At 43.3% G+C, this 981345-nt stretch overlaps 5 protein-coding genes and 3 long non-coding RNA genes across 31 annotated transcripts; 5 read left to right on the forward strand and 3 right to left on the reverse strand.

Annotated features, from left to right (window-relative positions):
• The first annotated feature begins 2358 nt into the window (after positions 1 to 2358).
• PEBP1 (phosphatidylethanolamine binding protein 1) lies at positions 2359 to 7688 on the forward strand. The gene is made up of 4 exons (XM_082416901.1): positions 2359 to 2639; positions 3818 to 3927; positions 4643 to 4743; positions 6713 to 7688. Exons 1-4 carry the CDS (start codon positions 2505 to 2507, stop codon positions 6928 to 6930), a joined length of 564 nt encoding a protein of 187 aa, XP_082273027.1. The 5' UTR covers positions 2359 to 2504; the 3' UTR covers positions 6931 to 7688.
• Positions 7519 to 19286, reverse strand: LOC309639557. The gene is made up of 2 exons (XR_014251737.1): positions 16717 to 19286; positions 7519 to 8623 (listed from the first exon to the last, which is right to left on the reverse strand). It is a non-coding gene; the product is annotated as an uncharacterized lncRNA (long non-coding RNA).
• Positions 19287 to 20330: 1044 nt separating this feature from the next.
• On the reverse strand, positions 20331 to 198547 carry TAOK3 (TAO kinase 3). Of its 7 annotated transcripts, XM_082416788.1 has the most exons (23): positions 198251 to 198547; positions 178906 to 178968; positions 110798 to 110901; positions 106408 to 106471; positions 100051 to 100268; positions 91495 to 91566; positions 91000 to 91101; positions 87337 to 87382; positions 86317 to 86413; positions 83782 to 83895; positions 82489 to 82580; positions 71321 to 71414; positions 70199 to 70280; positions 63708 to 63875; positions 61004 to 61210; positions 51044 to 51178; positions 42932 to 43168; positions 41100 to 41228; positions 37271 to 37474; positions 29464 to 29703; positions 27714 to 27926; positions 21550 to 21732; positions 20331 to 20527 (listed from the first exon to the last, which is right to left on the reverse strand). In XM_082416788.1, the coding sequence occupies exons 5-23, from the start codon at positions 100168 to 100170 to the stop codon at positions 20366 to 20368; spliced, it is 2697 nt and encodes an 898-aa protein (XP_082272914.1). In that variant the 5' UTR covers positions 100171 to 100268; positions 106408 to 106471; positions 110798 to 110901; positions 178906 to 178968; positions 198251 to 198547; the 3' UTR covers positions 20331 to 20365. The 7 variants fall into 7 exon arrangements, with proteins under 7 accessions (XP_082272914.1, XP_082272915.1, XP_082272912.1 ...); XM_082416789.1 differs by lacking the exon at positions 178906 to 178968 and having other exon boundaries at positions 198318 to 198547; XM_082416786.1 differs by lacking the exon at positions 178906 to 178968.
• Positions 110908 to 115814, forward strand: LOC309639546. The gene is made up of 2 exons (XR_014251726.1): positions 110908 to 115435; positions 115765 to 115814. It is a non-coding gene; the product is annotated as an uncharacterized lncRNA (long non-coding RNA).
• Positions 198548 to 201816: 3269 nt separating the features above from the next.
• Positions 201817 to 572661, forward strand: SUDS3 (SDS3 homolog, SIN3A corepressor complex component). Of its 17 annotated transcripts, none has more exons than XR_014251699.1 (17): positions 201981 to 202422; positions 204698 to 204767; positions 207136 to 207191; positions 209016 to 209087; positions 211174 to 211193; positions 212431 to 212587; positions 221084 to 221179; positions 222113 to 222174; positions 222339 to 222360; positions 223539 to 223644; positions 236267 to 236351; positions 239619 to 239704; positions 252982 to 253236; positions 282813 to 282880; positions 337472 to 337510; positions 352357 to 352422; positions 357711 to 358240. XR_014251699.1 is itself a non-coding variant. In XM_082416843.1 (15 exons), the coding sequence occupies exons 1-15, from the start codon at positions 202281 to 202283 to the stop codon at positions 496588 to 496590; spliced, it is 1299 nt and encodes a 432-aa protein (XP_082272969.1). In that variant the 5' UTR covers positions 201817 to 202280; the 3' UTR covers positions 496591 to 496746. The 17 variants fall into 17 exon arrangements, 12 of the variants coding, with proteins under 12 accessions (XP_082272969.1, XP_082272958.1, XP_082272962.1 ...); XR_014251700.1 differs by lacking the exon at positions 337472 to 337510 and adding an exon at positions 352111 to 352258; XR_014251701.1 differs by lacking the exon at positions 337472 to 337510.
• Positions 572662 to 684304: 111643 nt separating this feature from the next.
• Positions 684305 to 846534, forward strand: SRRM4 (serine/arginine repetitive matrix 4). Of its 2 annotated transcripts, none has more exons than XM_082416815.1 (13): positions 684305 to 685064; positions 798267 to 798413; positions 807995 to 808081; positions 810558 to 810629; positions 813394 to 813420; positions 815192 to 815242; positions 818923 to 819021; positions 821965 to 822121; positions 834966 to 835270; positions 838365 to 838568; positions 843521 to 843631; positions 844302 to 844442; positions 846248 to 846534. In XM_082416815.1, the coding sequence occupies exons 1-13, from the start codon at positions 684934 to 684936 to the stop codon at positions 846531 to 846533; spliced, it is 1818 nt and encodes a 605-aa protein (XP_082272941.1). In that variant the 5' UTR covers positions 684305 to 684933; the 3' UTR covers position 846534. The 2 variants fall into 2 exon arrangements, with proteins under 2 accessions (XP_082272941.1, XP_082272942.1); XM_082416816.1 differs by lacking the exon at positions 846248 to 846534 and adding an exon at positions 845602 to 846238.
• LOC309639553 lies at positions 842032 to 844577 on the reverse strand. The gene is made up of 3 exons (XR_014251733.1): positions 844508 to 844577; positions 844294 to 844419; positions 842032 to 842207 (listed from the first exon to the last, which is right to left on the reverse strand). It is a non-coding gene; the product is annotated as an uncharacterized lncRNA (long non-coding RNA).
• A 17756-nt stretch (positions 846535 to 864290) lies between the features above and the next one.
• HSPB8 (heat shock protein family B (small) member 8) lies at positions 864291 to 878151 on the forward strand. Its single transcript, XM_082416900.1, has 3 exons — positions 864291 to 865219; positions 870990 to 871053; positions 877135 to 878151. The coding sequence occupies exons 1-3, from the start codon at positions 864853 to 864855 to the stop codon at positions 877292 to 877294; spliced, it is 591 nt and encodes a 196-aa protein (XP_082273026.1). The 5' UTR covers positions 864291 to 864852; the 3' UTR covers positions 877295 to 878151.
• Positions 878152 to 981345: the final 103194 nt, after the last annotated feature.

Below are 981345 nucleotides of genomic sequence, written 5' to 3' on the forward strand. Positions count from 1 at the left end.
GGAGAGAAGAATGCAAGGAGGTAGACACGGGGAAGTAGAAGTCTACAGGATGCTTTTAAGAGTCTGGACTTCATCCTGAGGCAATTGGGGGAGGGGCACAGAGGGCTTTAGGGAAGGCAGGGTGAGGTGTGGACCTACCTGATTTATATCTGAGAAAGATCACATTTTGTAATCTTTTATTTGTTGAATGTCATTTGATGAATGCCTCTCTCCACTGCTAGACTATATACTCCACGAGGGCGGCAACTATTTCTCTTTTGGTTACAAGTTTCTCAAAATGCATTTATAGAACAATTGATGGAAACAACCAACAATCATATTAGTGTTTCATGTTGAAGGCATTGCTTCTGGTCTCGACTTAAGTAGACAGTTAACTAGCTATGATTCATCCCTTTAAAGTACACATTCTTTTACCTACCTAATCCCTGTCTAATAAAATTTTCCTAAAACTATCCAGCAAGTGTACACACACACACACACACACACACACACACACACATATATTCATTTCAGTGATATTTGTAAAATGAAAAAACAACAAAATAGCATAAATGTCCAAAATCAGGAAGTTTGTTGAACAAACTGGTGCATCTAGAGTAGACTAAGCCATTAAAATAATGAAGACCCATTTTCATATGGATATTCTACAATGGTAGAGTAAATGCAATTTTTTGGGTGAATAAACAGAACAAAATATTTATAATCATAATTTTTAAAAAATTTATTTTACTTATTTATTTTTGGCTGCATTGGGTCTTCGTTGCTGTGTGTGGGCTTTCTCTAGTTGTGGCGAGTGGGGGCTACTCTTCATTGTGGTGTGCAGCCTTCTTATTGCAGTGGCTTCTCTTGTTGTGGAGCACAGGCTCTAGGCTCACAGGCTTCAGTAGTTGTGGCACGTGGGCTCAGTAGTTGTGGCTCATAGGCTCTAGAGTGCAGGCGCAGTAGTTGTGGCGCATGGGCTTAGTTGCTCCGCAGCATGTAGGATCTTCCCGGACCAGGGATTGAACCTGTATCCCCTGCACTGGCAGGCGGATTCTTAACCACTGCGCCACCAGGGAAGTCCCCTATAGTCATAGTTTTAAAATTGGAAAGATATACCCCAAATTGTTGCCAATGTTTATGTCCAAGTAGTGGAATAGAAGCTATTTGTATTTATTTCTTTGGATTTTTAAATATGAATTGTATTATTTCCTAATAGGAAATAAAAACAACAGACAACTTTTTATTCCCTGGGGGGGGAGTTATCAATGTCAAAAGCTCTCCTAAGGTCAAATTAGATAAGGAGTATTAAATAGTGCCCATCGTATTTAGAAAAAGAAAGCATTTGGTGGCTACAATGAGAGCAGTTTTGAGGCAGAGCCACTTGTCAACAAAGTAGGAATAATAACTATGGTTTGTCGACCAAAAAACAAAAAAATAGCACAAGAGCTGGAAGTTGAGTTTTATTCTGTGTCTTACTGAGGACTACAGCCTGGGAGACAGCCTTTCAAATAGCTCTGAGGAACTGCTTCGAAGAGGAAGAGGGAAAGGCCAGTATATATATGATTTTGGCTAAGGGGTACATGAAATCAAGCATACATGTTGGTAGAAGATTGATGATAGTCATTAGGAGCAGATATCTCAGTTCATGATTTTAGTGCTTTTTAAGTATGGAAAGATGCAAGAATCTGGATTCATTTAAAAATTCTCCTAGAATATATCTAAGATCTAAGGATTTTGCCTTTTTTTTTCTCAAGGCACACAGTGCCTCATCCTGTTCTTGTCCTGAATGCCTTTCAGGGTGTGTTGTAGGTCAGGGACTGCAGTGGCTGACTTCATTCTTTTAAAACTGGATGGTGAGCAACATTCCTTGTTTCGCAAGTTAAAAAAAAAAAATTTCCCAAGAATCTTGTCTAGAGCAAGTGGGGATAGGGAGGTCAAATATATGTGCAAATATATTTATCCGTGGAGAACAACGCTCAAAAGTTCCCCCAGGCCCTCTCCTGGCCATTACGGAAACCAGTGAGCATGAGCGAAAATACCAGGAGGCGGGGCAATGAGATTGTTTTAAGATGTGCAGGAGAAAAACAAGACCTTACCATTTCTGCATTTAGAAAGTAGAGCAAAGAATCATGCAAAAAGGTTAAAAAAAAATTAAAGGTAGCTCAACTGCAGTTCTTGAAACAACAGTCTTGCAAGCCCAGCCACAGTTCTTGGGAACTCTGCCAGCGGCGAGCAGCACATTCCCCCTCCGCAAAAGAGAAAGGCCAAACCTGCTGCATTGACCCGGGAGCGCTAGAGGGCCCGCGCTACTGGGTTCGGCCAATCAGAGAGCAGAGTGGGGCCCGTCCTCGCCGGTGACTGGAGAAGCGGAGCAGGGCGGGGCGGTGCTCTGGCGCATGCGCTCCCCGGCCGTGGTGCGTGAGTTGCCTCGGTACAGCTTGCAGACCGCTGGGAGTGTGGGCTGTTACCCTGCGTGAGTCTTCCCGCAGCTTTCCCTGCTGTCTGACCCTCTCGGCTTCGCGATGCCGGTGGACCTCAGCAAGTGGTCCGGGCCTTTGAGCCTGCAGGAAGTGGACGAGAGGCCGCAGCACCCGCTGCAGGTCAAATACGGCGGGGCGGAGGTTGACGAGCTGGGCAAAGTGCTCACACCCACCCAGGTACCCAAGGGCGGCGGGGATGCAGCTACTGGAGGCTCAGAGTCTCTCAGGCCGGAGGGACGGGGACCCAGTGGAGGTGGGGAGGGACGTTCCGGCCTTCGTGCGCCGGATCAACCGAGGGAAGGGGGTCGCGGTGCCCAAGCCGCAGTCCTGCTGACCGCCCCCTTCCCCGACCCAGCCCCGGGAACCCGGCACGTGGCAGGCGGGGCTCGGCCTTCGGAAGAAATTGATCCGTTTTCCCGGGACTTCGAGGCGCAGGCAGTGGCGTAGGCCTCGAAACGGCCCAGATTGCTGCGCAGGGGCGGGGAGGGCGACATCCCCTGGAGGGAGTAGGGAGTGGGGAGTGGCCGCCCACATGTCCCCAGAGCCTCCCCTCGGTGTTCAGGATTTTAGGCCTCAATTTGGGGAGTAAAAGCCCCACCCGAGGGCATGTGACGCATTATGTAAGCAGTCAGCAGCGGTGAGCAGCAGTGCGCAGAGATTCTTCCCGGTAGCGTGAAGCCGCCCCAAAGGTAAATGCATTCTGCAGCTGGAAGGCTTGAGGGTAAACGGCCTTGTTTTACCGTTCGGCTTCTGAGCGCCCACGGCTGAGGCCTAACCAGGTCCTGGCTGCTGCAAGTGGGGAAACTAGGTGCCCGACGCCGTGGCGAGTTTTTGGTTCCGAACCTCCGGAGCAACAGTGCGAATAAACAGTGCTCAGATGGTTTATTGGTTTAGACGTTTACAGAGTTTATTGTTTTGGGTGTTTAAAGTGCCCATCTCGCAGCCTCTCTTTCCAGACTCACTGTCCACGTCTGCCCACCTTGGTTTTCTCATTTTCTCTGCTCTTAAATATCTGGTTAATTCAGATTTCACTTTAGCAGGCCCCAGGTAAAGTGGTCACCAATCTAGAGATCCTGTCATTCCAGATAATGTAAGGTTGTAGTCAGCACCAGCGTTGAAATCCTGACCCAACGTCTTTCTGTTAATAACATGCTAGGATATTAGCCCCATATTGTTGTTGGGACTAAAATAAATAATGTATATTAAACGTCAGATCCTGGCTCGTAATAGAGTCGATACACTTGAGTTTTAATTAATAATTTACTGTGCTTGACCTTTAAGGAATCTGAGGTCAAAGAAGGTATTGGTTTCTTCAGCATTTCTGACTTGAACTCCAAATCTATTCCTTCCTACAGGTTAAGAACCGGCCCACCAGCATTGCATGGGATGGCCTTGATCCAGGTAAACTGTATACCTTGGTCTTGACAGACCCGGATGCTCCCAGCAGGAAGGACCCCAAATACAGGCAAGTTGGGGAAAGATGGGAAACACCGAGTCATCCACATGTGACCCAGTGCTTCTTGCACTGTGTAAGTCCCTCACTGGCCATGCTGTGGTGGCAGAAATAGACCCGATTTGGGGTGTTTACGTCCATGCTTAAGCCTGAGTATGCATTTCCCTCCCTTTCACTCCCTAGAAAAAAGTCTAGAATCTATAGCCGAGAGCTAGATCTGCCCCAGGCCTGTTTTTGTACAGCCCCATGAGCTGAGAATGACTTTAACATTTTTAAATGAATGGGGGAAAAAAATTGAAGAACAGTAATACTTTGTGACATGTGGAGATTACATGAAATTCAGATTTTGGTGTCCCTAAATAAAGTTTTGTTGGAACCCAGCCACGATAATTTATGTTCTGTCTGTGGCTGCTTTCAGGCTACAGCTGCAGAGTTGAGTAGTTGTGATAGAGACAGTGTGTTGTACAAAGCCTAAAACATTTACTGTCTGGCCCTTCACAGAAGAAGTGTGCTGACCCCTACCCTAGAGAGTCGGAAGGAGGGAGGGAGTGGCTGGGTCCTCTCTGCTGGCATGTGAGGTTTGCTCTGGCCGAGAAGGCGGGGCCATCTGTCTTGTCTGTCACTGCATCCTGGTGTGGAGCATGTGTGTGCTGCACATTTGCTGGCTGCGCCCACGAGTGCGTAATAACGTCCTGCGGTGCTGATGGTCCTCTGTTCCTCCACGTAGGGAATGGCACCATTTCCTGGTGGTCAACATGAAGGGCAACGACATCAGCAGTGGCACGGTCCTCTCCGATTATGTGGGCTCTGGGCCTCCCAAGGGCACAGGTCAGTAAAGGCTGCTTTTGGAGGGAGATGGGAAGGGAGCCTGGGTGCATATCAGGATTGGCCTAAAGTGCTACAAAATTTTAGTCTGGTTCTTCGAGTTTTATTTTTATTTATGAGAGCCCTTACCCTAGTGGAGATTTTAGGCAACTTGGTTCCTCTCTAAGGCAACTGCCTGTCAGGGACACTCAGACCTGCTGTAGTGTCAGGTGGCTAGAACCTTGGGTACCAGTTTAGATGGATGTGTTCTTTTAGCACTGCCTCTGAGCTGTCAGGCCTTTAGCAAGCAGGGACGTTGGTGAAGAGTTACCAAGGAAGCAATGTTGCAGAATGCTGAGAACAACTTCCCAGGGGAGCTACATGTGGATTAAACAGTTAAATCATCTAAATTCCATATTCAGCCTTTGCCCTGTGGGTTGTTTGAGTTTCTAGTTCCCATGAACGGTCTCAGAAATGGTCATAGTTTCCAAATTAATTATAAAAAATTGGCTTTTTTGTCATTTTGTCTTTCTCTCGAAAATCTAGTGTATCTTGAAAAGATTTGGATACTAAGAACTGTATTGAAGATACACATAATGTATTACGTTAGGTTATGTATTATATATGTAAAGAGAGAGAGAGAGAAAGAGAGAGAGAGAGAAAGAGAGAGAATACTGTATTGAACCTCTCCAAGTTGGGTAAGTGCTGCCTAGGCTAACAGTGGGAGATGCACTGTTATTGCCTGTCATGCATTATAGGTGTTTCCATTTCCTGAAGCAAGGGAAGTGGAGCACGGCAGAACACTTGCTCTTGTATATGTTGTCCAGCCATGAGTTACTCTGAAGAGGTATAAGAAGGTCCCCGACAAGGGACCTTGTGTTTTATCTTTAGGCCCAGAAGCTTCAGATGGCGCCAGGCCCTCTCATGCATTCATAAGAGTATGGGAGAGGGACAGCTTTCCCAGGCATCTCTTAAGTTCTCTGGGGCAGTTATAAAACTGCATTAGGCAGTTTAATTATGGAAAATACACCCATGAGAATAAAGCAGTTCTCTCAAGCAGGAGCTGTGTTCTCATTAACAAAAAGAGCTTCAGTAACTCACTTTTTTCTTTTTCGTATTGGTTTAGTCAGGTATAACTTAAGTATAATAAAACACACAGATCAGAAGGTTTAGTCAGTGAACATTGACCAATGCACACATCTGTGTAAGCACCATGGAAAACAAGATGTAGGATATTTTTGTCACCCCAGAAGGTTCTTAAGGCATCTTTTAAGTTAAATTTCCCCAGAGCTAATTATTTTCTGACTCCTCTCCACGGATTACTCTTGCTGTTGTTGTATTCTTATAAATGGTGTCATGCAATATGCATTTGTTTTCGGTGACTGGTCTCTTGGACTCAAGATGGTAGCTTGTTCCTTTTCATTGCCAAGTGGTATTCCATTGTGTGAATATACCACAGTTTGTGTAGCCATTCCCTGGACATTTGGGTTGTGTTTCCAGTGTTTGGATATTATGAATAAAGCTGCTGTTTACACTCTTGTCCTTTTATGGGCATATTTCCATTTCCCTTGGGTAAATACTTAGGAGTAGAATTGTTGGGTCATAGAAATCCAAAATGGTTGAAAATTTCTACACTCTAATCAGCAGTATAGGAAAGTTTCAGTAGCTCCATATAAGTTCCATGCCATATGCAGATCCATACCAAGATTCATCCATGTGGTAGCATGGGGCAGGATTTCCTTCTTTTTTCAAGGCTGAATAATATTCCATCATACGTATATACTATATTTTGTTTATCCATTTGTTCATCAATGGACATCTGAGGTGCTTTCTCCTCTGGGCTATTGTGAATAAAGCTGCAGTGAACTTAGGTCCCTATCATAAATGGGGTGGTCTGGGTCCCTCCGAGTTGGTGCATTCTCCGAAAATGGGTGACGTCTCCCTCTCACATGCCTAGCTGTGTGTACATCTTCCCTCCCGCCTCTCCCTCCAGGCCTTCACCGCTACATCTGGCTGGTTTACGAGCAGGACAGGCCACTGAAGTGTGATGAGCCCATTCTCAGCAACCGATCTGGAGACCACCGTGGCAAATTCAAGGTGGCGAATTTCCGCAAAAAGTACGAGCTCGGGGCTCCGGTGGCTGGCACGTGTTACCAGGCCGAATGGGATGACTATGTGCCCAAACTGTATGAGCAGCTGTCTGGGAAGTAGAGGAAAGCCAGGAGATGGACACGGTCCCAGAGTTCCCAAGCAGTGTTTCAGTTTAGTGATGCATGTAGATTTCTCCCCTTCCCCCTGCCTAATCCCTGAGCGGTCAGATTTAGGTTTAGGGTGACTTTTCCTTCTGCCTGTCCTCTGTAATTCTAGGGGGTTTACGTTTTGATCAAATTTGAACTCCGTTTTGTTGGGGGATATTTTGGTACTAGGATGGGGTCATCAAAATGTTAATATAAGAATAACAACCCAGACGGTAAAGAAGAAAAAAATTCTGGTAAAAAGACCAGGTCTGCAGTATTAGAACAGAGCATCAAAGAATCTTTAAGAGAGGTTGAAAAAAAGAAAAGGTTGATTGCCTCTGCCTTTGTGAGCCCGAGCCCAGGATTGTGTGTGATGGCATCTTCTGGCATGTGTTTTCATGGCCCTGTCTCTCACTAAGACAACCAGGGGCCGGCACGTCCGCCAACCCCCCATGTGATACATCGCAGGCTGGTCATTGGGTGTCAGTGTCCTGCTCTGGCTCCTTTAAAGAGCAATACTGGAAAAAGCAATAGGGAGAGAGTTGCTGTTAAAGCTTGGCCATCTAGATGAGCTGCAGGGCTGAGTGAGAGGTCATCAGAAATCCGAAAGTCTGTGCCTGTTAAATTGATCACTCTTCGGTGTAAGAAAAGCCGGTCTGTAGTTGCTGAATGTTGTGTTAATTCTGCTGTTTGCTTATAGTTGAATAAAAATAAAAACATTGTGTAGTTGAATTCAGCCTCCAGATATTTTGCCCTTTTGGGTGTGGGGTTTCATAAATGTGGGACGTCAAGAGACAACCTCTAGGGCTTCCCTGGTGGCGCAGTGGTTGAAAGTCTGCCTGCCAATGCAGGGGACACGGGTTCGATCCCTGGTCTGGGAAGATCCCGCGTGCCGCGGAGCAGCTAGGCCCGTGAACCACAACTACTGAGTCTGCACGTCTGGAGCCTGTGCTCCGCAACAGGAGAGGCCGCAATAGTGAGAGGCCCACGCACCGCAATGAAGAGTGGCCCCCGCTTGCCGCAACTAGAGAAAGCCCTCGCACAGAAACGAAGACCCAACACAGCCAAAAATAAATTAATTAATTAATTTAAAAAAAAAGAGATAACCTCTAAGGGTGAGTAGCCCCTTTCCCTGATCAGCAGTGACAATTGGGACTTGATTCAGGAACCATACAGAGGGCTCGTCCTTGTACATGTGCCATTAAACTACAGCAGGAGCAACCATTAAAACTGGAGATTAAAAAAAAAAAATCACGACTTTAGGCTAAGACTTCTTGCCTGAAAAGCACCTTTGCTTTTTGTAAGTGGTCTTTTCCACCTGAGAGTGAAGCTGGTTGGAAACCTTCCCCCCCTTGGTAGTTGTGTATAGAAACCATAACAATGACTAAGAAATAGCCCACACCTCTCATTGTTCCGATTGTGATCCATATAGAATCAGTACCAAAAAAGGAGGGGAAGGGGAGCCAGGGGGAGATTACTTTGCTACCATTTGATAGAGCAAAAGAAGGGAAAGGCACTTGAAGGTCTGGTTCACTGACCTGGTCTGTGACAGAGAGGCATCCTGGTCAGGCCTGGCAGGTGTGAGCAGGGCTGGGCCTTTCCCCACCTTTTGCTGCAGTTACTTTCTTCTCTGAAAAAACTGTTGGAAACGTTGCCTCGTATAATCTCTGGGGGCGAGTAAGGTAGAGAATAATTTTTTTTAACTTTGGGGTTTTAAAATTCAATTTTAAAATAACATTTTGTAAAACAAAAATTATAAAGAGAACAACTACCCTGTCGACCTTAAAAATAAATGTGAGAAGCAAGACATGCACATGGTAAGACAAGGCAAACAGTACAGGAAGAAAATGCCTTCCACCCTCCAGCCTCCTCCATGGCAGTTGGTGGTTTCTTGTGTTTTCTTTCAGAAGCAAATATAAAGATTCGTATCAGCATATGTCTGCACGTTTATCCTTTAAAAATTATAGTCTTGCCATGCATACTGGTATACATTGTTCTGCACTGTTTCCCCCCAACTAATGTACCTTCATGTCATATATCTTCAGATTACAGGTCACCACAATTCATGTTATTTTGAACAAATAATCTATTTTATAGATGTTCCATAATTAACTAGTCTAGTCCCCTGCTGTGGTTAGATTATTTCTGGTTATTTGCTATTATAAAGAGTGCTTCAGCAAACATTTTTCTATATGTATAAAACTCTTCTGCGAGTAATTTAGTGGGGTAAATTCCTAGCATTGACATCAGGTCAGAGGGTATATACATTTTCAGTTTTGATACTGACAAATCACCCTCCAAAAAGATCACACTGATTTTATTCATGTCAGTGGTATACGTAAGGACGTGCTTTTCCATCCTTTTACCAGTCTTCTCAGACTTTAAACATTTGGACAATTTGATATTTATGTATATTTAAAATCATTTATTCTTTTTCTCTAAACTCCTGTTTTCCTTGAGACTTTTTATCTGCTAACCACAGTATTTTTTTAGTCACAGAGTCTAAAGATTAATGAGGAATTTTAGTACTCTATTAGTTTCCTTGTTTAAAACAGGTACAGAAGTTCAGCCACCCAACCAAAAAGGTGAAGTGTATACACAGGAAGTTCACATAAAAGTAATACATATGAAAAGATATATTAATAACCTTAGAAGCAAGGTTTCACCTAGTAAATTGGAAAGAGACCGGAACTTGCCCAAGGACTCCCAGCTAGGAGGTGGATGATTCTGGTTCTGAATGTAGCTCTGGCCTCAGAGCCCAGCTCACAACCACCACACCCACTTGCACACAAATTCCCTTCGAGGCTCAGCCTCCTCATGTGAAAAAATGGGTGGGGGGGAATCATTAATCTGCCTTATTTACCTCGCAGCGTTGTTGGAGAACCACAAAATGATCTTTTGTTGAGATTAAGTGAATTAATACACATAAGTGATTAACTTGACCTGACTGACATACAGGAACCATGTCTATAAGTGGCTCCGCTTTCCTCAAGGCTACACGTTTACCAAAAGTGTAGGGTTTAGAATGACAAGACACAGGAGGCTGTTCTGTGTCACGGTGCAGTTTTAGCAGCCCTGCCAGAGACCAGCATTTCTAACAAGTCTGGACCCTTGGGAACTGCTCATCATTCTGACTTGATGGCAGAAAATATATCAAACATGGCAATTACTCAGGAGGCCCTGAATTAATCCCTGATTAACACAGACGCTAAGACCAGATCTCAGAAACACAGGATTGGTATCTCTTTAATATTTAAACGTGATGGTACTGGCCTAAATCCTCATCTGGGTCAGGGAGCAAAGGGCCTCTGTTCTTAAAATGGTGCAAAGTCAAACAGCCTCAGTGTCCACTTAAAACCTTTCAGCAGTTTGCAGCTGCTCTGGGAGGGAGCTCAGATCCTTAAATGGCCTCTAAGGCTCTATATGACCTGATCCCCATTTTCCTCTCTAGCTTCCTGTGGTTGTCTTCTCGTTAAACTCCAAACTTGCTGGCTGCCTCTCAGTCCCTTGACAAGGCGGACTGCTTCCAGATTTGGTCCTTTAAAAGTGGTGCCTGGAACCTTCTCCTTCCACTTTCTTTGACAATATCCCATTCGCCCTTTAGGTATCCCTTAACTGACCTTCAGGGAATCCTTCCCTGACTAGGTAAGATTCTCCTGCACCACTCTGTTGAAACATTAAAACTGTAATTTTAAAATACGTATATGTGTATAATTTTTAATTTGATGTTTATCTCCTCTATTAGCCTGGACCCTTTATAAAGGCAAGGACAACCAGTGTCCTGCTCAATATCTCCAGCACCGGACATATGTCCAGCATATAACGAAGTCTCAGTGACCATCAGTTGAATGAATAATCGTAAAGGGGCTGTCAAGTTTAGGGAGCATGGACTTCTTTATATCCATTTACCATGCCGTGAAAGTTCCTTCTCCCCTTTCCCAAATGTATACTTCTACAAAAATTCACATACAACTGTGTTTTTTTGTTTTGTTTTCTATTTTTTGGCTGAACCCCACGGCATGCGGGATCCTAGTTCCCTGACCAGGGATCAAACCCACACCCCCTGCATTGGTAGCGTGGAGTCCTAACCACTGGACTGCCAGGGAAGTTCCCACATACAACTGAGTTTTTACAGAGCTCTCTAAAGCTCATTCATCAATTCTGTAATTCTGATGACCATAAACATCAGAAAGTTAACCTCCTTCTTAGTCTGGTGTCCCTTCCACTCAGGAATTTATATCTTAGATTTTATATTTCTTACCCTACTCTTATCTCTGATCCCTGGTCTAATTATACCTTTTCCTTGAAGAAACTCAAATGGGCTAAAAAATTTACAATCGCCTTAAGATCACATTTCTGAAAGTACTGTTAGGGCCATCTCTGGGATTCTACCTTGATAAGCTCCCTGCTTAACCTGTGAACAAGTAGAATATTTATTTTTTCAATTTTATTGGAATATAATCAAAGTACATTATGTTGCATATATTTAAGCATATAATTTGATGTTTTACATATGTATATACCAAGAAACCATCACCCAAATCAAGATTAAACAATTCCATACCTCCAAAAGCTTCCTTACATTTCTGTATTTCATCCCTCCTTCTAACCCTATCACAAGTCAACTACTGATCTTCCTGTCACTACAGTTTGCATTTTCTAGAATTTTACAGAAGTGGAATCATATAGTACATACTCCTTTTTTTTTTTTTGCTTGCTTGGCTTTTGAGATTCATCCATGCTGTTGCATGTAGCAACAGTTCATTTTTATTGCTGAGTAGTATCCATTGTATGGCTGTAACAATTTATCCATTCAACTGGTGATGGACATTTGAGGGTTTTCTAGTTATTTTTGCTATGACAAAGCTGCTATGAATACATGTATAGGTTTCTATGTCAACCTAGAAGTTTTCATTTCTTGTGTAGAAACCTAGAAGTGGGATTGCTGGATTGTAAAGTGTGTTTAACTTTCTAAGAAACTGCCAAACTGTCTTCAAAAGTAGGTGTACCATTTTACTTTATGAGTTTCATTAGCTCCACATACTCAACAAAACTTGGATTTTTTTTTTTAACATTTTAATGGATGTATAGTGTTATCTCATTGTGGTTTTAGTTTGCATTTCCCTGATGACTTTTGATGTTGAGCATCTTTCCATTGTGCTTATTGGTCATTTGTATGTCATCTTTTGGGAAGTATTCACATCTTTTGCTCACTTTCTTATTGCGTTTGTCTTCATATGAATGAGTTGTAAGAGTCTTATATATACCCTGGATACAAATCTTTGTCTGATAAATGTGTTGTGGATATATTCTTGGTCAGCTTGTGGCTTGCCTTTTTGACTTAATGGTGTCTTTTGAAGAGCAAACATTTTTTATTTTGATAAAAGTAAAAAAAAAATCTTCTATGGTTCCTACTTTTTCTAAGAAACTTTTGCCTAGTCCAAGCTCACAAAGATTTTCTCGTTTTCTTCTAGAAGTTTTATAATTTTAGATTCTTTACTTGAGTCTATCATCCATTTTGAATTAATTTTTGTGGACAGTGAGATAAGGGTCAGTGTTTGATGTTCCCCACATGGATGTCCAGTTGATCCAGTACCATTTGTTGAAAAGATTTTCCTCTCTTCATTGAATTGTCTTAGCACATTTATTAAAAAAAAAAAAAAGGGGCTTCCCTGGTGGCACAGTGGTTGAGAATCTGCCTGCCAATGCAGGGGACACGGGTTCGAGCCCTGGTCTGGGAAGATCCCACATGCCGCGGAGCGACTAAGCCCGTGAGCCACAATTGCTGAGCCTGCGCGTCTGGAGCCTGTGCTCCGCAACGGGAGAGGCCACGATAGTGAGAGGCCTGCGCACCGCGATGAAGAGTGGCCCCCACTTGCCGCAACTAGAGAAAGCCCTCACACAGAAACGAAGACCCAACACAGCCATAAATAAATAAATAAATAAAATTCTAAAAAAAAACAAAAGCACTTGACCAAATGTATTCATCTATTTCTGAACTGTCTGTATTGTCCCGTTGTTCTATGTCTATCTTTTTGCCAATACCAAAGTGCCCTGATTACTGTAGCTTTATAGCAGGTCTTGAAATCAAGCAGACTTAAGTCCTTAAATTTTGTTCACCTTTTTAAAATTTGCTATGGTTATTCTATGTTGTTTGTATTAACATATACATTTTAGGATCAGTTTGTCAATCTCTACAAGAAATCTTGCTGGAATTTTTATTGGGATTGCATTGAACCTATAGATCAATTTGGGGAGAATAGACATCTTAACAATATTAAGTCTTCCTACCCATGTACATAGTATATATTTTTAAAATGTATTTAGGTTCTTTTAAGTTTCTTTCAGCAACTTCTTGTGGTTTTTGTTTTTTCCTGGTGTAGAGATCTTAGAACTCTTTTTTAGATTTCTTTCTAGGTACTTTCTGGCATGTAAATGTAAAAACTGTGAATGAAGTTTTTTAAACTTCATTTTCCCACTGAGTGCTGCTAGTATAAAATAATAGTTGATTTTGTATATTAACCTTGGATCCTGTGAACTTGCTAAATTCATTTATTAGCTCTAGTAGTTTTGTAAACAGATATATCATCTGCAAACAGGGACAATTTTACTTCTTTTCTAATCTTTTATTTCCTTTTCTTGCCTTATTTAATGGGTAGGCCCTCCAGAATAATGATAAATACAAGTGGTGAAAGTGGGTATTTTTGCCTTGATTTTGATCTCAGGTGGAAACATTTCAATCTTTCACTATTAAGTATGAAATTAGCTATAGGTTTTTGTAGATGCCCTTTATCAGTTTGAGGATATCTCCTACTATTCCTAGTTTGCTGGGAGGTATGTTTGTTTGTATGTTTTAAATATGAGTGGGTGTTGAATTTTTGTCAGATGCTTTTCCTGCATCTATTGAAATGATTATATGGGCTTCCCACTTATTCTTTTAATATGTTGACTACATTTTCAAACATCAAACCAACTTTGTATTTTTGAGATAAACCAACTTTGTATTTTTGAGATAAACCTTACTTGTTCATTGTGTACTACTGATCTTTTAAAATATTGTTAGATTTGATTTACTAAATTGTGTTAAGCATTTTGTATCCATACTCATGAGGGTTAGTCATCTATAATTTTCCTTTTTTGTGAAGTCTTCATCAAGTTATGATATTACACATATACATAAAACAAGTTGGGTAGTGATCCTCCCTTCTTTATGTTTTGCAAAGGTTTGTGTTATTTCTTCCTTGAATGTTGGTAGACTTCAACAGTGAAACTGTCTGGAATTGGAGTTTTTTGTTTGGGAAATTTTTTATATGACAAATTCAAAATTTTTAAATACATATAGGGCTATGCAGTTTCTCTCCTTGTGTCAACTTTGGTTAAATTGTACTTTTCAAAAAGTAAATCTATTTCATCTAGGTTGTCAAATTTGTTGCCATAAAGCTACTCATAATTTTTTCTCATTATCCTTTTATTGTCTGTAGGATCTGTGGTGATAACCCCCCTTTCACTCTTGATGCTGGCAATTTGTTTTTTCCTTGATAATATAGCAAGAAATTTGTCAATTTTGTTGCTCTTTTCAAAGAATAAGCTTTTGGCTTGGGTAGTTTCTCTATCTTCTATTTAGTTGGTTTATGCTCTTTAGTATTTCTTTCTTTATACATACTTTGGTTGCTTTGCTCAACTTTTTCTAGTTTCTTAAAGTGGAACTTTAGTTTGTTGATTTCTAATATAAGCATTTAAAGCTTAAGTTTCTAAGGATTGCTTTATCTGCATCTCACAATTTGATATATTTGTCATTCAGTTCAAAATATTTTCTATTTTCATATGTGATTTCATTTTGGCCTATGGCTTATTTTGAAGTGTGTTAATTTCTAGATATTTTATTCCTATTTTGTTGTAATTAATTTTTACAAAATTCTTTTTGGTCAGAGAGTATTTTATATGGCCCAGCATATGGTCTAACTTGGTGAATATATCATGTATATTTGAAAAGAATGTGTATTCTGGCTTGTGGATATGTTTTATAAATGTCAGTTAAATCAAGGTGGTTGATAGTGTTGTTCAGATCTGTGTCTTTTCTTATTTTTGTGTCTGTAGTTATCAATTGCTGAGAGAGGGGAGTTAACATTCTCCTACTATAATTTTGTTGTCTATTTCTCTATTTAATATTATGTTTTCTTGATAAATGATTCCTCTTCTCATTATTAGTGTCTTTTATCTTAGATAATACTCTTTGTCTTGAAGTCCATTTTAGTTGATATTCAAATAGCACTTTCACGGACTTCCCTGGTGGTCCAGTGGTAAAGAATCCACCTTCCAATGCAGGGGACCCGGGTTTGATCCCTGGTTGGGGAACTAAGATCCCACAGGCCAAGGGACAACAAAGCCCGCATGCCACAACTACGGAGCTTGCGCGCCTCAATGAGAGAGCCCGTGTGCCACAAAACAGAGCCCATGTGCTCTGGAGCCTGCGCGCCACAACTAGAGAGAAGCCCGCGCACCACAATGAAGACCCGACACAGCCAAATAAATAAATAAATAAATAAATAAATAAATAAATAAAATAGCACTCCAGTGTTCTTATGCTTTTTACTATTTGCATGGCACTTTTTCCATCCATTTACAGTCAGCCCTCCATTTCTGTGGGTTCTGCATACGCAGATTCAACCAACTGCAGGTTGAAAATACTTAAAAAAAAATTCCGTAAAGTTCCAAAAAGCAAAACTTGAATTTGCCATGTGCTGATAACTGTTTACATAGCATTTACATTGTATTAGGTATTAGAAGTGATCTAGAAATGATTCAAAGTATATGGATAGGGACAAAGTGAGAGAGTAGCACTGACATATATACACTACCAAATGTAAAATAGCTAGCTAGTGGGAAGCAGCTGCATAGCACAGGGAGATCAGCTTGGTGCTTTGTGACCACCTAGAGGGGTGGGACAGGGAGGGTGGGAGGGAGATGCAAGAGGGAGGGGATAAGGGGATATATGTATATATGTGGCCGATTCACTTTGTTGTGCAGCGGAGACAGGCACGGCATTGTGGGGCAATTATACTCCAATAAAGATGTTAAAAAAAAAAGTATATGGATAGATGTGTGGTTGTATGCAAATACTACACTATTTTATATAAGGGACTTGAACATTCATAGGTTTTGGTATCTACAGGGGTCCTGGAACCAATGCCTTGTAGATAATGAGGGATGACTGTACTTACAACTTACGTGTCTTTATATTTAGTCTGTCTCTCACAGGCAGTATATAGTCTTTTTTATCCACTCTGTAAATATTTAATGTAATTATTGATATAGTGGGATTTAGGTCTACCATTTTGTTTTCTGTTTGTCCCTCTTTTTCTTTGTATCTCTGTTCTCCCTTTACTGCCTTCTTTTGGATTATTTGAATATTTTAATTCATGACCTAGATTTTTGGCTATTACTTCTTTGCATTTTCTTTTTGATAAGTTGTTCTAGGAGTTAAAAATATACATAACTAATTTTTCATGGTCTGCTTAAAATAAGAATTGTATCACTTCATGTAAAATGCAGAAGCATGGCAACCATATGGGTCCTTTAACCCCCAACCTTTAAGTTATACTTGTCATATGGATTGTATTTACATACAGTGAAACCTTCCCCAGACAATGTTATATTTATTGCTTTCAACAAAGTGTATATATATATATATATATATATATATCTCAATGTATTTTAAAGACTATAAGAGGGAAAACTTTATATTTATCTAGATATTTACCATTTGTTGCTCTTTCTTCATTCCCAGAGATCCAAGTTTCCTTCAAGTATCATTTCCCTTCAGTATGAGGAACTTCCTTTAGCATTTCTTGTACATTAAGTCTGGTGGCAATGAATTCTCTTAATTTTTCTTCATCTGAGAATGGTTTTATCTTGCCTTCATTCCTCTGTCTAGGTTGCTTCTCCACAATCCACCTGCTTTTATTTCTCAGTATCCTCAGATAGTTGCTTTTGCATTTTTGTCTACTTTTTAGTTGTAATCAGCAAGAAAAGCACACAGCTATGCCAAACTAGAACAACAAAACATTTTTTTATGTTTTATCATTTCTATGGCAAAATTTATTGCTAAATTAAAATCAGGGAGGTATACCAAATTCTTACATGGGCACGTTTCCAGTTGCCCAGGAATACTTTTTTCAATATTTAATCAAATATTTACAGTCAGTGGTAAATTCAGTAAGTAAATTTTTACTGTTAATTAGACATCACTGGTAAGTATTCTCTGATGTTCCCTATGACTGTAATTGTTTCAGTTCCTTTAAACTCCTGGTTGCACCCAGCATTTGCATTGTAATGGCTTGTCTTTGCCCACTGTTGATTAAATTAGTCCACTGCTTCTTTACATCTCTTTCAGTGGAGATTTAAACCATGAGTTTCAGCAGAGTAGTGACCCTATCCATCTTCCTTACTACTACATCCCCAGACACAGTAGATGCTCAATAAATATTTCCTGAACGAATGAGCTGAATGTATGCTGATCCTGGCACTTCTGACCCCCCTTACTCTTTCCTTTTTCCTTTATCTATAGCACTTATTACCATGTAAGATCATTTAAAATTATAATTATTGTGTGTTACCATTTTCCTCCTACCTCTAATGTAAGCTCCACTAGGGTGAGGATCTTCACCTGCTTGAGATACACTGACAGAGCTTAAGCATCTGGCATTGTACCTGACATATAAGATACGCAGTAAATATTCATTGAATGAATAGTTGCAAATCAAAGGTAAGCAGCCGTTATAATATTTTTGACAAACCTATAACAATTCTTTTAACTCAGGGGAGTTTTGTATATGCTGGAATAATACCAGACAATGGCTCTCTGCTCCCCTCCCAGTACTTCTTTTATACCTGTTCTCTTCCTGCGACTATTCTGGTCCCTGTCTATTCTCACTGCCTCAAGTACTAGAAGGAGTTGGAAGACTTAGTCTGTACCAGGTGTCAGGAGCACAGACCCACGTTTCTTCTGATAACTCTACCTTGGACACATCACTGACAAACTTGTGGACAGGGAACTTTTATAAAGATCAGCACCTATAATCTCACAAACATAAGGCCTTTACACAAGCTAGCTAGACAGTTTTCACTACAGACAGAAATGTATGAAATAAACTACAAGAAGTTCTTCTTACTGATGATTTAATGTCCTTTTGAGTGGCAGTGTGACTATTCTTAGGTGTGGGTTCAGAAATCGGACAGGTCTCGATTCAGACTCCACTCTCTCCATTTACCCTGGTCTGAGCTTACTTCCTCATCTACAAAATGCTTAGTGTAGAGTTCTATCAATCACACGGGAAGCATAATGCAATAAAGGTTATCTATTTTTCATGGATAATTATGAGTCCTTTCCAGCCCTTTCCAATATTACTTTCTGATGTACCTAATATGGAAGCTTTAATGACCTAAGCTGCTCAGGAAACTGGGTGTTAATTATTAAAGCCTTTACGGTTGGGGTTAGCCCGTGTTGATAATCATTTTGTGAGTTCTGAAGTATACCTCTCTGGGCTAGTCTATCACAGTGAACATGACTCAGCACGTTTGTCTGCGATGACTGAATATCCTGTAGAATTCAACTGTGATCTTCAAGTCATCATGCTAGAGATCAATTTTCAATGACTAGGACTCAGAACCCTAAGAGAATGAGATCTTACTGAGATTGTCTTGACCCCAAAACCGTTTCCTAGAAGTTACAGATTTTACTACCTCATTGTCACGTACATAAAGCTATTCTAATAAAAGCTATGAGGGGTGGGGGAATCTACTATTACAGTAGGATCATTTCAAATATTTGGTTATAATGTCTTCTTCATAGCCTGCTTTTCTTTAAGGTATCTCACTTCTCTCAGCAATACATGGTCCTAGGACTGGCACATTGTGGGTGCACGTGTGTGCACGTGTGTGTGTGCACGTGCATGTGCACACATGTGCCGCCTTCTATTCTTAAGGGTAAAAAGGTGCAGTTGACCACTTCAGACAGTGCAACCCCATCTTCAGCCCTGCAGAAGAACTTGGAAGACACAGCTTTACCTGAAAATCGTGAATGGCTCTTCTTGAGGGGCCATGGAGAACAGCTTCTGGAGGGCAGCTCTCCCTCTGCATTAGGAGCTGATGAACCTAGAAGGGAAACTTCCTGCTACAATAACACAGCAAGGCAATGTGATGAACACTTTTATTTACAAATATAATTAAAAGCTCTGACAGTTATCATGCTCTTCCTTGGAACCTGAAAAATGTTTTGTTTTTTAAAGTGCATGCAAAAGAAGTAAAGCCTTTTTTTTTTCATCATTTTTTATTGTAAGAAAATACACAGTTTGAAAGTGTGAATAATGCAATATTTATGACCAAGATATGGGACGTAGGGAGGGGCAGGGAAATAAAGAAAAAAGATCAAGATGATCTGATTGAGAGACAGTGTTGAACTCCAAATACTGAATTGGAAAAGGAGGGAGGTGGGGAGGACTGGGAGGAGGGAGTAAAAAAATTTGATCAGAGAAACAGTTAAAATACAATATGAAAATAAGTAATACCTCTCCTTAAATTCCTTCTATACACAAAATACACGATTTGCCAAAGCCCAATTTGTGCTACTGGGATTCTGTGAGCTCCTTAAGTGTATTCACATCCTCTGCAACAGCAGAAAATGATTATGATACAATCAGAATATGCTCAAGACAAGTTAAACTCTTGCCAGCAGGTTCTTAAAAATCACAAGATCTCTTCACCCCACCCACCCCCTATTCCCCAAAAAAGTATTAATATGTCACCACTGATATGTACATCACAATTAGTTTCTGTAAAATGTATCAAATTTTCAATCTTTAATAAAACTTTGTTTTTTTTTAATTCCTGATGAATAAATACCAAAAAAATAAAATAAAATAAAATAATGCAGCAGCTAGTTAAGGTGTAAGGCTGCGGATATTGTGTCTCTCTCCCCCTTGGCATTTATTATTATTATTATTATTATTATTTTTTTGCTTTACTTTCACAGATTGGTGGTAATGAGTGATTGCTTAAAGCAATATACATCCACTTTTTTGTTGTTGTTGGTTTACTGGTTTTGTTAAAACTGTCTCCAAAGTTTTCACTGAAACATTTTGAATCACATCGATACTGTGACGTGTACTATGAATAGAAGAGATGGCCAGGTTTCGGCCAGCACTGAAAATTGACACGGGAGGGGGGAGGAAGGGGGCCCCTGATGGAGTAAGAATAAACAGGCACTAGTCCGACACGATGTCAGTAAGAGTAAGAGAGAGAGAGAGTGAGAGCAACGCCCGTTAAAATGGGGAATGTGGTTTTGCAGGGTCTGAATTTTTTTGTTTTCTTTCTTTCTTTTTTTTTTTTGTAAATGGCAAAAAAATTTAATCTCATCTATAGTCCTCCTTAGGAAAATCTAATGTAACCAAATTCCCAAATCCCATTCTGAGGCTCTCCATGTCAAAAGTTTCAATCTCTCGCTCTTGCCTTTCCAATAGGTACTTTATTCTCTCGCTGCGTTCCTTCTGAAGGGCAGCCAGCTCTTCTTCAATCTGAAATAAGCACAATGAACAGTTCTTAATGGAAAGGAGTTCCCAACAGGCATATATATACACATACATGCACAGAGATGACACACAAACATGGAGGAACTAAGAGTAAACTAGTCTGGGGCAGGCTGGGAGAGTCCTGTGATAAATGCTGTGTGTCTAATCCATCACGTTTAAAACTTTCTCACAAGAATAAAAATGTTTGGGGCCACCTGGGGCCAGCACTGCCATTCTAGCAAGCCAAGCAGCTGGGCCAATCTAGGTCACTGTCCTGTCTCAGCAGGAGATGGCTCGGGAGACGCTAAAAGACACTCGAGCACAATTAAGTTGTGCTGCTTTCCCAGAGAGAGCCCAAAGCCCCCTGGGTCATTAGCAATTTAGTTCTAGAGCAGGAGCTGGGAAAATAGTCTCTCACGTTGATCTCTGGGAACTACCAGAAGAAAGCATGAATAACGGGTTAAGCAAATACATGCTTAACAGCTTTGAGACGCTTTATGACATCTTTTCTACTTCATATTCCTCAGCAATCTCTAGAGCAATGAATATTTCAATTCTGATATCATTCATTATGTGTGGCAATATCAGCCTCTCTTCATTTAAATTTTTTTTAAAGAGCTCTGCTCGTGATTTCTTTTGGTTTAGAAATAGCTGAGAATAAAAACCAAATCTGTATTTGGCTTCCTCATGACATTTAGTGGCCACGCTATCAACTCACAGTACCTTTCATATGTCAAATCAACTACCCAGTAACCGGTGTCAGTCCTCAGGCTGTGAAGGTGGAAGGTTTCCGAGCAGAGAAATAGAGAGAACTTAGGCTGTGGGATCAGATTTATGCAAGTAACTTAAGCCTTTTGAGCCTCAGTGTCCTGCCTGTGGAATGGGGACTACGCCTACCTCTCAGGGGCACCAGGAGTATCAAAGCAGGTACGAGGGGAACAGCGCCTTTGTTAAATCGCCCGGTACACAGGCAGAGCCACACCCGTCCTCTACCCAGCGGTACAGGACCCTTGACAACACGCTCATACCTTCTGCTCAAGATGTGCTCTGCGCAGAGACACCCTCTGCTCTAGCTTCTGGAGCTCACGTTCATGTTGTGCCTCTGTCTGCATCTTGATTTTGCTCTGGTAGGCATTGAGCAGCTCCATTTCTTGCTGGAGCTGTAGCCTCAAGGCCTGGCATTCTGCTTCTTGAGCCTCATCTAGCCGTAACTGCGGGTACAGAAGACATACAGTGTGATTCGCTCCTAGCTTACAGAACTTGGTGACTACTGGAAGAGGCTTCCTTGTTTGGACTGAAACAGGTCTCTCAGAAAAACAGATGCCCGGTGGGGGTACCTTCAGAGTTTGGAATCAAAAATAGTACATTCTGCCCAATGGGCTACAAAGTTCTAAAAACACTTCCTTTTCTTAAAACATTCTTTCTTAAGAAAACAAAAACATTCTTTTCTTAAAGAAACCTGGTTTTCTTAAAACCACATTAGCAGGAGTCAGGAAGGCTCCACACTCCAGTAATTAAGCCTGTGGGCTTTGGAGGCAGACTCCTTCCTGAGCTGGAATTCCAGCCCCATCATTCACTTAGGTGTGTTACCTTGGCAAGTTACTTAACATCTCCAAGTCTCATTTTCTTCATCTCAAGAAAATAACAATAATAGTTCCTATTGTCTAAGACTGGTGTGAGGATTAAATGAAAGAATTCATATAAAATCCCAGGCATAGTTCCTGATGTATACCAAAGGGTCAGTAAATAGCCGGTGTTATCATTATTTTGACTAACCATTTCCATATTTAGATATCTTTAACCCCCAAACTATTATACATTTAGATATCCTTAGCTCTAAAAAAAATGAGTCTAATCTCCATAGCATTTGAGGAATACCACAGTACCATTACGCTCCTAGCACGTAAAGTTGGTCCCTATAACATTGGCTATACTTTATCCTTATGGCCAGCCATCTAAAACTCAAGTGGTTCAAAATTTCTTCCCCACAGAAGGTAGCCTTGATAATCTTACGGGGCGTATTCTGGTTTGAAGCAGTGAAATCCAGATAAAGTTTTTCCCTTGCTCCCTGTGGCACCTGTACTTTGTATTAAACACCAGGATACTGATCCTGTGTAGGGAATGGACCAAGCCAGCCAGCAGAAATGCCAGCCTTTCAATGAGCACAGCTGAAGATTTAGGGCCATTAGCAGGACTGTGTTCAGGGATGAAGACCCTCCTGTCCCACCAGACTTGGTTTGGTCTGGATTTAGCAGGCCCTCAGTTCAGCTGGGAACTATGAGATTAGAACCCTTGAATTAGACAGTTCTGTCTACCCTGAGTATATCTGCATGTTTCCGTTGAGACCACTTTGCCAAGATACCTATTCTCCACCTTACGCTGCCTTCCCTCTTCTGTACAATTTGTGACAATTAATAACATTTCTTAATATCTTGATTATGACTTTTTGAAATGTTATTAGAATAGTTTTAGAAAGTTATTTGCATAGTGTCTTCTTTAGTGCTTTGGAGAAATATACTATGTCAAATGAACACAAAATAAATAATGGAATCATATTTCCAAGGTACTTTCTAATGATTAACCCTAACCAGCTTTCACTAAAATCCACTAGAGAGGATGCTGCTCTTCTCACTTCCCAATGAGAAGTGAAGGGAGAAGAGACACTAGACACAATGAACAGTCAGGCTGCAGCAACAACAGCTTCACAGATAAATGCTGAAGGGATTACTGGCTCCCAAGGAGATTGTTATCGATTTCCTCTTGATATGGGAGGTTTCTGACCAATAAAGGGAACGAAACTCTATTCTTTTCTACTTGGCTTGGTTAATTGTTATAAGCCCTGGCCAAGTGGGTGAGAGGCTCATTCTACAGGCAATTTAGACCACTGAAACACCCCCATCTTCTCTTATTTCTGGCATTCTATTATTAATGTCAGTAACTGTGTTATTCTGTACCAGCTCTGACTCTAAAGAAGTGCCAGTCTAGAAATCAGGGGATATTCCAGTATTTGGTATTCATCACCCCCCAAAGTTGCACATACCAAATCCATTAAAAAGTTTTATAAAAGTATAGGTAAATATCATGTCTGTTCCCTCTATTAAACTCAAGAAAAGGATGTGATAGAAGCAGCATAATGTAGTAGTGGCCAGGCATATAGGCTTACACGGTCTCCCCAAACAGGCTTCAAATTGTAGCTCCACCACTAGCTACGTACCACTAAGTGACCCTCTAAGTCAAGAGTTGGTACACCACGGACCAAGGGTCAAACCTGGCTTGCTGCCTATTTTTGTAAATGAAGTTTTCCTGGAACACAGAAACACTCATTCATTTATATATTATCTATGACTGCTTTTGTACTACAATAGCCGAGTTGAGTAGTTGTGACAGAGACTCTGTTGGTCCACAAAGCCTAAAATATTTACCACCTGCCCCTTTACAGAAAAAGTTTGCCAACCCTTGCCCTAAGCAAGTGACTTGACTTCAATAAACCTCAGTCTCCTCACAGGTAAATTAGGGTTAAAAAAGTAACTACTTCAAAGGTCAAAGGGGTTTCACAAAAATGAAATGAGATAACACTTATAAAATTCAACAGTGCCTGGCACGTGGTAAGCGGGCAGTAAAGGACTGCCGTAATTATCATCTGTACTTTTATCTCCTCCCTGCCTCAGAAGGAAGGGTTATTTCTTTCCTTTTATTCAAGAGCAATCATGAACCTATACTCCTGATCCTGTTCTCTCGCATCTTATATAACGTTCATTGAGCACCTGTTGTATGCCGGGCATTGTAGCAGATGCTGAGAATACAAACATGAACAAAACCAAAATCCCATCCACCTTTATGTCCCTACCAACTCTCTCCCCTTCTCCTTACCTTTAACCCCTGTCTGCACTCCCCATTCTGTTCCTACACCTTCCTGTCTATTGCTCACAGGAGGGTCACTGATGACCACCCTGGAGGGGTCCTTATCTTACCTGTCCTCCCAGCAACATCTGATATCGTGGACTGCCCCTTCCTTCCTGAACTCTCTTGTTTTCTGAGACACCACACCCTTTCGGTTTTTCCCCCCCTCCTCTCCTTTTCCAGCTACTCCCTACCTTATTGGGCCATTACATGTGGGTGTTCCTCAGGGCTTTGTCATGGGCGCTCTTCTCCCTCTAACTTCCCTTCCTAAGGAATCTCATCTATTCCAAAGGCTTCAATTACCATCTTTATGCAAATGACTCCCACATCTACACCTCTATTTCAGACTTCTCTTCTGAGGTCCAGGCTAGCTTATCCACTCTACACGAGGTATCTGCATCTGGATGTTTCCCAGCCTCAAGCTCAACATGATTAATATTAACTAATCGTATTTCCCTTCCCACTTTCCCAATCTCCAATTCCTTTTTTACCATATAGATAAATGGCACCATCTACCATTTTGTTCAAACTAGAGACTGGGAGTCATTCTCACTATCTCACTCTCCACATTCAATCTGTTACTAAATGCTCCTAGTCCCACCTCCTGCCTAGCTCTCAAATTGAGTCACTTTCTGCTTCATCCTGACTGTCCCCTCTCGAGTCTGGCCACCACCCCCTCACACCCAGGTAAAGGCAGCGACCTTATAAATGATCTCCTTACACCCACTCTTGTCAACGCCCAGGCCATTCTCCACGTGTCTCCAGAGTGATCATTCAAAAATGCAAATTTGATGTCAGTCTCCTCCTTAATACTCTTCAATGGCTTCTCACTGCTTTTAGGATAAAGATCAAAATTCTTAAGAAGGCTTACAAGCCCCTATATGATCTTGTCCCCGTTTACCCCTCTCATCCTATTCTTATGTTAGTTTCCTCCTCGTTCTCTATATTCCAAACACAATGGACTTCTTTGAGCTCTTTAAAAGTGCAATGGTCTTTCCCATCTTTACAAATGTAGTCCTTTTGCCTAGAATGTGCTCCCTACACTGCAGCTTAAATAATCACTGTGTCTGAGAGGCCTTTCCTGACTCTCCAGACCAGCCTAGCTCTCTTGGCTTACACTCTGTGGGCACACTGCCCTTGCTCTGCTGTTATACACAGACTTCTCCAATGTCTGTTTCCTCCACTCTTCTATAGATTCCATGAAGACACGATCGATGACAGTCTTATTCACCACAGTATTCCTGGATGCCTGGGGCACAGTAGAGGCACTCAATAAATACTTATTGGATGAATGAATGAATGAATGAATGAAACAGATTGGCTCCGATCCTCAGCTAACGACGTGTTTAATCCTTTCCCAGTTAATCGAAGACCTCTTTTAACTGTCTCTTCCTCTAGCTATAGCTCTCTTTCTCCTTTTTTTCACTGACAAGAATCTGGGGAAAGCAGTCTCACTTACAGTTTCTATCTCACTTTATAATCACTTTTTCAATCTACTTAGAATGTCTTCCATTTCCACCACTCCACTGTCTGTGACAAACAATGGACAAAGCCACTGCTGGGCCCAAATGGTCTCTCTGCAACATTTGAAATCATCAACTAGAAACTTTTGTTCTGGCTTCTGTGACATACTCTCTTTGGTTCCCCTTCCATATTGCTGGCTATTCATCTTCTTTGGTCCACCTTCTACTCAGCCCTCAAATGTTGACGCCCACAACTCTGTCCCGAGTCCTCTTCCTCTTTAATACTATCTCCTATCCGTAGGAGATCTCAGGTATTCCGAATAGCTACAACTGCCCCCATATAACAATGACTAACTTTTTGATGTTAATCCTGACACCTTGTTGAACTACGGATTTCCATCTCTGTACCTCTCTACCTAGATACCCACAGAGCTCAGATAATGAGTTAAGTATCTTCTAGACATCTATCCAAACTCACCCCTCCTTCCACTTTTCTATCTTGGTAAAATGATGACCTGTTCCACTGTTACCAAACCTACCTCTCAAATTGGTCCCTAAGTTCTATCTATTCTACCTCCTAAATATTTATCAAATCCTTCTCTCCCTTCTCACCACTTCCATTAGCATGTTCTCTCTTAGTTCACGGCTTCATTTTTTTTTTTTTCCTGGACTATTATAATAGCTTCCTAACAGGTCTCTTTACCTATATTTGCCACATCACTGCCAGTATCTTTCTATAGCACACATCTGATACTGTCACTTTCCTTCTTAAAACAGGCTTAAGCAGCTCTCTATTGCTGATAGAATAATGTCCACACTCCCAGCTTTTGAGGCTCTGACCCCTGACTATCCACCAGCTGCCCATTATACCCCTGCCATATCAACTACTCATTGTTTCTCAAACGTGCCATCCTCTTTTAGGCCTTTGAGTCTTCATATATACTGTATCATCTGCCAGGAATAACTTTTCCATTTCTGCTTGTCTGATCAGCTATTACCCTTTAAGATTCATCTCCTTGTGAAATCTTCACTGAATTACCAGGCAACCTCCCATCCCTGGCTGCCAAGACCTTTATGACTTCTCCATTTTGGGCTCCCACAATCCTCCTCCTTGAACTTTGGGCTCATATCAAAGTTCTTTCAGTCCCCAAATGTACACTATCCATCTTTTGGAAAAGTGTGTAGGCCCTTTTCCATGGAACCTGTTTGCTTCAATAAATTCCTTCATGCTTCTTGGCTCTTGCAGGGAAGCATTCCCTAGACCAGATTAGTTGTTCCTACTCATCCTCCCATAGCCCCTGGCACCTCCCACTTCAAAGCACTTTTATGTTTTATTTTTATTGCTTAATTATCTGACCTCCTTACTTGACTGACAGAAGTGTGAGGACAGGGACCACTGTCGTCTCTCTAGCTCATCACTCTATCTCTGAGCCCAGCAGAGGGCTAAGCATAGATGTTTAGTAAAAGTTTACTGAATGAATGTGTCTGTGTGTCTATTCATTTGTGCCTGACATTAGTTGTGCAATCTTTGATGAATGAGAGTATGATATTACATGCAATATCTATCACATCTTGCCCTCAAAGTCCCTATGTGCCACAGGTCTGATTTAGCATGTTATTCCTCGAGTTCCATCTTATAAGACACACTCCAGCAAGTATCCGCTCTGGCTTGGCTTTATTCAGCGTCGTCATTTCCTTCAGTTCTTTGGGCAGAAAAACACCAATATCCTAAATGTGCGCAAGAATCATCTTGGGACCAAAAGGCTGGATCTTGAATTTTCTTGATTCCCAAAGCTCTTGAAGCCGTGGCACCAAACCTAACCACTTACCGCTTGAGAGGCCATCATTTCATTTATACTCTGTTCATACTGCTCTGCCAAAATGGCAAGTTTTCTCGTCTGCTCATCTTTCAGTGTCTTTAAGATTGTTTTGTGCTCATTCTTTGGAGTAACTTCCAACTGGTGATTCTTGAGTGCTTTATACTGTTTGGTCTGTACTTTGCAAGTGTCCTGAAACTGTTTTTTAATTTGCATTTCCATGGCCTGTATAGAAGAAGTGACAAAAGGAAAATAAAGACACATTAGTAAATACAGAAAGCCTTCCATTCTCATGATACAATATAGGTGCTGAAACCAACTGTCTGTTGGTGCAGTGACCCACATTACTAGTCAGTAATAATGAAAATAATACATGTGTCACAGACAGGTGTTAACTCTATCAATACTTTGGTTTTTTTTTTTTTTTTTTAGCATCTTTGGAGTATAATTGCTTTACAATGGTGTGTTAGTTTCTGCTTTATAACAAAGTGAATCAGTTATACATATACATATGTTCCCATATCTCTTCCCTCTTGCGTCTCCCTCCCTCCCACCCTCCCTAACATACTTTGGTTTTATATCAAATGAATAGAAGTAGTTTTGAATTTACAAATAGATTTTAAAAAATGAATTGTTACAAGATCATAACTCTAAGAAGACTCTGGAATACTATGAAGCTTAGTATGTTAAAAGCTTGCTCATTATTTCAGTGGTTTCCTAGTCAAAATCTTCAGTGTCTTCTATTGTTTGTTGCCCCTCCCCACCCCCCTTTTAACTGTTTTCCTCCACTTCCAAGTAAGAAAGGGGATGGCAATGTATGAGCCATCTCTCACTGCTCTGTGTTTCCTTGAAAAATCAGTAAAGGGCAACATTGGATTATACTTTACATCATAACCCATTTCCACTACTTGCATGTAGCAATATCAACTATGCATTTTGGCAAGGATGATGTGGGGTTTACTATTATAAGCCCAGAAGGCGTTCCATCAAATTGCCTGATAGTCACACGTATATTTCATGAACACATGGAGGGGTTTTGATGACAAGGATCACTAATTAGACAGGTTAGGATCTGGCTAGAGAGGAAGAAGGCCAGTGCGGTTGAGGTTGGCCTTATATCTTTGTCAACATTGACAGTGACTCCCTTGACAAATAGCAATGGCTTAGTCCATATAGCTTGTTAATTAGCAGTCAGCTAAAATTCTCTGGAGGTAGTGCAGGCCAAAGGAGTTCCATATTTCTAGTGCAGGGATAATAAATGTCTGGCATATCACTACCAATTCCCATGCCCAGGACAGATGTCACTAATAAATCATACTTTTCCTTACTAAGTGTGGATGTGGCTTTAGAGTCTTTCTCAATAGAATAGCACTCAAGGTAGCTACAACCAATTATCTGACTGGCATGACTGATACAATTTATCTGCTATATTACTGTTAGGTAACTTCCTCATTTCCTGGGATTAGAACCATGGACTGCTATTAGTCCATGTGTTATAATTTTAGAGAGGGAAGGTCATGAAGGGGTCAGAGAAATTGCATAATGGATACAAAGAAGAAATGGAGAGATCATATTGCCCTGCAACATCTCTTTAGGAGTCTGTTATACCCAGACTCTGGAGATTCTGATTCAGTAGCTATGGGGTCCTGAAATTTGTAATTTTACGAAGTTTCCCAGGTGGCTCTGACAGTCATCCAGGTGTAGGAACCATTGATCCAACCTGGCTGTGTCCTGGAGCATAAATCGGGAAATTTCCTCTCACCTTTAAGTTTTTTGGCTGTTGCCGAAGTTCCATGACATGCTTTCTGTGCAGTTCCCTTTCTCGCCTCTTATTGTACTCCAGCTGGTTTTCCAGTTCAGTCTGGTGCTGTAGCCGGATCAGATCCATGCGGAGTTTCTGTAATGTGTGCAGCTGCCTGTACTCGAGCTCTCGGGTGGACTCGTCGTGCCGGATCAGCATGGCATGCTCCATCTCCTTCTGCGTCCTCTTTTTATTTAGTTCCTGCATTCAGGAAGAAAAGATATACGGAGAGAGATGAATGGAGGCAAACTGGAGGGAAGGCACCACTCGGTGAGGGATGGCAAGGAATGGCACTATTAACTGTCTCTTAATTAAGCCCATTAGTGTTTGGCAGCATGACTTAATGAGACTAGATGAACAATCCCTGGAGACAGAGGTTCTGTATGTGGATCCACCACTTTCAAGTTGGGCAACTTCACAGCCACCACAACTACTCTACCCGTAAAATGGGATTACTGTAATTCTACCTGACCCCTTCTTATCTCACAGGGCTGCTGTGAATCTTAATTAGGTGATGTGTTATGCATGGGTCTAAATAAGTGTCTCTTTAGTTAGGCCAGTGGTTCTCAATCTTGGCTGGTTGCCCATTAAAATCATGTGAGGAAGCTTTTAAAACATAAGATGCCTAAGTCCTATAACTTGAAATTCTGATAACTGTCTGGAGTGGGACCCTGACGTCAATAGTTTTAAGAGTTCTCTAGGTGGATCTAATATGCAGTCAGAGTTGAGAATCGCTGGATTAAACTGATAATGTCTGCAGTGTTCCTGTTTTTCTGGGAAACACCCTGTTTTTCCATGTATCAGAAGTAGGCCAACTATGTATTTTTCAAAATCTCAGAGGTCAGGGCTCACTGGGAAAAAGCAGATGAGATCTCTCCCCTTTCATCTTTTCCATTACTGCCTGTTTGGTCATTTCTAGATCTAATCATTCTGCTCCTCCCAGTTTTACTCATGTCTTTCTCTCTCTCTCTTTTATCGAAGGGGGAAAGAAAGGAAACCAGAAAAAAAAAAAAAAGAGGGAGTACGTTGGGTGAAATTTTTTCATTTCCCAGTTCAAGAATATTTCCTGAATGGCACTATATCAAAGATCTGAACCATGTGCGCTCTGGGTACATAAAAATATTTACTAAGCCATCACTCGGTGCTCAACTTGCTAACACTCTAACAGGGAACTGTAATAGACATTTATTGAAGTATATCCTCAGCTCACAGCAAACTGAATCAATCTATCTTCTCTCCTGGGAATTTGGATTCAGGGACAGTTAATCTCCATGTGGGCTAGAATTGAGGGGCATATAAAAACGACATATGTGGTAGCCACCCGTTGCTATGAGGGCTGAGGATCAGAGAAAGCTGGGCTTCAGAGCAAGAAGAACGAAAAAGAAAGAAAGAAGTGCAGGGAATATATTGATGCCCAAGCTCCTGACTGGTTCTAAGCTCTCCTTGTAGGTCCACCTATATGACTGCTACTGGGTTTTATGAAACATTCCTGTATCTCTGTAGCAAACCCCCTGGTTTTGGTTTAAGCCAGCTCAAATAAACTTCAGTAACACGCAAACAAAAGAAGCTTGATTAATACAGGGAAATAAGTTTTATGTGTAAAATTTTTTTAAAAAGTGCAAGGTTGGAAGTGATTAAGTGATATAAAAGAGGTGAAGATTTTATGCTGTAAGATTTCCGAAAAGGGTGTTATTACTACTAGTTAAGAAGGGCAAGGAAAGGAGAAAGCCCTTGAGCTGAACTTTAAATCAGAACAATAGGGTGCCTCTCTTTTCCAATGGCATCCGCTATGGGAGAAAATGCAAGATCATTTTCATAGAGATATCAGTAACATTTGTGTACTGGCGTGGTTGAGAATATCTTGCATACTTGAGCCTTCCATCCATTTGGAGAGAAGTCCTTTAAACAGCACAGCATCTGTTACTGGAGCAAAGTTGTTAATCATTCATTTATTTATTCATTCAACAAACATTTGTTGAATACTTCCTATGTGTCAGGCACTGTTTTAAGCACTAAGAATGGGGCAGTGAACAAGTACATCCCCATCAAGGCTTATTTTCTAGTGGGGAAATATCTGAAGTATAAATGCCATTTCATTTGTTACAAGGAGTAAAGCATAATCTCCAGAGCATCTCCCCCAATCCTCTCCCGTGTTTTTCTTTTCCTTCCTTACCTGGACCATCAAATGTCTTCTTTTAAAAATTACTAACCGGCCCCTAGGTGGCACCAAAGGATGGTGAGCTCTTCTCAGAGACTAAAACCAAGGAAAGCCCTTTCAATGGCAGAAGATTCTGTTCCTAGATCACTCTATCGTTTTCAACCTTTGAGTACCAGGAGTCCCAATATTGGGCATTTATACATTCCACACATTTTCTTAAATGGAGAATTTCAAACTGAGTCTGAGCTGTCCAGAGCCCAGAAACTCACAGGGGGTAAAAAAGATATAAAGCAAACAACACTTTCAGAAGAAAACGAATGCTTCTCTTTGTGTTTAATGGAATGCTTCAGGATGTTGTCCAAAGAATACCTGCATCAAAATTACCTGGAAGAAACCAGAGTTCATAATATGCCACCCAGGTAATTCTGATATATACTAAAGTTTGAGAATCAATGGAAAAATAATTCAGGGTGTGAGTCAGTTGCAGCTTTTCCCCTGACTCATTATGTATGGCATTGGGCAAGACTTTAAATCTACATTTTAGTTTCCTCAGGTGTAAAGTGAGGATAATATCAGTAGTACACATTGTGAACTACCATTCTTGTGAAGATGAAAGAAAAGACCATAAGAAAATGCTTCAGGATATATAAATGTCATTATTATTTTTCTGTATTCAGAAGTGAATATCTGGCATATAATAACAAATCTAGATTTTATAAACTATTTAAAAAGTGACAGAAACATGATACTGAAATGGTTTTTCTATTACAATTGCAATAGAAATTACCTTTAATTAATTACCTTTAATTCATACATCTGAGTTGCTGAGATGTAAGTTGGTAAGCTGCCTATAATATTTTACACCATGGGATAAAAACATTATTCAGCTTATTAAGAGCCCATTGCTGTACCTACATAATAATGTGTAATGTGCTTTCAATTTTTAAAGTGATTTCATATATCTTGTTCAATCCTAGTTGCAACCCTATGCAGTGGTTAAGAATTGTTAGGGGGCTTCCCTGGTGGCGCAGTGGTTGAGAATCTGCCTGCCAATGCAGGGGACACGGGTTCGATCCCTGGTCTGGGAAGATCCCACATGCCGTGGAGCAACTAGGCCCGTGAGCCACAACTACTGAGCCTGCGCGTCTGGAGCCTGTGCTCCGCAACAAGAGAGGCCGCGATAGTGAGAGGCCCGCGCACCGCGATGAAGAGTGGCCCCCGCTTGCCGCAACTAGAGAAAGCCCTCGTACAGAAACGAAGACCCAGCACAGTCAAAAATAAATAAATAAATTAATTAATTAAAAAAAAAAAGAATTGTTAGGATTTACCCCTTTTATATATGCTCGTAAAGCATTTGGGAATTGAGAGGCTAACACAAGATCATATAATTTCTATAAAGTAGAACTGAGGCTAAAACTCAGGTTTTTAGATTTTCAATATTTTTCACTAAAAATGTTCGAATGAATGGCTTATGTTTTCTTGTTTTATGCTTTTTCAGTCTGGAATACCATATTCTGAAGAATATTCCTCTGCTCTATCTGGACACCATGCAATGGTTGCTTCATCTGTACAAATGACACAATATACAGTAGAGCCACATCATATGCACTTCTAGCTTATACACATTCAATAAAATGAGTTGAGCAAAAACACAAAAACAAATTTCATGGTACAGGTGATTCTGCCCACCAGTGCATTCCATGTATATATGCCTTGGAGGGAGCGTGAGATGAGAGGCATGTGGCTCCCGTTCCCCCGCCCACATCACATACAGTGAGCATCTCGCCAGGCTGGGTGTGAGCTTAGGGTTGAAACATACATACAACATACGGCCATGGTCGTACACCATGGCCAAGAAACACATTTCCATACACATTATTTGAACCTACCTCCTGCGTAAGATGTGGAACCAGGGTGTATCCCCTAATAAACCCTTCCCAACCACGATCCAAGCATTCTATTTAAGTTTCAATTGACTTCTTTAAAAGCAAGTGATCTGACTCAAATCAAAATTTTTGTGTTCATGCCCACCGACACTGAGTAAGAACTAGAATTCAAAATTTAAGTGGAGATGTTGTTAGTGTATGACATTTAATACTTTCTTAGCTTCAGTTCTTAGTTGTATAACTGGTTAGAAAATAGTGAGCATCTGTGTGTAGTGATGATAGAAGAAGGGGCTCAACTCAGCCTATGGTGATCCTTTTAAATGTTTTCATTAACGAAAAGGACTGGTAATACTCAGTTTTGGCAAAGGTAGAGGAAAATAGGTAGTCTTTGCTGGTGGGAGTTATAAACCCTTAGAGGGCAATTTGGCAATATCTATTAAAAATTTAGGTATATACACTCTGACCCAGAAATTCTACTCCTGAGAATACTATATCCTACAAAGTACTTGCATACATGTAAACAGATGTATACAAAGATGTTCTCTGTAGCATTGTTAGTAATATTGCATAACTTCAACAAAACATCCACCGAGAAGTACCTCATTAAATAAATTATTCTATAGCCATACCACCCCGCCCCAAATACTACTGATGGTTAAAAAGAATGAGGCAGAGTTATATGTCCTAGATAGTAAATGAAAAAAATACAAAAGAAGAGAGTTATGAAACAGTACAGTGGACATTTTTGTAGGTTCAGTACCCATCTCCCCTTCTGTGTCAGCACGCTCCTCTTTTTGCTTGAGAAGCTACTCCGCCCTATCTGGAGTCAGAGACACTACTGAGTAAGGGAATAAGCACATTACCCAATCACGTCCTCTCTCTCCTAGGAATCTGAGTCTTAAGTAGAAATGATACAAAGATGAAACATGGTTGGAGGAGGTACATCCAAATGGTAGTGTCTTGAGGAATGTCCATTAGCTCTTGCCCTTTAGGTCACAGAAGCTGCTTTCCCAGCTTGATTCTTCATCTTTTCCAGCTTGGGTCTTCAGCTCTGTCATCTACCCCATATCCTTCCAATAAATTCCTTTGCATGCTACGTCAGCCAGAGTTTGTTTCTATTGCTTGCAAATCAAATAAACCCACTGGTACTAATGTAATCTTATTTTTGTAAAGTTAAAGTTATATATAAAATATAAGCTGTTCGTGTATATACATGCATACCTGAAAAAATCAGGAAATATATCTGCCAAATTAATGGTGACTGTCTCAGGGTAGAAAATGGGCGGGATGGGATTATCAAGCACTTTTCACTACTCAGTATTTTTCTAAATTTGTCTTTTTTCAATGTTCTTTTATTACTTTTGTAAATAGAAGAAAAATACCTTTGAACATTTTCACTGAGGCAGCTCTGGAATAAGACTAAACAAAGAAAAAAATCTAGACTCTTAAGAAATAAACCTTGGTATAGTTAGTTATTCTTCACTCCATTGGTTAGAACCTGATACTTATGAAGTCATGAATGTAGTTTCTATCATTTTGGGGAATAATTATCTTCTATAGCTTTTATTGGCACTAATTGCCCCCTTAGCTTCGGACTTCTTCCACATACATGACACTAGAATAAAAATAATAATTGCCAGATGAAAAAGAATCCCAAATACCTTGTTTCCAACTGGCTATTGGACCTTATGATTTGGACTTTTTAGCCTTCTAACAAACTCAACTTGTGTCGTACTGAATTAATCAGTTTCTTATCAATACCTCTCTCTAAGCTTCTCTGTTTCTGCCCAAATCTACATTTCCCCAAGTCTTAAACCCTAGAAATAACTTTGATTCTACCCTCATCTTTTCTCTCATATCCTACTGTATGCCAAGTCCTGTTTATTTCATACTTCAAAATGTTTAAAACCCATCTCTCTTTTGCCAGCTACCACCACTATCTTTGTCTATACCCTATTCCTACCACCTAATCTCTTTGCTTCTAGTTTCTTCCCTCTAACTGATGTTTCTCAACCTGTTTTTCCCCTATTATTGTCCCCATCAGGAGCCTTTTTAGACTTCCCCCTTCCCAGATGATCCTCACCACTGAAATGTGAACACCACAGATACACTGTATAGCTTTTCATGTACTATGGCCCTTCAGAGGGGCACAAGCCATTGTAATACCTAAGACTCCCCTCCCCCACAAGAACCCATTTTTAACAGCCTCCCCGGGGGGGGCAATATTGCCCCCATTGACAACGCACGCTCTAATCAATCTGTGCATTACCACCAGACTGGGCTAATCTCTGTAAAGTAGAATTTTAGCCATATCACTCACTGCCTGGCTTGAAAATGTTTAGTTTCTCTCTCTTCCAATAAGATGAGATAACACAGATAGAGCCTGAGCCTGGCCCATGATTATATGTGTTCAATAAATTTTAGTTTGCTCCACCCTTTTTTCCTCCCATTTGAATACTGCTCTCCAAAAAGCTTACACCAATTCACATTCCCATTAAATGTGCCTGAAGGGCTTGTTTCCCTCACGCAGGCTAACACTTGATATTTATCCAACTTCGATGTTTCTACCAATGTGCTAGCTCATTTGAGGGCTTCTCGGATTACTCCAGGTCACAATGATTTCCTATTGAACTTTGCATCTGCAACCGATTCACATTCTGTATTCCTCATCTCAGTGAATAACATCATATTCGTCCAATTTCCCAAATTAGAAACTCTGAATTCATTTTTGACTCCTCCTTCTTCTGAAATTCTCACAGCATTTGGTTTGAATTACTGTCAGTTCTGCTTCAGAAATGTCACTCAGATCTAATCTCTATCCTCACTGCTTCTTCCAGGTGGAACTAGAGAAAGGGCATCCTAACTGACCTCAGTGTACTTTACTTCTCACCACTCTAGGCTACCCTCACACTGAGGCAATAATTCTTCAAAACAAAGAACTCTCACTGTCATTCCTCTGCTTAAAACCTTCTCATGCCCATGCAACTGCCTTCAGGCAGAAATCTAAAAGTCTTGCCTTAAGAATCAAGGCCCTCCATCCTGCTTCCAACTACTCCTGTTCTGACACTACACTCCACACGCCCAGAACACTCAACTCCCCATCAATCACGGAATCTTCCAAGCCCTTTCATGACTATATGCCTGTGAGAGTTTATTTATATCTATTACTAAACCTAACACATTACATTGTAATTAGTCTGTTACATGTCTGTTTCCCCTCTTAGACTTAGGGCTACTTGAAGGCAGGGAGGATGGCTTCTCAATAGCCCTGGCATCTCTAGCACAGTGCCTGGCACAAAGAAGGCACTCCATAAGTGCTGGATGACGGAATGAATTAACGTAACTGTAGAGCAGCATTATGTTATTTAAGTGTTTCATGGAGAGTCACAAAAACGCAAGTCTTTGACAAACACGCTAAAAGCAAAAATTCTCTGTTCTACTTCTTTTGATTTTCCACTGCATGCTATGGCTTATAATAGGTGTTCAAGAAAATTCGGTTACATTTATTTGGAAAAGGTTGATTCCTTGTTCTATAAATGGGCTTTCTCCTAGCAGTGGTAGATTCATTCCCTGGCACTTCTGTATATCTACTTTGTGTCAGGCACTGACTGCACTGACGCCTGCACAGGTTAAGGACATAGGAATGCACAAAACACCCCGGCCACGAGCCTCACAAGGCTTACTGTTTTAAGTCAGTGGCAGCGGTTATGAACACGATAAATACCTCCCGAATGTTCTGCTGCTCCACCTCATGCCGCTTGATCATTATTTTCCTCTTGAAGAAACGGCAGTTTTTGTCGTAGTACAGTCTCTGCTGAGTGAGAAGGTGGGCTTCCTCTTCAGCCTGTGTGTGCTGCAAGTTCTCTTTATGCTTGGATATCCGCTCCTGCTTTTCCTTCTTGGGTGTGCTATGGTCCTCATTCATCTCCTTTACAAAAGCAGACAAAAACAAAACCCCAAAAAACATGCCAGTCTCATCAGGCAAAAAGAAATACAATAGCTCATTGCAATGCAGATTAAATTATTTTGAAAGCAATTGAGAATGTAAGGTCAGAAAGGCTTGGTGTTGCACACACACTCCCCCTCACCTCCCTTTTTTCTTATCAATTGAGAGGGAGACTTGTTAGTTTTCATGTCTTTGGCTTCTCATGCTCAGAAATTATGAGTTCACTCATTAAATCAACACACACTTATTGAGTTCCTATCATGCAACAGGCACTGTGCAAGGCACAAGGATACAACGGTGAGCAAAAGAATATGGTGTCTGCCACCATGGGGCTTTACAGCCTAGAATCAAAAATCAATCAAAGAACCACAGAAACGAACTGAAGATTACCGTGATAACTACCGTGCAGCTGAAGTACTTGGTTCAAAGGATGCTGAATAAAAAATATTTGATCTTGGTAACAAAATTTCAGCTAAGCTGAAATTTGAAAAATCTGTAAGAATTAACCAGTGAGAAAGGAGAGGGAAGAATACTCTGGGCAGAGGAAACAGCCTGAGCAAAACCCTTCCGGTGGGTTAACGGAAACATGGTACCATCAAGGAACTGAGAGAAGGCCAAGGTGGGTGGTGCAGCGTGACATGAGATGAGGCTGGACGGGCAGGCAGGACTGTTACTGGACCTTACAGGCCAGGTCAAGGGCGCTGAGCTTTAGCACAGGGGAAATGCATTTTATATACGTGTGGGGGTGTCATAATCAGGCGCATTTGAAAAAGACGATTCTGGCTGTCACGTGGAGAACAGAAAGAAGGAGGCAAGAGCACGTCCACGGAGACAGCTAGGAAGCTATTGCAAAGGTCCAGGCGAGAGACGATCGGGGCTTAGACAGAGGAGGTGGTGACAAGATGGAGAGAAGTAGGCAGATGTCACAGACAGGAGGTAATGCTGCAAATGTCATTAGTTTGAATTTCAGGAATGAGCATTCTTTATTTGATATTAGAGGGTAAATACACCACCTATATTTTCAAAAGGACAAAGTTCATAATTGTTTCAGACCATATGGGTAAAGGGAAGAAAGCAATAAATCAGAACAGTTAAGAAGATGTTAGTCTATGGGGAAAGTAAGAAGACCACTTTTAGAGAAAGTACAGGGCACCCCTCTTTGTTCATACTGTTCACACCCACAAGCTGGACCTATAATACTTGGTTAACTACTCAGTTGAAATCTCCTTTAATTACTAATACCTATTTTACTTGATGTTTTGTGATGTGGCCATCACACACTATTTAGATTGTTTTTGCACTTAGCCAAGAAGTCTTTGTAAATCAACATTCAACTTTCCTGTTCCAGTGAAATCTCAAGTGAAATATTAGAATCAACGAGAGCAAGAGCTGTTTCCAGCACGGAGTAAGCTGGGATCACCACAGGAAGGCTGGCGGACTCATCTCTTGATGCCGTGACTTCAACCCTAGGTTTGGCATTAACCACTATGTTGCACACCCAAATTCAAAGACGATCATAAAAATTCACTCCAAAATCAAGGAAAGATTATTTTTGGACCATTCATCATTCTGTATTGCCCACACCGCTGTTATCTATCAACAGTAGGGGTAACGGATATTGTTTTGTCATCCCAAGGATGATACCTTTTATATCAATATCTAAACATACATGCCATTTCCAATAGTCTGAACTAAGCTTTACTTCATAAGGAGTAATACTAGCTTTGCATAGAAAGGCTTATAGAGGTGATCTTAAATTGGGTGTAGCCTTGTTTTTCTCCATGAGCATGTTGAAGGACTTGTACGTTTAGGCGTGTGGTCTCTCAAACTCATAAATCTGAGTATGGTGAACCAAAAATAGCCCTATTCCTGAGGACAGAGTGGGAACTTTTGAATGCTGTTCTGTGGGAAAACCTTCTAAAGATGGAGTTCATGGAAATCTCCAAATACCTTAGTGGTACAAATGCTCAAAATAGTGGCTACAGCCATAAAGTATGGCCTCCAGAGCATGAGTGGACACATGGAGTTAGAAATAAGAATATCTTCAGTTGAGAAAATTCCAAAATTTCTTATTGAAAAATCAAGGTTATCTCTGTGATCCAGCAACATCTTTCTATTATGATATAATAATCAAGATCAAACAATAACTAAAAGAAAATGGAGAGCATGTGAATCTTCTTGGTTTGGCTATTTCTCTCTACAACCTGGTTTTCTAGACCTTACAGTGTCAGAGATTCTTTCCATTCTGGCAGTGCGGAGCAGATACAAATTTCTGTTGGTTCCAACAATTACCAGTGATTCATCTGGGCAGGGCAAGAGATCCTGAGGCTCACCCCAACCCGCCTGCTTTCACTTCCTAATTAAAAAAGAACTGGAGAGGAATCTTGCTAAGTCCCATATTGTTAACTTAGAATATGAGCTCAAATGAATGATTTCATACACTAAGTCAATGTCCCATCTGAATTCTATTAAACCTTAATACACTATTAGTCCACAAATAAGAAGTCCTAAGTCTCATGAGGAGGAAAGTCTATGGAACTGCAGGCAATTCACCTGTAAGTACTGGTAAAAGAAGTGAAGAAATTTGAGCTTTCAGATCACACTGCAATTCCTCAAGGGGACTCTCTAAGTCCACTAGAGGTCTTCAACCAAACAGTCAAGAATCAGTCACTCATTTATCAAATATTCACATGTACCAGACACAGGGATACAGTCATGAGCCAAAAAAAGAAAAAATAAAAAAGACATGGTCTTTTCTCTTATTGCTTACTGTCTAGTAGGGTAAAATAGCTCAAATAATCACTAAAAAATATATATAATTTTTCCAATCATATATATATGATTGAAAATTAGTGTTGTAAAACCAGAAGCACCTGTCTTGGTCAAGGCAGTCAAGAAAAGGCTTCCCTGGGGAAGTGACGTTTAAGGTATGGTACTAATAAACAATCCTTAGTCTTACAAGGAGGTTGGGAAGGGACTGGAAGTGGGGGTGGGGAGAGCACCCTGGTGGAAGAAAGAGTGTGAGCAAAGACCGTGGAGAAGGTCAGAGCTTGACGCGTTTGAGGAACCAAGAGTGACCACAGTGGCAGAAGCAGCACTAAGTCAGGGGCGGGGTAAGCAGGTTGGGGGAACGTTGGTGTGAGATGAGAGTGGAGGGGAGGCTGGTAGCTGACCACATATGGACTTCTAGTATTTTGATCTACCCTAAGAGCAATGGGAAGCCAATGAATATTAAAATCATGAAGTGATATGATGAGACTCATGGTTTGAAAAGACCACAGGCTGAAGTGTGGAGAACAAACCAGAAGTGGGCATGAATGGTTTAGAGTTAGGCCAATGGTTCCTGAAGTGTGGTGCGTGGACCAGCACCATCAGCATCACGTGGGAACTTGTTAGAAATGCACGTTTCAAACCTCACCCCACATCCATTGCATCAGAAAATTTAGTGGTGGGTTAGCAATCTGTTTTAATAACCACTTCAGGTGATTCTACTGGAAAGTTTGAGAATCAATGGGTTACACTATTGATCACAATGTAAGATGAATCAATTTTAAGTTCCAGCCATTCTAATGGCAACTTGATGACTACAAAATATCGGTATCCTTACCTCTTTTATTTTTTCCTTACAAATCTTATATTGCTTCTTCTGACTTTCTAAGAAAGTTGTCAAGTCTTTCTTCTGCTGGGCCAAGATCTGTTGCTGGAACTTCTTCTCATCTGCTGCAGCTACCTTTGCCTGATAAAATAACAAATGTAATACAGTATGAATTGTGCTTCACACAGAATTCAGCTGTCTATATTCTCGAATGCATTAAAAGAGTCCAAAAGTATTTCTGAACAAACAATTAAAACACAGATAAGTAAATGCCTGATTTGATTCTCCTGTATCTTAAACAGACAAGAAAAAAAAAAAAATTGAAGTTTTTACCAGTGAAAAATATATTCCCAATTATGGGAAAAACATGAAGATAAACCATAAACATGTTTTACTGAACACATACAAAATACATGGTATAAAAGGTGAACTAAGGATTATAATAAAAGATTTTTATTATATTGTTGGTAGCCTAAGTGTTAAATTATAAAAATGGATAAATAACGATGACTGGCCAGTTTTTTTCCAAGAATTTAACTCTTTAATTGGTTATTTCAACTATCAGATTTTTGAATGGGGTCATCGTTAGTATAATCGGCAAAGTTAATGACATTTTGCTTTCTGAGGCATCTACTATAATCCACAATAGTTGGATATCAGGACATTTTGGGGGCTCCTAAATGGATAGAAAACAAAACAAAAGGTAACCCAATCAAAAGAAAGCGACCAAATCTAAGTTTCAGGGAACCATCTAGACGAAGCACATACGTACGATGAGATACTTAGGGAATAGAGAGAAGTATGCTTTATGGTTCTTTCTATGTATCTTTTCACCTTTAGCTTCTATTATCAACAACTTTTCCATTATGAACAATTCTTTCCACATATTTACCAAATCAAATTCCCAAGAAAGAGTCTGACTGGTTTATTTAATCAACATCGTCCCTGTTTGGGCAGAGGTTTTCATGCCAGACTGCCTCATAGATTGATGACTGTTTGGGGGAATGCTTCTACAATTCTGATGTTTCCTTCCACATAGAGAGAGAGCGTAATTACTGAAACACTCCTGGCACCCTGTCCCCAGCCACTCCATCCCCAGGGAGCACAGATTCACCCCTGCTTTTCCATACTATGTAAGTCTCATGGGGGGTGGGGGTGGGGAAGGCAACTGGTTTAGCACTGCCAGTGCCTAGGTGGGCAAGTCTGTTTAATTTTGTTCAGTATTATTAGGCCTGTTTCCATTCAGATATAAATCACTTCTCCTATCTAATATTTATCAGTAATAAAGTGATACTTTGACTCAATCTGCATTACCTTCTTGTCTGTTTTTAGAATTAGTTTAGAACCTGGATGGGGAAGAGAGATGGTCCCTAGAAGACCCAAGCAGTAGCCAGATCAATTACTTGCTGCCATTGGTCAGGTGCCTATCCCTAGTCCAATCAGCTGTAGGCAGGGATTATCGCCACTAAAAGGGACTATTCGTAGAGCAGTTTTCTTTTGAAGAGGACTGTGGGTGAGGCAGGCACAGTAACAGACCTGAGTGGTGCAAGTTTCCACAGGATAGAAGCATTTTGGTTCTTTTTACGTGTATCACACCCCCATCAGGGGACTGATGCTCAGAATATATCTGAATGGCCAAGAATGCAATATATACTTTCAGTTACTCTTTTAACTTTTAATGACAATTTTAAGTAGCCCCATAAAACCTGGACCCCCTTCCCCAAAGCAGTACTGTCCCTCCATCCCCCAAAAGCACACCACTCCCGGCTCCAGCTCACAGGATGCTGCTGACGGGAACAGGCTTGGCTTGGCTGTGGCAGGAGGGCATGTGTGTGCATACTGACCTCCTTTTCTATGGTAGCCACTTGCTTCTTGGCCAGCTTCTCCAGCTCGATGGACGAGTTGTTGGCATGTGTCTCCACCTCCTTCTGTAGCTTGAGGCGGTGCTCGTCCATCTCAGCCTTCAGCTTATTCTCCAGGGCGATCAGCTGCTTCTGGTGCTGGCGCCGCATCCGCTTATAACCTGACATCTGTTCCCGCAACTCGTTCTCCTGCTCATGCTCATGGATCTGTCGTGTAACCTGGTTTGGGTTGGGGAACAGAACCCGGGTAACCAGATTCGTGGAAGAGAAGCTTTCAGGCAAAGCAGAAGGACCCTCTGGCATAATTCTACTTCTCACTGTCACCGTCGACTTAATCGCCATTTCCTGAGCACTCACATGTACCAGGCACTGAGTTAGGTGCTCTTCACGTTGTCGCTAACCTTGCAAACCATCTCATTCACTTATTCATTCTATTCACTCATAAGGTAGGCGTTAACATCACCATTTTATAGATGAAGAAACTGAGACTTAAGGGAATTAATATATTCATTCAGCCAAAATATATTTACACATTTTTGATATATCATAATGTATATCCTGAAGGTCACATAGCTAATAAGCATTAGAGCTAGGATGCAGACCCACTTCTGTCTGATTCCAGAGCCATGCTATTTCCACTACACCAGGATTTGTCAACCTTGGCACTACTCACAATAGCCAGATAACTCTTGGTTTTGAGAGGCTATCTTGTGCATTGTACGATTTTTAGCAGCATCCCTGGCCTAACCACCAGATGCCGGTAGCATGTCCCAAGTCAAGACAATATTAAAAATGTCTGTAGACATTGCCAAATGTCCCCTGGAGGGCAAAATCCCTCTGGTTGGGAAGCGCTGCACTATAGCATATTGCTTATTTGTTTCTTTTTAAAGATCACGTCTCTAACAGTCATAGGAATCTTGAATATCCTTTAAAATAGTTTGAACAAGATTTGTTTCCGATTCTTAACGTGAACTGAGCAAGAGCAAGAAGAGCGAGCTCTCTCCTTTTAAATCATCTGTCTCCTTCCTCCCCTTCCCCACAAAGGCGATATTAACAAATTATATACACTCAAGTGATCTCCTAAAGAGGAGAAAAGATTTCTATGATTTTTGGATGGTTACTTTCCTTAGTAATTTTTCCTTAACCCATTCTCAAGTGAATATCCAACAAACTGAAGATTGCAAATATAAATTTTGGCATTTCTTGTTTCTTTCTATTAAACCCTTTCTGATTTTCCAGTCCTTTCTTTAATTTACGACCCCTCATTATTGTCCTGTTCACTTCCTTCTAATCATCCCTATTTTAGTAGAAAACCTTAATTACACAATTATCACTTTAGTTTTGTTTTACACTAAGTAATTCAGTCACTCTGATCTACTACTATCAGACACTTCTCCCCAGCCTAACTCTCAAACAAGTTTTACTGGAAATTTTCATGCTGCTATTAATTCTTTCTACTATTTTCAGTTTGTGGGTCAAAGTGCATTTTGTACAAAGAACAGTTTGTTTCTTTGCTCTTTTTAGAAGGTATCCCTGCATACTAGACTGAGTCCTTACTATCAAGAGAGTACTATTCTGTAACTGGATAGTATTATCAAAGTATACCATTAAACATAAGCCAAACTTTGAAACCTTTCCAGCTGAACCTAACACTAGGTTTCTTATATTCATTTCTCTTTTCTAAAGGACAATCTTCTTTAAGGATGAGGAGTAAGAACAGAAGATACTTCAAGACAAAGAAAAAAAAAAAAGGGATAGCATCACTAAAGAGGCACCTAACACTCTAAAGAAAATAATAATGTTTTGTCATCATTATAACATGTTTTTTTAAGTACTTATTTCATGATAAAAGGAGGAAGTAGTTTGAAACAATGCATGTGTTTCACTTTCTCATACTTGTGCCTTTCTGAAGTTCAATTACAGGGAAAAAAAATTCCAATCACAGAAAGGATACCATTTAGTCCTTTTTGCATTCACTTCTTTTTCAGACAAATATGGCAGTAAAGTGTCTGTTCTTGGGTAATGGGTTTAAGATGTGTTTTACCCATAAACTTATTTTTTCTTATTTGAGCATCCCTTCTTTAATCAGATTCCCAAAGCTGAGGCATGGCACACTCTACAGCCATCATGACACATTTAAAATTTGCCAGCAGAATGTTTGACTGGCTTGTGGTCGATAAAATATTCTCAGGATGGCCATTTCCTTAAACCAGGCAGCCCCAAGATAAAATGGAAATGACTTGTGTCAAGAACATTTTCTATCCTAATTGGTGGGTGAGTCCCTGTGAAGAGGGTGGTCCTACCGCATACCAGATCATACAAGCATGTGGCAGAGACAAATCACAAGCTCACCATGCTATCATTGTACAGCACTGAATGCCAGGAAAGACATTTTGCTTGTAAATGAGAATGCTTCCCATAATTTGGATAATCACTTTTTTAAACTCGTAATGCATCACCTTTCATTTGTTACAACTATAATTTCTAAGTTTCAAAGTAATTGTCTTTCTAGGTACATTTAGAGATACTGAGTTTTAGAATTCCATGCTCAAGCTAGATAGATGAATTTAAATAAAAGTATAACAACAGTTTGTTCATGAAGTCTAACATGAAATATATAAAAATATATTATTATACAGTTATGTATACCATGTGAGTTTTAAGTTTATACTTCATGTCTTATGAATACGCTATTTGGTCAACAGAATTAAAAATAGCTCATGATTTTAATCATGCTTTATGGTTTACACAATGTGCTTTCACATGTAATTTACCTCTTTAATTTTTATAAAGCCTGGGATTTGAACTAAGGTCCTAGGCTCTTGAATTGCCTGAGGAAATTCACATCAGCAAGGCAAAAAAGAAATGAAGCTTTCTGTTAAAAAGTAATAGAGGAAATCAAACACCCAAAAAAGTGAGTGCTGGAGAGAGTTAAGTCTAAATTACAAACTGAATAACTCTAAAAATCTGAGGAACTTATAGAAATGTAGTGACTGGCTTTTACAGTGGTAGTCTCAAAAATGTGATCAACGAAAAATGGGCAGCATCATCTTGCCACACTTAGTAGGTTGCTAGGAGACAAATCTCATTCCATCCCTCACTATATAACTGATCTTGGGCAAATTACATATAACTTCTTGAAGTCTCTCAAAATCTTGAAGAGGAGCTATTGCTATGATGAGATAACGCTCGTGCCTAGCAAGGTGTCTGACACATAGGAGATGTTCGATATGCGTTGGTTTCCTTCTTCTGCCAAGCTAAGAGAAATAGGTTCCTGTCCCCCCTCAACTAAGCATTTCTGGTGATGGGGACATAGACCAGAAGTGGATCCAAGAGAAAGGCCAGTTTAACAATAAAACTGTACTTATATCCAGGTTGTGGATTACAAGTATATGTAATTTCAGACTCTGAATTAACTATTTCATATACCTGGAATAATATATAAAAATAAAGAACCATAAAGGAAGGCTGAACTTTTTTCAGAAAGTTTCTACATCCACTGCATTCTACCCTACTTAATTCCAGCAAAATTTGGCCCTAAAACAAACCACTTCATCCAAAGTGTACTGTATGCCTACCAAGTACAGAACACTGCACTAGAAGGCTAATAAGCAAATTACTGAAGATAAAAGAGGAGGAGGGTGGCTGATAATGTTACCCTCTTAAGAGATCAAAGTCAACTTATAAGATTAGTTATGTGTAAGAATCAAAATAATGCATATGATAAAACTGGCTACCTCAGCACTTAGAACAAATAAAATTTATAGCAAGTTCTTAAAAAGAATACAATGAGTCACATTTTGGCATTAGAAATTTGACATTCCACTCTTTAGAACACCCAGGGAAAAAATGTTTTAAATTCATAATAAAAGTAATGACTGATCCAGGCAATTCTGCCTTACACAGAAAAACTGACATGAGCAACTCTGAAATGCACACTTAAAAATCCAAATTCTCCTGTGATAACAGGACTGGAAGAGACTTCATTCATTCATTCATTCATACATTCAACACATTTATTGAGAGACTTTGGTCATGTGGGTTGGGCAGTAGCACAAGTGAAAAATAGTATCAGCAATGATCTTAGTGCGATTAAAAAGCCAAGAATAAGGAAAGAGGAGATATGCAATACTCTGATAAGCAGCCTCTGGTACACTCTTCAGGGAGAGAACACATTTTCAAGCATTTAGGAACAGAACAGCAGGGCACATGAGAGGTGAAACAGTAGCATTTACTGCTGAGGCTCTAATATTTTTATGCTTGTCTATCAGACTCATTTAGGTATACAATTTCACAATTAGCTCAATGATTATGTTACATTTTTAAAAAGCAAGTGAAGATTCCATTTTTATATGAACTTTTCTATTGAATCTGGTAAAGCCAAAGAATCTATATTTGAATGGATAGAACAATAATAATTTTCTCTTACATGCTTTCTTGGTATTAGAAATTAAGAGTTTCATGCCCCTCTCCCTAATGTGCATTCTAACATAAATTCACACGTGTAGTAAGACCACTGCATTCTAGTGAGAATTCCTTTATAAGGCCAGAAGCTGAACTGTCTTATAGATATGGCCTTGGTGCTCTCTATAGTAACATCTACTATGGGAAGTGCCAGTGACCCAGGACACTATGAAATTTTAGGAAATGACATCAATAGCTGAAAACACTCCCATGGGTCACTAATCTAATTAAAATGTTAGGATCTCCATTCACCAACAATAAAAACTCAAGGAAGGCACATCTCAAAAGCCCAAGAAGTCAGATGAGTAGTAATTCCAAAGAACTATATAAACGACTCCTTTCCTCATATAACATATCAGCCCAATGTGAACTTTCAAACAGAAGAAGAAAAAGAAAGGATAAAGTAAAAGAGATTCTATGAAATGCCCTTCCTTTCCCTAATTTTTCAAAATAAGGTTAATAATCTCTGCCCTTAAATTATTATAATATATATATATATATATATATATATATATACACATATATATATATATATATACATAAAATTCTAAAGTTTCCTCAGGGTTTCCTCTGGTATGAAGGTCCTTTGTTACAAATGTAATTGTGCAACAGTGCATAATAACATAAAAAATCTCAGTTTTAAGGTGCCAAAATAATAAAAACATCAGCAGTAAAAGCCTGTAGCCCATTGGCTTAATATATTTGTCAATAGCTCCATTCAAAAGCACAATGTAGAAAGAAATGATAAGTGGAAAAACCACAGAGCTAGGCTTCTTTTAGGTTTATGTAGAAGAGGTAGGCTGATATAACAAATTTGAGGAATTGCAATTTTTTTGTCAGTTTGCAAGTCTCTTTAAAATATACACGTATCACTTATTATCTAGTAATTGAAAAATTAATTTCTTTTAATTAAATTAAATTCTTTTTCTTTTTGCTGTTCACTTTTGGATCACTCTATGGTTTCTTAGCACTGCTGCTGGTAGGTTATAAAGAAAGAGTAAAACCAAAATAAATATATCAATATTGTATTGCTACGAACTGTAAGAAGTGAGGTTTCAACAATGACTTGATTATTCAGTACCCTGGACTTTCATTTTTCCATGATCTTGTTCCTACTTTTATGTCATTTTAAGTAATTTTAGACTTTCTCATTTGAGCAGGGGTCCACGGAAAACAATAAGGGTTGAGATAAGTTTTTAAAAATTAGATACTTCTTTTTGATGTTCCAGTGTCCTGATTTATATATTCCTATTGGAATTAGCCTTTAAAACAAATAATATGATGGGTAGTAGAACTGTAGTACTCAATAATATATATTAAAATATCCACAACTGTTTATCTTAACCAACAGTTAGACTGTCCAAAATGGGACATGGAACCACTCAAAACCATACCACTTTTCCCTTTCATTAATTTTTTTCTCCCTAAAAACTGTTAAATACAAATACCACTGAACGCTGATAAACTTGCATCAATCCCACTGACTCCCAAAGCATCACATTTGGAGAAGATTTTACACATAAAACACCTTATTTTGTGGCTACAGCAACAGCCTATCAGCCACTCTGTTTTTAACTTAATATAGGTGCAGGGGCCTTTTAGCAAATCAAAAGTCCCTCAGAGAGACTGATCCCAGCTGTTCTCTGGATGGGCACTACGAAGCCTGTAGGATTCAGAGGGGTACCTGAGGACTTTGCCTGTGGCCCTGACATAGCCTAGTAGGGAAGCAGCTTTCATCATTCACAGAGAGGGAGACTGTGATGGCTGATATACACACAGAGGAGCCTGGGTGAGCTCACAAATGCGAGCGTGAGACCATTCTGGCATGGCAGTAGTGATCTTCCTGGGCGGCAGGAGAGGTCATGAATATATGATGTGGGAATGAGGGTGTGGCAAGTGAGAAAAGAAGAGAACCTGTCCCAGAGGGGGAAAACCCACATACAATGTCTGCTTCACATTCAAAACCTGCTTATGGTGCTCTGAGTCTCAGTGGCTGTTCATTTCTCCTCTCATTTCAACATGCACAGGTCTGGATAAAGGTACAAGTCTCACAAGAGTCAGTGGTAAGTAGTCATATTCTAAACACACCATATTTCTTCTTTTGTCAGATATCATGGTATGAAGGTATTTATTATTCAATAATTTCATGATGCTTTATTTAGACTCAAAAGCATGCTTTGTAGGTGCTTAATAATCATTAGCAAATACATAGTGGACATTTTAAGATCTCCATTACACAGCATGGCATGCATTTAAAATGAAAAATTGTCCATTGAAGAGAATACAAGAAACTTCTATACAAAGGAACTTAAAGCCAGGCTTATTTGTAAGCAGTCTAAATTAAATTGCTTGCTTTTAGACAGCAGCAGGCATAGCAATATGTAGGTGCTTTAACTTCCATTTTTCTTATATTTGGGTTTTTAAAAATTATAAACCATTATCAATCCCAAAGATAAATGAAGCCTTTAAAACACTTGAGAAATAAGAGTGGAAATCAGATTTTAAAAATAGGACAAGAAAAATAATAATTTCTGGGTCGGCCTTGGATGATGTCATCATAGGTTCTAAATGTAATAGCCAGGCAGTGTACACTAACTCTTCCTGCCCATGTGACCTCTAACATCAATTTGAGCAATAACAACTAATATTTCAATAATTTTTTGGCTGAGAAGTGAGATTCAGAAGCAAATGATTAAAGAGAGTTTAGAGTGCCAAGGATGAAACGATGTGTGTGTGTGTGTGTGTGTGTGTGTGTGTGTGTGTGTGTGTGTGTGTGTGAGAGTGCGCACGCGCACGCGTGGGGGGCCAAGGGGCGGAGGCATGAAAACTAACTCTTCCAGCACACACCCCTTTTGCTACTACAAGGGCATCCAGCAATCACATTTGCAATAGTAAAAATGCTGAAGGATCCTACAGTATCTTTTCTTCCACAACCATCCCTACCATCTCCTACAAAGCCCTTCTTGCTTTATCGGTGCCAGGAAATTCTTCAGGGGTTAAACGGGGAAGTGCAGCCACTACCATTGTTGCAATAAATAAATGAATGAACCAGACGGACCAGCAATCCATCCCTGGGAAGCAAGTACCTTATTTCCTACAATTATATACATTAGCCAGCAACCATATATTTTAAAAAAATTGTGTTTTATCTTTTGATGTGTGTGTACACATTATAGACACACAGGTAACTATACAAAAAGAATCATAGTGCTCTGCACACACACACACACACACACACACACATCAAATACCTTTAAAATATTTTTTTAGCATTATTATTTCAATGAAAAGACAAATAGCTTTTACAAAATTGCACAGATTAGCAACTTCATCTCAAAGGCTTTTTATTTTGCACATACAGCATATATAAATACACACACACACACACACACACACACACACACAAAGGGTTTTTTTTTTCCATGCCATAGACAATGCTAAAATATCTGAGATCAGGTTGCTATGCCAACAAATTTTTTTCTAAAATGAATAAAATTATTAGGAGGGAGAAAACATTCTTGACTCCTTTCCTCCCATCCATGAAGCCGAGAGAGGCTCAGGGAGGGCGAGAGGCTGCCAGATGGGGAGGAGGGGAAGGAAAGGAAGGTGGGTAGAGGGGTGTTTGCTTACCAAAGATGCTGATTTGATCGTGGCAAAGCGCTCTCTGTTCCGGTAGTGGAGGGCCTGGCTCTGAACTGACTGGGTAGGCCGCGGCTCAGGCCTGGGATCGCCGTGGCCCGCCTCATCCCTTATGAATACATGATCCTGCAGAAATGGATAAAAACAAGGAGAAAGTCCAGCTGTGCTCTTTCCTCGCCGGCTGCCTCTCTCTCACCCCTCTTTCTGCACAAGCACTGCTGTTTGAAATGCATAGTTTAGCTCTCTGCTAGTCCCCGCAGCTCCCACGGTACAAAATGAATAAGCAACACATTGCAGCCTTCAGTTAGGAATGTCAGCTGATCGCTAGTGGGATGCCTTCTGAATCCCTGGCAGGCTTTTTCTTTACCTCCAGAATTACATATATGCAAAAGAAAAAAAGAATAGAAAAAACAAGGCAATGTACAGACTCCTTAGAACAGTTTGCTTAAAACGCTGTAACCAAATAATTCCTTTAAAAATGTCATGTCCATGTCTAGCAAGGAGGATGCTGGTGGCTTTTAACATAAAAGCGAGCCTCCGCCTCATTCCCTTGAAAGATCTGCTTTCTCAATTTAATTTTATTTGAGATCTGTTCGGTAGGATCATCGTTCTGCCTAGAACCAGTGTAGGCTTGTGCTGGACTGCCTCTCTATCTTGTGCTGGGAAGATTCGGCAGTCACTGAGGGATCCTGCTTTCCAGTCATGATCGTACACAGTTCTAGCACCTTCTCTCTACAGCTTCTGAAAGGATTTTTTTTTTTTTAGATTTAAAGAGACAGGCATACAATTTTAACAAAATGATACTTTCACAAATTCTTCCTCAACTCAATGTCGGTATGGTCACCAAAGTGAGTAAAGCTGGAATTTAATGTCCTTGACTGATTTAATCAGGTCTGGGCTTCTTGACAGGCAAAGATGATTAATCTTATTGTAATGCCCAGTGAAAAATAACATTCCCTGGAAAGATAATAATGGATGTTTCTTAAATGCAATTGAAATGACTTTTAAAGGGGTAAATGCTTTCAAAGCGCAATGCTTTTTGCTCGATAAAAGATGGAGTGGCCAGTCAGTAAGTAGCACTAGCCCTTCAGAAAAAAAGATACTGTAATAATTAATAGCTCAGAAACATGTACAACCATGGGGGATTTTCAAATAGTACATGTTCAGCACGGGGAAGGAGAAATTAATTCTCTTACTGCCCTAGGGTTTTAGGAGAAACCATTGTGAGAAGTCAATTTTGCATTTTGTCCATGACTATTTGAAATTTTTTATAATTGCTCTTTTCTTCATCAGTAAACAAAATTAAAGGCTTAAAAAATACAAAATTTTATTATACAGTGTAAAATGCTGAAAACACATAGACTCCTTGAGGAAAATTAAATTTTACATCCAGGTTTCTATGTAAAAGAGAAGACCCATGATTAAATTCATCATTGGGTTGATTTTCTTTTCCCTTTTATAAAATTAGAATGCTTCAGAATGTTGGGAAGGTATTTACCATTATGTCTATATTTAGAGATTTTTTTTTTAAATTTACTGTATTGTGGTCTATGTTGCTTTCAAATAATGAAGGGACCTTTAATGCCATTGAAGGCATATATATCAAATTCAAGGGATATTCTACCGCTGTGCTGTCCAATAAGATACCCTTTAGCCACATGGATATTTTAATTAAATAAAATGTAAAATTCAGTTTCTAAGTCACACCAGCTGTGTTTCAAGCTAGCCACTAACTATGGCTACCACAGTGAACAGTGCAGATACAGATAATTTCTATCACTGCAGAAAGTTCTATTAGATAGTGCTATAGATTAAAAATGCATCTCAACCCATATTTTTGAAATTTATAAAAAAATACTTGATAGGTCAATTTAAAATTTTCTACGTTATTTCCTGGGAAATCTAAATTCTAATTTCAGCAGGCAAAGAGAGATTAGGTGTGGGATTTATGCATCTAGGTTTAAGGTTCTCGAGAGGAAGGCACTGGGATCTACTACCATTCATATTGCTGGATATTTATTAATAAATTACATTAACTCCAAAATTGCTCTTACTTAATATTATAGTCCCAGAAAAGCAAGATGCTTCTAAATGCTAGCAATCAGAAGAGATAGGCTAGGTAGAGGCCTGTGGTTTTACAGGTCAGAGTTTTGGTGAGTATTAGTTAGCTAACATTAAGTGTACTTACTGAGAGGGAGCTCTTCAATGCTGTGGCAGCAGCTAAATTTCAAATTTTGATAACTTGATTTACAAAGTTAACCTGTGGAATCCACACTATTCACATAACAGAATAAAACAAAACACATTCATATGCAAATATGTATAACTTTAATATTAGTTGTTTTCTCTCAGATAAAAATTAACACTTGTAGGTTAGGACCCTGCTTATCAAATTAAAAGTCACATCATATTTGCTAAGTTTTTAAACTCAAGGGTATTGGAATACACTGGAAAAATTAAAACTTGAGACCATAGTGATTTTAGTTGACATGTAGCTAATTAAATAACCCACTAAGGTATATTTAAAAAATAACGCTATTTTAGAAGTTAGTCTGAGAGAAGAGGTCAAAAATTCTAATCTACTTTAAATATAATAAATAATGCTAACACTAAAAGTATAATCCCTTCCATCTCCTTAAAATTAAAAAAAAAATTTATAAAAGAATTTTTAGTTTTTGTACTAGCTTCATAACAGAGATCACCAACACTAAGTCTCCAAATATTATACAAGAGACCACAGGATGAGGCAATATTTCAGTCTAACAGTGGATATCCAAGTGCATAGGGAAATAAATTTTAAAATATTCAACACCATTGCTTAAAACAAGTTCAAAACTCTGCAGACAACTTAAATAATGAAGCAATTTTAAAATGAGGGCAATGTGACTTGAGACACAAGTAAGAACAAATTAAACTATCAGCTTTACTGGGTATGTGGTCTGTTGGTTACATCACCCCTTTGAGTAGCAGCCCCTTTGAAAATGACTATACTTGCCTCCCAGAGTTTCCGACCTGAACACATTTTAAGATCAATACTGGAAAGGGTGAATTTGCTATTTTACGCAGTTAAGCACCGCTGCATATGATTTACAAATGCTGATGAGAGGACCAACATCTTCTTTGATGTTGAAGAATGATTTCAGAAGTTTAAGAACAAATATCATGTTCTACCTTACCAAGACAAAATATATGACTTGTTTATAATTTATCCTTAAAACATGCTCATCCAGGAATGAACAAAATAGCTCTTTGAAATACCAATATGAATTGGGGACCAGTTTTAAGTAAGTCTGTGTTAACCTGGTAAATTTATAATGTCCTTTCTTTATAAAAAGTAAAACTTCTTCAGATTAAAAACTTTACTATTATTCCCTGGACAAAGGGCTTTACTTTTATTTAGTTTTTCCCTAAATGTCTGACTATTTATGCTTCTGAAATGAGGATTCATGGTGTGGTCACTTGTTCAGAGTTTCTAGGTTAACTTGAAATTAACCTTGGAAACCACTCTCCTGGACTCTGCTATGCTTTGGGTATACCTTTATCACACTCCTCATCATACTTATACTCGCCTGGGCATGAGATTGTGAGCTTTTTGAAGGCAGAGTAAATGTGGTTTGAAAAATCTGTCTTCCCAGCACCTAGCATAGTGCTTGATACTTTGCGGGCATTCAAAAAATGTTTGCTGAATAAATAAGCTCAAGAATATAGGTCTGAGGAGATTCTGAAAAAATGACATTTTCTTTGTTATTATTTAACAGAATTCAAATTTGTATTTCATAAAAACCTGCCACTCTGTACTCTAAGGACGTCGCAAAACAGTGACACACACACAAGCACACCTTTACATGGCGGTGGGGGGGCGGGGGGGGAAGCGGATCTAAAAATGGCTTTTTTTCTGGTGACGAGACGTCTTTTTATAGGTTCCCATACTTTTCACGCTGTGGAGAAGGGATCAGCAAACCCACCATCTCTTTCATTTTGTTCAAAATGATTAAATGATTGCCTAAGCAGGTACAGCTATCAGAAGCTGGGGCCAGAGGAAGGCGAGAAGATGGAAAAGGATATCTTCACCTGGAAGGATAGCTATTAGGGAGAGAAAATGACTAGCAGAACGCTGAGGATAAAGATGTTACTATAGAGAGGTGTTTTGTATGACTGCTCTGTTTAAGAAACACTGCCTTCACATGTTAATTTACTTTTACTCTGCCAAACGTGAGTTGAAGAGTCAAAGAACCCGCCCCTCTCTTCAGCAAAAATAATAGGAAAGGCCACTGAAGCCAGTGAAAATTAAACTAGAACATCCTATCCCCTCAAGGACATTTCTCTTTTTTTCCTCCCACGAAAATGGTGAAAGCTGTTCTTTTTTTAAAGAAGGGGGAAGAAAAAACCCCACTAACATTGACTAATAGGAAGGGTCAAGTAAAGCTTTAGGAGTTAGAAGAGAAGGATTTTTAAAAAATAATCTCTGAAAGAGGGCCATGATGACTAGAGTTCATTAGGCATACTGGAAACAACAAATTGATTAATAAAGAGTTTTAGTATATTAAAGTCTCGTGATATATATTAATAGAAGGCAGGGCTTCCCCAGTGGCGCAGTGGTTGAGAATCTGCCTGCCAATGCAGGGGACACGGGTTCGAGCCCTGGTCTGGGAAGATCCCACATGCCGCGGAGCAACTGGGCCCGTGAGCCACAACTACTGAGCCTGCGCGTCTGGAGCCTGTGCTCTGCAACAAGAGAGGCCGCAATAGTGAGAGGCCCGCGCACCGCGATGAAGAGTGGCCCCCACTTGCCACAACTAGAGAAAGCCCTTGCACAGAAACGAAGACCCAACACAGCCAAAAATAAATAAAGTAATTAATTAATTAAAAAAAAAAAAGAAGGCAGCAGCAAGCAACAGTAATTGATTTTAGACTTAAAATAAAAGTATACCTTTTAATTGAAAAATTAAAAAAAACAGACTTTGTTGCTTAGGACAATATTAAAATCTGTTTGCTACTGCTGTACACCCAGTGGTTTTAAGGTGTAGGGTGGAGGCTTAGAGGCAGCCTAGGCTACAGCAAAAAAAACTAATCTGGATTAAGAGTTTGCCCTGGACTCATTTATGAATAATCAAGAACTGAGGTGTAGAGTTGTGTCCTATAAAAGTTCATCTTCATTTTAGTTCACAAAACATTTATTGAGTGCTTACTATGTGACAGACACCCATCTAGGTGGTACGTGACGAGAGATGTCCTCGAGGAGCTAACAGTCTAGAGATGAGGTGATATTCTTGTTATTGGAAAAAGCAGTGTGGCAACACTAGCAAGGGGAAAAGAAATAAGTGCTTAAAGTTTATTTTGTCAGAATATACGTTTAGACTTATCAAATCATTCTTGCTCAAAGGGAAGATCAGATTAGGATCCCTTCAGGGCCTGGGAAAGACCAGAGTAGAGGCAAAGATTGTAGAGAAGTAACCTGAAATCCTGACGTTAAAGGAAAATTTGCAGTGTCCCACTTTATATTTTTTGGACTTGATCTGTGATAGAACTGTCCTCTTAAAATCAGGTCATCTTTATTCTGGATGCAGAACAGCTAATTGTAAACCATGCCCTTACCAGTTACACATGGCCTTTAAAAGTAAGTTCACTTCCTATATAAAATGGTCATCTGGTCATATATATGATTTGACTAATTTAGGATATGTCTGCAGTCTTGATTGTAACAGTCAAGGGTGGGGAAAAAAAATTCTCCACTCTTATTCTTATATTTTGATATTTATTAAGCATGTTCTTATTGTCTAGAGTACTATTATTGGAGAAAATCTATTTATTTTAGTCTTTCAAACCATAAAGATATTTAATATTATTTAACCCGTTTAATCCATTATGTTCAGTGAACCAAAACAGGATGGTATTTAGTATCTGGTATTTAGTTCATTCTCTGTGTACTTTTTGTCTGTTCCTCATTCATTCCATAGTTATTTACTTATTCATTTCATAGCCTATGCTGTGCCAGGGACTGTTCTAGGTGTTGAGATATAGTGCAGAACAAGGTAAGAATAGTTTTAACCATGATGAAATTTACACTCTACTCATGAAATAATAGATAAATTAGTACATAATATAATTTTAGATAGTGACAAGTATTAAAAAGAAAATAAAATAGGATAATGAGATAATGGGTAGAATATTGTTTATAAAATGATAATTTACTGATGTATAGGCTTTTCTAAGATTCTAGAAATACAAAACTGGAAAATGTTTCATAAAACAGTACTGATTGCTTTTTTTTCTAATCTTTGTGGTCACAAATTACAATAGGCCGAGGAATGCACCACCCAGATCCCCCTTTAAGGAAGGAGTTGTTGTCGGCAATCGTCTTTGGCTGTCAGTTCTCCTACGGGCTGCAGAGAGAGCAGCCTTGTCCAAGTTTGCACCCTTCCCAGGTTCCGCATATGCAATGACTGATCTAGCCCTGGCCATTCTGGCCCAGTTTGGACAACTTTGAAGGGCCATTTTAGCTCCAAAGTTCCCTGGAGGGGTTGGCTGAGGCTGCCATTGGACTGCATCTCAGTTCAACTTTGCTCTCTGCCCAGTGCTGCTTCTTTCTCTTCCCTCCCACAGGTGTTGACCCCAAAGGGACTTCCTAATTAAAACAAAACAAAACAAAACAAAATCCTGCTGTGCTAAACCATCTCAGCTCTGCTTCCTGGAGAATCCCATAGGCAACACGTTACCCATACCTACACGTAATACAGTGTAGCTACCATCCCATCTACATGGAGAAGGGACTGATCCGGGCACTGGCTTTTAGGGAAAAAAAAGCCTTTTCAAGTGAAATCTTAAGTGGAATCCAAATACATAATGTAGGAGATAAAAGTACACCTTGTCCTGAGTGAGGCATGGATGAAGCTTGCTCCTGAGCACAAAATTTTAGAGCTGGAAGCAACCTTGGAAATCATACAGAACAACTCCTTATTTTACAGATGGAGAAAATTAGGCCCAGAGAGGTTTGTGACTTGTCCGAAGTAAAATAAAACTAACAGTGGCAGACAGAACTTTAAACTAGTTTCCTCATTCCTACAGTCCACTATATAAAACTTTCTATTGAGAGTTTAAGATCCTACTTTATTTATGTTCCCAAGTGGAAAACTTTTAGGAATTCAAGTAAACCAACAAATAATGAAACTTCTGAATAATTGACCTCTATTGTGTTTAAAGATAATATAATTTTAAGCCCAGGTATAGGACTAAATGGGTTTCATGAAGAGATACCATTATTTAATATTGTTTTTATATATAATATATAATATATTCTATAATATATTCTATTCTTCTAGCCTGCTTATAGTTTTTTCCTTTTTTCATTGTGGTAAAATACACATAAAGTTACCATCTTAATTATTTTTAAGTGCTAATACACTTATAATGTTGTATAACTATCACCATCATCCATTCCCATAACTCTTTTCTCCTTGTAAAACTGAAGCTCTGTACCCATTAAATAACAATTCCCCATTTATCCCCTCCCCCAATCTCTAGTAACCATCATTATACTTTCTGTCTATGATTCTGACTACCCTAAGAGCCATACAGTATTTTTCTCTTTGTGACTGGCACATTTATTTCACTTAGCATAATGTCTTCACAGTTCATCCACATTGTAGCATATGGCAGAATTTCCTTCCTTTTAAAGGTTGAATAATACTCCATTGCACATATATACCACATGTTGTTTATTCATTCACCTGTCAATGGACATTTACACTGCTTCCACCTCTTTGCTGTTGTGAATAATGTTGCTATGAACATGAGTGTACAAAAATCTCTTTGAGACCCTGCTTTCAATGCTTTAGGATATATACTGAGAAATGGAATTGCTGGATCATATGGTAATTCTATTTTTAATTTTTTGAGGAACCACCATACCATTTTCCACAGTGGCTGCACCCTTTTACATTCCCACCAATAGTGTACCAGGGTTCCAATCTCTCCACATCCTCACCAACGCTTGTTATATGCTGTTTTATTTAATAGTAGCCATCCTAATGTGTGTGAGGTGGTATCTCATTGTAGTTTTGATTAGAATTCCCTAATAATTAATGATGTTGAACATCTTTTCATGTGCTTACTGGCCATTTTTATATCTTCTTTGGAGAAATGTTGATTCAAGTCCTTTGCTCATTTTTGATTCAGGTTGTTTTTTCGCTGTTGTTGAGTTTTAGGAGTTCTCTATATATGCTGGATATGAATCCTTTATAAAATAGATGATTTGCAAATATTTTCTCCCATTCTGTGGGTTGCCCTTTTACTCAGTTGATATTTCAGACTATAAATTAACATCTGGTTTTCTTAACTGATTACACCAAGGAGAAAAAAGTATTGAAAGGCCCATATTATTACTAGAAAGCTCTATACTGGCATGTAAAAATTAAAACTAAAACCCCCAATGAGTTCAAGACCAGCGTCTTTTTTCTTGTTGATTATGCCAGCAGAGTCTCTCTTCTAATTCTGGGTGCTCATTTGAGAGGTCCGGGGGTAAAAAGATCCAACAGAATTCCTCTTCTTTTGCTCTCTATCCCCACGGAGCCCCAGAGGTAACGGAAAGGAAAAAGTCGATCTCTGTCAACATCCATGATTGCTCCTTCCAGAAAGAGAGCTCAGCAAAACATTCTTTTCAACCTTTCAAATACATGACCACTTGCCCAAGTTCAAAGAAGGACAGCTGACAATGCTGAACTCTTAGCAGATTGCCGCATCTGCATGCTATCACTCCTTTCCTCAAAATGCTTTTATGGTTTTCTAATAATCTGGGTCCTTGCTGTCTCTCTGGTCTCAATTCACTTTCTACCTAGTTCACCAAACTCTAATCTCTCACATCCTTCCCTTCTTCCTTGAACATACAAAGTTCCCTTTGTCACAGGGCCTTCGTACATGCTGCTTCCTGACTCACCCCAATCTTTCACCCCAAGTTAGCTAACTTCTATTTGTTTCTGAAGTTTTAGCTTAAATGTCACTTTACTGGGGAGACTTTCCCCTACTCCCTGCTAGATTAAGTCCTCCTTTTACCCAGAACAAGTTTTATAATTACATGATAAAGTTACTTGTGTGATTATTTGCTTAATCTCCCCCACAGATAATAAGCTCCATGAAGGCATCATGTCTGTTTTGTCTTTATCCACAGGGCCTAACATAGTTCCTAGCAGATAATAAAGGTCCCCACCAATGTTTGTTGAATAAATGAATAAGTTAATCAGTTCAGAAAATAAATGTAATCCCTCCACTATTCATGACTGGGCACCAATATATTTTCTCATGCCCTTCATCCTTACCTGTTCAATTTCCTTTTTCTCCCAAGAATAAATGCACACCTAATAGACGTCTAAGTGAAAAAAATTCTTAAACTTGCTCACCTACTGGAATTAGACTGTGATCACTGATACTTATTAAAATGAGTACATAGGGATTTCCCTTGTGGTGCAGTGGTTAAAACTCCACCTGCCAGTGCAGGGGACATGGGTTCGACCCCTGGTTGGGGAAGATCCCACATGCCATGGAGCAACTAAGCCCATGTGCCACAACTACTGAGCCTGCGCTCTAGAGCCCGTGAGCCACAACTACTGAGCCCGCGTGACTAGAGCCCATGCTCTGCAACAAAGAGAAGCTACCACAGTGAGAAGCCCGCGTACTGCAACAAAGAGTGGCCCCACTCGCTGCAACTAGAGAAAGCCCATGCACAGCAACGAAGACCCAATGCAGCCAATAAATAAATAATAATAAAAGAAATAGGCACAGATACAGATTGCCTAGTCCTACATTATCTTTTTACCGTAAAAGAACTATCATGTGCTAGGTTGAGTCCCAGATTTCAGTTGTACAAGGGGAACTAAAATAGCTGGCTGCTAGGTGACCTGAGCCGGCTTCATTATGACTGGCAAAGCCTAGTGCTGTGAAGGGGACCATGAAACTTACCTTCTTGGGCACAACAGAGGAACTGGAATTTACTGGGCTTTCGTCATCATGCATCATGACAAGTTCCGAGCTGCTATCATCCATGACCTCCTGCATGCTGTTCACACTGCTGCTCTGGCTGCCTGTGCTCACAGACATGCTTGGGATGGAATGGTTGCTGCCCAGGCTGTCCAATTCCCTGCTCAGGCTGGTTCCATGTTCGCTGTCCTATAAAAATGGGGCACTCGGGTTAAAAAAAAAATGACTGGAGATAAAGTACCAATCCATTGACTAAGCTATTAAGTACACTCAATTTTGCAGTGCCAAGTTGCTTTTCTGCCAAATCTGCAAGGATAAACTTTTAATGTAGTGGCTCCACTACTCCCCTACCATTTTCTGACACCTCCAATTCTCTTCTATGCCTTCCGCGGGGGCTATTTTGGACATGGGTCATGAGGCTCCAAATGCTGCTATGCCAGGGCTTTCCTCTGTCATATGCGACTATCATATTATTGTATTGCTATTCGGTAATCAGAACCAGGCCAGGTTTCTGAGAGACCTTCAGGAACATCAGGGTGCTAGGGAAAGACCACAGGCTACTGAACAGGGGACCTCTAGGATATCTACAAACACGGCAGTCGTCACTTGAAACTCAAAGCGAGTGAAGAGAGCTTTCAGAGATTTGACAAACAATATGGTCCTTTGCAAGTCATTACTGAGTAACTTCATATCTAAGCAGGGATATTAATTCTACTGTCCTGGACAGGTAATTAAATTCTGCCTCCCTCAGGCAATTCTATCATGCTTACCTCTGTAACCTTATTAAATATATCTGTCAAGTAATACTGGTATTCATCACTACTCGTCCAAAGACTACTATTTGAGAAGTGATAAAATAATCAGAACACATAATTTATCCATCACAGTGGGATACCTTTCGATACAAGATTAAATAATATAATTAAAGAAACTTAGCTCCAAAAGAACCCTACTTTCAAAGAACCATGCTGTACATACATAACTTTAATGAACTGTTACTTAGCCATGGTAATGTAAGGAATCACTGACAAACGTCATTTGGGTAATTTAAAATGACAGATAATACATTATATTTTTAATAGATTTATTTTCCCAATTAAAAGGGCTCATTTGTATATATGCAATCAAGAGACTTGATATTCCAATTCAGCTTTCTTAATCTCATTTTTATAATTATTGATAAAATAATTTTATTTTCTTTTATATTAAAAAGCTAAACTAAAATTCATTCTTCATTCTTTTCCTATTTTTTAATCTATTTTTAGAGGAAGAAGAGTCCTTTGTTCAAGGCTAATCCCTGCACTAATGCTCTTACTGTTATGCACTTCCTGAGATCCTACTTCTTTAACTGCATCTCTTTCCTCTATCTCCAATGCCTCTGTCCTGGCTCCTTTCCTTCTGCATATAAATATGAAGAGGGCTGCCCTATATGTATGTACCTTTCTACCTACTGCCCTCTGTCACTTTTCCTCCTTGGCCAAATTTACGAATCTTAAAATAACCAACTTTCACTACCTCTGCCTTCTCACTTCCCATTTATTCTACAACCCACGGTAATCTACTATTTATCCTAACTATTCCTGTAAAACTGCTTTTACTAAGGTCATCAAGAAGGCCCTACTTGTAAAACCCAGTTAACACTGTTTCTGGTCCTTATTTAACTTGACTGCTCTGTGGCATCTGATGGTATTGGCTGCTCCCTCCTTGAAGCTGTGTACGCTCGTAACATCTGTGATGCCTTTATCAACCAGGTCTCCCTCTTCTTATGTGGCATGGACCCTCGCCTCATTCTACATTCAGCTCCTTGATTCATCATCATTTTAATTCCTTGACCCCCATCCAACTATCCTTTACCCAGACCTCTTTCCTATGTTCTGGATCTGTATTTCCCAACCAAATGCTAGACATCTCCGTTCAGGTGTCCCAATTGTCATTACCCTTCCCTTCGACCAAACCTTCTTAAGTTATTTGAATGAGAAACCAGAAAGTCATCTTTCTTTAAAAACTCCATCTGTACACTGTGTCAGTAGCATATGATGCCAGGAACTTAAGACTCAGTAGGCATCAAACTGAAATCATGCTTAACCTACTCTTTCTCCTCGGTTCTTTTTCTCTGTTCTTGGTATTGAGATACTCTAGTCACCTAGGCTCAAATGCTCAGAGTCACCGTAAATTCCTCCTCATCTGTCAATGTCAGTGAGAAGCACTGTATTATGAAATCTACCTCTGCAGTGTTTCTTAAGTGTTCCTTTTCCCCTGATTCCCATAGACGCTACCCTTACTGCCTCTTGCATGGATTATTATCCAGAATGTTACCTATTCAAATCCATCTTACACTCTGATGCCAGGATAATCTTCCTAGAGCACCGCACTTCCCTGAGTCTAAAATGCCCTAGGCCTGCCTGTCAAAAACGGCCCACCTCTTCACTAATCCCCACCAGCTGATGACTTTTTCTCTCCCCACTATGCACCCCTGCCGTGTGCTCTCCCTCTACAGCATTTTTCATATTTTGCCTTATATAAGAGTTATTTTATGAATGTCTCTTCTGCAACTCTGCATGTCTCTTAAGGCAGAGAACATCAATTACACTGTTATTCCCCAAAGTGTTTTTCATAGCGCGCCGGTCCAGAACATTTTCACATAGTAGGCATTCTATAAGTGCCTGCTAAAATAAACTCAACCTACTTCTTCATCTTCCTGTGACTCATTCAAGGGTCCATTTCGTGTCTCTTGGAAAAGGATTTTTTTCATTTTCCGGTACTGTAAGTTATCTAGCTCACGAACAGCATCTTTTGTCCTCTGTATGAGGTCAATTAGGACACGTAGTGGCCGGTCTCGTCGAACAAAGTCATGCTAATTGAGGGAGGAGAAAAAACAGAAACTGATGATGAGGAGACATATTTTTAGGTGCTAGATTTAGATATAAAAGTAAATAGACATAAAACAGCTCTGTGGATTTTGAAGAAATAACAAGATATGATTTTCATTTCATGTAGCCTGTCATCTTTATAAATCTCATAGAGCGGTAACTATGCTTTTCTCTTCTTCCTCAAGCCCCATTTTGTGGACTTGTCCTAGAATTTACTTGAGAATTCTTGAGGTTTCCTTTACCATACAAGTAGTAACAATTACTAGAACTTGAAATAGTAGCTGAGAGCTTGTGACTTTCAAATCTGAAACTACATAATAAGCAAAAGAATGCAGAGTATAGAATATTCTTGTTATAAACTGCCTCAATCCTCTTCCCCACCCTATGCTACCCTTTTAAAAACAGACTTGTGTATATTTTGTTTTCTATTTCTGTGGTCATATATAGTGTATGCTTGAAAATATGGCAGCTATTCCATATATCCAGAAGTCAGAATTCTGGCAACTTTATCTTCTCTTTACAGAGCTGTATAACCAGAAATAAGGGAAAAGGGTCTCCGAGAAGTAAAAATATCCGCCCCAAAGTCCTTAAGTTTTTCTTGGTATAAACGGGCTTCACTTTCAATATTATCAACGATCTTTAAGACATATTCTGGTTTCCTGGTTTCTCAGTCTACAGCAGTTTAGAAAGAGGGAACAGAAGTGGGAGAATAAAGGACTGAGAACTGTTAGAGGGTTACTTGTTGCCGAAAGAAGAGTCCTTTGAAAGTTCTCTGACTGCCTGACAGTAGAGAGAGGGAAATTCCATGATTAACACACCAACCAACCAACCAAATAAGAATGAACCAAGGTTTGTGGGCTAGTTTGCAAAGGGGCAAATGTTCTTCATACAGTCCTTTTATACTACAAGACTTCATGAAATGCTATTGTTTCTGAGCCATCAAGAAGTGAAAGTATATTCATTACGCTTTCTTCAAGAAGGCAGAGAAGCACATCATGTATTTTGACAAGATTACCACAGAAAATGATCAAAAGTAGGAGGAGGGAATTTTGTTTTTTAAAGGAAAAGTTTCAGTTATGTGGAAAATTCACTTACGTGAAATTATAATTTGAAGATATTGGGAAAATGAGATGTAATGTGGTAGCCTTAGATGATGGAATAGATTTAATTTCTTTATAAGTTAAACAGATATAGGAGAGGAGCAGGACCACTCTGAGAAAAAAATCTGTATGTCTTGTGGTTCTTCACCCTGACTTTGCTGTCCGGGGAATTGTGGCTTTTGCTCCCGTTTTTATAAAATATCTCTTCCTCTGCAAAGAGTCCTTTCTGAAAATGAAACACCATTCCCAGAAGGAAGTGTAGCCTGCATATTTCAAGAGGAGACGAAAGGGAGAAAGTAAATTATTTTGCTACTCCAGTGCTTGCAATTAGATAAGAGCAAATCAGTTTTTAGTAAACTTCAAGCTATAACCTAGGATACTGAATTTCAGAGCAGAAATAGCTCTTAGAAATTCTTTTATTTCTAAGGTGAGGAAATTTAGGCCCAGAGAGGTTAAGTGATTTACACAGCTAAACAGTGGAAGAGCTAGAGCTGCAACCCAGGTTTCTTTATCTGGGGGTTTGTTTTCTGGTGTTCTACCACTTACTTGACCATATCATTTGTTGTGACAGACACTATGGCCCATTTATCCTCCATTCCAACCTCTTTTCCTCACCTTCCTTTCTTGTAAGCAGTAGAAAGTAAAAGAGTTGGACTCCACCCTTCTTTGCAGTTAATAGCGTGACCAATAGTTCTGGTCAATGAGATATAGGCAGAAGCCCCAGAGGAAGGCTTTGTTTTCCAGAATAAAAAGCAAGACACAAGAAAAGAAGGCGTTTGTTTTGCTCTTTGCCCTGCCTCCTTTCTCTCGCCAGGAATAAAACTGAGTCCTGGAGATGGGGAGCCATTTTGTGACCAAGAAGACGAAGGCCACATACTAAGGATGGTAAAGTAGGGAGAGAGGAGGAGAAGTTGAGCTGCTTACATCACTGGACTGCTTTCCCAATGTCCTGGACTTCTTATTTCGGGAGGTAATTAAACCCTTACTTGTTTAAGTATTTTAAAACTGATATACTCAACGTCTTAAAAACATCTCACTGCCTCCATCGTAAAGTTTGACCCTTTACAGGGGGTTCCTGCTTGAATTTCTAGGTTCCAATCTAGTCCTACTCCTCCTTCCCACCCAATGCATTGTACGTCTAAATCATTCTTGCCTCGTGCTGTGCATTTCACACCTGCATGTCTTTGCTCTCGTCCTCTCTGCCTGCAATCCCATCTCCTCACTGTTCTCTAAACCCATACAGTTAAAAGGTTCTCAGATCATTTTCAAAGAATGCTTTCTTTGTTCTTGGAAATATGTTTACTTTGAACATTTAAGTAATAGAGAAATGCATAAAAGAAAGTCAATCACTCAAAATTCCACCACCCAGAAATAAATATTAAGTCATGAAATAACATTTTAGACACTCTCCCTCCCTCTCTCTCTCTCACTCTCTCAAAATGATGGATACCCAGAAATAATTTTACATGAGAAACTTATTACACATGGTAATTTAAAGAATAATCTATTAAATTAAGGTGTATTTGAGTTTAATAGAATTAGAAACGTCTGAAGTAAAATAATTGCTTAACATTAGTTATAATTTCTTCACCAAGAGTTACCAGTTCCTAAAGGGTCCTCTAAAGTTAAGGGAAGAAGAAAAAAAAAAAAAGATTGTGAAAAGCTTTAAGACATAAGAGTTACTTAAAAAAGACTTTCAATTTAAGAATTTATTGACCATCTACCCTGAAAAGCAGGAAAATTAGTACATTTACATTTCTTTCCTACCCCTACTTTTTTCTAGTTATTATTTTTACATTTTCAATTTTTACACTGTCAATGTTTATAAGTTTTACATTCTGCTTTTTGACCACAGCAATGATTTTACTGTAGTTCTCTATTTAAATTAATCCTATGTGAAGGTTACATTTTAACATCAGGAAGAAAATGTGAGGAAAAGATGGATTATTTAAAAGTATTTGGGAACAGCAAGATAGACAACTGGAGAAAAAAAAAAAGTTGAATTCCTTATAACAAACATCTGCATGACCTCTCCAAAAAAGCCCAGAATAAAGAATATCAAAAGAGAAATAAGAAGAAAATATTTGCAAGATCTACTACAAATTAATAAGGGAAAAAACCCAACAACCCAACAGACAAATGGGCAAAGATCGTAGAGAGTTCATAGAAAAGGAAATAGAAATGGCTTGTCAACATATGAAAGATACTCAGTCTAATTCACAATGAGAAATACAAACTAAAATGACAGTGAGAAAAGTTTTTCACTGATCTGACTAGAAGCTCAAGAAGTTTTGGTACTCATACTTTGTTAATGGACCATAAATTGGGGCATCCTCTTTGGTGGAAAATTGGCAATATTTATTTAAATTTAAAATCCACATTCCCTTTGATTAGCAATTCCACTTCTAAGAACTTATTCTTTGGATATCTGTATATACAGGTACAAAATGACACATGCGTAAGGATATTCATTCCAGCACAGTTTGTCATAGCAAAAGACTGCAAACACCATAAATGAGTTGGTTATAAAAACTACAGTCCATTTGAGTATATAATGGAGCCATTAGAGAGGATGAGATAGTTCTTCATGTAGTAATATGGAACAATACCCAAAACACACTATAAAGTTAAAAAAAATCCAGCGTTTATAGTTTGCTACCACTGGTGCAAAAATAAAAAAGAATATTTACTTCCATATACATAGAATATCTCCAGAAGGACATGTACAAAATTAGTGACACCGGTTGCTAACTCTAGAGAAGGGCCTGGAAGGGGAAGATTTACTTTTCATTCTCTCCCTTCCACTATTTTTTTTATCTTCTAAAATGTGTACTGTCTATCCAAAATGAAGAATGTAGTCTCTTTACGATGCTAAATAAATAGTAAATAAGTAATAAATAAATAAATAAATATCAGAGAGCAAACTTAAATTTAATGTTCACCACCAGTCCTTTTACAAGTTTCCCCAGTTCCTAATTCACTCTTTCTTCCTTCTTCCCTCCATCCCTTTCTCTTTCTCTCTTGCTCTTTGTTTCATCAATAGATTGGCTGGATTTTGTTACTGAGTAATTAAGAAGAAGCTTTTAAGAGAAGAAAAGGCTTGAAAATGTCAGCTGCCTTTATAAACTGAAGAGCACCTTAGCTGGGTCACAAATCCTTGGTTTACATTTTCTTTTCCTTAGAACTTTGTAAAGTTCTACTCTTTATCCTGGTCCTTGCCTTATTTTTCTGACATTATATCAAATCATTTGTTTGTTTTCTTACTCCTTCATTAGAATATAAGTTCCAGGAGGGCAGGAACTATCTTTTTCTTTGTATCACTGTATGATTTTCAGTGCTTAGAACAGTGCTTGGCACACAGTAGACAATCAGTAAACATTGTTGACTAAATGGTAGGCTCATTTGATTTGGCCCATCAAATAAAGAGTAAATCAAATCAAATAAAGATCCAAACATTTATTTCCAAAGAAGTTTTCTTCAGGTATATCTTTAAATATCTTCTGTTCCATGTGTTTTGCTTTCTTCTTTAGGAATAATAGGTTGGAATATATATCTCCACTGTCTTCCACATGTGTCATGTTCTCTATAATCATCTTTTGAAAATTTTCTTTTGCATTTAATTTTATTTCCCTAAGACTATCTACCATTGGAAACACCCTAAATGGGTTGGTTTATTATATTAGTTTGTTGCTTATGGTATGATTTTAATCTATATTTATTTATTTAAAAAATATACTTATTTGGCAGCGCTGGGTCTTTGTTGTGGCATGCGGGATCTCATGTGGGATCTTCATTGCCGTGTGCAGGATCTTTTAGTTGTGGCATGCAGGCTCTTAGTTGCGGCATGCAAGATCTAGTTCCCTGACCAGGGATCAAACCTGGACACCCTGCATTGGGAACGCAAAGTCTTAACCACTGGACCACCAGGGAAGTCCCTTAATCTATATTTAAATTTTTCTCTTTCGTTTCTTTCTTTCCCTCTGCCCATTTGTTTTTTATATCCTTTTGTTGTCTGTTGCCCTAAAATATCATCTTTGAATGCTTGTAGTATCTCTTCTTTGAGGTTTTTTTTTTCTCCTTAATTTATAGCCCAAATTTATAATTTTTTTCTCTTTATGGCAGTGCTGTTTGTGTCCTTTTTTTTAAATCTTTGTCTCCTTCAAAGTAATAAACATATTATCTGTGTTTCTGGTGTTCTGTTGTCTGTAGTCCATGTCTAGAATATGTGATGGCTCTACACCAAAAGAGAATAAGGTAGAGTCCATTGCCTTGTTGCTTCTGTCACCATATTGTTGTGGCCTGTTACTCACAAGAAGAAAAAACTTACTTCTGGGTAGAAAAACTAGTCAGCTTCAGACCTACTTCTTCAGGAACACTCAAAGCCAGAAAATAACAGAATAAGAGTTCTGAGAAAAAGAAAATGTAAACCAAGAATCTGTGACTTAGCCCAGGTGCAATTATAAAGGCAGCTGACATTTTTAACCTTCACAAATTTAGGCAATACAATCCTGAGTTTTTCTTAAAACAAACAAAGAAACAAACAAAAAAGTGCTGAAAAACACATACGCAGAAAAGATTAAAGTAACCTGAACTATTCTGTGGCCAATAAAAGATACTTATATTGTAAAAGGCTCCCACATACTTCACTGATATTAATGGAACACATTGCCTATGTATATAAAGCCTATAATAAAATGTTACATGAAAAGAGATGCTCAAAAATGCTACGTTTAAATCAGATGAATGCAGTTAACATGTGTGATGCAATGCTATGCAAATGTCTGTTTTATATGTTTATCACATATCTTCATTGCCTGATGATTTGACAACAACCTAACTGAAATCCCAGAGTTGGTATCTGAACCACTGGCAGTCTCTGTCCTGAAAACATTGCATTAAAGTTCATGCAGATATCAGTCACAGGAACATCACAATGATGACCAGAGCAAGGAGAAATATTCTTTGTCACAAGGCAAAAAGAAGGGGGAGAAAAAAGAAAAGGGGAAAAGATGGGGGAAAAACTTTCTGCGGGGAACATATAGCACATATCTTGCTACTTCTATGCCTAGCTACTATCTCTGGATAAATGACAAGGCAGTATGTTCTAATCCAGTTTGTCATGATGAGCTGCCACGGGAATGATTTACTATATTCCACTACAACATGACTTTAAATCCCCCTCCTCAAATATAAACTTGAAAAATTACCCGTAATAGTTCCACTGATGTTGGCCTTTCCTGAGGCATTTTCTGCAAGCAGTAATCAACAAATCTCCTAAAGGAGTCTGTCCTGTGTGTGCAAATACATTGAAAGAAAATAAAATCAGGGTCTGTAGAACATACTGATCACTTTAAATAATTTTCATCCAAGGGAAATTTTTATATTTTAGGAGATTTTTATTAAAATACTTTGGAATGTCAGGAGAACTGAACCATTTTCAAGTTTAAGGTATCTAAAATTAATTCTTTTGGATAATGCATGTGGACAGTTTCAAGTTAGTTAACATATATACATACCTTATTATATAAGCAAGGTCAAATCGTTATATCATAAAATGAAAAATACTATATTTATATACAACGGTTTTATATACATTTTTCTCTCCAAAGATAACAACACTCATAAGTCTCAAGCCTATATTCTTCATGACCAATTGGTAACTCTTCCATCACCCACAACCTATAACCAGCTAGTAAAACTTGAAGCATAAGGGACAGAGAACCTAGGAATATGCTTTCTGGATGAAAACACTTTCTCTCTTGAAAATTCCATTTTGTCTACTCTTCTTTGACAATGCCCTTTTTCTATAACTCTGTGACCCCAATAGTTAGCAAAATGTCATAATTTTCAGCAAGGAACAATATATCTTCTGAATAGATAGTATATGTTCTGTCTCAACACATTTATACGTATAGTAAAGAAAAAAAATGACAACTAGAAAAATAATGACATCAGAGAGGGTACTTTATCCTTGCTGGGAAGTGATAAGACCGAGGTGATCGATACAAAACCATCATGACTTAAGAGACCAGACTGGTTAGGAAGGTAGCAGGGCATGTACCTGGTAGAATTTCAATTCCTACACACATTAAGAACACAGTAGAAGCCATAGTGAGGGCAGAAATATAGTGTTTGTGTGTGTGTGTGTGTGTGTGTGTGTGTGTGTGTATAGAAAGTTCAGGCTTATAAAGCATCAGTGTCAGTTATCACAACATACAATGAAGGAATGAAATGCTTTCTAGGTCAGATATTTAAAGTGTAATTTAATGAAAGTGCCAAATACATATGGTGCCTTCTCTTAGAAATTTAAAGCAACAGCTCAGTCTTACCATTCCTTAGACTGTAATGTGGGGGAGTCGTTCTGGGCAATGTGATATAAGGCACTCATTGCATTCATGTTGAAAAGAGGGGGCTTCCGTTCCGCTGAAAGAAAAGAAACACGATAAAGCAGTTCTTGAAAGGCATCAGGCAGATGGAGAAATAAGGAACTATGAGCAAAGCTTTGCCACTAAATCAATAGCTCGTTATTATCCTCATGCCACATAATCCACTTATTTTAATCTCTAAGGTCGCTCAGGATAGCCATTCAGAAGAAGCTGCTTGTCATCTTAAAGTACACTGGAAAAGCTCCTAACAGAACCCACTTCAAGAGAGTAAAAAAAATTTTTCTTATCTTTCACATGTATCTTCAAAAGGCTGGACTTTGTTTTCCAACAATAGGTATGAACATCTTCGTGTGTGTGTGTTTTAGTTAAAATTAAAAATATGTATTCATTGAAAAAAATTCAGAAAGCAGAGAAGTAGAATGAAAAAAGGGGATAATTATGGAATGGAACATCTTAAACATCACTAACACAGTATGGGAGACAAAGTAATTCAATTCAGTAAACACCACTTGAAGGCACACCCAGGCCAATGAACTGGTACAAGTCAGGGTAGAGGGTAAAAAGGAGGTAGGAAAAGGAGGGTCAATGTAAGCAAGGTTTTGTCCACCCTCTTCTAAGGAGAAACTCAGTGAATCAGATACTTCTTAGTAGAAGATTTGCTCCATCCCAGCCCACCATGATCTCATGTTTGGAATTTCTATTGCTGTCTTTTAGTAGACTGCTCACTTGGCATGCACTCTCCTATTGCATTTATATAAACATACAAATCTTTTCTCTCAAAAGAAATCATAAGTTCTAAGAGCAAGATCTTATAACCCTAATACTCTTATTCTTTTATTTATTCTCTGGCATATGTAATAAGATATTATTCAAATATTAGGTGCTCCATTTGTTGACCAAAGGAAAGAAACAAGGTTCTAGTTCTGAGTACAGTTAATTTTATGCTATTTATTAGTTATTATGTCACAGAAGATAAATCACTATCTCATTCTACTGTGTTTATCCTAATGGATTCTTTATATAGTATCACTTTAAAATTCATAATCTGATCTCAGGTTTCATCAGAGCACCTTGGTTTTTAAGTAAAGATTCTCCTCTTAACCACTTTTAAAAAGGTGAATTCAGCTTATTCTATGCAATTCTAAGAAACATAACAAGAACTAAGGGCAGGGAACAAAAGTAACAGGGAAGACATTTTTACTCATAGAAGGAAGAACTTATGAAAAGCCAGAGTGCTAAAGCAAAGCAAAGCCAAAAACCCCCCCAAAACCCACAATGAATAATGTTGAGAGCAGTGAACTTTAAGCTATTAGCAGAGTTCCAGCAGAAGGCCACTATACTTATTTATCAGTGATACTCTGGAGGGGCCCCTTATAGTCTTGACTAAATGATCTCTGATACTTTTGAAATGTGACAGTCTCTGATTCCACAAATATTTTTTATTAACTTCTCAACAGGATACTTTACACTCACCAAATGGATACCACTGTTATAGGGACATGAACTGTTAACAAGTGGAAATTTGAAAGCTGCAGTGTGGACAAGGGGATTTTATAGCTGTTTCAAATGTAGAAGATGAAAAAAAAAAAAGGCTTAGGTTTATTTTATTTATCAGGAGGTAGATTCTAGAAAGTTTCTAGAGCATGGCCTTCTGACAACTTCAAATATTGGAACCATGTGGAAGTAGGAACTCATCATGTTACCATCAATGGATTCCCATGATTTTTAGGACAAAGTCTAGATCCTTAAACATAGTCTCCTGGTCTTTCCTAACATGACCCTGGCTACCTCCAGCACTTCATTCTGAGAATCAATGTTTCCCCCCTCTTCTCATGCATCTGTTGCTTCACTGAAAGAACCAAGTTCAGAGCCTTTCACACATGTTGCCTTCTCTGTCTGGACTCCCCTCTCACTTTTGTTCCCTGAACTTTACCTGGTTAATTCTTCCCAATCCTTCAGGTTTCACCTTAAATATAGTTGCATTTCTGCATTAATTTAATAAATATTTATTCAAGGCTTATTATACGCGTACAATCATTTCCTCAGGGAAGCCTTCTCTGACCTCTCAAGACTAGGTGTCCCATTAGATTCTGTCATTGCAAATTATATTTTAACTTTCTACCACCTATCACAACCATAACTAATTATATACGTAATTCTTTACTTAATGTATGTTCTGTTTGCTAAACTTCATGAGGAACAATGTCTATTATGCTCATCTTTGCATTCCCACTGCTGAGCACAGCACCTGGTATATATTTTGGGTGGCCCCAAAATACTTATTAGATAAGTAAATGAAGGTAAGGCAAATTAAGGCAAAGAAGAAAATCTGTCAACAAACAAAGACTCTTTGTGCAGCAAGAAATCACAAAAATGACTGAGGAGTGACTAAGTCTTGGCAAGGCTTACATCAAGATACTATGTGATGGCTTCAATCACTATTAGAAGGATAGGAACCCTCCCACTCATTGGCAAAAGGTATACAATTCGAGCTGCTTAGAAGAACACGAAATTGCACAGGAGAAACAGCAGGGAAGGGGAGCTAAAGAAAGAAGAAAATAGAAATTTAGAAAGGGGAGGATGAAGGAACAAAAACAACAACAAAACCCAATTCAACAGTAATAAGAAAGGTAGTAGCGGATTTGGAGCAGGAATGTGAGGTCTGTGAGTGGCAGATACTCTGTTGTGAACAAGACAGGAAGACAGCCAGCCACACTATGGGTGGAACAGCTCTAGTAGAGAATCATGAAAAAAGGCATTCCAAACATAGTACACAGCTCTATGGTCTGAGAAGCACTCGCTAAATACCAGTTTCAGATGGCCTCACCTATGTTCAAGTCCTTTGCTAGATGTACTAAATCTTCTGAGCCATAAATCTTCTGAGCCATAGTGACAGGGTTCATTGCTAAGTCAGCATACTATGGAGCAACGGTTGGGAAACTATGGCCTGTGGGCCAAATTCACCTAGCAGCCTGTTTTTGTAAAGTTTTATTGGAACACAGCCATGTCCATTCATTAATGTGTTGTCTATGGCTGCTTTCATGCTACAACAGCAGGGCTGAGTAGTCATGACAGAGATTATACTACTTAAAAGGACTAAAGCACTTATTATCTGGTCCTTAGCTGAAAGCTTGTCAGCCTTTACTGTAGAATATAATAGTCTGCATAGAAGCTTCTAGATAAGCAACAGAACAGGAACCGGAAGTGCTTTGAAGCTACCTTGTGATGTGTAAGCCATTTTACCTCCAAAGAAAGGAAAACGGTGAAAGCGTAACAAAGCTGAATTAACTAAATTAAAAGAAAAAAACCAGTGATTTACTTAATTTAAAGATAATAATCAAGTTTTTCTGAATGCTCCATGTATGTTTTATGAGATCAAGGTTCAGAGAAGCCTTTGGACACTGCTCTGCTTGGCGAAGCTCATGCTAAATTAGAGCACCTAGACTGAGCTTTATTTTAATAAAGAAGATCAGAGAGTACTCCATCTTTGGATAAATACTTCATGAAAAGGCAGATTTCTTATGAACAAATATGGTTGACAACCATAATAATTAATGATAATAATAATTGCTACCACTTATTGAGTTCCTATTACATGTCAGGCATTCACTTTAGGTATGTTACATATGGTATGTTATTCATAATTCTCACAACAGCTTGGCAAGATAAGCATTATTACTTCAATTTCCCAACAGAAGGAACTGGGGTAAGCTAGTCTAAATAATGAAACCAAGCCACACAGTAAGTGGCTAAATTGGGATTTCAACCCAGTCCTGTAAGACTCCAAGACTTGTCTTTTCACTAGACCTCAGTGCCTCTTCAATTATTCTGTGCATTTTATAATAGATAGTACTGGTATTTCAACATGAAAAAAAAAAGGAAGAAGAAGCTTTATAAGACTAAATATAACCCTGTCCCCTCAACAGCCATCACAACATTCATTTATTAACACAAACAGTGAGTGGCAATAATAATGTGGAAGAAGAAAATTCCAGGCAGAGAAACTATGTAACAACATTTATGTTTTTTATGTTTTTTTCTTTTTATCCCTTGGAGAATGCATCTCTGAACACAGTCAATTCCCTGTCAATGCTGATGAACCATTTGCCAGCTTCTACCGTGGTCTGTGCTGGTGAACTAAGGGTCTATAGCTTAAACAGAAGAGTGTCAGATTAACTTCTCTTGAAATAATCTCAAAAAATAAAATATCTGGGGCTTCCCTGGTGGCGCAGTGGTTGAGAATCTGCCTGCCAATGCAGGGGACACGGGTTCGAGCCCTGGTCTGGGAAGATCCCACATGCCGCGAAGCAACTGGGCCCGTGAGCCACAATTACTGAGCCTGTGCATCTGGAGGCTGTGCTCCGCAACAAGAGAGACCGCGACAGTGAGAGGCCCGCGCACTGCGATGAAGAGGGGCCCCCGCTCACCGCAACTAGAGAAAGCCCTCGCACAGAAACGAAGACCCAACACAGCCAAAAAAATAATAATAATAAATAAATAAAATAAATTTATTTTAAAAAAACAAAAATAAAATAAAATATCTGGTGACTGGACAATTTCAATGTCCAAGAAGCTTCCAAGGATGCATGAATTTAACTAGGTTTTTCAGTGGAAGATCAATTTATCAAAAGATAATTTGTAAAGCAGGTTTAACCACTTAGGGACCTTGGAATTTGATCCAGGAAAGAGAGAGACAGTGCCAGCAGCATTATCATCTTCCTGCTTTCTGATGACACCTCAGCGATTCAATGTACAGATTAGGGGCTTTTAAAAAATATACACTGTTATAACATATATATGGACTCTAAAAAAAAAAAATGGTTCTGAAGAACCTAGGGGCAGGACAGGAATAGAGATGCAGACGTAGAGAATGGACTTGAGGACATGGGGAGGGGGAAGGGTAAACTGGGATGAAGTGAGAGAGTGGCATTGACATATATACACTACCAAATGTAAAACAGATAGCTAGTGGGAAGCAGCCGCATAGCACAGAGAGATCAGCTCGGTGCTTTGTGACCACCTAGAGGGGTGGGATAGGGAGGGTGGGAGGGAGACGCAAGAGGGAGGGGATATGGGGATATACGTATATATATGTATAGCTGATTCCCTTTGTTATATAGCAGAAACTAACACAACATTGTAAAGCAATTATACTCCAATAAAGATGTTTAAAAAATATATATACACTGTTATAGAAGAGGTATCATAAGGAAAGGGGACAACACATTATTCAGGCACTATCCACAACTTTCACTGTAATTTCAACATTAAAAGTAAAATTTAAAGTATACTATCTGTACCTGGAATTTCATTAAACCTGAAACATACAGAAAACTTAGAAAAATCATTGCTTAGGTTTATATATGCAGCAGTTTAATCATCTTTCAGGTTAAAAAAAAAATACCCTTCTTTTATGTGTCCATTAACAAGATTAATGCCAAGGAAATAGAGATGTATAGTAAAGCTGTCAAAGAGGTACTTGTATGGTTTATTACACTACCAGTATAATAAAGTTTGAATAATTGCTGAGAATTTAAATGTCCTTGGTAACAATTTTATTTTATGAATATTAACTGAGCATGTACTACCATCCTTCTCTGAATCTAAGATGTCATTGACAACAAGATGCATCGCAATTTAAGGTGTACCACTATTTTATGTATAACTTAGAACAAAATGCTGCCAATTATAATCATAAAATGCTGTTGCCCGTAAAATACCTCCCAGTTTAAAGAGATGTTAAAATGTAAATTAAAAATTTGATGAGATATGATATATACTAGGATTGTGCTGATGATGCCTAACATTTACTGAACACATACTAAACACCAGATATAATAATAAGCACTTTAAGTCCACATTTTCATTTAATCCAGACAATCCCCATAAGGTAGGGGATCTTATTATGCAAATTTCATAGACAGTTAAAATAACTTGACCAAAGTCATACAACTAAAAAATGGCAGAGCTGGAATTAGAACTCAAGTTTATCTGACTATAGAGTCTGTGCTCTTAGGCATAATTTAATACTATCATCTATCAATTTGAAGGACTAGCTGTCGTGGAGGATAAGACAATTTGGGAGAAGGCTACTCTGTTCTTTGATTCAGTAAATCATTTTATAAAAGGCAATCAAAGTTAGGCTGATATAGAGAGCATGTTGTTATATATATTTCAATTCCTTTTTATAAAATGATAAAATCAGAAATTAAGCACATTTCCTCTCCTGTCTCAAGAGAGGAAATACTAAGGTACCTCCTGGGATCTGCACCTATTTTGCCAATGTCGACTGCTGTTTGAAACTCCAGTCATTACTACATCTACATAGTACAGAAACCGATGTGATGACAATCCTGAATCATCATAAAAGGGTGTGTGTTGTTTGCTCTATTTAATTAGGTTGGAAAGGGCAGAATCCATGTTATATTTTAGAAAGATTTTGGTAAGAAAAAAACTTGCTGAAACAATGGGTGGGCACTAATTAGTTGTAAGGTTCAACTCGGGGGACATCCCTTTAAAGTGTTGTAACTGAGGAGTTGCTATTATAGTTGCAGTGTTACAAGTAAAATTTTGGTTCACTTTAGAATATAAATGACAAAAATAGGAATAATCCTACATATGAATGCAATCAGCTGTTTTGAGCATTGATATATGCCAAGCACTATGTTAAACACTTTACATATGTTATCTCATTGAAGTGCGACAATACCTATGATATATGTATTGTTTTTTTCATTTAGATGAGAAAACTGAGGCTTAGGGAAGTTTAGAATATTGTCCAAGGTCTCATCGTCAGAATCAACACTTTACACAACCCCAGAAGGTGTCATTCACAGCCTAGACTATGAGAATGCCTGCTGGTGTTATGTGCAGCCACACATGACTGTCCTGCCAGCTAAGTGCTGGTAAAGCCAAGATTCAAATCCAGGGTGTATAATTGCTAACTCCATGCTACACAGAGAATAGTTTTTTGTTTTTTTGTTTTTCAAACCAAAGGAATGTACATTTATTCCTAATTTTAAAAAAGTTAAATTATTTGATATTTGAAATACATAAAAAATTTGCATAGTATTATAACAGACACCTACTGCTTAGATTTAACATTATTTTGTCATATTTGTTTCAGATATTTTCTTCTAAAAAAAAGTAAGATATAACTATTCCTCTTCTGCCCTCCAGAGTTTACTATCCTGAGATGGTATCTCTTACATCTATGTGATATTTTATTAGTATATATATGCTCATAAATAATATATAAAATTGTTTATAAAGCTTTCATAATTGGCGTCGTACTGTACCTAACTCCAGCGACTTTGTTCATTAACTATTCAATGTTATGATTTGAGATTTACCCATGATGATACATGTAGATCCAGTTCATCATAAGAATTTGGTTGTTTCCACCATTTCTTGCTTCTACAAACAAGGTTGCAGCCTCACATATTTTCCAGTGTACGTGCATAAAATTTCTAAAGTGTATACTTACAAGTGAAATGTTGAGTCACTGACACTCCTCCTCATCATCCTTACCAGATGTTGCCAACTTGCCCTCCAAAGTGGTTATACCAATTTACATTCCTATTACCGGATGTTGCCAACTTGCCCTCCAAAATGTTTATACCAATTTACATTCTTATCAATAGTGTATGAGAGTTCCTGTTTCTTTAGCAGCTTCTCCAAATTCATTAACCTTCGACTTTAAAAAAATTTTACCAGTCTGATGTGAAATAGTTTTAACTTGCATTTCCCTGATTACTAATGAGGCAGAGTATCTTCTCATCTTTGTTGTCCATTTAGGTTTTCTTTTCAATGTTAACTGCTTGGTCATATTCATGCCCATTTTTCTACTGGCTGTTTATCTTTTTCTTTTTGGTAAAGAAATTGTGAGAGTTTTTTATAGATTCTGGGCCAATACTCTGTTGGGTAGATATGTTTCAACTACCTTCTATCAGTCTATGCCTACCTTTTAATTTTTGCGTTTTATATAGCTTTATATTTTAAAGTACTAAAAGTTATCATATTTGTCATTATTTTTTAAATATTGTTTAGAAAAATTCTTCCCTATACCCATAAAGGTATACTCCTAGAATAATATAATATTAATTATACTTACATGGTGCTTATTACATGCCAGGCCAGGTTTTAAGTACTTTATATTTATTAATTCTTTAATCTTCATTATAATAGCACCTACTTCATGGGATTGTTATCTCTATATTATAGGTAAGGAAATTGAGGCATAAAGGATCTTTTCCCAAAAGTTTTAAAATTTTACTTTTGAGTATTTACCTAAAATCTGGAATTTATTTTTGTGTATGGCATTTGCTAGAAATTTAATTTTGGCTTTTATCATATAATTAACACATTGTCTCATATTATTAATCAAAGAGGCCATCCTTTCACCACTGATCTTTAATGTCTTTTTTGTCTTATACCAAAATCCGACTTATAGACGAGTCTGTTTCTAGGTATTCTAGTCTGTTCTATTGACCATATTGATTTAATTATTATGGTTTGAATTGTGGTATAGTGATTCTTCTGTCCAAATTCTGTTTCTTCAGAATTGTCTTGACTGGTTTTGGCCCTATGAATTTTAGGGCTACCTTGTCAAATTCTACAAAATATTTCTGGAAGTTTGTCATGAATCCTTTTTAAAGTATGTGACTATTTCTGCTGAGTGCCCCCCGAAATCAGTATTAATAAGATGATTTTTTTCTGTATGAAACAGAGAATAACACAATATCAGAAACTAAAAAAGAAATCTACCACCTCAATATCCATTAATAGAGGACCAGTCAAATAAACTATGGTATATCCATATAATGGAATAACATAATGCCAGTAAAAAATGAAAAAGTGTCTAAGTTACTAATATAAAACAGTGCTCCAAGATGGTATTAAGTGAAAAATCAAAGTATAGAACCAATTGTATATGTTAATTTAGGGGTAAAAGGGAATATAGTAAGCATATATACATATTTCTAGAGTCGTCCCTCAGTAACTGTGGGGGACTGGTTCCAGGACTGCCCCAGAATATAAAATTTGTGGATGCTTAAGTTCCTTATATAAAATGCCATAGTTTTTGCATATAACCTAATCATATCCTCCCATATAATCACCTCTAGATTACTTATAATACCTGATACAATGTAAATGCCATGTAAATAGTTGTAAATACAATGTAAATAGCTGCCCAAAGAATGGCAAATGCAAGTTTTGCTTTGTGGAACTTTCCAGAATTTTTTTTTCCCAAATATTTTCGATGTGCAGTTGGTTGAATCCATGGATATGGAACCCGCGGATATGGAAGGTTATATATTATAAATACACACACACACACACACTAAATAAATAAATACATACATACATATATATAATATATATAAAAATATACATATTTGTAAAGAAACTCTGGAAGGATATACAAGAAATTAATAACAGAGGTTCCCTGTGTGTGTTCACAGGGGTGGGGAAGGAACTGTACGAATAGGGCCAGGGGTAGAAGAAGTCCTTTCACTGCCTAGCTTTTTATATTTTTTGATTTACAAAACACATGAATGTTACTTATTTTAAAAAATTAAGTAAATATTCTGTTTCCTCCTTGTTTTTTTTTTTCTTCACTAACATCTCTTTAGTATTAAAAAAAAAAAAAACAAACTGTGTATCTTTATCATATGTTTCTTTGTTGGAAGAGGTCAATGAAGCAACTGGAAATGCAATACAAACATATCCCAAGTCATCTCTGTAGGCCAAACATTTTAGGGAAAGAGAAAACTATACGCTGAGAATCAAATTGAACTTAGAAATCCTTAGGACAAATTTGGATAACAATATAGAAGAAATTAAACAAAAAAACCCTATATTAAACAATATAGAAGAAATTAAACAAATTTAAAAGCTAGACAAAGGAATTTTTTAAATGGATTTTTAAAAAACTAGACATATTTATGTAAATTTTAAATAAAAAATCTAAATAAAGGCACTGTTGTGCTGGAGCCAGCTCACACCGGCTTTGAAAGGTTAGCTGTGCATACCTTTCTCCAACTCCACATTTAGTGATTCAAACTGATAACTTGAAATTGGCTATGGTGGGGATACTTACACCACAGAATTTGGCAAATGCTACAAAATGCTCCCCCTCGCCCCCCAGGGGGGTCACTGGTTAAATTTACCAGTATACCACTGGATAACGGTAACTTTAAGTTATATTAAAGTTCAAAATATGCAACCAGAGGATTGAGATTCTGTGGTATGTTAGACAATTTTAGATAACTGCAACAATATTTGGAAGACAACTTTAAACCTGGGGGTATCCCCTAATATGAAGTTTTCTCTGGGGTTGCTCTCTATATAGGTCAGTTTTTATTCATTTTATTTTTGGCTCTGTTGGGTCTTCGTTGCTGCACGGGCTTTCTCTAGTTGCCGCGAGCAGGGCTACTCTTCGTTGCGGTGCGCGGGCTTCTCATGGCGGTGGCTCCTCTTTGTTGCGGAGCACAGGCTTCAGTAGTTGTGGCTCGCGGGCTCTGAGGCCGCAGGCTCAGTAGTTGTGGCGCATGGGCTTAGTTGCTCCGCGGCATGTGGGATCTTCCCAGACCAGGGCTCGAACCCATGTCCCCTGAATTGGCAGGTGGATTCTTAACCACTGAGCCACCAGGGAAGTCCCAGGTCAGTTTTTAGAGTCCAATCTTTAATAAGCCTACTATTACTTTTGCTATTACTTTTTAGAGTCCAATCTTTGATAAGCCTGCTATTACTTCTCCAGATTTCCCTTATACAAATAGGAATGTAAATTAAGTAATGAATATTACTATGAAGGACATATATCATCACTCATGGTATGGAGAATGGATATTTTTCAAATATTAATTCTAACTATTGTATATTCTTATATTTGTTAGCTGCTATATCTGCTCAAACTCTTTTTCTTAACTTAATATAGCAGAGAAAAGCAATCTTATGATGTTATACCAAAGCATAGAAAAAATATCGCAAATTCACATTGCCTAGCACATATATAGCAGTAACTCATTAAATAATCACTGGATAAATGAATTAACAATCATAATATGGAGTGATTCTCAAAAGTACAATGAAAACAACTATTTACTCACCCATTTCAATACAAGTGATCCCAAGTGACCAAATATCAACTTTCCCATCATACTGTCCTTCATCCATAGCTAAGATCACCTCTGGAGCCATCCTGCCAAACATAACGTACAAAACTCAAGTTGCAAATTAAAAACAAAATTCACCTGATAAAGTGATTCAATAAAATAGCTGTTTTGGGGCATAGTCTAAGTTTTATCTGATAAAGTTATAATTTTCTTACACAAATAATTTGAAAAAACACTATTCAAAATATAAACAATACACTCAGTGATTTACATGAAACAATACATTACTTTCAACAGATCATGGTTCCATCATTTACTATCCTTTGATCTTGGCTATGTTACTTAACCTTTCTGTATATCAGTTTCCTCATCCATAATATGGAGAGAATTTTATTAGCTACCTCAGAGAGATTGGTAAAGGATTAATATGTATGAAACACTTAAATAAACTACTTTAAACAACATGAAGAATACTTTATGCAATTACATAAAGCAATATAATCAGATATTCAAAGATGTTACAAGTTAAAAAACAAATAAACTGGCTATAATAATGGATATTATTTTGTTTGTCCATAATGGATTTTCATTAGGAGGGTAAGGGCCATATAGTTTAATATGCTTTGTTCTCTATTAGTGTACGTAAGTAGTTGCTTAATAGATGCTATTTGATGATAGTGGAAAAATATTCAAATAGTAGCTGATTTTTTTTAGTAGGCAAGTAATTTTCCAGGGGTATAAGTCATTCTCCAAGATACAATGAAATTCCAATGTATCTATGAAAGGAAGGAAAGGAGTCTTGAATAGAATGGGGTGAAACTTTAAGTCAGAATGACAAGTGAGGTAAAGTGTCAGAGAATTCAACAGAAACAAGAATCTGGATTTCTTTCACTGAAAGGTAAAATTTATGCTCATTGGCTACAGAAGGTTAAAGAAACTACCTTGTTCTCGCCTAGAGACTCTGCCTGAAGAGAAAAGTTCAAAAGAAACTTCAAATGAAGTCTAAAACCTGAGCTTGGTCAGTGAGTTGATAATCCTACTCAGTTTACACACAGTGACATCAACCTTATTTGAACAATTTAAAGTCACTGGAAATTTTATACTAAGTCTGAGTGTTTCTTTTTTGCTAGTGAGTTTTCTATCCTTCCTAATGAAATCTCATTTGAGACACATGGTTAGACACTGTCAAAAAAAAAAAAAAAGAACCAAACAAAACCAGTGCTATGAGTCCATCTTGTTTATATACACATATTTTAAAACTATGCCATGTTTTCTAATTCCACATACCAGTAAGGTGTGCCCACGAAGGAGTTGGCAGGAGAAGCCATTGAGGCAGATCCAAAATCAGCTAGTTTCACCTGACCTGGCTCTGTTAGAAGAATATTTCCTGCTTTAATATCCCTATAGGAAAAAATAAGAGGGTTAGAAAATTACTTTTCAGTTTTGATTATGGAATAGGTCAGAGCATGCAATTAATAAGACAAAAAGTTTATTAAAAAAAAACCTTGCTCAGATAGCCAGAAGGGGATTTAGTAATTACTGCATGTTGTAAGGGGGCCCAGATTCCTCGGTGTACTTACTGGTAGGTCACAGTAATTACTAAAAGGTAGAGCTTTCTTTAGAGCGAGGGAATGCAATGAGAAAAAAGGCAGACATGGCCGACAAGGAAACCTACTCAGTGGCTACACTTACAAAATCATATTAACTGCTGAATCCAGTCACCAACAGTATTGCTTGTGCTGGGGGAAATTGGCACAATCTGTAACTGCCTTTTTTTTTTCTCTTCCAAATTTCATGACATTTTTGGACTCTAAGCAAACCTTCAATGACTCTGTATCAACTACCTACCGATAAACCTCAACTACACACATACCTTTTCTTTCTTGCCTGTGACCCTTTCTCTCTGCCTTTAATTGTAACTGCAACTCTAAGGCATTTGAGGGTACATGTTATAGAGAAGGTGTTATTTTAAAAATAACACTGTACAGTAAAAAGAAGACCCTGAAAGATCAAAACAAACAAGGATTAGGGGTTAGGAAACTGCATTTCTATTGTATTATTACAAAGAATCTCAAGTGGTTACTACTAAAACTACTAGATATTTTATGCAGCAAAAAGTTTAAAAAACATGATTTAAAAAAATGTAATCTTCAGTATGAAAATTTGGAATGAAAAGATGTGGATGTACTCCTTATTCTCTTTAAAAAAGGCATGAGGTGTAATGAGTACTAGGAACTAAGAATTGTACAGTGATGGGCAATGGAAAGATAAAGCAGAGGGAATGAGGAAAACACGTTAAGTTGAAAATGAAAGGTTCAAATGCTCCCAAAATAACTTTTCCAAAAATCTTCCCTTGAAAATTCAGTTTCTTTCCTCATGAAGACATTAGGCATTGGCAGAGAGAACTAAAAAAAGCATTATTTATTTCTCGTACAACAGAAAATATCTTTTCTCTAACCCTGGCTTGCCTTTTAAAACAAAACAATAAGAATCTGAATTTATTTTTAAATAAAGAGCATTCTTTAAAAGTTTTTTTTGTCTTTTCAACTCTTTTTACATATTAAAAAAGATAAAGTGTAATACAGAATAAAACATTAAATTAATGTGAAAATTGAGGTAATAAAGGCACAGAAACCTGAACTGACTTTTATAAACAGGAGCAGGCAAAACTGTCATAAACAAGTTGGCATTCAGTAATGACATCTTAATACCAAAGACAGATAGATAGATAGATATATACACACTTTAAAGTTTATACATATATATACTTTAAAATTGTCAAATCCGTAAATTACAGTTAAATTAATTTTATCAATATTTATTAGACATGGTTACGTTCATTCTTCATTCTTATGAATAAGCCAAATTCATGGCAGGAATTTTGGTCTGCCTATCTTGAGGGAGTTCTGCTTTGTGGTATGTACCAGTAATTGTGATGGCTACTCTAGGATGATTAAAACAGAAGCAAAAGGGGAACCTATGACTTAATAGTTTCATTTCTTCCTAGTAAATGTAAATTTTTTTTTCTTCTGTTTTTGAGCCATCTCAGGTCCTTTATGCCTATCTCATATTCCACTACTTGGCCACCATTCATTAAAGTAACAGTACTAGAAGTTCTTTACTGAGAGAAGGAAAAATTGGTAACAACATCTTTGTTAAGAAGTTAGTGGGGGGAAGTAGGTTGGAAAGAGGAGATTGGGGCTGTGATAAAGAAAATGTAACTTAGAGGAAAGCCTTGGACTAGGAGTTAGAAAATCTGAGTTTCAATCTTTATTACATAAACGCTAGGAAACTATGGGCAAGTTATTTAAATCTTTTTAAGTCTCAGTTTCTTCATCTACCAAAATGAAGACAGTAATACCTTCCTAAGTATCTATATGGACTAAAGAAATGCAAAAAATGTAAAATTGGTAAAACAGCATATATTTACATGAGATTGACTTGTTATTTGCAACAGGAAAGGGAGAAGAACTCAGCTAGGAAATAAATATATGCAAGGAAGGCTAATTTTCTTTCCTTTTTTTCTTCACAGTATCAAAAGGTTGCTGGGCTCTTCTTCAAATTTCCCTGCAACACTATGCCTGGAGAATAGTTACCTACAGAACAGAGATGATATAAGTCTTTGTGGTTATATGGGAGAGACCAAGAGATAGAAACTAAATTCGGGCAACTTTACTCTTTACATCCAGAAGCATCAGCAATCTATTTGCTTCCCATAAATTCTTAGGCACCCTAAAAACTGGAGCATGCACTAATTTTCAAGGTTCCTTGAAGAGACAGTCCTGTAACCGAAACGAAAATGTAACTGGCCTCTAATCTTACCTATGAATCAATGCATGAGAATGTAGGTAGGCTAGCCCCTGCAAGGCACCGTGAGTAATGGCAGCAATCTCCACTTCCTGAAGTGGTTTTTTATGAACTGAGGGGAAAAAAAAAAAACCAAAAAAAAACCAGGAATAGATGATCAGTTTCATTCCTATTTTTATTATATTATACAGCTATAGCAGGCTGAATTACATACTATTTCTTAAATGACAATTTGGGAACATGTTCACCTAAATACACAGGATATATATTTTCTATAGAATAACAATAAATAATCAGATAACAGGAAACTGAAGCATAAAAACAAACAAACCCCTTCAAAATAAAATAAAACAAAGCCTGATATTCACTGCAAGGAATTGTTAATTTACTTGTCAGTTGCAAGTCAAAGCCACACTGATTCCAATTGGCCAGGCCCAAATTTACCAGTCCCTCTGACATTTTAAGTGTCTAGAGTGTTTTAGGTTGCATTATTCTCCTCTGCCGCAAGCCATGTATAAGTACCCCTTCTAACTACAGGTTTTCATTATTTGTGAAAGCAGCTAATAAGCAATTTCTATTCAGAGATCATGGATAATATAAGAAAGTTTTTTGGGTTTTTTTTAATGTAAATTTTAACTCAGTCTCTGGTTATAACAGCGTCTGCAGAGAACTGGGTCAGTCAAGAGATGTGAAAGGGTTAAATATCAATATAATTCGGATACCGATACCATCTACCTCTGTTTCATACATACACATGAATTTGATGTTTTTGGCTACACATACTACATCACATGACCCAAACATTTTAGTAGTACCTGCCCTGGATGGGCCATGAACTAAAACAGCGGGAGGGCTGCTAATCATTACTCAGATACTTTCACCGACATTGCAGAGATAGAGTCTGCATGGCTTATCCACATAACCCTTAAGTCTAAGTCATTAACCATTTAGTTTGCCCAAGGTGTGCTTTAATACAGGAGTAGACAACATTCTGGTCAAGGTAAAAAAAGAAGGGGATAGTGCTTTTATCCTTACCTTCTAACAAATCAGAGGCTGAGCCTAAGCAATATTCCATCACCAACTGTAACAGATTGAAATAATAACCAGAATAATGTAGGTTAATAAGAAACTGCTAAAACCAACCAACTAACCAAGGAACTAAGAATACTAGGAGAATAAATATTCTGATTTATCTGAACCTGTTATTGTTATTTCCTATTTGAAATCGGAATTTCTGTTTTTGTTATTTCCTATTTGAAATTGGAATTGGTCTAAGACAATATGGGGATTGTATTTAAGGAATTAAGGTGGCTAGGTTGGAGTATAAATTAAATTTTGTAACTTGGAAAGTGGCAGCCAAATAAATGAGCCAGTAAAATCTATACTGGGAATTATTAGTTAAATAATACAAACAAGTAAGCAGTAAATTCCCTATTTTCACATTTTAAAAAGTTCTGGGACTTCCCTGGTGGTCCAGTGGTAAAGAATCCACCTATCAATGCAGGGAACGTGGGTTTAATCCCTTTTCGGGGAACTAAAATACCACATGCTGTGGGGCAACTAAGCTCTTGCGCCTCAACTAGAGCCCATGCGCCCTGGAGCCCGCGTGCCACAACTACAGAGAGAAAACCCGCACACCACAACTACAGAGAAGCCCGCGCGCTGCAATGAAAGATCCTGCATGCCTCAGTGAAGATCCCGTGTGCCACAACTAAGACCCGATGCAGCCAAAAAATAAAATAAAATTGAAAAGTTCTAAACAAGAAAACATAGAACTCAATCTGAAGATGTATCCTGCTATATATTATTACATTAGCTTGACTCCCTGAGAGATGGAATATTTCAATTTATATCTTAAAATATTTCTAGAACAATACTATTACATTAATATTGATATTTATTGGGTTTGCAATGTTGGGAGGCTTTTGAAAAGCAAAAATGAGAAAACTCTTTCTTTACTCTCATCTTAGATATTTTAGGCATTCCAGATTACTACTAATTTATAGCCAAGGTCAGAACTGGAGTGCTCAGTGACCAATCTCCACACATATACACACAAGCACACACACTCCTACAAATTATTATTTTGTTATTCTAAAAAAACACAATATGCTTATTATGAAATACAAATTTCCTATAATCACATAGACACAACTACTATTAACATACTGGTTCCTTTCATTAAAAAAAATAAATGTGAAAACATTTATGTATTATGTACCCTGCATTACTGGAATATTTCAGAAGGATATGAGATATAATATTATATATTATATTATATGTCATATATTATTATAATATATAATTGTACATAACATAACATACATATCTTATATTCTTCTGAATTTATTCCAGTAGCAAGGTACACAATACATAATATATCATATATCATACATATATATTATTATATATAATAAAGATATACATCTACATTATTAAATTTATTATATATTTATAGATGTAATTAAATATACATAATGTATAATTATTCCATTTCTGGAATAATCTAAAACAATATGAGAAACTTAAAAGTTTAAAGTTTAGAAACTTTATTATAGTTTTCTGCTTTACATTAAAAGTAAGCAGATTCAGGGCTTCCCTGGTGGCGCAGTGGTTAAGAATCTGCCTGCCAATGCAGGAGACGTGGTTTCAAGCCCTGGTCTGGGAAGATCCCACATGCCGCAGAGCAACTAAGCCTGTACGCCACAACTACTGAGCCTGCGCTCTAGAGCCCGCAAGCCACAACTACCGAGCCCGCGTGCCACGACTACTGAAGCCCGCACGCCTAGAGCCCATGCTCTGCAACAAGAGAAGCCACGGCAATGAGAAGCCCGTGCACCGCAACAAAGAGTAGCCCCCGCTCGCCGCAACTAGAGAAAAGCCCGTGCGCAGCAACGAAGACCCAATGCAGCCAAAAATAAATAAATTTATAATTTAAAAAAAAGTAAGCAGATTCAGAAACATTAATTTTACTTCTTATTGTGAAATGAAAGAGTCCACATAAGTGAATATTATAATGAACATTAGCCTTTTAGGTGCACTATTATTCTTTTTTCTTCAGCTTTATTAAGGTATAATTGACAAACAATATTTTTAATCAGTTTTGATGGAAACATTTCTCAACTGTATTACTTAATTTTCTAATTTCTTTTTAAAAATTTTTTTTAATTAAAAATTTTTTTTATTTGTTTATTTATTTTTTCGGCCACTCTGTACGGCTTGCAAGATCTTAGTTCCCTGACCAGGGATGGAACCCGGGCCCTCAGCAGTGAAAGGACAGAGTCCTAACCACTGGACCAGCAGGGAATTCCCTCTAATTTCTTAAATTATATAAATTAATACACACATATAATTTCCTTAAACTGAGTATAAGGAAAATGAACATAGAACTTTAGAACTGACTAGAGTATGTTTATAGTTATGTGTCTATTTTTGAAATTACATATTAACTCTGTATTTCTGTCCCAAACATTCTTTTCCCAATTATTCCATAACATGAGGGCACCTGAGCTGTGGCTGGCTGTTTGCCCTTGAAAATTAACAGCTCTAGTTGCTCTGCTTTTAAATTGTTAGGTCTGCTTTCTAACTCCCCCAACTTCTTCCTAAGGTCAAATTAGTTATGGCTATTTGTGTGCATGTCTCCAGCAGCTTTAGTTCTATGAGTTCCTTCTAATTAGCCTATCAAATCCTTATAGACAAAGACTAGGTAACCAAACTTATTAGCATTCTATGTAATCTAAGAGTAAATAAGAGCTCGGAGGATTTTCTGAAGTTTTGAAACACATGAGATCTAGCACTTGATTTTGTTAACATTTATTCTGCCTGCTCAAAATCCCTTTCTTAAAAAAAAAAAAAAAAATCCTTTTCTTGACTCCTTCAAGACAGCTGAGATTGCCAGAGAACTGATTTCCATAGAATGAGATACTCCTCTTATTAATTTCTTCTGCTCAGTACAGAAGCAATGGCTCTAGATATCTTTAAGAATTGCTTGAACAGAAAGGTTTATGTTTAACCTTTGATATTCTATCTGGGAACAAAAATTCCATTCCCTAATTGGAGATCATGTACAGGAAAGGACTTGTACATTGGTAAGTATTCAATAAATGATAGTGATATTGAATACTTTAAATTGGAATGTGCAATCCCATAAAGTACAAGGTATAGCATTTACTTGTTCTAGACAATGTCTAATGTGCTAACCTAAAATCAGAAACAAAATCATGTAAAATAAAAATATAGTAAGATAGAGTGGAAAAAAAGACCATTGCATTTTAATCATAATCTAGGCTCTGTTTGGTAAAAATCTTAGACAGCGATGGTAATATCAAGCACAATTCCAAATTTGGGGGGAATTGGAGTAGGGGATGAGAAATGACAAAGATAAAAATTCTAGGATGAGAATAAAAGGCACTGCTCTTTACTTTTGCAAATAAATCATTATAAAATGATGTTAACTTTTCACTCTCTCTTCATTGAGTGTTTAAGAATAAAATTTCCTATAGACTAGATGTCATGCTTAAACTAATGTATACCACATGGCACACTCTGAAGTAACAAATGTTAAATACTGATAACAAAAATCAAATGGGACAGAAATGGGCTGATAATTTTACAGACCAACGAGATAATAGAAAAAAAGGAAAAGAAAAAAATTTTAATAGGAAAAAATAAAAAGATAATAGAGGTCCTCTTACTTACCCAGGCGGTGTGCTCTTTCAAGTAACAACCTTTGTATTCAATAGTATTAGGATGCTTCAATTGTTGTAAAAATTTGACCTCCTTAAGAATATCTTGCCATTTCTATTTAAGTCAGAAAGAAAATATCATAATTTTTGAACGGAAAACAGTATTTTATTTTCAAGTATACATATAAAATAGTCTTTTCATTATTTTAAATGGACAAAGAGAATGTTTAATACATGAAGAAGCAATTTAAACTTGCGTTATTTCTTGTTTTAGTACATATAAATTAAATCAATCACCAAATATATTATAATAAATCCATTACACTAATCCATGTTCTATTCCACAAAATAGTTGATTGAGGTAGAATATTAGGAACATTTATTATATGCTCCACAAGAAGGGAAAAAAAGAACTGTGATAAAGAAATGCTTAAAGAACTTTGTTTCTACTGTCAATTTCATATTAACTTGCTTATGTCAGTTTAGGTACACAATGTCTTTAACATACCTCATGTGCCTGCTTCCCACTATAGGACATTTTCTTAACTGCCACCACCTCACTGGTGTGAGCATTTGTGGCCTGTGTTAAGAGAGTAGGGAAAAAAAGTTAAAAAGAATGAACGATGTTTCAGCCAGTTTAACTTAAATATTTGACTTGACTTTTATAACATTTCACCCTTCATTCTCACAGTCTAAAGATGCTGCAACTTTTCATAGGCTAGACAGACATTTCCACCCCACTTTAAGGTACAACTTCTCTTTATCCCTTTCCATATACATGCAAAGGCTATAATGTAAAAAGGGACTAAGGTTTAACAAAACATATCGAGTCAAAAAAGTCATATTTCCAAAATATCCATACTGGCTTCACCATGTAGAATGTCTACCAATGGAGAACCAGTTAAATAAATATGAAACAGTCACGTAATGAAATAAACATTAAGAGAATGAGGTAATCAATATGTATATATGGTAACAGTAAAAAATATCATGATAAAAAAAACCTGTACAATATGATCTTCTTTTTGCAAAATAGTAATAATGAGTATATGTGTAGAAAAAATTATGAAAGAATTTATACCAGAATATATATCAGTGGTAATCCCTGGATTATCTGATATATTATTATGTCTGAAAGTACTTTCCATGATGATGGAAATGTTCTATATCTACGTCGTATATAGTAGCACGTCAAATGTGGCTAGTGTGACTGAGGAAGTGGATTTTAAATTTAATTTCAATTAACTTAAAATTTAAATAGCGGCTAATGTATTAAACAGTGCAGCAAAGGATAAGATTAATCTTAAGAGGGACTTTCACTTTCAAAGGTACTTATATTTTACGGTAAGAATGTATCACATAAATACATACACACATTTATGTGTATGTGTGTGTATTCATCTATAAAAGTTGCCTTGTCTCATAATTATCTCTATATATCTTCTCCATACTCAAAATATAACAGTTCATTGAAAGCACGCCTGAAAATCATAAATACCTCAGGTAATAATCTTTTCCTCCAAATTTACTTAAGAAATTTAAAACTATTTTTAAAAATTTTCAGAAAAATAAATATAAGACATTAAATATTATCTAATCTTAGCCTTCTTTAGTAACAGGGCTGGGCACCAGTGTCATACCCCTGATGTAAGTAAGCCATGATACCCCTGCTGTAAGTAAGCCAAGCTATGATACTACTATTGTGGACCAATAAAGCAATAGCAGTGTTTCTGAAGTAAAACTGGAATTCACTCTGGTAAAATAAGGTCACCAATTTTAGAGAAAAACATCTAATCAGTTTCTAAAATACAATTAAAGAAGCTCCTCAGAGCAATGTCTTCTTTCTAATTAAAAAAAAAATTAATTCCAACAATAAACAATAACGTTGATGTAAAAAGAATGCAACCCCAGAGTCTTAATGCCAAAATGCAGAGAAAATGGACACATACTAAAAAAAACTTTTTGTACAAGCACTAAGGTAAAAGTACTGATTACAAAAACAAGGTATCCACTAGTTACAGTTTTCAAATCGGCAGGACTCTGTAAAGGCATTTTTTAGGTATTTTATTCATTTAGAAGGTACAGACTGACTTTTGTTAAAAACAAAGATCTCTCACATTTTGCTGGCTTTTAAAATGTAACACTAAGGGACTTCCCTGGTGGTGCAGTGGTTAAGAATCTGCCTGCCAATGTAGGGGACAAAGGTTCGGTTCCTGGTCCGGGAAGATCTCACACGCCTCCGAGCAACTAAGCCCGTGAGCCACAACTACTGAGCTCGCAAGGCACAACTATGGAAGCCCGCATGCCCAGAGCCCATGCTTCACAAATAGAGAAGCCACCACAATGAGGAGTGTGCGCACTGCCACGAAGAGTAGCCCCTGTTCGCCACAACTAGAGGAAGCCTGAGCACAGCAACGAAGACCCAATGCAGCCCAAAAACAAATAAATAAATAAAATAAAAATGTAACACTAAGACTGTGCTTAGATGACAACAAGAAAGAAAAGTTGATGTAAATTCAGTAATACAATGAAAGTTAGAGTGACTGTGTCTGTAAAGCGGATATTTTGGATATGAATCTATGTACTGTGTAGCTTAAGGAGCCTGGGAAAGGTTTAGAAAATGCTCAAACAATGATGAATATTAACTTTTAATGGGGTTTTTAAAAAACAAATCTGTACCCTTTATAGAAAGAAAAAAAAAAAGGCCCACACAAATGGAATCTGATAGTATTATCTAATTGCTTATTAAGGTTATTTATAATCAAGGCTTATTTGGAACAAGAGACATGAAAAAAGAATCACCCTAAAATAAAAATGTATTTCTTCACATTTATAGAGTTATCACTTATTACTCGATAAGTGTACTTGCTTATAGAACCTATCTACAGGGCAGAGACTTGAAATTTGAAAACATTTCCATTTATATATAGATGTGAAATTTTTAATCCATTTTATACTAGTTAAAATTCAGAACTGAAACAGAAACTTAAAAAAAAATCAATATTTTAGTATAGAGAAAGGAAACTATCAATGGGGTTTCAGCTTTCCAATGCATCATACTGTATTATGAATGATTACAACTTCTAAACATTTCAAGTTTTATTCTTGAAACTTACTTTCATACTTAACACTTCCAATAGTCTCAGAGGTCTCAGTAACCTTAAGCAAGATCACTGATTCACCATGTTCTTGGATTGGAAGAATCAACATTGTGAAAATGACTCTACTACCCAAAGCAATCTACAGATTCAATGCAATCCCTATCAAACTACCAATGGCATTTTTCACAGAACTAGAACAAAAAATTTCACAATTTGTATGGAAACACAAAAGACCCTGAATAGCCAAAGCAATCTTGAGAAAGAAAAACGGAGCTGGAGGAATCAGGCTCCCTGACTTCAGACTATACTACAAAGCTACAGTCATCAAGAAAGTATGGTACTGGCACAAAAACAGAAATATAGATCAATGGAACAGGATAGAAAGCCCGGAGATAAACCCACACACATATGGTCACCTTATTTTTGATAAAGGAGGCAAGAATATACAATGGAGAAAAGACAGCCTCTTCAATAAGTGGTGCTGGGAAAACTGGACAGCTACATGTAAAAGAATGAAATTAGAACACTCCCTAACACCATACACAAACATAAACTCAAAATGGATTAAAGACCTAAATGTAAGGCCAGACACTATCAAACTCTTAGAGGAAAACATAGGCAGAACACTCTATGACATAAATCACAGCAGGATACTTTTTGACCCACCTCCTAGGGAAATGGAAATAAAAACAAAAATAAACAAATGGGACCTAATGAAACTCAAAAGCTTTTGCACAGCAAAGGAAAGCATAAACAAGACGAAAAGATGGGAGAAAATATTTGCAAATGAAGCAACTGACAAAGGATTAATCTCCAAAATTTACAAGCAGCTCATGCAGCTCAATATCAAAAAAACAAACAACCCAATCCAAAAATGGGCAGAAGACCTAAATAGACACTTCTCTAAAGAAGATATACAGATTGCCAACAAACACATGAAAGAATGCTCAACATCATTAATCATTAGAGAAATGCAAATCAAAACTACAGTGAGATATCACCTCACACCAGTGAGAATGGCCATCATCAAAAAATCTACAAACAATAAATGCTGGAGAGGGTGTGGAGGAAAGGGAACCCTCTTGCACTGTTGGTGGGAAGGTAAGTTGATACAGCCACTATGGAGAACAGTATGGAGGTTCCTTAAAAAACTAAAAATAGAACTACCATACGACCCAGCAATCCCACTACTGAGCATATACCTTGAGAAAACCATAATTCAAAAAGAGTCATGTACCACAATGTTCATTGCAGCTCTATTTACAGTAGCCAGGACATGGAAGCAACCTAAGTGTCCATCGAAAGATGAATCAATAAAGAAGATGTGGCACATATATACAATGGAATATCACTCAGCCATAAAAAGAAACGAAATTGAGTTATTTGTAGTGAGGTGGATGGACCTAGAGTCTGTCATACAGAGTGAAGTAAGTCAGAAAGAGAAAAACAAATACCGTATGCTAACACATATATATGGAATCTAAAAAAAAAAAAAAAAAAAAAAAGGTCATGAAGAACCTAGGGGCAGGACAGGAATAAAGACGCAGACCTACTAGAGAATGGACTTGAGGACACGGGGAGGGGGAAGGGTAAGCTGGGACAAAGTGAGAGAGTGGCATGGACATAGATACACTACCAAATGTAAAAAAACCGATAGCTAGTGGGAAGCAGCTGCATAGCACAGGGAGATCAGCTCAGTGCTTTGTGACCACCTAGAGGGGTGGGATAGGGAGGGTGGGAGGGACGGAGACGCAAGAGGGAAGAGATATGGGGATATATGTATATGTATAGCTGATTCACTTTGTTATAAAGCAGAAACTAACACACCACTGTAAAGCAATTATACTCCAATAAAGACGTTAAAAAATACATAAATAAATAAATGGGAAAAAAAAGTAAAATAAAGCACAGGGAGCCCAGCTCTGTGCTCTGTGATGACCTAGATGGGTGGGATGGGGGGGGTGGAGGTGGGAGGGAGGTCCAAGAGGGAAGGCATATAGGTATACATACAGCTGATTCACTTCATTGTACAGCAGAAACTAACACAACATTGTAAAGCAATTATACTCCAATAAAAAAAAAAAATCACTGATTCAAAATATATTTATTGAGAACTTACTACATATGTGTTTCTGATATTTTTATAACCATTTCCAGCTACATTTAGATTATTGTCAACTCTTTACTAGTGTATGGAAATATAAAAATTAAACATAAGCTTTTCCTTTTGCCCTATTTATTAAGCCTCAACTAAAACTAAAAGGTATTTATACCCAGAAGAACAAAACTAAATTATTTGCTTTAGGTGGATTATGGATGATATGCTGAGTTCAACAAGGCAACACTAGAACCCTAGAAACTTTATAGTTGTCTTTTAAGTGAATACAAAAATGAATGTGCTCAGACCTTTTTACCTTCCTTTAATACAGAGTTTCTTACTATTTCATTTTTACTGATGCTAATTTCTGAATTACTTATGTAAATCCAAATACACAGAGATATTTCATCAATAGTTTCAATTTTCTCTGGATATAATATATATTCTCAACTGATTGATTCTACAAGAGCTGTGCCAGCATACAATTCACTTTTAACACATTTCCTGGCATCGTTCTGTGTAAAAGCTGTAAACTACAAAAAGTCTAACAGAATTATAGTGTTGAGGTATAAAGATGTTGGTTGCTAGACTCTGGTCTTTACAGCTTGCTAATATGATTCTGACTCATGAAAAGTACTAATTAGCAGTTCCAAATTCTCTGAGTTCTTCATAATTCAAATACTTACCAGGTACTCAAAATTTGTCAGGTACTGGGCTAAATGCTAGGGATAGAATTGTAAGTATGCCTAGTGCCTATCTCTCTTCTAGTAGTATAGACAGCAAAAATGAAATCATAATTAATATAAAATTGCAACTGTGATATGTGTTACAAAGAAGGGTATGTGTTACTCTGAGAACCAAAAAAGGGGGGATGTGATTAGGCAGGTCAGGCAAGGCTTCCCTGAATAAATGAGCCCTCAGCTGAGAGACAAAGGATAAAGTGGAGTTAAGAAGATGAAGATGGCAGGGGAAAACATTCCAGAGAGAACAGTTTATGCAAAGATCCTATGATGGATGATTAAAAGAAAACTTTTATATAATAACTAGAGCAATGAGAATAAGAGGGAATACAGTTCAGGTATAGAGGGATCACCTCATGAAGGACCTTACAGGCTGCCTACAGTAGGGAAGTTGAACTTAGTCCAAGAACAGAGGAGGAGACCCTCTGAAGGCTTTACAGAGAAAAGGTGATGTGATCATATTTACGTGTTTCCGCTCTCCACTAACCCTCAAGCTCACTGTGGTGTGGACAAAAGACTGGAGACAGACCAGAATGGATGCACAGAGATCAGTCTGGAGGTTACTGCAGTTGTCCAAGTAAGAGATGGTAGTCTTCTTGGTTATAATGGTATGAGTGAGAAGAGGAAGAATCTGTCAACAGGGAGGAGCAACATGGGTCATATTACTGTGGTCCCTGAGAAAATCCATTTTTAAGGTGCTACCTATGTGACCACTGTAGATAAAAGGTTAAGGCTTTTTTAAGTTTTATAGTAAAGTATCAGTTAATTCTCCTTTAAGCTGTTTTTTAAGTGCCTTACGGGCTTATAAGGGCCTGTACTCTACACTTTTGTATACAGGCAATATATAGTTAATGATTACATTTCAGTATCAAAGCCACCCAGGTATCTTTGTGATTTCTCTAATCTATCATTATCAACAAATAACACATATTTACATGATGCTAGTCAGAATAGCTCGCAATTTAAAACTTAAGAATTGTTTATTTCTGGATTTTTCCATCTAATATTTTTGGACTGAGGTTGACCACAGATAACTAAAACTGTGGAAAGCGAAACTGTGGATAAGGGGGAACTACCGTACTCTAGCTAAACAGACAGGACTTAGTCCCATAAGCACTGGGTCTTCTACAGCAATGTAGATCTCATTTTATCCCTAGCACAAAAGGCATGTTAGTAAGTTTCGAAGCATACTTGGTTTATCGTATTTATTCTAAAAGAGAACTTTGAGAGTGGTCTGGCTGCTTTTTAAAATAGAAGAGTCAAACAGAGATTGCAACTACTCTCTGACTGGCCAAGAGAGATTCTGAGATGATGAATTAGTTATACAGTAATAGAAGGAAAGTAAGAAAAGATGATTGACTGAAGAAAGTATCTCTAAGCAAAACAAACAGGTCACAACCAAATATATACAGAATGTTTCTATTGTTAAAAAGTTCAAAACTGGCAAAACCAAATTATATTATTAGGGGTAGAGAAGTAAGTGGGTACATATAAAGAAATATAAGAAAGTCATCATCATAAAAAGTCAGCATAGTGGATTCTTCTAACAAAAAAGGGGCTTCTGGGGTGCTGGCAATATTCTATTTCTTGGCCTGGCTGGTGGTTATAAAGGGATTTACATTTTAATTATTCTTTAAATTATATATTAAAATATATAAGCGTGAATGTATTAAACACACTTCTGTATATATGATATATTTGTAATTAAAAAAATCCTCTTAAAAAAATGTGTCTCAGTGAATGAGAAAGATAGGACTTTGGGCCATAAATGCTATTCTAAGCCCAAAGACTAATATGGGGGTATTAACTAGAAAATTAGCACCCACTTCAGCAATGGAAGGTCACTTAATGATAAAATGTACTTGAGTGGGAGCCAAGTATTAGATGGGGGTGAGTGAGGAGAAGTGGTGGTAGTGCTGAGTATAGACATGAAGGGACGAAAGAGCATTCTGAGAAAACTCAGGCTGAAGATTTGGCTAGAAACAAAAGGATGAGTTCAAGAAGCAATTAATAAAATCTCATTTGGAAGGACAACTAAAGATAAGCCCTATCCAGATGGAAGGACATAAAGGACCACTTAAAAAGAAAAGTCAAATACTGTTTGATTAAGAAAGAAATTATTTGCTAACAGGTTTGGAGGAGAAATAGGTAATATTACTTAAATATTACTTGCTTTAAGGAACTAGTACTCTTAAGGAAGTATGTGTTAATTTGATGATGCAAACTTCTAAGGTTATTGAAATAAAGAACTATATTTTATGCAACGAATTTCAGGTGAATGATCTATGTTAACATTTCAGTCATTTCTCACTCTTCTCATCAGAAGATAATCACAGTCTTGGAATTCAAACTGACTCAATGGGGCTAAGCCTTGTATCCCTTAACCCAAGATACTGACTTAACACGATTGTTGCTAAAAATCTGTCAGTCTCTCTGTCTGTGTAGATGTCCACTTGTCCATCCACCCATCCATCCATCGTTTACTGAGTTCCTACTATTCAGACATTATACTAGCTATTGGGGATATAGCAATGAACAAGTAGATATAATTCCTGTCCTTATGGAGCTTATTATTTAGTGAGAGAGACATACATGAATCAAAAAATCTCACACATAATTTTTCAATTATAACTGTAACAAATGCAACAAAGTACAAGCATAGGGTGTTATGAGACCATAAAGAAAGTCTTAATTTAGTGCTGGAGGGTTGAACAGGAATGGCTATCTCATGGATTTAACACTTAAGCTGATATCTGTAGGGTAAACAAGAGTTAGACAGGAATGGGGAAAAAATGTACAGTTTTCTAGGCAGGAGGAATAGCATATATAAAGGCCCTGAGGCAGAAAAGAGCTTGGCATGTAAGGGAAATGAATAGGGTTCAAGCTCAAGCTTATAACTTTTTTACACTACTTTGACAGCAGAGTCATTTGATATGGATACCATTGACTTGAATGATGCCTAGAATTCTAGGACTGGCTCTTCAGCAATGACTATTTGCCTCTACTGTAGACATCATTTAATTTGTAGACTAAACATTAAAACCAAGTGTATTTTACAAGTAATAGTTAGAATGTACAGAATTTAAACTTTCATAATTTGATCTAAACAATTTTTAATTACTTACAAAATAAACTGCTCCAAAACTTCCATGTCCAATTTCATGTAAACCAATAAAAAGTTCTTCAGGATCATCTTTGTAGAACAGATCAGCAATCTCTGGGTCCCTTGGCACCCCTTTCCGCATGACGACCAGTATGTGCAAGCACTTTGCTTTTGATATCCCAGTCAGCTTTCTCTCTCATTGACAAATATTTGGGGGATGGGGGGCTAAAATTTCAGTACCTGTAGAAAAATAAGGTTTGACATTAACTTATTATACATTTTGTTTGGTGGCAATTATAGATTCATATTATCCATAAAAAGCATCTTGGTCTTAGAAATTCATAATAAAAAGACAAGTAATCCAAAAGAAAAATGGGCAAAGGATCTGAATAGATATTACTCCAAAGATATAGAAATGTCCACTAACACATGAAAAGATGCTCCACACCATTAGTCATTAGACAAATAAAATTAAAAACACATGAGATACCATTTTCATACCCACTAGGATGGCTATTATCAAAAAGTCAAATAATAAGTATTGGTAAGGATGTGGGGAAATTCGGACCCTCCAACACAGTTGGTGGAAATGTAAAATGGTACAGCCATTTTGGGAAACAGATTGGGAGTTCATCAAAAACTTAAACACAGAGTTACAATTTGACCCAGAAATTCCCACTCCTCGGTATATACCCAGGAGAAATAAAAACACACGTCCACACAAAAACTTGGATATTGGTAGCCACATTATTCAGCAACAACCCAAATGTCCATTTGGTGAATGAATAAACAAAATATGGTATATCCATACCATGGAATATTATTCAGGGATAAAAAGGAATGAACTACTGATACACACCACAACACAGGTGGAACATTACGCTAAGTGAAGGAAGCCAGTCACAAAAGACTACATATTGTATGATTCCATTTATATAATACATCCAGCATAAGTAAATTTATAGAGACAGAAAGTATTGAATAGACTTTTGGTTGCCTAGGGCTAGCAGGTGAAGGAGAGTTGGGGGTGATAGCTAAAGGGTATGGGCTTTCTTTTTAGTGTGGTGAAATGTCCTAGAATTCATTGTGGTGATGGTTGTACAACTGTTCATATACTAAAAACTCTTCAGTTGTACTCTTTAAATGGGTGAATTGTATGGTATGAAAATTATATCTGAAACACAAATCAAAACTACAATGAGATATCACCTCAAGCCAGTCAAAATGGTTATCATCAAAAAATCCACAAACAATAAATGCTGGAGAAGGTGTGGAGAGAAGGGAACCCTCCTACACCCTTGGTGGGAATGTAAATTGGTACAGCCACTACAGAGAACAGTATGGAGGTTCCTTAAAAAACTAAAAATAGAGCTACCATATGATCCTGTAATCCCACTCCTGGGCATATATCCAGAGAATAACATGGTCCAAAAGGATACATGCACCCCAATGTTCACTGCAGCACTGTTCACAACAGTCAAGGCATGGAAGCAACTTAAATGTCCATTGACAGAGGAATGGATAAAGAAGATGTGGCACATATATACAATGGAATATTACTCAGCCATTAAAAAGAATTAAATAATGCCATTTGCAGCAACATGGAAGGACCTAGAGATTGTCATACTGAGTGAAGTAAGTCAGAGAAAGAGAAAGTGGAATCTAAAAATAAATGATACAAATGAACTTACTTACAAAACACAAACAGACTCACAGACTTAGAGAATGAACTTATGGTTACCAGGGGGGTAATGGTTGGGGGAAGGGACAGTTAGGGAGTTTGGGATTGACATGTACACACTGCTATACTTAAAACGGATAACCAGCAAGGACCTACTGTATAGCATGGGGAACTCTGCTCAATATTATGTAACAACCTAAAAGGGAAAAGAGTTTGAAAAAGAATAGAAACAAGTATAACTGAATCACTTTGCTGTACACCTGAAACTATCATAGCATTGTTAATCAACTATACGCCAATATAATTAAAAGTTTAAAAAAAACTTAAAAAAAATAAAATGGAGAGGGGTAATAACCATGAGTTTTGTCCTAGCTAATTGAAAACAAATGGGAATTAAAGATAAGAAAATCAAAATACCAACAACAGATTTCTGAGGAGAAGAAAAGAAAAAGAACAGGTAAATTATCAGTTACGCACGGGGAAGAAACCTCAAAAGAAGAAATTTCCAAAAGGGGACTAAAGAAACATAAAGGTGATTATTCTGAATTGATCCACCCATTAATGGGTTAATCAAACAGTCTACAAGACTGCAAGATGAAGTATATATTCTTCCTGACCAATAGTTACATAGACACTTTCTCTAGTTAATGACAACTGCAAAAGGCAACTGGAAAATGTCACTTAGCCAGCATGCCCAGCTGGATGTTCCTTTACTTTCATGGTGAAAGCTTTGTCTATGTAGAGACTACATATTTTATCCCAGATACCTGACTGACAATAGAGGTAAGACATGCAATGTGCTTTGGAGTATGTAGCTGCCTAACTAATTTTTCTTTTTTTTTTCTTTTGGTTGGTACTATGTAGATTTGGAGAGAACAGTTTGGTGAGAAAAACATTAGTGTCAAAATATATTATGATTCAGCTGCTATCTTTTTTATGAAAAAATAATTCTGCTTTTGAAGTATATTCCTTTAGGTGTGATCTGTTGTACCTATAGCATCATTAGTGGTATTTAAAAGTTTCTACACCTGACAGTTTACTTAGACAAATGCAAAGAACAATGAGCACTGATTTCTAAGGAGCTAATAAATAGTCATTTAAATCACAAATTAGCTTAATTTTAGTTTACAATAATCTAAATTTTGGAAAATTTTATTTGTATATTACAATGACATTTCTTAGCATAAATATGCTTATTTTCAGAAGCTTATAAGGATGCAATAGACATGATTCTGTTTAATATACATAACTGTGGATAGATTTAACATTGATTAAGCGCTATCTTTTAGAATTCGGATTTTTGTTTTTACTCTCCCTCTCAAGATAACTTTGAGATAGATATGTGTGAGAAATACACAGTGGATGGCAAAACAGAATGCTAGGATGTGAAGGGAAAGTTGATAAAAGTATAATTGATTCAGATATTTTTGTTGAGCAAGTAAAACCAAAGATTTTTTTCCCCCAACATGACAAACTAATTGCATTTCTTTTTGATTTCCTTGGAGACACATGTAGAATAAAATGTAATTAAAAAAGAAAACAAGAAAATTATATCTCAATAAATCTGTTTCAAAAAGCAGTTTGGTCTAATTAATATTGAAATAGTAACAGCTAACATTTATTAAGCACTACTATGTGTCAGGCAAGACTAAATTCCTTTATAAGCCAAGGAAAATCACAATAATTCTTTTAAACCGTACTAAGAAATTTGGAGTTTATATTGAGGGTAATGGGTAGCCATTGAAGGTTTTAAACAGGAAAAAGAATTCCACCACAACACTGCATCTGTAATCATGAGTAGTCATCCTGCCAAGCCATGAATGCCAATAATCAAGCATAAAGTCAATATATCAATACTATTGAAAAAGTAACTTAAATTTAGTTACTTGTTAGGGAACAAAGTACATAAAGTTCAAAAGTGCTATTGCCTTCACTGCTTAGAGGACAGAAAAGAGAAACAACGGATTAAATCAAAGACATGCCGTTTGAGACCATGCCAAAAAAAAAAAAAAAAAAAGCAAATTACAAAATGTCCGTTTGGAAAAACAAGAAGATCTATGAACCAAATTTATGAGAACTAAAATCTTTTCAATCACCAAGATGTATTTTAAACTTGAATATTTTGGCTTCAATGTGATTAAAGCTAAGTACTATGGATAACCATTTGGAGGACACACACAGACTACTAAGTCATACTATAGACTAAAGTGATTTTTCAAAAGAAATAAATATTAAAATGTAAAAAAAAAAGAGAGATCATAAAAACTTCTAAAATAATTTACAGATGAGTATTTAGTTATTGAGCAAGATATCAGAGGCAAAAACCATAAACTAAAATCAGTAAGCTTGACAATACACAACTTATTTATCTTAAAAAATATAATGAATGGATTTCTGCTTCCAGCCAAGATGGAGTAACAGGACTGGATTTATTATCTACCACCAGAAACAACTAAAACACTGGAAAAACATGAAATTATGGTATTTTAACACAATGGATATCAGGCAGAGAAGGACAGTGATCCCAGACAGAGGAACAGCAAACAAGGAGAGCTAAAACTGTCCCAATTTAATGTCCTGGGAGAGTTTCCAGGCCATGGCACAGAGAGTAGGGGGTGGGGAAACCCAATTAGAGCCTGGGGCACTCCAGTGATGAGGGTCCAGGGTGACCAAAATGGCTAGAGTTCTCAGGGCAGAGTACTAAATAGAAGAGAACAGCACAGAGAGAAGATATGGAGATCAGCACAGAGTTCCCATCAAGTCTTCAGCTGACTACTGATCTATGCATGAAAGTGAGAAAACTATGCCAGGCCAGGCAGGGTGGGAAGAAACCCTATATGAAAGAATTAAAGAAAACAGTACCTAGGGCTCATGAAGAGCTGTAAATAGTGCCTGTTACCACTAGCCTGAATAAGAAATCTCATAATTCATGTGGAATTGTTTAGAGTACTCACAAGAGTCTAATCTTAGTAGCAGGAAATTACCATAGACTAAGTGCTGTTCTGGATGCCTAACAAAATTTAAAAGCAGGATCTTTATGGATTAAATTATTCCAAGTAGCTTAACTGTGTCCCAGAATAAAGCTCACAAATATTTAAAGGAATTAAAAAAAAAAATCTAATATCCAAAAAGGTAAAATTCACAATGTCTTAAAAAAAAAAATCACCAAGTATCCCAAGAAGCAGGAAAATATGACACATAATGATGAGAAAAATCAATTGGAACCAATCCAGGACTGATATAGATGATAGTTGCTAGATTAGCAGACAAGAGCATTAAAACGCTTATTATATCTATATTCCATATATTTAAAAAGTTAGGAAATATTGAGGAAATATCAAACACATAGAGATAGTCAAGATATAAAGAGACATAAACTGAACCTCTAGAGGTGAAAGCTACAATGTCTGAGATGAAAAATACACTGCATGGGATGAATAGCAGATGAGATTTCAGAAAAAAAGGTTTATGAACTTGAAGATATGACAGTAGAAACTATCCAAAATGAAACACACAGAGAAAAAAAATAACAAAATAATAAACAACCAAAAAAAAAGAGCCTCAGTGAGCTGTGGAACAATTTCAAATGGACTAGTATATACCTAATTGGAGTCCCTGAAGAGAAGACAGAGATGTTGAGGCAGAGAAAATATTTGAAGAACTAATAGTGAAAAAAACTTACCATTCTGATGAAAATTATAAACCACAGATCTAAGAAGGTCAATGGGGCTCAAGAACAAGAATGAGAATAAGAAAAATGGGGAAAATTACACCAAACATATCATAATAAATTGCTCAAAACATGATAAAGCAAAAATCATGAAAGCAGCCAGAGACAAAAAACACATTATGTATAGAGGAACAAGGACAACAATGACAGCAGATTCTTCACTGGAGATAATACCAGTGAGAAGACAATAGAGAAACATTTCTAAAGTGCTAAGTTCAAACTAAAATTCTGTGTCCCGTAAAAAGACCTTTGAAAAACGAAGGCAGAATAGAGGGTTTTAGACATCAAAAGCTGAAAGAATTCATGACCTGACCAGCAGCTAAATGCTGGTGGTCATATAGGAAATGCTAAAGGAAATCCTTTAGACATAAGCAAAAATCATACCAGATGGAAATAGAGCTTTACAAAACATTGAAAAAGCACTGAAAATGGTTAACTATTTGGTTAAATATGTAAGATTTCCCCCCATTATTTAAACTTCTTTAAAGTATAATTCACTGTTTAAACAAAAATAACAATATAGTGTGAGTTTATAACATGTAGAAGTAAAACGTATGAGAACACGAAGTTGGGAAGGATAGAAATCGAAGCACAGTGTTGTAAAGTTATCATACTATATACAAAAAGGTATACTATCACTTGAGTATAGACAGCGGATTAATACATAAATGTGTATCCAAATATAAATACATATATGCATACATGTGTACACATGTGTCTATATACATGCTTTAAATAAAAAGACACAAGTAGGCTAAAAGGATGGAAAAAGACATAACACTAATCAAAAGAAAGCTGGGCCAGCTATATTAATATCAGGTAACGTGGATTTCAATGCAAAGATATTACGAAGATTATTTCATAATGATAAAAAGATTGGATCAATTTATCAAGAGAATATAACAATCCTAAATGCTTATACACCTAATAAAAAAAGTTTCAAAATACATGATTAAAAATTGATTTACCTGCAAGGAGAAATAGACAAATCCACAATTGTAGTTGGAGATTTCAACATCCTTTCCTCAATAACTGATAGAACAAATAGACAGAAAATCAGTAAGGATATAGAAGACTTGAACAACACTATCAACCAATTTGATTATTGACATTGAAATATGATTAGTAACATTGATGTTTCGACCCAGAAACATCACAATACATATTCTTTTCAGGTGCACACAAAATGTTTACCAAGATAGGCCATATTCTGGGCCATAAAACAAGACTCAATAAATTAAAAGGACTTATGTTATACTAAGTATATTCTCTGAACACAATGGAGTTAAATTAGAAAATCAACAGCAGACAGATAATATGAAAAAAATCCCCAAATACATGGAAACTAAATAACACAATAAAAAGTAATCCATGGGTCAAAAAATAAATCAAAAGAGACACTAGAAAATACTTTTATCTTAATTAAAATGAAAGCAGAAGACGTCAAAATTTGTGGGATACCACTAAAGCAGTACTCATATGGAAATCTATAGCAATAAACTCCTGTTTTGGAAAAGAAGGTCTCAATCAATGACCTCAGATTCCACTATTTTTTTAAAAACTAGGAAAAAAAGAGCAAATTAAACCCAAAGTAAGGAGAGAAAGAAAATAATAAAGATTAAAGCAGAAATCAATGAAATAGAAAAAAACATAAACAAACAAAAAAATCAATGAAAGCAAAGCTGGTTCTCTGATAAAAGTAATCAAATTTATAAACCTTGCCAGACTGATCAGGAAAAAAAAACCAGAAGACATAATTACCCGTATCAGGAATGAGAGGGATAACATCACTACAGATTCTATAGATTTCAGAAGGATAATCAGGGAGTATTATACTATGCAAATTGTACAACATTATGCAATTATTATTCAACAACTTAGATGAAGTGGATAAATTCTCTGAAAGACACAAATCAACAAAGTTTATGCCAGAAGAAACAGATACCCTCAATACCTCTGTACCTATTAAAGTAATTGAATTTGTAATTTAAAATCTTCCCACAAAGAAAACTCCAGAATCAAATGGCTTAATTGGTGAATTCAACGGAACATCTAAGAAAGATACAATATTAATTTTACACATCTCTTTCAGAAAATGGAAAAGGAGACATACTTTCTAGGATTAATTCTATGAGGCTTGTATTACCCTGACACCAAAGCCAGACAAAAACATTACAAGAAAGAAAGCAACAGAGTAGAATTCTTTAAGACTACAGATACAAATATTCACAACAAAATTATAGCAAATATAGTTCAGTAATATATAAAATAAATAATACATCATGACTAGGTGGAATTTATTACAGGAATGCAAGGTTGGTTTAACACTCAAAAATCAATGTAATTCACCATATCAACAAATTGATAAAAAGCCAAATGATCATCTCTAAAGATACAGAAAAAGCATATGACAAAATCCGAAATTCATTCCTGATAAAAACTCTTGAGCCAAATAGGAATATAAGGTAACATCCCCAACCTAATAAAGGAAATCTATGAAACATTTACAGCTAATGTCAAATATAATGGTGAAAGACCAACTGCTTTCCTCCTACGGTCAGGAACAAGGCAAGGATGTCTGCTCTCAACACTTCTATTCAACATTGTGCTGGATGTGCTATAAGTGCAACAAGGGAAGAATAAAGAAGTAAAAAGTAGCAAGATTGGAAAGGAATAAGTTAGACTTTTACTGACAAACAACATAATCACCTGTGTAGAAAATTCAATGGAACTAATATGTGAGTTTATCAAAGTTGCAGAATACAAGATCAATATATAAAGCTCAATTATATTTCTATACATGAACAAATGGATATCTAAACTTTTAAATATCACTTATAATAGCATCAAAAAAATGAAATACTTAGGGATAAATCTGACAAAGGATCTGTAAGACTTGTACACTGAAAACTACAAAATAATAATGAAAGGAAGTAAAGACAATGAAAAGTTATACTGTGGTTATAGGTCAGAAGACTCAATATTGAGTATTTTTTAGAAAGAGAAATTGAGAAGCTGATTCTCAAATTCATATGAAAATGCAATGGACCTAAAACAACCAAAACGACTTTGAAAAAGGAAGACAAAATTGGAGGGCTAACATAACCTGACTGCAAGATTTATCATAAGAGTACAGTTATCAAGATGCTGTGATACTGGTGTGTATGTGTGTGTATGTGTATATATATATTTGTGTGTATATATATACACACAAATAAATCAATGCAACAAAACAGGAAGTACAGAAATAGACCCACACATTTATGGACAACTGAATTTTGATAAAGGCACAAAGGCAATTCAGTGGAGAACATCTTCCACTAATGGTGCCATAACAACTGCATATGTATATCTTTGATTCATATTGACACCATACACAAAAATTAACTCCAAATGGATTATAGAACTAAATGTAAAACATACAACTAAAAAAACTGTGAAGAAAACACAAGAGAAAATCTTTGTGACCTTGGGTTAGGCAAGAATTTCTTAGATTTAAAAACCAAAGCACACTCCACAAAGGAAAAAAAGGTTAAATTAGAATAAAAACATACTCTTTTTGAAAGACCCTGTTAAGAGAATGAAAAGATAAGCCACAGTAGAAGATCTCTGCAAAACATATATCTCACAATGGATTTGCATTCATAAAATATAAAGAATCCTCAAAATTCAATTAAAAGAACATGAACAACCCAATTTTAAAAATGAGAAAAACATTAGAACACACACTTCACCAAGAAAGATAAATGGATGGCAACTAAACCAAAAAAAAAAGATGCTTAACATCACTATTCATTAGGGAGATACAAATTAAGATCCCAATGAGATACTACTACAAACCTATTAGAATGGCTGACATTAAAAAGACAGACCATACCAGGTGTTGGCAAGGATTTGAAGTAACTGGATCTCTCAGACACTGCTGGTGGGATGTAAAAATGGTACAAACACTTTGGAAAACTATTTGGCAGTTTCCTAAAAAGTGAAACATACATCTACCATATGACATAGCCATTCCACTCCTAGGTATTCAACCAAAATGAAAGCAAACGTCCATACCAGAACAAAAAAAGAGAACATATCAATACTTTATGATTTCATTTATATACAGTTCTGGAAAATGCAAATTAACCTAGAGTGATAGCATATCAGTGGTTGCCTAGGGAAAGGGCTGGGGTGAGAAGAGGTTAGGGAGGTATTGAAAAAGGATATGAAGAAGCTTTTGGGAGTGACGGATATGTTTACTAACTTCATCATGATGATGGATACATACACACACACACACACACACACACACACACACACACACACACGTTAAAACGTTATGTTACTTAATATGTTCAGATTATTGTATGTCAATTAATAATTATTGCTTTAAAAAGTTGCAATAAACAAAATTGAAAGGCAAGTAAAGTGGGGATGGTTCTTGCAAAATATGTGCCAGTGAAGTTATTCTTAATATCAGAAAGGTGAACATATACATATACATACACCAACCCACACACTCAAAGGACACAAATAGGAAATTAAAAAAGAAAAAAGCAGTGTCTATTAATGATATGAAACATATATAATTTCACTAATAATCAAAGAAATAAAAAGTAAAATAGTAAGACACCTCATTTCACCCACCAAATTGATAAAGTAATAGAGAAAAGATACATTTTTTTGGTGAGGGCATAAGGAAACAGTCATCTTTATACACTCCTGGAAGAATAAAATGGGAACATTCTCTGACCAAGTATTATCCTTCTACAGGGAGTTTCTACAAGGCAGTTTCTACTTGTTTTATTTTGATTTATTTTAGTAAAAGAGGCAGGGTGTAAGGTAGAGCATAGGAGGGATGCAACAGTGAAGATGGGAAACAAGGTTTCTTTCACCTACAAATTTGGATTTCTTTGCAGACTTGTGTTTTATCTGAAGTAGGTGTTGGGATTTCAGGTTATTTTTTATTTCCTTCTGTTTGTTTATTTCTATTTTCTAAATGTTCTGCAAAGCCTATTACTTCTGTAATTAGAGGAAAAGTGATATGAAAAAATTTTATCTCAAAGTCTAATTATAAATCACTATAACAGAAAATGGTAATATGTATTTCCAGAAAATAATTTGATAATAGAAATAAAATAACTTTAGCCAGGTAATTCTCCATATTTTAAGCTATAACTGAAAATAACGAAAATCTATAAGGAAATAATTTGAAACTAAAAAATTTTTATAAAAGAATATTTTATCCTAATTTTATTAATTCCTTTTAATTTTTCTCACAAACATAATAAAAATTCCTCATAGAAAAACCAGAAAACACAATTTGTTCCCATTTTATGGGAGAAAGCTAAGTCATGGACTTATGGACAATACCTTTCCGTGTACGGCACAAAATATACTGTATTGCTCAGACTCATTTTAGCAGCAATCTTTTTTTTTCTCTTTTATAACTTCAGTCTTTTGTATTTATGGTGCACCTATGAAAAAAGAAGAATAAAATACGTAATTATAGGGGCAAAATTCAAGAAGCAATAATCGATAACATGATAGTTTTAAATATTTACAAATGTAACATTCAAAGTTAAAATTTTATCTTCATCAATTTGTGGATGACAAATGTAAAAGGTAGGATTTTCACAACAAAGACACAAGCTACTGTCTCACAAACAATATCAGGGAAACAAATGTGTCGTTAGATTTCAGAATCTATACTGAGGCTTCCACTGGTCTGTTTGAGTCCAAGGAAACTCAATAGAGGCTACGAGTAGACAGGACTAATCTGACAGCATGTGGTGGTGCTACTGATTCTCTGTCAGGAAGGCTTATATTTTGAATTGCTTTTCCAATAAGCATGATGATTTATATTGACTCATCTATCTTCCCTTTCCTGGTCTCTCTATAACCAATCTTTCAGATTTTGGGGTAGTGATAATTCTTTATTATCTATTAAAGAAGTACATGCTCAATGTAGAAAATATAAGAACTATACACCATTATGAAAAAAAATCCTTAATCCTACCTAGGACAAACTTCATTAGCAACTGGGATAGTTTTCTCCATGAACATATTTACTTCTTGAAGCACGTATTTATTTTGTTATACAGCTGAAATCACATTGTACATATAATTCCACAGTCAACCTCTTTTATCTAACTCTAGATTGTATGTATTTTGCCATGTTATCAAACATTATTCACAAAGATCATTTAAGGGCTGCTCAATGTTTACCGTATGGAAGAGCCACAATTCATTCACAACAGTTTCTCCACAATTTGAAACCAAGGCTGTTATTCAACCCTCTGTTTGTTGAACTACTAAAAATTATTGTTTTGAAGACCTTTGTGCTTATTATCTATGCACTTAACATTTAGGGCTTTTTTGGAATGGATTTCTAGAAGTAGAACTACTGGGTCAAAGAATACAACAATTTAAAATTTATGTATATTGAAATAATCTTTGGATGCTTGACTAGCTTTGGAGATGAAATCCTTACAAGAGGGAAAAAACTATACATTAAAAAAAAAGGCACTGACCTCCATTTTCACATTTTTCCTGTAGAGGATATCCCAATCTCTTCTCACGTCTATACTTACAAACTAATCTTTTTCATTATTTTGTTATTCCCTCTGATTCTATGGCTGTGGAATGCTTTAGATTAACTGGTAGCTAAAACTTGCCTGAATTCAGCATCACATTTTACCTAACCATCAACCAATCAATAACTACAATGTCTGCATGTATGTCCTGCTAATCTAGTCTGACTATAGCTTCAAGGAACTAAAACATTCCTTATTATATGAACACTAGTTGCGAAATTTCTGAGAAAGTAGTTTTAAATAAGGCATTTACTAACAGCCTCATGTCCTGACTAGTTCGAAATGCAGGAGGTGCTCACTCCTAGAAAATATTTTTCTAATGCTATGGACACACATGCCTAGTATTTTTCTTCTCTCTAAATACTTATTCCTTTTTATATAATTTTTCTTAAAATGGGTACTCTCTCCATCTGCAGTTGCATGGCTCTATAAATGTTTTAAAATAAACTCTCTAAGACGCCTAGGAATTCAACTTTCTTGATTTTATCATTTTCCCCCCTGCTAGAATACTGCACATGGTATTGAAGCTGAAAACCATATTCCTAAATTTTATCCATTACACCTAAAAGATGTTCACAGTTTTGTCCCATTTAACCACCTTCCTTCTTTTTTTATAAATGTCTCTTGGATTCCATGAAACTGTCTTCTCCTGTTTTTCCACATTATTCCTCCTATAGCCCCTCTTCTCTCTGAGCTCTAAATCAGTGTGTTCCTCCAGGTATTTGCCCAAAGCCCTCTGTGTGATGCAAGCTGCTATCCTAATTTCTGTCCACTTTAATAGTTTCAAGTAACACTTTGTCACTAGACAGTTCTGGCCTCCAGTCTAAATCCCAGTCCCATTCTTTCAACTATCTGTTTGGCTTCTCCCCTAAATGTCTCACATGTACCTCACAATAACTTTGACTCTTCCCTTCTCCTTGTCCTTAACATTCAACTAAATCACAAGTGTGCTTCAAATATTTCGTTTTATCTGTTCTTCACTTTTCCTTTCTGTTAGCATTTGTTATCTCTTTCCTGTTTCTGCTCTTTCAGCCTCTCATCTAAATTTTCTGGAATTCATCTTTAAAACACTATTATCACAATCACCTTCCTGAAGCACAGTTGAGATAATATCACAGCTCTGGTCAAAATCCTTCCATGTTCCCATACTGCCTACAGGATTAAGGTTAACTTTACCTAACTAACATTCAAAGCTGTCCTCAAACCACTACCCCAACCTAAATTCTTAAACTCTATAATCAGGAAAAAATGAATTACTACAGTTGCATTTTCATACCTTTGTCTTTGCTTATGCTACACCTCTACCCAGATATCCATATCCAACTACTCTCACAGTCCAGCTAAATGTCACCCCTCCTATAAGACCGACCATTTTCTCCCTTTGCTTCAGTTTTAAATACTCATATATATTAGTACTCTAACTGGACGACAAGTGCTTCTTCAGAGGAGGATACATGTCTAAATCTAAGTTTTGAGTAATCATTATATTTCCATGGCATCTTTAACAAAATTTTTTTGAGATACAATTCACGTACGATTCACCCATTTAAAGTGTACAATGGTTTTTAGTATATTCACAAGTATGTGTAAGCATCACCACAGTCAATTTTAGAACATTTTCATCACCACAAAAAGAAGTCCCATTTCCTTTAGCTATCAACTCCTCCCACCCTGATCCCTCCATTCCTTAGCAACCACTAATCTGTCTCTATAGATTTCCCTGTTCTGAACATTTCATTTGAATGGAATCATATGATATGAGGTTTTCTGTGACTGGCTTCTTTCCCTAGCATAATGTTTTTAAGGTTCACCCATGTTGTAGCATGAATCAATATTTCTTTCTATTGACGAATAGAAATCCACTGTATAGATATACCACACTTTGTTTATCCACTTATAAGCTGATGTATATTTGGGTTGTTTCCACTTTTTGGCTATTGTGTATAATGCTGTTATAATCACTTGTGTACACATACATTTAGTTTCTATTAACTATATTCCTAGGAGTGAAATTGCTGGGTCCTGTGGCATCTTTATATAACAGATAGTCCATAAAAATCTGCTGAAATCTCCTTCCCTTTTCCACCCAAATCTTAACACTAAAAATGATCTTTAAATTCATCCTTCCCTCAAAAGCTGAACAAGGACGTTTTTCCTTCCAATAGGACAGCATTTTAAGAATTAACTGAAGATGAAGTGATATGCATGAAATTACTTTTTCCCTCTTCCTTGACCTCCTGCAACCTCAGGTGTTACATTTATAGTGAGAACTCAGAACTGTGCCAAGAATGTAGAATTTCAGGTCTTAGGCTCTTGGGCCAACTGAACAATCCAGCTAGCTTAGATGCAAAGATTGCATCAGAGATGTGAAACTGAAATAATTTTCTTCATGCTTTATTCTAAGAAATGGAAATCCTCCAAGAATGATAGTCAAGTAAATTATTTTTCACAGACATTCTAACTTAATATACACTTGATAGAGAGTAGAAATATAAATATTTTTCCTTTTCTCAGAAACTTTCAAGAAAGATGATTCAGTGAAGATCTTAGTTGCCTTTCAATGTTGTAGTCACACTTCTGCAACAATAAACTTGGAGCCAACTAGATTGAAAATCCACACTATTTTAGCATTAAGAAAGGGAGTAAGATTAAGAATGTTTCATATAGGTTATCACTTATATGTGGAATCTAAAATATGACACAAATGAACTTATCTACGAAACAGAAACAGACTCACAAACATAGAGAACAGACTTGTGGTTGCCAAGTGGGATGGGGAGTGGGGAAGGGATGGATTGGGAGTTTGGGATTAGCAGATGCAAACAATTATACTTAGAATGGATAAACAACAAAATCCTACTGTATAGCACAGGGAACTACATTCAATAACCTGTGATAAGCCATAATGGAAAAGAATATGAAAAAGAATGTATATATATATATAACTGAATCACTTTTCTGTACAGCAGAAATTAACACAACATTGTAAATTAACTATACTTCAATTAAAAAAATTAAAAAAAGAATGCTTCACATTAGAAAGAATTATAAAGATCAGACATATCAATTCTTTTTTTTTTAACTCAATCTCAGAAAAGTTAAGTGTCAAATCATACTTATGCAGTACTGTTATCCCAAATTAAAACTCCTTTTAATTTCTCACTTCAGAAAACTTTTTTCTGAATCAAGCTGCCTAAGTCAGACTTCAGAACACCAAAAAGTTTCCTATTTTGCTATATTTTGGAGGTTAATAAGAGAAGTTTAATTTAATAAGATTGAACTTCTCTGTCTTTATTTCTCCAAATAATACTTGAATATATAGTGGTGGGTTCAGTTCTTATGGAGACTGAAGCATTGACAAATTTGGGGATCTCTTTAAGAATAAAAATTTTACAAGATTTCCACACAAGAATAGGTATAGGGGGCTTCCCTGGTGGCGCAGTGGTTGAGAATCTGCCTGCCAATGCAGGGGACACGGGTTCGAGCCCTGGTCTGGGAAGATCCCACATGCCGCGGAGCAACTAGGCCCGTGAGCCACAACTACTGAGCCTGAGCGTCTGGAGCCTCTGCTCCGCAACAAGAGAGGCCGCGATAGTGAGAGGCCCGCGCACCGCGATGAAGAGTGGCCCCCACTCGCCGCAACTGGAGAAAGCCCTCGCACAGAAACGAAGACCCAACACAGCCAAAAATAAAAATAATAAATAAATAATAAATTAAAAAATTAAAAAAAAAAAAAAAGAATAGGTATAGGGCCTTAGAAGGGGCTGGTGTAAATAAGGGGCTCTGAAATGTAAGATTCACAGTAAATTTGCCTGTGTAAATTCCTATTATTGCATTCATTATCTTGCTCCAAGAAGGTATACAGAGGCAGGCAAAATCTTCATGTTACAGCAGTGAAAAACAGAGTAGAAATAGGTGATTGGACCTTTTCAAAGTCAGGACCAGTCTGGTGTTTTCCCTCCCCTGTTCATATAATACAGCCTCCCAATACAGACTTAAAGAAAACTATCTTTAAAGAAATAAACAGAAAACTTATTTTGGACAGTTGTTACCACTGTCTGCCACTAATACCTAACTATTATTCTGAGGTAAGAAACCATTTTTATGGTACTTTCACTGTGAAAGTAAAACTAGATGACAGGTGTTTCTTATGCCAAATGATCACATAGCCCATCATGACAGAATCTGAGAACTGGAAAGGGACCTTTGTGATCATCTAATTTCTACTTAAGCAAATAATGCAGAAGTATCTGGGACACTGATTATCATAATAATGATAACTTGTAGACTACTTTTGGGTCGCCATTTAAGACTATGTGTGCTTAAAAAGTAAAAATATCAATTCTTTTGGTTTCTTAAAGAGTATTAGTTTCTCCCTCCCTTAAAAAAAGATGTTTAGGTTAGAGAGACAAATGGGAAAGGAAGAGCTCCTTTGGATTTCTTAAATTTAACACTGAAAGTTTTTGTTCTCTCTGATAGTTTTGTATGTGGTTAGCAACTTGAAATCAATTATGCATTCATTTTGGGGAAAACGGTACTTTACACGGGTCTTAAAATTAAGACCAGTACAAAAATGGTGTCTATGTCTACATAAATTCTGAACTATTCTAATAGATTTAACTGGTCTTTTGAAGTCTTCATTTTGCACAACTTAATCATATGTGTGGTATGAAAATTGTAATATTTGTAATACACAATAATAATTTACTCTTTAATACAGGGTTCCTCAAACTTGATTAATATTCAGATCCCTTATAGAAAAATTCTCACAGATCCCTAACATTTTCTTAAATTATTTTTAGTCATTCATTTATTCATGTGTTCATTCATTCAGCAAATACTTATTAAGTGCTTAATATGTGTCCAGTACTGAACAAGGCTTTAAGTTCTTTTCTACTCTTATAGAACTTATATTCTAGTGGAGAGAGACACATAAATATTGATATGTCAGGTACTAATAAATATCATAAAGAAAAATAAGATAAAGTAGAGTCAGTGGTCGGGATAAGCCACAGAACTCTTTGGTCATAAGGCAGTCATCCAGATGATCCACTATAGCTTATTATTTAGGAGACAATCATCAAAATGAAAATATAACATTTAAAAATCTCATGGAGAATTCTTGACCTATTTTCATGTCTTCAAATTCCTAGGAGTCTGTGAATTTACTTGAAAACACTCTAGAATGGAGTCATATCTTACCTAAGGTGGTTGGGCACAAAGGTGGACACTTAAGGCCAAAACTGCATACAGTTCAAATTATCCTTGAAAATCCCACTATACACGGTTTTGTTTATACAAGCCTTTAAAGTAATTCTCACGCACCACTGAGTTAGTCTAAAGGAAGAAAGTCTACCTATAAAAGGAATTCTTAACCTTTTTTGTGATATTGATCACAGGCAGTACACAGCCTATGACACCTTCTCAGAATAATGTTTTATTTATTTATTTTTGGCTGCAACACACGGCATGCGGGATCTTAGTTCCCTGACTACGGATCTAACCCCTGCCCTCTGCAGTGGAAGTGTGGAGTCTTAACTACTGGACCACCAGGGAAGTCCCTCAGAATAATGCTTTAAATGAAAAAAATTAACCACTTAGAATTACAAAGGAAAGGAAACCAATCATACTGAAATAGTTACCAAAATATTAAAAAACAGATTTGTGATATATATGTGCCATTTTTTTTCTTTCTTTGCTGTGCCGCGTGTCTTGTGGGATCCTAGTTCCCTGACGAGGGATCCAACCCGGACGCTGGGCAGTGAAAGCGCTAAGCCCTAACCACTGGACCTCCAGGGAATTCCCTATGTGCTTCTTTATTAATTCATTTAGTAATGAGAGTTAGTAGGAAGTCTAATAACCCCAATAATTTCAAAGAGTGGTGATCTTAATATTTTGAGATTTCTGTAACTGTAATGTGTTATAAAATATCTGGGATTTCTTTTGGTGATTGGTGACAAAAATCTCAGATATTGCTAATACTTGTGTGGTTTGTTGCCAACATTTGTAAATTACAGGAAATGCTAAATTTCAGTTAGAGGTTAGTAAAAACAAAAACTTCAAGTTTTCTGATAGATTCCTTGATCTGCAGAAATCTGGATGTTCAAATCATTCTCTCTTCAAGATAACCAGTATAAATGAGGAATTCTGAAGAATTCTAAAGAGAGCCTTCTTATCTGCAGAGTTTACTCCATTCTGTTTTCTATCAAGCCTCTATAATTTCTCTTAATAGAAAGTAATAGAATGCTGTGAGCATTAAATGAGATAACATATGCCAGGTACGTAGTAGGTACGGAAAAAAGGTTTGCTAGATGTGAACGTAATTCTTACTTGAAAAAAAATCCATATAACATGCAGTTATTTGAAAAGTTGCAGAGAATAATTTGGCATTTCCCACAGTGATTCCACTGAACAGCTATCACTCCTTTGCCTTTTGGCATTGGCAGCCCCATTACTATAGCATTGCATCTAGCCTTGTGGGAGTTAGTTGAAATGCATGTATGCTGCTGCTCTACTGTAAGTACTAAAGATAACAGCCTCTGTCAGGGTTTTTGGTTGCAAATGACAGAAACCAACTCTGGCTAACTTAGAAAAGAAACTTATTTATAGGTCTGATACTGTGACTTATAGTAAGAAATATATATTTGGTTTTCATCTGGTACAGACGTCCTAAAACCCTTAGAATTTTCTAAGAGCAATAAAGGTGAAAGGAGTGTCTTTTGTTATTCATGACAACTCCCTACCAACCACACCTGAGTTTACATGGTGACTTTTAGAAAGCCCCTGAGGATAGGTGTTGGTAACCAGAGGAACCAAACCTGATTAAATGGCTGGAATTTTCAGCCCCAACCCCTGACCTCAGGATGTAGAGTTCAATCACCAGGGACCAAAGATTTAATTAGTCATGCCTACATAATGAAGCTTCCATAAAACCCTAAAAGGATGGGGTCTGGAGAGCTTGTGGGTTGGTGAACAATCCACATGCCCTGAGGGTGGCACACCCTAGTTCTGTCTTCATGGGGACAGAAGCTCCGGTGCTTGGGACCCTTCCAGACCTCACCCTATGTACCTCTTCATCTGGTTGTTTATCTGTATCCTTTATAATATCCTTTATAATAAACAGGTAAATGTAAGTAAATGTGTCTCTGAGCTCTGTGAGCCACTCTAGCAAAACCCCCTCCACAAATTCGAGGAAGACTTGTAGGAACCTCTGATCTACAGCTGGTTGGTCAGAAGCACAGGTAACAACTTGGACTTGCAACACGCATCTGAAGTTTGGGGTGGGGGAGCGGCTGCGGGCAGCCTGTGAGACTGTGCCCTTGCCCTGTGGGATCTGATGCTATCTCCAGGCAGATAGTGTCAGAATTGAGTTAAAACCGTGATGCTGTTAGAAAACACCCATCAGAACAGGCTGTCTCACAGAACAAACCAGAAAGCTCAGAAAATGGACAGGATCCTAGAAGGGCAAAGTCATAATCAAGATCATGCCACAGTAATTGTCTGCTGATGCCACTGCCACTTGTTTCTGTTCTCCTAGACTGCCACAAATTGTCTCTGTTGTGCCCTAAGCTCTCAAGATTCAAAGTCCTGGGTGGGAGCATCTGATTGACCAAAATCACATGTCCATAGGCCAGCTGCCAGGCAACCAAGAAATGAATATCTACTTGTGCTTCTTCCGTATCCATAGAAGAAGGAGGACCATTGCCTCCCTCCTGTATCCAAAATAGGATAATGTTCAAGTGATGGGCAACCCATACCATATATTATATATATACTATATATATTTACTCATTAATGATTAAGAGCCATATCATAGCTCGGAGGATAAGAGACAAACTGCAGCATTCCAGTTTCTAATTCTGTCTCCTTACTTAATTCCCTCTAACCTGAGTAAGTTCTATTTGTTTAAGCTTTTTCTACATCTACAAAATCTTACTCTTCTCATGAGTTTAATAAAAGGTATAATGACCCTGAAGCAGTGTTCAACTATTCATTCATTCATTTACTCATTCAACACTTACTGGATACCTGCTGTGCTTAAGACATCATGCTAGGTGTTGAAAAATATATAATACTGATATGTGTTCACCAGAAACTAATTATCTAGAACCAGTGCATGTTGCAAGTACTACAGAATTTCCAAAGAGGGAGAGAGAACGTCTAACTCTCTAAGGAGCTGGGGGGTGGGAATGGGCAGGTGATTGATGGCTTCATGGTAGAAACAGCATTTGGATTGCTCTGTAAAGAACAGGGAGAAATTTTATAGGAAATGGTGTGAGCAAATGATTGGAGTTTGCAGCATGTAATGGCAAGTAACTTAAGTGGTTGTTCTGCAGATCTGGGATGGGATCCTTTGGAAACAAAGCTGGACGAGTTTAATGGGTCTAGATTATCCAGGAGTTTGAATACCATGCAAAGGATTTTAAGTTTTTAAACTGTAAACGATGAAATCATTTAATATTAGAATCAGGCTTCAAGAATAATACTCTAGGGGCTTCCCTGGTGGCGCAGTGGTTAAGAATCCGTCTGCCAATTCAGGGGACGTGGGTTCGAGCCCTGGTCCGGGAAGATCCCACATGCCACGGAGCAACTAAGCCCGTGCACCGCAACTACTGAGCCTATGCTCTAGAGCCCACAAGCCACAACTACTGAGCCCGCGTGTTACATCTATTGAAGCCCACGCGCCTAGAGCCCGTGCTCTGCAACAAGAGAAGCCATGACAATGAGAAGCTCCTGCACCACAACGAAGAGTAGTCCCCCTCACCGCAATTAGAGAAAGCCCGCGTGCAGCAGTGAACACCCAATGCAGCCAAAAATAAAAATAAATAAGTTTATATTAAAAAAAAAGAATAATACTCTATTTGTTTGGCAGTAATATACAGGTTAGAATGGAAACATTTTATTTAAAAACATTATGCACACATCATAGAAAAAAAGAATTGGAAGAATACAGACCAAAATGTTAATAGTGATTATCTTTGGGTATTGGGAATATAGGCATTTTGTTTTCTTTTTACCTTTCTGTATTTTATATATTTTCTCCATTGAATACATATTACTTTGTAACAGAAAAAGTAAGCTAAAAATATTTTTAAAAGAATGAATTGGAATAGGAGACTAGAGCAGGAAGGTCAAGTTAGGGCTACCAAACAAGAAAGCATGATAATCTTATTCTAGAATGTTGGCAATAAAATTGAAAGCAGAAGGCAGGTACCATGCCTCTGGATGCAAGAATAACACAGTAATAACATGGCGTAGAACCAGCAATTGATGGGCTATATAGCCTGAAAAAGACATGGGAGTCAAAGTTAGCTCTGAGGCTCTAAGATCAAGTGACAGAGAAGATAACTGTTCTAGAAACAAAAATAGGGAATTCAGCAGAAGGAACAAGTCTAATAGTAGAAAGATGGTGAGTGTATTCCAGCCAAAATGACTTTTAAGTGCTAGATGGGCATCTAGGTACAAATACACAGCACGTAGAAAGAAATAGAGGTTGAAGTTCAGGGGCAACAATGGAGCCAAAGATTCAGATCTGGAATTATTTGTATAAGGTAGATAAGAAATCAAGAAGGAACTATGGTAACTTAGGCAAAATATGCAGAGGGAAAAGGCTGAGAACAAAATTTTGGGGAAATATTTTAAAGTTGAATTCTTAGTGAATGCTAGATAAGTACTAAGTACAGTATTATATTTCTATAATTAGGCATTCACTCCATTTTATATATAATCAAAAGGTTAAAATGACTTCCCGGAGTCTAACAAATTGAGATGAATAGTAAAAAGAATACTATCAGAGATAAAATTCAGGGAATTCCCTGGTGGTCCATTGGTCAGGACTCTTGTGCTTTCACTGCTGAGGGCCTGGGTTCAATCCCTGGTCGGGGAACTAAGATACCACAAGACATGCAGTGTAGCCAAAAAAAAAAAAAAAAAAAAATCAAATTTTTATATTTGCTTTTGCTTCATGTCAATTATATATATATATATAGTCCCTTGTCTTTCTGTCCTTGGAAATGTATTTTGAGAAAAGAAAATATGTGTACTACAGCAATAAAATGAACCAACTGACTTTTAATTGCTAAGTTAACCTATATATTTTATATATTTTTTACATTCTCTTTATAATCAGAATTTTAGATTTGGAATGGATCTAAGATGGGCTCAAATAGTTTCTAAGTAGTTTAGTAGTAATGACTTGGTATCATTACAGTCTAGATTGAATTCCTAATCAAAGAAACTTGCCAGTTGGGTAGCAAGCATCATGATACATATAGTGGAAAGAACTCTAAATGGAAGACAGAAGTCTTAGGTCCTAATCCCATATTGGTCCCTAAATAGCTTTTCAGTTTTAATCAAGATATATATATATATATATATATATATATATATATATATATATACACATACACACACATATGTATATTTCAGCTGTGCCACAAGGCACAGGTTCGATCCTGACCAAGGAAGGAACTTACGCCCCCTGCAGTGGAAGCACAGAATCTTAACCACTGGACTGCCAGGGAAGTCCCTAATCAAGTTATTTAATTTCTCAAAGCCTCAGTTTCCTGGTCTTAGGGCTAGTTGAGACAATCTCTAAGTTCCATTCAACTCTGAAAATCTATGATTATGTATGATATCACTTATATGTGGAATCTAAAATATGACACAAATGAACTTATCTACAAAACAGAAACAGAACACACACACACACACACTGCTCTGAGTTCAATATAACCGAAATTCCCAGTAATCTTCACTTTAATTGTTCCAAATTCAAATAAAAGAAAAACCCAAGATATAAACACCTTCAACCTCTGCAAATTTTACCTGCCACTTATGAAGGTACTGTGAGAGTCCTGTATTTATAACTTTTGACTCCCTGCTACAGGATTACAATGCCAGGCACTGGAGATAAAAGAACATGCAGAAATAAGAGCTTTGAAAATAAACCTTCTTACAGCTAATGAAGGATTATCTGGCATGCAATTTTTCTAAAATGCCAGAGCTATAAGCAAGTTCTTTGTTTGTTTGGGACTATTTCTCTCCTGTCTCTGCTTTGTTGCCCTGAAAATAAAAGTTTTCCTTAAGCTTTAGGGACCCTAAAACCCCATATTTAGGGACCCTAAAATGTCAAAATTAAATTGTGTATTCTTAAATTTATTTATATTTACTTCTTCGGAAAAAGGCCTACTTGGCCTCTTCTATAAACTGAATTGTGTCGCCCCAGAATTCATATTTTGAAACTCTAATGTCTCCTGTGACTATATTTGAAGATAGGGCCTTTGGGAGGTAATTAAGGCTAAATGAAGTCATAAGGATGGGGAACATTAGCTAGTATTGATGGTCTTATAAGAAGAGGAGGAGAAAAAGATCTCTCTCCCCAACATACACCTCACACCACGTAAGGAGGAAAGGTCATGTGAGCACAACTCCAGAAGGTGAACAGAAAGAGAGACCTAACCAGAAAACTTAAGTGGTTGGCACCTTGATCTTGGACTTCTCAGACTCTAGAACTGTGAGAAAATAAATTTCTATTGTTTAGGCACCCAGTCTGCGGTACTTTGTTATAGCAGCCTGAGCAGACTAAGATAGCCCCCTTACTTAATTTTTGGACTAAGATTCGGACAATTTTCAAATGGTTTTCAGGTAGCTAGAGAAACTAATCCTTTGATAATCCTTTTCCTTTCAAAAATATATCTTGATAATTCAAAGAATTGGGTAGAAATATTATTTTCTGAACTACAAGACAAAGTTTACAATTACTTCATTAGTTTCTACCCAATAACTTAAAAAACATAAATAATTATGGTAGAGTACATATACTTGATTAAGTGTAAAATCTTGACTTAAAATCTGTTTCCAAAAGCTCTACATTTATTTGATCTTTCAACAATACTGCTCTGAATATGAACCTCAAATGTATAAATTCCACAAGATATAAGTGATTACAAGTACTTTCTTGTTCAGGTATTTAAAGCAATTTCATCATACTTGAGTGATGTACTTGAAATTTAGAAACTGAATGAACCCTATCAGTTCTCTACATACCACTAGATTTAAAAAACTCTTTAAAGCTGTTTATGAATGGAATCCATTCCCGATCCTACCGCCAGCATCATCAACCTGAAAGTAAAATCTGACCATGCCACTCTCCAGCTTAAAACCCTTTAATCCCATCACGTATAGGATATAAAATCCAAGCTCCTTGTAGACACAGGGCAAATACAATCCTCTGTGATCTGTTCCCTGTCTGCTCTTTTTTTTTTTTTAATTAATTTATTCATTTATTTTTGGCTGCGTTGGGTCTTCACTGCTGTGCACGGGCTTTCTCTAGTTGCGGTGAGCAGGGGCTACTCTTCGGTGCAGTGCGTGGGCTTCTCATTGTGGTGGCTTCTCTTGTTGCGGATCACGGGCTCTAGGCACGTGGGCTTCAGTAGTTGTGGCAGGCAGGCTCAGTAGTTGTGGTGCACGGGCTTAGTTGCTCTGCAGCATGTAGGATCTTCCCGGACCCGGGCTCGAGCCCATGTCCCCTGCATTGGCAGGCAGATTCTTAACCACTGTGCCACCAGGGAATTCCTCCTTGTCTGCTCTTGAACCCTGTCCTTAGTAACTCCAGACCTCACATTAGACACCCAGCTATCTCAAACTACTTCCCTGGGATATGGACAAGCACCTGTTGGCAACCTCTTTCTTCTCCTTCCTAGATAACTAAAATTTGTTCAAGAATCTGCTTAGACAGCACCTCTTCAGGGAAACTGTCCTGACTCTCCCCCAAGCTGGGGTGGGTTTTTTCCTTTATGTTCCCACAGAAGGGCGCTGTAAACATTTCTCATATACTGGGTATAAACACGGATTTAGGTTGTCTTAGGTAAATGTTTCTCCATTAGGACCATACACTGCTAGGGGAACAGGATCATATTTCTACCACGAGGGCCTAACAAACTGGTTGTTACACTGCATATGGCTGGTATATGTTGTTGAATTATACTAATTCACATACCAAATACACTAAGGCATTTATGATTTTAAGGAATATTATGGCAAATATTTTTGTTAAACAAATGGTAACCATCACTCCTTCATGTGTTTTGAATTACTGTTTCTACAGGTTGCTTTACTTAAAAATGAACTTGACATTTTATTTTGAAAATTTACTATGTATTTTTTTAAAGTGATATCATTTTTTTTAAAGTCTTTACTGAATTTGTTACAATATTGCTTCTGTTTTATGTCTTGGTATTTTGGCTGCAAGGCATGTGGGATCTTAGCTCCCTGACCAGGGATCAAACCGGTACCCCTGGCATTGGAAGGTGAAGTCTTAACCCCTCGACAGCCAGGGAAGTCCCTGAAAATTTACTATGTATTTTATTGAACTACCTGGTACGCAAATGTCAATAATTTCAGAATTATCAGCACTCTCAACCTATTTGTCCAAGAACCTATCTGTTTTTAATGGGTGTCTTAAAGAACTGGCATTTGATATCACACTATCTAAACATCAAGAAACCCCCTGGGAGCTGGTCTACATGTATTATTTTTTTTAAAGTGAAATAAAATCTATATTACATATTAAACAAAAATTTAATCCTGTTATACAATATTTCTTCCACATGGACAGTCATAATACATGGCATCTTTGCATTAAGTAGTTCAGAACCAGTTACTTAGGCCTGCCTTCAGTCAACAGACCAAAATTTCACTTATATTGGTTTATAGGACTTCATTCAGTCTTTGAGCTTTTTTAGAACATTCATTCATTATTGCTTTTGATAAATGAACTAATCTTAGCACAAATGTAATAGAAAACAGAAAATCAACAAGAATTTATTTTAGATTATTATAAGACAGAAAGAAGTAAGAGTTACTTTCATTAGCAGGGCCTAGTTTAATGTAATCAACATTGTCCTGACCATACAATATTTATTCAATGCTCACTATGTGCCGGGCACTGTACATCACCTCATTTAAACCGTAACACACTACTATGACAGACTTACTATTATAGATCTCATTTTACAGATTAAAAATCTGAGACCCAACTTCACAGAGCTAGTGTATGGTAGAGCTGGGATTCAAATCTAGACTGTCCAACCTCAAGCCCATTCTCTTAACCACTATGGTACACTTTTCAGTTAAATCACTGTATGAAAAGATTGCAGAAATTAATGACCCGATAAATTATAAAGGATTCCATCTAGCCTACAATATTCCTGAATACTAACTGCTTAATCATTTTGATTTGCTCCACCCAAGGCCAAACCAGAAGATTAAGTCCTTCTGTCTAACACTTTCTTTTTACTTTGTGCTTTAAAAAAAAAGGCAATGTCAAAAAAAAAAAAATGTCATTATTGAAAATTTCTGTTCAGTGAAAAGGAGTGTGCCAATTCAACACAATGGAAGCCTAAGTATTCCAAAATCTTCTGTGCAGGAGGTAATCCTGTCCTGGGACTTTCAGAGATGCCTTAATAACCTAGAAAATTAGTATTTAAACCTTGAAACTTTTGCCTAATTTCTAATGTTGAAAGAATAACTCAGCATTCTTAGTCACTTTTAATTTTGCTTTGCCACTGGCAGAAGGGCAAACATGCATAAATGCTGACAGAATACATGTTAGAGCAGTTTACTCCTGTGGAAAGTTGCCTTACACTGTTTCGGCAATTCTCTCTCACAGGAACTGCTGTTTTCAAAAGTATACGAATCTACATCTATTCTAGATAACATATAAGTAAACACAGAATATCAATATTAAAATGCTTTAAAAAAGTAAACAGTCTTAATAACAACTGACCTGGGATATCTCCAAGTTCTTAAATTAACTTTGAGGGGTAGAAAAAGAATAAAAGGAACTGAACTTAATATTCATAAGAATGTCAGCAATACATAGCAAAGTTTTATCCTTTAGCTGTTCAAATTGTAGAGGGAGAGAAGAGCCACATAGGCAAATAATGGTACCTATTGTAAATTCAATCACCTCCTAAATAAATCTTCTTGCTTCTAACCTCTCCCATACATGGCCCGAAATGTCATCTTCCTAACATAGAGAGCTATAATAGTATCACTTTACTATTCAAATATCTTTGATCGAGTCATCCAAACTCCACAGAAAGGTACTCAAGGCTGCTAAGATATGGGTCCAATCCAGGTTTAGTAGATTCCTAGTTATTCTTTAAATGTTCAGGATACTTTCACAGTCTCAACACTGCTTGCGTCTTTTACTTAGCTTGGAAAATCTTTTCACTTCTTTAGAAGTCAAAATACTACTGCTCCTTTAAGACCCAGTTAAATTTCACCTCTTTTCTTTACTCTGACAATTAAAGTTCAAAGTTACTATGGCACTTTATTTGTAGTTTTATTATAACATGTATCATCTATATCTGATATTGTATTAACAGTTTATTGTGAACATATTTGTTTCTTCGAGTGGAAAGTAAGTTGTTCCTTGATCTTTTCATCCATACAGAAGTGATCTTTCTCTTCTTCTGCTCTTTAGCAGCATGGTGTGATTTTTAAATATGTGAATTTAGACAGGCTGACTTGAGTTGCAGTTTCAACTTAATACCTAATTCATTTAACAAATATTCATTTAGTGCCTACTATGTGTCAGTCTAAGCACCTGGGGAAACACAACAAAGCTTCCTATTCGGTGGAGCTTAAATTTTAGTGGCGAGAAACAGACATTTAACAATAAACATGATAAAGTAAATTAGTATATTAAAAGAATGATGAGAACTTTGGAACAAGAAAACAGAGCAGGATGGGGATCAAGAATGCCAGAGGTATGGGGTCAAAGCCACAGTTTTAAACAGGGTGATGAGGATATACCTCACTGAGAAGGTGATGATAGTTGACCCTTCTCAAATTTGGAAGGAGGTAAGGGAGGTGCCAATACCTGGGGGAAGAGTTTTCTAGTCAGAGGGAACAGCTAGTGCAAAGGCCCTAAGGGAGAAGTGTGAGGGAAGACTATGTGGCTGGAACAGAGTGAGCAAAGGGTGAGTTATAATCCAGGTAAGATATGATGGTGGCTTGAACCAGAGAGACAGCAATGGAGGTGGTGAGAATTGATTTTATGTGTGTGTGTGCGCGTGCACATTTCGTTGAGGTATAATTTATGTAATAAACTGTAGCCACAGAAAATGTACAATCTGATAAGTTTTGTCAGATGTATATGCTTGTGAAACCATTACCACAATCAAGGAAACATTTCCAATCTTCAAGAATTTCCTTTTGCACCTTTGCAGTAAGGTTCTCTCCCTCCAGCTCTAGCCACCCAAGCAAACAATGGATCTGCTCTCTGGCACTATAGATTAGTTTACATTTTCTAGGATTTCATATAAATTTAATTATACAGTGTATACTGTATATATTCTCTTGTATCTGGCTTTTTGTCACTCGGTCGTATTATGACTTGGAGATTCATCCATGTTGTTGTATGACAGATAAAGGATTTGCTGATGGATTGGATTGAGAGTGTAAGAGAAAAAGAGTAATTTAGGATAAATCCAAGGTTTTTGGTCAGAGCAAATTGGAAAAATGGAGCCGCTATCAAGTGAGAATAGTCAGGAGGAAAAGGCTAGGGGAAGATGATCAGGAATTAGACTTTTGATATCTTGATCATGCAAATGGAGATATTGAGTCATATGCTTAGGCTGGATATAAATCTGGAGCTCAGAAGTGAGGTATGGACTAGAGATTTAAATTTGGGAATTGTCAGCATATTGTAAGTGGTATTAAACCCATGGTACTGGATGAGATCCCCAAAGACATAAGATGGATACAGAAAAGAAGCTGACCAAGGTCCAAGTTCTGGGACACTCCAACTTTAGGAGACTGGGGAGAAGAAGACACCAACAAAGGAGACTGAGAAGGAACATCCAGTGAGATAAAAGGAAGAGTGTGGTATCCTGAAAGTCAAGTGTAAAGTTTCAAAAAGGCAGGAGTCAAAACTGTGTCAAGGGACTTCCTGGTGGTGCAGTGGTTAAGAATTCGTCTGCCAATGCAGGAGACACAGGTTCGAGCCCTGGTCTGGGAAGATCCCACATGCCGCGGAGCAACTAAGCCCATGCGCCACAACTACTGAGCCTGCATTCTAGAGCCTGTGAGCCACAACTACTGAGCCCTTGTGCCACAACTAATGAAGCCCACGTGCCTAGAGCCCGTGCTCCGCAACAAGAGAAGCCACTGCAATGACCAGCCCGCGCACCACAACGAAGAGTAGCCCCCGCTAGCCGCAACTAGAAAAAGCCCACGTGCAGCAATGAAGACCCAATGCAGCCAAAAATAAATTAAAAAACAAAACAAAACCACAACTGTGTCAAATGCAGCTGAGTGGTCAAATAAGAGATAAAAACGGACCTTTACCTAGAGCAACATGGAGCTCACTGGTGACCCTGACAAGAGCAAATTTGGTGGACTGGTACGGACACAAGATTTACTGGATAGGTTTAGGAGCAACTGGGAAGAAAGGAATTGGGTGCAGCAAGTACAGACAACTCTTGACGAATGTACCCAAAGAGGAGAGTAAAGAAATGAAGAGGTAGCTGGGAGGGAAAGTGGGGTTAAAAGAAGTTTTTTGTTTTTTAAAGATGGAAGAGATAAGAATAGATACACAGGCTCATGGGAATGATCCAGGAGGTGGAATAATTGGTGTTGTAGGAGAGAAGGGAGAGTTGCTGAAGTGATGTCCCTGGGTAGACCTGAGAAGAAGGGATCTAGTGAACCAGTAAAGAAAGTAGCTTTAGATTAGGAGCAAGGAGAGTAATCTATTGTAATTGTAATTGTATTGTAAATTGCTTAATCCTTTTAAACCTCAGTTTCCTTATCTGACAATAAAGATTAAAAAATCTGCTTTAGAGAGCTGTCCTGAAGATTAAACTAGAAAACCCATGTGTCTGACCATTTGTAGATATACTCATTATACGTTAGTCTTTTTTCCTCTCCTTATTTACAACTTTTAAAATAAAACTAACCACATTTTCTCTGTGTAAGTTTTAAAAGTACATGTTTTCTTCCTTTCTCAATTATAAACTTTTTGAAGGCAGGAATGGTCTTTTGGCTTTATTCGCCCTAGCACAAGGGTCTTGACTGAAATAGGTTCTCAATAAATATTCTTCGAATTTATTTCAACAATGTAGGAAGAAAACTCTTTCTAGGGTGTAAACGAATTGCCAACAATGTGGATAAATCTGTCCAGTCTTCTAGTTTTGTTTTTTTTTTTAAAAGACTGAATATCTTTTTCCTTTTTTAAATTAATTAATTAATTAATTAATTAATTAAGTTTTGGCTGTGTTGGGTCTTCGTTTCTGTGTGAGGGCTTTCTCTAGTTGCGGCAAGTGGGGGCCACTCTTCATCGCGGTGCGCGGGCCTCTCACTATCGCGGCCTCTCTTGTTGCGGAGCAGAGGCTCCAGACACGCAGGCTCAGTAGTTGTGGCTCACGGGCCTAGTTGCTCCGCGGCATGTGGGATCTTCCCAGACCAGGGCTCGAACCCGTGTCCCCTGCATTAGCAGGCAGATTCTCAACCACTGCGCCACCAAGGAAGCCCCAGTCTTCTAGTTTTTAATCCGGTTGGTCAATTGTTGAGAAAATCTTTGACAAACATAAAAATTTCACGTCCTCTTTTTAAATGACTTAAAATTTCAAAAGACCTCACCTGCACCCATTCTGAGTAACACATTGCACCTCCAGCATTAGGAATCACTGTTCTAGTATTAAAAATGGGAGGAATGGACATAATATGCTTAAAGTAGGCAGCAGCTAATACATAATCTTCATGTTCCAATTGATTCAGATCTCCTAGAATGCCCTGGTATGACATACTGGCAAATGACCAGATCATGTACGTGTGCTTGAGAGAATGTGTGTGTGTTAGATGCTGCAGGGGAACAGGGAAGAGAAAACGATAAAATGAAAACATGGCAAAAGCTTAAAATCTGGTGAATCTAGCTGAAAGGTATATGGGTCTTTTCTGAATTACAACTTCTGTGCATTTGAAAAAGAAAAAAAAAAAGGAATGGGATGGGGAGAATGGCAATCACCTCTCTTTAATTAAATAGCATTTTAATTTTGACTTGGACAATATAACATCTTAGGCCAGCCATTTAACCTCTGTACCTCAGTTTATTTTTCCATAGAATGGGTGACATTTTGACTGCCTGCATGTTTAAGGTATGTGACATTTAATTATTATATATACATTCTAAAACTTTAAAAAATACCCAAGTATTTACACCTAAAAATTTAAAAATAATGAATATTTCAAACCACATTTAGTTTACTACATCTAGCTATTGAGCACCTATAACGAATTTAATATAGATAGGCAAAACTGTGTCATTATATATGAATATGGATTTTTAAACAACTGTGATACAGGAAGCAAAACTAATGAATAAAACCACTGATCTGTTTAGCTAGTACTACACTGCTTTCGAAAATAGACAACTACCTATTTAATAGACTGCCTTTGGGTAGGATAGGCACTGTTTCCTATGCCACAGTTTCTATTACTTCTATGGTCTTACACTCCAAAGATTTATACATTTCCTTATCTCTCCAGTCCTGAGTTTGCTACCCCTGGAAAGATTTCTTCTTTCCCTTGATTAATAAGAATTTTCTAAATGATCAATATTGGCCTCAGTCATAGCAGAACTGAACTGGGTAAAAAGTTGCCCTAAGAACTAGAATGGAAGGTGAAGGGCTTAAAGCATAAATTTTAAAAACCTCAGATACCCATCATTGGTTAAATAAAGAGACGTCACACTACGACAACTATTAGTCAAATGTCATAATGTTAAACTTTATGTGATCTGCCCTTCCTTAATTTCCCTACTGCATTCCGCATCATTCTCTGCTCCTTTTTGCCACATTTCAGCCCCACTGGCTTTTTTTCATACTTCACAGCTTGATGGAGCTGGTTCCTTCTTGATTGAAGATCTCTGCTCAAATGTTACTACTTCAGAGAGGCCCTCCCAGACCCCCCTTATCTAAAGTACGTTTCCTCCTTCTCAGTGACTCTGTTTTCTTTACATTATAGCACTTGAATGTATCTGAAATTATTTTATATATATGTTTGTTTATATTTTTATTGTTACTCTCCTGTCTGTCCTTTTCACTGCTGTTATTCTCTCTTACGTAACAGGCATCTGACAAGTATTTGTTAAAAGAATAAAGGAGGTACCCAAATTATGTTCTTATACTGGGATCAATTACATGGTAAAAAGTTATCTGCAAAATCCTACTAAGAATCCAAAAGAACTACTGTCTATTCAGATAAAGCACACTGTTTAAAGTATAATAAAAAATGTAATAATATTCAGGAACGTGGATAACACAGTTGGTAATGCCAGGTTATATGCCCCAATATAAGGTGCTTTTAATTTTAATCCAAACTACTGTATTTCTCACAAACAGGGAGTCATTCCATATTTCAACCCTTCCTTACAAAGTCTCTCAAATTCCAAGGCATTCTCACAATTTCTTTTGAACAATAAATTACAATTTTTTTCCTTCAACTTTTAAAAAATTGGAGTGTAGTTGATTTACAATGCTGTGCCAATCTCTGCTGTACAGCAAAGTGACTCAGTTATACACATAGAGACATTCTTTTTTCATATTCTTTCCCATTATGGCTTATCACAGGATATTGAATGTAGTTCCCTGTGCTATACAGTAGGACCTTGTTTTTCCATTCTAAATGTTAATAGCTTGCATCTGCTAACCCCAAACTCTCAGTCCATCCCTCTCCCTCCTCCCTCCCCCTTGGCAACCACAAGTTTGTTCTCTATGTCTATGAGTCAATATCTGTTTTGTAGATAGGTTCCTTTGTGCCATATATTTTCTAAAATGTATTTATTTATTTATTTTTGGCTGCGTTGGGTCTTCGTTGCTGCGCGTGGGCTTTCTCTAGTTGCGGCGAGCAGGGGCTACTCTTCGATGCGGTGCGCTGGCTGGTCATTGCAGTGGCTTCTCTTGTTGCGGAGCACGGGCTCTAGGCAGGTGGGCTTCAGTGGTTGTGGCTCATGGGCTCAGCAGTTGTGGTGCACGGGCTTAGTTGCTCCGCGGCATGTGGGATCTTCCCGGACCAGGGTTCAAACCCGTGTCCCCTGCACTGGCAGGCGGATTCTGAACCACTGTGCCACCGGGGAAGCCCTGTGCCATATTTTAGATTCCACATATAAGTGATATTGTACGGTATTTGTCTTTCTCTTTCTGACTTACTTCACTTAGTATGATAATCTCTACTTTCATCCATGTTGCTGCAAATGGCATTATTTTGTTCTTTTTTTTTTTGACTGATATATGCAAAGTAAATTTTCTTTTCACACTTTACCTAAATAGGTATTTTAAAATTAAAAGTGAATATGAAAATTTTATTTTTATTTATTTATTTATTTTATTCAAACAGAAAGTCACAAAAATTATAATCATCCTCATCAGTTCACTCAGTCCCATGTAATTTATTTTTTTTCATCTTGATCTTTTGTTAGCACTTTTATGAATTCATCAGTTTTCCATTAGAGTTCTGGAAATGCATATTCATTCAGTTCAGCAGTATAGTCAGTTACCAGAAACCTGTGCTTGTCAGAGTCTTTTCCATGAATTCCTTGAAGATGAAACCCTTTTATAGGAACATTTTTGCAAAAGCATCAGAGTACACCCAAAACTGTCTGTAAATGACAAAAGACTTAAAAATGACCATGGTTAAAGATTTGATGAAAGTTCATAATAATGCAATTGACAAGGAAATTTAGTTATTTCTGAGATATACATTTTAAAATAATAACTAGAATTATAACTTATAACATTATACCAGAACATATAAGATTTTTAGGAATTCCATGTAATGTCTGAAACATTTATATTAACATATTTCCATACAAATAACCCAAAATTTAGTATTAGTTGTTTTTTTTAATTTTTGAATTGTATTTTATTTATTTTTTTATACAGCAGGTTCTTATTAGTATTTTGTTCTTTTTTTATGAACAATAAATTACTAATTGGGGAGGACATATTAGTTTGAAACAACCCAATTAATGCTACTTTTGGATGCTTACAGAGGTCACTGAAAAGAAAAGGGAAGTTTAGCAACTATTCTTGAGGGTGTCACCTTCTAATTGTAAGCACTAGATCAGTAATTCTCAAACTCTGATGTGTACCCATTACCTTGGTATCTTGTTAAAATGCAGATTCTGAATGTCAGTAGGTCTGGGGCCAGGGATTCTGTACTTATAACAAACTCCCAGGCACTGCCGCTGGTTTATGGACTACACTTTGAATTGCAAGGCACAAGATGAAACTGTAAACAAGGCTCTTCTTTCACTATATTTTTATAATTTAAAAATGTGTATTGAGGGAATTCCCTGGCAGTCCAGTGGTTAGGACTCAGCGTTTTTGCTGCCGGGGGCTGGGGTTCGATCCCTGGTTGGGGAACTAAGATCCAGCAAGCTGCACAGCAGGGCAAAAAAAAAAAAAAAAAGCGTATTGACATTCACTGGAAAGGAAAAGAACAGGCTAGACAGCTGAAAGGGGATGGGAGCTTTTCATAAAGCTTTTACTACTAATTTACCCTTGTCCCCCCCATAAATTCAAGTTCATGTTTATAAACCAGATTTTTTTTCAAGGCAATGCCTTTAACCAGAATTAACTATTTAAACTTAATTAAATAAAAAAGGAAAACCACATTTAAAACTCTATTGTTCTCTACTTTCCAATGCGCCAAACAATTTCATTTTAATTGGTATACGTGGAAGTGTTAAAGTTAGAAAGGGCGACCTAATTTGGTAGTAAAATCTGGACGATTTTACTAGTCAAAAAAATTTTCCCCCCTTCTAAATTCTTGCCATCTCTCAGGAGGTCATTAACCAATACTATAATTTTTAAATACATAACTTATGTCCTAGATTTTTTAAAAGACCAAGTAGCTAAAGACTATATAAGATTCAACTGAAAGGTTAACTATACCAAAAAAGTTAAACCAAAAATAGAATCCTTCAAATATATAAACATGAAAATGAAACTGAGCAGGACCCTGTGGGGCCTTCCTGGATACAAAATCCCCTCCAAGTCCCCCGTTTCTTGTTTATAAAAAAAAGTCTTTAGTCTTGGAGACCTTCCCTGGGTTCCAAATAACAGACTCAAGCAGTTAATGATTAGAACATTAGAGTCACAGGACTCCTAGTTCCTCCTGAAGGGATATAGATAACAATCTGCTGTGTATCTTTGAGTTGTTCTGCAGAAACTAAGACCCCCACTCAGTGGAGGATGGTGACTACAGACTGACCCCAGACTGGTTTGAACTAGAAGGTTGATGATTGAGATTCCTGAAACATTACCCTGTTCCTTCACCACCAACCAATCAGAAGAATGACTGGTTGAGCACGAGCTGCTCAGGCACCCTGCAACCCTCACCTCTAAGGCTGTCTTAAAAAACCCTTCCCTGGAATTCATCAGGGAGTTTGGGTCTTCTGAGTGTGAGCTGCTCCTTCTCCTTGCTTGACACCCTGCAATAAATGCTGTACTTTCCTTCACCACAACCCGTTGTGAGTAGATTGGCTTTGCTGCATGATGGGCAAGTGAACCCAAGTTTGGCGACAATGACCTTCCAAAACCTTTGAAGAATATTCACTTGTTTCAGCACTGTTTTTCCTCCCTTCATATAGGTAAACTTCTTTTAATTTAACACGCTTAACACTTAACAGACTCATATAACCCTTTATAGCTATCTTGGGTTCAGAACACAGTACCCATTAAAAAAAAAAAAAGATAACAGCTCATAATGGCAAATCAAAAAAGGCACAAAATGTGTACTGAGATGCTTTTTATAGGTCTATGGTACTTAAGGATTCCCACAATTTTGTGAACTATTATTAACAGAGTTCTATTTGTGTTCAGTTTAAATTACTAAAGGTTGTTTCTTGTTTTTTGTTTTTTTAATTGTTTTATTCTTTGTGGCTGACAACTAGGGGGGAAAAACAGTTGCAATATAAATGTATTCCTGCAAGTCTCTGTTGAGGGAGTCAAGCTGATTTGATAGAGCTCAATTTGGGGGCAGTGGGTAGTTTTTGCTTTCTTCTCCATCCATCCCCTTAACCCTGTAATTAAAGCCTAATATGTACAAATCAAGCAGGATTACTGGGCAAGAGCTATTTCACAAAGGTATGAATTGCTTCTGTGCTAGTTCTAGAATATCAGCTGGGAAGCATCATCAAAAGGAAATCAAGGCGATTCCTCTGCTGATAAGGAAATTGTAATGAATCTCTTTAGGACTAGAAACAGCTCGGTAATGCGAATACGCTTGTGTTCATCTGAACAATAACAATCTCCCCATTTACTATTTAGCAAAGATCTGAAAGAGCAGGACTAAAAGCTCAAAAGATGGAAGGTGTAAAAGAAGTCTCTTTTCTGCTCAGCACTTTGGCAGGCATAATACCGCATTTGCATCTGTCTGAGTGGTAACTTCCAAAAGTCTGAGAAAGTAAATGTGAGCTGAATATCAAGCGATAAAAGAGATAATTCTGAGCAACTGAGTGTTTGTGTGTGGACGGTGGGGGCTGAGTACCAAAGAGGTGAGCAGTTAAGCATAGTGAAGAAAGATCACAAAGCTAAAACTCACCCTGAGTAAAGATGAACTCAGAGCAAGTTTTCTAAATCATCTCACCACATTAAATACATACACACTGAAAAAGCTTCAGCACATTTAAGGATATTTTGCAAAGTGCTCTTTTCTTCCTGAATTCTGCTATTCTTTCTGTTCGTCAACAATTATATGTGTCAGTGGTCTAATTATTTCCTCATTCTCTGCTCATCTCTCTCCTTTCTTAGGAACCTCTTTTTTACCTCCCTCGTACAGCCAGAAATGACCAAATCTAGTTCTCCTTCAGTATTTGTGCCCCCTCCACTACGACTCATTCATATCTGCCTGGGTTTCCTTGGTGCTTGATAAATGTTAGACAGTATGATGCCACAAGTAGCTGCAAATGTCACCATCAGGAAGCCTTGATTACAGTGACTAAGAGGTGAAAACATCAAAGCAAAATAGCTAATGGAAGCTCAAAAAAAAAAAAAAATCCTAGCACTTAGCTGAATGCCTAAGAGGTACACAGAGGGAACTCAATAATAAAAGAAGTTTGCTTCAGTGTTTTTGTGGAAATTTTAAGGACCTTTCTCACCACAGGCAACTTTGTACTTTGAAGCTAGACTCTTCCCCAAAGCTAGAAGAATTCATGAATGGTGATTCAGCAAAGATTTTTGTTTTTTCAGTTAAATTTGCAGTTATTAAAGCCTGAAGTTGTGGTAAGGATAAGTCAGAGTTCAAAGCATGACAAGAAAGAGTGCATTAAAAATAAGAAAGGTTTAAAAGTCGATATGATATTTAAAAAAAAAAAATAAGAAAGGTTGGAGATGATCATATTATGATATATATTTTTTCTTCTCAGACTATCTATCCCCCTTTAACTTTCACAGAATTACATTACTTATGAACAAAATTTAAATTCAAAATTTCTCTTTTAGGATATTTGTATGCTTTCAGATATTTTTCTAGTAGATGTCTTTTGTCATTCTCTGTCCCTATTCACTCATCTTTAAGGGGGGAAAACAAAACAAAACAAAGCATGACTTTCTGCACAGGTCAAGGAAGGAAATTAGAGTGACCTGTGCTATCCTGTCAGGAGGCAGAGCAAAAAGGTTAGTAAGAGGAAAAACTAGGTCAAGCCCTAGGTTTCAGAATGAGTGATGATAGCACAGGTTTTGGCTCAGTGTCATCATTACTGCCAGTTACTGAAGGCAGTTTAAATGCTAGTTGAGAATATTAACTCAGATGCAAGATTACCTGTGTTTGAATCGTGCTTCCGCCTCTGACTTACAGTATGGTCAAGTAACTGAACTTCTCTAAGCCTCATTTCTCATGGGTTAATAGGGGTAATAAAAATATCCGAAACTTATAGGATGTTATAAGGATTACATGAGATATTTCAGGGAGAAGGCTGACTGTCACACATCAAATCCCATGTAATAAATTTATTAGCTATTATTGCTAATAAAAATAAATGGCAGGGGCTTCCCTGGTGGCGCAGTGGTTAAGAATCCGCCTGCCAATGCAAGGGACACGAGTTTGAGCCCTGGTCCGGGAAGATCCCACATGCCACGGAGCAACTAAGCCCATGCACCGCAACTACTGAGCCTGCGCTCTAGAGCCTGTGAGCCATAACTACTGAAGCCTGCGTGCCACAACTACTGAAGCCCACGCGCCTAGAGCCCATGCTCTGCAACAAGGGAAGCCATTGCAATAAGAAGCCTGCGCATTGCAACAAGGAGTAGCAGCTGCTTGCCGCAACTAGAGAAAGCCTGTGCACAGCAACGAAGGCCCAAAGTAGCCACCAAAAATAAATAAATAAAATAACTTTATTGAAAAAAATAAATAAATGGCAGTTCTTGTTTTCTATGTATATTGATAGTCCTATAAACAGTATGTTCTTAAAGAAACAGGGGACACCTTTCTAACTCCTCAAAGTATCTCTTACATTAAATATTCTGTATGTTGTAGTCCATTCTTAAAGAAGATAATCACATTATTTACTTCCAGAGAGATGGTGTGCTTAAGATGCGGGTGCTTTGTACTGGATAAATCCAAAATGAAGAAAGAATGCTGTTGGTTACCTGCCTAACAGCCATTTCTTCCCATTATTCTGCTGACAGAACAATTTTCTGCCCTGTGATACAGGATAAGCCTTAATAGGTATAAGCTAGTTGTAGTAATCTTTTAATTGTCATTGCCAGTGATTGATCTAGGGGTAAACATGTGCTCCAGTTTTGCCCAGTGCAACCTGAGGGGATGTCTGCTGGAGGCTTCTGAATACTAGTACCTAATAAAAACAAAATCTCCCCCACCTGCAGGAAGAATTAGTAACTTAGCAATATTTGTCATGTATCCAGTGTGTACAATTCTGGAAAAATAGTTTCAAACAAATATAAAATTTCCAACAGCTCTCATTAATCTTTTCACAGTATGTTTCTAAAATGACAGGGGACAATAAGTAAGTTATTAACTAAAGGGAAGTAATGAAGACACGTCTCAGATTGACTTTTCTACCTGTGGTAGACTTGTGTAGGATTAGGCATGTATTTGTGTATCCCTTGGGAATAATACTGTATCAGGTGATGTGAGTTAAGACAAGGAAATGGAAAAGAAATAAGTTAAAGACAGTTTCAAGTCTGAGTGATTAGGATGATGAAACTGTCACAACTAAATCACTAATAGGGAGTACATCCTGAGGAAATACTGATGAAGTTTGTTTAAAATAGGCTGAGTTCAACATGAGAGCAAGAGAGCTCAGAGGAGGCAGTTGGAGAAATGGGATACAATGTTAATTTTTTTTTTAATTGAAGTATAGTTGATTTACAATGTTTCAGGTATATAACAAAGCGATTGTTTTATATATATAAAACACACACATATATATATTCTTTTCCAGACTCTTTTCCATTATAGGTTATTACAAGACATTGAACATAATTCCCTGTGCTATACAGTAGGTCCTTGTTGTTTATTTTATATATAGTAGTGTGTATCTGTTAATCCCAAACTCCTAATTTATCCCTCCCCACAATGTCAATTCTTAAAGTGTTGATTTTGGTGTCACTAGCATAGAACTGCCAACTGAAATCATGGATGGACTCTACAAGGGAGAGAAGAGTGTAAAGAATGCCCACAGAACTAATATCTGAGTCCTCTAGAACAAGCTCAATTACTTTAACTGGTGGTTCTACCATGTACTAGCTAAATATGTGAACCTGCTAAGTCACTGAAGAGTTCTAAGTCTCATTTTCCTCACCTGTAAAAGAAAAATAAGAGTAACTACCATATCAAGTGTTTGTGAGAAATAAATAGCATAATGAATTAGCACGATGACTAATATATACGTTCTTAAGCATATGTTTGAGGTCAGAAAGAGGAAGAACCATGAAAGGAGGCAGAGAAGAAGTGATAGGTTCATGCATTCATTCGTACATAAAACAAACCAAAGTGTATCAAGTATCTACAATATTTAAGGCATTGAGCTGGAATAGAACCCAGAGAGGATAAAGTCATATTCAGTTCAAATTCAACCAACATTTGTTGAGTACTTTCTTGTTTCGGACATTATGATATGCTTTCATTTATCTCACTTAAGGGATATAATACAAGGTGGGGAGATTTTCCAAAGAGATCAGGTGGACAAGTTAAATAAAGACTTAGAAAAGACGATTAACATTGGCAAAATGGAAATTATTGGTGATCTTTGAGAAAATCGTTTTGGTTTGCCAGAATGGGGTTGGGGTGGGAAGAAAAAAAGGGAAGGAAATGTAGGCTGGGGTGGGGCGTGGGGGGCAGGGGTGGGGTCAGGTGGTTTACAGGTACACTAGGGTAAAACAAGAGAGTAGTACTGGTTTTTGTGGATCAAAGAAGACTTGTGCTTGCCTGAAAAAAAGAGAGAAGAGGTCAATGGAAAGGAAGAGACAAGGACAGCTAATACTTAGGCTTTTTTTTTTTTTAACACTTTATTGGAGTATAATTGCTTTACAATGGTGTGTTAGTTTCTGCTTTATAACAAAGTGAATCAGTTATACATATACATATGTTCCCATATCTCTTAGGCATTTTTTTAACTGTGACAAGGAAATACTCAGATACACTTGAAAAAGAAAACATTTTCTGCACAAATTTGTCACTCAATGAATGAACAACTATTCAATACTTTGGTAGACTTGGTTTGATAAAGAGACATGGAAGAGACAGACTTTTCTTAACTATGATGACTTCTTGAGATTTTAAGAGGATAGAGAAAAAAATTTTTCTACAAGTGAAAATCTCATTATCCCAAATACTATTCAGTAAAATTATTCTTCACAACCACATACAGCGTGTGCCGAGATCTCAGGGGAAGGTGAGTGGAACTGTGCTCTACTATCAGTGAGAATATCTTCAGTACCACACACCACACCCCATTTTATCTCAAAGGCCAATGGACCCTACCAAAACACCAAATGTACTTCTAAACACTTATCCAAACAGAAGGGCAGACCCAGGACCAGAAAAGGGATAAGTGAAGTACCTGATGCCATTTCCATTCCTTCATTGACTTCCTTCCACTTATTCCTTCACTAGAGAGAAGAACTTGGCCCTGTTTCAACTTTGGCTCCTACAGACTAATATGATTTTAATAAAAGATATATTATAAACCCTAACCACTCTTCTTAAAATTGTAACCTCCCCCATTGTCCATCTTCTCTGCTTTTATACTCCATAGCATTCATCACCTTCTAATACACTATGTGCTTAATTTGTATGTGTTCTGTCTTCCCCTTCTAGAATGTAAACTTCTTAGGGCAAGTTTTTTAGTCTGTTTTGTTCACTACTGCATCTTCAATGGCTGAAACAATGTTGGACAGACAGTACTCATGCAAAATATAGTTGATGAAAAACTGAATAAATCAATCAATTCCATCATAACAAAAACAATGTTGTAAAAAGTTTCTTTTGCATGGACTATGTTCCATTCTTCCTGTGTTAATGTTACTTTTCAAATCTCATATTATTTCATATGAATTGGTTTTTCTCAATTAGACTATGACTTTCTGGAAGATGGCTCCACATATTATTTTTAATTATTTCCTTATTGCTCTCATATTTTAAATGCTAGCTAATAAATAAAGTCTAGTTAACTCTTCTTTACATTCCTGGTCCTTCCCTTTCCTTTTGCTGCCTCACGCCACTGCCACTTTGCTGGAGAGAGTTTGGCACCGTTTCAGTGAAGTCATTCTCCACACTACTTTGTTATCAAGTGACTGAATAGACTATGGTTTTAAGTTGTTGAAATGGCAAGCAGTGTTTTTCGAACAGAATTCTTTTATGAGTTCCAATGCAATAAAATAGTTCAGTGATTCAACGGGCTGAATTACATTTCATTCACTTAGAGGGAAATTCCACTATAGACAACTGAAGAGAACTTACTTATCTCTTATTTTTATTCTCCAGATACTTAACATTTGGTGAGATTTCTCAGATTGAGTACTTGAACCCTCAAAGGTCTCAGAATAGACAGGGACTGTTTGGACTAGGCTAACTACAGAGTATTTTCACCAAAAAGAGGCTTTCACTACTTGGTCTTCAATTACTGATTGCCCGTTCCTAGACTTCTTGGTATGATACTTGATTATTTCTTCATAACCCGGTTTAGAAAAATTACCATAATTTATGGTTACAAATAAGGAACTCCCTAAATATTCTTTAACAAGTTTGTAAGGTTGCAATGTTCTCTAAAAAAAATGAATGTAACTGGAAATTAAGACAATGTGAAAATTAGCCTCTGATAAATATAATTTCTATTGCTTTAAGGCTTTTCATTTTTGAAAGTCACACGAGTACAACCTGTATTTCAGTTTGTTTTAATCTGTGGCATTTTTAGCAATTTGTTCAGACAGCATTCTCAAATCTTGATGTGTAACAAACTTAGGAAAACTGATTGGGCCTAAGGACTTCAAGAATTTCCATTCAATATTATAAAATTATGGCCATTTCTTCCTCATTTACAGTTGATATAAGAGGCATATGGCAAACTAGAAAGAACTGACACCTAGAGTTAGAAAGGGATATATTTAAATCCTACTCTGCTATTTATTAATATGGTCTTCAGCCTGCTACTTGGAAAGGCAACCACAATTAAGGGCATGGGGTTTTGATCAAAACAGAACTGCACTCAAGTCCCAGATCTATCCCTAACTAGCCATATGATCATGGGCAAGTTTCAAAACTCTCCAAGGTTCAGTTTCCTCATCTGTAAAATGGACATAATAAACATATCTAACCCATAGGACTGTATATTGTGAAGATTAAATAAGACAGTGCATGTAAAGTGTTCAACAAGGTGGCTGGCACAGAATAAGCATTCAGTAAACTCCATCCATTACTACTAATAAATGAGATAACTCAATGTGATAGTCTGTGTGGAGCATATATATAAAGTATGAAGTACTTAAGTGTTAAATTTTTACTATCCTATATGTCAAAAAATGGGCTCAATTGCCCATAATTCAATTATTTCCCCCTGCTGCTCTGGATATAGTAATAACATTCAATATTCTATTAGAACTAAGGATTTGATCAGTCTTCTTTGACTGGTATTTAAATTTTGTCATAGAAATCACTTTTAAGTGATTTTATGTCCTCTATAAAGAGGACATCATGTTTTCATAAATAAAAGAATGTGTAAAGGATCCTATGTCATTGTTTGAATCAGAGTTTTCATGTTCTATCCTTTATTTACCAATAACTTTCATTATATCAATACTGTGCCTAAAATTTTCATCTTGTCTTATTTTATCTTTAAGTATTGTGAATGGAATGAAATTTTTTTTATTCTTCTTCTTTTTTAAATCCATACATGTTTCCCTAAAGTCCTTGAGTCTAAAATTAACATGGATCTGTCCTTTTATTTAATGGACACTAATGTTCATTTTAGAAATATTATTTATGCCTAGAATAATTAAGCCACAATGGTAGGTTCCATCTTTAAAAGGCAATTATTTTACATACTATACTTTGGACCTCAATCATTTGATTGTAAACTATATATATTTAACATTAAACTTTTGCTCTGATTGTTTGTTCTAGATCAGCACTTTCAATTAGAATGTTTCATGATGATGGAAACAGTCTACATTTGCACTGTCCAATATAGCAGCCACTAACCACATGTGGCTATTGAGCACTTGACATGCGGCTAGTGTGACAGGGGAACTGAATCTGCAATTCTGTTAAATTTTAATTAAATTGTAATTTAAATAGCTACCTGCCTAGCAGCAACCAGTTGGACAGCACAGTTCTAGACAGTTCAAAAAACACTGGTAATTATGCTGAAAATGAATAATAATGATTCTCATAACTAAACTATAAAGCTTGTATCACTGCTGCCTCAGGCGCTGTTGACACATCTCTTGACTAATTGTGCAAGAAGTACTGAGGTTTCAGCACTGTTCTACCACTTTATAAATCAACCTTCCACTAGCCCCTCCCTCCCCACCATCATTGGTGGCCTCATACTCTCTCTTTGAAATCACTTGAGAAACAAAAAGTTAAGATCTAAAAATCTAACCAGTAGCCTAACTCTGACCCTAGGCTCCTATGGTAATTCAACTGTTTTTATTGGCTTAACCTCTGAGGGATGGAGGTATTGCCACCAATGCCATCTCTGTCATATACCTTCTCCTCAGACTAGTCACATTTAGTTAGCTCTTGACCATGCTGTCTTTGCTTTAAACAGGAATGAAACAGAACCACAATAGGAAACAGGAACTGTTACATTGAGTTATCACGTAGCAGTGAGAGTGTATATGTATATGTGTGTTTTCACAGGGTCTAGGAGAGCAATCAGACCTACCCCTTCCTTCCTCCTCCTGTTAAGACAAATTTCCAAGCACTTGATGGAAGAGTCCCACAGCTAGCTAGAAGTAATGGTTTCCTCCCTGAATTCTTAGTGAAGTTCAGGGAGTCTTTCCTAAAAGATTTCTAAATGCTTAACTCCACGCAAGGAAATGGTATTTTATTACTCAAACACTATAAATGTTAGGCTGCATACTGCTCCAATGAGTAGTTTTAAGACTTGTTACCATCTTCACTGGTCATAGTAAAAAAGGGTTTGGCACTACAAGGTAGATGCTGGTACTTGTTCTCAATAGCTGCTTGAAAAAGGCTGCTAGAATTAAGTTTGGTCTCTTTTTACATTTAATAAGAACATTAAAGCTTACATTTGGATAAAGTGCCTTCTTTCACATACCTAATCACATTCAATTATTTTAACATACTGGTAAGATGGGAAGATGTAATGATTATTCTGACTTTTTTATGAGTGGCATTTGATTCCCAGTTTCTCACATTTTCTGGTATACCAATATTTCTACATGGCAAGAGTGCTACCCAACAATGGCTCTGGGAAAAAGTGGACACTGTAGAAAAAGTCTATGATCCACGTCTTTATGATATTTGGGTGTAATTAATTGAACTCTCAAATTTAGTCCCTTAAACGTTTTCATTCCATTCATTGTATATTACATGGTTTTAAAATGCTTTAAAAGGGAAATATAAAAATTATCCATATTTTGCTTGGGAAGATTTCTATTATTTGTCTATTTAATATACAATATCTATTTGATATAATCTGTTACATGTTTACAATCATCCTTCTATTATATTGTTATTAGTCATATAAATAGGTTTACCACATATGCTTGGTGATGTTGGTAGCTCTTTTCTCCTAGTTTAGGAGAGAGCATGGAGGAAGGATTTAAAGTATAGGACAGAAAGAAGTCAAGAATATGTAAGCCATTTAGTGAAGATAACCTTAATATGTTCTGAAGTTTAGAGTTTTAGGGCAGTTGGAAAACTAATCACATTCATAAGACATTTTACAACTACATTATTTCCTCAGTAAATCTGTAAATAATAGCTACTGGCTGTATCTACCTAATTTGTGTAGATATTCACAGATTGCCTATAGTGCTACTTTTTCTTATAAATGTTTCATGGATATTCATGCAGGTTTTAAAAATTTTTTATTTTTTTTATTTCGTGGCCACACCACGCAGCTTGTGGGATCTTAGTTCCCCAACCAGGGATTGAACCAGGGCCCTTGTCAGTAAAAGTGCAGAGTCCTAACCACTGGACTGCCAGGGAATTCCCCAGGTTTTTTTTTTTTTCAATGTACAATTAATGAACTCTGTCCAGAAAAGGTCTGTATTGGCCTTTCCTTCAAAATTAAAGCAATAAAATTGCAAATCTGTTGTCTCAGTAAAAGTAGGAACTAAAAGAACTCACAAATAAGTTTGTTATAATGATATTTGTCTCAGTAAAAGTAAAGGCTAAAATAATTCATAAATAAGTTTGTTAAAAGGATCTTCATCATTAAGTAGGGAAAACTCTTACTAGCGCTAGATTAAAAACATGGTCTTGGGCCATCCCCTGTAGGAATGTCACAAGACTAAGGAGAATTCATCTCATTTAGAGATGAATAATAATAAGAAGGAAACAGCATCAAATCTTTGTAAAGATATTATAAAAACAAAACATAAAGAAATAGGGAAAAGAAGTGGCAGGTGAAGAACCCTCTTCAAAAAATGTCATAGATAAGATGGAAGCTGTGTCAGAACATACTGCCAATGAATTTAAAAAAAAAAAGGAACTCAATGAAACAACTGCTGTATAAAACAGGAGCTCATAGCAGGGATATAAGAGTTAAACCAAAAAGGGAATGAAAAATGAATTGGCAGAAGTCAAGAGAGATGTGGGAATAAAATAAAACCACTACCGAAATGCAGCCTGCACTGGAAGCAGGACTAAGAACTTGTAATGCTGAAGAAAGCGTGGTATAGAACTGAGAAAATTAACCAAAGGGCCCTGAACAAAGTTTTAAAAATTAGAGAAAATCAGAGATTTTTAAAGATGAACATATTCATAATCAGTATCCTGGAAATATAATAAAAATTTTAAATTGAGATAATTAAAAAGAAACTTTCTAGGAATAAGACTTAAAGCTACATACAGATTGAAAGGGTCCACAGTATCCCAGAGAAAATGATCATAGAATAATTAAACACTGAAACATGTCTTAATTAAGCTACTAAATTCCAAAGATTAAAAGAAAAAAATTCTTCAGGCATTCAGGCAAAAAGCCCCAAGAATAAGTCTAAGAATATGTGCAACCTAAAGACTACCATAAATCCAATATTCTTCCACTTGAATTACTGGTTTAAGAATTAACATTCATCATCAAAATAGTTTTTCATGTGTGTATTACTTATTTCATAAAAGAAACCTTAGACAAAAATTATAGCTATAGAAAATTAAGTTAAATAAGTAATACTTATTTACTTAAGAGTTGACTAAAACTGTAAAACCTAAGTGATTTCTTAGTATTAAGGATTAACATTTTTAAGAAAATCTAGTACCTTAATTTATAATTTAACATTTATTAAGACTAGTTAAAAGTTCATAGAAGAAATACGGTTAAATTATATAAGCAATTGTGATTTTTAAAATAAGCAACAATGCCATAATTTTCGATTATATTAGTTACCCATGTTTCTATAATCTATAACCAGTCATGTATATTTTTTTCTTTTTCTTTTTTAAATTTTTACTAGGGAAGCAGCCGCATAGCACAGGGAGATCAGCTCAGTGCTTTGGGACCACCTAGAGGGGTGGGATAGAGAGGGTGGGAGGGAGACGCAACAGGGAGGAGATATGGGGATATATGTATACGTATAGCTCATTCACTTTGTTATAAAGCAGAAACTAACACACCACTATAAAGCAATTATACTCCAATAAAGATGTTAAAAAAATAATAATAATAAAATAAATAAATAAATAAATTTATACTGGATTATAGCTGATTTACAATGCTGTGTTAGGTTTCTGCTGTTAACCAGTCATGTCTTGAACAATTGCAATAAACTGAGATATTTTTCTTGGGGTAGGGAAGTGGATAGTTGTCGGAGAATAGCTTCTTAAAATTATTTATTTATTATAGGTTTATTACTAACGTCCAATTCAATAGACATCACAACTTACAAATGTTTTATAATTGAATTATTTACAAAATCCATAAGACAGCTTCTGTTAGCTTCATTTTACAAATGAAGAAATGAAAGCAAAGCTAAAGGAAACTAATTGCCCAAAGTTGCATATTCAATCAACAGAAACAGAAGAGTATCACTTCTACTATGAATTTTTTGTTTGTCTCTTTAGTCACAGCCTTGCACTCTTACATTATTTTTGGCTACTGAATAACACCGATTTGAAACAGAGGCCTGTAGTATCATGATCTAGCACAACAAAATCACGATAAGAGTGCTGAAAGATTGGGGGGAAAATACATTTGGGAAACACAATAGATGTGAATTCCATCAATCAAAAGCACTTATCTGCTGAGGCTCTATTCTGCTGAGTCTTGTATTAAAAACCAGGAGTGAAAATGAAACTGACCAAAAAAATAAAATCCTTATCATTAAAGAGGGGGAAAATGAAGAAAAGATGCTAAACAGCTATTAATTAAAGAGTTAAAAGCAAACAAAATGACATCTTTCAAAAGTGACAGTTTAAAACTCATATATAATAGATAGCCAACCACCTACGGGAAATGCTGGATCCCAGTAGAAAGGTCGGGCAAGGCTTTACAGAAGGAAGGTGTTTTCAGCTGTATTACAAAGAAAGAAAGGCCATTTCATAACTAGGACATCTAAGATCATTGTCAATAGTAACCCCTTTACAAGGTTGTATTAGATACTTTAATGGTAATTTTTTACACAAGAGAAATGACTAAACTGTCCAGTAATCTGAGGCCAAGTATTTAGAGAAATGAAAACCAAGCATTTTACATTAAAGGAAAACAAAGACAACTTCTTATGAAGAATTCAAACTGGAATAAATAATTACGGCTCATCTAATTTGGTGACTCAGTCCAAGAAGTTATTTACCATCATTGCCCTTGAAGTTCTCTTTGCCCTTTCGCAAAGTTATTTGTTAAAGTTTTCTCCACACCATGACTTTAATCTTGTCTGCCTTTCTCTAGAAGTAGTAAAATGAATGGTACTGCTAATGGAGAAAACAAAGCCTAAGACGGAAGTTCTAGGCCCTTCCAAGACCACAAAATGCAAATCTTTTAGCAGTGACATTTTAATTTCCATCACAGAACACACCATCCATATATCTTCTAGAGTTATAACTGTATATTTGCTTAGGATTTCCTGAAATTAACATTACAGGAAGTCTCCAGCTTGCAAAAGTGTTGGGTTCCAAATGTTCACTTCCAAGTTAAGTATCTGTTTTTATCCACAAATCAATGTTTCATAAGAAATTTAGGTTAGTTCACAGACTTTATTAACCACAATGCAAATCTAATACCTTATTTTGCATTTCAAAATATCTTTAAAAGTACTGTTGAAATACAACTAATTACGCAAATCAGAAAACATTCAATTGAGTAATACTTTTAAAACTATATCTTGAACTAAGATAGAGTGCATAAAAATGATATAGTAAATGGAGACGAGACTATTTTGAACTGAACTTTTGGATTACTTAAAGACTTTAGGGACTACTGACATTAGTCCTGTATTAGATCTAATTTCATTAAAAAGTGTATAGCTCTTTTATCTCTCAACACACAATTTATCATTAGCACTAAAATCACAGAACATAAAGGTTAGAAAAGACTTCAGAGATCACATTCAGTTTGACCTTACTTTGGAGGTGGAGAAACAGACTCAGATGGAATAACTTAATATAAGTTACCCAACCAATTAGTTCTGGAGCTGAAACTCCATCCTAATTTTCATCCAGTATCTTTTCCATTATAACAATGCTTAGCAGTCACTATCAATGCCATATTTTTGCTCAGAAATAAAGTAAAAAGGAAAAATTACTATAACCATTTTATAAGCATAATTTAGCATTATCTAGTGAAGTTGGGGATGTGCATACCGCATGACTCTCACATGGCCACATGAATATTTATTAAGGCATTGTTTGTTATGGTAAAAAATGAGAAACAACTTAAATATCCATCAACAGGGAAAAAAATAACTATGGTATAATCATCCGATGTAAACGCCATACCATAGTTTACTTTTTAAAATTTCATTATTTTATTTTATTTTTTATATTTTGACCATGCTGCACGGCACATGGGATCTTAGTTCCCCAACCAGGGATCGAACCTGTGCCCCCTGTACTGGAAGCACAGTCTGAAACACTGGACCGTCAGGGAAGTCCCTGCCACACCATAGTTTAAATCAAATGCCATACCATTTGATTTAAATTTTTCATGTAGAAGTCTCAAAAACGTAATGAAAGAAAAACCAAGTTGAAGAACCGTATGTATGGTATATTGAAACTTATGCAAATTTCAACACAAGATCTATATATATTACTCGTAGAAGAACACATATAATAAGAGTACAAATTGGAAGGGAAGGGATACACACCAACTTCAGAAGAGTGGATGGATCTTGGAAAGGAATGGGACTGGGAAGGGGTACAAAGAAGACTTCAATTATATAATGTTGTAGTTCTTTAAAAAATTAATTCTGAGAGATAGGTTCATAGATGTTAGTTACAGTCTACATGTTTGAAATACTTTAACTTAAAAAAAAAAATCCTCCTCCCCAAAAAGAGGAGGATCTAGAAATGGACGAGACTAGGTTGAACAGTTACTTGAGGTGTTTATGAGAGTCTTGGGAAAGAGTGAATTATGTATATGTACATAAGAGAGAAGTTTTGGGGGTAAAATTAACTAAATTGTGAGTGTAAATGACAAAAAAAATTGATGGAAAAATCGTAAATAAAGGAGACTGTGAAGTTTGGATTGGATAATTCTCCAAGTTCACCGTGAGCTGGTTGGTATTGACGTAGGACAGTTTGGTTGCTCCTGGGATATTTTCAGGATGGCGAGAAAAGGAAGGTTATTATGAGGTACTGATGCCAATAAGGGCACTGGCAAAGATCACAAGGTGGATGGGATGGAACATCACATATATGTGACCTAAAGGCTGTTTCTAATTATTTAATTTCTTAGATCTCCCCTCAGTTTATTCCTAATGCTAATGTCTAAAATATAGAAAGAACTCCTACAACTCAACAACATAAAAAACAACCCAATTTAAAAATGGGCAAAGGATCTGAATAGATATTTGCCCAGAGAAGACATACAAATGGCCAAAAAGCACTTGAAAAAATGCTCAACACTATTAGTCATTAGGTAAATGTAAACCAAAACCAGAATGGCTATAATTTTTTAAAAATGGAAAATAAGTGTTGGCAAAGATGTGAAGACACCTGAACCCCCTTACATTGGTGGTAGAAATATAAAATAGTGCAGCTGCTATGGAAGACACTTTGCTGGGTCCTCAAAAAGTTAAACATAGGGACTTCCCTGGAGGTCCAGTGGTTAAGACTCCATGCTTCCACTGCAGGGGGCACGGGCTCAATCTCTGGTCCGGGAACTAAGATCCCACATGCCGCACGGTGCGGCCAAAAAAAAAAAGTTAAACATGGTATTACCATATGCATACATCCAAAAGAACTGAAAACAAGGACTCAGATACTTGTGCACCAATGTTCACAGCAGTATTATTCATAGCCAAAACGTGGAAACAGCCTGTGTCCATCAACAGATGAAGAGATGAACAAAATATGGTTTATACATAAAAAGGAATATTATTCAGCCATAAAAAGAAATGAAGTTTTGGTACATGACATCCCACGGATGAGCCTTGAAAATATTATGCTAACTGAAATAAGACAGACACAAAAGGATTGATATTATATGATTCCACTTGCATGAAATATCTTGAACAGGCAAATTCATGGACACAGAAGTAGATGAGAGGTTACCAGGGGCTGGGCAAAGAGTGGGGAATGGAGAGTTAGTGCTTAATGGGTACAGAGATTCTGTTTGGGATGAAAAAGTTCAAGAAACAGTGGTGATGTACCCAAAATTATTAGCTTGGGATAAATTTCTACAAGTGGAATTGATGTGTCAAAAGGTATTTGTAATAACTACAATACTTAGCCTTACTCTAATGTACATTTTTAGATTATTAATAAAGCTTAACATTTTCCCACTTAATGATGAACTATATGTAATCTCTTTTAATCACATGTCTAGTTAAATATAGGAGAACAGGTCTAGTGAAATTTAGTGATCTTGTAAAGGCTTATGACCTCTTCATGTTTTGAAAGTTAGGTTTACAGAAGTTTTTTAAACCATCACTTCTTGAAGCTGATGCTGCCAGCACATGAACAATGAAACAAGACAGCATATTGAGAATGCCAGGATACCCAATATGATATTACATCCTTTTTTGTTTTCTTTCTGTTTCCCTTGTTAAAATATGTATTTTTGCCTAGGGGATGAGATATTTGTTTTGGCACAAGCCCACCAATAAATAGCTTCTTGCTACCATTTCATATACACTTTGTTTCACATTCTTGATTATCAACCCGTCTCCCTGCAATCTGTTGGAAGCCAGAGCAAATAAGTTTATCAGCTCATAGTCATGACTAGCATTTTACAAATAACATAATTTGTAATAATTATGATTGATTAGTTACATGCTGGCCAACCACACCGGACTGTAAGCTCATTGATACAAGGGCTGTTTTACTGTGAAGGAAACAAAAAAGAAAAAGCAAAAAGGACTTTCCATTAGCACACTGCTTTGAAGTAAAGGGGCCTTTTCGCTGATGGGAGTTGATGAGAAACTAGGGTCCCCAAGCTGTAATATTTTAAAGTCAGAGTAGATGAATTTAAAATGAATAACACTGCTATTTATAATGATAATTCAGCATGGTTTACAGTAGCAAACATTTGGAAACAACCCAACGTCCATCAAAAAGAAATTGGTACAATTACACTTGACTACTGTGTAGCTAATAGAACCAGAGACAGATCTATAGCAAAGATGTCCTACAATGTATTGTTAAGTAAATAGTAATAGGCATGATATGATTACATTTTAAAATAACATTAATTGGGACTTCCCTGGTGACACAGTGGTTGGGAATCTGCCTGCCAATGCAGGGGACACGGGTTCGAGCCCTGGTCCGGGAAGATCCTACATGCCGCGGAGCAACTAAGCCCGTGCGCCACAACTACTGAGCCGGCGCTCTAGAGTCCGTGAGCCACAACTACTGAGCCCACGTGCCACAACTACTGAAGCCTACGCGCCTAGAGCCCGTGCTCTGCAACAAGAGAAGCCACCACAATAAGAAACCTGCGCACCACAACAAAGAGTAGCCCCCGCTCGCAGCACCAGAGAAAGCCCGCACGCAGCAACGAAGACCCAACGCAGCCAACGGTAAATAAAATAATGATAATAAAATAACATTAATAATATGAACAATGTTAAAGATAAAATAAAATTTAGAAGAATATGCTTCAAATTGGTGGAGGAAAGGTTGGTATAACTGGTAACTTTTATTTGATTGGGAACATCTACTTTCTATACTGTGTATTGCTGTATCATTTAAAATACAATCAAGTATCTTTAAATAAAAATAATTTTAAACACCAAAATTAGTAATTCTGCCTTTGACTCATAATTAAAATGTGTGCTACAGCAATAAGTTAGATTACAAAATATTTCAAGAAAGAAATCATAACATAAAATTCCAGGAAAATAATTTCCTACCATCACTTATATTTTTACTAAGTAAATAATTTCTACATTCTTTGTTGTTTTACTTATCTGCTTGAGACAGAAATCTTGTTTTTAATCAGTGAGGTCCTTATGATATGTCCTCACTATTTTTACAATGAGTATATATATTTTTAATTTTTTTAAAAAGAAAGTGTATACACACACAGACACAGATAAAGAAAAAAGAAAACAGGGTGTACAAAAAGATCCCATTAACAACTGTATTTACAGCAACCACCCCCAAAAATCCAGGGATACATGTAATAGAAGTAGTGTACAGGAACTAGATGGAAAAATATTATAAAATGCTCCCAAGAGATATACTAGAAAATCTAAATAAATGACAGATCTTTTGTCCTTCGATAAGATTCAATATTGAAAAGATATTATTTCTCCTTAGTCTACATATTACATGAAATTCCAATAGATTTCCCTTTTTTACTATTAAAATTTGATCTAGAACAGGGGTCAATGAACTTTTTCTGTAAAGTAACTGTAATATTTTCGGTTTTGTGGGTCCTATGGTCTACAATGTAACTAATCAATTCTATCTTGTGGTGTGAAAGCAGCCATAGATAATACTTAATAAATGAGTGTGTATTCTAATAAAAATTTATGGACACTGAGATTTGAATTTCATATAATTTACACATGTCAAGAAATATTCTTCTTTTGATTTTTTTTCCCCCAATCATTAAAACATTTAAAAACTATTCTTAGTTTGCAGGTTATACAAAAACTGGCCACAGGACAGATTCGGTTTGTGGGCTATAGTTTGCCAACTTCTAATCTAGAAGAATAAACACCTAATAAATAGCCAGGGAAATTCAGGGGGAAAAAAAAGTAACAAAGAAGGACTTGTTCCATCAGATACTAAAACACATTGTAAAACTATAGCATATCAAATATTGGGATCTAGCGCTAGAATAGGACAAAAGGATCAATGAAGCAGAATGATGGTCTCGAAAACAGAACCTAACATATGGATGTTTAATATATGATATACGTGGCACTTCCAATCAGTGTGAGAAGATGAATTATTTATTCAATAAATGATATAAGGATAAGTGCCTAGTCATTCAAAGTTAAAAAAAAAAAAAAAAAGTAAACTTCTACCTCATTCTTTACAGCAAAATAGATACTTACATAGAAAAATTAACAGTAAACCACTACAAACATGGATATTTTTATAATCTCAGATTTTAAGTATGATACAAAATATAGAAACTTAAAGACATTAATTTTGCTAAATAAAAATATAAGCCTCCAGGATGATGGTGAAGAGAAATCTCAGGATGGTAACTGTGCAGTAGTGTTATAGAGAAAACCAGTCCAGATTGAAGCAGAAGGACATAGGGATCCTATAGGGAAGTCTTCAAGAAGAAGATGAAATTGATAGATTACCTGATATATCTGAATATACTGAATGGCTATATCAAGAGGATATGGCAATTAACACACACATTAATAAAAGAAAAATGAAGCAATGCTTTACTCTAAGGAAAATGAACTGTTACACAGAGAAAGCAAATTTAATCATTGTACACTAAAAATCACAGCTGTGAATAATACACAGAATCAGGATAATAGAAGCATTGTCTACTGAGCTGACCAAAAATTATGATATCACTGTATCTGGAAGATGGAGGTCAAACGTGTGTGTGTGTAAAAAAGCTAAATTCTCATCTTTTATCTAAAACTGAAGTACTGAGATGGCAGTTATAAATATGTTCTTTAGAAAGAGAGAAAAAAAATCAGAGAAAACCTCTATAAAACTTTAAAGTAGTTGCTTCTGGGAAGCAGGATTTGGGAGTGGGAGTAGAAATGTGAGGAAGGAGACAACTGTTTATTATTATAAGCTTTGAAGAAAATTTTGACTTTTAAACTACATAAATGCACAATCTTGATAAAAATATAAATACATAAAAAAATCAATGCTTCTTTGGCATAAAACACTATTAAAAGACAGAAAGACAACAGATGGGGAAAATATTTGTCTCATATCCTATAAAGATAGTCATTATCCTAAATATATAAAGAGCACTAACAACTGAAGATGAGAAAGTGAAAAAAGGTATCAGAATGGGCAAAAGGAGGTGAATAGCCAACTTATAGAACTATAAATGGCTAACGAACATGTGAAGAGATTTTTAACCACAGTAACAATCAAAGAAATGTAAATTAAATTATATTGATTTCTTTATACCAGAGCACCAAAAAATAACTTATTTTTAGATTTTTACCAGCACATTAGGCAGTTTATTCTATTTACAATCTTCGCTCTACCAATTGATGCCAAAACATTCAAGTGTTGGAACGAGTAATATCGGCCTGTGGGTGGGTGGGTGGGTGGGTGTGCAAGTCGTATAACAATAGAATGTCATTGGTGGGCAATCTGGCACTGTCTATCAAATTTTAAAATAGAGATACCTTGTCATCCGGCAATTCTACTTCTGGGCATTTGTTCTATTGAAATGCACAATGGGATAGGAGTGTTCAACATAGCAAGGCAATGCAAACAGCTATAACTTTCACCAATGACACTGATTAGATAAATTATGGTACAACAGGTTAGGGGTTAAAAAGAAAGAGATAAGTACATATGTACTGATCTTATTAAGTGAAAAAAGCATGTTGTAGAACAATACATATAATAAAATCTCATTTTTATTAAGAAATATATGTATATAATTGTATGTGGGTTTATGTATGCCCATAGGAAAAATTCCAAAAAAACATACATCAAATACCTAATACTAAATAAACTTCAGTGATAGTGTTACTGTAGAGGAATTTCACTTTCAACTTTACTCTGAATTAAAAACTATCACAGGGAATTCCCTGGCAGTCCAGTGGTTAGGACATTGGGCTTTCACCACCGAGGGTCCGGGTTCAATCCCTGGTTGGGGAACTAGGATCCCACAAACCGTGAGGCGCGGCATCTTTAAGGTAACCTGCATCATGTCAGGTATTTGGGATTAATTCACTGTAATTTTACCAGAAACGTCTCTATATCATGCATTTCTATATTTTCATTTTTATAATCATGGGTTTAATTATACTGACGTTATTGGTTATGATAAAAGATAACTTACTTTTAGATTTCACCAGCACATTCGGCAGTTTATTCTCATTTACAATCTACACTCTACCAATTGCTGCTAAAACATTCATTGTTGTTGTTTTTTTAAATAAAAGTAATACATGTTCAACAACATTCTAACTGTATAAAAGAGTGCAGAGAAAAGAAAAGGTTTCCCTCTCCCCTTGGTATCTCCATTCTCACTCCTTGAAGGTAATTCCTAAGAAACTATTGTGTATTCTTCAAAAACTTTTCTATGAATATGTATAATGATTAACCCCTTTTTATTACACTAATGAAGTCATACTATAATACTAATCTGCAACTTGCTGACAAACATCTTCACATGCCAGCCTAAAGAGATCACTACATGATTACCGCAAAGTATTCCTTAATAGTATTTCTTATTTAAAAGACACATTTGGGCTAATTTGGGACCACATGATCAAAAACAAACAAGCAAGCAAAATACCTAACTCAATTCCTGCATATGGTTTTAATAATAAAAATGACTATTGACTCCACTCTATCACTATCTATGAAATGTTTATTTTGTGCTGGAGATTTAATGTATGTCAATTAATTCCCACAAAAATCCTAAGAGGTAGGCACTATTATACCAATTGTACAGAGGAAGAAGCTGAGGTTCTGAAAAGGTTAAGAACCAGGACTAGTGAAAGTTCATTTTGTTAACTTTCTAATCATAGCATGAAATCTAATGTCTAAACAAGTCTGAACCACTTGTTTATATAATGTAAACATATATCACTTTGAAAGAAACATACTTACATATGTTGAAAAATAATAATAGTGAAGGAAAATTCTCAAAACATTCATATAAATGCCATGTCTAAGCTATTTTGATCTTGGGTCAAAATTAATGAAACCAACCAAAGAGTTAAGTTCATTCAATATCAAGTCCTTGGAGACTGGTTCTCAAACTCAAGTTTCCTTTCTGGCAGAAGACGAACTTTTATAAAATTCCTAAAATATAATGTTCACAGTAAGCCTCAGGATTATTGGCATTTAGAGTTTCCATTTTATGTCTTCCTGAATAAAGATCTACAGAGGCCACAAACACTACCCTTCTCAACTTTTATTGGTAGATAATATTTGAAAAGTCCATTTGCTCTTTATGGATTAATTTTAGACCCACTTGGCCTGAAAGAGTGACGATATTGTATAAAACCAATCCCAAAGTTATGTTTTTCCTAATCCCAATAGGACCTTTTTGCTTATTTTCAGAAAGCTTATTATACTTAGACAGTAAATTCTACTTTTGAAACTGGCCATATATGCATTCTACCACACAGAGTTCACATGAAGAACTAAGATTTCCACTGCAATGTTCCCTTTCTTTCATTAATTTATTCACCAAATTCTAATTGAGTTCCTAAAATGACCAGTTTGTGCTAGGTACTAGACAGAAATGTGGTAGCCCCAAACCATACTTCCAGGAAGCTTGTAGTCTATAGAAGAAACAATTAATTTAATGCTTTATCCCCCACTTACATGGGGATGGAGAACCAGACTCTACTCCCCACTCAAGCTCAAAGCTCTACACTTAGGGTACAGCAGACTCTGTAGCTTACTACTAAAAAAAAACCAAACAACCCAGCTATTTCAGAAATTCACATTAATGGGTAACATGTTACACTAATTATTTACTCTGGGTAGATGAGCTACAAATTTTTTTCTTCAAGGGAAACTGGAGGTCTCTTACTAAAGAATCCATTTTGCCAGTCCCAAATTTAAAATGCAACTGAATTACTGAAACTTTCTAGTTGTATGAAGAAGTGTAGTGTTAATCAAGATAACAAAATTCTTGGTATAAAGGATTTATAATGGCATTTAAATTTGAAAGAAATATGAAATTAAGCAAAATTATTTTTCCTGTAAATTGTATTCATATATTCAGCAAATCCTTATTTAAAATCTATTGTGTGCCAGGCTTCATGCCAAATAAAGACACAGTTGTGAATATGTTAAGATTTCTGTCCTCAAGGAGTTTATATTTAGTGAGAAAGCAAGCCGGAAGTACAGGCAATAACAGGAGAGTATAGCACACATAAAGGTCATCTAACCTAGTCTCTTGAGGAAAGAGGGTAAGGCAGTCCCAGAGAAACCAAAAAGTATTCAAGGCAGGGGTAGTTAACACAAAGGCCTGGAGGCAAGAGAGCATGACAGAGTTCACGACTAATAAACACAGTCAACAGACTGGATAACAGAATATAGATATTTGGACCTTGGACTTTACTTAAAAACACTATGTTTGTGACGTTTCCTGAAGGAAATGGTGTGCTACCCCTTTCTACTAGGAATGGTGATTTAGTTCTTGAAATTAGGATCATTTTCTCCAGAATTAACATGGGAACACACTAGGATTGTGTCCTGAAAGACTTGAATTCCAAAGCAATTCAAATTGATTCTTAACCTTTTAAAACAAAGTATCATAAATATTATATCATTTATTTCAGAGTACATTTAGGGAAAGTAAAATGGGGAAAAGGAAGATAACGTACTAAGATTAATGTTAAATATTTGCCAGAACCACAAATAGCAAAGGCTATATTCTATAACACGAGTCATTTTCTATGTCTCATACTTACAGTTTTGGAGGAGCAAGATTTTTCTATCAAGATACAAAGCTAAGCTATATTCTATGACTTTGGCTTACACTAGGAAGGTCATTTTCTCTGCCCTTTTAATTTATTTTTTAAAATTTAATTTAATTTAATTTTTGACTGCACCGCTCGGCATGTGGGTTCTTAGTTCCCCAACCAGGGATCAAACCTGTGCCCCTTGCAGTGGAAGCATGGAGTCTTAACCACTGGACTGCCAGGGAAGTCCCCTGCATTTTTAAAATGGGAGTAGCAGAGCTAAGTAAAAACCAAAGGACATGGAAAACAAATATCCCCTCTATTCTGATATTTTGTATATGGATACCAGCTGACTTCTCTGACATGATACTGGTAAAAACTTAATCAGCATTTGCATTAAATGGTTATGTAAAGCCACTTCTGCCATGACTTAAACATGGAACTCTCGTATGTGACTGACCAGAAACATAAAGCAAAGCATAGGTTATTTGCCTTTTAATTCTCATAAGATAATGACTGAAGAATGACAATACACTATCAACCTTTGCCATTAAATTAGAACTCTGTTAACAAGACACTGAAAAATATTTGGATATCTTCAATATTTAGGGGGAAAATATACTAGGGGTTCAATGATGTGTACTTTCTATAAAATGACAAAAGTCTTAAAATCTGAACTTTCATTTCCTGTCTCTTTTTTCCACAGAAAAATTATTTATATCTAGAGAAGTTAGAACGAGAAACAAGACAAAACAAAACCCTCACTATAAAAAGTCAAAATGACAGTTGAGAAAATAAATGTAAAGATATATTCAAGCCTAAAAATGAAATTGTTTCAAGTTATATTAGCATAGTGAAGTCTGATAAGTCTTTATCCACTTCTCTTGTCTGCAAAGAATAGCTAGATGTATATTTATACATGCCAGTATAAATCTATCCATTGGTGGTCGAAAAAGCAATCCCGCTTCTAAATGAATTTTTAAAAAATGGCAAAGCAGCTTTGTGTATTTTTAGGTAGTGTTCAAATTCTTGACCGAAACTCCATCATCATAACTCAGGCCCTAGGCATTCTCCAGATAGTTAAGATACCATGTCTGTGTATATCTGGCTCCAGTTGATAATAGGGCAAAGAGGAAACCCTCACAAAGAGGAAGTATACTGCACAGAAGCCCCTTTGGATTACAAAAGAAGGCAGTTGCCAATTAAACTTGAAGTGTGTTGGCTGATGATAAAAAGACATGAAAAAGAAACCGAGAGAGAAAAGAGGCCAAAAAGGAAAAGAGGGAAAGAGGGGGGAAAAAGAAGAAAAAGGAAAAAGAAAAAGAAGGGAAAAAGGGAGGAAGAAAGCCAGAAATGGGTAGAAAGGTACAGAGGGCAATCTCGGTGAACAACGATCCTTCAGTCTGACAGTTCTCATTTATCTTTAGGAGGTTCATTAAGTCTGAAACTGCCCTAGACCTTGTGAAAATGTTGGACATCTGTTTCCTTTGGTGTGAAGAACAAGACTATGGAGTTTCTCACATCTATGCCTAACTGCCACCTACTAAAAACAATCAACAGACAAAGAAGCAATACAAAACTCTAGATATGGCACACACAAGTCTATGGTCTCATTTTATGTTGGGGGAATTTCTTCAAACTTACATATATATGATTAGTATTTTTTAAGAGGGAGTAATTACTACAGAATAGAAATGTTAACTTGGAATTCAAGTCCATTTCTTTTAGAAGGAAGTCTATACTGTTTAACCTTTGATTATTGAATTGATGTAGAGAGGGAACTGATGTAAGAAGTAGAGAGGATGGGGTCCCAGAAAATGATTCTACCATCCTAAATTAGGAACCTGAAAGATAGGTTCTGTCCCTGGTGCACCATTTGCTAGCCCTGTGACTTTGGGCCAGTTGTTTAACTAAAATGAGGATAATAATATGTGACCTTATGATGGTCTCATGGATCAAATAAAATAATATATGTAAAGGTACCTTAGAAACTGCTATAAAATATAATCTACCGTTAGTAAGTAAAAGCATTTTGAAACCTATAAAGGTAAAGTATGATTATTATCACATTACAAATAAATTTATTTTTAACACCTATGATACCTATGAATAGGATGGAAAATGAGGAGGAATTTCTAGTGTTTATACTAGTTGTTTATTTTTTTAAAACTAAAGATAATCTTTCCTTATGGATTTTCTTGTTACCCAGCTGTCCCCCCACTCCCCCACTATCCAGCCTTCAGTTTCTATTATATGACTTTATTTTCTCATACTTTGGTTATAAACAAAGCTATCTTTCTAAGATACTCTTCTCTGGTCCACTTTTTTTTTTTTTTAATAAATTAATCACCTCTTAAAAGTACCAATACAGAAAATTTTCTCCTTTATTTGTAGGCCAACTGACATCTCAGTAGCACCTATATATTTTATACTTCTCTTTTAGTATAAGGCTACAGTTAGATAAGAATAACTGTGTAATAATAATAAAAATAATCAACTGTCTTGATTAAACAATTTTTTTGCTGCATTTCTTCCTTAAGATACACAGAAAGAAACTATGCTCTTGTCCTGTCATTAAGTCAGTTAGTCATTCCCCACTGCTTGATGATATAATTTTCCATAAAGAGAACTGCATGCATAGCCTATTACACAATGGTGTGGGTAGGTGGTAGAATTAGATCACGTAATCAGTTTCTTTCTTTCTTTCTTTCTTTCTTTCTTTCTTTCTTTCTTTCTTTCTTTCTTTATTTTTTTTAAAGAGCAGGTGATATACAAGCTGGCTTTTTATTTTTATTTTTATTTATTTAAACACTATTTTATTTATTTATGGCTGTGTTGGGTCTTCGTTTCTGTGCGAGGGCTTTCTCTAGTTGTGGCAAGTGGGGGCCACTCTTCATCGCGGTGCGCCGGGCCTCTCATTATCGCGGCCTCTCCAGACGCGCAGGCTCAGTAGTTGTGGCTCACGGGCCTAGTTGCTCCGCGGCATGTGGGATCCTCCCAGACCAGGGCTCGAACCCGTGTCCCCTGCATTGGCAGGCAGATTCTCAACCACTGCGCCACCAGGGAAGCCCCAGTTTCTTTATTTAAATTGAACTTTTGAAATCATTTAAAAGTAGTCTAAATTCTCATTTGTCCTAATCCACAACTAGCAAACCCAAAACCAAATTTAAAAAAAATTAATTCTACTTTTATAGAATGGAGGCAAATACTAAGTAACCACATTACAGACTTACAGATTTATGTCACTTAACCATCACAAATTCACCCAAAGCTCCTACTCTATACTATGTATTAAAAATGATGTTCAGGGGGTCCATGCCTGTGAAGGACCTGGGAGCATCTCAGATTTCCTTCACATTCACAATGCTGGTCAGCCTGCTCCAGCTCAGCTTAAAGAGAAAGAATTTAGAGGCTTGAAGAACCTCAGGTTTGTTATAACAAAAACTGGGAAATTGTGGTTACCTAAGGATAAGAAAAAATGGGTTTGGTAAACATACCATTTTCTACACTGTTTGGAAAAAATAAAAATCTATGCTTTAAATTTTCCATTGTATGAGTTTATTTTAATAAAGTTCTTTTGGTTAACAGATTTTCATAATGGTGACCCAGAAGCACACAAAATCCTGAAGCAACAGATAAATTATCAGAAATTCAGTATGGGGACTTCCCTGGTGGTCCAGTGGCTAAGACTCTGCCCTCCCAATGCAGGGGGCCTGGGTTTGATCCCTGGTCAGGCAACTAGATCCCACATATCACAACTAAGAGTTCACATGCCACAACTAAAGATCCCGCATGCTGTAACGAAGATCTCGCGTGCCACACTCAGACTGGGCATGGCCAAATAAATAAATAAATAAATGTTTAAAAAAAAGAAAAAAAAAGAAATTCAGTATGTTCAGTATTGCTTTAGTGTTAGTTGTATAACATTTCTCTTTAAAAATCCATGTAGGGGGACTTTCCTCATGGCGCAGTGGTTAAGAATTCTCCTGCCAATGCAGGGGACACGGGTTCGAGCCCTGGTCTGGGAAGATCCCACATGCTGCGGGGCAACTAAGCCCGGGCGCCACAACTACTGAGCCTGCGATCTAGAGCCCGCGAGCCACAACTACTGAAGCCCGCGTGCCTAGAGCCCGTGCTCCGCAACAAGAGAAGCCACCGCAATGAGAAGCCCGCGCACCACAACGAAGAGTAGTCCCCACTCGCCACGACTAGAGAAAGCCCACACACAGCAACGAAGACCCAATGCAGCCAAAAATAAATAAATAAATAAAACAAAAAAACCTCAGGATTTCAAAATTAAAAAAAAAAAAATCCATGTAGGTTTCTGGTTTGGGACGAGATGGCTCAGTTCTCCCTGTTCCTCCCCGCTCAGTACAACTACACAACCTGTCAATAATTCAATAGATAACCCTAAAGGGCTCAGAAGGGTAGAAAGAAGGAGGCAGTGACCTCAGAATCTGAAGAACATGTTGATGAGTTCCCTGGGGTTTTGTTTTACTCCCTTATATCCCAGACTGTGCATGGGAGAGGTCTACATCCCTCCCGCAACAGCAGAACCCAAGCATTCTTGTCCCACAACAGGAACCAGGCCCAAAGTCTCCTGCTTTCCACCCAGTGGCAGAGGCCACCCAGAACCCTTGGCTCCTGGCCCTCCATCAGCAGCAGAAAGTGACCCCGTTAGGTACTCTGTTCTCCCAGGAGCACCATCAGCGACAAAGTGGAAATACTAGGGGAAATGCTCTCCATCCTGGAATTCAGCATCTCACACCCCTACCTAATAACAATGATAAGCCAGGGAGGCCCAGGGAAGTGCCATTCATGCTCATAGGTGGCACCACCAGGGATCCAGTGCGGAGCTCAAGCAAAGCCAGAAGAAGGAAGTAGACCAAAGTTGCATTGAAAAGAAGACTCAACAATTGTCACTGAAACTACCAACCACAAAAGTAGGGCAGAACCTACATGCTAAACCTAAACAGGGCAAATGCCTGGTAAAACAGAAGATTTATTAAATAGGATCAGTAGTAATAAAAATTAAAATAAATAAATAAATAAATAAATAAATAGGATCAGTAGCTGAAAATATAATATCCACGATGTTAGCACACAATAAAAAGTCAAGAACTTTTGTGTTGTTTTGTCATACCAAGAACCAGGAAAACCACAACTTGATGAGAAAAGACAATCAACTGATGTCAATACTAAGATGAATCAGAAATTGGAACTAACAAGATTTTAAAGCAGACATCATAAAAGACAGACACTAACAGAATGGATAAAAATACATAAACAAACAATATGATGATTGTACGAAACTGAGTTCAAATATAATATCATAGGTAGGATGAAAGTAGAAGCATGGAAAAAGATATATTGTGCTAACTTGCATCAAAAAGTGGGGAGTAGCTATATTACTATCAGATAGACTTCAGAGAAAAGAAAATTATTAAGAACAAAGAGGAACATTACATAGTGATAAAAGGATCAATCTACCAAGAAGACATAGCAATCCTAACTGTGCATGCACCAAACAACAGCTTTAAAATATATATATATTAAAACAACAACAACAACAAAACCCCGATAGAGGGACTTCCCTGGTGGTGCAGTGGTTAAGACTTTGAGCTCCCAATGCACAGCGCCTGGGTTCGATCCCTGGTCAGGGAACTAGATCCCACATGCGTGCTGCAACTAAGAGTTCTCATGCTACAGCTAAGGAGCCGGCGAGCTGCAACTAAGGAGGCTGCCTGCTGCAACTAAGGAGCCCATGTGCCTCAACTAAGACCTGGTGTGACCAAATAAATAAATAAATAAATAAAAATTAAAAACAAACAATCAAAAAAAACCCTGATAGAGCTAAAAGGAGATATAGACAGGCCTACAGTTATAGTTTGTGGTTTTAACACACCACTCTCAGTAACTTACTAAACAGAAAATTAGTAAAGATATAAAAGAATTGAAGAATACCATCAACCAATATGATCTAATTGACAATGTATAGAATACTCAACCCAACAATAGCAGAATACACATTCTTCTCAAGTGCCCATGGAACATTCGCCATATCCTGGGACAAAAAACAAACTTCAACAAATCTAAAAAAACTAAAAACCATGCAGACTATGTTTTCTGACCACCATGGAATCAAACTAGAAATCAATAATAGAACAAGGAAATCCTTAAATTGGAAATTAAACAATACATTTCTGAACACTGCGTGGGTTAAAAAGCTAGTCTCAAAGGAAATAAAAAATACACAGACCTGAATGAAAATGAAAATACAGCATATCAAATTGTGGGATGCAACTAAAGCAGTGCTGAGAGGGAAATTTATGGTACTAAGTGCTTATATTAGGAAAAAGGAAAGGTCTCGAATTAATAATCCAAGTTTCTAAAGAATTTAAGAACCAAGAAAAAGATCAGCAACATAAACCCAAAGTAAGCAGAAGGGAGGAAATAATAAAGTAAGAGCAGCAATCTAAGAAATTGAAAAGAAGGAAAAAAATAAGCAAAATCAATGAAATTTAAAGCTGATTTTTAAAAAGATAATCAGTAAAATTAAAAATTAGACAGAAAAATCCTCAACAAAATATTAGCAAATTGAGTCTAACAATGTATAAAAAATAATTATACACCATAACCAAGAAAGATTTATTTAAGGTATGAAAGGGTGGTTCAACATTTGAATGTAATCTACCTCATCAACAGGCTAAAGAAGAAAAATCATATAATCATATCAATTGATGCAGAAAAAGCTGACATAATCCAACACTCATTTATGATAAAAATTCTTAGCAAGTTAGGAACAGAGAACTACCTCAACTTGATAAAGAGCATCCACCAAAAAACAAACAAACAAAAGAAAATATCATACTTAATGGTGAAAGATGATGGCTTCTCTATAAGATCAGCAACAAGACAAGGAGGTCCTTTCTTGCCACTTCTATTCAACACTGTATGGAAATTCTAGCCAGGACAATTAGGCAAGAAAAAGGAAAAGACATACAGATTGGAAAGAAATAAAATGGTCACTACTTGCAGAAATCTGATTGTCTACATAGAAAATACCAAGGAATCTACAAAAACACTAGAACTAATAAGTGAGTTGAGCAAGGTCACAAAGATTTGAGAGCAGTCCAAAAAAAATCAGTCATTTCTATATACTAACAATAAACATGCATGCAGATACTGACATTAAAAACAGTATCATTTACAATCACTCCATAGAAAATTAAATACTTAGGTATAAACTTAAAAAACATGTACATAATCCGCATGCTGATAATTAGAAACTGCTGATAAAAAAAAATCAAAGATTTAAGTAAATAAAGAGACATACCATGTTCAAGGGTCAGAAAACTCAATATAGAAAAGATGTCAATTCTCTCCATACTGATTAATAGTTTTAATGCAAAATCCCAGCAAGGTTTTTTATAGACATAGCAAAACTTCTAAATTTATATGGAAAGGCAAAAGAGCTAGAATAGCTAAACAATCTTGAAAAAGAACAAATCACTTTACCTGATACTGGGGCTTAGAAAACAGCTACAATAATCAAGACAGTTTGGTGCTGGTGGAGAGAGAGACACACACAAAGATCAATTGAGCAGAACAGAACATCCAGAAATAGACACACACAAAATAGGCCCAACTGATTTTTTGTTTTGTTTTGTTATTTATTTATTTATTTATGGCTGCATTGGGTCTTCGTTGCTGTGCACAGGTGTTCTCCAGTTGCAGACAGCGGGGTCTACTCTTCGTTTCGGTGCACAGGCTTCTCCCTGCGGTGGCTTCTCTTGTGGCCGAGCACCGGCTCCAGGGGCGCGGGCTTCGGCAGTCCTGGTGCGCAGGCTTCAGTAATTGCGGCTCGCCGGCTCTAGAGCGCAGGCCCAGTAGCCGTGGTGCAGGGGCTTAGTTGCTCCGTGGCATGTGGGATCCTTCCGGACCAGGGATTGAACCCGTGTCCCCTGCACTGGCAGGCGGACTCTCAACCACTGCGCCACCAGGGAAGCCCCCCTACCGATTTTTGACAAAATGAAAGAGTAATTCAATGGAGGAAGGATACCCTTTCAACAAATGCTGCTGGAGTGATTGGAGATCCACAGGCTAAAAACAAACCTTGACCTAAACTTCATACCTTATACAAAAATTAACTCAAAATGGATTACGGACTTAAATGTAAACATAAAACCATAAAATGTTTAGGAAAAAAGCACAGGAGAAAATCTTTGGGATCTAGTCATAAGCAAAGAGTTCTTAGACTTGACACCAAAAGCGTGATCCATGGAAGGAAAAATTGATAAACTGTACTTAAACAAAATTTAAAACCTCTGCTCTGCAAAAGACTCAATTAAAAGGATGAAAAGACAAGATACAGAGAAAATATTTGCAAACCACATATCTGACTAGTAGGTAGAATATATCAAGAACTCTCAAAACTCAACAGTAAAAAAAAAAAAAAAAATAGCAAAACAATCTCATTAGAAAATGGTCAAAGACAAACAGTAATTTCACTAAAGAAGATATACAAATGGCAAATAAGTACATGAAAAGATGTTCAACTTCATTAGCCATTAGGGAAGTGCAAATTAAAACCACAATGAGATAAACTATATATCTATCAGCATGGCTAAAATAAAAAATAGTGACATAACCAGAGGCTGGTTAAAGATATGGAGAAACTGGATCTCTCCTACATTGTTTTCCTATATATAAAATGGTACAGCTCTCTGGAAAACAGTGTAGCATTTTCTTATAACACTAAACATGCAATTATCACATGACCCAGCAATTGCATTTCTGGGCATTTATCCCAGAGAAGTGGAAAAATATGTTCACATAAAAACCTATACACAAATGTTCATAGCAGCCATTATTTGTAATAGCCAAAAACTGGAAGCAACTCAGATGTTGTTCAATGGATAAATGATTAAACAAGCTGTAGTACATCCACACCATGGACTACTACTTAGCAATAAAGAGGAATGAACTACTGATACATGCAACAACTTGAAAGAATCCCCAGAGAACTATATTGAGTTTTTTTTTTTTTTTAAAAAGCCAATCCCCAAAGGTTACACACTGTATGATTCCATTTGTATAACTTTCTTGAAGAGACAAAATTATAGAAATGCAGAACAGATTAGTGGTTGCCAGGGGTTAAGGATAGAGGGCGGGGAGAAGGGGATGGGAGCAGGTGTGGTGATAGAACTGTTTTTTATCTCAATTGTGGTGGTAGATACACAGACCTACACATGTGAGTAATTGCATAGATCTAAATACACACACACACACACACACACACACACACACACAGAGGAGTTGCAATAAAACTGGGGGAAATCTGAACAATATCAATGTCCTAGTTGTGATATTATACTACAGTTTTTTAAGACGTTATCATTGGGGAAAACTAAGTACAGGGTATGTGAGATATCTATACTATTTCTTACAACTCTGTATGAATCTACAAAATCTCAAAATAAAGTTCAATTTAAAAGTTCCATGTAGTTCATGTACAGTTGTATATTCATCACTCACTTTTTAAAGCATTTATTGAGTTGCTCACATGTGTGAGGCATTAGCTTAAGTGCTGATGGAGTGGAAATGGGGGGAAAGAGGGTGGGCAATCTACGAAGAGGTATTGAGATCCCACCTTCACTGACGTCACAATTGTAATTATATAAATGTTTTTGTGATTTTTTTTTTTTTTTTACGTATGTGTCTTCCACTAGCAGAGGGCAGAGACTGACTGTTAATTACCACTCCATCTCCAGTGCCAAAACAGTGTCCGGAATATAATAACTATTCAACTGATACCTGATAAATGAATGAATGATTGAACAAATGAAACAATCAATAGAAAAGGTGGTAAACACCACCAAATAGTTAAAATACAGTACAAAAAATAGTGACGTGATGAAAAGTGCTTATGAAAGCAGAGGAGGGAATCACTAGCATTGTCTAGGGGGCCTGGGGGAAGGCTTCAGAGATGTGATCTTTCAGGCCAGTCTTACAAGATGAGATGGGGGAAGAGGAGAAAAACCATTCCAAGCAGAGGGAACAGAGCATTCAAAAGCACAGTGGTGTAAGAAAAGCATGGGATTCCCTGGGACCAGCAAAGAGTTTGTTGTGCTTGAGTTTATAGTTCTCTACTGAGGGAGGCAGAGGGTGAGGCTAGAAGTCTGACTGTGGATTCGACACTAAGGCAAGTTGGGCTTTTGTACGAACAGTGTGGTGACACTAGAGTTTTTGAAGCCAGCAAATGATGATCAGATTTGCCTTTTAGAAAGTTAACTCTGATGGCAGTGAGGAGGATGCACAGCAAGGAGGACAGAGAGAAGGTGAGAAACCAAGACAAGGGCTTAAAGTGAATGAAAATTCTCAATTCTTCATAACCAATTTTCCAGAAAACTCCATCCTCCAAAGTTCTGCATTCGTGGAAGGTGAGTGTTCATAACTACTGGCCTGAATGGTTTATAACATTGTTATCTTTAAATCTGTGTAATGAATCATATCATGGGGCTGTAGAGACATTTATTAAGTTGCTCTTTTCTGCAGATTCTTCCAATAGAAGCATGCTGTTTTAGTTTTTAATTTGAAATTTCCCTTTTAACAATTTTTAAAAATTTGAAATAATAAACTATTTTTTATACTTCACAAAATTTCACATGTTGGTGGTCCATTTATTAATATTTTGACCTCAAAAATGACCATTTCCACATGCTGTGTTCATGCTATTAAGGAACTACACTTACTTCTCTTAAAACACAAAATGACTATTTTAGCAACAAGTTAGAGCTTCAGTAAATAAAATATTGATCTTTGGAGAGAATTACAAATCTGAATATGGAGAATAACTATAAGTACTTTCCACACATTTCTGTGCACATATACATGTATTCGTTCATGATAAAATGTAAATACAATTGAATGGCATCTCTCTAATGTGATAATAACGTGGCTGAACCACCCCTGTCCCCCCCAAAAAAAATCTCTGCCAGGTTGGAGAGGGAAGAGCAAAGGGGTTAAATATACTTCCCTCAGGGCACAATGAAGTGACTTTATCCCCCTTGCTTTCTTTTTCTATCATGTGACAATTTTAACAGCTCTTTTCTAACAGCAAAGAGAGGAACGTGGACTGTAAGAAGAGAATGGCAAGCTGTGGAATTTAGAGGTAGATAACGTTTTTCTTTCTTTTACAAGGAATAAAGACATTTAAATAGTTTTGTATATAAAACCTCACAGATGGGTATTAAATGCTATTTTTTGATTTTTTTTTTAATTCTAGAAAAAGTAACACATAAGGAAAAGTTGATGAAACAGTATAATGAACCACCTCAGACCCAGTTTTAAATTATCAACCCACTGTCCACCCTCCATTATTTTAAAACATGTCCTAGATAGACCATTTCATCCATAAGCAGTTCAGACTGTATCTCTGAAAGAACTATTTTCAAAAACATAGCAACTATACCATTAGTATACCTAAAATTTAACAATCAATTTTAATGTCATCAAAGATAAGTTCAAATTTTCAAAGTTCCCAGATTGCCTCATAATTTTTTTTTTTGTTCTATTGTCTTCTATACGAGTCTAAGTTCAGGTCCAAATATTGTGGTTAATTGATCTGTCAAAATTTTATTTTAATGGCAATAATTCAATATGTTTTAAAAATTAAACTTAAAAAATTAAACTTAGAAGTTTTAATGAATTTAAATAACTAAATCTAATATAAAATGAGTGAATAACCAGATTAAGTCACACAGGCAGGACAATGTTGATATGTGTGCTACAAATACATGGGCACATGGTCAAACTAAGCAAACTTGAAAAAAAAAAGCTGGGGTTGGGGGAGGGTTGATTTCATTTTTGCCTGTTTTAAAAACGCTTCGTTTTTCGGTCACTTTTAAGTACAAAACTGCCCAGAATAATGATTTTAATAAGATTTTTAACAAGGAAGTCCATTAAACCATGCTAACAAAACTCTTCTGTAATCTTTCACTTGTGTGTTTTAATATTTGCCCTGTTTTACTTTGGCCAAATACTTCCTCCTTCATTTGAAATTAGCTTGAAATCACAGGACTTCAGAGTTTGGAGGGATCATGTGGCTTCCTCATCTCAGAGAGTAGGCAGCTTTGATATTATTATAATATTGTTTCCCAGTGAGAAAGCTGGCATGAGAAATCAATCTGCTGACAATTACAGACTATGTTCTAATTTGTTAACAGACAGTGCTATGTAAATATAATCAGTAAAATTTTATTAGCACAACATGAAATGACTTCGGGGTTTATCCTTTTATAAGGCTCGGTAAAGTTAATATTTTCTCCATATTGAAGAGATCTTGTTACACAAGTAAGAAAGAAACACATTTAGTTCAAGATTTGAAATAATAAAGGTTAGCAACTTATCATCAGCAGAAGTCTACAGAAGTCAACATGGTGAATGCCAGACTCTTTACTCAGATAATAATATAACAAAGAGTCATAAACTTGTATATGTCAATCAATAATTGACATATACAAGTTTATGTCAATCAATAAAAAATGTAATATAAAATATTTGATGGTTGTGAGATACTGTAATTAGAAATTACTAGGTCTTCTGAAGTTTGCATATCAAGTTCTAATGGTAATTCTTAGGTTCAAAAAAAGTATACGGTGGTCCCTTCCACATTCATTGGTAAATTCTAGACAGCAGTTCACTATGGAGTAAATTTATTAATCAAAAGCAAAATTTGTTACTGAAATTCAGGAGTCTCAGTGCACTCCATGTATGTGACACTTTGCATTAAGCCTAGGGCTTAAAATGCCCAGTAAAATAATTAACAATACTTAGTGAGTGCTTGATATGTGCAGAGAACTGCATTAGGAGCATTAGCAAACTGCAAAATAAAGTGTCAGAATGATACCAAATTCAACCACTAATACATCTGGTTTAAAAGAAGTGCTTAAAGAGAGTAATTTAGAGATGGGAAAATTTGAGATTTAATGTTTTAAACTCAGAGCATCTTGTAAAAATTCCCAAGAACTTAACTGTTCCAAGTTCTACAACATAAAAAAAATCTTGTATGGACTTCGCAAATTTAGAACGTTGACAATGAACTGACTTCTAATCCTGTTTATTTTTATTGTTTACACTGACGTCACTCATTTTCCCCCAGAGTCCCTCATGTACTAATTGCACTTTATCCTCTGTATGTTCCAAAAATTTTTTCTGACTCAACAAAATGCAAAATTCAAGCTCTTGATTCTTTTAAAACAAAGTAAATGCAGGTGTCACAGCAAATATAATCCACTAGATTCAGGTAAGGCAATTATAGAGTTGATTTGTTCAGTTATTATATAAAAGTGCAGGTGTAAATCTCTGTTAATGTACAGAACAGACGAATACCACATTCTAACCCAACCATCCATCTTACCTGCCTCACACGGGAGAAGCAGTGCTCACATCAACAACACCTATTCGCAGGGCTTCCCTGGTGGCGCAGTGGTTAAGAATCCACCTGCCAGGACTTCCCTGGTGGCGCAGTGCTTAAGGATCCGCCTGCCAATGCAGGGGACACGGGTTCGAGCCCTGGTCTGCGAAGATCCCACATGCCGCGGAGCAACTAAGCCAGTGTGCCACGACTACTGAGGCTGCGCTCTAGAGCCCGCGAGCCACAGCTACTGAGCCCGTGAGCCACAACTAATGAAGCCTGAGCACCTAGAGCCCACGCTCCACAACAAGAGAAGCCACCGCAATGAGAAGCCCATGCACCGCAATGAAGAGTAGCCCCGGCTCACTGCAACTAGAGAAAGCCTGTGCGCAGCAATGAAGACCCAACGCAGCCAAAAATAAATAAATAAAATAAAAAAACCAAAAAAAAAAACCTATTCACATTTTGACAATGATGGAAATCTCATCTAAGAAATGTGCTATCAGCACTATCACTTTACAATATGTTCAATAATATGAAAGATATATGGCAATTACAACTTTCTGATCCCACAGTCCTGTTTAACACTTGAGTGCGTCTCTCCCTCCCACCCCCCTCTCTATGCGCCCTCTCCCCCTCTCTCCCTCTCTCTTCTCTTTTCCTGCTCTGTTAATGCATATTAGAAACTACAAAAAAAAGAAAAGAAAAAGAAACTACAGAAAGTTTAGTCAAAAATAAATTAATTAATAAGGCTCTTTCTTAACTGCAAAATGATCAGTTAGTAATACTATTAATAACATTGTTAATAGTATTATGGTTTTTAAAACGATAATAATAGTTTGCTTTCCCATAGTTAACACTATTTAGTTCTGTCATGATTTTTCAGAGTCTGGAGCCCCATGCTGTATTTATACTTCATTTTATGAATCACTCAGTATATGTCCTCTACTTAACGTCCTCTTGTTAATACCCATGCACCCCTTCACCTTGTCAGGGATAATTAGAATTCAATTTGTTTTTCTAAGATACTAGCCAGTTAAGGATCACTTAAATTTTGTAAGCTTAGTCTACTCAATCACCTAGTCATTAAATACAATGTTAAAAAGCAAGCCTACTGGATCATATCTACTTTTTGAAAGCAGCTTCTAAACTTGTATTCAGGTTTACTATAGTGATATAAATTTGAAGTAAAATTTTTAGTAAGATGAAAATAAAGACATCTATTTTTTAGGGTCAGATCAGGAAAAAATTTTAAAATAATACAAAATAGAATAGATTAAATTAAGGAGGCTGAAACATAGCCTTTACAATACAATCAAATGATTGCAGTAATTGATTACTTTGGACAAATCCAAATTCTCTCCCCTCTTAATGATGATCTTAAAGGACTCATAACCAAGAGGTTTAAATGTAAAACTTGAAAACAAGATCCATAATAGGCAGGAATTTATATAAGAGGAAGGAAGGCTGGTGATAGTCTAAGGGAAGAAGGGGAGCTAGAGTTCCTCTGGAACAGATAAAGGCCAAGGAAAGAGCCATGTGTTTAGGGAGATAAGTATGCATCCCTTTAAGCCCTTGTTGGTTGATAGAACTGTCAGAACACTACTAGCTTATGCTTCTGGTGTATGGAGAAAATGGGGAACATATTCTTAAACAATGGGAGGCTTGGTTGAGGCATACAATATAACAATGCTATTCACTCTTCTTATTTGAAAAAAAAAAATTAAACCATGTTTTGGAAAGCAAGTTCTTATCATCTATCTGCCGTAGAATCTCCTATGATTGGAAAGAAACCTAAAGTTGTACTGAAGACAGAATAACTAAGGAACTATTCAGAACAATTTGTAAGAATAAAAACTAAAAAAAAAAAAAAAAAAAACCTAAAAAAAAAATCAAAGTCCACCTTGAATATCCACGTGATAAGGCTGGCTTGAAAATGATGTGGAAGTAGTATATTCAGACTTAGAAAGATGAATATTTGTTGATATGGTATAGTGATATACTGTTAAAGTTTTTAAAAAGCAGCTTATAAAATAATACATACAATATAACCTTCCTAATTACTATTTTTAAATAACTGAAAAAAAGTCTGGGAGGTTATATGTAAAAAAATATTTGGGTATAGGAGGTAAGTTTTATTTTCTTCTAATTACTCATCTGTATTTTCTATTTATTAACATAAAAAGCATGTATAACTTATATAGTTGTTAAAATTTATAGAAGAGCTATATTGGGTCAAGGACTTCCCACCATATTGTGTGGAAAAGGAGAAAAGTTAAAGGGAATAAAGGAGATCTTAGCTTCCATATCTATTCATTTAACAACAAGTCTTCTTGCTGGGAACTCCGAACTTCAGGATTAATAAGGAACTGATTCTACAACATCTTGTAACAGGGAACTTATAATTTTAGAGTGATATAAATTCATCATTATTACTTTTAACTAAAAAAATAACTGTGCAGATTAAAATGTCTCCACAGTGCCTGCTACACTGTAGAATGGAAATAACAAATTTCTAGCCTATGGAACATACAATAATATTAGTTTTAGGCATCTTTCAGAGAGAATAAAACATTTATATAAAAAGAATCCAAACTGAGGATTATGAACTAACTTTTAAACAAAACACCTTACTTGAGTTCCAACTATTATTAGCACTTAAAATATACAGCTTGAATAACTATTGGGATAATGGGCTCAGCAGGCTTAACTGGTAGTCTATATATTCTATTACATCACATAGCTAGCTATGCTTTGGGGAGAAAAATCTATTTAAAAGCATAGGCAAAGCTATGTTCAATACACAGCTAAAAGAATAAAACATTTATACAGGAATGAAAGACAAAATTCAAGGTATTTTCTAATTCTAACTAGTCAGTCTAGTACTACTAATAAGCATTAATACTATAAATACTACATTGAGGCCATTCAATGTAAGCTTCTTCAATTTTCCTCCATCCCACTTTAAAATTTCTCTTCACCACTTCAGTCTTCCTTTTTCAGGTTAACCACCTTTCCCCAACACCACCCAAAAAAGGCCTCTTAATTTTGTATCCTACTACCTTCTCATTTCATTAAGTCACTTTTCTCATTTTCCTTAAATCTTTCATTGCTCTTCAGACTTTTTGGCCTACCATACGCTCAAGGTATCATTTATTGAGGGGAGGAGAGGGAACTTGCCCTGACAGGAAGACACCCTGGGGAAACAAACTCACTAGCTCCCAATCTCCTCATCTCCAAACCCAATAGGATTCTTCTCAAGTCGTATCCTTCCATGACCTTCATGTAGCATCTCCCTACAAGGCTCTTGTTTCTTGGTTTGTGTGGCGCTTTGCTCTAGGAGTTCCTTTCCAACCATCTTTGCTGGTTTGTCCTTCTCTTACCTCTTAACAAAGCATCTGTGCTGGGCCTCTTCTCTCCTCTCTACACTTTCTCTTACTTATCTGATATGCTTTCAGCTCTCTCTCCCAAGCTTTGGACGCCCTCAATGAATCTCTTACAGGCTGATTTTCTTTTTTCCATTGAGGCTGTCCTAGTTCTAGAACCTCATTACCAGTCCAAGTTCTCATTCCCAATCTCTTTCTTCCATTAAGGCATTCTACAAACTACTGGTAGCAGGAATCTTTCAATGGCTCTTATTGTATCAGTCTCTAATCAAACACCTTAAATGGCTCCCCAACACCTACTATTTAAAGTTCAAACCTCTTGGTATGTGATTCGTGGGCCTTTGATTTGCCACTATCCCTAAGTATTCTATACTTTATTCACAATGTCTAAACTGGGCTAAAAAATACATTATGTCCTACCACACCTGCTGAAGAAGCTACTGAGTATTTAAGACAGCTCAAATTCTATCTCCAAGTTACACCACCTCCCTTCACTCTTAATGTGTAGAAAGCACTTAACAACTTCTTTGTGGCATTGATGTCATTCCGCCTCACTTTTAAAGGACATGGACATTTCGTAATTTCATTAATAGGAAATATTAATGAAATTCATATGAAATTTATTAATATGTATATGATTAGCAGTAGGAATCTTATTTACTTATTTGTCCTCCATACAGTCTTTTTTTTTTTAATGAAAATTTGGAGATCTTTTATTTTGAACATCTTTCCTTGACCAAAGATACATAAAGTTCATGAGAAGCATCAGCAATCACATTTTAATTTATATACTCTTATCACCATCACTCAAGAAATGAAAAAAAAAAGCCCCAAATCAGTTCCAGAACACATTAGTAAAATAGATTCCAAAAAAAATACTCCATAGCATCTTGAATATAGTAGACAATGCAGATTATATTCATTTGAAATTAGAGATTAAAATAGAGATTACTTCTCCAGGATCTGAGATAAAGTTTGCCCCTGCCTTATTTCTGAAGAAAAGATCTGGGAAACAAATAAGCTAAATAAACAATACTCTGTGTGTGTGTGTTGGGGGGGGTGCTTAATAAATGACTTAAAAGAAATCATTTCAAAACACTTTCATTTGAATTATTTTACAAAAATGAGCAATTCTACTCCTAGGCCTATACTCAAGAGAATTGAAAACATATGTTCACACAAAAATTTGTACATGAATGTTCACAGCAGCATTATTCATAATAGTGGAAACAACTCAAATGTCCATCAACTGAAGAACGGATAAACAAAATGTGGAATACCCACACAATGGAGTAGAATTAAGCCATAAAAAGGAATAAGTACTGATATACGCTACAACATGGATGACCCTTGAAAACATTACGCTAAGTGGAGAAGCCAGACACAAATGGCCGTATATTGTATGATTCCATTTATATGAAATATCCAGAATTGGCAAACCCACAGAGACAGAAAGTAAGTTAGTGGTTGCCAAGGGATGGAGGTAATTGAGAGTAACTGCTAACAGGTACAGGGTTTCTTTTTTAGGGGTGATGAAAATGTTCCGGAATTAGACAGTAGTGATGGTTGCACAACATTGTGAATACACTAAAAACCTGAATTGTACACTTTAAAATGATGGATTTTATGTTATGTGAATTTTAGCTTAACTAGAAAAAAAAAAATAGTTGTGAGTTTCATCTCCTGAATAACTTGATTTGGATTTATGGTGTAACGGAAAAGAAGTCTCACCTTTGAATCAGGAAATCTAGGTTTAAGTTATTTCTGCGCTAACCGGCTGTGTGATCTTAAGGGCATTACTTGACTTTTCTGAGCCTCAACAGTCTCATCTATAAAGTGAGAACAATTAATGCCTCACAAAGTTGTGAGACTCATGAAATAAGGTGAAATCACTAATAAACTCTAAAGTCCTTCACAAATGAAAAACCTTATTGTTATTTTGTATACTTAAAATAATTTTAAAAAATCCTAAACTGTATTGACTAGGCCATGATTTCAACTTTTGATCACTGGCACGTTATCTAACCAGCTTTTATTGTCGTAGATGAATAGCATCCTGAATTTGTAGCAATTATCCTGTGGGCACCAGTAGTACAGTATGTCACAGACGTATTTAATTCTAATCTTCACAGTGAAAAGTAGCATGAAATGACGGTTATAAACAAAGGCACAGAACTGAGTTTCAGTCTAGGTTCTTCCACTGACCTTGAGCAAACACATAACTTCTCTGACTGTCAATGTACTGTAAAGTGTGTGTGTGCGTGCGTGTGTGTGTGTGAGAGAGACCTACCCAATAATAGGAGTTACAAGATTCATTGAGATATTTGTTATATAAGGCACATATTGCAATATCTGGTACCTAGCAAGCATTCAATGATCAGCAGTTGTTATTATTATTTCCACTTTGTGGAGTAACAGGTTTAAATGATGGGTCTAAGTTTATGAGACAAATCCGAAGCATAAGCAGGAATAAAGAATAGATATTTTGGACACTAGATCAGGTAATCAGGATAGGGGATGATTCAGTGCCTTTCCTATTGTTTTTCTAGCATCACATGGATCTTTACAGCATTGCGTTAGCCAAATAGTTTAATTTTTTGCTTATTAGTTAAAGAAAAGACATAGTCCTATTCAGCATTAGTATAAGGTCTGACACAAATAGATACTCAGTAAATATTTATTGAATAAACAAATGAATAAAGAGTATGTTATTACTGGCTGTATCTACAACCAAGCATCAACACAAAATCCAAAGCATTAACTAGACATTTCCAAATATCCATACTTTTACATATATAAAACAGTTTATATTTTAAAAGTTCTCATTTGGGTGTCCTATCTGCTCTTTGGCATCAATACAAAGGAAGGCACATATTTTTTTAAAGAGGAGGGGGACTTCCCTGGGGGCGCAGTGGTTAAGAATCTGCCTGCCAATGCAGGGGACACGGGTTTGATCCCTGGTCTGGGAAGATCCCACATGCCACAGAGCAACTAAACCCGTGCACCACAACTACTGAGCCTGTGCTCTAGAGCCCGCGAGTGACAACTACTGAGCCTGAATGCCACAGCTACTGAAGCCGGCGTGCCTAAAGCCCGTGCTCCGCAACCAGAGAAGCCACCGCAATGAGAAGCGCACGCACCTCAAAGAAGGGCAGTCCCCGCTCACCGCAACTAGAAGAAAGCCCTCGTGCAGCAAAGAAGACCCAATGCAGTCAAAAAAAAAAATCGCCTGGGAAAGACAAATATAATATGATATCACTTATATGTGGAACCTAAAAAAAAAACAAAAAAAACGATACAAATGAACTTACATACAAAGCAGAAATAGACCCACCGAGGTAGAAAACAAATTTATTGTTACCAAAGGGGAAAGGGGGCAGAGAGGGATAAATTAGGAGTTTGGGATTAACATATACACACTACTATATATAAAACAGATAACCGACAAGGACCTACTATATAGCACAGGGAACTATACTCAATATTTTGTAATAACCTATGAGGGAAAAAAATCTAAAAAAAAAGAGATATATATGTATGTATAACTGAATCACTTTGCTGTACACCTGAAACTAACACAGCATTGTAAATCACCTATATTTCAATTAAAAAAAAAAATCACCTGGGAGTTTGCAGCAAAACAGTAAGAGCTGAAATAGGAAAAGTTGCAAATAGGAAGTAAACTTCACACAGGGTTTTGAAGAAAAGGTAAAATCTAAATAGGCAGAGAAAAGGGAGGAGGGCTTTTTGAGTGAAGTAAATAGTACCAGAGGCACAGACTTGAATCCGTACAGTGTTTGAGAGACAGACTGACTTCAACGGAGCAGAAAGAATGGGCCAAGGAACATAGGAAATGAAGTTGGATAAGAAGTGTGGGACAGATTAGAAAGGGCGTCAAAAATCCGGCAGAAGGGGTTAGATTTAATGTGGTGGAAAACAGGGAACCAATGAATCTTTCCGATAAGGGGAGAGACGTGCTGAAAGTAGTAGCATTTAAAGAAGGTTAATCAGGAAGAGTTGGAAAAAACAGACAGAAGTGATGGAAGGCAACTGTGGTAATCCAGGAATGAGGGGATAGGGGTCTGAGTGGGACAGGTGCACACAGAGAGTGTATCTTAATGGCAGTGTGAGGGGCCTTGAGACTGTAAAGTTAGGGGGTACCAGAAACAAGGAAGAGGCATAGACTAATCCAGGGACTGGCTACCAGGTAAAGGGGTCATACCACAGATTAAGACCTGGACATTTCAAACACTAGCAATACATTCACAAGGCCTAAATGTTTTTCAAGTACCCTATTAAGTAGTTTCATTGTTTTGTTTAGTAAATTTACTGCAGGTGCTCCCCAAATTTCACAACTGCTTTGCTAACACAGCCCCATGAAAATCCGCTTAGGTAAAAATTAGTTGTTTTTTCAATACTTTTTTCAATACAAAGTTAATTAACCCATTACAGGATATGAGCCCCCAGAGACTAACATGGTGAAAAGAGAAAAACGTTCTTCTTTATACTCAAGTGTGTATTCTTTACGGTCTGGTCCTAGTCCCCCTCTGCCAAAAAAAACCAAAAAAACAAAAAAAAACCCAACCCACCCCCCAAAAAACCCAACTTGTTATTTTTAGCTGATCTAAAATCTTGAAACATAATCCTGACTTCATCTGGTAGTGATCCAGTCAGAAGAAAACCAACTCTTGAGAAAATGAATTAAGAAATCAACACTTTGCCATGCTGCTTTCCTGAGTTGTGCTATCAAATTGGGAAGAAATTCTCTTAAGTGAAAAACAAGGAGAAAAACGTTACTAATGCTAAATTTAGCAGACTCATTTTTTTGACTAAATATTTAAGTCTACAGTCATCTCCTCCCCGCTTCCACTCTCCCCTTAGAATGAGTAGTAAGTACAGAAATGGCATAAAGAAGATGTATAGATTTCATTCACATGCTCCCACGGTCCTTTCAAATTCTATTATCGCAACGCTGACCCTACTATCTGTACATGATTGCATGCATTGTTTTATATCTCTTCTCATGATCATTTGCTAGTAGAGCTGTGAATAAGACTTGAAATGTCCCAAAATAGCAAAAATAACCCTATTTACTATCACTCACTGAGCTCTTCCTTTACCATGTGTGGCCAAACTTGTGCTTTTCGTACACAATCTCATTTAACCCTCACAGCAATCTTGTGAGGTAGGTACTATGATTATGCCCATTTTACAGTTGAAGAAATCGAGGCTTTGGGAGTTAAGGGATTTGTACAAGGTCACAAAGCTAGTGAGCTAGTAAGTGGCAGATGTGTGCATCTGACACGCTCTTGTGAATCATTAGATTATACTGCCAACCCCAAATATATGTGAGCAAAACCAAAAGTGAGAGATAAGGAACCAGGGCATGCTGTTCACTGTGTAAAAGGGTTTGGGAGGAAGCATCAGTGACACAAATGGACAGATTCCCTGACTCGTTTCTCACCTTTCCTTATACTGAAGACACTGCACTCTATTTCGGAAGGAGAGTGGGACACTGCTATGAAATGGGAGGGAACTGTCTCCTCTTGTAGTAGGACACATATTACATGACTGTTTCATGGTATTGACAGGGCCTCAATATCTTAATTTGATTCACAGTTAAAAAAAAAAGTTACTTATATCAGCCAGGCCAAGACGAATTAGGCTGATTAGTGACATAAGAATGCTTTAAAAAAGTGTTTTCTGGTTATTCCCTGGTGGTCCAGTGGTTAGGACTCCGCGCTTTCCCTGCCAAGGCCGTGGGTTCAATCCCTGGTCAGGGAACTAAGATCCCCCAAGCTGTGTGGTGTGGCCAAAAAAAAAAAAAAAGTATTTTCTTGATAGAATTCCAGTGACCTGAGCAACCTACATAACTCCTACCAATGACCCTGAAATAGAAACTAGCTTTTTAAAAATACTTCTCAGTACATAACATATATTCATAAGAAAACACTCTTAAAAATAACTTTCCTCCTTATGCATCTGGGCAGAGATGTTATATTTCCTCCACAAAGCTTCCTTTTATGTTGCAACAGTAAGAATCTCAATTTCAAGCTGAACTAGAACAATTGAGAACTGCGAGCTCCTTCACAAGAGATGATTACTTTTAATAGTTTTTATATAAATTGTCCAAATATGACTGGACACTTTACATTTTCACTCCGCAACACTCTTCACTAGTGAGTAAAGCAGTTATAGTTTCAAGTTCTGTTTCCCCTCACCCCTCGCTTTTTTTCTGCTAACGCATGGTCTTTCACAAAAGAGTCAGTGGGATCTCTGTAGACTGCAGATAACGGATATGACCATGGTAAACTCAAGAAGATTTAGCACATGCAAAGTAATTCAGAAGCTTAAAACTTGTCATCTGTGTATGAAACCAGCAAACAGTTATAACTGGTTAAATAAACATGTACAAATTAATAGCACGCAATTAGTAACTACCACTTTTCCCTCCAACTAGTGGTGTTTTGGCAGGCAGCCATACAATCTGCAATAACCTGTCACTACTGTGAAGCCGCAGCAACTTCCTCTGCCCCACCCCCATGCAAACTCTGACTGGGATCCTTCTGGAGTGCTAATATAATGCTCAGACAATCATAAAAGTCCTCCTTATCTATGAATACTGAAATTTACCTAATTCGTACTTTTAGGTCTTTAACATTCATAAATCTTAAGGAAAAAAAACATGCTATATGATCATATTTCAAAGATTATTTGAAGGTTTTAATTTCCTTTTTTATATGTAAGATAGAATAGCACCCCCAAATCAGTAATATCCACTGCAATGCTTCTTGAATGAAAATGTATCCTATGTACAACTATAAGACTTTAATTTACACATCTAACATACAAAATACTAGGAGTTCAGAAGTCAGGGTTATACACACTTCATTTAAACCTTGTTCCAAGAGCCTAGTAAATTTGGGAAAGAAACTATTAAGGTAGCTTTCCTGGTTTATAAAATATTTTGCGTGAATTTTCTGACATACAAACTATGATATTAAAAATTTTATCTACTTGCCTACTTCATCTGATTTCACTTCACGGACTAGAGTAGTCCCACAAATTATTACCTCATGCCTAAGATATTTTAAGATATTTTATTTTTGTACTTTAATAAGTAACTACCCTTACATACTAAACAAAGAAAAAAATTACAAAACAAAGTAAATGTGATCAAATCTTCTGACTTTTCTGTCTCTAAATGTGGTATTACATTAAAAACAAACAAAAAAACAAAAAAAAAACTGTTCTGCTTTCCTTTTATCCCTTTCTGTAAAAGAAGAAAAATAGGAAGTGGCCTTGTTATTTTTTAAGATCTCCAGGATGAATAGTGTGCCATTTTGAGTAGCTTAATTTTGAAATACTGTCTTATAGTAATAATATCATTCATTACCATAAACTGCACCCATTTAATAAAGATGTCCTAAAATATATTTAAAATTTTTGTTTAAAAGACTCTTCTGACAAGATTTTGATGTTTTATTTGAGGCTCAGTATTTACCTTACTTACCTAGGAGTAAGGAAAAATCAAACACTTTGAAAAAAAATTCCCACTAATATTTATTTGTAGAATATCAAACTACAAATTAAAATAAATAGAGCATATGAATCCAGTGACTGTTGAGGTTGATTACTCTCAGCTGGACTTTGAGCTAAGGCCATAAACATTCACATGAAACTCAACAGAGTTTATTAGCTATGTTTAGACAGAAACCATATTTATAATAAAACATTAAATGTAAAACAAAACACCAAGCTTACTCTCAGTAGATCTTCTCAAATGCCTGTCCTACATTCCCAATCCAACATACTAAAGACTTTAAAAATTCTTTATTTAGCTACAGCAATCAGTTAAGATTGCCCCGGAGATGGCTTTCTTTAAAAGGCTGCCTCTTATTCACTTAGGAAAGATAAAACTGAACTACACTTAAGTCATAAGAACAAGACCATGCTATCAGCACCTTCATCCTGAGAAAGGAAGTTATTACAGACACAGTTTTATAAATGAGGCTTACAGAGAATACTTCCTCGTCAGACAGTTAACGTCAACAGCATTTTATACAGCTTTACATTTCGACATTTTGTAAAGAACTTTCTAAAAATTCTTCCTGATTCTTTTCCTCCAGTCCCTACAACAGAGGAAAACTGGCTCAAGCTAAACAAATCTTACAGTTAAATTTACGAAATTCTATCAATGCCTACCGTTATGGCATCATGTAAATATCAGAACTGGTTGTTATTATGGATAATATCAGCTTAAGTTTTAGTTATTGCACATTTACGTACCCTGCATCTCCCCCTTTCCTGTGTGCCAGAGTGAGGTTTCAGGGGACACAACAATAGAAGGTAAAGAAATAACTTACTTAAAGTAGGACACCTTACCAATTCCTTGATAATGAAGAAAATGCCAGTAACCTTTCACATTTTAATTTTCATTTAAAGTTAATTCTCTTCTAAACTTATATTAAAAAAAAAAACAACTCCAAGAAAACCTTGTACAATCCTAAAAAAAGGAACTGCAGATAAAAACAGCGGGACCTGGGCGCTGTTCATTACTATCGGTATTGCAAGTTGAAGTATTTCCTGTTACGACGCCCATCGGTTCCCACAGGTGCAACTGCATATGGGTGTTGCCGATTCACCCTTCCTTTGGTAACTGAACCACTGAAGGAGATTTCAGGTTGGCACAATCAATGCTGAGAACTATTACGGCAGAACTACCTTGGGCTAACACCAAGAGCCTCCCAAACTAGGTTGATTGTGAATTGGTAATTACCCAATTCAAAAGGGCTGGAGAAAATTTATTTCAATACTTTCATGATTTTTCTAAGATGCATTGTTATTAGGAAGGTATGTGACTTCACTCAACAAATATGTATTAATTGCTTTCTCTGTGCAGAGCTCTGTTCTAAGCTCTAGGAACACAGTAATGAACAAAACAAAGTCCCTATGGTCATTCATACACCATGTAGTAGACTTTTGACTATTTCATATGTAATGAGAAAACTTCCATAAACGCAGAGACTAAAGAAATTTGTATGGAAATTTGGAAGGTCGATTGTAGTGCTTATTACTAAAAAGCACTGTAATTAAGGCCATGCCACCTTAAAGTTAAAACAATTTTTCCAGAACCTAGTACATAAAAACAGAATTCTTTATGTTTTCAATGTTTGCAAAAGGCCAGGTTGGAGGCAGTGGCATATGTTCCAGCAGGGAAAAGGAAAAACTTCTCACCGTGAGTCACCAATGACTAAGTTCTTTCAATTCAAGCTTAAAACACATTTCAAACCCAATTACTTATACATGCAGAAAACTGATAACCTCAAATTAACATCAGGAGCTTGATTTGACCAATTTTCAGGGTTAATATCAGCATATAAGAAAAACAAGTGAAGTGCTTTTAATGGGATAATGCCCCTGTACTGAATTTTGTTATAATTTTGGTCTTACAAGCCTTTACTGCCTAAGGGCCATTTTAGCAGCTTCCATTAGATTTTATTACAATGAACATAGCTTTCTTAGACTGTAGCCAGACTGGGACACGGTCATCTTGGATGTATGATGTCGTGGTAGGAATGGCTTTTACTTGTATTCAATAAAACAAAAATACACTAAATTCAAGGCTGCTCAAAAAAAAAATGTAAAGCCCAGAGAATAAAATATACAGATAACCTCTACTCTTCCCAGACATACTTTACTTCCTTAGGATTTCACTTCCTATGTTTCAAATAATGAAACCTTCTTTTTAGCCAACAAATTGGAGGAATTCCCAGAGCCAAATTCATCTATTTAGTCCATCAATAAATCTTTATTGAGCAACTACTACATGCTAGGTAGGCACTGTTTTATGAGTTGGGGAGACAGCAATGAATAAAAAAAATCTCTGCTTTCATGGAATCTAAATTCTAGTGTAGGGATATAAGACAAACGAAGACATAAATAAAATATCCGGTGTGTCAGAATGGTGTCCTCTCCCCAATATGGCGAAGAATACAATATGAAAGATAAGGATAACAATGAGCTTATTTGTTCACAGTTGCAAGTTGCTTGTATCACAAAGTAAGGAACTGCCCTTTGGAAGACCAGGGTAATAGAGCTCTCCCAGCCTCCATCTCTGACTCAACTGAACACCACGTTCTGTTGCAAATGACAGAAAATCTTATTTCATTTGTTCCTAATACCTAGAGGAAGGAAAACAGACTTCCAAAGACCTGAAGTTGGAACCTATTCCTTACAGATAAAAACATCACTTAAGGAAACAAAACAACAAATCCCCAACACTCAGAGTCAAAGGTCACTTCGGGGAATATTATCATGCTGAATGTGGACATACAAGTTTCCAAATACTTGCTACCAGTGGCATCAATTTACCAACTGTCAGGATCAGAAGTAAGTTCTTCACTTAGGAATTATCCGTTATCTTCACTGGTAGCAATAATTATATTTAAACATTATTTTTGAACCTAAAACAAGTGTTTAAATTTAACGCGATTCGACAAATATTTATTGAACAGATACTAGTTACAAGACGCTTGGTTAGGTGTGTAAGACACCGTCCTTTTAAAATCAAGAAGATGGACATTTAGGAAGAATCAGACAAATACAAACCCTATAATGTATTATCACAGAGAATATTAGTGTAATAAGAAAATGTACAAAGTACTTAGGGAATTTAAAGGAGAGAGTAGCAAGAAAGATAATCAGAGAAGGGCCCAGGAAAGATGGCATTAAAAGTAGGTCTGGGGAATTCCCTGGCAGTCCAGTGGTTAGGACTTGGCGCTCTCACTGCCGGGGCCTGGGTTCCATCCCTGGTTAGGGAACAAAGATCATGCGAGCCACGCAGCACAGCCAAAAAAAAAAGGTCTGAAATATGAGGAACAGAAAAGGCATTCTAGGGAAAAGAAATGGCAGGAACAAACGCCTGAAGGTGGCAAATCAGTAAGTGGTTGGCTGTAAGCAGGCTGTTCTGGCCGGGGCACAGGAGATAGATACAGATATATAGATACAGGTATAGATGGATTATGGGGCTATAGGAATCCCAAAGCCACAAAACAGGTTGATAAATCTGTACTGAATTTAGTAGGCCAAGGGGTATTAAAGGTTTTGAACATAGGAGTGACAAAATCAGAGCTGTACTTTAGGGCAAAATAAGAGAGCAACAGTGTATATAGGAAGGATGAAAAAGAGAAGAAGGCTGGAAAATTGTCACAGTCCTTCCCTAGCCCATTATTAGGGCTCTCATTAGCTCTTTCTTGGACCTTTAAGAGGTATAAAATAAAAAGTGTCTTCAGTTGAAAAAACAGATCTAGGCCACAGTGGTCAAGTTTGTCACTGTCTGTATGGCCTTGGGAAGTCACTCACCCTAACTGAGTCTCAGTTTCCCTATGTATGAATCTCTTAATTATTCTTTTTGGAGCCAGGAGCTGTAGGATTCAGCAAGTGATTAGATACTGAGGGTAGAGCAAAAAACAGCACTAAAAAATTGTTTAAAGTGATTAAAATAATAAGCAGCTACCACTTATTAAACACTTCCTATGCATTTATCCCTGCGTTTGGTGCTTTACATAAATTGCTTCATTTATTCCTTATAAGAATCTTGTGAGTTCTGTATTCTTATTTTATAGATGAGAGAATTGAGAGCTTTAAAGACTTAAGTAACTTAACGAGGGTAAGCCAGCTGGCATAGTGACAAAGCCAGAATAGGTGCCTAGGTCTCTCTGAGTCTGAGGCCCTTTCTCTTTCCAATGCACAGTATCATGCTGTTTCTTACATGGCAGATAAATAATGCTAACATTTGTTCTTGTGTTCCAACAGAATCACTCTTTTAACACCCTTCTGATGTACTAAAAGCCCTCAGTGAGGATAAGAAACTAAGTGTGGAGAGCTTGAACCAAGATGGCGGAGTAGAAGAACGTGCTATCCCTCCCTCCTGCGAGAACACCAGAATCACAACTAACTGCTGAACAATCATCGACAGGAAGACACTGGAACTCACCAAAAAAATACCCCACATCCAAAGACAAAGGAGAAGCCACAATGAGACGGTAGGAGGGGTGCAAACACAATAAAATCAAATCCCATAAGTGCTGGGTGGGTGACTCACAAACTGGAGAACATTTATACCACAGAAGCCCACCCACTGGAGTGAAGGTTCTGAGCCCCACGTCAGGCTTCCCAACCTGGGGGTCCAGCAACGGGAGGAGGAATTCCTAGAGAATCAGACTTTGAAGGCTAGTGGGATTTGATTGCAGGACTCTGACAGGACTGGGGGAAACAGAGACTCAACTCTTGGAGGGCACACACAAAGTAGTGTGCACATCGGGACCCAGGGAAGGAGCAGTGATCCCATGGGAGACTGAACCAGACCTACCTGCTAGTGTTGGAGGGTCTCCTGCAGAGGTGGGGGGTGGCTGTGGCTCACCCTGAGGACAAGGACACTGGCAGCAGAAGTTCTCGGAAGTACTCCTTGGCATGAGCCCTCCAAGAATCCTCCATTAGCACCACCAAAGACCCCGGGTAGGCTCCAGTGTTGGGTTGCCTCAGGCCAAACAACCAGCAGGGAGGGAACCCAGCCCCAGCCATCAGCAGTCAAGTGGATTAAAGTTTTACTGAGCTCTGCCCACCAAAGCAACATCCAGCTCTACCCACCACCAGTCCCTCCCATTAGGAAACTTGCACAAGCCTCTTAGATAGCCTCATCCACCAGAGGGCAGACAGCAGAAGCAAGAAAACTACAATCCTGCAGCCTGTGGAACAAAAACCACATCCACAGAAAGATAGACAAGATGAAAAGGCAGAAGGCTATGTACCAGATGAAGGAACAAGATAAAACCCCAGAAAAACAACTAAATGAAGTGGAGATAGGCAACCTTCCGGAAAAAGAATTCAGAATAATGATAGAGAAGATGATCCAGGACCTCGGAGAAAGAATGGAGGCAAAGATCGAGAAGATGCAAGAAATGTTTAACAAAGACCTAGAAAAATTAAAGAACAAAGAAAAAGAGATGAAAGAGATGAACAATACAATAACTGAAATGAAAACTACACTAGAAGGAATCAATAGCAGGATAACTGAGACAGAAGAACGGATAAGTGACCTGGAAGACAGAATGGTGGAATTCACTGCTGCGGAACAGAATAAAGAAAAAAGAATGAAAAGAAATGAAGACAGCCTAAGATACCTCTGGGACAACATTAAACGCAACAACATTCGCATTATAGGGATCCCAGAAGGAGAAGAGAGAGAGAAAGGACCCGAGAAAATATTTGAAGAGATTATAGTCAAAAACTTCCCTAACATGGGAAAGGAAATAGCCACCCAAGTCCAGGAAGCTCAGAGAGTCCCATAAAGGATAAACCCAAGGAGAAACACGTCAAGACACATAATAATAAAATTGGCAAAAGTTAAAGACAAAGAAAAATTATTGAAAGCAGCAAGGAAAAAATGACAAATAACATACAAGGGAACTCCCATAAGGTTAACAGCTGATTTCTCAGCAGAAACTCTACAAGCCAGAAGGGAGTGGCATGATATACTTAAAGTTATGAAAGAGAAGAACCTACAACCAAGATTACTCTACCGGGCAAGGATCTCATTCAGATTAGATGGAGAAATCAAAAGCTTTACAGACAAGCAAAAGCTAAGAGAATTCAGCACCACCAAACCAGCTCTACAACAAATGCTAAAGGAACTTCTCTAAGTAGGAAACACAAGAGAAGAAAAGGACCTACAAAAACAAACCCAAAACAATTAAGAAAATGGTCATAGGAACATACATATCAATAATTACCTTAAATGTGAATGGATTAAATGCTCCAACCAAAAGACACAGGCTTGCTGAATGGATACAAAAACAAGACCCAGATATATGCTGTCTACAAGAGACCCACTTCACACCTAGGGACACATACAGACTGAAAGTGAGGGGATGGAAAAAGATATTCCATGCAAATGGAAATCAAAAGAAAGCTGGAGAGGGAGGGAGATGCAAGAGGGAACAGATATGGGAACATATGTATCATATGTATATGTATAACTGATTCACTTTATTATAAGGTAGAAACTAACACACCATTGTAAAGCAATTATACTCCAATAAAGATGTTAAAAAAAAAAAAAAGAAAGCTGGAGTAACAATACTCATATCAGATAAAATAGACTTTAAAATAAAGAATGTTACAAGAGACAAGGACGGACACTACATAATGATCAAGGGATCAATCCAAGAAGAAGATATAACAATTATAAATACATATGCACCCAACATAGGAGCAACTCAATACATAAGGCAACTGCTAACAGCTATAAAAGAGGAAATTGACAGTAACACAATAATAGTGGGAGACTTTAACATCTCACTTACACCAGTGGACAGATCATCCAACATGAAAATAAATAAGGAAACAGAAGCTTTAAATGACACAACAGACCAGACAAATTTAATTGATATTTATAGGACATTCCATATGAAAACAGCAGATTACCCTTTCTTCTCAAGTGCACACGGAACATTCTCCAGGATAGATCACATCTTGGGTCACAAATCAAGCCTCAGTAAATTTAAGAAAATTGAAATCATATCAGGCATCTTTTCTGACCACAACGCTATGAGATTAGAAATCAATTACAGGGGAAAAAACGTAAAAAACACAAACACATGGAGGCTAAACAATACGTTACTAAATAACCAAGAGATCACTGAAGAAATCAAAGAGGAAATAAAAAAATACCTAGAGACAAATGACATTGAAAACACGACAATCCAAAACCTATGGGATGCAGCAAAACCAGTTCTAAGAGGGAAGTTTATAGCTATACAAGCCTACCTCAAGAAACAAGAAAAATCTCAAATAAACAATCTAACCTTACACCTAAAGAAACTAGAGAAAGAAGAACAAAAAAAACCCAAAGTTAGCAGAAGGAAAGAAATCACAAAGATCAGAGCAAAAATAAATGAAATGGAAACAAAGAAAACAATAGCAAAGATCAATAAAACTAAAAGCTGATTCTTTGAGAAGATAAACAAAATTGATAAACCATTAGCCAGACTCATCAAGAAAAACAGGGAGAGGACTCAAGTCAATAAAATTAGAAATGAAAAAGGAGAAGTTACAACAGACACTGCAGAAATACAAAGCATCCTAAGAGACTACTACAAGCAACACAATGCCAATAAAATGGACAACCTGGAAGAAATGGACAAATTCTTAGAAAAGTATAACCTTCCAAGACTGAACCAGGAAGAAATAGAAGAAATGAACAGACCAATCAGAAGTAATGAAATTGAAACTGTGATTAAAAATCTTCCAACAAACAAAAGTCCAGGACCAGATGGTTTCACAGGTGAATTCTATCGAACATTTAGAGAAGAGCTAACACCCATCCTTCCCAAACTCTTCCAAAAAATTGCAGAGGAAGGAACATTCCCAAACTCATTCTATGAGGCCACCATCACCCTGATACCAAAACCAGACAAAGATACTACAAAAAAGAAAATTACAGACCAATATCACTGATGAATATAGATGCAAAAATCCTCAACAAAATACTAGCAAACAGAATCCAACAACACATTAAAAGGATCATACACCACGATCGAGTGGGATTTATCCCAGGGATGCAAGGATTCTTCAATATACGCAAATCAAACAATGTGATACACCCTATTAACAAACTGAAGAAGAAAATCCATATGATCATCTCAATAGATACAGAAAAAGCTTTTGACAAAATTCAACACCCATTTATGATGAAAACTCTCCAGAAAGTGGGCATAGAGGGAACCTACCTCAACATAATAAAGGCCATATATGACAAACCCACAGCCAACATCATTCTCAATGGTGAAAAACTGAAAGCATTTCCTCTAAGATCAGGAACAAGACAAGGATGTCCACTCTCACCACTATTACTCAACATAGTTTTGAAAGTCCTAGCCACAGCAATCAGAGAAGAAAAAGAAATAAAAGGAATACAAACTGGAAAAGAAGAAGTAAAGCTGTCACTGTTTGCAGATGACATGATACTATATATAGAGAATCCTAAAGATGTCACCAGAAAACTTCTAGAGTTAATCAATGAATGTCGTAAAGCTGCAGGATACAAAGTTAATGCACAGAAATCTCTTGCATTCCTATATACTAATGATGAAAAATCTGAAAGAGAAATTAAGGAAACACTCCCATTTACCATTGCAACAAAAAAGAATAAAATACCTAGGAATAAACCTACCTAGGGAGACAAAAAACCTGTATGCAGAAAACTATAAGACACTGATGAAAGAAATTCAAGATGATACCAACAGATGGAGAGATATACCATGTTCTTGGATTGGAAGAATCAATATTGTGGAAATGACTATACTACCCAAAGCAATCTACAGATTCAATGCAATCCCTATCAAGTTACCAATGGCATTTTTTACAGAACTAGAACAAAAAATCTTAAAATTTGTATGGAGACACAAAAGGCCCTGAATAGCCAAAGCAGTCTTGAGGGAAAAAAGCAGAGCTGGAGGAATCAGACTCCCTGACTTCAGACTATACTACAAAGCTACAGTAATCAAGATAATATGGTACTGGCACAAAAACAGAAATATAGATCAATGGAACAGGATAGAAAGCCCAGAGATAAACCCACGCACCTACGGTCAGCTAATCTATGACAAAGGAGGCAAGGATACATAATGGAGAAAAGACAGTCTCTTCAATAAGTGGTGCTGGGAAAACAGGACAGCTACATGTAAAAGAATGAAATTAGAACACTCCCTAACACCATACACAAAAATAAACTCAAAATGGATTAGAGACCTAAATGTAAGACTGGACACTATAAAACTCTTAGAGGAAAACATAGGAAGAACACTCTTTGACATCAATCACAGCAAGATCTTTTTTGATTCACCTCCTAGAGTAATGGAAATAAAAACAAAAATAAATAAATGGGACCTAATGAAACTTCCAAGCTTTTGCACAGCAAAGGAAACCACAAACAAGACAAAAAGACAACCCTCAGAATGGGAGAAAATATTTGCAAACGAATCAATGGACAAAGGATTAATCTCCAAAATATATAAACAGCTCATGCAGCTCAATATTAAAAAAACAAACAACCCAATCCAACAATGGGCAGAAGAACTAAATAGACATTTCTGCAAAGAAGACATATAGATGGCCAAGAAGCACATGAAAAGCTGCTCAACATCACTAATTATTAGAGAAATGCAAATCAAAACTACAATGAGGTATCACCTCACACCAGTTAGAATGGGCATCATCAGAAAATCTACAAACAACAAATACTGGAGAGGGTGTGGAGAAAAGGGAACCCTCTTACACTGTTGGTGGGAATGTAAATTGATACAGCCACGATGGAGAACAGTATGGAGGTTCCTTAAAAAACTAAAAATAGAATTACCATATGATCCAGCAATCCCACGACTGGGCATATACCGAGAGAAAACCATAATTCAAAAAGACACATGCACCGCAATGTTCGTTGCAGCACTATTTACAATAGCTAGGTCATGGAAGCAACCTAAATGCCCATCAACAGACGAATGGATCAAGAAGTTGTGGTACATATATACAATGGAATATTACTCAGCCATAAAAGGGAACAAAATTGGGTTATTTGTTGAGACGTGGATCAATCTAGAGACTGTCATACAGAGTGAAGTCAGAAAGAGAAAAACCAATATCGTATGTTAACGCATATATTTGGAACCTAGAAAAATGGTACAGATTAATCAGTTTGCAGGGCAGAAATTGAGACAAAGATGTAGAGAACAAACGTATGGACACCAAGGGGGGAAAGCGGTGGGGGGTTGGGGGTGGTGGTGTGATGAATTGGGAGATTGGGATTGACATGTATACACTGATGTGTATAAAACTGATGACTAATAAGAACCTGCTGTATAAAAAATAAATAAATAAATAAAATTCTAAAAAAAAAAAGAAACTAAATGTGAACATAAATATAATCTACTAATTTGGTGATTATTAATTCATTCACTCACTCAGTTGACATCTAGTGAGCATCCTTCACACTCTGTGCCTGGTACTATACTTGGCGTGGGGATGCAAAGATGAACAAAACCATCTCTAACCTCAACATGCTCACAAAGTTGTGAAAGACAAACACACGTAAACAAGGAACTGGTATACAATGACAGAAGAGAAATTTGCACAAGAGACAAGGGACGCATAGAGGTACATGAAGCATAATGTAATTTTGTATCTCTGCTATTAAGTCTTGACCTAGATCAGCTAAAAACTATATTTATGTGGTTTTGGGAAATATTTGTGTATATACACACAAAGCCTTCAAGAAGTAAAGGCTAATGTTCACAATAGAATGGAAAATTGGCCATGAACTCCAATTCTGTTTTGTGTGCCTACTCCCAAGACTAATGAGGTTATTAGTTTATTTAAGACAGCATTCTTCCTTGATTAGTGCCATCTATTGTAATGGGTAAATAAAATGTATTTGAATTGTCATAAGCCTTGATTGCTATGGACCAAAGCCAGTGTCATTAGACAGAAAGTGACACATATAAAAATAAATACTGCACAGAGTCCTAGTTTGATTTGGAAATAAAAGGTTATCCCGTTGCCCATCAAAAATAGTGGAAGGAAGTAAAATTGAAGTCTTCCAATGAGTACTTTGATAATTGACTAAAATAATAAGCATAATAAATATGGGGTTGATTTTGCTATCCATTATTTTCACTGAGGCCAGGGGTGAGGTGAAAGGGCCCCAAACACTAGACACCAGCATGTCAATTCCCAGAGTTAGGAGCTAAAGCCACATGGGCCACATGGGAGTAGGTTTTGCTAGCTGTAAAATGTTTATTCCAAGGCATGTTCCTTTTCTCACTCACTCTGGGGGTGATAAATGTGTATTTGTGAGATAGACCATGGTTAGGAGCAGATCTGTGTTAAATCAAAAAACTGACCCCTATGTCATTCTGTTGTAAAATAGAAATAATTTACAAAGACTTTAAATATACTCCAATGTCTCTAACAAATCTCAGGTCAGGCAGAAAAAAATGCATTAGGTTGATTTATAAAGTATTTAGGTAACTTTAACAACATGTACCTGGAATGATAAAATTTATCAATTTAATTCCTACTATCATAAAAATTCTGAATACTTGTTTTTAACTTGGTTGCCCATAGCTTGTAAATGAGTTACATCACGTTTTGGCCCATAAATTCAACACATCTAATCCATAATTAGTTAGACATTAATTTTTTTTTTACTAAGGTCACTCTGAATTTAAGAATAGTAACAAACTTTTAATGTATCCTCACAAATGACAAAGTAACCAATTAAATGGATGTTATAATTAAATAATCACAAAACTAAACTGTACATTATCCCATAACTCAAAATTACTAATTCAAAACTATCCTCTCTGATTGACGGGAATCTCTCACTGAAGATTGAAAAGAAGTCTTTGCTTAGGACAGTCATCGAAAAGCACTTTTCGATGGAAGCTTTCCCTCTGTCTGTCTGTCTGTCAGTGTGCTTTCTTTTTCAGGGGAGGGAAGAAACAAAGACTGGAAGAAAAGACTATAAAGGAAAGATGCTTTTAATGGCTCTAAAATAAACTCTAAATAAATAGACTCTAAAGTAAAAGTACCAATAGTTACTTTTCATTCATTCTCCCATACCACTGAAACCAACAAGTATGAACACTGACAAGCAATGAGAACTTTTATTCAGGTTGGCTTAAACATTAAACCAAATTAGATATCAAGGTAGACTCTGAGATTACAATGGTTTGACTGTATATGACTCAAGTGGTAAAGAAAGTATAAAGTGGGTTATTGTATTTACTGGGCACTACTTGCATCCTGCTAAACTAAGACTAAGGATAGTTTAAGAACTCTGCACCAAAAAGAACTTGCATTCTCTGGTGGCTATAACCATTCATATGGAAGTGTAAGGCTCCTTCTTAACCTCTTCTTTTGATTATATTTTTCAATTGAAAAGAAAGAGTTAAAATGAGCATAGGTGTAACTAATTTACATATTAATAGCTTCTCAAAATGTAGTTTTATTTTGTGAAACAAATGAAAATAAATTCCCACAGAATTCCTACCCTCCTAACCTACCCCCCCCACCCTACCCCCTGTCCCTGGGAATAGTTACTATAGACCCTTCCTATCACTAAAAACTTTATTACAATGACACTTTTCATTTGCACCAGACAGAAATGAGCTAACAAGCATGAAGGAAGAGCTTATCTGCTCAAACATTTAAACATTTCTATTACTTTGCAGAATTATTGTTACTGAGATTTCCAATCCTTCCAAAGACCATTTCCTATGTTACATGCGCTACATAATGAATACATGCCCCTTGTAAATAACCCTCTTGAGTTAACTGACCTTACTTTTACTTGAATTCTACCTAGGGTTCTGGAAAAATAAATTTAATGTAAAAAAAGTTACACTTAATACATCTTAAATATAGTGTCTCATATTTTAAATTTGTATTTGTGTATTTACTGTTGTTCCCCTCACCTCCATAACTTCTGTTTCTTAGGGGAGGACGGCTAGTTGGTGGAATTTTAATAACCACACCAAGCTCCACGCTCTCTGAAACCATATAAAAACTGTTCTGCATCAGGTAATATCAAATAAGAATCCTCAAGTGACACATTCCCTCTACTTATTATCACCCTGATGTAAGATGTCTTCAGTAATTTTTGTCTTGGATTTAAATAGGCAATTCTCTGTAAGCCTTGTATGTCTTTGGGAAACAGTACAGCATTCCTTTCTTCCTCTTAGTTGCCCATTACTGAACATGGGCAAAGGCTTCCAATAAGACATTATTCTAAACCTGAAACAAAGAAGATATCTACATAACTGCAAAATGACACAGTAACTACATTCCCTAGTATTTCCCCCAAACCATCATTTTCTAAGTCTGCTTCTATGAAAAAGAAACTCGTCGCAAAGATACGGGGCGAGGAGAAGCAACACACAGAGAAAAAGAGGTTAAAAAATTCAAATGCAAAACTGCTGGGTGCAACCATAACAAAGCGTGTGCATTCAAGAGAACATTCGAGAGGTAGTCGGGGCGGTATTAACATATCCTAAGTACTCCAAACAACTAGCCTGGTCATTAGTTTAATTTTCATATCCGTCAAAGTCGGAGGCTGCCCCCCAATTCCCACCCCCTATCGCTTTCCACTATTTGTTTCAGCATTTTAATAGACACACACTTGCCTCCCACCAGCGCGTACAGTGTCCGGTTTAAATAGGTTTATCTCTCTCCTTAGCTTGTCCTGGAATTATGTCTAAAACTCAGTCCTGGTAGCTTTTAGAATTAGAAATCTAATCGGAAAGTGCTGTTAGTTTGGCGACTCCAAAACCTCTTTTCAAAATTTAGTTTGATCTTCCAACTATCTTTCCAACACATCAAAGATAAACAGTCCAACTTAGTATATAGTTCCTTTGAGTCTGCATTGTAAACACTGATACGGACGTGCTGCCGAACCTGAAAAAGTTTCTGAGCTCCCTGCTGAGCCGAAGTGAAAAAGACAGGGTCTATCAAAATAAACAGCCCAATTAATCCAAAACTTGCATCTCCGAAAGGGTCCCTTTCCCTTTCCACTTGGTTTGTGGTGAGTTAAAGAAGCCCTCTCCAACTTTTTACATCCTGATGAAGCTATCGAGGTCAGGAAGCCCCTCACTTTCAAGGCATCCAAGCCCAACTCGGAGAAACAAACGGGAAGCCAGGGGGCCAGTGAGCAGAGGTCCCCAGCCCCTCGCTACTGCCCTTTCCAAGATCCCCGCGCTTCGGCCAGACCCTCCAGCCTGCGCGTTCTCCTAGAAGATGTCTCATTACATAATCCCCTTTCCTTAGAGTCACCCAGAATCACGGGGGCTCAGGCGGTCCTCCGTCTCCCACTCCGCCCTTAGGAAGCTCGGCTGAGTGCACCCGGGGAGCGGCGGCCGGCTGTCCCGACTCGCCCGGCGCCGCGACCCGGACCCAGGCCCCCTCTCCTCACCCACCCGGGGTGGGGCCGCGCCTCCACCGCACGCCCCCCGGGTCCCCCCTCAGACCCGGGTCCCCAGCCCCCGCGGGTCCCCCGTGACAGTCGCTATGCCAGCCCCCCTCGGGGTCCCCTAACACACCTGCTGTCCCAAGCCCTCTCGGGGTCCCCTTGCCGCTGAGAGCCGCTGTCCTTGCCCATTTCAGGGTCCTCTCCCTTGAGAACCACTGTTCTGGCTCCTCTGGGGGTGCCCCCTCAGACCCACTGTTCCAGCCCTTCTGGGGGTCCCCTCCCTTCACACCCGCTCTGTCCCAAGTCCTCTCGGAGTCCCCCTCTCAGACCCGCGGGGCCGGCCCCTCTGGGAGTCTCCTCTCCACAGTCCAGACTGTCAAACCCACTCCCGGAATTCCCTTCACTCGGGTCCTCGCCGACCCCACCCCGCCCTGGGTCCCCCCGCCCCGACTCACTCTGTCACCTCCCCGCGCCCCGGTGCTCTCACCTCAGACCTGCTGTCACCACCCCGGGCCCGGCGTCGCCGCCGCCGCTTCCTCTCCCACACTTGTTACCGAGTCGCTCTTCTGCCGCTTGTTCCCCGGTGGATCCCCGGGTCCAGTCGTTGAGTGTCGGGTCCGGCCGCGCGGAACCTCCGCCCGCGGTCTCCGCGTCGGGTCCCACTCTCTCACACAGGTCCCCACAGCCGCCGCCACCACCGGGAGCTACACGGACCCTCCCGCGGCCGCCGCTGCTGCTGTCCGAGGTGCGGCTCCTGCCAGGGGTGGCCAATCGCACCCGACTGCGCCGAGCGCGCTCCGCCCAGCCGTCCCAGCCCGCCCGCCCCCTGCCCCCGACCACGCCCCCAGCCAGGCTCCGATAGGCTCTCTACTGACCTTCCCTGATCTCGGGGCGCAGACCTGGGGCCGGATATAGGTACTTGATTGGAGGTGCCTGGGAACCCGAGCTGTCGATGGCGCCCGAGGATTGGCGAAGTTGAAGGTGGGCGGTGCGGGACGGGGCGGGGTTTCCTCAGATGCGGAAGACCTTGTAACTTCAGTTACCCACTGGCCCGCCTCGGGTGCGGTCCGCCTTGTTTGTGCTGAGTTGGGGTCAAAGTTCATGGCACTCCTCACTGAGCCTTTACTTTTCTTGGGAGACTCCCAGAGACCGAGGCCTTCTGGGACTCCCTGGGACCACCATGTTAGAGCCTTTGAGGCCCCCATTCCCTCGTTAGACCTGGCACAGCTTTCTAAGTAATTCTGCCATAAATTAATAATGGCATTTATTTACTCAGGACTTGTAAATATTTCCTGGATTTAAAGTCTTTTATATCTTTGGCAAGGGAGTTGCCCTTACTTGCACTGCGTTCAACAGACGTTAGTTTGATGCTGTTGGGGGAAAAAAAATCTATATACTAGATGCATACTCAGCACACTTAGGCATTCAACACTGACGGGGCACATTTTGATAGGTACAAGGACAAAGCTTAAGAAATACTCACTTTGTGGGTTATGATAATCATGTTGACAAGTAGGAACAGGAACTGTGTGGTACGGGAACCCTTGATGGCTTTAGCAAGGCTTCAGTAAGCCTGTTCAACATATTCTTTTTCAGGGCCACAGGAAATGATTTTAATGATTTTGTGGGAACTAATGGACAAAGTATAATGAACTTTGACCCAAGTGCAACTCGTGATAACCAGAGACACATCTTGACCCAAGCTGCAAGATGGAGCTTGCCAGGGGTGAAAGTGCATGGTGTTAACTTGGAGCCATTCTTCATATATTTTTTGTGAAACTGGATATGTTGATTAAATCAATACTGGAAACTGAAAACTGCTACCTTCACCCCTAAATCCTAAAGTTCATGAACTTTGTGAAGACATTGTTTCACTTCAGACATACAGTTTGTTCCTAAGCATTGTCAGATGTATACAGGACTTAGCTCTTAGAAAACTTTCCATCATTAACTCTCTTTTAATTCCTAACAAAATTTGTGTTCTAAACACTATTGATGTTTTTCCTAGTGTTTTAAAATCATACCCATTCCAATTAAGATGCTCCCCTTTAAGATTTGAGTGTTAGGGTATATAGAGAGGGCCTGTAGAAGAGTGCTGGCAGTACTTCCTCTAAAATGAATTTGGATGTAGATGTCTCCTGAGCGATGTGACTGAGTGCCATTTTGGGAAGCGATGTAGAGAGACTTCAAGGTGGTAAAAAGGGAACTTGGTTTTAAGGGAACTTGATTTTTACAGACCTCGAGAAAGACTGTCCAAAATCATATTAGACAACTATAAAAGTTGGGTAAGACTAAAGTCATGAGAGAATTTTGTTGACTAGGTCCTCCTCCTTTACTGAGTGTTTATTAGTTAAGAGCTCATGCTACCAGTTGCAACATGGACAGAAGAAATGGGGTAGATTTTCACAACGCAAGTATTCAGTTCTGTCTAGTCATATAAAAAAATGCATGATCATTAACAGATATTATTTGCAACCAAGAAGACAAAATATGGGGCTTCCCTGGTGGCGCAGTGGATAAGACTCTGTGCTCACAATGCAGGGGGCCCAGGTTCGATCCCTGGTCAGGGAACTAGATCCCACATGCATGCTGCAACTAAGAGTTCGCATGCCACAGCTAAGGAGCCCACGTGCTGCAACTAAGACCCTGTGCAACCAAATAAATAAATAAATATTTTTTAAAAAAGAAGACAAAATGTAAGCAAGATAAAAATGCCAGTGTCTTGAAAGGAAACCAATTAGCAATGATATCAACTCTTTTTAAAAAAAATTCGATATATCGTATTGATGAACTCTAATTTTTAAAATGTTGGTGCTTGGTTTGGTCTATGATTATTGCTATTGATGAAAACGCAAATTGCTCAAGATAGTCAATTACAAATAATTTAGACGTGACCTAACAGCATAAAGAAAGAAAATGACTTCATCCTTTGGACAAGAGACAGCTTTGAAATTCTAGTTTAAATGTTGACGGTGGACCTACAGGGAGCCATGAGAATGCCTCTTGTTTAGCATCGCAGCATTCCATTCTGAAAATTCTTGAGTTTTGTTGGGAGGAAGAATCCCTCAAAAGTACAGGCAAGATTTTAATTACAACAAGGTAGAAAATAAGAAATGTTAAAATAAATGGGATGAGAATATATTTTTTCACTTTGAGGAGACTCTGTGGGGGCCAATTCAGAGATAAATTTGGTCATGAAGGATCTGAGAATCAGAATACTGGGTTCCAGTCTGGCTTTTACATCTGTGTTCACGTTTACTGCTTGTATGTTACTTTTTTTTTCTATGGAGACTTGGGTGCAACGTAAAGAGTAGGGTTACTTTGGACAAACCATTAACCATCTCTGGGCCCTTTTATCCCTTTTCTTGCTACACACACCAAGACAAAGGACATCCTCAATTTGTTCATTAAGCAAAGCTTATAACACCGTGCCCCCTTCTACTCAGAGATAATCACAAATTAATTCATGCAGATATTCAACTCTCTTGGTTTCCGGGTTACCAGCTAGCACCTTCCTTTCCTGAGCCTAATTAACTTTCTGCAGGCAAATGTTCCACTTGCTCAGCTGAGAGTTGGTTAGCAAGTTATTGGATTGGGGAAAACCACCTTTTAAAAAATTTATATTCTGAGAAATATGAGGCAGCTGTACTGTAGAGGACCTGGGTCTGAGAGTCTAAACAAGGCAGCCTGGACGCTTTTTTTTTTTTAAAAGACAATTGACAGCTCTTTTCTTATCTGTAAAATCGGGATAATACCGTATTGAACAAACCTACACAAAAAGAAAGGACTCCCACCGACTGGGAAAATACAGTTTTGCTGACCCCAGGATGGAATATTAGCATCCTCGTTTTTATTTTAGTTTTTAATAAAGCTCTAATCAGTCAGGGGAGGAGCCACGCTCCTTTTCTTCGGGATGATCACGCGAACTCTAAATGTCTACGTTTCCCGACCTATAAATGGGATGGTTCATGTCGTTCACCTGTTTAAATTAAAGAGACCACCTCCACCTGCCAAGAGTCCTTCAAATCTTCTGCCTCCTAAGTCCCTAAAAAAAAAAACCTCTTTAGTTTTGGCTCCAGGCGCCGCCTAGCAGCTGTGTTCGGAAGTGGCCTCTGAGCTTCGGGGTCCTTGCCGCGGTTGGGCCTACCCAAGGATTTGCCTAACTCCAGAGAGCCTGTCTCCGCCATTCTCCACTACCCGTTGAGGATTTTAAAGACGGCGACGAAGGAGATGGGGTTAAGGCGAAGGGGGCGTCAGGCGGCCTCTCCACTCTCTCTAGGATGGCGGAGTCAGGCGGTCCTCGGGCAGCTCCCGACCCGGAAGTCGCCGCCGGCGCGAGGCCCCCGTTGCCGAGAGCGAGCGCGCGGGGCGGAGCTTGGCGAAGACAGGGAAGGGGTAGCCGCGGCTCCGGCTCTTCGAGTCGGCGGCTCCCTCGGGCGCTGCTACGCGGACGTGGAGTCCGCAGGGCGGGTGGCCGCGGATCCCGGGTGGCACGCTGAGCTACGGGCAGAGGCGACATGAGTGCTGCGGGGCTGTTAGCTCCAGCTCCGGCTCCGGCTGGAGCGCCGCCGGCTCCGGAGTACTACCCCGAGGAGGACGAAGAGCTGGAGAGCGCCGAGGACGACGAGCGCAGCTGCCGGGGCCGCGAGTCGGACGAAGGTACGTCTTCCCGCGGGCCGGGCAGCCCCGGGTGGGGATGGGACAGCAGTGGGAGGGGGTGGAACAGCAGTGGGAGGGGGTGGGGCTGCCTGGGAGAGGGGCGGGGCGACCTCTGCGGTTTGCGGGCGGTTGGAGGGGCCGCCGGGAGGAGCGCGGCTCCCGGAAGTTATCCCGACAGGTGCTGTGGAAGGCGAAGCCCTGAGGACGTTGTATCCTACAGTTATGCGGAGAAGGGCCTTAAGAAGCTGTTGTCAGAGCTGTAGGTCCCTTTAAGATTCTGCTCCTCTTCCCCCAGCTGTCTCTGAACCTCAGGTCTTCACTGGTTGGAATGAGAAAGCCATTCATTGGGTCCACGGAGTACTCCTCGCTATTTAGTTCCTGAGAGGCTCAGAGCAAAGCCCGGTTTAGCTTTCTAGTTACTAAGGTGCCTCTCTCCCCCTACCCCGGGGAGATGCTTAAGTCAGCCCTGCTTTGGGCAGTGCGGGACAGGTTGGGTAAAAGTACGAGACCTGGAACCAGGCAAATCGAATTAGGTGTAAATTTGGCTCACTGAACCCAGCTTAATATTAGACAATTTATAATACTTAGGTTTACCGAGCCCCAGTTTCCCCATCTGCAATGAGGCTGTCAGTAGTACCTACTTCCTAGCGTAGGTGCGAGGATAAAATGAGATACAGGCATAAAGCACGTGGCTTGGTCCTTGGTCTAATACTCAGTTTTCACCATTGGGGAAACAGGCACGGGGGGGCGGGGGATAGGGATTTGCTTAATGGTGCTCAGGTGTTGTGTTTTCAGTTCCACACTCTTTGCATTATGATTACTGCCTCTGAGAGCCTGGCTTTTCAAACTGGGCTTTATAAGCTTGGTAAATTTGAGGAACACTTCTTGTGGAATGGAGGAAGGAGCTGGCTGCAGGAGGAGAAAGATGAGGAAACACGAAAGGACAAGAGAGAAGAAAGAGGAGATAAAAAGAGATGAACATATGGGTGAACAAAATAGGGCCGTAGAGCAAAAGCTAGAGCAGCTGTTTGGAATCAGGAGTATGCTTTATTCATCTCAGTTCCCCAAGTGCCAAGTACTGTGGCTGGCTGGCCCATGACTGCTCTGGGTAGGCTTCTTCACTGAAGGAGGGGGGAAAGGTAGGTGGAGGATTGAGTCTGCAACAACCTTTAAAAAGTCAGCTGTATGTGAAGATACAAAATTGAAGAAACTAATTACAATTTGGTTAAACTACATTTGAAGACGAGGCTTAACCAGAGAATTTGAATGTGAATCACTTGTACTGCTTTTAATGCCCACAAGGGGGAGCAGTGAAGCAAAAATTGAGTTTTGTTCCCCCCTCAAGTAGGGCTGTTGAAGTTAGGTGGACACTCCAGCCGTTTGCTTATTCTAAAAACAATGTTTACATAGAGAATGGACTTGAGGACATGGGGAGGGGGAAGGGTAAGCTGGGACGAAGTGAGAGAGTAGCACTGACATATATACACTACCAACTCTAGTGTATAGAGTTGTCTAGTGGCATAGCACAGGGAGATCAGCTCGGTGCTTTGTGGCCACCTACAGGGGTGAGATAGGGAGGGTGGGAGGGAGGCTCAAGAGGGAGGGGATATGGGGATATATGTAGACACATAGCTGATTCACTTTGTTATACAGCAGAAACTAACACAACATTGTAAAGCAATTACACTCCAATAAAGATGTTAAAAAATTAAAGACAACGTTTAAAGTGTTCTGAAACAGTTTTTGTTTGATCTTCTTGTCTTGTTCCCTCTCCCTTTGAAAATACTTCGGTTATTAGAGTTCATTTAGTTGGTTTGGATTCTCCTTTGTATATATGATGTAAAATCTTTTAGGGGTTCAAACTGGCATTTACCAGAAGAGAATGTTCATATTAAGTTGTTTTGGAGTAGTGAGCAGGGCTTGCTGCCTGTAGTTTTCCAGTCTTACACCCACATATCCTTTTCCTGAACTGCCAGCGTTGTTTCTGCTGAAGTCGCAGCCTTGACTATGACCACCTGTGTCTGATGCACTCTGTTCTCTGGCTGCACTTCAGATAAAGGCAGGCTCTTTGGATAAATCTGGCTGTGTACAAGTTGGAAATGGCGTTTTCTTTTCTGAAGTAATTGGATGTAATATTTTTCATTGATGGCTTTACGCAGGCCTGCATTGAGTAGAAATTCATTTTATAGAAGTTTGTGAAGTGTCACTGTGTCAGGTAATACCAACTCTACGAATTATGATTTTAACAAATCTTCTTCCCTAATTTTTTACACAGACACTGAGGATGCTAGCGAAACTGACCTGGCAAAGCATGATGAGGAAGACTATGTAGAAATGAAGGAACAGTGAGTATGGCTTTTACATTTCTTCTTTGGAGTACAGAATTGACAAGGGCACCTTTAATAGTGATTTCGTGTGTATGGTTTTCACGTAGTGCTTCCAAAGACCATGCATATGTGTGCAATTTCCCCCCTTTAAATTTGTCACATTTAATCGCCCTTCCTGTGATAAGAATCTTTTGAGGGAAGGCTAGAAAGAACCTGGAGGGAAATGTTCCCAGGGAAATAAGGCCATGTAACAGGAGAGAACCCTTGCCTTTTTTTTTTTTTTTTAAATGTGAGGACTGCCCAGAGGGGGGAAATGGTGTTTCACAGCTCCTTGGTTCTCAGATGGGCGTGACCCCACCGACCACTGACTACAAGCTGGACGGTGTGCTGGACCCCCGGAGAGCTCGGGGAGACCAGGATTGGAGAGCAGGGCTCCTGACTCCTGCTCCAGCTCCCTTCCCCTTACCCTGCATCTACACCCAAGCCTCCAGCAGAGCCACACCTCAGAGAAACTAAAACCACTCCCTCTTATCGGAAACTTATGGGCAACACAGTATAACATAGATCTGATAAGTATTTGTGGAAGGTATTTTGAGGATCTTGATTCGGTTTTTTAAATTCTTTACCATCAAACTGGATGATCCACATTCCTTTCCTTATAGAATGTTTTCCGTATACACGAATGTTTTCCGTATACACGAATGTTTTCCTTATACACGAATGTTTTGTGGCCATCGTCTGGATTCTGTCATCCTTTTCAAGCCTTGGAATCCAAAGGGGAAGCTCAGCTAGATCTGACCAGTGCCAAATAAAGGATTGCTTTAATAATTGATGTGATTTTTCTCACAGCTTCAGCCCTGAAACTGTGCTGGCTTTTTATTTCACTTGTACTCTCTCCAGGCTTCTTACTGACTTACCTGGACCCATATGAGATGTATTTTTTACATACCTATTCTTTTTCCAAATCTGAATTTTGTTGTTGTTGTTTACTTCTTGAATCTATTACTACTCTCTTTCAAAGACCGACTAAGAATTCAAAGGCGTAGTCTGGCACACTCATTGTGGTGGAAAATTAAATACGCTGGGTTCCAGATATTGACTTCTTGTGTGCAGCTTACTCATCCTTTCCCTCTCCTGTACTTGGTGTGTTTAAGTGAACGTACCCGTTAATATTTGATGATGTAGAAAATAAATTGAATTAAATGATTGAAATTAAATGATTAAAATTGAATGCCCTTTGTGATTCAAGATGAGCATTGAAAGCATCAGCATTCTTCCTAAAAGAATCAGGCCTTGAGACTTCCCTGGCGGCCCAGTGGTTAAGACTCCACTCTTCCAATGCAGGGGACGCAGGTTCCATCCCTGGTTGGGGAGATCAGATCCCACGTGCTGAGCAGCGCAGCCAAAACAAAAAACAAAGGCCTTCCGTGTAATTCTCAGATTCTGCCTACTCTTCCTCAGCCTGTAGACAGACAGGTTGTGTTTGCAGCCCTTACTGGAGTAATCGAGAGGCTGTCGTGCCTCTTACCTGTTAGACGGGTTGCAAGTCCTGTTTTTGTCACTGTGAAATTGGGGATGTTTTTCTGGTAGAAGCAAAAATATTGCTGAAACGTGACTGACGTGTGAAATCCACCATTCAAACAGACTTACCAGGGTATATAATTGCCTGTAATCCATTCAGCGTGAAGGGGGAGAAAACATGCCAGGTTCTTTTGCTTTGTGTGTACTGTGTGTTCTTATCCCACTGGGGCTGCAAATAAATCCTGCATTTTAACTTTTGTTACTGAATTGCTGTCATTTCTCTGATCATAAAAGAGGTGTTTTTAAAAATGACGTGAAGGTTTATTAACGTAGTGCCTACACAGCAGTGCTATGTATATAGAAAAATGTGCTGGAGGCAGAATCTTACTCCTTTGGAACTTATGATCTGATTGTAGAGTTGATATGAGAGCTGCATTTAACGCTTTTTACATTTTCGTGTGTATGTTACGCTTCTGAATCCCCAAGAAAATGGCATCACACTTCCAGTCTTTCTGTGTGTGTTCTTGCCTAACTGTGTTTATCATTGTCATTTATTTATTAATACTTCTCATGTCTTCGTATTTGTAGATTTTAGACTGATTCTCTAAAGGTGAGAGAACACAGGAGAATCTACAAAACTGGGAAACTATTCAAAAACACAGAATCCTTGTTCCTTTCTGATCCCTTTAGCTGTGGGCACATTTTAAACCACCATCAGACTTTAGTTTTCTCTCTCCCTAAGGGACATTAATAATGACATTTCCATAAAAGCGCAGGTAATTTCTGCATGTAAATTATTATTGAATTGGGTATTGGATGTTTTTGTCTCTGAGTGTGGCTTTCCTTTTTTTTTTTTTTTTTACAGGATGTATCAGGATAAACTGGCTTCTCTCAAGAGACAGTTGCAACAACTGCAAGAAGGTTGGTGTGTGATTTAATCCTTCTTTTCTAAACATACTTCCTAATACCACACACCTTTGAAATCTGTTTATTTCACTTCTCAGTGAAGTGGGAGTGATTTAAAATTTGGTCTGGCTGATTTTAGCAGTCAGTAAAGTGGCAATTTTCAGACTTTTTTGAAGTCTCAGTTAAGACCTTCTGCAGAGCAAGAACTGGAAACCACCATGCCTAAAGCTGACTGTTTTTAGGAGAGATGCTGTTACCAAGGATAAATATAATTGTACTGTTCTTTCTAAACTGAATGCTATCGAGCTGTGGGTCCTTCTCACCGTGTTTTCTCTTTTTACTTTGTAAACTACAAGTGGGTTGTGTCTTGTCGAAGGCTGTTTGCTGCCAGAGGCAGTTCAGCACTGGCTGAAGAGCCCAGGCTCTCCATTCCTGTGGCGGGCTTGAATCCCACCTGCACCACTTTCTAGAAATTTGACCTTGGGCACTTCACTGTCTCTTGCTTAATTTGTCTTCTAATCTGTGAAATGGAGAAAGTAGAGGCAGGTGAGATTGTGTGTGAGGGGCGACCAGCACTGCCGGGCACCCGGTGACAGCCCGGCGTCGGTGGCTGCCGTCAGTAGCTCTTCGGCTTGCTTCAGTGGGGCCCCCGGCACCGAAACTACCGCTCCACGAGGTACTTCCATTGCTTGGAGCAGCCCATCTTATACTGATTTCTCCTTCATGGTGAAACATGTTCCCGTGACTTGCAATCACACACCTTTGTTTTAGTTTTTCCTCGCATGGTAATGGAAGTATTGCTAGAGAAAGAAATATGTCCCACTCTAGCAGGTCTGTAAGGTGTGCCTGGCAGGGTTGAGTGGGGGATTTTGAAAAAGATGCCATTAATATAGCCCACTGGGGACTTCCCTGGTGGCACAGTGGTTAAGAATCCACCTGCCAATGCAGGGGACACGGGTTCGAGCCCTGGTCCGGGAAGATCCCACATGCTGCGGAGCAACTAAGCCCGTGCGCCACAACTACTGAGCCTGTGCTCTAGAGCCCACGAGCCACAACTACTGAGCCTGTGCTCCACAACAAGAGAAGCCACCGCAATGCGAAACCCGCGCACCGCAACGAAGAGTAGCCCCCGCTCGCCGCAACTAGAGAAAGCCCGCGCACAGCAACGAAGACCCAACGCAGCCAAAAATAAATAAATTAATTAATAATAAAAAATATGTATATATAGCTCTCTGAAGCATTGTCATCCGAAAACACTTCCCACGCTAATTGGGACCCTCATAATTAGCTGCTCAGGGAAGAGCCATTTGGTCAGACGCTGTACTGAGCTGTCCAGTAATGTCACTAGCCACACGCGGCTATTTAAATTTAGTTAAATAAAATTAACAATTCAGTTCCTGGCTTGCACTAGCCCCATTTCACGTGCTCATAGCCACATGTGACTCGGGGCTATCATACTGGACAGGGCAAAATAGACCATTTCCACCGGTGCACAGCAAGTTCTACTGGATGGCATTGATCTAGACCTTACTGAGGGAGAGTGAGCTTTTTCCAGGAAAGGGAGGCCCACAGACCGAAACTGTAGCAGCGAGTGATGAGAGTCACTGGTGGATGGGTGCAGCTTTCTTCTACTCCTCACTTGCTAGAGAGTCTTAAAGCCACTGGTTGGGGTTTCTGCTGTGCATCTTGCTTGGGAACCAAGTTACCTCTACTCAAGGGTGCCTTTCCATGGTGTGTGTTTTACTCTAATGTTATTTAAAACATTCACTGTTGGTGCTAGAAAACCAAAATGTAGAGCAGTTTGAGCTTCATAGTAACTATTTTGTAAATCTCAATCAGGTACATTACAGGAATATCAGAAGAGGATGAAAAAACTAGATCAGCAGTACAAAGAGAGGATACGAAATGCAGGTGAGGCTCTCTCTTAACTGGAAATAAATCCTTGTCAAATTTTCCTCCTTTGGCTGATCATCGATTGGGACGTAATGTGGCCAGAAGAGCCATTCTCCAAAACGTGTTTCAGCTATCCCATTGTGGGGCGAGTTTTGGGGAAGAGAGACTCCAAAGCTGCACTTACGTAGGACTGTTCATCTTCTTCCCCAATGAGTGGCCTTAGGCTGCTGTCCTTTCACTTTCTGATCCATTGACTTTGCAGCTTTCTGTGGATGGAGCCCTTCTTTGTTTCCTTCAGTGAGTAGATGCCCATGTGCATCAAGGCACAGAAAAGGAGCTGCAGGGTAGGGGGTGCAGGGAAGGTGGGCGATAGGGCTGCTGTGGCGGCCAGCACCCCTCTCCCCGCCCCACTCTCAGTTCCTGAGCCATCTCCTCAGGCACCTTTAAACTCCTCAGCCTCCTTCCTGGAGCCCCTTTCAGCAGGGAGAGGGGGTGCTGTGGAGGCTGAGGTCCCAGGTTGAGGGCTTCCTCCCATCCCTTAGGGTGTAAGCCTTTTAGCACGCGTCTGCTCGTGGAGCCTCAGTTTCCCCATTTGGAGAGAGCACTGCTGATATCTCGTGGAACTGGTTTGAGATGTAAGGAGGGAAAGAAAATTGATGTGAGCCATTTCTCTTAAGCGAGAGCTGCAGGGTGAGTGTTGATTTGTCTTTCTGAATTCTACTCTCAGTCCTGTCCTCGGTGTCTTTCATAAACATCCCCGCCACCCCTGCCCCCAGGTGAAAATGCAGAGGGGCTCCTGAATCCGCCACACCTTGAGCTTCAAAAAGCACATTCCGTGCGGAGCTGATCCGCCTGCTCTTGTTGTGTCTGGCGTCTGGCTGCTTTGAAACAACCGCCACCAGCTCCGAGTGCTACGTGTCGCTTGACTTGCTGGTGCAGAGGTGATGGCTCCGAACGGCGCAAACTTCAGATATGTGGCCCGTTCACGTGGGCATGGGTCTGCAGCAGTCAGGAGTGAGTGTGTTGGGCTGGGTGCGCCTGGGCTCGTGTGCCTCACGCTTCCCGGTGCCAAGGTGATGAGGATTTCTGGGGGTTAGAAAATAGTGAGTGGCCAGTCTGTTTTCCTCAATTAATTTTCTCATTCAACAGTTGATGGATGTCTAGATGCTTCATCTCGAGTTCCTGAAACTCTCAAGGTTTTATGTGTGACTGTGCATATGTGCTCTTTTATGGGGGGATGGATCCATAGGGTCTGCAGAGGAGACCGTGGTCCGGTGGGAACAGCACCCCCTGGAGTTGCCGCTCCACCAGCAGTCTTTGTGGACCGTGTGCAGCAGCTCAGATGTCACCCAGAAAAGAAGCCGTGGACCTGTTTGGTTCCACATGCTCAGTGTGCACAGGACCTTAGAGTCTGGAGGTCGGGGAGCTCCTGGGTAAACAGGCGCTGATCTCCTGGCGCGCAGTGGGGGCTCAGTAAGCTGCTGACACCGGGCAGTGGATACTCTGAGGTGTCTGAGAGGGGCTTGGTGAGCGAAGGGGCCTCGGAAAAGGCCTCAAGGAGGAGGCCGCAGTAGTCTGAAACTCTGAGTTGCGGTCGGAGACCAGAGGACATTGCAGGTGGAGGCCTGGGTGTGAGCAGAGCCGCAGGAGGGCTCGGGACCTCTGCCCTCTGAACACTCGGGGAATGCCCTTCCTCACCACGCAGAGCCCTGTGCGAGGGGCTTTAAAAATATCCATGTGGCCTCTGCTTCTGGAGTAACTGCGTTGTCCTTCCTCCTGCCCCGTAGGGCTGTTGAGGGTGTGTCCTGAGTGAAAGAGGGGCTAACTTTATTTCTTTCTCCAGGGTGGTTTGGTTCCTGCCGCTCGCTTTCACCCTTGGGCAGAGCTGCCAGAGCGAATTCTGTTCAGGGTCAGATTTCAACTAGACACGCATGCTTCTAGCATCCTACCCCTTCACGTATGTCAACGGTTTACTGACGGAAACATTTTCTCCTTGCAGCCGTGCTTTCAGAAAGCAATTACTGCTTCTAAATGAATCCTAACGTCACTGTCTAGAAAGGTGGCATAGCCCGGTGAATCTAATTGCATGTTTTATCTCTTTCAGAACTCTTCCTCCAGCTGGAAGTAAGTACCACGGGTCTTCTGGGCTTGCAGGCTCGTTCTGAGACTGGAATCTTGCTCTCCCAACCGATCCGGTGGCCTCTCCTTCCATTACCACGTAGACAGCTGGGAAGCCCCCCAGAAGCCTCCGTCAGTGTTCTGTTTGACTGAAGGACATTTGGTCTCAGTTCAGAAATGCCATCTATTCGTTTGTTGGTTGGGCAGCTTCTGCTTATCACAGAGGGGCTAGGGGATACTCACACTTGACCGCTTTCTTGTCGACGCTTAACTCACGTTAAAGCCATTTGGGAGTATGTCTGAATTACAGTGGCCTAATAGTTTGTTATACTGGCCCTCAAAGCAGCCTGGTCTCTGAATTGGCTCCGTTTTACAGCTGAAACCCTGGTTGGGTTGGAAAGATGGATTAAGATCTTTCACTCAGCAGACGTCTGAGTGCTGGTTGTGTGTGAGGTGCGGCGCTACAGGCAGAGATGAGGGCTGGAATCTTGGGTAATGTGCTTGCTCCCAGGAGGCTGGTGTGTGTGGGGGGGGGGGCCGGGGGGGGTCATAGTTTATCAAAGCCGCGTATGAGAAACGGTGTCAGGACTGAAGTGAATGCGACACACGCGGCCACAGCCCAGGGGGTCACAGGGTCCACAGCTGTAGCCCACCAGGAGCCCCCTTGTTCTTAATGCAACAGTGAGATTTGGAAAATGGATGCTTACGCATTTATTTTACTCGGTATAATTTCAGGGTTTGGGTACCTAGGGGTTCACGCACCTAAGAAGTGATCCTGCCCTCTCATTGGCCTTTATCTTACTGTAAGCGTCAAAAAAAAAGAGTGACTCAGGCCGTCTTGACTTGGTATCCTGTAACTATTTTAAGTATAGATATTTCATCTGGAATGTACTATTTTCCTTCGAAATTGTGTCTTCAAAAGGGTTTATTTACTGTTTCTGAGAAACTTACATTCTGTTTTCACATACAACCCATAAAATATAAGATGTGGAAGAGAGGAAATAGATCTGAGTCATGAGTGAGGTATGCACATAAAAACCAGAAGTGTGGTTCAGTTTCACGCATTCGTTGGAAAACTTGCTCCCAGACACCCTGTTTCTGAAAGTTGGTGTGTTGACTGCAGCTGTTTCTCTTCTTTATAGTAAACGTATTTCCTTTGTGCTTGTGCGCAGAGCCAGGCTTTGTGTTGGAGCCCTGGCTGCCAGGGTCGTGTAGCCCCAGCCTGTGTCTCTCTTTTGCTCAGACTGAACAAGTGGAAAGAAATTACATCAAAGAAAAGAAGGCGGCAGTGAAAGAATTTGAAGACAAGAAGGTTGAGCTGAAAGAGAACCTGATTGCCGAGCTAGAAGAAAAGAAGAAAATGATTGAAAATGAGAAGCTAACGATGGAACTGACTGGAGGTATGAAAGCACCACAGAGCAGGGTCTTGGGAGACCCGAGGGGAACCCTGGGGGAAGGGCAGTGCTCCGGTGCCGACTCCTGTTGGTTCCTCATCAGAGCAGAGTGAGCTGAAAGGAGGGTGGGCTTTCACGTGGTGGGTCAGAGTTCTAGCTCTATCTTGTATTGGCTGTGTGACTTTAGTCAAGCCACTTAACCCCTCTGAGCCAATTTCCGCCTCTATAAAATGGGGCTGATCATATCTTATCTTACAAGACTGTGGTTAGAAATACGAGTGCCTAGTACAGGGCCCTGTACATAACAGGTGTTGGGTAGATTAAAGGGTAGATCTTTAATAGTGACTGCAACTTCAGGCTTATGCTTTATTTAATGTAATTCCTGGGTCGGCTGCCATTCCTATCTTGGTTATATTCACAAATTACCCTGGTCCCTCTGTGGTGGTAGGAATCCCTCTGCTTTTGTTTTTTTCATTCTACCTTCATTATGGAAAAGGCATTGTCTTCCTTTGACCCGGGTGTGAGAACAGAGGCTTTGGCTGTGTCATCTGTGCTATTAGATCCCTTCGCCCCAGGTGTTACTGTGAACATTTCAGAAAGAGTTGTTACCGTTTCAGCAGGGGTAGCTAAACTGAACCGTTCTCTTATAAAGGCAGGAAAGTTACGTTAGACTCGGAGCCAGTCCCTCCCTGGCCTTCTAGGATTCAGTCATCCGCATATGGGAACTCAGCAGGTTGTAGGCAAGTTTAAGGGAGAGGCAATATGGGCTGCCTCTTCTGTTGCCATATGTAGACCAACAACGCTGAGAAGGATACAGGGTGGGAATTGGCTTGAACTAGCTATTTTGGAACTTGGCAAAATTTCTTTCCATCAGCAAATATTGCAAGGCACGTCAGTGGTGAGTTTGTCCCTTGGGTGTGTAAGTGACACGCCTTCGGCACACCCCAGAATTTCACTCGTATCATCATGTTCAGAAGGTCCTGGAGTTCTGGCATGTCTGATTTTGGTCGGGGTCCTTAAGAAGTACCTTGTTGTTATGTAAGTCCTTGGGGCTGACTTTGAAACTAAAAGTAACAGTTAAGAGCTGTATTTCCCCTTTGGTATTTCTGGTGCTGTTGGCTAACATGGCCCTCCCATTGACACAAACTTCTAGCTCCAGTCCCCACGATACAGCGATGATCATGTGGTCGTGTCTAAAGTAGGGGTCTGACTCTTGAAAAATCTCTCTTCTGATATACCTTCCTCATTGAAAGACTTGGCAAAAGGAATGAATTCCTTGCAGACCACTGACAGTGGCTCAGAAATGTGTTTTGGTGAGAATGGATGCTGAAATAACATCTTCAGAACAGCACCGTCTTATTCTTGTTGACACGTTTTTTTAATTAAACTGCAAGCCCATTGGTGCCTTGTCCGGTCCCAGTCGGCGTGCCTGTCTTCTGACGTGCACACCATCTTCTCCGACGGTGGCTCCGGTTGGCATTGACGCCTCATCGCTCTCCGTTAGAGCCACCAGATGCTCTGAGCCTTCATTAGGCTGGTGGGAAATACTGTCAGTTTATAGCTGCTCCCTTTCCATCTGCGGGGAAGGCTGTCATCACCTCACCTGTGATTTGGCAGCCTAATTATTGACAAGCGATAGACGCTGTTTGGCCAGGCAGTTTTACAGCTGGAATCTTAACGGGGACAGTAGGCATCCTCAGTGACTTGAGCGGCCAAACCTGCCAGGGTAGAAAAGACAAATAAATGCAGGGAAGTCATTTGTGAGGCAGTAAAATAGATTACAGAAGTGCTTAAAGCTAGCCATGGGCATTAAAGGTACTGATGTCCTTCCTCAAGCCGTTTGGTACCCTTGGTATGGAAAGCACTGCCAAGGTCATGATGGAGCGTCTAAAGAGAAGGCACTGGAGCTAGAAGCATAATGAGCGCTTCCACAGATGGTGCTGTTACGGTGTCGACTTAAAGGCCTGGTTTCCTTCCTCTCACCGAGTGACTGATTCACTTCTGTGGATTGATGCCCAGTATCAGTGTTGCCTAGCTCTGCCCAGAAAACATACTTCTTAAAATCTCCTTTTCCAGTCCAACATGAAGATCTTTTGAAAAACACAGTGGAGTACGAGGCCGATGAGAAGCTTAAACCAGATAACACATTGGAAACGGGCATACCCAGTGACCTGCTCTGTGCAAACAGGATTTCCGCCTTTCCAGCCATCTGTGGGAATTGGTGGGACGTTCTCTTCACCGCCTGAAGCACTGGTGGAGAACCTGGGAGAGCTGGGTTGTGCAGGCAGAAAGGTGTACTGTCGGCAGAGGAACTGGGATGGGTTATAGGTCGGTGATTCCCGCACCTTGAATGCGTATGTGAGTCAGCCGGGGGTCTTGGTAAAATGCAGATTCTGGTTCACGGCGTCTGGGGTGGAGCCAGTCATCCTGCACTTCTAACCACCTCTCGGGCTGGTGATGCTGTTGGTCAGGCCACACTTGGAGTAGTGAGGTTATAGGTAGAATTACCTGAGGGTGACTTTTCTCTGCAGTTGAGGCCAGGGTTCTCAGTAACCCCAATAATCAACGAGAGCTTCATGAGCTTGAAAACGTGGGGTGCTCTATCATTCTTAGTTCATGTGTCCTCTTACCTTATGCCAGCCACCTTTTCTCCTTTCTGCCAACAGCCCACTAACTGCCACTTCATCTTCTTTTTTAAGCTCTTGCCTCACCAGGGGCATCTTTCAACCCTCAGGCCCCTGTGGAAGTTATTCATGACTTCAGTAAAGCCTGTGAGGTTCCTTTAGAAGATACTGGATTCAGGGGACTTCCCTGGTGGCGCAGTGGTTAAGAATCCATCTGTCAGTGCAGGGGATACGGGTTCGAGCCCTGGTCCAGGAAGATCCCACATGCCGTGGAGCAACGAACCCCACGCGCCACGTGGGAGAGCTACTGAGCCTGTGCTCTAAAGCCCACGAGCGACAACTACTGAAGCCCGCGTGCCTAGAGCCCGTGCTCCGCAACAAGAGAAGCCACGGCAATGAGAAGCCCACTCACCGCAACGAACAGTAGCTCCCGCTTGCCGCAACTAGAGAAAAGCCCAGGCGGAGCAATGAAGACCCAATGCAGCCAAAAATAAATAAATAAATAAATAGTTTAAAAAAAAAAAAAAAAGATGTTACTGGATTCATAGCGGGAGGCATGAGTAATGATAATATCAAACAGGAGCTCCGAGTGTTTACATCGAGCCAGGTATAATATAAAAATACTACAGCTGCCGCTGAAGGCTGACAGATGTGGATGAATCGCAGCCCAGACGTGAACTTGGTTCTGTGGTGGAGTTTTGTCATTTGGCAAGGACACGATAGAACCCACTGTGGAGGTTTGGTGTAGAGGTGAGAGGAGATGGTGCCCCGAGTGGCTGGCATGCAGAGCGGGCACTAAGGGCCGGGGAAGCTGTGACCTCATTCAGCTCCTGAGACTCCTGTGACGACTTGACGGGGCAGGCGTGCAGGAACGGAGCCGTTTGCTCCGAGTGCCCCAGTGAGGTGGTGTGTAAGCCAGCCTTGGGCCCCAAGCATGTTCTCGTAACCACCGCATTATACCGACTCTGAATCCCGTGGACTCCTGTGGTCCAAGTGCTTCACAGAATGAGGTTGATAGGCAGGTCTCTGTCCTCGAGGAGCTTATGTCCTCATAGTTACAAGACTGACACGGTTTCTGTGCTTTCCCCAGTGTGAGGTAGTTTTGAGAGAGGGGGATCCTAAATAAACGAAGGTAAAGATGCGTCAGGCTGGTTTTCACTGATTGTAAAACTTAAAGAGGCACATGTGGTTGTAGTGATCCGGGAGCAGATTCACCGGAACACGTGCCCGTGAGCGGGGAAGTCAAGGCGAGGAGAAGAGGCCCCGCACACATGTCAGGGGAGGGAGGATGGAAGAGGGGACCTGGATTTGGGGTGGGGTGGGCTTGTCCCCGAGACGCTCTTTCTTGATGATGCTGTTGTGGAGTCCAGGCCATTGAACGGGGCTGAGGATGCAGAGCGGTGGGCCTTGATCAGTTCACTCTTGAAATGCACCCTGTGTTATGGGCAGCTATGGCCTAATGGAAATTGGTCCCTTTGTTCCTACCCTGGTTTGGCCACCGCTGACCTAACCTTGATTTTTATCCACCCCCTCCCCCTCACTCCCCCCCGACTTCAGGCCCCTGTTTGTGGTCACCATGCAGCCTGGATTTGTGATGTTGCCATTAGAGAGGGGTGTCTTGGGGTTTGGTCCGGGCCTTCAGTCCAGCCCCGTGGCTCGCTGCCCCTGGTTTGGGGGTAATTGCCCATCTGCTGCAGTGTCGACTCTACCGAGGCTTTTCTGTCACATTCCTACTTAAAAGGATGTTCCTTTGAATCCCTGCAACTAATTTTTGTTTTTTCAGTAGCTAAACAAGTGTGAGTTTGTTTTCATGGTGCAACTATGTTAAAGTGAAGTTAAAGTGAAGCTTTTACTGCATCTGTGCCCTGTAAGCAGGTGGGCTATTGGAGTGAATGAATCTGCCTTGAGAAGTGCAGAGCCAAAGGCCAGCCAGTACCCCATAGTTGTGTGTTAATTGCAGGTAATTAGTATTATCAGGACTATGTCTCCATAGGGCTGTGGCTTAGCACTGCCTCATCCTGCGCTCCCATTTCTTAGCCGGCAGGCCCGTCTGGAGAGCAGACCAGTAGGATTTACACGATTCAAGGCCACATATACCCAGGGGTGTGGAGGGGAGTTGTGCACCTGGTCTCACCGCTTGCTTGGTGTTTTCTGTCACGGATGCTCCCCTGCCTCTGGTTTAATTGTTGGAGGTTCAGTTAGATTCTGCAAATTTTATCCCCACTTATTCACAGGAAGCAAACCTACAAATAGGCCTCTGGTTTAGGGAGGCTTTCTGGTTGAAGCCAGTTGGAGATGCTTTGTGCTTGGTGCACGGTGTCCGAGAGGAAGCTATTTCCTGCTGGAGTGCCTTCTCCAGGGTGGCCACACTCCAAGGTCTGAGTTTCAGTTCCAGAAGTTTGGTTTTTGTCAGCGCACCTAGATTGAGCCCCTGGGACTCCTCCTGGCCAAACTCCCAGGAGACTGATGTTAATAAACCCAGCTTGACATATATACAATGGAATATTACTCAGCCATAAAAAAGAAACGAAACTGAGTTATTTGTAGTGAGGTGGATGGACCTAGAGTCTGTCATACAGAATGAAGGAAGTCAGAAAAACAAATACCGTATGCTAAGACATATATATGGAATCTTAAAAAAATAAAATAAAAAGTTCTGAAGAACCTAGGAGGCAGGACAGGAATAAAGACACACATAGAGAATGGACTTGAGGACATGGGGAGTGGGAAGGGTAAGCTGGGATGAAGTGAGAGAGTGGCATGGACACATATACACTACCAAATGTAAAACAGATAGCTAGTGGGAAGCAGCCGCATAGCACAGGGAGATCAGCTCGGTGCTTTGTGACCACCTAGAGGGGTGGGATAGGGAGGGTGGGAGGGAGACGCAAGAGGGAGGAGATATGGGGATATATGTATATGTATAGCTGATTCACTTTGTTATAAAGCAGAAACTAACACACCATTGTAAAGCAATTATACTCCAATAAAGATGTTAAAAATAAATAAATAAACAAACGAACAAACCCAGCCTGCCAGCCTGTTTCTTCTGGTGAGAAATAGGATTTCCAGGCCCACTCAGACCCAGGTGGTCAGCACATCCCATCTTTCTATGAAAAAATCGTCTGTAGAAGCTGACCATGCATACCTGGCTGGGATTGGAACAAAGTGAGTTAAGTAGGTAATCTTACTGTGTAGTTCCGGGCTGTGATACTTACATGTTGCTCTTCCCCTCGAATCACATCCTCCACCTGGACCCCTGGCCAGGACTGCTCCCTCCTCACTCACTCTCCTGGCTGGTGATGGGGACATGCTAATTAATTTTAGCGGCTTCTTCAGAGCACCTTCCTTGTGCTGAAGTAGTCTTTTGGGTAAACTGATTAGCTTATTACCGTGAGTAGGCCAATAATGTGGATTGATTTTCACCGTCTCATACGGAGAATTCGATTATGTTTTCTGCTTTGTGAGTGATGGAGTTATTTTTTTCTGAGTTTTTTGGCCATGGTCAGACCGGCTTATTCCCAGATCCTTTCAGCTCTACCTTTGCTTGCTTCCATCATGCATCTCCCACCCCTGGAGGGTAGGGCACACTTGGCTGTTGTCTTTGGTGCCTTTTCTCTGGTGCTCTTTGGTCTTCCAAATTAGGTCTGAATGTTGCAAAGCCTCACTGTTGACATCACTTTCCTTCAAGTATATAACTTCTGTTTCAGCTATTTGTGCCTTGACTTTTCAAAAAGATCTTTGTATGATTTTTTTCCTGGCCAAGAACATGATAATAAAAACTAGCATTGATTGAACTCTCATTATGCCAGGCACTATGTTGAGAGCTTCACATGTATCATGTCATGTAATCTTCACAGCACCCTGCGAGGGAAGTGTTACTGATATTTCCAGTTTATGGATGAGGAAACTTGAGACGTAAGAGTATTTACGCAGCCTGCCTTACGTCACACAGCTGCCGCAGGGATACCCACCCAACCGGCCAGTAAGAAACTGGAGAAGGGTGGCATCTCAGCATAGGGTAAGAGGTGTCTTTTTGGGAGAAGGCCCCCCCTTTCCCAGAGGTGGGTGCGTGTTTGTCCTCCTTCCTTCCGTCTCAACTTCTGAATACACCTTTATGAATGTTCATTAGGTCACTGGTTCTGATCACTTTACCTCCATTCCTAGGGGAGAAAAGTCAGTATTGTCCATTTCTCTTCTTAAGAGCAACACGCAGAAATGTCTTTTTGACTTTGTTCGCACAAACCAAGGCCTCTCGGGTCTCGGGAGTTGCTGTGGTGGACGGGCTACGTTGAATTCCCTAAGGCTGTCCTGTCTGCTCTGCACATAGGATGCGTAGTCATGAATTAACTGCATCTCATCATCAGACTTGACCTCATCTAGTTCTGCAGGAAACCCCGTGCAGCCAGCCCCTCCCGTGGGCCAGAACTATCGCTCAGCGATGGGGTGGAATCCATGCGTCTGCTGGGGGAATGTCCCAGACGCTGGCGGTTGGTGGTAGGGGTTTGTACAGATGCTGTGGTTACTGGGAAGGTGGCGTGACTCCGTGGAAGCCATCACAGCAGGGGGAGTGTTGAGCTGGCTCTCAAAGGATGTTGTGTAGGAGTTTCTGGGCAGAAAAGAGGAGGGTAGGCAGAGGACAGCACACAGAGGCTTGAAGGCATAAAAAGCAAGGGGCCTTTGGGTAACAGAATAGCTGAAAGCTTGCTCCCAGGCTCTGTGTGAAGGAAGGAGAAGGGAGGGAGACCGGAAGGGAGACACGGCCTTTATTCTGTAGCCAATGGCGAGCCATTGAAACGTTTCCTAGGAAGAGTGATGTGCTAAATGATCCGGTTTGTGTCTTAGGAAGATCCCTTTGAGGGAGACGAGGGTATGATGAGGAGATGGAGTTGAGAGCGGTTCAAAGGCAGAACTGCCATTATCTGGTGGATCTGACGTGTGGGTGAAGGAAGACAAGTCGCAGATGGCAGTTGGCTCCGGCCGGGAAGGGTGGGTCGTTGGGGAGATGGCCTTGGGGCCTGAGACATGGGGGAGAAGTGGGTTCATGTGGAACCTGGAGAAGAATGTGTGACGTCGTGGGGCGTGGGATGCCATGCAGCAGGGTGGGTGGGGCTGGGGCTGGTGACGGGAGATTCACCGGGATCCAGGCTGAGAACTGACTGGACCCCGCAGAGCCCCAGTGTCTAAGGAGCAGGCCAGCAAGAAGAACGCCAAGGAGGCAGAGCAGGAGAGAAGGAGAGATCTGTGTGGCCACGGCGGGGGGAGAGAGTGTGCAGTGAGGGGGTGAGTCAAGGAGGAGGAAAGGAGGCCTTTCTCAGGAGCCCTCCAGGTATCAGTCTGGATAGTCAAGTAGTCACAAAAGGTTATTAAAGTAAAATGAAAAGAGCCCAGGTTTGTAAATCTCAAGTAAAAATGTTGGGCCTGAGGCCAGAGGCCTCTCAAAGGGCCTTTTATGCCGGTGGGCTCTGGTTTACCCACCCTCTGCGGGAACAGCGGGAATTAGTCAGCTGAGCTGACCCAAAGGTTCCTTCCTGTCCCAAGAGGCTACTGCTCTATGGCCTCTTGATTTGAGGGAGGGAGAGGAAAATTTCTAGTTTCCAGGGAGCCGGAGAGATGCCAGCCGTGGCTGCAGTGGGAGGCTGCAGGACGGGGCTGTGTCTCTGAGAGGGTTGTGCTCTTAGGTCAGCAGGTCTGAGTCTCCTGAGCACAGACCCCTCGAAAGAGTGATACGGTGTCTGACTCGAGCCACGTGTGGACCAGACGTCCCCGATAAAACATTTCTGATTGGGTGGCTCTGGGGCTGATACTCTTACGCTGCGAATTCTTGCTGATTTCAGGTTGGAGTTGGATAGATTTACCCATTCCATTCTTGCCACAGATTCTATGGAAGTGAAACCCATCATGACCAGAAAGTTGCGGAGGCGACCAAATGATCCTGTCCCCATCCCAGACAAGAGGCGAAAACCTGCTCCTGATATCCGTTGCATCAAGCCTTAATCACTTTTTTACCTTTAGACTGTTGAATCCTTTGCTTTTCCATTTGATAGAACACACATGGCCGTTGTCCTTCAGAAATTGTCATGTTTGGTTGGAAAGCACATGTATTTATCCAGGAGATGGGGATGGCCATTTTATGATTGGAGTCCTCAATTGTTACTGCTTTGAGTGGGAGGAATTTATAGATAGCAGTTATTTGGAAAGGGACTCTGTGCTGGTTTTAACACTCACTGGGAGATTCACGTGCCTTAGATTTTCCCACCTGTGAAGTGAGGACCGTAATACTTGCCTTTCGTACTTCAGTCAGCTATATCCCCCAAACAGTGGATTGCAAACTGTGGTTTAATTAAAGCAAAAGATTTCAGTCGGACATCAAGAAGCCCCTTTAATCATAACAGTGGGAATGGGAAGGGGACACATGAGGGAGTGTTGTTTCCAACCTCTCGAGGAGATAATAAGTAGCCATTTGTGCAAAATGGTTTTGTTACTCGTCTGCCACGAGGAAGGGGCATAACTTCACATTCCCTTCATCTTACCAACTGAGAATTGAAGCCGTTAGGCAAGATTAATCCTGTTCCTGTGTGGAAGTCTCAGATCTTTGGAACAAAAGCACTTCACAAATTGAGGATGAAGTTCTTTACTGTGGCCTGGGCTCTCACTGTTGTTGTAGTTACCTATGGAGTCTCATTTCACCTTCTTACCATAGAAGTTTGTAAGATGGGGGGGATGTGAACTCTTTTAGATACCTGGCTCCATGACGTTTGGTAGGAGGATCAAAAAATTCCAAGAGGCAAACTGTAGAAGCATGGTGGAACCAACTCTCACTTTGTACATTCTCACACGCTGGCACCATTTTGTTTATTTGCTTGGAAACCATCCTTTTCAGACACATTCCTTTAACTCTGAACACCCCAGCTAAACTATTTGTTAACAGATGAACAGATCATGGAGGATCTGAGAACATTAAATAAGGTACAGTTTGATTTTTTTGATTCATTTGAAAGCTTAGGCTTGATGTGGGTTTTCTGCTTTATTTTGTTCACATTGTTACTTGTTAAATCACTTTGATACCTTTGACACCTTAAGTTGTGTCTGAAATGATTTTCTCTAAGATTTTTTTGTTGTTCTTCTTACAGCTGAAGTCACCCAAGAGACCAGGTAAGTGCACGATGTTACTGGCATTCGTGCAATCTTTTTATCATATTGTTGGAAAAGCATGTGAATACCTGACAGGGAGTTGTTGCAGTTTTCAAAAACAAAACGTTCATCATTTGCCTAAGAGCAGTCATCATGAAAACTGGAGTGGACCTCATGTGTACCCTCCCCTGATTTATTTTTTTTTAATCCTGCTATGTTAAAGTTACTTTGTCTTTTCCTTAGGATTTATTTTAAGAGAGACATTTCCTTCTGTGTAGGCATCAGGCATAAGATTGAAGTACACATGCATTTCTGAAAATGAAACCAGAAGGATTTTGCAGCGTGAGTTGCTTTGTGGAGTTCAGTACTAGGCATGCTTATCCAGTGGCTTTTCGCAGCCTGCTTCCGGTAACGGCCTCTCGGGCTTCTCCCAGTCCCACCTTACAGAAGAGACCGGCCCAGTGTTCAGGGTGCTTCCATTCAGAGCAGCGCTTAAGGGTCATTGCTAGGCTGCAAAATAGAATTCTGAACTGACAAGGCTTTTTTTTTTTTTTTTTTTGGTTTTAAGCACTGTGATTACTTACACATCCCTCTACCAGCCAAGTCTTGTGAAAGAAAACAAGATTCTTTTCACTCTAGATAATTCCCTCCTGAGAGCTGCCATGGTCCACAGAGACGTCCTGAGTTTCTGAAGGCCTGGTGGGGAGGGGGTTTTGTGAGTGTGTGAATTTAGATGATTTGAACCCACTGCGGTTATCAGCAATGTGTTAGCTTGACTCCATACATGCCCGGTAACCTGCTCTGCCTTGTAATACGTATTTCTAGAAATGATTTCATCTTTATAAATTTAAAGAGATTTTTCTAGTTCTTGCCATTGGAGCTTCTGATGATCAGTGTCGTTATAGACCTGCTCTGAGTCACCTTGGGCAAACCCCTTAGCCTGCCCAAGCTTCAGGTTTCAGTTTCCCTTCTGTGTGGAGAGATTACTCTTTGCCTTGCCTTCCTCACAGAGTTGCTTTAAGGATTAAGTTAGATGTGATGTACAAGAATTTTGTTGAATTCCCATTTATTACAACTGTAAGGACTTGATCATGATCGTTTCCCCCTTTTTAATAGCATTTCAGTGAAAGCATGTTAGCTGGTGGACTCGCGTGCTCATGCCCCACTTCGTCACTGAAATATCTCTTTGGTTCCTCCAGCATCCCCGTCCTCTCCCGAACACTTACCCGCCACACCTGCAGAGTCTCCAGCCCAGAGGTTTGAAGCGCGGATAGAAGATGGCAAACTGTACTATGATAAAAGATGGTATGTTCTTGGTAAACACAGATTACTCGTTAGAATCTCAAAAGAACCATTTGGAAAGAGGGCTGGGGCTGTCTATAGTTGTTATTTCAGAGCATGGCTGCTGCTTAACTAAAGGTGGCGGAGCATTTAGAAGTTGTCACGAGTCTTGGATCGATACGGCTTTTTAGCTCTCTGAAGGCAGTGTTTCCCCAAAACGTGTTCTTCTGGTAGTGGCCCCCCTTCTCGCTCCATGCTGCTGTCACCGTACTAGAACTTGTGGTGCCCCTGTAGACTGGGATGAGGGCTTATGTCCCCCTCTGCTGCCTCTTAACTGCACCCCTGTGTGCTAAAATTAATAGGAGTTCTGTGGAAGAAAGGATTTTGTGGTCAGATGAGTTTGGGGGAATGGCCGTGTTAGCTAAGACCAACGGGTTTCATCATTGTAGCACTCTGGGTCCTCTGATATGCTAATATACACTGTGAATTTCTGAGATGTTATTAGGTGTTGTTTATTTGACTGAGGTACCCTGTTGCATGCAACGTCCTGCAGCACGAGTGTTCCAGGAAAAATAATCGGGGGAGGTGTATCCTAAAACGTTACTAGTTTAGATTGAAGACGGTTTGAAACCTTCAGACCACCAGAGTTTTCATTGGGAAGAAAATAGCAAAACAATGTGAAAAACAAATACCTCATGCATTTACTCTTTCAACAAATATTTACTGTTTGCTCTGTGACTAGGCATTCTCCTAGGTGTTTAGTCACCTGGACCCTGCCACCTTTTCTTTAAATTCGAATTTCTTCCTTTTATTCATTGCCCACATGCAGGCATAGTCTCACTCAGGTTAAGTCATGGTGGACACATAATTGCGTGCTGCCTTTCCACTTGTTTATATGTTTTTCTGGGTTATTGTATGCTCTCTGTAATTGTCATTTATAATGGTTATATGATTTTTTTGAGTTTCAATATATTTATTTAACCCAAAATTCCAAAATTAGAGTTGTGGTTATTTTGAATGTTTTGAGCTTTCTTAAAAAACCCCAACACTGTGTTAATTGATAACATTATAATGTTGTACTTCAGAAGTTGGGAAAAATGCTTAGAGACCTGGTGATGCCTGAAATAAATCAGTTCCACTTCTGAGGCTGCAGTGAGTTAATAACACATTGGACGGTGAAGGCTGGCTCTGTCTGTAAACCTGATCTTTTTTTTTTTTTTTCTTTAACATCTTTATTGGAGTATAATTGCTTTACAATGTTGTGTCAGTTTCTGCTGTATAACAAAGTGAATCAGCTATATGCATACATATATCCCGATATCCCCTCCCTCTTGTGTCTCCCTCCCACCCTCCTTATCCCACCCCTCTAGGTGGTTGCAAAGCACCGAGCTGATCTCCCTGTGCTATGCAGCTGCTCCCCACTAGCTATCTATTTCACATTTGGTAGTGTATATATGTCAATGCTACTTTCTCACTTCATCCCAGCTTACCCTTCCCCCTCCCCGTGTCCTCAAGTCCATTCTCTACATCTGTGTCTTTATTCCTGTCCTGCCCCTAGGTTCATCCGAACCATTTTTTTTTTTTTTTTTTAGATTCCATATATATGTGTTAGCATACGGTATTTCTTTTTCTCTTTCTGACTTATTTCACTCTGTATGACCAACTCTAGGTCCATGCACCTCACTACAAATAACTCAGTTTGGTTTCTTTTTATGGCTGAGTAATATTCCATTGTATATATGTGCCACATCTTCTTTATCCATTCATCTGTCGATGGACACTTAGGTTGCTTCCATGTCCTGGCTATTGTAAATAGTGCTGCAATGAACATTGTGGTACATGACTCTTTTTGAATTATGGTTTTCTCAGGGTATATGCCCAGTAGTGGGATTGCTGGGTCATATGGTAGTTCTACTTTTAGTTTTGTAAGGAACCTCCATACTGTTCTCCATAGTGGCTGTATCAATTTACATTCCCACCAACAGTGCAAGAGGGTTCCCTTTTCTCCACACCCTCTCCAGCATTTATCGTTTCTAGATTTTTTGATGATGGCCATTCTGACTGGTGTGAGGTGATACCTCACTGTAGTTTTGATTTGCATTTCTCTAATGGTTAGTGATGTTGAGCATCTTTTCATGTGTTTGTTGGCAATCTGTATATCTTCTTTGGAGAAATGTCTATTTAGGTCTTCTGCCCATCTTTTGACTGGGTTGTTTGTTTTTTTGATATTGAGCTGCATGAGCTGCTTGTAAATTTTGGCGATTAATCCTTTGTCAGTCACTTTGTTTGTAAATATTTTCTCCCATTCTGAGGGTTGTCTTTTCATCTTGTTTATGGTTTCCTTTGCTGTGCAAAAGCTTTTGAGTTTCATTAGGTCCCATTTGTTTTATTTTTGTTTTTATTTCCATTTCTCTAGGAGGTGGATTAAAAACGATTTTGCTGTGATTTATGTCGTAGAGTCTTCTGCCTATGTTTTCCTCTAAGAGTTTGATACTGTCTGGCCTTACATTTAGGTCTTTAATCCATTTTGAGTTTATTTTTGTGTATGGTGTTAGGAAGTGTTCTAATTTCATTCTTTTACATGTAGCTGTCCAGTTTTCCCAGCACCACTTATTGAAGAGGCTGTCTTTCCTCCATTGTATACTCTTGCCTCCTTTATCAAAGATAAGGTGACCATATGTGCGTGGGTTTATCTCTGGGCTTTCTATACTGTTCCATTGATCTATATTTCTGTTTTTGTGCCAGTACCATACTGTCTTGATGACTGTAGCTTTGTAGTATAGTCTGAAGTCAGGGAGCCTGATTCCTCCAGCTCCGTTTTTCTTTCTCAAGATTGCTTTGGCTATTCGGGGTCTTTTGTGTTTCCATACAAATGGTGAAATTTTTTGTTCTAGTTCTGTGAAAATTGCCAGTGGTAACATGATAGGGATTGAATTGAATCTGTAGATTGCTTTGGGTAGTAGAGTCATTTTCACAATGTTGATTCTTCCAATCCAAGAACATGGTATATCTCTCCATCTATTTGTATCATCTTTAATTTCTTTCATCAGTGTCTTACAGTTTTCTGCATACAGGTCTTTTGTCTCCTTAGGTGGGTTTATTCCTAGGTATTTTATTCTTTTTGTTGCAGTGGTAAATGGGACTGTTTCCTTAATTTCTCTTTCAGATTTTTCATCATTAATGTATAGGAATGCAAGAAATTTCTGTGCATCTGTAGGATTCTCTATGTATAGTATCATGTCATCTGCAAACAGTGACAGTTTTACTTCTACTTTTCCAGTTTGGATTCCTTTTATTTCTTTTTCGTCTCTGATTGCTGTGGCTAAAATTTCCAAAGCTATGTTGAATGATAGTGGTGAAAGTGGACAACCTTGTCTTGTTCCTGATCTTAGAGGAAATGGTTTCAGTTTTTCATCATTGAGAGTGATGTTGGCCGTGGGTTTGTCATATATGGCCTTTATTATGTTGAGGTAGGTTCCCTCTGTGCCTACTTTCTGGAGAGTTTTTATCATAAATGGGTGGTGAATTTTGTTGAAAGCTCTTTTTGCATCTCTTGAGATGGTCACATGGTTTTTATCCTTCAGTTTGTTAATATGGCTTATCACACTGATTGATTTGCGTATATTGAAGAATCCTTGCATTCCTGGGATAAACCCCACTTGATCATGGTGTATGATCCTTTTAATGTGCTGTTGGATTCTGTTTGCTAGTATTCTGTTGAGGATTTTTGCATTGATGTTCATCAGTGATATTGGCCTGTAGCTTTCTTTCTTTGTGACATCTTTGTCTGGTTTTGGTTTCAGGATGATGATGGCCTCGTAGAATGAGTTTGGGAGTGTTCCTCCCTCTGCTGTATTTTGGAAGAGTTTGAGAAGGATAGGTGTTAGCTCTTCTAAATGTTTGATAGAATTCACCTCTGAAGCCATCTGGTCCTGGGCTTTTGTTTGTTGGAAGATTTTTAATCACAGTTTCAATTTCAGTGCTTGTGATTGGTCTGTTTATATTTTCTGTTTCTTCCTGGTTCAGTCTCGGAAGGTTATGCTTTTCTAAGAATTTGTCCATTTTTTCCAGGTTGTCCATTTTCTTGGCATATAGTTGCTTGTAGTAATCTCTCATGATCCTTTGTATTTCTGCAGTGTCAGTTGTTACTTCTCCTTTTTCATTTCTAATTCTGTTGATTTGAGTCTTCTTGTTTTTCTTGATGAGTCTGGCTAATGGTTTATCAATTTTGTTTATCTTCTCAAAGAACCAGCTTTTAGTTTTATTGATCTTTGCTATCGTTTCCTTCATTTCTCTTTCATTTATTTGTGATCTGATCTTTATGATTTCTTTCCTTCTGCTAACTTTGGGTTTTTTTGTTCTTCTTTCTCTAATTGCTTTAAGTGTAAGGTTAGGTTGTTTATTTGAGATTTTGCATGTTTCTTGACGTCGGATTGTATTGCTATAAACTTAACCTCTTAAAACTGTTTTTGCTGCATCCCATAGGTTTTGGGTTGTTGTGTTTTCATTGTCATTTGTTTCTAGGTAATTTTTGATTTCCTCTTTGATTTCTTCAGTGATCTCTTGGTTATTTAGTAGTGTATTGTTTAGCCTCCATGTGTTTGTATTTTTTATAGCTTTTTCCTGTAATTGATATCTGGTCTCATAGCGTTGTGGTCAGAAAAGATACTTGACACGATTTCAATTTTCTTAAATTTACCAGGGCTTGATTTGTGACCCAAGATATGGCCTATCCTGGAGAATGTTCCATGAGCACTTGAGAAGAAAGTTTATCCTGTTCTTTTTGGATGGAATGTCCTATAAATATCAATTCAATCCATGTTGTTTAATGTATCATTTAAAGCTTATATTTCCTTATTTATTTTCATTTTGGATGATCTGTCCATTGGTGAAAGTGGGGTGTTAAAGTCCCCTACTATGATTGTGTTACTGTCGATTTCCCCTTTTATGGCTGTTAGCATTTGCCTTATGTATTGAGGTGCTCCTATGTTAGGTGCATAAATATTTACAATTGTTATATCTTCTTCTTGGATTGTTCCCTTGATCATTATGTAGTGTCCTTCTTTGTCTCTTGTAATAGTCTTTATTTTAAAGTCTATTTTGTCTGATATGAGAATTGCTACTCCAGCTTTCTTTTGATTTCCTTTTGCACGGAATATCTTTTTCCACCCCCTCACTTTCAGTCTGTATATGTCCCTAGGTCTGAATTGGGTCTCTTGTAGACAACATATTTAGGGGTCTTGTTTCTGCATCCATTCAGCGAGCCTGTGTCTTTTGGTTGGAGCATTTAATCCATTTACATTTAAGGTAATTATCGATATGTTTGTTCCTATTACCATTTTCTTAATTGTTTTGGGTGTATTATTATAGGTCTTTTCTTTCTCTTGTGTTTCCTGCCCAGAGAGTTCCTTTAGCATTTGTTGTAAAGCTGGTTTGGTGGTGCTGAATTCTCTTAGCTTTTGCTTGTCTGTAAAGATTTTAATTTCTCCATCAAATCTGAAAGAGATCCTTGCTGGGTAGAGTAATTGTGGTTGTAGGTTTTTCTCCTTCATCACTTTAAATATGTCCTGCCACTCCCTTCTGGCTTGCAGAGTTTCTGCTGAAAGATCAGCTGTTAACCTTATAGGGATTCCCTTGTATATTATTTGTTGCTTTTCCCTTGCTGCTTTTAATATTTTTTCTTTGTATTTAATTTTTGATAGTTTCATTAATATGTGTCTTGGCATGTTTCTCTTTGGTTTTATCCTGTATGGGACTCTCTGTGCTTCCTGGACTTGATTGACTATTTCCCTTCCCATGTTAGGGAAGTTTTCGACTATAATCTCTTCGATTATTTTCTCAGTCCCTTTCTTTTTCTCTTCTTCTTCTGGGACTCCTATAATTTGATTGTTGGTACGTTTAATATTGTCCCAGAGGTCTCTGAGACTCCTCAATTCTTCTTATTCTTTTTTCTTTATTCTGCTCTCTGGCAGTTATTTCCACCATTTTATCTTCTAGCTTACTTATCCGTTCTTCTGCCTCAGTTATTCTGCTATTGAGTCCTTCTAGAGTATTTTTAATTTCAGTAAATGCGTTGTTCATCACTGTTTGTTTGCTGTTTAGTTGTTCTAGATCCTTGTTAAGTGTTTCTTATATATTCTCCATTCTGTTTCCGAGATTTTGGATCATCTTTACTATCATTACTCTGAATTCTTTTTCAGGTAGGTTGCCTATTTCATCTTCATTTATTTAGTCTTGCAGGTTTTTACCTTGTTCCTTCATCTGTAACATATTTTTCTGTCATTTCATTTTTGTTTTTTTTTTTTGTCTTTTTGATGGGTGGTGCTGTATTCCTATCTTACTGGTTGTTTGGCCTGAGACGTCCAGCACTGGAGTTTGCAGGCAGTTGGATAGAGCCAGCTCTTGGTGCTGAGATGAGCACCTCCAGGAGCCCTCACTCTGATTAATATTCCCTGGGGTCTGAGGTTCTCTGTTAGTCCAGCGGTTTGGACTCAGAGCCCACACCATAGGAGCCTGGGCCTGACCTCCAGCCTGGGAACCAAGATCTCACAAGCTTTGTGGCATGGTTAAAAAAAAAAAAGAAAGACAAAAAGGAGCAGTGCAATATCAAGGAATGAAAAACAAAATAAAATTGGAAAGATAAAAAATATAGTAGGAAAAATAAAACTATAATTGAAGCAACTGCAACAAGGTAAAATAAAACCACAACAGGAAAAAGAAAAAAAAGGGGGAGGGAGGGGAACAAGCCAAAAGGAGAGAACAATAACAAAGTATAAAGAATAAAATAAAATTAGAAAAATAAAAGCTTTATTAAGAAAAATAAAAATATAAAAGAATCAACAGCAGTGAATCAACAAGGTAAAACAGAACCCCAATCTAAAAGAGGAAAAAAGAAAAAAAAAAAAAAAGTCTTGCCTATGGGGGTGGAGTTTAGGTGGGGGTGGAACTTGGGCAGGGGCGGGGTTTAGGGTGGGGCGGGACCTAGGTGGGTGGGCGGGTGACTTTGGGCGTGGGGCAGGGCCTAGGCGGGGCGACGGTCAAGCATGGGATGGGGCCTCTGCTTAGGACCGGCGCAAGGGGCTAGGCTGCCCATGGAAAGGAGGGCCTCTGGAGAGTGGAGTTCAGGGTTTGGAGGTAGAGCCCTGCCGGAGGGTGTGTGGGTGGGGTTTAGGCCCAGGGCATTGGAGGGTGTCCCCCAGTTTAGGGGTGGGGCCCTGGGTGGGGGTGTGGGGCAGGGCTTGGGCTCTGCGCAGCAAGAGGGAGGCCCCGAGGGCAGGGGATTAGGACCCGGAGCCCAGCAGGCTCGCTGGTGCCTAAGCGGACAGGGAAAGCACTGGCCCCGTTCCCTTCCGTTACTTTGCGCCCCTCCCCCACCGTCTCCCCCAGGGTCTCCCCGGTTGCTGGACCCGTAACTGTGGGTGGGTCCCGCTGGGTGTAGGAACTCCTCCCCTTCCCCAGTCGCCCCTCAGGGGTGCTGGTCCCAGAGGTCTGGCCTTTACTTTTGCTCCCCCTTCCCTCCCTCCCTCCCACTCCTTCAGGACCCGTGTGGCTGGAGGGCACCTCCGTGGGCAGAGGATCAGGCCCGGGATCTCAGCAGGTTCCTGGGGGCCCAAGTGGGCAGGGGGAACCTGGCCACCCTCCCTTTTGATCCTCTGCCCTCCTAATGGTTCCCCAATCTCCTGCTTCGGGAGAGGGATCCCTTCCTGTCCCCTAGGCACCCCTCAGGGGCACCAGTCCTGTCCTGCCTCCACTTCTCCTCCCCCTTCACTCCCCCCAGGCCCCACGTCCTACCTGGTTGCTGGGGGTTCCTCCCGTCCCCTTAGGTGTCCATGGTCCCCCACTGGTGCCTGGTAGGTGCCCTAGTTGTGAGGAGACGCGAATTCTGCATCCTCCTAGTATGCCATCTTGACTCCGCCCCCTGTAACCCTGATCTTAGTGACTTCTGCCCCTGTCATTTGACGACTGTTTTTCTAAGAGGCCAGTTATGTTGTGTCCTAACATAACTTATCAGAACACAGCACCACTAGGTGGCAGGCCCTGACAGCTCAACACACTGAGGGGCAAAATAAAATGAAAAATGTTTCTAATAATGAAAACCAAATAACCTTTAAAGATCAAGCCCACACATAAGAACCATCTTCAAAAACGATGAGATTTATCACTAACATTTTTACGGATCTGTGAGTCTTAAAGCCATGTGATATTTCAAATGATGCTCGTTTTGTCATTGCATTGTTTCCGATCTTCCTCCTTCTAAGGCTTAATCCTTAGACTTTGTGAGACATGTCTTGAGGGTGAAAATGCAGTAAAATAAAATTCTTGTTTTTCTAAAGAAAGGACCCACGGTGACTGGTGTTTCATAATGTAGACAGTGGTCAGGTGGGATGTGGTAGATCACCTAAGCATTTTGAAGGAACGTCACCATCACTGTCTTTCTCCCAGTGGCGGCAGAAATCTGTAAAGTGTCTTGGAGCATTTTACTATTTTAGTGACTTTAAAGTTGCTTACTCTCTTGTTAAATATTGAGACTGTTGTTTTCTGTATTCTTAGTGTTTCCCTTCCTTGGCCTTGGAGGTCAGGTTCATGACTCGTCTGCTGAAAGGCAGGTCCCTCCCTTCCCACTGCATCTGGAAGGTGTTTGCCAGGAGTCCTCTACAGGGCCGGCCTCTCGCGTCTCACCAGGCTCTCCTGATGTTTGGCTTTTGTGTCCTTGTCAGTTTGGAGGCTTTCATTCTTCCTTCTTTTCCAGGAGTTGTGGCCTGTGGCTGAGAGGTCGGCTGAATCACTTTCTGCTCTTTCCAGTGATGTGGAGTATTTTGGTGAAACAGTATTTCTGGCAAAACATGTTTCATTCAGTTTTAAATGACTTCAGCAAAATGAGCATGGTTCGGGCTTCCCATCTTGGACTGAACGCTTATCAAGCTACATTGCATTTTGAAAGATAAGCATCTTCACTTGTCCTGGGTCTTATACTGCTTTTAAGACATTTTATATCCTGCTGTAAGTTTTCCTCACATTTTGATTTGAACTAATGACCCTTCTTAGAAAGTACTGCGAAAGTAGCTGAGATTTTAAAGGAACTCACTGATGGTGCCGGTGGACTGTTTTTTCTTTCCTCACTTTAAATCCAGCCCTGCTGAAGTGAATTCAGTGAAGTCACCCACTTGCATGGGTGGATTTAACCCTCCAGCCTTTGCCTGACACGAGAGATTATTAACTCAAAACAGTGACTGTTTACAGCTGGAATTGGGATTCCTTGAAGTCCTGTAGTTGTAACATGGTATTCATGGGTTTTTTTGGGAAATGACACATTAATATCAGGATTCCCAGTAGGATACAAAATTAAATTCATTCTACCCCTTCCCTGCCCCACTTTTTGACCCACCTTCTAAAGAAATTGCTTTTTTCCATAATAGTAGCAGTGGTTCTAGTTTGTCAGGTTTAACAGTAGAGGCAGAGCTTTAAGAACTTAACTGTAGGGATTCCCAGGTCAGGATTTCCATTGGTAATAAAGTCAATTTGACATTTGGGGCTTGTTCTCTGAGGCTATTTAAAGTATTTTTTCAGCAGAAATGAGTTGTAGCTTGTAAAACAGGTTAATTGGCAAAAAAAAGGGATAATGTACATTTTTACTAATTTAACTTTATTTTTATTGTTCTTTTAACATTTTTTGGTGTCTAAACATATTCTGAATCCCCCCCACCCCCCACGACCTTTTAGTTAGTATTTAGAAATCGGCAAGTAAATTTGTATGTTACGGTTGTCATATACTTTTTGGTTTCATCTTGAAACCCCCTCCGCCCCAGCATGAGCACTTTAATTTCTGAGGACTTATTTATTTTTTCCCAGGGAACTTGGGTAATTTACTAGATTTGATATCCAGGGATAATGGTTCCCCAAGACCATTGTGCAGTGCCTGACAACCGCTGGCGGTCCCAGGGCCTCTGCTTCACGAGGACCTGGGAATCAGCTGGTTTGGGAAACACGCTGGCGACCTCTCCTGCGGAGCACAGGGAGCTCATGGAGCAGTGCTGGGCATTCAAGCCACCACCATCCGGTGATCCCAGAGCGGGCAGATTTGGGAGGCGGCCAGATGTGCGAGTCCCAGACCGCTCCCCAGGGGTGGTAGATGAGATTGCATGGTTCACTCCTGATGTTTACTTTAAAGCGAGTCGGATGTGTTGGGGTTTGGGTGCTGAGCGCATCTGAAGGAAAACGCAGCACGTCTCAGGAGAGTTGTCCGGCTCGTCTCCCCGAGTTGTCTTTAACAGACACTGAGACATTAATTTGTGACATTAAGTTTTCTTCCTGCCCTTTGGTTACTTTGGTGTTTTTCAGTACCATGACTTATAAGAAAGTACTATTTACTTTTTGATTATAAGTAATACCTGTTTATTCTGGAAGGAAGAAAGATATGCAATAAAAAGAATATCATTCTTTTATATTTTTATAAAACTTTATATTTTTATGAAATTTTAATATACACTTAATAGACATTTTAATGTAAATTTACCAATTTGTGTGTGTGTGTGTATATGATACACATGTAACATGCATTATGTTGTATTACGCACACAGGGACATAATGGACGTAGTTTTTTTCTTGACTGAGCAGTATATTGACCACATTTCCACACCCACGTAGGAGTAATATACTCCTACACCACACCCATGACCTTTCTTTATTAAGAAAGTAGTATCAGGATGACTTGAGGCTAGTTGCATGTTGTTTTGTGTTTTTATCTCTTTAGTAACTCACAACCCCCATAGAATAACTGAATGTTCTCTCCTTCTGTTTTTATTCTAACCATTACTCAAGACATTACCATTTACATAGGATGGTTGGCTTAGATGTGGGAGGGAAACTCAAGTTTGAGTTTTCTGTGAACTAATTCAACCTTTCCTCATGCACTTTGTTAATTCAGACCTTGTAATATTACATATTTAGCATAATGGAGGTCCCCTGACCCAGTTTACCAGCTAATCCCTGGCCAAAAGCAGCTTTCAAGCTGGGTCTAAACCAGTCTCGCTGTTCTAATTGAATTTATGATTTGATTTCTTTTAACGGTGTTCTCAGGAAGTAAATTGACTTGGAAACTTGAGTTTTCCGCTCCTAAGTAGCAGGTTAAAGAATGCTTAGAACCTTGATTGGAAAAAGCCCATTGTGGGAGTGAAGTACATCCTTTACTGTGATATCTTAGCAGTGGATTATTTCACTGTACCAGCAAAACAGAATCTGTCTTCTTCCCCCACAGAAATAATGGTTAGATGCAGTGCTTTGCTGGGAGATGTGTTTTGGTGGAAGTTATGTGAGTTAGTGGGTCTGTTAAGCCAACTCTCTGCAGCCAGAATGAACTAAAGGTTATGTTCTTGACTGAACTGGGCTGGCCTAGGCCAGGGCTGCCAGCAGCAGCTCAGCTGATGTTTCCAGCTCCTGTCACCCAGCAGCTGCTCCTTCCTCCTGTGGCAGCTGTTACTGACTCATTTGGGCTTTGGCCCTGGCTCCCTCATTTTTCATCCTCTGCCTTGTCCCTGAACTTGTAGAAGAAGAAGGTGAGGGTGGTCCTACACTACAGGCCAAGAGAATAGAGGCAGGGACTGAAAGGGGCGAGCCTGTCTTATCTACTCCATTCAGAGCTGCTCTCCCGACTGACCAGGCCAAATTAGATACCCTTTGGTGCAAGTCTAACACTCAGGACTTCATCTAGTTAGTACTTGCCAGGTGTGATTGTTTCATATTAGTCACTGCCACTGTATTTGAAGCTCCTGACGGCAGGGACCTTGTGGCCTTGTTCACTGTCCACTCTGCCCTCCAGGGTGGTCCGTGGTACACAGCAAGTGGCTAATGAGTATTTGCTGAATGAGTGATCAAAGTAAGGACTGAATTTGGCCTGCCTTCTTGTTGATGACTTACTTGGACAAATAGAAAATATATAATGGGACAGTCTGTTCAAGCCCATCTGTTCATTTTGTCCACTCAACCCTCCTCAGTGTTTTGGGGTGGAGGCAGAAAGTGGGGACAGAGGTTTTACTTGAAAAATTATAATTTACTTTTTGAACTGGGTCATATAGTTCAAATAAAAAACTAAAATACAGAGTTACTTTTCCAGCCCTTTCCTTGGCCCCCTTTTCCACTCTGCAGTGGAACCAAGAATGTAATTTTTAGACTTAGAAGGAGATTAGGAGGTCATCTAATCTAATCCAAGGATGGAAGCCTGTAAATTAAACCTGAAATCCAAGCTGTTCCTCAATCATAAATTAAGATTCCTTTAATTATATTTTTTGTTGTGTGTGTTTTTTTTTTTTCTTCCCTCCTTTGCGTCCTTTTTTATTCCTTTCCTAAATTTGGGCCCTTAACAATACTGTATACTTAAAATTTGTTAAGAGGGTAAACCTTATGGTAAATATTCTTACCACAAAAGGAAAAAAAAAGCCACAAAACAATAGTTATAATAAAGAGGGTGGGAGAAAACTTTGGGAGGAGTTGGATTATGTTTATGGCCTTGATGGTGGTGATGGTTTCACAGGTATGTACTTACCCCGAAACTCATTGAGTTGTATACATTAAATACGTACTACTTCTCACATGTCAGTCATACCTCAATAAAGTGGTTAAAAAAATAAATGTGTGTCTTTTTTCCCACAGGTACCACAAGAGCCAGGCCATCTATCTAGAGTCAAAGGACAACCAGAAATTGAGTTGTGTGATCAGCTCTGTCGGAGCCAATGAGGTAAGACTGAACCTCTGTCACCCATTAGGAAAGCAAAAATGGGACAAACCTGCAATGTGAGTGCCACCAAGAAAGTACGGTGGAATCACAGTGTTATATGTGGGTTAGATTCTAAAGTTAGCATTTTCAGGCTTAAATTGCACAAAGGCAAAATCACCCTTAAAAATCCCTTACTTTGCATGACTGCAGTTTATGCGAGTTTGTGTAAGCCTTGTGGTTTTGTGAACTCCCTGCAGAGTAATTGAGTTGGGCATCACTGAGATAGACTGCAGGAAAGAACACAAGGCAAGTTGGTGTGCTGTCTGCGCATTCAAATCCTGCTGCTTTTTGAGGCAGCCATCTACTGAGGATGGGACTTGCCGTTGGAGCATACTCTGTCTTTGCTGTTATTTCTCTCGAGCTTTCATGTGCACTCAGATTTGTGTCATGCTCTGAGGATCTAACAAGGCACCTGGCACAGGGTCTGGCACACAGTAAGTGTTCAGTAAATGGGTGCTGGCCTGATCTGACCCACACACTACTCTTCACCTGCTGTCTCTCTAATCCGACATGTCCTGTTGTGCTTCTGAACAATGAGCTACCAGGCTCATACCCTTAGGGACTGGTCTCCTCCAGTCTCTCTTATAGGATGGGGGCTGGTTGAAAGTCAGCTCTGAGGGTCATGCTGAAGGATGATGTGACTAGCCTGTGAGTTCTTCGGCTGACCCTTCTTTAGGAGGGTGTCAGCAGTGTGTAACTGGTATTGTTAGTAGTCAAAAAACAGTTTAAAACGTTAATAGCTTGTTTGACTTGATCTTTTATCAGTCCACAAATATCTGCAAAGAAATTGATTTTTATGTGTCTACCCTCTAACTTATTCGTGCCGGTGCGTAGTAAGTCTAATGAAGCTGGATTATGAAATAACTTAAGCCTATTCTATTCTCCCAGCTTCCTGAATTGAAAATGCCCTCAAATGTGACTAGTTGGCAAAATGATTGTTTACTTAGAAGTTAGGGAGAGCCTTCCAGATAAATGAATGTCATTTTCCTCTGGGCTCGCGATCTGTGTGTGTCACTCTAAGCCAGGTCGGAACAGGGCATCTCAGAGAGCCGCTGCCCTGGCAGGAGGCTTTGCAGTTTCACAGCGGAGCACGTGTGCCTGGCCGTGTGGGCTGCTGCACAGAGGGCGTGTGGCCTCCTCGTCCCTGAACCTAATTTCAGAACCCATGCATTATTCTCTGTGACACCTCAGGACTTCTCAGGAAAACAGAAATGCAAGTTAGATTTTTTTCTCTCTCTCTGTTGAAGATTGTCACCCTTTGACATAATAGAGTGTTAGCGAAGTCTGACAAGGAAACGGTGACACTGAGACATGTCTCCTGGAGGGGAGAAGCCTCAGTGCGTCGGAGGCTTGCAACGGGGAAAACATTTCTCACTTCTTGGAAGTATTCCAGCTCATTTTTTCAGGTGAAATCCTAAGTAACACTGAAGCTACTTGGCTTCTGCATAACTTGACTCTGAGCATATTTGGTGCGTGGGTCTGAGCATGTTGGTGACTGGCTACTTGGCCCTCCTTGGGGTCAGTTTTCAGTTTAAAATGGTTCTGCAGGGTCCTTTAGAGGCTCAGCTTCATGTGAGGTCTTTATTTTTAAACAAGTGTATTTGACTTTAAAGTCTCTTTGTTGTTAAATAATCACAGTAAGGAAATATGAAACTGAGAATAGCTTTCTCTTTTTTTGAATAAGCTTTTCTTTTTTTTTAAAATAAATTTATTTATTTATTTTTGGCTGCGTTGGGTCTTCGTTGCTGCGTGCGGGCTTTCTCTAGTTGCGGTGAGCGGGGGCTACTCTTCATTGTGGTGCACGGGCTTCGCATTGCAGTGGCTTCTCGTTGCGGAGCGTGGGCTCTAGGCGCGCAGGCTTCAGTAGTTGTGGCACAAGGGCTTAGTTGCTCCGAGGCATGTGGGATCTTCCCGGACAAGGGATCGAACCTGTGTCCCCTGTATTGGCAGGCAGATTCTTAACCACTGTGCCACCAGGGAAGCCCTGAATAAGCTTTTTTTAAACCTGAAAACTGAATGGGCAAAGGAGGAGCTATATCTGTAAACTTGTATTTGCATATATAGGTGAGATGCAGATCTTTAAAAAACTTATGCTTTTGTCTCCATCTGATCACGTGTTAATAACACGGATGAGAGAAGGGGTGAGAAAGCGGGGAACAGGTGAGAAGAGCAAGGGGCTTTGATGTCAGGCGCCAGGATTCCCATCGGACAAGTGGACTCAGCCTTGCTCTTCTGTAAAATGGGGGTGATAACAGTACTTACTCCATAGGATTGTTCTGAGGATGAAGGAGCTTGGTCAGTTTGGTCAGCACAGTGTCTGGCCCCCAGTAATCTCCCCCGCAAGTGGGTCAGGTGACCGAGGTGGCAGCTCTCCTTGCCCTCCCTGGCTGCAGGGATGCCACATACTGGGTGCACTTGGCAGCTGTGGCAGGCCCCATGCTGGAAGAGCTCGTTTTCAGTTCTAGGGAAGAATACATCTGCCCTGGACAGTGCCAGACATCTGATCCCATCTGTGGGAGAATGATGCGGTCAGGAGGGAAGGACTGTCTTAAGCTAATTTGGCCTTCTCAGCATCCTCATTGGGCCTTCGCTCACCCGTGGGCATTTCTTTTGTTGTTAATTTTTCTCTCTTTTGCTGTTATGACCATTAGCCTTAATTGCCAGGAAACCAGAGAATTGCAAGGCTATACTATGGAAGTCCCTAGGGGCAAGGAAAATATTTTCTAATTTGATTGTAAGTTTATGAATATATGTCTTGAATGTTGATAATGCTGTAGTCATACCATATCAAAAAGAGTCCTTAAGGGGACTTCCCTGGTGGTCCAGTGGTTAACACTCCATGCTCCCAGTGCAGGGGACACGGGTTCAATCCCTGGTTGGGGAACTAAGAGCCCACATGCTACACAGTGCAGTCTAAAAAAAAAAAAAAAGGCTTTAAGATGAAGGCAAAAATGGAACTCAAGAACACCGTGCTTTCCATTTGCTTAGTCAAAGGTGTAAGAGAGATGGCTGGGAGAAATGAGTTCAAGGGATGGTGCCTGCCCTCTGCGGTGGAGGCGTGCCTTTAGGAGGCCAGAGGTCAAGGCCTGTGGATGCCTCGCGAGTTGACGGGAAGTGGTTGCCAGCTGTCTGGCTACACCTAATTCGTGCAAACATCCCGACGCTCTGGAAAGTTTGCCCCTCAGGATTAGCCTCTCTCATCATCTTCCTTTTCCATCTCCCCCGCAGATCTGGGTGAGGAAGACAAGTGACAGCACCAAGATGAGGATTTACTTGGGCCAGCTTCAGCGCGGGCTCTTCGTGATCCGCCGGAGGTCAGCGGCTTGACTTTCTCCAGTGTTGGTCTTCCCTTGACCCCTTTTCTGGAATGGTTTTTGGTTTTGTTTTGCTCTTAATAGAAAGTTTTTAACTTGGGACTTGCTGCTTGCTTGGCCTTGGAAAATGGAGAACACTGTGGTGGATTCTGCAAGGCGCCCTTGTGGCCAGGCACTTCCCGCCTTTGTGTCATTCTTTCTCTGCCTCGACTTCTTCCAGTCATCCGTCACCATGAGACTATTTTGCTTTCAGGAGTATTGGGAGTTTGCTTTACTGATTTCTTTGTTTTTTGCTTATACTTTGCCTTTTTTTTTTTTTTTTTTAAGCCTTTGTCTTTTTTTTTTAAAGCCTCCGTTGAGTTTGAAGGGACAACTCTCTTAATTATCTATAGGTCTTTCTGTCATGATGAGGAGCAGGAAGGGGTACCCTCCTCAATGCATTTTCATGTTTTGAATCTGATTAGTGGATCATGTAGCTACCTTCCTTGTCAAGCCCAATTCACTGTTTCCCCAGAAGCTTGGGGCAGAGGTCCTAGCAGAAGGAGATTAATTCTCCTGGCTCTAAGCCTTCTCGGAGAAATGAATGCCTTGTGTAACATCTGGCGTATGCCATCCATTCCACCGGCTGAAAGACAGAAAAATTCGCCTGGGAGACGACGTGCACTGCAGTAAATGGGGTTGAGGGAAGGGGGCGTTTCATATTCATAAAGTGCTGAAGGTTCCATATTTTAAATGTTGTTTAATGCAAGTGGTTCACTCAAACACATTTGTTCTAGCTCAGGCTGGAACAAGAAGCGGTCATTTCAGAAGCTTTCGTTTGTAATTACCTCCTCTCTCCTGCTCCCAAGTAGATGAGGTGGCACCTGCCGCCGGCTGGTGACCCGGGTTGTCTGTGGTCGGTGGGGAGGTGAGATGGTTGGTGGAGTCATCAGTGATCTGTAGACTCTCACTGGTACCTCACATTGCACTCTTCTCGTCGCTCACGCCAGTGTTGCGCCTTGGCCATTCCGAACCCATGGCACCTTGTCGGCACTCCCGGGCTCCCAGGAGATCTGGCCCAGGTTGCAGACGGGGAAGGCCGTTGGCTGCCGCTAAACCTGCACTCTCCCTAATGAATCCTGGTGAAACAGCCTGCCCTGCGCCCTTTCCCTCATTCCCATAATGGGAGAAATAACTCACTGGGTGATGATTTTTTTGTTTTGTTTCTAATATTCTAGTTGCCACCTTAAGATGTTTAAAGTATTTGGGGTTAGAGCAAGTGTTAGCATCTCTCTGGGCAATCAGTAGACCTTATACATCCTAGGAAATCTTTGTAAGTAATTCCCTTGGTCTCAAGTGATTGTCTTCGTGTTGTCTCTTGATGTACACACCCCACAGCTAGTTGTAGAGCTGTGATGACAAGTAAATCACCTTCTCCAGAGTCCTGGCTTCAACAGAGACCAAACCCTGCTGACTCAGAGTAAAGACTTGTACAGATACATTTTAGTTTTCGTTTATAATCCAATTTTCCTTTCTTTTTTTCTGGTGTTGGAGTCTCATTTAGAGAACAGGACAAATGATGCTGTTTATCAAAATTGCCTGGGCGTTCTGAGTTTCTTCTCTGCCTCCCAGCCCCCCATAATTATGATCTTTGCAATAGTGAACCAGATCGACAGTAAACAGTGGCTTCACCTTTTGTTTCTTCTTGGCGGCCTTTGCTGTAAGGGAGGCTCTCTCTTGATTGAATTGTCACTGTGGTGTGTGTTACCTCCCATAATATCAGGGAGCTCTTTGTTAGCCCCTTGTGCCCTGTGATGGAAATTTATTTAGATATATTTAGTGTGTGTTGCCATCGAAGGTGGTTTATTTTAATTTTTTTTTTTTTTTTTAATGATTATCTTGTCTTCCTAACACTGCACCAAAGTTTGTTTTTTGGGGGATGGATTGTACTGATAACTAGTTTTCTGCATGGATGCAGCAGCAAGTTGCCTTGTTTTCTTGCCTTGTCTGGTGGGTCCTTTGTGCTTTCATGAAATAACTGGTGATTTGAAGACCGGGCACTTTACCCTTTTCTGTAAATTTGAGGATGTTTGAGGCCACACTTCGGCCTGGTCGCAGCCCCACTGCTGCCTTCTCAGTATCCTCACAACCTTTAACAATCATGATCTAGTGAAAATGAGGGAAACCGTAAAGTACACTTGAGACACAGCACTGTAAATTATATTCCTGATCCCGGAAGACTTGCTTTTTATTGAGTCACTCCAGGGATGAAAAAATCAGCAGTTCTACCCCTCAGACAGGCCCCTGTGGTGACCTGGGGTGGAAAAACCCCCTTGTTCGGAGATGGAGGTGCTTTTGTGATGGGCAAAATCGAACGAGAGAAGGAAAAAACAGACTTTGAGCTTCCTAGAATAAGAGGGGCCTGGCTTTTAGCCCAGGTGGTTATTCTTCTTCCAAAAGGTCTTTGTCTCTTCTTGGACTCCAGGGCACTGGATAAATTACCAAATTCAAACTGTTCCCTGCAAGTGGTAACTTGGATAAAGTTTGGTCCAGACAATTCCAGTCAAGAACCTATACATGTGTTAATCTGATCAAGAACCTGTATGTGTGTTACTCTGTTCAAGAAGCTGTATGTGTGTGATTCTGATCAAGAACCTTTACATGTGTTTCGTTCAAGGCATCAGCCTCAGGTATTACACACAGTGTTTGCTATGGGTGTGGCCTAATGTTTATTTTACCTCCACTTCGGGGTTGTGTGCTTCCCTCAACTCCCTCTCTAAGCCAGTGTCCTCTTGAACAGTTTCCAGATTTCTGTAGCCATACCAAAGCCAGGATGTTTTCATTCATTCGGATACCAGTATTTATGGAAGTCTAACTACCTAACTTACCTTAAGTTTTGAAAAAAAAACCTCAGACTGGGGCCAGTGTAAGATCCCAGAGGCTGGTCTGCAAATCAGGCTACTTGTATTGGTGTGTGAGACCCTGCGTTTAGGACTGGGTGACTTTTCTAAGAGAAATATGGGGGGGTGGGGTGGGATTGGTTCCATTTTTTTTTTTTAACCTAACTTGGGGCTGGGTGGGGGGAATCCTATTTTTTACAGTATTTTTGTTTTTGTTTTTCTATTAACATTTCCTTTTATCGTTGGATTTTTTACTAAAATTCCTCCTGATATAAAAATTGTTTCTAATCTGGGAATTTGAAATCTTTCTACTTAATGTTGCACCATTTTTTTCCAAAGAGTTTAAACCACTATAATACCAGAACATGGCAAAAAATAATAATGATAACTTAGAGCCATTTCAAGCAGTTGGTGGGCTTTTTTTTACAATAACATCATTAACTGGTACATTAAATGTTCTGAGAGGTGAATGTAACAAGTAGAGGGTTTTATTTTTTTTTTAATGACAATAAACTTTCAAAGAGAAAACCAGCACGTAGTCTGTATATTTTTACTGAAATTATATCCATTGACTTGTATATCCGTTGACTTGATAAATGATTGAAATTTATTTTAGGTTTTCCCTCCAGCAATTGGGAAGGAAGGAAGTTGGGGAAGAGGGAGGGACCTACTAGACATTTGCTCATTATGAAGGGTGAGATACGGAGTGATGTCCAAGACTGACTCTCAGGTTTGTAAAGATCAGTCTAGGGGTGTCGACCCTTAAATGTAGCCAGCTGTCTCCTGGTTGGAGAGGATAAAAGAATCTGATTAAAAATGGAGTAAATAGGGACTTCCCTGGTGGCACAGTGGTTAAGAATCCACCGGCCAATGCAGGGGACACGGGTTGGAGCCCTGGTCCGGGAAGATCCCACATGCCGCGGAGCAACTAAGACTGCCAGCCACAACTGCTGAAGCCCGTGCACCTTGAGCCCCTGCTCCGCAACAAGAGCAGCCACTGCAGTGAGAAGTCCGTGTACCGCAATGAAGAGTAGCCCCTGCTCGCCGCAACTAGGGAAAGCCCACGCGCCGCAACTAGAGAAAGCCCGCGCGTAGCAACGAAGACCCAACGCAACCAAAAAATTTAAAAAAAAAAAAAATTAAAAAAGTAAATAAAATTGACCTTAGATAGGAAATACCTTAAGGTAAACTGGTCTGATGAGGAGGATGCTGTTCATTGGGTACTCGAGAGCAGGACTTGCCAATCTCACCAAACATCATGGTATTTCCACAGCTCCCAGCGGGTAAAGTGATAAGGCCGCTTGCTGCCACTGGGGACTGACGTCTTGTGCTTGCAACCCAGCTGTACTTGTAACACCCATTGGGAAGGGCTGCTTCATGCTTTGGGTAATGGAGAGGGGCAGTCACGATCTGAATAATTTTTTATTGCAACATAACATTCATACAGAAAAGTGCGCAAGTCTTAATTGTAGAAGTTGTTTTCTCAGTGTGAACACATGCACGTAACCAGCTTCTAGACCAAGAGACAGCGTCACCAGCGTCCATGTAACCAGCATCTAAACCAAGAGACAGCGTCACTAGCCTCCACGTAACCAGCATCTAGACCGAGAGACAGTGTTACCAGCGTCCATGAGCTCTGTAGGCTTTCTTCCAGTTACCACTCCTCGCTAGGGTAACTACTAGCCCGACAAGTTTTCTCTGTTTTAATCACCTTAGCCTTCAGGCTCTTCAGGTCTATGGGTCCTTCCGTATTTGTTCTAGAAGAGCCAAGTCCTTGGTGTAGGCTAGGGGCTGCTGACCAGGGATGCAAGAGCTGGCAGCAAAGGGTGTGGCTAAGGGGGAGAGGCCCAAAAGCAGACTCAGGTCAACCATCTCGCCTTCCTGTTTGTTACCAAGGCAAACGGGGCTTGCCCTTGACGTTAGTATCTGCCTTTAACTGAGTACTCCTTATACGTCAGGCACTGGACTAAACCCTTTGTAGGAGGTGTTTTCTCGCTTAATCCTGGCAGTAATCTGTGAAAGAGTACTAATACTCACAAACTTCAGGCTGGTTTAATACAATCAAGCCAAGACTTAATTCTCCTTTGAAACCCAGAGGTCAGCACTGTGCCTGGTCATAGTAAGTGCTCCGTGAATGTTAGCTGTCAGACAGTGTTAGTGTCAAATGATGGGCCGAGAGAGGCAGACTGGTTAGTAAGAATGGCTCCAGTTCTTGGCACTCTGCCCTTCACCTGCGTCATCTCATTGAAGCCTCATGACAACCCTGGAGAGAATACACTGTTGTTATCACCAGTTTTCAGAGGAGGAAGGAGATTCTGTTAGTCACAGAAGATGGTTCAGTAACTTTTCCAAGGTCACACACTGAGTGGCCGAGTCCACGTCTTCCGGAATCTGAGCCAGCTTTCCTACCTCCTACCCTTTGCTGTCCTTTCCCAACCCCATCTGTTAAAATCACATTCAGCCTTCTCACCTTTCTCCTCCAGTGCTTCCCTGGGAGTTTGCTTTTATCTGTTCTCACCTCTTGGACACACATCCAGGGCAAATTTTAGAGGTAAAAACACTCTTATTTGGTGGGACCCTTCCCCTTGCCGGATAACTCTGGGGTTCTCCCTTGGCATTAGAGTTGAGGAGTCAAGTTCCCGGCCAAGAGATTGTTTCCTTTGAAAAGGCACGAGTATGACAGTTTCACAAAGGAAGGAACCGTTTAGAACGTGGAGAGTAATGGGTCTGGATGGAGCTGACTTTATCTCATAAGCAACGAGAGAGACTTCGGAGGGAAACACGTATCTGTATTTTTCCAACTCACTTTCTTCCTGCCTTTCCTATCATCGGTAAAGTGAGGAGGAGAGGTAGGAGCCATTGAGAGCTGGACGTCGTACATCATTACTGCGCTCTGGAGGTCAATGGACCTTCCCATGTCGCATCCTGTGGAGTCACTGGCTGGAAGAGCACACACACAGTTCTGTGTCACCTGCTGCAAGCTGCCTGCTCAGCTCCCACCAGCAACCTGGGCAGAAGCAGGAATGGAACCAATTTCTGGTCTCTTTCACTAGTGTTAGAGACTCTCCAAGCCCCATCTTTGGGTAAGCACTTTCCCAGCTTTTAAAAAGAAGGCATATTGGGACTTCCTTGGTGGTCCAGTGGTTTAGACACCGCACTTCCATTGCAGGGGGCACAGGTTCGATCCCTGGTCGGGGAACTAAGATTGCGCATGCCGCGTGGCGCTGCCAAAAAAAAAAAAGCACTAGATGGAATGAGCTAGAAATGTGGGCACCAGCTCACTCTTTCTGGACATAATAGCATGGCAAGAAATATATTAGCTGTAGCCACTTTAGTGTTAACCAGAATATTTTTGTGAATAGCTATGATTTTTAAGACAAAGAGATACATATGTTTAGGAGGACCCCTAGGGGAGTGAGGTAGATAAGATACAGCATAGGTACCTAAGGTGCTTAATCCCTTTACCCATTTTCTCTAATCTGCGTTTGCTCAATTCCCTGAAAGATAGAAATCTATAAAATAGCAGAATTTGCTTTACAGATAGGGGAAGACCAATAATCAGAATTGTAAAGATTCTCTCCCGTTTCCCAGGAGCTGGAGACTCAGCAGTCTGTGTTCTGGTTTTCTGTAGGCATCTGCTCTCTCTGTGCCGAAGGTGTAGATGGTCCAGGAGTTGAAGCAGGCAGTACTCAAGAGCCAGCTAGGAGAGCAGTGTCAGGAGGGATCAAGTAGGTGCTGAGGGTGGAAGTACAGCAGCCCCAGGAATACAGGCAAGGCCCTGCAGATAATCAAGAATCCCTTATTTCACCACTGAGTGTTTACGGAAATGCAGTGTGGCGGAGCAAAGGTTTAGAAATTAGTGTTTGAATCCGGCTTTGCTGTTTAACTAGTTGTGTGATCTTGGGCAACTTAATCTCTCTGAATCTCAGTTCCCTCATCTGTTAAATAATATCCACCTCAGAGGGTGATTTTGAGGGTTCTGGTATTAACACATCTACTACTTACTACGTGCCAGGCATTTTACACATATTAACTAATTGAATCCTTATAATCCTGTGAGGTAGGTAGTAATATAATCCTCCTTGTGTAGTTGAGGAAATCGAGAAACATTAGGTAATTTGCCCGAGGTCACACAGCTAGTAAATGGTGAGCCAGGATGCTGAGCCCAGGTGGTCTCTCTTGAGTCCCTGCCCTCGTTCACTGTGCTGTACTGTGAGGTATACATGGCATAGGACTGGACACAGGGAGTGCCCAGTCTATGGAGACTGTCCCTTCCATTGTCATCCTGCTGCCATCCAACTGCTCCCTATCCTTGGGTGTTAGTCTGAGTGCCAAATCCTAAGAGACCAGAGCAATTCCTGGGAAGCTAGTTGAGTGCCAACGGACTGTGAAGATGAAGCTGGTGGCTTTGGAGATCATGCTAAGCATCAGCTACAAATGGGTTGTGAATACCCATTGTGTTGGGTTGAGAAGGATTCTGAGGCCCAAGTCTGGGTGGAGTGGGAAGTAGTAGCCTAATCATTTACTTTTGCCTGCCATGGGCAAGGGAGCCGATTTATTTGCCATCCCTGATTTAGTGTGACCCCTTCATTTTGAAGATGAAAACATCTGAGGCCCAGAGATGATAATGATTTTCCTAAGGTCATATGGGTAGCTCTGGGCAGTGCACGGTTAGAACACAGTTGGGACAATTATTTGAGTACCTACTTGCATCACACTCTGTGCTCGGAAGCCTGGTGGACAGCCCACTTGATGACCTGGCTAATTTGTCGTCTCAGTGGGTTCATTTTTGCCTTTGTGCCTACAGTAGAGGCGATGGGGCTCTTGGGTTTGTCATCCTGGTTTGGCCACTCATTGACCTTGGGACATTTACTTAATATCTGTGTGCTTCAGTGTTAGGGCACACTCGTCCCAGCGTGCTTGGGACTTTTCTGGGTTTAGCACTGAAAGTCTGAGGAGCCCCATCAGATACTGGCAAACTGGGGCAGCTGGTCACTCAGCTTCCTCTGTAAAGTGGGGGTGAGAATTGCCCCTGGATTAACTGATTTATTTTGGGTAAAGCACTTAGAGGTAGTGTTTGGGACATAGTAAGTCCTCAATACATGTTAGTTGTTAATTGTTCTTGTTTTCATTATTATGGGAGCCCAAGGGTCCCTGCCACAGAATGGTTTCCTGGAGAGGTTCATTCTCAGCCCAGACAAGATTGGGAACCCTGCCATGATAATCTGGTCACCTGTAGCCAATTGCTTGGGATGTTTTTTCTTCTACTCGAAACAGTCAATAATCATGAGCTTGAGAATGTGACAGTCATTGCATTCAATTCAGATGATTCATTATGCAGCATCTATTGCATGTTACCTAGTGTACTAGGCTGTTTTTGGGGATTCAGAGACAGAAGCACGGTTCCATGGTTGTCAGTAATTCTAGTTCAATGTAATAGGTGTGGAGAATGGACTGGAATGGGGGTGATGGAGAAAATAGCAGCAGCTGACATTTATTGAGCATACGGTTAAGGCTTCATGTGCACCATCATTTATTATTCATTGTAATCCTGTGAGGTTGTTACGTGTCTACATTTTACAGATTGGGAAGCTGAGGTGTTGAGAGGTGAAGAAACTCGCCTCAAGTTCAACCAACTCAATTCCAAAGCAGGTCTCGCTGACCCAGAGTCTATATTCTTATTAACCATGAATGCTTTGTAATTTCTTCTGAAAGAAAATAAAATTTGAGCTTGGCCTGAAAGCTGGGTTGGCCTTGAGCAGTGTCCGTGGCCAGGAATAGGAAATCACATAGAGGAAATGGTTTGAGGGAAAGCACAGAGGTGGGACGGCGGGGGCATGTTTAAAAACTCAAAGAAGTGTGTGTTCAGCAGTCAATCTGGATGAATGTGCTTTGAACTTTAAAGCCAGTTCGCTCCCCAGCCCCGTATCTTTTTGTCCTTCCACACCTGGGGCTCACCTTCCTATCCTTTCCGCCTCTCTAATTTTCTCCCTCTCCCTGGCCCAGCGTATTCCCCCCGCCTCCCCTTTTATATCGCCAGTGCAGTGGCTTGTGGCAGTCCTGCGGTGACACTTTCCAATTTCACACTTACATGCTCCTGAAAGTATTGGTAAACTAACTCGTATGTAAAACCAATAAAGGGCAACAGCACACATTCCTGTGAGACAGTAATTTTGTTTGACTCCCTTTTCTTGTGCTTTGATCCCTTCTTCCCACAAACATGGTGCTTTGACCTTACCAGAAGTGGAAACTTTCAGGAATCCAAGTGTGGTGGAGCCCTGTAAGCATATGAGTAGTAGGAATGAATAAGGGCTCGTGTTGATCGAGCACTTACTCTGTGCCCAGGCAAGTGCTAAGTACTTTCCATATGCTGTCTTATTTAATACACTCAACAGCCGTGAGAGGTGTGTCTTAATGATTCTCTAATTTTACAAATGAGGCAGTTGAGGCTCAGAGGAGAAAAGTGTGTTCACCTCTGCACCCCATTCATACGTTTCCTTTTCCCGTTGGCTTTCCCTATTGCTAACACAGACTGCCAAAGTATAGAGGATGCTTAGATGTCATCTGAGTCAACCCCCTCCATTTTTCACACCTGGAAACAGACATTGACGAGGGAAGGGACTTGCCTAAGATCACACAGCCGATTATTGGTAGAGCAGGAGTTAGAATTCAGATCTTGCAGCTCTTAATCCAATGACTGAGAAAAATCCCAGTCTTAAGGCTGAAGGGCATAGACTCAAGACTTGGGTTTGAGGTTTAGCTCTGCTGCTTATGAGCTGTGTGACCTTAGGCAGGTCACATAACCTCTCTGGGCTCCAGTTTCCTTATCTAGAAGGTGGAGATAATAATAGTAGCCACCTCAGAAGTTTATTGTGAGGATTAAATGAGGTCATGCAAACAAAGCAGCCAGCCAGTGACCCTCATGCTTGAAACAAGCCTTCGGTTGCCCTAATGCTTTAGAAAATGTACCCCACGTTGCCAACTGCCCATGTTAGGGATCGTTGTTACTTCAGTTGTCATCTGCCCCACCTGCTTGGGTCCCATCATGACATGAGGCTAAGCCCACAGCAACCTTGCCCAAGGCAAGCCAACAGAAACCACTAGCCACAGACCTTGAAATTCAAAACAAGCAGGTGTCCAGGCCTCTTTCCTTCACCATATTAACGCCTCACTACAGAAGAGTTTGAATTGTTGCCCCTCTGGCTGTGCTGAGAAACCCAAGGGACTGTGAGCCAGGGAGGAAAGGGCCTGGATCATTTTTTGTTTTTCCTCCAAATTCCCAGGGACTAGTATACTGTAGGCACACATTAAATGCTTATTGAATGAATGAGTGGTTGGCTATTGCCTGATTTCTCATTGCAGCATATTAATCTCTTTCTAAGATCAAAGTAGTGCACGTGCAGTTTAGAAAGTCAAAGGATTCTACAAAGTTGGCCAACAAAACACAGTAGTCCCCTGTTTTCTCCTTCATTTCCCCTCCCAGAATCAACCAGCTGATTATTTTCGTATTTAACTTCTATCTCTGTCTCCTTGTTACCAATGCTAGATATTTCTGTTCTAGGCATTCTCTATTAAATTCCCACTGTGGAAGCCATCCCCTACTCCCCCAGAATATAGTTCTTTCATAATTTTGATTAGGTCAGTATTCAGTGTTTACATTAATATGACTATATAAATGCTAGTCAGAGCAGAGTCATGTTGTAAACTATGACTGCTTTTTCTTTCCTGGACAGTGTTCTCTCCAGGAGTCAATAATTATCTTGCTCTTTAAAACAATTTTGTTGTTTGCTTGCTTTTCTGTGCACTATTGCAAATTCGACCTCAAAGCCTTGACAAGTGTCTCAGTTCCTCCCAATAGATTGCGATGCGCCAGGTATCCCGTCCATTTCATCACTCTGAAAAAGCATCCTCCCTGGGGACCTCTGACCTCCACTCTGGACTGGTTGCCCCGCAGCCTGGCACACAGTGGTCCCTCTGGGGTCCCGCTTCACCACCATCCTGGAGCTCCCCATTACCTCTCTTTGGGTTTGGATCTCCCATTTCTTGTTTCTCTTGTCTTCCTATTTCTCTGCTTCCTCCTCCATTTGGGTAAAACGCATCTTGCAGTAACTTACCAAGCGTGATTCAGAACACTTTTATTCTGTTCTCTTCATTGATGCTTTGGCTGGTATAACTATGTTTTTCATGCCCAGAATTTAGGCCTATATATTTCCAGAACTGAAAAGGCCTGCTAAGTACTTAGCACTTAACCGTATTTCAAACAGCCCCTCCCTCCCTTAACCTCCATTTCTAGAGGTTCCCTGTGCTGCTAATTCATTATTTTCAAGTTCTTCACTGTCAAGTTTTAAAATTCAGGATTTTTTTTTTTTAATTTACTTTTCAGCTTCTAAAATTTGGTTGTTTCTTCTCCAATGTTTTCCATTCCGGAGGGTTTAATTCTGGCTTGGAAATCATTTGCCTTCAAGAATTTGAAGGCACTGTTTATTGCTTTCTAGCTTCCAATGTTGCCCCTGAGAAGTCTGAAGCCATTCTGATTACTGACTATTTGACTTTTTTCCCCAGCTTTATCGCGATATAATTGATATATGACATTGTGTACAAGTTTAAGGTGTCCAACATGATTTGGTATATGTGTGTATTGTGATGTGATTACCAATAAGGCTAGTTAACATATCCATCATCTTATTAGTTATCATTTTGTGTGTGTGTGGTGAGAACTTTTAAGGTCTACGATCTTAGCACCTTCTAAGCGTGCAGTACAGTATTGTTAACTATAGTTACCATGCTGTCCATTACATCCCCAGGCTTTACAAAATAAACTGGAGGTTTGTACCTCTGACCACCTTCGCCCATTTCCCCCACCTCCTAGGCCCTGCCTCTGGCAACCACCCGTCTGCTCTGTTTCCATGAGTTCATCTTTTTTAGATTCCACATGTAAGTGATATCATACAGCATTTTTCTTTGTCTGACTTATTTCACTTACATAGTGCCCTCAACGTTCATTCATATTGTTGCAAATGGTAGGATTTCCTTTTTTTATGGCTGAATAATATTCCATTTTGCATATATACCACATTTTCTTTCTTGTTTTACTTTTCTTTTTTTTTTTTTTTTTTTTTTTTTTTTGTGGCTGTGCTGTGTGGCTTGCAAGATCTTGGTTCCCTGATTAGGGATCAAGCCCAGGCCCACAGCAGTGAAAGCATGGAGTCCTAACCACTGGACTGCCAGAGACTTCCCTGTACCACATTTTCTTTATCCATTCATCTGTCAATGAACACAGGTTTTTCTCATGTCTTGGCTCTTGTGAGTAATTCTTCAGTGAACACGGTGGGGTGCAGATATCTCTTTGAGATAATGATTTCATCTTCTTTGGATATATACCCAGGAGTGACATTGCTGGATCCTATGGTAGTTCTATTTTTAATTTTTTGAGGAACCTCCATACTGTTTTCCATAGTGGCTGCACAAATTTACATTCCCACCAACACTGCACAAGGGTTCCCTTTTCTCCATATCCTGGCCAACACTTGTTAACTCTTGTCTTTGTGCTAATAACCATTTTATAGGTGTGAGGTAATATCTCGTGGTTTTGATTTTCATTTCCTGATGATAAGTGTTGTTGAGCACCTTTTCATGTGCCTGTTGGCCATTTGTGTATCTTCTTCATTTATTTATTTATTTATTTTTGGCTGTGTTGGGTCTTTGTTGCTGTGTGCAGGCTTTCTCTAGTCGCAGTGAGCGGGGGCTACTCTTTGTTGCGGTGCACTGGCTTCTCATTGTGCTGGCTTCATTTTGTTGCGGAGCACAGGCTCTAGGGCACACGGGCTTCAGTAGTTGTGGCGCGTGGGCTCAGTAGTTGTGGCTTACCAGCTCTAGAGCGCAGGCTCAGTAGTTGTGGCACATGGGCTTAGTTGCTCCACGATGTGTGGGATCTTTCCGGACCAGGGCTTGAGCCTGTGTCCCCTGCATTGGCAGGCGGATTCTTAACAACTGCACCACCAGGGAAGTCCCTCCTTGGTGTTTTGAAAGTTCATGACAGTAGGCTCTGGCGTGGGCCCATTGTGCTAAGTGGTTAGTTGGCTTTTTCAATTCTGGAAACTTAGGTCCTCAAATTCTGAGAATTGAAATACACATATACATAAATATACACATACACACATACCTATTTCATGGATGTGATAGGCAGCCTCCAAGATGGCCCCAGTGATCCTCACCTCCTGATAGTCATACCTTGTACAGATCACTCTCATTATTGGACCAGGATTGGTCTCTGTGACCAATAGCACACAGTGGAAATGATAATAATTCACTTCTGAGATTGGGCTATAAAAGGCACCGTGACTTCCATTTGGCCATGCTCTCTCTTTCTCTTGGATCACTTGCTTTGGGGGAAGCCAGCTACCATGTGAAGAAGCCTTATGGGGAGTTCCATGTGGCAAAGAACTGAGGCCGCCTGCCAATAGCCAACTAGCAACTGAGGCTTCTGCCAACAGCCATGTGAGTGAGTCACTTTGGAAAGAATCCTCTAGCCCCAGTCCAGCCATCAGGTGAGACAGCAGCCCTTGCTGACAGCTTGACTGCAACCTCTGAGGAGACCCTGAGCCAGAACTACCCCACTAAGCTGCTCCTAGATTCCTGACCTTCAGAAACTAGGTAAGAGAATAAATGTTTGTTATAAGTTTCTGTGTGGTTGGGGTAATTTTTTTTATGCAGCAATAGGTAAATAATATAATGCATGATTTCCTCCCCTCCATTTTTTCTGTTCTGGCATTCAGTGATTCCTGTTACTTGGATAGTAGACTTCCTATAACAGTCTTTAAATTTTCATTTCTTTCCTATTTTTATTTATCTTTTTACTTTCTGTTCTGGGTGATTTCCTTAACTTTATTTTCTAACCTTTCTATTGAGTTTAACTTTTGCTCTTTTCATTAAAACAAAAAATATTTTTACTAAGAGCTATTTTTGTTTTCTAATTTTTCATTCCCTCTTTTTTTTTTTTTTTTTAAATGTAGGACCTGGTTCTGGAGTCCTTTAGTCCAGAGACCTTTAGTTTTATCTTCTCTAGAAGAGAAATCTCTGGTCTCTTGCCAGGTTGGGATCTTGGCAGTCTTGCTGCATGAAGTAGGGAGACAGATCTGGGGAACTCAGAGCTTCTTAAACTGAATTTCAACCATTCCCACTGCCTTCACCTTCATTTCTAGGGGTATCTTCCTTTCTGATTAGGTGCTGCTAATCCATGTTCCTCTGCTTTATCCACTGCTGGCTTAAGATTTTGTTGTGTTTTTTTAATCTACATTCAGCTTCTGCAATTTGTTCTTTTCCTTGCCTATTCTCTCAATTCTGGAGGGTGTAAACCCTAAAACAACAACAAAAAAACACCTCTGTAGTTGTCTTCATGGGATTTCATGGAAAAGAGAAAAAAAGATATGTGTATTTAACCAACCCTCTTTACCTCAACACTTCATGCCTTACCTGCCCCCACCTCTCTCTGGGACCTTCTGTGACTCATTGAGCCTCTTACTCATCAAGAAAATGAAAGGGACGTTGGCTTTCTCCCTGTCACTGTGGTTCTGAAGTCACAGTCAGTGAATAACTGCAGTGGGAACATTAGCAGGTCATTTCAAAATAATCAGTCTGTCCATACTTAACTGCATACCTGCTGGTTTGTGCCTGAAGACACGTCAATGGCCTTTAACTGCAGACTTTAACTTCAGAGCTGAGTGTCAAGATTTAAGAGGAGGGGGACTTCCCTGGTGGTGCAGTGGTTAAGAATCTGTCTGCCAATGCAGAGGATATGGGTTCAATCCCTGGTCTGGGAAGAGCCCACATGCCACGGAGCAACTAAGCCCGTGTGCCACAACTACTGAGCCTGCTCTCTAGAGCCCGCGAGCCACAACTACTGAAATCTACGTGCCTAGAGCCCATGCACTGCAATGAAGAGTAGTCCCCACTCACCACAACTAGAGAAAGCCCGCATGCAGCAACAAAGACCCAACGCAGCCAAAAATAAATAAATTATTTTTTTAAAAAGAAGGTTTAAGAGGAGGAATTTACATACACGTACCTTGGAGGTCCGAGTATGTGTATATAACACAATGCCAGTGGGTTTCTATGCATATATGTGCACATACACACATCTCAAAAATGAGCCTTCTTGCCAAACAAAACCCAGCTTTGGACTGTGGGTGAAATGAGAAGCGTGAAAAATGTTTAGCCTGAAGTTTGTTTAAATATTCATGACGTCTTCAAAGCAAAGCTGTTGGGAAGACTAAGCCACCTGGAACACAGCTGGGATAGTACAATGAGACATCTTGAAAAAAATCATAGAGTCCTGTGCAGGGCTGAGAAGAATATTCAGAGGTGATCTAGCCCGGCCTCCTACTGCCTGCTGTAATAAACTATTTTGGGTAAGTCATGCTCATCATTAGCAAGATCAGATTAATGTTTAGAAAGTGTAGTACTGTTTTGTCAGTTTGAAGATAATTATATTTTGGGTTATACAACTTACTTGGGGTAATAAATTCCATTTATCGACTCCCTATCCTTCCTCATGAGATACGGTTTTAGAGACGGCAGTTATGTGGCACACGCATCATTGTTCTCCACTTTTGTACCCATGACAGACATTACTAATCAGTATGGCCCTCATTCTCTCTAGGTCCACATGTGAAGTCTCATGATCCTTTTCCATGCAGTGGCCACCAGCAATTGATTGGGGGTGGGGTGAGGCGGGGTGGCAGGCACACACACCAGATGAAACATAAAGGCCATTTCTGGTTGGGTCTTTTATCTCCAGTCTCAGTTGAACATGCTCCTGTTCACATTACTTTATCCAGAACTGATCTAGGCATGATCCATAAAGAACACACTAGGGTAGAATTTTGGCTTTGTGGCCTAAAATCACTTTAGCAATTTTATTTTTCCTTTTGGTATCTCACACCTCCCATGTTTGTCTTGGGTTTTGATTTAAATTCCAGGAGTTTGTGTTTATGCAGTCAGTTTCTTGAACTGAATAGCTTGCTTTATCCTGTTACACATCATCATCTTTTTATTCTAAACGACGGGTCAGCAAACCATGACCCACGGACCAAATCCAGCCCACCACCTTTTTTGTGAATAAAGTTTTATTGGAACATAGCCACACCCATAAATTTACACATTCTCCAAGACTGCTTTCGCATTAAGGCAGAGCTGAGTAGTTGTGACAGAGAATGTGTGGCCCACAGAGCCAAAAATATTTGGCAAAAAGACTCGGTGGGCTTCCCTGGTGGCGCAGTGGATGAGAATCCACCTGCCAATGCAGGGGACGCGGGTTCGAGCCCTGGTCCGGGAAGATCCCACATGCCATGGAGCAACTAAGCCTGTGTGCCACAATTACTGAGCCTGCGCTCTAGAGCCTGCAAGCCACAACTACTGAGCCTGTGTGCCACAACTACTGAAGCCCGTGCGCCTAGAACCTGTGTTCCGCAACAAGAGAAGCCACTGCAGTGAGAAGCCCACGTACCGCAACGAAGAGTAGCCCCCGCTCGCCGCAACTAGAGAAAAGCCCACGCACAGCAACGAAGACCCAACGCAGCCAAAAATAAATAAATTAAAAAAAATAATAAAGTGCTTAGGTGGAGAAAAATATTAAAAAAAAAAAAAAAAAAGACTCATTGGTACCCTCTGTGGTTGCAAACTAAAATTAGCAGTGGGCATGGAGCTGACTCCCTCAGGGTAATTGGTGGGCCGTGGAGGTGCTGGCTCCTGTCGATTACTCTAAGATGTTTTTTACCTCAGTCTCCATCTTTGAAATGGGGAAGAAAAATACCTGTTTTTACATCTTCCAATTTTCTGAGTATATGAGATTTCAAGCAAGAGAACTTGCCTTGAATGGAGGTTGCAAAGCAGAAGCCTGTGGGTAAGCTCCAACCCACAGGTGTTCTCTCTGGCTTACACAGTGAATTGTAAGCAATTGAATTAACTAAACATTCTTTTTTTCAATTGAGAGATTTTCGAGCGCCTCATGAGTAGTTAGCTAGCTTTGTGACTGAGTTTGTTGTCCTACGTGGACACAGTGGCTGAAGTTGAGTAGAAGCTTCTCCCTTTAGACAGCACACACTCTCATTGTAACCCACCATGCCTTTTATCTCCCCAACTCTGAAGCTGTGTCAGTTACTATTTAAAACGTCCCATTTCAGTCACTTACTCTGCCCTCTGATCCTTGTAGACAGTTGAACTTGTAACTTCCACATCTAAGCAGGAGAGATTTTCAGCTGGGTATAAGGAAGAACATCATCTACGAGATGAAGCACACTTTATAACCATTTGAACTGAATTGATAGAAAACCTTAACTCCCTAATTCTATGCATTTTAAAGGAACTTATCTTTAAATCGGGACATTTAAAATAAGAATATGTGAAAGAAAAGCTGTTTTTAGTACACGTACATATATAATTGTGCACTGTGATGCCCACTTATTGAGGGCAAAATGTTACCTCTGTGAAGTTATGGCAGAACTCGTAATATGTTCAAATCCTAGCTAGGCTCACTGAGAGGTCAGCTGGTACCTTGGACAGCACCATCCCAAGTCTTTGGTGTGAGTTTGTTCTGCAGGGGAAATACTGTATCTAGCACCCACTCTTAAAATTCCAGCTAACTCTGGACTCTTATTTTTTAAATACTTGTAACTCCTATAAAGGGGAACAGCAACTAAAAGAATGGGTAACTATCAAAACTAGAGTCTTCAGGACATTTTAATTATTTCCTTTATGTACCTTTTAAAGGTTTATTTACTGCTTATGTTAAAGGCCTGAATGGTGGCAGGGGGTTATTTCTTCTTCCTGAAAGCTACAAAGCATTTACTCTTTGCTTTCTGCACTGTTCTTTCAACAGTGTCTGGCACATAGTGAATGGTCAGTAATGAAAGCTTGCCCCTCCTATGGTGACATTTACAGTTGCTCTTTTCAGTCACAAAAAAGCAAGGTGCTAATGGGAAAGGGGTGGAGCATTTGATCCGTTTGTGGAAAGTGTGTTTTGTTTGGGCTTTCTGAAATAGGCTGCATTACCTCCCCTTGCCAACTTTGTTCACAAGCGGAATGAGTGAAATAAGAGAATCAGATCTAGCATCCTCCCCGACTCCCGCTGTACACATGCACACGCACACACACTCACGCATACACAATGCATTTCAAAGTGAACTCCCCACAAAATACACAGCACATTGCCCTCAACACCAGAGTCATTCCTTGAGTCTAGGTCCTTGCTCATACTTCATATTTCATGACCCATTCTTGGCAGCAAAGTTGGACAGCACTTAGATCTTGTGCGGCCAAGAAGAACTCTCCTTCCCCACCACACTACATATTAATGTCATTTCTCCTTCAGGCTCTTAGCACTTACTCTCTGTACTCCTCACTCGTCAGGTAATCATGCACATCTCTTGTTCTGTTATTTAAATCTGGTATTTAACCTTTCCTGTGTTGCTTTCTTTATCTCTCTGTCGGGTTATATGCAAACTGCATGTAAGGAAAGGTAGATATTAGCATGATTCCCTGTGCATAGTAAGTTTTTTATTAGTCTACCCCAGAAGCATGCCTTGAGACAAGATTCAGGTCTAGTTAGTTTATTTGGGAGGTGATCCAGTGTAACTCAATGAGGGAGTAGGAAAGTGAGATAAGCAAAGGAAGAAAAGAGAAGGGTGTGATAGGGATTGGTTCACCACTGTGGGCAACTGGGGACCTTCTAAGATAGGTTGGTCCAATAGAAATATATATAATGCAAGCCACAAATACAAGCCACATGTGTGATTTAAAGTTTTCTAGTAGCCACATAAAGAGAAACAGATGAAATTAACATTAGTAACATATTTCATTTAACCCGATATATCTTTTTTTTTTTTTTTTCGGCCGTACAAAGAAGTAAACTGTCCTTTCCTGCCTTTGTACATGGCTGTGCAAGGATGTGATGACTGGATCTGAAGCTATCAGCTTGAGGCCATGAAGAGACAAGTCTGAGGATAGGAACCAGAGTATTAAGGGTGATAACGCAAGGAGATGGAAAAAGCCTGTGTCCTTGGTGGTATCATTGAACTACTAAACCTCATTATTACCAGACTTAAAAATTTGAGATGTCATTGTTTTTTCATTTGGCATTCTCTTACTAGCAGCCAAAAGCAACTTGATTGGAATAGCTGTGTTTTTAAAATTTGTTTTTAATTTTTTAAGTTTTTAAGTTTTATTTATTTTTGGCTGTGCCATGCGGCTTGCAGGATCTTGGTTCCCCTACCAGGGATTGAACCCTGGGCCATGGCAGTGAGAGCGCCAAGTCCTAACCACCGGACCGCCAGGGAAGTCCCTGAATAACTGTTTTGTAAGTAGAAAAGAGAAGTGAGAACTTTGGAATCTTACAGGGAAGACCCATATGTAAAATAATTGTATGAGGAGTTGCCCTTGAAGAAATGGGTATGGAGTGCTGAAACCTTGCCCACTTGGACTCCAGTATTTTCCCTTATGACAGGACCCAGGTTGCCTCTGGAATCCTGTGCCTCTGCAGAACAGAGTTTGCAGTTTGAAGACTGGCTTAAAGGCTAACTTTTAAACTAGAACAAGATGTCTCAGCCTTGGCACTGTAGATATTTTGGGCCATAATTCTTTGTTGTGGGGGCTGCCGTGTGCATCTAGGACGCTTAGCAGCACCCCAGGGCTCTACCCACGAGATGCCACTAGCACCCTGTGCCCAGTCGTTTCCAGGCGTTGTCCAGTGTTCCTTGGGTGGAAAAAATGTCACTAGGTGAGAACTTCTAAACCAGAATTACTCACGTCTCAATTATTTTAGAACAGTAAGTTTGCTGTATTGTGAGGCAGTCTTGAGGTATCATTAAAAACAAATGAGGGGCCTCCCTGGTGGCGCAGTGGTTGGGAATCCGCCTGCCAATGCAGGGGACGCAGGTTCGAGCCCCAGCCCTGGAAGATCCCACATGCCGTGGAGCAACTAAGCCCGTGCGCCACAACTACTAAGCCTGCACACTAGAGCCCACGAGCCACAACTACTGAAGCCCGTGAGCCTAGAGCCCATACTCCGCAACAAGAGAAGCCACTGCAATGAGAAGCCCGCACACCACAACCAAGAGCAGACCCCACTTGCCGCAACTAGAGAAAGCCCGCGCGCAGCAACGAAGACCCAACGCAGCCAAAAATAAATAAATAAAAAATAATTTTATAAGAAAAACAAAAGCAAATGAATTACAGAAAATGACAGGAGATGAGGAGGATGTGGAGAAATTTGACCCCTTGTGCATTGCTGCTAGGAACATAAAATGGTGCAACCTCTGTGGAAAACAGTTTGGTGTCTCTTTAAAAAGTTAAGTATAGAATTACCGTATGATCCAGCAATCCTAAACTCAATTCCTAAATGTATACCCCAAAGAATTGAAAGCAGGAACTCAAACATATATTTGTACACTAATGTTCATAGCAGCATTATTCACGATAACTAAAAAATGGAAGCAACCCAAGTGTCCACTGGCAGACGAATGGATAAGTAAAATGTGGTCTCTACATACAACGGGAATGTCATCCAGTTATAAAAAGAATGACGTTCTGCTATATGCTACAATATGGGTGACCCTTTACAACATTATGCTAAGTGAAGTAAGCCAGACACAGAAGGACAAATGTTATGTGATTCCACTTATATGAAATATCTAGAATAGGAAAATTCACAGAGACAGAAAACAGAGTAGAGGTGACCAGGGGCTGGGGGGAAGGTGTGGGTACAGAGTTACTGCTTAATGTGTACAGAGTTTCAATTTGGGGTGATGAAAAAGTTAGGAACTAGATAGTGGCGATGGTTGTGCAACATTGAGAATGTAATTAATGCCATCGAATTGTACGCTTAAACCTGGTCACTAACCTGGTCGTAAAATAGCAAACTTTACGTTATAAATACTTTTTTTTTTTTTTACCACAATAAGAAAGTAAACAAAAAAACTTCAAATAAGTTAAAGTCATAAACTTTTGCCAGGTCCTGTACTGTTTGGTGCAACACATGACCAAGATGCTGTGGCCTGTGATGGAACATTTGAGGGGAAGGAGTAGGTGGGATCTGGGTACTCTGACCATTAGGGTTAGCGTCTGTGGAGTTCTAAGACATCCGTTCTAGAAGTGCAGGTTCTGTTGAGTACTCGCCATGTACTAAGCTAAGGTCTTCACACAAATCACCTCACTTAACTCTCAAAACAACCCCACTAAACAGGTGCTCCTATTGCTCCCCTGTATTTGTGATTAAACCGAGGCTCAGAGAAAGGGGTAGAGACCGTATTCAATCAAACTGAGGTGGTCGGGTTCCATACGATCCCATGCTTTTAACCATTGCACTCTCTTTTGCTGAGATTTGGAGCCAAAATGCTTACCGTTGGATTAAAAAAACCTATTTTGAGTATTTACTTAGTCAAACAGTAATAAAGGAGAAGTGAAATCATTAGTGGCTCCCAAGTGGCCCTGCTCAATGTGACTATCCAGTTTTTTGTGTGTTTTTTAAAAATCTCATTCCACGGAAAATGTGTTTTCCTCTGAACAATGTCAGTTAGATCAGAGAAGCACTTTCCCCAGGAGGGAGGCTGAAGCGTACGGGCATTTCCATGGGCCAGGGCGCACCTGAGATGTGAATTTACAGTTTCCTGCTGGGGCTTAGATGGCCATATCCACATTTTCTTGTCAGTCTTTCTGCCTTATTGGGGAGTGGATTATGGCACTTAATGATTTAATCTGTGTGATCTCTAGACAAAACACGTCTCCACTTTGCTGCCAGGAAAATGTTAATTTATTCTGCTTTTGGATCTAGAGAGGTAAATGAAGTGATTGACGAAGCAGTGTGTGTGTGTGTGTGTGTGTGCGCGCGCGCATGCTTGCACATGTGTGTGTGCTGATACACAAGGATCTGCGCGAAGAGAAGCAGATGTGGCTTTAATCTAGGGGTTTTAAGTGGAAAGTTGTTGAGTCTCCTTTCAAGGACTACAGCCTCCCCTCCCCCAAAATTGTGTGCAGAACTTTGCGTCGAGGGCATGATTATTTTTTTGGAGGTCGCACAACACAGTGTTCGTCAGAATCTCAAAGGGGTTTTAGAGAATGTCAGTCTGTAATTTTGTGTTGCCTGTTAGCTGGCACGTCTTTCGCTTTGAAGAGCCACAATCATCTTAGGTACAAGAGGTCCTTGATATTTGAGAAGCATCTTTATCTAGGTAAGGCGCTGAGCTATGGGAATTGTTATCATTTCGAGCTTGTTAAGTTTGAAGCTTGAAAAAGCCCAGCCAGATTGATGTAAACTGCGGCAGGATGAATCTGAGCATGCCCATCTGCGCCTCCAGCCGGCTGTCTCCTTCTCCTTCCAGCTCCTTCCCCTCCTTCTGTTCCGCTGCTCCAGCCCCTGCCCACTTTATGTGCTCCAGGTCTGGAATCACCATGGGGAATGGAAAGACCAGACAGTTTCACTTTATTTAACTCGTGTCTGGCACATAGTAGGAATTTTTTTTTAAAAATGGTAGTTAAAAAAAGCACACCCATCCAGATCTCTGGGAAAATTGTTATTTGTTCCGGATGTAGAACAAGGAGATTCCCGTTCTTCTCTTAGGCAGAACCCAGAAACAACCTCAGGTTTTACACATTTATGGCAAATGGGAAGCCGTCAGAATGTGAATTTCTTTACTTAAAAAACAAACAAGTATGATTAGCTGAGTATTCAGCACATGCCATGCTCTGTCTGTGATCTTGTGCAATATCTCCATCAGTCATCACAGAAGTCAGGGAGGTTGGTACTCTCAAAACCATGTTAGAGACCAGGAAATTGAGGTTTACAGAGGTGAAGCAATTTGCCCACGGTCAGAGCGACAACAAGCATCAAGAGTCAGGCTTTGAAAGCCCACCGTTTCCATGATGCTCAGCCAGTTCACGTGAACCTCACATTTTCTCATTTGATGAGGAAATATTTCCTGTGTGAGAAGGACCACAACCTGAAGATTAACGAATGGTATCTATTCCGTGGACGTGTCTGTCTGTAATTCGCTTGGGATTAAGCAGTCCTTCTCAAATTTTACTGTGTATACAAATCACCTGGGAATCTTATGAATGCAGATTCTGAATCAGCAGGTGGGTGAAGCCTGGAGTGGAGCCCAAGATGCTTATTTCTAACCAGCTTCCCAGTGATGCTGCTGCTGCAGAGCTATGAACATTTTGAGTAGCCGGGAGATACAGCGTTTACAGAGGACTTGCTCGTATGTGATCTTATTTGATCCTCACCCAAGCCCTGTGAGGTATCCATTATTATTTCTGCCTTCGAGATGAGGACACTGAGAGTCTGATAAGAGATAGCTACCATTTTCAAGTGTCAGGCATTTCTAGAGACGCGGTTGCAAACAGGACAGATACGGTTCTTATTTAAAGACACTGACAGTCCAGCAAGGAAGACTCTGAATCATCAAATTGGAAAAGTTCTGAGTGCCTTCTTGAATGTTGGGTTCTGGGTGTTTCCATTCATCATAGGAGGGAGCGAAGCAGGCTTGGAGCAGGGGAAGATGATGTATTCGGTCTTGAACATTGTGCTGACATCCTGGTGTCGCTGTCTGGTAGGCAGGTCTGGGTCTGGAGTTTAGGAGAGAGACCCAGGTAAGGGGAGTTGAGAGTTTGAGAGCCATCAATGCAGAGGCGTTAGTTGAAGTCACAAAGATTAGATTCAGGATACAGAAGAACGGGAAGCTGCCTAGAAGAGTTTAAATCGTGAAGAGCTTAGAATAGGCTCCTACAATAGGAACCTGCCTGGCCAGTGATTATGGATTGGCAGAGGAAGAGGGGCCCACGAAAAAGACCAAGAAGAACCCACCCAGGAGGCAGGAGGAAAGCCACAGAAGCTGAGGGAAGAGAGAACTTCAAGGAAGGAGTGGTTCATCACTGATGATGGGATAAACCAGTATCACATGCCTTGTGATACCATGCCCCAAGAAGGGTACCACATCTCTTCTGTAATAATATCCCTGCATGTCCAGAGGTGCATATCCAGAATCTAATCATGAGAAAGCATCAGACAAACCCAAATTGAGGGACGTTCTGCAAAACAATGGGGCTGTACTCTTCAAAAATATTTATATCTTGAAAGACTAAGGAACTGTTCCAGATATAAGGAGACGTGACAACCAAATGCGATGTATGATTCTTGATTTGATCTTAGAATAAAATCACTCTAAAAGACATTATAGGGGCTTCCCTGGTGGCGCAGCGGTTGAGAGTCCGCCTGCCAATGCAGAGGACACAGGTTCAAGCCATGGTCCAGGAAGATCCCACATGCCGTGGAGCAACTAAGCCCACATGCCACAACTACTGAGCCTGCGCTCTAGAGCCCGTGAGCCACAACTACTGAGCCCGCGCACCTAGAGCCCGTGCTCCACAAGAGAAGCCACCGCAATGAGAAGCCCGAGCACCGCAGTGAAGAGTAGCCCCCTCTCGCTGCTACTAGAGAAAGCCTGTGCGCAGCAACAAAGACCCAACGCAGCCGAAAATAAATAAAATAAATAAATAAGACATTATAGGAACACCTTACAAAATTTTAAAATAGGCTGTCTGTTAGATAAGAGTTGGCTATAAACAATGTTTGTGTCCCCCCAAAATTCACATGTTAGATCCTAACCCCTGGTGCGATGATATTTGGAGGTGGGGCCTTCATGAATGGGATTAGTGTCGTTATAAAAGAGACCCCAGAGAGCTCCCTTGCCCCTTCTGTCACGTGAGGACACCAGAGAGAAGGTGACTGTCTATGAACCAGGAAGTGGATCCTCACCAGACACTGAATCTGCCGGCACCTTGACCTTGGACTTCCCAGCTCCAGAGCTGCTAGAAATAAATTCTGTTGTTTATAAGCCACCGAGTCTGTTGTATTCTGTTATATATATATATATATATATATAGAAGGCCAGATGGGCTAAGGCAGAAAATCTTTGTTCTTAGGAAACGTGCTGAGGTATTTGAGAGTGAAGGGTTGTAATGCCTGCAACTTACTCTTCCATAGTCCAGAAAAACAAAGGATAAACATATAAGGTGAAAAAATATTAATTGGTGAATCTGGATGAAGGAGATGTGGGTATTTACTGTACTATTCTTACAACTTCTGTATAGTTTTCTATAGAAAAATTTCAAAGTAAAATGTTAAAAAAGAGAGAAAGGAGTGGCATACACAGTGTCAAGTTCTGTGGAGAAGTCAGGTCAAGATAAAGGTCAAAAGTGTCCACTGGATTTAGCAACATCGATTTAGCTTTGAATTCATGGCACTTAAATTCTAGAAGCAAAACCATGAATATATATATATATTCTCAAATATATAATCTCAAATTGGAATAGGGGTTGGAAGAAAAAGAACAGGGTGTTGTATGAGAGGATGACGTGGATGTAATTAGTGCTTCGGTCAGACCAGTTCTGGTGGAGTGGAGGATGGAGAAGCTAGCCTGCTATGGCGTGATCAGGGAGGAAGGGATGAGGAAACAGTGACGGTAGACGCCTTCTTCAGGAAGCTTGGGTGAAGAGCAGGGACCTACAAAGAACAGCCGCCAGAGGGAGAGGTGGGGTCAAGGTGGAAACACAGGAGAGTCAAGGAAGGTTTGGGAGAGGTGGTTACATTTTCACAGGGTATGGAATGGTGGGCAGGGGTTTTGAGGGAGGAGGAGTACGCGTCAGATTCTATACACGGGGAGCGAGGATGGGCACTGAGAAATTGATGTGTCTAGAGCACGCAATGTGTCAGGGGTGGGCGGTGGATGGAAGGGAGACAGCAGGTAGGGGTTACATTCAGAAGAACCTTGTTTTCCAGGCTGAGCACCTTAGCCTTTGCCTGAAGAGGTTAAACCTCTTGTCTGGTGTCTCAGCCAGAAGATGGAGGGATTGGAAGCCCAACCCTCTTCCCAGGCTCCTCTATACAGAAGAAAATTTGTTTTATTAAGTGCTGCCGCGTGCTCAAGCCAGAAGCGAAGGTACCATACTTGCCACTCCCTCTCCTCCAGCTCCCACACAGGGAAGCCTGTCTATTCTGCCTTCTAAGGGGACGTCTGTTTACAGTTCTCCACCTGCACCGCTCCCGCCCTGGTTCAAACACCATCACCTCTCTGCTGGTTGATCTCCCTGCTGCAACCCTTTCTCCACTCACCAGATAGCAAGATATTTAACAGTGTAAATCGAACCTTGTCACCCACCTCTTCCCCCTCCTCAAAAACTATCCAGTGACTTTTATTTATAATTCAGGGGAAAATGTCAAGCTCTTCAGCATAACCTGTCAGGTCCTAGCTTCTGCCTCCCTCTCCAGTCTTACTTTGTCCCTCCTGCCTTTTTTTTTTTTTTTTTTTTTGTGGCCGCGGGTCTTGCGGTATCTTAGTTCCCCGACCAGGGATTGAACCCGTGCCCCCTGCAGTGGAAGCATGGAGTCTTAACCACTGGACCGCCAGGGAAGTCCCCCTCCTGCCTCTTCTTTACTTAGCTCCAGCCACATAAGTTTATTGGGTTTTCAGTTCTTTGATGGGGCAAAGCGCTTTTCTGACTCTAGGTCATTGTCTTTCCTGCTCTTCCCTCTGCCTCTCTTTTCCCCACCCTGATCTTTTGCCTGATTAACCCTTGTATTATTTTGCTAGTGCTGCTGTAACGAAGTGCCAGGGACTGAGTGGCTTAAACAACAGAAATATATTTTCTCACAGTTCTAGAGGCTGGAAGTCTGAGATGGAGCTGTCGGCATTTTGGTTTCTACTGAGGCCTCTCTCCTTGGCTTGTAGATGGCCGTTTTCTCCCTATGTCTTCATGTGGTCTTCCCTCTGTGTGTGTCTCTGCGTCTAAATTTCCTCTTCTTGTAAGGACACCAGTCAAATTGGTTTAAGACCCACCCTAATGACCTCATTTTAACCTAATTGTCTGTTTAAATACCCTATCTCCAAATACAGTCACATTCTGAGGTCCTGGGAGTTAGGGCTTCAACCTGTAAGTTTTGAGTGGACACAACTTGGCCCATAACAAGTCTTCTCATTATTTAGATTGTGGCCTACATGTCACTTCCTCAGGAAGGCATTCCCTTATTCCACTCCATCCAATCCAAATTAGATTTCCTATTATTCTTCCATTCTTGTATATAGCACTTTTCCACCTCCAATACCTATTACGTCTTGTAATTACATATTCATCTATGGGTCTCCAACTGGAATTTAAGTGACATGAATTCAAGGACCATATCTTCTCCAGTCACTGTCATATCCCCAGCATCTAGCATAGTTATTGACCCATAGTAAGCAGTCAATGCAAATTGTTGAGTGAGTGGATTAATGAAAAGTTCAGACGCTGCACAGAATCTAGCAACTTTGCATTTTGTTAAACTGAGACAAAACCATTGAAAGGAAAGATGATTCTTACCTGTGTTTAAAGATCTGCAGGACAAGTGATTTCATACTAACCATCAGTACCCCCACTGCAGCCTTGTGGCATGAAGTGTGCAAACTGTGACTGGAAATTGATTCAAGCTCAGAGGTAGGCAGCTGGGGAGAACACATTTATAAAATTATTGCTGATGTGTGCTGTGACTTAGCCCAGCATGGCACCACAGGCCAGTGTATGACCAAAACTAATGACATTGGGCTTTTTGCTTAAAAGATAAGAAAATTCAGCTTTAAGTAGGGACTCAGAACAAATTTCATTCTCATTCATTTGTTTTAGATGTTTGGATTTTGACTTGATTTGAACTGGTTTTCTAGGTGGATCCATTTACAAAACTTAATATTTGGTTTTTGTTAAGGTTTAGTGCATCAGTGCAGTTTTAGTCTAGCTTCTGGTTCATAGACAGTCTCTAGAAGAAAACTGTGAGTCTCAGCCATTCTCAGGCAAGATCATTAAGTCCAAGAATCCTCTTGCTAGAAGTTCCTGGAGTATTATTTTGTCCAGTCCCCTGCCTGCAAAGTGTCGTTTGATTTGTCTGGGGCAGATTGTTCATTTGTTTTTATTTAGCAAACATTTACTGAGTGTTTACTCTCTGTCAAACACTACAGTTAACAAAGAAGAATAAGGGACTTCCCTGGTGGTGCAGTGGTTAAGAATCCTCCTGCCAATGCAGGGGACACGGGTTTGAGCCCTGGTCCGAGAAGATCCCACATGCCATGGAGCAGCTAAGCCCGTGAGCCACAACTACTGAGCCCGCGTGCCACAACTACTGAAGCCTGCACGCCTAGAGCTGGAGCTCCGCTACGAGAAGCCACCGCAATGAGAAGCCTGAGCACTGCAACGAAGAGTAGGCCCCACTCGCTGCAACTAAAGAAAGTCCACGTGCAGCAACGAAGACCCAACACAGCCAAAAATAAACAAATAAATAAATAAATTTATTAAAAACAAAAAAAACCAAAGAAGAATAAGATATAATATCCACTCTCAAAGTCGCTCCTTGAGGACAAAGGCCAAATCTTGGTCTTGTTTTCTCTTACGCAGTGCCTGGTCCAATTGTTGTAGCAGGAACAACTGTGTGGTGACATTTGTCACTTTTTGGTGCCCAATATTAGAATCTCTGTCCAATCTTTGGAAATTGTCCCATTATATGTCTTAGCCCCCTAAGACTAGGGCCCTCCTGGTGCTGTAGGAGCTCCAAAGATGAGGTAATTGCCTTCCCAGGGTCTTCCCAGCTCAGGTGTGACCATGTGACCTAGACTTGACCAATTAGATGTATGTGTGTGATAGGTTGAACTGGGAGCTGTGTTACGCAGAAACAGGGGCCCTAGAGGATGTGTTCTGGAGAAGGCAGGAGCAGCAGCAGGCTTCTACAGGCCGGTGGTGGGGCCAGAGGCAGCATTCAGTGCCCAGGACCAGCAGGGACGGACGTCTGAGCTGTGGCACCCTCCGTTCAGTGGTTGCTGCAGTCTTGTCCTCTCTGAACTGTTCTCGTCACCTGCATTTGGCAGTGGCTGCTGGTCAGCCTGCCTTTATGCCTGCCCACTTGCCAGGCCTGGCTCTCCAGCCTTCCAGGTGATTCTGTAAGCTCTCCACCATCCCCAGAACGCTGAAAGGAGCCAGAGTTGGTTTCTGTTGCTTGCAGCTAGCACACCTGACTTGGGTAAATTACTTGGTTCACTAACCCGGGAATAACAGTACCTGTCTTACTTTCCCATAATTCAATTTAATTTATATTCTGAGCTCTCATTATGTTGGGTGGTAGATACTTAATTGCAGTCAATTCAGGATCTCTTCTCTTCATCCATCTTTTTTTAAGCTAACATCTAAAATTAATTTTTAATATTATAAAAGCACAGAAGGGTGAGAAATAGAGGGAAATGCCACAGATAATCCCACCATTCTGACTTAACAACTATTATTTGCACCTTCTTTATCTTTTTCATGTGTATAAGTTTTTACAAATTTATGAATATACTTAATACAAACGATTGTTTGTGCTTCTTAACACATTTTAAACTAGTATTATTGAGGACTTCCCTGGTGGCGCAGTGGTTAAGAATCCACCTGCCAATGCAGGGGACACGGGTTTGAGCCCTGGTCTGGGAAGATCCCACAGGCTGCAGAGCAACTAAGCCCATGCACCGCAACTACTGAGCCTGCGCTCTACAGCCTGTGAGCCACAACTACTGAGCCCGCATGCTGCAACTACTGAAGGCTGTGCACTTCAGTGCCCGTGCTCTGCAACAAGAGAAGCCACTGCAATGAGAAGCCCGCGCACTGCAAAGAAGGGTAGCCCCCACTCGCCGCAACTAGGGAAAGACCGCGCGCAGCAATGAAGACCCAACGCAGCCAATCAGTCAATCAGTCAATCAATAAAACTGGTATTATTGGATCAACATTTTCCTTGTGACTTCTGGCATTCAGCAATTATGAATTTTACTATAAAATTTTATTTTAGAAGTTTATATATTATTGGAAAATGAAAACCTATGAGAATTGAAACACTAGCACAGTGAACATCCATATGTCTCCCTTTCTATGTTAGTTCTTAACATTTTTCTGGATTTGCTTTCTCTCTCTCCCCCCTATGTACTTGTGTATTTTCCCCACTGAATTATTTGAAAATAAGTTGCAGAAGTTATGGTATTTTACCTCTTAACAGTTCAGCCTGATTTTCCTAAAAGGACTTTCTCCTACATAATTGCAATACCATTACCACAGTTAAGAAAATTCACAGTAATTTCATAATATCATCTAAAATCCAGTCCATATTCAGAATTCCCCAGTTGTTGCAAGAACATCTCTTATAGCTGGATTCTGAGAGCCTGACTCTTTCAAGTTCCAGGAGGCTTAAATAACATCGGAGTTGGGGTCGTGGAGAGAGGGTGAGGCATGGAGTCCTCTGTGGTGGGAGGAAGTCTGGAAGACTGTTTCATGTGCCTGGATCCTATTTCCCCTCTTGGGTTCTTGCCGGATCCTTGCTGGCTTCTTGCGTGAACTGCTCAGAACACAGGTTTCCAGCATTCGGATTCCGGACTGGGGTTTCTGTTGACAGCGCCCCTTGGTGGGGTGGGGGACAGCTGCTCCCCAGTGCCCAAGCTCTCTCCATCCAGTTCCTTTCCTCTTTTATCTCATTTTGAAGGCAAGAGCTCCCTGGTCTGCTTTTTTGGGTTTATTTTCCTCTGGCCTGAGTCCCTTCAAGGTTCGGTCTTTTGAAACTTAAAAGCCGTTTTTCTGCTTTCATGGTCTGACCCCATAAATAGAGGACGGCCATGGGATAACAGGACATACTGGTGGTGGGGGAAAAGAACATCAGTTAATCTTCCTGAATATTATCCTGGTTTATTTGTTCTGTGTAGACATTAGCACGTGTATTTAGCTGTTACGCCTCAGGATGGCCATGCTGGCTGTTTAAAAATTAAAATACTTAAGAACTAGACCACTAATCCTGTTATCCTAAAAGATAATTTTGCTGGTGTATATTTTCTTCATCTTTCTCATATGTGTATTTTTAGATATTTATGAGTATAATTAATGCAGTGGTAAATTAACACTATACAGTGATAAAAAACCACTGTCCTGAGTCCCCTGTCCTCCAGGCAGCCCAGCCTCTCCCCCGGGACACTTCAGACCTCCAGCGGCCAATGGGTAAATGCCTATAAGAGCAGGGTGCCTACAGGACCCTGTCTGAATCCATTCTGATGGGTCAGTGCCAAGACTTCCAGCCCGTTGTGAAAATCCACGTGGAGCAAATGTAAATCGGATCACATCACCTCCTGCTTAAAAGCCTTCATTGCCTTGGCTCCCTGTTTCACTCAGAATTAAATTCCATCTGCTTCACGGAGCACTGAAGGCCTTATAAGGTCTGGCGCTTGCATCCCTCGTTAGCTTCTTCTCTGTTTCCCCACCTGCTTCCGTCATACCTCCTGCTACCCATGTCCTGGCCGAGCTGAACTCATTTGTTTCTTACAGATCCAGTGCTCTCTTTGGATTCTGGGTCTTCTCACAGTTGTTCCCTCGTCCTGGAGTTGCCTCACTAATTACTACTGACTTTTAGGTGTTAGACTGAATGTCATTTCTTCTGGGAAGTGGTCCATGAACCTTCCTGGTCTGGGCTCAGGCTTCCTGTAGCTCTTTGAACTTCTTTTATGGTAGAACTTATCGCAACCATTTCCTGTGATTGCTGCTGTCTTTCCTTTAGGACTCTTGAGATCCAGAAGGCTAGTGTCCGTGCTTATCTTGCTCGTCGTTTTACCCCAAGTGTCTAACATTGTATTAAATGTTCATTGGAAGAAATAATGAAATTTACATAGGCGTTCATAAATGCATGTGTGTGTATGTTTACTCACGTGCATACACACATGAGAGAGTCAACAGATGGGAATCAGAAAAGGGGGACGATCTGGAACCTGGCTAAAAATGGAATGATGTCCCCTAAAGTGTCCACATGGGAGCACTTGTGTTTGTGTGTAGGAAGAGATAACCTGAAATCTCGTAGCCTGGTGAAAGGAAATTAGCAGAAGCGTTGCAGATTGGACAAGAGATTGTTTTGCAGATAATTATAGATGCCTCATCACGGCATCTTAAGACCTCTTAGAGACAAAAGTTTAGAGAAAAACTTGGGTTGCTTGTACCTTTACAGTGTGAAGAAAGTAAGTGCGAAAGAAATAGGAAATCTATAGCCTCCGTGTCCCTGAGTCCCTCAGCAGAGCAAAGAGTCTCTTGTCACCGTGGGAGGCAAGGCCCTCCCTGCAGCGGGATTATGTATCTCCATGCTGTTGACTGGCTTTGGCCAGTGAAATGTGAGTGGAAGAGGTGTGTGTCACTTCTGGGTGAGAGCGATAAGCATGGTTTGCTGGGTCTGCTTTTCCTTCAGCCACAATGACTGTCAATGTTCCAGATGGGACTCACACATCAGACTTGTGGTGTGAGTGACAAACCAGTCCTCTGGGGTGGTTACTGTCGCATTGCTTGCCTATCCTGACTCATACATGCAGTATTGCTGGGTCTTTGGATTCTTTTTTTTTTTTCCCAAGAGAAGTCATAGATTCAGATTTTTTGGTGAAATACATATTTTTAAAATTTTGTAATGAATTCATATCACATATAGATAACATTTGGAGGGTGGGCCAAAAAACATGTGTGGGCCAGTGGTTTCCTATCTCTGGGCTAGACACTGGTACATTGTGATAAACAAAACAGACATGCTCCTTGCTTCATGGGATGTTTCAGGAAATAAACACTAGATAAAAGAAACATAAACAGAATTATTGAGTAATCCTTGCAATAGGCACTACAAAGCCAAAGTACAGGGTACAATGAGAGCTCTCTGAGGGGAATTGGCCAAGTGGAGGGGGTAGCAGTGGGGTTGGGTGCAGGTGAGAACGGCCAGGTGGAAGGCCCTGAGAGGGGAAGTGGAAGTTCTGGCCCTCAACCTAACTCCGAATTTGAGGAGCTGAAAGAAGTCTGAGGAGCTTGTAGCTGGAGCTCCAAGAGATAATGAATGGCTCAAGTGGTGCGGGAGTCCTCGTAGGCCATGAAGAATAGCTTGGGCCTTAGCCTAAGGGTAATAGGGAGTCACTGAACGATTCTTAGCGAGGGAATGTCATATTCTGAAGTTGTGGGACTATGATATTCATTTAATCATTTATTTTTTTAATTTATTTGACATATCTCTGAGTGTCCACTCTGTGGCAGGTATTATGCTAACAAGCACAGGAAATGCAAAACTAAATCCTGCCCTCAAGGAACTCATAACTAAATAAGGTTGTTAGCACATGGACACAACTATAAGTTAAGGTAGAAAGTTTTGTACGCCACCATTTATTCATTCACTTATTTATTCAACAGACATTTATCAAGGATTTACATGTATGTATCTGGCACTTGTTGTATACATTGGGTATATGGTGAACAAGACATCATGGATCTTACAATTTAGGTCACCTCATAAGGCAAACTTTCCTCACTTTTGAAGTGGGAGAAGTATTCGCAACACAACAAAATTATTGTGATGTTTACATGAGAGAAAATGCGTAGTATAGTGTCTGAAGATAAGTACTCTATAAAAGACAGCTTATTATTATTACTATTACTAACCTGAAGGAAGGGAAGAATTCTTAGATTAATATGATGTAGAGGTATTGGATGTAGAAGGAGTCAAGCTTGGGGAAAATGAGTGGCTCCATAGAGGCTAGAACTAGTCAGGAGTGGCAGGGAGTGGCGGGGGTATGTGTGTGTGTGTGTGTGTGTGTGTATGTGTATGTTGCGAGGGTCATTCTAGCACACCTTTGACAAGTAGAAAGATCAAGATTATGATCGACAGATAACAAGACCTTGAGCTAGGAGAGGGGAGGAGAATATGAGGAATGGTAAAGCTGATGCATGGAGAGATTTACAGAGAACACAGGAAGTAGATAAGCAGTCATTTCCTGCCTGATCCAGGATGTGTGGTCATTTGGAGTGCATACCCATTGGCAGGATGGTTATAATCCTTTCTGAACTAATAAGGTTAAGAGAAAAAAAAAACATTCTCAAGAGGTTTGCCATCTCTGCCGAGGTGCTGCAACATCAGACTAAGGTCAGTCAGGCAGATGAGTCAGACTGAGCCAACAGGTATTCTCTGCTTTGGAAGAGGATGCTTCAGATGATGGGGGCAGCCCTTTCAGCTGACATTGAAAGGCTGGCACTGATTTTGACACTGAACAGTTCTAAGTGTTTGGTAATAAGATGGTGATAGATGCTGTGGAAAGATGATATAAGCCAGATTATAGATATATCTTGTGCACACACATGTATATACATATAATACTTGGCCGAAACATATAGAGCAGTGCTTTCCAACAGGCATACAATGACAACCACATATATAATTAAAATTTTTCTAGTAGCCACATTATAACAGTAAAAACAAATGTGAAATTAATTTTGTCACCTGTAAACTGGGTTTGCCTCTTGGTGGGTGTCCAGCCAAAAGACACAACCAAGCCAAAGATGGGGGAAAAAAAATAAAATTGATGGCAAACTTAGCTGCTGATCAAAAAAAAAAAAAAAAAAAAGAAACAAAATAAAGATGGGGGGGAAGGAAGGATTTATTTTTCTATTTTATTTCATTTTGGGGGTTGCACCACACGGCATGTAGAATCTTAGTTCCCTGACCAGGGATTGGACCTGTGCCCTCTGCAGTGGAAGCGTGGAGTCCTAACCACGGGACTGCCAAGGAAGCCCAGGAAGAATTTATTATTCCTTGCAGCAAGAAAGGAGGACAGCTGCGATCTTTCCCCAAACACTGTCTCCCTGACAGTGTCTCCCAAAATTGGGCAAGTTCTAAGCTAAGCGTACCTGCATATTTACAAAGGGGCCTGGGTGGTCCACAGAGTCCAAGCTTTAGTTGATTGAAGTCACTAAAAGGGTCAGAAGAGGTCAACATCATCATCCCTTAGATTCCAGTTATCTGGTGGTTGAGCGCTTCAGGCTAATCTTTACCATTGAAACAGAACGGGGAGTCTTTACAACTGATATATTATCTTTGCTATTGTTACTTCTCTTGCTTGATAAGTTGCCTGTTTCTGCATTCTTCTGTTCCCTTAAGGTCATTAATTACTGAGACCTGTTCAAGGGCAAGGATTGAGGCCAGCCGTAGAGCACAACTTGCTTAGGCCAAAAATGGCTTCTCTTATGTCAAGAAAGACATGCCTGGTTTTCTTTCTCCAGGGACCCCTACCTTATCTGCTTACAATTTTAATATTTTGTTCAACATCATACATCCAAAGTGAAATGTTATATTTTAACATGTAATCACTATAAAATTATTAATTTTATCATGACTCATTTTTTTTGGATTTAGTCTTTGAAATTCCATATGTATTTTACACTTACATCATGTGTCTATTTTGGCCAACCACATTTCAAGTGCTTAGTAGCCACATGTACCTACTGGCTACCAATATTGGGTAGCACAGACTGTAGAACAGTGACTTTCAAACATTTTTGAACACAGTAAGAAACACATACACACACACTATAAAAATTAAGCAAAGCTTTAATGAAATAATTATCATATTGTGAATCTTGCCCTCTGATATTTTCTATTTCTATTTAATTTTTTAAAAAATAGTGGTCATGACCCATTAAATTGCTTTTATGACCACCTATGGGTACGGCTGACATGGAAACCATTGAAATGGAAAACCTGTACAGTAAGTCCCCTACATACAAACGAGTTCCATTCTGAGAGCACGTTCGTAAGTCCAATTTGTTCACAAGTCCAACAAAGTTAGCCTAGGTACCCAACTAACACAATCGGCTATATAGTACTGTACTGTAATAGGTTTATATTACTTTTCACACAAATAATACATAGAAAACAAACAAAAAATAAAACATTTTTAATCTTACAGTGCAGTACCTTGAAAAGTACAGTAGTACAGTACAACAGCTGGCATACAGGGCCACATTCACGTCTTTGAAATCTTGCAACTTGAAGGTTTGTATGTAGGGGAGTTACTGTAAAGTTATGTCTTGAATGAGAGGTTAAAGGGATAGGCTCTAGTGTTAATGCTTAGGGCAAAAATTACCTTAAATTTCCCTGGGTCTTTACAAGGGCAAAAGACAAGAGATAAGTTATCTTGTTTCTGTTTCTCTTTTGCATTTTGCTTGTGACCTTCCTTTTTATGAGGCATTGAGGACAAATTCTAGTGTGATTGGTTTTCAGAGCTGCAGGATAAACTTTTCTCTGTTTCTCATAATTGAATTCATATAAGGTAAATGTGTGTGCATTGACAGTACACTGGATACAGTATATGTTTAACTGATTTATATATATATTACATTTCTATACATATATAAAATCTTACAGGATCCGAGAAGTGGCTGGAGGGCCATCAACCACTCTGAAATTGTATGTAACTTAAAAATGTTGTTTATTATCTTCCAAAAGGTCTTTGTTTCAACAAAGCTAAGAAATCACATTGGTCTAGTGTGTTTATAATACTGTAGGGAAGGAAAAAAAATCCTTTCCTCTACTTCTTAGGTTCTTTTCATGGGGCCTGCAAATTAGACTGACAAAAAACAGATTAACAGGAGAAGCAGTGTACAGATTTTACTTGATGTTAATATTTTAATTTTTTTTAAAACATGCACAGAGGCCTTCTTAGAAAAGAAATGAAGACTGAAAGAGGTGGTTACACCTGGGCAGTTTATATACCATTTTAACAAAAGGCAGTACATTTGTGGAGAAGTAACAAGGCAAAGGAAAAGGGGTTTGGGCTTTTAGGGGTAGTAAATGGTGGGAAGGTAAATAAGTGGGGGAACTAATAGAAGATAAGTGTTATTTTAGTAAAGTTTTTTTGTAGTAAAAACCCATTTTGATGCTGAAGTTCTAGCTCCAGTGATAATGGTTGTTTCACCTTCTTCTGGTATAGAAGAGGGGAGGGGAAGACTTTCACAAAGGGAAATTTATGTTCTACTTTTATGTAAATGGGGGGGAGACCTAGGAGCTCTTTCTGTGTTTGCTGCTTCTTAATTGCTTTGAACTCCAAACAATCCTTATGCCAAAGTGGCGTATTTTGTGTGCCATGTTCTGATTCTCTTTAATACACACAGGGATATCTCACTAATCTTGCAATCTTAATTACTTGAATCAGTTGAAAAGCCAAAAGGAGTTAAGAAAGGTCTCTTATGAAGCCAAATAAATGTCTTGACTACTGTCTGGGACCCACATTTGAAGCCTGTTCATTCTTTGAAAACAGTGCTAAAAAGCCTGTGACTGACCAGAAGCAAAAACTTGATAGAAGTTTTTGGGTGGTGGCAGGCTCCTTGGCAGTGGGAGTCATATTTGAAAACCATCTGAGGAAAAGGGAGAAGACAGATGGGAACAGGTTTGGGGATTCCTGACCTGGCCACAACCCCTTCCTTGGAAGCACCCCAGGATCCCTGCTGAAAGTGTAGAACCCAGGGCTCCCATGCTGATTCCAGGTGCCTTTTTTCTCCTGGTCAGAGCTGATTGGACTAGAGGTTGACACCTGACTATAGTTTAGCCAAATAGAGTCTTTGTTTCTTGAGACTCTGCATAAAGAGAAATGGAAGGCAGCCATGTTGGAGCTGTTAACGGCATGGGAATGCATGGGCCAACGTTGGTATCACGGTGAAACTGCACAACGCAGATTGGGACTTGAACCCACTGTCCTTTAATCGAGATCACATACCTGGTCTCAGGACTTACAGAAGCTCGGGTTCTTGATGTCCCATTGCAGAAAGAATTCAGAGAAAGACAAAGTGATAGGTAAGAAGTGGATTTATTTAGAGAGAAAACACCTTTCGTGAACAGAATGCGGTCTGTCTCAAAAGGTGAAAATGGCCTTGGGAGAAACACACTCCACAAAGAGTGTGGGCTATCTCAGAAGGCAAGGGGCCCTGAAATATGGGGTGGTTAGTTTTTATGGGCTGGGTAACAAGTGGGAGGATTATTCCAACTATTTTGGGGAAGGGGCGGAGATTTCCAGGAATTGGGCCACCGCCACTTTGTTTTTTATTTTGGCTGCATCGGGTCTTTAGCTGCGGCACGTGGGATCTTCATTGTGGCATGTGGGATCTTTTGTTGCGGCAGGCAGGCTCTTCGCTGCGGCATGAGGGCTTCTCTCTAGTTGTGGCATGTGGGTTTTCTCTCTCTTGCAGTGTGCGGGTTCCAGAGCAGGTGGGCTCTGTAGTTGTGGCGTGCAGGCTTAGTTTCCCCACGGCATGTGGGATCTTAGTTCCCCGACCAGGGATCGAACCCACATCCCCTACATTTCAGGATGGATTCTTTACCACTGACTACCAGGGAAGTCCCTCCACTGCCCAATTTTTGATCTTTGATGGTCAGCTTCAGAACTGTCATGGCGCTGGTGTCATTTAGCATGCTAATGTATTACAGTGAGCATATAATGAGGCTCGAGGTCCACTGGAAGTCCAGTCTTCCGCCATCTTGGACCTAACTGGTTCTAACCAGTCTTTGTCATATCCTCAACGACTCTGTCATTCTTTTAAAGGCTGTGCCCTGGGCTTCCCTGGTGGTGCAGTGGTTAAGAATCCACCTGCCAAGGCAGAGGACATGGGTTCGAGCCCTGGTCTGGGAAGATCCCACATGCCGCAGAGCAGCTAAGCCTGTGTGCCACAACTACTGAGCCTGCACTCTAGAGCCCGTGCTGCGCAACAAGAGAAGCCACCGCAATGAGACGCTCACGCACCGCAACACCCGCGCACCGCAACAGAGTTGCGTCTGCTCACCACAACTAGAGAAAGCCCACGCACAGCAACTAGAGAAAGCTGGTGCACAGCAACGAAGACCCAACACAACCAAAAAAAAAAAAAAAAAAGAGGTTGTGCCCTGCCCCTTCAATGGCAAACTAAAGCCCAGGTGGGCTTAAATTATGGGGGAGCAGAAGAGCGAAACTTGCAGAGGAAGCTGATTTGCAGAGCAATTTAAATTTATTTATTTATTTATTTATTTATGGCTGCGTTGGGTCTTCGTTGCTGCACGTGAGATTTCTTTAGTTGCGTCGAGTGGGGGCTACTCTTTGTTGCGGTGCTCAGGCTTCTCATTGCGGTGGCTTCTCTTGTTGCGGAGCACGGGCTTTAGAGAGCAGGCTCAGTAGTTATGGCACACTGACTCAGTAGCTGTGGCATGCGGGCTCTAGAGTGCAGGCTCAGTAGTTGTGGCGCACGGGCTTAGTTGCTCTGCGGCATGTGGGATCTTCCCGGATCAGGGCTCGAACCTGTGTCCCCTGTATTGGCAGGCAGTTTCTTAAACAATGCGCCACCAGGGAAGTCCCTGCAGAGCAATTTAAAGGGTAGAAAGAAGCCAAGAGGACAGAGCCGTATGGGCCAACAACTTTCTGGGTCCTGTGAAGGTAGCCCAGTGGTTCTCAACGGGAAATGATTTTGTCCCTCCCCTCCCCAAGGGGATATTTGGCAATGTTTGGAATCATTTTTGATTATTACAACTGGACTGGGCGAAGGGGTTGCTACTGGCAACTAGTGGGGATGTTGCAGGAGAAGGGGGGAGTGAGAGAATGGTCATGTCCCAGGTCTCTGGCGAGTTCTCGGGATGGGCCACCAAGTGAGCGTCCTTGGCTTCACACAGAAAAGAATTCAAGAGCAGCGAGCCAAAGTAAAATGAAAGCAAGTTTATATGGAGAGATACACATTCCATAGGCGGAACTCGGACCCTCTCAGAGGTGAGAGTGCCCCGGGGGTGTGGGAGTGGTTACTTTTTATGGGCTTGGTAATTTCATGTGCTAACAGGTAGGAAGAATATTCTAACTGTTTGGGGGAAGGGGCAGGGATTTCCAGTTATTGGGCCACTGCCCACTTTTTGGCCTTTTATGGTCAGCTTTGGAACTGTCATGGCGCCTGTCGGTGGGTGTGTCGTTAGTATGCTAATATATTATAATGAGCGTATAATGAGGCTCAAGGTCAACTGGAAGTCAGATCTTTCGCCATCTTGGGTGTAGCTGGTTCTAAGCGGTTTTTGTCGCATCCAGTTTTTCTCAATGGCTGTGTCCGCCTCCTCACTCTTTTAGCGGTTGTGCCCGGCCCGCTTCCTTCTTGTCTCAGGGAGAAGCCAGGGATGCTGTTTAAATGTTCTATCCTGTGTTTTGGGGATGCAGAACAGCTTCCACAACAAAGAACGGTCCAGCCCAAAGTGTCAGTAGTGCTTAGCTGAGAATCCCTGAGGCAGCTTTATTTTTCTGTCTGGGTCCTTAAAATATATTCCACCTTTTTAATAATTTTTAAAATTTTTATTTTATTTTTTGGCCTCATCACACGGTATGCAGGATCTAGTTTCCCGACCAGAGTTCTAACCCGTGCCCCCTGCAGTGGGAGCGCAGAGTCTTAACCACTGGACCGCCAGGGAAGTCTCTAAATTCCACCTTTTTAAACCTATCCTGAGTATATTCTCCTTCTCCCTCACTCTCTCATAATAATACTAGCTAACATTTATTGAGTGCTTACTATGTGCTAGCACCACGTTAAGCACTTTCCAGAGATGATCACATTTAATCTTCAAAACAAACCTTATGAGGCAGGAATATTATTCACTCATTTTATAGATGGAGAAAGTGAGCCACATAGACTTGGTTATTCTGCCCAAGCTTGCCTTGAATCCAGTCGAGATCATGAATCCAGAAAATTTGACTTCAGAGCTTAAGCTCTTAACTATTATGTATGGAGACTAAGGCCAAAAAAGTTATACATAAAAAGCTATCATAAGAACTCAAAAGGCTAGTAGCTTTGGGAGGGGAGCATTTAATTTAGAAGTTTCAACTTCTCAAGAGCAACACAAAATAATGTCACCTTAGAATCCAATAATCAAAATAATTACCATTTTTCAAGTGTTTACTGTGTTCAGTACTTCTATGCTTTGTGAAAGTGAGCTTAGAAGACTGGCTTTATTATTATCCATATTTTACAGATGAGGAAACCAAGGTACAGAATAGTGAAGTAAATGTCACAGAGTAAGTGGCAGCTGAGATTTCATCCCAGGTGGTCGGCTCAAAATCTGTGCATTTTTCCAATCATGTTAGGCTACCTCTCAGTACAAGCAAGAAGAAACATTTACAGTGTCGAATGTAAGTCAAGACTCTTTTATTTTATTTCATTTATTTATTTTTTAATAAATTTATTTATTTTATTTATTTATTTTTGGCTGCATTGGGTCTTCGTTGCTGCGCACGGGCTTTCTCTAGTTGCGGCGAGCGGGGTCCACTCTTCATCGCGGCGCGCGGGCCTCTCACTATCGCAGCCTCTCTTGTTGCGGAGCACGGGCTCTAGGCGCACAGGCTCAGTAGTTGTGGCTCACGGGCTTAGTTGCTCCGTGGCCTGTGGGATCGTCCCAGACCAGGGCTCGAACCCGTGTCCCCTGCATTGGCAGACGGATTCCTAACCACTGCGCCACCAGGGAAGCCCAAGACTCTTGTATTTTAAAAGACGGAATTTAAAAGAAGGGGCATGGGGAAGGAGAGAACAATGTGAGGAAACATTTGAAGGTATGTTAATGCAGGTTCAAATTCAGGGTATCCATTAATGCTGCTGTGTCTGGGATGTGAGTGAAGGATGCCTTGGATGCTTGACTTAAGCCTGAAATGGTAAAGTGGAGCTAAAATGGAATCTTGGAGTCCACAGTGAAAGTTTGAAGCGTATTCTGTTGGTCCAGGAGAGCCAAAGGTTTTGGGGCAGAGGAATGAAGATTATGGTTATGTATGCTAGAAAGAGCCCCCTGTGGCAGTACAGAGTATACAGTGAGGAAGTAGAGTCCAGGAGAACTGACAGGTCAGACTGACCTAGACCAGAAGGAAGGGCATGGTGAAGCTTTGAGAAATGTTTCAGAGGTAGAAATGTTTGGCTCAGCATTTGGCTGGGTTTAGTGACAAGAAAAGAAGATAAGATCCTAGATGGGGACTGTGTGGCTGGTGAATCTGGTAAAGGAATACAGCAAATGGGACAAATGAAAAATGCATTTTTAAAAAATAAAAGCAAAACAACATGACTTTTGACCATGTAGATGGAATAAAAGTCTTCAATCCCAATCCCCAGAAGTAACCCACTTTTACCTATGGTATAAAAATATGTTTTAAGAAAAATGTGTGTGTGTGTGTGTGTGTGTGTGAGTGAGTGTATTAATCTTGGATTATATTATTCTACAACTTTTTCCCCCACAGTATATTATCTGCATCTTTCCAAACCAATTAATGTGTATTATTAACATTATTATTAATGACTGTGTAGTATACACACACCTGTAGAGGTGTGTGTATTAAGATACATTTAGCCAGCTGAGTATTGATGGAAATTTGGGTTGTTTCCAGTTTTTTGGGGGAGGGAGTTATTGTTGTTGTTATTACCAGCGAAGCGATAGATGTCTTTGTGTATGTCTTTGGATTTTTGTGCCAGTGAATTTATAGGATAAATTCTTCTAAATTTCCAGTCAGCCAGGTTTTTAGAAGCAATTAATGAGTTCTGGTTTGGTCAAGTTAAGGTCAAGGTGCCAAAGGCCAAAGCTCACTATGGATTCTCCCAGATCATTAGTAACACAGGTTAGGACTTGAAGAAAAGTGACAACTACAGATTGCCAAAAGCAGAGCTATGAGAAGTTTAAGCCTTCATTGATTTAAGATAATAAACTATGCTTCGAATCTAAATAAAGATATACTAGACACATTAATTATAAAAGGTTCTCAGTGTACTGTGAAAGTGTATATACAGCACATAAAAACAATTCCATCTTAAATTTACTGTAAAACTAATACATTATCTATGATAAATATTAATTAAACATCCAAATTTACCAAGTGTCAATGCCCTTCGGCTAAAGACCACCAGGAACACACTTGCAGTTGAACAAATTGGTTTTAGTATTCATTGCAGTGAGGGGGGAAAGGCACGATGGGAGCTGTGGGGTATCTCAGTAAGAAGGTTTTAAAAAGGACTTAGTATGGGATTTGGACTTAGGTTGGGTCATTTGGGGAGGGTTTAAAGAACTGGGACTTTGCTCTGGACTGGATACTGGCAGGAAGTGGGAGTAATTCTATGATTGGGCATCTTAATAAATCTTATCCAAAGGGAGAAAAGGCTGATTGAGCTCATTTGGGAAATTGGTAAAGAAGCAGCAGCCCCTCATATTAGACAGGGTAGGGGAATTTTGGTCATTTTTTTGGTTTCGACGGTGTTCATGTTTGGTCTGCGTTCCATTGTCTTGCTCCCCTGTGGTCTCAGAGTGGCCTTGTCTGATATTGATGTTCTGTGCAATTGTTTATCTTCAACAGGAGAACACCAAGCCCTAGCCGTGAGTGCCAGCAGAACGGCTCATAGCAACACCAAGGCCAAGCTGATAGTAAGTACCAGCCCAGCTCTTGGATGTCAAGGCAGCTTCTTTTCTCCTTCTCAGGAGGAAGTTTCCACTATCTTTGCTTGGCTAATCCCTACTCAGCTCGAGGGAATTCCCTGCCGGTCCAGTGGTTAGGACTCCGTGCTTTCGCTGCTCGGCATGGCAAAAAAAAAAAAAAAAAAAGATCTCAGCTCAAACCTCATTTCCTAATGATAGTCTTTCCTCATCCATCCCTCCACCCTCCCTCCCCTCCCCCCCAAAATAAATAGATCAGGTCTTTCTGTCACACAGTCATTAACAACTTCAGCTTCGCCTTTGCAGCACTCATCACAATTGTCATTGCTTAATTATGCCATCAGTTATCCAATACCTGTTTCACCAGCTCACCTGTAGACCCCACGAGAGCAGGGACCATGTGTGTCTTGTTCATCTCAGTAGATGCTCATAATTAGAATTTGATGAGTGAACAGTGAATGAGGTAGTGAAGCTTCTAGTGTGTGTGGATTGTACCTCACTCATGTCTGTATTCTAAGAGCTGTAACAGTGCTTGGCGCGTAGTAGGTATTCAGTAAATATTAGTTTTACGTGTCAACTTGACCGGGCCATGGGATGCCCAAATTGCTGGCTAAATATTTTATCTGGTTATGTCCGTCGGGATGCTTCTGGAAGAGATTAGCTTTCAAATTGGTGAACTAGGTAAAGCAGGTGGCCCTCCCCAGCGTGGTGGGCCTCATCCAATCCACTGAGGGCTTGAATAGAATAAACTGGTGGAGGAAGGTTGAATTAACCCTATCTGACTCTCGGAGCTGGGACATTGATCGTCTCCTGCCCTTGGCCCTCCTAGTTCTCAGGCCTGTGCACCTGGACTAGAATCTATACATCAGCTCTCTGGCCCTGGGGCCTTTGAACCACACCACTGGCTTTCCTGGGACTTCAGCTTGCAGATGGCAGACTTCTCAGCCCCCATAATCGTATGAGCCAATAGCTATAATAAATCTTTCTCTCTTTCTTTTTCTTTCTTCCTTCCTCCCTCCCTCCCTCCCTCCCTCCCTCCCTCCCTCCCTCTCTCTCTCTCTATCTCTCTCCCTCTCTCCCTCTCTTCCCCCCTTCCTTCCTTCCTTTCTCTTTCTTTCTTTCTCTCTTTTTCTCTCTCTCTCTCTCCTATTGGTTCTTTTTGTCTCAAGAACCCTGACTGATACATGAATTAATGACCCAAGTCTTTTCCTTTCATTTTATTCTGTCCAAAGAAATCATTCCAGTGGCTTCAGAGTTATCCCAAATAATTGAGTATGTTCAATGCAGATGTAGTTGGTGGCTCAAGTGTGTAGAGTGATTAGCCAAAAACCATTTTGAAAAATATTTGACCAGCATTTTCTCCTCTTTGCCTCACACACCTTTTTGTATCTACCAGAAGCTCTGTACAGTCTCAGGTCAAATAAAGTCCCTCAAGACACCAGTGACGGCTATCAGAACTCTGCACACTTCATTGGAAAGCCATAAACACAATTACTAGATCATTAAAACAGAAGCTTTGAAGCAACATGCACAGCCTTGCCTAGTTGGGCATGAACGGTGTCCTGCCAGTGCCAGTGCCTCCCTGTTGGATGCCACCTAGGAAAAGACAAAGGGTTGGGAACTGAAATGTCTCCATGGCAGGTGCAAGGATGTCTGGCAAAGAAGACCTGGGTTCCACTCACACCTCCGATGCCTCTTGAGTGGTACATTAACCAGACTCTCTGAGCCTCAGTGTCCCCACTGAAAAATAGAGTATTGAGGATTGATTGCGTTAATGCCTTCATTCTTTTTTTTTAAATTAATTAATTAATTAATTTTTTATCTTTGGCTGCATTGGTCTTCGTTGCTGCACACAGGCTTTCTCTAGTTGCGCGGTGAGCCGGGGCTACTCTTTGTTACAGTGCGTGCGCTTCTCATTGCAGTGGCTTCTCATGTTACGGAGCACGGGCTCTAGGCGCACGGACTTAAGTAGTTGTGATATACGGGCTAAGTAGTTGTGGCTCGCGGGCTCTAGAGCTCAGGCTCAGTAGTTGTGGCACACGGGCTTAGTTGCTCCACAACATGAGGGATCTTCCTGGACCAGGGCTTGAACCTGTGCCCCCTGCATTGGCAGGCGAATTCTTAACCACTGCGCCACCAGGGAAGTCCCTGCCTTCATTCTTTACCCCTTGTATTAGTTTGCTAGGGCTGCCTTAACAAAGTACCACAGACTGGGTGGCTTAAACAACAGAAATTTATAGTCTTACAGTTCTAGAGGCTAGAAGTCTGAGATCAAGGTGTTGGCAGAGTTGGTTCCTTCTGAGGGCTGTGAGGAAGGATCTGTTCCAGGTCTCTCTCCTTGGCTTACAGATAGCATTTTCCACATTTCCTTCCCTGTGTCCTAGTCTGTGTTTAAATTGCTCCTTCTTATAGGGATACTAGTCATATTGGAGTAGGGCCTACCATAAAGACCTGATTTTAACTTGATTATCTCTGTAAAGACCCTATTTGCAAATAATGTCACATTCTGAGATAGGACTGAATGTCACATTCTGAAGTTAGGACTTCAACATACGAATTTTAAGGAGACACAGTTCAACCAATAACAGCCTTTGCAATTCCTCCTATAAAAGAGGTGGAGGGTATTTCCCATCTTTTGTTTATTTATTTAGTTTTGTTTATTTTTTAATTTATTTTTGCTGCACTGGGTCTTAGTTGCGGCACGCGAGATCTTCCTCGCGGCACGTAGGATCTTTTAGTTGCGGCATGTGGACTTCTTAGTTGTGGCATGCGACCTCTTAGTTGTGGCATGCATGCGGGATCTAGTTCCCCGACCAGGGATCAAACCCGGGCCCCCTGCATTGGGAGTGCCGAGTCTTATCCCCTGGACCACCGAGGAAATCCCTCCCATCTTTTAAATAATCTGTGTGGGCCTTGTGACTTGCTTTAGCCAAAGCAACGTTAGAGGCTATGCAAGCAGAGGTCTGCAAAAGTGTTTGTGCAATTGCCATGCGAAAATTTCCAGGCAAGCCTGCTAGAGGAGGAGAGGCCCATGTTGTGGAGCCTGAGTTGTCCCAGACATCCCAGCAGAGGCCATCCTAAATTAGCCAACATCAAGCCAAACCCCAGATGTGTCAGTGAGTCCAGCCAAAATCAGCAAAGCTGTGTAGATAACTTGCAGTTACCCACAGGCTCGTGAGCAAGGCAGCAAAATCAGATGAGCCTCACCTTGGTCGGCTGAACCCCACATAAATGTTTATTGCTAAATGTTCTGGGGTTTTTGTGCTTGCTTGTTACTCAGCATCACTGGGGGGAATATATGACTGATACAGGATTGGAAGTACCTACTCACTGAGTTGTGAGGACCTGTGAGAGAGCACATAAGCATTAAATAAATGGTAGCCATGACATCACAGTGTTTTATAAACGCTTGAGTACTGTGTAGAAGTAAAGAGTCATCAATATACAATAACAGGCTGCGTAATAATAATGATAAGAGAGTTGGCATGAACAAAACTAATGAACTGGGCCCTGGTTATAATGTATAAATATGAGCCTACACTCATGCACATAAACCATTCATGAGATTATATGATGTCTGCACCGTGTGGATTCTTAGAGGCCACTTATGAGAAAAATGATGCTCAGAGAATCATATCGACTCACTGCAGGTCACATAACTAGTAAGTGGCAGAGCTCCACTACAATTTGAGATATTTATGATTTGTCCAACACTGGAAAACATGGTATTTTCATCATCTCTTCCCAAGGAAGCTGTTGGCCTTAAAAAACAGAGATGATCATTCATCTCTGGAAATCTTTTGTCTTTGTTTGAAGGTTGAAATGGGGGCAGAAAGGGAGATTAGGCATCCCTCCCTCCATCCTTCCATCCATCCCTCCATCCAGTTATCCACTCATTCAACAAATAATGATTGAGGCCCTACTATGCATCAGGACTGTACTAGGCACCCTGCTTCTCTCTGCTTTCCTTCCTCCTATTGTCCCATTCTTTTTCTCACCAGTGCGTCCTCCTTCATTCTCCTCTGTGAATGTTGACAAGTATAGGTTAAAAAAAACCTCCTTACTTGTTAGGACAAGTCTGTATAAGATTGATGCTGATGGCTTTAGTTCATTTAGAATGTTAACTGCTGTGAGCACAACTTGACACACCTCAGTTTTGTTCGGCATTTTTGAAAGACCATCCAGTCTAGTGGTTGAGAGCGTAGCAATAAGCGTAAATACTCCACTGTAGCTTTCCAGATGCCCAAATTGGACACTGAATATTACATGTTTCCAGAGTTCACAGTTATTTCCTACCCTTCTCCATCCACTCGTCTCTTTTCACCACTTCTTATCACCCACCATGGGTCAGACTCTGTATGACTGCACTGAACCTGTGCGTGGACACCAGTTGCGCAGTGGTGCACAATTATATAGAGATTATCATATGCCAACACTGTTCTACATGCTCTACGTGTATTAACTCATTTAATCTTCACAACAACCCCGTGAGGTATGTACTAGTGTTTTACAGATGAAGAAATTGAGGCACAGGGGAGTTTTTACCCAAGGTCGAATGAATGCATGAATAGTAAGTCGTAGAGCTGGGGTTTGCACCCTGGCATCTGGATCCAGAGCCTGTCTTGGATTCTGCCTCTCTAACCTCTCCTGACGTTACCACTGAAGACCATATCCTCCTCTGGACCACTGCTGGACGAGTCTGTGCTGCCACCATTCTTAAGTGTGCCAAGTGGTAACACTGATGCAGATGTGAAGGGAAGTGCTTTTTTTTATTCCATATATATATATTTAAATTTTTTTTTTTATTTTTTATTTTTTTCTTTTGGCCACACTGCATGGCTTGCAGGATCTTAGTTCCCCGACCAGGGATTGAACCCAGGCCCACGGCAGTGAAAGCACAGAGTCCTAACCACTGGACAGCCAGGGAACTCCTGGGAAATGCTTTTTTTCAGAGTAAAACCACTACATATCCTAGCCTAGAATTTGAATCCAGGTCCCCTCCACTCATGGACTCACCTGTCAATCCCACAACCTTTCCAGTCTCACCTTTCTTCTGAAACTGATCCTCAGCAGAACATCAGCGATTACCCATCTTTAGACTAGAAGACATCAGGGAGAGGAGGAGGAATGATGTCCAAAGATATCTCATTCGAGCCCCAGTTTCCTCATCTGTGAAATGGGAATAAGTTAACTGAATGGTATAACATTAGGCTCTGACTTTCATTGAGTGCTTCGTGTGTGCAAGCTTTGTGCCAAATGCTTTGCCATTTGCATGCTCCCATTTAATCCTTAAAGCAACATTATGAGTAAGGCAGACTCAGAGTAATTCAGTAACCTGTCCAAAGTTACACAGCTAGTAAGTACGAGGCAGAGCTTGGATTCAGAATCAGGCTGTAGAACATCAAAGATTTCACTCTAATGCAACACCAGTGGTTCTCACTGGGGCAACACTGCCCCCTAGGGCTCTTTTCAGAAATTTGTGGGGACGATTTTGGTAGTTTCGGTGATGGGGAGTTACAAAATCATGACTTTGGTATGATTTGCTTTAGAGGACCAGGCGAGCTAGACATTTAGCGATGTGTGGGGAAGATCTGTCCTGTGTCCTGCTTGACCTGCCAGTACCCTGCCAGACCTTCGTGTAGGTGAAAAACTCATTTATTGTCATCTGAGCTTGTTTTACATATAGAGTATATTTTGCATGGTTTTAGCATGTTCTGATTTTTCTACAGTATGCATCAAGGGATGGTTGTAGTTTATCTTGCTCAAAATGTTATCCATAGTTGTATACCATTTCCAAAAAAAATCACATCACCAATGGAAACGTCATTCAAGGTATTTGAGGAGCCAGCATCACACCCCTGAATCAGCTTGCATTTTATCTGTTATGCCCACAGTGGCTCTTTATTTATATGCCATCATCAGACTACCTCACTATGTCTTCTAGCATTTACATATGTAATTGATTTTTGAAAATTATACATGTATGTAGGTTATACTGTCTCTGAATTTCATTCTGTGACAGTATAAAGGGCACATTACAGTATATTTGTTATAAAAGGGTGGGTAGAATGGATCATTGCTCCCAGTGCTTCCTCTCTCCCATAATGGAATTACACATCAACACATTTTGCCATGTGGCTTTGTAGTACTTCTCAGTAGAGTGGGTGGAGAGTATTTATGTGCCTCACTGGTCTGGGGCTTAGCCATGAAACTTGCTTCGGCCAATGATACCTGGACAGAAATGGAGGGATGCCAGTCTTGAGCCTCGTGCTCAAAAGGCATCATGTGCTTTCACTCATCCTCTTGTTCTTTTGACATTTGCTGTGAGAAAATGTGTGTCCACTGCTCTGTGGAGAATGGAGAGACCCTTGGGACAGATCTGAGCCTAACCTGGAGCCAAGCTCATGGGGTCCCAGATGAGCTCAGCAGAACCACAGCCAACCACAGACTCATGAGTAAAAAACATACAGTAAGTCCCCTACATATGAACCTTCAAGTTGTGAACTTTCAAAGATGTGAACGTGTGTTCACATGTCCAGTCACATAAGTTAGTTCACATGTCTGGCGTACATTGTCACATGCATGCATCCTCTACAAGTGGTTGTGCTTTTGTATACTTTACAGTACTGTATAGAGTACAGTAGTACAGTATCTTTATTTCAAGCCCAGGATGTGTGAGTGAAATTGCAGCTTGCCTTCAGTCTCCTATTGCTGAAGATCCTCCAGCTCTATCATCTCCCACCACCTCTCCCTTCTCCAGTCAGTAACTCTTCTTGCCTGTTCACTCGATGCCTGCCCCGTATGCCAGCTGTTGTACTGTACTACTGTACTTTTCAAGGTACTGTACTATAAGATCTAAAATGTTTCATTTTTTGTGTTTGTTTTTTATGTATTATTTGTGTGAAAAGTATTATAACCTATTACAGTACAGTACTATATAGCTGACTGTGTTAGTTGGGTAGCTAGGCTAACTTTGTTGGACTTATGAACAAATTGGACTTATGAACTCACTCTTAGAACGGAACTTGTTCGTATGTAGGGGACTTACTGTAAGTTTTTTTTCCTTGTAAGTCATTGAGATTTTTGAGATTGTTATGCACCAGAAACTGACTGATACAAAGAGATGTTGGGTCTGATAAAATTGATAAACATTTTATTCTACTATTCCTCCTGTACGCAAAGTGGTTAGCTCAGGTCTTGGAATACACAGAGTGAATGCTTTCCAATAGGAGTTCCATTAACGTTGATGAATGGCCAGATGATATTCTGATACCATGTTAAAGGGGATTATGGACACACAGCTTTTTAAATCCTTAGGTTTAGGGACTCTGCAATTACTATTGAACTCTCCGACCACCATGGTAAGTGCTGGTGCTCTGGGAGGGTGTAAATTCACCAAGTGAGCAGGTCGGAGATAATTGATGAGTTCTCTTCTTTAAAGGGTGATCTGGCACCATGGAAGTGACAAGCATATTCAGCTTTGTGACTGTGGATTATAATTACCAAGTTATTAACCAGAGCATTATGTGAAAGATTGATGGTTCTTGCTCAATGTAATGTGTCCTTTAAATGCTACATAATAAGTTAAACGCAAGGAATAAATAAGTTCTATGGCTTATTTATGGGGTAATTACGGGATATTTTCAGCTCATAAACTAGGGCATCTGTAGAAACCCAATGCTGTGGAGGAGAAAGAGCTCTGAATTAGAAATAAGGAGACCTGGATTCTCTGTCACCTGCCAGCTAGTGACCTTGAACAGGTTATGACTTTGCTCTGAGCCCCAGTTTCTTCTGTTTGGAAAATTGAGGGGTGTGTGTGCATAAAAATACCCATCTCATAGAGTGGTTGTGAGGAATCATTGTCAATGACATGATTATATAAGGTGCTGAGCTCCGTGCCTGACACGTATTAAGTGGTTACAAATGTTAACTATCATTATACCATCATATTTGAAATATCAGATTTGGCTCTTCTAGTAAGAGTTTTCCTATTTTATGTTTTTAGTCAATAAGAAATTGGTACAGTTTACAATAGACCATCAATGAATTCATATTAAAAAAATCCTTTAATTATCCTCTGCTTAAAAAATTATCAGAGACTTGAGTAAATTCTGACAAGAAAAAAGGAGAAAATGTATATCATCCATCTAACCCACCATCTAAATATAACATTTTAATGTGGGCTCCTAGTCTTTTTTTTAAACCCATGTATAGAATTTCTTTTTTAAATTTGAAATTGGAATCATGCTGTACATGCTGATTTGCCACCTGCTTTTGAGATGTTTCCAGTGTCGTTAAATATTCTCCTGAAACACACTTTTTAATGACTGCAGAGTAGGGTGTTCTTGAGGAACATTGTCTAAGTGGAAGAGTTATTCGCAGAAGCCTACTTGGCCCATTCACTTAAATTATACTTCAGACGTTCTGAAATCTTCATTTCAAATTGGTCTTAAATGGGCCAGGGCTTGGCTTTAAGATTCCTCTTTACCCCCTCCTTCCTCCCCAGCTGCCCCCAGGTTTTCTGTCAAGTAGTTAATGATTGTACTAGGCACTAATTCAGTAGGGGAGCTCTCAGTCTAAAATGTCGCTGGAAGGAATTGTGGTTCACATAATCGCCCTCTCATTTCTCTGCTCAGCTGAGTTTTTTTTTTTTTTTTAATTGGGTTCACTCTTAAAGTAAGGTCCATCTACAGGTAAGACTTTTCTACTAGCCTTCTTAAATTACCTTACTTGCTGCTAACTAGCACTTTTTCTCTGAATAACCAGAAGAAATAGTTCTTTCTGTCCCCTGTACCTCCCATAATCCTTTTGGGTGGTTTATTGTCTCCTAATGGTAGTATTTGAGTTGATTTTCGGTGATGTGTACATAAACGTTAAAAAAATTAATAGTTATGTACTTACCTTAATGTAGATTAGAAATATTATGACATGTAATATGTATCTAATGTATAATATATATGGTATGTAGTTTATCATATATATGACATGTAATTTATCATATACATGTTGCAGGAAGGGGGACCCCTTCCAGGTCCCGAGAGCGGGCTCTTTCTAACACTCGGAAATGAATTATCCGAGGAGACACACACGTGCTGACAAAGCAAGAGACTTTATTGGGAAGAGGCGCCCGGGTGGAGAGCAGCAGGGTAAGGGAACCCAGGAGAACTGCTCTGCCATGTGGCTTGCAGTCTCGGGTTTTATGGTAATGGGGTTAGTTTCTGGGTTGTCTCTGGCTAATCATTCTGACTCAGGGTCCTTCCTGGTGGCGCACGCATCACTCAGCCAAGATGGATTCTAGTGAGAAGGATTCTGGGAGGTTGGCAGGACATATGCGCTGGCGTCTCCTCTCTCCTTTTGACCTTTCGCGAATTCTTCCGGTTGGTGGTAGCTTGTTGGTTCCGTGTTCCTTACCAGGACCTCCTGTTGTAAGATAACTCATGCCAGTGGTTACTATTGGATATGGCCAGGGCAGGCAGTTTTGGTCAGTGTTTCCCCAACATATGTGTTATGTGATATAGTGTGTCTATATCTCTTGTAAATCAACCTCGAGATGTCATATTATTGCTTAAGGTGTGGCAGAATTTACTGAAGCACAAAATTCATTCATGTGATAATAACATGGCAAAAAGTCAGAGATGGTATGGGAATTTTGGTAAACTTGGTGATTGCCATTTTGACAACTGTCATTTGGTATTATAGTTGACAGTGGGTAAATGTTGTCCTGGTTCAAGCCACCATCACCTGCCTGGACTTCTAAAGCCCCTTCCTAACAGATCTCTCTGCTTTCACTCTTGCCCTCCTCCCATCTGTTCTCTATACAACAGCCAAAGTGATTTTTTTCAAGACAGATTGAAGAACTCTCCTCATTAATGTCTGTCAAAGACTTCCCATTGTTCTTAAAAATCAAAATCCTTAACATTTGATTCTCACAACAAGGCTGTGAGTTAGGTGTTACTATTCTTTTACAGATAAGGAAGGAGAAAGAGTAAGTGACCGGCTCAAGGTCACATAGCTAATAAGTAGTAGAGGAAGGATTCAAACCCAAGTCTGGGTTTCTGTTTAAGACATCTTCCATTGCAGGTGACTGCCCGGTCAGTCAGAGGAAGGCAGGTATGTCAGCTGGTGGTGTTTGGTTGGGAGTCAGTGAAGCAACACGACTCAGACTGGCTTAAGCAAAGGAGGGACTCTATTGGCTGAAGTAACTAAAAGGTCAGCGTATGGCTGGATCCAGGCGCATCGTTCTCTCTCTCTCCATCTCTCTGTTCTGCTTTCTTTGAGTCGATCCCATTCACAGACTAGTATTCCCTTTATGGTCTTACAGTGACTGCCAGCAGTTCCCAGGAATATGTACTTTTGTTTCATGTCTACACACAACAGGAAAAGTAGGACAGTCTTCATCCCAGCATACCCAGCAAAAGCCTCACTGAATCTCATGGGCTCACATGATTATCCCTGAGCCAGTCATTTTGACCAGAGGGATTTAATGTTTAATGTGCTCGTTGAATTGGACCTGGGTGGTATGTTCTGACCCTGGGCTAGGGATGGAGCCCCACCTGTAACACATTGGATGAGAACACAAAGATGGTATTCCTCAGAGATAATTCAGGATCCTTTGCTAGGAGAAGAGTGAATGGATGCAGGTTGGCAAAAACTACAGATGTCCAACCTAGGGACATGACTGTGAGTATTAGTGTGGGCAATTCAAAGATGTGTAGAAAAGAGGAGAACTAGGTAGGAAAGGAGAGAAGTGAGTGGGTTTTGTACATTTGGAAGATGGCCACGTGGGATGATGGTGAGTGGTGGCATGGGGTGATGGTTTTGTCCCTGAGCAGAAGCAAAGCTTAGTTCCCCACTTGGTCCCCATTCCTTTAAGGCTCCTGTAGTGGTCAGATCTCACATGCTAAGGTTAAGTGCAAACAGCAGTTCAGATTTAGGGGAGTGAGAGGAAGCTGGTAGTCTGTTTTGTTTCCAGAGATCTTTTTTATCCCTTTAAAATGAACATTTATTGTTCTTTTCTAGTTACAGAAATAAAACATATTCATAAAAAGGGAAATACAGGAAACACTTGGTAGGTACACAATAATTATGAAGTGACTGAAGGAATAAGAATAAAAATTACCCATAATTTTGTAACTCAGAGGTAACCTCTTTAACATTTTTTTCTGACCTTTTTCTATGCGTGTGGATATACTGGTTGTATATAATGCATATGCATAAACACAGGTATTTTAAACAAAATTTTGGACCTTACATACAGTACTCTTTAGAATTAGTTGGGTTCCCCCCCCCCACTTCAGCAGTGCATCATAGACAGTTTCTATGCATTAAATGGTTTTGAAAAATAGGAGTTTTTCAAAAAATAGGAGTATTTTTGAAAAATAGTGTTCCTGTACATGTACATAGTGTAATTAATTTAACCAGTGCCCTGTTATTGGACATTGGTAGTTTGAAAATTCCCCGTATTATAAATAATAAGGCAAACATCCACATTCACAAACATCTCCATTAATTTGTCTCAAGCACAGTTTTAAAATTTGTAATACACGTCACCAATTTGCTTGAGGGCTTTTGTTTAAAAATGTACTTAAAATATTCTAAAGTTAGAAAAAGGTATCAGGGTAAATAGTGAATAAATCCTAGCTACTTCCCCTTCCACTCCCTAAAGGTACTTGCTGCTGGTAATCTAAACATATTCTTGAAGACCTTTTTCCATGTGCACCCACATCAAGCATACACCCAGGTTTGTTTTAATTTCTTTTCCAACCTTCCTAATCCACTTTCTGTCTCCATGGAGTTGCCTATTCTGGACATCTCATATAAATGGAGTCATACCCTATGTGGTCTTTTGTCTGGTTTCTTTCCCTTGGCATAATGTTTTGAGGTTCATCTATGTTGTAGCCTGTGTCAGTACTGTATTCGTTTTTATGGCTGAATCATATTCCATTGCATGCTGCTACCACATTTGTTTATTCATTCATTAATGGACACTTGGGTTGTTCCCACATTTTGGCTTTTATACATAATGCTGCTATGAACATTCATGTACAAGTGGATATACTTAAGAACTGTCCCACTGGAGACGAGACTTCTTTGATGTGGGTATTGGACAAGATGCTTTCCTGGACCACTCAGTGTTCCAGGGTGTTATGGGCTGAATTGTGTCTCCTCCCAAATCCATATGTTGAAGTCCTAACCCCCAGTACCTCAGAATGTGACTGTACTTGAGATAGCATCTTATGGAGGTAATTGAGGTTAAATGAGGTCATTAAGGTGGGCCCTCATCCAATGTGACTGTTGTCTCTCTATTTTTAAGAAGAGATTAGTACACAGACAGGTATAGAGAGAAGACCTTGAATTCGGACATCCAGCCTCCAGAACTGTGAGAAAAATTTCTTTTGGTTAAGCCACCCAGTCTGTGGTACTTTGTAATAGCAGCCCTAGCAAACTAAATGGACAGGCTAGGTAGGGGAAGTTCCCATAGGGACCTATTGACTCCTGCTGGTCTAGCCTGTGGAATACTTGAGTATTATTTACAACGAGATCATCAGGTCACAAGAGGGTAATGCTGATTACAAAAGAATGTATTGCTCATGGGGGAATTTCAAGGAAAGATTGGGAAGATACTGTTTTGAGGCGGGGCTTTCCTTTAAATTATCTTAATGTATTTCACGTACTCTAGCCCTGAATTTGGCAGTGAGTGTGTGTGTGTATGTGTTCTCAAGACACAGGGAAAGGGTGGGAAGAAGGGGCTGAAGAAAAAGAACAGATCAGACTCCTCTCTGTCTACGTGTTGCCTTTAATAAGGGAGAATGACACAACTGGGAGTTTTTATGGCTGGATGTCTATTCGAACTTGACTGGACAGGACTCATCTTTCAAAGCCATTCTGAGTTGGCTTTAACACTCTCCCTGGAATAGCAATAGCATCAGCAGGAGCTTTTGCAGGTCAGGCCAACTCTGTCTCCCTGACAATAAGATCATCCTATCTGGACCCAGGTACTGCTTAACCAAGTTATATGCAGAATAATTTAAAGCCTCAGCACTGTGGATTTGGAAATCAGCTGAAGGAACGACAGCTTAAGGGCTGATTTATGCCTTATTTGTCTTGGGGGGGTAATGGGAAGAGTAATTGAGCACATGAGTCTTGGGCAAAATTGGTATGAAGACATATAGGAGAGGATTGTTATATTCCCTGATTAAGATGATGTTAAAGACTTGTCTTCATCATCTGGGCAATATTTTGATATCCATTCTGGTTACTTCTGGTAAAAAATTTTATTCTATGTATAAGATGCTTCATGCAAGGGCATTTAGGGCCTTCTGAAGATCTATTTATCCACTCATCTGTAATCAACCCACCCATGTATCCATCTACCCGTCCATCAGTTCACCCACCTATCCATTCACTCACCCATCTGTTCACCCACATATCCCACATATTCAGCCATCCACACATTTACTCATCCATCTACCCACCCATCCATCCATTCCCCCACCTTCTTAATATCTCTTCAATGTAGTAACTTTTCTCCATCCCAGTTTTCTTCCCTGAAAGTCTAAAATAGCCTCCTCACTGGTCTCCTTGCCTCCAGCGTTTCTCATCTTTCATCTTTTGTCCACATTGCAGCCTGAATGATCTCTCTACACTTCAGTTTCCTCATTTGTAAAAGGAAGGAAATAATATTTATTTCTCTGGATTATTGTAAATGGGATCATCATTTATTCATCCAGCCATGATTTATTGAGCTCCTACTTCATGTGTCAGTCTCCATTGTAGGCACTGGAGATGCAGCAGCAAACAAGACAAGCAGGTCCTGCCCTTGGGAAGCTTTCTTCTAGTGGGAGAAGCAGGCAGTAATTGCACAATCCAACAAATACATGATGCAATTTCAGATAATGACAAATGTTTAGAAGAAAAATGGTGATGTCCATGAAGTGCTTAGCACCATGTCTAGCACATATAGATGTTTAATTTATTTTAAATTTTTCTTTTAATTAATTTTTATGGGAATATAGTTGCTTTACAATGTTGTGTTAGTTTCTGCTGTACAGCAGAGTGAATCAGCTATACGTATACATATATCCCCTCTTTTTTGGATTTCCTTCCCATTTAGGTCACCACAGAGCACTGAGTAGAGATCCCTGTGCTATACAGTAGGTTCTCATTAGTTATCTATTTTATACACAGTAGCGTATGTATGTCAATCCCAATCTCTCAATTCATCCCCCCCCTTCCCCCGGCCCCCGGTATCCATACGTCCATTCTCTACGTCTGTGCCTCTATTTCTGCTTTGCAAATAAGTTCATCTGTATCATTTTTCTAGATACCACATATAAGTGATATTATACGATATTTGTTTTTCTCTTTCTGATTTACTTCACTCTGTATGACAGCCTCTAGGTCTGTCCACGTCTCTGCAAACTGCACAATTTCATTCCTTTTTATGGCTGAGTAATATTGCATTGTATATATGTACCACATCTTCTTTATCCATTCTTCTTTTGATGGACACTTAGGTTGCTTCCATGTCCTGACTCTTGTAAATAGTGCTGCAATGAGCATTGGGGTGCATGTATCTTTTTGAATTATGGTTTTCTCTGGGTATATGCCCAGGAGTGGGATTGCTGGGTCATATGGTAGTTCTACTTTTAGTTTTTTAAGGAATAGATGTTTAATTAATGGTAGTTGTCATATTAACAGTAATTAGTATTATCATATTATCACTCTCTCTAAAAACTTTCAACGATAATTGTGGTTTAATCTCACAAAAACCCGATGAGGTGGTTGGGATTATTTCCCTCATTTTAGATGTGGAAACTGAGGCACAATCCCTCATTGTCTTCAAGGAAATGTCCAAACTCCTTACTTGGGTACTCAAGGCCTTTCATGATCTGACCCTGCCTATCTCTCCAGCCTCATTTCTTCCTGACCTTGTGTCTTCTGCTTTTTCACTCTCATTCTTCAAGACTCAGTTCAGTCATTACCTCCTCCAGGGAGTTTTCCGTGACCACTACCTTCCCCATCCCCTGGTACCCCCCTGGCAGGGTTAAGTGCTTTGCCCCAGGGTTCCCACAGTTTCCCTTTCGTGGTTCTCATCACATGGTACTGCAGTTGTCCACTCTGTCTGCTGCCTCTGGGATAATGTGAGTTCTCTGAGAGTGGGCATCTTGTCTTTTTTCTCTTTAACCCCAGCACCTAGCCCAGTGCAGCCCAGTGCTGGGCATATAATAGGTGCACAATAAATGAATGCCTGAAGATGTTCTATTTTAATCCTTTGTGTCTCTGGGGAAAGGCTGTTTCTCTGGGAGGTTGTTTAGATCCAAGAGGAATTTCCTTGGGACCCAGTGTGGATTAGGAACCCCAAGAAGGGGTTCTAATTCTGACCTGTCATGAGCTGTGTGACCGACCCACAGCTAGTTAGCCTCTCTGTGCCTGTGCTAGATGGCACCAACAGATACAAGGTAGGAAGGAAAATATTTTGCAGATAAACAAGGGCCAAACAAACTGAGAGCCAGTTTGCAGCATTGACAAAAGCATATTTGGTTAGGTCTGAGTTTAATGTCTTGGCTTGACATGTTTGCCACAGAAAAAGTCCTAGATTTTTCAGAATCTAAATTTATAAGCCAGAAATAGATTAAAGGATGAAAGAAAAAAGGCTTCTTGTTTTGGAAGGGACCCACCTACTTGAGCTTTCTAAATAGCAACTTCTCTACAACAATCAAGCATGCCAAGAGCATAGACTTTGCATCTAAATTGTCTGGTTTAAATTCCCCTAATACCACTCAGTGTCAGATCCTGAGCAGTTTCACCCTCTCTGGTCCTCAGTGTTACCATCTCCAAAATGAGGGAATAAAAGGTCTTGGTTCATATGCTTGTTGTGAGGATTAAATTAGAAAATAATGTATGTGAAGTGCCTGGAAGTACCTGTTTATTTGTACTTTTATTTTTAAATTTTTTAATTTATTTTTGGCTGCATTGGGTCTTCATTGCTGTGCGCGGGCTTTCTCTAGTTGTACCGAGCGAGGGCTACTCTTCGTTGCGGTGTGCGGGCCCTAGAGCGCACGGGCTTCAGTAGTTGTGGTGCGTGGGCTCAGTAGTTGTGGCGCATGGGCTTAGCTGCTACGCGGCATGTGGGATCTTCCCGGACCAGGGATCGAACCCGTGTCCCTGCAGGCGGATTCTTAACCACTGCACCACGAGGGAAGTCCCTCTTTGTACTTATTTTAACGTGGTTACTAGAAACTCCCAGATTACAAATGTGGCTTTTGTGCCTATTTTTCTACTGGACAGTGTTATTCAAGATTGGCTTCTTGGGGGCTTTGGATTATATTTTCTTCATCTCTGTCTGTAGAATTCAGCACTTAGTCGGAGTGTGTGCGCTGAATGTGTTTACATGAGGTGTTTGTCTTCACTGTGATGTTGCTGGGAAGAAGTCAGTTTGTATAACTCAGAATCGTCATTTGTTTGATCTTGGCTTGGCTGTGGTTCCAGGGGAGGGACCCCTTTCCCAAAGCCTCAGGCTGAGGAGGGTGGGCTGGAGCCAGTGGTGGCAACACGCTTGCTGAAGAGTGAGGGCAGCCCGGAAACCCAGATGGTGGCCCCTGGGGGACTCCTCCAGGAGAGATTTGCTTCCAGGAGGCAAATGATTCTGGCTTCAGGAAAGAGAATCTCTTCCAGAGGAAGTCAGAGAGAGGAGATTTTGTTCCGGGAAGGAGTGTTGCCCCAGGCGCTCCCAGAAAAAAACCGGAGAAGCAACAGATGGGGAATGAATATTGGCCAGGATATGATAGTTCTCATTCAATTAAAATATCAAATAGGGAAGAAATAGGAACAGGATGTTTAGTGGGGGGGTTTCTGGTAACTTAAAGACCAGCCTGAACGAATGGGAAGATCGGAGTCACATTATTATCCCAGGTCGAAAAGAAATGGCGATGGATTTTTTTTTTTTTTTCCACTTAAAATGGTGTTTTGTTTTTTTTTTTCCTTCTTAGTCCTTTTTAGGAGTTGATATTGTCTCAAGTCTGACAAATCCAGTAACCATTTATACTTGCCATTAAAAGAAATCTTTAAAATAACTCTGAAAAGTCAGGTACCATTCTCCCTCCTGGGTTTCCTAGTTTTTAAGCCTTGAAGGTTCTGTCAGGCCTCTGGGCCTGCCTAATTTCCTGCCAAATGGGTCGGGAATCTCCCTGGATGACCGGGATGGAAGGAGAGAGGAGGAGCCAGTCTGCCCAGAGGGTGAATATTTACCCTGCCCCTGAGGCAATGAGGGGAGTGTCCTGGAAAGGGTGTTCAGTGACTCAGGAGGTCTTGTCCTCTTCAGGGATCCTTTGGTCCAAGCAAAAAAACCCCACTTAAACTAGTAGAGGGAAGAGGACTTACTGATAGGCCCTGGGACATTATGGGACAAGACTGTTGTCGGGCAGCCATGTTTCTGGAGTGCTTCTCTCGTCTGTCCCATGGGCCTCTCTGCTGGGTAACTCCCTCCCCCAGGAGTGTTCTAAAGCGTCCCTGTGTGCCCCTCCCTTGATTTCAGGGTGACTGTGGCCTGCCCCAGAGCTCACACCAGGCCTGACTCTGAGATCTTCGTGGGCTCGGAACTCACTGCTCTCTGATGATCACTTCTGTCTCTGTGGTAGGAGTTGAATGGGGAAAATCTGGATTTTTTTTGGGGGGCGGGTGCAAGTTGGAGGGTTCACACCTCCCACCAACTAAAAAATTGCGTAAGGTCTAAGGCCCTAGTTTTTGTAATAAGTCCTTTATGTGGAAATAAATTTTCGTTGGGAAAATTCCTGCTGAGAGCTGTGCCCTACGGTGTGACCTCCATAAACAGACTTTTGTCTTGGTAGTCATTACTGTTTATTACTTCCCAATATCAGTTCTCCTCCTTCCTAACAGAACCCTAATTTTGTTTACATATTCTCCCATCCCCAGCTCCAGATCAAGGATCAGCAAGCTTTTTCAGAAAAAGGCCAGAGAGAAAATATTTTAAGCTTTTGGGGGGGCGGGGGGCATGTGACCTCTGTCACCACTAGCCGTGTGACAACTCTCTGTTGTAGACAATATGGAAATGAATGAGTGTGTCTGTGTCCCAATAAAACTTTATAAAATTAGGCAGTGGGTCAAACATGACACATGGGTTATAGTTGGCTAACCCTGATCTAGATTAATCTAAGCCAGGGTTTCCCAATCTCAGCACTGTTGACATTTTGGACCAGGCAATTCCTTGTTGTGGGGACTGCCCTGTGCACTATAGGATGTTTATTAACATGGCTGGCCTCTACCCACTAGATGCCAGTAGCTTCCCATACCCAGTGAGATGCCTAGTAATGTTTCCAGACTAATAGGGTGATGACTATTCATTGCCAAATGTCCCTGGAGGCATTTCCCTGGTGACTCTTACTGGTCCAGGGGTAGTCATGTGACTCAAGTTGGTCCAAATAAACCATTAACGGGAAGAAATTTTAGTCCATGATTTGGGGAGAGGTTCTGTCTCTCTCCTCTTAGACTGAAACAAGAAAGCCTCAGCACCATAGATGGCAGAGGAGAGGGACAAGAACCCGGGTGCTTGTGGAGCAGCTGAATCAACAAGTGCTCAGACCTTCCGTACCTGTGGACTTCCATTGCATGAGATGACACGTTTCCTTATTGTTTTAGATGGGATTTCTCAGGGGCATTCAGGGAGGTAATTCGCCAGTGTGTACAGAAGGAGTTTAATATTTTAACCTCCAGTGTGCCTGTATTTATGTGCAATGGCTGGATATCAGTCATGAGGCAAAGAGGAATCAGGGGCTGTGACTGGGGGCAGATGCTCTTAGCAAGGATGTGGGTGAGGGAGGCACTGAGTGGTGTCTCAGTACCTTTATGTTTCCTTTTGGTTCCGCACAGGCTTTTGTGAATCTCTCTTACCACCTGAGCCCACACATGTCGTGGTGCGTGGCTTCTTTTCTGGCTGATTAGCGTCGGAGCCCTCTGTGAACTTGTCCGGCGATATGGGTCTTTTAGAGGAGCTTAGACTGCCTGACTGGTTACAGAGAATTTTTAAGTGGTATCGTCCTGGGAAGGAGATTGGATCAGAAAACTGTGGCAGTGTTTGGCCCAGTACATGGGCATCATCGGGTCCTGAATTGCAAACGCAGTGGCTCCAAAGAGAGCAGAGAACCAATGTGTACTCGGTTCAAATCACAGCTCCTGTTAGGGCCACGTCCTTGACGTAGTCCAGCCACCCCCATCCCCCTGCTGCCCTCCCCCCACCGCTCCAATTCTAGGCTGGTGCTGAAGTGGGAAAATGCATGTAGAGCAAAAATCACTAAAGAGCAAACCTCTAGGAAGGTTTTCACAGTAAGCCAGTGAGTGGTGTTGGAAAGGCTACTGGACTTAGGCTGAGAGGCCCTGGCTTCAGAACTTGGCTCTGAGCTTGCAGGTCGTTTCACCTTGCTGAACCTCACTTTACTCGTGTTGTAGGAACGGGTAGAATGATCTGTACCCGTAGACTGAATGAGATAATGTATGTGAAAGAATTTAATGAGGCAGGAGATCAGAGGAGAGCTGCTTGAACAGACCAGGGGTGTGACGAGTGGATATTTCAGGCCTGCATTCTTCTCCCTCTCTCTTGGTGGTACCGAAAGGGACCACCCAAAAAATCCTAATTCCTTTTGTACTCTTGGTATTTTTCTATTGAGACTGAGGTTTCCTTAGTCTGGGCTGAGATTAGTGGGTTGTGCAGAACTGGGGTGTTTGCTGGATATCAGTGAGGATGGATGCCTCTGGGCAGTGGTCTCAGACTCAGGCATCAGGGGCCCCTTTGGTCAGTTTCCCTGGTCTCACAGGCAGCCACTGGCAGTCCCAGGATACTCAGGGCCCACAGCAAGAAGGCATTGTCACCAACTGGTCCTCCAAAGACAAATCTGTCCAAATGGGGAGCAAAGGGGTGGGATATGGTTGTGTAATCTACCAGCCCCAAGTCTGAAGCGCCCCCTTGTCATTGATCAATTGTGTGAGCCTTGGGCAAAAGTTAAACTTCTCTAAGCTTCACCGGTAAAATGGTGATAGTAATAGGCCTTTTATCATAGAATATTTGACAGAATTGCATGCAATATATGCCTGACACGTAACGAGCATGCAAAAACTGCTAGCTTTGAGGCTTGCTCCTTCCATCTTTCCTGAAATGCTCCGACAGCTTGTTCTGGAATGAGGTCGTTATGGTGAAGGGAGAGATTGGGAAAGATGGGCCTTGAGGATAGTGGAACTGCCTGGATAAAACTTTGTGAAAGCTGGTCCCCTTGGCCAGGCTGGAGATGTCCCATCACCCGCTCCTGAGAGTCAACCTGGATGTTCCTCCGCCTGCCTCAACCCTTCCCCTCAACTCACTGCTAAGTTCTGTTGTGGACTTTCCCCAGACGTGTCCTAAATGGAGCCTGTTTCCCCATCTCCCCTGCTGGAGAGCCTCACCGGAGCCGCCGTCATCTCTCCCCTAATCCACTGCAGCAGCCTCTGAGCTGGTCTCGCTGCTCCTGCCCCCCGCCACCCACTCTCCCCTCCACAGCTAGAGGGGATGTTTGAAAACGTAAACAGACCACATCTCCGGCTCCTTAAACTCCCCCAGTGGCTTCCCCTGCGCCTAGAATAACATCCAGCATTTCCTAAGGTCCGGTGGGAAATGTTCTCTGCTCACCCCCTTAGGGTGGCTAGATTCTTTTCTTATTTCGGGTCTTCATTTAGATGTTGTCTCTGACCCATTTCAGTTAGGTGCTTCCCGTGCACTGTTGTCTTTACAGTATTTACAACAACTGGTAATTGCATACCTATTTGTGTGTTTATTCCTTCAGCGTCTGTCTTTCCTGCTGGACCGTAAGCCTCAGGAGGGCAGGGGCAGTGTCTGTCTTGTTTGCCACTTCACCTTTGTGTCTGGCACAATGACTGGCACATAGGAGGTACTTTGTCAGTATCTGGTACAAAGAATGAATGTCACCAGGTCAGGGATTCTGTCTGTTTTTCTTCACTTTGTGCCTTCTGAGGGGGAAAGCTCTGCATACAGGTGCTGTGAAGCTCTCTACAACTGGCGTCTCCCTCCTGAGCAGTGAGAGGCAGGAGAGCTCAGTGGTTAAATATGTGTACTCTGGTGCCAGGCTCTCCAGGTTCAAACCTCAGCTCTGCCTCTTGTTACCTCTGTGCCATTTAGCAAACTACTTAACCTCTCTTTGACTCAGTTTCTCCCTTTGTCAAATAGGGTTAATATCAGTATCTACTTATGAGGGCGAATTAATGTTTGTGAAACCATTGGCACAGTGCCTGGTGCATCGTATGTGCTGAGTGATGGTGTCTGTGACTATCCAATTAGTAAATGGGTGATTTTATACCTTTCTTTTTCTTTTGTTCTTTTCTTTTTTTTTCTTTTTAGGTCAAAGGACCACTTATTTGGCTCCACATTGACCATCTATTTTGTGTTCCACTCTGGGGATACAGAAGTGATCCCATAACAGTCCCTGTTCTCATGGGGCTTACATTTCAGTGGGGAATACAGGCTTCAAAAATAATTACAGGTGGGATGAGTGAAATGAAAGAGAAATAGAGGGTGAGGAGAACAGATTCCAAGGGAATCAAAGCATCTGTGTGTGTGGAGTGGGGTCAGTGAAGTCCTACCTGAGAACATAGATCTAAGCTAGAGTAAAATCCATCCAGGAGATGGATGGGGCAGTAGGAGGTAGGGGTGGGGTGAGGGGAGAGTATGCTAAGCAGAGGGAACAGCTTGTGCAAAGGTCCTGAGGCTGCAGAGAATATGGCACATATCTAATGTGTACAAATGGGTACGTAGCTGGAAAGCCTGCTTATGGAAAATAGTTGAATTTTCAGGGATCTCTCCAAGGAAGACCCTGAGATAAAGGTTTGAATGCAAGATGTTTGCATCTGGGGGACTTCCCTGGTGGTGCAGTGGTTAAGAATCCGCCTGCCAGTGCAGGGGACACAGGTTCGAGCCCTGGTCCGGGAAGATCCCACATGCCGCGGAGCATCTAAGCCTGTGCACCACAACTACTGAGCCTGTGCTCTCGAGCCCGTGAGCCACAACTACTGAGCCTGCGTGTTGCAACTACTGAAGCCCGCGCGCCTAGAGCCTGTGCTCCACAACGAGAGAAGCCGCCGCAATGAGAAGCCTGCGCACTGTAACGAAGAGTAACCCCCGCTTGCCGCAACTAGAGAAAGCCCGCGCGAAGCAACGAAGACCCAACACAGCCAAAAATAAATAAATTAATTTAAAAAAAAAAGATGTTTGCATCTGGGAGGCAATTCTTAATACAAGTTGAGAAATGGGAGGTGAGACAGGGAAGGGAGGTATCCAGGAAAGGATGCATTATCACGCTAGTTACCACTGTGGGCAAGTGGGGAACTTTGGGGGCCAGTGTCAAACATTCCACCCAACGAATGATGGTATTTATACACCATCTTCCATCAATGATTGCTTGAGGACTGCTCTTGGGGTGGGGGGATATTAATTCCCTGGCACCTCCATTCTGCCATGCATATGAGCAAAAGTGGGCTCCAATTGCCAGAGAAGCCATCAGGCAAATGAAAGCAGGTGCTGGCCTTTGGAAGTTGGGCCAGTATGGTAAAGGAGAGGGGATCTGGCAGGGCACTAATGCATCTGCTACGTACTCCAACTCCCTTTGATGCTTGGAGCTGTTGGGGTCAGCCAGGATCAGCCTGTGAAGGCCCTTGTGAGCTGTTGTGAAGGATTTTGGACTCTACCCTTTGGGAAACCACTGTTGGGTTTTAAGCTGATCTTAACTTTGACCACTCTAGTCCTTGGGTGGAGAATGGACTGTTGTGGCCTGAGGAGCAAATACAGGGAGAGAGAGTTTATGAAGCAGTCCCAGCTCTCCAGGCGAGATGATGGTAGCTTAGAGCAGGCGGGGTGGGGATGGAGAACAGGCTGGAGAGAGGTGGAGGTGACGGAATAGACTAGATTTAGTTAGCATCTGCATCTGGGGAAGGTGGCAGCCCTTTCCCATAATCTCTTCCTTATACTAAATTAGACGCAGGTGTCTCTGAGACTTGGCAAGTGGGGCTGTCATTTTCCTGTGCCCCCTACCCGCCACCCCTTACCTGATAAAGGTCTGTCATCTGCTGTGGTCTTGCTGCCCACTCTTCACAGTACCCTCCAGGCTGCTGAGGCCAGCATAAAATAAATAGCCCCTGCTTCCCACCTTGCCAGCTTCCCTTCTGCCTTGCCTGCCCTGCTGTGCCTGGTGAGGGCTGGCTCCAGTACCGGCTTCTGAACCAGCATTATTGTCAAGGAATGTAGAAGCAGCTAGGCCAGGGAGCAGGGGGTGGGGAGGAGCGTTCCGTTTGCCATCTGCAGCTTAAGTGAGAGTCGCGCTGATCAAGCCAGGGCCGTCTCTGTGTGATCCGGAGAAATGCATCTCTGCTGAGCTGGCAACAGGACTTCATCTCTAGGCCCATGTGGGTGTCCTGTGGGGTCACTGTCTTCTCTGAGAGTGGGGCTGGGAGGCCACATCTTGAGATGAATGGCTCTTGATAGAGGTCTCCTTTGTCCCCAGACCCAACTTTTGTGCCGGGCCCTGCTGGGTACAAAATGCTGCCGTGCTGCACTTGCAGCTCAAGAACAATGCCAGCCCTCACCAAACATATCGCTGTTGTTAAAAATCACTCTGTTAGCCATTTTAACCAAAAACACTTTGTCTGGAGTTCCAGATCTTAAGATTTCCAGAATGTAAAGGGATCTTAAGGACCGTTCATTTAACGAATATTTATTTCTGGAAAATTCCTATTTTCTTCTGGGTAAAGCCCACCTGTACCCCGATTCAGTACTCTAATCACAAGGGCACCAAGAGAGCTGTTGTCACTACAATGAGACTCGGCCTTTGGCCTTAGACAATTGCTCCAAGTCTATTCTCCAGACCCAAGCTGAGCCCATTAGAGTACTTCCCTGGGATTCTGGACTGAGAATAAAGAAAAGGCAGCCTGTAGTGGCTGAAATCATAACATATAGAAGATGGTGGATACCTGTTTTTCTCCCTTGAAGAAAGGGAGAGAAAGAGAAAACTGGTTAGCAGAGGGCAGAGAGAGAGAGCGGGAGGGAGGGAGGGAAGGGGCGGGAGATATGAGTCATGAGTAGGAGGGCAAAGGTGTGTTTTGCACCTTTCTCCAGAGTTTCCTCCTGGCGTTAAGCTCCTCTTCCCCTTGTAATAGCTCACTTGGTGGCACATCCATTATTTGCTATATCTTCCTTGCTTCTATACCGTGTTTCCTCCACTTCTTAAATATACCACTTTCACTCAATTCCTTGTCCAATCCAGTGGAATGGTCAGAATGCCAGTACCCCAGTCGAAGGCCCCAGCGTGCATGTGTTCCTTTTTCCCTTCAAGACCATGATGACACTGGCCTGACTGTACCAGCCAACCAAACTCATACATGCCAATTAGTTATATTGATGAGCAATGTTTATGGGTTCCTGCAGATCAATTCATATATATTATAAATTGCAACAGTTTCTAAATGCCCTGTGACTAACGGCTTTGGTTGTAGTGGATTTTATCACTTTGTTGAGTACCTAATCGTCCTCGGCCTCGCTGAGTGTTTCTGTGACCTGCAACAACACAACAGTGACTCAGAGCCCAGCCGTTTCAAGGTCAGAGAGCCCGTGTTCTAGCTTCTGTCCTGGGTGACAGGGATCCTGGTGTTTCACTTTTTAGTGGTTCATTCTTTTATTTTTGGTGGTGGTGAGCTGTCCTCCTCTACTAACTTAGAAAATACCTTGTATTCTGACTTTTACCTGTTGTTTCAGAGACTCATTCATTCATCAGGTATTTATGGAGCACTTTCTACATACCCAGCACTATGTGAATGCTGGGAATATAGTGCTGCATTGGTCAGGATAGGCTAGGTTGTGCTAATGTAACAAGTTACCTTTGAAATGTCAGAAGCTTAAAACAACAAAGGTTTTTTTTTTTTTTTTTTTCTCACTAAGCTACACATCCAGTGTGGATCAACAGAGGGTGCTTCTCCATGTAGTCACTCAGGGGCTTAGGCTGATGGAACATTACATCTCTGCAGTAGGAGAATTGATAACTGGAGAATTACTGTGCCAGCTTTTCTGTGCTTCAGCCCAGAGGTGACATGTATCACTTCTGTACTCAGCCCATGAGCCACGTATTAGTCACATGGCCCCAGTTAACTTCAAAGGAGGCTGAGAAATGTGGAGAGAGCACATGGAATATTTGGTATGCCTAACTGTCCTTAGAGAGCTTGCATTGTAGCTTGTGTTGCAGGAGAAGGCAGGGATCAGAGAAATTATTGCATGAATAATTGTTGAGCAATAATTGGGATGAAGCCTACAAGAGAGAATTCGGGATGCTACCAGAGTGTAAACCAGGAGATCTGATGCCTTCTGGGTGGTCTGGATGGCTTCCTAGGGAAGGGTTGTTTCAGCCGAGACCTGAGAGGCAACCAGGGGCTGGTTAGGTGGCGAGAGGGAGTGAGGCACCCCTCTGTTTCACAAAGGCCGATCACCCCAGGTTCTACTCTCAAAGAACTAAGAGTGTAGCTTGAGAGATAAGAAATATATGGACTTTGTTATAAAGCAGAAACTAACACACCATTGTAAAGCAATTATACTTTAATAAAGGTGTTAAAAAAAAGAAAGAAATATATGGAAATAATGACACTACCAGTTAGCCAACAATGACAGACGGCATGGTTAAGTGCTTTCGGTGCATTATCTCACTTAATTCACCCTCCCAGTAGGTTTAGAAACACACTGCCCAGCAAATATCTGGGCAGGACTTGCACTCATGAGTGTTCCTGAAAGTTCATGCTCTTTACCACTATGTGCTGCTCCCTCCACCGTGATTGCTCGGTGACTGACCGTCTTAGCTCAGAGCTCAGTGACTGAGCTGATCTTCCTCTGCCTCTCTGATAAGTCGCTGAATCTCCCCAGGCCTCAGTTCATCATTAAAACAAGAGCATTTGGCTAGATCAGAGCTTTTAAAAAACGTTTTAATGTAGTAGAATATTTTAAAAATGCAATCCAATATATAAGGCAGGTGGGAGTGGTTAGTAGCCTAAGGAGGATCCCCAAATCTCAGCCCCACATCTTCCTATACCCTGGGGCTCCCCCGGGGCGGGGCCTGGCCACAGGGTTACTTTCAGCTCACAAGTCGGCTGAGTGTTCCCAGTATTATGATTAGCTGTGGCTATTTGATTATAAGGATGGACTCCTTTCTTGTCCTTTGTGGTAGGTAGGATAAAGACCCCCAAAGATATCCATGTCGTAATCCCTGAAACCTGTGAATATGTCACCTTACATGGCAAAAGGGACTTTGCAGATAAGGTAAAGTTAAGAATCTTGAGATTGGAGGATTATACTGGAGGATCTGGGTAGGCCCAGTGTAGTCTAAAGGGTTCTTATAAGAGGGGACAGGTGAGTCAGAGAAGGAGATGTGAGGACAGAAGCAGAGGAGAGAGAGGGAGAGAGAGAGAGGTTTGAAGATGCCATGCTGCTGTTTTTGAAGACGGAGGAAAGCCTATGAACCAAGGAATGCGGGCAGCCCCTAGAAGCTCTAGAGAAAATGGATTCTTCCCTAGTACTTCCAGAAGGAATGCAGCTCTGCTGGCACCTTGAATTTAGCACTAAAAGACATTTCAGACTTCAGACCTCTAGAACTGTCAGATAATAAATTTGAGTTGTTTTAAGTCACTAAGTTTGTGGTAGTTTGTTACAGTGGCAACAGGAAACTCATACATCCCTCTGAAACAGGAATCTACCCCACACCATGAATTGCTAGTTTCCGTGCTTAATGGCTAGACTGTTAATTGTAGCTACCATGTGCCAGCCACTGTGCTTAGTGCTTTATTTGTCTTACTTAATTCTCCAAACAGCCCAGTGAGGAGAGACTGTCATGTCCATTTAGTAAAGATGAGGAAACTGGGGCTCTGAGAGATTACATCACCAGCTCAGGGTCACACAGGTGAGCATCGTTGTGACCATTACTTTGAACTGTTTATCAGGTCAATTACTTATCTCCATTTCATTAAGGTTTTTTCCTGAGGTTTATATTGTCCTTTCCTTTGGAACATATCCCTCTGTTTCTTCACTTTTCTTGACTCTCTGTGTTGAGGTCTATGCATTAGATGAAACAGCCACCACTCACAATCTTTTTGTTTTTTGGGTTTTTTTTAAGATTTTTTGATGTGGACCAATTTTTAAAGTCTTTATTGAATTTGTTACAATATTGCTTCTGTTTTTATGTTTTGGTTTTTTGGCCCCAAGGCATGTGGCATCTCAGCTCCCCGACCAGGGATCGAACCTACACCCCCTGCATTGGAAGGCGACGTCTTAACCACTGGACCACCAGGGAAGTCCCCACGCAAAGTCTTGAAGGAGTGGCCTAGTGTAGGAGGTGGACCTTATCATTCAACCATGCCCCAGCTCCTGATGGTCTTTCAAACCTTTGTGATGGTCCAAGCACCTGTTTTATTTTTAATGGCTCCCAGTAGTTGAGATTGTGCCAAGATCTGTCAGTGTCCCAAAGGGCAGGATCTCAGTCAGTGCCTAGACGCAGGGTGACTGCAAGCCAGACCATCAGCAGCAGCTTTTTTTTTTTTTTTTAATGATGGGATTAGTGCCTTTATTTATTTATTTATTTATTTATTTATTTAATTTATTTTTGGCTGCGTTGGGTCTTCGTTGCTGCGTGTGGGCTTTCTGTAGTTGCAGCAACCGGGGGCTACTCTTCGTTGCGGTGTGCAGGCTTCTCATTGTGGTGGCTTCTCTTGTTGCAGAGCACGGGCTCTAGGCACGTGGGCTTCAGTAGTTGTGGCATGTGGGCTCAGCAGTTGTGGCTTGTGGGCTCTAGAGCGCAGGCTCAGTAGTTGTGGCGATGGGCTTAGTTGCTCCGCGGCATGTGGGATCTTCCCGGATCAGGGATCGAACCCGTGTCCCCTGCCTTGCCAGGCGGATTCTTAACCACTGTGCCACCAGGGAAGCCCCAGCAGCAGCTTTTAAAGTATGCGAGTACATACAGTCCTGTGGGACCCATGTGTGTAAGCCCCATTGGTCACCAGAGCCAGGTGATGTGGAAGTGCCCCCTGGCAGCAGCTGTAAAACTTGTGGTGCCAGACAAGGGCATAGGCTCCTCTCTGGGAGACACCAGTGAGCTGGAGCGAGGCAGAGAGTGAGTGCAAAGATTATGTCCACTGCTCCCCGAGAGCCCCTCCGTAGGCTCCTAGTTTTGTGCCACACCAGAGGCCTGCCACTCAGGCAGACGCTCCTGGATAAGCAAATACGCCTCCTTCTCAGAAAGTCTGGGGGTGTATTTCAGTCTGCTATCCATGCAGTGCCCTGGGGGTGGTAGCCTGCCAACAACAGTCTATGGATCGCAAACCCCTTTGTCCTGCAGAGCCCAGTGATCAGAGGGCATCCCTTGGGTAGTGGCTTCAAAAACCAGGGTGCCAGATGCATGTAAAATCTCCCATCTGGGAGATACTGGCTAGAGCGAGGCAGAGGGCATGTGATGATGGCACCCACCAGCCTGCAGGCCCCTGGATGCGTGCCCCTCAGGTTGACACTTTTTTTTTTTTAAATTTTTATTTATTTATTTATTTATTTATGGTTGTGTTGTGTCTTCCTTTCTGTGCGAGGGCTTTCTCTAGTTGTGGCGAGCGGGGGCCACTCTTCATCGCGGTGCGCGGGCCTCTCATTATCGCGGCTTCTCTTGTTGCGGAGCGCAGGCTCCAGACGCGCAGGCTCAGTAATTGTGCCTCATGGGCCTAGTTGCTCCGCGGCATGTGGGATCTTCCCAGATCAGGCCTCGAACCCGTGTCCCCTGCATTGGCAGGCAGATTCTCAACCACTGCGCCACCAGGGAAGCCCCAAGGTTGACACTTTAAGATTAGCAAATGAGCCTCGTTCACCTAAAGTCTGGGCACCTCTCGACCAGCTGCCTCTGTGCTGGGCCCTGGGGCAAGTGAGTCCCCGCAGGAGCCCATTAAGCGCTGTTTCTCAGTTCGTTTTAGCCTTGTGGGTCTCGTGGACGTGAGCCCCATTGGTTTTCAAAGCTAGATGTTTTGGGGGTTTGTCTCTCAAGTGCAGGTCTTAAAGGTTGGGGCTCCCGATGTGGGATTCAAACCCTTCCCTCCTTAGGGAGGAACTCCGGGTTTTGAGTTCCCTCCCGATTCTGGGTTGTCACGCTGAGGGTGGGATTCATGGTGACGCTGTATTCCAGCCTCTCCTACCTGCTTCGATGTGGGCCTTCTTTCCTTCACTGGTGCATAGGAGTTGCTCTGCCAGTTTTTAGGTTTTTTTTTTCTTCCCAGAGGAAGTTGTTCATATATAACTGCAGATTTGGTGTCTGTGGGAGGAGGCGAATTCAGGTCCTCCTATGTCACCACCTTGAACTGGAATCCAAGGTCACACAGGTAAAATGTGTGTGTGTGTGTGTGTGTGTGTGTGTGTGTGCGCACGCGTGCATGTATGAGCTTTGATGCAAATCCAAGTGTGTATGACTCTAAAACCATCGCTTTGTTCTTCTTCCTTTAAAAGATACCATTTCCAAAATAAATAAATTTTTAAAAAAAGATACCATTTCCAGTGGGTGCTGGGAAGGCATCCAGACCCCAAGCTTGCACATGACACCTCATGCAAAGTCAGGCTACAGACCCACACTAGCTGGTGTAGGACGTTGGTGTCCTTATGAGTGTGTTGGTGTGTGTGGAAGGAGAATGGAGTTTTGAATGACGTTTAATTTCATCTGGGGGGCATATTCCCTGGGAAGCACGATTCTTTTCCCTGAAAATGGAGAGGAACAAATTTCCCCGTTGCTCCTTAATTTTTTTCTGGGAAAATGACTGAATTCTTGTCTGTTCAATGTTGAGAGTCGTGTATTTGAAAGGAGGAGGTGGGGAGAGCTGAATGATTGCTCTTCATCTGAACACAGACCAGGCTTATTAGGAAATGCAGCAAACCAGTCTGGCTCTTGTTGAGTGTGGGGCGCCACTGTGTGACTATTCATGGGGCTTGGCCACATATAAATAAAGCGCCGTAGATACAAAAGTCACCAAGCCCTTTTCATATGTGCTTTGCTAATTCCTTTTGATAAGTGGGATTTAATATAATTTTTAATATTTTTTAATTGTTTCTAACTATGAAAGTCATAAGTGCCCATTTTGGAAATCTGGGAAAATACAGAAAAGGATCAGTAAGGGCAGTCAACCCATATCCCACCAAATTGAGGTTAACATTTTGCAGTATTTTTTTTCTATGATTTTATCTAAATGAGATCATGTAATTTGGGGTCCAGATTTTTTCACTTAATTTTATGTCATAGATATTGCCCATATCTTTAAAAAATCATTTCAAATCAGAAGCAGTCAGTGTAGTGGTAAAGAGCTTTGTCTCCAGCATATACAGTCTAGATTGGAATCCCAGCTCACTCCTTGCTTAGCTGTGCCACTGCAGGAGGTCACTTAACCAGTGGTTCTCAATCGGGGTGATTCTGTACCCCAGTGGGCATTTGGAGATATCTTTGGTTGTTACAAATGGGGGAGGGTGAAGCTGTTACCAAATTAAGTCATATAGACCCTGCTTGGGCCCTAGCCTGGCCGAGGCTCTCTACCTTAGTGGGGGAGGGGTCTTTTTCCATTCGGGTTTGAGCAGCCAATAATGAAACCAAAGCTGAGATCAACACAGTGCTAGTTTTATTCAGTGGCCAAAGAATGGAGAAGCGGGAACTAAGTTCACAGATCGACTTCTTGCCCACCTGGCGAGAGGGATTTAATTTTACCGAGTAAAGACGCAGGGAGGAGTGAGGCTAATGATGGGGTGGCGTATGCGTTAGTCTACAGGGAAGGGTCAGTGCCTTTTCAAGGGATTGGGGTCTCGACCCCTTTTTATCCTTTTTGGTCCTAATGTCTGGTCAGGGCTGCTGGTAGTTGTGTCATTTACTATGCTAATGTAGTAAAATCAATGTATAATGAGACTCAGGGTCTCTTGGAGGTCAGATTCGTCACCATCTTGGTCCCAGCTGGTTCCATCTGTCTTTCACTTGTTTGTTTATAGTTTCCTTTCTTATCGCTGGACCCTTTAAGTTAAAGATTTCCGTTAACTCCTGCTAAAGGTGAGGGTTGAGCGAAGACTTGGAGCAGCTCTGGCAACAAAGCTACTGCTGGCATCTAGCGGGTAGAGGCCAGGGATGCTGCTGGATATCCTACAATGCACAGGTCAGCCCTCACAGCAAAGAATGACCTGGTCCCAAATGTCAATAAAGCCCAGATTGAGAAACCTGGACTCAATTTCTTTGAGCTTCATTTACTCCCTTTGTTAGATGGGGATGACTTGTAACCATCGTAGGTTTAGTGTGAGGTTTAAATGACAATCCATTTAATGTGTTTGGCGGAGTATTAGGCATGTACTAAGTGCTCAATAAATGTTACCTGTTATTATTAATTATTAATATGTTAACAACATTTGAAATATATACCAGACCATTAGCTAAGTGCAAGAGATGTAGAACAAAGTATGATGTACACACAGTCATTTATTTTTACTTAGAGGCTGTTCATTGTAAGAAACAGAAACTATTTTGGCAAGCTCAGGGAAGGGATGTACTTGAGAATCTCAGGGACACATGAAATGAAATACAGCCAGGTCTTGTGCAGACCAGAACTTGGAAACCACTAGGAACAGAGCAGCCCTCTGGTTTCCCAGGGTGAACACGTTCTCTCTTCTGTTTCTAGATCCTCTTTCTCTTGCTTGGCCTTCTCTGCCTATCCATGACTCAACATGACTGCCAGCCATGACTGCTCTAGATGACTTGGTAACTTCATTGTCCATCACAGACATGACAGAGAGAGAAAAGAAAGAAGAGAGGGGAGGGGAAAGAAAGAAAGAATGAGGATCTAATTGGTCATTGGCCAGAAAAAAAGGGACTGGCTTTTTTTGGGTGGTGTGTCCAGCTCTCGCCCAATCAGCTGTGACTGTGGAAGGCAGGGACACTTGAAACGAATATGTCCTTCTAGACCTGTCCTACCAAATTATGGGTTCCTTCTCAGTTGAGGTTTGTGGGGCAAGAGAGAAGCCCTAAAACATGTCTGCTACTCCCTGCTCTTAAGAGAGTTCAGCATAGTTAGGGAATATCAGTAGAGGCAACCGGGGGCTGAGAAGAGGCAAAGGGAGATCTAGGATCAACTGGAGAGAGTCTTAGAATCATTCTTTAGTCAGAAGTGTCAAACTTGGAAGGAACCTTTGCAATCACTCAGGCTCACCCCACCCCCTGTTGGGGAAACAGGCCCAGGTCAAGAAGCTCTTTGGTGGCAGATCTCAGAGTAGAAAGCAGGAGCCCCTGGTTGTTGATTTGCTACATCATTCTTTCTTCTTTTGTTCCTGCTGTCCTTCCTGACTTAAAAAAAAGTGGGCCCTTGAAGAAATGGCTTTGAGATCATTTTCTGCCTCTTGGGGGAGGACTCTGGCCACTTTCCATGGGACAATTTAAGATACCAGGTTTGAACCATGTCACTTTTTTCCTGTCATCTTCCTCTTCCACCTTCCCTTCCTTCCCTTCCTCCTCCCTCCCTTCCTTCCAATGGAAGCATACTGCACACACTGACTTTAAAAAAATTTTTTTTATTGAAGTATAGTTGATAGACAATGTTGTGTTAGTTTCTGGTGTACTGCAAAGTGATTCAGTTGTATACATATATATCCTTTTTCAGATTCTTTTCCATTATAGTTTATTACAAGATATTTAATATATTTCCCTGTGCTATACAGTAAGACTTCGTTGTTTCTCTATTTTATATTTAGTAGTTTGTATCTGCTAATCCCAAACTCCCAATTTATCCCGTCCCTCCCCTTTGGTAACCGTAAGTTTGTTTTTTATGTCTGATGCACTGACTTTTTATTTAACAATACATTAGGCATGTCATCACATGCCAACAAATATAATTGTATATCATAACATTATTTTTAATTACTATATTCCCCGGCATGTTGGACCATAATTTATAAAAACAAATCCCCTTCAGATGGACACTTAGGTTGTTTCTAGTCCTTCACCATTATATTAGAAAGTGCTCTGATGAACATCCGTGTAGGTAATTCATCTTCAGGGTACATTTTTAGAAAAGGAATTGCTGGTCAAAGGGTTGATGCTTACGTGCAGGCATACTTTCTAGAAGAAGACACTCAACACCATGACTTCATTACCCAGAGGCAGGAAATTCTTCAGGATTTGGACAGAGCTGTTGGCCGCCGCTCTCTCTGTGGCCAGCCTGCTGTGGCCTTATCCCAAGCAGATGCTGCCGCAAAGGTCAGGCTTCTGAATCCCATCATTAGCCTCCCAGGTCCCTGCTGCTGGGCTGAGGGGCCGGTTGAGCCAAATCCTTCTCAATAGGCAGGAGCCAGAATACAGTCAGTTCCCAACCTGGGACAGTTAATCATATATGGAGAGACCTAGGTCCAGGGAAATGGTTTATTACAGCCAGGGAAATGGTTTATTTACAGCTCCACACTTCTTTTGGCCCCAGGTACATTTTGCAATTGCATTTCATCTTCTGGACCCACACCTGGACTCTCTTCTAAATACTCTCTGAATCAAGAGCAAGAGGTCAAGTGCAATACAGATTTTATTTCTCCTGGTTTGAGATGTTCATGGACTAGGTTGGCTTTTGCAGCCTTGAGTTTGTGGCCGGGAGAAGGTAAAAGGTTCATGAGAGGTAAACTGTGAAACGCTTCCCCCACATTCAGGCCACTGGGAGAAATTACTTAGCAGTGATGTGACCAGACCTCAGAATGGCAGGAGATGCTGACAGCAGGTGGAAGGTGGGCTTCTCTTGGTAGTTTCCATAGAGAGCTCCCCCACCTTCTAGTCAATCAATCAATCAATCAGTCAGTTCCGTAAGTGTATACTGACTGTTTACGAGCCCGGCATTGTATAAGCACTGAGAATGCAGCAGTCTAGAAGTGTCTCAGAGAAATTTCTCTGGACACGGACTCTGAGGGAGAGCATGAAGATGCAGCAGGTTAGGTAGGGAGCGCTCTGGGATCGACATCTGATGAGGGAAGGGGCGAAGCAGGATTGGGCAGAGGGGGCAGTTGGGCTGTGATATAGTCTGAATGGAAGACTCAGCCAACCTGCTGGGGGCTTCTGAAACTGGGTGTCCCTTTAGGGCTGTCCCGGGTTGGGGATGAGAGGACCATTAGTCACTGGATGCGGGCAGCAGTGACCTTGGGTGAAACAGCTCTTTCCAGCTGAGGCAATCCTTGTAGGAACTCAGCAGATGGGGGAGTAATCCTTCAGTCCTGAAGGAGCACCTCGCTGGTGCAGCAGAGTCCAACAGAGTCCTCGTGGGGCTCCACGGTGCAGTGAAACGTGAGTGTTCTGGTTGGCGTTCATTCAAAAGCAGGGCCTGAGACAAGGACTTGGGTGTAGGTGTAGGTAGTTTATTCAGGAAACGACTCAGGAAGCGAGAATGAGGGAATGGGGAGGTGAGACAGGGGAGGACAAAGAGGTGCATTACTGAGCAGGCCAACATTGTAGGCAACCTTCAGAGGAACCATGGAGAATGCACTTCAAAACTGTCCCCCCAAAGGACAGGAGATATATGCCTGCTGCCTTCTGTCCCGCGTTGGTTGAGGGTTGCCCCTGGGGGCATGCACCACTCTGTACTTCTAGAAGGCACCTGTGAAGGCTGTTCCTGTGGCTTTGAGGCAGAAAACCAGAGAGTCAAGGGGGCATTTGATGTGTGATGTTGTCAGTGGACATGGCCTTATCTCCCATAGACACGGCTGAAATCTGAGGTGGGTCAAGGGGGTGTGGCATGGGCCCTCATTTCCTGAGAAAAGATAGAATCTTCAAGAGAACTGATGAGGAAATTAACCTTGTATGTGATAAGAGCTCTTAAAAGGGTATCTTCCCCATCCCTCTGTAATCCTTTTGTGAAGATATCCACTTTAGAAAACTACGTCGTCTCCTCTAACAAGTAACTAACTAGCTAACTAAGTATTAAGCACTTAACTTGTGCCAGGCGTTGTACTAAGGTGTATCGAAGTCCTTCCAAGACTTCTTCCTTTCTTTTTCCCAACTTTCCTCAAGTCCCAAAGTCCCCTCTTCTGTCTTCTCAAGTCCCAGTAGGTGACCTCGGCTTCTACTTTGCTTCAGAGATTGGTGCCCTCACACCTGAATTCCTTCAGGTGACCTCTTTACCTTTACACATGTCCTCACTACCATTTACTTCTGTCCTTCTAGCCTTGGAGGTAGAAGAATATATATATTTTCTTCTCCTACAAGCAAACCCACCTCTGTCCTTCATCCCACCTCTAGGCACTGCCTTTCAAGGTCTCACCCCAAAACTTCCTTTTTTCTAGGATCTTTGATCTCTGCCTCTTCACAGATTTTTTCTTTGCCTGCAAATTTGTATGTATGTGTATATGTATATGTGTGTGTGTGTGTGTGTGTGTGTATATATATATACACACATACATATATATACACATAGATAGATAGATTAGATAGATAGATAGTAAATATACACTCTTTAAAAAAAGACCCTTTCCTTGAACTTGCTCTCCTATTTGGCTACCTTATTCCCATTCTTCTTAAAAAATACTTGCAGCCTCCATTTCACCACTCACTCAATGCCAACGCCCTGCAAGTTTGCTTCCACACCCTACCCGACCCACATAGTCTATTGAATCTGAACTTTCAGAGGCCACCAAAGATCTTGCAAAAACATTATCTCTTCTCCTTCTCCACATTTCTCAATTTTCTTCACTCCTGCAGGATGTTCCATCTTCTCCTTTAAAAAAATCCGTCCTTTCTCTACCTTTCATGACACTGTTCTGTTATCTCTATAACCTTTCTTTATTCATCTTTTTTTTCCCCCACGCTGCGTGGCTTGTGGGGTCTTAGTTCCCCGACCAGGGATTGAACCCGGGCCCCAGCAGTGGAAGTGCTGAGTCCTAACCACTGGACTGCCAGGGAATTCCCCTCACCTTTCTCTTTCAAAACTCACTTCTTCCACTCCTCCAAGAGCAAGTTCTCTTCAAGATTTAAATGCATATTAACTCGCTTCTTGCTAGCTACAGCAGTGGTTCTCAAGCCTGGCTGTACCTTAGACTCACCTGGAGAGTTTCCAAAAAATGCTGGTGTCCACAGAGAATTTTTTTTAAATTAATTAATTAATTAATTAATTTTTGGCTGCGTTGGATCTTTGTTGCTGCACATGGGCTTTGTCTAGTTGCGGCAAGCAGGGGCTACTCTTGTTGCGGTGCGTGGGCTTCTCATTGCGGTGGCTTCTCTTGTTGCGGAGCACGGGCTCTAGGCATGCGGGCTTCAGTAGCTGTGGCAGGCAGGCTCAGTAGTTGTGGCTCTTGGGCTCTAGAGCGCAGGCTCAGTAGTTGTGGTGCATGGGCTTAGTTGCTCCGCAGCATGTGGGATCTTCCCGGACCAGGGGTCAAACCCCTGCCCCTCCATTGGCAGGTGGATTCTTTTTTTTTCTTTTTTTTAAAAAATGTGATATTGTCTTTTTTTTTTCTTTACTGGAGTATAATTGCTTTACAATGGTGTGTTAGTTTCTGCTTTATAACAAAGTGAATCAGCTATACATATACATATATCCCCATATCTCTTCCCTCTTGCATCTCCCTCCCTCCCACCCGGCAGGTGGATTCTTAACCACTATGCCACCAGGGAAGTCCCCACAGAGGAATTTTAGGGCAGAGAAACTATCCTAAGTGATACTACAGTGGTGGATACCTGTCATTGTACATTTGTCAAAACTAGAATGTACAACACCAAGAGTGAACCCTGATGTAAACTGTGGGCTTTGGGTGATAACGATGTGTCACTGTAGGTTCATCAGCTGTAACCAGTGAACCACTCCTGTGGGGGGGTGGTGGTGGTGAGGTGATTCTGTGCATGGTGGGGAAGGTGGCACATGGCACTCTCTGTACTTTTTGCTTGATTTTCCTGTGAACTTACAACTGCTCTTAAGAATGAAGTCTACTGGGCTTCCCTGGTGGTGCAGTGGTTAAGAATCCACCTGCCAATTCAGAGGACACGGGTTTGAGCCCTGGTCTGGGAAGATCCCACATGCCACGGAGCAGCTAAGCCCGTGCGCCACAACTACTGAGCCTGCGCTCTAGAGCCCGTGAGCCAAAACTACTGAGCCCGCAAGCCACAACTACTGAAGCCCGCGTGCCTAGAGCCCATGCTCTGCAACAAGAGAAGCCACCGCAGTGAGAAGCCCGTGCACCGCAATGAAGAGTAGACCCCGCTCGCCGCAACTAGAGAAAGCCCATGTGCAGCAGCAAAGACCCAATGCAGCCAAAAATAAATAAATAAAAAATAAATAAATTTTAAAAATTGAAATAATTTTTAGAAATGAAGTCTATTAATTAAAAATGCTGATGCCCAGGCCCCATGACCAGCGATTCTGATTTATTTGTCCCAGGTGATTCTAAGGTGCAACAAGGCTGAGAAATCCTGGGTAAGACTGTTTTCCTGAGGATCTTTCTCTCTGTCAGGATTCACTGATCACTTTGAAGCACGAAATTCCCACATTTAACTTTCCAACTCTGAACTTTTCCATGAGTCCCAGGTTTACAACCTCCACTTGTATGAATGTGTCTGAGATCATTTCAAACTCGACATCTTTTTCATTTTCCAGATTCCTCTTGTTGTCCCAGTTTTTGATCAGTGCACCGACCATTAGCTTGGCTGTTCAGGTTTTACAAACCTTAGAATCCCAACATCAAGGATTCTTTAAGCTCAAATCTCTGACCTTTACCCCAAGCTGAAACCCCCTGGCCCCCTGTTCCCTGGCTCTGCTTGAAACTTTCTAACCATGGAAGCTCAGTCCTGGGCAAGGATCATCTCCTTTTCAAAAACACCTTTATTTTTTCTTATCATATAGCTGATACATGTGAATTGTAGAAAACAGTGTAAATTACTATTGGAAAGCATAAAGGAGAAATAAAAACCACCCATAATACTATCACGCACCAACTACTGTTAATGTTTAGGTATATAAAAATAAACAGAGAAAAAAGGTTACATTGTGAAATGTTTTTTATGTTATTTTTCACTTAGCATACATCACGAATATTCCCCCATCATAAATACTCTTTCAGACCATTTAAAATAATTTTAATATTATTTTGTCTGCAAAAGTGGTCTCAAAGTGGACTTCCTTGGTGGCGTAGTGGTTAAGAATCCGCCTGTCAATGCAGGGGACACGGGTTCGAGCCCTGGTCCGGGAAGATCCCACATGCTGCGGAGCAACTAAGCCCGTGCGCCACAACTACTGAGCCTGCGCTCTAAAGCCCACGTGCCACAACTACTGAAGCCCGTCCGCCTAGAGCCCGTGCTCCGCAACAAGAGAAGCCACCGCAATGAGAAGCCTGTGCACCGCAAAGGAGAGTAGCCCCCGCTCGCCGCAACTAGAGAAAGCCCGCGCGCAGCAACGAAGACCCAACGCAGCCAAATACAAATAAATAAAATAAATTAAAAAAAAAAAAAGTGGTCTCAAAGTCAAATACTGGAGAAGTCTGTGGAATAGAAAATAAAACGCTCCCCACTCTCTCCTGCTAGATTATCCAGAGAGCAGTCTAAGGGGGTTCTCCCCACCCATTTATCTTTTTGGGACAAAGAATCTGATATTTCAAGGAAAGCATCTGTTGGCATTCCTTACGCTTATTTTCTGGATTTAAAACATTGGATCATATAGTCTCCCCAGAGCCCAGGGCATCTAGAAGTTTTAACTGGCTCTTTGGGGTTACTCCACCCCTCTCTGTCACCACCTCCCTGGGGCTAACCATGCTTAATAATTCCAACATGCTTTTTAATGGCTATGGCAATCTTTCTTTTTAAGGGAGTTCTGATGGTTGGAAAGCTCTTCTTTATGTTGTGTTGAAAACGGCTTCTTGTTCCTTTTCCTCTTGGCCCCAGGCTTTCTTTATGGAGCAAGAAAAACAAAGCAAAACAAAAATAAACAAAAAAGCAAACAAAAATCCAAATACTAGGACAAGCCCTAGTGTATTTTCGACCTGCATCCTTGCCTCCCACTCCACCGAGGACTGATCTTCGGCTGCTTGTGGAGGCAGGACATGGTTAAGAGCACAGCTGTGTAGCCAGACCCCCTGGGTTCCTTGGGCAAGGTTCTTAGTTCTCCGTGAGCCTCAGTTTCCTCATCTGTGAAATGGAGATCATAACAGTAGCTACTTCATTGGTTGCTGTGGGTATTAAATAAGTCATGGGCCATTTAATAGACCTTTAGACCAGGCCTGGCATGTGCTGTCATCAAGTATCCACAGCATCTGGATTCTTGACAGAAAAGAGGAAAGTGGCAGGACTGTCAGGCTCTGAGATTCTCACCTGGAAAACTCACCTGGATGCAGGGACCCTGTTTATGTTTGTGTCTTTGACTCAGAACTCATTTTGGTGGTTAGTATTGCATGTCTGCTTGTGACTGCAGGGCCTAGAAACTGAAATTGTGAGGATGGTGAGAAAAACACAGGGGGCAGATATGGGACCAGGTAAGGGAAGGCACATAGCCAAGGTGGTGAACTCTGTGGAAGGGTGACAGAAGCAGGTGATTTCTGATCTGGCAGCTGCTGGCCCCAGTGCTTAGTAGCTGTGAACTTGGACAAACTGTTGAAGCCTCAATTTTTTTTCATCTGCAAAATGGGTTCATTAATGTGTGCTGAGGAATAATAATATGCCTTACCTCGATTATTCAGCTCTTATTTGATGCTTCCAGCTTCACTCCTTTAATTCTCATAACAACCCCATGAGACAAAAATCCACATCCTTACTCTACAGATGAGGATACTGGGGTACTGAGAGGCAGGTCACTTTCTCATATCCGCATACTCAGAAAGTGGCAGGGCTGGGATTGGAATCTAGGCAGGCTCTAGAGTCTGGGCTCTTAATCACCTCATTATGCTGATTAAATGAATAATAATAAGCCTACCGGGCTTCCCTGGTGGTACAGTGGTTAAGAATCCGCCTGTCTGGCTTCCCTGGTGGCGCAGTGGTTGAGAATCTGCCTGCCAATGCAGGGGACACGGGTTCGAGCCCTGGTCTGGGAAGATCCCACATGCCACGGAGCAACTGGGCCCGTGAGCCACAATTACTGAGCCTGCGCGTCTGGAGCCTGTGCTCCGCAACAAGAGAGGCCGCGATGGTGAGAGGCCCGTGCACAGCGATGAAGAGTGGTCCCCACTTGCCGCAACTAGAGAAAGCCCTCGCACAGAAATGAAGACTCAACACAGTCATAAATAAATAAATAAATAAATAAATAAAAGAACGTGAATTTCTCGGAAAAAAAAAAGAGTCCGCCTGCCAATGCAGGAGACACGGGTTCGAGCCCTGGTCCGGGAAGATCCCACATGCCGCGGAGCAACTAAGCCTGTGCGCCACAACTACTGAGCCCGTGCTCTGCAACAAGAGAAGCCAGCGCGATGAGAAGCCCGTGTACCACAATGAAGAGTAGCCCCTGCTCGCCGCAACTAGAGAAAGCCCACGTGCAGCAACGAAGACCCAATGCAGCCATAAATAAATAAATTAATTAATTAATTAATTAATTAAAAAAATAATAATAAGCCTACCACTTACTGAGCTTCTTCTCGGGTTGCTTTCTCTTCTTTAATCCTCGTAACAACCTTGATTAAATGACTGGCCCCTGAAAGTCACCCAGTAGGTGTGCAAGGATGCACTTCCCTTGGGTGGGAGCCTGCTTTGCTTTAGAGCAGGGGTCCTCATTGCTCCTGCTCATTAGATTCATGCAGGAACTCGTCAAAAATAACAGTGCCAGTATTTGTGTGCTCTTTCTGTTTTGTTGTATTCATTTGTTTGTTTAATTTTTTAGATTCCACATATTAATGAAAACGTACAGTATTTATCTTTCTACCTCTGACTCACTTCACTAAGCACAATACCCTCCAGGTCCATCCATGTTGTTGCAGATGATGAAATTTCATTCTTTTTTATAGCTGACTAATATTCCTCTGTGTGTGTGTGTGTGTGAGTGTGTGTGTGTGTGTGTGTATCACCTTTATCCATTCATCTGCTGATGGGCACTTAGGTTGCTTCCATATCTTGGCTATTGTGAACAATGCTGCTATGAACATTGGGGTGCATGTATCCTTTTGAATCAGAGAACAAACTAGTGGTTACCAGTGGGGAAAGGGGTGGGGGGAGGGGCAAGGTAGAGGAAAGGGATTAAGAGGTGCAAACCACGAGGCATAAAATAAATAAGGTACAAGGATGTAATATACAGCACAGGGAATAGAGCCAATATTTTGTAATAACTTTAAATGGAGTATAACCTATAAAAATATCGAATCACTATGTTGTACACCTGAAACTAATATAATACTGTAAATCAACTATACTTCAAGTAAAAAAAAACAACCATGCCAAGCCGCACACCAGAGCTTCTGATTCCGTTAGTTTGGGGCATGGCGGCCCTGCATGGGGAGTTTCCAAAAGCACTACAGACTCCCGTCTGTAGGCAGGATTGAGAATGTGGTGTAGAGGGGGTTTTACCCCCCTCCAGGCACTGGCTGCCCATTAAAACCATCTGGGACCTTCTAGATTCTGAGCTCATTGGTTTGAGCATAAGCCTTACTCACTGAGCTAATTAGTGCCTGTTGGACCTTACTAGGTGCCAGACACTGCATTAAGTCATTGACTCCTGCAGTGACCAGCTCTTCCTGGTTTGCTGGGGATTTTCCATCCCAAGAACCAACCCCTCAGGTCAGATGTGGGCAAACCAGGATGGTTGGTCACCCTCCTTAATCCTTCCCTAAACTTTTGTTTCTGACTGACCTCATTCACTTATTTTGCAACAAAACTCTGAGGAACGTTCTCCTGGTAAACCCATGTTGCAGGTGATGAAACTGAGGCACAGGGAGTATTGGTCACGTAGTTAGTAGAAAGTGATCACAAAACACTACCACAACCATTATTTCATTTCCTCTCAGGGAAATCTGTAAGATTAAGGGGGATTTTTTTGGTCCCCACTTTACAGACAGGTAGAGCAAGGTTCAGGAAGGCTAATGACTTTCCCATGGTTAGTGACCACTGCGTTAGATGGGAGATTGGATCTTCTGACTCCCAGGCCATCGCATGGCTTCTGTTATGCTGGGTGGGAGGATGGAGAATGTCCCCTTGAGGAGGCTTGAGGGTCACTGGCTCTGACACTGTCTGCATCTGTCAGCAGATCTGGGGCCTCCCAGCCTTCCCTCCTGCAGGGCTGAGAGTCTCGCTGTGGACTCCTTTCCCCCAGGTATTACAGGGTCTGTGGGTTAGAAAAGACCAAGATGATTGCCAGCAGTTGGGTGCTGTTCATTTAGAACATCTGCCCTCAGGTCCCCAAGGCCAGTTCCGTCTGAGGACACACACGCATGCCAGGCACTGCCAGACTCTGAAGGCAGCCTCTTGCTCTCTGGGGAGAGATCTGGACATGGCTGATTAAGCTGCTGAAATGTCATCCGAGGTACGGAGTAACAGGGGACACGCCGGCAGAGAGGCACGTTTGTACAAAGGATTATTTTAGCATAATCCGGTGTTATTTAGGATAAATGGGGAGAGAAATGTGAGATACGGGTGCCTCGTTTCTCGACTCAAGGCAGCCAGCCTTTTTTTTTTTCTTTCCACCAGAAAAGTGACCAGCTGAGTGTTCCCTGGAGAGGAATGGGGCCCACCCCGCCCTGCAGCAGTTCAGCAGCCTGTTTCTCAGGAAGATTTGTGTATCTGAAGCACCAGTGCAGGGATTCTCATAGTACATGAGCTGATTCTAAAATGTTCAAGAACACTTAAAAATGTTCATTGTTATGTAGTTATGGTAATGTATTTGGAATAACCATAATACAACTAAATATGCAGTAAAATGGAGGTTCACAAGGGTAGGGACTTTTGTCTATTTTGTTCATGGCTGTAGACTCAGCACCTAGGACAGCTGCTGGCACACAGTGGTGCCCAGCGAATGAGTGAATGAATGAGTGAATCTCCCAGCACATGCGTAGCTTTACCAGAAAATGGAATTTGAACTTAGGCTTGTAGGATGGATAGGATTTAGTTAGGAAGAAATAAGTGAGGTTGGGGGGAGGGGATGATTCAGGTGGGGAACATGGCATAAGTGAAGACTAAGAGGTAGGACAAACGAGGCCCGCAGAATATAAGCTAATGGTTATTGAAGCTTACTATGCACCAGTCACTCTGCAAAGCTCTTTCACGTATTAACTAATTAAATCCTCATAATAGCCCTCATAATATCTCTACTTTGCAGATGGGGAAACTGAGGCCCAGAGTGGTGACGTGTCTTGCCCAAGGACAGGCTGTAGCTCTGATTTGGTTATTTCCAGGAGTCCTGCAAGGTCATGGCCCATTTGGAGGTCCATGGCAGGTGGAGCACGTGCCCCAGCCAGCATGGGCCTGCTGCTGCCTCAGCTTAGGCGGTGAAGGCCCGGCGTCCTTTCTGCTCTCTGGCCTGTGGGAGCCCGCTCAGTGCGCTCTGGGCCTGCTCCCTTTTTAACCCAGCTGCTGTTTTCACAGGTTTCCATTTTTAGCTCCCGGGACTGGAACGCAGTGTTCAATGCGCTGTAAACCTCAATGTCAGTTTGATTATACGAGAGGCGTGTGTGGGCTCCCGCTCTCCCGTTTCCATGTCTAATAATAACCCTCTGGATTCTCTTGTCCCTTTTCTTCCAAGGCCTGCAAAGCATTTCATATGTCCCATTTAAGTCTCCAGTTCCCCAGGGAGGCAGCTGGTGACTATTATGTGAAAGGGCTTTGGCAACTAATCAATTCTCTTCAAACGGTAGGGGCTACAGTCATCTCTGTCTTAAATGTGGGAGAACAGAGTTATGGGAGAATAAAGAGAAATGCTAAAGGAGCTGGTGTTTAATGATTCTACTCTGTGCCTCTTATCAACCCTTGGAGGGGCATCTGTGAACTGTCCTCTTTTATGGATGAGAAAAATGGCTCAGAGAGGCTAAGTGACTTGTTCAAGGTCACACAGCTAATAATTGGTAGACTACGGATTTGACCGTGGATTTATCTCCAAGGCCTTTGGTTTCTCCATTGCATCACTAAATGGGATGTTGTGGAAATACAGGCACAGTCAGATCCTAATTATCTTGGCTCCCATACCAAGCCAGTCCCCTGTCCCTTTCCTTAGAGTTTCATGTAAAGAAACTATAGATTGGAAGGATTATTTCTCATCATGTCAAGACCATCTCTCACCTTCTAAAAAATACTGAAAGTAGGCAACTAGTTGTTTACTTTTCCTTCCATCCCATCATTCATTCATTCATTCATTCATGCATTCAGCAAACATTTACTGTTTCCTTTTCTGTGAGCTTGAATGGGATGAAGACACAGTCCCACTGACTCTCTTTTCTCCAGGGTCTTGATTTCTACTAAAGCCCCTGTGTGACTTGGAACAAGTGACTTCACCTCCCTGAGCCCCAGTGTCCTCATCTGAAGAATGGGGATAAAAATGGCTCCTATTTCATAGGGGTTGTGTGGAGAGCAAAAAGCATTTGAGAGTCAAGGAAAGGATCAACCTCAAGGGCAGACATGTGGGCCCTATGAGGAATGTTCGGGGAGATGTTTTTAGAGCAGAAGTTGCTGGCAGAGTTCTGTGAAGACGATGACCTCCACTGTTAGGTAGTCCAAACTTACTCTATCCATGTCCCACATAATTGTTTTGGAGAGGTTGAAAAGTTAAGTTGATTTAAATCAAATAGCTTTGATTGAAAACTGACTTGGTAGAGAGGCTGTGCACACCTGGATTCAAGTCCAGCTCTGCCACATGACAGCTGTGTGACTTTGGGACAGATGTTATACTTTTCTGGACCTCAATTTCTGCTTCTGTAGATGGGAAATGATAATGTCTGCAGCAGTCTTGTGAGGATTAGAAATGATGTGTAGAAAGTACTTAGCACAGTGCCTGGCACCTCTTGGTGCCTAGTAAATGAATGTTATTACTAATGCAGTATGGGGTACAGATCGAGCCTCTGAAGCCTCAAAAACTTAAAATCCATCAGTTAGGTCTTCAGGTACAGCTGGATCCAGGTGCTCATATGAGATCATGACCTGGTCCCATTCCATACTCTGCTCAGCTCTGCTTTCATTTGTGTTGGCTTCACTTCCAGGAGGGTCCTCTCCTCCTGGTGGCAAGATAGTCCCCAGTAGCTCAAGACTTACACACTACTCACAAACCTAGTGGAACAAGATCTTCTTTTTCCCTATAGTTACAGCAAAATCTATGGTCTTGAGTCCCACTGGACCAACTTGAATTATGTGCCCATCCTTGAAGCAATCACTGAGGTCATGGGTGAACAAAATCGGTTGATTGTCCAAGTCTGGGGCATGTCTCTCCCTCAAGCTGGGATGTGAGGTCATCAGTTTTAAACAAACCACAGGGACTAAGAGTGGGAGAGGGCAGTTTATCCAAAGGAAGATCTACATTCTTTTACTAGAGGAAGGGGAATGGGTGCCGGACAGGTGTGTTCTCCCAGAAGCAGACTAGAGATGAAGATTTGTGTGTGATTTATTAAGAAATGCTTATAGGAGGTACTGGTAAGGGGGTGAGGGAATCAAGCAAAGGAAAGGGGAGGAAGTCAAGTAAGGGTGGGATTTGAGGTGAAGTCCCAGGCTTAACCTGATCCTATGGGGAGCTTTGGAATATAAATTAAACCTTGGAGAATGTCTTACCTTGGTCATAGGAACTGGGTGTTTGTACCCATGAACCAGCCACTGGCCATGGGCTTCCCTGGGTGTGAATTCCCAGGGACTTCTGGACCTCTAAATGGGGGACACAGCAACAGCAGCTCAAGGACAATGCTCTGAAGGTCACAGGTGTGGGGCTTTGGCAGCATACCGCACAGAAGCTCTGGGGTGTACAGGAGTGGTAAAAGGGATGCAAGGGGATCTAGGGCCCACTGTAGCGGGGGACAGTCACAGCTGTCTGTAGCAGAAGGGGGTGAAGGAGGCATGAAGGAGAGGAGGCAAGGGCAAGGGAAAGAATGGGTACCCGTGAGAAGATGGACAGATGAAGTGGTTTTTCATCCTGGTCAGGATCGAGGAGGAGAAACCAAGCAGCCCCCCGCACCTCTGGTGTTTTTCTGCCACTGACCATAGCCATCATCACAGCGCCCCTAACAGTCCTCAGCAACATGCTGAGACCTCACTGTGCAGAAACAAGTGAGGAGGTGATTCAGCATGGAGCATAGGCAGCAGGGAAGCCAGAGGGGTGACCTTAGGCCCCTGCTAGATGGATGAGGCTGGCATGAGGTTGCTGGGTCCAGAGAGCCTTGGGTACCTGCCCATGCCAAGGCTGACTCGCCAGCAGCTGGAGGTCTGGAGGTTCAGAAGTGCCTCAGGCTCATTTAGTCTCTAATTGCCTCCTCTCTACCCACCTCTCACCCTTCCAATGGCCCCTCTATCCATCAGGAGCTGCTACCATCTTTGCTGCACCAGCTTTCATCTGTCACCATCTTCCCAAGCCATCTGGCATTGGAGCTTTCTGCACAGGGAGCTGAGAGGCAGTGAGGGAGAAGTAAGCGGGTGCACAGGCTAAGTCAGTAGCTCCCTCCTCAGGGTCATGGCCACTGCTCTGCTAATTGTTTTGAGGGTGATGAGTTGGTTCAGTCCAGGGATGATAAAATAGCAGGAGTCATTTATTGAGCACCTGCTGTGTGTGAGGCTCTGTGCTGAGTGCCCCACGAGCATTATCTCGTGTCATCACATCCAGCAGTCATAGAAACTGGTATATTAAGGCTTTTTTTTTTTTTTTTTTACCAGTAATAGAAACCCAAGGCAACCTGACTTGAGGGGAAAATAACTTTTTGGCTCACGAAATGGCAAAGTCAAGGGGGAATTATGCACAGCATGGATCCAGGAGTTTAAATAATGTCACGGCTTTCTGTCCATCTTTCTGCTGTGCTTTCTTCTGTGTTGGCTTCACTCTCGTCAGCTTCTCCGTTCCTTTCGCTTCAATGATGGCAGGTTGGCTGTCTAGCAGTTACAGGGGTGCCGGTGACCAGCTCAGCAAACCCATTGGGAAGAGAGATTCTTTTTTCCAGTGGTTCATACCATAATGGTGTCTCATTGGACTAACTTGGGTCCTATGTTAATTTGTGAACCAATCACTGTGGCCTGGGGTGGAATACTCTGATTGGCCAGGCTTTGGTCATGTGCTCAGGGATGGAATACTCTGATTGGCTAGGCCTTGGTCATGTGCCCACATCTGGGGCTGGAGATGTGGTTAACTTAATCTGAAACATATGGACTGAGAACGGGGGAGTGGTGATTCTCCAAAAGAAAAATGTACATATTCTTACCAGAAGAGGGGGACTGAGTCCTGGAAAGGAGAGAGAAAAGATGAGAGGTCTACTAAGGGTTTGTGTTATTACACTCTTTTACATATTTAAAACTGAGGTTCAGACAGATGAAATAATGATCTCAAGATCATACATCTAGTAAGTGACAGTCTGACTCCAGAGTCTGAGCTCTTGACCACTATCCTAGGGTGCTGCTTTGATGAGAGAGAAGGTGGCTCCATTCTTGGGATCTCTGAAGGGCTGCAGCATTGCCTGTAGCAATAAATATTAATTCATTTATTGGGAACAAGCCTTGGATTAGAAGTCAGGAAGCATGAGTCTGACTTCTGGGCTACCACTTGTTGGATATGTGATCTTGAACAAGAAATGTAACTCTGAACCCCGGTTTCCTCATCTGTGTACTGGACAGAATGACATGCCCTCTGCCTACTTCATAGGGTAGATAATTGGATGTGAAAATGCCTCTGCATTTGTTGTTACTTCCGTTTGGTGGGACTTCTTCTTCTGGCCAAGTAAGGTGCCCCCTCCTCTGTGCTACTGCAGTGATATATTTATGAGTCCATTTTCTCCTGAGGACGTGGGCAGACTCCCTCCCTCCCTCCCTCCTTCTTTCCTTCCCTCCTTCCCTCCCTCCCTTCCTTATTTCAGTGAGGATTTTTGAATACCTACTGTGTGCTAGACATTGTGCTATGTACTGGTTTGTTCGCCTGATGCCTGGCCCACAGTAGGTACTGGGCAAAATTGTGTTAAACTGAACCTTCCTGTCATCCTCCCACTTCAGCAGAGAATGATCCCTCGATGACCTCATGTCGTCCGCTTCTTGCTACTGTTAACCAACCACTAGGGCTGTGTCCCAACCTTCAAAACACAACTGAAAAAAATCACAATGTAGATTTTAGGGAAAATGTACTAAAAACCTCAGGAATGAGAAAGAAGAGAATCAAAGTCATCATTAAAGACTGTGCTTGGCAATTTAACTCCTAAAATGCTGTAGCAAAGCATAATACCTCTGGAGGGCTACTCCACATGCAGGCTGGCTGTTTGCATTGTGCCCTGTCTTATAACTTGTTGGTTTATGGTAAAGCTGGGTTGAGATCCTGGTGTTCTTCCTCTTGATTATCCACTGACATACTTCCAGTTAGGTAACTTAGCAACTCTCAGGGATTTCTGGAGGTGATTTCGCTTCCATCTTTTAGGTCCCATCAACCTAAAATTTTTTTTATCGTCTGAGGCAGCTGTAATGACATAGTTTTGAGGTTGCATCCTTTGAGGTTGCATCCAGGATTTTTAAAAAATGCACAGGGAGGAGGTACAACCAATTCAGGATGGAGGTTCTCTCGTGGGGTGGGGAGGAGGATGTAAACATATGTAACATTTATATATTGGGTAAACATTTCAGAATCAAATATGACAGAATTTTAAGATTTATAAAAGCTGAATGATGAATATGCTGATATTGATTATACTATTTCTGTACTCTTTTGTAAGCTTGAAATGCTTCAAGGAAATAAAATTCTCTGATTTGTTTCTAAATGTAAAAAAAAAAAAAAAAGGCTGTGCTTGGTCAGGAAGGTGATCTCATTGATAGGATTCCTGTGGAACTTGCTGGCTTGGGCAGTTTGAGGGGGCAGAGTATCTGGGAGCCCCAGTAAAACCCATGATCCTGGCTGGGTACATCCCAGGCAGTTGGACTGAGCCCTAATCAAGGCACTGACAACATATGCCCTATTGGGTCCCAGAATTGATATGGACCACTGAGTACCTCCCACTTCCTTGCTTTTTAGTGAGAATGTCTGTAGCAATCCGCTTGGCTCACCATGGTAGGTTGCGTGTGTCGAGGGAAGATACTCTGTCTTTCTGGTCCACAGGTCTTCAGATCAAGAGAAACGGTACTTGAAGAACCGTACTTGCTGAATTTCACACAAGAAGCCTGACCCACACTTAGATGTGATTTAGACAACTGGATCCTGAGCTGAGCTTAATGCTTCTAGGAGAGATTTTCGGGGGTGCTTGGGAATGGGTGGGTTTGTGTTGCATGTGTATGATTTGGGCCACAAGGGCAGACTGTAGTGGTTTTAAAACATGTCCACACATGATTTGACACTCCTCTGTTCAAGAGGTGCAGTCTGTTTCCTGTCCTTTCATCTGGGTGGGCCATTGTGGCCACTGGATGAGCAGAATGCAGTGGAGGTGACGCTGTGTGACTTCCAGGGTTAGGTTAGAACAGAATGGCATGCAGCCTCTGCTGCTTTCTCTTGGGATACTCAGTCTGGGAGCCTTCCTCCCCAAGTGTGGCCACCCTGCAGGTACCATGTGGAGAGACCACATCAAGAAGAGGTGTTCAAAGAGCCCCAGCCGTTCCCACCATCAGTTGTCTGAGTCTCCCCAGCCCAAGTGCCTGACATATGACTGAAGAAACCTCTGAGGTGACCCAGGACTCAGCTACAGTGATTGCAAGGGCATGAGAGATTCCCAAGCGAAAGCTGCCTGGCTGAGCCCAGCCTACCCACAGATCCAGGCGCAAAATAAAGGATTGCTATTGTTTTAGGCACTGTTTTGGGGGCTTTGTCATGTTCAATAAGTAACCAGGTCCTGCTGTCAAGAGCAGTTCTTGTGCGAGGACCCCACCATGGACTCCAGGGTTTTCATTCAAGCCCCTGAAACCCATTCTGCAAGTTTTAATGCTGGTGGTTTCTTGGTCTTACCTGGAAGTATCAAAGGAAGATTCTCAGACAGCAGCCGGGACTCATGGTCCTTGCTCACAGGCTTGTTATCCTGATATGACGTGCTGACTGCAATGTTGGGAAGGGGCAGCTGTCTACTCAGACCATGAGGAAAACCAACCAAGTTCTCCAGTCCACAGGGGATGTCCATTACATCACTGCCATCTGGTCACATGGCAATGAGATGCCTTGATTCCAGGACCCACTTCAATTTCATCAGTGTGACAGTGTGCATCTTGGAATGATGATGTCAGCTGTAAAATGGGGATAATTGTGTCTATCTGTGGGGTGGAGGAGGTCCCCAGTACAGCTCCAGGCTTATGGTGAACCCTCAGTGAGCATGGCTGTCAGCACAGAGGTATATTATTACATCGACTCTGCATAAGGAAGTGGATGCAGGGCTGTGAGTCAGGCATTGAAACCCCAGGAAAAGGAAGTGTGAACCAGAGCAGAAAGGAGAAGCCTGAGGAAATGGCTCAGCTGATGCACTGCCAGGACCTCATGAAAAGCAATGCATCAGAAATGCTTTGGTTACTCGAGTGAAAAAATCGTATTAAATTTTGCATCTGGGAGTGGGGCTGCTCTAGCCACGAAGCAATGACAGCTGCACTGAAAAAGGCTGCAGCCTTCCCTTAGCCCCAGAAACCCGGGAGCTGCCAGAGTGGGGCCTGTTGTGTTCTCCTGGGGCTGGTGTTTCTCCAGGACGTGGTGTTTACACATCTCAGGTGGTTCTGTGTGACAGAAGCTGTCCCTTGCTCTATCTCTGAGTGAAGCCCTCTTCTCCCAGAAGGGGGCCTTGTTTATCCAGGCTTCCCTCACTCCTCATAGACAGCCAGGAGGGATGGAGAATAAGGAAGTTGCAGGAAAGCAGCAATGGACTGTGAATTAAAAAAGAAAAAGAGGGGCTTCCTTGGTGGTGCAGTGGTTGAGAGTCTGCCTGGCAATGCAGGGGACATGGGTTCGAGCCCTGGTCTGGGAGGATCCCACATGCCGCAGAGCAGCTAGGCCCGTGAGCCACAACTACTGAGCCTGCGCGTCTGGAGCCTGTGCTCCGCAACAAGAGAGACCGCGACAGTGAGAGGTCCGCGCACCGCGATGAAGAATGGCCCCCACTTGCCGCAACTAGAGAAAGCCCTCGCACAGAAACGAAGACCCAACACAGCCATAAATAAATAAAAAAAAATAAAATTAAAAAAAAAAAAAGAAAAAATTTGTAGCTGCAGAATGCTTTGGTCAAATGGAGACTTACTAGGAACCCTGCCATGGAAAGCAGATCGTTAAAGGAGCTTCTTTTTTTTAATAAATTTATTTATTTTATTTATTTTTGGCCGTGTTGGGTCTTCATTGCTGTGTGTGGGCTTTCTGTATTTGCGGCGAGAAGGGACTACCCTTCATTGAAGTGCGTGGGCTTCTCATTGCGGTGGCTTCTCTTGTTGTGGATCATGGGCTCTAGGTGCGCAGGCTTCATTAGTTGTGGCTCACGGGCTCAGTAGTTGTGGCTCGCGGGCTCTAGAGCACAGCCTCAGTAGTCGTGGCGCACCAGCTTAGTTGCTGCGTGGCATGTGGGATCTTCCCAGACCAGGGATTGAACCCATGTCCCCTGCTTTGGCAGGCGGATTCTTAACCACTGTGCCACCAGGGAAGTCCCAGGAGCTTCTTTTTTTTTTTTTTTTTTTTTTTTTTTTTTTATTAAATTTATTTATTTATTTATTTATGGCTGTGTTGGGTCTTCGTTTCTGTGCGAGGGCTTTCTCCAGTTGTGGCAAGCGGGGGCCACTCTTCATTGCGGTGCGCGGGCCTCTCACTGTCGCGGACTCTCTTGTTGCGGAGCACAGGCTCCAGACGCGCAGGCTCAGTAGTTGTGGCTCACGGGCCTAGTTGCTCCGCGGCATGTGGGATCTTCCCAGACCAGGGCTCGAACCCGTGTCCCCTGCATTAGCAGGCAGATTCTCAACCACTGCGCCACCAGGGAAGTCCCAGGAGCTTCTTGATATTAACACTTTGGATAGCATTTTTGCAGTATCTCGTAATGCTAAATAAACATGGCACATTCTATGACCCAGCAATTCCTCCTTGCTGGTATATCTCTAGAGAATTGCTCCTCAAACTTCAGTGAGAAGCTGAAGAACCTGGGGATCTTATCAAAATGCAGATCCTGATTCAGTAGATCCCAAATGGGGCCTGAGATTCCGTATTCCTGGCTGGCTCCCAGCTGATGCTGACGCTCGGACCGCACTCTGAGTAGCAAGGCCCAAGGGAACTGCTTTCTAAACTTGCTTTTGGCTTTGCTAGTAAAAAACACATTTCAGATGGCAACCCAGTATACACTTATCTATAATTGAAACAGAAGTTTTATGAAGCAATACTTATCCTTGCCATGTGACGCACTCTAATATTTTGTCTTCTGCCAAAAAAAGAAAAAAAAAAAGCAGTGTTGACCACAAAGCCACTGAAATGATTTCATTATTCACCAGCGGGTCTCAGGCCACACTTCAAGAAACAGAACTCTGGAGAAATTCTTACACACCAGGAAACAGGGAGGGTTACTGATGCATTGTTTGTAATAACAAAAAGAAATTTGGAAAAAACGAAACAAAACAAAAGAAAAAACAACAACCCGAAAGACGTATCCACAGGAGAATGTATCAGTGCATTTGTGATGTATGCACACAGTGGAACAGTGAAAATAAATGAATTTGAACCACATGAATCAGCATGTATCTCAAAAACAATGCTGAGTTAAAATTCAAGTTGAAGGATACATGTTCTAGGACACCATTTATATGTACTGTTTAGAAACAGGCAAAATAATTCTATTTGTTATTTAGGAATTCATACATATGTAGTAAAGGTATAAAAGCTCATAAGGGGATGATTAACACAAATTCAGGAGAGTGATTTCCTGTTGGGGGAGAGAGTAGACTCAGGTGGAGGTGCCTTTGGGGTTTCACCAGTATTGGCACAGCTTCTTTTCCCAAGGTGGGTGATGAATCCGTAGTGCTCATTATATTGGTGTCTATCTTTTTTTTTTTTTTTAAATAGGCTAGAGGCATTTTGTAATAATTAAAATTTTAAAAAGAAAGAAAAAGAAAGGAGGAGGTGCTTGAGTTGAAATTTGTAGGGGCTTTTGTTAGTTTCCCAGGGCTGCTATAACAGATTACTAAACACTTGTTGGCTAAGGACAACTGAAATTTATTCTTGCACAATTCTTTAGGCCAGAAGTCTGAAATCGAGGTGTCTTGAGGGTTTGTTCCCTCTGGAGGCTCTGAGGGAGGATGTGTCCCCTGCCCTCTCCTAGCTTCTGATGACTGCTGGCCATCCTTGCCGTTCCTTTGCTGCGGGGCTTCACCATTCCAGTCTCTGACCCCATCTTCATGTGGCCTCCTCTCTGTGTCTCCAGTCTCCCTCTCCGGTCGCTTACAAGGACACCGGTCACTGCCTAACTCCAGGCTGATCTCACCTGGAGATCCTTAACTTAATTCCTTCTGCAAAGACTCTATTTCCAAATAAGTTCACATTCACGGGTATTGGGGGTTAGGATTTGGGGCAGAGCTGGGACTTCCACCAGAGACTGCTGAACTCCAGAGCCCACGTTTTGAAATCACGGTTCTCTACTGTCTTCCATCAATACCTCTTTAGGTCTCAATTCCCTCCTGTCTCCAATGGGAATAACAGTCCTGGCCTCATAGGGTTGTTCTTAGGGTTCAGTGAGCTGGTGTGTCTAAAGCACTTAGCATGGTGCCGGGTACAGAGTAACTAGCAGTTGTTATTATTAAGATACGGGGAGTAAGGCCTGAAGCAGGGTTCCCTCCCTCCCTCCCTCAGACTGTGTGTGTTTAGCAGGGATTGTGTCTCACTCATTTTTGTTCATTCCATTTTTAAACCCATGTGCAGTGAGCACTTACTATGTGCCAGGCACTTTTCTAGCCCCTAAGCATGCAGCTAAGACTAAGACACAATCCCTGTCCTCAGAGTCTAGCATTTCCCCACCAAGCCCAGAACCCATAGTAGGCCCTCAAGGAAAGCCTGTGGGTGAATGACTGTGTGAATAAATGAATGCAGAGAGCAAGTGAGTCCTCCGCCTCCCCACCCCCCCGCCTCCCCCAAAGGTGTCCATTCAGCTGTGAGAATTGCCAAGGCTGGTCCTGGGATAATGAATTAGCACTGTCTTCCAATAAGGGTGGTTTCATCCATCTGAAGGATGAGGATAATAATATATTCTTTGTAAAACTGTTGGGTGGCTTAATCAACTAATATTTATAAAGTGTTTCCAAAGCCACAGATGAAAAACAAGGTAAAAACACCTGTGTTATTGGTATTGCTCATTTACTGCCCCCCTGCAACCTGCCTTTCAGATGTGTTTTTTGAAGCAGGAAGAGGTAGTGTCTAGTTTTAAGATAATTAAACCCAAATAAAGATAATCTACTCCTTGATTAGAGCCAAAACCTGCCCTTTCTCCTCTTTGCTGAGTCTCTCCATTTTCTTCATACTCAGGTGAGCTGCCTTGTTTTGGGAACATCTGCTGTTGAGACGGTAACTTTCTGTCTTTGTATCTGTCGTTTAAGGCATGTATTTCCACCAGAGTCTTTCTGGGGCTTCTCTGGGCCTATAAAATAGTTAGAAGGGCCACAAGAGCATTTGCATAACTGTTTATTTGAATATAATTTGCATAACCTATCTTGTTCTGTGCAGTTATATCTTATTTGATTTCCAAAAGCTTTGTCATTTCTGTTTATATAATCATAAAAGTGGCAAAGATCTCAGATCATATGAGGAACTCATTCTCCCAGAGTCATTGGAGGGGTGGAAGAAAGGGACATTTGTTTAACATCTACCATGTGCTTACAAATGTGATTTCAGTAATTTAGTCCATGGTTCTCAAATTTGGCTGCACATTGGAATCACTAGGGACCTAAAAAAATACTGACACCTGATCCCCACCCTCAGCGATTACAATGTAATTGGGAGTAACTGGGGTCGGGGTGGCAGCCTAGTGTCAGGAGCTTTAAAACCTCCCCAGGTGATTCTAAGATGCAGCAAAGATTGAGAATGACTTATTTAATCATCATTAAAAACCCATGAACGCCCCCGACACAAAATGGTGAAGGTGTGGAAACTGAGACTTTGAACATCCATAATATTATTGTTAACAGTGGATCATTTTGATACTTGGTGTGCCAGATTCTGCTAAGCACATTGATGTTTGTGTGTATTAAATTCTTGCAATGACTTTTTGAGGCAAAGATTAATATCTCCCTTTTACAGATAAACAAATTGAGGCTCAAAATGTATATAATCTGTCCAAAGCCCCCAAACTAGCAAGAGATCATTCACAAGAGAGAGATGACTGTGCTTGGATTACGATTAGACTGTGTTGGGATTTGAATTTTGCTTCTAACCTCTGGTTGATGCAGGATCCAACTTGAGGCTCTTTGTCTTCTGTGTTCTTTTGGGCTCATCATAGTGCTGGGATCTTCAAAGGCACCTGGAAAATACAGAGGGTTGGCATGAAGCAATTGGGGCCAAGGAGTGGACTTTCCAGGCAGTGAGAAGCCAGACCTTTTGACCTGATAGATCAGTTCTTCCTCCCTTCCTGTCCCTTCCCTCCAATATTTATAGAGCTCTGTGCCAAAGACACAAGACCGACAAGGGCTGTTACGTAGCATCCATCATATGTCAGCTAATACTGGAGCTTTGAATTAACCTGCAGAAGTTGGGCTGTGCATTTTTCTCCCTGTAAAATGAACTGAAGCTGTTGTGAAGAAATAGTTTCAGCACACCAAAGGGAAGAATGGTGACTTGTTTTTATTTATTTGGGTTTTTGTGTGTTTTCTTCTCACCTGGGAAGTGGCAAGAGGACAGATATTTTATCACATTCATCCAGCCAAATGTGCTCCAGAATAGTGAGTCGTTGGGTGCCATGCCATTCAAATACAAATTTAGTCATTCATTCAGTACTTTTTGAGCTCCTGCCATGTGCCTAGCACTATTCTGGATGATGGGGACACGGTAACAAATGAGGCCAAGTCCCTCTGTCTGTGGCAACCTGAATGATGAGAAGAAACAATTCCTTAGGGGTGGGCAAGTGCAGAGCCCTGAGATGGGAATGTGCTTGGTGGGTTCATGGAACAGCAGAGAGGAATGTGGCTCACAGGGGCTGAAGTGGGGAGAGGGTCAGCGAGGTGGGCAGGGCCGGATCTCACAATGCCCGGGAGCCACGATAAGGCATCTGAATGTTCATCTGAATGAGATGGGAAGCTGTTGGACGGTTTTAAGCAGGAAAATGACGTGATCCAACTTACATTTTGGAAGGATCACTCTGGCTGCTGTGCGGAGGATAGACCGTAGGGAGCAGGAGTGGGAGCCTGGAGCTGATTTCGGAAGCGTTGATCCAGGTGAGAGATGGTGGTTTGAACCAGAGGGTAGCAGTGGACGTGGTTACAAGTGGTTGCACTTAGCATCTATTTTGAAAGTTGAGCCCACAGGACTTGCTGTGCTGTGTGAGGAAAAAAGAGGAGTTTTGGTCTCAGTGGATTAAGGTACTATCTCCTGAGATGGGAAAGACCGAAGGAGAAGCAGTTCATGTTCAACTACACGTGAAAAACATCATGTATTGTATCTTCTTTTTAGCAAATTCACAGTTGCATATCAAAGGTTTTCTGATGGCCTGTAGTAAAGACATCTGCTTCACTTTGTTAACCCAGTATTTCCCAATTTGATCATGTAATTCTGTCTGTCTTTGCCCCTTGGAACATGTGGTAAGTTTCTTCAGACTTTCCTTGAATAACACCAGCGTTAGAGTGTAGACGCATGTGTGTCGGTGTGTCTACCCAGGTTGGGGAAGTGACTTGCAGCTGTGCAGTGTTCTAAATTCTGGTGAAAGTGCTGTGTGCTTCTGTTCTTTCCACCTTCAAATATTTCACCACCATCCTCTTCCACGTAACTAGTATTCCTGCCTCCAGGCTAACTGAAACGTATCTCCACACCAAGTTAGAGAGAGCTAATAGGAAAATTGGTGCCACTCTCCCGCCTAGAACTTTAAATAGCTCCCCATTGCCTTCAGGATGAATACCAAATGCTTTACTATGGCTTCACCATATGCTTTGCAATGTGACTTTCTGCTACCTTCTCAGCCACCTTTGCACTCTGTGTTTTATCCAAACCGAACTTTTTAAAGCTTCTTATGTTCTATCTCACCTCTGTGCTTTTGCACACTTTCTTCCCTCTACCTGGAATACTCTCCAAGCTCCTTTCTGCAACCTTTAGTTATTATCTTGTATAACATACCTCTGGGAGCAATCTCTTGACTTATCATGCTTGGGCTAAGCAACTCTTCTTTGCGCTCATGGTCACGTACATTGTGAAATAATCACTATAATCAAGCTAATGTCTAGGCAATGATATTTTGAATGTGATACCAGAAGCACAGGCAACAAAAGCCAAAACAGACAAGTGAGATTGCATCAAACTAAAAAGCTCCTGCACAGCAAAGGAAACAATCAGCAGAGTGAAAAGACAACCTACAGAATGGGAGAAACTATTTGCAAACCATATATTGGGTAAGATATTAGTATTTCAAAATATGTAAGGAACTCATACAGATCAGTAGCAAAACCCCAAATCGCCCGATTAAAAAATGGCCAAAGGACCCAAGTAGACATTTCTCAAAAGAAGACATGCAAATAACCAACAGGTATATGAAATGGTGTTCATCATCACTAATCATCAGGGAAATGCAAATCAAAACCACAGTGAGGTATCACCTCACACCTGTTAGGATGGTTGTTATCAGAAAGACAAACGATAACAAGTGTTAGGGAGGATGTGGATGAAAGTGCCTTTCTTTGTGCACTGTTGGTGGGAGTGTAAATTGGTGCAGCCATTATGGATAAACAGTATAGAGGTTCCTCAAAAAATTAAGAATAGGACTACTTTATGGTCCAGCAATCCCACTTCTGGGTATATGCCCCTAGCTTTTAATAGCATTTATCACATGATTTTTTTGGGGGGGTCTCTGTTTCCCACCAAGGGTTGAGTTTCATGAAGGCTTGGCCAATTGTCTTGTTTCCCATGGTAACCCTAGTGCTTAGCACAATGCCTGGCACAGAGTAGTAAATGCACAGCAAATCTTTATTGAGATAAATGAATAAATAAGTGAACGTAGCTCTCTGGATCCTTAGCAAACATAATCTTCAGATAGTTTTCTATTATTCTGCTTCCTATGATCTGGGAGTCTTAAAATTGTCACAGAGCTAGAAGGAGGCTAAAGGGTCCTAGAATCCCTCTTTCTGTCTTTAGACTGAATCCTACTCAGGATTCTTTAACAAGTGGGGAGGCTGGAGGTCACGGACAACGACCAAGACATTGATTGGATTCTGTAAACCTCTGCTGGGAATTCAGATTTCCAGGAATCTAGGAACTAGGAACTAGGACATAGTTTGTGTATGTGTAGCATACAGCTGGGAAGATAGACTCACAAAGTTCTGGGAAGAAAGTGCTAAAAATGGAAATTTTGGGAGCAATTTATGGGAACATGGAAGAGGAGAAATTAATTTGGCCTGGAGCTGGAGATTGAGGAAGCTATAGGAGAAAAAGTGATAATTAACCTGGACTTTTAGGGATGACTAAGAATCTGCCAGCCAGGAATCTAAGGATGGGGGGATGAGGGAGGATGCTTAAAGCAGAATAAGGACATGAAGATGAGGATCTTGGTGGCATGTCTGGGGAGAGATGAGTTGTATGCCCAGAGATCCAAGCAGGGTTGAGCGTAAGTTTATATCAGTTAGGAGGCTTCGGTTTATGAGTAAAAGAAAGCCATGCCGGGAGAGGTTCAAATGTCAGGAAAAAATTATGTTGTATCATGAGAACTCTGGAGGGAGGTAGTTCCAGAGTGACTAATTCAGCAGCAGGAAAAAAAGTCAACTTTCTTCCACATTGCCATTCCAGTGAATGAATTTGAGTCTGTGTCTTCCTCTGTTGATTTTTATATATATATATTTTTTTGTTTTGTTTTGTTTTTTGTAATCGATAAGGGAAATATTTCCCAGAAGCCCCACCCCCAGGCCCTTTGGCCAGGATTATATCACATGTCTAAGCCTAAGCAGGTCCCTGGCCAGGGACGTGTGCCCACCGCAATTGACTTAGGCCAATCAAGATTTACACCTGCACCCAGGAGCTGGGAGGGTCACCTGGGACACGTGGCTGCTCAGCAGGTGAGATGAACAGCATCAGGGTTCTGTTAACAAGAGATGGGAAGGCAATGGGTCAGGCAGCAAATTTTGGCCACTGTGGGGACCTGGAGCACCTGTGCTCCATCCAGGGTATCAGCTACCACTCAGCTCCAGCCCAGTGTTGCCACATGGGAGGGAGCCTAGTGTTACCAGAACTTGTAATTTAAAAAAATCCAGGACTGGAGATTTTTATGTGAAATCTTGTGATTTCTAAGTGTTGGCAACGATTAAAAAATAAACCAACCTGTTTAGTCCAAATAAAATGTTTGTGGATCAGTCATTTGGGAAAGGGAAAGATCCCCTTCGCCACCATCCCAATTTTCTCCCCCTCTCCAGAAATGAACACCGTAAGCCACGCATGTATCATTCTGGGCCTTTCATTTTCTGTGAACTTACATACACTGAGTACACGTACACAGCTTTGTTCTTTGGTGTGTGTGTGTACGTGTATGTTTAACCTCGGGGGATTTTCTTAGGCATATTGCTTTACGACAAGTTCTTTTCACTTAACAAGAGGTCTCAGAGATCTTTCCGTGTCAGTGCATAGAGATTCATGAATGATACATGACAGAGAAAGAGAGGGAGAGAAAGATTCATGTCAGTTACGCCCCAAAACACTGTTCCATAGTGGTGCAAGTAACATTCCTTGGCACTCCCCTGTGAAAACTCCTTCTAGTGTGAAAGTTCCTTCGTGGGAATTCTTTGTTTTTGGATGGTGTGGTGGCTTTGTAATGCATCCATCAACGTGACTAGTATGAACTGCAGTCCCCACAGTCCTTTCCGTGTGTGTTTCCAATGAGGGTGAGCCACCAGGGCGCTTCTTGGGAGCTCTGGAGGCCACAGGGGAGCAGCAGACAACTTGTAGCTCACGCGTGTTCTTGCTGATCTGCTTGATCATCCTGGGGGCAACGTGAGCAGCGGCTCCCGCTTCAGTGCCTCTGACTCCTGGGCTGGGTGTGTGTGTTCAGCTCTGTGACTAAGGGCCCAGCTTCCTCAGGACACTCATAGCACTTATACCAGGCGCAACAGGAATGGTCATGGGTTTCGTGGTGTTTCAGCACGTTCTTGCTCTCCCCACCTTACATCCCTCGTCCCTTTCCAACTGCCCATTCCAAGGACATCAAGCTGCAGCATTAGATGTGAAGACAACAGCCTTTCAGAGACTGTTTAATCAGCTCCCACAAGAGCATAAAGCCGATTTCCTATAACAAATCCCTTTTGTTTTACATATATATAACTATGTAGAGATATATATTTTAAAATATGTTATACGTAAAAATATTTTTTAAATATATGAAAATATATGTGTATATGTATATATGTATATATGTACATTACCATCTATCTATCTATCTATCTATCTATCTATCTATCTATCTATCTATCTCCTAGAGGTTTTGCTTCTCTGGTTGATACAAAAGGATTTCCATCTGAATAACAGCAGCAGTTGCAACAACAGCAACAAGAAACACTTTGGAATGTTTTTTAACTGTCAGGACTGTGCCAGGTACTTCAGGCATACCATCTTATTTAATCCTCACAATAATTCTGTAAGCAAGGGCTATTATTCCCATTTTACATATGAGGCGCACAGACTTAACGAAGTTAAGTCACTTGACTGCCATCATAGGGATGCAGAGACTGATGCCAGTCTGGGTGTGTCTGACTCCAAAGCCTGGGCTTTGAACCGAAACACCGTACCGCTTCCCTTAAAAACAAGCTCTAGCCAGACTTCACATTAGGAATATAGTTTATGGCTATTCTGCACTGTGAACATTGGTGTATCTTCCAACTGCAGGGGAGGAGAGGAGAGTATGCTTGCTTTGGAAACAGGATGTTCCTCAAAGGTAATGACATCTTCCAGAGTCTGGCTTATAGGCAAGTGTGGCATGTTCACTGAATCATAAAACAGGCCGCCTGCCTGGTCTCCTTCTGGAAGCCGTTCATGTTCTTGGAACAGAATGTGGTATGTGTACCGCTGGTTACGCACAGGATGACTTTAGGCAGCACTGAACGTTGCATACAGTTGAATCACATAGCTATTCTTTTTTCAAATGCCTTACCTACTGATTATGGCAGGGAGATGGTATTCGTTAGGTACTAATATGTTTCTAACACCTCTCTAGTGTTGGCTAATCTACCTTTGAACAAGGAAGGAAACCAGGCCATTGCCTGAGAGTCTCCAGTGGGCAACGGTACCTTTAGAGAATTTAATAGCACTGGATATGTTGTTTTTATTTTTTGGTAGTTGTTGTTAATAATGGCAAGGGATAGTGGTTTTACATTTATGTTATATGCTTGAATTTATATGTTAGAATTTTCCTAAGTCAAAAGATGTGAGTCGATTTAAGGAGATACACAATAGTGCCCGTGGTTTTTGGTGAAAATTGTTAAAGTCCTTGAAAAAGGACTGAAGTCTATGAAGCAGTGGTTGGGTCAACATGGTGAACCAACTAGTCAGGATGACTTACATTGTTCTAGTCCTGTTGGTGCATCTAGACCCAGTTCAAACCCATCATAGTGGTTGGTCAAAAAATATTTGTTGAATGAATGACTAAATCCTTTAAGAAGTCTTCTCAGCCCCTTCCAGCTATAGGAATTCCTCCCACTTGGAAACTCACAGGACTTGTACTCATTCAATAAGCATTTTTTGACACCTATTGTGTGCCTGGTACCAACAATGCAACAGCCAACAAGATGCCAAATATAGGGCAATTAAATGAGTACATCATGTGACAATACTGCTATTTTTATTGTAAAGTTTTTATGGTAATAGGTACTTTTCCATACGCAGGCCCTATTTTCCATATTAATTCTAACCTCAAAGCCAGGGTCCGAATGACATACTGAGAACATTAGGGAAAATAGAATGAAAGAGAAAGAAAACAAAAATGAGATAGTAATACAGCTAGAACTGCACTGTCCAACATGGTAGCCACTAGTCACATCCTATGTGTTGCTGAGCATGTGAAATGAGGCCAGTCTGACTTGAGATTGTGCCTTAAGTGTGAATTACACACTGGGTTTCAAAGACTTAGCATGAAGAAAAGAATGTGAAATATATCATTTGTAATTCTTTATATTGTAATATGTTGAAATTATATTTGGGATATAGTGGGGTAAATTATATTTGGGATATAGTGGGGTAAATTAAATAAATTATTAAAATGATTCCAACTATTTCTTCTTAATTCTTTAATGTGGCCAGTGGAAAATTAAAATTACAGATGTGGCTGATATTCTCTTTCTATTGGGCAGTGCCATTGGCTAGACTGTGTGGTCCAAGAGGGTAGACACCTGTCTCCTTGCTTCACACTGTGCTTTCAGCATCCAGCACAATGCCTAGTGCATAGCAAGGGCCCAGTAAGTTCTTATTAAACAACATTGGGCAAGTGAGTAATGCAAAAGTTTCTAGGCTTCTTCAACAATTGGTTCAGTATCCAACTCTCATTGCTATTTCTTGGACTTAACTAATTTTTTTCCTGCAAATCTTTAGGAGTTCTACTTTTTTTAAAAAGAGCTTCAGATAATAATTTAATTGGGATTTAACAAGCCAGTTATTGCAGGTCAATTAAGGGCCACTTTATGATTTAAAACCTATTTTTTTCAGATTAACCGCCACTAAATGTTTTCATCACACCTATTTTTTGGTTAATATTATTTAAAAACTACTTTCAATTATTTAAGACATCATTTTACATCCACGGACACTTAAAAGAATTCTCTTAAAAACAAGACCTATGTTTTTTAGAAAAAATTTCTTTGGTCATTTGCAAACTGATTTATTATAGAAGAATAAGCACATGTAATTTACTAAGGAGCAAAATAACCAAAATATATTTAAGGGTTCTACAGACAATGAATATCAGGTGAGAGCAAGCAGACAAAGTCGACTGAGCAGTGAGCTCATATCTAGGTTCTTTTAAAAATAGCAGCTTTATTGAGATATAATTCACATATTATAAAGTTCACCCTTTAAAGTATACAATTCAGTGGTTTTTAGTATATTTACAGAGTTGTGCAACATCACCATTATTCATTCGAGAACATTTCTATCACTCTAAAAAGAAATCCTATACCTATTAGCAGCCAGTCCCAATTGCCGTCTCTCCCTATCCTTTGGTAACCACCAATTGACTTTTGGTCTCTATAGATTTGCCTATTTTGGACATTTCGTATAAGGGGAGTCATATAATATGTGGACTTTTGTGCCTGGCTTCTTTCACTTAGCTTACTGTTTTCAAGGTTTATCTAAGTTGTAGTATATGTTAGTAATTTATTCCTTTTTATGAGTCATTAGAGAAATGCAAATCAAAACCATGATGAGATACCACTTCATATCCATTAGGATGGCCATAATTTAAAAAAAGAAAGAAAAAGAACAAGTGTTGGAGAGAATGCGGAGAAATTGGAACACATACATTGCTGGCAGGGATATAAAATGGTGCAAGTATTGTGGAAAACAGTTTGGCAGTTCCTCAGTATCTTATTGATGAGTTTAATGAACAGAAGTTCTTAATTTTAATGAAGTCTAATTTATCAGTCATTTAAATTAGTCAGTGTTTTGTAGGTCCTGTTGAAAACAAATCTTTGCTTATTCTAGGTTTATTTTTCAGAAGCTTTGTTTTTGTATCCTTACATTTAAGGTCTACCATCCCCCTGGAATTGATTTTATATATAGTGTGAAGCAAGATACTTTCTTTTTTCCATGTGGATTTCCACTGACTGAGCCCCAGTTTTGAAAAATAGTATCTTTCCCTACCACACTGCAATGGTCTCTTTGTCATAAATCAAGTAACCATATATTATAAGTCTGTTTCTGGACTGTATTCTCTTCTACTGATCTGTTCATCTACCTTGCACCATTACCCCACTGTCTTAATTACTGTAGCTTCATCATAGTTTTTAATATCTGAAAGTATAAATATTCGAACTTAGTTCATCATCAAGATTATCTTGGATATTCTTGGCCCTTTTTATTTCCGTATACATCATGGAATTAGCATATCAATGCAAACAAAAAGAAACCTGTTGGGATTTTGACTGAGGTTTTGTTAAAATCTATAGTTCAACTTAGAGAGAATGACTTCTTTAGAATGTTGAGTCTTCCAATCCATGAATATTATTTATTCTTGCATTAATTTAGGTCTTGTATCAGTCAGGGTCCAATGAAGAGACGGAAGCTGGACCAGTAATTTGAATAGGGAAAATATAATATAAAAATGTGTTGACTAGTAAAAAGGCGGATCATTATTTAAAAGGATAGAAGATGACAAAGGGGTACAGCAGGAGCAACTACAGAAAGTTGTTACTACCCCTGGGGCCAAGAGATAGTGAATAAATAAAGATGCTTGGAAACTTAAAAGGGCCCCCATCCCCACTGCCTAGGCTGAAATTCAGAGCTCTTTGGAGAAGGTGTGGGCCCCACAGAAATACGCAGTCCACCAATGATGGAGAAACAGGAAGATGTGGGCCACACCTGACCTATAGGAGTGGCCCACCTCTGGGTGGCGGAGGAAGTTGCCAGAGAGCATGGGCTGAACAGCTGGTCTGCAGAACTTCTGATATGGTGGGTTAGAAGTGGTGTAATAGGTATCCCTAACTCATTCCCAACCTCATAGAGAAAATCTTCAATATTTCACCATTACATGTGATGTTGGTGCTAGTTTTTTGTAGCTACCCTTTATCAAAAGTATCTTAGTGTGCTAAGATTAAACCATAAATGGGTATTTGACTTTTTCAAATGCTTTTCTTTATCTGTTGAGATCATTCTGTATTCTCTTTTGACGTTTGTTCCATAAATGTGGACAATTATAGTGATTTCTTTTCAAATGTGAAATCAACTTTGTAGTCCTGGGATAAACCAAACTTGGTCATGATCTAGCATCCTTTTTATGTATAACTGCATTTGATTTGATAATATTTTGTTTGGGAGTTTTGCATCTGGGTCTGAGAGAGAGTTTGGACTGTACTTTTTTTTCTTATAGTTTCCTTGTCAGGTTTTGATATCCAGGTGTTCGTATCAAGGTTATGTTGACCTTAAAAAATGAATTGAGAAATGTTTCTTTTTTTTCTATTTCCTAGTAGATGTTGTGTAAGGTCAGTATTATGTCTTGTTTAAACGCTTGGAAGGATTCGATATCTGGATCTAGATATTTCTTTGTGGGAATGTTAATTACAGAGTCAATTTCTTTAATAGATATAGAAGTATTCAGGTATTTTATTTCTTCTTACGTCAGTTTTGGTAAGGTGTGTTTTTCTAATTTGCATACTTCATCTACATTGTCAAATTCTAATGGTATAAAGTTGTTTATAATCATATTGTTATCTTTTCAATGCCCATAGGATCTTGATTGGCATTTATCAATTTTATTAGCCTTTTTGAAGAACCAATTTTGGGCTTTGTTGATTTTCTCTATTGTAAGTTTGTTTTCTGTTTCATTGATTTTTTGCTTTTATCTTTGTTATTTTCTTCCTTCTACTTTGAGTTTGATTTGTTGTTCTTTTTCTAACTTCTTGAGATGGATATTTATATCATTGATTCCATCCTATCTTGTTTTCTAATATATCCACTTAAAGCTGTGGGACTTCCCTGGGGGTCCAGTGGTTAAGACTCTGTGCTTACACTGCAGGGGGCACAGGTTCGATCCCTGGTCGGGGAACTAAGATCCCACATGCTGCAAGGCATGGCCAGAAAATTAAAAAAGAAAAAAAGAAAAGAAAAAAAGCTGTAAGTTTTTGCCTAACTAGAGGTTTAGCTACTTACCATACTTTTTGATATGTCTTATTTTTATTATCATTCATTTCAAAATATTCCTACTTTCCTTTGTGACTTTTTCTTAATTTCCAGGCAGGTTTTAAAAGATTTTAAAGTTATTGTTGATTTCTAGCATAAATGCATTATAGTTAGAATATATATTCTGATTAATATTAATCCTTGAAATTTATTTAAATTTATCTTATGACCCATTTTAGGTAAATGTTCCACGTGCGCTTGAAAAAAATGTGTACATATACAGCTATCCTTGGTACAGTGGATGATTTATACTGACTTCTCTCCTGTTTCACTAATCCTTTTTTTTAAAAAGCTGTGTCCAATCTATTGTTAAACATTCTAATACAAAATAAGTCAAATTCATTAATTGTGTTGCTTACATCTGTATACTCCTACCACTTTTTTGTCTGCTTGTTTTATTAGCTACTGAGAGAGGTTGTTAAAATATTCAACTATTACTATGGATTTTTCCACTTTTCTTTTTATTTATTTGTTTACTGGCCACACCACACGGCTTGTGGGATGTTAGTTCCCCACCCAGGGATCGAACCTGTGCCCCCTGCATTGGAAGCGTGGAGTCCTAACCACTGGACCACCAGGGAATTCCCTCTTCTTAGTTTTTTGATTTGAGTATTTTGAAAGTATGCTATTATGTGCATGTGAATGTAAAATTGCTATCTCTTCCTGGTGAAATTAACCTTTTAAAATCTATTTTATTTTATATTATTTTTTATAGGACACTATACCAAACAATGAAAGAATACATATTATTTTCAAAGGTATATAGAGTGTTCAATCATAAAATGATTCAAAACATAGAATGGTCAAAATACAGAAGAATTGGAATTATTCAGCAAGGATTCTCTGACCACTGTGGAATTAAGCCAGAAAACCTGTGACTGCTAAGAAATTCAGCACTATACTTATTTTTTTAAAAAATCAGATTGTATTTATCTTTATTTTAAATTAATTAAAAAAAACTTTTTTAAATTAAAAAAAAATTTAATTGAACTATAATTGATCTACAACACTGTTAGTTTCAGATGCACAGCATAGTGATCCAGTAGTTGTATGCGTTACAATACGATCGCCACAAATTAACCTTTTTATTGAAAATTTTCTCTTTATTTCTAGTTATGCATCTTGACTTTAGGATTACTTGGCTTAATATTATTTTAACTATACCACCTTTCTTTTGGTTAGTGTTTTTTTTGTTTTTGTTTTTTCATTCTTTTACTTTCAGTCTTTCTGTGTCCTTACGTTTATGGTGTAGCTCATATAAGCAGCATATAACTGTTTTATTCTAATGCACTCTGACAAGCTAGGTCTATTAATTGGAGTGTTTAATCAATTAACATGTAATACAATTACTGATATATTTGATTTTATAACTACAATATTACTATTTTTTTTCTTTTTGTTTCCTTTCCCCTGTCCTTTCCTGCCTTAATTTTTTTTTTAAATTTTATTTATTTTTGGGTTTTCGTTGCTGCACGTGGGCTTTCTCTGGTTGCGGCGAGCAGGGCTTACTCTTTGTTGCGGTGCACGGGCTTCTCATTGCGGTGGCTTCTCTTGTTGCGAAGCACAGGCTCTAGGCGCGTGGGCTTCAGTAGTTGCAGCACGCGGGCTCAGTAGTTGTGGCTCACGGGCTCTAGAGCGCAGGCTCAGTAGTTGTGGCGCACGGGCTTAGTTGCTCCGTGTCATGTGGGATCTTCCTGGACCAGGGCTCGAACCCGTGTCCCCTGCATTGGCAGGCGGATTCTTAACCACTGTGCCACCAAGGAAGCCCTCAAATAGAATTTTTGAACGTTTGTAAATATTTTATCCAGCTTTTCTAGTTATACTTGTTGGGAATATTGGTCTGCCTCAGTTCTTCCATCACAGCTGCACTGGGAAGTTCCATGATTTTTTTTTTTCTTCTGAATGCTTTCCCTTACACCCTTTATATTTTATTTATGCTTCTGGTCCTTTGTGGTTTCTGCTTTCTGAATATTGCCTACCAGCGCTGCTGTGTGTTCAGTGTACTTGGTGTCTCCTGTGGTTGTACGATGTGGAGGCCCTGTAGCTCACCCTGTGAGGCTCAGCATGATCTGGCCCCATGCTTACTCTCTCAGTGGTACTTTCCAGACTCTCACCCTTAGGAAATATGCTTACAACCCATAATGGGCAAGAGAGGCCTCCTTCAGAGAGGGCTTTCTTAACATTTCAGCCAGGTCCTCTTAGCAAATTCTCATTAACATGTTATTTAATTTCTTCCTAGTGCTTCTTACAAGTGCACTTTTCCATTGATTTGTGGAGTTGGTTGAGTAATTTATCTATTCTCCTCCAGAATGGGGTCTGGAATGTGAAGACAGTGACCTTGTTGGTCTTGTTTACCACCATATCCCCTGTGTCCACCACAGTGCCTAATCCACATTTACCGAATTAATTTGAGCCTTATAATGATGGGAGATGAAAAGGAGGGGATGAGAACTAACAGTCATTAAAATTTTATCATCTTATTTAGTGTTTGCCTTAACTCTTTGAAGTAGATGGTGTTTCCATTTTGCATAGAGTAAACGATGGCTCAGAGACATTATGTTATTTTCCCCAAGCTACACCTTTGCTAAGTACTCAATCTAGAATTCAGTCCCAGGCCTGCCTGGTTCAGAAGTAACCCCAACGTTATGAATTGTTAACTACTTCTCACTCCTCCATGCTTTTTGTATTTTCTTCCTTTTTTATTGACTTTTTAATCTTTATCTGAAACTCGTAGAATGCTAGGTTACATCAAGGGCTTTTCCTGAAAAAAAAAAAAAAAGCATAAAGAAGAGAAGCTGACAATTTCTTTCTGTTACTTCAAAAACAAAATAAGATGCCTTTTATATTTGGGTGGAAGGGTTATGGAGGTCAATCTAGATCACTGTGTAAACTCCTTATTTCCCTCAAATGGTCCAGTTGAGGGGGAACATTAATTCATTTAATGAACATTGGTTAAGTTCAATTAAAAGGAGGTACTTATAGTCATAGCAATAACTATTTAGTGAGCACCTACTGTGTGCCACGCACTACGCTGGTCACTTTACACACCTTCTCTTCAATGATCGAAACACTTTTGGAAAATAGGTATTATTATTTCTATTGTGCAGATTTGAAAATTGAGACTCAGAGAAGTAAAGAAAACTGCCTTAGGAAGCTTCAGATCTGGAATTTGAACTCCTTCCGGACTTCCATAAAGACCACTTATTTCTATGTACACTGCTCAAGGCGTCAAGCTTGGAACACAGAAGGAGCTTAGTAATGTTGTTTGCTTTTTTCAGTTTAGTGATAATATGGTGAGCTTCCCAGGAAAGAGTTGCAAAGTCTTATAATGAGGCTTCTTTTTGTCTTGCCAGGGAATGTGAACAGTATCTCCAAATTGACCCCAAAGGTTCTGAGTCACGACAGCTTGAAAGTGTCAGGTAAGGATCACATCGGTCTCAACTGCAGGCTATACTCCACTGTTTGCTCCAAATATTTTCTGGTTGCAAATGTTATTGATCTGCCAGTTGATTTCCCGAGACGCATTAGTTCCAAGCTGGTGCAATATGAAAGTCTCCTCCTAAGGAAATTGGCCTTGTGAATAGTTATCCCGTGGGAAGATCATGCTGCACTTATTGCTTTACTAATATGGTGAAGAGGCCGCAAATACAATTAGCAGGCCTGGTTGGTGATTTTCCAATAATGATGTTTGGGGCATGTTATTGGTTTAGCTGTAATTGAGCTTAGGATGATCTGGAAATGTCTAAACTGGTGTGAAAGTCATCCTCGGCTTTTGCTCCAGTATGGATGCTCATGACTGAGGTGGGCTGATTACACTTGGATATGCTGAGCCGGGGGGGATGTGGTCCTGGACGGCTGTGGCTTGTCTCTCAAATTCTGTTTCCTTTCACAGTGTCGCTAGTAAGGTGACAACTTCTTCATAATCTTCTACCCTCTCCCAAATCCCACCCCATCCTTGTCATTTGCAGTTTACTGTATATTTTCTAGCTCTCTTATTTCTCATACAAGTATAATTTGTTCAATGTATGTTAAAGTCATCTTTGTTAGGATTATTAATGCTAGCTGCCACAGTAGACGAGACCTGAAATCTCAGTGGTCGAACATCACAGAAGTTTATTTTTTGCTCAGATAAAGCCTCATGTGAGGTGGCAAAGGCTCTCCTCCATCTGGTGATTCAGGGATCCAGGGATTCCTTCTATCCTGTGTCATCGTCACCTCCGCACATGTCTGTTGGGAGAGAGTTCTCCCTGGATTCACTGGGTTCTTGTATGGTCTGGGCCTTCCCGGGAACGGACACTGATAAGTTTCGTTCAAGGCTGATTGAATAGCAAACTGAAGATAGAGAAACTCTCTCTCCCAGGAGACATTCCAAGATAAGAAAGTTCCCTTCTCTTCCTGGAGGATATTTGCTTGCCTTTGTAGGGCAGTAAACCTACAGCAAGCCCCATATTCCAGAGACATTTACTTATCTTCCAGGGTAAGGAATAATCTCTCTCTAGAGGGGAGGATGGGCAGGTAACCACCAGCTTGATAGAAACTTAGCATCTCCCAAGTTCAGGGTTCTTCTCCAGTGCCGTTAGCCAAGTAGAGGAGGCCAGACTCTTCTCACTCCCTGCTGCTGTCCAATGTCGTAAACATACCTTCTTCCCTTCTCCCACCCAAACCTCTTTCACGAGGGGCTGTAATGGGTCCCAAGCAAAGCAGTTCCAGATTGCAAAAGAGAATTATAATGCGATTTACGGGTAAAGAAGGGGCCAGTTACAGGTCAGCTAATGGTGAGAGGATGCACTTGAAAGTTTCCTCTTTGAGTTATTAGGCCTCATTAAAATTAATACTCGACAACTGTGTGATTATCAGTGTAATTCTCCAACAGTGAGTGCACTGGGAGTTTGCAAATATAATGCTATGGCAAATTCATTATTTAAAGGGTGTCTATGTTAAATCATAAAATGCAAAAGATTTCTTAGTAAGCTCATTCAAATCCACAAATATTTTTGAGCGCCTAGGCACTTGGGATACATTGCATCTGAACAAGATACTATTACTGCCTCTCAGAAGACTGTGGTTTAGTGAAGAACTACTTGCCTCAAGTACTGTGCAGTCAGATTTATTACATTAGGCTGAAAGGAATACACATCTGTTGTTAAATCTACCCCGTCCCCTGTAATATATGCTCATGATTCCTACCTAGTTTTTTCTGTAAATATTCCTTCCACTTTGCAGTCCTCTCTCTCGATCCTCTCCTTTTCTTTCTGTTTCTTTGGGATCTACAAGCTGCTTAATAACTAAGTAGGGGCTATGCTAGGCAAGACTTCTTTGGTTGGAAGTGACAGAAACCCAGTTCGAAGTGGCTAAAGTCACAAAAGGGGATGTTTAGTGAATTATATGAATGAAATGTCATTCGAGCTTCAGGCTCAGCTGGCTCCAGGGGCTCAAATGATGACATCAGGACTGTCTCTCTCTTTCCATCTCTCTGTTATGTTTTCTTCTATATTGGTCTTTTCCGTATGGTGACCCCAGCAGTTCCATTCCACACTTTTTTTTTGCAACACAGAATCTTGCAAATGAAGAAATTCTCTGTACTTAAGTTTTTAACAAATGTCTTGGATTGAATCAATCACTCTGACCAGGGGAAGGGAAATATTTTGGCCAGATCTGGGTCACAAATTTTTATGGGCTGAGTTTTGTCTCCCCCAGATTCATATGTTGAAGTCCTAACCCCCCAGTATCTCATAATGTGACTATATTTTGGAGATAGGGTCTTTAAAGAGGTAATTAAGGTAAAATTAGGTCATTTGGTTGGGCCCTAATCCAATATGACTGGTGTCCTCACAAGAAGAGGAAATTAGGACACAGACACATACAGAGGGAAGACCATGTGAAGACACAGGGAGAAGATGACCGTCTGCAAGCCAAGGAGAGAGGCCTCAGAAGAAATTAACCCTGCCAACGCCTTGATCTCAGACCTTTAGCCTCCAGAACTGTGAGAAATTTTTGTTGTTTAAGTTACCCAGTCTGTGAAGCCCTAGCAAACTAATACATAGTTTCAGCCCTGGAGTTGGGGTGAATTTAGTCCCTCTTGAACCACCCTGAGCAGAGAAGGGGTGGTTACTCCAAGGAAACCCAAGGGGCTATTACTACAAGGAAGAATAATGGCCCAGTAGGGGAAAGAAATCTAGATTGTCTACCCACTGGGTCAGATTCATAATAATTTTTAGACATTCATTATGTGTTAGGTCTTGAAAATATTTATACTTAATACAACAACCCCATGAGGTAGATACTATTATTTTCCTCATTTTACAGATTGGAAAACTGAGGCACACACAAGTTAAATGACTTACCCAAGGTCACGCAGTTAGCAAGTACCAGAGCCAAGATTTACATCCACACCTGTCAGGCTGTAGAACTGCAGCTTTGTACCGCTAGACTCTCGAGAGCCAATGACTGCTAGCTTCAGATGCTCTTGCTTTTCTATTCCCAAGATTGAAAAAGCTTTGACTTGAGGCATGGGAAGGATGTGTGTTAACATGTTAATAAAGGAAAGTTCATAGTCTGCAGAATTCACAAGTCTATTTTCAGAACTGTTTCTTATCTGGGCAAGCCTTTGACTGATTCGAGTTAATTAGCATTGCAGAACATGAAATAATTGCTGTTGTTCCTCAAAACTGAGGCCAGGAAGATATCCAGTGACCTGTAACAACCCCAGCCCTGCCCCCTAAGTCTGAGGATCAGAACTCCAAAGCCTCAGCAAAGAGACGAGATGTAGAATTCATCAATTCAGCTGCTCCTTTCCCTCTTCTGTGTTTACTCTGTTTTCTGTCCCATGATTAGCAAGGGAAGCCCCACACCTCTCTGAATGGGTGGGCTAAAGACTACAGTTGTGTAAGGGATCTGTCCTGAATTTTATAAATAGGATTTCCAGTTTGAACCATGTAGGCTGATATTTGAGCATTTCACTTAGGAAACAAATTCAGAAAATATCAGACCCATTCATGGTCATCGTATTTTTTCCAAGTGGTTCTGATATTTCTGTCGAAACCATCTGGTGACCCTATGCATAAATCCTGACTGTCTTTGGCAAGACTTATTGCCTGCAAGAAAGGGCAATCCATGCAAGCTAGTTCACAAACAAAACTCAGGAGGTCTTTGTTATTGAGTATTTATCATCTGAGTCCTGGAGATGATGGAGTTGTGTAGAGACGTAAAAGTTGTCCTCCAGCTCTTTCAGTAATTGTACAACATCAATTGTTAAAAATTTTAATGATTAATATTAGCATGAATCCTTTTCTACCACATCAGCTTCCTTGTGGCTTAGTCTCTCTGAAGGACCCCCTGAATTTTGAGTGCCCATCACATGTCCTGGGAGGGATTGCTGTTTCTTATAGCAAATGAGTCCTATCAAAGAGAATCAGCCTCTCACTGACTGTCTGACCCTGGTGCATATGCAGTGTAATCCAACTGCAAATGTTTGATTGGAAATCTTGCCCAAAGTGCAGGATTCCATGAAGTTGATGAAACATGCTTAAAGAACAGAAAAATCACAGACAACCTCTGGGAGTCTGGTGGTCTTAGAACAATCAGTACTGATACCCAGCCAGAACCCACAGATTCAGCCACGCTGGCTGTTGTGGTGACTGTTGATCATTCCATGCTGTCATATCGGTTATTCAATGTTTCGAACATCCCTCCCCCCAAAGAGTTAACAGTTGAAGAAAAAAAAAAAAATGACAAGGAAAGTGACATGGTGAGCACTTCAAAAGAGAAAGATTTAAATATCAAAAGATTCAAGAAGGCCTTAGGAAAAATTGGTGAAGCCCTTGAATATTTTTTTAAATGACCTTTTTGCTATCATGCTATGAAAGCCAAAGCTGAAGTGAAGGATTTTGTCAGAAAAATTACCCCCAAAAAACCCTTACTACTTAATTCACTTTTCGTTCTTCATAAGAACTCCTGTGTTGTTGAAATGGTAACCTAAATTTTGTTAGGTTGATAAGCTTTAGTTTCATTTTTCAAGATAAATTTCCAACTCAAACCCTTTTTCTTCCCCCCAGTTTGCTATGAAAATTTGGAATCAGTATCGAGTCTCTTTAAATGTATTCTACCAAGATTGACTCTCTCCTCAAGGATAGAAACAAAAAGCCAGGGAGGGAAGTCCCACCCCCCCCTTTCCTCATGGAGCTGCACGGTCTTTCTCTTCCACTTCTCGCCATGACCACTCCACTCCCTGCTTCTCTCTGCACATCTGTGTTCTCTGCTCACTCACGGTGTACCTGTCAAAGCACCCATACTTCATAACATGTGTCTCCCCTTCCCATTACATGCCCTTAGCCATAAGGATTGGTTAAGAGATGGGCATGTTGCTCAACTTGGACCTGTAATGGTCAGGAGAAGGAGTTTTGCTTAAAGAGTTAGGAGGATATGCACCTGAACTTGTTGGCAGCTTGTCCTGTTGAGAAATGAAGCAACCTGGAGGAGATCAGGACCAAGAGGTGGAGAGAAAATAGGTCCTGCTGACGATGTTTGAGTTGCTGGATCCCACCATGCCTGAAACTGGAAAGACTCCCTCAGACTTCCAGCCAACCTTTCTCCCTTTTGCATAAACTGGATCAAATTGGGTTTTATGTCACTTTTACCAAAAAAGCCATAACTAACACAACATGCTTATTTGAATATGATAGTAATAATCCCTCTTAACCATTCCAAGGTACTTTTCCAGCCATCATCCCATCTGATTCTTTCAGTGACCCTACAATACAGACAGGGCAAGAAGGATAATCATCTTGATGGAGATTGCTGCCAGGTTTAGGGGGCTACAGTGATGTTTTCTCAAGCACTTGGAAAACACAAGAAGTAAAGATTGCCTTCTGAGAGTTAAACCATGAAGCCAATATATTATAGATCAAAGCAGAGCAATGCAGGGTCACCTTAAAGAGACAGAATGGCTCCTAGGCCAGCAAGACTTGTCTGTCATGTGACTGAATGTGTTAACATATTTAAAGCAAGGTTGTATCCATCATGATCTGCCATGGGGGCCTAAAGGACAGAGTTGCAAATGCCCACCTTGGCAGTGTAGCCACTGCAGGTTGTCCCAGTGGAGAGGGAGTCTTGATCTTTGCCAGGCTGCATTTAGAGATATGCTTTCAGCCACAAGTCTTATAAAAGCAGGTTGATAACTGTGGTCAATTAAAGGTGGCTGGAACTTCCTTGCCACTCCTCTCATTAAGAGGCAATGTCTCCTTCCCTTCCTCTTGAATCTGGGCTCACCCTGTGACTTACTTTGAAAAATAAAATGAAGTGGAAGTGATGCTCTGTAATTTCCGAGGCTGGGCTGCAAAAGATCTGCAACTTCTACATTTGCACACTTGGAAGACTCCCTTCTGGGACCCAGCTGCCATGCTGTGAGAAACCCAAGCCATACAGAGAAAGGCTGAGCTGTCAACCAACTGCCAGGCACGTGAGCGAGCTCCTTTGGGCATTCAACCCAGTCGAGTTTCCAGATGATCGCAACCGCAGTCAACACCACGTGGAGAGAATAACTGCCCTGCTGAGCCCAGTCAACTCACAGAATCATGAGGGATAATAATGGTTGTTGATTAAAGCCACTTAATTTTGGAGTGATTTGTAATGATGCAACAGGTAACTGAAGCAACAATGGATTAAGCAACAAAGACATTTAATGATCTTCTCTAATGGGAAGTCTGGATGTAGGAAGTTTCAGATTTGGTGCAGCAGATCAACAATATTATCAATGATCCATGCGTCTAAGGTTTCCATTCCATAAACCTTAGCACATTGGCTTTTCATCTTCCTCATAGTTGCAAGATGGCTACTGCAGCTCCAGGTATCACATCCATGCTTAAGCAAAAAGAAGGGGAGGGAAAGAGGTAGTACCAGTGAGCTCTTCTCTTGCCTCTGTACCTCTCACCAGGAAGGCAGATATCTTCCCAGAACCCCCTAAGATGACTTGCCATTGTGTTTCATTGGCCAGCTATGACCACCCATAGTTCTAAGGAAAGTGAGTGTATGTTTATCTAATCTCTACAGTGTGAAGCAACCATGGGAAAGGGAATTAACAATGGCCTTTTGGCAACAACCAAAAATCTCTGCCACAAGATGGATGCAGATACTGCTGCCAATTGACTCGTACTAGTTACAATCCCATCTGAACTATCTTTTCCATGAAATGCTTGCTCCCAGCCATTTCAGTCTGCTGCCACTAAACATTGTCTCTCCTTGTCCTGAGTTTATGCATCATGAAACCAGATTATTATTTATTCCCCCAGGCTGGTCTTCTTACCAGGAGAGAAAGTACTGGTTGTGTAGACTTTCTGAACCAATCCCTACTGTAGTAATTTCTCTTTGCACATGAACAAGTTGTCATCTGGTTTACACATCAGTCTCAAAGTGTGGCTAATGTGAGTCTAATCCCTAGGGATGATACCACGCTGTGTGCTGAGAAAGCCAGGTTTCCATATTTGTAATGATCTGGGTGCAATCACCCAACCTTCATGCTGTCACATAAATCTCTTAGGGAGACAGCTTCTGGTTCTTTCTTCAGGTGGAGACACAATCAGTGACACATCAGAGAAGACATCAGGAATCACTATAGAGATGAGAATGAATGGGGCTGAGTGGCCATTTGTCATGCTCCCTGACCTGAATACCCAGAGACCCTAGTGACTTCAGGCTGATGGAGATGTTTGATCTCACAACCCAGGTTTTATGATTCTATCCTGATTTAAAACTGTCTTGCTAACCTTAAAAGGTCAGTGTAATGGTTAAGAGCATCAGCGCAGGCTTGTCTGGCAGCTCGACCACATATTGACTGTGTGATTTTGGGAAAATGTTTTCCCCTCTCTGGGCCTCAGTTTCCTCATCTGTAAAATGGAGACAATATTCAGACCTCTACCTTGCAAGGCTGCCATGAGAACTGATAGTGTGATATATGCAAAGGGCTTGGCACAGTATCTGGCTGGAGCTGGCGCTCACTGAGCGAGAGCCGTTTTTATTTTTATAGACCTTGTCTCCCAACTGGAGGTCAGAAAACCTAGTCACCCATAGCCATGCTGCTTCATCCTTACAGGCCCGATTCATATATTCAGTAATTATGCAGTGAGTGTCAGTGGTGCACAAAACACCACACTCCCACTGAGGGGGATAAAAAAAAGAAATGTAAGACATGCTCCCTGGGCTCAGAGAAGTTATAACCTGGTCGGACAGGCAGTATATAAAAACATGAAATGGTTAAGCAACCGTACCTGACACATCAAGATGATGGAGGAGCCCTGAGTGCAATGGCAGCTGCTTTCACATCGCCTGTCCTGTCCTGGTGAAGTGGGAATAGCAGTGGACTTGGAGTCAGGCAGCCTTCCCTGGACACTCCCCATCCCAGGCTGGGCTAGAGGCCCCCCATTGCCCTTGGGATATCCCCTTTGACGGTGCTTACCATGCTGAAGTGTAACCGTTCACTGTCCAGTCTTCCCTGTTAAGTTGGGAGCAGTGGGAGGCACTCATTCATTCATTCATTCATTGGGCACATTTTTATTAGGTATCTGCTCTATGCCAAGCAGTGTTCTAGGCAAGGAGAACAAGACAGCCATTGCTTATATTCCTGAAGACAAGAGTCGAGTTGTGTGGAAAGATAATAAGTAAATACATAGTTATATACAGTGTTGGGTGGTGGAAAGTGCTGGGAAGAGATTTCAAGCAGGATCAGGGATGCTGTAGACATGGGGATGCTCCACCCACGTGTCCTGACAAAGAAGGACTTGCTGGTTGGCTGTGGGAGGGTGGTCAGCAGACAGCCCGCACCTGTCAGCTCCTTCAGGGTCAGCCTGAGCCGCAAAGACACCTTGCCAAGCTCACACCTTTTCCAGGGCAACCTGCATCCAGTGACTGCGAGAAGAGGGGGGTACATTTCAGGCTGACTCGGGACATTTTGGGGGACAGTACTTGCCTGCAGAGCTCTTTGCTCGTATGGACAAGGCTTTGTCAACCAAAACAGTTGATCTTCCCCCCTTTTCTCAAACCTGCTTTCCCCTCTACACGCTGTGTTTGCTTCTGGACAACCCAACATGTGACAAGGTGATGGAGCCTCAGGGCACGGGAGGGGCTTGCCAGTTTGGATAAGGTGGTCAGGGTAGTCCTCCCTGAGAAGGTGACATTTGAGCAGAGACCACGAGGGGAGGGGGTCAGTTATGCAAAGATCTGGAGGAACAGCATTCCAGGCAGAAGGAACAGCACAAACAGAAAAACCCCAAAGTTAGCAGAAGGAAAGAAATCATAAAGATCAGATGAGAAATAAATGAAAAAGAAATGAAGGAAACAATAGCAAAGATCAATAAAACTAAAAGGTGGTTCTTTGAGAAGATAAACAAAATTGATAAACCATTAGCCAGACTCATCAAGAAAAAAAGGGAGAAAACTCAAACCAATAGAATTAGAAATGAAAAAGGAGAAGTAACAACTGACACTGCAGAAATACAAAGGATCATGAGAGATTACTACAAGCAACTCTATGCCAATAAAATGGACAACCTGGAAGAAATGGACAAATTCTTAGAAATGCACAACCTTCCGAGACTGAACCAGGAAGAAATAGAAAATATGAACAGAACAATCACAAGCACTGAAATTGAAACTGCGATTAAAAATCTTCCAACAAACTAAAGCCCAGGACCAGATGGCTTCACAGGCGAATTCTATCAAATATTTAGAGAAGAGCTAACACCTATCCTTCTCAAACTCTTCCAAAATATAGCAGAGGGAGGAACACTCCCAAACTCATTCTCCGAGACCACCATCACCCTGATACCAAAACCAAACAAAGATGTCGCAAAGAAAGAAAACTACAGGCCAATATCACTGATGAACATAGGTGCAAAAATACTCAACAAAATACTAGCAAACAGAATCCAGCAGCACCTTAAAAGGATCATACACCATGATCAAGTGGGGTTTGTCCCAGGAATGCAAGGATTCTTCAATATACGCAAATCAACCAATGTGATACACCATATTAACAAATTGAAGAGAAAAACCATATGATCATCTCAATCGATGCAGAGAAAGCTTTCGACACAATTCAACACCCATTTATGATAAAAACCCTGCAGAAAGTAGGCATAGAGGGAACTTTCCTCAACGTAATAAAGGCCATATGTGACAAACCCACAGCCAACATCGTCCTCAATGGTGAAAAACTGAAACCATTTCCACTAAGATCAGGAACAAGACAAGGTTGCCCACTCTCACCACTATTATTCAACATAGCTTTGGAAGTTTTAGCCACAGCAATCAGAGAAGAAAAAGAAATAAAAGGAATCCAAATAGGAAAAGAAGAAGTAAAGCTGTCACTGTTTGCAGATGACATGATACTATACATAGAGAATCCTAAAGATGCTACCAGAAAACTACTAGAGCTAATCAATGAATTTGGTAAAGTAGCAGGATACAAAATTAATGCACACAAATCTCTTGCATTCCTATACACTAATGATGAAAAATCTGAAAGTGAAATTAAGAAAACACTCCCATTTACCGTTGCAACAAAAAGAATAAAATATCTAGGAATAAACCTACCTAAGGAGACAAAAGACCTGTATGCAGAAAATTACAAGACACTGATGAAAGAAATTAAAGATGATACAAATAGATGGAGAGATATACCATGTTCTTGGATTGGAAGAATCAACATTGTGAAAATGACTATACTACCCAAAGCAATCTACAGATTCAACACAATCCCTATCAAACTACCAATGGCATTTTTCACAGAACTAGAACAAAAAATTTCACAATTTGTATAGAAACACAAAAGGCCCCGAATAGCCAAAGCAATCTTGAGAAAGAAAAACAGAGCTGGAGAAATCAGGCCCCCTGACTTCAGACTATACTACAAAGCTACAGTCATCAAGACAGTATTGTACTGGCACAAAAACAGAAATATAGATCAATGGAACAGGATAGAAAGCCCAGAGATAAAGCCTCGCACATATGGTCACCTTATCTTTGATAAAGGAGGCAAGAATATACAGTGGAGAAAAGACAGCCTCTTCAATAAGTGGTGCTGGGAAAACTGGACAGCTACATGTAAAAGAATGAAATTAGAACACTCTCTAACACCATACACAAAAATAAACTCAAAATGGATTCGAGACCTAAATGTAAGGCCAGACACTATCAAACTCTTAGAGGAAAACAAAGGCAGAACACTCTATGACATAAATCACAGCAAGATCCTTTTTGACCCACCTCCTAGAGAAATGGAAATAAAAACAAAAATAAACAGATGGGACCTAATGAAACTTAAAAGCTTTTGCACAGCAAAGGAAACCATAAACAAGATGCAAAGACAGCCCTCAGAATGGGAGAAAATATTTGCCAATGAAGCAACTGACAAAGGATTAATCTCCAAAATTTACAAGCAGCTCATGCAGCTCAATATCAAAAAAACAAACAACCCAATCCAAAAATGGGCAGAAGACCTAAATAGACATTTCTCCAAAGAAGATATACAGAATGCCAACAAACACATGAAAGAATGCTCAACATCATTAATCATTAGAGAAATGCAAATCAAAACTACAATGAGATATTATCTCACACCAGTCAGAATGGCCATCATCAAAAAATCTAGAAACAGTAAATGCTGGCGAGGGTGTGGAGAAAAGGGAACCCTCTGGCACTGTTGTTGGGAATGTAAATTGATACAGCCACTATGGAGAACAGTATGGCGGTTCCTTAAAAAACTAAAAATAGAACTACCATACGACCCAGCAATCCCACTACTGGGCATATACCTTGAGAAAACCATAATTCAAAAAGAGTCATGTACCACAATGTTCATTGCAGCTCTATTTACAGTAGCCAGGAAATGGAAGCAACCTAAGTGTCCATCAACAGATGAATGGATAAAGAAGATGTGGCACATATATACAATGGAATATTACTCAGCCATAAAAAGAAACGAAATTGAGTTATTTGTAGTAAGGTGGATGGACCTAGAGTCTGTGATACAGAGTGAAGTAAGTCAGAAAGAGAAAAACAAATACCATATGCTAACACATATATATGGAATCTAAAAAAAAAAAAAAGGTCATGAAGAACCTAGGGGCAAGGTGGGAATAAAGACACAGAACTACTAGAGAATGGACTTGAGGATACGGGGAGGGGGAAGGGTAAGCTGTGACAAAGAGAGAGAGTGGCATGGACATATATACACTACCAAACGTAAAATAGATAGCTAGTGGGAAGCAGCCGCATAGCACAGGGAGATCAGCTCAGTGCTTTGTGACCACCTAGAGGGGTAGGATAGGGAGGGTGGGAGGGAGGGAGACGCAAGAGGGAAGAGATATGGGGACATATGTATAACTGATTCACTTTGTTATAAAGCAGAAACTAACACACCATTGTAAAGCAATTATACCCCAATAAAGATGTTTAAAAAAAAAAAAAGAAGGAACAGCACATACAAAAGCCCTAAGGTAGGGGTGCACTTGGCACATTTGAGCATCAGCAGCAAGGCAGGCAGGGGGAGCAGAAGCCCAGGGCCGAAGGGCGACGGTTGGAAGGGGCAGCGGGAAGTCACATGCGCATCTCTACCATGTATCCCTAGGGCCGGCACACTGTAGACACTGAATAAATGTCTGTTGAGTGTAACTGAGTTGTCATTCCAGCTCCTCCCCTCTCTCTCCACGTGACCTTGACCAACCTTTCAGTGCCTCGGTTTCCCCCCACGTAATCAGTGGCGAAGGTGGGACTCCGGAGCTCTGGCTTAGAGCTCTTGCTACCGGACCATTTTCTCGTCTTGCAATTCCTCTTCGTCTGCCCTCTCCCTCCAGGGATCCGGAGCACACCTGGTCCCGCTCCCGGCCTGCCAGCAGATGGTTCCCACCAGGCAGGGGGCTGCTCTTGGCCGCTCACCCTCAAATCCCAGGGCTGCTGAGCTGAGAAGCAGCCATGCTGGGGCGGCAGGTGGGGCGACGTGGCAGAACCGGGAGGGAGAGTGGATTTCTCTCCTGTGATAGTACATAAGCCCGGGTGAGGCCTCCCCGCACGCGTGGGGCAGGGTGCTCCGTCGGAGGCCTTTTTGCTTTGATAGAAACTGCAATATCTGAAAGTTGTCTTGGGCGCCCAAGAACTCCCATGTTATGACTTGCACGTGTCCGGGATAAATTGCTTTTGCTGCCTTCATATATAACTCAGGTCCTTATGGATGCTGGTGGGAGGCATACCACTCTCCTGCAATGATTTATTCGTCTGGGGGAAGCAAGAGTGCACCTATTGGGTTGTGCCCCGCCTGTCTGACAGCTTGAAAGGTCGCCGCTGCGGGCACATGTTGGACTTGCCTCCAGACGGAGGCGCCCCTTTCAGCTGATGTGCTGTCCTGGAAAGCAGGTCTGGCTGGGTGAGGGCCGCCTGTCGTCGTGAGACTTTCTCTGCGGCAGTCACTGGCTGAGCTGGGGCCTTTGCAGGTGTCATTGCAGGCTGCCTCATCGCCACCTTGGGGATGTAGGGTGTCCCCTTTTTACAGCTGAGGAAATGAGGTTCAGAGAAGCTACATGACTTGCCCAAGGTCACCTGGCCAAGCACTGAAGGGATTTTCCCATCACGTGGGTCGGCCTTCATTTTGCCCGTTTACACCTGAGTCAGGTGCTTACTTAATGCTTACTCACTTCCTCTTCAGCACCTGCCTGTGAGGTGCAGGTGATTTACTTCCCCATCTTACAGACAGGGGTGAGGCTCGGAGAGGTGAAGGGACTGACCAGCTTACCCCTCTAGAGACTGGATGCCTGGGATTTTAATGTAGGTCCAACATTTGTTCATTCCTGTATTCATTTATTCATTGATTGACTGCTCCATGCCTCAGTTTCCTCATTTGTCATTGTCCTCATTTAGCTGGGGATAATATCAGTACCTACCTTGTAAGCTTGTTGTCAGGATGACATGAGGGGTTAGAAAAAGGAGTTCACACACATAAAGTGCATACAACAGTGTCTGGCACACGGGAAAGTGTGTGATAAATTTTAGCTGCAATAATAATTATTTTCTCGGGCTTCCCTGGTGGCGCAGTGGTTAAGAATCCTCCTGCCAATGCAGGGGACACGGGTTCGAGCCCTGGTCCGGGAAGATCCCACATGCCACGGAGCAGCTAAGCCCATGCGCCACAACTACTGAGCCTGAGCTCTAGAGCCCGTGAGCCACAACTACTGAGCCTGCGTGCCACAACTACTGAAGCCCGCGTGCCTAGAACCGATGCTGCGTAACAGGAGAAGCCACTGCAGTGAGAAGCCCATGCACCACAACGAAGAGTAGCCCCGCTCCCCACAACTAGAGAAAGCCCGTGCACAGCAACAAAGACCCAACACAGCCAAAAATAAATAAATAAAATAAATAAATTTAAAAAAAATTATTTTCTCATTCAGTTATTCATCCTTTGATTCCACAAATATTTTTCAGTAGCCTGCTCTGTGCCAGGGACTCTCCTAGGTTCATTGCACACATGAGCTCATTTTCATCCTTATCATTACCTCATCTCACAGATGGGGAAACAACTCAGAGAGATGAAACAAATTGATGGTGGTCCCCCAGCTAGGAGGTGAGTTCCATTTTCCAAAGTAGGTCAACATTCATTCATTCGTTTGATATATTTTCATTAAGAGTGTATTATGTGTGGGCTAGGTGCTTCATATATTTCTGTTGACTGAAAGTGGGAATGAGTACAAGGGTGGAGAAGATTGGTTCCTGTCCTCAAGACACATGTGATCTTTTGTGCGGGATACAGACAAGCAGACAGGAAATGACCGTATTTCATCAGTTCTAAGGCACACATTTTCCCACACATTAACCTCTCCGAGATCGGGATGCATCTTATGATCAATGGTGTGAAATCACCGTTGACCAGCAGCAGTCAGGATGAGGTTAGTCTTGACCGGAGATGACAGTGGAGCTCTCTTTTAAGAATTCTTGTATTGCTAATACAAGAATGGCACAGAGGACAATAGTTTACAGGAAAACATGGACGCAGGCAACTATGATTTTAAAAATGATTTAGAAGACCCAGACTTTGTATTGAAAACATTTTTGGAATATCTTAGCTGATGTATTTTGCTTCTTTTTTTTAAAGTATGTGCCAGAGTGATATGTGATAAAAAAGATTGTTGTCTAAATAAGTCTAAAAGCACTTTTAAAATAAGTAGAAAAAAAAATAAAATAAGTAGAAATAAAATGATAAGAAAGCATTGTGATTCTTAGGCATATACCCAAGAGAAATGAAAACATATGTCCACATAAAAACGTGTACACAAACATTTACAACATCATAATTCACAATAGACAGAAGGTGGAAATAGCCAAATGTCCATCAGCTGATGAATAGATAAACAAAATGTGGTCTATCCCTACAATGAAATATTATTCTACCATAAAAAGGAATAAAGTACCAATACATGCTACAATGTGGATGAACCTTGAAAATATTATGCTAAGTGAAAGAAGCCAGTCACATCCGTTCACATGTTACATGATTCCATTCATTTAAAAATTCAGAATAGGGAAATCTCTGGAGGCAGAAAGTGGATTAGTGGTTTCCTGTGATTGGGTTAAAGGTGTGGGATAGAGGGACAGGGAGGTGATAGCTAATGAGTACAGGGTGTCTTTGGGGGGTGATGAAAATGTTCTAAAAATCGACATGGTGATGATTATGCATATCTGTGAATGTATTAAAACCCATTGAGTTGTACGGGTTCAATGCGTGAATTGTATGGTATATGAATTATATCTTAACAAAGCTGTTGGAAAAAAGGAAAGCATTGGGTCAGTGTGTTTCTTAGGGTTAATAAAATAATGAGGGTGGCTTCGTTTTGATGAAATTGGGTGTAATGTGATGTGGTCCATGTTACATTGTCGGGGGTGAAAATGGGGTTGCGGAGGTGCCGTGAAGCCATCCTGGCCCACCTGGGGAAGCAAGGAAGGCCTCCTGGAGATGGTGGCAGTGGTGGCAAAGATGTCGAAGCTGAAGCTCTGAGGATAAGTAGGACTGAGAGTGGAGTGAGTGTGACCCAGGCAGAGCAGACAGCATGTGCCAAGGCTGGGAGCTGAGAATCTGTTTTTTAGTTTAAGGACATGGCCTCTTCCCAGTGCAAATGCCTTCCCCCACCCCCTGGAGCACGGAGGGTCATAAGGCGGAGTAAGTTGTGGTCTCCGCCTTCTGGGAGCCTGTGATCTGGTAGTTGGCTTCAGCGAATGGTGCATCTGTGTGTTCAAGGAGAGGAAAGAGAGAGGGAGGATGAGAGTCACTCTTGACTGAGGTTTTATCAAGCAGGGGGGCGGGGTTGTGAAGGCAGACAGTTCCCACCCTGCTGGTGGGAGAGTCAATGACACAGCCTTCCTGGAGGGCAGTTAATTGGACAGGGGGCTTAGCTTTCCACCTAGCCGTCCCACAGCCAGGCATTTATCCTAAGAAAATAGTCATGCTGACCCCTGGTTATCTATTCACAAGGACTTATTCAACACAGTCGTGTAACTAATGGGAAAACATGGACTCAATCTGGATGTATGATGAGGGGCCTGTTGATTCAAGACACCACAGCACCTTCATCGTACAGGACCCTGAGGCTGTCACATGTGCTGATCAAGGGCAGACCTGGACGTCAGACGCACTTAGATTTAAGACAGTACTGTGTCCTGTCCTTGGGCACACCTCTGGAGAGCCTCAGTTTCCTCGTGTGTAAAATGGGGATGACAGCTATACAACTGACCTCATAGGGTTGAGGTGAGTATTAAAGGCAAAAAGACACGAGAAGGGCTTAGAACTGTGTGTAGCAAATGAATTCCAGCTTTATTGCTTATCACTTTATTATGGAGCTAATAAAACAGATGCACTTGAAGTCTCTCAGATGGCACTGGAAGATAGTCAAGATCAGTTATTAAGTGAAAAAAGGCAGTTGGGAAGGGACCCCATTTGTGTGTGTGTGTGTGTGTGTGTGTGTGTGTGTGTGTGTGTGTGTATTATTATTATTGTATATATAATGTATTTTTTCTTCTTGCTTTAAAAAATTTCCTGAAGGTTTAAAAGTGATATTAAAGACACTCATCTTACTGCAAGGATGCAAAGCACCTCTCAGCCCATCTTCCACTGGCCCACGGGGTCCTTTCTGGAGGCTTCCCCGAGCAGCAGGGCCGCAACCTGCAGTCGTTCTGATGCGACGGGGAGCACAGTGCAGGTAGCTCAGGCCGAAAACAGGCAGAAGGAGTCTGGCTGCCCCGGTTCCTCCAGTTCTGATGTGGCCCTTTGGTTGACAGAGATGGAAAGTTGTTTAAAACTGGCCAGGGCTGTTTGCAGAGGCTCCCGTGGATGGGATCAGACCTTTTCCCTCTGGAGCCCAAGCCCTCCCGGTTCAGCTGGCAGGGTGGGAAGCCAGAGCTCGCTGTTCTGGACCTCTTGCTGGCGATTTCCAACACTCCTGGGGAATCCTGTCTCTTGCGGCTGTGGGTGCTGCATAGTCCTCCCTCATTTGGGTGACAGCCTCAGCTACAGGAGCGAGGGCTGCTCGTAAGTCATGGGACAGAGCCCCAGGAGGCCAGTTTCACTTCCAGAATCCTAAGGGAGGGACCAGACCTGTCGAGTTCGTTCTCTGCTGCCACCCTGACCCACTCTATCATCGTTTTTTCTTTTTAATGTTTCTCTTGTTTTAGATCTTAAGTGCACAGCTCAATGAATTTTACATACCAACATAGTCATATAACCACCGTGTAGATCAAGATAGAGAGCATTACTCAGAGGCCAGCTGCTCTCTCATGCTCCCTCCCAGTCGAGATCATCCCAAGGGTAATCACTCCCCAGCCCCCATCACCACAGATTAATTCTGCCTGTTTTGATTTCCTATAAATGGAATTAAACAGCATGTACTGTTTGGTTTTTTTTTTTTCCATGCACTGTTTTTTGTCTGGCTTCTCAACATTGTGTTTGGGAGATTGTGCCGTGTTCTTGTGGGTAGTGGGAGTTTCCCCCTTTTCGCTGCTGTGTAGTATTCCACTGGGTGAATGTCTTACGGTTTGTTTAAACATTCTGCTGCTGATGGGCATGTGGCTTGTTTCCAGCTTGTGGCTATTATGTATAATGCTGCTGTGGACATTCCTGCACGTGGCTTTTGGTGGACACAAGCCTTTGTTTCTACCATCATTTCTTGTACCAACAACTATAATAGTCTCTTTATATCCGTAATAATGTCCCAGCTTCTATACTTCCCCCCTTTAATCTGTTCTCTACATAGCTGTCAGGGTGACCTTAAATAAGATGTGTGGTTCCTTGCCTAAGCCTCCAAAGGTTTCCTCTTGAACTTAGAATAACCCCCATCTCTTTACTCAGGCCCAGAAAACCATACCTGACTTGCCCCCTACCTGCCATTCCTGGTTCTCTTGAGCCACTCCCCCTCTCATGGTGCTTCAGCCACCCTGACCTTCTCTCTGTCCCTTGAATATGCCAAGCCTGTTCCCCACATGGACCTTGGCACTAACTGTTCCCTCCTTCTGGATTTCTCTTCCTGAAACCTTCCCCTAAGATTGATCCCTTCTGGTCACTCACATCTCATCTTCAGAGAGGTCTTCCCCAACCATCAGAATGAGCCCCCATAGCCATTTGTTCTTTGTAGCATTTGCCACCCTCTAATACCCTTGTCTTCCCCTCTCCTTGAGAGCAGGGAACTTATCCAGTTCATTGACATCTTCATTCCTCAGTGACTAACCTGGTGCCTGGCACACAGTCATTGCTTGTAAATGTTTCTTCGATGAATGAATGAAGATAGTAGCTATAGATACCCACATTTAAAGGGAGGCAGTGTAGCTTTGTGTGAACAACCTTGGAGCTTGGTTATCTGACTTCCTGAGTTTGAGGGAAGGCTCCATCTCTTATTAGCTATATAATCATCCCACATCCCCAGGCCTCAATTTCCCCATCTGTACACTGGGCATAATAGGTTGTTGCAGGGACCTAGGACCTACTATTGCTGTTTACAGAGCAGCTGTTTTGCGGGGCAGCTGTGCTATCCCTATTTTATAGACACAGAGCAAAAAATATTTGCTGAGTGTGGAAAACGAGGTCCAGAGACTGTTCAGGTCACACTGGTGCCAAGTGGCAGTGCTGGGCCTTGAACCCAAGTCTGGCTCCACCCTGGAGCCACGCAGACTCCTCTGGGGAGCACCTACAGTGGGAACGAATTGAGATCCTTGCGCTGATCAGGTTGGGCGACACCCAGAGTGTTTATATAGTAACAGAATTTCACTACCATGTCAGTAGCTCTTGAAGGTTTTTAGAACAGTTCCACTTGGTTAATTCACTCGGCTGTCACAGGAGACCTGGGAAATAGGCAGGACCAGGAGGGATTCCTTCATGTTACAGGTGGGTGACTTGAGGATCTGGCATTTGCCCCGTGTCACTCTTTGGCCCCCAGGGCTGCTGCTGTCACTGCTGCCAGTAGCCCCCAGCACTCTGGAGACGCAGTAGTTTAAGCATCTCCGCATCTGTTACCTGGTGGCCCCCCCGACTTTGGGCTTTTGCATCCACTTTGACTGTTCTTTAAATCTGCTTACTTAAAAACCAAAACTGAAGAAAAAATATCTTGACCCGTCCTAAGCAATCATATCAAGTGAATTCATAGTTTGCTATTCATTCTAAAAATATTTATTGAGCACCTACATTATACCAGGCACTATTTTGGGCACTGGGAGTACATCAGTGCACCAAAAGAGAGTAGTGGCGAGAGATACACAATGAATGAATTAATAAATTTATACAGTGTCAGGTGGTGATACGTGATATGAGGTGAAATAAAGCAGATGAAGGTAAAAGAAATCAACAATGTATTACAATAACTGTATATATAGATATATTTTTCCCCCGATGCATATAAAATCAACACGTAACTGTTAGAATGAAAATGTTGGTTCATGGGACTTCCCTGGTGGTCCAGTGGTTAAGGCTCTGCACTTCCACTGCAGGTAGCACAGGTTCGATCCCTGGTCGGGGCGCTAAGATCCCACATGCCGCACAGTGTAGCCAAAAAAAAAAAAAACGTCGGTTCAGGTACCATCTGGACATGCTTTATACCAGCAGGTCCGTACAAAATACATATTGCCATTTAGAAAACCTTCAAACACCCCCAAGAGCAAGGCACATCAGCTGAGACAGGCTCAATTTTTACTGAGGATTAAACTGAGGCTCTAAGAGGTGCACTGACCTGCCAGGCTCACACAGCCAGAAGGTGCTGGAACAGGGCCTTCTGGCTCCACCTCTTGCCTCTATAATTTTGGATATAAATTCTTCCCTGAGAAAGAGTTTGAACCTGCAGCTCATCCAATTTCTCTGAAAGGCTAGACTTCTCCTCCACCCCTGGCCCAGTGCTCAGCCCCACCAGGTGCGGGCGGGTGGCGTCTCAGCATCCTTGGAGAGCAGGAAGCATTGTAATTGATCGCCCTGCTGCCTTTGCCCCCCTGTCCAGGCTGAGTCACTGCCAGAGATGAACTGGCTGATATTTCAGCTGGGGTGATAGCATCTCTCCAGCCGCCCCTCCTAATAAGCTTCCAGTCATAAACCTTATCTTCTTCTGCAGGTATGCGTATCTGCCTCCCAGCCCCTTCACACAGTGTGTTCCCAGGGGCCAGAATCCCACCTACCCACTCAAGGTTAAAAGCAAAACAGCACACCCCCAACTCTTCAGAATGGGTATTTGTAACATGCGGTGTCTTTAAAGAGTGAGTGCCTTGTTCAGGGATGTGGTCTTATTTGACATCAAAATGCATTCTCCTGATGTGAGTTATCTAGGGCTGACCTTTTTGCTCAGTTTTCAATTGGGACATATGAAGCTCAGAGAGGTCAAGTGACTTGCCTAAGGTTGCAGAGCATAGGTGGATAATGGCCTTAAATTAAGGTAGGCAGGATAACCAGGGATCAAGGGTCCTAAGAGAGACTCAGGTATGACTTTTGGCTACTTCACTAACTGTACTGCTCTTAAACAAGTCACTTAATTTTTGTGTCTCTGTTTCATCACCTGTAAAATGGGAATACTAATAGAAGCAACTACTACACAGGGTTATTGTAAAGTTTAAATGAGCTGATGTATTTAAAACATACTTAGCACAGTGTTTGGCACATAGTAGATGTTAAGTAAATGGTGTTGTTACTGTTGTTGTTGTTCCCTGGAGAAGAAATTCAGTTTACCTCTTCCCTAGGAAACTCCCTAAGTAAACTTGGCATGAAGGGTTAACAAGTGAGGACATGCAGCAGGTTCGTGTTTTTTTGCTCAAAGTGTGGCCTGTGCACCAACAGGAGCATTACTGGGAGCGTGTTAGAATGCAGAGTCACAGGCCCCACCCCAGATCTGCTGAATCTGGATTTAACAAGGTCCCCGAGGGATTCATGTGCACCTTACAGTTTGAGAAGCACTGATTTAGGGCTTTCCCTGTGCATCAGGGTCACCTGGGGAAGTTTTAAAAAATGCAGATGACTTGGCCCCACCCCCATAGATTTTGGTCCCTTGGTCTGGGGTGGGGTCTGGGCATTGCTATTTTTTAAAATCTCCCCTGGTGTTTTCGATGCATAGCAAGGGGTTATCCCAGGTGTGGTGGGGGCTGACTTGCTTTGGAGTTGGAGAGAATTAAGTTTGAAACTAAGACCTTTCCACTTACTAGCTGTGTGATCTTAGGCAAGTTGCTTAGCTTCTCTGATCCTCCGTTTCTTCATTGTAACCTGAGAAGAATGATCCTCCCCACTCCCTCTCCCACTTGTGAGGATGAAATTAACACTGATTATGTACAAGAGCCCGGCAACAAGGTATTGCTAGATGTGAATGAATGCACTCACCCTCTGTGTGCAGCGCACTGTGCCAGGGCCAGAGATGGTAGACGGTTATTGTTATCGATACTAATGTGATTAGCAGCAGTGGTACTGTCTGTGAATATGAAGGATCAGGAGCTCACTGGGGCATGACGTATCTCCTGTGGCGGTGCAGGAAATGACTGTTGATGGATTGAGAAGGCATCCCCAGCAAGGTCAAGGAAATAACAATCCTTGGTACCATTCATTAAGCACTAACCGTGCATCTGTCACTGCAGTAAACACTTTATAAAAATTTTTTAAAAATTAAAGTTGTACATGTGCTTAATTTGATCAGTGGTTCTCAATGTGTGTGTGTGTGTGTGTGTGTGTGTGTGTGTGTGTGTGTGTGTTTTGCCTCCAGGGGATGTTCGGAAATGTCTGGAGACATTTTTGGTTGTCACAGCTGGGGCCAGGGGTGTTATTTGCTACTGGCATCTGGCAGGTAGGGGCCAGAGATGCTGCTAAACATCTTGCAATACACAGAACGTCTCCCAACACAAAGTATTGTCTGCTCCCACATGTCAGTGAGGCTGAGGTTGAGAAATCCTCGTTTAGATTCAGGTAGTTCTGCAAAGCCTGTTATATAAAACAGCAGCCTCTTGGCCCCTTTCTTCCCTTCACCTCCTCCGAAGCAACTACTTTTGCCATTTGGGTGGGTGATTTTATTTACCTATACGTCTCTAAGTAGCCTGCTTGTATTGTGACTTCCTGATGATTCCATTCTAGACTTTATCCCTTGGCTTCTGACTGTGGAAGGTGAGGAGTTAGCTCTCCTTCCTCAGCCCCTGCCTGTGCCCACCTGCACACGTGGCTCCCCCTGCCCCCAGATCCGCTGTGATTTCTGTTGGATCAATATTCAGTGTTTATATTACCCTAACTGTAAATGGTGTGCTCTGCTGATGCTGCAGTCAGCTCAGATTACCTTCCCCGCCTGCAACATCTTTTGTTCTCTCTGAAGTTAATAACTGCCTCGTTTTTCCCTTGGCTTTGTTATCTGTGTACTTCCCACTAACTCAACCCTCAACTCTTTGCCAATTGTCTAAATCTCCTTTCAAGATATTCAGGCCCATCAGGGAGGAAATCTATCAAGTTTGCCTTTCAGAAGGCGTCTCTCCGAGAACAGGCTAAGTGTTTCTGTAGGAAGTGTTTTATGTTAAGACCCACAATAGCCCTGTGAAGTAGGCCCTATTATCATCATCGTCCTTGTTTGACATTTGAGGAAAACAGCTCTTAGAAGGGTTGTTTGGGTGCCCAATATCACACAGCAGGATGTGGAGGAGTCAAGACTTGACCGCAGGACTGTGTGATCCTGTGGCTCCAGGGCCTGGGCTTCCTTATGTCTCAGAAGGTCACTCTAGGAGACAGCACTTCGAAATACCCCCGTAACCAGACTATAACCTGCCTCGATGAAAGGGCAGTAGCTTATTCATTCCTGTGTCTGCAGCGCTGATCACGAGGCCAGGCACAGAGCAGGACTTAGTGCTGCTGGTTGAATGAATAAGTGGAGAATTTTGAGAGGCAGTGGGGGGAATGCCCGGTGTTCCGGGTAGGAGATCAGAGGAGCTGGGGCTTGGTCACGTAACGTGGGCAAGTCACTTAACGTCTCTAGCCTCAGCCTCCTCGTCTGTTGGATGGAGCTGAGAAGACCTGCTTCAAGGACAGTTTTCAAGCAGCCAGAAGGAGCTGATGAACTGCAGATGCTCAGGAACCTGTAAAACACTAGGCAGATGGTGCACGGGCACATCAGTCGCTATGCGGTGAGGCGCAGATTTCTGCTAAGCTCCTCCCCCACTTCCCCTCCTCCTTCCTTCCTTCCTTCCTTCTTTTCTTCTAAGTGAAACATGGCATAATTAATTTAGAAAAGAAAAAGAAATGCCTTACAGTTGAGAAAAAGATATATTATAGCCCGAGCTAGTTCTCATATGTAAAATATTTATATTAATGTGTCATAAAAATTGATTCACCCTTCTCTTGCCTGGTGTCATTAATGGGTAGATATGGAACATCTTACTTCCTTGCCTCCTTTTCCCTGCCTCCTCCTCTCTTTCTCTCTCCCTCTCTCTCTCTTTCTCTCTCTCTCTCCCAGCAGTGTATAGTTTCAAATGACTATGAGGAAACCATTTTTCATGAACAATAATAATACAAAATAATAGATGATATTTATTTAGTGCTTGCTATGTGCCAGTCACTACTGCAAGCCCTTTTGCATTTTAACTCATTGAATTCTCACACAACCCTAGAGGGTCAGTGCTAGTGTTATTCCCATTTGACAGAGGAGGAGACTGAGGCACACATTGGTCACTGGTTCAAACCTGTCCGTCCTGACTCCAAGGCCCTTGGTCCTGACTGCTCCTTCGCCACCTCCCTGTGCTGTGCTGTCCAGCCTCACAGCTTTCACACAGAGGCCAGTGTCCTATGGCTTTCTACTGCAGGAAGGCACCTGATATTCAAAACCTTCTCAGTTTGCAGTAAATAGATATACCAAGAACTCTTGAGTTTTTGCAGCTCAAATTTTGATGATGGTGTAGGTTTTCTAGCAAGGGGTAGAGAAATCTAGGGACTCCATGTCCAGCAAGTTTCCAGGTCTTGGCAGGACAGGGCTGGCTGTCAGCAGTGGTGGAGACAGGAGCCCCGAGCAGGGCCTGGGACAGCCAGTCCTCTCTAAGCCAGGTTTGTGTCTTAGGAACGGGACTTTTTGGTTCCCAGACCGTCGCTCCCTGGCATCCTCCTGTGTGCCTTGCAGCTTTAGTGTCAGCTCTTTATAACCGCGATGCAAACTGTTCCTTGGAGCTTTTCGGAGTCAGGCTCTGGTGGAGAAGAGCCTGCAGTGGGGCTTCCAGCCCACAGCTGCTCCAAGGGCCGCATACACAGACACACTCACGCAGACACATGCAGACACACACAGACACACATTCCTCTGCCCGTTTGTCCCATTCACTGTTTCTTTATCACAATAACGCAGCCTCTAGTATCAGGTCCCAGCTCACAGTAGGTGTCTAACAAATGCCTTTTGGATGAATAAGCGCAGGGGTGATTCAGGTATTCTCTCCTTGCCCTATCCCTAGATATCTAGGTGTTTGTTGTTCTGGCTTGCCTGGGCACAACTGGAAAAGTGATCCAGAAGGGGTTCCTGTATTCATTTTGGGTGGTGCCAGGCTCCCTAACACAGCTCGTGAGGTCCTTCGTGATCTGGCTCCTGCCATCTCCTTCCACCTCCTTCCCCCCAGCCTTCTGGGGTGTCCATCTCTACTTTCAGTGGTTTAAAACTTTTTTTCAAGTCATGGAGTTCTTTGGGGATCCGATGAAAGGCATGGACCCACTTATCCAATATACAGACATCTGCACATTCAAACAGTGTCCTGAATATAATTTCTGGGGATCTCTAAGGCCCATTCATGAATCTCCAAGGAGTGCACAGGACCCCACTGAAGGACCTCTGCCTGTAGGGCTGGGGAAATCCAGAGAGGGGAAGTACCTCTGAAGCCCAGGGTCCTGAATGACAGAATTGGAACCAAGACCCAGGCCTCTGGATCTCAATTTCAGGACTTTCTCCCTTTAACCGTCCTGTGTTGATGGATGAACGCCAGGTAATTAGTTGATACAATGAACAATTAAATGAGACACTCTTCTTTGCCTTTTCCATCCATCAAGCCCTCAGCACTGGCAGCTCTGTCAGGTGCTCAAACACCAGCGGTTTCTGGAGTACAGCCTTCCTCCTTGTAGTTTGGCCCTTTCCTGATGGTTATAAATGGAAGTGATTACAGCAGAGTTCTGCTGGCTGTTCCACGGAGCATCTGCCTCGCCACCGGGAAAGCTCAGCCTCAGGCCTGCACACTGGAGTCAGGAGAGTGCCCACAATGAAGGCTGTTTGTTCCAGGTGCTGTAACTGGCCGTGTTCAGAGCTCTTGGGACCGGGAGATATGGTCGGCGTGTTCTTTGGTGCTCTGCACCTCATCTAATGGCTCTGTGTCTCCCTGATTCCCGAAGCCACCACCTGACAGACCCCTCTCCTCGTCCTCTCAGTCTAGTCCATCACCAAGACTTGTCTCTTTTCACTTTGTATCCTATCTATCCACTTCTGTCATCTTGCTGGCACCACCTTTACAAGCCAGGCCGCCATTGTTTGTAGCTTGGAGAACGGCCACAGCCTCCCCTGGATGATGACCTGCTGAGCTATTAGCTACTTTTTAGCTACTTTTTCTTTTCACTTTCACCATCTGCTGTTTGGGCCAGAAACATGGTATGTTAGTCAGGACAGGCAATGCTATGGTGCTGTAACAGACAACCAGTGGGTTCAGAACAAAATTTTGTGCTCATGCAAAGTCTGCTGCAGTGCTGGTGACACCCGGGGACAGTTGCACTCTGGGACAGGTTCAACGTTCCAGGCTGCTTTCATCTTATGAATCTTTCATATCAAGGGAACATGCTTCCATGATTGCTGCAGGAGGAGAAAAGAGAGAGAATTGTCCGACAGCTCTGAGAAGCTTCCACCCAGAAGTGACACGTGTCACTCCTCACGTTTTATTGGCCACAGCAAGTCATAGGACCATGTCTAATTCAAAAGATCAGAGGAGCACTTGGAAGAAGAGGAATTGGAAATATTTGTGTGCAGCAATCTTATCTAATCACTTTCCCCAGGGAATGAGTGGCAGAATAGGAGCTCATAATAAGGGTGGTGATTTATTACCTCTTTAATTCAGGAGATTGATCTGGCTGTGAGACAGAAAGATTCAAGAAATCAGCGTCAGCCAGACCCACTTCTCCTCCTCTCACCTCTGATTAGAGGCCAGGTGGGAGGTGAGTTGGAAGAGGAGGAGGGAGAGGGGAGAAGGAGAAAGAAGTGTGGGGAGGGGAGAAGAGAAGAGAGACTGAAAGAGACAAGGAGGAAGAGAGACAGACAGAGGGAGAGAGAGACTGAGAGGGAGAAAGCTACAGAGAGAGGCAGAGAGAGAATTTTACATTCATGTGTTTGCTCCACCTCCTTGAGCTGACTGCTGGGAACACCATTTTGAGTACAGAGACCCAGGGGTCAAGGGGCGCCTGTGACTTGTTGACCCCCTGTGATCTCCGATGACCAGCAGCCTTGCTCCTCTCAATGGCAAGAGAGCTAGAGGTCGTGGTGGCTGTGCTGGGCAGAGGGAAAGCTGGCCAAAAGCATGGGGGTTGTGTGTGGCCCCGGGCGGGATGGGAAAGGAGCCGGTGGGGGGAGGGAGGTAAGGAGAGAGGGCCAGAGGAAGGTTGGTCCCAGGATGCAGGGACTTGTGCAGCAGAGGATGTGTTGACGAGCTGAACCAGGGAGGCCTGAAGGAGGGTGCAGCGCCACCTCAGTGGAAGTCAGTGCAGGACAGGAGATGAGCTCAAGGACTGAAAAGGACAAGTTACATGCAGAGCAGGAACTAGCACCAGGCAGAGGCCGACGAAGACTAAACGGAACAGCCCTTTCCACCAGGACCGTCGGGCTGGCGTGCGCAGGAGCTTCCAGGAGGAGGGCGCCGAGGAGGGATTCAGAGGAGAATAAACACTCACGTGTACGTGAGCTGTAACCTGCAGGCTTGTCCGGAAGGGCTCAGGATATTTCCTACATCAGGCTGATCAGAGGCCAGGTGCCAGAGGCTCGCCTAGGTTCTGGAAGATGAAGTCGTTTTCTCTCTGGACACTGGAGTCTGGCTTGGGAACCTCATTTGTGCTACCCCAGTGCTCCTCAAACTGTCATCTACAGACTAGTGACAGTCAGCAAAGTATTACTGGTCCACAGTGAGTAAGTAAAGAAACTGGGAGTTAGTGTTTAGAAACTTTTATAGCAATCTGACATTGCTGTGACATCCAAGTGAATTTCTGTTGTATTTTACAAAAGTGTCGGTTTGTGATGGATTGGAGAGAAAATGGTCCGTCCCTGCAGATAGTCTGAAAAGCACTGTGCTGGGTTCCTAAGTGCTTCTCTCATTCCGTGCAGGTCCCTCCTAATCTGTTTTCCTTAGTGGTCTTCCTAGAACGCAAGTGGGATCCTGACATGCCTCCTTCTACAACCCTCCATTGATTTTCTCAAGCTCTTTTGGATAAAGACCAGCTTCTTCACAAGGGCCTGGAAGGTTCTGCATCATCTGGTCCCCACTCACCTCCCCAGCTTCTTCCCCTCTGCTTTCTTCCCCACACGTCCTATATCCTTACAAACAGCAAGCTCCTTCTGACCTCAGGACTTTTACCCGTGTGACGTCCTCTACCTGGCATGCTTTCGCCTCCATCTTGGGGGAGTTGACTCCTATTCTGCCTTCAAATCACAGCTGTTGGGGTGGAGAAATTTCTCTTTTTTCCCCTCTTAGTTCATTTGGCTGGCAATTAACATGACATAAGGTAGATTAACAGGAGAAAGTCAAATGTATCACGTGTGCATGGGGAATCCACATAATGAAGAATTCCAAAGACAGCAAGGCTAGATGAGATATATATATATGTCTCACACACACATACATGTGTACATATATTCTGGACTAAGGAGAAGGAGGTAGGGTCCTGAGGATCCAGGGGGAAGGAAAGTAACCCACAGGGCGCTAAGAAGAGTTAATGTTTGGTACAGGTTAGCTGGGCATCCAAAGACAGTGGGCTTTGATCAAATGGTTCTTTGCGGTCCACCACTCCTAACACTTTACTACAGTTGTTTATGGTGATAGCTTCTTCCTGGGATAGGCCTCCTGTCTTCAATTCTTTTAGGCAGTAAGGGGGAGGTTCAAAGATTCTTCCTGAGTCTTTTGGGCCCTGATTGTTTTCAGCTTAAAATAATCCGAGTGCCAGAGTGACGCATCGTGGGGCAGCCTGGCCTGAGCCCATCACGACCCAACAATCACCTCGTCAGGGAGGCCTTCTCTGGCCCCGGGCTAGTTGAGGCCCCCGCCTCTTGCCTTGATAGCCTCCCAGGCCTACTTGACGCGCCTGTGATTAACTCGCTCAGTGCCTGCCGCTCCCCAGGCCCCTGAACAGAGGGCAGAGGCCTCGCCTGTGCACCCCACAGGCCTGGCTCAGCGCTGGGTCCCCAGTAAACACGTGCCGAGTGAACGAATGAGCAAACGAAGGAATGAAGGCACGTCCACAGCTCGTGGGAGAGGCACTTGTGATTGTTAAGTGTGTCCTTTGGCAGCCAGGCCTTTATTTCATAAAACAGTTCCCCTGCCTCCTTCCTCTGCCCAGAACCTGGCAGCCCGTCCCAAGCTCCTGCTGATAAGTCATCTTATTGGCACAGCTGGACAGGAAAGGACAGAGGGAGTAATGGGAGTCGGGCACCGTGTCGCGGACAAAGGCCTGAGTTGACGTGGTAACAACAGGCAGACCGATGTGGCCTGGGCAGTGGTCTGGCCCCAGCACACGTCTGAGAACAGGCCCTGGGTCATTTTTCCTCTGTGCTGGAGAGCGTGGAAAGGCCAAGGAAGTGAGAAAGGGGCTACGGAGCCCTGCTTCTCCCCTGCTGCGGGATGGGCTGGAAGTAGCTTTGACCATTGGCCGAAGACTTTTAATATATAGAACATATCTGTATATTATTAAGTTTTTCTTTTTTCGGCCGTGCCATGTGGCATGTGGGATCTTAGTTCCCCGACCAGGGATTGAACCCACCTGCGCCCCCTGCAGTGGAAGCACGGAGTCTTAACCACTGGATGGCCAGGGAAGTCCCTGTATATTATTAATTAAAATATTATTTTCCATTTTATATTGCACCATGTTTTTAAAATTCCGAAAGTATGTAATTCAGTGCTTTTAACGGGAGTCATAATGACTGGCTGTGTGTGTAGTGATTAGACATGGAGGCTTAGGAACCTGGCTGCCTGGGTTCAAAATCTGGCTCCATCCCCTCTCAGTTTTGGGTACATGGATAAGTTACTAAATCTCTGTGTACTTTTGTTTCCTTATAGGCAAACCAAGGGTGAAGATGGTACCTATTTATTAGGGTTGCTCTGAGGGTTGCGTGAGATTATGCATGTAAGATGCATGGTAGACAAGATCTGGTGACATAAGAACAATCCAACAACCTAGAAGTAAATAAAGAAGTAAAGTATCCCCCAGCCCATTTTCTAGATATAAGTTCACCTAGTAATGTCTGCCCAGGTGTTTGAACCTCTGCAAACATGCAGATCAGGACTGGCATGAGAGAGGCGTGTGAGGTGCTGAGGGTGCACAGTTTAAGGTGCCAGCCCCGCATTTGCATGGACCTGAGAGTGAGAACATCCTGAAATCTTGTGTTCGGATGCCTCACTTGCCTTACCCTAGCCAGGCCCTGACACAGGTAATGAAGAGACTTCTGCTTCTGATAATGGTAGACTAGGTAATCTGGACCAACCCTCCCACTAGACAGACTGGAATATATATTCACACACACATACATATACACCCATATGTATATATAAACATATACACACATATATATGTATACACAGTATACGTATGTATGTATACACACACACACACACACACACACACACACACACACACTACTTCAAGACATCAGACAGCTAACAAGTAGTGAAAATTATTCACCGGGGTGGAGGTCTATGGAGGTGAGACCAATATCTGGCAGTTCTGGGTGTGATGAGAGGCGAAGAGGCTGAGTGGTCATTTTAGCCCGCACCTAGGGCTGGGGGCACAGAGATGAGAACTCAGGGCTTGCCGAGGGGGAGAGGGCTTGGTGAGCCCTCCTTCCTTTTGGTTGGCATCCTGAGGGGCTGCACCCTAGGGGTAAAGGTGAGATAGAGGCAGACAGGCTCTTACAGGGATGCAGCTCAGCACTGACTCATCTCAGTCCCTGAAGTTTGTATGGAGAGGACCCCAGATTGCCGGTTTCCACAGAGACTCAGAGGAAGCACACGTAAGTGCTCCCTGGAGAAAAATAACATCATTCTAAGCCTCAAATTATTTCTACAAACAAGTTTACAAATGCAATGTCTGGCATGCAAGAAAACGATAATCAGGCACATGAGAGGTGAGCAGCCAGCAGAAACAATGGACAAAAGAAACATCCCTAGAACCTCCAAATATTGAGGTTATCAGACAACGACCCTAAGATAACTCTGCTTACTATGTACAAGGAGATAAAAGACAAAATTGAGAATGTTGGTGAAAAACTAAAAATAATAAAAAGAAGTAATTGGAAGTTCTAGAAATGAAAAGAAAATAAATTAAGAACTCAGCAAATTAGTCATAGTTCGAAGAGACTCGGTCAATTGGAAGATGGGTCAGAAGAAAATAGTCAAAATCAAGAATGGAGAGACACAGAAATGGTAAATTCAGAAGAGAAGGAAGAGACTTAAGCATATGGTGAGAAGGTCCAATTGGGGTTTCAGAAGGAGAAGGGAGGAAGGGAGTGTGGCAGAAGGAGGTATTTGTAGAGATAGTGACTAAAACTTTTCCAAATCTGATGAAAGGCATCAGCCAGACAATGCCCTACAAACCCCAAGCAGGATAAATATAAAGAAACCAATACGTAGGCACATTCTGGAAGAAAATATAGAAAACCAAAACAAAGAGAAAATCTCTCTTTACCTGGCCTCAGGGTGAGCAAAATACCGCTCCCTCCCCCAGCCCCTATCTACCTCACCCTACAATGGACAGTGGGAGCAGCTGTCACCACAGAACATGACTCACAGGGCCATGGCTGCCTTCTTTCATAGTCTGGGAAGAGGTGGGGGATGGGTGAGAACTGGGGGTGCTAAAGTCAGGTGGTTCTTCTCTTGGTGAGCCTCAGAGGTAGGTGTCTGACTTCCAAGTTAGTGGCTCACTTTAAAGCACGGAGGTTCTTGAGATCTCTTTGGTATTGGCTTTTAGTCCTAGTCACCATTTTGGAGTGTTTGTTCATTCATTCAACACATGTTTCCTGAGGACCTACTATGTGCCCAGCACTAAGGAGACATCTGCAAACAGAACAGACTAATATCTTTGTCTTCACGGCACTTACATTCTAATGGGGCGAGACAACAATAAACAAAAGAAATAAAACGGTCAGTACTTGAGATGATTAGACGAGCTCTAGGGAAAAGTGAGCCGGGAAGGGGGAGTGTGGTCATTTTGTCTTACTGAGAAGGTAACAATCGGAAGGAGGTGAGGGAATGAGGCGGGCAGTCCTGTTGGGGGGGGGGGGGAAGTTCACGGCTCCTACATTTTGTTCTACTACGAGTATATATTTCAATTAAACATTACAAATCACAGATGAAATACAAGAGCTAAAAGATAGGAGTTGTTTCTGAGAACACGAAGTTAAATGCTTTGAAAAGACTTGAAAAGGTGAGTTGCAAAGAAATGCTGTCAAATTAGGGGACGAAAATGAAAAGATTAGCAAAAAAAAAAAAAAATTCACAACACTCTAAAAGAGTGCGGTACCCAGGTTCCTTCATGTGTGCCTTCTTTCAAGTGCTCCACTCCAAAGAAATTGGGATTGGATATCGGAGGTAATATACTGTGGTTGTTATTCATGTAAGAAGGCAGGGAAATTCCAGCAGGACTCCCATGCTCCAAGACAAAACCTCTCCCTGCCTCCAAATATGGGCGGACAAATGACATTGCTTTGTTTTAGGTTAAACTAAAGCACTTGAGATATGAAGGCATTATGTTTCATGATTCTTCACTGGGGCTTTCCTGAGTCACCGACCAACCACTAGTTCTGATGCTGCAAGCAGGCCAATTTGCTGAACATCAATGAGAAGAAAGCTGTTTTTCTGAAAATCAGTGTGTCTGACTGGCGTTCTCCCTCCCCACCCATATCCATCCAGTTCTTTCTCGGAGATCATTGCTGAGAGCAGGCAGGAGAGGGAGGGAAACCATGAGAAAAAGGAGGTGGTGTGAAGTAGATGAACCAAATTCAGGAGACCTGGCTCAGGTTCAGATCATAATTGACTATGAGAACTTGGGCAAGTCATTATATCTCTTGGAACCGCACTCTCTCATCTGTGACATGGGCACAATAATCAACCCAACTTCTTGAGTTCTTGTAAGGGTTAAATGAGGTGGTGTATTTCAGGTGCTTAGTATACTGCCTGGCATATTTGGAAATGCTAAGGAGAGGGTGACTATAGTTATTTTACTACTGACATCCACTGGAACTTGAATGGTCATAACTGCATTTAGTGACAGATCATCTCTCATAGAGCCTGGAGTAGACAGGCTGGAGTAGACTCAAAGGGGAAAGGACCCTCTACCACGGGAGCAGAATGAGCCCCAGAAGGAGACAGGAAAGCATTGCCCTCAGCGGTGGATGTAACGGTAATCTGTGGGGTCTAAGAGTTCCATGTGTGTTCAGCCAGCCGAATCTCATTTTGAACAGAGAAAGGTCAGCCTTACACTTTGTCAGCCCTGGCTGGGATTGGGACTTGGTGAGCGGAAGACCTAGACACCAGGGCTTTGCAGGTGGTCCCGGGGAAGTTGGCACCACCTCTAGATGTACCATTTTGGATTTTGAGAGATGGGGAGAGAGACCATGTTCATGATGTTGAGCTCCTAATGAACTCTCTGGGTCCTGTAATGCCCTGTGGTCTGTCTTCATCATAGGATGTCTTCTTTGTAGGATGCCCTCTTATTTAGCGTTTCCCAAACTTGGTTCTATGGTGTTCCTTGAGATGCTAATGGATATTCTGTGTTAAAAGGTTCCCATGACATATAAATCTGGGAAATACAGCATACTAGAGTAACGATGATAATGGCTAATATTTTTGGAGGGCAGGTGACTTACGTGTGCCAGCAAGCATACTAACTATTTTCTAGAGTTTGTATCACTTAATTCTCACAATGTCCCAATAAGGTAGGGACAATGGTTATTATAATCCCCATTTCACGTGCGTGGAAATGAAACATCAAGAAATAGTGCTCAGAGAGATTAGTTAACTCACCCAAGGTTGTACAGCAGGTGAGTGGAAAAACAAGGATTTAAACGCAGGTCTTTTGACTGCAAAGCTTCTGTTCTTAACTTGAATTAAGAGGTTTTTTTCCCAAATCCTTGACTTGCAATGGGGTGGTCAGAGAATGTGTCCAGTATCCCCTCTTCTAGGAATATTTTGAGCAGAGCAGAGGACTTTGTTTTTCAAATTCAGAAAAATCATATGTATATGAATATATATGTAAACTAAAAACACGTTCACTCTCTGTAGGTGTCTCATGGTCCGTTTGAAAGGAGAGCAGCTGTCAACCTGTGCCCTCTCTTTAATATTCAATCCGCAATTAACATACAAAAGGTTCTGAAAGTCCTGCAGTAAAGAAGCCTCTTTTTCTTTAACCCAGTTTGTCCCACCCTATTTTCCCTTCAGAATCCCTTCTTTGCTTCCCATTTTCTTTTAGAACGTGTATTAGCATCCACAGGAAGGGTGTTCCATGAAACAGGGCTTGAGTAATTCCCTTTGTAGGGGAGGCATTTAAGGCTGTGTGTGTTCCCCACATTGGGGGAGAAGAACCCATTTCAACGTGCATCCCCTGCTGGTGGTGAATAGGCAACAGTTCTTTCTTTACATAAAGGGCAACATAAAATAAACCCAGACATACCCAGTAAAATCTTCTAGAATATATTGTTCTAGGGAGTAGCTACTTGGAATTTCACAACAGGGAGGGTTTTGGAGGGAAATGGCAAATCATGATTTGTTGATGTACCCTAAAATTTTCAGTGTGTCATAAAGGGAAACTTGACAAGAGGGAACCTCTTAAGAGTCTTGGATGACATTTGCTTGAAATTGGCTTATGGTATGTTCGTATCTCCTTTGCAGACCTAGCTCTGGATGACTATGTGAGTAATATCTCCCTTTTGAAAGCTTTTCATTCTTTATATCGTTTTCTTAGTCCTTGGCAAGATTGCTTAGGGGGCTATATTCATTTCTAACCCATGGAAAAGAAAGCATATCTCTCCCTGAAACTCCAGCCTCAGCAAAGCATGCAAGATAATGATAGTGTCAAGCAGTTATACAGACTTTAAATAGCTATCAGTGTAAATATAAGACTGTAAGGCACATGAATAAAAGCTCCTTGAACACTCCAGAAGGGAAAGTAAGCCTGGGTGAACTTTTGCAAGTACTCAAAGCATACAACCAGAATAAATGGATTATTGGGAAGCAGTGTGGCGGGAGTACTAGCCGATCCCTAGTTTCCCTTCTTTCTCGGCACACAGACTACATTTCCCAGCCTCCTTTGCGGTAGCTGCCACCATGTGACTGAGTAGTAGCCACTGGGATGTAAACAGAAATGTTGTGGTCTACCTCCTGCATGACCCATAAAAACTTCACACCCACAATCCTTCTTGTTCTTTTCCCACCCTGGCAACTTTGGAAGCCAGTTTGTTTTTGAAGGTGATGAATCAGGAAATGGAAAGGTTCTGGGTCCTTGAGTTACTGTTTGCCAGAGCGGCCCTTACCATTCAGGAACACTGCCTTGGAATAGTAGATAAGTGAGAAATAAACTGTTATGTTTGAGCTATCATACCTTTGGGGGATTGTTTGCTGTGTTGGCTGGAAGTCTGGACAGGGAGTTTGCACTTGGTGGTGTGTGTAGTGTTTGCAGAGAAAGAACATTATGTGCTTGAAAGACCACGAGCTGCAGAGTGAGACAGACAGGGGTTAAAGTCTCGGCTCTGCCATTCATCGACTCCCAATCTTGGGCAGTTTACTTAATCTCCCTTAGCCTTAGTGGTTTTCCTTTAGAAAATGGAAATAAACTTACCCTGCAGGCTTGTTTTGGAAGTTAAAGGAAACACATTCAACATGTCTGGCACAATGATGGATATATAGTAGATGCTCACTAAATGGTAGCTGTTGTTATTGACTTTTCCAATCACTTCTTAAAGAATGCTATTCCCCTGTTTGGGTTCTGCAGGTTATAACAGTGACGCCTTCCACGTATCCCCATTCTCAAATAAACTAAACAAAAGTACTGAAAAACTGAGAGAGGAAACGTTTGCCTCTGTCTTCTTTTCAGTTCAACATAGTTGTGATTAAATAATTATTTGCATAATGATCAGTTTAATCTCTCTCTCCCTTTCCAGGCTCCTTGAGGGCAGGCATTATGTCTGTTTCGGTCTCAAAACATAGACTAGCACATAGTGTCATGCAGAGTGGAGGTTCCATAAATACTTCTTGAATGCATGAATCGATGAGGACGTGAATCTTTCACTTGTAAATCTTAGCAGGGTTCCGCAAACACTGAACACACAGGTAGGCAGGGGAGAGACGCTGCAAGGCCAGCCATCTCAAAGATGTGTTTATCACTGGCCTGCCTGAAATGACACCATCAGAGTCACTCCTTAAGTCTTAGTAGAGGTCATACCGCTCATCAGTGCATTTTGGTTATTCTGTACTGTGTTTTTAAAAATTCAGTTTATTGCCAACAGTTAAAACTTGGGAGATTTCACATAAAAAGCCACACTTTCTGTTTCTATTGAAAACTTAGAAGGTCTGGCAATGCTGGGCTTGATTATGGCATGGAAGCGTTGGCTGGAGTTGAGTAGCCTTGCCCTCATTTAGGACAAGTGCCCTCGAGTCCACCCCACCAGGGCCATTCTTGCCCGCGTTTATGTTACCAGCCTGGCCCTGGAGTTTTCCATCCCCTGTTATTATCCCTGAGTCCATTCATTCAATCATTCATGCATTCAACAGATATTTACATGTTTGTGGAAATGGGGATCCAAGACAATATTACCTATGCTTCCTGATCTCTGGGAGTGCATAGGGTGGCTGAGTAACAAGAGACATAAACATATCGTCCCTTAAAACCTTTAAAAATATTGATTAATTGATAACATTGTATAATTATAGTGGGTTAGTGTCCCCCAAGTTTATATCTATCATTCACCTCAGAATGTGACTATTTAGAAACAGGGTCTTTGTAGGTATAATTAGTAATTTTCACATCTTTTATCTCTGAGATTCATAGTATTTCTGTAAATGTGTAGGATCAGCCTCATTTTACCAACAAGAAGACTGATGTTCTGAGGGGTTAACCCCACCTGTCCAAAATTGATCTTTGGCCTCCAAATTTGTTCTTCTTTCCACTATATGTCACTGACTGGATTTGTCTTGTTCACTGCTGTATATACAACTGTTGTGCCCGGCACAGAGTAGGTGCTCAATTAATATTCTTGACCAGAATGAAACAAATGACCAGAAGGCAAGATCTTGACGGGGTGGGACAGAAGATGGGAAAAGTCTTCCCTAATAGAGGGAGTATGGGATTACCCCCAGCACAATGCCTAGGACGTGGTAAATGCTCAGTAAATACTTTTTAAGTGGTGAATGAATGAATCGGGCTTTGGAGATGGACCTTCCTGGGGCACCACAGCAATGACCTGTGAGCCCTGGGCATTTGATGTGGGGAGTGCCGGGAAAGAAACTGCCAGACATATACTCCATCTGCTTCCCAATTTGTTCAGATCACATTCTGCCTCTTCTCCCCCACTACTCCCTGGAGCAGGAAGCTTGGCCAAATCAAATCGTGCTAACTTCATTCCTGCCTGGCTTTCTGCCCACTCCCTGACACCTGTGCCATGTTAAAAATTGATATTGGTTTTCAAATGTTGAACAGCTGGGTCTGTGTGAGGCCAGCAGCTGGTGACTAACAGGGCTGAGGTCTGCAGTGTCTGAACTGCCCCCGTGGGATTTGAATCCCTGTGGGGGGCACCTCCACGTGTTCAGGTTGTGAAGCTCAGAGTCATGCAGTGCTCCATTAGCTGTGATTTCCCCAGAAACGCGGAAGAGTGATGGAGGGATGGATGTCAATCTCATCTCATTATTTATTTTTGCCATGAAATGGGCCTTTCTGAGGTAGCATACATCAGGAGGCCAGTTCACAGTGCTGTTTGGGTGACACTTCATACTTTGTTGAGCAGATACTCCCTTGGTACCGACGGCCCCTCTGCCTGATTAATGATATCTCCTTCAATCTGACTCTTTGTGCCTTTCGTGTCTCCCTGGGTCCCCTGCCGAGCTGGCTGGCTGGCTGGCTTCTCACCATGATGACAGCTGACACAGTTACTTCATTGCAAATTTCAAGGTCATTCCCTCTTTGTTACACCCACCCCTGCATACACATACACTGTGGAGACTGGTTCGTTTAAAGCAGCCCCAAGATATAGCCTGCTGGCTAAAACACTCAAAGGCCCCTCCAGAGAAAGCCCACACAGCAGCTTCTAAAGATGCCTGTATCCTCTGAGAGAACTGGCACGGCTCTGAGAGCAGGGGCAAGGGAAGCTGGGACTGGATTCCCAGGCAGTCGAGTGGAACAGTCCAGAGCACAGAGTCACACTTGCTCAGGTTTGCCCTTTCTAAAGGCATCACCTTGGTCTCTCAGGTCCTTCATCTGCCAAGTGGGGATGATAGCATCCGGTCATCAAGTTATGTTGGAAGGCAAATGAGATGAAGCACATGAGATGTGCTTTGCATATAGTAACTGCTCAGTAAATATTAGCTCTATTATTATTACTCATAAAAATAATACTGAAGCCATTTCCCCAAACATTAGACCAGGGACGCAATCTCTACAATAGGAGTGAAAGGACTTGAAAACGGACCTGGCATTGGGGATGTTACACTTGGCTCACCAAGGAGGAAGGGTTATACGTAGCAATGAGGTCAGGAGGCTGTACAAGGAGTCAGAGAGTTGGGGTGTATGAGTCCAGGGTTCAACTCAGGAAAACAGAAACCTTCTGAGGTTTCAACGCAAAAGGAATTAAATGCAGGGAATAGATTATATAGATGAGCAAAGAAGAGAGAAGCCAAACTGAAAGGGTGAGGCAACTCAGAGATTGGCAACAGCAGGAAGCGGCTCTGTTCCTAGGCCAGAGGAGCAGAGAGAGGAGGTGGTGTGACCAGGAGTTGGGGTCATCCTGTGGAAGCTGGCACTACAGAGAGCCTTCTAGCAGGAACTGGACTTACAGGTGACATGGCTGCTGCTAGAGATGCTGCCTGAGGCAGAGAAGATGGGAAGAAAGAGTGACTTCTCTCTTACTGTCACCCACCACTCTCCCCGCCCCCGTGCCTCCCACTGGCCAAACCCAGAAGCCAGCTAGCAAAAGGTTCTGGGAAATGTACTTTGCAGAGGTGAGATGCCTGTGACACAGAGGTGAGCAGAAGAAGGCAGAGGATGGAGCTGAAGGTCCAGGTTTGAAGAAGTTGAATTATGGTTGCCGGATGAAATATAGGATTCCCAGTTAAATGTGAATTTCAGAAAAACAATGACTTTTTAAAGTATAAGTATTATATCAAAATGAAATGATTATTTCATTAATTATTATTCATTTTGACACACTAGAAAAATTTCATTGCTCATCTGAAATTCACATTTAACTGGGTATCTTGTGTTTTCTTTGCTACATTTGGCCACTCTAGGTTGAAGGCAATTTTGCACCCTTGGAGGGTCCCAATTCTCAGGCCAGTTTGGGTGGGTGGCAGGTAAGGGAGAGAAAGGAGAGAAGAATGGAGATATCAGACAGCCCTGAAGTTCACCAAATGAATTAATTTTGCCTCTGTTTGTTTTAAAGGGATTCATTCATTCATTCAGTTACTCACCTATCCATCTACCCTACATCTATCCTTCTACTCATTCATACGTTCTCTACTTATTGAACACCTGCTCTGTGCCTGGCACTGTGTTGGGCATTGGGAGTATATCAGTGAGGAGACAGATATCTTCTTTCCTTGGGCAGCTTAAGTGCCAGGCAAGAATACAGATACTAAACCATAAAGCACATGAAACATTTTAACCAAGTCTATGCATGGTTGTACAGAAAACCTGGACAGTCAGGGAGTGCCTTCTTGAGGAAGTGTCATTCAAACAGACATAGAGGGTTAGTAGGAGTTATTTAAGTGAAGGGGGAATTGAGGGTAAGTGTGCCTAAAAAGACAGAATAGCATAGACAGAGTTGGAAAGGAGTTTGGCGTGTCTGGGACACTAAGAGAAGGTGCATGTGGGTCCATTATGGAGAGCAAGAGGGAAAGTGGTGCAGAGGAGGCTGGAGAAGTAAGCAGGGGCTGCTGCATATGGTCAGGCAGGTTGTATAGGGCACAGCCCTGCAGCATAATAGTCAAGAAGAATTGAATTCTGAAAATAAAGGAGTATTAGGAACAACCTGCCAATTTATTTTGCTTACATTTCCCTTTTTTATGAGTGCATAAGAATAATATGTGATAAAAGTCTGAACAAATAAGTCTAAAAGAGCTCTTTAAATAGGTATAAAAGAAAAATTATAAGTGGTAAGAAAGCTTGGTGCCACAGTTTAATTGGTAGTGTTTTTTCTCTCTTAGAGCTGCATAAAACAGTGGCGAGTCAAGGATGAATCTCACAAATTTAATGTTTAATGATAGAAGTCATTAACAGAAGAATATATAATGTATGATGCTACTTAAAGTTCAAACACCCAGGCAAAACCAAGATATAGTGTTATACCCCAAGGTAGGTGTAGGTGTTATCTTCTGAGAGGTTAGAGGAAACATGATATGCGGGGCGGGGGGAGGACTTCTGAAAGCCTGGCATCGTTCTATTTCTTGACCTGGCTGGCAGTCACACAGATGTTTGCTTTGTGATTATTCATTGAGCTGTACATTTCTGTTTTATACACATTTCTCTGTGGGCTTTAATTTCAATAAAATTTTTAAAAATAGTGTGTCCTGTGATTACTAGCTTTTTAGATTTGATGAAATGCAGAAATGTTTATGTGTGTGCATAGGGGGGCGTATTTTCTCTTTCCTAGCATGCATGCTTCCCTAATAAGTAAGAGGTATCTATCATGCCTTGAGGAGCATTAGGGTGGATGTAGCAGGGACATAATAACAAATTTTTTTAGTTTATGAAATAGGCTTTTCATAATCTAAAGGGAAGGGCTTGAGAGGAGTAGGGCATAGATAGAGTTTACGCCCTAACAGCATGTGTGTCATAGGATGAAAAGAGGGCAGCAGATGATGCTTATGGTCCGCCAGAGAGGAGAGTCACTTCTCACTGGAGGGAAGTGGAGGTGGCACTGGGCATTGAGGAGAGGACCACACCTGGCAGAAACCATGTGGAACGGAGTTGAATTAACATGAAGATGCTAATGCACTCTCTGGGATAAGTGCTAGGATTGGTATATAAAAGTCTGGAAGGAGTTACAGTGTTTATTTCTAGGTACTAGTATCACATGTGTTTGAAAAAATTATTTGTGCTTCCTTGTATTTTCTATATCTTCCACAATTAACATACATTATGCTTGTATCAAGAAAAAAACTATTTTTAATTAAAAAGTATTGGCTGGAATTCCACCCCATGTTAGGCTGTGTACGGTACTCGTGCCTGGTGGTGCCTGTGGTGGTTCTTATAGGCCAGGGAGTGTATGTATGGCATCTTAAATCTTATACCCTGCGTGCAGTATTCTGAACACCAGAGGCAGGGTGGGCACCCAAAGCTTCCAGTGGAGAGAGCTATTATGCGACCCATCTTTCTGAATGGTGCAATCTTTTCAGTTGCCCAAACTCCCCTTTGTGCCTTTTGTCTTCTGTAGCATAAGTACAGCCATATAGAACACTGGGCAGATGCAGTCTGTTGGATGCAAACATGAATTTATTTTTAAAATGCTCCTTTTTCACCAGTGGCAGCAGCTTTTCTTCCAACCACTACCCAGCAGAGCACATCACCATATGGCACCCACCTCCACCCCTGTGTGAGTGCCTCGAGGACCCTTAGATGTGTAGAAATATAAAGCGTAGTCCATGCCCTTAGGGAGGTCACAGTCTCCTAGGGGAAGCAGATTGTATACAACAAGTCAAATTACAGTGTGATGATTATTATGATAAAAGAGGAGAAAGACATATTTTTCCCCCTCCACTCACACATCCTTATGGCACATTCCAAGGCTAGTATAACGGTAGGAGATAGATATTCTTTTAGCACAGTAATGCAGAGAGGATGAGATAATGGGCGGTTAATCTTGGCAGCGAGACATATCTGATTGCTCTTTTGATGGTCAGCCATGAGGGAGGCCAGGGTGAGTATCTCTCATCTCCTCCTCAAAGGATCTGTGTCCCCTCCACATGCCCTAACTTCTAACCCAACAGTGGAACAAAAGGAAGATACACGTGGCTGAAGGATTGCACTGAACCCAGGACGAATGAGCATTGGCTTCAATAAGCTAAGGGTCCAGAGGGGAGAGGAAGTTGAGAATGAGGGTCCATGCGGAAGAGGCTTCCACGTTGGTAATGCCTCGCGGCTCCATTTCCTCCACATCTGCACCTTGGCTAGAGGGCCAATCACATGGTGGAGAATAGACACAAAACTGGAGAAACTGACAGCAGCAAGGTGCTGCAAGATTTTAAGAAAGGGTGCTACAGCATTTAGTTATTTATTCAGTCACTCTTTCAACAAATATTTGATGAAGATTTGCTACGTATACGTCACTGTGCTAGACTCTGGGGATATATCTGTAAAGGGATGGACAGAATTCCTGTCCTCATGGATTTTATAGTCTATTGGAAATAGAAGTATCCATTGTCAGAAGAATTGCAGTACCAGTGCCAAGCTCTTGTTTTCTGGTTTCTATTCCAATTTTGGCCTACAAATGGTTTTCTTTTAGGCCCTGCTGTCCAGTTTCTTTCAGGCTATAGTCTGCTGGGTTCCAGCTAATTCAACTGGGGATTACTGATTGCTTGGACATCTGGATTCATTTAGATTCCAAAACTCTAATGTCACTCTGGGAGGCCAATTAGTGTTTGGACTGGACCTTTGCAGCTTGGTAATAATTCCAGATTTCTGATTTATCATCTGCGTTTCTCTTGTTGAAGGCAGCCGTAAAAGATGAGGTCTGCACCTCAGCTGCCGGAGAGTCCTCATTAAATTCACACTTCTCCCCGTTGATTAACCAAACCATCTTCTTTATTAGGAACTTCCATCCCTCCACACACCTCACTCCCATGACTGGAAGTTGTAAAAGTCTTTTTTTTTTTTTTTTACTTGAATCATTGTGTCCTTCCTCTTGAGATGCCAAATGTCAGTTTTCTCATAATAGCCAGGCATGAAAAGTAGTGATCCATTGACATAAAAGTAGACTAGACAGCAAAGACTTCCTTCGTGGCCCACAGTGAAGAAGTTGTCTTTATTGCTCCAGAGTGATGATTGTGGAACTGGAACTAGGCCAACTTGAGAAGGGTTTTTTTTTTTTTTTTTGGCTGGCCATGCAGCATGTGGGATCTTAGTTCCCCGACCAGGGATCGAACCCGTGCCTCCTGCAGCGGAAGCGCAGAGTCCTGACCACTGGACCGCAAGGGAAGCCCCTGGGAAGGGTTTAGGACATTGTTTAATATGCGTGTGGGGCAAACTTTGCTTCACATTTATTCCACCACAACTTAACTGAGTAACTACCTTGTGCCAGGCATTTGTGCCAGGAACCGGCGATATATTGGTGAACAAATCATGGTCCCTGCCCTTGCAGAGCTCAGTCTAGTGGGGGAGACAGATATGTCAACAACAAAAATATAGTGCAGTTTATAAATACGACCAATGGGGAAGAGAGGAAAGGCTCTATGAGGAGGAGAGCTCCTTGTTGATTAAAGATTTTTGTAATAGTTCATTGACTGGAGTATATTAGATTAATAGTAAAGTCATTATAAGTAGTATTGATGCTGTGGCTTGTGTTAGAAAATATTTGGTGGGTGCGTCTATAGCTCGTGGGTTGAATTTTTTTTTTTTATTAGAATGAGAATAACAGCTAGTATGTTTATTTCAAATCCAACTCAGGTAAATAACCAGTGTGAGCTAGTTATTACAATTACAGTTCCTACAATGATGGTCTGTAGAATGATAGTAAAGATAATAAGGTTTGTTAGTACAGGAAGGCTATAAACCAACATTTTTGGGGTATGGGCCAGATAGCTTATTTAGCTGATCTTTACTGTAGAATGTGGTGTAATGTGGTAGCCCGAAGAATTTTGAATTCTTATGGGTAGGTTCAATTCCTATAATTCAAGAAGTAAGAGGTTTTGTTGTTGTTGTTGTTGTTTGTTTTGTTTGTTTGTTTTTGGCCATACCTCACAGCTTGCGGGATCTTAGTTCCCTGACCAGGGATTGAACCCGGGCCCTGGCAGTGAAAACACCAAGTCCTAACCATTGGACTGCCAGGGAATTCCCTAGAAGTAAGAGGATTTAAACCTCTATTATTACTCTATCAAGGTAACTCTTTCGTCAGAGAAATTTCTTTTTTTTTTTAATTAAAAAAATTTTTTCATTTTGGCCGTATGGCATGTGGGATCTTAGTTCCCCGACCAGGGATCAAACCTGTGCCCTCTGCAGTGGAAGCTCGGAATCTTAACCACTGGACCGCCAGGGAAGTCCCACAGACAAATTTCTTATGTTTGTGGTGGGATGCTTAATGTGATGATAGGTAGTGAAACATGTTGTGTACATAGGGCTAGTGTTAGTGGTAGAAAAATTTTTCATAAGATGGATGAGTTGATCATATCAGAATCATGGGTAGGACGCTTGAATTCATAGAAAGGCAATTGTTAGGAGGAGTGTTCTAATGATGAAATCAGCCGTATACTGGTACGGTAAGTAGGGATTATGAAATGCACCTAGAAATAGGATTGTTATGAAAATATTTATTATAATGATATTGGCATATTCTGCTAGGAAGAACCGAGTGAATGGGGTGCTGCATGTTCTACACTGAAGCCAAATCCGAGTTCTGATTCTCCTTCTGTTGAATCAAATGGGGCTCAGTTGGTTTCTGCTAGAGTGGAAATAAATCATATTATGGCTAGGGGTCAGGATGGGAAAATTAGTCATATGTGTTCTTGTGTAATAATTAGTGTTGAAAGTGTAAATGATATGTTTATCAACAGGACTGATAAGAGAATAATAGCTAGTATTACTTCATATGAGACTGTCTGTGCTATTGCTTGTGGGGTTCCAATTAGTGTGTATTTTGAGTTTGAAGCCCACCGCAGATCAGAGGATGGAATAAAAGGCTAGGGTTGATATGGCTAGTGTAAATGATACACATAGGTTTATGTTACTTAGTGGGTAGGGTATGGGAAGAGGGACTTATATTGTGAGAGCTAAGGTTAAGGCCAGAATTGGTGCAATGATAAATATAGAAATTGATGATGTTGGTGGTTGTAGTGGTTCTTTAATAAATAACTTGACTGCATCAGCAATGGACTGTAGTAATCCATAGGGGCCAACAATGTTTGACCCTTTTTCAGAGTTACATATAGCCTAGAACTTTCTGTCCAGTTAATGTGAGGAATGCTACAGTTAGTAGGATGGGGATAATGAGTGCAAGAATGATCATAAACATTTTGTTAGGAAGAGGAATTGAACCTCTGGCAATAAAGATTTAAATTTTACATAGTTACTGGGTTCTGCCACCCTAACAAACCCTGTTCTTTGAGTAAATTAATTGAATTAAAATGATATCATTAATTAATTTGAAGGTGCTTTTGTTAAGTAGGCCTTATTTCTCTTGTCCTTTTGTACTGGGAGAAATGTATAATAGATAGAAACCTATCTGGATTACTTGGGTCTCAACTCAGATCACTTAGGACTTTAATCATTGAACAAATGAACCAATAATAGCAGTTACACCATTGGGCTGTCCTGATCCAACACTGAGGTCCTAAACCCTATTTGTCAGTGTGAACTCTAGAATAGGATTGCGCTGTTATCCCTAGGGTAACTTGTTCTGTTGATCAATATTTTGGATCAATAAGTGATAATGCGTTTTGACCAGTTGGTCTAAATTTCAATCAGTTGGAGGTTAGTTTATTCTCTGAGGTCACCCCAACAAAAATTGTTAATCCATTAAAAGCTCTGGTATCCCCTGAGGTTCAGTTATTGTTTATTATTATTATTTTTTTGGATTAGTTAATTAAAGCTCCATAGGGTCTTCTTGTCTTATATTTTTCTCTCCTCTTCACAGGAGGGTCAATTTCACTGATCAAAAGTAAGAGACAATAAAAGCCTCATGTGGCCATTCATACAAGTCCTTATTTAGAGAAGAAATGATTTTGCTACCTTTGCACAGTCAGGATACCATGGGCATTAACCACTGGTATTGGAGGCACTGGGCAGGCAGTGCCTCTAATACTAGTGATGCTAGAGGTGATGTTTTTGGTAAACAGGTGGGGTTTGTGTTTGCCGAGTTCCTTTTACTTTCTTAAATCTTTCCTTAAATGCATGCCTGTGTTGGGTTAATAATCGTTTTAATAAATAACTAAGTGTTGGCTTAGGTTTATTTTGTTGTTAACTATTCGTGGGCCATCTGCTCTGATATAGGCTTATGCAAGGATAATCATTTTTTGTTACTCATGTTAATAGTATTGCTTCTATTAATAGATTAGTCCAGTATTAAATTAGGAGTTGGTTTATTGTTGATATTAAGATGAATGTGTTTTGGGCTTCCCTGGTGGCACAGTGGTTAAGAATCCGCCTGCCAATGCAGGGGACACGGGTTCGAGCCCTGGTCTGGGAACATCCCACATGCCGCGGAGCACCTAAGCCCGTGTGTCACAACTACTGAAGGCCACGTGCCTAGAGCCCGTGCTCCACAACAAGAGAAGCCACCACAATGAGAAGCCCGTGCACCACAACGAAGAGTAGTCCCCGCTCACCACAGGTAGAGAAAGCCGCGTGCAGCAACGAAGACCCAACACAGCCAAAACCAAATAAATAAAATAAATAAATTTTAAAAAAAAGATGAATGTGTTTTGAGTTTGAATGCTTTCTTAACTGGTGGCTGCTTGGAAGCCAACTATGAAATTGTTAATGTTTCCTTTCTAAGAAAAGCTGTATCCTGTGTATAAAAAGCTGTACTTTTTTAGAGTAACATTTAAAATTGCTCTGGTCCAGGAAGATCCCACATGCCACAGAGCAACTAAGCCCGTGCGCCACAACTACTGAGCCTGCGCTCTAGAGCCCGCGAGCCACAACTGCTGAGCACGTGTGCCACAACTACTGAAACCTGCGTGCCTAGAGGCCGTGCTCTGCAACAAGAGAAGCCACGGCAATGAGAAGCCCACACACCGCAACAAAGAGTAGCCTCCACTCGCCGCAACTAGAGAAAGCCTGCGTGCAGCAATGAAGACCAAACGCGGCCAAAAAGAAATAAATTTATTTTTTTTAAAAAGTTATGATTTTAAAAGTAATATTTAAAGTTGAGCTAACATTCTTTCCTGGACAACCGGCTTATCATCAGGCTCATTAGGCATGTCGCCTCTGCTTATAAATCTCATTATTTTGCCACATAGGTGAGTTTGTTCTTGTAAACTGTTCACAAGTAGGTTGTCTGGTTTCGGGTGTAAGTTCCTTCTGTTGAAGTTTTCTAGTTAAATCATTATGCAGAAGGTAGAAGGTGTAAGCTTTGCTTTTTGGTACTTTTAATGCTTCTTTCATCATTCTCTTGTGGTACTTTATAGAGCCAAGTTTAAATTTCTATCTCCTATACTTTAGATGTTGAGTGAATGTTTTATTTAATTCGCTTATGACAGTTGAATTTGGTGGGAAGTTTGGGCTACTTTTAGTTCAAAGTGTTCATGCGGTATGAAATCTCGTGCGTATAAATTAGGTGCTTTATATTTGTCCAAGCACACTTTCCAGTATGCTCACATTGTGACGACTTGTCTCCTCTTTTATGTTTGGTACTTGTCAATAGCTTTTGGAGAGTTATCCATACTTGAGGAGGGTGATGGGTGATGTGTGTGTACCCCATGGTCTGATTCCATTAAGCCCTCTATTCTTAATTTACTGCTAAATCTTCCTTTGGTTTTTAATTTCATAAAAACGTTCATATTAAATTATTTTACATTCTTGAGGTAGAAAATGTCGCCCATTTCTTCCCATCCCATACCATGACCTAACATTTTTATTTCTGATAATTACGCTTACTATTCTTCCTTTTCAGGGTTTGCTAAAGGTGCCGGGATGTAGACTGTATTATTAGCAAGGCTTGGTGAGGGTTATTGGGGTTTACTGATTATAGAGCAGGCTCCTGCAGAGCGCTAAGAAGCACCGCCAAGTCCTTCGAGTTTTAGGCTTTTGCTAGTAGTATTCTGGCAAATAATTTTGTTGTTGTAACTATTTGAGTTTAGGGCTAAGCATAGTTGGGTATCGAATCCCAGTTTGGATCTTAGCTGCCGGGTAGTCAGAAATGTTAAAGTCACTTTTGTAGCTTATTTTTATTTTAGCTATGGCTTTTTACTGCTTAGCTAGGACTTTATTTTTTGGGGTGCTATTTAACACGCTTTATGCCAGATCTCTATTAATTTGGGTTAATCAATCATATGACCACGGTGGCTACTTTTTGGTGTGCTTGATGCCTGCTCCTTTTAATCTTTTACGGTTTAGAGGGCTTTCTCACTGGGATGCAGATGCTCGCATGTGTAACTTTATTAAAAATTAATAGAAAGGCTGGGACCAAACCTATGTATTTATGGAGTAGGTAACCTCATGTAGGCATTTTCAGTGACTTGCTTTAATTATTAAGCTACATCAACAGGTTGAGTAGAATTTTGTACGTAGAAGATTTATGTACTTAAGTGATATATTGGTATTCAGTGTAATAGTTTGGATTGTGTTAAAATTAGTATCGAAATAATTTTTTCTTTTGTGTGTTATTAAAATGTATTTTAATTTATACATTAAAATATACTTAATTTTGATTTTGTCTGAGGTAAGTGGCAGATCTAGGGGGATGTCTGTCTGTATAAGCTGTATATGTAAGTAATTCACTGGTACAGTTCAGAGGCTAGTTTGTAGTTACGCTAGCTTTGGGTTGGTTAAATAAGGGTAATGTGTTTGTTTAATGAGTTAGCTGAATGTTATATATTTATATATTTTGCCTTGTTTTGGGGGTTTGGCAGGGTGGTGATGGCATATAAAGTGTGAGTTTAGCGCGGAGTAAGGGGAGTTTGATTAAACAGGCTATTTACCTGATGCGTGTGCATGTGTACGTATGTTTGTATGTATGTGTGTAATTGCTTTATGTCCCATAACCATTGGCTAAACAACAACTGATGGTTGATGATGTTGGTAAATAATATTCAGTTTAAGCTCAGCTACAAGTTGCTGGACTATGTTAAGTAAGGCCTTTGACAACCATAGCGGAGTCACAGCATTCCCACCCACCACCCACCCGGCAAATTAAAAAATACCAAATGCGTGAAACCAGTTATGTGTGAGCAGGGGCTGTTCAGTCATTAGTCCATCAAGATGTCTTATTTAAGGGGAAAGTGTGTGCTGAGATGGCCCTGAAGTAAGAGCCAGATGCCAGATATAGTTCATTCACAGAAACCCCCATGATTTATGGGCCTGAAGCAATAAGAGGGACATGTTTGTGGGCAGGTTGATGGTTTCTCATAGCTTGCTGATTAAGCTCTGGTTATCAGTTATGATAAGCATGTCGACTGGAAGTGAGTTGACTCAATGTGGTATGTGCGATTAATAAACGTATATGTCCTATGTAATAACAAGCTGTCCATTTACTTCATGGATATTCACAGGGACAAGGGTTTAATGTGAGCTGACCAGTATAATGTATTATGTAATGTCAGTAGGATAATGTACATGCTTATAAGCATGGGGTAGATAATTAATGTACGATTATACATATGGTGTATTATGTACAATAAAGCATATATGTACTTACGTATGTGGAAGGTAACATAACGCACAAAATACATAGCAGTGTTGGTTTTAATGGTGCCATTATTTTATTATTTTTTTTAAATTATTATTTTATTTATTTATTTTTGGCTGTGTTGGGTCTTTGTTGCTGTGCGCGGGCTTTCTCTAGTTGCGGTGAGCGGGGGCTACTCTTCATTGCGGTGCGCGGGCTTCTCATTGCGGTGGCTTCCCTTGTTGAGGAGCACGGGCTCTAGGTGCGCGGGCTTCAGTAGTTGTGGCTTGCGGTCTCTAGAGCACAGGCTCAGTAGTTGTGGCGCACGGGCTTAGTTGCTCCGCGGCATGTGGGATCTTCCCGGACGAGGGATCGAACCCGTGTCCCCTGCATTGGCAGGCGGATTCTTAACCACTGCGCCACCAGGGAAGCCCCGATGGTGCCATTATTAATACTTATATAGTACTTAAAGATAGTGTAAATGTCCCACAACAAATTGTTCAGGGAGTAATTTAAGTAGAATTTCAGTTTTGTGTGCTGATGGTAGAGCTGGGGCTTCTTCCTTGAGTCTTAGGGAGATGTGTTATTCTCCTTTGCTGGTTTACAAGACCAAGGTAATAAATATACTACAAAGACTCTTCATTTTAGGAGGTTGTTTTCAATGGTGCCTGTTAGTGGTATAAGAACTAGATTAGAAGGAAGTATAAAATAGGTGCTAGTTGCCCAATAATAATAAATGGGTGTCAGCAGGTTATCCTCTGATTCATGTTAGTGTTAGTAAATCCACTATGAATACTCAGAATAGACATTGGCTAAGGGGTCGAGTGCTATATTTCATTGTTTTGATATGTGAAGTATTGGGATAAGTGGTAAAATTACAATTGAGAAGATTAAGGCTAGTACGTCTCCTAGTTTGTTGGGAGTTGATTGTGGGATTGCGTATGGGTATAAGAAGTATCAACCTGGTTTGATGTGAGGGCAGAAGTGTTGAGGGGGCTAGCTGGGGTATAGTTGTCTGGGTCCCCTAGAAGGTCAGGTAAGAATAGTACTAGTACTACTGCTAGTAGCATCAGAAATAGGAACAAGGCACCAAGGTTATCTTTGACTGTGTAGTATGGGTGAAATGGGATTTTGTTCATGTCGGATGAGATTCCTGTTGGATTATTAGAGCCTGTACCGTGAAGGAATAATAAGTGGACAACTGCTAAAGCTGCAATAATAAATGGAACGATAAGTGGAAGAAGAATCGTGTAAGGGTGGCTTTGTCAACTGAGAATGCTCAGATTCATGCAGCCAGGCTGGTGCCAATGTAAGGAATTGCTGAAAGGAGATTTGTAATGACTGTTGCACTTTAGAAGCATGTTTGGCCTCATGGTAACACATTAACCTATTGCTGTAAATAGTAGGGATGATTCTGATGTTTCATGTTTCTGGGAAAGTGTAAGATCCATAATACAGGCCTTGCCCTACATGGATAAATAAGCACATAAAAAATATGGAAGCTCCATTTGCATGTAGATATTGGATAATTCATCTGTAATTTATGTCTCGGCAGATATGGGTTACAAATGAAAGGCAGTTATTGTATCTGATGTACCATGTATTGTTAAGAATAACCCTGTTAAGATTTGTAGAATTAAAGGAATACCTAGTAGGGAACTGAAATTTCACCATTGTTTTCTGAACAATGCATGTGTGTAGATATCTCATGATGAAATATTTTATGGAGCTGGTAGATAGATAAATGTGTTGTTAACAGTTTTAATTAATGGGTGAGATTTCAAATGTTGGTCATTAGTATTCTTATAGTTGAAATACAATGATGATTTTTCATGGCATTGGCCTTGGTTAGATTCTATGTAAGAATAATGATGACAGGGGCTTCCCTGGTGGCGCAGTGGTTGAGAATCTGCCTGCCAATGCAGGGGACACGGGTTCGAGCCCTGGTCTGGGAAGATCCCACATGCCGCGGAGCAACTAGGCCAGTGAGCCACAATTACTGAGCCTGCGCGTCTGGAGCCTGTGCTCCACAACAAGAGAAGCCGCGGTAGTGAGAGGCCCGCGCACCGCGATGAAGAGTGGCCCCCGCTTGCCGCAACTAGAGAAAGCCCTCGCACAGAAACGAAGACCCAACACAGCCATAAATAAATAAATTAACTTAAAAAAGAAAAGAATAATGATGACACACATTGTATTTATTTTAAATACTATTTTTGTAGTTTTGTAGGTTTCTCTTCAAAACCTTCACCTATTTATGGTGGGCTTGGATTAATTGTGAGTGGTGGAGTTGGTTGTGGTATTGTAATAAATTTTGTTGGGTTGTTTTGGGGTCTAATGGTTTTAAAAATTTATCTAGGCATATATTAGCAGTTTTTGGTTATATAACTTCTGCGGCCACTGAGCAGTATCCTGAGATTTGAGTTTCTAGTAAAACCATCCTAGGCATGTTTCTTTCAAGGCTGATAATGGAGCTTGCAGTGGTTCTTTGTATTTTAAAGGATGAAGAAGTAGAGATTGTGTGTAAGTTTAATGGGTTGGGGGATTGAGTGATTTATGAGACCGGAGTTTCTGGGTTTTTTAGTGAGGAAGCTATAGGAATTGCTGTGTTATGGTACTCGGCTGGTGATTGTTTGTTACTGGTTGGTCATTATTGGTGTTGTGCTAATTATGGAAGTTACTCATGGAAATTAAATAGAGCTATGCTTAAGGCAAATGTAATGAGGAAGGAGAGGAAATAAACTTTAGGCCTTTTTGGTCTAGGGCTAGTATAGAAATTTTTATTTGGAAAAGTGAGGTAGATTTTGGTAGCACATTTTCTAATCAAATCAGATCTAACAGTGGTTATGTTGATTTTTGACTTGTTGATGGATTTAGATATGGTGAGAGACAGTGTATGATAGTTGGAAAGTATCTGAGAAGATTAGAGAATTTGAATAGGTTTGAAGGATAATTGAAATTTAGGTTTTGTGTATTTTTTACACAAAAATCTACACTTGATTTTGAGTGCCAGAGTAAACCCTGAAATAGTCACGGCAAGGGCTGTTAATTTCAAATAATAAGGCATAGTTACCTGTGGAATAGTTGTTGCAGAGATGTTGCTGGAGATAAAGAATCCAGCGAAAACACTTCCAATTAAAAGGCGTTTAATAAACTTAATTAGGAGTGGATTATTTTCATTAATTCGAGTTAGAGTAGAGAAGCGAGGCTGTCCTAAGAGTGCGAAGAATTTGAGTGCTATAGACAGTCATTAGGGATGTGCCAATCGGTGTAATTAGGAAGGTCAGGCACTGGTATAGGGTGTGTTGGCGGTTTCAATGATTAGGTCATTGGAGTAAAAGCCTGTGAGGAAAGGCATCCCTGTTAATGCAAGGCTTCTGATGATGAGAGAGGCTGTGGTGAAAGGTATTGCTTTAAACAGACCTCCTGTTTTTCTAATATCTTGTTCGTCATTTAGACTGTGAATAATGGATCTGGAGCACATGAATAGCATTTCTTTGAACAGTGCGTGTGTGCAGATATGGGGGAAGGCTGGTAGGGCTGGTTAATGCCAATGGTTACTATTTTAAGGCCTCGTTGACTTGAGGTGGAAAAGGCGACTATTTTTTTGATGTTTTGGGTGAGAGCACAGATTGCCGTAAATAGGGTGGTGATGGCTCTTAGGCATCATGTTATTGTTTGGATTGTTTTACTGTTTTCTACTCGTGGATGAAAACGGATAAGTTAGAAAACACCTGCTACAACTATAGTACTTGAGTGGAGTGGGGCTGAGACTGGAGTGTTGCCCTCTGTTGTCGAGGGAAGTCATGGATGAAGGCCAAATTGGGTACATTTTCCAGCTACAGCTAGGAGAAGCCTGATTAGGGGTAAATTAGTGTGATTTAAGTTAAGTCTGAAAATTTGTTATAAGTCTCATGCATTTAAGTTGAGTAAGAACCATGCTGTTGATATAATGAATCCAATTAGAGACCAATGCGGTTATGTAAAATGACTTGAAGAGAGGTAGTGTTTGTGTCTGTTTGGCCCTACCGTTCGTCCCATTAGCAAAAAGGACATGACTGCAGCTAAAAAGTTGGAGAAGATTGTTGGCAGTAACTAAAACTTAGCATAGTGATGAGAAATACAAGTAGATATTTGAAGAATCTATTGACGTTAGGGTCTGAGAGTGTATAGCATGTTGAGAACTGTATGATTGACCTTGTGACGAATTGTGCTACTGGTAGGAATATCACTGGGAAGTAGTCAAATTTAGAACTAAGTGATAGTTTTAGGGTTGGATAGTAGGTAATTCAGTGTCAATTTGAAATGATTATTTCTTGGCCTGAGTAAATGAATATTGTCATGGGAATTAAGCTGGTAATGAAGGCATATCGGACAATGGTTTTTGCATGAAATGGACATAGGTTACTCTTGTAGACACTGGAGGTTGTTATTTTAATTGGTAGAGTTAATATAGTTAGCGTGACTGGTGTGGAAGAGGGGAATAAATTTATTTCTTTTGTTTGGAATTGCACCAGTTTTTTGGTTCCTAAGACTAATGGATCTCTCCTGTTCCTTAAAAGTTTGGTTAAATGTGGAGACATAAATTAGCAGTTCTTGTATACTTTTTCGGTAAATAAGAAGATTTGAGCTTTTGTTATTAGATGCACAATTTAATGTTTTTGTCAAACTATATTTACAGTACATGGGTCTCAAAGTAATTTGGGGGTTGAGTGATAGTAGAAGGGGTAATAGGTACAGAGTTAAGAGGGTGTTTTCTCATGTAAATGTTGTGTTATGATTAGAATACATAGAGAGTCTAAGGCAGTAATGCCTGCCTTAATCCCTATTAGGATGATGGTGATGTTGGAACATGAAAAAGATGTTATTACTACCAGTAGTTCTCCGATTAAGTCGATTGTTGGGGGGTAATGCTAAGTTCGTAAGACTTGCCAGTAGTCATCATGTTGCCACTAGTGGAAGAGACGTCTGTAGGCCACAGGCTAAAATTATGGTTCGGCTCTGAATATGTTTGTAATTTGAATTTGCCGGACAGAATGATATATAGATGACGTGAGGCCATGGGCAATTATTAGGGCGGTAGCCCCTGTATAACTTCAACATGTTTGGGTGAGGTTAGCTACAATGACAAGTGCTATGTGTCGAATGGATGAGTACACAATGAGTGATTTTAAGTCTGTTTGGCACAAACAAATTGAGCTGGTTATGATTATTCCTAATGTGACGAATGGATATGCTGTGTGGTTTGTTAAGGGGTGTAGGATCATTGTGCTTCGTAGCATACCGTGGCCCCCAAGTTTGAGTAGTATGGCTGCAAGAACTATAGAATGGGGGCTTTGACATGTGCTTTTGGCAGTCAGGGGGGTATTTTTACTATAAAAGCTATTATGCATGCTAGTCATATGAAAATACTGGATAAAGAGTTAGATATTGTTTGGGTTCAGTGTTGGATTATTAAAAAGTTTAGCGAACCTATAGTATTTTGGGTATGTACGAGAGCAACTAGAAGTGGAAGAGATGTTATCAATACTAGTGTGTAAAATAAAAAGCAAAGTCCCTCATTAAGTCATTCTGTTTGGTTTCCTCAGGAGATAATAATAATGTTGGGACTAGTGTTGCTTCTAATGACATGTAGAATAGAATCAATTCTGTGGCTGTTAATATTATAATTAGGAACATCTGTAGGACGATTAGTATAACCTTTTCCAAGCTGGTGATTCTTTAGACAGGTGGCATCGTCTGGCTATGAGTATTAGTGGTAGGAGTCGTGTTTCTAGAATTCGTAAAGGTGCTGATAGGGAGTAGAAGAAGATTAATGAAAAGTAAAGGCTGTTGTGGTTAAACTGGTTAAGAAGAAATAGGCTGATAAAACTAATTAGTAAGCTGTAGGTTGTGGTAGTGATTCAAGTTATATTATTTTTTGCTAATCATATTAATAGCATTAATATAATAGTTGGGGCAATAATTTTTAACATTGGAGAAGGTTGAGATTTTGTAGGTAATCAACACTGTAGGTATTTGATACTATTATTAATAGGGATAATCCTAGTGCAGCCTCACAGGCTACAAATACTAGTAAGCTGAGCCTACTAGTAAGCTCGCTTTCCTCCTTGTAGAGCCTTCCCTCTCGATGAGGGGGACAGCTGGATAGCTGGCTGGCTCACTAGCTCTCCCCCTCGTAGAGAGGCGAGGCCCCAGAAAGCAAACTCTGAGATGGAGTTCACGCCAGGATGTTTATTAAAGAATGCCCTTGGAATCAACACGTATAAAAGGAAGGAGAAGGAAGCAGGGATGGGCAGGGGGGAAGGCGAGCCACAGTGCAGGCTCAGCAACAGCCCGAGCCAACCCTACAGGGAGCTCTGAAGCTAGGACGACCCTCCAAGTTGTCCTAAACTTGGCTAGGGTGGCTAAGCCTTCATAAACCCGCACCCATCAGTCATTGGACATGGGCTTCCCAGAACAAGGTGCGTCCTTGGGCAAGACAGCTCTCTGCAGCTGAGACAATTCCTAAAGGGACTGACGATGGAAGGTCGTCTGCCAGCAGCACTCCCAGCAGCTAGGGCAGGAAGTCCTTCAGTGAAGGGAGGTGTGGATGGCGCTTCACTGTGTCCAATGCAGTAAGGGGTGGGGTAGATGAGGCAGTGAAAGGAAAGAAGCCAATAAGGATGTGTTATTCAGCAGGTTACCACGGTGGGCAATCAGATTATCCCGCCTGGGATGGCAAGGGAGCTGGCATATTTATCCATCAGCTAGCATCAGTCATTGGTTGAGTGCTAATCCCCAGGAGCACTAACTCCCCGGCATTTCCTGGGCACAGGCTCACTGGGCTCCGGTTACCAGAGAAAGCCATCAGGCAGAGTCACAGCCTTGGGCTGAACTTTGTAGATAATTGCATGGAAACAGGTAACAGTAGTCTCCATTTGCAATTAACATGCATCAAGAACATTTGGATTTCTATACCCCAATTAAAAAAAAAAAAAAGAACATTTGGATTTTGCCTTGTGTGGGGAGTAGGAAGAAATTCCCAGGGCTTCATCAGAGAAGCAACTTATAATTTCTCTTTGGCTCTCCAAGACTACAGCATTCAGGTATAACTCTATTTCTAAAATGTTTTCTCTGCCAAGAGTAAGGAAGAATTTAGGCTAGACATTAAGGATGATTTTGTGACTGAAAAGGTTGGGAGTCCCTAGAATAGGTTACCAAAAGAAATGTGGGTTTCTATGAAATTCCAAAACCACCCTCTCCTGGAGATTTTATTCATTCAACAAATTGGGTGTCTACTGTGTGCTAGGCACTACAGAAATTTCTGGAAACACAGTGTCACGAAAATCAAGTGCTATTCCTGTCCTCGTGAAACATAGTCTAGTGAGGAGGTCAGACACTAAAATGATCCTCCAAATTAAACAAAAGTACATCCGGAGAAACAGAATGATATGGAAGCATTTAGAAGGAAGACCTGACTCATAGTGGAAGTGGCAGTAAGAGGTTGAGAAGGCTTCCCTGAGCAAGGAACACTGAGCTGAGATATGAAGGGTGAGTAAGTGTTAACTTGTGGGAAGAGCATTGCTTTCAGAGGGACCAGCACGTACAAAACCTCTGAATTTTTGAAGGAGCTTGGGTGGACAGAAATCTGAAAAAAAAAAAAAAAAAAACCCAATAGATTTGGAATATAGAGAATAAAGGGAAAAGAGTAGTTTAAGATATATTTTATTTTCAAATTTTATATAGTTCCCCCCCCCCATTTAAAAATTAATACTCAGGAAAATAAAAGCTGAAAAAGTGGAACATAATCTCACAAAATACAACTGCCTAAACGTATCTCTGGAATTTCAGAATCATAGAGCTTGAGAGGTCAACAGGGCCATGAAACTGAAGCTCAGAGAGGGTGAGTGACTTGCTAAAGTCACACAGCTAATTAGTGGTAGGTATCCTACCAGGAGTATTTTCTGTTTGAATAGTTAATATTTAATTAAATGTATCAGGAAAAATATTGTTTATCAAACTTTTGATCTCATGGATGGTAATGCTTAGATGAGGTTATGTGGGGAAAGTGAGGTGGTTTAAAGTAAACAAAAGCTTAATAAATAATTCTTCGGTTGACACATGAATGTGGCAGAACCCACCAATGTGTTAAGCAAATGGCTGACACATAGGAATGCGTGAACTGCACTATGCTGACTGGCGACCCTCTGCCCATAGTAGTTTAGGGTAAATTACTAGGTACAAGAGATTTTCTAGCTAACCTCAGAAAGTCCCTTTTGGACTTTGCTTTCAAATCAGTCAGGGCCCTTTTCAGCTTGTTTCTTTCTTTTTTTCTTTTTTTTAATCCCCATATCCCCTCCCTCTTGAGCCTCCCTCCCACCCTCCCTACCAGCTTGTTTCTTTCTCTGGTTTTCCTCTCCATGAAAACATCCCTTTGGTTCATCTCTCTTTAAACTATGGGGGCGGTTGGGGTAGGGAGAAAGTAAAAGGTTACTGACTTCATGTAACCCTAAAAATAACAACCATGAATATAACTTGGGTTACGGCAGATGAGAGATTTGTGAAGGGGGCTGTCAGCACCATTCAGAGATTAGGCAGTTAATGAATGTGAACTTTGGAAGCAGATTAAGGCAGTCTGGCAGATAAACACCTTAGCAGGAAGATTATGCTTATTAAGAAGCCCATAATTTACTTGGTTCCCTTTTCTCCCGGTTGGTTCTTTAGGAAAACTGGCTGCGCCTCCTCATGAGCTCTTGGGCCAAGCTCAAGGGTGGTGTGGAAGGCAGGCACAGGAAGAATACTTGCTGATCAGTGAGTTTCTGCTGGAAAAGTCTCCGTCTGAGAGCTGGTGTGGTCAGGGCTGATTTATCCATTGGCACAGTAGGTGCAGTGCCTAGAGTCCACAAAAATGTTTTAATTTCCTCTAAAATCAGAAGACAAACAGGAATATAACCCAGCCTGGGTTATATTTGTCTTTATGCCAACACACTCGTAAAATACAATTTTAAATATATATGTTTTTATGGAGGAAGGGACTCATGAAGACAGAAGTGCCTAAGACCCATAAAAGTCATAATGTGGCCCTGGGTATGGTGGACATCTTTATTTTTATCTGTCCATCCTCTATACCCTCTTCTGGTTACAAAACCTCAATTTTACTTTTGGGAACCACTCTTCCTGTATCTTCAGTCCTGGGAGATTCAGATGGGTTTCTTGTCAATCCTGGCTCCAGAAATGGCCACGTGACTCAGGCCCAGCCAATCAGAGGCCCATATCCCTTGTCCTCTGCGATTGGTTTAGGATGAGTCAGTGACCTAAGCGGGGCCAGTCAGGGCCAACAAGACTCAATTCTGGGACTTTTCATGGAATTGTGGGAAGTGAGAAATAGAATAGTAGGCAGGAGATGCTAGCCACCGTCTTTACCACTAGGTGGGGAACGTTTGAGAAAGAAGCTCTAAGCAGAATAGTTTCTGAGTTTCCAGCAGTAGGAGTTTGGAGACTTCAACTTCAGAGCTGGGACACCTCCCTACACCGGGCTGTCTCTGGAGAGAATCTGATTGGTTCATCCTCAGTCAAGTGTCCACTTCTTGTCCAATTAGCTATAGCTAAGGGGTAGGGTGGCAGAGTAGACTTATACAAACATGGTTGTCAAGACTCAGTGCTGTGGGAATCTTGGGTTGGGCAGATGTCAAATCTCGGTTATTTGCTAGATAATTTTTTTCAGGTTGGGAAGCTGTGGAATGTCAGGTGACATGGCTTGGCTTCTGATTTTGAGAGGGAGACTTGAAGAAGCTTTGATCTAATTCAGAATTTCTCAAACCGTGTTCTGGGACACTAGTGTCAGTGGGGATATTTGAAAGGATTTTGTGGTCAAGTATGTTTGGGAAATGGCAGCTTAAGTAATGTCATGCAGACTTCTTTCCTGCAGGACTTCTTGGATAATATGTTCATATGCATTATGAATCTTCAGGGGAGGAAGAAATAGAAGGTCCAATATTTCTCAGACTTGTATGACCACCAAACTAGGGATTTCAAAGAATTCCTAGCTTTGTAAGAAACTGCTACTTTGAGGAATACAGTTTAAGAAATGATGGTCAAGCTCATTAATCTTGAGAGTATTAAATGCCATAAAGGAAAAGCATTTAAAAATCCAAAACCTTAATAAAATGCCCCTTTTCTTAAGGATGCACCCAGAATTTGACAAATTCATGGTTTTTCCTACTAAGAGATGTGGAATCTTGTACCAGCTCCATCAATATTAATAATAAAATGCTACCTTTATCTAATGTTTATTCTAAGTCCTAGGAAACTGTGCTAGGGGGGTTTTATCTCTTTTAATCCTCATCAGAATATAAGGAGGTGGGTGCTATGATTAGTCCCAGTTTATAGCTGAGAAAAGTGAGGCACAGAGAGAGAAAGTAAATTGAATATGATGGAGGTAAAATCTGAATCTAGGTAGTCCAACTTCAGAGTCCTGCCCCCAACCCCATTCTGATGCTAAAATAACTTGCCTGTTACATTAAGCAAGTCTCTTATTGTATCTCAGTTCCTTGATCTGTAAATTGAGTGCATCAGACTAGAAACTTAAAAAAAAATTTTTTTTAATTTAATTTAATTTATTTTTTATACAGCAGGTTCTTATTAGTCATCAATTTTATACACATCAGTGTATACATGTCAATCCCAATCGCCCAATTCATCACACCACCACCACCAACCCCCACCACTTTCCCCCCTTGGTGTCCATACGTTTGTTCTCTACATCTGTGTCTCTATTTCTGCCCTGCAAACTGGTTCATCTGTACCATTTTTCTAGGTTCCACATATATGCGTTAATATACGATATTTGTTTTTCTCTTTCTGACTTACTTCACTCTGCATGACAGTCTCTAGATCCATCCACGTCTCAACAAATGACCCAATATCGTTCCTTTTTATGGCTGAGTAATAGTCCATTCTATATATGTACCACATCTTCTTTATCCATTCATCTGTCGATGGGCATTTAGGTTGCTTCCATGACCTAGCTATTGTAAATAGTGCTGCAATGAACATTGGGGTGCATGTGTCTTTTTGAATTATGGTTTTCTCTGGGTATATGCCCAGTAGTAGGATTGCTGGATCATATGGTAATTCTATTTTTAGTTTTTTAAGGAACCTCCATACTGTTCCCCATAGTGGCTGTATCAGTTTACATTCCCACCAACAGTGCAAGAGGGTTCCCTTTTCTCCACACCCTCTCCAGCATTTGCTGTTTGTAGATTTTCTGATGATGCCCATTCTAACTGGTGTGAGGTGATACCTCATTGTAGTTTTGATTTGCATTTCTCTAATAATTAGTGATGTTGAGCAGCTTTTCATGTGCTTTTTGGCCATCTGTATGTCTTCTTTGGAGAAATGTCTGTTTAGGTCTTCTGCCCATTTTTAGATTGGGTTGTTTGTTTCTTTAATATCGAGCTGAATGAGCTGTTTATATATTTTGGAGATTAATCCTTTGTCCATTGATTCATTTGCAAATATTTTCTCCCATTCTGAGGGTTGTCTTTTCGTCTTGTTTATGATTTCCTTTGCTGTGCAAAAGGTTTTAAGTTTCATTAGGTCCCATTTGTTTATTTTTGTTTTTATTTCCATTACTGTAGGAGGTGGATCAAAAAAGATCTTGCTGTGATTGATGTCAAAGAGTGTTCTTCTTGTTTTCCTCTAAGAGTTTTATAGTGTCTGGTCTTACATTTAGGTCTCGAATCCGTTTTGAATTTATTTTTGTGTATGGTGTTAGGGAGTGTTCTAATTTCATTCTTTTACATGTAGCTGTCCAGTTTTCCCAGCACCACTTATTGAAGAGGCTGTATTTTCTCCATTGTATATCCTTACCTCCTTTGTCATAGATTAATTGACCATAGGTGCGTGGGTTTATCTCTGGGCTTTCTATCTTGTTCCATTGATCTATGTTTCTGTTTTTGTGCCAGTACCATATTGTCTTGATTACTGTAGCTTTTTAGTATAGTCTGAAGTCAGGGAGTCTGATTCCTCCAGCTCCGTTTTTTTCCCTCAAGACTGCTTTGGCTATTCGGGGTCTTTTGTGTCTCCATACAAATTTTAAGATTTTTTGTTCTAGACTAGAAACTCTTAAAGCAATCCAGCTCTATCTAGAATTTCCATGATTTTGTGATTTGATATCTGTAATCCCACCTTAAGGAGAGTGGCCATTGATAAAATGTTTTCCTTGCTGTAAAATGAAGCGATTGAAGACGTGGAGGAGAGTGGAGGTAGAACTGGGAAACTTCAGACAACTGCTTAGAAACAGGAGCAGCCGCCCTGAATGAAAGTCTCACCTATGCAAAATGACATGCTGGTGAACTAAGGGAACCTGTGAAAATTAGGTCTCAGGAGGAGTCTGTATTGATTGTCAATCTGAATTTAGCTGAGATATCAGATGCCCAGACAGACATCAATGGCTGCTCCAGAAGCACCGGCTTCTTTCCTGACATGCGGCAGTGGGTGTTTGGACCAGTCTCAGAAGTTCACTGGTTTCCCATCCATCAACCCGAGGCAGACAGGCCTTGAGTCATCTCACATTCTTCTGGCTCTGCGTTGCTCACATGTGACAGGTGTCAAGTGCTGGAATTGATGCTTCCTTGGAAAGCAAGAGGACAGGATGGAGGAGGCATGTTAAGGAAACACTTGATGATATTTACTGTGTATCTCTGGACCACTTTACACCTTCCATCTCATGAAGGTCTCAAAGTGACCCTGAGAGATGGGTAATAATAAAAATAGCTAAAATATATTGAGCACACATTACATTTCAGGCATAGAGATGAATGCTTTAAGTACATTATTTCATGTCATTATTTCATTGAGGTCAATACAACTAGAGTGACCATATATTCTAGTTTATGTGGGACAGTCCTGATTCACACCTGCTATTCTGGCCTTATCATTACTAGCACTCATTTCACCCTCAAAAGAATGCTATTTTGCACAGTAAATTATATAGTCACCTTAGGTATGGTCAGACTGCCTGGGTTAAATTCTAATACTGCTATTAAGAGCTATGTACTACCTGTCTCAATTTCTTCACATAAAATGAGGCTAATAATAGAAGTATCTCTCACTACTATCTAAATTATTTTTATTCAAATTCAAGAACTGAATAGATCAATATAGCAATATATATATAAGTATAAATTGATAAGATTGTGTGTGTAAATATATATATTAATTTATATATAAGACATATATATATATATGTGTATATATATGTGTGTGTGAATATATGGCTTAGCAGACTGCCTGGCATTTAGCAAGTGTTTATAATATGGTAGCTTTTTACTCCTCTGTTTTTCTGCCTATAAAATGGCAACAATATTTTCTGTTTCTGGCACATATCAGGTGCTCAGTGAATGGTTCTGATTATTATCTTAATCTTGCTAAATGGAAGCATTTGTTTCCCCCAAGCTTCCTCTGAGGTGGATTGCCATATTTCAGGTTAAGAAAATGGCTATATCCCTCCACCCAGTGGTTAAAAAATTTTTTTCTGGTTAATAATGTCAAGAAGAGGCAATTCCGTGCCCTGGATTGTGGAAGAGGTCCTGGAGATATTGCCCTTGCGTTGACATGGAAGGGTGCTGGAAGGGTGCTGGAAAGGTGCTCTCCGAGGTCCTGAGCACTGTCTCATTTTGTAACCAGAAGGTTACATTTTGAGACACTTGGGTGCATTTTGTGGTAGACAAATAGATGGTTTGTGTTCAGTGAGTATCGTGGCCCTGCAATTGAAAAATGAGCTGAAATATTAATAGGTCTTATCAACTGCTGTGTGATTGCAGAGTTGAAAAGGCACAGGAAGCCTTTGGGACAATTGCTATGTGCTAGAACAGAAATGATAGGAAAGGAAAAAAGCTGTGGGTTGGGGAGAGTGTCTGTCCAAATACAGCAGGGTTTTATATGAGCGCAGGGAGTACATATTGTTATACTTATAGGTGGATCGTGCCCCTTAGGATTATCAATAAGCCACTTGGATCCACGCTAGAGGAATACACAAAAGACTGGGTTGAATTAGATGATGGTCACAGATAAAATGATGAAATAGGAAAGGTTTAGTATTAGCACCCTCTTCACAGCCTTTATATCATCCCACAACTTGGATTTAAGAACATATCCCCATGTTTTAGAACCTGCTGTCTGGACCTGCCTGCTACAGCTCCATATTCTGTGGGAGAACCTGTATATGTAGGAATACATTTAGCTGCAAGTAAAACTCATCTGTAATAGCTTATAAGAAGAGGTCAGGAGGTAAATGGTTACTGCTGTTGGTTCATTGAGTGGCTTGGGAATGTCAGGGCCAGTGTATCTGTTCTTTCCTCAGCCTTTCCTTTATGCTTGTTATCTTAAGATCATGTGATAGCTGCTTCAGTTTCAGACATCTCATATATGTTCAAGACAGAAAGAAGGCAGGCAGGGAAAAAGGCAAAGGCACCAAACCATCTGCTTTGTCTCCTCTTACCAGAAAAGCAAATGCTTTTTCAGGACTGCCCCCTTAGTAGATTTTGCTTACATTTGTTGGCTGTACCTGGGCCACATGACCACCTTAGCTACAAGAGAGACTGGGAAGAGGGACAAGATTGTCATGATCAACTTAGAGCAGTCATGATCCATTGCCTCGAATTGACACTTTCCTTTTTTTTTTAATTAATTAATTTATTTATGGCTGTGTTGGGTCTTCGTTTCTGTGCGAGGGCTTTTTCTAGTTGTGGCAAGCGGGGGCCACTCTTCATCGCGGTGCGCGGGCCTCTCACTATCGCTGCCTCTCTCGTTGCGGAGCACAGGCTCCAGACGCGCGGGCTCAGTAATTGTGGCTCACGGGCCTAGTTGCTCCGCAGCATGTGGGGTCTTCCCAGACCAGGGCTCGAACCCGTGTCCCCTGCATTGGCAGGCAGATTCTCAACCACTGCGCCACCAGGGAAGCCCTACACTTTACTTTTCCAAGTAAGATTTGGTTCTGTTATCAAGAAAGAAGGGGAATAGATATTGCTGAGGCAATTAACAGTGTCTTCCATGATCCTTTTTCTTTATAATCTGAGGTAGTAGTCTGGGGAAACTGATTTCTATTATTTTTTTAATACCTAAGAGCCCTGAACTGTGTTTATAGCTGTTTAGAAAATGTTTAAATGAATAAATGACTGAGTGTATTTCTGCTGAATTATAAAATAGGCCAAGCAGTCTCATTTTCTGTTAATACATTGATATCTTGCCTCAGGGCTAGGGTTTTTATAAAAACACATCTTAATTTGAAGGTGTGGTTCTAATAATGCGGATTTCAGCTAACAGCAGGTCAGCAAGGGCAGATCTCATTTTCATAAAGCATTGGAGTGTGCATTATCCCTTGGTTGAGGCTTTGGTTACTTTTCCGTTTTGTGAGGAGAGTCCTAACCTATCAGCCCTGGAATGAATCTTTGATAACAATAATCAATAGGTAGAATTTTGAACACTTGCCATCTACTAGGTACTCTACTAGGGCTTTAAAATTATCAGTTCATTTGATCCTCATGATGAACCTATGAGGTAGATGCTATTACAATCCCTATTTTATAGAGATGGAAATTAAGATCCAGAGGGATTTAGTAGTCCACCTAAGTTCACACGTATTGTGAGTGGGGGAGCTTGGATTCAACCCTAGACAGCCTGGTTCCAGAGCACATGCTCATATCCCTCAGGCAATAATAATATTGGCCTGAGGCCTCTCTAATAATAACAGCTATCCTTGATTGAGAGTCTGTTTCTGCAAAACTGGCACCCATCATGTAACATGGGTTTACACAAGCATGTTACATACATTTCCTCATTTGATTTTCACAACAACCCTATGAGATAACTACAAAGAGCAAAGAAGCAAAAACACAGAGAGGTTAAGTGACTTGGCCCTGGATTACAGAGCTTATGTAGGGTGAATTCAGGCTTATCTAGGCTCTAAGTTCAGCATCTTTCCTTGTGTTATTTTACATCCTGTGAGGTCTGTTCTTTTTAAACCCCTCATTTAGAGATGAGATTAAATAGAAATAGGATGAAGAAATGCTCACTGAGGATGATTAGGTGTTAGGAGATCTGTGAGATAAGAATTATTATCTTCTTTTTATGTATATTGGTTATGATACATACAAAAAATGCTATAACCCCCAACTACAGGAACTTAAGATAGAAACTTATTTCTCTCATATAACTGGCAGAGTTTTTTGATTTGAAATTGGCTTGCATTTATGAATTCAAGGCAGCTGTTCTACTTCTTGGAATTTCTTAGCCAGCAGAAAGGAGAAAAGGAATGTGGAGGGAAAACAGCTTGCCTTTAGGGGAACAATATATCAATAGTAGTTAAACATACTATGCAGTTTCTCTTACTTACATTTCATTGATCAGAATGTGGTCCTGCGGCACCTAGCTGCCAGGCAGACTGGGAAATGTCTACATGGGTGGCCACATGCTCTGGGAAAGGAAGGAGGGAATAATGGATATTTGGGACCTAATCAGCAGTCTGTGCCATAATCACAGATGAGGGAATGGAGGCTCAGAAGGGTAAATATTTGTCCAGTACCATATATTTAGTGGCACAGACGGAACGTGCACATTTTGAGGACTAGATGTGGGAGAAGTGTCAGGATGTGGGGAAGTAGCTTGGCAGGCCAGATAGTCGTACAGAGAAAACACACTGCAAAGCCCCGAGCGACAAAAACAGGCCACAGTGAGAGAGTCAGGTACCCGAAGAGACCATCTTAGAGGTCAGTAGAGTGGATAGCTGGGTGGTCATGAATGCGTGCTTAAGAGCAGATGGTGTGATTTGAAGCAATGACAGAATGCAGGGCTTTAGGATTGCATAACACTAGGGCGTACCGTTTCCGAACAGAATGGCGGAAGTGGTGCCTCTGGGGTGATGTGACATGTTGGCTCTGCCATGAAGGCTCTTCTCTCACTGTCCTGTCACAGGGTGGACTCCTTGGGGAAGCGGACTTTGAGATGGGGATTGGCATGCAGGACGTTCATTAGGGAGAGCCCTTGGGATCAGTACTTATGGGGGAAGGGAAGGATGCAGGATTGAAAAGAGGAGGAAATTGAGCTGTAATGTAGTCTCAGCAGAAACCTCAGCCAGCCTTAGGGGGAGTTCTGAAGACGGGATGATCTTCCCAACTGTGTCTGAAGTTGTCTCAACAAGAAGGCTGGGCCTGCATAACCTCTGTTCATCAGTGATAGGGGGCAGGCTGCCCAGGGAAGGGGGCGTGACCTTCGATGAGGTATTACTCTTCAGCTGAGGCAATCCCTGAAAGGACGAACTGCAAAGGGCTCTTCTAAAAAGTACTTCAGCAGGTGGGATAACTCACCCTTCGTTTCCGAAGGGGAATCTTGGCACCAAATCACGGCATCCACCGCACCCCTCAGTCAGCACACTGCCTGCTATCCCTCCATCATAGAGTCTGTGTCTTGAAGACTATGGGCTCTCCAAGAGTTCCCTTTTTCAAATCTCAAACATCCTTGGATTGGTGGGGTAGGGGTATCTTGAGCGTAGATTTCATTATTAGTTAATTAACAGTTGGTTGAACTATCAATTAGTCCTTCCCGGGGGTCTGTTGCTAGGATCAGAGAACACTAATGGGACAGGTGACTGGCAAAACTGGATGGGACGAGGAACAGGAGGTCTACCACGAAGCAGAAGGAGAAGCTGAGGGCGAGGCAAAGCCAAGTTCCTCTTTTCCTCACCTAGCTCAAGGAAGATTCTTCCTGGGCCGGGGATGGGGCACCAGAGAGTTCTGAAGTCAGACTTTGCCAACCTCAGAATTCTGCCCGAGGCCAACGCTGTCTCAGACATTCTCTCTTCCTTTTGTGGGAATTTCTAGTTTTCTGTTTACCGAGAGGGCTGCCTGTTCAGATGAATGAAAGACCACAGTTTGATCTGATTCAGATTTGATTTTTCTCCCTCCTTCAGCATAACAGCTCATGCATCTGAGGGCTGCAGCTAAAGAGTAATTTTTAAAGACTTCTCACTGGCAAAGAAATCAATGCAAAGAAATCTCCCCTTTTTCCCTCCGCTCTATTCTGCTCTTAATTTTTTCTTTCCTCTCCAATCCCCTGCTAGGAAAGTTTTGTCTGAGGCCATCTAACGTACTTTGTCAGAAAGTTGCCTTGTTAAGGATGAGGGTCCTGCTGCGTGAACTAAGGCGGTGGTGAGATTTCCCTACAGTCTTGGCAATTAACTCAGCTTGAGGAAGAGGTGGAATCCTAAGGCAGTCATCTTTCAAGGACAGGGTTATTGCTAATATATCTTCATAGCAGCCTCCAAGGAACAAGTCTCTGGAGGGGGTAGTGTTAATTAGAGGGACAGGTCAGAGAGGAATGACCTTCCAAAAAGATGTGGAAGAAAGGGCTTAGGCTCCACTCTGTCTCTCAATGGCTGTGCTATCTTGGGTAAGTTGGTTAATCTCTCTGAGTCTCAGTTTCCTTATCTATGAAATGGGTGAATACTCTACATTTTAGTGAGCTAAGGCAGTGAAGTAACTGGCAAAGAACATAGGCCAGTGTAGATTAAAAAAAAAAAATTGTGGTAGGAACTCAACATGAGAACTGCTCTCTTAAATTTTTAAGTCTACACTGCAGTATTGTTAGCTGTAGGCACAACAGTTTGTACAGCAGATTTCTAGAACTTATTCATCTTGTGTAACTGAAACTTGATCCCTATTGAATAGCAGCTCCTTACTTCCCCCTCCCCCAGCCACTGGCAGCCACTATTCAACTCTCTGGTTCTATGAGTTTGACCATTTTAATACCTCGTGTCAGTGAAATCATGCAGTGATGCTGTGACTGGCTTATTTAACTTAACATACTGTCCCCTCAGTACGTCCATGTTCTTGCATGTGACAGAATTTCCTTCTTTTAAAAGGCTGAATAATACTTCATTGTACGTATATAGCACATTTTCTCTATCCATAGCAAAAACAAACAAACAAACAAACAAAAAAACCACCTGATTGAAAAATGGGCCAAGGACCTGAATAGACATTTCTCCAAAGAAGATATACAAGTGCCCAACCAGTATATGAAAAGATTCTCAAATTCACTAATCATCAGGGGAATGAAAATCAAAACCACAGTGAGATACTACCTCATACCTCTCAGGATGACCATTATCATAAAGACAAAATATAACAAGCGTCGACCAGGATGTGGAAAAAGGGGAACCCTTATGTTCTGTTGGTGGGAGTGTACGATGTGCAGCCACTATGGAAAAACAGTATGAAGGTTCCTCAAAGAATTAAAAATAGAACTACCATATGATCCAGCCGTCCCACTTCTGGGAATAAAAGGGGCTTTTTAAAGTCCCTGAGGCTGCCAGTGTCCTTGTCCTCATGGTGAGGCAGAGCCACCCCCCGCCTCTGCAGGAGACCCCCCAACACTAGCAGCCGTGTGGATGAAATGCTTTTGGTGCTCCAGCCAGGTGTCGTGGCTGTGCCTCTGAGGTGAGAGAGCCAACTTCAGGACACTGGTCCACAAGAGACCTCCCAGCTCCACATAATATCAAATGGCGAAAATCTCCCAGAGAGCTCCATCTCAAGGCCAAGACCCAGCTTCACTCAACGAGCAGCAAGCTACAGTGCTGGACACCCTATGCCAAACAGCTAGCAAGACAGGAACACACCCCATGCATTAGCAAAGAGGCTGACTAAAATCATAATAAGGCCACAGACACCCCAAAACACACCACCAGATGTGGAACTGCCCACCAGAAAGAGAAGATCCAGCCTCATCCACCAGAACACAGGCACTAATCTCCTCCACCAGGAAGCCTACACAACCCACTGAACCAACCTTAGCCACTGGGGGCAGACACCAAAAACAACGGGAACTACGAACCTGCAGCCTGCGAAAAGGAGACCCCAAACACAGTAAGTTAAGCAAAATGAGAAGACAGAAAAACACACAGCAGATGAAGGAGCAAGGTAAAAACCCACCAGATGAAACAAATGAAGAGGAAACAGGCAGTCTACCTGAAAAAGAATTCAGAATAATGATAGTAAAGATGATCCAAAATCTTGGAAATAGAATAGAGAAAATAAAAGAAACGTTTAACAAGGACCCAGAAGAACTAAAGAGCAAACAAACAATGATGAACAACACAATAAATGAAATTAAAAATTCTCTAGAAGTAATCAATAGCAGAATAACTGAGGCAGAAGAACGGATAATTGACCTGGAAGATAAAATAGTGGAAATAACTACTGCAGAGCAGAATAAAGAAAAAAGAATGAAAAGAATTGAGGACAGTCTCAGAGACCTCTGGGACAACATTAAATGCACAAACATTCGAATTATAGGGGTCCCAGAAGAAGAGAAAAAGAAAGGGACTGAGAAAATATTAGAAGAGATTATAGTTGAAAACTTCCCTAATATGGGAAAAGAAATAGTTAATCAAGTCCAGGAAGCACAGAGAGTCCCATACAGGATAAATCCAAGGAGAAACACGCCAAGACACATATTAATCAAACTATCAAAAATTAAATACAAACAAGAAATATTAAAAGCAGCAAGGGAAAAACAACAAATAACACACAAGGGAATCCCCATAAGGTTAACAGCTGATCTTTCAGCAGAAACTCTGCAAGCCAGAAGGGAGTGGCAGGACATATTTAAAGTGATGAAGGAGAAAAACCTACAGCCAAGATTACTCTACCCAGCAAGGATCTCATTCAGATTTGATGGAGAAATTAAAACCTTTACAGACAAGCAAAAGCTAAGAGAATTCAGCACCACCAAACCAACTTTACAACAAATGCTAAAGGAAATTCTCGAGGCAGGAAACACAAGAGAAGGAAAAGCCCTACAATAACAAACCCCAGACAATTACGAAAATGGGAATAGGAACATACATATTGATAATTACCTTAAATGTAAATGGATTAAATGCTCCAACCAAAAGACATAGACTGGCTGAATGGATACAAAAACAAGACCCGTATATATGCTGTCTACAAGAGACCCACTTCAGACCTAGGGACACATACATACTGAAAGTGAGGGGATGGAAAAAGATATTCCATGCAAATGGAAATCAAAAGAAAGCTGGAGTAGCAATTCTCATATCAGACAAAATAGACTTTAAAATAAAGACTATTACAAGAGACAAAGAAGGACACTACCTAATGATCAAGGGATCAATCCAAGAAGAAGATATAACAATTGTAAATATTTATGAACCTAACACAGGAGCACCTCAATACATAAGGCAAATACTAACAGCCATAAAAGGGGAAATCGACAGTAGCACAATCATAGTAGGAGACTTTAACACCCCACTTTCACCAATGGACAGATCATCCAAAATGAAAATAAATAAGGAAACACAAGCTTTAAATGATACATTAAACAAGATGGACTTAATTGATATTTTTAGGACATTCCACCCAAAAACAACAGAATACACATTCTTCTCAAATGCTCATGGAACATTCTCCAGGGTAGATCATATCTTGGGTCACAAATCAAGCCTTGGTAAATTTTAAAAAATTGAAATTGTATCAAGTATCTTTTCCGACCACAATGCTATGAGACTAGATATCAATTACAGGAAAAAATCTGTAAAAAATACAAGCACATGGAGGCTAAACAATACACTACTTAATAACCAAGAGATCACTGAAGAAATCAAAGAGGAAATCAAAAAATACCTAGAAACAAATGACAATGAAAACACGATGAACCAAAACCTACGGGATGCAGCAAAAGCAGTTCTAAGAGGGAAGTTTATAGCAATACAATCCTACCTTAAGAAACAAGAAACATCTCAAATAAACAACCTAACCTTACACCTAAAGCAATTAGAGAAAGAAGAACAAAAAAACCCCAAAGTTAGCCAAGGAAAGAAATCATAAAGATCAGATCAGAAATAAATGAAAAAGAAATGAAGGAAACGATAGCAAAGATCAACAAAACTAAAAGCTGGTTCTTTGAGAAGATAAACAAAATTGATAAACCATTAGCCAGACTCATCAAGAAAAAAAGCGAGAAGACTCAAATCAATAAAATTAGAAATGAAAAAGGAGAAGTAACAACTGACACTGCAGAAATACAAAGGATCATGAGAGATTACTACAAGCAACTCTATGCCAATAAAATGGACAACCTGGAAGAAATGGACAAATTCTTAGAAATGCACAACCTTCCAAGACTGAACGAGGAAGAAGTAGAAAATATGAACAGACCAATCACAAGCATTGAAATTGAAACTGTGATTAAAAATCTTCCAACAAACAAAAGCCCAGGACCAGATGGCTTCACAGGCGAATTCTATCAAACATTTAAAGAAGAGCTAACACCTATCCTTCTCAAACTCTTCCAAAATATAGCACAGGGAGGAACACTCCCAAACTCATTCTACGAGGCCACCATCACCCTGATACCAAAACCAGGCAAAGATGTCACAAAGAAAGAAAACTACAGGCCAATATCACTGATGAACATAGATGCAAAAATCCTCAACAAAATACTAGCACAAAGAATTCAGCAGCACATTAAAAGGATCATACACCATGATCAGGTGGGGTTTATCCCAGGAATGCAAGGATTCTTCAGTATACGCAAATTAATCAATGTGATACACCATATTAACAAATTGAAGGAGAAAAACCATATGGTCATCTCAATAGATGCAGAGAAAGCTTTTGACACAATTCAACACCCATTTATGATAAAAAACCCTGCAGAAAGTAGACATAGAGGGAACTTTCCTCAACATAATAAAGGCCATATATGACAAACCCACAGCCAACATCGTCCTCAGTGGTGAAAAACTGAAACCATTTCCACTAAGATCAGGAACAAGACAAGGTTGCCCACTCTCACCACTATTATTCAACATAGTTTTGGAAGTTTTAGCCACAGCAATCAGAGAAGAAAAAGAAATAAAAGGAATCCAAATAGGAAAAGAAGAAGTAAAGCTGTCACTGTTTGCAGATGACATGATACTATACATAGAGAATCCTAAAAATGCCATCAGGAAACTACTAGAGCTAATCAATGAATTTGGTAAAGTAGCAGGATACAAAATTAATGCACAGAAATCTCTAGCATTCTTATACACTAATGATGAAAAATCTGAAAGTGAAATTAAGAAAACACTCCCATTTACCATTGCAACAAAAAGAATAAAATATCTAGGAATAAACCTACCTAAGGAGACAAAAGACCTGTATGCAGAAAATTATAAGACACTGATGAAAGAAATTAATGATACAAATAGATGGAGAGATATACCATGTTCTTGGATTGGAAGAATCAACATTGTGAAAATGACTCTACTACCCAAAGCAATCTACAGATTCATTGCAATCCCTATCAAACTACCACTGGCATTTTTCACAGAACTAGAACAAAATATTTCACAATTTGTATGGAAATACAAAAGACCCCGAATAGCCAAAGCAATCCTGAGAAAGAAAAATGGAGCTGGAGGAATCAGGCTCCCTGACTTCAGACTATACTACAAAGCTACAGTCATCAAGACAGTATGGTACTGGCACAAAAACAGAAATATAGATCAATGGAACAGGATAGAAAGCCCAGAGATAAACCCACGCACATAGGGTCACCTTATCTTTGATAAAGGAGGCAAGAATATACAGTGGAGAAAAGACAGCCTCTTCAATAAGTGGTGCTGGGAAAACTGGACAGCTACATGTAAAAGAATGAAATTAGAACACCCCCTAACACCATACACAGAAATAAACTCAAAATGGATTAAAGACCTAAATGTAAGGCCAGACACTATTAAACTCTTAGAGGAAAACATAGGCAGAACACTCTATGACATAAATCACAGCAAGATCCTTTTTGACCCACCTCCTAGAGAAATGGAAATAAAAACAAAAATAAACAGATGGGACCTAATGAAACTTAAAAGCTTTTGCACAGCAAAGGAAACCATAAACAAGACGAAAAGACAACCCTCAGAATGGGAGAAAATATTTGCAAATGAAGCAACTGACAAAGGATTAATCTCCAGAATTTACAAGCAGCTCATGCAGCTCAATATCAAAAAAACAAACAACCCAATCCAAAAATGGGCAGAAGACCTAAATAGACATTTCTCCAAAGAATATATACAGATTGCCAACAGACACATGAAAGAATGCTCAACATCATTAATCATTAGAGAAATGCAAATCAAAACTACAATGAGATATCATCTCACACCAGTCAGAATGGCCATCATCAAAAAATCTACAAACAATAAATGCTGGAGAGGGTGTGGAGGAAAGGGAACACTCTTGCACTGTTGGTGGGAATGTAAGTTGATACAGCCACTATGGAGAACAGTATGGAGGTTCCTTCAAAAACTAAAAATAGAACTACCATATGACCCAGCAATCCCACTACTGGGCATATACCTTGAGAAAACCATAATTCAAAAAGAGTCATGTACCACAATGTTCATTGCAGCTCTATTTACAGTAGCCAGGACATGGAAGCAACCTAAGTGTCCATCAACAGATGAATGGATAAAGAAGATGTGGCACATATATACAATGGAGTATTACTCAGCCATAAAAAGAAATGAAATTGAGTTATTTGTAGTGAGGTGGATGGACCTAGAGTCTGTCATACAGAGTGAAGTAAGTCAGAAAGAGAAAAACAAATACCATATGTTGACACATATATATGGGATATAAGAAAAAAAAAAAGAAAAAAGAAAAGGTCATGAAGAACCTAGGGGCAAGATGGGAATAAAGACACAGACCTACTAGAGAATGGACTTGAGGATATGGGGAGGGGGAAGGGTAAGCTGTGACAAAGTGAGAGAGTGGCATGGACATATATACACTACCAAACGTAAAGTAGATAGCTAGTGGGAAGGGGCTGCATAGCACAGGGAGATCAGCTCGGTGCTTTGTGACCACCTAGAGGGGTTGGATAGGGAGGGTGGGAGGGAGGGAGACGCAAGAGGGAAGAGATATGGGAACATATGTATATGTATAACTGATTCACTTTATTATAAAGCAGAAACTAAGACACCATTGTAAAGCAATCATTCTCCAATAAAGGTGTTAAAAAATAAAAAAAATAAAGTCCCTGAAACTGGAATGGAAAGTTCTCAGAATCTGAAATGGTTCTAATGACTGTTTTCTCCCTCCTTTTGTAACTCATTGTCTCTATCTTTATTTTGGGACTGCTCCACTCTTCTCTCTATGGACTACCTCATCTGTAACTGGTAGTTTCTGCTCATTAAAACATTAGGTTGCGGAAGACTTTGAAGGCAGCTTCATCCCTACTCTGCCTCATGAACTTTCAGCTTTCATTCCCATGAACAGGTGCTGCCTTCTGTTTCTTGGTTCACGTTCCAGAGAGAGAGAATCTGATTGGTTTAGCACACCTTTATGCACCAGGCCTCTGGATTGGCTGCGTTTAGGTCAGGTGATTAAACCTAAGCCAATCAGCTGTCCATGGAAGGGTAGACTCACATCATAACACTTAGAATCTGATTGCCTAAGACTCCGGTCAGAAGGGACAGTAGGGACTTCCTTAGTTGCGCAGTGGATAGGAATCCGCCTGTCAGTACAGGGGACACAGGTTCGATCTCTGGTCCGGGAAGATCCCACATGCCGTGGAGCAACTGAGACCGTGTGCCACAACTACCGAGCTCTAGAGCCCGCGAACCACAATTATTGAAGCCCACGTGCCTAGAGCCTGTGCTCTGCAACAAGAGAAGCCAGCACACCACAACGAAGAATAGCCCCTCTCGCCGCAACTAGAGAAAAGCACATGCGCAGCAACAAAGACCCAACGCAGCCATAAATAAATAACTTTATTTTTAAAAAAGGGCCTGGGGCAAGGCATGGCTGCTACATAGGATTGCAGGTGCATATTAGCTAGTCCTTTTAATGAATACTTTATAGAAAGTCCTTAGGGTCCAGGGCAGTGCAGTACTAGGGAAGGAACACTGACCTTGGAATTAGGAGATAATTAGAAGTTCTGGCTCCAGCACATTTGTTCTTTTTTCTTTTTTAAAAAAATTTATTTATTTATTTATTTATTTGGCCGAGCCACGTGGCATGTGAGATTCTAGTTCCCCGACCAGGGATTGAACCTGTGTCCCCTGCAGTGATAGCACAGACTCTCAACCACTGGACCACCAGGGAAGTCCCAGCACATTTGCTCTTGATCTTAAGTTCACTTTCCTAAGCCTCCATTTTTACATTCCTAAGTGAGGAGTTAAACTTGACCACAGTATCTGTGATACTCTCTTGTGTTGCCCCCCCTTCCCAAAACCACCTCCTGTAAATGACCAGATGAAGAAAATTTAGTCAAACCTGTCCAAACCAGCAGATTCACACAGATAATCCAAACCAATTAGGAAGCATCCATGAGTCAGTTCAGTGTCTTATGAGGCTCCTAGCTTGGGTTTCTTTAGCTATAACCTGATTAAGCCTGTTTGGGAGAGATAACTCATTTAAGGTGGAATGCTTTCCTTAGAGGGTGGAGGTTTGGAGGAAAGAAAGTAGCCACGTATGGCAGATTGTATTTTGCAGGGATGGCCACAACAGTATCTCCAATCCTACATGCTTTATTAGCCATCAAGAATCTATGTCATTTCCTCTTCAACTTGGGTGGACCTTCATGACTACCTTGAGCTATAGAATATCAATGGAAGTGGTGCTATACGACATCCCAGGCTAGTTCATAAAAATACTATGCACTTCCCTCTTGTTCTGTTAGTACATTCACTTTTGGGACACAGACACCATGCTGTGAGGAAGCCCAGGTAGCCTGTGGAGAGGAACCAAGCTCCACAGTGCATAGCTTTGGCTGGGTTCCCAGCCTAGAACCGGCACCAACTTGTTGGCCATGTAAATGAGCCCTCTTGAAAGTGGATCTGCCAGTGCCCAGTTGAGTTGTCTCTCCTGATGCTGCTCGGAGCAGAGAAGAATCATCTCTGCCAAGCCCTGCCCAAATTGCAGATTGGTGAGCAAAATAAATGATTGTGGTTGTTTTTGGCCACTAAGTTTTGGGGTGTTTTGTTGGGCAGCAATAGATAGGAGATATAGCACTGCATAAACACTCTCATGAACCCTCCTTGTTTTGTGTGTAAATAGGGAGTGAGGAGAGTTAAAGACCAAACAGAGAGAAGAGGGCTGAAAATGGGCAAGGAGAGTTCATGGGCTGCAAAGGGAAGGGTATACCCCAATCCTAATAATTACCATTTATTGAACATCTACTATGCACCAGACTCTGAGGTAAGGGCTTAAATCTAATGACTGACACCACCCCCGAGAGGTGGGGGCTATTATTGTCACCATTTGACAGCTGAGGAAACTGATACTCAGAGAGCTTAAGTCTCTCACCCAAGGTCACAAAACCACTATGTTGTAGAGCTTGCACTTGAGCCCAGGTCTGTCTTCTTGACCACTGCATGATGCCAGACTAAATTCTTTCTTGACCAGAGGCCTATTCTTAACAGATGTATAACCATTCAATCAGGAAATTTTTGAGTCCCCACCGTGATTCACTATGCACTTAATAGTTACTTCTAATACATGTTTAGTGCTTACCACATTGTCAGGCACTATTCCAAGCACCTTACTTACTTATTTCACTTAATCGTCACAATGACCTTCATTTTGCAGATGAAGGACCTGAGGCTCTGAGAGCTTAAACCACTTGCTCAAGGTCATGTAGGTAGTAAATGGCAGAGCTGAGTCTGCCACCAATTCCCTACCTATTAGCCACTCCTGATTCCTAATTTTATGAGTAAAGATGAGAAGTAGAAGGAAGGAATGGGGGGTCGGGGGGCGGAAGGGGGTTGGAAATGCAGGGAAGGGGAAAAACCTAAGGTTTTTTTCCCAGAGAAGGGAAAGAGGGAGAGACATGGCAGGTGGATTTTGTTGATGCCAGAATTGGTCACTTCCAAATGGAGACATATTCAGTGGAGGAGGGGTGTACAAATTGTCAAGCCATTATGACAAAGACACCAAGTCTGGGCCCGGGGGGCGGGGGACGCTGCCTCCCATAGAGCTGTTCTTCTTCCAGTTATGTCTCAGAAATATATAGTGTGAAGGAGGAGAGTGTGTTGGAATGAAATACTGTATAATTCATTTGTCTTCTTTACTGAGGAAATCTCCCTATAATTTATCGGTAGGAAAGGTTTAAGTGAATTTTGTAGTTCTTTTAATGTACTGTTAAGAGGCAGGTTCTACTTTGCCACTGGGAGCTTTTTCATCATTCCCTGAATCACAAGTGGGGAGCATGCTTTAGAAAAAGGAGACGAATTCTAAGAAAAACAAACAAGCAAGATTTTTCACAACCAAAAGCTCCATGCCCGGGACTTCCCTGGTGGCACAGTGATTAAGAATCCGCCTGCCAATGCAGGGGACACGGGTTCGAGCCCTGGTCCAGGAAGATCCCACATGCCATGGAGCAACTAAGCCCGTGCGCCACAACTACTGAGCCTGCGCTCTAGAACCTGGGAGCCACAACTACTGAGCCCACGTGCCACAACTACTGAAGCCCGCGCGCCTAGAGCCCATGCTCTGCAACAAGAGAAGCCACTACAGTGAGAAGCCCATGCACCACAATGAAGAGTAGCCCCCGCTCGCCACAACTAGAGAAAGCCCGCGCACAGCAGTGAAGACCCAACGCAGCCAAAAATAAATTTTTTAAAAAAGAGAAAAATTCATTAAAAAAAAAAAAGCTCCATGCCCAAATGCAAAGAGAAGGCAAACTGTGACCCAGAATGTGAATTTCTTTCTCTCTACCCAATACAGTGAGCTTGAACACACACACACACGGTCTACACATGTGTATAGCCACACACATGATCCCACATACACAGTCACACATGCACACACACAAATAGATGCACACACATAGTCATGCACACAGACAGACACACACACCTCTAGCATTCCCTGAGCACTGGGTTCTTCAGGCGTCTCTGCTTCTAAAATTCTATCAAGTTCCTGGCCGTGAGGCTAGTCTGCCCGGGTTCAAAGTCTGTTTCTGCCCCTTTCTGGCTTTGTATCCTTGGTCAAGTCACTTAACCTCTCTGTGCCTCAGTTTCCTCATATATAAGATGGACATAATAATATGTCGAATTCATAGAGTGGCTGGGAGGATTCAGTGAATTACTGCATGCATGGTGCTTAGAACAGTGTCTGGTGCACAGTGGCTCTCCGTAAATGTTAGCGATTATTGCTGCTGTGAGTTGGGTAAATTAGTTCTATGATCATCATCACATGTCCTCATCAAAACCTCTCTTTTGCTGAACCCTGGTGTGTTAGGCTGTGTGCCAAGTGGAATATTTGAATTATCTCCTTTAATCCTCAAAATAGCTGCATGAGGTGGGCCCTATTATTTTGTCCCAGAAGGAAATTGAGGCCTAGAAAGATTCAGTAACATGCCCAAGGTTACCTATCTGGTAAATGGATAAACTGGGACATGAACCTAGGTTTGTTTTATTTCAAGCACTAGTTTTTCACTATATACAACATATGATCTCAGCCATGGGGTACTTAGTACAGGAAAATTCTCCTCTGCTAGGTTATAAGTGCCCGAGGGACTGTACCTGTCTTGTTCTTTGCTTTTTCTCAGCGCACAGCATGGAACCCAACTCCAGGAAGTCGACTTCCCTTTGAAGGAAAAATGAGTCCATTCACCGTACAGCACTGCAGAAATTAAATAGCATAATGTCTGCGAAAGAGCCTGGCACATATCAGGGGCTAAGTAAATGGCAACATGAGGATTTTTTTTTGGATTGAAGAATAAAAGGATGACTCAGAGCCCCAAATCTTCAGGGACTGTGAGAACAGCCATCAGTGGGGAAAGGCAGGGAAATTGGGTTGCTTTAAGGGAACACAAAAAAGTTGGTTTGAGGTAGGTGGAACATGAGGTGCCAGCCATCTCCCATGTCCACATGGAATGAGTTAGCAAGCAGTTGGGAATCGAGATGAAAGGGTCATGAGAAAAGTAGTGACTCTCCTTAGAGTTGATGGGAGAGCCTTGGATGGTATGCAGCCCCTAAAATGGCCCCAATGATCCCCACCTCCTGGTATATATGCCTTTGTGTAATCCCCTTCTTTTGAGTGTGGATGGGACTTTGACTTGATTCCAGTGCACAGAATAGGGCAGAAGTGATGGGATGTCAATCTGAGATTAGATTATAAAGACGTGGCTTCCATCTTGGGTACATTCCCTTGGATCATTCACTCTTGGGAAAGCCAACTGCTATGTTGTGATGCAGCCCTGTGGAGAAGCACATGAGTGAAACTGGAAGTGGATTCTCTCTCCCAGTCATGCCTTGAGATGACTGCAGTCCTGGCTGATACTTTGATTGCAGCCTCCTGAGGGACCTTGAACCAGAAACACCTGCTAGGCCACTCCTGGATTTCTGACTGTAAGATAACAAATGTTTGTTGTTTTCAGCTTCTAAGTTTTGGGGTCGTTTGTTATGCAGCAGTAGATAACTAATACACCTGGGAATGGTTGAGACCAGGAGGGAGAAGGTATAAAGAAAGGAGTCTGAAGTCAGAGTCTGAAGTCAGAGCCTGTCCCCATTATAGGTGTAGGAAGAGGCAGAGGAACCACTGAAATGAAGAGGAGAGAACGAGAGAGAGAAAGGACTTACCAGTGGGATGCTGGGGCCCAGAAAAAAGCAGCCCAGACCATCGAGGGGAGGAGGAAGTGAACCAGTCATATTACATACAGCAGATTTACCTGGACTGAGAAATGTAGGTCCATAGAGTAGGCTAATCATTTTGTACCCTTTAAACTGATGTTCTTTAAATATTTGCTTGGCATTAATTTGAAGGAGAGCTTGAGCATCACCTGGGGCAGAGGCCTCTCCTCTAGTGACCCAAGCAATTAGCTCTGGCTCCAGGCTTGCTTTTCGTATTCAGCAAAACATAAGCCCTGCAGTTAGAGACCAGCCCTCATAGGTAGACAGTTGGGAAGCATTTGTTGTTACTCAGGCATGCCTCCTGGGGAGATCTCCCAGTCCTTCCCAGAGTAACTGATTAAAGTTTGCTTGCCAACTGCACACGGTACTAACTCCTAAGAGGAGTTCTGGTAAACACAATTTTCTTCGTTATATTTCCAGTGATGTTTTGGAGTCCCATATAGACTGGAGCCCTTGGCAGCTGCCTGCCTGCAGTGCCAATTAATCAGGTCCAGGAGAAGGGAGCATGGGGAGAAGCCAATCGATTGGCTGTCGTTGATAACCTTGGGCAGAGCCATTTCAGTGGGGAGGCGGGGGAGGATGCTAGATTAAGCGAAGAGTGAACGTGTCCTGAGGATGTGGAATCAGTGAGTGTGAAGAGGAGCTTTTGAGAAGCTTGATAGATTGAGGAGAGAATAAGGTGAAGGAAAATGGCCCTCACTTTTCTTTAATTACAGGGAAGATCTGAAAATGTTGCTAAGCAATGGGAAAGGGTCCATTAGACAGGGAGACTTCTGTGTAAAAGAGAAGGGGCCATTGAGGGGTAAAGAATGTCAAGAGGAGACAGGAATGAGAAGGACAAAGAGTGGCTGAGAGCTTGGGCTTTGGAGCTGGACATACTCGGATTTGAATCCTGACTCTTCCTCTTTTTAGCTGTGCATCCTTGGGCAAGTTGATTAACCTTTCTGGGCCATTGCCTCGACTTAAAATGGGGATAACAGTGCCTGCCTTGCTGGGTTGTTCTAAGAGCTAAATAAGGTAATGTTTTTAGAGTACTTAGCAGAGTGCCTAGCATTTGGTAATATTAGGTAAATGTTGCTAAAATAAAAAACAAAATCAGAGGTCAAGCTAGGGGGGACCTGGTGACATTTAGGAAGGGAGCAGAGGGTAAGTGCTTGATAAGTTTTACTCCTGGGACATTTAAGAAGTTTTTTTTTTTTTTAATATCTTTATTGGAGTATAATTGCTTTACAGTGGTGTGTTAGTTTCTGCTTTATAACAAAGTGAATCAGTTATACATATACATATGTTCCCATATCTCTTCCCTCTTGCGTCTCCCTCCCTCCCACCCTCCCTATCCAACCCTTCTAGGTGGTCACAAAGCACCGAGCTGATCTCCCTGTGCTATGCAGCCCTTTCCCACTAGCTATCTATTTTACATTTAGTAGTGTGTATATGTCCATGCCACTCTCTCACTTTGTCACAGCTTACCCTTCCGCCTCCCCATATCCTCAAGTCCATTCTCTAGTAGGTCTGTGTCTTTATTCCCGTCATGCCCCTAGGTTCTTCATGACCTTTTTTTTTCTTAGATTCCATATATATGTGTTAGCATATGGTATTTGTTTTTCTCTTTCTGACTTACTTCACTCTGTATGACAGACTCTAGGTCCATCCACCTCACTACAAATAACTCAATTTCATTTCTTTTTATGGCTGAGTAATATTCCATTGTATATATGTGCCACATCTTCTTTATCCATTCATCTGTTGATGGACACTTAGGTTGCTTCCATGTCCTGGCTACTGTAAATAGAGCTGCAATGAACATTTTGTTGGTACATGACTCTTTTTGAATTATGGTTTTCTCAGGGTATATGCCCAGTAGTGGGATTGCTGGGTCGTATGGTAGTTCTATTTTTAGTTTTTGAAGGAACCTCCATACTGTTCTCCATAGTGGCTGTATCAACTTACATTCCCACCAACAGTGCAAGAGGGTTCCCTTTTCTCCACACCCTCTCCAGCATTTATTGTTTGTAGATTTTTTGATGATGGCCATTCTGACTGGTGTGAGATGATATCTCACTGTAGTTTTGATTTGCATTTCTCTAATGATTAGTGATGTTGAGCATTCTTTCATGTGTCTGTTGGCCATCTGTATATCTTCTGTGGAGAAATGTCTATTTAGGTCTTCTGCCCATTTTTGGATTGGGTTGTTTGTTTTTTTGATATTGAGCTGCATGAGCTGCTTGTAAATTTTAGAGATTAATCCTTTGTCAGTTGCTTCATTTGCAAATATTTTCTCCCATTCTGAGGGCTGTCTTTGCGTCTTGTTTATGGTTTCCTTTGCTGTGCAAAAGCTTTTAAGTTTCATTAGGTCCCATTTGTTTATTTTTGTTTTTATTTCCATTTCTCTAGGAGCTGGGTCAAAAAGGATCTTGCTGTGATTTACGTCATAGAGTGTTCTGCCTATGTTTTCCTCTAAGAGTTTTATGGTGTCTGGCCTTACATTTAGGTCTTTAATCCATTTTGAGTTTATTTTTGTGTATGGTATTAGGGAGTGTTCTAATTTCATACTAAAGAAGTTTTCTGACCGGAGAAATCTGAGGGAAATTCTGCTGGGGGCAGGAACTTCTGGGAAAGATTTTTCTCCATCATAAAAAAGGAGAGTTGAGAAGATAAAGTTCTATTTTGAATGCCTTTGGATGCTGTTATGTGAGTTGTGGTGCCTGGAGCTGTGGCAGCCATTTTACTACCCTGGCGGGGGGGGGGGGGTGCGTCAAGCCTGAGGATGTTGAGTCACTGAACAAACTGTTTTAAATTCTGTATTGTTTAAGCTATTTTTAGTTGGGTATTCTGTTAATTGTAGTAAAATACATTGTAACTGAACGGTGTCCTCGGAAGAGGAGGCTGCAGGGAACATGCTCAGGGAACTGTAAATAGTTTGGCTGCAGGATAGGGTGGAAGGTAGGAAAGAGAATTCTGAGAAATACAGAAGAAATACAACCATGGAAGTGAGGAAGAGCTCAGTGTAAATGGGATGTTCCCAGATATTTAAAATAAATTCCTTGATGCTGAAATACAAAGTAAAAGGAGTGAAATAGTGAGTGACAAGGGCAGAGATACTTGCAGGGACCAGATGGTGGAGGCTTTGAACATCATGCTGGATGGATATGCTGGGTCAGTGGGGAACCACTGAACGATTTCAAGCATTAGGGACTTTCTGAGCATTAAGATGGGGTAAGATTGGCCTGTTACCACTCAGGTATTTTCTGTTTCTAGATGGCACTTGTATTCCTTGGGATGAAATCCTTATTTATCCTAGATGAATAAACTGCTTATTCCTTTCACTCTGTCTAGGTCACAGATTCCAGGATAAATGAAGGTCCTGGTTTTATTAAGAGGACAGACCAGAACATGTGTTAATCTTCAGCAGTGTGATATTTCTCATGTACTTTCATTTAGCAGCCTTGTCTCTTATTAAATCTAATTAGTTTCTCTGCTACTAAGAGATCGAGGGAATCCTCAAGATGAAAACGTGTAACTCGAGTCAGATTTAGCAAAGGAGGACCTTGTCCAGGATTGTCTGTCACCCTTTTCAGAGGTTCTTAGCTTCTGGACTCAAGCTTGCCACTCCCTACTCATTGCCAGTTGTTTGCAGGATAATAGACTTTTCAGAAGTTGAAGGCTTTTAGAACGTATGCAGTCTAGTCACTTTGCAGTTGAGGAAACTGAGTCCCAGTGAGACAAAGTGACTTGCTCAGTGTAACACAGCAGATCAGAGACAGAGGTGGAAGTGGAGCACAGTCTTCTGACTCCCAGTCTCTTGCCTTCATGGCTTTATCAGGGTGAACACCAATGGTAGACTTTTGAATGCCATCAGTGCATAAAAATATTCACCAATGAACTGCCCACTTAAAAAAAATCAACCCCCCTATAGATATTTCTTTTCATTCAACGCTAGTCTATCCCTACCTTCTAGCCAGTGTCTCAGTCAGCCTCTTCCTCAGTTATCAGATGTTGTAAACATCTAACAGTGTTAAAGAAATATAATGAAAACTGACTGCAAAGTGGACCTGCAAATCTTGCGTTAAGATGTGGGATTTCATGAAGCTGATGACAGTGATGCTGGAGAACTGCTCACAGCTCATGCAGCCCTTGACAACTGAGCACCTGGCAGAGCTAGGTAATTAAAGAAGAGAAAAATCTAGAAGAGTGACCCTACAATGGGAGCTGCCAAGGGGAGGGATGAGGATAGCAGAGGATTAAGAGACTAGCAGGAAAATTGATGAAGCTGATATTAATGAACTTGCTGTAAAAGTCAAATATGAGGTGAAGCATCTCTACAATATGTTGGGATATAATTTGGTTAGAAGAATTGTGCTCTGTATCAAATAAATCAATAATATGTTCTTGGTTTTAAGAATTAGAGCGTGGAATTATAGAGCAACTTAATTATAACTTAAATCTATTTTAATATGATATATAAACATATTTTCATAATTTTGAGTTTGATTTTAATAAAGTCCCAATCAAACCCTTTTCCCCACTCTTTTTAATCAGCTAGGATTTTTTTCAGCTGTAGTGATTTAAACTTTTTAAAATAACATGAAGTTGAGGGAAGGTGGTTTCTGGCTCAGGTGCATTGGCTCAATAATCCCATAATAATGCCTCTGTAATTCTCTTGTATTTTCCCTCAAAGTTGCAGGATGGCTGTTGCTGTTCCAGCCTTCACATCTGTACTCAATTCAAGAAGGGAATGGGGAGAAGGCTGTGCTGCTCTTGCCTGATTCTTTATTAAATCAGAAAATTGAATGAAGCTTTTCCCAGAAGCTTCATTGAAGATGTCTGCTTATATTTCATAAGACATAACTTCCCTAGTTGCAAAGGAATCTGGGAATTGAGTATTTGGTTTTCCAGCCTTCAAATAGTGGGAGATGGCAAGGGATAAAGGTGTTGTGAATGACCAGTACCTGCTAAAATATTTCAAGTGACCTTTATAAAAACTCTGATATTAGTTTTTTATGATAGTAGGACTCACCTGCACGTAGAAATGTACCTTCAAGGCCCAAGAAGCTCCCAGAGATCAGCATATCTTGGGACATCTTCAGCAGGGTCTGAAACTGGAAATTGCTTTGGGCAATGTCACCTTGACATGATTCTGGCTTTTAGAAACAGCAACAACTGCAATGTGAAAGCAGTTTACTTTTCACATGTGGTATCTCATTGGATTCCTGTAACAACCCCTGTGAGGTACATAAAGCAGGCATTATGTACCTATCACCAATGAGGAAACTGAGGCTCAGAGAGATTAAGCAACTTGTCCAAGGTGACTCAGCTGGAAGATAGTAAAGTTGAGATTTTTGAAACTTGATTTGTCCAACGCCAGATTTTTTGCTCTTTCCACTGTGCTGTAATGCTATATATCAGCATTTCCCAAAGCACGTCCCACAGGAATAGTTAAGGCATTCCAAAAAGGGTGGGGGATGATACGGTCAAACAAATTTGAGACCTTCTGTGAGAAAGAGTTAGACAAAGGCTTCTCTGATGTTACATTGTAATTCTCCAAGAGAGGGCTAGGATCTGCATGCTTCCTGCGATTATCTGAGTATGGAACCTTTAAAAATAAAACATCCCATAGAGCTATCCACTCAATTGTTCATCTCTCAGACGTTGTTGAGCTCTGACCATATGGCAGGCACTTTTCCAGCTCTTGGGAGACATCGGTGATCAAGATCGACCTGGTCCCTGCCTTGACAGAGCTACCAGTCAGCTTACAGACCACGCCTCCGAATACTCTTTGGGGAAAACTGTTATACTTAGTAGGGTTCACCTATTCCCAGAGAGGGGGTATCCCAAAGGCAATCGGTGACTAGATTCTAGTCCTGGCCTTGCATGGTAGCCTTGACCCAGTTCGATTTGCTCCCTGAAGTCTGCCTGTTGGCTTTCCAGGTATAAAAGGGTACATTCTCTTCCTTTCCTGCCTCACGTGGGAGGAGAGATAGGTGAGCTAACCAGAATATTATAGGAAGAGGAAAAACAGGAGGGGAAGAGCGGTGATGCTTCTGTCTCACAGGCTGAGAGCCTCTGAGGGCAGGTGCCCTAAGATCCTCCACTCTCATTGTGGGATTGGCCATTCTCCCCTCTCTACTCATTGCTCTCACCACTCCCCTGTTATTTCCCTAGTCTTCTCTTGTTGCTTTTGAGTTGTTGTTTTCCCTGATGACAGCTGACCTCTCTGTTTTCAATCCATTTCTAGAATGAGTGACTAGCGATAAAATATTAAATCCTTGTAAATATTAATGCTTCATTACTGTCACATTAATTCAGTCTTCTGAACTGAGAGGTCAGGATTAGGCTGATGTTCACTCATTACCACTACCACCATCACCCACACCACCCCTACTACTACCATTGCCACAACTGCCACAACCAGCAACTCTATAAGGTCTTCCAGCAACCGAGAAACCATCCCTTTCAGAGCCTCAGGGATTTTCATTCTACTTTTTCTCTTCACCAACTACTTTCTAGGGCTCAGAAGGTATATCCAGTAGGGCCATTAAATTTTAAAGAGCTGTTGCTGAAAGGGGCATCCTGAGACCCTCCCCCCGCCCAAGGCAAATTCTAATCTGGTTGGTGAAACATGTCATTTCTCCCTGCTACATCTTTGTTTTATTTCTCATCATTGTCAATCTGGTCAATACAATTCATAATAATAGTGCTGTAGTGAATAAAGTTATTTCCCTCCAAGTTGAGAGAAGTTTCTGTGTTTCCAGCTGCTTTTATTTCTAAAGGTGGAGACTTTGCTTGAGTGGGTTATGTAGATATAAAGCAAGTATGTACCCATTGTTCCAGGGGAAGAGCATAGCAGGTATGTTTGGGGATAAAGGCTTTTTCTCCCTGTATTCCATGTTAAACAGATCTTGATGACTTATGGGGGAGGGGGGGAGAGGGAGAGTTGGATAACTTTGCATACGAACCTCAGAGGTTCTCGGGAGGAAAAGAGATTGAGGTTCTAACCCTTATCTTTTGACAATTGATTCTTTTTTTAAAAAAATAATTTATTTTTGGCTGCGTTGGGTCTGCGTTGCTGCACGCGGGCTTTCTCTAGTTGCGGCGAGCGGGGGCTACTCTTCATTGCGGTGCGCGGACTTCTCCTTGCTGTGGCTTCTCTTGTTGTGGAGCACGGGCTCTAGGCACATGGGCTTCAGTGGTTGTGGCACTTGGGCTCAGTAGTTGTGGCTCACGGGCTCTAGAGCACAGGCTCAGTAGTTGTGGCACACGGGGTTATTTGCTCCGTGGCATATGGGATCTTCCCCGACCAGGGCTTGAACCCATGTCCCCTGCATTGGCAGGTGGATTCTTAACCACTGCACCACCAGGGAAGTCCCCTAACCCTTACTTTTTGAAACGTAATATTATTAGAACATCTTTAATGGACTAGAGAAACCTTGACTAAAGTCAGCTGGTTGGACTGTTGGGACTCTGAAGGGAGCTCATTATGTAGGAGAGACGGAAGAAGCCGGGATGGTGACTTGGTTCTACACCAGGGCCCAGGTCTTCTTAGGAAATGTTGTAGCACATGGGTGATGTTGCCATGCCTTCTGATCTAACTGTTTTGGCACTGTAAGTGTGCTGTAGGGCTTATTGCTGTATGTTTTTGTATGTGTGTTAAGAACAAGTTTGTGATTAATATCCTTCAACATGTATCTATGTATACAAAAGATCCTCCAATATGTATACCTATGTGTACAACTGTTTCCTTATAATTCTAGAGATGGGCATGCTAGGTCAAAAGGTGTATCAGTCAGCACAGGTAGGATATGCTGCAGTAACAAACAACTCTAAAAATATTAAAACAACAAAGGTTTATTTCCCATTCATCCTACATATCCATCTATGTTATGCTTATGTCTTCTCACACTGGGACCAAGACTGATGGAACGTCCACCATTTCAATCACTGATAGTCACCGTGGAAGAAGAAAAGAGTTCTCTGGGTGTTACATTGACAGTTCAGTGTTCTGGCCTGGAAGTGGTATTCAACTCTTCTTAACAACTCATTAGCCAGAGCCATGGATAACTACGAGGCCATGAAGTTCAAGTCTACCATGTGTCTGGAAGGTGGAAAACCAGAAACCTTGTGAACAGCATTAGTGACTCTTTTAAGTGGTGTGAACATTTTTAAGGCTTGTGGTGCATATTGCCAAACTCGCCTACAGAATGGTTGTGCCAGTTTACCCTCTCATGTGTTAAAATGACAAGGACTTGTTTTAATAACTATGCTATACTCCATTTCATGGATGTATCATAAGTCATGTCATCAGTTGCCTGCCAGTGAGCACTTCTAATTTTTTCCATTACAGAAATGTAATGAATATTTCATACATGTGCATATTTGTCCCCTTATTTCTTTAGGATAAATTCATAGAAATTGGATTGCTGAATCAAACTATGTGAACTTTTTTAAGGTTTTTGGTGCATACCATCATATTTCCCTCTCAAAAATGTTGTACCTTTTTATACCGCTACCATCAGAACAGAAGAGTGCCTGTTTCGATTTGGAAAGAGTGTTGGTAACAGCTGTGAGCGTCCTCTGAGTTTCTTGATTCCAGTGTCCAAGTCTAGATACTCCTGACCTTGGGTGGTTAGAGGTTGATTTCAGACACTTGGATTTGCATCAGGTGAGGAATAAAAGAGAGAGTTTATCTGCAAGGGTCATTTACAGGCTGGGCAGGCACTGAGTGCTCTAACTTGCTTTTGTCTTAACTAGATGCCTGCCTGCTAGATTTACCTTGAAACCCAGCCTCAAATCAGCCAAGCTAATGGATGAAGCTCATCAGATGATAGGAAAACTAATGGGGCACTTGTTCGACAGACTACATCAGCAGACTGCTCAGTTTTCTCTGTGACACTGGCCAAGTCAGCCCCACCTGCTGACAACAGCATAAGGGGAGAGGGCAACTGGCAAATTGAAGCTTTTAGTGTAGTGACTGGGGAAGGACAGATGGAGAGAGTGAGAACGAGCACTTGTAGATGCATTTTCTAACAGTGGACGTATAGCTTTGGGCAAAGTGAAAGAGCTCCGTGCATTGAGAAGGATCAGGGTTTTGCTGCACGAGACAGTAGTGAAAATAGTGTGGGGACGCACAGAGCTCTGCCTTAAAGATCCATGAAACATTTGGGAGACGACGAATTTTCAGATTATAATGTCATGATTTGTTTCTCTCTCATGTTTTTTCTGTTTCCACAATAATACTGTTTACTAAGGAGGGAATAAGAAGAAGCATGGAAAATTTAAAGTAGAGGTTACTATAAAACATTCATTCTAAGCTTTAGTATCGTCCTGCATGTGCTTGTGTGTATGCATAAATATTCACACATATGTATACACGCATCGTTTATACCTCTCTCTAGCCCTGTTTTAATTAGAATATTGTGGCTGCATAGAATAAATCTAACTCAACGTGACTTAAATAATAAGGACATTTATTATCAGTAGGCAGACCATATGATTTATCATTCAAACCAGTAAATTTTATTCAGGACAAATGCTAAATCAGAAAGTACACTGGCACAAATGTCAACTGGAACAGTTCCAGGAAAACCAGTATTGTTATGGAATGAACGTTTATGTCTCCCACCCCCAATTCATATGTCTCATCTCTAATGTGATGGTATTCTGGAGATGGGGCTTTTGAAAGGTCATTATGTCATGAGGGCTCCACCCTCATGAATGGGATTAATGCCCTTGTAAGAAGAGGCCAGGGAGCTAGCTAGCCGTCTCTTTCCATCATGTGAAGATACAAGGAGAAGCTGGTCTTCTGCAGTCTGGAATAGGGCTCTCACCAGAACCTGACCACTCTGATCTCTGACTTCCAGCCTCCAAAACTGTAGGAATTAAATGTTTATTGTTTAAGCCACTCCGTCTATGGCAATTTGTTATATCAGTCTGAGTTGACTAAGACAAGGATGTGTGATCACCTTACATGATCCTACGTATCAGGACATCTGTAGACAGGGCATATCTAGAGTTAATTCTGAGGATCAAAGATGCTGACGCTCTCAAAGTCTCAGTGGCTAGCTTTTGTCCTTATACTTTTCCCTTTGAGCTCAGAGATGGCTGCAAGAGTGTTAAGCATCAAGACAACATCGTCATCAAAGGCATTGACTTTGTAAGAGCAAGAAATGCATTTCCCAGAGTCCCCAGCAGACTTCCCATTCATCACAATTGTGTCACATGTCCATGCTTCAGCCAATCACTGACAAGAGCAGTGGAATTAATATGATTGGTTTTGACCAGTCAAGACTCACCTCTCTCCTGGGGTTAAGAGCGGGGCACAGCCCCAATTCAAGCACTTGGCTGTTAGGAGAGTAAGTAACATTGGAGTTCTGTTGAGAAACAGGTGGGAGTGAAGGTTGTTGGGTAGGCAGTCGGAAGGGCTGCCACTCACTCACTCTGGCCAGTTCTCCCGTCTAGGATTAGTTGAGAGGCAGAGCAGGGAGGCAGACATAGATAATCAATGGAATGCATAAGTCATTGGCAAATAACCAAGGCCCTACAGTATCTGTGCATATAATGATTTAATGTTACGAAGAACCCGTCTATCCTTTACCTTCCTAGACCCCCACAACAACCCTGTGAGATTTGGCAACACAGGGTCCCCGTTTCTCAGCAGCATCCAGGGTCCACAGGCTGAGAAGCCAGTGGCTGTATCCGCTGGGGAGGAAAACTAGGGCTCAGAGTGGCTAGTAATTTGCTATTAATCCCAGGGCCACTAAATGTCCAAGAGAGGATTAGGACTCCACTGTCCTTTATCATGTTATGCTATGCTAATCTCAAAAGTGAAAACTTTTTTCTTTGGTTGGGGGCAAAAGGTACAGGGAGTAAAAGACAAACATCAGTTATCATTGGGTTGGGAAGATGAGACTCATTGGCGTTGCGATCCACACGTGGAACTCTGTCTTTTTTCTCTCCCTTGTGAGATGGGATTTTGGTATAGAAGTGCCATTAAGATGATATTATTAGAGAGACAACTGGAATCTATTTTAATTAATTCTTTAAAGGATTGAAGAAAGAAATAGAAGGAAGGAAGGAAGGGAGAAAATCATCTTTTGAAAACTGTTGTTAGTGATTTTTACCCACAATTGGGTTAACTTTAACCACATTTCCTTGTCAATTTCCATGCAGTCTAGAGTGTACCAACCTACCTTTTTGAAAACTGGTGCTCTACAAGTCACCAGTGGGTGGAATAGCAGGAAAGGAGGGGGGAGAAGTGGAGAAAACCTCAATTCTTTCAAACATACCCTGGCTTGGATTATACTGTATATGTGGGGACTCACAGTCAGCTGTCACCCACTCTCTCTCTTCCTCGATGCCCTCCCTTCTCCCTATTCTTCTTCTTCCATTTAAGCCCACTCAGGACCCATTTCTAACAAGGGGGCTGTGTGTGAGTGCTTCTTAATGATTTCATTTTCAGCATGTTACGACTCAGGAGGCAGCTGGGAGCAGAGCGGATCAGATATGAGCAGTCCTGGCTAATTAGGTTTCCGGCTGCCTTATTCCTCTACCCAACACCCTACCAGTCTGCCGCCCTGTCATGCCCTCTGTGGATTTCATTCTGCTGGTTGTCTCGGTTAATTTGCAGAAATCGTGCAGAACTACTCCATCCTCTACATTTATTAAAGTCTTCTTTGCTGGGGCTGATAATGTCAGAAATCAGCAGCAAATTCTTCATCCCCTGGGGGTATCTCCTCAGTGGGCGACCTCGTAATGGTCAGGGAGGGTGGACACCGCCAAAGGGACGTTTGTCAATGGGTGGAGGCATTTTTGACGGACAGAACGACTGGAGGAGGGGCATGAGCATCTATCTGAGGGGGTCAAAAATGCTAAACTTCTTACAGAGTCAGTCCTGCACAGTAAAGAGTTTCTATTGTCAGTATGTCAATAGAAACCCACTGAAAAACCCTGCAAAATGCAGAAGGCAGGAGGAATCCTTAGCTTAAATTGCTCCCCTTTAAGAAGCTTCTGATCTAGGTATGGAGGTGGGAGAAAGGGGGTTTAACTCTCAGTCTAAAGGTGTTTTGGGCACTCTCGGCTCATTCTGTTTCTGTTTCATCTCTGGGCCTCCAGGACCCCACACAATGCCAGGCTCATACTAGGTGCTCAATCTCGCAAGATTGATTTGAGTTGTTCATGCTGTTTTCTAACCACAGAATGGTGCCTGGCTTCAGTGAAATTTTAATTGAATGTCTACTGTGTCATCAGGGTCCAGTGAGGAAGACAGAAAGCACACTAGGTATTTGAACGGAGAGAGTTTAATATAGGGAATTGGATGGACAGGTTGTGGAGGATGGAAAAGCAAAAGTAGAACAAAGATAGCCCAGATGTAATAGCTGAGGGAATCTGCTACTGCCCTATAGCTGGGGAGACAAAGGGAAGAACGTATGGTTATCAAAGCCTAGAAGCTGGGAGGAGGGGCTCATGGATCTGGGGCTTATTCTTCTGATGAGGGAACAGCCCTGGTTTGTGCTGGTACCTGTGAAAGGGCACAAATAGTCTGACTCAGGGAGTGCTGAAAGCAACTGTAGACTAGAACCACTTGCCGAAGCGGGGTGGTGGGTTGTAGAGGTGATGGTGCTGGGGCTAGGGGGTGCTGGGGGCTGGGAGGCATTGCTTTGCTGGGGAGGTGCTTAAAGGGACAGGATGCCAACAGGAAGAAGAGCGAGTCTCTTCTCCCTCCTCCAGCCTTCACGTCTCCCCCTGTTGACAGAACCGATAAAGAAATCTAGCTGGCAAAGGAGAACTGCAATTTTCAGACCTAGCAGCAGCAGCAACAGCAGCAGAAGGCAGATTAATGAAGGGCGGTTTTAGAGCTGGGAGGGGAGAATTACATAGGAGTTCACGTTAGGTCTTGGGAACCCAGAGGTGAGCAAGGCAGATGCAGTTCAGGCTCTCGGAACTTGTAGTCCAGCAGGAACATTACGTGAGTAATTACAAACACGATTAATTACTGTTATAATAAGTACAGGGCACAAGGAGAACACATAACAGGAGACATGAACTTGTTTGGGGCTGAGATGCTTCTTTTGAGGAAGAAACACCTAAGATATAGCCTGAAGGGTGAGAAGGATGACTTAGCAAAGAGAAAGGGAGAGGCAGAGGAACCAGCACGTGCAAAGGCTGGGAGATGAGGAGGTGGGAGCATTTGAGGAGTTGAAGCATTTGGGGAACGGAGCGTGTGAGGGGAGAGTGACCTGAGGGGCACCTTCCCTTGTTCACGGCTCCCGTCATGCCTCCCCCTCAAGGTCTGCTTTCAGCTCCAGGACAGACACTGAGCCCTTTCCCCTTGAACAAGCCTTGACCCCTCTAGCACTTAGTTCTCTATCAACTCATGCTGCCTACCCTCTGGATTGCTGTCTTCTGTGTGGCCCTTGTGTGGGTAAATAACTTTCTCTGTGTTTCTCACCACTCCACCCAACTCACCCTCTCTGTGCTGAACTCAGAGCACTCTAGGTGATTGACTTAACCTTACTTGTAATAAAAATTGCAAATTAAAGTGTCCTTGAAACATCATTTCTCATTTCTTAAATTGAAACATATGTAAAAAATGACAGCATCTGGTGAAGGGACAAATGTGGAAAAGTAGGCAGTCTTATCCAGTGGCGTGGGAGGGCAAACTCATGCACAATTTATAGAGAGGAATTTGCTAAAATGCATCAAAAAGCCTTTTCTATATGCACAGCCCCCAAGACTGCAAGTTCTTTTATAGAATCTATCCTAAGAAAATCATCATGAATGTGCTCAGAGATATAGCCATGAAGATGTTCATGGTAGAATTTTTTATAATACTGAACTCGCTAAATGTTTAACCATTGGGACTAGGTAAACAAAACGTGGCGTACACATATAATGGCTTTTGTTGGAGCCTTCAGAGTTTTGTTATAGGGGAATATTTAATATTAGGAAAATATATTTATGATATATTTTTTGGTGAAATGAGAAAATTTTAAAACAGCAAGATCACAATGTTGTAGAAAAATTATCTATTGAAAAAATATAACCTAAGTATATGTATATGATATATGTATGATATGTAATCATATATGCACATGAGATATATGTGTATATGATATGCACATATATGTATGTATATGGTATTGTATGTGTACACATATGTATATGTCCATGAATATGTATATCCATTTGGGTAGCACTTAGGAAGTAAATGCCAGAGTAGTGATGGTGAATATTTCTTGATGATGAGATTAATGGTGGTTTTTCTCTTCTGTTTTCTTTATTTCCATTTCTTTTTCCAGTTTCACACCACGTACATGTATTGATGAAGCAAAAAAAAACCCCAAAAACACCAGTGTATTATTTTAACAAAATAGATGTTTGATTAAATAAAACAAATGAGCCAGCCACATCCTCGCTGCACGTGGGGCCACATTTCCCAGGTTCAGCTTGGCTCAGGATTCCACCCTACTTCCATTCATAAAATTAATTCAGCACCCACGGGAGGTGGGCAGTCATCGTCCGCAGGAGACTGAACAATAATAGGGCCCTCTTTATTGATGAGCAATAGTTTGCAGGGTTGGTGAGAGTGCCTACCTCATCCTCTGTCGTAAGATTAAATTAGATAATGTAGGTTAATTGTCTAGGCCAGGGTCTAGCACAGAGTAGGTTTTCAGAAAATGTGAGATTCCTTCTCCTCCCCTGGCAGCGACTCACATCTGGGTTCCTGTCCTAGTCTGAGTACTTCCTCGTCTGCTTTGTCTCCTTTTACATCAGCCATCACTGAAGCATGTTATGACCACTCTTGGATGTCCATGTGTTGCTAGGAATCTGGGGAGCAGAGCACTGTCCAAATCCTTGAGACACCTGTGGGGTCTTCACCTTGTATCTCTAAGTTGTATAGCTGGTGGAAACTGAAAACCCTTGATCGATTTACTAACAACCTACTCTGTGCCAGGGCCCTGCCCTCTGGGGGAACTAATAGTCTTCCTGGTCACCTTGAGGCTCTAAGATCTTGAGGGAGAGAAGGAGTCTGATTTGCTCCCTGCTGTCTCCCCAGCTTCTAGAACAAAGCCTAGCGCACAGTAGGGGCTCACATATATTTTTAATAAAACAATGGGAGCCAAAGAAGGAAGGAGCAGAAAGGAGAAAAGCTAAGAAGCGTCAGAAGAGTGGATCTTCTGAATTCTGCTTCACCGGAATTTCCTGGCAAGGGTCCACAGCTGAGCATCCCCTGTGACACACTTCCTTATGCCTGGCCAGCTCCCAGAGGACAGTCCTAAGCTCAGGACAACTCTCTACTCAGACCAGTTTCTCCACCATCTGGCTGGGTGGAAAAACCAATCAAGACCAAGTTTCTGCTCCCAGGAGAGAGATTAGTGATCCCACAGAAACTCAGAGAGACCTGAGTCCGAATTCTCATTTCCCAACTTGTGAGTTTTCACTTCTCTGGAGAAGCCCTTGAGTTTTCTGCAATCTTTATTCCCGTGTACAAAGGGGAGGACTGCATGTTCCTCAAGGGAACTTCTGTGAGGTTGAATGTGATAATGTGAATATGGATGAGGCATGAAGCTTCCACCTTTGTGGGGTTCTTTGTTCCCTGAAACATTCAAGTTCACCTGTCATCCTAGACTCAGTTCAGATCAGGCCTTAGCCTCCACGGCCCTAAGAGAAAAAAGGATTACAGTGACATCTGTAGCTTTGGAATTCCAAAGGCTGAGGTGTTTAGGAAAGTTTAGGAAGATTTCCTTGGAAACCATTTATTCCCCAAACTCCCTAAAAAAGGGAGAGGAGTATACACTTGGATGCACATGGGACTCTGGACAGTACCTTTCTGGGGCAAAGCTCTGGAGAGGTGTTAGGGAGCAGGACCCCACTTTTAGTTTTGGATTCTGCAGATGTCTCATTGCCCTGTGGAGTCCAGCTGTCTGGGTTCAAATCCAGCTCCCTCTCTTAATGGCCATGTGACCTTACACAGTAGACTTAAGCTTTTGGACCTCAGTTTCTACATCTTTGATGGGGGGGATAATAATAGATCTTACCTTATAGAGCTGTTGGTGGGAGTAGATGAAGCACACCTTGTAAAGCTGAGAATGGTACCTGAGAAAGGCTCAGTATGTTGTTTAAAAAAAAGGCAAGCAAGCAGGCCAAGAGAGATGGCAGGCTTTGTGGAGATGTCCCCAGTGCCGTTGTGGCATTGTAGTGTACTAGCTGGAGAGAGCACACATGGTGGGTGGTCTGGCCGGCATGTGAAGGACAGAGAGTGTCTTTCCAGTGTTCCTGGAGTGTCGTGGTCCCTGGCCCCTTAGTGGGACTGGGAGTTTAGGAGGAGGGGAGGGAGAGAGTGAGACAGCAGTTCTGCAAGGCTGCATCTGGCTGGGGTGCAGGTACCGCAGTGAAGGATGTGCGGACCAGGTGAGGTGTATCCCATCCCAGGAGTCAGCCAGCTTGGAGGCTGACACTGAGCTGGGGGTTCCATCTCAGTGGTTGTCAGTAGAGCACATGGACAGATGAAAATAAAGACGTGGCCATGCCTCTCCACTGATGGCACAGGGATATTTGCACACTCCCCTGGAACTTGGAATCTTTTCCAAGAGGAAAGGAGTGAAGAAGTCTGAAATCTGACTTGGTTTAAGCTGAAATCTATGAGAAAAATAAAAATCATTAAAATGATTGAGTTTAGCTGGAAGTGACAGTATTAAATGTTCTGCTTCAGAGCGTTTGGGGGGGCTCAAGACAGAAATTAAGTTCAGTGGGAGAACACATACTTCATTCTTGAGAAGGTGTTGGGGAACCAAAGTCACTAAATTTTCAAAGGGCTTGGCACGTGGTAAATGCTCCATAAATGGGAAATAAATACATAAATAATAATTTAAAAGATCTACATCTGCCCACGGCAATGACCAGCCTTTCCAACTGATGGAAGGGATGGAAGCTGAGAATCAGCCCAGGTTCAGTTCTCTCGCTCCTTCCTCCTAACTAGTTCCCTTATTGGGCAACACATCCTCCTGGCCGAGCCTTGAGAGCAGAGCACAGAAAAGGCAGTGGACTCTGGGTGCGTGCCATCCCATAAATACTTCCAGAGAGAAGAGAGATTTATGGTATTATAAATGCCAGCAGCAGGCCCCGTTTGTGTTAATAGCCTTATTAGTTACATTGCTGTAAAATCCAGATCTCCACACTGTTTAACAGCTACAGTTCTGCTCAGCAGCATTAATTCAATAAATCGAGGCCCCTTGACATAAATCTTAAAGCCCCTGGAACATGATTAGGAAGTCCCTCCTGATGGGTTAGAGATGGACGGATGGAGTAAGGCCAACGAGCTTCCAGCGGGAACAGTGAATCTCACGATGCAGCTGTCTCCAGAGGCTGTCACTGTGGGTCATTTCCCATCTAGAATCTCAATGGGCTCAATCTTGACCTTGAATGTGGAGGGTCTGACAGGGATTGCTGGTGATTCAGGGGAGGTGAACTCAGACCCCCCATTAGCCCTTATGGTGCCTTTGTGCAAATTAGAGAAAGCCTCCCCCCGCCCCCGCCAGTGGCTGCTGCCTCATAGTACATGGTTTGGTGGGAGAATGGCATCTTTGTGCTGATAAGAAAAAGACCAGAGGAACTGCAGGGTGAATTTCAGTCCCCACCTGTGCCCTCAGCTGGGAACCCTTGTGCACCAAAGAGCCCATAGAACCAAACATGGCAGCCTGAGTGAACTTGTAAAATTCAACCACAACAAAAGAAGTAAGAGCCTATAATTGAAAGACCTAGAAATTAGAAAGTTAAAGACAAACAGAGTGAAACAATGTATTGTTAGGCATATATATGTGTAAAAACTAAAGAAAAAAAAACCAATGGAATGTTTGATCCAACATTTAGGATCATAGTTACCTTTAAGAGAAAGGCAGGAGATGGGATGGGAGGAGCACATGGGTAGATGAAATTATTGCTAACATTTTGGTTCTTGGTTTGGGCCATGAGTTCATGGTGTTCATTGTATTATTTAAAAAATAATAAATAAAATAAAATGGTTATCATTAGCTAATAATTAATCTGATTCTGTGTACCTGGAATGGGGAGACAGACACAAGAAAGCAACTAGAGAGACTAGGTATGATATCCTGTTTCCCTCTCTCCCTACCTTACTCCTAATAACAATCCATACATACTAACCCCTGTACTAGGCACCTTACATCCATCATCCTATTTAGTCTTCATAACCACTCTATGTGCTAGCAGAGTACTGGGGTTGAACCCCGACTCCACCACTTAGAAGCTGTGTGATCCTGGGCAAGTTACTTAATCACATTCTGCTTCAGTTTCCTCATCTGTGAAATGTGCGTGTGTGTTTAAACTGAACTGCAAAGGTCAAAACAAAACAAAACAAAATTAGAGTGAGTTTTGGCCATAAAAATAGGCAAAAAAGAATACGTGGGTAGCTAATAGTAGCTACTTCATAAGCTACAAGGATAAAGTGAGATAGTGCATTTGGACCTGTGCTTGGCACATAGTAAGTATTCGATAAATGTTAGCTATCAGAAAGTCATTATGCCCATTTTACAGGTAAGGATAGTAAATGATGTTTGAAAAGTTAAGTGACTTGCCCAAGACTGCACAATTGGCACCAAATGGCCATCCCTTTCCTCCCTTTCTATCTAGTCCATTCTGTTTCCTCTCTTTCTTTCTCATACACGAACTGCCTGATTATTGAATGTGAGCCAAGAAATGTGCTAGGTTCTGAGGGGCAGAAATGAAAGGATAATGTGTATAATCCTTACACTTAAGGATCGTATAGTCTTTGAGGGATGGGTGTTGATAGGGGTCTGGAGGGTACTTCTGAGGGTGTGGGATCCCCAAAATGTCGTGGAGGAGTGGCAAGTCCCAGAGGCACAGGCTGCCTTGAACTCCTCACCGTCAGATCCCCGTCCGGTTGGGGCAAATCTGTCCTTGCTTCACCTCATGACTAAGCTGCAGACCTGGGAGATGAATGGGGTTCCAAAGGCCCATGGGGAAAGAAGAACTCTAATTTCTCCTGCCACATGTGCATGGTTTACAGGCATAAGAGTAGAGACCTGGTTTCTCAGGTGTTTCAAGTTGTACTGAGAGCTTGCCAAGGTTGCCTCCAACTCAACACATCCCAAATGGTAGCCTTTACCACTGGTTTCTTTAGTGAACAGCACCCTAATCCTCCAAGGTGGCCCCAAAGAAAACCAACAAACCCTCCATGCAGGGAGAGGGGTGGCTGGACGTTGTAGCCACCGTTCCCTGAGATTCACCTTCCCTTAAAGGATCTCTCCCCAAATAGCGCTGTCAGCCCCTGTAATAAACAATGATATACGGTCAGTGTAGCAGAGTGGTGAGGAGTCAAACATAACTGGTTTCCTCGGTTGGCCTGACCACTCTCTAGCTGTGTGACTTTATTTTTTTTTTTAATTTATTTATTTTATTTATTTACTTTTGGCTGCGATGGGTCTTCGTTGTTGCAGATGGGCTTTCTCTAGTTGCAGCGAGCGGGGGCTACTCTTCATTGTAGAGCGCGTGCTTCTCATTGTGGTGGCTTCTCATTGCGGTGGCTGCTCTTGTTGCGGAGCACGGGCTCTAGGTGCACAGGCTTCAGTAGTTGTGGCTCACGGGCTCTAGGTGCACAGGCTTCAGTAGTTGTGGCTCACGGGCTCTAGGTGCACAGGCTTCAGTAGTTGTGGCGCACAGGCTTAGTTGCTCCGCGGCATGTGGGATCTTCCCAGACCAGGGCTCGAACCCGTGTCCCCTGCATTGGCAGGCGGATTCTTAACTACTGCAGCACCAGGGAAGTCCTAGCTATGTGACTTTACAATAGTCATTTCACGTCTCTGGGTCTCAGTTTCCTCATCCGTAAAATGGAGATAACAAAAGAACTTAGTCATGGTGTTGCTGAGAATGAGTGAGTCAGTAGGTGTAAGGCTAAATCGTGACTCCTAAAGATGCTCATACCCTAATCCCCAGAACCTGTGATTGTAACTTTATATGGCAGAAGGGACTCTGCAGATGTGATTAAGTTAGGGATCTTGAGATGGGGAGATGGTTTTGGAATATCCAGGTAAATGCTAAATGTAGTCACAAGTGTCCTTAAAAAGGGGAGACGAAGGGAGATCTGACTACAGAGGAGGAAGTAGAGGGTGTGATGATGGAAGAAAGAGGTTGGAGTGATGTGATGAAAGGGCCATGCTCCAAGGATTACAGGTGGCCTCCAGAAGCTATCAGAGGCAAGAAAAAGGATTCTCCCCTAGAGCCTCCAGAAGGAACCAGCCCTGCTGCCACCTTGACTGTAGCCCAGTGAGACTGAGTGTGGACTTCTGGCCTCCAGAACTTTAAGAGAATAAATTTGTGTTAAGCCAAAGATTTTGTGATAATTTGTCACAGCAGCCCTAGGAAACTCATACAGGTGGTTGGTACGCTTCCAAGCATGTATTTAACATGCAATAGATGATCTTGAGTTTACTGTAATTTTTAAAAAAGATATGGGCACCCATGGTTCCTTTCATAAAAACATCCAGATTCTCCAAAGAGCCAATGGTTGGGTAAATAAGGGGGAGGGGAGGGAGAAAGAGCCTGGTAATGAGGTCTAGTCACCTCTTGCCATGTGGAAATTCACCCTTCCCTGGCAACCTGGGGAGATGGCTTGGTTTTATTAAGGGAAGTGGTGCTTAGAGTGTCCCTATCTTGATTGACTGTATTATTAACATATTTAATGAGCATCTACCATGTGCCTGGCCCTGGAGAGATAGTGCTGAGCAAGACATAGGTTAGTCCTTTACCTCCTGGTGCTAATGTGTATATGGATGGGAGAGGTGGAAGGAATTAAACAAACAACTCTAAGACAATGAAATAGATGCCGTGATAGAAGGAGTCAGAAGGTGCTGTGGGAACTAAGGGGAGGGACATTTTATCAATTATCCGTGCTTCATTCCAAAATACAGTGGCTGAAAACAAATATTTTATTACTCACAATTCTCTGGGTTAGGGATTCAGGCAGGGCTCCGTAGGATGGCTCGTTGCTCTTCCACATGGTGTTGGCTGGGGCAGGAGGAGCCAAGATGGCCTCAGTCACATGTCTGGCACCTCCTGGGGATGGTTTGACTATCCCGGGACTTGTTCAGATGGTGGGGCCACTTTCTTCTCATGGTGTTGGTTCTGACATAGTATAGGACCTTGCTTCTCCTCCAGGGGGTGCTTCTCTCTTCTGGACTTCTTTACCCAGGGGCTGTGTTCCCCTTGAGTGAAAGCAGAAGAGGCTTTGTAGTCTCTTAAGGTCTGGGATCTGACACGCTAGAAAGTCACTTCTGATACATTCTATTGGTTAAAGCTAGTCAACCTCCAGCCTGATTCAAGAGTGAGGAAACAGCATCCACCTCGTGATGAGAAAGGCAGAGTGGGTGCAAACAGGGAGAGGGGATTGTTGATGCCATCTTTGTAGATCATCTGCCACAGTCAACTCATCCTATCTTAAGGTATGGTGGTCAGGGAAGGCTTCCTGGAATAGGCAACATCTATTCCAGTTTAAGTAGGAATAGGCTAGAGATTATGGAATATTGAACGCAGAAGAACAGCGTGTGTGGAGACTCAGAGGCAAAAGGGAACATGGGACTTTCAGAGACTTCAAGGAAGTTCAGCAAGGACAGGAGTGTGGGGACTGGTAAGATATGAGGCTGGGGAGGTGGGCAGGGGCAGCTAGTGAAGGGCCTTGTAGACGTAGAGCTTTATCCCAAGGACAATGAGGTGCAATTGGAGGAGCTTGAATCTGGGGGTAACAGGACCTGATTGAAGTTTTAAGAAGATCCCTCTTGTTGCTGTAGGGGAATAGATTGCAACAAGCAGAATAGATGTTCTGAGAGCAGTTAGAAGGCTGTAGAGTTGCCCACGCAAGAGATGGAGGTGGTCATAGTGGAGATGGAGGGAAATGAGTGGATGGGAAGATTTTTAGGAAGTTGGTATCATGGTGGGATAGGGCCAAGGCATCCATCCAGTGCCCCTGAACTTGAACTAAAAGGAGTTACCTTCTTCCTCACAACCTGGTCCAGTCAGTCTCCAGGTGCGCTAAAACTTCCTTCTTCCTTCTATCCCTTTCTGTGGCAACCACCCACCCTCCTCACCCCATGGCTGGGAGGTTTCAATAATCAACTAGTCTCCCGGTCTTCTGGGTCTCCCCCTCCGGTCCGTCTTGCACGCTGTCACTAGAATAAGTATTCTAAAACATAGCTTTACATCATATCAGCTCTCTTTGGAAAACCACAGAACCAGTCATCACAGGAGAAAATGAAAAGTCTCTCATATGGCAGTCAGTTCGGGTATTCCTTGGTGTGGTCTTCTAAAAGGTATCCCCCGATGTAGTCCAATAGGATCCCACCTGCCAGATAGAAAAATATTGCCAGTGGTTGGGGAGTTCTTGGATGACAGCAGTAACGGTGACAATCATGCAGTGTGGCACTATCTCAAAGTTAATTAAATTGGCCTTTTGAGTTGGTGAGGTAGACGTGGAGATGCGCTTCCCAGATCCCCCCTTCAGGGGAGGGTTTGCTGCTCTGCTGTGGGGAGTGTGGACAGCAGGGGGCTTCCAGCCATCAGCTGCCCAGAGCTCCCTCACCCAGCCAAGGCTGCGCCTTCCGGAGCGGTCAGCATCCCGGCTGAATGAGACGGCTGGAAAGGCTTGGCTGTCTCGGCTCAGCCATTCTCTGCTTGCTTGGCTGGCCCCACTGGACCTGCACTGCAGTTTAGACTTTTTGTCTGCCCAGTTCTCCTTCCTTCCCCTTGCCTTCAACATTTTGGGGACAACTTTATTCAAATATAACTCACCCATTTAAAGTGTATAATTAGGATTGAGTATATTCACCGGGTTGTGAATCACAGTCAATGTTAGAACATTTTCATCACCCCCAAAAGAAACCCCGCACTCAGTGTCATTCACTCCTCATTTCCCCCAGAACTTCCAGCCCCAAGCAAGCACTAATATATTTTTCATCTCTAAAGACTTGCTCGTTCTGGACATTTCAGATGAATGGCATCATACAATACGTGGTATTTTGTGTCTGGCTTATTTTACTTAGCATAATGTTTTCATTGTTCATCCGTTCTGTAGCATGCATCAGTAGTTCATTCCTTTTTATTGTCAAATATTATTCTACTGTATGGATATGCCACATTTTATCCATCCATTCATTAGGTGATGGACATTTGAGTTGTTTCCACTTTTTTTAGCTATTATGAATAATGCTGCTATGAACATTCACGTGCAAGTTTTCGTGTGGACATGTGTTCCTAGTAAACATTTTTCAACCCAAACTCCATCTCAGCGTCTGTTCCAGAGAATCCAACCTGTGACATCTGGCAGTCTCTCCTTTAGGAATTTATACTCCAGATAGACTTGTAAAATACAAAATGACATGTGTATAGCATGATTTATAATAGCATTATTTGTATCGGCGAAATGTTGGAAACAATAGGATTAAGAGATTAACTCACAGTGATCAGAGAGGTTAAGTGACCGGGTAAGTAGCACAGTGAGTGTTGGACCTAGGATGTGAACTTAGGTTTGTGAGTCCATAGCACATTCTCTTTCTACTCCCCTCCCTCCCAGCTGGATTCTATAGGGCTTTGTACACACGGCTCACCAACTGGCTGCCCTCAGTCTAGAAACAGCCCATACATGTGTTTAGTTTGGACTGTACAAGTGTGCAGTGTTTAAAAGTCTGGAGATTTCACATGCAAATGCAGATTAAGAGTTTCTTTTTTAAAAATGAAAGGGCGCAATCTGCCAGCACTTGACAGGTCCATCTACAGCCAGGCTGGCTGATGCCGAGAAGTGGCTGTGTCTTTTCTGTGGGGCTCTCAGTTCCTGCCCCTCCCTTTTCTGCACCTCTAGCCCACTTCACTCATTTCTGGTCCCTGCCTGGCTTCTCTACACATCTGCATTTGAGACCTTTGCAGTTTCAGTGTTTCACTGTTTTGGGTATGTGCCATGCTGAGGGGCCGCCTTTAGCTGGTGATGTAGCCTTCATGCTAGGGAAGCCCAGCTCCTAAAATTTCCCTTTGCTGATTTTCTTTCTTCGTTGGGAGAGGGCGAGTAGGGGAGGTTGAGGGAAAGGGTGTCTGTTAGGGCTGCCATAATAAAATACCATACATCTGGTGGCTTAAACAACAGAAATTTTTTTTTTTCCTCACAGTTCTGGAGGCTGGAAAGTCCAGGATCAAGGTTCTGGCAAGGTTTAGTTCCTGATGAGAGCTCTCTTCTTGGTTTGCAGACAGCTGCCTTCTTGCTGTGTCTCTTCCTCTTCTCATAGGGGCATCAGCCCTATTGGATTTGGACTAAACCCTTATGACCTCCTTCAACCTTTACCACATTCTTACAGCCACGAATACAGTCATGCTGGCAATTAGGGCTTCATTGTATGAATTTTGGCGGAACATAAACATTCAGTCCATAATAGGTGGATTGCTTGTTTTTTGGTTCCTATAGTAAACCAATGTCTAGTTCTAAGTGATTCCTACAGTCCAGCTAATTCCTTGCCTATGGATTCTGTAAGACACCTTGATATCCTTCCTTATGACAAACCCCCTTTGTGCTTAAGCTAGCTTTAGTGGGTTCCTGTTACTTGTCACCAAGGGTGACAACAAGAACTGTGAATGACGGTGCTAATGCACAGCGGTTATGAGCATGAATCTAGGAGTCTGCAGGCTTCTGCCACTCAATTGTTGCCTATCCACAGGCAAGTGGCTTAGACTCCAGGAGCCTCAGGTGCCTTGTCTGTGAAGTGCGGATGAAGTAGTACCTAGTAGGGTGAGTCGTTGTGAGGATTTAAAGACATGATGTATGTAAAGTCTTAGCAGAGTGCCTAGTACGTAGTAAGTACTTAATAGATAATTGATTTTATAATCATGATCACTACTGTTGTTATCATTAGTGCTCAGTAGACCAGCTCAGCCGGATAATTTCTAAGATTTCTTCCAATTCTGATGTTCTCATCCCTGAGTTTTAACCTAGTCTCAGAATGGGGTTTTTGGGGTGTCTACCGTACTCCTGACATTGTATTTAACGCTTTGTGCAAAGGTGTTTTCTCCTGGGTGGAGGGGTGCAGACCTTTCATCAGTTCTTAAAAGGGTCTGTGACACCCGTCCCTTTTAAACAGTTATGAATCATTCCTCTAGAATATAAGGATTCCATGTATTTTAGGGTGATTCTGAAGAAGGAGAAGTTGATCCTCCTGAGGATTAGGTCAGTGCTAAGACAGATTTCACTTCAAAACCTTCACGGAACTTCCAGAAAAGCTCAGCAATCTAAGGCTCACGATCAACGTTATCAGAGCAGTTTAGCAGGGATGTAGCTATCTCCCAGCAGCGTGCAGCCCCACAGGGAAATAAAAATTTGGTGGGAGGGACTTCCCTGGTGGCACAGTGGCTAGGACTCCGTGCTCCCAATGCAGGGGGCCGGGGTTCGATCCCTAGTGAGGGAACTAGATCCCACATGCGTGCCGCAGCCAGGAGTTCGCATGCCACAACTGGGGAGCCTGAGAGCCGCAACTAAGGAGCCCGCCTGCTGCAACTAAGACCTGGTGCAACCAAATAAATAAATAGATATTTTAAAAAGATATTAAATAATTAAAAAAAAATTTGGTGGGAGCGGCAAGGATGCAGGTGTCCTTGGGACAGGTCAGCTTGATATGTGAAAGAGCCCTGTGATGTGAGTGAGTGAGTGACGTGGCTTGAACATTCCAGACTAAAGTCACAGGCTTAACTCATTGTCAGGGTTCATGTGGGAGATGATAGGCGTTTGCTGCAGTGACCCTGGAAATTATGGACAAGGCGTGTCATGGTCCAGAGTTACCTTTTAAACATAGAGTTGAGATCAGGTTACACCACTCCACAAAAACCTTTGGTGGCTGTCTCTTATTTAAAGTCATATTTCTCAAACTGGGGCAGCTGTAGCCTTGAAGATGGGTGACAGTGAACCAGGAGAGACAGAAAGCCACAGGTTAAACAGGAAGAACTTCCTGGAACTAATACCTTTGGAGGGGAGAATTGATTAAACATTGAAACAAATAATTAATATACACTAAGACATGACTTTTTGGGGAAATTTTGTAGTTGAGGTCATAGTTCAGCACTTCAGAATGGACATACTCAATTTGTTGTTCTCTGCTGCGTACAGACACTTTGGTGAAAAAATTGGAGATGCTCACCTTCAGTAAAGCCTTCCTACTTCATAGCATAGCATGAAAAGCTCTTCACAGTTTGGCCCAAATCTCATGACGCAAGATGGCCTCAAGCAGCCATAGGCTGACAGGCAGCTAGCTGAGCCGCAGGGTAAAGGAGAACATCATTCTCAGCGGTTTCAATAAAAGTCCCAGGGTTGATGTCCCTTTGACCTTACTTAGGTCATGTGCACATCCCCAAACAAACGATTGTGATTCTGATAGGCCACGTGTGGATCTGGGGGGTGGCTTTAGCTCTCTCTGAACCTCAAGGGCTGAGAAGGGAGGAGGAGGGGTTCCTTAAAGAAAATCAGGGTACTGTTATCAGAAGAGGGTGTGGGTGCTGGGGAGGCCAAACAACAAAAGAGGCCACACCCCGTTTACTGTGTGAGGCCTGCTGGATCCCAGAGCCCACACTTTCTTTATCTCTACTCTCCCTGTCCCTTTTTCTTTTTTAATGTTTATTTATTTATTTTCTTATTAGTCATCCATTTTATACACATCAGTGTATACATGTCAATCCCCATCTCCCAATTCATCACACCCCCCAACATCCTCCCGCTGCTTTCCCCCCTTGGTGTCCATACGTTTGTTCTCTACATCTGTGTCTCTTATTTCTGCCCTGCAAACTGGTTCATCTGTACCATTTTCTAGGTTCCACACATATGCGTTAATATACGATCTTTGTTTTTCTCTTTCTGACTTACTTCACTCTGTATGACAGTCTCTAGATGCATCCACGTCTCTACAAATGACCCAATTTCGTTCCTTTTTATGGCTGAGTAATACTCCATTGTATATATGTACCACATCTTCTTTATCCATTCGTCTGTCGATGGGCATTTAGGTTGCTTCCATGACCTGGCTATTGTAAATAGTGCCGCAATGAACATTGGGGTGCATGTGTCTTTTTGAATTATGGTTTTCTCTTTTATGGACATAGGCGGTGAGGTCAGAGAAGGGCAGGGTCTTCCTGGAAGTCACATGTCACATTAGCGGCAGAGGTGGGTTTGGGACTCGGGTGTCGGAGGAGCTAATTTGCTTGGCAAGCATGGGGAATGGTCATGTGCCTGCCTTTGTAATTTCATTTATTACCTGTTAGACATTAAGAGTAACAGGAAGATAAACAGCAATGAAAACTGATTGGATGGCTAAGGCCGGGAAGCAGCCTTATATAAAAGAGTTGGGGCTGCTAATATGCCTTTGCAGGTGGGTGTTAGGGTGTCTGCTTGGTGAGCAGATGAGGAGCCCCTGGAAAATGTGTGCATCTGGCACAGTACAACCTCTTCTGCAGATGGAGCCCTCCCAAGTGGTGGCTGTTTTCCATGCCCACACCTCCTACCCTTGCAGTACTCCTGGAGGTGAGGTGTGTCTCCTCTCTCTCGTGCTTGCCACCTCCCTGTCCTTCTTCTCCCTCTTTAGCTCGGAATCTCTTTCCATCTTTCCATCACCCACTACACCAGCTTGTTGTAATTGCCTCCCTTCTGTCACTCCCCATCATTGCCTGATGATTTAATGGCCTACTCACTATCAACACTTGGATGTCTAATGAGCAATTCAAATTCACCATGTCCGAAACCAAGCCCCTGAGCTCCTCCTCCCACAATGTAATCCATCTCAGCTAATGGTAACTCCACCTTTCAGTGGCTCAGAACAGAAGCCCTGACTCCTTTTTCTCTCATACCCCATCAGTAAATCCTATAGGTTCCATCTAGATACGATGGAATACTACACAGCAACAAAAAAGAACAGGCTACGAATACATGCAACAACGTGGATGAATCTCAGAGACATAATGATGAGTGAAAGAAACCAGATATAAAAGAGTCCCATCTGTAGGAAGTTCAAGAACATCTAAAACTTATAGAATTCAAAATACAAAAACATCTATAAGAATAAAAGAACATCTAAATCAAAATGGCTACCTTTGCATGGGCATTGACTTAGAAGGTACACAAGGAAAACTTCTGGAATGCTGCAAATGTTATATAAGGAGCTCTGCATGGTTGTTAAATGGATGAAGACAAATGTAAAACTTCACCAGGCTGTACACTGAAGGTTTTTTTATTTTACTGTATGTTATGCTTCAATAATAAGTCAAGAATGGTTATGTATCCAGAATCTAGGCTTAGCCCTTAAATCATCCTGTGTGATCTTCCGGGTCTCTTTTTCTTGCTGCAGTGACTTGAAGGAGGATTCTTCTCCTTCCTTCATCCTCCACATTCAAACTAAAAGTAAGTCTTCTAAGCTCTACTGTCAGAAACATCTAGAGTTTGTTCCCTTTGCTCCATCTTCACTTCTCCTCCTTAGTGCAGGTCATTGTCACCTGTCACCTGGACAATGAAATAGCTTTGTTCTTTTTGATGTCTGTATAGTATTCCATCACCTACTGCAAGTCATGACCTGAATAGTGGCCCCCAAGTGTATGTCCATGTCCTAATCCCTGGAGTCTTATCTTAGTCAGCGCAGGCTGCCATAACAAAATACTGTAGCCTGGTGGCTTAAACAACAGACATTTATTTCTCATAGTTCTTGAGGCTAGAAAGTCCAAGATCAAGGTGCTAACAACATAGGTTTCATTCTGAGGTGTCTTCTCTTGGCTTGTAGGCGGGTGCCATCTTGCTGTGTGCTTACATGACGTCTCTCTTGTGTTCACTCACAGAGTGAGTGAGCTCTCTGGTGTCTTTTCTTATAAGGGCACGATCCCATCATGAGGGCGCTACCCTCATCTAATCCTAGTGAACCCCCCAAGGCCCCGTCTCCAAATACCATCACATTGGGAAGTGAGGAGTTCAACGTACGAAGTTTGGGGAGATACCAACCGTCAGTCTATAATAAACCTGTAAATGTTACCTTATTGGAACAAAGATCTTGCAGATATGATTAAGAGTCTTGCATGAGAACATCATCCTGAATTATCCTGTGGGCCCTAAATGCCATCACGTATGTTCTTTTAAGAGGGATGTGGAGGAAGATTTTACACACACACAGACACACACAGAGGAGAAGGCACATGTAAAGATGAAGCAGAAAGAGAGACGGCTACATGCCAAGGAATGCTGGTGGCCACCAGAAGCTGGAAGAGCCAAGGAACAGATTTTCCCTTAGAGCCTGTGCAGGGAGCCTGGTCCTACTGACACACTGATTTTAGACCTCTGGCCTCCAGAACTGTGAGAGAATAAAGTCTGTTGTTTTAAGGCACCCGGTTGGTGGTAATTTGTTACAATAGCCCTGAGAAACCAATACACTATACTGTGATTTATGTGACCATCCCCTGTTGGTGGACATTTAGGTTACTTCCAAATTTCTCATTTCAAACAATGTTGCAGTAAGCACTCTTGTACACTGTCTTTTTATAGTATGGCTGCACATTTTTTTCTATTTGAGAAACTCCTGGAAATGGAATTATTGGGAATTAATGGGAATAGCAGTTAAAATTTTGATAAGTGGAGGGGGCTGGGCTCTTTTTTAAAAAGTTGTTCCTGTGCTGTGCACGTCACAGGCATATTAGTATTATTCTTGTTTATCTCTTTTACAGATTAGGAAACTGAGGCTCAAAGAGGTTAAATCACTTGCTCAAAGTTATGCATTTGGGAAATTGCTACGTCAGGATATAAATCCTGTCTCTCTGACTTTTTATTTAAGATAATGAATGTAAATCATTTAGTACCCTACTTTGTGCTGAGTCAATGTTGACTAAATATTATTATTATCACACTTTTTGTTTTTTTTTTCAAGGCACGTTATGAGAGTAGTATCACGTATGGTGAAATCATTAGATATTTATTGAGTATCTACTTTGGGCTACACATAGGCTTGATGCTGAGTGTACAGCCCATGAATGAGTCGGATATGGTCCCTGCCCTCCTGGAGCTCATATTCCATCAAAGGAGACAGCTTTTGGTTTGATAATTCCAAATGTGATGAGCGCTATGAGGGAGAAGTGCCAAATTGAGGGGGCATTTGGAAGGTAGGTAACTTTGTGGCCCCTTGTGCCTAGTAGATGAAGCAAGTCTGGCTCTTCCCACTAGCATCCTTCAAACATCCACATTAAGTAGATCAGTCCTGAGAAATGATGATTTGTCAGTATCAGGCCTTGGGGGCCTTTACTGAGGTCTAAATCAAATTCAGAAGCTGAAGAGCCAGGCCTGAGTTTAGTGTGGATTTTACAGGTCAGTGAGGCTGAACAGCAGCTCCCCAGCTGGTGATAAATGTGTTGGGATCTCTCTCTGGCTCTGCCAAGGCCACTGTCAACTCGGTATCTTCATTTCCCGAGAGTGTTATGGAGAGGCTGGAAATAGTCATCAGGCTGGAACCCTCCACCAGAGCTCTTTAGGAGGACTTTCTGGGGGGCTGCGCATCCGCTCCTGGCTCAGGTCCTGGGTGACCTGGGGCATCCCCTATGCTGGCAAGTGGCTGAGATAGGAGGAGATGACGGTAAGCTCCTAAGAGTAGGGACCACGAACTACCATCCTCCTATCCCCGAGACAAGAATTGTGCCCGGCACAAATAAATATCTGTTGAATGACCACGTTAGCAAAGGAAAGGTGCCTTGCATAAAAAGCAGAGACCAAGTGACTATCCATAATATTCTTGCCATCCCTCGTTCTTTTGGGATGATTTCTGGCATTGCCCATTTAGTATCGTTCCCTGTCTCCCTACCTCAGGCTCAAATGCAGATTGTGCCAATCCGTGGATGAAGAACCAGAGAAGAGATGGTGGGATTTTGTCCTGAAAAGACCCAGATGGACTTGTCAGAGAGGAGAGAGAGCAGAGTTCTATGAGAGAGAGGCTTTGTGAGGCACACTTGGTAGGGGGTTTTGAAGGTTTTGGGGGAGAGCTGGGAGTGAGGAACATGTGATGAGGAACGCGGGAGAGCTGGCATGTAAGAGAAAGGGGTTCTTTAAAGAAGTGTGTCTGTGGATCATGAATTTGATCCCTCTTTAATGCTGCCCAAGAGATGCAAAAAGACCAGACTGACATACTTTTGGTTGCTGGGCTGAGTTTCTTTAGATTCTACAGTGCTCCAGACTTGGCCACGTGGGAACCTGAGTTTGATTAGGGTTACTTGTGGACTCTCAAATCAGTTCTGGCTTCTAATAACTCCTGGCCTTCACCATCCTGAGATCCCCTGTAATTGTTGGTGGTCTCGACCCTTTGGCATAGCAATACCACTAGCTAACCAATAGCAAGAGCCTACCAAGTGCCAGGCACTGTCGAGGCTTAATGTTCACGACCGTATTTTAAGGTAGATATTTTTATTATTTCCATTTTACAGATGAAGAAACTAATGAAAGAGAGGTTAAACAGCTTGCCCAGGGTCACAGATAGTTGATGGTAGAAGTGGGGTGTGCACCAAAGTCATGTGATTCTAGAACCAGAGTTCTCAACCCCTCTTGTAAGCAGCTCTCGATTCTCACAGTGCTGCAGGAGCTGAGTATTGTGTTGTGAAGTGAGAAGACAAATTCCCTGTTCCTTCCTTGGAAGCTGAGCTTTCACGTCACTCTGTCTGAGAGCCCCCTTTCTCGCAGGGCACACACACTCACACACATATAGCCCATCATCTAGGTTTGCTGTGCTCTGCCTGTTACATGTTACCTGAACCTCCTGCTTCCCTCCGCCCTGCAGGCTTTGCTGTCGAGCCTTCCCTGTGCCAGTCACCTTTTCCTTTTATGGTGACATTTCTCTCGGAACTGGAGCCATCCCTCCCTAAAACCCAGCCTCCGTTACCTGCTCCTCCGTGTCCATTTCTCTTTCAGATGATGTTTGAATGTGTATAAGTCCCAGTTAGGAATGGGATTCAAGTTTTTTTTTCCCCTCGGCTTTGTATTTCGGTTGGATGTAAATAAATAATGGGGGTAAGAGTATTACTCATCTCCACAGGTGGAAGTCTGCAAATCCCAGCTCTGACCCTGCTGGGTTTCCCCATGAGATTTTTTTTAAATTTATTTGTTTATTTATTTTTGGCTGTGTTGGGTCTTCGTTTCTGTGCGAGGGCTTTCTCTAGTTGTGGCAAGTGGGGGCCACTCTTCATCGCGGTGCGCGGGCCTCTCACTATCGCGGCCTCTCTTGTTGCAGAGCACAGGCTCCAGACGCGCAGGCTCAGTAACTGTGGTTCACGGGCCCCGTTGCTCCGCGCCATGTGGGATCTTCCCAGACCAGGGCTCGAACCCGTGTCACCAGCATTGGCAGGCAGACTCTCAACCACTGCGCCACCAGGGAAGCCCCTCCCCCATGAGATTTTAAATAAATTGTATGTCACACTGCAAGCAGCCTACAAGTGCAATTATTAACAGTGCATGTGATTTTGTAAACAACAACTAGGATCAATGGTGAATGTTTGGGGGAGAAATGTAGGCTCCACAAATGGAAGCTGTGGCAGACACTTGTGTATCATACCCAGTACCTAAACCCCCTTCTTCCTTGAGAGCGGAACATTTAAAAAAAATAGGCAATGGTGTACCCAGTCCTAGGCTTGTGAGTTATGACGAGCTGAAGCCAATTACGACAGTCCTGTTCCTTACTCTGCCAGCTTCCCTTGAAGGCAGAAGTGACACAAATGAGATCTATGGGACCTAAACTGAAGTCTGCTGTGAGTGCTTCTGGGAACAAGGGTGTCTCCCAATAAAAGGGAAAACATGCAGCCGGCACCACCTCTCCTCCCCTTTTCTGCTTGGAAAGAGGATGTGGTGTCTGCAGAAGCCGTGGCCACCTTGAAACCATGCGGTGAGAAGCAAGGGGCTAAACATAGATGTGCTAAAATGGCCAGTGGCCTCGCGTCCCTGATGATGGAACTAACAAGAGCCACTTACTTCTGGACATCTTAAGAGAGAAAAACAAACTTCCTTTTATTATTTTTTCTTTGTGTAAGCCTCTGTTCACTAGGTTTTCTGTTACTTGCAGCCAAATGCATTCTGAGTTGCTACAGAAGTGACTTCTTTTTCTTCCTTGTTGACAACTAATAAAATGCTCATTTTAGAAAAAAAATTTAAAAACATACAAGCAAAAAAATCCATAAATAATCACTGTTGACATCCTTTTGAAACTCTTCTATGACTAAAAAATCTTCAGTTAACATTTATTGAGTGTTTATGATAGGATCATGTTAAGTCTCTTATTTTCTGTATTTTACTCACACAGGAGCCCACGAGGTACATATCATTACTATTTGGAAAAAATACACTTACTCCTTCTAAATTTCCTTCTCCCTATTAAAGTTAACCATTGTTACTGACTTGTTCTTATGATTCCAGGTTGTTTTCCCTATGCGATTACATACACATTCAGAAGGGTTTGTATTTTGCATAACAGTTAGATCATACTAAGCATATAGTCCTTCAACTTTGCTTTTTGCCTTTAATAATTTATCTCAGAGATTTCCCTGTGTCAGTTCAAACAGATCGATCCCAAAATTCTCAGCAGCCGTGTAGTAAGTAAGGCAGCTCTTCCTAAGAGTCAGAACAGTTCAAAGGCAGAGCGGGCTGCTCAAGTGCTAATGATCTCCCTGTTTCTGAAGGAACCACTTAGAACAAGGTAACCCCTCAGAGAGGGAGATCAGCATCAGGTGGTAGGTTGTACTGTGGTGGCCTTTAAGGAGCACACTTACCTTGAGATCTGATGATTCTCTGGCTTGGCAAGAAGGTTCTAGCAACAATCTGGATTTAGTGGCAAAGGACAGGTTTTTAATTTTTCAGGATATTGTAGAATAATGGTTAAAAGCACAACTTACTAGGTATGTGACCTTGAATAAATCACTTCACCTCTGTGAGCCTCACTTAGTGCATAAGCAAAATAGGGCATCAGTTATACCTGGTTCAGTGGTTCTCAACCTTGGCTGCATATTAGAATCACCTGGGAGGCTTTTTCTCCGCACCCAGTGAATGGACCAGCTGGAAAAAAAAAATCTTTGGGGATGGAGCCCGGGCATCTGTAACTAGAAAAGACTTTTCTAGATGACTCTAGTGCACAGACTTGAGAATCATTGACCCGGCCAAGTCGTGTGCATCAGCTAGAGGTCACACTTTATTTCACAAAAACCCTCTAAGATAAGTAGTGTCCATGTCACAAAGGAGCAAACTAAGGCTTGGAGAGGTGAACTGACTTGGCTGAAGAGGTGAAGCCAGGATTCCCACCCATCTTTGAATCTTTAATTCATTATACTAATTATTGCCAATTATTGGAATCACCTGGGGGAGCATTTACATATCCTGATGCTCAGGCCATATCCTAGACCAGTGACGGGAGACCCAGGCATGAATAGTGTCTAAAGTGATTTTAATGTGTGACAATCTCTGGTATAGACACAGTGGATGAAGTCCCTGTCATAGACGGGGTTCAGTGAATGAATCTATTAGTATTGCTTATTTTTTTGAGAGGAAATATAGAAATTGTAGTTGATTGTGCGAGCTTTGGAATCAAGCAGGTCTGGCTGGGGTCATCCTGAGATTACTCTGACACTTTCTGGCTGCAAGGTCTGCACAGGTGTTGCTCTCTGAGCCTCAGCTTCACTGTCTAGAAAGTGGAGATAAAACTGTATGCCTCAAAACATGATTATAGCACTTAGACAAGAGAGTATTTGAAATGCACTGTGCACAGGGTCAGGCAAACAGTGGGCCCTAAAATGCTTTTGACCGTAATTACTATAATTAATCACAAGACTCCAGAGTTCAGTGGGAATCCTGGTTTCACCTTTCAAGCCAAGTCAGTTCATTTCTCCAAGCCTCAGTTTTCTCATCTGTGACATGGACACTACATATCTTAGATGCTTCTTGTGAAATGTAATATGTATAAAACTGCACAATACATATGTTCTTAGCCACTGACAATTGGAATGATTATACACACCCTGGAGAAGTTCAGGCATTTCTCCTGGTTTCTCCATCAAATACATCTAGTTTTATTTATTTATTTATTTATTATCTGTACACAAATGTTTATAGCCACTTTATTCATAATAGCCCCAAACTGCAAACAACCCAGATGTCCTTCATGAGGTGGAGTTAAATTACGGCACAAACTATTGGTAGGAACAAACTGTTGACGTTATAATCTTGTCTTTCTTATTAAGGTCTTTAATCCATGGAGATTTTTCCTTTGTAAGTAGAGTAATAAAGATGGTAAGCTTTATTTTTCCTAGCGAGTTAGTGTTCCCAGTACCACCTACTGAAAAATCCACCACCTCCCCCATGTTTGAGGCACCATCTTAATCATACGTCAAGTTCCCTTAGATACAATTCTAAGCTTTCTATTTTGTTCCATTGGTCCATCTGCATGTTCTTATACCCGCTCTTTAGGTTTTGTATTATCAGTTTTGCAAATACATCTAGTTTCAAAGTTGAGATCACAGTCTGGCGTGTGATTATTTGACCTGTATAGTGTTTATAGAAAAAATACTTTATTTTTAGAGCAGTCTTAGGTCCACAACAAAATTGAGTGGAACGTACAGGGAGTTCCCACACACGCCCTGCCCCAGCCCATGCACAGCCTCCCTCATGGTCAACATCTCACACTAGAGGGTACATTTGTTACAGTGGATGGATCTACGTCACTGTCACCCAAAGGCCATAGTTTACTTTAGGGTTCACTCTGACTGTTGTACATTCTGTAGGTCTTGACAGATGTATAATGACATATGTCTACCATTACAGTATCATATTGAATAGTTTCTCTGCCCTAAAAATCCTCTGTGCTCTGCCTATTTGTCCCTCCCTCACCCAAACCCCTGACGCCGCTGATCTTTTCACTGTGTGTTTAAATATATTTAAAATTTGTTACCATTTCTGTAAAAACAGGAGCTTGCACATAAATATCTGGATGCCCAGTTTCTCTTGAAATATGGAGAGATCAGGCAATAATAGTGCCAAAATCCACAGGGCATACTTTCTAAAGCTCAGTAGTAGCATTTAGACGAGTCAGTCCTCAGTCAGACGCAATGCCGCTTTCCGTAAAAGAAGAAACACTTTATAACACCCTCTTTACTATCCAGAAATGAAACTCACAGATAATAGAATCTATATATATAAACGTAGCTTCAAAAAATCAATATAATGTCCTAATAGCATTATAACAGAGAATAAAGTGAATGTAGTCTATAATAAGACAGTATATATTTCAACATGTAAATGTTTGCATATGACTCTACAATAAAACATAATGATATAGTCAGATAATTGCTTCCATATATAATCACTGTGACTGCTGCAGCTACAGAGGCAAACTTGTACAGATGTGTTGTGTCACCTACAAAAAATGCCATGCACAGCGCTGCCGTCAGTGACCTGGTTTTCTGAAATGGTGCACAACTTTCGGTAATGTTCTGAACAAAGCAAAGAACAATCTTTGCTCAATTTATCCAGTAGTAGTATTCCTTTAAAATTCAATGCATACCTAAACCATGCAGAAAATATTTTTTTTTGTTTCTATGTACAAAGAACTTAGAGTTAGGCTCAGTTGGTTATGATAAATTTACTTTTCACGGATGTTAAGTGTCTGGCAGGGCATTGATGTGAATGCATTGCACACTTCCAGACCTAGTGATGATCTAATCTCCTCCCAACATTTTCAGATCTCCCCCTAGGGGGCAGCACCACCACCATTGAGAACCTATGCTTCAGGACAAGGGGTGCCCTTGGGCACCAGACCTTACATTTCCCCTGTCAAGTGCTTGAAGTAAGAGATTTGCTTGTTTGTTTGTTTGCTTGTTTTTGTTTTTAATGGCGAAAAAGCATTTCTCTGGATGGGAAGAACTTCTTTTGTCCTCATGGAGTCAGTCGAGGGAGCAAGGATTTATTATCCCAAGCAAGGAAAGCCATAAAAATAAAAGATCTGTCAAAAAGAACAACTATTTACTTGACAAATATTTGATCATGATAGCAGCAATGGCTGTCTTTATTTTTTAATTTTTATTGAGATGTAATTGGCATACAATATTGTGTAAGTTTAAGGTGTGTGATGTGTTGATTTGATACATTTATAGTGTCCCCGTGACCCTGCTCCATCTTACTGTTTTTCAATAGCATTTCTTGCCTTCTAAAATACTAGGTAATATACTCATTTATTAGGATTATTGTGTGTCTCGTTCCTAGTATGTAAGTAACTCAGGGACAGGATTCTTTCACTGCTTTGTTCATTGATATGCCCACGTGCCTAGAATGGTGCCTGGCACATGGTAGATGCTCCGTAAATATTTATGGGATGAATGAGTAAACTTCATGTAATTCTCATATCTTCCTCCCAGTGAAGCTATTGTTATTCCCATTGTACAGTTGAGAAAAATGAGGTTCAGACATATAAAGACATATCCACCTGGAAAATGTCTTCTCAGGCTCCAGGGCTCAATTCAAAAGCCACCTCCTCCTGGAAGCCTTCCCTGGCCTGCGATTGCATTCCTATAAGCACTTCCATAGTTCTTTCTACTTGCCTTTGTTATTACAGCATTTCATCGCATAACATTATATTATAGGTTGTTTTCAGTCAATGACTCACTCGTTTTACTTATTCTTTTGTCAACTTTATATTGAATGCTTGTTTTGTGCCAGGCAATGTTCTATAACAGTGTTTCTCAAGAGTGTTTTTGGGGAATTACCTGCTTCAGAGTCAACAGGAGCCCTTGCTAAAGTGCAGAGTTCCAGGTTCCACATATGAACTACCAGGTTAGACTGTCTGAGACTAGGACCCAGGGATCTGCATAATAAAGGTGAAGACTTGCTCTTGTACAGGTGCAGAGTCAACTAAGGACATGGCCTCTGTCCTTAGGGCATTAACAGTCTGGTGGACTGTCTGCCTTTCTCATTAACCCAGAACTATTCAAGGTCCATCATTCATTCAGGACCTAGGCCACAGCCTTGTATGAAGCGGTGGAATTTGTGGAATGAATATATAAATTCACTCATTCAAAAGTGTTTATTGAGTATCCTCTGTGTTCTGGGTACTATTGTAGACATAGGATGCAGCAGTAAACCAACAGACAGCATCCCTGTCCTCATGAAGCTCACAAAATGAACAAGTAACTAAATAAGGCAGCTCTGATTCGCTTTGTTGCACAGGTCTGAGCCTCTGCTCTGCCCTCAAGTCCTACGTGGCCTGCCTCCTGATGATGGCCCCAGCTCCCTCCCATAATATGCATCCCTCATTCCCTCTGCTCCAGCCACACAGGTCCCCTTTCAGTCCCTCTCACTCCCATGCTCCCTCCTGCCACAGGGCCTTTACATATGCAATCCCCTCTACCTGAAATGGCTTTCCCTCCCTTTTTCCTTGGGTGTTGACTATTATATACGCTAGCTCAGTCGTCGCCTCCTCAGAGAAGCCTTCCCTGCCTCCTTTCTCTGTCATTTCTTTCTATCACAGGCCCTCTGAGCACCAGCATCACTGCTTCATGTTACATGTTACACATGTTACAGCCACAGTCGTACATCTGCATGACTGATTAATGTCTGCATCCCCTGCTAAACTGAGCTCCATGAGGTCAGAGGCTGAGTCTGTTTTGTCAGTGACTTTATTCCCAGCACCTTTCTCAGGGCATGGCACAGTAAATATGTGATAAATGAAAAAATGAGTGGTAGAAACCCTGACACTTGGCTTCTCTGTGCCTACAGCACCCACATATATGTGCGTGTGACAAAATTAAACCATTGGAAGAGTGATCGAAGGTTGTAGAAGAAAAAGGGTCTGACCTTTCCCCTCTTCCCAAGGCTGAGGACACAATGTCAAGGTACCCTATAGTAACATGCAGTATGAATGGTAAAGGGCCCAGCCTTGGGATGTGAGTGACCTAAATTCCAATCTGTTTTCTGTACTTGTTAGCTGTGTGGTATTGGGCAAGTCATTTCTGCCCATGAGCCTCAGTATCCTCATCTGCAAAATGGATGGATGTACCTACTTCACAGGGTCATTAGGAGGATTAATACATGGTACTGTTTATGGAGCGCTAACCATGTGCTCAGTTCACCCTTAAAATAACCCTGTGAAGAAGGCACTATTAATAATATCATCACCGAGCTCTACCCACCAACAGTCCCTTCCATCAGGAAACTTACACAAGCCTCTTAGATAGCCTCATCCACCAGAGGGCAGACAGCAGAAGCAAGAAGAACTACAATCCTGCAGCCTGTGGAATGAAACCACATTCACAGAAAGATAGACAACATGAAAAGGCAGAGGGCCATGTACCAGATGAAGGAACGAGATAAAACCCCAGAAAAGCAACTAAAGGAAGTGGAGATAGGCAACCTTCCAGAAAAAGAATTCAGAATAATGATAGTGAAGATGATCCAGGACCTCGGAAAAAGAATGGAGTCAAAGATCGAGAAGAAGCAAGAAATGTTTAACAAAGAGCTAGAAGAATTAAAGAACAAACAAACAGAGATGAACAATACAATAACTGAAATGAAAACTACACTAGAAGGAATCAATAGCAGAATAACTGAGGCAGAAGAATGGATAAGTGACCTGGAAGACAGAATGGTGGAATTCACTACTGCGGATCAGAATAAAGAAAAAGGAATGAAAAGAAAAGATAGACTAAGAGACCTCTGGGACAACACTAAATGCAACAACGTTTGCATTATAGGGGTCCCGGAAGGAGAAGAGAGAGAGAAAGGACCCGAGAAAATATTTGAAGAGATTACAGTCGAAAAGTTCCCTAACATGGGAAAGGAAATAACCACCCAAGTCCAGGAAACACAGAGAGTCCCATATAGGATAAACCCAAGGAAAAACACGCCGAGACACATAGTAATCAAATTGGCAAAAACTAAACACAAAGAAAAGCTATTGAAAGCAGCAAGGGAAAAACTACAAATAACATACAAGGGAACTCCCATAAGGTTAACAGCTGATTTCTCAGCAGAAACTCTACAAGCCAGAAGGGAGTGGCATGATATACTTAAAGTGATGAAAGGGAAGAACCTACAACCAAGATTACTCTACCTGGCAAGGATCTCATTCAGATTCGATGGAGAAATCAAAAGCTTTACAGATAAGCAAAAGCTAAGAGAATTCAGCACCACCAAACCAGCTCTACAGCAAATGCTAAAGGAACTTCTCTAAGTGGGAAACACAAGAGAAGAAAAGGACCTACAAAAACAAACCCAAAACAATTGAGAAAATAGTCATAGGAACATACATATCGATAATTACCTTAAACGTGAATGGATTAAATGCTCCAACCAAAAGACACAGGCTTGCTGAATGGATACAAAAACAAGACCCATATATATGCTGTCTACAAAAGACCCACTTCAGACCTAGGGACACATACAGACTGCAAGTGAGGGGATGGAAAAAGATATTCCATGCAAATGGAAATCAAAAGAAAGCTGGAGTAGCAATACTCATATCAGATAAAATAGACTTTAAAATAAAGAATCTTACAAGAGACATGGACGGACACTACATAATGATCAAGGGAGCAATCCAAGAAGAAGATATAACAATTATAAATATATATGCACCCAACATAGGATCACCTCAATACATAAGGCAACTGCTAACAGCTATAAAAGAGGAAATCGACAGTAACACAATAATAGTAGGGGACTCTAACACCTCACTTACACCAATGGACAGATCGTCCAAAATGAAAATAAATAAGGAAACAGAAACTTTAAATGACACAATAGACCAGACACATTTAATTGATATTTATAGGACATTCCATCCAAAAACAGCAGATTACACTTTCTTCTCAAGTGTGCATGGAACATTCTCCAGGATAGATCACATCTTGGGTCACAAATCAAGCCTCAGTAAATTTAAGAAAATTGAAATCATATCAAGCATCTTTTCCGACCACAATGCTATGAGATTAGAAATGAGTTACAGGGAAAAAAAGTAAAAAACACAAACACATGGAGGCTAAACAATACGTTACTAAATAACCAAGAGATCGCTGAAGAAATCAAAGAGGAAATCAAAAAATACCTAGAAACAAATGAGAATGAAAACACGACGATCCAAAACCTGTGGAATGCAGCAAAAGCAGTTCTAAGAGGGAAGTTTATAGTTATACAAGCCTACCTAAAGAAACAAGAAAAGTCTCAAGTAAACAATCTAACCTTACACCTAAAGGAACTAGAGAAAGAAGAACAAACAAAACCCAAAGTTAGCAGAAGGAAAGAAATCATAAAGATCAGAGCGGAAATAAATGAAATAGAAACAAAACAATAGCAAAGATCAATAAAACTAAAAGCTGGTTCTTTGAGAAGATAAACAGAATAGATAAGCCATTAGCCAGACTCATCAAGAAAAAGAGGGAGAGGACTCAAATCAATAAAATTAGAAATGAAAAAGGAGAAGTTACAACAGACACCACAGAAATACAAAGCATCCTAAGACTACTACAGGCAACTCTATGCCAATGAAATGGACAACCTGGAAGAAATGGACAAATTCTTAGAAAGGTATAACCTTTCAAGACTGAACCAGGAAGAAATAGAAAATAAGAACAGACCAATCACAAGTAATGAAATTGAAAATGTGATTAAAAATCTTCCAACAAACAAAAGTCCAGGACCAGATGGCTTCACAGGTGAATTCTGTCAAACATTTAGAGAACAGCTAACACCCATCCTTCTCAAATTCTTCCAAAAAATTGCAGAGGAAGGAACATTCCCAAACTCATTCTATGAGACCACCATCACCCTGATACCAAAACCAGACAAAGATACTACAAAAAAAGAAAATTACAGACCAATATCACTGATGAATATAGATGCAAAAATCCTTAACAAAATACTAGCAAACAGAATCCAACAACACATTAAAAGGATCATACACCATGATCAAGTGGGATTTAATCCAGGGATGCAAGGATTCTTCAATATATGCAAATCAATCAATGTGATTCACCATATTAACAAATGGAAGAATAAAAACCATATGATCATCTCAATAGATGCAGAAAAAGCTTTTGACAGAATTCAACACCTATTTATGATAAACACTCTCCAGAAAGTGGACATAGAGGGAACCTACCTCAACATAATAAAGGCCATATACGACAAACCCACAGCAAACAACATTCTCAATGGTGAAAAACTGAAAGCATTTCCTCTAAGATCAGGAACAAGACAAGGATATCCACTCTCACCACTATTACTCAACATAGTTTTGGAAGTCCTAGCCACGGCAATCAGAGAAGAAAAGGAAATAAAAGGAATACAAATTGGAAAAGAAGAAGTAAAACTGTCACTGTTTGCAGATGACATGATACTATACATAGAGAATCCTAAAGATGCCACCAGAAAACTACTAGAGCTAATCAATGAATTTGGTAAAGTTGCAGGATACAAAATTAATGCACAGAAATCTCTTGCATTCCTATACACTAAGGATGAAAAATCTGAAAGAGAAATTAAGGAAACACTCCCATTTACCATTGCAACAACAAGAATAAAATACCTAGGAGTAAACCTACCTAGGGAGACAAAAGACCTGTATGCAGAAAACTATAAGACACTGATGAAAGAAATGAAAGATGATACCAACAGATGGAGAGATATACCATGTTCTTGGATTGGAAGAATCAATATTGTGAAAATGACTATACTACCCAAAGCAATCTACAGATTCAATGCATCCCTATCAAATTACCAATGGCATTTTTTACAGAACTAGAACAACAAATGTTAAAATTTGTATGGAGACACAAAAGACCCTGAATAGCCAAAGCAGTCTTGAGGGAAAAAAACAGAGCTGGAGGAATCAGACTCCCTGACTTCAGACTATACTACAAAGCTACAGTAATCAAGACAATATGGTACTGGCCCAAACACAGAAACATAGATCAATGGAACAAGATAGAAAGCCCAGAGATAAACCCACGCACCTATGGCCAACTAACATGACAAAAGAGGCAAGGATATACAATGGAGAAAAGACAGTCTCTTCAATAAGTGGTGCTGGGAAAACTGGACAGCTACATGTAAAAGAATGAAATTAGAACACTCCCTAACACCATACACAAAAATAAACTCAAAATGGATTCGAGACCTAAATGTAAGAACAGACACTATAAAACTCTTAGAGGAAAACACAGGAAGAACACTCTTTGACATCAATCACAGCAAGATCTTTTTTGATCCACCTCCTAGAGTAATGGAAATAAAAACAAAAATAAAGAAATGGGACCTACTGAAACTTAAAAGCTTTTGAACAGCAAAGGAAACCATAAACAAGATGAAAAGACAACCCTCAGAATGGGAGAAAATATTTGCAAATGAATCAATGGACAAAGGAGTAATCTCCAAAATATATAAACAGCTCATGCAGTTCAATATTAAAGAAACAAACAACCCAATCCAAAAATGGACAGAAGACCTAAATAGACATTTCTCCAAAGAAGACATACAGATGGCCAAGAAGCACATGAAAAGCTGCTCAACATCACTAATTATTAGAGAAATGCAAATCAAAACTACAATGAGGTATCACCTCACACCAGTTAGAATGGGTATCATCAGAAACTCTACAAACAACAAATGCTGGAGAGGGTGTGGAGAAAAGGGAACCCTCTTGCACTGTTGGTGGGAATGTAAACTGATACAGCCACTATGGGGAACAGTATGGAGGTTCCTTAAAAAACTAAAAATAGAATTACCATATGACCCAGCAATCCCACTACTGGGCATATACCCAGAGAAAACCATAATTCAAAAAGACACATGCACCCCAATGTTCACTGCAGCACTATTTACAATAGCCAGGTCATGGAAGCAACCTAAATGCCCATCGACAGACGAATGGATCAAGAAGTTGTGGTACATATATACAATGGAATATTACTCAGCCATAAAAAGGGATGAAATTGAGTCATTTGTTGAGACGTGGATGGATCTAGAGACTGTCATACAGAGTGAAGTAAGTCAGAAAGAGAAAAACAAATATAGTATATTCACACATGTATGTGGAACCTAGAAAAATGGTACAGCTGAACCAGTTTACAGGGGAGAAGTTGAGACACAGATGTAGAGAACAAACATCTGGACACCAAGGGGGGAAAGCTGCGGGGGGGCGGGGATGGTGGTGTGCTGAATTTGGCGATTGGGATTGACATGTATACACTGATGTGTATAAAATTGATGACTAATAAGAACCTGCTGCATAAAGAAATAAAAAATAAAGAAAATAATATCATCCCCATTTTATTTATTTATTTTTAATTGAAGCATAGTTCACTTACAATATTGTGTTAGTCTCAGGCATACAACAAAGTGATTCATATATACATGAGTACGTATATATACACATATACATCCATATAATACATATATATACATATATACACATATATGTATATATCTATATATTTTTTCCAGTTCTTTTCCATTATAGTTTATTACAAGATATTGAATATAGTTCCCTGTGCTATACAGTAAATCCCTGTTGTTTATCTGTTTTATATATGGTAATGTGCATGTGTTAATCCCATACTCCCAAGTATCCCTCCCCCACCCTTCCGCTTTGGTAACCATGAGTTTGTTTTCTATGTCTGTGAGTCTGTTTCTGCTTTGTAAATAAGTTCATTTGCACTCTTTTTTTAGATTCTACATATAAGTGATATCATATATCTGTCTTTCTCTGTCTGACTTACTTAACTTAGTATGATAATCTCTAGGTCCATCCACGTTGCCGCAAAGGGCATTATTTCATTCTTTTTTATGGCTGAGTAATATTCCATTGTATATGTATACCACATCTTCTTTATCCATTTATCTGTTGATGGACGCTTAGGTTGCTTCCATGTCTTGGCTGTTTTATGTAGTGCTTCTGTGAATATTGGGGTGCATGTACCTTTTTGAATTAGAGCTTTTGTCTTTTCCAGATATATGCCCAGGATTGCTGGATCATATAGTAGCTCTATTTTTAATTTTTTTTTAAGGAACCTCTATACTGTTTTCCATAGTGGCTGCACCAATTTTCATTCCCACCAGCAGTGCAGGGAGGTTTCCTTTTCTCCCCACCCTCTCCAGCGTTTATTATTTGCAGACTTTTTGATGATGGCCATTCTGACCAGTGTGAGGTGATACCTCATTGTAGTTTTGATTTGCATTAACATCATCCCCATTTTATAGCCAAGGAGACTGAGGTCCAAGGACACACAAGGAGTGAGTGGTAGAGCCAGGGCTGAAGGCAGTCTGCCTCTAGAGACTGATTGTTTAATCACTGTGCTATACTATCAGGTGACCTCAGCATATCTTCTCCTGTTCAGTAAAGTACTTAGCAAAGCACCTGGTACATACAAGCACTCACTAAATGGGGTCTTCTCTTCTAATTGTCTTCTTGGCTTGAGCTGGAGGTCAGAGAGGAATTCCCTGGCATTTATTCATGGCCTGGCTCAGCTCAGGAGACAAGGTTAAGGACTAAGCAGTGAACCTCAGCCTTTGAGATGCTCGGCACGCTCCTGTCAGCCTCTCGCCCACGTCGAAAGGCATTTTGACACACATCTTTATTACCAATATGAAAGAGACCCTTTTGTGCCTGGAGATTTGTGTTCAGAGCCTGGCTTTCCTGCTGTCTTTACTGGTGACCCGGAGCAGAGCATTTGACCCTTTCCTGTTCAGCACTTCTGTGATCCTTTCCACATTTTTCATCATCTCAGCAAATATTTATTTGGTAACTGTTGCGTGCACAGCACAATGCTTGGCATCATGGGGGATGCAAAAGAAATAGGAGATGCATCGCCTGCCCTCCAGGACAGTATAGTCTTACAGAGTGGGCTTTGGATTCAGATAGACCCGGTTGGAATCTCTGCTGTGTTATTGACCAGGTAAGTGACTTCAGATGAGCGATTAACCTCACAATACCCCGGTTTCCTCAGCTGTAAAATAAAGATGATATTAATATCTTCTTCAAAGGCTTGTTGTGTGCTAACGTGTATATGTACCATGCTCAATACAAAGACGGATTGAATGGAATTGATAAATAAATGTTAGTCATTAGGATGCTTATGATCGTGATGATAGTGATAACGATGATGGTGATGATTGTGATGGTGATGATAGTGGTGATGGTGCTGATGGTAATGATGATAGAGATGATGACGGTGATGGTGATAATAGTGATAGTGGTGATAATTATGATGACAGTGATGATGGTGATGATGGTGATGAGTGATGATGATGATGGTATGATAGTGATGGTGACGATGGTGGTGATGATTGTGACCATGCAGCAGACACTGAATTAAGTAAGTCCCAGTTTGTTCACACCAGATGTGTGAAAAACCCTTACATGGGTTCAGACAGACCTGGGTTCAGTTCTGAGCTCCACCATGTTTTTGGCTGTGTGATCTTGGGCTGGGATCTTAACCATTCTAAGCTTTAAAATATTGATAAAATATTGCATAAAATATTGATGACTGTCCCTGACATGGACACTTGTCTCACATCTGGATGGTGATATGAGAGAACACCAAGCAGAGAGGCAGGTACCCAATAGATGCTCATTATATGGTATTTTTTTTTGTCCCTTTTCTTTCCTTCCTCATAGAATTCCTCATTAAATGCCACGAAGTAGCATGGTCCCAAGAAAAGAGTTTGGGGCCTGAAATCTCTTTGCTTTGGCATCAAAACGTTTTTCTTCAACTAAGAGAAATCTTAGAGTAGCTTAAGGAAAAAGTGCGGTTTGTTAAAAGCCCACAGTGCTGACTCAGGAAGCTTACAGGGAACAGATGCAGCCTGGCCTTCCATGGCCCTGGAACTGTGAGCCAGAAAAGGTCTGGAATTAAGGCAAATTCATATTCTCTGTCTCTGTCTGTCTGTCTGTCTCCCTTTCTCCCTCAGTAGCCACAGACCTGGAGGAGAACCCTCTCTCTCCAGACTCTTTCTGTGCTTCTTTTAGTCACATGTGGAAGACGGCACCCACCTGGCTCTTGAATTTACATGTCCTCAGTTGAAACAGCCAGCAGAGACTAGCTCCTTTAGTTCCATCCCAGGTTTCTGGGAGGGAGAATCTGATTGGTCTGGTTTGGGTGATGTTTCCTCTACGTTCCAACCACCATTGGCTGGGAACTTTGGAGCGGGGGAAGGGGTTCCAGATAGGATAAATATAGCTCCCAAGGGTTTAACTGGGGTGTGGAGTGAGGAATATTTTTAGAGAAGGAGGACAAACACCAGACAAGCTGCCTACTGGAGCTTGGCTAAGATTTATCACGCACTTCCCATGATCCAGGCACTGGGCTAAGAACTTCATACGTGTTTTATTATTTAATCTTCCCAGTAGCTCACTGAATTAGGTCCTGCTCCGATCCTCATTTCATAAACGGGGAAACTGAGGCTCAGAGCAATGTGGCAGTGTGCCCCAAGTCACGTGGGTGGAGCTGGCAGAGCCTTCCACCAGCCTCCCCTCGCGCTGCAGTCTCCCCTGGGAGCTGCTTTCAGAGTGCTGTGCTCTTGCCTCTGAATCTTAGAGGACAAGAGGCTCCATCCCTTGGTGAAACTCTGACTGCCTGATGATGATTGTTATAAAGTTAGAGCAGCTGAGTTTTGATCACTCAACATTAGCTATGCTGGTCATATCCTGTATTCCAGAACTGTGTTGAGAAATGCAATTTGTAGCATCCCAGGTGGAAAATTTCTGATTCTCTCTGACGGAGGATGCCAAGGAGAATTGGTCTCTATCCTGGTGGAAACATAAATATCAATTCCGAGAATGAAGGAGGGGGGGGGGAATAAGGTTCTGGAAACTGATAGAAAGCTGGCTGTTTGGCATCTTGAAATTAACCAGGGCTCTCCCTGTTGCTGGCTTCTTGAGCTCTGGTTACAGGTTTCTGAGACACATTTTTAATCCTCTTGGCATTTCATTTGACCTGGAAAAGAATATAGATTGTTAGGTGCTCAGGTTGTAGGATTTACACACAGGGAGAATTGACCTGATGGGGGCTGATGTGGATTTCACTCACTAACCACACAGTTTCATGCACAGATGATGGACATGTCCAGGACATTGGCTGGCACACAGTGGGCACTCAGTACATGTCTGTTTTCTTCCTTTCTTTTCCTTCAGAGCAAATCTCACGCTAAGTTTAAGAGGTTATTTGTTGCTACTGCCAGCTAGCAGAGGGCGCTATCAATATAACTGATGCCAATTGAAGACAGACCATTCTAGGAAGGAGGAAGTAGTATAGTATAATGGAATATTGCACAGCATCGTAAATATATTGATTGTTAATGTCTCCAGGTGCACATTCTTCCAAATATTCAGCAGCCAGGTATTAAACACCTACGTGTTCTTGACCCTGGGCTAGCTGCTAATAAGGATGTAATAAACCAAATTACTCTCTACCCCCACCATAGTGAAGCAGAGCCTATAGTTTACAAGATTAAGGGAGACAAGAGCAATCAGAGCTGTAAAGTAATAGCTATCATTTATTAAGGACTCACCACGTACCCAACATTGTGCTAAATGCTTTTTATATATTATCTCACTTAAGCCATCAACTCCAGAAAGTAGGCATTTTACAGAAGAGGAAACTGAGGCTTATAAAAAGAGGTTAAGTAAATACATTCTGAATGGCAGAATGAGGATTTAAACACAGATATATGTAACTTCAAAGTCCATGTGTTTAAAGTGGTTTAGACAAGTAGTTTAGCCAACGGAGAACTGTGATTCTGGGGAATAATGAGAGTGACCGTTCTTTCATCTTGGCGCTTCAAGAACCCCCTGGGCATTTGGTGTTCAGGTTAAACTGCGTGTCTCTTGGCAAGCTGATTTAAGTTGCTGTGAGGTGGTCTCAGGTCTGTAGGAACATGTGTGAAGCAGGGAAGTGAGGACACACACACGCGTGCGTGCACACACACACACCTTTTTTAGGTCCTGCAGAGTAAGAGGAACAAGGGTAGATGCTTAAAGAGAAAGATGGTCTTATACACTCCACTCCCCCAATAAACATACTCTGATGCACCCCATCCCCAACATTTGCACGTGAAATGAATATTTAAAAACCTGAATAATGTTTCACATTCGTCCGGATATTAGTTATCCATCTGTTTATTTATACCAAGTTTATTCCCCCAAGTATTCAACGTGGCTTACAAGGATGCACAAAATGTAGCAGAATGAAATAAATGAAAATTAAGATAAGTAAGACAAAGGAGGGAAACAACCAAGAAAAATAATTTGGATTCTGTAAAGAGATTAATGCATGAATTATAAGGGAAGTAGTGCCATCCTGGTCTGTAAGCTTCCTGCAGCCAGTGCAAAGAGGGAAACATGTCCGTTACAGAATGCATGTGGTTCATAAGGCAAGGAAGTCTGGTGGCTCAGGAGAGACACATCCATTATTGATCCTAAGATCAGAAAGGCATTTTTTTTCCTCCTGGAGCCTCATAGAGAAGATGGTGTATAAAGTAATGAACAATATCCTCAACAGTGTTCTTATAGTAAATGTGATTTTATTTGACTGTTTCATATTATGTCCTACTAAAGTGCAATTCAGGAAAGTAAGAGGATCCTAGAGAGAGGAGGCAATATGATGAGATGCAAGTAGTCTGCTCATGATGTCTTAGGATACTATTAGGATCATGTTGTCAGGGACCTAAAGAAGAACCATCTAAGGAGATTATTATAACTGTGAGGACTACACAGGTAGTGTGAACATCTAGGTCAGGGAAGGAAAGTGGGTTTAATCCTGCATGGCACTCCCAATCAATTAGTAGTGACTTTCTTCAGTCAGTGGGATGAGAAGCATTTGAAGCTATGTCTGGGGTGAAAGTAGGCTATAATTGATTAGTAATGTCTGCTATGAGTGAATGGCATCATTTATGCTAGGAATTTGTTGTTGGCATTTGTGCTAGGACTGTTGTTGGTGCTGGTAAAGGATCCTAGCTCTGAAGGTCATAGGTCATGACCCTGGGCACTATAGCCCCTTGCTTCTTGAGAGTTTTATTTCTAATAGATCTTATGCAGACAGGTATCTCTTAATTTGATATTCTTCCTAAATTAGCCAAACGTAATGTTCCCTGAAGCACTAAAGAAGAGTCAGTAAAAACATCCTTGTGTCCACGTCCCATTTTGCCTTCAACTGTCTGGGGCCGCGAGAGAGACCTCGAGTCACTGAACTTCATCTGCTCACGACACAGCTGGGAGAAAGGTGGTCAGCAGAGTACTCTGGGAAAGGGAAGTGGCTTGAGGAGAGCTGGCTGTTGTGCGTGTTTCTGGAGCTCTGATGTCTCCAAAATGGGAGAAGCTCTTCATTTTCCAGGGGTTTTGCCCCAGCCACAGCGGATTCCTGTTGTAGGGACCGCTTCTGGAGAACTTCAGCATCACAGGTTTTCAGAATTGTACAGTCATCACGACTGACAGGAAGGTCCCCTGCCTTTCTCAGATCATTTCCCACAACAACAGCCAGGAAAGAAAACCATGCTATTCAATACCAAAGGCTAGCAGAAAGGAATGCCGAATCATGGGTATACATTTTTCTATCGTTTTCTATTCCATTCTCTTCGATTCCATTCTATTCTGTTCATTCAACAAACACTTCCCAATCATCTACCATATGCCAGGGTATTTATGTTTGTTGAAGATACAAACATGAATATCTTCTCTAAGCCCCAAGTGCTCAGAGCCTAATGGAGTAAACAGTAGCATATATATGGGGTAGGCATATGGCATATAATTCCAGTGCAGAATGACAGGTGCTATAGTAAGAGTATATTCAGAATACAAAGGGGAGAATAATGAAAAATAATAACAGTTGTCATTTACTGAACACTACTTACTTTTTGCCAGGCACTGTGGAGTGATTATATGTTTAGTTTATTGAGTGTTTATAACAACCTATGAGATAGGTAGGCATTATTGTCCTGATTCCATAGATGAATAAATTGGCTTATGGTTGGAGGTGCCCAAAATACCAAGCTCAGAGCCAGGATTTGAAGACAAACTATCTTTAGATACTATGCTGGAACAGACATAGGATAACCACTGTAGACATTCTTGTTCACAAAGCAGAAGATGTGAGGCACACAGGAGTCACTGGTCCATAGCAATTCTGAAATCCAGCTGGGCGCAGATTGACAGTTCCTTGATTCAGTCTCAAGGCCTGGGAATAATTCTCCATGGCTCTTGACTCCAAATTCTAGACTCTTGGTTCTACCCTCTTAGTCATCCTTCCTTTTATATAAAAGGTGGTGAGCATTTATACTGAATAGTTTTCTCAGCCTGCTTCCTGCTTATAGAAATTTGAAGATCTGAATATCTCTTTTCGCTTTGTACCCTTCCTGTCCCTTTTATTTCAAGATCACATTTGTTTCTTCAGATATAATTCTCTTAAAAACTTTGTGTGTCTCCAGTGAATCTCATCTGGTTTAACCCCCAGCCCATATGCACAAACTGCTGTGCTACACTGCAAAGTGAACAGCTTTGCCTGGAAGGGCAAAGCTGTCAGGGAAGCTTATTCTGTCCTTTTGTGATACCCAGAGCAGTTAGAGCCATCTTACAACCATGAGGGGAGGGAGAAGAGAATTGCAGAGAAGTTGATCCAGGATCCTTATGTGGTTGATTCACTGAAACAACACTGGAGCTATTTATCCCTCTGCTTCTTTTTCATGAGGGGAAAAAAAAAACACCAGTTTTTTTTTTTTAATTCTTTTTTTTTTTAATTAATTAATTAATTAATTTTTGGCTGCGTTGGGTCTTCGTTTCTGTGTGAGGGCTTTCTCTAGTTGCGGCAAGCGGGGGCCACTCTTCATTGTGGTGCGCAGGCCTCTCACTATCGCGGCCTCTCTTGTGGAGCACAGGCTCCAGACGCGCAGGCTCAGTAGCTGTGGCTCACGGGCCCAGTTGCTCCACGGCATGTGGGATCCTCCCAGACCAGGTCTCGAACCCGTGTCCCCTGCATCGGCAGGCAGACTCTCAACCACTGCGCTACCAGGGAAGCCCCAAAACACCAGTTTTAAAAAGCCAAAACAGGATTCAGCGCAAAGCATTCTGACTACTTACACTGTCCTTTTATTTTTCCTGGCTTGGCTTTCCCTGCCTACCTGACCTTCTCTTGCCCAGCTCATTTCTGTTTGCCCTACAAGACTCAGATCCACCCCTTCCCTGACTCCTTTTGCCCTTCTTCACCCCCAGGTAGGTGAGGGGCCCTTTCTCTGGGTTCCACAGATCCTGTGCTCACTTCTCTTATAACACCTATCACAGTACATTAGCACCTCAGATCCTTTCTGTAGAAAGCCAGGGTTGAAATAAATAATAGTCACTTCATGGTATCATAATTAGGATATTGCATATCTGTATAATCTTATCTGACCCATAGACTGGGTTGTATCTTTTCATCTTTGTTCCAAAGCCCACTGTCTGGCACATGGAAGGACCTTAACATGCCCTTCAAATGAAAGGATGAATGAGGAAGGTGCTTACACCAACTTCTTCCAGAACCAAGACATAAGCTTTCTCTGTTATTGCCCACACACCTGGAAAGAAAGAAGGGGCCTGGGTTTCTGATGGCTGACTTAAAAAGTCTCTAACCATCTATCTCTGGACATTTTGTAGTGTAATGAGAACAAACACCTGTCTGTCCTGTTACTTGCAGCCAGACACATTCTGAGCTGAAACAGAAGTGTGCTTTTTTTCTTTCTTACATGCGATTAGTAAATGTTCACCATAGGGGGGAAAAAACAAACAAACAACTTATAGCTATGTAAAAAAAGAGCACCTGGACAAAACTGATTGCAGTTGAGGCAGAGGTCTGTCCTCACCAAGTTTGGCCTCTTAGCCGTTATTCATGGCAGAAGGAAGATTTGTGGGCCCAGGCTTAGAGGTCAAGTGGGATGGTTAAAATGGAGAACCCTGGAGTCAGACTAATGGGGTTCAATTCCTGAATCTGCCACACACACTTGGGTAAACGGCTTAACCCTTTTAGCTTCCATCTCCTCCTCTAAAACGGGGATCCCAGTAGTGCTTACCTCATAGTGTTCAGTGGGATAATTAAATAAGATGGTGTGTGTAAAATGCTTGCCCTGTAGTAAGGATGAAATAAATATTTGCTCTTATTATTAGCAATTGATGTGTACCTGATAATGAGATAAATGCTGTAGGACAGTCCCTTGAACAGAGATTTCTGTTGGGAGATGCTGCACACCATAGCCCCTTCTTGAAGATTCATAATGTCCATTAAAGCCTCTGAGAACTCCTGGAGTAGACTTGTTTCTCTCTCTATCTTTTTAGATATGTAACACATTAAAAGCTTGAAGAAACAGTGTTGATAAGATGCTCTAGATCCATGCTACTCAAAGTAGCATTGACATAACTTGGGAGCTTGTTAGAAATGCAGTCTCAGGCCTTAGCCAAGACCTGCAGAATCAGAATCTGCATTCCCACAAGATCTCCAGGGAATTCATGTGCATATTACAGTGTGAGAGGCCCTAGATTAGAAAACATGTTTGTGAGGGATACATGAGGCATAGGAGCCAGAGTCTCAACCCTCAAGAGGGCTCCAAGAGAGGGCAGACAGCAGAAGCAAGAAGAACTACAATCCTGCAGCCTGTGGAATGAAAACCACATTCACAGAAAGATAGACAAGATGAAAAGGCAGAGGGCTATGTACCAGAGGAAGGAACAAGATAAAACCCCAGAAAAACAACTAAATGAAGTGGAGATAGGCAACCTTCCTGAAAAAGAATTCAGAATAATGATAGTGAAGATGATCCAGGACCTCGGAAAAAGAATGGAGTCAAAGATCGAGAAGACACAAGAAATGTTTAACAAAGACCTAGAAGAATTAAAGAACAAACAAACAGAGATGAACAATACAATAACTGAAATGAAAACTACACTAGAAGGAATCAATAGCAGAATAACCAAGGCAGAAGAACGGATAAGTGACCTGGAAGACAGAATGGTGGAATTCACTGCTGCAGAACAGAATAAACAAAAAAGAATGAAAAGAAATGAAGACAGCCTAAGAGACCTCTGGGACAACATTAAACGCAACAACATTCACATTATAGGGATCCCAGAAGGAGAAGAGAGAGAGAAAGGACCCGAGAAAATATTTGAAGAGATTATAGTCGAAAAGTTTCCTAACGTGAGAAAGGAAATAGCCACCCAAGTCCAGGAAACACAGAGAGTCCCATACAGGATAAACCCAAGGAGAAACACACCGAGACACATAGTAATCAAACTGGCAAAAACTAAAGGCAAAGAAAAACTGTTGAAAGCAGCAAGGGAAAAACGACAAATAACATACAAGGGAACGTCCATAAGGTTAACAGCTGATTTCTCAGCAGAAACTCTACAAGCCAGAAGGGAGTGGCATGACATATTTAAAGTGATGAAAGGGAAGAAGCTACAACCAAGATTACTCTACCCGGCAAGGCTCTCATTCAGATTCGATGGAGAAATCAAAAGCTTTACAGACAAGCAAAAGCTAAGAGAATTCAGCACCACCAAACCAGCTCTACAACAAATGCTAAAGGAACTTCTCTAAGTGGGAAACACAAGAGAAGAAAAGGACCTACAAAAACAAACCCAAAACAATTAAGAAAATGGTCATAGGAACATACATATCGATAATTACCTTAAACGTGAATGGATTAAATGCTCCAACCAAAAGACACAGGCTCGCTGAATCGATACAAAGACAAGACCCATATATATGCTGTCTACAAGAGACCCACTTCAGACCTAGGGACACATACAGACTGCAAGTGAGGGGATGGAAAAGGATATTCCATGCAAATGGAAATCAAAAGAAAGCTGGAGCAGCAATACTCATATCAGATAAAATAGACTTTAAAATAAAGAATGTTACAAGAGACAAGGACGGACACTACATAATGATCAAAGGATCAATCCAAGAAGAAAATATAACAATTATAAACATATATGCTCCCAACATAGGAGCACCTCAATACATAAGGCAACTGCTAACAGCTATAAAAGAGGAAATTGACAGTAACACAATAATAGTGGGGGACTTTAACACCTCACTTACACCAAAGGACAGATCATCCAAACAGAAAATTACTAAGGAAACACAAGCTTTAAATGACACAATAGATCAGATATATTTAATTGATATTTATAGGACAGTCCATCCAAAAACAGTAGATTACATTTTCTTCTCAAGTGCACACAGAACATTCTCCAGGATAGATCACATCTTGGGTCACAAGTCAAGCCTTAGTAAATTTAAGAAAATTGAAATCATATCAAGCATCTTTTCAGACCACAGCGCTATGAGATTAGAAATCAATTACAGGGACAAAACGTAAAAAACACAAACACATGGAAGCTGAACAATACGTTACTAAATAACCAAGAGATCACTGAAGAAATCAAAGAGGATATCAGAAAATACCTAGAGACAATTCAAAACCTACAGGATGCAGCAAAAGCAGTTCTGAGAGGGAAGTTTATAGCAATACAAGCCTACCTCAAGAAACAAGAAAAATCTCAAATTAACAATCTAACCTTACACCTAAAGCAACTAGAGCAAGAAGAACAAACAAAACCCAAAGTTAGCAGAAGGAAAGAAATCATGAAGATCTGAGCAGAAATAAATGAAATGGAAACAAAGAAAACAATAGCAAAGATCAATAAAACTAAAAGCTGGTTCTTTGAGAAGATAAACAAAATTGATAAACCATTAGCCAGACTTATCAAGAAAAAGAGGGAGAGGACTCAAATCAAAAAAATTAGAAATGAAAAAGGAGAAGTTACAACAGACACCACAGAAATACAAAGCATCCTAAGACTACTACAGGCAACTCTATGCCGATGAAGTGGACAACCTGGAAGAAATGGACAAATTCTTAGAAAGGTATAACCTTCCAAGACTGAACCAGGAAGAAATAGAAAATAAGAACAGACCAATCACAAGTAATGAAATTGAAACTGTGATTAAAAATCTTCCAACAAACAAAAGTCCAGGACCAGATGGCTTCACAGGTCAATTCTATCAAACATTTAGAGAAGAGCTAACACCCATCCTTCTCAGGCTCTTCCAAAAAATTGCAGAGGAAGGAACACTCCCAAACTCATTCTATGAGGCCACCATCACCCTGATACCAAAACCAGACAAAGATACTACAAAAAAAGAAAATTACAGACCAATATCACTGATGAATATAGATGCAAAAATCCTCAACAAAATACTAGCAAACAGAATCCAACAACACATTAAAAGGTCATACATCATGATCAAGTGGGATTTATCCCAGGGATGCAAGGATTCTTCAGTATACGCAAATCAATCAATGTGATACACCATGTTAACAAATTGAAGAATAAAAACCATATGATCATCTCAATAGATGCAGAAAAAGCTTTTGACAAAATTCAACACCCATTTATTGTAAAAACTCTCCAGAAAGTGGGCATAGAGGGAACCTACCTCAACATAATAAAGGCCATATACAAGAAGCCCACAGCAAACAACATTCTCAATGGTGAAAAACTGAAAGCATTTCCTCTAAGATCAGGAACAAGACAAGGATGTCCACTCTCACCACTATTATTCAACATAGTTTTGGAAGTCCTAGCCACGGCAATCAGTGAAGAAAAAGAAATAAAAAGAATACAAATTGGAAAAGAAGAAGTAAAACTGTCACTGTTTGCAGATGACATGATACTATACATAGAGAATCCTAAAAATGCCACCAGAAAACTACTAGAGCTAATCAATGAATTTGGTAAAGTAGCAGGATACAAAATTAATGCACAGAAATCTCTTGCATTCCTATACACTAAGGATGAAAAATCTGAAAGAGAAATTAAGGAAACACTCCCATTTACCATTGCAACAACAAGAATAAAATACCTAGGAGTAAACCTACCTAGGGAGACGAAAGACCTGTATGCAGAAAACTATAAGACACTGATGAAAGAAATGAAAGATGATACCAACAGATGGAGAGATATACCATGTTTTTGGATTGGAAGAATCAATATTGTGAAAATGACTATACTACCCAAAGCAATCTACAGATTCAATGCAATCCCTATCAAATTACCAACGGCATTTTTTACAGAACTAGAACAACAAATGTTAAAATTTGTATGGAGACACAGAAGACCCTGAATAGCCAAAGCAGTCTTGAGGGAAAAAAACAGAGCTGGAGGAATCAGACTCCCTGGCTTCAGACTATACTATAAAGCTACAGTAATCAAGACAATATGGTACTGGCACAAAAACAGAAATATAGGTCAATGGAACAGGATAGAAAGCCCAGAGATTAACCCACGCACCTATGGTCAACTAATATATGCCAAAGGAGGCAAGGATATACAATGGAGAAAAGAGAGTCTCTTCAATAAGTGGTGCTGGGAAAACTGGACAGCTACATGTAAAAGAATGAAATTAGAACACTCCCTAACACCATACACAAAAATAAACTCAAAATGGATTAGAGACCTAAATGTAAGACTGGACACTATAAAACTCTTAGAGGGAAGCATAGGAAGAACACTCTTTGACATAAATCACAGCAAGATCATTTTTGACCCACCTCCTAGAGTAATGGAAATAAAAACAAAAATAAAGAAATGGGACCTACTGAAACTTAAAAGCTTTTGCACAGCAAAGGAAACTACAGACAAGATGAAAAGACAACCCTCAGAATGGGAGAAAATATTTGCAAATGAATCAATGGACAAAGGATTAATCTCCAAAGTATATAAACAGCTCATGCAGCTCAGTATTAAAAAAACAAACAACCCAATCCAAAAATGGGCAGAAGACCTAAATAGACATTTCTCCAAAGAAGACATACAGATGGCCAAGAAACACATGAAAAGCTGCTCAACATCACTAATTATTAAAGAAATGCAAGTCAAAGCCACAGTGAGGTATCACCACACACCAGTTAGAATGGGCATCATCAGAAAATCTACAAACAACAAATGCTGGAGAGGGTGTGGAGAAAAGGGAATCCTCTTGCACTGTTGGTGGGAATGTAAATTGATACAACCACTATGGAGAACAGTATGGAATTTCTTTAAAAAACTAAAGTTAGAATTACCATATGATCCAGCAATCCCACTACTGGGCATATACCCAGAGAAAACCATAATTCAAAAAGACACATGCACCCCAATGTTCATTGCTGCACTATTTACAATAGCCAGGTCATGGAAGCAACCTAAATGCCCATCGACAGATGAATGGATAAGGAAGATGTTTTACATATATAAAATGGAATATTACTCAGCCATAAAAAGGAACGAAATTGGGTCATTTGTAGAGACGTGGATGAATCTAGAGACTGTTATACAGAGTGAAGGAAGTCAGAAAGAGAAAAACAAATATTGAATATTAACGTATATATGTGGAATCTAGAAAAATGGTACAGATGAACCCGTTTGCAGGGCAGAAACTGAGACACAGATGCAGAGAACAAACGTATGGATACCAAGAGGGGAAAGCGGTGGGGGGGGATGGTGGTGGTGCTCTGATGAATTGAGAGATTGGGATTGATATATATATACTAATATGTATAAAATGGATAACTAATAAGAACGTGCTGTATAAAAAATTAATAAAATAAAAATCAAAAAAAAGAAAACAAACTCATAGATACAGAGAAAAAAATGGGTGATTGCCAGAGGGGAGGGCATGGGGACTGGGAGAAATAGGTAAAGGGGAATACAGGGTAAAAACCTACAGTTATAAAATAAATAAGCCACGGGGTTGTAATTAAAAAAAAAAAAAAAAAAAAAGAGGGGTCCCAGATCTCATGTACCAGAAACCAGTAAGGTGTAAAGTGGAAAAAAGAGGCTAGACTGTTTGTTGCAGACTGTGAATGTCATAGGGATATAGAGACGGGAAAAAGAGTACGTAGGTTGGAAAAGTCTAAGAGGGCTTCTTGGAGGAGGTGAGCCTAGAGCTGTAAATCAGAGGACAGGGATGGTGAGAAGGGGTAGAGAGTGCACTGTGAATTTGAAGAGGAATGCAAGGAAAGTCACTTCTGGTCCAGGGTAGACTCATAGAATTGGAGAGGTTCACCCTGACCTCAGCTCCCTTGAGAGAAAGCCTCTGCTCTGCCCTCTCAACAAGTCAGCTAACTTAGGACCTTCCTAAATTGCCCCTTTTGGCCATAGGGGCCCTTAAATGCATGTCCTAGAACTGTAAACCTCATAGCTCCAAAGCCTCCACTTTGCTGAGCACACACAAGCCCTTTGGTGCCAAGACACCCCTGCCCCTGGGCTGACCCTCTTTCTCCAGGTCCCTGCTGTCACAGGCACCAGTGTGTGGTTTTCATCATAACAACATTTAGCCTTTATTGAGCATCTGCTATGTGCAGATTTACATTTACATTTACATTTTATCTCTGATCTGCACAATGGCCCTGGAGGTCTTATTTATTCATGAGTATAGCTCAGCCTTTTAGTTTCCCAGCCCCTCTGACCAATGCTGAGGAAATTGGGACAAAGTCCCTTCCTTTGGGGCATCCCCGTCTACCTCTTTTAGCAACACTGAGGTCTCCTTTTTCAGAGCTCTCCAGGGCACTGTCCCCTTTTACCACTGTGTCAGGCTCAGCAGTGATTAAACTTGGGACTGATTTGTTCTGGTGCATATTATCTGTGACCTCATCGCTACTCCACTCTGGGTAAAAGAATAGTGAGTTTTTAGAAGCCTCCTAAAGGTCATTAATTTGCATCAGTTTAGTAGGAACTGGGTACTTAAAACCCCTTTAAAGGATTATTTGCAAGAGCTGTTTTCATTAGCATGTTGGGTTTAGGTTTCTGTTAAATAATGCCCTGGGTAGTGAGTTGGAGGAAGACTTTATTGTCTGTGGGAAAGGCGTTAATCAAGGGTACTGGTGCAGACAGAGTTGGATTAAGAAGCAGGTAATCAGAGAAGTGGTCCAGTTTCAAGAAGGGCTAAGACATCACTGGAAGTAGAATAAGATGGAGGAAGTTGTGTTGGCCAGAACATCTCTCAGAAAGATTCCAGTGGTTAGAAGGAACACTTGGCTGAGTTGCTTTGATGGGGATCGGAGGCTCGCTGCCATGACAATGGAAACTCACTCAATTGCCTTCTAGGTGAGTGGGGTCTCATTACCTGAGGGACTTTGCCCTGTGGGCTAAACAAGCTGCGGGCTGAAGCTGAGTTCCCTGGGTGATAGAGGACAGGCTCCAATGATGTAGGTAGGGCTTTTTATAAACCTGTTAGGTTTGTTCATTCACTCACTTATTTGTTGCATTAATCAATCATTCAATCTTATATTCAATAAATATTTATCCAGCTCCTACTTTGTGCCATGTACCTTTCTAGATGCTGGGGATGAAACAATGACCATAACAGACAAGATTCCTGTCCCTCAGGAACGCCCTAGCCGGGGTGTGGGAAGATGATAAACAAATAAATGAACAGGGCAATTTCATGTTGCACTAAGGGGTAGGCTGGCCAATGGCCTTTGTGCTAGCTGTTTATGAACTAGCTGTTCAAACAGAGATGAAGATGAGTCCCTGGGCCAATCAGGTCCTCTCTCTTGGGAATTTGAACTATAGACACAGGCAAGATTGGTCAGTTAGTAGCTGCAGGAAAAAAAAATTCCAACCCTCCCCTGTCTAGTCTGCCATAGCCCATTAAAATAACAACCTCTAGAAGTACCAGGGAGGGCATCAGTCCACCCCTCCTCCTCGTTTTCTCACTTTACCAGAGGGGTGAATAGATGATCTGTTGGTGAAGCTGGGAACAGGTCTGAGTGTGGCCAGCTCGGTCTCTTCGTCAAGCTCTGATTTCAGAGTTGCCCTGCTGTTCAGGACGTCTGTTCTCAGCTCCTGCTCCTCTGTAGTGAGATGACCTGTATTCTCTCCTCCGTCAGGTCTCTTCTTGGTCAGCAGGTGTGGGCCAGGCTGGCTGGAGAGCAGACTCTTTGCTGAGGGAAGAATCAAGGTCTAGACTTGGGAGGAAGGAGTGGAATTCTTGCCTCTTGTCACAAGTCTACACTGTGTTCCTAAGTGCAGCTTTACCACCCCCGAAGTTGATGTCTTCATCCCAGTTTGACTCCTATGATTATTTCTCAACTGGATCAGAACCCACGGGGGAAAGAGATGTTACTGGAAACTCAGAGACCTCAGTGGAACCAGAAAGTTGTACAAAGAGAGGCAATACAGAGGGAGCAGATGAGATGTATGAGCGATAGATCTCTAGAGGGAAGACACAAAAACACCCTGCAGCTCTTGGAGGATGACAAGATAACCCATTCATTAGGGCTGTTCTCGGAATCTGAGACACCTTCCTATTCCCCAGTCATGCTCCTGCCTTGGTACAGTCTGCCTGGCTGGTGGTTCTGCAGTTCCTTAGAGATGCCCGTCTCTGTTCCTACAGGCACATCCTTGAAACAGGCTGCCTTGCTTGTGTTTGCTTGAGTGAGTTCTTGGCAACTGGAAGAACCTAACTAATGTGGAATGAAAAGGCTTAATATACAGCCTTCCTCCATCCTGAGAGATTCAATATGCTTTAACCAGCAAACACTTTTTTGAAGCCATAGCATATGCCAGGTCCTTAGCTAGACCTTGAGAATAATAAGACCTAATATTTGTAGTGTTTTCTAGTTTTCAGGCACTTTTCCAAGCTCAACTTAGCTCATCTCATCCTCGTAATACAATTCCATAAGTAAAAGTATTTTCATTTACAGAAGGGAAGGCTGAGGCACAGAGAGTTTAAGTAACATGCTCCAGATCTCACGGCTAGCAGGGATTACATGTCAATCTGGATTCCCCCAGAAGCAGCCCCTGAGATAAGAACTTGAGTGCAAGTTGAGGAGCGAAGGTGACGGAGTGGAGGAGTGAGACAAGAAAGGGAAGGCAGCTACTCAAAGGTGCCTCATCAACTATAATTTTTAATTTTAAGTGTCAGCTTGGCTGGGCTAAGGGAGGCCCGTAGAGCTGGTAAAGCATTATTTCTGGGTGTGTCTGTGAGGGTGTTTCTGGAAGAGATTAGCACTGGAATCTATAGACTGAGTAAAGATGTGCCCATCATGTGGGTGGGCATTATCCCATGTGCTGAGAGCCTGAAAGGACAGAAACGTGGAGGAAGGGCGAATTTGCTCTCTCTCTGTTTGAACTGGGATGTTGACTTCCCCTGCCCTTGGACATTGATGCTTCTGCTTCTTGGATCTTTGAACGTGGACTGGATTACACCACCGGCTCTCTTGGGTCTCCAGCTTGTAGAGGGCAGATCATAATCACACGAGCCCATTCCTAGAATAAATATCCTCATGTAGATATAGATATAGATGGATATAGATCTATAGTCTATTGATAGACTATCTATATATATAATATCAAAGAATCTACATCTGTATCTATCTGTCCTGCTGGTTCTGTTTCTCTGGAGAACCCTGACTAATACATCAAGCCAGCTACCACCGCACCATGTGATAAGATTCTGCACTTCCTCACGTAGCTCACTGTGGGGGGAGCAGGTAGCACCCCCACTTCCTTCCCACCAGATGCCCGAGTTCAGACTTTGACGGGGTGGGAGGGAGCGCTGGGCAGGGAGAGGTGGATTCTGCTGGGGTCGGTAGTGGCTCCAGGAGGCTTCTCGGAGGAGAAGACCATGCGGGTGAGCCCTGAAGGATGACCAGGACGTGCTGGGAAGTGGGAATGGTGTAGAGAAAAATATCCCAGCCGAGGCAGAGATGCAAGGAGGAGCACGGTCGTGTTTGGGGGGCAGAGTGTGGCTGGTGAGGTTGAAATGCAGGTTTGCACCGGAGCGGACAGAATCACAGCAGCGGCAGTACTGAGTATCTTTAACTGAGGACTTACTCTCTGCCAGGATTGCCAACAGATAATCTGCCTTCTTCCCTCCTGCCGATCTCCAGCGGCGGGCCGTCCTCTAATTCCCATTTTGCAGATGCACGTGAGGCTCAGCGGGACACTGATGTCTGAGGTCATGCAGCTAACAAGTGGCACTGCCACAGTGTGACCCCTATGCTGACCTCTGAGCGCACTTTCTTTCTCTTAACCCTGTGATGCTCTCTCGAAGGGCCTTGTAGTTCATGAAAGAGATCTGAGCGTAACTTTCTTGAGCAGGGAACAGATCCAAGAGACTCTTCAGAGATGGGGCCAACAACACAAGGTGACCAAGTGAATGTCTTGAGGATGGGTGACCCCAAGGTTGATAGGCATTTTCAGCAGAGAGAGAGGAAAAGGATCTGGGATTCAGAATTAGACCCACCTATAACATGTATGATATATATATATATATATATATATATATATATATATATATATATGTATGTATGTATAATATATATTATATATATTTTTTAATGCTGTCTTAACCCAGTTTTGAGGCCCTGTCTGGAGGCTTGTTAGTTTCTCTTCTTGAGCAGCTGATGACGGGGCTCTCACACTCTGGGGTCCCAGTGCACCTGCCCTAATCATGCCAGAGCAAGTAGCAGCCAGTCCACAGGGAGCCCCAGAGACCCAGATAGCCCCGCTGTGCTTGCCGTACATAGGGTGCCCCTGCAGCAGCTCAAGCTTGACGTTACCCTGCCTCCAGTGCAAATCCCTGGGAGGCCCTGCATGGTGGCCTTCTCTCATTTGGAGCTGTCAGTGACAAAGACTTCTGCCCTTCCTCTATTTGAGTGTCAGTGTGTTGTGTCCTGCCATTAAAAGAATGTTTAAATCGTATACAGTATCCCCTGGGCTTGGGTTCCTGGTTCTGCCACTTAATCCCCGAGTGACCCTGGGAAAGTCGCTTCACCAATCTTGAGTCTGTGTTTTCCTCCATGCAGCAGGATGACTAATGCATGCCCTGAGTGGGCCAAGGAGAGGAATAGACGAAATAACATAGAGTCTCTGGCATGCCTTAACTCTTTTGGTTTTCACAAAGGGGCATTTTAGGCCTTAGAAAGCAGGGCTGGGGAAGTGTTTTGGGCTGGGAGTTTGGTGGGAGTAGGGAGACTTCCCAGTGACCTGGAAATCCTAGAATGAAAATATCATCTGTTTCATCCACTGGGTCAACTCCTGCTTTGTAAATCCCGGTAAATGAGATTCTCCGAGTGGGTGGGGGGAGTCTTGGGAGGCTCAGGGGAGACCCTTAGATAAACAAATCAACAATTTGTGCTGCGCGTGTATGTTGCTTTTTTGGCACGTGTGCACCTATTTCCTCTCAGCCCGCAGATTCCAGACAACAACGAAGCATGCCCGTTCAACTTCAGAGATGTTTATGCTACAGGGCAGGAAGCCCAACACGTCCAAACGGCTCGAGGCGGGAGAAAGACGGCAAATAACAGCATGGAGCCCTCCACACCCACCCTGTCTCACCGTCTCCTTCCCCCACACAAACTGTAGAGGGAGAGCCCTGAGACCATCAAGATGAAAAGCGCCTGTTTTCCATGCATGGGGGGACGGTGATGCGTCCGGATTCAGCTAGTTTGCAAACTGTTTGTCCGGGATCTTATATCTAAATTATATTCCTCAAAATTTAATAAATGAGGTTTAATAAAATGCACTCAGTCGGCACTGATGAAATCTGTCGTGGAAAATATTACGATTTCGTTGTTTTTATATAACCTTCTTGGGACCGGCTTCTAATTATTTCCACGCCTCCCCCTTTCCCTCCCATTTGCAGGTTTTTAAGTTTTGAGCTTAGCCATGGAGTCCGGCGAAGCCCCCTGGAGAGTGATTCCCTCTCTCCCTCCTCCGTTACCTGCGGCAGGGAGGGGCTGGATGCTTTGATCTAACCCTTGCTGGGAGTAAACAAAGTTGTAAACAGTTTTAATACTTTTTTAAAAAAACTTATTTATTTATTTATTTTTGGCTGCGTTGGGTCTTCGTTGCTGCGCGCGGGCTTTCTCTAGTTGTGGTGAGCGGGGGCTACTCTTTCTTGCGGTGCGCAGGCTTCTCATTGCGGTGGCTTCTCTTGTTGCGGAGCACGGGCTCTAGGCACACAGGCTTCAGTAATTGTGGCACGCGGGCTCAGTAGTTGTGGCGCACGGGCTTAGTTGCTCCACGGCATGCGGGATCTTCCCAGACCAGGGCTCAAACCCGTGCCCCCTGCATTGGCAGGTGGATTCTTAACCATGGCGCCACCAGGGAAGTCCCTTTTGTTTTTTTTTAACTTGTAAACAGTTGTTTTTAAAAATAGTTGGTTTCAGAGGAAAAATTTCTGTATTCAGTTTGTCATCTGTACCTAGAAAGCCACAGTAGTCCTTCTTCCCCAGGGAAAGATGTCAGATATTTCACTGATGCACAACCAGCCGCCAAGGTCATGGAAATCCTGTGCTAGAAGGGAGAGGGGAGATGATCTCAGCTGTAGAGAAGTGCCTGTTCTCTGCTGGGCTCTGTGCTCACAGCTTTACCTGATGTTTAATCTTTAGGACAACCCTATGAGGTAGGTCCCCTAATTGTCCCAGTTATTGAAAAAGAAACCGGGGCTCAGAGAGGTTTAGTTACTTCCTCAAGTCACACGGCACCAAGTGGTGGAGGCAGGATTTGAGCTGATGTCACTCTGAATTATTCAAAGCCCATAGGCTTGGCTCCTTTACAACACTGCCTCCTGCTGTCTCATTTTACAGATAGGGAAACTGAAGTTCAGGAAAGTAGAACATGGGTCATGGTTAACAGCCCAGGTTCTAGAGGTCAAATTCATGCTGTTTCACCTTGAGCAAATTACTTACCCCGTCTGAGCCTCAAATTTTGCATTTATGAAATGAGTTATTGTGACAAATTGGACAGAATAGATATAGTGTGCCTGGTACATGCCTGTCACAAAGTAAGTGCTCAATAAATATTAATTTTAAAAAACATTAAAGAACTGGCTCAAGGTTAGTTAGAATTGCGAGTGGCTGCAAGTAACTGAGACCTGACACATCTGTCAGGGGTTTTATTTGGCCCGTGAAATAAGAGGCTTGCTGTCAGCTGCTCAAGATTTCATCCACAAGAACTTCCTCAGGGACCCAGGCTCCCTCTGTCTTCCTGCTCTACTACTCTCCATTCTCATAGTGTGGCTTTCTTCCTCATGGTTACATGATGGCTGCTGCTGCACCTTCAAGTATCTTTTCCATGACCTTGGCAACAGGAAGAAACATGGCAAACCCTTTCTCTCTTTTTTTTTTTTTAAACATCTTTATTGGAGTATAATTGCTTTACAATGTTGTGTTAGTTTCTGCTGTATAACAAAATGAATCAGCTATATGTATACATATATCCCCATATCCCCTCCCTCTTGTGTCTCCCTCCCACCCTCCCTATCCTATCCCTCTAGGTGGTCACAAAACATCGAGCTGATCTCCCTGTGCGATGCAGCTGCTTCCCACTAGCTATCTATTTTACATTTCGTAGTGTATATATGTCAATGCTACTCTCACTTCATCCCAGCTTACCCTTCCCCCTCCCCATGTCCTCAAGTCCATTCTCTACATCTGCATCTTTATTCCTGTCCTGCCCCTAGGTTCATCAGAACCATTTTTTTTTTAGATTCCATATATATGTGTTAGCATATGATATTTGTTTTTCTCTTTCTGACTTACTTCACTCTGTATGACAGACTCAGGTCCATCCACCTCACTACAAATAACTCAATTTAGTTTCTTTTTATCGCTGAGTAATATTCCATTGTATATATGTGCCATATCTTCTTTATCCATTCATCTGTAGATGGACACTTAGGTTGCTTCCATGTCCTGGCTATTGTAAATAGTGCTGCAGTGAACACTGTGGTACATGACTCTTTTTGAATTATGGGTTTCTCAGGGTATATGCCCAGTAGTAGGATTGCTGGGTCATATGGTAGTTCTATTTTTAGATTTTTAGGAAAAACTGTTCTCCATACTGAACTCCATACTGTTCTCCATAATGGCTGTATCAATTTACATTCCCACCAACAGTGCAAGAAGGTTCCCTTTTCTCCACACCCTCTCCAGCATTTATTGTTTGTAGCTTTTTTGATGATGACCATTCTGACTGGTGTGAGGTGATACCTCATTGTAGTTTTGATTTCCATTTCTCTAATGATTAGTGATGTTGAGCATCCTTTCATGTGTTTGTTGGCAATCTGTATCTCTTCTTTGGAGAAATGTCTATTTAGGTCTTCTGCCCATTTTTGGATTGGGTTGTTTGTTTTTTTGATATTGAGCTGCATGAGCTGCTTGTATATATTGGAGATTAATCTTTTTCTCAGTTGCTTCATTTGCAAATATTTTCTACCATTCTGGGGTTGTCTTTTCATCTTGTTTATGGTTTCCTTTGCTGTCCAAAAGCTTTTAAGTTTCATTAGGTCCCATTTGTTTATTTTTGTTCTTATTTCCATTACTCTAGGAGGTGGATCAAAAAAGATCTTGCTGTTATTTATCTCAGAGTGTTCTTCCTATGTTTTCCTCTAAGAGTTTTATAGTGTCCAGTCTTACATTTAGGTCTTTAATCCATTTTGAGTTTATTTTTGTGTATAGTGTTAGGGAGTGTTCTAATTTCATTCTTTCACATGTAGCTGTCCAGTTTTCCCAGCACCACTTATTGAAGAGACTGTCTTTTCTCCATTGTATATCCTTGCCTCCTTTGGCATATATTAGTTGACCATAGGTGCATGGGTTTATCTCTGGGCTTTCTATCCTGTTCCATTGATCTATATTTCTGTTTTTGTGCCAGTACCATACTGTCTTGATTACTGTAGCTTTGTAGTATAGTCTGAAGACAGGGAGCCTGATTCCTCCAGCTCTGTTTTTCTTTCTCAAGATTGCTTTGGCTATTCAGGGTCTTTTGTGTTTCCATACAAATGGTGAAATTTTTTGTTCTAGTTCTGTGAAAAATGCCATTGGTAGTTTGATAGGGATTGCATTGAATCTGTAGATTGCTTTGGGTAGTATAGTCATTTTCACAATGTTGATTCTTCCCATCGAAGAACATGGTATATCTCTCCATCTGTTTGTATCATCATTAATTTCTTTCATCAGTGTCTTATAGTTTTCTGCATACAGATCTTTTGTCTCCTTAGGTAGGTTTATTCCTAGGTATTCTATTCTTTTTGTTGCAGTGGTAAATGGGAGTGTTTCCTTAATTTCTTTTTCAGGTTTTTCATCATTAGTGTATAGGAATGCAAGAGATTTCTGTGCATTAATTTTGTATCCTGCTACTTTACCAAATTCACTGATGAGCTCTAGCAGTTTTCTGGTAGCATCTTTAGGATTCTCTGTGTATAGCATCATGTCATCTGCAAACAGTGACAGTTTTACTTCTTCTTTTCCGATTTGGATTCCTTTTATTTCTTTTTCTTCTCTGATTGCTGTGGCTAAAACTTCCAAAACTATGTTGAATAATAGTGGTGAGAGTGGGCAACCTTGTCTTGTTCCTGATCTTAGTGGAAATGCTTTCAGTTTTTCACCATTGAGAATGATGTTGGATGTGGGTTTGTCATATATGGCCTTTATTTATGTTGAGGTAAGTTCCCTCTATGCCTACTTCTGGAGAGTTTTTATCATAAATGGGTGTTGAATTTTGTCAAAAGCTTTTTCTGTATCTATTGAGATGGTCATATGCTTTTTCTCCTTCAGTTTGTTAATATGGTTTATCACATTGATTGATTTGCGTATATTGAAGAATCCTTGCATTCCTGGGATAAACCCCACTTGATCATGGTGTGTGATCCTTTTAATGTGCTGCTGGATTCTGTTTGCTGGTATTTTGTTGAGGATTTTTGCATCTGTGTTCACCAGAGATATTGACCTGTATGCTTCTTTTTTTGTAACGTCTTGTCTGGTTTTGGTATCAGGGTGATGGTGTCCTCATAGAATGAGTTTGTGAATGTTCCTCCCTCTCCTGTATTTTGGAAGAATTTGAGAAAGATAGGTGTTAGCTCTTCTCTAAATGTTTGATAGAATTTGCCTGTGAAGCCATATGGTCCTGGGCTTTTGTTTGTTGGAAGATTTTTCATCACAGTTTCAATTTCAGTGCTTGTGATTGGTCTGTTTATATTTTCTATTTCTTCCTGGTTCAGTCTCAGAAGGTTGTGCTTTTCTAAGAATTTGTCCATTTCTTCCAGGTTGTCCATTTTATTGGGATATAGTTGCTTGTAGTAATCTCTCATGATTCTTTGTATTTCTGCAGTGTCAGTTGTTACTTCTCCTTTTTCATTTCTAATTCTGTTGATTTGAGTCTTCTCCCTTTTTTTCTTGATGAGTCTGGCTAGTGGTTTATCAATTTTGTTTATCTTCTCAAAGAACCAGCTTTTAGTTTTATTGATCTTTGCTATTGTTTCCATCATTTCTTTTTCATTTATTTCTGATCTCATCTTTATGATTCCTTTCCTTCTGCTAACTTTGGGGTTTTTTTGTTCTTCTTTCTCTAATTGCTTTAGGTGTAAGGTTAGGTTGTTTATATGAGATTTTGCTTGTTTCTTGATGTACGACTGTATTGCTATAAACTTCCCTCTTAGAAATGCTTTTGCTGCATCCCATAGGTTTTGGGCCGTCGTGTTTTCATTGTCATTTGTTTCTAGGTATTTTTTGATTTCCTCTTTGATTTCTTCAGTGATCTCTTGGTTATTTAGTAACGTATTGTTTAGCCTCCATGTGTTTGTATTTTTACAGATTTTTTTTCTGTAATTGATATCTAGTCTCATAGCATTGTAGTTGGAAAAGATACTTGGTACGATTTCAATTTTCTTAAATTTACTGAGGCTTGATTTGTGACCCAAGATATGATCTATCCTAGAGAATGTTCCATGACACCTTGAGAAGAAAGTGTATTCTGTTGTTTCTGGATGGAATGTCCTATAAATATCAATTAAGCCCATCTTGTTTAATGTGTCATTTAAAGCTTGTGTTTCCTTATTTATTTTCATTTTGGATGATCTGTGCATTGGTGAAAGTGGGGTGTTAAATTCCCCTACTATGATTGTGTTATTGTCGATTTCCCCTTTTATGGCTGTTAGCATTTGCCTTATGTATTGAAGTGCTCCTATGTTGGGTGCATAAATATTTACAACTGTTATCTCTTCTTCTTGGATTGATCCCTTGATCATTATATAGTGTCCTTCTTTGTCTCTTGTAATAGTCTTTATTTTAAAGTCTATTTTTTCTGATATGAGAATTGCTACTCCAGCTTTCTTTTGATTTCCATTTGCATGGAATATCTTTTTCCATCCCCTCACTTTCAGTCTGTATGTGTCCCTGGGTCTGAAGTGGGTCTCTTGTAGACAGCATATATATGGGTCTTATTTTTGTATCCATTCAGCGAGCCTGTGCCTTTTGGATGGAGCATTCAATCCATTCACATTTAAGGTAATTATTGATATGTGTGTTCCTATTGCCATTTTCTTAATTGTTTTGGGTTTGTTTATGTAGGTCCTTTTCTTCTCTGTGTTTCCCACTTAGAGAAGTTCATTTAGCACTTGTTGTAGAGCTGGTTTGGTGGTGCTGACTTCTCTCAACTTTTCCTTGTCTGTAAAGGTTTTAATTTCTCTGTCAAATCTGAATGAGATCCTTGCTGTGTAGAGTAATCTTGGTTGTCGGTTTTTCCCTTTCATCACTTTAAATATGTTCTGCCACCCCCTTCTGGCTTGCAGAGTTTCTGCTGAAAGATCAGCTGTTAACCTTAGGGGGATTCCCTTGTATGTTATTTGTTGCTTTTCCCTTGCTGCTTTTAATATTTATTCTTTGTATTTAATTTTTGATAGTTTCATTAATTTTTGTCTTAGTGTGTTTCTCTTTGGGTTTATCCTGTATGGTACTCTCTGCACTTCCTGGACTTGGGTGGCTATTTCCTTTCCCATGTTAGGGAAGTTTTCAACTATAATCTCTTCAAATATTTTCTCAGACCCTTTCTTTTTCTCTTCTTCTTTGTTGGTGTTCAAATGTTGGTGCATTTAATGTTGTCCCAGAGGTCTCTGAGACTGTCCTCAATTCTTTTCATTCTTTTTTCTTTATTCTGCTCTGCGGTAGTTATTTCCACTATTTTATCTTCCAGGTCACTTATCCATTCTTCTGCCTCAGTTATTCTGCTATTGATTCCTTCTAGAGAATTTTTAATTTCATTTATTGTGTTGTTCATCATTGTTTGTTTGCTCTTTAGTTCTTCTAGGTCCTTCTTAAACGTTTCTTGTATTTTCTCCATTCTATTTCCAAGATTTTGGATCATCTTTACTATCATTACTCTGAATTCTTTTTCAGGTAGACTGCCTATTTCCTCTTCATTTGATTGGTCTGGTGGGTTTTTACCTTGCTCCTTCATCTGCTGTGTGTTTTCCTGTCTTCTCATTTTGCTTAACTTACTGTGTTTGGGGTCTCCTCTTCGCAGGCTGCAAGTTCGTAGTTCCCATTGTTTTTGGTGTCTGCCCCCAGTGGGTAAAGTTGGTTCAGTGGCTTGTGTAGGCTTCCTGTGGTGGGGACTGTGTTCTGGTGGCTGGGCCTGGATCTTGTCTTTCTGGTGGGCAGGGCTGCGTCTGGTGGTGTGTTTTAGGGTGTTTGTGACCTTAGTATGATTTTAGGCAGCCTCTCTGCTAATGGGTGGGGTTGTGTTCCTGTCTTGCTAGTTGTTTGGCATGGGGCGTCCAGTACTGGAGCTTGCTGGTCGTTGGGTGGTGCTGGGTCTTAGCGTTGAGACGGAGATCTCTGGGAGAGCTCTCACCGATTGGTATTACTTGGGGCTGGGAGGTCTCTGGTGGTCCAGTGTCCTGAACTCGGCTCTCCCACCAGGCCAGAGCACCAAGACCCTGTCAGCCACATGGCCAGGTACGTGGGGATTTTCTTGCCTTTTGGGAAGTCTGAGGTCTTATGCCAGCGTTCAGTAAGTGTTCTGTAGGTGTTGTTCCACATGTAGATGTATTTTTGATGTATTTATGGGGAGGAAGGTGATCTCCACGTCCTACTCCTCTGCCATCTTGAAGGTCCCCCCTAATCCTTTCTCTTGAAGCTTTGTCTTTTCATTCTAGGACGGGTGCTTTCCCTAGAGACTTGTGTCTCTTCACAGACCATAACTGCCTCAAGCTGTAAGAGCCTCTAGAAGTGTGAGAAGTTAGCTTTCTGGCCTCTGTTGAAGAGGAAGACAAGAGGAAGGGCTGTGGATGGCTGTGGGCGTGAATCCGTCTTGTTGGCCACATGGGCTAAATGTGTGTCTGAGGATGTGAACCCAGCTCTTACTAAGACTAGAGCCTCACGCTTTCCCACAGCTCCATCAGTCCTCTTGTTGTCTGTAGTGTGGCCCAACTGCACACGGGGAAACTGAGGCCCCAAGAAGAGAGGTGACAGACCCACCATCTCCAGGTCGAGTCAGCGCCAGAGCCAGGCTCCTGCTTTCCGGTCCAGCCTTTCCACTGTGCCCAGAGATCTTGCCAATGAAGGTTTTCTGTTCACATAAATTGAAAGCCTCTGGTTTTAAGCCCCAGACCTTATCTTCAAAGAAATAGGCCAGAGGATGTGACAGAGGCTGGAGGACAAAGTCATCTCGGGCAGTGCTGGCCTCAGGAAAAATCACTAAATAACCCTTCTCTAGCTCCCTGTGTTTCATACCCAGAGCCCTTCGGTGCCTCCTTAATGCCTCAGATCAGCCCCCCTCCACCCCCCGCTCTAGGGCCCCAGGACCAGATTGTGCTGCCCATTTCCATCCTGCATCCTTATCCTGCGGCATTCTGCCTGCTGTTTTCCAAGGGGACACTCTTGTCACAAGGTGTCCCCAGTCCTTTGCCCCTGTAGGCATCAATGACATGAAGGAATCAATCAGTGAGCTCATTTGATAAGTGAACTTTGCAAATCCATGTGAGGGACTCTCCCCTGAAGGAGCATTTTAACAGGGCCTTCTGACCATTCCTCCATCCAAGGAGTGATTCCACTAGGGAAGGTTCTGATTCAGTAACAGGTGCCTGGGTAGGGAACATTCTGGGAAGCTTCCAAGGGGTCTTGGACTCTCCTGTCTCCTGGTTAACTGTCAAATTGTCCCATTCTGGCTGGGAAGTTGGGACAGGATGTGTAGGGGCTGCCCCTATACATTTTATTTGTATATAAAATATACATAATCTTTGGGAACCCATATGTGTCTGGATTCCTGGCTGAGCCAAAGTGGAACCTGGGTAAATGGCCCAGCAATCCCATTTCCACTTCTTGGGCACACATCAAACTTCCCAACTCCCTTTGCAATTAAGTTGGAACCACATGACTGGGTTTAGGCCCTTGGCTAAAATGTGAGCATCTCTTTGAAAGTTCCTCTCCCCTCACTTCTGCAGTGGCGGTGAAGTATTCAAGGTTGCAGCAGTTCCTGATGAAAGGAGCCTGGATCCCTGAGTCATCACTTGGAGGAGAGCCACCAGGGAAGCCTGTCCATCTGCATCAGACTGTGAGGTCAGTGGGAAATAAACCTGATTGTCTTAGGCCACTGAGACATGGGGTTGGTGTGTTAGAGCAGGTGGCCACGCCTTCTTATATCACACACAGGGTGTTTGATGCCAGAAACTGCTCTTCCCTGTATCTCTTTGCATCCAGTGATTTGCACTGGAGGCTTCTGGGGAAAAAAATTCCACCAGCCTTAATGCGTGGTGTTCAGACACCACAAGCTCGCACACACCACAGTGTGGCAGGGGGAGGGGAGGCTCAATGAGAAGAGACTGTAAGGTGACAGAGGGATCTGTTCCAGTGAATGTGCTGGTGGGGAAAACATTCCGTGGGCATAGTGACTCAGTCCCTGCAAGAAGGCTTAGTGGTTGGAAGAAAAGAGGAGTTCTGACAAAAACAAACAAAGAGAAAATAATGTTTTAAAAACCCCAAAATGCGGCTTTGACTTTTGTCATACTGGACTTGACACTGTTGAGAGGAAAGAAGTGTCTGTGTAAAATACAAAGTGTGCGACACTGTGGTCCAGCACCAGTGCCGCGGGGTCCTTCCGTGGAGCAGGCTGAGGGGGAAATGATGCTCTGCCGTGAGGTGAGTGCCAGTCGAGGGAGCTCCGAGTGCCACGGCTGGAGAGCGCTGCTGCGCTGGTGGGGGTGGGGAAAGAGCAGCTGCCTGAAGTGCCAGACATGAACGCAGTGTCAGCCCCTGGGGACTCCCCAGCTTCCAGATTGGGACAGGAGCCTTGAAGGAGGCCCAGGCTTCCTCCTGCCGGGGAAGGGGCTGTGGAGATCTGTCCTCCCACGTGGCGGTGTTTGTGCACACCAGCTGGAGAGTCCCAGCAAGGCTCAGGTGACCATCCACACCAGCGTATCCTTAAATGTGAAGTTAACACAGAGCAGCCTGAGTCGAGAACTGCCGGGGGATTTACAGCAAAGGAATCACGATGACCCTGGCCGACTCAACCTTGCTACCGGAGGACACCAGGAGATGGACCGTGGCTCTGAAACGCTGCAACAACACCCAGCTGCTGGGGGCCCTTTGCTCCTCTTTCTTCCTTGCTCCAAATTGTTTGCCTTTGCAGACCTAGTTGTCATCCCCCTTCCCCTGCCATCTCTCTGTAGGAAATTGCAACCCTCATCCAGCACGGGTGTTCTGTCTCTCTCCGATTTGTAGCTGCTTAGAATGTGAACACAAAGGGAAAATGCAATTTCAAAAAAATACGTGGCTGTAACTGATTTATTAATAGCCCATAATGCTGGTAACAGGCAATCTATAAGTCTATTCTTAAGAATTTATAGGGCAAGTATTCCAGCACCGTATTAAAGACACCACTCATAAATGCCTGCAAGCCTCAATCTATTAACTTAGGTGGTGGGAGAATATCATTATCTGTAGGAAAACAAACAGATCCAGCCCCCAGCTTTGACTTCCTCAGATGCTCCAAAAAGCACACAGTAAGTAAGCAAATTGTATGACACGCCGTAGGCAAAAGTGTCCCGTGCATAGAAATCAGAGGTTCACTATCTTAATGTGTGTGTGCGCGCTTTTTAGAAAGAGCCTGAGTTTGGGGGAGCACAGGAGGGGGGTCAGGAAGTCTTTTTTGGTGGGGGGAGGGGTCTGGAGAGAGGCAGAGGCTAGGAATCTAGCAAGGCATTAGAGCCTTTTCCTTTTTTAAAATTCATTAATACTTAAATTTGAATGTAAAAGTAAAACATGCTCACTATTGAATATTTGACAAATCTTGGCAAGTGTTTAAAAAATGGAAAAAAAAATGCGCAATTCGAGCAACCATGGTTGACTTCCTTCTTTTAAGTCACTGTTTCTTACAGAATGGTGGTTTGGCCATTTGCATCAAAATTTGTGGGGATGGGGGGGGACCTCATCGAAAATAAAGGTATCCAGGCCCACCCAAAGCTACTGAGTCAGAGTATCTGGAGGTAGGGCCCTGTCATGGGCGTTTTCAGCAAGCTCTCCAGGCGGTTCTGAGTGAGGCACACTGAAGTCTGAGAACTCTGGTTTTCTTAAGTGATTGTCACCTCAGCACGGTTCCAAAATGGCAACTCTCAAGTCCGCGAACTCAAAATCACTTGGAGGACACCCCTGTTCACAATTGCCAAAAGATGGAAACAGCCCAAATATCCATCAGTGGACGAAAGGACAAACAAAATGTGGTCCATCCAATGGAATAGTATTCAGTCATAAAAAGAAATGAAATTCTGACACATGCTACAACATAGATGAACCTTGAAAACATGATGCTAAGTGAAAGAAGAGAGACACAAAAGGACTCACATTGTATGATTCCATTTATATGAAATAATGACAGTAGGCAAATTCATAGAGTCAGAAGACAGATTAGTGGTTGCCAGGGGCTGGTGGGAAGGGGGAATAGAATATAGGGGTTTCCTTTTGGTGTCTTTTTTTTTTTTTTTTTTTTACTTTTTGGCCATGCCACATGGCATGTGGGATCTTAGTTCCCCAACCAGGGGTCAAACCTGCGCCCCCTGCATTGGAAGCATGGAGTCTTAACCACTGGACTGCCAGGCAAGTCCCTGGGGGTTTCCTTTTAATGGGTAAGGAGTTTCCTTATGGGATGATGAATATGCTTTGGAACTAGATAAAGTTGGTGGTTGCATATCATATCATTGTGAATGTGCTAAGTGCTACTGAGTTGCACACTTTAATATGGTTAAGTTTGTATTATTTGAATTGTATCTCAATAAAAAGCAACCACTTGAGGAAATGAAAAAGTCCAGATTCCCTGTCCCTGTACCAGGAGATTCTGCTTTAGTATATCTGGGGCAGAGACGGGGACTCTGAATTGTAGAAAGAAACCTCAGCACTACTTTTTATGTAAGACCAGGTTTACGTTCCCCTGTCTGAGCTAAAGATCTAGAGGAGAGGCATGATTTGCCAAAAATGTAAGCCACCTGCAGAATCATCATCTCCCTTTTAGCTCTCCCTGCCCACCGTGTATGTCTCTGTTATGGACTGAATGTTTGTGTCCCCTTCTCGTCCAAATTCGTATGCTGAAGCCAGAACTCCCAATGTGATGGTATTTGGAGGTGGGGCCCTTGGGACGTAATTGGGTTTAGATGAGGTCTTGAGGGTGGGGCCCCCATGGTGGGATTTGTGCCTTTATAAGTAGAGGAAAAGGCAGGAGCTCATTCTCTCTCCACCATATGAGGACACAGCGAGAAGGTGGCTGTCTGTAAGCCAGGAAGAGAGTCCTCACCAGGAACTGAATCTACGGATAGCTTGATCTTAGATTTCCCAGCCTCCAGAACTGTGAGCAATGAGTGTCTATTGTTGGAGCCACCAGCCTATGGTATTTGTTATAGCAGCCGGAGCTAAGACAGCCTCCTAAGGCTTGATACTCTAGCTTCCATGCCCCCTGCCTGGAGTGCCCCCCTTCTTCTTGACCTCTCCAAACTTATCCCAAACCTCAGCTCAAGTTCCAACTTGAGAAAACTTCTGGAGCAGAGTCTCCTCCCTTCCCCAGGGCTTGGGCATTTCGTCACTACCCTCAGAATTTGGTGAGTTGAGTAAGTCGGTCCTTGACTACATGCGATTCTGCTTCTTCCTGCACCTGGTTCTACTGGCTGCATATGTTTTTCATCATATGTTAGTTTCATTTTCGTTCATTTTTTTAAAAATATAACTTTCACACTTTATCTTGGGTGAGAATTCATCTGTCTCCCTCTCTCAGCTCTGAGCATCTCTGGGGCGGAGTCATCTAGGGGCTTCCCTCAGGGCCCACACACATATCACAGTGATTCCTTCTCCCTAAGGCTCTCATTTTCAGTCAGCAGACCACCTCCCTCCCCTCATCTCCTGCAGTAATCACAACAGTGATAAAAACCAAGGAGTAGTAGCAGTGTGGTTTATTGAGCACTTATTATGTCTCAGGCATTGTATCAATTCTTTACATAAATCTTCTTGGATCCTTGCAACAAACTTAGAAAGATATCTTTACAGGTAAGGAAACTGAAGCCTAGAAAGCAATTTGCCCAAAGTCAAAGATAACAAAGTCAAAAATGAGGCAGAGCTAGAACTCAAACTCAGCTCTGTCCGAATACCAAGTCCATGGTTCTAACCACTAACCCCCTTGGTGCCCAAATGGGGCCCTTAGCGCTACTTACCTTGAAGGCTATGATTTTCCATCACTCATTCATTCAAACTTTGCAAGACACTGAGTAAAGTGCTAGAGACTCAGAGGGAAGTGAATGAGGTGAAATCCCTGCTTGTATTTGAGACAGATTTCAGTTGTTTGTTCACTGACCAGCACCCACTTACATTTCACAGATCACTTCCTTTATGGGTAACCTCTCCCCATAGCAGGGCCTGCTTTATTGGAGGCTCTGCCTTACTCTGGACAAGGGATGGGCCTGTGCCCTTATCAAGGGCAGTCCACTATTCTCTCTGGAATTTGATTCTGAACAGAGGGACAAGGCACCCGAAAGGGTCAAGGTTCTCAGTGGCCTCATGCCCAGATTCTACTTCCCGGCTCCCTGGAGCGTCCTTAGTTCATTCTCAAGGCCCAGTCTCCAACCTCACATTGATTCCTTGAGCTCTGACATCCTTCCAATAAACTCCCTTGCTGCTTAAGTTCACCAGGGGCTGTCTCTGTCACTCACAACCAATGAGCCCTGACCACACACAAATAAGCAGTGTGTAAACTGGGAGCACAGGCCGAGGGCAGCCAATTCAGCCTGAAGGGGTCAGGGAGGCATCTTGGGAGAGGTAACATATGAACTGAATCTTGGAGGTTGAATAAGAATTAGTGAGATAGAAAAGGGATGGGGGAAGGGTGCATAGGCAGAGGGAAAATATGCTCGTAAGTGACAATGGTCAGTAGCTCTTATTGGGTGCTTTCTCACTTAGCTCCCACAGTAACCCCTGGAGGCTGCTGCTGTCACTGCTCCCATTGACAGTCGAGGCTCAGAGAGGCTGTGTGATTTGCTCAAGGCCACCCAGCTAGTGAATGGTAGAGATGGGATTTGAACCCAGTTCTTTCTAGAGGCCTGATTTCACATTAGGGGGTTAATGGTCAGTCCTAAGAGAGCCAGGCAAGGGGCCATCCCGGTCAGTTGGCCTCATCTCTCCTGGGGCAGTGGCCTTCTTGCCATGTGAGTCCCATCTCTGGCCATTTCTGGGTGTCCCTAGGAGAGGCCTGTTCTGCATGCTTGTGGGGCTAATGCTTGAGATGTTTTTATTTTCCTCAGAAAGAGCCATCATTTCTTTCTTTTCAGGAGTGTGGGCAATTAGAGGAGCCAGGCAGCAGACCCTTGCTAATTGCTTTTGTTTGCAGATCTGAACACAGCCTCTGCTGTGGCCTGGGCAGCAGGGCACTGCGGGCACCGGTCTCAGGGAGGAGGTGAGGGAGAGGGAGCCGCCAAGAGCAGAGAGTCTGGAATGCCTCCAGGGGCAAGGCTAAGAAAGGGAAGGCTGGCTTCCAGATGTGCGCCTGCGTGCGTGTGCGTGCGTGTGTGTGTGTGTGTGTGTGTGTGAGCTGGAGGACGCAGGCGACAGGACATGTTCTGGATTTCACAGCCTGAATTAACCTCTCCTCTTCCTAGATCCTTCCTTTCTTCCCTCCCACTCCTCCATCCAATTTATTCATTTATTTCTCTCCTTTCTTACACAAATATCATAAGCTCTTTTTTGGAAATATTCAGTTAGAAAAGCAGAAAAGAAGTTGGGGGGGAGCAAGCAAATTCACTACCCCTGTCAAATTCACAACTGGCCACTGTCAACAATGTGTGATCGCCCAGTTTTATACTCTTTTGTAATCAGCCTTTAAAAACAACAAAACCTAAGAATATATTAATATTACACATATCTTCCTGTGGCAGGAATTTTTGCTGGCTGCGTAGTATTTGTTTTTATTTTTGCAGCTGTTTATTGAGTGTCTGCTCTGTACCAGGCAGTGCTCTAGGTGTTGAGGATGCTTCAGTGAACAAGAGGGCAAAAATCCCTGCCTTTCAATTAAAAGCCACAGTCCTCACCATGGCCTACAGACCCTACATAACCTGCCCCCGGTGTTCAGCCAGGAGCTGACCTTCTCGCTTCTGCTTGAGAGCAGCTGGACGAAGAACGAGATCGCCTCTTTGGAGTGGCCAGTAAGCCAGGGGCCAGGGGCCATTTGAATCTCCCTGTTCCCTTTCTGTTCTAGCTTAACTCCGACTCAAAGAAGCTAAGGACACAACATGGGGATTGCAAAATGGACATGGTTCTCGTCCTCGGGGAGCTCACAGACATCTAAGTGGCTTTAAACTTTTCCCATTATGCATGTGCTGCGGTGAACACGAGAGGATCATGCTGGTGGAAGGTGGCAGGAGATGCTGCCTTTGGTCTGGGGAGACCTGAGAAGATGGACGACACGTCATTCTGGGCTTGGGAAACAGCAGAGTATATTCCAGGAGTAAAGGAGGCTGGGCTTTGCTGCTCATTCAGCTCCTAACCCTGAAGTCCTGGGAGGGTCTTAAGCAAAGCGTTCTACCTCATGAGAGAGCCCCCTCTGTAAAATGGGAACAATGACCTGAGGTGTACTTATCAGGAGAATTTTCTCCAAGTGGGATGGGTTTTCCCCCCATTTGTAATGACTGCTTCCCATTTGTAAGGAGTTCATGCCTTTTCCCCACCATGTGGTTTGTACTAGTTACCATTTATTGAGCCCTTCTTCTGCTCCACGCATGGGCCCAGATACTTTAAATAAACTGTCTCATTAAGTCCCACAACGTAGGAATGATTATATGGAATCCAAACCTCAGAGAGTTCGAATGACTCACCCAAGTTCACACAGCCAAGAAGGGGCAAAACCAAAACACCTACACAGGTCTGCCGAGTACAAAGCAGGTGTGCTTTCTTTTTTGCTAGAGGTACTAAAATAACCAGTTCTTTTTACTGGACAACTCTCTCAGGATGAAGTACAACTCTTCAGATAGAGCTTAGCACTGCAAAACCAAGCATCCTGGAATGAAATGGTAAAAAACACATTTCAAAAGAACATAACAAGGGCTTCCCTGGTGGCGCAGTGGTTGGGAGTCCGCCTGCCAATGCAGGGGACACGGGTTCGAGCCCTGGTCTGGGAGGATCCCACATGCCGCAGAGCAACTGGGCCCGTGAGCCACAACTACTGAGCCTGCGCGTCTGGAGCCTGTGCTCCGCAACAAGAGAGGCCGCGATAGTGAGAGGCCCGCGCACCGCGATGAAGAGTGGCCCCCACTCGCTGCAACTGGAGAAAGCCCTCACACAGAAACGAAGACCCAACACAGCCAAAAATAAACATAATAAATAAATAATAAATAAAAATTAAAAAAAAAAAAAAAGAACATAACAAGGTTTTTGGATTTCCCTGGTGGTGCAGTGGTTAAGAATCCACCTGCCAATGCAGGGGACACGGGTTCGAGCCCTGGTCCAGGAAGATCCCACATGCCACGGAGCAACTAAGCCCATGTGCCAAAACTACTGAGCCTGTGCTCTAGCGCCTGTGAGCCACAACTACTGAAGCCCACGCGCCTAGAGCCCATGCTCTGCAACAAGAGAAGCCACCGCAATGAGAAGCCCGCACACCACAACGAAGAGTAGCCCCCGCTCAACGCAGCTAGAGAAAGCCCATGCACAGCAATGAAGACCCAATGCAGCCAAAATAAATAAATAAATAAATTTATATATTAAAAAAGAGCATAACATTAAAAAATGTGTCTCTTTTCATTGTTTTTCTTTTTTCCTCATTATGAAAGCAATTCATGTTCACTGTGGAAATTTGGAAAATACAGAAAAGTATAAAAAAGAAAATAAAAATCACCCTAATCTTATTATAGGAAGAAAATTGCTGTTAACATTTGTTTTTTATCTTCCCAGTATTTTTTCATATGCCTAAATGTACATATATATATTTTTAACATAATTGGGATTGTCCTGCCGAATTGCTTTCTAGAAAGGTTGAACTAATTTACAATCCCACCAGCAGGGTTTGAGAGTGCTTCCTTTACCCAGGCCAGCATAGAGGTTTTCTTTTTGTCTTTGGTAATTTAATAGCTTTAAAGCCAGTGGCTTGTTTCCATTTGCATTTCTTTGATTATTGAAAAGGCTGAGTTAAAAAAAATCATAAACTTATTGGACATGTATTATCCTACTGAGAATTGTTTTTCATGTCTTTTGTTCATTTTCTTTTGTTGGAGTTTTAGGGTTTTTTATATATTTCTTATTGATTTACAGTGGCTCTTTATATATGACAGAGCTTTAAAATTTGTCTGGGGGTAATTGGGGAGATGTGTACTTTCCCCTTGATCTTCCATATCTATTTCAGTTTCTTTTTAAGAAGTTGACTCTTCGGCTTCTTAAATTGTCTTATGGTTTTGGGGAGAGCAAAAAGATTTTTTTAAAAATTGTGGTCAAATATATCATTATTTTCCTCATGATAAAATTTAAAAATATGGATTTAAGGCTTTACCCTATCACTGTATATCATTCATTAGTCCTAGTTTCTCTAGCTTAGTGTTCCTCAAATATAACTGCAAATTAGTATAGCCTGGGTTAAAAAAAATCCCAATGCCTAGACCATACCCAAAATAAATTAAATCAGAATCTCGGTGGGGGGTGGGAGTGAGGGGATAGGGAGATGGGGTTGAACTTGGGCATCAATATTTTAAAACCCCCCCTGGTGAGTTCAATGGGCAGCCGCAGCTGAGGACCACTGCTTTAGCCCCATTCTTCCCTCAGTGGGAAGGGTCATCATCGGAACGATGTAACCAGTACAAATCAGTAAAAATGCAGTCTAATCACTATACCCGTGTACTGTACACACAATACCAAAATGGACCTCTTTCTTTTTGGAGCAGAAAATAGGGTACGGTGAAGCCAGGCAGATCTCGGGGAATGCTGTGGGGCTATATGCTCAGGGGGGAGGTAGGTGGGAGGCAGAGGAGAGGGGCTCTGATCTAAGTCGTTTAGAGAAAAAAATGAAATGCAGAGGGAAGAACAAGCAGTTCAGAAGCCTGGTTTTAGTATCTCCATTTTACTCACGAAGAAATTGAGGACCAGAGAGGTTAAGCCAGTTACCCAAGGTCACAGAGCAATTTGTAGGCTGGGTGACATGTTCCAATTTTTGAGGAATGGGGAGGGAGATTCACTAGGTATTGTGCCATCCATGCCTTTTGGGAGAGGTACTTAATGAGGGTCCTTCCTTCCAGAGTCTTTTCTGCATTTAGAGCAACTGAGAATGCTGGGTGAGCTGAATCACCTTTCTCATTCATCACCCATGGTGAGAAAGTTCATGAAAACAGCTAAAACCAAATATGCGATTTTGGGTTACTTGTGTCTAGGATTGCCCAAACCAGCATTCCTTTCTGGTGACACAAATAGTTGGAAGTTGGTTATAGACTATCATGTTCCATTTTTAAAGGATGTGGGTCTTTGTTGGCAGAGACCAAGATGGCCTTCCTGAGGTCTTGTAGAGTCCCAAGCACAATGTCTTGTGAATTGGAGGCTGAACTGGAGCTTGTTTGGATGCATGCACTGTAATAAGATTTTATTCAGTCTTCCAACAGCTCTAGGAAGCAGGTACTAGCTTTATCCCCATTTTACAGATAAGGAAACTGAGGCACACAGTTTAAGCCACACATAGCTCAAGGTGCCCGTGCTGATGAATGGTGGAGCGCAAACACTGGCAAAGGATGGAATAACCTGCCTGCCTCTCCCCCAGCCCAACTAGCAGCAGCCGCCCAACTGCATATCTATTACCATCTCCCTCCCCTTCTCATCATCTTCCTCTTCCACTCTCCACCTGGGAGATCTGCCTCTCAAAGCCTTTTCCTCATCAGAGGGTGACAGTGTTTCTCTCCAGAGCGACTCTTGGCGTGTAATTACTAATCACATGTAGGCAATCAAGCTGCATTTCCATCCCCCTATTTTCCTCCCTGCCTCCCCTCAAGAGACACCTTTCTGGGGGGAAGGTGACTCCTTCAGGAATTCAGATTAACATCAACCACAGGGGTGGGGAGTGGGGAGAGAATGAAGGAAGGCATCAAACTCGTTTGCAAATTGCAAATGACAAGGCATCTTCAGCCCTGGTTTGCTCTCTGCTATTTTAAGGGGCCTCATTTAGCATAATATTTGCATCGTTTGTGTCTTACCCGATAATTAGGAGTAGAGACAAATTCTTCTTGTTCCCAGACTAAGGGCATTGGGGAGGAGAATAAAGGAAGCTCTGGAGACAGCCCTCAGGCAGTAAAGCCTTTAAAAGTTATTCCCTCCAGCACCCACTGTCTTGCTAAAATTCCCTGAACACCAGCCATTCTGAACTGGGGTCACTGCTCATTGCATGGCTTCAGGGAGCTTATGAGAGCCTATGACCCCTCTGAAATGCTAAGCAGAATTCTGTGTCTGTGAATTGTTTGCAATTTTATCCCACCTGGGGAGAAGGTCCATAGCTCTCTTTAGTTTCAGAAGTCTGCAACTCTTAAATTAAGAATGACTCTCGGTGGGCATCTGTTTTGCTTCTTCAACATCCATCCACCCTTCTTCAGGTCCCAGCGTCTTGATTTTCCTTTGGGAAAGTAACCCTCCTCCAGCCTCATTCCATTTTAGGACTGTCCAATAGAATTTTCTGCGATGATGGAAATGTTCCATGCAGTCTGGTTCTCCACCAAAGAGGGCTCAGGAGCTACTTGCGTTGGCTGCAGCAGTCATGTGGGTCCCTGGTGGTCCACATCTTAGCCTGGTTTCTCCCCAAGCCTGATAAACTCTTCCTTCCCTTTGATTTACTTGTCTTTCTGATGGCTACTACAGTAATGAGTCAGTGGCTGAGTATATTTAAATGCAAAATACCATTATCCTTCATTAAAAGGTCTGTCACCCCTGGCCTTCATAGGAGAGAGTGATTATGCTATTAAAAGCCCCTTGACACATGGCTCAGGAATGCCCAGCCCATTCCAGGGTTCCTGCTTCCCTCCCCAGGAGAACCATCTTCTGACTCAGCTGCTTATGCTGATGAAGGCAAGGCAAAGCTGTGTGCACCCAAACTTGTAACTGGGGTAGGGTGCCAAGGGCTTGGGAAAATGCTGCCTCATCTTCACCAGCCTGCCAGGTATCTGGGCAGAATCCTGTTGCCTTCCAGAGGAGATTCATTTCCTATCTCTCTCATCATTGGATCTTCAAGCCTGATTTGAAATCCTTGTTCTCTTTCAATATCCTTTTAGAAAAAACAACTCCCTTTAAATTGCCCACCATTCAACCTTTTAAGGTCTAATTGGTTCCCAGGGTGGCTTGTGACAGTAGTTAAGTGCACAGGCTTTGGAGGTGGGGATAATTATGCTTATGCTTCTGCCACTTATTCACTGCCTGACCTTGAACAAGTTACTTAACCTCTCTAAGCCTCAGTTTCCTGAATTTCAAATGGAAATAAAGAGTAGGGCAGACTGTTGGTTTCCTAGCCAATAGCATGTGTCATTTTTTTTCTCGAGTTTACCTCCCGTTGTAACAGTTGAAAAAGCCAAATACTTTTCCAGCCTTCCTTGCAGCCAAGGGTGACCATGTGACTGAGTTTTGTCCAATGAGATAAAAGGGAAGCTGGCATAGAGGATTCTGGGAGTGATTTTTTTCCCATAAAAAAGAGAGCAGTACATACTTGAGGCTAGATCTCTCTCTCTCCCTTTCCTCCTTTCTGTTTTGAATGTTGTTGTGTGGGGTTATAATATCTGGATTATGATGTCTGGAGCCATGGTAGCCATCATGTGATCATGAGGCAACAAATCTGTAAATGAAAAACCAGCACTCTGAGAATGATAGAAGAGAAGGCTATAAGAACCTAGATACTTAATGATGTCATTGAGGTACTGAACCAGCGGTGGGACATCCAGTTTCCTTGTTAAGAATGTCCTTGTGGCTTAAGCCATGGGTAGTCAGGTTTCCTGCTTCTGGCAGTTGAAAGCATTTATAAATGACACATCAAGCCCAGGCTCACAGGTTGTTGTGAGGAATAAGTAAGAAAATGTATAGAGCGTTCCCTGCATAGTCCCAAGAGCACGATGAGTAAACAGTAAAACAGCATTTACTGTTGGTAGGAATAACTGAACCGAGATTCACAGATGAGATTTGCGGAATCACGGGGAAATTTGCGATAGATAAAATTTGGCCCTCTTCTGCCCTCCCTTTCTATCTGGATAGATATTGGAATCCTAAAATGTTAGCACCAGAAGGGACTCTGATCTTAAATTCAGTTTGACCCTTTTCATTTTAAAGACAAGGAAACTGGTCCTCAGAATGGGGAAGAGGCCATCCTCAGGTCACATTGCATATTAGTGGCAGATGGTGGCAAAACCAGGGCTAGAGCCTAACGTCCCTTGGACTTAGGGGCTGAAGTTCTTTCGTTCACACTCAGTTGCCTTCCATTCCCATTCCGACAAGCTCAAAGGCTGTTGTGGGAGGGATGAGTATAAAATGAGACATCACATAGGGAGTAATCTTGAAAAATTTGGGAAGCATTCCACATGAATAGAGTTGTGATTCTTGGTACAGGTGGTTCAGCACTTTGCTCCTTTGTGAAATCAAATGGGCAGGAGGTATCCTGGGAGTGGGCAGGGTCTCTCTGTGCCCAGCTAGGCGGTCCACCTGTATTCATCGGTTCACTGATTGTTTCATTTATTCAAGAAACATTTACTGAGAGCCTGCTATGAGCCAGACACAGGGTAGATTTTGTTTAACATTTCTGGGAATGAGTTGGAGCAGAGAGTACTAAGCTAAACTCCTACCTGCATCCCCAGGAAGAAGCCGTATAGTTTGCTGAATTATTGTCGCCTGTGAGGACTGATTTAAGATCCACTTGTCACAGTGGATTCTCTTCTGTTTGGATCTTCAGATGTGCCGGAAAACCCGATGATATTCCCTATTGCTGGGATTGATTTTGGGGGGACAAGTCTTGAGAAGATCTTAGTTACTTAGGAACTTAGTTTGGGGAACGTTCATACTGATTTAGTGGCCTCTTCCTAGGGCGAGAGACACACTGGGATGGGGCCTGAGGCAGCAAGTTTTTATAAGTGGGGGCGGGGAGAAGGACCTGAGAATGGAGATGGATGGCTTTAGACTGAGAGCAGACGGCAGTGGGTGAAGTGTGGCTAGAAGTATAAGAACCTAGGCTTTCAGGTCAGAGAGGCTTGTTTCCAAATCCTGTGCTGCTCATTCCTAGCTGTGTAACCTTTGGTAAGTCAGTCACCCTCTCTGTGCCTCAGGTGTCTATAAAATGGAAATATTACTTGTTGTAGAGATCAAGTGAGATGATATATTTAGAGCTTTTTGCACAGCGGCTGGCACATTGTATCTATCCCAGAGCAAGGATTTGAGTTCAAGTAGTTTATTTGGGAGATGAACCCAAGAATTATCGGTAGGGTAGTGGGAAAGTGACATAGGGAAGGGGAAAAAAAGTCAATAAGGGTTGTTATTGAGCAAATTAGCACCGAGTTCCAGTGGTCCTAATATTGAGCAAATTAGGACCACTGGAACTCAGTCTCTCTGGGGACTTCTGGGAGGTGTTGTAGAACACACCTCAGTTATCCCACTTAAGAGGTAAGGAAGCTGGGGTATTTACCTTTCAGTTCCCAGCCATCATCGGGTAACTGCTGCCATTGGGCATTAACTTGCAGAACTCCGGGAATGTCCTGAGTGGGCAGGAAGGAGGCCCTCAGGTGGAGACTTGCAATGCTTGCTGTCCAACACTCTCAGCGTATGTTGGAACAGCGAGTGCCCAGGGGATGGGGACAGGTTGATCTGAGTTCAAAGTCATGTTTTACCACTTACGACTAGCTATATTTTTCTTGAGCAAATCATCTAATCTCTTGGCTATTCAGAGGGTGGTCCATAGAAGCAGGGCATCCCCTGGGAGCTGTTAGAAGTGCAGATTTTCCGGTCTCTTTCCAGATGTATTAGTTATCTATTGTTGCATGACAAACAACTCTGAAACTTAGCAGCTTAAACATCAAACAGTTACTATTTTGGCTAGAATTGCTTGCTTTCATTGACACGCATGGGGACTGTTGCTTTGTAGTTAAGAAGAAGGAAGATTTGGGGCCGGGGAGGGCTGGGGGAAGAAGAAGAGGGAAATAAGGATAACCAAGTGTCTGTCCCTCCCCTTAACCATATTCACCTCCATCCACACCTATAATGGCCTAATTTTGATCTCCAGTGAAGTTAGCAGTTAAGATGAAAAGTCAGAGCTGTCAGGTACAAGAAATACGTGATTCTGGACCCAAGCAGGGCTTCTTAGGGAAAGAAGTGGGAGCCTGATTTAAGGAAAATTCATCTCTACAATTTTGCCTGAGGCCTCAGTGCTGCTCTGGCCTCTGAGGGTTCATGTTGCCCTCTAGGGGATATAGCCAGGGGGCAGGAGTCATAGAGCTTTGAGCAACTCTGAGACCCAGTTTTCCACTCTGTGTCCCTCCTCCAGTGAGTGGCTTAGGACCTATGTCAGCACATGAGGGCTCCAAGTAGTAATTGTTCACTAAGCTTATAGCACTATTCTAAGCCCCTTAGATACATCGTCATTTAAGTCCCACAACAAACTCATGAGGTGGGTTTCTATTATCATCCCCTTATTACATATGAGAAAATCAAAGGTTAGAGTGGTTAAGTAACTTGCTCAAGGTCGCACAGGCAGGGAATGGCAGAGCCAGGACGTTAATGTGACCTCAGGTGTACTTATAAGATGCAGGAGTGATACAGTCAGGTTGCACACCTGTAGACTGTCAAGCCCTTGATGATTACACTGCAGGGAATGTTTTCTTATGTTGGTTTCCATGTTTTTGCCACAGTTGCCTTTGTTCCTTCTAGCCATCTTGAGTAATGTAAATTTTTGTTTCCCTGCTGATTTATTTATCCATTTATTCAGTAAATGTTTACTGAGTGCTTACTATGTGCCAGGCGCAATTTAAGGGGCTGGGGAAGCAGCAGGGAATGAAACAGACAAAAATCTCTGTCTTTGTGCTGCTCACATGCTAGTTGTCCGATAACGGACAAATGAGCTATCTGGTATAGTAGAAGGCGATGTCTGCTACAGGAAAAAAATAAATCAGAGTAAGGGTGATTGGTGGTGTATGTTACAGTGTTAAATAAGGTGGTCAGGAGGTGAGGGAATGAGCCAGATGGCTACCTGGGGGAAGGTCACGAGGGGGAGTAGCCAGTGCAAAGCAGATGACCAGAGTGTACGTTGGGTGTTGTAGAAGCAACAAGGAGACCAATATGACTGGAACAGAGTAGGGGAGAGTAGGAAGAAGTGTGATCATAGCAGTAGCTGTGGCCAAACAGGTAGGGCCATATAGAGACTTTGGCTGTTACTTTGAGTGACTTGGGGAACCATTGGAGGGTTTTGAAAAGAGGAGTGACATGAGTCAATTTGTTTCAAAAGGAACATAACAGTATGGCAATGTTATTGCATTGAGAATGGGCTATAGAGGGGCAAGGATGAAATCTGGGAGACCAGTGAAGAGGCCACTGCAATAATCCAGGTAAGACACAATGGGGGCTTGGACCAGGTGGAGGTGGTGAGGAGTAGCCAGATTCTGGATACAGAAACTAAGAGTTTTTAGCAAACATGAGGTTCAGGATTTATCTTCTCCATCTTCCATATCTGTCCATGTCTTGGGAGCTTGTGTAACTGGGATCCTTTTGCTCTGAAGGCAGCTACCAGGACCCCAGCCTCCATGGGGCTACACATATCAGACGTGTCGGCACCAGGAGTTATTGCTGGCAGCATCTTTTGTCTCATCAGCAGGGAGATGAGTGGAAGCTTTTATCTTAATTAGGTTGCACAGGGTACCATCATCCATCTGCCTTCCCTGATTAACTTGGGAGAGAATACGAGGGTGATGGTGGAAGGGAAGACAGCTCCAAGCTGATAAATATGAATCAGAACAGACTGGTGGGAGTCTCTGAGGGCTCATCAGAAAGGAGGAGGGAGAGGAATAGGATTTGTCGAAGATGTTGTGGTGGAGAAGAGAGTGCAGAAGGCTGTCTTGTGGTAGGGAATTGATTCGGGAATCACTCCTGTGGGCTAAGGCTGCCTTAATGGGAGAACTCCACCTGCACTCCCCAGACTTGGGACATTGTTGATGTCACCAGCCTGGTCAGAATGTCAGGATCCTGGAAACTCTACTGATGTCTGCAGTAGGAGTGGCTTATGTAGGCTGCCACAGCTGGATATGACATGGTGTCTCATCTTGGATGTACATTAGATTCATCAGTGGAGAATTAGAAAGGAGGCAGGAAGGAAGAAAGGGAGGGAGGAAAGGAGGAACTTGGTCCCCTATCCCAGATCTACCGAATTGCAATCAGTTGGGCAGCCAGGTATGAAACTCCCAGGAACGATAACAGTGGTCTCTGTCTGAGGTGCTGAAATCTCCGAGCACACACTTCTCTTCATGCTCCTTCTTGTTTCCTTCATTCAAAACTTTAAAAATTTGAATCGATCACCTATCACATCCCAGGTCCTGTTATAGAACCCAGGATTCAACAATAAACGAAACTGACAAAAATCACTGCCCTCTTGGAACTTTTGTTCTAGTGGGTGGAGTCAGACAAGACGTTAAGAAAACAAAAAAAAAGCAAATTATATATTAGAAGATTAAAAGTGTTTTGGAAAAAAAATAGAGCAGAGTAATGGAACAGGGAGGGCAGAATTTTCACTGCAGCTGTAAATGGGGTGGCCAGCTAAGGTTTTTATGGAGATGATGACATTTGAATAAACATTTGAAAGCGACGAGGGGGTGAATTATTCAGATTTGCCTATAGTTTCACACCAACCAAGTGGTATTGCTCATGTTTCCCATCAAATCCCTGTTCTTTCTCACATCAATGCTTTTGCTTATGATACTCCCTCTTCCTGGAATTGTCTTCCCTACAACTCCCATCACTACTGTGTTCAAATCCTACCATTTAAAAAAAAAACCCTATATAAAGATCACCTCCCTTAGGAAGCCTACCAGGGTTGTCCTTTGATAGGAAGTGATCTGTCTCCCCTACTAACCTTCACAGCTCTTAGAACTATAAAACTCTGTGGTTCTTTTTATTTTTTACTGTGTTGCTTTGACTATTTAGGTCCCTAGCTTGGCTCTTCCACTGGTCTGGGAGTTCCACAAGGGTAGGAAATGTGCATCCATGACTACGATCACAGAGTCTGGAATCAGACAGACCTGCATTCAAATCCCAGTTCCTCTACTTGCTATCTTTGAGGCTTTGGACAACTGAGGCTTTGGACAAGTTACCTTACCTTTGTGGACTTTAGTTTCCTTGTCTGTAATGTGGAGGTTATATTACCTGACTTAGGAGGTTGTTCTGATAATTAAGCATTGGTGAATGTAAGGCATTTAGCAAGGTGCCTGGAATATAGTTAACATCCAGGTAACATCTAGCATTATAGTTACTTCTCCTCAACTCCTATATGCCTATCCCAGGTGCTGGCCTATTGTTTTTCGCCCATGAAGTTTGCAAATGAATATATCTCCTTACCAGTCTTTCTCAAAGAGTGGTCTCTCCACTATCTGTACAAGAATCGAACAGGGGAGCTTAGTAAAATGCAAATTCCTGGGCTGTCTAGCTCTCCTGAACTCAGAGGGCAGGAGCCCAAGAATCTGATTTTTAAACAATGTCTTGGGGGTGTTTCTTGAACACACTAAAATTTGAGAACTACTGATCACAGTAACAGTAGTTATGGCATAGAGATTCTTTTGGATTATATGTTTTGAGGATTAAATTAATATATATGAAATACGAATATGGAAATGAAATATGTATATAGCTTAGAAGAGTGCCTGGCACACAGTGTGTCTTAGCTATTATTTTCTGTTTGTAAGCAACCTCTGTGAATAGTCAGTTACATGAATTTGACTGGGGGCTCCTGATCTTGCTTCAGAGGCCTCCTTGCCTTTTAGCCTTGCTCTGTGTGTACAGCTGTTCTAAAGACATGAACCTCAGACAGAGAGAGAATGAACCCAAAATGAGCCTCAAGCACTTGCCCTGCTGCTGCTACTGCTGGTAGAAAAATAGCATCATCTCTGCTCTTTAAAGAATTCCTCCAGCAGATGTGCACACAGCTGTTCCACCTCCTTCCTGCAGACCGAGAGCAGGCAGATACTGCCAAGAGTTCCCGAGCTGTGCTGTAACCAGCTCATGCAAATAAAGCCCATCAGGGCTTTCCCCCCTTCTCATTAGTCTCTCCTTCTCCTTTATTTCTCCCCAAGGAGGCTATGGGTTGGGAGACATCTCTTAGTTCTAGCTGCTTCTAGAAGAGGGACTTAAGGGAAAGCCCCTAGAGGGGAGAACTGCCAGGAAGGGAGGAGGAGATGGAAAGGAGGAAGTCTGGGGGGCTGACAGGATGCAGCATGGTGTGTTGGTTGAGTTTAATCCCAGTAACACTGTCTTGCTGTGTGACCATGGGCAAGTCACTTCCCCTCTCGGATTCTTATCCCATGCCAAACAGCATGTTAGAGTAGAGTGATCATAAGCTTTGGAATCTAATCTATGTAAGTTGGAATCCAGGCTCCCCCTGTACCGGCTGTGTGACTTTGGGAAAATCTGTTTTCTTCTTTGCATCCTTACTTTTCTCCAAAGAAAGATAGGATAGGGAATATTTGTCCCATGTTCCCAACAGGGTTGCTGTAAGGATGAAATGACCCACTGAATGTCAAAACACATCCTGAGATGTGAAATGCTGCAGATGTATGCGGTATCATTCATTCCATCCGTGGAAACTTGACTCTCTCATCCCCCCAAGTCCAGGGCAACATTGTGTGGGATCAGAAAACTTAAGGAAAACTGCCAGGACAGGGGTTGCCTTACTACAGGTGCTGTTTGTAGAATGATCAAGTTTCAATATGCAGTTCACTGCTCTTGCTAACATAGCTCCAGGCATTGGCAGAGGGGAAGGACATGCCTTTCATGCATCATGTCAATGCTCTCTTTTTGGAACATTTGGCCTAGAGGCCGTTCAGTGCAGTGGTTAGGCACAGGAGGCATAAGACGGATCTAATTTCAAATCTTAGGTCTGTTACTTACCAGATGTGTGACTTTAGGCAAATCACTTAAACTCTCCGAGCCTCCGCTTCCTCCACATTTAAATGGGGATAATCATAACTACCTCACAGCATTGTTGAAGGTTAAAAAGGATAAAGTGTATACAAAGTATTTTGCCCAGTGCCTGGTACATAATAGGTGCTCAGTGGACAAATGCTAGCTAGCTCTTATTCATTTATTTATTTTTGAGTCTAAGGGAAGGACAGCCTTCTCAGGTTTGCCAAGTGATCCTTCAGCCACTGAGGCAGAGAGTACACTGGCTAGAAGTGTGAGGTGTGTTGGAAGGAGCCTGAGACTTTGAGCACCGTGGCTGGTGGTTGAGACCTTCTGGGGCTGTGTGACTTTAGTTGTGTCCCTTCCTTTCTCTCAGTTTTAATTTTCTCATCTGTAAAGTGGGGAGAAGTGGCCTTTATCTGTTTGCCTCACAGGATAATTGTGAGCCTCAGCTGAGTGAATTCATGAAAAACTACTTTGTCAATTTAAAAGTGCCATGTAGCTATTGTGTGTGAGACCTGGATACCATCTCACTGTCATAGGCTGTTTCCTCTTTACCGTTCTGAAGTTCACGGGGAGCCAGGCAGACTAGGCCAGGTGGAATTTGGCTTGTCAAAGCTTGCATCCTTCAGAAATAGAGAACCGCCCTAGCCACCGAGCTCCACCCTCTTCCAATGGCATCAACGGGACATTGCCAACCTCTGGTGATTCCTTAAACCCCTCCCACTGGCAATTTACTGAATAGCTGAGCCAAGACAGTCCAACTCCTTGAGAACACGTTACATTCTGGCCTCCTCTCCCACGCACACATCCCACCACTCAGAGCCCCGTGAGGAAAGAGAAAGCTGGGAGTTTGAAGAACATTTGATGAAAGGACTGCTCGCAGAGGAGTGGGCAAGGTTAGGGGGATTGATGAGGGATGTGGTGAGACACAGACACTAGCAATAGTTGGGAGCAGTTGAACATAAGGCTTGAATATGAAGGAGAGGAATGGGGCTCTCAGAACCTGGTGAGAGGTGCAGCCAGGGAGAGGAGGCCAGAGGAGCTGCGGTCACGGAAGGGCTTAGCCACAGCCAGAACCACAGTGCTGAGTTAGGGAGTAGGAAAGGGGATGGGAGAAACACCTCCAACTCTCTCTCCTAGCTTTCCAGCCTCTCCCGGTGCCCACCACTGGCTACACTCACAGGGCAGCTAGAGGGCAGGGGGCCCATGGGTGCCGTTCATATGCGTCGGCCTCCCGAGGCAGCGAGCGGTGCGTAGAGTGGCAGAGGGCGCATCTGGCTGGGGGAGCGTCACCAGCCCACTCCCACGTGCTCCTCCTCGCTTGCCCTCTTGGGCCCCCAGACTCTTAGTGAAAGGTGGTGTCTCCACTTTTCTGGAGCCATTTTCAGAGAGCACTGTCTCCCTCAGGAGCTCTCTCCTGGGGACCAGGACCCTTACTGAGAGAGCTGACACAGAAGGCAAAGGGAAGTTCTGAGATAGGCCAGGATGTCAAAGGCAAATGCAGGAAGAGTCGAAGCCTGAATGCTTCCGTCATCGGCTGGGCGGTGAGCTCCACGAAGCCCAGGTCAGTGAACGCAGGAGGCCAGCTCTTCCCAATACTGCTCATGCTTTCTTCTTTCTGTGCAGCTTGAGGGGCACGTGATCTTCTTGGCTACAGCACAGTGGTTAAGAGCACGGCTTTGGAGTCTGGCCCTCCCACTCCCGGCTGTTTAAACTTGGACGTGTTTGTTAACCTCTCTGAGCTTTGGTTCCCTCATCCATAATATAGGAATAAATCTACTTCATAGAGGTGTTATGAGGGTTGAGTGAGAGGCTGAAAACAAAGGATCTGGCCGCCCAGGAGACTGTCCGAATATGACAGCTAGAACGTTGTGCTGTTCCTGGCATGTGAGCTTCTCTGGTGGGGCTTCCATGGCTGAGGTGTAGCCTCCTCTCAGCCCCCACCTCAGCATCCCTCCCTCCATCCGTTGCTCACTGCTGGCCCTGTGCCCCTGGGAAGGGTTGCGGTCTGGCTCAGCCTGCAGATCGTGGGCAGGAGAGGCTGGGGGAATGCAAATATGGCCTTATCTGAGTGTGTGCAGCTGCTGTCTTCCTTGAGTCCATCGCCAGGAACAAGGGCAGGCTCTGGGCCCCCTGGGATGCCCCAGGCTTCTTCTGGCCCTGCTGAGTCTATAACATCAGCAACAGTAATAATATCCAGCAATACCTCAGGCTTTTCTGTTTGCAAAGCATTTTGATTTGTATCCTCTCATTTTATCTTCACAATGACCCTGGATTATTATGACCCACCAAATTTTACAGAGGAGGAAAACCAAGGCTCAGAAGTATCAAGAGACTTGCCCAAGGTCACATGGCTAATTGGTGGTGGAGTGAGGATTAGAACCCGTGCAGTTTGACACCAGAATTTAAGGTTCACTGTATTAGTGAGGGTGCTTCTGGCTGCAGGTAATGGAAAACCTTGACTCAATTACTTAAACAAGAAAGACTTTCATAATATCCCTAGCGGGCAGTCTGGAGGAAATTTGGTTCTGTGGTTAGTTAATTAGCATTTCAACAATGTCATCTAACCTGGATTCTTTCCATCTCTAAACTCAAGGGAATTGCCTTTAGTCTGACTCTGCTTAAAGTCACAAAATGGCTGCTGTGGTTCCAGGTTGTCACATCCACATATAACATCCAGGGAAGATGAGAGGCCTTCTCTTGACTATGTCTCTCTTAATTTTTTTTTTTTAAGTATAGTTGATTTACAATATTGTGTTAGTTTCAAGTGTACAGCATAATGATTAGTTGGGTTTTTTTTGCAGATTATATTCCATTATAGGTTATGACAAGATATTGGGTATAATTCCCTGTGCTGTACAATAAATTCTTGTTGCTTATCTATTTTATCTGTTAATCAATACCATGCTCCTAATTTGTCGCTACCCCCACCTCGACTTTCTCTCTTTAAGAGCAAGGAAACATTTCCAACAAGGCATCGGCCAAAAACTAAGTCCCCTATCCCGTTCCCAAACCAATCCCTGGCAAGGGAGTGAGAATGGCTTAGACAATGACTCTACTTCTGAATCGAGAAATGGCCATGATGGGCAACCGTCTGTTCTCTCCCTCCACACTTGTGACTACTATACTCTTAATTCTGGCCCTATGACTCATCCTCTATCTGTTTCATTACTAGTTGCAAAGTAGGCTTCATGATGTATAAGATAATTCGGGTGTTAGGGTGCAGAAGTTGTGGTCTCAGCCAGTCACTGACTTGGAGGATACCTGGGACAAGGAACTTTCCCGTCTGGAGTGGGCGGGCACCTATATCTCTGGGGTCAGAAAGCCAGTTCTGGCTGTGTGGCCCTGAGCAAGCCTTCCCGACCCCCATTCTTTTTCAGTGAAGGGGGCCTAATGACGGTTTATGTCCCTAGAGTATAGTGAGGATTATAGAGAACTCAGCGCAAAAGCACCTAGCACCGTGCTTAGTGTGTAGTAGGTGCTCAGTAAAGGCCAGCTGGTGTTACTGCAGGTGTTAGATTTCCTCATCTTGAGAATTAAGGAGGCTCTGACCTTGGGGACCCTGGCTTGCGTTTAGCCCTGTGGCCAGCTTGCTCTCCTGCAAGAGAGGGGGTGACTGACACCCCTTTGTCTCCACAGAGAACCTTTCCAGGCAGCCCATAATGTTCATCCCTATGTGCTAGGCTATTCCAGTCTCCGTGCCCTGCAGAAAATCTGGCTGATGTTTCCTTCCGCCTGGTCTGTGCTATCTGAAGCTGGTGTGAAGGGGGCTAGAGACCGCAGCCGTCCTCAGACAGCAGCAGAGAGCTGGTGGCATTTTCTTTCCCCCGAGGGGGCTGGGGACAGCAGGTGACACTCAGGAGGCAACCCAGCCGCCTTGCGGCTGGTGAGTGGCTCACGCAGCTGTCATCCTGGAACGGGTACAGAATAGCAGACTGGAGGAGCAAGTTATCAGCAGAAGCTTCTAGCATCACAGGTCTAGGCTGGAAACGTCCGTGGCATGTCAGCTCAGCAAGAAGCACCACGCAGTCAGGAGGTGGAGGCCCAGTCCAACTCCCAGCTCTGCACTTTGACCTGGGTGATCACGGGCAAATCACTTCGTCTCTCAGAGCCTCTGTTTTCCCACCTGACAGGGGTTCAAAGTGTAGATTCTAGATGCTGTCTGGGTTCACATCTCAGCCTTGCCACTTAATGGGTGACTTCTGGTCTTAGTGATGTACGTATTGGGCGTGCATGTAGGTGTACATGCGCAGCTATGAAGGTGTCTCTGGGTGCATATGTGTGGGGTGGTGAGTATGTATGGGGGGGCGTATGTGTTGGCAGGTGTTCATGTATCAGGGTGCATCTGGGTGTACATGTCTGGCTATAAAAATGTCTCTGTGTGCATGTGTGTGGTGTATATGTACTAGAGCGTGTGTGCGTATCTGTGCGTGTGTCAGGGGTGCACGCGGGAGAACCCACATGCCCCTGAGGAGTGCGTGCGCCTGTGTTGGTTGGGGGGAGGGTGAGGGCAGAGAGTGGGAGCAGGAGGGGGCACACACTCCCCTTTCCCTGGCACAGTCTCAAAACCACTCCAGTCTCACAATGTGAGTTCTTTGTAGCTAAGATTAATTTTCTTATTTAGCATTTATGTGGCACTCTGGATCTGCAGAGTGCTTTACAATCGGTTTTATTAGTTGTGCTTGTGTGTTGTATATAGAAGCAACCTCAGCTGCACCCAGAGCCTCTCTCCAGAGAGGTGAACCAAGGCAAACTCTACCCTCTCCCTCAAGTTTGGCCCATTTCCGGGGACAAAGTCTGCTCTTTTGCGTGCAGACCAGTGTTAAGGTGGACTGGTGGTGGTGGTGATGCCGGGGGCAGGGGGTGCTCGGGTGGACCTGCCCCCAAGGCTTTCTCTCATGCAGGAGAAATCACTCAACCTAATCACCAGATCACTTGCCTGGCTCAGCTTATTACTTGCCTGGGCTAGTGGCTGAGGGGCTATTTGCAAGACTGGCTTAAAACTCCTTGCATCTCTTGTGTTAATGCACTTGTTCTTTGTATTAGCCATTCAGACTTAACCCCTTGCCTTATGGCTACTAACCTGTCTCAGGTGAGTTCTCTCCCACCAAAGCAGACCCTGAGACAAGGACTTACGTGCAAAGAATTTATTAGGGAGGTGATCTCAGGAAGTATGAGTGAGGGAGTGGAAAAGTGAGATGGCAAAGGGAGAAAAACCAAGAAGAGGAGGAGTGTCATTGAGGGGATGACTGCTGTGGGCAGTTGGAGCTTCGCTCTACTGAGAACCACACCTTAGAACCACCCCCTGGAGAACCGAGGGACTGGGGTATTTATCCATCCACTCCCACACTGTATCATTTAAGGTTGCCCCCTTGGCCCCCTGGGTGTTAACTCCCCTATACATCCGGGCTGAGGCCAAGCAAGCTCCCTGGTTGCTGGAGGAGGCCCTCAGGCTGAGAGGACAGACAGATACGGGCGCTTGAGGTGGAAAGCTTGTGCATGGGGATATTGTGGGCTGCACCTGCAGGTGAATTCAGGTGGGCCAAGGGCATACGGGGTGGGGGCAACAGTGTCTGTTTTACACATCCCTGGATTCCAGTAAAACTTTTATTTCAAGGTCACAGATGCCATTAGCAAGTTCTTGGCTCACTGTGCATGTGGCCTGCAGCAGGGGGCTGACTTGTGACTCTGCACTATCCTGGTTTCTCTCTCTCTCTCTCCAACTACTCTCTATTTCTCTCATTTTCCTCCTCCCAAATGTGGGTACTCCCCCAATATCTTTGTTTTTTCTTGCCCATATGCGAAGTCACCAACATCTGATATGATGCTCCATATTGGAAGCGGTAGCCCACACCTCTCTCTCCAAGTCCTGGCCTGTGTTTCCAGCTGCCTCAGTGAAATATTCGCTTGCAAATCACTTCAGCAACTCAAACTCAGCATTTCCAAATCCAACTCATCATCTTTGACCTTCTGCTCAAATCCGCTGCATCCTTGCTTCTCAAGTTCTCTCCAGGGCCAGCTGCATGGGCATCATCTGAGAGCACATGGGTGCAGAATCTCAGGTCCTGCCACGGACCAGCTGAATAGGATGTGCATTTTTAACCAGTCCCAGGTGATTTGTGGGCACATTAATGTTTGATAAGCATTGGTCTACATATTGATTCTCCGCGTTTTATTAATGGCACCAGCATTTTACCAATTACACAAGTCTTAAAACTTTGCAATTATTTAAATCCTAGGAATAACTATCCACTAGCCTTCTCCCAAACCAAGATTTCTGTGGGACTGAGATCTCAGTTAAACAGGAAATAATAATAATAATAATGATAATGATGATAATATAACTGATATTGATGTGTTTCAGTTGAACGTCTATGACGATGCCATTACACGCATAATTTCATTTCAATAGTTTTTTTTTTTTTTTTCTGCATTGGGTCTTCGTTGCTGCACATGGGCTTTCTCTAGTTGCGGCGAGCGGGGGCTACTCTTCCTTGTGATGTGCGGGCTTCTCATTGTCGTGGCTTCTCGTTGCGGAGCACAGGCTCTAGGCACGTGGGCTTCAGTAGTTGTGGCACGCAGGCTCAGTAGTTGTGGCTCACGGGCTTAGTTGCTCCACGGCATGTTGGATCTTTCCAGACCAGGGCTCGAACCTGTGTCCCCTGCATTGGCAGGCAGATTCTTAACCACTGCGCCACCAGGGAAGTCCTTCGCTTCAATAAATATTTATGGAGCTCTTGCTCAGTGCCTGCCTCCATGCTAAGTTATGACGATGTACCACTGAACTAGACTCAGTGCTTACCCTCAAGGAATTCACAGTTGAGAGGAAGGAGACACACAAAGACACTGAATGATAAATAGAGGATACCTTGGAAACCAGAAGAGGGGTCCTAACACAGACTTATGGGGGCAGAGAAGGTTTTCTGGAAAAGGGACATCCAGTTAGACAGAACCTGAAGGATGAGTGGACCCAGGCAGTGAAATCAGGAGAAAGAAAGGGCTTTGCAGGGGGATGGCTTGTGCACACAGGGATGAAGAGCAGGATGCTTCGGGGGGATTCTCCCTGATTTCCAGGTTTGTGACTTGCAGGGAAATCACTTCACCCCTCTTGCCTCATTTGCCTCAACTCTAAGTTGGGAATAACAGATTTTCCCTTCTCAGAGTCATTGTGAAAAGTAAATAAAAATGAGTACGTTTCAGAACTGCAGCTACTTGGCTCTCATAAGTACTGATTAATTATAAATTGTCAGCAACCGGACCTTGGACCTTAGTTACAGAAAAAATAATCACAGTGTAGTAGGTCTAATGGGGGCCTCCCAAAAGATACATCCATGTCAAATCCTTGGAACCAGTGAATATGACTTTATTTGGAAAAAAGGACTTTGCAAGTTTAATTAAGGACCTGGAGATTAGATCATCCTGGATTTTCTGGGTGGGCCCAAAATCCAAGCACAATTGTCTTCATAAGAAGAAGAGAAGAACGGAACGGGGAGAAGGCCATGTGAAGATGGAGGCAGAGGTACAGCCATGAGCCGGGGAACATCTGTTTCTGCCCCCCCAGAAGCTGAAAGAGGCAAGGAAAGATTCTCCCCTAGGGCTTTCAGAGGGAGTGTGGCCCTGCCAACACCTTGATTTTGGATTCCTAGCCTTCAGAACTGTGAGAGAATACAGTTCCGTGGTTTAAGTCACAAAGGTATTACAGCAGTCACAGGAAACGAATACACATGGTTACCGGTTTTTGAGCCTTCTCTCCACGCCAGGTGTGGAGTTCTCAGTGATGCTTTGAAGCGATGCAGTTATTTCTGTTTCATGCTTAAGGAGTACTAAGCCTTGTGCGGGCAAAGCGACTCATGCTCAGTCATTCATTCGCTAAATATTGACCCACCTCTTAACTGACCAGACGCTCTACTGGGCACTGAGGCCAGAGGGGTGAGCAAGGGAGACGCCTTTGCTGAGGTCCAGGGCTTATAAATCTATGTTGGGTTGAATAGTCCCCCAGCCCCAATTCATGTTCCCCCTGAATCTCAGAATGTGATCGTATTTGGAAATAGATTCTTTGCAGATATAATCAATTTATAATGAAGACATACTGGATTAGGGTGACCCTAATCCAGTGACTGCTGTCCTTTTGAGAAATTTGCACAGAGACACACAGGGAGGCCATGTGATGACCAAGGCAGAGACTGGAGTGATCTTCTACAAGCCAAGGACTGCCAAGGGTTGCTCGCAGCCACCAGCAGCTGGAAGAGGAAAGGAAGCATCTTCCCCTAAAGCCTTGGATAGAGCGTGGCCCTGCTGACACATGGCTTTCACACTCCTGGCCTCCAGAACCGTGAGATATAAATGCCATCCAGTTTGTGGTAATTTGTTAAAGAAGCCCTAGGAGTTTAATGTGCCGCTCAAGAAATGCACATATCATTGCACACGGGGAAGCACCACACAGGGAGCTGTGGTCACCAGTGAAGTGGGATGGAGGTGGGCAAGGGGCGCTGGAGCGGGTTCTGAAGGTGGGGTAGGAGCTGAGTGTGCAAAGAGAGGGGAGATCTGGGCTGGAGGGGACAGAACGTGGGAAGGTTCTGTGGCTTGAGGATGACCTACAGGCTGGAGGGATGGACAGAAGGTCAGAGCCCAGAGGAGCACACAGTCAGCAGTGGGGAGCCCGAGCCCGTTCCCTCCCTGCCCTTCCGGCCCGAGGCTTCTCTTGCAGAGGCTGTGGGGTCAGTCTGCCTGTAGCACCTTCTACCCCGCGTTCCCCTCTCCGTTTCCCCCTCCCCCCGCCGGCTGCGTAGGGTGTCGGAGCAAGAGTCAGAGCTCGCCTTGTTGTTGAGCGCGGCGCGGGGCGCCTGGAGGAGGCACAAAAGGCGCTTTGCGAGGCAGCGCCCAGCAGCTTCTGGGCCTGGAGCCGGCTCGCTGCGAATGGGCTGCAGACAAAGGCATCGCCGCCGACCGAGTACCTGTAATTGGAGCGTCCGCGAGCTCGCGAGGGACAAAACAGAGACGAATGGCGGCGACTTAGGCGGCCCGTTGCTATGGTTTCCGCGGGGCTGCTAGGGAGGGCGGTTTCCAGGCAAAGGAGGAGGGCCCGAGACAAAGGGAGCCGGTATGAGGGAGCGGCCCGGGGCAGGTGTGAGTGTGTGCGGGCGAGGTGGGGAGGAGACCGAGAGGGGATGAGAGAGAGGGAGGCAGACACAGAGCTAGACGGGAGAGGGGGAGACAGAGAAGCAGACAAAGGAAAGACAAGGTGGGGCGGGGGAGGGAGAGGCAGAGAGAGACAGAAAAAGACAGGCAGAACCACTAAAACATAGGTAGACATAACAGAGACACTTGGAGACAGAGAATTAAGGAGATATTCATTCACCTATTAGCACCTGCTGTGCGAGATAGGCCTGTTAGCAAGACGGACACCATGCCTACCCCTGGAACTTACGGACCCAGAGAGAGAAACTGATGGAGCCAGAGGGAGATGCTGTCTTCCCTCATGGAGTAACCAGGTCTTACTCTGAGGGCTGGTGTCTCTCAGAAGCTGGTAACCTCTGGGTCGGGCCATTACATTCTTCCTCCTGTCTCCAGGCAGTGTCCTGGGAGGGCTGTTTTAGAAAGTGACTCCCGGTTGAAGGGCACTGGGTCTCTCCTTTGTAGCTCTCTCATTGGCTGCCCACCAGGATGCTTGAATCTCCTACCATTACAGTGGACTTCGACAGGTTACTTCATTTAATAATTCCGTAGCAACAAAATGCTTTTCCAGGTGTTACTCATATGATCCTGTGTGGTGGGTATTATCACTACTCCCACTTGACTGGAAACTGAAGTCTTAGGGGGTCACACAGTCACTCAGTGGCAAAGTCACTAAGGTCTTCGGATTCCCAAGTATTCTTCCTTTTGCTTACAGCCCTGTCTGGGCCAGGCTTGTTTGTTTACAGGGAACAAAAACTTACACAAATGAACTCTAGTAGGATGGAGAGTTTATTGGAAGAACAGTGAAGGGCCTCCTGAGACCCAAGGGCAGGATGCAGAGCTGGATCTCACAAGATTCCCATTGGGGCACTGAACAGAGATCAGAAGCCAAGAAAACCATTCTTTTTCTTTGTCTCTTTCTCAGACCACCTAGTGGCTCCTTTCTGCTTTTCTCTGAACATTGGCTCAGCTTACAGTTTCCATAAATGCTGAAAATGACCTTCAAGAAAATCCTCTTTCTTTTCCAGTTGAAATTTTCAAGACTGAACCTGATTGGCTCACTTGAATCAAGTGTACAGTCCTGGTCCAATCAGCTGTGGTCAGAGGGGAGGCTCTGAGCATATAACATGACCAGCTACTTGTGGCCAACTCTTTAGCATGGGCGGTCAAAACAGCAGGTGTGGACAGGACAGGCAACCTGAGTTATATATATAAACACACTCATTTCTGTCGTGGGGATATGCAGACTAGCCTTGCCTGCCTTCAAGGGCTGTTGTAGGGAGGGCATATTTATCAAAGGAGTTTGCAAACTGGCAAGTGCTTCAGAAGGGCCAGTTGTTATTTAGGTTAAAGGGAGCATCTGGAAGATACAATATCCCCCCATCACATCCTTTGCCAAGATCATGGCCCTGACCCGATGGGGCAGCATGGGAGAAAATTATTATTGATGAGGGAGTGAAGCAAGGTAAGGGGAGTTCAGAGGATGGGTGAGCCACGGTGTATACCATGATGGAGTGAGAATGGGGAGAGGGATGCCATTTGTTCATTAATTCATTCACTCATTTAATAAGCTCTGTGAGCCTACAGTGTGCCAGAACTGTACCGGGTGATGGAGATACATGAAAAAGACATGGCCTCTGTTCTCCAGGGATGCACGGGGGCTGGATGATGGGCACATAACCTGCCCATTACTAACTATCTTGAGATGAGAGAGAGAATGGAATCAGAAGGGGTACCTTAACTCAGCTAAAAGTACCAAGGAAGGCCAAGTACCGGTGAATCCAGAAGGACATTTGAAGGATGAGTAGGATTTGGAGAGGCGGACAAGGGTAGGGTTAGAGTGAATGGTGGGCACAGGCATTCTGGAAGAGCCATAGAAGCATGAGTGTACTTGGGGAAGGTTCAGAGTGCCCCGTGATGGGGGTGCAGGGAGTGTTTGGGGTGGTGTTGGGAGCAATGGCAAACAAGGCTGGAGATTGTTAAGGAGCTAAAATATTTGGCCTCTGTCCTAAGGACACTGGGGAGCCATTGGAAGCTTTTAACAGTGGTGCTGTTTCAGATTTGTCTTCTAGAAAGATCACTCTGACTGTAGTGCAGAGTAGATTGAATGGGGTGGGGGGGATGGAGACAGGAAGAGACAGAGGGTGTTTCATATGACAATTGGGGGATGTTAGGCAGTACCTCAAATTTTAATGCTCTCACATTCCTCCCAGGGAACTTGGCTAAAAATACTGATTACAGGGCTCTTGAGAGAGAGCTCGATTTAGTAGGTCTGAGATGGGGCCCATGAATCTGCATCTTTTAGATAGTACCCTAGGTCATGGGTAAAAATGGTTCCCAGACCACTCTTTAAGAAACTCTGGTCTAAGGGGCAGGAAGGTACAGTCATGAATCAGGAAGTATCTGAGAAACATCTTGCTGGTTACCACTTTAAAACCAAAGACCATTTAATGGCTCTCATGGATTTTTCACAAGAGTGGTTATAATTGGTTCATCATTATCATTTTACATATATATCATGCTACACACTCAACCACCAGCAGCCGTTGCTTATAACCAGGGAGTAAGAGACTGTGGGATGAAACTTTGAGAGTTCCTTCTTCTCACCGTTTATTACCTGCCTTCCTATTGCCCTGATGTGGTGGGGTAGTGGAGGGAAAGTTAAACTTTGCTGAACACTTTCTGCAGTTCTGCAGTGTCACAGATCTGGTTTGGAATTCCAGCTCCTCCATTTATAAACTGTGTGATTTTGGATGAGAGACTTCACTTCTCTGAGCTTCAGTTTCTTCATGTGTGACATAGAAGCTAATTAGATCTTCCTTCATAGCATTGAATTGAGGATTAAATGAAACAACTGAATTAGTTGTTTATACCACTATGAATTCGTGGATCTTTAACATATTTGATATGCTTAACTCCGTTGCATTATTCTTATTAGTGCTCAAATTATCTCATCTTTGGCTGGTGGGAGACTATTAACGTTGGCCCTTGAGTCCTTTGGAAATGACCCTAATATATCAACAGCTTTCTTACCCTCTGGTATGAGGGTGCTTTCCGACTCATCGTGTACATTTTCTGCCCAAGGCCAGGAGTCAGCTGTTTCTCCAAGGAGCCCTGTTTTCTTTGAATAGGAAAATGATATTTGAGACCATAATCTGGGTGTTAGCAGGGCTCATTCCTCCTGGGTTAGCTATTGTTTCCAGGGATTTTAAGAGGACAATTAGAGAATGCATATGTTTTGTGGGAGAAACTGCATCATGTTCATAAATGTATTTCTAATTCACACTTGGGATGCATTGTTTTTATTTTGATTTTATATGTGTATCCCTTAAGCTGAAAAACCTTAACTCCTAATGACAAGAAATTAGCTTCTTACTTGCATTTTTGGTAATACAAATATATCATGTTTCAGAAATATACAATAACAAACTAACAATATGATTACTCAAAAAAATTTTATTTAAAAAACATCACCAGGTAGCATTTATTCAGGTGCTCATTTGGTGCCAGGCACTTATCCTGAAACAAGCCAGGGAGGAAGGTGTGATTATTATCCCCATTTACTGATGAGAAAATTGAGGCTCAAGAGTCACAAGTCGGTAAGTGATGAAGCCAGTATTTGAACCCCCAAGTTGCTGACTCCATCACTCTCTTGCTTTGGGTTTCATTTTTCCCCCTTGCCTTTGGAATTAATAATGTGCCTGCTCTCCAATTGCATGGGCCATCTGGATATTTAATATTCCCAAAGATGACCTGACATTCATTATATGGAAATGCACAGATGAGAGAGAGAGAGAGACAGAGAGAGGCAAGCCGTTTACTAGCCTAATGTTATTACTAGAATGGAAAGCTTCTTGAGAAACGTGTTGGCTCATACTTTCAAAGCGACAGATTATTGCTTTCTGCTTTATTAGCTGATGGGGTCTGTTTACAGGTGTTGAGTATTTCTTCTCTCCTGCCAGATTGTTTTAAGTGGGGCAAGCAAAAGGGAGGGGTCATCAGGGCCTTGAGAAAAGGTGGTATCAGGCACAGGCTTGAACCTATCAGGGGAGCTTTCTTTTTTTTTCAAATTTATTTTTTTTAATTTATTTTTGGCTGCATTGGGTCTTCGTTGCTGCACGTGGGCTTTCTCTAGTTGCAGCGAGCCGGGGCTACTCTTGTTGCGGAGCACGGGCTCTAGGCTCACGGGCTTCGGTAGTTGTAACACGCAGGCTCAGTAGTTGTGGCTCACGGGCTCTAGAGCGCCGGCTCAATAGTTGTGACGCACTTGCTTAGTTGTTCTGCGGCATGTGGGATCTTTCCGGACCAGGGCTTGAACCCATGTCCCCCGCATTGGCAGGTGGATTCTTAACCACTGCGCCACCAGGGAAGCCCGCCACCAGGGAAGCCCGCTACCAGGGAAGCTTTAAAGGGGTCACTGGCTCCCCACCTTTGGGTGTTCGCTTAAGCCGTTTTTCTCAAATGGAATATCTGCCTGTGACATCGTAGTCAGCCTCAGAGACCCAGCCTTTTTTTTTTTTTTTAAGTGCGTGTACTGGGTTGAATAGTTTCCCCTCAAAATTCGTGTCCACCTGGAAACCTCAGAATGTGACTTTATTTGGCAATAGGGTCTTTGCAGATGTGTATGATCAGGCCACCCAAGATGGCTGTTGTCTTGCTCTCTGTACATCCCCTGGTCAACCAGTGCCTGCTTCACCTATACCCTACCCACAGGACTGACCTTCCCTCTTCAACATAGAGCCTAATCAGTAAATGCCTGCATACTTGCCTACGGCCCAGCTAGTGATTGTTCTAATCTTTAGATCAGAACATCTCCACCTCGAGGGTGAGGGGCATGGGGCGGGCGTGCTCCTCTGCTAGTTTCCATACCTCTCCCCTCCCCCCATAGCAAAGACTGCTGCCATGTCCTACCTGCGTCTGCAGAACATGGTGGCGTGTCGCTCCAGGACCTCGCTTCAGACGTGTAAGATCCCCCATCCATTAAACCACTGGTGCCGCTGTTGCTGACGCTGGGCTCTTTCTTAGGCCTTGAGGCTGGACAAGTACAGGGCTTGCAGGCCAGTGGGGTGCAGCCCAACAGGAAGTAATTAGTTAGATAAGGTCACAATGGATTAGCGTGGGCCTTAAATCCAAAGACTGGTGTCCTTCTAAGAAGAGAAGAGACACAGAGGGAGGAAGGCCATGCAAAGATGGAGGTTGGAGTGATGCTGCCACCTGCCACGGAAAGCCAGAGCCGCCGGAAGCTGGAAGAGGCAAGGAAAGATCCTCCCCTAGTGGCTTTGAGGGACCATGGCTCTGCTGCCACCTTGATTTCAGATATGTAGCCTCCAGCACTGTGAGAGAGTAGATTTCTGTTGTTTTAAATCACCGGTGTGGTATTGGTTACGGCAGCCCTAGGAGACACAAACAGCACCCGACCCTGCACTGGGGGAGGAAGACAGCGACTGGGAAGAATGAGGAGAATCAGGAGGGATGATTAGGGGCTTCCTGGTGAAAGTGGCAGATGGGAGGGGACAGGGGAAGGGGCATTGTAGGCACAGGGACGACCCCATCAAAGTCCAGGAGAGGAGAAACAGCCCGGGGTAGGCAAGGAGCTGCATGCAGGGCAGCCTTTCTAGAACGGTGCCAAGACTCTTGTGAGATGAGGCTGGGGAAGCAGGCGGAGCCCAGATCACACGGGGTCTTGTAGGCCAGCCGAGAAACTTGGGGGTTTCATGCGGGGACCAGGGAGCATTTGAGGGGAGACAGGGGAGAGACACGGCGATGACATGGGCAGGCCTGGAGGTTCTGGAGGGTGAGCTTCCTGCGGGGCTGGCTTCTCCTCTCGTTGGAATTCAGTCTGGCACCTACAGGAGACACGAAATTTCCTCCCCAGGTGGGGCCCCACCTCTGGGCCACCCCCAGGCCCACCCTGCACGGAGGTGAGCGAGGGGGGTGTTAATCAAGCCAAGTGTTTCTCCGGCTCCTGGCTTGACTCCGTCAGACTCAGCCGGAAGTCCATTCAGCCGGCAGCCTCCGACCTTTATTTTGTCATTTCAGAAGGTTCTGCTTTAATAACTCTTTCTAGCCAAGAGAGCCGAGGCAGGGACCTCCCGGGTCTCTGCCGCTGCCCTCTCAGGAGGGGGGAAGTGAGGTGTGAGGTGGGGATATTCGCTTTATCTCCAAGGACACTGAGGGATCTTTCCAGACCCATTTTAATTGGTAGTTCTGAGACCTCCAGGACACACCTGGGATAATTTCCCTTCTGGAGGGAAGAGGGAAGGAGGAGCGTCCAGGGGAGGAGGAGGGCTGGCCCAGCCCCCAGGGCCATTGGTCGAGCTTCCTGTCAGTCATCTTTAGCTCCAACATTGCCCCTCTCTCAGCTATCTGCCCTTCTCTCTCCAGCTCTGGGCTCTCTCCACCCCTGTCCCTCCTCTTCCCCTCAATCCTACTCTGATACTGGTCAGAAAGAGTGAGAGGACCTCATGGCAGGTGACAAAGATTCTCTCAACCAAACTTTAGTTGGTCTCCTCTGAATTCTCTTCTCGACTAAACCCTGACTTTTGGACTTTAATGTTCCTTTCTGTATTGCGCAAGAATCCTTCTCAGTCTGTTTAGCCCTGATCACCCTGGATATCTGAGTGGGTTCCTCATCCTCCACCATCCCCCAGGGGATGTCTGGTCACCCTGTCCTTCATCCCACAAGAATCCTAATTTAGCCAGAATCCTTGCCCTGATGTTTTCTCTGAGTGACTTTCCATCCACTGACCTCCACCCTGCTCCTTGGCTATGAATTCCCACTTTTCCTTGTATTTGGAGCTGAGCCCAATCTCTCTTCCCTGCTGCAAAATCCCATTGCAGTGGTCCCTATTCCTACAGTGGTAGCCCCCTGAATAAAGTCTGCCTTACCATTCTTTAGCACAGATCAAGGATGTTTGTTGACTAGATACTGGAGCTGGACAGAATTTAACCCAGTGGTTAAGTGAGGAGGCTGTGCCTCGGAACAGCTGGTTTTGTGTCCCACCTGTGCCACTTTCTAGCTGGGTGACCTTGGACAAGTGGTCAACCTCTCTGTGCCTCAGTTTTCTACTCTGTCAAATGGGGCTAAGCCTACCACCTGTAGCTGTTGGGATAGGAGGATGCTTAGTCTAGTGTCGTGCATATCCTAAGTGCCAAATAAACATTATTTAGTCTTCATAAGGATTGCTGCTTTTGTTTCTGGGAATGAAGGATGGTTGAATGAAACAAACACTCAGAGACGAAGAGACCTAGTTTTGAATTCCCACTTTGCTTCATACTCTCTCAGTGACCCAGGGTTAGCTAATTTAACTCTTCTGGCCTCAGTTTCCTCATCTTTAAAATAGAAACAAACATACCTAACTCTCCAAGGTGTGCAGGTGAGGATGAAAGATACTGTTGAGAAACTCCTTGGCAGTTAGGAGCTCGATAACTGGTTGCCTCCACCACTTACTGTGCTGAGGTCAAACGACACTCCCTCTCCCACCTTAGTTTCCTCATCTAGAAAATGGGGATAGTAATAGTACCTATCTAAAAAGCTTGCTGTGAGGATTAAAGGATTTATTTTAAGCAAGGCTCTCGGAATGGTATCGGACACTATTAAATATTATAGTTATTATTCCTATTATTATTCTTCCTTGTACTAACAAAATTTGAAAGCTGCTATTTATTAAGCACTTAACTATGTGCCGGGCACTGTGCATTACAGCCCTACGTATTAGGAGTTCTTATCAGCCCCACTTTACAGAAGAGCAAACTGAGGCTTAGAGAGATAAGATCACTTGTCCGAGGACACCCTGCCTGGAAGCGGCAGAGTTACTCTCACTGTCATCCCAAGAATGAATGGTGGTCTGGAGATGCGGGAGCAGCCACCGGAAGCCAACACAATAGCCATCCTTGTGGTTCAGTGCTCCAAAGGCCCCCCACCCCCAGGGAAAACTGGGCTGCGGGTGAAGCCTAGTTGAGGTGATGGATGAGCAGAGACAGCTCCTGCTGCAGTGTAAACACAGAGAAATATAGGTCATTTCCAGCAGCCAACCCTCCTGACCCCCCCCTGCTTGTTTTACCCCACAGCCAATCTTGTCAACTTGATCTTCTGCCCTGAACTTGAGCTGTCCTTGGGAAGTTCCTGTGTTTCATGAATTATGCAGACTTAACGAAATGTGTGCTCCGCAGATTAAAGACTCCGTTCTCCTTACTGGAAGGCCTTTCTTTCCTCCGCTAGATTTTCCCTCTCTTGTTCTCCAAGCCTGTTTTCCAGCCACCCTGCAGAGCATCTTCTCTCTTCTTGCTCTTAACAATTCAACTTGTGCTTCCCCTGCTTTGTGCTAGTAGTGCTGCAGATTCTTTCCCATTAACTAAGAACACTTTGGGGGATCCCAAGGGGTCCCGGATGAGCTTCTGGGAATTTCCCTGGGCACGCTGAGTGGATTGGAACTCAGCATGTCTGGCTCTGATAAGAGGGGTCCAATCAGTAGTGTCATGGTAACTTGGCTCTTCAATAAAAAAGAAAAGCCTTGATTTGTAGCATTTGCCAATTTCCATGGTGTAAATGCTCCCACCATGGTGGATTTCAAGGTCCCAGTACGGTGTCGCTGAACGTGAACTTGGGAAGGGATGCCCACAGCCCGCTCTCACAAGCTGGTACAAGCTGGCTCCAGCACACGACCGTGTTCACTTCCCACGAGTGGGGGAGAGGCAGTTATCATTTTGGTCTAGGTTTGGGTCCTGACCGTGCCACTTAGGAGCTGTGTGAACCTGGGTGACTTACTTAACTTCTCAGAGCTTCAGTTCCTCATCTGCAGACGGGCACACTCATGGGATTTCTGTCTGTGGTTGTGGTCAAGGTTAAATGAGTTGAAGTATGTAAAGTGTCTAGCACCTAATCTGACACACAGAGCTCAGTAAATGGTATCTGTGGAGGGCTTGTGTCAGTCAGCGTAGCCCAGGTGTTGCTATAAGAAGAGGTAACCCCAAATCTCAGCGTCTTAACATAACAAAACTTTATTTCTCAGTCATGTAGTGTGACGAAGGCATATTGGCAGGAGGTCTGCGCTCACCCTAGCCTTTCAGGAAAGCAGGTTAGTGGAGGCTCCGTGTTGATGTATTTTCATGATCCTCTCAGCAGGAAGGAGAGGAATATGCTGAAATATGCTCTCTTTTAAACCTTTTGCCCAGAAGTGGCACTCATCACTTCTGCTCACATTTTATTAGCTCAAGCAAGCAGATGGATTTACCGAAATTCAAGAGGGTGGAGAACAGTAGTCCAACTATGTGCCTGGAAAGAGAACCCCAAATTCTTGGTAAACACCCTTAAAGATTAGCATGATCTCTTATATATCATTTTCTCTGTCACTAATTTTTTTTCATTAAGTAGCTAAAACTGAGCAGAGAGAGTGAATGAGAAGCCCAGCCCACCCAATTTATCAGTTGGGGAACCTTGGGCAAATTACTGAACCTCTATGGCCTCGGTTTTCTCACCTGTAAAGTGGGGAAATAGATCCTTCATTTCTCATAGTTGTAGTGAGGATTACCTGGGTCAATAGGCATAGTCAGTGTAAGCGCTGTATTAGGTATAAACCATCATTATTGTTAACCCACGACAATCCTATGAGGTTGGTACTACCATCACCTCTTTTTTGCAGATGAGGAAACTGAGGCTCAAAGGAGTGATTTCCCTTGTCTGGTGTCACACAGATGGCAGGTAACAACATCAGGATTGGTGTTTACACCTGTCTGATCCCAATAACTCCACTTTTGAGGGGCCTGACCCTTTTTTGAGAGGGAGCCACCAGCCCCTCACCTACCTGTTGTATCTGGACCCAGAGGGATGTTGTTGGCTGCGTCTGGGGGTTCTTCCATAGACCAGGGATTGTGGTAACTAAACAAAGCAAAAAGTACACACTCTTTACAGTGCAAGCACACACAAGTGGTCGCTGCCTTGCTTAGAGTAAACGTCTCAATTAACACAGACCTCTTTTTGTTCCATAGCTGCAGGTGAGTTTGCCTTTTGGATCAATTAATTGTTGACGGTCAGCAAGGAAGTCTACCTACAAATCAACAGCCAAGGTGCCTTTTGGTGCAGGTGTGTGTGTGCTCCAAACGGGGCTGTGGGAGTGGGGAATGGCCTAGAGTCAGGTTCAAATATTTTGATTCGATCCTTGCTAAGATACATTTCACATCACAACCAGTACGTGGCCTTGTGTGCATAGACGTGTGTGCACGCACACATGCTGTCACGCACACAGGCACACACATAACTGTTGTACTAGGATATGTTCCATTCCATTCCATTCCAAAATGCTAGTTTCAGTGCACTAATTTCATGGCACCTGGAATAGGTTGCAGCACTCAGTTTGAAAAACGTTGGACTAAACTGTGGTTGCCCAACTCCTGTGCTGGGACACTTGGATATGCTGGGAAGGTATGATATGTCGCCATGGGGTTGTAAAAAAATTAATAAAGAGACATTCTATATACCGCACGTTTTTTATCCACTCATCTGTAGGGTGTTCAGGTCTTAAACATGCAATCGCTCCCAGATGAAGATGCAGAACATTCACAGTCCCCTAGGAGGCCCCGTCATGTCTCTTTCCGTGAACACTCCACTCTCAGAGGTGATCAACTCTTCCGACTTCTAACACTTTTAGATTCATTTTGCCTGTTTTTGAACTTCATATAAAATGGAACCATGCTGTGTGTATTCTGTTTTATCTTCTCTTGGTCATCATTGTCCGTGAGAATCATCCGTTTTATTGCATAAAGCAGCAGTTTATCCTTTTTTATTGCTGCCTAGTGTTCCGTGGTACGAATGTACCACAGTTTATTTATCTGTTCTTCTATTAATAGACACCTGGGTTGTTTCCAGTTTGGGGCTATTATAAATAAAACATGTACAAGTCTTTGTGTGAACATATGCTTTCATTTCTCTTGGGTAAATTGCTAGGAATGAGTTTCTTTGGGTTACAAGGTAGATGCAAGTTAATTTTATAAGACACTTCCAGATCTTTTCTAAAAATTGTTGTACACTCTGTATCCCGATTTGGAATGTTTCAAATTTTTGATTGTTCCGCATCCTAGCCAATGTTTTATGTTGGTTCGATTTTTAAGAAACCATTTTGATGGGCATTCAGTTTTTTTTTTCCAATCTGGTTTTAATTTGCATTTCCCTGATGACTAATGGCATTAGATACATTTTCATGCACTAATTGGTTATTTGTATATCTTCCTTTGTGGAGTATCTGTTTAAGAGTTTTGACCATTTAAAAAATTAGATTATTTTTCTTTTTATTATTGAGTTGTAGGAGTTTCTTTTATGTTCTAGATGCAAGGACTTTATCAGATACATGTATTGTAACCATTTTCTTTCACTTTATGCCTTCCCTATTAATTTCCTTAAGGGTGTCTTTTGAATGAACAAAAGTTTAAAATTTTTATGACATCCAGTTTATGAATTTTAAAAAAGGTATGCTTAGTGCTTCTTGTGTCTTAAGAACTGTTTGCTTATTATAACATATTCTCCCATGTTCCCTTCTAGAAGCTTTATAGTTTTAACTCTTATGTTTAGACCTATGACTCATCTTAAAATTAATTTTTTGTATGGTATGATATAGGAATTGAGATTCACTTTTTTCATATGAGTATCTAGTTATTCCAGCACCATTTGTCAAAAAGACTCCTTTTCCATAGAATTGCTTTGGTGTTTTTGTAGAGAAACAATTGACTATAACATGTGAGTCTATTTCTAGAATCTTTTTTCTGTTGCATTGATACATTTTTCTTTTCATTTATATCATGCTATCATATTATATTGATTACTGTTACTTTATAATAATCAGGTAATATAAGTTTTTCTTCAAGATTGTCTTGGCTTTCCTAGATTATGTGTCCTCCCAAAACTCATATGTTGAGGTCCTGACCCAAAGTACTTCAGAATGTGACTTTATTTGGGGATGGGGTCTTTATAGTGGTTAGCAAGTTAAAATGAGATCTGTAGGGTGGGCCGTAATCCAATATGACTTGTGTCCTTTGAAAAGGGGAAATTTGGATGTGGAATGCACACAGGGAGAAAACCCCATGAAAATGAAGGCAGAGATCAGGGTGATGCTTCTACAAACCAATGAATATCAAAGATTGCCTGCAAACCACCAGAAGCTACGGGAGAGGCATGGAACAGATTTTCTCTCCCAGCCCTCAGAAAGAATCAATCCTGCCAACACCTCAGTCTTGGACTCCAAGCCTCCAGAACTGTGAGACAATAAGTGTTTGTTGTTTAAGCCACCCAGCGTGTGGTACTTTGTTGCAGCAGCCCAAGCAAACTAATACATAGGTGTTTTGCGTTTTCATGGAATTTTAGAATCAGCTTGTCAGTTTCTTCAGTCTGAGATTTTGGTTGGGCTTGCAGTCAATTTGGGAAGAATGGGCATCTTAACAACATTATGTCTGTGACCCATGAACATGGTATATCATTCCATTTACTCAAGTCATCTTTAATTTCCCTTAATATTCTTCTTTAGTTTTCAGTAACTTACACATTTTTAATTAACTTTATTCCTAATTATTATATCTTTGCTGATGCTTTTGTAAATCCCATTGTATTTCTAATTTTGTTTTCCAATTATTTCTTACTAGCAGAAATGAAATTTATTTTTATTATGTATTGACTTGTATCCTGTGACTTTACTAAATTCACTTATTCTAGTAGATTTTTTGGTGTGAATTTAATAGGATTTTCTACATGCACAATCAGGTTGTCTGTCATGACTGCAATTTGTTTAAAATAATTTGCAGTAGAGTGTAGCAGCGACTCCTTCTATGACCTAGGTCAGACATCTTATCTCTCTGAACTTTGGAGGTCCTTACCTGTAGAGGAAGGTTATTATATGGACTGGTCTTTGAGATTCCTTTCAGATCTAAGATGATAAGGGACCTGGCTCTGCCATTTGCTTGTTTGTGATCCTGGGCAAAACACTAGATCTCTATGAACCTCAATTTCCTCATTTGTAAAATGGGCTTAATCATAGTAAATTATCCATGTCACAAAGTAGTTACAAGGAACCAATGAAACAGAGCATGTGATCAGGACACTGAGAAGATTGCAAGCACTCTGTAACTTACACATTGCGGTATAATAAGATATATATTTGGCTTTGTCCCTGGTTCCTGGTCCAGAGCTTAAAAAACCCTTGGAATTTCCTAAGCGATAGCCGTACCTCTTGTTATTCATAACTTTCTGCCCCTTTCTAGACACTGGAGTAGTTGATAATGAGGTGACTCAGGGTGGGACCCCTAGATAGATTCAGGTTAGGGGCTGGCCATCAGAAAGACCAAACTCTTGGTTAAAGGGTGGGAACTTTCAGCTCCCCCAGTCCCTGGGGATGGGAGGGGCCTGAAGATTCGGTTATAAACGCTCTTGAATAGTTGGTGAACACACCCACATGCTGGGAGTGGAGGGCACCCCAACTCCACAGGCACAGAAGCTCCTGGGCTCCTTCCGGACCTCACTCTATGTACCTCTTCACCTGGTTGTTCATTTGCAGCCTTTATGGTGAACTGTAATAGCAAGCATAGCAATTTCCTGAGTTCTGTGAATTGTTCTAGCAAACTGTCAAACCTGAGGAAGGGGCCTTGGGAACCCTTGAGTTTGCAGTTGGCTGGACAGAAGTGTGGGTAGCCTGTGGGTGGTGTTGGAGTTGATTGTTGGACACCTAGTTGGTGTCAGAGAGTCGGAGAACTGGAGCACTGGTTGTTGGTGTTGGAAAAAGACAACATACCTATTAATGATAATGATGCTGTTAGTCATACTAGTGATGGCACTGCAGGGCTCTTCCGCTTACAGAGCACTTGTGCGTTCTCTGTCTCATGTGATCACCCCAAGGGCCTGTGAGGTAGGCAGAGCTGCGGTTATTAACCTCACTGTACTGATGAGTAATTACAGGCTCCGGAGGTTAAGTGACAAGTCTAGGGTGATTCAGTGTGTAGGAAGCAAGGCTGTGACCCGGTTTTCTGACCTTGAGTCTTGTGCTTCCACACATAAGGACAGGTTGGGCTCTCCCCAGCACCTGGGAACATCATGTCCAAGCATGCTCTGAGATGTGTGCGTGTGTGTGTGTGTGTGTGTGTGTGTGTGTGTGTCTTCCCTAAAGTCACCAGCTTAGGACAGTGGTTCTCAGATTGAAGTGTACCTCAGAATTCCCAGAGGAACATGTCAAAATGCAGTTGCCTGGGCCCCGCACTCATAGGTCTGATTCATAGCCCAGGAAGGGCCCAAGGATTTTAAACAAACACCCAAGTGATCCTGGTACAGTCCCCCCTCTGACAAGAAACCTTGCTTTAGGCAACGGTTCTCAGTCCGGGCTGCACAGGAGAGTCACCTGGGGAGCTTTTGAAACTTGTCCACCCAGCCCTCCCCACACCCCGCCCCCAGAACTCCAGGATCAGGACCCCTGGCGAGTGCTGCATACTCCAGATAAAGCTGACCCGCACATTCACCTGTGCATCCCCTCCATCCTCTCCTTCTCTCTGTTACTTTGTAGAACTCTCGTTTTATGTGTCTGTGATTTATTTTGTTTTAATCCCCTATGTTTCTGTCTCTGTCCTTCTGTGTTTGTCCTTCTTTAGTCTACCTGTGTCTCCCTGACAACCTCTCTCTCTCTCTCTCAACTCTGTCTCTCTGTTTTCTGTGTCATCTCTCTGGGGGATGTCTCTGAGTCTCTGCTTCTCTCTGTCTCTCTTCTGTCTCTCCCGTTCCTGGATCTGTTGCTGGGTGTGTCTCTGAGAGTCTCTGCCTCTGATTCATCACTGTGTACCATATTCTGTGCTGAGTATATAGTAGTGAAGATAATAGATGCGATATTGTAAATCACAGCACTCATAATAACTTTGTGTCATGGGTTGAGCACCTACTGTGCACCTACTGTGTTCTAGGAGCTTAATTTATATAAGGAACTTGATACCAAAATTCCTTGCGGGGAGAGAACTGGCCCTTTTAGTGGAAAATACTTTATCTGCTTGTAATCATTATAGCTATTAATTAATTACAGCTATTAGTACACTGGGCACTTAACTCTCCTGTATTCGGGGGTGATATTTAAAATGTTTAACAAATGAGCAATTGACCAATGAATACACTTGCCCTACTTCTCACTTCTATTGCAATTAATTGCATAAACATCCAATCTTCTGCCATTCGTACATTCATTCATTCATGTAATCATTCATTTATTCTTTCTTTTAGCGTATTGTTAAGGGCCCACTGCATATTAGGCACCATGTTAGGAACTGGGGATGCAGCAGTTCACAGAGCATCGTAAGGAACTTGGAGGAGGGAGCTAGAGAAAGACATTGACCAAGTTGATGGGATGTGACAAAGGAGAAGTTCAGAAGAGTAGACCTGCAGTCTAACCTAGTTGGAGGAATTAGAGAGGGCTTTCTGGAGGCAGGGACATTAATAGTGAAACTTAAGCAATGAACAGGAGGAGTTAGCTAAATGAGGTCTCTTTCTTGCCAGTTTTGTATGTTCCATCGGTTAGAGCATAATGCCCTGAGCATAGTAGGGCGTCACCAAATCTGTAAGGAATAAAACATGATGACTCCGAAGCAAACAGTACTATTGGCATGTGTTTTCTCATTGCCTGCACCTAGCATTTGGCCAAGAATCAAAGACAAATTTCTCCACTCAGCATTCATGATGATGTCAGAGCTTTCAACAGATTCTTGCCCTGCCCATTCCCCCAAACTGAGAAGACAAATTTGAGCCCAGGAAAGTAGACTGAGGAGGCAAAAGTTGACAAGAGAGAACCAAGTCCCAGGCTCTCAAATTCATGCCTGTAGGGGCCAGGTTGGACTGTGTTTCTAGAGCTTCTGTACTTTTAGAAGAAACCAGAAATCTGAATTTTCATGTAAGCCCTTCTAATTTTCATGTTTGAACCTAATTTGCAACTTTTTTTAAAAAAAAGGTCATTGGGTACAGCAAATCAAATATTTATGGGCTGCTGTCTTAGTCCTTTTGGGCTGCTATAACAAAAGTACCACAGACTGGGTGGCTTAAGCAGCAAACATTCATCCCTCACAGTTCTGGAGGCTGGGAAGTCCAAGATCAGGGTGCTGGCCGATCTGGTATCTAGTGAGGCCCACTTCTTGGTTCATAGACAGATGACTTCTCACTGTGTCCTCACATGGTGGAAGCGGTGAGGGAGCACTCTGGGGTCTCTTTTGTAAGGGCACAATCCCATTCATGAGAACTCCACCTTCATAACCTAAACACATCCCGAAGCGCCCCCACCTCCTAATACCATCACCTTGGGGGTTGGAATTTCAACATGTGAATTTTGGGAGGATATAAAAATTCAGTCTATAACAGCTGCCATTCCTGATTTAGAAGTTATTTCCTAAAAATGGAAAGGGAATAAGAGGGACTTATACTTACTATGCAGCCACATCGCTCTGAACATTGTACTGCACGTTCTGTGGACCTTCGTCATGAATTTTCATCGCATGAACATCTCTATTATCTTCTCTGATCTTTGCAACAACCTCATGGGATTGGTATTATCATCTCTATTGAGGAAGACTGCCAACTTAAGTCTGCAGGGACCCGATATTAGCCATGAGGAAGTTTAATATTCACACAGAACTAGAAGTGAGCTAGGAGGAGGATAAGGCTTTTGGATTAGAGACCTGATTTTATGAGACCCTCCAGGTGCTAAGAGACTTGAATAGCCAGACGTTGGGCTCAAAACTGTCCTTGGGACTTCCCTGGTGGCGCAGTGGTTAAGAATCCACCTGCCAATGCAGGGGACATGGGTTCGAGCCCTGGTCCGGGAAGATCCCACATGCCGCGGAGCAACTAAGCCCGTGCGCCACAACTACTGAGCCTGCGCTCTAGAGCCCGTGAGCCACAACTACTGAGCCCACGTGTCACAACTACTGAAGCCCGTGTGCCTAGAGCCCATTCTCTGCAACAAGAGAAGCCACCGCAGTGAGAAGCATGCACACTGCAACCAAGAGTAGCCCCCGCTCGCTGCAACTAGAGAAAGCCCATGCGCAGCAACGAAGACCCAACGCAGCCAAAAATTAAAAAAAAAAAAAAACTGTCCTTTTTTTTTGTTGGGTATCTTCACGAATTGCTTTAAATACCACTGCTCTTTCCTGCAACTTTCCTGCTTAGAGAGTTTTAACATGCTGGTGTAGGAGCCTGGCTCCCCGGTTATGTGACGTGTGTGAAACCCACAAAGTCATTCACTGTTGGTTGAAGGCAAGTCTGTTGTATTGAAGATCCACTCAGCTAAGCAACACTGTTACACCTCTAGTTTCTAACTTCTCTATGCCTCTGAAATAGTTCAATCCTTTTATTTGAGTGCCTATAGGAGTTGCATTAGAAAACACTTCCTTTTGCCTGGACTTCTGTATTTTTGCCCCTGAAGTGAGCATCCTGGAGCCCTAGAGTATTAAGAGCTCCCGGACCAGTGAGGGTTTCACTAGGTGAACTCCAAGTCCCCTCTGAGTATCTCCAAGTGGGATTTAGCAAGGTCGTGGATCTTCAGAACAACCCCGTGGAGATGTTGTCTGTTCTAAGATGTGAACCCCTTGAACAATCAGATAAAAGGGCTTAACTATCTCAGAGTCACTGGGAGGTCAGACATGGGACGGGGTAGCCGTGCGGCTTAGCAGAGTGGATCTTAAATTCGGGTGTGCGGTAAGCCGTCAGGTTCCTTGCCAGAATGTAGATTCTTCACCCCCTCCCCCTGTTTTAATTCACTAGGAGTATTTGTTATGGCAAAAGGCTATTTAGAGGCCCAATAACAGCATGGCTTAGAGAACAAAGAACATATTTCTCTCACACACATTGCAATCCAAGGTGAGTGTTGCTTATTGGTGGATATCTTCATGAGATGTGGCAGATTAAGGATGGCCACATATTATTTGACACTGTTCTCATTGAGAAATGAGGTTGATGTGCCCTCCTCTTGAATCTGAGTAGGCTCTGTCACTGCTCTGTGACCAACAGAATGTTACGGAAGCAACACTGTGCCAGTTTGGGGCGGTTTGTTGTGCAGCTCTGATAACCAAAACACATAGGCCAGAAGGGTCCAGAGACCCTTCCATCATGAGGCTCCTCTGCCTTCTATAAACTTGTCATCATCTGCTCAGTCAAGGCTCAGTTCCTACCATGTCCAGCTTCCAGTCAGTGGAAGAAGATGGAGAAGATGCATCTATTTCTTACTCACCTTGGCTTGGAGCTGGTCCCCATGACTTCTGCTCACCTTCCTTTGGTGAGAGCTTGTGACATGGCTGCATATAATTGCAAAAATGGTGAGGAAATACAGTCTTCTAGCTATGCCGCCATATTCTCAGTCACTAAGAAAGGGGAGAATGGATTCTGTCGGTAGTCTAGCTGATCTCTGTGCCCCAGTTCAGAATGCATTTTTGCAAGGCCCCGCCACCCCAGGTGACTTTGATGTAGGTGGTCCAAACATAGCAGTGAAGGGAATGAGTTTTGAACTCAGTGAGATCTGAGTTTAAAACTAAATGCTACCATTTACCAGCTGGGTGACACCTCTGAGTTTCAGTTTCCTTGTGTATATATAAAATGCAAAAATAGTGATTCCTACCTCAGGGGTAGTTGTGCAGATTTGATAATGGCCTGCATGAAAAGTGTGAGCACAGAACTTGGTGCACAGCAAGATCTAAATAGCAAAAAAAAATTTTTTTAAGTTTTACTGTTAATTGAATCAAGTGTTTCATTCTATCTTTTAAAACCAGCACATCAATGCACTGTCATTCCACTTAAAATATCTCTTTTAACCCTCCCATCAACCCTAGTCTTACCCCACTTTACAGACAAGAAGACCAAGACTTAGAGAGATTAAGTAGACCGAAACCACTCAATGAACCCAAGATTTATTTCTGATGGTGTTTGGTTACAAATCCCATATTTTAAAATAAAGTAAAGAAGAACCATTGATGCTTTTTGAGCAAGGAAATGACACATCAGAACTCTCTTGTAGAAAGATAAATCTGAAAGTGTTGCTAAGAGGTGTGTGGAATCGGGGGAAAACTGGAGGCAGGAGGACCAGTTTAGGAATGAGGTGAGGAGATTCTGAATGAGGCTAAATGAAGTGAAGGCCAAGTACATTCCTGTCTCACCCTCTGTGGTTACTCACCTGTAAGGAGACAATCCCAAATAACAATCCCATTTTTCACTTGCGCATGCCTCTGCAAAACTGACGAATTCTTCCATTCATGTTGGATATGGCTTAAAATATTTAGTGCTGGTTCCAGACCCTGATAGATGCTTTCTGTGTGCCTCAGTTTACCCATTTGGAAAAGTGAAATTACAATGCACGCTATAGCTATCTCATAGAGATTCTATAAAGAAATGCATGGGACTGTATTTTTTTTTGAATTTTATTTTATGTTATTTTTTATACAGCAGGTTCTTACCAGTTATCTATTTTATACATATTGGTGTATATATGTCAATCCCAATCTCCCAGTTCATCCCACCATCACCACTTTTCGCCCTTGGTATCCATACGTTTGTTCTCTACATCTGTGTCTCTATTTCTGACCTGCAAACCGGTTCATCTGTACCATTTTTCTAGATTCCACATATATGTGTTAATATATGATATTTGTTTTTCTCTTTCCAACTTGCTTCACTCTGTATGACAGTCTCTAGGTCCATCCATGTCTCTACAAATGACCCAATTTCGTTCCTTTTTATGGCTAACATTCCACTGTTTATATGTACCACATCTCCTTTATCCATTCATCTGTCGATGGGCATTTAGGTTGCTTCCATGACCTGGCTATTGTAAATAGTACTGCAATGAACATTGGGATGCATGTGTCTTTTTGAATTATGGTTTTCTCTGGGTATATGCCCAGTAGTGGGATTGCTGGGTCATATGGTAATTCTATTTTTAGTTTTTTAAGGAACCTCCATGCTGTTCTCCATAGTGGCTGTATCAATTTACATTCCCACCAACAGTGCAAGAGGGTTCCCTTTTCTCCACACCCTCTCCAGCATTTGTTGTTTGTAGATTTTCTGATGATGCCCATTCTAACTGGTGTGAGGTGATACCTCATTGTAGTTTTGATTTGCATTTCTCTAATAATTAGTGATGTTGAGCAGCTTTTCATGTGCCTCTTGGCCATCTGTATGTCTTCTTTGGAGAAATGTCTATTTAGGTCTTCTGCCCATTTTTGGATTGGGTTGTTTATTTTTTCAATATTGAGAGGCATGAGCTGTTTATGTATTTTGGAGATTAATCCTTTGTCCATTGATTCATTTGCAAATATTTTCTCCCATTCTGAGGGCTGTCTTTTCGCCTTGTTTATAGTTTCCTTTGCTGTGCAAAACCTTTTAAGATTCATTAGGTCCCATTTGTTTATTTTTGCTTTTATTTCCATTACTCTAGGAGGTGGGTCAGAAAAGATCTTGCTGTGATTTATATCAAAGAGTGTTCTTCCTATGTTTTCCTCTAAGAGTTTTCTAGTGTCCAGTCTTACATTTAGGTCTTTAATCCATTTTGAGTTTATTTTTGTGTATAGTGTTAGGGAGTGTTCTAATTTCATTCTTTCACATGTAGCTGTCCAGTTTTCCCAGCACCACTTATTGAAGAGACTGTCTTTTCTCCATGGTATAACCTAGCCTCCTTTGTCATAGATTAGTTGACCATAGGTGCATGGGTTTATCTCTGGGCTTTCTATCCTGTTCCATGGATCAATCTTTCTGTTTTTGTGCCAGTACCATATTGTCTTGATTACTGTAGCTTTGTAGTATAGTCTGAAGTCTATGAGTCTGATTCCTCCAGCTCTGTTTTTTTTCCTTCAAGATTGCTTTGGCTATTCAGGGTCTTTTGTGTCTCCATACAAATTTTAAGATTTTTTGTTCTAGTTCTGTAAAAAATGCCATTGGTAATTTGATAGGGATTGCATTAAATCTGTAGATTGCTTTGGGTAGTATAGTCATTTTCACAATATTGATTCTTCTAATCCAAGAACATAGTATATCTCTCCATCTGTTTGTGTCATCTTTGATTTCTTTCATCAGTGTCTTATAGTTTTTCGAGTACAAGTCTTTTACCTCCTGAGGTAGGTTTATTCCTAGGTATTTATTCTTTTTGTTGCAATGGTGAATGGGATTGTTTTCTTAATTTCTCTTTCTGATCTTTCATTGTTAGTGTATAGGAATGCAAGAGATTTCTGTGTATTAATTTTGTATCCTGCAACTTTACCAAATTCATTGATTAGCTCTAGCAGTTTTCTGGTGGCGTCTTTAGGATTTTCTAGGTATAGTATCATGTCATTTGCAAACAGTGACAGTTTTGCTTCTTTTCCAATTTGTATTCCTTTTATTTATTTTTCTTCTCTGATTGCCGTGGCTGCGACTTCTGAAACTATGCTGAAGAGCAGTGGCGAGAGTGGACATCCTTGTCTTGTTCCTGATCTTAGAGGAAATGGTTTCAGTTTTTCACCATTGAGAATGATATTTGCTGTGGGTTTGTTATATATGGCCTTCATTATGTTGAGGTAGGTAACCTCTATGCCCACTTTCTGGAGAGTTTTTATCATAAATGGGTGTGGAATTTTGTCAAAAGCTTTTTTGGCATCTATTGAGATGATCATATGGTTTTTATCCTTCAGTTTGTTAATATGGTGTATCACATTGACTGATTTGCGTATATTAAAGAATCCTTGCATCCCTGGGATAAATCCCACTTGATCATGGTGTATGATCCTTTTAATGTGTTGTTGGATTCTGTTTGCTAGTATTTTTTTGAGGATTTTTGCATCTATATTCATCAGTGATATTGGTCTATAATTTTCTTTTTTGTAGTATCTCTGTCTGGTTTTCATATCAGGGTGATGATGGCCTTGTAGAATGAGTTTGGGAGTGTTCCTTCCTCTGCAATTTTTTGGAAGAGTTTGGGAAGGATGGGTGTTAGCTCTTCTCTAAATGTTTGATAGAATTCACCTGTGAAGCCATCTGGTCTTGGACTTTTGTTTGTTGGAAGATTTTTAACCGCAGTTTCAATTTCATTACTTGTGATTGGTCTGTTCATATCTTCTGTTTCTTCCTGGTTCAGTCTTGGAAAGTTATACCTTCCTAAGAATTTGTCCATTTCTTCCAGGTTGTCCATTTTATTGGCATAGAGTTGCTTGTAGTAGTCTTTTAGGATGCTTTGTATATCTGCGGTGTCCGTTGTAACTTCTCCTTTTTCATTTCTAATTTTATTGATTTGAGTCCTCTCCCTCTTTTTCTTGATGAGTCTGGCTAAAGGTTTATCAATTTTGTTTATCTTCTCAAAGAACCAGCTTTTAGTTTTATTGATCTTTGCTATTGTTTTCTTTGTTTCCATTTCATTTATTTCTGCTCTGATCTTTATGATTTCTTTCCTTCTACTAACTTTGGGTTTTGTTTGTTCTTCTTTCTCTAGTTCCTTTAGGTGTAAGATTAGATTGTTTATTTGAGATTTTTCTTGTTTCTTGAGGTAGGATTGTATTGTTGTAAACTTCCCTCTTAGAGCTGCTTTTGCTGCATTCCATAGGTTTTGGATCGTTTTCTTTTCATAGTCATTTGTCTCTAGGAATTTTTTGATTTCCTCTTTGATTTCTTCAGTGATCTAGTGGTTATTTAGTAATGTATTGTTTAGCCTCCATGTGTTTGTGTTTTTTACGTTTTATTTCCCTGTAATTGATTTCTAATCTCATAGCGTTGTGGTTGGAAAAGATGCTTGATATGCTTTCAATTTTCTTAAATTTACTAAGGCTGGATTTGTGACCCAAGGTGTGATCTATCCTGGAGAATGTCCCATGTGCACTTGAGAAGAAAGTGTTATCTGCTGTTTTCGGATGGAATCTCCTATAAATATCAATTAAATCTATCTGGTCTGTTGTGTCATTTAAAGCTTGTGTTTCCTTATTAATTTTTGTCTGGATGATCTGTCCATTGGTGTAAGTGAGGTGTTAAAGTCCCCCATTATTATTGTGTTACTGTCTATTTCCTCTTTTATAGCTGTTAGCAGTTGCCTTATGTATTGAGGTGCTCCTATGTTGGGTGCATATATATTTATAATTGTTATATCTTCTTCTTGGATTGATCCCTTGATCATTATGTAGTGTCCTTCCTTGTCTCTTGTAACATTCTTTATTTTAAAGTCTATTTTATCTGATATTTGTGTTACTACTCCAGCTTTCTTTTGATTTCCATTTGCATGGAATATCTTTTTCCATCCCCTCCCTTTCGGTCTGTATGTGTCCCTAGGTCTGAAGTGGGTCTCTTGTAGACAGCATATATATGGGTCTTGTTTTTGTATCTATTCAGCGAGCCTCTGTCTTTTGGATGGAGCATTTAATCCATTCACATTTAAGGTAAATATCGATATGTGTGTTCCTATTACAATTTCTTAATTGTTTGGGGTTTGTTTTTGTAGGTCTTTTTCTTCTCTTGTGTTTCCCACTTAGAGAAGTTCCTTTAGCATTTGTTGTAGAGCTGGTTTGGTGGTGCTGAATTCTCTTTGCTTTTGCTTGTCTGTAAAGCTTTTGATTTCTCTGTTGAATCTGAATGAGATCCTTGCCAGGTAGAGTAATATTGGTTGTAGGTTCTTCCCTTTCATCACTTTAAATATGTCATGCCACTCCCTTGTGGCTTGTAGAGTTTCTGCTGAGAAATCAGCTGTTAACCTTATGGGAGTTCTCTTGTATGTTCTTTGTCGTTTTTCCCTTGTTGCTTTTAATAATTTTTCTTTGTCTTTAATTTTTGTCAGTCTGATTACTCTGTGTCTTGGTGTGTTTGTCCTTGGGTTTATCATGCCTGGGACTCTCTGCGCTTCCTGGACTTGGATGGCTATTTCCTTTCCCACGTTAGGGAATTTTTCGACTATAATCCCTTCAAATATTTTCTCGGGTCCTTTCTCTCTCTCTTCTCCATCTGGGACCCCTGTAATGTGAATGTTGGTGCATTTAATGTTGTCCCAGAGTTCTCAGGCTGTCTTCATTTCTTTTTATTCTTTTTTCTTTATTCTGTTCTGCGGCAATGAATTCCACCAGTCTGTCTTCCAGGTCACTTATCTGTTCTTCTGACTCAGTTATTCTGCTATTGATTCCTTCTAGTGTATTTTTCATTTCAGTTATTGTATTGTTCATCTCTGTTTGTTTGTTCTTTAATTCTTCTAGGTGTTTGTTCTTTAATTCTTCTAGGTCTTTGTTAAACATTTCTCGCATCTTCTTGATCTTTGCCTCCATTCTTTTTCCAAGGTCCTGGATCATCTTCACTGTCATTATTCTGAATTCTTTTTCTGGAAGGTTTCCTATCTCCACTTCATTTAATTGTTTTTCTGGAGTTTTATCTTGTTTTTTCATCTGGGACATGTCCTCTGCCTTTTCATTTTGTCTATCTTTCTTTGAATGTGGGGAATATATTTCTGAAAGTTGAAGTCTTCAACTTGATATTAAGGTTTACTGTAAATTGAAGAAAACAATCAGGAAGCACTGATTTAAACTTCAATTTCATGATTGATTCTTTGGGTCTTAATTTTATAAATTAAAAATTTCAGATGTTAAGGGGTGAGGTAGTGGAGGGGAGTTTGGAAGATAGAATTTCTTGTGTTGTGATTTCCATGGTCACCAACTGGCAAGCATCAACCACTGGCTGAAAAACAGATAAATAAGAAAATGATTGCAAAGTGCTTTACACAGTGCCTGGCATGTAGTAAACAATCACTATATATGACATCAGAGTCGCTACCTCTATAAAGGTAGCCTACACATAGATGCTGCCCATGGAGAGCACATGGGGAATTCCCTCTTCCTCTGGAATGCTGCAGCCTGAACATTCTGAGATTTTAAAAGCTTCTTAGGCAGTGAAACTTTAAGCGATGGGACTTAGATACGGAGTTTGATTTGTGGATTCCCTCTTATGCAGAACCAAATGCACAGTGGGGAGTCAGCCATCCTGGTTCCATTGTCTTGTTTAAGAATTTCTTTGTGTATTTCAAGCTCAAGATATGCTCCCATATTGTCTTTTAGAAACTTTATCTTTCTTTCCCTTTCACATTCAGATTTACAATCCACCTGGAATTGATTTTTGTGTATATTATGAGTTAGAGATCAATATTCAGATTATTTCGTATGGATCGCCAATTGACATAGCACCATTTATTGAAAAAGCCATCATTTCCCCGTGGCTCTCCTGTGGCACCTTTGTTATAAATCAAGTGCTTTTACATGTGTGGATTTGTTTCTGAGCTCTCGATGCTGTTTCACAGATCTATTTATCTTTCTCGTATCAAAGCACGCTCCCTTAATTTCTATGGCTTTATAATAACTCCTGATATCCAGTAGTGAAAGTCATCTGACTTTGTTCTTCTTTGTGATAATTTTGGCTCTTTCATTTTGTACATATATTTTAGTGTTACCTTGTACATTTCCATCAAAACAAAAACTTGCTGGAATTTTTATTAGGGTTACTGTCTCTAGATCAATTTGATGAGAAATGACGTTTTTACAATATTGATTCATTTTTTTCTCACAACATTGACATTGCATCCCTCTTTTGCAGCTGAGGCACAAAAATGTAAACTAGTCTCATGGCGTATAAGGAGGAGGGGTGTCCCACCCAGAGATGTATTATATCTTTGACATTGTTTAGAATTACTGTCTTGTGGTAAAAATATAAAGCTGGGTGATTGTCATCAGTCTTATTATATTGCTTTTAAATTCTCTTTCAACCATGCACTCTCTTACTCCTTGTGTCAGGGGCAGACCACTCCCACTGCCCTTGGCATGCCTCTGACCTTGTCCCACCAATTTGATTCACCTATGCAAAACTTCAATTTGGAAATAAGCAGTGTTGGTAAGCAGGTATGGGTGAACTCCATCTTTGAGTGAGCATGGTGGCAGACACACCCAGCTTTTTAGGAGCAGCATTGGCAGGGGGTGGTGTTTCAAACACGGAGGCGCTAATATTAACTGAAGTGTCTGTAACGAGTAGTGGTAGCAGTTGTCTGTGCTGAAGTGGTACAGACTGGGTTTCATTCCTGGGCGTATCATCCCTGATCGTGATCCTTTGATTCTCATTGGAGATGCCAAGAACTTCTTGATATCACTACAATTTTTTTCTGTTCAGTTGGTAGCAGTATTATGATTATTTGCAAATAGTGGATGGAGTCGTTATTGTTATTACTGTTGTTAGTCGTGCCTCCTCTGCCCAGTTTATCCGCTGCCATCTTTCTACACCACGTGCTATCCCAGACTTCCAGAATACCAAATCTTGTCCAGCCCACGCATACCAGACACCTGCTTGTCTGGAGCCAAGGATTAGACAAAGATCAATTAGGACTTGTATTGTCAAGCTGGAGGGTAATACACGGTGTTTCCCTTTGTAGTGGGTCACGTGTTCAGGAGCCCTGCAGCTCCCCTCCATTTAGTGAGAGTTTAATACCACGAGGAAGGAGCCAGCACACTGCTGGCTAAAAGACCAATAAATCATGCTGTGGACATGGGGAGACAGCAAGGCCTTCCCTGGAAAGGCTTCCTGGTCCAAGGTACCATTAGTAATGCCGCTATTTGCAATCATAATAAAAATAAAACTAATAGGAAAACTAGGTAGAGGCAATTCCACTGCCTACTGGATTTTTAATTTTCTTGAAGATGCCAGAGGCAGTCTCGAGCCCATTATGACTAAATGAGGCACATTATAAAAGACTTGCAAAGTCCAAACTGCTTTTACAGCCATTAATTAGCCAGGCTTCTAAATAGGCCCATAAGATTAAGCTTGGGTATGGTCTCTGGTCTCTAGAATGGGGTCATAGTATGCAGAGAAATCAAATATCATTGTTTCAGTCATGACTCTCCTGCCCTTCTCTCTCATCTCAGCTCCACTCAGATATTGCCTTTTTTGGGAGGTGGAGAGGATGAATACTACCTAACCATGCACCTAATGAGAGTGCTCTGAACTTCCCTGCAAGGCTGTGGACAACTTGAGCACAGGGACTGATGACATCATATTAGTTCCCACATCCACAGCATCTTGTGGATAGCAGGTATCAGCCGACATTCTTGGTGGCAAGGGACACAAACCTAACTCCAGCTTCCTTCAACTAAAGGAGAATATGTGGAAGGCTATGGGGTGTATGGAATGAATGACGGGCTGGAGGACCAGGCTTGCAAGGGAATAAACATCAAGAATTATAGCACATGTCCATCAGCAGAAATTGTCCAGTTCACAGCCTCAACCATCTCTACATCCTTTCGTCACCAGCTCAAGATTCCAAGCCTCTGGAGAAAGCAGGTGACTAGAGGAAACTGTGTCATTCTCCTGTCCCCTTATGGGTTTCAACAGTGGGAAGGGACACTCATCCCAGAACCATTCTCAGTGGGAGAGTTTCCAAAATGGAAGTCCATGTGCCAACAGGAAGAGGAGTTGTAGACTGGATGGTGGTCCTTAAATGTTATATGTTGAACTGAATCTGCTACTTTTCCTCCTTTGGGTAGAGTCAGGCGCATCCCAAAGAAGGAAGACATAAGAAAATGTGAATTTTTTTTCCCCTCTGAGTATGGACCAGAGAGAGGCTTACCATGTACCAAGAATTATGCTAAACATTTCCCAAACATGATCGTCACAACCCATGAGGTAGGAACTATTAATGTCCCCATTTAACAGGTGAGGAAAATGAGGCTCACAAAGGCAAAGTCACTTGCCCAAGGACACACAGGCAGAGCACAGATTCAAACCTAGGCCTGTCAGACTCCAGAATCCACCCTTCCAGGTACTCCCTCCCCCCCACTTCCGGTTTGGCGCAGGGCACATGTTGAAGAAACAAAAGGGCCCCCAGGACGACAAACTTGACTGAGACCTGACTGAATGAATGAGCATATCTAAACATAATAATAATGTGCTATGGGAAGGGAATGATGAGCCCGGGAAGCAGAGGAAGGAGTGAGAGAGTGGCGTTTGGTGGCCAAGTTCATTCAATGCCGTTTAAGCAACGAGAGGCCACAGGCCATGAGGCTCTTTGGCACCTGAGACTCTAGCTGGCAGATGCAGATTGTAGGTATCATTCCACAACATCATGCTTTTTTTTTTTTTTTTTTTAATTTAAAGGGCAAAAATCTGTTTTAAAATTCCTTGAGAGGCAGTATGACTTTTGGATCCAGCTGGCGTGAGTTTAAATGCCCTGCGGACTTGCGTGATCCTGGGCTGGTGTGTAACAGGGGCGGGGCGTGTGCGCAGCCGTTAGTGTTACCGCGAGACCATTAGCGCGAGAGCCTCAGCCCGCAACCTTTGCTGCGAGCGCGAGACCGTTAGCTTGGCGGTTAGTGGTCCTGGTCCCAAGCTCGCAGGCGTCTTCCCGGCAGAGAGTGCGGCACGAGGCGGGTCGCGGCCTTCTCCCCGCGGCCCTCTGGCCTCCGGCCCGCGGGTGAGCTGGGGGGCCCGGGCACAGGCCTCGGAGCAGCCGCGAACCTCTCCCGCATCCCCAGCTCCGCGACCTAATGGCGGCGGCGGTCTCCGTGGGTTGCGGTCCTCGGGCCCAGCCCCGCTTTGGGCAGCCTGAGGAGCCCGAGAGCCGGCGGGGTCTTGGGCGCCTGGCTCCCTCAGTGATGACGGCTGCAGGGTCTGGGGTGTGGCCCTGAGGGCGCCGCCAGCTGAGATGTGCCTGCTCAGCCAGGCCTAGCCACTGGCGGGAAGACCCAGGCAGGGTAACCGGCCTGCGCAGGGACCACCCCCCCCCCCCCCCCCGCCACCTTAGCCGGGGGCCTGGACCTCGGAGGGGAAAGTTGAACCTTGGGACCTTTCCCTCTCTTGTCAGAACAGAGAGTAACATTTGTTTTGGTGGAGGTTTATGGAACATTGGGACCTGCCCTCAAGAACAAAGGATCTGCCACCAAGAAGTCTGCAGCAACTAACCACGCCCCTCCCTCACCTTTCCTATTAAAGGGCTTTGCTGAAAGCTTTCGGGAGTTTGGGGTTTTTTAAGGCATGAGCCCCCAGTTCTCCTTGCTGGGCCCCGCAGTAAACCTCTCTCTGCTCCAAACTCCGACGTTTTAGTATCGTTTGGCTTCACGGTGCGTCGGGCACAAGGACTTGCATTGGGTAACAGGTCATTTCACGTCTTGGTGCCTCGAATTGCTCTGTGAGCCTAACTGCAGAACTACTCAAGGACGGTTATAAGGATTAAACAGTTTAATGCGTGGAAGGCACTTACGAGAGTTTCTGGAACATCTCAAGCCCTGGACAGGTATGTGTGGATATTATTATCATTTCCACTTAGGGCATAATCCCTTTGCTGCTGCATAGTATTCCACAGTGTGACTGTTCCTCTGTAGACAGATGTTAGATCATTTCCCACCTTTTGGCTCTTACAAGCAACTCAGTGTTGAAAATCCTTGTGTATCCCTCCTTGTGCGCATTGCATCTATCTGCATTTTTCTCTAGCAGAGTTGCCAGGAAGAGAAACGTCTGGACCCTAGAACACATGCCTTTTTTAGTTTTAATGAGTACTGCCAAACCTCCAAAGGTGCTGAACCAAGGCGCACCCCCATCTGTAGAGCGTGATGATCCAGTTCTTACCTGGTTGAATCTGCCCTTTTGGAGAAACCCAACCTCCCTCCTGCTCATTAAGCCTCGTCTGTTTTCAGAGCTCAGCTGACGTCTCTGGCTGCGTCCCTTTTCATTATTCCAGCTTTGCGTCCTCAAGCAGTCCCTTGCTATGCTTTTCCTTCCTGACTCTTATTTAACGCGGCCAAGTGCTTTTGGAATCCTGGGTGATAATGGCAGACAATGCGCGGGATGGAATGTGGAATTGGAGGTGCTGAATGTAGCTTTTGTAAGGAGTCTTTGGCGTGATTTCAGCCGGAAATGGAGCACGCTGCACTCAGCCTAAATTGCCTCAATCACACCTGGCGTGCCGGGTGGATGGCGGCGCAGACAGGCTGAATGTTTTTCAGGAAGAGTGCAGGCTGCTTTCTGTGGCTTTGGAGGCCGGACACCATGTCACCAGGGGGGGACAGCACTGGGCTTCAAACCGCACTTTCGTTTCCGACCCTGTGGGTTTTAGCCAAGGAGTCTTCTCTAGTATCCTCAGAGGGGTGACTCCTCAGCATGGAGAAAAGGAAAATTTGGTCATTTAGGGCATAAATTGACCATGATAAAATCCACTTTATTTATTGTTATGTTTTGGAGGTGCAATATTTGCAAAACAGAACTTGAAAGATTCTCTAAAAATCCAAATGAGCACCTGAGTAGCTCCCTGGAGGCAGAGATGGATTTGAAGCTGTTATTTTCCCATTTCTCCTGCAGTTTGCCCCACAGCCCTCATCACGATTATTGCATTTGATCAACTATCAGCTAAGGTCTCTGTTTTGCTGTCTTTGCTTTCTCTGTCTGAAAATTAAAAAAGGTTTTGAAGTAATGGTCTGCAGTGGGGGTTTGCCTTCAAATGCTAATAAGGTGGTGAGGTGGAGGGTTGGACACTAAATGTTTACATTAAAATGGAAACATGTAATCGATTTTTCAAGCAGGGCCTCCTGTTTGCTTTTAAAGTACACTTCATGCGACTGAAACAAAAAATCACCATCTTTAAGTAATATTGGCTGAGGCAGCAACTTGTGGTGAGCTACAGCCCAAACCAAGGATAGAGATAATTGTTTCCAATAATGCATCAGTACACCATTGTCTTTGTTGTAATAAAAAAGGAGAATTTATTTCGCAGCTAGACATGGGATTATTATCGTTTTAGGTACTTTTTGTAATGACAGTGATTCTTCAGTAAAATGATATTTTCTCTTCAGAGGACAAATAAAAAAATAAGCTGATCTTTCAAATGAATAAAGTTGAAGTTCTGTTTGTTTATTTATTGGACAGTTGCTAGATGGTTTGAGAAAATGTGGGTTAAACACTAGTGTTCTGGAGTCTGAGAGAAGTAGATTGGAATCCAAATTCTGCCATTTACCAGCTGTACAGTTTAGGGTCTCTTTGAGCCTCTGTTTCCATATCTGAAAAATGTTGCCCAGTCTGAAAGAAGGGCTGGGTTACCAGAAAATAAAAAGAAGAAAACTCCCTTTACATAATAATTCAAAGTATCTTCCTATTAGGGGGATACCGATATGAACAATAAGATTAACTCATATTTACTGGGTGCTTGTTATGTGCCAGGCGCTGTTAAGGGTTTTATTTGCATTAACACTGTAATTCTAATAGCTCTATTAGGTAGGTCCTATTATTAAGTAGGTACTAATATTAAGCCAGTTTTAAAGATATTAGTTAATTTATTCAACAAGTATTTATCGAATGTGTTTGTATTTCTCAGTAAAATAGGATTCATCGACTTATTCATTAAAATATTTATTGAGTATCTACTGTACCAGGCAGTGTGCTAAATTCTGGAGCTACGTCGGTGAACAAAATTAGCCACAGGCCTTGCTCTATTGGAAATTAAAGTCCAGGTGGCGTGGGGGCAGATCATAATCAAATAATCTCAAAAATGAGTAAATTGTTACAAAGTGAACAAAATGTGGAGAAATGGACTTGCTTCTTTCTGTGAGAGTGTCTAACAAAGAAGTTTGCATCAGAGTTGGGGAGGTGACCTGTGCTGAGCTCTAAAGGAGGTGCTGGAATTAAGTGAGGGGGAGAGCATGGGGGTGGGTGTGTCCCAGGTGGAGGGAGCAGCCCATGCAAAGGTCCTGTGGTGGGGGGAACGTGGCATGTGAGGGAACACACCCCTGCCCCCAGCCTTAACTCGTTTCCATCTCTGTCTCTCTGATCTTGGAAAGTGATAAGGATCAGGGCATTTTTTGCTGCACTTGGCCAAGTTTTTACTTGATAGGGCTACTGTGCTTTGTGGGGAAGAGGAAGGGTATGCTGTAGCAGGTGGGGTCATGACCAAGACCCTCACTATTGTTAGAAAACTATTCTCTGGGAGCCTCATCAGTCTTTCCATATCCCTAGAAGCTGTGAGATGAGACCCAAGTCAAAGTAGAGAAGAAATAACCACTTTGGATAAAACTCAAAGAACCAATATGGCAGCCCATTGACCGCTGGGGACATGGAAAGCCTTGAGGGAAGTTGTCTCAACCTTTGCAGAACAGTTGCAGGACATGGTGCTACGTGTAACTGTCTGACAGATGTCCTGGGATCTTAATCACACCGTATCAGGCTTGGGCAGGAGCATCTCACAATTGCTATTCCTCCCATGGTTGGCGAGTGTGTGTACCCATGCTAATGAATTAAAGTCTGCCAAGTGTTTTAAACCTCCTGAAACAAAATGGAATAGAAGTGTGAGAGTTTGTAATTATGGTTGTTATTGATACTCTGCTTCTCAGCAGAGCCAGAGCATATTCTTGTTAAATGGCCTGTGTGCTGCCAACAAGACCAGAGCAGGTGTTAGGATGTTGCCAGCCATAAAGGCTTTTCTCAGCTGTGTGTGTGTGTGTGTACCTGCGGTATATATACGGGTAAACATTCAGTGTAGAAACAAGGGAGAATTTATCTGATTTGTAAAAGAGCTCAGAAATTGCCTCTGGAGCCTGATTGATTGAGAAGTCTTTTCTCATTGAGAAAACAAAACATGAAATTATTTTATTTTCTTCAGTAACTGTTATGAAGCCAGTCTCTGTTACACCTCCCACCCCCATCCCACCTTCTTGCCACCTGATAAGTCAGTTGGATTCCATAACTCTTCAATCTCCTTGAGCTATTAAAATAGCCTAGTCACCAGGCCATTTTTCAACTGACATATTTCATTCAGAGTTCCCCCTTTTGTTTGCCAGCATGGACTGGACTTAGGGGATGGCTCTGGCCTCTTACGCCCCTGCTCCCTACACTTTCCTGCTCCTTTTTTCCTGCTGTGTTGAGGTGGGAAGGAGAGAGAGGGGAAGAGACATTTCTTTTTGTTCTGTTCTGTTTTGTTTCGTAGGTTTTATCTTTTAGAGCAGTTTTAGTTTCATAGGCAAACTCAGCGGAGAGCATAGAGTCCCCACAGATACACAGCCTCTCCGGCTATCAGTATCCTCTACCAGAGCGGGGCGTTGATGACAATCAATGGACCTACGCTGGCTCATTGTTATCACCCAAAGTCCATAGTTTACATTCAGGTGCATTCTGTGTTGTACGTTCTGTGGGTTCGGACAAATGTGTAATGGCATGTATCCACCACTGTAGTATCGTACAGAATAGTTTCACTGCCCCAAAAATCCTCTGTGCTCCACCTTTTCATCCCTCCCTGCCCCAGCCCCTGGCAACCACTGATCTTTTTACCATCTCCTTAGTTTTTCCTTTTCCAGAATATCATATAGTTGGAATCATAAGGTATTTAGTTTTTTAAATTGGCTTCTTTCACTTAGTAAGATGTGTTTAAGGTTCCTCCATGTCTTCTCATGGTTTGGTAGCTCATTTCTTTGTAGCGCTGAATAACATTACACTGTGTGGATGTGCCACAGTTTATTTACCCATTTATCAACTGAAGCTCAACTTGGTTCATTCCAGGTTTGGCACTTATGAATAAAGCTGCTACAGACATCTGCGAGCAGGTTTTTGTGTGGACATAAGTGTTTAATTCATTTTGAAAAATACCAAGGAGCGTGTTTGCTGGACCACATGGGTAAGAGTATGTTTAGTTTTGTAAGAAGCTGCCCAATCATCTTCCAAGGTGACTGTTTCATTTTACATTTCCACCGGCAATGTGGGAGAGTTCCTGTTGCTCCACATGCTCTCCAGCATTTGCTGTTGTCAGTCTTTTGGATTTTTGCCATTCTAATAGGTGTGCAGTGGTATCTCATTGTTGGGACGTTTCTTTTTAACATGTCCTTGGTGAGCTGACTGTCCTCTCAGTTCTAACTGCTGTATCCACGTGGGAGAAGCTCCATGCTGGGGGGGGGAGGGGCTGGAGCTGTCCTCTTTCTGCTGGTCATTTCCACTGGTCTGGCTTGCTGTCCATGGACTCTGTGCAGGGGGGTGGAAACCCCAACAGACCTTCCTGGTAGTGGATTCCATCTTTATGCAGTGTTTTTGCTTTTGTTCCTCCTGAGGCTCAAGAGCTTCAAAATCCAGACTTACATTTATGCTAAATTTTTGGCTGCGGATTTCTGTATCATTCAGGGAATATAAAAATCAGACCCCCATGCCTTGGTACCAGTATGCCTGGGGTTCCGATTTCTTACAGTAGACTTTTTTCCCCAATATAGTAGATGCCCCACCTTGCATCTCTGTGGTCCACCTGCGTTTTTCTTAAGCTTCAAACATTTCAGAGTGTGCTGCTGACAGCTTTTTACCACAAGTGCTTGCCTCTCCTCTGCCTGAGAGCTCATCTTGCTGAGCTCTGGTATAACCTGGAAGTGCGGAGAAATTGACACTCTCAGAGCAACCTTTAACCATCGGGGGATGGGAGTTGGTGGCTTAATGTCCCATCCCCCATCCTCCGTGGGAATATTCTGAGGTGTGTTCACCACAGTCTCCCAGAGGGTCCCCAGCAGTTTCCCCCAGCGGTAACTTGCTTATTACGCAAACTTTATTGGCTTTTCGCTTTTTTCTCTCTTACTTTCTTGTCGGTATGTGGCCTGACTCTCGACGTATTTGGAAAGGTATATTGCTGATGAATAAGGTGTGGGATGTGATGAAATGGGAGGAGTTAAGGATGACTCCAAGGTTTTTGGCTTGAGCAGTTAAATGGATGGAGGTGCGGTTTGCTGAGATGGGAAAGACTGTGGGAGGAACAGTTTGGGAGGGGGAGTGGGAGTTTGGTATCGGCCGGGTTAGGTCCGACGTGCTTATAAGCATCCAAAAGAAGACATCAAGTAGGCAATTGCTCATAGGACTGTGGGACTCAGCGGCGAGGCCAGGTAGCTCACAGACTAGGGAGGGGTATACTGACACATGGATAGGCAAGTTATTCCGGAGCAACGAGTGAGTGCAGCAGGCTGTGGAAGCACAGAGGAGGGCCCCAGACTTGTGGTGTTGGGAAGCACTATGGAGTAAGTGATCTTTAAGCTGTGACCTGAAGATCGAGGAGGACAAGCCAAGTGAAAATAGAGGAAGAACAGAGTTTAGGCAAACGGAACAGCCCATGCCAGGCCCCGACGGAAGGGAGAGCGTGTTACCATTTTGCCTGTAAAAGTAGGTCAGTCTCACTCAAAGAAGATAGTGGTCGGGGGAAGGATGGGGAAAGACGCGTGGAGCGATCAGGTCATGCAGTGCCCTGGAGGCCATGTGCAGGAGTTTGGATTATTTCATGAGTGCACAGGAGTGTCACTGAAAAATTTTCAGCAGGGCACTGAGTGTCCAGATTTAACAGATGCTTCTCCTCTGGAGAGACCTTCCCCCAGAGGCATTTTGAGCCGAGTCCTGTGAGCTCATCTCCCTTGGGCCACCCCGGGCCTGCCTTCTTGTCCATCGCCATCAGCTCCATTCCCATTCTCACTAGGCACATCGCATCTAAGTAGGTCAGGCCAGGCAGAGAAGGTCCTCAGGGGCTTTTCTTCCAATGGCCAGGCCTGGGTTCAGGGGGCAATAATCTGAGTGGACAGCCTGGCTTCTTGTACTCAACTGAGGGGAAGGCAGCCTGGGATACTTCCCAGGGCAACCTGAATGGACTGGGTTTCTCTTTCTTGTGAACCACGAGTTTTTTCAAAAAGCCTCAGGCTTTGGCAGGTAAGATCACTAAAATCTGAGGCTCCAGTTTGGTGCTAATGGTGATTTTTTTACCCTGGGCAGCTCTTTTTCTCCAAGTCACCAGATCGTGCTAAATATTGCAGCATGTGGGCATTTAAAATGCATGGGTGTGTCATTTGGGGAAAGATCCTTTGTCAATTTCCCTGTGGCTTTTGCAAGTAGGATACATCTGGATGTGCCAGATTGAGAACAATTGACTCAGCCTCTGAAGCCCTGCGTTCTTATATTTGATCATCTGTCATTTACTCTGTGTCCTAGGGCCTGTCAGTTGTCATATCTAAGGTTTAGTTTCACACCTTTTAAATTAATGGGTTACCTTTGACAACTTAAATGAAATGTACAAATTCCTGGAAGAATACAACATACTAAAATTAACAGAAGAAGAAATGGAAAATCTAAAATACCCTGTATCTATTTAAGAAATTGAATTCACAATTTAAAAACTCTTCTTGACTTCTCTCCACCACAACTATAGGCCCATTTTATCAAATATTTAAGGACAAAATTATGCCAAGATTACACAAACCCTTTCGGAAAATGAAGAAGAGAATTGTTTCCAACTCATATCATTAGGTCAGCATAACTCTCATAAGAAAAGCTGACTTAAAAAAAGAAAATAATAGACCAATATCTTTAACATAGACTCAAAGTTCCTTAACAAGATATTATGAAACAGAATTCAGCAATACATGAAAAGGTAGAGTTGAGATCAGAACCATGGACACATTGCATCTCACTCTTCCATAGCAAACCCCTGACAGACATGACTAATTGATCACTTTGTTTTTTTCTGGCTGAAACATTCTCAGCCTATTTCTCCAGGCAGTCAATATCAATCAGTTAAAGTTGGCATGTGAGAAGAAATCTATTTGACGTCATTGAATTAAATGGATCCTAACAGTACAAGGCTGAGATACTCTAATTCTATCTTCCTATTAAAAATTTGAGGTCATTTTACAGGCAAGCACTTCCTTCAGTGTGGGGTGATTTACTCTAGACCAGACATGCAAGAACAAGAGTTCCTTGTTGTGAGCAACTCACACAAAGGAAGAAACCATAAAATACCAAATGCCTGTAAAGACCGTAACCTTGTTGGTCCTCGTTTACTGCTGTAGCATCAGCCCCCCCAAGGACAAAATCTGGTACACAGTATCATCCAAGACTGTCTGTTGAATGAATGAATGAGTGAATTCTGAGGGAAGTGGACAAATGGTTCTACCTCTGTAGAGTTGTTAGGTTTATCGCCACTGAATCGAGGCTAACCAGTCACAAATGAGGAGATCCAAAACTGTTTGCTGAATGAATGAATGAATTCTGAGGGAAGCAGACAAATGGTTCTATCTTTGTAGAGGTGTTATAGTTACTGCCATTTAGTCAAGGATAACCAGCCGCAAATGATGAAGCCACGGATTGGGGTCCAAACCCCAAGCTGCAATGCAAGGGTTGAGCATTATTCTGATAATTCTTGTATTAGTAACTTCAGCCTCATCTTTCCTCTGGTTTGCAGACAAATATCTCTGGCTGCCTTCTTGATATTTTCACCTGGCCGCCTCAAAGACTTGTTAGGCTCACAGTCTATTACAGTCTGTATTGTCTCCCTACTCCCTTACCCCCAAACCTGGTCCTTCTCCAGTGTTTCTTAGTGAGCCTCCCAATCATCTATCTGGCTGTACAGGCCAGAAATGATGACAGTCTGAAAACCTCTCCCCTCTTGACATCTCACATCCTAATTATCTCTGAAATATATGCACTCTTCTCTGTCTTCCCCACCACCACCCTGAGCTCCCATCACCTCTCACCTGGAAGGGCGGTAACAGTCAGCTGATCCGTCTCCCTGCATCCCCCCCCACCCCCTTCTACCTCATTCTCCAGACTGCAGCTTGAGTGATCTGTTCAAAATGCAAAGTAAATTATTCACTCCCTGATGAAAAGTGGGTGACTTCTCATTGCCTGTAAGAGCAAAACCAAACTCTGTAAACTCTCATAGCATCCCTGGGTGATCCGGCCGTCATCCTCTTAAGCCGCCTCATACACCACTCACCCTGTATTTCCTGTGTGTTCATCCCGCTGACCTTTCAGCTCTCCCAGACACAGCAGGCTCCTTCACTCCCACTCTCTGCCTACAACTCTTTCCTCCTCCTCTTTATCTTGATTGATAGCAAGTTGTGTAGTTGATTCCTACACACCCCTCAGAGTTCTTGACACTTCCATGGGAAAGACTTCCCTAACCTTCCCCCTCCACCCCTTTCCCAACAATGCACAGGATAACAAAGAATTATCCAGCCCCACAAGTCAAAAATGCTGAGTTTAAGACGTCCTTTTCTAAGTCTAAGATTTGGGGATTTATTGTTACCCTAGCTCAACAGGTCTTTTCCTCACTTATACAATGAATGATTGAAATCTATTACAAATCTTGCTTCTCCACCTCACAGAATCTCTGTTATTTTCCTTAAGGCTAGAGCCTTCAAGAAAGCAGTAAAGGAATTATAAATGAATTGAATAAATGAAATAACTCCATGAGGAGCCAGTACATTTTCTACGTGGAAATAAAGAAGTGGAGGAAACTGCAAAGTCCAAATGTAGAGTTAGTGCCATATAACTGCTAAGAGTAGACGTTGCCATAGTAGGTCATGGTCCATTGATCTGTCGAATCAGGTCCTTTGCCTGTTTGTGTAAATTAAGTTTTATTGGAACAAAACCATGCCCATTTGTTTATGTATAGTCCGTGGCTGCTTTTGTACTACAGGGGCAGATGTAAGTAGTTGCAACAGAGACAGGATGGCCTACAAAGCCCAAAATATTTGCTGTCTGACACTTTACAGAACAAGTTTGCTGATTCCTGTTAAGGGCATGGGTTTGAGTCCCAGTTCCAACACTTACTAGCTGTGTGCCCTTGAGAAAGTCATATTACCTCTCCGAGCTTTAATTTTCTCAGCAACCAAATGGAGAGAATAACATGACTTGCCTCATATGGTTGTTCAAGGATTTAATGAGATCACATGCTTTGCACACTGCCTGGCACATAGAGTATGCTTAATAAATCATAGCTATTATTAATAAGTTAGTACTACAAATCATGAACAATAATAATAAAACAAAACCACCTTTTATGTCTTGGGCAGAAGTAGATTCTTTCCTGGGACCTGACAGTAAGTTTTCTTCCTTTGTCACAGATGCTCTGGCAGCCCATAAGGAAACATGTTTATCTTGAAAGCACCTGGCAGAGACGGCATGGATGGGGCTGAGCTGGCGGAAGGACCCCATTTCTCAAACCCAGCTTTCTACATGGAATTATTCAAAGGGAAACCTTATCAAGCAGCCTTCCAGCTTGGTGTCATCCATTTTCTAAAGGTAATTCAGTAGCCCTTGGTAGCTGATGATTTATGGGGTGGGTGGCCAGGGGGAGGTTGCTCTTTTTATTACAGCTGGTTTTTATCAATGACCAGCAACCCGCTGGCTGGGGCCAGAAGCAACAGGCTCTTTGTTTAATCCTGTTAACCCAGGCCTTGTCTGCAGCCAGCTCCAGGCCAGCAGAGGGCCGCTGGCCACGTGGGCAGATGAAGAACTTGGATCATTCTGAGTTGAGAGTGCCAGTTATTAAAGTAGGACTCCTACACAAAGCTTCTTTAAGCGCCTCCCACCCCCAACCTCATCTGGTCAGTGCTACAGTCCTGGGAGGGAGACACTGTCATCCTTGCTTCACAGATGAGATGCTGAAGCTGGGAGGTAGTTCCTCATCTCGTGCCTAGATTAGGGATGCCAAGGCAAGTGCTCCTATCTTGACAGGATGCATGTGTGGGGCTGTCTCTGATGTACCGGTCTTGGCTTACACGTGAGGATAGTCTTCGTGAGGGTAGGACCTTGTTCTCTCATTCATAATCTCATTCCTAGGACCAGGCCTGGCACATAGTGGTATTTAATAAATATGTTTAAAGAATGAATGGTGCCAAGGCTTTACCTATGTTTTATCCTTTTCCCTTTTCCTGAAACACTCTTCCCATCATTTTGCTTAGCTAACCCCTACTCGTCCTCAAGGTCACAATTTAGATGTCATCTTGTGTCAGTTCGTGTCCAATCAGGAAAATAGAAATCACAGGAACTAATTTAACTGAGAGAATTTAATAGGGAGTTGGTTAAGCAGTTATTGGAAGATGGAAAAGATAAAAAGGGAACACTGAGGTCACAGAGATAGTAACTGCAGAGGATTAGTTATCCATTGCTATGTAACAAATTATCCCACAGCTCAGTAGCTTAAAACAACCATTCATTATCTCATATTTTCTGTGGTTTGGGAACCTGGCCATGGCTTAGCTGGAACTTCTCCATCAGGGTCTCTCATAACAACAGTAAGAGTGGCAGCTGAGGCTGGGGTCTCCTCTGAAGGCTCGACTGAGGAGGGACCTGCTTCTAAGCTCACTCACTTGGTTGCTGGCAGGATTCAGTTCCCCGTGGGCTGTTGGACCAAAGCCCTCAGTTTATCCCCATCTATTTGCTGGAGGCCTCCCTCAGTTCCCTGCCACATGGGCCTCCATAGGGCAGCTCGCAGTGTGGCAAGACAAAACATCATCAACTGAACAAGCAAAAGAAAACATCCTTGACAGAGGCCACAGTCCTATTATCTAATCCCTGAAGTGACGTCCCATGATCTCTGCCGTTTTCTAGTAGAAGCAAGTCAGCAAGTCCGTCCTACACACCAGGGGAGGTGATGGCACAAGGGCACAAATATCAGAGGGCAGGGATCATGGGGGGACCATGTCAGAGATTGCCTCTCACGGGCAGAAAGAAGCTAATACCTAAAGGGAAGAGGCTGGGTTTTAGAATCTAGATGTTTGGAGGAGGGTCCCCACAGGGCTGAGACTGCCTTGGAGGGGGTGGCCCTGGCCAGCTGATACTGGTGAATGATGGGGTACAATGAAGCTGTTTCTGGCAGTGTGAGAAAACACACCTGGACACAGGAGCTAACTGCTGTTTCTGGAACCAACTGGCACTGCCCAGGGTCAGGGGAGAACCATTGACACGGATGGGAACAGGATGCAGACCGGAAGGAGCAATCCCTTCTGCGCTTTTTAAGGGTTGAATGTATCCCCCCAACCCTCAAATTCATATGGTGAAGTCCTAGCCCCCAGAACCTCAGAATGGGATCTTATTTGGGAATAGGGTCACTGCAGATGTAATTAGTCAAGATGAGGTCATGCTGGAATAGGTCATACTAATCCAAAATGACTGTTGTCCTTATTAAAAGGGGGAATTTGGACACACAGTCCAGTGGAACATGAAGGCAGAGATTGGGGTGATGCTTATACCAGCCAAGGAATACCAACAATTGATAGCAAACCACCAGAAGCTAGGGGAGAGGCATGGAACAGATTCTTTCAGCCCTCAGAAGGAACCCACCCTGCTGACACCTTGATTTTGGACTTCTAGCCTCCAGAACTGTGAGAGAATAAAATTCTGTTTTGTAAGCCACCCAGTTGGTGGCACTTTGCTACGGCAGTCCTGGAAAGCGAATACAGCCTCCTCCAGCCTTGTAGTCACCTCTGGCTTACATCGTACAGAACCTGCCAGGGATGCAGCTTGAAAAGTAGGGATGTAGTTGCAGCTCAGCTTCATCACAGAGATGATGGAAGATGGATGTGAAGCTGGGCAATGAAATTGTAATGGCCAGCGAATCCTTCTTTGGGGGAAGCCTTCAGTGACACCACCACAGGGGCCCAGGCTGTTCTCTTGCCTTCTTGTGTGTCTCCTCAGTTCTCTGTACCACCTCTGTAGCAGCACTTACTATCCTCTTGTCCTAACTGATTGTTTGTGTCTTCCCCTAGATTATGAACTTCATGAGGGCAGGTACTCTGTCCCTTTTCCTCCACTGTGTCAGCTGTGCCAATACAGACAGCTATCGTATTATACATATAATCTCACTTAATCTTCATAATAGCCCCACAATGCAGATATTTTAATCCCCGTTTTACTTACGAGAAAACTGGATGTCAGTGAGATCAAATGACTTGCCCAAGGTCATACAGCTGGCAAGTGGCAGAGCCAGGGTTGAACCTCCTTTCTGTTATCCACCTCTGCTTTCTCCCCAGATTTTTAGAGCTGCCGTGTATTAAAGATTTCCAATATGCCGGGAACTGTGTTAGATGCTATCTGCATAACTTTCTCTAACTCCATATTTATATTAGCTCCATTATCACCTAATCCTCATTTCATAGAGTAAGCAGTGCTGATGGAGAGCTGGAAACCAAACTGAATATTCCAGTTAAATCCAATCCCTCTGTGCAGCCAGACAGCTGAAAAATCAACCAGTGTCCCTCCTAAGAGCGGATTAATAGATTGTTGATACATCTAATGGTTTGTTTAGTTGATGGCTTCTGCCATTATTAGGGGAGGGTTTAGAGGGGTTTTTATGATTATAAGACCCACATCAATTAGCCTTGGAAATGAGAATGTAAATACAAAATGTTATTCTGTTGCCAAGCAAAATAAGTACCTGTACTCATAGCCAATGCTTTAAGAATTTATTCAGCAAATATTTGAGCACATATTACTTGTTTGATACTGTTCTCACAGCTGTACAGGATATAAAAGTATAAGATGCATTCCTTTCCCCAGGGACCTTGCAGTGTATTTAAGGAGAGGAGATGTGCGCACATGAGATGTTAATTAACAAAACAAGGCCATCTAGGGTAAATAGCAAATTAATGGAATGGACAATAGGAAAATGGTGCTTATGGGAATTCAGAGGAAGGAGTGATCATGATGATAGTAATGAGGAAATTTGCTCCCATTTTACTGAGCATTTATCATGTTCCAGGCAGAGTGCTGTTTGTGTGCACTAACATTTTGCTGATGAGGAAACTGAGGCTTAGAGAAGTTGAATGACTTGCAGAAAGTCACACAGCCAGTGAAGGAGTGAGAATTTGATCCTGGGTTATCTCACCCAGGAATGAGCTCTTGCTGCCATTCTATATTCTGAGAGTGGATTGTACTCTGTATGTCCACAGAAATCAATGACTGTGTTGGGGGCTGGGGAAGCTCATGTAAATCTTAGAGTTGATGACGTTTAAACTGGGTTTTGAAGCATGAGTAGGAGTTCAGTGGTTGGAGAAAGGGAAAAGACACTCCAGGCAAAAGGAACAGCCCTCTGCCCACCACACACCCCCTTTTTTTTGTAGAGACGACTGGTATAAGTCATCCTCATTCTCTTATGCCCCTTCCTTCAGGGAAGGGCTTGGAATTTCACAATATTTCCCCTTTGACTCTGCTGGCACTGAGGCTTGATTCTTTGGGAGAGAGAAGCCTCTGTGATTCTACAGCAGACCCAGATCTTGTCAATTATTTTCAGCATCTAGAAGAGACGGTGGTGGGACATCCTCTCTCCCCTCAACACACATAACTATTATGAATGCTACGAACATTTTGTTGAGCAAACAATTCTTGGGAGAACTAAAGTGCTTATTGCCAATTTAAAAAAGCCATTCTGAGAGAAAACTAAAATAGATGGAAATCAATTGAATTTTCTGCCCTAGGAGATCTTGAGCAATGAAACCCATGTAATTGACCAATGGATTTCAGAGGGGGATGGGTGCAAAGGTAGTAAGAGGAAAATGAGGACCAAGGAACATGTAGGGGGAGGAAACAGTTGTTTTGCAGAAGGAGAAGTGCAGCCCCCTATGTCTGGGTTCCTTCTGAGAGGCCAGAGGAAACGTGTTAGGGATGCCACACATGATAACCTCTCAGATCTTCCATTTCCTCACCTGTGAAATGGGGGTCATGGCAGTGAACCTTTGGGATCCTAGAAGGTACGTGAAGCTCTTTGCATGCTGTCTGGCATGTAGTAGGAGCTCAGAAATGTTAGTTATGATTAATAATAGTACTGTGTTAGAGAGTAAAGTGCAGAGTTGATATTTTAGGTTGGGTTCCCTGGGGTTCTCATGCATGTGATAGACTGAGCTCTCAGAAGCAAGCGGGAGTGGGGGAAGCAGGAAAGCCCAGGAGAAGGAATTAAACAAGGATGTGGTCTCAGTTGGAGACTAGCCACAGCCCAATCCCACAGGGAGCTCTGGAGCATGAACTGTGCTGCAGAATTGATCTGCCTTGGGGCCCCGGGGTGAGCCTTTTTAAACTCCAGGTCAGTTAGTCATTGTATACAGGATGCTTTGTGGGAGGGTTGTGCCCAAAGTGGGCTTTCTGGGTGAAGTGGCTCCTGTTAGAGAGCAGTTCTCCCCCAGGGCAGATGTGAGCCTAGTAGCCAGTACTCACAGCATCTGGGGGATGGCTGCATTGGGCTAGTAAGGGGTGGTCCGGATTGGGTGCACCAATGAAGTCCATTTCAGTGGTCAGGGTGAAGGATGCAGAGTGGAAACTGAATAAAGTGAGTGTATCAAGACTGTTTTTATGTAGCATGAGGATGACTCTCTTGACAAAAAGATGCAGAGGAGACCCACCCTGATGTAACTCAGGATATTTCCACCTGATTCCTCATAGAGATCTTGGCAACTTCCGGAATCCCAACTTCCCCCCAGAGCCTATCTTATTATGCCACTATTCAAAGATGGGATGCTTGCTCTTCTCATCTGTAAATCTTGAAACTCAGCTGATCAGATGATGGCGCCTTCAGGGCAGAAATTACGTCCTGCCTTTCTTAGTATCCCCCACGATGCTAAGTGCAGTGTCTTGCATATAGTTGGTACTCAGCAAGTATAGTTGAATGAAGAGCATCTCCCCCAAGCATCTTCAGGGATCCCAAGCTTCCGACTTTGGGGGGTGATTAAAGAAAGTGCCTTCAGTTATGAATGTTCAGACTTCTTGCTGTGGCATTTAAGGTCCCCACCCTCTTGATCTGACCTCCAGGATTAGTTCCAGTGACCCTCTCACCCACCTTCACAAGCCTCACTCTGTTGTCCAATGGTTCCAACCCTTTCTCATTTTCTCATACAGTGCTGTCTGTCATCATCTAACCAGTTGTCCAGGCTAAAGTCCTAGGAGTAACTTTTTATTCCTCTTCCTCTGACCCTTAAGCATCAAATCCACCAGCAAGTCTACTTTTTTTATTCTACTTTCAAAATATGCCCAAGTCTGGCCACTTTTCATTCTTTCCTCTGCTATCATCCTAGTCTAAGTCTTTTCCCCATCTTTCACCCAGATTACAACATCCTCCCCACTGGTCTCCCTGCTCCGGATCTTGTTTACCTCAGCAAGTTGTGTCTAGCATGGTGCCTGGCACATAATGGGCTCTCAATAAATACTTGGTGAATGAATGGTTAGGAAATGGCATAAAGTTCCCTTTTTGACATTAAAAAAAAATCATGGATCGCCAAACTAACAGTTGATATTTTAATATACTTGGCTTGGGAAACAATTTGTTGACCAAATGCATCTATGAATTCAATAATGCTTTTGAATAAACAGGTCTACAGACATTTGGAAAGTAGTTCTACTAGGGATGAGGCATTGGCAAATTGGTCCCAAAATTGGCAGATACCTTGCAATACCTCTGCAGTCCTCTAGGAGGCAGTGGCTCACAGGTTGGAATCCACTACTCCGGTTAAACTAGGTCTTTGCTATTCCTGCAGCATGACTCATTGTGGGATTCTGTTCCCACCCCTGTGCCTTTGTTCCAGCTGTGTCCTCCCTTTCAAATCTACCTCAAACTCTAGGTATACAAAGCCCATCCATCTTTAAAGTCTCAGCCCAAATGTCAACTCTTTTAAAGCCTTTCTTGATTTCACCTAAATGAGAAGATTTCTCACCCTCCTTGCTGAGTTCTCATAGAGCTTTATCTGTACTGCTTTTATACACAGCTGTGGGTGCCTGATTTAGAGACTTCATGAACCACTAACATTTGAGAAGGTGCAGGCGGTGTCTGACATAGATTCGGCAACTTTTGACTTTGCCAAAAAGACCTTGAAACACTCAAATCTTATCACCACTGTCATTTCATAAAAGAAATTTATTTACACAAAAAGAGAAAAGGGGGGGGAAGAGCATTATTTCAAAATAAGGAATCATTTTAACAGTGAAATAAATTTAGTTCTACGAAAAATTCACACAAGGATGGTTCTTATTTTTCTCTTGTTTCTGAGTCCTAGTAAGGAATTCATCACAGATAAGCCTTGATCTAGAATGGAACATTTGGAAACTTTGTCTTCTAATTCTCCATGTCCCTACCCCATCACCACTTCTCATGGGTAGGGAATGTGTCTACTTCAGCACCATCTTCCTGACAAAGCCTGGCTCATGGTGACTAATCTAAGGCTATTTGATTGAACATCATGAAGGGCAGAGGCCCTGTCCTTTCTCTGGAATACTTTTGGTTCCTGATTCTTTGGCCTCTGTGCCACTGATAGTTAAAGAAAGCCCTTGCAGTAGAATTACCCTTTTCTGGAAGGCAAGGGCAGTGTAAAGCCCCTCGGATTTTTACCTACTAACTCAGTACTGAAGGTACTCATGTAGCCTTCAAGGAAGACATTGTCCATCCAATGGAGAAAGAAGAGGCTACGATGTTCTTAATTTGTAATATCATAGTAGGTGCTCAATTAATACTTGACAACTCTCTGTGGATCTCGAAATCTATGAAGCTGACTCTTTGTTTTGGTCCTGGGAGCCTTCTTGGTTGAACGTGAGCCCTGCCACTCTTGGCTTTATATTCCAAAGTACAGGCGTTCCTTTAAGCAATCGCAAGACATAATGGAGACCAAAGGCAGCTGGGCTCTGGGTCCCTTCCAGTCATGGGACAGAGGGAGGTCTTGTGGCTCACCCTGAGCTGCTTTGGATAGCTGCTCTTTTTAGAGCCCTTGCGAGAACCGGGCCAAAGACAAGCAGCATCTTCCTGGGTCAAGGCACAAACCACAGACACCCCAGGAATTTGGGGCACAGAGCTGTCCCAAGGAGACTGAATGCCTGGTGCCCAAACTCTCTGTCTGTGGAATAACGAGTTCTCATTTGATCATCTGCTGTGTAAATCATTGGCGACGGGGAGTTAATCATGCATCGAAAATGAGTCCTTTCTCGGCATTACTGAGTGCAGTGCTCAGAGCAGCGTCTGTTTACCCCTCCGCTCTCAAATCTCTGGCAGTTTGAACAATTAATTGTGACCAGTAAGCTCTCTTTGTTTCAGGGCATTAGGGGAAAAAGCCCCAGTTCTCCCCAAAACACACATACCACTGGGTGGTGGGTAAAAAAGCCTCTACTTAACTACTTTACCCACTTAAAAATGATGTTCTAAGAATCAAATGGTGTATACAAGTGTGTGTGTGTGGGGGATATGGGGGATAGGGAGAGGAAGGAGGGAGAAGGGAAGAGAAGAGGAAGGAAGAGAATGAGGAGGAAGTAATAATTTTGGGAGAGGAAGGGGGGAGAAGGGAAGAGAAAGGAAGAGAATGAGGAGGAAGTAATAATTTTGGCTTCTGTTTTTATGAGCACTGTATCATGTATCAGGCAGTGTACCAAGTGCTTCGCTTATGGGATCTTGTTTCATCTACATAATACAATTACAGACAGAGGTATTATTATCCCCATTTTATAGAGGAGAGCACTGAGATTCAGAGAGGTTAAGTCACTTGCCCAAGGCGCCCAGCTAGGAAGTGGCGAGGGAGGGATTTGAGCTCCGGCTGTTCTGACTCTAAGGCTCAAGCCTTAGCTGATCTGCTACACTTGTCCTTTCCTTTCAGTGGAAACCTCACTCACCCTCAAGTCCTCATCCTAAGGCCCCTCCCCTGGTCCCTCTTGGACAACCTGCAGGCAGAGGCTCTGAGGCTCAGCTGCCTAGGCCTCCATCTCAGCAGTGCCACTTTGCGGCATCGGCACCCCTCACGTCTCTGAGCTTCAGTTTCCTCACTTGTCGACTGGGAACAGTCACAGTGCCTTCGTGTATGATTTTGTGAGGATTAAATGAGATGCTCTACAGAGAGAGGGCACAGAGCCCTGTATCAGTCATATTCTTACTGCTATCCTTTATGGAACACTTACTATGTGCCAGGCACTTTGCTAAACATGTTATATTCAGTGTGCATCTCTAAGTCGCACAACCACCCCAGAAAGTAGATATTAATTAATCAGTAATCAATTTATCATTTAGCAAATATTTACTGAGCATCTACTATGTGCAGGCACGTCTTGGTGCTAGGGCTGAAGTCTAGATGGAAGGTGGACAAATAATAATTATATAATTAAATGATGATAAGGGTTATAGAGGGGAGTGCATGGTGCTCTAAGGGTCCATAGTGAGGGGAGGGGGAACTGATCTATTTTTGGAGGTGGGAGGGGTGTTCAGAGATGTCTTTTTGAAGAAAGTGACATTTCAGCTGAGCCCAGAAGGTTGACTAGGAGGAAGTCAGGTCAAGGAAAAGGATGAGGGAAAAACATTCTGAGCAGAGAATGAAGTTGTGCTATTCTTATTTAACTAGGATCTTTCATATTTTAATCCAAGGGAATGATCAAATATGGGCTGCTTTCAGATCTGTGGCAGACTCTTGGAGCTGAGGGAAGGGGGAAGTTTGAGGTTGGAGTATATCCTATTCAGATTGCCTGGAATATTTCCATGCAAATGACTAATGAGGTCCTCAGTTAATTTTATTCAATGAATAGTCTGTTCTCACCAGACCCTGGAAAGTCAAATCTGGAAGGAAACTTTGAGGTCATCTGGGGCTCAGATGCAAAACATTTGCAAAAATGTTGCACTTAGGGTGACAGCTGTTATTGACTGGTGGTGTCTACTTACAGTTCTCTGTTGGGAAGAGACCTCATTAGTGGCAAGTAGTGGTGAATTGATTAGTGATGTCTGCTTCAGGCATGGAACTAGGAATTGATGGCAGATATGTGAGTAGGGTCAAAAAAGCTGGACACAGTTGGCATCAGAACTCCTCTTAGAGAGAAAACTGTCTGTGTCAGAATGTATTTTTATAGGCTCTTTTAGGTATTGAAGATGGGCCATGAGGAACATAAGCTGTAAGAACACAGCAAAACAAAGAACTAAATTGCTTTGCATAATTAATAGGAATTCAAGGTCATGGATGAGCAGGGAAGAGAGAGGGTGAAAGAGCTTGTAGGGGAGGAGAGGCTGCACCACATGGTGGGTTGCTGAACCTCAGAGAGAAGGGCAGACAACACAGGAACTTCATGATGGCAGAGTGGCCAAAGATTTCAAAGAGCTGGATACCTCGTTTCCAATTTTAAGTAGTTTGTTTCCCCAAACTGACAATAAAAGTCTGTTTTACATATGGAGCCTCGTGTTGGTGGCATCTAGGGGCATGCAGGAGTAGGGGCGGTGTCCAGTGTGAGAGGCCATATTACGGGAAAACGAGAGAACACGTGGGATGCTGCACTGATGGCCCATAAACTGAACCAAACTCAGTGAAAATGGAGAAGCCAGAGTTGGAGAAATACTCCCTTCAGCCCCACCCCCAAATAACCCTGGACGAGTGGGAAGGACACTGGGTCTGTGGCTGCATGTGGAATAAGCGTTAGGGCTAATTTCTTTTGGATTTCAAAGAATGGGAGAGTACAAGTTGATATATGTGAGATATTCACCTATCTGCTTCCCTGTTCTAGTCTATCCTCCTAATTTTATAGATGGGGAAACTGAGACCCCTATAGGGGGAAGGATGCTAATGGAGTTCTCATTTGATGGCTGCCCAATGAGCCTTCTTCTCTGAGACTGTGATGGGAGACATTAGGCAAGGGTAATGAGCCAGCGCCTGTGTCTGCTGTCATCCTTGGTCTGCAGCACTCAGCCCGATTTTCACAAAATATTACAGACTCTCAGACCCACTTTTATTTTTAAAGGGAAAATCATCAGAACTTAAATGAAGGCTGTTTAGTCATATGCGTGTGTGTGTGTGTGTTTTGGTGTGTTTGGGCAGGTTATGGATGTAGTTGGGAATCTGGATCTGACTTGAAGGGAAAAAGAAAGGCAAAAGAAGAGGGGTTTGACTTGGTTCCATCTCCCGCTTTGAGCTGCCACTGTATCCCTCCTCACAGGAGGGGTCCTTTCAGAACATACCCTGAAACTCAGGTCTTGTCTGTAAAGAGTGGGCGGTCACTTAGCTAATGGTAATCTAGGGGGGAAAAAAGGGCTGCCTGATGAACTGATTTCTCTATTTGCCTCCCTACGGTGCCTACCATTTCTACTGATAGTCATGCCTTCGGGCGAAGCATGGATGTGCGAGCGTCTTTGCTGAGAGGGGGTAAGCTCTATGACGCCCACCAGTGCCCTAGAAACAATTCGCTAGTGATAGCCCCTCAGAATGTACTACTGTTTTCCAAATATTAGTGTGGAGACATTGCCATTTGAGCCTCATCACACTTCTATATCAAGAACAACAGATGGTGCCCCCATTTTTCAGAGGAGTAAACTGAGTCCTGAGAAATTGTGACTTGGCTGAGGCAACGTAAGGAGCAGAAGTGAGAATTCAGGTCTCAGCACAACGACTCTCAGAGTCTTAGATGATTAGTTGTTTTACCTCTAAACAGGAGCACATTGAAATTTTCAAAAAATTAGATTTTTATTGTACATTAAAAAAAAATAAATTTATTTATTTATATCTTATTTTTGTCTGTGTTGGATCTTCGTTACTGCGCGTGGGCTTTCTCTAGTTGTGGCGAGCGGGGGCTACTCCTTGCGGTGTGCGGGCTTCTCATTGTGGTGGCTTCTCTTGTTGTGGAGCACGGGCTCTAGGTGCGTGGGCTTCGGTAGTTGTGGCACATGGGCTCAGTAGTTGTGGCTCGCGGGCTCTAGAGCGCAGGCTCAGTAGTTGTGGTGCACAGGCTTAGTTGCTCCGCGGCATGTGGGATCTTCCGGGACCAGGGCTTGAACCCGTGTCCCATGCATTAGCGGGTGGATCCCTAACCACTGCGCCACCAGGGAAGTCCTGATTGTACATTTTCATTGTAGAAAAATTAGAAAATGGAGAAAAGGCAAAGAAGAAACTAAACTTTAACCATAATCCCACAGTGCAAAGATGATCTCATTCTCAGTTTGGGGTATATCCTCCTTGTCTTCTTTTCTATAAGGATTATGGCTTTTTAAGAAAAATGGAGTAAGAATATGTAGAATTCTGTGATGTGAATGCTTCATTATTTATTTAACATGTTCTCTGGTAGCAAGCATTTATCAAGCTTATTTGCTGAAAAGCAAGATGCCAGGAGGATGAACTACAGGCTAAGGGACAAAGCTTGGTTCTTATAATCCAGATTAACACACCGTTGAGCAAGGTAGGGGCAGACAGTTCACCCATTTGTTCAACAACTAGGTTGAATATCTACTATGTTCCAGGCACTGTGCACGGCGTGAGGGATACAGCTGAGATCAGTATAGAAAAGGTCTCATGAAGCTCATATTGTTGGGTGGAGACAGATAATCAACAAATACATGTGTGGATAGGTGTGTGTGCATGTGTGTGTCTGTAAATATAAATGAGATGGTGAAGGTGGAATGAAGGACAAGGCAGGGGCAGCAGAGAGGGTAGGGATGGTGAGACACCATGTTAAATGCCCTCTGAGGAGGTGACATTTGAGCAAAGATAGCAAGTGAACCATGTGAGTATTTGAGTGAAGACTAGACCAGCAGGAAGTCCAAAGGCAGGGGGGTGGGAAGGGTCGTGGCGCTGGGGACAGAAACACTCAAGAGCACTGGGAGCAGGGAGAGTGTCAGCAAATGTGATTGAAGGCTAAGGAACTTAGACTTGAGGTTGTGTAGACCTTCAGAAGCCACGGCGGGGTGTGTGGCTGGTGGATGGCAAGTTTTGTGAGGGTCTTCAGCAGATGAGCAGTGCGAGCTGATGTCTCTTTGGAAGGGCTCGCTTTGGCTCTGGGTGGAGACTGGCCCTAGTGGGAGGCAAGAAGAGAAGCCAGAGGCCAGTTTGCAGGGTGTCGTGATGATCCGGGAGAGAGGCGGGGCAGCAGAGGGGCTGCAAGAAGGGGCAGGTTTGAGCTGTGTCTCGAAGGTGCAGTTCTGGGAACTTGCTGAAGACTTGGCTCTTGGAGTGAGAGGCGGAAGCGGTCACGAATGACTGAACAACTGGGCAGGTGGTGGTGCTGCAAGTGCGGTGGGGAGGACCGTGGGGGGAGAGTGGAGGAGAGTTAGAGGTTGGGTTTGCGACGTGTTAAGCTTCAGATCCCTGTTAGAGTTCCGACTGGAGATCCTAATCACCCAGCGGGATGTACAAGCCTGGAGGTCAAGGGATGAGTGGAGGCAGAAGATATAAATTACAGAATCAGCAGTGCAGAGATGCTCTTGAAAGCTGTGGGGCTGGATGCGGAAATGGCTCTTTGGTGAGGGTCAGGGGAAGGGTAGCTTGAGTTCCAGTAGGGCTGGGGGAGGTAGGAAAATGAAGACTACCTTCTCCTAATTCATGGTTGTGCTAAAGGCTGGATCTACGCTTTTGATGGTGGCAGGATGGGTCTTGATGAGAAAGTGGTTCCGAATTCACCTGTAGAGAGAGGTGGAGGTGGGGAGCCTAGAACCTTGAAAAGAAGGTTCTAAGAGCCCAGGGAACAAGACAGAAGTGAAGGCAGGAAATTGACATATAAGGAGGAGGCGAGTTCGGGAAGGAGAGTGGGAGAGGAAGAGAGGGTGGCAAATGAGCCTGGGGAACGGGAGGCCTGTTCTCTGCAAGTGGGCCACCGCTGTAGGTTAGTGCCTCACAGCGAGGGAGTGCGTCACGCTGGTCGGCACAGAGGCTGACACCATCCTTCCACGTGTTATGGCGGAGTCAGGTTCTCCCAGCTCCCCCCGTCCCTGCCTACATTGTCTGTTAGTCGGTAAGGGTTTCAGTGTATCCTGTAAATACAGACATCTCATCTTGGATAGCTCACTTGCTAAGATAGTACCCCCTGTTTTATATCTGTGACATTAAAAAATGCTTCTGAGGACTCGATGCAAGTGTGTGGGTAAATGCCAAGCTCTAGGAGCCCCTAGCTTGGTTCATCTCTCCCTTCTCCTCCTCCCCTCCCCACCTCCTTTCTGCCTCCTTTCTCCCTGCAAACATGCCTCTGTCCATCCACCATCCATTTCTCAACTCATTTAGAGAGGCAGTAACTCTTAGGGAGCCCTTGCTTTTTGGCAGGTGTTGGGCTAGGTGTCAAGGACGTAAAGAAAATAAGAAGCAGTTGCTCTTTAAAGGAAGTGGGACGCACACGAATTGCTCTGATCTGCTCTAGACAGGTAGTGACATCTTAATCTGTAATTCCCCAAGTCAGTCCACCGAGTAGCTGCATTGTAATTGCTCGAGGACCTTTTAAAAATACATGTTCCTGAAGCCACCTCAGAATCAAAATCTTCTAGGGAGTGTATGTTGAAAAAGTCCCCAGGTGATTCTGACGCACAGCTAGACTTGGGAAATCAGCTGGCTGCGATTCGAGTGGGCTCTGAACCTTGGTTGCTTCAGATGGAAAATGGGAATAGCTTTTAAATAACCTTACTTTACAGCATTGTTAGGATTAAATGAGATCACAGTAGAGAAAACTCTCAGCACAAGCATGTTTCTAAGTGGGCCTTCTGGGTTTACCTGTGGAGTCCGAGGCCTTCTCGATACTCCAAGGACCAGCAGCCTCAGTACCACCTGGTTAAAAAGGCACATTCCCACCCCCAGCGCCCAACCCCACCCCAGATACCGTGAATCAGAATCTCCCAGGTGATTCACGTGCACGTTAAAGTTGGCTGATCGAAAGGGAACGCAGACAGTCCACCTGTCACCTCGGCAGTCACACCTGGCAGCAGGCCATCTCTGTTAAGGAGTACTAATGAAGCATGAAAATGATTTCCTCGGTGTAATTGTACGATGCTGCTCTGGAGCTGGAGCCGGGCTGCTCTGCGTTGGGTGGTTTAAGTGACCGTTACACAGCACCGCGACTTATCGTGGAAGAGCAGCGGCAATAGAAAGGCTGGCGGCGGGGGGGCACTGACTGAAGTCACCTGTCCTTGATGTGGGCCACCCGGACGGTTCTCTCCTCTCTGCTTCATCCAAGACAGATGGCTCCCCTGTAGATGCGGTGATGGCCACAGGGTACAGAGCTGTGCCAGCTTTCTCCCCAGAATTGAAGCTGGTTTCAGGGGAGTCCCTCTATCTTGAACTTGAATGTGCACAGGAATCATCTAGAGATCATGTGAAAATGCAGATTCCAATTCAGCAGGTCCAGGGTGGGGCCTGAGATTGTACATTTCTAGCAAGCTCCTGGGTGACGCTGATGTTTTAGGTCCAAGGGCCACACAAGGAAAGACACCAGTACTACTCAGTGGTTCTCAAAGAATACCAATACTTCCTCCCACCCAAGATGAATTAAATCAGAATTTCTGGAGGTAGAACCTGGGAATCAGTATTTTTCAAAAGCTCCATAACTTGTAGTCAGGGTTGAGAACTGTTGATTTAGGAAATAGTCTTTTTGCCTCCCTTTCTCTCTTTCTTTCCTCTCTCTTTTTCTTTCTCCCTTTCTCTCTTTCTTTCCTCTCTCTCTTTCTCCCTCCCTCCCTTCTTTCTTTCCTTCCCTCTTTTTTTTGTTTTGAGATATTATCTTGGACCCAGAGCAGACAGTTGAATTAAGAAAGAGCTGCCTGCTATTTTAGATAGGATGAGTAGAGCAAGGCATCTCCAAGCAGAGATCTGAAGGCGATGGAGGAGTAAGTCATCTACAGTGTGGAAGGCGAGCATTGCAGGCAGCAGGGATCTCAGTGTTCACTTCCGGACGTATTGGGACGCTGATTAGATGCCCACATGGAGACTGCCCTTATGAGGTCAGATATACAAGTCTGAACCTCAAGGGAGAGGTCTGGTAGAGAAATTCAGAATTCATCAGCAAATATATGCTATTGAATGCCTTTGAACTGAAAGAACACCTAAGGTATAAGTGTAGGACTGAGCTCTGGGCTCTGGAAAATTTAGAGGTAGAGTTGAAGAGAAGGAGCGTTCTGGCTTCTGCATTGGGGATGTCCACTAGATAGAGGCTGGAAGAGATGTTAAAAGAGCACTTCCTCAGAATCTGCCACAGTGACTGAGATGGTTTGTAGATGGGAATAGGGCCAAGAAATAGAATCCAGCTTGTTGAACTTTAGTACCTAAGGCATCCGGCATCTGGGTTTGAAGCTCAAGAAAGAAGTCTGGGCTGGAGATAGATTTGAGCATCCAGCATATAGGTCAAAAAATGAGGTCATATGAAGAGTGAGAAAAGAGAAGAGACCGGAGAAGAACTTTTAGAAAGACATATGTTGAATGGGGAGGGCAGGGCATAAAATGAGAAAAATCTGTAAAGGCTCAAGGGAAAGCTCAGGTTATTAAGTTCAGGTTATTGGGAAAAAGGAACATACATTAGGACTTAGGATATGGAAAGTGGCTATGCTTCAACCCTGATGCTCAGTTGAATAAGGTCTGTGTCAGGAGAAGAACAGAGGCTTTGGAGCTAAAAAAAAAAAAAAAAAAAGGATTAAAGCTGTAAGTTTATTTCCACCATTTAGTAACTGTGTGACCCAGAACCAGTCATTCAACTTTTTGAACTTTAATTTTCTTATTTGTAAAACAAGGTCAATAACATTTACTTCACTGGATCTTATAGAATGTCTGGCACATGACAAGTGCTCACCACCTGATCCTCTTCTTTCTTCCTCGCTGCTCTAAAGTTTCCATCAAGAAGGCAGGGCAGGATAAGATAAATAGCAATTCTGAAAATGGGAATGTCAGAGGCGGGTGAGGCTGTGGTGAGCAGAAGAGGTGGAAATTGTGTGGACATTTGTCGACCAGGGTGGGGGGTCCTCAAGCTGTCAGGGCCATTAAACCACCCAGGGCAGCTTGTTAAGAAGCAGGTTCTTAAGACCTGCCCCCTGGCGGTCTTTAGGTTAGAGGTGGAGCCAAGTGATTCTGCTTCAAGCAGAGCGCAGACTACATATTGCGGAGACACTAATTTAGATAAGGGGAGGAGTGGACAGAGCATCCTGGGGGTGGGGCACAGGGATGTACACGGTTTCATGATCTGTTTAATCTAAGTAGAGGGTTCACGAGACAAATCGCAGCACGTAAAGAAGAAAACTGAGTACCCGGTAAATGAATTCTTGAATCGTGGGCAAGATTGAGAAAGAAGTGAGTATACACACAGCTTTGATTGTGAAGCTCTCCATTTAATTTCATGACTAGGAGGGGTCACAGGAGAAGCAAAGGCCATGGAGAAAGAGATGCAGACAGATCCATGAAGGGAGAGTACAGGACAGATCACTCTAGAGAAGGGGACAGAGGAGTGGCTTGGGGAAATACACTGCTACCAAAGAGCCACTCACACTGAGCAAAGACTTGTTAACCAAAATTTGAGAAATGGAGACCTGATTGAAATAAAAAGGTGTTTATTTGGGGTTTGTTAGGACTGCAGCCCAGGAGACACAGATTCAAGAAGCCCAGAGGACCACATATTCAGGAAGCACTTGAATTGTGTTCCACCAAACTACAAAATGGGGGAGGTCTATAAAGGCAAAAAGTGCAAGGTTCCGGTTAGTTACATGAGTGGTTTATCAAGAATCATAATTGGAGCTGGCAAGAAGTAGGGGTGCTTATGAGGTAAGGATTGGTTGGGGTCCGAAATGGTTGCATAATTAGTTACAAGGGGGAACAACCTTGAGACTCAAGCTTGCAATTACCAGATGTTGTTTTAAAAATGGCTGGTGTCCTTGGCATAGGCATAGTTCACAGGAAGTTCTGGTTCTCAGTGGTGCAGGGACATGTCTGAGACCAGATCCTCAATGGCCACCTGACTCCATTTTTGTATGCCTGAGCTATGATTACTCCATTATAATCTCAATTTATCATCAGACTTAATGGCACACCCCTCGCTTCCAACATATGGAAAAGACAGGATTGGTTTATAATTCCTGAGATTCTTGCAAGCACCAACTTCCTGTGGTTCTCAGTTGGGTGTGGGGGGTGGAGGAAAGCAGTCCATGAACTTGGATGGGAAAAAAAATTACACCTTTATTCCTTTCTTTCCACTCATTGGTAACTGACACTTAGCTTTTCCTTCCATAATGAATAAAGGCAGCATGTGGCCATAGTATTAGAACTACCTGTGACTTTATCAAAAAGTAGCAAATATCTTTATATCATGTTATTTATATCACAGATAAAAAACGTCTGCTGTGTGGACAACTCCAAACAACACTGAAATTATAGTCGTCATTATACGCAACGCCAGATCTTACTTAATACATTGATGAAAAGCACATGTATTGTCATATACTGGGTTTTTAATCTCTCAGTGTGCCTTTGTAATCCTATATATGCTCTTTTAGCACTTGGAAACGTTATTCTGAAATGGGGTCTGTTTGTGTTATCTATTGCTGTATAACAATTCATCACAACACTTTGTGGCTTAAAACGACAATCATTTTATTTTTATCTCTCATGGTTCTGGGGCTGACCGACCTCCACGAGGCCAGTCTCCCTTAGGGTTTCTCATGGAATTACAGTCGGGCAGTGTCTGGGGCTGAACCATCCATTTACAAGTCTGGCTCCTAGGCTGGGAAGACCTGAACCACTGGGGACAAGAACGGGTGGGCTCACTCAGCATCTCTCTCTCTACCTGTGTTGTGTATTGGTTTTTTTTTTTTTTTATAAACCACTTTATTGAGATAATATATCACACAATTCTCCCATTTAAAGTACACAATTCAGTGGTTTATAGTGTATTGGTTTGATACGATTTCAAATGCACTTATTTATGACAAAGACCAAAAAAAAGTTGTTTTTAGAAGTAAAGTTGTGTCAGGATGTTGTCGTCACATTAGTTGTCCTTGATATGCACAACTGCTGAGGGGCTCCGCTGGGGGCCTATCGATAAGAGCACGTGGAGAAGCAAGGGGACTAAAGGCAAGGGGACATTTAGACTGTGAGCACCTAGAGTTTGTGAGGAATATCCGAGAGCTTCGGTCTGGGCAAAAGCTACAGATTTTGAGTTGATGATCTAGCTCTCCACTTGCTCCTGCCGTGGCCAGGCTGCTCTTGGTCGGCAGTGGTGTTAAACTGTACAGCAGTCTAAAGAAGAGAAGGGACATCTTTTTCCTGTCTTGAGCACTCCTCGTTCGCAGTGGTGTAAGGTGGGCAAGGGTCCCTGGCGGGATAACCCTGGGAGGAGCCTACCCTGCCCCACAGGTGCTGTGGTTCCCTAGCAACGAGCTCCAGCAACAAGGGACTTCCGTTTTGTACTGGCAGCTGAAAGTCAGCTCCCATTTGGTTAAGCCTTCTTTCCCTAGAAACCAAACTTGCATAAAGGTACACCTCGACTTAATTTGGACTTTACTTCTGTCATCTCCCCTTGCCCGGAACAATAGTGTGATTAACCTATCGTTGGTTTAGAGTATATTATTTCTTTATTGTCTTATTAGGAGACATGACCCTGTATACTAGTGGCTTGTGAAATTCCTGCAGTGAACATGTGTTAAATAAACTATTGGCAAAGAGGAAAAAAAAAAAAGAAAGAGCTGCCTGCTGCATTTAAGAGAAGGACCACGGAAAGGCTATTAGTAGGAATGGTACTCTCTTTAAATAGAATCCTCTTGTTGAAAAAGTCTTTGCGAAAGTTTAGCTTGAAATACACCTGCTACAATTGCATCACTGCATACTCTTCTTTCTTTTCCCATTCATGGGAGTTCTGACTCTCCTGTTACTCATGTCTAACGGGAGGAGCCAATGTAGACATAACTCGGCATGATCCACCTGCATCTCATTTATTTCCAAATCTTGCTGAGCCTGGGCAGTGAGAGTTTGAGGAGGGAGGGAGAATGCATCTGTAAAAGTTGGGACTTTGAGTGGCAAGGCACAGAAACCCAATTCAAAGAGAATTAGGCACAAAATTTTATTTATCTATCTGTCTATCTATCTGTCTACCTACCTACCTACCTATCTAGCTATTTATTTATTTATACACACACACACACACACACATGCATACATACAATGGAGACTTTGGTAGTTCCAGCTGGATCCATAGGTTCAAATGACATCTTCCACAGTCTCTCTCTCTCACTCTTTCCTCTCCCCCATCTCAGCTCTTACTTCCTCCGTGTTGGCTCCACTCTCAGGTAGGCTCTCCCCAGTGATGACAAGAAGGCCACCAGCAGCTCCAGGCTTATATCCTGTCCTTTCAGCAAGCCCATTAATAAAGAGGGGAGTAATTCTCCCTTACCAGCATTTCCCCAAAAGTCAAAGAATAGAATCTCTTTGGTTCTGATTGGGCCATAACACCATCATTTAGTCAATCAATAAGACCAGGGTACAGTGAACACCTGATTGGCCAGTCTTAGAGCCAAACATTATTAGGAGTTGTACAGTGCAAGGAGAGAGAGGAAGGCACGTTCCTAAGAACGCAAGTCATAGTTCCCATCAGCACGTAAGCAGAACACTAGCCAAGTGGATGCAGTTCAATATGAGTTAATAATGCTAAACCGCTTGCAATGTTTGTTTTTCTTTTCTATCTTGATGACAACTGGGTGATTCCTACACACTGTCAGACAACTAGCAAATCCATTCATGTTCTTTTGCCAGTTCTGTCCCATTTCTGACACAGTCTCCCACCTCCATGCCCAGATGCTAAGCTTATAGTCTAAGATGGCCACTCCTCCCTGCCGTCTACAACATTTTCAACCTGTTTTTCTCACCCTCTGACAGAGTGAATTCAAGGAATTCAGACACACGTTAACACCCTTCTGCTCTGTACGTTGGTAATTGAAAGTCCACTGGCTTCATATGCTGACAGTAGCATGAATTATCTCATTCTTTCTTGACACGTTCCTTAGCAACTCACTCTTGGAAAAACACCAAAACATCCTTTATCTCAGTTATTGGACTGCTAGCTCCTTAAGGTCAGTCACCGTGACTTCTGTTTTCTCAGCTTTTATGCTCATTAGAACTTAGCACATGTTCACCGATGCTTCCAGCAACATTTACAGTGGTTTGTTATTATTAATAATGATGAAATATATTACTGTTAAAAGCATACTTTATCGCATTTTTATAGCATTTTGAAGTTTACTAATGCATTCCCTCATTATTTCATATAATTCTAACATGTCACTTTTGGCAAGTCACTGATAATGAGAATCACCTTGGGTGTATTTCAAACATACACATTCCTAGGACCTACTCCAAACCAGCTCTAAGAATGGAATTTGGAAGTCCAAATGTTTAGCCCTCTCCCAGGTGATTTTTATGATTATCCAGGCAGGGGAACCACGAGTGTGGTGGCTGTGTATGTGGGCTTGGAAGTCAGCTTCTGTGGGACCCTGCACACATCTCTACAGATTGCCAGGCCCTAGAGTTGCCCCATCCGTAAAATAGGGCTGCTGAGACCAATACCAAGAAAACCAAATGAGAGTAGGTGGGTATGATACGTGCTCAGTAGGCAGCAGCTGCTACACTGATTTACTTTTCCTTGTGGCAGCATAAAATAATAGCTAAGGGCATCTATTGGGGTTCAAGCACTGTCTCTTGTACTTATGACCTGAGTTGCCACTAAGTCTCAGTTTCCTCATCTGTAAAATGGGGATGATGGGACTGTTTTCTCATGGGACTGTTTTCAGGATTAACCTAGTTAACAGTGGAAAGCAGCACATGGTGTGTGCTCTGTCAGTGTTAGATGTGGCAATCTTTACATCCATTTCATAGATGAGGATACTGGTAGCTGCTATGAGGAGAAGGAAGACTTCAACCCTGTCTCCCATGCCTAAACTCTGGGCTCTTCCCTCTTTACAAAGCTACCTCTTCATGCCAGCCCCTCCAGGACTTAAAACCAGGTCAATGAATGCTTATCTCTCTTTTGCCTTCAGGGGACAAAGGATCAACTCATCACCCACGCCCACCCGTTGCCAGCTGTCATTCCCTCTTGCAGCCCTTCCCCCTTCTCTCTGCCCAGAGCTGGGCCCCACTGCCATGTTTCAGAAATGTCATCTTACTTGGGCGCCAGACTCCGAGGCCCTAAAACAGAGTGATGTGGGATTCCCGTCTCATGTCCGTCTGTCTGCTGGCATCTGGGCAGACACCAGAACAGACTCTTCTAACTAGTGGCCTCGCCTCCTCTGGGGCCTGGGGCCACTGGTGCGCGGCCTCCATGTTTCCCAGGCAGAGACGAGATGCCTCCTCAGATGGGCCAGCAGTGAAGGCTTCGCCACAGAGGCCTGGGAGGAAAGTGATTTTCCAGCTTCTGGAGCAGGGAGTTGAGAGCCTGAGCAGTGGGGACTCAGAACTGGAGCTTACGTGGGTGTGGCTACTGAGAAGGACATCACCACACCACTCTGAGCCTCACTGTCCTTATCTGTAAAATGGGAGGATAATTGTACCTACCTCACAGACCTGTCGGGATTGTGTACATAGAGTGATGATCTCAAGATCACTTGACCTCTGCCTCATTTCTCACTCTTGCTTTTTCTCCCCTCTCTCCAGACTCTTGAATGATTTGGTTAGAGAGGGTGATATGGTAATGACTAAGAGCACACACACTGAAGTTACCTGCTCAGGTATTAATCCTGGCCCTGTCTTTTTCTGCTGTGCTACCCTGGGCAAATCACTCTCTAGGCCCAGTTTCCTCATCTGTAAATTGGAGGAGAAAATCCTGGACCTGCCTTGTATGTTTGCTATGTACATGATTCTAAGTGGGATCAAGTATGTTGGCTCATAGTCAGTACTCAGTAAATATCCAATATCATGATCATGAAGCAAGAATGGGGATGGATTCCTAGTCTACCCAACATTCCCCTTTTTCATATGAATGAGAGAGCAGTTTTCTCTCCCAGGAGCCTCATTACCTATGTGCTTCGACAACTTCAGAACTCACCTCGTGGAGACCTTTCTCTGCAAAGCTTTCCCTGTTCTCCCCATGCTTTTCCTTCAGCTTCCTGGGCTTCTCCATCAAATCTCTTTGCATGTGGCATTATTTGCACAGAGTCTGCTCCCCTGTTGGGCTTCGATGCCTTGGGGCGGGGCTCCTGGGTTGATATTTGTGTTTTCAGCACCTTGGACAACACATTGTACCTGTTTGAAACTTTGTTGAGACAATGAATGAGGACACTGAAGACCTTAAAGCAGTGCTTCTCCAAACTTTTTCTACCATAATCAATGGTAAGAGATGCATTTTACGCCACAACCTGGTGATGTGCACGTGCACACACACAGTGGGAAACAAAACATTCGTATTTGTTTCATATTTCACTACACACGATGCACTCTGATGATTTCTCCTTTTTTCTCTTTTTCTCTTCTCTCCTCATCTATTTAATTTCTTAAATTTTGTCTTTGAGCTACAGAATTCATTTCAGAACTAATTGTTCTGGGTTGAGAAGCAGTATCTTGTAATGCTAAGAGCATGGACCATTGGAAACAGATAGATCAGGGTTTGGATCCCAAACCCACAACTTAGTGATTGTGTACCCTGGGGACTTGATCTTACCTCTCTAAGCCTCAATTTCTTCATCTGTAAAATGGAGCTCATGCCTACTTATTAGGTTTCTTGTGAGATTTTAATGAGATAATATAGGTAAAGTGTTAAGCACAGGGTCTGGCATCTAGTAAGCTCTTAGCAAATGGTGGTCATTATTGGAACCAGTCTTGGACTCTTTGTATGACTTTCCTCTTTTCCCTCCCAATCATCCCAAGTCTCCTTATTCTATTGATCTTCCTCCTTAGTCTTATCTGCCTCTCCAAGGCTTAGTCACTGGCAATGACCTCCCCACTCTCAGAGGCATAAGAATGAGCCACGAGTCCCAAGTGTTGTATCCTGGCGCCAAAGCATGCTGAGAAGGTGATTTGATGGAAGACAGCAGAAGCCCCATCACTTTGACACAAGAGGTGAAGGAAATAACCAGTGGTATGGAATCTGCTGTCTCCCTCATTCCTCCTGGTGCTGGTGAGAATTATTCAAAGATCTTACTGGGACACCTCATCTAATACCTCCTCCAGTGACTTGATGTAGCCCAAGGACTTCTCTCCCACTCCCTTACCACCCAGCAATTCCAATGCACAGGACCCTGGACAACATGACAGAGAGGATGGAGATTGCTAAATAAACCACCATTACCTCAGGAATGCAGTCAGCTGTCTCTAGGGCCTCAAGATGCTTGACCATCCCTCTGAGCTGCACAGTTGTTGCCAGAGAATAAGTCACCAAAGCCATTCAACATCACTCCAGTTCTGCCCTGCTGTATTATCTCCTTAGCCTGGAGATCCCCTCACTCACAAACCAGTGCTTCTGGAGTGAGCAGAGCAAGGCACAATAGCTAAGTTTCCCTCCCATTGTGGAGGATGGGCCGGCGCCATGGCAGTGTTCACGTGGTACTAATTAGCGTGGTGATTGAGTCAGGAGGACCTGGTTTTACACAACCTTTGCCACCAACCAGCTGTGTGACCTTGATCAAGTGGCTTCCCATCTCTCTCCCTCCGTTTCCTCATTGGTAGAATGGGAACATTAATAATATCTAAAAATACTACCTGTTATGTTACGTGAGAAAATGAAATAATGCAAATTAAGCCTTTGACACTTTTGAGTCTCAATAAGTTTCACAATCATCCTCCTCACTGTTGTGGCTGCTGCTCTTGTTTTAATTAATGATCATCACAAATTGACACTTTAGCTTCTGAATTAGATGCAGAATATACTTAACATGAAGAGTGCTTGAGATACCATATCCTCTTGACAAGAGAGAGCCCAATTTTCCTGTGGGCCGGCAGTCTCGTTACCTCCTAGCAGAAGGCTTTAGATGCATCAAGATGTGCTTGAACTGAGGCCTACCAGGAAGAAGGAAGCAGTTCTTTCATTCTGGGTACCCGATGGTTTCTAAATCCTGCTGAATTGGGCTAGAATAGAAGTAGTCGCTCAGAAAAGAAACACATGCCCTCATTTCCTTTTTTCTTCTATGGCCTCAAACTATTCTCTCATCCCCCAGATGGACTATTTCACTGCTATTCTGCCACCTTCCCTTGCTCTATGAGTTTCTTAAGGCCAGATGCTATCTCTTATTCTGCCCCAATGTCAAGGAGAGTGCTTAGCACTTAGCAGAGCTCTGTGTATTGTGGCTCAGCCTGTGACCTCCTGATTATCTGGGATGTCTTTGTCTCCTCCACCACTGCCCCAAACTCAGCCACATTTTTATTTAACTAACTTGTTTAAAAAGAAGGACTTTAGTGAGTAATATCACCTGTTCTCCCTCTCTCTCTCTCTCTTTCTTAGTGATGCCAAATTTCAGCAAATTCGGAGATGAGGTGGCCCTGTTATCTTCCAGAACAATCCTATCAAAGTAGAATTTGATATTTAGAATTTAGATCTTCTAAAGGTCTAACGGAAGAAATCTTAAGGACAGATTATTCATGCCAAGCCTGTTAGAATTTTTAGATACAAGTGGTCAAACCTTGCTCTGTGTATGGTTCCATCATAAGCTTTGAAAGAAAGAAGCTCGTTCCCTGATCTTGCTTAACGTTGAAATGACCAGGGGTAGGAAAATACAGCATAAAGGATGATAGCAGTTTGAGTACCCACATAATTACCATGCAGGGCAAGAAATAAAACCTTGCCAAACTCCAGGAGCTCCCTGTATGTACCCCCGCTCTCCCCCCTAGAGTTAACTACTATGTTGTCTTTTATTGAAATCACTTTGTCTCTCCTTACAGTCTTACCGTTTGTGTTTGCATCCCTAAACAATATAGTTTCAGTTTGTCTACTTTTGAACTTTACATGATGGAATCATACTCTATGTATTCTCTTTTTTCCTTTTTTCACTTAATATTATGTTTGAAAGCTCCAACTATGTTGTTGCATGTATACTATTCTGTTCCTTTTCATTGCTGTAAAATTCACTGTATGAATATACACAGTGCATTTATCTATTCTGTTGATGGGCAGTGTCATAATTTCTTTACATGTTAAGGTGGTTGGTGACATTTCCTGTTATAGATAATCATGTGATGAATATCTTTACGGACATCCATAACAATTTGCTCAGGACAAATTCCTAAACATAGAATTTTTGGATCAAAGACTCTGGCCATTTTTTAAGCTTCCTCCGGAATGGTTGTACCAATTTGCACTTCCACCAACAAAGTACATTCCTGTCTGTGTCCTCACACTCTTGCCAGTGCTAGCTTATTTGCATTTGTTTTAATCATGCCAATTTAATAGGAATAAGATGTTTTCTCAAGATTGTAGGAATTTCCAATTCTTTGAGTATAGTGAGGCTGGGCAGCCTCCCTCCTTTATGTTTATTGGCTATTTGTATCTATTGTTTTGTGGATTGTCTTTTATATCTTTTTGCCATAGAAAACGTTGGTGTGTGCGGATTTTAGTAACAGTTCACGCTGGGGCTCAGCTCATTTAGACATATTTCAAGCCGGAGCATTTGGGAAGTACAGAGTAAATGCGGGAGAGGGAGGGCGCTTCTTTGTGGCCCATAGATCTCAAGTGGATCTGCCAGGTGGAGAGTAATTTGGAAGTTATTGTTCAGAAACCGAAGAGGACGGTTGTGCATTCAGCCCCATGCTGGGGAGGAAACAATGCTTCCTGGACCCGAGGCCATTTGAGAACAAGGGGCCCTGCTCTAATTGAACCTGCCTTCCACCTCCTTTGTGCCCAAGGAGTCTCTTTATGCTTATGACTGCCTGGGCTTCAGGAGCGGATGGGGGATGTGGAAAAGGAGAGAATAGGTATAGCTCGGCTTGAAATTTCAGAGTTGAATGACCAGCACCCCAGACTGAGTTTACACCATTTCCTTTTGTTCTTCCTGTCCTCGTCCTTCTTCAGCCAACATTGTGGAACTCCTGCTATACGCTAGGCAGTATATTGGGCGCTAGAGGTCTTCTACGCTAACCCTGCAGTGTTTCCCATCTCAGCAATTGGGAAGTCCATCTCCCCAGTTGAAGTGAAGAAGCTGGGGGTCATTCGTGACTCTGCCCTTTCTGTAATATGTTACAGCCTCTCCACCAGCAAATCCTTTCAGCTTTGCCTTCAAAATACACCCACAATCTTGAAAATAACCCAAATGTCCATCAACAGGTAAATGGATAAACAAATTGTGGTACCTCCATGCAATGGCATCATGCTCAAGAATGAAAAAGAGCAAACTATTGGTACATGCAACAACTTGAGTGGATTTCAAAATAATTATACTGAGTGAAAGGAGCCAGATGCAAAAGAGTACTATATGATGCTATTTATATAAAATTCCAGAAAATTCATACTAATCCATAGTGATAGAAGGCAGATCAATGGTTGGGGATAGGAGGAGGCAGGAGGGATGACCAAGGGCACGAGGAGACTTTGGGGTGGTGGCGGATATATTCATTACCTTGATTGTGGTGATGGTTTCACAAGTATAACATATATCAAAGCTTATCAAGTTGTATTTTAAGTATGTACAGTTTATTGTATGCCAGTTGTACCTCAATTAAGCTGTTAAAAACATACCCAGAATCTGACCACTTCTCACCATCTCTGTTGCTACCATTTCATCTCTCACCTGATTAATTGAAATAGCCCCATGCCATGCCCTTCTGGCACCTGCCCTTGGTTTCTCACACTGTCTTCTCAACAAAGAATTCACAATGATGCTTTTAAAAGGAAAGTGAGGTCATTTCACTCCTCTCTTTAAAGCCACCCAGTGGCTTTCCGTGTCTTCCCATCACACTGAGAGCACTTACCACTGTCTGACATACTGTGTGCCTGATGAGTTCATTGCCTGTCCTCCCACCACAGTGACATGAGCCTTATGAGAGCAGGTCCATTTTTCTCCACTGCTGTATCTCCAGTGTCTGGAACAATATGCATCACATAGGAGGTGATCAATAGATATTAGAGGAATGAATCAATAAATATGGTCTCAGACTCAAAAGAGTTCCCGGACTACTGAGGGAGATATGTGTAAATACAGTTGGAGTATAGGGCAATAAGTTCTATGATAAAGCGACCCCCAACAGAGGTACCTAAACTTTCCTGGGGTGAAGTCAAGGATGGCTTCCTGGAGGAAGTAGTATCTAATCTGAGACCTGAAAGATATGTAAGATGCCTTGGGGAAGAGGACACAGTTCCTGCCTTCGTGGAATTCTACTGGATGAGCAGATATACAGGCATATCATGTGATAAGTGCTTTGTGGGGCTAAGTATGGGGGCTGAGGAGAAGAGAGGTGAGGCCTAACCCAGCCTAGGGGAGGGTCTGGCAACATTGACAAAGTTTCTTATAGTGAAGCACTTCCTGGTTGGGATGTATCACATCCCTTCACCCAGTCTCCAAAAACCCACATTTGGGAGACTGTTGCCTGGATACAGGCTATTGCCATAGGAACCAAGGAATTGATCCAAGATTTGAGAGATAACCAATCATCACATTTCCCCATCATGTTTGCTTCCTTTTTATGTAAATTCTACTGCACCAATGTCCATCTAGTCTAGTCATTTTCCACCCTTTCTGGGAATCACAGTTGCTGGGGAGCTTTAAAAAAAAAAAAAAAGATGATTTAGTTCTGCCCCAGATTGATCAAATCTAAATCTTGGCAGGGAGTAGCCTAAACATGGGTATTTTAAAAACTCACTGTGCGCCTAGAGAGCTGAGAATGACAGGTGTAATTCAAGGGTCAGGAAGAGTTGTCTTACGTGGAGTCTAGTCATTCATTTATTCCTTCATTCCATTCCTGCCTCAGGGCCTTTGCACTTTCCTTTCCCTTCACCTAGAATATTCTTCCCTTGGGTTTTTGTTTGTTTGTTTGTTTTTTTGCACATCTACTTGCTTCTCATTCTGTAAGTCTCAGTGAAAATGTTCATTCTTTAGGGAAGCTCTCTCTGACCCTCTCCTTTCATCATCTAAAATAGTTTTCATCCACTTGCTCCACCCTGACTCTTATCTCTCTGTCACATCACCTGGTTGATTTTCTTTACAGCACTTATCATAACTTGAAATGATGTTATTTACTGCAATATTCCTAACACTAAAGAAATGAACCATTTCAGTAAAGGCTGAAAAGATCTGACACACATAAAGCACAGTGCTCTACACATGGTAAGGATTAGGAAATGGTTGCAATTACTGTGAATGGATTAGTTATTTGGCATAATATACAGGATTGTGTTGACAAGAATTAGCTCTGGCAGCATAGGAAATGTTATGAGACACTACCTCATTTTTTATTGATCAGTTTGATGTTAAGCTCTTTGAAGGCCGGGGCTGTGTCTTGTTCATTATTGTACATCCAGAGCTTAACACAGTGCCTGTCACATAAGAGGATGTTTGGATTTAGCAACTGTTTCATTGCAAATAATGGAATCCCCCTCAAGCTAGTATAAGCAGAAAAATGAATTTATTGGAAGGACAACAGGGTCTCAGAGAGCCCAAAGGTGGGAAGGGGAGTTGGGCTAGCAAGGAACTTGAACCAAAAAAAATAGAAAATGACCCAGCAGTTTCCCCCTGTGCTTCTCTAAGACTGCATGATGTCTCTTTCTGTCTCTTTGCAAACTGGCTTTCTCTGCTCCATGGGCACATGGATGTCCCCAGCCCAGGCTTTACAATGCTTTCCACTTCGAACATCACACAGAGATTAGCATCTTGATTCTAAATTCCCAGGGAAGAGAAAATTTGATTGGCTTTAACTCCTGCCAGACATTTACTCTTGGGCCAATCAACTGGTTTTAGGGGCAGGGGAATGGGATCATGTGCCGTGCTGCTCTAAAGATTGGAAGTATCTCTTTGCAGTATGGAGGTCTTAGCTCAAATTCCCCCCTGAAAGCAGAGCTTATGAGAAGGGCTCGCATGCAGGTGGCTTGGTTGGAAAGAGATTCTGGGGAATAGGAGAGGGGGAACTTGGAAGAGTCAAATAGAGAAGGAGGGCAAGCCAGTCCAAAGGTTTGTTGTTGAGCTGATGTGGGAAACTGAGGCTCGTGCTCAACAGCGATCCCGTGTTGAACTATGTAGAATGCACCTCAGAGATGCCCTCCTGAGAATGGGAGAGGGAAGAATTTATTCGTCAGCTCCTTGTCTCTGTTGGTCAAAGGACTGCCCCAAAGGGTGTCATCTTCATCTCATTTCCAGTTTTGTACTTGTACCAGAATGGCCCTTAGATCAAATCCCTAGAGCAGAAAGCAGGAGGTGCGTGGCTCAGCTAAAGCAAGGTGCTATCAGAATAGACCTGCGAGCTGGTGGTTTGCTGCAGCAGTGACTAGAGGTGGGCCAAGAGGGTGTGAGATGTGAAATGGAGCAAACAAGTCGTCCAGTAAGGAGGTAGGGGCAGGATGTCTAAGAAGAGAGTGTAAGTGTGGGTGGAAATAATTCATCTCTAGTATCTGCTCAATGAATGTTTTCTGAATGAATAAGTGAAGGAAAAATGATGGAAAGATTCTTGGAGAAAGCAAGATTTTAAGACCCCCCTTCAGTGTCTGAAGGATGAGACCAGGGCCCGTGTGGATACTGATCATCTATTCTCAAGTATCTTTCCACTGAGGACGATCAATTTTATTGATAAGTCTGTGGTGTCATAAGGAAGGTAGGAAATACTTCCTTCATTTGGGGATGAAGAACAGATCTGGAGACGGCGAGCACTTCGGCATGGGTGCACGGTGTCAGCATCGGGGCCAAGTTTAGGTTTTCTGTCTGCTTTAACCCCCTGAAAGTTACATGGCTGCAGTTAGACTACAGGCATTCGGGAAATACCAACTTCACCTCCGTGTTCGTACTCTCTCCTCGGTGTATAGTTCAGCACGGTGAATACAGTGGTCATTAGAACCTAAAGCAGTTTCTAATTTTGTTTCATTATGAGTGTGAATGTGACTCTCAGGACCCATCCCTGTGGCCTTAACTAAACTTAACTCTTTCGATCTATGAAGAGACAAGATAAAGATCTAAATGGAGACTCCAGGTGGTGGAAGGCTGGGCTGACTCAGCCCCGATAAACCTGCAGTCAAAAAAATCAATAGAGCTTTCTCAAGAGTTGCCATTATCCAACAAGAAAAAAATTTCAAAAATAAATTGCCGCGTGGCATAAAATCAGATTAAGTAGATAACGGGTTTTGCTGACTTTGGGGCCTTGTTGGGGATGGCGCAGGAGGGAGAGAATTAGCAATTTAACGAGCTGGGTTCTCTTCCTGCACATGCTATTCAAGCATTTACTCCTGACTGAACAAGAGAGGGAGAGCAAAGGTGAGAAAACAAATTCCAGTTTCTGTTTGAATTTCCTCCCACAGCTGACCCGGCCGGCCCTGTAGGGTCAGCTCACCATTGTTTGCTGGTGGACTTACAGAGAGTTCACTGCCCTAGCCTTGAAGTCATGGGTCTTAACCAGGCTTCACCATGCCGTGTGACATGGGGCAAGTTATTTCACGTGTCTGTGGGCCTCAGTTTCCCAATCTTGAATTGGGCTTCCCATTGACTGAAGCCTGAGGAGAGTTGTTCCACAAGGGAAACTGTTGTGTTGTTAGGAGAACTGAGGATGGATATTGGGCAGTAACAAACCATAAGTGTGTACCACTTACAAATCTGGCTCTTTCTTCTTTGACTCTGACAAGGTCAGAGGCAGTGAGACGCAACATGGTTTGAGTCTGTGTTCTGTGGGTCCTAGTTTGTGCTCACAGATTCCGCTTTGTCCTTGCTCTCTCTCACTTCTCATCTGTCCGCTCTTCGGGACTGCCTGTCCTGCAGATTTCAAACTCCAGCATCAGATGCAAAGACAACAACGGCCTTATGGAGACTGTTTAATCAATCACAACTGAGTAAGGTCACATGCCTGGGACGAATTCTTTAATATATATATACACCTCCCAGTGGACCTGCTTCTTTGATTGAACCCCGACTGATACACCTACCAGGGAAGTTTTATTCCTGAAAGATGCATGCTTGGGGGTCCTATCTTGGATTCCCCCAGAGAAGAACCGTGATATAAGTACTTGGGGGCAAGTAGTTTATCTGGGAGCTAATCCCAGGAAGCAGAAGTGAAGGATCAGGGAGAGTGAAATCAGGAAATGATGAAAAGCCAATAAAGAATTCATTATTTACAAGCTGCTGCTGTAGACAGTGGGGCTCAAGTCCATCGGGGCGTCTGAGAAGTGTACACACTGTCTCCCAGAAGTCCCTGTTTAAAGCATGGGAGGCAGGACAGCTGAGTTATATATCCACTGACTCCAGTCACCCATTTGAGGGTTTCCCCGAGGGTGTTAACTGCCCCACACTTTCAGAATTCACCTACTTGAGGCTGAGCGGGTCCTTGTGGTGTTAGAGAGGGCATTGAAGCAGAGAGGTTCTGGGTTCTGGGCAGGAGCTTGAAGTTGAATGGTGTCACTGTGCCCAGACTGCTGGGGCCACAGTCAAGGGTGAGCTGAAAGGCTGTGACTTGGGCACCACAAGCATCTGTTATCCTTGGCAAAGTCGTTGTTTGCAAGATCAAGTCTCATAGATGCCATTGGGTCAGGAGGAAACAACTAAGGTGGCATTAAAGGTATATTTAAAAGACAAATTAAATAAAAGGTCTAGAGCTTTCTAATGTTCTATCATGAGATCTGTTATGGACACACACACACACTTTTCCCAACTCTCACTTTACCATCTCTTTAACTCCTAAATTACTTTCCTGCATTGCTCAGAAAAACAATTTTTTCCTGCAGCCCTGTTCTCTGCTGAGGTGGATGCTTCTCACACTTTCCAGGCAGCCCTTTCTAGCCGGCCAAGTGAGGGCCATAAAAGTGTCCACCTAGGGCTTTTTAAAGGTAAAAATAATGCTTCATGTTTTAAAAAGTTTAAGAGAACTGACATACACATGTTAAAAATACGGTAGCTCATCATTATGGGGGCAAGACCATGACTAGCAAGTGGTTATTGGTTATCTATTCACAGGGAAGGGTCAGAGGCCTGATGGTTTGGGCCATACCTGTTATTTAATGTTGCATTTGATTATCATACGGTCAACTGCAATTCCTCATTCCTCTTTTCCCACCCTGTGACCTTCACTTTTTTTTTGTTTTCTACTCCGGGATCAGTGACAAATCAAATAATCTATCCTAGTCTCAGCTTGGGACTCTGATGCCTGTCTGTGTCAGGATTGTGCTACTTTCTAGGTAGGACAGCATTCCCAGTGCAAAAGACTCTGGGAGGGACAACCTCTGAGACACTCAGGGTTTCCATTTTCCAGATGGATAACGACTTGGATATCCAAATGGGTACCAATGACTATCACTTGATGCTCGGAACCTCCCTCCTAGGAGAGAACATCAGTGACAACTCTCCATGAGATCGGTGAGAAAACTGAGGCCCCGAGAGAAGAAATGAATTACCCAAATCCCAACAAAGCATTCATGACCCGGCACATAGTAGGCCCTCAATAATAATTTGGTCATTGTGAGAAACAGATAAGTATTGTGATTAAGAGCACAGGCTTTGAGGTCAGACAGATAGGGGTCACACCCTGACTCTGCCCTTCACTAGGTAAGTGCTATTGGGCAGGTGACTTAACCTCTCTGAGCCTCAGTGTTCCTGACTGTAAAATGGGATTAGTAACAGCACTTGTGTGTATGTTGTTGAGAGGATCCAATGAGATCATGAACTGTGTAGAATGTTTGACAGATAGTAGAAGTAACTAATAATGATGATGAATTATCCTGACCTGGGCACCTGGGAACTTCGGTCATTCTTTAGCTACCTGACCTCTGAGAGTTTAGCAAGCTTCCCATCCACTGGCAGGTAGACAGGAGCAGAGGGCTCCCAGTCCTGTCTTTCTGGCTTACTGATAATTGTTTCTTATACAAGCCAGTGTTTTATTGATTGGCCATTGATCTCTGCATGGGACCAGGGAAATTCTTGGGCCATGAAGACAAAGGCAGCGTTCTCCAGCCCAGGGGTCCCCGGTGGGTGTCAGAGGCATCATCTGCTAGCTTGAATGACTGGCCTCTGCCCTGCTTGGGACAACTTCTCAATCAGAACCAGCTGCCCCCGTGGCCTCTTCCCTCTTGTGCCCCTTTATTGCTTCCATCAACCCTTCCCCTGCTGGCTCCGTTTGACCTTTAATAAGGGCGCTTTTGTGCAGGGCTGCCGATGAGTTGTGGCCGAGTGAGCAGCTCCCCAGGGCAAGCTACCTCCCCAGCCCCTGGCCTCAGCGCAGCTTGTAAGGGAAAAGTACATTCTGATCTACATCCCCCGTTTCCATTCTCTATCACCCGGCTTTGGAGACAAAAGGAAGAAAAGAATGTTTTCCTCTCTCTCTCTGTCTGTCCTCTTCCTCCTCCTCCTCCTGGATTATGCCTCGGTGCTGTTTCCTCTCTTCCCTTTCCTCTTTCTCTATTCTGTCCTGATGGTCAGTTGCAGAACATAAAGTCATCTGGCCAGAAGTTCTCACCTAGGTCATCCTCCCTTGGACACTGGGGTCATCAAAGCCTCAGAGGTCATACAAACTTTCCCCAACTCTCACTTTACCATCTCTTTAACTCCTAAATTACTTTCTTCCGTTGTTCAGAAAAAAAAAATGTCTTAGCCCCATTCTCAGGCAAGACACCATCTGAAAGTCAGCAGATGGACTTTGAGAAGAATAAACAAACCCTTCTTCCACAGGCCTTGTGTGATGCCCCTAGTAGATTGTTCTCACCACATCCTGTTCCTCTTCTTTCTCCTCCCCTTTTTAAAATTGAGATAAAAGTCACATAGCACAAAATTCATCCTTTTAACCATTAAAAGTTAATGGTTTTTAACCAATGGTTTTTAGTATATTCACAATGTTTTGCAACCATCACCACTATCCAATTCCAGAACATTCTTACCACCCCAAAGGAAACTGCATACCCACTAAGCTGTAATTTCCCATTCCCTTCTCTCCGCAGCCTCTGGCAACCACTAATCTACTTTCTATCTCTATGGACTTGCCTATTCTGGACGTTTCCTATACATAGAAGCATACAATATGTGGCCTTTCGTGACTGGTTTCTTTCCTTTTGCATAATGTTTTTGAGGTCGATCCATGTTGTAGCATGAGTCAGCGCTTCGTTCTTTTTTATGGCTGAATAATATTCCACTGTATAGAAATACCACATTTGTTTATCCATTCATCCATTGATGGACATTTGGGTTGTTTCCACTTTTTGGCTATTATGAATAATGCTACTGTGGGTATTTGTGTATAAACATTTGTTTGAACATATGTTTTTAATTCTCTTAGCTAGGAATGAAATTGCTGGGTCTTATGGTAGTTCTATGTTTAACTTTTTGAGGAACAGCCAAACCGTTTTCCACAATACTGTACCACTTTACATCTTCATCAGCAATATACAAGGGCTCCAGTTTTTCCACACATCTTCTTCAACACTTGATAATTTCTATTTTTTTTTATTATAGCCATTCTACCGGGTGTGAGGTGTCTCTCTTCTGCTTTCAATTTGCATTACCCTAATTACTAATGATGTTGAGCATCTTTTCATGTATTTATTGGCCATTTGTGTATTTTCTATGGAGAGATGTCTATTCCATTCCTTTGGCCACTTTTAAATTATGTTTTTTGGGGGGGGTTGTTTGTTTTTACCTGTGTTGTTGAGTTGTAAGAGTTTTTAATATATTTAGATACTAGGCAGACCCTGTATATGATTTGCAAATATTTTCTACCATTCTATGGGTTGTCTTTTCACTTTCTTGATAATGACTTTTGACTCACAAAAGTTATTAATTTTGACAAAGTCTCATTTATCTATTTTTTGTTGTTGTTATTGTTGCTTGTGTTTTAGTTTTCATATTTAAGAAACTGTTGCCTAATCCAAGGTCATGAAGATTTATACTTCTGGTTCTTTCTAAGAGTTTTATACTTTAACTCTTATAATTAGGTCCTTGATCCATTTTGAGTTAGTTTTTGTATGTGTTAGAGTTCCAACTCCATTCTTTTGTGTGTGGCTCTCCAATCGTCCTATCACCATTTGTTGAAAAGGTTATTCTTTTCAACAAAATAATTTCAGTGTGTCTGGCACATTGGTTGGCACATCATTGGAGTTCTAGAAACATTTCCAAACAAAGAGAAGAAAGACATTTTTTTTTAAGTTTTATTTTAACAGGTTTTTTGAGATATAATTCATACACCATACAGTTCACCTATTTAAAGTGTTCAATTCCATTGTTTTGAAGGATTCACAGAAATATGAAACAGTCACCACAGTCAATTTAGAACATTTTTATCACCTTAAAAAGAAATCTACTCTTTAGCTATCACCCCTCTCCTCACCCCACCCACAGCCACTGATCTACTTTCTGTCTCTACAAATTCCCTATTCTGGACTTCCATATGAATGGAATCATAATATGTGGTCTTCTGTGATTGACTCCTTTCACTTAGCTTGTTTTTGAGGTTCATTCATATTGTAGCATGTGTCAGTACTTCATTCCTTTTTCTGGCCAAGTAATACTCCACTGTGTAATATACTACCTTTTATTTATCCCTTTGTCAGGTTTTTCCACCTTTTGACTATTATGAATGATGCTGCTATGAACATTTGAATTCAAGTGTGTGTGGACATAAGTAAGAAAGGCATTCTTGATGTGGAGCTTTTGTCACGCAAGGAGACTCCAATCCTCTTGTTGGCATCAAGGTATAAGTTTTCATCATATAGCCTTGTGGCCAGGGGTAGAAACTCATGAGACACCACCTTTTAAGAAGCTTTGACCAATGGAGCTGTGGATGGTGGGTCGGTTAGGGTGGTAAAGGGCCTAGAATCATGTCATCTGGGGGAAAGAGAATGTTATTTTGGGAGAAGGGAAATCCTCAGTGTGGACCAGTGTGGTCCAATCAGACTGAGAGAGTAGGACAGTAATAGGAAATGAGGTCAGAGAGCTGACCTCAAATGTTTGGAAGGTAAAGACTTTTTCTGTGCTGCTCTTCAAGGAAAACCTTGGATGCTAACTCCTTCTTGTTCTCCAGGTCTCAGCTTAAAGGTCACTTTCTCCAGGATGTCTTCTCTGAAGCTCCTCCTCGCCACCCCCAGGACTGGACAAGGTCCTCACACTCTCTTGTCTCATCTGCACTTCTCCTTTGAAACCTTTTGTAAAGGCAGGCCCAGTCCGATTCATTTCCTGGTGTTTCTTCAGTACCAAGAACAGCTCCAGCCTCACAACAGGTGCCTAATGTACCTTTGCCCGATGAAAGAAGAAACAAATGAGCCAGGAGGTGCAAGTTAAAAAAGAAACGGATGTGGATTCCATCAAAACACTATGTAGTATTGAGCCATGTCCAACATGGGCTGCTGTGAAACTGGCTACTTCAAAAGTGCTGGCCATGGAGAGTGGGGGCACGAATCCCACTCTTGCCTTCAGGTCCCGTGAATTTCCACGACACCAACGCTTCCTCGAACCTGTGGCTTCCTCCTGCATTCATTTTCCTTCCCTCTGGATATTCCTCCGCTAAGAGGGACCTGAATGGTTCTCTAAAGAGGAGAATATAATGGAGTAGAATTGATTTTCTATCTGCTATGAAAACAAATACTAGTCAGAATATTTAGGAGATAGCCAGAAGCATAGATTTTTGGCTCCTCTCAAACTTTCAAGTATTCATTTCCCTAATAACACTTACTATTTATTGAGCACTTATTAAGCACAAGACACTGTATTATAAACATGACATATAAATCACCCATCCTCAAAAGAGCTCTGCTAGGTGGGAATTTTTGTCTCCCAAACATGAGAACTCCCTGCTTTTTCCCAACCACCTTGGAATTCAGAGCTAATGTCCAACTTCTAAAGGAGCTGATCTAGGCATGTAACCAGCTTGGTGGAGGCATCTACGGTAGAATCAGTAGAGTGACCCCAGACAGTGGAGCTGAGTATCTTCTCACACTGTTCAGTGCGGCTCTGATGATTCTGACGAACAGCCCAGCATAGCAGATGTGACATCTGTGCTTGACTTAGTTTCGCAACCATGTAACACCCAGAAAGCTCCAGCAAGCAAAGGTAAGGATTTAATTTTATTATCCGGGTTTTTTTTTTTTTTTTTTTTTTTACAGTCTCAAATAAAGGGAAGTGACATTCAGAAGTACCTCCTAAATCATTGGAGAGAGATTCAATTATGTTTGCTGTCATTAGTGTTAACTGTACTTTGAGGAATGCTAATTTTCAAATAATTGGTTACCTGAATATGATTTAAAAAAAAGTCTCTCCCTAATCGAGCAAGCAGTAGTTCCCTGAAAATTTCACTGGTGGAAAAATTCAAGCCCTGAAGCTTAGGGTTTTCTCTGGGAAAATGGGTTATGTTGTATAAGGTCACAAGTGAAAGTGTGAGAGTCCTGATAAATTTTCTTTTACATAAAATAAAGCAGGGGTGGCATCTAAATAAGGAAATCATCAAAGACAGGTTATGCATATTAAATTATTGATAACAGGTCATGCATAATTTATCTTCACGCGTCACCCTCAGCTCCCTAGATGTGCGGGCCTATCTCTGCAAACTTCAAGGCCACTAGTCAGAGTGGTGGGCATAAGTGTTCTTAAGGAAATCCAGTCTCAGGGTAGAGGCACGTCAAAGTCACCTGGGAGGCCAGGGGCTTTAGTCAGGGTCCCTTTGATTGGAGTCAACAGAAACCCACTCCAGCGAGCTCAAGTGCAATTGAGGCTTTGCTGTGAGATGCAGACACGTCTCGTGGGAATCTAGAGACAGCAGGACAGGGGACCCAGGAAGGGCAGGGGGAGTACCTGGAGCCAGCAGGGTGCTGGGTGCAAGCAGACTCCTCCAGCTGCTTGCTGTGTGACCTCAGGTGAGTTACTCTACTTCTCTGTGTCTCAGTCTCAACAGGGGAGATGACACTGTATGTAGTTCTATGTCAAGTATTAAATGGGTTACTGACTGTGCCGTACTTAGCACATTCTATCTGTTCAATAAATGTTAGCTGCTATTGTTGTTATTGTTACATTTTTCTACATTACTTTTGTGCAGCTGCTCCATCTTTCTTTTGCTTCCTCATGGCTTCCACCTTCACAGTAGCCCCTGAATCAACATGACCTAAGTTCTAGTGCCTGTAACTCCCTAAATACTATCTTCTCCTCTTAGTTCAAGTTGCTGAGAGGGGAAATTCTGATTGACTCGTTCCATCCAAATCACAGGCCTCTGCTAGCTCGTGGCTGGGATCCCTCTGGGTCAGAGACCCTCCCTGGTCCCCATGTCAGGGGATGGGGTCCACTCAGCGGAGCTGTGGCTGAGGAGCCTCGCATTAGGCGGCACGGGTGAGCAGCAGACGGCGGGAAGCTCGTCTGGAAGCACAGGTGAGATCGCTTCTGGCTGGGAAGGAAGAGAAGCCCTGTGTGAACAGGAGTGTATGTGGGGCAGTGCTTACCAGTGTAAAGTTGATGCAGGAGTTAGGGATGAACCATCGTGGTGGTTATAACTTAATTAGAAATGGAACAGAAAAAAAAGGTGTGCGTGTGCCTTCTGAGGGAGAGAAGGCAAGAGAGAATTTGATGAATCTGGGTGAAGCATGCATGGGTGTTCAGAAAACTATTCTTTTAATTTTACTATAGGTTTGAAATTTTTCAAAAGTAAAAAAAAATGGGGAAAAATACAGCTAAGGTGTTTACCAAATAAAGCAAATATTTTCATAATAAATACAAATAAATATACAGACATACAAAATGAGCTCAGCAAGCTAACTCAGGACTCAGCAAATTCCAGATCTGCTTACGTACTCTGTGAGTGATTTTTCTCTCTCTGAGTCTCCGTTTCCACATCTGAGAAATGGGCTCATAATACTGCCTCCTGGCCTATTTAGGGGTTTCATTAATTGATAGATATGCAAAGCAGGCAGATAGTCAGCTGGTAGGCATTGGGATAGCTGTGCTGGTCCCAATGGTTATTTGCAGGGAGCATCTCCTCTGACTGGTTGGATTGTCCACTTGATAAATATGTTTGGATATTGTTCTCGCTAATTGGCAGGAGCCAATTTCATGGACACCAGTTCTAGTACCATCATCATTATCATGATTATCTTCATCATCATTCCTGAACCCCATTGGCCTCCCCACCCTGGCGGCATGCAGAGAATGAGACTTCAGGAATAACTGCTAGATTTGGGGTAGGGACAGATGGCCAAAGCTTTGGGTGTTTTAGGCACCTGGGAGAATAGTGCCATCCCAGCACAAGGCAGAGGAAGAGATCTCACTAGTGTTTCAGGCTGGGTGACGTGTATTCCCCTGGCCCAGAAGGCATTAGCTCTGTTTGCAAACTAAACACTGGCAGAAGCTGGGAGAGGGATGGAGGCCCCAGGCTGCAGGGAGCTAGAGGGATGGATGCTGAGTCTTGGAGCCTGTGTCCCTGGGCTGGAAGGAGGAGGTATTGGACTGGGGGGAGAGGGGCACAATTTGGGGTGGGCCCCCAGGCATAATTGAGCTGGCTTCAGAGGGATGTTTAAAAATGCTGGTACTGGTATGGTCTCATGCTTCTAATCTCTCTGTTGTTGCCTCAGCATCCTTCAAAATAAGCTTGATAAGTACTAGGTTAAACCATAAATAGATGGATAGATGGATGGATGAGGCTGGATGGATTCAGTTGATAGATAGATGTATGAACTGTGAAACAACAAGAAAATCATTGAAAAATGAGCAGATAGTTGGATGAATATTTGTTTTCTTCCCAGCTTTATTGAAATATGATTGACATGTAATATTGTGTAAATTTAAGGTGTACAGTGTGGTGATTTGACACACCTGTATATTGCACAATGCTCACCACAGTAAGGTTAGCGAACACATCCTTCATCTCACGTCATTATCATCTTTTCGGTGGTCGTGGTGGTGGTGAGAGCATTTGAGATGTACTCGCTTAGCAGCTTTAAAGTCTGCAGTGCAGTGATCTGTAGTCACCATGCTGTACATTAGATGCCCCAAGAACTTACTCATCTTACAACTAGAAGTTTGTGCCCTTTGACCAACATCTCCCCACTTGCTTCATTCAGCATAATGCCCTCAAGGTCCATCCATGTTGTTACAAATGGTAGGATTTCCTTCTTCTTGTGGCTGAATAATCTTCCAATGTGTATATATGCTACATTTTCTTTATCCATTCATCCATGGACAGACACTTAGGTTGTTTCCATGTCTTGGCTATTGTGAATAATGCTGCACTGAACGTGGGGATGCAGATATCTCTTCACAATAATGATTTCATTTCTTTCAGATGTATAGCCAGGAGTAGAATTACTGGATCATATGGTAGTTCTACTTTTAATTTTTTGAGGAACCTCCATACTGTTTTCCATAGTGGTTGTACCAGTTTACTTGCCCATCAACAGTGCCCAAGGGTTCCCTTTTCTCTACATCTTCACCAGCTTTTGCCAGCTCTTGTCTTTTTTTTTTTTTTTTTTTTTTTGGATAATAGCCATTCTAACAGGTGTAAGGTGATATCTCATTGTTGTTTTGATTTGCGTTTCCCTGATGATTAGTGACATTGAACACCTTCTCATGTACTTATTGGTTATTTGTATGTCTTCTTTGGAAAAATGTCTATTCAGATCCTCTGTTCATTTTTAAATAGAATGATGATGATGATTTTGCTGTTGAGTTTATGAGTTCCTTATATATTTTGGATATTAACTCCTTAACAGATATATAGTTTGCAAATATTTTCTCCCATTCTGTAGCTTGCCTTTTTGTTTTGTTGTCACTTTTGCTGTGTAGAAGCTTTTTAGTTCGATCTAGTCCCACTTAATGATTTTTGCTTTTGTTGCTATGCTTTAGTGTCATAGCCAGTGTCAAAAGGATTTTTTTCCTGTGCTTTCTCCTAGGAGTTTTATGATTGCAATTCTTTTAATTTGTCTTTAACCCACTTCAAGTTAATTTTTATGACTGGTGTAAGATAGCGGTCCAATTTCATTCTTTAGCATGTGAATACCCAGTTTTCCAAGCACCATTTATTGAAGAGACTGTCCTTTCCCCATTGAGTGTTCTTGGCTCCCTTTTCAAATATTAATTGACAGTATTTGTGTGGGTTTATTTCTGGGGCTCTATATTCTGTTCCATTTGTCTATGTGTCTGTTTTTATGCTGATACCATACTGTTTTGATTACTATAGCTTTGTAATTATAGGTCAGGGAAGATCTTTCAGAGCAGGTACAAAGACCTGCATCATGCATAGTGTGTTACACAAAGATCTAAGGGAGAGTATTCCAAGCAAAGGGTAGATCAAGTGCAAAGGTCCTGTGGCAGGAATGAGCATTCCAAGTTGGAAGACTAGCAAGGAGGCCAGCGTGTTCAGACTGGTGTGAGCAAAGGAGATAGTGATAGGAGCTGCAGTCAGAGAGGGAGACAGATGCCAAATCCTACAAGGATAAAGGGAATGGGTTTTGTTTTAAGGAAGAAAGTGTGTCTGAATTAGATTTTAAAATATCACTCTGGTGGCTGTAGGTTGTTCCATCACTCTTGTCTCCGATCCAGTGAAACAATTTGGTCAGTTAGTGTAAGAATGAAAAACAGTTGTTTGTCCTCCTTTGAGTGATTTCAGGTGTCGTGTCCCTCCTCTCCCCTCCCTTCCCCCTTGGGGACTCATGTGTCATTGGCTCTCCACCTGTTGGCACCAGGACATTTGCTGGAACCACCCTTTCTTCTTGTTCTCTCTTTTCTCCTGGGGACTCTTGGCATGGCTATTCATCCTAAAGTCCCATCTAACAGAAAAGAGAAATGATAGCAACGTATATGTCCAATGATAAGGGATTGGTTAAGCAAATGCATTTACGATAACACTTTTGGCCACCAAAAATGATGCTGGGGAGAAGTAATTGCTGATGCTATGCTATACCAGTAATAATGATAGCTACTCACACATCTGTTATGCAGCAGGCTCCGTGTTAATAACTTACATGTTTTACTTCATTTAATGTACTCAACACAGAGAGATCAATTCCACTTTTGTCCCCAGTTTATAGATAAGGAAATTAAGGCTTATGCATCTTGCCAAAAGAACTAAATAGTATATGGTTCAGAAGAGTAAAATGCAGGTCTATCTGATTACAAAGTCCATGTTTTTGACTGATGCCATCTGCCTCCCATTGGAGTATGATTGTGCTGCATTGCTAAGGAAGGAAGCTGGTTATTAAATAATAAGTGCAGCCTCCAGCCCATCTTTTTCAGTACCAAAAGGGCATGCAACAAAATATTAAAAGTTGTTACCTCTGGATGGTTAATTATGGGAGATTTTTGCATTTGTTTTTAATTTTTGTAATTAGAGTTAAACAAAAGCAATAAAAGGTCTCCATGTGTTTTTCTCCCCTACTCAGCCCCTGTCTTCCTCCCCTGTGGTCTCCAGACTGGCTCTGGTTTCTCTGTGAATGTAAAGCTAGCATGGCCTCTTTCGCTTGGCCTCCCGGCTTTGCAGTTTCAGCACAATTCTCTAGATTGCTTCAAATTTTGCTAGCATTCTAGATGCTGAGTTAGTTGCAAATTTTTCACCTCCAAAAACAAAAGTGTTGTTTCTTAGCTAGAGGCTTAAATAATACGTTTGCAAAAGGTCCAGCTCCCTAATGTTTTTGCCATCTAGGGTGTGGACTGGAGAATGACCTCAGCTCCTGAGTAGAGGGCCAGGGTCTTTGCTGATAAGAAGATCACTTAATTTGCTCAGTGAGGGGCTGGACCTGGAGAATAATGGGGGTGAGTGAGGTTCTGCTGTCAATACTGAGACCCGAAATCACCCACGTGTCCTCGAACACCATCTCAGGGGATGAAGATCTGTGTGTGTCCTGTGTTTGGAGGTAATTTCAGTGGGAGAGAGCTCTCAGGCTCTGCTGTCCATGCATGTATGCATTTGTTCATAAAGGCAATATTTATTAAGCACTGACTCTCTCCAACACTGTGCTGACTGCTAGGAATTCAGCAGTCAGGAGGAAAGACCCATCCCCACCTTGGTGGAGTTCACAAAGTGGAGTCTATAGAGACATGTTCAAATGTGACAGAAGGTGGAAATGCAGGATGCCATGGAGAAATATAAGAGGGGAGCTAGCTGAGCCTGAGAATTCAGGGGAGACAGCCCCAGGAAGTAGTGTTTAAGCTGAGAATGGAAGGATGCCTAGGAACAAACAAGGTAAAGAAAGAGGAAGAAGAAAGGGTGTTTCAGGATGAGGGGGTACATATAGAAGGACCTGGAAACGGGGGAAAGCAGGGCACTACTGTCCAGTTGAAAGAACGTATGATACCCAGATGCAAGAGAGAAAGAGGCATGGGATGGCCTGGTGGAGAAACCTCAGCCAGAACCAGAGGATCTGAAAAACCACATCACAAAGTTTGCAAGTTATCCTAGGGATGATCAGAAGAAAGCTGTTGAAAGATTTAATTAGAAAAAAAAGTTTTATTTTAAAATGACATCACCAAGAAAAGACAGTTAGAACTGAGAATGAAGTTGCTTCTCAGAATAGAGGATGCTTTTTTTGTTTTCTGTTTTTTGGGTTTTTTGGGGGGTTTTTGGCCACGCTCCATGGCATGTGGGATCCTAGTTCCCCGACCAGGGATCGAATCTGCACCCCCTGCACTGGAAGCACAGAATCTTAACCACTGGACCCCCAGGGAAGTCCCAAAAGAGGATACTTCTGTGCCACCTCATTGTTCTTTAACTCAACAACTATTTAGGCAATGTGTACCATGTAACAGGCAGAGCCCTGGATGCTGGGGAATGGAGGAGAACAAAGGTCTCTAACCTTACGGAGCTTACAGTCTACTGGGGAGAGAAAGGCAATAAACAAAAGAACAAATGAGTAGATAATATAATATTGAGTATCGCTACGATTCCTGAAGAAAGGCAAAAGAAAGTAAAGGAAAGCATAAGGCCATGCTGTTCCCGTGGGTGGACAGAGAGTCCTTCGAAGTTGACATTTGAGCAGAGAACTGGAGGAAGCGAGACCTCTGATTCACCAGACCTTCTCAGGTGGTCTCCCCTCCATGGACTTTTCGGGTGGCCAGGTAGGGTTGAGAGTCAAGTGAGGCTTTTGAACAATAAGGAAGATTGGTTCCCTTGGTCATTTGGACCCATGACCTTGGACCTTTGACCTTGGATTTTTAACCTTCCATGTCCAGCTGACCACAAATGAAATGTCCAACCACACCGTTCACATCCAATGCTGAGCTGAACCCCGAGAATTATTCAGCAATTGCTTTAACTTCATCTCCTGATCACGAGTTACTCTATTGGATGCATGTACTTATTGACCTTTTTATTTAAAAACAGAGATGGGCCTGATCAAACGCAGGGCAGAATCGACACTGCAGCCTAAGCACGTTATAGCAGTGTATCACTGAGATGGAAATCTCCTGGTGATATAACAGGCATCTATTAGGGAGCGGAGCCCAGGGCTTTGCTCATTAATCAGAGCCTCCTGATAAAGTCTGCTGCAGCCAGAGTGGCAGTGTGTTCTTTCTTTCTTTTAAAAGATATAAAGCAGTATCATTGTCTTTATCGATCTCTGCTACTATGATTATCAGGACATACTCTTTCAAAGTCACTTCCGATAGCTCCTCTTCACACACCTTGCCCTGTAGCCTTGCATTCAGAGAGGCAGTGACTAGTGGTAGGTAAGCCTAGAGGTTTGATGTCTGATGTTCTGTGTTTGAATCACAGCTCTTTTACCTACAGGCTGGGTGACCTTGGGTAAGTCACTTCACCTCCCTGAACCTCAGTATCCCTGCACATACATTGAGGATAATCATGCCTACCTCTTTGGGTAGCTGAGAGGATTAAATGAAAGGGTGAGCTTGGAACTCTTTGGAAATGGTTCCCAAAATGTAGCTCCTAAGAATGACTTAGGGAGTCTATTAGAATTCAGATTCATGAACCTCATCGACAGAGATTCTGACCCAGTAGGCTAGGGATGGTCATTCCTGGGTGGTTTTGTATAAATGGTTCCTTAGGATATGCTTGGAGAAACATTGCTCTGTATTTGTATGTTGCTGGAATTTTTCTCCTGCTGTTTCCTCAGCCTGGATTGTGCAACACCCAGGCATCCTGGACTCTGCCTTTGCTCTAAGACCCATAGGAGATGTCTCCTCTTCCGTAGTGCCTTTCCCAGTTTCCCTGGGTTGGAAGGCATTTCTCCTTCTGCTGGCTACTCCATTTTATCTCTCCTTCATTAGGGTACCTTCTACTATAGATTATAGACTCAGTATTATAAACTATATGTATAAACATTATCTTCTAGAACCATGCAAGTAATGCAGGTATACTAGATATATATACTATATATTACCAATACTTTCACAGTACTGCAGATAACATGTTATATCAATACAGAGATAGGTAGTATACTTTGCAGATGTCTTCATTCATCCATCCAACTATATTTTAGCATCTGCTCTGTGACAGGCATTGTGCTAGCTGCTGAGGTTACAGCAGTGCAGAAGACTGACGGGACCTTTAGACACAGAGCCTAGAATCTGTCTGCCTCTCCTTCTCGAAACTAAAAACTCCTTGGCCCCCAGCCCCCATAGTAACCCAGCCACCACTGAAGAGAATGGCCTCAAGGTCTTCCGAAGCACATCGCCAAAGCGAAGGCCGCCCTCACCACATCTGTGGGATCCAACTTGTGCCTGTGGCTGATGGTCGAACACTGTCTTCTCAAAATTAAGTCTCTTTGTGGATTTTCATCTTTTAGCAGTCAAGCCATTGGCCACTCCCCTGGGTTTGTGCATTTGTCACATTTGCAGCAGCTGGACTAACACCCCTGGGGTTTTGCTGTGTGTTCAGCTCATCTAGCTAATTCCCTTGGGATTTGATTGCTTTCTGAAAATGCGGTTTCCAGAAGAGGAAGCATTTTAGATTCCTCAACAATTTCACAATACGTAGACTTCCATTCATCCATTCGTTCACGGAACAAGAATTTATTTCACACCCACCCATGCAGTAGACACTCACCCATACAGGGTGCTCAGTGAATGCTGGTGAAATTGGTATTGTATCGGCAAATACTCTCCGTCTCTCGCTCTGCGAGTTTTCGCTGTCTTTAGTACGCAGTGGGCGTGTGAGTGTTGTGGATCCAGTGGTTTCTGTCCTGCGGGTGGTACGTTGACCGGCTCTGATGCAGAGCCATCAAGCACGTTAGAGCTCTGTTATCTTCAATGCACCAGGACGTGTTGTGTAAGACCAAAACAGTGATGTGCCAGAACAGGAAGAAAGGAATACAGATTTTTTACATTTGCAGTAAAACTCCCATCAATCACATCACCAAGATTTGGAGCAACTGAACTAATATCTGAGCTGTAAGATTGCACTTTCTCTGACTTTCCTGTCAATCGGAAATGTTTGTGCATAGCGATTCACCAGCTGATACAGACACCGAAAGACAAGGGGGAAGGAACATAAACAAGGACCCAGAAATATCCTGTCAGTGTGCCCACAGTGTGCTAATTACATTGAAGGCTGTCTCAGGTACCAGATATATATTAGGCCCATATTCATTCTTCATTCTGTTTGGAATATTTCCCAACCACTTAACACTATGCAAGAATGAAACAGGCACAGTATCATTGCATCATTGATGATGTCATCAACAATGTGATCATTATCATTGTCGTCATAGCAAACACTCATGGGGGTCTACCGTGTGCCCCAAAGACTGTATGTGTATATATTCTCTCTGAGTCCTTACAACCACTTTATAGAGGAGGTACTATTATTGTCCCCATGTTGTAGATAAAGAAACTGAGACACAAAGAGGATAAGTAATTTTCCCAAGTAAGTGACAGGGCTGGGATTGGAGCCCAGTTCTGTTCTCGGATACCAAGGGTAGGTGAACTGCCAACTTGGATCATTTACTCACCGGAAAAATCACAAGCTGATAGATTCAAGGGTCATTTGCTTTAAGTCAATTGAGTTGGTGAGACCAAAGCTGGTGATTGGTTGATCTAGGGACCTGGATTTGAACCAAACTGGTGGTCAGATCCTCTCTTGATGCTTGGATCTGTGGCTGCCGAAGGGATCCTGAACTGACTCATAGGTTAGCGTTCCCATAGGCTCTGAGAACCAGTCCGCACTTATGGGAACGAGACATAGCCTGTGTCCTCAAGAAGCTCATCATCTGGCAGTGGGGAGAGGGGGTGGAGACAGACTCTGGGAGGGGTTCTGTTTGTACCCTTCACAAGATCTGTGGGAGCTAGAGGAGGAGCCCCAAACCTATTCTTGGCAGGATTAGCAAAAATTGGATTTTAGGGGTCATCTTACTCAAAGAACAAGTGGGACACCTGTCTTCCTGCCAGTAGTGCATTCATTAATTGCTGCTTTTTATAAAGCAGTAGGGAAAAGGTTTAGAACTCCAAGGAACAGAAATCCATCAGTACAGCTTTTTTTTTTTTTCAACAAACTCCTTTATTTTCTACTCAAGGTACCATTAAGAAATAATAAGATATTACCCCCTTGGTTTCTTAACCCCCTGCTCATGAGGCTCTCTCCTTAAATGATTTCAAGGGTCTAACTGAAATGAAAGCACCTCCATCTCCCCTCTGATGCCTTGGTCTTAGGATAATATGACAGAACGAGATTTGTCCAGGTCAAACTCCTTGACTACAACCTGGCCACTGCTGCACTGCTCCTTCCCTAAGAGGGATGATTGATAGTGATGACATCCAATTACAGTTTTTTCACTTATATTTGGGCATGGAGGGCAGGCTCCCTATACGCTGTGATAGAAATAACTGGTAAGCACACACAAAAAATTTTATGACCCAAAGTAAGATGAATTTAAAGGCTTGTGATTTTGTTTCTTCCCTTGTTGTAACTCATAGAAATTATCTCGTGGGCGTGAAATGGCCCGAGCCTTGTGGTGCTGTGAGCCCCAAGTGACAACTTATCCAGTTCTGTATCTTCAAGGGAAGGAAGCAATGACACATGGAAAATGCCCTGGGGTTCTCCACCAGTTGAAACAGGACTGCCCAAAGGTCCACTGACACAAATTGTAGGAGGAGGGGACATCTAAGCAGAGACCTGAAGGATGAGTAGGAGTTATCTAGGAAGAGAGAAGGGATATGAATGTCCCGTATAGAGACACAATGTACCTGCAAAAACAGAGAGGAGTTAACCCAGTGTTTCCTAAGGTGTAACAATGACTAGAAGGTAAAATCCAAGATGGGGAGTGTAAGGAAACGAGGTTGGTGTGGGTAGGCAAGGCCCAGAAGATGGAGAAATGGCCTTGTAATGAAAATTCTGATAATGTTACGAATTGCAGAATGGAGACAGGTTTGAGGAGGAAAGATTTCTGCTTTAGGGAAAGCTTTCTGTTTAGGGAAACACTTCAAGAATTTCTTCTTATGTGTTCAGATTCCCATTTCGTGCAGTTGATGTTTGATACCTTCATGTCAAAGAGAGTTCCATCTCAGATACTCTAGTTACATCCTAATATTTTCACAGGATGCAATTTTACCCACAACACCAAGTCTTCTACCTTGCCGATGCCATTTCTGTTTTCCTCCTCATCAGCATTTAAAGTAACCCATCTGTGTGTTTCTTGTGGGTCCAATAACTTTCTAGGCACTCCCTCCTTCATGTTTGTCCTCTGGGAGAGACATTTCCTGAAAAAAGTCTTTGAGTTGCAGTGGGTGTGTAAGGGGTACCATTAAGAGCATATATGCTCTTAAGAGAACAAATGAATCCTGCTCTCAAACCACCATTTATACACTCAGATGCTGGAGCATGTGGGTAACTTCCTTCACCGAGTTTAGACAAGCAGAGATAGCCTTTCCTCTGGGCCTCACCCTAGTTCCCCCTTAGATTCCAAAGGGGTAGGGGAAATGACCCTTCCCAAGAGGGAGGAGATAGTATATTTTCTCCAATCTCATAATTAGGAGAGAGAGAGAAAAAGAGAGAGAGAGAGATTTTGAGTCACCTTGGCAGGTTTGGTCCAATGAAACCTTTGCCCCAATCACACATCCTTGGCTTGGCCAATCCAAATGAACCTTCAGCATCTTTCGTGATCAAATGAGGGAAGGGAAATCTCTATGAGTATGGTGAGTATGACTAAACAAATATCTACTCTACTTTTGATTCTTTCTCCTATTAACTAAAATTTCTTACCAGTCAAGCATATTACAGTCATCATATTCTTTCTGAGGAGAAAAAAACAGTACAGTAAGATGTATCTGGGGTGGGATGATAGAAGCCCTGGTCATCATGCTCGGGTGGGTTTGGTAGAGCAAGGGCTTATCTCTCCATTGGTCCTTGAGTGACTAACACTTTGGCCTCTTCCAGAGGAAATTCCTGTGGTCTGAGCCCGGGGGGAGGGATTTTCACATTAATCAAGGATTTTTACCAGATTCTACAGAGCTGAAGAAAACCAACAACAACACCCATTTCAATTTCAGGGCATAATGGATTAAAGTTATTTCCAGAAGGGGTTAGGCAGGAGTTATATGTTATAAGGAGGTGATCATGGAAAGTCACACACATATGGACTGTGAATCAGTTAATTTCACTGCATAACAAACCACCTCAAAGATCAGTGACTTCAAACAATAAACATTTATTATTGTTTACTGGTCTACAGGTCAGCTGGGCAGTTCTACTGATCTAGGACGAGATGGGCTGATCTCAGCTGGATTTGCTCATGAATCTGTGGTCAGATTGTTGTTGGTGGGAGGCATGCTAGTCTAGGATGGCCTCACTCACATATGTAGAGGTTAGCTGGTTGTTGGATGGGGTGATAGGTGATGACTGAGCCTTGTATCTTTCATCATCCTGCAGAGTAACTCAAGCTTGTTATAAGAGAGAGTGGAAGTGTTTAAGATCTCTTGAACCCTAAGCTTGGAATCAGCACACCCTCACTTCTGCTGCATTCACTTAACCAAAGCAACTCACAAGACCAGCCCACATCAAGGACTGGGGAGAGTCTTCCTCTTGATGAGAGGAGCTGCAGAGTCACATTGCACGGGGCATGGATACAGGGAGGGGTGAAGAATTTGGATGCTTTTGCAATTGATCTACCACAGAACTTAAGGAAGCCAAAGGTTTTTGAACGATGGAAAAACTGTGAAGTGAGTTTTATAACCTATAACCTATAACTGACCTCATGGGTTTTTGGCAGATCTATCACATTTCCAAAGGTCACAAGAGATTTGTTTTTCACCTCTGGGAATGCAGAGTATGATAGATAGGCACATCTTCCCTCCCCATCCTCTCCTACCTCCCTGCTGCTGTGATAATGCCCACCCTCTGCCCCAGACACCTTTAATCCTTGATCAGCTGTACCTGTGTTTGGCGGAGTCAGTGGGATGAAGTCAACCAGCTGGAAGGAAGACGCTGGGTTGTGTATGAGGCAGCAGAGGAACAAACCCAGACTCTTGCTCCGCTCCTTGACTCTGCCAGCTGCTCGTCCCCCTTCCAGATGGATGAATCAGAGCCTTTCCAGAGAGCTCAGCTCAGGCCTGCCATTGCTACACAGGCGTTTAATATGGGAAAATTTTAATCACGTTTGTTTTCCCATGTTTCGTCCTAACGACAAATCATTTTTAATGGGAGGCTAGGGGGTGGAAAAAAAAGATGTAGCAAATCTTGGCTGACAGTTTTATCACCAGTCTCAGATCTCTGGTCCCAGGGCTGAATTCTCCACCAACTGCAAATCATCCTGAGTGAGTGAGACGCACAGGAAATGGGAAGAGGGACCAATGTTAGGTTGTCCTGGAGGGCCAGGGCTGCTCCCTGCCTCCAATTTATCCACCATCCCCAATAAGAATTTGTAGACATCTACTGTATTCCAGGTGTTTTCACGTTTTAATCCTCTCCATAACCCCTCAGGGTAGGGAATTGCTCTCCCCTTTTGGCATGTATGGAAACTGACACTCGAAGCCCCTGGTGGCTTGTCAGAGTTCAGCTAGCTACTGAACATGGAGCAGGGCTTTAAATCCAGGTCTGTCTTACTCAAGAGCCTGTGTTCTTCACCGTGGCACCATGCTGCCCTTCTTTACAAATCACAGAACATTTCAGAGTTCTTGATAGTTATAATTTCTAAGATTTGAGAGATCCAAAATTGATTTCCCTTACAGAAGTCTATTTTTCTAAAGTATGCTTTCACATACAGAGAGACTCACCTCAGCAGGGATAAATATGCCATTCAGGGTTCCATGTGTGGATCCTGGCAGGGCCAAGCCTGACAACATTTCCAAGTTTCCTCTGTCGTAACATAAACGCATGGTCCTTGACCTTCCATTTGTCAGGCAGAACACTATGAACCCTTGCTCTGACTAAGACCTCTCTTGGATCACCTGAAGTATGTTGATCTTTGTGGTAGAAACACCATTGGTTTTAGGACTCCAAAGGAGACCTAGTTTTAGAAGATGGAATTGTGGTGGTGGATCATATAACCTTTTATTTTATTTTAATTTGTTTTATTTTAAAATTATGCTTACGTTTTTAATTGCACAGATAATACATGGCCACATCTGGAGTATTTCAAGCAATTCCAAGATACACCATTTCACTCAAAAGTACTTTAGTGAATATCTCTAACAGATGAGGACTTTTGAAAAAACATATTCACAATCATATGGCTATTGTATCCTTAGTTTATTCACCTGTGAAATGGCATGAAAAACCCCAGAAAGTTCATTGAAGGGTAAGAAATGAGAAATCACAGTCAAAGATGTAAGTGAAGAGCCAGGAGATAGTACTGTGAAAATCAGAGGGTAGGAGAGTTTCAAGCAGAAGGCAGGTGGTCAACAGCAGCGAATGTTACTGAAAGGTCAAGTAGAATGAAGGCTGAAAAAGTGACCGTTGAATTTAGCAATTGAGAAGTCCCCAGCGCTCTCGAGGGCAATTTCAGTGGAACTGTGTGAATGGAAACCAGATGGTAAAGGAAGCAAGGCATGAGGAAGTAGAAGAGTGTGTGGACTGTGTTTTCTAGAAGTTGGACTGAACAGAAGCTTGGGGGATGCTTCTACTCTCGGGGGAAAGCCAGGATTGAATGAAAGTGCTCTTTAGGATGGGGGAAGTATGGCTTTCTTGTTGTGAGGGAGAATCTAGGTAAGAGTGAGCTTGAATATATAAGAGAGAAGGGACAATTGATGCAACAAGGTCTTGGTGCAGCGGGAAGAGTTGCTGTCAGTAGCGCAAAGGCAGGAGTTGGCTTTAGAAAGACGTTAGAGCTCTTCAATCCTCAGACACACATTTACTGAGCCCTTTTCACGTGCCACTGTCCAGGGTCCTGCAGGATATAATGGGAAACAAGTCCTGGCCATCTCTTCGAGGTTTTCCCAGTCTAGTAGTTGCCTGGAGCCAACTAAGCAGGCAGTTATGGGCACTGTGATACATGGTCTCTAACCCAGGTATTTAGAGAGGGTCAGAGAAGACCTTCTGAAAGAAAGCCTCTGAGCTGAGACTTGAGGGAGATGCAGAAAGAGTGTTCTTGCAGAAGGAACAATGTGTGTAAAGGTCTGGAGGCCAAAGCAAAGGTACTCTACCTTTTACCTTCAGGAGGAACAGACATAGGTAAAGATGGGTAAAGATGCAGGTAAGTTTGGGATGGAAGTCAAAGTTGCTGAAGTGCAGGTTGAGTGGCCTGTTTTCTTGGAGAGTAGGAGGCTGGGGGAGCTCATGGAGGTGATATATTTTGAGTAAGGGCTGTGAGAATGGAGATGAGATGAGTCCGTTTATCATGTGTTTGAAGGGCAGGCGTTAACTTCCACCCTGTAGAAAATGTGTCTACTTCTCACTTTCACTGTCATCGATGAGTCCAAATTATCCTCACCTTCCCCCTGGACCATAGAAATAGCCTCCACCTCAGTCCCTGCCCATCCATTCCTGCTTCCTCCATTTCCTTCTTTACGCAGCATCTGTTAAACAGACCACGTAGCTGCCATGCTTAAAACCCTCTGGTAGCTTCCCCTTGCACTTAGGGGGAAAAAAAAGATCTAGACCCTTTGCCACATCCTACAAAGTCTTGTGTGATGTCTCTGTACAGTCTCCGGGCTCTTCTTGAGCCTCCTCCTCTCTGCTCCAGCCACTCTGCCTCCTTTCAACCCTTCCTCAGATCTGCCATGCTTCCTCTTGCCCCCTAGCCTTAGTATATAGAGCCTCCTGTGGCTGGATCACTCCTGTGTCTGTACCATCTCCCAAACCCTGTCCCCACCCCCAGCCTAGCTAACCCCACACGACTTAACGCCTTAGACCTTAGCTCAATCCTCATCACCTCCAGGAAGCTTTCCCTGACTTTACAGGATAGGTCACATCGCCTTCTTGACAGCGCTCAGAGCATTATAAACCTCTTCACTGTGGGCACTTCATAGGGGAGCAATTTTACACTTAAGTGCCTAATTATTTGACTGACATCCCTCTCAACCATTACTGTAAGCTTCCCGAGAGCAGAAACGGTGTCTGTTCTTCCCCTTCACAATTATGACCCCGGGACCCAGCACAGGGGCTGACACACAGTAGGCACTCAATGAATACTTTATGAATGAAGACATGAATGCATGAATATTAATTAGCACTCCTTGAAAAACCATTGCACCCTTTGCAGATGCTTGTAGAGTTGTTGATTCAGTCCAGTTTCCTCTGAGCATGAGCAACCTTTTCCTCCCAAACACGTCCATATGGTGATTGCATCTCTTTGTTCCAATATGCCACCTCCCCGCAGCCCATGCACGTGCGCTGGTGTACGCAATCCCCCACCCCAGTAAACGCATCGTTTAGACAAGAGACGGCAGACACGCTCTCATCAAATCCATGCCTGCGACCACGAGGTGAAGCAGCCCTCATTGCTTTAGCACACATGTTTATTGATGATGCAGATTAAACTTTAATCAGATTGCACGGTTTCAGTTTCCAATTGAAATTGAAAGTCTGAGCCACGTATGGGTTTTTATTACCTTCCACTTACGCTGCTGATGGAAGCGATCGGAGGGGAGCCATCTTCTCGGGCCTCAGGTGGGGCGGCTGGGCCGTAAATCAAATTAATACTCCAATGTAGCGGAGGTGGTAACGCACAATACAAGATAAGAAGGGTTAGGAGCAATCTAGTGAGTGTGGGCTCATCATCGGGGCGGGATGGGAGTGATGTAAGGGGCTCCAAAGTGGAGAGAGAGGCTTCTGCCTCCAGTTCCCTGCCGGGCATGTGCCAGCAGCAGGCGTTTTTATAAACAAAGGGAAATGCTATTCAACCATGCTTTCAAAAACAGCTATGATGGCAAAAGTTCCTCCTAAAGAAGAGTATGGCTTTTGCATGTGAGCGTTTTAACTTGGGAATCCCTGAAGACAGCAGACACTGCTGAAAGGGATGACAATTGGTGTTTATCTCACATTAGAACAGAAGGAATTTTTGCAAACGTATTTAGTATTTTTGTAATAACACCTGTTGCTAAAAATGTGGGTATCAGTATTTTCACAAATGCAGAACATCAATGTCTGTGATTTTGGGCTGAGCTTTTGTTCTCTGCTGGAAATATCATCCATCTATTTGGGTGGAAGGAAGTTGTCTTAGGTATCAGGCTGGTACTGGACCAAGAAATAGAAGTTAATCAAGTCTTCATGCCCCAGTGGAAGAATAACGACAGCAATAAGTAGCATCTATTGACTGCTTACTGTATGCCAGTCTCTGTGCCGAGCACTTACCTAGTTTGCATAGCAACCATATGAAGTAAGTACCATTAATAATGAACATGTGTGAAGTACTCGTTCGGTACATGGCGCAGGGTAAGTACCCGATTATATTAGCAATCTGTTGTTGTTGCTATCCCATTGTACACTTGGGGAAATGAAGATCCAGAGGGATGAAATGACTTGGCTGAGGTCACAGAGCTAGGAAGTGGCCCAGCTGTGATTTCACATCCAGATGTCTGATTCTAGTGCCTGGATCTTTAACCACTAGGCACTTCTGCCTCCTCATCTGGAAGCCTCCCTGTGAAGAACAGATCTGTGAAAAAAACATCTGTGGGGCTTCCCTGGTGGTGCAGTGGTTAAGAATCCGCCTGCCAATGCAGGGGACACGGGTTCGAGCCCTCATCCGGGAAGATCCCACATGCCGCGGAGCAACTAAGCCCGTGCACCACAACTACTGAGCCTGCGCTCTAGAGCCCACGAGCCACAACTACTGAGCCCACGTGCCACAACTGCTGAAGCCCGTGTACCTAGAGCCCGTGCTCCGCAACAAGAGAAGCCACCGCGATGAGAAGCCCGTGCACCGCAAAGAAGAGTAGCCCCTGCTCTCCGCAACCAGAGAAAGCCCGTGCGCAGCAACGGAGACCCAACACAGCCAATAAATAAATAAATAAATAAATAAATAAATTTATTAAAAAAAGAAAAAATCTGTGTTTTGGCGGGGCAGGGTACAAGGATGAGTCTATAACCAAGGAATTCAATGCAGATGAATCAGTTGAAGAATTCCAGGGCTCATGAGAAATTGGAGGGTTGGGTGGATAGCCGTCTGGCTGGATCAGTGACCTGATAATTATTTCTAAGGTGTCCACTCTCTGGTAGGCTTTTGGGATGCAGGAATGAAAAGATGCAGCCCTGTCCTCAGATATCTTAGTCTATAGGACAATCCACTGTTTCCTGTAGGTTTTCCCCAGAGTCTCAGCTGCTCCACTGGTTTGCTCAGATCCCTTTCCCAGTATGAGAACTTACAGGAGGATGCAGCCTGGCCAACTGCCACAAGCACTCTTCCTGTATGGCTTCATTTTTGCTCCATCAAAACCACTGTGGGGGAGGCTGCCTGAGCTCCATCTTGTGCACCTTTCAGGACCCTGGCTTTTTTCCTCCACCTAAGACGTGCTCAGCAGCTCAGCACTGGAAAGTCTCCATGCTGCTAGCGGGTTGAAGAGGGAAAGGAAGAGGGAAAATCTAAGCTAAACCATCTAAAACCCCAGCAGGAGAGCGAAAAGATGATAGTGCCATTGGCCTGTGTTATAAGATCATAGTTCCCACTGTGTGCTGGGTATTCACTGGGCACATCAGATACAGCATCACAACAACCCTTCCAGGGAGGTGGGACGATCCCCATTTTACAGAAGAAGACACAGGCTCGGAGAGGTTAAGACACTTGCCCAGAGTCACTGGGCACCAATACACACGTCTCATCCCAAAGTGCATGCTCTTTCAACTATGCGACATTGCCTTGCGTTTTTATTATGAATTTTAATGTCTCTTACTTTTGGACTAAGTTATATCTGCAAATGTTACAAAATCCAAAGGCGCATCAGTATATAGAGCAAAATCTCCTTCCCTACCCCTACCCCCTGGTCCCAAAGTTTGGCAGTGAGCATCCCCCAGAGAGGAGGAGGTGAGAGGTCTGTGGAGTGTCCTCCAGGAGTTTCCAGGTCAACTGTGAAGCCAGGAAAAGCACCACAGAGGCAAACTTACCGGACAAAGCAGATCAGTGTGACAGGTGCCTTCCAAACTGGATACAAATGCTTTGGGAGAACAGCCAGCATATTTCCAGATATTGGAGAGAGACAATCACGGATGCCTGCATGGATGAGGTGGTATTTGACCTGTCATTGACGTATGGGGAGTGCATGCAAGACTAGAGAGGAATATTTGAAAAAAAAAAAATGTCATCGAGGATGCATTTTCAGCCCCAGGGTCTTCCCAGAGGCTGTTCCCAGTTGCTGGAGCACACGTCCTTTCCCTTCAACCCAACCAATTTCTGTTTATCCTTTCAACCCCAGCTGGAATGTCCCATCCTTAAGGAAACCTTTCTCAATCAGCCATACTTAGGTTAGACCACCCTCTTATCTGGATTTGTATGTGCTTTCTTGGCACCTGGTACATCTTTATTTGTAGCGCTTACCACACTTTCAATTATTTGAGTAATTCCCTGACTGATGTCTGTTCTTCTCCTCTAGACTAGAAGCCCCATGTTATCAGGAACTGTGTCTGTCCTCAGTTACTGCTGCCCCTCTAAGTGCACAGTTGAGACTCAGTTAATACAACCTGAGCTCAGTCCTTACTCACTAGCTGAATGACATTGGGCAAGTGACTTAGTTTTCATTATTTTATGAAAACAATAATAGCAAACACTTTGATAACACTTTCTGTATATGCCAGGCCCCAATCTAAATGCTTTTGCATACAGTAACTAACCTAATAATACATAATAACCTTATGAGGTAGGCACTACTATCTCCATTTTACAGATGAGGATACTGAGACCCAGATACGGAAGGCAGCCTTCTAAGATAGCTTCCAGTGATCCCCAGCTCCTGGAATCCATGCCTTTGGGTTATCTCCTTCCCTTGAGAGTGGACTGGACTAGTGACTTGCTTCTAACCAGTAGAATATGGCAAAGATGTTAGGATGTCACTTCCCTGATGAGGTTACAAAAGATGGTGACTTCCATTTTGCCAGCAGACCATTTCATTTGCCTTCTCAGCTTGCAGGCTTTGACGAGGCAAACTTCCATGTAGGAGCTGAGGCCAGCTGTCCAACAACACTCAAGGAATTGAATCCTGATAGGCTTGAATGAACTTGGAAGCAGATACTCCCCCTGTCAAGCATGGAGATGTCTGAAGCCCTGGCTGACACCTTGATTATCGTCTTGTGGGATACCCTGAATAAGAGGACCCAGATAGGCCATGCCCCAAACTGTGAGATCACAAATGAGTGGTGTTTTAAGCCACTAAATTGCAGGTTTGTTACACAGCAATTGATGACTAGTAACAGCCAGGAAGCTTAAGTCACTTGCCCAAGTTCACACACCTAGTACGTAGAGAATCTGGATTTAAACTCAGGGAATCAGGCTCTGGAATTCATGCTCTTAAGCACCACACTCTACTGCCTTACTGGAATGCAGGGATACTTCTTGTACCTACTTCAAAAATTTTCCTACAGATTAAATGATACCGTGAATGGAAAATGCTTAGCTGAGCACATGGCACCTAGTAAGTGCTTAATACATTCAGCTATAGTGATCATTACCTTTCTTGTTGTTTGGTACCTTCAAGACATGAGCAACGAAAAGGGTCAGTCCCATAAACAGAAGAAGGCTGAAAAGATGCTCGTAGTTGCCTTCAGGAGAGTAGCTCTTTGCCTTCATCAAGAACCATCCCAAGGAAGGTATTTAATAAAACATACACGAGCCACCACTACTGGGGAGGCTGAAATGGCAGCCCCCAGGTGACCCCCAACCACAGGCAGATGCACTTGTCTAGTCTCCCCTCCTCCTCTGCAGTGTCTCCACGGAAACCCCGGAGAGCAAGGAGGGAAGGGTTTGTCTGAAACTAAGCAGACATCATAGCTGGGCAGGAATATGTTTTGAGAATTCTAAACAACACTCCCAGGATACAGTTTTCCTCAAGTCAGGGTATCATGAATAGAACCTATCTGGGCTTCTTCAGGCTGCTTCCCTCCCCATTTTTTTCAGGGAGCCACAGGGCAGAGGATGTTTCTAGAGGCTGTATCCTGGGCAAACAGTCACCATCATTCTGTGCCCTTCAACCTTTCCCAGAGGACAGGATCAGGGAATTGCATGGGCTTATGTAGAGGATGAGGATACCGTGTATTGATACCCAGGACTTGGGCACCGTGTTGGGAAAACTCTTTCTCTCCTGTGTGTATCCTTTACTCCTCATCCAGAACACTTCATTTCTGACCCCTCCAGTCAGCAAATGTGTGGAGGTTTTCCCCCATAGCAAGCAACTCTCCACGGCACCAGCTGAGTGTTTTACAATTTAACTTAATTTTGACACTGTCAGCCTAGAGATAGTGTCAGATCCCACAGGGTAAGGGCTCAGTTCCACAAGACTGTTCCCACCCCACTTTAGGTGTCAATCGGAAGTAGTAGGTCCCCAGGTTACCCACAACTTCTGTCCAACTTGGCTGTAAATCAGAGGTTCAGTTAATTTGCTAGAGCAGCTCACAGAACTCAGGGAAACACTTACATTTACCAGTTTATTAAGGGATACGATAAAGGACGCAGATGAACAGACAGATGAAGAGGTGCATAGGGTGAGGTCTGGGAGCGTCCCAAGCACATCAGCTTCTGTCCCCGTAGAGCTGGGGTGCATCGCCCTCCTGGTATGTGGATGTGTTCACCAACCTGGAAGCTCCCTGAACCCTGGAATTTGGGGATTTTTATGGAGGCTTTATCAGTTAGGCATGACGGATCATTGACCCCATTTTCAGCCCTTCTCCCTTCTCAAGAGAATGGGGCTGGGGGCTGAAAATCCCAAGCTTCTAATCATGGCTTGGTCTTTCCGGTGACCAGCCCTTATCCAGGAACCACCCAGAGTCGCCTCATTGGAGGAAAAGACACTCCTATCACCCGGGAAATTAGGATTTCAGGAACCCTGTGTCAGGAACTGGAGTTAGAGACCAAATATTAGAACAAGAGATGTTCCTAGTGCTCTTATCACTTGGGAAATTCCAAGGGTTTCAGGAGCTCTGTGCCAGGAACTGGGGGCAGAGACCAATACATATATTTTCTGTTATCTCACAGGGACCCAGAAGAATGGGGAGGACGTGGGCCTGACTCAGAGGTCTGCCTTTCATCCCTCTAATCATAGTGGACTCTGATGATAGAAAAGGTATAACACTATTCACAGCAAAGCCTAACATTCAAACAGAATGCATCCTTCCCAAGGGCAGAAAAATATGGGATATATTCTGGCTCCTTCTCTATCTGCCCCACCAGGAATCTGCATAAAGCTGACTTGTCTGTGTTCACACAATGGTCCTTCTTAGCATTTCTCAGTTAATTTTTTAGTATATCTATCATCTCTGACTCTTACATTTTTGCCTGTCCTGATAGAGGCTGAGTTTTCTTCTTGGTATGTATATATGCTCTAAATAATTTAAGATTCTTGATATATGACTACTGGCCTTCAGGAAAACACGAACACACTTACCATCGTATGAGGATCCAAGAAATTCAGAATGTTTGAAGACACTGATGGCTGGTCTGTTAGTAGCATACCTTGAAATGTCAAAACTTATATCCAAAAAAGTCAATGCCTGAGTTCTTCCCTTATTTGTTACTGCTTCTACTTTTTCATTATAGAGTGTGGGTTGTTATGGTGATGGGCAGCTGGGATATTGAGAGGCTCTTGGAGAAAATATATTATCTGTGTGAAATGATCCATTTCTAAGTCAGGTTGCAGATGGTGTATAATCTCCTCCTATGGCCCAATCAGTCAGCCACCATAAGGTTGAGAAAGTGTCTAAACGTTACTTGACTCCCACAGCTTTGCCATCATTAAAGCTCTTGGGACTCTCATGGGTCATGGGAGGAGGGGGCTTCTTCAAGCACACAGACGTTTAGTAGGGGTTGGCAAACTATGGTCCACAGGCCAAACCCAGCCAGCCACTTTGTGGTAAATAAAGCTTTATTGGCACACAGCCATGCCCCTTTGTTTCCATAGTGTCTAAAGTTGCTCTTGTGCTCTAACAGCAGAATTGAGTAGTCATGACAGAGACCAAAAATGGTCTGCACAACCTAAAATATTTACTGTCTGGCTCTTTAAGTAAAAGTTTGCCAACCCCTGGCGGGGTCATGGCTATGGGAGAAGCAGGGTCCTTTTCTGATAGCAGTCTAGAAAGATGATGAGTTCAGAGACCCGAACTAAATCTTATCCCCTTGACTGACCGGCTGGGGGAGCCTGAATACACCCATGCCCCCATCTTGGTCTTTCTCCTCATTTGTAAAATGCAGATACCTCTGTCCACAAGCTGGCATCCTCCTCTAGGGCAAGAGCCATGATCCTCTGGCCTTTCTGGGAGAGTGCTGGTGATACACGTTGCAGGAGTTGAACGGATATTTGTCAAATGAATGTGTGTCGAACATTATTATCTTGCAGAGTTGTCATAAGGCTCAAATGGGATAATAGTGCACACGGTGAGAAATAGAATATGCTCCAGGCCCCAGAGGCTATTTTAGATGGATCCGTCTCTGGTCTGGAAGCTAGGGCCAGAGAAAATTGGCATTGGTTCGTGTGGTCTTCACCTTGGTCTTTGTGTCCTGGCTTCCCTTTGTTTCATTCGGGCTCTCTCAGTTGCAAGAGACAGAGTCCTTCAAGTTGCCTCCAAAACAGCGGTGTATTGTTAGGACAACCGTGAACTGTAATTAGATCTGGAAAGCTGTAAGGACCTGAGACTGCTTTAGGCACTAGTCTCTGTTATTCTCTCTCTGTCTCATCCTCTCTCTTGTTCTTTCCAATTATTTGTTCAGTTCTACTTTCTCTCTGTGGGCTGATTTCCTCTCACTCTTTATCTTTTCTGCTCACATAGAATTTTGGTTTATTCCTGGTTTGAAGGTGTCTTTTCATCCTCAGCCCCTGTGCCATCTCACTTCTCAGCTTTACAGTTTTCAGTACCTCAGAGCCATCTGGCCAAATATATCTTTGCATCCCGGGTCACACAGGTCATAAGTCACTGCCATGTTTTGGACCCATCATTCTTGGGTCATGTAGTCCACATGTGGCCCAGTTAGCTGGCAGGAATAGGAGGTTGTTGAAGAAATGGGGGAACATAGGGTAGATCGTTTTCCTGAAGTGAGTATGCGGGGGCAAGCACCGAATGACATCCCTAATATGACTCTTTCTGTGCGCCTCCATCCTTTTTTTCTTTTTATTTAAGCTTTTATTTTATTTTATTTTTTTCGCCGTGCCACAGGGCATGCGGGATCTTAGTTCCCCAACCAGAGATGGAACCTGTACCCTCTGCAGTTGAAGCATGGAGTCCTAACCAGTGGACCGCCAGGGAAGTCCCACTCGTCTGTCCTTTTATAGACTCTGCCTAATACTGGATGCAGTAAAATTATTTAATATTACCTTTGTGACATGTGACTGGTGGCAATTGAAGGTGGAAGACCAACTTCACAAACCTCCAGTTTGCTTCCAGACATAGGGACCATTGGAAAGCCGTGGTATTTTCTGATGTGCTGTCCCCACAATGTCCTGGAGGTTTTCCCTCCATGCAGCCTGTGAGGTTGGACCATTACGTAGAGATAAGGTGGGGACCCCATGGCTGGGCACTCGGATCATGTGGGAAATGAGACAGAGAAACTAGGCTCAAGGGGGACGTATATCAGGAAGGCCTTTCGAGTCCTACTAATCACGCAGAATCCCCACCTCCCTACCTGAGGCTAGACTGATGAGGGTCTTTAAATTTACTTGAGGTTGAAGCTGAGCAAAATAAGCAAGAATCGGTTTCCTTTGGCAGACCTCTCCTGTTGGCTTCTTACCACTCCTAGGACTTGTCCTCCTCATGATTTTACCTTATTTTTTCTCCCCCTCCTTTTTTTCACTAAAGATTGAATTCATTTGGGTATTTTCCTTGGACGAGGCTAACTAATAAATGTGATGAATTACTGTGTTATTGGGAGAGAGTTTGGAAGCCCAGATGATGGCTTCCTCCTGCCCTCACCTCTTGCTCTCCAACCCCAAGTATCAGTTAGAGATCTCGGGTCATAAGATGTTTAAACAGACTCAGGCTAATTTATGCAGAAAATGAATTTATTAGAAGGTACTGGATCATAGAATCAATGAGAAGGCTGGAGAACCCAGCTCAGAAAAGGAAAATGATACTCTGGTATCTGGGTGGTGTGAAGTGGACAACATTCTTGAAAAGGTGTGTCTCTCTGGAAGAAGTGATGGCAAACACTTTTCCTCCTTATGGTCCTCTACTCACGATTCAGAGTCACAGCAGGAAAGGACTGATCTGCCACACTTGAATCATACATCTCTGGGTGGGAGATGAAGTGCCTTGACTGTTGGTATCATTAAGACTGTACACACTGAGTGAGAGGAAATCTCCCAAAGGAAATTAAGCTATGAGGGAATGGATCCTGGAGTAAAGAACATTTGTCCCCAAAGCCGGCAAATGTTCTTTACTCCAAAGCAGAGACTATGGCAGTAGGGATCTCAGAAAACGGAGGCGAGGAGGACTCTGGGGGGCGAAGGCTGCCCCATTCAGATCACTTCTTATCAGACTCAGATCGTATTTTGTCAGACACTTCACACATGGTGAGAACTGAGTGGTGTTCTTTGCTCCTAAGACAGTTTGTGTTCACTGAAGCCAGACCAGCGTGTAATCGGAGCAGATAGGCATCTACAAGCTGTGATCTGATGAGTTCTTGGAAGCCTCCCCTCCCAACACTATCCCCTGAGCCTCTGGCCACTTCGTGATGCCTGGAGTCACCCCATGCATAAGCCGTCTCTTTGGATTCAGCATCGCTCCTCCAGTCCCCCTACTGAAATGGCAAATGCCCCTAGAAAGGGCAGCATCTTGGGTCTTAATATCTGAGATTGAACAAATTTTTCACTCGTTTACATTAAATCAATTCAAGACGACAAACACTGAGCCAGACACTCTGCTGTATGGTGGCGTGTAAATGTAAACACGATAGAAGCAGTGCTTAATGTGGACCGAACGGATCAGCAGGAAGGACGGATACATTAATATGCAATGATGCTAAAATGATGAGAGCTTTGAGAGCAGGGCACCCCGGGAGGAAGGAGCGGGGACAGGCACAGCGCAAAGGGGGTAAGGGAAGAAAAGGTGAGCTCTGGGACTTCTTTAGAGGGTGGTGCCGTTCTTCCATGCCCCATCTTCTGCTGAGCCCTCTCCAGGTCGCCTGTGCTGTTTTTCATCTCCCCCTCCTATCAGAGCTGAGAGTAAGGATCCCAACCGAGAGCATCATACCTGAGAGTTGCAATTAGCACATCTGACAGATCCATGTATTTGAAGACACGCAAGAAAACCCTTGGTCTTTCCAGAGGCCACCAACGAGCATGGGGTGAGATAACCCAGGCTGCTTTACCAAGCTGTTTGCTCTACAGCTTGCAATAAAACGTTCCTTTGGTATTCTTTTTCTTTCTACCAGATCATTAATTCTCATTGCTTTGGCATCTAAACATTTTTGCATAAATATCAGACAGCTGAGTTTTGGGGGGAATAGCTTCAAAGAGTGAATCTGCCAAGGCTATAATATATGAACTTAAATCTTTTCTTGCCTGTGTCTGTGTATATGTGTGTGTGTGTGTGTGTGTGTGTGTGTGTGTGTATCTTAAGGGATCTATTTTCCCTTTTATATTTCTCCGAGTATGAGGCTAATATGGTTATAATAACAAAATTAGTTCATCACTTACTAACTGTTAATTTAATTTTTAATTGTCCATTAAATCAGGCGCTGGGCTGTTTATATTTTAATTTTAATGTCAGAGAGTTAAATAGCTTTCCAAATGAAGGTTAACAAGGGAGGGCTGTTCCTGACTCTGCAAACAAGGGAAATTATGTGGAATCACAAACATGCTGCTGCCGTTTGGGGTGTGGACAAAGCATGAAGAATGAGGATAATCATAAGTATTTATTGAGTACTCACTATGTGCTGGTCTCTGTGCTGAGTGTTTTAGATGCATTATCTCGTTGATTCCTTACAGAAATGCTATGATGTAGCATCTGTTCTTATCACTGTTTTATGTATGGGAGAGCTGAGGCTCAGAGAGGGCAGGACATGAGCTTAAGGGTCACAGCTAGTTACTGGCTGAGCCAGGAATCGGACCGGTCTCCCTACCTCCAATTAGAGTGCTCTGAACTAAAATGCTACACTGCCTTGTTTGAAGATATTGGTCTGAGGAAATAATGAGAAAAGACATGAGAGTGGGAAGACAATGTAGTATAATGAGAAGAGTCAGGCCTTGGAGGGACAATAATAGATTCCCCCAAAATTAAGATGAAGAATTCCTAAGCAAGGTAATCTCACAGGTCCCTTTGGGCTGTTGCATCCTCAGATTCCGTGACATTTCACCTGCAGCTAAGTGCTACTAGTAGCTGAGGTTCTCATGGGCAGAGAAGAGGTTGGAGCTGTGGGCATCCCTGCTGCCCAAAACAAAGAGAAGTCAGCTGGAGTGATGTCCGCGCTTGGGTCCTTTCTCTGGTTCTGTGCAAAGAGAAAAAGAACAGCAGAGCACGAGGTCTCGTGGCTTAACTGTTGGGCAAACGGTGTTCTGTAGGGGTGTGTGTGTGTGTGTGTGTGTGTGTGTGTGTGTGTGTGTGTGTGCGCGCGCGCGCGCGCGCGTTGATGTTCAGCAGTACATAAGGGATCTGGAAAACCAGGGGGGAAACATTGCAGAAGAGTGAGTGAGAAGGGACAAAGCCACAGCAGTTTCTGAAGTTTTCTTTTGAGAGGATCTCTAAACATTCTTAGGAGGAGCAATACGTTAAGCTCTCAGCTAACCTCTAGCTGGGGATGAGATGATGGGCAGCTGACAACTAGATAGCTCCTCCCTTCTCCCTCTCTTCCTTGTGCACTCCCTCCCTTAGCCCTCCCTCCTTTTTCCTTAGCTCTCTTCGTCCCTCCCTCCCCCTCTCCCTCCATTCCCTCTAACAAATACTTACTGGGCATTCTCTGATTCAGGCACTGCATTAGGTGCCATGGAGACAGTGGTACAAAGAGTGGCTCTCTCCCTACCTGTTGTGAGTTCATAGTCTAGAGGTTTCCAGGGACATGAGATATGGGAGAAGTGTCTTGTGTTCAACCTCCACCTCGGGAGGTGGGGTCTTAGCCCTCTCATTCTGAGTGGAGTCAGACTGAAAGAGAAACATGCCATTGCTGGACACATTCAGTCAGTGTCAGTTTTTGCCGAGGTCTGATTCCTCCGTGACACCTCAGAAGCACCGCTGCAGAGAGGTAAAGAACACACACTCCGGAGGCAGACTACGGGGGTCCCAATCCTGCCTTCTCCATTTCTAGCTCCTAGACCTTGGAAAAGATACTTATTCTCTCTGTGCCTCAGTTCCTTCATCTGGAAAATAGGGATAATATGAGTTCATATCTCAGAGAATTTCTGCCAACGTTCAGTAACAATATTGACATAGTGCTTAGAAAAGTGTCTGACACATAGTAGATGCTAGATAATGCTTGTTAAAGAGATGAAGCTTCTTTTGCATTTCCCTGCATAGCTCCTGAACTAAAAACCATGCCCAGGCTTCGCTAATTTCCTCTTGTGTGTTCTTGTACGTGGCCTGGGTCTCTAACCGGAAGGTAGTGGGATATCCAAGCTGACTTCGGCCTTTCTCTCCTGCCTCCTCATGAGCAGGTTCCGGGCACAGCCAGCTTTTTACTCTGTACCAGGAGTGGCCAAGGACATTTGTTTTGTAGAATTCTTGGAAACATTGCTGGACAGTCAGGTTGCCTGGGTGATGTGCACCATTTCATTGTACGCTTAATGCCCACGGCCCAGATTTTAGTTCCTGGGAATTCAGTGTTTGTGCTCCAAACTGGGCCCCGAGGGAACAAATCTTATATGTGTAGACTCTACATGTTGAGAAATATTAGCCTTGTAGCAAGACTGCCTGGGTCCCCAGATGTCCCTCTAAGAACACCAGGGAAGGTCCAAAAGCATGAATCGATTAAATAAAGCTAACATTCTAAACCCATCCTCCCAGAGCTCTTCCAGACCCATCCAAGGGCTTCTGAAAAACAATTGAGACCTAAAAGGAAACAAGAGGAACAGTTGATGGGGCTTGGTGGTCTGGCTAAATTCCCCCTGTGATTAAATTTCATATTTTACCCTGGGCTGGGATAGTTTCCAGAGACCAGTCTATGAAAACAACTAGATTGAGCCAACTCTGTTTCCCTAAATAACTGTGAAATTCAGAGCCCCTTTCTGACTTGGCAGGGGCTCAGAGAGGAAAGGGCTCTTGTTGGTGAAAAAAAAACTAGCTTGGAGGCTGATACCACTCAGTTTTCCAGATTACTGCAGGAGATGTGCAGAAGGAGACATTGTCCTTAATCAGAATGATCTGGTAGAATGAACATGGTTTGGGGGGTGAGACACCCTGAGTTTGAGTCCTGGATCTGCTACACATTAGATGAATGCCTTTGGGAAAATCACTAATCTCTTTAATCCTTAGATTCTTCCTCTGTAAAATGGGTGTGCTAGTCGGCTTAAGTTATGCTGTGGTAACAAACAGCCCCCCAAATCTTGGTGACTTACAGCAACAGAGGGTTATTTATGGCTCATATTATATTTTTGCTGTGGTCAGGTCTCAGCTATGGTTTTGTGGCTCTTCTCCATGTGTATTCTACATTCTGAGGTCCAAGATGAAGACACATCCACTGGTTTTGTGCCCAGGGATAAGGAATGAGGTAGAGTCATTCAGTGTCTCTAAAGCTTTTGCTCAGATGTCCCCGATATTCACTTCTGCTCACGTTCTGTGGGTAAGGATGTTATACTTCTCCCACAGAGAGGCAGTGGAAATCACATGGCAGTAAGCAGGGTTGTATAACCCTCTCACAGGCAGGGCAGCAAATAATTTGGAACCGTAATATAACCCACACCAGTGAAATGATAATACTCCCTTCTTCATAGGATAGTCATGAAGCCCAAATGAAATCATACACATGAAAGTTTATTACAAACTATTAAATTCTGGGTTCATGCTAATTATTACTCCCTAACGCCAAGCTCTCTAAGGGTCTCATAGAGGTTGAATGGAGACATATTTTGTACATATCTCTATTTGCATGGAAATCTGTTTGTCTTCACATATACTCCCCATGTGCTTTGAGGGCTAGCCTGCTGATTTCAACATCAGTGTCACTATGTCCAGCCCTTTTTATAGAATCCTAGAATTCAAAGAGTTTAGTTTTGCCTGCAGATGAATGCCCAGCCCAGTATTTTGGAAACTCCTGATGAAGAATTGTGACATTGCCTGGCTTTGTGTCACTAAGAATGACAGACTCTCCTGAATGGAGCTGAGCTTTGTCAGTTGGGATATGGCCCCTCATTGTCAGCTACTCATTGATTGACTTTGTTCTTGCTCCTGGAGAAGACATTTACAGAACCACATCAGAGAGGGACAAAAAAACTCCACGGACAATTGATTAGGATTCTGGAGACCCAGAAACTTGAGAAGGGGATTGAGAAAGAACCCTGAAAACACCAGAAAAAAACCTCATTTAGACTTACAGAAGACTAACTTCATTAGTTAATTAATTTACTCAGTCAGTTATATTGATCACCTACTATATGGTAGGCAGTTTGTGTTCAAATAATTTGCTCATTCGTTTATTCATTTATTTGACAAATATTTATTGGCCATCTACTATGTGCCATGCACTGTTTTAGGTAGTGGAACTATATCAATGAGCAGAACACTCAGAATTCTTTGTCATAAGGGAGTTTATCTTTTGGGGGTGGGGTATTACTCAGGAGACACATAATAAATAAAACAAATAAGCAAGTAAAATACATGGTATAATGGTACAAAATTAAGAAAATAAGAAAGGAGGATGGGAAGTGTTCAAGAAGAAACTCATTTTATTTTGGAAAAAAAATTTTTTAGTTGGAGTATAACCGATTAACAATGTTGTGATAGTTTCAGGTGCACAGCAAAGCGACTCAGTCATACATACACATGTATCCATTCTCCCCCAAACTTCCCTCCCATCCAGGCTGCCACATAACATTGAGCAGAGTTCCCTGTGCTATACAGTAGGTCCTTGTCAGTTATCCATTTTAAATACAGCAGTATGTACATGTCAGTCCCAAGCTCCTTAACTATCCCTTCCCTCCACCCTTCCCCCCGGTAACCATAAGTTCATTCTCTAAGTCTGTGAGTCTGTTTCTGTTTTGTAAATAAGTTCGTTTGTATCATTTCTTTTTAGATTCCTCATATAAGCGGTGTCATACAATATTTCTGTTTCTCTGTCTGACTTACTTCTCTCAGTATGACAATCTCTAGGTCCATCCACATTGCTGCAGATGGCCTTATTTCATTCTTTTTAATGGCTGAGTAATATTCCATTGTATATATGTACCACATCTTCTTTATCCATTCCTCTGTCAATGGACATTTAGAATAGGGTACCCAGAAAGTTTTGATTGTGAGAGTGGCATTTGAGAGAAGGCCTGAAGGAGGTGAGGGAGCAAGACTTGTGGGAGAACAGTCCTGCAGAGGGACTAGCACATGTGTCTCTGTGGGGCGGGAGTGTGCCTGTTGGGCGGGAGGGACTGCGGGGGGGTGGCCACAGGGGCTGCAGTGCACGAGGCAGAAGGAGGGTGGTGGAAGATGACATCAGGCAGGAACAGAGGCAGCATCGTGGAGGGCTCGTAGGCCATTGTAGGGACTGCAGTTTTTTCTAAGTGAATGAGAAGCCCAACTTAAAGTTTTGAGCAGAGGACCAACCAATCCTGAATGTTGGTTTTTTAAGGTACATTTTGGCTGCTGTCTTGACGATGGCTGCTTTTTTTGGCTGCTTCCTAACAAGAAGGTGGCTAAGGACAGAATCAAGGGAGACCTGGGAGGAGGCTAACGCAACAATATGGGTGAGAAATTAGAAGACTAACTTCATTAGTTAATTAATAGAACTAATTCTATTAGTTAGAATAGAATTAGTGGGGCTCAGACCAAGATAGTAGTGGTGGTGACAACCAGTGGTTGGATTTGGAATATATACATATATTTCAAAAGTAGAGCTGACAAGATTTGCACATGAATTGGATATGAGGTGGGAGAGAAAGAAGACTAAGCAAGGACCCTTTCTCTCCTGGGATGACAGACACCCGAGCATACGATCATAAAGCAGAATGAAGTGCGGTGACAGGGGTAATACGAGTCCTTCTGGTGCACCTAGTGTGAAGTAATGAAGATACCTTAGCTGAGTTTTAAAGGATGGGTGGGATTTTCCCAAGAGGAGAAGAGGCTCTAAAAATGGTATATGCAGAGGAACGGAAGCCATCCAATGTTGGTGGAGGGCAAATTATGAGGCGTGTTGAGAGATGAGACTGGAACATGTCAAAGCCAAACTTTGGAAGGTCTTGTAGGCTAACTTGAGGAACTGGGACCCTCTTTTTTTTCAGGTGATACACCTTGGTTTTAACAGCAAGTAACGTGGTGAGGTTTGGGCACCCAAAGGGTCCTCCATGCAGTGTCAAGAGTGGATTGGGTGTGGAGGCAAACGTGGAGGCAGGTGTGGGCCTCATAAGGAGGAGGAGTGAGGCTTGGCTCAGGAAGGGATTGGGTCGACAGACTTTGACATCCACTCCTGTAAGGGGAGCAGGACAGAGTCGTGGAGCAGTGCTCCAAAGACTACTTACTGTCTGTACCACTTCCATCTATTACAGGCTTCCCCTTTCCAGAACCTGCAGGGAGGTTTTGCAGCATTCAGGTGAAATGTTGGAGAAGGTGACCATTTTGAAGGACAAAGCCCAATTTAAGCTACCAAACATGTAGCATGGAAGGATACTGGGGAGTCACAGATTCACATTTTCAGCTGCTTACCCACAATGGGAATAAAAAAACAACTTTCTTCAAATATGTCTCTATAAAGAGCAAAGCAAGGCACTGATTGGCTGCATCTGGATCACATGGCCACCTCTAGGCCAATCCTGGTGATCAGGAAAATATAGAAGATGATTGGCTCCACCTGGGTCATATGATATACCCTCTGTGGACCTGCAGAAAGTAGAGAAATGGGGATGAGGAAGCCTTCTAGGTAGACACAAAACAACAGGGTCCATAGTCCATTATTTTATGAAGGAAGCTCTCAGGAGGGACGTTGGGGAAGGAGTAGTGAGCTGGGAGTCAGGAGTTCATCCTGGCTCCAGCGCTCTCACTTCTGTCTCTTGCCTGACCGTATAGGCTGCATTAGAATCACACAGCTATCATCACTTCCAAATTAAGCTATGAGCTCTCAAACAGCAGAAGCTTTCTTAGGTAGTTCTCTATGCCAAGATAACCTGCCCTTGGGTCACCATTGCAACTCTTCTTTTGGGGAAACACCTTTCCCTGTCTTCCATGCTTAGTTTATGTCCGCCTGTCCAATCAGGCTACTTCATACCCCTGGCCACAGAGAGTGAATTAGACATGGGTCCATGACCCAAGATAGGTAAATTGGGGGAAAATATTTTCTTTCTCTGTATCCTAGACTGTAATCTTGAGACTTCCATGAAACAATATTGCTGTCCAACACAAAAGCCTAATAACAAAGCCAAACAGGGAAGAGATGTTCAAATAGGTGAGGAGAGAATAGGCAGGAAGAAGAAGGGAGAGGAGGGAGGGAGGAGAGACAGATTAGACGGCATAATATGAACCCCTGGACCCTTTTAACCTAAAGTATATACAATCCTAGGCGATAGAGTTACATGACCAATAAAGTGTCTTTTTGCATAACCTAAATTCAGCTGGGCTTCTGCCATTTGCAACTGAAAATGTCAAGATTAATACAATATTATATCTGCTTGTTAGAGAGGCACAAATTCTATTGGGATTTAAAAGTTTCTGACAAGTCCTGCAGGAAATAAATCTGTTTCACTTTGTTTAACCGAGTGTCTCTAACCAAGTGTTTCACTTCATTTAACCAAGTTGAACCGAGTATATCCCAAACTTATTTGATCACCAATTCCTTTTTTCCAGTAATTAATATCGGTAGGTCTATTCTTTCTACACTTTGTGAAATATGGGCCTGAAACACGTGTTATCTTAGGCTAAGAGAGCATACATTTGATAGTGCAAAGTGAAGTTAACTTGTGTGCTCAGGGATTGGGTCCATGGCTTAAGTCAGTTTAGTGGGGAGAGATCTAATAAACTGAGTTAGGGGGAACCTCTAACCCGAGAAGCCTTTGTAGCACTTGAGTTTATAATACTAGTAATGGGGTAATAGCAGTATTAGCATTATTACTTGTTAACAGCTACTGTTTGTTAAGAAGTAGTGAAGAAGCTCAGAGAAGTTGAGTGACTTGCCCAAGATCATAAAGCCAGGAGGTGGAGGGACCAATACTTAAACCCACGTCTAGCTGACATTGAGACCCATGCTCTTTGCCACTAAATGTTCATCCTTGAAAGCTTGGAAATTAATCACCTAACTAAATGCCTTGATTATTGGTTGCTTACTTGGCACATCTGTGTTTGCATCAAGGAAACCAGCCAGAGCACCTCCTCACATTTTAACAAGCACATTTTCCACCCTGGCCAAAGCAGCCCATGTGGATTTAAAAAATGGGCTATTACTATTATATTGTCATTTGTCTCTTTTAATGGGCCAGTGTTTGCATTTCTATAGAGGTGCAGAGCAAAATAGAAATTTGGGGGAAAAAACCCCCCAAATCCAGCTATCATATGAACACTGCTAGTTGGAGGGTGAGATGGCGATGTAAACACAGGAGCTGCCAGAGCTGATTTCTTGTCTGCCAATAGATGCTGACTCAGTAACAGCACTGCACTTCCTTCTATGGCGTTGCAGCAGGACCTTCTTGCAGCATAAGAATCTGCTTAACTCTGCGACTCTGATGAATGGCCATCAGAACTTAGCTTGATTATTTCCTGGGATGGAAAGTTCACTACCTGATATGTTACCAGTCACAGAGAGGAGTCCGGTGCATGTAGTCAAGCAGAAGGAGACCTGGTCGGTATTAGGCCAGGGCATTTACAGGGAAGGGCACTGGATGGGAAGTCCTGGACTTTGAGCCTTGGCTCTGTCACCTACAAGTTCAGTGACTTTCTTAGATAACCACCTAATCTTTCTAGGCTTCAGTCCTCTCCTCTGGAAATGGGGAAGATTACATTTGCCAGCTGACAAGGTACTTGTTGTGAGGGTGTAAAAAATTCTGTTGTGTAAAAACACTTTTAAAATTCCTATATGCCCATAAAACATAAGGTGGTCACGCACAATGTTGTTATTGTTTACTTGGGGAAGGGCAGGGAGGAGTGGAGTGGAGTTAATATATATATATGTATTTAAAAGTCAACAATAAAAACTTATTGTATTATATGATGCCATTTACATAAAATATACATGTATATGCATAAAAATATATAAGAGGATGTTTTCAAAATACTAGCAGTTTTAGGTGACTTTTACCTTTTGCCATTTACTTTTCTGTGTTGTTCAGATATTTACAGTGGACATGGGTTATTTATCTAGTCAGGAAAAAAAAGATAGAAGAATAGCTCTTTCCGTTGAGAGTTGTGGCCGACACAGAAATACATGGCTCAGATCCCCCTTCAGGGAAGGACTCCCTGTCCAGCTCTGAGGAGTGTGGTCAGTCTCCCAAGGTCGCACCCTTTGAGGGAGGCCCCAGCCAGTGGCTAAACATGAGAGGGATAAGAGGGCCCAGCCATTCCCACCAGAACAGATGCCTTTAAAAAGTTTTACTGAGGTATAACTGATATACAAAAAACTGCATTTATTTAATATATACAATTTGATGAGTTTGGACATGTGCATACACCCTTAAAACCATCATCACAGCCAAGGTGATAGACATATCCATCACCTGCAAAAGTTTTCTTTTTCTTTAAATTGAGGTATAATTGACATATAACATTATATTAGTTTCAGGTGTACATAAAATGATTTGGTATTTGTATATACTGTAAAATGATCACCACGATAAGTCTATTAACAAAATTTTAAGTGCACAGTGCAGTATTGTTGACTATAGGTGCTGTACCCTACAGCAGATCTCTAGAATATATTCATCTAGCATAGCATAACAAACTTTATACCCATGGAACAACAACCCCCCAATTCCCCCTCCCCAACGGTCCCTGGTCCGTTATGCTAAGTGAAATAAGCCAGGCACAGAAGGACTAATTCCACTTAGGTGAGAAACCTAAAATAATCAAACTCATAGAAGCAGAGAATAGAGCAGTGTAGATGCTTCTAATGGGCACTCTTTGCTCCGGGGCTCCCCGTTGGGCTGGTAGAGACTGCCCTGGGCTCTACTGCAGTCTGACAGCTGCCTCTGTCCAATCCTGCTCCCTTCCCTTTTCCTTCAAGGGTTGTTACTCTCCAGTAAACCTTTTACACTCGTTGTTTTATCTCAGCATCTGCTGCTTAGAGAACTTAACCAACACTGAGGTAAAAAAGGGAGGCATGCTAATAAATAGTGCCAACTGTCATCCGGAGACCTATGTTTTCATTTATTCTTTCTCTGCAGTCTTTGTCAAGCCATAGCCAGGCCATATCTAGGTCTCCATCGCCCTCGCTAAAATTTGAGAAGGTTGGATTATATGATCTCCAAGAGCCTTTCTAATTTTAGAGATTTTGTGGGATATAATCCCAAGACAGGGCTGACCTTTGGTTAATTTGTGAAATTTTCCCTTGACTCACTTTCCTAACTACCTTCTTAGCCCAAACCTGACTTTTCAGACTCTGGACACCCTATGGGATCTCCCCAATCTCCTTATCTTGAACTCCCTCCCCAGTACTTCGAGACCATCCTATGGGCAAGAATTTTCTTTCCTTTGTCTGTCTTCTCTTTCTAGTCAAAGCATATTACTCAGCCATAAAAAGAAATGAAATGGAGGTATTTGTAATGAGGTGGATGGAGTTAGAGTCTGTCATACAGAGTGAAGTAAGTCAGAAAGAGAAAAACAAATACAGTATGCTAACACATATATACGGAATCTAAGGGGAAAAAAAAAAAAAAAAAAAGGCCATGAAGAACCTAGTGGCAAGACAGGAATAAAGACACAGACCTACTAGAGAATGGACTTGAGGATATGGGGAGGGGGTGGGGTGAGATGTGACAGGGTAAGAGAGTGTCATGGACATATATACACTACCAAATGTAAAATAGATAACTAGTGGGAAGCAGCCGCATAGCACAGGGAGATCAGCTCGGTGCTTTGTGACCACCTAGAGGGGTGGGACGGGGAGGGTGGGAGGGAGGGAGATGCAAGAGGGAAGAGAAATGGGAACATATTGTATATGTATAACTGATTCACTTTGTTATAAAGCAGAAGCTAACACACCATTGTAAGGCAATTATACTTCAATAAAGATGTTAAAAATAAATAAATAAATAAATAAATAAATAAATAAATAAATAAAAGCATACATCTCCCGTATCCCATGTGCTCACGTTCTACAAGGTAACTGAAAACGCTGGTAAGCTAAATAATGCTGAATTGCTCGTGAATCTTAGTGGGGAACTGCAGGAATCTCTCAGAGGTCATCGGGTGCGTTCCTCTGTGTCGAGACTCCTCCAGATGCAGTGGCCTCCTCTTTGCTGATTCTTGGTAACCACTTCTTCCCCCACTTTACCTGAATAACTCATGCAGCAGTTTTATTATAGTGGTTTTACTATAGCACTCTGACATCAGACAGAATTGGGTTGGAATCTTAGATCCACTGCATACTAGTTGTGTAACCTTACTTAAACCCTCTGAGCCTTGTCTTCTTCATCTGTTAAATAAGGGTAACAATATTTGCCTCATAGTGCTATTTTAACGATTAAATGTAGTAACAAGGCAGTGTGCTTAGCTTAGTGTCTAATACATGTTGAGCATTTTTGGAAAAGTGTGCTGTTATCATGATGTATAAGAATACATAGGAAACTATATTTATAATAAATGAATTACAAATATTACTTACAGTAAATTATAAACATTTATATATGGTGGACATGCTAATGCACTGCCCGAATCCTCCTTCAAGGAAGGACGTGTTATCCAGCCGTGCGGGTGTTGTCGGTAGCTGGTCCTCACCTGCCGGCCCTTCAGGGATTGCCTCAGCTGCAGAGAACTACCTCATCCAAAGACATAACCCTTCTCAGGGCAGCCCACAGCGAATTAGTAATCCACGTGGGAGTACAAAGATCTGACCATTTAGACCCAACTTGAGACACCTCTGAAGAAGGACCATTCTTGCTTCAGAGCGCCCCGTGGGGTTAGCCATGGTTATCTTTGGGGGATGCTTCACCCAGTCCTTCTGCGGTTCCCTCCCTTCCCCACTTCCCCCTGCCTGAAGTGCCATCTCTGCAGCCCATCATATCACATCAAGTTTTCTCCAGACACAGCTGTTGGAGAAGGAGGAAGCGTGTCTAGCTGTGCGCGTGCGTGCGTGTGTGTTAGTGTGAGTGTGTTGGGAGGGTCAGTGTTAGGGACTCAGTAGTAGAGACATCTAGTTGTAGAAAGGTGGCTCATGGGGCCTCCTCCCTGTGTGGTCTGGGGAGACAGTGAAAGAGCTAGGGAAAACAAGGAGCTATAAGGAGAATGAGGGGGGCACTGCAGGGCAGGTGAACTCAAGTCTTATTTCTCTTCTGCCATTTCCTGGATCTGTGATTTTAGGTGAATCACTTTCATCTCTGTGCCTAGTTTTCTTTGCCAATAAAATTATAAGATTGGGATAGACTGACCAGTGGTCTCCCTACTTAACTGATCACTAGAGTCATGTGGAAAGCTGGTTAAAAACAGCTTCCTGGGCTCTAATCCCTAGAGACAGGTTTAGGGTGTTGAGTGATGCCTGGGAATCTGAATTTTAACAGGTTCATTCACGAGTGGGAAACACTGGGCTAGATTATTTCTAAGACCTTCTACCAAAACAAAGCATTGATAAATATCCTGTCCTTCTTGGAATAGTGGAAGCCTCTCTCCAGACCCTCCCTACTACTGTGGTTCTGGTGGAGCTGCCATTCACAAGACTCCATCCAAGACCCAAGCCTATCCAATCACAGGACCACACTCCTCTGTGGTCACTGAGAAGGGCCTGTGAAAGTCATGTGACCAAGCCAAGCCAATCAGAGCTCTTCCCTGGGACTTTTTACTTGGAGCTGGAGGAGAAATAGCCTATTCTCTGTAGTCACAGAACTCAAAGGCCCTTATCCAGAGCTTCTAGGTGCCATATGTGCTACCAGATGGAGAAGGCCCATCTGCTGCAGAACAGTGTGACATGGGGCAGAAAAAAAAGCTGAAATGAGATGGGCAGAGTCAGACAATCCCAGTGGCCTCCAGTTTCTCAGGCCTCAGAACTGCCCTAATTACCTCAATTTATTCTGTAAGCTACCCCCTCTTCTGTGGATCAGTAAAGGCCCATTTTGCTTAAGTTGAAGCTGGGTCTCTGTCACCTTCAACTAAAAGAATCCTCTGGTAAATTCAGGATTCAAACCTAGGTCTGTTTCCAAAGTCCATACTTCTAGCCACTGTTCAACCTTGTCTTCTTCAGTGGGGGCCAGCAGAGCAGTTTTCATCAATGCCCCCTGCTCCCCCACCAGCTCCAACAGCTTGTAAAGCCTTAACACTCCTGCGTGAATCTCACTGTGTTCTTCTCCTCCTCTTTTCTGTTCTTTTTTTTTTTAACATCTTTATTAGAGTATAATTGCTTTACAATGGTGTGTTAGTTTCTGCTGTATAACGAAGTGAATCAGCTACATATGTACATATATCCCCATATCTCCTCCCTTTTGCGTCTCCCTCCCACCCTCCCTATCCCACCCCTCTAGGTGGACACAGAGCACCGAGCTGATCTCCCTGTGCTATGCGGCTGCTTCCCACTAGCTATCTGTTTTACATTTGGTAGTGTATATATGTCCATGACACTCTCTTACTTTGTCCCAGCTTACCCTTCCCCTCTTTTCTGTTCTTATGGTACTTTCGCACAACTCAATTGCTAATGATCGTTTACTGCCACGGACCATAACTTCTCATATCTATATTAAACCTTTGTAACTTTTTTGGTTCTATCTCCTCAATTAAATTATAAGACCCTGGGGAGCAGAGGACATAAGTTATATTTTTAAACACAGATTCTTCACCATTATGGGCACAGGGATGATCAAGAAGCAATTTCAGTTCTGTTTAATTTGTAAGTGAAGGAGCCTGGGATTCAAACCCAAGAAGGGTAGCTCCAGGACCCACATTATGAGACACTATGAGATGGTTTGGGGACTCCAGGGGGAGAACACCCAGAGGAACCTGCCTCTTCGTTTGGGATGATTTGGAGGAAGTCAGTTCCCTCTGCAAAAGCAGCCACATCTGCCCAGCAGCAGGCACGATTCCCAAAGGAAACAGAAGCCTCGTTTATAAATCTGGCAGACATGATATAGATGGAAGTCATTAACCTTGATTCCCTGGCCTCACTTCCTTAGAACACCAGCAGTGATGGAAGCTGCCCTCCCAAGATCCAAAGCTCCCCCGCACCTCAGTGATGTGAGACTTGCAGCTCTCCAGAGCCACTGCCTGGGGAAAATCATTCAGCCTGACCCTCTGCCCCAGCTGAATGAGCCCTCACCCTGAGTGGCTGCACCTTATACTGAAAGAGAAAGAAAGACCCACAGGAAACCAGGGACCTGGTCCCCGCCCTCAAGAGAGTCTGGAATTTATTTGAGGACACAGCTCACATCTGCACATGAAAACCAGTTTGGAATATTTATGAGGCTGCCCAGTATCCCGTGTAAACAGACAGTCGTGCTGAGTGCTGATGGAGACAGCGTGCCCTGGAGCAGGAGGGGACCTTGCAAAGTATCTAGTCCAGGAGTCACTGAATGGTGGCTCATGAGCTGAATTAGCTTGTGGATGTGTGTGTTTGACTCATACAGTGTTTTGTTTTATTTTTATTTTCTTTGACCCAACTTTTAAACTTGGTGAGAATTCATATAAAATACAGGTTCAGGCTTCTCTTGAAGAAGCAGGTGATCTGGCAGCCCTAGGCTTCTATTCCTGCATGGCAGCACCTGGATAGAGCAAGGAGAACACCCTGTCAAGAAAAGACGTATGCTCTTCAGTTGGCCAGCGTCCTCGCCAGTCCCTATTGCCTCCCCAACTCTGAGGCCCAGTGTCATTTGCTATGTATGTTGAATGTGTGCTCTTGTTTTTCTTATAGTAGAGAAAGCAATCGCTGTCGACCTGCTTTTTGCACTTAAATAAACTGCTTTGTGCATTAAGCTTTTGAACATGTGGTCTCTGGTTTCTTCCAAACCCTACTTTTCATGAAATTGAAGCTCAGAGAGAGGAAGAGACTGAAGCCTGGCATCATGGAACAACCTCTGGGCTTGGTCTGAGTCAAGAGGACTGGAAGCCTCGGTCTGAAGCCCGTCACTAGCACCTGATGACTATATGTTCCTGAGAAGTTTGCCTCAGGCCTCCGAGTCTCAGTTGACCCTTCCATAAAATGGACACAAGCATAAGCATCCTACAGGACTTATTGGGAGGATTAAAAGAGATAATTCCATGAGCACTTCATAGACTTTATAAAGTACAGGAAACCATAATACCATGTCTGTTTATACAGCGCTCTGAGTGTTCCAGTCTTCGTAATTTGTATTTAATTTGGGTCTCTGCCACTGACTTACTTAAATCTTTGCAATGCTGGAAAGAACCTTCAGCCTTTTAGGTTTTTATTTGCCCCGTCTCCCCTCTCTTTAGCTTAGATAACAGAAAGGTTATATTCTTGGCTCCACATCATCTGTGCTTTAATTAATTTATTGATGCCTCTCAAGTGCATGTTTTTACAGACACACCCCTTCTAAGTCCTTAAATCAGAGCAAAGAGCAAATAACTTACTTTTATGGCCCAAAATAACAATAATGAGTGATATTTTCTGAGCTGTTATTGTGGGTAAAGCACTGTGCAGGAAAGATCCTTTACATGCATTTAAAATTCACAGTGGCCCTATGAGGTGAGTGTACTAGGTATCTATCACTTTATAACAAATTTCCCTGAAAGTTAGCATCTTAAAACATCAGTAAACATTTACTACCTGACGCATAGTTTGTTTTTTTTTTTAATTTATTATTCTTTAATCCTCACACATTCCTGATGGTCAGGAATTTGAGAGCAGTTTAGCCAAGTGGTTCTGGTTCAGGGTGTCTCTTTAGGTTGCAGCCTCATCTGAAGGTTTGACTGGCGCTGGAGGATCATTTTCCAAGGTGTTTCACTCACAAGCTAGCAAACTGGTACTGGCTGCTGGCAGGAAGCAGTTCCTTGCCTCCTGCTTGAGCATCCTCATGACATGATGGCTGGCTTCCTTCAGACTGACTGATCCAAGAGAGAGCAAGCCTCCAAGGCAGAGTCTGCAGTATCCTTTATGGCGTGCTCAAGAGTCACGCTCCATCATTTTAGCAATATCTTATTGGTTGTGTAGATCAGCCCTATTCATTTTCAGTAGGGGCTACGTAAGAACTTGAACATCAGGAACAAGGATCATCGGCTGACTAGTACAGTGAGAATTCCTATCATTCTCATATTAAAAACAGAGGAACTAAGGCTTGGAAGGATTACATAACTTGTCTAAGGTCACATGGATAGTATTGGCAGAGCTGGGATTCAAACTGAGATTTGTCTATTTGTAAATATACAAATATATACTCTGAACCACTCAGCCATACCACATCCCAAGTAGTTTCAAAACTGCAAAGCACTCTGCAAATACATTGTATTAGTGGATAGAATATTCCAGCAATGGGTATAATTTTACTGATGAGAAAGAGATCATTCACCCATTCATTCATTCATTCACCTGTTTAACAAATATCCATGGAATGCTTCATTTATGCCGGAATCTGAGATAGATGACTTGGCCCAAATCACACAGCTAATAAACGGCAGAGCAGGACTCAAACCCAGGTCTGTACGACTCCTAGTACAGTGATCTTTCCACCACCTTTAAGATTGTTTTGAATTTATTTTATATGTCTTCAGAGCATCTTGATGAGGCTCAGAGACATGAAGTGACTTCCCACAGTCTCAGAGAATAGGCAAGAGAAAGCACCAGCTTTCTCCCTCTAAATGGCTCTGAGGCCTGGAGCAGACAAGCATTCCGACCTACAAGAAAGATTCAGCTGGAATCATGATTTGTATCTCACAGGATCTGTAATTATGGGCACCAGGTTTTAGCCCCCAACATGTTCCAGGCACTAATCAAAAATATTGTTGTCTACGGCCAACAAGCACATGAAAAGATGCTCAACATCACTAATCATTAGGAAAATGTGAGTCAAAATCACAATGAGATACCACCTCACATCTACTAGGATGGCTACTATCAAAAAAAAAAAAACTCCAAATAACAAAGTGTTGGTGAGGATGTGGAGAAAGTGGAACCCTTGTGCACTGTTGCTGGGAATGGAAAATGGTACAGCCACTAAGGAAATCAGTGTGGCAGTTCCTCCAAAAATTAAATATAGAATTACTATATGACTCATCAGTTTTACTACTAGGTATATACCCCAAAGAATTGAAAGCAGGGACTGAAAGAGATATTTGTACAACCAGGTTCATAGCAGCATTATTCACAATAGCTAAAATAGAGAAGAAACCCAAGGGTCCATCAATGGATGAATGGATAAATAAGTGTGTAGTGTTGTATACATACAAGGAATATAATTCAGCCTTAAAGAGGAAGAAAATTCTGACACGTGCTACCACCTGGACAAACCTTGAGGACGTTATTCTAAATGGAATAAACCTGTCACAAAAGGAAAAAGCATTGTATGATTCCACTTATATGAGGTGCCTAGACTAGTCAGTTTCACAGAGCCAGAAAGTAGAATGGTGGTTGGGGGGAGGGGAATGGGGAGTTAGTGTTTAATGAGTACAGAGTTTCAGTTTTGCAAAATGAAAAGAATTGTGGAGATGGATGGTGGTGATGGTTGTGCAGCAATGTGAAGGTACTTAATACCCCAGAACTGTATACTTGAAATGATTACAAAGGCAAATTTTATGTTATATATATTTTTACCACAATTAAAAAATATATTGTTGTGTTATTTAATTACATCTTGGAGACAAGCCCCAGTGACAGCCCATCTTACGGGAGAAGAAACAGAGGCTCCAAGATGCTAAGTCATTTGCTCAGAATCACAGAGCTGGGGAGAAACAGAGTTGGGGGATTTAAACCCAAATTCTTTCCACAGAAATATACAACTTGCTCATGGATTTGCTGCCAAAGGGATCCCTGGTAACCATTTCACCATTGCCGGGGCAGCAATTTGTCAGTCAGTGAAGGCCTTGGGGAGGCAATTGGATTTTGTGGTCTGAGATCAAGCTGGGAGACGGAGAGCTGGGGCTCTGGGATGCTTGACTGGGGACAACTGAAATCAGAACAGCACGTCTGCTGTGAGCTAGTTCTCTTGAAAACATCCCGGGGGGGCCTTGGCTGCACAGCTGGGATAATTGGCCAGCCTGGGAACACCAAGAAAGAAATTTACAGGTCCAACTGCTGTAGTCGAATATTTTCCTGCAGCAGCTGGGCCAAATACCCTCAGTTTTAAAAAATCCCCGACATACTGGGACTTATGTTTGTTTAACTTGCAGGTGGGAGGAGGTGGTGAGGGGCAGCATCATTGTGGCTCCAGGAAAGGGGGTGGGAGCTGATGGGGGGGGGTCTGGGGGGGGTCCCGTTTTCCCTCACTTGTCTTCCAAGCTTTGCGCTTGTACTTTCCACCTGCAGCCCCTTGCTGGGAAAAGTGACAGTTTAATTCAGAGAAAGTTGAAAGGAGGCCACACTCAGCTTAATGAGAAGTGACCAGGGAGCAGGCTGGATTAACCAGGGGAGGTTGTAAACTGCTGTGTAATATCAACTGCTGGACTGCTGGGGGCAGGGAGTTACTTGAGCCCGTCTGGAAGCCGCAGTAGCTCCCTGAGGTGAGGCTGAGGTAGCAGCTTTGCAGCCCTCTGAAATTTGGAACTTTCTGGGTGCTGTCTGAGACAGACAAGTTGGTTATGAAAAGAGCTTCCAGGACTGTCTGAGCCTGGCAGGAGCTTCTTACTGGTTACGATTCTGACACCCAGTGTGAGAACCACTCAGCCACACTGCATCCCAAGTGTGGGTTTTACCCCGCCCCACCAAGCAATTCCCCAACACCAGCTGGATGTCCTACAGTTCAACTCCATTCTGACGCTGTCTGCACTGAGAGTAGCATCGGATCCCACAGGTGAAGGGTTCAGTGTCACAAGGTCACTCACCCCCACTTCAGACACCAGTGCCAAGTCCAGGTTGTCACCTGTGTTTCTGACCTCCTGGCCGTAGATGGGAGGTTCCAACAACCCACCCCTCGATTAATTTGCTAGAGTGGCTCCCAAACCTCAGAAAAACATTTTACTTACTAGATCACTGGTTTACTATAAAAGAATATGATTCAGGAACAGCCAGACGGAAGAGATGCGCAGGGCGAGGTAGGTGGGAAAGAGCACAGGGCTTCCATGCCTCACTGAGCACCGGAAGTAGTCAGAACCTGTCCTTTGGGTTTTTATGGGCTTTGTTACTTGGGCACGATTGATTAAATCATTGGCCTTTGGTGACTGAATTCCATCTGCAGTCCTCTCCCCTCCCCAGAGGTAGATGTGGGGTGGGTCTGAAAGTTCCAACCCTCTAATCACATGGCTGGTTCCCCTGACCACCAGCTTCCATTCTTAGGTTACACTGGAGTTTTCCAAAAATCACCTCACTGACATAACAGTACACCTTTATCACTGTCATCACTTAGGAAATTCCAAGGGTTTTAGGAGCTCTGTGCCAGGAATGGGGACGAAAGCCAAATATATACTTCTTATTATAAATCGAAGTATCAACCTGGTTTACAGGGGTGGGAGACTTGGTCAAGGAAGGAAAGAAGAAAATTTTATTTATGGAAAACTTATCAGAGTTTCCTGACTCTGCAGAGCCAAGGCTCATGCTGAGTGTTTCCGCACGCAGGAGGCTGAGAGCTCTGGAGCCGTACATGTCCACCTTCAGACCCTTGATAGCTACTTGAACTTGGGTTTGCCTCTTGACCTCTCTGAGCCTCATGTTCCTCATGTGTGAAAGGGGTTAATAATACCTGTCTGATGGGTTGCTTGGGGGAACTAGAGAGGATTAGGCCTGTGCCTGGCACACAGTCAGCACCCAGTATCTAGAGTTTGTTTATGTCATTAATGTCATCTCTGGGGGTCCTCATGCTAATATTTATGAGGTATAATCAATCACCTGTGGATCTAGAGAGAAGCACAGAAGGTGGGTTATTTTCAGTATTGGTCACTTCTCTTCTACAGCAGGGGCCGGCACACTTCTTCTGTAAAGGGCCATGTATTTAGTAACTATTTTTGGCTTTATAGGCTGGGTGATCTCTATAGCAACTACTCAACTGAAAAGTAGCCCATGAACATTATGTAAACCAATGGGCATGGCTGTGCACCAATAAAACTTTATTTACAAAAATAGGCAGCAGGCTGGATTTGGCCCACGGGCCGTAGTTTGCTGACTTCTGTCTTTCAGTGCTTTACTGCCTCTTCTTTATGACTTGGTCACTTTTCATTTTGTGTTACAGCTAGTGGTGAATATGCCTGCTTTTTCCATTGGAATGTAAGCTCCTTGAAATCAGGATGCATTAGGAATTGCTCTTGTGTATTCCCAATTTCCTCTAAATAGGGAATTCAGTAAATGCTTCCTCACTGGATAAGCATGGGATACTTATCACAGGTTGAAGGACAGTAGAATGGCTAAGAGCACAGGATTCAAAGTCAAAAATGCCTGGTTCAAATTCTGATGCCTTTGGTCAAGTGGTGTCACTCCTCTGAATCTCAGTTTTTCAACCGTAAAAATGCAGATACACCAAGTACTCATTTCACTGGGTTGTTGGAAGGATTTACAATGATATGTGTAGAATTCTTAGTGAAGTGCCTGGCAGGTAGAAAACACTTAAGTGTTAGCAGAAGGGGCACATCCCTCAACTAGAACCAAGATATCCCAGACACTCAATAAGTATTTGTGGGATGCCATTCATGAAGCCTGAGGGAAAATCCCTTTCTTTCTCTGGGCCTCAGTTTCCTCATCTGTAAAATGGCAATAAGAAAATGTGTTAAACAGGTGTCGTGAAGTATTAGTGAAACAGTGCAGTGAGAACCCTTGGTAAATTGTGCAGGTTCTCTTAACAGTGGAGCTGCTTCTACAAGTATCATCCTCAGTATTTTTCTCTCCCTCCTCCTTCTCATCTCCTTAGGAATGCCCCAGCCGTCAGCTCTCCCTCCCCTAATCCTTTTAGACAAGGATTTATCAAACTTGGTACTACTGACACTTGGGCCTGGACAGTTGTCTGTAGTGGGGGCCGTCCTGTGCATCGTAGTGTGTGTGTAGCAGCATCCCTGGCCCCTACCAACTAGATGCCAGTAGCGCCCCCTCTCTTCCCCCATCAGTGTGACAACCAAAAATGTCTAGAGACATTGTTAAATGTCAAAATCGCCCCCTCCCTCCCCCCCATTTAAAAAACACTGCATTAGAACAAGCCTGATCGATAGAACAAGGCGAAATTTTGGAGAAGAAAGAAGCCTTTGGAGGTGTCTGGGGCGTTCTGTGCCGCAGAAGATACGTGGAGAAATGATTACCCTCTCTGCAGAGACTCCAGTGTAGTAAAGTGTGACCTTGGACAAATGACTTAACCTCTGTGAGCCTCAATTTCTTCCTAAGTTGGGGTAAAAATCCCTGCCCTCCCCGGGGTTGTGGTGAGGACTCAATGGAGTAATATAAACAAATTGCTAAGCACACAGTAGGTACTCAATAAATCATACCTATTCTTTTACATGTTTTTCGTCGTGGTGGTGGTAATCGATGATATATTAAAATTCCCTTCCGCCTCTGGAATTTGGAATTTCTTTTCAACACTCATAGCACAGTTTGCAAACTTGAATGAGTGAGCTGGATTTGACCTTCAGGCATGTTTTATTTGGCCTGCAAAGTGATTTTTAAATGTTTGAATCCGTAGCTTACATTTCCATGTCAGGAGATTTCACCTAAAGTTCCAGATTTGGGGCTGACCACTGAAAACGTGGGTAATTGGTCTGTGCTGGAGCTGCAGACCCACCCGGGGTCTCCAGCAGGCAGCTGGAACTGGTGACTGCCCTCTCCTTTAGATGGGGTGCCATCTCCTGTTCCCCTAAAGCCTCACCAAGCTCATTTCAACTTCACTAAATGGTGTTTTTCTTCTCGGTGCCTAATAGGTATTTGAGTTTGCAACCCCTGTACCTGGAATTCTCTTTTAAGACCCTCAGACTTGATCCTTACCTGCGTGTTTCAGTTTCTTACTTAAAGCTGAGCCTCCTTTCCAACCTGAGAGGATGGTCACTTAACGACTCACCCCGTCTAATCTCAATGTCCCTTTGACTGTCTCATTCTTGACAGGGAGTCAGGCAGGACCATCTCCAAACCGTCATCTCCGTTTGGGGTGCGGTGCAGCTCTGAGGCTCTGGGATCCCCATCCTATCATCTCTTCCCTTCCTCCCGACCCACATCCTCCCCCAATCCAATCTCCCCCAGCGAAAACAGAACTGGCAGCTTCTCGACAACCGTTTATCAGAAGGGAGGAAATAACAGCTTTTAACCACGGTTCTTATGCTTGAAGACTGTGATCAAATTCCAAACCATTTCCAGAAGTGCCCCTTGGGGCCCCAGAGGAGACGTGGTTTCCATGATAACAAGTCCTTGCTGGCTCCCATCTCCACTCCCTCAAAGGCAAGTGGGTCGTACCTTCCAGTAGCACTGGGGGGAATTTGACTGAAAAACCCTGCTAGGAATGACATGTACAGAGACAGCTGCACTGCTCTACTGGGGACCAGTAATCCAATGTGTTATTGGTGACTGCAGCTCTAAGGGAGAGACTTCCGGCACCATTCCCTCCAGATCCCTCTTCCGGCTCTCCAGAGCCAGTGTGCAAACTGGAGCGTCAAGGGAACCATGGATGCGGAGAAAGACACAAGTTCTTTCCAGACAGGCCTATAGCCTCTCCCTCAGACAATCTTGGGTCTTAAGTGCTTTCCTGGGAGTGATAAAACACTAAGTAGACAAAAGAGAAACCAGAATAATTAAACTAGGAAAGGCTGGGGTTGTAGGGAAGATGCTTCATGGATATAATGATAATGTGTGCAGATTACTTAGAGTTCTTGGGTATCGAGAAAGCACTCCATGTTAGTGATGATATTTATTATCATCTGATTGGCTCTGCTTCAGAGGCTGCATTGATAACCATAGCAAACATCTATGGAGTACTTATCCTGATTTATGTCCCTGATCTTATTTAATTCTCACAGCAATCATACCTGGGTGTTGTTATTGCCTTTTAGAGATAAACTGAGGCTCAGACTGGTTAAATAGCCTACCCCAGGCCACACAGCCCATTAGTGGTAGAACATGGACCCAAATCCAGATGTGTCTGATTCCACAGTCTGTGATCATATCTATCACACAACACTGCACCGCCTTATTTGAGAATGGGTAGAGAACAGTGTTCAGTCTAGAGGGGTGGGTAGGGGAGCTTGTGAACTTCTAAAGGCAATGGATGTATCTACCTTATCTATCATTGTATCCCCACTGTCTAGTACAGAACCAGAAATGTAGTTGGTGCTCAATAAATATTTGTTGAATTAATGAGAGAGCAATGATGAATTCAAATGGAGGTGCCTCTATGGGTGGGCTTTCAGGCAAGGCAAAGCGATGTTTGTATCATAATTTTCTGTTTAATTTTCCTTCTCTCTCTCTCTCTCTGGAGGGTGAACCCCTGCTTCTGTGATGGTATCTGTGTTAGTTTGCTACAGCTACCGTAACAAAATACCCCAGACTGGGTGGCTTAAATAACAGAAAATTATTTTTTCACAGTTCTGGAGGCTGGAAGTCTGAGACCAAGGTCAGCAGGTTTGGTTTCTTCTGAGGCCTCTCTCCTTGGCTTGCAGACGGCTGCCTTCTCACTGTGTTCACGTGGTCATCTCTCTGCCTGCATGTGTCCATTGTCTCTCTTGGTCCATGTCTTGATTTCCTCCTCATATAAGGACGCCAGGCATATTGGATTAGGGCCCACCCTAATGACCCCATTTTAACTTAATTACCTCTTTAAAGGTCCTGTCTCTAAGTACAGTCACATTCTGAGGTTAGAGCTTCAACATACGAATATGAAAGAAGATACAATTCATCCCGTAACAGTGTCTGTCTTAGTTTTGTATCCTCAGAACTTCACAGGGGGTCTAGCACACAGTTTCCTAAGTAGATTGTATAAATGAAGGAAGGAAGGAACTATCATAGTGTTGTAGGTCGATTATACTTCGATTTTTTAAAAAATGAAGGAAGGAAGGAAAGAATAGAATATGGAAGGATGAATGGTGGGATGGATAGATGGATGGATAAATTGGTGGATGGATGGATGGATGGATCTTGGGTGTGATGGTTTACCACAATGGGCAGCCTCCTGCCAACATCTGACCGCTAGACTGGGACTCATGCTTGTATTGATATAATATTATCTTATATCCAAATTTGAAACATGTTTCTACCAAAGGTCTCTGCTTTGTTTTTCTCCTAGTGCTTATCGCCATCTTACAAGCTAAGTATTTTGCTTACATATTTTGTTTATTGCCCACCTCTGCCAACTAGATCCATGAGGACAGAGGGTTTTCTCTGTCTTGCTTACTAGAACAAAGCTTGGCACATAGCAGGTGTTCAGTAAGAATCTGGTGAATGAATCACTGAGTGCATTAATCTCCTCCTGTGGCCCGCATCTAGATACTTCAAGACCCAGCAAAAGGCTGGCCCTCTTCCTCCGAGAAGCCTTCCCTGACCACTCCAGTTTGCAGTGATCTTGCTAGTCTCACCAGCTGCTAACTATGCTTCCCCAGCATTAATATGCCTTGATTCAGTAAGTCAGATAAGTAGAACAGCTTGTATATCTACAAAATTCAGATTCCCTAGCCCCACCCCCCAGATGAACGGAATCCACTGAATCCACGTGTCTGGTGCAAGGCCTTGGAATCAGCATTTTGATATGCCTCTCCCAGCATATTAAATTACATGGTCCTTGAATTAACTTTGAGAAACTGTGCAAAGTTAAACACTGGGAACCTGAGGTCATAACTCCCTGAGAATTTAGCCAAATCTCCTGCATTTCTTTATTTTTTGCAAACAGATAGCTGGTAACTTTCCCTGGATTTATCTTAGAAGGGCTTGCTTTTCCTTTGATAGACATGTACAAACTATGCCACATGGAGATCTCTCTTCTGATTATAGACGCTGGATGTGAGGGAGGGACTTGAGCCTGAATAGATTTCATGAAGCCCAGACCCTTTGGTGTTTCTGTCACAAAGTCCCAAATGCCTCTAAGAACTGGTTCTCAGGACAAAGATTGCAGATCTGAGGGCAAAGGTGCTGGGGAGCCAGCTGCTTTAGTACCTTCCTTCTTAACCTCTCAACTCTCACCCCGTGCCCCTGGGCTTACGATGTGGGTGGTTGTGGTATTATGTGTTGCTGTTTTGTAGGGAATTAGGGAATATTTCACTGGGGAAAGAGTTTTTTTTTTCTTCTTTGTTGGTCTTAGATGTGTTTGGAAACCGACTAGAAGCTCTGATTTCCCTCTGACTCTTCCTTCTTACCCTCTTTCTCCTCCTCTTCTCTCTTTTTTTCTCATGTCTCCTCTTCCTCCATCTCCTCATCCTCCCTCTTCTCCTTCCAACATCTACCATGTATTTTTGGAGCACTTCCATGAGTCTGGCTCTATATCAAGAGTTTTACAAGTACTATTCCCTCAGATCCTTACAACACTCTGGAGTCTGTTTTATTACTTTCCCCACTTTACTTAGGAGGAAGCTGAGGCTCTGAGTGGTGACGTCACTTGCTCAAGGTCACACAGCTTGTGATAAGGCAGAAATGGGATTTGAACTCACGATGTCTGATGCCTAACAAAAGCCCATGCATGCTTAGAACCGTGATGCAAGGACGAACAAACCCAAACGCCTACATGGGACGTTTAGACCATAGGGAGGGATGGGAACTGTGGCAAACTTGTCCTATGTGAAGGACGCTGGTGCTACCCATCTCCATCTGAATGTTGGCCGGTGGGGTCTTCTGGTTTCTTCAAGAGAAGCTAGAAATACAAATCGTTATGTGAAACCTCTTGGTTTTTAAATGTCAGCAACCAGTTGATTTTTTAAAAATTGTATAAGTCAAACAGGCGTACAGGTTGAATTTTGCCTGTGGACCACCAATCTGTGACCTCTGCTTGAAATATCTACTAGAGGGTAGTTCCCATGGGCCTGGAGCATCATGACATCCATCCACTGGCCCCAGATGCTGTGAATCAGATGGACCATCGTCTTCTTGTATGTTATCCCAGGACTCACAAGAACTATGGCTACTGTAGAAGGAGGTCCAGATAAGCCCAAAGTAGCATTTTGTAGAGCTGCACTGTTGGGTATAGTAACCACTAGTCACGTGTAGCTATTTATATTTAAATTAATTAAAATAAAATAAAATTAAAAATTCAGTTCTCTTGTCACACTAGCCACATTTCATGTCGTTTGTAGCTACTATATCAGCAGCACAGGTACAGACCATTTCCATCATCATGGGACATTCTTCTGGACAGTGCTATTGAGAGTCACACTCTGGACCTGACCCTTTGCTCCTTTTCCCCCATAAAACACCTCTCTGCTCCCTAATCCCCTCAGGAACTCTCAGCCAGTGACAAGAGAGCTTATCTGGAGGCAGAAAAGAAAATCATTCCATATGTGTTAACGGGGGAGGGTGAGTCGATGAGCTCACCTTCCTCTCAATGAGTATGTGCATCATCGTGCCCTTCTGGAGACTTTTGCCTACCTCTCATTAGTTCCGAAAACCTAATTCTTGGAAGGTATTTCAGAACAGACAGAGGATCAGCAAGCCCCTGGAAGAGAGGTTTTGAGGGCTCACGGTGCCAGCAGTCTACACCTGGGAACCCCACCCTGAGGCTACATCTACTGCTGCTTCTGCAAGTTCATTAGAATAAGTTAGTTCAAGTTAGTCCTAGCTCAGTTATGGGAAACATGGAGGTTCTCAGATCCATCAAGGAGGAAAGAGATCTCAGAGGGAATGTAGAACAGCTAATAAAATAAGACAAGCTTGAAATTAATGATGATTCAAAAATGCCAGAGTTACCAAGTTCCTTTTTTTTTTTAATAAGATTCAGTAAGAAAGTGGAAAAGTTGGAACATGTACCAGACATGAAGAAATTGCTAGAATAGTTATCAGCCAAAATGTAATTAGAAATGACTTGGATGAGTCAAGGCATCTGCAGGGTTGGCAGAGGGCAAGGCATGGGTATGAAGTGGATCCGCCAAATTGCTGTACGATTCAGGACCTGGGTGGGTGGGAAGCCAGAATGTCAGGCGAGAGGAAAGCCAAAGGCAGAGCTGTCTTGGCAGAAAGTTTGCTTTGGACAGCCATCTGGAATCATGACAAGGAGGCTTAATGGAGGGTTGGAATGAGCAATGTAAAAAGAGGGGAGTGAACCCTTTCAAGGTGGTTGGAAACTAATTTCAAGAGACACAAAAGAGCCAGTCAGATGGAGATCAAAGTGTCCGCTTTATTACTGATAAGAAGCTCTTTTGGAGGACACAGCTTGCTAATACTCTTCTCAGTTGAACTCACCCCCAATCCCAACATCAGGCAAAACCGATGGGACAAAGCCTGCTCTGCTAAGCCCAGAATGCACCTTCTGTGCAGGCAAGCAGATCCCCAAAGAGAGACTAGCTGAGCAAGTTCAGTTCCTTCTTCCAGGTACACCAGTCAGGTGGGGCAAGAGGCCAGCAGTGTCACTCTACTGGAGGTCCTCCTGTAGGGAAACATGAGGCCTGGGGAATAAGTGTTCCCCCTCCCATCTTCTCCACCTCAACATCAGGTGGTCTCAAGAAAATGGCACATTGGTTTTAAGGATATGAGGGAATCAGAATTGCAAAGTCATCAGAACCTGAGGAAAATATACGGGGCTACCTGGCCTCTCCATGTCTCTTTTTCAGGTTCCTGTTTCTGAATTTTTACATGGACAGACTTACTGAGGCCCTTCATCTTCATGGCATCTTCTCACCATCTCTGCTTCTGCTTTCTGTGGATTATCACATTGACTCTATGAGTGGGTGCTGTTATTATCTCTCCATTTTACTGATAGGAAAACCGAGGCTCAGAGATGTTAAATGCTTTGCCTAAGGTCACTCAGATGGTAACTGGAGGAGCTAGGATTTGAACCCAGGCCTGCGCCCTTCTCCACTGCACTCTATTCCTGCCCCAGGACAGCGGGGAGCCTCACTGGGCCAGCCTCCTTGTTTTCATACCAGGCTGTGAGCAGAGTGTGTGGGTCCACAGGCCTGGAGAGACTTATCCTATCCAGCAGAAACTGGAAGCCTCTCCCTTTGGAGCCACCTGTCACAGCTGTGACACAGGCAAGCAGATGGTTGAGAGAGCTGCTCGAGAGTAACACAGTTCAATGCTCAAATCCCAGCTTAGCCAGTGACTTGCTCTGGGACCCTGAGCACTTGAGTCACTTCTACTCTCTGATCCTCAGTTTCCTCACTTATAAATGGAGATTTTCCATTTCATAGGAATGTGGTAGGAATTCAATGAGATGCTGAGTATTAAAACTTAACAGTGAACATTGAATCAAATCATATTGTTCTTTTTGTTACAGAAGAGTCAGAATAGGGAATGCTAAACTTTTCACTGTTTACCCAATTATGACAAGCCTTTTCATGCTGCTGTGTCTTTGTTCATCGTGTTCCTTTTGCCGGGAATGCTTTTCCCTCCCTCCTATGTAACTCCCGCAGTTTGATGACCTCCTACTTGTTTTCAAGGCCTAGCTCAACGTTCACCACTTTTGGAGCCTCTCGGATTCTCCTAAGCAGAATGACATCTCAACTAGGTCCCTCTTCCTTTCCCTATCAGGGCTTTTCACTGAAATGATACTTCAGTGATCTGAGAACTTGCCTCTCTTCCCAGCTCCCAACGAGACTAGAGCTTTTCAAACTGAGAGAGCCCTGCCTGAGTCATCAAACCATCCCCTCATTTAACAGGGACATGATGTTAAATGCTCAACAAATGTTTGAGCAAATGAACGCTTAGTGTCGTAGCCATCTACTGCTGCTTAACGATTCACCCCCTTACAAACAACATAACGTATTATCTCAATTTCCGTGGATCAGAAGTCTGTCATGGTTTAGTGGGTCCTCTGGCCCTGGGTCTTTCACAAGGCTGCCATCAAGGTGTGGCCCCGGGCTGCATCATCAGTCATCTGAAGACTCAGCTGGGAAGGATCCACTGGCATGTTCGCTCATATGCAGTTGTTGGCAGGAGTCAGTTTCTTGCAGCTTGTTGAACGGACACTTCACTTCTTCATGAGCTGTTGGCCAGAGGCCTTCTTTGATCTGTTGCCATGTGGGCCTCTCCACAGAGCATCTCACAACATGCAACTGCCTTCATCAGAGGGAGCAAGAGAGAGGACAGGAAAGAGTGCCAGCAAGAGAGTGCTAACGAGAGTCACAGCCTTCTGTCATCTAATCATGGAGGTGACATACCATTACCTTCACTGCATTCTGCTCATTAGAAGCAAGTCACCCACACCAAGGAGAGGGGGTTACACAAGGCTGTGGGTATCAGGGGCAGAGAGCGTTGGGAGCCACGTCAGCAGCCTCCTGCCACACTTAAAAAAGCCAAGGGGAGCAGAGGGGAGCAGAAAGAAGAGAATGAAATCCAAAAGGAAAGGATGAGGAGGAGAGGGCGAAGAAGTAAGAATGAAGATGACAAAGGAAGAGGGGAGAAGGGGTTGGTCATCAAACACTGGTTGGACACCTGTTGTGTTCCCCATAAGAGAATACAAGACACACGTGGGCTGTGACATGTCTCCTCCCCGTAGGTGGCTGTCAAGATGGGGAGATGAGACACCCACGTGAGGGATGATGACACAGTGACTCAGGGTCATGTGTGGGGCGGGCCGCGTGCTTCATCAGACCCTAAGTGTTATGAAACTGAGATGAAGGTGGACTCATTGAGTACGGTGTGCTGGGCAAGATGGGGCTCGAGCTCGAGCTTGCAACATGGGTAGACTTGGGTCAGGGAAATAGCATGCTAAGGGGTGAAGAATGGTGTGGGAAAGGGCTCAGATATGAAGGACTTCTTAAGTAAAAGGGACTCCAAAATACCTGCCATGGGGGATTCTAGGAGGGCATTAGTGGGAGATGAGATTGCGGAAGCAGATGGAGACCAGGTCTTGAAGGGTCTTGAGAGCCCAAAATTCTTGAGAATTTTGAGGTCCATCGGGTAGACCGATAGGAGTCTTTGAAGGTGGCTGAGTGGAGGCTCTATTAAGTGAGGTTAAGCACAGAAGTTTGGAATCAGGAACACCGGCTTTCCAGTCCCCAGCTCCACTGCTTACAGCTGTGAGAAGCTTCTGGGGCAAATGATTTAAGTTCATGAGCCTCAGTTTCTTCATCTGCAGTATGGTAACATCTCCCCCATGGGCTTGTTGTAAAGATTAAATGAAATAATGCTGTAAAGTGTTTAGTGTAATGCCTGTCATATGGTGAGCCCACGACAAGTAGTTAAATAGTTGCTATTATTTATTTATTTTTTTTTTTAAACATCAGTTTTCTTTATTTTTTTTTTTTTAAATTATTTCCCTTTATTTTTTAATTAATTAATTTATTTTAGTTTTTTTGACTGTGTTGGGTCTTCGTTTCTGTGCGAGGGCTTTCTCTAGTTGTGGCAAGTGGGGGCCACTCTTCATCGCGGTGCGTGGGCCTCTCACTATCGCGGCCTTTCTTCTCGCGGAGCACAGGCTCCAGACGCACGGGCTCAGTAGTTGTGGCTCACGGGCCTAGTTGCTCCGCGGCATGTGGGATCTTCCCAGACCAGGGCTCGAACCCGTGTCCCCTGCATTAGCAGGCAGATTCTCAACCACTGCGCCACCAGGGAAGCCCAATAGTTGCTATTATTATTATTATTATTATTATTTCTGAGTTGGGGATGAGGGACACGATTACCCTGAGAGATGGAGAATTTTAGAACATCCAAGTCTTCCTCTTATTGGCAAAACATTCATCTGGCCCTTTCCCTTGTCTCTTCCTGGTTGTGGACCATGACAGATGAGCAATGCAGACCTGAAAGTGACAGATGTGTCCAATTAGGACAGGACAAAGGGGGAGGGACAAAGGGAGGAAGGGCTGAGGAATGACCAAACAATGCCTGGAATCATGGTCAACAGAGCTACAGAGGTTTAAGGAACTGTCTTTACAGAAATGTAATTCTGAGGCCAAGTCAAGGGCAAGTTCCCAGAATTTGCATGGGGCACTGGTACAGCTGTTCTCATTCAGAGGGAGGGGCCTGACGTGGATTCCAAAGACAGGAGGGTCCCTGGAGGTCAGTGGGATCGACATCCCTCCTTGTACTGTATTGTTATCCTTGAAGGAGGTTGTTGACCTCAGCAGCTGTGGGAGGGACCATTGGGAGGGACCTCAGACTTGAGTAAATGAAGATCCTGATCTCTGGGGTGGTGGGGTTATGTCCTAAGTAAGTGAGGAAGTAGGGGAAGTTAGTTTGCTTTTTTCATCCACCATTTTGCTCCACCAAACTCCTTTTGGTCTTTTTATTCAGATAAAATGTACCTCCGTAGTTGGGTCTCATGCTGTAGTTCTTTCCTCTCCATTTCTTCTCATCAAAACTTACCAGTCGTGGGTTACATTCCCTCCAATTCTGCTTTTCACTCTGTTATTTCATAAAGTGGTGGTCCTCAGACTTTCGATTTCAGGTACTAGTGCATTTTCAATGTTGAAACTTCCTTGTTGGGCTAGAGATAGGGATACAGATTTGTCTCAATGTGGAGGTTGCTAACTCTCTATTTTGTCAAATAAATACCTTTAAAAACTTATTCTATAAGTGACATTTTTTTCAACCGCAAACGAAGAAGCAAGAATAGTCTCAAATAAAGACAATCCATTGAATGGGACAATTTCAGCTTCTTGAGAAACTTTTCCTATACTGACTTTATTTTTTTGTGCTTGTGCTACCATTTGTAAACTGCAGTCAGGGGCGATTTATACTAAGGTGTTAGTGGTTTCATAACATGTTCATTTAGGAAATGTCAAGCTCTTCCTATGTGTTAAGCCTTGTGTTAAATGCTGGACCTGTAGAGATGAAGGAAACTTGGTATCTGATGCCAAAAAAATCCAGTCTCGACTGGGAAAACATCTGTGAACACTGATGCTGATTCCAATACAGTGCCTCAGAGCACATGGCATTGTGCTCTAGCAGTTTAGACAAAAAGCTACCTGGGCTGAAGAGAAAGATGGAGAAATCTTCATAGATAAGGAGGAATTCAAGGAAGGAACTGCCAGTGGAAAGGTAGAGGGGTGTGCTTTTAAGGCCTGCCATTTATCTGGGAGCTACAGGTTGCTCGGTGCTTTGATGTCACCCCATTTTAATCTTAACAACAACTCTGTAAGGCTGATATTACAATTCTCATTTTACCATAAAGAAAGGAGTTTCAGTAGGGAGTCACGTGCTGGAGGTCACGTAGTAAGAGGCAGACATGGGGTTTGAATCTAGCCCTGCCTGACATCAAAACCCATGGGTTTAACCCCCCCCCCCCCCGGAAATTTCCTCAGAAAGCCTTCAGTGGCTCTCCGCTCTTATCCATACTCCCAATTCTGCTCACAAGGAAATAAGAAGGAAATGTAGGCTGGGGTTAGATTGTCAATAACTGAGGTTGCCAAATAAAATACAAGGTGCCCAGTTAAATTTGATTTTCAGATAAACAATGAAACTTTTTTTAGCATAAGTATATCCCAAACATTACATGGGACATACTTAAGAAAACATTCATTGTTCATCTGAAATTCAGATTTAACTGGGTGGCCTGTATTGGTGTCCTGTATTTTTATGGACTACATCCATCCACCTTTTCAACAGCCCAGCACGTTTACATCTACATCCCAACCAGAACTTACAGGACTTAGCAGTGCTTCGAGTAAAAAGTCCTTGCTTCCCGTGGAAACTCAAGTTCTCATCACGTCGAGCCGAAATTAGATTTCAGCGAAGCAAGATGGATTTAGGTTAGCCCCCTCCGACCCCTTAAAAAAGAAAGAGCAGTCTATTAGTTTTACTCAATAGTATGATTTCTTACATGGAGAATGTCATGGAGCAGAAGGGTGTCCCTAAAAGGAAGGCAGGGGGTTGGGAGCGGGGCTTAAGAGTCCTAGATCATCCTGACTTGGGGATTCCACAATCCTGTGGGACCTCATCCCCATTTTCTCTTCTATTCTGTGCAGCTGAACCTCAGCTTTGCCTCCCATCTCGAGAATCCCTTTGTAGGCGTCCGCGCGCCTAACCGGAGGGAGCTGGGAGGGAGTCCATTTCAGAGCACTTAGCAGCCACAAGAGTTTCCCTTTCTTCTCTTCTCCCTGCTATTTGACAAACAAGAGGGTTGTTTAATCACAGAAAGCAGACTGAAGTGGAGTTTTTATCTTGAGCCATTCACTAAAGGGATCAAATTTGGGTTGCCTTTGAAGAAACGAAAGAGTGGCTTCTTTCCCTTCTTCTTTCCTGTTCCATCAGCTTTAAAAAAAAAGTTTGAAGGGAAAATGCTTACAGCATGGAAAAGACACAGAAAGCTCCCTGTTAGTTAAAGATACATAACCAAACCTTTTGGGCTAATGAAACCTAATGCTGTTCTACGTAGTTTCTTTTTTGTTTGACCATTGTTCTGCAACCCCCCTGACCCAAAGCTTCACATTTTTGCCCTCTATTGCTGGGGCTGCTTAGAATTTGGGGTCCAATAGTTATGTTAATCTTAAAATTGCTTAAATGTGTGGGCTAGTATGGGAGAAGGAAATACAGAAGCAGATACTTTGCATACATTATCTCCTATAATCCTCCCAACAATCTTATCAGATAAAATGCTGTTCTCCCCACTTTACAGATTAGAAAACTGAGGCTCACAGAGGTTTAGAGTTGATGAGGTCAGGTGAAGGCTTTAGGGAGGAGTTAGAACAGGGGGGCTGATGCTGCTAATTTGACACCCATTAAAAGACTTTCTTGACTCACTGTAGTTGCACTCTTTGCCTTCAGAATTACTCATCCTTACTCTAATAATATTAAACCCCAAACTGCTATTGTAATGTGGGTATTTTTCTTCACATAGGGTGACGTAGAACAAATGAAAGTCTTCCCACCTTCCTGACAGCTTAAAAGGAAAAGCCAAATAAGGCAACGTGCTCATTAGAAAATAGATATCAGGATTTTCAAAATACAGCCGTGAATGCCATGCTGCTGCTGGTCAGTGATGGAATTTGCTAACCACTTTGGAAAGGTCCTTGGATTCTCACCCATAGAGTGAGAATCACTCTCATCTGCTCACTAAGTGATTAAAAACATCCATATGAAGCCACTGGGGCAGACTTCAGAAACCTGCCCAGTCCAATTGATTCCCTCCTGCAGCTCTTTCCCACCATACCTACTGGACTGCAAGGGGAAGGGCTTAAAATACAAAATGAAGAGTTGGGTGGGAGTTAGGGCTAGGGCTGCGAGGGAAAAGAATTCAGGTGGTAGTGATCAACTCTGTGAATGCACTCTTTCATTCACTCAAATATCCATGCCATCGCTCAGTAATGTTTCTTGAGTCTCCACTATGTGCCAGGACCCATTCATGGTGTTGAGAGTATAGCTATGAACACAGTGGATGATATCTTCCAACAAAGAGTGCTTATTCCAGTAGATAGGGGGGTGCAGATAGTTTTGAGTGATGACTTACATTATTTATTATATAATCACAATGTGTGGCAGTTGTTTCAAGTGAGCTACAGGTGTGTATCCTGGGAGGGGGCCGGTCTTCTCCAAGGCTGGGGAAGATTCTGAGTCGAGACCTGGAGGATGAATAAGACTTAACTAGGTGAGGTGTGGGTGGCAGCGGGGAAGAGAAGGCATCCCAGCGCAGAGAACTGATGTGCAAAGATTCAAGGGGGAAGGAAAGAACAGGGTAGTAGTTTCTTCTTCTATCCCTGGGCCCTCCATCCCAGTGTTTGTGACATTTCCATGCCTGCACGGAATGAGCTGTAACCAATGGGAGGCTTAAATCCCATCTGCAGCTCCCAGGGATTCTTACCTTAGCTGGGGGTCTGTAATCCCTTGGACACTCTGATGGAGACCCAGTAGTTTTATCCCAGGATAGTGCATATAGACACGTAAGCACAAACTTTTCAGAGAACTTCATGGGTTTCATTAATCCCATAGACCTCTGGCTTCAAAAAGAAGTACAGATGCCTTAGTGTGACATTCATGCCCTTTCTACAGCTCCCACTTCTTCTCTGGCTGTAGCCCTAGCCCAGAGTTCTGAAGCCAAGCTGTTCCCATCCATTCTCTTTGCTTCCTCCCTTCTCCCAAGATGTAGGTGCCTTCTCCCAAGATGTAGGTGCCTTCTCCCAAGCACTTGGGCGAAACTGTTTCAATTTAATTTCTGTTCTTTCCTGGTCTTCCTTCTTCCACCCTATCCTGCTTACCCAGCCTCTTAGGCTTACTATCATAGAGACTTGACTGTTTGTGCCGTCAGCCCAGTATTAGAAAAATTGACTGCCAAAGAGTGGACCCTTCTGCCCAGCGGATACCCAACCCCTGCCAGTCTCCTTGATCGTGACCCTCTGGTTTCTCCTCTCCCTTTATTGCTCTCCACTGTCTGGGATTGATAAAGAGTCCAGGAGTCTGTTTACAACTCTACCACCTACCCAGTGCTTTATGAATTTAGGCGTATCCTGAACCCACTCCAGACTTCAGTTCCTTGACATGTAAAATGAGGGGTAGGTTCCTAGAAAAATGAAACATAGAATTACCACATGATCCAGCAGTTCCATTCTTAGGCACATGTCCAATATAACTTAAAGCGGAGATTCAAGCAGATACACATAAACCAATGTTAATCGTAGCGTTATTCACCATAGCCAAATAAACACATAATTAACAAGATGATTATGGGTGGAGGTAAGAGCTATAAGAAAATAAAACAAGCTGATGGGGGAGAGGTGAACAGAAAGACCATTTATTATTGGGTGATTAGAGGAATTAGTATTTGAACTGAGATCTGAATAATGAGAAGGAATTCGTATTTTTATTATTTTTTATTTTTTTATTATTTTTTATTTTTTTATTTTTAAATGAGTTTTTTTAACATCTTTATTGAAGTATAATTGCTTTACAATGGTGTGTTAGTTTCTGCTTTATAACAAAGTGAATCAGTTATACATATACATATGTTCCCATATCTCTTCCCTCTTGCATCTCCCTCCCTCCCACCCTCCCTATCCCACCCCTCTAGGTGGTCACAAAGCACCGAGCTGATCTCCCTGTGCTATGCGGCTGCTTCCCACTAGCTATCTATTTTACATTTGGTAGTGTATATATGTCCATGACACTCTCTCACCCCTCCCCCTCCCCATATCCTCAAGTCCATTCTTTAGTAGGTCTGTGTCTTTATTCCCATCTTGCCCCTAGGTTCTTCATGACCTTTTTTTTTTTTTCTCCTTAGATTCCATATATATGTGTTAGCATACTGTATTTGTTTTTCTCTTTCTGACTTACTTCACTCTGTATGACAGACTCTAACTCCATCCACCTCATTACAAATACCTCCATTTCATTTCTTTTTATGGCTGAGTAATATTCCATTGTATATATGTGCCACATCTTCTTTATCCATTCATCCGATGATGGACACTTAGGTTGCTTCCATGTCCTGGCTATTGTAAATAGAGCTGCAATGAACATTTTGGTACATGACTCTTTTTGAATTACGGTTTTCTCAGGGTATATGCCCAGTAGTGGGATTGCTGGGTCGTATGGTAGTTCTATTTGTAGTTTTTTAAGGAACCTCCATACTGTTCTCCATAGCGGCTGTATCAATTTACATTCCCACCAACAGTGCAAGAGGGTTCCCTTTTCTCCACACCCTCTCCAGCATTTATTGTTTCTAGATTTTTTGATGATGGCCATTCTGACTGGTGTGAGATAATATCTCATTGTAGTTTTGATTTGCATTTCTCTAATGATTAATGATGTTGAGCATTCTTTCATGTGTCTGTTGGCCATCTGTATATCTTCTTTGGGGAATTCGTATTTTTAAAGTCTGGGGGTAGAATGTTGCAGGCAAATGGAACAGCAAATGCAAAGGCTTAGAGGTAGGAACGATCTGAGCAGTTTTGAGGAGCATTTATGTAGGTAAAAGCAAGTGTCATGTCACTGCTCTTTCTAAAATCCTCAAAAGTGCCTCATTACCCTAAAGTTAAAACCTTGATCACACAGGCTTTTTGTGACCCGGCCCCACCCTCCTCTCCAGCCATACTTCTGACCCTCAACCTTGAGGAAATCCTATTCTCTGCGTTTCTCAAACTTGAATCACAGTCACCTGGAGGACTTGTCAAAACAGATGGCCGGGTCCTACCTCCTAGAGTGTGCGACTCAGTAAGCCTAGGGCGGGGCCTGGGAATTTGCATTTCCATCAAGATCCCAGGAGATGCTGCTCCTGCTGGTCTGGACTGCACTGTGAGAATCGCTGCTGGACTCTAAGCTCTGGGTCTGCGTACCTGCGAGCTCTCTCCCTGGAGTGGCCTCTCCCTCTCCTGCCTCCTTGGCCTGGATAACCTGCACTTAGGGTCTGGTTTTTCCCTGACCACCTCAACACAGAGACGAGTACCCCTTCCGTGTGCAGCCTCAGCCCTCTGAGTGGAGGGGTGATATCACACATCGCAACCCAGAGGCGTCGCCAGGCTACTTGCCTACACCCCCACCTCCCCTCACCCTGGACTGTGGGCTTATTAAAGGCAGAGATAGTTTCCTACTTCTTGTTGAAACCTCAGCACTTGGTATAATTGCTGGCACTTAGTCTGTGCCCAATAAATTTTGTAAATGTGTTATAATAATTAGAAAGGGCACATAACTTGAATTACTTCTTTAAGAGTCAGTTACACTCTCTGTGGTTTGGGGCCAGAGCCATATTAAGTGGTCCACTTAATATTAATTCTAGCCTCCTTCAACTCATGTAGAAACCCACAGAACTGTCTTTCCGGGTCAGCTCCACCTCCCTTTTTTATTTCTAAGTTTCTGAAAGCAGGGAACCTGTCTGTATTTCTGTTTCCCCATTTCTCCATCTCTCAGGAGACCTGTCCCCCAGAATCACCTGGCATCATTGCCTTCCGTTCAGCACCATTTTTTGTGTGTTTCTGGAACACATGTTCTAAAGATACTTCAGGTGCCTCTGACTCATCGTGCAACGGGCTGAGCGGTGTGGTGAAGAGCGAGCAGTCCAGCCACGAAGCCAGAGAGCGGTTGCAGTCATACTGGATGTTTAATACTGAAGTACGTCCATTCATCTCAGTAAATAGCTGCTCCTCTCGTCCCCCTCCAGGGCCCACGTCTGCACCCACCTGGTCACTCCATCCACTTCCCTGGAACCCAGGCTACCCTAGGCCTGGCATCCATCTGGTTAGTCGGCTCCGTGCTGTCCTAGTTGTTAAGTATTTTGAATATCGCTCCTGGGCTCAGAAAGGCCTAGACCTAAATCCCAGCTCTTCCACGTATCACCACCTGTGTGGCCTTGGGCAAAGCACTTCATCTCTTTGAGCCTCAGCTTCCACATATGCAAAGGGTGGACCACAATAATAGCTTTGTCCTTGGATTATTATGAGAGGGGAGCAAGATGATTCATGCTTAATCCAACGCAAAGGCAGACAGTAATCACTCAACAAATGCTAAATTTCTGCTGTTATTAAAATGACTGTTATGACTATTCCAAGCAAACAAAATCGTGAAGAAACTATAAAATGTCACCCCTGGGAAGGCCCTTAGAGGTGCCCAAGTCCAGGAGTTGCTGCTGGGTTGAGGGTGGAAATGTTTATGCCTGAGGAAGGCTGGGTGAGATGCAGTTAAGAATGGTGGGGTCTGTGGCGAAAAGGAGAACATTTGCCTTCGACCTGTAGTCATTGAAATTCTCTATTTTTGAATACCTGTGGGCTTCAAACAGAACACATCTGTAGGCCAGAAATTCATCCTGTGGAGTGCCAGTTGGAGACCTCTGAGAACCCAACCGTATAATTTCAGGTGGGAAAACTGAGGCCAGAGTTAGGAATGAGTTGCCCAAGTTTAATGAGGACAGGAATCCTGGCCCTTCCAGCCTTCCATACATTGCCCAGCCTCATCTGAAGACCCCTTGAAGGAGAGGGGGCCGAGAGTCATAAGCTTGTTGCTCCGATTCCTGAATCATAGACCCAGGGTATCCTCTATAAAGTCTAGTTGAGAGGGATTTTTTAAAAATAGCATTTATCACTTTTCTAAAAACAAAATTAATTTTGATTAATTTATTTATTTTAATCATGCCCCCCAAACAAAGTAAAAGAGAAATGCCCCCTAGACGTTCTGGCTGTATAATCTCAGACAATCCCTTCACTTCCTACAGAGCCTGCTTCAAAGGGCCACCGCAGGGAGTAAAACGTGAAAATGTTCATAAAGTTTTTGCACAGAGAGGAAAGATTAAATGCATTGGAAGTTATTCTGGGCTTTGGGTTGGCAGGAGCTTGCTTAGAACCTGGCCTGCCTGTAAAGCAAACTAAGTTTCCAGGAGGGAAATGATGCATTAACAACTGTGGTCACATCACAGCACAGACTATCGGTTTGTTTGGTAATTATTTCTGCAACATGCAATCCAGGGGCAAGGTAATAGGGAGGGTCCTGCTGCCACAGAACTGTCCCCAAAGGCCCTGGCTGCAGAAGGTGCCTGGCTTCAGCTCTGCCTAGAGATCTGCGGCATGCAGGGGCATAGGAACAGCCTCGGTTTTCTCCTTTTGTCCTTTCTTTTCTCCAAGCCAAAGGTCAGTTGCCTTTGTCTTCTGCTTCAAAGCATTCCAGGAGAGACTTCTGTACTCCTTTCAGGAGAAAAGAAGTAACAGACAAGACAAAGCGAGATACATTCAGAAGTTGCGTCCTATCTTTAAAAACAGAAGGCACTAGAGGCAATATACAGTACATACACACACATACACTAAATAAGGTGAGCCATCATGACAGGTGGAGGGATGCTTTTAGATGCAAAATTGGATTCTCTTAGGTAAGTTCTTTTCCCACCTTGCTGTTGAGAAGAACACAGATCTGTGTGTCCACATTTAAATATTACACCAGCATAGTGCAGTTGATGAGATGCCCATATGTGCATATGCCAGATACTTTTTGCTTGTAAGTAAAGGAGCTCTGCTACACACCTCTGGGCAAAAAGGCCTTTGAGTCAAATGCTGGCAATGCCCCTTTCCAGGCCTGGGAAAAGCAGGTTGGGCTATTACACACAGATAGATGATACAGTATGTCCTGAACATTAGTAGTTTGAATACTACTTTAGGATTTCTGTAGCATCTGTGTCTCACCTGTGCTCTTACTTAGTCTTGACACTTTAAGAAAAATGGAATAATTTTGAATGAGGAATAGTTTTTAAATGGAAAGATAAACCATAAAAAAAATTAAATTATCTATGGAGATAGAGTAAAGAGGGTGGACAGGACAGGGTGTCTAGACTTCTCCGAATATACTTTGTGGAAGTTTTGACTTTAGAACACTGTTATTAAATATTTTACGTAATTAAAAAATAAAGTTATATTAAAAAGCAATCCCTAAAAATCCAGCTTAAAAGTAAATAAATAAACCTCAATGTGACTTTATTCCACTTGACTTTAAAACACAGTAATTTGAATATACACCCAAGTGAGAGCTTAAAACAAAATCTGAAACTGATTTCAGTAATCATATTATAGGTGGTCGTATAAGTATGCTTGTTCTAAAACGTGTGTATTGTGGGACAGACAAAATGAGTAATTATGTTGGTGTCACTAAACTTGGATTTTTGGCATGTCAGAAAGGAAATACAAATGTGAGATTTATGGTTTATGAGAAAAACCTGCAGCCCTTATTTGAGCCAGAGATACCAGGAGAAAATCATGATATATTTTTTTGTCTTAAAATAAAATTTCCTAGGTCTGTATATTAAAAAGTCCTAGAAACAATGACTGACTAATCTAGTAGGGATGAGCAACCTTGGCACTCATTAAAAGGAACCACTGCTGTTTGGAGAAATGGCTGATTCCAGGTCTGGGGGAGGCAGGAAATTTGTAAGTTGAGCTTGGAACATCTGGACATAGCAGAAAGCAAGAAAGTCATCAGAGGCTTCTAGGGTCATTTCACAGGACTCAGGAACCAATTGAATAGACTATCCTGGCTAGAGGTGAAACAATTTTAGCATTAGTAAGGATAATAGTACCAATTAAGGGCTTCCCTGGTGGCGCAGTGGTTAAGAATCTGCCTGCCAATGCAGGGAACACAGGTTCAAGCCCTGGTCCAGGAAGATCCCACATGCCGCGGAGCAACTAAGCCCCGGGCGCCACAACTACTGAGCCCGCGAGCCACAACTACTGAAGCCCTTGCGCTTAGAGCCCAAGCTCCGCAACAAGAGAAGTACCACAATGAGAAGCCCACGCACCACAACGAAGATCCAACTCAGCCAAAAAAAATAATAAAAATAAAAAAATAATAAATTTTATTTTAAAAATAACAAAGCACATCAAATATATTTAAATCTATGAATTCATCGTAAGTATAAAAAAATTCAGTAGTACTTTTAAAGAATGTTAGTACACCAACTCATTGTTATTTAAACTAGTAAATAAAGGGAAAGGATCAAGTATTTATTCTGCCTTTTCTATATTGATGGTGCCTCGAGTTTCCCAAATAGTTGATGAGGGGATCTTTCTCTATAGAAGTATTCCAGCTAATACATAAAAATAAATGATGGATTAGAGCAGCACGATTTTTGCAACCCCTAATAAATTAATAAATTAGGCAAAGATCTTCAGTCTCAGCTAGCATCACAAGAAAAGAAAAAAATCATACATTATTAACCTTCTGGTGGAATTTCTTTTGAACTTAAATCTGATTAAACTTCTAGATCTAACCATCACTTAACAGGAAATAGAGGGCACAGAGAAATGCTATCAATGCAATCAGGAAAATACAGATTATGGGGAATTCTACTAGACAAACAAGCAAGTTTCTTATCAAAAATAAAGAAGAAAGAGAAATGGAATGCATGTATGTATATGTGTGTATGTGGTGGGGGGAGCTTATAGAGAAAAGGATACTGAAGGAGAAGCGTCAGTCAACCACAATGAATGAGCCTTATTTGTATCCCAATTCAAACAAACACTTAAGACAGTTGGGGAAAAGTGGACATTGACTGGATATTTGATGACACTAAGGAATTATTGTTAATTTTGTCTAGTGTGATAACGATACCACCATTATACTAAAAAAAAAAAAAAAGCAATTTAGAGATACATCCTGCAGTATTTACAACTGGAATAATACAATGTCTTGGATTTGCTTCAGAATCATTTAGGGGTGTGGTGAGTGGGTCAGAGTAAGATTAAAAACATCAACTATGTGTTGATAATTGTTGAACTTAGAAATGGGTACACAGGAGCTCTTTGTGCTAGTCTTTACATTTGAATATGTTTGAAATTTTCTATAGTAAAAAGTTGTTCAAGCGTGAATCACCTCTTTACCTAACAAATTTCCTTAAAGAGGACATTTTAGAAATGAAAAATTAGTGTCACATGCCAATCATGGAAGATAACTATAAAAATAAATACAATGAAAGCAAAGCAGCATTATTAAATACTAGTTGTCCATGCCCCTGAATCTGAAGTCACTTTCTTATTGTTGAAAAGTCTAAGAGATGTGTTCAAGACATTTCCAGAAAATCAAAATTTGGAGATTTACTTCTGGAGGTAACCTAATAGCTAGGAAGGCAAGTCATAAAAGGAATACTTTCTCATCGTACATGACCATGTACTCTGAGGTTATTTAATACTCCATCTGCCTGGGTACCACCTAAAACCTTCTGCAGGGGGGTGTGCCACCAGGGTTCCAAGGAACCTTGCTTTGATAAATAATGATATAGTGTCATTGGCTTTTAAAATTGGGCAGAATAATGGCAGTGCTCTCATTTCGTTGCTTGGAGCATATTCCTCCATCACTAACTGTTCCATTTCTCCTCCATTCTTCCATCACTAACTATGTTCTCTGGTCTTCAGCCTCTTTTTTGTGTGTACCCAACTCTTTCAATATGTGGTCTTTGCACACACTGAATCCTCTTACCACTCTGAAACTCAGTTTCCAAATCTGCAAAATTTAGACAATGATAGCTCCTTTCCCATAGAGTTGTTGAGAACGATTAAATGAGATAATGCTTTTTTTAAAATTGAAGTATATAGTTGATTTACGATATTGTGTTAGTTTCTGGTGTACAGCAAAGTGATTCAGTTATATATATATACAATAATTCAGTTATATATATAATATATAGATTACATATAATAAATATAAATATATTAATTATATTTATGATGTAATTAAGATGTTATGGAAAACCCCAAACGAACTTTTTGGCCAACCCAGTATAATATATATTTTTATATATATATATAGTCTTTTTCATTCTCTTCCATTATGGTTTATTACAGGATATTGAATATTGTTCCCTGTGCTGTACAGTAGGACCTTGTTGTTTATCTATTTTATATATAGTAGTTTGTATCTGCTAATCTCAAACTCCTAATTTATCCCTCTCCCCCTTTCACCTTTGGTAACCATAAGTTTGTTTTCTATGTCTGTGAGTCTGTTTCTCTTTTGTAAATAAGTTCATTTGTATCATATTTTAGATTCCACATCTGAGTGATATTATATGATATTTGTCTTTCTCTTTCTGACTTGCTTCACTTAGTGTGATAATCTCTAGGTCCATCCATGTTGATGCAAATGGCATTATTTCATTTTTTTATGGCTGAGTAGTATTCCATTTTATATATATACCACATCTTCTTTATCCATTTATCTGTTGATGGACATTGAGTTTGTTTCCATGTCTTGGCTATTGTAAATAGTGCTGCTATGAACATTGGGGTGCATGTGTCTTTTCAAAGTAGAGTTTTCTCTGTATATATGCCCAGGAGCGGGATTGCTGGATCATATGGCAACTCTGTTTTTAATTTTTTGAGGAACCTCCCTAATGTTTTCCATAGTGGCTGCACCAATTTACATTCCCACCAACAGTGTAGGAGGATTCCCTTTTCTCCACACTCTCTCCAGAATTTATTATTTGTAGACTTTTTAATGATGGCCATTCTGATTGGTGTGAGGTGATACCTCATTGTAGTTCTGATTTGCAGTTCTCTAATAATTAGCGACGTTGAGCATCTTTTCATGTGCCTGTTGGCCATCTGGATGTCTTCTTTGGAGAAATGTCTATTTAGGTCTCTGCCCTAAATGAGATAACGTTTATCAAAGGTTTAGCACAAATGGTGACTAGAACATAGAACATAGTAACACTTCCTCGATAAGTGCAGTTATTATTATCTGAGACAGCAATGAATGTATTTGTCTTATAGACTCTTGGGAACTACGCAACCAGGGAAGGAGGACTCGTGGTTTATCCATGTTGGTCCAGGGGCATTTGGAGCAGTTTATATCAATATTCTAGAAGAGAAATGGATATTAAACAGAGAAGGTGGGATTCAGATTAAACATAAAGTAGAACTTTCAAGAAGTGAGGATTAGTAAGCCCTGAGTAATAGAATCATTTTTTCTCCTTAAAAGTCTGTACGAAAAAATACAGAATCTTGTAATTTGAATAGTTTAGCATGATCCTGTTTAAGGGCACAAAGACAGATGAATTGGTCTCATTATCATATTTCCCATTATCTCAGTAATTATTTGAATCATTCACTGTTCACTGGACTTTTGGAAATGGGTACAGACTGTCAAGTACCCTGGTGTCCCTTGATGATGGTGGATAATGATTAGCCATATTATACTCAGAGAATTTATGGACAGAGAGAGTGAGGGGTTTACCTCAATAACACAGTCATGTTAGTGAGATGGGATTTGAACTGCCTCAGGAGGAGAGGCAGCTGTTTCTCTGAGCTGGTGGTGCTGCCTTTTTGGATCATCAGAGAGAAGGACATATAAGAATCTCTTTAGCTCCTGCTCTAGAGTACCTGGGTTTCCAAATCCTAGAATCCCTTCTCCCTGGTATCCCTTTTTCTAATGAAAGAACAATGCCATTCAGGTAAAGAAGTACTCTCTAGACTTGGCCAGCAAATTGATTTTAATTGGAATGCCAACTCCAACCACTTAGTGGTGGCTATCTAAAGAATGTGTTGAGAAGGATTCTGAGGTCTTGTCTCAGAAAGAGTGCTGACACGGGCATAGCACAGAGGATAGGCAGTGATTGTGCCACATGCTTGTATTCATTACCCAGCATACTGAAAGGTCTCAGCATGGTGACTGATTGCACCTGGTAAAGCAGAGTGCAGTATCCTATGGGAATGAGAACAAGATGGTTATGCATGATAAAGTGATGGAGGAACTGGAGTTTGAGTCACATTGGAGAAGCCAGACCTAAAGTCCATTTACACACATGGTATTTGATTTTTATAGAATTTCATATGACTGAGGAAGAAACTGAGGCACAGACAAGTGAAGTCACTCTTCCAAGATCACACAATTAGGAAATAGCCGAGCTGAGATTTTGAACACAGGCAGTCTGGCTTCGAGGCCCCGAATTTATCACCCAAGACTCCCAACTTAGAAGTCTCAATACTGTGTGCTTCTCAGTATGTGGCTCCTTTGGTATGTGACAGTTTTCACAGTGTGCCACCTTGGGGTGCCTGCTATCCCAAGATCCCCTATCCACCACGAAAAATCAGCAACTGTATTTTGTACAGACTTCCTTTGCTCTTATAGAATCACCTTGGGCAAGTCACTTGACCATCCTACACCTCAACTTCCTCACCTTTAAAATGCAATAACAACAGCTTCCCTTCCCACTTTACCTGGCTGCTATTCAGGTTTAAAAGAGACAATATTGTGCAAATGGGAACTTTATCAACATTCTAAGAACTTAGAACAGGAACACGCTGGGAAATGTTGATTGATCTGGTGGGGGTAGGATCCCATCTACCTCTCCCCTGCGTGTGACTCAATTCAGACCCCCAATGTCATGACTAAGGATGGTGTCAAATAGCTCAGGCTACTTAAAGAACCAGTTCTCAATGGCATTTAAAATGACAGCAACTTCAGGGTGGGAAATAGTGCCTGAGAGTGATCGGAGAGTGGGGAATTTGGGGCAGGAGGGAGAGAAGGGAACACATCTGGGCCTAGCCTCCACTTTCCTTCACCTCCAAGCTCCCCAGCCCTTACCTCCACCTGCTGGCAGGGCAACCCACATCAAGAAGCCAGCCAATGCATCTCTAGTTGTTGACCAGAAGGGGTCACTGCAGAGCGAGCAGTGCTCTCAGGCGCTCACACAAGCAGGCACGCAAATATCCAAATACCCAAAAATCCAAATGTAGATGCACTTCTGGAAGGATGCTCGGTTACTCCAGAGTTCTCTCTGCCTTCCTCCTCCCCTTTCTCTCCTATTCCCCTCCTGTTCCCTTTCAGAGAATTTCGGAAGTTCACATTGGTGCCCTGGTCCCTTTGGTCCCCATCGCTATCACCATCAGCAAGAAGTTTATTCCCACTGTGGCCAAGACCCAGTGCCAGGTGCTGGGAGGCCTTTAAGACTTGGCGAAGCCTCCTTCCAGGAATGTGAAGTCTGGGGAGTGGGAGTAGCAACTCTGCTGAGATTTAAAGCACTCCAAGGGAGAGATGGGCTGAGGGGTCCCGTGTCTCTTTTCCTGAATGAAAACCCTGGGCGTGAAGGAGAGAAATTCTGCCCAGACCCTCTGCATCTAGGTTTTATTGTGATTCTAAACTTCCACTTTCTGGGATTAGGGTTGGACTGGGAAGGGGTAGCAGATGGGGAGACAGACAGAAGAGTATCCCCCTATAATCCTCCAATGTCCCCCTCAAAACCCACCCCCCAAAACTCTCCTTTCCAAAACGGACTCCTCTCCCGAGACAAGCTGTCTTAAGGAAAAGTGGCTGCAGCAGAGCTCCGCAGGAGTGGATGGGGTCGGGTGGGGCGGGGGCACTCTTTCCTTTGGATGGGTTTGGCAGCAGGACGTTCGGCTGGCTGGCAGTGAGGCACAAAAGAGATAGCCCTTAGAGCCGCGTGCACAGATGTAACGCTGCACCCCTCTGCGGGCGGGGCCGGCTCGGCAGATGGCGAGAGGCCGAATTGTTGACGGATGGTCCATCAAATGGCACTTTCTGGGTGGTGGGGATCTCGCAGCACCCAGGCGCAAAGAGGAATTCAGAAGACGCCCCCCGTCCCCTTGCTGCTGTAGACAGCCCCTCCCAGAAGTGAGGCGGTGGCGGAGGGGCGGGGCAGGTTGGCGGGGGCGGATAGATTAAGTTTTTTTTCTCCCTTGATAGAGGATCTTCTTCAAGACTCGCGAAGGGGTTGGGAAGGGAGGCGACGGGCCCAGAGAGCACGCAAGAGAGGGTAGGGGGAAGGCCCGCGACGGAGCGGGAGGCGAGGGGGCTGGGAAGCAGGATCTCACGCCCGGTTCAGTTCGGGGTGCCGCGAGTGCTTTTCTCAGGGGTCAGCGCTGCAACTCCGTAGCCGCGGGGCCCTGGTGACAGGCGCGCGCCCCGCCCTTTCTCCTCCCTAGACCTGCGGGCTTTTGTTATGCAGATGGCGGCTGGAGGCTGAGAAGGAGGAGGAGGGAGTTGGTGGGGAGGAGGAGAGGCGGAGAGGGGGGAGGAAAGTGCAGCTCGCGCGACCAGCCTTCTTTTCCAACGTCACATTGTGAGAGAGACAAAACCCGGGCGCTCCGGAGCTCACACGCGCACGCACACACGGACGACCCCGTCGCCTCTTCTCTCCGGCGCTGCCGAGAAAGCCAGCCCAACCTTCCCTTCCTGGGGCGCGGAGGCTCTGCAAGCTCAGAGCGCAGCCCAGAGCCGACCCAGAAGGCGAAGAGAACCGGCGGACAAGCCTTCTTCCTCCCCTGCCGGCCCGGGCTGAGGCGCCCATCCCCCGCCCTGAACCCCTGTCTCTCCCACCCCACCCCTCTCGATTTCACACGGAGAGCGGGGCCGGGTGTGCCCCCGTTCGGAATCCTCGTTTCAGCACTCCGGACAGCGCCCGGGAGCCCCGGGCCCTTTTGGTTGGCCATGGCGAGCGTTCAACAAGGAGAGAAACAGCTTTTTGAGAAGTTCTGGCGAGGAACCTTTAAAGCCGTGGCCACCCCGCGTCCCGAGAGCATCATTGTCGCCAGTATCACGGCCCGCAAGCCGCTGCCAAGGTAATGACCTCCTGCTTAAGAGGGGAGACCCTGATGGTCCCCCTTTCTGGCCTGTGCCCCAGAGCCCTGCGGGGTGGAGGCAGGCAGCTGGGCCAGAGCGCCTGTCTTTTCCCGTCACTACTCTGTATCTCCCACTGGAACATGGGAGAACGAATTGCTTGTGTGAGGTGGCAGCTGGTGGGAAGGGACGGAGAGTCTTTAAGGGGAGCAACGCTCAACCGGCTGACCTGGCAGCTGCGGTTTGAAAGGTTTTGCTGTCTTTGGGTGGGCGGTGGAGGTGGGAGATGACTGAGAAACTTTTCTTGGTATCCCAGGGCTCCGAGGACAGGGGGTGAAGGAACGGTGGGTTCGAGGCAGTTAGGGGTGTTGTACAAGAAGAGATGAGGGTTGAACTAGCTCAAGCCTTGTTCAGAGACAGCGGCACATTTCCATGCTCAGCTCAGAAACTAGTGAGCTCTGACTGTTTTGACAAAAGCCCATATGCTGTTCCCTCAAATACACCCTAAACAGCACCCTCCTCCACGCCTTTCTGGCTGCTGCTGCTGAATTATCTGGTCTGCAGCACCCAGAACCAGGAGTCTGAGCTCAAGAGTCAGGGAGGAGCCTTCCAAGATCGTGAAGATGGTCTCAGAAGAGTTTTATTTGGTTTTTCAAAAAGAAACTGATTGCTTTGAACTCAGGCATAAGAACTGATCCTTGGGTGGTGGTATAGAAATAGTGTGATGGAGGGGGGATGAGGGAAGAAATGAAAGAAAGGCAGAAAGAGGGAGAAGAAGATGTGGGGTGAAACTGAGAGGAGGTTGGGGGAAACAGAAGCATTCCAATACAGAGAAGACCCAATTGTTTTCATAAATCATTCAATTTAGAGGAGTTCGAGAATGAAAGGAAGAAGGCTGTGCCCTCCGTCAGGGAAAATCAAGGCTGAATGAAAACTCTTCTTTTGCTGGTGTTGGATGAGTGGTTGGGTGGGAGAAAAAGAAAGAAGTGGACCAGGGGAGACCACTTGGAGGATTTCTTAATCCTGGCAGGCTACATTAGGGAGTAGGTCGAAAACATGTCTGGGAAAGTGCTTCGGACAGAATGCCTGTTGTGGCACAGCTGCCTCTGAACTTTCCAGTGGGTGTGGGGTGGAGGACCGTTGGGGGAGTTATATTTTAAGAATCAAACCCAGACTGGAGAACTTTTCATAGTCTGCTAGAGACCTGGCTCGTACAGGTCTTTGGAAAAACGGGTACCCCGTGTTGGGAACGGGTATGCTAGAAAGATGACGGGTCAGCAGGCTGTAGCAGGAGGTAGCAGGCTGCAAGTGGCGGCAGCAGCAGCCAGTATTTGTGGCTGGGATGAGGGGACGTCCTCTGACACGGGCTGGAGAAGGGGAACAATAATACCGAATGCCACCAAAAGCCAATGTTGCTCTGCTTGGAAGGAGGTTCTTTGTAGGGAGCTTTGACATCAGTGGTTTTGTCTTCCTGGGTTTCTGCCATCCATTCCACCTTTGGAGTGCACCTCCTGTTGGCAAATCAGGTGCTGCGTTGGCCAAAGAATATGCCCTTGTAGAAGGGACTAGAGGAAATTTCATTGGAAACTAGAAGCGTGGCCGTTGGTCCCGAGTATTCCGTGCATTTCAGGGGTGCAGGGAGAGGAGAGCAGATTCCTGGTGGTATTTTAATTCAGATAAGCATACCTGATGTCCACCTTGCTTGGTAACTTCACCTTTTGCCTGTCAGTCTGTTACTGTCATGCGTTTTTTCCTGGTCATACTCTCAGTCATATGAATTGCTCACAAGGTCTCCCACCCCGCATGCTTCTGCAGCTTTGTGCAAATCCTGATTTAATCCATATGAGACTCTTATAATAGCCAGCCCTCCCCACCCAGGCATCATTTCACTCCTGGTGTCTTTTAACGTCCTGAGTCTCCTTCCCCCTGAAAACCACTCCCGAGGTGGAAGTCTGAGCATTTAGTCCCTAATTTATGTCGTGCTGAAAGGATCCTCTTTAATACTTCCGTAACAGGCGTGGCCTCTCTGTAGAACAGATTCCAGTTTTATAGCTGTTACTCTTGGTTTGGGGTGGAGAGTGAGCAGGAAACATTGTGTTTAAGTCTTCAGGAGGGGCTGGGTTGGAGCTGTCTTTTAACAGACTGGCTGTAAAGCCTGAAACATCCACATTTTCACCCACGCCAGCCACATCCAGCGATGGTCAGTTTCTACCTCCTTTTTAAGGTTCTATACTTACTTAAGGGTGAAAGTACCATGTTTCTAAAGCAGAGTTCTTAGGAAGGAAAGGGACAGAGGCATGAGCTTAGCATCAGCTGGGCCCCAGCAGCTTCCTCTACAGGCAGTCTGGGGATTTGGTCTCATCAGAAATGTTGTCTAGTTCCATGAATGAGGCCCAGCTCACAGTCAGCGGATCTGCCCAAGTAGCTGTCTACAGGGAGATGGGGGAGGGGGAGGGTGAACCACCAGCCAGTCCTGTTGGTTACACACTTTAATATTTGTTTATGGATGAGCGCTACTACCCCCTGAGTGAACTTCCCCAGAATATTTTAAGTCTGTTTCGGAGGATAATTTAGTACCAGGATAGAAGCTTACATTCAATTCGTTGATTTCATAGCACTATGCATACATCATACAACCTTACTCCAAGCAAAGCATCCTCTGGTCCCTCCCTCTCCCCCTCTGTGAGGCATACTTGGTGAGGCAATATCTTTATAATGTATCAAGTTGCGAGCAGATGTCTGACTCAAATGTCGGAACAGTGTAGCAGTGTGGGAGGCGGTGCTTAAGGGCTCAGAGCTGAGCTTCACCGAACCCCAAATACCTGGTCCTACCGTTTATCGGAGTGCCTTAGGCAGGTGGCTCTACCTTGCTGAGCCTCTTTTGTCAGCTTGAAAACGGAAACAGTAATCATAGCTGCCTCAGGCAGTGACTTAGGAGGATTGAGTCAGGTAACGCACTTCCCACAGTTCGAGGGGCAGAGTGATTGTTTAATGCACACTGCCTCTAAAACAAACAGCTCAGAGCTATAATGGCCAAAGGAAATCTACAGTTCCTTCCAGTATTGTGTTTTTCCTGCCTACCCATTTCTCCCCCTAATAATGCTGACCATAAAAATTGTGAGATTTCAGCTCCTGACAGGCAACAGCACTTGAGGTGCGGTGGGTGGGATGAGAGCAGTCCCATATTTTCCTCCCTAAGGTCCTATATTTCCTTCCCTGAGGGAAGGTTAGCTGCTTTCTGATCTGATGCTTTCAGTTAGGGGGTGGAGGGCTGGTGAAGAATTGTCTGGATTCAGAATGGATTGGTACAACATCCTCACGGAATATTATTCTGTTTTGTATAGGGATGACCAAGCACTGCCAGTCTAGCCAAGGCTCAAATTCCTTGAAAACCATAGTTTTAATCCCTAGCCCATCAACTCTAGAGTGACTATGTAATTTGTAGTTCATATCAAGAGTGAAAAGGGTTGCCTGTGGGTGGTTATTCCAGGATGGAAGCTCTAATGGGGACTATCCCAGGCAAACCTCACCCTGTACCAGCTGGAAGAGAGCCAGCATGAATCAATAAGATACTTGGAGTGTACGAGACCCCCTCTTTTGTTCCTGCTGAAGAAGTATAGTCGTTTTCCTGGCATTAAGTAATTCTCTTTTTTAATTGCTTTGTCCAGAAAAGTTTTCACCCAAGAAGTTTAGGCTCTAAGTGGGAAACCTAGTGTTGGAGGCCAACTCAAACTGTAATATTCATATCAACAAAGAGTAGTGGAGGATTTAATGAACACGTAACTATCATTTGTAATTAGTATATCAGTTGTTTGTAGATACAGGAGTGTTTGTAAAGGGCTAGAGAGGTGGCCCCCTTAAGTAGACTATGCATTCCCTTTACCATTCTTTGGGCAAGCTATTAATTTTCTTCGAAAATCCTTTCCATGCAGAATAGTCCAGAAGCAGACTTCAGCCCAGTCCCTGTCTAAAGGATCATAAATTCCAAACTATTGGAGATTTTACTGCATAAAGGGAAAGATGGCCAAATTGTAAGGCAGGGAAAATGCCTTTGAACCATTTAATTCAAGTCTCCCCTTCGTGCCAAGAGATCAGTTAGCACATTTGTGCTGACTCTGTCTTTAGGAGCAGAGTGAGGGGCTGTTGGGAGGCGATGTCCTGTGGTTAAGAGCCAAGAGACGAGGGTCAGGGAAAATGCTTGCCCTGGCGATGAATGAACATTTTCTCTGGAAAGGGAGTGTTATTGTTTGGGTCAAACCTTTCTCCTTCTGAAAGGTGAAATTGGTTGAATGGTGTACAGGGTCAATGAGGGGATCGTTTCTGATTCTGCCGTGTTCACTTGGCAACTGTGCTGTCTTAGAGACCCGAGCTGCGGTAGATGTTCAATGAAAGTTGGATGCATTAATTGAATGAGTACACATGGTCCAAATCCAGCATCAGATTAGCCCTCTCCCAGCCCCACCCCGGTCCTGGCGATCTGAGGATGCTGCTCAGTGCAGCCCGGGAGATGGGGAGACACACACACTGCAGATAGATGTGACTCTCACTAGTGTCAGAACGAAGCTCTCTAGATACAGATGTCTGTGGGGCTGGGTGAGTGGACATGTCGGCTGGTCCCGGGGCAGGAGGTTGAACTTAATGTCACTTGGAAGTGCTTTCCAGGCCCGTGTCAGTCTCCGTTAACTCCACCCCGACTCCAGGCCACCAAAATGGGGCGACATCCCTAAAAGCCTAACTCCTGTAAATGAGGCTGGAAGCCTGGGTCAGGTGCCTTCTGCCCCATGGGCAGCTCAGTCATCCCACAGGGGCACAGTACATTTTTTAAAACATCCTTCCTTTCAGAATGGCTGGATTTACCTTCCTGCAAGGTGGAAGAGTTCGCAGGGGCTTGACAAAACCGGAGTTCTGTAATTGCTTGTCACTAAGACTTTCTCTGTGGTGCGAGAGAATATTTCTGGGGTGGAAGAGGTAGAACGGTGACGAGCTTGGGCTCTGAAGTCAGATGGACCCAGGCTGACATTCTGCTGGGCTACTTCCTCGCTCTGGAATCTGTTAGTCACTTCACCTCTCTACGCTTCAGTTTCCCCATCGGTGAAATATTCATCTCACGGAGTTGTAGTGAGATAATTCTCATTACAGTTGCCTAAAAGAGCCACTGGACATTTGTACAGAGCTGTTTTAAAAATCCGACAGGACCTGAAGGCAAACTAATCGCAGGAAATGTTTCCTTTTACTGTTTACAGACGCTCACTGGCTCCATGGCTTTTGGCAAGCAACTTGACCTTCTCAATATCAGTTTCCTCATCCATAAAATGGGACTAATAATAGCAGCCACCTCCAAGAGCTGTTGGGAGGACTGAATGAACTAATGTATGGAAAGCACTGTTTGACACACAGTGAGGGCTCCATCAATGTTAGCTCTTACTATTAATAATAAATGACCATTTTTATTATTACTACGTGTCAGGCCCATCAGGGAGGAAAAGATGAGTGAAATGCAATCTTTCCATTTGAGGGCCTCGGAATTTAGCAGCAAAGGGAGACATAAACAGGAGTGTGTATGACTGAGGCAGATCATCTTAAGTACTATAAATGTAGGTAGGAATAAAGAAAGGGGGATGTGGAAAACCAGAGGAAGAAGAGACCCTCAGTGAGGCCTGGAGTCCCTTGCTTATTATCATACAGTAATCCTTAGTTTTCTCATCTGTAAAATGGGAATGATTCTTTTTCTTCATCAATTTTACCTACAAATGCAAGGAATGATCAGAATGAATACAGCCTTTATTCCCCATAGAGTCTCAAGAAAGAGCTTTCCTTTTCCCAGAAGAAAAAGCAGGTTAAACTCTGCAGGGGGCATTATCTGTGGGGAGTCCTAGTCAGTGCTAATGAAGGGAGGCTATGGATAGGAACTGCCCTTATAATATAAATCTCCCAGCTCCCCTGTCAGTGGCTTAAGGATACAGACTCGGGCATGGGCTGTTAGGTTTCTTGTCCTTCATGGTCCAGCTCTGGCTAAAACAAAATCCAGTCTGCATTCCTCAAGCAGCCACCAACGCTGAGGGGAGCAGAGTGAGCCCATACATGTCAAAGAGAAAATAAACCACTGGGGAATGAATGTAGGAAGAAGAAGTAGCTGCCTGTGGCTAAAAACCAAAGCTGTACTTCATTCATTCAACAATTTTCTTGAGCTCCTACTTGGTATAGCAGTGAACAGCATGAAGCCCCTGCTCTCATGGGGGAGAAAAATAATAAATGAAGAAACAAATAAATAATATAAGGTCAGGTGCTAGTAAGTGCTTTAAAAAAGAATGAAGCCGAGCAAAAGGCTAGAGGGTGAGGGTGGGGATGGCTTTATTGGATGGAGTGGCCAGGGACCTGGAGAAGCGGGGGGAGCCAGCCATGAGGATTACTGGGGGGAAAGTGTTTGAGGGAACAGCATGTGCAAAGGCCCCGAGGTGGAAGCATGCTTGATGTTTTTGAGAAATAGCAAGGAAGTCAGTGTGGCTGGAGCAGAATGGGTGAGGGGGAGACTGACAGGAGCTGACTCCCTAGACACAGGCAGGAAACAGATCAAGCAGGGCCGTGTAAGACATCTCAGGACGTCCCAGGTCCTCAGCTCCGAGGCTGGGGGGATGGGGGGGTCGCAGGGGTGCTCCTGCCCTCTCAGTCAGGGTCCCTGGTCTGACCTGCTTCTCTTGACTCCTCTCTCCTGACTCTAGTGCAACCAGGGATGACTGAACAGCAGAGGCAGAAGCTTAGCTGGGCCCCTCCATGCGTTATGGACAAAACATGAAATTTACACATCGTTCTGATTGTGATCAATCGGATTAGGGAATTGAAAAAGACACTGTTTAGACTTCCAAATAGCAGTGGCAAATCTTGTTCCCATGACGGTGAGGGTTTGGTGTATCTCTCATATCCATGGGTGCAAATCTATACTATCCCTCTCACCTCACAGCCCCCTTTGCCACACACCCTTGAAGCTACAGTCTGCGCTCGCGCGCTCTCTCTCTCCCTCTCTCTCCCTCTCTCCCTCTCTCTCTCTCTCTCTCTCTCTCTCTCTCTCTCTACTTCCCTCCCCCATCTCCACTGGAGATTTTGCTGAGGGAGCTCCCATATGTCACAGCCTGTATGTAGAGCTCTGAGAAATAAAACACAGAATTAAGATGTCATAGAGACAAAGCCAAACCAAATCCAGGAACAATGCCGAACCCTAAAACAGTCATTAAGTAATTCACGTCTGCATGTGTCTGTTGCAAACAAATATTAAGATCCTCTGGACGCAAATGTTTCTCATCAGGAGAATCCCTTAGTTGCCGAATTCCCTGGGCTTACATCCCGCTGACAGGTTCGCTGAGCAGAAACACCAGCGGATCACTGTTCTCTGGCTTCATTAAAAGTTAAGCTTAGGCAAGTGAGCTGGAATTTTACAAGACAGTTACCACTCCTACGGGAAGAGAGGTGCCATCTGGGCCTGACGCGTGTGTATTCATAGTGTGTGTGCGCGCTCGCTCACGGTGGGAATGTGTGTGCCGAGCTCCTTACGTTATTATGTGCCCAGCCCTGTGCCAAACACGTTTCATCTGTTGTCTGATTCCATCCTCACAGTAACTTTAAGAGAGAGGTATTTTTAAGACCCAGTTTTACAGATGAGGAAACTGAGGCTCAGAGAGTAGAAGTGACCTGCTCATGGGAACATGGCTGGTGAGTCATAATTGGAATAAAAACCCAGAGCTCTTAACTGAGAAGTTTATAGTCTAGTACACTTTGCAGAAAAGGAAAAGCTGAGACCAGAGAGGTGAAGTGTGGCTTGTCCAAGGTCACATAGTTTGTAAGTATGAAACCAGGATCTGAAATCAGGTCTGCTCAATGGCAAGTACGTTCTTCTCTACCTGCTATACATCCTGTCACTGTGGCTTGGATTTTAAGGTCATGGGTGTTTTTGTTTTGTTTTAATCATCTTATTTTACGTCCAGTCAGCTTAGGCAATTGCCATTGTTATAATCGCATCTCACACCACTGTCAGTAACACTGTCTTCCTCTGTCCTTACCCTTCTTACCCATCCCCATGTCGAGCTAGAAGAACCTCTTTGAAAAGTAATTCAGACCATATACACCCTCCCTACCCTCATCTAAAGCCCTGCATCACTGTCCCTTGGTTTGCAGAACTTTAGGCCTTGGTGACTCCCTGCCATGGTGCAGCCCCTGGCCACCTCCCCCAAGATCACTTCTAAAATGCTGCTCCTCACTCCATCTGCTCCAGCTGCATCCCGTTCCTCCTTTCAGTCACTCAAATTTTCCATGCCCTTCCTGCCGCCGGGCCTTTGCACATGATGCCAGGAAAGCTGTCCCTCTCCCTTGGTGCCTAATTCACACCTACTCCGCTTTCAGATCTCAACTCCAATGTCATCTCCTTAGGGAATCCTCCCACAATGCTCTAGACTAGGTCACACCTGGCGTTACAGACTTTCTCATCACTGTAGTACCTCTCTTGGTTCTCAACACGTTTGTAATTTTACACTGACTTACGGGATCTTTGGTTAAAGTGTACCTCTTTTAATAGACCGAAAGCATCATGAGGATGCGGACTGTGTCAGTTTGCTCGTTGGTTTACCTCTTTCACTTGATGCATAGCAGGGGGCCAAACAAATGGTGGTTGAATGCATGAATTGTAGCAATTTCACCTCATCAAATCATTCTCATACCTAATAGTCTGAACCACGTGGTATTTCCAATTTTCAAAAACAGCAGTGTTTCCTTTGATTCACAGGAGAACCCTTTGAACTACTGAGGGTGGAGACCATGTCTGTCTCATTCCTTGCTGTATCTCGGCACCTAGAACAGTGGCCCATGGTTGGCCCATTTTCTTTAGATGTTTGTTGAATGAATGATTGAGGGTATGCAGATATAAGTGCATGGTACAGATGAGGAAACTCAGAGACCTACAGACATACATCGTCAGAATTTGAGAGCTAAAGGGACCTTTAGGAGATTATCCAGTCTCCTCATTTTACACGTGGAGGACGGAGGGATATGTTTTATAATATTTATAATGTGTCGAACGACTGTACAGATAAAATTTATAAATACACTTATACGAAGGTTTCATTCTCAAAACTTCTTACTGAGAGAGATAAGAGATAAGAGATCAAAAGATCTCTAGGGCCTGCTCGTGTAATTCGGCTCCTCATTTTGCAGGTAGGGAGACTGAGACCCACAGAAGGGGAAGGATTTGTCCAAGGCCCTTACGTAGCCTGAGTCAGCCTGGGTGAGCTCTGGGTTCAGTGAAGTGGTGTTTGCCCAACATCAAGGTTTGTGTGTGAGCTTCTCTGCTGTGATCAGGAGATCAGACACTGCTCTCTCCTGCCCCCGGCCCCTCGCTGTGAGATATGGCATCCTGCCCCAGAAAGACCTCTTGTGGCATATGCTGCCCAAAGCCTGGTCTGGGGATCCTGATGAGATGCCCATCTGTACTCAGCCTGGCTGTTCCCGGGATCATATTTCAGAGCTTTCGGCCACTAAGGAGGCTTTTCTTTGGCCAGCTGCCCTGTCCAGCCTCCCTTCCAAGGCCAAGTGGCAGGTGATTCTGGGGCCCAGCCCACTCCCATAGAGGGCAGGTAGGCTCGGGGCAGCTCTTTACCGTGTGGACAGTTTTTTCTAGCAGGAAACCATCACCACAATAGCACATCCCAGTGATCAGCTCCTTATTAGCCAGTGTCAGCTCACTGAGGCATTTCGTCGGCAGTCAGAACGGGAGGGCCAGAGGGGACATTTGAGGGACTCGAATACAGCCTCTTTATTTTGTAGATGGGGAGACAGGGGCACAGAGAGTACACAGGGCACTTCGTGGAGCATCAGAATGTTAATGCCAGAGGTGTAGCTGACTTATGGCCCACCTGACACCCAGTTCTAAGACACCGCACTGCTCAGAGTTCCTTGGAGAAGAAGGCAGAAAAATTAATGTATGCCCATTTTACAGATAGGACAAATGAGGCTCAGAGATATGAAGTGACTTGCCAAAAGTCACACCATGAAATCATGATACATTATTGTGGTGGTGGTGGTGGTTTAACTATTGCTGTTGATCTCATTTGATTCTCACAACAGTTAAGTGCCAGTTTTATGTCCGTTTTGCAGAAGAAGAAACTGAGGCTCAAGGTCTTATAAAGACCCAGAATAAACCCCGGGTCTCTTGACTCCAAGTTCAGTGTCCCCATCCCACTGCAGACAAAACGTGTGACCCCAGGAGCTTGTGCACTGAGCATGGATCCACCAGGCAAGGGGAGGAAAGGTATGACCACCTCTGGTCATTGACCAGCCTGCATTGCCGGTGTTACCCCCATTAAAGCCCCCTTCTTTCTCTACACTAAAGTGTACCAGCCTCATGCCTCATACGGCTGCCCCTGTGTATGCTCCTTTTCCTAAGTGGAGACATCCCTTAGAGTGACATCCCTTTTAATGGCCAAGGGAGGAGGGAGACATTGGAGTAGGACCCCAAAACAGCAAGGGGGACTCAGAGCTCAGGAGCCTTAGGAAGAAATTTACCCCATCATTGCAGGGGCCTGATTGAGGGGAAACAGGCCCCAAACTACAGTGGGAGGAGCATGAGTCTGGAAACCTTCCTTCCATGGGGGAGGTTATGTATGACCACCCCGCTCCCCCAAGAAAGGACATCTTGCCACTAGGAGAGTTAGGGGTGGCCTTCAGAGTCTTTTCATCCCACCCTCCCTAACTTCCTTTTATGGAAGGAATCCAGCCCAGAGTAGTTAAGTAACTTGCCTAAGGCCTCACAAGCAATCAATGCCAGAGACAGTGGGTTCCTTGTAGAGCGTCAGTGGGTTCCAGGGAAGAGGAAAAGGGCTAATATGATTGCCATCCACTGCCTGTACTCATCCACACCCCAAAACGCTGGCTGTTCCACCCTGGACCGATAGCATTTATGGCCCTTTAGCAGATCAACTCTCAAACCATCCCCGGTGGTAGTGTGAATGCAGGAACTGGGGACTGTGGTCTGCGTGCTCCTAGATGTTCCTGATGTTTCCCATCTCGTCGCTTGGGCTCGGTGCCGTCAGGGCCAGCTGGTGTTTGCTGTCCCCGCTCTGGTCCCGAAGACCCTGTTGCCTCCCTCTCCGTGGAAACTGGGTGCTCAGCATATGCTCCTCCACCCACCCTGCTCATCCAGCCCTAAGGAAGGCATCACCTCCCGTTCACCAAGCAAACGCGGCTATGACACGTGCCAAGGGAGAGGTGTTGCATAGTTGGGTGAGTTCTGGCTCTGTGGTTGATAAGCTTGGGTTGGAATCCTATCCCACCATCTATTAGCTGTGTGATTTTGAGCAAGTCACTTTGCTACCCTGAGCCTCATCTGTATCAGGGTGACAGAAATCTCTAACTTGAACAATTGCTGATTCCTGGTTTTACCTATTAGGAATGATTGCCCTTGGACACGAAGGCTCATGTTCAAAAGAGAATCAGTTTGGTAGAGGGGGAGGGCAAAAAGACACTGCGATTATACCCCTAAATCTCAGAGCTCATGGGTCATTCCCTATTATACAGGTAGAGAAAGAAAGGCTCAGAGAGGAAAAGGTACCTACCTGCCCAAAGTCAAATAGTGAATCAGAACCCAGGTCTCCTGACTCCCAGGGTTTACTTCTCTGCCTCAGTGACCTCATGAATGTCAGTGTTTCAACTTCTTCACCTTTCAAAGTTTTAATAATAGTTCCTAATCATAGTTTCTGAGTACTTACTATATGCCAATCACTGAGCAAAATGCTTTATCTGCAGTATATCACTTAATCCACTGAACCATTCTTTAAGGTAGTTAGATATTATGACAATTTCCATTTTGTAGATGGGAAAATTAAGGATCAGAGAGGTAAGTAACTTGTCTAAGCTCACACAGCTAGGTGATGTCAGAGATGCGATTTGAATCCTGTGCTGGTAACTCTTACTAGCTCTTGTTGGGAATGCCTGCTCTGCCAATCTCCTGGTGTAGGAAGGAAAGATCAGAAAAATTAGGAGCACCGTAGGGAAACAAGGAAGTTCTTGACAAGCTGTTTACATTGCTCCATCCCAGTGCCACAGTGATGCGTGAGAGAGAACATAGTTCAAGACATATGTCCACTAGTACTGCCCAGTTTTATTTTCGGGTGAACAAACTCACTGAAGGAGTTTGATGCTACATTAATGAGCAGCTTTCCTGGAAGCAAGTTTCCCTCGGGAAGGGAGGCAGAGAAACAAGGAGAATAAGTGTTTCTTGAGTGAGAAATCTAGGGCTTCTAATTGCAACACCTACCCCAAGTTGACCAGTTTAGGTGCATTTATTATGCAGTCGTAGTCATTCTTCATAGGCACAGTACCTCATGCGTGCTACGAACTTGACCGACACATCCACCCATCCATCCATTAACTCATCATCTATTCCTCTATTCATTTATTTATCCATCCACTACGTAGTCACTCATCCATCCATCCATCCATCCATCTACCCTACATCCATCCATTGATCAAGGAACCATTTGTTTATTTATTCATTATTTCATCCATCCCTTCATCTATTCTCCAGCTATTTGTTCCTTCATCCTTTTTCCAACTATTTTCTTCTCCCATCCATCCATCCATTCATTCAACCAACCAATCAACCAACCAACCAACCAACATTTATTGAGCATCTACTTTGTGCCTTTCTTTACCATTTCCCTATATTTATGGTAAAGTAAGGTTTATTAATTTCATTTAACAGATGATAAGAAATGGCAGCTCAGATCATTTATTTTCTAAGACCTTAGAAGCATAAAGCCTGGTTGAACTTGTTCTCCCAATCTTAGTTCTTTGTAAGACACCTAAAACATTGTAGTCCCAAGGAATTTAGGCACTTTAGGTTTGTTGGTTTTTCTCCGAGGCCTTTTGCTATTGAGATTTAAATGATTGTACTTATTCATTCTTGTCAGAAACAAAGAATCACAATTGCTATGATTCTTTGTTAAAACTTGTGCAAGGGGATTTCACATCTGAAATCCCTTCTGATTATCCATTCATACCTTCACCCAGCACTGAGCTTCTACTATATGCAAAGCATAGTAATGAATAAAGATTTCTGTACTCTCAAGTTGCTTACATTCTAGTAGGAGAGACATGTCTATTAATAACTAGCAATTAGCAGGCGTGGCAGGAGTTAATTTTGTCGAAAAGAGAGTTAAAGTCTGAACAGGTAAAGCGACTGGCCAAAGATCAGCGAGTTAGTTGTAATGCCGTGCAATTTTAGATATTGCCTGCTTATAAATTAAGCTCTGTGCTGGGCCATTTGTAGATATCACTTCACTGAACTCACCCCCCAATCCTATGCAATAGATAGCATCATCCCCATTTTGTTGATGGTGGAAGTGAGACTTAGAGGCTTTAAGCAACTTGGCCAAGGTTACCACCTTGTAAGGGTCAGAGTTAGGGTTATAACCCAGATGTACTTGCTGCCACAGTTTTCTCTCTTACCCAACTCTTGCTTCCCCATAGGCAAGATATGGGGAATGTCACTGGTGAGGCCGAGCTGTTCTGCTTTCAGGTTTCTAGGTGATCACTTCAGTGGAAGCTTACCAAAGACCCGGCTCCAGCAGAGAGGGAAGGGACTGCCCAGCAGTGAGGCTGACCTCATGGGGCCGGGTGAGGGGTTGCCTGGGGGGAGTGATAGTCCTTTCTCACACGGGGCAATTACTCAGAAGGAGAGTCCGCCAGTGGGAAGTGCCTTTCACGCCAGAAGTGCTCTTCCCAACAAGACGATTATCGAACCATCCATGAAGAGGGACAACCCTTCAAGACAAGGACACACGAGATATTGGTAGTTAACCATGTGTTTTCTTGCCCAGAGCTAAACCCAAACACGGCAATGCAGAGGATCACAAGTGGAATCATTGGTGTTGAGGAAGGGCATGGGAGAACAGATATTTGTTAAGCACAAGGACGTCCCATTTCCTTGCACTAAACTTGTAGGGTGATTAAAAACAGCCTTACATTGTAAGAACACGGGTCCAGAGAGGTTATTTTACTTGCCCAAGGTTGCCCAGCTTGACCATCAATTCACACATATTACCATGGAGACACCCATCATTTCTGCCCACATAGGACTTTTCTGGTCTTACAGACCTCTCCCTCCTCCCCTCTCCTCCTCTCCCTTCCCCTCCCCTCTTCTCTCCTCTCCACTCCCAAGCAGAGGCAATCTCTTTCTGCTCTGGAGAAATCTTTCTTCCTTTGTGTTTCTTCAGGACTCTCTCCTTAAGTCCGTAAATCCTCTTCCCCTAAAGGCTTTGACTTTTCCAAAAAGCAAAAGCTAAAAACACTCTCATATTCTTCCTGTTTTCAGCCCTGACACATGCCTCCCCGGAGGCAAGGAGGGTAGAACCCATGATCTGCTTAAATGGTAAAAAAAGAAAAGGGGAAAATACAGGGAGAAAAAAAACCACATAGATCAGTATCTCAAAACAGTATCCCATTTCCATGCAATATTTCCTTTAAGCTTTTGAGATGGGTACTATTAATTCATCTCCAATTAACAGATGGGGAAGCTGAAGTTCAGAAAGGTTATGTGACTTCTCCAAGGTAACACAGCTAGGAAGTGGATCCAGGATTCAAACCCAAGCTTGTAAGACCCCAGTAGTCAAGATTTTAACCACTATGTTCTACTAACACACTCCCTATGAGAAAATAATATCAAAATTGTCCAGAGATGAGAACTGACTTGCCCAAGATCATTCAACAGGTCAGCAGAATGGGAGCCAGATTTGCTGATCAGAGGCACATCAGTCAATACATACATATAATGGGCACCACCTGCATGCATCTGGGCCTATGCCCATGTAGTTCAGTCTCTGAGGAGGTTACACTCAAGACCCAAGAGTAAAGTTCAGAGAGGAAAGAGATATTCATTAGAGTGTCAGCTAAACTACAGACCTATGCAACTGAGTAAAGTAAGGGCAGGATGGCAAAAAAAAAGTTCCATAGAGAATGTCAACAGCTTCAATCAATTAGTGGTATGTGCCCGAATCACTGTGTTGAGAAGGCTTCTGGGGCTACATCTGAGAGGAGTAACAAAGAATGCTTTGATTCATTAGTGATGTCTGTCCTTGGTGCAAGAAAGGAAGGTGGCAGTATGCATGCCATATATTTATCTTTTCCAGGAAGGGAATGCTACAGCTTTGGGAAGGATCAGATCAAGTAGTATCCTTGCTGTTGGTGCTATGCTTTTTACATTCATTGTTTCAATTAATGTTCATCACAAAACACCCCCTCCCCCCATCATACAGATAAGAAAACAGAACCTCACAAAGGGAAGGTCACTTGCCCAAGGCTAAAGAAGCTAGACAGTGGCTAACCAGCTCCGATAACTACTGTTAAACACATAAACCATTAGGTTGATGAATAGAAATGTCAGTAGAAGAGCAATCCTGGTACCTGTTAGTTAGCGCATGAATGTATATATCTGGCCAGAGGGCTTTGTCATGTTTATCTCCATATACCCAGCCACTAGCACAGGACCCAGGACACAGCTGATACCCAATCCATATTTACTTAGAGCTGTGAACAGGCATTGTGTTATATACCCCGGGAGAGGTGGTTTAGAGAGTGAAGAGATTTGGCTGCACTTGTAATGGGAAAGTATCTAGTTCAGTGCTTGGCACCAACTAGGTACACAGTAAGTATTTGTTGAATCAGGGAGTTCTAGAGGAGTTGGCTACTGGGTGAGATTCAGAAGACAAGACAGTCTTGATGGAGACAGGGCTCAAGGACCAGCCTGCCCTCTGCTGATCCACAGTATGCCAAGTGAAGCAGACACATTTCACCATCTCCTCAGGCAAGTCAGGGAGCTGAAGCAGGACGTGGAGGAGAAGGGGTGTCCTGCACCAAGGGAGCTATTTCTGGCTTTGTGTTCTCCCAGCGGGATGCTGGGAGGCTGCGGGAGCCAGATCTGCTGCCGGGGCCCTGGAACTCCGAGCAGGGCGATGGAGGCCAGCTTCGTCTTGCCTGGAGCACCTGCGTTGCTGTGCAGCAGGGCGGGGGCAGGGAGGCAGCAGGGAGGGCTGGCCTCAGGGGTCCCAGTCTTCTCCCGCCACATCTTTTCCCAGCTGTGTCCAGCCTCTGTTCAGTTTGGGGGTGATTTATCATCAGAATTGGCATACTGCATTCTTAAAAGAGTTTCAAATCATGAAAGCACCATGCGATGGGTTGAATTATTTTTTTCCATTTCACAGAAGAAAAAACTGAGACTAATAGAGTTATTTGTAAAAATAGTAACAACAGTGTGAGTCAGACATTATACTAAGCATTTCGTATATACTAACTCATTAAAGCTTCACAGTGCCCTATGAGACGGGGAATATTCTTATCTCTATTTCGCAGAAGAGGAAACTGAGATTCAGGGAGGTCAAAACTTCATCAAACCCAGTCCTATCTGATTCCAGAGCCCACGTGCTTAACCTCCATGCTATACGAACTCCTTGTCAATCAATTAATTTGCCTATTAATTAATAATTTGCATTTATGTAGTGTTTTATATTTTTCAAATACTTTATGTATATTTGTGCCTTTGAGCTGTGCTCTAGTGCTTTAACACTATAAGGTGGGTGGAGCAGGTATCCTTTTTCTTCACCTCCTTTGACACATCAAAAATGGTGCTGGGAGTTTGGAAGGTACTTTCTGCTCTGCTCGGACTGTACTTTGTACAGCATGTGGGACGTGTGATACTTTGAATAGCACAGCCAAGTAACCCCAGCATGGTACTATAGTTCACTTCCCCAAGCCTCAATTTTATCATCTCTAAACTGGGGGGAATAACTTTCTTCCGAGGTTACTGTGAGCACGGGAGATGATAAATTAGAAAGGAGCCTAGCACGTCTGGCGCGCCAAAGCAGCAGCCAGAGGCACACCTCGGAGTCCACCGTTTTACAGGAGTGGGCAGAAACTTCTCTTGCTGGTTCTCTCTAAGGACAGGAAGGAACAAGTGGGAGGTGGCTGGCGGGAGTTAGTGTGGTCATCTGTCACCAAGGAGGGGCGCCGCTTATCCTTAGGATCCTCTTCTCACCCCTGCACAACTAGTCACGGGAAAGGAAGGGACTTGGACCCAGGAGCCATGGAATCTCCAATATATTTAACTCCAGTGGACCCTGTGTTTCCAGTGACTGGTCCTGTATTAAAGTCCATAGTGGTGTTGGTCACCATTTGGGCAAAGCCAGACCAGAGCTTTAGCCAGGATTGGGTTAGACTATTTCTAGGTGCGAAGAGACATCTCTGGGAAAAGAGGCAAAGAGAACACAGAAAGTATACTTACCATTGGCACCTAGATTTTGTGATTACAAGTCATCTAGCCATGGACAGTCCTATCCTTGGGCTGTTCTGAGTTTTCTCAAGAAACAGCTAGAGGGGCTTCCCTGGTGGCGCAGTGGTTAAGAATCCACCTGCCAAGGCAGGGGACACGGGTTCGAGCCCTGGTCCGGGAAGATCCCACGTGCCGCGGAGCAACTAAGCCCATGTGCCACAACTACTGAGCCTGCACTCTAGAGCCTGTGAGCCACAACTACTGAGCCCTCGTGCAACAACTATTGAAGCCTGCGCGCCTAAAGCCCGTGCTCTGCAACAAGAGAAGCCACCACAATGAGAAGCCTGTGCACCGCAACGAAGAGTAGCCCCCGCTCACCGCAACTAGAGAAAGCCCACGTGCAGCAACGAAGACCCAGCGCAGCCAAAAATAAATAAATAAAATAAATAAAAATTTTTAAAAAAAGAAACAGCTAGAGATGAAGACATTCTGCCAGAACCTAACCTAAGTGGAAGCTTAGCACTGTCCATAGTCATGGCGTTGTTTGCGCAGTGGGGGAACCTGGAAGGCAGTGCCGCTGGAGAGACGGGGACTTCCTTTCACAGCTCATGTTCTTTCTTGGGAATCCCTCAGACCACTGGAATCGATTCCCAGTGCTCTTCTTCTCCAAGGAACATAATCTGTCACCATGAGAGCACATCTGCTGGCTACTTATACCATTAGACCTAAAGAATAAGCAGAATAGATATCATCTTGGCTATTACAAGAAGGTCATTAAATAAAAATAGTGTGGTTAGGGTAGGCAAGAGGTAGCAGCTATGTGGGATCTCAGTGGCTTCACATGAACCAGTCGTTTCTTGTTTGTATCTTAGTCCTAAATGGGTTGGAGGAGGGCTTTGCTTCATGTAGCCGTATAGGGACCCACCCCCGTAACATGGCTTCCGTGCTATGTGGCATGATCCAGCTGGAAGACGAGGGAAGTGAACCAAGGTGGAGAGGTCACACCTGCTCTTAACTGCGTCCGCCTTGAAGTGACCCATTACTAGTGTGTATATTCCAGTGGTGAAGGCTAGTTACAGGATCCCTCCTAGGTGCTAAGAGAACTAGAAAGGTAATCTAGTAGCAGGTCTGGGTGGAAAGGGAAGGGAATTTGGTGCCATCCTCTCCCATACACAGGAAATGCCTTTCACTCCTTGAATCACATCCTACGGTGAGCATCTGTGGCCTCTCTGATAAGCTCTTTCTCCATATAAGAGGCAGAGGGCAGGAAGAATAACAGTCACTATTTATTGAGCATTTCCTGTGGTCCAGGCACTGTGCTAAAGTCTTCACATGCATTAACATTTTAAATAAATTAACTCCATCAAGTATATATTGTTATTCCCATCTTATAGACAAGGAAAGCCTCAAGGAGAGAAGTAATTGATCCAAGATCACACAGCTAGAAGCTGCTGGAGCTAGGATTTGAACATGGGTCTAATTCTTAAGCCTGTATTCTTTTTTTTTTTTTTTTTGAAGAAAAATTAAGTCTTATGTATTTTTAAAGCCAAACCACTAGGAAAATATATCACAGTCTTGAAACAGCAAACAGACAGGCTGTATTATCATTTCAAGTAATAAGTCGGTAAAAACACAACAAGGTCCTTAATAAAATGATAAGGTGCCAGAACTGGGGCAAGAGCAACGCATGTCGCAAAAGCGCTATTTGGTAATGGAGGGCCGTCCCGTTTTTCGTAAAGCCTGTATTCTTAACCATCAGACCACACTGCCTATGTTAAAAGCAACTTTCAAAGTGTTGTTGGGAGAATTAAATGCAGTGATAGACAAAGTGATTAGGTCAGTGCCTCGACTGCCATTAATGCTTATTAAATGTTGTTACAAAAAAGAAAACAAGGAAAAATACTCAACTGTCAGAAAGTTTCTCTTTGATCTTTGGGAAGTGATCTCCCTTGATTGTTTTTTCCTTTGAAAATTTAGTATTCCATTTATTCACTGTCACATTCAGTAACATACTTATCGGGTGTGTTTCACGTGCCAGACCTGGTGCTGGATGCTTGGGTTGTGACAATGAACTGGATAAAAGTCTCTGCTCTCCAGGAGCAGAGTTATGACATGGGATGGATTTATTCTCCCAGAATTCTTAGACATTCTGAGAAAGGACACCAGGGTTGTCAGAAAATTGGGGTCTGATTGGCCTGTTGGGATCGGACGGAAACTCAATTGACTGAGAGGGTCTGTATCCCATTCATGCGGCAAACCTAGTCAGTAGGCAGGTGTAAAGGACCATATTATTTTTATTTGGGTCTTTCCAGGAAGCTTTCCTTTCCCGTATAGAGCCTTACTTCCATACCAATTAGGGCTGCAAGAGACACAATTCTATTTCTCAGTTACCCTAGATGCTATAACTGGTGCAGGGCTAGCATATGATATTAGGAGGGCCAATCTCAGCCCTTCCCTGGGATCATGGGCAAGGGAGGGGTCTCTCCTTGGGCTCTGGTGGTGAGAAAGGCCAAGCTGGACAGGAATCAGAACGCCCAGCATTTACTTAGTGTTTATCCCAGCGCCAGGCACTGTGCTGAGAACGGTATGTTCTTGTATGTGAATCATATTGCTTCTATAGATGCGTACGTTTTCATCACGCTTATCCTACAGTTGAGAAACCCAGAGGTCAGAGGAGTCAGAGCACTCATTCAAGGTCACACAGCTAGTAAAGAATGAATCGGGATTTGAATCCCTGTACCGCATTGCTACCCATCATCTCAGGGTCCCAGGGAGGAAGGGGATTGTGGGAAGGCTTTGCTAGGCTTGGCGTACAGCCTGTGATCCAGGACCAGGGGCAAGTAGATGGAACCCTTTGACTTGGCCTGCACTGCCCTGTCTTCCCTTACCCCCAACAACAGCAGCATCCAATCCAAGTCCTAAACCTCCGAGCTCCGTACCTTCATAGTCTCCGCTATGTCCTGAGCCCCAGTCCCCAGGCTTCTGTGGCATCCTTGATTCTTGATTCTCTCAGGGACATGCTGCAGAAAGATTGAAGTCGGCAATTGCGTATATCTCTATCAAAATTGAGGGCCATTTTGCATATATTTTCTGTTCCTGTTTTCCCCCAAGGGTGTGGGATTGTTAAGTAGGAGAGCTGGTAGAAGTTATGAGGGGAGATAACCAACTAAAAATGAGCTATCTTCTATGCGTGAAGAGCTCAGTGTGGCTAAGATACCACTCCTAGCACAGCTTCAAAAGGAAGCCCTCTTCACGGGCAGTAGAAAGATCACAGAGACCCTGGAACGTCCCTGTCCTCACAAGCCCCTTTCAGGCTTGCCAGAACGGCCTGACGTCGGGCACTGCCGTGGGCTCCTTTCACTTTCACATCTCTTTGGGACCTTTGGACCTCTCAACCACGTGGTCTCCAAGTGCTCCTAAACAACCAGCACAGAAAAAATGCAGAATTACCTTCCCATTCTCTCTGTAGTTGACGATATTACAAAATTGTCATAGGATGAGGCAGTCGGAATATACAACCAAAAAGTCTAGAGTGTAAAGTACGATAGAAGTGGTTCAGGCTGTGTTTTTAAAGAAGGCCCCCAACTGCGTAAGCTTCGGGCCCCACACACCTGGTTATGCCCCTGGTTCTGAGATTCTGAGACCATAGGATCCCATGGTTCTTATGTTCCATGGGTCCAAGACCTGTCATTTGCTGAGCCCGTTGGGGTCACTCCCACCTCCTCTGGGACATTGTTCGTCAGGACATTTGATCCTGGACTTCACAATCCTGGAACTCCCGGCTTTGAGCCCAAAGCATTTGTGGACCAGGACTGCGAGTTCCAAGGGGGTCAGGAAAGCACCACAGCTTCCCATGGCACCTTCTCCTGGTGGGGGTAAGGGAGGTGGAGCAGAGAGCTCTCAAGGAGGCCTGATTTCCTTTGCATTTCTACATGCATCTGAGTTTCTCTGTTATCCATCCTGCGGTTGACAGATCTGATGACAGAACTAGGTAGGTCAAGGTCAGGAGGGGCTCCAGCCTCCTTATTTACAGGCAGGGAAGTTGGCTAGAGCGTGGCAGCGGCTGGTCCAAGCCCGTGCAACAAGTTAGCCAACAGCCAGGGCTTGAACCCAGGGAAGAGACCACCTTCCCTCTACACTTTGCTCCCCCAGACTCAGAAAGGAGAGCAGGCACAGAGAAGGCACTTTGCTTCCTTCTGAGGAGGCACTGGGGGATGATTTCAAAGGCAGGAGTGAAGATGATTTCCAGAGTCTGGGAAAAACAAAACAAAACAAAACCACTGTCCCAGTTTCCAGCAAGCCACAGCCCCTTCTTCCAGGAGCTGTTTTCCTTTGTTCCCTTGGCGGTGCCCCAGGCTCCCCCTCCATTATGATTTCACTACGTTTTGGGGGGACAGTGAACGGGTTCGCCCCGAAAAGGTAAAGAATGCGGCTAGCAGCGTCGCAGTCCCTGTTGCTGCAGATTCCGGTGTTTGCAGTTGCACAAAAGCCTGATTTGAAAAAAACGTAATAAAAGTTTTACAACAGGGTCAGGTGGGTATAGGGTTCCCACGCTCTAGCTGACTCTGGGGGAGCAGCTAGAGCCCTCAGCTCAAAGTTCTGGGGCCTTAACACTTTCCTGCCCCGAGCCTGCAGAGGATGGATCGTAGTCAGCAAACTAAAGGGGCTCCATTTTACAGGTAGAGAAACGGAGAGAAACTCAGCTGTCACAGAGCTCTTCTGAGATGATCAATGGAACAGCCCCTGGGGAGAGTGTAGTGTGGTGATTCCCAAACTGGGCTGCACGGTGGAATCACCTAGGAATCTTTAAGAAATACGGATGTCTGGGCCCCATGTCTGGACGTCCTTATTTAATTGATTCAAGGTGACATCTGAACATAGTGATTTTTTAAACTCTTCTTAGGTGATTCTGATTTGCAGTGATGATTGGGAACCACTGGCATGGTGGTGAAGGGATAGGGTGATCTACATTTGAATCTGAGCTCCAGTGTTTTATAACTTTGTCCTTGAGCAAGTGATTTCATTCATGTGAGTCTGTCTCCTCCATCTGTAAGTTGGAGCTAATAGTAATATCTACCTCATCCAGGGTCAAAGTGGAAATTAAATGAGATAGTATGTATTAAGTGCTTAAAGCAGTGCCTATCATGTTATAAGTGATCAGTGCACGTTGGTTTTATTACTGTTTTTGTTGTTGCTATTTTATTACTAACATATATCATCATTCCAAGCCCCCAAGTTAGAAAATGGGATCAAATCACAGGTCCACTGATGGATGAATTAGGATTCAGGAGACCTGATTTCTCTTTTTGACTGTTCTGACCACACACGAGCTGTGTGACCTTGGGCAAACCTCTTAGCCTCTCTGAGTTTAGTTGCCTCATCTTGCCAGATGGGTCTTGTAGCCCCTGGCCATCTACTGTCCAGAAGAGTTGTGAGATTCCAATAAGATAATGGATTTGAATGAGCTTTGAAAACCAGAATGCACCAGAGGAATTTGAGATATTATGATTATGACGACCATTTCATCCCCCATGCGCCCGGGCTGGCCCATCTGTTCTGGGAATTTTTGGGTCTCTCTCTGCGTCTTTTGGCCGTCAGTCGGAGCTGTTCAGTCTGACACGTGGGCAGGTTCCAGAGAGGATTCTGTCCCTTCTCCATCCGCCCCTCAAGTTAACTCTTTTCTCTCCCCTCTTTTGGCTCTCAGGACCAATATCTGACTCCAGAGTGGGTGCCAATGGTGGGAAGAAGAGTTGCTCGTCTTATTCTTTTTCCTGGGGTCAGGAAGTAGTCAGAGGTCTTGGATTCCCCAAAATGGGAGAGTTGGAAGGTCCCTATGAGACTTTCTAGATAGACCAGCAGATGAGGCAGAGTGGGGAGATAGATCAGGGATTCGAACCCAGCTTCCTGAAGACTCCCATCTTGTGTTCTTCTTCTTCACCTCCATCCCTGCCCCGTTGCCCCAAGCTCTTGGTGACAGGCTCTAGAATATCAGCCTCATGTAGCCCCTCAACTGCTCCTGGCGGAGTCGTTGCCCATGGGAGACTATCAGAGGATGCGGTGGGGCTCGCTGCTTCCCCCAGGAACGTGGGCTGTCTCCAAGAATCTGTATCCTTGGCCAAGCGCCTTTGCCTCTGAGACTCAGTTTCCTCAGCTGTACAATGGGAAAACCTACCACGTCGTTGTCTACTAGTCACGTGAGACCATTAAGTGGGAAAGTCGGTAACCTCTGTTGCCTCGGATGCCAGTGCTGCTGCTGGGGATGGGGAGAGAGATGTGATAACTCTGCCAGGCCAGATCCCCTGGCTGGAGTCAGAGGCCAAGGCAGAGGCATCTGGGCCGCTCCGAGCTGTGCGGGCTGGGAGGAGCCTGCGAGAAGGCAGGGCCTGCCTGGATGGGCAGCTGCAGGCCTGCTGGCAGATGGTCTCCTAAGCGGGCCACCCCGGGGTCAGCTTTATGGATTTGCACATTAACCCTTCCCTCCCCAGCAGCCCTCAGACGCTGGTTCTTTATGACTTTGACCTGACCCACTGATGTTGTTGGGTGTCTAACTGAGGTGTAGACAAGACCCTGACCTACATCTTATCACTCCCCTCCCCATCTTATCACACCCCAGGAGACAAACCATCCCTCAGATGTGTGGGTACTTAACAGTATGCAGAGCCAGACTCTTTGGTCCTCACAATACTCAGGACTGGGCAAGACTGATGACAGAACAAACTTTTAATATTATCACTTGTATTCATACTAATTTTTATAAACACTGACGTACAAGAAAGTATCACTGCACAGAGAATAACCACTATGAATATTTTGGAGTTTATCCTTCTGGACTCACTCACTCACTCTTGTTCTCTCTCTTTCTCTCTCATTTTCTCATCTCACTCTTTCTCTCTATATGTCTTAATCAACATGGGATAATATTGGGCATTTTTTTAATTTCAGATTTTTTTTTCTAATTTAACAATACAGTCTGAGTACCTTACTATGTCAGTAAATACCCATCCACCTCGTCATTTTTAAAAGCCTGCATAATATTCCATTATAGGCATTAATCAGAAGTAATTTTCCTATCCACCGTTGTTGAATAACCTCACAGAGCAGAGGAGGAAACAAACTCAGAGAGGCTCAGTGACTTGCCCAAGGTCACACAGCTTGTCAGTAAGAGCTTGAACTTGAATTTTGGTCTTGGGACTTTAAAGTGTGTTCTGTTTTTTAGAGTAAAAGAAGTGAGGGTTTAAGAATGCTGCTCCTCAAAACCAACATGGACCGAAGCTCACTCCAAGGGCAAGTCCAGATAAGCCGTGCTTGTTGACTGTTCAGTTGGCTCAGTTCTGTGTTAGAATCTCAGCCCCATCTTTATTTGCTTTGTGACTTTGGGCACCCTCACTCCCCTCTCTGGGCCTCAATTTCTTCATCCATGAAACGAGGCTGTTGGGCTTCCCTGGTGGCGCAGTGGTTGAGAATCTGCCTGCTAATGCAGGGGACACGGGTTCGAGCCCTGGTCTGGGAAGATCCCACATGCCGCGGAGCGACTAGGCCCGTGAGCCACAATTACTGAGCCTGCGCGTCTGGAGCCTGTGCTCCGCAACAAGAGAGGCCACGATGGTGAGAGGCCCGCGCACTGCGATGAGGAGTGGCCCCCACTTGCCGCAGCTAGAGGAAGCCCTTGCACAGAAACGAAGACCCAACACAGCCAAATAAATAAATAAATAAATAAATAATAATTAAAGGTGCTAATAATTTAAAAAACAAAACAAAACAAAACACGAGGCTGTTAAGATCTAGCTTATCTGGCCATTGGGGGGATTAGATTAGGTAAGAAATTGTCCAGCAAGTATGTGGCACAAAGTACGTGCTCAGCAATGAGGCTAATACGATTTTATTGCTGCTAGGATTTTTGATATTACTACTTACAAGAATATTACTAATGTTCTTAGTATTATTAATATTATCTAATATCTATTATTATTATTAATAGCTAATATTATCTAATGTTGTCTAATATCTAATAATATTAAAACTCTAATAGTAGTATTAGCCCCAGTGCAGGGGCTGTAAGACTTCCCGCTGAGCCTCTTCTCCTCCTGGGCCTCAGTTTACCCACCTGAAAGTGCGGTGCTGCCCTTGGTGATTTGTGAGGGTGGTTCTGTCCTCACTCCCAGCTCCTTGTGAGGATGCATGTTAACCCCTTGTGGGCTGCGGGCTGGTCTGGTCCCCTCTCCTCCATCAGTGCTCTCTCTCTCTCCTTCCCCCACCAGCCAGAGCCAACTGGCTGCCCCTCCCCCACCAAGTCTCCCGGCCTTTGACACTAATTGATACGGAGTTTCCCCCTCTAATCCTGCCTCTGCCTCCGAGGCCCTTGTTCCTAGGGCATCTGCTTGATGAGAGGAAGAGGAGGCAGGGCCCACCGCCACCCGCCTGTCTGCCATCTGGTCCCCTTCCCCTCCCTCCTCTCAACGCCGCCAAGAAAAATCTGTAATGAATCCGTGGCCCCCGCCCAAGGGGCTGGGGTGAGGCCAGGCGCATGCTGGCTGTGTACATGCGTGCACACACACACACACACGCACACGCAGCTTGTAGACACAATTATTGGTAAAGCTTTTGTGCGCTCTCCCAGACCCGCTCCAGCTGAACAGCTGCTGGAAGGGCTCAGGAGCGAGATGCTAACAGGAGGGGAACTTTAATTATCTGACCGAATGGCATCTTTGGCAGCCCCAGGGGACTGGACGAGATGGGGAAGAGGGAGGCAGGCAGGGGAGAGAAAGACCATTAAATAGGAGAATCGGGGGGCAAGAGAGAGATGGGATGCACTAGCTACCGGGGAGGGATGATGGAGGAGATTCACAGCGATCCCAGCCCCAAAGAACCAGACCTTCTCAAATCCAGAGGTTGAAGAAAAGATTTGCAAAAGTTAGTTTTCTTCTTTCCTGAATCCATCTGCCTTGCATGACTTTCACTCACTAAGCCATCAGGGCTGCCTTCTAAAGCCTGGTGTCAAGAGCAGAACTTTGGATTCTGCACCTCTGGGTTCTAATTGGCCCTCTGCTCCTTGCTGGCTGTGTGACCTTAAGCCAAGTACTTCACCTCTCTGAGCCTTGAGGTTCCCCTCTGTAAAATGGAGATAATAGCAATACCTACTCACAGGGTTTTTGAATGAGATAATATCATTCATTCAAAGGGCACATATTTAGGGAGTTCTTGCTGTATACCAAGTACTATGCTAGGAGTCAGAGATATAAGAGAACCTGTGACAGATTGGGGTGCGGAGAGGTGCTAACAATAAACAAGGAAACGAACTGATAAAAAAATAAGGTGTGAATAGGGCCCAAATAGCAGTTGCTACAAGCAACTTTTCCAGATGCTTCTCCTTCCACTCTTGTCAGTCAGACCATTTTCCCCCTTTGTTTCTTAGTTCCTGAGCTGGTGGGTGTCACGGCCGTAGCTGTTTGCTCTAATGTTTCATGACTGTTTGCCGTGGGAGATATTCTCTCTGCGTCAGAACAGCTTCAGGCTCAGTGCCTGGTACATAGTAGGTGCTCAGAAAATGTTTTCTGGGATGAATCGCCCAGACAGCCTGGGCGATTAAGTTAATATTAGGTGATTGAGGGTAAAAAGTACCAGCCTCAAAGGGAGGCCAAAGAGGGGTCTATCCACTTCACAAAGAATGATATATTCTTCATTGTAGGAATTTGCTGTGCACTCGTAGGATGTACACAAGCTGCGGACAGTGTCGCTGCTGATGAAGGGGGGTGGGGAGTGGTGGATATTTAGCTTTGTCTCTGTGGCTTATGTATTTAATGAGAAGGTTTTCATAAATTACAAGATTTGCCCCTGCATTAGTTATGTGTATAAACATTAAAAAAAAAAAAAAAAAGACGAGGTGGAGGTCCATAAGCATCACTGTAGGATGTTTAGCAGCACCCCTGGGCGCTCTACCCACTAGATGCCAGTGGAATCTCCACACTGCACCCCCCCCAAAAAAAACACACCCTTAGTTGTGACAACCAAAAACGTCTCCAGAGATTGCCACATGTCTCCTGCAGAGCAAAATCGCTACTGGTTGAGACCCACTGATCCAGTCAGAAATATCTGACATGGCTGGAAAATCAGGACTGTTCAACTTTGAAAGGCTTTGGAAAGTAAGGAAAAAACCACATTGAGTCACGTCTCCTGCCTTCCCATGGGATTAGGGAGGAGCAGAGTTGAACAGTGGAAGGAGCACACAATTGGAGTCTGACAATCTGAACTTCCGTTGCCTGGGTCTCAGTCTTCTCATCTGTAAAATAGGGAGACTAGGGCCTCCCCCACATGGGCCATTGTCGGTCTCTGGCATCTTGTTGCAAAGCTCTTGGGCTTTGGAATTGACAGATCTGGTTTCAAATCCCAACTGGGCACCCCCAGGCAGGCCACTTCACCTTTCTAAGCTCTTTCCTCATCTGTAAAAGGGGGGTGAGGATGACACCCACCTCCAAGGTTGGATTCAGGGATTACCTACGAGAATGTCCGCAAGCACTTCTCAGTGTCCTGATGTGGCAAAGTGCTCGTCACTGTGGCTACGACGCTTAGGGTGGCAACATTTGTAAGCTGTACTTTAGCCAAGGTCCTAATATAAGCCAATAGTCGGCACATGGGGAAGAAGGTTAGAGTCTCTCTTTTCACCTCCTTGGAAGGACATTCATTCGTGCAGCCAGCATTCACCATGTGCTCATGATGGGCCACTTCCTTTGGATAGAGATGAATCAAACACAGACACCCGCCCATGGGGAGTGCCAACACGCCAACGTAACAGGGTGTCTGAGCTGGGACTCACCCAGTGTCTTTCTAACCAAGGTTCCCATGACACAATTCCCAGGTGGACATCCCCTACTTAGCAACACTCCTCGGAGACAAAGCTTTCCGTGAACTGTTCTCTGCTTACCGTCTTCCCGGCCTCTGGAGTCAGCCTTTTCTACCCGTCCTCCTTTTCCCACTTTGGGATTGTAGGGCAAGTTGATTATGATCGTTAAGAACAGTTTTCTTCTTCCTGTCCTTCAGCCTGTGGGTCCCCACCTCCCTTTTTTTAATCAACCAATGAGTGCCTCCAAGATGCTCTTTGTCTGCTACTGAGGCCCTCCCTTTTCAACTGCACTCCTGCTGACTCAACCAGCTTCTTCCTTCTGCCCACCATGGCCTCCATTTTCGTTCCTTAACCCACAGTTCTTTGCAATTTCTCTGCAAAGGCCCTGCAAAGTTCTTTTATTGTTTTTGTTCAGTTACCTCTCACCTAAGCATTTCTAGTTTTCTTGTCCCTATTAATAATATCTCCCCTGCTTAGTGATTTCCTCTGTTGACGTTTACAATGTCTTTATTTACTCCTACCCCAGATGGAGAATGACCGAATTTTACCTTCTCAACTTGAGGGAAGGCAAGCATGAGAAAAATCTCGCCAGGTGTTTTACATCAACCCGGGAGGTGATGCTATTTAATCCCAGCATGCACTAGGCTACAGGTGGAATTAGCAGAAGGATGGGTGAAATTGGATGGCCCTCTAACATCTCCGACATGCCTTCACGGCCGGGAAGCATCACTATTATTTCTTTCACTAAGTAAGTGACACGATCTCCAAGAATATCAGATTGATGTTTGCACATGAGTAACAAACAAAACAAATTTTGGAGCCAAACAATTAAGCTGCTTGCTTTTCTGCACCAGTTTGTCACTCCAGCGGCATAAAGAACATCAGCAGTGACACCAGCACCAAGAAACCCATAGCATCTCCAGTTTAATGATGAGAAAATCAGGTCCAGAGATTTACCTGTGTTACCTGATGTAACACAGGTGAAAACAGAACATAAACTGGAGTTAGGACTCAAATGTTCCAATTTCCAGATTTTAAATCCGCTATAGAATCATCTGCTTTCTGCTAAATATTTTTTAAACAAGTTTTAATCATAAAGGTAACATTTAATAATAGTTTATAAAAAGCACTGTAGAAGTATACAAAAGTGAAAGTCTCTTCATCTTCATCTTCTACTCCTGTCTACTAGAGGCAATCACTATTGTGCTTTTTTAATCCATTTTTCGATAAATTTTTTATATGAAAATACAATGCATTATGCCAGGAAAGTTGCCTTTTCTTCTGAACTTTGTACCTTGTTTTTTAAAATATATTAGTACATTTAGAGCTGCCCTGTTCTTTTTTTAATCGCTGCATTGTATTCTATTGTATAGATGTATCATTCTTTATTTAATCACTGTCCTATTGATTCACAGTCACGCTGTTTTCAGAATTTTCCCTTAAAAAACATTACTATAATAAGAATTTTGGTATATCTTTGCCCACTCTGGAGTTCATTGTCTCTATATCTATCTATCTATCTATCTATCTATCTATCTATAATAGATTCCTAGAAATGGAATTGTTAATATTCCTAGCATAAGATACTGTCCTAAAAAATTTTTTTAATTAAAAAAAAAGGAAAAGGGGGTGGGGGCAAAGAAGAAGATACTGTCCTATTGACCTCCCCAAAGTTTGCACCCTCCCTTCCCGAGGGTATTGACACTTACAAGGTAGGGAATGGTCAAGCTCTTTCATCTGTGTCATTCTGAGAGTTAGCAAATATGTGCCTCTTCTAATTTCCCTTTAATAATGAGCGAGGCTGCACATCTTTGCAGATTTGTTTGCTGTTTTGTATTTTTCTGTGATTGCTTTACTTTGTGTCCTTCATCCATTTAATAGAATTAGGTCATTCTCTTTTTTTCTTTTTTTAATTTGTAAGGGCTCTTTGCATATTAAGCAAATTATTCTTTATCTGTCTTGTGTGTTACCTCTTACACTTTTTTTGTTTGTTTCTGATGAGGATAGAGATTCAGAGCAGACAAAAAAATTGTAGGTAGCATTTGGAAAAAGGATAGAAATGAAGCTAGATTGTATCTCCCTCCCCAATCCTCTCTCTCTCCCAAGAATGCTTTGCTGTAACAGATGAAGAACTATGAGTCAGAACAGGTATAAGGATCTAATCTCCTCTTCTCCTGCTGGACCTGCGTTCAAATGAGGGCATGTATTAGAGAAAAGCAAAGCCGTCTGCAAGGAGAGTCTGGCCATTTCCCAGATCCAAGCTACACTTGGCAGCCTGGTCCCATTCCCCAAATGCCACTCCATGTTTTAAAGACCAGACACAAGGTAGCATATGGCCTACAGGAACCCTGAAATTTTTAAATTTCGGGAAGCACAGGAGGCGAGGAGGTGGTGTGCGATGGGGGCCTCCTCCAGGACTGTTCAGCCTCAGGAGGTGGGGGAGGGATGGGCTTTCTCTGCTTAACGGTCACTGAACCCATGGGAGTATACTTTGACAAAAACCTATAATCTCGTTAGAGTGGGAGTACCCTAAAACCCAGCTACACCCCTTCTAGCGTGGAGAAAGCCTCAGACACATGCCCAAATTCTGTTCCAGAAATTTGTTGAAGGCATGAGCAATTGGATGCATGTTTATTGTAGCACTGATGTAACTGTGAGAAATCAGAAACCACCTAAGTGCCCAAGAATGGGGGAATTTAGAAATATTAAGTTGTGATCAACCCCAAATATGGAAGGCAGTGAAGCCGTTCAAAGGGAAGAGGCTGAACTCCAAGTCTGGGCATGGAAAGAGGGCATGTGTTTGAGTGAAAATGCCAGCCGCAGGTGGATATACGTATAGCATAATACTCAGGACAGCAGGATCATCCGTTCCTTCCCCGACGTATAATCCGTCCGTCAGGGAGGCTATCAGCCGTAAGTACAGCCTAACTCGCTTCTTCTCCGTCCCCACAGCTCCCGAACCAGTCAGAGCTGTCATCCTCTCTCACCTGGACACACAGGGACAGTCTCCCAATCCCCCACTGCCATTTACAGTTGTTTATTCTCCTCCGGGAAGCGCTTTAATGCAGCCACCAGGCTGATCATTTAGAAACCAGACCTTGTCATTGTCACTCCTCTGCTCGAGGCCCGCCCTGCTGCGCTGTGAATAAAATCCAAGCTCCTGGCAATGGTCCAGGCTTCCTTCTAGCTCCTCTTGTCTCTCCGTGTTCCCCCCACTCTTCCCCCTCCCCATGCTGCTGCAGCCACAGGGGTCTTGCGAACCCTCCCACATACCATGTTCATCCCAGACTTAGGGCCTTCACACATCACCCTGGACTGTTGCTCCCCCAGATGTGTGCCTGGCCAGGTCCTCCTCGCTCTTCAGACGCCAGCAAAAAGGTCACCTCCTCAGAAACGTCCTCTCTTACCACCTGTAATGGGCTGATTAGTGTCCCCCCTAAAATTCAAGTCCACCCAGAACCTCTGAATGTGACATTATTTGGAAGTAGGGACAATGCAGATGTAATTTAAGATGAGGTCGTACTGGAGTAAGGTGTGCCCTTCATGCAGTATGACTGGTGTCCTTATAAGACGAGAAGAGACACAGACACAGAGGGAAGGCCATGTGAAGATGGAGGCAGGGGCTGGAGTGATGCTGTCGCAAGCCAAGGAAAGCCAGAGCCACCAGCAGCTGGAAGAGGCAAGGAAGGGTCCCCCCCTAGAGCTTTTGGAGAGGGCATGGCCCTAACAGCACCTTGATTTTGGACTCCTGGCCTCCAGAACTGTGACAGAATAAATGTCTGTTGTTTTAAGCCACCTGGTTTGTCTACCTTGTTATGGCAGCTCTAGGAAACAGATACACACACCCCACCCACCCAATACAGTAACACCTTTCACATTATTCTCTGTCAGAGGACCCTTCATAGAGATGAGCAGGATGTGGTCTTTGCCCTAAGAGTTCAGGGTTCAGTTCATATATATGTGTGTGTATATATATATATTTTTTTAAAGAAAAAATAAACAGATTGTTGTATTTCGCTATAAGAAATTAAATTTTCTAATCAGAAATTATGAAAATAATATAACAGACTTTTTAATTTATTTTTTGTCTGCTAGGAGACTCATATCCAAATTTGCGGTTCAACACTAGTAATCCTGGGAAAGAATACACGTACCTTACAAATCCCTGTTTTGTTTTCCCCTCCATCACCCTTGACTACTGTGTCATTTATTTTTCTGAATACTGATTTTGTATTCTTTATTTGTATTTTTACCTACTTTATGGCGTTTTAAGCAGCATATGGGCAGGTTTTTTTTTCCTTATATAATAACATGCTATGGAAGTGCTTGAGAACGGCAAAGTGGCAGCAGGCGGCCAGGCAGCCCATGTCTGAATCCCAGCTCTGCCACTTAGCAGCTGTGTAGCCTTCGTCATTTCAGATCTCTGTACCTCAGTTTTCTCATCTGCAAAATGGGGATAAAATAGTACCTACCTCATTGGGTTGTTGTGAGGGTTGAATGAGATAATAATTGTAAATACTCTGGGGTCTAGAACGTGGTAAGTACTATTATGCTTATTAAATATGTAGCCAACTTTAATATCCTCACGAATTAGAAAATTCTTTAACATGGGAGCCATACCGTCTACAGCCTAGACTACAAGCTCCTTGAGGCTGTTTTATTCCACTTTGTATCTCCAGCTCCTGTGACTGGCACACAATAGCTGCTTGATAAATCTTGGGTGAGCAAATGACTGAGTAAATGGAACGAATGAATGAAACCCAGTTCTTCCACCCATTAAGTGCATGATGGTAGAAAAGTCATTCCTGCTTTCTGCACTTCACTCTCCCCATCTTGAAACTGACATACCTCCAAGGTTTCCTCCAGCTCTAAAGTTACTGAGTCTGTGCCTGAACTGGCGCATCAGCACGCTGTTTCCTTGCTGAGACATTGCCCTGTCTCTGGATACTTTGCTCTGGAGCTTTTCCTTCACGGCAGTGGACTTCAGCATCTGGGCTGCGGATTGAGCACGCGCTCGGGGGCAGGCAGCTGCTGCATTCCCTGCACCGGGGAAGATGGGAGGGGAGCAGGAGGGTGGGTGGCAGGAGTAGAGGGCTCTGGGAAGCAGGGGCGGAGATATGCGTGGATGAGTGTTGCTCTGCCAGCCAAACTGGAGACAAGAACCTAGGGACTTGGAGACTCTTAAAAGCAACAATGAATGGAGTCCATTGAAGGGAGAGTGAGAGTAAAGGTTTTCTGGCATCCTTTACTGTAGGATGGGGGGGGGGGTGTCCATCTCCTCTTCACTTTAGCAGAGGCCCTCCTTCAACACTCCCCTTTCCCACCGTCTCCAGGCTCAGCCAGTTTCCTAGTGAACTCATTCTGCCCCCCTCCCCCCAGCCCTTCTGCTCCCGCGTATCAACAGAAGAGCAGCTCTGCTCTGCCCCATCCTCTGGACTCAGACTGACCTTGACTCAAATCCTGACTCTGCTACGTACCTGCTGTGTGACCTCCAGCAAGTTACTTGGCCCATCTAAACCCCAATTTCCTCATCATTAACATGGGGAAGAATAACTTAGCAGGTTGTTGTGAATATTAAAACAATGTCAATAGAAAGCTTAGCACAGCATTAGGGCATAGTATGAGTTCCAAGCATGACAGCCATTGTACTTATCATGAGAAAAAGAGAAGCAGAGAGAGAGACAGGGAGGGAGAGAGAAATGCATGTGTTCTGGATGAGAGCTAGAATGAATGGGTTTAATTGGAAATACTGGGTGGCCACCAGGATGGAAGAGGAATCCTCTAGAGTAATGGAAAGAATTACTCTAATTTGCTGTGTTGTAAATTGGAATTTTATACCCTAGATTGATTTAAAGTGGGGCATACTTACTCTCAAGCCACCTAGGAGTCATGAGGACCCCACTGAAGATTCTAGAGCATCTACCCTGCCATCACTCACCGCCACCCCCCACCCAGTGGTGGCTGAAGTTTGTGTCTCCTTAAGGATGGTTTGGTTGCAAGAATCCAACACTGACTCAGTGAAGCCCAAGTAGAAAAGGGTTTATCACAGGGAAACACCCCAGAACCCAACTGCTCCAAATGGCCAGATGAAACCCTCAATTCTCCATAATCTTCCAGATCTGCACCCCACCACTGATGCCCTGAATCTCCTTGCCCCAGTTCCACATTCCCAGAAGAGAGGACCTGACCGGCAAAGGTGATATGTAAACCAATTTGATGTAAACCAAATCCTAATTTAAATGCTCTGGGAGCCAGCCCCTTAAATATTTAATAGAAGCTTAAAAAAAAAAAAAAAAGAAAAAGGTGAGCACAAAATCCTTTGTGCCATGTGAACGATTAAGCCCTAATCACAGGCACGCTTGCCATCCCTAGGCGGAAATAATGGATTTTCTGCCTGCAGAAAAGGGGCTGCCTGCAGATCCAGTCCTGTTATCTTCCTTCTTCCCATCAGCACGGGTAAAAGAGGGACTCAGGTAATCCCTGACGTTTCCCAGGATTTGAATTCCCCCAAGCGTGTTCCCATCATCCACCCATCTCAGCTGAGCTTGTTTTAAATGTTCACTTTCAGCCCCGAACCCCAAACAGCAGCTGCTTTTTGCCTTCTCTGGTAGCGGCTGCCTTTGTACGCTGTTACCTCCTCCCCAAATAAGACATTTAATTAATTTTTTACCCCACTATTCCTGACAGCTCCTTCCTCTGCCCTTGAGCATTCTCCCTCAACCTCCCTTGGGTCAAACTCCTTCACTGAGAAATGAAACAGTCGTCCCAGACAAGACCTCCCTTCTCCAGCAATTTTATTCGAGGAGTAGGGCTCTGTGCTTATGCATCATTTCAGAGCTAGAAGTGAGGGTATTTGAAGGGGAAAGGAAATACCAGCAAACTCACCGGAGGCAGGGAAGCAAGGGGCTGGAGAGACCGTGTAAACAAATGGTTTTGAATCCTTCAGGGGACTGGGGTGCCTTGAGAAGCTGGAAAGCGATGGATGCTTTTCCCAGAAAAATCATGCACGTACAACAGCACCAGGGCCGCTGCTTAATGGCAAGCCACCTTGAATTAGGGAAGGGAACCCCTTTCTCCGGGTGGACTTCAGCCCTCAACTTAGCCCCCTCACGGGGTATCCCTGTGCAGGCAGCAACTTGCACAATTGAGAGTGGTGGCCCTGCGTGGACTCCCTGCTGGATCAATCACCCCCTCTCCAATTTAACGCTCAACCCCTTCATTTTACTGATGGGACCCTGAGGCTCAGAGTGGGGAACTGACTTTCTCAAGGTCAGACGGTGAGTCAGGTACCTGGGATGAGAGTCTTGACGCTCAGCCTTTCTAACTTTATCCCCTGCACCCCACATACACAGACCCTTTCACCTACCTCCTGATTAAAGCCAAAGGATTATCCCTACTCTACTCAGAGGCAAAGCAACTGGTGTGGTAGATAAAAATCTGTTGTCTAAATATCTAAATTAAATCCTTGTAGAAGATGCGTGCATTGAGGTGTTGGTTAAACCCAGTGACCCCAAGCAGGGAAGAGCTATCCATCTTATCAGCACAGTCTGGGTTGAATGATCCGTTTCCAACAGTGCAAGGAATGAAATCATGGAAAGGATAAGAGTCGGGATGGAAGGGGCGTGAGTCAGGGCTGGTGGCATTGAAAAAGTGCGGCTCAAGGGGGAAGGTTGTCCTGAAGAGGACCATTCAGGTGTGTTAAAGACAGGCCCGGCGTGAAAGCTCAAATGAATTGCCCAAAATAGATGAGATTTCTCTCGGTGGTAATTGCAAGCAGAGCTGGAGAAAGGTTTTCTATCAAGAGCACAGGAAGGAAAGAGCTGGGGAAATAAAGAGGATGTTATCTTGGAGCCAAGAATGAGGAAAGGCTTTTGAAAAAGGGGGGGTGATTAAGCTCGTCTTTTTCAAAGAGAAATAGTCCTATTGGGTGGACAGGAAAAGGAGATACTGATCCCCCCACAGACAGGAGCTATCATGGCACCAAGAAAGTGATTCACAGAGACAGTGGAGAGGAGCTGTAGGTTCCATTGGTTGTCTGGGGACCTTGCTTGTGATTCCTCTTTCTCAGCCTCAGTTTTCTTATGTGTACAATGGGTATGAGCCAACTTCTATAGGCAACAACAGTGATGGATGTTACAAACTTAGCGTTGAGCCAAAGAAACCAGGCACAAAAGGGCATCTACAGTATGATTCCATTTATATTGTTGGGGCTCAGAGCAGGCCGCCCCAAAATATGCCACAAAGGCATATTGATTATTTTGAATTAAAGTTATTTTAAGAAATGGCCAGTGCAAGAGGGACACTTTGGCCCTCCTTTCTGTCTCCCCAAAAGCAGGAAATAAATCTCTCACGTGCAAGATGCACTCCCTGCCTCTAGAGGTAGAAGGATGCCCTTATCACTGGAGATACAGGGATGAGGAGCCCGTACAAACAAACCTTGTTACTTTTAAAATGTACTAATTCAAGCCCAGACTCTGTTTCGGTTCCTTACTAATTAAGCACCCAAAACCCAAGTTTCTTTGTCCTGTCAATTCCTCACAAATTTATTGTTTCTTTGTCTAAAAAGTATAAAAGCTGCCTGCTTTGGTTGCTTCTTAGGTCCCGTTTCTATGAGACCTTCACGCGCATGAATTAAAATTTGTGTCTTTTTCTCTTGTTAACCTGTCTTGTGTCAATTTTATTATCAGTCCAGCCAGAAGAATTCAAGAGGGATAGAGGGAGAAATTTCTCCTCCCCAACAATATTCAGCCCCAAGACAGACAAAACTCATCTAGAAGTCAGAAAAGTCAGGAGAGGAAGATGAGAGAGTGACCAGGAGTGAGCATGGCGGTGGAGGGGGAGTCTGGGTATTGGAAAAATTCTGTTTCTTTAATCTGGTAGAAGTGCGTTGAGCTCTACCTTGATGATTTGGGAACTCTTCTGTAGGGCTGTTATATTTCACTTAGAAGTTTACTTAAAAAAAGAAAAAGAACCAACCTGTGCTCATAGAGAAGATGGAATCTGTAGGCAAATGACTACCTATAAATTCAAGGCAGACAATACAGGAGTTACAGAATTGAGGCAGAACAAGCAGGAGAGAGCAGCTGATTTGTAGGTAGGGGAGGGGTGTACGTTCATCACCGTGTGGCTTCAGAGAATGAAGACTTCAGGGACGCCTTGGATGAACCTGAGTAGACTGGAACCTCCCAAGGATCAGACAGGTGAGGGAGTGTGAGCACCACTGCCCCCCCGTGGCCACTGATGCTGGAATCCCTCTCCTAAAGGGCTGAGAATTCTGGCTTTTGTCCTGCCGCTCTAGGGACACCATGCCTGAACTGAAGTTAGTAGAAAGGGACACGGTTGGGACTCAATCAAAAGAGGAGAACGCTTGTTTTCTTTCTCTTATATTGAAGCCTCCGCTCGACCCTCTGGTGAAGACCTCATGTTTATTTGTTCATTTAAAAAACCCTTTTTCAAGACCCACTTTGTGCTGGGCACTGGTCCAGATGCTAGGGATCTAACCACAGCTGAGGTTATCATCCCATGGGAGCCAAGGTTCTAGGTGGCTGTTTAAGGCAAAGAGATGATCTCCATGGGACTTCCTTCACAGGGAGAGTCCCTAAAGCAGCAGTAGAAATGTAAGCCAGATGCCAGGCAGAACTTCCTGGCATCCTGACTGCATAATTAGTTGAATGTCTACCTGATATGAAGGAGGGAAGCTTTACTGGACATAGATTTCATATATCATGGAGCCATCGCCTATGTAATATTGGCAGAGGGGATTTTGAAATTTATAAGGCATTATTTTATATATATATATATATATATATATATATATATATATATATATATATATATATATATATATATATATATGTCTCAAATGTGGGCCCAGAGAACCTGTGCGAGTTAAGGTGTATTCAGCTGCAGGTCCCAGAAAACACAATGGAAAATGGCTTAAATGATGAGGGAAATGTATTCTCCCACTTAACAGAAGTCCTGAGGGAAGGTAGGTTAATTGAGCAACTCAACTAGACCTCAGGTTTGGCTCTGCCATTCTCAGGGTGTTAATGATATTTTCCCTCCACACTGCAAGAATGATGCAGCATCTCCAGCCATTGCATGCAGACACAATGAGACAGAGCATCCTCTGTTTTGGGAATAGTACAATATGATTTCCCTCGAGGCCTCTCAGAATTCTATCACATGCTTATACCTAAGCCGTCACTGGCAAGGAGAATGGGCTTTCTGTGAGTGGCTTTGATTAATCAACATTCGTTCTGTGGTGCTGCCGAAGGGCCCAGCCTTCCCTAATGAGGCACACCCTCTTCCTCCAGCCCAAATGCCTGAACAGAATCAGGATTCTGGTTAACAAGGACACATTCCTGGATCACAACATGGAGAGCAACTGGGTGCCTGTGCAATACGATGAGACTGCTGACAGCTTAGTATTTGCTGGTGGGGTTATGTTTATTCCTCTCTCACTCCTCCTAGACCAACAGCTCCCCTAGCTGGTGGGGGGGGGGCTATGACAGCCAAGATCCCATAAGGCATAGCAACTCCTCTGGTCCCCACTGAGAGCCAGATGATAAAGGGAAAGGTCACAGGTCTCAGGTCACATGGCCAAGGGCTGCTTGTTGTGTCTTGGGGAAGCAGAGCTAGAGGCCTCAGCTCATCCCAACAGCAGCCCACAGGCACTGAGCCCCTGGTGCGCGCTAGGCTCTGGTCTCCCAACTGGGCTGGCTTCTGGCCTCAAATTCTTTCCTGGAGTCTGGCCCCGCCTCACTCAGGGTTGCTGCTGGCTCATGGTGTATCTCTGTGCAGTCACCAAAGGTGCTCTCTCTAGGCGGTTGGATTCTGGCTGATGAAACCTGACAGCTGGGCACACAGGCTGGTGGAAGGAATTCGGGCTGGGTTCAGCCCCTATAAGCCCCCTAGGCTGAGCACCTTTGGGTGATTCATCAACTGCACACACACATAGAAGCACTGCTCTTCACAAGCCCTGGTTTGGTGTGTATTCTACACCCAACCTCTCCTTGTATTTCCTGGCTGGCCCCTGCCTCGAACAGGCAGCCTGTCAGCTTTGATCTTTTAATCCAGGATTTGCCAGAGCGTGATTGATGTGCGTTTAAACTCAGCCTCCCTGGGGCCAAGACTTGTTCCTGTGGAAGCAGAGGGCGAGGCAGGCTGGCCAGGTCTCTGAGCTGGATCTTGGGGCCATTGGATCTTTTCTGATCCCTCTACATCCAAACCAGGCTGATGCTGGGGATGTAACTTGCATGTGTTTCAGGGCCCTATCAGGGACTCTCTGTGTCTTCCCAGCCATGTATTGGGGCCATAGGAGGAGAAGGGGACCATTAGCTGTTAAACACAGTGTGGCAGGTCCTGTCCTGGGTACTGGACAAATAGGAGAAATGAGAAGACATGGTCCTGTGCCCTGCAGGCTTGATCCTCTGTGGAGAGGCACCTGAGTCAAAAGTTATAACATACACTGAGGAGTGATGGGGATCTGGGAAGAGTCTGGGTGTCCACGGCACAGGCATGTAATCGTGTGTGTGTGTGTGTGTGTGTGTGTGTAGGGGGGACAGAGGGTAAAGATTTCCAGAAGAAATGAGACTTCAGTCAAACAGGGAGTGTAGACCAAAGGGGGTGGCATTGGGGCAGATGAGCAGCGTGTGCAAAACCAGGGGGTAAGGGGGACCGTCTGTGTTGCAGGGTGGCCGGCACATCTAGGGCGGGGGGTAAGCAGTGAGAGGTGAGGCTGGATCAGATCATGGAGGTGCTCATTCTTTGAGTCCAGGTCCTCCTGGAGGCAGATGCCGAGACAGGATTACATAAGGATTTTACTAGGGGAACTGCCCAAGAGCCAAATGGGGTGGGTGGGGGCAGGGAAGGCTGGGAGAGCATCAGAACTTAAACAGAGGAGAAAGGGGAGGAAGAAAGGTCGAGTGGAAGCATTGTAGCCTGCTGTGCAGTCTGAGGAAGTTTCAGCAAGGTTCCTGGGGGGCCCTCCAGCTAAAGTCGGCGGCCGTCAGCGGAGTTCCTCGCGTCCCTGCCTTGGTATCCCAGCCACTGATCCCGCAGAGGTCGGAGCTCGGCACTGGAGGCCTCGGGCGGTTATGCTCCCTCTGGCTGGAGGTCTGGGGATACATTCTTGTGACCCCCCAAATCTGGATTTGATTTGATTCTAGGGAGAATTGGGAGCCATAGAAGGTTTTAAGCAATTTATGTTTTTTAAGAAAATCACTCTAGTGGCTGTGCAGAGGATGGGGAAGAAGAGGTCAATAATATTATTTTTTTAAAGTGTGGAGTGGAGCAATTGCAGAGGTTCAAGGAAAACATGATGTGGACTGGACTTGGGGGTGATGGGATCTATGGAGAAATGGACAAATTGGAATTAAAGAGGCAGAATGCTTAGAACTTGGTTGATGTATGGGGGAGGTGAAAGAAGGGACGGAAAGAGGAAGGGACAGAGGACACTATCACATGTCATTTATGTGCTGGATATAGTGTGTGGTACAGTGGTCTCATTTAATTGCCACAGCAACCCTGTAAATTTGGTTCTATGTAGTGGCATTGGTGCACCCCCAAGCCAGCCACACAACCCAGGTGATAGGTCTAAACCAATCCCGTTCTCTCACCTGCAATTGTTTTAAGATGTTTTATATGTAACCCAGTCTAAGCTAATAAGACATAACAAGAAGTTTGCTGTGGAAATTTCAGGAACGATTTCTCCTTTCTTAAGAAGGAGTCACATTTAAAGACAGTCTTTTTCTTTCTCTGGACATTCTGGTGTCTGGGTGGAATGTCTGGGACAGGCAGCCAATCTGAAATCAAGACAGTGCAGCCTGAGAGCACAGCCCTCACACCAAGGATGGGAGAGCAAAAATATGGAAAGAACCTGGGCTCTGAATGACATCATCAAGTCACTGAGTAAACCAGTCCTGGAGCCCACCTGACCACTGGACTTCTTAGAATTCAGATCATATATTTCTTTATGATTTGCACCAATCTGAGTCAGGATTTTCTGTTTCTAAACTCAAGCAAAGCATAATCCCTGTTTTACTGATAAAGAAATGGAATCTTAAAGTCACATAGCTAATAGATGGCAGAGTAAGGACACAATCCCAGGTTTTCCTACAAGATCACTTTCCTTTGTCAATGACAATTTTCCTCTTTGATGTCAACTCGAATCACCTGATAATGATAAAGCTCAAGCTCTTACCCTGTATGATATTAGTATATGGGGCAATGAGAGATCTACAAGCATTAGTTGTGCCCTTGCTCTATACTCTGCACGATGCAAATCATTGTGGAGGGCATAAATGACCTAGATGTTAGCCCCGCTCTTAAAGAGTCTATGGTATAACTGAGGATAAATGAACATAATTGGAGACTAGAATAATCGATCACTTTTAAGGGTCACTTACTACATGGTAGACAATGGGATAAGTATTCAACACGTCTTATCACAGGTATTCCTCACAACAAACAACAGAGTATTTTCTTTTACTGTCATTGTCATCATATTACAGATATGGAGGCACAGAGATTACTAACTCACCCAAGACCACAAAGTTGGTATAAATGGAATTTAAGGCTTTCTGACTCCAGAGCCTGTACTCTTAACCACTATGCTACACTGCCTGCCCTAATAGACATTCATTAGTGCAAGGCAGCATCAAGCTGAGTGACGGATGTACAGGTTGATAGTAGTGAAGATTCTTAAACACATATGTGCAGGTGCTTTGCACATGTTATTGCTAATCTTTAGTGGTTCTCAAACTTGAGCAATGAAATCACCTGGAGAGCTTGTTAAAAGCACAGACTGCTGGGACCCACCCCCAGTTTCTGATTCAGCAGATATGGGCTGGGGAGGTATCTTAGGATTTGCATTTCTAACAAGTTCCCAGGTGATACGGAATGTCTGGGGACCACACTGTGAGGGCCACTGCCTTAGAATGAGTCCCTCTGTAGATGAGGGGTTACTATCCCTCTTTACAATCCCCATTTTGCAAATCGAGAAAGTGGACTATACTGGGAAAACTCATCTGCCCACACCTTACCGTGGGTAAGTGCTAGTCCCAGGATTTGAACCTGGTTCAGGCTGGGTCCAAAGTCCATGTTCTATCTGTTGCACCACACTACCTCAAGATAGAAATGCAGCTCAAACTCAGGAGGAAAGAAAACTGTGGGCTGGAACGCTCAGGCAAAGGCTTCCTGGAGGGGGAGGAGGAGGAGGAGACCTTGAAAAAAAATTGAATTTAAGTTGGCCATCCTAGGCTACAGACATGACCAAAGGAACGCTTGAATTGCTGCGTTGTAGCTGTGCAAACACTCTTGCCTTGAATTTCTGCGTAGCGGGAGGATTGCGGTGAGGACACATAGGGTTGCTCCATAAAAAGAGGTCTGGGCAGAACAGGAGGGAAATAGCAGGGATCTGAGGGGCAGGAAGGAGCTGAGTAAGGAGACCAACACCGAAAAAGGTAAACACAGGTGGGAAAACACTCTGCCCCATACCCAAAGGGGAGGAACAACTTACAGTATCTTTTTTCATGGGAGGGGATGGGTAGGCATTACACCATCCCCATTCATTCCCTCAAGTGAGAATGAGCGCCACGGCTTGGATCGACTCCCACCAGCACCTGCTCCCTTATTACCATTCTAATGTCCTTAATCAAAGGACAAGGACAGCGATTTTTCCTTTGTCATTGATTGAAAAATGATAATGTTCTGTGATTGAAGCCACCAGGGTTGTTAAGCTTCAAGGAAACAGTCAACGCAGACATGAAGACACAAGCGTTGTGAGCAAACATTTCAAAAACGATATGCAAAAGAGATAAGGTTTATTCTGTGTGGTTGCCAGGATTAGAAGTTGGACCAATCGGTGGGAATTCCAAATTAAGAAAGAGCATGCTAGCAATTCTTGATGTCATCCGTTAATCCAGTCACTGAGTCATTCGACAGCCATCCACTAGGAGCCCACTGTGTGCCAGGGACGGTCCTAGGTGCTTGGTGAATCGAACACAAATGGTTCTTGTCTTCACGGTTGGCCTGAATCCATCTTGTTAAAACTTAGGCTCTTTTGAAGTTGAAGTACTTTAAGTCCCTTGTCAGCGAGAGAAAATGTGGATAGTCACCAACTAACCCCTCTCCTACACCCCCATTTCTTCCTGCAGTGATAACATATGCCTTTGATGGTAATGAAATTTGCCAAAACCACATCACTCAAATCCTGTCTCCTCCAGGGAGTGGGAGCCTTGGATTCAATGCAGACACGACATGGTCAGGGACACAGGAAGCAGGCTGTACCAAGTAGAGGGGGTAGGAACGCATTCTGATGTAAGGGGATAATTCTCAGTGAGGGAGAGCTCCCAGCTAATGGCCCATCCCTCAGGGGCCTACACAGCTGTCCCAAGGCACTTCTGGGATCTGGGAGAGAAAATCCATCAGCCATTCACCAGGAAGCTGGGGAGCGTTTAGTTTTCTAACAGGGTCATTAGCTGGGTAACAGATGAAACTGAACAGCGGACAGAAGGGCAGAGGTAACTGAAACAGGAGAGAAAAATACATGGTGAGTTTTCACATTCTTTCAGAACACATGTTTTCCTCAAAATTCCCTCGACTTCCCGGCACCATGAAATATCAGAAGCCAAGGGATTTGTAAATAGCAACTCAAAGAGCCTAGGGTATACCACAAGATGAGAAAGAATCTATCCACAAGGGAGGGTTGACAAATTTCCAGAAACCAGCAAGCTAATCCGGCAGAGCTGTTGATGATATCACAGGGCACTTAACAAATACACTCCCAGTGATTCTGTAAACCCAGGAAATCAGGCAGAATGATTTGTGAGAAACAAGCATCCGCGTTCTAAGCCGGAAGTTTAGTTCTGGTTTAGGAATTTATTCCGTTGTTGACTTGTATTAATTAATCTTGCTTTCTGATCATTAAAAATAATATATTCAGTTGCAGAAAGTATAGAAAGAAAAAAAATAAAAATCACTCCAAATCCCATAATTTAAAGATAAATACGGTTAACTTTTTATTGATATCCCTGCAGTCTTTTTCACATGCATATGTGTACATCTCTCTCTATTGCAAAATTAAAATCATACTTCCATAGATTTATAAACTGTTGTTCTCACTTAACAATATGTCATGAAATTTTCACGAGGTTTTCCCACCATATTGAAAACTGTGTTTTGCAATTACTATTTTTTTTATTGTCTATACTGTATGAGTACATTAGGTTGAGACATAAAATTAGTGATATTTGACCTTTTTTAACCTATAAAAATGGCAATTTCATACGGTTCACCTGTATCATAATTGATTTTTCCAGCCTGATATTCATTGACATTTAGACTGTTCCCAAATGTTCTCAATTATAAAAAATTTGCAGTGAACTTCTTTGTGTCCAGATCATTGCACACATCCACGATTATTTTCTGATGGTAAATCCTTATGCACTAGTTATGTATTGCTATGTAACAAATTAACATAACGCAAATTTAGCAGCTTAAACAACACACAGTTTTTTAGCTCACAGTTTCCACGGATCAGGTTTAGCTGGGTCTTCTGCTTCAGGATCTCTCACAAGGCTGCAATCTTGGTGTAAGCCAGAGCTGAGGTCTCATTCAAAGCCTCAACTGGGCCAGCTAGGATCTGCTTCCAAGTTCATTTAGGTGGTTGTGGGCAGGATTCAGCTCCTCGTTAGCTGCAGACCTGAGACCTCCCTCAGTTTCTTGCCTCGTGTGTTCCTCCATAGAATGGCTCACAGCGTCGCAGCCATCCTCATTAGAGCCAGCAAGGGGAAGAGTCGGCTTGCCAGATGGAAGTTACAATCTTATGTAACTTAATCACAGACATTACAGCCCATCACTCTTGTCATATTCTGTCTGTTAGAAGCAAGTCACAGGTCTGTTTTGCAGGTTGGGTTCCCTGGGAAGCAGGATCTGAGATGGAGATTAGATGCAGGGAATTTACGAGAAATGACTTTGGGGTCAAGTGACACTTGTGGAAAGGAAGGGAAGGGAAGGAAGCAGGATGCACAGAGGGAAAAGTTAGTCTGCCAAGAAGTCTCAGTGGAGACCTCAGCTGACCCCACAGAGAGCTCTGAAGCAGAGAGGACCCTTCAGAGTTGTCTGGAGTTGAGGGCAAGAGGATGAACCTTTATCTCCCACATCAATCATTGGATGCAGGCTGCCTTAGGAAGAGGCAGAGCTTTGCACTCTGCAGTGGGGGCAATCCCTGATAGGGCTGGCAGCTGAGTGTGGTCTGCTGGCAGGACTTCCAGGGTCTGGGAGAATACACCCTTCGCTCTTTTTTTTTTTTTTTTTTACTGCTTTGAAATACAGCACCGCCAGGAGTCCAGCCACAGAGAGGGATCGGGCATCTAGGCCTCTCTTCGTGGGCACATTTGACCTCAGGGATTTTATGATGACTTCCTCCACCCTCCCTTTCCCCACCGGGTGTTGTGACACATTGTTGAAAAATAGAGGCAAAAGGATATAGGTGGGGTATGGAAGAGTAGCAGCCTGAGGTGGTGGGTAAATCAGAGCTCAGGAAGCCCAAACTCAAGTCCGAAGTTCGCCGGAAACAAGTTGTTTGAACTTGGGAAAATAATTTCCCTTCTTTAGGCCTCACTTTTCTCACCTATAAAATGGGAGAGTGGGATTAGATAGACCCTGTGAGATTCCTTGTTATGTGAAATGGAAAGACTCCTCCAAGGGGCACTTCTTTAAGGAGATGTTGGGAAAGGTTGCTCTCCATCCCACGGCTCCTTCTCCCGGGGCATCTCCTAAAACACAGAACTCCTGTCCTCCAGGACTCCACCATTGACAGGACACGGTAGGCGCTGGGCAGGCTGCTGGGCCAACGTCCCTATTGCTGGAGGAGGGACTACAGGGCTTCACTTTGACTCCAAGCAGCAAGTTCACCCTTCGCTCTTAAAGGTGAATCTGGGCAGGGCATCCCAACCTCCACCAGTTTGGGGATTTATTTTTTCATAAATTATCCACCTATGTTCAAGAATCTTGTTCATGCTTCAGAAGGAAAAACATCTAATACATATATATTACTCAGACTTACTAATTTTTACCTACTTAATTTTTTGAAGTACGTTAAAATATTCTAATAAAATTATGATTTGGGCATTAGATATCTATGGTTTATTTACTACTCATTATAAGTTTGTATCCTTAAACACCATCAGTCATATCCCCCCACACCCCATCCCCTGCTAACCACCATTTTACTCTCTTTTTTAAAATAGGTTTGACTTTTTCAGATTTCACATATAAGTGATATCATACAGTACTTATCTTTCTCTGTCTTATCTCACTTAGCATAATATGCTCAAGGTTCACCCATGTCATTACAAATGGCATGATATCCTCCTTCCTAATGGCTGAATTATATTCTATTCTGTATATACATTATTTACTCATCCATAGATGGGATTTCAGGTTGTTTCAATATCTTGGCTATTGGGAATAATGCTGCAATACACATGGGTGTGCATATATCTTACTGAAATCCTGTTTTCATTTCCTTTGGGTGTACACCCAGAAGTGGAATTGCTGGATTGTATGGCAGATCTATTTAAAACAAATTTTAGGAACTTCTGTATTGTTTTCCATAGTGGTTGGACTAATTCAGAGTCCTATTAACAACGTATAAAGGTTCCCTTTTCACCACATCCTTGCCAGCACTTGTGATCTCTTGTCTTCCTGATGATGGCCATTCTAACAGGTGTGAGGTGATGTCTCATTGTGTTTTTAAAAAAATTAAATTTATTTATTTATTCGTTTATTTATTTATTTTTGGCTGTGTTGGGTCTTCATTGCTGCACGCAGGCTTTCTCTAGTTGCGGCGAGCGGGGGCTACTCTTCGTTGCAGTGTGCGTGCTTCTCACTGCGGTGGCTTCTCTTGTTGTGGAGCATGGGCTCTAGGCGCACAGGCTTCAGTAGTTGCGGCACGCGGGCTCAGTAGTTGTGGCTCGTGGGCTTTAGAGCGCAGGCTCAGTAGTTGTGGCACACTGGCTCAGTTGCTCCGCGGCATGTGGGATCTTCCCGGATTCTTAACCACTGCGCCACCAGGGAGGTCCCTCATTGTGGTTTTAATTTGCATCTCTCTGATGATTAGTGATGAGCATCTTTTCATGGGCTTGTTGGCCATTTTGATGTCCTCTTTGTTTTTGTTTTTTTAATTTATTTTGTTGACATATAGTTGATTTACAATGTTGTGTTAATTTCTGCTGTTCAGCAAAGTGATTCAGTTATACACATATATATATATATTCCTTTACATATTCTTTTCCATTATGGTTGATCATAGGATACTGAATGTAGTTCCCTGTGCTATACAGTAGGACCTTGTTGTTTATCCATTCTCTATATAATAGTTTGCATCTGCTAATCCCAAACCCCTAATCCCTCCCTCCCCCACCCATCCTCCCCCTTGGCAACCACACGTCTGTCCTCTATGTCTGAGTCTGTTTCTGTTTCGTAGATAAGTTCATTTGTGTCATGTTTTAGATTCCACATATAAGTTGTATCATATGGTATTTGTCTTTCTCTTTCTGACTCGCTTCACTTAGTATGATAGGTCCATCCATGTTGCTGCAAATGGCATTATTTCATTCTTTGTATGGCTGAGTAATATTCTAGTGTATATATGTGGCACATCTTCTTTTTGATGTCCTCTTTGGATCAGCAAAGTGTTCTTCACTGTATCTTGGTTCTCTTGCCTCTCCTCATTCTACAGCGTTGGATGTTGTGGATCCCTCCTTTGTGTCTCTTCGTTTTCCTTTTTCATTTACATGTTTCTGAATTAGGGGAGATGTTCTTGAGCTTATCTTTACATTTTAAAAAATCTGATCCTTCATAACATGCAGTCTACTGTTTTAATGCTTCTATTGCAATTTTATTTTTAACTCAGCCAATATGTTTTTCATTTCCATGGCATTTTCCAGATTTCTTAGGTACCCCTCTCAGATTATCTCTTCTAGCTACATAGATACAACACCCTCTTTCATCTTATCAAGAAAATTTCTGAATTTTTCTCCTTGTAGTAGCTCTATATTGTTGAGTCTTCTTTATCATCTTTTTCTAAACTTTGAGTCTTTTCATATAGCCAAACATTATTCTCTGTATTTTCATACTTATAGAGTGAGGTACATGCTTATCATAAATTGGAAGCTTGTACAGGTTCTAAGAGGTATTTAGTAGATCTTTGATTGGATATATCAGGCCAGATGAAGGGAAAAGGGAAATGTTTAGATTTATTGCAGTTTGCCTTTTCCTTTTCATAGATTCAGCCGCTTGGAGAGATAAGAGAGGTAGCTAGGGCCGAAGATGTCTTTGGTGAGGAGTTTTGCCTGTGTGAAAGATTTTCTTGTTTGTGGGGAAGCCAGAAATGGTCAGCAAGATCCCAGCAGTGCCCTGCCTTTTCTCACACTCCAAGTATGAATCAGTGCTACTTCGTGTGGCCACTGGCTCCACTTCAATTTCCAGAGGTACCAGTGGGTTCCAAAATTATCCCCTGATGATTTTGTGGCCCACCCTGGCTCCAGCAGGTGTTTGTAAGGTCCAGCCAGACTCTCTTCCTTTGCTTCCAGACCCGTTGTTCTGAGCACACAGTGGCCTGTATCTGAGCCTGGGCCTTCTTCCATGCGTTCCCTGTCAACCCTACACCTTGCTGATGTTCTTCAGTTTTCCTCTGGCTTGTGAGGGTTGCCTTTCCTCAGCTTCTAGCATAAACAGCAGGTCCCGTGGTTGAATAAAGGAAGAGGACAGTTTCCTCTCTGTGTTTGTAGTCTGTTGGTCATCTCAGTGGCAGAGTAGGGACCACAAGTGGAAGGAGATGGATAACACCTTTGGGGAGTTCCTGATTGCCAGTTTGATTGTGAATAGTGTTCAAGCAAGTAATTGTCCAAGTTTAAACGAGAAGGAAAGAGGGAAAGAAGCAGTTGAATGCAGAAAGGCAAGGAAGAGAGGGGGAAGGACACAGGACAGAAAGGAGAATGAACCTACAGAATGGTCTGTGCTGCCTACTTGTGCCTTATGATACCTCACGTTGCTGTAGCCAGCTGTGTCCAGCGTTGCTAGAGTGGTCCCAGATTCTCCAGTGGTACTTGAGGAGCATGTGGATGCTATGGATGCTGTTCTGGGTGAGCTCTTTTCACTTCTGCCACCCACTCTTCTGGGGAAAGAGGGCACCCCCAAATTTTTTTTTGGTCTCATTCTGAAAAGGTCTTAGAAATTGTTTGTGGTGGGAGCAACAGGGGATATTGAAGGCAAGGGGGATATCCTCGCCCCCTGCTGGTGAAAACAAGAAGTGACTCCACCTCTCTTTCTTGGGTAGCTCACCATTTTGGTGTTCCTTGGTCAAATGGGAATGGGAGGCAGAAGGGGAAAGGGAAGGAGGGAAGGAGAGGGGTAGGGGGACGGGCACACACACACACACACACACACACACACACACACACGGAGACAGAGACAGGGACAGAGATCTCAGAATGCATGCCACCCAGATTGCAAAAGGCCATACTGTATGAGGGGAAATATACCCTGGGAGTTAAGGACCATTATCAGAAAATAGATTTTTCTATCCCGAATGCAACACAGAAAGTAGGGGTCTTGTGGGTGAGGCAGGAGGGGAGACTAGGAGCTAAGGAGAGAGAGAGGGCACCACTAACCCTTCCGAATGAAAATTGGATTTCTGTTGAATGTTTTATAGATGTCTGTTTGCCTCCCCATCACATTACAGTCTGGGTGAAAAATTATCCCCGGCCCACCAAGGAAAATAGAGCTGCGTGAATCAAGATTCTGTTGCCGAGGGCCACGTTTTCACATGGAATTTCTCCATGGGTCAACACGGTTGATTTATTTATATGTGTACCCTGCGGGTATCTGTTAGGCCTTCCACACTGTGTTCCCCACAGGGACAGCTGGCTTGTATATGTGTTGCCCAGGCACATGGTAAAACCCCTGCAGTACATTTGCTAAAGAGAAGGAGAAAGAAGACGTGAAAGTGTATCTGGGCTGCTTCTGAGCTCTCAAGACCTGAGTCCAGGGCTGGTGATTGAGACACCTGGGTTCCCATTCCAGCTCCATCCATTGCTGGATACATAAACTTGGGCAATAGCATCATCTGGCTGAATCTCATTTTCCTCAACTGTAAAATGAGGGTAGTTGCATTCTCTGCTGGTCCAGCAGGTCAATGAAGTATGATTGTGGCTGAAATACTGTAGGAGTGACTAACTGGGGCAAGCGTTAATAATACTATTACATGCATCTACTTAATTCATTCAACAAACATTTATTCAGCAGCTATTGGGTTGGCCAAAAAGTTCTTTTGGGTTTTTCCGTAACATCTTACGGGAAAACCCAAGTGAACTTTTTGGCCAACGCAATACTATGAGCCACGCGCTTTGACAGGTGCTGGGGACACAGCCGTGACCAAGGTGAGCCCCACCACTGTCTCTGCTCACTCATAGTCCAGTGGCTAAGCAGATAATTAACCTTTCTCCCCTGCCTTGCTTGCATCCTTGCTTCTTTATTCTCGAAATTCAAATCATTTACCAAGATTTCTAGGTGTTTGTTTTTTCTCATTCTTTGTTCCCGGAATTTGCTGAGTCTATTTGATTTGCCAACAGAAGTTGTTCCTCAACTCAGCAAAGTTTTCTTCATTATTTCATCATGCTCTGTTATCTCCTGTGTCCTGAATTCATGCTCTGCATTTCTTCTTTTATCCTCTTCATTTGCACGTCTTCCTGGAATGCTGCGAGAGGGTGGTGTCCCTGGGAACTTGCTAATAGGAACTCCTGCTGCCCCCTTAGACCCAGTTTATTTTCAGCTCCCCCTGGAAAACCATTACGATTCTCCCTCACCTTCTCTGAAGACAGGAGCCCAGAGGGTGAAAAAGGAGGAGCTGAATTGGCCTCTCAGTATCCAGCTGTTTTCTTGATAACGAGCCCCAGTGATTGAGAGAGAGTAGGTCTCTTCCGCCTCCGTCCTCCATCCCAGCGCTCCAAATCCAAGAGCACAGAGCAGGAAGCTGAAGCAGTTAAGGAGGTCAGGGGCGGACTTGGCTCCAACACAGCAGGCTAACAATTCTCGTCGCCAACCAGCACCACAGACGCTCCTCGTTCTGCTGTTCGCTCCCCTCGGAACACAGGAGAAAAGGCCACAAGCAAGATTGGTGACGCTGTGGTCGGCGGTGACACACTGCCCAGCACCAAGAAGGCCCCATTTATGCTATGGCCAAGGTACAGTGTGTGCCCTTGAGCGCACCCGGGAGTGTCTCCTGGTGGGCCTGGCTGGAGGAGGCCCTGAGTGATGAGATTAGGGCTGACTTCACATTTTTGTACATGTTTCAAATGTTCTATAATCTTCATGTTTTATGACTGCTATGACTGTTATTATCATTACTTGTTTAAGGGGCTTGGGATGTCACTCATCACTTCAAAGTTTGAACCAGCGTTCAGGGTGACCAAGTGGCCCCAGTCTGCTCAGGATTTTCCCAGTCTTTGCCCTGAAAGTTCTATACCAGGGAACCCCCTTCAGTCCCAGGCAAACGGAGACTGTCGGCCATCCAACCAATGTGATGTGTAAGCAGTGTGGCAGGTAAATAACCACATGAAAACCAGAGCACTGACGTGAATAGCCAGGGCTGAATTTGGGAAAGCTGCAGGAGGAAAGGTGACCTGGCTCTGAGGCTCAGTGAAGACGTTCATCTTTGACACCTGAACTAAGTGCTGGACCTTGAGAGCCACCTTTTCAGATGCGGCTGGAGAGTGTGAGAGAGCTTTTCTCACCCACGCAGACACGGCGGGAAGAGACAGCCTGTAGAGCACGCGCATTGTCTTTGTACACAGCGACCCCCCCCATCTCAGTAAAGCATGACCTAGTTATTTCCCTACTCTGACCAATTGGACTGACAACCTTCACCCAGAAAGGAGTGAATTTGGGAGTGGAGAGGAGGCCAGAAATGCTCCTTATAATTTTACAGGAATGGAGAGAGTGGGGGAAGCCACCTCCCCTAAGGGGCAAGGCATAAATGTGAGGACGGGGGAAGGACACCTGTCCCAACATCAGTAGCAGTGAGAACAATAGTAACAGTGGCTACTCTTTACTGATTTGCTCGTTGTGATCAAGGCATCATATTAAGCATCGTACATATATTAGCTTATTTGATCGTCATAATAATCCTCATTCTTTGAAGGGATATCGTTTCAACCTCCATCATTCAAAGGAGAAAACTGAGACAGAGAGAGGTGAAACCATTTGCCTAAGAGATAAGTACAGAGCTTGGATTCAAATCCAGTTCTATCTGGGTCTAATTAGGTGATCTGGGTTATAGTCACAAATCTAAATCTGTGTGACTTTGTTGGAGCCCCTTAAGGTGTCTACGCTTCAGTTTCCTCATCTGTCAAGTGAGGATAATGTCCCCTGACTATCTTACAGAGATATTATAAAGATGCAGTGAAATGGTAGCTGTGAAAGTACTTTCCTAATCTTACTCATATAAGCTATTTTTACATAATTTCTATAATATCAATGATATTTCAATTCAAGAAAAAACAACAAACCGTGCAACTTCAAAAGACAGCCCCGTGATATGGAGCCCATGAACATTAAAAAAAATTTTTTTTTCTAGTCGGAGAAAGAGGAAAGCTGCTTTGTGCTTGCTCCCTACTGAATCAAATTCATTTATAAGTTTAAGTGCCAGCAATAGTGTTGGACATTTCTAACCTGCACTCAGGAAAGTAAAGTGATAGGGTGAAGTCTGTCCCCAGACCAAAATCGCTGTTTACTTCAGCTTTTGTAAGATGCCTTTGTGTACTGAGGGGGATCTGAGGCGCAATGTGTGCAAATGGAGCCCAACCAATGCCTCGTTTGGTTCTTGATTGAAAATCCTCTGGTGTTGAGACTTCCATCTGCAAAATGGGAATAATGGGACAGAGGTGATTAGACGCTCTGGATTGTGGTCTGAGGGTAAAGAGCGTTCTTCTCAGTGAGAGGAGAGAGAGTGAATAACAGCCATCAGAGTGAGCTGAGATCTATCTGCTCAGCTTGGCTTGGCTCCACCAGGGGTCTTGCTTCAAGGCAGGGAGATGGGACCAAATGATGGTCTCTTCAGGATCCTCAACTCTAGGAATCATTGACATCATTCAACAGCATTGGCCATGAAACTGTAGACTTCAGAAGCTAGGAGTGACCTTGGAAATTGCTTGGTCCAGGGCCTTCATTGGGCAGGTGACAAGAGCTTAGAGAGACTCCAGGACTTTCCCAGAATAGTCAGTGAGCTCAAGTCTCTTGACTCCGGGTTCAGCTCTCTTTTCATCTGACCAACTGCCTAGACTGTAGTTGGAATCCCAGGTTGGGGAAGCAGGCTGTGCGCTGGGTGGGTGGCTGGGTGAAGCAGGCAGAGCTGGCGAGAGAGGGAAGGGGAAAGCCTCTGAGGATGAAGAAAGGAAGAGAGAAGACTGAGGAGGGAGGGGAGAGGGGAGGCGGGAACAAGAGAAGGCAGCACAAGAAACGGGATTTGCAGCAGTAAATACGAGGGATGCTACGGAAATTACTTTTTGAATGGCATTTAATTGGTTTATTAGTGTAATTCAGTTGCAGTTTGATTTGATTCAAACCTCTGATGTGAGTGATCCACCGCCCACCAAGGACACTGCCAGCCTTTGCAGACAGGAACAAACAGCAGGCCCTGGGGGGGTGGGGGTGGGTGATGCAGGATGAGAGAGGGAGGGAGAGGAGGGCGGATCAGGAGGGAGGATGCGTGGGGGAGAGGGAAAGTGGGGGAGAGAAGAAAGGAAAAAGGAGAGGGAGGTGGAGAGAGGAGAGGGAGAAGAGAGATAAGAGCTGAGGAAAGAGAGGCGATGGAGAGAAAAGAGATAAAGGACCAGAAAGAAGGCTGGAGATGGACGGGTGAGAGAGGAGTGGGAGGGAAAGCGAGGAGCCGGGGGAGACTGAGGGGAGAGCAGAAATGAGGGAAAAAATAAACACAGCAGAGGGGAGGTCAGGGAGACCTGGGAGACCGAGGAAGTCAGAAGGGGACAGAGGATAAATGCTCAGACAAGGAGAGGCAAAGAGAAAGAATGAATAAGAGAGGGCAAGGGGGGGAAGAGAAAAGTCTAGCAGAAGAATGAGCTGCAAACACCCGCACCCACCCCTGCACTCAGAGCCGTGTCATGGGCACATCTCCTGGTACCCCTGAGGACCCATCGGCTGGACATGTTCTGGACTCCTGACACTAGGGTGGCCCCAAGGGCCTGCCACGCTCCAGGTTATTTTCCAGTCTCCTGAAAAGGAAATGCTTCTAGGTCACTGGCGCTATCTCCATCTGCATGACAGGGGTCAGAGCACAGCTGAGCAGCTCCTTGTGGGCACCTCGGGAGATGAGGAGGAGAGATGAGGAGGAGATCGGGGCCGGGGAGGCATACTGGTAGCATCTCAGAGCCTCAAAGACCCAGAGCCTTTCACAGATGGGGAGATGGGGGCCCAGGGAGGAGAACAGAGTCAGAGGCAGAGTTTCCCAGGCTGCTTGTCCCTCCTCCCGGCTCAGGGCTGGAGCTCCCACAGGCCATGGAAAGAGTATCGTGCGGTGGCTGTGAGCACAGGCTCTGGACCCAGACTCAGTCCTGCAGACTTGGCCAAGACCCTTCACCTCTCTGAGCCGCACTTTCTGCAAAATGTAGATCAACATTGCCCTGTGTCATAAGGTTGCCGCGAGGCACCACAGAGATAAAAATATGTGAGGAGTATCTAGAAGAAGCCCGGCACATACTAAGTGCTTGATATGTTATGATTTTCATTATTAATAAAAAGAGGGCACTGAGATGCCCAGCAGAGTTGGGAAGATTCTCCTTAGCTAGAATTTGAGAAACGCAGTATGGCACTGGGGTTATGATATAAACCCTGTAAACTGGAATGCCTGTGTGGAGATCCCAGTTCTGCTATTTATGAACTTGGGCCAGTTAAATACCTTGCTGTGCCTCAGTTTCTTCATCTTTGAAGTGGGAATGACACCAGTTCCTACCTCATTGGATTGTTCACGAATATCAGATGAGATGATACAGAGGAAATATATCAGGGTCTGAGCCATAGTAGGTGTTAGATAAAGGTTAGCTCTCATTATTAATGTCACTGGGCTCAGCTATATGCATGTGGGGACCGAGGACCAAAAAGTAGACACACCCATAGTCACAAGCAGTTGGTGCAGAGCTGGGATCTGAACCCAGACCTGCCTGCTGGCTCAAGATGTCCCAAGACTCCAGAATCCTAGGTGAGGAATCTTCCCACATGCCACACTTTCCCAGGGAGAAGATCTCCCACCCCACTCCATCCCCACTGCCAGCACCCTGTAGCTTGTTCCTTCTGAATTAACCCTTAGCCTCATCTTTGATGCAAATGCCTCCTTTTGAGAAGGAGAAAGAGCTGAGTGAGTTGCCATCCAGACTTTGGAACTCCCAGGCCTTTGTCACCACCGCCCAACCCCACTCACGCAGAGATAGACACACTCAAGCACACACACAGACGCACCCTCCATCTCCATCTGTAATTACAGAAGCCGAGTCAACGTGGCTGATGGTAATCGGCGGGGAACACAGGCTGGATTTACTCTAATGCTGATGCCAGGGACCTGTAATTTTCATCAGTGCCACGAGACTTTTCTTAGAACTGAAAAATGCACACACAGCTAATGAGTTGTAATTCTGAAGCGCTCCTGTCTTGATTGGGGCTAATTATTTTTATAAAGAAAATAATTAACAATCCCAGTGACCCACCGAGGGGGAAAAGAGGCCTGATTTGGGCACCATTAATTATCCCAGGGCTGGTTTTCAGGACCCCTTTATCTCCCCCCAGCCCAGCCTGGACAGAGGGAGAGGGAAGCAGAGTTCCTGTCTTTATTCCCATTATACCCCTGTGGGAGCAGGAGGAAAGTACAAGTGTGACCCCTTACCCAGGGAAAGGAGAGCTCTTGGCTTCTATCCACATTGAAGCTCATCCAGGGAACCTTGGATCTGGAAGGGACCCTGGAGCCCTGGGGTAAGTCTGGAGGTCTGGCTCTGAATTCCAGCTGTGTGACCTTTAGCAAGTTACTTAACTTGTCTGTGTCTCAGGTTGTCATCAGTACCTGGAAAGATCATTGGACAGATTAAATGAGACAACCCGTGAAACATCCTAGAGCTAATGACATAAGTTATTTTCATTAATGATTCAGAATCCAGTCTCATCATTGTTCAGTGAAGGCCCAGAGAAGGGAGAAAACTTGACCAAGAACGCACAGTTTGTGGAAAAACTGGGATCAGAACCCAGGTCCCTTTGGGGTCTGTTGTTACTGGGTTTTTTTGTTTGTTTTAAATTTCAGCATGGTACCTAAACTCTTTGTTATCCAATCTCTCTTGAAATATCCAGAACAATGAGGATATGGCATCTCTTTAGCCTAAATAATCTGGATACAATTTGGTTTCTATTTCACAGGTGAAAGGAAATAGCATAGCCTGGAGTATAAAATGTGAGGATTCTGCACTCACACAGTTCCGTGGTTTTTGGCTTAGTTATGCCATTTTCTTGCTAGACCATGAGCAAACCTCTGAAGCCATCTGTTCTCAGTTTTCTTATCTTTAAAGTGGGGATAATTATTGAACCTATCACATATTTCATGGGATAATGTCCTAATGTGACATTTAGCAAGTAGGTATGTCAGTCACCTATTGTCACAATAGTGCTGTGTAACAAATCACCCCAGGACTCAATGCCTTAAAACGTTAATCATTTATTCTCACTCATGCATCTGCAGGTTGACTGGGAGTCAGCTTGTTTAGGTTGAGTCTAGCCGGGCTTGGGTTTAGATCTGCTTCATATGCCTTCATTTCCTTGGACCACTTCCCAGGACAAATTCTCATATGATGGTCGAAGTGCAAGAGAGACAACCAGAGACACACAATGCCCCTGAAGGCCTAAGCTTGGAACACTGTCACTTCCTCCCACCCTCCACCGGCCAAAGCAAGTTACATGGCCAATCCCAACACCAATGGGGTGGAGAAATAAGCCTACCCCTAGTAGGAGGAACTACAAAGTCACATGACAAAGGGAGTGGACACAAGGAAGCAAGAAGAACAGAGAACAGTAATACAACCTGCCACAATATACAATAAATGCCAGCAATTCCTAGACAAATGTTTGAACTCAGCAGCTTGAATACTGCCTTATGTGTGCCTAGCACTTTGCAGTGTTCAAAGTTTCCCTTTCTCAAATGTTCTGGTATGTTACCCTCACCACAGTGCTGTGAAGCAAGAGTTAGAACCCCCATTTTACAGTTGGGGAAACTGGAGATTAGAGAAATAACAGATGGAGCTTGCCCCAGATCATACACCTGGAGAGGGTGGCAAAGCCAGACCCGAATCTGTGTCCCCCAGCTCAGTCCCAGATCAAGGCTGGATCCATGATGTCATACGGAAGGAGATGATTCCCAGTGGCTGTTAGCTTTCTTCTTCTTCTTTCTAGAGTCAAATTATCAAGACCTATTCAGCCAGCCCATGTGATGGAGCTAAAGGAGCTAGATAGAGCATCAAGAAAAGGCATGGATTGTGAGCTGATGGGGTTATTCTCACTCTCTGCCAACAGTAGAGTTCTCCAAAGGCCTCCTGGTGTTTAAGAGCATGGGAACTGCAGGCAAAGAAAACTGGGCTCAAATCGCACCTGCAGCTTCCTTGTTATTTGACCTTGAATGGGGGAATTGACTTCTCTGAGCCTCAATTCCTTACCTGTAAAATGGGCATCATAATAATAGCTGTTGCATAAAGAGGTTGTGAGGACCCATTCATTCATTCAAGAAATATTTACTGAGTACCTACTATGTGCCGGGCACTGTTCTAGATGTTAGAGACGTAGCAGTAAACATAAGAAAGTCTTTCCCCTCGTGGTGCCTAAGTTTTAGTGGAAGGAAAGAGGACATAGATTGATATGCAAGTCAATACACTTGGTGGGGAGAAAAATGAATCAGGGAAAGGGGGTTAGGGAAAGCCTGGCATTGGGCGGGAGTCCCCGGTTACCTTGTATTGATACATCTGGTGTTTAAGGCAAGCCTCACTGATGAAGTGACACTTGGGCAAAGATTTGAAGGAAGTGTGGGAACAATCCAGGTGACATCTGGTGGGAAGGCATCCCAGGCAGAGACATGCAAATGCAAAAGCTTTGAGGCAGGAATACACTTGGCCAGCCATGGGTACAGCAGTTTGAAAGAAGAAGAGAATAATGAGATTAGAGAGTCAACAGGGGGCCAATTTGTGTGATGAGTTTTGGTGATTCTAAGGACGTTGATTTTTACCTTGAGTGAGGTGGGAAGCCCAGGTTTGAAAAAAGGAATGACACGGTCTGATTCCCATTGAAAGGAGTCAGATCAGGCTGCAGGGGGAAGAGTAGACTTACGGGGACCAGAGCAAGGATTTAAGGAGATAATGCATGTGGAACAGTTAATACAGAGCCTGATGTGTTTTAAACGATCGGTAATGTATTAGTCAGCTCGAGCTGCTATAACAAAAGACCACAGACCAGGTGGCTTAAATAACACAAATTTATTTCCTCCCAGTTCTGAGCCTAGAAGTCCAAGATCAAGGTGTTGGCAGGTTTGGTTTCTTCTGAGGCCTCTCTCCTTGGCTTGCAGACAGCCACCTTCTTGCTGTGTCCTCCAATGGCCGTCCCTCAGTCTGTATGTTGTCTGTGTCCTACACTCTTCTTATAAGGAAAACAGTCATATTGGATGAGGACCCACCCATATGACCTCATTTTACCTGAATCACCTCTTGAAAGGCCTTGTCTCCAAATAGTCACATTCTGAGGTACCATGAGTTAGGATGTTAGCATATGAATTGGGTGCGGGGGACACAATTCAGCCCATAACAAACAGTCACAGTAGAAGTAATAATAAATTCTTCTTCTCCTTATACCTCAGCTGGGGTCTCTCTTATCTATGCCAATCACACACTCTTCACATCTGAGCCTCACCTCTCCGGGTCTGACACAGGCTTTGAGCTTTTCTCAACCCGCCCGCCCCCCCAGGTCTTTGGTCAACCAACAAATATTTATTAAGCACATACTTGGTGCCAGGTACTGGGATACTGTCCTGTTCAAGTTCAGTTAGGTGGTTTAGTTGTTCTTGACATGACGTGGTTTTCAGAACCATCACCGTCTTTAACAGGCTGTTCTGGATCTGTTCTGGGGATCCTTTTGGGAAGTATTTGCTGATCACCCACCTGTGCCAGGCACTGTGCCAGGCTCTGGTGATGGCAGTGATGAGCAAGACAGGGCTGTGCTTTCAGAGAGCGCTTAGGGATCTGTTCAGTGTGGCTAATCACACAAACAAACCCATCGAGACACATCAGTGGGTGTTAATCAGCTTTCCTCTTGAGATAACATATGTGTCTTTTGGAGACCTTGCAACTCAATGGACTGCATGTGGTGGGTTTCAGGCAGAGGGACAGGCTTGTAGAGGAGATATCCTTTGGTATGCAAGCCCAAAGCACACGCTGTCTTGTATACTAGCTTACTTGAAGGTATCTACCAGTTGGGTGAGACCAGGAGTCATATTGCCATTTTTCAGTATAGATCAAGTAAGGGGCATTGTGGTTGGCACATAGTAGGTGCTCAACAAATATTTTTGGCATAATAGATGGACCTCAAATTACATTATCTAGAATTGTATTGTTCAATATGGTAGCCACTCACCACCTGTAGCTACATATATTTAAATTAAAAATTAAATAATATGAAATTTTATTATTAAATGTATTATTGATTTAATACTAAATTTACTATTAAAATTAAAAATCCATTTCCTCAGTCACACTAGCCACATTTCAAGTGTTCAATAGCCACGTGTATTAGTGGCAACCATATTGAACAGTACAGATATAAGCCACAGAAAGCTTGCTGATCTAGAGCAGTGGTTTTCAACCAGGATCACTTTTAGCCCGCAAGGGGCATTTAACAGTTTGGAGATGATTTTGGTTGTTATAACTGGGGAGTTGCTGCTGGTGTCTAGTGGATAGAGGCCAGGTATGCTACTCGGCGTCCTACAGTACACAGGATGGTCCCCCAGAACAATAGTCCCGAGGGCGGGAAGCCCTGTTCTGAATTGTCTGTCTCCACGAGGGCTAGGCCTAAGCATTTCTGCCTGAAGCAATTTGTGATTCTGCTTTATACACGATGGCTCACATATCTACAACGCTCGACAGTCTAAAAAAGTTGAGTTATCCTGTGTAATTCTTCCAATTCTGGGATTTAATTAGGGCTAGAATCACTCCCAGTTTATAGGAAAAAAGAGCAAGGCTCAGAAATGTTATGTGTCTCAAAAGGGAGCAGAAATGGAACTCAAGGGTGCAAGTTACAGGGAGGCTGTTTCTTCTCGATTAAGTTTTTTTTCTTGGTTAAGATGGAAGAACTTTCTAACCATCAGAGTTTTTCTGAAAGGAGTGAGTTTCCCCTCATGGAAGGTGTTCTGACTGAGAATCCTCCGTGGAGCTGTGTCTCCCAAAGTACTCCAGGGACTGTTAGCCACTAGACCGTAAAACAGAGGTTCTCTAGGGGCCGGACAGGAATAAAGACGCAGACGAACGGACGTGAGGACACGGGGAGGGTGAGGGGTAAGCTGGGACGAAGTGAGAGAGTGGCACGGACATTTATACACTACCAAACATAAAATAGACAGCTAGTGGGAAGCAGCCGCATAGCACAGGGAGATCAGCTCGGTGCTTTGTGACCACCTAGAGGGGTGGCATAGGGAGGGTGGGAGGGAGACGCAAGAGGGAGGGGATATGGGGATATACGTATACGTATAGCTGATTCACTTTGTTATACAGCAGCAACTAACACACCATTGTAAAGCAATTATATTTCACTATCTATGTGACCATGGGCAAGTCCTGGTGCTTGGAGTCATTTGGTGTAATTTGGATCTGGGCTAAATGACTTACCCAAGGCCACACAGCTAGAGTGTACATTTCAGAGCTTGGTAGGCATTTATTTATCATTTTCCTCTTTCTGACTCTTGGTAGTATATTCGATTCAGTGTGAAGTCTTTCTCCCCAGGAGTCTGAATCAGAAACGGTGTGCCCCAATCATCTCTTTGATGCCACATACCCAAGGAGAATGGCATCACCTGCCTTGTTTAGAATATATCACTGTGGCAACAGTGGCTGTTCTTGTTGTGTGAATGTAGATGGATCCCCGTGTAGCGGTGGGTGGATGGATGCTGGCTCATCCAAAATAGAGGGGCAGGGCAGTGAATTTCAGCTGATAAGGACCATATGTATCTGTCAGGTGGGTGTAATTGGGTGGGAGTCTATGTCAGCGTGCAATATAGTGCTTCCAAGACTTACCTGAGGAAAGAGTCTTGTGAATTGAAGACTTTTTGATAATTTAGGATGCTCAAGTGTTGAGAGAGAGAGAGAGAGAGAATGCAGTGGAGTATAGGCAGAGAGGGCCCATAGAGGATAGGTAGATTGGAGTTTGAGGTGCTGTGTTTTCCAGAGTTTTGGACCCATAGTATTATCTGTCTGAGATATTTTAGGTGGCCCCAAGGACGCAGCGTGAAATAACGTAATAACATAGTGAGAAAGTGATTGCCCTTTCAAGTCACTTTCTATCCTTCTGATTGTCAAAGCGTTGTCTAAGTTTGGGACTGCTATGTTTTTAACACCTCTCAACACTTGCTAATCTTCTTTTCTTTACAAAAGAGGGAGCAGGTGTCAGGCTCAGAGCCCAAAGCAGATAGCAGTAATATGGCTAGAATTTAATAATGTTCTTTGTTTTCATCCTACCTATTTTTAAGGTTGTCTTCTGTTTCTGAGCAGGATACTCATTTTCCATTTACAGTTGTGAGGTTAGGTCTCTTTTTTAACTAAATGTATTTTTTTTTAAAAAGTCAATTTCAAGAATAATATTAAGCAAATATAAAAAGCACATGGATAAATGGTCAACAATCATGATTGGTCTTGTGTGAACAGCTGAGGCTTAGGAAACATGTTCTGAGGGAGACACGGCTTTGGAGAAAGCAAGTCTGGGTTAAGTGCCAGCTGCATTCCGTATTAGCTATGTTGTCTTGAGTAAGGGTTTTTGACTCTACGAGTTTCAGTTTTGTAGTCAGTTAAGTGGGGATAGTAAATTACCTGTCTTATATGGTTGATGTAAAATAATCATATAAAGCACCTAGTGGGGACTCAAAAAGTGACAGCTATCACTGTGTTTATTTTGTGACCATGAAATGGATTTGTACACATGGTGCCTCTAAGGGTCCCAGGTTTGGGGTAAAACACTTTCTTTCTGATCCACATTCCAGTAGTAACATTTATTGAGTATTTACTGTGTGCCAGGCACTCTTCTAAGCCTTAGCCACATATTATCTCATTTAATGATTCAGCCAAGTAGGGGATATTATTTTCACACTTTACAGTTGAGGCACAGGGAGGTAGAGTAATTTACCAAAAGTCACACAACTAGAAAATGGCAGAGGCAGTCCTCAAATCCAGGTGCCTGACTCTAGTATACATGCTCTTAACCACTCTCATGGGTACCAGAAGCTCCTACGTTTTGTAGACCTACAGTAAAGTTTTTTGTTGATGATGACAGTGATTGCATTAGCTGGGAGTCCTCTGGTTACAGGGACATAAACCACACCAAGGTCGCCGCAGTAATAAAGAGGATGTGTTGGTTCTCATAACTGAAAAGTTAAATAGCTTCAGGTCTAGCTGCATCCAGGATCTTAAATAGTGTTGTCCCCTATTTATTTCTTAGGCATCCTCTCCTCTTGGGGTTATAGTTTGGCCTGCCAGGAGCTTTCATCATATCCTTTTTAGCAACCTCTAGGACGGCGGGTCCCTTCCCAGTGGTTTCAGTAGAAGCCCCAGATTTGAGTCTCAGTAGCTCAGTTGGCCTGGTTTGGATAGGTGCCCATTTATGAGCCTGTCACTGTGGCCAGGGGCATGTGATGCTGTGATTGGCCAGGACTGGATCATGGGCTCATCGTGGAGATGGGGTGAAGGTACCTTTGCCTGAATCAGATGGACTGAGAGTAGAGAAGGGGATGGTCCCTCAAGAAGAATCCACTGCTCATATCATAATAGCAGAGAATAGATGCTCAGCAGGGAAAACTATGAAATCTTATTTACAATCTTCATTGAGAATATTCATGGGTTAGAGACCTGCACCAGGAAGGAGCAGACTGGGGTTTCATCACTTCTCTCCCACTGGTTTGCTCTGTGACTTTGGACAACCCCATAAACCCTGTTGTGTCTCCATGTCTTTAGCTGTTCCATGGGACAGTAACTTCTTGCCATCACACTTTGCAAGACTCTTTTAAAGAGCACATGCAATAGTGCTATTTATATATGTAATTAACGTTGCAGCTTTTTTTCCCTCCATGGATTCTATTAAAACACACATACACACACACACACACACACACACACACACACACTTTAGGTGTTTTTTCCAAATGGCTAGTACCCCCCTCAGAATCCCAATTTAGCCAGTCCCTGCTGGATCTGGATTTTTAAGACCTGCCTTTATCTCACCACAAGAATAAAGCGCCTCACATTTGGTACATACTTTCAAATAAGCAGTTTCAAAGAGTGCAGGTGAAATCAAGTGATATCTTACCAAGATGTCTATGTGTCAGATACTACGTGGCGAAAGCTGTGCTGAGTGTTTTACAGGTACCGTCTCATTTAGTTGTCCTGACAACCCTGTTCTGTCGTGGGTAATAAGAGGCAGGGAGAATAGCATAGGGCAGACAGTTTGGGATCTGGAGAGCTGAGTGCAAATCCTGATTCTCCCTCTAATAGCACCAGGACCGTGGTAAGTCACTTAACCTCTCTGAGCTTCAGTTTCCTCATCTGTAAGACGGGAACAACCCAGAGGCTATGCCATAAGGTTGCTGGGAGGACACAATGAGCTGAGGCATGTAAAGGACTTGGCAGCATGCCTAGCACCTAGTGGGCACCTGCCGAAGGTCACACAGCAGGCATTGGTCCCAGCCCTGTCTGCCTCCAGGACCCCTGCCATGCTGCCTGACAAAAGAAGCACGTCTCTTCTGGGTCCGTCTAAGGACGTCCTTTAGCTTTCAGCAGTTCAGGGTCTCTGGCCCCTCCGGTCTATCCAGATTTGCTCTGTACACTCAGGCTGCAAATTGCCTGCTGCAGTGTCCTGAAATAACTCTGCTCTTCCGGCCAGCCCCCTCAAGCCTCCCTCCCACCAGGCCCAGAATAGCCACATACATCATGGTTCCAAAACAGTCTGCAGGATGCTTCCTCCCCTTTGATAATAGCTCAGCCTTGTCTAAGGGCTGGCATAACCAGGGCCACGGTGCCTGGTGCAACCACAATAAGGCTTAGGTGCGGTATGCTGTCATGTAGAGATGTCACTTACAAGGAGACGTCACACCCATCATTATACCTGGGGAGTGGGGGGCGGAGGCGTGTGGCAGGACAGATGATGTTCTCTCACCTTGCCAATGGAGAAACCAAAAGGCTAGTTACAGGTCCATAGCCAGGGTCTTATGTCACATTGCATGCAGCTTTACCTTTTATTAAGAGAGCTGACATCCCTTGTCTCACTTATAATCTCCTTGCTGTGGCCTGCAAGGCTCTGTCAGACCTGGTTTCTGTGCCCACCTTTCTAACCTTATGGTACTCCTGTCCTCCCCTGTCCCATTTTCCTCATGTCCTTTCCACCTCTTTGCAGTTCTTCAACCCCCCACCCCCACCCCAAGCTCTCTCTTCTGCCTCAGGACCTTTGCACACGCTGCTCACTCTGCCTGGGATGCTCTTACTCAACTCTCTTTTGAATGGTTATTTCCTTCTTGCCATTCAGATTTCAAGAAAGTCTTTCCTAGTCTCTCCCACTGCCTCCTTTCCTTTGTTGCACATATCACAAATTATAATTATGTACATATTTTTTTCATAACACATTTCTTTAATGTCTGTCTCCTACGCTAAATTATGAGCTCCATTATAGTAGAGATCTTGCCTGTCTTGTTCACTGAGATTTCTCCAGAGCCCAGAAGAGTGACTGATTCATAAGAGGAGCTCAATATTTTTGAAGGAAAGACATGTTGAAAACAACATTACATGGTAAACACCATCATCCCCATTCAACAAATGACAAGATAGAAGCACAAATATAATCTGCAAAACATACTGAATCACTATATTATATACCTGAAACTAACACAATATTGTAAATCAACTATATTTCAATTTAAAAAGGTATCAAGGGATTTTCCAAGGTCACTCATAAGGCTAGAAACAGAACAGAAACGAAAAGGTCCAGGGTTCTTTCTACTCACAGCTGCTTTTAGAACAGAGGTACAACCATGATTCTCCCCGCACCCCTCCCCGCCCCCCAGCAAGTGATGCCAGGAAGGCCTCTTCCTGGAAAATAGGCTCTCTGGGCTGAATCTTGATTAACAGATAGGCAATCACCAGGAAAGAAGACGAGGAAGGGTGTTCCAGGCAGAGGGAACACCAGACGCAAGGCATATATAAAATTGCCTCATAGCAAACACTGAGTACATAAAAAATATTTCATTGATTTACTCCATTCATTTATCCATCCATTCATTTATTTGTGCCATATTTTCTTGAGATCTACTATGTGCCAGACATTTGGGGGTGGGGGCGTTAGGACTACTTAGGTAAATAATAACACAAGACATGAATAATACTAGTTAATCTTTATTGAGCCCATGTTGTGTCCCAAACACTGTATTAAGTGCCTTATGTGGACTATCTCATTTTTAACCCTCATAACAATGAGATAGATACTCCCTGAGACTGGTACAGGAATTGTGCCCATTTTAGAGAGGGGTAGGTAGAGGCTTAAAAGATTAACTAACTTCCTCAGGTTATCAGCCCATAGGTGGAAACGCTAGAATTAGAATATAGGCAGCTTGAGTTAAAAACCCAAGTTCATTACCCGTTGGTTATCTCACCCCTTCTATAGCTCTTCTGTGGAGGAGGGTCCATCATAATATAAATTTCCAGAAATAATGACACAAGCATTCCTCAGAAATACAAGTTGCTGTCAGACATCTCTCTTCTCTCCCTGCCTCTTCTGATGCTCCCTAGAGTTGGAGACCAGCCAGCTACTCTCTCTCCTGGAGCTCACCCTGCAGCCCCCTTCCTCTGCCTTTCCCTTCCTCTCTCCTATCTTTTTTTTTCCAGAGACTTTGTGCCCTTAACACCCTCACATTCTGTCTAAGGTTGGCCCTGCCCATGGCAGCCAAATTCAGTATAATCCACCCCACCTGCAGCTGTCTGATACTTGGCAGGCTCTCCAGTTGGGAGGCCTGTGATCACCTTTTCCCCTGAGCAGAGCCACACATGGAAAAGTTGCCTTCAAATCCTGCAATTACGTCTCCCTAGATTGCAGCTATTTAGCTGGAGACACCTCCGCCCGGCCCTCCTGCATGTCCAGCAAGCACAAGACCTGTGAACAACAGACAGCATTTCAGAGCCTATGGGGTAGTCCTCAGCCCTGAAATCACTTCTATGTGGGTCTTGGCTTAAGAAGCATTGACTCTACCAATTAAGTGTCCCCTTCTCTACACACTCCCCAGGGCTTCTGCTTCCTACTCAGTCCCTTGCCAACTCTGTTGAAGGGACTCAGAAGGATGTTTGTTTGTTTATTTGTTCATCATTCACTCATTCATTTATTCATTCATTCATCCTGACAGGCACTGAGTAAGACTCTGGGGCTACAAGGCTGAGCCAACCAGACACAGATACCAGATAAGAACGTCCCCGTTTTTCTCTCCCTGGGTGATAGGGCCACAGAGAGGGACACATATCAAGGACTTGGGGAGCCACGGAAAGCTTCCATAGGAAGTAATGATTGGGACAAAACTCTAGATATAAGCAAGAGTCGGCCAGGAAAGAGGAGAGGAGTAGTGGAGGTTGTTCTCAATATGTGGAAAGACTGAGGTGAGAAAGAGCCTTGCCCGTCTTGGGAAATGCCACCCTGGCTAGAGTGTGGGTGCAAGTTGGGAGTTGAAAGAGAGGGAGCTGAGAAGGGATAGGAAGGGCTTGGATCCTCCTGGGCATCACAGGGGCATGTCTTATCTTAAAGGCAATGGGGAGCCACATCTTCCATGTGTCTCATGTCAGTGCCAACCTGGTTCTTGACCTCTCTTCTGGATCTTTCTCTCAGGAGATCTTTGCCCACTACCAGGTCCGATCCTGGTAGCCCAGAGCAGGCCAGATTCTAAGACGGAAGTGTCCAGCATCTCTGGGGAAAGGAGAGAGGGTGCAGGGTCCCTTCATGCTGGGTATCAGATGGAGATTTGAGCCTACTGGGTTACAGGTCAGTTCTCTGCTTGGTGCCAATCCAGTCCCCTGGTGCTGAGGAAACATGAGTAGGAGAGTGGAAGGAGCCCTATGGTGGACTCAGTCCAGGCACTGACCCTGACTTCTATGTGAATTTGTATAGATTTGACTCACTTTTCTGGACCTCAGCTTCTCCACCTACAAATTGAAGTGATTGGAAGCTCTTTCAGCTTTGAGCCATGAGTATAATGGTATCAAAGGAGAACAAAACAGAATCTGAGATGACTGGGACCTGAGAACATCTCACATATCAGCCCATGATGCAAAAACCCCTTCCCCCTGGAATTAACCACCTCAGTGGACAGATGGACAAAACAGCAAAAACAAAGTAAAAAAACTGCCCAGGAGAACCATGGATCCAAAGGAGAAATTGCTGTTGAATATGACACTCCCATCCCACACTGTTAAACACTCATGGACATTTTCACATGTATCCATGCACACATTCCCACATTCTACATGACATAGATAACTACATGTGTGTGCGTGCACATACCTGTACACTCATATACACTCTTATTTATTTATCCAAAGTCCCTGAGGATCTTTCTGTACCTCAAATGTTCTTCACAGGGGTGAGACCTCTGTGAATGTTCTGCAATTTTATCTGGGTTTGGGATACACACACACACACACACACACACACACACACACACACACGGCAGAATCAGTCCTCGTATTTTTTGGAACCTACACAAGGCAGAATATCCCAGGCCCTAAGGCATTTCAGCAGAGACTAAGTTTCAGCAGAGACTAAGAAAGTGAGGTCTGAGTTAGCTGATTGGGACTTAGTCAACTTCCTCCATGCATCGTCTGTAACTTCTTTGACATGAGTTCCTCCCAAGAATGGTCCAGGGACTTCCCTGGTGGTCCAGTGGTTAAGACTCTGCGCTCCCAGTGCAGGGGCAGGGGACCCGGGTTCGATCCCTCGTTGGGGAGCTAGATCCTGCATGCCGCAGCTAAGATCCCACGTGCTGCAACTAAAAAGATTCCGCATGCCGCAACTAAAAATAAAAAAAAAAAAAAAGATCCCGCATGCCACAACTAAGACCTGGCACAGCCAAATAAATAAATATTAAAAAAAAAAAAAAGAGAGAGAGAGAATGTTCCAAAGGAGCATAAAATGAGGGAAAGGACTTCAGCTCCCTAACACGCAACTTTCCATCCCGTCCTAAGCCTCAGAAAACTACTCCCCTATACTGGATCCTCCACATCTGACATTCCAGGTCTTCCAGCTTCCTGAAGGATACAATGACTTCCAAAGACGGGCTTCTAGGATGAGATCAGCTCACTCCTACTCTTATCAAACATTTTATCAGCCTTATAAGGCCCATAGTCTAAGATGGGAGAAAGGAACATAATCCTCACCTGGCAACCAATTGCTGGTCACTGGCTAGTTTTCTTTGATAATGAAGCCCTATATTCTATCATTCACTCCCCAACCTCATCCTTTCAGACACCCTATTTCATCTGAGCATGCCTGTTCCCTCCCAGCACCTCTTAATGTGGAGTGTGTGTGTGTGTGTGTGTGTGTGTGTGTGTGTGTACGTGCACATCAGCATGTGTGGCAGCGCTGTGTACTCAGTCGCAGAAAAGTCCTTAAAGGTTGAAGGAATGAATAATGGAAGGAAAACAATCGCCACCTTGTCAAGCCCCACACCGAAAGTTCTTCAAGATGGACTCAAAAATAGCAGTTTCCCGCATGCTAATTAACTGGTTCCAAAGGTGGGAGCAGAATGTCCTTGAAATGGAGAGGCTAGAAAAGGAAAAAGGTGTAGCCCTGTGTGAGCACTCGGGCGCGTGGGCAGAACTTCCGCTCAAACCCAGGGGCTTTGCTGATTCATGTCTGCGAGACCCTGACAGTGGTTCAGCACCAAGGACAGCGGGCGCTGATTAAAGGACATAACGTGTGTGGTGAATTCAACCGTGAACCACTACCTGTCTGTAATTCCAGCCATCCTTACCTATTGAACCTACTAGTTACATAACTTTCCAGGCATCTCTCACTTAATGGGAAATGTGTGCTCCTGAAAATTTGTATATAAATCTATATTTTATAATGTGATCAAGTCAGAAACACATGTATTTATTTCCAATAAGTCTTCCAGGAAGATGAAGTGGGAATCTTGAAGCTTGGTCTCCCTGATTTCTGAAGAGATAGAAGTAGAGACAGTGTAATTTAGTGGTTAAGAGCATCATAAGAATATATCAAGGTTTCTTGGCACTGTTGGCATTTTGGGCTGGATAATTCTCTGGGGAACTTCCCTGTGCATTGTAGGATGTTTGCAGCATTCCCGGCTTCTATCCACTAAATGCCTGTTGTATTTCCCCAGTTGTGACAACCAAAAGTGTCTCCAGACATTGTCAAAGGCAAGATCTCCCACCTTCATTGAGGATCTCTGGAATAGATGTATCTGGATTTGAATCCTGGTGCTGCCACTTATTAATGGCCCTGGTCCATTGCCTTACCTTCTTCATGGCACTGCTTTCTCATATACAAAATGAAGACAGCATTAATGTTTAACTTAAGGGGTTACTGCACGGACTGAATAATATGTTGCCTGTCAGCTTATTTAGCACAGTGCTAGGCACATAGTAAGCCTTCAGTAGGTGCTGGTATCATCGATAAGGTGGTTGCCACCACCGTCATCATCATCATCTTAGCCATTTAAGAGAGTCCAGAGATTATGCTGCCATGTTTCTAAATCATTACTCCAGAAAACACTACTGGTATCCACTAATAGTTGGCACTCTGCTAGGCAATGGATGTTCAGAGATGAACAAGCCACATTCTCTTTCCCCGCAAAGAACTAGAAGTCCCGGATTTGATCTCATGGTCATCACTGCGTGTGACTCCCATGGTAATGTATGCATTATTTATCCTGCATCTGTCAGTAAGGATGGGCTTGGTTGTGCTGAAGTAGCAACCAACCCCCAAACATCAGAGACTTAAAACAACAAAGGTTTCTTTTCATGCTCACACTACGTGTTCATCATGGGTTGACAGGAGTCCCTGCTCCGTGGTGTCCTCTCTCAAGAGCCCAGCTGAATGAACTTCTACCATTTGGAAAGTCTGTGTTACTCGGGCAGAGGGAAAGGGAAAATAGTAAACTTCACACTTGCCTTTAAAGGCTTCTATCCAGAAGTTACACACATCAATTCCTTTCACACTTCATCAGTCAAAGCAAGTCATGGCATGTGCCTAAATTTAAGGGGGAGGATAAGTGCAATCCTACTGTGTGCCTGAATGAAGAATTTGGAAATCAGTTAACAGCCCTAGTAACTACCATACAACCATTTCCCAAGTGCTAGCCATTGGTCCATAAGGGGGATATGTGAGTAAGAGCAGAAGGGATTATGGCCAAATCCCTTTCCACGAACAGAAACAACTCAATGATTCCATCCTCCTGGTGATGGGTAAAGGGCATCATCACTCACAAGATATGATATCATGTTCTCTTGAGCATGAAGAGGAGAGAGGAGAAAGAGAGAGAGAGAAATTAATGGAGGCCACGGGTCTGGGCTCCCGTCTCCATTCCTAAAGCCACAACATCAGATCCCCAGGATTTAACATGCAAGGATATTGGATGACGTGCTTGAAACACCATAAGAAGAGCTCATGCTTTTCAAAAGAAAATAAGAAGCAAAACAGTACCCCCCACGTTGGGTTGTTCCTATTATCTTCCGAAAATAATTAACAAGGAAATTTTAATGGGAGTAGGGTGAGACCAGCCCCATTGCTTTACAACTCAAATAGGGATCATTCACATCAAGGCTCCATTGGCCATTTCATTTTGGCTTCGAAAGGCTCCATTATTAATTCATTTCTAAAGTGATCTCTCTCATTCCCAAGGGGTGTATCCCAGTAACTACGTGCTTACAATACTCTATTTGATTAAAATTTAACAAGCTATGTTATTGGCAAATAAACTATTTATTTCAGTGTGCTGTTGCCAATGCCAAAAGGAATGTTTCGAACAAAGGAATGGAATTGACACACTAAAGAGATTGTCATTAATAATTCACAATAACCAAAAATGCATGCATACACATATTTTTTCCAGTGATGGCATTAGAGTATTAAAGAAAAACCAGAGGAGTCAGCCAAAGTCCTCTGGTTTCATACTTACGAAAACGCATAAAACCAAGAAAGTGAACGCAGGTTGTCATGCGGTATCTTGGAAAGAACATTTAAGAAAACTAACCAGAGCCCTGCTATTAATTTACTGTGTGACCTTAGGTAAGCCACTTAACCTCCCTGGGCTTGTTTCCTTCTTTTCAAAATGAGGCGAAGAAGACTTTGCTTATTTAAAGCTTAGGGTTTTGTCAGGATAAAGTGAGAAAAAGGATATAAACATGCTTTGGAAATGCAGAAAGTGTTTTACCAATATCAGACATATTGATAAGTGCTTTTCTTTCTTGCTCCTCAAACCAGACACTAATTTATCAGGCAGAACTTTATGGAAAAGGGGGAAAGAAAGACTATTTTCTTGTCTCTTGCAGGGGGAGGGTATCGTCCCAGGGAAAACCCCGCGCCAAGTCTGGCTTCAGCTGATAATGAAGACGTTGATCTGAGCAAATTGCCCCATTGACCCTTATGTTTCCTGCTCCACTGCTAACAATAGTCGTTATGATTTGTTTAGCATTTAATTAACATATACCAGGAATCATGCCAACCTCTTTATATATACATTATGTATTATCTCACAAGCACCCCCATGAGATGGGCACTATTCACACTCGCATTTTTTCTAGAGAAGAAAATTGAGGCTCACAAAGGTTACTTGTCCAAGGTCACTCAGCGGATAAATGGTAGGGCCAGCGATCAGGAACCTACCTCAGGTCTGTCTGTCTCTGGGGCCTTAATTCTCAACCACCTCTGTCCTTTGGTTTTCAGCTTAGTTGAGGACGTGCTACTCTTTTTGCCCCCTGCCCACCTCCACCATGGTGTAGACTGCTCTGGATGAGTCAGAGTCCCTGGGTAAAATATGGAAACAGGCGCCAACTGGAATGCCAGAAGGGCACAAATGCTGGACCCACTTGATCGAGGGTCTCGCCATTGAATTTTATGGTACCTAGGACAGTTCTTTTGCCCAAAATAGGGGTTTAGAAAAATCTATGGATAAGTGGTTGGGTGGATGGATGGATGATGGATGGATAGATGGATGGATGGAAAATGGTGGATTAATGAAGGGATTTCCCACTTAATACGTATATAAATAGACAAGCTGATTTAGCAGCCATGAAGACCTCTGTTTTCTGGCTGCCTTTGAAGTCTCGCTTGGCAAAGAGTAACCCCTTAATATGTGTTACCCAATTTGTGTTATTTGCCGATATTAGCTACTTATAACTTTAGTGGCCCAAGGCTTTGCATGCTCATTGAAGGTACCATTTTTTAGTCCCAGTGCTAATGCGTTTTTGGCTAAGTGCTGGTTTAATCTTTTTCTCTAACAATGGCTGTTACTTATTGAGACTCTTTTATGTGCCAAGTACTATAATAAGCCGTTTACCTGATTTACTATAAATATACAACAAATTCATAATGTTGACACTACTGGTTCCATTTTAGAGATGACGAAAACTGAATGTTGGAGAGGTAATCCAGTCTCTCCCAGGTTAAGTAGGGGCAGATACTGGATTCAACCCTGAGTGCGCGTAGCTGCAAACTGGGTGCCTTTTTTACTCTACACTTCTGGTTCTCAAAATGTGGTCCCACTATCAGCAGAAGCAGCATCACCTGGGAGCTTGTTAGAAATGCACATTCTTGGGTCCCAGCCCAGACGACCAAAGCAGAAACTCCTGGAGCGGGGCCTGACACCTGAGCTGTCACGAGCCCTGTAGGTGTTTCCAAGGCATGCTCAAGTTTGAGGACCACTGTTCCAGCGTAGAACTGTTGCTTCCTTAGATTGCAGGGATGCATTTATACTAAATCATCCACACCCCTTCACCTGAGGTTGCCTGTCACCAACAGCACTGATTGGTTTTAGGGAACATACATAGTCCCTCCCTCCTTCCTCAACCCACCATCCTCTCTTGTCCGAATCCCTGCAAGGGCCTCCTACCTGCCTTCCTACCACTGGCTCTGGCCCCCACTCCACACATTCGTATGTGGGTTCATACATACACATCCATAATATCATATGGACTGAAGCCAGAGAGGTCTTTCCAAAGAGGAAGCCGTCTATGTCACTCTCCTGCCCAGTCTCCATCAAGAGCTCTCCACTGCTCTCAGAATCAGGTCCAAACAGTGCTCGTAGCCTATCAGGTTCTGCAGAGTTGGCTCTTGCCTGCCCTGCCTGTCTCCCCTCACCCTCTCTCACTCACTCACTTCTGCTACAACCCCACTACCACATGTCCACCCAGGACTAGCCACTTTCCTTCCTAGTTCTTCTGTTTAATTGCATACCTTTTGCATCTTCCACTTGACTGTAATCTCCATGAGGGCAGAAACTATAACTGTTTTTCTCAACATTCTATCCCCAGTGCCTAGTACTGTGCCTGGCGCATAGTAGGTTCTCAATAAACATTTGTACAAATAAGACTCGGGAGCCCAGTATTTCTTGTCATGCTGTAGCTTATTGTAACTACCCTAGTGTGGTTTGTTACCTTTTCATGAACCTTTTGGGTCAGAGCTTGGGCTTTAGAAGCCAACAGGCATGGATTTGAATCCCAGCTCCTCCATCACACCCTATGTGACCTGCGGTATGTGATTTAATCTCTCTGAACTTCAGTTTCCTTACCTGTAAGATGTGGGTCACAGAGTAGTCAGGAGACTAAATGAGGTAGTGCTGTAAAATTCCTAGCACAGTGCCTGGCAATCTAGGGCTAAGGATCTATTTTTATTAAATCTGGCTTCCCCAGCTGTATTTCAAGTTCTTAAATGGCTGGTGGCACACACCTTACCTAGCAGATGTTCACAAAAATACAAGTCCACTAGGGATGTCCAAGTGGGGACAGGGCCTCGGATGACCAGAGCCAGCACAGCCTGGCATTTAGTGTCAGGCTCCAGATTCAGACTGAGACATGCCTGGCTCTTCCACCTCCCCTGTCCCTTGGTAGGCTTGGCCAAGTTTTGGAACTTCCCTTGCCTCGGTTTTCTCCTCTGTAATCCAGCAGTGGTAACATAGGACCTATGTCATAGCTGTTGTGAGGAGCAAATGCAAACAGAGCACGTAGAGCAGTGCCTGGCTTGAGCCAGCACATGGCGCGCGCTGAAGACCTGTTAGCTGTCGTCATCAGCATGACCACCATCGTCACCATTGTGACCCAGCCTCAGAGCCAGAGGACAAAAGGGAGAAAAAGCAGGCTTTGTGCAGACTGCTTACCCCACAGCCAAATCCTCTATCCTGCTTCTTTCTCCTTTCCTCCCCTTTCTAAAACGGCCCCTTCTACAAGCAGAAAGGCTGGGCAGCCGCAGTGGGGTCAGGGCCCTCATCTGAACTCCACTTTCTTTTCCTTTTGTGTGTGTGCAGAAATCACCTTGAAGAGCTGCTGTTTCCATGGCTGTGGGAGTTTTAGATATTTATCTCCCATCCGCTTGGACCCCTGGGCACGGTAATCCACACCCGCTTGCCACGGGGCTTCTATCGCTCTTGCTCAGGACTGACTTCTTCCAAGTACCCACCATGGAGGTGTCGCAGACAGCTGATGGATTTCCAAAGCCGAGAGATAAAACGGCACTTGTTCCCGTTAATTGATCCTAAAAGGAAGGCGGCAAGGCTTAGAAATAGGAGGGGATGGCAGGGAGAAGGAACAAGAAATCCCCATGCAAGGCTTGTGGTCGGTGAGGGCGATGCCTGTCCCCAAAGATACTGATCTCTGGGGTGTCTTTTTTTCTGCCTGGGTAGTAATGTGGAACTGGGAACTGAGGGGAGAGGGGGTCCGAGCTAAGCCCAAAGGATATAATTCAAGGTAGCTGAGGGAGAAAATCAGGGAAGGAGCCATCAGGCTTAGGGAGATCTCCTTGGGGGGAAGTTCAAGGTGAGGCAAAAACTGGAAACAGGAGAGCCCCAAATAGAAAAGTCAACATTTAAAGAGATGGAAGGCAGAGCAAGTGGACCACAGAGTGGTTTAGCCTGTTATCTACGGCCCCACCCCTGGCTGGGCACTAGAATCACCCTCCTGGGAGAGCTTTCCATAAATACAAATACTGGAGTCTACCCCTCCACCACTGTGACCTCTTAGATCAAAATCCCTGAGGGTGGAGCCCAGGAATCTGTATTTACAGAAAGTGCCATCCCTGATTCTGAAGGAGCCAGATCTGCACGGGCTGTTGACACACATTTAAGAACCATGGATTTCCATGATTGAAATATAATCCCAGCAGCTGGAGACCACAGTGGCGGCTTCATGGCACTCCCCAAACCTGATTGGGGCTGAGCCTGCGTTTTGGAACCTGGGAACAAAGAGTCCTGTGTGAGAAGAGAGAAAGTGGGAGGCAGGTTGTTTCTTTCCTACCAGGAAAATGAGGACGTGGGTGTGGACCCATGTGGGCAATTCCTGGAACACCCCCAGCCAATGAGATGTGAAGTCACCTTGTCTCTTCCTGGCTAGAAGAGAAAAGGGTGGGCCTTGGTTTTCTGGGCCAGCCTTATACAGGCCAGTTAGTTTCTTAGAAGCTGTCGGGGATAGAAAGCCACCACCAGATTACCAGCTATCGCCCAAGGTATGGATACCCGGCAAGGCTGGACCCAGGCGTGGCTACCTCTGTTCCCTCCCAGCGCTTTTGAGGATAACAGGTGGGGACTAAGGTGAGCCAGGAGGTCGCTGCTGCCTAGATCTGCCTGATGGTTGCCTTGGGAGAGCAGTGCAGGTCCCTTGTCTCCAACGCTGATCTTTCTTAAAATTGAGATTTGTACATGAAACACCTGTTTTTGAAATGGCCATGAACTTGAGTGTTGGAAAGTACCATGCAGCACAAGCAAAACATGTCTGCAGGCTTCTTCCCTCCAGGAGCTTCTTTAAACCGTGGGGAAAAAAACCTGGCTTCTTTCTACCTGTCCACTAAGTGAATCGATTTTGAATCACCTGTCCACTCATCTATTTATTGGGCCAGGGCACTGTTCCAGGCACAGGGGATTCGGTTGTGAAGAAGACAGACCATAGCCTTTGGAGTCATAGATTCCTCGTATTGGAGAGCTGGGAAGTCTGAGCATCCACCTCTGTTTGTAGTTTCCAGAGTGTATTCTGCAGAGCTATCTCCGAGCTCACCTCAAAGAACAGGCAGAAGGTTGAACGGTCAGGTATCCCGATTACCAGCCCTGCTGCAAACGGAAGAGCTCCATTTTAATCTGTTTTATGTGGGGAGATTTTAGGTGGCCACCAAGTCTACAAATGGGAAAACTAGGGACCAAAAAGATGATGTGATATGTCCTAGATCATGCACAAGTAGTCTGTCACCAAACCACCAAGAGAAGCCTCATTTCCTTGGCTTCCTAAGAGCTAGAATTACTGAGAAATCACTGCTTTTATTCCAGTTCAGGTTGTCCCTTCTTCTGGTCCAAAGCCCACCCTTCCACTGCCCCCTGGGGTCTGACTGGGCAACGTCTCCCCCACACCTGGAATGAGACCCACATGACGCGAGACGGGGTGCTGGGCGCGTGGGCGTGTTGGGACTCACCCCTCTAACCTGATTGCGGAGATGCCACCCCACCCCCTCTCCATGCCGTCTGTCTTTCAGATGCCCAGAGAGTAAACAGAGGGGACAGGCACTGAAATGGGCTACGAGAAAGCAGGTTGATTGGATATCACCTCTCCCAAGGGGGCATAGGTGTGTCCTCCCCAGGACTCAGGTCCTCCACGACAGACCATATCACACTGTGATATGACCGATTGCTTCCACGTCTCCCTTCTTACAAGACCAGTAGCTCCTTTAGCTCAAATCCCGGGGTGTGTTTTAACCACGTGGCTCTGAACCTAGTCCCAGTGCGGGGTGCATCAAACATCTGTTGGTTGAGTGAGTGAATAAACAGATATAAATGAATCTCAGTGTGAGCGCTATGACAGAGTGGAGGCAGGATAGCTTAGTGGTCGGGAGCACAGATTTATGTGTCAGAAACAGATCTGGGGGGCTTCCCTGGTGGCGCAGTGGTTAGGAATCCACCTGCCAGTGCAGGGGACATGGGTTCGAGCCCTGGTCCGGGAAGATCCCACACGCCACGGAGCAACTAAGCCCGTGCGCCACAACTACTGAGCCCGCGCTCTAGAGCCCGTGAGCCACAACTACTGAGCCTGCGTGCCATAACTACTGAAGCCCATGCGCCTAGAGCCTGTGCTCCTCAACAAGAGAAGCCACCGCAATGAGAAGCCCACGCACCACAACAAAGAGTAGCCCCAGCTCACAGCAACTAGAGAAAGCCCACGTGCAGCAACGAAGACCCAGCGCAGCCAAAAAATAAATAAATAAATAAATTTGTATTAAAACAAACAAACAAAAGAGACAGATCTGGGCTGGAATCCTGGCTCTGCCATTTCTAGCTGTGTAATCTTGGGCAAGCTGCTTACCCTCTCTGTGCCTCAGTAATGCTGTTATGAGAATTAAATTTATTAATGCTTATAAAGGCTCAGCACATAGCATACCACAAATGGCTGCCACCATTGTTACTTTTGTTTATTTTTTGATACTTGTTCACAGTACTTTTTAGGGAGAATTTACATACAATGAAATGCACAAATCTAAGTGTACAATTCAGTGAGTTTTTGCAAATGCACACACCCTTGAAACATACACCCATCAAGAAAATTCCTTCAGGTCTCTCCTTAGTCCCCAACTCCCAAAGGTCATGACCGTCCTGATGACTTTTCATGATAGGTTAGATTTGCCTGATCTAGAACTTCATAGAAACAGAATCACACTGTAGGCCATCTCCACCTTTTACGTCTGGCTTCTTTTGCAAAGCGTGGTGTCTGTGAGATTCACCCATGGTGTTGCCGCCATCATTACTTCTCAGTGAAGGTCTGGGCGAGCGTCCTCCCATCAGACGTAGATCGCCTTGAGAGTGGGCTCCAAGTGTACACGTATATCTTTGCCTTTCTGTCACCTAGCCAGTGTCTGGCGCATAGATGATGCTCATAAATTATTTGATGAGTGGATGGCAGAGCTCAGGAGATAAATAAGGGGATGAAGGTGGCTGAGTTACACTCTCAGTGAGGGAGGTGAGGCGCTAGATGCCCTGTCATACAGACCCAGCGCTTGTGGGTGGGAACAGGAGCAGAGCCAGAAGGCTGGTGTTTCCCAGCTGGACTCAGCAGCCTTTGATCCCCGGCTCTGCCACTTGCCATCTGGGAACTCTTTCACTTCTCCAAGCCTTAGTTTTTTTCATCGGCATCATGGGGACTAATAATAGCACCTTCCTCACAAGGTCATCGTGAGACGAAAGGAGATAACCTTTGCAGGCACAGTGGTCAGAATCCCATAAAAGACAACTATGAGTAGTTGTTATTACCGTTCTGTCCAGCCATCCTTTAAAAAGAAAAGTGGGGCTTCTTCTCCAGCCTCCTCCCCCCACTGCTTATTCACTCCAAGCTCAAGTAGCAACTTCCAAGGGGGGGTGAGGTGGGGAGTGACAGCTGTCACAGAACCCGAGAAGTAACGGACCTAAAAATAGGTCCCCTCCTCTTACCTTCCTTCCCTACCTGCTCCCCAGGCGGCTTTTTGCCTGTGCATTCTTAGTCCCACTCTCACATCAGAGGGAAGGATGAGCGAGGGAGGCAGAGATGGAAGACATATTATTTTTCCCCGGGCTCTTAGGGAAGGGAGGGTGAAGCTGCCCTCTCTGCGTTGATTGATGTAGCGCTTGGGGATCTGAATTCTCTGATGTAATTACACTGTGTGCTCCGTGCGATAAGGAGATTAATCAGTCCATTATGCAGGGGCTGTTCTACCCACAGATGGAGGTAATTGAACAGAGATATTGGACATCGCCAGGACCCAGGCAGCCAGCCAGTCTGCTCTGGTTACAGGCAGGTGGCCGGCCTCTGGGCAGCTAGACCATCTTCTCCAAAGAGGAACAACAACTATTGTTACTACCACTTACTAGCTTGTCTTGAGCCCTCATGAGGTTCAAGGCATTTTGCATGCGTTATCTAATCCTCACAAGCGTCCTGTGAGCTGGCCACTATTCTTAGCTCCATTGCACAGAAGGAATAACTGAGGCTCAGCTACTTTAAGACATTTGCCCCAAAGTCACAGAGTAGTCAGGGTTCTGATTTGAATCTAGCTCAGATGGATTCAAAAGTACCCACAATTATTATTGCGTCCAAAGGAGAGCAAAGAAATGAGATGCACCAACAGCTAACAGCCAACTTGTCCGTTGTCTGGTGATCTGAGCAAACACGTGAGACAAGAGGCATGTGTCATCTCAGCTGGGCACACAAAGAAGGAAAGAATGTGACACTCCAGGAGTCAGGAGCTAGTTTGCAAAATGAATTGCCTGTCTTTGAAAAATCGGGAAGTGTAGTGACGAATATGAGGGAGGTGGTTAAAACATTGGGTTTGACACTGGCATTACTACTTAGTTGTGTGACCTTGGACAAGTCACATAACCTTTTGGAGCCTCCATTTTGGAGCCTCCATTTTCTCATCTAAAACCAGCATGGTAATACCTACCTTATAGTGTTACTGACCAGGGTTCTTGGCCTCCTTAATCAATAGAAATTGATCAGAGGCCAGACAAGAAATTCAGGCAAGGTTTTACTGGGGCCCCTGCTGCAGCAGCGGGGAGCGAGAACAAGTAACAGCTTCCCTTGCTTGCTCACTCCCCCAGGCGGGGCGAGCTGGTTCCTTACAAGAGGTGAGGGTAGGGGTGTGTCCACGGGTCGGGCCAGAGGGGTGGGTTAGGTGTTTTGCCCACCGCTTTGGTGGTGGTGTGTGCAGGGGGGCATGCACAGTACCCTGCTTTTGCTCCCGGCTCTTCAGAAGTGGCAGTTGGGCTTTTTGGTCTCTTTTGTATCTAGTTGTCCAGAATTTGTCCCAACTGTTCATGCAAGCAGTTATTTTTTAGCCCCTTATAGTTTCTTTGTATTTTGTCGCTTGAGGAGACTTTTGTCCAGGTGCAAGCACTGCAGCAAAGGGTCCCAGTCGCAGGTCCCAGGCCTGTCTCAGTAGGGTCATCACTGGCTTAAAGGAAGTAATATATGTAAAGTGCTTGGAAAGAAAAGAGTCTGCCCAGAGTTTGGGCTCATTATTAATCATGCTGTTGCTGGTGGTGACGGTATTGATGGCAAGGGTGTGGCAGTGTTAGATATCGTGTACATTTCCTGTTTGGATTAAGCACAGCTGATTCCTTACCTTTCCTCTGACTGCTTGCCGGGGGACTAGTAAAGGGAAAAGAAAAAAAAAAATCACATTTTGTGGGCATTTCTGATGTTCCTGGCTCCATCTAGGCACTTCACCCACATGATCTCATTCAGCGCTCACCAGAAATAGCTCCAGGAAATAGATATTATTTTCACCCCCGAGGTAGTGATGGGGAAACTGAGACTCAGAGATTAAATAGATCAGAAACACCATCTTTATGAGCCAGTAAGGGTCTTGGTGATTAGTATAAAAGGTTATTGCCACTAATTCAATAAACATTTATTAAGTGCTTGTTAATCCCTATGTTAAGGCTGCAGATGAAAAGACGAATAAGACCTACTCCCAATGGGCTCGCAGTCAGGTGGGCTAGAAAATCAAATATATATATATATATATATAAAATGGTCTAAAGCAGTAGTTATCACCTCTGGCTCTATAAGACAATAAATTCCTGGGAGGAGGGAGGTGCTTTTAAACAATATTCATGCCCAAGCCCTTGCCCTAGAGATTCTGTTTAATTGATCTGAGATGGGCCTAAACAATGGCAATTTTAAAAAGCTCCCGGGGGATTCTTCAGTGAAGATGCTAGTCTAGAGATCTAGCACTGGTCTAGAAGGGAGAAGTCCTAGAAGGGCTAGGAGCTGACTGCAAATTAGCCAACTAATTCACCGCATCAAGTGTTTATGACACACCAGGTACACGGCGAGTTGCCATCTTTCCCCTCATGGTGTTTAGACACAGGCAGCGTGAGGGTAATGAGCTCCCTTATGGGATGGAAGAGAAAGTTTTCTCTAAGGCCAAGCCCTGTGGGAGAAGCTCAGAGAAGGTGGGACCGAGGAAGACTCCAGGGGCAGGGAGCATTTGCGTCTTGAAGGAGAAACGGTGATCAAGGCCAGTGTCCCCTCTGGAGGGGCTGATGGGTTGTGTGAAGGTTAACCAATGGTCAGCATCCCTAATCTCCAATCGAAATAAATGTTAAGTTGGTCAAAATCTCGAGGTTAGTAATTTTGAATCTTTCTTATTCGTTCATAAAACATCTGCCAACATTTTTCGAACACTTGAATATGTTTTTTACAAGGCATTGTTTCTTCTCATTTTAAAAAAGTGAGCAGGATAAAAAATGATCAAAATTTTTAATATTAGTGATCACTCACTGATCAACATGTGCTGTGGACTGCACGATGATGATGATGATGATGATGATGATGATGATGATGATGATAGCTGCCTTTTACTGAGGGTTTACTATGTACCAGCCACCGTGCTTAGTACTTTGCATAGATTAAGTCATTTAATCCTCACAAAAGCCCTTTGAGGTGAGTATTATTACTATTCCCATTTTACAGATGAGAAAACTGAGGCTCAGAGAGGTTTAGTAACCTGCGTTAAAGGTCAAACGCTAGTAAGTGGTGGAGAGCAGAATTACAGGAGAAGCAGCCTGGTGTAATGGGAAGAACCCTAGACTCAGAGGCAGGGTGCATGGGCTCTGGACCAGCCCCGTCATTTCATGCTTTGCCACTTCCAGTGAATTATTCCCCTTCTCTCTGTGCCTCAGTTTCCTCATCTGTGAGTTGAGTCTTTGAACTTCTCAGGGCTTACCAATATATAATTCAAAGATGTAAAGCACAAAATCATAATAAGAGAGGTTGGGGGAAAGGAAGTGGGGGCTGATCCCTATGGATGGAAGATTTATTTGGGGAAGTTGTCGAGGTCTGGTATTCAACCACCCGAAGGAAGTCAAAGAGTACAGCTGGCGCTTTGCTGATTCAGAGGAACGGCTGGCAGGGAGATGGGAGCCAAATACACTGAGAATCTGTGTAATCAGAGAAAATGTCTTCGTGATTTGCCATTATAATTCTCGATAACAAACTCTGGGACTCCAGCGTCAATACTAATAACTAGTTGAAGGAGGTTGGGGTTAGGAATGAATTAAAATTTTTTAAAAACTGCTTGATGGTAAAGCACTGGGAAATGTTCTAGGCTCCTAAATTTAAAGGGGGTATTTTTAGCACCTGTAATCAAACCGACTTACGTAAACACATCTGCTGGAGTATTGGCACCAAAATGTCTTTGCCGTCTTCATTTTACATCTCTTGCAGCCCTCCTGGGACCTAGGGAGAGTTTCACTGATTTTCTTCCTTTGGTTATGTTTTTCCAAATCAACTGAGTGAGAAAGTCAAATGGAATATTTTCTTTTAGTTGGAAGCTGCTCGGTCCCTACATGGGGATTGGCAACAAACTCTTCAAACTTTAGTGAGTGTAAGAATCACTTAGAAACTTTGTATCAAATGCCAATTCCTGGGCCGTGCCCTCAGATTCTGGAGGGCTGTGTGGGCCTGGGATTCTGAATTTTACATAAATGTTTCAGCTGATTCTGATGTAGGTGATTCAGGGACCATGTTGATTAATACTGGACTAGGGACTCAAGCAGACCATGTAAGATTCTGGCTCCATCATGCACCAGGTATTGACTCTGAGCAAGTTCCTCAAGCTTTTTAAATATCAGTCACCTCATCTGTAAAATGGGATATTAAGGGTACCTACCCCAGAACCTTGTTGTGAGGATTAAAATTGGCATATTAACTTAGCACCATGTCAGGTATGCAATAAATGACCCACAAATGTTATCTCTTATCATTATTATTAATTTTGACTACCTGGGCAAGTTATTTTCCTTTCTGACACCAGGTTCCACATATGCAAAGGGGGAGAAATTAGAATTATACCTTGAAATCAGCTTTAATTCAAGGGTTGTGTATTAAATGAGAAAATGTCTACAAAGGACTTGGCATACTGCCTGGCTCATTTAAATATCTGGTAAGTATTTGTTCAGTGAATGAATGAATTCAAAGAGTGGTTCAACACTTGCCTTCCACAAACTACAGGCAATAAGAGGGATTTTAAGGGAACTTCTCTCCAACACCATCCGGTGGACCTGGAGCAGAGACCCAATGGGTAGGGTTCGTGGTCTCTAGACCTTCACTTCTTGGAGTCACTGTGTCTTTCACTAACTCTAATTCCGATGTTACTCTCAACCTCACCTGCTCCCAAATGCGCTCAGGCTTATCAATCTGAGGAATGACCTCACTGGATCTGGCTTATTTGGTGGCTTGGGAGATTCTCCCCCCAACTTGGGCACCTTGAGGGGAGGCAGGTGGGACGTATGTTTTTCCTATTTGTGACTTCGGAAAAGCCATAGCACATCTCTGCACCTCAGTCCCCCTCCCTTAGGTAAAAGGAGCTGTTGTGGGAATCTGTCCTTCCTGTGTCCTGCTGTTGTAAGCGTCCATTTACACACCTGTTGTGCACTGAGCTGTGAGCTACTGTAGCACAGACACCTCACCTTCGTCAGCGTTGTAAAGCTCAGGCGTCCAGCTCAGTGCTGGGCAATCGCAGATATACAATAAATGGGGGCTAGTTGACCGAATAACTGAGTCGGTGATGTCCCCAAGAGCTCTGGTCACTACTCCCACATCCTAAAAGAACCAGAAGAGCAAGCAAACAGTGAGCCTTATCACACTCACTCATAGTCAGAAAAGGCCAGAAAGCATCCCAGATGAGAGGTGGCGTTGTGAATGCATTACCTTGTAAGAAGGAGGCTGCACATCACCCAAATTATCACGACCATTTCTGGCAAGTCTACACCCACTCATTCAACAAAATCCTGAAGCAGGGCTGGACACTGTGCTGGGTTCTGGGGACAAAACAATTCAACAGACCTAAGACCCTGCCCTCGTTGAGCTCACAGACAATTATTATTTCACGTAACATTTGCCATGATAGGAGAAAGCTCTTCTGAAAAGAAAACCTAGCCAGGTGAGAGAGTGGTTCAGGAGCATGTGATGCAGGAGTTAGTCAGGTGGGGAAAGGAGAGAAGGGTGTTCCAGGTAGAGGGAACTGCACATGCAAAGACATGAAATCATGAGAGCATGAAAGGTTTTGAAGAACTCTGTTGGATCGGTATGTTTGGAATAAAGGATGCAGGAGTGGGGAGTGAGGGCTGGAGATATGATGGGCTGGAATCAGATCATGTCTGGTCTCCTGAGCCGGGGTAGGGAGCCTGGACTGCCCTAATCGCAGCAAGAATCCAATGAAGGGTTTTAATCTAGGAAGTGACTCAATGAGATGTGCTTTATAAAGATGCCCCTAGCTGCAGTGGACGAGAAAGATTGGAAGGGGAGAGACAGGAGACAGGGAGACCAATTAGAAAGCTATAATCCAGGGTTTGAATGGCAGGGATACTTGTCAGGGTAATTTCTTTGAGGCATTTGGTCGCTGATTGCTGGCGATCTTCCCCAGCCCTGTGTGTTTGCAATGACTCCGAACTGTGCAGAGAAAAGCCATTTAATCACGCTCGCCTGCTGCATTGCACACTTGGCCCTGCCCAGTGGCCGCATTCATTGTCGGGAGAATTGTGAGTTGTACCGCAAGGACAGGGGACCTTGGGGTCAACTACCCCTCAATAAACCCCCAAAGCATCCTGTGTTGTCACATCCTTAAAAAGCTCTGGCTGTTATGCCTGATCATTTCCACCCATGATACTGCCGGAATCGCCTAGTCAATTACTAATCAAGTGGGGAAATGTGCATTTCATTAGGAGTCTCTACTTCAGATACACAAGGCCGTATATGAAATGAAATGTTCTGTAGTTATTTTTTTTTCAGCCAGTGATTAGGTGCTGTAATTAAGAAGGCATTGTGCCTGATTTCCAATCTTTTTTCTTTATTTAGATTTAATTGATTTTCTCCTTGATTTAATCAACCCAAATTCAGCTACCTGGCACACCTCTCAGGAGAACTCTGGTGCTTAAAGATGTAGGGCCATATCTAGAGAATGCGGGGTGTCGGCTGGTCCTAAGCCCCAACTTCTGTTAACTGGCGCGAGAGGATGTTAAGGACCCAGGTGGTTCTATTTAGGGCTAGAGAGGGAGCGGGGAGGAAGGGCTGGTTTTTAGACCTTTGAAACTTGGCTCTGCTGTGTGACCTTGGGTGAATAACTTAACCACTCTGTGACTCAATTTCCTTTTATTTAAAATAGAAGGAATAATAATGTTGTCCTCATAGCATTGTGATGAAGATTAAATGAGTTATCTATCTATAAAAACTTAGAAGGAAGACTGGAAAATAAGTACTAAAACGATCACTTATTATTATTACCGTATCACTGTCTATTCAGTAACTCATTTAATCAACATTCCTGTGGGATTGGGTTATTCCCATTTAAGGTAAAGAAATGAAGCTCATGGCTAGGGAGTGGCTGAGCCAGGATTCAAGTCCGGATCTCAGTTCCGTAGCTCACCCTCGTAGATGCTGTCCCTCTTACCCGGTGGCTTCTTTCTCCCCATGATGGACACGTGGAAACAGAGGTTTCTGAAATCAAGTTCTTTGGTTAGGGTCACTCAGCTAGTGGTGGCAGAATCAGGACCTGAGCCAAAGTGCTCTGGGTGTGATGACGGTCCCATTGCTCCTCCACTGTCTCTCAGAAAGGGCAGGCAACTTTCTCAAAGCCAGACAGCAATTAAGAGCCATGCAATATTGTAAACCCCCTCATAAGTCCTGTTGTTTTCAACCTTTTTTTCCCAGCAGTCCAGACATACGACAGATGATGTTCACATACCAAGCACATCCCCCCGCGTGAACCCAAGATCACATAATGTTAACATTTAGTGCACGAACTTAATTTCACACCTTTCTTTCCTGCTCAAGGAAACATAACAGAGTACCACTCAGGGTAAAGGACTCTGTTAGAGAAAGAATCGTGAATCTATCCACTTACTCGTTTCACAAATATTAATTGGGCCCTTACTTTGTGCCAGGCCCTATTCAAGAGTCTGGGGAAACAGCTGTGAACAAAAGAGACAAAAAAAATCCCTGCCCTCATGAAACTTCGATCCTAATGGGGGAGTGGGGAGCTCATACAATAAACAAAATAAGCATGTAAATGGTTATCTCAGATCACAAAATATATAGTACAATAGAGGGAAATAAAGCAGGGAGAGACCATTGTACAATGGAGAGGGGTTGCGATTTTAAATAGGGTTTATGTAGGGTTGTCAGGGAAAAAATGTCACTGAGAAGGTGACATTTGAGCAAAGACTTGAAGATGAGGGAGGATGTCATATGGATATATGGAGGAAGCATGTACCAGGCAGTGGGAATGGCACGTGCAAAGGTCCTGAGGCAGAATTATAATTGGCGTGTCAGAGAACAGCATGGAGGCCAGTGGGGCAGCAGTAGAGAAAGCAGGAGAAGAGAGGGAAGTGAGGTCAGGGTGGTAACAGGGGCCAGGTTGCATGGGCCTCTAATTAGTTTGGCTTTAGGGAAGCCTTTGGAAGGCTTTGAAAAGAGGAGTGCCATGACCTGGCTTGAGATTTAGCAGGATCCGTCTGGCTGCCTCTTGGAGAACAGGTTGCAGGATGGCAAGGGTGGAAGCAGGGAGACCTATTAGGAGGCTCTTGCAATAATGCAGGTGAGAGATGATGTGGGCTTGGGCCAGGGTGGTGGACACAGGGGGAGAGAACTATTTGGATTCTGGATATATTTTGAAGGTAGCATCTAGATTTGCTGATAAGTCAGACCTCGGGTTTGTGAGAGAGAAGTCAAGGAGAACTCCAAGGTTACCACTTGAAAGGAGCTGCTGTTAGCTGGGATGATGAAGATTCATGTATTTATACGTTTATTTCAATTGGAAACCATTCCCAAATTTTCATCTTTAGCAATTAGTAACAAACCCATGACAGTGCTTACAACTGATCATGATGGACCGGAGTGTCACACAGCAGCTGACAACCACTGAGCTGTACTGCAGGGAGACACTTCTCCCCTGAGCTGGAAGCATCCCTCGGCTCTGGCTTGCCGGTCTCATTATCAGCCTCATTATTCCGCAAGAGTTACTGAGAGTGGGCTGAACTCCCAGTGGGTGTCTTTGCAGGGCTCTGCAACATCTCTGAACACAAGCCAAGACCCTCCACCAAGAGAAGGAGCCCCACACCCTGCCCAGCCTCTTCCCCCCACCCCACTAAAGACACAGTGGAGCCCCCTCCCCCTCCGCTGTGGATAATCCCATCACCAGCCTAGCCTCATCACGCCTTTCTCCGTCTCTCCCATCTTCCTTTCAACCCATGTAATTTGGGAAAATGTGGACCTGTTGGGGCTTTGGCTGAAAACATTTGATTGATCTTCTCAAATGGGCCGCTTTCTGGTGAGACAGAGAATGTGTTTGTGATTTCCCCCCTTCTTTTAAATTGCAACAACAGGCAAAATCCTATTTTCTCCCTGAGACTATACCAGTGCATAAGGATGGGTTTGAAACGCTGAGCCAAACTGGCCCGGCTGGTGATTCAGCCTGGGGCGGTTTTGGACAGAGGTGTTGCTCGCTGCCAGCCCTGCACCCAGCAGCCCAGCTTGACCTCTGCATCCTTGCGCCAGCCTCACCCTGGGCCTCCAGCCAGAGGAAGCGGCTCTGGCTCTGGCAGAATGGGCAGGGACGGATTTTCCAGGAAGAGCTCTCGTCAGTCAGAGTAGCCTGAGGCTCAAGATGTTAGGGGACCGGGGTTCTGCTTACTTCTCTGCCACTTCACGTGAAGCAGGTCACATCCCCTCTCTGAGCTTTATAGGAAAAAGGCTTTAGATTGGTGGACCGTAGTGTCCTAATCAACTTTACACCCTAAGGATGCTTAGCAGAGCCAGAGCTCAAGAAATGTCTGGGAAAGGAGGGAAAGAAAGTAGGAAGGAAGATTTTTTGATAGTTTGAGTGGGAAGAACAAGAGAAAAATGTTAGCTGAAATGAAAAGAGGAATTATTGAAGTACAACTTGCAGGATCTTAGTGCCCCGACCAAGGATCGAACCCTGGCCCCTGCAAGTGAGAAAGCTGAGTCCTAAGCACTGGTCTGCCCTGGAATTCCCAAGTGTGTTATGAACACAAGACATACAGTGTATTCATAAGAAGCTTCAAGAGGAGAAGCAAGAAGAACTACAATCCTGCAGCCTGTGGAACAAAAACCACAGTCACAGAAAGAGAGACAAGATGAAAAGCAAGAGGGCTATGTACCAGATGAAGGAACAAGATGAAACCCCAGAAAAACAACTAAATGAAGTGGAGATAGGCAACCTTCCAGAAAAAGAATTCAGAATAATGATAGTGAAGATGATCCAGGACCTCGGGAAAAGAATGGAGGCAAAGATGGAGAAGACGCAAGAAATGTTTAACAAAGACCTAGAAAAATTAAAGAACAAACAAACAGAGATGACCAATACAATAACTGAAATGAAAACTACACTAGAAGGAATCAATAGCAGAATAACCAAGGCAGAAGAACGGATAAGTGACCTGGAAGACAGAATGGTGGAATTCACTGCTGCAGAACAGACTAAAGAAAAAAGAATGAAAAGAAATGAAGACAGCCTAAGAGACCTCTGGGACAACATTAAACACAACAACATTCGCATTATAGGGGTCCCAGAAGGAGAAGAGAGAGAGAAAGGACCAGAGAAAATATTTGAAGAGATTATAGTTGAAAACTTCCCTAACATGGGAAAGGAAATAGCCACCCAAGTCCAGGAAGCGCAGCGAGTCCCATACAGGATAAACCCAAGGAGAAACACGCCGAGACACATAGTAATCAAATTGGCAAAAGTTGAAGACAAAGAAAAATTATAGAAAGCAGTAAGGGAAAAACGACAAATAACATACAAGGGAACTCCCATAAGGTTAACAGCTGATTTCTCAGCAGAAACTCTACAAGCCAGAAGGGAGTGGCATGATATACTTAAAGTGATGAAAGGGAAGAACCAACAACCAAGATTACTCTACCCGGCAAGGATCTCATTCAGATTCGATGGAGAAATCAAAAGCTTTACAGACAAGCAAAAGCTAAGAGAATTCAGCACCACCAAACCAGCTCTACAACAAATGCTAAAGGAACTTCTCTAAGTGGGAAACACAAGAGAAGAAAATGACCTACAAAAACAAACCCAAAACAATTCAGAAAATGGTCATAGGAACATGCATATCGATAATTACCTTAAACATGAATGGATTAAATGCTCCAACCAAAAGACACAGACTTGCTGAATGGATACAAAAACAAGACCCATATATATGCTGTCTACAAGAGACCCACTTCAGACCTAGGGACACATACAGACTGAAAGTGAGGGGATGGAAAAAAATATTCCATGCAAATGGAAATCAAAAGAAAGCTGGAGCAGCAATACTCATATCAGATAAAATAGACTTTAAAATATAGAATGTTACAAGAGACAAGGAAGGACACTACATAATGATCAAGGGATCAATCCAAGAAGAAGGTATAACAATTATAAATACACATGCACCCAACATAGGAGCACCTCAATACATAAGGCAACTGCTAACAGCTATAAAAGAGGAAATCGACAGTAACACAATAATAGTGGGGGACTTTAACACCTCACTTACACCAATGGACAGATCATCCAAAATGAAAATAAATAAGGAAACAGAAGCTTTAAATGACACAATAGACCAGACACATTTAATTGATATTTATAGGACATTCCATCCAAAAACAGCAGATTACACTTTCTTCTCAAGGGCACACAGAACATTCTCCAGGATAGATCACATCTTGGGTCACAAATCAAGCCTCAGTAAATTTAAGAAAATTGAAATCATATCAAGCATCTTTTCCAACCACAGTGCTATGAGATTAGAAATGAGTTACAGGGAAAAAAACGTAAAAAACATGAACACATGGAGGCTAAACAATACGTTACTAAATAACCAAGAGATCACTGAAGAAATCAAAGAGGAAATCAAAAAATACCGAGAGACAAATGACAATGAAAACACGACGATCCAAAACCTATGGGATGCAGCAAAAGCAGTTCTAAGAGGGAAGTTTATACCTATACAAGCCTACCTCAAGAAACAAGAAAAATCTCAAATCAACAATCTAACCTTACACCTAAAGGAACTAGAGAAAGAAGAACAAACAAAACCCAAAGTTAGCAGAAGGAAAGAAATCATAAAGGTCAGAGCAGAAATAAATGAAATAGAAACAAAGAAAACAATAGCAAAGATCAATAAAACTAAAAGCTGGTTCTTTGAGAGAGAAACAAAATTGACAAACCATTAGCCAGACTCATCAAGAAAAAGAGAGGACTCAAATCAATAAAATTAGAAATGAAAAAGGAGAAGTTACAACAGACACTGAAGAAATACAAAGCATCCTGAGACTACTACAAGCAACTCTATGCCAACAAAATGGACAACCTGGAAGAAATGGACAAATTCTTAGAAAGGTATAACCTTCCAAGACGGAACCAGGAAGAAATAGAAGATATGAACAGACCAATCACAAGTAATGAAATTGAAACTGTGATTAAAAATCTTCCAACAAACAAAAGTCCAGGACCAGATGGCTTCACAGGTGAATTCTATCAAACATTTAGAGAAGAGCTAACACCCATCCTTCTCAAACTCTTCCAAAACATTTCAGAGGAAGAAACACTCCCAAACTCATTCTATGAGGCCACCATCACCCTGATACCAAAACCAGACAAAGATACTACAAAAAGAGAAAATTACAGACCAATATCACTGATGAATATAGATGCAAAAATCCTCAACAAAATACTAGCAAACAGAATCCAACAACACGTTAAAAGGTAATACACCATGATCAAGTGGGATTCATCTCAGGGATGCAAGGATTCTTCAATATACGCAAATCAATCAATGTGATACACCATATTAACAAATTGAAGAATAAAAACCATATGATCATCTCAATAGATGCAGAAAAAGCTTTTGACAAAATTCAACACCCATTTATGATAAAAACTCTCCAAAAAGTGGGCATAGAGGGAACCTACCTCAACATAATAAAGGCCATATATGACAAACCCACAGCAAACATCATTCTCAATGGTGAAAAACTGAAAGCATTTCCTCTAAGATCAGGAACAAGACAAGGATGTCCACTCTCACCACTATTATTCAACATAGTTTTGGAAGTCCTAGCCACGGCAATCAGAGAAGAAAAAGAAATAAAAGGAATACAAATTGGAAAAGAAGAAGTAAAACTGTCACTGTTTGCAGATGACATGATACTATACATAGAGAATCCTCAAGATGCCACCAGAAAACTACTAGAGCTAATCAATGAATTTGGTAAGTTGCAGGATACAAAATTTAATGCACAGAAATCTCTTGCATTCCTATACACTAACGATGAAAGATCTGAAAGAGAAATTAAGGAAACACTCCCATTTACCACTGCAATAAAAAGAATAAAATACCTAGGAATAAACCTACCTAGGGAAACAAAAGACCTGTATGCAGAAAACTATAAGACACTGTTGAAAGAAATTAAAGATGATACCAACAGCTGGAGAGATATACCATGTTCTTGGATTGGAAGAATCAACATTGTGAAAATGACTATACTACCCAAAGCAATCTACAGATTCAGCGCAATCCCTATCAAATTACCAATGGCATTTTTTACAGAACTAGAACAACAAATCTTAAAATTTGTATGGAGACACAAAAGACCTCGAATAGCCACAGCAGTCTTGAGGGAAAAAAACGGAGCTGGAGGAATCAGACTCCCTGACTTCAGACTATACTACAAAGCTACAGTATCAAGACAATATGGTACTGGCCCCAAAACAGAAACATAGATCAATGAAACAAGATAGAAAGCCCAGAGATAAACCCACGCACCTATGGCCAACTAATCTATGACAAAGGAGGCAAGGATATACAATGTAGAAAAGACTGTCTCTTCAATAAGTGGTGCTGGGAAAACTGGACAGCTACATGTAAAAGAATGAAATTAGAACACTCCCTAACACCATACACAAAAATAAACTCAAAATGGATTTGAGACCTAAATGTAAGACTGGACACTATAAAACTCTTAGAACAAAACATAGGAAGAACACTCCGACATAAATCACAGCAAGATCTTTTTTTTTTTTTAATTTTTATTTATTTATTTATTTATTTATGGCTGTGTTGGGTCTTCGTTTCTGTGCGAGGGCTTTCTCTATTTGCGGCAAGCGGGGGCCACTCTTCATCGCAGTGCGCTGGCCTCTCACCATCGCGGCCTCTCTTGTTGCGGAGCACAGGCCCCAGATGCGCAGGCTCAGCAGTTGTGGCTCGCGGGCCTAGTTGCTCCGTGGCATGTGGGATCTTCCCAGACCAGGGCTTGAACCCGTGTCCCCTGCATTGGCAGGCAGATTCTCAACCACTGTGCCACCAGGGAAGCCCGCAAGATCTTTTTTGATCCACCTCCTAGAGTAATGGAAATAAAAACAAAAATAAACAAATGGGACCTAATGAAACTTCAAAGCTTTTGCACAGCAAAGGAAACCATAAACAAGACGAAAAGACAGCCCTCAGAATGGGAGAAAATATTTGCAAACGACTCAACGGACAAAGGATTAATCTCCAAAATATATAAACAGCTCATGCAGCTCAATATTAAAGAAACAAATAACCCAATCCAAAAATGGGCAGAAGACCTAAATAGACATTTCTCCAAAGAACACATACAGATGGCTAAGAAGCACATGAAAAGCTGCTCAACATCACTAATTATTAGAGAAATGCAAATCAAAACTACAATGAGGTATCACCTCACACCAGTTAGAATGGGCATCATCAGAAAATCTACAAACAACAAATGCTGGAGAAGGTGTGGAGAAAAGGGAACCCTCTTGCACTGTTGGTGGGAATGTAAATTGATACAGCCACTATGGAGAACAGTATGGAGGTTCCTTAAAAAACTAAAAGAATTACCATATGATCCAGCAGTCCCACTACTGGGCATATACCCAGAGAAAACCATAATTCAAAAAGACACATGCACCCCAATGTTCATTGCAGCACTATTTACAATAGCCAGGTCATGGAAGCAACCTAAATGCCCATCGACAGATGAATGGATAAAGAAGATGTGGTACATATGTACAATGGAATATTACTCAGCCATAAAAAGGAACGAAATTGAGTCATTTGTTGAGATGTGGATGGATCTAGAGACTGTCATACAGAGTGAAGTCAGTCAGAAAGAGAAAAACAAATATCGTATATTAATGCATGTATGTTGAACCTAGAAAAATGGTACAGATGAATCGGTTTGCAGGGCAGAAGTTGAGACACAGATGTAGAGAACAAACGTATGGACACCAAGCGGGGAAAGCGGCAGGAGGTTGGGGGTGGTGGTGTGATGAATTGGGCGATTGGGATTGACATGTATACACTGATGTGTATAAAATTGATGATTAATAAGAACCTGCTGTATAAAAAAATAAATAAAATAAAATTCAAAAATTAAAAAAAAAAGCTTCAAGAGGATTGACATATACGCACTACTATATATAATATAGATAACTAATAAGAATCTACTGTATAGCACAGGGAACTCTACTCAATACTCTGTAATGACCTATATGGGAATAGAATCTAAAAAAGAGTGGATATTTGTATATGTATAACTGATTCACTTTGCTGTAGAGCAGAAACTAACACAACATTGTAAATCAACTATACTCCAATAAAAATTAATTTAAAAAAAAAGAAAGAAAGTAGGAAGGGAGGGAGGCAAGAAGGGAGGATTTGACAAAGGAGTGAAGTCCGGTATTTCCTGGTATTCAGGACCCCACCTTGTGAAAGTTCCAGGGAAATTGGGCTTTGCCTGGTGGTTGGCCTTTTTCTGGGGTGTGGCCATGACTGCAGCCCTCCAGGCACCACTCAGTGCCTAGGCCTGGCAAAACTAGTGATGTTGCTGTTTCTCTGCCCGTGTCCCCTCAGTGCCCACCATTCCTGAGGATGCCAACCTGACTTCCAACTAACAGGACCTGAGACTCTACCTGAGGGCTCTCTCCAGCCACCAAGCCCACTCCACCCAGACACAGGGCAGGAGTTATTGCCCCTGGGGAGTAGCCTTCAGTCAGGACTGATGGGAGTTGAAGGGTAAATTCTCCAGGTGCCTCAGGTGCAAGAACTCGGAGTTGTGTGTCTACACAGGTTCCCAGGGCTCCCCAGCAGGATTAGGCTCCAGGTCCACATGTTAGTGGCTCCTTCATTCCCTGTCTCCCTCCCCGCTTCCCTACCAGGGATGCTGGGATCACATCTCTAGGGCTGCATATAAGGGAATGGTCCTGCTCCCAAGATAGCCAGGGGCATTTGCTGGTCAGCTGATTCTTCAGAAAAGGGCTCAGACTTACTGGGCCCAGAGCCAAGCTGACAGTGCAGCTGCCCAGAACATTCCGGGTGTCCACCATGGCCGTGGGTCTGCACCAGAGGACAGAAGAGCAGCTGGGGTGTCTAGATGCACAGCGGAGACCCACCCAGGAGGCTTGGCCATGCAGGGACACAGGGGGAAGCCATCTGAAGTGGGGAGAACAGTGCAAACAAGACGATTTAGAGTCATCTTTTAGAAGTCTGGAAAAACAGTACTGCACTCTTGCCACGTACCATGCACATCACAAAATGCATGACCTCACTGAATCCCCATCACAGCCCTGTGATGTAGGCACTGTTATGCTTTCCATTTTATGGGTGGGGAAACCGAGGCACAGAGAGGTGAATTCGTTTGCCCAAGGCCACATAACTAGTATGTGGCAAAGCTGGGACTGGAACCCAGGTCTGTGGGTTCAGAGAGTCTGACTGGTTTTGGGGGGGGAATACCTGGAAGAGAGGTCAGTGGGGGGAGGGGCTCCTGAACACCAAGCAGAGGGACTCGGTTTGTCCTCTGACCCCTGGAGCTGAGGAGCTAGTGGCCTGGACGGTGGGAAGGGGAACAGCGGGGCATCTACAGCAGGAAACCCAGGGAGACCCATGCTCCTTCTCAGTGTGCAGCATCCTCAGGGGAGACCGGCTGCCCTCAGTACCTGCCCATCTTGGAGAAATTTCTATTACAAATGCCGGTGTCCTGGGACTTGGGAACCGTCCCAAGCGGCTATCTGTAGCCACATTGACAGTGAGATACACTGCCATCCACTGCCTGTCCCCTCAGTTAACCTCTTCCTCGCTGGCTTGATTGGGCTATTTATCCAGTCAGTTCTCCCATTCAACCAATATTTACTGAAGACGCTATGGGCCTGGCACCTTCCAGGTGCCAAGGACACGGTGCTGCAACATGTTCAGGTTCTGTCTCAAAAGCTTCACAGTCCAGGGGACGGGAACAGAGATTTAAACTGACAATTTCAGTAAAGGATATTGTGAGCATAGCGAAGGTATATAAACGGTCTCAGTAGTCAGGGAAGTCTTCCTGGACGAGGTGGCACTGTAGGTTGAAATCGGAAGAATGGACAGGAGGAAAAATGGACAGTTTGAAGGAGGCAAGGTGAGTGATGCCATTTCTTAATTAGTAAGAAATAAGCACTGTTCTAAGAGCTTTACATGTATTCACTGTTAACCCCTGAAATAACCCTATGAGGCAGGTACTCTTATTATCCACATCTTATAGATGAAGCTCTGAGGCCCAGAGAGGTGAAGTCAATTGCTGAAGGTCACAGAGTGGCAGGACAAGGGTTTGAACCCAGCGATCTGGCACCAGGCCGCGCCCTTAAGTTTCACGCTCTGCTGCATCTGGACGCAGGAGCTGTACAGGGCTGTGCAGGGATGTCAGGTGGTTTGCGCACAGTGAGTGAGAGAGCAGCGGAGCATGACACACCAGGAGAGGTCAGCTGGGGCTGTGGACCTTGAAGGCCCATGAGAGCCACATCAGGGAGTTTGGACTTGCTTCTTGGGGCTCTGAAGACGGAAGTGATGTGATTGAATCTGCATTTTGGAAAAGAACCCTGCCTGCTGCATGGAGAGTGGGCGGGGCGGGGCCAGAGTGAACGAGGAAGCCGTTGCAGTTGTCTGGGTGAGAGATGATGAGGGCTTGGACCAGGGAGGTGGCAGTGGAGATGGAGAGGAGGTGGATGCTGAGATGTTTTGAAATTGAAATGGTCAAGATCTGCTGATGGGCTGGATATGAGAGTGAGAGAAAGAGGGGGTCCGGGGGGATGGCCGGTTGCTGCTTGCCTAAGAAGGTAGAAGGTGGAGCTGGAGAACAGGTGGTGGGGGTGGCGATGTGTTGAGGTTTGGACAGGTGAGTCTCCGGAGCCGATAGGACTTCTGGGAGGAGAGGGAGAGGAGACAGCTGGACACTCGAGTCTCAAGGTCAGAAAAGGGAGATAGCCAGGGTGACCACAGATCCTGCGTATCTACTGTCTGTGCCCCTTTTGATCCTCCAAGTGTTCCAGTTCGCACAACGAATTCTCCGGCCACCCTGGACATTTCTGAGCTGCCACACGGCGCATCTTGACATTGAGAACGCCGGGGTCCAGGCTCTACCCGCCTTATACACACACCTCTGGACACGTCATATATATTCATTCATGTGCAGAGTCTTAGCTGGCTGCAAGTAAAAATGCGACCATGAATACAGTGACCAGGGAGACAGCTTCGTCACGGTCGAGGAGTGTTGGACTAGTTTAAAGACCTTTGCCTCAGTCCTGCCAGACCCCCCGCACTTGTTTTAGGCCTCAGGTCCTACCAGAGGGGCTGAGAGATTTGTACCAGGAAACAAGGCTCTGTTTAAACGCCACCAAATGGGTAATTGGCGGAATCAAGTCATTTCAATGAATTTATTTTTAATGGCATGGTCTTTCTTTTCCATTTAAACCGTATTCCAAGGCAACCGGAGTGGGCAGCGTTTCCCCCCATAAAAAAGAGGATGCCCTACTGCAAATCCACAAAGGCAAGTCCACTCTGGGCCTATGCAAAAGGATGCCACAGGGCCTTTGCACAGGAAAGGGGCAAGTGGGACAGCACATAGCTTTCCAGTTGCATTTTGCATCTCTATCAGCATAGAGCAAAATATCTGTAGAAAGAAACCAGGGCTTTGGTTAGATGGTTGACCCCTAAGGGCACTCAACACTCTAAAACAGGATTCTGAACCTAGGAAAGATCCTTCTCAAACCCCTCGCCACCAGTTTCTTTTGAAGGCTCTGTGCCTCTCACTCGGTAGAGTCCTTGGGGACACAAGTCGGGAGGCAGCTTTTCCACTGACTTCCAATCCCCGGCTCAACACACCCGTCACACATCTATAGAAGGACACGACATTTTCTTGTCCCATTGCATGGTGCTTTCAGAGGCCCAAAGCAGGAAGCACTGTTGGGGTCCAAGGGGTCCACAAGTGGCCCCCATAGTGCTCAGCCCTAGAGGCACAGTGGGGGAAGGGGTTAAGACCATGGGTTCTGGAAACAGACTGCCTGGGTTCAAATTCCACCTCCACCCCCAATTATCGGGATCTCCTCTTGCCTCAGTGTTTTCATTGGTAAAATGGGGTTGATCACTGTACCAGCCTCAAATAACTGTGGTGAGGATTATCAGAGCAAACAAATGCAAAGCGTTTAGAACAGTGCTGGCACGTAGCTGGTACTTCATGAATACCTGCTGTTATTACTAGTAGTATTAGCATTTATAATAGTGCCATCAGTTATAATCCAACCTAGAAATGGGTGCAGGTGGAAGAAACCAGGAGAAGGAACAAAGAGAATGGGGGTGGAAACAGGGCCTCTTGGCTGCCAGGACCTTGCTCAGAAGCCCACAGGGTCCATGGGATATCATTTCATTCATTTTTTTTTTTTAACCAGAATGAGAAATGCAGGTTCTATGTCAGAAATCATTGCAAATTCCAAATTAGTGAGGTTTCATGGTCCGCGGAAAGGCGCTGGAGGGAAAATTGGTCGATGGGGTGTTTTTTAGCTGTCTGAGCAAGCTGGCTGATTGATTGTCTCCATCAATAGACTGTGCAGACAGCAGCCGGGGGACCGGGTGCAGGAGAGCAAATAGGAAGAAGACAGAACACCAGTCAGCATGGGGGAGGTGGAGACATGGTCACAGTGGAAAGAGACATAGTGACACCAAAAGCTGAACTGTGTGGCCATCCTCAGTCTGGAGACCAGGGACACCCAGCTACAGTTCCTTGAGAACTCTGGGATCCCTCACTTGCTGTGTGTCCTTAGGCAAGTCACTATACCTTTCTGAGCCTCTGTTTTTTTCATCTAAAAACAACCCTTACAATTCCCACCTCAAGGGCTTATTATGGGACTTAAATGAAACAATGCGTTTTAAATATCTGATGAGGTGTTGGCACAATGTAGGTTCTCAGTAAGTATGAGGTCCCTTTACTGTAACACAGTGAGTTGAAGAAGTTGGTCTACCCATGCTCCCACCTAGGAACTCAGAAACTGTTTAGAGGTGACAACTCTCATCCTTAAACTGGGGGTGAATGGGCCATGTGGGTCCCTACTGTGCCACCCCAATGTGTTCAGAAAGAGGCAAAGAGATGGGGACGACTTAGACCCAGAGGAGAATCTGACTCACAGAAATCTTTGAATTGGACAGGCTTTTCAGAGGTCACTGGGGCCAGTCCCCCGTCTTCAGGGTCCCAAGGTATTCCAGGCAGGTTGGAAGCCATGCACTCCTCAAAGATGACTGTGAAAGAATGATCCGTAAGGCTCCTCGCCAAGCAGAACTTCCTCCTCTGATGGGAGCTACCAAGTCTCTTTCAGTGCTAATTGCAATTATAATAGTAGGACATTGTGCTTAGCGTAATAACTATATATTTCCCACAACTACACCAATACATAAGGTATTATCCCCATTTTAAAAATGAGAAAACTGAGCCTTAAATAGATGAGGGACCTTGGTCAAGGGTATGCTGCAATATCTTGGAGCAAAGAGAGTGCAGAATTTATTTCTATGGGGAAGTGGGCAGTGGGGTCAGGGGTGGGCTGGAGCAGACAGCGAAGTTGAGAGACTCTGCCCCGAAGGCGATTTACAATGAATAATTCCAGTTACAGTGACAGCTAACATTGATGAAGCGCTTACTCTGCACCAGGAATGGTGTTAAGCACTTTACGTGCATCACCTCTACGAGCTGGACACTACCATTTACCCCGTTCTGCAGAAGAGAGATGAAGTGACTCGTTCAAGATCACAGCTTGAAAACGGCAAAACCAGCTTTCAGGCTGCAGTCTGCCTGATTCCAGTGCTCCTTGTGGCTCCCGGTTGCTTAGGTGCTGTCTGTGGCCGGCAGAGACACCACAGAGCTGAAAAAACCCTCTGCCCACGTGCTGGGGGCTCCTAGCTGTCCCTGCCACAATCCTTCCCCACCACCCCAAGCCCTCCTGGAGCCCGGGGACCCATCAGGGTTGGTGGGAGATAGTCTGGAAGCTGACTGCCTACTAAAGATAAAGGTTTGACTTTTAAAAGGCAGGTAAAAATCCCAGCAGAGGGACAGACCTTTCCCATCAACTCCTTCATCAGAATTACTTTGGAGGAGCCATTTTCTACAGGTGGTACAGCTGGATGCCTGGGCTGGCATTGAGAAATGGTCACTTCCAGGTAAAGACAGAGGACTGGTCTCTCCAGAGATCCCTCTCTCCCACAGGAAGTCCTTTGTCAGGGAAGAATGATAATGGCAAAGGAGGGGCCTCTGGGACAAGCCTAAAGGAGGATGAATGGGAAGGGTGTGATTTGAGAACTCACTGATGATTGGTGCGGGAATTTCAGAGGTGGGGTCTTTTGAGAGCTTTTCTGCTGATTGGTGGAGTTGTGATGGGACCAACCTGTCTACTCTTTCTGCCGCCATCCTCCTCCTCCTCCTCCTCCTCCTCCTCCTCCTCCTCCTCCTCCTCATCACCATCATCATCAAATAACGTCAAATAGCTTCATCAAATAACATACATTGGACATTTGTTATGTGTCCATAAAATGTGCTAAACATTTTAACAACCGTCTTATGAGACAGGTAATATTAACATACCCGTGAACATTTGCCATCCTCAGCTGGGAAAACATTGAAGGTTTAATGATACTAAGTAACTTCTGCTGGGTAAACATAGCCTGGAAGTAGCAAAGCAGAGCTTCAAACCCATGTCTGTTTGAACAAATACAGTACTTAACTATTGTTTTGCATTTAGTAGTTTGGTAGAGGAGAACTTGGTCTGGGTCTGTCCTCGAGGGAATTCACAGGAAATTACGCCTGAGACAGCGATTTGGGTGCACAGACTTACTGAGGGTGTGCTCTCAGGAGAAAGGCGGTGAGGAAGCAAGCTGGGCAGTACAGAAAGCTAAGAAAAGATGTAGTTTCAGCTAGACTCTAGCCTCAGCCTGATCCCACAGGGAGCTCTAGCGTGTGAATTGTGTTACTTTGCCGCAAAGGGGAAGGTCGTTTGTACTCCCAAGTGAGTCGTTGGCTATGGGATGCCTCGCCACCCGCCAGGGGTGGACATAACCTTCTTGGAAGGGGTGCCTGTGAGGTATTTGTAGCCAACACTCACACCAAGATCTGAGCAACAGCTTTCACTACAGCTGCAGAAGAACTGATTGGTGGTCCCTGCTCAGCCCCTAACTCGCCGAATGTCCTGGAATGTAGCACTGGCCCCTCTCTTCTAACATTGATGAAGCGGACCTCAGCTTCTCCTGGGTAGAGTTCCAAGGGCTGGCTTAGCTCTGACAAGTTCTGGCTCTGTGATCAGGCAACACAGCCGCTGCCCCAGCCTGCAATCTCTGTTTCTGAAACCCAGGAGGAGAGATGGGGCCCCTCGGGTGGTTCCAACAGCGTAAGGCGAGGTGTCTGACAGCTTCCCCCGCGGAAGCCCTTTATCTCACTTCTCTGCTGTGTTATTTTAAAACTAACGAGCCCAGACCTCCGGAGCTTGCTGCCTGCTCACCGCCTGCCATCGAGATTTGTGGCTAGTCCGCTCTGTCCTCTCTGCAGATTTTAGCGGTAGCTTACTCTCCGCTTGTTAGGAATTTTCTACCAAACCTCAGCCCCAGGAAGGGGGGACGTGTGTGTTGTGTGTGTCTGCAGGAACACAAAGTCCCAACTGCACCACGCTCCCCGATGCCCTCCCTCATCACCACCCCCACCTCTGTAGTTCCAGCTGATGAAAGGGTCCAGTTTGTTGTCCCGGGAGGACAGGAGGAGATAAATTCATCCCTGGGCTATTGAGAGAGAGAAGCCGGGACACAGCAGCGAATGGGTAGCCACTCAGCTTGGTGGTGGGGAGCAAGGCCCCAGTGTAGGGAGGGTCTCCGGGGACACTCAAGGCCCCCTGACCTCCCCGCGCTTTCCCTTCCCAGAATCCCTTGTCTTGAGCTGTTTGGTGAAAGGGAATCGGACTGAGCAGTGAGGCTGGTGAACAATGTGATCTCTCCCTGATATTTAAAGTGCCGCCGAGTGCCAGAAGCTAAGTGCTGGGCGTGCATCGTGCCATTTCATCCTCACAACCGTCCTGTGAGGTGCAGACAACTTGTGATTTCACCAGAGAGGTGAAGAGACTCGCCCACGGTCGTGCCTTTGGGCATGGTGAGTGCCCAGGCAGGGCCAGTGTGAGAAATCTAGCCACTGTGCTCTGGCAGCCCTCCCCGAACAAGCAGCTCAGCCCCCTCTGTGCCACCTGTCTTGTTTCCTGCAGGCACCGGTGCCCTGTCTCTACTCAGGACTTCTCCTCTCTTGGGTCACTTTCACCCCGCATGAGAGTTTCTTATGTACCTACCCCATGTCTTCCTCTGGCCTGTGAGCTTCTTGAGGGAAAGACTCATGTCTGGATCATCTTGAAATGACCCTCCACCAGAAGTAAAGTAATGCTTAGCAGATGAGTGAATGAGTGATTAATGAATCAGTGAATAAATGAATAGCTAATGAAGAAATAGATGAATGCATGCATAAACAATAAATGAATCACTGCATCAAAAGGAATGAATTGGAGGAATCAGACATTTTATGAGTATATATATATATATATATATATATATTTTTTTTTTTTTTTTTTTTTTTTTTTTGGCTGTGTTGGGTCTTCGTTTCTGTGCGAGGGCTTTCTCTAGTTGCGGCAAGCGGGGGCCACTCCTCATCGCGGTGTGCGGGCCTCTCACTGTCGCGGCCTCTCTTGTTGCGGAGCACAAGCTCCAGACACGCAGGCTCAGTAGTTGTGGCTCACGGGCCTAGTTGCTCCGCGGCATGTGGGATCTTCCCAGACCAGGGCTCAAACCCGTGTCCCCTGCATTGGCAGGCAGATTCTCAACCACTGCGCCACCAGGGAAGCCCTATGAGTATATTTTAAGAGCCAGTCCACCAGGCTGGGACACTTCTATCGAGCCATTTTGTTATTCTGAAACCCCGCTGGTACAACTCCCTCAGAGCTTACCTTCGTCCTCAGTTTCCCACCTCACTCTAGCCACGTGCTCCCGGTTACTCCCCAGAAGATCCAATCTTCTGGCTTTCAACACCATCTAAATGCTAACATCACTCAAGGGCTTTTCCCCAGTGCTGATGTCTTCTCTGAACTTCAGTCTCCTGTATCCAACTGCCCACCTGCCATCTCCACGAGGGGGTGTCTAATTAGCATCTCAAAACTAACATGTCCAGAACTGAGCTCTGGGGAACCCTTACAAAACACCCCTCACGTGCACCTGTCCCCGCCCAGTCAACGGCAGCTCATCGATCCCCATTGCTCAGACCAGAACCCTTGGAGTCACCCATGAGCAAACTTGGTTGATTCCAACTTCAGTATCTGTCCAGAAACCGACCGCTTCTTGCCACTACAGCAGCGATAACACTGATCCCGGCCCTCATCTCCTCTCCTGTGGGTTGCTGCAGTAATCTCCTCACGGGTCTTCCTGCATTAATCCCAGCTCCCTGGCTGTCCACGCTCAGCAAGCTGCCAAAGAGATCCTTTAAAACCTAAGTCAGATTACATCGCTTCTCTGCTTAGAAGCCTCCAACGGCATCTCACCTCACTCAGAGAAAAAGCCAAGGCCCTGCAATAGCCCACCAGGACACGATCTGAGCCCTCCTTACCCTTCTGACATCACCCCCTCCTCTCGTCCCCTTTGCTGACTCACTTCCAGCCTCAGTGTATCTAGTATGTTCCAACTTCAGGGCCTTTGCGTTGGCTGTGCCCTCTGCCTGTCTTGCTCTTTTCCAGGCTCACTCCCTCATCATCTTCAAGTCTCACTCAAATGTTCCCTTCTCAGTGAAACCTTCTCTGATCACACCGTCTGAAACCACACCCCCCTCCTGGTAGCACTTTCAGTTCCCCTTATCCGTCTCCCTTTCTTTCTTTCTTTTTTTTTTAAATAGCTTTCTTTGCCTTCCAATACGCTCCATAGTTACCGTGCACTTCTGCTTATTTTCTGCTCTCCTCCTCCCTCTGCCCATCCCAGGAGAATGCAAGCTCTGCCAGGTAGAGAGTTTTTTCTGTCTCATTCTCTGCTGTGTCTCCAGTGCCTAGAACATGCCCCACAGATAGTAGGTGCTCAATAAGTATTTGTTGAGTCGGTGGCTGAATGAAGGATATGTGAACGGTCCCTGACAGCACCTCCTGGGACCGGTTGTTACTCTCTCAGCTCTTGAACCAAGGCTCCTCCTGCTCCGGACTGAAGGTTTCCTTTAAGGCTGAGGGCTTCTTCCCTCTTCCCAGCAGATCTTGCTTGCTTGGCGCCTCCTCTAGCAGTAGCCGTACTGATGCCCAAAAGGGGCTCATCTAGCACAATCCCTCCCAGGGCAAGAAAATCTAATCAGCAATTTTCCCTCCATGGAGAAGTCCAAACCCTGTCTGCAATTCCAGCTGATAGAAAGGTCTTGCAGTTGCCCCTGGGCTGGAGCGAGAGGTGTTCTTTTTTCTTGTGGTGACACAGCTGGGTAGAATCAGGGCATGAAGCCAGGTCAGTAGAACTGCAGGACCTCTGCCCTTTCCCAGCATCACCTGATTACCCTTCACAACGTGGTCAAATAGGAAACCACAACATTTTGGAATTCAGACAACCCCAAGAATCTGATTCAGTCCCCTTCTTGGCACTTTGAACCCTCACTAGGCAAATAGGCAATTGACAGGCCAGCCTGTGAAGGGCAAAATGACTGGGTGGACTTGGGGTGGAGTGCAGGGCAGTAGGCTTGTGTTCTGTGATGAGAGTTCAAACCCCAGGCAGGCTGGGGGCCTGACCTGCCTGGCTGAGCTGGGTAAGAAGTGCTGAGCTGAGTTTTCTCCATATGGTTCTTTTGTCTTCTGACCTGCACTTGGGAACTGGATGGGTTTTTTTTTTTAATTTATTTTATTTATTTATTTTTGGCTGCGTTGGGTCTTCGTCGCTGCGCGCGGGCTTTCTCTAGTTGCGGCGAGCGGGGGCTACTCTTCGTTGCGGTGCGCATGCTTCTCACTGCGGCGGCTTCTCTTGTTGCGGAGCACGGGCTCTAGGCGCGCGGGCTTCAGTAGCTGTGGCTCGTGGGCTCTAGAGCGCAGGCTCAGTCGTCGTGGTACATGGGCTTAGTGGTTCCGCGGCATGTGGGATCTTCCCGGACCACGGATTGAACCCGTGTCCCCTGCATTGGCAGGAGGATTCTTAACCGCTGCGCCACCAGGGAAGTCCCAGGAACTGGACAGCTTTTGATATACAAGAGTGTTTACCACGCACACATAAACATGTTCACACACTCACATGCTCTCAGCCCTGGGAACTGAACTAAACCGTTCTCACCAGTTGCCTGAGGGCAGAGGGTGCTAGAAAGCTGGATCAGTCCAAATCATTTGTAAAATCTACAACCTGGCTACTCGAAGTATGGTCTGTGGAGCAATAACATCACCTGGGAATTGGTTAGAAATGCAGAAGCTCAGGCCCTAACCCAGACCTACTTAATCAGCATCTGCATTCTATCAAGATCCCCAGGTGACTCACATGCACGTGAAGGTGTGAGAAGCACCTGTCCACTTGGCCCTGAAGAATCTAGCCCTGTCTGCCTCCTTAGTCTCAGCTCCTGTTTTTTTCTGCTCTCCCACATTCATTGCAGCTTTATTTACAATAACCAAGACATGGAAACAACCTAAGTGTCCATGGATAAAGACAATGTGATATATATCATATATATATCTGATAGATAGATAGATAGATTAAATGGAATTCAGCCATAAAAAGAAGGAAACCCTGCCATTTGTAACAACATGGATGGACCTTAAGGGCATTATGCTAAGTGAAATAAGCCAGTCTCAACTCTTACCTTCCATCCTCCACCCCAACTATCTCCTCCAACTTACTACTTCCTCTGCAGTTCCTTGAAGTCCATTGCTGTGTCTGGGTGCCTGGCCTTTGCACATGACCAATTACCGTATGTCTTTTAGGAACTTTTCACAGCCACCTGCCCATATTCCCCAGGCTGGATTAGGTGCTCTTTCTGTGGTCCCATGGTTCTCTGAGCTTCTCTCCATCAGAGAACTTACTATACCACATTGTAATCCCCAGTTGAGGAATCAGTGTTCCTCTTCCAGGCTGGAAATTCCTTGAGGACACAGATAAGTTTTAGTTACTTTTGGGTCCTTGAAATCTGATACCAAGTAGGCGTTCAGTAAACAGCTGTTGAATAAATGAATGAAATAATGAGGGAAACGCCAGCCTCATAAAACTTGTGTTCTTTCTCATTCAGTTCTTACTAAGCTGAGCATCGTGGCTCCCACATCCAGATGATGCCTCCCACGGTGGCTCTCTGGAATCCCTGATCTTCCCCGAAGCTCCTACACTTTTTCCAATTGTGATAGCAAAGCTCAAAGAATCACAGCTCCCTCAGAGTACCCCCAACCAGGCTTAATTAACCTTGAAAAGGACTTGGTACCAAGACGTCAGGCCGGGATATTAACAGGACCCAGACTGAAGTACCAGGAGCCAAGGCACAAATTAGCCAAATCCATCTTGCCCAAGGGCTGGCTCAGCCCAGCGATAAACCTTGGGTTCTCTGCTGGACCCGTGAGCTGAGGGTCTGCGCCTTCATCCTCTACTGAAACGGGGAGACAGTAGGTGTCTGGCTAAGTGCAGGGACAAGGGCGGATCATTCACAGCCCTGGATGCAAGTGTAGAACAAGAATCTTGGATGGGAAGCAAGTTCCTTTGCCTCCCCAGGTCTCAGTGTCTTCATGTGAGTAATGGGGATAAGTTCACCAAACTGAGTACCTTACCGAGAGCCTTGTCAGCGTCTGTTGAGACACTGGATTTGCAAGTGTTCTACACCCAGGAGAAGCTATTAGTGGGATGGGGAAAGTAAGTGTCAGGGATGTCCCAAATCTAATGGCCAAGTGCCACTTCTATTTGTGGAATATAAGATTCAGGCCAGAGGCTTGAGATACAGCCCCTTCTCCAAACACATGAGGCAAATCCCTGTCGTACAGGGAAATTACTAACATTCACCCTATGCCCCCACTTATTATTTCCTTATATTTTCAAAGTGTTTTCCAGGTTGCTCTCCTTTTTTCTCAGCTGATTCTCATAAACAAGCAGGGCATCTGGTGCTCTTGCCATTTACTACCTCTGGGTCTCAATTTCTCCATCTGTATAGTGGAGGTGGCCATGCCTACTCCTGGGTTTCTTTGGAAGCTTACATGAGACGACGCAGAGGAGGGCTTAGCCCGGTGTCTGGCACGGAGTAGGTGCTTGATAAATGCCGGCTGTTGTTTTGATCAAAGGACGTGGAAAGAGCACTGGACTGGGGGTCAGAAGGCCACAGTTCAAGCTGAAGCTCTGACGTGAGTCACCCTGTGCCCTTGGGCAAGTCTCTTCTCTTCTTGGGACCTCAGTTTCCTCATTCTGCACAGAGCTGGTCAGGGGCCGGTGTCCTCACTCCCCTCCACCATTGTTTGTCTCTGATTCCCCAAACGGTGTTTAACTCACACTAGTGCTCGAGGCATCCAACCGGCTGAGTGAGAACTTTGTTGGAGTCAGGAGCTTTGATGGGGGAAGCAGGGAAGCAGCTAGGGAGCCAGTCATCTTGGAGAGTTTTGCGGAAAGTTCAGCCCTCTTAGCAGATGCTGGGAATCTGCTGGTTGCCATGACTACGGAGAGCCGCATCTAAGCTCCAGGTCGCTGATTAGCAGGAACCCAGCGGGGAGGCCTTGAGGAATGCAGCACTTGTGGCTGCCTCCCTCCTTCTGTGAAGTGGAGTGCACTGGCCCTTGACTTCACTGTTTTAGCCGTACCCTGAAGAGCTCGCCTTCTTTTAAGTATTTTTTTTAATGCAACATCAACGGGCTGTGTGGAAAAAACGAGGCAGCTGCCTGTACTCCTCAGCAAGGATGGAACGCAGAATTTTTCTTAAAGCCCTGCAAGGATGCAAAGCTGGAGGCAAAGAAGGAAGATGGGTGGGGCTAAGGGGGTGGAGGTACCATGGCTGAGGTCTGAGTCCACTGAAGTGCTGTGTGGCCTCAGACTGGTCCTTCTCCCTGGACCTCTGCTTCTTTATATGTGAGGAGAGGTTGCATCTGACCTGTGGTTCTCACATGAGATTGGTCATCAGAATTGATTTGTAAATTCATTCATTCAACAAAGGTTTCCTGAGCAAGAAGGCATGCTGTCTATGCCAGGCACTAGATCCTTGGGGATTCGGTGATGAGAGAAGAGACTAGTTCCCACTCTCAGGAAGCTTACATTCTAGTCCAGAAGACAAACGGTTAGCAAATAAACATGTAAAATGGTCATTTCAAATAGTAACAAGTACTGTGACGGAGGGAAGGCACAGCAGGCCACTGTGATGGTAGCCGGTGATGAGAGCAGCACGATTACATAAGGGGATGAGGGAGGGCTTCTCTGAGGAGGTGACATTTGAGTGCAGAGAAGGAGCCGGCCATGCAGATAGCTGGAGGAGGAACAGCATACCAGGTGGAGGGAACAGAAAGAGCAAAGATTCTGAGTAAGCGCCCTGTTCCATTTGAGGAACAGCGAGAAGGCCATGTGGCCAAAGCAGAGTAAGGGACGGGGAGAAGGGTAGGAGATGGGGTCTAGAGGGACAGAGGCCAGATCATTCAGAGCCTTTTAAACCCGATAATCAGTTTGGATTTATTCTTGACCTAATAGAAGGTGTAATTACCTGGGATGTTTCTTTAAGTTGCAGGTTCCCACGTTTCATCCTTGGAGACTCTGATTTATTATGGCTATGGTGGGACCTAGGAATCTGTATTTTTTAAAAGTTCCTTAGGGGCCTCTGATACTGTGCCATGTTTAGCAGAGCCTGGGCTACGTGATCCCTGGGTCTCTTTCAGTTTTAAAAAAGCTAAGAAGCAAAGTATTAGAACACATTTTAAAAATCTTAAATGTTACATCAGGAAGGATTCCTTTCATCTTTCCCTCCCCACTCCCTGTCAGCCTGGTAGAATTAATTCTGTTTTTGTTTGTGTTATAATCCCAGGTGAGGTACTCAACACCAGGAAGGGGAGGCCAGTGCTATTGGAAAAATAAAAGAACTACCACAACAGGGAGTGTCAAGCTGTAAGCTGCAGCAACTCCATCATACCTCTCTGCTCATCAAACCATTGTCAGGGTTTCCATCCCTGATTCTCCACCCTGCTGCTGGCAGCGATGGATGAGACATTGTCCCTGCCTTCAGCCTTGTCCGTCAGTGCCTGGCAGTAGTATCCCCCAGCTTTCCCTGCGTGGGATAACCCACGCCTCTATTAGCACAAGTCACTGAGACCTTCCATCCGATGCCAGCACTATTTGTCATGTATTTATTCACTGCCAAACTCCTCACATCAACTCAGTTTCTGCCTGGTGCAAGGTTGCCTCAGGCACATATTTGTGTCTTGGTTTCCTGTAGTACTCCAGAAAGTGCAAAATTCCATTCTTGTGTGTGTGTCTAACTCAAGACTCTGCTGGGCAATACGCATCCATTGATAAACTCACTGATCACTAAGTCATTGCAATAGTCTCCCCATCTCTTTCTTCCCTTCCTTTGAGTGTCCTAAGCCAGTGGAGTGAACCTCCTGAAATGTAAGCCAGACCACATCATCACCCATCTCAGCCACATGGGACCCAAAGGTCTTCCATGACCTATGTAGTCCAGGCTCTGCTAAACCTGGCACAGTATCAGAGGCCCCCAAGGAACTTTTTAGGAATACAGATTCCTAGGTCCCATCAAAGACCTCATCTCTGATCTCTCCTCTTATCACTCTAACCCCTGCTTGCTATTCCTTGTATACGCCAAGTGTCTTTGAACTTGCTATTCCTTCTGCCTAGAACATACTTCCACTGATTGCAGATACCTGTGTAGAAGTTGTATGTTACTGAGCAACAAAATACTCCAAATCTTTGTGGCTTAAAACAACAATAACCAGTTATGTTTTGCAGTTTCTGTGAGTCAGGAGTTTGGCTGGGTGACTGACTCAGCACTCTCATGAGATGGTGGTCAGATGTCAGCCACAGCTGCTGTCTTATCTGAAGGCTTGACTGCGGCCGGAGGACCCACTTCCAGGGTGGCTCAGTCACACGGCTGGTAGTGCTGGCTCTTGGCAGGAGGCCTCAGTTCTGTCACATGGGCGTCTCCACAGGGCTGCTTGAGTGTCCGCACAACATGGCGACCAGCTTCCCTCAAAGTGATCAATCCAAGAGGAAGAGGCAGAAGTTGCCTTCATGACCTAGTCTTGGAAGTCACATATCATCACTTTTAATTCAGTCTGTTCATTAAAAGTGAGTCACTAGCCCATCCAGTATTCACAGGGGGGGGAAATTAGGCTCCAGCTTTTTTTTTTTCTCTTTTTAAAATTTATTTATTTTTTATTGACGTATAGTTGACTTACAATATTGTGTTAGTTTCAGGTGTACAGCAAAGTGATTCCATCATATGTGTGTGTGTGTGTGTATACACACACACACACATATATAGATATTCTTTTTCAGATTATTCTCCCAAATCAGGTTATTACAAAATATTGAGTATAGTTCACTGTGCCATACAGTAGGTCCTTGCTGTTTATCTGTTTTCTATATAGTAGTGTGTATCTGTTAATCCCAAACTCCTAATTTTTCCCTCCCCCTGCTTTCCCCTTTGGTAACCGTAAGTTTGTTTTCTATGTCTGTGAGTCTATTTCTGTTTTGTAAATAAGTTTATTTGTATCGGTTTTTTTAGATTCCACATATAAGTGGTATCATATGATATTTCTCTTTCTCTGTCTGACTTACTTCACTTAGTATGGTAATCTCTAGGTCTATCCATGTTGCTGCAAAAGGCACTATTTCATTCTTCTTTATGGCTGAGTAGTGTTCCATCATATATATACCACATCTTCTAGGATTCAGCTTTTTTTTTTTTTTTTTTTTTTTTTTAAATAGCTACTTTATTTATTTATTTATTTTTGGCTGTGTTGGGTCTTCGCTTCGCGCGAGGGCCTTCTCCAGTTGCGGCAAGTGGGGGCCACTCTTCATCGCGGTGCGGGGGCCGCTCTTCATTGCGGTGCGCGGGCCTCTCACTATCGCGGCCCCTCCCGCTGCGGGGCACAGGCTCCAGACGCGCAGGCTCAGCAGTTGTGGCTCACGGGCCCAGTGGCTCCACGGCATGTGGGATCTTCCCAGACCAGGGCTCGAACCCACGTCCCCTGCATCGGCAGGCAGACTCTCAACCACTGCGCCACCAGGGAAGCCCTAGGATTCAGCTTTTGATGGTATGAGTGTCAAAGAATTTGTGAACACATTTTAAAACCAACACAAACTGCAAGGTTAGTCTCTGATCCTTCAAGTCTGCACTCTCTTGTTACTTCCTAAAAAAGGCCTTCCCTGATTACTGTATACGAAATAGCAGTCACCCGCTCCCATTTCCTAGCCCCATTCCACTGATTTATTCTCTCCATAACTTATTACCAACAAATAAGCCATATTGTTACTTTCTTGTGTGTTTATTACCTGCTTTTCTATCTGTAATCTAAACTCCATGATCTCGGGGAACACCTGTGTCTTGTTCACTGCATCGCTGGACTTAGAACTGGCCTGGACACACTGCAGGCACTCAGGGAATAGGCGTTAGTGGATGTGGGTTAGCCTTGGCTAGGACAAGTGTGGGAAGAGGCAAGCCTTGCTGGAGGCTGGGCAGAAACTGCAAGCTTTGAGTTATATGAAAAGAGCCAGGGCGGCATTCCACACAGACCGGAGGGAACGCAGACATGGAAATGGAACACTCATCGTGGGAGAAGGGGTGCAGGGAGGTGTAGGGAAAACTGGAGTTCTGGTAGCATGGAGTTGGCAGTGAGGAGGGCTGGGCAGACCTGACTAGAATCTCCATGCTTCCTGGGCTTGAAGTATCTCCCAGCTCTGCTTCTAAAGATGCACTGATAAGCGGCTGACAGAGGAGGATGTGTTTTGCTGCCCTTCCTTCAATATTGACCAGGCTTGGCCTGCGCTCCTGGCAGCCCGAAGGAGCAGGGGGCTTATCAAATGCATTCATCCTGAGTCATAAAACCAATCTTGATGCACTGGCTGCAGGAGCTCGGTGCAGGAGAAATGCTAATGCCTTTGATCAGTGCTTGACCTGGGATTTGCAGGCAGGGTGAGCAGGCAGGGATACTCGCTGAATGGTACCAGATCCACCTGTGGCTCTCAGACTCCTGACTCTGAATGACAGGAGCCAGGAGACTTGAGTGACAGCTTCTTCAAAGGCTGAGTAACTAAGCAACTTCCTTTCCCTCTCTGGGACTCAGAGAAGGAGGTGGGACACAGGTAATTTCCCTGTGTTACTGGGACCTCATCTCAGAGGCAGAGAAGAGAACTTCAGGCCTTCATGGGAACTGCCATCCCAAGTAAGTGAGCTCACACCTGCTAAGGACACCAAATGGGAGGTTTGGTTCACAGAGAAGTAAAGGGAAATGGAAGTGATATTTCTTAGGCCTTCCTGTTTGCTTATATTATCTCATTTTATCTTCACAACAACTCAACAATATATGGACTGATATTATTCCCTATTTTATAGTTGAGGAAACTGCAGCTCAGAGAGGTTGAGGGACTGATCCCAGGACCTAGAGTTACTAAATCGTGAAGAGAGTGTTTAAATGAAGCTGTCTCTGTGCCATACACAGATAAGGCAGAAAAGTGGGATAGAAATGGCAAAGGAGAGTTTGAACTAATCCTATACTGCTTTGGCCTCCAATTAAGTCTTAAGGAAGGAAGTAAAATGCTGGTTTCCAGCCTCTCCCTGTGATTCAATCAGGTTAGGGTCGGCTATGCCGCAGTAACAAATAAATCCCTAAACCTCAGTGGCTTAACCTAACTAAGGCTTATTTCTGTCACGCAAAGTCTGATGTGGTCCAGGCATCTCTCCTCCATCAAGTAGCTTCACCTTTTGGAATGTGTGGCCTCCAAAGTCACTGTGACAGAGGGAGAGAGAGCTGGAGATGACACACAGATCTTACTGCCTCAAACTGGAAACAATACATAGCACTCCCATTCAGAGACCATTGACCCTTGATGATATTATGGCCCCAACTTTACTCCGAGGGAGGTTGGAAATATTCTGACATCTATGAATGTTTGATGAACATTAAGAATCTCTGTCATATCCTAACACTTTTGCCTCCTTATTTCCTCCCCTATAGGACAGAACCCCAGAGCAGCCCCATGGTCCCAGCTCAGGATGGACCCTCGGAAAAGCTGAGCCAGCCTCTGGCCACTGAGGTCTTGGGCTCCAACAGCTGGGAGAGAGGCAAAGCCTGCCGGGAGGCCAGTCCTGCCAGAGCACACAGGTGAGACCCTGCCCCGCTCCCCTCTTCAATCTAACAGGGAAGTTCAACTTGAGGATGGAGAAATGAAGTTTGTCTCTCTGACAACTCTTCCCCTCTCGCTTTTACAGGTTCCTCTTTGAGATCCTTAAATCAGATCAAAACCCATCTGAGAATTAGATGGAAGCTATGAATGCCGAGAATACTCCCCAAATTCTGTGTACCATTTCAGAGGACACATAGACCCCTGAGGCTTATGAACAGGAGTCTCTAGTTAAGAGCCTGAATCCTGAGGCAGTGGCTTAGGAAGCCAGAGCAGCTCTCATGGCCGAAGTCTGCTCCTCCACCCAGGCTGCCCTCTACCCAGGCTGGCTACAGGCTTTAGTTAGTTAGGCCGTGATTTCAATGAGGGAGAAACAGTTAAGTCCTATCAGCTTGAAGAAGTGAAGTTCAACATCAGTTCCGGAGGATTATCCCCAGGAAACAGGAAAAAAAAAAAAGTTGTTTCCATAAGAGGCTGAAGGAGATGGAGAGAGAAGGGGAGGGGAAGGGAATTTCCATACTTTCAAAACATTGACTCCTAGACAGCCAAAGGGGACTTAGTGTGTTGTAGGGACTTGCGTTCAAACCTGCACACCATCACTTACTAACTGAGTGACCTTGGGCAAGTTTGTTTTCTTGTGTGAGCCTCAGTTTTCACAACTATAAAATGGGGATATTGAGATCTAATTCTCAAAGTCGAGTGAAGATTAAATCAGATCAGGTGTGTACAGATCCTGACAGTGAGCCTGGAATATAAGAGGACCTTAAGATGTTAGTTGGGGTCTCATGGAGCCAGAAGAGAAGGTTCTGGACATGATAATCTAAAAATGATGCTGTGTCGTCCATTTGATCGTACAGTGTCCAGGCCTCTTGCTCCCTTCCCCTATCTGTGACCTGCTCTCTGACATGAGTAAAAACCACAATATTGATGATAATCCTATTGCTAGTGATAATCAAAATCATAATAATTATAATAATAGACACTACATTTACTGTAAACTTGCTCCGTGCTGGTCCAGGGCACATTGCATGAGTAAGCTCCCTCGTTCCTTGTAACGAACTTAGGACACAGGTCTCATCTTTTATACCCATCTTACAGATGATGAAAATGATACTCATAGAGGCCGCCCAGCTAGGAAGTAATAGAGCAGTAGTTCAAATACAAGTGTGTCCGTTTCTGGAGCCAGCATTCTTTACGGCTGCATACTTCCCCTCCGCGTATCTGACCACTGTGTAGTGAACCACTGTATATGTGACCACTGCATACTTAACTGCTGCATGTTTAACCGCCCCTTATGTCACTGTGGTGCACTTAACCACTATTCTGGCCCTACCGCCCCACTGTGTGCAAGGGCACACCTGGGAGACTGGTGCATGGAAAATAAAGAGGTAGAGGAAAGGCATCTGGGATTTAGGGAGGGGGTTAATTACCCCCCTCACAGACATCAAATCCATCCAGATTCAAGGGCTTTTTTTTTTCCTAACAGTATTTTTTTTTGAGGTATAGTTAATTTGCAAAGTTGTTTTAGTTTCAAGTGTACAGTAAATTGATTCAGATATATATATATATATTCTTTTTCAGATTCTTTTCCATTATAGGTTATTACAAAATATTGAGTCTAGTTCCCTGTGCTGTACAGTAGGTCCCTGTTGTTTACCTATTTTATATATAGTGTGTATATGTTAATCCCAAACTCCTCATTTATCTCCCCCCTCCCACCCCACTCCATAAGTTTGTTTTCTATGTCTGTGAGTCTATTTCTGTTTTGTAAATCAGTTCATTTGTATCATTTTTTTAGAGTCCACAAATAAATGATATCATATGATATTTGTCTTTCTCTGTAGGGCTTTTGGGTTTTATCTCATCACTTAAATCTGAGTTTAGGATAGTGGTTCCCAAACCTTGCTCCCCTGAAACCCTGGGGTATGAGAATGAAGTGACAGTAATTGACAGAAACAATAAAATCTTTCTCTATTTTATAAGACACATTTTTAAAAGGTCTTTTCTTTCTCCTTAAGCATTTATGCCTTAAATGTTTTCAGTTTTTCTCAAATTCCTGGCAGCTGTTACACTGGGAAGTGATTATATGAAACAAGATGATTTAACAAGTGTCTAAATTATTTCATCCATTCATCCCTCATTTGGTCACTCAACAAATGTTTATTAGGCTCTTACTCTGTGTCAAGCCCTCGTTGAAGGAAAAATTTGGAAGTGGCCTACCGTGCTTACACAAGAGGCCTGTTTGCTTCCTGGATATGTGTGCTGTGTTTTGTGCTTTATATAACATGTAAGTATAGTTAAGTAGCTAGGTACTTAATCCCTATGATTTTTATTTTTAACCTGCTAAAAGTGACTCTCTTGAAACTGTTCTAGATATGGCTATATGATTTTTATTGGCTGACAATGCGGAGACCTTAACATATATTCTAATCACTGTGTCGTTTTTTTCTACTAACTGTAAATACCAGATTCTTAGAATGGAATTAATTATGGCAGCATTTTATGATGTTTTGTAAAGAGTTGAGTAACTTCCAAAAGATCAGCCACACAAACAAGTGTGAAAAAGCAGCTGGTTTTGTGGGAAAGCTCTCAGGCTAGGAATCACACAGGCCTCGATTCAAATTCCAACTCGGATACTTCCTTACTGTGCAGCCGTGAGCAAGGCAATTCAACTCTCTTGAGCCTGGTTTTCTTCGCCTGTAGAATGAGACAGTAAAAATCATAACACCAAGATGGCGTGCCTGTCGGAGACCCCAGTCTGCATGAGCGTCCTTTCGGAAGTAACAGCTAGCAGTCGCCACTATGTTGACAGGCTCTTTGACCCTGATCCCCAGAAAGTTCTACAAGGTGTCATCTGAATACCCCTTTAGGATCTGTTAGAAAGGAGACCCGACTGCAGCTGCTGGATTGCTGCCGGGCTGAGGGACGAGAACGAGGCTGGCCACCGTTCAGCAGCAGACCCTCTCGAGACTGTCTGCTTGCCCTTGCTCCTGTGGGGTTACCACAGGTAGAAGCAGGAGACGGGCTCAGCAGCAGCCGACAGGCCATGACCCAGGAGGCGCAGTGAGGGACAGAGCTGCTGCTGTGTGGCTGACAGGGTCTTGGTGCTCCGGCCGGGTGTCAGGCCTGTGCCTCTGAGGTGGGAGAGCCGAGTTTGGGACATTGGTCCACCAGAGACCTCCCAGCTCCACGTAATATCAAACGGCAAAAGCTCTCCCAGAGATCTCCATCTCAACGCTAAGACCCAGCTCCACTCAACAACCAGCAAGATCCAGTGCTGGACACCCTATGCCAAACAACTAGCAAGACAGGAACACAACCCCACCCATTAGCAGAGAGGCTGCCTAAAATCATACTAAGGTCACAAACACCCCAAAACACACCACTGGATGCAGTCCTGCCCACCAGAAAGACAAGACCAGCCTCATCCACCAGAGCACAGGCACCAGTCCCCTCCACCAGGAAGCCTACACAACCCACTGAACCAACCTCACCCACTGGGGGCAGACACCAAAAACAACGGGAACTATGAACCTCCAGGCTGTGAAAAAGAGACCCCAAACACAGTAAGTTAAGCAAAATGAGAAGACAGAAAAACACACAGCAGATGAAGGAGCAAGGTGAAAACCCACCAGACCAAACAAATGAAGAGGAAATAAGCAGTCTACCTGAAAAAGAATTCAGAATAATGATAGTAAAGATGATCCAAAATCTTGGAAATAGAATGGAGAAAATACAGGAAACGTTTAACAAGGACCTAGAAGAACTAAAGAGCAAACAAACAATGATGAACAACACAATAAATGAAATTAAAAATTCTCTAGAAGTAATCAATAGCAGAATAACTGAAGCAGAAAAACGGATAAGTGACCTGGAAGACAAAATAGTGGAAATAACTACTACAGAGCAGAATAAAGAAAAAAAGAATGAAAAGAATTGAGGACAGTCTTAGAGACCTCTGAGACAATATTAAACACACCAACATTCGAATTATAGGGGTCCCAGAAGAAGACGAGAGAAAGAAACAGACTGAGAAAATATTTGAAAAGACTATCGTTGAAAACTTCCCTAATATGGGAAAGGAAATAATCAAGTCCAGGAAGCACAGAGAGTCCCATACAGGATAAATCCAAGGAGAAGCATGCCAAGACACATATTAATCAAACTATCAAAAATTAAATACAAAGAAAAAATATTAAAAGCAGCAAGGGAAAAGCAACAAATAACACACAAGGGAATCCCCATAAGGTTAACAGCTGATCTTTCAGCGGAAACTCTGCAAGCCAGAAGGGAGTGGCAAAACATATTTAAAGTGGTGAAAGGGAAAAACCTACAACCAAGATTACTCTACCCAGCAAGGATCTCATTCAGATCCGACGGAGAACTTAAAACCTTTACAGACAAGCAAAACTAAGAGAATTCAGCACCACCAAACCAGCTTTTCAGCAAATGCTAAAGGAATTTCTCTAGGCAGGAAACACAAGAGAAGGAAAAGGCCTTTAATAACAAACCCAAAACAGTTAAGAAAATGGTAATAGGAACATACATATTGATAATTACCTTAAATGTAAATGGATTAAATGCTCCCACCAAAAGACATAGACTGACTGAATGGATACAAAAACAAGACCCATATGTATGCTGTCTACAAGAGACCCACTTCAGACCTAGGGACACATACAGACTGAAAGTGAGGGGATGGAGAAAGATATTCCATGCAAATGGAAATCAAAAGAAAGCTGGAGTAGCAATCGCATATCAGACAAAATAGACTTTAAAATAAAGATTATTACAAAAGACAAAGAAGGACACTACATAATGATCAAGGGATCAATCCAAGAAGAAGATATAACAATTGTAAATATTTATGCACCCAACAGAGGAACACCTCAATACATACAGCCATAAAAGGGGAAACTGACAGTAACACAATCATAGTAGGGGACTTTAACACCCCACTTTCACCAATGGGCAGATCATCCAAAATGAAAATAAATAAGGAAACACAAGCTTTAAATGATACATTAAACAAGATGGACTTAATTGATATTTATAGGATATTCCATCCAAAAACAACAGAATACATTTTCTTCGCAAATGCTCATGGAACATTCTCCAGGATAGATCATATCTTGGGTCACGAATCAAGCCTTGGTAAATTTAAGAAAATTGAAATCATATCAAGTATCTTTTCTGACCACAATGCTATGAGACTAGATATCAATTACATGAAAAAATCTGTAAAAAAATACAAACACGTGGAGGCTAAACAGTACACTACTTAATAACCAAGAGATCACTGAAGAAATCAAAGAGGAAATAAAAAAATACCTAGAAACAAATGACAATGAAAACACAACAACCCAAAACCTATGGGATGCAGCAAAAGCAGTAATAAGAGGGAAGTTTATAGCAATACAATCCTACCTCAAGAAACAAGAAACATCTCAAATAAACAACCTAACCTTACACCTAAAACAATTAGAGAAAGAAGAACAAAAAAACCCCAAAGTTAGCAGAAGGAAAGAAATCATAAAGATCAGATCAGAAATAAATGAAAAAAAAATGAAGGAATGGTAGCAAAGAGCAATAAAACTAAAAGCTGGTCCTTTGAGAAGATAAACAAAATTAATAAACCATTAGCCAGACTCATCAAGACAGAAAGAGAGAAGACTCAAATCAACAGAATTAGAAATGAAAAAGGAGAAGTAACAACTGACACTGCAGAAATACAAAGGATCATGAGAGATTACTACAGGCAACTATATGCCAATAAAATGGACAACCGGGACAAATTCTTAGAAAAGAAGAAATGGACAAATTCTTGGAAAAACACAACCTTCCGAGACTGAACCAGGAAGAAATAGAAAATATAAACAGATCGATCACAAGCACTGAAATTGAAACTGTGATTAAAAATCTTCCAACAAACAAAAGTCCAGGACCAGATGACTTCACAGGCAAATTCTATCAAACATTTAGAGAAGAGCTAACACCTATCCTTCTCAGACTCTTCCAAAATCTAGCAGAGGGAGGAACACTCCCAAACTCATTCTACGAGGCCACCATCACCCTGATACCAAAACCAGACAAAGATGTCACAAAGAAAGAAAACTACAGGCCAATATCACTGATGAACATAGATGCAAAAATCCTCAACAAAATACTAGCAAACAGAATCCAACAGCACATGAAAAGGATCATACACCATGATCAAGTGGGGTTTATCCCAGGAATGCAAGGATTCTTCAATATACGCAAATCAATCAGTGTGATAAGCCATATTAACAAACTGAAGGAGAAGAACCATATGATCATCTCAATAGAAACAGAAAAATCTTTTGACAAAATTCAACACCCACTTATGATAAAACCCTCCAGAAAATAGGCATAGAGGGAACTTACCTCAATATAATAAAGGCCATATATGACAAACCCACAGCCAACATCGTTCCCAATGGTGAAAAACTGAAACCATTTCCTCTAAGATCAGGAGCAAGACAAGGTTGTCCACTCTCACCACTATTATTCAACATAGTTTTGGGAGTTTTAGCCACAGCAATCAGAGTAGAAAAAGAAATAAAAGAAATCCAAATCAGAAAAGAAGAAGTAAAGCTGTCACTGTTTGCAGATGACATGATGCTATACGTAGAGAATCCTAAAGATGCCACCAGAAAACTACTAGAGCTAACCAATGAATTTGGTAGAGTAGCAGGATACAAAATTAATGCACAGAAATCTCTTGCATTCCTATACACTAATGATGGAAAATCTGAAAGAGAAATTAAGGAAACACTCCCATTTACCATTGCAACAAAAAGAGTAAAATACCTAGGAATAAACCTACGTGAGGAGACAAAAGACCTACCTGTATGCAGAAGACTATAAGACACTGATGAAAGAAACTAAAGATGATGCCAACAGATGGAGAGATATACCATGTTCTTGGATTGGAAGAATCAACATTGTGAAAATGACTATACTACCCAAAGCAATCTACAGATTCTATGCAATCCCTATCAAACTACCAATGGCATTTTTCACAGAACTAGAACAAAAAATTTCACAATTTGTATAGAAACACAAAAGGCCCTAAATAGCCAAAGCAATCTTGAGAAAGAAAAACAGAGCTGGAGAAATCAGGCTCCCGGACTTCAGACTATACTACAAAGTTACAGTCATCAAAGACAGTATGGTACTGGCACAAAAACAGAAATATAGATCAATGGAACAGGATAGAAAGCCCAGAGATAAACCCACGCACATATGGTCACCTTATTTTTGATAAAGGAGGCAAGAATATACAATGGAGAAAAGATAACCTCTTCAGTAAGTGGTGCTGGGAAAACTGGGCAGCTACACGTAAAAGAATGAAATTAGAACACTCCCTAACACCATACACAAAAATAAACTCAAAATGAATTAAAGACCTAAATGTAAGGCCAGACACTATAAAACTCTTAGGGGAAAATATAGGCAGAACACTCTGACATAAATCACAGCAAGATCTCTTCTGACCCACCTCCTAGAGTAATGGAAATAAAAACAAAAATAAACAAATGGGACCTAATGAAACTTCAAAGCTTTTGCACAGCAAAGGAAACTATAAACAAGATGAAAAGACAACCCTCAGAATGGGAGAAAATATTTTCAAACGACTCAATGGACAAAGGATTAATCTCCAAAATATATAAACAGCTCATGCAGCTCAATATTAAAGAAACAAACAACCCAATCAAAAAATGGGCAGAAGACCTAAATAGACATCTCTCCAAAGAAGACATACAGATGGCCAAGAGGCACATGAAAAGCTGCTCAACATCACTAATTATTAGAGAAACGCAAATCAAAACTACAATGAGGTAACACCTCATACCGGTCAGAATGGGCATCATCAGAAAATCTACAAACAACAAATGCTGGAGAGGGTGTGGAGAAAAGGGAACCCTCTTGCACTGTTGGTGGGAATGTAAATTGATACAGCCACTATGGAGAACAGTATGGAGGTTCCTTCAAAAACTAAAAATAGAACTACCGTATGACCCAGCAATCCCACTACTGGGCATATACCCTGAGAAAACCATAATTCAAAAAGAGTCATGTACCACAATGTTCATTGCAGCTCTATTTACAATAGCCAGGACATGGAAGCAACCTAAGTGTCCATCGACAGATGAATAGATAAAGAAGATGTGGCACATATATACAATGGAATATTACTCAGCCATAAAAAGAAACGAAATTGAGTTATTTGTAGTGAGGTGGATGGACTTAGAGCCTGTCATACAGAGTGAAGTAAGTCAAAAAGACAAAAACAAATGCCGTATGCTAACACATATATGTAGAATCTAAAAAAAAAAAAAACATGGTTCTGAAGAACCTAGGGCCAGGACAGGACTAATGACGCAGATGTAGAGAATGGACTTGAGGACACGGGGAGGGGGAGGGGTTGGCTGGGACGAAGTGAGAGAGTGGCATGGACATATATACACTACCAAATGTAAAATTGATAGCTGGTGGGAAGCAGCCGCATAGCACAGGGAGATCAGCTCGGTGCTTTATGACCCCCTAGAGGGGTGGGATAGGGAGGGTGGGAGGGAGATGCAAGAGGGAGGAGATATGGGGATATATGTATATGTATAGCTGATTCACTTTGTTGTAGAGCAGAAACTAACACACCATTTTAAAGCAATTATACTCCAATAAAGATGTTAAAAAAAAAAAAACATAACACCCTCAAAGTGCTTTTGTGAGCATCAAAGTATTTAAAACATTTGGTGCATAATAAGTGAATAAACGGTAGCTGTGTTGTTACTAATAATGACAATAACATTTTATTAATAATCTATTTTCCCAAAGAGGTTCAGCTGGGTTGGCATGTTTCAATTCCCAAGCAGTTTTTCATCCAAAACCATATCTTTTTGCCATGGGATAGTGCTTTAAAAAAAATCCCTGGAGCCTGCCCCAATTATAAAAGGAGATAACTTGACTTCATTTAACTGCAGCCTGAGCATTTGAATTTAATTGAACAGCAAATAATTATTCCTGAAAAGTGGAGGATTTTGAGGTTCCTTGAAGCGATATAAGAAATGTATCTTGTTACATTAGACCTTGGCAAATATACTTTTAATAATCAGCTGCTACTTAACCTACCTTCTGCCTCCTATTTAATTTCCAGCAGGAACTACAGACATGATGTATTGGGGAGAGAGGGTGCTGAACTGCCGATTAATTATTTAAAAACTGATTTATTTACCAAGGTGAGCCATTTGCAAATTCAATAATAAATCTATTAAGGAGCAGTTAACCTCTATAACTCTGATTTAACTAATCAGTTGATGTTTGGGTAACGTACAGCATCTGTCGCATTAGGTCAGCATTAACTCCTTATTTGAGGCATTTAATCTGAAGTGTAACCAAATCAGCCATGAGGTGGTAATTAAGTATTCACTATGGGTCCTTCACCCTCCAAGGAACTGGATCCTTTCCCAGCAGCAACAGCCCTGATTGGGGGTTTGGGGAACCCTGTGTCCTCTAATGCCCAGTTCTGTTTTCCCCTCAGTGCCTCCCAAGGCAAAGACTTGACGCCACCCCCTTCCTCCAGGGGGAAGAAGAAAAAGAAGAAAGCTACCCGGAAGAAGAGAAGGAGGTGAGGGCCCCAAGGGACATGGAACACTGAAGATGGGGGAATGGACAAAAGAGGGGTAATAAGGGCTTTGGAGTCAGACAGTGACTCCCCTGGGATTCAGATCCCCTCTATGCCTCTTAACTAGCTGTGTGACCTTGGGCAAGTCACTTCACCTCTCTGAGCCTGTTTCCACTTCTGTAAAATGGTGGAAATACCTGCCTCTTGGGGTTTTATGAGAATTAGGTGATAAAATGGATGTGGAAGCAGCTGTCACAGTGTGTGGCACATAGTAAATGACTAGTCTGAAGCATAGTCATGACCATGCATATTTACTTATTTATTTATTTTTGGAGACCTCACGTATGTGAGCGGCTGTACCAAGCACTGTGATCTCCATGATCTCTTTTACGCTTGACCACGATCTAGCAGGCAGGCATTATTATCCCCATTTTATTTTTATTAAAAAAATTTTCCCAGTTTTACTGAGATATAATTGACCTATAACATTGTATTAGTCCAAGGTTACAGCGTCATGATTTGACATATGTTTATATTGCTAAATGATTACCACAGTAAGTGTGGTTAACCTATCCATCACCTCATATAGTTACAATGGTTTTTCTTGTGATGAGATCTTTTAAGATCTAATCTCTTAGCAGTACAGTATTGTCAACTCTAGTCACCATGACTCATTTCTCTTATAGCTATTATCCCCATTTTAGAGATGAGAAAATAAAGTCTCAGAGAGGAGGTGACAGAACCTACAGACACTTGATTCTGGGCTCCTCAATTGCTTCCACCACACACAAATGCCAAGGATAATGGACTTTATATTTTTGGCCAGCTATTGACTCTTTTGTACCCTGTGAGGTTTTTCTATGTACAATACCTTTTAATTTTTTTGTATTTAAAAATATTGTCAGATTTTCTTCTAGGCTGTCAAATCCCTAGACTAAAAGCAGGTTCAGTGTTCCACACCCCAAGGGGTGGTCAGAGAGATGTTCCTTAGAGGGGCGAGTTAAAAATCCCAGCAAACCTTGGAGGCGGTATTTGAAGAAGCCTGCAGGGGGCAGCAGAGAGCAGAGTCTGGATGACTCAGGCCCTAACTCCAGGTTTTCCGGGGCCCTGTTCCCTCCACACCCCTTTCACCTAGTTCTAAGGGGCTAGGCCCAAAGAGGACCCAGAGGGGACTGTGAATGAAGACCCTGAGTTCCAGCCATTCTAGGGCGAGGGGTGGAATGGGGGTAAGTGGCCTGAGCTTCCTGATTTTAGGTATGGACAGGAGAACATGTCAAAGGAGGAAACCAGAGGGATCAGACTCCCATCATTCATTCATTCATTCATTCATTCATTCATTCATTCATTCAGTGTGTCCAGTGAGCACTCTCTGGGGACAAGTGCTATGATTCCCTAAGTCCGATTGTTTCTCAACCCTGCATCTCCCCCTGCAGACATGTTTTATTTGACCTGCAAAGTGTTTTTTGTCTTTTTAATTGGTGGCCATATTTTAAAACCAGGAGATGTCACACGAAAATATGTTTTTCTGGCAACTTCTATTCAAAAGGCAGGAGCTCTAGAAGCCCAGGCCTGCATTCCTACCTGAGACCTTCAGCTGATCTGAGAAGCAGCCATACCCCTGGGTCAGGTGCTCTCTGGTTCACCACAGGCCTCACCACTCCCTACTGTCTCCCCTGCTACCCCCCCCCCCAACCTGCTGCATCCATTTAAGCTATCTGAGAGGCAGGCCTCTGTTGGTGTTGAGTTTGCAGCTCCTGATACGCTTCAACCGTGGTATTTTATCAGTGGGAGAACAGGAGACTTGGAGTGAGCAGTGACATGCCCAAGGTGACTTATAAATTAATGGTAGAGTCAGAATTGGAACTCGGGTTACCCGAACCTCAGCCTTGAGTCATAATCATGATTCTAGGGCGTCTCTGTTTCTCGGGTAACCCCTTCATGGCACCACCGTGCTGAGTGCATCCTGGCAAGATCTCCTGCAGGGGTTTGGTCTTACCAGGGAGACATAGGGTGGAGCAGAGGAGAGACCTTTAAAGTATGTGCAGTTTTGGAAGAGGGCAGCAGACAAAAATAAATATTTATGGCCTGACCAGGAGAGCAGCTATGGGTGCTATAGTGATTGACAGCAAAGCCCCTGGGATCAGTGAGTCTTCAGTTTGAATCTTAGCTCACCCACCTTGTTAGCTGTGTGTCTTTGGGCAAGTCACTTTACCTCTCTGAACCCTGCTTTCTTTGTCTGAAAAGGGAGGGTAGCAATTGTACCTACCTAAGAAGTGTGTGGAAGGATTAAATGAGATAATACATGTAGTAAAACACGTGGTAACATTTGAAACAAATGCAAACTAACTCTACAAATTATCATCCTTGATGTGTGTTACTGAAAGAGCTGAGGCATGTCTGGGGGCTGCAAAAGGGTCTCTATGAAACCAACCCTGACCCTCAAAGCCTCCCTCTGAAGTGTGTCTCCCCTCCCCGGCAGGTCCCCATCATATAGCCCATCGCCTGTCAAGAAAAAGAAGAAGAAAAGTTCCAAGAAACATAAGAGACACAGGTACTGTCCTTCCTCCTCTGCAAATAAACAGGGATGTTCCCGCTGGGGTGAGGGTGGAGGTGACAGTGGATGGCACTGCAAGGTCATTTGGAAGCTTATCATTTCATTTATAAAAAAAACCTCATCTATGTGTTGTCGTGTATTTGTATCTCGTCTAACTTGGGACTCTGGTTGCAAGGACCAGAGGCTCACTAATGCTAACTCAGGCCAGAGGGGAATTTGTTCTAAGGAGACAGGAATGTCTCAGGGACCAGCCGGGCCTCAGTGAGGGGCTAGAACCGATGAATGGAAAGCTGACACAACCCAAGCCGGGCCCCCTGGTGCACACGGGGACGTGGAGTCTGCACCCTGTTCCTGTCTCTTCATGTTGTAGACCAGCCGCAGGAAGACGCTGTATCTCTCGGTCTTGTTCCTTATTCCAAATTCCCAAGGAGAGACCTTTCTGGTTGGTCCAACTATGTCCTAGAGAATGGGATCCTGTGAAACATGGCTTCTGGATCGTACGCCCTTGTGGACAGTGGTTAAGGGGCATTAGGAACTGGACACACAGTCCCAAAGGAGCTCACTATACACATGTGCATGTACACACACACACACATGCTTATGGGGAAAAATAAAAGACAGGAAGGCTATGCACCAGAGGTCTCAAATCTGTGGTTAATGGGCCAAGCCAACATTTTATAATTGAAAGATTTCACAATACAAAAATCAAAGTTTTCCTGCTCCTCTGTAAAATCAGAAGCTCTCTCTTCATTGGACCGGTTTTCCCACAGGCAGCCATCAGCTGGAGCTGAGGAGTTGCTGTGTGTTTAGACAGAGCGGAGGTGCTGCACTGTCCCCACCTAACCTGCTCCCCTCCATCTACACATGTTTACAGAGCTTGTTTGGCCCCCTGGGCTCAGAGAGTGTGAAGCTATCTTTGGAAGTTAAGCTATTTGCTGTGGTTGGCTGTGGATGACAGGGAAAGAGCGGTTTATATTTTATTTTTGCTTATCTGTATCTTCCAATTTTCCTACACGGGTGGTGGATTATTTGTGCAATTAAACCATCGCAGCAGAACAAAAGGTAAGAGGTCATTTGAGTTCACCTCCCGCCGCATCTCACCCTCTCGTTCAAAGTAGCCTCCACGTGGCTTTTCCCAACCCAGGGGTGTGGTTGCCTTTCAGCCCTTGTGGCCAGAAAGGTCTCAACTCAGTTTGGTCTCACCGATTATGTCTACCACCTGCCCAAACACGCCAACTGATGCTCTCTGAGTTTGTGCTCAAGACAAGGTGTGGGCAAACCAATTGTAAAATGTTGCTAATTTGGTGTTCGAAACTTTCCCAACACAGAGTCCTTTGTCGAGGCAGGGCCTGCCTGTGACCACAGACTGCCTTCTCGTCACCTTCCTATGCTGAGCAGTTTGTCCCAGTTTAGGGGTTGGAGGGGAAGCAGGAGCATTTTTCTATATGGATCTTGGGAGCCAAGTGGCTTCTTAGTCAAGGGCTCTTCTCATGGGAAGGAGACTAGGCCAGAGGGTTGGAAACAGGCTTGCTTTCTGGGGGCTACCGGTGGCCCAGGGGTTGCTGGAGGTTTAGAGGGAAGAAGGACCACGACATGGGGAATTAGGAGCGGGAGATACAAACGCCGGTTCTTCCCAAACTCTCATCTACTGAGCATAGCTCTAATTCTAGTCCATTTTCTCCAAGTTCCTGAAATGTTTGGTTAGTGATGGTTGACGTTTTGGAGCTGTGATCGAGGGGTAGAGGATGCACTGAGCTTCTTTTTCTCCCTTTCAATTAACTAAGGCTTCAGGGTTTAAAATATATATATATATCCCATTTTTCACATCTATTTATTGAATACCCATTGTGTGTCACGAATCAGGATTCAGGGCCCTGAGAACAGAGCAGCGAGCAGAACCCAGTTCCTGCCCTGAAGTTGCTCACGTTCTAGTGGGGAAAATGGTAGTCATGTTACGCAGAAGTCTGTACCATAGTGAGGCTAAGCTCAGAAGCTCACCCAGGGTTTGTGGGAACAGAGAGGAGGCACCAGACCAGCCTGAGTGTATTGGAAAATGCTACAAGGAGAAGATGACATCTGTTTGGGGCTCTGAAGAATGAATCGGGGTTACATAGGTGAAGCTGTGTGGCCCTTGGCAACTTAACTAACTTCTCTGAGCTTCAGTGTCTTTGTCCAATGGTTGTTAATAGTACTTCACAGGTTTGGGGAAGAGATTGAATGAGACAAAGCATGTATGTGAGACGTGCTTAGCACGGAGCCTGGCCACCGGTAAAGAGTTCCACATGTGGAAGTCGGTTGTCCCATGAAGATGAAAATGATGATGATGATGATGATGAAGAATCCACAACTAGTTGAGAGAAAAGACCAAAGTGAGACTTGGGGGGAGGGAAGAGGCAGAGGGACTCTCTTCTGGCCGCCTCATGCAACCTTTTCCAGGACAGGCTTACTGACAAATTTGGGTGAGGATTGAAACTCTGGTAGGTTTTGACCTGGAAATTCAAAACGCAAACCAATGTTTCCCATATGACCTTCAAATCTAAAAGAGGAGGAGGATTTGCTAGGTGTCCCGGTCCCCTTGTAGCCTGATGACAAATGCACTGATACATCCATCCCAGGAAAAGAAACTTCAGACTCACATTTATTTTCTTCCCTCCCTCCCTCTGTTCCTTTCTTCCCTCTTCCTTCCTCTCCTTCACTCCCTCCCTGTCTCTCTCCTTTCCTTCCTCCCTCTCTCTCTTCCTTTTTTTTTGCCCTCAATTAGGTCATTCTCCAAGAAGAGAAGGCACAGGTAAGCATCTTGTTGCCTCTGGCTGCCTGCTTAGCTTTCTGCTTTCCTAACCAGGTTTAAGCAGCATCTAGGGTCAAGCTCTCTGCTTCTACCTCTGTGTTCACGCCCCCTTCATCTTCCTGGGCCTCAGTTTCCTCTGAAATGAAGGCCATGATCTGGTTTCCCTGAAAGTTCCAAGCCAGACTTTCAATTTCCCCCAGGCCAGATGGTTGCTGCCGGACCAGCTCCTACCGATTCCTCTCCCTGGCCGGTCTCGCCACCCGTGCCAGAGTCTGTTTGTTTGACTGCTGGTTGAAATCTTGGGTTGGGGCATGTAGAGAAGCATCAGCCCCAGTCACCCCACCAAAGCCTTCCCAGATCCTAGCCAAGGGACAGAGGCCGAGTGCTAGAAGCACAGGGTGAGCACAAATAACGCTGCCACCTGTGGGGTACTCACTATAAATTAGATCCTGTGCTAAGCCTTTTCCATGCATGTGTGTATTTAATCTCCATTAATCCCCATCACAACGCTGTGCAGTGGGTATCCTTATTATTTCCATTTTACAGATGAAGAAACTAAGACTCAGGAGGTGTGGCAGGCATGTCCACAGACACACGGTCAGAAGGTGGCAGAGCCAAAACTCAAACCCAAATCTGTCAGACAGAGGATCAGGACACCCTTTCGTGGCTTCCAAAATAACAATAGCACAATTCCAGCAGCTGACAGAGTGCAAAGGCCTTTCATTCATTCAGTTAACAAGTAGACACTGATAACCAATGTCATCCATCCGCTCAGCCCAACAGCTTGAACAATGGCCCCATTTTAAGGGCAAGGATACTGGGTCTTCAGGAGGACAGGTAACCTGCCTGATGTCACACAGCAACTCAGCAGCAGAGCCAGGATGTGAACTTGGATCGTTCAGTGAGGTCCTGGGCTCTCCACCTCCCAGGCTGAGTCCCAAACACATGTCAAGGTGTGATTTCAGTTGGATGAAATCAAATTTTCTCCTCCCCAGGACTTAGGTCAGTGATGCGTTCCTGGTGACCCTCTGAAGCCGGTCTGGCTTGAACTACCAAACAGTGTTCGCCCTCTGGGGCCTCTATTTCATGATGCTGGGACCCTGAGTCATCATTGTCCATTCTGCCACACCCCAGTACTGTGACTTTAAAAGAAAACAGATACTTGAATATTCACGAGCAGAACGTTTCAGAATCTGCCAAACTTCATGAGGCTTTAGAGCAGCTCCCTGGATATTCCATTCTTTTCTCTTAGAAATTGACTGAACAGCAGTCAAGAGGAAGGGCCCTGGGGACCCATGGTCTGGGGCCACTTTCCAGCTCACCTCTGTGATCCTGGTCAAGTTTCTTAGCCGGTCTAAGGCTCAGTTTCTATTTCTGGAAAATGAGTGCTTATTAAATGTGCCACTGCCCATAGGTTGTAGGGAGAATGAAATGAGATTATTGCCAAAAGGTATTAGCACAGTGCTTACTTGATAAGAAAGCCTCAAAGCATGGCAGATATGATTACCTTTGCTACTGCTGTTATTATGAAGCTACCAGAGCCGATCTCAGCATCCTCCGTCCCCCATCCGCAGTCTGTATGTGTGGGTTGGTGTGTCTAGCTGAGCCCACTGGGTGAAGACGTTGGCAGCAACTGCTCCGATCTTAGAAATGATCAGTGTCCATTCCCAAACTGCCTGAATCTAGTGACCACCGTGTGTTAAGCATTTTGACTACTTTGTCTTTCGCTAGAATTTTGCATCTTTCAGTTAATTGGCCATTTCTCATTCAGCTCCTCCAGCCCAAAAAACAAAAGAAGGGAAGAGAAGAGGCACAAAAAACAGTAAGTAGATCCCACCTGCAACGTACTGTCCAGCTTGGGGAGGTGGGGGACTGACCTGTGAACAGCCAGAGGGTTAGAATTGCCGAAGAAATGGGGACCGGGAGAGGAGGGTGGGCGGGCAAGAGGGGAGAAGGAAGGGGAAGACAGAACTGTGTGTAGACCTGCAGTTGTGGGTTTGGCATGCATGGGTGCATAAGGTTGTGTATGTGATGTGTGTGTATGCATGCGTGTCTGTGTATGCATGAAAGTGAACGGTGTGCATGTGTGTGCCCATTGTGTGTGAATTCTGTGTGCCTGTGTGCGTTGTGTAACGTTTGTACGTGGTGCGTATATGCGTAGCGTGCACTTTGTAAATAGTATCTGTACATTCTTCCATCGTGCAAACATTTGTGTGCAATGCAGGTGCATAGTGTGTGTGTGGGGGGGTATATATCTGTGTTCACACGAATGCATATGTGTGCCCTTGCTTATGTGAGCATGAACTTGAATAGCATGCATGTAGGTGCCCTGTCTGCTACTATGTGCTAGTTCGGTGCCCTTGGCGTGTGCACTGCTTAATCTGCTTGCATTACTCATAGGGAGGGTGCGGGATGGTTTTTACCTGTGCACGTGTGTGCTGTGTGTGCACAGGTGGGTAAGGGGGCATGATCACATGCGTGCACACGTGTGTGTGTACATGTGAGTCCCAGCCCCAGCCTCTGGGCTTAGAGCATGGAGATATCAGGGGAGCTCCTACCCCCGGCCTCGGGTCCCAGCTGGTTCACGGTTTATAGCTGGTAGTAGAAATTCAAATCAGCCAGCGCTGCCTGAAGAGTTCAGTTCCCAGCCAAATTAAAAGTAAATTTGGTTACAACCCATCTACTTTATACCCTTGCAGATGTTAGTGAGTGTGTTTTCCAATCAACCAACATTTTATCTCCCACCAAGAAGCTTCTAAAGCGAGAATCAAAGGCAATGGGATGAAAGTCAGTGGGCTGCTGGGGAGGGAAAAGAGGAAGCAGGGCGTGGCGCTCAACTTTGCCGGCCTGAAGCGCCTCCTCACCCAAGGTCAGTGCGAAAGAGGGCATTTCAGGCACCACCACGGGGGCCTGGGGAACGCTCCAGAAGGAAGCAATAGAGCTGTGAGTTAGCTCAGGGAAGAACGTCCCAATCATCAAGCTTGTTCAGTTCACGTCAAGAGGCGATCATTGGTCATCTGTATAGAGTGTATGCTCACGCTAAGCACAGACAGAGCCTGTTCTCAGAGACTTCAGCATGGCTTGTCCGTGGAGCTGCGGTCTAGACAGTCACTGAGCTGGGGGCTGCGCCCAGACCCCAAGAGTTCTGGGAAGATCATGACAGAGGCACGGACTGCCTGCCTGAGGGCAGCAAAGTGGCCACCCTGCCCAGCGCCAAGAGTTGGACGAGTCTCAGAAATCACTAGCAGGACATAAAAGAAGGTTGTGAAAGCCAAAAAACCAGAGTCAGGAGAGGGAGAAGCAAGAAACACAAGGCACCCCTGAGATCAGGTGGTTGTTCTTGCCAAGATCCATGGTTAGTTAAGGCGGCTTTTAAACAGGGGACCGCTGGAGTAACTTACTTCCTCTTATTCAGCATCCCTTAGAGAGGCCCTAACAGGTGTCAGGCCCTGTGTGGGGCCCGAGGACAGAGATTAGACAGATGTGCCTCCCGGCCTCGAGGAGCTTGCAGCAGGACACCGGGGACAGATGTGGGACAGGTCACAGCACAGCAGTGGCAGATGGAAGCCCTGGGTGAGGTGGGAGTCCGGGTGCAGGAAAGAGGGTGTGGTGGTGAGGGGAGGCTTCCTGAGGGAGGGGCGGCTTAGGCTGGGGCAAAGGATGGAGGTAACCATTCTAGGCTGCAGGTTAGGCAAGTGGTTTAATCTCTCTGTGCCTTGGTTTCTGCATCTGTAAAACAGGAGTAATAAGAGAATCCACTTTGTAGGTTGTTATGAGGAGTAGATGAGTCCATTTAAGGAAAATGCTTAGAACCCAGTGCCTGGCAGGCAGTATGTGTTAGAGACGGGTTACCTACCATCACCATCATCATCACCATCATCCCCATCACCATCATCACCATCCCCATCACCATCATCCCCATCATCCCCATCATCACCATCACCATCATCCCCATCATCCCCATCATCACCATCCCCATCACCATCATCCCCATCATCCCCATCATCACCATCACCATCATCACCATCACCATCACCATCATCACCATCATCCCCATCATCACCATCACCATCACCATCATCACAATCACCACCATCCCCATCACCCCCATCACCATCATCACCATCACCATCACCATCACCATCACCATCATCCCCATTACCATCACCATCATCACCATCACCATCATCACCATCATCCCCATCATCCCCATCACCATCACCATCATCCCCATCACCATCACCATCATCCCCATCACCATCACCATCATCACCATCACCACCATCACCATCACCATCACCATCATCACCATCACCATCACCATCACCACCATCACCATCACCACCATCACCATCACCATCACCATCATCACCATCACCGTCACCACCATCAGGGCATCATAAAATGTGGGAAATGTGTGAGCCAGAATACAAGCACCTCGGGGTTGCTTGAGCCTTTCAAACAAGGGCTCTAGATGCCAGGCAAGGAGGCTGGAGAGCTAGGCAGAGGCTGGCTCCTGAAGGTGCTTGGGGTTCAAGGTCAGAGCTTGGACTTGACATGAGGACAATGGGAGGGCTTTAAACAGGGAAGGGATATGGTCTGATGATCACATTACCAGAATCCCTGAGTCTTTTGTTGGGATAACCAAGCTACCTCACAATAGAATCATCTCTAACTTCCACTGGCTTCCTGACTTGGCCCAAACTATTGACATTCCTTGTACGTCCTCAGTGACCACTGCCACTGCTACTGCTACTTCTGAGTCATCATTATTATTTAGAGAAAGCTGAAGTAACCTGTTATAACACCAGTTTTAGTGGCAGTGGTAGTGTAATTTTTGTTGTTGATGATGTTTGTAACTCCCTCTGAGAGTGGGCTTTTGACTCCATGCTAAGAATCCAGACTTACCTTTCCAGGGCTGAGGTTACAGATTGGCAGCCCAAAGGCCTAATGGATTCTGCAGATGTGTTTTGATAGCCCCAAACTGTGTCTTTTTTAAAAAATGAGCTTCCATTTAAAATAGGAATAATTTACATAAAAATATCAACTTCTACATTCACTTGAAAAATTAGAAGATACAGCACCACGGCACTATTCTGGAGACAAACACTTTCTTTAACCCATGCCCTTCGGTTGATATTTTCTGAGTGCCTGACTGATTCACACATTACCGTATCTGACTGGTTCGTGAAACCATCTGAAATCGAGACTCCTGCCTCAGGCGAGGGAGAGGTGATGTGTGCAGGTGACGATTCTGCTCCCAGCAGAGCCCTGGGGGGCAGGCCGTCTCCCCCAGACGACCCCTTTCTGCTCTCTTGTGTTAGGGACGGCCGGTTACACAGGCGGGAGGCGGGGGTGACGCACGGGGCCGGTCGGGGGAGATGCATGACCTTGGGAGAGACAGTGACTCGGGTGCAAGAGAAAGACGTGTGTCACAAGGTCAAAAACTCTCTGTCTCTCTCTCCTCTGATTGGTTCCTTCTCACCCTCCACCCGCCCCAAGATCGCGAAGCCGGCCCCGAAAGTCTCACCGCCACCATCATCACCACTGGCCCTCGCGGTCCCAGAGTTCGGAGTCCCACTCCTCAAGCTGTGACAGCAGGTAACCCCCTCCCTGAGGCACCTCCTCACCCCGGCATCTGCCCAGAGCCCGTCTGAGACGGGCTCCGTCAGCTCTACCTCCCACTGTCACTGTCGGGGAGGCCGCTTTCCCAGCAGAGGGGCGCCCCCGCCTCGCACTCAGGCTGTCTGCGCTTCCCTGTAGAGAAGGGGCTGCAGACAGACGGACCCGCTGCCTGCACCTACAGGACTTGCTAACACCGTGCTTCCGTGTCCAGGTGCTGAGCACTCTTCCTGATCCGCTGTGTGATCCCCTCTACAACCCTACGAAGGAGGCACTATTGTCATCCCCATTTTAGAGATGAGGAAACTGAGGCACAGAGAGGTTAAGGAACTTGCCAGGCATTTAGCTACTAAGTGACAGAGCTTAGGACTGAACTGGGGCATCTGGCTCTGCACTTGACTGTCTCTCACTAAGGGTTGTTCTAAGCACAGAGAAGCTAAGTGACCTATGAAAGGCCACACAGCACAAGGTACCTAGCTCTGAGGCCCTTCTGAGTCTGGTTTCTCCTAACCTGGAACCTCTTTACGCTGACACATCGGCTGCCCCAGCCTGAGAAGAGGAAGCGGTTCTTGTGGGTAAGGAGAACAAGAAGAGGGAGGGGGCTTCGTTGATGCTGGCGTTTGACATTGTTGAGACCAATGGGAACATCAAGGGCCCCCTGATGGTACCAGGCCAGCTTCCAGATGTCAGAGGCTCCTTTATTCTTTCTTAAGTGCTTCTCACACTTGGCTACGTGGCCAAGTCACTTGGGAAGGTTTAAAAATCTCACTCTCCTGGTCCCACTGCATCCCAGTTAAGTCAGAACGTCTAGAGGAAGGAGGAGGAGGAGGAGAAATATTTACCTAAATTCTACTCTGAACCAGGCGCTGTGCTGCCACTGCAAATACATTCTCTCTGTTAATCATCCCAATCACACCATGAGCTAGACCAGAGCTTCTCCACTTTGGCTGCACTGTGGTCGCTTTGGAAGTTTTTAAAAATACCAGTGCCTGGATCCCAGCTCCACACATTCTGATCTAATCCAGATGAGGTAGGTCCGGGGCAGCAAGATTTTTAAATCTCCCAGGTGATGTGAACGTGGAGCCAGGTGTAAAAGCATTCGAAAGGAGAAAGCAGCCCCTGACATCGAGTACTATAGCCTTGGCGTTCCCACTGGACAGCAACAGTTTCAGAGGACATCACCATCACACAAGGCTGCTCCGTGACCCTGAGTGATCCAGGCAAAAACAAGACCCTTCTGCAATCAGGTCCGAGCCCGGACAAAATAGGAACTTTGTCCAAAACCCAAAAGTAACCCAGCATCTCTCCATCCTGGCATGTGTGAGCGACTGCTGCTTCTTTACCAGTTATAGCCTTGACCTCAGTCTAGTCTCCCCTCTCTCTAGGTAAGACTGATGAAGACACCCAATCAGAGAATTACCTCCGCTTTCTGACACATCCAGTCCGGGTCAGAGCGCCAGCTCCTTGCGTGCTCCCCAGAGGCCCCGACCATATGCTCATAATAGGTTCTCGCTAACACCCTCGGACGGAGACGTCCTCCACTTCCCCGTGATGTGCATTCTCTGCCACTGCAGGGAGCAGTGACCACGCTCGTTCAAGTACAGGGTACCCCCGGTGGCCTTTATCTGGAGGGTGTTGACACACTGAGCTCAACTGCATTACAGACATTTACAGCTGAGAAACCTGCATGTTGGTGGGCAAAGGGGTCCGAGCAAGGTCGCGGTGACGGGCAGAGCTGGCACCAAGACCCAGGTCTGTGTGACTCATCCTGAACCCTTCACCTCCAGCCCAGGCCTGGGCTGCAGGGCGGTGCAGGGCCTGCTTGCTGACTCTCGGCGCACCCCACTCTACCTTCTCCGAGGCTTACCTCTTCGGGAAAGGGCTCACATCGCAGCCCCGGCCCCAGCCCTCTTTCCGCTGTCAGATCTCCCGCTGCTGTTGCCGTCCGAGCTCCCCAGTGCCTGTTGGGCTGAGAGACACTACAGCAGGGGTGGGAGCAACCTGAGAGCTGGCCCTCGGGCCACACACTCAGTAGAAAAGTGACCTGGAGGCCCCAGAGCAGAGAGGGACACTCCAGCGCAAGAACCAGAGGCATTGGTTCCCACGGGGACCCTCGTTCCACCACTTACAAGCTGTGTGACCTCAGGCAGGTCCCTAAACATCTCTGAGCCTCAGCTCTCTCATCTGAAAATAAGAAAGTAATATCTGCCCTGTGTATGTCTTCAAGTTGTAGAGGGGACTGTGAAAGCACCTGAAGAGGGGCTTACAAGTGCCGTGCAAATCCATAAGGTGTTATTTGTATCACTACTGTGACTCAGAGCTAACAGGTATGCAGAGTCCAAACACACCCTTTCTAAGGAGTCAGAGATTCCTTTGGTTTCCACTGCAGACAGGCAGCCAGATCTAGATGTGACAAGCTTGCAGAAGGCATCTTGGTCGTTTTTGTCAGATATTTTTTTTTAAGTTTTGGGTGACAGTCAATAAGATGCCTCTATTTCACAGATGGTAAAGTCACATACACAAAGACACACAGATATAAGCAGTTACATTTATAGACAAACACATGAAAACACAGATGGACACACACCCAGACGTACACACAGTCACAGACACAGGCAAGCAGACAGACAATCACACAGGCACACAAAGGACAGTAAACTGAATCAAGATAGGGACCCTTTCTGTCTTCACAGCTGCATCCCCAGCCCCCACAGCAGTGCCAGGTACATGAATAAACATTTGTCAAGTGAACAAATGAGAGAATGAGTGAACGGATGGGTGGGTGGGTGGGTGGATGCACACGTAACTCATACAGACACACCCAAACACGCTCTGTTGTCCTCACATCCTATTGGTCCTTCGGTCACCTCTCTGCCATGCTCCCCGTCAAAAGACCCTCAGGTTTCTCTCTCCCGCACCCAGGCACCGTGGCCAGTCCCCCGAGGAAGGGCGGAAGTCCCGCCGAAGGCACTCTCGCCGCTGCTCCAAGACCTTCTGCAAGGCCAGCCCTGAGGCCCGGTCCAGCCCCCCGCCCAGCCAGCCCCTCCAGATGCTCAGCTTCCTGTCGGCCAGGGGTGTAGTAAGTATTCCACACAGCCTCCTCTGCCAGTCTTGGCCGTGACACTTGGAGGGGGTGGAGGCACAAGTTCAGGGCAGTGTATGACACATTTTAATTCAGTTTCGGGCAAATATCCAGCTGGTTTCAGACCTCCTTATTGATTAACCAGATGGTCATTCACCAGCCTTTGGCAGCACTCGGCTTGGCGGCTTGGGAAGTGGGGGCTTGGGGGGACGGGAAAAACCTGAAACCCCCGGCTCTTTATCAGGGGAACTTCGAAAGTACATATTGGCCTCCAGAGTGACATCTGCAGGAAAGCATGTATGAGACACCACAGGAGGTTTCTTTGGGGAAGAAGGAAAAGAGGGGGTCTTTGAGGCAACAGAGGTACTGCAGCTTTGCGGTGAAGTCTGCATCTTTGACAGCTAGTCTGCAGCACTGACGAGCAGCTGGGGTTTGATTTCACCTGGGTAAACTCGGCCTTGAATGTATACGAGAATTTTCCTCCAAGGAGCTGATAGCATTCAGCCTCTCGTGTCCACACAAGGTCTCAGGGAGTTGAGGACGCAGCTGCCCTCACTAGTTCCTTCCACAGGTGGTTCAGAAAAGCCAATGCTCAGAAAATTTAAGGTCTGGAGTGAAGCCACTGAGTAAAGCAAGAGCGAATCCAGTCGAGAAACCGGGCCTTGAATGGGATCACGCAATAGTCCCTCAGGTCAAGAAGGAGGGCTGGAATGCAACTTCATACAGTTCGATGCCAGGAAGTTTCCTGACCAAGGGGTTTGGAGTTGGGCCTGAACTCAACTTCCTAGCTGTGTGGCTTTGAGAAAGTCACTTAACCTCTTTGAAACTCAGTTTTCTCATTGGTAAATTTGAAATAATATCACTTCCATGTGGGATTGTTGGGGATATCCAATAACAGAAATTATGTGAAGGCCTTTTGTAGACTCTAAAGGGACAGACACACAAATAGGAGGAGATTCAACACAGACGTACCCTATGGTTACAGCTAACAGCTGGGAAGGGACCTGTCTCCTCTAGCTAGGCGTAAATCTGAAAATTTCAGAGAGCTGCTCCCTTAGAAAGGATGAGGTGGAAGTAAGGAATAGCTCAGGGGTTCTTGCTGAGAGGTCAAGGAAGAGAAGGTGATGATAAACACTGGTTGGGTCTGGTTGACACAATAGTTATATCTCTAGTGCATTCTGGGAAACTCTTCTTTACCAGTAAAGGCACCATGTATCACCAAGGTCTACTTTTGCCCAAATCTTCTACCTAGCTGGAACAATCCACAACTCACCTCAGGGCCTTCCTTTGTAGAGATACCTGTAGTTGTTCAGTATTTGCAGATGGTAAATGCTCACCTGCATTCTCCCCTCTGCAAATGTCCTATGAAAGGTCTTCCCAGTAAGGCAGAGAGTCCGGAGGCCTAGGGGCAAGTCTTGGCTTGGCAGGACAAATCCTTTTACCCCTCCCAGCCTCAGCTTCCTCAACTGGAAAATGAGCATGATTATCCCATTTGTGTCCCAAAGGAATTGTTGCAAAGGTAGAAATAAATTTAAAATACAAGCAATAAAAGGTGGAAGAATGGTTTTAAGTTGGTGAAAGCCACCCAGTCTCTCTGGTCATGGTATTTATAGCAGCCCATTCGGTGGCCCTACCTGACCCTCATTAAAAAGTGCCATTGGGAGCAACTGGCTTGTGTTCTCTCACCTGGGATGGTTTCCTAACCAGTCAGGTCCAAGGTGTTTCAAAAAGCCGAATGTTGACTCCCCCCACCCCAAAATTGTGGTCCTCCCACACCAGTGAGTGAGGTACCAGATTGGCTATTGGTTCTTAGGGCCCAGCCGCTATTGGAAGAGCAGAAAGCTCATCCGTACCTAGAAGGCAGAGGCCTTAAGAGCTCACCTAACCCAATACCCTGATTCCAAAAAGAGAACCTGGACTCACAGGAGAGAAATGACTTCCGTGGGCTATGGCAAGTCGGAGTTGTTAAAAACATGGGACTATGATTATGTGGTCAAATCCTGGCTGCGAGCTGGGGATAGTTACCTAAACCTTTCTGAGCTGCAGTTTCCTCATCTGTTAAAAAAAATGCAGATAATAAACCTCTTCTTCAAAAGCCTTGTTTTGGGGACAAAAGCAGAGTAATTTTGTAAATAGTCGAGCCCAGTGCTCGGCACAGGGGCAAAAATCAGCAAATAGTAGCAGGTGTTGTGATGAAAACATTCCAGATGCTGGCTCTGTATTTTCCAACTGTGGAATCTTGAGCAAGTTCCATAAACTCTCTGTGCCTCAGTTTTCTCCAAATCTGCAAAATGAGGATAATAGTAAGACCTACCTCATAAGAGAAATGTTGTGAGGATGCAATGACTCAATGTGAGTAAGACTTTCAGACTAACAGGCGAGTGGTAGGTGCTAGGTTGCTGGCGGTGGATAGAAGCAGCAGCAGTATTAACAATGGAAATAGTAATGGTAGTAGCAACAATAGTAGCAGCACTGGTAATAGTAGTGGAGTAGTAATAGTAGAATGGTTCCAGGCCCAGGCTAGTCTGTGGATGAGTTGAGACCACAGCTAGAACCCCTGCTTCCCCTGCTTTCAGTTTCCTCCCATCCTCAATGGCAGCTGCAGCCCAAATGGTTAGCCCCACCCTGCTCATGGCTGCCTGACTCCTGGGGCGTCAGACGCCCCCCAGGTCTGGTCCTCCAAGTGCTCTCCATGCTGGGCTCTTTCTCATCCTCTCTCCTGCAAGGCAGGGATGGAAGAGGATACCAGGTTGGACCAAAGGTTTTCCAAGAGTCCTGGCCCCAAGATTTTTTTGAGCTCTCTGCTGAAGAGAACAGCACAGTCATGGTCCCTGAGTCACCCATTCCATCACTTGTTCAAATCTACCAGTTACCTACTAAGCATCTATAAAGGGTCAGCTCTGATGTGGCTCTCAGAATCCAGTGAATAAGAAACAGCCTGTGCTTCCTTAAAAGGAAGACAGACAAGGTACAAACTGTAAAAGACAATGCACAACAGTGAATGCTGAGATGGGGCAGGAGGTAGGCAGGCAGGGAAGGGAATTGGGGTTAGGGTTAGGTTAGGGCAGAGGAGGTGACAACTGAGAAACTAGCCAGTGGAAGCAGGAAACGAAGGCTGGAGTCAGGATGGGGAAAGAATTCCAGGGCAGGAGATGGGGTTCTGGGGGTTCTGGAGGTGAACAGGAGCCCAAGCGTGAGGGGTCTCCTATGCCATGGTTCCTGCCACACTCCATGGTGGGCATCCCATATGCAGAGCTCTTTGAAAATCAGGGACGGGCACATTACATCAAGGGGGCCTGTTTGCATACATGAATATGCAGAAGTGGGTTGTATCTTGTTAAAATCCTAGCTGGTGAGCTAAAGATAACCTGAAGCCCTCTTTCTTGGTCAGAGCCCAAATCCAAATGGAGGGTCCCAAGGAGTGAATCCTTCATGGCCTCATTCATTCCTTATCTACACTCAGTCAACTCTGTTCAAGGTGTTAGGGAGACAGAGAGATGAATAAACAGGCTTCCTGAATTCCAGAGCTCACCATCTAGCCATCAACAGAAGGCTGCAATACAGTAGGATAAATGTTGTCATTAGGGCTGAGACTGAGTAGGTGAGCACTAGTACTCCTCCATTGTTCAAATATTCAAATACTTGCACACCAATTGATAAATAGACCCTGTCACCACCCACCCCCCAGTCAACAAAGCCATCCCTTCCCTCCTCTGGTACCTCCTGGACCTTCTCACAGTCCAGCAGCTAAACAGTGATACCTGGCAGCCCTTCAGTGCCAAGGCCAGCTACCTTCAGATGGGGCAGTACCCACACTCAACCAGTTGTTGAATATTTTGAATATCACCCCTGGAGGTGACGGAAGCAAGTACAATATGTAGGAGGACCACAGAGGAAGGACCAATGTCTAAGAGATCTTGGTGTCTGAGAGGACTTTACAAATAAAGGAACATGTGAGCTGGGCTTTGAAGGATGAGTAGGAGTTCACCCAATTGAGATGGCTATATACCACTGTGTGCCAGGCACTGTCACATACTTTACACAGTTGTTTTGTTTTTTTTTTTTCTCATTTGATTCACAAAACAGTTCTTTGAGGTAGGTGCCATCATTATCACCATTTTTCAGATGGGAAAACTGAGGCTCAGAGAGGTGAAGTGACTTACGTAGGTAGCCCAATAAGTAGGAAGGGGAGCTGGTTTGAATCATGGCTTGTATCTCAGAAGCTTACTCTGATAGCCAGAGGACCTACTGGATGACAGAGAGGTTGGTGGCTCCAAGGTTTGGCCACGCCCTGTCCTGTAGCAGGGGGTCCTCTGTGAGGTCTATCCTAACTGGAGGGGGAATCTAAAGGGGGCTGATCAAGACTGAAATTAGACCCAGAAGAGGGCAGTCTCCTCCTTTCTCCTCCTTCTGCCTCTATTGAGCCAACAGCTGCCACATAACCCTTGCCAACAAAAACCTGCACAGATACGGCGCAAAAAAAAAGAAAAGGCAAAACTTGGGCTCCGTAAAAGAGGACCTCATGAAATTTGTCAACAGGAGGAAGCAGGAGGCGACAGTGATGAAGACAGGAGCTTTAAAGCAGATTCGGATACTCCAGAGTTCTTGATTTCATCTCCCTATGAGACTGGGTAACAGCCATAACTCATGCTTCCTGAGCACCTACTATGTGCGAGGTGCTAGGCTGAATTCTTTACATGTTTCATCTCATGCGTTTCTTATAATAGCCTTTCAGGGGATCTTCCGCTAGTATCCTCATTTTACAATGAGGAAACTACAGCCTAGAAAACTTAAGTAAAAGGCAGCTGTTAAATGGAGAGGTTAGGATTCCAACCCAGAAAGTCTACCCTCAGAGTCCAAGTGCTTAATTACTTGACTTCCCTTGTGTCATTTCACTTCGCTGGGCCTCTGTGTCCTCATCTGTACCTTTAACTAATAAGCATACATACTGCACAGAGTGGCTGTGAGGGTGGAGTGAGATAAGGTATCCATTCATTTATAAGATATGCATTAAGCACCTACTATGTGCCAGGCACTGGGTGAATAGCAGTGAACAAGACAGAGAAGATTTCTGCCCTCATGCAGCTTCTGTTCTATGAGCAAAACTTAGCCCGATGCTTGGGACATAACACTCAATATACAGTAGTTGCCAGTGTTATGATTTGTCGTCACAATGGCTGAATTAAACTTGGTCCCAGTAAAAGCAGACATGATGTTTCTGAAGTATCTCTGGCCTCAAAAAGCTTAATCATATCCAGGATCTCAGGTGAACGTCAGAACAACTCTAGGAGAATGGCAGGCTATGCCTCCTATTTTGCAGACAGGGGAAGTGAGGCTGGGAGCGTGTATGGAGGGTCCAGCCTTCCCGCCTCTGACCCAGGTTGTCACGTACATCCTGCAAAAGTGAGCTCTTGCTCAGACTAGGAGACTCACTAGTCCAGTGCCATTCGTTGTAGTTTAGAGAACAAAAGGACTAAAATGCGGAAGAAGGGGGCCATGAGACTCAGGCATTTGTGGGACAGTTGTCCTTTTTAAATAGAAAATGGAATAGCATTGTCAACTTTTACTTTTGCCAAGCAAGGACAGAAAAAAGAAAACCACCATTTTGTATAGTGAAAGGGACATTTACCATCTGAAGAGGAAGAATAGACATGGCCTCAGAAGAAAGGATGAGCCTTTAAATCAAATGCATTTCGTTGGATGAAAAACTCATTCCATTGAACTTTTTTTTTCTCATTTCAATTTGGACTGGTGAAAATTTTGCCTGACTGGATCCAGGTAGAAATTTTCAAGAAGAGGTGGGCTGAGGGCCATCAAAAGGGGCTTCTGAGAAATGATGAGGTTGAAGCTGCTGGTCCCCTTCAGCTTCCTGATGGAGGGAAGGAGAGACATCCAGCCCCAGGCCCAAGGTCAACGTCAGTGCACAGCCCTGTGGGACCACCCCAGCCCTAAAGGACTTTGTCATCTTCCCAACATCCTCAGCAGATCCCTGCCTTTCTCCATTCCTCCCCCTCTCTAATGAACTCCTAACAGGTCAATGAATCCAGTCTTCTGATGTCTTCGTAATTAATGTGCAGAGGAAGATGAACAACAGTGAGGAAAATAAACTTCATGTCTTTGTGAAACAAAAGGTTTAAAAAAAAAAAAAAAAAAGGAATAACCAGAACCCTCTAGCTAAAAGCTCTGCCATGTAGCTCTACATTCACATGAGAATTTCCAGTCCCCCATATGGCAGGGAGGGAAAAAAAATTTATAGCCATCTCTCTCCATGGAGCCATTTGAAGCTCAGTAAATGGACTTGTTCAGTTTAATTGGAATTCTCTTCTTGATTGTATTTTTGTAACCTATTAGGCTGTGCTGCCTCTTGATCTCGGAATTCAGCCGAAATTAAATTTTGAAGTGTAAGTGAGAGGTTGCCTTTTTCCCCCATTCTTGATTAAATAATGCTTTGAAACAAAAACAATAAATAACAGTGCTGGCTTCCCTGGAGGGCTGAGAGAAACTGCCAGTGAAACACCAGGAGCTGGAGTTCATGGTGGGGGGATTTAATTACTTATTAGAAAAACCCAAATGTTGACGCTGAGTATATTAAGGAAAGAGGAGAATAGGCAAGCTTATGAGTTCAAAAGAAAAAACAAAAACAAAAAACTGGAGCTTCACATTGGCGGGGGCTAAGAGAATAAAGGGAACGTATTCGTTTGTTTTCTCCCAGTGGCCATGAGTTTGTGAAAAACAGTTTGTCCTTAAAAAAATCTGAGATTGGCAGTCCTGACCCAGAAGGGCAAAGCTTGTAATAGCTCTGGGGTCTGGATATGGCTTCATGACTCTGTCTCCTGGTTCCTTTCATTGACAAAGTCCAAGAGGGTTTGAAAGGGCAGAGATGGGGAAGATGGAAGGGAGAGATGAAACATACAGGATGCACTGTTTGTGCTGCTTTCAGATAGATCCGGGTAGCAGCGAACACTTAGAACAGAGGGTCACAAACTTAGCTGTCTCAAGGGCCAGGCAGCTAATAGATATAAGCAACAGGGAGCCCATAAGGCCTGGGGTCAGGAGAGCTTGTGCCCCGTCCAAAAGGGGCAGCTGCAATTCCTCACAAGCCAATTATCACCAAGCAGGAATGTCGACTCAATCTTGCCAGATCCTCTTATTTTTCAGCATGAACTAGAAATGGGCTGTTATGTGAATCTGCCTCACTCTACAATGTTGAGAGTTCATTCAAATTTATTGTCGAACATAAATTTGTTTAGCTGGTAAGTGGACTAAAGAAAGCATATCTGAAACAAAGTATAACTTGGCCCGTCAGTTTTCCAGTGGTGGTTTGGGGTGTTGAGACAGATGCTGTCCGTTTATATCCCCTCCGCCTCCCCGCTTCACACACTGCCAGCTTGCAGCTTCCAGGTAATGTTCTTCTGGCTGCCAAAGACCACTTTGTTTGGCTGGGTGGCAGTTTGGACCTACTAGAGAATTGACACCCTTTGGGTGCAGCCTTTAACCCATGAGTGGCAGGGAATTGGTGTATAAATATCACAGCTCCCTCCTTGGTTGGGATTAACTCTGGAGCTGTCTCCGCCTTGGGTCCCAGGGTGTCCTCCAGAAGCCCTCTGTGGCAGCTGGCTCGTTCTCTCCCCTGCTCATTGACCCCACTCTCCTACTGAGGTTCCTTGCCCTCAAAGAAACTGCCAGCACTCAAATTCCTATCTCAATTTCTAGGAGAACCATATGAAGACAGGTGTATTTCACTTGGTGATTAAGCAAATCTTACAGGGGCTAAATTTTTGTGCCAAGCCCCAAAAGTAGGCCTTTGTGAAGACATAAAAAGAAGGGCAAGTCTGGGATGGAGGAAGGGGTCAGAGTGGACCACAGAAGAGACCCCTGGTATGAGGGTCCCAGGTCTTAGACAGGGGTCCCGGGTACCATGAGGGCATTGTTCCTGGACAAAAGTGGGTCTAGGATGACTCCTCCCAGCCGGCCTCTTGAGGACCGTTTTGCAGCTAAGCTGGGGATACAGGGGCAGAGAGCAGTTACGTGCATAGAAGAGAAATTTCCAGCAGATGAAGAAGAGCTCGTTAAAGATGACTTGTGAGTGGCCTGTTATCTAAATGAGACAGGGAGGAGCACGGGGGAGCCATCCTGTCACGTCAGCGGCCAGTGGGCAACAGTCCGCATCCTCCGTGGCGGAGTGGGAGTGAACAGCTGGCGAGGAAGGAGACACTTAGAGATGGGAGGCGAGCGCACAGAGGCCCCTGTCGTCTGCCTGTCATAAAGTCCTTGACTTATGAAGGTCTCCCCTGCATTATCACGGCATCACTCGCACATGCGCGCACACGCCCCACAGTCTGCCTTTGGCCCCCCTCCGTTGTGTCTTTCCTCCGTGTGTGGGGTGAATGGAGAGCTCTGGAGAAGGAGGAATCTGAGGCTGAGGCCATTAAACGATCCAGACATCCCTACTGAGTTTATGAAAATGTTTCTATCACCTGGAAACAGAGATAGAGCCCATCAAGACTGGTAAAGACAAAACCAAATAGAGTTCAGCTGAAGGAAGCAGGAATGAAAGTCTTCGGGCCACCACCCCTTCCCGCGGCCCTCAAAGTAATCCTTAAAGCAGATCAAATAGGGGGAGAAGATTTGCGTCTCCAGGACCTGCTAGGTGTGTCATGTTATGCTGGTTGTGCCCTGTCCAAGGGTGACTGGCCTTGGAGTTAAACCCCACCGACCCTCCCTTTGTCGAGCCAGCTGTGAAAACCGATGTGGGGCTGCTTCAGTCCAGAGAAAGGTGTATCTTTTTTCTAACTTGTCTGGCCAGAGTGGGGCACCATTTTCGAGTTCCTGACCCAGGGGGAGCATCGTTCTAGCACCCGAGCAAAGTCACTGCATGGGCCAGCAGCCCTGTTGCGTGCAAGAGGCCAGACCCAGTTCGTCTTTTAACCCGACCTCCCAGAATAGCAGAAGGTGGAAAAGGAAGTAAGGAGACCCAACACTGCTTGTCTCATCCGGAAGGCTCGTCGGGTCAGGAACTTCTCACCTTAGCCTGGAACTTATGCTGTTGAGCATGTGTAGGCTGGGCTCCTGTGTGCTTTCTCTGAGGGTCCTAGGTCTGAGGAGGGCCAGGAGGAAGAGCGGAGGGCATTCCTTCTCTTTACCACTGGCCTGGACCTAAAACTTGATTCTAGAGGGTCTCTCTGGCTCACACACCCAGCCCTGAGCTGGTCTCAAGACCCCAACTTTCAGCCCATCCAGATGGAGACAGGAGGTAAAACAAGCAATTACTGCCCCCTCACCCCAGTAAGAGTGCTGTGGCAGACAGAAGCCACTCATTTTTGAATGAGTGAATGAATGAAAGAGTGAATGTTAGAATGAATGAAGTAGAGAGTTTTGTGCTGTCCTGGCCTGGAGCTCCGAGAAGGCTTTCAAGAGGAGGTGATATGTAAACTGGAAGATGAATAAATTTAGCCATGTGAAGTGAGGAAGAGGGGAACAGTGTTCTAGGCGGAGGAAATGGCATAGGCAAATGGCCTGGGGTTGGGAGAGCAAGATGTGGTGGTAGAACCAAGAAAACTTTCTAATCGATTGGCCGAAGGTCGTGGGGGCCAGAGTGCGGGGGAGGCGGGGTGGTATATGGAAGAGATGAGGTTTGTGAAGGACACAGGGTTGAGCTGTAAAGTGTCGACACTGTCACGCATGTCACAGAATTTAGATTCATCCAAAGAAATGGGACTTTTCAACAAGCAGGAGAGGTTGGTATTTTCAAGCACCAGGGTCAACCCAATGAGGACATTCCAGTAGCACATTTATCTCTGTTTTCTGTGATGATGGGAGAGCGTGATGCCTTCGAGAGTTCTCAGTTCTGATCACACAAGTTGCACGTGGGTAGTGGTCGTGGTCAGGTAGCGACACTCTGAAAGTGTCCCTGTGAGCTCAGGATGTGGGCTTGAGAATGTGAAAAAGGCAAAGTCCCCTTCTCTATCCACTAGCCCCGAGGGGCCTTATGTTCCGGAGATCCTTCCCCCTGGGGACTCCTGATGCACCAGGACATATCCTTTGAAATTAGTAGTCAAGGTGGAAACAAGCACCTGGGCAGAGCAAGGCCCGGACTGGATGCCTCCAGGTAGCAAGCCGTAGGGTAATGGAAACCGTTGTATTCATGGTGCAGCCTGGTTCCCTCCAGGAGGGGCGCACCTGAGTCACCTGTGATACACTGGCTACCAAACATTCACTGTCTCTGAGACAAAGATTCCATGAGCCCGTCCCCAGGCCAAGCCCAGCCTGAGAGCCCAGGCCCCAGGGTCTAATTGCCTGGCATGATGCTTTGTCATTCCTGACAGAGGTGGTGGAAATACATATGTAGCCATTGAACTCTCAGAGGTGGGAAAGATACGGCACCCAACTTGCAAACTGGAAGACAAAAAGGAGCTGAATGGAAAAAGGGCCTTTACATTAATTTTTAAAGAAGTCTCACACTAGGAAACCCCATTTGGGCAACCTTATTTTGAGATCCCTTGTCCCAGAGCAAAGCTAGCCAGATTGCCAAGCATGTACAGTGGCAGCCACGCTGGGTGGAACTTGGTAAAGCTGGACCATCACCTTGTCTGTGTGCAAAGCCTCCTGGGAGAATCCGCAAAGGAAGTCCCACCTCCCCAGCTCCGGGAGCTGATATCCTGAGCTGGTGGAGTCATCACTGTTATTCTCACAGTTCCATTGTCTCTGTATCTCACCCTCATGACCAACTGCTGAGAAGGCAGAAGTGTTTCCTTAAGAAAGCCCAGAAGTCCCCCTTCTTTAGGCCCAAGGTGCATGGGAGAAACTGGGTGGGAGAAGCAGGCTTTTGATGGTGAGGCCTACACTAATATTTGCAGGGCCTGGGACAAGCGTATAGAAGGAGAGCCACACACTATATATGCAAATGTTTATAAATCAAGCCAGCAAACTTAGATAAAATAGGTTCTCCTATCTTGGCAAACATACCTTCGAAATGATCTGGAAAGTCAGATTTGGATTTAGAATCTTGGACCCCTCAGAGTGCCAGGCCACAACATGACAGTGTAGGGAGAATCTGCTCCGAGGCCCTGGCCCCTCCCATTCTCCCCCCATGTCCTTGCACCATCCAACACCGTGATGGACCTCCCACTCAAGCACACGGACACCTAAGCCTGAACATCCAACTTCTGTTCAAATGCCACACTTGGACCTAGGAATGTGCACACTTGAAGCATGGTCTACCCCTGGGAGAACAGATCCATGGGTGATCCTGCAGAGACCCTGGAAGGGGACTCAGGGGTCATTTAAACAGGGAATTCTGGGATTTCAGGTCCCCAGAGAGTCACTTCGGGGGGAGTGGTTTACAGGTGGTGCCTTCTCAGCCCCACAGATTTCTCACCCCATGGGGATGGTTATCGCTGGAGGAGACCCAGGGCAGAGGTCCATCTTGCCCACATCTAAGCATGGTATTGTTGGGGGACCAGAACCGAACCCACTATGTCATCCCAGCTGTGAGACTGGTCTGAACGTTTAAAGAAAACCATCCATTGTACTTCTAAACAGCCTTCCCGAGGGCTGGCTCTCCGTTGCCTCCTTTACTCCTTCATCTGTCCTAGATCAGCCCCACACAGGATCCTGGGGACCCCTCCTCATTCCCAGGCACCCCAAGGCAGCCCCTCCCAAAGCCGTTTGTCACAAGCACACCTTCCCTGTTCCCCACCCCCCATCTTGACACCTTAGATTGATGCGAACTCTAGCCGCCATCTGCATTGTCTGCAAGGGTTTCTTGATCCAACTTGGGCATTAAGGGACTGATGTGGTTAGTGTTGATGGCTTGAGGTCCCCTTACTGAGAAAGTCAACCAGAAGTGATGCTTCACCTGTCAAGAACACTGAAAACCCAAAACCCGAAGTTCAGGGCCAAGTGTGAGGATGTACAGAAAGGTGTGTGTTTTTTCTTGTCATTTGCGACTCTAATGATGGACTCACCTTGCCCGCTCTTCCCTTTCTCTTACACCTTACCTACCTACTAAAGGAGGAGTTCTTGCTTGGTAAGTGGATATAATCCGCAAAGACATGAGAGAATTTATTAGAAGCCACTCGAGCGCCTTAGCTACCTTCTCCAGGGGGAAAAGGACACACGCAAATATCCGTAGAGAGCTTTTTTTTGTTTGTTTTCAGTCAGACGATTTGACTTCCATTTTTTTTTTTTGTCCCCTCTTTCTTTTCCCCTTTAGTTGAAAACTACTAAAATATCATTTTGTGACCTTGACTTTATATTAAAAAAAAACCTCTCATCTTTATTTCATTTCTTTTCCCCATGTGATATTTGTTTAGGGTTCTATTCGGGCAACTTTTTCTTTAAAAAAAAAAAAGTCAAATTTGTTGAGGATTTGGTTGTCAAATTTTGGCTTTATCTCCTTTTTTTGTTTTTAAGTTTCAAGATATATTTTTTCAGGCCCATAGCCTCCTTTCTTTCCCCCCACTTTTCTTTATTTTTATTATTGTTTTAGGTTAAGGGTGTTTACACCCCCCCCTTCTCTTAAGTTGTTGCTTTTGTTTAATTCATTAGAAATTAAATTTTGTATAATTTCCTTTTTCTTTTGTTTAATCTGGATCGCATGCTTTTTCTCTGCATGATACCTAAATCTTCCAGTTATCCTAGCAGGGGGTAAAAAAAAGATCTCCTGTCTGTGGTATTCTTTCAGGAATTTGTGCTTTTGTTTTTTGGCGTCTCTTCTTTCCTCTCCTCTCTCTCTTTCCTTTCGTTACAGTGCATCATGATGGTAAACATTTCTTGGTTATTTAGACACAGCCCACAGACCCAGCGCTCAGCAGTGTCCAACGGGTGTTTTTGCTTTCAGATCGCTGGGTCGGGGTCTGCTGCTGACCTCTTTACCAAAACAGCCAGCCTGCTCACCACCTACCGAGGACGCTCCCAGGAGTATGACTCAGGCAATGACACCTCCTCGCCACCCTCCATGCAGATCGGCTCGGCCAGGTCTCGGGGTCCGGAGAAGGGGAGCCCCACTGGGGGCCTGAGCAAGAGCCGGGACCCCAACAGCGGCAGCACCTCTGATTCAGGGAACTCCTTCACCACCTCCTCACCCCAGAACAAGGGGGCCACTTTGGAGAATCTCTCCCCCACCAGCAGGGGCAGAGAGTCAAGGTCAGTGCACCTGGATGGGAGGAGGGGGTCCTGCCTGAGCTCCACAATCTCAGTCTCTCACCCTAGCACTACACCACACACACAGACTCCAACTCTTTTATTTGAGAGAAAGAGAGAGAGAGAGAAATGGCATCATTTTTGAAAAAAATATCCAAGGATATCAGCTTCAGATATAGCTGGATCCAGGGTCTCGAAAATATGTCATCAGGAATCTGTCTTTCCTATTACATCTCTCAGTTCTGCTTCCCCCTCTCTTGGCTTTATTTTCAAGCAGATCCTCCCAAAGCATTGGCAAAGATGCCATCCAGTTAACATTCTATCGGTCTAGCCAGCCAATGGAAGGAAAATGCCTCTTTCCCCAGAATTTCAGGAAAATATCAGGGCAAGTGCTCATTGACTCTGCTTGGCCCAGCTTGGGTCATCTGCCCACAGTAGACCAATCACACTGCCCAGGGGCTGCTGTATTCTTGGCTAGAATCTGTCGTATGCCACCATCAGGGCTAATGAGTCTTCCCATGTACACTAAAACTGGGGAATGTCTGGTCCTCTGAAGGAAAGGCAGGGTACTGTTATCAGGAGGAGGGATGGAGGCTGGGCAGGAAAAAACAGATGTCAGTTTACCAATAATCACAGGAGGAAGTCTAACATTTAAAGTCACTGTCATTCTAAAATATACCACAGTATTTACCCAAGCACACTGAAAATGTATGTCCATACAAAAACCTACACATGGATGTTTTTATAGCAGCTTTATTCATGCCCAAAATAGGAAGCAACCAAGATATCCTTCAATAAGGAAATAGATAAATAAACTGTGGTCCATATACACAGTGGAATACTATTCAGCACTAAAAAGAAACAAGCTACCAAGCAATGAAAAGACAGGGAGGAAACTTAAATCCATGTTACTAATAGAAAGAAGCCAATCTGAAAAGGCTGCGTATTCTACGATTCCAACCACATGACATTCTGGAGAAGCCAAAGCTATGGAGACAGTAAAAAGATCAGTGGTTACCAGTGGTTAGAGGGTAGAGGGGGATGGATCTGCCTGCCTCAGGACATCCCTGGCCTCAGTTCACACCCAAGCTCGGCTGGGAGCCAGGGCTGGGTCAGAGCAAACGTCAATGTCTCCAAGAACAGGCAGTGATGTTCCCAGATATCTACTCATATACTTCAGGGCTGTTATGCAGGAAATACTGAGAATAGCAATAACAACAACAAAAACAATAACAATAATAATAACGGCAGCTATTATTTATGGAGCCCTGAGGTACTATGCCAGGTGCTTTCCATAGATAATCTTCCTAAACTTCTAAAACCTTTATGGGATAGGTTCTGTTATAATTCTTTTTTAGCTGATGGGGAAACTGAAGCTCAGAGCAGTTAGGAAACTCACTTAATAAGGGCCGGCACCAGGACTGAAACACAGATCTGTCTCCAGAACTGGAGTTAAGCCTGAACGGCATTTAGCAGTTACCTGCTTATTAACCTGATCTATGTGGACGGCCAAATTAAATAATTTAGACCCAGCCTTTCACTGTGAAATATAAATGATCTTTAAATCCATGGCTATTTATGTCATGTCAGCTATGAGCAGAGGGCAGAATGGAAGAGACATCAGCTCTAAATCAGGGGAACCACAGACGGTAAAGGCAGGGGCTGGCAAGGTAGCAGGGACATGGGCTTCAGGGCTGGACAGATCAGGGTTTGAGACTCTGGGTGGCCGTGAGCAAGCAACTCACCCTTCTGGGTCTTCTCTGTAAATAAGAGATAATAATAGTGCCAACTTCCTAGGGTTGTTGGGGGCTAAATGAGATGATGTTGTGAAGCTCCCAGGATGTGCAGAGGCTCAGCCTGTTTATTGCACAGCTATTTACCAATGACCTCGGACATATGTCTCAGGCTCTGTCCTGGTGCTGGGATACAGTGTCCAGAGAGACGTGAGTCCTGTCCCCAGGGAGCTCCATGTCTGGGGGAGGGAGACAACAATTATAAGACCAAGCGAGCCATCTAGGGGTGGAGGAGACATTGGGGCTGGGGGCTGTGATAACACATTGGAGGTCACACAACCAGGCTTAAGGGGGTCGAAAGCCTGAACCATGAGCAGGAGTTGTCAAGTGAAGAGGGTTCCAGGCAGTGGGAATGTTCTAAAGCCTGCAGACAAGGAAGGGAATAGGAATATTCCAGGAGGGACAAGGAGTCCATTATGGCTGGAGTCAAGAGAGGAAAGTGCCAGAGCTGAGACTGGAGTATGAGCAGGGGCTGGGTCACGATGAAACCATATTGATGTTATAGGAACTTGACCCTTGGCCCAATCCCAATGAACATGTCCTTACTGAGAACCAGCAGGAACCCAGCATGGCTCTAGGCAAGGTGAGAATATGACAGGACCCTGTCCTTTGGGTGAATTTGAACAAGCCTCCACCCTTCTTTGGGTCTCCATTCCCCCATCTGCAAAATGGGCTATGCCAGTTTCCCAACTTAAACCAACTACATGTCACTTTCTTGAGTCGTTCCATATCCAGGTACTACTGTTACTCTTATTTACTTTAATAAACTCACTTTTTAATATAAGGAAACTTGTAGTACTATCTTAAATAGAAAATTTATATCACCTGTCCTAAATAGAAGGCATCTGTGAAAATACGTATGATTCAGACAATGTGTTTAATTCTGGTTAGTTACAGTTGCCTGCCCAAGGTTCTGCGTCTCAGGCCTGCTCTCTCTCTCTCTCTCTCTGGGAGATTGCAAGCATTAAAGAGACAGTAAAAGCCCACTAGTACCCAACCCGGGCGTTCTCATTAATATAATCAGAGGGGCTGAAAAAGAGTGGAGAGGGACGAAACCTTCCAGCATGTGATTTGATCATACCCATCATGCACCCTGTGCTACGTGTCCTACTCTGTCTCTGCTCCACGAACATCCGTGGTCCGGGAAGTCTCTCCAGAGGTAGTAAGATGGGGAAAGGTGGATGGGGTGGGGGGGGGGCTTCTGAGAGCACCACAGCCGAGGCAAAGTAAGGAGGTGAGTATCAGCTCAAGATGCCCTGGACCAGCGGGCAGGCCAGCGCTAACAGCCATTCTCCCCTCTGCAGAGGATTCCAGTCGCCATGTCTGGAACGCACCGAGGTGAAGAAGTCCAGTTTGGTCCCATCCGCAGCCCGGAGCTCCCCCACGGGAGGTTGCTCCCGCAGCTCCTCCTGTGCCAGCACCCACCCCTCCAGCCACTCGTCCCGATCCCCAAACCCCAGGGCCTCCCCCAGGTACACCAGGAGCCGATCCACCTCCTCTGGGAAAAGGTGAGTGCAATTTTGACCTTGGCTCTGCAGCTAGTTAAGGTAACTGGAGATGTCGCCTGACCACCAAGGGACAGGAGTGGAACAGATTTGAGTTTGAATGCCCATTCTATCTATTACTCACTGGTGGCCTTGGTTGTCAGTTAACCTGTCCGAGCCTTAGTTTCCTCCCCTGCAAAATGAAAACCATAACAATACTTACCCTGAAGGATTGTTCTGAGGACTATAAGACACTTAGATCAGGACTCGGAATATAATACCAGTTTTGGTGGTTGTTATTGGCATGAGGATCCATTCATGTGTATCAGTTATCTTCTGCTGCATAAGAATTATCCCCCCAGTGTGGCATCCTTATCAATAAGTTTTTCCTTAGTTCTCGATTCGGTGCATCAGCAGTTTGGGCTGGGCTCAGCTGAGGGGTCCTTCTTCTGTTCTCTCTTGGGTTCATGCATGTGTCTTCCATCAGCTGGTGGGTTGTCTGGGGGCTGGCTGGTTTGAATGACCCCAGCTGATTCATCTCTGCTCCATGCGGCCTCACATCTTCCAGCAGGCTTGTCTGGGCTTGTTCACATGGTGATGGCAGGGTTCCAAGAGAGAGCAGTAGTGTGCAAGGCCTTGGCTTGGAACAGGCATGACCTCTTCAGCTGTTTTCTTAGCCATTGCAAGTCAGAGGACCAATCCAGATAGACGCAAGGGACGCTCCTCTCAGTGGGAGGAACTGCAAAATCACATTGCAAGGGGCATGGATACAGGGAGAAGAATTGTGCCCAGTTTTTCACTTTACCACTCAATTCTAATAACCATTGGTTATTGTTTGATTTTCTCATGTGGAATAATGATATGGCAGAATGCAGAGACATGCGATCTCAGGAATTGGAAGATTCCATCCAATCTAATCAACCCACAGCTTCATGGGGTCCAGCTTCCCTCTACAAACAAGAACTTCCAACAGCAACCCAACTATTCCTCTTCTGCAACCGTATCAAAGAACAGTTGCTTACGTAGGTGGTTACCTCAAGACCAGTTCATTCAAAATAAGGAGGCAAGGAAGCTAACAGAAATATTCAACATGATAGAGTGACATAAGTAGAAGAGCAAATCAGGCTAAAAGGAAAATTGAGAGAAATAAAATTAAATCAGGAGGAAGGTTAAGTCCCAAAGGCATGTCCTACCATTCTGTATGGTTGGCCATCTGTATCTGCAGGTTTCACATCCCTGGTTATGAAAGGCCAGTGTATTCAATATACTATGCCATTTTATATAAGGGACTTGAGCATCTGCAGGTTCTGGTATCTGCAGGGACTCCTGGAATCAATCCCCCACAGATACCGAGGGATGACTGTTGTTGCTATGGAGGTGTGCGCAAATGTGATTCTGAGCTCCCTGGCAGACAAAGCAAAAAGGGAAATTGTCCCTTTACATTACTAACAAAAAAGATACAAATTGAACCAGTTGCTTGGAAGAGCAGTTATTTCTGATTTTTAAGTATGAAAAATGATTCATATGGCTCCACAGAAAAGGGACACTATGTGGTACAGTGGATAGAAATGCCTGACGTCCTTTCAAAGTGTCCAAAAGCATTATTTCATCGTAACTCTTTTTTATAATGTCTCTCAATATACAGCCAAAGAGCAAGTTGGCAAAGCAAATTTTTCAGGGGCCGTAGCTGGACACTGTCCCAGGGCACTAAGACTGGAGGAGCTATTCCTTGTCCACACTCCTTCCATCACCCTGGGCAACATGTAAGAATAGAGTCCCAAAGTGATGGTTATTATGATCACCTAAGAAAGTAGGAAGGGGCTAAGGAACACCTAGGTGAGGGCAAGTCAGAGCAAGACTTCTTTTCAAACTGAAAAGGATAGGAAAACTTGGCTAGCATTCCTGTGAGGGAAAGCTGGCAAAAACAGAGCATGAGAGAGTGTCCCCCCCTACTCATTCCTGTGCCTGTAGCAGACATTGCTAATCCATCACAGCCCTCTTTCCCACTGAACACAGACATGGCCACATAATCCCTCTGAACCCTGGCAGGAACTACTAGCAGATCAAATCAGCAATTGTGAGATGAAAATTATTTGAAAGACTGAGAAAGAAGGGTAGATGTTCCTAGGAAAGTGGTGGAGAAACCAAGGCAGTCGTTCTCTAAACATGGGAGGCATTAGCAAGAGGGAAGAAGACTGGAAATAGCATAAGGGTTAGTAATTCAGATGCACAACAGTGTAGTCTAGCAGAAGTCAGGAGCACTTTGTAGCCAAACAGACCTGGGTTCAAACCCCTTACCAGCTGAGTGACCTTGAACAAATTATTGGGTTGGCCAAAAGGTTTGTTTGGTTTTTTCTGTAAGATGGCTCTAGTAGCACTTAGTTGTCTTTAACTTCATTCAAAACAATTTTGTTAGAGTGTATGTGACAGCTGTCATATCGGTGTGCATGAGGGAGGATATTTGGGGATATATGTATATGTATAGCTGATTCACTTTGTTATAAAGCAGAAACTAACACCACTGTAAAGCAATTATACTCCAATAAAGATGTTAAAAAAAACACAAAAAACAAAGAAAACAATATATTAAAATTAATAAAAGTATTAAATATATAAAATAAACTTAAAAAATAAAGTTTCAAAATTTCAAAAAATTGGTGAATTTTTGTGTAGCCATTTTAATATTGGAGGTGGAAGAAAAACAACATTTTCGGCATACTATTCTTTATTATTTCAAGAAAGGTAAAAATGCAACTGAAATGCAAAAAAAGATTTGTGCAGTATATGGAGAAGGTGCTGTGACTGATCGAACGTGTCAAAAGTGGTTTGCGAAGTTTCGTGCTGGAGATTTCTCACTGGACGATGCTCCACGGTCGGGTAGACCAGTTGAAGTTGACAGCGACCAAATCGAGACATTAATTGAGAACAATCAACGTTATGCCATGCAGGAGATAGCTGACATACTGAAAATATTCATTCAAATCAAGCGTTGAAAATCATTTGCACCAGCTTGGTTATGTTAATTGCTTTGATGTTTGGGTTCCACATAAGTTAAGCAAAAAAAACCTTCTTGACCGTATCTCCGCATGTGATTCTCTACTTAAACGTAATGAAAACGTTCCGTTTTTAAAACAAATTGCAGTGGGCGATGAAAAGTGGATACTGTTCAGTTGTCTGGAGCGGAAGAGATCCGTGAGGGAAGCGAAATGAACAACCACACCAAAGGCTGTTCTTCATCCAGAGAAGGTGATGTTGTGTATGTGGTAGGATTGGAAGGGAGTCCTCTATTATGAGCTCCTTCTGGAAAACCAAACAATTAATTCCAACAAGTACTGCTTCCAGTTAGACCAACTGAAAGCAGCACTCAGTGGAAAGCATCCAGAATTAGTCAACAGAAAACGCATAATCTTCCATCAGGATACCACAAGACCACATGTTTCTTTGCTGACCAGGCAAAAACTGTTACAGCTTGGTTGGGAAGTTCTGATTTATCCGCCGCCTTTGAATAAGACATTGCACCTTCAGGTTTCCATTTATTTAGGTCTTTACAAAATTCTCTTAATGGAAAAAATTTCAATTCCCTGGAAGACCGTAAAAGGCATCTGGAACAGTTCTTTGCTCAAAAAGATAAAAAGTTTGGGGAAGATGGAATTATGAAGTCGCCTGAAAAATGGCAGAAGGTAGTGGAACAAAAGGGTGAATATGTTGTTTAATAAAGTTCCTGGTGAAAATGAAAAATGTGTCTTTTATTTTTACTTAAAAAGCAAAGGCACTTTTTGGCCAACCCAATATATCATCTCTCTCTGCCTCTGTGTCCTCATCTATAGAATGGGATTGATAATAGTACCTAACCCTAGGAAGTGCTGAGGATTAAATGAGATAATATATACAAAACATTAGTTCAATAAAAAGAGAACTACCATATGACCCAGCAATCCCACTACTGGGCATATACCCTGAGAAAACCATAATTCAAAAAGATACATGTACCACAATGTTCATTGTAGCACTATTTACAATAGCCAGGACATGGAAGCAACCTAAATGTCCATCAGCAGATGAATGGATAAAGAAGATGTGGCACATATATACAGTGGAATATTACTCAGCCATAAAAAGGAACGAAATTGAGTTATTTGTAATGAAGTGGATGTACCTAGAGTCTGTCATACAGAGTGAAGCAAGTCAGAAAGAGAAAAACAAATACTGCATGCTAACGCACATATATGGAATCGAAAAAACCGGTACTGATGAACCTAGTGGTAGGGCTGGAATAAAGACGCAGATGTAGAGAACGGACTTGAGGACACAGTGGGGGGAGGGGAAGCTGGCACGAAGTGAGAGAGTGGCATGGGCAGATATACACTACCAAATGTAAAATGGATGGCTAGTGGGAAGCAGCTGCATAGCACAGGGAGGTCAGCTTAGTGCTTTGTGACCACCTAGAGGGGTGGGATAGGGAGGGTGGGAGGGAGGCTCAAGAGGGAGGGGATATGGGGATATATGTAAAGCAATTATACTCCAATAAAGATATTTTTTTAAAAAATTAGTTCAAAATCTGGCACATAGAATATATAATAATCATATAATAATAAACATTTCCTGTGCTGACTATATGCCAAGATGCTAAGTAATTTACCCTAATTTACACGTTTAATTTACAATTCTATGGGGTAAGTACAATTACCCCCATTTTACAGATCAGAAAATAGTGGCCCAGAGAAGTGAAATCACCTGCCCAAGGTCACACAGCTAACACGTGGCCAGGATAGGAAGAACTCAATAAGGGGAAGTTGTTGATATCATTATTAACCATCCAAAAGGGAAGGGATTTCATCCTCAGGTAAGGGCTTGGTTCCTTCATCTGGCCTCCAGAAATAAAAAGGCCTGGAGACCAGCTGAATAAAATGCTGGACAGGCGGGGCAAGCCCAGCAGAGCTCAGCAGGCCCCTCAGAGGCTGTCTCCTCTCTTCCAGGTCCTCCTCCCGCTCTCCCAGCTATTCCTCCAGCTCTGGCAAGAGGAGCCCGCCTAGCAGAAGCTCTAGGTCCCGCCGCAGCCCCAGCTACTCCCGCTACAGTCCCAGCAGGTACCGGCCCCGCCCCCAGGCACTGACTCCGCCCGTCAGGCTAGGCCCCGCCTCCCAGTCCCCACTCCTTTGCTCAGATCCGCCTGTCTGGCCCCGCCTCCTCGACTCGCTTCTCTGGAGCGTCGCCCAAGCCCCGCGAGTTCCTCTCAGGTCAAGCCCTGCCCGGTTATGGATGGGAGATGACTCAGCATCCTAGTGGTTCCCTTTGTCGTGTCTGGAGTGGCAGTGAGGCCCCCAGTACATCCCAGCGTTCTCATGTACTCACCCCAAACACTCCAACGGCCACACCCCAGCCCTCAGACTCTTCGCACACCTAATACTACCCCTCATCCCTATGTCCAGACCCCCCAGTTCTGATTCTTACTCGGCACCTGGGCCCACTTAACAGTCATATCCTCACCCTGCAATGCCCACCTTCAAAGGCTGACACCCCTACACACGCCCAGCTGCAAGGCCCTCCCTCCCCACCCCGGGTACCCACCCATCCATGCAGACTCTCCCCACAGCCGGGTCATTTTCCCTCCCACCTCCCTAGGGGCCCCGTGCAGACCCCATGCCCTGCCCCAGCGGGGGGGGAGGGCAAAGGTAAGGAGGAAGTGAGTGCCCCCCTCCCACCGAAAAGCCAGGCCAGCCCCAGCTCCCCAGTAACATCCCCACCGCACCCCTTCAGGGAGCGGGACCCCAAGTACAGCGAGAAGGGCTCGCAGCAGCGGGAGCGCGAGCGAGCGCGGCGGAGACGTCGGTCCTACTCGCCCATGCGGAAGCGCCGGAGAGACTCCCCGAGCCACCTGGAGGCGCGGAGGATAACGAGGTGAGGCCAGGAGGCACCCACCTCCGCCCTCACTTCCACTCCCTTCCCACCCGCTGGGGTCTCACACTCTCCCCAGGCCTCCTCGGGGCTGGACTGCAGGATTGTGGGAGCTCAGGGACACCCTGCCCACCACCCCCCCCCCCATCAGCCACCGAAATGAAGTTTCTGTTCAAAGCCTCGGGCGAGTCAGCACCCTCAGCCACCGTGCGGGCTTGCGAGAAGCGGCGGGGTGGGGGGGGGGGGCGTGGAGGCGGGGCCTAGGCCGGCGGGGCGGGGTAGAATGCAGTGGCGGGCAAAGGGGTGAGCCCAGCCGGAGGAATCGGGTGTGGCCGGAATCTGCGCATGCAGCTGGGGCGGGGGAGGCGGGGCTGGGCCATAGAAAGAGGTCGGGCCTTGGAATGGGGACCCAAGCAAGGAACAGAACCGGGACTTTGCGTGGGGGCGGAGCCAGGCGGTGGCCACAGACCTCCGCCCTTAGACCCACACGCCCGGATGCAAGGCTTGAATAGACCCATAGGTAATTATACCCTGAAGCAAGTGTAGGGAGGGCAAATAGGATTGTTTAGGTGCCAAAAAGACCGGGAGGGAGCCCTAGTGGGTAAGGGGAGGAGCCCTGTTCTGGAGAGGAATCTTGGCTCTGCCACTTTCCAGGTGAGCTGGGAAAGTCTCTTCACCTCCCAGAATCTAAGTTTTCTCACCCATGAGCTATTGGAGGAAATAACTCCCAGAAGTATCATAAGGATGAAATGAAAAGGGGCAAAGAGATGTGAATGCAGTTTATAAACTTACCTGCAGAACACTAGAACCCACTGTGTTCCACTGTGATGGATTGAATGGTCAGACTAGATGGATGGAGATTCCTGTAACAGATAAAGTCTTGGATGAGAAAGGCCCTAGAAGAGAAGCCTGAGGTCTAAATGGACACAGATTTCTCAGGCCTTGAAATGGAGAGAATGGCTGAATGTTACCCTAAAAATGGCTCTTGACAATCGGTTGGTCTTCCTCCTGGTCCTCCAAGGGTCAGCTACTCAGTCCAGAGACCCACAAGGATCCCGGCTACCCATGCCTCCTCCCTGGAGAAGACCTGAAGGGGGAAAAAGAACTTGTGCCCCAGATAGTAAGGCAGGGTAATGGCATTGCCTTCTCAAGTGTCTCACAGAACACCCTGCCTTGGCCTGGCACGCAGGAAGGGAGTCCTACACCCACTGCCTTGACTTTTGAAGGTATCCTTGGAATGGACTTGGAGGAAGGCTGAGATGAAGAGAGTGGCATTTCCAAAAGACGCTCTGGCTTCCGTACTCAACCCCAAGTAGTCCATCTTGATGAACCCATTCAGTGCTTCCCAAACTTCCATCCCCCACTTTTGCCTTGTCTGATTATTAAGTGTACCATTTACTTAATTTTCTGTAAATAGATGTGCTCTTTTTTAAAGTGGTCCATACATTTATCTCAAAAAGAAACTTGATACACTGCAGTGAGTGGAAAATCAGCCTCTTCTTTTTGCCATAAATAGAAGGTTCTAGTAAAAATAAAAATAGCAAAACAAAACTGTTGCCAGCTGGAGGTTCTCTCTGAGCCCAGCCTTGCTGTGTTAAAAAAAAAAAAAAAGTGAGATTATGACTTTTCAAAACATATCAGCAGTAGACTGAAAGCATCTCCTTGATGTTCTCAGGACTGCAAGGGAAGAGTATGGGAATTTTTTTTCCCTGAGGAGCTGGGAAATGTCTCTTGGGACAGTGCCTGTGCTCCCGGATTGAGGCTGGGAGGAGCCTTGCCCTCATGCCTTCTCCCTCTGGTCCCTGCAGTGCCCGGAAACGCCCCATCCCCTACTACCGGCCCAGCCCCTCTTCGTCCAGCGGCCTCAGCAGCACGTCGTCCTGGTACAGCCGCTCAGCCAGCCGAAGCTCTTCCCGGAGCCCGAGCCACAGCCGCAGCCGCAGCCGCAGCCGCAGCCGGACCCACACTAGCAGCAGCTGCAGCTCCCGCAGCCCCAGCCTGGGCTCTCGGAGCCGGAGCCGGAGCCAGAGCCAGAGCCGGAGCCGGAGCCGGAGCTACAGCTCAGCAGACAGCTACTCCAGCACAAGGCGCTAAGCAAAGGCCCTCCCTTGAGCCAGCTGCCTGTGGTGCCCCTTTCACTCTGCCAGCCTCCCCCACTCCCTGCCCACCCTGCCTTCTCCTTGGTACAGACATTGAGGGCTCCTGGGCCCTGTCCTTCCTGCTCTCCTGGGGGCGGGAGGAAAAGAGGGTATGGGGGCTTCAGCCTCTGTGTCGAGCTCCCAGGAGCCTCCGCCACACCACCCTGGGGCTCAACTCAGGCCTGAGCATATGGAGTGAACCACCTTCTGTTGGCACAGAGAAACCTCAAAGGTTTGTAAGAAGCGTTGGGTCCGTGACTCAAAAGTTTGGGTCTGGCCAGGAAAATGTAGAGAGAGTTCTGCTCGCCCACTGCTGGCAGGCTGCATACGAAGGCCAGTGGTGCTTCCTCACACCTGCCCTCATTCTCCTCTCATTCAGTCTCATGGCTGCATGTGTAGGGACCCTGGTGGGAGTGAGGGGTGGATGTTAGAAGAGACCAAGGGCACTTCAGGCCCAGGAGAGGGGCCAGGCCTTTCAGCTCCCCACATAGGCCAGAGCCAAAGCTAGAGGCTGTTGGGTCCTAGAAAGGGAGACACGTGGGTAGGGGACATGGACATTTCAGTTGGTGGTAGGTGTCGGGAGATAGGAGATGGACTCTCGGGCCGTGAGTGTAGAAGCAAAAAGGAGGGGGTCAGTCTGCTGCCCGCAGTACCTCCACGTGGTCAGGAAGACGGGCCCAGTAGTTTCTAGCCAGGGAGAGAGGCCGCCGCACCGTTTACACGAAATGCCTCTTGGCGGCTCACACGGACCCGGCGACCTCTGAGAACGGGCACGGCGGACAGTCAGGACAGCCTGGTCTGCGGCCCCACTTCCCAAGTTTGCCTCAGCCCTGTTAGCTGGCAGCAGCTTCATTCCACGGGACCATCTGCTGAACGTTCACCAGTGCCGTGGCCAGCTGCCAGTCTGCAGCGCCAGCCTGTCTGGCCTTACCCTCCGGTTGGCGCCTGCCTGCCCCCTCCTCACTGCCCAGACTGCCACACCCTGGATCCCCCCCAGCGCAGCCCAGCACCCACCCACCCTCAGCCTAAGTCACCTCCTTTGCCTTTCAGGAATTTTGCCAGGATGGGGCACAGCAGCTCAGGTTTGGGGGAAAAGATCCAAATCCAGAGAGTCTGGGGGAAAGGGGCTTGGATGCTCTGCAGCTCCCACTGGTTTCCGGAGTTTCGTATCAGCTCGGGAAAGCCCCACCTTCATTTCTGCCCTCGCCCCACTTCCCCCCGCCCAGGGCTGGGCAGCGAGGGTAAGTTGATCTCCAACACACAAATACCACCAGCTGCTTCACCCATGGAAGGCCCTGAGAACAGGGGCATGAGGGAGAAGATCCTTAAAATAAACTCTTGGGCATCCCCCTCACCAGCTGACTGGCTTTCCGGAGCCTTGCGGGTGAGTTTCCAGTTTGTGGTGCCAACAGCAGCAGGACAGGGCATGGAGGGAGAGGGTGAAAGGGACAGTTCCCAGCTTTGGATGCTGGGGCTTTGGGAAGCAGAAGCCAAACATTCTTTATCCCTTACACCCCCGGGGGGTTGGGGGGGAACATTTGAAAAAAAATCCTTTTTCTTGGAAGCAGTGAAATCCTCCCTCCCGGTCTTTCCCATCACATCAGCCCGTGGGTCCAGAAACTGCCCTGCAGCCAACCGGAAAGTCCTTCCTCCACTGGGAGAGCGGGGCCAGGCGCCAGGGCGGCAGTGGAGGACCTGGCCTTTCCACGATGCCCTCTGGCCCAGACCTGGGCCCCGCCCGCCAAGACTAATAATGGATGCCAGTGCTATCACCGCAGAAGGCCTGATGGCAGGTGCCTGGGCCAGGGGCAGGTGCCCTGGGAGGGCATGTACAGCAACTGTAAATAACCTTCTTCCCCGCCCAGGAGTCCAGACTGGACTCCAGTCTCCATGGAGACAAAGGCTTTCTGGAGCCACAGAACCTCCTTAGCAGGACAGCAGTGAGAGACCCAAGAGCTGGCCCTCCGGTCCAGACTGCCTTCATTCAAGCAACTCTAGGGGATCATTTTGCCGGGGGCTCCTAGCAAACCTCTTATTTATCTTATTTATTTATTTATGGTTATTTATTTATTTATTTATGGGATTCTCGCTCTCTCAGTTGCCGTTAGCAGTATTCAAGTATTTATTTATATGGAGAGGGGTGTGTGTGTGTGTGTCTGTGTGTTCGGGGAGGAGGGGGAACTTCTACAGTATTTTTGTGCATCTCTCTTTTTTTTCCCCTATGTCTCCATGGATGGGTTTTGAGAGGCTGGATGTGGATGGGAATGTTGGCCTTTTCCCTGAAGGGGAGACTCACAGAGCTCTAAGCTTGGAACACCCTGGAGGTGGCCCGGAAGCACTGCAGACCAAAGGTTCATGACTAAGTCCACGTCCGGTGAGGTTCAGGCCTGCGCTCCAGCCCCCTGCCCCCACCCCCGCCAGCTACCTAACTGAGGTACCAGAAAGATGAAAACAGTCAAGAGGCTTACGAGCTAAGGTGCTGACCTGACATGGTAGAGTCACAGCTGACATGGGGGTTAGAGTCTAAAGTTAGCATGTAAGGCAAAAGCTACAGAGTCTAAATCACCTGTGAAAGTCCTTTAGGAAGGCACCCAATGTGAGACAGATGTGCACATCTTAATCTCACCCTTGTTCCAGGGCACACAGTTAGTGGGTGAGATCATTTGCTCTTCTGAGCCTACCTAGTTGGTTTCATGTAAGTTACATATGCTTCTGACTCCCCCTTAGCTAATTTCTCCCCATCCCCCGAGAGCTCAAGGCTGCTCTGTGGACACGCCTGCCTTGTGACGAGGTTATCAGCCATCCTGGGAGAGACACACAAACCCAAAGCAAAAGCCTTTTTCTGTGATCTCAGAAGAGAGCACACAACTATTTCTGAAATTAGAAAACAAAACAAACAAGATGAAAGGAGCAGCCGGAAGTTCCCCCCAAGAAGGTCATTTTGGAACCTGTCCTGGGAACCAGGACCCAGAGGTCTTGACCAGCCCTGCCTCTCTGACCAGCTAGCAGTGTCTTCCGGCTGCTGGCTGGAGGGGGCTCCTGCCCTTTCCAAAGTCGCTCTTCACTGCCTTGACATGGCCAGCTCGCCTGGTCCAGCTTTGGGTTTGGTGAGACTTTTGCAACATCCCTGATTGTTTCCCTGGCAATGTGACTTTACTCTGCCCTAACCCAAGCAAGGGGGTACCCCTAGCCTGGGAAAGTTTGCAAGAGCTTAAATGCTTCCTGGGAGAAAAATCTGTCCCCTCCCTGTCACTTGGTGTGTTTCTCGAATTTCCTTTACATTTCCTTTTTTTCCATCCAAAAATAAAACTGTTTGGGGACCACTGGTAAACCTTGTTTAACCAGAGCTCCCAATCCCTGGCACTGCTGTTCCTCTGCCTACTTCACCTTCATTACACTTCTGCTTCCAGGGAATAAGACAGATTGCCTCAAGCCTGCTCATGGTGAGGACTTATTTTTAAAAGCAGTATGGAAAAAGGGAGGGAGATGTGGTTTGAGGTCAAGCAACATTCAGCCCTTCGACCTTCCTGCTATGGCTATTCCCTGGATGAGTGGAGCTAGGCAAATTGCTTCCTTTCTCTGGGCCAAAGTTTCCACCTTTGAGTAGTGGAGGAATTTTTGAGATACAACCCTAAACGTTGACCTGAGGCCTGGGCAATTCTTCAAAGACAGCGTGAGTTCACTGAGACTTAGAGAAAAAAGGAAAACATCCTCAAACATTTTTAGGAGGTTCTCAATCATGAGAATAAAACCTAAAAGCAATATGTGAACTTCCTCCAGTTGATTCAGAAAAGCTAATTCAAATCCCCCACCCAGGGACATCCAGGTTGGACTGCATTCCTACCTCCGCGTCATCCCTTCTTTGATGGAAAGTCAATCTTTCAGAAGCAAAAGATTAAAAATAAAACGGAAATTATGATGTTTGAAAGACACGAGGGTCTCAGTCTCAGCGAACCCCCATCTCTTCATTTACTTAGACCCGTCTTCCTTTCCAAAAGGCATTGCTTGAAGAGGCCAACATTTGGGGTGCTTCCAAAGGTTTGAAAGCACATTTTTTCTTCTCGAGTTCCACTTCCATCTTTTCTTCTGCTGTATTCCTTTCCACGAATATTCAAAATAGTCTCAGGTGCATGTGTCTTGCTTTGTTTTCTTCTCCAGCTGAATAGAAAATTTTGTCTGATTAAAGAGAAAGAAAAAAAAAAAAAAAAAAAGGCTCCTCAAACCACACCTCCTCTCCCACTGGCCAGCAGTGTCCAGCTGAGGAGCTTAGGGTAGACGCAGTGTCATGGAGCAACGCTTTGTTGTGACCTCTTCCTTCTCACTTCCGCACCCATGAGCCAGTGATACTGATGGAGTTGTTGTCTCCCCTCTGTCTGTGGCTGTTGTTTTGGGTTATTTTTGGGTTTTAGGGGTTTTTTTTGTTTTGTTTGTTGGTGGTAGTTGTTTTGCATTGTAAATACCATGACGGGGATCCCTCATCAGAACGTGGCTTATTTAATAATTTATTTCCTATTTATTGAGTGGTATTGGGAGAGGTGAAGGACCACCTCTTCTCCCGAATTGCTATTGGAAATTAGTCCGTCTCTCAGCTCCGGGTGCAGCTGTCTGCAGTGGGGACGTTATCGCCCAGGTAATGAGTGCTAGAATCACCCAGCAAATTGGAATTGGTGGAAATGGAGGCTTCATTCATACAGATTAAGCTCAAATGGAACTAAAACACTGGTTATCTCCGGGAAATCCTCATTGAGATGGAAATTAATTGAGGAATGAAATGCTTGCGCACAAACTTAACTTCTATTAAAAAGTCACAACTCCTTGAAAAAGAGAGAACAAAAAATTGTAATTGCTTTTCTGTGGCCAAGAAAAGCTATGCCTCATCTTCTAACGAGCTGAGCCAAAGAGATGGGAACAGCATTCTTTTGTGGTTCTCTTGCCTGTATGTGTCTGTCTGGGTGAAATGGAGTGGTTCTCAGGCCTCAGTCTTATCTGTAAAATGGGGCTTGGCCTAAGTGTTCTTGGCAGGGTGGAGGGGAGGGGGTTCTAACTCTGATGCTGTGAGTTCCAAACTGTCAGATATAGGGTCTCTCGTGTCTTCTGTAGGTTGAAGGGCCAGAAGAAAATAAAGAAGCAGGGCATGGACTCCATTTGCAGGGTGAGGTGGGAGTAGCTGAGTCCTGCAGGCAGACACGGGAGACCTCCAGGTGCTGCCCCCTGGGAACTCTTGCGGCCTGGGTTAAAGCCCTCTGTATGAGCTTGAACTTCTCTCCAAGCCCAGCCATCCAGTGTATTCAAAGGAGAGACCAGGATGGCTTTGCCCGTGCTCTGGATTTTACCACCGTGTGTCGTGTCAGGCCATGTTTTGTACAATTGTTCAAACAAGCCAGTGACACAGGTCATATTTCCACTTTTCAGATGAGAAAACTGAGGCCTGGGAAGGGGGAACTGACATGCCCAGGCTCCCTTGAGCTCTGATCTGCCTGACTCCACGCCCCACCCACGCTCTTCTTGGTAGCTCTTTCTTGCCAGGCCTAGGCTGTGAGGACTTCTCTGTGTGCTGTATCTTTTCTCTCCCAATACCCAGCTGTTTCCTCCAGCAGTCATTGGCCAAGGACCTAGTAAAATCTACCACATCAGCCCTGGGGGCTTGATCCACATCGGGGGCTGGAACTCCCTCCTGGAAAACCCCAACCTGGGGGACCCACCACCAGCCCAGCTCAGCCCGAGCAGCCGGCCTCTGCCCGCGTGCCCACATCAGAGGGGGAGAAGCTCCTGTGTTCTCCAGCATCCTGGGACCCTGTCCTCTACCCAGTGACACAGTGGCCATGGCTCGTTTGATATCTGGTGTCCACAGCTAAGCATAACCTACCTGAGGTTTCCGATTTTTTTCAGCCTGTACGAAACATGTCTCTGTTCTAATAAAAGGTTCCATGGTATGGTGTTCTCATCCGCGGCCCAGCGTCCTCTGTCTACATAGGGTGCCCGGAAGCAGAGGGAGGGTGGCTGGGAGACGGGGACAGAGAAGAGCCAGGCGGCACCTGCTTTTGTGCTACACATCATCACAGTGCCCGTCTCGCTCCTTTCCTCAAAACAAGCCTGTATTTTGGGTTCATATACACATTCATAGCAGCCACCTTTCCCTAAGCCTTTTTACCTTAGTCTTCAGCACAACCTATATTAGGTATAGGTATTAAGATCTCTTTTCTACCAAGAAGGAGACTGAGGCCCAGAAAAGCAAAGTCACCAGCCCAAGGTCACAGAATCGACGATAGGATCCCAGTGGGCTGACTCCAGACCGCAGGCTGTTCACTGCTCTGCCCTACAACACATCTGCTTATGCAGTAAGTGACCACTTTCCTTTGGTACAATGGTTTTTCTCCGAGGCCTTCACGGACAGGAGGAAGTTCAGCACAGGGCACGGAGTCCAGAGACCTGGATTCTAGTCTGGACCCCGTCATTATTAGCGGTGTGCCACGGAGCAAGGGCCACACCCCATCGGTGGCTCTAAAAAAAACAAATTGAGTGCATGCAACGCGCTCAGTGAATGTTAGTGAGCATGATGACTATTTCCTAAACTGAGCTATGGGAGGGGCGTCCGGAAAGACAGCCTAAAGTAACCAGCTCGGAACAGTGGGGGGCCCCCCGAGACCCCGTGGAGGCCTCCGGAAATGTTCTCAGTGTCGGGTGTGAAAGTTTCTTTCCGTGGAGAACAGGGGTTGAAAACACCCGTAGGGACAGCCAGGTGAGGAAGTGTACGGGGTTGGGACTCAACCGGGGAGCCCAATATACCACTGCCAGGGAGAGCTCTCAAATTCGTGTTGCCACATCTCCCAAGTTCTCAAGAGACCCTGAATTTTTAGATCGAATTTCCTGATGTTTAAAATGTTCATAACTCATTCTTTTCTCAAACACTATGTGGGTCCAAAAAATTACGCGCACACACACACACACACTATATATATATATATATATATATATATATATATCATCCCAGGGGCCAGAGAGGAGGACGTGCCTCCGCCCCACGCTCACCTGTACCCCCAGGGCTACTGGGAGGTTGTTTCAGCCTCTTGTTTACATGCGAGTGTGTTATTAATTAGCTACGGGAGAAAGATCGAACAGAACAGGTTACCACCATCCCTCTGGAAATCTTCCTTGGGAGTCATGTGGATGGGATCACCTCCCTGGGGTAGATCCAAAGCTATCTATCACCACTCCCTCCCTGCCCCGTGCCCCCTGCCCCACCTCATGCACACTGATTCCTTCCTTCCCAAATTGGCTTGGTTAAGGCAACCACCAGTGTCCTCTTTTGAGGCTTCATCAATAAATAATAATATAATAATAATAATTACCTTTTATGGGTCAATCATGTGCCAAGCCCTTTGCATGCATTAACTTATTTCATTTTCCTAAACCCCATTTGGCCCCATTTGACAGAGCAGAAAATTAAGGCTCAGGGAAGTCCATGTAGCTAGTGGGTATTTGAACTGAGGTCTGTGGGCTGCAGGGCCATTTCTGCTGCACCTCTCTACTCCCGAAGGTGTGAGCCCCATCTGCTCAGAGCTAGCCCTCCCTAAGGGCCTCTGACGACTTTTTCTGGAAAACGTGTCTGCCAGGAGGTGGTCCCTGTGATGCCAGCCACCTCCTAGTGACTCGTGGAGGAGGTCTTCGCCCCTCTCTCCGTGTTCTGGCTCCCAGTTACGGGGCTCTTGTGTTTTTTTCTTCCTGCGATTGGCCTGAACAGGTGACCCAGCCCTCCCAGTCTCCAGGGGAGACAGCCCTGCTTCCAGAAGTGCCTCTCTTTCCGGCCAGGTTGGCGGCTGCCCAGGGATGGAGCGGAGGCAGCGTAAACCCTAAACTTCTCCAGCCGCAGGGGCACACGCAGCCCCTCCACCGGGTGAAGACAAGCAGACAAGCAGGGGGTGGGGGCAACATCAGAAAATAAAAGTCCCCAAGAGGCAGGGGCCCCTAGTTGGCTTCATGAGGAGAGCAAACCGAGCCCTCTCTGGGCCCTAGTTACTCCACCTGATAAAAGAGGTTGGCTTAGACCGGTGTTTCTCAACCCTGGCTCTACATTAGAAACACCTGTGACCTTTATAGAACCAGCCACGCCCAAGTCCCACCCCCCCCACCACAAATAAGAATCGCCGAGAGTGGTTGCCAGTCAGCCATCTTTTTAAAGGCTTCCCAGGTCATTCTAATATGAAGCCAGGACTGAGAACCACTGAGTTAGGTGGCACCTAAGATGTCATCTGCCGTCCAGATTTGATGATATCCTGTGGTGTGGTACAAGCTGCCATCGTGGCACTGAGAACACAAGGAACAACGGCCACTCTTGTAGACGACCTACTCTGTGCCAGGCACGATTCCAAGCGCTTCATGGATATTGACACAAATTACTTATGTGATTTCAACCTCACATCCTTATGAGGTAGGTGTTATTTTATGCCAATTTTACAGATGCAGAAACTAAGGCACAGACAGGAGCCTCGGGTCACACAGCTAGTAGGTGGCACAGCTGGATGCTAGAATGAGGGTGAGTCCAAAGGGACACCTAAAACAGCCTTGGAGGTTCAAGGAAGGCATTGCAGAGAAACTGACATCTAGGCTAATGCCTGGGCAATGAGTGGAGTTGGCCAGGCCAGAAAAGGGGGCCCAAGAAAGAGGAGGGAGGGGCGGGGATCGCAGGCAGGGGCGACTGCATGTGTGCGGGACCAGAGGAATGACTTCACCTGCCTAGAGTGGGGCTCTGCCCCCTGCCTATCCTGTGCATTCCTTCCATGGCGCTTATTACTATCTGTAATTAGTGTGTTTACTTGTTTATGTGTTCGCTGCCCATCTCCAAGAGGACAGAAGCCTTGCCTGCCCCGTTCATCCCCGCTCCCGGTGTGCCCGGCAGGAAGTGCCGGCCCTGGCCCTGGCCGGTTGCCAAGTAGTTGAATCTGTTTGGAGTTGTCAGTTCTGTGCCCTGCCCTTCCAATTCCCATGCATTTCTAAACGGGTGAATGTTTACTTTATGTGGGGTGTGGGATGGGGAGTGTGGCTAGGAGGACAAAGCAGTGACATGGCCCACAGGATCTCTGGTGCACACACCGTCCCCACTAGGGGCTACGTCCCTCCCCAGGAGTGAGAGGAGGCAGCATGGGGTGTGAGGCGGACGGATGAGGGCATCTACTGCTCACCCAGCACCGTGTGAGGCTCTGGGGGATATGGGAAAACGGCATGATTTTTTAAAGGCAGTTTCTGAGAGTGAGGGCTTGGGAGTCTGAAAGACCCGGGTTTGAGCTTGACTCTGCCACTTCCTAGCTGAGTGTCTCTGTATAAGTGGCTTAACCTCTCTGAGCCTCAGGTGCCTCGTGTTTCCAATGGGGATAATGAAAGTATCGATCTCATAAGGGTGCCCTGGAGATGGATAGAGGTGATGCGTGTAAGCACTTAGCCCAGGGCCTGATGGAGGTAGTGTCCTTGTTACTGATCCTAAAAAAGTTGGGGGTTAGGGGTAGGCTGGCTGAGTTGCCTAGGTACCCTCCTGATAAGTTTCTGGGATGGTGCCGGGTCACCTTGGCAAAAGCTCAAACAGCCTCTCTTCTCACCTTTCATCACCTCGAACACCGAGTTCTCAAGAGAGGCGCTCCCAGCTGCCGCCCTCCATAAATATCTCCTCCACTTAGAAGAATCCAGAGTCTCCTCAGAGCTTGGCGATCTCCCCACATGTATCCCCACCCTGACATTTCATCAACATTTTCTACCAGAGTAGTTCTCACATCCCTCCACCAGTGGAAGGACACGGGGCATCATTCAGGCATTTGTACCCAGAGCAACAGGGGTTTCCACTCCCTCTGAGTCCTGGCTCTGAACCTTCTATAACTATGGCCAACCTGTGGCCAGGTGACTCATGGCAGGTTTTCTTTTCTCCCTGGAATCTCTCTCACCTCAAATCCTATCTCTAGGTTAAGTAATCTTAACCTAAGGGAATCCATGACCTCCCGTGCTTGGGCTTCAGAGAGTCCATGAATCATCCGACTTCCCATGCCAAGTTTATGTATGAAACTATCAGCATTTTGGTGCAGAGAAGTACATATTTCCCACCAGTTTTCTAAAAGAACCCAACTTGAAGCCTTTAGGACTCTTCTGCAAAATCTGTCTTTACTCTCTCAAGATGCGGCGGAGTTTCTAGTTGCCTCCTGATAGCCATCGCCATTCAATCCACAGTAATAACCCCCACCCCAATTTTTAACTGGGCTCAGGGCCACCCAGAATAAAGACTGCATTTCCCATCCTCCCTTGCAGCTAGGGTGGCCATGTGGCTAATTTTGGCCAGTGAGAAAAGGCAGAATTTTTACATGGTTGCTTCCAGAAGTTTCTATAAAAGAGATTTGTTGTGTGCTTTTTGTTTCTTCCCCATCCCTTCCTTCTTCTCGCTGGCTGGAATGAGGACATGATGGCTGGAGCCAAGGTGGCTCCTTGGTCCATGAGATGGCTTCGGGAATGGAGCCCATACAGATGGGGCAGTAGGATGGAAAGGTGTCAGTCCCCAAGGACCGCGTGGAGCACAGCATCGTGCCAGCTCAGACAGAATGTCTCTGGACTTTAATATTAGGAAGAACGAAACCTCTCTGTTCTTCTAGCCACTGTTATTTTGACTCTCTGTTGTTCTCAGCTGAAGCTAATCCTACCTCGTATTCGGGGTGAATCTAAGCCAGCCCTGAGAAGGAGACATCATGTTTATATCTCCCCTTGTCCATCTCTGTACATCCGCCCAGAGACGCCAACCTTCCTCCCCCTCCCAGCACAGACCGTGAGAACGCTCTCAGGCTGAGCCCTCCTAAGAGCTGTCATCCCCAGACGTAAAAAAAAAAAAAAAAGTTTCCAAAGCAGTTGCCTAGTGTCACGGTCACCAACTGGTCAAACCACCTCCTGCTCTGACCTGAGAGATATCTGGGAAAGGGGACCTCAAGATTATAGACTTTCCAGCTCTCCCCAGAGATCTCAGAGTGACCCCCTGCTAAGTGCTTTGTAACGGCATTCTGCATAAATGTCCCAAACTGGGAGGAATAGATACCTCTTTCCCAGGCAGGTCTCTCCATAGAGAAGGAGAGAGAACGATTTACCCCTCAGCACGACGCTATAGCAGCGAGAAGTTCTCTTGAAGGAACACCAACAGCCACAAAAGGACAGAACTCGGAAAACTATTCATCAGAATAGCCTGGGTTATGCTGTACTAACAAATAAACCCCAAACGTCAGAGTCTTACGAGAACAGAGCTTTATTTCCCATCCAGCAGGGGAACGCCTCTCATTGATGATGTTGGTGACCAGAGTGCAGAAGGAAAGGGGAAGCACCCAAGGGTCCTGCCCTCATGGAGCTGAGGTCTCCCTGGGGCTATTATATTAAATGCTTGGGACTGGCATTGACAGACATCACTTCTGCTCACAATTCATTGGCCACAACTAGTTACATGGCTTTTCTCAACCACAATGGCGTCTGGAAGTGCATCGCTACCTACCAAGTGCCCAGAATTGTACTGAATCCCAGTGATGTGCCAGGTACTGTTTTAGGTGCCAAGGACAGAGCCCTAAATGACAAAAGTCCCCACCCTCAGCCCTCGTGAAGCTCTCATTCTGATGGATTACAAAAAAAAAAGAAAAAACCCCAAATAATAGAGTGGTAAAATGTAACTGTCAGGGCTTCCCTGGTGGCGCAGTGGTTGAGAATCTGCCTGCCAATGCAGGGGACACGGGTTCGAGCCCTGGTCTGGGATGATCCCACATGCCACGGAGCAACTAGGCCCGTGAGCCACAACTACTGAGCCTGCGCGTCTGGAGCCTGTGCTCTGCAACAAGAGAGGCCGCGATAGTGAGAGGCCTGCGCACCGCGATGAAGAATTGCCCCCGCTCGCCGCAACTAGAGAAAGCCCTCGCACAGAAACGAAGACCCAACACAGCCAAAAATAAATAAATAAATAAATAAAGCCAGAAAACGTCTTAAAAAAAAAAAAAAGCGAATTCTTATTAAAAAAAAAAAAAAATGTAACTGTCAGTTAATGGCCAGGGCTATGAAGAAAAAGAAACCAGCTGATGTGAGAGAACATGATAGGAGAAGGTTTGTCCAAGTAAGCGACATTTAAGTAGAGACACAAAGTGAGAAACCAGAGATGCAGAGATTTGGAGAGGAGTGTCACAGGTGACTGGAAGGTCCTCGGACTGGAATAAGTGTGGCTCTTCCGTCCCAAGGGCAGAAAGAAAGCCACTGGGACTTCAGCTCAGGGGGCAAGGGGTGGATGGTAGCAGGAAATCAGATCAGAAACGTAACTAAGAGCCTTTACTTCCTTCGTAAGACTTTTCAGCATCTAAAGGTATTTAAATTGTTGATCGGATTATTTGTTTATTGATAGATGTGAGAGCAGAGACTTTCACCTCATTCACTGATTTCTCTAGCCCCTAGGGTGGTGCTTGGCACATAGGAACTTAACAAATACGAAGTGAATGAATAAAAGAGTGAATGAACGAATGGGTCTCTTCACTCCCCGCATCTGCTTGTCCTCACGTGTTCATTGCAGGGCACCACCATCCACCTGGTCGCCCAGGTCTAAAAACTCCTAACCCTCGCCTCCCATCCAATCACGTGGTCAAACTGCTTCTGCTTCTTTACTATATCAAGGGCTATATCCACCTCTTCTTAGCCAACAGGCCAGGCCTCTCCTAGCCCAGGCCACCGTCTTCCCCGGATCCTACAGCAAAATCTTTGCTGCTCTCCCTGGAGTCTTGCCCTGTAATACACTCTCCATGAGCAGCTCGTGATTTTCCTGGAATCTCACATCTCATCACATCACCCTCCCTCTCCAGACAGGTCAGTGGATCTTCAAAGTGCTCAGGACAAAGTCTAACTCCTTAGTGGGGTCCACGAGGCCCTACGTCATCTGGCCCATACCCACCTCCTCGACCATGTCCCCCTCACAATCTGTGCCGACAATTACCCTGTGAGATAGGTACTGCTATCATCCCCATTTTACAGCTGGCGAGACAGAGATTCAGGGAGGCTAAGACACTTGCCCAGAGCAGCACAGCTAACAGGATTCAATCAGGGTGTGTTCACATTCTTACCCACCATGTTTTACTGTCTTTTATAAGTGGTCAATGCTGGCACTCTCACTCCTTAAAAATCTGGTTCCCTGGCTCAGAAGAACTATTTGAGTTATGAAAGGGGTCTCAGAAGTCCTGATAAAAGGAATAAGTAATGGGGAATAAGTAAAGGGGTCCCTGAGAGCCATTAGCCAGGGCTGTCCGTGTTTGAAGACGGGTGGAGAGAGCTGACCCCTGACTCCCTTCTGGAGCCACAGGCAGCTAAGATCCAACCCCCTCTGCGGAGTCCACCGAGCCCCCGCCCCCACCCCGGCTCTGAGCAGCTTTCACGTCAGTGACACGTAAGATCCTCTGGTTGACACCATGATGCCTCATCCCAGGCAGCCTCCAGGCTCCCAAATGTGAGTGTGTCCCGGTGTCGTTTGTTCTACTGAGAAGGTCTGGACGGACTGGTAGAAAGTTCTAGGGAGGAAGGCCCAGTGAGAAGATGAAGGGAGAGGTGGGCCGTGACCTGCAGCTCAGGTGCGGTCTGTTGGGCCCGGCTGGGTTTGGAGAGCTGGTGCTCTGGCCGGGTGTGCAGCGGGGGCCAGGCGGCCCAGCTTACTGGGCAGCTGAAGGTATAGGCTTAGGAGCCAGTCAGCACAGACTTGACTCTGTGCCTTAGACTTTTCCACACAGAACAGGAGTAACAGTATCCCACTGCCTCTTAGGGTTTTTATGAGGATGAAGAGAGAAGACAGACAGGGCCTTTAGCAGAGCTCGGTCTTGACATAACCGGTCTTGAATAATGGTGGGTTCATTACTGTTTCGTTGTTTTGATTGTTGTTATTCACAGAATCACCGAGTGGTTAGGAGCACAGACTCCGGAGCCAGTGTGCCTGGATTTGAATATCAGCTCTGCCACTTAGTAGCTGTGTGCCTTGAAAGAGTTATTTAACCTCTCTGTGACTCAATATCATCATCTATGAATGGAGATAATGATACCGATTTTAGAGCAATTTGGCTGAGGATTAAGTTGATACATAAAGCACAACTGGTACAAAATGTTAAATGCTTGCTATTTTAATTGTGATTAGGATTATTATAATTACTTTTAGAGGTGGTCAGAGGAAGCAGTCTGGAGAGAACTTTGGAGACAATGGCAGGAGGAAGCTAGAGCTTAATAAGCACCACCTGCATGGGATTAGGAGGGTATCGACTTGTTAAGGGAGGGGCCATGCGGGTTGTTTTTTATTTTATTTGTTAATCACGTGTTTGTATGGGTGTGCAGCAGAAGAAGGGACACTGGGCTTGAAGTTCACATACACCTGGGTTCGGAGCCCACAAGCTGGTGGCCTTGGGCAAGTTACATCATGCCTTGAGCCTCAGTTTCCTCATCAGTAAAACTGTGGTGATGATAGTACAAACTGCAGGGCAGAGGGCTGTTGTAAAGATTGAGTGAAAACATGCTTGGAGAGCATTCAGCTTGGTGCCTGGCACCTTCTAGGCACTCCAGAGATTTCAGTTAATATCCCAGTGCTGTCACTGTGCGTGGACTCTATCACACGTAGCAAGGCAGTTCAGACGCAGCGAGAATAAGACATGATCTGCTCAGCCAAGATCTCCTGAGCTCCCGTCACGTACCAGGTGCCCTTCTGGGCACAGGGGCTGCTGCTGTGAACGAGACACCCAAGGGCCCTGCTCTCATGGAGCTGAAGGTGCTGGGAATCCCATTACTGTCGCCCACAGGGGAGCTGAGAAAAGGAAGGAGAAAAGGCGTGATCATCCTTGCCTCCTGTTTGCTGGGGAATGAGCTGGCTCTGGGGGTGACCGAGAGAGGGAACTCTGAGCCGGGTCTTCCTGGACCTGGAGCCTGAGTGAATCGGGGAGGCCGCCAGGATCCGCCTCCACACCCAGAACAAGAGTCCAAACCCCTGGAGTTGTAGGTCAAACTTTAGGCAAAAATGACATCCAGAAAGCCATGCCTTGGAGGGCTTCATAGAGCCCCCCCTGCAGCTCCCACAGACCCCACCCCCATCGTGGCTGGAGCTGCAGGTGAAGGGGGAAAGGCTGGGGAGAGAGAGAACCTGGGTTTCTCACGGCAGTGGAAAGAAAAGGCACAGAATCAGCCTGGGTCTTTGTCTTGGCACTACCTGTGTGAATTTAGGCTGCTGTTCCTCGTCCCAGGGCCCCCGTTTCCAGAATGCAGGGTGATGTCACCCTCCCCCTGGGCTGTCTGTCTGGGGATTAATTGTGGCCCTTCCTGTGTGAAAGCTCCAAGAGGATGGCACCCTTGGAGCCCTTGTTCCAGGACCTGGGGTGTAGCATCGCCCCCTCCCCAGCCCCACCCAGAAACATAGCAAGCGCCCAGGCGGAAAAGGACGACAGGCACGCGGGAGGATCGCCAGACAAGGCCTGGGCAATATTGTCCCATTCTGGTTACCGGGGGCTCCCACATCCCACTGGCTCGAGTTCCAATCCTCAGCCAGCTGTGTGGCCCGGGGCAGGTGGCTTCACCTCTCTGAACTACAGGGATTCATTGAGGCGATGAATGAAAGTGCTGGGCACAGGGCCTAGTACACAGCCAGTGCTCAATCAATGTGAGCAGTGACTATGATTACAAGAGGCAGTACAGCAGAGGGATCAGGAGCCAAACTTCTGAGGTTCAAATCCCAGCTCTGCTACTTAACTGGGCATATAGACAGGAGCAAGACACATCCTCTCGCTGTGCCTCAGTTTCCTCATCTGTTAAATGGGGATAATAAAAGTCCCTTCCTCATGGAGTTGTAGGGAGGATTAGCTGAGTTAATACACATAAATTTAAAGTGCTTAGAACAGAACCTGGCACATGGAAAGTGCCAGATAAATGCTAATGATTGCTGTTGCTATTTCTAGCTGCACAGCAGTTCTTCCCTCCTGCGGGCCTGAATGCCGCAATCATCCCTGAAATGAGAAGGGAGGTGAGGTCACTGAGCGTGTGTTCCCCACCCCCTCCCTGGGCTTTGTGGAAGGGAAGCCTGGGAGGAAGGAGAAGCAGCATCTTCTAGAACACACCCACCCGCAGACTTGCCCTTAGGAAGACGAACACTGCCCCACCCACGCGGGAAACAAACACACAACACTACACCCACTCCAGTCCGCACACAAACTCACTCCCTCGGGAGGAGCCACCCACCCCCACCCCTGCTCGGAAACCTCTCCAGCCCCTGCCCAGGTCGCAGGCAGGGCCAGCTTTCTTCTGTGTCATGCAGCGATTCTCCCCATTCCTGGCTCCACACCCAGCCAGCCTCGCCCCACTGTAATTACAGAGAGAGCTGAGGCCTCGGTGCCCAACGTGACGTCAGCCTGAAGCTTCCAGCACGATGATCTCACCCCAGTCACTTGGGATGGGGGCGCCTCCATCTTCCCCTCTCGGCCCCAGGAGAAGGCAGCGGGGTCTGGGTCTGTCAGCTCAGCCCAGACTTGCAGGTTCCCACCCGGGCCCTGCCGCCCCCCAGCGGTGCGCACAGGCCACGCTCTGCGCCTGTTTCCTCACCTGCAGGATGGGCATGGTGACAATGCCACACTGCTGTTGTGAGGGTTCAGGGCGATAACAGCAGCAACTGCTCACCGCCGTGGCAGGTATGCGGGGAACAGTAAACGATGGTGGTGTTGTCACCTTCCATACTATTATTTTTAGCAAACTGCCTCATGTGCGCCCTGCTTAATACCAAACCGATATCTCAACCCATGACTCACTGAATTCCTTAAAACACCCCCCAAACCACCCCAGCCCACGAGGAAGGCAGGGTCCCGACCCTAAGCCCATAGAGGGAGCATAGCACGCCCCAAACTGCACACCTGCTGGGGACAGATGAAAGATGAACCCAAGCTCGAGGGGCCTTTAGGTTAAAGGACAATTTACAGACTCATTCTCTGAGCTACCTGGGAGGGGCAGGGAAGTCTAGAAAACAGGTCCTCTCCGGGCTTGGAATTCCAGACCAGACACTCTGCCTGAATAGAGCACCTTTGGATAATTATCATTATTAACTGCCATCATCATAATAGAAGCTACCATTGGATAACCCTTCCTATGAGAGTTTCCTCAGCTGTAGAATGGGGATCATCGCACTACTCTCGCCTCACGGGATTGTTGGTGAGGATGAGGCAAAGCTAATGTTTGTGAAGCATTTGCAACAGGGCCTGGCATGTAGCAAGCGTTATGTAATTGAGAATCAACATTGAAAATATAGAAGTGATGGTTTGCTAAATGCTCAAGGAGGATGACTTATGCTACATCCCTGAGGAGGCTACCATTACATCCATTTCACAGGTGGGAAAGCTGACAGCTCAGAGCCACCTGGGGAAGAATGTTACGCCCCTCAGAAGGCGCAGAAGGCAAGCTCTGAGAGCTTGAGGATGCTGGAGGCTTGGAAGGGGGCATTGCAACCCAGGGTCACCTGCCTTCCAATCCACTGGCTCCCGTCTCTCTCCTCGCCTTCCGCGGGTCCCCAGTGGGGAGGCAGGATGCTGCAGGCTCTGGAGAGGGTATTTCAGGAGCGTGATCTGAGCCCTCAGCCAGGCGAGGGTTATTAATAGCCAGGCCTTAGTGCCCCGCTAGGGGCGGGCAGGCTCTGGGGGGAAGGGAGCGGGAGGGAGGGCGGAGCTGATCCCAGCCGAGCTGGGGGAGGAGAGTCCGGAGAGGCTGGCAGAACTTGGCCGCGAAGGCCCCTCCCAGCCCCCCGGGAGCCCAGCTGTCCCCTCCGCGGATTCTCTGGGGCTGGTTCATCACCTCTGAATACTCCTGTGACAGGAGGTGCTTGCAGAACCCGCCTCCAGCCCCAAGCAGGAATAAATAGAAGGCACCCAGCCCAGGAGAAGCAACAAGTTTCTAGACCCGCGTTCCCGGCTTATTAAGCTCTCCGCTCCACTCCGCGGCTCTGGCTGAGAGCCTGGACGGCCTGGGCGGACGGTGGCTGGCTGATCTCCGGTGAGGCTGTGTGGAGAGGGGTCCTTGAGAATTCTGCTGCACCAGCCAAGGATCGCCTTCGGTGGCTGGAGAGTCTTGCGGGGCTGGGACCCCAGCCTGGTGTGTGCCTCCGTCCTTGGCATTGGCATTTTCCGAAGCTGAAGAATAAGCTTGGAAGGCCAGTGCACCCACATCACCTTGCTGTGTGACCTCGGGCAGGTGGCTCCCTCTCTCTGAGCCTCTGTTTCCCCTCCAGCTCAGCGGCCGCCATGGCTGATGGTCAGATGCCCTTCCCCTGCCATTACACGAGCCGCCGGCGCCGGGACCCCTTCCGGGACTCAGCCCTGTCCTCCCGCCTGCTGGATGATGGCTTCGGCATGGACCCCTTCCCCGACGACTTGACTGCCTCTTGGCCCGACTGGGCCCTGCCTCGACTCTCCTCCGCCTGGCCGGGGACCCTGAGGTCGGGCATGGTGCCCCGGGGGCCCTCTGCTGTGGCCAGATTTGGGGTGCCTGCCGAGGGCAGGAGCCCGCCCCCCTTCCCCGGGGAGCCCTGGAAAGTGTGTGTCAACGTGCACAGCTTTAAGCCGGAGGAGCTGATGGTAAAGACCAAGGACGGATACGTGGAGGTGTCTGGTGAGTGGGGGGCAGGGGAGGGGGTGTAGACCTCAGACCCGGCAGAGCCAAGAGAACGCTCCTTTGGAGGGGACGCTGTGGTCGCATGACACAGGTGACTTCAGGGCTCTGGAATGCAGCCCATAAAAGTTCTCTTTGCAGAAAAGCTCTCCTCTTCCAGTTCCTAGGGGGATTTTTAACCTGACTCAGCTGCTGGGGCCTTTGGGTGCTGCATCAGCCAGCCAACAGGCAGGGGGATAGAAACCACGTTGCACGTCTGTCCTAACAGAGAGCATTTAATATAAAGAATAAGTTTAACAGATATAGGAGTAAAAAGCCAAAGAAGAAGTGAGGTTCATGCACCCAAGCATCACGACACAGTCCAGAAGGGGGTGTTTGATGCTGTGTAATGATAGTGTCAGTAACTAGCTCAGGTTTCAAGAGAAACACCTTCCCTTGTCCCAGATGAGGAAACTGAGGCATAATTGTCATTATAAGGCTACGACGTGGTAACCCTGGTTGAGCGCTTACGGTCTGCCAGGCACCGTGCTCAGAGCTTTACCTGTGGCATCTCAATGAACACAAGCAGAAGGGGCAGGGCCTGTCTCCTCTTTTTTACAGATGAGGAAACTGAGGCACAGAGAGGTTAAAGCAACCCACCTAAGGCCACCAAGGATTCCACCCCCGGCTGACTGGGAATTGGGAGGCCAGAAGCAAATTGACAATTTGTTGAGCACCTACCAGGTGCCAAGGGCTACAGCTTTTATATTCCTGCTCTCAAATTATCCTCACTCCAGCCCTGAGAAGCAGAGGTGGCTAGTCCCATTTTGCAGCTGAGGAGGCTAAGGCCCAGGTGGGCACTCGTCCAAGGTCACGCCGTGAGTTAGCAGCAGGCCGAGTCAGGGCCTGCCCACATCCCAGCCTGGTAGAGGGAACGTTTTAGGGAAGAGGAAAGAGGAAATGGACGCTCAGTCCCTGCGAAGCAGGGCAGCAGGGGAAAAGCTTTCTGTCCCTTCCCTCCCAATTAATGTTCTATTAAAAAGCATGTTCCTGGCAGGCTCTACCGGCTGGAAAATCAATAAAAGCCATTGCAAACAGGCTGGGTAGGTACTAGCCCCAGCAGAGCAGCCTTCAGGGGGAGTTTCAAAGCCTCCCAGGGCAGAATTATAAACATCAGAGGCTCCGGAGGGTGTGGTGGGCCAGGCGGCATTCTGGGGCCTTATGTGGGTGGAGGGAGATGGCCAGGGTGCCAGACGCCTGAAACCATTTCTCTGGGCTTTGTTTCCTTATGTGGAAATTGGGGTTCAAATGGCTACACGGCCTAAGGATTTTTGTCTTAGATGACGCATGTAAAGTGTGTACTTAGTGCCTAGAACACAAGGGATCGGCATTGTTTCGATGTTACTAGAACGCTAAGGCCCCAAAACATACACACATACATACATACATACATACATACATAAATGCTAGATGTTCTTTGAGACCCGGGTTCAAATCCCACCACCGCTGTTCAGTCTCTGAATGGATATGGACAAGAAAGTCTTTTCACTGCTCTGAGCCTCGGCTTCCCCATCTGAAGAGTGGAGATCATAATAATATCCATCTTGCAAGGCTGTAGGGAAGATTAAATATGGGCAGACAATCCATGATAATAAATGCAGACTGTCTGTAAAATGGAGCTAATACTAGTGTCTGCCTGGCACTCTGCAAACAAGGTGATTATTATCACTGCTTCTCCTGTCTTTGTTTTAATTAGGGTTCCAGAGGCTTCCACCCCAGGGTGGAGGGTGTCCCATGCCCTGTGGCCCCTCCAGGAGAACTCTGTCCAGCCTGGAGAGCTTTTTCCTCCATCCTCCTTTCTAGGTGGGGTCTGGCAGCTCCAGGCTGAGATCCCAGCTGAGTACCTTACTAACCCAGAGGCTTCGAGTGGGTCACAGAGCCTCAGCTTCCACATCTGTAAAATGGGGTCATTGGGGGCTTAAATAAGACAAAGACAGACAAAGCGTTTTCAGGTTGAAAATGCCTCACAGATGTGCACTAAGCAACGTCGGCTTGACAGAATCCAAATCCCCCAAGAATACATCCAGAGATTTTTATAACAGGGATTTAAAAAATCAAATCGATTATCAGGGGCTCCGTTTAAAAAGCAACTTTCAAGGGACGTGGGAAGTCAGATCAGTCTCCCATCCTACCTCACTTAATGACACACCCATTCTTCCTCAAGCTGTTTGTGTAGGGCACTGTGCTAAACGCATCCATATGTTGGTTCACCGGTTCCTCACATGGACTTCCAAGGAAATATGCGTAGGTTTGTTGCACCCATTTTACAGATGAGGAAACTGAGGCCCAGAGAGACTAAGTCACCTGAGATCACCTGCTTCTCCATGGCAAGGTCTGAAATTCAAAGCCAGGCCTGCTTAGATAGTTCCGAGTCAGGATGGCTGGATCTGCTTCTAATTGAGTGGCCTGGGACAAATCCTACCACCTCTTGGGCCTCAGCTTTACCCTTGGTCTTATGAGGAGCTGGACTAGGTCAGTATTTGCCAAATGGTGTGTTTTAAGATATCACTGGGCATCTGATAAATGCAGGTTTCCTCACTGCAGGACTTATCAGAGCCTTGAATTTGCTAATGGCGTTTATGAATCTCTGAGAGGTAGCCCTGTCTTATCTGACCACATATGAGTGTCTAGGCCCAGGGAAGTGTTTGGAAAATGCTGGACTAGATGGTTTCCATCATGCCTCACATATACCCCTCCCCCACCCTGCAGCCACCAGCCAAGAAATGTTCTCTTCATGGGCCGCTGGCCCAGGCCCTGGCCGAGGAAGGGACTGGAAAGCCAGAGGCTTTATTCCACCCCCTCTCCTTAATCCCAGGGCCTCTGCCTCCCCTGGAAACAGCACCTTCTTTCTTCAGCTGGGCCAGTGGCTTTCCCCGAAGTGCTGATGCGGCTTCTTGGCACCTACATTTCTCGGTGGCTGTGAGGGACCTCTAGCTTCCCCTGGCCTCCAGATGGGTTCGTTTTTTTTGTTTTTTTCATAATAATTGCTTTTTTGTTGACCAACATAAAATAGTTCCATGGTAGAAAATGTAGACAGGAAAGCAAAATAAGAAATTAAAAATCAGTCATAATCCTTAAACTGCCCCAGTAAATAGATATCCAAATAACATGCAAATTAAGCTTCAGCAGGGGCCTCCTAGCAAAACCCTCTTTCACCCAGCTTAACCCCCTCCCCCAAGTCCCCCTTTACGGAGCTGCCTTTGCTTAGAGATCCTCCCCCACAACCCCAGTACCTATTTTCAGAGCATGGACGGAGAGGTTTAGCTTCTGAGGATCAGTTTTTTTCCCCCAGTATCAAAATAAACCACAAGCATTCACCTTCACATGGTATTTTTACAACTTTCAAAGCAATTCTGTGACTCATCGGCTCCTAGGAAGTTGTTGTCATCGCCATTGTAGAGAAGAAGAGAGATGTGCTGGGAAATGTCAGAGCAGGGACTCCAATCCCCAACCCACATCCCTGCCTTGGAGTCTTTGCTCCAGCACTTCCAAGCTGTGTGACCTGGGGCACATCACTTAACCTCTCTGAACTTCCATTTCCCCATCCACAAAATGGTAATAATAAAAGTACCTGCTTTCTAAGATTTTTGTGAAAAATGAACAGTTGATATCGGTAAGGTGCTTAGAACAGTGGCGGAAACCAAGGAAGCGCCGCAATGTAAGAGTTTGCTATTATTATTCTGACCATCACCATCATTATCATTTATTATTGCCAGGACACCAAGTGTGCAAAAGGGCTGAGTCAGAGGCACTGGCCTGTCCCCAGGGGAAGCAGGTCTCCGGAGGCCCAGGCTTTGGGAAGGGGACCAGGGGACAGACAGTGTTCCTTTGGCCACAGGCCTGTATCAGAGCTGGTCAGCTGGTGGTCACGGACTTGGCAGGTCAGAATAAACTCTCTGAGCTTCAAGAGGCAGCACGTTGGCAGAATAGTATGTTCTGGTTAGGCAGACACTCCTGCTGAAAAACGAATTCCTGTAAATGTACCCCTTTCCACCCAGCTGGTGGGAGACTATGTTCATGCAGCCTTTCCTAAGGGAAACTTAGCAACATATAGAGCAAGGCTTCGAAATTCTAGAACTTGGAATTTATCCTAGGAAGTCATGAGGACTGGTGTGAAGATCTAGCTACAAGAATGTTCAGTACAGTGAGGTTCTGTCTGATGTCAGAAACCCTCTCAGTGCCCCAAAGCCGGGGATTGGCTAAATGAACTTATATCTCCCTGCAGCCATTAAAAGTCAGGTTGGCAGTGAATATTTGCTATAATATGGAAAAATAATTATAACGCGTCAGTAAGAGAGAAAAACAAGTTTCAAGTGTAACATACAATATGATCTCATTTGATAAAATGGGTGATATATGTCTATACTATATAACATGTATGCATTTCTAAGTAACATAGAAAGGTCTGGAACATATACAAAAATGTGGTTTCCTTGGGGTGATGGAATTATGGAGGGTTTTGATTTTTTTTTCTTTCTTTTCTACATTTTCAAACGTACACATGCGTTATCTTGTAATCAGAAAACAAGTTATTAATAAAGGAATAATGAATAATAAAAAGGTCATGAATGATGTAATCACCTATAAATTATCAGCTTAAAATCTTGACTGCAGTAGGACACCATACTACACAAGGTTATTTACAGTCTAGATTCCAAAGCCCCTCAGAAGGATGTCCATGGGTAAATGAGGGTTCTTGGCCCTGGAATGTGGCGCCACAAACGAGGAACGAGTAATAATAGGAGCCTAATGGCTCTGCCAGGTGCTAATCCGATTTGTTTAAAGAGAAATTAGAGATACTCTCCCCATTTAAAAAAAAAAAAAGTGGGAATGGGCCAATGGGCTCAGAATTTGTTACATAAATTGCAGACGACAGGCAGTTTGCGCCTAAGCCTTCTTGTAATTTCATATTTTTCCTTCCTAAGGAAAGAAAAAAAAGCCCTCGCCTGCCAGCCTGGAGGAGGAGGGGTGGGTGGAATTTCACATCCGTGGTGACTAATGTGTCATTTCTCAGGGAAAGCCCCCTTGGGGTGTTGTTTTTCTTAGCAGGTTGAAGCATTTACAGGCAGTTCTTTCAGGACTCAGTACAGATAATGGGGCCCAAATAACTAACTAGAAGCGGGAACAGGCAGAGGGGCATCGGACCCCAGCCCTCGGCTTCGATTCCAGGAGTTGGTTGTGAGACTGGGGCTGCCATGCACTTGCTGGGTGCCCTTAGACCCATCCCTAGGCCTCAGTTTTCACATCGGTAACTGAGGGAGAAAGAGGCCCATCCTCAGAGCTGGGAAAGGGCTCTGTGCATTATAAAGCCAGCTGGGTGGCAAACTAGCCCCACTTTTTTCCTCTCACCCATTCTGGGATGTTGGCCTCAGGGGTCTCCTGGCTGGTTAGGAGAGAGGGGTGAGACGCAAGGCTTCGAAGATGCCATGCCACATCTTAGAGGACAGGAGATAGACTGTGATTTCCTAAGTCTAACGCATAATCATCTACAAACCACGGTCAAGGCCTCCTGACCTGCCTGTTGTCTTACTGCATCTTCACGACAGCCTGGGAGGTGGTATCAAGTGGGTCCACTTAGCAGATGAGGGACCAGAGGCTCAGACAACTGGAACCTCTAGACTAAGCCCCGAGCCACACAGCGAGGCCGGGGCAGGTTTTACATCTGAGCCTGAGTCCTGAATGATGCCCGAGGGACATAGCCGCTGACACATGGCTTTCTTCTCCCTTCCAGGTAAACATGAAGAGAAGCAGCAAGAAGGTGGCATTGTTTCCAAGAACTTCACAAAGAAAATCCAGTAAGTAACCTGGCAGTTGGATTTCAGGGTAGGATTGGAGTGGAAGTGGGGACGCCTGGGACCTGAGACCTGGGGTCTCTCCCTCTTGGGCATCTCTACTTCAAGATACAGCCCCCTGCCCCCAGGGCAGGGAATTGAACCCTTGCACCTAAAGGGGAGAAGGTATCACAGCAAAGTTGCAATAGGTTCCCAGAAATGGGGGCGCGTAGATTGTGCCAAGTCATCTGCTCAGTGCCCCGTGGGGTGGGATTAACAATCTCATTTTGTAGATGAAGAATCCGAGAATAGGAAAGGCAAAATGACTTGTCCACAATTCCACGAAAATCGGGGCACTCACCCACCCATGTGATATGATGCCCCAAATTCCCAAACAGAATCTTTCGAAGGCTGCTTGCTCTAAGTCCCCCATGGCCAGGAGACCGCGCGCCTCCCCTAGAGCAGCGTATGAATCAGGCTGGAAGCTGTCCTGTTGTCATCAGGGGTTTCCAGGCTGAGAGACTGGGACAAAGGAAAGGCCAGTTTTGCTGAGGGCAGTGAGAAGGGCTGAGGCCGGGGGATTATGCAAGCAGCAGGAAGACCAGCAGGCTGAGCCAATGAGTCAAAGCCACACTGAGGCCCTGATGGCAACAACTGTAGCGAGAAGAGACTCACCTCCCCCCAATCAGCATCCTTCCACTGTGTGCACTGCTGGCTCCAAAGTCTTTTCCCAGTCCCATTTCACCTTTGCAGCAAAGGTATGCAGTGGGGAAAAGAGACATTACCCTCCTTGTATTATGGGGAAACTAAATCTCCCACAAGTGAAAGGACATACCCAAGGTCCTTAAAATTAGCATTTAGAACAGCCCAAACAGACCTTTGAACTCTGAGTTCACCGTGTTCATTCCTTGAGCAAGGAATGCCCTTTCCTCACCTGTAAAACGGATGGATGCTGATTCCAGCCTTGCCGAGTTACCAGCTGAAAAGGAAATGAGATCACTGCACTGTGATGGGCACACAGCAGGTCCCCATAAGTGGTGGTTTGTTGTTACTATTATTGTTGTTGTTACTGAATCTTAACTCCTCCCCTCGCCCTGGCAAAGATATCCTGTGTCTGGAGAGATTGCACAAGCCGAATTCTGAGGCTGCTTTCAGCTTTAGGATTCTGTAGTCCTGTCTCTCCTGCCATGTGCCCATTCCTAACCCACTGGGCGCCTCTGGAGTACTTAAAAGGCTGCAGCCACTTCCTGATAGGGCAAACGCCAAACTGTTCTTCTCCGCGCTCCCTGGCTCGCCTGCCATCCCCAAGACCCACACCTTTCCCTAGTACCGCAGCCAGCAGGAACAAACATTGCTGAGGGGGGAGAGAGGGAGGGAGGGAGCTGATGTTTCTTTCTTTCTTTTTTTGTTTTTAATAAATTATTTAATTTATTTATTATTTTTCACTGCGTTGGGTCTTCGTTGCTGCGTGCAGACTTCTCTAGTTGCAGCGAGCGGGGCTACTCTTCATTGTGGTGCGTGGGCTTCTCACTGCAGTGGCTTCTCTTGTTGCGGAGCACGGGCTCTAGGTACGCAGGCTTCAGTAGTTGTGGCTCGCGGACTTCCATAGTTGCGGCTCATGGGTTCTAGAGCACAGGCTCAGTTGTTGTGGCGCACGGGCTTAGTTGCTCCACGGCATGTGGGATCTTCCCGGACCAGGGCTTGAACCCGTGTCCCCTGCATTGGCAGGCAGATTCTTAACCACTGCGCCACCAGGGAAGCCCTGATGTTTCTTTTAAGAGACTGAAATAAGGTCTCAGGATGGAGTCACAGACAGGGCAAAGCTGTGAAAGGGACTGAGCCGGAAAGAAGTCAGCAAATTCATCATCTCTAAAAGACAGCCATTTCCATGGATCTCACCATCTCCAAGGCCTCCGGGAAAACAGCTTGCTGGGAGTTACTTGACCAGATAGAACTGCCTAAAGCTGCTAGAGGCTCAGCAGCTGAGCCGGGCCGGTTGTTAGGACGCTGGACTAACATGGCCAGAGGCCCCCTAGAGGCTCCCCTTAGTCAATGAGCCGTCCCGGCCCTGTCCCTGGACCCTCCAAGCCTCCCCGCGTTCCAGCGACTAAAGGGCGCCCAGGACCCTCCTCCATCACTTTGGCATGGATCCAACCATTCTGGTTGGTCCAGCTGTGCCAGTTGTTAAATATTTTTGAACCTCGCCTCTGCGTGTAGGGAGTCCCAGCTCCATGACTGAGTGGGTGACTTGCAGCAAAATGCTGAACTGCTCTGAACTTCTGTTCCTGTATCCCTCCTTCCCTCAGGATAGGGAATGAGAGGATGTGTACAGACTCAGTGCCCAGCCCATGGGAATTCAAATTATTAAAGATTCCACAAGGCTGGAATCACACAAGAGCAGCTGGGAGTCCTGGAACCTCCTGGGACCTCCTGGCTCTGCCCAGACTCCAGACACCAAGCAGTGGGACTGGGGTTTGGGATGGCTCTAGCCCCATCTCAGAGGTCTCATTGCCTCTCCCAGGAAAAGCTCCAGTCACTAGAGGACAGGGAAGCTCCTTCAGCCAGGCTGAGATGCTTCCTTGGAGATATCCTCCCAGACAGGATGCTCCAGCCGTTTGCCTCAGCCACGGCTAGGAGTTCTTCTCAGCACATCCATCCCCATGTGAAAGACCCCGTTTTGACTGGATGAGGGAGAGAGGGAGAGGTCTTGGAATTTGCCAGTCAGGTTGGGTGCAGGGCAAAGCCTGGAGATGGGGGCTTTTCCACAGCCAACTGGAGTGAGAGGCCAGGGGATGTAGGAAGTCATCAATGGAGGATGCCCAGAACCAAAGCAGACTTGAGCGTCTTTGCTCCACATCTTCCTGGTGTCTGTCTGATCCGCCATTTAGTGACGCCGGTGGTGTGTCAGGAGTCATGTTAAAAGATGCAGAGTTTTACTTTTGTTTCATCTTTAAAAGGATGCTATAACCATAAACAAGATGAAAAGATAACCCTCAGAATGGGAGAAAATATTTGCAAATGAAGCAACTGACAAAGGATTAATCTCCAAAATTTATAGGCAGCTCATGCAGCTCAATATCAAAAAAACAAACAACCCAATCCAAAAATGGGCAGAGACCTGAATAGACATTTCTCCAAAGAAGATATACAGATGGCCAACAAACACATGAAAGAATGCTCAACATCACTAATCATTAGAGAAATGCAAATCAAAATTACAATGAGGTATCACCTCACACCTGTCAGAATGGCCATCATCAACAAATCTACAAACAATAAATGCTGGAGAGGGTGTGGAGAAAAGGGAACCCTCTTGCACTGTTGGTGGGAATGTAAATTGATACAGCCATTGTGGAGAACAGTATGGAAGTTCCTTCAAAAACTAAAAATAGAACTACCATATGACCCAGCAATCCCACTACTGGGCATATACCCTGAGAAAACCATAATTCAGAAAGAGTCATGCACCACAGTGTTCATTGCAGCTCTATTTACAATAGCCAGGACATGGAAGCAACCTAAGTGTCCATCATCGGATGAATGGATAAAGAAGATGTGACACATATATACAATGGAAAATGACTCAGCCATAAAAAGAAGCAAAATTGAGTTATTTGTAGTGAGGTGGGTGGACCTAGAGTCTGTCATACAGAGTGAAGTAAGTCAGAAAGAGAAAAACAAATACTGTATGCTAACACATAATATGGAATCTAAAAAAAAAAAAAAGGTTCTGAAGAACCTAGGGGCAGGACAGGAATAAAGATTCAGATGTAGAGAATGGATTTGAGGACATGGGGAGGGGGAAGGGTAAGCTGGGACGAAGTGAGAGAGCGGCATTGACATATATACACTACCAAACGTAAAATAGATAGCTAGTGGGAAGCAGCCGCATAGCACAGGGAGATCAGCTCGGTGCTTTGTGACCACCTAGAGGGGTGGGATAGGGAGGGTGGGAGGGAGACGCAAGAGGGAGGAGATATGGGGATATACATATATGTATAGCTGATTCACTTTGTTATAAAGCAGAAACTAACACACCACTGTAAGCAATTATACTCCAATGAAGATGTTAAAAAAAAAAGAGGATGCTCTAGAGTAGGAATTATTAAGCTCATCTTGTGGATGAGAAAACTGAGGCTCGGAGGATGATGGGACTCAGCAAAGGTCACGTAGCCAATAATGAACCGGTCTGGGACTTGAACACAGGTCTCTCCACCTTCCAAGCCCATGACCTTCCTACTTGGTTAGGGGAAACCAAATGAGTGGTTCACGAACCATCTTCAACTATTTTTTGCCTTCTATGCTTACGTTCCCATACTATTATTTGCTCACGACTTTTCGATCAACTCGCTTTTGATAAGGTTCAGTTCTCATCAGTCAAACGTTCACTGAAGAAGACAACTGTAAAATAAATCCAACGAAAGCAAAATGTGGTTAAATTCTAACTAGGCAGTGTTGCCTGCCTGAGGGTCTAAGTCATAGATTAGCTCTTTCTTTGTTAAAAGAGAGAAAATAGCAAGAGATAGAGGCTAAGGTGTTAAAGGCATGTTAACACAGAGCTGAGACTTTCCCTTAGATGTAAATGAAAGATCTGCAAGAGGATTGAGGAGGAATAGCTCTCCCACCACGTGTTTCAATATAGAGGTCACCTGGTGAGAGCCCTTGAACAAGTCTCTTCCCATCTCGGGGCCTCAGTTTCCTCGTGTGTAACATGAGAGCATCGTCCTGGACAGTCGAGATCCTTTCGGGCTCTGACATTTCATGGGTCAGTGATTGTGCTAAAATAGTCACAGCTGGGCTTCCCTGGTGGCGCAGTGGTTGAGAGTCTGTCTGCCAATGCAGGGGACACGAGTTCGAGCCCTGGTCTGGAAAGATCCCACATGCTGCGGAGCAACTGGGCCCGTGAGCCACAGCTACTGAGCCTGCGCGTCTGGAGCCTGTGCTCCGCAACAAGAGAGGCCGCGATAGTGAGAGGCCTGCGCACCGCGAGGAAGAGTGGCCCCCACTTGCCGCAACTAGAGAAAGCCCTCGCACAGAAACGAAGACCCAACACAGCCAAAAAATAAATAATGTAGTCATTAAAAAAAAAAAAAAGTCACAGCTGTCATGATGCTCACTTGTACAGCCAATGACTCCAAAAACAAGGTAGAAGGTGAAGCTGACTGAGCACTTCCTGTATGCCAGGCACTGTGCTAAGCCCTTTGCTTTCATTATCCTACATAATTCTCACACCACCCTAAGAGATAGTTGCTATTTTTAACCCCCTTTTCCTATAAGGAAATAAGTTCAGAGAGGCAAGATCACTAGCCCAAGGTCGCACAGTCAGGAAGAACCAGGATTTGAACTCAGGTCTGCCCGCCTGCAAAGTGGACCATGGCTGCCCTGTTATATTGTCCCAGGTGTTCTGTGGGTTGGCGTGCAAGGGGTTAAACAGAGTCAGCCCATCCCCAGCCCAGAGAGGGAGGTCCAAACTCTTGGCCTTGTCTCTACTTCAGAAGTTTGGCTTGGCAACTGCCCAAGTTCCCTTTCTCTTCCATCCTTCCCTGCAGGCCCCTTGGTAATCTCCGTGGCTCAATTTGGCAGGAGTCTCCCTGGTAGAGGAAGTTCATGTGGCTACAGGTGGCTGTTTACAGCAAAAAACTCCCCAACCCCTCCAGGAAGGGTCCTGCCCATGACCAGAATGGGCTCACCTTACTTCCTGGGTCTTTCATCAAGACACCTGCATTTACAATAGTCAGAGCCAGCCTGGACCAGTGATCTATGGGGATTGAACCTTCTGGCTTTCCCTACCGTGGACCTTTTTTCAAAAGTCTGGCACCTGGGGAGACAGAGGAGCATCATGGTCAGCTACTCTGAGTTTGGAGACCAGGATTCCAATTCTATTCCCATCTGCTGCTTGCCGGCTGTGTGACCTTGGGCAAATCAGTTCACCTCTCTGATCTCAGTCTCCTCATCTATAAATTGGGGATAGTAGTGGAACTTGCCTGCTGGGATTATTATCAAAATAATAATCCCACCAGGCAATATGGAAAATATTTTCTTTCAAATGAAATGAGAATGTCTGGCTATATTAAAAATAATAAATGAATCGTGTGTTTCTCCTAGGCTTCCTGCAGAGGTGGATCCTGTGACAGTATTCGCCTCGCTTTCCCCAGAAGGCCTGCTGATCATCGAAGCCCCCCAGATCCCCCCTTACTCACCATTTGGAGAGAGCAGTTTCAACAACGAGCTTCCCCAAGACAGCCAGGAAGTCACTTGTACCTGAGACCCCAGTCTTGGCCCTTCCTTGTTCCCTCCCCAACCCCTGGGCTTCTTTGATTCCAGGATACATTACTTTAGCTGAACTCATAGATTTAGTGTGACTGAAATGTTGGGGGTCAGGGTGGATTGACCAGATTCCCTGGAGAGTGTAATAGTAGGTTTTTCCGCAAGATGGCGCAATTGGCAGGTCGTGTTCCGCTGCATTAGGCCAAGATGCTGGGAGTTTTTCTTTCTTTACCTTTTCTATCGTGATGAAAATGTTGCACATTCTACAGCTGCAAAACAAATAAAAGGGGACATAACATTTCACGTTGTATCTTACCTTGCAGCTAATGCAAGAGTTGCTTTTCTCTGGGGACCTCCCCATCACCCAGGTTCCCATTCTGGGCTCCCAGTGTCCATGCCTGCCCCAGGGTTTGGTTGACGGAGCCCAGTAGCTCACACCACTGTGTTTCTGCAGACGTGGTTTACACAGGGTTATAGATAGGTCTTACATCCCCATATGGGATTTATCCAACAACCACATGAAAACAAACAGTGCTTTCTGCCCTCCACCCAGACATTTATAGCACGTTCCCAAGCTGGCACTCCCCAAGGACTCTGGAAGCCCCTTAGTTTATTCTCTGGCTAAGGTCCCCCCTTTCTTGTGTCTCCTATGTCCAAGTCGGGATTTTTACACAGGGGGCTGTCTCCAGACAGCTCCACCAGGAACCAAGCAAAGGCCAGACTGCCTGGCAGGCAGACTAGTGGTACTGTGTATATGGGTGGGACATGTGTGTCATTGTTATTTGAATTGTGCTGTTGTTTAGGGGAAAATAAAAGTAAGTAATAATATTAATAATAAAGGAGCTGATGTTCTTAGCCTTGTGTGTCATTTTGATGGGAACTAAATGCAGTACCACTTAGATATGCCGCATCAATTAGGGATGCTTGTGGCAGCAAATAATAATGCCCAATGCATAGTGGCTTAAATGACATAAATATCTGTCTAACTTTACAAGAAGTTTAGATATGAGTGATTTCAGAGTTACTTTTTCAGCTGTTATGCCACGAAGAACCCAGAGTCTATCATTTTCCTCTGCCATCTCTGACAAGTTTACAAGTTCTGTCCTCATGTTTGCAAGATGACTGCAGCAGCTCCAAGCATCTCAACCTCATATGACAATGTATAGGAAGAGAAGGCAAGGGTAAAAAAGTCTTTTTGTCTAAATTTCTCTTTTATCAGTAACATCTCTCCCAGAAGCTCTCTCTCAGCAGATTTCTTTCTTTTATTTCATTGACCAAAACTGGGTCACATGTGTATGCTGCAGCCAATCCCTGGCAAAGGGAAAGGGATGCCGTGTTGGGCTTAGATCAATATTGATTTGTCCTTTGAGGCCAGGAACATTGCTGCCTGAAAAAACAAGGTTCTGTTAGGAAGGAGGAAAGGGGCAATCAACAATTCATGGATGCCCCACACTGATGCTGCCAGGAGCCCAGAACCCTGAAAGTAGGGTGGTGGGGAGCAAGGAGGCTGCCAGAGTGCATCAGTTAGAACTGTTTCTGTGCTAAGTGCTAGGAAACCCCACTCAAACCGATTTAAGCAAAAAGGGGTGTTTATTGGGCACAGCTGTGAAGTCCAGGTTAAACGCTGCTTTCAGGTCTCTAATGATGTTAATAGAACTCAGCTTGTCTCTTGGTCCTGCGGTGTCGGCTCCATTCCCAGTCTCCCTGTTGCCTCCCACCTCCCCTGCTCCTAGTCTTCCATGTCCCCATGTCCTCTCAAGTAGTCACAAGACAGCTGCAATCACTACAGCCCCACATCCCCACATTCCAGTCCCCAGCGAGAAAAGCCACTCTTTTCTCACCGCTTCTGCTGGGAGTCATTCTTATTGGACCAGCTTGGGTCACATGACCATCCCTGAGCTAAGCACAGCCCACAAAATCAGTACTTTGATTGGTCAGGCCTGGGTCACATGCTCCATCCCTGGAGCCAATCTCATTTAAGCTTCACGTTAGCCCAGGAAGTAGATGTTCAATTTTACGACGAAGAAGCTGCGTCTATGGGAAGTAGCTCAGGTAAGTCCCATGGTGATGGTAGAACTTGAACCTAGACGTTTGCTTTTGGACGAGTTAATGAGGAGTTGCTGAGCTGCTTTTTAAGAGCACCTCCAAACCCCGAAATGACAGCGGGAGTCAGTGACTATTTCCCGAGCACCTACTTATTTTGGTCCCATGCTGGGAGCCAAGCATATAGCAAACAATTAGCCACGATTCCTTCCCAGAGGAGCTCAGAGAGCAGCAACACGGGTAGGCAGATAATAGAAAGCCCGGCCCTCACTAAATCCTCACTGTGTGCCAGACACCGTGCTGAGTGCTTTATGTGTATTAATAGATTTAATCACCCTACAATTCTATGAGTGTTACCGAACCAAACTTGGGTCCCCTGGCCCACAGGCAGTAAAGTCAATCTACTGACGCCAGGTGTGGTGAAGGAAAGTGCAGCGTTTACTGCAGGGCACCAAGCACGGAGTCCAGGCAGCTAGGGTTCAAAATGCCTGAACTCCCTGACAGCTTTCAGGGAAAGGTTTCTGAAGACAGGGTGAGGAAGAGGGTTGCTGGCTGTTTGGTCGGCTCATGGACGTTCTTCTGATTGGTTGGTGGTGAGTTCACTGGGAGTCATCATCATCAACCTTCTGGTTCCAACAGGCTCGCGGGGTGTTCGTGCTTATTCTCAGCATGTAGTTAACGTCTTCCACCTGGGGTGGGGGGGGGGCGGGTTTCAGTATCTGCTCAAAGGATTTGCCTCGGAATAGTATCTATAGCCTTTGAGAAGGAACTAAAGGTCCTTGACTTTGTTTAAAGGCTAAACTATTATTATTTTGTCTGCTTGACCGTTTTCCTTTGTTTCTGTCTTTTCTCGCTTCTCTGATGAAATTTATTCTTTGGAACTCGGAGAAGGCCTAGGAAGCTAAAGTTTTACTAAGAACAAGAGGCAGGTGGAGGACGGGGAGGGGGGGCGGGGAGGGGGGTTGGTCTGTCCCCGGAAGGCCCCATAGGGTCCTGCTCGCTTACAGGAGGAAGGTTCGGTTCTTATCTCCATTTTACAGATAAGAAAACTGATGCATGGAAGGATGAGTGCTTGGCCCCAAATCACCCACCTGCTAAGCAACAGGCTTAGAGTCTGACTCTACTATTACCTATTACCCTGTTCTGCCTTTCTCTCAGCAAAGGAGAACGTTAAGGGTGTCTTAAGTGAGTCCGTCCACCTTGTGGGAAGAGAAGTGATCTTTCAAATCGGGGCATTGCAGTGGGGTGGGGATAGGATTGGTTTATCAGAGGAGGGGCCACTCCACGGTTGTCAGGCTTGAGCACACGAGGCTGGGGTGGGGAGGTGCCTCACAGGCACAAGAAAACACAGGAGCCAAAGCGAAGGGTATGTCCTTTTTAAAACCTTTTGATGGTTCTCTGTTGTTCAAAGGATTGAGTCCAAGCTTCTTTGCAAGACTTGCAAGGCATTATGGGATCTTCCCCTGGGTCACTGCTCTCCGCCCTCCCCTAACCCCCTCCCTTCGCCCTGCAGCCCCATCTGACTTCCCTCTGCTCCTCTAACCAGACAGGCCCTGTCTTGCTCCCAGAACTTGAATACACTGCGCTCTCTCTCTCTCCAGTGCTTACTCCCCCAGCCTCTTCCTTGGCTAATTCTTTAGGATCTCAGCTCAGACTCCCAGCAAGCTGGCCAGAGCCCCCTCACCATTACCCCCATCCCAACCCAGCACATCCTGTAACAGCTTGGGCATTTGTGTAGCAGAATAAATAATAATAACAATCACAAACACCAAAACTCATCCCAACTGCTCTGCTTTTAAGGATGAAAGGAGAAATCATTCAAGTAAAGGGGAAAATCCCTACTCATTTGATATTTGTTCAACAAATATTTACTGGGCACATACGAGTGCAAGGCACCGTGCTGGGTGTCGGATTACCCTTTCTTTCCACTTTGAGAGCCTGGTGAGGTAAAGAGAAAAGCAAAGCTTTCATTTCCACGTTCCTCAGTTCTGGGTCGCTGAATGGTGAGACCTGAGCGGGTAGAACTGAGAGCCCACCCACTGGAAATACATATGTATGGAATGGACGAATGAAGGAAGGAATGGTGAGTGTGGGTCTCCTTGGGAAATCAGGCCAAAAACATGATCTCAGACCCCAGAAAGCCAGCTAATTTCAGTTCTGAGAGCTTCCAGCTTACAGACGCAAGCCTTGTCATCAAAATGGATGACTCGGCCCCTCCCCAGAGATCTCCAACGAAGTGACAGAGGAACATTGTTCCGGAGCCCTCACTTTGATGATGGTGCTGGGACAGGGACCGCCTAGAACCTGCTTCCACGCTCTGCTCCCTTGACCCAACTCCCTGGAAAGTTTTATCCTCAGCCCACCCCCACCCCCTCCTAACTGCCTGCCAGCCAGTCACTGCCAATGGTGATATATGGAGATGACTTGATTTGACCTTGAAGGAAAGAAACAAATTAATGTGTCTTGAAATAAATTCCGGGAATCAGTGGCTGGCTTCTCCTCCACCCCCTCCACTTTGCACCTGACAAGTTGTGCATCATAATGTGAAAATCAGTACTGTCTCATCCATGAGTGAACACCTGGAGCTGGCGGGGTGGAGGGCTGCTGGGAGGTCCCCTCCCACCCAACGCCCTGGGCCCAGGAGTTGCCAGAAGGGGTGGGAGGCTCAAGGCTTATTGTGGGCTCTGCTCTCCGGTTGCTGAGAGCTGGCTGAGTCACCCTGTCTGCAGTGAGAGCAGCCCACCTGACCACCAGCTCCAAGTCCTCCAAGTACGAGCAGATGGGGGCTCCCTGGTGGCTCCCAAGGAAAAGGGAAGGGCAGCCGTGTGGAATGGCACTGCCATGGCCATTCTCCAAGGAGGACTGAGATGTGGGGAGGCGAGGAGACGGCAGGCCCAGCCCATACAATTCAGCCATGTGATGTATATTTACTGAGCGCCTTTCTTCAGGCTCAGCACCGATTCAACTGTATGCCCAGGTACGATGGAGCCAGGTGTCCAAATATTGAAATACTTCAGTACCACTTGACAAATAGCACTGCCTCTAAGCTGCCCCCAGTGTCTCAGCCTTTATTAAGCATGTCTTTTTATTCTGGTGCTTTGACTACCGGGCGCCTTGCTGACCTTGGAGGGACTGCCCCTCACAGAGATAGCCCGCAAGCACCCCTCTCTTATGAAGACCAATCCGGAGACCCCACCCCAACCTTTGTCACACTCTTTCCCTCTGAGCCACCACCCACCTGCCCAGATCATTCAAGGTGAGGTACCAAACAACTAGGGACAGCCCCTGTGCCCCAGAGCTAACTGAAGTTATTTGTACTAGCCCATTCTAAGTCTGTTTCCCCCACCTCCCCTGTTCCTTCCCGCAGAGACCACAATAAAGGCTCTTGTCCACATTCCCTCTGCCTCCTGACCGAACCTGGTGCTTCCCCGTGTGGCCCCCATGACGTGACGAGCCCCCTCCTCTTGGCATCTGTGAATGTAATGAGCTATTTTTTCTGTGGCAGTCGTCTCCTGATCTTTTAGCCATGCCATACCTGAATAATGATGAAATCTACATTTTAAAATCTAGACACCTTCCTCCCTCTACCTTCTCACAGTTTTTCTAGGAATCAGCAGCTCCCTTTGGACCAGTGGCCATTCTGAATAGCCAGTGCCCTGGTCCTGCAAGTTGTTAAAGATTTTGAATATTGCCTCCTTTCCCCAGGCCCATTATATATGAGGTACCATGCTGGGCCCTGGAGAAAGACAGACACGAGGCTCTGCCCTTGAGGGTATAATGGGGATCTCGGGCCATACGTAAATAAGCAAAGAGAATAGCAGGGTCCAGGGCAGAGCTAAGCGTGAGCCCTGAGATCGGGGAGCAGCAAGGCTATGAGGGATCTGAACTGTGATCGCAGCTCTGCTGCTCACCCTATATGTGACCTTGTCACTTGACCTCTGTGTGCAGGCATTTGTTTTCTTATCCACTAAAGTGGGTGATGGCAGTGCAGGGCTGGCGTGGGGATTACACAAGTGTGTGCCAAGTGCTTGGCCCACAGGTACTAATGCAGAGTCAGTCCACAGTAAATGGGGAGCACTGGGTGGTCTCAGCCCGAGCCCAGCCTGGAAGGCGGAGCCTAGGGTCTGCCAGGGACCCATGGCAGGTTACTGAACCAGTGGCCTGAGTCAGTACCTGGAGCTGATGCTCTCCCAGCACCTGCCTCCCAATTCCCGAGGTCTCCATTAGGGACAAGAAGAGTGGGAATTAGGGGCATTGAGGGGATTTCAGTCTCCACTGTCAGAGGTCTAGAGGTAACCCTGATAGCACATCTCTATCATCTTAGTTGCCAATCCCCACCCCCTGCCCAAGAATGAACCTATTTTTGTTTTAATTTTTATTTTATGTTGGAGTATAGTTGATTTACAATGTTGTGTTAGTTTCAGGTGTACAGCAAAGTGATTCAGTTATACATATACATGTATCCATTCTTTTTCAGATTCTTTTCCCATATAGGTTATTACAGACTATTGAGTAGAGTTCCCTGTGCTATACAGTAGGTCCTTGTTGATTATCTATGTTATATATAGTCGTGTGTATCTGCTAATCCCAACTTCCTAATTTATCCCCCCCCCATTGGTCACCATAAGTTTGTTTTCGAAGTCTATGAGTCTGTTTCTGTTTTGTAAATAAGTTCATTTGTATCTTTTTTTTTAGATTTCACATATAAGTAATATCACATGATATTTGTCTTTCTCTGTCTGACTTACTTCACTTAGTTTGATAATCTCCAGGTCCATCCATGTTGCTGTAAATGGCATCATTTCATTCTTTTTAATGGCTAATATTCCATTGTATGTATGTACCACATCTTCTTTATCCATTCCTCTGTCGATGGATATCTAGGTTGCTTCCATGTCTTGGCTATTGTATCGATAAACAGTGCTGCAGTGAGCATTGTGGTGCATGTATCTTTTCGAATTATGATTTTCTCCAGATATATGCCCAGGAGTAAGATTGCTAGATCACGTGGTAGTTCTACTTTTAGCTTTTTAAGGAACTTCCGTATTGTTCTCCATAGTGGTTGTACCAGGAACCTATTATTATTATTTTTAATTTATTTATTTTCGGCTGTTTTGGGTCTTCGTTGCTGCGCGCGGGCTTTCTCTAGTTGTGGCGAGCGGGGGCTACTCTTCGTTGCGGTGCACGGGCTTCTCACTGCGGTGGCTTTTCTTTGTTGCAGAGCATGGGGTCTAGGCACGCGGGCTTCAGTAGTTGTGGCACGCGGGCTCAGTAGTTGTGGCTCATGGGCTCTAGCGCGCAGGCTCAGTAGTTGTGGCACATGGGCTTAGTTGCTCCGCGGCATGTGGGATCTTCCTGGACCAGGGCTCAAACCCACGTCCCCTGTGTTGGCAGGCGGATTCTTAACCACTGCACCACCAGGGAAGTCCTGAACCTATTATTTTAAATCAGGAGAAACTTGCAAATACAACTTTGGAATCTGAGTGATGTATTTTTTTATGGAAGAGGAGGATGACTTTAGCCCCTTAGCCTTCAGCACAGTCCCCAGAACATAGGAAGGGTTCAGAATATCAGCTATTACCATCACTGTTGTTTTTGTTGGTTATCCTACAAAACTACCATGGTGGAGAGGGTTAATTTTAAAAGAGAGCATGGCGGAAGGGAGAAGGCCAGACAGCAGGCTGGCGGTGGACTGCAGCATTCTCCTCCCTGGAAGACTTGGAGATTGAGGAGAGATGCAGGTGGGCAGTGCTGCTTGGCTAGCCTCACACCTCCCTCCATCATGTCCCAGATGAAGGTGTCAGGATGCGCTCCCAGGCTGGAGCCCAGGCACCGAGTCTCCAGCATCCCTCCGTGGCTGAGGGGAAGGTCAGGTGGGGAAATACTTAGCTCATGCTCTAGAAATCCTTCGAGGGATTCTGATGTTATTGGTCTCAGGTGGGGCCTGGGCATGGGTATTTTTAAAAAGCTCCCCAAGGATTTCAATTTGCAGCCAAGGTTAGGAACCACTGGAGAATTGGTGGTGGTGGTGGGACGGCTGTACAGGAGGAGCCCAGGAGAGGCTTGGACCCAGCCTGGGTGAGGTGAGAGTAGTTCCTGGGGGCTTCTAGGAAGAAATGTTGTCAGAGTTGAAAGGATGAGCGTTAACAATAATAACGTTATTAAATGTTTATTAGCTGTAAGGCGCTGTCCGTGCTTTTCACATCCATTTTTCCATTTAATCCGTAGCCAAACTACAGTGAGGCAGAAATGTGCCCAAGTTCCCACATCTGGGAAGTGGCAGCATAGCTGAGCCAGTTTTAAACTCAGGCAGACTGGTTTCAGACCACATTAGCTAGGCTGGGGGGCATGTGTGGTGGAAAGAAGGATTAAGGGTTTCTGGAAGAGGGAATCATGCCAGAAAAAACAAAGCTCTTAATCTTCACTCAGAGGCTCAGTCCCTTCACCTATAAAACGGGGCTTGTTTGTCGCTGCCCTGAATACCCCCCAGAGGGTGGCTGGGAAGATGAGTGAGCTTGTAAATCAAACAGGACCATTGCTCAGTTATTATCACCATCCCAGCAGCCCAGTAAAGCAGGGAGGGCAGAGGAGAGTCGCAGACCAGTTGTCTTGGACATGTTGCCTAGTGACCTGATATCATGCGACAATTTCCATTTTCCTCTGCCTGTTTGTGTTCCATCAGAGCTGCGTGACAGCTGTGTGAATTTTGTTCTGATTCTGACAGTGAAAGCTTACAAAATCCACAGCAGACAGGATGACAGAGCTGACTGCCAATGGCTCCTCAGATCTAAGCCAGCAAAGACACAGTTGTCAGAAGACAAAGACGGTCTCGCAAAAGTGCCAGAAATTGAGCATCTCTGGGTGTGTCCAAGATTTCACACCAGGTCAGCAGTTCCTAAAGTGAGTTCCGTCAGAAGAAAAGGGAATGGACTGGGTTCTGCAGTCAAATAGTTTTGGGAAGTCCTGGGTTAGACAGTACTCAAACATTCTTCTTTAGCCTGGCGATGTGCATTGTGAACCTCTAAGAAGAAGGTTCAGCTGGGAGCTCTTGTCGCATCACAGATTAGCCTAGAATCAAGCAGCCTAGAACAGTCAACATTTAATAGTTCACAGTTTCTAAGGTTCAGGAATTCAGCTAAGGCTGAGCTGGTCGTTCTGATTTGGGGTCTCATGAGGTTGAATCGAGATGGTGGCCAGGTCTGCAGTCATCTGAAGGTTTGACTGGAGTGGAGGGTCTACTTTTCTTTTTCATATTAGAGTAGAGTTGATTTACAATGTTGTGTTAGTTTCAGCCAAGTGATTCAGTTTTATATACAGTAAGTCCCCTACATAGGCACTTTCAAGTTGTGAACTTTCAAAGATGTGAACGTGTGTTCGCACGTCCAATCACGTAAGTTCGTTCCTGTGTCTGGTGTACATTGTCATGTGCGTGCATCCTCTACAAGTGATTGTGCTTTTGTTACTTTACTGCACAGTACTGTATAAAGTACAGTATCTTTATTTCAAGCCCAGGATGTCCGGAAGCAAGCGTAAAAGCAGCGGTGATGTAGCTGGTATTACTGTACTTTTCAAGGTACTGTACTGTAAGATTAAAAATGTTTTCTTTTTTGTGTGTTTGTTTTTTTATGTATTATTTGTGTGAAAAGTATTATAAACCTATTACAGTACAGTACTATATAGCCAATTGTGTTAGATTTGCTAACTTTGTTGGACTTACGAACAAATTGTACTTAGGCGCTCTCGGAACGGAACTCGTTCGTATGTAGGGGACTTACTGTGTGTGTATATATATACACACACACACATACCACGTGGGCCTCTCCATAGGGCTGCTTGAGTGTCCTCGTGGCATGGCAGCTGGCTTTCCTGGGAGCAAGCGATCCAGGAGAGAGCGTGAGACAAAAGCCCGATAGGTCTTTTGTGATCTATCCGTGAAAATGGCATGACACCACTTCTGCTCTACGCCATCGGACAGTGCCGCCAGAGAGGGACCAAGTGAGTCAGAATTTGTTCTGACCTGAGGCAAGAGGTCTGGGCTTTAGTAGTCCAACATCGGCACTCATAGGCCAAGGTCTACCTTAGGGACGGAAGTGGGGGAGGCAGATTCCCCCACGAGGAGGTAAACGTCAGGCTTTTGGACGCTGTGGCTTCAGTAAGCCCCAGGGTGGTTCTGCAGAGAAAAGTCACAGATGCGGACCCATGTAAACAAGAGGCCCCAGCAGCCAGGGGAGGTGTGCTCAGAAACAGTAAAAAGCATAAGAGGAGATCGAGCCGATCACCGGCAGCGTCTGCTGCATTTATGCTCAGGGATAATTGGAAATGACAAAACGGCTCAACTAGAGGGGTTTAGTTGCACAGATGATGGCGCTTCCATACAATGGGAGAAAGTGTGCAGCCATTAACTACCACGCTCCTGAAGATGATTTATTGTCATGGTACATGGGGAAAGCTGGCCACAAACAATCAGTCTGTATAATACTCCACTTAAAAGAAATATAAATTTGCATTTATATTTTAGTTGCTTTAAAGTGACACTTTTTAAAAAAAATAAAGTGGATGTTCAAGTTATTTTTTTTCCTTTGTGGATTTCTGGGTTGTTTGAATATTCTGTCTAGAGAATGTCTTGCCCTTAAGATGGGAAAAGTAAACCTAGGTGCTACATTCTCGGGACCTCCCTGGCAGTCCAATGGTTAAGGCTCCACGCTTCCACTGCAGGGGGCATGGGTTGGATCCCTCGTGGGGGAACTAAGATCCCACACGGCCAAAAAAAGATTTGATTCTCATAAGAGACCCTTTCAGGTAACATATTACCTGATGCACATTTTACTTCCCCTCTGACAACATAATGCCATGACAACATGGCATTATATGCCATGTAATCGTTACGTAATTGTTACACACACACACACACACACACACACACACACACACACACACACACACACACACACACACACACACACACACACACACACACACACACACACACACACACACTCCAGAGCAGGACCACCCTGATTGGAATTGCTCTCCATCACTTATTAGCTGGGTATCCCTGAGCAAACTTCTTAACTTCTTTGTGCCTCCGTCTCCTTGACAATAATGTAGAGGTGATGATAGATTGCTTTGTAGAGTTGTGCTGAGGAACGAATGAGTCAAGATACGTAAAACGCTTGGAGCAATCCTGGCACCTAGAGAGCACTTTGGCAGTGTAGACCTACCTTCCCCTGCCCCACCCTCATCCCTAATGCGTCTGAGTGGCTAAGGTCTTGTTTGCTCTTCCTCTTCTCATTAAAGCTATCCTGTTCCACCTTCTGTTGCATCCCTTTGGGATCCTGCCAGGTATAAGAGGGTAGTGATGAATTAATCAGGTTGCCTAATCACAGGCACCCATGCTCAAGTCTCGCCTTCTCCAGGGAATGCCCTTTAACCAGTTTTGGAGGCTCCAGAGACCCCTGCCCCCAGGGGAGGCACACCTGCGGCTTCTGCCTGGCGGCTTCTATGTCCCTTTCCTCTGGTCCCAGCCCCTTAATATCTCTTTGGGGTATCCTCACCCTTGTGTGTGGTTTCATTGGGAATTGCCATCCCAGGGCCCTGTCCTTCCTTCACCAAGGGTGGGCACATGGCCCACGCTAAGCCAGTCAGGGTCTCTCGTGGGAATGTGAACCGTTAGCAGAGAGACAGGAGGATGGGAAAGAACTGAAGCTGATTCATCCCAGTGACGATGCCCTGAAGAGACGCTCATTTTTCTTACTCCCTAGGTCTTCAGCCCGACCCCCTTCCTGTCCTTCTGTTGCAGGAAGGGGCACCCTTTCCAGGGCCCAAGAGTGGGCTCTTGTTTAACATTTGGAGATAAATTGTCCGAGGAGACACACGTGCTGACAAAGCAGGAGATTTTATTGGGAAGGGGCGCCCGGGTGGGGAACAGCAGGGTCAGGGACCCCAGGAGAACTGCTCTGCCACGTGGCTCGCAGTCTCAGGTTTTATGGTGATGGGGTTCGTTTCCGGGTTGTCTCTGGCCAGTCATCTTGCTTGGCCCGTACTTGGTCTAACTCAGGGTCCTTCCTGGTGGCGCACGCATCTCTCAGCCAAGTTCCAGCACGAAGGTTCCAGCACGAAGGAGTCTGAGAGGTTGGCAGGACAACATTATGGGCTGGCGTCTCCTCCCTCCTTGTGGCCCCTCCCGAATCCTCCTGGTTAGTTTCCGGCAGCAGCACCGTGTTCCTTATCGGGACCTCCTGTTGTGAGACAACACGTGCAAGTGGTTATGGTCGTGCCCGGCCGAGGTGGGCAGTGTAGGTCAGTGGTTCCCTAACACTTCCTGGGGTCCAGTGCTGAGCTTTCCTTTCAACTGTATGTGCTCTACCAAATCCTTTTCCCCCTAAACTAGATAGAGTCCATTTCTCTCCCTTGAAAACAATGAACACCAGCTGCTATAGCGAGAGAGGAAGAGAGAGAGAGACGCGGAGAGGTGCTGGGCTGAGCGGCATCTCCACGCCACCTACAAAGGGGCGCCTGAGTTCTGATCCAGCTCAACAGCAAATTCCTTCTGTGACCCCGGGCAAGTCCTGCTACCTCTCCCTTTGCTCCTGCATCTCCTGGAAGCATCCCGTCAATGCAGTGCTGCTCGGGACCCTGTCCTAAGCCCCTTCTGCTTCTCCCCGGGATCGTCACACACATTCCGTAGGTCCAATGGCCACCTCTCTGTTAACACAGCCAATTCCTCTTTCCAGTCCAGATCGGCTCTCCAGAGCTCCGAACACCCCCTAAGCATTTCCACCCGAGGCCTTCTCAAGCTCCTCACGAGCAAAACTGAATTCAGTATCTCTTCCTGAACGCTACTCCCCTCCCCCCCTTTCCCCACTTGCGTTCATGGCATCAACACGCACCCCCCACCCCCCAGAAAACCCAGGACTCTCCTCGACTGCCCTCTCTCCTTGTCAGCCTGTCACTAGGCGGCGTCCATACTCTCTGAGGTCCTCTGTCATACGAATCCTCCCGTTTGTCTAGCACTTGTCACTTTACAACATCCATTCACCTGTTTGTCACTTAACCCTCACAAGTCCGGGAGCTGGGTGGTATCCTCCCCACAGAAGGAAATAAGGAATCAGAGAAGAGAAGCGACCTGCCCAAGGTCACATAGGAAGTAGAAGGCAGAGCTGGGATTTGAGCTCAGGACTGTCAGAGCCCGTAGCCCGCGTGAGGGGTTTAGTTGCACAGATGATGACACTTCCATACCGTGGGAGAAAGTATGCAGCCATTAACTACCAGCCTCCTGAAGATGATTTATTGTCACGGCCCATGGGGAAAGCCAGCCTCAAACATCAGTCTGTATAATACTCCATTTAAAAGAAATATAAGTTTGCATTTATATTTTAGTTGTTTTAAAGTGACACTAATTTTTAAAAAAATAAAGTGGATGTTCAAGTTATTTTTTTAACTTGAGCCGGTATTCGCTCTGTCCATGGTGCCCGAATTCAGGAGGAGCAAAGGTTTGGGCCAGCGTCTCTGGCCGGTTACTAAGGTCCGTGGTGTGCAAACAGCAACAGTGTTGTTCGTGAGCTCACGGGCTCCCCCCAGTTTCTAATCTGGGCTCGTGACCTTGGAACTCATCTCCCAGACAACCAGAGCGATACAGCAAACAGAGGTGTAGCTGCCAACTTGGAGCTGAGCTGCCTGGGCAGGGCCGGCGGTGCAAACCCCGGATGTGTGCGTGCGTGTGTGTGGGGTGCGGTGCCGATGTCCACAAGGGCCTCAGCCCACAGCCCCCCCTCTGTGTAGTTACACCGCATCCTCCCAATGAGCCAGAGGGATCCAGCACCCGTCCTGGCTGCGCCACCAGGATCTGGAAGCATCAGGAGACTGGGAGGGTGGGGTCCTGCGGTGAGCACAGAACACTTGCTGTGTGGTTCCAGGGCCCTGAGGTCCTGGGGAAGGAAGGTTTGGGAGACCTAGGTTCCACACCTGGTCTTAATTCACACGTGTACCCAGCATCTGAGCCCCTCTCACCTCCTCGCCTTGGTCTGAGCCTCTGTTACAGCCTAGGCTATTTCCATCCTTGTCCCTGCGGTCAAATTTTTTTTTTTTTTTTTGGTAAAATATATAACAAAATTTACCATTTTAACCATTTTTTACCAGAGCACAATTCAGCTGCATTAATTACATTCACCGTTTGTGTAACCATCACCACTATCTCTTTCCAAAACTTTCATTATTTCAAATAGAACTCTGCAGGCATGAAGCAATAACTACCCCCATTCCTTTCTCTCCCCCGTCCCTGGTAACCTCTAATCTACTTTTCATCTCTATGAATTTGCCTACTCTAGATATTTCATAGAATTTGAATCATACAAGATTTGTCCCTTTGTGTCTGGCTTCTTTCACTTAGCGTGTTTTCAGGGTTCATCCATGTTGTAGCCTGTGTCAGAACTTCATTCCTATTTATGGCTGAATAATATCCTATTGTACGGAGAGATCACATTTTGTTTACACATTCATCTGCTGATGAATACCCTGCAGTCAGTTTGTCTGCAACAGCTAGAGCAGTCCTGGGAAAATACTACTCAGACCATGGCACGACTTTATTTAAACCCTCCTATGGCTCCTTAATTCACTCAGAGCTATGGTCCTTATTATGGCTACAAAGCCCTAAAGGATTCTCTCTCTGAATACACACACACACCCCATTACCTCTGTGCCCCTCCAACCTCATCCCTTCCCTCTCTCTCCACTCCACTCCTTGCTGTTCTGTGAACACCTCAGGCTCCCTGTCACCTCAGGGCCTTTGCATGCGCTGTTCCTTCTGCCTGGAATGCTTTTCCCCGCCAGACGTCTGCATGGCTAACACCCTCGGCTCCCTCAAGTTTTTGCTCTGCTGTCACCTTCTCAATAAGACTCATCCTGAACACCCTCCTTAAAACTACGACCTGTCTCTCCTCCATCCATCGTTCCTGACCCCCCTCGTCATGATCTAGTTTCCAGAGCACTTGTCACTTCCTAACATATAATTTGTCTATTTGTTATCTCCATTGTTTATTATCTGCACCCCATCTCTAGAATGTAAGCTCTATGAGGACAGGGATTTTTTTTTTCTTTTTGCCTGTTGTGTTCATCACTATATCCGAACCACCTAAAACAGCAGCTGGCATGCAGTAGGCACTCAGTAAATACTTGTTACATGAATGAATATGAGTTGGGACAAGTTGCTGCGCTTCTCTGAGCCCCTGTTTCCCCATCTGTGAACCAGGGATTGTGATCTGTCCCTGGGCTGGGGGTGTCACGGGGGGGATCGCATCAGATAATGTCTGTAACCTCCCTTTGCAAATTGTAAAGCATCATGCAAGTGAGAGAGGGGTGGAAGAAACTGGTCTTCACTGAGCCCCCTTGAGGCCTGATGCTTCTCATGATGTATCTCATTTTGTTATCTCCATTTGACAGATGAGGAAGCTAAGGTTCAGGGAGGTGAAATAACTTGCCGCTCGATCACACAGTGTGACAGTGTTACGGAGTCAAAGCTTCAATCCAGCTGTCTGGCTTTTTCTGTAGGTTGCTTCCAGCTCTGGCATTTCATCAGCCTAGGAGAAAACCCCACCCTCTCCAGGGACCAGCTCTGAGCCCAGGGGAATGGTAATGCGGACGAAGATGTGAACAACAGCTGCCTTTTATTAAGAGCTTCCTACGTGTGTCAAGCTCACTTTACTATGTGCCAGGTGCTTTACATGTGCTCTCCTCACACGAAAGCGGGAAATAGGTGTCTTTATGCCCTCATAACAGATGAGGAATCTGAGGATCCAAGAGGTCAGACCGTTTGCTTGGGGCCGCACAACTAAGAAAGAGCAGAGCCAGCATTTGAGCCTGGAGCAATTCCGCTCCCATGGCATCTTGAAAAGGACCTCGATCCTGGAGATGTGGTTTCTTTAATGCCACGTGAGCTGCCCCTCGCACCCCCATGACCATCCCCAGGGACCTCCCCGCTCCAAGCCAGCCCTGGAGGGCACCTTTGTAGGTGGGGAGGCAAGCACACCGCCAGCCCCCGTGCCTGCCCCTCCGTGTGAGCGGCAGGATGCCGGAGGAATAAGGCATCAGTGGGAACCAGGATGGGGACCCCACAAGCCTGCATTGGCAGCAGAGACAAATGAATAGACCACTCAGCAAACCAGGGCACTTCCATCCCAGAGCAGAACTGTCCCTGATAAATAGATCATCGAAGCTCCACGCCGGACGTGCCAATTTCAGCGGGAAAAGATGAGCGCATTTACCTGCCTGGTGACACCCTGGCTGTCTTCGGGAGGTGATAGGGTATGAAAATATTGCCAGCATGCACTCTGCCCGGGGCTGTTTCCAGGGTGGGGGAGGAGGGTCTCATTACAGGAATGGTGTTTGTCTCAGACTTCCCGTGGTTGCCCAGATGCAAGGCCTAAATGCTTTCTATGCTTCCTTCCTTCCTTCCTTCCTTCCTTCCTTCTTTCCTTCCTTCCTTCTTTCCTTCTTTCCTTCCTTCCCTCCTTCCCTCCTTCCCTCCTTCCCTCCTTCCTTCCTTCCTTCCTTGTGTTGGGTCTTCGTTGCTACGCATGAGCTTTCTCTAGTTGTGGCGAGCAGGGACTACTCTTCATTGCGGCGAGCGGGCTTCTCATCACGGTGGCTTCTCTTGTGGCAGAGCACAGGCTTTAGGCGCACGGGCTTCAGTAGTTGCGGCGTGTGGGCTCAGTAGTTGTGGCTCACGGGCTCTAGAGCGCAGGCTCAGTAGTTGTGGCGCACGGGCTTAGTTGCTCCGCGGTGTGTGGGATCTTCCCGGACCAGGGCTCGAACCCGTGTCCCCTGCACTGGCAGGTGGACTCTTCACCACTGCGCCACCAGGGAAGCCCCTCTATGCATTTTTAAGGGATCACAATCATAGTAATAGCTAGCATCTCTTGAGTGCTTACTATGTACCAGGCACTGTGGTTTTTTAAATATACATTATCTCACTAACTAGCTAAAAATCAAATATTGTTGAGGAGTCTCTGGTGCATAGGGGAATGACTGCTTTGAGGGTGTCTATTAATTCTTTCTTTTTTTTATTGAAGTGTAGTTGATTTCCAATGCTGTGCCAATCTCTGCTGTACAGCAGAGTGACTCAGTTATACACATAGAGACATTCTTTTTCATATTCTTTTCCATTATGGTTTATCATAGGATATTGAATATAGTTCCCTGTGCTCTACAGTAGGACCTTGTTGTTTATCCATCCTGTATATACTGGTTTGCATCTGCTAATCCCAAACTCCCAATCCTTCCCTCCACCTCTGTGCCCCGCCCCCCCATGGCAACCACAAGTCTGTTCTCTATGTCTGTGAGTCTGTTTCTGCATTGTAGATGGGTTCATTTGTGTCATATTTCAGATTCCACCTATAAGTGATATCGTATGGTATTTGTCTTTCTCTTTCTGACTTAACTTCACTTAGTATGATCATCGCTAGTTGCATCCATGTTGCTGCAAATGGCATTATTTCATTCCTTTTTATGGCTGAGTAATAATATTCCATTGTATATATATAAACCACATCTTCTTTATCCATTCATCTGTTGATGGACATTTAGGTTGTTTCCACGTCTTGGCTATTGTGAATAGTGCTGCTATGAACATAGGGGTACATGTATCTTTTTGAATTATAGTTTTGTCTGGGTATATGCCCAGGAGTGGGATTGCTGGATCATACAGCAACTCTATTTTTAGTTTTCTGAGGAACCTCCACACTGTTTTCCATAGTGGCTGCACCAACTTATATTCCCACCCACAGTGTAGGAGGGTTCCCTTTTCTCCAAGGGTGTCTATTCTTTATAATTATTCTCAAGCAGCAAACAACAATACAAGCTGGTCCAGCCCCAGGTCACCTCCCAAGGGTTTCGTTAACTCCCCACCCCTGGCAGTAACATCCACCACAGCAAGCTTCTCCTCTCTCTGTGGTTAGACTCTGGAAAAAAAAATAATACTAAAAGACAACTGGGAATAAGGAAGGGAGACCAAGCAGGAAGCAGAAGAGGAGGACGTGGAAAAGCCAGCCGGTGGCGAGGGGAGGGATGCTGAGGCCCAGGGCGCCGTGACCTCAGAGCTAAGCTCCTGCCGTTCAGAGGCGCCTGGCCACGCTGTCCAGACAAGTTCTGCTGTGCCCTGCCAAAATGTTATTGTCTTGGTGGAACGAAAGCTTCTAAAATCCATCGTCCTTGGGAGGGATTTCCAGAAGCCTGCTGTGTCTGTGGAGGTGTCTGCGTTAGATCAGTGGAGTAGAGAGGGTCAAGGGGGAGGCGCTGGGCAGGCACTTTGCAGGCTGATGTAACACAATTCCCAAAACTACCCCACTTGACAGAGGTGGGGTTCTGTCACTTGTGGAATGTCATTGTAACATCTCCCCAGATGTTTGCCATCGGAAGTTCCTGAGCCCTGACTGGCTGGAGGGAGCCATAGGTGGCCCCTCCTCAGGGACCCAGCCACCAACACCCTCCTGAGTCCTGTCGGAGGACACCTTGTCCCACAGCCAACACCCCAAGTAGCCCCCAAAGCCTTCTCCATCTCTTACCTCTTTGGGTTCGGGGAATAAATCATCAACAATCAGAAATCTGCAGTAATAAAAACGATGTGAAGTTGTTTTCATTAATAAGATCATAATAAATTAAAGGAATTAAGTTACAAAATAGCATGTGTAATATGATCCCATTTAAAAATTGCATAAAAACAAAAGCCCTGGGGAAAAATATATACCTACTGTTAACAAGGAGTGTTTGAAGTAGGGGAAGGAAGATCTATGGGTGATTTTTATCTTATTTTAGCTTATACATACTTTTTGATTTATCAACAATGTACATATGGTGTGCATCTCACTTGGAAAATGAAGAACAAGATAAAAACATTATTTTCCCCTGAAAAGAAAGAATGAAGCGAATACTTTGGAAAACTTCTCTGAAGTTGCTGCTGCAAAACAGTGCAAGCGTCTCCATTAATGGCTAGCCTTGTTCTCCCGCTGTGCTTTGTGCTTAGTTTTTTTTTTTTTTTTTAAGGTTTCAGGGAACATAATATAGCCAGATCTAGGCTCTAAGCAATCACATGACTGTGGAACAAGTAAAAAACACAGGTAGGTCATCAGAATGTCCATTATTTTCGTTTCTACATGGCATAGAGAAAGGAGAAGGGGCCTGTCCTTGTGACTCACTATCTCCTTCTCCTGCTTTGCCTGCAGCTTCTAATCTCCAAATGGAAATGCCAGCAAATTCCCTTATAGCTCCTGGCTTCCTTCCTTCTTCAAAGCCCCATCTACTCAGTCCCCACTAGCAGGTCCCCACCTTGACTATAGTTTCTTTGTTCATTGATTCAGTGAAGCTCATAGAGGGTCATCTTTGTGTGAGGATGTACAGCGCACCAGCCAAGACCCTGGGCTCTGAAATTCAGCCACTAGAGTTCAAATTCTCTCTCTGCCTGAGTTCAAATCCCCGCTCTGCCCTTGACTAACCAGGGGATCTTGCGCAAGTCACTTCACCTGTCTGAGCCTCAGCACCGTCATCAGTAAAAAGGGATAATTTTTATAACCAAGTCCTCAGGGTGATTGAGGGAAATCATGCTTACAAAGCCCTTGGAAACGTGTCTTCTGTTTTTCCCTCTCATGAAGGTGACCAAAGGGTCAAGGTGGTGCCTGGGGACACAACAATGTTGTCTTCTCCTCTGAGGGTCCAAATGCAGCTCTCAGCTTTCTGGTAGGACTAGCCTGTCCCACGTCTCCCACAGAACTGAGAGGAGCGTGGCCCCGTGCTGGCGCAAGAGGCCTCAGACCAACACCTGGCTGAGCTGGGCCGTCAACTCACCAATTTTCTGAATTTGCCAAAAATGTCTTGAAGACTACTAGCTTTCTTGAATATTTTCAATGAATACGAAAATGGTCTTCTTCCCAACAAATGAGTCTTGAATGTTTTCAGCGAATATATTCTTCTCAGCAGCATTTTAAGCTCAATTTGAAGCTAAATATCATGGGAGCTCTTTAGCTTTCTTATGACAATCTTCTGATGAAGAATGTATTCTTGAATATCTTAAGTAAATTTTTGAATATAATTAAAACATCCTGAATAAATTTTGGGATAAGAGTATTCAAGAAGTATAAATTCAATGAATATCATCATTGAGCGTATTAAACTAGCACATGTATAAGAGTGTAAGTCATTGACTGTCTTCAAGAGGAATGTATTCATATTCGTTAACTATATTTGATAAGAATTTTCCTTAAATAAGGTTTTGGAAAATTGGCAGTGTTGACTAATTTGAGCAATTGGTCATTGGCAACTTGATTTTTCAGAGATCTTCATAGCATAGAATTGACTTTTGGTGGATTGGCCAAAGCCCCTCAAAGACCACTGGGGAAGATATCCAGAGCACCTCCTGGAGGTCGGAGGTAAGTCCACCAAGATTCGCCTCCAACTTTGGCTGGAGCCCTGATCTTCCTGCTCTGCCCTTGACCCTCTGGGGCGCCCCCATCCTCAGGGCTTTGAGGGCAGCCCACATTTTGAGAGGAGCCTGTCCACTTCATTCTTTTAACCCAGAAACATTTATTTATGCTCCCGGAATGTGGATAAGGGGCTGAGAGCCAAAACTCAAACACATAACTCTAGCTTTGAATCCAGCTGTGTGGCCTTGGGCAACTAACAACCTCTCTGAGCTTTAGTTTCCTCTTGTGTAAACAAGGGTCAAACTCAGTCCAACTCTAGAGAGTTACATGGAGGATTCCATGAGAGAATCCCATAAAGTGCTGAGCTTAGTGCCTGACACATGGTAAGAGCTTAATACGTGATAGCTTTTATGATCATTATTGTTTCTCTGAAAAATTCACTTCTGGTTTTGGACAAGTCTCTTCATGTTTCTAGCCCTTACTTTCCTCATCTGTAAAATATAAAATGGTAGAGACAGATTAGATAGAAGAATCTGGGAGTATTATGTGCCAAGCACTTAATATATGTTGCCCATTCACCTTCATTCATTCATTCATTCTACAACACATACTTAATGAGTGCTTCCTATGTGCCAGGCACTTTGCTGGACACTGGGGCTATAATGAGGAGCAAGACACAGTTCCTGGTAGGGAAGAGACTGATGGGAGTATTCTCTGGGTGAAACAGACAAGACAGATCTTAGGATGGTCCTTATGAGGCAAGAGGAGGGAGACTCACGTGGGCCAGGAGCAGGGGAGCAGGAAGAGGAAGACAGCCCGGGCGAGGAAGCCAGTGATGGCAAAGCAAGGCAGTGAGGATGCTCAGCTTGGTTTGCCAGAGCACACTGGGCAGTAAGAGAGAGACTCAAGCACAGAATCCAGGTGAGGGTATTGTGGGTGCACCGGGGATGAAGGTCCAAGCAGGTCATATAGTGATTCAAGAAGGAGGATCTCTGCCTGGATCAGTGCCTCAGGGAGAGGCAACCAGAATGGACGTGGGGTTATCTAGAAGACATCTCAGGCTCTCTCTCCAGATCTTAAAACGTGTTCTTCCTTCCAGCTGAAACAAACTGACCTGCCCTCACTTTTGGCTTCATCTGCCTGACTCTCCTCACCCACCAGCACTCTGCTCCCTCTGGCATCTTGTCTAATGCCCGTGGTCCCCAAGGAAGAGGTGATAAATGTCAAAGCATGTGTCATCGGATCATTCGCACCTGTTTTTCTCCCCAACTAGACAGTGAGCTTCTTAAGGATTAGAATGGTGTTTTATCTCCCATAATATCTCCAGGGCGTAGCTCAGAGCCTTCTATACCATAAGCATCATAATCATCGTCATCACCATCATCTTTATAATTGTCGTCATAGCCATCGTTTGGGTTCATATTTTTTTTCACGATCATTTTACACGTTTTAACTCTTTTTTAAATCTTTACCACAGACCCAGGAGGTATTGGGTGGCACCCTGTGAAATTGCCATAGGTCCCAAACAATCAAATATTATCAGTTTCATGTGGTTCAACCAAATAGTTATTTATTTATTTTTTCTTAATTTATTTATTTTTATTTATTTATGGCTGTGTTGGGTCTTCGTTTCTGTGCGAGGACTTTCTCTAGTGGCAAGCGGGGGCCACTCTTCATCACGGTGCACGGGCCTCTCACTATCGCGGCCTCTCTTGTTGCGGAGCACAGGCTCCAGACGCGCAGGCTCAGTAGTTGTGGCTCACGGGCCCAGCCGCTCCGCGGCATGTGGGATCTTCCCAGACCAGGGCTCGAACCCGTGTCCCCTGCATTGGCAGGCAGATTCTCAACCACTGCGCCACCAGGGAAGCCCCAAATAGTTATTTTTTGTATCCTCCTTTGACAGATGAGAAAACTGAGGCACCAAAAGATAATTTATTGTCATAAATAAATGAATTCATGAAGAATCCTTAGAAATGAGGGAGCTGATCTTTGTTGAGCCTCTACCGTGTGCCAGGCATTTTGCAGGCATTATCTCATCTATGTCACGTGGCCTCACCCAAAGAGATTTTTAAGCAGGAGAATGATTTGGTCAAGTTGGGTGCAGATGCATTCCCTCAGTTTAATTCTCACAGCATCCCAATGAGGGAAATAGGCAGCTTTCACCACTGTTGGACAAATGAGAAAATTGAAGTTTAGACATGTAAAGAGACTTGCCCAAGTTCACACAGCCAGGCAGTGGCAGAAGGATTTGTACCCAGGTTCATCTGACTCCCTTCCCTCAGTCAGCCAACCTATAAGGGAGGCCTCTAATTGTTTGTGTAGCAGATGGGAAACTTGGAGCCCCTCACCATAGGGGAAGCCTGTATTAGTAGGCTCAGGCTGCTGTAACGAAACAGTACAGACTGGGTGGTTTAAGCAACAGGTATTTATTCCTCAAAATTCTGGAGGCTGGAAATCCAAGATCAAGGTGCCCCAGATTTGGTTTCTGGTGTAACTCTTCCTGGCTTGCAGAGGGCTGCCTTCTGGCTGCATCCTCACCTGGGCTTTCCTTGGTGCAGGCATTGGGGGTGACTGGGGAAGGAGCTTGTAAGGACACTAATCCTATCAGATTAGGGCCCCATCCTTATGACCTCATTTAACCTTCATTACTTCCTTTGAAGCCCCATCTCCAAATGCAGCCACCCCAGAGGTTAGTGCTGCTTCAACATATGAATTTTGGGGGACACAAACCTTCAGTGTGTAACAGCCATTTCCAGTTGTAACCACCTCCCTGCTCTGAATTCTACGATCCACACCCCTACTGAGAAAAAGTCATTCCTGGAGCAGAAGCCTGGGGACATCTACAGAAACACCACAGAGGAAGCCTAAGTGGGCAGCTTTTCCTCATTTTTCTCACAGGAGCTACATCAATTCCTTTTTTTCCCCTCTTATTATTATTATTATTTTTTAATTTTATTATTTATTTATTTTTGGCTGCTTTGGGTCTTCATTGCTGCACACGGGCTTTCTTTAGTTGCGGCGAGCAGGGGCTACTCTTCGTTGTGCTGCATGGGCTTCTCATTGTGGTGGCTTCTCTTGTTGCAGGGCATGGGCTCTAGGTGCGTGGGCTTCAGTAGCTGTGGTGCACGGGCTCAGTAGTTGTGGCTCGTGGGCTCTAGAGCACAGGCTCAGTAGTTGTGGCGCATGGGCTTAGTTGCTCTGCAGCATGTGGGATCTTCCCGGACCAGGTCTTGAACCCGTGTCCCCTGCACTGGCAGGCGGATTCTTAACCACTGCACCACCAGGGAAGTCCCTCTCTTATTATTTTTTAACTACATAAAAATATTTTATGAAAGGAGAATCAGAAAACTCAGAAGAAAACAAAAATCACCCACATTTCCTCTATTCAGAAAAGGAGATAACTGCTTTTACATTTCATTTGTTTCTTTCCCCTCAACATTCATATGTTAAATATATAGACATTTATTATTATTTTATTATTATTATTATTTTACAGAAAGACTCTCAGGCTTGGCTTGTATCCTCTTTGTTATCATATGAGTATCCTTCCATGCTGATAAACATTGACTCTGTTTTTGATGTCCGCCTATTCTAGTATTCCATTATATGGATGTATTATCATTTATTTAAGCACAGTCCTATTGATGCTTATCTAAATTGTTTCTAATCTTTCACTCTTATAAACAAAGCTGAGATAAGCATCCTGGTAACTAAATATTTGTACTCAGTCACTCTTCAGAGGGTAAATTCCTAGAACGAGTATTTCTGAATTAATGGGTAAGCATTGTTTTACTGGTATTGTTACATGTTACTAAAATACATGCATGTATATTTCACTATCACAATGAAGGGGTTTCTTTTCTCCCTTTCCTTACCCCTTGTTGGGAGAGATCTTTGGAAAGACAGAGGGAGTAGTCAGAGGTTTATAAAATATAATAACACATCAGTGTTATACTGGGAGAGTTCATTGATCATTAAATTTGCATCGCACCCCATATATTTAACTACCTTGAATTCAACTGGCTTTTATTAAATGTAAAACATCATCGAGTTTAAGGTACATCATTATTTTATGTAAAATTAAGAAATAAATTTTAAAAACCTCTTCCAATTAAGTTACTACCCAGTGCCTTCATAGTCTTTTTAAACACCGTAACTGGTCACACCATCCTTTGTTTGAAATTCCCTTCATCTGTTTCAAGGGATTTGGCAATTTCTCTTACCTCTGTTGCCTGGCTTGGTATATGACAAGGAATCCTTTTGCACATATCTCAGTGACAAAATGCAGTGTAGCTTCATCTACCGTGGTTTCTTCCTTTTTAGGTGTTCCATCAAGATTTGGTTGCTACTTTGCAAGAAACTATGAAAGTGGAATCATTCCCTCAAAGACAGGAATTTGCCTCACAATTACCTAATCTCCAGCCCATTACTCTGCTTGGGGGTCTTTCTGTGCACACAGAAACTTTCCATTCCACGCCAACTCGTATCATGGCATCATCTTTCTGAAGACATGTTAAGTGGCGAATGAAATCAACATGTGGGGGCTCGGCAGTGTACGCAACACAGTTGAAGTAACAACAGTCTGAATAGCTATGACCAAGTTTGCTTGGGCACAGGGAGTAAAACTACATCACACCTGCTGGTTGGCTGATAGCAAAGTGTAAAATGCATCTCGGGCTTAGGGATGTTAAAATCAGAAAAAGTGTGCATCGGGCTTCCCTGGTGGCGCAGTGGTTGAGAGTCTGCCTGCCAATGCAGGGGACACGGGTTCGAGCCCTGGTCTGGGAAGATCCCACATGCCACGGAGCAGCTGGGCCCATGAGCCGCAATTGCTGAGCCTGCGCGTCTGGAGCCTGTGCTCCCAGCAACAAGAGAGACCGCGATAGTGAGAGGCCCGCACACCGCGATGAAGAGTGGCCCCCGCTTGCCGCAACTAGACAAAGCCCTCGCACAGAAACAAAGACCCAACACAGCCATAAATAAATTAATTAATTAAAAAAAAAAAAGAAAGAAAAGAAAAAGTGTGCATCTTAGAATGGATGCAGTAGGATTAGTGGGAGCCTCAAAAAGTTAAGATTAAAAAAAGAGAAGTATTAACACAAGTGTGCTGGTAATTATGCTCCCTGATTGCACTCAGTGAGTGTGTGCCCCAGGACAGGCATGAGATGGGAAACGTGGACCTAATGAATTCCCTGTGGGTGTCATTTCCTACTTGTCTCAGGGTTGAGGACAACTTTGCCACACTGAGGGTGGTTCTAGAATTTAAAGATACATAGATACATATATTTCGATAGATAGATATAGATACAGATATAGGTCAAGATCAACATGAAACCTAAACAGAAACCGAAGAAACAGCCTTCTACTCCAATTTTGGAGGAAAACTTAGTGAGGACAGTGTGTAGGGGACTTCCCTGGTGGCGCAGTGGTTAAGAATCCGCCTGCCAAAGCAGGGGACACGGGTTCAAGCCCTGGTCCAAGATCCCACATGCCAAGGAGCAACTAAGCCCGCGCGCCACAACTACTGAGCCTGTGCTCTAGAGCCCGCAAGTCACAACTACTGAGCCCTCTTGCCTAGAGCCCGTGCTCTGCAACAAGAGAAGCCACTGCAATGAGAAGCCCGTGCAGCGCAACAAAGAGTAGCCCCCGCTCACCACAACTAGAGAAAGCCCGCTCGCAGCAACGAAGACCCAACACACCAAAAATTAATTAATTTTTGGTGTCTCTAATATGACACCTCTTAAGGGATTTTCAAGGGCAATTTTGAATTTTGAGATTGTCACTTTTTGTGCTGATTCAGGATAGAGCTGGGACATGGAGGAAAGGAGAAAAAAGAGGCAAGGGAATGTGAACACAGGGAGAGAAGATGGAGAAAAACTGGGGAGAAAAACTGGGGAGAAAAGGCCACACCCCACTGGACCACATCTGAGTGGAATTCTAGAGGGACTCTAAGGAATTCAATGGGAAAAATGTCATTTTTGCCTCAATCTTCAGACTCCCCATTTGTTTGAGACCAGCCACGTGTATGATTGCTTTTTTTTTTTTTTTTTTGACACCTATGTGCACTTCCAGATGCTCTGACATTCATTAGCAAGATAACTTTTCTTGAATGGCCACCGGATCTTACCAAGATCCAGGCACTATGCTAAGAGCTTCCTCTGACTTCCTCACTCATTCAACCTTATGAATTAGGAATTATCGTGATTTCCATGTTATAGATGAAGAGACTGACACTTTGGGCGACGAAGAAACTAGCCCAAGGCCACATAGCTGGGAAATAGAGAGGCAGCTAGGTGAGGAGGAGACATGAATGGGGTCTGGAGCCAGGATGCCTGTTTTAATCATGTCTTAGTTATTATTGCTGCATCACACATTACCACACACTTAGAGGCTTATGGGAACTCTGTACTTTCCACTCAGTTTTTCAGTAAATCTAAAACTGCTCCAAAATTATCTATTAATTTAAAAACATATATCCTTGAAACCCCACCATGCAAAAACAACCACCGTTCAGTGGTTAGACTTTCAGTCTCGTTTCCATGCAAATACATTTATATATGCAGTGAGCCCTTCCTCAACAAGGGCATGCCTTTTTTTTTTTTTTAAAGGAAAAAGCTTTCTATTTCAGCATCTTTAACAGAATTTTTATCTTGAACTGGACTGCACAAATTACAGACAAGGAACCCTACATTTGTATTTGCACTGCGACCTGCAAATTATGTAGCCATCTCTGAGCCTAGGGTCCCTCCAAGGCACCCCATTGGGTTAGGAGGGACATGAGTACTGGTATTTGGGGGACAGACTGGCATGCCAGGGCACTCTGAGCTGGGGTCAGAGAGGGCATGCCCATTTTTCAGAGGTTCAATACAAGTGGTCAAACCCCAGAAAGCATGAGTGCCCTTCCCCCTGCATCCTGACCAACACTGGAACTCTGCCAGGTTCACAGGGAACCACATGCTTCTTATATTTGTTTTATTCCCTTTATTCCCGCAGCAAGTGACAGGTGCTGAGGGATGCCTGGCTGGCTGCCCGCTGTACCTGGCTGTGCAGAGAGGGAACAGGAGATGGAGCTCCCCTTGGCTACAGCCTCTGAGCCCAGGGCCTGGCTGTCTCTCACGGACTTCAGCTGCAGAGAATCAGAGTGGAGGCCAAGAGGAGCCAGAGGCAGGTGAGCTTTGGTTTTTTGCCAGGATAACATTTGTCAATAAAGCACCTTCAAAGTTTAGTCAGGATAATGTCCCGTGTCCCGCCACATCTGCCCCAAACCCTGGCCCTCTTGAGACTGTACCAATCAAAGTCAGTTCGACAGAGTCCCACAAATGATTCCAGCCCAAGGGCAAGACAGCCCAGGGGTGGAGAGAGAAAGCTGGCCATCAAACTGACATTTCAAAGTGCAGAGCTAACGGTAAGTGACCCTGAATAAATAATCTTCCCCTAAACTGTAAGGTTAAAAATAGTCCAGACCCTTAAGAGCATTGGTAAGAAACCTAAAACAGAGTGACTGAGATGGTAAGTTCCATTGCTGACCTTCAAATTCCGACCCAACACTTAGCTGTGTCACCTGGAACCAGTTACTTAACCTCTCTGAGCTTCAGTTTCCTCCTTTGTAAAATATCATAACAGTGCTCACCTCATGAGATTCTTGTGGGGAGTAAATGAGATAATCTATGTAAAGTGCTTAGCCCGTCGTAAGTCCTCCATTAAAAAAGCTGTTATGAATATTCAAGAGCCATTAGGGACCAGTGAATGTTCCCCCTTCCCTACTGGTTTGCAAATTAGGTGACTGGGGCCCAAAGAAGGAAATGTCTTGCCCAAAGTCACACAGTGAGTTGCTGATCCTGGCCGGAAGTTTGGCTTTTGAAGCTCCAGTCCAATGCCCTTTTTGCTAGACCCCAATGGCCCCTCTTGCAGGATGCAAAGCGCTCAGATCCTGACCTTTTCCCACTTCCTTGGCTCTGTTTCACCTCTGGGGGCCCTAATGAAATACGGGGCAGGTGCAGGCAGCATCTCAGACAGTTGCTGTCTATTTGGAACATTATTTAGGACTCGAGTCTCTTCAGCACAAAATTTAATCACTCCATCAATATTGTGACAAGCTTGTCAGAAAGCTGGGGACTGGCTGGGAGGCACCCGGTTGCCAAGGATGCTTTTGTTTGTTTGGTTTCTCCTTTGGATCTTAAAGAGCCAATCCTAAAGTAGGAGGGTACCAGGGAAATTTCCATTCCCTGTGTGGGGCATCTGGTCTCCAACATACAGCAAAACTTCCCCAAACTTTCATTTGCATTCCTCTCTCACTGCTCCCTGAAAGGAAGCCTAGCTCTTCACAGTCTCTGATGACCCCTTGTGCCGTCCCACCTCTGCAGCTTCGGTCACTAGGGTCCCCCCACCTGGAGAGTCATCCCTTGCCAGATCTTTCCAGCTTGTTTCTCTGCTTCCACTCCGACTCCCTCCTCCCCTGGTCCACAGACTGATCCCTGCATTGGGTGCTATGCTGCACTGACCAGCTCCCACTTCGAGCACGGAGGAGGGCTGAGCTTCAGTGAGAGCTGCCTCATCCCCAGCTGGTATAGAGACCGGGCATTATAAGAGGATGAAGGCCCAGCCTCCTGGCCCAGCCTCCTGGCCCAGTCTGGAAGAACTCTGAAGCCCTGTCCCTCGTTCAGAGCTCCCCGTGGGGGCCAGCTGAGCCCTTTGGTGGGATGCAGCCCAGCTCATCTTCCCCCTCCTACCCATCCTGCTTCCTTCACTTCCCTTCCCCGAGTGTGGATCCCAAGAACACTCCCTAATCAGTTTCCTACACATCACTCTGTCTCAGAGTCTACTCCTCGGGAACCCGATAGCCAGAGTGATCCTTTTAAACAGATCCAGTTGTGTTGCTTCTCTATTTAAAATGCCCCTGTGGCTTTCTGCTGCACTTAGAATAATATTCAAACTTCTCACAAAGCTTGTAAGTCTCTGTTACTGCCCGATAGAACTATAATGCAAGCTGTATATGTATACGGTGCGTTAAAAAACTAAAAAATCAAGTGTTATTAACTTCAGTAATTTAACCTAATATCAAAAAGATTACCATTTCAACATATAATTAATATGAAAATGAACATTTTACATTTTTTTTTTGAATACGAGATCTCTGAAACCTGGTGTGTCGTTTGCCATTATGACACGTCTCAGTCGGGAATTGCCATATTGCGAGCACTCAGTAGCCAGCACTGGCTGGGTACTGGCTAATGGCCAGGGAAGTGGCCAGGGAAGCTCTGAATGATCTGGTCCCTCCCCACCTCCCTCCCACCCCCATCTCTACTATGATCCCTGGTGCGTCCCTTGCTCAAACTTCCCTGCTTTTCTTTCCATTGAATACACCAGTCCCATTCATGGACTTTGCACCTGTTGTTTCCTCTGCCTGAAATACTGTTCCCAGCACTTTGCACAGCTGGCTCCTTTTCTTTTCTTTTTTTTTTGGCCACACCTCGCGGCAGTAGAAGATTAGTTCCCCGACCAGGGATCGAACCCGGGCCCCCTGCAGTGGAAGCATGGAGTCTTAACCACTGGACCATCAGGGAAGTCCCAGCTGGCTCCTTCTATCACTCAGGTCTCAACTCAAATGTCACCTCCTCAGAGAGACCTTTCCTGATGACGTTAGCTAGAGAAGTTTCCCTCCTCCACCATCACTCATCAACAACTCGCCCCAGGTTATTTTCCATAACAATTATCACCTTCAGAAATGATCATATTTAATATTTGTTCATGCAATGTGTTGTCTGTCTTCCTCCACCAAAAGATAAGCTCCAGGAGGCTAGAGATTGGGGGCTCTTTTATTCACTGTCACCTCCCTGCCTGGGCCCAGGACAGTCTGTCATTAGTAGGAAGGAGGTTAACAGTTTTTGCAGATATGCATATGCGTCACATACATATGAACACCCACACGTGTGAAATCCCCATCCCTGGAGCTTACATCCCAATGGGTGAAAAGGACAATAAAAAACCATACACTTACACACGTACACACACACACACACACACACACACACACACACACACACGTCATTCATGTATATCAGGGGGTAAAATTGCTATTTTAAATGGGGTGGCGTCAGGGGAGGCTGGGAGGAGAAAGCAGCAGTATGAGCCACATGTCTGTCTTGCGAAAGAGTGGTCCAGGCGGAGGATTCGGCAAGTGCAAAGGCCCTGAAGTAAGGGCGCGCCTGGCACGTTAGAAGAGGACAGAGGCTAGTGTAGCTGGAGGGAGTAAGCAAGGGGGGCTGTGAGAGGAGGTGAGGTCGGAAGTGGCTGGGGGTTGGAAATCATACAGGGCTTGGTAAACAGTTCCAAAGACTCTGGCTTTTACTCAGAGCATATGGGAGGCCCCTGGAGCGTTTTGAGCAGTGAATAACTTTTTGCAGCACTTCCGGATGTTGCTTTCAGAATAGACTGAAAGTCAAAAACTAAGATACAATTTTTTTGTGTGATAATACAAATTCAAAGCTAGCTGAGCATAGTAGTCAAAAAATGTGTTTAATAGGTTAAGAAATCTATGGAGGGGGGAAAAAAACAATAGAATGAAGGGATCAAGGGTGCAGTTGGGAGACTATTACAATAATCCAGTAAGAAACTATGGTGGCTTAGCCCAGGTTCAAGGCTGAAGTAGATACGGCCAGTTTTCTTACAATTTCCATCCTCCCTTTCTTCCATAGTAATAGCTGAGCACATGGCTGCTTAGCTGGGGACTACATTTCCCAGCCTCCCCTGGGGCAAGATGGAATTAACCAATGGAATGTGAGCAGAAGCAATGTGTTTACTAGTGCCACATTTTTTTTTTTTTTTTGGCTGCGTTGTGTCTTCAGTGTTGCACGTGGGCTTTCTCTAGTTGCCGTGAGCAGGGGCTACTCTTTGTTGTGGTGCGTGGGCTTCTCATTGCGGTGGCTTCTCTTCTTGCAAAAGACAGGCTCTAGGCGCACGGGCTCAGTAGTTGTGGCTCGCAGGCTCTAGAGCACAGGCTCAGTAGTTGTGGCGCACAGGCTTAGCTGCTCCGCAGCATGTGGGATCTTTCCGGACCAGGGCTCGAACCTGTGTCCTCTGCATTGGCAGGCAGATTCTTAACCAGTGCGCCACCAGGGAAGCCCTAATGCCACATTTGCTTAAAAGAAAATTGTGCATGGCGTTCTTTTTCTCCCTTCCCCTGTATACAAAAGCATAGAGATGTGCTTGCATGCAGCCTAACCGTGCAGACAAAGACAATGCTGGGGAAAGAACCTGGGTCCCCCAATGAGGATGTGGAGCAAAGTCTGGCGTATTCCAGACCACACACTGTCAGGACTCCTTCACAAATAAGAAATAAACTTCTGTCTTCTTTAATCCACTGCATTTTGGGGTTCTTTGTTACAGCAGCTTAACCTTTACCTCAACTGATACACAGACTTTGTGGAAGATTTAGGGCTATCAGGAGTGAATTACAACGCAGTGTGGAATAGGAAACAACCTAAAATATAATACTCACCATCTCCATCCTTAAAGCTCCTTAACTAAGACCTTGCAGGGAACTGTTCACAGATTGGCTTTCCCCTTAGGTCCCTTGCCTGATACCTTTTCTGTTTAGGTATTCTCACTGCCCCTGATCTACACACTTTGCCAACTTCCCCAATACCAGAGAATACCTGCAAACTTTGATTTTATTTTCTTAAGCAAATTAATCTTTTCTCAATCTTTAACGCAGACAAGCTCCTGGACCTTCCTCAGCATCATTCAAAATTCTTGGTGGTACATCCTCACAAAAGAAAGACGCGTGTAGCCCAGGCCTCCATCTTAACACTAGGAATTAGCAGAAATGTTGAAATCATGGTTTTCCTTTCATTTGTCTCATAGTAAATTTGTTGGTGGTTCTCCCTTCCCTAAAAAATACCCTCAATAAGGAGATAGCAGGGGGCACGGTGGGGCAGGAGAAAATATATCTCCCTCTAGCCTGAGAAAACCTTAGCATTTGCTCCTGGGGTTTTAGATTCCCTCTCCCATTTACTTGGACATAAATATTTATACAACAGCAACCCCTAGGTCTGCATCCACGTGGCTCTTTCTCGCAGGCAGACACTCAGGCACACACGGACACGCAGACAGCTGAGTCATGCAGCGTGGTCCCTGGTTGTCCATTCTGTTCTGTGTGGCTTTCCAGCGCCAGCTCTCCCAACCACACTTCCCTGGCTCCAGCTCTGTGTCCTTCCTGCTCACTGATCCTTTGGGTGCCTCATCAGAATTCACAGTGGGGACTTTATGCTGCCTCATTTCCTCCCGATTTTCTGGTGTGTTTTATTCATTAATAACACTGTGAAGCAAGTTGAAAAATGCATCAGAAGCAAGGCCTCCTCTTAAAGCCCCTGGAAGCCAAGCCCACGCTTCCAGGCTTTTATGTCCTATCAGAAAGGACCATCTTTTCCCCTGACCAGGGCTACTGACCGCAGGATGACTGTGGTCTGCTGAGCGTCCACACCGCCCATCAGCTCAGCCAATGGGGGAAACACCACACACGGGATCTTGGAGAACGTCCCTGCCCAGGAAGTGACCAGAATGAACCCGTTGCCTCCTGGGGTGTGAGGGGATGGACGGTATTGGGGAATTATATGTGTTTGTGTGCATGTGTCTGTATGAACGAGTGTGGATGCCTATTATGCGTTGACCGGGTGAGTTGTTATGTGCTTACAGTATAGATTAGCTACATAGGTGTGTGGATCTCTCTCTCTCTCTCTGTATTTATATATTATTGGTCCCTGATTATTTCTCCAGCCCACCTCACACCATTCTTCTTCCATTCCACGTTCTAAACACATGCTCTTCTTATACTCCTAATTCTCTCCAATCTCTCTCCCTCTCTCTGATATCTTTTTTGCATCTTTCTTTCATTGTCTCTTACTGTCTGTCCCTTTCTCTCTCAACCTGTTTCTCTTTCCTTCCCTTCTCCCTTCCCCTTCCTCCTCGCCCCCCCCCCTTCTTCTTCTTCTTCTCTTGCTCCCCCGCTTTCCCTCCCTCCTCCCCCCCCTCTCTTCTCCATACACCAATCTCTTCCACCACACCCTTCTCCCCTGGCTAACTGCTTCTCCTTCGCTCCTCACCTTATCCATCACTTCCTTCTGCCTGAGCCCCTAGACAACGCTGGTCCCTATCGGGGGGGCACCCGCAGGCCTCCCCACTTCCCCTTCCGTAATGCTCACCAACTGTGATGCCACTCCCTGCTTCCCTCTGCCTTCCCTTCCCATGGTCACCTTACATCATGTCATCTTAGTTAAATGGAAACCTTTGCCCCAGATTCCCTTCCCTGCGGGGTTCTGTGTCCGAATGGGCCACGAGGGGAAGTGGGGTGAGCTTTGGAAAGTGGGCACGAAGCAGCAGCCAGCCATGTTTATGCTCAGAGCAGCAACGTCAGTTCAGGCCCGGCTGCAACTCACACCGGCTGTCACGGATCTGGTGGTTCCCCTTGCTGGGGCCTTGTGGGCAGTAGACAGGCCAGACCTCCCCTTTTTCCTCCTCCAACTCCCAGACCCAAATTGGCTGCAGCTTTGTGGTCCTTCTGCAGGACCTAGGCACATGTGATTGCAGAAGAAATCTAGGCTGAATCCCCATCTTTGGCTCTGCTTTTCGGGACCCTGATCTAGATATTATTATTATTATTTTAATTTATTTTATTTATTTTTGGCTGCATTGTGTCTTCATTGCTGCGTGCGGGCTTTCTCTAGTTGTGGCGAGCAGGGGCTACTCTTCGTTGCAGTGCGTGGGCTTCTCATTGCGGTGGCTTTCTCTTGTTGCGGAACACCGGCTCTAGGCGCACGGGCTTCAGTAGCTGTGACTTGTGGGCTCTAGAGCGCAGGCTCAGTATTTGTGGTGCACGGGCTTAGTTGCTCCATGGCATGTGGGATCTTCCCAGACCAGGGATCGAACCTGTGTCCCCTGCATTGGCAGGTGGATTCTTAACCACTGCGCCACCGGGGAAGTCCCCCGATCTAGATATTACTGAACAAAACTGGAACCTCGGTTCTGTCTTACTACAAAGCCTGGAGGGTGCCTCCACACCCCACTGCATCCTCCCTTGGCATTTGAGTTACAATAAATGCTCATCTGCGTTGATTTTCCTATACCTTCCTCCAGAGGTAGCAATGAATAGGAATTGTTTGTTTGTCTAAAAGCAGAGTGGAAGCTAACTGCTTTAGACTGTGAAGCAGCGTAATGGACACTGCGCCTGTTACATTACATTTTATGGTTCTATAGCAATTACACTGAATTTTATGGTGTCATAACATATTACATTTTATGGCTTAATATCAGCTTTAATACAAGACACCATGGCCCAGAATTTTAACGAGGGGAGGCTTCTGGTGCGACGGTAGTGGGCTTTCCGCATGACTACGTGCCTTCCAGCAGGAGGCCTGGGGAAGGTGAAGCTGGACCACATTCCCCTCCAGTCTCCATAGCACCCGCCATCGTGTGTCCCCTCAGTCAAGCCTGGCTTTCTTGCTAGGGGTCCTTGTGCAGACTAGTTGAATAGATGCCGCTCTGGGCTTCTCTCCTTCGTCCCCATTTTCTTCTCTGCATGACAGACAGGATGATCTTGAGCTGGCTGGAGAGTACAAGACTTAACTGAGCTGCTCACCTGGGCTGGAAGATAAAGAGAGGAGAAAGGGAAAGAGGCTTTGCCCAGGGCTCCTGCCTGCCTGTGCTCAGGAAATTGGTTGCAGATGTTGACAAATACATTGAGTAAAAAGCCTTGGAAATCTTAGCACTGATAGAAAAGTGTTATACGGGGATGAAAACCGCTCTGGGTTAGGCATCAGGTTCCAGGCCTGACCCTGCCACTGACTTGCTGTGCAACCTTCTCTGGGCCTCGGTTTCACGAACTGTAAAACTAGGAGGCTGGGAAAGATGTCCTCAGATACTGTCAGGAGTTCGCAGAGTTCAGTGCTGGCCAATGAGCCGTGAGGGGAAATCTGCAGGAGACTTTGGGAAATGTTTCCCCACTCCTAAGGAGAAGGCCAGTTCCTCTGGATGTGACCATTTCTAAACAGAACACCAGGAACTGCTGTATTTATGCAACACGTATGGTGAGCCAGGCCCTGTGCTAAATGCATTGTCACGTGATCCTAACAGCACACTTTGGAAGTATTGATTATCACGATGCCCATTTTACAGATGAGGAAACTGAGATTCAGAGGAGCGAATGTCCTTTCCCAGGGTCACAGGGGTAGCAAAGCAAAAAGAGCAGAGATGGGATTGGAAGCCAGGTCTCTCTGACTGCCAAACTAGTGACCTTAAAGTCCTCCTCTATATGGTCTCTGTGTTAAAAAAAAAACAAAAAAACAAAAAACGAATCCAGATGAGTCCCCTTCCTCTCACTGATCCATATTCATGCTGCTCAGAACCAAGTAATCGGGGCGGCCAAAGTGTGCCGAGAAGCCGTCCTGATGAGCTTGCTCAGCTCCTCTTTTGAAACGGCAAACCCTGCTGGGCTGTGGGGCCTCTTCTGTCAATATTGACACCTGTCTGAGACTCTTGGAACCTGCCATGAACGGAGGGGCAGCTGCTGCTGAGAGTTAAAGAGAGAAAGGAAAAGAAAAAAATACAGATTCCCCTTAACAACACTACCGCTTGGCACTGCAGACCCAGCAAACCCCTGTGCATCTGGAGAAACTGGGGAAGAAAAGTCTAGATCAGATGCCAGCTGACCTGCAAGGTATTTGCCCGGGCTCCTCACCCAGTCGCCTGTTCGGCAGCCTGTTGGGCAGCACTGCGGAGGGCCAGGAAATCTGCTCTGGGGAGGGGATGTTGCTCCCGGGGGAGCTGAGATTTTAAGTTCTGCCGAGCCTGCAGCCTCTGGAGGGGCAAAGTCATGCTTCTGGGGCGTGAGAAATCAGGGGTTTGGAAGAGGGCTTTTCAGGAAGGATGGTGTGGCTGTGGAGTCCGTCCTAGGTTTGAATCCTATAATAAGCGAGTTATCCTCTCTGGCAAATGGGGTTTATTCACTCAACAAATATCCATGCATCTGGAGACCAGGACAGTCCAAGGCCATGGGGATATAAGTAAAATGCCAAGCACAGAGCCTGAACCTGGCACTTAGTATGTCCTCAAGAAATGCAGAAGCTCCAGATGGATCAGGCAGGGGTCACCACCCTGTGGTTGCCTTATCCACGGGGATAGCGACATGGCTGTGTAAGGAGGGCTTTGGAGGGACTTCCCTGGCAGACCAGTGGTTAAGACTCTGTGCTCCCAATGTGGGGGGCACAGGTTCAAGCCCTGGTCAGGGAACTAAGATCCCACATATCACACTGCTTGGCCAAAAAAAAAAAGAAGAGCTTTGGAGACAACTTGTTCTCCAGCCCTGCCACCGACGCCGTCACACAACCTTGGACAATTATTCCATGTGATGGTTCTTTTTATGTGTCAACTTGACTGGGCCACTGGGTGGCCAGACATTTTGCCAAACGTTATTGCAGGTGTGTCGGAGAGGGTGTTTCTGGATGAGATTCGCCTCGAATCAGTAGACTCCATTTCAGAAGACTGCCCTCCCTGACGCGGGTGGGCCTCTGGCTGGTCAGGCTGTTCAAGATGGCTGTCCTCTTGCCCCCTGCCCATCCCCTGCTTGCCCAGCCCCTGCTTCACTCACATGACTATCCAGTCGTCTTCATTGTAGGGCTTAGTCAGTAATTGCCTACATGCTTGCCCCCTGCCCCAGCCACTGGTTTCCCTGGTAACTGACGAGCCAACCTGATGCCAATTCCCCATATAAATGGTAGCCTCCTCCCCCGCGTAGCAAATGTTCTTCCCGCGTCCTGCCTGCTGTCTGCTGTACGTGGAGGGCGGTGGTTCCCGGGCCCTTCGTTTCAGATGCGTAAGATCCCCTGTCTAATAAGTATTGATGTCTCTGTCGCTGCCTCCAGGCTCTCTCTGCGGTCTCGAAGCTGGGCTTGCAGGCCTGCGGGGTGCAGTCCAATAGTTGGCCAGCCAGGAGGCCGAGGAAACCCCCGTGAACACCAAGAGGTCAGGAAATAAGGATGGGGAATGGAAAGCTGCAGGGTGACCCCAAGGTGGCCGTCCACTAGCACGTGCATGGGGCCTTGTGGCAGCTGACCACCGTGGGAGGTGTCTTTTTCTTCCATTACATTGAGGGTACCCTGTTCACCTTGGAGTCTCTTTCTAGTTTAAAAGGAGCAGCCCCACGCTCATGGCTCATCTGACTGCCCGGGGATGGCTGGTGAACACTGACAGAATGCCAGGACCTGGACCATCTATTACATACTTGGGTATTTTCTGGTCCGGGAAGGCAAGCCTACCCCTGACCCACCACCGCTACACAATGAGAGACGCAGGCTTTAGGGATATTAACTCAGGGAAAGGCTTGTGAATTGGACGTGGCCAGTTATCCAAAATGTGGTAATGGCCAAATAACAAGAGAACCCTTGGGCTTCTGGTCCGGCTATGGAAGGGCACAGAGCAACAATATAATGGGATGGGACCACAGCTACATGCCGTCTACAATGCGTTACAACAGGTGGGAGACGTTACAAAAGGCCAACCCGAGTCATCAAGCACCACAGAAAGACCACTATTGGGGGGGCCGTCTAGAACAGCTGTGCACAAAATAAGGACCCCCATGGACGTCACCATCGACCAAGGACCATGAAGTCCAGGAGTGGGCTGATAAAAATGACATCCGCTGGCATCTCCACCAGCCTTACAACCTCGCCGCTGCCGGGCTAACGGAAAAGATAAACGGAGTACTTAACGATTCAGGCAGGAAACCCGTGCTCTCAACGTGTGGGCCAGGAGGCTGACTCAAGCCCTACGAACCGTGACGGAACATCTCAGGAGCATCGTCCCAGCGTCCATGCCATGTTAACCCAGAGGCAACTAGTCAACACAGTCTAAGTTCAACTCGACCACCAAAAGACCCAAAGGTTGCCAACTGTCAGTCAGGACAGCAACTCACTTTTGCCTACAGGACCTGCCCGCAGAGGGACACATTGTAAATGGCGTGGGGCTGGCAGGTAAGACGCTGCTGGTTTGGGTTTGCTGCCTAGTGGGGAATAAGATTAGAAAGGGATCTCACCTGTGGTCTACCCGGCCCCACCTAAGACTACTTAGGTAATTAATCCGGCCCCTACTGGAGAAAGGCACCAGTATATCCACACTATACCTCCCCTCCAGTATTCAGCACCAGCTCTGGGGACTGCCAGTGGACGGGTGACACGATACTGCAGGCCAGTACAGAAATCGCAGGCGGGGGCGGTATGATCTCGGACTGCTGTTACTGCTGTATTCTGCCTAAAGGTCACGACCTCCCCTGTATTGTGCCTGTTAAACGTCTTACATTTGCTCCCGAGTCTGAGTGGAGAGAGTCTGCTCTCAGACGGGGGGGCAGTGGTGGGCTCACTATGAAATGAATCTGGCTGCTGGGTCTACAGCGAGATGCTGTTGTCGTCATCTTCTGGATTTGCATGAAAAATTGACCCGATAAACACCGGCTCCAAAGTTTACCCACCTCTAGGCGAATTTTACTCTCTTTAGCATACTAGGTATATTTACTCTTTTTTTTAAAAAGTAAATTTATTTTTGCGCTGGGTCTTCATTGCTGCACACAGGCTTTTCTCTAGTAGCGGTGAGCGGGGGCTATGCTTCGTTGCGGTGCACATGCTTCTCACTGCGGTGGCTTCTCTTGTTGAGGAGCACGGGCTCTAGGCGCGCGGGCTCAGTAGTTGTGGCTCGCAGGCTCTAGGTGCGCGGGCTTCAGTAGTTGTGGCATGTGGGCTCAGTAGTTGTGTCTCGTGGGCTCTAGAGCGCAGGCTCAGTAGTTGTGGCGCACGGGCTTAGTTGCTCCGCGGCATGTGGGATCTTCCCGGACCAGGGTTCGAACCCATGTCCCCTGCACTGGCAGGCGGATTCTTAACCACTGTGCCACCAGGGAAGTGCCGGTACCTTTACTCTTGGCGCTCCTTAGCTGCTGTTACTTGTATCGCATGTGTGGCGTTCAGTTGCAGTGCAGCTCTATCTACCTGACCTCAGGGCAGCCGTGGAAGAGAGGTTGACCAAGACTGTGAGGGTCGTGCGGGGTGTGTGGACGTGGAGTGTGAGGTCAGGCCGCTCAAGATGGCTGTTCTCTTGCCCTCTGTACACTCCCTGCATGACCAGCCCCTGGCCCACTCACATGATAGGTGTAATCAGTAGCTGCCTACGTGCTTGCCCCCTGCCCCAGCCACTGGTTTCCCTCGTAACTGATGAGCCAACCTGACATCAATTCCCCCTATAAATGGTAGCCTACTTCTCCCCTGAGAAGTGAAGTTTGCTGCCATGTCGTGTCTGCCGTACACAGTAAGGTGTTGGTCCAGGACCTTGTGCTTCAGACGTGTAAGGTTCCCTATCCAATAATGGATGGTGTCTCTGGGCTCTTTCTTTGGTCTTGAGGCTGGACAGCTGCAAAGCTTGCAGGCCTGGGGGGTGCAGCCCAACAGCAGCCTCCTTCAATCCATTGAACACCTGGGTGGAATAAAAGGCTGAGGAAGAGGGATCTTCTCCTGCCGAACGGTTAGAGGTGAGATACTGGTCTCTTCCAGCCTTCAAACTTGGATTGAAATACTGGCTCTTGGGTCTCAAGTGTCAACAGTTTTTCAGCTAGTTATGTGTCATTGGCTAATCTTGGTTCTCAGACTTTCGGACTCAGACAGGGACTATACTTTGGTTCTCCTGGGTTTCCAGCTTGCCAACTGCACATCTTGACTTTCCAGCCTCTGTAATTGTGTGAGTCAATTCCATATGATATCTGTATCTCCTATTGATGGGGGAGGGATGGATGGGGAGTGTGGGATTAGTAGATGCAAACTATTATATAGAGAATGGATAAACAGCAAGGTCCTACTGTGTAGCACAGGGAACTATATTCAGTATCCTGTGATAAACCATAGTGAAAAAGAATATGGAAGAGAATGTATATGTATAACTGAATCACTTTATACAGTAGAAATTAACACAACATTGTAAATCAATTAAATTTCAATAACTTTTTTGTAAAAAAGAATACAAAGGTTCTTACCTATTATACTATGAAATGTTTAAGAACAGGGAGCTGGGGCCTCAAAGGAATACATGACCCAGTCTTTAAGAGTAGGTTTTTAATAGGAAGAGAGTAGTAGTAGTATGGATGAGTAGTTGATACCAGAGGAGGGTATGGAAAGTGTTTGAAGAAGAAGGAACAGAGTATGCAGAGGCCAAGAGGCCAAATAGTCTGTGGCTTTATTGGAGCCCTGAACATGGCTCTAATGCCAGATCACAGGGCCCTTCTGCATCACATGACTACCCTGGTCTTTATCTTGAAGGCAATGGGAGCCACTGAAGATTCTTCAGCACAGCAGGGACATGGATCTTTGGGATTTTTAACAATTCACTTTGATCTCCCTATCAATCTCCTTACGACTAATATCCAATAGCTCCACCCACCTCACTGCTTTTTTGTGAAGATCAGATCAAGTTTTGTATCTTAAAGTGCTTTGTGAATCACTAAGTGCTTGGCAATGGATGGCAGGGTCACCACCCATAAGTCAGTCCTATTATGTCCACTTCAGGGCTTTTGTGTTCGTAGCAGTTTCTCCAACCAAAGCTGCAAGTCAAATAAGATACAGGATAAGAACTGATTTGGCAAACCCTGGAACTTTTGACTAAAGGTAGAGATGTGTTAGGTGTCTCCCTGGTATCTGTGTTAATTTGGGTCTTACGAGAAACAGATGCTAAAATGGGGTTAAACGTGCAAGAGATTTATTAGGGGAAATGCCTGTGAGGAGAATGGAGAGGGAGCTGGCACCTTGACACAGGTGAAGGGTAGAGAGGAGGAAAGAAGGGTGAATGAAAGCGTGTTAGACTTAATGCATAAGCCATTCAGCAAGACCACTAGGGAGTCCTTGAGCCAACGTGACTTGTCAAGAGAGCCTTGTGTCTCCCAGGAAAGGGTCTGCCTTGGTATGCCTTCTGCACTCACCTGCTGGCTGGGAGCAGCCCCAGGGAAGTGTGGCCTCTGCACAAACACGGTGATGGATTTCAGAGCATGGCAGTTGAGGCCCTCGACTCATCATGCGCCCTGCACACAGAGATCCAAGAGGCGCATTCTTGTGGTCCCCACAATATCCACTGCCCTTCTTGTGACTACAACCCTGAATTGTTTTAAGAAATGGGATCCTTTCCTGCTCTCACTGCACATGACTCAGGCCTGAGACAATCAGAGCATCATGGTTCACTGGCTGTAGTGATTGGTTGCCCACATGCATTCATGGGCACGTGACCTGGGATGGTCCAGTTAGAGTACATTTCAGAGTTTTGTGAGGACCTTTAGGGAAAAGGTGATGCTTTCTTGGCTCTGGATCTGAATATAGAAGGATGGAGTCCAGGAGTCATGGCAGCCCTGTTGACCAAGTGAGGCAAGCCTCTCTCTGGGAGAGACAAGTTGCACAAAGAAGATACCATTTAAGTTTTTTTTTTTTCAGACATGCTTGGAGCCAGAATTATTTTCTTGACAGTTCAATTTTTAAAAATCTGTGTATTCACTTTTCTTAATAGCTTTACTGAGGTGTAGTATGCAACAAACAGCACATATTTAAAGAGTACAAGTTGATGCTTTGATATATATTTACACCAGTGAAGTAATTCCCATAGTCAAGGACATACCCATCACCCCCCAGGTTTCTTCCTGACTCACTTAATCTTTCCCTCCCACCTCATGCCTTGGGCAATCACTGACTTGCTTTCTAAGTTTTCTTCTTCTAGATTTTTATACAATTTTTGTCTCCCTTGTTCTACTCGGCATAGTTATTTTGAGATTCATCTCCATTAGGTGCATCAACAGTTCATTCCTTTCTATTGAGTAGTGTTTCATCATATGTATATACCAGTTTGTTTATCCATTCACCTGTCAATGGACATCTGGGTTGTTTCCAGTTTGGGTCTATTACAAATAAGGCTGTTATGAGCATTGGGTGCAAATCTTCACATGGACATAAGCTTTCATTTCTCTTAGATAAATAGCTAGGTGTGTAATAGCTGAATCATATCATAGGTATAATTTACTTTTTAAGAAAAGTACAACTATTTTGGAAGTCAGTTTGCCAATATTCCCAACAGCAGCATTTAGGAGTTGCAATTTCTCCAGTCTTTGCCAACACGTGTTAAGGTCCACCTTTTGAATTTTAGCCATTCTAATAGGTGTTCAGTGGTATCCTACTGTTTTTTTAGTTTGCATTTTTCTAATGAGTAATGACTAAATAAGCTGAGCTTTTTTTGATGTGCTGATTTGCCATCTCTATAGCTTCTTTGGTGAATTGTCTATTCAAACAGTTCACCCATTTTTAAATTGGATTTTTTCCCTTACTGTAGAGTTTTGAGAGTTTTTATATATTCTGAATACAAATCCTTTATTAAATACATGACTTGGAAATAATGTCTTCCGGTCTATTAGTGGCACCTCTATTTTTTTGATGTATTTTATTGAAGTATAGTTGATTTACAATGTGTTAATTTCTACTGTACAGCAAAGTGATTCAGTTACGCATATACATTCTTTTTCATATTCTTTTCCATTATGGTTTATCACAGGATATTGACTATAATTCCCTGTGCTATACAGTAGGACCTTGTTGCTTTATCCATTCTCTATATAATAGTTTGCATCAGCTAATCGCAAACTCCCAATCCATCCCTCTCCCACCCACCCTCCCCCTTGGCAACCACACGTCTGTTCTCTATGTCTGTGAGTCTTTCTGTTTTGTAGATAACACAAATGAGAAAGACTCATTTGTGTCATATTTTAGATTCCACATGTGATATCATATGATATTTGTCTTCTCTGTCTGACTTACTTCACTTAGTATGATAATCTCTAGGTCCATCCATGTTGCTGCAAATGGCATTATTTCATTCTTTTTTACGGCTAAGTAGTATTCTATTATATGTACGTATCACATCTTCTTTATCCATTCATCTGTCCATGGACATTTAGGTTGTTTCCATGTCTTAGTTATTGAGAATAGTGCTGCAATGAACATTGGGGTGCATGTATCTTTTCGAATTACAGTTTTCTCCAGATATGTGTGGCATCTCTTTTCATTCTCTTAAAAGTGCCTTGGGACCCACCGAGGTCATGTGACTTTTCTGTTCTGTTAAACTTCATTGTAATAAAATGAGAGAGAAAAAAAGTGCCTTAGAAGAACATGTAATGGGCTGGGTGTTTTCATCCCCCGCCCCAAAGTTCATATGTTGAAACTCTAACTCCCAGGGTGATGGTATTTGGAGGTGGGGCCTTTAGCAGTACTTGGGTCATGAGGGCAGAGCCCTCATAAGTGAGGTCAGTGCCCTTCAAAAAGAGACCCCATAGAGCTCCCCATCCCTTCCATTCTGTGAGAATACAGCGAGAAGTTATGGGCTATGAACCAGAAAGCTTGTCCTCAACAGACAGCAAATCTGTTGGCATCTTGATCTTGTATGGCTCAGCCTCTAGAACGGTAAGAAATTTCTGTGACTTATAAGCCACCCAGTCTGTGGTACTTAGTCTGTTGGGGCTGCTTTAACTAAGAGCAGAAGATCTTAATTTTGATGAAGTCTGATTTGTCCATTTGTCGTTATATAGATTGTACTTCTGGTGTCATATCTAAGAAATTTTTGCTTAAAGCAGGGTCACAAAAGTGTTCTCTTCTGTTTTCGTCTAGAACAGTTTCTCCACCTTTGTACTAATATGTTGGTCCAGACACCCAGCACCGTCATCTCTAATCCTTGCAGAAGATTCCCCAGCCTTGGGTAGTTTGCTCACAAGCATGGGCTGATCAGAACTCCACCGTTTCTGAAGTTCTCTCTGAATAGCACTCTTCTGCACGATTCTAACTTGGGAACTCTAGCCACCATGGGTTCCCCAGACTCTCAGCAATGTCTTCTCATTTCAGGGAGTCCACCAGGCCCCCTCCCTGTGCTGCACCCTGGAAATTCTCTCATGGAGGAATGCAAACCTAGGGCTGGCTTTTTGTTTCTTGCCTCTCAGGGATCACTGTCCTTTGTTTCCTGAGTGCCAGTAGCTTGAAAATCATTGTAGCATATATTGCACCAATTTTTTGGTTGTTTCAGGCAGGAGGATATTCCCATTCCCACTACTCCATCCTCGCCTACAGCTAAAGATTGTCCAATTATTGAACTAATTCCTGGTTTCTGTCGGAGTTCCATCATCTGTTAAGAAAAAGCACTGTAATTGTTTAGTTATGTGGCTTGTCAGATCTGGGAAAAATTGAGCTAGAGCACCTTATCTAGGTCTGGAAAAAAGGCCGGGGAATGGTGAGAGGTGGTAGTAATTCTTGTTAATTATATATTACTATATATATATATCATATATAGTAATGCATCAAATCTTAACTACTACAGGGTATTAATAGGAGCCCAGGGCTGAGAGGAAAGGTCTTAAACCTGCTTTAATTCCCAGATATTCCCACTCCATTTCCTGCTATAATTCACAGGTATTCCTTTTGGAAACAACTTTTGTTTTCTGAACAGAAAAATTAATGCACTATCACTGGAGAAAAAATTTGGAACAGAAAAAGCTCAGCAAGTATAAAAATAACGCTGATTCTCATTTTCTCATAGGACCATATAACCTTCCAGCCTTTTTTTTTTTCCCATGAAGTCATAGCCATATACTTTTTTTCCCATAAAACTTAGATCATACCATTTGGTATTCTATTTGGTTTCTTTAACAACATGGTATCATTTTTCCTCATTCAATATATATTCTTCTCTAATATACTTTTTTTTTTTTAAAGGTTAGACTTTATTTTATTGCCTAGATTCTATTTTTTTTTAAATTTATTTAGTTATTATTTATTTATTTTTGGCTGTGTTGGGTCTTCGTTTTCTGTGCGAGGGCTTTCTCCAGTTGCGGCAAGCGGGGGCCACTCTTCATCGCGGTGCACGGGCCTCTCACTATTGCAGTGTCTCTTGTTGCAGAGCACAGGCTCCAGACGCGCAGGCTCAGTAGTTGTGGCTCACGGGCCTAGTTGCTCCATGGCATGTGGGATCCTCCCAGACCAGGGCCCGAACCCGTGTCCCCTGCATTGGCAGGCAGACTCTCAACCACTGCGCCACCAGGGAAGCCCTCTAATATACTTTTAAATGACTTCAGAATATTATTGCATTCTTAGGATATGCCATTAGTTGATATAATTCTTTGTCATTGGACAATTAGATTTTTCAAGTATTTGTTTATTTATTTTTGGCTGCATCGGGTCTCAGTTGCGGCACATGGGCTCTTTTGTTGTGGTGTGGGCTCCAGAGTGCACAGGCTCAGTAGTTGCAGCACATGGGCTCTCTAGTTGTGGCACACAGACTCAGTAGTTGTGGCGCATGGGCTTAGTTGCCCCCGGCATGTGGGATCTTAGTTCCCCGACCAGGGATTGAACGTGTGTCCCCTGCATTGGAAGGCAGATTCTTCACTGGACTACCAGGGAAGTCCCAGGGAAAACCATTTCTAATTTCATCACGGGAACGCAGAACCCCCGGGCAACAGATCCAAGCCAGGGACCCTCCCATCTTTCAGTCTATAACCTCCCAAGAGTGGATCTGTCCTTTCCTCTCTCTGAAACCCACTCCTGAGTAGAGAAAGACAGAAGAAAATGAGACAGATGGAGAACTCATTAAAACAATCAATTATTTCAATGCATTTGGACATGACAGAAGTACACCAGGGCATATGGGTTTTTAATAAGGCCCATGCCAGGCGAGCAGCCTGGGGACCGACTGGCAAAGAAAGAGACATTGCTTTCTAGAAGGCACCTACTGTGATAATGTTACCTGCCGTTTGCGCTGTGGCAGAAAATAGACACTGAATCAGAGAACATTAAATCTGAGATAATGGGTTTTTTAATTGTTTTCAAATTTTGGATGAGCATTTTAATTGAAGTGGTTGGTAGGTTAATATAACTTTTATATTTGATTATCTGGCAAGGAGAGGGGGAAATGAAAAGTGGGGGAAATTGAGGTAGTCTTTTAAAGAAGAGAAAAACACTCGTAACACGTATCATGATAAATTCCATTTCTGTACAGTCGTTTGCATTAGACGGCAGAGGCAAAATGATTTCTGTACATAATTAGTGCCAAGATCAGAGAAGTGCTGACAGCCTGAGTTTCTAAGTTAACCCTCTGCATGCTGAGGAGGGGAAATCTTCATTCTTTCACTAAACTGTTCGCCCATTGACATTGAAGTTGAAGAGCCCATCTGTGACGTTGGGCTTACTTATTCAACCTCCTTGAGCCTCAATGTTATCTTCTATAAAATGGTAATAATAGCATGCACCATCTGGGTTTTTTATTTTTTGTTTTGAACATTTACTGAGATTAAGCCCTTAGCATGGTTCCTGGAATATGGCAAGTACTCAGTAGACATTAGCTGTTGGTATTAACAGGAACCTGCCTGTCTCTGCATAAAGTTTCTAACTATTTTCAAGGTCCTATGGGGAAAAGAAGTTTTCAAAGGCGTGGTTCTCCTCTCGGGGAACTTACAGTCTGTAGAGATAATAGATCAGGATCCCCAAATTGCCAGGTAGCTCCAGTCTGGTCAGTGGACAGATGGTTGGTGACCTTTCCCCTAGTTTGCCAGGATTTCAAATATTCTGTTGTATCATCAAAACTTGCCCACCTCTTCCCTACCCTATCATGAATCTCGATTTTCCTTTTTTTTTTTTTGTCTTGAGAAAAACGATCCATTTCATCACCTAGAAAAGTATTAAACGTATTGGACTTCACCCATAGGCATTGAAGTTGAAGAGCAGGTTTCGACCTTGTCTGGAAAAGTGAAGTCGCCAAGTCTGTAGCCATCGTGGAAGGTTTTAGGTTCCTGCATTTGGGGAAACTTTCTCTGGCAGGGCTTAAGGGTGCAGGTGATTTGAGGAGCTCCGTCTACTCTTTCGGGGGCAGAGTGTCCTTATCCAGATGCTTACAAGCTTCCTCCCTCCCCTAAAACTGATGTTGCCAACAAAGGCGCCTCGGGGCAGAATTCTCCAGTTTGTTTCTGTCCTCAAATTCCTTTGCCAACCCAGCAACAGTAAGGATCCTTTATGGAGTGTCTACCCTGTGTCAAACACTGGTGTGTCGGTGCTAAAGGGACCTGAGGGAATGTGGGTCACCCAGCTGGTCACTGGTGAGAGTGGGATTCGAACCCTGGTTTGCCTGACACGACAGCACTGCTTTTCCGGTGTTGCTTCCACCCCTCACACCAGTGAGGTGAGGAGTCAACCCCATTTGTGGCCCCATCCCTTCCTCTTAAGGAGTAAGTAGCCCAGAATTCTCTCCAAATACCCAGAATGAAATTAACTGATCTCTTACTTGTCCATCTCCCACAAGAGACAGTGTGCTTCTTGGCTTGATTTTTATTAGGTGCTCAATCAAGGTCTGTTGAGTGACTGAATAAAGGGCTACTACATATTGCAGCCACAGTATGTCCAAGATTTTAAATACAAACATTCAATTTTGAATACTCTGTTCCATTATCCAATCATACTGTGGCATTTTGGATGTGGGGCGAACATGGGCAGTATGGGGCAGGGGTCTTGATATTGCAGAAGAGGAAATACTAGGAGACTTGAATGCAAGCGATGACCTTGGGCAAATCGCTTAACCTCTCTGAGCCTCCTTGGATTCATCTGGAAAACAGGGACAATAACATCTACATTGAGCTGGCACACACCGCTTTCTTCAACACGCACACGTTCTCTCTCTCTCTCTCTCTCTCTCTCTCTCTCTCTCTCTCTCTCTCTCACGGCTGTCCTCTGGACTCTGTTTTGTTTGCACCCAGGGAAGCAGGGTGAGGTTCACTGGGGATGCAGAGGGAGAATACGGCCAGGGATCTGGTCCCCAACTGAACCCACGTCCTCTGGCAAGAGGAAGTGAGGGCCAGAAGCTTATGGAAACATTGATGAAGTCTTCATGCCTGGGGGCACCCAAGCAAACCGGTGTGAGGCCTTGGCCTGTCTCCTCACCACTGCATGGCCCATGGTACCATCCTGCATCCCCAAGACCGGAAGATCTGGGGACACAGGGAGGTGATTCCCTGGCATGGACGTTGTGTCCTAATGAGCACAGTGGTGATGGTGTCACCACTCCAAGGGGTGCAGTGACTGAGGACATGTGAAACCAGAACAAGAGAACAGCCTGATGCCAGGTGGTGAGTGCATCTGTCTTTGGGGCTTCTGGGCACAGGTGAGAGGACACAATGGTGGGACGAGACAGGGTGTTTGAAGTATCCTACGTAAGTAGGCTTGGACTCAGGACAGCTCAAGTTGGATATAGAATCCCAGCCCTTCTCACCAGCCCCGCTGCTACTGTCTGGTCTGAGCCACCATCATCTGCCACCCAGATCCTTGCAGTAGCCTCCTAACTGGTCCCCTGCTTCCTCCCCTGCCTCCCACAGACTGTTCTCAACACAGCCGCCAGAGTTGTTGTTGAAACCTGAGTCAGATGAAATTACTTCCCTGCTTGCTATTCTGTAATGGATCACCATTTCACTCGGATTAAAAGCCAAAATCCTTACAATGCCATGAGGCTCAACGTGATCCAACACCTGTGCCTGTTCTGCCCGCACCTCCCACCACTGTCTGCCTAACTCCCTGTGCTCCTGGATGCTGGCTTCCTTTCTACTCCCCAGAAATGCCAGACACGCTCCCATCTCAGGGCCTTTGCACGTGCTGCTCTCTTTCTGTTATACTGTATCCAAAATATGCACATGGCTCACTTTTCACCTGTGATACTGTGGTTTATAATAAAAAATACATATATGGTCTTTCTATTTCCAACACAGCTAAAAGCCCTCAGAATTTAAGTGATGAAATCAACAAAGGTGTCTTTTGTTATGTTAACGAGGTGACTTTTGAACCCCACCTACAGATGGGAGCTGGTTGCTGGGAAAAACCAATCCTGTAATTAGAGGGTTGAAACTTTCAGTCCTGCCTCTCAGCCTCGGGGAGAGGGGCTGGAGGTTGAGTCAATTGCCAACAGCCAGTGAGTCCTGCAATCATTCCTATGTAATGAAGCCTCCAGAAAAACCCTAAAGGACGGGGTTCAGAGAGCTTCCAGGTTGGAGACCATACGGGGATGCGGGGAGGGTGGTGCAGCCAGAGAGGGCGTGGTGCTCCGCGCCCTGAATGTCTTCCATCTGGCGGTTCCTGAGTTACATCCTTTCATGACAAACCAGTGATCTAGCAAGTAACATGCTTCTGAGTTCTGTGAGCCGCTCTAGCAAATACGTCGAACCGGAGGAGGAAGGTGTGGGAACCTTTGATTTACGGTCCGCTGGTCACAGGCGCAGGTAACAGCCCAGGCTTTTGGCTGGCATCTGAAGTGGGGTTTGGGGTCTTGTAGGCCTGAACCCTGCAATTCCAGCCCTGTGGAACCTGATGCTATTTCCCGGGCCTTGAGTCAGCAGACACCCTGCTGACGTCTGAGGACCGCTCAGTGTGGTATGGGAAGCCCCTCCACTCACCCACCCAGCTCTGCTGGAATCAACACAGGAACTTTTAACCAATGACCTTTTTCAGGTCATCGCTTAAATGTCTCCTTTTCAGAAAGGCTTTTCCTGACCACTCTTCTTAAAATTCGACCTCACCGTACCCCTACACGCGCCACCTCCACCCCAGGCTTTATTTCCCTCACGGCACTCCTCGCCACCTGACTACTAGATGTCATTGCCTGTCATTGTTGGCCGACCCTCAGCCCAGGAGAACGACAGCTCCACGAGGGCAGGGAGTGTGGTCTGATGGTCTGTCTGCTTTTCTGCTGTATCCCCGGTGCCTGGAACAGTGCCTGCCATACGCTAGGTGCTCAGTGAACGTTTGTTGAGTGAATGAGTGAATGTATGCGTGCATACAGAAAGCGTGACCTTTTCATCACCCACAGGTGGATGAGGCCTGACACACATGAGCTAATGGCATCTTGAGCATTAACTGAGCTCAGGTGTGTAAAGTGCCCACAGCATACAGTAGGCGCTCAATTCACGGCAGCTATTATTATTGTTGCCGTTGTTGTTGCTCTCAGTCTTCTCAGCTCTAAACCTCTCGTCCTCCCTCTCTGATCCGCTTGCATGTTTTGCCCCGTATTCCCAGCCTCCCCTCAGCCGCTGGGTTGGTCCCCACTGGGTCTCCGCTCCTTGTTCAGCATTTCCTATCTGCCCCTTGATCGTCCTCTCTTCCTGCTCGTCAGGGGAGCAGTCAGATCCAGCAGGCGTCTGGGACCTCCTTCTGTCTCTCCACGGAGTCAGTCTCACTTCCTGGAAAAGCAAATCATCATGAACCGCTTCCTCCCTGGACCAAAAACCAAAAGCATCCTTGACAACATGTACTGGTTCTGGCTGCCGACAGACCTTTTCAGATGGGACGAGCTTCCAATCAATTCTCATTTCTTCCAGGTGAGAGAGAGAAGCTGTTGGGTGAACCAGCGGGCCCCGTGAACCTCCCACCAGAAGTCACTTCGGCTTCTACTTTTCTGCTCAGCTGAGCTGCCGGCTTCTCTGCAAATTCAGCTCTTTCTCTGAATGATTCGCAGAAACAAACGCTCCTCAAAGGCGGAGGAAGGTCTACCCCTGTGAGCTGGCATCCAGTGCCAGAGTGGCATTCACTAAAGTAAAAACAAGAAAGTAATGATGGTAATAATAATAAATTCTTATAAGCACTAACCAGGTGCCAGGCCCTAGACAGATATGGTAGCTTATTTAACCCTTACCACAGCTCTGTCTGGTAGATACTTCCCCACTTTACGGAGGAGGAAAACGAGGCACAGAAAGGTTAAGTAACTTGCCCGAGTTCACACAGCTGGTGAGTGGAGAAGCCAGGATTTCAACTCAGGCCATCTGGCTCCAATTATTGAATAGATACCACCTGGCCAGACACTGCCGGGTGCTGGGAATATAGGCAGGAACAACAGAAAACACAGTCCCTGCCTTGATGGAGCTGACGGTCGATCAGGGCATGGGGGCATTAAACCATTAAATGTACAAATCAGTGTCTAGCTACAGGTTACAATGATACCGGGAAGGGAAAAGAGCAGGGCAATCCCTTTGGGCTTCCCCTTGATATATTTGCAATTTCACCAGGACCCACTGGTACCTTTGAGACCCTGGAAGCCAAGTGGCTGTTGTTTCTTGGGTACCTGCTCTGTGCCAGGTACTCAACAGTATGATTTATGCCCACGCTCCCTTCAGTCGTTACTAAGAGGGGACCATTTTCATCCCCTCTGACAGATGGAACACTGAGACTCAAAGAGGTCAAGGGACTTGGTCCAGAGACTCACTTGAGGTCTTCTGACAGCGACAGGCAGAGCCGGGACTGAACGCAGTGAGTCCTATTCTATCTTCCATATTAAAGATCCGATTTCTCAACCTCAGCACCAGGGACGTTTTCGGTCGGATGGCTGTCATGGGCCGTCCCGTGCGATCTAGGATGTGGAACAGCGTCCGGGCCTCCACCCACTAGGTGCTGGTAGCGCCCCCTCCTCCCCAGTCCTGACAACCAAAAATGCCTCCAGACACTTCCCGGTGTCCCCTTTGGGAAGGTGGGAACCATTCCTATTTAAAAACCGCTGCTATAAACCTCCATCCCCACCCCCCAGACTGCGCCATACTCACCTCTGACAACTAACACCCAGCACAGTATCTGGCCCATAACAGGGGCTCAACTAAAGTTTGTTAAATGAGAGGATGGAAGAAAGGAAGGGAGGAAGAAAGGGAAGGGAAGAGGAAGGAAGTCTGTAGATAAATCAACCCAAATGGATTTTGTAACTCAAATTCTATTTGAAGTACCTGGGGTGAGGGGAATTGGGGTTTCAAGGAAACTGGTGATAAGTTCTAAGTGAAATGAACAGCCTTTCTGTGATATGATTCAGTGTTACACATACAACCACACACAGCCACAAGCACTCATGAGCACACACGCACACACACACAAAGTAAAAATGTCCTGCGGGTTTGGCTTTTCTACCTTAAGTTGACCTAGAGGCCACCACCCAAAATGGGGTTAGCCAAGCAGCGCTTGTTTCCTCCCAGAGGGAATTCAGTTACCCATCTGGCAAAACACCCCGGAGGCTCCTCCAAGCTTCTTCACAGCACAGTATTTATCAGCGATTGATTATTATTAGGACCAAGAGGGTCCCAGATGGCCTGGGATATGCTTCTTGCGGCCCACGTCCTCCCATCTCTAGCTCTGCCGGAAGTAGCTGGTAATGCCATACTCCCCTCAGCTCACAATGTCCCCAGACTCGGGAACAGCTTTTCCGTTTGTCCGTTTCAATCAACAGAAGCACCGGTGTTTCTAGAGCAGATGTTTCCTGTTGGTACTGTCTGTGTCCTGAGCAGGTGGCCCTGATAAAGCCTCTCAGTCAAGGCTTTTATTCCTGGATGTGAGTGACGGGCGACAGGGAAGGGGGCTCTGACGTCAAATCCAGGCAGGACAGACTTTTCCAACCTAACAGCTTCCACGTGCTTCCAAATGAGACCAGGATGTGTCCTTGTATCGGGTGCCTGGTAAAGAGTGTAGCATGTGAGAGTCGCACATGGAAGGGCCTTCAGCACTTATTAGTTGAGTGACTGTGAGATGGTGGAAAACAGATGTATTGGCACAGAGCTCCTGAGACCCTCATGATGTCCTAAGCGATGAGAACACTGGGAGCATCTTCTGTTCTAATGAGGCAACTCTGGGTGGGCACTGGTCACCCGAAAGACCAAGCCGTAATTAGAAGCTTGGAATTTTCGGCCCCCAGTCCCTTCTCCAGAGGAGAGGGGCTGGCAGTGGGGTTAATGATCGATCATGCCTGCGTGGTGAAGCCAATACTGTGGAATTCAGGGGAGCTTCCAGGTTGGTGAACACATCCACGTAATGGAGCGACGCACCCAGCTCCACGGGGACAGAAGCTGCCTTGCTCAGGGCCCTCCAGACCTCGTCAGCCTACGTATCTCTTCACCTGTCTGTTCATCTCTGTCCTTCATCATATCCTTTGATAAGCTGGTAAATGTGTTTTCCTGAGTTCTGTGAGCTGCTCTAGCAAATTAGGGTCATGGGAACCTCTGATTAGTAGCCATGTCTGACAGAGGTTGTGAGTGATCTGGGGACCTACTGCTTGGGATGGGAGCAGTGGGTGGGACCGAGCCCTTAACCCATGGGATCGACTCTACTCCAGGTAGGTAGGGTTAGAATTGAGTTCAATTGTAGGACACCCAGTGGGTGTCATGGAGAATTGCTTGGTGTGGGGAAAACCCCACACACATTTGGTGACCAGAAGTGTCAGAAGTGAAGCGTCCTGTGTGAGTAGTTAAGAATACACCCAGGAGGGAAAGAATGGTTTATTCTAATACAGTGACCTTAGCTCTTGGAGTCACAGTGCCTTCCTTTGTAAAACAGAAATACTACTGTACCTACCTCATAGGGAGCTACATGTATTGTTGGCTAGTTCCAGGCTCTGTAGTAGTAGGTGATTCATATATAAATGAATTGAAATCCTAGAAAAAGCAGTGTGACTGGGGAGGCGATAGTCACAGTGATTTGATATGTGACATAAAGAATTGAGTTGCTGACCTTAAACCAAAGTCAACTTGATATACAAGGGTGTGAGGCCAGGAATAAAAATAACGGGAACTTGCTTCTGTCTGGCTACCTCCTGTGACATTGAAGGGAATTTGTATTTGTCAGGACAATGCCAAGTTCAGTCTCATTTCCTTTATTATCTGATGTTTGGGCTCTTTGTTTTGATTGGGCACAGACAGGAAGTTACTGGCTCAGCATAATGGTCACGAGTTTTCCGGTGTTTTGCTAAGGACTGAGCTGGTAGATACATACAAATGGTAGTAGGAAAATTCTTCAGGTTTCTAGACAATGGTGTTGATGGTATAAGGTTTGAAACAAAAACCCTGAATTTATGTCTGGTCCCACGTGTCAGAAACCGTGTGTCACTTGGGCATGCCTCTTAACCTCTCCAGTCCACGGTGTAACGGACACCGTAGTTTGTTTTTCCAGACCACCTCCCTCTTTCCCACCAAGAGCACTCACTCACATTTTCCTGTGGGTACCTTCCCCCCACCCCCCGACCACCATCTTTAGCTCTGTTGTTTTTGGTGGAATTGATCCCACCCTCTGCTCTAGAATGGGCCCTGATTGGCTCAAACCAGTAAGTGCTTGTATCCATCATCCATTGTGATTGGTTGAGGGATGGGCACCTGATCTAAGTTACACCAATAAGATATGAGGAGAGGCTTTCTGACATTTCTGGGACAGACAGGTGCTCTGCCCTCCATGAGACCTGCCACAAGAACTCATCTGTTTCCCTTTTGGGCTTTGTGATGTGAGGATATGGGAATAGGAGGCCACTATGGGTCAACCTGAGGATGAAGCCAACAAAGCAGCAGAGAGAATCATCCAGAAACAAAGCCAGAAACTTAATGACAGCACGGACCCCTGGATCAAACCATTCCTGAATCGGAACATTCCAGGGCAATTCAGTTATGTGAGCCAACAATCTTACCATCCGCTCCCCCCCCCATTTTCTTTTTTGCTAAAGCTAGTGTAGGTTGGATGTTCGTTCTGTTGCTTGCAACCAAAATACTCCCAACTAGTACACTCTGTTTGCTCTGCCCTACTCCCTCTCCACATTTCTAGAAGAATGAAACAAGGTAATAAGGCATGTGAAAATGATATGTAAAGTGTAAAGCACTGTACCAAGTAGATGTGGTGAAAATCAGAACAATTATTATCGCTGCCTCAAGGACTTCCTAGCTTAGAATAATCCAGTTTGTGTCAAATGTAGAATATTTCCTTCTATTCCTCTGAAATATATTAGTTTCATTATGTTGAAATTATTCGATTATGCATTGATAATGGTGTTTAATGGGGCTAACAGTATTATTCTCTTGTAAACAGAAATGTATATAATTAATAACTCTGTTAAGGTTCCTGTTATTCACGGGTACAAATTACCACCTCATCAATGTGAATCCAGTCTGCATAGTCTGAGTGAAAATGGGCACTCAGTCCTCAAGGAGAGGAGCAAGAGCCCTCAGCATCTTCACTGGCTTCCAGTTGGTAACACTTGTTTGGAGAAAACAGGAGGTTATGTGCCAGCTCTGCCACTGAACTTCTCTGTGACCATGGACATGTCACTTAACCTCTCTGGGCCTCAGTTTCCCTGAATATAAAATGAGGAGGTTAGACTTACTAGAGATTTTTAACTTTTGGTGAACACCTGTGAGAAACTGCTGACATTTGTGTGTCTTCGCCAGAGAAGTTCGCTTCTACATTTTATATATGGAATAGTTTATATATTACAGCAAAAGGCACATGGAAAACTCCATTTGCTTTTCCTTTTTCAGCAAGCCAAACAAACCTTAAAAATCCAGATTAAATGACCTCTGAGGGCCTCTTAAACTCTGTATTTTGAGTGTCTGTGATTCCATGATTTTTCAGAAGTAACACAGCCATTTTGAGTTTTAGAAAGATTACTTAATTAAAATGTGGAAATTTTTTGGGCATGCGTGTCAGTGGGGAGAGGTTAAAAGCAGGGAGTCAGCGAGGAAGCTATTGCAGTCATACTGGTAAGAGATGATGTTGTTCAAACAAGAATAATAAAATGAGATGGATTGGAGCCAGGATAGCTGGGAGACAGGGCTTAGTATAAATTAGATGTAGGAAAGGAATCCCAGGATTCTGGCTGTCACTTAGAATTAGATACAGCTGTGAGTAACAGGAAACCCCAAACTACAGTGGCTTACACAAGAAAGAAGAATCTTTGTCAGGTGAAAGGCAGCTGGAGATAGGCAGTCCAGGGCTGTTTGGAAGCTCTTCAATATTTAGAGAACCTGGTTCTTTCCATCTGTTCTACCATCCTGTCACGTTTGTTCTATCCTCAGGGTCCAAAATGGCTGCAGGAGTTCCAGCCATCACACCTGCATTTCAGAGTATAAGAAGGAGAACAAGTGGAAGTACAAAATGGAGCCCCTTTAAAGAGATTTACTGGTAGCAAAGCTTCCACTTGTATCTTATCAGCTGGAACTCAGTCATGTAGCCACAACTAGCTGTGGGGAGGCTGGGAAATTTAATGTAGTGATTTCCTAGGCAGATTGCTCAAGATTCTGTTACTAAGAAGGGAGAATGATTATTCGGAGGCAACTAGCAGTTTCTGCCACAGGTTCCACTTATAAAGAGACAAAGGAATGTAGAGGGGTGGTGGAGGAGAGTCAGATTTAGGGAGGAAGGTAATGAATTCAGTTTGGGACATGCTGAGTTTGAGCGCCTGGGGGAACAGCTATGAGAGTTGTCTAACAGGTAGTTGAATTTACAAGTATGAACCTCAGAGAAAAGGCTTGGGCCAGAGCTAAAGATTTGAGAGCCACTGTGATATGAAGGACATGTGGAACGAATCATCTCAAAACACAAATCGAATCATCTCAAACTCCCTTGCCATCTTTGAAATCGTTCTTTTCATAGCTCTCAAGATAAAGATGAAAATCCTGAATGTCATCTACACTGATTGTCATATTCTAGCCCTGACCCCCAGCTTCCTCTAATACCACTCGCCCCTTTGCTCTCCCAACCCAGGACATGCACCTCCCTCTTCAAGGTCCTTGTGGGTGCTGGTCACTCTCTCCTCTCCATCTCTACCTCTGGCACTCGACTATATTTCTTCTGTTGACCTTTACAAGCCTTATAATTTGGGGAGACTGGAATACTTACCCCATTTTACAGATGAGCATAACATTGGCTCAAAGGGGGAAGGAATATCTCTAAGGTCACACAACTAGTAAGTGGCAGAATCAGACATTAGAGCTGAAATTTTATGAACGGCTGGTACCCTGTTCTCTTCACTGAGCACACCAGACTGCTACTATTGTGTGGTTCTCAACTGTCTAACAAGAAAGCACAGACGGAGGAGGGGGGCGGAAGCCCCAGACACTCAAAGAGCTGACTCCAGTGGAAGGCTTATTAAATCAGTCTGGACGAAAGCCTGCCCCATCACTCCCTCTTCCCTCCCTCCCACCTTTTCTTCCCACTTCCCAGAGGAACTTGATTAATCCATTAGGTTTAACCTCTCTTTAACTTCCTGATTAGTTACATTTATAAACTCCATTTGTTTTTGCTTTCTCATCAAGCCAAACCAACACCCCCAGAAAAAAATAGGGCAATTTTCAGTGCCACTGATTTACTGCAATTTCTGAAAATCAGACCGAACTGAGGAGAGACATGACTAGAATTTCAATTCTTCCTGCTCCCGTTGCAGGCATCTTTGCTGAATGGGAGAGAAGTGTAACAGAGAAGAAAACTCAATAATGGCAGGATCCCAGATATGACCAAGGTGGCAAAATACCAAGCCTGTTAATAAAGCAGATTAATAAATTCTGTAGTTTCCATCTCCTGGTTGAGCAATAAAGCTACAAAGTAAAATAACAAAACCCAACAGATTATACCTTTTTATTGGCAAGGTAAAATACTCAATGATGATATTGGCTCCCCTCCTTCTATTCCCTACGCACCACCCCCTCCACAGTCTCTGGTCCAAACAGCAGCTGGAGGGGATGCTTTAAAATTAAATTACTTTTTTATTTTGACAAAAATGAAACGTGTATAGTTAAAGGCCAAATTTTATTATAAAAGTTATAACAAAATTTCAGCAGTCCCCCTGCTTCATTGTAAAATATCACTCCCCAGTCCTGCTCCACCATGGCAAATACATTCACTATTTTGGGATGTCTTTTCTGGTACTTATCTCTGTATTTTAAGTAATGTACTAATACTGTTTTTTATTGGGTTGTCAATTGTAAGCATTATCTATTATGGAAGATAATTAATTCTCTTAATGACACCCCCCAGTTTCTTTCTCTTTCTACCTCTCTGCCCCCCACATTTCATAAAATATCTTCTATACAGTATCTCAATTTTTGTTTAAACCACTGTTCAGTGTTAACATTATTAGAACCATGTAAATTCAGTCCTTAGCTAAGTATTACACTATGATTGCATGTTCTTTATTTTCTAACCTTTTATTTTTCCTGGAGATAATAATTGCCTCTTGTCTTTATTTGCTAAGTTCCTACCACTAGTTCTTCTTAAAACCTACAACTATGATACAAAAATCTTAGTACCATTTTTCCACATGCTCAAATGCAACATGTAATCTTCCACTTCCTCCCTCCCTTCCTTTCTCCCTCTCCTCCTCCTCTCTCTTTTGCTTTCTTGCCTTCCTTCCTCGCTTTACTTTCTTCTACTCTTCTTCCTCCTCTTCCTTCTCTTTCCCTGGACTCTCCAGTCTCATCCTTCAAAAGGAACTGGTTTCTTTTCAAGCCCCTGCTGCATGGCTGTTGACTTGGTATTATCTTTCGTAATTATCCTGGGGGTTTAACTTCTCTCCTGAGTTGAATACCTAGATCCCTGTCACTTTTTTTGGATAACTCATTTGCTTTGCTGTAACCTTTAGTAGCTTTTTGAGAAAGGTACTTAGGTAATATTGAATACTTTGAAGATCTGAAAATGTCTTTCTTCCTTGATTGACAGTTTTCCTAGGTATACAATTCAAGATTGAAGATAGCGTTTACTATTAATTTTGAAGGCATTGATACTTTACTTCAATCTTCCAATATTACTGTTAGCTGATTGATACCATTCAGATTCCTTGGTATGTGACCTGTGCACATCCCGTAAAAAGTAGTAAAGACATTGTCAGAATAGACGAAAGGAACAAGCCTGAAAATGTGGACTTCATTCTCAATCATCCTCATTTCCTTGATGTTTTCTTCTTGTAGGTTCTTGGCATCTTGTGATCCATAAAACCTACCCGTTGGTGTCAGGAAACAGCTCCAGATAAATCAGGATGCTTATAACATCTTGGTGTCAGGCTGATTTACACACAAACGTCTCAATTTCCTGTACCCAGTCATATTGCATGAATCTTAGGAATTTCAGCTCAGACTTTCCAACCTGCTAACAGTGGCCAACCCACGAGGCACAGCTTCTAAATGAGTGCTTCTCAAATTATCTATCGTGAAAGACATTCTTTTTCCCAATCCTTCCTAAGTCAGTACTTAGGGTCTACACTCTCTTCGACAAGATCAGTCTTCTTATCACACACATGGATGTTGTAGAAATGTTAAATTGCTCTGTAAGTTTCTAAATGCTTACCCTTGATTTGTATTCTTGTCATGGCAAATAGCAAATAGTTCACGAACCAGAGGAGTCCCTCTCAGTGCTTCCTGCCGTTCGTGGGTGGAGTGGGCATCCATCATGTGTCCATGCTGTCCCAGCATCTGTTTCCTCCCCTTACTCCTTCCCAACGGCTCTTCATTCGTATCTGGGGACCCATATTGCTCTGGGAAAGATGATACCACCTCTAGCTGCAGGTGTGGGATATGCTACCTAGGAGAAGCCAGTCAGAGCATTCCATCACTCTGGCCTTAGTGATTGATTCTGAGGTTGGCACGTGACCCCAAATGGTCATTGGCTAATTGGAGTGAATCTCAGAACATTTCCTTGGGATGCTGGGGAAAAGATACTCTCTTCCCCTGGCTTTGGGGTATGTGGGTTATCGGGCAGCTAATTTTGCTACATGAGGCAAAGCCCTCCTGAGGACAAAGACAGGGAGGATGGCAGATCTGAGGAAATCGTAGAGAGATGAAGTCACAGCCCAGATTACAACACGAACCTTTGGACTAGAACATGCCACAGCCCCCCCCTCATTTCTGAGTAAGACTTTTTTTGTTAAGCCAATTTGAGATGGATTTTCTGTCCCTAATAACTGGGAAGCGGAACCTTCCTTTCTGATTCCTTGGTTGTGTGCATTTTTTCCAACAGTCACCTATTAAGCATCTACTGTGTACCAAGCACTGTAGGTCTAGGAAGACTCCTCCTCACAAAAGAGGTTGTGAAATGAGTCCAGTGAGGGATGGGTGGCTAATATAGCTGGAAGCATCCATTGATAGCATGTGGCTCACTTCAAGAGTCTTGTGTAACTCTAAGATAATAGGTAAAGCACAGATGTTTGCTATTTATTTGCAAATTATTAACTTTGCAATTAAAAAAAAAAGAGAGAGCAATTTTAAGGTTACTGCTAGCAGGATAGCTTAGCTCCCTAAGCTGTATTACAACATCTGCTAATTTCACAATCTTTTCCATTTCCACATACCCTCTATTCATTTTTATTTTAATATATTTTTTAATTGATGCACTGCATTTCAAGAGTAAAGTAATAAATACCACTATAAATGGAAAACTAGTACTACTTGACATGAATAGAAGGTAGTTGTAGATTAAATACAGTGAAATTATACAGTGTTACAGAATTGAGTATTGTGACTTGATCAAGGCCCTGACCCTATGGACCCCTCTTTTGTGAAAGGGGAAATTAGGAAGTGTTCAAAAAGTGTTAAAGACGGGTTAGCACCAAAACTGAGACTTTCTCCTTGCTGTGTTTAAAAGGATTGAAAAGAAATTGAAAAAAAATATCAATTTCCCACCAAGCAATTCATTGCTATCTGATGCCGCCTCTGTGGACAACTGCAAATCATTCCCTTTGCACAAAATGTGGTATCCTTACCACTCTATGAGAAACACTATTCTGGCTAGATCCCATTTTATAGCTGAGAAAACTGCAGCCCAGAGAGGCAGTGGGACTTTCCCAGGGCTTCCTGATTCCCAGCCTGTTCAGCTCCCCAATACTGAATGATATTTGATTACTTTCATTGGATTCATATTATGATACCTTCTAATAATGGCAAGTGACTCTGGTTTTTAATTTCTGGTAATGATATCAAATTTCCTTTTTAACCTTTGGTTGCTGTTAGACCTTCTCACTGTTGAAACCAACTAGAATCAGGGGCCTTAGCAATGCCGATGGCTCTTTGCCCACCTCTACCACCATTGCCATCTTACCCCCTGAAGCAAAGGCAACCACAGAATTTCCACCAACCTCTACTGCCCCATGCTGATGCCCCCAGAAATGCCCCATGATTTGATTCTTCCTTCCCGAAGCCTGGAGGGGAAAATAGGAGTTGGGATGCAGAGATTCCTCTAAGGCGGGGTCTCTCATTACTGACATCTGGGCTTGGATAATCCTTTATGGTGAGGGCTGTCCTGTACACTGTAGGACGCTGAGCAGCAGCCCTGGTCTCTCCCCTCCTCTCTCCCCACCAGACGCCGGACGCACTCTTCCTCTAGTTGTGACAGCAATATTACTGCAGACATTGCCAGATGTGCCCTGGAAGCAAAGTCATCCTTGGTCAAGAACCGTGTGGTTCTTCTGCATGGCTCCAAAATTTCCCCATAAACTTGAAATACAGAGCATTTCTTTGCCATTGAAGTTGGGGTCATTGAAGGTCACTTTATTTTTTTTAAGACCAACATATTTTTCTAGGGAAAAAAAAAAAAGGCAGTAATATCAACTCTCTACCAGCCATAAAGTTCTCTCCCTTTAAACAATTTATCTGCACTCTCCCAGGCAAAGGAAGCTTAAATGATAGCACCATTGAGGGGTCTTCACCCCTGCCCACCAGCAGCTCCCGTCTCCACGCCCCTGACCAGGGCTGATAGATGGGGCCTGCTGGAGGGGATATTTCATTCTCTCAGAACCCTTTGCATCTTGACTTTGGAAATTGAAAACTAGCGGTATTTTCATGCCTCCTCCTGGCATTTGGGGTCTGTTCATGGCAATAGTGTCAATGACTAAATGCTGTACCTGAGAAAGCTTGAGTAGGACTTAGGGTCCCAGAGAATTATCTACCCTTCTTAAGGGAATCGATGTTAAAAAAATAGAGGTACCAAAAAAGTGTACCAAGGTATGTCATGACTGATGAACAAATGAATGAGCATGTATATTTATCTATTCATTATAATATAAAATTATAATAAAATGCCAGTCTTACCTTGGGTTCCTCTAAAAATAGAGAGGAGAATTTGAGGGTAAGGAGCTTATTTGGGAATGGTCCCAGGAAGCATGGTGAGGGAGTGGGAAAATGAGCCAGGAAGGGAAGTCGGCAATACAGGGGACATTATTGAGCCAGTTACTTCTAGGCAATGGTGTAGAACACGTTTTAATTTTGTCCCGCTGAAGGGCAAGGCAGCTGGTGTCTTTGTACACCTATTCCTGTTCCTCACTGGTTGAGGGACCCTCCTGAGATGTCAGTCCCCGGGCACCTCCTGCCTCTTTGGAGGGGTACCAAGCACACTGCCATGGCCAGGGGCTATCCTCTGGCTGAGAGACACAGGAAGTCGTCAGAGTGTACAGGAAGTCACCCAAGCAGACAAGAAGTCATCAGAGCACACAGGAACAGTCTGCAGACTGTTATAAATCTAAGAGGTAGGCCTAGGGGATAGGGACAGTCCCAACAGCATCTCCCAACAGCATCTACCTGGATCCAGCACAGGAGGCTGCAAAAGCCTCGAGGTTTTTACACCTGGACCATCACCCTAGTCCAGGCTGCCGTCTCTGGTGTTATTGTAACAACTTCCTCATCTTCCTGTCTCCATTCATCCATTCTCTACCTGGGCAACCAGAGTGATCTTCCTAAAGCACAAACCTAGTTATTTCATTCCTCCTCTTAAGACCCCGCAGGACCTTTAACACAAAGCCCACACTTCCAGCAATCCAATCTCACGCACCTCTGTGGACTTGCTTTTCACCACTCCCACACCTTCTCCATGGAGCTACTTGAAGTCCCCTAGCAGAGCATCTATTAATTCACAGCACAGTGCCAAGCACTGGAATGGAGAAGACAACATCGTAAACTCCACGCCCTCAATGATATCACGGAGGTCTGGGGGGCAGTCTGTCAGGGTGGAAGTGAAGCCGACTCTGGCCTCTGTGCCCTGACGCCCAATTAAATCTCGGAGACAGAGTTTTGGGTGAAGTAGAAAAGAATAGCTTTATTGCTTTGCCAGGCAAAGGGGGCCACAGCAGGCTAGTGCCCTCAAAACTGCATATCCCGACCTGGACGGGGTAGTGAGGAGTTTTATAGTAATGGTTCAAAGAGGGCATGATCAGCTCGTGGACATTCTTCTGATTGGTTGGTGATGAGGTAATTGGGAGTCGGCATCATCAACCTTCTGGTTCCAGCTGGTCTGGGGTCTAGAGCTTGTGGGCAGCATGCAGTTAACTTCTTCCACCAGGTGAGGGTTTCAGTACCTGTAAAATAGCTCAAAGATATTGTTGTATCCCTTGATGGGGAACCAGGACCCTGCCCCAAGTCTGCACTATAGTTTCTCTTGACTATTTGTCTCTCCCATGTCTCGCATCCCCTCCCTTCCCTAGTTAACAACTGTTTGAACCTGCCCATTGGAACTCAAGGAAGGTCATGGAGGCTGAATGAAGCCTATTTCCTGTAATCAAAGAAATGGGGGACACAGAAAGGATTTTGTGCCCAGGAGCCCCACAGAATCCTGCTTGATATCAGGAGGGGGCCAGGGAGACCAAGATGGAAACCGGGAATTCCAATGCTGGGTATGTCCAAGGAGCTGCCATGGAAGGAACACATTACTCAGATGTAATCTACAAACAGAGCATTTAGTTTAGGATTAATCCCTTCTATCTGGAGTTACCTAACAAAGTCAGGGATGGGACACAGGACTGCTATGTTTAAAAAGAGAGTCTCCTGATGGGTGCAACGGTCAGCAAGTGGCACGTGGATGGTTGCTGCATTGCGGGAAACCAAGAGGGAAAAACGGAAGGTGCAGAGTTTTGCGTGCCTCTCCGCAGCCTCCATGGCCCCAGACAGCAGCATCTCCAGGGTCTGCCGCCCCAGCCCAGCCATCTTGGGCTCCTAGGAGCTCAGCAGAGGCATAGACCTTCAGCTGATTAGCCTCAGAGATGGCAGGGCAACTTCAGGAGGCTGGAAGCAGAGGAAAAGCGGGGAGCGGTGAGTGGATGGGTCTAATTATGCAGGAGCCATTTTCTGTTTACATAAAAATATCTTGAGTAATCAGCAGTGATGAGCAAGTGGAGGAAAGATCCTGCCTGAGAGTCTGAGGATGTTATGATCAATTAAATACCATCTTTCAAAGCATTTGCAGAGGGGAATTTTAAGGTGGAACTGACTTTAATTTGGCAAAGAAGACTTGAAGTGCTTTTCCCTGGGGCTCCAAAATACATACATATCTGCCTAGCCTGTCACTAGCTCCATGTTCTCTGAGTGTTAGCACCTCTACATTTTTATGAGTAAAAAAACACTTCTTTAAGTGATGAGAGTGCCAGGTGCTTTGCAAATATTATTTCCAACCTCATGAAACCCCCATAAAGATGGGCATTATAAACTCCACTTCACAGGTAAGGAAACTGAGGCTCCAAGAGCTGAAGCAGTCTCCCTAAGGTGACCAAGCAAGATGGAGATGTAGGGCCTGCTTTCATGGCTTTGCAAAGTTGGTGTGATTCCCGTGTCTTGTTTCCAAAGTCAAAGGCAGGGTTGGGGAGCTGCAAACGCACCACCCCTCGGGAGGACGGAAGCTGAGATTGGTACAAGGACATTAAGGTTCCCAGCCAGATTCTTTTTCCACCTTCGCTGCAAAGCCAGGCTGGACGCAGTGATCAACAGGCCCTTCCAGACTCCTGCAGCCTCAGTGGGTTTGGCCATGACCTTGTTGTTAAGGAGAACCAGATTTTCTGAGCAATGGATCCCGGTGCATTTTGGAGCCACTTGCAAGCTGGGTGACCTTGAGAAGTTATTCAACCTCACTGAGCTACAGTTTTCACATATGTGAGTTGGAGGTGACGTCTACTCTGAATAGTCAGTGCAGGATTCAGTGTGATGATGTGTATTGAGTGTTTGGCACAGAGGGGATGCTTATCACAGTTAGACATCTTCCTGTCCTTTCTCTGTCATCCTTCCCAGGTCAGCCCCAGCCTTGGGATCCTTATCTCTTTCATGCAGTAATATCTGCCTCATGCGGCTGTGCTGTGTTCACAATGGGTTCAGGTCTGTAAGCTGAGCACAGACACACACACACATGGCTCGTAGTAAGAGCACAATGATAAGAATTATTATCATATATCAGCATCTATAGGAAGAATTATTCTAATTATTATTGTTTAAAAATATACCCCTATCATCCAAAGATAACCCCTATTAACATATTCGCATATATCCTTACAGATATATAGAGTAAAAGAGACAGACCAGGTTGCATATAATCTTTTTTTCCGCATTGTCCACTTTACTTCTATATTAGGAATCTCTTTTTGTGTCCACAAATATCCATCTGCTTCTTTACTTTAAAAAATGATATAGGATTCCAGTGCATTGACAAACCCAAACCCTTGTTGGACGTTTTAAATTTACGTTCTTTTTGCTCCTTTAAAATCGGCCATAAACGCCACTGTAGCTAAGCCGCCATACACATTCTTACTTTTATTCATTCAATACAGTTTTAAAACTCAATTTATTTATCTATTTACCCGGCGTGCCACAATTTATTTAACTATTTGTTTATTTAAACCAATGTCCTACTGTTGGATATTTAGGTTAGATGTAATATTTTGGCTCCTAGAGATAATATTGATATGAGTGTCTGGATATCACATTTTCATATCTTATCTATTTCCTTGGGATAAATTCTAAAGAAGGGGAATGAATGGGGCCAGAAGGAATTTATATATATATAATATATATATATATATTTTTTAAATTAATTAATTTATTTATTTTTAGCTGTGTTGGGTCTTCGTTTCTGTGCGAGGGCTTTCTCCAGCTGCCGCGAGCGGGGACCACTCTTCATCGCGGTGCGCGGGCCTCTCACTATCGCAGCCTCTCTTGTTGCAGAGCACAGGCTCCAGACGCGCAGGCTCAGTAGTTGGGGCTCACGGGCCCAGTTGCTCCACGGCATGTGGAATCTTCCCAGACCAGGGCCCGAACCCGTGTCCCCTGCATTGGCAGGCAGATTCTCAACCACTGCGCCACCAGGGAAGCCCAGGAATTTATATATTTAAGGCTTTTGACACACTTAGCAAAATTGTCCCTGGAAAGGTTTACAGGGGTTTATTCAGCCACCATCTCCCTCAGTCACTTGCATTCATTCAGCAGACATTGACTCAGGTAGGAGCGGCTCCTTTCCTTCTCAGCACAGTGGTGCAGTGACGCAGCTGGGACCCAGCTAGAAGTGCACTGGCGACTTGGCTCTGCCCCATTTTAGGCTGTGTGACCTTGGAAAAATCACTTCACATTCCTGGGCTTCCGTTTCCACCACCTGTTCCCACCATCTCGCCAACGTCCAAGTTTATTGCAACGATCACATGGGAAGCGAGATTTGAAAGAGCTTTGAGGCCTGAACAAATAGATGGGACTTATTGCCAACACGAAGGGTATTTCTCATGCAGCATTCTCATTATTTTGTTTTTGCACAGAACTTTGTTTGCCAGGAGACTCCTTATTAGGTTTTCTTAACTCTCTCCTGCTGTGGTTACCAAGACACAGATCGAATATAATTTCTTATAGAGAAAACAGCCCCAGAGAGACTCCGTGGTTTTCTCTAGACCACGTCAGCCTCGGGACTGCTACCCAGCCCATCATCAGGTTGCCCTCTGAGCCGTATTTCCTTTTTCTAGATTAGCAGCATAAAAATGGCTATTACCCCCAAAAGATGCGCTTGTATTCAGAGTGAATCTGATGGTGCCAGCAATTTAAAATGTGAAGGCAATTTACCACTTAGTGCTTCGTAGCTAAACAAAATGCAGTGACCCTTTCTCGTCCCAGAAGCTTTGGAATTCTCTCTGAGGGTTGGAAGGGAGGAGAAAGGGACTAAGACCGCAGGTTTCTTGAGCTACTTGTTTCTGTATTCACCATGGCATTGCCAACTGCAAAAAAAAAATGCACAACCTAAAAGTTAAGAATTATGTTTTATTCGGCGGATTTTCTGAGGACGTAAGCCCGGAAGACAGCCTCTCAGATCACTCAGAGGGACTGCTCCAAAGAAGCAAGGGAGAAGCCAGGATATATAGGAGTTTTTGCAACAAAATCCAGGTAGTTGGAACATCAAATATTACTGTTAATTAAGGAGAACCAGACATCTCAAGTTAATGAATTTAGTACTTTTCTATGGGTGGGAAGATGCAAGAGTCTGGGCTCATTGAAATTATTCCTTTGATATGCACCTTTGCTGTCTAAGGCCAGTATCCTGGGGTTTTTTCCATCCTGGATCCCCTCAGGGTGCACAGTCTGGGTGGCTGCAGTGGCTTGATGGCTGCAACATCCTTGTTTACTGACATGGCAGGTGACATTCTTCATCCACAGCATCTAGCGGCTCTAGATCCTCATCTACTGTGACAAGGAATAAGCATTAGTCTCAAGGCCTAAAACCTACAGCTTAAATGGCTTTGCCACTTACTAGCTGATCAATCAACATATAACTTATCAGTTGCCTACTAGACGTCACACACTGTGCTAGGTGCTGTGCAGCCTTGGTCAAGTTAGTTCACCTCTCTGAACCTTTGTTTCCTCTTCTAGATAATGGAAATCATAATTCCTACCCAATAGGAGAATAAAAACAAAAGATCTAGAGGAAGGCTTGGTCACATGGTGGAGGTTCAATGACAAATCTGAATATGTGTAAGACTCATAAAATGACCTTTCAGATGACAAAGCCACATCTTTCTGTGCAAACGTGTAATTGTGCATGGTATGTGGAGGCATTCGTGTGGTGCACCCCAAAAACTTTGACAAAGGGCAGTATGATTGCCCTCCTAGAGTACCACTTCAGAGCATGTCAATAACCAAGCTTGGTAACACATGGCACACATGCCTATATCAGCTTTCTTTTACCCCTGGCAGACATTGCTAATCAAACACATTGATTTTTGCTGAAATTCTCCTCAAGAAGGAGTTCCAGCCAGTTACCACCAACAGAACAGGGTTGACTAGTGGGGTGAAACCTAGCCAACCTCAGATTAAATTGATCAGAGCACAATTATTTTAAACAATCCTCCGTGGAGGATTTTCTTCCTGTAGTTGCTAGAACACAATGCTCCTTTAAAGATGATGTTGGAGAAGTGCCATTTCCTCTGCACCAAAGATCGACAAAGCAAGCCTTTCAAGAGGGGTCAGACCTTGTAAACTGGCCATAGGAGTAGCTGCTTGCAAATGCTGGGAAATGCCAGGAGCTACCCATGCTCAGCCTGGGGTTTGGTCCCAGCTCAGTCAAAGTGGTCCTTGTTCTCCCCTCACAACCCTCCTCCAGAGAGTGTGTCCAGTCCAAAGAGAAACTAGCCTTTCTACTAGACATTTGACCTTGGGCACATTGCTGAACCTCACTGCCCCTCAGTTTCCTCAGTTGTAAAATGGAACACTTAACAGTATCTACCTTACAGACTTGATGAGAACATTAAATGAGATGGTGCATGCAGAGCCCTGGCACACGGTATGTGCTCAGCAAGCTTTAATTATTATGAGCTATTATTATTAAGTGCTTACCAAGTGTTAGGCATTATTGAGCTTTACCTTAATCGTGTCTTGAAAACAATCGTATGAGGCAGGTTTCGGGTTGTTAAAGTTTTTTGAAGCTAATTGTTGTGGATTGATTTGTACAAGCCTATGGTGTTTGTTGATATAAAGCATTTAACTGTGAGTTTGTTTAGTTCCTGTGCCCACACTTTCTTTCCTGGAAGTCCTAGCCCAGTGCTGCGAGAACAGCACTGCGGGGGATATGACATCCTGAATTTCACATGGCTTTAAACAAGCGAGGCAGCAGTGTTGAGGTGCAGTAAAGATTTGAGCCCAGGTTGTTTTCGGTTCTGCGATGCCTAACATTTGGGTTCCTGTTATGCATGAGGTAATTTCCTATGTGTTCTTCTTTGCTTTATGTCATTGTCATAATGACAATATGCAACCCTTGAAGATGGCGTTCCTGGTTTAAGCCCCTCCCACCGCTTACTAGCTATAGTAACTTGGGTCAGTTGTCCATCCCCCGTTTCTTTATCTAAATGATGGGAATAATTACGTCTACTGCACAAGATTGTCATTCATTCATTTGCTCACTAAACGTTTATGGAGCATCTAATGCCAAGAATTGTGCTACGGGCCGGATATATACCAGAAAACAATGGGCACCACTTCGGACTTCAAGGAGTTTCCTGCCCAGGCTTAAATGAGGTGATTTATATAAAACTCTTAGCACAAAGCCTGGCAAATAAAACATACTCAATGAAAGTCCACATCATGATTACTATTACTATTGTGGCAGAATGCTTTCCATAAAACAGGTTTTTGTAGGGGGCCAGAATGAGATAAGAATAGAAGGGAACATGGTGATATCCAGAGAAGACTTCAAATGCTAGTTTTTTAAATATGTGCAGCAGCAACCCGCGTGATTCCTTGTACGTTCAAGCGTTTTTCGGCCTTCTTGCTGTCTTTTTCTTTAAATTTCCATGTACATACCTCTCTCCGTGGGAAGGAATGTATTTTCCCTTAAATGCAGACCCCGCGTGTTTGATTCGCCTGGCAAGGTGTGGAAACCACCCAGACACAGTGCTAATGGGATGTGACAGAACTCACAGCTTCTCCCGGCCTGGAAGGAAGAATGTTGACGAAGGGAGCTTAATGAGCTTCCACCCACATTTCAATTATGCTAACAAGCTGCCAATGGAAGCCCTGTTTGCGGTACTGTATTCTGGAAAGTTTTGACAAGCCCAGGAGGAATCTCTCTGGGCTGAATCTGAGAATGTGTAAGGAAGGAAAACAGTCTTCCTCCGGGAGAGATATATACAGATGACAAGGCCAAGCTGGTCGTCAGCTTTGCCACCTGCTACTGGAGAGGGCCCTCTGCCCAAAAACGACTCCTTCATTAGCTATCCCAGTGCAATTGCATCAGCTATCTGCTGCCACCATAATGCCACATAACAAACAATCAGAAAACGTCAGTGGCATACAATAACAAACAATTACCTTTAATCTCAAGTCAGAGGGTCAGCTGGGCATTTCTGATCATCTGGGCTGAACCCAGTGAAGTTCACACAAATCTCTGTGGACAGTTTGGTGGCTTTGCTGATCTTGGCCGGGTGGTGTCGCATGTCTCGGACAGCTCAGCTGACTCAGCTCTTCTCCACGTGCTCTCTCACTCTACCCACAGGTTTGTTCACAGGGCAGCAGAAGGGTTCCGAAAGAAAAGCCAAATTCATGAAGGATCTCTTGATCCCAGTCTCAGAAAAGGTATACTACTACTTCTGTTGCAGTCTATCGAAAGCAATTACAAGGGTAGCTGAAATTCAAAGTTTGGGAAATAGACCCCATCCTCCGATGGGAGGGGCTTCAAAGTCACGTGGCAAAGAGTGTGGCTACAGGAAGGCCATTGATTGGGTCCATCAGTGCAGTCAATCCCCCACAACAATGTAAAAATAACAACCAACATTATTGAACAGAAACTCTGTCCCTGTTTCATGTACACAAGAGGATGTTAAAGTGGGAATGCTTTGGGTCTTGGTTTCAGCTGAGGTCCCACAGGCATAAAGTAAAATATGTTCAAACAGCTGACGTTTCAAAGCAAGATGCCAGGCTTGCAAATGTTCCAGGCAGAAATAATTTTGTAACCCTTGGTCCAACACCCACCGCCAGGGTATAAAAAAGTTGAAGTTGGAAAATGGGCAGAGGATTTTTTGGAGGAAGTATTCCAATGTGAAGTAAGTCTCAGTCCCTCCTGGGAAGGGGAGAGGCAATTACTCCTGGCCACAACTTGTGAGGGAAACTTCAAGGAGATAGCTCTAGTTTTGTTATGCGTTGCCTAGAGTCTGACTCAGATCTGGAAAATGTATAGATTAACAGTCTGTGGCTGGAGCCTGTCAAGATCACAGGATGCTGTTGCTAATTATTAGAGACATGCAAATCAGAACAACAGTGAGGCACCACTTCACACCAATCAGAATGGCCATTACTAAAATGTCTACAAATAATAAATGCTGGAGAGGGTGTAGAGAAAAGGGAACCCTCTTACACTGTTGGTGGGAATGTAAATTGGTGCAGCTACTATGGAAAACAGTATGGAGGTTCCTCAAAAAACTAAAATTAGAGTTGCCATATGATCCAGCAATCCCATTCCTGAGCATATACCCAGACAAAACTATAATTCGAAAAGATACATGCACCCCTATGTTCATAGCAGCACTATTTACAATAGCCAAGACATGGAAACAAACTAACTGTCCATTGACAGATGAATGGATAAAGAAGATGTGGTGTATATATATATGTGTATGTGTGTGTGTGTGTGTGTGTGTGTGTGTGTATGTGTATGTATATGATGGAGTATTACTCAACCATTAAAAAGAATGAAATAATGCCATTTGCAGCAACATGGATGGACCTAGAGATTATCATACTAAATGAAGTATGTCAGCAAGAGACAGACAAATACCATATGATATCACTTATATGTGGAATCTAAAATACAACACCAATGAACATATCTATGAAACAGAAACAGATTCACAGACATAGAGAACAGACTTGTGGTTGCCAAGGGGGAGGAGGGGTGGGAGAGGGCAGGACTGGGAGTGTGGGATTAGCAGATGCAAACTATTATATATAGGATGGATAAACATCAAGGTCCTACTGTATAGCACAGGGAACTGTATTCAATATCCTGTGATAAACCATCATGGAAAATGATATGAAAAATAATATATATAGGTACAACTGAGTCACTTTGCTGTACAGCAGAAATTCACACAATATTGTAAATCAACTATACTTCAATAAAATTTTTTTTTTGATCAGACTGAAATCTTTTTTTTTTTTTTTAAATCAGTCATCAATTTTATACACATCACTTTATACATGTCAATCCCAATCGCCCAATTCAACACACCACCATCCCCACCCCACCACAGTTTTCCCCCCTTGGTGTCCATACGTTTGTTCTCTACATCTGTGTCTCAACTTCTGCCCTGCAACCCTGTAGCATTTGTCTAGGTTCCACATACATGCGTTAATATACAATATTTGTTTTTCTCTTTCTGACTTACTTCACTCTGTATGACAGTCTCTAGATCCATCCACGTCTCAACAAATGACTCAATTTCGTTCCTTTTTATGGCTGAGTAATATTCCATTGTATATATGTACCACATCTTCTTTATCCATTCGTCTGTTGATGGGCATTTAGGTTGCTTCCATGACCTGGCTATTGTAAATAGTGCTACAATGAACATTCGGGTGCATGTGTCTTTTTGAATTATAGTTTTCTCTGGGTGTATGCCCAGTAGTGGGATTGCTGGGTCATATGGTAATTCTATTTTTAGTTTTTTAAGGAACCTCCATATTGTTCTCCATAGTGGCTGTATCAATTTACATTCCCACCAACGGTGCAAGAGGGTTCCCTTTTCTCCACACCCTCTCCAGCATTTGTTGTTTGTAGATTTTCTGATGATACCCATTCTAACTGGTGTGAGGTGATACCTCATTGTAGTTTTGATTTGTATTTCTCTAATAATTAGTGATGTTGAGCATCTTTTCATGTGCTTCGTGGCCGTCTGTATGTCTTCTTTGGAGAAATGTCTATTTAGGTCTTCTGCCCATTTTTGGATTGGGGTGTTTGTTTCTTTAATATTGAGCTGAATGAGCTGTTTATATATTTTGGAGATTAATCCTTTGTCGGTTGATTCGTTTGCAAATATTTTCTCCCATTCTGAGGGTTGTCTTTTCGTCTTGTTTATGGTTTCCTTTGCTGTGCAAAAGGTTTGAAGTTTCATTAGGTCCCATTTGTTTATTTTTGCTTTTATTTCCATTACTCTAGGAGGTGGATCAAAAAAGATCTTGCTGTGATTTATGTCAAAGAGTGTTCTTCCTATGTTTTCCTCTAAGAGTTTGATAGTGTCCAGTCTTATATTTAGGTCTCTAATCCATTTTGAGTTTATTTTTGTGTATGGTGTTAGGGAGTATTCTAATTTCATTCTTTTACATGTAGCTGTCCAGTTTTCCCAGCACCACTTATTGAAGAGACTGTCTTTTCTCCATTGTATATCTTTGCCTCCTTTGTCATAGATTAGTTGACCATAGGTGCGTGGGTTTATCTCTGGGCTTTCTGTCTTGTTCCATTGATCTATGTGTCTGTTTTTGTGCCAGTACCATATTGTCTTGATTACTGTAGCTTTGTAGTATAGTCTGAAGTCAGGGAGTCTGATTCCTCCAGCTCCGTTTTTTTCCCTCAAGACTGCTTTGGCTATTCGGGGTCTTTTGTGTCTCCATACAAATTTTAAGATGATTTGTTCTAGTTCTGCAAAAAATGCCATTGGTAATTTGATAGGGATTGCATTGAATCTGTAGATTGCTTTGGGTAGTAGAGTCATTTTCGCAATGTTGATTCTTCCAATCCAAGAACATGGTATATCTCTCCATCTGTTGGTATCATCTTTCATTTCTTTCATCAGTGTCTTATAGTTTTCTGCATACAGCTCTTTTGTCTCCCTAGGTAGGTTTATTCCTAGGTATTTTATTCTTTTTGTTGCAATGGTAAATGGGAGTGTTTCCATAATTTCTCTTTCAGATTTTTCATCATTAGTGTATAGGAATGCAAGAGATTTCTGTGCATTAATTTTGTATCCTGAAACTTTACCAAATTCATTAATTAGCTCTAGCAGTTTTCTGGTGGCAGTTTTAGGATTCTCTATGTATAGTATCATGTCATCTGCAAACAGTGACAGTTTTATTTCTTCTTTTCCAATTTGTATTCCTTTTATTTCTTTTTCTTCTCTGATTGCCGTGGCTAGGACTTCCAGAACTATGTTGAATAATAGTGGTGAGAGTGGGCAACCTTGTCTTGTTCCTGATCTTAGAGGAAATGCTTTCAGTTTTTCACCGTTGAGAATGATGTTTGCTGTGGGTTTGTCATATATGGCCTTTATTATGTTGAGGTAGGTTCCCTCTATGCCCACTTTCTGGAGAGTTTTTATCATAAATGGGTGTTGAATTTTGTCAAAAGCTTTTTCTGCATCTATTGAGATGATCATATGGTTTTTCTTCTTCAATTTGTTAATATAGTGTATCACATTGATTGATTTGCGTATATTGAAGAACTCTTGCATCCCTGGGATAAATCCCACTTGATTGTGGTGTATGATCCTTTTAATGTGTTGTTGGATTCTGTTTGCTAGTATTTTGTTGAGGATTTTTGCATCTATATTCATCAGAGATATTGGTCTGTAATTTTCTTTTTTTGTAGTATCTTTGTCTGGTTTTGGTATCAGGGTGATGGTGGCCTCATAGAATGAGTTTGGGAGTGTTCCTTCCTCTGCAATTTTTTGGAAGAGTTTGAGAAGGATGGGTGTTAGTTCTTCTCTAAATGTTTGATAGAATTCACCTGTGAAGCCATCTGGTCCTGGACTTTTGTTTGTTGGAAGATTTTTAATCACAGTTTCAATTTCATTACTTGTGATTGATCTGTTCATATTTTCTATTTCCTCCTGGTTCCATCTTGGAAGGTTATACCTTTCTAAGAATTTGTCCGTTTTTTCCAGGTTGTCCATTTTATTGGCATAGAGTTGCTTGTAGTAGTCTCTTATGATGCTTTGTATTTCTGCGGTGCCTGTTGTAACTTCTCCTTTTTCATTTCTGATTTTATTGATTTGCGTCCATTCCCTCTTTTTCTTGATGAGTCTGGCTAGTGGCTTATCAATTTTGTTTATCTTCTCAAAGAACCAGCTTTTAGTTTTATTGATCTTTGCTATTGTTTTCTTTGTTTCTATTTCATTTATTTCCGCTCTGATCTTTATGATTTCTTTCCTTCTGCTAACTTTGGGTTTTGTTCGTTCTTCTTTCTGTAGTTTCTTTAGGTGTAAGGTTAGATTGTTTACTTGAGATTTTTCTTCTTTCTTTAGGTAGGCTTGTATAGCTATAAACTTCCCTCTTAGAACTGCTTTTGCTGCATCCCATAGGTTTTGGGTCGTCGTGTTTTCATTGTCATTTGTCTCTAGACATTTTTTGATTTCCTCTTTGACTTCTTCAGTGATCTCTTGGTTATTTAGTAACATATTGTTTAGCCTCCATGTGTTTGTGTTTTTTACGGTTTTTTCCCTGTAATTCATTTCTAATCTCATAGCGTTGTGGTCAGAAAAGATGCTTGATATGATTTCAATTTTCTTAAACTTACTGAGGCTTGATTTGTGACCCAAGATATGATCTATCCTGGAGAATGTCTGTGCGCACTTGAGAAGAACGTGTAATCTGCTGTTTTTGAATGGAATGTCCTATAAATATCAATTAAATCTGTCTGGTCTATTGTGTCATTTAAAGCTTCTGTTTCCTTATTTATTTTCATTTTGGATGATCTGTCCACTGGTGCAACTGAGGTGTTAAAGTCCCCCACTATTATTGTGTTACTGGCAATTTCCACTTTTATAGCTGTTAGCAGTTGCCTTATGTATTGAGGTGCTCCTATGTTGGGTGCATATATATTTATAATTGTTATATCTTCTTCTTGGATTGATCCCTTGATCATTATGTAGTGTCCGTCCTTGTCTCTTGTAACATTCTTTATTTTAAAGTCTATTTAATCTGATATGAGTATAGCTACTCCAGCTTTCTTTTGATTTCCATTTGCATGGAATATCTTTTTCCATCCCCTCACTTTCAGTCTGTATGTGTCCCTAGGTCTGAAGTGGGTCTCTTGTAGACAGCATATATATGGGTCTTGTTTTTGTATCCATTCAGCAAGGCTGTGTCTTTTGGTTGGAGCACTTAATCCATTCATGTTTAAGGCAATTATCGATATGTATGTTCCTATGACCATTTTCTGAATTGTTTTGGGTTTGTTTTTGTAGGTCCTTTTCTTCTCTGTGTTTCCCACTTAGAGATATTCCTTTAGCATTTGTTGTAGAGCTGGTTTGGTGGTGCTGAATTCTCTTAGCTTTTGCTTGTCTGTAAAGCTTTTGATTTCTCCATCAAATCTAAATGAGATCCTTGCCGGGTAGAGTAATCTTAGTTGTAGGTTCTTCCCTTTCATCACTTTAAGTATATCATGCCACTCCCTTCTGGCTTGTAGAGTTTCTGCTGAGAAATCAGCTGTTAACCTTATGGGAGTTCCCTTGTATGTTATTTGTCATTTTTCCCTTGCTGCTTTCAATAATTTTTCTTTGTCTTTAATTTTTGCCACTTTGATTACTATGTGTCTCAGCGTGTTTCTCCTTGGGTTTATCCTACATGGGACTCTCTGCGCTTCTTGGACTTGGGCGGCTATTTCCTTTCCCATATTAGGGAAGTTTTCATTTATAATCTCTTCAAATATTTTCTCTGGTCCTTTCTCTCTCTCTTCTCCTTCTGGGACCCCTATAATGCGAATGTTGTTGCATTTAATGTTGTCTCAGAGGTCTCTTAGGCTGTCTTCATTTCTTTTCATTCTTTTTTCTTTATTCTGTTCCGCAGCAGTGAATTCCACCATTCTGTCTTCCAGGTCACTTATCCATTCTTCTGCCTCAGTTATTCTGCTATTGATTCCTTCTAGTATAGTTTTCATTTCAGTTATTGTATTGGTCATCTCTGTTTGTTTGTTCTTTAATTCTTCTAGGTCTTTGTTAATCATTTCTCGCATCTTCTCGATCTTTGCCTCCATTCTTATTCGGAAGTCCTGGATCATCTTCACTATCATTTTTCTGAATTCTTTTTCTGGAAGGTTGCCTATCTCCACTTCATTTAGTTGTTTTTCTGGGGTTTTTTCTTGTTCCTTCATCTGGTATATAGCCCTCTGCCTTTTCATCTTGTCTATCTTTCTGTAAATGTGGTTTTTGGTCCACAGGCTGCAGGATTGTAGTTTTTCTTGCTTCTGCCGTCTGCCCTCTGGTGGTTGAGGCTATCTAAGAGGCTTGATGGGAGGCTCTGGTGGTGGGTAGAGCTGACTGTTGCTGTGGCGGTCAGAGCTCCGTAAAACTTTAATCCACTTGACTGTTGATGGGTAGGGCTGGGTTCCCTCCCCGGTTGGTTGTTTTGCCTGAGGCAACCCAACACTGGAGCCTACCTGGGCTCTTTGGTGGGGCTAATGGCCGACTCTGGGAGGGCTCACGCCAAGGAGTACTTCCTAGAACCTCCGCTGCCAGTGTCCTTGTCCCCACGGTGAAACAGAGCCAGCCCCTGCCTCTGCAGGAGACCCTCCAACACTAGCAGGTAGGTCTGGTTCAGTCTTCCCCAGGGTCACTGCTCCTTCCCCTGGGTCCCGATGTGCACACTACTTTGTGTGTGCCCTCCAAGAGTGGAGTCTCTGTTTCCCCCAGTCCTGTTGAAGTCCTGCAATCATTTCCCACTAGGCTTCAAAGTCTGATTCTCTATGAATTCCTCCTCCCGTTGCCGGCCCCCCAGGTTGGGAAGCCTGATGTGGGACTCAGAACCTTCACTCCAGTGGGTGGACTTCTGTGGTATAAGTGTTCTCCAGTCTGTGAGTCACCCACCCGGCAGTTATGGGATTTGATTTTACTCTGATTGCGCCCCTCCTACTGTCTCACTGTGGCTTCTCCTCTGTCCTTGGATGTGGGGTATCCTCCTTGGTGAAGTCCAGTGTCTTCCTGTCGATGATTGTCCAGCAGCCAGTTGTGATTCTGGTGCTCTCGCAAGAGGGAGTGAGAGCACGTCCTTCTACTCCGCCATCTTGGTTAATCTCCTCCAAAAATTTTTTTAAAAGATCACAGGATGATGGAAGAGGGTAGCAGTGGAAGCAGGTGCCAAGGATGCATGAGTTTCCCATGAGTTGAGTAGATGTGTAGAAACTAGGCACAAGCAAGAAAGACAAGCAGAGAAGAGAGTGTCAGCCAGATTGAAGACAGTCTTTTTAAATCAAATCTCCAAAGTTGCATCCCATCCCTTTTACTGTAGTCTGTTAATTAGAAGCAAGTCACTAGGTCCAGCCCCAAGAGTAGAGGATCACAAAGCGTGTAAATACCAGGAGCAGGAGTTAATTGCAGGGGGTGGTCATCATAGAAGTTTGTCTCCCACATAAACTGATTTTATTAGAGCAGCATACCACCGCCATTGGCCAAAGATCTGTTATAATCAAGACATAGATCTACAATGTCTATGATATGAACAATTCCTACTAGTCTTATGTGCTTTACAACCCGCCAATCATATGCGGTTGCCTGGAGGAAATGCTTTAACATCTTTTTCAAACATTTTATTCTGGAAATTTTCAACCATTTATAAAATTAGGGGAAATAATATAAAATAAAAAATAAAATAAACCTGGCCATTCTTGTTTCACTTATGCCCCAGCTCTTTCCCCACAAGCCACCAGTTATTGAAAAGCAAATCTTATACATCATGTTATTTCATCTTCAGTAATTCAACACAGATCTCCACATATCATATTTACTATTACACAATTAACAAGAATCCCTTAATTTCATCTACTATTCAGTCAGTGTTCATATTTCTCCAATTATTTCATATGTGTCTTTTTTACAGTGGGTTTGTTTGAAAGAAGCTTTCAGTTTAAATGAAACCCAGAGTTTTAACCATTACTTAAGAGGAGGCATTTTAATTACTGAGACAGAACTATTCTGTGAGGTTAAATGAGTGCAGGATATTGTATTACCCAGGAACGGCCAGTGAAATGATGGAAGTTGTTTAAGATTTTACCCAGGGGCAGAGAAAGCTTCAGCTCACCCCAGCTTCGTCAGTGGACAGCGGAGAAAAGAATTAGGCTTCTTTCTTGCACCCTATCCCGTTCTGCTTATTCATCAGGATGGTGACACACAGGTTACCTCTAATCCTCACTACAAGCCCTTTGAGATGGGTGTCATAATCCTCATTTTTACAGATGAGACAATGTAGATGCAGGAGAATTAACTTGCCTAAGTCACATAGCTATTACTTGGTAGAGCCCATATTTCCAACTTAAGTCTCTTTGATCTCCCTGAGGGACTCTGGGAGCAAACTATAAACCAATACTGTCATAGCTCCTAGGACATGAAGATGCTGTGAATGCCTTTTGCCTTGACATTGGCAAGAACTGAATCATATCTGCTATTCACTTCTGTCTCCTAGTACTCAGCACAGAACTGGGTACCTAGTAGGTGCCTAATAAATGTAGCTTCTCTGAAGCCTGGCTGGCCTGCTTTGGCCTGGTAGCCACCATAGCACAGATCCCTATACAAAGAAACCCCAGTTCTGACAGCCAGACAACCAGCCTAAAAAGCAATCTTACTCGACTGCCCAAGGCCCCAGCAGCATGACCTCAACTCTGATCTCCTTGGCAATGGTGGCAGCCGTAGAGGAAGTAGCAGAGGAGGTGAGTGAGACAGATGCATGTCCACCCTGTAGAAACTCGCCTGAGAACACTGGATTTTACTTGCTTTCTGGAAACTGGGTCTTGAGAAGAGTCTGGTGGGGAAGTTTCTAGCATTATTTCTTTTGATGGGGCAGCTTTGGCCAAGTCCACCACATTCTTTCCTTGCATGAAGCCTCTCAGAAGCTCTTACTTCTGTCTGAAACTATCCACGTACCCCGTCCCCTTCTCTTTGCCTGACAAAGTCCCAGTCCCTCAGGGCTCAGCATAAATCTCACTTGCCCAGCAAAGATGTCTCTCTCTTCTCCAGTGAAGTTTCATCCCTCTCTTGTGTACCGCTGACATGCTCTGTCTGTCTTTCCCTCGGAACAACAAGCCCAATGAGGCAAAGACTGCATCTATCTTATAGCTGGAACATAGCGGGCACTCCATAAATATTTGCTGATTGATTGATGCTTTTCTTTCAAAACAGAACAATTTTAGAACTGCATTTACTTAAGTCCCCTTAAAAAAAAAATCACAGAGCACAGAGGCAATCCGTTCTCAGAGCAAAACTTGAAATTAACTTTCTTCTCCCCACTGCTGTTCCCATAGCCCACTCCCAAAAGTTTTTTCCTATTGTGGAAACTCCCTAAAATCTCCAAACCCTAACCATGCCAACTGTTTTGTGTTCTTTACCCTTCTCTTGTCGTGCGGCTCTTTCTCCTGTAATTCACATGGCTCTTCTGTCTCCTTTGACTTGTCATATTCAGCCATTACCCAGATTCTGGATAGCAAAGAAGACCTTGAAGCTGTCCCAATCATCCAACCTCCTTAGAAGGTGGGGCAGGATTGTAAAATTCCCGAAGACATGGATTTTTTGCCCTTTCCTCCCCTGCTGTGTTTTCAGTGGTTAAGAGAGTGCCTAGCACATATTCTTACCGTATTCCATAATATTTATTGGTTGAATAATATATTCTCTTTTAAACTTGTCATATATTTTGGTGGTTGTTCAGTGAATGAATAACAAGAGGCATTTTAGGAGAGAAAGGAAGCAATGAAAAGATTGACCAAAAAAATATTTTCTCTGGAGGTCTAGGATGGGGAGTTTGCCTGAAGAACCAAGTAGCCGTACCAAGTAAAACACAGCCCCTGGTCATTCCCGGACCAGAAAGGCCGTCTGCTGCTGAATCAGCAGGAAACAGGACTGGGGCCGTGGGCGAGGTACAGCTTGGCAGTGTGGCAGCAATTTGGCTGACAATTTCCTTCCATGTTTCAGCGTAATTGAATTAGCATCCATGGAGACCGTCTCCCAGACATCAGCAAACGCACTGCTGTGGAGCGGGCGCTGCCATTCATCTGGCATTATGAGGCATTGAATTGCCATCTAATCCTGCATCTCTCCTCATTGCTTTGTGCGTGCTCATTAGAGGAAATTAGGTGGATGCCACAAGCCTGGGAACAATTAAAATCTTCCCACTTGGCCAATTCCCAGCAATGGTGCCCAAGTTCCTCTGATAAACTCTCAGGTTTGCTCAGCTAGTGGGCATGATTGTGTGGCTGTGCTTTCATATTTTGAGTGATGAGTTATCAGTTCATTTTACTCTAGCTAAGGACATGGACTGTTAGGGCATAGAGGAAAGAGGCCTTACGGGGGCAGTCATAATACGAACCAACCAGAACAGCATCCGCGATGGACAGCACCCCAGCGAGGAATCCTGGGGCTCAGCCCAACTGGGAAGAGTCTTTCTCAAGACAGTTCTAAGCAATGGGGCTCGATGGTGGGCCAAAGTCAAGGTCCAGGAAGACAGCATCCAGCACTGAGTCCAGAGGACAAGTTCAGACTAGAAGTTGGGAGGATTAAGAGCAGATGAAGTGGGGCGTGAAGAATAGCATTGGGCAGATGATTTCGAACTGAGGTTGAGAACACTGGGAGAGTGCTAGATTGAACATACTCTGAGACTAGGAGTGGCCACTGAAAGGATTTTGTTTTACTTGCTGGAGGGGATGGCTGACAGCTGCTGGGAAGCAGAGTGGTACGGGAGAAAGAGCAGATCTTTGGAAAAATATGAATCTGAGATTGAATCCCAGTCTTACCATGACTGATGTGTTAAACAACTTCACCCCTAGGCTCTCTGCTTCCTCAGTGGAGACAGGAAGACATCTATCTTGCAAGATTTGGAGAAGCTCAGGGTTGTTCTAAGGACTAGACACATTACGTGTGTCATGGTTTGGGTTCCACCAGACAGGGACATTGAGATAAAGATTTGAGTGATGATGGAGATGCGATTATTTGGGAGATGATGAGGGGAGTGGGATAATGAGTCAGGAAAGCCACTGGAGGTTTTGTTATCAAGCCAGTGACCACTGTGGGCATCAGAAATCATCAGGTGGGGAGCTCTGGAACCATGCAGAGCACATGCCTCAGAGTTCACCCAACTCGGGAGTGCGGGATCTGGGAATTTCATACGTACACTCTCATTGGTTGCTGGCTGAGGGCTGCTCCTAGGGGCTTTTCATTCCCTGGCACTTCTGGTCTGCCTCATCTTCAGAGAAAGCCCCCGGGCACCTGGATGCCGATATTGGCAGATGGAAATTGGTCTTTCCGCTCTGATGCACTAAGTCCCGATGGGGCGCTTGACAGTTTCTACTGCTGGCTGACGTGTTGTTTGAATTTGGACTGGGTCCCCTAAGCAAGCCAAGAATGAAACAGTAAGTCCCAAGTCTTTCCATGTTCCAAAGAGAGGGATAAGACCGCCCCAGCAGGACTGGCAAAGGAGATGGTCAAAACCTGCTTCGGGACCCTTAGCCTCTCATCTAATTCAAGGGCACAAGAGTGTTCAAGGTGAAGTGTGAAAAGAGTAGGGAATAGGGAGGAGGATTTCTTCAGAGAGAGCTGATGGAGTGCTGTGACATTTTATTCTCCCCACCCCCCTGGGGGTGAGAGGGGTGTGGTCCCCTGACCTGAAGCCTAGTGGGAGGAGCTTTGAGGAGAACACTGGAGAGCACGATCTGTGTCCCCTGGAGACTGGATTCCGGTGGCCCGGAGTCCGACGTGTGCCTGAGAAGTGTAAGGGGTGGAAAGCTGGCTGAAGAGGGCTGCAGTCTGGCAAGTAGCTGCACTCCCACCAAAGTCCAGTGTTTTCCTTGGTGGAGGAGAAGGAGAAGGGAAGAGAGAGAGAGAGAGCTGACCTAGAGACAGATGAGAGACGACGCTTTGCCTAAGAAGGCCTCTTGGAGGGTTGATGAGACCCAGTCTGTGGAGGCGGACCACAGAGAACCAAGGCTGAAGGGAACATCGGTGCCAGGGGAACACAGGTGAGAGATGTGCACCCAGGGTCCCCGCAGACAGGCGGACGCTCAGCGCACTGAACAGAGGTTCGAGAGGGTGCATTTTGCAGAATTCCAGCCACACTCCGCTCTCAAGGTGTGCACACTGATAAGGGCTTGCAAAAACGTGGAAGGAGAAGGCTTTTTCTAACTTGCAAAAGACAGCATCCAAAAATGGTTCTGAAGAACCTAAGGGCAGGACAGGAATAAAGACGCAGACGTAGAGAGTGGACTTGAGGACATGGGGAGGGGGAAGGATAAGCTGGGACGAAGTGAGACAGTGGCATGGACATATATACACTACCAAATGTAAAATAGATAGCTAGTGGGAAGCAGCCGCATAGCACAGGTTGGTAGATCAGCTCGGTGCTTTGTGACCACCTAGAGGGGTGGGATAGGGAGGGTGGGAGGGAGACGCAAGAGGGAGGAGATATGGGGATATATGTATGCATATAGCTGATTCACTTTGTTATAAAGCAGAAACTAACACACCATTGTAAAGCAATTATACTCCAATAAAGATGTTAAAAAAATAAAATTAAATTAAAAAATCAGCCAAAAGAAGACAGCATCCATGTGCCAAGCTCAGCACCCATGAGGCTGCATCCGAAGGCAGGAGGTCTTTTTTCTTCTTCCTACAAAGGTTTTGTCTTGTTCAGAGGCCAATGGAGACAGAGGTCCAAAGTTCACACAAACAGCCCAGGAGGGCGTGGCAGCCAGCAGAGGCCAGCTCACAGCAGCCCTAGTCAAGCGAGACCTCTTTCTCCCCATCATTCTCCACGCTGTGCCCTTGCCGACCTTGGAGGGGCAGGGCGGCTGGCTGGGGAAGGAGTCGGACGGCAGAATCACGACTCGCTTAGGGGAGACTCAAAAAGCTGACTGTGTCCCTTTCCCATGGTTGCTTCTGCCTGCAGCGAAGACACTACCTTCCACTGAGCTAGTGAAGCCTGGAGCCTTGACCCTTGCCCTGGACCGGACGTATTAATCACTGAATTGAAATGGTTTGGGGGATCACAGGCATCACGTTTTTATTACCTGCAAATAAGCAGATGAGCTCTAGGGCCTGTCCGACCTTCATTCGGAGACAGGGAGGACCAGTGCTGGGATTGCACAAGAACTGGGATTGTACCCCCGCAAGCCCTGCTTTTTTAATAAGCAGGCTATGAAGAGAAAGCCTCCTGTAGGTGTTGTATGTGGAATAAATGCCGTGAATAAATGGCAGCTGGTTGTAAAGAGGAAGGTTAAACCAGAATTTGCAGCCGGTCGGAGTGATTCCCAGGATGTTTGTACTGGCTGATCAGCCCTGGGCTGGACCAGCTCCTGGCCCAGTGGGAGGAAATGAATGATGGAGAGCAGTGTCTGTGTCACCAGGCAGAGTGGGGGGGGGGGGGCCTCCGCCCCACAGATGACAGCTGCAGGTCAGGAGCCCCAGGAAGGCTACATTCGCTGTGTTCATGACGCCAGCTCCTGAGAGGGCGTCTTGCTTTCTCCCACTGGACAGCAGTTGGAGAAGGAGACTTGCTCATTATTCTTCCTGAGCTAAACCTCAGGGTGGGTTGGGGACAGCACAGGGGTGGGAGCCAGGACTTGGTGCTGCCTCTATCAGCATCAGAGCACAGCCAACTGCTGGCCCCCAACTCAGATCCCAGGAAGGTGCTGATGAAATAAATCAGAACTAAGACGAAGGGATTTCTACCCACAACCTGTGCCTTCACTGCCTTCTTTCCTTACTGGAGAGCAGTGGAGATGTGCTTTTTTATCTGTGCCTGATTTGAGATTCAAAGAACTCTAACTGAGCTAGCTTCTTTTTCCTGCAAGACGTGCAGCTCTGTGAGGGCAGGACTGTATCCCAATTCATCTTTGAATCCCTGGGACCTAGCCCAGGGCTGGGGCTAATATGATCGAAGGAGAGTGGGCTTTAAATTCACACAAATCAGGGTTTGAATCCTAGCTCTGCCACTTACTAGCTGTGTGCTCTCAGGCAGGTCACTTCCCCTCTCTGAGTTTCCTCATCTGAAACCTGGAGATAAAAATACCTATACCTCCCAGTTTGAGGGAAGCATAGCTATATTTAACATGCTGATTACAGTGACTGGCACCCAGCAAAATAGAACTATATCACCATCCCCATCATTTCCCATTGGCGTCTTCTCATTTCATCACACTTATGTTCAGACAGTTCTGGTTCCCTTACAGAATTTAGTGCAAAAATGGTCAGATCAGTTATCTACTGACGACACTTTCCATTTTCGGTACAAATCCTTAGTTACACGGTCTGTAGACGTTGTCAGAGCTGAAAATACTTTTTAATTATCAGATAAGAAGATCCCTTCTTGTCCCTTCTGCAGTCTCCTTATGCTCTAATTCTGCTCCCAGTTGGTCCTGAGGGAAAGTAATCTTGCATGACGCTTCGGCTTTAAAGTTAAAATCAAATTTAGCACCCCAGTTCCCAACAGGGCAAACCCACCATTTTCACACACTTCCAAAATGCCAAAGAGAAGAGGTGCATCTTTTGTTTCGAGGCAGTTTCCTCTAAGTCAGTTTTCTACTGAGTCATTTACCTGAGCCTCAGTTGTGCCATCTGTAAAATGGAACCAGTGATACCATCCTCTCTCATAGCATTGCTCTGAGGATGGATGAGTGACCAGCGAACTCAGGCCATTGGCGTTGTCACTCCCATCAGCCCTGCAGTGTCAGTGGAGGAAATCAGTGGCTCTAGTCCATTACGGCTGTTGGCCAGCATCATGTCCAGGCTGAATTTGATCAAATTTGCTCTGTTGAGTGAAACTGATCAACTATGACACTTTTTGTGAATTCTGATCAAATACCCCATCACGTGTGACTGCCGGATCCTATTTTGTTTTTGCTGTTTAACCATTTCAGAACTCTGCAAGCCACAGAAAGAGCAAGAAAGGGAGGCAGAGTGCTTTAGGGGAACAGAGGGGCCAGGCCACAGGGTCTCTGGGCGAGAGTGGTTAGGGACAGAGCTAAAAGGAAGCAGGGCAGGATGGGGAAGGTGAAGAGGCTGGCTGCCAGGTGCAGGCGTCCGAATTCTCTCCCCTGAGCATCAGGGAGTGGGGAGAGGCATTGGAACAGAGTACCTTTTCCTTACCCGACTCAACCAAGTGACCACACATGGAAAAGTGTGCATTTCGACCAGGCTAGTCCCCAAAGAAGGAAAAAGGATAGGCGAGAGGGAGTAACGCTGTGCCTGGCGCCTTACATATAGTAGCTGCTTAATCCTCCCAGTAACCCAATGAGGTGGGTGTTCCTATCCTCATTACACAGAGAGACGGTCGTGGAGCCCAGAGAAGTAAATTCCTCAACATTCCCCAACTGATTCTTTCTATCTGCCAGGCCTTTCATGTTCCCATCATTTATTCAATCTTCAACAATCATTTACTGTCAGTCACTAGACAGGTTAGCTCAGGTAGGCAGAGAAGAGAGAGGATTTCAGATAAGAGTTGGGGTCAACTGAAGCCCAAAGCCAGGACCAGCTTTGTTTTCCCAAAGTGCTTGGAACAATGGTACCAGCAACCTGTGCCCAAGAGAGACAAAATAGAGCCCCAGCCCCAGGAGGAGGGTCACCTAATCGTCTCTCTCCCTAAATCATAGGCTTCCCAGAAGCAATCAGAGTAATGACTATCAGTAACACTTTGCTTTGTGCTGAGCTGGTTATAGGCTAGCTTCAGTGCCCCAGCCTCACTTAACCCTCACTGAGGCTCAGAGAGGTGAAACCACATGCCCAAGGACACATAGCTTGGAAGTGTTGACTGAAAAAAACGCAGAGAATTATGTTTTATTGGGCGGACTTTCTGAGGTCTCAAGCCCGGGAGGCAGCCTCTCAGATCACTCAGAGGGACTGCTCTGAAGAGGTAAGGGAGGAGCCAGGATACATAGGAGTTTTTGCAACAAAAATCAAGTAGTCGGAACATCAAATATTACTGTTAATTAAAGAGAACCAGACATCTCAAGTTAATGGATTTAGAGCTTTTCTGTAGATGGGAAGATGCAAAAAGTCTGGGCTCATTGAAATCATTCCTTTGGTATGCACCTCAGCTCTCTGGGGCCAGTATCCTGTGCTTTCCCATCCCTCAGGGGGCACCACTGCGAGTGGCTGCAGGGGCTGAGGGCTTGGCAGTGGGCGGGGCAGCCCGATTGTCTCCATCCCAGCGGTAGTGACTGATGGCTTGATGGCCGCATCATCCTTTGTTTGCTGATCTGTAGGCAACATTTCTCATTCACAGAAATAGCAGAGCTGAGGTTCAAACCCAGATCCCCCCAACTCTAGAGGCTGTGTTCCGAACCCCCCACGCTACACCGTCCTCCCACAGCCCTGTAGTCATGAGCTCACCCCGCTTCCCTGTGGACAAGGGTTGACCCACTCCTAAAAGGGCTGCAGCAGGTGAGGGCTGCACAACAGGGAGAAGAGCACGGTGGCCCTGCCACCTAAGAGCTGTGTGATTTCCGGTCAGCGGCTTCACTTCCCGGAGCCTCAGTCCCCTCATGTGTAGAATGGGAACTATATCATGGAGCGATGGGGAGGACGTCACACAGGACCTCATGCTCAGGAGATGTGCTCACTGTGCACTCTCCTCCCCTCTTAGGGGCTGCCACACCATCCTCACTGCTCCATGGGAAAAGCAAGGACCGGGAGTCTCTGGAAAGCTGAAGGAAAGGCTGCAACTCCTCGCTACCTCTAGACCATTGGACCTAGAGACCAGGGCTGGGGTCTCATTCCTCTTTTTTCCCCACAGGGCTGATCACATGACACGAAGTCAATAAATGTTTCTTCTAAACACACACACACACACACACACATTCACATACACACACACACACATTCACATACACGCACACGCACCAACGCACACATAGGACAGGAAGGAAATACATCAGCACATTCTCCCCAGATAGCTCTGAATTGTGACACTTTATCTTTCTTTTTGCTTATCTGCATTTTCTGACTTTCCTAGAAAGCACACATAACATTTTGTGGCATTATCTGAGATCTTGAAAGACATCTCACCCCATTGGTACTATAGGCTACCTCTGGGAAATGGGATGAGAAGGACTACTTAATTAAGGGGACTTCTTTTTTTAACTTTATGTGCATCCTTACTTTTTAAATTACTTTTGTAATTTGTTATAAAGAAAAATATAAGCCAGGTGGCACATGAGGGCAGAAATAGCATGACAAAACTTGCTGTTCTACTCAGTAACCTGAGTCTCAGTTTCTTCATCTGTAAAATGGAGGTAAATTTGTTATTTTGTAGAGTTCATTGTAAATATTAAAGATAACGTGTTAAAAAGTAACTCAGCATATAGTAAGTGATTAGTAATTTAAAATTGTTATGAAGGGCTTATTTGGGGGTTATTTTGTCTGTGGGTTTATTCTACATAAGCAGGTGCTTCTCTAGGGATCTGTATAATGAAAAATACACCTTTATCAAACACCTAAAATTCTACATCTCACTACGGTGAACACACATTAAAAAACATAAGGTGCATTTGAAATAGAATATCTCCTTATATTTTCTAGTATTGAACTTGACCCCTTAGGCTCCCTTAGATTCAGCAGACAGTGACAGATCTTGGTCTTCTCCGTGCTGGGCAGAAAACTCTGGAGTGTTCTGTTCATATTTATTTTCTTCTTTTTCTGTTCCACCACAAAGCCTTCCTCCGGCTGGAAAATTCACCAAGCTTCCCACCACCACCCTCATCCCCAAAAGATCAGGAGGAAGTGAGCTTTACCCCAGATGCAGTGGCGGAGCTGAGCTAATTGTTTCTTCTGTCTTTGGGAATTCGCTTGCCTGTTGACCCAGCTGCCCTACACATGCTCACAAAAACCTTCTGCCAAACTTCATTAGCCATTTAGGCTTCTCTGGTGCTATTCTGAGTCCCTTATTTTCTGGCATTAATTTAAAGCAACATTTTCTCACCTCTGTCGGCATGCTTCCACAACTTAGAGGCTTAAAAAAATGAATTGTAATGGATTTTTGTCATAAATTGCCTAAAATCAAAATGTTTGGTTTCATCTCCTCTTTCATGTCCAAATGATTAGCAGCAGCTGCCTGTAGCACCTGTTGGGAAGGACTCAGACCATTCCCAGGCTAAACAAAAAAAACAAAAACAAAACAGAGAATAACACCAAAAAATCCCACCATAGCCTTATCAATTAATATTTTCTGTTAATGAGTTATGGATGTCTCCCTTGGGCATGAAATCAAGGGCTGATGGCACATCTGACACCACAAACCTAAAAAAGCACTTTCTCCTTTGACGCCAAAGAAGCAAATTGGTGGGAATTCCCTGTGATACAGTGTGGCAATAATAACAGCTATTATTTACGGAATGCCACTCTGAGTGAGGGGTTTTCCATATACAGTACATCTTATAGAAACTCCCCAGTTATCAGCACAGTTGTAGTTGCAAGAGTCAGAGAACCAACTCACACTAGCTTAAGCAAAAAGGAAATCATGCAAAGGGAATTATTTGGATTCATGGAACTAAGAGAACTGAATTAATGCTTAGAATCACAGGAACCAACCTCCAAAACTGGCTCCAGAAACTTCCTCTCTCCATCTCTCATTTTTACTTATCTCTCTTTGTCTTTGCCTGTTCATCACATTTCCTCCTACTATAAACAGGCCTATTCCATATGAAGAGGAACATGGTTGCCATTTCCCCAATGAATATAAAGTACTACTTTCTTCCAACATGGGTATATCAGTCCCAGGGAAAAATTCTTATTGGACTGTTTGGGTCACATGACCATTCCTTGGCCCAATCACTGTTGTCAGATGATTTGACCAGAATTGGGTTATATTCCCATCCTTGAGGATAGACTAGAAGACAAGTTAAAAAGTTGAATAGGCTGATAAAACAGGGCCACTGTGAATAGTTGCACAGGTTGCACACTATACAAGGGCACCAGCAGAAGGGCTAAAGAAGAAATAAAAGCCTGCCCTGTGCTCTGCTCAGCAAGCCATGCACCCGGGCTCCAGAAACATCTGCTAGAAGAAGGAATGCCTTTTCCTAATTCAGACAAAGGTATCAAATAGGTCAGCAGCCGCGCTGAGCCAAACCAACAGTTACTGCTGCCCACTGCAAACGCTAGGAAGTAAATGATAGTGATCTCATTTATAAGATGAGGAAACAAAGCTCCATAGAAATAAAGTGACTTGCCCAAGTTCATACAGCAGGATACAGTAGAGCCGGGATTTGAATCCAGGTCTGTCTGGCTCCAAAGCCCATGTTTTCCCCCATAAGAACCCATTCAGCCAACTGTGGGAAGAGTAGGGCTCACCAGTCTCCTAATACCATAATGAAGAAGTGAGAAAAGTGGATTCTTTGTGCCTCTTCTCTCTGAAAACCAGCTAACCCCCTGGGGGCAGGCAATCTAAAGAAGAAATCCAAGCCAAACCCAAGACAAGACACTTGACAAACACTGTGTTTGCAAACAGCTTGAAAGTCATGGTGTTTCCCTTAAAAAGGTAATTTCTTGCTTGGAACAGTGAGAAATTAGATGCAATCTGTTTTGATTTCTTCTCAATTTAGGACACGCTTTAGTGACCAATCTGAAGACATGTCAGCATCCTTCTGTCTCGAGGATATGTCTCTGTTCATAAAGGAAATCTAAATCATCCCACAGGAAAAGCGGCCCAGGATGTATATGGCAAGCGTGCAGACAGGCTGAGCTGGCTCTTTCTAGTTATTATTAATAATAATAATAATTACCATTCACTGGCCATTTACTACATGTCATGCCTGGTACTTGAAACACCCATCACCACACAGCCCTATTAGAAAGTCAGGGCAGGAGGGTATTTTAGCTACTCAGCATCTGAACACCCTTCCTGTGGGGGAAAATCCCTCATTGGGAGATTCTTGGTGGGAGCTGGACTCCTCTCCCTCCACAGGACCAGAAGAGACCAGAGCTCCGTGAGCTCCCCGATATCCTTCCTGAACATTCCCTTTTTGCTTAAATTAACCAAAGTCTGTTTCTGTTGTTTGCATCCACGCACCCTGCTGCATAAAAGTGTTGTTACTCCCATCTTACAGATGGGACTCTGAGACTCAGAGAGAGTACAAGACTTGATTTAAAAAATTTTAAAAGCTCTAGAGGGACAAAGCAGAGTTCCAGAAAGGCACTGGGGAGGTGTAATGCAGTCAACACAAGCGTAGCTTTGTAGTCTGATTGACTTGGAGGTGAACGCCCGCTTTGTCATTCACAGCCAAGGGATCTCCGGCAAGTCACTTAACCTCTCTGTCTCCGTGTCTTCCTCCAAAAACTGCAGACAGTGATGCCAGTAACATGGGATTCTTGAGAGCATTAAAAGAAAGCATGTGTGTACTGCTCTCAACCCAGTGTCCGGCACATAGAAAGCACTCAACCTATGGGAGCTAACGCATCTGTTATTACTTGTGTTCATTATCCCCTTTCTATCGTATTATGTTGTAAGTGGGGTTTCTCTTTATGTGACCATCTAGTAGGATTCTGTCTGCTTTATTTTGTCATCGTCCCACCCCTAGAGCCATGGCGGTAGGAAAGTGGAAGGTGGGGTGAGTAATAGTGCCGCCAGGGTGTCCGTGACTGGGGGTAGGGGTGGGGTGACTTCTGAAACCAGCCACATCCACCCCGGTTCTCCCCGTGTCTCAGGAGGACCCTGGCACAGACCAGCGGAGGCGCAGCCTGTGCTCACTGATCACACTAATGATGGCAGATTTCCGCCCCTTCGCCACTTGATCACCAGCTGCCCCGGAGTTTTATCACCAGCTCCCAGGGCAGAGCGGGCCACCCCCTTTTTGTCTTACTCCGTGTCACCCAGAATAGAGCCAATTAAAGAACTCATTCATTTCTCCACCCTCCACCCCTTTAATTACGAACAGTGCTGAGAGTTGAATAACACAGAACAAAAGACGGATTTATTTACCCCAGGACATAAACAAGATTATCAGAAACCGGCATTCAGAAGCCCTGAGCCCCTGGGAGAATTTTAATTTGCTGACCCGTGCAGGAATCTTAGACCTTTCCCCATAATTATAAAACCCCAAGAGTTTTGCCTGCTTGAGTGATTTGCTGGCACACGTACACCACCCTGGCTCCTTGCTCTCACTGGCCAATTATGAGCATCTCTGTTGGGGATGTAAACCAGGCTCTTGTGAGACAACACAGGAAGACTGAAAGAAATTCTCTTTTCCTGGTGAAATTTTCTTACTGCAGGCCACCAGGAGTGACTGAGGTACGTCAACAGGAGCAGGGAGAGGGCGAAATTACATCGGTTAGCATGTGTTTGGTTACAAATCATTTAACCTGACATCAAAATGGCCTTAAGCCCAAAAGGGAATCTATTGGCTCCTGGAACTCAAACATCGACCAGTGAAGCAATCTTCAGGCACAGCTCAATGCGGGGGCTTTGAGCATGTCATCAGGCTCAGTCTCCCTCTACATCTCCCACCTGTCTTTCTCTGTGTTGGCGTCTCTCTCATGGGAAAGATGGTCCCTGTTGCTCCCAAGCTCCCAACGTAGCAGCTCCTAGAAGAGAGTCTCACAGGGTCACCTGAACCGGTCACTGTGCCACTGGAGGATGAAATATACCCATTGGCCAGACCTGGGTCACATGCCCAATCCTGTGTCTGGAGTGTGAGGCCAATCCTATCTGAACCATATGGACTGAGGGTGTCGGAGTGGTGAGTACTCCCCACCTTCCCCCCCAAGACTGGGATGCCGTACCCAGAAGAAGGGAGATGGGTGCTGGGCAGATAAAAACAGTGGACATCCGTCAGAGTGCTCCTCTGGGGTTAGGGTCGCAGAGCACACCACGGTCTTCCTGGGGCAACTTGAAAGTGGTCACTTTAGTGTCCGTTATGGGTTGTTGAATTGTGTCTAGGAAAAAAAAGGTACAATGACAATATTGAAAAGCTCCCAGATTCTGAGGACCTACCGTGTAACAATCTCCGTGCTCCGTAGTTCTCCTACATCGTTGCCATTCCTGTCCTCAACCCATATCAGTATCCCCACTTTACAGATGTGAAAACAGAGGTTTTGGAGGGATTCAGCACCTGGTCAAGGTGACATGGCTAATGAGTCAAAGCACGGGTTCAAACCCGTGTCACCTGTCAGAACCCCAAAGCCAGGCTTCTTCCCTTAAAACAAAAGGCTGCTAGAACAGACTTCAGAATATCTCCAATTCAACTCCAAACTTTATCACAGGGATAAGTGACCCCTACCCCGCTGACTTCCAGTCAAGAATATTGTGGCCCTGTTGATCTTAAGGCATCGAAATCTCTGGTAATACTTTTACTTTTAATCTGGTAATATTAAAAGTAGTACAAATAGTAATAACAACAGCAGCCATCATTTGCTGAGGATGTGCTACGTGCCAGGCACTTTTTTAAGTGTTTGTCATGTCATCTTCACAGCCGCTCTCTAAAGCAGGAACTGGGACCGTCCCCATTTCATAGGGGCAGAAACTGCACCGGTGTGGGCAAGAGTTGCATTTGAATCCATGTTCAACCAATTCCAATGCCTCTTCTCTTTCCATGGGAGTTAAATGAATCGGCTTTCTCCCTGGCAACTTGTTCCTTCTTTCTGTGGATTTAGACGTTCTAAGCCTTTAAATTTCTGGGGAGTGCCAGTTCTGGGGAGTTTGTGTGAGTTCTTGTTTGAGCAGCTGTTTGTAGGTGATGAAGTGCTGCATGTCAACATGTAAAGATGTGCCTGGAGGATGCAAGGTGCTAAGACCTCACTTGCCCTCGCGTGGAGGGGAGGCACGGCAGAGGACTGGCCTGGCCACGGATGCCCTGCAAACTCAGGGTGTGCCGATGATGGGCAGCTGGGCCCAGATGTATGAAGCGTGATGGTGAATCGTTTGTGTCAGCTTGGCTGGGCCGTGGGGTGCCCAGGTACTTAGGGAAACATTATTTCTGGGTGTGTCTGTGAGAGTGTTTCCGGATGAGATTAGCATTTGAACCAGTGAGTCAAGAGGATCCGCCTCCCCAGTGTGGGTGGGCCTCATCCTATCTGTTGGAGGCCTCAAGAGTAGAAAAGGCTGAGGAGAAAGAAGGAATCTCTTTATCCCTCTCTCTGTCTCTCCTGGACTCTCTTGGAGCTGGGACATCAGTCTTCTGCCTTCAGACTTGGGCTCAGACTGGAACTTAGAGCATTGGCTCTTCTGGACCTGAGGCCTTCAGGCTGGCTCTTCTGGGTATGTTCTACTCAGCCTCCATATCATGTGAGCCAATTCTTTACAATAAATCTCTGCACGTATATATACATGTATATACACATACGGTCATCCCTCAGTATCCGCAGGGGATTGGTTCCAGGACCCGCCGTGGATACCAAAATATGCAGATGCTCAAGTTCCGTAGTCAGCCCTCTGTATCCATGGTTCCACGTCTGCAGATTCAATCAACCACTGATTATGTAGTACTGTATGTATTTATTGAAAACAATCTGCATATAAGCGGACCCGTGCAGCTCAAACCCATGTTGTTCAAGGGTGAACTGTATATATCCTATAGATTCTGTTTCTCTGGAGGACTCTAATACAGAGGACCACAGGGCATACATCATTTCCCTGATGACTCAGGCCAGATTCTTCCTAAAGGCAGTGGAAATTCTCACTGCCCATCACCCTGGAATGAGGTCAGACAATGAGGATGTGGAGAGGGGGGGCTTAAGCTGGGCGGTAGGTGTGAACCCCAAGGCAGGCAATGCCCTGAGCACCGGGTGCACTGACACCCGTATGGTGCAGGGGGGCGCAGTCCGTAAGCGTCCAGGGAGCTGGGTCTCTGGTCTCGGAGCACGTTCCCTCCAGTCGCGGTTAGAAGCCGACACTTCACTTCCGCTCCCCTCCCTCCGCCCTGGCACGTTCAGTCAAGTCAGCATAAAAGTTGCAGCCTGTTCTTCGCTGCCACCGTGGGCAGCAAGGTCTGTCCCGTGCTTGAGGGGAGGTGCGCAGGGCAGAGCGGCAGCTGGAGGCTGAAGGAGGGGAGCTGAAGCAAAGGAGCAGCGCCTCGTGGGAAATGTGAGGCAGTGGTCCAGAGAACCGCGCTGGCTGCAGTGACGAACAAGATGAATTTGCGAGACGTGCATGCGTTCCCCAGTGGGGGAAGCCTGGCTTTACAGAGGAAAAGAAAAAGAGGAAGAGAAACACACACACAGACAGACACACACACACACACACACACACACAGAAAGAAAGAAAGGAAGAAAGGGAAAGGGGGAGGGGGAGAATCTTCTAGAAATTGAGTGGGATGGAAGCTTGAGCCTCATAATGAAGATCTTAAAAGGAAATACAGCACCACAGACTGGTAAAATCTGGGGCCTACTCGTGAATGAATGAATTTTTACAAAATGTGTGCCCAGGTGCTGGACTGAGCCCTTTCCATGGCTCATTTAATTCACTCCTCAAAATAGCACCAAGATCAGTATGATTATCTTACTTTATAGATGATGATATTGAGACCCAGAGAGGTTTACTAAATTACTCAAGGTCACACAGCTAGGAGCTAGTACAGTCAAGAACTGAATCTAATTCTGTCAGACTCCAAATCAGGGACTCTTAACGGCTACACTCATGATTCTTAACATGTGATCTGCAGAACAACATACCGGAAAGATCTCTGTTTAAAAGGGGGTGGGAGAGGGAAGGAGGGCAGGAAATTTGACCAGAGAAAATTGGAAAATGTAACTTATGATCACCCACTTGGAAAGTCACACAGTGCAGCAGCAGGCTGAGAGGCTGCAAGGGGCTGTTCTGGTTAGCTACTGCTGTGTAACAAACCGGTATGTGATAGTTAATTTATGTGTCAACTTGGCTAGACCATGGTACTCAGATATTTGGTCAAACACTAGTCTAGGTGATGCTGTGAAGGTATTTTTTTAGATGAGATTAATGTTTATATCAGTAGACTTGCAGTGAAGCAGATTACCCTCTATAATGTGGGCGGGCCTCATCTAATCAGTTGAAGGCCTCAAGAGAAAAAAAGGCTGATGTCCCCTGAGAAAGAGGGAGTTCTGCCTACAGCTGCCTTTGGACTTGAGAGAGAGAGATAGAGGTGGAATTGGTTTTGTTTCTCTGGAGGGTGCTGATAATACATAGCCTAAACTTAGTGGCTTAAAGCAAGAAACGTGTTTTATGTTCACAGATTCTATGGCTCAGAATCCAGACAGGGCACAGCCAGAACTACCTGTCCTTCTTCCACGAGGGCTGGGACTTTACCTCAGAAGCCTCTACCGGCTGGGACTAGAGCAGCTGGGGCTGGAGTGGGCAGTTCCCAGATAGCTTTTTCACTTACCTGCCTGGCATCTCAACAGGATAACTTTTGGACTGGGCTCAGCTGGGAATGCTGGCCAGAGAATTTCCACGTGCTTCTCAGAGGGCTGGCCTCAGGGTATTTAAACTCCTTAGGTACAGCCCAGTATTCCAGCACACGAGGTGGAAGTGGCATGGTCTTTTATGGTCCACCCTCGGAAGTCACATAGCATTTCCACCACACTCTGTCTCGGATTCCGGGGGAGAGAATAGAGGCCCCATGTCTCAATGGGAGGAGTATGAGAGATTTTTCTGTGAGGCTGTGAAATCACCATAGAGGCCCTAAAGTAATCTGTTTAAATTTGCTAAACTCAGCTTTTCTCAAGATTCCACTTAGCCGTTGTTATGGGTTGAACTGTGTCCCACCCCCCAACGGCCGCTACAAAATTCAGATGTTGAAATCTTAACCCCCAGTATCTCAGAATGTGACCTCATTTGAAAACAGGGTCGTAGCAGATGTAATTAAAGATGAGGTCATACTGGGTGGGCCCTAATCCAATGTAATTGTGTACCTATAAAAAGGTGAATTTGGGGCACAGACACAGACACGCACATGGAGAGAATGCCGTGAGAAGATAAAGACAGAGGTCGGGGTTATACATTTACAAGCCAGGGAACATTAAGGATTGCCCGAAAACCACCAGATGCTAGGATAGAGAGGCCTGGAACAGATTCTCACAGGCTTCAGAAGGAATTAACCCTGCTGACACCTTGATCTTGGATTTCTAGCCTCCAGAACTGTAAAACAAGAAATTTCTGCTGTTGAAAGCCCCCAGTTTATGGTACTTTGTTACAGCAATAAAGTAATACAGATATAAACTCCATTCATTCATTCACTCTCTCATGCAGCCAAATTCAAAGCCCTTCACAGCATGGCCCCTGCTGATAGCCACTCCCTTCCCTCCCCTTCCCTTTCATTCCCTGAAAAGAAAAATTTTGTGAAGATTGAGTAAAATAATATATGCAAAATACCTGGTAATAGGAAGTACGTTATAAATATCTATCCCCTTTCTTTAGCCATTTATCTTCTCTTGGTCATTCCTGCTTATTCCACTGACCCTGCCCAGTTGGTTTGCTTTTCTTGTTGGGCCCTGCATCTTTTTTTAAAATTTATTATTATTATTTTTAAATTTGGCTGTGCCGGTTCTTAGATGCGGTACGTGGGATCTTTAGTTGCAGCATGTGGGATCTAATTCCCTGACCAGGGATTGAACCCGGGCCCCCTGCATTGGGAGCGTGAAGTTTTAGCCACTGGACCACCAGGGAAGTCCCGGGCCCTGCATCTTAAGCCTCGTTTTCAGACACCTGGGTTCCCAGTCTCCTAAAGAGGTTGGAGCCTGACTCCTCCATTCCTATACAAGCTCTTCCTTCCAAGTCCATGCAGAGCCCCCAGGCAGCCCCAAGGTCAAGCAAGGGGCTCATAAGGGTAAGAGCTGCCAGGGGAACAAGGCTTTGGGACATTTCTAGTTTTGATGTAAGCAGCATATAGGAGGGAATTCTGCTTGAGTCATGTGGAGACAACATTGCTGAGCCATGGCAGGAGACTGTGCTCAGTCTAGGCTCGAATAAAAATTAGCTGTGTGACTTTGGGCAGGTCTCAGAACCTCTCTGGGCCTCAGTTTTCCCGTTTATGCAATCCACATCTCCTCAGGGATCCTCTTTCCTTTAAAAGCTAGACAAGATTGGTATGGATACCCTTTGTACAAATTGTAGAAAAATGTCATGCCCTCCCCAAGATTTCTGTGAAATACCAGGAATACTTTCCTTTTGTTCTTAGTTTTATTTAGGGCTCATCTTGATGTGCTGCTCAGGGAGTCCTTTTCTACACTGGAGCAAACAAATGCGGAATTCAGCTCCTTACTCTCCACTAAGCAAACTGCTCACGTGAGGCACTGTGTCACTGAGCATGTATTCAATATATTATGTTTGCTTCCCACCATTGATTCTCCCACTGTGAACCCAATTTTCTGGAAACCACTCCTCACCCAACTCAAACCAAGAGGTTGTGGATGTGACACCATCTCTGGATCCAAGGGTGAGCATGTGATCCAACCCTGGCCACTCAGAGCATTCCATCCCTCTGGCCACAATGATTGGTTCAAAGATGGTCATATGGTCCCAGTCCATCCAATAAGAATTAGCCCTGGGTCTTTTTAGAGAAAACTATTGGGAGTCAGTACCTGAGAGTGAACCAAGAGAAAAAGAAAAGATATAAAAAGATACCAAACGTCAGTGACATGACTTAAGGCCCTGAATCCAGCCATGCCTGGTATATTCAATTTCATAAGCGAATAAACACTCCTAGCTTATTTTTTTCTTAATCCAATTTGAGTTGTATTTCTATCACTTGGTGGAAAGAGACCCAAGTAATATTAAGCCTTACTGAACACTTGAGAGAGTAGATGAGTTTACAGCACAGCAGTGCAAATAACAGAAATTCCGTATTTGATATTCTTGTTTCTAAACGTCCTCTGTTTTTTTTAACTTAGGTTCTACCCTCTCTGACATGTGGCTCAACGTTCTCCATCCCAAAAGTGTTTATTCCTTGCAGAAAGTGGTTCAGCTACTCCTTCTACAGCAGCCTCCCCTCTACAAACAGTTACAAAGGTATTTCCGTAAGCAAAGAAAATTTCCCAAGGGAAATTCTTGTACCAGCTATTGAGAAAATAAAAATTTCACTCCTCTGCGTATAAAAAGAAGAGGCTGGACAAGATCTCCTCTATGATTCCACACAACTTAAAACTCTGGAGTTCAAAATACAAAAAAGCCATTGAAATTGTGACGTAGGAGAATGCTTTTCAAAATGCAAGTCACAACCCATTAGTGGGTCTTGAAATCAATTTACTAGGCCATAACAAGCATTTTTTAAAAATGAAAGAGAATAAAATGGAAAATAACACGAGTACGTCATACATAATAGTGGTCAGTAGTGGTTCATGAAACTTTTATCTCAATTATATATGTACTGTACATACACTGTACTGGATCACAGTTTAAAATGTATTTCTCATTGTGGTACCGAAAGTATGTAAGCTAATGGTGTAACTCAGTACTCACTGACAGGGAAAGATGTCAGTAAGTTTTTTTTAAATTAGTATATTTAATGTGGTCTGATTTTTGTCAAAAAAGAAGGGATAAGATATAGGTGTAGATATAGATGTATCTGGGAAAAATATGGAATTGTATATACCAAAAGACTAAATAATAATCCCTGGGTAGGGGGACTATGGTAGTTTTTTTCCACATGTATACTCTTTTTTATCTTATGAACAAAATTAATTCTCATTTTTTCCCTTTATATCCATGGAGGGACCTAGAGAATATTATACTTAGTTAAGTACGTCAGACAGACAAAGACAAATGCTACATAATGTCACTTATAGGTGGATCTAAAAATAATACAAATGAATCTATATATAAAACGTGTATACTTTTTAACATCTAATTATAAACATACCTTTGTTACTTCTACAGTCAAAAATTTCTTAAAGCCTATTTTTATTTTGAAAAGTAAGTACACTTCTAAAACCCTTCTAAAAAGAATATCTGGAAGAAATATACCAAATAATAGCACTTTTATTTTTGGTTAATTCTTTGTGTTTTGTAGTTTTCCCACAACCAACAAGTGTTATTGTAAAGGTAAGAGGGAAAAGGTTTGTTTTAATTCCATGATTGTTCAGTGGGAGAAAGAAGTTTGCAAACAAAATTCAGAAAACCAGAAAACATAGTTAGGGGCAGGGCAGAGTGGGGATGGCTTGGGGTTGGCAGATATGCAAATCCTTTGAATGGATTTTCCAGTTCAGTGAGTTCCTTTTTTTCTTTTAGCTACTGTCTGATAAAGGTATACGTTAGAATACAGCTATTATATATTCCAAATGTCATATTCCTCAACACCTGTTTGAAAGAGCATATTTTATTGAGAAAGAAGTGTCACTGAAGCTAAGAGAAAGACAGTTTCTACCAAAGTGCCAGAAGTCGGGAGGCTGCAAGACAAGAAACAGTTGTGTACTTCTGAGGCTGTCCTTGAGCAGAACACAGACAGCAGCAGAGGACAAAGCCAGAGAGAGAAGGCAGAGAAAGTCTCTTCAAGGAAGATGTTGTCAGGAAATTGAAAACTGGGCCACCCCAGACTGTCTAAACAGCGATGTCTGGAAGAAGGTAAGAGCAGGAAAATTGCCTCCCAAATGGTTAGATGAATTGTGAGTTCAAAATTATAAGTTATGAAAAGAAATTATAGGGAAAACATGGGGAGAGGTGTAAGAGAGGAAGGAGGGAAAGAGAGGAAACAATAGTAGTAAACTAAATTCTTAGCTGTCACTTTTCAGAAAAGCAGGGGGGAAATGCAGCATGGGGGAAGAGATGCATTTGGGGTCAGATAAACAAAAATATGGACATTTCAACTTCATCTTGGTAATGATCAATCTAGCAGCCTCGTCTAGCATGCCAAGCCCCCTGAGGAAGAAACTGTTGTGCCCAAGCTTTGCCTGGAATAGGAAGCCATTTGTTCTTCCCTCTTCTTTTCAGAGGATTACACTTTTCTCTGCTTCTGTGTGCACGGTGGGGAAGGGAACTGACTTTTATTTGTGCATTTGTAAAGTAATGCTTGTGCATGGGGTAGGAAAAATTCAAACAGTGAAAAACCCTATCCAGTGTAAAGTAAGTTATGCTTTACACTAGACATCTTCTGCTTACCCCTCCAGATCCACTTCTATGGCACCAACAGGCTCTCATGCCCTCTGGCTTCTAGGTGGGTTGAGCCCATGGGCGGCGCTGGCAGGAGATCAGAGGAAAGTAGCAGCATGTGTTTAGGGCACCCTTCCTGCAAGGTTGCCTCAGACTGCTTGTATCCCTCAACTACAGGTCATTGCTCCTCTCAAGGGAGCCTTCCCAATCTGATCTCTCTCCTTCAAGGAGCTGGTAACCATTCCTTCCCCTTGTCCCTTAGAAATGGCCACAGTTTCATTGATCCTAGCTCTCGGTTACTGCACTATCTCCTATGTTCCATTACACCTACACCTGTGTAAATGGTCCCTTTGTAAATAAACTGTCTTCATATTGCCTTGAGTCTGCCATATGTGTCCTGCTGGGCTCTGACTCACACACCCTCCCACACCTAATCCCTCCCACATGCTATTGTTCCCCCACTTCAAGGTGACCACTGGTACAATTTCTTGTGTATCATTCCAATCTCTCTCTCTCTCTAATAAAAAGTTAACATATGATATACTCGTTTCCCTCCCCTTAAAAAAAAACAAACAAACTTAATACAACTTGAAGATTGTGAATAATGTTTTCTATTTGCACAACTTCTGCCCAATCCATTTTCCACTCTTTCCCACAGTGCTCTGTCCTTCTGGAAGCTGACCTATATGAATTGCACCAGTGGGCCCCTTGTCCTGTAGCATCTAGTTGGGTCTTGCCAGCTGGGGGCCGTCTGTAGATTGGAGGCACCTACCACCGATACGAAGGCAGGAGGAATGCGGCCTTTGGGTAGTTATCCTTTCTGCTCCCTCTGTGCCAGGTTGCTGTGGTTGGTTGCTCCCCTCTTCAGAAGGCTACAGCTCTGTCGTTGGACAGCCATCTTCTACAGGTTCTTCCCATTCTGCTAACTGCTCCCCCCCTTTGTCCCTTCAGGTCTAGCGTTGACAGCAGCTCCCCACTGTTGCCAGCTTTGAGTTACTGCACAGTCCCCTGTTGGTTTCTGCTAACTTTGCTACACCTTTGGCAGTAACCCCTTAATTAAACTCTCCTCTATTATCCCCCTTTGACTATGTCACCTCTGTCTTCCTGGGACCCTAACATCTGGATCATCTCATAGAAATACATATAGCATGACCTCATTTTTCTTTTTTTACCAACTGATTAATATTCCATTGTAAGAATGTAACATATTTTATTTAACCAATTCCCTATTAATAGATATTTGAGTTGAAACTAACATTTATTTACAACCTACTATGTGCCTGGAATATTTTTACATAAAATATCTCATGTGGTCCTCATATCCACCCTATAAGTATTACCATTAGTTATGAGTAGAGGAAACTGGGGTTTGTAGAGGTGATGACAGGACTCCAGGTGACATAGATAGTAAATGTAGACACAGGATTTGAAACTAGCTCTGACTCCAAAGCCCATAGCATATTGGATGCTGGTGTGACTCTTAAGATCTGCCTTCAATAACAAGTGTTGAAGGGACTTCCATGGTGGTCAAGTGGTTAAGACTCCATGCTTCCAATGTAGGGGATGCAGGTTCAATCTCTGGCCGGGGAACTAAGATCCCACATGCTGCATGGCACGGGCACAAAAAAAAAAAACACACAAGTGTTGAAAATTTGTTTTATTGTTGAAGTTTTAATGTATTTTAAAATAAACTGATTTATTGAAGTATAGCATACATATAGAAAAATACACAATTCATAATGTACAGCATTTAATGTTCACAAAGTGAACATAATTAGAGAATCACCACCCTGATCAACAGGTAGAATATTATCAACACCATAGAGCCTCCCTGGGTCCCACTCCCGGTCACCATTCCCAGCTCCTCTCCAGAGATAATCTCTATTCTCTTTTGTCTGATATGATGTTAAATCTATCTGTTGAGTACTTAACTTCAACTATTGCACTATACAGTCATATACTTTTTGGCTAAGATGGAGTAACAGGAGTCGAATGCACCCTTCTGCCTGAAAACACTAAAAAAGTCAGACAATAAATATAAAACAAGGGTTTTTAAGACTTTAGACATCAGGCGATAAAGGATAGTAACCTCTGAGAGACCGGAAACGAAAAACAAGGTGAGTCCTGTAATTGCCTGGGTTTGCCGACTGGTGAGGGTTTCCAGAGTGCAGCCCAGGGAAACAGAATGGCAGTCAGTACATGGAGGAGCTAAAGCTGGGAGTCCAGGGAGGCTGAGGCTGTATTCAGGGGAAAATGGGATCATTGCCCAGGCACGGGTGATAAGCTCGTTCCTGTGACCCTTACAAGAATCCTGTGAGCAGAGTAGGGCAGGACCGTTCCCCGCTGGAAGTGTGCATTCTGGACAGGCAAAAGTGGCAAATGTCTACCACATGAGATCTTGGTGATGTGTCCTGGCACCAGGCCCTCATAATGAGGTGTGGATGATCAGCTAACGTTGATCTCAGGTCTCTGCAATCAACAAAGCATCATCCTATTCGAATGAAACTACGCGATTGTACATCCAGGACAGAAACAGACTGTTCCCTGTCCAAGGATAAGGAATTGGTTGGACAAACTTTTGGACAGCCACACACTGGAGCTCTATTTTAGCAAGCACTCATTTAAAAAAACATGTTTTAAAAAACACATCTATAGAAATGGGAGGATGTTTACATTTTCTTATGTTTGAAAAGGCAGCTTACAAACAGGAGGTATGACAGGGGTTCCTGCCCCTACGTATGTGTTAGAATCACCTGGGAACTTTATTTTTATTTAATTGAAAATTCAGTGATGCCTAATATTTAATTGTAAGTCACTGAGTCTGCAGAGCTGTGCAGTCTTCTTCTACCATTTGAAACCTGTAGTAAAAGGCTACTATACACAGGTTTAGGAAAGTAGCATTTTGAGGGTATAAATAAACTGGGGCCAACAGGAAAATGAAGCTGAAGCGAAATGGGTGGTGTATTTGTTTCCCGGAGCTGCTGTAACAAATTACCATGAAATGGGTGGATTAAAACAACAGAAATTTATTCTCTCACAGTTCTGGAACTAGAA

This window comes from Balaenoptera physalus, assembly GCF_965194825.1.
Source record: "Balaenoptera physalus genome assembly, chromosome: 12".
NCBI classification, from domain to species: Eukaryota; Metazoa; Chordata; class Mammalia; order Artiodactyla; family Balaenopteridae; genus Balaenoptera; species Balaenoptera physalus.

Excerpts from the sequence above, each read along its gene's own strand:
- HSPB8 (XM_082416900.1), top strand. The coding sequence starts at position 864,853 with ATGGCTGATGGTCAGATGCCCTTCCCCTGCCATTACACGAGCCGCCGG. Across the intron at positions 865,220-870,989 it reads CGGATACGTGGAGGTGTCTG|GTAAACATGAAGAGAAGCAG; the intron begins GTGAGTGGGGGG and ends TCTCCCTTCCAG. Across the intron at positions 871,054-877,134 it reads AACTTCACAAAGAAAATCCA|GCTTCCTGCAGAGGTGGATC; the intron begins GTAAGTAACCTG and ends TGTTTCTCCTAG.
- SRRM4 (XM_082416815.1), top strand. The coding sequence starts at position 684,934 with ATGGCGAGCGTTCAACAAGGAGAGAAACAGCTTTTTGAGAAGTTCTGG. Across the intron at positions 835,271-838,364 it reads AGCAGGGGCAGAGAGTCAAG|AGGATTCCAGTCGCCATGTC; the intron begins GTCAGTGCACCT and ends TCCCCTCTGCAG. Across the intron at positions 838,569-843,520 it reads TCCACCTCCTCTGGGAAAAG|GTCCTCCTCCCGCTCTCCCA; the intron begins GTGAGTGCAATT and ends CCTCTCTTCCAG.
- PEBP1 (XM_082416901.1), top strand. The coding sequence starts at position 2,505 with ATGCCGGTGGACCTCAGCAAGTGGTCCGGGCCTTTGAGCCTGCAGGAA. Across the intron at positions 2,640-3,817 it reads AAGTGCTCACACCCACCCAG|GTTAAGAACCGGCCCACCAG; the intron begins GTACCCAAGGGC and ends TCCTTCCTACAG. Across the intron at positions 3,928-4,642 it reads AGGAAGGACCCCAAATACAG|GGAATGGCACCATTTCCTGG; the intron begins GCAAGTTGGGGA and ends TCCTCCACGTAG.
- TAOK3 (XM_082416789.1), bottom strand. The coding sequence starts at position 100,170 with ATGCGGAAAGGGGTGCCAAGGGACCCAGAGATTGCTGATCTGTTCTAC. Across the intron at positions 91,567-100,050 it reads GTTTTGGAGCAGTTTATTTT|GCCACAAATGCTCACACCAG; the intron begins GTAAGTAATTAA and ends CTCTTAACACAG. Across the intron at positions 37,475-41,099 it reads GTAAGGAAAAAATAAAAGAG|GAGATGAATGAGGACCATAG; the intron begins GTAAGGATACCG and ends GCTTTTGTAAAG.
- SUDS3 (XM_082416843.1), top strand. The coding sequence starts at position 202,281 with ATGAGTGCTGCGGGGCTGTTAGCTCCAGCTCCGGCTCCGGCTGGAGCG. Across the intron at positions 207,192-209,015 it reads GTTGCAACAACTGCAAGAAG|GTACATTACAGGAATATCAG; the intron begins GTTGGTGTGTGA and ends AATCTCAATCAG. Across the intron at positions 209,088-211,173 it reads AGAGAGGATACGAAATGCAG|AACTCTTCCTCCAGCTGGAA; the intron begins GTGAGGCTCTCT and ends TATCTCTTTCAG.